This window comes from Oncorhynchus mykiss, chromosome 23, assembly GCF_013265735.2.
Source record: "Oncorhynchus mykiss isolate Arlee chromosome 23, USDA_OmykA_1.1, whole genome shotgun sequence".
NCBI classification, from domain to species: Eukaryota; Metazoa; Chordata; class Actinopteri; order Salmoniformes; family Salmonidae; genus Oncorhynchus; species Oncorhynchus mykiss.
Window position 1 is genome coordinate 38,408,418 of NC_048587.1, and position 1,132,264 is coordinate 39,540,681.

Genomic DNA, 1,132,264 nt, shown 5'->3' on the forward strand with positions numbered 1-1,132,264 from the left:
TTATCATTTACAATGATATTCCCTATACACATCTTTCACACCTTCCTATTATTAAGCCAGCTATCATACAGTAAGCCTATTATTTAAATATAGATACGTATCACCCCATAAGTAATCATAATTTGAAGCTTGTGGGGATTGTCATGTCACAAATCCTAGATGATTTCTTCCTGTTCTTATATGCTAATTTTCCCTGGTATGTGACCAAACTATCACCTGGGGGAATACTTTTCAATAGACTGATCCATGGGTTATAAAAAAATGATGGCTCTGAAGATTTTAAAAAAAACAACAGGATTGGAAAACATGGCAATGTTATTTATGACGCTTATGAGGACACACTATCAAAAGGTCATGTGAAAAGACAAGATTTTACCATTCATTTCACCATTATCAAATCAGAGGTAGGCTGATTTGAGGTTATGCATTTCATCAAGTCCATTTAGATAAATATCACTAAAGAGAGCCTTTACAATTTTTATTTGACATATTTTGTAATATGATACAAACATATAGTAAATCAAATTTGTTTTAATCTAAATCCATTTCAGCCCTGGGTTCATAGAATATGCAATAAGTGGATTGATTATGTGTGCCCTGGGCAAGAAAAGTGATTTAGAATGAAATAATTTAAATGTGTGTTCGGGACGAGGAAGAGGGGGGTATTACGATTGGGGGTGTGGTAAGAGGAACTCCATCAGTGTTCTGCTTTTGTTGTGCGCCTTACAGTGATAAAAAACTACACAGTTCCCACTTTTGTTTATTCCAGTTGATTTACCATATGGGAGAAAATATATTACTAGAGAATTCACAAAAACAATGTCATATTCATTGTTGGAAATGGGTGAAAAATCTATTATTGACATTTTATGTCATCATACTGATCAGTAGTGTATCTACTAGACTAGTCTTCAAAAGAAGAATCGGTAGAATAATTGTTGTTTTCTGTGACAGCCATAGACACAATGGCTATGCGGCACACACACAAGTTTAGAATCAGATGCAGGTTGATTGGTATACATTCATTAAAAATCATAGTTCAGCCCAAAGCCAACAGGCAGAGAAATATGCATTTAGTTTAAGTGTTGTGTAAACTGTTGGGTGGTGACGTTTATCTCTTCTCTCTAGGCTTCCTTACAGTGGGCGTTCAGAAAATGCTGTGTAGCTTTTCACACGTGCAAAGAAGAAAGATGCATACATCTGGTCCAAATCGAAGGCAGTGACAACCGTTTCTCCGGTGGATCTAAAAAAACAAAATCACATTTATGCTGCTTTAGGAGATGGATACACCTGAGAACTCAGTGAAAAGTTATATTCCCAATCACTTTTCTCTCTTGCAATGACATTCATTGAATGAGCTGTGTCAAATCAAAACCCTAACTTCCCAGTGTATCACCTGTAGTTGATGTGGCAGGAATGGTGAATCCAATTCAGCTTGTTGAAGCTCTGGCGCCCGCCAGACGACAGCTGCAGTCCAACGTGAAAGCTGTGCTCCGTCTCAGGCGCCGCTGGGTTCCGCCGGCAAAACCGAGAGTTTCTCTGGTACTCTGCCACCTTCTGTCGAGAGAACACGCACACAGAGATAAGTGACAGTAAGAACTGGACAGCCAAAGCACTCTTCAATCATCTGTGAACAGTGACGAGTCCAAAAAGTATTTTATCCTATCCTGTGTCCTGCACCAGTTAATAGGTAAGGAAACTGACTATCTTGTTGGGTTTAAGGTATAACAGGAAAACAAACGGGCCCCCCGAGTGGCGCAGTGATCTAAGGCACTGCATCACTAGCTGTGCCACTAGAGATCCTGGTTCGAGTCCAGGCTCTGTCGCAGCCGGCCGCGACCGGAAGACCCATGGAGCGGTGCACAATTGGCCCAGCATTGTCCGGGTTAGAGGAGGGTTTGGCCCGCAGGGATGTTCTTGTCCCATTGCGACTCCTGTGGCAGGCCGGGCGCAATACATGCTGACACGGTTGCCAGGTGTACGGTGTTTCCTGTAACACATTGGTGTGGCTGGCTTCCTGGTTAAACTGGGTTGTGTTTCGGAGGACACACGGTTCTCAACCTTCGCCTCTCCCGAGTCCGTATGGGAGTTGCAGCGATGGGACAAGACTAACTACCAATTGGATACCACAAAATTGGGGAGAAAAAGGGGTTAACAGGAAAACAAAATATGCAAATACATCAATTAATCCCTGTCCAATGCTGTAACTTCTCTCACTCACCTCTTCTTTTCTCTTGGAGACAACAACAAAGACTTTGGTTTGATTGTCTGTGTCCTGCGACAGACGGTAATGACCACACATAATGGACTCCACCCTGTGTAGAGGGAAAAAAGCCATGAATGTTACAAATCCAACTGTTGTGACCATCTAAAAACACACTATTACCCTCAAATGTGTTACCCAGACTTGGATGCCAGTGGATGCCAGTGTATGTTGCATTTTAAATACCTGGTGTTCCTGCTACGCAGACGAGGAACGGTGACCAGTGGGTCCTCAGGCGTGGTCAGCATCATGACTTGGCCATCAGGGAAGAAACGCAGATATCTGGGGACACAAACAGTATAGCTAGTCTTGTCCGACTGTACAGTCATTCGCATGTCATAACAAGGACACTAGTGACTGACTGAAGCACCGACCTGTAATACTCCACCTGGTGCCAAGCCCTGTAGAATCCATCAAGGGACTCCTCTCCCTGACGGATGTATGCCGTTTTGCTGATGTAAACACCTGCAAAGTCAACATTGAATTTACCAAACATAACAAGCATCTGATCAAATGGGACCAATCTAGTTTTAGCTATGCAACCTTTGCTAGACATGGCAATTGTGCATTGGTATTGAGAAAATTGAGGAGTATATGAAACATCCACATATGTTAGAAGGGTTTTTCTTTCTCTAAGGATGATAAGTAATATTCCTTAGTGTTTACCATCAAAGCGCACACGTGGCCTCTCAAGAAACATCTCCCTCCAGGAGTTGAAGGGTACCAGTTTGGTACAGCTCCGGCCCCACACTCTTAGACAGGCCAAACGCCAAATTTCTGGGTCCCTGAGGAGAAATCAACACCAAGGGCATAACAATCTGTTTCATTTAAAAAAAACAATACATCATTCAGGAGCATGTTTTGATAGTGTATAGAAAGTGTTTCACAGCACTAGAAAGTTCAGCATGAATTAAACTTAATCAAAACCATGTTTGTGGCAAGTACATTTAAAATATGTTGGATTTGTAATGACTGGTCTAACCTAGCACAAATGTAGAAGCCTCTACAGACTAGGGAGAGCTGCTCCAGGGCACGCAGGTCCAGATCACTAGACACAACCCAGCGGAATATGTATATCAAGACCTCTGGAGGCAGGGCTGTGGACAGAAACCCAAAGGAACAGACTGACAGTGAGAGAGATGATGTAATGTATAGAAGTCCATCAACGTTTGTGTAAAGGCCAGACAGAAAATCCAGTATACTAATTGAGTAGTGCAAATCCAATATTCTCCCAGACAGTGGTTAATTGAGTGGTTCCAATCCTGACCAAGATCCCACTGGGATTGAAACATTGTATGCTGGTGCATCTTAATAAACCACTGTGGTAGCATGAGAGTTGCCAACATAACTTTAATGTTATTGGATGTGGGGATTGTTCCTTTCTAACTATTGCAGAAACTCTACCTGAGATGTGCATCTGAGTCATCTCCACCTCAGGAACACATATCTTCAGAGAGTTGTCTTGCAGAATGAGCTGCTGATGGAAGTAGGCCAGTAGATCCTCTATTTCACCATCCATGTCCTTCTCATTGCTAGGAAACAGATATGCAGTATCATTCATATGGTAGAACTTGTATGGAAAAGAGGCATGACACTTTCAGTATGTAGTCATCATTGTAGTGTTACTGTATACCAACATATTAAGACTTACCCACCATCTGGATCAGGAGAACGACTGTAGTTGATTTTAAACTCAATGTCAGGCACAATCTGCATTGCCCTGCGATAGTACTTAATTGCTGCAAATTAGGGAGGGGAAAAAGTTTAGCTGTTATTTTGTGTAAAACCATTATTCCCAATCCCAACTATAGCCACACAATAATCCCATTCAAATCATGGTACCAATATTAACATTTGAAATCGTAATTACTTTTAAAATCATACTTTAAGATGATTTAAACATGATGTGCAAAAAATTCTAAATGGTACCATGTTGCAGGGAAATAAAACCAAAGCATGGATTGCGGTCATACCTTGTCCATAGACTGCTTACTGATTAAGGAAACCAATGTGTCATTTTGTAATTTGGGTGAACGATACATTTAAAGGTCAATCATTTTGACCATAAAATACAAATAAAATTTTGTGTAGCACATCTCGTCTCAGACATACCTTCATAAACAGCTCCATTTTCTTCTTCCTCAACAGCTTTTAGGAACAACTCTCTGGCCTAAGACAAAGAAACAAACGTTGAGAACGATAGTGAAGATGATGCTGATAGCAGGCAGTAAAATATGGTGTAAAACTAATATTCTATGATAGTAAAAATATAAAACTCATCATGCAACAATTTCAAAGATTTTACTGCGTTACAGTTCATAAGGAAATCAGTCAATTGAAATAAATTCATTAGGCCCTAATCTATGGATTTCTCAAGACTGGGAATACAGATATGAATGTTGGTCACATAACTTTTTTTTTTAAATAGGTAGGGGTGTGGATCAGAAAACCAGTCAGTATCTGGTGTGACTATCATTTGCCTCATGCATTGCGACATCTCCTTTGCAGAGTTGATCAGGCTGTTGATTGTTGTCCCACTCCTTTTCAAAGGCTGTGCGAAGTTGCTGGATATTGTCAGGAACTGGAACACGCTGTCGTACACGTCGATCCAGAGCATCACAAAACACGCTTAATGTGTGATATGTCTGGTGAGTATGCAGGCCATGGAAGCACTGAATTGTGTACAGATCCTTGGGACATGGGGCCGTGATTTATCATGCTGAAACATGAGGTGATGGTGACGGATGAATGGCACGACAATGGGCCTCAGGACCGCATCACGGTATCTCTGTGCATTCAAATTGCCATCGATAAAATGTATCGGGTTTCATCTGTAAAGAGCACACTTCTTCAGTGTGCCAGTGGCCATTGAAGCTGAGCATTTGCCCACTGAAGTCAGTGACAATGGCACACTTCAGTCAGTTCAAGACCCTGGTGAGGACTACGAGCACGCATATGAGCTTCCCTGAGACGTTTCTGACAGTTTGTGCAGAAATTCTTCAATTGTGCAAACCCACAGTTTCATCAGCTGTCTGGGTGGCTGGTCTCAGATGATCCTGAAGGTGAAGAAGCCAGATATGGAAGTCCTGGGCTGGCATGGTTACACGTGGTCTGCGGTTGTGAGGCTAGTTGGACGTACTGCCAAATTCTCTAAAACTACGCTGAAGACGGCTTATGGTCAAGAAATTAACATAAAATTCTCTGGGAACAGCTCTGGTGGACATTCTTGCAGTCAGCATGCTAATTACACGCTCCCTCAAAACTTGAGACATTTGTGGCATTGTGTTGTGTGACAAAACTGCACATTTTAGAGTGGCCTTTTATTGTCCCCAGCACCTGTGTAAAGATCATGCTGTTTAATCAGCTTTTTGATATGCCACATGTCAGGTGGATGGATTATCTTGGCAAAGGAGAAATGCTCACTAACAGGGATGTAAACAAATGTATGTGCAAAATTTTTTAGAAATACATTTAGTGCATATGGAACATTTCTGGGATATTTTATTTCAGCTCATGATTGGACCAACACTTTACATGTTGCGTTTATATTTTTGTTCATTGTAAATGGCTCTAACAAAACAGCTTACTTTTTCCTCCCGGGCCAGTTCCTGTTTTCTTCTCAGGTCTGCAGCTCTTGACGACAGTCCTCTGTTCCCCCCATTGGACCCAGAGTTGGGCTTCAGTTCAGACATCCATTGGGCCCTGAACACATTGAGCTCCACCTAGTCACATGAACAACAGTGTATAAGTGATTAACATTAAGGGTTTCCCTAAGTGAACTGAGCGGTCTTGCAAGATTAGCATGCTCTGAGGTTGCCCCATTAAAAAAAATATATAGAATACTGCAAAGAATTCCAGGAGCCTAGAACTGATATTTCTGGTTCCTTCACATTGTTTAAGTGGAAGACAGACAATTTATGGCAGTCTGGCAAGTTGAGCCTGCTCTGAGAATGTTTTTACTGATAACTAAATAAAAAATAATTCCAGTACTGATCTGATTCTTCCCCTATTTGCAGGTGAAAGGCAGGCAATATAATATGGCATTTCTGCGTGTAAATAGCTAATTGATCATGATCTTCAGGCAACCAAAAAAGTACTCCTGACAAGTGCATTTCAGACTTTAATGTCAATCCCTGTGTACACACAAAATGCAATAACCCTCAATCTTGTAAACTTTGTTCACAACTGAGTGTATAGGTATGCTATCGTGGCAAAAAAAACTGCCAATATGGATTTCTATTAAACTCTTCATTATCACTCAGAGCGGTCCTGAGACAATTGTTTAGACCTTTGTATAGGCCATCTTACTTGGAGGTTTGAGTCAGAAACTTCATTATCCTCGTCATGATCTTCTACAATGCCACGAGAATTGATAATGCTTTCAGCCTGCAGAAGAAAAAAAACGTATTGTTAAAAAAACCAAAAAGCAACTAGGCCTAAACATGGCAGACTATCAAACGTGGAGTGTCTGACTGTTTTAACAAATAGGGCTTAAATCATCAGCAAATATTGATAGACATTCTCCCAAATTACAAGCCGTGTTTATGGACGTGAAGCGGTTAGACAAGACAGACAAACCACACCCAACCAATATTCAAGGAAGGAAAAAGTGATCAATGTTTAAGTTACTTTGAGGTGTGAGCATGCAAAAAAAAAAAAATGCACAAGTTAACAACACTATTATTCAAACAAATTTGGCACCACAATAGCTAGCTTGCAAACAAACAAGCACCCTTTCTTGGCTTCACCTATCCCCAACATGGCACTAGCTAGTTGACGTTACCTAAACAATTGCAAACTCAACTCCACGATTTATGATGAATTTGAACAGCGACGTGTGCGGCGGACTGGAGTTTCTATGTCACATAAAAGTGATCAAAAATGTGTATTTCCGCACGAAATAGCATTAATTTACACAGAGGACACTGTCATGGGTAAATGCAGGCTATTATTCGGTTGCTGAAATCCGTCGTTTTTTACATGTTTATAAAAACGTATCGGACGTCGGAGCTCCAATCCGCCCAAACTAGTTGCCCTCAACTCCGTCGTAAATCGTGGAGTTGGCTACTTAAAGAAGCAAGCAGGGTTTAGCATGCCATTGCCATGTTTTATTTGTCAAACAGTTAGCTAGTATGTATATTCATCTGTTGACACCTGGCCATTTTAATTTATCAATACATTAAGTATCGGTAGCTGACTAGCGAGTTAGTTCGTATCCTTCGTGTTTACGAGACAGGTCATGCAACCACCAGCAAAGCAGTAGGCGTTAGTGACCATACTTGCTGGCTAGCTACGTTAGCCTAGCTAGCTAGATAACAACTGCCTATGTGCACGGCTTAGCCATAGCAAACGACATTGAGCTACCATCGTGGTCTTCTGTTGTCCGTAAACGTATTCAAATGAGTGTCTACAGATCACGGTCAGAAAAACGGACAACACATCGGGGAAATTTGAGAGATCGCAGAAATGCAGCCATTTCGTCGACTTGCCTCGAACAGCTGAGTACTTATACTGTGTTCAAAACGACTGGGAACTCGGAAATCTCCGACTTCACTGCGTTACATACAACGGGGAACTCTGGGGAAAAACGAACTCCGACTGGGAAACTCGTTCTGAATGGTCACGCAACTCGGAATTCCAAGTCAGAAACTCGGGCATCTTTGTTTAACTCCGAGCTGAAGATCACTGACATCATGATTTGACATCGTTCTTTTCCGATTTCCCAGTTGTCTTGAAAGCACCAAGTGTAGAGCATAAAAAAAAGAGAGGGGGGGGGGAGATAGAGACGGAGCCAGTCACATGTGGGATCCAATCCAAGTATTAATGTGTATGTAGGTTTAGATAGCAGTATATAAGTCTCTATGTAAGGAACGCCCTTTTTAGATCTCACTTCAGACCGGTACTTATGTATCTAAGTTTGACTGTGACCTCTCCAGCTTGCTGACAATAAAGAGTGATTCATTTAATATTAACATTGAGTGTCCTGTGAAAGATTTTCCACAACAATTGGCATCTTCCAGGCTGTATCACAACCGGCCGTGATTGGGAGTCCCATAGGGCGGCGCCGGGTTAGGGTTTTTCTCCGGGGTAGGCCGTCATTGTAAATAAGAATTAGTTCTTAACTGACTTGCCTAGTTAAATTTAAAAAATGTGATGATTTAGTGTTGCTGTCCGGAGCAGGCACCTTTGAAAGGAGTGATTACTGGGGTGGAGTTAAGTCTTGAGGTGGAGCAACTGAAATGGAAGATTCGCTGTGTCTAGGTTCGCCACAGCGACGCAGAACCTGTGGCGAACCTGGTTAAACTGAGAAGACACTGTCTGTCGTTATGAAGTAGAGTCTTTACCAGACAAAGTCATGTTAGGATATGACAGTTATTCTGTGACAGCTTTTGTGCTGAACCCACTAAGGTGTTTTAGATGTCAAGCTCATGGTCAGGTTGCAGCAGTCTGTAGGAGGGAGATTCTGAGATGTGAGAAGTGTGCAGGAGGGCATGGGACAAAGGAATTTGTAGTATCGGTGGATGTGTGTCAATTGTGGGGGTGCCCATGTTGCTAGGGATCAGAAGTGCCCGGTGTGAGGCAGGTTGAGGTTGGCAGGGTGAGAGTAGAACAGACGGTGTCCGATGCTGAGGCAGTGAAGAGAGTATTGGATGATAGGTCAAGAGTGAGTAGTGGATCTAGGCCAATACAGAGTGATACGAATTTGTGCTTCAGTAAGGTTGGCTTCTTAGCATTCATTGTCATGGTTATCAACTGTACTACAGACATGTTACATAAATCACAAGAGTTACAAGGTGTGTTGAACGAAAGACTCCCGTCCTCCCAGGCCGTTGGCCTGGTGTAGGATAATTTGATGAAATAGTGGTATATATTGTAGGGTTAGTTGGTGGTGCATTTTTCTTTTTCCCTCTTTTTATTTTTGTGTCACAAAATGTAATGTCATCGACCACACACTACCGCACAGTAGGTGGTGGCATGCACAAACAAAATGTTTGAATGCCATGATACCAGTAGGTGGCGGTAATATAACATTGGTTGCCAAACACCACTGAAGAAGAATACGCAAATCTGCTACACCCTTGCCTTGGTGGTCGCGCAGCTGTGATTTGTTGATGGGCCTATGTGAGGGTGGTTGACTATTGGAGTTCAGCGATGCTTTGTTCATCGAGTTGAAACAGAGTGGGTGAGCATCTTTTACTCTTTGTTTTTGTCATTATCAGCAGCAATCAAAGATTGATCGTGTTCCTAACGTTAGCTAGCTAACCAACGCGTTAACGTTAGCTCGCTGCAGTATTGTTTTGTTTCTTGTTGCAGCAGTAAGTTATCTAACAGTACTGCTAACTATGTAAACATGACATTATGGTAAAATCTTACCAGTTTATTTTTTATTTTTTACACCTAATCTTATGCATGTATTTTGGTAACGTTAGGTCACTAGCTAGCTAATGATGAAATAGCTAGACTCAAAGTATGTACTCTTAATTAGTAGTGTCCTACCGACAGTTGCAGCCCACAGTAGTTTTCAGTTGCAACTGGTTTCTGGAGGCCTTCTTCGCATAAACCGGTGTTCGGAGCATGGTAGATAGCTAATTACTGTAACACAGGTGGTCTGCCTCCGGTCTGTTTGTGTGGTAACACTAACCCTAGTAATTTAACCTTTCGTTTTCTATTTAATATTTCTCGCGGATATGGAAGATATTCCTTATGTTTCCAAACCGTACCGCAAGCGATGCGTGTTCGCGTTTAGAAAACCGATGCCTTCATCAATAGGCGCTAGATATGTTAACCTTTAACGAAAATACATTTGGCCTGTCATGCTTAACAGTCCAAGTTCATTTGCATAATTTTGGTCATGTATCATGTATCTTATCACACGCGCCAGCATATAGAGCCGATTTAGTCATTGCCTAAAAAATAACAATTATAAATGCAATCGCGTGTTTAACTGTTGTGGTGGCCACGATTAAAACTGTTCTTTTTTTTATTTATCCATCTCAACTCGTAATTAAAGCGCGCCTCCCATTTGCCATTCGAGTGCATAGGCTATAGTCAACGGTAAGGCAGGCTTTCACCCACCACTATGCAATGTGAGCTTGAGGCTTTTTTACTTTACTTCAAATAATGTTTTATCCTGATTCAAAGTAGCCTTGCCAAAATCCATCCACAGAAACGTGGAGGCAATTATTTTAGAGACTTCCTCATGCCTTTAACCAGCATTTCTTTCCTGTTTTATTGGTTTTTATGTCAACTTTCTTTCCTTGTCCAGAAGCTAAAAACACAATCCTAGTCATATTAGCAACTAACGTTAATCCTAGTCATATTAGCAACTAATCATAGTTGTTGCTATTAGATGCCCCCTCCTTCAAAATGTCTAACAGATTTTCATCTCTGACACATGGAACCGCATGTGCGCTGTTTAGAACCGTGCGCTGTTTAGAACGGTGTTTTCCCGCGAATTGCCTTTTGACAAATGTTTGAAAATGACGTTTTATTAGCTTCTATTAGCTTGCATGCTCAACAGTAAGCTATATAATTTTGACTGTAAGATGATAGACTTTCTATTGTTGCATGTTTCCATTAAGCTCTTAATTTAAATTGGCCGTTCCTTGTATGCATGCATAGTATTTTCTGGGTAAAAAATATTTGTTGACCTGTTAAGGTTACTGAGGGTCAGTTAGTCGGCAGCAAAATTGACCGAAATTTGCATCCCTAAATTAGGTGCTGAAGGTAGTTAGCATTTACCAAGTGTATATTTTCCCTCTGTGATTTCATTGCTGGTTTTATGGCTTCCTCTAATGACATCCCATCCCTTTTCCTCAGGAAGAGGCAAGAAGCCCATGACAACATGAGTCCTACAGCTGTGCCTGTGGTCCACTGCTGTTGTCACAGGAAAATCTGGTTACACTCAACAGATGCAGGGGGCTTCAAGCCTGCCACCTCTGTGTTCCCCCTGCCCATAGTGATCTGATCTTCCCCTAGGCAATGGCGAGGAGAGGGCAGCGCCATGAATAGATACACCACTCTCAGGCAGCTCGGGGATGGCACCTACGGCTCAGTCATCCTCGGCCGCAGCCTGGAATCAGGGGAATTAGTTGCCATTAAGAAGTGAGTGTAGGGCACATTGTCATTGAAATATTATTATTATGAAAAAATATGTCTGATCTGTGTGCCTATCCAGTCCATCCTTGCAGGGATGGTAGCTAGTGTAGGCTACATATTATCCTCTGGTAGCTAAATTGAAGGGCTTTAGCCTACAAGTGGTTGTAGCTGCTAAGCCGTGTTGTAAAATGAGCTGCCGGTGCTTGTTGGATTTGCTAGAATGGCATTAGCAGGTGGCCACTCCCACAGTACGTGTGGTTAAGCTGACAGCTGGCTAGACAGATGTATTCGACAAATAAAAGTGCACAGATGACTGACAGGCCCACCCATTTAGCTGATAAAAAAAGCATCTCTTGGTGGGTACGGTACCTTTGGGCGGCACCATAAAAGCGTCTGGATTCTATTTATAGCTTTGACAGGAAGTGTGTGGGTCAGCCGCAGACGAGCAGCATAAATCCAAGCTAATAAATCAATGGCTAGTATGACATTACTATCTGTTCCAGCTGGCGGATAGCTGTTGATATGTAGGTAGTGTTTAGGGTAAGCAGCAAATTTTCAACCATGGAGCAAAACATTTTATTTAACAGAGCATTTTCTAAATTCCCACGAACCACCTGCAACTAGCCATGGAATTTTAGAAGACAGAGGTGGCTTCCAAGTCAGGAATTGAGAAAGTAGCCTATTGCCAAGTAAAGGTTGGTTGTAAAAGCAACGCTACTGTACCTGTAGACTTTGTCATTGCGCTAACATACCTTAAAAATGTTATCCACAAGTTCGTCTGACTCTGGGCAGGTAGAACATGCCAGAATCATGCAGTATCCCTCACTACCAACGTATCAGCGGCTATCTGCCAGCTGGAACGGATAGTAATGTTGGACTAGCCATTATTAGCTGTGTAAATCCATGATGTTGGTTGTTTCTCTGTCTTGAGATTGAAATGGAGAAGGCCTATGTTATGAACATGTTTAGTGTTTTCAATCATTTTACGCACTACGTATTCATCTCTTATGACTCAAACTTATATCAAATAAGAGTCCCAGTATGTTTTATAATCAAAAGGATCTATGATGTCTGTCCCTTTTTATTAAAAGGATAATAAAGCCCTTTGACGATGAAGCCCTTTATCTACTTCCCTGGAGTAAGATGAACTTGTGGGTACCAGTTTTACTTCCCAAGGAAGTTGCTAAGTAGCGTTAGCGCTATTGCTGGTAGTAATCATTGCTCTAATGCAAGTTAGCATAAATGGTATCCATTAGTTCTTCTGACTCTGGGAAAGTAGATAAAGGGCATCATTGCCAAAATATCCCTTTAAGTTAAGCTAATCGTGAATGATTGCAAATTTGTTTCAGAATGAAGAGAAAGTTCTACTCATGGGAAGAATGCATGAATCTTCGTGAGGTCATAGTAAGTGCTCCTTTCCAGATATGATGCTTGTGGGTAAAATGCTCCACCTATTGATTCCAAAACATGGAAACATATTAAATACAACCTACCACAGCTGTTGACTGTTTCACCTGTTACAGTTTTTGTATGACTTTCAATTCCACCTCAGCTCAGAACCACAGAAACCAGCACAAGTAATCTAGAAGGTGATTCTTCTATGTACTGCCCTTGGATTTGAACTTTAGGTCCTGTGCCAGACATTCATTCCTTCCTTTAGAGCTTGGTACCAAAGAAGCATAGCAGCATATTAGAATAATCCAGCCCCTGAGGGATCTTAGTTGGAATGTCAGCTGTAAATGGCATGTGCCACCACCAAGACCCATAATGACTTTCCCTTCTACTAAGAAAATATGGCATGCTGAAAGTTGCCTCCATACTGTCCAGTGCATGGGAAAACTGAGTCCTGCTTCACCCGTTTACTGTGACTTGTATTTATTATGGATCCCCATTAGCTTCTGCCAAGGCAGCAGCTACTTTTCCTGGGGTCCAGAAAAATTAATGCAGTTTATACAATTTTAAAACATTACAATACATTGACAGATTTCACAACCCACTTTGTGTCCTCAGGCCCCTACTCTACCACATATCTACAGTACTAAATCCATGTGTATGTTACTGTGTGTGTGCATGTGGCTGTGCCGATGTTTGTGTTGCTTCACAGTCCCTGCTGTTCCATGAGGTGTGTTAATTTTTTAAAATCTAATTTTACTGCTTGCATCAGTTACTTGATGTGGAATAGAGTTCTATGTAGTCATGGCTCTATGTAGTACTGTGTGCCTCCCATAGTCTATTCTGGACTGTGAAGAGACCTCTTGTGGGGTATGCATGGGTGTCTGAGCTGTGTGCCAGTAGTTCAGACAGACAGCAATTTTCCTAAGTCGTTTTTTGTGGCTCCTGACCACACAACTGAACAGTAGTCAAGGTGTGACAACTAGGGCCTGTAGGACCTGCCTTGTTGATAGTGTTGTTAAGGCAGAGCAGCACTTTATTATCTCCCCATCTTAGCTACTGTTGTATCAATATGTTTTGACCATGACAGTTTACAATCCAGGGTTACTCCAAACAGTTTAGTCATCTCAATTTCCACATTATTAATTACACAATTTAGTTTAGGGTTTAGTGAATTATTTGTCCCAAATAAAATGTTTTTCTGTTTAGAAATATTTAGGGCTAACTTATTCCTAGCCACCCACTCTGAAACTATCTGCAGCTCTTTGTTAAGTGTTGCCGTCATTTCAGTTGCTGTAGTAACTGACGTGTATAGTGTTGTCATTCCCATACATACACTGGCTTTGCCAAAGTCAGTGGCATGTCATTAGTAAAGATTGAAAAAAGCAAGGTGCCTAACAGCTACCCTGGGGATTTCCTTATTCTACCTGGATTATATTTGAGAGACTTCCATTAAAGAACACCCTCTGTGTTCTGTTAGACAAGTAACTGTTTATCCACATTATAGCTGGGGGTGTAAAGCCATAACACAAGTTTTTCCAGCAGTAGACTATGATCGATAACGTCAAAAGGTGCACTGAAGTCTAACAAGACGGCCCACGCAATCTTTTTTTCATAAATTTCTCTCAGCCAATCATCAGTCATTTGTGTAGGTGCTGTGCTTGTTCAGTCTCCTTCCCTATAAGCTTGCTGAAAGTCTGTCAATTTGTTTACTGTGAAATAGCATTGTATCAGGTCAAACAACACCGTTTTTCCCCCCAGAAGTTTACTAAGGGTTGGCAACAGGCTGCTTGGTCGGCTATTTGAGCCAGTAAAGGGGGATTTACTGTTATTGGGTAGTGGAATGACTTTAGCTTCTCTCCACGCCTGAGGGCACACACTTTCTAGTAGGCTTAAATTGAAGATGTGGCAATATCGTGTGCTATTATCAGTAATTTTCCATCCAGATTGACAAGCCACTGGGGTCTGACATTGTTGAGCTGCCCTAGTTTCCATAAAACATTAAAAAGCATAAACAATCACTAATTGCTGCACTTTTAGAAATACCAGTCTTCTCCCACACTGTACCCAAGATGATATACAGGTTATTAAAAATATATAATCTGACCTTTTATTTATCCAGGTGAGTCGATAAAGAACTAGTTCTTATTTACGATGACATCCTGGCCAGTGACCACTGGGAAGTGCTTTGATTGTCAAACCATGTTTTGATTTTGAACAAAAAATGTTTTGTTGTGTCAGGCCTTGAATGTGTTAACGTTTTATGTATCGAAGTCTTACATGGAGTGTTGCAGAGCTGTTTTTGATGATATACAGATTGAGGTGATTTCTTTATGCCTGTTCTTGATTGCTGAGGTACCATCTAATTTGTTCCTTCTTTCAGTCCTTGAAGAAACTCAACCATGCGAATGTGGTCAAACTCAAGGAGGTTATACGGGAAAATGACCATTTGTACTTTGTGTTTGAATACATGAAGGAGAACTTGTATCAACTAATGAAAGACAGGTAAGTAACTTTTTTTATTTAATAAAAATAATTGATTCACACAGCCTAAATATAGGCTATTTGAAATGGGTTCAATGCTTTGGGGATACTTTTTCTCAGTATGTCAGGTCAAAATCATGGTTCATGTATTGTTATTTGTATCATGTTACAGGTCTCGACTGTTCCCTGAATCTGCTGTGCGAAATATTATGTTCCAGATACTGCAGGGATTAGCATTTATTCATAAGCATGGTATGATCCACTTATCAGAGTAATACACTAGCATGGAGATTTTTTTTAGTTGCACATTTTCTATAAATGAGGTACACTTGTTACTTTGTATGCTCGCTGTATGATTTTCCCCTCAGGGTTTTTTCACAGGGATATGAAACCTGAGAACCTTCTGTGCATGGGACCAGAGCTGGTGAAAATAGCTGACTTTGGGCTTGCCCGTGAGATAAGATCTCGGCCGCCGTACACAGACTATGTTTCAACAAGATGGTTAGTTTTGTTACCTTCAGATGATGTGTCTATGACACCATTTTGTGATTGATCAGTAAGACAGAACTTGATCAATCTGAATTTATTGGTCTCCTTTTCTGTCAGCTTGTGACAACATGATTCCTCTTGTATTTTCTCATGTGGAGCATCAACCAGCATATAAAGCCTTTCTCCCTTCCTTGTGTTGAGACCTTAGACTGCTGCTCTATGTAGTCATTGAACACTGTTCACTTTAATGTTTACCTAATGTCTATTGTTATAAAAATAGTTTCTGTAGTTAGACAAAGATAAGATTAGCATTCCTGCAACATTATACTGTTTGAATTTGATTTAAACCAATTGATTACTCACTTTATGTACAGTGCATTTGGAAAGTATTTAGACCCCTTGACATTTTTCACATTTTGTTACGGTACAGCCTTATTCTACACACAATACCCACGGTGGCCTCCATCATTCTTAAATGGAAGAAGTTTAGACCCGACCAAGACTCTTCCTAGAGCTGAGTAACAGAGTTCCTCTGTGGAGATGGGAGAACCTTCTAGAAGGACAACAATCTCTGCAGTCCTCCATCAATCAGGCCTTTATGGCAGTGGCCAGATGGAAGCCACTCCTCAAACAAGATTCTCTGGTCTGATGAAACCACGATTGAACGCTTTGGGCGGCCGAGGCCAAGTGTCACGTCTGGTGGAAACCCGGCACCATCCCTACGGTGAAACATAGTGGTGGCAGCATGCTGTGGGGATGTTATCCAGCGGTAGTGACTGGGAGACTAGTTAGGATCGAGGGAAAGATGAACGGAGCAAAGTACAGAGATCCTTGATGAAAACCTGCTCCAGAGTTCTCAGGACCTCATACTGGGGCGAAGGTTCACCTTCCAACAGGACAACGACCCTAAGCACACAGCCAAGGCAACGCCTGAGTGGCCTCGGGACAAGTTTCTGAATGTCCTTGAGTAGCCCAGCCAGAGTTCGGATTTGAAACCAATTGAACATCTCTGGAGAGATCTGGCAGAGCTTGAGAGGATCTGCTGAGAAGAATGGGAGAAACTCCCCAAATACAGGTGTGCCAAGCTTGTAGCATCATACCGAAGAAGACTTGAGGCTGTAATCGCTGCCAAAGGTGCTTCAACAAAGTACTGAGGAAAGGGTCTGAATACTTATGTAAATGTAATATTAAAACAAAAAATGTTTATGAATTTGCGACAATTTCTAATGACCTGTTTTTGCTTTGTCATTATTAGGTATTGTGTGTAGATTGAGAGGGGTGGGGACATTTAATCAATTTTGAAACAAGGCTGTAACGTAACAAAATGTGGAAAAAGTAAAGGTTTCCCTATTTGTCTATACATCCCAAGTATATCTCGAACTCTGACATTGCTAGTTCTGATATTTGTTTCTTCTTTTTTTTGGGGGGGAGGGTGGAATTATTTGTGTATTACGCTGGTTCTTTTAGACATTTACTGCATTGCTGGAGTTAGTTACCTGCTTTAACATCTGCTAATCTGTGTATGCGACAAACTTTGATTTGATCTCCAGGTACAGAGCTCCAGAGGTGCTGCTGAGGTCCACCACCTACAGCTCTCCTATAGACCAGTGGGCTGTTGGCTGCATTATGGCAGAGCTCTACACCCTCAGGCCTCTGTTCCCAGGCTCCAGTGAAGTGGACACCATCTTCAAAATTTGCCAAGTCTTGGGAACTCCGAAGAAGGTAGCCTTGTTCTCTGGGGCTGTTAGATCCAGTATATCAACCTGACTATAAGCTATACTGTCCTCACATCTTCATGTAGAATGTCTCATGGTGTTGTTAAATGCATAAATCAAACCTCACTGAAGATGTGATTGGTCTTTGTGTGACATGCTTTTGAAATTAATAATTTAATTTGTCATAAGATTTTTTTAAATGTTCTGTTTTATTTCTGTATGGTGAAATTTAAGCATTACAATAATAGTTTTTAATCCACTTCCTCTAGAATGACTGGCCAGAGGGCTTCCAGTTGTCATTAGCCATGAATTTCCGCTGGCCTCAATGTGTCCCCAGTAATCTAAGGAGTCTGACTCCCAGCGCAAGTACTGAGGCCATCCACCTCATGAGAGACCTACTCCAGTGGGACCCTAAGAAGAGGCCAGCCTCTGCACAGGTAGCTAACCCTGGCTGGGACATATCTCTGTTATAAACTGTACTAAAAGAAATGTTGAGAATGGACCGATATGAACATGCATGCATCCATAGAATAGTTATTTTAACATCCACCAATAGACTGGTGAATACTGAAATAATTAATAGCTCTACAGCTATGTTAGCTTGTGCATAGCTAAACAATTGTAGATATTCTAACATTTAATGGCATGTTGGCTGATTAATATGTCCTGCTTAGGGCTCAATGGAAACCAATCAATCATTTTATTCTCCATTTGCAGGCCCTCAGGTACTCATACTTCTACGTGGGTCAGGCGTTGGGCACTCCTCAGCAAATCCTGGAGCAGGGCAGGCCTCAGCCTGGTCCTCTACCTCCACAACCATCACAGCAGCAACAACCACTGCTGCTCAAACCAGTGCCCCCTCCCCAGTCAGTGACCCCAAATCCACATTTCACCTCGTCCAGGCCCCTGCAACAGATCGAGCGAGCCCCCACCCTGGTTCCATTATACCAGAGGCACACAGAGCTGCTGCGAGAGCAGCCCAACCGCATTGTGAAGCAGGAGGAGACTGCGAGAGTCCCACTGACCCGTTTACCTTACATTGTTGATAAGAGCTTGCCGAGCCAGGTGAGTTTGCGGTCATCAACCAGGGCTAGCTGAGCACGAATGCTTGTCATCAGTGTAGTCATGTCATTAGATGTTAGAATACCTTGTTAAATTCATCCACAATTCAATGGCAAGGCATGCAAAGTTGATGAAATGTAATTGAACCATTTTTCTTATTTGTTAATACACTTTCCTTTTTCCAGTTGACCCAGGAGGCTGAAAATGCCAACTTCTTAAGCTATCAGGTGAAACCTAAGGGTGGAGGACGCCGGCGATGGGGCCATGGCTCAGGCCTTTTAAAGGGTGACGGCTGGGAGGACTTTGAGGACACAGAGTTGACCTCTCTAAGTGTTCTGTGCAAAACAAACTTTCCTACTGAAAAACGAAGAGAGGAGACTTTGAGCAGGTGAGACTGTCCCCATGTGTTATCAGTTTGATATTTTCAGATAAAGGCTTTATGTATTTCTGCTTTGTCTTTCAGGAACGGAAATGTTTTGGATGTCAGCAACCCCAAAGTTAAGGGGCGGGTGTCGACAGGTGACAATGCACCTTTGAATCTGAACAAGGCCATGTCCTACCAGGAGCCTTTGAGGACAGCCTCTGCCAAACAGCATTACTTGAAGCAGTCAAGATATCTACCAGGTAGAAAATACAGAAACATGACCACCTTTACAAATTCATATTTTCAGTAAGGAACGTCTAGTTACTGCTTATGTATATCATAAAATGGGGTCACTCATTATTCGGCATTGAGACTTTTTTATCATTGAACTTTGAACTCGCTTTATTTGCCATTTGTCTACCAAATCAGAGACATATGCTCTGATATAGAATGGCAAATAATTTTTTTAATCTGGGTGAAACTACATTATTTTCATCACTTGATTTATCAATGATAATCTAAGGATTTGTTAATGTTGCTGAGTCATGATGATTTAGTCTTGTTGTCTTGTTGTGAATTAAGTTACATTGCAAACTTTCTCAACTCCTACTTCCTAATCTCTCATATCTCACCTGCAGGTTTAAGTACCAAAAAGAATATGGCAATAAATTCCAACAAAGACCACAGTGAAAGCAACCTCCGGGGCAGCAGCAGTATTCCTGTAGGAGGGACGTTTCCTAGCAGAAACACTCATGGTAACGGTTTGGGTTGAGACCAACGTCCTGTCACCTTTACTAAACAGAGGGCTGTGGTAAAAGCTAGGATGATTTCTGTCTGTGTTTGCAGCAAAAATGTAACTTGAATGTCCTTTTATCTTTGATGGCCCAATCGCAGGTTCAAATACACTTCCAATTGGATATGTACCATCCTATTTCAAAAAAGAGGTTGACTCTGCCGGTCAAAGAGTGCAACTTGGACCTATAGGGGACTCAGCAGCATCAAGTGAGTGATCTTTGTAGTCTCAATGCACAGTTGTCAACCCAGGCTTAGTGCTGTTTAGTAATGTAATAATGTGGCTTGTCCCTGCTGTCACAGATTATGCAACCTGGAGGTCGTCAAGCAGAAGTCAGGTGGGTGCCTCATCCTATGTGCCGTCACCCACCAAGACTACATCTGGCCTACGGTCTCGCCCCCCAGTACAGGCCATCCATGGGCGCACAGACTGGTCTGCCAAATATGGACACCGCTAGTGGCCTCTTCGGGGCATTTGTGTTATGGCCTGGTACAGATGTCTGTATTCCTGATTTTCTCTTTTCCCTATAAAAGGAAAACATCAGTTTTTCATATCAAAGTATGTATGTGTTATACAGCAATAACCTTGGTTTTGTATTATTCTGTGTATATATTGTTCAATGTACAACATTTTCAATGTATGTGTATTATATGGCTAAATGCACTCAGCAAAAAGTTGGTGTTATCACATGCAATAGATTTATTTTTAAATTTTGTTTGGTGACAAATTCCCTACCAGGTTTGTTTATTGCATAGCTTTCTCACCCCCGTAGAATGTTTATTCCATAGATTTTGTAAAACGCCTCCATGATGTTTAAATTACCTATCCAATCTTTATGCATTTTATATTGCAAATATCACTGTGATATTTTGGCTGAACCCTGTTTTTATGTTGCTGATTTGTCTTGTTTTTGTTTTAATCTATTTATCTTGGTGCTTTCTTTCATGAAACATTCTGTAATGCAATACAGAAAAACACTTGTATTTGATGCATTCTTTTAGATTTTATTAATTGTTCAAGTTTTTTTTTAAACAACTGTTTGTATTGAATTACATGGCTCTTTTTTTTTTATTGAGAGGGAGGCCATACTGTTGACTTGGTTTATCTGCTGGGCCAAATTGTACAAACAACTGCCAGTTACCAAATGCCATTGCAAAAAAAATGTATTATGTGTTATTGTAATGACACATTCTTTTCTTGATAACTGTTTTTGGACAAGCTGTAAGGTCATGTCTTTGACATCAATTCTGTTTTTGTTTTATATTCAATAAACTCATTGGTGGATAGACTCTAATTTTGTTAATTGCTTTAATTTGATAATGCATCGTCCAGAAACATCTCTTTCCCATAAAATATGTTTGAATTTTCGGTCTAGTTTAATTTGGAAGGCAGAATTTGTTTAAATAAAAAAAGATTTTCAAAAATTACTTATGCATTTAAAACAGAACCCTACTCATTACTCCATGTGCATAATCTAGCCTAGGCTCACTTGTTCTCACATTCAATAAGATTTAGTTAGCCCATCGCTTTAAATATTGAGAAAGACCCATATGAATTGTAGTTAAGTTTTGAAATGTTAATATTTAAAAATGGCGTGTTATGACATCTCTTGAGGAAATGTAGGCGTGAAATCATCAGAGAAAATGTGATTTGTCTTTTAATGTTTATTCGCAATGTATGTGTTATCTTACCCATGATGCTACGCTGACATGCACATCTCCAGTCCTCTCATTGGGTTGCCACAGTAATAAACCCCGCCTATTTCTACAATTGTTCTTCTTCAAGCACACTACCAACCTTGACCAAAAAAAAACATTTTAAATGTTTATGATATTTTGACTTCTAAACACAAATATTCATCCTTAGTTAATTTTCTCAATCTAACGGCACAACCTAGATTCAAGTCAACGTCTTAAGTACTTGAACGTGTTATTACTTTGACCTTGTGTTAAGGGTTACGTCAATCGAATCTGGTATCAGGATAAATATAACACTGAGTCACCGATTGTATACTATGTACTTTTTATTAGCTAAGCAATAAGTGGTAAATGCAATTTTTGTATATACGGGTTCGCTGTAACCACGCAGGGTAGAACAGAGAACTGACTTGTTCCTGACCAAGTTATTATTATATACTCTGACCGAAGTAGTTCCTGCTTCCGAGCCGGCCTGTCACAGTGTAGAGACTGGGCGTGGTTTAAACTCACCCAGCCTATCGTTGATTGTTGGCGCACGAGCTAGTCCCAGCCCCCTAGGCGCTTCAGCGGTCAGGCATCGTTGTGTAGAATATCTGTGCGCTCATACTCTCATCACACACCTGTCTCCTGTTATCTAACAAAATACCGTTTGTTACCTACACTACGTTCTGTGTCCCCCGCAACTCATTGCACCGTTCCTGTTTTTTAATATTATTCTGTATTTTTCCATCACGAGAAAGTCCCATGGCCCTGAAACGGTTAACAATGTCTCAAGTCAGCTATGTTGCATAACACATACATCCACACAAGCCAACAGCAGATAATATTCAATCACATATGATATGGTAACGGGCTATAGTGCATAACACAGAACCTCACACTTGTGAAAGTGAAAAACGGACAAGATTTCCTTTTCATTAAAAACAACTTTACACCGAAGGAGTGTCTTTGAGTTGACTGCCTGCACATGCGCAGTTCGGCGCGAGATGACAGACCCAATTAATTGTTTCTACGAATGAGTTTAGCTAGCCAACATCACCATGACATCGGACTTGTTTGAGTGGTAAGGTTGAAGCAACCGACTGAAGAGGAAAGTCAAGGAATGAAGTCGGGAGATGGTTTTCTTTATGTCAAATAAAATGATCCATATCACCCATAAAATTATTCATTTATTCAAGGTTTACGCAAATATGTTCATTCAATAGAGAATTTGGTCAGAAAAACATAGTTCAAACCCCATGTATCTACCATATACAGTGGGGCAAAAAGGATTTAGTCAGCCACCAATTGTGCAAGTTCTCCCACTTAAAAAGATGAGAGAGGCCTGTAATTTTCATCATAGGTACACTTCAACTATGACTATGAAAAAAATCCAGAAAATCACATTGTAGGATTTTTAATGAATTTATTTGCAAATTATGGTGGAAAATAAGTATTTGGTCAAGAACAAACGTTTATCTCAATACTTTGTTATATACCCTTTGTTGGCAATGACAGAGGTCAAAAATGTTTTTGCTAAAATAGGGCTATGACCTCAATATAAAACCTATTAGGCTAGTTGATATCGTAGCCATCCACCATTACTGTGTAGATATGCCTATTTCTCACATCAATACAGACACAAGGGCTTCTTTGTTGGAGGTAGAAACAAGAGGTAGCCTACGTCTCTAGTGGCGCATTCAAAACAACTCGGAAGTCGGCAATCTCTGACTTCCAACTTCAGTGCGTTCAAGACAACTGGGAACTCTGAAAAAAATGAGCTGACTGATTTTTTTTGTTTTAAACGGTCATCCAACTCGGAATTCCAATCAGAAACTCTGGCATCTTCCTCTGACCTAAAAATCCCTGATGTCATGATTTGACCCCGTTTTTTCCCCACTTCCCAGTTTACCGGATTAACAGACACAATCACTGTCACCATGCAATCCTTAGGCTATACATTTCTGTGGAGATGTTTTATGGTTAAAAGCAAGGTTTGAATTGAGGGGGTAAGTGAGGATATAGGCCTAACCCTTGTTATAAAAAAAACATACGCTACCACTTGTTTGGTCCAGATGATATAAAGCGATCTAGGCTATAACAATGATTAACTACATGATTATTTCTGCTGCCTACTAGCCTATCGAAGATCTTGTTCAGCCTCAAACATCACAGGAAAATGTGGTTGGTTTATTCAATTCTCTGCAATTTAGAGCTATGCCTACCGCAAAATACCAAAAAGTTAGACTCTTTATAGGTCTGTACATAGACCATAGACCAAACAGCTTAACAGAAAAAAACATTTATCACTCAGGAGAATCCCATTGAATCAGGCTATTCATTTCAGTGCAGTTGCGTTCTTACGCATAACCATAAGACTAAACCGAAGCGAAAACGCCTGTTTTAACCACAGATCATGATGAAGCCTAAACATTTCAGCTGTTTGTCATTGATTTAGCCCACAATCGCCTACAGATTTGATAAATATGAAGACATATTTAATCTGGATTTTACAAACAAATCCGTAGTAGGATCCCACATCATATTTGTTACCAATTAGGTTGAATGCATTCCTATTAATTTGAATAGGCTAGGCATTGCGATGGTTATTTACCATCTTCTGCTTTTCATGAATAAACAGGCATCAGGGTAAAAAATCATATAAATTCCATGCCCCCCACCACACACACATTGTTACTTACCTTACAGATCCCAAAGTCAGCTAATTTCCACTACATTCATATGCAAATAAGTTTTATTCATACACTGGCTTGTCTGGCTGGCATATTTTCATTTTAAACAGGCCTTCCCTTATCTACACTGAAATAATATTAGTCCTCTATTATGATTTAAAAAATAATCATAGCTCATTCGTACACCCTTGTGGTTGAATATATATTTATTGTATGTCTTATGATACAACAATGAATAATGTTGAACTATCAAATACCATCAAGGGATACGTTACAATTTACAATAATGAAAACCAATCTGGCAATATTTCAGATTTAAATACATAAACATATTTTTTTTTTGGTACGTGTCAATTTACTTTCAGATATTTTTGTACACTCACCTGGTGATCATAGACTGAAACACTGAACTCCTCACACCGGCATCCTAATAAGAAAAACAAGAGCAAAGAGAGAATACGGCAGACAGAGTAGGAGGGTCGTCACAACGACATTATAAATGACGTTGAGATTCCTCTTAATTCTCTCGATCTTTATGGAAAACAGTTTATTCAATAAATCCCGCAACTTCTCTCATACTGGGAAGAAAAAATATAACATTTTCAGACCTTAAGGGCAGTTTTATTTCAAATGTTGTACCCAGACGGAGATAATCTAACATGCGTTTTATAGTTACATCGTTAGGGTAAAATAACCAAAAGTGGACACACTCTAATCAGTTTCTAGAGCTCGATTTCCCAGATTTTGTAGACTAGTTTAATAGTGCTTAAACCCTCATCTTTATCAAATTATCCATTACAGATACCAACTCAAAACCTATGTATGTCTACGAATGGGTGGTTTAAATTGTATCTAATTATATTCTCAGCATTACTTTATCAAATCTCTAGTAATTGATTATACACACATACAATTTATCATAATTTCAAATAATTCACAGAATCCATATAAATCATAAGAAAATCTTAGGTACTCACACAGAACTTTAAGGATCTACCCACACAGGATTGGTCAGATGCTCACACAGAACTGGTCAGATGTCCACACAGAACATCAGAACATAATTAAAAGGTTACTCACACAGAGTCAACCTACCCCGCTCACACAGAACGCTCCTACAAATATTACCTAGTGATCCCATAACAAAATACTCACACAGAGTAACCCAGGGCATACCTGGCTAGCACATTTAAAATAATTGGAATTCACCACCTCTGAGGATTACTTAGACAATCACACAGATACACAGAATGAGGTCCTTCTTCCAATAGGGCTTCACCAAGTACCATGTTTCACACAGAACACACAGTCCCCTGTGTCAGGGCACATTGAAAATAAGAATTTGTTCTTAACTGACTTGCCTAGTAAAATAAAGGTTAAAAAAATAAAATAAAATAAATATTTTAAAAAACTGGAGATGTGGTATCCACTCGGCTCGCTTCCTCTCAGATCAAAGGTTGGTCCATCTGCTTCATTCCTGAACTGTGGTTTCCCTAAGATCCCAAGTTTGAGGGATCCCACGTGCACAATTATTTTTACCTAGATCGTCAGGAATGGTCACCGAGAGAAGATTCACATCCCATCCTCGTCGCCAAATGTTGTGGAAATTTCCTGTATTACCAAATCACGAGAGAGAAAACCACACACAAGTCAGAGTTATCATAAAGTCCATCTTTAATTATATGAGCTTCATCACAACCCTGTGACTCTCAGATAAATTCAGTGTCTATAAATGAATTCTCTGAGAGTGCTTACATATTGGCAACTGAGATCCTTTATAGCAAAGACACACATAGCCAGACAGCATTGGCTATAAATTATCGTTCAGTTTGGTCTCCTAAACGAAGTTCTTATCTCGTTCTTGGTACCACTTAGAACCAAAAACATTACCTCATCCAATGGCATATATCAAATACAACCCCTCCTGGACAAGATCAGAAAAGACAGTGAGCCTCTTAGGTCATATGCTAAATCAAGATAAGGGCAACTTCAGAGGGGACATGTAAATAGTTAGACACATTCCTAACTGCCACCTTTTGCTGCGATTACAGCTGTAAGTCGCTTGGGGTATGTCTCTATCAGTTTTGCACATCGAGAGACTGAATTTTTTTCCCATTCCTCCTTGCAAAACAGCTCGAGCTCAGTGAGGTTGGATGGAGAGCATTTGTGAACAGCAGTTTTCAGTTCTTTCCACAGATTCTCGATTGGATTCAGGTCTGGACTTTGACTTGGCCATTCTAACACCTGGATATGTTTTTATTTTTGAACCATTCCATTGTAGATTTTGCTTTATGTTTTGGATTTTGCTTTATGTTTTTTATATTTGTTGGAAGACAAATCTCCGTCCCAGTCTCAGGTCTTTTGCAGACTCCATCAGGTTTTCTTCCAGAATGGTCCTGTATTTGGCTCCATCCATCTTCCCATCAATTTTAACCATCTTCCCTGTCCCTGCTGAAGAAAAGCAGGCCCAAGCCATGATGCTGCCACCACCATGTTTGACAGTGGGGATGGTGTGTTCAGCTGTGTTGCTTTTACGCCAAACATAACGTTTTGCATTGTTGCCAAAAAGTTCAATTTTGGTTTCATCTGACCAGAGCACCTTCTTCCACATGTTTGGTGTGTCTCCCAGGTGGCTTGTGGCAAACTTTAAACGACACTTTTTATGGATATCTTTAAGAAATGGCTTTCTTCATGCCACTCTTCCATAAAGGCCAAATTTGTGCAATATACGACTGATTGTTGTCCTATGGACAGAGTCTCCCACCTCAGCTGTAGATCTCTGCAGTTCATCCAGAGTGATCATGGGCCTCTTGGCTGCATCTCTGATCAGTCTTCTCCTTGTATGAGCTGAAAGTTTAGAGGGACGGCCAGGTCTTGGTAGATTTGCAGTGGTCTGATACTCCTTCCATTTCAATATTATCGCTTGCACAGTGCTCCTTGGGATGTTTAAATCTTGGGAAATCTTTTTGTATCCAAATCCGGCTTTAAACTTCTTCACAACAGTATCTCGGACCTACCTGGTGTGTTCCTTGTTCTTCATGATGCTCTCGGCGCTTTTAACGGACCTCTGAGACTATCACAGTGCAGGTGCATTTATACGGAGACTTGATTACACACAGGTGGATTGTATTTATCATCATTAGTCATTTAGGTCAACATTGGATCATTCAGAGATCCTCACTGAACTTCTGGAGAGAGTTTGCTGCACTGAAAGTAAAGGGGCTGAATAATTTTGCACACCCAATTTTTCAGTTTTTGATTTGTTAAAAAAGTTTGAAATATCCAATAAATGTCGTTCCACTTCATGATTGTGTCCCACTTGTTGTTGATTCTTCACAAAAAAAATACAGTTTTATATATTTATGTTTGAAGCCTGAAATGTGGCAAAAGGTTGCAAAGTTCAAGGGGGCCGAATACTTTCGCAATGCACTGTATATCCATCCTGCCTTGCCTATCTAAGGTTTTCGAAAGCTAAGTCAACAAACAGATCACTGACCATCTCGAATCCCACCGTACCTTCTCCACTGTGCAATCTGGTTTCCGAGCCGGTCACGGGTTCACCTCAGCCACGCTCAAGGTACTAAACAATATCATAACCTCCATCGATAAAAGACAGTACTGTGCAGCCGTCTTCATCGACCTGGCCAAGGCTTTCGACTCTGTCAATCACCATATTCTTATCGGCAGGCTCAGTAGCCTCAGCTTTTCTAATGACTGCCTTGCCTGGTTCACCAACTACTTTGCAGACAGAGTTCAGTGTGTCAAATCGGAGGGCATGTTGTCTGGTCCTCTGGCAGTCTCTATGGGGGTGCAACAGGGTTAAATTATTGGGCCGACTCTTTTCTCTGTATATATCAATGATGTTGCTCTTGCTGCGGGCGATTCCCTGATCCACCTCTACGCAGACGACACCATTCTGTATACTTCTGGCCCTTCCTTGGACACTGTGCTATCTAACCTCCAAACGAGCTTCAATGCCATACAACACTCCTTCCGTGGCCTCCAACTGCTCTTAAACGCTAGTAAAACCAAATGCATGCTTTTCAACCATTCGCTGCCTGCACCCACACGCCCGACTAGCATCACCACCCTGGATGGTTCCGACCTAGAATATGTGGACATCTCTAAGTACCTAGGTGTCTGGCTAGACTGTAAACTCTCCTTCCAGACTCATATCAAACATCTCCAATCTAAAATCAAATCTAGAGTCGGCTTTCTATTCCGCAACAAAGCCTCCTACACTCTCGCCGCCAAACTTAACCTAGTAAAACTGACTATCCTACCGATCTTCGACTTCGGCGATGTCATCTACAAAATAGCTTCCAATACTCTACTCAGCGCACTGTTCGTAACAGACTTAATGCTTTGCCAAAGTTTAAAAAAATGCATTGTTTAGAAAGAGTGCAGGGTCGAATGGAGTTTGTTCACACGCGCACTTCGGAACAAGGCGCCAATAGGCTCTCGCTAGCTCATGCTTTGCTTTGCACACCTCCTTGCCTGTTCTGCCCACTATGCTTCATTTGTCCCACAGTAAACGACACAGATTAACTTTCTTAAATTATGGTTATGTATAAGATTAGCAGTGTGGTTGAGGTTTAAAATCTCATTTTAAAAAGAGAAATTGTAGAAATAGTCAGGGTTTAAGACTTTGTGGCTGTGGTAACTAGTGTTGACCATTAACAAGGCGACACTCCATCTTAACTCCTCCTCCACATTTACTGGATTTGTTGAACAGTGCAGAAGAGACGTCCCCACCTGCTACGTCATTAATAATAATAATAAGACATTTGTAAAGCACTTTTTATTATACAAGAATAATCTCAAAGTTCATATAATAAAAAGTTTCTTTTTTTAAACAAAGCAAATATACAGTATATAACCATATCAAAGTTTAAGCGGAAAGGTTTAAAAGCTCCAACAGTCTGAACAGCCCTGAGATTGTCCGGAAGGAGTTCCAAAGGTGTGGCGTTACATAACTTTGCAAGTTAACTTTTTTGGTGTTCACACAGGTTCATACTTCTCTCCGACACACAAGGTCAGTACTTCTCAAACTTATCTTAAAATTGTAGGTTGATAATTAAACAGACAACCGTATGTTTTGTAGGCTTTTTTTCTCTCAACTTTATTGGTTCTAGTTGAGGAGGCTGTATAACAACAGTCTGTGATTGGGAGTCCATAGGGCGGCGCACAATTGGCCCAGCGTTGTCTGGGTTTGGCCAGTATAGGCCGTCATTGTAAATAAGAATTTGTTCTAAACTGACTTGCCTAGTTACATTTTAAAAATTTTAAGTAGTCTGATTAAAATGCACAGTAATTTATTTGACACTGTCATTACTTTTAGCAAACAGACAGGGATTTGCCTGCATACACTAAATCTAATGCAATGTATCAAACACAACATTACTGCATTTGGACATGAAAGTGTAATGGAGAGTGGTTGTTTCCTTCCTGCAGTAAACTTCAATTTCACCATGTCTGGAAAAGTGGTGTTGACTTATTTCAATGGGAGGGGGAAAATGGAGTCAATTCGATGGCTTTTAGCAGTTGCTGGAGTTGAGGTAAGTAGGCTGAACAAATACAAAACAAATGTGGCTGTGGGCTGTTTACAGGACTTGCATTTTCAAGTAGACCTACCCTAAGTGAAATAGTGGACAGGCCTACAGGCGATGCACACAGATGGATCACTAAACAGATGTCGTTCTGAAAATATAAATTTTATATCCATAGTTTGAAGAAGTGAATATGACAAAGCACGAGGAATATGTAAAGCTGTTGAGTGGTAAGTTTGTTCACGTGTTAATAACTCCGATAACATGCTCATTGTGTTGAAGGGTGTTTAATTGTTGGACCTTTTTTCCCCCCCAGATGGAGCACTCATGTTTGAGCAAGTTCCATTGGTGGAAATTGATGGAATGAAGCTGGTTCAAACCAAGGCTATCCTAAACTACATAGCAGGGAAATACAATCTTTACGGGAATGACCTAAAAGAACGAGTCATGTATATATGAATTTTAATGTCATAACCTTTATTTACTTGTTTGGCTGTGTTAGAGGCATAACGGTAGCTGTTCGTACAAAAGGGGGGGGAATTCTGATAAGGGTTTGGTTTTCATTTACCTTTAGGATTGACATGTATTCTGAAGGTGTGAGGGACTTGATGGAAATGATAATGATGTTGCCATTCATTTCACCTGACGCCAAGAAAACTAAACTGGATGACATTGAGAGGAAAGCTACAAGCCGCTACATTCCCGTGTTCGAAAAGGTACTGCATGCTTTGGGCCTTGGCCAGCTGGGAAGGGTAGAGCTCACTAAAGTAACCTGAATCTAAGCAGTTTTATTATCATTGCGAAATACCATGTCTGCTAAGTGAAAAGGTTGGCACGTCTGTACAAGTTTATGTATTGTCTAATGTGAGGGTGTGTGCTGATTTCTTACAGGCTCTTGCTAGCTCCCAGTACCTGGTGGGTTATCAGTTGAGCTGTGCTGATGTCCAGCTACTTGAAATCACCTTGATGTTGGAGGAGAAATTTCCTACAATTCTCTCCAAATTCCCTGTTGTTAAGGTAAAGTTTATTACAAATGTATTTTGTTCTTGACAAAATAAGTTATGAGACAAGTCTTGATACATTTTAAGTGCATCTCATCAAAACATGTTACAGGTTCACATAACCCAAAAAGCATATGAATATTGCATACCTGCTGCACATTTTCATACAGATAAACATAAGTCTGGCGATACCGTTTCAAATGTACTGCTACAACACGCTGTCTATTTTTAAATGTACTGTACTGCTGCAACAGCCTGTGTGTGTCCCAATAATCTCTCAAGTATGCCCTCGTTCACTACTTCCCACAAATCTAAAAACATTGGATTGGTGGAGGCATATTTATTTGACTGTCATTTCCTTTCAAATCGATTAAGGGAAGTGAACCCAGGCACACTTTGGGAGGAAGGAGAGATAATTAGGACATAGTCAGCAGCATATTTGAAAGAAAGGTCAAAAGATCCATAAGATACTTCATTTGATTAATTCTTGATTGGGTGAAAATGTTTTTTTTTTTTTCAGGCTTTTCAAGGGAGGATGAAAAGCCTGCCAGCCATTCAGAAGTTCCTGCAGCCAGGCAGCAAGAGGAAGCCTCAACCAGATGACTTATATGTAAAGACTGTGTATGAGGTGTTCAACTTCAAGCACTGATGCTTATTGAAAAAATGTAGAGTTGAAGTGAATATTAGATACAAGAAATGACAGTCTGGAATAATCTATAACATGTATGAGTAAGGACCAAATTGTTCAAGTAGAACAAGTATGTTTTTCAATAATATACAAAAAAAAAAAAAAAAAAGTCTGTTAAACAAAATATCAGCTGTAATTAAACACTACATGTCTGTTCTGAGCTATTCCATCATTTATATCAAACAGTTATTAGGTTATTTACAGTGAGGCAGCTAAACATGATTGTCTAAGTAAGTAGTCATACCTTCAGTGCTATAACATTTATTCAGATCAAGTAGTAAATGTTACTGTATTTCTGTTCCCATATTCATTGAACAAATCATTACAAAAACAATTTTGTCAAGCACAAACAATGTGCAAATGGGACTTCATCCCTTGCAGTGATATTTTCAGTCTCACTTTAGACAGTTGTGTTGTTCAAATCACATTACAATCACGCCCATGAAGAGAAGTCGCAGGACCATCAGCAAACTGAATAAAGAAACCAGATGATAACTTAATTGATTGTACACGTTAATGATTTAATGATTTAATTTGAAACATTCCAACAGGGTCAAAATACAATGAAAATAAGTTAAATGTAACCAATACTGAGTATAGTGCACATTTGGTGATTCTCACCTTAGTCCTGCCATGATGCCAGCTGGCATTATTTTCCCAGATTTCTTGAATCTCATTCCCATCACTATTGTCAGCACTCCTGAGGCAACTGAGAAAATAAAGATTTATACATTTATGAAATGCTATTTAAAGACATGTCAAGGCCTAAAATAATACATTATATTTCATTCAGGTTTTTGGTGACCTACACATCCCAGCAAAGCAGGCATACTTACCGAGGGAGTAGAATGTCTTGGTTGGGTCATATGAAATCATTAAGGCCCCATAGGCGGCCATGCTGCCAAACAATATCCCAGCTATCAGTGACATGACACTACCTGTAGTAAAAAAAATAATTAAAAGTAAAAAAATATCTATTACTTTACAAGGTCAATGAAACAATGATAGACAAATTAATGTTGCTTTGTGTATTTTGAAATGCTTCACTGGAAACTCCTACCTTTTTTCTTGTACCCCATGAATCCCCCCAGGGCTATGGCTGCAGCATAGCCAAATCCAAGCCAGTCAATTGCCATTGCAGTGCTGTGGAACAGGAGTATTGGGACACATCAATAAATCTTCTTAAGGCTTCCGCATATTTCGGTTCGGCTGGCTTCGACTAGGCGAACCGAAAGAATGTGCTCACATAGCCCTTTGCTTGAAAAATCAAAAAAAAAAAAAAAATGCCCTAGCGTTGGAGCAGTTTTTCTAGAGAGGAAAAGTCAAAGCGAGGGATAACTGGGCCCAAAATCAGATTGTTCATCTGCCCTCTCATTGGCTAGAATGGTCCCACCTGATCTTGCCTCCTCCCGACTGCCTTCCATTTTTGAAGACATATCTTTTCATTTTTATAACGGCCACTAGAGTATCTAGTCTATATAATGGATCATCTGTAGTATTTCTCAAGTGAAAGATTGTGCATGAAAACAAACCCAGACACTCACCAGGTCATAACATTGAATTTTTGGTCCACCAGCCAGTCAGATGACCACAAAAAAAGATGCACATGACTTGTAATGTTTCTAAAACAATACATTTATTTCTAATGTGGTATATTGTATAATTACATTTTTGTGACCGGAGTCTTGTAAGCAAAATATCACAGATGAGAAACATTTTCACCTGCCCCTTTAAGGGCGGGAGGTTATCGTGATAGTGAGACTCTGGTCATGTTTGTGCCTGTGAGATTGAGCCTTATTAGTAGAAGTGTTGTCTTATGAAGCCAGATACCTGCCAAAAGATTGACCATATGTATTGTTAGGATCATAAGAAAAACCATGGGTGAAACATGAATGTAAATGTGCAATTTAATCTGTGAACATACAAACACCATGTAATGATTACAGACCTTTAGGCTTGAACAAATCTTGTGTTGCAATTCTGATGTACAATAATATATTTCAGAGTTTTGGCAGTTTCATCTCACCAACAACAACAAAAAATGTACACCAAACTGTCTGTTAGGAGTGCTACTCGAACAAGCATAACACAGTATAAAAAAAAACCCAACAGAAGTCAGGGAACCCGGAAAAAGGTATTCTGCACGTTTTCAAGTTAAAAGTCTCCATTCGCTATTACTCCTGTTGAGTTGACTTCACATTTAGGTAGCTAAGGTAATGGATTTGTTTGCCAGTACAAGTATAGATAGTATTATGCCTACAACAGTTAAGTTTCAGTCCGCTAGGTGTATCTCCACAGCATGGGCATGTCGCTGGGTGAAGTGGACATCCCCATCCATGCACCTTATCAAAATATGACTAATTCAGTATTGCACCATCCCATTCTCTGGGCTCTGTCTGAAAGCCTAACCAGTAGTATCTACCAGGAATAATGAAACACAGAATAATAATAGATGTTTGGTGAATCTATGAATTATGTATGACCACTGGAGTCTTGGCCACTCAATATTTTTTTATATAATATTTTGATGTTTATTTCATCACTCAAAATCTTGCCAAAGCATATTCTGTAGGAGTTAATATGAATTTCAAATAATTTGACATCATTTATATGAATCGGGTCATGAACATTGAAATGAACAAGGGAGAGGTTAAACATTGCAGTGGAACTTAGGTAGTCTCCGTATAGGCCATTCCTCCCATTGTGATACTGCTGCCCAGTTGAAGAGCTTGTGAACTCCATGCAGCACCACAGCACAATGCGCCTTGAGGAAAAGCACCCCTCAGCCTCAGAAGATGACCTTCTGGAGTCATGCGGTCATAGTAATTTTACCCTAACGTAGGCCTATTTGCCTACTAGCCAAATAAAGTGCAGAGCATGGATGATGCGTGCAACTCACCATTCCAACATATTTTAACATTTAATTCATCCTTCAGTTCAGTCAGTCAGTATGTCATCCATTCAGTCATTTGCAATAGGAACCAAATCAAAGAGAATAGAAAAGTCTCATCCATTTGTTTATTGAAATGCATGTGTGTTCACTTTAATAATTAAATGTTTATTTAAGGCCTATCCAAATAAAAAAAATGTGTCCTTCAACTTGTAGGCATTGCAATTTAGAGTATTTTGGGTACTGGTGTCTTGCGGAATCATTTTGTAACTATTTGTGTTTAACTGTTTTTATTATAGAGTAGGCCGTCATTGTACATAATAATGTGTTCTTAACTGACTTGCCTAGTTTAATAAAGGTTAAATAAAATAAAAACAAAGAGACAAGCTCACAGGCCTCTAAATAAATGTGAAAAATTAGTTGAAGCAAAAGATCTCACAATAAGAATAGGCTATAGATAGTCTTGACCATTTGGGACCCCTTGGCCATTTCGCTCAGGACAGGTTACAGCCAAGACTTAATCAATATTTAGTTTTGTCTCATTTATTGAAATGATATAGCCTCTGCGTGATGGGGTTGTGCAACGCAAATGGCTATAACAAGCACATATAGAGTGGAATTCCAGTCAAAATGCCTAATATGAGGCCTACAGTCCGTGCTCCCAAATACTGGAAAACGTGTGATTCATTAGGTTACATGATCACCACAATAACCCCACGCGACTGTCTGCTCAAACGGTCAGAAATAGTGAATAGTGAACTAAACGCGCGAACAAAACGCAGGCATTTGGACATAATTATGGATGTAATCAAACATTTCTTATGGAAGTGGGAGTCCTGGGAGTGCAAAGGTAAGTGAATATTTATAATGCTATTTATGAATTTTGTTGCCTCCACAATTTGATGGGTAACTGTATGGCTTGCTTTTGTGGCTGAACGCTGTTCTCAGATTATTGAATATTGTGCTTTTGCCGTAAAGCTTTTTTGAAATCTGACACATCGGTTGCATTAAGAACAAGTTTATCTTTAATTCTATGTAAAACATGCATTTCTGAACATGGCACCAATGTAAACTGAGGTTTTTGGATATAAATATGAACTTGATTGAACAAAACATACATGTATTGTGTAACATTGAGTCCTGGGAGTGTCATCTGATGAAGATCGTCAAAGGTTAGTGATTCATTTTATCTATATTTCTGCTTTTTGTGACACCTATCTTTGGTTGGAAAATGGCTGAATGCTTTCTGTGACTAGTTGCTGACCTAACATAATGATATGTTCTGCTTTCGCCGAAAAGCCTTTTTGAAATTGGACACTGTGGTTGGATTAACGAGAAGTTTATATTTAAAATGGTGTAAAATACTTGTATGGTTGAGGAATTTTAATTATGAGATTTGTTGTTTTGAATTTGGCGCCCTGCAATTTCACTGGCTGTTGGCGAGTGGGACGCGATTGTCCCGAACGATCCCAGAGAGGTTAAATAACACACAACAGCATGTCATATTTAGATAGTGGATTAGACTCAACAGCCTTGGTTTCTCAAACGACTGCCTCACCAACTACTGCTTAGATATAGTTCAGTGTGTCAAATCGGAGGGCCTGTTGTCCAGACCTCTGGCAGTCAATGGGGGTGCCACAGGGTTCAATTCTCGGGCTGACTGTATATATCAATGATGTCGCTCTTGCTGCTGGTGATTCTCTGATCCACCTCTACGCAGACAACACCATTCTGTATACATCTGGCCCTTCTTTGGACACTGTTAACAAACCTCCAGACTAGAGGTCGACCGATTAATCAGAATGGCTGATTAATTAGGCCGATTTAAAGTTTTCATAACAATCGGAAATAGGTATTCTTTTTTTACACCTTAATTTAACTAGGCAAGTCAGTTAAGAACACATTCTTATTTTCAATGACGGCCTAGGAACGGTAGGGTAACTGCCTTGTTCAGGGGCAGAACGACAGATTTTTACCTTGTCAGCTCCGGGATTCAATCTTGCAACCTTACAGTTAACTAGTCCAACGCGCTAACCACCTGCCTCTCATTGCACTCCACGAGGAGCCTGCCTGTTACGCAAATGAGGTAAGAAGCCCAAAAAAAATCTATCAATCATAATCACTAGTTAACTACACATGGTTGATGATATTACTAGTTTATTTAGCGTGTCCTGCGTTGCATATAATCGATGCAACGCAGGGGGATGATTTAACAAAAGCGCATTTGCGAAAAAAGCACAATCGTTGCACGACTGTACCTAACCATAAACACCAAAGCCTTTGTTAAAATAAATACACAGAAGTATATATTTTTAAACCTGCATATTTAGCTAAAAGAAATCCAGGTTAGCAGGCAATATTAACCAGGTGAAATTGTGTCACTTCTCTTGCGTTCAATTGCACATAGTCAGGGTATATGCAACAGATTGGGCAGCCTGGCTCGTTGCAAACTAATTTGCCAGAATTTTAAGAAATTATGACATAACATTGAAGGTTGTACAATGTAACAGGAATATTTAGACTTAGGGATGCCACCCGTTAGATAAAATACCGAACAGTTCCGTATTTCACTGAAATAATAAACGTTTTGTTTTCGAAATGATAGTTTCCGGATTCGACCATATTAATGACCAAAGGCTCATATGAGTGTTATTATATTATAATTAAGCCTATGATTTGATATTTGATAGAGCAGTCTGATTGAGCGGTGGTAGGCAGCAGCAGGCTCGTAAGCATTCATTCAAACAGCACTTTCATGCGTTTTGCCAGCAGCTCTTCGCAATGCTTCAATCATTGAGCTGTTTATGACTTCAAGCCTATCAACTCCCGAGATTAGGCTGGTGTAACCGATGTGAAATGGCTAGCTAGTTAGCGGGATGCGCGCTAATAGCGTTTCAAACGTCACTCACTCTGAGACTTGGAGTAGTTGTTCCCCTTGCTCTGCATGGGTAACGCTGCTTCGAGGGTGGCTGTTGTCGATGTGTTCCTGGTTCGAGCCCAGGTAGGGGTGAGGAGAGGGACGGAAGCTATACTGTTACACTGGCAATACTAAAGTGCCTATAAGAACATCCAATAGTCAAAGGTGTATGAAATACAAATGGTATAGAGAGAAATAGTCCTATAAATACTATATTAACTACAACCTAAAACCTCTTACCTTGGAATATTGAAGTCTCATGTTAAAAGGAACCACCAACTTTCATATGTTCTCATGTTCTGAGCAAGGAACTTAAACATTAGCTTTCTTACATGGCACATATTGCACTTTTACTTTCTTCTCCAACACTTTGTTTTTGCATTCTTTAAACCAAATTGAACATGTTTCATTATTTATCTGAGGCTAAATAGATTTTTATTGATGTATTAAGTTCAAATAAGTGTTCATTCCGTATTGTTGTAATTGTCATTATTACAAATAAATAAAATCGTCCGATTAATCGGTATCAGCTTTTTTGGTCCTCCAATAATTGGTATCGGCGTTGAAAAATCATAAATCGGCCGACCTCTTACGAGCTTCAATGCCATACAACACTCCTTCCGTGGCCTCCAACTGCTCTTAAATGCAAGTAAAACTAAATGTATGCTCTTCAACCGATCAATGCCCACATCCGCCCGCCTGACTAGCATCACTACTCTGGACGGTTCTGACAAAGAATATGTGGACAACTACAAATACCTAGGTGTCTGGTTAGACTGTAAACTCTCCTTCCAAACCCACATTAAGCATCTCCAATCCAAAATTAAATCTAGAAATCGGCTTCCTATTTTGCAACAAAGCCTCCTTCACTCATGCTGCCAAACATACCCTCGTAAAACTGACTATCCTACTGATAGGTGAAAATTGTCTGTTAATTGAATGATTAGAATATTCTGCCCTGAAACATATAATTGTATGGAATTGATTAGAATGTATGAAATCATAATCAATAAATGTGTAGTCCTAGTCAGAATTGGGGTAAAACAATATGCCTTTATGGTATTTTAAACACAGACTGTGACTCTGATCTTGGTGCCGAACTGACTAGAGATTTGGGAGAGAACGGGGAGTACGTCTCAAGGACAAAGTCACCATCTCTGTCGGCTGGGAAGTAAGACAGACTGTGTGTGTGTAGCAGGACATGTGTGTGCGTATGTGTGTGCTTATGTGTGTGGGCGTGAAAAGTCAGTATAAAATGAATTGATTTGTATTCTTGACTTCAGAACGTTCCGTGAATAAACCTTTTTGACCACTTCGCTGGTCCTCCGTCTGTTTCATTCGACCAGGATCTTACAAATTCTGGTTTGCAGACAGAGTAATATAATTAAATTGGGTGATGTACCTGGAGAACCTAATTCTCTTATCACCTACCGATCCTTGACTTCGGCAATGTAATAAATGGTCTCCAACACTCTACTCAGCAAATTGGATGCAGTCTATCACAGTGTCATCCGTTTTGTCACCAAAGCCCCATATACACTGCGACTTGTATGCTCTCGTTGGCTGGCCCTCGCTTCATATTCATCGCCAAACCCACTGGCTCCAGGTCATCTGTCTTTGCTAGGTAAAGCCCTGCCTTATCTCAGCTCACTGGTCACCATAGCAACACCCACCCGTTGCACGCTCTCCAGTAGGTATATTTCACTGGTCATCCCCAAAGCCAACTCCTCCTTAGGCCACCTTTCCTTCCAGTTCTCTGCTGCCAATGACTGGAAGGAATTGCAAATATCACTGAAGCTGGAGACTTATATCTCCCGTAATAACTTTAAGAAGAATCAGCTGTCAGAGAAGCTTACCGATCATTGCACCTGTACACAGCCCATCTGTAATTAGCCCACCCAACTACCTCATCCCCATATTGTTATTTATGTTTGCTATTTTACACCCCAGTATCTCTACTTGCACATCATCATCTGCACATCTATCACTCCAGTGATAACGCTAAATTGTAATTATTTCGCCACTATGGCCTATTTACTGCTTTACCTCCCTAATCTTACTACATTTGCACACACTGTATATAGATTTTTTTTCTATTGTGTTATTGACTGTACGTGTGTTTTTGCCACACTGCTTTGCTTTATCTTGGCCAGGTTGCAGATGTAGATGAGAACTTGTTCTCAACTGGCCTACATGGTTAAATAAAGGTGAAATAAAATATAAAAAATATAAATAAATGAAATAGGCCTGGCCTAAATCATATTTACTTTATATTTTGCAGCTCAGGTGGTTATTCTAGACAAGGCTCTTCTGTTTCTTTATCATTATCACACAAGTAATTTGTTGAAGGCCCAAGCCCATACTATGGCATCTACTGGAATAAACGCCATTATCGAATGCAGTTCTAAAACTAAGCTGCAAACTAATGTCTGGGCTAGAGTTGCTTGATTGACTAGCTAACTTCGACTAGCTAGCAGTTCATGTCCTTTGCAGATTCCACATTACTGACAACAGTTTGTAAGCATAAAAATATCTGTAACAGAATAAAGGGAGACGTAAAGTAAGAATTCAATGTGTAAATATTCATTATTAGTCCTAACATAGGGTTTGTACGTTTACAGATCTATTTTAACATTTACATTTCATGTTTCACGCAAGGCTTTTCTTACGATCCTAACAATTTACAAATGGATTTTCTTACAATCCAAAACTTTTGGCAGGTATTTGGCCCCATATTGTCTTCTCTTCCCTAGCAGTTTAAACTCAAACAGAAAAACAACCTAGTTTGTGAACAAAACAAAGTAAAGAGCCAAGAAACAAGGACAAAGTCTAACTTCAGTAGACCTTCGTTTCAAGTAAATTAGACCAACTTGTATGCCTGTGCGCAGTGCCTTTAAAAAGGTATTTCACTCAACTCTTTGCGTGCACACAGCCCCCAGCCAGGCAGTGTTGCAGCACAAGGTGAAATAGGCAATAGGATTCGTAGTTCTTTGACTTTGTGTGATTATTTTACCAGCTATGAAACAAAACGGCGAAAATACTTACAGCTACTGCAGCATTTATTTTAATATAAATGTGATCATACTTGACAATTTTTATTCACAAATGCGAGTGTAATACTCGTACTGTAGAACACTGAAAACCCGTCAACCGTGAAATAGACATTTTACCCGCTAATGCCAAAATCTACCTGCAGTTGGTGGGTGTTCATTTTAGGCCCTGGCTCAATCTGAACAATAACACGTGTCAGTTGTGGTACAATTTTGGAAACACAACAGCGAGAAATAATATTTTTTAAAAAGGTTAAATTGATAGGGTTAGTGTTCCCACATCTCCATGTTACAGCACTTTTTACGGAAGACAAGAGGCGACCACCTGAGCTAATTAGTTATCTAGCATGCGCCGAACATTTGTGTAAGTGTAACCTGGGAAGTGTAGTTTCGTCGGATGGAGGCACACTTAACTGTAAGGATCAGTTCAAAACTGCTACAGTATGTGTATCTTTTTTATTTAAAGGATTCTTTCTCACCGATGAAAGATATGTTTTGAAAGCTGTTACTAAATGTTAAAGTTAACAGACAACATCGGGATTGTAGTTCACATGAGCCAGTCATGGGGGAAACTAATGGCTGAAAACTGTATGGAGAAGTCAGAATGTCGCCTAAACCAAGATATATTACATGGCCAAAAGTAGGTGGACACCTGCTTGTCGAACATCTCATTCCAAAATCATGGGCATTAATATGGAGTTGGTCCCTCTTTGCTGCCTTTCCAGCCTCCACTCTTCTGGGAAGGATTTACACCAGATGTTGGAACATTGCTGCGGGGACTTGCTTTCAATCAGCCACAAGAGCATTAGTGAGGTCGGGCACTGATGTTGGGAGATTAGGCCTGGCATTTCAATTCATCTCAAAGGTGTTCGATGGAGTTGAGGTCAGGGCTCTGTGCAGGCCAGTCAAGTTCTTCCACACCGATCTCAACAAACCATTTCTGTATGGACCTCGCTTTGTGCATGGGGCCATTGTCATGCTGAAACAGGAAAGGGCCATCCCCAAACTGTTGCCACAAAGTTGGAAGCACTGAATCGTCTAGAATGTCATTGTATGCTGTAGCGTTAAGGGGCCTAGCACGAACCATGAAAAACAGCCCCAAACCATTATTCCTCCTCCACCACCAAACTTTACATTTGGCATTATGCATTGGGGCAGGTAGCGTTCTCCTAGCATCCGCCAAACCAAATGGTGAAGCGTGATTCATCACTTCAGAACAAATTTCCACTGCTCCAGAGTACAATGGCAGCAAGCTTAACACCACTCCAGTCGACGCTTGGCATTGCGTATGGTGTTCTTAGGCTTGTGTGTGGCTGCTTGGCCATGAAAACCAATTTCATGAAGCTCCCAACGAACAGTTGTGCTGACGTTATTCCAGAGGCAGTTTGGAACTCGGTAGTGAGTGTTGCAACTGAGGACAGACGATTTTTACAATCTTCAGCACTTGGCGGTCCCGGCTGAGCAGTTGTTGCTCCTAGACATTTCTATTTCACAATAACAGCTCTAGGTGGGCAGAAATTTGATGAACTGACTTGGAAACTTGGCATCCTATGACGATGTCACGTTGAAAGTCACGGCGCTCTTCAGTACAGACCATTCTACTGCCAATGTTTGTCTATGGAGATTGCATGGCGGTGTGCTCGATTTTATACACCTGTCAGCAATGGGTGTGGCTGAAAAAGCAGAATCCACAAATTTGAAGGGGTCTAGCCCTTAAAACATGACTGTTAGTCTGGTGTTAAAGTAGACTTAATTTCTTACTGGTACAGACACCCAAGCATGCACACTTGTTTTTATAGCCTAGTTGTAATTATAGAATCCCTATTATCTGTGGACCTAGAAAAGATGTCATATCACTTTTAACAAGCTATACTTTTTAACATAGGCGGCGGGTGGGTATCAAGTTAGAGGAAGTAAACGTTTCAGCATAAACATGCACCATTATAATAAAGTAATTCCATGAATCCTCGCATTTGCAGACGTATGTAAAATATCCTACTATTACTAATGTGATGATTAGATTGGATAGTGAAAATTTAGTCTAATAATAACTCAATCACTGTTCGAAAAAAAGACTGTTCAATGGAGCGAGTAGTGTCATAGATTAGGTTTATCAAATACATTTCATGCAATTCTACTACACACTGACTGGAGACAGCATAATGTTTTTAATACGACAAACTACAGGGTAGCCTACTCTGCTGACGCATACAAACAGATCAATAAAAACGACGTTGTCTGATCCATATACTAGGCCTAAGAAAAGAGGAGATAGAATATGACGTCCACCTAACCTGGAGTGGGAAATTATTGTCCAAAAACAAACCAAAGTGGCACTGACTCAATGATAAAGACAGTGAATTTAGGGGGGATTTATGTTTCTATAACTGTATCGCAATTGAGACTCGATTTGCGTTTAGATGGGAGTATTTGGCTTTTTGAGCTTCCAAAGTAAATTCGCCCTTTAAACAGACCATGTGAGGTACTTGGACTGCAAGGAGTAACGTTCAGTTAGTCCAACGTTTGGCTACAAAATAATAGCTAGCTACAACTAGCTAGCTAGCGAACAGAAAGGTACACAACACTCGACAAAACACCACTTGATATGTTTGAATACTATTCAGATGTGAAAATAAGAATCTTACCTGGTATTTGCTCATTTAAACGTAAAACAAATTAGTTAGAAATTTGCACACGTATACGCTTATGGTCCCAATGTGTACTGTTCGGCAGTAGGAAGGGATCACTACTATTCTGCAAGCAGCACTAACGATGACGTCACTTTCATATGGTAATGAGGAAAACTTCCAAATAAAAGCTCGCAAAAGATATTTCAAAAGATATTACATTTTAATCAATGTCGATTTTTATTATTATTTACTATTTAATGAAGAGACAGTTTGCGCTGTTCTGTGAAGGGAGTAGTACACAGCGTTGTACGAGATCTTCAGTTTCTTGGCAATTTCTCACGTGGAATAGCCTTAATTTCTCAGAACAAGAATAGACTGACGTGTTTCAGAAGAAAGTCCTTTTTTTATGGCCATTTTGAGCCTGTAATCGAACCCACAAATGCTGATGCTCCAGATACTCAACTAGTCTAAAAAAGGCCAGTTTTATTGTTTCTTTAATCAGCACAACCGTTGTCAGCTGTGCTAATGTAGCGAAGTTCGTTCTGCAGTGTGTACTTTTAATTAGGACGCTGCCACAACTGGAGGTCTGCTAGTTGAATTATTTTTTATTTGCCCTGTACACAAAGAGACCACACACATTATGTTAACCCTTGGCGCAGTCCTAGCTCTCAGGCACCTTGCTAGCTGAAGGTCAGGCAAAAGAGCGCCAAAAGGAAATAACAGGAGCTGTGTGCACACATTCAGTGCCCAACAGCACACCATACAATACAAGTAAAATGATACAGAACATAATTCGGCCAAAATAAAAGACATACCTGCACACGAAGAGACAACACACATTATGTTAACTCTTGGCGCAGTCCTAGCTCTCAGGCACCTGCGCAAGCACATGGACACTCACTCAAACACTGTCCCAAGTACTCACAAGTTACAATAGGTACCCTAGTTAGCGAGCTTTGTGAAACATGTTAACATAATTCTTTATATTATCCACATTGTAACAAACTTATGGTAGCATAACAGTACATTGTGTAACATTACCACGATTTTATATTGAACAATTTCGTGGCCAAGGACAACATACCTTGTCAGGCAAAAGAGAACAATAAGGGGGTACGGAAATACAGATAACCCCCGATGGGCCAAACCAAAAAATGTACAATACTTTTCCAATCACATGTATGTACAATATTGATATGAAAAAGTGTTTGTACACCAAAGAATAGCATTAGCTATGCAGCTGTAATTCAATTTAAAAAACACACTGAATTATTATTATTATTATCATCAAATTATTAACATCCCCTCTTGACCTGGCCTATTTGAATTGGTCCATGTGTGCAATTTGGTGAATAATCTAGGGGAACAAAATCACACTGCTACACTAACATAATTGCAAAAGGGTTATCTAATGATCAATTAGCCCTTTAAAATAATAAACTTGGATTAGCTAACACAATGTGCCATTGGAACACAGGAGTGATGGTTGCTGATAATGGGCCTCTGTACACCTATGTAGATATTCCATAAAAAAATCTGCAGTTTCCAGCTACAATAGTCATTTACAACATCAACAATGCCTACACTGTATTTCTGATCAATTTCATGTTATATTAATGGACAAAAAATGTGATTTTCTTTCAAAAACAAGGACATTTCTAAGGGCCCCAAACTTTTGTAAGGTATTGCATACAGTGCATTCGGAAAGCATTCAGACCCCTTGACTTTTTCCACATTTTGTTACATTACAGCCTCATTCAAAAATATATGAAATACTTTTTTTCCTCTTAACTTTCTACACAGTACCCCACAATGACAAAGCAAAAACCTTTTTGTTTTTACATTTTTGCAAATGTATTAAACATTAAAAACTGAAACATCACAATTACATAAGTATTCAGATCCTTTACTCAGTACTTTTTTGAAGCACCTTTGGCAGCAATTACAGCCTCGAGTGTTCACGGGTATGACGCCACAAGCTTGGCACACCTGTATTTGGGGAGTTTCTCCCATTCTTCTCTGCAGATCCTTTCAAGCTCTGTCAAATTAGATGGGGAGCGTCGCTGCACAGCTACAATGGCTTGCAAAATATTCACCCCCCCCCCCCCTTGGCATTTTTCCTATTTTGTTGCCTTACAACCTGGAATTAAAATGGATTTGTATCATTTGATTTACACGACATGCCTACCACTTTGAACAAGCATTTTTTTTTATTGTGATACAAACAGGAAATAAGACAAAAAAACTGAAAACGTGTGCATGCATAACTTTTCACCCCCTAAAAGTCAATACTTTGTAGAGTCACCTTTTGCAGCAATTATAGTTGAAAGTCTCTTGGGGTATGTCTCTATAAGCATGGCACATCTAGCCACTGGGATTTTTGCCCATTCTTCAAGGCAGAACTGCTCTAGCTCCTTCAAGTTGGATAGGTTCCGCTGGTGTACAGCAATCTTGAAGTCATACTACAGATTCTCAATTGGAATGAGGTCCGGGCTTTGACTAGGCCATTCCAAGACATTTAAATGTTTCCTCTTAAACCACTCGAGTGTTGCTTTAGCAGTATGCTTAGGGTCATTTACCTGCTGGAAGGTGAACCTCCGTCCCAGTTTCAAATCTCTGGAAGACTGAAACAGGTTTCCCTCAAGAATTTCCCTGTCTTTAGCACTATCCATCATTCCTTCAATTCTGACCAGTTTCCCAGTCGCTGCCAATGAAAAACATGCCCACAGCATGATGCTGCCACCACTATGCTTCACTGTGGGGATGATATTCTCAGGGTGATGAGAGTGATTGGGTTTGCGCCAGACATAGCTTTTTCCTTGATGGCCAAAAAGCTCAATTTTAGTCTCATCTGACCAGAGTACCTTCTTCCATATGTTCCGGGGGTCTCCCACATGCCTTTTGGTGAACACCAATGTTTTTTTTTAAGCAATGTCTTTTTCTGACCACTCTTCTGTAAAGCTCAGCTCTGTGGAGTGTATGGCTTAAGGTGGTCCTATGGACAGATACTCCAAACTCCGCTGTGGAGCTTTGCAGCTTCTTCAGGGTTATCTTTGGTCTCTTTATTTCCTCTCTGATTAATGCCCTTCTTGCCTAGTTTGTGAGTTTTGGTGGGCGGCCCTCTCTTGGCAGGTTTGTTGTAATGCCATATTCTTTCCATTTTTTAATAATGGTGCTCTGTGGGATGTTCAAAGTTTCTTATATTTTTTTATAACCCAACCCTGATCAGTATTTCTCCACAACTTTGTCCCTGACCTGTTTGGAGAGCTCCTTGATCTTCATGGTGTCCCTTGCTTAGTTGTGTTGCAGACTCTGGGGCCTTTCAGAACAGGTATAGATATACTGAGATCACGTGACACTTAGATTGCACACAGGTGGACTTTATTTAACTAATTATGTGACTTCTGAAGGTAATTGGTTGCATCAGATCTTATTTATGGGCGTCATACCAAGGTGGTGAATACATACAGTATGTATGCACCGCTCTCCGATTTGTATTTATTTTTATTTTTTGAAACAAGTTATTTTTTAAATTTCACTTCACCAATTTAGTCTATTTTGTGCATGTCTATTACATGAATTCCAAATAAAAATCTAGTTAAATTACAGGTTGTAATGCAACAAAATAGGAAACACGCCTAGGGGGATGAATACTTTTGCAAAGCACTGTATTTTCAGATGGGATTCAAGTCCAAGCTCTGGCTTGGTCACTCAAGGACATTCAGAGCCTTGTCCCGAAGCCACTATTGCATTGTCTTGGCTGTGTTCTTAGGGTCTTTGTCCTGCTGAAAGGTGAACGTTCACCACAGTCTGAGGTCCTAGGCGCTCTGGAGCAGGTTTTCATCAAGGATCTCTCTGAACTTTGCTCCTTTCATCTTTCCCTCGATCCTGACTAGTCTCCCAGTCCCTGCAGCTTGGCAGACGCGACGCTTGGCATTCAGACGTGACACTTAGCTTTCAGGCCAAAGAGTTTAATCTTGGTTTCATCAGACCAGAGAATCTTGTTTCTCATGGTCTGAGTGTCCTTTACGTGCCTTTTGGCAAACTCCAAGTGAGCTGTCATGTGCCTTTTACTGAAGTGTAGCTTCTATCTGGTCACTCTACAATAAAGGCCTGGTTTGTGTGTAGATTGATGAGTTAAATACATTTTATAAATTTTAGAATAAGGCTATAATGTACAAAATTTGGAAAAAGTGAAGGCGTCTGAATACTTTCCAGAATGCACTGTATATATTCACAAAGTTTAGCATGTCATTACGGAAGCCCAAGGCAAAAAAAGAAAGACAAAAAGTAGACTCAAGGAATTATCTTGTTTGAATGACTTCGTAAAAAAAGGCGTTTTAAATACTTAATTGTTCTTTTGTCTAATTAAGCCTAATTTGTTATGCAGCTTATCAGACCGTGTAATGGTTGCTGCAGCCATTCATTCACTGATTCCATCAATTGATATGATTGACAGTTCTTTGATAGCCTAAAATAGGGCTGCTTTTGAATACCAGAGCATGTTAGTGGGCGAGTGTGGAGCGAGGAGCATAGCGTAATTCGATGCAGATTTAAAAAATGTTGTTGGCCATCTCTCCCTCTCTCTCCAATTTCGCTCTGGTAATGCTCAGCCACAAGCTCTGGGCATGCTCTACATAGCATTTCTTGTTTCCTTTGTCACCATTATTTTAACTAGGCCTACTCGGTTGTAATTATTTAGCCTGCCCCACCCACAGTAACCAGTAGCCCAGTAATTAATTTAGTTTGTTAATTTAAAAATAACCTCTATGTACGTATGTGCATTGAACATTCTTCTTGATAAAGGCATAGAAGGATGGAGAGACTTATGTTCTGACACTTGAATAAAGGTGTGTTTTTGCTACTGTCTGTTGTCAATTCAGTTTTAACAAGCAAACCATGTGGCTGTAATTTGATGTAGGCTATTACTCTAATCTCATGCCACAGCTATTTTACTCCCCTATATCTCAGAAATTTGATAAGACGTGATTTGGTACACCCTGCACACTTCAAAGAAAGAGAGTGCACATGTAATAAGCTTTCGATCTAGCAGACCTCCATTAGAACATATAGCACATGTTCAGCCTGCATTACATACTGTCACTTTCTCTGGACTCTATAACACCAGCAGCTATTTACTTTGTGTGTCCGGGATCAGTTTAAATGTGGCATTTTACTATAAATATCTTATTAGTACAGTAAACAGGCAAGTGTTATTCCTTTTTGGAAGTTTATTCCGTTATTCCATCAGGGCATGACCTGCAGGGTCTCCTTATAATTGTGCAGAAGGCAGTATTGAGTCATGACCTGAAGGCGTGACTCAATTCTGCCATCTGCAGGAAGATAACGAGATTCCAATATACCATAGTACTCCATTACATTTAAGTAAGGAAGTATAATCGTGAGTCCAGTAGGACAGTGTCACAAGTCTACACAGTGTGATGGAAATATTATTGGTTTAGAGACTAATAACCAATTTCTGTGTTCCATTCATGTACTTTTCTAATAACCCATTTCTGTGTTCATGCAAGTGACTGATGTCCTCTGGCCAGGATGTCCTCAGTCGTGGTCCAAGAGCCTCAGGTCCCCCGGAAGGAGAGACAGAGAAAGGTAAAAGATCTGGGTTAGTGAGAGCATGGCAAATACCATAGTACACCACATGCACTGTGGGTAGAGAATAAAGAGATATGCAGAAAGATAATCTGTGTCTGTGGATTCTTTTCCCTTGAATGTATTTTTCATGTCAACCAGGCCCATCTTTTCAAAGAAACACCATTTATTTCAATCTCTAGTTGAGTAAAATAAGGAGTCTATTTCTGGAGTCCTTGTTTCGTTTTCACTTCTTGTTACCTGGTAAATAACCAACAACCATGGATGATCCCAATCATTTAGGGAGACTAGTAAACAGTGCCCCCCTCTGGTATGTTCTATTGCAAACTGTCTGGGACTCGTTTCCATGTTCACTACTCAAAGATATTTTACTTATTAAGTCATAGACGAAATGAACTGCAATAGACGTCTCAAATATATTAGCATTACTAGGCTACACAGAACCACAGCAGAGCCATTGTATATTGAGAGGCTTTTCTTTATTGTAAATTGAGAGGCTTTTTTTCATACTATAACGTGTCCCAGTAATCTGTGTTCTCTTTTGGTAATTTCACCATTGCGCATGCCCTCGGTGACAGACTGTTCGATTACAGCTATAAAAAGAAGCTGATACTGGCCTTGATTAGTTATATTAGGGTGTTTCTATTCTATATATTGCCTACCTAAAACATCCATTAATACATCTGAAGTCCTTCAAAATAGAAAGTACATATCTTAATATTAGAAAGTAGAATATAAACTAGATACTGTGGGAGGGTTAGGCTAAATAATTACAACCAAATGGGCCTAATTAAAAGAATAGTGATAAAGTAAATGAAAAATGTTAGGCAGCAGAGCATGCCCAGAGCTTGTGGCTGAGCAGTACCAGAGAGAAATTGGAGCGGGAAAAAATGCAGACACCATTTAAAAAAAAAATCTGCCCACTCTCCTCCTCGCTCCACTCTTGCCCACTTACATGCTCTGGCATTCAAAAGCAGCCCTGTTTTAAGCAATCAAATAACTGTCAATAAATGATCAAATCAATGGATGGATAATGACACCAGAGGAGATGGCTGCCGTTTTACGGTCTCCTAACCAATTGTGCTATTGTGTGTTTTTCGTGTTATTTGTATCTTATTTTGTACATAATGTTTCTACCCCCTTCTCTTATGACCAAAAATAGCTTCTAGATATCAGGACATCAATTACTCACCTCATACTGGACAAATATTTTTTCTTAACGAGTCGCAGGCAAAGGATTTACTTCAGACACTCGACAAGGCCCATATCCCTGTCATTGGTAGGAGAAAGTGACTGAGATATCGGGGACTTAGGTCGGGGTGCCTTGTAAGGATCTGACAGTGAGTGAGTAATTTGCCTCTACAGTCAGTCCTATTAGCCAATGTACAATCATTGGATAACAAAATAGACGAGCTACGATCACAAATACAGTGGGGCAAAAAAGTATTCAGTCAGCCACCAATTGTGCATGTTCTCCCCACTTAAAAAGATGCGAGAGGCCTGTAATTTTCATCATAGGTACACTTCAACTATGACAGACGAAATGAGAAAAAAACATCCAGAAAATCACATTGTAGGATTTTTTTAAATGAATTTATTTGCAAATTATGATGGAAAATAAGTATTTGGTCAATGACAAACGTTTATCTCAATAGTTTGTTATATACCCTTTGTTGGCAATGACAGAGGTCAAACGTTTTCTGTAATTCTTCACAAGGTTTTCACACACTGTTGCTGGTATTTTGGCCCATTCCTCCATGCAGATCTCCTCTAGAGCAGTGACGTTTTGGGGCTGTTGCTGGGCAACACGGACTTTCAACTCCCTCCAAAGATTTTCTATGGGGTTGAGATCTGGAGACTGGTTAGGCCACTCCAGGACCTTGACATGCTTCTTACGAAGCCACTCCTTCATTGCCCGGGTGGTGTGTTTGGGATCATTGTCATGCTGAAAGACGCAGCCACGTTTCATCTTCAATGCCCTTGCTGATGGAAGGAGGTTTTCACTCAAAATCTCAGAATACATGGCCACATTCATTCTTTCCTTTACACGGATCAGTCGTCCTGGTCCCTTTGCAGAAAAACAGCCCCAAAGCATGATGTTTCCACCCTCATGCTTCACAGTAGGTATGGTATTCTTTGGATGCAACTCAGCATTCTTTGTCCTCCACACACGACGAGTTGAGTTTTGTGAATTGAATTGATTGCCCCCATCTATCTTCAGAGCTCATGCTGTTAGGTGTCCTAAACTGGGACATGCTTAACACCCCGGCCATCCTACAATCTAAGCTTGATGCCCTCAATCTCACAAGTTATCAATGAAACTACCAGGTACAACCCTAAATCCGTAAACACGGGCACCCTCATAGATATCATCCTAACCAACCTGCCCTCCAAATACACCTCTGCTGTCTTCAACCAGGATCTCAGCGATCACTGTCTCATTGCCTGCATCTGTAATGGGTCTGCGGTCACTGTCAAACGCTCCCTAAAGCACTTCAGCGAGCAGGCCTTTCTAATCGACCTGGCCTGGGTATCCTGGAAGGATATTGACCTCATTCCGTCAGTAGAGGATGCCTGGTTATTCTTTAAAAGTGCTTTCCTCACCATCTTAAATAAGCATGTCCTTTTCAAAAAATGTAGAACCAGGAACAGATATGGTTCACTCCAGACCTGACAGCCCTTAACCAACACAAAAACATCCTGTGGCGTACTGCATTAGCATCGAATAGCCCACGCGATATGCAACTTTTCAGAGAAGTTAGGAACCAATATACACAGGCAGATTGAAAAAGCTAGCCTTTGCTTTCCTAACAGAAATTTGCATCCTGTAACACAAACTCCAAAAAGTTCTGGGACACTGTAAAGTCCATGGAGAATAAGAGCACCTCCTCCCAGCTGCCCACTGCACTGCACTGACAGTGTTTCCTAGCCACACAGGCTAGGAAACACTGTCACCACCGATAAATCCACGATAATTGAGAATTTCAATAAACATTTCTCTTTGGCTGGCCATGCTTACCACCTGGCTACCCCTACCCCGGTCAACAGCCCTGCACCCCCCACAGCAACTTGCCCAAGCCTCCCCCATTTCCCCTTCACCCAAATCCAGATAGCTGATGTTCTGAAAAAGCTGCAAAATCTGGCCCCCAACAAATCAGCCGGGCAAGACAATCTGGACCCTCTCTTTCTAAAATTATCCACCGCAATTGTTGAAACCCCTATTACTAGCCTGTACAACCTCTCTTTCGTATCGTCTGAGATCCCCAAAGATTGGAAAGCTACCGCAGTCATCCACCTCTTCAAAGGGGGAGACACTCTAGACCCAAACTGCTACAGAACTATATCTATCCTACCCTGCTGTTCAGTGTGTCAAATCGGATGGCCTGTTGTCCGGACCTCTGGCAGTCTCTATTGGGATGCCACAGGATTATATTTGCGGGTTGACTCTTTTCTCTGTATATATCATTGATGTCGCTCTTGCTGCTGGTGATTCTCTGATCCACTTCTATGCAGACAACACCATTCTGTATACTTCTGGCCGTTCTTTGGACACTGTGTTAACTAACCTCCAGACGAGCTTCAATGCCATACAATTCTCCTTCCATGGCCTCCAACTGATCTTAAATGCAAGAAAAACTAAATGCATGCTCTTCAACCGATCGCTGCCGGCACCTGCCAGCCCGTCCGACATCACTACTCTGGACGGTTCTGACTTAGAATATGTGGACAACTACAAATACCTAGGTGTCTGGTTAGACTGTAAACTTTCCTTTCAGACTCACATTAAGCATCTCCAGTCCAAAATAAAATCTAGAATCGGCTTCCTATTTGTCCACAAATCATCCTTCACTCATGCTGCCAAACATACCCTTGTAAAACTGACTATCCTACCGATCCTTGACTTCGGCGACGTCATTTACAAAATAGCCTCCAACACTCTACTCAGCAAATTGGATGCAGTCTATCACAGTGCCATCCGTTTTGTCACCAAAGACCCATATACTACCCACCACTGCAACCTGTATGCTCTCGTTGGCTGTCCCACGCTTCATATTCGTCGTCAAACCCACTGGCTCCAGGTCATCTTTCAATCTTTGCTAGGTAAAATCCCGCTTCATCTCAGCTCACTGGTCACCATTGCAGCACCCACCCGTAACATGCGCTCCAGCAGGTATATTCCACTGGTCACCCCCAAAGCCAATTCCTCCTTTGGCCACCTTTCCTTCCAGTTCTCTGCTGCCAATGACTGGAATGAACTGCAAAAATCACTGAAGCTGGAGACTCATATCTCCCCCACCCTAATAGGTCCACATACACGATGCAATCGCCATCACACTGCACTATCCCATCTGGACAAGATGAATACCTATGTAAGAATGCAGCTCATTGACTATACCTTAGCATTCAACACCAAAGTACCCTGGGTCTCAACCCCGCCCTGTGCAATTGGTCCTGGGCTTCCTGACGGCCAAAAAGATTATCAAGGACAACAACCACCCCAGCCACTGACTGTTCACCCTGCTACCATCCAGAAGGCGAGGTCAGTACAGGTGCATCAAAGCTGGGACCGAGAGACTAAACAACAGCTTTTATCTCAAGGCCATCAGACTGTTAAACAGCCATCACTAACACAGAGAGGCTACTGCCTCCATACAGACTAGAAATCATTGGCCACTTTAATAAATGGATCAATAGTCACTTTAATAATGCCACTTCAATAATGTTTACATCAATCAAATTTCAATCAAATGTATTTATAAAGCCCTTCTTACATCAGCTGATGCCATAAAGTGCTGTACAGAAACCCAGCCTAAAACCCCAAACAGCAAGCAATGCAGGTGTAGAAGCACGGTGGCCAGGAAAAACTCCCTAGAAAGGCCTGGAACCTAGGAAGAAACAGGCTATGAGGGGTGGCCAGTCCTCTTCTGGCTGTGCCGGGTTGTCGATTTATAACAGAACATGGCCAAGATGTTAAAATGTTCATAGATGACCAGCAGGGCCAGGTAATAATAATCACAGTTGTTGTAGAGGGTGCAACAGGTCAGCACCTCAGGAGTAGATGTCAGTTGGCTTTTCATAGCCGATCATTCAGAGTATCTGAAGGCCTGATTCAAGCAGTCTTCTCTGAACAGTTGATGTTGAGATGTATCTGTTACTCTGTGAAACATTTATTTGGGCTGCAATCTGACATTTAGTTATATTAATGAACTTATCCTCTGCCGCAGAGGTAACTCTGGATCTTCCTTTCCTCTGGGGGTCCTCATGAGAGCCAGTTTCATCATAGGGCTTGATGTTCTTTGCGACTGCCTTGAAGAAACTTTTAAACTTCTTGAAATTTTCCAGATTGACTGACCTTTATGTCTTAAAGTAATGATGGACTGTCATTTCTCTTTGCTTATTTGAGCTGTTCTTACCATAATATGGACTTGGTCTTTTTCCAAATAAGGCTATCTTCGGTATACCACCCCCACCTTGTCACAACACAATTGATTGGCTCAAACTCATTAAGCAGGAAAGAAGTTCCACAAATTAAGGCACACCTTGTTAAAACAGGGCGCACTGTAGGCCTGGTGCGTGGTGCCGGAACTGGTGGTACCGGGCTGGGGACACTCACCTCAGGGCGAGTACGAGGAGGAGGCACAGGATACACTGGACCGTGGAGACGCATTGGAGATCCAGAACATAGAGCTGGCTCAAAAAGTCCTGGCTGGATGCCAATTCTAGCCCAGCAAATGCGAGGAGCTGGAATAGAGCGCACCGGGCTAGAATAGCACACTGGAGACACCTTGCACATCTCTGCATAACACAGTGCCAGACCAGTTACACGCTCCCCACGGTAAGCACGAGGAGTTGGCTCAGGTCTCCTACCTGACTCATGCAATCTTCTCGTGTGCCCCCGCAATGTTTTTATTTATCGGGGCTGCCTCTCAGGCTTCCAAGCTAGCCGTGTACCTTCATGTCGTCGCTGATCCTCTATTCTCCTGTATTTATCCTCGTAGTATCGCCGTTCCGCTTTCGCTGCCTCTAACCCCTACTTAGGACGGTGATACTCCCCCTGGCTGTGTCCAGGGTCCTGCTCCATCTAATATCTCCTCCCAGGTCCATTTCCCCAATAAGCGCTGTTCCTCCTTTCACGCTGCTTGGTTCTTGTTTGGTGGGTTATTCTGTCACGTTCGTCGTAATGATGAGACCAAGGCGCAGCGGGATAAGAATACATTCTTCTTTAATTAACGAAGAACACTTAAACAAACTAACAAAATGAATGTGACGCTATGATAAACCGAGTGCTGACATGCAACTACACAGACAATAACCCACAAAACCAAAATGGAAAATGGCAACCTAAATAGGATCCCCAATCAGAGACAACGATAAACAGCTGTCTCTGATTGGGAACCAATTCAGGCCACTATAGACCTACATATACCTAGACATACCAAAACCCCATAGAATACAAAAATCCTAGACAAGACAAAAACACACATACCACCCTCGTCACACCCTGACCTAACCAAAATAATAAAGAAAACAAAGATAACTAAGGTCAGGGTGTGACAATGGCTATATGCACAATGTCACTGCCTACTTAATTTGTTAATTTAGCAAACAAGACAGCTCATATAGTGACTTTATCACCTATATTTTAGCTTTAATTAACTTTAAAAATGCAAAATGTTCTCTCAGCCTCATGGCAAAATGTGTAGAATAGCATGAGATTAGCTATAAAATGGCACATTTTTCTCGTTGCCCCATGGCAAAATGTATAGAATTGCAAGAGGTTAACTGTTTCTCTACCCACCCAAATTTCTTCAGGCCCACCCAATCAATGGGATGCTCGAGGGGAGGGCGTTCATGCAGGATCCAATGGGATGCTCAAGGGTCGGGGAATAACCACATGCAGGAACGCCCTAAATTGTGGGCTGCAATCACACACTATTGGGGAAATGGAGAGAACAGGAAATGGTGCAGATGGTTGTGAGCACTCAACTTGTGCATGCACTTTGGACTTTCACCAATCACTTCATTACCGTTCTCCTGGCAGCAGAATATTATGCTGGCAGCATAATCTTGGTTTTATTTAATTTTCTAAATAAGAGTCCTCCTACAAAGACATATGGAAGCCCTGAAGCCCAAGGCAAAAAAATCTACTAAAACTTACTCTTGGAATTATCTTGTTTGAACTAATTAGTATCTCGTTTGAAAGACAGTTATTTTGCCTAGTTTATTATAAAGCTTCTCAGAACGTGTAAATGCAGTGGTTCCCAAACGTTTAATAGTCCCGTACCCCTTCAAACATTCAACCTCCAGCTGCGTACCAGGGTCAGGGCACTCTCAAATGTTTTTTTCCATCATTGTAAGACTGCCACACACACAGTATACGACCATACATTTATAAAACATAAGAATGAGTGTGATTTTTTTGTCACAACCTGGCTCGCGGGATGTGACAAAGAGTTCATAGGACCAGGGCACTAGTAATAATATAATAATAATCAATCATTTTGCTCTTTATTTAGCCATCTTACATATAAAACTTAATTGAATATTGTGAATAACTCATCCTAGGTTCATGAGAAGTGTGTTCTTGAAAGGCTGCACATAATTCTGCAATGTTGGGTTGTATTGGAGAGAGTCTGTCTTAAATATATTTCCACACACAGTCTGTGCCTGTATTTAGTTATCATGCTAGTGAGGGCTGAGAATCCACTCTCACATAGGTATGTGGTTGCAAAGAGCATCAGTGTCTTAACAGCGCGATTTGCCAAGGCAGGGTACTCTGAGCGTAGCCCAGTCCAGAAATCTGGCAGTGGCTTCTGATTCAATTCAATTTTCACAGAACCTCTTGTTGCAATTTCGATGAGGCTCTCTTGTTCAGATATCGGTAAGTGAACTGGAGGCAGGGCATGAAAGGGATAATGAATCCAGTTGTTTGTGTCATCCGTTTCGGGAAAGTACCTGCGTAATTGCGCACCAAACTCACTCAGGTGCTTCGCTATATCACATTTGACATTGTCTGTAAGCGTTAGTTAATTTGCACACACAAAATTATACAATGTATGTTGTAAAAGTGTTACATGCTTGCTGCCCATATCATTGCATGTTGCAGAAAATACACAAGAGTTCAGGGGCCTTGCTTTAACAAAGTTAACCGTTTTCACTGTAGTGTCCAAAACGTCTTTCAAGCAGTCAGGCATTCCCTTGGCAGCAAGAGCCTCTCGGTGGATGCTGCCATCAGTACAGATACCAACACATCTTGACCACCAAAGTCCATTTGATGTCACAAAGCTGTGAAATACTTAAAAAATATCCTCTCCTGTTGTCCTGGTTTCCAGTGGTTTACAGAAGAGGATGTCTTCCTTAATTGACCCTCCATAAATGTAACGGACATATACCAGGAGCTGTGCCAGGCCCGCCACATCTGTTGACTCATCTAGCTGTAGCGCATAGAATTCACTGGCTTGTATGCGAAGCGACAATTGTTTCAAAACATCTCCTGCCATGTCACTGATGCGTTGTGAAACAGTGTTGTTTGAAGAAATTGAAGAAATTGTCTGTATAGTTTTTTTTAGCCTTTTCCCCCAGCATCATCCCAGCCATATCTGCGACAGCAGGAAGAATTAAGTCCTCCACATCAGTATGGAGCTTGCCTGTCCTAGCCACTCGGTAGCTCACCATATAAGACGCTTCTAGCCCCTTCTTATTAATGGTATCTGTTGCTTTTATACATGTCTTACTACTCGAATCTCAAAAAACTCCTGTGGCTCATTTTTCAAATTGGCATGTTTTGTTTCTAAATGTCTGCCCAAGAGCGAAGGTTTCATTGAGTTGTGAGATAGTACTTTTGCACAGATAACACTACTCCCAATATAAGTGAACCCCAAATAAATGTAGTTCTCATCATATTTGCACCACTTCGATGGTCCATTGTCCCTGTCTGTTGTTCGGTGCTTTCCCGGGTAAGGGGGCAGCAGCTCTTCGGCTGCATCAGTTTCACAACTGTCAGTGTCCATGCTAGCTGGGCTAACAACAAGTGTAGAATTACTGATGCTAGCATTGGTTGTGCTCGTGAAAGCGGAACAGCTTGTGTCTTCGACAGGATGTTACATACCAGCTCTACTGGTAGTGTCTCTATGGATGATGATTATTATTTTTTTATACCATTTATCAATTTTCAAGCAAACGGAAAGAGCAGCAGCTACGTTTGGCTACATACGGACCGTTAGTGGAGTTCCCGTGAGAGAGTAACGGTTAATGTGATTGTTTGTTAATTATTTGACTAGGCTACCTGTATTTGACATAGAGTTGTTGTTTCGCTGAACACTAGATGCTTTAATTTTATTTTTGGCAGTGAAACGAGGCTACTCAGGCCTGTGCATTACCAGTAGCCATATGGTCTCATGAGTTTTCTAAAGCAAGCAGCATAACAGCTGCACCAACGCATAGGTACTCACACAACCAACGGACATGGGAACAAAAACCGACAAAGACAGAAGGCACATATATAACATACTAATCAGGGGAAATGGGAACCAGGTGTGTGTAATCAGATATGACAGTCAAGGGTTGAATTCCGTTCAGTGAAGCCTAGAAAGCTGGTGACTTAGACCTCCAGAACTGGTGAACAGAATGAGCATCAGTACCAGGGGATCCGTGACAGCTGATTCAAATGAAATTAAATCAAAATGTATTTGTCACATGCGCTGAATACAACCTTACAGTGAAATACAGTACTTACTTACAAGCCCTTAACCAACAATGCAGTTTTAAGAAAAATAAGTGTTAAGTAAATAATAAGTGAAAAATGTTAATAAAAATAACAAATCATTAAAGAGCAGAAGTAAAATAAGAGTAGTGAGGCTATATACAGGGGTTACCGGTACAGAGTCAATGTGTGGGGGCACAGGTTAGTTGAGGTAATTGAGGTAATATGTACATGTAGGTAGAGTTAAAATGACTATGCGTAGATAATAAATAGAGAGTAGCAGCAGTGTAACAGAGGGGTGGGGGGGACAATGCAAATAGTCTGGGTAGTCATTTGATTAGCTGTTCAGGAGTCTTATGGCTTGGGGGTAGAAGGCTTTAAGAAGCATTTTGGACCTAAACTTGGCACTCCGGTACCGCTTCACGTGCGGTAGCAGAGGGAACAGTCTATGACTAGGGTGGCTGGAGTCTTTGACCATTTTTGGGGTCTTACTCTGACACCGCCTGGTATAGAGGTCCTGGATGGCATGGAGCTTGGCCCCAGTGATGCACTGGGCCGTACGCATTACAGTCTGTATCGCCTTACGGTCGGACGCCAAGGCAGTGATGCAACCAGTCAAAATGCTCTCGATGGTGCAGCTGTAGAACCTTTTGAGGATCTGAGGACCCATGCCAAATCTTGAGTCCTCCCTCACTAACTTTAAGCATCACCATTTTATTGATTTATTTCTTTATTTAACCAGGTAGGCTAGTTGAGGACAAGTTCTCATTTGCAACTGCGACCTGGCCAAGATAAAGCATAGCAGTGTGAACAGACAACACAGAGTTACACATGGAGTAAACAATTAACAAGTCCATAACACAGTAGAAAAAAAGAGAGTCTATATACATTGTGTGCAAAAGGCATGAGGAGGTAGGCAAATAATTACAATTTTGCAGATTAACACTGGAGTGATAAATGATCAGATGGTCATGTACAGGTAGAGATATTGGTGTGCAAAAGAGCAGAAAAGTAAATAAATAAAAACAGTATGGGGATGAGGTAGGTAAAATTGGGTGGGCTATTTACCGATAGACTATGTGGTTAGCTGCTCAGATAGCAGATGTTTGAAGTTGGTGAGGGAGATAAAAGTCTCCAACTTCAGTGATTTTTGCAATTCGTTCCAGTCACAGGCAGCAAAGAACTGGAACGAAAGGCGGACAAATTAGGTGTTGGCTTTAGGGATGATCAGTGAGATACACCTGCTGGAGCACGTGCTACGGGTGGGTGTTGCCATCGTGACCAGTGAACTGAGATAAGGCGGAGCTTTACCTAGCATGGACTTGTAGATGACCTGGAGCCAGTGGGTCTGGCGACGAATATGTAGCGAGGGCCAGCCAACTAGAGCATACAGGTCGCAGTGGTGGGTGGTATAAGGTGCTTTAGTAACAAAATGGATGGCCGAAGTCGAGGATCGGTAGGATAGTCAGTTTTACTAGGGTAAGTTTGGCGGCGTGAGTGAAGGAGGCTTTGTTGCGGAATAGAAAGCCGACTCTAGATTTGATTTTAGATTGGAGATGTTTGATATGAGTCTGGAAGGAGAGTTTACAGTCTAGCCAGAGACCTAGGTACTTACAGATGTCCACATATTCTAGGTAGGAACCATCCAGGGTGGTGATGCTAGTCGGGCGTGCGGGTGCAGGCAGCGAACGGTTGAAAAGCATGCATTTGATTTTACTAGCGTTTAAGAGCAGTTGGAGGCCACGGAAGGAGTGTTGTATGGCATTGAAGCTCGTTTGGAGGTTAGATAGCACAGTGTCCAAGGACGGGCCGGAAGTATACAGAATGGTGTCGTCTGCGTAGAGGTGGATCAGGGAATCACCCGCAGCAAGAGCAACATCATTGATATATACAGAGAAAAGAGTCGGCCCGAGAATTGAACCCTGTGGCACCCCCATAGAGACTGCCAGAGGACCAGACAGCATGCCCTCCGATTTGACATACTGAACTCTGTCTGCAAAGTAGTTGGTGAACCAGGCAAGGCAGTCATCAGAAAAACCGAGGCTACAGAGTCTGCCGATAAGAATATGGTGATTGACAGAGTCGAAAGCCTTGGCAAGGTCGATGAAGATGGCTGCACAGTACTGTCTTTTATCGATGGCGGTTATGATATCGTTTAGTACCTTGAGCGTGGCTGAGGTGCACCCGTGACCGGCTCGGAAACCAGATTGCACAGCGGAGAAGGTACGGTGGGATTCGAGATGGTCAGTGATCTGTTTGTTGACTTGGCTTTCGAAGACCTTAGATAGGCAGGGCAGGATGGATATAGGTCTGTAACAGTTTGGGTCCAGGGTGTCTCCCCCTTTGAAGAGGGGGATGACTGCGGCAGCTTTCCAATCCTTGGGGATCTCAGACAATATGAAAGAGAGGTTGAACAGGCTGGTAATAGGGGTTGCGACAATGGCGGCGGATAGTTTCAGAAATAGAGGGTCCAGATTGTCAAGCCCAGCTGATTTGTACAGGTCCAGGTTTTGCAGCTCTTTCAGAACATCTGCTAACTGGATTTGGGTAAAGGATAACCTGGAGAGGCTTGGGCGAGTAGCTGCGGGGGGGGGGGGGGGGGGGGGGGGGGAGCTGATGGCCGAGGTTGGAGTAGCCAGAAGGAAGGTTTTCGATAATCATGGATTTATCGGTGGTGACCGTGTTACCTAGCCTCAGTGCAGTGGGCAGCTGGGAGGAGGTGCTCTTGTTCTCCATGGACTTCACAGTGTCCCAGAACTTTTTGGAGAGCTACAGGATGCAAATTTCTGCCTGAAGAAGCTGGCCTTTGCTTTCCTGACTGACTGCGTGTATTGGTTCCTGACTTCCCTGAACAGTTGCATATCGCGGGGACTATTCAATGCTTTTGCAGTCCACCACATGATGTTTTTGTGCTGGTCGAGGGCAGTCAGGTCTGGAGTGAACCAAGGGCTATATCTGTTCTTAGTTCTGCATTTTTTGAAAGGAGCATACTTATCTAAAATGGTGAGGAAGTTACTTTTAAAGAATGACCAGGCATCCTCAACTGACGGGATGAGGTCTATGTCCTTCCAGGATACGCGGGCCAGGTCGATTAGAAAAGCCTGCTCACAGAAGTGTTTTATGGAGCGTTTGACAGTGATGAGGGGTGGTCGTTTGACTGCGGATCCGTAGCGGATACAGGCAATGAGCTAGTGATCACTGAGATCCTGGTTGAAGACAGCAGAGATGTATTTGGAGGGCCAGTTGGTCAGGATGACATCTATGAGGGTGCCCTTGTTTACAGATTTAGGGTTGTACCTGGTGGGTTCCTTGATGATTTGTGTGAGATTGATGGCTTCTAGCTTAACTTGTAGGACTGCCGGGGTGTTAAGCATATCCCAGTTTAGGTCACCTAACAGAACAAATTCTGAAGCTAGATGGGGGGGCGATCAATTCACAAATGGTGTCCAGGGCACAGCTGGGAGCTGACAGGGGGTCGGTAGCAGGCGGCAACAGTGAGAGACTTATTTCTGGAGAGAGTAATTTTTAAAATTAGTAGTAACTGTTTGGGTATGGACCTGGAAAGTATGACATTACTTTGCAGGCTATCTCTGCAGTAGACTGCAACTCCTCCCCCTTTGGCAGTTCTATCTTGACGGAAAATGTTAGTTGGGTATGGAAATCTCCGAAATTTTGGTGGCCTTCCTGAGCCAGGATTCAGACACGGCAAGGACATCAGGGTTAGCAGTGTGCTAAAGCAGTGAGTAAAACAAACTTAGGGAGGAGGCTTCTGATGTTGACATGCATGAAACCAAGGCTTTTTCGATCACAGAAGTCAACAAATGAGGGTGCCTGGGGACATGCAGGGCCTGGGTTTACCTCCACATCACCCGCAGAACAGAGGAGGAGTAGTATGAGGGTGCGGCTAAAGGCTATCAAAACTGGTCGCCTAGAGCATTGGGGACAAAGAATAAAAAGAGCAGATTTCTGGGCATGGTAGAATATATTCAGGGTATAATGCGCAGACATCATTGAATAAGCATGGGAAACCGTGTTTAAACCCTTTACAATGAAGATCTGTGACGTTATTTGGATTTTTATGAATTATCTTTGAAAGACAGGGTCCTGAAAAAGGGACGTTTCTTTTTTTGCTGAGTTTATATATATACACAGCTGGCTCCCCAACTGGCTGCGACTTAGTTTTAAGCAAAATATGTTAAATTCATAGATTATGCAGTGCCCACCCAGTGGAGAAACAAGTACTCAATTGTCATTCTTGAGCAAAAGTAAAGATACCTTAATAGAAAATGACTCACGTATAAGTGAAAGTCTCCCTGTAAAATACTACTTGAATAAAAGTCTAAAAGTATTTGGTTTTAAATATACTTAAGTATCAAAAGTAAATGTATAAATAATTTCAAATTCCTTATAATAAGCAAACCAGACAGTGGAATTGAATTTTTTATTTACAGATAGTCAGGGGCACTCAGACGTAATTTACAAACAAAGCATTTGAGTTTAGTGAGTCTGCCAGATCATAGGCAGTAGGGATGACCAGGGATGTTCTCTTGATTAGTGTGTGAATTGGACCATTTTCCTGTCAAAATATAGCTAGTTCTTTGGGTGTCAGGATAAATGTATGGAGTAAAAATTATTATTTTCTTTTGTCAAAAATTGTCAAAAATTGTCAAAAATATAAATAGTAAAGTAAAGTACAGATACCACAACAAACTACTTAAGTAGTACTTTAAAGTATTTTTTACTTAAGTACTTTACACCACTGTGACCACCGCATTTAGAAGGATAGCTACTGACTGAAATGTAGCATGATGGCTCACACTGGCCATGCAGTAGCCAACGAGCTAATCGTGGATTCCAAAATACATAGCTATCTAGACTTGGGAGCTCATGGGCACAGAGGCTACATTAGCCAATTGGTTAGACATGATTATACAACAGGCAACAATAACTGGCGACTAGTTTGTTTTCGGACAAATCTTTTAATCTTTTCAATTTAGTTTATCCACTGACCACAGAATTGAGCTAATTGCTTTAATATAGTTAGCTAGATCACTGGCCAAGTAGTAGCTATTAACTAATTGTGGACACATGACCTATTTGCAGTGGCAACCCCAACTGTTTTGAGCCCCACATATTTAGCCAAAAAAATAAACAAGTTTTTTGGGGGGGCTTGCCTGTTTTACATGTTATTTTGGCATTCATACGTGTCACATATCAGTTTGCAAACAATGTAACAAAAATATATCATTGAGTTAATAAAGTTGCATACAAACATGGTCTCTTTTTTGTTTTCTTGAGTAAGGCATCTCCAAAATGCAGGTGTTTCAGCTGTCGTGTCTTTGCTATCATTAAACTGAAGACTTATAGTTTTTATCAAAGATTCAAAGATTCTCTGTAATTAGTATTACGCGATCAAACTGATTAATCATGTAACTGTAATTAACTAGGAAGTCGGGGCACCAAGGAAAATATTCAGATTATAATTTCCTAATATAATCTTTCAGATATTTTCATATCTGATCAATAGTCTTCTGATTAATTAATTATTTACTTTACCTCACGTTAGTCTCATTCCAAACGTCGTAAATTGTTGGTTATCTGCACGAACCCAGTCTTCACTGAGTCATCCATACATCAATTGTCTTAAATCATTTATTTATTAACTAACTAAACAATCACAGAAGTGCACATACAAACAAACTAAATATGGTTACAAGAAATGATAGGAGAATGTGCCCTAGTGGGCTAAACCGGCATGGCGGCTTGTTAGACAAAAGGGGGAGTGGGGTTCACCTGAGAAGTCACTACAGAGTTGATAATAATAACAATTGAAATACTAATCCTTTGCACATGAACGCTCTCATTTGGGAATAATTGCAATCAATGTACATATTTACGCTCAGTGTGTCGTCTTGATCGCTGTTGAAAAGTTTGATTATTTTGTAGAATTGTCCATCTGTCTCTCTCTCTCTGTCTGTCATGGTTAGAGGGAATAGTTCAGAGCGACATTCATTCATGTTGTTGTAGAATGGATGTTTCTGCGGTTGTCGTTCTTTGCGTTCAATGATACCGAATTCCTAGCTGCAGACTAGTAATTAATATCAGACTTGTTCTTATTCTGTCAGTATCAATAGTCTAAGAGTTTAACCACGTGGTATGGTTAAAAGATTCAGCAATGTTCTGCAACCTTTGTCCTCTCGTTATGGAGAAAAACATGGTCTCCTGAGAATTTCTCAAAGTTGGGGTTTTATTCAGGAGTTGCAGAAAAGGGGCTGTCCCCAGGATGCCTGACCCTAACTGGGCTCATGGGCGGTCCTCAGATTTAGTTAAACTCAAAAGGGAATTGGAGTTTCCTTCATTAACCAGTCCGAAATCACATTACACAATTTTACAAACAGTATCATACTCACTCATTCATCTTATACAACAATTAGATGTAAACCTCATATCTGAGGCTATTATATAAACAGTGTTATGGTAATGTGGCCGCACCGTCTCCCATGAGCTTCCCCAAGTTGTAACAAACGGACCAGTTTGTAGCTGGATTCTTCAATGATCTTTTATACCTTCTCCGGAACATAAATATTGTTCGGACCTCAAGTTTTGTGAGGTGGAAGAAATTCCATTGTTCTCTATGAAAACTCACTGTCTCTATACTGTGTGGCCATGAGCAGATCCTCTCCTCAGGAATTTACAACCTCTCTCTGACCACAGCAGCCTGGATGTAGTAGCAGAGAGAGGGGGTGGTGCTTGCTGTACCCAAAGAGGGCAAAGTCATGACACAGCCTAGCGCAGTGGTTTCTGCGGTGGTGGGGCAAGCCCGCAGAAAATACAGAGCGTTGCGCCGTGATTGACTCAGTGTTGTGTCACTCATGGGGACACTTTGTCACCGCCAAGTCTAAGGGTAGAGCTAGAAAATTCTAGCCCCTTGGGTGCTGCTGTAGAATTACATTAGAAGTGCCCATCCAAGAAGGCTCAAGGTAATTGGCCACAGATAAAATGACATCAAATCATGTTATATGTACAGTAGCTTTGATTGGACTGATCATGTCAACATCATACTTCAAAATCTTAGCTAGCAGTCATCATCATGAATCAAATTGACAATCTACTGGAAAATCATTCTTAATCCTTGTCATATGAAGTGAAATAATGAAGAGAAATTATAAATAAAACGTATCGGTGCTCATCGGCCATTGGACATAAACATTACACAACAAGTTGGAAATTGCAAATTCAACAAATGAGTGGTTTGGAAAGAATCAGTGTGTCTAACTGCAAGCATTGCAAAGAAATCACTAGCCTGCTATTCAGTGGAGTGGCTGTGTGCTCCCAAATCTGGGATTAAGGGGCTCTTTTCCAGGTCTAAAATTATAAACATTCAACATTGGCCATGTTGTCGATCAAGCATGATTTGTGTCGTGCTCACATCAACTGTTAACTCGGAACTGCAAAGACTTGACTTCAGTGAGTTCAAGACAACTGGGAAGTGGGGAATAAACAAGCTCCGACTGGGAAAATTGATTTTGAATAGTCATCCAACTCGGAATTGTAAATCCAACCTCTTTCCAGAGCTACAACCTGAAGATCAATGACGTCGTGTTTTCTGAGTTCCCAGATGTTTTGAAAGCACCTTAAATCCAGAGAATGCCCGACTTTGATGACAATATTTGCCCAAGAAGGACCGCCGAGCCACCTTACTATTCAAATCAAAGCAAATTTTCATTGGTCACATTCACATGGTTAGCTGATGTTAATGTGAGTGTAGCGAAATGCTTGTGCTTCTATTTCCGACCATGCAGTAATATCGAACAAGTAATCTAACAATTTCACAACAACTACATTATACACACAAGTGTAAAATAATGAATAAGAATATGTACATATAAATATATGGATGCGCGATGGCCGAACGGCATGGGCAAGATGCAGTAGATGGTATAGAGTACAGTATATACATATGAGATGAGTAATGTAGGGTATGTAAATATTATATAAAGTGGCATTGTTTAAAGTGACTAGTGATACATTTATTATATACATGTTTTTTTATTATTAAAGTGGCTAGAGATTTGAGTCAGTATGTTGACAGCAGCCACTCAATGTTAGTGATGGCTGTTTAACAGTCTGATGGCCTTGAGAAAGAAGCTGTTTTTCAGTGTCTCGGTCTCAGCTTTGATGCACCGGTACTGACCTCGCCTTCTGGATGATAGCGGGTTTAACAGGCAGTGGCTCGGGTGGTTGTTGTCCTTGATGATCTTTTTGGCCTTCCTGTGACATCGTGGGGTGTAGGTGTCCTGGAGGGCAGATAGTTTTCCCCCGGTGATGCGTTGTGCAGACCTCACTACCCTCTCGAGAGCCTTACGGTTGTGGGCAGAGCAGCCCGACAGGATGCTCTCGATTGCGCATCTGTAAAGGTTGAGTGTTTTTGGTGACAAGCCAAATTTCTTCAGCCTCCTGAGGTTGAAGAGGCACTGTTGCGCCTTCTTCACCATGCTGTCTGTGTGGGTGGACCACTTCAGTTTGTCCGTGATGTGTATGCCGAGGAACTTAACTTTCCACCTTCTCCACTACTGTCCCGTCGATGTGGATAGGGGGGTGCTCCCTCTGCTGTTTCGTGAAGTCCACGATCATCTCCTTTGTTTTGTTGACGTTGAGTGCAAGGTTTTTTTCCTGACACCACACTCTGAGGGCCCTCACCTCCTCCCTGTAGGCCGTCTCGTCGTTGTTGGTAATCAAGCCTACCACTGTAGCGTCGTCTGCAAACTTGATGATTGAGTTGGCGGCGTGCATGGCCACGCAGGCATGGGTGAACAGGAGAGGGCTGCGAACGCCCAGGTGTTGAAGATCAGCAGGGTGGAGATGTTGTTTCCTACCCTCACCACCTGGGGGCGGCCCGTCAGAAAGTCCAGGACCCAGTTGCACAGGGCGGGGTCGAGACTTTAATGACGAGTTTGGAGGGTACTATGGTGTTAAATGCTGAGCTGTAGTCGATGAACTGCATTCTTACATAGGTATTGCTCTTGTCCAGATGGGATAGGGCAGTGTGCAGTGTGATTGCGTCGTCTGTGGACCTATTGGGGCAGTAAGCAAATTGGAGTGGGTCTAGGGTGACAGGTAAGGTGGAGGTGATATGATCCTTGACTAGTCTCTCAAAGCACTTCATGATGACGGAAGTGAGTGCTACGGGGCGATAGTCGTTTAGCTCAGTTACCTTAGCTTTCTTGGGAACAGGAACAATGGTTGCCCTCTTGAAGCATGTGCGAACAGCAGACAGGGATAGGAATTGATTGAATATGTCCGGAAACACACCAGCCAGCTGGTCTGCGCATGCTCTGAGGACGCGGCTAGGGATGCCGTCTGGGCTGGCAGCCTTGCGATGGTTAACACGTTTAAATGTTTTACTCGCTTTGGCTGAGGTGAAGGAGAGTCCACAGGTTTTGGTAGCTTGTCGTGTCGGTGGCACTGTATTGTCCTCAAAGCGAGCACAGCACAACAAGGTGTGTCCAAAAATGCATTGTATGCCACTGCATAAATTATGTAATATGCCAGGGAGATATGTATACTGTAGCTAAGAAAGGAATACTAACTGTATGTTGTGTAGTAAGATGTTACTAGTCCATGTGCCTCACCTTAATAATTTGGTCCATTAACCTTAATTTCACTTACTGTTCTGACTTGGTGGGGACGTAGCCTATAGCTTGTTTTAGAGAAATGTAATCATCGAATATTGTAAGAGCTGTCATTGTCTGCTTATATGCCCCCTTTATTTATCCTACTTGGTGTAAAGGGAGAACACTAAGAACGGCCCATGTTCTGAATTCTGTCGCTGTACATTTCAAAAGTGCTAAACAAATAGTTATATTGACTATGTCCGTCCTAGCTCGCTTAATTGCTTAAACGAAATTATGAACTGCCTCTTATCCGCTTGTTGTTCCCTTATTCCATAGTTTGTACATCTCAATTTTCATTAGAAACCACATTTGTTTAAACAAGTCATCCATATCAGCTGTTTTTTTTAAAGGCAATAAATGAGGCTGAATTGAACTGTTTCGCTGCCAGATAAGGCTCCGCTGATAGCCAGGTGTAGCAGCGGTAAGATGTTGGGACAGCTTTATGTAGGCCGTTTGTGGACACTGTCAATGTTATAATGCAATTAATGTATTGTTTAGTGGCTTTGCTGGCATGCATCCCACTTATTTTCTTGCCCCACCAAGATTTACATGCTAAAAATCACCACTGCCTATTTGATACATTTGGGTTAACTTGCTCATGTCAAGCAACACATACCAGTTTGTGGAAAGGTCAAAATAACAAGGGATCGTTTTTTGAATGATCGGACAGTGAAACCAAAATAAATTAGTACGTAGCTGGTGAGACTTATTTATTTCCCAATTAATTTGGTGATGCTGAAGCTGGTTTCCCAAGTCGTTCAGAAGGTGCTAACTGCTCATACCGGCGGCACGAGCTAGCTAAACAGATGGCTCTGTAGAGCATCTGTGAAGTCACACCCTCAAGAAGGCTCAACCAATCACCCAACAGGTACTATGTTGACTGATGAATATTCAGGTTATTGACTGCACCCTTCTCATTCAACCAGTTTTCAACCAACTAAAAAGTAAGAAATTCAATCCAAATTATTTTGAATGTCATTCCTTTATTACTAAAGTCTCAAAAACACAAATGAACACAAGCATGCTTGAATCATCACTGAACAAGTTTATGGTTTCTGATCAGGTTCAGTTATGTGCTATAGGGTAAAGGTGAGTACATAAGGTCGAAGTACATAAGTATGTCTCTTTGGCTGCACTGCATTAACAAGTATTAAAGGTCAGGCATAAGAGCAGCACAATCTTCTGAAGGTTCTAAGCAGTGCATTAGATAGTTTTAGAGGGACATTTTCAAATTAACATAAAAAAATAGAAATCTATTCAATCAACATGCAAAGATTATAAACTTCAGAGCCTTCCATTTTCATTCCATATTTGTTTTTAGGAATGTTTGATCTGTAGCGATGGCAGCGGTAGAAGGTCAGTACTACAACATTTCAGCAATACAGTCTATCCATGTACATATCAGAAAATAAACACATTTGACAATTTGAAAGAAAATACCTGAATTTAAAGTAGACTTGAAACAAACTTCAAAGTGAACAATATACCATTGGAACCGAGCTGAATAGTAACATTTGTGATTCTGAACTTTTTATACAAAGCCATTTGGTAGACATTTCGAACAGCACTGCATGTGGGTGCGTTTGGTAGCCAGGATTTATTTTTTGACCAGTGACATACAAAAGCATGATACGCTATCATGCTGTCAAGTAATAACAGAATACAATAGAGACTTGAAGCTTTGCGCCAGTGTATGAAAAAGACATGGACATTGAAGAAAAAAAAACTCCTCTTAGCTTGATGAAACACCAAGAGGTACTTTATTTACCACAAAACATTTAAAATATTAAAACATTACTTTAGAAATTCCACAAGTTTCTCAAAATCAAGTGCTTTAAAACAAAAATATTCCAGCATATACTACTGCCCACCAAAAGCTCATGAACTGTGGCGCAGCGGTCTAAGGCACTGCATCTCAGTGCAAGAGGTGTCACTACAGACCCTAGTTCAATTCCAGGGTGTATTACAACCGGTCGTGATTGGGAGTCCCATAGAGCAGCGCACAATTGGCCCAGTGTCACCCAGGTAGGCCATTAATGTAAATAAGAATTAGTTCTTAACTGACTTGCCTAGTTAAATAAAGGTTAAATAAAATAAAAAAATTAAAAACTGAAGACAGACCAATAAACTGTGGTGTGCAGAACAGTTCAAGTGCTGTCCAGTAGAGGGAGTCCCAGTACAGTCATTACATGGCAAGCCAAGGACTGACTAACTCCTACAGAAGGCATACATTTGTGGACAATTGACAGAATAGTTTCTACAATAATTGTTTTATTATTTACAATCAGCTTGTTTGCTTTTTTAATCAAATTGACAGAATTAAACAAATTGAATGAAGTAACGGTTTAACTGTTTTGTCGTTAAACATTGTTATTAAAGGAAGGATAAGTAAGCGAGGCCTTGGCGTGGCAGTTGCTATTACCACTGCCTAATTAAATCCTTATCGGAAGAGTCCTTTAATAAATAAATAAGCTAAGAATAGAAAAAGTCATGTTTATATTATGAAAAACAATGGAAATAGTATTTTTTTGTTATAGTGATGCATATTATGCAGTTGGCTTTGTATACAAAGAAATATTAATTCTATATGGGGATCCTCTACAGTTGGCCTTCTCAATACAAAGCTATCCATATCCCTTATGTAATCTATAACATGGCATAAAGGAATTGTACACAAAACTTTCTCTGAATAACAAGCTGTACCAACAGAATTTGTTTTAGAAAATCTAATGAAAATGTAGTACAGTTGCAATCTTTAGGTCAACTACAAAAGACAATACAATATTGGTTTTTCAGATAGAGCAGACAGGACATTGACCTGATTACAGACGTGTTGCTCCACCTAAAATACCTATTCGATACCCCTGCACTTGTATCTAGTTTGGCAACAATTTGTGGAACTTTTGCAACAACTCAAACAAGTAAAACAAATACAGCAGACACCTTGGAACTTGGCATTAAAAAAAGAGAACATTAAACATGTATGGCTAAGTAACCATCACTAAAGACCTAAACCCTACATCACCCTCATGAACATATCAATCAATTGGATAAACACTAATCACTCTTTTTTAATGAGGACTGAATATTAAATCTATTCTCTAATGCTGGGTTCACATGCTTCTTAGAATAGTAAACTCGAAGCTAGCTTACTGGAAAGCTCAGACTCAGAGTATGATACATGTTATTGTTACATGTGAACTCCCCACTCTTATTTACTACTTGGAAACTCAAATAACGTTTTTGGATGTTGTAAACTCAGTACTGAACATTCTGGGAGCTTTTGGGGAGTTTCTATGTCCCGAGATGTCAATAATTCCAAGAGCACATGAGCGCAGCATAACATCTCAAACAGAGAGCTGAACTCTAACTCTAGTCAACTAATGAAAGATTACATCATGGTGAAAAGGGATGCTGGACACTGGACATGCAAAAGTACAGAATTGCCTACATTTATTATGTAACAGGCCTAAAGGGTTTAGGGAAGAAATCTATCGAGTCATACTTTATGGCTGAGATAAAGGGGGAAATTCAAGAAAGAAATATGCCTCATTTCAACATACCCCATTTATATTTTTCTCACCTTATCTGGATGCAAGTTCTGATGCACACAGCAATAGAGCAAGAAACAAGCAGCACAAGAAACAAAACTGCTTCTCTCTCCCAATCTCTCTTACAGCTGTTTAGTTAGGAAATGAGCCATACATTTGGACAGAATTGTAGAAGCCCATAAACCTTAACAGCAACAAGTGCTTTGTTTGAAAAAAAAAAAAAACACACTCACCTGCTTGATGGGTGAGTGAAAGGGCAAGGTCTTTCCATACCCAGAGCAGATGGCATGATGACCACCACAAGCTTCCTACGGACTAACATTCACCCAGAGCCATCCCAACAGAGTCCCATACACCCAGGTTCGGACATAGAGTTTCCTGCCAGACTCCGTCATCAGCATTGGCAGTGTTAGCCCCCCCAAAAATAGCAGCGATGGCAACGTCTTCATAATACTCAGATGGGACCTTTGACCTTCTCCAGGGAATTTGCCTTTTTTGTCTGGATCCTCAGACTCATAGAAAGTAGTCAACATCCTGTGGATAAAGAGAAGGTTCATTTTAGAGTTAACACATATCCCCAGTTTGAGTATAAAATTAGCCAATCATACCAATTTATAACTGTAATTGTCAGTTCTAGGTTTGCAAATATTCGCTAATTCCGAGATCTTCCAGAAATTATGGTTGAAAAATTCACGGCATCAAATGAGAATAACCAAGAAGTCCGGACTCCTCCAATCAGATTTTCCCATAAACCTGGATATTCTGTGTGTAACGGATGTGAAACGGCTAGCTTAGTTAGCGGTGCGCGCTAAATAGCATTTCAATGGGTGACGTCACTTGCTCTGAGACCTTGAAGTAGTAGTTCCCCTTGCTCTGCAAGGGCCGCGGCTTTTGTGGAGCGATGGGTAACGATGCTTCGAGGGTGACTGTTGTTGATGTGTGCAGAGGGTCCCTGGTTCGCGCCCGGGTATGGGCGAGGGGACGGTCTAAAGTTATACTGTTACATGTGCACACTTTTATTGTGTAGTCAGGGCACTCATATGATTGAATGAGCAATCAAAACAGACCAGCTCTAACATCCTTAAAATTAACATTGCAGTCCACCATTTGAAGTGGTGGCAACAGTTCTGATTCATTTTCCTAACATGAACTGAACCTTGGCCTACACGTGGAAATTGTGTATAGCAGGTTGGTCAGTGTCGTAATGTCAGACAGGATTAGAGAGAGGGGGTAAGTAAGAGGATACTCACTGGTCCTTGATCTCAAATCGCTTGTGCAGCCACCCACGGAAAAACACAGACTCCGGAGGAATTTCCTTCATGTCCACACGTTCAAAGTGGATGTGAACTCTTGGAGATTCCTTACACAGGAATTCTATCAAACAGAGAAAACATGAATGAGAGACAGAACAACACGAGGAAGAGCATAGTTAGCCGAAGGCCATGTAGTCAGCCATCAACATCAAAAGTGTGTTCAACAGGTTGTTTATGAGGTTCAGAAGATTATGGATGTGACCCTAAATTCTTCCGTCCTCCAACTCCAAATTAGGGAATTAAGCGACTACAATTTGCACTCAGATGGTTTCCCCCATAATTTCCAAAACACTATAATCTGAGCATAATTTGAATGCCCAGTTTAAGAAACTATAGAATCCTCAAGAGCCCTGCCTGCTGTGTTTCTCTTGCAGGCCCTCAGATTAGCCTATAGGCCTATTCTTAATCATAGCACTTATTTGGCATTTTCATATGACTCAAACAATCAGCCAGATCCACGAGGGCAAAGGAATCATTAAAATCCTTATTGCACACTACTAGCTGGATTGCATAATGAAAACCTCCTGGGATATAAGAAAAGCCAAAGACCCCAAGTCACATCAGGCCAGATCAGCCTTTGCTAAGGCCGCACTCCTAGTCTCCTTCACACTTTTCAGATTATGAACATACCTGTACCGAATCTTTCTCCGTGTTTCTTTGATATCGGTGTTCAAATGTCATGATTTCTCTCTCTCTCCACCTATCATCTTTTGCTTGCTTGTCCAAATACAACCGCATTGAAGGGTTGTAAAGGTTCTCGTATCGTCTCACCAGCTCACACAGACACTCCTCCAAACTGGACAGACAATGGCGCTTAGCAAACCTCAAAATAAACGTCCATCTCTTCGTCTTTATAAGGAATGATACTTCGGGTCTCAATTTCCAGGTAGGAAAAAACTGTGTTGAATGACAGAGCGTATTACAAAGAGTTGCCCCTTTTGTTACGAAAAACGGCATTGCAACACTGCGCTACGCGCCGTCGGCCCTGTTTGCATATTGTCTGTAGACCCGTTTAGAGTTCAGAAATCGACATTTTCCAAAAGCATACCTTCCAAAAATCTGCATTTGAAACAATTTCACCTGCGTTTTATATTGAAAATCGATTGAGCGTCAATCGAGTGCTTCAATTGAGTGATCGGGGCATGCAACTATAGTTTTCTTTCACAGAAAATACATTAGTGCAACACATTTGGCAGAAAATAACTTAATTTTCATCAGATGACAAGAGAAGTGCAATGCTATTTGGCTGGCAGCCACAAAAGAAAATGAAGCAAGGGCATTTTTTGTTGTTGCAAAAACAATGCATGGCCATCACATTTCTAATGCGTATCATAGAAAGAATGTAGCCAATGTTTTGCTAAAAGTAAATCTTGTATTTTACCTGAGAAAAGCAGGCTACATCGAAAAGTACCGGAGAAATGTAGCTACACATCAGTCCAGCACTGATGTCTGCTGATCGAATGCCTGTTCGTGAATGTCGAGCAGAAATTACAATAAAAAGCATTTTAGATCTAGGTTTACAAAACAAAACAAAAATTCTTAAGCGAAAAACACAGAATTCTGCGTTAATCCCGAAGTTTAATTTGCTAGTTATCGACGTAATTGGCTGAATTGAGACGGGGCATTATGTACCGCTAGCGTTCTGCCATCTGAAATCTGTACAGTACAGCTGCCACTGCTATCTTGATTTCCTTGTGTTTTTTCTAATCTGTCTGCTCCTCCCTCCTCTTTTCTGAGCAGAGCAGGCAGGCCCGTTGCCCTAGCAATTCCAGACTCCACACAGTGTGTACACATGCTGCTCCAGGGCCAGTACAGTTCTTCCGTCAAACAAGCATGCATCAACATTTTGTTAATTTGCACAATGTCTCGTTCACATTCAATTGTAAATGTCAAAACAAAAAAAAATACATTCGGTAGCTCCTACCTACACTACAGTTCAAAAGTTTGGGATCACTTAGAAATGTCCTTGTTTTTGAAAGAAAATCAAATCTTTTGTCCATTAAAATAACATCAAATTGATCAGAAATACAGTGTAGACATTGTTAATGTTGTAAATGACTATTGTAGCTGGAAACAGCAGATTTATTACAGAGTTTATACATAAGCGTACAGAGGCCCATTATCAGGACCATCACTCCTATGTTCCAATGGCACGTTGTGTTAGCTAATCCAAGTTTATCACTTTAGAAGGCTAATTGATCATTAGAAAACCCTTTTGCAATTATGTTAACACAGCTGAAAATGGTTGTGCTGATTAAAGAAGCAATAAAACTGGCCTTCTTCCCAGGTGGCACAGTGGTCTAAGGCACTGCATTGCAGTGCTAACTGTGCCACCAGAGATTCTGGGTTTGAACCCAGGCTCTGCCGCAGCCGACCGGGAGGCTCATGGGGCGACTCACAATTGGCCCAGCGTCCGGGTTAGGGAGGGTTTGGCCGGCAGGGATATCGTTGTCTCATCGCACACTAGCGACTCCTGTGGCGGACCGGGTGCAGTGCACGCTGACCAGGTCGCTAGGTATAGTGTTTCCACCGACACATTGGTGCAGCTGGCTTCCGGGTTGGCTGTGCGCTGTGTCAAGAAGCTTGGTTGGGTTGCATTTCGGAGGACGCATGGCTCTCGACCTTCACCTCTCCCGAGTCCGTACAGGAGTTGCAGCGATGAGACAAGACAGTAACTACTACTAATTGGATACCACGAAATTGGGGAGAAAAAAATAAATGTTAACCCCTTTAACTGGCCTTTAGACTAGTTGAGTATCTGGAGCACCAGTTCGAATACAGGCTCAAAATGTCCAGAAACAAATAACTTTCTTCTGAAACTATTATTTTTCTGAGAAATGAAGGCTATTCCATGCAAGAAATTGCCAAGAAACTGAAGATCTCATACAACGCTGTGTAATACTCCCTTCACAGAACAGTGCAAACTGGCTCTAACCAGAATAGAAAGAGGAGTGGGAGGCCCCGGTGCACAACCGAGCAAGAGGACAAATACATTAGTGTCTAGTTTGAGAAAGACACCTCTCCAAGTCCTCAACTGGTAGCTTCATTAAATAGTACCCGCAAAACACCAAACGTCAACAGTGAATAGGTGACTCTCGGGATGCTGGAGTCCTCTGTCCAGTGTTTGTGTTCTTTTGTCCATCTTAATTATTTTATTTTTATTGGTCTGTTATTTTTTTTGCAACCCTGCCTAGAAGGCCAGCATCTCGGAGTCGCCTCTTCACTGTTGACATTGAGCCGATGCCAGATGGTGAGGAAAGGCATCACCTCCGCCACGCTGACCCTCAACACAGGGGTGTGTGCTTAGCCCCCTCCTGTACACCCTGTTCACCCACGACTACGTGGCTACGCACAACTCCAACACCATCATCAAGTTTGCTGACGACTCGATGGTGGTAGGCATGATCACCAACGACGATGAGTCAGCCTACAGGGAGGTGGTCAGTGACCTGGCAGTGTTGTGCCAGAGCAACAACCTCTCCCTCAAAGTCAGTAAGACCAAGGAGCTGATTGTGGACTACGGGAAATGGGAGGGCGAGTACGGCTCCATCCACATCACCTGTTCTGCCTGCGGCTATGCAACCCTGAACTGTTCACCGGATGTGCTACCTTGTCCCGAACCTGCTGTTTTAGTCTCTGAGGTGCTGACCTGTGGCACCCTCTACAAACACAAATTATTATTTGAACCTGCTGGTCATCTATGAAGGTTTGAACATCTTGAGGAACAATCTGGCCTTAATGGCCATGTACTCTTATCTCCACCCCGTACAGCCAGAAGAGGACTGGCCACCACTCAGAGCCTTGTCCCTCTACAAGGTTTCTTCCTAGGTTCCTGCCTTTCTAGGGAGTATTTCCTAGCAACTGTGCTTCTACATCTACATTGCTTGCTGTTAGGGGTTTTAGACTGGGTTTCTGTATAAAGCACTCTGTTACATCTGCAGATTTAAAAAGGGCTTCATAAATACATTTGATAACATGGCTGCAGTGGAGCAGGTCAAAAGCTTCAAGTTCAAGTTCCTCGGTGTCCATATCACAAAAAACTTCAAATGGTCAAAACACACAAGATCGCGCCTCTTCCCCATCAGGAGGTTGAAAAAGTTTGGCATGGATTCTCAAATCCTCAAAAAGTTCTACAGCTGTACCATTGAGAACATCTTGACAGGGTGCATCACTGCCTGGTATGGCAATAGCACCGCCCTTGATTGAATGGCTCTACAGAGGGTAGTACGGACAGCCTAGTACATCACTTGGGCCGAGCTCCTTGCCATCCAGGACATCAATATCAGGCGATGTGAAAGGAAGGCTCGGAAAATCGTTAACTCCAACCCCCCAACCCATAGACTATTCTCTCTGCTTCCACATGGCAAGCGGTACCGTTACATCAAGTCTGGCACCAACAGGCTCTTGAACAGCTTACATCCCCAAGGACTAAGACTGAAAAATAGCTACACAGACTGAGTTAACCTTGGATCTTTATTGACCTTTTAGTATTGCACACTCACAGGACCTTACACACACCATCATCTCCTCACTCACACATAATATGCACATACTTTTATACTGACTCTCCACACACGCACACCTACAAGCTGCTGTTACTCTGTTTATCTTATATCCCGATGCCTAGTCACCTTACCCCTATACATATCTACCTCCATCACTCCAGTATCCCTGCACAATGTAAATATGGTATTGGAACTGACCCTGTATATACAATTGAAGTCGGAAGTTTACATACACCGTAGCCAAATACATTTAAACTCAGTTTTTCACTTTTCCTGACATTTAATCCAAGTAAAAATTCCCTGTCAGTTAAGATGACCACTTTATTTTAAGAATGTGAAATGTCAGAATAATAGTAGAGTGATTTATTTCCGCTTTTATTTCTTTCATCACATTCCCAGTGGATCAGAAGTTTACATACACTCAATTTGTATTTGGTAGCATTGCCTTTAAAATTGTTTAACTTGGGTCAAACGTTTTGGATAGCCTTCCACAAGCTTCCCACATCAAGTTGGGTGAATTTTGGCCCATTCCTCCTGAGAGCTGGTGTAACAGAGTCAGGATTGTAGGCCCCCTTGCTCGCACACTAATTCAGTTCTGATCACAAATTCTCTAGGATCGAGATCAGGGCTTTGTGATTCCCACTCTAATACCATGACTTTGTCCTCAAGCCATTTTGCCACAACTTTGGAAGTATGTGTGGGGTCATTGTTCATTTGGAAGACCCATTTGCGACCAAGCTTTAACTTCATGACTGATGTATGGAGATGTTGCTTCAATATATCCACATAATTTCCTAGTGATGCCATCTATTTTGTGAAGTGCACCAGTCCCTCCTGCAGCACATCAGAATCTTCTAAAGCCATAACATCAGTTTCAAGAATTTTCCAAGCTGTTTAAAGGCACAGTCAACTTAGTGTATGTAAACTTCTAAGCCACTGGAATTGTGATACAGTGAAATAATGTGTCTGTAAACAATTGTTGGAAAAATTACTTGTCAAGCAAGAAGTAGATGTCCTAATAGACTTGCCAAAACCATAGTTTGTTAACAAGAAATTTGTGGAGTTGAACAATTAGTTTTAATGACTCCAACCTAAGTGTATGTAAACTTCCGACCTCAACTATGTGTGTGTGTATACATACACAAACATATACACACATACAGTACCAGTCAAAAGTTGTCACCTAGTCATTCCAGTTTTTTTCCTTTACTATTTTCTACATTGAAGAATAGTGAATACATCAAAACTAAAATACATATGGTATCATGTAGTAACCAAAAAAAGTGTTAAATCAAAATACATTTGATAATTGAGATTCTTTAAAGTAGCCACCCTTTGCCTCGATGGCAGCTTTGCACACTTAGTAAATAGTGAAAATAAATTAAAACCCTTGAATAAGTAAGTGTCCAAACTCTTGACTGGTACTGTATATAAATACATAAAATGCTGCCAGCTGATTCCTGATTTCGACAGGCTGAGAAATGCTGCCTGCCAGTCTGTCTCATCCTGAAACGTTCATTACATTACAGCTGGAGATCGAATTTGAATACTGAAACAATCTTGCAAATGTCAGGGGCAGACAGCAAGGTTTATTTTAACCGCCGCTGTTGAAAACTAAATATTTGTCTAAATGAAATGTGAGATGATGTCTAGATGCTTTTTACAGTGGAGATCAAGTTAATAAAATGGGGTTTTAGGCTGGGTTTCTGTACAGCACTTTGTGACATCAGCTGATGTAAGAAGGGCTTTATAAATACAATTGCCTGGCTGGACTGATGAGCCAGTGGATTGCAAAGTCAGATGGAGGTAAATAGGCATTTTAATGCCGTAGATTTAGCTGGTGGTAACTTGTGGAATAAACACGGGCTGGAATGCGGTTTTAACCAATCAGCATTCAGGATCAGAACCACCTTTATAAAAGAGTAAAAATACCAGGAAATCTGCACCAAGTGATTTTAATTTAAGAAATCTGTTCAAGTATTCCCATACATAATTCAAAGACACGTTAACGTATACAAATGTAAGCAAGGTTTGAAATTATTGTGTTAGTCAAATATATGTTTGGGCTTCTTGGTCAATTTTCAGTCAACAAATGATTTGTAATTATATTGGAGAGAAATGGTGAGGATACAGCACAAAATCCCAGCGGATGGTGGCTGTATTACATACAGTGCCTTGTGAAAGTATTCGGCCCCCTTGAACTTTGCGACCTTTTGCCACATTTCAGGCTTCAAACAAAGATATAAAACTGTATTTTTTTGTGAAGAATCAACAACAAGTGGGACACAATCATGAAGTGGAACGACATTTATTGGATATTTCAAACTTTTTTAACAAATCAAAAACTGAAAAATTGGCCGTGCAAAATTATTCAGCCCCTTTACTTTCAGTGCAGCAAACTCTCTCCAGAAGTTCAGTGAGGATCTCTGAATGATCCAATGTTGACCTAAATGACTAATGATGATAAATACAATCCACCTGTGTGTAATCAAGTCTCCGTATAAATGCACCTGCACTGTGATAGTCTCAGAGGTCCGTTAAAAGCGCAGAGAGCATCATGAAGAACAAGGAACACACCAGGCAGGTCCGAGATACTGTTGTGAAGAAGTTTAAAGCCGGATTTGGATACAAAAAGATTTCCCAAGCTTTAAACATCACAAGGAGCACTGTGCAAGCGATAATATTGAAATGGAAGGAGTATCAGACCACTGTAAATCTACCAAGACCTGGCCGTCCCTCTAAACTTTCAGCTCATACAAGGAGAAGACTGATCAGAGATGCAGCCAAGAGGCCCATGATCACTCTGGATGAACTGCAGAGATCTACAGCTGAGGTGGGAGACTCTGTCCATAGGACAACAATCAGTCGTATATTGCACAAATCTGGCCTTTATGGAAGAGTGGCAAGAAGAAAGCCAATTCTTAAAGATATCCATAAAAAGTGTTGTTTAAAGTTTGCCACAAGCCACCTGGGAGACACACCAAACATGTGGAAGAAGGTGCTCTGGTCAGATGAAACCAAAACTGAACTTTTTGGCAACAATGCAAAACGTTATGTTTGGCGTAAAAGCAACACAGCTGAACACACCATCCCCACTGTCAAACATGGTGGTGGCAGCATCATGGTTTGGGCCTGCTTTTCTTCAGCAGGGACAGGGAAGATGGTTAAAATTGATGGGAAGATGGATGGAGCCAAATACAGGACCATTCTGGAAGAAAACCTGATGGAGTCTGCAAAAGACCTGAGACTGGGACGGAGATTTGTCTTCCAACAAGACAATGATCCAAAACATAAAGCAAAATCTACAATGGAATGGTTCAAAAATAAACATATCCAGGTGTTAGAATGGCCAAGTCAAAGTCCAGACCTGAATCCAATCGAGAATCTGTGGAAAGAACTGAAAACTGCTGTTCACAAATGCTCTCCATCCAACCTCACTGAGCTCGAGCTGTTTTGCAAGGAGGAATGGGAAAACATTTCAGTCTCTCGATGTGCAAAACTGATAGAGACATACCCCAAGAGACTTACAGCTGTAATCACAGCAAAAGGTGGCGCTACAAAGTATTAACTTAAGGGGGCTGAATAATTTTGCACTGCCAATTTTTCAGTTTTTGATTTGTTAAAAAAGTTTGAAATATCCAATAAATGTCGTTGCACTTCATGATTGTGTCCCACTTGCTGTTGATTCTTCACAAAAAAATACAGTTTTATATCTTTATGTTTGAAGCCTGAAATGTGGCAAAAGGTCGCAAAGTTCAAGGTGGCCGAATACTTTCGCAAGGCACTGTATATATATACTGTGGGGGGTATGCGGCCCCACCAAAGAAATGCCACCCCACACCATGACTGACCCACCGCCAAAACGGTCATGCTGGAGGATGTTGCAGGCAGCAGAACGTTCTCCACGGTGTCTCCAGACTGTCACGTCTGTCACATGTGCTCAGTGTGAACCTGCTGTCATCTGTGAAGAGCACGGGGTGCCAGTGGCGAATTTGCCAATCTTGGTGTTCTCTGGCAAATGCCAAACGTCCTGCACGGTGTTGGGCTGTAAGCACAACCCCCACCTGTGGACGTTGGGCCCTCATACCACCCTCACAGAGTCTTTTTCTGACCGTTTGAGCAGACACATGCACATTTGTGGCCTGCTGGAGGTCATTTTGCAGGGCTCTGGCAGTGCTCCTCCTTGCACAAAGGCGGAGGTAGCGGTCCTGCTGCTGGGTTGTTGCCCTCCTACGGCCTCCACGTCTCCTGATGTACTGGCCTGTCTCCTGGTAGCGCCTCCATGCTCTGGACACTACGCTGAGACACATCTCGCATTGATGTGCCATCCTGGATGAGCTGCACTACCTGAGCCACTTGTGTGGGTTGTAGACTCCGTCTCATGCTACCACTAGATTGAAAGCACCGCCAGCATTCAAAAGTGACCAAAACATCAGCCAGAAAGAACAGGAACTGAGAAGTGGTCTGTGGTCCCCACCTGCAGAACCACTCCTTTATTGGGGGTGTCTTGCTAAATGCCTATAATTTCCACCCGTTTCCATTTGCACAACAGCATGTGAAATTTATTGTCAATCAGTGTTGCTTCCTAAGTGGACAGTTTGATTTCACAGAAGTGTGATTGTCTTGGAGTTACATTGTGTTGTTTAAGTGTTCCCTTTATTTTTTTGAGCAGTGTGTGTGTATATATAATATATAAATAGAATAAATAAACCTTTTTTATAATTATTTCCCACAAGCCCTACCACCCCTCCCCTAAATGGAGTAAACTAACAATCAATAGCACTTTAGGCTTCTACTTTCAGTTTATACACATTTTCCAGACAATCTATTTTACAATAGTTATATTTAGTTTTATTTGTAACTTGTTTATTTCACAACATTTCTGAACCTACATACATTTTACAAACCCCGTATGTTTTACATTGGTCATCTTGTTATTAGTCCCACCCTTCAGCTCCATTCAACCCCTCCAATCTAGCTCTTAACACCATCCATTTTGGATTTCTATTTGCCAAATATTCTCAACTGTGCTGTGATGCTTCACAAAAGTACTGAACCTTTATATTCTCATAGCTTCAACAGATTGTAAATGAATTTTTTTTTTTTGCAATAATAATTATGTTATTGATTGACTGACTTTTCAAATCACCCAGTATTGCAATCTGCAGCGTTAGTTCTAGGTAAATGTTGCAATTTTTCAGCCTTTCCTGGACCTGTGACCAAAAACGAGCTACATATGGACAGTACCAAAATAAATGATCTAATAACTCTGCCTCCTCACAGCAAAATCTGCAGAGCTGGGAAGATTGCATCCCCCATATGAACTCAGCAAAAAAAAAAAAAAAAAAAGTCCTCTCACTGTCACTGCGTTAATTTTCAGCAAACTTCTGTAAATATTTGTGTGAACATAAGATTCAACAACAGACAAACTGAACAAGTTTCACAGACATGTGACTAACAGATATTGAATAATGTGTCCCTGAACAAAATCAAAAGTAACAGTCAAAATATCTGGTGTGGCCACCAGCTGCAAAGTAGTGCAGTGCATCTCCACCTCATGGACTGCACCAGACTTGCCAGTTCTTGCTGTGAGATGTTACCCCACTCTTCCAAAGGAACCTGCAAGTTCCCAGACATTTTTGGGGGGGAATGGCCCTAGCCCTCACCCTCCGATCCAACAGGTCCCAGACGTGCTCAATGGGATTGAGATCCGGGCTCTTCGCTGGCCATGGCAGAACACTGACATTCCTGTCTTGCAGGAAATCACACACAGAATGAGCAGTATGGCTGGTGGCATTGTCATGCTGGAGGGTCATGTCAGGATGATCCTGCAGGAAGGGTACCAAATGAGGGAGGAGGATGTCTTGCCTGTAACGCACAGCGGTGAGATTGCCTGCAATGACAACAAGCTCAGTCCGATGATGCTGTGACACACCGCCCCAGACCATGACGGACCCTCCACCTCGATTCCGCTACAGAGTGCAGGCCTCGGTGTAACGCTCCTTCCTTCGACAACAAACGCTAATTGACTGACATCCCTGGTGAGACAAAACCACGACTCGTTAGTGAAGAGCACTTTTTGCCAGTCCTGTCTGTCCAGCGACGGTGGGTTTGTACCCATAGGTGACATTGTTGCCAGTGATGTCTGGTGAGGACCTGCCTTACAACAGGCCTACCATCCCTCAGTCCAGCCTCTCTCAGCCTATTGTGGACAGTCAGTGCTGATGGAGGGATTATGAGTTCCTGGTGTAACTAGGGCAGTTGTTGCCATCCTGTACCTGTCCCGCAGGTGTGATTTTCAGATATACCAATCCTGTGCAAGTGTTGTTACACATGGTCTGCCACTGCGAGGACGATCAGCTGTCCGTCCTGTCTCACTGTAGTGCTGTATTAGGCGTATCACAGTACGGACATTGCAATTTATTGCCCTGGCCACATCTGCAGTCCTCATGCCTCCTTGCAGCATGCCTAAGGCACATTCACACAGATGAGCAGGGACCCTGGGCATCTTTCTTTTGGTGTTGTTCAGAGTCAGTAGAAATGAAAACTTAGGACACTAAGTGGCCTAACTGTGACCTTAATTGCCTACTGTCTATAAGCTGTTAGTGTCTTAACCATTCCACAGGTGCAAGTTCATTAATTGTTTATAGTTCATTGAACAAGCATGGGAAACAGTGTCGAAACCCTTTACAATGAAGATCTGAAGTTATTTGGATTTTTATGAATTATCTTTGAAAGACAGGGTCCTGAAAAAGTTGAGTTTATTTTACATTTTTGAATCTGGCGTTGTTTTGTGTGTCAATTTATAATCCATGTGCCATGGAATAGGTACATTGAAAATCTCTTCCCAACTATTTTGCAATTTATATGGCACAGCTGTCAATTTTTTGATCCTTAAATGAAATTGGTATACATTTTTATTTATCACAATTTTCTTTAACCATTTATGGTCTTTAATGCAGGGCCGGCAGACAACTTCCTTACTCCCCCCTTACACTTAACCACAATATTTGTATTATTATTTGTTCTGTCTTTTCAGGTGGATTAAACTGAAATTGCAACCAACTTTCTAAAGTTTGTTTAAAAAAAAAAAAAAACGCTATTTTGGAGATGATTTAGTTTTCAAACAACCGAAAGTAAGCAGTTGTAATCTGAATAAATGGAAAAAGGCCATTCTAGAACATGGGGTGAAACTTTCCTACCAATTTACTGGAGAACCATGTCAGATTTAAGTATAACTTTTGTACGACTGTCGCCTTTAGTGAGAGGTCTAATGCTTTAATATTTTATCATTTCCGCCCTCTAAATTCATATTCGTTATATAAATAGGCCCTTTTAATTTTGTCTGGCTTGCCACTCCAAATAAAATGGAATATTTTTTGTTAATATAATTTAAAAAAGAGGCAGGTCACTAGGTGTAGGCAAAACCATAAGCAAATAGGTACACTGATATCTAGAGTTAAAATCTGGGTGATTTTTTTCCACAAACAGGTATTTTCCTTTCCATGGTAGCAAGATCTCATCTATTATTGCTAACTTTCTATAAAAATTTATTGGAGTGAGAATTTTTTCCCTTCGGGATATGTATACCGAGTATGTCTTAACAGTCAGACCATTTTATTGGTAAACTACACAGTAATGTAAAAGTTTCATTTTTTAGTGATCCAATACTTAGTTACAATTTGGTTTTAATCCAGAGAGGTTAGCAAAAGTATCTAGATCCTCTATGAGAATGTGGAGGGATTCTAATTGTGGTTTTAAAAGAAAACATGAATCAGCGTACAATGACATCTTTGTTTTTAAGCCACATATTTCTATCCCTTAATATTATTGTTGGATCTAATTTTAACACCTAACATTTTGATGGCAATAATATGCCGAAAGTGGACAACCTTGTTTTAATCCTCTTGACAGTTTAAAACTTTGAGACGTAGTCATTATTTACTATTTAACACCTAGAGTTACTATACATAACTTTAACCCATTTTATAAAAGATGCTCCAAAATTGAAATATTATAGGCATTTATATATAAACTCCAGTCATACTTTATCAAAAGCCTTTTCAAAATCAGCTATGAAAACCAGGCCTGGTGTCCCCGAAATTTCATAGTATTCCAGTACTTGTCTTATATTATCTCCAATGTATCGTCCATGTAAAAAACCTGTCCGATTAGGATGAATAATATCTGACAATACCTTTTTAATTCTATGTGCCAAGCATTTAGCTCAGTTTTTGGATGACAACACTGAAGTGTAAGATGCCTCCATTTAAAAAAAAAAAATGGACTGGATTTTTATATACACACACCACTTGGATCCTGTTTCAGTAATAATGAAATCAGACCTTGTTGCATGTCCGATAATCTACCATTAATATAGGACTGGTTAAAAAAAAAAAATGCTAATAATGGTCTTCTGAGTATATAAAAAAAATCTGGTATACTTCCACTGGTATGCTATCCAGCCCTGGAGTTCCCAGACTTAAAGGCTTTAATTGCATCAAGAGGTTACTCCTCTGTAATTTGGCCTTCACATGAGTCTTTCTGTACAGATGTTAATTTTACATTATTAATAGGAAAAAAAATCCATCCAATTAGCTTTGGTTAGTGGAGATTGAGGAGACTGAAACAGAAACATTCTTAAAGTACTTCCTCTTTCAAAATATCATTCGGTGATTCATGCGGGACTCTATTTTTTGGTAACATTTCTATGTCAATTTCCTTTGATAATATGGACTCTTGATCTAAATTGCTTTTGTTTTATAGAGGAGCACTGAATTTCATGGCCTCTAAAGGCACATTTAAGTGTCCCATACAATAAGGGGGATCTGCTGTACCTATGTTAAGTTGGAAAAAGTCAATTATAAATGATCCTGTCCTAGTTATAAACAAGTTATCGTCCAGTAGGCTTTGATTACATTTCCAATATCCTCTATCCTCGTCCACGTGGAAATTCTGTGAGTGTGTGTATGTATGTATGTATGTATGTATGTATGTATGTATGTATCTCTATCAAAAGTTAGTGTTGATAATCACATAATTTTGCTATATACACACACACACACACACACACACACACACACGGTTCTCCAGTAATATATATATAATTATGTGATTATCAGACCACATTCTGTCTCCCTATCAACATAAAATATTGGTGCCAGAGAGAATGAAAAAGTAATCAAGATGACTAGCTTGATTAAGCCTCTCTCACTAGGTCGGGGTATTTAAGCTAGAGGTCGACCGATTATGATTTTTTTCACCGCCTATACCGATTAAAAAAGCCGATACCGATTAATCGGCCGATAAAAAAAATGTATATGTAATAATGACAATTACAACAATAGTGAATGAACACTTAATTTAATATAATACATCAATAAAATCAATTTAGCCTCAAGTAAATAATGAAACATGTTCAATTTGGTTTAAATAATGCAAAAACAAAGTGTTGGAGAAGAAAGTAAAAGTGAAATATGTGCCATGTAAGAACGCTAACGTTTCAGATCCTTGCTCAGAACATAAGCTGGTGGTTCCTTTTAACATGAGTCTTGAATATTCCCAGGTAAGAAGTTTTAGGTTGTAGTTATTATAGGAATTATAGGACTATTTCCCTCTAAAACATTTGTATTTCATATACCTTTGACTATTGGATGTTCTTATAGGCACTTTAGTATTGCCAGTGTAACAGTTTGGCTTCCGTCCCTTTCCTCGCTCCTCCCTGGGCTCGAACCAGCAACACAACAACAACAGCCACCACCGAAGCAGCGTTACCCATGCAGAGCCAGGGGAACAACTACTAGAAGGCTCAGAGCGAGTGACGTTTGAAACGCTATTAGCGAGCGCTAACTAGCTAGCCATTTCACTTCGGTTACACCAGCCTCATCTCGGGAGTTGATAGGCTTGAAGGCATAAACAGCACAATGCTTGATGCAAAACGAAGAGCTGCTGGCAAAACGCACGAAAGTGCTGTTTGAATGAATGTTTACGCGCCTGCTTCTGCCTACCACCGCTCAGTCAGATACTTGTTTGCTCCGTCAGATTATATGTAATGCAGGACATGCTAGATAATCTAGTAATATCATCAACCATGTGTAGTTAACTAGTGATTATGATTGATTGTTTTTTCTAAGATAAGTTTAATGCTAGCTAGCAACTTACCTTGGCTTATTGCATTTGCGTAACAGGCAGTCAGCCTCCTTGTGGAGTGCAATAAGAAAGAGGCAGGTCGTTATTGCGTTGGACTAGTTAACTGTAAGGTTGCAAGATTGGATCCCCCGAGCTGACCCACCGCTCCTAGGCCGTAATTGAAAATAAAGAACGTGCTCTTAACTGACTTGCCTAGTTAAAAAAAAACTGGCGGCCAAAAATACCGGTTTCCGATTGTTATGAAAACTTCAAAAATCGTCCCTAAGTTAATCAGCTATTCCGATTAATCGGTCGACCTCTAATTTAAGCCTCCATATATCCACTAACTCCAATATATCCATGACGTTCATGATTTCCTGAAGTGCCCGAGGGTGATAGTTTGTAGTGCGATTTATTTTACGGTCCATAGGTGTTTAAAACCATATTTAAAATCTCCCACTATAATAATAGTCTAGAGCTGCTTGTAGAGTTGATAAATTCTTATTTTTTCAAAGAAGCTTGGATCATCATTATTTGGACCTTATATAAGCCATATCTGTTATTTGTCCAATAACATATTTAAAATAATCCATCTACCTTGATCTGTTTGGACAATAGAATCAAAACTTATGTTTGTAAACGTACCTTTGAAAAGTAACATGATGATTGAGTGTAGCTGTACCATATTTGCATTGCTACTAAGTAAACCTCCAATTGGTCCCCACTATTCCACCAGCTCATCCCGAGTTGGGTTGTCATCCCAATGTCCGGTAGACCACCCCCAAACCACCGGATCCCATAGCCCCGGACCCATCCTTCGAAAAGAGCACACAGTGCCACCCATAGAAAAGAAGCAGATCAAGCGCCAAATGCATTTCCATCACCCTCACTTCGATCTGAATTTTTTATAGCCATTAAACATTTTTATATTTATATTTTTAAATCCTGCATCTTATTTTTCATAATTAGCTATTAATATTTGTTTTAACGTGGGCAATTTATTCAAAGGATTTCTCACCAGTTTCGCCATTACCAAAATTACATTATGGCAAACAATTATTGTGAATCATCCTACATGGTCCCTAACATATTTTTTTCCCTCACAACAGTTCTGGGATACCTACACACTCAACCATAGACTCAGATTATCAGCAGTTGCACCATCCCAGAGCCAACTCAAGAAAGGTCTTGATTTACAAATGCATATACAGTTGCAGCTGTATGAGAAGGGTTGTAAAACTGTGCAAAAGAAATGGGCAGATTTGATTAACCATTGTCACGTCCTCGATGGAGGTCAGATATACCCCCGTGTCGCTTTATAATTTTCTTTCGTTGAGAGACTCATTAAATCAAACTTTATTGGTCACATGCGCCGAAAAAGTATATACATTACCGTGAAATGCTTACTTACAAGCCTTTAACCAACAGTGCAGTTCAAGAAGAGTTAAGAAAATATTTACCAAATAAAGTAAGAAACAATAAAAACAAATAAACATAATAATGAGGCTATATACAGGGGGTACCGGTACCAAGTCAGTGTGCGGGGGTACAGGTTAGAGGCAATTTGTACAGTCGTGGCAAAAAGTTGAGAATGACAAATTATTTTTCACAAAATTTGCTGTACCATGATATACTCCACAATGTTATGAAGAGTGATCAGATGAATTACAATTAATTGCAAAGTCCCTCTGCCATGCAAATGAACAGAACCCCCCCCAAAAAACCATTTCCACTGCATTTCAGTCCTGCCACAAAAGGACCAGCTGACATCATGTCGGCGATTCTCTCGTTAACAAGTGTGAGTGTTGACGAGGACAAGGCTGGAGATCACTCTGTTATGCTGATTGAGTTCGATTAACAGACTGGAAGCTTCAAAAGGAGAATGGTGCTTGGAATCATTTGTTCTTCCTCTGTCACCCATGGTTACCTCCAAGGAAACACGTGCCGTCATCATTGCTTTGCACAAAAAGGGCTTCACAGTCAAGGATATTGCTGCCAGTAAGATTTCACCTAAATCAACCATTTCGGATCATCAAGAAATTCAAAGGGAGCGGTTCAATTGTTGTGAAGGCGGCTTTAGGGCGTCCAAGAAAGTCCAGAAAGCGCCAGGACCGTCTCCTAAAAAGTTGATTCAGCTGCGGGATCGGGGCACCACCAGTACAGAGCTTGCTCAGGAATGGTAGTAGGCAGGTGTGAGTGCATCTGCACGGCCAGTGAGGTGTAGACTTTTGGAGGATGGCCTGGTGTCAAGAAGGGCAGCAAAGAAGCCACTTCTCTCCAGGAAAAACAGCAGGGACAGACTGATATTCTGCAAAAGGTACAGGGATTGGACTGTTGAGGACTGGGGTAAAGTCATTCTCTGAATAATCCCCTTTCCGATTGCTTGGGTCATCTGGAAAAAAGCTTGTCCGGAGAAGACAAGGTGAGCACTACCATCAGTCCTGTGTCATGCCAACAGTAAAGCATCCTGATACTATTCATGTGTGGGGTTGCTTCTCAGCCAAGGGAGTGGGCTCACTCACAATTTTGCCTAAGAACACAGCCATGAATAAAGAATGGTACCAACACATCCTCCGAGAACAACTTCTCCCAAGCCTCCAGGAACAGGTTGGTGACGAACAATGCCTTTTCCAGCATGATGGAGCACCTTGCCATAAGGCAAAAGTGATAACTAAGTGGCTCGGGGAACAAAACATTGATATTTTGGTTCCATGGGCAGGAAACTCCCCAGACCTAAATTACATTGAGAACTTGTGGTCAATCCTTAAAAGGCGGGTGGACAAACAAAAACCCACAAATTCTGACGGACTCCAAGCATTGATTATGCAAGAATGGGCTGCCATCAGTCAGGATGGGACCCAGAAGTTAATGGACAGCATGCCAGGGCAGATTGCAGAGGTGTTGAAAAAGAAGGATCAACACTGCAAATATTGTCTCTTTGCATAAACTTCATGTAATTGTCAATAAAAGCCTTTGACACTTATGAAATGCTTGTAATTATACTTCAGTATTCCGTAGTAACTGACAAAATATCTAAAGACACTGAGGCAGCAAACTTTGTGGAAATGAATGTGTGTGTCATTCTCAAAACTTTTGGCCACGACTGTAGGTAGGGGTGAAGTGACTATGCATAGATAATAAACAGTGACTAGCAGCAGTGTTATGGCTTGCGGGTAGAAGATGTTAAACTTCTTGGTGACAGGGGGGCAGTATTGAGTAGCTTGGATGAATAAGGTGCCCAGAATAAACTGCCTGCTACTCTGTCGTCCCAGATGTTAATATATGCATATTATTATTAGTATTGGATAGAAAACACTCTGAAGTTTCTAAAACTGTTTGAATGATGTCTGAAGTATAACATAACTCATATGGCAGGCGAAAACCTGAGAAAAATCCAACCAGGAAGTGGGAAATCTGAGGCTTGTAGTTTTTTAAAACTCAGCCCCTAATGTAGATAGTGGGATATTGGTTGTTGCACTTGCTAAGGCTTCCAATAAATGTTAAGTCTTTAGAACTTTGTTTGAGGATTCTACTGTGAAGTGGGGGCTCATAAGGGCTGTTTGAGCCAGGTGTCTGGCAGATTGCCACAGGCTCTGAGGTGCGGTCATGAGTGTTAGCTCTCGTTCCATTGCTTTTCTACATACAATGGTGGTGTTGGAGGGCCAGTAGGAGGCACTCTTTCCTCTGATCTAAAAAAATATCCCAATGCCCCAGGGCAGTGATTGGGGACACTGCCCTGTGTTGGGTGCCGTCTTTCGGGTGGGAAGTTAAACGGGTGTCCTGACTGAGGACATCAAAGATCCCATGGCACTTATCGTAAGAGTAGGGGTGTTAACCCCGGTGTCCTGGCTAAATTCCCAATCTGGCCCTCAAACCATCACAATCACCTAATAATCCCCAGTTTACAATTGGCTCATTCATCCCCCCTCTCCCCTGTAACTATTCCCCAGGTCGTTGCTGCAAATGAGAACGTGTTCTCAGTCAATTTACCTGGTAAAATAACAGATAAATAATGGAATTCTCAGGTTGGAACCTCTTTGATGATTTATGTTAAAAACCTCCTAAAGATTGATTCTATACTTAGAGTGACAACTTTCTACGGGCTGTAACGGAACTTTTTGAACTTTTCGTCCGACTTTCGGCAGGACCTGAAAGCGCTTTTGGATTTGTTTACCAAATGCAAAACAAACAAAAGAAGCTATTTATATAATGATGAAATTATCAAACAAAACTAACATTTATTGTGGAACTGGGATTCCTGGGAGTGCATTCTGATGAAGATCAAAGGTAAGTGAATACTTATAATGCTATTTATGACTAATGTTGACTACCCAAAATGGCGGATATCTTTTTGGCTGCTTTGTTGTCTGAAAGCTGTACTCAGATTATTGCATGGTTTGCTTTTTCCGTAAAGTTGATACTACCCATCCCGGGTCCGGGAGCGTAATCATCAACTGACACTAATTAGCATAACGCAACGGACATAAATATTACTAGAAAATATTCCTATTCATGAAATCACACGTGAAATATATTGAAACACAGCTTAGCCTTTTGTTAATAACCCTGTAATCTCAGATTTTGAAAATATGCTTTGTGTAAATTTATTGATAGCCTAGCATAGCATTATGTCTGGCTAGCAGCAGGCAACCTGGTCACGAAAATCAGAAAACAAATCAAATTAAATTGTTTACCTTTGATGAGCTTCGGATGTTTTCACTCACGAGACTCCCAGTTAGATAGCAAATGTTCCTTTTTTCCAAAAATAATATTTTTGTAGGCGAAATAGCTCCGTTTGTTCTTCACGTTTGGCTGAGAAATCGGCCGGAAATTGCGGTCACTACAACGCTGGAAAATATTCCAAATTAGCTCCATAATATCGACAGAAACATGGCAAACATTGTTTATAATCAATCCTCAAGGTGTTTTTCAAATATCTATTCGATAATATCTCAACTGGGACTGGTGGCTTCTTAGTAGGAGAGAGAGAAACAATGGCCGCATTTGTCCTTTACGCACAAAACACTGAAAGACTTCAGCTGACCACTGACGCAATGTTGACGTTCAGGCTCATTTTTCAAAATAAAAGCCTGAAACTATGTATTGTGACACTAGACACATTAGGGAAGCCATAGAAAAAGGAATCTGGTTGATCTCATTCACTGCTCAATAGGGACGCATAGGAACGCAGAGCTTTCTAAATAAGAGTCCCTTCCTGATTGGATTTTTCTCAGGCTTTTGCCTGCAATATCAGTTCTGTTATACTCACAGATAATATTTGTACAGTTTTGGAAACTTTAGAGTGTTTTCTATCCTAAGCTGTCAATTATATGCATATTCTAGCATCTTGTCCTGACAAAAATCGCTGTTTACCTTGGGGACGTTATTTTTCCAAAAATGAACATAGTGCCCCCTAGATTCAAGAGGTTAAGGAGAAGTATCTCTCTAATTGCATGTATAACAGTTGTATTTCCATCAACATTTATAATGAGTATTTCTGTAAATAGATGTGGCTCTCTGCACAATCACTGCATGTTTTAGAACTACTGAACATAACGCGCCAATGTAAAATTAGATTTTTTGATATAAATATGCACTTTAGCGAACAAAACATACATGTATTGTGTAACATGAAGTCCTATGAGTGTCATTGATGAAGATCAAAGGTTAGTGATTCATTTTAACTCTATTTGTGCTTTTTGTGACTCCTCTCTTTGGCTGGAAAAATGGCTGTGTTTTTCTGTGAGTTGGTGGTGACCTAACAATCATTTGTGGTGCTTTCGCTGTAAAGCATTTTTGAAATCAGAAACTGTTACTGGATTAACAAGAATTGTATCTTTAAAATGGTGTAAAATACTTGTATGCTTGAGGAATTTTAAATTATGAGGTTGTTGTTTTGAATTTGGCGCCCTGCACTTTCACTGGCTGTTGCCGATATCCCAGAGAGGTTAAGGAGACTTTTGGTCCTAGACTTGGCGCTACGGTACCGCTTGTCGTGCGGTAGCAGAGAACAGTCTATGACATGGGAGGCTGGAGTATGACAATTTTATGGGCTTTCCTCTGACACCGCCTATAAGATAGGTCCTGGACTGCAGGAAGCGCACTACCCTCTCTAGAGCCTTACGGTCAGATGCTGAGCAGTTGCTATACCAGGCGGTGGTGCAACCGGTTAGGATGTTCTCGATGGTGCAGCTATAGAACCTTTTCAGGATCTGGGGACCCATGCCAAATCTCTTCAGTCTCCTGAGGGGGATAAGGTTTTGTCATGCCCTCTTCACGATTGTCTTGGTGTGTTTGGACCATGATAGCTCGTTGGTGATGTGGACACCAGGGATCATGAAACTCTCGACCCGCTCCACTACAGCCCTGTTGATGTTAAATGGGGGCTTGTTCGGCCCGCCTTTTTCTGTACTCCTCGATCAGCTCCTTTGTCTTGCTCACGTTGAGGGAGAGATTGTTGTCCTGGCACCACACTGCCAGTTCTCTGACCTCCTCCCTATAGGCTGTCTCATTGTTGTGTCGTCAGTGTCGTGCCTACCAGTGTTGTGTCATCAGCAAACTTGGTGTTGGAGTCATGTTCGGCCACGCAGTCATGGGTGAACAGGGAATGCAGGAGGGGACTAAGTACACACCCCTGAGGTACCCCAGAGAGTCAGCGTTGTTGATATGTTGTTGCCTACCCTTACCACCTGGGGACAGCCTGTCAGGAAGTCCAGGATCCAGTTGCAAAGGGAGGTGTTTAATCCCAGGGTCCTTAGTTTAGTGATGAGCTTCATGGGCACTATGGTGTTGAATGCTGAGCTGCAATCAATGAACAGCATTCTCATAGGTGTTCCTTTGGTCCAGGTGTGGAATGGCAGTGTGATTGAGATTGCATCATCTGTGCTCACATTGGCTACCGAGAGCGTTCAGAGTCATCCAGAACAGCTGGTGCTCTCGTGCATGCTTCAGTCTTGCTTGCATCGAAGCGAGCATAAAAAGGCACTTAGCTCGCCTGGTAGGTTCACGTCACTGGGCAGCTCGGATCTGGGTTTCCCTTTGTAGACCGTAAGAGTTTTCAAGCCCCGCCACATCCGACGAGCATCAGAGCTGGTGTAGTAGGATTCAATCTTATTCATGTTTTGACACCGCTTGTTTGATGGTTTGTCGGATGGCATAGCGAGATTTATTCCAGGCATCCAGATTAGTGTCCTGCTCCCTGAAAACGGCAGCTCTAGTATTTAGCTCGATGCGGATGTTGCCTGTAATCCATTGCTTCTGGTTGGGATATTTACGTACAGTCACTGTACCTCACACTCAACGTCAACAAAACAAAAAGGAGATGATTGTGGACTTCAGGAAACAGCAGAGGGAGCACCCCCCTATCCACATCGACGGGACAGTAGTGGAGAAGGTGGAAAGTTAAGTTCCTCGGCATACACATCACGGACAAACTGAATTAGTCCACCCACACAGACAGCGTTGTGAAGAAGGTGCAGCAGCACCTCTTCAACCTCAGGAGGCTGAGGGAATTTGGCTTGTCACCAAAAGCACACAACTTCTACATATGCACAATCGAGAGCATCCTGTCAGGCTGTATCACCGCCCGATATGGCAACTGCTCCACCCACGACCGTGAGGCTATCCAGAGAAAAACACCTGCCCTCCAGGACACCTACACCACTCAATGTCACAGGAAGGCCATAAAGATCCTCAAGGACAACAACCACCCGAGCCACTGCCTGTTCACCCCGCTATCATCCAGAAGGCGAGGTCAGTACAGGTGCATCAAGGCAGGGACTGAAAGACTGAAAAACAGCGTCTATCTCAAGGCCATCAGACTAAACAGCCACCACTAACATTGAGTGGCTGCTGCAAACATACTGACTCAACTCCAGCCACTTTAATAATGGAAATTGATGTAAAAAAATGTATCACTAGCCACTTTAAACAATGCCACTTAATATAATGTTTACATACCCTACATTAGTCATCTCATATGTATATGTATATACTGTACTCTATATCATCTACTGCATCTTGCCATCTTTATGTAATAGATGTATCACTAGCCACTTTAAACTATGCCACTGTTTATATACCCTACATTACTCATCTCATATGTATATATTGTACTCTATACCATCTACTGCATCTTGCCTATGCTGTTCTATACCATCACTCATTCATATATGTTTATGTACATATTCTTTATCCCTTTACGCTTGTGTGTATAAGGTAGTAGTTGTGGAATTGTTAGGTTAGATTACTCGTTGGTTATTACTGCATTGTCGGAACTAGAAGCACAAGCATTTCGCTACACTCGCATTAACATCTGCTAACCATGTGTATGTGACAAATACAATTTGATGATTTTACCCATACTTTAAGGCTGCCACAGACAATTTGATGATCCCTGCCAGTGACTCACTGGCATCAGTCATTACTATTACAATTTAAAATGGCGCTGACAATAGCTCAAATAAAGGGAAAGGGGGATACCTAGTCAGTTGTACAACTGAATGCCTTCTGAAATGCGTCTTCTGCACTTAACCCAATCACTCTGAAACAGCCTTGTCGATGATAAAAAATTAAATAGAGTGTTTGTTAATTGCACATGTTTAGTATTAGTGGGTTGAAAACATCGCTTTGGCCTCCCGGGTGGCGCAGTGGTTAAGGGCGCTGTACTGCAGCGCCAGCTGTGCCATCAGAGTCCCTGGGTTTGCGCCCAGGCTCTGTCGTAACCGGCCGCGACCGGGAGGTCCGTGGGGCGACGCACAATTGGCCTAGAGTCGTCCGGGTTAGGGAGGGATTGGTCGGTAGGGATCTCCTTGTCTCATCGCGCACCAGCGACTCCTGTGGCGGGCCGGGCGCAGCTAGCCAAGGTTGCCAGGTGCACGGTGTAGCCTCCGACACATTGGTGCGGCTGGCTTCCGGGTTGGATGCGCGCTGTGTTAAGAAGCAGTATGGCTGGTTGGGTATCGGCGGACGCATGACATTCAGCCTTCGTCTCTCCCGAGCCCGTACGGGAGTTGTAGCAATGAGACAAGATAGTAGCTACTACAACAATTGGATACCACGAAATTGGGGAGAAAAAGGGGTAAAATAAAAAAAATAAAAAACATTGCTTTGCTTAGTTTTACTTCCTAAAGTGTTCCCCTTTAATACCTGAAAAAACGGAATTGTCTCGAACAACTTCATACCTGGCATGGTTGGGGCAGGTTGTCTATCACTGCTTTTGCCCAGTGTTGCCTCATACACAACGGTGATATCATAAACAGCATCCAGGTGATCCCTCATGGTCTCTATGGCAATGTGAGAGGCTTTCATTCTTGGGGTCAGAACATGGTCTAAGGCAGCCAGCCCTGAGGGAAATAAACAGGAGAGCATTGGTTAACTGATGTGCCAGGCAACATGCAGTGGTAGCCCTTTACACTCGTACCTGTATAGATGTTGAAAATGGCAGATTTGGTTACTAATGTCTCAAATGGAACGTAGTAGCTGTACAGTAAAATGCTATACATGAGGTCAGAGCTCAGGCTCTGTGCTTCACATTGCTGTATGGTTTTTGATTGACGGCTGTACTGATCTTGAACTTGAGTGTGACACGTAGTCGTCCCCCTCTTCCCTCCCAGTAATTGGGCAACTTTTGCAAATGATTTGTCTGAGTGAGGGAAATGCTGTAAATTAAGAGGACTCAAAGTATTTTGAAAGATGAGACACTGAGGATTATAATAAATACTGCTTTGATGTCATACAAGCCAAACACCCGTGAGTCCAAATGTGCACTGTACATTTCCAAATCATTAAACTCATATCATACAGCTGAAGTCAGAAGTTCAGACACCTTAGCCAACTACATTTAAAAACTCAGTTTTTCACAATTCCTGACATTTAATCCTAGTAAAAATTGTCTTAGGTCAGTTAGGATCACCACTATTTTAAGAATGTGAAATGTCAGAATAATAGTAGAGAGAATTATTTATTTCAGCTTTTATTTCTGTCATTACATGCCCAGTGGGTCAGAAGTTCATATACACTCAATTAGTATGTGGTAGCATTGCCTTTAAAATGTTTTAACTTGGGTCAAACGTTTTGGATAGCCTTCCACAAGCTTCCCACAATAAATTGGTTGAATTTGGGCCCATTCATCCTGACAGAGTTGGTGTAACTGAGTCAGGATTGTAGGCCTCCTTGCTCGCACATGCTTTTTCAGTTCTGCCCACAAATGTTCTATAGGATTGAGGTCAGGGCTTTGTGATGGCCACTCCAATACCTCGACTTTGTTGTCCTTATGCCATTTTGCCACAACTTCGGAAGTATGCTTGGGGTCATTGTCCATTTGGAAGACCCATTTGCAACCAAGCTTTAACTTCATGACTGATGTCTTGAGATGTTGCTTCAATATATCCACATAATTTTCCTCCTCATGGTGCCATCCATTTTGAAGTGCATCAGTGCCTCTTGCAGCAAAGCACTCCCACAACATGATGCTGCCACCCCCGTGCTTCACAGTTGGGGTGGTGTTCTTCGGCTTGCAAGCCTCCCCCTTTTTCCTCCAAACATAACCATGGTCATTATGGGGCCAAACAGCTCTATTTTTGTTTCATCAGACCAGAGGACATTTCTCCAAAAAGTACGATCTTTGTCCCCATGTGCAGTTGCAAACCGTAGTCTGCCTTTTTTAATGGCAGTTTTCGAGCAGTGGCTTCTTCCTTGCTGAGCAGCCTTTCAGGTTATGTCGATATAAGCCTCGTTTTACTGTGGATATAGATACTTTTGTACCCGTTTCCTCCAGCATCTTCACAAGGTCCTTTGCTGTTCTGGGATTGATTTGCACTTTTCGCACCAAAGTACGTTCATCTCTAGGAGACAGAAGACGTCTCCTCCCTGAGCGGTTTGACGGCTGCATGGTGTTTATACTTGCGTGCTATTGTTTGTACAGATGAACCTGGTACATTCAGGCATTTGGAAATTGCTCCCAAGGATGAATCAGACTTGTGGAAGCCTACAATTGTTTTTCTGAGGTCACTGAATTTGAAGGTAGGCCTTGAAATACATCGACAGATACACCTCCAATTGACTCAAATGATGTTAATTAGCCCATCAGAAGCTTCTAAAGCCATAACATAATTTTATGGTATTTTCCAAGCTGTTTAAAAAGGCACAGTCAACTTAGTGTATGTAAACCTCTGACCCACTGGAATTGTGATACAGTGAATTATATGTGAAATATTACTTGTGTCATGCAGAAAGTAATGTCCAAACCGACTTGCAAAACTATAGTTTGTTAACAAGAAAATTACAGAGTGGTTGAAAAACAAGTTAATGACTCCAAACTAAGTGTATGTAAACTTCTGACTTCAACTGTATATAGTGTCAACATTCAGTTACAAGATATCATGTCATAGCCTGGGTTGTTCTGAACATAATTAGCCTGTTCATTGTGAAGAACATTTTCATGCACTGGACTCCTTTCTACGCACACAAAAATTACAGAATCGTTTTTTCTCTGAATTGCCTAAGATCGTATTTTATAACTTAGCTTAAGAATCATGCCCAAGTGACCCAGATTGCGGTTTTATAATGGACGTTTTTGGATTGCGTCTTTGGAGAGGTGCATGGCCACTTGGAGACACCAGTCCTCTCACTCAAACCCTAGTTTATTTATGTTTATTTTATTTAACTAGGCAAGTCAGTTAAGAACAAATTCTTATTTACAATGACGGTCTACCAAAAGGCCTCCTGCAGGGACAAGGGATTGGGATGAAAAAAAAAAACAATATAAATATAGGACCAAACATCACATCAAGAGAGACAACACAACAAAGGGAGAATTAAGACAACATAGCAAGGCAGCAATATGACAACACAGCATGGTAACAACACAAAACATGGTACAAACATTACTGGGCACAGTCAACAGCACAAAGATCAATAAGGTAAGAGACAATACAACACACAAAGCAGCCACAACTGTCAGTGTCCATGATTGAGTCTTTGTGAGATAAAACTGTCCAGTTTGAGTATGTTGCAGCTCGTTCCAGTTGCTAGCTGCAGAGAACTGAAAAGAGGAGCGACCCAGGGATGTTGGTATGTTGCACCTACCCCACATTTTCCAGGAAAATTCCTCTCATGTATCCAGAGTATTTTCAGATTGTGCTAACGAAAATTAAAAGTACAGTAAATATAATAATTTACCACTAAAATGTAATAATTGTACCATTATCTCCAAACTGATCTTTCAATAAATGCTAACAGCAATACAGCAGTCCATTTAAATAATCAGGTCATATATCTGAATGGTAGACAGTGGACAAATTGCAGGATCAAATGGACAAACGAGTCCATACTTAATTGAGAGGTGACGAATGTAGTCTTTGTAATCACTAAAATCAGAAAGAATGTCGGCTGCACTTGAGACCAGCAATTATCTAAAACCATATATGAATTGGCGCCGGAGGATGACTGCCGTTTCATGGGCTCTTAAATCAACCTTGTGATTTTGTTTGTTTATTTGCATTTTTGTAACTTATTTTGTACATAATGTTGCTGCAACCGTCTCTTATGACCGAAAAGAGCTTCTGGAAATCAGAACAGTGATTCGTCACCTTGAACTGGACGAAGAATCTCTTTAACGAAAAGGACGAGAGGGATTTACTCCAGACACCCGAACACACCCTCATCTCTGTCATTCGCAGGAGAAAGAGACATCGCGGAAAGAGATCAGGGTGCCTTGTGAGGATCTGCCGATGAGTGGCTAATCTTCCCTTGCCATCCGTACTACTGGCCAATGCACAATCGCTGGAAAATAATGATATCAAAAGAAGTCTCAAGGTTGTGCTCACCCGAGGTAGAGTATCACATGATAAGCTGTAGACCACTCTACCTAGAGAGTTTTCATCTGTATTTTTGGTAGATTTCTACATACCACCACAGACCGATGCTGGCACTAAGACCGCACTCAATGAGCTGTATACCACCATTAGCAAACCGGAAAGAGCTCAGAGGCGGCACTCCTAGTGGCCGGGGACTTTAATGCAGGGAAACAAATCGGTTATACCCAATTTCCATCAGCATGTTAAATGTGCAACCAGAGAGAGAGAAATAAATTTAAAAAAAACTAGCAATCCCCTTTACTCCACACACAGACGCTTACCAAGCTCTCCCTCGCCCCCCATTTGGCAAATTTGACCATAATTCTATCCTCCCGATTCCTGCTTACAAGCAAAAACTAAAGCAGGAAGCAACAGTGACTAGATCAATGAAAAAAAGTGGTCAGATGAAGCAGATGCCAAGCTACAGGACTGTTTTGCTAGCACAGAATGGAATATGTTCCGCGATTCCTCCAATGGCATTGAGGAGTACATCATCAGTCAATGGCTTCATCAATAAGTGCATTGATGACGTTGTCCCCCACAGTGACTGTACGTACATACCCCAATGAGAAGCCATGGATTACAGGCAACATCCGCACTGAGCTGAAGGGTAGAGCTGCAGCTTTCAAGGAGCGGGACTCTAACCCGGAAGCTTATAAGAAATTCCGCTATGCCCTCCGACGAACCATCAAACAGGAAAAGCGTCAATACAGGACTAAGATCGAATCATACTACACTGGCTCTGATGCTTGTCGGATGTGGCAGGGGTTGCAAACTATTACAGACTACAAAAGGGAAGCACAGCCGAGAGCTACCCATTGACACAAGCTAAATTATTTCCATGCTCACTTCGAGGCAAGTAACACTGAAACATGCATGAACGCACCAGCTGTTCCAGATGACTACATAATCACACTCTCCACAGTCGATGTGAGTAAGACCTTTAAACAGGTCAACATTCACAAGGACGCAGGGCCAGACGGATTACCAGGACGTATACTCCGAGCATGTGCTGACCAACTGGCAAGTGACTTCATTGACATTTTTAACATCTCCCTGTCCGAGTCTTTAATACCAACATGTTTTAAGCAGACCACCATAGTCCCTGTGTCCAAGAACACTAAGGTAACCTGCCTAAATGATTACCGACCCTTAGCACTCACGTCTGTAGCCATGAAGTGCTTTGAAAGGCTGGTCATGGCTCACATCAACATCATTATCCCAGAAACCATAGACCCACTCCAATTTGCATACCACACCATCAGATCCACTCCACACTGCCCTGTCACACCTGGACAAAAGGGACACTTGTGTGAGAATGCTGTTCATTGACAGTAGCTCAGCGTTCAACACCATAGTGTCCTCAAAGCTCATCACTAAGCTAAGGACCTTGGGATTAAACACCTCGCTCTGCAACTGGATCCTGGACTTCCTGACGGGACGCACCCAGGCGGTAAGGGTAGGGAACAACACATCCTCCACGCTGATCCTCAACATGGGGGTCGTGTGCTCAGTCCCCTCCTGTACTCCTGTACTCCTGCCCTGGTATGTCAACTGCTCTGCCTCCGACCGCAAGGCACTACAGAGGGTAGTGCGTATGGCTCAGTACATCACTGGGGCTAAGCTTCCTGCCATTCAGGACCTCTATACCAGGCAGTGTCAGAGGAAGGCCCCACAAAAAAGTGTCCAAGACTGCAGCCACGCTAGTCATAGACTGTTCTCACTGCTACCACACGGAAAGCGGTACCGGAGCACCAAGTCTAGGTCCAAAAGGCTTCTAAACAGCTTCTACCCCAAGCCATAAGACTACTGAACATCTAATCAAATTGCTACAAAGACTATTTGCATTGTCGTCCACCCGCGGATATTGCAGCAGTCAGCATGCCAATTGCATGCTCCCTCAACTTGAGACATTGTGTTGTGTGACAAAACTGCAGATTTTAGAGTGGCCTTTTATTGTTCCCAGCACAAGGTGCATCTGCGTAATGGCCATTCTGTTTCAGCTTCTTGAAATGCCACACCTGTCAGATGGATGGATAATCTTGGCAAAGCAGATATGCTCACTAACAGGGATGTAAACAAATTTGTGCAGAACATTTGAGAGAAATAAGCGTTTTGTGCACAAACAATTTCTGGGATCTTTTATTTCAACTCATTAAACATGGACCAACATTTTATGTTACTATTTTTCTTCAGTGTAGTTAAATCTGTTGCTATGTAAACATAAGACTGCAAGTTTATCGAGTGCCACACTGGGTATATATTGCATTCCATTTCATGGTGATATGGCTGTGATGTTATAACTTCAGAAGCAGCTCACACAAGGGATTATGATCTAAAAGACCCAAAGCAGCAGTTCTCAATATCAAACAATTTCTGGATAACAAACTAAGTACCTAATTGTTTTCAATTAAAATGGTTAAAAAAAAAATAAAAAAAAATCAACAATAGCTTCTTAGCAAAGAGCAATTTCTCAAGCAAGAATTTTGCTAGGACATTCTGGGAGTGGTCCGAGAGAGGAAAACTAGCTGTTATTGGCAGAGGTTTGGAACTCTCGTTCTTATTGGTCTAACTAATTAACTGCCTGGTAAGGTCACCAGGCAGGCCAAAACGCTATTCTACCAAAGCAGAGTGAAATTCCAGGCAGTCTTTTCAAACAGTACACTAAGGGCATTATCATTTTCACAATATTAGTCCAACCAGTGTGGAAATATTAAAACACAGGAATATCACTTGACTGCACAGGGCATTTGATCTTTAGAGTATTAATACAATTAAGCTAATGCTAAGTATAGAAAAATAAGTACATTATAGTAAACAAGTAGTATGTGGACACCCCTTCAAATTAGTGGATTTGGCTATTTTAGCCACACCCGTTGCTGACATGTGTGTAAAATAGAGCACACAGATATGCAATCTCCATAGACAAACATTGGCAGTAGAATGGCCTTACTGAAGAGCTCAGTGACTTTCAACATGGCACCGAGATAAGATGCCAACAAGTCAGTTAGTCAAGTGCTGTTATTGTGATGTGGACGCGTCTTGGAGCAATGTTTCAACCGAGAAGTGGTAGGCTACAAAAGCTCACATAATGGGACCACAGAGTGCTTCAGCTCATAAAAATTGTCTGTCCTCAGTTGCAACACTCACTACAGAGTTCTAAACTGCCCCTGGAAGCAACGTCAGCACAATAACTTCACCGTGAGCTTCATGAAATGGTTTTCCATGGCCCAGATTAGCATGCGCAATGGCAAGCGTCGGCTGGAGCAGTGGAAACGCGTTCTCTGGAGTTATGAATCACTCTTCACCATTTGGCAGTCCAACTGACAAATCTGGGTTTGCCGGATGCCAGGAGAACACTACCTGCCCCAATGCATAGCGCCATCTGTAAAGTTTGGTGGAGGAATAATGGTCTGGGGGCTGTTTTTCATGGTTCGGGCTAGGCCCCTTAGATCCAGTGAAGGAAAATCTTATAGCTACAGCATACAATAACATTATAGACGATTCTGTGCTTCCAACTTTGTGGCAACAGTTTGAGGAAGGCCTTTTCCTGTTTCAGCATGACAATGCCCCCGTACACCAAGTGAGGTCCATACAGAAATGGCTTGTCGAGATCGGTGTGGAAGAACTTGACTGGCCTGCACAGAGCCCTGACCTCAAACCCATCAAACATTTCCGGAATAAATTGGAGCCAGATGTAGTCGCCCAACATCAGTAGACAACCTCACTAATGCTTGTGGCTGAATGGAAGCAAGGTCCCGCAGCAATGTTCCAACATCTACTGGAAAGCCATTCCAGAAGTGGGGAGGCTTTTATATCAGTTAAAGGGGGACCAACTCCATATTAATGCCCATGATTTTGGAATGAGATGTTCGACAAGCAGGTGTCCACATACATTTGGCCATGTAGTGTGGTAGTCGGCTACCAAACGAAAAAAATCCTACTTTATGAAAGAAAAGGTCATACACAAGAAGCCATTTCAAACCTTTCAACTTGCTCTTGCTAATTAGGTCTAGCAACATAAATCACTTATAAGTCAGCAGTAACATACTTTTGTAATCACAAATTAACCTTTAGCCCAATTTATAAGCTACAGCCTCTGGAATATTTAATTAAAAGGAGCTCACTGGTCCAAGCTGCCAAGCTCTTAGCACTGAACCAGCAATCCACTGACGAGGATTAAAAAAAAAATAAATAGAACAGCCAGGCGACTTCTCATTTTGTCTAAGGTTCCACTAATGCGGTCAACAAACATTTGGGTTGTGAGATTTTGACAAGAGACTGCAAATAGTTAGTTGGGAAGGTAGATTGTATCCGCTGTCACGGCAAAGGTATCTTGCTTTTAAGTTGCAAGTTGTATTTGTTAAAACCCTTGTTACCAAATACCTTATTACCCAAAAACCATTATACAGTTTAAAACATGTTTGGGATTGAGTCCCCCTCTGTATTCTGCCACTGAACATGGCCAATGGGAAGTTGCTGAGTTTCAGAGGTTAAAGGTTGAAAAAGAAAGCAGTGCTACAACAATCACTTTCAATGTGGGATAAGGACTCCATTAAGCATGGGAGGGGAAGAAGGTGAAGTACCCATTCCAATGCATTACCCCTACATGACCCCCATTCGTTAATCCTCCCCAAAGCTTTGCGATTAGTCATGAAAGAATACACTAGCTCGGAATTTATAAATCAATGTGAAAGTATGAAAGAGCACCTTCTTTAGTGGCAAAAGCCTGACTGTCGCTGATCATCTTCTTGAGTTCAGGGTTGTATCGGGTTCCTTCTGGGAAGATGACAAGATACATCTGCACCGAAATCAAAACAAACAGGGGTTTAAGTTACAGCAAGTGAAGTCTTGCAGGGGAGATCAGCACATCATTACTCGCAACGTTAGTAGTCTAAGACTATGTTTCTACATAGAGCGCATTCGGAAAGTATTCAGAGCCCTTGACTTTTCCCACTTTGTTACCTTACAGCCTTAATCTAAAATGTATTAATCTACACACAATACCCCATAATGACAAAGCAAAATATCACAAGTGTTGAGACCCTTTACTCAGCACTTTGTTGAAGGACCTTAGGCAGGGATTACAGCCTCAAGTCTTCTTGGGTATCACACTACTAGCTTGGCACTCCTGCAGATCCTCTGTCAGGTTGGATGGGGAGCGTCACTGAACAGCTATTTTCAGGTCTCTCCAGAGATGTTCGATCGGTTTCAAGTCCGGGCTCTGGCAACTCAAACATATTCAGAAACTTGTCCCAAAGCCACTCCTGCGTTGTCTTGACCGTGTACTTAAGGTCATTGCCTGTTAGAAGGTTAACCTTGGCCCCAGTCTGAGGTCCTGAGCACTCTGGCGCAGGCTTTCATTAAGGATCTCTGTATTTTGCGTTGTTCATCTTTCCCTCAATCCAGACTAGTCTCCCAGTCCCTGCAACTGAAAAACATCCCCACAGCATGATGCTGCCACACCATGCTTCACCGTAGGGATGGTGACAGGATTCCTCCAGACGTGACGCTTGGCATTCAGGCCAAGTTAAATCTTGATTGTATCAGACAAGAGAATTTTGTTTCTTATGGTCAGAGACATTTAGGTGCCTTTTAGCAAACGCGAAACGGGCTGTCATGTGCCTTTTACTGAGTGGCTTCCGTCTGGCCACTACCATAAAAGGCCTGATTGGGTGAGTGCTGCAGAGATGGGATAACCTTCCAGAATGCCTCTGTGGAGATGGTTGTCAATCTAGAGCCCTTTCAGAGTAGCCATCGGGTTCTTGGTCACCTCCCTGACCAAGGCCCTTCTCCCCCGATTGCTCAGTTTGGGCAGGTGGCCAGCGCTAGGAAGAGTCTTGACGGTTCCTAACTTCTTCAATTTAAGAATGATGCAGGCCAGTGTTCTTGGGGACCTTCAATGCTGCAGAAATGTTTTGCTACGCTTCCCCAGATATGTGCCTCGACACAATCCTGTCAGAGCTGTACAGACTATTCCTTCAACCTCATGGCTTGGTTTTTGCTCAGACATGCACGGTCAACTGTGGGACCTTATGTAGACAGATGTGTGCATTTCCAAATCATGTCCAATCAATTTAATTTACCAAAGGTGGACTCCAGTCAAGTTCTTGAAACATCTCAACGATAATCAACGAAAACAGGATGCACCTGAGATCCATTTTGAGTCCCAATTCAAAGGATCAGAATACTTATGTAAATAAGCGGTTTTCATTTTTTGCTAGAAATTTGCAAAAATTTCTAAAAACCTGTTTTCGCTTTGCCATTATGGAGTATTGTGTGTAGCTTGATGAGGAAAAGGCAGTAACATACCTAAATGTGTAAAAAGGTCTTAATACTTTCCGAATAATCTGTACCCATGCACATATGAAAACCTGGGTGTCATGAAGACAAGACTAGTCAGAAAATCATGACAAAATGCTAGCACAGAAGCCCAGGGACAAAGGGTAGCCCAGAAGCTCAAACAACAAGCTGTGGATCTTAGTGTCCTGGGAAGAAGTTATTTGGCAACAGCTGTCCTTCCCGATATAGACTAGGCACAGGGAAACAAACAGACATGCCAGTGAACGGACATGCCAGTGACCAAAACGGCCTTCATAAATATTTATTTCAGTTGGTTTCATGTATATTTTAGAATAGCAACGCTCTTCAAAGAATGACAAATTGGGATAAAGGAAGAGCACTTTTATGGTATTTCACAGACACCCTCACAGCCCATCAATAGAATCCATTGAATGAAGTGACAGTATTAAACATTAGTTTTGTTGGCAGCCATGTAAAAAGTTATTGGCTGCGATGCAAGAAATAACATGCTTATCACCAAAAATGCTTTCGGGAGTAAATAACATTCCCAAATCAGACAGTTTGTGCCAGTGTGCTCCTTAAATACTTACTGGTGTTCCCAACACTGTTTGTGACGAGAGCTTCTTTTTCATTGCCTTCTCGTCAAACTTTGCGCTTCGCTTCACGTAGACACCTCCATGCTAAAAATGAACATTTGATAAAAAAAATGATACCAAATAGGCTTAAATCACTCTTACCAATAAGCACAATCTATATTATAGCATCTAACAGTCCAAAACTTTTAGATAAATATATTACCTGAGAGAAATACCATCCGTATAATGGGAGCCATTTCAGCCCATCTTTTAGGACGTATCTCACATGGCCAAGTGCTTTCTGCCTAATGGCTAACATGTCAGCAATGATCCAGTCCGCTGTATGACAAGACAAGAGAAAGCAAGGGTTTTAGTCCAACTGCATCATGTGCCAAACTTTAACAAATTATTCTCACTCAGAATGAACAGAAATGAATTAGTTAAGCATTTTGTTGAAAAGGAACAGCTCACCTGTGCATTGATGGTTGGAAAGGTAGACTACATTCTCTTTTTTCTTTGGCACGTCTCCATAAATAACAATCTAAAGAAGAATGAACACCATTTTACTAGGCCTAAAAGACATAAGGGCATAATGACAAACAGAAAGTCATACATAAGTCATACATAAATCAGACAACATTGGCAATATGCTAGATTTGTTCCTACCAACCTAAGGATTCATTTCATAACGCCCATGTAACAATAGCTCAAACACAGACCAAATCGAAGCTTACTTTGTTAGTTTGGTGAAAACGTTGTGTAAAATAGGCCTGGGCGGTATACCGCATTTTACTATACCAGTATTGATGCACGGACTGGTTTGGGTTTTTACTTTACCTTCTATAACAGTACTTGAATGTTTGTTAAATGTGTAATGGTCAATGTAGCACATGAAACAAAATTGTTTCCACTTTAACCTTAATATAAATCCACAAGCGTTCTATAATTACAATATTAGTTTGTGTTTCTTACATCAGCAAACAGCTAGTTTGTACCGTGTTAGCCACTAATGCTAATCGCTAGTCAGCTGGCTAAAAGTCAGAGCAAATGTAGCTAGCTAATACAGCCTGATACCAGTGCTGGTGGAGGCCTAAATCAGCATGTTTGTGCAACAGTATCTTCTAAATCAAAGAGAAATAAACGAAGCGTGACCATGTTGGCTACATGAATAAAGATTTAATGTAGCCAAAGATTATAGGGTCCCCTAGGAAACACTGAACATCACTTTGGTTCCTACCCTGTCACAATAACTCATCCATCCATTTTTATTCATTGTCATGTCAAACATTGTATTCAAAGTGCCCACTATTAATAGTATTCTAACTATAGAATTAGAATAAACATTATATTTCCATGATTCCAACAGTTCACCCAACTGTTTTGATCTAAATCGCAACATTTGGTTAAAAATAAGGCCTCTTTTTTGCCCATATCGTGGCAGTGAGAAATTATTTTAGGTTGAAATTGAATTGAACAGTATAAAACAATCAGAATGGAGAATATAATTTAGAATATATGTGTTGCCTAGGGTCACGCACTACTCAAAGCAAATGTAGAACTTTTATTGATCAAAAACATAAAATACTGTTCAATTTGAAAAAAATACCATAATATTTTGGCCATATCGCCCAGCCCTAGTGTAAAATAAACATTTGGACTCAGGGCTGGTGGTCAAAAGCGGTAGGTCACAGATGGACAAATAAGACATCCTCATGATCTGTGGAGTCCAGGAATATTTTTGAGTTTCGCTCGCTGCCTTTTCCGCGGAATGTTGTCGAGGGGTTCCGCTAGCGGAACGCCTGCCCTAGAAAGGTTAACTGCCTTGTACAGGGGCAGAACGACAGATTTTTACCTTGTCAGCTCGGGGATTCAATCTTGCAACCTTACAGTTAACTAGTCCAACGCTCTAACCACCTGCCTCTCATTGCACTCCACGAGGAGCCTACCTGTTACGCGAATGCAGTAAGAAGCCAAGGTAAGTTGCTAGCTAGCATTAAACTAATCTTATAAAAAAAAATCAATCATAATCACTAGTTAACTACACATGGATGATGATATTACTAGTTTATCTAGCGTGTCCTGCGCTGTATATAATCGATGCGGTGCGCATTCGCGGAAAAAGGACTGTCGTTGCTCCAACCTGTACCGAACCATAAACCTGCATATTTAGCTAAAATAAATCCAGGTTAGCATGTAATATTAACCAGGTGTAATTGTGTCACTTCTCCTGTGGTCATTGCACGCAGAGTCAGGGTATATGCGATAATAAACGTTTTGTTTTCGAAATGATAGTTTCCGGATTCGACCACATTAATGACCAAAAGCTAGTATTTCTGTGTGTTATTATAATTAAGTCTATGATTTGATATTTGATAGAGCAGTCTGACTGAGCGGTGGTAGGCAGCAGCAGGCTCGTAAGCATTCATTCAAACAGCACTTTCATGCGTTTTGCCAGCAGCTCTTCGCAATGCTTCAATCATTGAGCTGTCTATGACTTCAAGCCTATCAACTCCTGAGATTAGGCTGGTGTAACCGATGTGAAATGGCTAGCTAGTTAGCAGGGTGCGCGCTAATAGCGTTTCAAACGTCACTCGCTCTGAGACTTGGAGTAGTTGTTCCCCTTGCTCTGCATGGGTAACGCTGCTTCGAGGGAGGCTGTTGTCGATGTGTTCCTGGTTCGAGCCCAGGCAGGGGCGAGGAGAGGGACGGAAGCTATACCTTTACACTGGCAATACTAAAGTGCCTATAAGAACATCCAATAGTCAAAGGTATATGAATTACAAATGGTAGAGAGAGAAATAGTCCTATAAATACTATATAAACTACAACCTAAAACCTCTTACCTTGGAATATTGAAGTCTCATGTTAAAAGGAACCAGCTTTCATGTTCTCATGTTCTGAGCAAGGAACGTAAACGTATGCTTTTTTACATGGCACATATTGCACTTTTACTTTCTTCTCCAACACTTTGTTTTTGCATTATTTAAACCAAATTGAACGTTTCATTATTTATTTGAGTGAGGCTAAATGGATTTTTATTGATGTATTATATTAAGTTAAAATAAGTGTTCATTCCGTATTGTTGTAATTGTCATTATCACAAATAAATAAAATTTAAAAAAATAAAATAAAAAATAAAAAAATCGGCCGATTAATCGATATCAGCTTTTTTTGGTCCTCCAATAATCGGTATCGGCGTTGAAAAATCATTATCGGTCGACCTCTCGTTCTCATACCATGCGGAATTGAATAAAAACAAATCTCGGACTTTACATTTAAGAGGTGTGGTGCCACATAAAATAAACAAATAAATAAAACAGCATACCACAGGTAAAACTGGATGCCGAATGCAATATCCCAGACTCATAAAGCACTAAACGTATACAGATCACATTCACACGTTTTTAACTAGCCATTATTTTGCTCCCTAGAGGACTGGTGAAATAGCCCAACACTAATGACAACCGGTTCGGTTTCAGTTAGCTTCTTAAAATAAATCAGTTTTCGTGAAGAAAATAAACTATAGTGTCCGACCCGTCTGGGCTACACACTAATATGACACCTCTGTGCAAAGGTGAGACTCTCACGAACACTTGTTTTGCTCTAGGACGCCTACAGGCCTCACAAGACTAGTCTGAAGGACACCCAGTAACAGTTGAAAAATTAAATGGAAGTATATATGGAGACTGTTTAGTTCCAAAAATATATCCTGATCTTATCTCTCAGAACAAACTGACTAAATTGAGGGGGGACTATCTGTTCCATATAGTGAATATATTAGTCAATGAGTTTGTATGGGCTAATAGCAATAAGGCCAAATAAAATGTTTAAACAAAAACGTGTATATATTTTATACTTCAAGGGGTCTTCAAATTGATCAATTTTTGGAATGACCTTTAACACAGAATAAAACAATTATAGGGTAGTTAACATAAATGTAAGATATGGATATGCACACATCAAAAGTCCCAATGCAAAGTTACACCTCACTTCTCTATTTTTCAAGTTATTACTTAAACCAATCAGAATTCCCGAACCCACGTCGGGAATTGTTTGAGGTCATATAATATTTCCTGTAATGTAAACTCCAACTGAAATAACATCAAATGTATAACTTCAGCCAACAAATGTATATTTTCAGCCAACAAGCAAATACTTTATGAATTTATTGTTACAAATCAACTTTACGTTAGCAATTGCCTGACTTGTGCAGTGCAATCAACACCTGGCTTACAGCTACATTAAAATAAACCAAAGTTTGGGAAATACATAACACCATCTAACCAGTTATCAAAGAATGTTAGCTATATGCAGTAATCCTAGCCAGCCAGCTAATGTTAGCCATTTAACCAAATAGCTATTAGCCTCGCCAATCACCACAGTTATGGTCAGCAAGCCAGAGCCCAACAACTGGAGACCAGCTAGACCACCACAACTAAAACATAACCACAGATCAAAAGCAAAGAGAGCAGAGACTTACAGATTGTTGGCTGGGGCTCAGCCGACGATAAAACCTTTCAGAGTGCAGGTTGAGTTAGCTACAAATGCAAGGGGGAGGGGGCACTTCACCATGCTGAGGGAAATCTAATAGCAAGAAAATCTAAATTAGATAGATTCCAGATGTCAGTCAGCTAGTGTGCTAGCACTAAGCCAAGGAGGGAAAAGTTACAAAACTCCCATAGCCAAATCCACAGGGAATATGGTGAAAAGGTGACCAAAAGAAAGAGAACAGACAAGGTGCTACACAGTTAGAGCAATTGGTGGGAGCCCACGGCTAGAAGGCACCAGAGCCTGCCATGCTAACGGGTTACCACTAGATAACACAGCCACAAAATCGGAACAGTATAAGGATGCTAACCTTCGCCAGCTACAGAGCTAGCATACAAACTTGGTAGCAGAGTAGATCCTCCATTTGACATTGATAAATACTGCAGTGGGTAGTTTAGAAGATACTCGAAAATAAGTTAATACATTTGTAATAACCCAAAAATATAAGTTTGTAGTTATAGGTGCCAGATCTTAGTTGTAGTCATGTTACTAACTCTGACCACATTGTTGTTACTTTGGTGAGTAAGAACTCATGCTTCATACCCTTTAACAAGAGCCCCATAATGGTAGTGACTGCCCATTACTGCTTAACCATAATTTGTAAGCATTACTTTTAAGTAATATACTGAAATATTGTTAGTTTTAACGTCTTACCTTGCTTCAAAGTAGCCTAGCAAAATCCAACCACAGAAAGGTGGAGGTAATTATTTTATAAAGACTTCCTATTGGTTTTCATAACTTTCTTTCATTGCCCAGAAGCCAAAGGCATAATCCTAGTCATTATCAACCAATCCTAGTTGTTACTATTAGATTCCCTCTCTTAACTGACATTTTCATCTCTGTCACATATGGAACTACTCGCATTCGGTGAACTGTTTAGAACGGTGGTTTCCCGCGAATTGCATTTTGGCAAATGTTTGAAAATGGCTATTTATTAGCTGCTTCATTATACAAGAGTGGCATGTTCAATAATAGGCTTGCTATTGTTGCATGTTTTCATTAAAAGGCAATTTCTCTACAAAAAAGGTATGACTGAAGAATGAAGCATCTGTTCAAGATGGCTTTGCTACACAGAAAGCAGCAATTGATTACTTCATTGTCACTGACTAAATCAGCAGACCTAAAGTGCATTCGGAAATTATTCAGAACCCTCAACTTTTTCCACACTTTGTTATGTTACAACTTTACTCTAAAATTGATTCAATTGTTTTTCCTCATCGATCTACACACAATACCCCATAATGACAAAGCAAATTTGTAAAAAATGTAAAAGACATTTTTAATTTACAAGACCCTTAAGTCAGGATTTTGTTGAAGTAACTTTGGCAGCGATTACAGCTGGCACACCTGTATTTGGGGAGTTTCTCCCATTCTTCTTTATAGATCCTCTCAAGCTCTGTCAGGTTAGATGTGGAGCGTTGCGGCACATCCATTTTCAGGTCTCTTCAGAAATGTTCCATCGGGTTCATGTCCAGGCTCTGGCTGGGCCACTCAAGGACATTCAGAAACTTGTCCCGAAGCCACGCCTGCGTTGTCTTGGCTGTGTGCTTAGGGTCGTTGTCCTGCTGGTAGGTGAACCTTCGCCCCAGTCTAAGGTCCTGAGCGCTCTGGAGCAGGTTTGTAATCAAGGATCTCTGTAATTTGCGCCGTTCATATTTCCCTCGATCCTGACTAGTCTCCCAGTCCCTGCAGCTGAAAAACATCCCCACAGCATGCAGCCGCCATCATCATCATGCTTTACCATAGGGATGGTGTCAGGTTTCCTCCAGACGTGATGCTTGCCATTCAGGCCAAATCGTGCTTTCATCAGACCAGAGAATTTTGTTTCTTATGGTCTGAGTCATTTAGGTACCTTTTGGCAAACTCCAAGTGGGCTCTCATGTGCCTTTTACTGAAGAGTGGCTTCCATCTGGCCACTCTACCACAAAGGCCTGATTGGTGGAATGCTGCAAAGATGGGAGAATTTCCAGAAGGACAACTATCTCCACAGAGGAATTCTGGAGTCCTGTCAGTGGCCATCGGGTTCTTGGTCACCTCCACCAATTGCTCAGTTTGACTAGGCGGCCAGCTCTAGGAAGAGTCTTGGTGGTTCCAAACTTCTTCCATGTAAGAGTGATGAAGGCCCCTGTATTCTTGGGGCCCTTCAATGCTGCAGACATTTTTGGGTGCCGACACTATCCCGTCTCGGTGCTCTATGGACAATTCCTTTTTGCATTGACATGTGTTAAGCTCGCTTGGACTCTGGAGTAGTGGAAACGCATTCTCTGGAGTTTTGAATCACGCTTCACCATCCGGCAGTCCGATGGACAAATCTGGGTTTGGCAGGTGCCAGGAGAAGGCTACCTGCCCTAATGCATAGTGCAAAATGTAAAGTTCCAGTGAAGGGAAATCTTACGCTATAGCATACAATGACATACTAGACAATTCTGTGCTTCAAACGTTGTGGAAACAGTTTGGGGAAGGCCCTTTCCTGTTTCAGCATGACAACGCCCCATGCACAAAAGCGAGGCCCATAAAGAAATTGTTTGTAGAGATCGGTGTGGAAGAACTTGACTGGCCTGCACTGAGGCCTGACCTCAACCCCTTCTTAAACCCTGGGGATGAATTGGAAAGCCAAATGTGACCCAGGCCTGATCTCCCAACATCAGTGCCCAACCTCACTAATGCTCGTGGCTGAAGGGAAGCAAGTCCCTGCAGCAATGTTCCAAGATCTAGTGGAAAGCCTTCCTAGAAGAGTGGAGGCTGTTTTAGCAGCAAAGGGGGACCAACTCCATATTAATGTCCATGATTTCTTAATGAGATGATCAACAAGCAGGTGTCCACATACCTTTTGTAGTGTAAGTAGTTGAGGTGCATTTTCAAAAGGGCACAGTAGAAATGCTTTTAGTACATAAGATAGAAGTTGTAATACTTAAGTAAAATCAATTGATTCATGTATTTGAAAGTCTTTTAATTGAGTCTTTAATAGGGATGAATGCTATTATCGCTTATGTGAAGCAAGTATGTTTGGAGGGGTGCATTTCCAAAATAGTAAAGTAAGCATGCTTCTAGTGCATAACATATAGTGGAGTAGTTGGAACCCTGACCTGTTCACTGGATGTGCTACTTTGTCCCGGACCTGCCGTTTCTACCTCTCTCTACCTCTGAATGCTCAGCTATGAAAAGTCAACTGACATTTACTCCCGAGGTGCTGACCTGTTGCACCCTCTTTAACCACTGGTATTATTATTATTATTATTATTATTTGACCCTGCTAGTCATCTATGAATGTTAGAAAATCTTGAAGAATGAGCTGGCCTTAATGGCCATGTACTCTTATAATCTCCACTCCGCCAAGTCAGAAGAGGACTGGCCACTCCTCGGAGCCTGGTTTTGCGCTGTCTTCCTAGGTTCCTGCCTTTCTATGGGAGTTTTTCCTAGCCACTGCTTCTACATAGGCATTACTTGCTCTTTGGGGTTTAAGGATGGGTATCTATCCATATAAGCATTCAAATATTATACATGATGATATTTGACAATAAGATATGATTAGAAATGCCAATTGTGGCTATACTAAGCCGAATATGATTTTAAATCAGACCCGTGCCTTTATAAAGTAGTTTGATGTTTCTTTGTAGCAAGACTATTCCCGACCTAACTTATGTCATCCAATTGTAATCATAGTTAAGTGCAATCTCAATCACTAAAGATGGTCTAACCGAACTACCGCGTGTCGTTTACAAAGCGAAACAAAATAAGGGTGAATAAAGTACCGAGGTAAAGACAGTTTCAGGTTGGATATTCGAAAGATATTCGCCTGTAGTTTTCCTTACGTCCACCAACAGCAGTTAGGGACCGTCAACATAGTGACAAATCAATTTTTTCAAATGTCAATAGCTCTTTAACCATTACTCCAAACACTTTCAAAACTGGTTGAAGCTAACCCGATGGCATAGACACACCCTTTAGTTTGTCCAATTTTTCAAAATGTAGAATTTCAATAGCTCCTTGGTCATGTGACCAAGCGACTTCAAACAAGGTTCAGAATGTCCACTCAGTGGGCCTACACATTGCACACCTTTTAGTTTGTCCATTTCTATCTCACATGGTTTTCCATTAAATTTTCAAAATTTTGAATTTCAAATAGCTCCTTGGTCATGTGACCTACTGACCTCAAACAAGGTTCAGAATGTCCACTGACTATCCCTTCATATTGCACACTGATGTTTGTCTACTTTCATCTCATGCTATTATACTTAAATCTGTATGCTTTGCAGGCCTTCATTTTACATGGGTGTTCAAAAAAATAAAAAAACTTAAGTCAACAAATGTTTCATCCTCGCAATAACTATCGTTCACATGGACACTGAAAAGATCCGCAAATGGCTGTATGTGGAATGGATCAAGGACACGAGAGGTGCTTAAAGGAAGGCGCTCAGGTAGGCCTCATGAAAAACTGTTTCATATGCTCTTTCTAATCACAGTAATAGGCAGTGATTTGTCAGTCACAGTGAGCTTGATAATGTGAAAGAATCCTTTTTATAGCATCACTTTTATATACTGTACATTAAGACAAATCCTTCTACGTTGAGAATTAGAACGCAGTTTACATAACCTGATAATGACTTGATATTTGAGTGCATTCACAACAAGCCACCTGCAGACAACTTAGAAAATGCAATATTGTATTTGAGGGTTAGTTTATCCTGATATAAATAGTTATGATGCATGGCCTACTATTTCTAACTGTGAAAATATAATCGTACATCTTTAGTGAGTAAAATCCTTTTTCCAAAATTGATTTAGGTACATTTTTGTGAAGAGGTATGAGGGTTGTGATACGGGTCAATTAATAATAAAATAAGTTAAAGGATCAATACATTCTATATTGCTTCCCCAGTATCTGTATGAACCATCAGGCCAAGTGTTTTTGGTTGACCCTGCTGGACAGAAAGAGAAGGAGGAATCGGAACACGTTGCATTCAAATTCAGGTCTTAGTTATTCCATTGTACTGGATCTAATACATGTTAGCATTTTACATACATTCATAAGTGTAATACATTTTTATGACATACTGTGAAAAACTCTTGGCTGCTGGCTCTGTCCCTTTCAGACTGGAGTACACCAACCCCAAATTGGGGCTCTTTTCTTGACACATAGTAGCAGTTTACCAGATAAGTCAAGAAGAACAAAAAATATTTTGTTGTAAGGGTGTATTACATCCTGTGCTGGCCCCATTGTCATATCCATTCTGGATTCTGAGTGATAAAATCATAGCTGAAAAATGATTTTATGTAAGTGTATACATTTTCCGCCAAGACAGAACTGCCAAAGGGGGTGGAGTTGCAATCTACTGCAGAGACAGCCTGCAGAGTTCTGTCATGCTATCCAGGTCTGTGCCCAAACAGTTTGAGCTTCTACTTTTAAAAATCCACCTTTCCAGAAATAAGTCTCTCACTGTTGCTACTTGTTACAGACCCCCCTCAGCCCCCAGGACACCATATGTGAATTAATTGCCCCCCATTTATCTTCAGAGTTTGTTATGTTAGGTGACCTAAACTGGGACATGATTAACACCTCGGCCGTCCTACAATCTAAACTAGATGCCCTCAATCTCACTCAAATTATCATGGAACCTACCAGGTACAACCCCAAATCCATAAACTCGGGCACCCTCATAGATATCATCCTAACCAACCTGCCCTCTAAATACACCTCCGCTGTCTTCAACCAGGATCTCAGCGATCACTGCCTCATGTCCTGTGTCAGTAATGGGTCCGGTGACAAACAACCACCCCTCGTCACAGTCAAAAGCTCCCTAAAACACTTCAGCGAGCAGGGCTTTCTAATCGACCTGGCCCGGGTATCCTGGAAAGATATTGACCTCATTCCATCAGTAGAGGATGCCTGGTTATTCTTTAAAAGTGCTTTCCTCACCACCTTAAATAAGCATGCCCCATTAAAAAAAATGTAAACCCAGGAACAGATATAGCCCTTGGTTCACTCCAGACCGGACAGCCCTTGACCAGCACAAAAACATAATGTGGCCTACTGCATTAGCATCGAATAGCCCTCACGATATGCAACTTTTCAGAGAAGTTAGGAACCAATATACACATGCAGTTAGGGAAGCTAAGGCTAGCTTTTCAAACAGAAATGTACATCCTGTAGTACAAACTCCAAAAAGATCCGGGATACGAAAGTCCATGGAAAATAAAAGCACCTCCTCCCAGCTGCCCACTGCACTGAGGCTAGGAAACACTGTCACCACCGATAAATCTACAATTATCGAGAATTTCAATAAGCATTTTTCTAAGGCTGGGCTTGGTTTCCACCTGGCTACACCTACCCCGGTCAACAGCTCTGCACCCCCCACAGCAACTCGCCCAAACTCCCCCCATTTCTCCTTCACCCAAATCCATATAGCTGATGTTCTGAAAGATCTGCAAAATCTGGTCACCTACAAATCAGCTGGGCTAGGACCCTCTTTCTAAAATTATCTGTCGCAATTGCTGCAACTCCTATTACTAGCCTGTTCAACCTCTTTCGTATCGTCTGAGATCCCCAAAGATTGGAAAGCTGCAGCGGTCATCCCCCTCTTCAAAGGGGGAAACACTCTAGGCCCAAACTGTTACAGACCTATATCTATCCTACCCTGCCTTTCTACGGTCTTCGAAAGCAAAGTTAAACAGATCACCGACCATTTCAAATCCCACTGTACCTTCTCCGCTATGCTATGGTTTCCAAGCTGGTCATGCGTGCAACAGCCACGCTCAAGATCTTAAACGATATCATAATCGCCATCGACAAAGGACAATACTGTGCAGCCGTATACGTCGACCAGGCCAAAGCTTTCGAATCTGTCAATCATAGCATTCTTATCGGCAGACTGAACAGCCTTAGTTTCTCAAATGATTGCCTCGCCTGGTTCACCAACTACTTCTCAGACAGAGTTCAGTGTATCAAATGGGAGTGCCTGTTGTCCGGACCTCTGCCAGTCTCTGGGGATGCCACAGGGTTCAATTCTCGGGCCGACTATCTTCTCTGTATACATCAGACACATCGTTGGCCCAGAACAAACTTTATTTGACTATGTAAACTGGAAACCACATATCCTGAGGCTGCATTCATTGTAGCTGGGGAGTTTAACAAGGCTAATCTGAAAACAAGACTCCCTAAATTCTATCAGCATATCAATTGCGCAACCGGTGCTGATAAAACCCTGGATCATTGTTATTCTTACTTCTACGACGCATATAAAGGCCCTCCCCTGCACTCCTCTCGGAGCTGACCACGACTCCATTTTGTTGCTTCCAGCCTACAGGCAGAGACTAAAACAAGAAGCTCCCGCGCTCAGGCCTGTTCAACACTGGTCCAACCAATCTGATTCCACGCTTCAAGACTGATTCGGTGAGCTTGTTCATTAGAAAGTGCATCGGCGATGTTATACCCACAGCAACGATTAAAACATTGCCAAACCAGAAACCGTGGATTGATGGCAGCATTTGTGCGAAACTGAAAGCGCGACCCACTGCTTTTAACCAGGGCAAGGTGACCGGAAACATGACAGAATACAAACAGTGTATCTTTTCCCTCCGCAAGGCAATCAAACAAGCTAAGCGTCAGTAAAGAGACAAAGTAGAGTCGCAATTCAACAGCTCAGACACAAGAGGTATGTGGCAGGTTCTACAGTCAATCGCGGATTACAAAAAGAAAACCAGCCCCGTCACGGACCAGAATGTCTTGCTCCCAGACAGACTAAATAACTTCTTTGCTCGCTTTGAGGACAATACAGTGCCACTGACACGGCCCGCTACCAAAACCTGAGGACTCTCCTTCACTGCAGCCAACATGAGTAAAACATTTAAACGTGTTAACCCTCGCAAGGCTGCAGGCCCAGAAGGCATCCCAGCCGCGTCCTCAGAGCATGCGCAGACCAGCTGGCTGGTGTGTTTACGGACATATTCAATCAATCCTTATCCCAGTCTGCTGTTCCCACATGCTTCAAGAGGGCCACCATTGTCCCTGTTCCCAAGAAAGCTAAGGTAACTGAGCTAAATGACTACCGCCCCGTAGCAACCACTTCGTCATCATGAAGTGCTTTGAGAGGCTAGTGTCGTGTCTTTGGCTATGCCAGATTAAGTGATATGACATGCTATTCTATAAAATAATTTATCCGTAATTAATATCACCTGATTGAGCTAATCATGTAAATGTAATTAACTAGAGAGTTGGGCACCCCGAAATAATATTTAAAGAACTGTTATCTTCCGAATAAACTCTTAAAAACCTAGTAATATTTTACATCAATAGCAGTCAACATTAATCTTCATCTTACTTCAGTCTCATCTGAAAGTTGTAAATTCTTGGTTATCTGCAAGAACCCTGGCTTACAATTTGAATCAGCAATAAAAAAAAAAAATAGGTATTTAGTAAATATCTGATTAAACCCAACTAATCACACATATACATAATTAAGTCATAACTTGATTACAAATTATGTCAAAGGAAAACATCCCTAGCGGGCAGAACAGATATGACAGCTTGTTACACAAAGGAAAAGGGGCTGGGTTGAGTGAAAGAGCAGGAGACTGAGGAACAAAGGAACAAATCTGTGCTAGCGGAAATACAGTGCTATCGTAAATGCATTCTAAATTACCGGCCATTTGGAAAAGGAAAATGCAATAAATATTTACTCTGAGCTGCGCTTCAGTAGGTTGGTGGTAGATGGAAGACCGTGTTGCCAAACCGAGTCCTTTGAAGAATGTCTCTGGTGGTCAATTGGATATGTTGTAGTAACGTTGTTGTGTGGTAGATGGGATACTCTGTCTGTTCCTTCCTAAGCTGCGTTTGCAGCTGCGGTCGCTAACTCAACGGCTAGGAGGTATCACTTCTGTCGCGAATAAGAGTTCAAAGTTCATACCATTCGCAACCAAAGCTCATGCGGATGTTGGCTTCATTCTGTAGTTATTATCTGAACCATTCTGACATCGGACTGTCGTCCTCACATCCTCGGAACAGGAAGTTGTTGACATCAAGGCTTTATATAGGAAGGGAGAAGAGGGCGTGTTTGAAAAGTTTTATAACCCATGTCCCTTCACAGAGGCGGGTCACTGATTGAGCAGCACTATCTTATGAAAATCCAAATCTCTCATTTTAGAAGCTAAAATCACATCTCATCACAAATAATTTCATATTCAAACATTTAAATTGAACAACAATTCCATGTGAATCCGATAACTCTGATGTGTAGACTTTCCACTGTAGAATTTATGTCATCTTATCATTGATGAGAATGTCTCAGATGATAATCGAACTGACATCATATTCATTAAGTACCACCGCATATGTTCAATTGTTCGGTTTACCAGAATATAGTTCATTATCCCCCACCTACTGATGTTCCCAGAATCTCTATGTTATAAAAAAAAACTTGGTTATATTTTTTTTAATGTATCCTCAGTAGGGTAGAGAGAGGAAAGGGGGGAGAGAGGTATTTATGACTCGAATAAACCTATCCCCCAGGCCAACATCATGACACTAGTCAAGGACCATATCACCTCCACCCTACCCCCTAGACCCACTCCAATATGCTTACCGCCCCAATAGGTCCACAGACGACGCAATCGCAACCCCACTGCCATAACCCATCTGGACAAGAGGAATACCTGTGAGAATGCTGTCCATCGACTACAGCTCAGCATTTAACACCATAGTACCCTCAAAACTCGTCATCAAGCTCGAGACCTGTGCAACTGGGTACTGGACTTCCTGACGGGCCGCCCCCAGGTGGTGAGGGTAGGTAACAACATCTCCACCCCGCTGATCCTCAACACTGTGGCCCCACAAGGGTGCGTTCTGAGCCCTCTCATGTACTCCCTGTTCACCCACGACTGCGTGGCCATGCACACCTCCAACAATCATCAAGTTTGCGGACGACACTACAGTGCTAGGCTTGATTACCAACAACGGCGAGACGGCCTTCAGGGAGGTGGTGAGGGCCCTCGGAGTGTGGTGTCAGGAAAATAACCTCACACTCAACATCAACAAAACTAAGGAGATTATTGTGGACTTCAGGAAACTGTAGTGGAGAGGGTAGTAAGTTAAGTTACTCTGCGTACACATCACGGACAAACTGAATTGGTCCCACACAGACAGCGTCTGCGCCTTCTTCACGACGCTGTCTGTGTGGCTGGACCAATTCAGTTTGTCCGTGATGTGTACGCAGAGGAACTTAACTTACTACCCTCTCCACTACAGTCCCGTCAATGAGGATATGGGGGTGCTCCCTCTGCAGTTTCCTGAAGTCCACAATCATCTCCTTTGTTTTGATGACATTGAGTGTGAGGTTATTTTCCTGACACCACACTCCGAGGGCCATCACCTCCTCCCTGTAGGCCGTATCGTCATTGTTGGTAATCAAGCCTACCACTGTAGTCGTCCGCAAACTTGATTCAGTTCATTTGCATGGCAAAGAGGGACTTTGCAATTCATCTGATCACTCTTCATAACATTCTGGAGTATATGCAAATTGCCATCATACAAACTGAGGCAGCAGACTAAAAATTAATGTGTGTCATTCTCAACTTTTGGCCACGACTGTACATTTATTCACTCTGTGATAGGGTTGGATCCTATATGCTACTTTTACTGTCCTGTAAATGGTTCAGTGCCTATAATTTAGGCTGCGTGTAGAACGGGGCATAAAGGAAATGACCTCTGCTTATAAATTACTAGATTTTAGTGATAAGGAAAACAGCATACACGTGGCTTGTGTATTCATTTGCCTATAACTAATCATAATTCCATTATTTTTACATTAAAAAAAAGAGAATACTTCAAAGTGACAAGATCCTGCCATGGAAAAGACAACTGGGCGGAAAAAGTGTAAAGGAGGGGAAATAACTCACACCATGCAGCAGGACACCTTCCGCTGTGGGGTCTTTGAAATGGAGGTTTGATAGTTATATTTCCAATAATGAATGGTTAGCTGTTGTGACAATTAGGTAACATTTATTTTTTTGGTGTAGATGGCCAAGGAAGTTGCACAGAACTTCCAACATCCCCACCCAAATTGATATGGAACCTTCAAAAACACATGGAGCAACTGCGAAAAGAAATGGCTGAGGATATACAAAAAATGTCTGGTATGTAATGACGTTTAATTCAAAGTAAAAACTTTATTTTTATGTAGTAGTGTGGGAAAGCCATATGTTCAGTTCATGTCTATAATTTCAGAGTTCAACAAAGCCAACAACTGCTTCATGTGCGCCACTGATAAAGAACCTGGATGTGGCCCAAAGACTGACTGGGTTAGTAACTTCATTTAACATGTTTATAATCTTTGAAAATCGTGACGGCATGTAAGACAATGTATGGCTAACATTTGATATTATTTATAATGTGTTTTGTTTTGATTGAATGTTTTGCATGCCAACTGAGGCTACTTGTGCTGTGCTTAGGAATGAAGACAAGAGTTCAACAGAGTAAAGAACAAACTGGAAGTGCAGTCTTTGTTGTTGAAAATGTATGCTATACCCCATCCACACTGAAGAGGCTCTGAAATGTACATCAACCAGGGATAAAGAGAAAGTTAACACTGAAATGTTTCATACTTAATTGAAGTTAAGTGTCTGTTGACATGCTGGAAAAGATTAAAGGTCTACAATTTGTTTAATGTGTCAATATTATATTTTTATTAATTGATTTGCTGGCCACAATTACTGTGGTTACATGTTCAGTATATGTCTTGACCAGCACACCCACTGCAGTCTACCTCACTAGCTCACTCTCCATCCCTGCTTTGGACAATTAATAGCATGACTCTCGTACTTTGCTCTTTTCCTTTATGGTTGATATTAACGACAAAAGGAGATATTATCTGTCTCTCTCCTATTGTGTACCACTTAAATACTGTGGAAAAATATAAAAACAGGGTACTTAGAATAACCAATTATTGTAGATAAATATTAAATAAAAGGGTAAACACTGACTGAACCCCCTAATTGTCAAACTAATAATAATTTACAACAATATAGAAGATGCATGACTAGACGTTTTGCAATATGGGTGTATATCCACTGCATGCTTCTTAGGTGTGTAATTGACATGACCAAGGAGCTAATGCAAATTTTAAACTACGAAAAATGTACATTACACCGCGTGATTTTACAGTACACAAACAAGAGTGTGCAATATAGAAGGGTAGTCAGCATACATTAGGTCACATGACCAAGGAGCTATTGAAATTCTACATTTCGAAAAATTCATGTAAAACCATGTGAGATAAAAATTGATAAACTAAAGGGTGTGCAATATAGAAGAGTAGTAAGTGGACATTCTGAACCTTGTTTGAAGTAAGTATTTCACATGACCAAGGAGCTATTGAAATTTGAATGTAAAAAGTTTGTACTTTGTTCACGCTCCCTAACTAATTCAACTAGGAATAAAAATCGCTGCTCACATTTCCACATGCTTATTAGCTTTGGAAAGCAAATGAATGTCTACATCGTGAAAATAAGACCTGTGCAATGTTGTGCGCAACTTTTCCAACATCATGACACTTATTTGGAGCCTTTGGCTCAAGTGGTTTGAAAGCGCGATTATCCGTCGAATATCGAACTTGAAACTGTTTTTTACCTCGGTGAATAAAGTCGATACAAATTCACCTCACTTTTTGAATCAAGTAACTGGGTGTAAACATCACGTCATCATACAATTCACTGGCAACACTAAATATGTTCAGAAGAGGTTCATAGATCGGAGATTCTCTCCTTTCAAGCATATTTCGCGTGATACCATAATGTGCAGTGTATGCGCGCACTTAATTCTATGGCTTGACCGATCATTTTCAGGGTAGGTTGACTGCAGTGAGGATTCCCCACGTGTAATCAGCTATCCATTTAGGACCTAACAGTTTAATGAGAGTGTTTAAAATTAAATGCAGGCCTACTCACCTCCACCCCGGTATAGTTTTCGAAGAAAAATAGGACGAGGCTCTGGTATATGTTATAGAGGTGGTCGTCCATCCTGCGGTATAGTCTTGATGGGAGGACAGCGGTTAGCACACGACATGCACCCCATGACAGCACATAAACCGGAGCTGTGCCTAGCATTACCACTGCAGGAAACCAGTACCGCAACGAGTATGTGTGCACAACCAGGGAGAGCAGCATTCTGTACTACTGCACACTTATAGCTAGTTGAACACTATAACTATAAGATATATATATGCACGTTCACTTCTCGGTTGACTATTTCCGGTTGAAAGTAAGCTAGGATGAGAAGTTGCAAATATAGCTTATACAACGGCCACATAGTAACACCACATGTCAACGTTAGGAATATCGTAACATCTCAATGTAACAACCAGCAAACGACATCGAATCTCCGATAGCCAGCTAACTTTACCTAGCTTGCGAAGCTGATTTACTTTGCGGCTAAACACTGTTCAACCGGCACAATAACCAAACGAATGGTTTCGTACAAAACCACGGTTAAAACAGCAGTGGTAAATCATTACTACACGCTTAGCATTTAAATTCTCCTCGGTCAACAGTGAAGTTTTAGTTCAAAAACTACCTCTACCAAAGTCACACACAAGCCTCCTCATGGACTCAATGGGGAAATCTCAATCACATTTTCCTCGCCTCCTCAAAACCCATTGGAGGAGTAGGTCGGAGGGGCAGGACTTCTGGCTCTCTCATCCAATGTGGTTTGAGGAGGAGGGAAGAAGCAATTACGATTGGTCCGTGCTATCCGGTATCATTGGAACGTCTCTACTCCACTGAAGTTAACATTTTAAATGCAATTTTAAATTAATAAAGTAGGGGTTAAGGTCGGGACATCCCAATGATCCCGCATAGCATTGGGTATTGAAATTATATCCATGTTTAATAATGATTAATGATATCTGGGGTCCTTGGGGCTTCTATACCCTAAACTTCACCCGTACCTGGGTAATCCGTACCACGCTGCAGTAGAGAACGACCAGTTGAAACACCGGAAGGGTTGTAGGACGCTGCCAGCATCGCTACTTCCCTTTAAATACGTATTTCATTGCTTGAAGCCACACCCGCCAAACGTACTTCAAACGTCTTGCTTACACTGACAGGGTTTTGGTACACCAGAAGTTCATTACACATGATCACACCGACAGCATCATTGCATTTTTGTACACTAGTACATTCCTTTCCAATGGAATGCTGAGTTTGCCTTGCAGCATTGTGTTGCAGAGGCAGTTGCAGTATGTTCTGTGATGCATATGTTGGATTTATATATTTTTTTGCATCAAACTATGCATAGAAATGGTAGCAGAACGTGAATGTTGAACTTCTGTTGCAGGCATATCCAGGTGATGCTGCATACTATTTTGCGCAAAGACACTGTAGGTGTGATCAAGGTGTTTGCCTTCCAGCATTGAGTTGCAGAGGCAGGTGCAGCGCATTCTGTGTGGCACTTACCTTGTATTTATCAAATTGTATGCTGTAGCCAGCTTGCTGTTGCGTACCAATTTGCGCAATGATGCTGTAGGTGTGATCAAGGTGAAAGTCTGTTCAAGAAAGTACAAGAACGTTTTGGGGAAACTTGTCATACAGTACAAACCCGTTCCGCAAAGTAGCAAACTGAACGCACCTCTAGTGTCATGTCATATGGCGTCACTCCTATGCTACGCTCGTCCCTCATCATCATCATGCACTACTCGAAACGAGGAAACTCAGAAATGTCCGACTTGCTAACTGGTTGAAGGTAGCAGTGGCACCTGTATAACTACAAATATTTGGCAAGTCGCAAATGTCCGTTTCCTAGTTCCAACTACCACATAAATGCGGAATCAGTGTAGACTGAGGTCATTCTATCTGACTGAAGACAATGACCCTAAACCCTACCCTTACGCCTCGATCACACCTAGTCTTTAGCGCAAAATGGTACGCAGCATCACCTGGATATGTGTGCAACATAAGTCCAACATTCACCTTCCGCTACCATTTCTGTCAAGCTGCTGAATTATTCAATTTGATGCATACTTCGATAACATCCAACATATGCACCACACATAACGCACTGCAGCTGCCTCTGCAATGCAATGCTGCAAGGTAAACGGAGCATTCCATTGGATATTAATGTACTTCTGGTGTACCAAAATGCAATGACACTGTTGGTGTGATGGAGGCTGGAGGCGTAAGCCGCTTGCCAACATTGTGCAAGCTGATTGGTTTAAAGAAGAGTTCTGAGATTGGTGGTTGGTAAGGGTGGATGACAGTTGCTAATGTGCTGGTGTCAGGGAAAAGTCTAAACGGGATACTTGAGACATCCCATCTGACATCACCCCCATTTAAGTTGACATTTAAAACGTTATAAAGGTTCCAATGCAGTCATTTTTTTAAATCTCAATTTCAAATAATTTCTGGGTAACAATTAAGTACCTTTCTGTGATTGTTTTAAATTAAAAATGGTATATAAAATAGCTTCTTAGCAATAATTTTGCAAGATGTCTGGGAGGGGTCTGAGTGGGGAGGAGAAAATGAAAAATGATGTTATTGGCTGAGAGGTTTGGAACTGTTATTTGTAACTAATTCCCCAGGCAGGCAAGAATTCTACCACCAAAACAGGCTGACATTTCAGGCTGTCTTTTCAAACGACTCTTACACTAAAAGGGCATTATAATTTTCACTATTATTCTAACCTCACCGTGGAAATAAAATAAACAGGGAATCACATTTTTTTGGCTGCACTGGGCCTTTAAGGTTAGGGTAAGGTTGTCCCAAGGACCCGGCATTGAACTAACCCTGGTGTCAGTGCCAGATGCCAGCAGCAGTAAAGCAAGATCTGCCGAAAACTAAGGCTGAGTTTTAAAGTTATTTAGATAGTGTGTGTCTGATGAAACCTGACAAGTGTGTGACCTGTGCTATCCAGTATAACTTGACAGTAAATTACTAAGTGAATTGTTAAATAGACACTGTATAAGCACTAGCCTGGTCCCAGATCAGTTATAACCTCATATAACCAGCTATCTTTGATGCATAGTAAACTCCTATGACATTAAAGCACTGCTTTGACAATAGACTCATCTTTGAATTGGAACTGTGATGAGTGGATGGACTGACATGACTAGTTTTGTGACAAATAATCACAAATAGAGATGTCCTTATACTTCAGTCTATATCAAATAAAAAAAAATAAAAAACCTGCAAAGTTATTCTGCGATGAGAACATTCTGACAAGGTAAACGTTTTATTAAATAGAATGCAATAACAGTAGAAAGTCAATTCACATTCAAGGGAGAAAAAAAAGCCAAAACGATTTCCATGTGTGTTCTCCATGTTTGAGTCCAACTTCATATTACCGGGACTTCCATTCCAAGTCATACTTCTCATATGGAAGTTGCTTGAGATGTGTGATACAATCTAGAGGAAAAAGGAAGTCAATGAATACCATTGTTAAAGAAACAATGACACAGAGGGTAAAAACTTCAATTTACATAAATATTCTAAGCTGAAGCCAAATGTAACACCACACAATCGAAAAACAAATCACAACATTTAGTAACATAATACAAATATTCATTAACATTTGGGGTAGCTGCAACATGAGAAACTGAAAATGTCAAGGGTTTGAGTGAGAGGTGTCTCCAAGTGGCTATACAGCTATTCAAAGTGTGCACAGTTCCTAAGTCATTTCAATGCACTTTTATAACAAGGAAAGAGCCTTCAACTATTATTAGATGCTTTCTGGAGCTCTCCTAGCTGTTCCATTAAAGAACTGAATGAGCACAGTTTTTTGACTGGAATGCAGCGATGCACCCCACCTTCACGCAATTACTGTTGTTACGCAATCCAAACCCAGCCCATCACAAATCGCAATCTGGGTCAGGTGGGCATCATTCGAAAGCTTATTCTATTGCCAACATGACTAGTGAAGTTATAAAATATGACCTTGCAGTGTTAGGCTTTCCCAAGGTACTTCAGAGAACAATACCATTTTGGTGCATATGGAATGTCATGAGTGCATTCAGGTGAGACTTCCATGGCCATTTTCTTCACAACACAGAACATAGGCCCATTTTGTTCAGAATAACCTGGGGTATGACGCAATGTCCTTCTTGTAACTGTAAAGCATCATTGCGATCATACATTTCGATGCTGTAAATGACATGAGTTGGAAATGTGAAGTGCACATTTGGACTCATGGGTGTGTGGTTTGCTTGTGTGACAAAGACGTATTTATACATTTCGACTTCTCATCTTTCTGAACACATCGAGTGATCTTGATTTACAGCACTCCCCTTACTGAGACAACACTACAATGTGCAAATGTAACCCAATTTGCGGGAAGGATGGGGGCATCTTGTTGCGGGTGATGCTCCGGCTTAGAACTTGAATCCCATACATCGCAGTAAAGCGGTGACCCAGAGCCTGCTCTGTACAGCCACTGTGTTCCAATATAAGTGCTTATCAGTGATGTAATCTACATTTTCCAACCTGTATATGGGATGGAGAGTAAAAGGGCTACACATGAATTAACACTGGGCTGACATCTTACCCAGCACCCACTGCTCGGAGAGAATCCTGCTCCCTTCTGGTCTCTTGCCGTTGTACTCCCCTATGCAGAGGCCTGTCTGCCGGACCGTTTTGCAGACTGTGCCCCCACACAGCTGGATGAGCTCCACCAGGCTGTGGGTGGGGGGCTGGGTGTTCCGGGAGACAAACATTGCAGGCTGACCCAAGAAGAGGTCCTGCTGGTGCTCCCCTGCAGACAGGTGCTGCTGTAGACGGCAGATCTGGGAGGAGAGACATGATAGGGTCTTAGATGTGATGGAGTTGTTTGCGGCGGTGTTGTAAAAGAGCTCATCTTAATATAGCTAAATTAGTAGTTATTCAGAAATGTACATTTTGTATATGTATTGTGCATTTGCCTGACCATTAGTTGTCACAAGTCAAGTGTGTTGCAGTGTTCTCTTTTCACAAGGAGAGGGCAGAAAAACACCTTGAATTTGTAAATACATTGAACAAAAATATAAACACAACACGTAAAGTGTTGGTCCCATGTTTCATGAGCTGAAATAAAAGATAAGACATTTTTCATACCCACAAAAATCATGTTTCTCTCAACTTGTGTACAAATTTGTTTACATCCCTTTTAGTGAGCATTTCCCCTTTTCCAAGATAATCCATCCACCTGACTGGTGTGGCATATCAAGAATTTGATTAAACAATATGATCATTATATACCACCTTGTGCTGGGGACAATAAAATGCCACTGAAATGTGCAGTTTTGTCACAACACAATGCCACAAATGTCTCAAGTTTTGACGGAGCGTGCAATTGGCATGGTGACTGCAGGAATATCCACCAGAGCTTTCCCAGATAATTTCATATTCATTTCTCTACTATTAGCTGCCTCCAACATTGTTTTAGAGAATTCAGCATTATGTCCAACCAGCTTCACAACCACAGACCAGGTGTATGGCATTGCGTGGGTGAGCGGTTTGCTGATTTCAACGTTGTCGGTGGGGTTATGGTGTGGGCATTCATAAGTTACGGACAACAAACACAATGGCATTTTATCGATAGCAATTTGAATGCACAGAGATACCATGACGAGAACCTGTGACCCATGGTGAGGCCCATATTTTCAAAAGTATCTGTAACCAACAGTTGCATATCTGTATTCCCATTCATCTGAAATCCATTGATTAATGCCTAATGAATTTATTTCAATTGACTGATTTCCTTATATGAACTGTAACTCAGTAAAATCTTTGAAATTGTTGCATGTTAAGTTTATATTTTAGCCACATTTCATACAGAGTTGCTGTTGTCATTATCTGTACAATCAAATGCCTTCCAAAAAGCTTAACCGAATCTGACTCCAAATCACACCCCATCTACCATTTCCCCACTTGAAGAACAACCTACTAACTTGGTATCTTGACAAGTGCTGAATTGAAATACAATATGTGTGAAATACAACACAATATGAAAGGGATTTGAGGTTCGAATTATAAATAAATGTGTCTGCCAGAGTGAACCATAACAACCCTTAGCAGTATAACATACACTACCGGTCAAGAGTTTTAGAACATTTACTCATTCAAGGGTTTTTCTTAATTTTTACTATTTTCTACATTGTAGAATTATAGTGAAGACGTCACAACTATTAAAATAACACATATGGAATCATGTAGTAACCGACAAAAAAAAGTGTTCAACAAATCCAAATTGAGATTCTTCAAAGTAGCCAGTAGCTGCCTTGATGACAGCTTTGCACACTCTTGGCATTCTCTCAACCAGCTTCATGAGGTAGTCACCTGGAATGCATTGCAATTAACAGGTGTGCCTTGTTAAAAGTTCATTTCTTTCCTTCTTAACATCTTTGAGCAAATCCGTTGTGACAAGGTGGAGGGTATACAGAAGATAGCTCTATTTAAAAAATTTAAAGAAATGAACATTTCTTCAAGTGCAGTCACAAAAACCATCAAGCACTTTGATGTAACTGGCTCTCATGAGGACCGCCACAGGAATGGAAGACCCAGAGTTACCTCTGCTGCAGAGGATAAGTTCATTAGAGTTACCAGCATCAGACATTGCAACCCAAATAAATTCTTCAGAGTTCAAGTAACAGACACATCTCAACATCAACTGTTCAGAGGTGACTGTGTGAATCAGGCCATCATGGTCGAATTGCTGCAAATAAACCACTATTAAAGGACACCAATAATAAGAAGAGACTTGACTATGTTTCTTGGCCCAAGCAATGGACATTAGACCGGTGGAAATTTGTCCTTTGGTCTGGAGTCCAAATTTGAGATTTTTGGTTCCAACCGCCGTGCCTTTGTGAGATGCGTTGTGGGTGAACCGATGATCTCCGCATGTGTATTTCCCACAGTAAAGCATGGGCGATTTGGTGTTATGGTTTGGGGGTGCTTTGCTGGTGACAGTGTTAGTGATTTATTTAGAATTCAATGCACACTTAAGAATGGCTACCACAGCATTCTGCAGCGATACGCCATCCCATCTGGTTTGGGCTTAGTGGGACTATCATTTGTTTTTCAACAAGACAATGACCCAAAACACACCTCCAGGCTATGTAGGGGCTATTTTACCAAGAAGGAGAGTGATGGAGTACTGCATTACCTGGCCTCCACAATCCCCCAACATCAACCAAATTGAGATGGTTTGGGATGAGACGGATCGCAGAGTGAAGGAAAAGCAGCCAACAAGTGCTCAGCATATGTGGGAACTCCTTTAAGACGGTTGGAAAAGCATTCCAGGTGAAGCTGGTTGAGAGAATGCCAGGAGTGTGCAAAGCTGTCAAGGCAAAGGATGGCTATTTAAAGAATCTCAAATATAAAATATGTTTTGATTTGTTCAACACTTTTTTGGTTATTATATGATTCCATGTGTTATTGTATAGTTTATGTCTTCACTATTATTCTACAATGTAGAAAATAGTAAAAAGAAAAACCCTTGAATGAGTAGGTGTTCTAAATCCTTTGACCGGTAGTGTATATATGTTATAACAGGAGTCATGATGAATGATTACATGTCGTTTTTGTAATCTGGGCCCATGCTTATTTACTTGTAATGATTGAAAATACAAATGAAAAAAAAAGCTAACCACATGGAAAGAACTCATTCCACTCATTTTGTTTACTGCTTTCCATTGTGTAATTTTGGCAATGAATTTAATGTCTTAGGTTCATAACGGTGCACATTTTGGAGGTTGGACAAGGGGTAGAGCATTGTACCTTATACTAAGCTTAATCTAAAGGTGATCCGCCACTCAGACCAGGTAGACAATTACTTTTCACTTTGAGGATACATGTGGATTGGAGTCCGAGGTAACCAACATCTCTGTGTGAGTAATACCCCTTTATCCACAGCCTCTAAGAGTGGACGATGGGAAGTAAGCCTTAATGTGCTGAGAATCTAAGCGATAACAAAAGTCCTATGACATTGGCTGACACAGCTCATAGCTGTGATGCAATACAAAGATGCAATACAATGCCATTCTCCGCACCTGGTTTGATTCCTTGGATTGCGGTCCAGGCTGTCCATTCTCCTTGCCTGGAAGCAATGAATGAGAACATGCATGCAGTCTTCACTGGCATTGTGCTCTTAAGACTACTGAGTGGTGCTCTAAACTGCAGGGGAAGTTTGGAGTGCTGCTCCGTGTCCAGTAGGGTTGCAACATTTCAGTAACTTTCCCCAAATTCCCTGGTATTCCAAAAATCCAGGTTGAAATTTTCCTTGAATCATACAGGAATAAGCACAAAACCCAGAATCCTTTCTAGAAAACCTGGGAATTTGGGGGAAAATTACTGGATTTTGCAACCCTGGTGTCCAGCATGGGTCGGTTGCAAGGCTGAAAGAGACAATCTGCTCCTTTTTGAATGAGTGTCAGAAAACACTCAAATGTAAAGCATTTTGGTCCTCCTCTGTACATAGCAGCAGCCTTTTTATCCCTATTTTATCAAGGGTTTGTCAAATGGTTCAGATGGAGAGTGAACTGAGCATTGAAAGTACATTGTTCACTTCATGGGGCATGATACTAGTGGTGGATTCATATTTAAGACATCAGTGAAAACAGTGTCTTTAAATCAGGGAACACTGATTTGGACTGGGTCAAGAAGTCAGCCCTGGCATTTTATTATTTGATCTGGCTAGCCAGCTAGCTAACTAGCCAGCAACAGACAAAAAGCATTGTTTAGAAAATTGCTTTTAGTTGCTTGGCTTGCTAGGCTGACATTTACTGAATTCATTTTAAACAGATTAGTGTTAAAATAGAGAAAATATGCTTTTTGGAGCACCGGGCCGCTGATGTCATGCAGAGGCTGCCGTTTTGTGTACTTTTTCATAACGACAAGTTTAATGTCAGACGACAATAGAACGTTCATGATATCGCTACGACAATTGTCTATAGACATATCAATAGACAGACTGTAAACAAGCCATTAGGCTATATTGCAAATTAACAGTTAATTACTACAGGATTCCAGCCTAACATTTTCCCCTGGTGCCTCTAACTTTTACAGTTGGTGGCACCAATGCATGATTTGGTGGGATCCAAGTTTTTCGAGTGGTGTATGTACTTAAAAAAATACTTTAAAGTACTACTTAAGTTGTTTTTTGGGGTATCTGTACTTAAAAGAAAATAATGTACTTTTTCAATCCATACATTTCCCTGACACCCAGAATTACTTGTTACATTTTGACAGGAAAATGGTCGAACTCATACACTTAAGAGAACACCCCTGGTCATGATTGCCAAGATGGCGTAGCAGTGCAGACGTGTTTTGTTCGTCCTCTCGTGTACTTCTGTATTTTTTCATCTTTTTTTGTATACATTTCTATTTTATTTTCAATCTCTTCTCCATTTTAGTTCAAGTATACCTTCCGGTAACCTGCCTCACCCAATGTGATACGGAACCGATATTATTTTTCATTTCTAGACCTTATAGCAAGAACCACCTAGCCATCAGACGATAACCAGCTAATTAGCCTCAAGCTATTTAGTCATTGTTAGCCACTGCTAGCGGCCTTTAACTTCTGCACAGGTACCAGCCCTTTTTTTTTATAGCTTGGATAATACTCGCCAGCCTACCAGTAACGGACTGTCTCTCCACTACAATGCCGTATTCCTGCCGTAATCCCTGGACCATTCTCCTGATCTTCACAGCTAGCTAGCACCCACCGAGTTACCCAGTACCGAAGCTATCCCTGAGGCCCACCTCCCGGCCTAATCAGTTGTTCACCCGGACTCCACCCAAAACTTTAGAAATGGCTTTGTAACCCTTTTCCAGACTGATAGATGTCAATTACTTTGTTTCTCATCTGTTCCTGAATTTCTTTGGATCGCGGCATGATGTCTTGCTTTTTGAGATCTTTTGGCCTACTTCACTTTGTCAGACAGGTTGTATTTAAGTGATTTCTTGATTCAACAGGTCTGGCAGTAATCAGGCCTGGGTGTGGCTAGTGAAATTGAACTCAGCTTTCCAAAAAATGTGATTAACCACAGTAAATTCATGATTTACTGTGGGGGGGGGGGGGGGGGGGGGGGGCAATTACTTTATCACATAGGGCCATAAAGGTTCGGATATATTATTTCCCTTAAAACAATTATCACTTAAACTGCATTTTGTGTTTACTTGGGTTATCTTTGTGTAATATTTTAAAAAATGTGGATTATCTGAAACATTTAAGTGTGACAAATGTGCAAAAAAAATAAGAAATCAGAAAGGGGGCAAATACTTTTTCACAGCACTGTATTTTCTGCACTGTGCAATGATATGGGCAGCGACCATGTAACGCTTTTACAACATACAGAAGTGCGCTGGTTATCAAGGGGCAAAGTATTGACTTTTTTTTTTATTGAAAGACGAGCTTAAAGTTCTCTTTACTGAGCATAATTTTCACTTGTCTGACCGCCTGCATGATGACGAGTTTCACACACGACTGGCCTATCTGGGTGATGTTTAAAAAAAATAAAAAATTAAAATTAAAAAAAATAATAAAAAATTGCCTGAAAGATCTGAATCTAGGATTACAGGGACTCTCTGCAACTATATTCAATGTGTGGGACAAAATTGAGGCTATGATTTAAGAAGTTTGAGCTCTCCTGTATCTGCATTAACAAGGACAACACACAGGTCTTTCCATCAAATAAACTCAAGTTTACAGACAATGTCAAATGTGATATCGCGAAGCACCTGAGGGAGTTTGGTACGCAATTACGCAGGTACCTTCTCGAAACGGATGACAAACAACTGAATTCATTATCCCTTTCATGGCCTGCCTCCTGTCCACTTACCAATATCTGAACAAGAGAGCCTCATCGAAATTGCAACAAGCGGTTCTGTGAAAATTGTATTTAAATCAGAAGCCACTGCCAGATTTCTGGATTGGGCTGCGCTCAGAGTATCCGGTCTTGAAAAATATGTGAGAGTGGATTCTCGGCCCTCACTAGCATGAAAACTAAATACAGGCACAGACTGTGTGTGGAAAATGATTTAAGACAGACTCTCTCCAATACAACCCAACATTGCAGAGTTATGTACATCCTTTCAAGCACACCCTTCTCATTAACCTGTGGTGAATTATTCACAATTTTCAATTAACAAATAAGTGTTATATGTAAGATGGCTAAATAAAATTTGAAATTATTGATTATATTATTATTTGTGCTCTGGTCCTATAAGAGCTCTTTGTCACTTCCCACGAGCCAGGTTGTGACAGAAACACACTCATTCTTATGTTTAATAAATATATCATATAGTGTGTGTGGGGCAGGTTTACATTGATGGCAAAAAACAACATTTGAGAGTGCGCTGACCCTGGTGCTAGAGAGGGTACGCAGCTGGAGGTTGAATGTTTGAAGGGTACGGGACAATAAAACATTTGGGAACCACTGCTCTACACTATACACCAGATGTAGCCTATTGTGTCTATAGAGCCTTGTAGCATCCACAAAGGGGCATGAAGCAGATTGGGTTTTGAATGTCAATTCCGGCAAAAAAAAGAGGCTAGGTCATTGTGTGACACTTCCTTCCCCCTGATGCTCTTCCTCCCGACATGAAACGACTGACAGACAAACATCCACGCCACACATCTAATGGTGTAGCGATTCAACCAGAACACCTGAACCATTCCATGTTCTGTGTTTCTGGAATGAACAGCCTTCCTCTGTGGTCATCTGACTAAAACGTGCTGCATTTCCTTCACATTCTATTACATTACTTCACTTCCTGTAGTTCAGCTTCTTGTGTGTGCGCTGGGACTAAAGAGAGAGTGTGAGTAGAAGGCAAATGCAATGCATTCATGGATCGCATCAATAACAGAGTATGTTGGTTAGTATGTAGGCCTGTATGATGATGGTCAATGCATTGTAATATGAACTGATGCTTAGAAATAGACAGAATATACCTAAAAGCGGACAAGACTAAAGGACCTTTGGAATAATGTAAGACCTCATTTTCTCAAAGTACAAAACTGTCACTCAAAAGGCTTCCGCATTCTTCGGTTTGGCTAGGTGAAAGTGTGCTCGCATTCCTTTGACCTTCACTTGAAAAACAAGAAGGGAAAAAAAGTGTCAATAGTACCGCTTGTCAATTTTGAGATACCATAGCCAGTATACACTACCTAAAAAGTCTGAATTAATAGATAACTCAAGATACTGGTCATTAATTCTGATGTTTTTGTAGAGGAGCGCTTAGGTCGCGCAATTTTACATCTATACTAAACAAAAATATAAATGCAATATGCAACAATATCAACAATTTTTCAATTCATAAATCAGTCAATTCAAATAAATTCAATAGGCCATAATCTATGGATTTCAAATAACTGGGCAGGGGCTCAGCCATGGGTGGGCCCCAGGAGGGAAAGGCCCACCCACTGGGGAGCCAGGCCCAGCCAATCAGAATGTGTTTTTCTTCCACAAAAGGGCTTTATTACAGACAGAAATACTCTTCAGTTTTATCAGCTGTCCGGGTGGCTGGTCTCAGATGATCCCACAGGTTAAGATGCCAGGTGTGGAGGTCCTGGGCTGGCAAGGTCTGTGGTTGGGAGGCCGGTTGGACATACAGCCAAATTCTCTAAAACGATGTTGGAGGAGGCTTATGGTAGAGAAATTAACATTAAATTCTCTGGCAACAGCTCTGGTGGACATTCCTGCAGTCAGCATACTAATTGCAGGCTCCCTCAAAACATAATGCCACAGATGTCAAGTTATGTGACAAAACTGCACATTTTAGATTGGCCTTTTATTGTCCCCAGCACAAGGTGCACCTGTGTAATGATCATCCTATTTAATCAGCTTCTGGATATGCGACATGTCCGGTGGATGGATTATTTTGGCAAAGGAGAAACGTTCACGAACAGGGATGTAAAGATCATCAAGGACAACAACCACCCGAGCCACTGCCTGTTCACCCCGCTATCATCCAGAAGGCGAGGTCAGTACAGGTACATCAAAGCAGGGACCGAGAGACTGAAAAACAGCTTCTATCTCAAGGCCATCAGACTGTTAAACAGCCACCACTAACATTAAGTGGCTGCTGCCAACACACTGACTCAACTCCAGCCACTTTAATAATGGGAATTGATGTAAAATATATCACTAGCCACTTTAAACAATGCTACTTAATATAATGTTTACATACCTTACATTATTCATCTCATATGTCTACGTATATACTGTACTCTATATCATCTACTGCATCTTTATGTAATACATGTATCACTAGCCCCTTTAAACTATGCCACTTTGTTTACATACTCATCTCATATGTATATACTGTACTCGATACCATCTACTGCATCTTGCCTATGCCGCTCTGTACCATCACTCATTCATATATCTTTATGTACATATTCTTTATCCCTTTACACTTGTGTGTATAAGGTAGTAGTTTTGGAATTGTTAGTTAGATTACTCGTTGGTTATTACTGCATTGTCGGAACTAGAAGCACAAGCATTTCGCTACACTTGCATGAACATCTGCTAACCATGTGTATGTGACAAATAAAATGTTATTTTATTTGATGTAACCAAATTTACGCACACAATTGGAGACATAAGCTTTTAGTGCATATGGAACATTTCTGGGATCCTTTATTTCAACTTATTAAAAATAAGACTAACACTTTACAAAAAAATGTAAAAAATAAAAATTTGCTGAATGAAGGCTAAAACGTTGGCGTAATATATACAAACTGTTCCGTACTGTTTCAGATGGAATGCATGCGGACACCTAAGAGAGACTCAAGCAGTTTCACTCAGAGGTGAAATATGTTCAGCTTCAGTGTTAAAGGAAATGAAGAATGAAGCCAGTGGAGCAATAGGAAGATGATCATGATTGAGAAACATCCCTGGGGTTTAAGACAAAACATCCTCCAAGCGGACTCACTTCCTGTACAGACCACCTCCATCGTGTGTGATATCAGCTGTTTGATATAGCTCACATCATTGGAATAGACAATGACTGAAAAACACCTTCACTATACATCACAGGCTGGCTCATTATCTTGAAGATAATAAATGCAGTACACTCTCCATAAATCTTATGTTTGATGTTAAATTGTATAAACTGAGCGATAAGCAGCCTTATTAGTAGTTTTGACATTAAACTTATTTATGTCGGTTTTTACAAAAAGCCATAAACTAGGAATATCAAAAATGTGATATTCTTGTGTTTTATATACAATTCCACACCGAGTTTGGAATAACGTGAAAATTATGTCCTTTTAGTGTGAGAGCGGTTTGAAAAAGACCACTTGAAATTTCTGCCTGTTTTGGTGGGATGTTTTGGCCTACCTGGTGACCTCACCAGGCGGTAAATTAGGTAATAGATTAATAAGAAAGAGTTCCAAACCTCTCTGCTAATAACAGCTAGTTCAGTTTCCCCTCCCAACTCTGACCACTCCCAGACAGTCCTAGCTAAATTCTTGCTTAAGAAATTGCTCTTCGCTAAGAAGCTATTGTTTATTTTTGACCATTGTAATTGAAAACAATCACAGTAAGGTACTTAATTGTTACTTAGAAATGATTTGATATTGAGATAAAAACAGCTGCATTGGACCTTTAATGTGTGACCCTCACCTTGCACCGACCCAACTTGACCTCTCATCCATTTAAGCCAAAGGTTAATGTAAACTAGTTATGTTTGCCAAGTGTGTCAGTTGGACATCTAGATGAACAGCAGACAAACCATTTACATTCCGGAGCTTGGTTGGCACTTATGAAATTAAGTGTCTGCTTTCCTCGAGAGGCACAAGTCTCCTTGGAAGACAGTTTTCCAGCAAAATGTAATGCCTATACCCCCTCCCTAAGAATAAATAATTATCAAACCATGCTTGAACTCCTGAATAATCACAATATTGTATCAGTATGGACAAAAAGGCTCCACTGTTGTTTTTAAATATGATTTGAACCTAGGTCTGGGCTCAAATGACTAGGCTATTTGGGGCCGTTTTTTCCTCATGCTACTCCATGATAGTCTGAGAAGGATTGAGACAGGATGCAGGGAACACAGCCGCCCTGACCTGAAACATCCTCTAAAATCAAAGGTGGGAAAATCGTGAGGGGAACGTGGTCTGGCGACAGCCAGGCACCATTGAAGATTGTAATCGAAAGTTAACTACAGCACAATAAGCTAATATTCAGGCTACATTACCTTAGCTTCAGACATGGCTACTGTGTAGTATGATTCTGATGGTTCCCCAGCTGCCCGTCTACAGTTGCCAGGATCAGAGGATGGATAAAAAAAATGTATACTTTACAAAAAGGACTAGATGAAGAACCTTTACTTCATTCCCACACGGGGGGGGGGGGCAGGCAATCTGCACAACAGGGCTCTGTGAAGCCAAGATAAGTCTATTTTAAGTCACATTAAAATTGAGATTTAGCATCTTATCATGATGACATGAAGTGGAAGGATGAGCTTTATTAATGTCCCCAGAACCCCAGCCAGATACTCGTCTCCCTCTGTAAACATACTGGATCTCACCCCTACATGTGTAACAAGATCCAGATACAACCCAGAGTTGGAGAATGACAGGAAATAAGAGCTAATGTTTTTTATGACTGAGCAAAGAGATCGGAATGGGATGTGACAGAGAAAAGGCTCTCCTTCCTTTAACATTCTCACTTAAACAAATGCCTGTGCTTTGTCGTGGGGAAAAAAATATTTACCACGGTTGAGGATGGACATTGCAATTCCAGACTTTACTTGAAGGAAGCTGCATCCTGAATAGATGTTCGGCCATCGGCTTGTGAGAAAACACAAATATGGGTATTGTTGTTTTATCCTCTCTGCCCTTCTCCCTGACCTGTTGATGAAGTTCTATCCCAGGCAAAGATGAGGATATGGTGGGAAGTGTTTAATTAGTGCATCTGCTCCTGTGTGTGTGTGTAACAAGTGGAGTCTACACATTGCTTCTTCCAGCCTAGCAGCTCTTCACGGTGACTGGCTACAGGGATATAGGGGGAGGGGCCTTGCCATTACTCCCATAGCTAGTAACCAGAGGGCCAACTGCAGCTGAAATCAAGAGGCTGGAGGCTTAGTGAAAAAGGGGGAAACGTGCAGTCTAGGAATGACACCATCTACCCGGCATACCCACTGACTGTATCCCCTCCTCCTGCCTATAAAAGAACCTGCAGAATTGGACTGTATGCACTTCGATATTCCAGAGGATAGCAATACAACTATATTTAACCTCGAAAAACATTCAACTGAAAAGGCAGTGACCCAAAAGGAGAGCTTGGGTAACATTTTTACAATAACATTTTTGTTTTAATTCTTATAAATGTTTTATGTTGGCTTACTGGTGGTCTTGAGTAGCTGCCTGGCCCTGGGGGCAGGCTACAGGAAAACTCCAGACCCAACAGCTGCTAAGAGACAGTACCAGATCCAAAATGGCCCGTGCAGCTACACCTTCCTGCTGCCTGAGCAGGACAACTGCAAGACCCCAAGCAGCACCTACACCAACCTGGTCCAGAAGGACGATCCGGCAGAGTATGATGAGTCGGTCCAGAGGCTAGAGCAACTGGAGAACATAATTGAGAACAACACACAGTGGCTCCTCAAGGTAAAGTCTTCTGCTTGACGTCACACAGCAGCTTCTCCACTGGGAGTGCAGGTCTGTGTTCAATGCCGTCTCACACCTATTCCCATGGTATTATACTTTTTTGGGGTCCCTCTATCTTGTATGATATTTTACATCCCTCCAATTTGTATGTTGTGTTACTTGCATGTCCAGGTACACTCTGGTGTAGTGCCTGCATTTAAAACGTAACAAGGAACTTGGTTCCAGATAACCCGTTGGGTGCTGTGAACCTTTCAGAGATTAAACATTTAATGAATGGTTCTGCTGCTCTGCCGTCATGTTACGTCAACTTGAGATAAAGAGACCGCAAGTTTTTGCAGCCTTTGGTATAGAGGTATAATTTGGAAGGGGGTTGGGGGGGACAAACTGACCTCATTATGTAGCCTACTGTGCAGAGGTGATGTTATTTAGTGTCATGATTTCCCACTCTGCACAATATTATTAAGAAGTTGCTTTCTATAGGAATGTCTCATTTCCCACCCTGTCAGAAAAGATGAGTATACACACCAACTTTTCAGTGATGTGCAGACGCATTATACTCCAGTCACCTTTGTTACTGCAAAGAAGGCTTTGAAAGACTAATTTAGATTTTTAAAATGTTCCTTGTAAGGAAGCAGGCAAGTGAATTGTGACATTGTCCTACTATTTGAAGGGGGCATCTTCACATGGATTCAGTCTTGAGCAATAAGAAAGCGAATGTGAGCCGAAGTAGGGAGAAAGTAGTCTGTGTCACAGAAGCAAGGCTGTGGTGGCTCTGAGTGGGTGAGAAGGGCCGAGTAGTGACAAAGTCTCTACACAGGTGCCCAGATGAAAGATCTGCGCATCCCTTTCAGCACTACTGAGCCATCACTTGTGTGAAAGGAACGGGCTCAGGCTCCCCTACATTCTTTCCCACTCTTTAGAGAGTTTGATTAATGATGAGGTCTATAGAGCTCTGACAAGACAAGCACAACTCATTGCCTGATCACACAGCTGAAAACCAAAATAAAGACCCTGGCCTGAATCATTCCACCAGCTCAGTCAGCTGCTACTAAGCATTGGGGTCCCTAGACCTTTTGTCATTGCCGTTTTATCAGAGCAGAGTCACTGCTTAAGAACACTTTATTTAGAATAATGTAGGCTTTGATGCTTTGAATTTGGCTTTTAAGGTAAAGACAGCAACTTTTCAGCTAAGGACAGTGATTGGGCTACTGTTTTAATAAGATGCCATCACACCGGAAGAGTTTAAATACCTAGAAATGAAGTGGTTCAAATAGTGAATCTCTAGTCTTTAGACTCCATAAATGATCCTTCATTCAGTTCGTTAAGCATTTACTGCCTCACAGGCTTTTATCCTCCAAGGACAGATTTGTTACGTGAGATACATTTGCGTAACTGTGCTAAAATCTCAAATCAATTGACATGCATGATTTATGCTGCATAAAAGTCAGAGTAACGTGTGTTTGCGGTTAGGATTCGTCCCAAAGTGACTACCCCGGAAGGATTAGAACTTTGTCATTAATATCCATCAAGGAAAGAATTGCAAATACTTAATTGATTGATGTAAAAACAAACATTAAGTGAGCGGAACTAATCTATAGGAGCTCTGCAAAGGTTAAGAGACTCTCCTGGTAAAAATTAGGTTGACTCAATGCATCCAGAATTCTGGAGGTATTGTAAAGGAAAAAGTAAGCTATGTAATAGGGTCCTTTCATGCACATTACTACTACTACTAACAATTAACAAGCCTTATCCAAAATATAAGTATACATTTTCCTAAAACATTGCTAATGAAAAAACACTTGAAATTACCCTTTAAACAGGAAATATTTCCTGACGTGTCAATTTCATACACTACAGCTTGTCGGTATATTGGCATTATACGTAATAACATAGGAAAAAGGTCTTCCTTTGAACTTCCCCATGTAAGACCGAGTCGAAGACAGAGGAAATCATTGTACATCAACTGACGAAAATACTATTTGTGAGAGCCGAGGTAATACCTCAAAATCTTGCATTGTCTCACTCTCAAAATTGGAAGACAGGATGAGGAACTTTGCTGTCGTGCCGGTAAAATAAAATGTCAGTTTGCCGTCACGCTTTTCATGTGGGTGTACAAACAAGAATTCCTCGTGGAATACTTAAAGGCAGAAGTGGAGTAAACAACTGATTAGAACATTTGCAGTTAATGGAATGTCCCGCTCGCAGTTCCGATGACACACTCTTCCAGCCTCCACGTGCCTGTGACCAGGAACACAGACAAGATGGAAGTGGAGAAAGGAAGACAAACAAAATTAGCAATGATTGCAGCACTTGTCATGGCAAAAAGCAAAATATACTTCCCGTTTTAAAATTGTCCCAATAGTTTACCTTTTTGGCAGATGGGTATACAGCCTAATTGTTTACGCAAACAAAGATCAGAACGACTAGGCCTACTAACGCTACTAATATCCTCTTGCAGTATAAGACGCAGTGTCGTAGAGGATGCAACTCGTCACTCATCATTTCCATCCTGTTTACAAGACTTTCAGGCCTGATTGCCACTCAGGAACTCAATGCAGGAAAGAGCTTTATGATTGGGTTTGTTTTAAATCTGGCAGTTTCATTTTGACAGGTGGCTACTGGATAGGGGGACAAGACTCCTTTTAAAAGCTCTTATTTGCTCTAAAGAAAATTATACAGTGTGGGACAGACAATTGAGAAAAATCTTATTTCAAACTTTTCTACAGGTAGAAATGTTACAATTATGAGTTTGCCTTCACGATGACTTAACCAAACTCATGTGAAGGCTCAGTCAGCAGTAACATTTAACATAAAAGAGCCTTAGAGGTTGAAAAAGCATTCCAGTGCAGTCCCCATTGACAGTGATACAATTTGATATGACCAAAAATGACCATATTAAAAATGTTTAAATTTTCGGGAAGCTATTAATCCCTTGTGTAGATCAAATATGAATCAGCAGGGATGCTGGGAAAATATTCTCAGTCTTCCATTTTTGACCCCTCTGAAAAACAGAAGCACATGAACTTCCTGCCCCAATTTTTAGAGGCTTCAACATCATGTAATATAAACAGTTGTCAAAATTGCCTGGCCTGTCACCAGATAATTCTGCCCACTTGTACCGCTCAAGAGATTTCTAGGTCAGACACAAGGGGGAAAGCCATGAACTCCATGACAAGGCGGTAGTGCTTAAAAATAGTAATTCTAAAGAAGAACAGCCTATACTTTCACTGTGACATCCATATGGTAAACAACAATTAATTTGAACCCATCACAATGACCCAATAACTCTGCCAGGGGACAAGGCAGTAAGCTCCAATCTTTATGCCCTGTACGAAATATAACCACTCCTTTTCCAGCTCCCCTACCATTGCTGAGAAAACATGGACAAAGGCCCAATATCATGGTATATCACTTAAACCATCTCACTAACCTGCCTTCAACTTTTCTTCATCCTTACTGCAGCTGGAGAACTACATACAGGAAAACATGAAACAGGAGATGTTCCAGATCCAGCAGAATGCAGTGCACAACCACACGGCAGCCATGATAGAGTTCGGAACCAACCTGCTGAGTCAGACTGTTGAACAAACACGGAAGCTGACCAACGTAGAGGCGCAGGTGAGGACCTTTTACTTAATATAGTTTTGAAAATATATGCTAAATTAATAAAACATTCAAAACCCAATAGCCTACACCAAAAAAAAAAGTTATAAAAATTTGAAAAATATGAAAACAAATAAAATGCTGTCCAACATGGCCAGGATTTGCTGTAGCAAGTCATTGACCTTTTGTGAACGAACTACACAGCATTTCCTGTTATTAACGGCATTGTATTCCCACAAGAAAGGGCCTATCAATTTGTCATAATCAGACATCCGTCTGTTCAAAGCCACCAACACCAGGTCCAATAGTAGCCCGACACATACCCAACATTCATGTAAACAACAAATTGGCACAGGATTTTGCTGAGTTCAGTTCCTCAAACTGGAAAATAAGAGGGGGCTTTCTAGAACCAGGAGTTCAATACGTCTGTGAGGAGACTTTCATTACATTATACAGCCACTTTCACAGTAGATCCTACATCCCCTGACCCCTTTCCAACATATCTGTCCTTTATTGGAATTTGATTGTTCTGTTTTTTCCTGTTACGAAACAGATTTTTCCGACCATCTAGGCCTATGCACATTGTGCGCTTTAGAAAGTGAACCACAAAACTGTGTTTGCACATGAAGTGAGATAGAACTGTTACAAATCGAGTTTGGACTTAAATTGTAATCAAGTTAAGCGCTACTATTACAAGATAAGTGTACTGAGGCCCTGTATTAATATTTAGTGTACTGTAAATGTTTTCAGTGAGAGGGAAAAAACTAAACTAATGGCTGGCTGTGCACAATTTATTTTTTAACTGTAGCTGATCCAAAAGTATTGCAGTGAACTGTGGAATTGTTTGTGAAACAAATTACTCAAGAGAAAAACAGGGAGATGTCAGAATCCATTACATAATACCAATTTGACATTTTTTCTAACCAGGAAAGACCAAGTTTTCATTTAATCATACCATATCCCTAATTGAGAGAGTACCTCAAGGACAGGTTGTGAAATTACAGAAGTAAAATGACTTGTTAATTTGGTTCTTGCCAAATATTCAACATAATGACAAATCAAAATGGTGTTTACTTAATTTAATCTGTAAAGGGGTTGCAGCAATTACAAGCTCCATCTAATCTAAAATATAATAATTGTGGGAATTGTCTATTTAATCTTTAGGTAATAAATCATACAACTCGGCTCGAACGTCAGCTTCTTGAGAACTCTCTATCAACGAATAAGTTGGAAAAACAGCTCATTTTCCAAACAAATGAAATAACCAAGCTGAATGACAAAAACAGGTAAGGATATTTGTTTGCATTAACAAACTTCACTATTATTCAGGTGCCCCATCTCTAAATCATGCTTCAACTAAAACAAGGCTACAAACACTAGACAGTAGCCTAAATATTTAGGCTAATATTTCCTGTTAAACACATTTTTGCCCAATTGTAGGCTTATATGTTCTGTTTCCGTAAAACAATTTGATTCTTGATATGAAATACTACAAGACCAGTAATGCTAACCAGCTCTGCTGCGAGTTGCTGAGCGTGTACCTTGCCCTTGTTCCTCCCCAGCTACCTGGAGAAGAGGGTGGGGGAGATGGAGGAGCAGAGGCAGATGGAGCTGAAGACGCTGAAGGAGGAGAAGGAGCAGCTCTCTACACTGGTACTGAGACAGACGGCTGTCATCGAGGAGCTGGAACAACAGCTGCTGCGGGCCACCACCAACAACTCTGCCCTGCAGCGGCAGCAACAGGAGCTGCTTGAGACCGTCAACAACCTCATCAACACAATCTCTATCCCCACAGGTGGAGGTGGGTGACACTATGACAGCGTCTGGTAGACTTAGGAGGGGGCTACATTGGCATCACTGATTAAGACCAGAATGCTATGGGCAATTCAATTTGTGTAGCGTAACTAATAAGCCACAGTTTAGTAAAATATAGATTGTCAACTGTTGATCAAATCACAACCTTTGAAAAGTCTTAGTATACTAGTATGTATTTACAGTGCCTTCGCAAAGTATTCAGACCCCTTGACTTTTCCACATTTTGTTAGGTTACAGCCTGCTTTTATCCCCTCATCAATCGATACACAATACCCTATAAAGACAAAGCGGAAAACGGTTTAGACATTTTGGCTAATTTATTAAAAATAAAAAACAGAAATATCACATTTACATAAGTATTCAGACCATTTACTTAGTACTTTGTTGAAGCATCTTTGGCAGCGATTACAACCAAGTCGTCTTGGGTATGACGCTACAAGCTTGGCACACCTGTATTTGGGAAGTTTCTCCCATTCTTCTCTGCAGACCCTCAAGCTCTATCAGGTCTCTCCAGAGATGTTTGATCGGGTTCAAGTCTGGGCTCTGGCTGGGCCACACTAGGACATTGAGAATTGTCCCGAAGCCACTCCTGCGTTGTCTTGGCTGTGTGCTTAGGGTTGTTGTCCTGTTGGAAGGTGAACCTTTGCCCCAGAGTCTTTAGGTGCCTTTTGGCAAACTCCAAGCGGGCGGTCATGTACCTTTTACTAAGGAGTAAAGTGTCTGGCCACTCTACCATAAAAGCCTGATTGGTGGAGTGCTGCAGAGATGGTTGTCCTTCTGGAAGGTTCTCCCATCTCCACTGAGGAATTCTAGAGCTCTGTCAGAGTGACCATCGGGTTCTTGGTCACCTCCCTGACGAAGACCCTTCTTCCTCAATTGCTTAGTTTGGTCGGGCGGCCAGCTCTAGGGAGAGTCTTGGTGGTTCGAAACTTCTTTCATTTAAGAGTTATGGACGCCACTGTGTTTTTGGGGACTTTCAATGTTGCAGACATTTTTTGGTACCCTTCCCCAGATCTCTGCCACGACACAATCCTGTCTCGGAGCTCTACGGACAATTCCTTCGACCCCATGGCTTGGTTTATGCTCTGACATGCATTGCAACTGTGGGACCTTATATAGACAGACATATAGCCTTTCCAAATCAATTGAATTTACCACAGGTGGACTCCAATGAAGTTGTAGAAACATCTCAAGGATGATCAATGGAAACAGGATGCACCTGAGCTCAATTGTGAGTCGCATAGCAAAGGGTCTGAATAGTTATGTAAATAAGATATCAGTATTTTATTTGTAAGAAATGTGAAAACAATTCTAAAAAACGTTTTTTTTTTTGCTTTGTCGTTATGGGGTATTGTGTCTAGATTGCTGAGGATTATTTATTTTTTTAATCAATTTTAAAATAAGGATGTAACAAAATGTGGAAAAAGTCTAGGGGTCTGAATACTTTCCAAAGGCACTGTATGTTAAAGTACATGTACAAATTTGCTGTATTATCAATTTGATCAGCCCTCCACTTTTTGCAGGGAACAAGCCTACCATGATGCAGGACACACCAACCACATACCCAGACTGTGCTGCTGTCTACAAGTCAGGAAACACAGACAGTGGAGTCTACTCACTGACCCTTTCCAACACTACACAGGAGATTAAGGTAGAATTAAACTCTTATGTTAATATTGGTCCTATTCAAGCTATAAGCTCCCAACATTAAAACAGAAGTACAATCACATGGAGACTAGTTAAGAAATAAGTTACATTTTTCAGCCAATCCTTTAATTCAGAGTAAATTCAAATGTTCTCAGCCTTTGGTTTGTTTTGTGCATGCCCGAGCTCAAGTAGGGATCTCCTTAGATACTTTTCAGTGGTTAGAGTTAGACTCTGGCACATCACTTGTTTTAAGAAACCTCCCATTCCATTCAACTAGACTGAGAGGGCACTGCTTTTGTCAAGTTTGCTGCTGAAGTCGAAAGTCCCTCAGTGTAGTCAAAAATCTGAATTTATTATCATTGATAGCTGGAGTAATCTATGTTTTTTGTTTGAAGGCTTACTGTGACATGGAGACAGAGGGGGGTGGATGGACAGTACTACAAAAACGATTTGATGGCCGTGTTGACTTTCACCGTACGTGGAAAGAGTACAAAATGGTGAGAGCTAGAGGAAATTATCCAAGTTCCACAGCACAAAGCTTAGATAACACTGCCAAGTGTCAACAAAGAGTGAAAAATGTTTTGTTAAAATATCTCAGAATGCAACTCAACTGTGATTGTGATTATGCTAAAGGTCAATCATTGTTTTATGTTCCTTCAAAGGGCTTTGGAAACCCTTCAGGTGAATACTGGTTGGGAAATGAGTTTGTTTCGATACTGACCAATCAGCACCCATACGTCTTGAGGATACAGATGATGGATTGGGAGGAAAACGCAGGATTCTCACTATATGACCAGTTCTCTCTAGGCAGTGAAGCAGAAAACTACAGGTAGGCCTAGGTTTCCTAGGTGTGGTGTCTAAATATAGGCTACATATGTAATATAAAAACAATGTTGGGGGAGTCTGTGTGTGGAGGACCATTGAATATAGGTGATCGTTTTTATTACTTTGCGATGTGGACTGAAATATATCATAGCTGCATAAGAGTCCATTAACATTACTATATCAAAACATTTTGAGTAAAGTATTAATGAAATGGTGTGTAAGTCATGTTCTTGAAAATCAACAAATGACAAACAAAACATTTAACTTGCCTGAAAATACACATAAATACAAAATGGGGTGGAAGGGTCACCAGTCCAAAACAAATGTGTTGCCATCTAGAAAATGTTTTGGATCTGTGACACAGAAGGCTAAAATGAATCAGTCTCCTAAACCTTCAATCTGTACCCCTAGACATCACCAGCGCCTGCTAGAACATAAGCCGATTTCAAGGAGAGAGCCGATACTTCCTTTCTATTTGAGCAGCAGACCTCAACTCAAGCACACTCCTGTTAATTCCTTTAGTCTCAAAGTATATCCAATGACAATTCTAGAGCCAGACAAAGCTGATTTCCATATAAATTATTTTTATACTGGAATTGAGAGGCCACAAAACAATGGAGGTCAGCATTGACATCAATATCTCATCACCTGCGTTAACATTTTGTACAGAATGAATGACAACCAAACCATTACAGGGCACTTCTTTCAGAAAACCCTGCTGCAACTTTCATGAGTCACTTAACATCCAAATGACTAGTGTGTAGACATAGCCTATTAGGTTCTCATGGAGCACAAGAAAGGTTAAAAAGTCAGTAAAAAAAATAAAAAGCAAAACGCATCTACAAATACAACCTCTCCTGTACATAGTTTACTGCTAGCAGAGTAAGGAATACATGGCAGACTCAATTCCAGCATTTCCCTTATATTGTAAAAAGATTCATAAAAAATAAACAGCACCAGTGAAAGTTGACACAGCTACTCTTCATTTTTACTATTTTCTAAATTGTAGAATAATAGTGAAGACATCACAACTATGAAATAACACACATGGAATCAAAATATATTTGAGATTCTCCAAAGTATCCACCCTTTGTCTTGACAGCTTTGCACAATCTAGGCATTCTCTCAACCAGCTTCATGAGGTAGTCACCTGGAATGCATTTCAACTAACAGGTGTGCCTTGTGAAAAGTTAATTTGTGGAATATCTTTCCTTCTTAATGCACTTGAGCCAATCAGTTGTGACAAGGTAGGGGTGGTGTACACAAGATAGCCCTATTTGGTAAAAGACCAAGTCCATATTATGGCAAGAACAGCTTAAATAAGCAAAGAGAAATGACAGTTCATCATGACTTTAAAACCTGAAGTCAATACGGAACATTTCAAGAACTTTTAAAGTTTCTTCAAGTGCAGTCGCAAAAAGCATCAAGCGCTATGAAACTGTCTCGCACGAGGACCACCACAGAAAAGGAAGACCGAGTTACCTCTGCTGCAGAGGATAAGTTCATTAGAGTTACCAGCCTCAGAAATTGCAGCCCAAATAAACGCTTCAGAGTTCAAGTAACAAACACATCAACTGTTCAGAGGAGACTGCATGAAACAGGCCATGTTTGAATTGCTGCAAAGAAACCACTACTAAAGGACACCAATATAAAGTAGAGACTTCCTTGGGCCAAGAAACAAGAGCAATGGACATTAGACCAGTGGACATTTGTCCTTTGTCTGATGAGTCCAAATTTGAGATTTTTGGATTCAACCGCTGTGTCTTTGTGAGATGCAGAGTAGGTGAACGGATGTGTGGATCCCACCATGAAGCATGGAGGTGGTGTGATGGTGCTTTGCTGGTGACATTGTAATTTATTAGAATTCAAGGCACCACAGCATTCTGCAGCGATATGCCAACCCATCTGGTTTGAGCTTAGTGGGACTATCATTTGTTTTTCAACAGGACAATGACCCAACACACCTCCAGGCTGTGTAAGGGCTATTTAAACAAGGAGAGTGATGGAGTCATGCATCAGATGACCTGGCCTCCACAAATCACCCGACCTCAACCCAATTGAGATGGTTTGGGATGAGTTGGACCGTAGAGTGAAAGAAAAGCAAACAAGTGCTCAGCATATGTGGGAAATACATGATTATATATGTTTTTTCATAATTTTGATGTCTTCACTATTGTTCGACAACGTAGAAAATAGTCAATAAAAACCGTTGAATGAGTAGGTGTGTCCAAACTTTTGACTGGTACTGTATATAATATATTTCCTTTTCGGGATGGTAAAACGTTTATTGTAAACTTAGACTAAAACCATATATAATGAAGAAAAGATAATGGAGCCATTATTTTTTTATAAGATCATCTTTGAGAACTAACAAACAAAATAATTGCCACCACTGCTGAAAAAAACCCAGAGGACAAACACTGATAAGTCATTCCCTAAACTTGGGTCTTTTGAGGAATGGCAGTTACGTACTTCCTCCTCACAGTGTATTTCTCCGTTTTCATTTCACAGAATACACCTTAAAGGCTACAGTGGCACAGCAGGCAAAATTAGTAGCCTTGGTCAGCCGGGAAGTGATTTCAGCACAAAAGATGCAGACAACGACAAATGTGTTTGCAAATGCTCACAACTGACAACAGGAGGTAAGGAACAGGTTAATTTGCAAATCACCGTAGAGTTTTCACTGGCCTTTATTAAGAAGATCAATTATTCCCTTCATTATTCCCTCCACTTGACCCCCCCACAAGCTTGGGTACTTCTCCCAGAAATCTGCAAGAAAGTTAAAAGACCTCTTGCTTTTTCTTTCTGTTGCGGGGTCAAGGTTCTTGAGCAAAATTAGCTCAGAGTTAATCACTGATGAGTTCATTTGGGAATTCTGCCCCTGCAACTGCTGACATTAATAGTCTGGGAACTGAGGATTTTTTCCCCTCCCTCTCTTGGAGCTCAGAATAGAGGTCCTGCTCCATGCCACTGACATTTGGACTGCTTTGGGGCCAGACTTGGACTCCTTCAGTGTATCGGTGTCTGCTTACTTGACATATGAGAGGGTCTCCCCCAAATGAGAGGGTCCCCTCAGAGGTCTTGCTCAGAGGAATCCCTCCACCTCAGGGAATTGTTTGGGATAACCAGCTGCATATTAACGAAATAGGACTAAGATGACAGACACTCGGGGGGAATGACCTAGACTAGCTTGCCCTCCATGTGATAACAATCCAGACCTTCCCATTTAACTCAACAAAGAGGTACAAAAGTGTGCAAGTTTGTTGTAATGTGATAATTCAAAGTATCACTGTTAGACGGAGAAGCACAGTTACTCATTGGGCTTGTTGTCTTATAGACAATGCACCCGATGCACATCCTGAAAACCCTCAGACTGACAATCTCGTTTTCTGCTTTCCTAGGCTGGTGGTTTGACGCCTGCGGCCCCTCCAACTTGAACGGAATATTTTTCCAGCAGGGCCAGAACTCAAATCGATTCAATGGAATCAAATGGTACTACTGGAAAGGCTCAGGCTACTCACTGAAGTCCACCACAATGATGATCAGACCAGTAGACTTCTGAGGCTGTGACAGAGACATGCCTCTCACAGACATGAATAGAATGGAGAGCAGAGCTCTGTCACTCTTGGAAACAACTACACAGACAAGACAGACAAACAAAAAGACCAAACAGACCGAAGTGCTCTATAACAGCAACCTCATCACTTCCGAACATTCCACAAGGGAAGGAACAATTAGCTTTGCTCCAACAAGTCTCATTTTATTTTTAAAAACTTTTGTACAAAATGGACAGGTGAAGACCAGCAGAAAAGTCTATGAACTATCTATACTCAGAAATATATGGGCTTTGGACTGCATAACCAACCAGGACAAGGCAGTCAAAAGATAACCCGTTGGAAATCTTGTATTTATAGCAAACTGGAACTGTGGTAGAGATAACAGTATTGTTTTCTATTAATAAGCATTACTATGGGAAATGTCAGTGTATAACACATTGCAAGGTTGACAAAGTTAATTTTGTAATAACGATATTTCACCCCATTAACATTTGATACAATGAATTGGAAAATAAGTTACATTTATAATGTAAAATAAAAATGTAACAGCCCTAATTTTAAAAGCAAAGAAAACTAGGGTACAAAGCACAATACTTCATACATATCAAATATGAACTTAATGCAAAAAGGCAATCTGTAATGAATCTACGGCTTTTCTTCCTTACAGGAATTGTACATACTCCGTGTCTTCAGAAAGTACTCATACCTCCCTGGTATTTGTGGTTGAATGTGTTTGAAATTCACTGCTCAACTGAGTGTCCTTACAGATAATTGTATGAATGGGGTACGGAGATGATAGTCATTAAAAAAATCATGTTAAAACACTATTATTGCAACTTATGTGACTTGTTAAGCACATTTTTACTTCTGAACTTAATTAGGCTTGCCATAACAACGGGATTGAATACTTATTGACAAGACATTTCAGCTTTTCATTTCTAATTCATTTGTAAAAACATAATTCCATTTTGACATGAAGTATTGTGTGTTGGCCAGTGACACAAAATCTAAATTTAATCCATTTTAAATTTGCACTAAGACAACAAAATGTGGAAAAAGTCAAGGGGTGTGAACACTTTCTGAAGGCACTGTAAATTATTTAATAAAAAATGTATAGATGGTTCACAAAATGTATTAAAATCAATGTGATAACTGATCGGCATGTTACTCAAAACATGTCATCAATGTCAATTAACCTAATTATGCAAGCAAACGTAATATCAATTGCAAATCCTAGTGTGTTCAACTTTTTCCATGATTACTTCGACTTCCACCTCTTTTGCCTGACTTAGACTACATACTCTCATGACTCCAATCTGTACAAGTTATCCAGTACTATGGAGCATATCTGCTTATATTTATCAATCTAATTTAATTGTTTTATTGTAGAAATTTGATTTATGGTCATAACTTATTCAATATACTTCACCCATTGTTTTGTGAACATTCGGGACCACGAGTTAATTTTCACTTAATTATTCTAAGTGACTTGTGGTATGAGTAAGATTAGTCTATTTGGAACTTTTTCTATGTGGAGTATGGATAATGTTTTTGTCAACGGCAGGAATGCAAACAAATAGACTTTAGAACTTAATTCCAATCATGTTGAAACTACAACCTACAGTTCTTATGTTTTCATTCTGCTTTAACACAAAACATAAAATACTTGTTTTAATGTCTGATGTGTCATATGCCTCTGCTTTAAAAATGCCTTTAACTTTCAATTCAGTTAGATTTTCTGCAAATATCAGACATTTTTCAGGAACTGCCGGGAAGCTATTTACCTCAACACAATCCACAAGATAGAGGAATCAGCACAGACGGAGTATGTGTCAGGTAAAAATGCTGATTGGACCCCATCAAAAAAGCCTTTAGGGAATGTGTGGATTGTTATGGCCACCACAACAGAACTGTGTGTGATTTCAAGAGGAAATGTGATGAGACATATTCTATACCAAAACACCCCTTCCCCTTCACAGATGCAGGACAAAGATTCATGAATGGAGGAGGACAGGAAGAGGCAACATCCACATCTGACACAGGATGCCGGAGTAAAAAACAACCGCCTTAAATTAATGAATGGCAATAAAATTAGCAGGTTTCCAACCCACTTCCTTCTGTTTGGAATTCCAGGTCTATGATAGTCAAAAAGATGGTAAACTGACCAGGCTATTTCATTATAAAAGCATAGATTTAACCAATTTGACCCCAAGGGCTATGCATTTAGATGTGAATGGTATACAATATTAGCAGGATCTTCAGTTACTTACAGATGCTGCTGGAAACTGATCTGAAAGTTCATATGGTTCTTCTGGAATCCATTGTCTTTGCTCCAAACACCACAAAATCTGTTGAGGGGAAAAATACTAGAGTTTACCATTGGCCAGAATTTTTGAGCTGTGGAGTTTATGGATGGCAAAATAATGTGTAATGTACAATCTACTGTACAACGTGTGCTAAACAGTGTTGTGTTCTTCAACTAACACTCAAACCATCTAAAATTTGCTAATTCACGTTGCCAAAGACCCACACAAATAACATACATACCCACTCAAAAGAGAGGATCCAACAGCCACGGGCAATGCCCAGGAGAATGTTGAGGGTCCGGCGGTGGCCCCCTGACACCACGTGGGTAGTGCTCTCACACACCTGGGCCACCACTGAGAACCCACCCAGAGCTCTGACCACCTGGGTCACTGTGTGCTGCTTTCTGAAGAACCAGAGGAGAAAAGAGGAAAACCTGAAATGAGATTTCTAAATACCTAGGTTAGTAGGTTGAGAAGGCAAAGCATTGGATTCAACAAGACACTATCAAATGTTACGCTGTCCAAAAAGGTGGATGTGTCCTAAAACTGGATATACTTACTCGGTGGGCATGCTTGTCATAACTAACGTCCTTAGAGTCTGAAATGAAAAATCAACCAAATGTAAACCAATTATATGCACTTGAGAGTACATTAGCATGGAGTGAGGTTCAATACAAAGTACACACCTAAAAATGACCATGGGATAATAGCATTGATAAAGGCTTTCAGTTTTCAATAGTTTCCTTATTGCTTTCCAAGGTTGATATTGAGGGGCAACACAGTGGTACAGCTCTGGATAGGTAAACAGTATCTCGCTCATTTTCACACAAAAAACACCACATGCAGGATATCTGCATATTTGATGTGTGAAAAGGAAATGAAACCCAAGGCCATGAACAGTGATAAACAGGCTGGAGAGCACCGGTATTGAAATATAATTGTAGGTTAGTGTGGTTCTGTCCCATCCATATCATGTACTGATGCAGTGCCGTGGTCCCCCACACAGCAGGCCATCAGCACTGAACACCTGAGCGCCAGTTAGAAAGACTGACAGGGCGACCAGGCTCTTTCCTGTCAGGAACCGCTCTCCAGTCCCCGAGCAGGAAGTCTGGGGTGAAGGCCTCCTGAGTAGAGGGCAGCCAAAACAACCCACCAGTACACAGCCCCATATATGACTGCTTTACAGGCATAACAGGGTGTCCGTGACATCAATATGTGGCCAGGTGTGATCACTAATAAAAAGGTTGCTTGTTGCATATTAGCAATGCGGGGGTTGGAAACTGGCAGCATACGGCAGGGGCCGAGCTAGTTTAAAACAGGCATTAGGATGAGAAGAAGCTAACACAGTATATTGACTGAGCTGAGGTTTGACATTTTATCCGAGGGCTGTCATGACTCAAATAAATAACTTAGTTAGAAATACTAAATAATTCACCTTGCCCAACCCCATTATAGAGAAGTCCTTGCTTTTCATTTGAAGGTTTTCAACAAGAACACCTAGAGCCTCCGTGACAAAATAACCTTTTTGATCTACCATCCCCAATAAACTCAGCAAAAAAAGAAAGTCCTCTCACTGTCACTGTGTTTATTTTCAGCAAACTTCTGTAAATATTTGTGTGAACATAAGATTCAACTACAGACAAACTGAACAAGTTCCACAGACATGTGACTAACAGAAATTGAATAATGTGTCCCTGAACAAAGGGGGGGGGGGGGGGGGGGTGTCAAAATCAAAAGTAACAGTCAGTATCTTGTGTGGCCACTAGAAGCATTAAGTACTGCAGTGCATCTCCATCTCATGGACTGCACCAGATTTGCCAGTTCTTGCTGTGAGATGTTACCCCACTCTTGCACCATGGCACCTGCAAGTTCCCAGACATTTCTGGGGAGAATGGCCCTAGCTCTTACCCTCCGATCCAACAGGTCCCAGATGTGCTCAATGGGATTGAGATCCGGGTTCTTCGCTGGCCATGGCAGAACACTGGCATTCCTGTCTTACAGGAAATCACACACAGAACTAACAGTATGGCTGGTGGCATTGTCATGTTGGAGGGTCATGTCAGGATGAGCCTGCAGGAAGGGTACCACGATGGACCCTCCACCGCCAAATCAATCCCGCTCCAGAGTACAGGCCTCGGTGTAACGCTCATTCCTTCGACAATAAAAGCGAATCCGACCATCACCCCTGGTGAGACAAAACTGCGACTCGTCAGTGAAGAGCACTTTTTGCCAGTCCCGTCTGGTCCAGCGACGGTGGGTTTGTGCCCATAGGTGATGATGTTGCCTGTGATGCCTTACAACAGGCCTACAAGCCCTCAGTCCAGCCTCTCTCAGCCTATTGCGGACAGTATGAGGACTGATGGAGGGGTTGTGCATGTAACTCGGACAGTTGTTGTTGCCATTCTGAACCTGTCCAGCATGGGTGATGTTCAGATGTACCGATCCTGTGCAGGTGTTATTACACGTGGTCTGCCACTGTGAGGATGATCAGCTGTCCGTCCTGTCTCCCTGTAGCGCTGTCTTAGGTGTATCACAGTACGGACATTGCAATTAATTGCCCTGGCCACATCTGCAGTCCTCATGCCTCCTTGCAGCATGCCTAAGGCACATTCACGCAGATGAGCAGGGACCCTGGGCATCTTTCTTTTGGTGTTTTTCATAGTCAGTAGAAAGGCCTCTTTAGTGTTCTAAGTTTTCATAACTATGACCTTAATTGCCTACCGTTGTAAGCTGTTAGTGTCTTAATGACCATTCCACAGGTGCATGTTCATTAATTGTTTATGGTTCATTGAACAAGCATGGGAAACAGTGTTTAATCCCTTTACAATGAAGATCTGTGAAGTTACTTGGATTTTTATGAAATATCTTTGAAAGACAGGGTCCTGAAAAAGGAACGTGTATTTTTGTGCTGAGTTCATAACACATCCAAAATCCCTATACGAATGCACATAAAGGGATTCATTGGTGAAACAGTTCTCAAATTTCTTAAGTAAAGCATGGCATGGTTTGTGTCATTAATCACAAAGGATTGTCCTTAGCTCAGTGCTGAAATAAGTTAATCTTTAAGATGGACATAAACCATCACCAATGTGATGACGCTGATTAAGTGTAGCAATGTTGTGTGCTACTGAGCAAGAGAATGCTTTTCAGACATCAAAACAAGGCCACGAGGACTTTGTTAGAGGGACAACCCTAAAGCACTAGCAGTTCTATTCACTTTTCACTTATTCAACAAGAAACAAACTACAAGGAATTTCAGCAGCTACGTTTTAATGGTTCCTCAAGGGGAATTTTTGGCTTCACTTATGCAATTGACATGTTCTTGCAGCAGTTGAAGAATGGGTCCACACTAAATAAACATGAGACAAAGAGTTGGTGAACTGTTGCACCAGGCTCCATTTCAATGTGCCTCACACAAATGAAGGAAATTCTTTTGGGTATGACAAGGTCCCCTTGATGGTCAGTCTATGCAAACTGAAATGACTCAGGCCCTATTCATACAGTGAAAGAGGTCAACTTCCATAGGCCCTTGTCCTAATCCATCTGTGGGTCTGGGATGGCCAATTATAACTGAAAAATCCCCTTTGAGAGTACAAAAATCTGATTACAACTTGTCACAATTGAACAGTGAGTTAATTTGCAAAGGCAGTGCATAGAACATTTTCAATCACAAGGTTAGGCTGCATGCTATGAATAAAGTGGTTATGACATATTTCCTGAAGTTCTTTAAGGACACATACACAATGCCATCGTATAGAGCCAAGTACTCAGGTAAAATTAACTAATTTCTACTTTAGGCCATCATACACATGCTGAATGATACACATACAGGACAACTAGCTGTTAAGGGTACAAAGTACACATCAGATGCCATGCTTCATCAACCCAAACAACTTTTCACCAAATATGAGTTATTTTACAATTACTTTTAGTGAGTATTAAAATCACTATGAGTAATGTCTCTAAACTATTTTACAAAACCATAGATTGTCTAGATTTGGTACGTATGATACTGTCTAAAGAACAAAGAGACTAAAAGCAGTTTCTGTCATGGCTGTTGCACTTGCACATAACTTCTTTCCACTTTTGGTAAGACTACCTTTGTCCAGATGCTGAGGGGGATGGAGTCTAATCCAAACAAAGCACTCCATAACCTCATAATGAGTGCTCTTCTTCCGTGGGCTGTTCTGTGAAGGTTGCACCTGCAACCTAGCACAGAAAACCAATACCATCTTTCACAGTTGTAAAACAGGTGGCCAGTTTTCCAGACCCTGCTAAGTAAACCATTTTCTGGAATTAAAAATAAACTAATTTGGGGGTAGAAGTAACATGACAGTGTTATAGTCAAATCACAATTAATAATTTTAACTAATATTTAATCTCGATCATGTAACGATGAAAGAATATTATGCATTCTGCAATACAGTTCACATGGGAATTCAAACAAGGTTCATAGGGAAGATGAAAGACATTTTCACCATAGTGTTAAAAGCTGAAGTTTTGTTCAGGTTGAGAGAACACAAAGACTGAGCCAGGTGCATCTTCACAGACAAGGATGTTGTGCTACCAACATGGAGGTAACACACAGGAACCCCTGAAGACTACACAGACAGAGCCCCCGTGGCAGCAGCTTCAAAGACTACCCATGAATACTCATGCGTGTATTGCACACTTTCTGAGCAGCTGTATTCAAAAGGAATGGAACACAAAGGCAAAAAGATGCCTGTTCCTCCACAGCTTGGTTTTACCAAGAGATAGAGGACAAGTTTAAAGTTTAGGTTTCGTATTTAATTCACAAACTGTCAGGTTAATCGATATCTAAGAAAAAAAATCGAAACCATAACATTGTTGAAAATGCTATTGTATGTTTATAGTCTGTTTAAATGCTGGGCTATAACAATTACAGCAAACACCACAACAGCAACTTAGATGGTTACCTTTGTATTTTTGTCCATGCTCTTCTCCACCACATTGACTTGTCCTTTCTGTTTGCTTAAATTGTCAGAAATTGTGTCCGTGACACCAGCTGTTGCAGCATATGCAGTTCCTCTGCCTACAACTGAAAACGTTGAAAACGTTACAAAACAACACACAGGTGCATTTTCTTCCTGCTGAATGCTGATTCACTTGTGTTTGTGTGTTTACGGCTATCATGCGAACAGATATTGTCAGTAAGGTTATTCTGGAATGAAAGGTTAACATCTGTTTATTAGAGAATGTACCGTCACATCAGTATTAAAATAGTTCATTTAATACATTTTCCAATTGTGCTGGAATGACACGGCTATACTAAAACTTAAACATTCACACTATGATTAATTTACATGGCTAAACATTTTCCAATATGAAAGTACATATTTTCAGCTTTTGCTTCACAAAATACTGATCAAGGTAATAATTCTGATGTGGCTAATAAGTGCCGTTGCTGTGATAAAACCCCAGTTTGGGACACTTGCAGAGAAAAGATTGTAAACATTCATGTGGATAATGAAACCATGAATGACCACAGTACCAATTTCACAGCACATTATTACTACCAGAGAGTCTAAGGTGTTTATGTTGATCAGTTATATTGATTAGTAAAACACTCTTAAATGCTATTGCATTGATTATATTGATGACATGGTAACATCCCAACATCTTGTAATATTTAGGTTTTAGAATTCACATACTTTCCAAACGTGGGCTACTTTTCCCTTTATTGTCCTTGTGCCGAGGTAGGATATATGAACTGTTTTGCTTATCTAGTGATTTTTTGGCCGCTGTCAAATTTGGTTTCCAAAGTTGTGTGGGATCTGTTGACGCGATCTGCTTCTCAGGGGCACAAGTCAGTTCATCGGTGGAGTCTTTAGGCACTCTGGAGAATGGCAATGTGCTTTGTGCACTTCTTTTAGTCACCGTTTGTTTTGTATTATTGTCCTCTGAGGATGCAAGTCCTTTTGTATCCTGGTGTGGGTGCTCGTGTTGAGACAACATGCTGCTTACACTGCTGGACTCTTTTACACTTGGCACCCCATGTTTTCTCTTTTTGGCACTGGCCGACTCAGACCCTGTGGTTTCACTCTTGCCCCTCTTCCGCTTCCCAGGGCTAGGCTGAGGCTCCAGTTCAAAGGGAACAAGAACATTTGACTCTGAGAGCAAGCGGGGCAAAAGGAGACTTTGTTGTCTCCGCGGGTTGTTAGCTCGAGAGAAGAAGTCCTCAAATACGCCATCATCATCATCATCATATGCACAGGAGGCGGCATTAGAGTCATTTGAGACAGTGCAAGATCTTGCCAAAGCAGGAAGCAAGGATTTTCTCAGTTGGCTCACTTTTGATTTCAGTGTGGTCATCTTTACGGACGTTTGATTAGGCACATTGGGGTTGTCTGGTAAAATTGTAGAAGAACGGCGACTAGAAATGCCCAGATTAACAGTTGGCTTACTTTCTGGAAGAGACTGTGGTGTTCTGCTTTTCCTAACAGGTGGTGTGACTTTTGACATGTTACTTCTGCTGGTTGATCGTCTATTTTTTCCCACTACAAAACTGTCAAACGTAAACACTGATTGCACACTATTGCTACCCTCCGGGAGGTCATCCAGGCATGGACTCTCTAAAGACCTGTGTTTCTTGATGCCATCACTTTTGATTGAGGTCCTTTTAGGATATTTGTCTTGTTTATTTGCTTTTTCTTTAGCCGGTGAATTGGGTAACGGACTTGTCTTTTGTCTCGGAACAACACTGCAAGGTGACATCGAAGGTTTCTGAAAGTCTTTCTTGTGCTGTATTTCAATGGTGTCAACATGTTGCTTCTCTCCATCTGTCTTATTTGAGCCAACAGATGCATTAAAATCCGCATCCGGTTCTTCATCTGCATAGGGAAAGATATGTCATTATGAGAATTAGAAAAGACACTGAAACTTATAGCATTATATAAATGACAGCGTCAATGCATCTTATGTCCAAGTACTTACACAGTTGTTGCAAAAAAGAGCAGGATGGTGTATTCCCAAGAGGAGGCTTGAGCTCAGGTGATAACCTAGATTTGATCTGTGAAGCTGAGAGAAATCATTAACTAGAGTTGCCACATATCTCAGCTCTTTCACAGACTCTGGCCCATGTTTTGCAGGTGCAAAACATACTATAAAAGTCAAACAATTGGCCATAGACATAAAACATACCTGTCGGGGAGAGGTTTTCCCTTTTTTCTCTCATTTCTTTCAGGCGCTGTGCCATGGACTCAGACCTTTTCATAGAAGGACTGTAAACTATTCCATTCTCTTCATCGATAATGTAAGGGGACACATCTGTAACTATACAGAAATACATTTCAATATGAAACCACATCCACGCACAAAATGTCAGCCATGAGGAGAGATTTCTTACTAAGAGGTGATTTTGGCACTAGGTCTTTGATCATCTTGTCCAGTTTTTTTTTCAAGCGCCTGTCATTCTCAGGGGTCCTCTGAGGGGTGTCTCTTGGCTGCATACAACGATGCTGTATGAAAGAAAATATATAATATTATTTTGTATTTGGATGAATCTCATAAAAATACTTAAGACCCTTTCAATAAACACACTTATTAAACCAATAGACAAATTATTCATGTTCTTTGGCAAAAAGTCCTTGCTCAACTATTACAATTTTTAAGAAATAAAATAAATATAGTTTAACTCCAGACAGCCAAGTAGTTGACAGTGATCAAAGAAAAGTTATGTACAGTAATTATTTTAACCTAGCAAAGAATTGTACATTTGCTTACCACCCTTTTCTTGAGTGCTGGATTAACTTCATCATTTAATGCCGGACACAACTCTTCATTAACATGTTCACCATCATCTTTACATCTGCATTAATAAACAAAAACAACATGAGTGATAAGATAACAGAGCGCCCAACTATTTTATTTGTCAGTCAGTGACACCTTGTGGCTGGTGTAATAATTGCAAAAATTGCAAAAAAAATTGGCCATATCACTAACTTGTCATCACCAGACCAAAGTATATTGAAGATACATTGTTGCCATTGCTGTGATCATGCACTTTAAAGAAAATAAAGAATATACACAGAAATTAAGCTTGAGGTTTACCTGGCCACCCAAAGGACAGACACAAGTTTCACACCAGTCTTCTTGGCTTTATTCCAGGTGGCTTGATGGCCATTTTTAAAGACTACGTGGGTGACTTGTTTATTGAAGGTTTTTGATACCTGGAATTATACAGGGAAAATCACAATGTGAAACGGCACATAGTAAAAACAAACTTCTGTGTAGTTAGTTAGCAGTGTAGCTATAAAAGGGTAACACACCTCAACTCCCATATCCTGCAGCTGCTGGATGAATGGTTTAGAGTAATTCTCTGTTTTACTTGATGACCACACGTCAACGTAGGCAACAACATCTAGAGGAAAGATCAAACCCCCATACTTAATTCACATATAGCTAGTTAGGCAAGCTATTCAAAGCATGAAAGGTGTACACATAATTTACCTTTTAGAATAGCAGCACAGTTAGGCCTACTGTTTGAGGTCATTTGAATCTCTTACTGAAGGATTTCCCTACAATCAGAGAAAAATAAGTAACCAAGTTAAATTTAGGGAAGGAAAGTGCAAAATGCTGTGGGGGACGTGCTTCTGGCAAGCAACAAACCATCTGATGACATGTAATGTTAAGGCTACACCTACATGCAAACTGAAACTCATAGCTAGCTTGCTCTCCAGAATCTAAGGCATTATTAACAAGTCATGCTGTTTTATCCCAAAGGTTCTCAGCTATAAGGCCCGCCGGCTATGATTTTGCCGTCCCAAACGCTTAGGTAGTAAATGGTTGTCGGATGACTTGGCTTGTTCAGTGTGACAGGGTCTAGGTCTGCCAATTAAGTACAGCTACACGTGTGGTCGTAGGCTCCGACAAAGTTCTGGCAACATCAGAAATGTCAAGCCTTTATCGTGTATGCCCTAGTGTGGTTGGTGTTATGAGCCGATCCCGGTGACTGACCAATAGGAACACGGCCCTAATTATCTTGTTCAGCCTACTACATGACGTCTTAAAATTAGGCTACCTAACGGGATTTTGTAAAGTCACAAAATCGGCAAATCAAAATAAAATGTTCTTCCACAGTGACCATTTCTTTCTGAGTTCAGGCATATGAAGCATGCATGTGAAAACTATTTCTAAGACGCATACTTCCAGCATTTTCAAACTCACTTCACTCGCGGATATGCATAGAGTGAGGCTTGCGCTGCTTTGATGGAACATACACCGCTGCAGTTGACATAGCTTACGTCGGCTGACATATTCTGTGATTGGCATGCGAGGCTATGACGACAAAACTGAAGCAAATCGTACAGGTTGATATCAAGATCATGATTTGGTAACATTGCACAATGTGATATGTCATAATTGTAAAATACTAAATCTGACGTAGTGTGGGAACGACTCATTGTTAGTGCGCAGACATGAGCATCTCGTCATTATACACAGATCTATGGTATAATTGGGAAGGTGCAGAAATAACCCACATCCATGTTCTCCTTTTGTTAGGTATTTTCATTATTAAACATGCAATGAACTACATGGAGGGAAAAGTACACGGACAGAACTATTGTTAATGGGTATGCACAAAACAAGAGAGCTCAACATTACATTTAAACTACTCAAATCAGTGACGTCTCTGATGGGCATTGACTAGAGCAGTGGAGTCGGTAGTTTCTGACGTCGCTATGCGCGGGATAGCTGAGAGGTGGGAATCCGTAAGAGATGATCTGTGCCTAAACTGCTCAAAAAAATAAAGGGAACAAACAACACAATGTAACTCCAAGTCAATCACACTTCTGTGAAATCAAACTGTCCACTTAGGAAGCAACACTGATTGAAAATACATTTCACATGCTGTTGTGCAAATGGAAAAGACATCAGGGGGAAATTCTATGAAATTAGCAAGACACCCCCAATAAAGGAGTGGTTCTGCAGGTGATAACCACAGACCACTTCTCAGTTCCTATGCTTCCTGGCTGATGTTTTGGTCACTTTTGAATGCTGGCGGTGCTTTCACTCTAGTGGTAGCATGAGACGGAGTCTACAACCCACACAAGTGGCTCAGGAAGTGCAGCTCATCCAGGATGGCACATCAATGCGAGATGTGGCAAGAAGGTTTGCTGTGTCTGTCAGCGTAGTGTCCAGAGCATGGAGGCGCTACCAGGAGACAGGCCAGTACATCAGGAGACGTGGAGGCCGTAGGAGGGCAACAACCCAGCAGCAGGACCGCTACCTCCGCCTTTGTGCAAGGAGGAGCACTGCCAGAGCCCTGCAAAATGACCTCCAGCAGGCCACAAAATGTGCATGTGTCTGCTCAAACGGTCAGAAACAGACTCCATGAGGGTGGTATGAGGGCCCAACGTCCACAGGTGGGGGTTGTGCTTACAGCCCAACACCGTGCAGGACATTTGGCATTTGCCAGAGAACACCAAGATTGGCACATTCGCCACTGGCGCCCTGTGCTCTTCACAGATGAAAGCAGGTTCACACTGAGCACGTGATAGACGTGACAGAGTCTGGAGACGCCGTGGAGAACGTTCTGCTGCCTGCAACATCCTCCAGCATGACCGGTTTGGCGGTGGGTCAGTCATGGTGGCAGAGTAGCCTAGTGGTTAGAGCGTTGGACTAGTAACCGTAAGGTTGCAAGTTCAAATCCCCGAGCTGACAAGGTAAAAACAGGCAGTTAACCCACTGTTCCTAGGCCGTCATTGAAAATAAGAATTTGTTCTTAATTGACTTGCCTAGTTAAACAAAGATAATTTTTTTTTTTTTTAAATGGTGTGGGTCGATGTCCTCAACACGCCGTGTCACTGTTCGTCTTGACAGGGAAACATTTTCAAACAGCTCTTTCTTGTCGGGGCAAAGTATTGCTGCAGAGTCAATTAAACATTCTTTAATGAATTTGCCCTCAGCGAAAGGCTTGCTATGTTGAGCAATTTTGTGCGACAGTACATAGCTGGCTCTCGCAATTCCATCGTTTGCTGAATGCAGTTGTGAAAAGTCCTTGCTGCTTTTGCAACTGAGAAAGCAACACTTTCGATGCACTTGCCCTCTGCTCAGAAGACATATTCCTATATTTCTCTGCATGCTTCGTTTGGAAGTGTTGGGACAAATGGTAATCTTCAAGACAGCGATGCTCTCTTTGCACACAGCTTTCCCTGATACCTCAAAGAAATTGTTCGATGCCCACTCTTGCTGGAACACCCTACATTCACTGTCTACTTTCCTTTCCTTTGAAAAACTAATTTTTGTTAAAGCTTGGTTGCAAATGGGTCTTCCAAATGGACAATGACACCAAGCACACTTCCAAAGTTGTGGCAAAATGGCTTGAGGACAACAAAGTCAAGGTTTTGGAGTGGCAATCACAAAGCCATGACCTCAATCCTATAGAAAATTTGTGGGCAGAGCTGAAAAAGCGTGTGCGAACAAGGAGGCCTACAAACCTGACTCAGTTACACCAGCTTTGTCAGGAGGAATGGGTCAAAATTCACCCAACTTATTGTGGGAACGTTTGAGGAAGGCTACCCAAAACGTTTGACCCAAGTTAATCAACTTAAAGGCAATGCTATCAAATACTAATTGAGTGTATGTACCTTTCTGACCCACTGGGAATGTGATGAAAGAAATAAAAGCGGAAATAAATCACTCTCTACTATTATTCTGACATTTCACATTCTTAAAATAAAGTGGTGATCCTAACATACCTAAGACAGGGAATTTTTACTAGGATTAAATGTCAGGAATTGGGAAAAACTGAATTTAAATGTATTTGGCTAAGGTGTATATAAACTTCCGACTTCAACTGTAAGTATATTTGAGCAATTACATTTACTTTTGATACTTAAGTAGTATTTTACTGGGTGACTCACTTTTACTTGAGTGAAAGTAAAGATATGTTAATAGAAAATTACTCAAGTATGACAATTGGGTACTTTTTCCACCATGACTTTTCTCCATCCTGAAATGCAAGATAAACTTTAAGAAAAACAGGAAATGTAGCTGTTCACATTATTGCTATGATAAACATTAGAAATATGATGGCCATGCCTAGGTTTTTTGCAAAAAAACTTCTTGCTTTTTCATTGTAAGCTCATTTACTTGTGTGGCTGACAGTCAAATACTGTTGCACTTCTGTTGTCATCTGATGACAATGAAGCTATTTTCTGCCGAATGTGTTGCACTAATGTATTTTCTGTGAAGGACAACTACAGTGGGGCAAAAAAGTATTTAGTCAGCCACCAATTGTGCAAGTTCTCCCACTTAAAAAGATGAGAGGCCTGTAATTTTCACCATTGGTACACTTCAACTATGATAGACAAAATGAGAAGAAAAAAAATCCAGAAAATCACATTGTAGGATTTTTATGAATTTATTTGCAAATTATGGTGGAAAATAAGTATTTGGTCAATAACAAAAGTTTCTCAATACTTTGTTATATACCCTTTGTTGGCAATGACAGAGGTCAAACGTTTTCTGTAAGTCTTCACAAGGTTTTCACACACTGTTGCTGGTATTTTGGCCCATTCCTCCATGCAGATCTCCTCTAGAGCAGTGATGTTTTGGGGCTGTTGCTGGGCAACACAGACTTTCAACTCCCTCCAAAGATTTTCTATGGGGTTGAGATCTGGAGACTGGCTAGGCCACTCCAGGACCTTGAAATGCTTCTTACGAAGCCAGTCCTTTGTTCCCCGGGCGGTGTGTTTGGGATCATTGTCATGCTGAAAGACCCAGCCACGTTTCATCTTCAATGCCCTTGCTGATGGAAGGAGGTTTTCACTCAAAATCTCACGATACGTGGCCCCATTCATTCATTCTTTCCTTTACACGGATCAGTCGTCCTGGTCCCTTTGCAGAAAAACAGCCCCAAAGCATGATGTTTCCACCCCCACGCTTCACAGTAGGTATGGTGTTCTTTGGATGCAACTCAGCATTCTTTGTCCTCCAAACACAACGAGTTGAGTTTTTACCAAAAAGTTATATTTTGGTTTCATCTGACCATATGACATTCTCCCAATCTTCTTCTGGATCACCCAAATTCTCTCTAGCAAACTTCAGACGGGCCTGGACATGTGTCCCCCTGCTTAAGCCAGTACGTCTGGCACTGCAGGATTTAAGTCCCTGGCGGCATAGTGTGTTACTGATGGTAGGCTTTGTTACTTTGGTCCCAGCTCTCTGCAGGTCATTCACTAGGTCCCCCCCGTGTGGTTATGGGATTTTTGCTCACCGTTCTTGTGATCATTTTGACCCCACGGGGTGAGATCTTGCATGGAGCTCCAGATCGAGGGAGATTATCAGTGGTCTTGTATGTCTTCCATTTCCTAATAATTGCTCCCACAGTTGATTTCTTCAAACCAAGCTGCTTACCTATTGCAGATTCAGTCTTCCCAGCCTGGTGCAGGTCTACAATTTTGTTTCTGGTGTCCTTTGACAGCTCTTTGGTCTTGGCCATAGTGGAGTTTGGAGTGTGACTGTTTGAGGTTGTGGACAGGTGTCTTTTATACTGATAACAAGTTCAAACAGGTACCATTAATACAGGTAACGAGTGGAGGACAGAGGAGCCTCTTAAAGAAGAAGTTACAGGTCTGTGAGAGCCAGAAATCTTGCTTGTTTGTAGGTGACCAAATACTTGTTTTCCACCATAATTTGCAAATAAATTCATTAAAAATCCACCCCTTCGTTGCCCGGGCGGTGTGTTTAGGATCATTGTCATGCTTTGTCAAATTTTTCTCATTTTGTCTGTCATAATTGAAGTGTACCTATGATGAAAATTACAGGCCTCTCATCTTTTTAAGTGGGAGAACTTGCACAATTGGTGGCTGACTAAATACTTTTTTGCCCCACTCTATATATACATGATCACTCACAAAAAACACGACTTTCAATGTAAAACGCAACCAATCAATACATAGCTGGACTCACCTGCTCCCGCTTTCTCCATTGTGCTATTGACAAAAACACTTGACTGGCTCAACTGTTCTGGAAAACTATGGTAAGCTTCATACTGTAAAATAATATGACCGGTGAAGTGAAAAATGTAATCTGTTTTATCTCCTAACGTATTGCACAATTTGACTGCAGGTATTTACTTAAATTGTTAAATATCCAAATGTAAGGAAAAATGTTTTTTTTTAATTGTTTCAACGATATAGAAAAACCATCCCATGGCTATTTCAAAATACCCCAGTACTCTGCCCAAGCCTACTTGGCTGGCCACTCAACGACAATACATTTTGAATGCACCAAACAGCAATGCTGCATTCAATCGCACCGGTAATCCATGCAGTACAAAAAAAATGAAAAAAATGTTACACAGGGCTCGACATGAAAATTGTTGGGCAAGGGAATTATAGATTTAAGTTGTAAGGAAAAAAATAATTATGTACACAAAATCAAACAATTGGGCTGATCCGGATGCAATGTTTTGCTCACTGTCCTCTCAATTTCTGCAGAGCCCATGAGAGTTTCATTATTGTAGGCCTGCATTGACAGGTACGAGCAGTCTTTCAATCATGCAGTCGCGAGTTGAGTTTGAGATCAAAGCAAGCCACATTTGCTGATAATTTCCATTGAGTCACTTGCAAATTTTTTGATGATAATTGATGGAGTTTTTTGCCCAGTTAAAGCAATGAAAATCCTGGAAAGGTAATGGTATGTGTATCACCTGCATGTGTGCCAATCCAAAACATTGTGTCGCTTGGCTGTTTTTATTATGAACACATTTTTATTATGAACGCTTGGCTGGTTGTTATCTCGCTAGTTAACCATTTAGCATTCATTAATGCATCATTGTTATGTCCGATGTCCTAAAATAACTTCACACAGCACTTGTGTATAACCGCAAATGACCAGCCCGTTGATAAGGGTGCCTTCTATTGTCAATACCAGTTATAATAATGGTTATTTTGTGAAGTTGTTATTTGCATAACTTTTCATTCACCTTTTTGGCCATTGTGTTACAGACCATTTTTTATTTTTGGACAAGTGACTTGAGCTTTTGGACAAAAATAAATCAAATCTGTCCTGTTACAACAACCTAAAGCTACCTTTTTTGTTATTTTAAGTAATTAAATACTTTTATTTTATTTTAAATTGTACCTTTTTAATTTTACCTTTATTTAACTAGGCAAGTCAGTTAAGAACAAATTCTTATTTTCAATGACAGCCTAGGAACAGTGGGTTAACTGCCTGTTCAGGGGCAGAACGATAGATTTGTACCTTGTCAGCTCGGGGGTTTGAACTTGGAACTTTCCGGTTACTAGCAGCATATTATGCACATCTGCAAGCAAAGCAGCAAAGACTGGACAAATATTGTGGGCATTATAAAGGGACATATTTTTTCTAATAAAACAATGGCCAGTTTGGGTCCCCCGCAAAGTCGTTGTGATTTTTAATATGGCCCGTGTGCTGATCGAGTTTGACACCCCTGTGCTAGCGAATCTATTTATGTAGCTAGATATTTATTAAGCAAGCTAAAAACCCAGACTCAAGTTAGCTAGCTAGCTGCTAGGAGGATGTCATGTCATTGGAGGAGTGGGTGAGAGTGTCTTAATTTTCCCCCCTCATATAATTTTTGGGTGGCTACAGCTAGAGATGCAGGTGTCATTTTGTTAGCTAGCAAGAAATGTGAATCGCTTTGCTAGCTAGGCTGAACTTGTTATCCACAGTTAGTGTATCTCCTAGTTATCAATCAAATGTATTTGGCATTGATCAAATGGGCAGGTAGGCAGGCAAGTTCCCATTCAGTTGTCACAACGTGGGTTGAGACAAGCATGTATTGGCAGGCAAACTGCAGAAGGACGAGCAGGCTACTATTATCTAGCTGAAAAAGTTGAGGGTTTTTCTAATGTTGCCCAATTTGATTTTTAGCTCATCTCACTCTGGCTAGCATTAGTCGTTGATCTTGTTGATGTGCATAGGCAACTGAGGGAGAGAGTCTACCTTTTCATGGTTGTTTTGGTCAATAGGACTGAAGTTCCCAAAATGTAAGAAGACTCCCGTGGTATTTACATTTGTAGAAATCCATTAACCTCTCTGGGATATGTGGATCACTAGCGTCCCACCTGGCCAAAAGCCAGGGAAAATGCAGAGCGCCAAATTCAAATAAATTACAAGAAAAATCTAACTTTCATTAAATCACACATGCAAGATAGCAAATTAAAGCTACACTTGTTGTGAATCCAGCCAACATGTCAGATTTCAAAAGGGCTTTTCGGCGAAAGCAAACGATGCAATTATCTGAGGATAGCACCTCCGTAAACAAAGAGAGAAACCATATTTCAACCCTGCAGGCGCGACACAAAACGCAGAAATAAAAATATAATTCATGCCTTACCTTTGACAAGCTTCTTTTGTTGGCACTCCAATATGTCCCATAAACATCACAAATGGTCCTTTTGTTCGATTAATTCCGTCGATATATATCCAAAATGTCAATTTATTTGGCGAGTTTGATCCAGAAAAACACCGGTTCCAACTTGCAAAAAGTGACTACAAAATATCTCAAAAGTTACCTGTAAACTTTGCCAAAACATTTCAAACTACTTTTGTAATACAACTTTAGGTATTTTTTTACGTAAATAATCGATACAATTGAAGACGGGATCGTCTGTGTTCAATACAGGAGGAAAACAAACTGTAGCTAGCTTTCTGGTCACCCGTCTCTATTTAACAGTACACTTCAAGTGACCCTCGTTCAAGAGGGTCGTACTTCTTCATTACACAAAGGAAAAACCTCAACCAATTTCTAAAGACTGTTGACATCCAGTGGAAGTGATAGGAACTGCAAGAAGGTCCCTTAGAAATCTGGATTCCCAATGAAAACCCATTGAAAAGAGAGTGACCTCAAAAAAAAGTATCTGAATGTTTGTCCTCGGGGTTTCGCCTGCTAAATAAGTTATGTTATACTCACAGACATGATTCAAACAGTTTTAGAAACGTCAGGGTGTTTTCTATCCAAATCTACTGATAATATGCATATCTTATCTTCTGGGGATGAGTAGCAGGCAGTTGAATTTGGGCATGCATTTCATCCGGACGTGAAAATACTGCCCCCTGTCACCAAGAATTGTATTTTGTTGCTTAGGGCAAACGTTTTCTAATGATCTAAAGTCACGCTGTTGCTAATGCCTGTAAAAACACAGTCAATTTCAAAGTGAATTTATGGCAGGCCCGTGTGGAAAATGGCTTATTTTTATATCGGCTTACTGTAGCTCTGATTGGCTATGGCACATCTGTCTGTGTTGACTCAGGTCCTGGACAAGACAGATGTTTTTATTTACTGCAGTGTATATTAAAACGTCCAAACGCATTGCCGCCTTCCCACTATATTACAATCGAATTTTCACAAATGCCTTACTATATTTCCAAACGTTCTATGAATTTCTGAGAAAAAAAAAAAGTGTTATTCTTCCTGGGGGTGTATACGAAGATATTTTAACAAGACTTCATGTTTGTGCTATGTTTGTGCTATTTTGTTCATTTTTTTGCGTTGTTTGTAACATATTTTGTACATAATGTTGCTGCTACCGTCTCTTATGACTGAAAATAACTTCTGGACATCAGAACTGGGATTACTCATGATGAACCTTTAACCTCTCTTGGGTAGGGGGCAGTATTTTCACATCTGGATGAAAAGCGTGCCCAAAGTAAACTGCATGTTACTCAGGCCCAGAAGCTAGGATATGCATATAATTGGATAGATTTGGATAGAAAACACTCTGACGTTTCTAAAACTGTGAAAATAATGTCTGAGTATAACAGAACTGATATGGCAGGTGAAACCCCGAGGACAAACCATCCCCCCAAAAAACAATTTCAGCCTTCCACTATTTTCAATGGCTGTCACTTTAATTATAAAGTGAGTCCTCCCAGCTTGCAGTTCCTAGGGCTTCCACTAGATGTCAACAGTCTTTAGAAAGAAAGAGTTTCAGGCTGTTTTTTTTTTAAAATGAGCCAGAAATGTATGTTTTTCTAGGTGGCTCCCATTTTGGCTGTAGTGTTTCCAAGCGTGTGAATGTGAGCGCGTTCATTGGTATTTTTCTCCGGTAAAGACAATAACGATTCTCCGTCTTGAATTTGATTGTTTATTTACGTATTAGGGGACCTAAGGTGTGATTATAAACGTTTTTTGACTTGTTTGGAAAAGTTTATTAGTAACGTTTGGGATTAATTTTGTATGCATTTTGATGGAGGGAAAATAGGTGGATTATTGACTGAAGAGCGCCAGCTAAACTTTTTATGGCTATAAAGAAGGACATTATCGAACAAAAGGACCATTTGTGATGTAACTGGGACTTTTTGGAATGCCAACGGAAGATCAAAAGGTATTTCTGACTTTCGTGTCACACCTGCCTGGTTAACTTCTTGCTCCTACTTGAGACGCAGACGTCTCAAGTAGGCACCTGGAAATGCAAATGCGCTACGCTAAATGCTAAATGTACTCGTTAAAACTCAAACGTTCATTAAAACACACATACAGGGTATTGAATTAAAGCTACACTCGTTGTGAATCTAGTCAACAAGTCAGATTTTTAAAATGCTTTTCGGCGAAACATGAGAAGCTATTATCTGATAGCATGCAACACCCCAAAATGCCTGAAGGCGACGTAAACAAAAGAATTACACAAAAACGCAGAAATAAAATATAAAACATTCATTACCTTTGATGATATTCTTTGTTGGCACTCCTATATGTCCCCATAAACATCACAAATTGGTCTTTTTCCCGATTAAATCCGTCCATGAATGCCCAAAATATCAATTTGTATAGCCTGTCTGCATCACGAAAAAAGCTCTCTTCCAACACGCAACGTCATGTTTAAAAATTATATAAGTTGCCTATATTCTTTTACAAAACACTTCAACCTACTTTTATAACCCAACTTTAGGTATTTGTAAACGTTAATAAGCGATCAAATTGATCACTGGGCGATCTGTATTCAATAGCAGCTACAAAAGAAAACAGTGTCCATTTTTCAATCTTCCAAAATCGATTGAGGTAGGCTGGATGGAATCAAGGATCTATTTGTAATGTCTCAAAGGATTTTTGTCAATGAAAATTACGTTTTTGGCGACATCGTGTGGAAGCTGTAGGAATTGCATCCGGGTCCATATTAAATTTGGTTTCCTTTAAATAATCCATGAAAGGGGCGCATGGATACTTTAAGATTTCAGTGACCAGTTTTTCTTGCGCTTTTCGATGAAACACACGCTCTGTTATAGTCACAGCCGTGATTTAACCAGTTTTAGAAACTTCAGAGTGTTTTCTATCCACACATACTAATCATATGCATATACTATATTCCTGGCATGAGTAGCAGGACGCTGAAATGTTACGCGATTTTTAACAGAATGTTCGAAAAAGGAGGGGGTAGGATAAAGAGGTTAAAATATGTTTTTCATGGTTTTGTATGCGGGGAGCTGTCTTCAGATAATCGCATGGTGTGCTTTTGCCGTAAAGCCTTTTTGAAATCTGACAGCGGCTGGATTAACAAGAAGTTAAGCTTTATTTTGATGTATTACACTTGTGATTTTATTTAAGTTAAATATGTATAATTATGTAGTTTGAATTTCGCGCTCTACAATTTCACCGGATGTTGGCCAGGTGCCCATAAGAAGAAGTTAACGAGTCCGACAAGAAAGATATACTGCTCTCCAGGGAACAGGCACAGATCCCCGTCATTTACATGAAGTAATGACGGAGGAAAAGAGGGCGCAGATCGGGCTGCCTTTTGAGAATCCGTAGGCGTGCAAGTAAACTCCCACTACCATCAATTCTACTTGCTAACATGCGATCATTGGAAAATAAAACTGATGACCTACGATTACCCTAGCAAAGGGAGATTAAGAACTGTAGCATCTTATGTTTCACCGAGTCGTGGCTGAATGACGACGCGAATAAGATAGAGCTGGAGGGATTTTCAATGCACCAGCAGAACAGAGAAGCTACATCTGGTAAGACGTGTGTGTCTTTTTGTCAATAACAGCTGGTGCCACGATGTCTAATATTAATGTCTAATATTAAATAAGTTTTGAGGTATTGCTCGCCTGAGGTAGAGTATCTTGATAAACTGTAGACCACACTATCTACCAAGAGAGTTCTCATCTTTATTATTCGTAGCCATCAATTTACCACCACAGACCGATGCTGGCACTAAGACCGCACTCAAACTCTATAAGGCCATAAGCAAATAAGAGAAATCTCACCCAGAAGTGGGACTTTAACACAGGCAAACTTAAATCAGTTTTACCAGCATGTCACATGTGCAACAAAAGGGGGAAAAAAAAACTCTAGACCACCTTCACTCCAGCCCCAGCCCTATATTTGGCAAATATTACCATAATTATATCCTCTAGATTCCTGCTTACAAGCAAAAACTAAAGCAGGAAGTACCAGATACTCGCTCAATACAGAAGTGGTAAGATGACGCGGATGCTACGCTACAGGACTGTTTCGCTAGCACAGACTGGAATATGTTCCGGGATTCATCCAATGGCATTGAGTATAATACCACCTCAGTCATCGGCTTAATCAATAAGTGCATCGATGACATTGTCCCCACAGTGACCGTACATACATATCGCAACCAGAAGCCATGGATTACAGGCAACATCCGCATCAAGCTAAAGGCTAGAGCTGCCACTTTCAAGGAGCGGAACACTTATCCGGACGCCTATAAGAAATCCTGCTATGCCCTCAGACGAACCATCAAACAAGCAAAGCGTCAATACAGGATGAAGTTTGAATCCTACTACACCGGCTCTGACGCTCCTCGGATGTGACAGGGCTTGAAAACTATTACGGACTACAAAGGGAAACCCAGACATGAGCCTACCAGACAAACTAAATGCCTTTTATGATCGCTTCGAGGCAAGAAACACTAACGCATGCACGAGAGCACCAGCTGTTCTGGATGACTGTGTGATAACGCACTCGATAGCCGATGTGAGCAAGACCTTTAAACAGGTCAACATTCACAAAGCCGCGTGGCCAGATGGATTACCAGGACGTGTACTCAAAGCATGCGCGGACCAACTGGCAAGTGTCTTCACCTGACATTTTCAACCTCTCCCTGACTGAGTCTGTACTTATTTGGCTTCTAGCCTACCCCCAAGCCATAAGACTGCTGAACAATTACTCAAATTGCCAACGGACCATTGACCCCCCCCCCCCCCATTTGTTTTGTACACTGTTGCTACTCGCTGTTTATTATCTATACATAGTCACTTCACCCCTGCCGACATGTACAAATTACCGCTAATTTGTACCCCCGCACACTGACTCTGTACCGGTGTTGTGCCAGAATTCTCCCCCTTTCTCGTTCTTCATTGCTGCCACTTGCTTGCTAGTTGAGATTTCTGCTCTTCACTCCATTGTCAGTTTAGCCTATGTCTCACTCATCTTAGTAACGGAAAGAATTTGTCTGCAGTTTGGCTATTTGTTTCATGTGTAAGTGGCGGTTCTAGCTTGTATAGCGCCCTGGGCGAACCCTACCTTCAGCACCCGCCCATGTCGCCAGTACCTAAATCCGCTACTGATCTGTATTAGTCTATAAATAAATCTCTTTGACAAAATTCGTCATCTCTCCCATGTCTTCTTCGACTTGTATTTTTGAAAGTGTAAGGATAATAATTCAGCCATTTATTGCTTGCCAACATTTTACTCCCTCTGTTTAATATAACACACATACATTCATTATTCATTTCGGTTGCCTATCCCTGACGTGAAATTTGTTCTATATTAAGTATTTGACTCTGATATGTGCCACAGAAAGTATTTGACTCTAGCCACAAAATTAAGAAAATTAGAAGGGGGGAGGGAAATTCTGGCAGGGGGAGGCACAACACCGGTATCTCCTTTATATATCCTCGTTATTGTTATGTTACTGTAGTTTATTTGGTAAATATTTTCTTAACTCTTCTGCACTGTTGGTTAAGGACTTCACGGTAAGGTCTACACTTGTTGTATTCGGCGCATGCGACATACAGTTTGATTTGTTGCTAAAACGCTTTCAGTTCCACGATAATATTAGCATGTTCTAATCAAAAACAGATGTAATTCAGTCTCCCCCAGATAGCATACTCTAAATGTCATATTAGCATGTTCTAATCAAAAACAGATGTAATTCAGTCTCCCCCAGATAGCATACTCTAAATGTCATGCCCAAATAGTATCTTCAAACCAAGAACTCGAACGTGTAACCAAAGATGTATACAACTCATTCTGTCTGTGGTGTAACATTAACGTTTACGTATTTCTTTGACGGCTAGCAAATTCACATAACCTTGAGTCCGAAGATTTCTAGCAAAGTAGCTAACAATAGCTAACTTCCTAGATTGTGAATGCAAATCGTACCATAACGATACTTAGCAACTTGACAAAAAGGTATGAGTGCCAACGTTGGCTAGCTACTCTGGCTAAACAAAGCAATTTAGCTAGTATATTCCGACTGAGTGTGTCAACAATATCAAACAGATCCAGTACTGTCACCCAGCCAGTTACTTTTATAAAGCATGTACTAAAACTGTATGGCTTTAAAAAACACTGTTCGATACTTACAATCTTGAGACTTTCCGCGGGTGTAATTTTATGACACAAGGCATGCTGGGAAATAGACGACGTACGAACCTGTCATTGGTTGGTCTGAAATATACAGTAATATACATTATTAGCTAGCTAGATTTGTGGGTCTTTTAACAAGATCACGATAGAGCATTTATGAGAACGATAGCTTTTGAAGCCATAGCCTACCCCTCTGGATATAATCTCCTCTCCTCATTCTAGCTTTCACTTATCTGATGTCCCCAGACACCTCCTGACAAGCTGTTTTGTGTTTCAACTAATATCTCTGCGAAACAATGCATTTTTTTTGTTGGAACCAGGGCCCTTCAGAAATAAGAATAGGCCTGCATGTTAATTTAGTTAAAAATGTATTTCGTTGGCACGTCTCAAAAGCATACTATGAAAGGCTGGTGAGGCTGGGTGATGGAGTTGATTGTTCTAAATTATCCATGCAACACTGGCATCTGGAATCACAATACCTGCCTGACTATCATTCTAATTCTAATTCTTTTGGATATGAATGCACTCATTTGCATAAATAGTTGCCACATTTGTGCTCATACTGTGCTGTGCTTGTTGGTTGGTGAGACATTTTTACTCTCTTGCTCCAATTAAGCAAATTGCATTTCAGGTGTGAAATTCCAATTGTACATGTTATCTAATGAGAATAATGAGAAACAGTTGAACATTTTTAGAAAGTAACTAATGTATTCAGTGCAGTCTCTCTGTGAAAAAAATGTGAATTATGAGAGTTCATATAAAGCTAAGTAATGTGCAGGGGACACAACCATCAAAAGGTTGACTGTCAATCCAATAATCATTATTACATTTCCCTCTCCATACAAAACCAAGACAATTTTGGCAAAGGGCCATGGAGAAAAGTCTCAAAATGCATTAGCTCAGATTGATTGATAATTTAGATGTGATGCAATCGCAGGTGCATGGCACTGAGAAGCTTTCCATCACTCATACTCATTAGCAGGGGTAATGCTAAATTGATTTTCAACTACTCTATTGGATTCATAGACCCTAACATAGAGCAGCACATGTGCAGCTCTTGCCCAAGCAAACAGCAAGACAGTACATACAAAAAACGTTTTTTATACAGTTTATCATATTTTTATAATCATCTATTTTGAATGTTTTTTGAATGACCCTCTATGTAAAGATTTACTAATATAATGTAACCTTTTATCCACCTTTTATTTAGCAGTTCATCAAGGTGATACCATACCTAATATGCTGTAACCTCTTGCCAGTAGAGGTCTCTATGTCTCCAGCTTGCCTCAACATTCTGCAGTGGATGATTGCTGTGTGTGTATTGAGGTGTTGATTCTATTTCACAGTTCATCAAGGTGATACCATACAGTGTACCAAAGACACATTGTCTTTTTCATAAATATTAATAAATCAAATATTAATCAAATATTTTAGCTTGATTTAGCTTTTTCACTTCTGGGACTATTCTATTGGTTCCAGAATACCAGGCAAATTAAATCAGAACATGTATTTATTTGACCTATGTCTGGAGTCTTTGAGTAGAAATACAGTACCTCTGGTATTGTGCTTAGGCAAACATCTACCTGTTTCATGGAGAGAAGAATGACATTATTTACATAAATCTCTAAAATGGTCAGTGTATAAAATAAATAAAGATGGTTGCCTGAATGTGCTACCACCGACAGCATGCAGTTATCTCCTCATGCACAATTCACCTTGACATGATGACAACACAACTAATAGCATTTTTGTTTAGAGAACTTTGAAAAATAAAGCTAATTGACAAAGAGTTCCACTGTAACAGACACTAAGTTGGATGACATCAACGAGGATCTTCTTCAATGCCAGAGATGGAAAGAACTTAATCCAGCTATGAAAGCTGCCATAGAGTGTGGGGACATTGCTTACAACCGCAATGACAAGCTCATTGTCCAGAGTTTCCAGGTCAGTAGCTTCAGCCCAACATCATACACACACAGTGGTGTAAAGTACTTTAAAGTAAAAAATACTTTAAAGTACTACTTAAGTCATTTGGGGGGGTATCTGTACTTTACTTTACCATTTATATTTTGGACTACTTTTACTTCACTTACATTCCTTAAGAAAATGTTGTACTTTTTACTCCATACATTTTCCTTGACACCCCAAAGTACTTCTTACATTTTGAATGCTTAGCAGGACAGGAAAATAGTCAAATTCACGCACTTATCAACCGAACATCCCTGGTCATCCCTACTGCCTCTGATCTGGCGGACTCACTAAACACATGCTTTGTTTGTAAATAATGTCTGACTGTTGGTGTGTGCCCCTGGCTTTCTGTAAATATAAAATACAAGAAAATGGTGTCATCTGTTTTGCTTAATAAAGGAATTTGGAAAAAAATGTATACTTTTACTTTTGATGCTTAAGTATATTTTAAACCAAATACTTTTAGACTTTTACTCAAGTGGAATTTTACTGGGTGACTTTTACTTTTACTTGAGTCATTTTCTATTAAGGTATCTTTACTTTTACTCAAGTATGACAGTTGGGTACTTTTTACACCACTGCACACACACACACACACACACTCAGAAGTGCCCAATTGACTGACTATTAGCTAAAGTATGTTTGTATTTTACTTATTTTTTTTGTCTCCATATTATGTCTATCACTGCTAAGCTACCCTGGAAAGGGCTAAGAATATCCCATATTAATATACTGTATGTAGCCTTAGAAATAAGGTTAGTGAAATCAATAACTTCCTAACATCAGATAACATTCATGTACTGGCCATCTATGAAACGCACTTAGATAATTCATTTGATGATACAGCAGTAGCAATGCAAGTATATAACATCTACAGAAAAGACAAGAATGCCTATGGGTAAGGTGTTGCTGTATATGTTCAGAGCCATTATTCCTGTAAAGCTTAGACTGGATCTCATGTCAAATGTTTTTGAAGGGTTGTAAGTTCACTTGCCTCATCTAAAGCCTCTTCTTTTGGGGTGCTGCTATAGGCCACCAAATGCTAACAGTCAGTATGTGGATAATATGTGTGCAATGCTTGATAGTGCATGTAATGTTAACAGAGAGCTCTAGTTTCTGGGTGACCTGAACATTGATTGGTTAGCAACTAGCTGTCCTCTCAAGAGGAAGCTTCTAACTGTGACTAATGCTTGTAATATGACCCAGGTTATCACTCAACCAATTGGAGTGCATACCAATAGTGTTGGATCTGTGACATACAATTGTATTGATCATATCAAATCAAAATAAAATTATATTGGTCACATACACGTATTTAGCAGATGTTACTGTGGGTGTAGCGGAATGCTTGTGTTCCTAGTTCCAACAGTGCATTAGTATCTAACAATTCACAACAATACACAAATCTAAAAAGTAAAAGAATGGAATTAAGAAACATATAAATATTAGAACGAGCAATGTTGGAGTGGCATTGACTAAAATACAGTTGAATAGAATACAGTACATACATATGAGATGAGTAAAGCAGTATGTAAACATTATTAAAGTGACTAGTGTTCCATTATTAGTGGCCAGTGATTCTATGTCTACGTATATAAGGCAACAGCCTCTAAAGTGCAGGGTTGAGTAACCGGGTGGTGGCCAGTTAGTAATGGCTATTTAACAGTCGGATGGCCTTGAGATAGAAGCTGTTTTATAGTCACTCTGTCCCAGGTTTAATGCACCTGTACTGACCTCGACTTCTGGATGATAGCAGGGTGAACAGGCCATGGCTTGGGTGTTTGATGTCCTTGATGATATTTTTGGCCTTCCTGTAACATCGGGTGCTGTAGGTGTCCTGGAGGTCAGGCAGTGTGCCCCCGGTGATGCGTTGGGCAGACCCCATCACCCTCTGGGGAGCCCTGCGGTTGCGGGCGGTGCAGTTGCCGTACCAGGCTGTGATATAGCCCGATAGGATGCTATCAATTGTGCATCTGTAATAGTTTCTGAGTGTCTTAGGAGCCAAGCCGAATTTCTTCAGCCTCCTGAGGTTAAAGAGGCGCTGTTGCGACTTCTCCACCACACACACTCTGTGTGGGTGGACCATTTCAGATCGTCAGTGATGTATACGCCGAGGAACATTAAGTTTTTCACCTTCTCCACTGCGGTTCCGTGGATGTGGATAGTGGCGTGCTCATTGGTGTGCTGTTTCCTGAAGTCCACTATCGGCTCTTTCGTTTTGTTGACGTTGAGGGAGAGGTTACTTTCCTGGCAGCACTCTGCCAGGGTCCTTCCTCCTCCCTGTAGGCTGTCTATTCATTGTTGATTATCATGCCTACTACTGGTGTGTCGTCTGCAAACTTGATGATTTGAGTTGGAGGCGTGCCTGGCCACGTAGTCATGGGTGAACAGGGAATACAGGAGGGGGCTGGGGGCCCCTGTGTTGCGAAGTGGAAGTGTTGTTTCCTGACTTCACCACATGGGGGCTGACCTTCAGGAAGTCCAGGACCCAGTTCCACAGGGCGGGATTCAGACCCAGGGCCCCGAGCTTAATGATGAGCTAGGAGGGTACTATTTTGAAGACTTAGCTATAGTCAATGAACAGCATTCTGACGTAGGTATTCCTCTTGTCCAGATGGGATAGGGCAGTGTGCAGTACGATTTCATCATCTGTGGATCTATTAGGGCAGTAAGCAAATTGGGTCTAGGTGAGTCTAGGGTGTCAGGTAAGGTAGAGGTGGTATGATCCTTAGCTAACCTCTCAAAGCACTTCATGATGACAGAAGTGAGTGCTATGGGGCCATTGTCATTTAGTTCAGTTACCTTTGCTTTCTTGGGTATAAGAACAATGGTGGACATCTTGAAGAAAGTGTGGACAGCAGACTGGGATAGGGAGAGCTTGAATATGTCCGCAAACACTCCAGCCAGCTGGTCTGTGCATGCTCTTAGGACGCAGCCTTGTGAGGGTTAACACGATTAAATGTCTTACTCACGTTGGCCACGAAGAGCGAGAGACCACAGTCCTTGGGAGCAGGCCGCGTCAGTGGCACTGTGTTAGCCTCAAAGCGGACGAAGAAGGTGTTTAGCTTGTCTGGGGGTAAGATGTCAGTGTCTGCGACGTGGATGGGTTTCCCTTTGTAATCCGTGATTATCTGTAGACCATGCCACATACGTCTCATGTCTGAGCCGTTGAATTGCGACTCCACTTTGTCTCTATATTGACTTTTTGCCTGTTTGATTACATTACAAAGGGAATATCTACACTGTTTCTATTCAACCATATTCCCAGTCACCTTGCCATGGTTAAATGCGATGGTTCACGCTTTCAGTTTTGTGTGAATGCTGCCATCTATCCACGGTTTCTGGTATGGATAGGTTTTAATAGTCACCGTGGGAACAACATCACCATCCCCTATACACTTCCTGATGAACTCAGTCACCGTGTCCGTGTAAGCGTCAATGTTATGTTCAGAGGCTACCCGGAACATATCCCAGTCCGCATGATCAAAACAATCTTGAAGCATGCATTCCGATTGGTCTGACCAGCGTTGAATAGACCTTAGCACCGGTACTTCCTGTTTGAGGTTCTGGCTATAGGAATGGAGGAGCAAAATAGAGTCGTGATCTGATTTGCTGAAGGGAGGGCGGGGGAGGGCCTTGTAGCCATCTTGAAAAGGCAAGTAGCAGTGGTCTGTTTTTCCTAAGTGAGTACTACAGTCAATGTGTTGATAGAACTTTGGTAGCATTTTCCTTAAATCCCCAGATATAAATGCGACCTCAGGATATGTGGTTTCCAGTTTGCATAAAGTCCAGTGTAGTTCATTGAGGGCCGACCATGGTATCAGCTTGAGGGGGAATATACACGGCTGTGACTATAACCGAAGATATTTCTCTTGGGAGGTAATACAGTCGCCATTTGATTGTGAGGTGTTCTAGGTCAGGTGAACAAAAGGACTTTAGTTCCTGTATGTTATCACAATCACACCATGAGTAGTTAATCATTAAATATACACCCCCGCCTTTCTTCTTCGTTGAGAGTTCTTTATTTCTGTCTGCGCAATGAACTGAGAACCCAGCTGGCTGTATACAGTGGGGCAAAAAAGTATTTAGTCAGCCACCAATTGTGCAAGTTCTCCCACTTAAAAAGATGAGAGATGCCTGTAATTTTCATCATAGGTACACTTCAACTATGACAGACCAAATGAGAAAAAAATATCCAGAAAATCACATTGTAGGATTTTTAATTAATTTATTTGCAAATTATGGTGGAAAATAAGTATTTGGTCACCTACAAACAAGCAAGATTTCTGGCTCGCACAGACCTGTAACTTCTTCTTTAAGAGGCTCCTCTGTCCTCCACTCGTTACCTGTATTAATAGCACCTGTTTAGACTTGTTATCAGTATAAAATACACCTGTCCACAACCTCAAACAGTCACACTCCAAACTCCACTATGGCCAAGACCAAAGAACTGTCAAAGGACACCAGAAACAAAATTGTAGACCTGCACCAGGCTGGGAAGACTGAATCTGCAATAGGTAAGCAGCTTGGTTTGAAGAAATCAACTGTGGGAGCAATTATTAGGAAATGGAAGACATACAAGACCACTGATAATCTCCCTCGATCTAGGGCTCCACACAAGATCTCACCCCGTGGGGTCAAAATGATCACAAGCAAAAATCCCAGAACCACCTAGTGAATGACCTGCAGAGAGCTGGGACCAAAGTAACAAAGCCTACCATCAGTAACACACTACGCCGCCAGGGACTCAAATCCTGCAGTGCCAGACGTGTCCCCCTGCTTAAGCCAGTACATGTCCAGGCCCGTCTGAAGTTTTCTAGATAGCATTTGGATGCTCCAGAAGAAGATTGGGAGAATGTCATATGGTCAGATGAAACCAAAATATAACTTTTTGGTCAAAACTCATCTCGTCGTGTTTGGAGGACAAAGAATGCTGAGTTGCATCCAAAGAACACCATACCTACTGTGAAGCATGGGGGTGGAAACATCATGCTTTGGGGCTGTTTTTTTGCAAAGGGACCAGGACGACTGATCCGTGTAAAGTAAAGAATGAATGGGGCCATGTATCGTGAGGTTTTGAGTGAAAACCTCCTTCCATCAGCAAGGGCATTGAAGATGTAACGTGGCTGGGTCTTTCAGCATGACAATGATCCCAAACACACCACCCGGGCAACGAAGGAGTGGCTTCGTAAGAAGCATTTCAAGATCCTGGAGTGGCCTATTCAGTCTCCAGATCTCAACCCCATACAAAATCTTTGTAGGGAGTTGAAAGTCCGTGTTGCCCAGCAACAGCCCCAAAACATCACTGCTCTAGAGGAGATCTGCATGGAGGAATGGGCCAAAATACCAGCAACAGTGTGTGAAAACCTTGTGAAGACTTACACAAAACGTTTGACCTCTGTCATTGCCAACAAAGGGTATATAACAAAGTATTGAGATAAACTTTTGTTATTGACCAAATACTTATTTTCCACCATAATTTGCAAATAAATTCATAAAAAATCCTACAATGTGATTTTCTGGATTTTTCTTTCTCATTTTGTCTGTCATAGTTGAAGTGTACCTATGAGAAAAATTACAGGCCTCTCATCCTTTTAAGTGGGAGAACTTGCACAATCGGTGGCTGACTAAGTACTTTTTTGCCCCACTGTATACAGGGACAGTATATCCCAAGAGAGCCATGATTCCATGAAACAGAGTATGTTACAGTCCCTGATGTCTCTCTGGAAGGAGATCCTCGCCCTGAGCTCTTCTATTTTCATGTCCAGAGACTGAACATTAGCAAGTAATATACTCGAAAGAGGTGGATGTTGTGCTCGCCTCCTGAGTCGGACTAGAAGTCCACTCCGAATACCTCTTCTCCACCGTTGGCGTCTCGGAGCAGCCTCTGGGATAGGTTCAATTGCCGTGTGGGGTATGAACAAACGTGTGGAATGATCTACAATGCACTTAAAAATTGCAGGAATTGGTGTCTAGAGCATTTCAGACAGTTTCTAGGGGACCTTTTTACTGAAGAATGTGTCTGTTTTTTATGATTGTGTTTTGCTTTTCATGTATTGTTGTGTATCATTACATGTTTTTTATTGAGTATATGAATGTGTAGCTTAATGTGTATTGTATTTTGATGTGTGTTGTGGTGCTGTACAGGGCTCATCTGGAAAAGAGACCTTGGTCTCAGCCTTGACTCCCTGTCAACATTTTAAATAAAAAGTCACATTGACAAAGATGTTGTGATATTGGGAAGGGGTATGTCTGTTAGAAAAATATGATTAGCGTTTTTTAAATAAAATAATTAACTGTACTAGTTGTTCCGGCTCTGGTCTTGTCCCATCTTGATTACTGTGGGGTAAAATGGTCAAAGAAAGATCTACCAAAGCTGCAACTCGCTTGAAACAGAGCAGCACGATTTGCTCTTAACTGCATCCACAGAACTAACCTCATCAACAGCATGCATGCCAGTCTTTCCTGGTTGAGGGTTGACGAGAGATTAACTGCATCTCTTCTAGTTTTATGAGAAATATTACTGTGGTGAAAATTCCAGATTGTCTTCATAATTAAATAACATTCAGGTCAGACACCCATAAGACATGCCACCAGAGGTCTAGTTACAGTCCCCAAGTTCAAGTTCAAGTTCAAAACGAATTCACAGAAATGCACAGTATTATACAGAGCCATGATCGCATGGAACTCCCATCTCCAATTACTCAAGCAAACAGCAAAATTACCTTTACAAAACCAATTAAACAACATCTCATGGAACAGCAGGGATTGTGAGGGGACAGACACACGCACACATTCTAAAATTTTTTAGTTGTATAGTTTGTTGTATTGTTTCTATATTGTTGTATTTTATTTGTGTGACTGTCTTTGACTATCAGTGTATCAGTGTTTTGTTACTTGTCATCTTTAGTTGTTTTTGTGGACCCCAGGAAGAGTAGCTGCTGCTTCTGTAAAAGCTAATGGGGATCCTAGTAAAGAAATAGGCCCACAGAGGATATGGTAAATAGATTTGCCACTTGTGAGCTTTCAATCTGCAAGGAGAAATGGATCTTTCAGCAGACTGTCTGTCTGTCTGTCTGTCTGTCTGTCTGTCTGTCTGTCTGTCTGTCTGTCTGTCTGTCAAATAGTTATCTACCTTTATAAACAATGCATCCCACTAGGCACAGGTGTCAGTTCAATGTCTAGTTTTGGTTGAGTTGTCAACTAATGTGAGTTCAACATTAAATCAACAAAAAGTGTCACCATGTCATTGGATTTAGGTTCAAAGTTGTGTGAAAAAGTCCCTTATGTTGATTACTTTTTGCAAATCCAATCAGTTTTCCACGTTGAATCAACGTCACATAGATTTTTGGGTTGAAATTACTTGATTCAGACCAGTTTTTGCCCAGTGGGTTGGCATTGGTTAAGACCTGTGGTTATTTTGCATTGAGGCTACAATACCTTTAATTTGTGACGCCTTTGATTAAGCTCTGAAGGTAGAATTCTCAAAATGTGGCTACTGCTTTTGTCAGAAGGTGGGTGTAGCTGGTGCATGAAGTCAGGCGCAGTTGAGCAGAATGAGTGAGCAACGTACTTTACTCAAAATAAAGGCACAAGATAACAATTCACTTGACCAACAATAAACGGTAATCAATTACGCACGGGTGAAAACACCACCTGTCGAAAACCAGCCATAACGTACCAAATGAACATAGAAATAATCACGCACAAAAACATGGGGGAAACATAGGGTAAATACATTAACATGTAATTGGGGAATGAAACCAGGTGTGTAGAAAACAAAGACAAAACAAATGTAAAATGAAAGGTGGATCAGCGATGGCTAGAAGACCGGTGACGTCGGCTGAAGTCGTGACAGCTTTCCTGTACGTGTCGGTGTGTATTTGCATCTACCTTTATTCCAATTCATTCTAGGGAGAGGTGGTGTCCCAATACCAGAGAGCAGATGCACTGGGCCCAGCTGCACTGAGACAGCTTGACACTGGTACTTAGGTGGATGGCTCCAGGGCTAACATAAAAGGAGGAACGGGACCACTGTTTGCTTTTTTAACTCCACCACATAGTTGGCAAAGGAGACAGAAAGAGGGAAAACAAACAGTAGACCCGATTTAACAGTGAACAAAGCAACAAGAGAATGCTCTTGCCATCAGCCCAATGCTCTCCTGCACAGCTGTACTCTCACCAGCATCAGACACAGCCACTCTGTGCTCAGTCACTTTTTGAACAATTGGATTCCAAAGAGGGTATCATTCATGCTTCTCCTCCAAAGATGTGCACTGGAAGAATGGGGGCAAAAGTAGGACATACCTTAAATGTATACTTGGACAAAGGTCTGCAACTTCTGCATGTGTCCCAGAGCTATCTGGCTCATAGTTTTTACGAAGACTTTGTCTTCCTGCTGGAAAATCCAGTTTAACCTCTGAGCTGGTCAGTTGATGGAAGACTAGCTTCAAGCTGATGGAAACATGGTTGAGCTGGCTAAGCTGGTTGAAATATGCTTTAACTGGCCAGGTTGGTATGGTAATACAATTGCTTGAGCTGATATTGACATTGGCATTGATGTTTATTTATTCTCCTACAGAAAACGAATATATGGTGGACATATATATTTTTTACAGAATATAAACATAGCCTATCCATGATTTTCATACACAAATGAACATGGAACATTTTAAGGTAGACTCAGCAAAATGTTGTTGCCACGAGCAGCACCACAAATATTGCGATGATCGAGATGCAAGACTTCGCTCCCACACAGTCACAGACAGTATCTACATGGGTTCGCTTCACGCTGTTAGAGTGTGGTAGGTATGAGACCAAAACAGTATTTAGAATTTATTAGTCACATGCACAGGGTCACAGATGTAATTGCAGGGTACAGTTACATTCTTAAACTCCAACGGTACAGGTCAAAGCGAAGTGAATGAAACAATAATACAAATACAAATAATAATAATAATATATACAGTACCAGTCAAAAGTTTGGACACACCTATTCATTCACAGCAAAGCTGTTATCAATGCAAAGGGTGGCTACTTTGAAGAATCTCTAATATAAAATATATTTTGATTTGTTTCAGACTTTTTTGGTTACTTCATGATTCCATATGTGTTTTTTCATAGTTTTGATGTCTTCACTATTTTACTACAATGTAGAAAATAGTAAAAATGTTAGGTGTGTGTCCAAACATTTGACTGGCATTCTACATATTTACAACTGTAACAATGATAAATGTCCATTGGGGGTGGGGGGAAAAATGTCCATAGGGGTATTAGCAGGGGGGTGGGGGGAGGGGTAGGAAGTCTGGAGGACAGGAGGGGGACAGGGGAGCAGGTAGCTGACTACTGGTGGCTGTTCTGCAGCCTGATGGTCTGGGGGTAGAAACTATTGGCCAGTCTGTCAGTTTCTGCCATGATGCTCTTATATTGCCTGCCTTTGAGTGATGGAAGCGGGGAGAACACGCCGTGGCTCGAGTGCCCTGTCTTCATAATAGAAATACCTATGTGAGAATGCTGTTTATTCACTACAGCTCAGCGTTCAACACCATTGTCTCCTCCAAGCTCGTTACCAAGCTAAATACCCTGGGACTGAACATCTCACTCTGCAACTGGATCATGGACTTCCTGACAACAATGGTTGTGAGGGTAGGCCGAGCTCCATACCATCCAGGACCTCTATATCAGGCGATGTGAAGGGAAGGCCCGGAAAATCGTTACAGAATCCAGCCACAGACTGTTCTATCTGCTTCCGCACGGCAAGCGGTACTGGTGCATCAAGTCTGACACCAACAGGCACCTGAACAGCTTCTATCCCCAAGCTACAAGACTGCTAAATAGCTAACAAAATGGCTACACAAACTATCTGAGCTGACACTTGTATTTTGTTTTAATATGCACAGTCACAGGGCTCTACACACTCACCCATAAAAACACTCCAACACACACACAAAGCTAGCTTTGAAGTTTACAGTGATGTTGACTAGGTCTGGGTTTCTCTGACAGCACATATTAGAGCTAGCTAGCTAGATAGATCAATACTATTTCAATAATTAACTCCCCCGTAGTGAAGCCTCCTGTTCTGGAGCCTCGGCTGCATATCAGACCCAAATGTAAGTATTTCCCAATTAAATAAAAATGAGTGTTCTCAAAACATTTACGCCTACCCCTAAGTGTGCTTTGCTTCACTGCGTCTGTCATCTATGAATCTTTGTAGGTAATTGCAACTAATTTTAGGGGTTCAACAGAGCTCAAGAATGAGAAGCATCATGCTTAGATGTAGTTCTCGTCAGATCCCTGTATTTTGGATGAATCAATGTCCTCCATATGGGGTTCTAGCGTAGGAAAGAATATGGATAGGGGACACATGCACAACCTACCTTTACTTGGCAATGTTAATAAAACAGCAGTGCATATACTAACTGTGCTCAACAGTTGCACATTGTCATAGCTGTAATTGAGACATTGAATCACTACCAATGGTCAGGCCAGTGAGAGCAAGAGAGGATGAAAGGCTCACTCCCTCACTGTGCTGCCCCTGTAGCAGATGATCTTTTCTTCAGTTGGGGCTCTGTCTGGAGGTCCCTCACAGCTGTCCACAATTCCTCCACAGCTTATGCATGCCAGTGATTAATTATTGATATGCCTGACCACTGTGTCCAAGCTGTCAGACTAAATGAGATTGTCACAAACGTTGTTGTAAGAATCGACCAAGGTGCAGTGTGGTTTGGGTTCATCATCTTTAAAACAATAAAGAGCAAAGAAACTAACATGCAGCTTTGTCGTGCTCAAAGGCAACCATTCAAAAACAAGATCCCACAACCAACAGGTGGGAAAAAGCTGCCTAAGTATGATCCCCAATCAGAGACAATGATAGAAAGCTGCCTCTGATTGGGAACCATACCAGCCCAACCTAGAAATAAAGAAACTAGAATGCCCACCCTAGTCACACCCCGAACTAAACCAAAATAGAGAATACAGGATCTCTAAGGTCAGGGCGTGACAGTACCCCCCCCCCCCCCAAAGGTGCGGACTCCGGCCGCAAAACCTGACTCTATAGGGGAGGGTCCGGGTGGGCATCTAGCCCCGGTGGCGGCTCCGGTGCGGGACATAGACCTCGCTCCGCTCGCAGATCCGCCCGCTTCAGTGGCGACTCTGGTGCGGGGATCGTCGCCAGAAGCTCCGGACCATGGATCGTCGCCGGAGGAACCGGACCGTGGATCATCGCCGGGGCCTCCAGACAGTGGATCGTCGCCGGAGGAAACGGTGCCGTGGATCGTCGCTGGAAGCTCCGGGCCATAGATCGTCGCCGGAGGAACCGGACGTGGATCGTCGTCGTCAGAACCGGACCGTGGATCGTCGCCGGAGGAACCGGACCGTGGATCGTCGCCGGGGACTCCGGTCTGGGAACCCTCGCTGAAGGTTCCGGACTGGGAACCCTCGCAGGAGGCTCTGGACTGGGAACCCTCGCAGGAGGCTCTGGACTAGGAACCCTCACTGGAGGCTCTGGACTGGGAACCATCACGGGAGGTTCTGGACCATGGATCCGCACTGGAGGCTCCGGGTCATAGATCATCACTGGAGGCTCCGGGCCATGGATCATCACTGGAGGCTCTGGGCCATGGATCACGACTGGAGGCTCCGGGCCATGGATCATCGCTGGAGGCTCCGGACTGGGAACCGTCACTGGAGGCTCTGGACTGCAGACCGTTGCTGGAGGCTCTGGACAGCAGACCATTGCTGGAAGCCTGGTGCGTGGAGCTGGCACAGGGAGTACCCGGGCTGGGAGACGCACTGGAGGCCGGGTGCGTGGAGCTGGCACAGGACGTACCAAGGCTGGGGAGATGCACAGGAGGCCTGGTGCGTGGAGCCGGCACAGGACGTACCGGGCTGAGGAGACGCACAGGAGGCCTAAGTGCGTGGAGCTGGCACAACGTGTCCTGGACAGATGACAACCTTCGCACGGCAAGTGTGGGGAGCTGGCACAGGACGTACCGGGCTGTGGAGGCGTACTGGAGACACAGTGCGTAGAACCTGCACACATTGTACCGGAACGATAATACGCTCCTCAAAGCGAGTGCGGAGAGCTGGCACAAGACATACTGGGCTGTGGAGGCGCACTGGAGACACGTTGCGTAGAACCGGCACACATTGTACCGGAACACTGACACTCTCCTCAAAGCGAGTGCGGAGAGCTGGCACAGGTGGCATCGGAAGGCTAACACGCTCCTCAGGGCGACTGTCTTGCCTCTCCAGCCAAACCAACAGCCTCTCTCATCACTCTCCTCAACTTTCGCCAACCACCCTTCACTCAATTTATCCCAATATTCCTCCTCAGTCTCTGACTCACCCCTCAACTCCGCCGACCACCCCGTGTTCACCCCCAAAATTTGTTTTTGAGGCTGCTTCTAGGGCCTACGTCATGGTTGCGAACCCCGGTGTCGTCGCTGTCCCTCCCTCGCTGCTTACGTCTGCTCCTATGGAAGGCGATCCTTTCCGGCCAGGATTTCCTCCCACGTCCAGGATCCCTTCCCGTCCAATATATCCTCCCACGTCCAGGATGTCTGCCCCTCCTGGGCACGCTGCTTGGTCTGTGGGTGGTGGGATCTTCTGTCACGAACGTTGTTGTAAGAATCGGACCAAGGAAAGGTTTGGAAAGGCACACACGTCTATATAAGGTCACACAGTGCATGTCAGAGCAATTGTCCGTAGAGCTCCGTGACATGATTGTGTCGAGGCATAGATCTGGGGAAGGGTACAAAAACATTTCTGCAGCCTTGAAGGTCCCCAAGAATACAGTGGCCTCCGTCATTCTTAAATGGAAGAAGTTTGGAACCACCAAGACTCTTCCTAGAGCTGGCCGCCCTGCCAAACTGAGCAATCAGGTGAGAAGTGCCTTGGTCAGGGAGGTGACCAAGAACCTAATGGTTCCTCTGTAGAGATGGGAGAACCTTCCAGAAGGACAATCATCTCTGCAGCACTCCACCAATCAGATCTTTATGGTAGAGTGGCCAGACTGAAGTCACTCCTCAGTAAAAGGCACATGACAGCCCACTTGTAGTTTGCCAAAAGGCATCTAAAAGACTCTCAGACCATGAGACACAAGATTCTCTGATCTTATGAAACCAAGATTGAACTCTTTGGCCTGAATGTCAAGCAGCACGTCTAGAGGAAACCTGACACCATCCCTACGGTGGAGCATGGTGGTGGCACCATCATGCTGTGAGGATGTTTTTCAGTGGCAGGGATTGGGAACTAGACAGGATCAAGGAAAAGATGAATGGAGCAAAGTACATAGAGATCCTTGATGAAAGCCTTCTCAAGAGCGGTCAGGACCTCAGACTGGGGCGAAGGTTCACCTTTCAACAGGACAACCCTAAGCACACAACCAAGACAACGCAGGAGTGGCTTTGGGACAAGTCTCTGAATGTCCTTGAGTGGCCCAGCCAGAGCTGGGACTTGAACACGATCAAACATCTCTGGATTGACCTAAAAATAGCTGTGCCGTGATGCTCCCCATCCAACCTGACAAAGCTTGAAAGGATCTGCAGAGAAGAATGTGAGAAACTCTCCAAATACAGGTGTGTCAAGTTTGTAGCGTCATCCCCAAGAATACTTGAGGCTGTAACCGCTGCCAAAGGTGCTTCAACAAAGTACTGAGTAAAGGGTCTGAATACTTATGTAAATGTGATATTTCAGTATTATATGGAGTATTGTGTGTAGATTGATGGGAAAAAAAACAAACATTTAATACATTTGAGATTAATAAGGCTGTAACGTAACAAAATGTGGAAAAAGTCAAGGGATCTGAATACTTTTCGAATGCACTGTATGTTTACACGTGTGTGGTCATGTGAAAATATCCATTATGCATTGGTCATTAGGAAAAGGAAAATATTAGTTGTATTTCTTTGAAAGTTCAAAGATCAATGAACAGTGGAAAAATGCATTGCCATACTGTGGTACTCCTGAATATTGTTTTTATTTTTTTATTTTTTTAATGAGAAATGCTTGATGCTCATGTCTCATGCTCTGCTTCATGTCTGCACAATGGAATTAGTAAAGAATGCTAGCGGGGTGGGTGCTGGATAAACTAACAGAGGTTAAATCAGGGGGAAAAATGTTAACTTTCTTTACTTGTCCAGTCATGTAGAAACAAAGGAAGCTGGCTCTTGATCCACAAGCATTTGGACTCCATAGCCTTTTTCATCTAGATGCAGCCAGCTGAGTAAATTAATTCACAGAAGAAGCATCTCAAACCTATCAAGGTATGGGAGAAAATGATATGCATGATCTTTCCTTAAACAGTGTGAAACATCATAACAATATCAAGAATGTGAAACAACAATACCATTAGATACTGTGAACCATCAACATTCAGTAATGGGTGTAACTGTAACAGATGTGATTGTACTTCGTTTGTAACTCTCTTGCGTTTTTATAGAAAAGAATGCCCAGCCAGTGGTCTCTGTTGATGTTTATTCTGACGATGGACAAAGGGAAGCACATTAGATGTGCAGGACAACAGTATGTTGATGGCTGTATATTTGTGATTTGTCGCTTGCATGTCAATATCAGACTGGGTATTTTGTAATCAAACATCTTAACATCTTAATGACAAATTGTACAAAATACAATAAATGTAAGTACCTGACGATAGACACAAGAAAGAACATTAGATGTGCAGGACAACAGGGTGTTGATGGCTGTAGATTTGTGATTTGTCTGTGAGCATGGGAGTAATTGTGAATTTAGGCCAGGCACAACTCCAACACCATCATTAAGTTTGCCTACGACACACAGTCGTAGGCTGTCTCACTGACAACGATGAGACAGCCTGTAGGAAGGAGGTCAGAGACCTGGCAGTGTGGTGCCAGGATAACAACGTGATCAAGACAAAGGAGATGATTATGGACTATAGGTAAAGGAGGGTCACGCACGCCCCAATTCATATCGATGGAGCTGTAGTGGAGCAGGTTGAGAGTATCAAGTTCCTTGGTGACAACATCAAGGAACTATCATGGTCGAAACACAGCAAGATAGTCGTGAAGAGGGCATGACAACGCCTATTCCCCATCAGGAGACTGAAAAGATTTGGCATGGGTCCTAGGATCTTCAAAACTTTCTACAACTGCACCATCGAGAGCATCCTGACTGGTTGCATAACTGCCTGGTATGGCAACTGCTCAACCTCCTACCACAGGGCACTACAGAGGGTAGTGCGTACAGCCCAGTGCATTATTGGGGCCAAGCTTCCTGCCATCCAGGACCTCTATACCAGGCGGTGTCAGAGAAAGGCCCTAAAAATAGTCAAAAACTCGGCCACCCTAGTAATAGACTGTTCTCTCTGCTACCGCACGTTGTCTCTGCTACCGTACCAGAGCGGCGAGTCGAGGTTCAAAAGGCTTCTTAACAGCTTCCACCCCCAAGCCATGAGACTCCTGAACAGCTAATCAAAAGGCTACCTGGACTGTTTACATTGACCACTCCCCCCACCCCCATTTTTATGCTGCTGCTATCCTGTTTATTATTTATGGATAGTCACTTTACCTACATGTGCGTGTTACCTTAATTACCTCGACTAACCTGTGCCCCCACACATTGACTCTGTACTGGTACCCCCTGTTTCTAGACTCGTTACTGTTATTTTATTGTTGCTCTTTAATTACTTGTTTTTTTTTTTTTTCTTTTTTTCTTTAGTTAATTTTTGTAAATACTTTAACACTTATTTTTCTTAAAATGGCATTGTTGGTTTTTGACCTCCCTCTGCCCCCAGCTGTGCCCTCGATACCATTTGTGAATTGCGCATTATGCCCTGAATATATTCTACCATGCCCAGAAATCTGCTCCTTTTATTCTTTGTCCCCAACGCTCTAGGCGACCAGTAGCCTTTAGCCACACCCACATCCTACTCCTCTGCTGTTCCAAGGGTGATGTGGAGGTAAACCCAGGCCCTGCATGTCCCCAGGCACCCTGATTTGTTGACTTCTGTGATCGAAAAAGCCTTGGTTTCATGCATGTCAACATCAGAAGCCTCCTCCCTAGGTTTGTTTTACTCACTGCTTTAGCACACTCTGCCAACCCTGATGTCCTTGCTGTGTCTGAATCCTGGCTTAGGAAGGCCACCAAAAATTCAGAGATTTCCATACCCAACTATAACATTTTCCGTCAAGATAGAACTGCTAAAGGGGGAGGAGTTGCAGTCTACTGCAGAGATAGCCTGCAAAGTAATGTCATACTTTTCAGGTCCATACCCAAACAGTTCGAACTTCTAATTTTAAAAATGAATCTCTCCAGAAATAAGTCTCTCACTGTTGCCACCTGCTATCGACCCCCCTCAGCTCCCAGCTGTGCCCTGGACACCATTTGTGAATTGATCGCCCCCCATCTAGCTTCAGAGTTTGTTCTGTTAGGTGACCTAAACTGGGATATGCTTAACACCCCGGCAGTCCTACAATCTAAGCTAGATGCCCTCAATCTCACACAAATCATCAAGGAACCCACCAGGTACAACCCTAAATCTGTAAACAAGGGCACCCTCATAGATGTTATCCTGACCAACTGGCCCTCCAAATACACCTCCGCTGTCTTCAATCAGGATCTCAGCGATCACTGCCTCATTGGCTGTATCCGCTACGGGTCCGCAGTCAAACGACAGCCCCTAATCACTGTCAAACGCTCCAAAAACACTTCTGCGAGCAGGCCTTTCTAATCGACCTGGCCCGGGTATCCTGGAAGGATATTGACCTCATCCCGTCAGTTGAGGATGCCTGGTCATTCTTTAAAAGTAACTTCTTCACCATCTTAGATAAGCATGCTCCGTTCAAAAAATGCAGAACTAAGAACAGATATAGCCCATGGTTCACTCCAGACCTGACTGCCCTCGACCAGCACAAAAACATCCTGTGGCGGACTGCAATAGCATCGAATAGTCCCCGCGATATGCAACTGTTCAGGGAAGTCAGGAACCAATACACGCAGTCAATTAGGAAAGCAAAGGCCAGCTTTTTCAAGCAGAAATTTACATCCTGTAGCTCCAACTCCAAAAGGTTCTGGGACACTGTAAAGTCCATGCAGAACAAGAGCACCTAATCCCAGCTGCCCACTGCACTGAGGCTAGGTAACACGGTCACCACCGATAAATCCATGATAATCGAAAACTTCAACAAGCATTTCTCAACGGCTGGCCATGCCTTCCTCCTGGCTACTCCAACCTCGGCCAACAGCTCCGCCCCCCCCCCCACAGCTACTCGCCCAAGCCTCCCCAGCTTCTCCTTTACCCAAATCCAGATAGCAGATGTTCTGAAAGAGCTACAAAACCTGGACCCGTACAAATCAGCTGGGCTTGACAATCTGGACCCTCTATTTCTGAAACTATCCGCCGCCATTGTCGCAACCCCTATTACCAGGCTGTTCAACCTCTCTTTCATATTGTCTGAGATCCCCAAGGACTGGAAAGCTACCGTGGTCATCTCCCAATCACCATATTCTTATCGGCAGACTTAGTAGCCTCGGTTTTTCGAATGACTGCCTTGCCTGGTTCACCAACTACTTTGCAGACAGAGTTCAGTGTGTCAAATTGGAGGGCATGTTGTCGGTCCTCTGGCAGTCTCTATGGGGGTGCCACAGGGTTCAATTCTCAGGCCGACTCTTTTTCTCTGTATATATCAATGATGTTGCTCTTGCTGCGGGCGATTCCCTGATCCACCTCTACGCAGACGACACCATTCTGTATACTTCTGGCCCTTCCTTGGACACTGTGTTAACTAACCTCCAGACGAGCTTCAATGCCATACAACTCTCCTTCCATAGCCTCCAACTGCTCTTAGACGCTAGTAAAACCAAATGCATGCTTTTCAACCGCTCGCTGCCTGCACCTGCTCGCCCGTCCAGCATCACTACTCTGGGCGGCTCTGACTTAGAATACGTGGACAACTACAAATACCTGGGTGTCTGGTTAGAATGTAAACTATCCTTCCAGACTCACATTAAGCATCTCCAATCCAAAATTAGATCTAGATTTGGCTTCCTATATCGCAACAAAGCATCCTTCCCTCACTAAAACTGACCATCCTACCGATCCTTGACTTCGGTGATGTCATCTATAAAATAGCCTCTAACACTCTACTCAACAAACTGGATGCAGTCTATCACAATGCCACCCGTTTTGCCACCAAAGCCCCATACACTACCCACCATTGCGACCTGTACGCTCTCGTTGGTTGGCCCTCGCTTCATACTCGTCGCCAAACACATTGGCTACAGGTTATCTACAAGTCTCTGCAAGGTAAAGCCCCGCCTTATCTCAGCTCACTGGTCACCATAGCAGCACACACTCGTAGCACGCGCTCCAGCAGGTATATTTCATTGGTCACCCCCAAAGCCAATTCCTCCTTTGGTCGTCTTTCCTTCCAGTTCCCTGCTGCCCATGACTGGAACGAATTGCAAAAATCTCTGAAGCTGGAGACTCACATCTCCCTCACTAGCTTTAAGCACCAGCTGTCAGAGCAGCTTACAGATCACTGCACCTGTACATAGCCCATCTGTAAACAGCCCATCCATCTACCTACCTCATCCCCATACTGGTATTTATTTATTTTGCTCCTTTGCACCCCAGTATCTCTACCTGCACATTCATCTTCTGCTGATCTACCATTCCAGTGTTTAATTGCTATATTGTAATTACTTCGCCACCATGGCCTATTTATTTTCTTAACTTACCTCATTTGCACTCACTGTATATAGACTTTTTGTTTTCTTTTGTTCTACTGTATTATTGACTATGTTTTGTTTATTCCATGTGTAACTCTGTGTTGTTGTATGTGTCGAATTGCTACGCTTTATCTTGGCCAGGTCGCAGTCGCAAATGAGAACTTGTTCTCAACTAGCCTACCTGGTTAAATAAAGGTGATTTTTTTTTTTTTAAAGGGCTTGTAAGTTCTTCACACTAAGGTCTACTACACCTGTTGTATTTGGCGCATGTGACAAATAACATTTGATTTAAATGCATTTCAATTAACAGGTGTGCCTTGTTAAAAGTTCATTTGTTGAATTAATTTCCTTTTTAGCCAATCAGTTGTGTTGTGACAAGGTAGGGGTGGTATACAGAAGATAGCCTTATTTGGTAAAAGACCAAGTCCATATTATGGCAAGAACAGCTCAAATAAGCAAAGAGAAACGACAGTCCATCATTGCTTTAAGACATGTAGGTCAGTCGATACAGAAACATGTCAAGAACTTTGAAAGTGGGTTACCTCTGCAGCAGATGATAAGTTCATTAGAGTTACCAGCCTCAGAAATTGCAGCCCAAATAAATGCTTCAGAGTTCAAGTAACATACACATCTCAACATCATCTGTTCAGAGGAGACTGCATGAATCAGGCGTTCATGGTCGAATTGCTGCAAAGAAACCACTACTGAAGGACACCAATAAGAAGAGACTTGCTTGGGCCAAGAGACATGAGCAGTGGACATTAGACCAGTGGACATTTGTCCTTTGGTCTGATGAGACCAAATTAGATTTTTGGTTCCAACCGCCATGTCCTTGTAAGACGCAGAGAAAGTTAAATAATATGCCTACATATGTCATCTAAGAGCATAATAATAATAGAACCGCAATTGTCATTTTATTTGACCTTTAATTAACTATGCAAGTCAGTTAAAAACAAATTATTATTTTCAATGATGGCCTAGGAACAGTGGGTTAACTGCCTTGTCATGGATGATGTTCCAACATGTTATAGCCTACATTACTGGCAACAACAGTTAAAACAAAAACATATATAAAGTAATATACAAGCATAAAGATAAATGTCCAAGGGAATATGATCAAGACAGACTTAATTGTTTCTTTGACCCTAATTAGCATTTGTCATCAAACGTAGCACAACACATCATAGAGTATGGAGTCAGGAACCATGTTGCCCAGCTGCATTACACCTTTACCAGCCATTAATTTATAGAGAAGAAGAAAGACTGAGAGCCAGATGCTCTCTAGATTGAGGAAAATTGTAGTTAAACAAAACATGGCTGCATCGATGAAAACCCATTCCATCTTTAGTGTGCGATGTTTTCATAATTCCCAGTACAGATATGAAAAAACAAACAGTTCTTTGTCCATCTGTTCGTGTTTTTCATAATCTTCTTTGATTATTCCCAACTTGCAAAGTGGCAAAGGAGGCATGAATACTTATAGAATGGAAAATAGTTTTGAATTAAAATAAAAAACTAGTCTAACTAAACAAAAGGAAAACCAACTGACAATATTTAGGAAATTGTGTGTGTTGAATCAAGATGTTTTTTTCTTCCTAAAAAGCATGTTTTTACCACAAACTAGGCCTGACACATTTTATTTCTCTTATTGAGAGCCAAATATCAGACTGTGCATTTTGAGAGGAACACTATTGTAACGTGCGTTGTTTGAAGGAGACCAAAGCACAGCTTAATTTGTGGTCATCATATTTATTTAATTGAGAACAAGCAACAAAATAACACAGTGAAACCAACACAAACGTACCGTTCCGTAGGCTACAAGAGCTGTACAAAAACAAAAGGGTGTGATTTGGGTGGGCATTCTATGTTCTGATTTCAATGTTTTGTGTTTCTATGTTTTGGCCGGGTATGGTTCTCAATCAGGGACAGCTGTCTATCGTTGTCTCTGATTAGGAATCATACTTAGGCAGCCTTTTTCCCTTTTGTTATTGTAGGAAGTTATCTTTGTTAGTGGCACTATAGCCCTTGTAAGCTTCACAGTCGTTTGTTTCTTGTTTTGTTGGCGACATTCATTCAAATAAAGAGAAATGTACGCTCACCACGCTGCTCTTTGGTCCACTTCTTCTTCAGACGATCGTGACAAGATCATTGACTGGAAAATGGCATAGCCAATAGAATAACCAATAGTGACTGTAACTATGCCGTTCAGCTCATTTTAAGATCGCAGATGGATACTGGCTAACACAGATTTACTCAACGTGAAAAACAGCAGGCTACTGCTGTGGATTAGGTGTGTTGGCCATATTCAAAGTTCAGTTGAGGGAGACAATGGTCAAATGTCCAACGTGGCCTTTAAAATGGTAAACAGGGCCTCCCGGGTGGCGGAGTGGTATAGGGCACTGCATCGCAGTGCTAACTGTTCCACCAGAGACTCTGGGTTCGAGCCCAGGCTCTGTCGCAGCCGGGCGTGACCGGAGGTCCATGGAGCGACGCACAATTGGCCTACCGTCGTCCGGGTTAGGGAGGGTTTGGCCGGTAGGGATATCCTTGTCTCATCGGGCACTAGTGACTCCTGTGGCGGGCCGGGCGCAGTGCACGCTAACCAGGTCGCCAGGTGCACGGTGTTTCCTCTGACACATTGGTGCGGCTGGCTTCCGGGTTGAATGCGCGCTGTGTTAAGAAGCAGTGCGGCTTGGTGGGGTTGTGTTTCGGAGGACGCATGGCTTTCAACCTTCGTCTCTCCCGAGCCCGTACGGGAGTTGTAGTGATGAGACAAGATAGTAACTACTAAAAACAATTGGATACCACAAAAATGGGGAGAAAAGGGGGTCAAATTCAAAAAACAAAAAAATGTTAAACAGTAAACATACTGTAACGATACAAAGAAATGGTGATTTGAAAATGGCACTGACATTTCTAAAGCCATACATCCAAGTTGGAAAAAATTTTTAACAACCTAGAAGTCTCTCACTGGCAATGGAGCTGAATTAAAGGAGTTATTTTTTGCAATAATGTGCCCACCCTTTTCTTGCATGGATGCATTGGCAATTAACATGTGATGCGTGGCTAACATGTAGCCTATATAATGTGTTAGACAGAAAAATGTCAAGGTATTGGAGCTGCTAGTAGCTTGAATAAGATGTTGAGAGCATTGAGGACAAAGTGGAGTTCATTGAGGGTGACACACGTAACTCTTAACATCAGCTGCATTTCAAACACATTATCAAGTTCAACCAGTATGGAGCTTGAGCTGATTTATTTCTGGCCTGTATCGAGTAACCAAGGTGAAATACAGTACAGTCTGCTGCTATCACTATTATAAAATCTATGAGTAAATGGAGAGAGGATGGTGGAGCAGCAGCAAGGGAGGTTCAGTTTAGCATAACTTTGATTACTTGTCTTATCTGGGTAGGGCGATTGTGCTAAATTACTACCCTGTCAATCCGTTCAGCAGAGCTTGGAAACTCAAAAATGTTTTTGCAAGGGCCCTTCAAGGTGCTTAGCTCATGAAAATGCACATCTTAAATATAGGAAAACAACGGAAGTAAATTCCTGTGAGAAGGTGCTTAGAGGTCATGAGTTCATAAGCTATAGTGCTTAGAGAGGCAATCACAGAGGACTGTTACTGTAAAAAGGTTGAGTTGGGAGAAACTTTTTTAGTTTAAGATGTTCTGCAATTAAATCTAATTAATTGGAGATGGTAACGTTCAATAGAGCGATTGAATGTCTCAAAATACAACCGCTGTGGGTCAAAACAGATTAGACCCAATGGCACCATGATGAACAGCTTATTTGATAACCTTAAAGAATCACATTACTTTCAATTACTCGAATGTCAGATAACCCCCACGAGATGCCATTTTGGAACATTGTGACTTACAGTAGAGGCTGCCGCAGTGAGCGCTGTAGACATCGTTCTTTCCAGAAGTGACTTTTCCTGCCGAGGGGACAAACTGTATAATGACATTAAAATCAGGTTTATACTAGTTGTGGATAACACTTTAATCCTTGCTTTAGGGATATTGGCATGTGCGATAGGCAGGTTCAGGTTATTGCCATACTAAATGTTTGAAGTTTGTCACAGTTAAGTTTGATATTGGGTAAAAGTCAAATCATGTCTGCATGCATCTCAAAGGGCATTTTATGAAGTTCTGAAGGCAATGCTTATTCTGTAACTGATAGGTAAAAAGGTAAAAGGTAAAAAGCAAGATTTACATTGTCTCTGTGTGTTTATATTGTTTTGAAGGATAGCTCTGCTAAACAGGTATTCATTGTATGGGAAATATGTCAAACATTTCCTATGTCTCCCACATTTAACAATGTTCCAGAATACACGTCTGCACAAAACCCAGCGTAGGTTGGGTCAAGCGGAATTGGACATCTGTCATGTTTCCGTGGGGAGACTTTTTCCAAGAGCACAATGTTGATCTTTATGGCTGGTTGTGAGCCCATGTTGGCATGAACAACACTTCCCATATTCTTAATTCTCTGCATGTCCTATTCGTTTGCTGAAATGCATTTGACAACATGTCTTCCTCCAAACATGTCATGTATATACAGTATTTGTTCCCAACCTCCCGTTTCCGTCAGACAAGTGACATTTTCTTGTTCTGTTAAGCTTGCCCCTTCAAACTGACGAAGGCATTCCTAAATGAAACATGCCAATTACATAAAACCCCCCACAAAATAACACTTTAGTAGGGGCTTTTAGCCAAAACTGCTCCCTGCACCCAATATAATTAATCAATAAGGCTTGAGGAGGTGTGGTTTATGGCCAATATACCATGGCTAAGGGCTGTTATTAGGCAAGACACAAAGCAGAGTGCTTGGATACAGCCATTAGCGATGGCAAGTTGGCCATATACCACAAACCCCTGAGGTGCCTTATTGCTATTATGAACTGGTTACCAATGTAATTACATCAGGAAAAAGTGTTTTTTTGTCATACCCATATATACCACGGATTTCAGCCAATCATCAAATCAAATTGATTTATAAAGCCATTTTTACATCAGCAGATGTCACAAAGTGCTTCTACAGAAACCCAGCATAAAATCCCAAACAGCAAGCAATGCAGATGTAGAAGCACAGTGGCTAGGAAAAACTCCTTAGAAATTCAGGAACCTAGTATTCAGGGCTCAAACCACCAGGTTTATAATACAGTATACTGTATTGAACTGTGTTACTGCTTTCAATCCAGATAATATTATTGGACACTAAACAGAGTTTCCGCCAAAGAACCATTGCATTGTCTGCCATAAAAACAGCAGGGGCGTTTGGCTCACTGTTTCCCCCCATGGATGAGCATGAAGTAGAAATAAACCGTTTTCTTTGCTTGATGGGGATTCTTGCCAGACGCCATCAAGGGAGACAACAACCACTGTTTGCATAACTATGTGATGGTTGCAGTAAATGACAGAACCACTTAATCCATGAGGATGTACAAATACACTGCTCAACACTGCATGTGTATTACACAAAGTTACAGAAGTTTGAAAGGCTGCACAATGAGCCTGGACATGGAATATTTACAAGAAGAAGAGAGAGCTATAAATGAATTATTTATTTGTCAGAACAAGCCTTGTGGTAGCATGATTTACTTGAGCAATTTTATACTGCGATAGGTTCACAATGTTTTTTATTTTGTTTGATGCATGAGTGCAGTACACAGTAAGTTATACTTAACAATGGTTATTATTTATACTGATTGTACCTCAGGAATTGTAATGCTATTTCCATGAGCATGGTTAGTATTGTAGTCAAATAAAATCTAATTTTATTGGTCACATACACATATTTAGCAGATGTTATTGCGGGTGTAGTGAAATGCTTGTGTTCCTAGCTCCAACGGTGCAGTAGTATCTAACAGTGCAGTAGTATCTAAAAAAAAAATCACAACAATGCACACAAATTTAAAAGTAAAAGAATGTAAGAAATATATAAATATTAGATTGAGCAATGTTGGAGTGGCATTGACTAAAATACAGAAGAATAGAATACAGTATATACACATGAGATGAGTAAAGCAGTATGCAAACATTATTAAAGTGACTAGTCTTCCATTATTAAAGTGGCTAGTGATTCCAAGTCTATGTATATAGGGCAGCAGCCTCTAAGCTGCAGGGTTGTGTAACCGGGTGGAAGCTGGCTACTGATGGCTATTTAACAGTCTGATGGCCTTGAGATACAAGCTGTTTTTCAGTCTCTCGGTCCCAGTTTTGACGCACCTGTATTGACCTTGCCTTCTGGATGATAGCTGGGTGAACAGGACGTGGCTCATGTCCTTGATTATCTTTTTGGCCTTCCTGTGACATCGGTGCTTTATGTGTCCTGGAGGGCAGGTAGTTTGCCCCCAGAGATGCGTTGGGCAGACCGCACCACTTTCTGGAGAGCCCTGTGGTTGCGGACGGTGCAGTGGCCATACCGGGCGGTGGTTTGTGAGGGTTTGAGTGGCCAAGCCAAATTTCTTCAGCCTCCTAAGATTGAAGTGGTGCTGTTGTGCCTTCTTCCCCACACTGTCCGTGTGGGTGGACCATTTCAGATCACCAGTGATGTGTACTCTGAGGAACTTGAAGCTTTCCACGTTCTCCACTGCGGTTTTGTCGATGTGGATATGGGCGTGCTCCCACTGCTGTTTGCTGAAGTCCACCATCGGCTCCTTTGTTTTGTTGACTTTGAGTGAGAGGTTATTTTCCTGTCATTACCCCTGCTTGAGTCTTTGATTCAGTCTGTGTCAAGTCCGCAGCTATATTTCCTTTGAAGTCAGGGGGAGATTATGCAATGAGTCTGAAAGAAGCACTTCCAAATCAATGAGTCTGAAAGAAGCACTTCCTATTTGGATGTAATAGTGGCTCAGCATCTCTCTCACTCCAATTCCCTAGATGGGCTGGTTGGTCATTCCAAGCACAGGGCTGGTGTATGGGGCCAAATGTTCAACTAGAACAGATCTTGACAGAGATTAGCCTATGTTTTTAATGTACATGTTTATGCCTCTTGAGCCACGTTAAGTCAAGGCAATTAATTGATTGGGGGATGGAAGAAGGATCCAATGCCAGCCCGACATAAGGCGACGCTAGGGGAACCCTGACCGCCAGAAAATGTTTAGAAACTCAGTCAAGATTTCAACTTCCTGTTGAGAGTTAGAATAGTTGAATACCCAAGATGCAATTTACAAATTGGGTAGTGCATGATCAGTTTTCACTCAATTAGCCCATGTTAGCATTTTTTGGGGGATTGTTGGGTAAGTTAGTCCAGCCACTTATTTAAACCTTGTAGAAAATCATGGCCGAATTACCCACATGCCCATGGGCCCTGACCTTCCATGGGCCACTGTTGATTTTGTTAGTCACTCTCATTCAGATATCATATGAACATGGCATATAAGTAATGGCTAAATTTGCTTTAATACGGCAACCTTTCCTTTACACCCCATGGCAAAATTTGTATAATTACAGAAAATTAACATTAAAACTGCAAAATGTTCTGCCCACCACCAAGAGGGGGGCAACTAAAATGTTTCTGCCGGTGAGATGGGGTTGCCCCCCCCCCCCCCCCCCCAAACAATCTTGCTTAGGGCCCCCAAAAGTCTGGGGCCGGCTCTGGGGGGATTATATACACTATCTTCAAAAGAAAGTTGGAAGATTGAGATCTTGTGCAATGACTCAGAGTTTGGTCCAAAAAGCAGATGCTGTCTTGTTTCGTTCTTCATCAAACAATATCAAAGGCATCCAATCATCCACTTCTGACTGGCATACAAAGCTTGAAGTGGTTTGCTATGATGGTTTGTTCACAATGAATAACAATATTGAATCTCAGAATAAAGTAATATCTGGGAATGGCAGATCAGAGACCCAAGAGGGCCGGCAGGAGATTGCTGTGTCTGACAATACTAAATATCACTGAATTTATCCAGTATATCCATCTTGATACGTTTCCCAGCAAGAAAACCAAAAATGTATGCTCGAACAGAAATGACAACAACCAAAATGAAACAGGTGGGCTTTTAGGAGGGATTCTGAAAGACTCATGGGAGTGTCCACTGAATGCAGACTAGCAAAACCAACTGGGACCTAAAATACTTGAAGTGTGTATTAGGCTATGTAACTACAGTCTTTATATGCATGAACCTCATAAAGCAGCTACATCATGCAATCCTACCTCATTTGCACACACTCTATATAGACTTCTTATATTGTATTATTGACTGTATGTTTGTTTATTCCATGTGTACAGTTGAAGTCTGAAGTTTACATACACTTAGGTTGGAGTCATTAAAACTTGTTTTTCAACCACCCCACAAATTTCTTGTTAACAAACTATAGTTTTGGCAAGTCGGTTAGGACATCTACTTTGTGCAAGTAATTTTTCCAACAATTGTTTACAGACACATTATTTCACTGTATCACAATTCCAGTGGCTCATAAGTTTACATACACTAAGGTGACTGTGCCTTTAAACAGCTTGGAAAATTCCAGAAAATGATGTCATGGCTTTAGAAGCTTCTGATAGGCTAATTGACATAATTTGAGTCAATTGGAGGTGTACCTGTGGATGTATTTCAAGGCCTACCTTCAAACTCAGTGTCTATTTGCTTGACATCATTGGAAAATCAAAAGAAATCAGCCAAGACCTTAGAAAAAAGGAAGCAATTTCCAAACGCCTGAAGGTACCACGTTCATCTGTACAAACAATAGTACACAAGTATAAACACCATGGGACCACGCAGCTCTTATACCGCTCAGGAAGGAGATGCGTTCTGTCTTCTAGAGATTAATGTACTTTGGTGAGAAAAGTGCAAATCAATCCCAGAACAACAGCAAAGGACCTTGTGAAAATGCTGGAGGAAACAGGTACAAAAATATCTTTATCCACAGTAAAACCAGTCCTATATCGACATAACCTTAAAGGCCACTCAGCATGGAAGAAGCCAGTGCTCCAAAACCGCCATAAAAAAGCCAGACTACGGTTTGTAACTGCACATGGGGACAAAGATCATACTTTTTGGAGAAATGTCCTCTGGTCTGATGAAAAAAAATAGAACTGTTTGGCCATAATGACCCTCGTTATGTTTGGAGAAATAAAGTGGGAGGCTTGCAAGCCGAAGAACACCATCCCAACTGTGAAGCACAGAGGTGGCAGCATCATGTTGTGGGGGTGCTTTGCTGCAGGAGGAACTGGTGCACTTCACAAAATACATTACATGAGGAAGGTAGATGATGTGGATATATTGAAGCAACATCTCAAGACATCAGTCAGGAAGTTAAAGCTTGGTCGCAAATCAGTCTTCCAAATGGACAATGGCCCGAAACATACTTCCAAACTTGTGGTAAAATGGCTTAAGGACAACAAAGTCAAGGTATTGGAGTCGTCATCACAAAGCCCTGACCTCAATCCTATAGAAAATTTGATAAAATCATTTATATGTTGAAAGATAATGATGAAATAGTTCCAATCTGAAACCATATAATTGTATGAAATGAATTAGAATCATAAAACTATGATCAGATGATGTGTGTAGTTTTAGTCAGAATTAGAACAAGGACATTTTATTCCTTTTTAGTATGTAAGCAGGGTGCAAGTGGGAAACAAATGATAAGAGGAGCTATCGACAGACCAGCTGGACTACTGTGTTTCTTACAGGACATTCTGTCTCCACCCGGGAGGGGAGAAACTGTTAGGCTTGCAGAAAATTATGAAACATGTTGCAGATTAAACAATGTAGTGGAAAAACACAGACTGTCTAAGCAAGGCGTAGCTTGTTTGTGTTATAAAGACTGGGTTTGCATTTTTTAAGTTAGAACGATCTCGTGAAAAACACTTTGATTTTTGTAAACTGGGACTCTTGTCTGCTTCATTCAACCAGAATCTTACAAAGTCTGGGCTGCAGACTGAGTAGATTAATTGAAGTTTATGAACATTGATAACAAAATTCACATAACAATTTGGTCCTTCGTGCCGGATTCCAATACCTGTCCCTGTCGTCCGAAGGTAACACGCCGAAAACCGTGAACAGGCGGGTCGTTGACCTGTAAATTAAAGACGTGTCCCCTGACATTGGGGTTCCATACAGGCCGGTATATATCTAAGGTCGACAGAGACAGTGACGGAATTCAACTTACATTGCTTTTCCCAGCCTACGAGACAAGGTCAGTAAGTCTTTATTCACGAATTTGGGGGAATATTTTAAGACATCTTGGACTTGATATTCTAAACACCTAGAATTAATCAAGGATAGGAACTTGGGTATTGTAATGGATCTCGTCCTCCTCTTCTGAGGAATAGTAGCTAGAAGGATCGGAGGACCAATGCGCAGCGTGGTAAGTGTCCGTAATGTTGAATCAAAATGAACACTGAAATACAAAACAACAACGTGAATAAACGACACAAACAAAACAGTCCCATGTGGCACAAACACTGACACGGAAAATAAACACCCACAACTCAAAAGTGAAACCAGGCTACCTAAGTATGATTCTCAATCAGGGACAACGATTGACAGCTGCCTCTGATTGAGAACCATACTAGGCCGAACACAGAAATCCCAAATCATAGAAAAACGAACATAGACAACCCACCCAACTCACGCCCTGACCATACTAAAACAAAGATATAATAACAGAACTAAGGTCAGAACGTGACAGTACCCCCCCCCCCAAAGGTGCGGACTCCGGCAGCAAAACCTAAACCTATAGGGGAGGGTCTGGGTGGGTGTCTGTCCGCGGTGGCGGCTCTGGCGCGGGACGTGGGCCCCACTCCACCATCGTCCTTCTCCGCCTCTCTATTGTCCTCCGTGGCCTCTTAAGAGCGGCGACCCTCGCCACGGGTTCCGAATGGACGGGAGATTCCGGCAGCGCCGGACGGACAGGAGATTCCGGCAGCGGGGAGATTCCGGCAGCGCTGGACAGGCGGGAGACTCCGGCAGCGCCGGAGTGAAGGACGACTCCGGCAGCGCCGGACAGGCGGGAGGTTCCGGCAGCGCCGGATGGACAGGAGATTCCGGCAGCAGGGAGATTCCGGCAGCGCCGGACAGGCGGGAGACTCTGGCAGCGCTGGGCACGAGGAAGGCTCTGGCAGCGCTGGACAGGCGGGAGCACCTGTAGGGAGAAGACAGAGAGACAGCCTGGTGCGGGGGGCTGCCACCGGAGGGCTGGTGCGTGGAGGTGGCACCGGATAGCCCGGACCGTGAAGGTGCACTGGAGCTCTTGAGCACCGAGCCTGCCCAACCTTACCTGGTTGAATGCTCCCTGTAGCCAGGCCAGTGCGGAGAGGTGGAATAGCCCGCACTGGGCTGTGCTGGCGAACCTGGGACACCATGCGTAAGGCTGGTGCCATGTACACCGGCCCGAGGAGACGCACTGGAGACCAGATGCGCTGAGCCGGCTTCATAGCACCTGGCTCGATGCCCACTCTAGCCTGGGCGATACGAGGCGCTGCAATGTACCGCACCGGGCTATGCACACACACCAGGGACACCGTGCGCCTCACGGCATAACACGGTGCCTGCCCGGTCCCTCTCGCTCTCCGGTAAGCACGGGGACTTGGCTCAGGTCTCCTACCTGACTTAGCCACACTCCCCATTTGCCCCCCAATACATTTTTGGGGCTGCCTCTCGGGCTTCCAACCGCGCCGCCGTGCTGCCTCCTCATACCACCGCCTCTCAGCTTTCGCTGCCTCCAGCTCAGCCTTGGGGCGGTGATATTCTCCAGCCTGTGCCCATGGTACCTTGCCGTCCAGAATCTCCTCCCATGTCCAAGAGTCCTGCGATTCCGGCCGCTGCTGCTGCTGCCCGTTACCACGCTGCTTGGTCCTTTCTTGATGGGTGGTTCTGTAATGGATCTCATCCTCCTTCTCTGAGGAGGAGTAGCGAGAAGGATCGGAGGACCAATGCGCAGCGTGGTAAGTGTCCATAATGAACACTGAAATACAAAACAACAAACGTGAATAAACGACACAAACGAAACAGTCCCGTGTGACACAAACACTGACACGGAAAATAAACACCCACAACTCAAAAGTGAAACCAGGCTACCTAAGTATGATTCTCAATCAGGGACAACGATTGACAGCTGCCTCTGATTGAGAACAATACTAGGCCAAACACAGAAATCCGAAATTATAGAAAAACGAACATAGACAACCTACCCAACTCACGCCCTGACCATACTAAATCAAAGATATACAATGGGGCAAAAAAGTATTTAGTCAGCCACCAATTGTGTAAGTTCTCCCACTTAAAAAGATGAGAGAGGCCTGTAATTTACATCATAGTTACACTTCAACTATGACAGACAAAATGAGGAAAAAAAATCCAGAAAATCACATTGTAGGATTTTTAATGAATTTATTTGCAAATTATGGTGGAAAATAAGTATTTGGTCACCTACAAACAAGCAAGATTTCTGGCTCTCACAGACCTCTTTAAGAGGCTCCTCTGTCCTCCACTCGTTACCTGTATTAATGGCACCTGTTTGAACTTGTTATCAGTATAAAAGACACCTGTCCACAACCTCAAACAGTCACACTCCAAACTCCACTATGGTCATGACCAAAGAGCTGTCAAAGGACACCAGAAACAAAATTGTAGACCTGCACCAGGCTGGAAAGACTGAATCTGCTATAGGTAAGCAGCTTGGTTTGAAGAAATCAACTGTGGGAGCAATTATTAGGAAATGGAAGACATACAAGACCACTGATAATCTCCCTCGATCTGGGGCTCCACGCAAGATCTCACCCCGTGGGGTCAAAATGATCACAAGAACAGTGAGCAAAAATCCCAGAACCACGCGGGGGGACCTAGTGAATGACTTGCAGAGAGCTGGGACCAAAGTAACAAGCCTACCATCAGTTACACACTACGCCGCCAGGGACTCAAATCCTGCAATGCCAGACGTGTCCCCATGCTTAAGCCAGAACATGTCCAGGCCTGTCTGAAGTTTGCTAGAGAGCATTTGGATGATCCAGAAGAAGATTGGGAGAATGTCATAGGGTCAGATGAAACCAAAATCTAACTTTTTGGTAAAAACTCAACTCGTCGTGTTTGGAGGACAAAGAATGCTGAGTTGCATCCAAAGAACACCATACCTACTGTGAAGCATGGGGGTGGAAACATCATACTTTGGGGCTGTTTTTATGCAAAGGAACCAGGACGACTGATCCGTGTAAAGGAAAGAATGAATGGGGCCATGTATCATGAGATTTTGAGCGAAAACCTCCTTCCATCAGCAAGGGCATTGAAGATGTAAAGTGGCTGGGTCTTTCAGCATGACAATGATCCCAAACACACCACCCGGGCAACGAAGGTGTGGCTTCGTAAGAAGCATTTCAAGGTCCTGGAGTGGCCTAGCCAGTCTCCAGATCTCAACCCCATAGAACATCTTTGGAGGGAGTTGAAAGTCGGTATTGCCCAGAAACACAACAAAAGAAGCTTGTCAAAGGTAAGATGTTTTATATTTTATTTCTGCATTTTGTGTAGCGCCTGCAGGGTTGAAATATGCTACTCTCTTTGTTTACTGTTGTGCTATCATCAGATAATAGCTTCTTATACTTTTGCCGAAAAGCCTTTTAAAAATCTGACACGTTGGCTGGATTCACAACGAGTGTAGCTTTAATTTAGTATCTTACATGTGTGATTTAATGAAAGTTGATGAAAGTGATTTTTACATCATTTTCTTTGAATTTGCCACGCTGCATTTTCCCTTGCTTTTGGCCAAGTGGGACGCAAGCGTTCCCTATACCATAAGAAGTTAAGGTGATAATGGAGCAAATCCTGGAAGTGGCTCATAGGCAGCGTGCCACACCTGAGACCTCCCAGCCACCCACTAACCTTCCTACTAGTTGTGGATTTGTTCAACCTACCCCGGCTCCTCGAGAGCCCCGCTTACCTCCTCTGGAGCATTATGCAGGTGATCCTGGTACCTGCCGGGCATTACTTTCCCAGTGCTCCCTCATTTTCGAACTCCAGCCCTCTTCGTTCCCGTCAGACCGATCAAAGATAGCGTATTTAATCATGCTAATGTCCGGAAGGGCGCTCTCCTGGGTGACAGCTGTGTGGGAGCAGCAATCCACTGTGTGCCACAGCCTGGAGGAATGTATGGCAGAGGTGAGGAAGGTTTTCGATTCTCCGGTGCCCAGGAGGGAGGTGGCTCAAAAACTACTGCAGGTATGTCAGAACTCCCGTAGTGTGGCAATTACGCAATAGATTTTCACACACTGGTCGCCGAGAGTTCCTGGAATCTGGAGGTTCTGTTCGACACCTTCCTCCACGGACTGTCGGTGGGGATAAAGGATGAGTTCGCAGCTCGGGAAATACCACTGGACCGCGGTTCTCTCATTGCCCTTTCGATTAGGATTTTTTGATGCTGGCGCATGTCCTAAGGAATACGGAAATCCCCGAAGTGTGGATTTCCGAGCAGAGCCCAAAAACACCCGAGGTTCCTCGAGAATCAATGGCGATGGGTGAGTTTGGATACTCCAGAGCCCATGCAACTGGGAAGAGCTAGATTATCGGTTGGGAATCGCTCACAAAGGCTTAATTCTAACTGTTGTCTGTACTGTGGAGGTGTGGCGATTGTATAGCCACCTGCCCTGTTAAGAAACCCTTTTCTTCAGTGGGTACAAGTACTCTAGTGAGCCAGACTGGGAGTCCCCTAATTCACGTCACCCGTACACCTTTTTTGTGAATCTGCTGTGGGTAGACCAGTCTAAGTCTCTCCGGGTGCTCATTGACTCTGGGGCTAATGAAAGTTTCTGAATTAGGTATTCCCACTCAACCTCTCTCTCTCCCGATGGATGCAAGTGCACTGGACGGTCGCTCAATTGGAAGAGTCACCCATAGCACAGTGCCCGTTCAGATACGGGTTTCAGGAAACCACAGTGAGACCATACAGTTCCTCCTCATCGATACCGCCCATTGTTCCTGTTGTTCTGGTTTTCTTGGCTCCAAAAACACAACCCTGTTATTGATTGGACCATGAGCGCCATCCTGGATTGGAGCCTGTTTTGTCATTCCCATTGCCTTAAAGCAGCACAGCTGTCACCGAGACGTCTTCCTCAGTACGTAAGCAAAGCCTCGGATGTCTCTGCCGTTCCCACTGAGCACCATGACCTCCTGGAGGTATTCAGTAAGGCACGTTCTCTTCCCCCGCACTGTCCTTATGATTGTGCCATTGATCTCCTCCCCGGCACCACACCACCTTGTGGTCGGCTATATTCTCTATCCGGCCTAGAGACGAAGGCCATGGAGGAGTACATTAAGGATTCTCTGGCTACTGGAGGCATCCGTCCGTCTGCATCTCCTTCCGGCGCAGGATTTTTCTTAGTGGAGAAGAAGGACAAGACCCTGCATCCGTGCATTGACTACCGGGGTCTTAATGATATAACGATCAAGAATCATTACCCCCTACCACTCCTCTCCTCGGCTTTCGAACGTCTCCAGGAGGCCACCATTTCTTCCAAGCTGGACCTTCGGAATGCCTACCAACTAGTTTGGAATCGCGAAGGACATATGTTGAACAGCATTTAACACAGCCATTGGACATTATGAGTACCAGGTCATGCCATTTGGACTCGCCAAAGCCCCCTGCTGTCTTCCTGGCTCTGGTAAACAATGTGCTCTGGGACATGCTAAATCGTTTTGTGTTCATCTGCCTTGACGACACACTGTTTTCCCTCGGTCTGCCCAAGAACACGTTCTCCATGTCAGAAAAGACCTTCAGCACCTCCTGGAGAACCAGTTGTTTGTGATGGCCAAGAAGTGAGTTCCACCGCTCTACAATCTCCTTTCTGGGATATGTCATCGCGGATGGAAACGTCCAAATGGATCCTGAAAAGGTGAAAGCAGTGGTAGATTGGCCTCAACCTACGTCCAGGGTGCAGTTACAACGTTTCTTGGGGTTCGCTAACTTCTAACGCCATTTCATTCTGGATTACAGCACCCTGGCGGCCCCCCTCTTTGGACTCACCTCTCCCAAAGTACCATTCACATGGTCTCCAGCTGTCGACAGAGCCTTTGTGGACCTGATGCATCGGTTCACCACAGCACCCATCCTCGTCCATTTGGACCCGTCCCATCAATTTGTGGTAGAGGTTGATGCTTCTGATGTTGGATTGGGGGCCATCCTGTCCCAGTGATCTGCCCAGGATCAAAAGCTCCATCCCTGGGCCTTCCCGTCCCATCGTCTCAATCCTGCAGAAAGGAAATACGACCTAGGTTACCGAGAACTTCTGGCTGTCAAGATTGCGCTGGAAGATTGGAGGCACTGGCTGGAGTGAACAGTACAGCCATTTTTGGTTTGGACAAACCAGAAAAATGTGGAATATCTCCGTACAGCCAAGTGCCTTAACTCCAGGCAGGCCCGGTGAGCTTTGTTATTTACAAGATTCAACTTCACCATTTCCTACTACCCAGGGTCCAAAAATGTGAAGCCTGACACCCTCTCCTGCCTATACAGTTCCTCTGCCACACCCTCTGTCTCCGAAACCATTCTCCCTACCTCATGCCTTGCGGCGTCAGTGGGTTGGTGTATTGAAACCTTGGTTCACAAGGCACAACATTCTCAGCCTGAACCTGAAGGGGGCCCGGCTAACCGATTGTTTGTCCCAAACTCAGTCCGGTCCCGGGTCCTGGAATGGGCTCATTCCTCCAGGCCAACCTGTCATCCAGGTTCCCATCGAAACCTAGCCTTCCTCCGATTACGTTCCCGGTGGCCCACAATGGTTCCTGCCTTCATCACCGCGTGCACCGTGTGTGCTTAGAACAAGACTCCACGACAAGCTCCATCTGGCCTTCTGCAGCCACTACCTGTCCCTCATCGTCCCTGGTCCCATATCTCTCTGGACTTTGTCACTGGGCTTCCTCTATCTGATGGCAACACTGTCATTCTGACGATAGTGGATCGGTTCTCCAAGGCCACCCATTTCATCCCTCTCCCCAAACTACCCTCTGCCAAGGAGACGGACCAGCTCACAGTGCAGCATGTCTTCCGGATCGATGGATTCCCAGTGGATATTGTCTCTGATCGGGGTCCTCAGTTCTTGTCTCAGTTCTGGAAGGTGTTCTGCACTCTTATTGGGTCGTCGGCCAGCCTATCCTCTGGATTCCATCCCCAATCCAACGGCCAGTCGGAGCGAGCTAACCAGGACCTGGAAATCACCCTAAGATGCCTGGTCTCAACCAACGCCACAACCTGGAGCCGGCAACTGGTCTGGGTGGAGAATTGCTGGAACTCTTCCCAGAACAAGACCAGGAAGTCAATGTACCCTCGGCCGCCGGATTCCAGCTCCCCGCTACCACATTGGGCAGAGGGTATGGCTTTCCATACGGGACCTGCCCCTTCAGGTGGAGTCCTGCAAACTGTCCCCCCATTTCATTGGTCCTTTTCCCATCTCTAGAGTCCTTAGTTCCACTGCTGTCCATCTCTTGTTACCTCGTACCCTCCGTATTCCCCCTACTTTCCATGTGTCTAGGATTAAACCCGTGTCTCACAGCCCTTTGTCTTCTGTCTCCAGGTGCACTCCTCCCCGTGCCATCAATGGCCATCCGGCATACACAGTAAAACGCCTCATGGGTGTTCGACCACGGGGAAGGGGTTTCCAGTACCTGGTTGACAGGCAGGGTTACGGCCCAGAGGAGAGGTGCTGGGTTCCCGCTAGAGACATCCTGGATCCAGCCCTCAAATCCTATTATGGTCTGGACAATATTATTGGCACCTACTAGAAGTACTGTAATTAGAAATAATTAGATTTCAAGCAGATGATTCTCATTTACTTTGGAATTGAACTCACCTGTGGTGAGTTGAAGGTGCCTGCAGTATAAAAATCACGTATTCAACCAGTTTGAATAGAGAAAGTACTCATTCTCCTGTTTTGTGTCAGTGTGTGTCCCGAAATGAGAATGGACAAAATAAGGAAAACAAAATAAAGAAAAAATATAATTTTCTGAGGAGGTCAGACAGGGGGGGCACAGAATGCAAATAGTCCTGGTAGCCATTTGATTACCTTTTCAGGAGTCTTATGGCTTGGGGGTAAAAACTGTTGAGAAGCCTTTTTGTCCCAGACTTGGCACTCCGGTACCTCTTGCCATGCGGTAGTAGAGAGAACAGTCTATGACTGGGGTGGCTGGGGTTTTTGACAATTTTTGGGCCTTCCTCTGACACCGCCTGGTGTAGAGGTCCTGGATGGCAGGCAGCTTATCCCTGGTGATGTACTGGGCCGTACGCACTACCCTCTGTAGTGCCTTGCGGTCAGAGGCCGAGTAATTGCTGTACCAGGCAGTGATGCAACCATGCTCTCGATGTTGCAGCTGTAGAACCTTTTGAGGATCTCAGGACCCATGCCAAATCTTTTTAGTTTCCTGAGGGGGAATAGGCTTTGTCATGCCCTCTTCACGATTGTCTTGGTGTGTTTGGACCATTCTAGTTTGTTGTTGACGTGAACACCAGTTAACTTGAAGCTCAAAAACCTGCTCCACTACTGCCTCGTCGATGAGAATGGTGGCATGCTCAGTCCTCCTTTTCCTGTAGTCCACAATCATCTCCTTTGTTTGATCATGTTGAGGGGGATGTTGTTATCCTGGCACCACACGGCCAGGTTTCTGACCTCTTCCCTATAGGCTGTCTCATCATTGTCTGTGATCAGGCCTACCACTGTTGTGTCGTCTGCAAACTTAATGATGGTGTTGGAGTCGTGCCTGGCCATGCAGTCATGGGTGAGGAGGGAGTACAGGAGGGGACTGAGCATGCATCCCTGAGGGGCCATCATGTTGAGGATCAGATCTGTGGATCTGTTGGGGCGGTATGCAAATTGGAGTGGGTATAGGGTTTCTGGGAGAATGGTGTTGATGTGAGCCACGACCAGCCTTTCAAAGCACTTCATGGCTACAGACGTGAGTGCTACGGGTCAGTAGTCATTTAGGCAGGATACCTTAGTGTTCTTGGATACAGGGACTATGGTGGTCTGCTTGAAACATGTTGGTGCACAGGCATAGTTCATTGTGTTGGTTGTGGCATGTGTCTGGCACCGTCTCCTATCTTAATAACTTAAAGAACATATTCTGGGTGTTCTGCCAAGTAGTCTAAAGGAAGAGGTCATGACGGGCCCTCATATCTTTACCATGCACAGGCAGGAACTAAGGATTGTTTGTGAAACCAAAGACAAGTAAAATTTCCATTACACCTCCCTGGTCTTTGTGGTTGAATCTGTGTTTGAAATTCACTGCTCGACTTAGAGACCTTACAGATAATTGTATGTCCATGCAACTTATTATGTAACTTAAGCACATTTTTACTCCTAAACCTAGTTAGGCTTGCCATAACAAAGGGGTTGAATATTTATTGACTCAAGACATTTCAGCTTAATTTTTTTTATTAATTAGCACATAAAAAATCTAACATAATTCCACTTTGACATTATGGGGTATCGTGTGAAAAACAAAATCAATTTAATCCATTTTAAATTCAGGCTGTAAATGTGGAAATAGTCAAGGGGCCTGAATACTTTATGAATATAAGGGCACAAGGCAAGACCCAAATGAAGACACAGGAGGCAGATGGTGAGCACCGATATTTATTATACCAAAAGGGGTAGGCAAAAGGCAGGTCGGGAACATGCGAGGGCTCATAAACCAGATCAGAGTCCAAACAGTACCAGGTGATAGGCAGGCTTGAGGTCAGAACAGGCAGAGTGGTCAGGCAGGCAGATACGACGTCAGGACAGGTAAGGGTCAAATCCAGGAGGGCCAGGAAAAACAGAGATTGGGAAAAATAGGAGCGAAGAGAAACGCTGGTTGACTTGGCTGGCGTTGCAAGCGCACGCTCTACTTACTGAGCTACACATTTGATCATCCCCTACAGATGGTTCAACTAACTGTCAAAAAACTGTTCAACCAACTACCTGTCTTCATGACCACTTTGACCTATTGAATTATAAGTAATTGAATAGAATAATTTTAATCACACAATGATCACTGGTTAGGCTACTGATACTGAAACAGGTTAATGGAATGGGCCATACTGTGGGTGTCCATATTAAATACCTATTTCAACAGTAGCCTGAGGGCAGCAGTTCAGGAGAAAAGGAGGAGAGTTGTATGGCATTGAAGCTCGTCTGGAGGTTAGTTAACACAGTGTCCAAAGAACGGCCAGAAATATACAGAATGTTGTCGTCTGCGTAGAGGTGGATCAGAGAATCACCAGCAGCAAGAGCGACATCATTGATGTATACAGAGAATAGACTCGGCCTGAGAATTTAACCCTGTGGCACCCCCATAGAGACTGCCAGAGGTCCGGACAACAGGTCCTCCAATTTGACACACTTTGAACTCTATCAGAGAAGTAGTTGGTGAACCAGGCGAGGCAATCATTTGAGAAACTAAGGCTGTTGAGTCTGCCGACAAGAATGTGGTGATTGACAGAGTCGAAAGCCTTGGCCAGGTCGATGAATATGGCTGCACAGTATTGTCTCTTATCGATGGTGGTTATGATATCGTTTAGGACCTTGAGTGTGGCTGAGGGCGTGAGCGTGGCTGAACATTAAATGTTCATGAGTGGCCTAGTTACAGTTTTGACTTAAATGGCTTGAAAATCTATGACAAGTCATGACAATGGCAGTCTTGAAATTATCAATCAACTTGACAGAGCTTGAAGAATGTTTTAAAGAATAACGGGCAAATATTGTACAATTAAGGTGTGCAAAGCTCTTAGAGACATATCCAGAAAGACTCAGTTGTTATTGCTGCCAGAGGTGCTTCTACAAAGTTGACTCAGGGGTGTGAATACTTATGTAAATTGAATATTTCTGTAGTTCATTTATTTATTTTTTTAATGTGCAAATATGTCTAAAAATAGATTTTCACTCTGTCATTATGGGGTAGCGTGTGTAGATGGGTGAGAAAAAAAGTATTTAATCAATTTTGAATTGACCAACAAAATATGGAATAAGTCAAGGTGTATGATTACTTTGAAGGCACTGTAAGTTCCCCTCTAGGCAAGATATCTTACTGTAATAATGCCTGAACATTAAAGATGTGTCATATTGCTGTTAAAGATAAAGTACCTTCCCCGTTGAAGCCTTCATTACTTTTTCAACCACTCCCTAACTTTATACCTTGACACATGCAGTTTAGGTGCTGAGCGATGTCTGCAAATCTAAAATATAACAAGATGGAATTTAATTGAGATCCTATATTTTTTTTAAACTTGTACTTAATCCACATCATAGTACAAACATTTCATCTTTACTTCAAATTTCAGTCACACAAATATTACATTAAAATTGGCACACGACTCAATGGAATACTAATATCTTTTATATTCAGTCGACCAGAACAAAATACGTCAAGTGAAGTCAACCAGTTTGGCTCGCTTGTAAAACATTCTCAATGCAGATTGACAGCCGGTGTAAAACGTGTGTATGGGCTCAATGAAAGCATGAGACTGAAAACCTGTTTCACTCAATACAGGCAAGATGGACCCGGAATAAAGATCAATAATGGAAAACCTGTGCACCTCAAAGGAATAATATATTAGCAAGAGATGAAGGTGCATCAGTTAGGCAGAGCAGAATTGAAATTGATTTGAGAGACAATTGCATAGGTCCTCTGCTAAGCTATTTAATTACATGTGAAGCGTTGGCCAGGAGAATTGATAGAGCAGGTTTCTGCCAGTTTTGTTAGACGGTTCTTTCATTCTGGGTAGAAGTTGCCTGTTGGCACTGATCTAGTATCAGTGTACCCTCCCTCAAATCTTGACTTAGGGGGGAAACAGAATATAAGGGGTTGTTACAGGGGCAACTTTATCCCATTGTTGTTCCTTCATAATGTATCTCAGGGCTGTGCAGTTCATAAAGGAATCAATATTTTTTACTGGTTTTTAGACTTGTTCCCAGGAATGTGTTGCCCCTTTTCCCCTCTGTGAAGAAAGAAGTGATTCGAGTGCAATTAATGCAAGCAGCAAAATAGAGCACAGCAATCTACCTTGACCAATGTTGGCCTACACTAACTTCTGAGGTAATTGGACTTCTATATTAACATAATTACAATATTTTACCATATTTGTGGCTTTGCAAGTAAAGCTAAATATGGTATTAGAGCTTATTATGGCATGCTTGTACTTACAGCGGACCTTGGTGTCGCTGTCCTTGGTTCTGAAACCTAGTTGTCCCGTTTGCACTATAAACTTGTTGAAACACTGTTACCAACCTCACTGCATTTTCAGACAATTGAACGCAATACTGCCCATCCAGGCATAATTACAAGCTTTTACCATATTTGTGGCTTTGCAAGTAAAGCCAAATATGGTATTAGAGCTTACTATGGCATGCCTTGTACTTACAGCGGACCTTGGTGTCTGTCACGTTCTGACCTTTGTTATGTCTTTGTTTTAGTATGGTTAGCGCGTGAGTTGGGTGGGTTGTCTATGTTCCTTTTTCTATATGGTGTTTTTGTGTTTGGCCTGGTATGGTTCTCAATCAGAGGCACGCCCAATTTTTCAGTTTTTGATTTGTTAAAAAAGTTTGAAATATCCAATAAATGTCGTTCCACTTCATGATTGTGTCCCACTTGTTGTTGATTCTTCACAAAAAAATACAGTTTATTATCTTTATGTTTGAAGCCTGAAATCTGGCAAAAGGTCGCAAAGTTCAAGGGGGCCGAATACTTTCGCAAGGCACTGTATATATATATATATATATATATATATATATATATATATACAAAAGTATGTGGACACCCCTTCAAATGAGTGTTTTCGGCTATTTCAACCCCACCCTTTGCTGACAGGTATATAAAATCGAGCACACTGCCATTAAATCTCCATAGACAAACATTGGCAGTAGCATGGCCTTACTGAAGAGCTCAGTGACTTTCAACATGGCACTGTCATAGTGGTTAACATGCACCTGTCCAACAAGTCAGTTTGTCAAATTTCTGCTATGCTAGAGCTGCCCCAGGTCAACTGTAAGTGTTGTTATTGTGAAGAGGAAATGCTCATAGAGCAGTGAAGTGGACAAGCTCATAGAACAAGACTGCTGAGTGCTGAAACACGTAGCGCATAAAAATCTACCGAGTTCCAAACTTCCTCTGGAAGCAACGTGAGCATAAGAACTGTTCGTCAGGAGCTTCATGAAATGGCCGAGTAACTGCACACAAGCCTAAGATCACCATGCGCAATGCCAAGCGTCAGCTGGAGTGGTGAGAAGCTCGCCGCCATTGGACTCTGGAGCAGTGGAAAGGCATTCTCCGGAGTGATGAATCACGCTTCACCATCTGGCAGAATCTGGGTTTGGTAGATGCCAGGAGAACGCTACCTGCCCCAATACATAGTGCCATCTGTAAAGTTTGGTGGAGGAGGAATAATGGTCTGAGGCTTGTAATGGAAATTTCCTCTATTTACCAAATCATGAGAGCAAACCACACACAAGTCAGAGTTAGTTATCACAAAGTCCATCTTTAATTATATGAGCTCTATCACAACCCTGTGACTCTCAGATCAATTCAGTGTCTATCAATTAATTCTCTGAGAGTCCCTCACACATTGTTACTGAGATCCTTTATAGCAAAGACACACATATCCAGACAGCATAGGCATAATTTATCGTTCAGCTTTGTCTCCTAAACTATGTTATTTTCTCAAACTCAGAACCATAAACCAATCCTCCATATCAACAGGCATATATCAAATCCATCCTATCTTGACAAGATCACAGAGACACACTAACTGGCACACAGACATTGTGCAGCCAAGAGATACACGCTTGACCTCTCCCCTCTCTCCGGCCCAAGCAACTTAGTCTTGACATAGAACAGATACTGCAACCCCGCCACAGTATTATACAAAAATAACATTCTGATGAGAAGTAACTTACAAACATATGATGAATATAAAACATCTTACCTATGTTACCAACCCATTCTGATTATTCCCCAACAGGCTGTTTATGATCAGTGTCTGAATCTGAGCTTGTACAGAGTTACACACAACCAGAGGCTGATCATTTTATTTAGAGCAAATCGTTTTTTTGTTTTTTTATGACAATATCTCAACAACATGTATTGAGAAACCAAGTCTATTTGTATCCACTCTGCAAACAGAAAAGCAAAGCATCATCTGCATCACAAATGCAGGGAATCAAAATGCTACAGAATTGCTGTGGAAAGTTAAACAAACAAGTGCCAAGAATGAGATTAGTTATGTCATGATCCTGGATGTATTTTTAATTTGGAAGCTTGTAATGGCACAGGTCTCATATTTGCAAGTGTTAGTGTTAATTGCAAATTCTGTGATTGCACCATGGCTTGATGAACAGAATGAAAATAGCTTAGCCCTGTTTTTCAGAAAGAGGACCTAAAATCATAGTTAGCTGTTGGTAGATGTGGGGTGTGAGTGCGAGTGCATAATGCATTAGCATGCACTATGCGGCAAAGGACTTTAAGGCTCCCAAGTGGCGTAGGGGTCTAAGGCACTGCATCTCAGTGCTGAAGGTGTACAGACCCTGGTTCAATCCTGGGCTTTGTCACAACTGGATGTGATTGTGAGTCCCATAGGCTAGTGCACAATTGACCCAGCACTGTCTGGATTAGGGGAGTGTTTGGCTGGAGTAGGCAGTCATTGTAAAATAAGAGTTACCTTTTTTGTTTAAAAAAATGTTCAACTTTAATTGAGGAAAAATACTTTATTGTGTGCAGATACACACAGATGTTTATATTTAGACAGTTAATTGAATCACCATTGGCATCTCTGTACACAATGCTACCAACAGTAACTACCATAGATTGGAATTAGTATTTTTTATTCCATCCCCTTACAGCTATCTCTGAATAGAATGGTTCTGGACTGCAGATATTCCCAAAAGATCATCCCACTTACTACACAATCCACATGTTTTTAAAGTAGAGACACTAAAATGTTCTCGGAAAAACAAAACATGGTTACTTTCCGCAATTATATCCCCACGATTCAACTCAAATCCATATTAAATATGCACACATAACGTACTGTGATTATATTTGTAACATTTCAAAACCACCTATGAGAGTAAACATCATGTTGGTCTTAATGAGAATCAGTTTATTTTCTTTATCAATATCTAAATGGACAAAGAAGGACAATATTAAGGGGGCGTTCTATCTATCTTTTTCTTTGAAAAGCCATTATACAGATTTCATTTTTTTAATGACTTTCATAGCCAGCTTCTTTTACCACACCCCAGGGTTGCTCTTCCATACAAGCAGCTTCACCCACTCACTCTTAATTGACTGCCATGAATGACCAAGTCTGTCATTCACCTCCTTGCCTGCCCCCTAATTTAGTCTAGTGTGTGGGCAATAGAAAGTCTACAGTACTCCTTGCAATAAACACTATCAATTGCTAAGATCACAGAGAGGGTCCAAACACAAATTACACCCTGGAGGGGTCATTTGAGCAGATTAAAAGATAACCAAGAGACCTGGATCGGACCCTTTTTTTCAATCTTCACCTAGAATTACATATCCAAATCTAACTGCTTGTAGCTCAGGACCTGAAGCAAGGATATGTACAGTATATTCTTGATACCATTTGAAAGGAAACACTCAAGTTTGAGGAAATGTGATATTAATGTAAATATAAGAATATAACACATTAGATCTGGTAAAAGATAATACAAACAAAAAAACATTCATTTTTTTATTTATTTTTTGTTCCATCATCTTTGAAATGCAAGAGAAAGGCCATAATATAATATTGCAGTTTAGACACAATTTATATTTTGGGCATTAGATGGCAGCAGGGTATGTGAAAAGTTTCAGACTGATCCAGTGAAGCATTGCAATGCATCAGAAAATGTTGTATCAAGTCTGTCCAAATGCCCGAATTGGTCAATTGATACATTTTTAAGTACATAACTATAGAGAACATACCAAAATTATATGGTACAAACAAATTTAAGATTACACAATCCCAGGAAGGTCATACATGATGGAAAATAAGCTTCCCTACAGAAAAGTCACTAACCTTCACACATCCAGATGGATGGGCAGGGTGGGTGTAGAGCCAGAAACAGCAGGGGTTCAAACTTTGAACCCAGTTTGTACAATTGAATATAAAAATGTATTTGATCAAACAAACTATGCTATATTTTATCTCTGGGACCCTCAGGACGACAAATCAGAGCAAGATTACTGAATGTAAGTACATTATTTATCTTCAGAGGTGACTGTATCAAACCAGTTGCCGTGATACGTTTTTTGTTGTTGTGCTCTCTCCTCAAACAATAGCATGTTATTATTTCACTGTAATAACTAATGTAAATTGGACATTGCAGTTAGATTAACAAGAATTTAGCCTTTCTGCCCATATAAGACATGTAAATGCCCTTGGAAATATCTTGTTACTTACAACGTCATGCTAGTCACATAAGCGCATGTTAGTTCAACCGTCCTGGTGGAGGGACACTGATCCCGTAGAGGATAACTTCTTATGGCTGCAGGGGCATTATTGAGTAGCTTGGATGAAAGGTGCCCAGAGGTGCCCAGAGTAAACGGCCTGCTCCTCAGTCCCAGTTGCTAATATATGCATATTATTATTAGTATTGGATAGAAAACACTCTGAAGTTTCTAAAACTGTTTGAATGATGTCTGTGAGTAAAACAGAACTCATATGGCAGGCAAAAACCTGAGAAGAAATCCAAACATTAAGTGGGAATCTGAGGTTGGTCGATTTTCAACCCAGCCCCTATTGAATACACAGTGGGATATTGATCAATTTGCACTTCCTAGGGCTTCCACTAGATGTCAACCGTCTTTATAAACTTGAATGAGGCTTCTACTGTGTTGTGGAGCCGGATGGGAGCTCTTTGAGTCAGTGGTCTGGCAGAGAGCCAGGTCCTGGTCACGCGCATTTCACATGATAGCGACCTGCGTTCCATTGCTTCTCTACAGATATAGGAATTCTCCGGTTGGAACGTTATTGAATATTTATGATAACAACATCCTAAAGATTGATTCTATACTTAGTTTGACAAGTTTCTTCAACCTGTAATATAACTTTTTTAAGTTTTTGTCTGACGTTCGGCTGGACCTGCACGAGCATTTGGATTTGTGTATTAAACGCGCTAACAAAAGTAGCTACTAAGACATAAATAATGGACATTATCGAACAAATCAAGCATTTATTGTGGAACTGAGATTCCTGGGAGTGCATTCTGATGAAGATCATCAAAGGTAAGGGAATATTTATAATGTGATTTCTGATTTCTGTTGACTCCAACATGGCGGATAATTTATTTATTTTTCTGAGCGCCCTCTCAAATTATTGCATGGTTTGCTTTATCCGTAAAGTTTTTTGAAATGTGACACAGTGGTTGCATTAAGGAGATCTATATTATCTATATTTCCATGTCTAAGAATTGTATTTTCAGTATTTCTGTAAAATGATGTGGCTCTCTGCAATATCACCGGATGTTTTTGGAACTAGTGAACATAACTCGCCAATGTATACTGAGATGTTTTTAATAGAAATATGCACTTTATCAAAACAAATCATACATATATACAAATCATACGTATTGTGTAACATGAAGTTCTATGAGTGTCATCTGATGAAGATCATCAAAGGTTAGCGATGAATTTTATCTCTATTTGTGCTTTTTGTGACTCCTCTCTTTGGCTGGAAAAATGGCTGTGTTTTTCAGTGAGTTGGTGGTCACCTAACATAATTGTTTGTGGTGCTTTCTGTCACGTTCTGACCTTAGTTCCTTTGTTTTGTCTTAGTATGGTCAGGGCGTGAGTTGGGTGGGCAGTCTGTGCGTTTTTCTATGTTGGGATTTTGAGTTCGGCCTAGTATGGTTCTCAACCAGAGGCAGCTGTCAATTGTTGTCCCCAATTGAGAATCATACTTGGGTAGCCTGGGTTTCACTTTTGGTTTGTGGGTGTTTGTTTCCGTGTGAGTGTTTGGGCCACACGGTACTGTTTCGGTTTTCATTTTGTTCACATCGTTTATTGTTTTGTATTTCAGTGTTCAGTTCGTTTTGAATTAAATATCATCATGAACACTTACCACGTTGAGCTTTGGTCCGATCCTTCTTCCACCTCTGAATGCCGTTACAGAAACACCCACCACAAAAGGACCAAGCAGCGTGGTAATGGGCAGCAGCAGCAGCGTTGTCAGGACTCCTGGACATGGGAGGACGTTTTGGACGGCAAGGGTTGCTACACATGGGAGGAGATCCTGGCTGGAAAGGATTGTCTCCCATGGGAACAGGTGGAGGCAGCCGGAGAGAGGAGCCAGCGATACGAGGGAACATGGCTGGCAAGGAAGCCCGAGAGGCAGCCCCAAAAATGTATTGGAGGGGGCACACAGGGAGTGTGGCTAAGGCAGGTAGGAGGCCTGCGCCAAATCCCCATGCTTACCGGAGAGTGAGAGGGACCGGGCAGGCACCATGTTATGCGGTGGAGCGCACGGTGTCCCCGGTGCGTGTGCATAGCCCGGTGCGGTACATTCCAGCTCCTCGTATCGGCCGGCTAGAGTGGGCATCGAGCCAGGTGACGGGAGCTGCCAGAGCCGTCAGTCAGCCAGGAGCTGCCAGAGCCGTCAGTCAGCCAGGAGCTGCCAGAGCCGTCAGTTAGCCAGGCAATTCCAGAATTGCCCTTCACTCCGGAGCTGCCTGAGTCTCCCGCCTGTCCGGTGCTGTCGGAGTCTCCCGCCTGTCCGGCGCTGCCGGAGTCTCCCGCCTGTCTGGCGCTGCCGGAGTCTCCCGTCAGTTCAGGACCCATTTCTAGGGTCCCCAGTCCAAGGTCGGCGACGAGGGTCGCCGGGTTTAAGAGGCCACGGAGGCGGACAATGAGGCGGAGAAAAACTGTGGTCCACATCCCGTGCCAGAGCCGCCACCGCGGACAGACGCCCACCCAGGGGGGCGTTTTGTCTTTGTTTTAGTATGGTCAGGGCGTGAGTCGGGTGGGCAGTCTATGTGTGTTTTTCTATGTTGGGGTTTTGAGTTCGGCCTAGTATGGTTCTCAATCAGAGGCAGCTGTCAATCGTTGTCCCTGATTGAGAATCATACTTAGGTATCCTGGGTTTCACTTTTGGTTTGTGGGTGTTTGTTTCGGTGTGAGTGTTTGGGCCACACGGTACTGTTTCGGTTTTCATTTTGTTCACATCGTTTATTGTTTTGTATTTCAGTGTTCAGTTCGTTTTGAATTAAATATCATCATGAACACTTACCACGCTGCGCTTTGGTCCGATCCTTCTTCCACCTCTGAATGCCGTCACAATTTCGCTGTAAAGCCTATTTGAAATCAGACACTGTGGTGGGATTAACAACAAGATTACCTTTAAAACGGTATGTTTGAGGAATGTTAATTATGAGATTTCTGTTGTTTTGAATTTGGCGCCCTGCACTTTCACTGGATGTTGTCATATCGATACCGTTAACGGGATTGCAGCCCTAAGAAGTTTTAAAGTACTACTTAAAAAATACAAAAATACTTATTACATTTTCAATGCTTAGCAGGACAGGAAAACGGTCCAATTCACACACTTATGAAGACAACATCCCTGATCATCTCTACTGCCTCTGATCTGGCGGACTCACTAAACACAAAATCCTTTGTTTGTAAAGGATGTCTGAGTGTTGGAGTGTGCCCCTAGCTAACCGTAAATAAAAAAAACAAGAAAATTATGCCGTATGGTTTGCTTAATATAAGGAATTTTTAATAATTTATACTTTTACTTTTGATACTTAAGAATATCTAAACCAAATAGTTTTAATCAAGTACTATTTTACTGGGGGACTTTCATATTTACTTGACTCATTGTCTATTAAGGTGTCTTCACCTTTACTCAAGTATGACAATTGGGTACATTTTCCATCATTGGCCATAAGTTAAGCATCGCAGCCATGTATAAAAATAAGATTTGCATGTAAACTGTGTGTGAAACACAACATAGGGCACATTTGCACATCGTTTAAGGGCATGTTATTCTATTTTTGCAACACAGTGTTGCATGGAAGTTAGATAGTGAAAACCTTTAGCTGCAATGATAAGATATATTTGGCTTCTGATGCACACACAGTAAGGTGTGTACTATGCTGGTCTAATGGATTATCTGTTTGTACGAAACAAACCAAAAATAGATTTCTTTGTCATATCAATCAGTTGAATATCAAAGTTTTTTTTTTATGTTTGATGTCATTACGTATCCTAAATTGGCTTTATGTGGAAATCATTTGGTGGTAAAACCGAGAAAGATGTCGTATAGTAATTTAGGAATGTGAATTGAAGGTGATTATAGATGTGAATGTTTAACTGACTGCAGTCAATTTGTTCTAACCTCACACCTTAACTGCATCTTCCTGAACATGCATTTAAAAAGGTTTGGATTATTGTCAACTGCTTGAATATGCTATTAAGTAAAGGTTAAATGCTCTGACATTGTTATCCACTTCAAGTTCCAAATGTTTATTCTAAAGTACTTCTGATGTTAGAAATGAGAGATGTATGGGTCCTGCTTTAAATAACTTGCAGTTTATAAAGGCTTCATAAAGCCTTCATAAACACTACATAAATGTGTTACGAATCATCTATAACCATAAAGTATGTCACGCTTTATAAAGGGTTCATAAATGTGGCATAGCTGTGTGACAACCACCAAGGTCAAATGTGACATAATCCACTATGTGAAATATTACATAAACTTGTGCTTTATAAAGGGTGGCATAAGCACCGCTTAATAAAGGCCTTATAAATCATATTAAATTGAGGCTTCAGAAAGTATTTATAACCCTGTCATGCATCGTGGTAGAGCATTGCATCATCAGAATATTGGGTTCGATTCCCAGCACCACCCAAATGTAAAAATGTATTCATGTATGACTAAATCGCTTTGGATAAAAGTGTCTGCTAAATTTGATGTATTATATTTCACTAAAACATTTCCAGGATGGCCCAACCCTTTTGCTTCTTGGGTGCATAGTCAATATTGGACCTGATCTCAACACTCTAAAGTGCAGTAATGCACAACAAAAAACATTATTTATATTTTTTGCCAACTTCTGTTTTTTTCCCAAATTCCGTTTTCTTGAATTTGTTATTCCAGGTTTCGGGTTTCCCACATTTTTTCTGGGTTCCCCAGTTTTTTCACACTTTTTTTTTAATGATGTACGCTGAGATTTGGGAAGCAAGTTCAGGTAGTGAGTGTTTTAATAAAATAAACAGAACATTATACAAAACAAGAACCTCGAACAGCACACAGACATGAAACAGAAACAGAAACAATGACGCCCGGGGAAGGAACCAAAGGGAGTGACATATGTAGGGCAGGTAATCAAGGAAGTGGTGGAGTCCAGGTGAGTCTGACGACGCGCAGGTGAGTGTAATGATGGTGACAGGTGTGCACCATAACGAGTAGCCTGGTGACCTAGAGGACGGAGAGGGAGGACACGTGACATTTTTTTATAGAAAAACAACCAAATTAGATTTTTGGTGTTCACAAGAATGCTTAAACCACATCAGCGGACGACTTTTGAGGTCTGGGAAAAATCTAAAAAACTTTGAGTGTAGTTGTCCTTTAATTCAGTGAACATGCCCTGCACTGTTGTTTTCTGTGATGTGATTCAGTCGCCAATGGAATGGGTGGAGTAAATGACCAGCAACACTCCATATTATTCAGAGCCCCATGAAATGACACCATACAGTATATACATTCTACAGAACCTACTGAGTATTCCCTACAATACTTTCAATGCGGCCCCAGAATAGTTAGCGCTCTAAGCCAATATATATTCCATGTACAGTGATTCGCCTCGGTGGCATTAATTTGACATTGGAATATGTTTTAAAACCCAAATTGAATACAAATCTCACTCAATATGAATCTTTGTTAATGCTTAGACAATTATTTTTCATATATTATGAATAGTTATTGACACTTCTACTATTACGTGGGGGACTTTTATTTTGAAAATTTCTGAATTCCTTGACCCGGAAGTACATTTTTAGTGTTGCTAACGAGACACTGACCATGTGATGAGTTCGCAAATCAAAATGCTCCTCTTGAGCTGCCACTGGACAGCGGAAAAACAAGTCAACCTTTATTGAAATTTAAATGAGTTTGTTGTAGATAAGTGTTGTTAGATTAAATACTGTAGCTACCTCAATCGTTATTTCAAATAATTCACAGTGTTCACAGCAATTGCTAGCTAGCCGAAATGTAGCTAGCTAGCAGGCTCAGCTAAATTCAAATCCCCCTAGATACAGCTAGCTATGTCTCTGCCACGTCATGAGATTTGAAAATGAATGAGGAATATAAAAATACAAATTGAATAGAGTTTCCCCATCTTCCCACTTAGAGTTTCTGGCGCACCACAGAAATGGTGTTATCCAGATGGTGGAACAAAGGCATTTCCTAACAGACATGCTAACTTTTTTGTTGTTACTTTTAGGTTGGAACCAACATTCAGTAAAATCGCAATTGGGCAAGTTAGCTGGCTAGCTAACATAATCCAGCTAGCTAGCTAGTACTAAGACATGAGTATGAATTTGTAATTTGTGTTGTTTAATGTTTTAGGGACTCCTGAGAAAACCAGCAAACCAGGCTGCCATCTCTGAAACAGTGGATGTAAAGAATCTAGCTAGCTAAAGCATTTACTGCAAATTGTATGTATAATTGTGTTAGTTTGCCTTGCTTATATTTGTCATGCAATACAGCTGGAATAACATAGCTAGCTAACTATTTATTTTCTTATTGTGTAGTGGAGGATAAAGATAACTGTATGCCTATGGATGTTTAGCTTGCTACAGTATGTAGCCGATCTGTGTATGAACACTAACACTTTTGGTATGAATATTAGTTCAGAACCTATCTATGAACCTCATCTATCATAGTTGTTGTATCGGCTTCAAGTCTGAATGGCATTAATGAAGCCTATGGATTTAGTAGAATATAATACATATATTGTGCCAAGGACGCAAGTCCTATGTACATGTACTGTAGTTATTACCAAGCATGAGAACCCCACATTGTAGCCTGTACATTAACTTCACTGATCATGTACTCTTCCTTGGCAAATAAAGGTGCGGTTCAGGTATGAATCTCTGTGAGACGTTCTTTTTCAGTCATATCCAATACCAGGTGTATCAAACTTTGAATGATGCTGTGTCTGCATGCATGTATTAGAATTATACACTTCAACAGTGTTTACCACTCCTGCTTCTGGGACATCAATGATTACACATTGTAACTATATAAATAGACTAGAAACATGATTTAAGTAAAGGCTGATTTGTAATTCATATATACAGAAAAACTCTACACTACATTTCCTATGCATATCTAACTCCCTTCATCTGCATTAATCTGAGGACACAGGATAGGTGTAGTATTCCAATGAGATACTTAATTAATCTAAACCAGTGGAGAATGTGAAACGCTTTATTGAAAGTTCATTATCCAGGTGTTATAAATACATGCATTATAAATATTATTATTGTAATATTATAATATAAATACAAGTTCAATCTGTACGTCAATGCACATATGGTGTGCATTATAAATAAAGAGGATGAAAGAGGAGGTGGGGAGAGAGGTGTAGAAGACAGGTAAAACAGAGGAGCAGGGAAGACAGCATATGATTAATGAATTACAGTGCTACCCTAATATTCTCTCTGTTCATCACAATTACATAGTGTCTCTAGCGGTGTCTCCTAACCAGCCTTGGGCTCCCAGTCAGCCGAAGGTTATCTTAAGAGCGGGTGAGGTGGCGATGACGGGACTGGCTTCCTCTCTCACATCAAAACATACATGCAGACGAGAGGCAGATGGATAGAGAGAGAGCATGATTAAGCTTTGTTTTTTATTCTAACATGGTCAGTCATCATAATCATATAAAGGATAGTGTCACAAATGAATACATAAATACCACTTGAAGCATGATGATGACTTAATCATTTGAATTAGCTGTGTAGTGCTAAGGCAAAAACAAACATGTGCACCCTTTTGAGTCCCCAGGACCAGGACTGAGAACGGCTGCTCTTCATTGGGACCTCTTAATCTGCAGACAGGCTATCACAGCTCTGTATCTGAGGACAGAAAACCTCACAAGAAACAGACTGCACAAAAGTACCTGCTCTATCCAAAATAGCCTACTCTCTCACTCTGACAGCTGGGCCTGCTCTTCTTTCACCCTCCTCCAAAAAATACAAATGTTTGCCATTACCAAGAGAGGCACTGGGGCTAGAACAATATCCTACATAGTGTGGGAGGACTGCACCTAAAAAGGCTGGAGACTCATAACTAATCGAAGAGCATGCATGTATATGTCCTGACTAAAAGATGAGGAGTCAGTGGCAGGGTTCACTTGACGTTGCTGCACAGCAAGATTCTCAGTAGACAGGGGTGATGGGATGTCAGAAACAATGACCCCATTGTCAGTGTTTCCAGATTCCAGATTATCCTCCTAATAAAGCAGGTCCTCCACCTGCTGAATCTGGAATGCTCAAAGGAAACAAATCTGTATTAGTGATGATACATTTGGTATCAGAGTATTTATGAGGTGTAAATCTTAAAATTAGCAGCTGACATCTTAAGGGTTTTTAAATTAATGCATGTGAGACAGGTTCCATGTACAACAAGACAGGAAGGAAAAATAACATACAACAGTTTAATTATCTCTGTTTATGGACACTTTTGCCAGCAATAAAGCTTCCAAGGCCTGTTCCTCGGACAGTGAACATACATCTGGCAGTATCTACATTTTCGAAACCTTGATCAGCTCGCACTCTGAAAGTAATATGACCGTTCAATCTAAAGCAGCAGTTGTCATTTTCAGGATACGTTAATACAGCACAGAAACCTTAACACCAGACTGGTATTGTGGTTGTTCATAAGGTGATGGGAAATAGGCAATATGCATACAAAATAATATACTTACCTTCCTTGAAAATCCATCTATACCCTCAATAATAACAATGTTGTATTGGAAAAGCATTGGAATTAAAAGTGAAATGTTTAACTTAATAACTGGCTTCATTATTTATGTATTACCAGTTGATGAAGAACAACTTCAACTTCATACATCATTGAAAATATGTATACAAATAAGTAAGAATAAAAAGTTAAAATAACTTCTTAGATTTGATGGAGACATTATACATTATACCTTATCAATTTATGATTTGTATCAATGTGGACGAGAGACGGGAGCAGGAACAGAGAATTTTTGCCGAGCAATGCAACAAAGCTGGATCATTCTGGCAATGATACCTGCACCATCTACATGCTGCAAATACTCCCTAACTCTTCACCATTGTACACAATGGCCCATTGCTTGGAGACTTCCTTTGACCATTCTAAAGCCTGCATGTGGCATCCTTGCCTTAATGGCCCTGACTTTGAATTTTATTGCATGACATAAGTATTTGATACATCAGAAAAGCAGAACTTAATATTTGGTACAGAAACCTTTGTTTGCAATTACAGAGATCATACATTTCCTGTAGTTCTTGACCAGGTATGCACACACTGCAGCAGGGATTTTGGCCCTCTCCTCCATACAGACCTTCTCCAGATCCTTCAGGTTTCGGGGCTCTCGCTGGGCAATACGGACTTTCAGCTCCCTCCAAAGATGTTCTATTGGGTTCAGGTCTGGAGACTGGCTAGGCCACTCCAGGACCTTGAGATGCTTCTTACGGAGTCACTCCTTAGTTGCCCTGGCTGTGTGTTTCGGGTCGTTGTCATGTTGGATGACCCAGCCACGACCCATCTTCAATGCTCTTACTGCGGGAAGGAGGTTGTTGGCCAAGATCTTGCGATACATGGCCCCATCCATCCTCCCCTCAATATGGTGCAGTCCTCCTGTCCCCTTTGCAGATAAGCATCCCCAAAGAATGATGTTTCCACCTCCATGCTTCACGGTTGGGATGGTGTTCTTGGGGTTGTACTCATCCTTCTTCTTCCTCAAAAAACGTCAAGTGGAGTTTAGACCAAAAAGCTCTATTTTTGTCTCATCAGACCACATGACCTTCTCCCATTCCTCCTCTGGATCATCCAGATGGTCATTGGCAAACTTCAGACGGGCCTGGACATGCGCTGGCTTGAGCAGGGGGACCTTGCGTGCTCTGCAGGATTTTAATCCATGACGGTGTAGTGTGTCACTAATGGTTTTCTTTGAGACTGTGGTCCCAACTCTCAGGTCATTCAGGTCATTGACCAGGTCCTGCCGTGTAGTTCTGGGCTGATCCCTCACCTTCCTCATGATCATTGATGCCCCACGATGTGAGATCTTGCATGGAGCCCCAGACCGAGGGTGATTGACCGTCATCTTGAACTTCTTCCATTTTCTAATAATTGCGCCAACAGTTGTTGCCTTCTCACCAAGCTGCTTGCCTATTGTCCTGTAGCCCATCCCAGCCTTGTGCAGGTCTACAATTTTATCCCTGATGTCCTTACACAGCTCTCTGGTCTTGGCCCTTGTGGAGAGGTTGGAGTCTGTTTGATTGAGTGTTTTTTATACAGGTAACAAGTTCAAACAGGTGCAGTTAATACAGGTAATGAGTGGAGAACAGGGGGACTTCTTAAAGAAAAACTAACAGGTCTGTGAGAGCCGTAATTCATACTGGTTGGTAGGTGATCAAATACTTATGTCATGCAATAAAATGCTAATTAATTTGTTTTAGATTCCGTCTCTCACAGTTGAAGTGTAGATATGATGAAAATTATAGACCTCTACATGCTTTGTAAGTAGGAAAACCTGCAAAATCGGCAGTGTATCAAATACTTGTTCTCCCCACTGTATCTACCTAACATTAGTAGTTATACATCAAACTTGACAGTATATTAACTACAGTATAGGCTATCTAACTACCCAACATTTATTGACTTGATTATTCCCTTAATTCTTAGCTTAGCTAAATTATAGAGTCGTTGTACGTTCTCAATGGACATTCGGGTGCTTTCGTAAATTTGCTCTGGCTATCTACTCTGATTTCAGAGCACTCTTGTCTGAGTGTACCGGAGCGCAAAATAATGAATTGACAAGCACTCAACACCCATTGAATATGGCCGGTGTCAGTAAACGTTGGCAAAAAAGTGTAATTAAATTGTTTCCAGCAGCACAGTTATGATCACCAATGCTCTGGTTAACACGAAAGCTGCCTAACCAGCTCTGCTAGGGCGAGTAAAATAGTCAGAGTGGTCTCATTTGTGTCTGGAAGTAGCTAGCAAGCTAGCCAACGTTAGCTTGGGTGCTTGACTGCCATTGTAAGGCCAGAATGCTTAAGACAACCCTCCTCATCGGCCCGAATGTCCAATGTGCGCTCCGAGAGCGAAACAGTCTGAATTTACACAGAGGGTTTTTTGTTTTTCATGGAATAGAAACACCATAATATTAATCAAATTAATTAAGCAAGTACCAGTCAAAAGTTTGGACACACCTACTCATTCCAGGATTTTTCAATATTTTACCATTTTCTACATTGTAGAATAATAGTAAAGACATCACAACTATGAAATAACACATATGGAATCAGTTAAGGACACATTCTTAATTACAAGGACAACCTACTCCTTCCTCCCCGTCAGGGAATTGAACCCCGGTCTCCCACGTGCCTGCTATATGGAATATTATCAAATGCTCTCTAAGATGTCCTCTGGTAGTCAAACTAGCAATAACTTGCATTAACAGAAAAAATGGCTGACAATTAGATAACGTGCCACAGAATGCTGCTGTAGGCCGCAAGGTGTGCCGCAGTATGATGAAAATGTTAAAGGGGGAACCACTGTACTGCAGGAAGAGAGGAAAGAACCATTTGTCTGCCAGCTCAGGGACAAGCTACATTATTCACAGCCCTGGGTAATGTTCAATGTAATTGCATTGCTGGGCTTTTTGAAACTTCATGAATTTGTATTGTTTAAAAATGTACAAATAAAAGAAAATGTACGGTTTAAACATGTCTTTAATGTTTATGCTTCAGCTGTTAGTGCTAATTCCCTAAGAGTTAATACATTTGCGTTTATATCATTAAGCCTTTATGAATGACCAAAGGTGTCTGATAGTAAGTACAGCATCATATGATATAAGGCATTTATGTATGCGTTATAAATGACCAAAAGGTATCTTGACTTTAAATGAAGAACAACGTCACACGATAGTGTCTTTAAGGACGTGTTATGAATGACCGAAGGTATCTAACTTCAAACTATTACAAGACAACATAACAGGTTAATAAATAGGTTATTACCGTTCTGCTGATTTATGAAGGTTCTCTCAAGGACTACCAGTTATTGCAGGGTGTGAGATGTATTTAAAATGGGTTAATGGACATTCAAAGCCTGTGTTTGTGTGTCAGAAGCAAGATGATTTTGAGTAGTCCAAACAGACTACCGCACCAGGTATTCCTCTTCTGTTTCAATGCTGGAGACCAGGGATTGACTACAACCTGTTACAATGGTGCCAACATTTTTGGGTAGTGGGTAGTGGGGTGAATGTGTCAAAGACCTGACTGGGCTCAGCACCACTAGACATGGCTCGTCTTTGTTGAGTGCATGTTTGTGTACTGAGGAACATGTAACTTTGTTCCAGAAGAAAGACATTCAATTTCTTTAGGTCGGGGGATTTAATCAAGGTAAGTATTTTGTGGTGTAACTTTGTCCCCAGGCTATAAAATGGTGCGGCAGAAGAAGGCAGACGTTTTACATGTCCCCAACCAATTGTGTTTTTTTGTTCATTTATTTGCACTTTTTATAACTTAAAAAAAACACATTTTGTACATAATTTTGCCACTACTGTCTCTTATGACCAAAAATAACTTCTGGACATCAGGACTGAGATTACTAACTGGCAGAATACTTTTTTTCCTTTAATGAGTCTGACAAGCCCGACGCGAATGATATACTGCTTTCTTGGGAACAGGCCCAGATCCCAGTGATTTGCGTGAAGAAGAGGCGGAGGAAAAGGGGCCAAAGGGCGGGCTGCCTTCTGAGAATTTGTAGGCGATCGAATAAACCCCCACTTCCTTCTATTCTGCTAGCAAACGTGCAATCTTTGGAGAATAAAATCGATGACCTAAGCGGAAGATTAAACTACCAGCGGGACATTCAAAACTGTAATATCTTATGCTTCTAGGAGTCGTGGCTGAACGGCGACACTATCAACATACAGCTGACTGGTTATACACTGTACTGGCAGGACAGAACAGCGGTGTCTGGTAAGACGAGGGGCGGCGGACTATGTATTTTTGTAAATAACAGCTGGTGCAAGATATCTAAGGAGGTCTTGAGCTATTGCTCGCATGGGGTAGAGTATCTCATGATGAGCTGTAGACTACACTATCTACCTGGAGTGTTTTCACCTGTATTTTCCGTAGCTGTTCACAAACCAAAACAGTCAGAGGCTGGCACTAAGACCGCATTGAATGAGCTGTATTCCGCCATAAGCAAACAAGAAAACGGTCACCCAGAGGAGGCGCTCCTAGTAGCCGGGGACTTTAATGCAGGGATACTTTAATCCGTTTTACCAAATTTCTATCAGCATGTTAAATGTGCAACCAGAGGATTAAAAAAAATCTGAACTACCTTTACTCCACACACAGAAATGCATAGAAAGCTCTCCCTCGCCCCCCATTTGGAATATCTGACCATAATTCTATCCTCATGATTCCTGCTTACAAGAAAAAAATTAAAGTAGCAAGCACCAATGACTAGATCAATTACAAAGTGGTCAGATGAAGCAGATGCTAAGCTACAGGACTGTTTTGCTAGCACAGGCTGGAATATGTTCTGTGATTCCTCCGATGGCATTGAGGAGTACACCACATCAGTCATTGGCTTCATACCCCAACCAGAAGCCATGGATTACAGGCAACATCCACACTGAGCTATAGGCTAGAGCTGCCCCTTTCAAGGAGCGGGACTCTAACATGGAAGCTTATAAGAAATCCCACTATGCCATCCGACGAACCTTCAAACAGGCAAAGCGTCAATACAGGACTAAGATCGAATCGTACTACACCGGCTCTAACGCTCGTCAGATGTGGCAGGGCTTGCATACCATTACAGACTACAAAGGGAAGCACAGCCAAGAGCTGCCCAGTGACACGAGCCTACAAGACGAGCTAAACTACGTCTATGCTCACTTCGAGGCAAATAACACTGAAACATGCATGAGAACACCAGTTGTTCTTGAAGACTGTGTGATCACGCTCTCCTCAGCCGATGTGAGTAAGACCTTTAAACAGGTCAAAATTCACAAGGGCGCAGGGCCAGACAGATTACCAGGATGTGTACTGCGAGCATGTGCTGACCAACTTGCAAGTGTATTCACTGACATTTTTAACCTCTCCCTGTCCGGGTCTGTAACACCAACAGGTTTTAAGCAGACTACCATAGTGCCTGTGCCCAAGAACACTAGGGTGCCTAAATGACTACCGACCTGTAGCACTCACGTCTGTAGCTGTGAAATGCTGGTCATAGGTCAAATCAACACCATCATCCCAGAATCAATCAATCAATCCAATGTATTTATAAAGCCCTTCTTACAAGAGCTGATGTCACAAAGTGCTGTACAGAAACCCAGCCTAAAACCCTATGCAGCAAGCAATGCAGGTGTAGAAGCACGGTGGCTAGGAAAAACTCCCCAGAAAGGCCAGAACCTAGAAAGGAACCTAGAAAGGAACCAGGCTATGAGGGGTGGCCAGTCCTCTTCTTATAACAGAACATGGCCAAGATGAAACCCTATACCCACTCCAATTTGCATACCGCCCCAACAGATCCACAGATGACACAATCTCTATTGCACTCCACACTGTCCTTTCTCACCTGGACAAAAGGAACACCTTCGTGAGAATGCTATTCATTGACTAAAGCTCAGCATTCAACACCATAGTGCCCTCAAAGCCCATCACTAAGCTAAGGACCCTGGGACTAAACACCTCCCTCTGCAACTGGATCCTGGACTTCCTGACGGGCCGTCCCCAAACACGATGGCCCCTCAGGGGTGCATTCTCAGTCCCCTCCTGTTCTCCCTCTTCACTCATGACTGCATGGCCAGGCACGACTCCAACACCATCATTAAGTTTGCCGATGACACAACAGTGCTAGGCCTGATCACCGACAAAGATGAGACAGCCTATTGGGAGGTTAAGAGACATGGTCGTGTGGTGCCAGGACAAGAACCTCTCTCTCAACGTGATCGAGACAAAGGAGATTACTCTGGACTACAGGAAAAAGAGGTCAGAGCACGCCCCCATTCTCATCAACGACGCTGCAGTGGAGCAGGTTGAGAGCATCAAGTTCCTTGGTTTCCACATCACCAACAAACTAACATGGTCCAAACTAACATGGTCCCCCTCAGGAGACTAAAAAGATTTGGCATGGTCCTCAGATCCTCAAAAGGTTCTACAGCTGTTACGGCAACTGCTCTGCCTCAAACCGCAAGACACTACAGAGGGTAGTGCGAACGGCTCAGTACATCAGGCCAAGCTTCCTGCCATCCAGGACCTATAGTGGGGCAAAACAGTATTTAGTCACCCACCAATTGTGCAAGTTCTCCCACTTAAAAAGATGAGAGAGGCCTGTAATTTTCATCATAGGTACACTTCAACTATGACAGACAAAATGAGGAAAAAAATCCAGAAAATCACATTGTAGGATCTTTTATGAATTTATTTGCAAATGATGGTGAAAAATAAGTATTTGGTCAATAACAAAAGTTTCTCAATACTTTGTTATATACCCTTTGTTGGCAAAGGTTTTCACACACTGTTGCTGGTATTTTGGCCCATTCCTCCATGCAGATCTCCTCTAGAGCAGTGATGTTTTGGGGCTGTTGCTGGGCAACACGGACTTTCAACTCCCTCCAAAGATTTTCTATGGGGTTGAGATCTGGAGACTGGCTAGGCCACTCCAGGACCTTGAAATGCTTCTTACAAAGCCACTCCTTCGTTGCCCGGGGTGTGTGTTTGGGATGATTGTCATGCTGAAAGACCCAGCCATGTTTCATCTTCAATGCCCTTGCTGACGGAAGGAGGTTTTCACTCAAAATCTCACAATATATGGCCCCATTCATTCTTTCCTTTGCACGGATCAGTCGTCCTGGTCCCTTTGCAGAAAAACAGCCCCAAAGCATGATGTTTCCACCCCCATGCTTCACAGTAGGTATGGTGTTCTTTGGAATCAACTCAGCATTCTTTGTCCTCCAAACACGACGAGTTGAGTTTTTACCAAAAAGTTATATTTTAGTTTCATCTGACCATATGACATTCTCCCAATCTTCTTCTGGATCATCCAAATGCTCTCTAGCAAACTTCAGACGGGCCTGGACATGTACTGGCTTAAGCAGGGGGACACGTCTGGCACTGCAGGATTTGAGACTCTGGCGGCGTAGTGTGTTACTGATGGTAGGCTTTGTTACTTTGGTCCCAGCTCTCTGCAGGTCATTCACTAGGTCCCCCCCGTGTGGTTCTGGGATTTTTGCTCACCGTTCTTGTGATCATTTTGACCCCACGGGGTGGGATCTTGCGTGGAGCTCCAGATCGAGGGAGATTATCAGTGGTCTTGTATGTCTTCCATTTCCTAATAATTGCTCCCACAGTTGATTTCTTCAAACCAAGCTGCTTACCTATAGCAGATTCAGTCTTCCCAGCCTGGTGCAGGTCTACAATTTTGTTTCTGGTGTCCTTTGACAGCTCTTTGGTCTTGGCCATAGTGGAGTTTGGAGTGTGACTGTTTGAGGTTGTGGACAGGTGTCTTTTAAACTGATAACAAGTTCAAACAGGTACCATTAATACGGGTAACGAGTGGAGGACAGAGGAGCCTCTTAAAGAAGAAGTTACAGGTCTGTGAGAGCCAGAAATCTTGCTTGTTTGTAGGTGACCAAATACTTATTTTCCACCATAATTTGCAAATAAATAAATTAAAAATCCTACAATGTGATTTTCTGGATTTTTTTCCTCATTTTGTCTGTCATAGTTGAAGTGCATCTTTTTAAGTGGGAGAACTTGCAAAATTGGTGGCTGACTAAATACTTTTTTGCCCCACTGTATATACCAGGCGGTATCAGAGGAAGGCCCTAAAAATTGTGCTACCTGGACTATTTGCATTGCCCCCCCCCCCCCCCCCCCCTTTTACACCGCTTTTACATTCTGTTGTTATCATCTATGCATAGTCACTTTAATAACTCTACCTACATGTACATATTACCTCAACTAACCGGTGCCCCCCGCACATTGACTCTGTACCGGTACCCCTCTGTATATAGTCTAGCTATTGTTATTTTACTGCTGCTCTTTAATTACTCGTTACTTTTATTTCATATTTTTATCCGTATCTTTTCTTTCTTATTCTTAATTTGCATTGTTGGTTAGGGGCTTGTAAGTAAGCATTTCACTGTAAGGTCTACATTTGTTGTATTCGTCGCATGTGACTAATACAATTTGATTTGATTTGATTTCTCACACTGCACATATAAGCCCGGGACATCAAGCATTCAAAGTGGGAGTGACCATAGAATTCTATAGGAGTGACCTGAGTAAAGTATTTGTCATTGTCACTAGCTAACACAGTCAAAAAGTCAATTATGGCTAATGCTGGCCATTTCCACAATTTCTCTTCTTAAATATTGATTTTAAACCTAACCCTAACTAATGAAGGCCAAGTTTGATGCGTTGGTCCACTAGACCTTCCGTGCATTTGGACCGAATAGTCTGGGAATGAGATTACGTGTAATGCGACTAACATGAACAGCGCGCCTTTAGAGCGTATGCCATCCTTCAGCACAACATGTCACCCTTTATAAAGCACGTTTCTATCATATTCTACAAAGTGGGTTATGTCACATTTGACATTGGTGATTATGTCACACAGTTCTGCCACATTTACAAACGCTTTATAAAGCATGACATATGGTTATGCTTTGTCACACATTTATAAGCTGAAGGTCATTTAAAGCGGGACAAATGTATTTATGATTATGTAGTCCCTTATAAGCTGATCATTTAAAGCGGGACCAATATATGTATTATTAGGTAGTCCTTTTGTGGAAACAAGCATTCAACTTAGTTGACTGACTGTCTATTCCACATAAGGTTTTTTGCTTGTTTGTATGTCATGATAGAGTGGTGCATTCAACAAGGGAAATAGTTTGCGAACGTTGGGTAACGTTAGCTAATATATTCCATTTGTTTTGTGTTAGCCGTGATCGTTCTCTAACGTTAGCTAACAGTCTGAGAATATAGTGTGCGGCAAACGTAAATATCTGTTTTGGGTCTAAACTGACGCTAAAAATAATCAACTACAGCCCCAACATTGTAACGTTTCTCCTCTTCGTCTGAGGAGGAGTAGGAAGGATCGGACCAATATGCAGTGTGGTAAGTGTCATGTCATGTTAATTTATTAGAACTGAGCAAAGTGAATGAAAGAAACGAAACAGTCCTGTCAGGTGAAACATCACACTAAACAGAAAATAACTACCCATAAATCATAATGGGAAAACAGGCTACCTAAGTATGGCTCTCAATCAGAGACAACGATCGACAGCTGCCTCTGATTGGGAACCATACCAGGCCAAACACAGAAATACAAAACCTAGAACAAAAACATAGAATGCCCACCCCAACTCACGCCCTGACTAAACAAAAAACAGAGCCATAAAAAAGGAACTAAGGTCAGGGCGTGGCAGCCATGTAGACTTTCTACTATATTAATTGGAATATTTAAGTTATTAATAGGAATAGTTAAGTCGTTTTCAGTTTGAATATTGTCCCTAAAAAGCCACAGTAATCCTTACAAAACTAGCTGTTTCATGTCTTTCCATAACATTTTGAAACGTTCCTTCACATCGTTCAACTGAAATTGTTACTCTGGCAACATGTTCCCTGCAAACAAAAGCCTTGTTGAACGTGCCTCAGGGCATTTCTTATGCTTCTATTCCTATGTTTTATGCATTCCACTTACATGAGAGTTCTCAATCTATTTGTGAGTGAATTCATAAAGCAATTTTTTGGGCCTTCCTCTGACACCACCTGGTATAGAGGTCCTGAATGGCAGGGAGCTCGGCCCCAGTGATGTACTGGGCTGTACTCACCACCCTCTGTAGCGCCTTGCGGTCGGGTGCCTTGCAGTTGCCATACAAAGCGGTTATGCAGCTAGTCAAGATGCTGTCAATGGTGCAGCTGTATAACCTTTTGAGGATATGAGTGCCCAAAAAGTTTTCAGCCTCCTGTGTGGGTGTGTGTGGAACATGTTAATTTCTTAGTGATGTGGACAAAGAGGAACTTGAAGTTTTCGACCCGCTCCACTACAGCCCCATCAATGTGGATGGTGATGAGCTTGGAGGGAACTATGGTGTTGAATGCTGAGCTGTAGTCAATGAACAGCATTCTTACGTAGGCATTCCTTTTATCCAGGTGGCTGAGGGCAGTGTGGAGTGCAATCGAGATTGCGCCATCTGTGGATCTGTTGGGGCGGTATGCTTTATTGGAGTGGGTCCAGGGTGTCTGGGATGATGGTGTTGATGTAAACCTTAATCAGCCTTTTCGAATTTCATGGCTATAAATGTGAGTGCTATTTGTTTCAGTATGATGTGTTGGGATAAAAGAATAAAGACAGACACCAATGTTAAGTTCAATAGCCTTGTTCAAGCATTGTACAAGTCCTTACACACGGAGTCTGGGGAACAGCCCAGCTAGTCGATTACCAATCAACTTAACACTGTAACATCATCCTTTTCAATAGAAAGTGCAAACATAACAGCACAACATTAAGTTCTTAACAGTCAAGTCATAACAATTGAAAAAGCATTACATTTTCTTTTTACTTCTGTTGTCACCTTCCTCTTTTTAATATTTTTTTTATATGAACATAGGACAAGTTAACATAGTCCCTTGTAAGCCTGTCTGGTGGCTAACACAGCCAATCCACCCGTGAGTAAGTATGGGCTTTGACGGGCAGGATTAGGGCCACGAGCTGGAGAGCTTGGTGTGGTAGAAGCCTCACTTCTGACACCATGTTTCAGTATGATATGTTGGATAAAGGAATACAGACAGACACCAATGAGAAGTTCAAAAGCCTTGTTCAAGTATTGTAAAAGTCCCTACACACGGACTCTGGGCAACAGCCCAGCTAGTCGATTACCTATCAACTAGACTCTGTAACACTATGGTGCGATAGTCATTTTGGCAGGTTACCTTGGTGTTCTTGGGCACAGGACCACGATGGTCTGCTTGAAACCAGTTGGTATTACAGACCGGGTCAGGGATAGGTTGAAAATGTCAGTGAAGACACTGTCCAGCTGGTCTGAACAGTGAGACACTGTCCAGCATGCTCTGAGTAAGCATCCTGGTATTTCGTCTGGTCCTGCAGCCCTTAGAATGTGAACCTGTTTAACCTAAAAGTCTTACATTGGCTATGGAGAGCGAGATCACAGTCATCCGGAAGAGCTGGTGCTCTCATGCATGGCTCAGTGTTTCTTCCCTCGAAGCGAGCATAGCAGGTATTTAGCTCATCTGGTAGGCTCGTGCCACTGGGCAGCTCGCGTCTGGTTTCCCCTTTGTCATCGATGATAGTTTGCAAGCCCTGCCACATCTATCGTGCGTCAGAGCCGATGTAATAGGATTCGTTCTTAGCCCTGTATTGACACTTTGCATGTTTGATGTCTCGGAGTTCATAGCTGGAATTCTTATAAGCATCCAGATTAGTGTAGATATTGGCTGTAATCCATGGCTTCTGGTTGGGGTATGTACTGTACGTACACGGTCACTGTCGGAACGACGTAGTTGATACACTTATTTGTCACGCCTGCTACCGCTCCCCTCTCTGGCACTAAATGGTGCTAGACACCGTCGTTTCGCACATCAGGGCTTCACGGGACTCACCTAGACTCTATTACTTATTGATTGCCTCCCCTATATCTGTCACTTCTTCAGTTTCTTCCCCATGTCTGCATTCATGTTGTTTTGTTCCCTATGTCCAGACGCTGTTCCTGTTTTGTTATACTGTATGTCCGTTTATCCATTAAATCTTCACCCCTTGCTTCTCGTCTCCCAGCGTCTGTCCTCATACTTATTAATGAAGCCGGTGACTGATATGGTAAACTCCTCAGTGTTATTGGATGAATCCCAAAACATATTCCAGTCTGCTAGCGAAACAGTCCCGTAGCTTAGCATCCGCTCCATCGGATCACTTCAGAGTTTTTTCTTCTAAGCAGGAAGCAGGAGGATAAAGTTAGAGTATGATCTGATTTGCCAAAGGGATGGCAAGAGAGGGCCTTGAATGCTTTTCTATGTGTTGGGTAAAAGTGATCTATAGTTTTGTTGCCTCTAGTTGCACAGGTGACATGCTGTTAAAAATGAGGTAAAACAGTTTCCCTGCATTAAAATTACCGGCCATGAGAAACTCCGCCTCTGGATGTACAATTTACTGTTTGCTTATGGCCCTACACCACTTGTTGAGTACAGTGCCAGCATCGGTTTAAAAATCAAATAAAATGTGTATTAGTCACATGCGCCGAATACACCAAGTGTAGACCTTACAGTGAAATACTTACTTACGAGCCCCTAACCAACAACGCAATTTAAAAAAAATACAGATAAGAATAAGAAATACAAGTAATGAGTAATTAAAGAGCACCAGTAAAATAACAATAGCGAGACTATATACAGGGGGATACCGGTACAGAGTCAATGTGCGGGGGCACCGGTTAGTTGAGCTAATATGTACATGTAGGTAGAGTTATTAAAGTGACTATGCATAGATGATAACAACAGAGAGTAGCAATGGTGTAAAAGAGGGGGGACAATGCAAATAGTCTGGGTTGCCATTTAATTAGGTGTTCAGGTTTGAGGTTGCAAATAGACAGCTATGAAAAATATAGATGAAAACTATATATAAAACTATATAAATAGTATGGTCTACAGCTTATCATGAAGTTTTCTAACTCAGGAGAGAGAAAACTTGAGACGTCCTTAACATTAGAAATCATGCACCGGCTGCTGTTAAGAGACACACCCCTCCTCCCTTTGTCTTACCCGAGTCTGCTGTCCGGTGTTGACGATGCATAGAAAAAACAGCTAGATGTATTGTATGTTATCTATGTCCTCGTTCAGCCACAACCCCGAGAAACATAGAATATTACAGTTTTTCAGGTCCCGTTGATAGGATAGTCTCAAATGGAGCTCATCCAGTTTGTTCTCCACTGGCTGTACATTCACCAATAGAACAGAGCGCAATGGCGATCTCTTTTTGCCCACCAATGTACTCTTGTCAGCATGCCTCCTCGCCTGCCTCTCTTTTGCCGCCGCTTTCGAGTCCCGGGGATTAGAGACTGGTCCAGAATGAGCAGAATGTCAGAGCTTCCGATACGTAGAGGTAGACAATTTCATCCAAATCGAGTATAATGATCGCTGCTCTAATGTCCAGAAGCTGTTTCGGTCACAGGAAATAATGGCGGAGACATTATGTTAAAGATCAGTGTAAAAAAAACACATAAAATGTCAGAATTGGTTAAGAGCCCGTAAGACAGCTTCTATCCACTCCAGCACCATCTTTTCAACACAAGCCATACATATGCAGGTTAAAAGTTGTTGGAACTTGACAGAACTTTTGCACAATAATTGAACGTTTTGTTTGCTTTCACTGTAGGTTCTTGTTAGAGTCTTCGTTTTATGACATGATTTCTTCAGCCTTGCATTGCTACAACTTCCGGAACTACCTCGAGCTTCCTTCAAACTGGACACATAGACATAAAATTGGTATCCACAAGGTAATCTGACTCTGGGCAAGTTGATAAATATCCTTGATAAAGTATCCTTTTAAGGAAAAATGACAATTGTAGTGTAAAATGCTTATAAAGTTTGTAATTTCCACTAGTTTATGAATACATTTTTATTTACCTTAATCAAAAATGTATCAACCCCTACAAAAATGTCCATTCATTATAATCCATATAATAATTCACATTTCCTGTTGCTGCAGAATTATTTTTCTGCTGTAAACAGCACGGTCAAATTAATATAGCGCATCTGTAAATTTGATTGTTGCCGGTTGGGAAATTTGCATTACAATTTTTGTTACGCACTCAGATTTTAAGTAGGTTTTGGCCGACACTAATGAGGAAATGTGAGTCAGAGAAAGCCCCAAAAGTAGACATTACTGAAACTGCTTAAAAATTGTTCACAGATGTTTCCCTTGCGTCCGCGGGTCAAAAAAACAGGAACCTTCTCACGTCCCTGTAATGAAATGGCTTTGTTCATTGAGTAAGGTCAAAGATAACATGATTTCCAATAGAAATAGAATTTCTCAAGGTTACTTGAACAAATTTCAATGATGTATCAAATACAAATCATTTCATAATGTCTATGGGTTTATTATTTATTTTACCTTTATTTTAGCAGCGAGTCCCATTGAGACCAGGTCTCTTTCACAGGACAGCCCTGCATATACACAATTTACAAGTTCAAGTTTTATTGTCACATGTACAGTGAAATATTTAACTTACATTTTCTACCCGACAGTGCAGTAATCAATATCAAAATAGTATAAAAAAAGAGAAAACGTGAAATAAATTCAGAAGCTATATACAGGGTCAGTGCCAAATGTACAATGTTCAGGGATACTGGACTATTGGGGGTAGATGTACACTATGTACATACAGGTGGGGATTAGGATAAAGTTACTTGTAGCAGGATAAATAATAATAATAAACAGTATAGCAGCAGCATAAGTGGTAGGTGGTTGCGTGCAGGGCCGGTTCCAGGAATAAGAGGTCACTTAGTGCTCCCGGCCTCTTGGTGTAATTTCGAAATGTAGATTTGTTTCTCTTATGTCAGTCATTGACAGTAGCTAGTCTAGCCAGATATCTAAACTTGTACAGTAGTAATCATGGCCTAATAATGAACGGGCACCCACCGAGGGGCCCTGACCTCCAGGGGGCCCCACTGATTTTGTTTGTCATTCTCACTCAGATATCATTAACGGCATATGTCATTACAAAATTGGGTAGAATTGCAGGAAATTAGCTGTAAAACTGCAACAACAAAAAATCTCTGCCCTATGGCAAATGACTGGAATTGCATGAAAAGTATTATAAAATTGAAACGTTCCCTCCTCCCCATCGCAAAAAGTGCAGAATTGCATAAAACTTGCACTAAAACTGCAACATTTTCTTTACGCCCCCATGGCAAAATGTGTAGAATTGCAGGAAATTAATTTAAAACATATATGTTTCCCTCCAAAGTCAAGTAATGGGCCACTAACATGTTTTACCCCCAAAAGTCTAGAGCTGGCCCTGGGTGCATGCATGTTATTGAGTGTTTGTATATAAATGTAAGTGTGTGTGTGTGTGTGTGTGTGAGTGTGTAAGTGAGTGTGTGTTAGAGTGACAGTATAGGCCTGATAGGTGGATATACATGTAAACAGTGTTGGAAATTGACTGGTAGCATGAATACATACAGTGCATTCAGAAAATATTCAGACCCCTTGACTTCCTCCAAATTTTGTTACGTTACAGCCTTATTCAAAAATGGATAAAAAACAAATTATCCTCATCAATCTACACATACCCCATAATGATAAAACAAAAACAGGTTTTTAGAAATTTTAGCAAATATATTAAAAAGAACAAATAAAATATCACATTTGCATAAGTATTCAGACCCTTTATTCAGTACTTTGTTGAAGACCCTTTGGCAGCGATTACAGCCAAGAAAGAGTCTTCTTGGGTATGATGCTACATGCTTGGCAAACCTGTATTTGGGGAGTTTCTCCCATTCTTCTTTGTAGATCCTCTCAAGCTCTGACCGATTGGATGCGGAGTGTCGCTGCACAGCTATTTTCAGGTTTCTCCAGAGATGTTCGATCGGGTTCAAGTTCGGGTTCTGGCTGGGCCACTCAAGGACATTGAGACATGTCCCCAAGCCACTCCTGTGTTGTCTTGGCTGTGTGCTTAGGGTTGTCCTGTTGGAAGGTGAACCTTCGCCCCAGTCTGAGGTCCTGAGCATTCTGGAGCAGGTTTTCATCAAGGATCTCTCTGTAATTTGTTCCGTTCATCTTTCCCTCAATCCTAACTAGCCTCCCAGTCCCTGTCGCTGACAAATATCCCCACAACACGATGCTGCCACCACCATGCTTCACCGTAGCGATGGTGCCAGGTTCCCTCCAGACGTGACACTTGGCATTCAGTCCAAAGAGTTCAATCTTGGTTTCATCAGACTAGAGAATCTTGTTTCTCATGGTCTGAGTCCTTTAGGTGCCTTTTGGCAAACTCCAAGCGGGCTGCCATGTACCTTTTACTGAGGAGTGCCATCTGTCTAGCCACTCTACCATAAATTGCTCAATAGTGGAGTGCTGCAGAGATGGTTGTCCTTCTGGAAGGTTCTCCCTCTAACACAGAGGAACTCTGGAGCTCTGTTAGTGACCATTGGGTTCTTGGTCACCTCCAGAACCAAGACCCATCTCCCCCGATTGCTCAGTATGACTGGGCGGCCAGCTCTAGGAAGAGTCTTGGTGGTTCCAAACTTCTTCCATTTAAGAATGATGGAGGCCACTGTGTTCTTGGGGGATCTTCAATGCTGCAGACATTTTTTGGTGCCCTTCCCTAGATTTGTGCCTCGACACAATCCTGTCTCAGAGCTCTACGGACAATTCCTTCGACCTCATGGCTTGGTTTATGCTCTGACATGCACTGTCAACTGTGGAACCTTATATAGACAGATGTGTGCCTTTCTAAATCATGTCCAATCAATTGAATTTACCACAGGTGGAATCCAATCAAGTTGTAGAAACTTCAAGGGTGATCAATGCAAACAGGATGCACCTGAGCTCAATTTTGAGTCTGAATACTTACGTAGATAAGGTATCTGTTTTTTAGTTTTAATAAATGTGCAAAAATGTCTAAAAACTTGTTTTCGCTTTGTCATTATAGTATTGTGTGTAGATTGATGAGGAGAATGTATTTTATCAATTTTAATATAAGGCTGTAACGTAACAAAATGTGGAAAAAGTCAAGGGGTCTGAATATTATGCACGCTCCCCGAATGCACTGTAAATACTTATGGTTATATACTAGTGGTAATGTATACACATGTGAACAAGAGTAATAGTGACCAGTAGCACAAGTGGCGCAGCGATCTAAGGCACTTCATCTCAGTGCTAAAAGTGTCACTACAGACCTTGGTTTGATCCCGGGCTGTGTCACAACCGGCCGTGATCGAGAGTCCCATAGGATGCTGCACAATTGGCCCAGCGTCATTGTAAATTAAGAATTTATTTCACTAGGCAAGTTAAATAAATGTATTTAACAGTAGCAAGGCTATGTACAGGGGGTACCGGTAGGACACACCTTCTCATTCAATGGTTTTTCATTATTTTGACTATTTTCTACATTGTAGAACAATAGTGAAGACATCAAAACTATGAAATAACACATATGGAATCATGTAGTAACCAAAGAATTGTTAAACAAATCAAAATATATTTTATATTTTAGATTCTTCAAAGTAGCCACCCTTTGTCTTGACAGCTTTGCACACTCTTGGCATTCTCTCAACCAGCTTCACTTGGAATGCTTTCCCAACAGTCTTGAAGAGTTCCCACATATGCTGTGCACTTGTTGGCTGCTTTTCCTTCACTCTGCGGTCCAACTCATCCCAAACCATCCTAATTGGGTTGAGATCGGGTGATTGTGGAGGCCAAGTCATCTGATGCACCACTCAATCACTCTCCTTCTTGGTCAAATAGCCCTTCCACAGCCTGGAGGTCTGTTGGGTCATTGTCCTGTTGAAAAACAAATGATAGTGGGACTATGCGCAAACCAGATGGGATGTTGTATCGCTGCAGATTGCTGTGGTAGCCATGCTGGTTAAGTGTGACTTGAATTCTAAATAAATCACAGACAGTGTCACTAAGCAAAGCACCCCCACTCCTATTTGCCACATCTTCAATTTAAGCCTACAAGAAAGTGTGTGCCCTCAGGCCTGGAGGGAAGCTAAAGTAATTCCACAACCCAAGAATGGTAAAGCCTCCTTCACTGGCTCAAATAGCCGACCAACCCTTAGTGAACTTCTAGAAAAAATGATGTTTGACCAGATACAATGTTTTTCACAGTAAACAAATTGACAACAGACTTTCAGCACGCTTTTAGAGAAGGACATTCAACAAGCACAGCACTTATACAAATGACTGATGATTGGCTGAGAGAAATTGATGCTAAAAATTATTGTGGGTGCTGTCTTGTAAGACTTCAGCGCAGCTTTTGACGTTATCGATTATAGTCTGCTGCTGGAAAGACTTGAATAAAGAGTTGCTTGTCTTACAGAACACAGAGCGTGTTCTTTAAATGGAAGCCTCTCAAACATATTCCAGGTAGAAGCAGGAATTCCCCAGGGTAGCTGTTTAGGCCCCTTGCTTTTTTCAATCTTTACAAATGACATGCCACTGGCTTTGAGTAAGGTCAGTGTGTCTATGTATGTGGATGACTCAAAACTATACACATCAGCTACTACAGCGACTGAAATGGGGTAGCCTAGTGGTTAGAGCATTGGACTATTACCCGAAAGGTTGCAATATCAAATCCCCTAGCTGGCAAGGTAAAAAGCTGTCGTTCTGCCCCTGAACAAGGCAGTTAACACACTGTTCCTAGGCCATCATTGAAAAAAATAATTTGTTCTTAACTGACTTGCCTAGTTAAATAAAGGTAAAACATGTTTTTTTACTGCAACACTTAACAAAGAGTTGCAGTTGGTTTCGAAATGGTAGCAAGGAATAATGTCCTTTTAGTAGCGGTTTCTTTGCAGCAATTCGACCATGAAGGACTCATTCACGCAGTCTCCTCTGAACAGTTGACGTTCAGATGTGTCTGTTACTTCAACTCGTAGAAGCATTTATTTGGGCTGCAATCTGAGGAGCAGTTAACTCTAATTAACTTGTTTTTTTTTGCCACATATCTTCTATCTTCTGTATTCCACCCCTACCTTATCACAACACAACTGATTGGCTCAAACACATTAAGAAGGAAAGAAAATAGTAAAAATAAAGAAAAATCCTTGAATGAGTAGGTGTGTCCAAACATTTGATTGGTACTGTATGTAACAATGATATTACCCTATTAATTACAGTGTTACTACAGTTATAAGATAAACATACAGGATAACAGGGTAGAGGATATAGGGTTTGCAAGGATTTGGTTGATTGTTTATTCCATTAAAATACATATTAGCTTTCTTCAGGATATGTGGTAGTCATCAGAAGAGGTTTGCATGGATGCACTATTGAAAATAACCCCTCACTGAACTGCTTACCTGTAAGCTGTGGGTGGAGTGAGTGATTAACGGTGGTGGTATTTCTTTACAGAGTATGCCCACTTTCATTACCAAAAGTGCTTGTCATTAGTAGGTTGCAATAGGTAGAATTTTGGCTTGCAATATTTAAAGGTAGTTTACAGAATTGCAAACACTGTTGGCAAGAAAACACGATCGCTAATGTGACCAACTGGAGCTGAATCCCTTTCTCCTGCCATTATATACTGAAAAAAAATATTAAAACGCAACATGCACCAATTTCATTGATTTTACCGAGTTACATTTCATATAAGGAAATCAGTCCATTTAAATACATTCCTTACGCCCTAATCTATGGATTTCACATGACTGGGAATACAGATATGCATCAGTTGATCACAGATACCTTAAAAAAATGCATTGACATCAGCAAACCGCTTGCCCACACAACGCCATACATGTGGTCTGTAGTTGTGAGGCTGGTTGGAGGTACTGCCAAATTCTCCTAAACAAAGTAGGAGACGGCTTATGGTAGAGAAATTAACATTCAATTCTCTGGCAACAGCTCTGGTGGACATTTCTGCAGTCAGCATGTTAATTGCACGCTCCCTCAAAACTTGTGGTATTGTGTTGTGTGACAAAACTGCACATTTTAGAGTGGTCTTTTATTGCCCCCCAGCACAAGGTGCACCTGAGTAATGATCATGTTGTTTAATCAGCTTCTTGATATGCCACACCTGCCATGTGGATCAAATATCTTGGCAAAGGAGAAATGCTTACCAACGCAGATGTAAACACATTTGTGCACAACATTTGAGAGAAATAAGCTTTTTTGTGCGTATCGAACATTTCTGGGATTTTTTATTTTAGCTCATGAAGCATGGGACCAACACTTTGCTTGATATTTTTGTTCAGTGTACTTTGTTAACCCACTGAATTAAAGCATAGGCTTTAGCAAGTGTTCAGATCTCTGGCATGATTTACTCATCACTCAATCGTGGTTCACTGAATGGCCAATTCCTTAATTCCTCAATTAAATATGCACGATGGCATACTTAGACCTTGCAGATTATACAGGAATATCAATTTCACTGTTAATCAGTTCTAATTTTCAGCTGAGTGAATTTTGTCATTCAAATTAGTGTAGAGCCACAGAAAAACTCCCCACCCACATTGATCTCTAATTCCGTCCTTTCAGCCAATTACTGTCAAGAGGGAGAGAGGAATGCCACATTCTGAATAGACAATAGATCTACCTGTTTATTCGTGTTTGTTTAATGACATTTTCATTCTCTCCTCTAAAAATGTATTTCTAAACCTCACCAAAACTCTTGTAGGCCCTTGATCGTTTGTAATTGTAAATCTTTATTGGAGTGAAAACTATATTATTTGTCTTTAAAGTTCGGCACATTCAGTATACTGGCCATGTATTTATTTTCACTAGATGGCAGCAGAGTCACACGTTTTACTTTAGTGTGTTGCTGTCCAATGTGCATGACGCAGTTAACAGAAAACAGCTGGACTTACCATTTTAGAATTTCTATTTTGGCAATGACTGAATATTTTTAGTTGTATGTAGGCTTAATGAACATGGGCACAACTGAATACATATTGTGTTCTATCCTATATGTTTTATACAGTGAATTGGAATTTGATGTTTTGAAAGGTTTGATGACAAGCTTTCTTCCATTAGTTACCAGTCCATAAAAATTAGACATTTTTTCTCCCAATACAGCAAACCAGATCATTTAGGTTACTTTATAATCAAATAGATGCAAGTAGACATTCATCTTAAGGGAATTTCAGCTTTATGCAGGAGTCATCCACACCTGAAAACAAAGTGCAATTGTGAAACATATTTCGTTAACCACATCGTAATGTCTATGTATGTCTTTGTAGGCTTCCTACCAAAATGGAGGGAACAGTGCATTGGTGCTAGTTGGAGAGTGATGATAAGAATGCAGTGTTACATTTCTGATTATAAAGCAGTGGTGTTCCCACTCTGCTTACATACTGGGCTACACCAATCAACAAAGGCTCCACACAACAATCGATTGCATATTAATTTGATTTGAATTTATAATGGGTGAAGCAGCCTACAGGTGTGATCTTGTGAAATTGGTTTAATTCCTAGGGTTCGTGTAAAGCAGAAACATAGAAAATATCTATTTAAAACATGTTTACATGTTCCTTCTCTTGGTCATATTGTCTGTCAATCATTAATCTCTTGCTCTAGTAGGTGATATTACAGTGTTAACATGCGTTTCACTGAATTTGATGCATTTGCACCTGTGTAGGTGCTTCTTCAGAGTGGTGGTATGCTACCAGTCTCAAAGTGCAGGCGCTCAGATTGCAGTACAGGCACTCAGATTGATTCTAAATTCCCTTGTATCATATTTGGCAACCTGGACTCAGGAGTAGATGTAACACAGTAAATATAATTCTGAGACACTCCAATGAGCATGACATTTTTGTGTGGTATGTAATAATTTGTGCATGTCCATCACCCTTTTCGTAAAATATGTTATCAATTGCAATCTATACACTATGTTACGAATTTTCAAAATGTATGATATTTTATGAACTCCAATTTGTGTGGCAAACGTTAGCTAGGTGGCTAACAATAAAATTAGCTAGGGGTTAGGGGTTAAGGTTAGGCTTAAGGTTAGTCATTAAGTTAAAGGGTTAGGGGGAGGGTTAGATAACATGCTAGGTAGTTGTAAAAAAAAAATTGTAAGTAGTTGTAAAGTAGCTAATTAGCTCAAATGCAAAAGTTGTCCGTGATGATATTTAACACACAACCTTTAGGTTGCTAGACATTCACGTCACACGTCTGTCTACATGTCCACCCCGACCGACCACCCTACTTTTTTTGTTGTTGCCTTAAGCAGCCTTCTGTCTTATGTAACCATACCAAATGTAACATAATACTAATTTGAGTGTCTCGGATTTACATTTACTGTATTACGTCTACTCTATGAGACCAGGCTGTATATGATGGTTGAGTCCAACTCTTTTTGTTGGATACAGGCTCCCTCTACTCTTCCCTCTCTTGCAATCTCGTAGTAGCCCACAGTACACATTCTTGCTATCCTTGGATCAAGGAAACCTATTTGGGTCTCTGCTCGTCAATCTCGTATCTCTGCAGTAGCATTTCTTGATGATATGAGAGCTAATATAGGCGAATCCCTGCACCATAGGCGTCACATCTTCTTGCCAAAGCTGGATCTCTATGTATTTTTGTGATCGTTGAACAAAACCCAAGAAACCGGGGGCTGCGTGGAATAACAACGAACATGACTGCGATGGGGAAATTTAAGCATACCCTGCTTATTTTTGCATGTCTGATTACCGCAGCTAACGGTAAGTTAAAATCCTTTCCATATGTGGGGTTTGCTCTATAGAGACGTGACTGTGTCATACGTCTAATCTGACGTTTAATAGTTTGAGAAAAACTTGCATGTATGCAATATATCCAGAGCCAAAACGTTTCTCAATTAGCCTACAGTGATTATTAAACGCCTGATGAATGACGGTGACTATTTATTGTCTTTTCATGGTAGTCTATTGATAATTGATAATTTGGGCATCATTTCAGTTTTTATATGTGCTTTTGACTGAAACCTGACGTCGGTCTCATTCTTGCATTTCCGAGAGAGACTGGCATGCCGTTGCACAAGTGCCTCATCAATAGCGCCTTTATGAGCATTTTACTTCTCCTCTGACAAGTGAATGCGCTCTCCAATGGTTTTAAGTGTTTTAAAAAGCCACATTCGTGTGAAAGAAACAATGGCAAAGGCTTGTGTCACTTTAGCCTAATCATGAAATCTCCGTGGAGGCCACCATTAATATTCCTCCACTAGCCAAATTAATTATTTGTTATCAGACTGTTATTTTTTGTTCTTTCACCATGGATTGTAAAACAATCCCTTCATGATTATACCAGTGGTTCTTATTCTCATGTACTTTTCATTGCCATCATTGGATTAATCATGTAGGCCTATATGGACGTGTGTACTTCTTATTTGAAACTGTTTTGGATCCTAAAGATTCGTTTTTATTGATCACATCTGTACTTTCATGTAATTTAGTTTAAACAATGTCTCTATTTTTTAATGGTAAACCATAGAAGTACAATGATGGGCAATTTGTGAATATTTGTAATGGTTCATGAATATTGCTAGTAATGAAAATACGTTAGTAACTTGGCAAATAGGCTATCATCAGTGTCGTTTTCTTTGTAATGCCTCTTAAAATGTCAGTTTCAATCATGTAGATGTACTGTAATTGAAGGGGAGAACCAGTACTGAAGAGGGGAGGGGGTTGGGGGTAGAGTGAGATACAATATTGATCATAAGTTCAAGACTAAGTCTATAGTCGACCACAGTGGCCATTGTTGAATATTGAATATATATCAGTAGTATCTGTGGTCGTAGCTAGCTGGCTGCTATGCATTTCTGAACCAGATGTGCATTCCAATGTTGTTCTGACAATAGGCAGTAATGATAATGACATGCCTCAAATTCAGGTTCATAGGCTATTTCAATTGCTACAGTCTACCCTAACATCCAACGTTAATCCCGGGAAAACCTTATGGAACACGTGTTGACAAGGAAGGCTCACTGCATAGTTTGTTGTAACATCTGAACATTTAATTATTGACACAAGTGATTCAACATCGTATCATGTCATTAAAACTAGGCCGTTTTGACAACAGACGGTTACATAGCAGGCTTAGCTATATGACTATGACTATTGCTGTTTGTGTATGACAATTGTTCTGTAGCAGCCTATATATTCACTCAATGTTTGTCTTAAGTAGTAAGGAATGGAATTGCACATGCGGGCATAAAGGACATCACACTGCTTGCCTAGCGAGTACCACTTTTATGGATTCGTCTCACAGTGAGGCTCAAACCGAGGACCTCTGCCTTGCTAGCACACGTGACTGCCTTCCCAAAGCATTTTACCAGTCGCGCCACACAGAACGCTAGTCATTCAGAGACACAAGTGGGGACACTTCAGTCTGAGGTGTAAGTTACACATCCCCATGTGCAACATAGGCTATATGTTTCTAAACTGATGAGTGTCTGAACCTCTGAACACAACACCCTCAGCATGCTTACAGGTCATAGGCCTACCTCCTGGCAAAGGGTAAACCCCAGACTCCAATTAATAATATTTTGACCCACAATTGATAGTGAAGTGCAGTTTCATCATACCTCCCACCCACACCCACCCAATCCTTTAGCCATATTAGGCAAGGTCCCATGTTTGTGCTGACATTCAAGTGGATTCTAGATGCATATACGGGCCATAAGGACAACTTCCACTGACTCTCGCAATACTTTGATCACATCCAATTCTCCTAGATATCATTTAATGAATCATTCTTCAGAACTCACCCATCACAGGCTAACTTGCAGATGTTTTTTTTGATGCAGCAATTGTCCTACTCTCTCCTGTGCTGGTCAGTTTATGTAGTGCAGCTGGCATTTCCATAGAAACAGAGAACTTAGTCCAAGTGGTTTATACTCATTGTAAGAATCTGGTTTGAAATGACACAATGACAGAGGTCAAATATTTTTGTTGGACTCAGTAAGACTTTGTGATGGCCAGTGGTGTAAAGTACTTAAGTAAAAATAGTTTAAAGTACTAATTAAGTAGTTTTTTGGGGTATCTGTACTTTACTTTTTATATTTTTACCAACTTTTACTTCACTACATTCCTAAAGAAAATAATATACTTTTTACTCAAGACATTTTCCCTGACACCCAAAAGTAATCCTTACATTTTGACAGGAAAATGGTTAAATTCATGCACTCATCAAGAGAACATCCCTGGTCACACCTACTGCCTCTGATCTGGCAGACTCACTAAACACAAATGCTTTGTTTGTAAACTATGTCCGAGTGGTGGAGTGTGCCCCTGGCTATCCATCAATAATAAAAACTAATAAAAACTGTCCCATCTGGTTTGCTTAATATAAGGAATTTGAAATTATTTATACTTTAACTTTTAATACCTAAATATATTTTAGCAATTCCATTTACTTTCGATACTTAAGTATATTTAAAATCAAATACTTTTAGACTTTTACTCAAGTAGTATCTTACTGGGTGACTCACTTTTACTTGAGTAATTTTCTGTTAACATATCTTTTACTCAAGTATGAAAATTGAGTACTTTTTCCACCACTGGTGATGACTTCCTCTTACATTAGGCTAGCATCCTTCGTCATGGGATACTGTTAAAGAACGAGTTAAGGAGTCGCTTGGACAAAGTGGCATTGCGCCGGCAAGGCAGTTGCCATTAGATTATTCAGTCTCTCACCTTCATTATAGCATTGGTTTTCAAGTTCTTCAAGTTTCAATGTCATATGCACAAGTACTGTACAGTGAAATGCCTCTCTTGCCAGCTATAAACCCAACAATGCAGTAATCAATAACAATGTAATGTTAAAAATGACATAAGGTAGAACAAAAACACACAAGAGATAATAATAAGAACATGAGAAAGTAAGCAAGCATAATATATACGGTGTCAGTCAGTTCACATTTACAATGTGCATGGATACGGGCGTCATAAAGGTAGATATGTAGATAATATAGGGGTAAGGTGACTAGGCATCAGGATATAAGATACCTGGTACTCATTTAGCCCTCCTGATATATTCATATGAAGCCTCTACTTTCTGCAGAGAGGGGCCTAATGTGCATGAATCATACGTCAAACACTCGTTTTTCAACTCCCATAATATTTAGTTTTGAGTGATACGATTTCCAGAGGAATTAACAACGCTGCAGGCATTTTCAGTGGTTCCCAGGCTTGTGAAAGAAACATTTGTTTTGTCACAGCTGTGCCATCAGAGTTAATGACAATGCTGCATCTCAAAGTCATGTGGGGACTTTGGGCGGACATGGCCTAATTAATCTTTTTTTATCATGCAGGATGTTATAGATTATTCTAATAGAATGCCCCGTACACATTTCAGACCTATGTCATTGTAATGCCAATAATAAGTTTATGGTTAACAAATACATGTGTTTATTAATTTATCTATAGGATAGAAAGTGAGATCCCTGATTCACAAAAATTCTAGTCTCAACTGTTTGCCTTATTCTGTAGACTACAATGTACAGATTGAGACCCTATGATGATGGTAGAGATACAGTGCCTTCAGAAAGTATTCACACCTATTGACTTTTTCCAAATGTTGTTGTGTTACGGCCTGAATTTAAGATTACATTTATATATTTTGTCACTGGCCTACAGACACACAACACCCGATAATGTCAAAGTGGTATTACGTTTTTTGAAATGTTTACAAATGTATTCAAATGATAAGCTGAAGTGTCTTGAGTCAATAAGTATTCAATCCCTTTGTTATGGCAAGCCTCAATATGTTCAGGAGTTAACATTTGCTTAACAAGTCACATAGTAAGTTGCATGGACTCAGTGTGCAGTAGTAAATTATTTTTGAATGTCTACATCATCTCTGTACCCCACACATATAATGAATTATCTGTAAGGTCCCTCAGTCGAGCAGTGAATTTCAAATGCAGATTCAGCCACAAAGACCACAGAGGTTTCCCAATTTCTCGCAAAGAAGGGCACCTATAGGTATATAAACTCAGCATAAAAAGATGCTGTCAACTGCATTTATTTTCAGCAAACTTAACATGTATAAATATTTGTATGAACATAACAAGATTCAACAACTGAGACATAAACTGAACAAGTTCCACAGACATGTGACAAACAGAAATGGAATAATGTGTCCATGAACAAAGGGGGATCAAAATCAAAAGTAACAGTCAGTATCTGGTGTGGTACTGCAGTGCATCTCCTCCTCATGGACTGCACCAGATTTGCCAGTTCTTGCTATGAGATGTTATCCCACTCTTCCACCAAGGCACCTGCAAGTTTCCAGACATTTCTGGGGGGAATGGCCCTAGTCCTAACCCTCTGATCTAACAGGATCCGACGTGCTCAATGCGATTGAGATCCGGGCTCTGACATTCCTGTCTTGCAGGAAATCACGCACAGAACGAGCAGTATGGCTGGTGGCATTGTCATGCTGGAGGGTCATGTCAGGATGAGACTGTAGGAAGGGTACCACATGAGGGAGGAGGATGTCTTCCCTGTAATGCACAGCGTTGAGATTTCCTGCAATGACAACAAGCTCAGTCCAATGATGCTGTGACACACCGCCCCAGACCATAACGGACCCTCCAACTCCAAATTGATCCCGCTCCAGAGTACAGGCCTTGGCATAACGCTCATTCCTTCGACAATAAACACGAATCCGACCATCACCCCTGGTGAGACAAAACCGTGACTCGTCAGTGAAGAGCACTTTTTGCCAGTCCTGTCTGGTTCAGCAACAGTGGGTTTGTGCCCATAGTCGACGTTGTTGCCGGTAATTTCTGGTGAGGACCTGCCTTACAACAGGCCTATAAGCCCTGAGTCCAGCCTCTCTCAGCCTATTGCGGATAGTCTGAGCACTGATGGAGGGATTGTGCATTCTTGGTGTGACTCGGCAGTTGTTGTTGCCATCCTGTACCTGTCCCGCAGGTGTGATGTTCGGATGTACTGATCCTGTGCAGGTGTTGTTACACGTGGTCTGCCACTGCAAGGACAATCAGCTGTCCATCCTGTTTCCCTGTAGCGCTGTCTTAGGCGTCTCACAGTATGGACATAGCAATTTATTGCCCTGACCACATCTGCAGTCCTCATGCCTCCTTGCAGCATGCCTAAGGCACGTTCACGCAGACGTGTTTTTCAGAGTCAGTCAAAAGGCCTCTTTAGTGTCATCAGTTTTCATAACTGTGACCTTAATTGCCCACCGTCTGTAAGCTGTTAGTGTCTTAACGACCGATCCACAGGTGCTTGTTCATTAATTATTTATGGTTCATTGAACAAGCATGGTAAACAGAGTTTAAACCCTTTACAATGAAGATCTGTGAAGTTATTTTGATTTTTACGAATTATCTTTGTCTTTCAAAAAAATCTAAAAATCTTCATTGTAAAGGGTTTAAACTCTAATGTCCTGATAAAGGGACATTTCTTTTTTTGCTGAGTTTAGGTCAAACAAAAAATGTAGACATTGAATATCCCTTTGAGCATGGTGAAGTTTTTAATTATACTTTGGATGGTATGTATCAATTCACCCAGTCACTATAAAGATCCAGGCATCCTTCCTAACTCAGTTGCCGGAGAGGAAGGAAACCGCTCAGGGATTTCACCATGAGGCCAATGGTGACGTTAAAACAGTTACAGAGTTTAATGACTGTGATAGGAGGATGAGGATCAACGTCATTGTAGTTAATCCACAATATTAACCTAATTGACAGAGTGAAAAAGAGGAATCCTGTACAGAATAAAAAATATTCCAAAACATGTATCCTGTTTGCAACAAGGCACTAAAGTAATATGCACTTTTTGAGAAATACAAATACAATACAATACAATGCAATACATTACTGAGTAGCCATATTTTCAAGCATAGTGGTGGCTGCATCATGTTATGGGTATGCTTGTAATCATCAAGGACTGGTGAGTTTTTCAGGTAAAAAAAATAAACTGAATGGAACTAAGTACAGGCTAAACCTGAAAACCTGTTGCAGTCTGCTTTCCACCAGACACTGGGAGGACAATAACCTAAAACAAAGCCAAATTGACACGAGTTGCTTATCAAGAACACAGTGAATGTTCCTGAGTGGGCGAGTTACAGTTTTGACTTAAATCTGCTTTAAAATCCATGGAAAGACTTGAAAATGGTTGTCTAACAATGATCGACAACCAATTTTACAGAGTTTGAAGAATTATGAAAATAATAAATGTGCAAATATTGTACAATCCAAGCTCTCAGAGTCTAACCCAGAAAGACTCGCAGCTGTAATCGCTGCCACAGGTGTTTCTAACATGTATTGACTCAGGGGTGTGAATACTTATGTAAATGAGATATTTTGGAATTTAATTATCAATAAATGTGCATACATTCCCTCCCCCCAAAATTAACTTTATCATTATGGGTTATTGTGTGTAGATGGGTGAGAATGAAAATCGATTTAATCCATTTTGAATTCGGACTGTAACAGAATGTGGAATACGTCAAGGGCTATGAATACTTCCTGAAACAAGCAATGTAGGGAACATCTTAAAAATCAATTTGATGCAATTATTTGCCAGTATATGCTTAAAACCTTTAAGTGTATTGATATTGTAAACAAAGGTGAAATTACTGTAAAGCCTATTTGCACCGAGGCAGGGTGCGGGGTTATAATACAAGCAGGGTGGTAGCTTAATTTACCAACATAATACAGGCCATCTTGTGCATGTTTGATTGTCCAAGGCAGATTCATGGTGACAATTAGGTGATAGAGTCGTTGCTTAACTACAAGACATTGTGAATCCGTCAGACCACAAACCTTGCATGCAAATGTGACATTCTAGAATCTAGACATTGATGGGGAGGGAATCCAGTCATAGAAAGGCACTTTTTTTATTCAAACAAGACTGACCTGTTTGAATTGTGAAACGGCCTAATTAAGCAGAAATATTGCCATGATCAGAAATGTAGCGTCAGTCCTTTACTTTACTTCATTTTTGTTTCTTGAATGTAGAAACTGGATATTTTCCTGTTAATGGCTATAGTCTATGTACAAATGATTATACAGTAATGAACATGACTTAAAATAGTCTTGATTGGGCATGGTTCAGATAGTTTTGAAGAGCTCTAACCTACATTTCAAAGAGATGTCTAGCCATTTCCGCCATGGAGCTAGTGAATCAGTTGTGTGCTTGCACCAGCATGAACACTCATGAAACTCTATTGAATCTTTACTGCCTGCTATTTTGTATAATAGTATTTCTTCTACTATGGCACTCTTCAAGACAAACTTACTATAAAACAAAGGCTATACATGTAATTTATTGATGGTGCTTTTTACACATATGTATACTAACTACTTTGAGTTTTGTAACTGATTCTGGAACATGTACATATAATTGTTTTACATGGAAAAACATGTACATTATTAGAATAATCTACAATTCTTAGAAGAGTAAAGATGCATAGCTGTCCATTGCCATTTTAGACTCTAAATTGTGTAATCAGTAAAATAGATTCCTATTTATAGTTACAGTGCTTTGCAAAAGTATTCAGCCCCCTTGGCATTTTTCCTGTTTTGTTGCATTACAATCTGTAATTTGAATTGATTTTTATTTGGATTTTATGTCATGGGCATACACAAAATAGTCCAAATTGGTGAAGTGAAATGGGAAAAAAAACTTGTTTCAAAAAATTTGAAAAAATACAAAATGGAAAAGTGGTGCGTGCATATGTATTCACCCCCTTTGCTATGATGCAACTAAATAAAATCTGGTGCAACCAATTACCTCCAGAAGTCATATAATTAGTTAAATAAAGTCCACCTGTCTGAAATCTAAGTGTCACATGATCTGTCACATGATTTCAGTATATATACACCTGTTCTGAAAGGCCCCAGAGTCTGCAACTCCACTAATCAAGGGGCACCACCAAGTAAGCGGCACCATGATGACCAAGGAGCTTCCCAAACAGGTCAGGGACAAAGCTGTGGAGAAGTACAGATCAGGGTTGGGTTATAAAAAAATATCAGAAACTTTGAACATCCCAAGGAGCACCATTAAATCCATTATTTAAAAAATTGACATAATTTGGCACCACAACAAACCTGCCAAGAGAGGGCCACCCACCAAAACTCACGAACCAGGCAAGGAGGGCATTAATCAGAGAGGCAACAAAGAGGCAAAAGATAACCCTGAAGGTTCTGCAAAGCTCCACAGCGGAGATTGGAGTATCTGTCCATAGGACCACTTTAAACCGTACACTCCACAGAGCTGGGCTTTACGGAAGAGTGGCCAGGAAAAAAGCCATTGCTGAAAGACAAAAAACAAGCAAACACGTTTGGTGTTCGCCAAAAGGCATGTGGGAGACTCCCCAAACATATGGAAGAAGGTACTCTGGTCAGATGAGACTAAAATTGAGCTTTTTGGCTATCAAGGAAAACGCTATATCTGGCACAAACCCAACACCTCTCAGCACCCCTAGAACCCATCCCCACAGTGAAGCATGGTGGTGGCAGCATCATGCTGTGGGGATGTTTTTCATCGGCAGGGACTGGGAAACTGGTCAGAATTGAAGGACTGATGAATGGCTCTAAATACAGGGAAATGATTGATGGAAACCTCTTTCAGTCTTCCAGAGACTGGGACAGAGGTTCACCTTCCAGCAGGACAATGACCCCAAGCATACTGCTAAAGCAACACTCAAGTGGTTTAAGGGGAAACATTTAAATGTCTTAGAATGGCCTAGTCAAGGCCCAGACCTCAATCCAATTGAGAATCTGTGGTATGACTTAAAGATTGCTGTATACCAGCAGGAACCCATCCATCTTGAACGAGCCAGAGCAGTTTTGCCTTGAAGAATGGGCAAAACTCACAGTGGCTAGATGTGCCAAGCTTATAGAGACATATCCAAAGAGACTTGCAGCTGTAATTGCTGCAAAAGGTGTCTCTACAAATTATTGACTTTGGGGGGGGGGGGGTGAATAGTTATGCACGCTCAAGTTCTGTGTTTTTTGTCTTATTTCTTGTTTGTTTCACAATAAAATACATTTTGCATTTTTAAAGTGTTAGGCATGTTGTGTAAATCAAATGATACAACCCCCCAAAAAAATATATTTTAAATCCAGGTTGTAAGGCAACAAAATAGGAAAAATGCCAAGGGGTGTGAATACTTTCTCAAGGCACAGTATACACTTTCCATTGAAAAATATTGATTGGACAGACGGATGCAAAGTTGAGAGCCAAAAGCATAAATTATTTAGCAGACAGCTGGCGCTATGTGGCAGCAGAATCTTTTATTTGGAGTTTGTGACAGCCACCTCATTTCCCACACAAGGTAAATGGAGAGTTTTGTGACTTCGAAAATTGTTCCCTGTCCAGTTATTTCACTTCTTTGGGCACTAGGTCTGAGGCCCAATTATGCATTTAAAAGACCCCTCTTATAAACCACGTTTCCATTGACAGTTGTGCAAGTCAAGTAATACCGAAAAAAAAAAAACGAAAAATCACGACACCTGTGATGGAAACGGAAGTTTTGGTACAATTTTATAAATGCTGGCAGATAATTTTTTTGTTCAACATGGTGGGATCTTTTGGTGTTGATAAAATTAATTATGTGAGAATGGCAGTGGAAACACCTTTATGCGCAAATATTGATATAATAATATATCAAATTAAACTTGGAGTCACGCGATGATATGGTGTGTGGTCCTCCAACTACGACTCGGGAAACCTTGCAGTTTATTAGTCTGCAGATGAAATAAATTATGATGAACTTCACAGGGTGGTGAAAGTGCATGGTGATGAGCTTGATGCACCTTTCTAATAAATATTGAGGGTCTTATTCTGGTGACATGATGATTGTTGCTTGACTGCCATTTCACAACTAAAAATATTCTCACTCTTATCCATAATCATCTCATCATGTAGATGAGCCTACTCGCACAGCCTACCCGCACTGTATCTGCGAGCTGTTGGATAGAGCGCACGTGCCAAGACCAGAGTAGGCACATTTGCTATTTAATGCAACAATTGTGACAAAACTATCAGTAGAGTTGAAAGTGCAATGGAAAACATTGTATTTTAGATTTTTATTCAGCGCATGAAAACATAAGCATAAAAGTACATTGTGTGCACTAAGTCATCACGCACTGATTTTCTTTATACAACAAGTCAGTTTGGTGGAAACACATCCCTGTTGGGAAAATCCACGTTTTCTTTATACAACAAGTCAATTTGGTGGAAACACATCCCTGTTGGGAAAATCCACGTTTTCTTTATACAACAAGTCAGTTTGGTGGAAACACATCCCTGTTGGGAAAATCCACGTTTTCTTTATGCAACAAGTCAGTTTGGTGGAAACACATCCCTGTTGGGAAAATTCACATTTTCTTTATACAACAAGTCAGTTTGGTGGAAACACATCCCTGTTGGGAAAATTCACATTTTCTTTATACAACAAGTCAGTTTGGTGGAAACACATCCCTTTTGGGAAAATCCACGTTTTCTTTATACAACAAGTCAGTTTGGTGGAAACACATCCCTGTTGAGAAAATTCACGTTTTCTTTATGCGGATTGTAGAATACTTCCATGAAAATATGTTGCCATTTGGATGGAAACCTAGCTATATATAACCAATAAGGCTATTTGCATTTCAAAGCAGACAGAGTCAGCAGAAATTGTGTTGCATTTTTCATATTTTAATGTGATTTTAAGGTTATCGAAATCAGAGGCAGAATAAAAGAAAGGCTGGATGGCTTGGAACTCCAAAAATATGCATTTAAAGTTAGTGGCTGGTTGGCACAGTTTAGGGATGAAATGTTGAAGTTGTTCTCTCCCGTTTGGTGATTATCAGGATGTATGGTATATGACAATTAAAATGGTTATGTAGGCTACTCTGATTTTCAGAGGAGAAATGTAGCGCATTTAAAATGGATATGTCAACACTTTCTACAGACTCTGTGTACTGTTCAAATCAAACGTTATTTGTCACATGCGCCGAATACAACAAGTGTAGACCTTACCTTGAATTGCTTACTTACAAGCCCCAACAGTGCAGTTCAAGAAGAGTTAAGAAAATATTTACCAAATAAACTAAAGTAAAAAATAATAAAAAGTAACAATGAAATAACAATAACGAGGCTATATACAGGGGGTACCGGTACCGAGCCATTTGATTAATTGTTCAGTTATCTTATTGCTTGGGGATAGAAGCTGTTAAGGAGAATTTTGGTCCTAGACTTGGCGCGCCGGTACTGCTTGCCGTGCAGTAGCAGAGAAATCAAATCAAATCAAATGTATTTATATAGCCCTTCGTACATCAGCTGATATCTCAAAGTGCTGTACAGAAACCCAGCCTAAAACCCCAAACAGCAAGCAATGCAGGTGTAGAAGCACGGAGAAAACAGTCTATGACTTGGGTGCCTGGAGTCTCTGACAATTTTATGGGCTTTCCTCTGACGCCGCCTATTATATAGGTCCTGGATGGTAGGAAGCTTGGCCCCAGTGATGTACTGGGCCGTACACACTACCCTCCATAGCGCATTACGGTCAGATGCCGAGCAGTTGCCATACCAGGTGGTGATGCAACCATGCTCTCGATGGTGCAGCTGTAGAACTTTTTGAGGATCTGGGGACCCATGCCAAATCTTTTCAGTCTCCTGAGTGGGAAAAGTTTTTGTCGTGCCCTCTTCACGACTGTCTTGGTATTTGGATCATGATAGTTCGCTGGTGATGTGGACACCAAGGAACTTGAAACTCTCGACCCGCTCCACTACAGCCCTGTTGATGTTAGTGGGGGCTTTTTTGGCCCTCCTTTTCCTGTAGTCCACGATCAGCTTCTTTGTCTTACATTGAGGGAGAGGTTGTTGTCCTGGCACCACATGGCCAGTTCTCTGACCTCCTCCCTATAGGCTGTCTCATCGTTGTCGGTAGTTCATTGGTGATGTGGTAGCACTGTTGTGTCGTCAGCAAACTTGACGGTGGTGGAGTCGTGTTTGGCCACGCAGTCGTGGGTGAACAGGGAGTACAGGAGGGGACTAAGTAGGATCAGCGTGGCAGACGTGTTGTTGCCTACCCTTACCACCTGGGGCGGTTCTTTATATTGCCATGTGAGTGCAGTTCTTTGTGGTGGCTGTATGGTGGAGGAATACTCTACTGCTGCGATCATATTTAATCGGCTTTAAATGGACTGTGATTTCTGAAATAACCACTGGGAATTGTGAAATGTCCCACAGTCAATGTCATCTCAGTGGTTGGAATGGAGGTGCTTTGGCATCAAGGCTCCAGTGGTGAGCAATATTAAAGCTCCTTGACCAGATAAGAGATGGACCGACCTTGCACCAGGTTAGACAGTTGTTTGGAGGCTTCAGTAACACACTTAAGGCATACAGATAATATGCATGATGATGCAGTCATCATACATTCTAAGAATGATCAGCATTCAGAAGAATCAACATTGTTACATGGAAAACATAACAAAAGTCCAGGAAAAACTTATTGGCACTAGGTTTACTGTTGATAGATGCAAAACCATTCCTGACAGGGAGATATTTTACCTTCATTTAACTAGGCAAGTCAGTTAAGAACAAATTATTATTTTCAGTGACGGAAAACATGGGTTAACTGCCTGTTCAGGGGCAGAATGCCAGATTTCTACCTTGTCAGCTCAGGGATTTGAACATGCAACCTTTGCGGTTGCTAGTCCAACACACTAACCACTAGGCTACCCTGTCGCCCCATACAGGCTAGCTCTACTTAATATATCTTATGGCTGTCACTCAGGCTATTTATGGATAACCCTTTATAACTATGGATAACTATGGACATGTTCAAAGGGTTATGAGGCCCTAATGGGAAGTCTCATTGGTAGAGGTAGATGCTATAGTTCTGTAAAAATATTGTAATTCTATTTCATATGCATTATTTCTCCTTTGGTCTATTTTGAGATTCAGTGTATGGTAAACCCAGGGGGGTGAAGCCCAGGGTGCATATTAAACACAAGAACAATGAAGAACAATGTTTACCTGAATTCTCATGTGACTTTGCTGGGGCCGGTTGCTCCAGTTGGTTGTAAGTGGGTCGTAACTCTATGTCCAATGCAAAATGTACTCTACGCCGGACCTACAAATTATACCTGTTTGGGCGTAAAACCTTCTATGAGCTACGACTGGGCATGTCCACACAGCTGTTCATCTATAAATATGTTAAAAGTAGGCCTACTCCAAAAGAGTAGAAATGTATGAAATATAGATGCAGGCCTACAGTATAGGAGTAAGACAAACTGTATTAGGATTGTTTAGCCTTTAGAGTCCTCCTAACTAGTCAGATATGAAGAGGTTCTCTTAAGAGGATTCTAAAGTTGAGGTTAACTAGTCAGATATGAAGAAATTCTCATGACCTCTCCTATAATTGGCTAAACGTTACCAACAGGTGGCTGCGTTTCCTAATAAGGCAGTGTGCTAGCACTTCTTGAGTGACATCAGAATGTGAGAAAGAAAATGAGGTTGAGAATCAAGTGTGATGAATCCAGGCTAATTTCTGATCGCTATCTATAGCTATTAGACAGTACTAGCTAATATATTGTGCTTTGTGAACAGCTGATCAAATTTTACAACCTGCGTGGAACAATGTTAGAATCATATTAGACACATCAAAGTATTTTTTTTGCGTAAAAGCGGTTTTGTCAGTAATGTCACGGGTATCAGTGACCATCTAGCTAAATCAAAGTTGAGCACTTTCAGTAGCATATTGGCTAAAATCAGCACTTTTAATTTTTTAAAGAAAAAACAAACAAAATATATTTAACAAGCATTAGATTAAGTTTAATAAGCAACATATTTAGAGATCAAATCCCTCTTCCTTACAAGTCGTAGGCCTACGTCTTTCCAAAAATACAGCATAAAAGAACACATACAGGAAATTGTATTTTTTACCGAAAATGTGATTATCTCACCTATTCTGATTGCACTGCAGAAAGTGGCTCAGTGTAAATAAATCATTTATTTGGTAAAATAGGAAGAGAATACTGTAGACATCTGATTTGAATGAAGGAAATAATTTAGCAAAAATGTAGATAGTCCATTAACTCATGCACTTAACAGCTCTGCAATATGTAGTCAGTGAGAGAATCATAATCAGACATCACACCCAACAACATTCTGGTGATTTACCCTAAACCTATCAGTCTCATCAAAAGTTCTCATGAATGATGCTTGGCCTAATGTACATTTACATCAATGTGTTTACTCCTGCTGCAATTACAGCCATCAGTATTGGACATTATACTTTGTGTTTAGCTTACCTGAATGCGCAAATAGCAATGGAGTATTAGTCCAATATCACACATCAGCGATTTATCACTGATCACCTGTTTATTACCTCCCCTATATTTGTCAGTTCCCTTGCTCTGTTCCCTGCTGCTGCATTAATTATTTTTTGTCTGTATTACTCGTTTGCTGACGCTGTTCCTGTCTCATTCCATGTCCGTTCAATATTAAATGTTTGACTCCCCGTACCTGCTTCGTCTCCAGCGTCATGTATGTGACATTAGAGACTAAAAACTTTAGATCATTGGCTGTTTAGGATAGACCATAGACCTAACAATTGGTTGTCAACTTTCTGACAACTTCTAAGGATGTACAGTGCCTTGCGAAAGTATTCGGCCCCCTTGAACTTTGCGACCTTTTGCCACATTTCAGGCTTCAAACATAAAGATATAAAACTGTATATTTTTGTGAAGAATCAACAACAAGTGGGACACAATCATGAAGTGGAACGACATTTATTGGATATTTCAAACTTTTTTAACAAATCAAAAACTGAAAAATTGGGCGTGCAAAATTATTCAGCCCCCTTAAGTTAATACTTTGTAGCGCCACCTTTTGCTGCGATTACAGCTGTAAGTCGCTTGGGGTATGTCTCTATCAGTTTTGCACATCGAGAGACTGACATTTTTTCCCATTCCTCCTTGCAAAACAGCTCGAGCTCAGTGAGGTTGGATGGAGAGCATTTGTGAACAGCAGTTTTCAGTTCTTTCCACAGATTCTCGATTGGATTCAGGTCTGGACTTTAACTTGGCCATTCTAACACCTGGATATGTTTATTTTTGAACCCTTCCATTGTAGATTTTGCTTTATGTTTTCGATCATTGTCTTGTTGGAAGACAAATCTCCGTCCCAGTCTCAGGTCTTTTGCAGACTCCATCAGGTTTTCTTCCAGAATGGTCCTGTATTTGGCTCCATCCATCTTCCCATCAATTTTAACCATCTTCCCTGTCCCTGCTGAAGAAAAGCAGGCCCAAACCATGATGCTGCCACCACCATGTTTGACAGTGGGGATGGTGTGTTCAGCTGTGTTGCTTTTACGCCAAACATAACGTTTTGCATTGTTGCCAAAAAGTTCAATTTTGGTTTCATCTGACCAGAGCACCTTCTTCCACATGTTTGGTGTGTCTCCCAGGTGGCTTGTGGCAAACTTTAAACGACACCTTTTATGGATATCTTTAAGAAATGGCTTTCTTCTTGCCACTCTTCCATAAAGGCCAGATTTGTGCAATATACGACTGATTGTTGTCCTATGGACAGAGTCTCCCACCTCAGCTGTAGATCTCTGCAGTTCATCCAGAGTGATCATGGGCCTCTTGGCTGCATCTCTGATCAGTCTTCTCCTTGTATGAGCTGAAAGTTTAGAGGGACGGCCAGGTCTTGGTAGATTTGCAGTGGTCTGATACTCCTTCCATTTCAATATTATCGCTTGCACAGTGCTCCTTGGGATGTTTAAAGCTTGGGAAATCTTTTTGTATCCAAATCCGGCTTTAAACTTCTTCACAACAGTATCTCGGACCTGCCTGGTGTGTTCCTTGTTCTTCATGATGCTCTCTGCGCTTTTAACGGACCTCTGAGACTATCACAGTGCAGGTGCATTTATACAGAGACTTGATTACACACAGGTGGATTGTATTTATCATCATTAGTAATTTTGGTCAACATTGGATCATTCAGAGATCCTCACTGAACTTCTGGAGAGAGTTTGCTGCACTGAAAGTAAAGGGGCTGAATAATTTTGCACGCCCAATTTTTCAGTTTTTGATTTGTTAAAAAAGTTTGAAATATCCAATAAATGTCGTTCCACTTCATGATTGTGTCCCACTTGTTGTTGATTCTTCACAAAAAAATACAGTTTTATATCTTTATGTTTGAAGCCTGAAATGTGGCAAAAGGTCGCAAAGTTCAAGGGGGCTGAATACTTTCGCAAGGCACTGTATAATTATCTTTAAAGGCTTCACCCATCATTTTAATTTGGTACATCTTACAGTAGTCATACAAAATAGAAACTGCAGTCTCTCTCTCTACACATAGTCTGCTAAGTATCAACAGGTAAGAATCATCACGTGATAAAAAACTGTGGTGTTCTGGATGATTCTTTGACACCTTCAATAGAGAACTGAGGACAACTGCAGTGTTTGACAATAGAAAATAACAAGCATTGTGTTATGTTATACATGCAGCACAGATGCATTGACAGTAATTGGAGCCAAATATCTGAGGGTAGAGTATCTCACAAAGAAAAGCTTTAGTAGAGTCTTACATGAAGTAACACTTCAACAAAATGCCAGCAACCTAATCAAAATTCTCTAAAGGGCAAAATATTGCCAAAAATAGGAGTTGCCAGCTGCTTGGTATTTGACATTTACCATTTGAAGGTGGATTTTACTGGACTATTGCAACTTTCTCCTCAAAACTACGTGGGCATATTTCAAATATTGTACTATCTTAAAGTAATTACCCACTGAAAATTGCACATTCTGTTAACTCATATACAAAGAAGGTTTTTGACTCGTCCTCTACTCGTATGTGGCCAAAACATGGAGAAGAATATATACAGTGCCTTGCGAAAGTATTCGGCCCCCTTGAACTTTGCGACCTTTTGCCACATTTCAGGCTTCAAACATAAAGATATAAAACTGTATTTTTTTTGTGAAGAATCAACAACAAGTGGGACACAATCATGAAGTGGAACGACATTTATTGGATATTTCAAACTTTTTTAACAAATCAAAAACTGAAAAATTGGGCGTGCAAAATTATTCAGCCCCCTTAAGTTAATACTTTGTAGCGCCACCTTTTGCTGCGATTACAGCTGTAAGTCGCTTGGGGTATGTCTCTATCAGTTTTGCACATCGAGAGACTGACATTTTTTCCCATTCCTCCTTGCAAAACAGCTCGAGCTCAGTGAGGTTGGATGGAAAGCATTTGTGAACAGCAGTTTTCAGTTCTTTCCACAGATTCTCGATTGGATTCAGGTCTGGACTTTGACTTGGCCATTCTAACACCTGGATATGTTTATTTTTGAACCATTCCATTGTAGATTTTGCTTTATGTTTTGGATCATTGTCTTATTGGAAGACAAATCTCCGTCCCAGTCTCAGGTCTTTTGCAGACTCCACCAGGTTTTCTTCCAGAATGGTCCTGTATTTGGCTCCATCCATCTTCCCATCAATTTTAACCATCTTCCCTGTCCCTGCTGAAGAAAAGCAGGCCCAAACCATGATGCTGCCACCACCATGTTTGACAGTGGGGATGGTGTGTTCATGGTGATGAGCTGTGTTGCTTTTACGCCAAACATAACGTTTTGCATTGTTGCCAATTTTGGTTTCATCTGACCAGAGCACCTTCTTCCACATGTTTGGTGTGTCTCCCAGGTGGCTTGTGGCAAACTTTAAACGACACCTTTTATGGATATCTTTAAGAAATGGCTTTCTTCTTGCCACTCTTCCATAAAGGCCAGATTTGTGCAATATACGACTGATTGTTGTCCTATGGACAGAGTCTCCCACCTCAGCTGTAGATCTCTGCAGTTCATCCAGAGTGATCATGGGCCTCTTGGCTGCATCTCTGATCAGTCTTCTCCTTGTATGAGCTGAAAGTTTAGAGGGACGGCCAGGTCTTGGTAGATTTGCAGTGGTCTGATACTCCTTCCATTTCAATATTATCGCTTGCACAGTGCTCCTTGGGATGTTTAAAGCTTGGGAAATCTTTTTGTATCCAAATCCGGCTTTAAACTTCTTCACAACAGTATCTCGGACCTGCCTGGTGTGTTCCTTGTTCTTCATGATGCTCTCTGCGCTTTTAACGGACCTCTGAGACTATCACAGTGCAGGTGCATTTATACAGAGACTTGATTACACACAGGTGGATTGTATTTATCATCATTAGTAATTTTGGTCAACATTGGATCATTCAGAGATCCTCACTGAACTTCTGGAGAGAGTTTGCTGCACTGAAAGTAAAGGGGCTGAATAATTTTGCACGCCCAATTTTTCAGTTTTTGAATTGTTAAAAATGTTTGAAATATCCAATAAATGTCGTTCCACTTCATGATTGTGTCCCACTTGTTGTTGATTCTTCACAGAAAAATACAGTTTTATATCTTTATGTTTGAAGACTGAAATGTGGCAAAAGGTCGCAAAGTTCAAGGGGGCCGAATACTTTCGCAAGGCACTGTATATATACATATATATATATATATTAAACACCTCAAACAGACCATTTAGAAATGCTTGCTATTTCCTCATCGAACATGATGTCATCTCCCTGAGGAGGATGAGCTGGCCAATCAGCTGTCTACTTGTATGAATATTTCTTATGACATTGTTGTTGGGTTATGCCCACAACATTTCAACACATAAAAGCTGCTTGAAAGCTCATGTTGTAAGTAATTATAGGTCATATTTTATAGAACTCTGGAAACATTGCAGTTAATTTAAATGTGAAACTTTTTTGTGAAAGTATTTTAGAAATACCACGATGCACTATAGACCCACAATCGTTTGGTCGACTGAAGTTCCTTTCAGTGTGCTGGAGTTTACATCACAGGGACTCAGAGAAACAATGGTTATAGAAGTTATACTTTAAGGTGTTCTGATTGACTTCTCCAGACATACTAGGCCTACATTATTCAGTTCTCCTTCCCAAACGCCTGACTGACTATTTTACCTCCTGAAAAATAATAGGAAAATACAAACCTCATGGTAGGTAGCACTGATGTGAGCTGTGAGATGAATGCCCAGATATAATTTGATTTCTCACAGTAAAAAACAGTGATAGTGACACCCACCTATTGGCATGTTTGCAGTTAGAAATGAAACTTGGACCACATCCATTTTTGTAACAATTCAACTATGGCCACGCTTCCATGATTAAGAACATGAGCTTGGTTTGAGATATCAGTCTGTTGGATACTGTAGATCTCAATACTTCTGTCTGATATTGGTAGGATATATTTGATAAAAAATAGAAAACTGTACTATAGATCCACACTTCAGTTTCCTGTGCTAATGTTCACCAAAATAGACCCTACACCCAGTTTTTTGTCATTCCATGGAAGATCACAGTACTTTTTGACCAGGCATATTCCACCATTTTTGTGACTTTATTTCATGCATAAAATAACCAAAAATTTGATCTGATAACTAATTGTATCATTTTGTTGTAATTTGTCTCACAAAAGCAACAATTTACAATTGTTGCTAAGAAGTTACAATTGTTGCTATAAAAGGTATGACAGATATCGGCAGATTTGATGACCCCCCCACTGTGATGTACCTAAATCTATCAACTGTAAGAAAGCGCTTTAGTGCTTTTCTCCAGGGTATTCACTTTAAGTGTTTAAATGAATGTTTTCCTTGTGTTTGAGCATCATTATTCCAAGTGTGTCTTGTTTCAACTCAGCTGTAGGTAAAACGTGCAACTAATATGAATTGGGTTACCATAAAGTTGCATTCCTCCTGTGATTTTACAGTTTATTTAAGTAACAGATGGAGTTTGTAATGAAACGTCATTGACATTTGTTGAGGAAAATTCTAGAAGCATATGTTGGAAACTTAGGGTGATTTGCACAGCACAATTTCTTCTGAATCAATACGTTTTGAATCGTCACAACTTGCATTACTTTCAGGGTCGTATTATTTATATTTGTGTAGGTACAGTATGCCTGTGAAATTGTCTAATGTTGAATGTAGCTATGTACAGTCAGTCTCAAGCACTAGTCTAGGACAGTTACACAGTGATATTTAATGGAGAACATACTTTGAAGAGAGAGATGGTCATGAGCTACCTGTTGGATGCTTTTGTCACCACAGATGTAGACTAATGGGAGATTACATGCACCTGCGTGCTAAAGCAAACTTGCTGGCAACCAAAAACCCACAAGAATAAACCACCCGATCAATTTATCTGTGATTATGATACCAGATAGCTGTGTCTAGGTTCTCTACTCACGTCCCCAATGAAATATCAACCTATCCGGATCATCGGAAACAGTAAGGCTGATGAATTTAAAAAATACTTCTCAATAAAGTAGAATAATAATGAAGTAGAAGGCCTATATTTCATTTGAAAAAATTCACCTTAAATGGCTAAATAACATATGCCATTTGAACTAACTTTATTAGCCTACATTTTTATCTGATAAAAAATATATAGATTATATAACTGAATCATGATTGACTTGATTTACTTACACATTTCAAATATGGACAGTCCAGGGATATTTATGTCTCAACTTGATATGATTTAAAAACAGTTTTATATAATGGATTACTACATAAATTGAAATAAAATAAAATAAGAGTAGGCTACAACTCCATTTTTCCATTCATACAACGTGTCAGGTAAATTGCCACAGCAGATTTGCCATGGTAAACAAGGAAATCATTTATTTCAGTTGTACGGAATGATTGTTAATAAATCAATAAATCGCCCTTAGTCTTCTCAAAAACATCAGCTTTTAGGGAACGGTAATGAGGTGACCAATAACGGTTGCAATTGAGATCAGCTGTGGAGGTGAAATTAGTGCATATTGATGGTTTAACGAGAGATCAGCTGGCAATAATTTGGTGGCCATTGAAGGTTGCAATGGATCCAATTTGACCGCAGGCAGTACTTTTAGTTAAAGGTCCAATGCAGAAGTATTTTTTATCTCAAAACATTTCTGTCTAACAAGTACCTTACTGTGATTGTTTTAAATTAAAATTATTATCAAAAATAACTTAGCATCTTAGCAAAGAGCACATTCTCAAGCAATAATTTTTCTAGGACTATCTAGGAGTGGTCTGAGTGGGATGGGGAAAACTGAAAACTAGCTGTTATTGGCAGAGAGGTTTGGAACTCTTTTTTATTGGTCTATTAACTAATTTACCGCCTGGTGATGTCACCAGACAGGCCAAAACTCGATCCCATCAAAACAGCCTGAAATTTCAAGTGGCCTTTCCAAACGGCTCTTAAAATTCTATTACCATAATTTAAAAAAGGAGGTTATTCAAATAGAGAGATTTTTTATGCTCCCAAAAATGGGGAAATTATATTATTTTATACTAATACCAGGGGTGAAAGTAGAATTAATTTATTCCCGGTATGGGACCTCCTATAAGTGCATGCGCTTGTCAAACAATCACTTCAAAGGTTTCCTTTACTAGTCCACCCGCACACGTTCATCCCTTCGCAACTCATTTCCAGCCTCTAAACAGTGGTTAATGGAAAGACATCAGTTACACAAAACACCAAAAAGGGTAATGACATTTGGCAATTGTCATTAAGACAGAATTTATGCGTCCTCCGCTGTCCGCGGGCATCTCGGCCACTCATATCTACCTTAGCAAAATATCTGTGTTCTCGTCGAACCACATCGCATTTTGGACCGTAGGCTATACCACCCATTTTCAAGTCCATTCGCAAATTTGTAATGCCTCTGACATGTGGATGTGATAAATAGTGGTGTAATAGCCTACAGTTTTGACATTTTGTTTTAATTTTTGTAATCGGCTCATGTTTTACTGGTACGGCGTACCTCCACTATTTATTTTGCCGGGACGCCATACCAGACCGTACCACCTTACTTTCACCCCGAACTAAGTCAAACCACATGTTTTTAATAGGTTTCAATTCCGGAGACTGAAATGGCCATTGCAAAATGTTGGTTTTGTGGCCAATTAACAATTCCTTGGTGGATTTTGATGTGTGCTTAGAGTTATTGTCTTGCTGGAAGATCCACTTGCAACCAAGTTGCAGAGGCAAACAGGTTTTTGGAAAACATTTCCTGGTACTAGTAAAGTTCATGATGCCTTTGACGTTACAAGGGCCCCAGGACCAATGGGAGCAAATAAGCCCCATAACATCCAAGAGCCATCACCATTTTACAGCAGGTATGAGGTTATTTTCTGCCTATGCATTCGCATTTCGATGCCAAACCCACCACTGGTGTGCTTGGCCAAAGAGCTCTATTTTCATGTCATCTGACCAAAGCACCGGTTCCAATCGAAGTGGCAATGCCTTTTAGCAAACTCCAGTCATCGACATTTGTTGGATGACATGAAAATAGAGCTCTTTGGCCAAGCACACCAGTGGTGGGTTTGGCATACAAATAAGAATGCATGAACAGAAAAGAACCCCATAACTACTGTAAAAATGTTGCAATGGACATCTCAGTCTCCGGACATGAAACCCATTGAAAACGTTTGATTTGAAGAGGGCAGTCCATAACACACTAAGGATATCAAGGATGATATTACTTGTTAAATAAAATCTTTATCTGAGCAATTGTATTAGTATAAAATAATACAATTTCCAAATAAAGCTCAGTATTTGAATTATTTATTTTATAGTAATTTTTACAAATTTGTATCAAGGGTGTCAATCATTTCAGACCCCACTGTATAAAACACCAAACAAATAAAATGTTCAGTTCACTAGGCCTTTAATAATTATTGTTCATACTTTGTAAACTAACTTGGTTTAAAATGAATAAAATTAAGTGGAATGTTAGTTGCACTTTATATGCCCCTTGCACAGGAGGTACCAATAAGGCTGCCATGGAATTATGGGAACTTGTCTAGACGTATTTTTGATTGATGTCTGACGGACTTTGACACTAAGTCTGTTTGACTGAAGTCTGTATGACTGAGATTGTCTGTCCCTGACAACATCCCAGTGCATGCTACTCCATAGTAAATTGGGCAAGAAGTTCAAGAAATTCCCTTCATATAAAGTTTATTCTTGACAGATTTCTGCTATGGTTCTACTCCATGACTGGAGATAGAGATCATAATGACAACATTGTTAGAAGGGAGAGAATGAGTAGTATGGAGCCTGTGAACCTTTGGCCCTCTCGTTTCACAGTACACAGCACTCTACCGTGGAGCAGTATCAGAGTATCAGAGCCCCGGAGTCCGGCCTAGCCAGGGATGTGTTCACCACAATCTAATGAGCTGTCAGGGCGGAATTGATGGTTTAACACTGGCAATTTCTCAATTCACAGCTCAATGTAAATCGTCACAGCATAAAATACAAAGCGTGAGCTGGTTTATTATAAATGGCTAGAGAAAGAGTTGGCCAAAAGATTGGCTGTCAATTGTAACAATGCCATTGGATGCCAGGAGTCACGCCGATAAACGTTTTTGTGTAAAACTGTTGTCAACTATCCCTACTGAAAAAAACTGTTGGTCGCTAAATCCGGCGAGAACTGGGACCATGAAAAAATAGCTAGCTGGAGCTCATCTGAGCAGTAGGCCAGATATGCCCTCACATGCTATATACTTAATAATGATTGGTTTTGGTTCTGCCCACTATAGTGCTGCCCGGTTAGAATGTAACTTGGTCACCACCACACACACACACGCGGACACAGCTGCTTCCATTGGAATATTTTTTATATCAGTGTGGTTATTACAATGGACGCACAACACTTAATTAGAAAGGCAGCATGTGAAAAGCCCGTCAGCATCAAACAGTATTTCTCAAGACGGTAAAACACGCTTGGTTGGTTGGTGAGTGATTGATAGGTCTGAAGGCCAGTCATATTAAGAGAGCCGGACATTTTTTTTTTTACATCTACAGCTTGTTGAATACATTATAATGCTTTTACAACACTTGAGGCCGCAGGTATATGGTTTTGGTCGACTAAATGCAGACCGGAGCAAGGTACTGTATTTAAAATAATTTCAAAAGTAGTGCAACTGCAGGGTGAAACGAGCCTCTAAAGTTCAATACCTCATTACTTGGTGTGGAAAAATGGTTGTGACCAGAAGGTGAGTGCAAAAGTAACATTATCAGCAGCACTTAAGATATACAGTATATCACAAAAGTGATATACCCCTCACATTTTTGTAAATATTTGAGTATATCTTTTCATGTGACAACACTGAAGAAATGACACTTTGCTACAATGTAAAGTAGTGAGTGTACAGCTTGTATAACAGTATAAATTTGCTGTCCCCTCAAAATAACTCAACACGCAGCCATTAATGTCTAAACCGCTGGCAACAAAAGTGAATACACCCCTAAGTGAAAATGTCCAAATTGGGCCCAAAGTGTCAATATTTTGTGTGGCCACCATCATTTTCCAGCACTGCCTTAACCCTCTTGGGCATGGAGTTCACCAGAGCTTCACAGGTTGCCACTGGAGTCCTCTTCCACTCCTCCATGACGACATCACGGACCTGGTGGATGTTAGAGACCTTGCAGTCCTCCCCCTTCCGTTTGAGGATGCCTCACAGATGCTCAATAGGGTTTAGGTCTGGAGACATGCTTGGCCAGTCCATCACCTTTACCCTCAACTTCTTTAGCAAGGCAGTGGTCGTCTTGGGGGTGTGTTTGTGGTCGTTATCATGTTGGAATACTGCCCTGCGGCCCAGTCTCTGAAGGGAGGGGATCATGCTCTGCTTCAGTATGTCACAGTACATGTTGGCATTCATGATTCCCTCAATGAACTGTAGCTCCCCAGTGCCGGCAGCACTCATGCAGCCCCAGACCATGACACTCCCACCACCATGCTTGACTATAGACAAGACACACTTGTCTTTGTACTCCTCACCTGGTTGCCGCCACACACGCTTGACACCATCTGAACCAAATAAGTTTATCTTGGTCTCATCAGATCACAGGACATGGTTCCAGTTATCCATGTCCTTAGTCTGCTTGTCTTCAGCAAACTGTTTGCGGGCTTTCTTGTGCATCATCTTTAGAAGAGGCTTCCTTCTGGGACGACAGCCATGCAGACCAATTTGATGCAGTGTACAGCGTATGGTCTGAGCACTGACAGGCTGACCCCCCCACCCCTTCAACCTCTGCAGCAATGCTGGCAGCACACATACGTCTATTTCCCAAAGACAACCTCTGGATATGACGCTGAGCACGTGCCCTCAACTTCTTTGGTCGACCATAGCGAGGCCTGTTCTGAGTGGAACCTGTCCAGTTAAACCGCTGTATGATCTTGGCCACCGTGCTGCAGCTCAGTTTCAGTGTCTTGGCAATCTTCTTATAGCCCAGGCCATCTTTATGTAGAGCAACAATTCTTTTTTTCAGATCCTCAGAGAGTTCTTTGCCATGAGGTGCCATGTTGAACTTCCAGTGACCAGTCAGTATGAGGGAGTGTAAGAGCGATGACACCAAATTTAACACATCTGCTCCCCATTCACACCTGAGACCTTATAACACTAACGAGTCACATGACACTGGGGAGGGAAAATGGCTAATTGGGCTAATTGGGCCCAATTTGGACATTTTCACTTAGGGGTGTACTCACTTTTTTTTACATAATGCTGACAGATCCTGAAGGGACATATTTGTTGTTACTGTAGATGAATCAATAAAAATAACACCACGTATATAAATCACTGAGATTAATTCTAATGTTTGAGTGTGTAAATAATTTAGTGATGTAAATAGGAGATTTACATACTAGTTATGCACACATCTCATTGAGGTGTTACGGACGCTAAGGCTTAGGGCACACAAATATTGACATCTCACTGATACATGCAAAACCATACCTATCCATAAAATAGTTTGAATCTCAACCATTTTTAATTCAGACCAGGATTGTTTAAGTTTTGTAATGTTTGAATTTTGCAATGTGATATGATTGAATTAGAGCCTTAAAACAGTGTATGACAAAAGGGCTAACATCTGTGTCATGGCCTTAAGGCAAATGGAAGATAACCTTAGCGGTTGATTTGCTACCCTTGCAGTGATCTTACTTCCAAAAGGTTGCTCATTATTCCCACATTGGAGAGCTAGTTGGGTATGCAAACACCATACCTTTTATTAATGGCAGTAGTCAAGTTTCCAGATAAGCACATCAACTTGTGTAGACTCAGGCAATGCGGCATTCACTCCTGGGCTGTTGTAGATTAAGCAGCTTCTGACAGCCTTGTTTCATACTTAATTGGACTCCTATCACCGCAGATTACAGGATATGTTTCCTTTCTGTCTGGATGCCACACAACATTGAGAAATAACTCCGCTTGGTGAGGGTTTTCTTTAGCCTTTCAGTTGTGCTTTTTGTGTTTTTAGAGTGTGTGGGTAGGTGAATGGACCTCAAAAGGCAAATTATGACATTTCTGCATGACTTTTCCGGAATGGAGATGGAGGGGGAAGGGTCCTGCTTGCATATACATATATTTTTTTATTGTAATTTTACCCCCTTTTTCTCCCCAATTTCATGATATCCAATTGCAATTTTGTCTCATCGCTGTTCTCCCCAACGGGCTCGGGAGAGGCGAAGGTCGAGTCATGCATCCTCCGAAACATGACCCACCAAGCCGTGCTTCTTAACACTTGCTCTCTTATCTCAGAAGCCAGCCGAACAGAGGAAACGGCATTCAACTGACGACCGAAGTCAGCCTGCAGGCGCCTGGCCCACCACAAGGAGTCGCTAGAGCGTGATGAGCCAATTAAAGCCCACCTGCCAAACCCTCCCCTAACCCAGACGACGTTGGGCTAATTGTGTGCCGCCCCATGGGACTCCCGGTCACAGACGGTTGTGACACCTGTAGTGACGCTGCAACACTGCGATGCAGTGCCTTAGACCACTGCGCCACTCAGGAAGCCTTCCCCGCTTGCATATTATATAGGGATAGATCCAGTAAGCTACAGTTTGCTGTTCAGCTAATCTCCTTGACATGATTAATACCATTATGTTGAGTGAGAAGGCTGACGTCTATGGGGTCGGAATTGTGTGTGTGTGTGTGTGTGTGTACACGTCTGTGTGTAGTGTAGTGAGGTCGTGTGAATACATTAGTAGTAGACTCAAGGCACATAGGTGGTGGAGGTGCACCTAATTCAATTCCCCAGGGGCGATCACAATCATTTTAATATCCTGACCTGAATGAGGTTGAAAGAGGAAAATTGAAAGGACGCGAATTATGCCATAAGCCCAATAAGTATATCTGTATGCTTCACATTTGATATTCTACAGTATATGCCTCTAAACAAAGGGAGATGTTTTCTATTAACTGTTGATTAAAGGCCACATCAACCGAATGAGTGTGTAGGGAAGGGCAAGTATACTAATCATGCCGTTTGAGGACACATACTAACAGGAATGTTAAATTGTTTTTCAACTGACTATCATGAATAATACTGATTAAGGTAAATGATCACCATCCTTCTCGTGCCTGCAACATTGCAATTACTAGCACGTTGTTCCTTATGGTGTCTCTGTGTAATAAGTGTCTTAGAGGATACATGTATATTTATCATTTTGAACACCAGCACCAGCACAGTGTATGGTTTGGTTAACTGCTTTCAGATTGTAAAGAAATTGATCCAAAAACAATCAGGTTCAAGAAGGCATGAAGAAGAGGGAAACACATCCCCCCTTTCAAAGGGGTAATGGATGTTATCTTCAACAGGGAAGGGGATTTTAAACATTAACACAGAGAAAACGAAAATGGACAAGTGGCAAAAGCCCAGGAGCTTAATATGGCTGTGTTGGATATTTTAATCAATATAGAGCTCTCTATGAAAGGATGTGAGCTTGAGAGAAAAAAAGGGACAGAATGATTGTGTTGCTTTATTGTCTTTGGTTCCAAGCTGAGAGAGTATTTGGAAAAAAATAAACAAGATTCAAGATAGATGTGCAGACAGCTGTGTTTTTTTTTTACATTTATTTATTTTGAAGGAAATATTCAGCTTTGGTCAGTATTTCTTTGTAGTACTTGTAAAACTAAAGATCCCCCTGTCCCACAACACATTTTAATATATATAATAATAATAATGATAATAGTAGCCTTTTAACAGACTAATACAAAGCGATTTATGGTCAAGCGTGCATAACCAAATCAAATGCTATTGATCGCATTACAGATTTTATCGCAGGTGCAGCGAAATGCTCATGTTTCTAGCTCTAACTTTGCAGTAATACTTAACAATACACAATATATATATATATACATACACACTGTACATACTGTATATATATATACAGTGGGGAAAAAAGGTATTTAGTCAGCCACCAATTGTACAAGTTCTCCCACTTAAAAAGATGAGAGAGGCCTGTAATTTTCAACATAGGTACACTTCAACTATGACAGACAAAATGAGGGGATAAAAATCCAGAAAATCACATTGTAGGAATTTTAATGAATTTATTTGCAAATTATGGTGGAAAATAAGTATTTGGTCAATAACAAAAGTTTCTCAATACTCTGCAATGACAGAGGTCAAACGTTTTCTGTAAGTCTTTTTACACACTGTTGCTGGTATTTTGGCCCATTCCTCCATGCAGATCTCCTTTAGAGCAGTGATGTTTTGGGGCTGTTGCTAGGCAACACAGACTTTCAACTCCCTCCAAAGATTTTCTATGGGGTTGAGATCTGGAGACTGGCTAGGCCACTCCAGGACCTTGAAATGCTTCTTACGAAGCCACTCCTTCGTTGCCCGGTCGGTGTGTTTGGGATCATTGTCATGCTGAAAGACCCAGCCACGTTTCATCTTCAATGCCCTTACTGATGGAAAGAGGTTTTCACTCAAAATCTCACGATACAGTGCCTTGCGAAAGTATTCGGCCCCCTTGAACTTTGCGACCTTTTGCCACATTTCAGGCTTCAAACATAAAGATATAAAACTGTCTTTTTTTGTGAAGAATCAACAACAAGTGGGACACAATCATGAAGTGGAACGACATTTATTGGATATTTCAAACATTTTTAACAAATCAAAAACTGAAAAATTGGGCGTGCAAAATTATTCAGCCCCCTTAAGTTAATACTTTGTAGCGCCACCTTTTTCTGCGATTACAGCTGTAAGTCGCTTGGGGTATGTCTCTATCAGTTTTGCACATCGAGAGACTGAAATGTTTTCCCATTCCTCCTTGCAAAACAGCTTGAGCTCAGTGAGGTTGGATGGAGAGCATTTGTGAACAGCAGTTTTCAGTTCTTTCCACAGATTCTCGATTGGATTCAGGTCTGGACTTTGACTTGGCCATTCTAACACCTGGATATGTTTATTTTTGAACCATTCCATTGTAGATTTTGCTTTATGTTTTGGATCATTGTCTTGTTGGAAGACAAATCTCCGTCCCAGTCTCAGGTCTTTTGCAGACTCCATCAGGTTTTCTTCCAGAATGGTCCTGTATTTGGCTCCATCCATCTTCCCATCAATTTTAACCATCTTCCCTGTCCCTGCTGAAGAAAAGCAGGCCCAAACCATGATGCTGCCACCACCATGTTTGACAGTGGGGATGGTGTGTTCAGCTGTGTTGCTTTTACGCCAAACATAACGTTTTGCATTGTTGCCAAAAAGTTCAATTTTGGTTTCATCTGACCAGAGCACCTTCTTCCACATGTTTGGTGTGTCTCCCAGGTGGCTTGTGGCAAACTTTATACGACACTTTTTACGGATATCTTTAAGAAATGGCTTTCTTCTTGCCACTCTTCCATAAAGGCCAGATTTGTGCAATATACGACTGATTGTTGTCCTATGGACAGAGTCTCCCACCTCAGCTGTAGATCTCTGCAGTTCATCCAGAGTAATCATGGGCCTCTTGGCTGCATCTCTGATCAGTCTTCTCCTTGTATGAGCTGAAAGTTTAGAGGGACGGCCAGGTCTTGGTAGATTTGCAGTGGTCTGATACTCCTTCCATTTCAATATTATCGCTTGCACAGTGCTCCTTGGGATGTTTAAAGCTTGGGAAATCTTTTTGTATCCAAATCCGGCTTTAAACTTCTTCACAACAGTATCTCGGACCTGCCTGGTGTGTTCCTTGTTCTTCATGATGCTCTCTGCGCTTTTAACGGACCTCTGAGACTATCACAGTGCAGGTGCATTTATACGGAGACTTGATTACACACAGGTGGATTATATTTATCATCATTAGTCATTTAGGTCAACATTGGATAACTCAGAGATCCTCACTGAACTTCTGGAGATAGTTTGCTGCACTGAAAGTAAAGGGGCTGAATAATTTTGCACGCCCAATTTTTCAGTTTTTGATTTGTTAAAAAAGTTTGAAATATCCAATAAATGTCGTTCCACTTCATGATTGTGTCCCATTTGTTGTTGATTCTTCACAAAAAAATACAGTTTTATATCTTTATGTTTGAAGCCTGAAATGTGGCAAAAGGTCGCAAAGTTCAAGGGGGCCGAATACTTTCGCAAGGCACTGTATCTCAACATCAACTGTTCAGAGGAGAAAGGCCTCTTAACGGTTGATTTGAGGCCTTCATGGTCGAATTGCTGCAAAGAAACTAATATTAAAAGGCACCAATAATAGGAGACTTGCTTGGGCCAATAAACACGAGCAAATCAAATAACTTTTTATTGGTCACATGCACATGGTTAGCAGATCCTAATGCGAGTGTAGTGAAATGCTTGTGCTTCTAGTTCCGACAGTGCAGTAATATCTAACAAGTACCTAACAACTACCTAATACACGCAAATCTAAAGGTATGGAATAAGAATATGTATATGCATGAGTGATGGCCAAGCAGCATAGGCAAGATGCAATAGATGGTATAAAACACAGAATATACATATGAGATGACTAAGGTAAGATATGTAAACATGATTAAAGTGCCATTATTAAAGTGACTAGTGATCTATTTATTAAAGTGGCCAAGAATTTCAAGTCTATGTAGGCAGCAGCCTCTCTGTGTTAGTGATGGCTGTTTAACAGTCTGATGGCCTTGAGATTGAAACACAGCTTCTATCTCTCGGTTCCAGCTTTGATGCACCTGTACTCGCCTTCTGGATGGTAGCGGGGTGAACAGGCAGTGGCTCGGGTGGTCGTTCTTGATGATCTTTTTGGCCTTCCTTTGACATCGGGTGTTGTAGATGTCCTGGAGGGCAGGTAGTTTGCCCCCGGTGATGCATTGTGCAGACCGCACCACCCTCTGGAGAGCCTTGTGTTTGTGGGCAGTGCAGTTGCTATACCAGGCTGACAGAATGCTCTCAATTGTGCATCTGTAAAAGTTTGAGGGTTTTACGTGACAAGCCAAATTTCTTCAGCCTCCTGAGGTTAAAAAGGCGCTATTACACCTTCTTCCGCACACTGTGTGGGTTGACCATTTCAGTTTGTCCGTGATGTGTACGCCGAGAAAGTTAAAACTTCCTACCTTCTCCACTGCTGTCCCGTCGATGTAGATAGGGCGGGTGCTCCCTCTGCTGTTTCCTGAAGTCCACGATCATCCCATTTGTTTTGTTGACGTTGAATGAGAGGTCATGGGTGAACAGGGAGTACAGGAGGGGACTGAGCATGCACCTTTGTGAGTCCACAGTTTTGAGGATCAGTGAAGTGGATATGTTGTTTCCTACCTTCCCCACTTGGGGGCAGCCCATCAGAAAGTCCAGGACCCAATTGTACAGGGCAGGGTTGAGACCCAGGGCTCAAGCTTAATGATGAGCTTGGAGGGTACTATGGTGTTGAATGTTGAGTTGTAGTCAATGAACAGCGTTCTTACATAGGTATTCCTCTCATTCAGATGTGATAGGGCAGTGTGCAGTGTAATGGCGATTGCATCGTCTGTGGACCTATTGGGGCGGTTTTCAAATTGAAATGGGTCTAGGGTGGCAGGTAAGGTGGAGGTGATGTGATCCTTGACTAGTCTCTGAAAGCACGCCATGATGACAGAAGTGAGTGCTACGGGGGCGATTGTCATTTAGTTTAGCCTTCTTTGTCTTCTTGGGTACAGGAACAATGGTGGCCATCTTGAAGCATGTGGGGACAGCAGACTGGAATAGGGAGAGATTGAATATGTCCGTAAACACACCAGCCAGATGGTCTGCACATGCTCTCAGGACGCTGCTAGGGATGCCGTCTGGGCCGGCAGCTTTACGAGTGTTAACACATTTAAATGTCTTACTCACCGTGGCCATGGATAGGAGGGGGGGGGCAATGTATTATCCTCAAAGCGGGCAAAGAAGGGGTTTAGTTTGTTTGGAAGCAGGACAGTGTCCATGACGTGGCTGGTTTTCTTTTGATAGTCTAATTGCTTGTAGACCCTGCCACATACGTCTCGTGTCTCGAGCCGTCTCGAGCCGTTAAATTGCGACTCCACTTTGTCCCTATACCGACATTTTACTTGTTTGATTGCCGTGCAGAGGGAATAACTACACCGTTTATATTCAACCATATTCCCAGTCATTTTCCATGGTTAAATGCGGTTCACGCTTTCAGTTTTGTGCGAATGCCGCCATTTATCCACAGTTTCTGGTTAGGTTAGGTTTCAATAATCACAGTGGGTACAACATCTCCAATGCGCTTCCTTATAAACTCACTCACAGATTCAGCACATAAATCGATGTTATTCTGAGGCTGCTAAGAACATTTCCCAGTCCACGTGATCAAAACAATCTTGAAGCGTGGATTCTGATTGGTCAGACCAGCATTGAATAGTTCTTGTCACGGGATCATCCTGTTTGAGTTTCTGCCTATAGGATGGTTGGAGCAAAATTGAGTCGTTGTCGGATTTGCCGAAAAGAGGGCAGTGGAGGGCCTTGTATGCATTGTGGAAGTTAGAGTCTCAGTGATCCAATGTGTTGCCTGCACGAGCGCTACAATCAATATGCTGATAGAATTTAGGTAGCCTTGTTCTCAAATTTTCTTTGTTAAAATTCCCAGCTACAATAAATGCAGCCTCAGGATATATGGTTTCCAGTTTGCATAGAGTCCTGTGAAGTTCCTTGAGGGCTGTCGTGGTATTAGCCTGAGGGGGCGTATACACAGCAGTGACAATTACCGATGAGAATTGTCTTGAGAGATAATATGGTGGGGATTTTATTGTAAGGACTTCTAGGTCAGGTGAACTAAAGGACTTGAGTTCCTGTATGTTGTTACGATTACCCCATGAGTCGTTACACCCCCCGTAACAACCTCCCCACCCTTCTTCCCAGAGAAGTGTTTATCTCTGTTGGCTCGACGCATGAAGAATCCCGGTGGCTGTACCGACTCCGACAATATATCCTGAGAGATCCATGTTTCCATGAAACAAAGAATGTTACAATCTCTGATGTCTCTCTGGAAAGCAAACTTTTCCCTAATTTCGTCTACCTTGTTGTCTGGAGACTGGACATTGGCGAGTAATATACTCAGAAGCGGTTGGTGGTGTGCACACCTTTGAAGTCTGACTAGGAGGCCGCTCCGTCTACCTCTTCTGTGGCGATGTTTTGGAATGGCCTCTGGGATTAGATACAATGTCCTAGGCGGTGGTGCTAACGAAGGATCACCTTCAAGAAAGTAGTATTCCTGGATGTGTCACGTCGATACTATCATTAATCCGATGACGGCTATTTATCGAATAATTACATACCACATTCAATTATTACGCGATTAAATAAATCATATAAAAACTATTTAGGTAATAATCCGGGGCACCACGGGAAAAGTTAATTTAACAAGTTACCTTTTTCCGAATTAACCTGTTTGGGGTAGTGGGCATCATTTTCACTTTTGGATAAATAGCGTGCCCAAACTTAACTGCCTCCTACTCTGTCCCAGATCCTAATATATGCATATTATTCTTAGTATTGGATAGAAAACACTCTGAAGTTTCTAAAACTGTTTGAGTCATGTCTGTGAGTATAATAGAACTTATTTAGCAGACGAAACCCAGAGGATAAACCATTCAGATTTTTTTTTTGAGGTCACTGTTTTCAATATGTTTTCATGGGGAATCCTGCAGTTCCTTCCGCTTCCACTGGATGTCACCAGTTTGCAGAAATTGGTTGAGGTTTTTCCTTTGTGTAATGAAGAAGTACCATAGCTCAGAACGAACGTCACTTCATGTGTACCTTTTGATAGAGGCGCGTAACCAGAAAAGTAGCGTCAGTTTGTTTTGCTCCTGTATTAAACACAGATCACCCCGTCTTCAATTTGATCGATTATATAAGTTTAGAAATACCTATTACAAAAGTAGTTTGAAATGTTTTGGCAAAGTTTACAGGTAATTGAGAGACATTTTGAAGTGGAAGTTGGAAGCAGTGTTTTTCTGGATCAAACGCTCCAAATAAATGGACATTTTGGATATATATTGTCGGAATTAATCGAACAAAAGGACCATTTGTGATGTTTATGGGACATATAGGAGTGCCAACAAAAGAAGCTCGTCAAAGGTAAGGCATGATTTATATTTTATTTCTGCGTTTTGTGTCGCGCCTGCAGAGTTTAAATATGCTATTCATTGTTTACTGTTGTGCTATCATCAGATAATAGCATCTTATGCTTTTGCCGAAAAGCCTTTTTGAAATCTGACATGTTGGCTGGATTCACAACGAGTGTAGCTTTAACCTTTCTGATCTCCCCATCCCGGATCCGGGTTCGTGAATACAGACTCAAGCTCATTACCATAACGCAACGTTAACTATTCATGAAAATCGCAAATGAAATGAAATAAATATGCTAGCTCTCAAGCTTAGCCTTTTGTTAACAACACTGTCATCTCAGATTTTCAAAATATGCTTCTCAACCATTGCAAAACAATCATTTGTGTAACAGTATTGATGGCTAACGTAGCATTTAGCATTAGCATTCAGCTGGCAACATTTACACAAAAAAACAGAAAAGCATTCAAAAAAATCATTTACCTTTGAAGAACTTCAGATGTTTTCATTGAGGAGACTCTCAGATAGCAAATGTTCAGTTTTTCCTGAAAGATTATTTGTTTAGGACAAATCGCTCCGTTTTCTGCGTCACGTTTAGCTATGAAAAAACCCCTGTATCCAGGATTGTGTAAATCTATCAGCAAGCTCATTAGCATAACACAACGTTAACTATTTATGAAAATTGCAAATGAAATGAAATAAATATGCCATCTCTCAAGCTTAGCCTTTTGTAAACAACACTGTCATCTCAGATTTTCAAAATATGCTTCTCAACCATAGGAAAACAATCATTTGTGTAAAAGTAGCTAGCTAGAGTTAGCATTTCGCGTTAGCATTTAGCGTTAGCATTAGCGTTAGCATCCAGCACGCAACATTAACAAAAACATAAAAGCCTTCAAATAAAATCATTTACCTTTGAAGAACTTCTGATGTTTTCAATGAGGATACTCTCAGTTAGATAGCAGATGCTCAGTTTTTCCAAAAAGATTCCTTGTGTATTAGAAATAGCTCCGTTTTATACATCACATTTGGCTACCAAAAAAACTCCATAAATTCAGTCCTCAAAACGCAAACTTTTTTCCAAATTAACTCCATAATATCGACTGAAAACATGGCAAACGTTGTTTAGAATCAATCCTCAAGGTGTTTTTCACATATCTCTTCATTGATACATCGTTCTTGGAAACATGCTTTCTCTCCTGAATCCCAGGAGAAAATGCCTGCACCTGAAGATTACGCACAAATTTAGACAAAGGACACCGGGCGGACCTCTGGAAAATGTAGTCTCTTATGGCCAATCTTCCAATGATATGCCTACAAATACGTCACAATGCTGCTAAGACCTTGGGCGAACGACAGAAAGTGTAGGCTCATTCCTTGCGCAATCACAGCCATATAAGGAGAGAATGGAAAACAGAGCTTCAGAAATTCTGCTAATTCCTGGGTGATGCATCATCTTGGTTTCGCCTGTAGAATGAGTTCTGGGGCACTTACAGACAAAATCTTTGCAGATTCTGAAACTTCAGAGTGTTTTCTTTCCAAAACTGTCAAGAATATGCATAGTCGAGCATCTTTTCGTGACAAAATATCGCGCTTAAAACGGGAACGTTTTTTATCCAAAAATGAAATAGCGCCCCTAGAGCTCTAAGAGGTTAACTTGCTATCTTGCATGTGTAATTTCATGAAAGTTTGATTGTTATAGAAATGTATTTGAATTTGGCGCTCTTTTCCCTGGCTGTTGGCCATGTGGGACGCAAGCGTCCCGCCTACCCCAGAGAGGTTAACTCAAAATAGCAGAATCTCGATATCATAGTCATCATCCATCAATCATTTATTAATTGTTATCTTATCAGTCTCATTCTGAATGTCACAAATTTCTTGGATATCTGCACAAACCCTAGCATAAATGATTACAAATTAAATTATTTTACTAACTAAATAATCACACAGAAATACAAAACACACAAACAGGATATATTACACATTGATTACTACATAATGCAATGAAAAGTCCCTAGTGGACTAACCCGATATGATAGCATGTTACACAATGATAAGGGAGTGGCATGTAAGACAGAGCAGGAGAAGAAGAGACAAAGGAATTCACCTATCGTACATACAGTTGAATAATACGCTCATCGTAAATATGGATATTTAGCACCCCAACAACCGCTCATCCGGAATTTGAAATGCAATGTACATATTTACGATTGTATGCCTTTGTCGTCTAGCTCTGTTGAAATCACTTGACAAGTCTGTGGAGAGTTGTTCATCAGAAAGTCTCTTTTTGTGTAAGTCTTGTTGTCCACCAGATGTCACCATGTCCTTTGTAGTCGTAGCTTCTTGGTTTCGGAGTGTCTGCTAGAACGGATCTTCCAGAGATCTACCGCGCATTGTTCAGCGGAATCTGTTCATTAGAATAGAGGTATCTATAGTGGTGAGAGTAAATTGTTCTTTGGCTTCTCATCTTCGGTCAAGTTTCTTAGACTAAAGTGCTTAAACAGCTGCAGAATGAATGTTCCTGTGTAGTCTTCTTCGAGAGAGTTTCAGACTTTCTCTACCAATTCGTACCTTTCAGCACACGCTTTCGGTCACGCTGGTCTAATGTAAAGTCTAACCATTTTACACGTCTGGCTTACCATCCGTGTACTGATCTAATCTTGTGGAATCTAAACCATTCGTGACGTAGTCAAAACAACATCCCACAACCTAACGTGGCAAAACATGCTGTCTAAGTATGATTCCCAATCAGAGACAACAATATACAGCTGTCCCTGTTTGAGAACCATACCCAGCAAAATCATAGAAACACAAAACATAGAAATAAAGAGCATAGAATGCCCACCCTAGTTACACCCTGGCCTAACCAAAATAGAGAATAAAATCCTCTATGGCCAGGGCGTGACAGTACCCCCCCCGGGAGGGCCTCCTTTACGGCGGCGGCTCTGGTGCGGGATCCCCGCCACAGGGGACCCTCGCAGCGGGCCTCGGACAGGAGGGCGACTCTGGCAGCGGGCCTCGGACAGGAGGGCGACTCTGGCAGCGGGCCTCGGACAGGAGGGCGACTCTGGCAGCGGGCCTCGGACACGAGGGCGACTCTGGCAGCTCCGGACACGAGGGCGACTCTGGCAGCTCCGGACACGAGGGCGACTCTGGCAGCTCCGGACACGAGGGTGACTCTGGCAGCTCCGGACACGAGGGCGACTCTGGCAGCTCCGGACACGAGGGCGACTCTGGAGGGAGGAGACGCAGAGGCAGCCTGGTACGTGGGGCTGCCACAGGGCCCACCAGGCTGGAGAGACCTACGAGGCCTGGTGCGTGGAGGAGGCAACTGATGAACCGGGCTGTGGGGAGCACTGGAGCTCTGGTGCACAGCCTTGGCACCACTCCTCCAGGCTAAATGCCCACTTTAGCTTGGCTCCTCCAGAGTGCAGGCACAGGTCGAACCGGGCTGTGGAGGATCCCTGGAGATCTGGTGCTTACCACTATCGCACCTCTACATTAGGCTCAATGTCCACTTTCGCACGGGCGGAGCGCAGGCATAGGGCAAACTGAACCCTCCCAGCGCCCCGCAGACACAATTCCCCACAGCCGTGGCAGGATACCCTGGGCCGAAATGGCGCACCGGAGACCAAACGGGGGGGGGGGGGGGGGATTGCCTCTCGTGCCTGGTGCGCTGCCTTGCCTCATATCGCCGCCTCTCAGCTTAAGCTGCCTCCAGCTCTTCCTTCGGGCGGCGATATTCCCCAGCCTGTCTCCAGGGTCCCTGTCCGTCCAATATCTCCTCCCGTGTCCATTAGTCCTGAATCCGCTGCTCCTCCATACCACGCTGCTTGGTCCTTTGTTGGTGGGTTGTCCTGTAACGCTCGTCGGAAGAAGTGGACCAAGGTGCAGCGTTGTACGTGTTCATGATTCTCTATTAAATCCGAACACCAAACAAAACAAAAGAACAACGAACGTCAAGTTCCGTAGGCTACGCAGAGCTAACAAAAAAACACCCCACAACCTAAGGTGAAAAAACATGCTGCCTAAGTATGATTCCCAATCAGAGACAACAATAGACAGCTGTCCCTGATTGAGAACCATACCCGGCCAAAATATAGAAACACAAAACATAGAAATAAAGAACATAGAATGCCCACCCTAGTCACACCCTTGCCTAACCAAAATATGGCCAGGGCATGACAAATCTGCTGTCTTGCCCATTCACCCTCTGAATGGCACACATACACAATCCATGTCTCAATTGTCTCAAGGCTTAAAAATCCTTCTTTAACCTGTCCTTCCCTTTATTTATGCTGATTGTCTGACATCATTAAGGGATCATAGCTTTCACCTTAATTCACCTGGCCAGTCTGTCATGGAAAGAGCTGTTTTGTAGACTCAGTGTGTATTGCATTGTATGGGTGTCGGAAACCAAACCCACAATACTGGCATTGCAAGTGCCATGCTCAACTGAGCCATACAGGATCACATAAAAAGTTTTTACTTTGATAGAGTAGAGCATTTCTACTGTAGAGTAGAGCATTTCATTATTAATTTCGCCATGACCTCAGTGTGATTCATAAAATATTTATAATAATAGATTTGAGGTGAATAACTTGACGATCTTGCTTACCTCTAACTGAAATTGGCGATAGTAAAATGAGTCTGTGTAGTAACCATCTTGAACCCAAACCTGTTTAAGATCGGTGGTGTAAAGTCCTTAAGGAAAAATAATGTAAAGTACTACTTAAGTTGTTTTTGGGGGTGTCTGTACTTTACCATTTATATTTTTGACGACTTTTACTACATTCCTTTAGAAAATAATGTACTTTTTACTCCATACATTTTCCCCAACATCCAAAAGTACTCATTACATTTTGAATGCTTAGCAGGACAGGAAAACTGTCCAAGTCATGCACTTAAAGAGAAAATCTCTGGTTATCCCTACTGCATCTGATCTGGCTGACTCACTAAACACAAACACTTTGTTTGTAAATTATATCTGAATGTTGGAGAGGAGACGACTTACTGTAGAGTATCTTAATTGTCCTGTGTGATTGATAGCATTGCACAGACTTTCATCGCAGACTAGGATTTCTGTCTACCCCTTGGCCTTTTAACCAAACTAAATTAATTATTCTGGACTGCCCACTGACTCCCAGGCTTATTGCAATTTCATAATTGCTTGGCTTACTCTTCAATTGCAAAGAAATGGTCCACTTTATTGAATTCATTTTCTGTATCTAGATGAGAAGTGTCAGCCAGGGCATTCGTATTGACTATCATAAAACACAAGCTGTAAAATAAGTTTGTTTCAATTCCTATGGAGTAGATTTACTCTGATATTTCAAATAGGTTTGTGACTATTTGCAGTGCAGTCTTTGCCTCTAGACTTGCATGAAGATTGAAAGCCCAAAAAGAAAAGTCTACTGAACAAAATCTAAATTCACTAGTCCTGCTGTTAACTTTTTTATGGCTGCTACTCAGCCGTAAAAGCTAGAATATGCATATAATTAGTACATTTGGATAGACACAGGGTGATATTAGGTATGTTTCACTTCCCAAGGCTTCCACTAGATGTCAACAGTATTTAGAACCTGTTTTGAAGATTCTACTCTAAAGGAGAGGCTCATAAGAGATCTTTGAGTGAGTGGTCTGGCAGAGTGCCACAGCCTTGGTCTGGCACGCTCACGTGAAAGGTAGCTACGTTCCACTTCATTTGTACAGACAAAGGAATTGTCCGGTTGGAACATTAATGACGTTTTATGTTAAAAACATCCTAAAAATTAATTCCATACTTAGGTTGGCATGTTTCTACGGGCTGTAACGGGACTTTTTGAACTTTTCGTCCGACGAACTTTCCGCTAGCGGAACCCCAGTCCTAGACAGGTTAAGTCAATTGTTAACAGAAAAAAATGATTTGATTCCCTTGGTAATGGCAGCCAAAAGACCAACCTGACAGTATCAAGCAGTGCCATATTCTTTTATAGTATTTCGTTTTTTTTAAGAGAGTTACTTGGTTTTTTGTGTCACCTGGAAAAGTCATGTTAAATAGCTGATGTTTACATGCACTCTTTGTTCAATACAATGGTGGGTCTGTGACAAATGCGAACTGTAAGTGCTGGAAAATTAGAGAATGATTTACGTAACATAAAAAAGGACCACTTCAAGTTTAATATGCAGTCATATTTAATTTAAGCTGCGAACTGGTGCACAGTAGCCCCAAGACTGCTGTGCAGCCCCCACCCCCAGACTACCGCGCAGAATAAATATCAGCCCACAGAGAGAAGCACGAGATTGAACTTCACTCAACTTTCTAGAGTTTCCCTGTTAACACTCAATGTTTCCCTTCACTGTGGCAATTGTGAGCAAATTAATGCAATATTAGCCACTTTCAAAGCAACATACTGAAACAAAACAAACTATGCAAGAGGTTTTGTTGTAGGCAGAATACAGCGGAATAGGATCCTATTGCAATGACACCCATGACTCAGTCAGTACTACAATGACCGGTGTGGCATAACCAATCAGAGCTGCAGTAGGCCTATATGCAAATAGACCATTGCCATATATGGATCTGTGCCATTCCCTTTGAACTGGACTGTATTTAGAGCATGAGCAGTCGTGAGTATATGCTTGTTTTGAGATCAAAGTGAGAGCTGCATGTAGCCACTTGCGCACATTTGGTTAATATCCTTTGTTAGTTAGTGAGTTATTAGCCCAGTTATAGATAATTTTTAGTCAGCAATGAGGGAATGATTGTTTCCTACAACAGCACAAAATTGTTAATTTCTATATACCATTTTTAGTCACCTCCTTGTCTGAAGGACAAGTGGATATCCAGGTTAATGTTAAGCCATGCATGTTTTTGAATGGAATGTAGGTCTACATTGAACACCACACATTGGTTGCTACTGTAGGCTGAATGATAGCTGTTCTATGTCCATGTTAAAATGTTATGGGATGCATTTTCTCCATAGTTTTTGAAGGTAGGCCACTCTGGTAAGCCTACATTACGATTGCTCGTAAAACTAAGTGGATACACACACTGAAAGTTGCACAGAATTTTTACAATGTGGAAGTTTGCGCTCAGCAGACCTGAAATTTGCTGAGTGCAGGATTTTTTTTAGGGAACATTGTCATATTGTGTAGTCTCACGAATACTACACCCTTTAGAAATAAAAAGGTACAATGACATTCAGATTAGTTCCAACTGACTTCTCAGGTGAATTGTCTGTGGTAGTAAGTTAATTGGGGCTTAATCCACATTTTGTCAAATCAGGTGTTGCAGCAAGAGTGGAGGTACACGGTGTTAATTACAGATTTGGCTCCTCTTTATAGATCAAAAAGAGATACTGTACTGTTTAAAAACATATAGCCATGAGCATTCACAATAATGAGTACTGTTTTTACACTGCTATCTGCCCTTTTGTAGAAGACTGGGTCCTGGTCATTTGCATAATATAGGACTTTCCAACTAAGTTTCACACTTCTGTTGGAATAGAACAATATTAGTAGGGTACTTTTGAGGAAGTATGTACAGTGGGGCAAAAAGGTATTTAGTCAGCCACCAATTGTGCAAGTTCTCCCACTTAAAAAGGTGAGAGAGGCCTGTAATTTTCATCATAGGTACACTTCAACTATGACAGACAAAATGAGAAAGAAAATCACATTGTAGGATTTTTTATGAATTTATTTGCAAATTATGGTGGAAAATAAGTATTTGGTCAATAACAAAAGTTTCTCAATACTTTGTTATATACCCTTTGTTGGCATTGACAGAGGTCAAAACGTTTTCTGTAAGTCTTCACAAGGTTTTCACACACTGTTGCTGGTGTTTTGGCCCATTCCTCCATACAGATCTCCTCTAGAGTAGTGATGTTTTGGGGCTGTTGCTGGGCAACACGGACTTTCAACTCCCTCCAAAGATTTTCTATGGGGTTGAGATCTGGAGACTGGCTAGGCCACTCCAGGACCTTGAAATGCTTCTTACGAAGCCACTCCTTAGTTGCCCGGTCGGTGTGTTTGGGATCATTGTCATGCTGAAAGACCCAGCCACGTTTCATCTTCAATGCCCTTGCTGGTGGAAGGAGGTTTTCACTCAAACTCTCACGATACATGGCCCCATTCATTCTGTCCTTTACACGGATCAGTCGTCCTGGTCCCTTTGCAGAAAAACAGCCCCAAAGCATGATGTTTCCACCCCATGCTTCACAGTAGGTATGGTGTTCTTTGGTTGCAACTCGGCATTCTTTGTCCTCCAAACACGACGAGTTGAGTTTTTACCAAAAAGTTATATTTTGGTTTCATCTGACCATATGACATTCTCCCAATCTTCTTCTGGATCATCCAAAAGCTCTCTAGCAAACTTCAGACGGGCCTGGACATGTACTGGCTTAAGCAGGGGGACACGTCTGGCACTGCAGGATTTGAGTCCCTGGCGGCGTAGTGCGTTACTGATGGTAGGCTTTGTTACTTTGGTCCCAGCTCTCTGCAGGTCATTCACTAGGTCCCTCTGTGTGGTGTTTGCTCACCGTTCTTGTGATCAGTTTGACCCCACGGGGTGAGATCTTGCGTGGAGCACCAGATCGAGGGAGATTATCAGTGGTCTTGTATGTCTTTCATTTCCTAATAATTGCTCCCACAGTTTATTTCTTCAAAACCAAGCTGCTTACCTATTGCAGATTCAGTCTTCCCAGCCTGGTGTAGGTCTACAATTTTGTTTCTGGTGTCCTTTGACAGCTCTTTGGTCTTGGCCATAGTGGAGTTTGGAGTGTGACTGGGGTTGTGGACAGGTGTCTTTTATACTGATAACAAGTTCAAACGGGTGCCATTAATACAGGTAACGAGTGGAGGACAGAGGAGCCTCTTAAAGAAGTTGTTACAGGTCTGTGAGAGCCAAAAATCCTACAATGTGATTTTCTGGATTTTTTTTCTCATTTTGTCTGTCATAGTTGAAGTGTACCTATGATGAAAATTACAGGCCTCTCTCATCTTTTTAAGTGGGAGAACTTGCACAATTGGTGGCTGACTAAATATTTTTTTGCCCCACTGTATATTTGTTGTATGACGTCTATAGTAGACTTTTCACAACATCATGGACACTTCATATCTCCACCCTAAATGTTGCAGTAATATATTGTTAACATGCCATTTGTGGCACTGCTGTGGAATGTCATTTGAAGCATGTTTTGAATTAAAATGTTCAACAATTCTGCAGCTCAGAACACACATAACCCTCCATCCTACCCAGGAGGCACATTTCACTTATGTTTCATACCATGAGCAATTATTGACCTACAGTATATAAACCAAGTCAGCCTACAAACAAATACCCTTTCCAATGCTTGTCACTTGTGTAACCTTGTTCTCAGTCAACTCCACTGATTGACAGGTTGTTCCACAGAACCATAGCACACCACTGAATACATCCTCTCCCCTGTCACGGCGAGGAATCAGTGTCACTCCGCCACCAATCTCATATTCAGTGGGAGAACACGCTGGGGCTTCCGCAATTTTTTTGCTGAATGCCAGAGTAATTGACCGGACTGCCACCTCTCCCACGTCCTCTGCTGCAGTCCTCTGCTCCCCCTTTTCCCTCGATTTGCAATGTGTATGAGCGCCTGCTGATACAATCCTAGAGTAAACTGACCTGCTTTGGCTCCTCTCAGACAGTTGTTTTCAAATAATGCTGCTTGATGAGACTCCTGCTTGATGAAATGTGGGCCCGCTCATTCCCTTGCACCCCTGTCACCCCACATAAGCTCACTTTCTACTGTTCCTTTATTTCTCCCCAACACTAATCGGCTGCTATTGAGTTTCAGGGACTGTTTGCTGAAGCCCCAGCTCAGTGTTGTTGTGGGATTATTCAGGGAGATCATGTCTAAAGCAATTCACTACATAACCACCAGACCTGTGTCCCGGTATATAAGTTGTTTTCTCTCAAATACTTTGGCTGCACTTGAGTGAGCTACAGTGGAACGAATGTTCAAACTCTTGCCATTTGGCACTCCAGGTAGGTTTACTTGAAAACAAATATTATTTGGTCTGATAACATTTTTCTCCACCCTGGCAAAATCTGATATTGAACTTTGTTAACTGAATTTTAACACACTAGCTCAGGGAAGTGAGTGTGATATGTTGAGCAATGAAGTGACAGAAAAATTGATACAGAGCGTTATACACTGACAACAGAATTTAATGGTTGCTTTGTAACCTCAGTTTCATAAAGAGAGACACTGAAAATACAGTTGAAGTTGGAAGTTTACATACACAGATTGGAGTCACTAAAACTCGTTTTTAAACCACTCCACAAATTTCTTGTTAGCAAATTATAGTTTTGGCAAGTCAGTTAGGACATCTACTTGTGCATGAAATAATTTTTCCAACAATTGTTTACAGACAGATTATTTCACTTATAATTTACCGTATCACAATTCCAGTGGGTCAGGTTTACATACACTAAGTTGACTGTGCCTTTAAACAGCTTGGAAAATTCCAGAAAATGATGTCATGGCTTTAGAAGCTTCTGATAGGCTAATTGACATCATTTGAGTCAATTGGAGGTGTACCTGTGGATGTATTTCAAGGCCTACCTTCAAATTCAGTGCCACTTTGCTTGACATCATGGGAAAATCAAAAGAAATCAGCCAAGACCTCCACAAGTCTGGTTCATCCTTGGGAGCATTTTCCAAATGCTTGAAGGTACCAGGTCCATCTGTACAAACAATAGTACGTAAGTTTAAACACCATGGGACCACACAGACCACGCAGGAAACAGGTACAAAGGTATCTATATCCACAGTAAAACGAGTCCTATATCGACATAACCTGAAAGGCCGCTCAGCAAGGAAGAAGCCACTACTCCACAACCACCATAAAAAAGCCAGACTACGGTTTGCAACTGCACATGGGGCAAAGATCGTACTTTTTGGAGAAATGTCCTCTGGTCTGATGAAACAAAAATGGAACTGTTTGGCCATAATGACCATTGTTATGTTTGGAGGAAAAAGGGGGAGGCTTGCAAGCCGATGAACACCATCCCAACCGTGAAGCACGGGGGTGGCAGCATCATGATGTGGGGGTTCTATGCTGCAGGAGGGATTGGTGCACTTCACAAAATAGATGGCATCGTGGAGGTAGGACAATTATGTGGACATATTGAAGCAACATCTCAAGACATCAGTCAGGAAGTTTAAGCTTGGTCGCAAATGGGTCTTCCAAATGGACAATGACCCCAAGCATACTTCCAAAGTTGTGGCAAAATGGCTTAAGGACAACAAAGTCAAGGTATTGGAGTGGCCATCACAAGGCCTTAACCTCAATCCTAGAGAAAATCTATGGGCAGAACTGAAAAAGCGTGTGCGAGCAAGGAGGCCTACAAACCTGATTCAGTTACACCAGCTCTGTCAGGAGAAATGGGCCAAAATTCACCCAACTTATTGTGGGAAGCTTGTGGAAGGCTACCCAATATGTTTGACACAAGTTAAACAATTTAAAGGCAATGCTACCAAATACTTGAGTGTATGTAAACTTCTGACCCACTGGGAATGTGATGAAAGAAATAAAAGCCGAAATAAAATCACTCCACTATTATTCTGACATTTCACATTCTTAAAATAAAGTGCTGATCCTAACTGACCTAAGACAGGGAATTTTTACTAGGATTAAATGTCAGGAATTGTGAAAACTGAGTTTAAATGTATTTGGCTAAAGTGTATGTAAACTTCCGACTTCAACTGTATATATGGTATGTATAAGCTAGAAGTAGAAGCCTAAGTAGAAGCACAAGTTGGGTTGTCGATTAGTTTACTCCAATTAGGGGAGGGGTGGTAGGGTTAGGGGAAACTATATTTAAGAAATCCTCTGTAAAAATTGTTCATGAGGAAATAAGTGTGGCAATATTAACAGAGAACGCGCAAATTGAATTGAGTTGCACTAATCAGCTTAGTAAGCAAGGAAGAAATGTCAGAAGGAAATCTGGGAATTGTCCAATGATAAATGATTTTCAACTTCCCCTTGCTGTTGTGAAACCCCAGATGTCCTTCAGATGAATATCTAAATGATATATACTGTATCTACAAGACTTTGCTTTTCTAAAACCTATATACAATGCCATGCATTATTGACCATTGTCAATACCTTGTGGATATTTGTAAAACAGTGTATATGCTCTTTCAAAGAAAGTGATCGATATTTGATTTTCCAAATAACTCCACTGTTTAGCAGAACTGGATTGAAAATAATGAATAATGCTTTCAGAATTTAGACACAACTTGTATTACGTTCATGGCAGTAAGACTAATGACGAACAATGAAATGTCTGCACTAAAAGCATGTACACAAAGCCTTTCTCCCTGCATCAAATTATACCTGGTGAGAACAGATGCTACATATGAAATGATAGGTTGCTTTGCCAAACTCACAGAAGAAGGATTGGATTGTTGACTGCAGATGACACAAGATGCCATTGCTTATTTGAAGTGCAAAATTGTTTTATTGGAACAGAAGGAATTGCAGCACATTAAAAGGGAAAAGTAAATGAAAACAGGGCTTGGAATCAGAAACTGATGAGGATAGTCACATGAGACACAGAATGAAAGGGAATTTTAAAGGAACGATAAGCAAGCAGTTATACCAACGGAGTGGGGGTAGCTGGGTTAGACGGTTTAGAAATAATTTTCATCATGAAGTACGACGGTAAAATACTACTTTTTCTGAGAGAAAGATCAAGGATTGCAAAACACACGAGATTGTCAAATGCGTTTAAAGCTAATCTGAGAGGTGGGATATTTATTTTCGATTGGAGGGTACTTAAGTTCTCTTCTTCCTCCTAATAAAGTCTGGTGCACTGTATTGAATCAAAATGTGTTTAAACCAGCAGACAGATGAGCAGAACTGCACTCTATTTATAAAATATCACCCTGTTTCACAGAAAAAGGTGAAATGTACAATGCTTGTGGTGGTGGTGGTTTATTCCCTTAAAACAAATGTAAAATCATGACCAAGCTTACCCAGTGGCGCTGGAGAATGTGTGGTACAGACACCTAAGCAGGCTTTGTGTGTGTGTAATTCAGGTGTGACTCACTCTACAACTCCATGCTGTGTTGAGTGGCTCTTTAGAACACGGTAGGTGACCTGACCTATTGATGTCTATCTATCTGATCAACGAGACAAGGGGTCAGTGAAGCAGCACAGAAAGGGGCTATAGCCATGTACTGGCTCCCAGTCTTTTGTGAGAGCTAGTTCACCCACCAACTACTTCATACACAGAAGAGGATCTCGGATGAGTGGTCTATGTTCCACATGGTAACTGTGGTCTATGTTCCACATGGTAGTGCAGTCTAGCAATGCAGAGATGATTAATAGGATGAGGTTGTGAGATGAAAGGCTGGGGAAGAGGGACATGGTGTTGATGGATGTTCTGGCACAGGTACAGTAGATGGCAGTCAAATGTAATTCAGACAGATAGGTGGCGTTAAAGCAGTTCACACCTCCCACAGTGATCTGGGGATAATGTAACTTTTCAAACATCATTGGTTTGAAATGGGATGTGTGATTTACACTTATAGGATACCTTTGCAATGTAAATATCGTTTACGTAGTTTCATTATAAAGTTTGAATTCTATAATGTGTGATTCATTACTTAATTATAGAAGCCCAAGGAAATAAAAACAAAATAAGACTCTTGAAATACTACATTTGAACTACTTAGTATTGCGTTTTTAACCACCTTTTTATTTTATTATAATTGTTTTACTATGTCGTTCAAACCAGATACCGTACTAAGTTGTTAGTAACTTGTTCTAAGTTGTTCAAACAAGATAATTGTCATTTTGTCTAATTATAGGCCTTATTTGTTGTTATGGTTGCTGCAACCATTAATTCACTGATTCCATCCGTTGATATGATTGACAGTTCTTCGATAGCCTAAAGCATGGCTGCGTTTGAATGCCAGAGCATTTGAGTGGGTGAATGTTTAGCGAGGAGCAGAGCGCAATTGAGCAGATAAAAAAAAAAAAAAAAAAAAAAAAAAAAATGTCTGCCTTTATTTTGCTCTGGTACTGCTCAGCCACAAGTTTTGGGCATGCTCTGCCTAGAATATTTTGTTTCCATTATCACTTTTCTTTTAATTAGGTCTATTAAGTTGTAATTATTTAGCCTACCCCACCCACAGTAACCTGTATCTAGTTTATATTCTACTTTCTAAAACAGGTGTAGTTTCTTTTTGAAAGCAATTTGTGGGTTCGATTGCAGGCTAAAAACGGCCAGAAACAAAGACCTTTCTTCTGAAACTCGTCAGTCTATTCTTGTTCTGAGAAATGAAGGCTATTGCATGTGAGAAATTGCCATGAAACTGAAGATCTCAAACAACCCTTTGTACTACTCCCTTCACAGAACAGCGCAAACTGTCTCTAACCAGAATAGAAAGAGTGGGAGGCCCCGTAGCACAACTGAGCAAGAGGACAATGCCATTAGTGTCTCTAGTTTGAGAAACAGACACCTCACAAGTCCTCAGTTGGCAGCTTCATTAAATAGTACCCGCAAACCACCAGTCTCAACGTCAACAGTGAAAAGGCGACTCCGGGATGCTTGGCTTCTAGGCAGTGCTCCTCTGTCCAGTGTCTGTGTTCTTTTGTCCATCTTAATCTTTTAATTTTAATGGCCAGTCAGATATGGCTTTTTTTCCAACTCTGCCTCGAAGGCCAGCATCCCGGAGTCGCCTTTTCACTGTTGACGTTGAGACTGGTGTTTTGCGGGTACTATTTAATGAAGCTGCCAGTTGAGGACTTGTCTGTTTCTAAAACTAGACACTGATGTACTTGTCCTCTTGCTCAGTTTTGCACCATGGCCTCCCACTCTTTTTATTATGGTTAGGGCCAGTTTGCGCTGTTCTGTGAAGGGAGTAGTACACAGCATTGTACGAGATCTTCCGTTTCTTGGCAATTTCTCGCATGGAATAGCCATAATTTCTCAGAACTAGTATAGACTGTCGAGTTTACAAAGAATATTATTTGTTTCTGGCCATTTGAGCCAGTAATCGAACCCACAAATGCTGACGCTCCAGATACTCAACTAGTCTAAAGGCCAGTTTTATTGCTTCTTTAAGTCAGCACAATTTTTCAGCTGTGCTAACAATTTCAAAAGGGTTTTCTAATGATCAATTAGCCTTTTAAAATTATAAACTTGGATTAGCTAACACAACATGCCATAGAAACACAGGAGTGATGGTTTCTGATAATGGGCCTCTGTACTAGAGGTCGACCGATTATGATTTTTCAACGCCGATACCGTTTATTGGATGACCAAAAAAAACTGATACCGATTAACTGGAGGAGTTATATATATATATATATATATATATATATATGTGTAATAATGACAATTACAACAATGCTAAATGAACACTTATTTTAACTTAATATATAATACATAAATAAAATCAATTTAGTCTCAAATAAATAATGAAACATGTTCAATTTGGTTTAAATAATGAAAAAACAGTGTTGGAGAAGCATGTAAAAGTGCAATATGTGCCATGTAAAAAACTAACGTTTAAGTTCCTTGCTCAGAACATGAGAACATATGAAAGCTGGTGGTTCCTTTTAACATGAGTCTTCAATATTCCCAGTTAAGAAGTTTTAGGTTATAGTTATTATAGGATTTATAGGACTATTTCTCTTTGCCATGTGTATTTCATATACCTTTGACTATTGGATGTTCTTATAGGCACTATAGTATTGCCAGCCTAATCTCGGGAGTTGATAGGCTTGAAGTCCAACAGCGCAATGCTTGAAGCACAGCGAAGATCTGCTGGCAAATGCAGTAAAGTGCTGTTTGAATGAATGCTTACGAGACCTTCTGCTGCCTACCACCGCTCATTCAGACTGCTCTATCAAATATCAAATCATAGACTTAATTATAATATAATAAACACACAGAAATACGAGCCTTAGGTCATTAATATGGTCAAATCCGGAATCTATCATTTCGAAATCAAAACCTTTATTCTTTGTGAAATACGGAGCCGTTCCGTATTTCATAGAATGGGTGGCATCCCTAAGTCTAAATATTGCTGTTACATTGCACAACCTTCAATGTTATGTATTAATTATGCAAAATTATGGCAAATTAATTTATGGTCTTTGTTAGTAAGAAATGGTCTTCACACAGTTCGCAACGAGCCAGATGGCACAAACTGCTGCATATACCCTGACTCTGCATGCACAGAACACAAGAGAAGTGACACATTTTCCCTAGTTAAAATAAATTAATGTTAACAGGCAATACTAACTAAATATGCAGGTTTAAAAAAATATACTTGTGTATTGATTTTAAGAAAGGCATTGATATTCATGGTTAGGTACACATTGGTGCAACAACGGTGCTTTTTTCGCAAATGCGCTTGTTAAATCACCCCCCCGTTTGGCGAAGTAGGCTGTGATTCAATGATAGATTAACATGCACCGCATTGATTATATACAACGTAGGACAAGCTCGATAAACTAGTGATTATGTTAAGATTGATTGTTTTTTATAAGATAAGTTTAATGCTAGCTAGAAACTTACCTTGGTTGCTTGCTGCACTCGCGTAACAAGTGTTCAGCCTGCCACGCAGTCTCCTCGTGGAGTGCAATGTAAATCGGCGTCCAAAAATGCCAATTACCAGTTGTTATGAAAACTTGGGAATTGGCCCTAATTAAATCGGCCGACCTCTACTCTGTAAACCTGTGTATATATTCCATTTTAAAAAATCTGCCGTTTCCAGCTACAATAATCATTTACAACATTCAGAATGTCTACATTGCATTTCTGATCAATTTGATGTTATTTTAAAAATGGACAAAAAATTAGTTTTTAAAAAAAAAAGGACATTTCGAAGTGACCCCTAACTTTTGAACGGTAGTGTATATCATCTTTTAAATATATATTTTTTTTACCTAAAGGGGTCCTAAAATTCAAAATCAAATAGCCAAAAATGGTCCTTGGAATGACCATCTTAAAAAAATGTAATATGTTAGCGTAGTAGATATGCTTTACTATGTATGGATGAGCATGCAGCCATGGCTTTTGTTTCAACCAAAAAGTGGATATTTCCTCAAATTCACCATTCAGTTGTCTTTTGATTGTGCAAAGAAATGTGCTGTATAAATAAAGCCTGATTTGATTTTGAAAAGATAATGTCTTAATGGCTGGAAAAGGGCTATTCTTAGGAGCTGCTGGTGTTAACTGCCTCTGCATCTGCTGCAGATTACAGACATATTTTTCCACTCACTGTGTGGGTGTAGATGGTTTTCTGCTGCAGAGGAGGAGACAGAAATAAAGGCACTAGAGATAAAACCGCATTTATGTATGTTTCCAGATAAAGGAGGACTGTGTTCCTGTTTTTTTCTTCCATCTCTCCTCTTACTGCACTATTCACTAGAGAATCTTATTTTGTATTATACTTTTTTAGATCCAATGCAGCCTCTTTTCTCTCAATATCAAATAATTTCTGGGTAACTTATGCTCTTTACTGTGATTGTTTTCAATTAAAATGGTCCAAAATAAAAAAGCTTTTTTTTAAATATATTTTTTAGGGGGTAGATCAGCTTTAATATTGCAGATTGATTGTAGATCCCATTAATGTAATTGTCTGCATCATTTCCAATTCACCATATATATACACATACATATATATACATATACATATATACACACACACACACACACACACACACACACACACACACACACACACACACACACACACACACACACACACAGTGAGTCAAAAAAGTATTTACTCAGCCACCAATTGTGCAAGTTCTCCCACTTAAAAAGATGAGGCCTGTAATTTTCATCATAGGTACACTTCAACTATGACAGACAAAATGAGAAGAAAAAAAATCCAGAAAATCACATTGTAGGATTTTTAATGAATTTATTTGCAAATTATGGTGGAAAATAAGTATTTGGTCACCTACAAACAAGCAGCATTTCTGGCTCTCACAGACCTATAACTTCTTCTTTAAGAGGCTCCTCTGTCCTCCACTCGTTACCTGTATTAATGGCACCCGTTTGAACTTGTTATCAGTATAAAAGACACCTGTCCACAACCTCACAGTCACACTCCAAACTCCACTATGGCCAAGACCAAAGAGCTGTCAAAGGACACCAGAAACAAAATTGTAGACCTGCACCAGGCTGGGAAGACTGAATCTGCAATAGGTAAGCAGCTTGGTTTGAAGAAATCAACTGTGGGAGCAATTATTAGGAAATGGAAGACATACAAGACCACTGATAATCTCCCTCGATCTGGGGCTCCACGCAAGATCTCACCCCGTGGGGTCAAAATGATCACAAGAACGGTGAGCAAAAATCCCAGAACCACACGGGGGGACCTAGTGAATGACCTGCAGAGAGCTGGGACCAAAGTAACAAAGTCTACCATCAGTAACACACTACGCCGCCAGGGACTCAAATCCTGCAGTGCCAGACGTGTCCCCCTGCCTAAGCCAGTAAATGTCCAGGCCCGTCTGAAGTTTGTAGAGAGCATTTGGATGATCTAGAAGAAGATTGGGAGAATGTCATATGGTCAGATGAAACCAAAATATAACTTTTTGGTAAAAACTCAACTCGTCGTGTTTGGAGGACAAAGAATGCCGAGTTGCAACCAAAGAACACCATACCTACTGTGAAGCATGGGGTGGAAACATCATGCTTTGGGGCTGTTTTTCTGCAAAGGGACCAGGACGACTGATCCGTGTAAAGGAAAGAATGAATGGGGGCATGTATCGTGAGATTTTGAGTGAAAACCTCCTTCCATCAGCAAGGGCATTGAAGATGAAACGTGGCTGGGTCTTTCAGCATGACAATGATCCCAAACACACCGCCCGGGCAACGAAGGAGTGGCTTCGTAAGAAGCATTTCAAGGTCCTGGAGTGGCCTAGCCAGTCTCCAGATCTCAACCCCATAGAAAATATTTGGAGGGAGTTGAAAGTCTGTGTTGCCCAGCAACAGCCCCAAAACATCACTGCTCTAGAGGAGATCTGCATGGAGGAATGGGCCAAAATACCAGCAAAAGTGTGTGAAAACCTTGAAGACTTACAGAAAACGTTTGACTTCTGTCATTACCAACAAAGGGTATATAACAAAGTATTGAGATAAACTTTTGTTATTGACCAAATACTTATTTTCCACCATAATTTGCAAATAAACACAATTAAAATCTGACAATGTAATTTTCTGGATTTTTTTCTCATTTTGTCTGTCATAGTTGAAGTGTGCCTATGATGAAAATTACAGGCCTCATCTTTTTAAGTGGGAGATCTTGCACAATTGGTGGCTGACGTCAGTCAGTCAGTCTGAACACATTTTCAAGCAGTCTATTTATATTTTCCAACAGGGCTATACATTTGGGTGAGGTTTTTTTCCACCTCGCCTGAATAGCCTCGTTTCACTGCCAAAAACAAAATGAAACCATCTAACGTTCTGCGAAATAACAATGTCAAATACAGGTGTCCTAGTCAAATAATTAACATCAATCACATTAACTGTTACTGTCTCACGGGAATTTCACTAACGGTACATATGTAGCCAAACGTAGCTTCTGCTCATTCCGTTTGCTTGAAAATGGGATAAATGGTTAAAAAAGTAAAACCCGAGGACATAGACATACAAACCAGCAGTACTACCTACACCTGTTGGTGACACAAGCTGTTCTGCTTCCACGAGCACATCCAATGCTAGTATAAGTAATTTTACATTTGTTGTCAGCCCAGCTAGCATGGACACTGACCGTTGTGAATTTGATGCAGCCGAAGAGCTACTGCCCCCTTACCCGGGAAAGCACCAAACAATAGACAGGGACGTTGGACCATTGAAGAGACCCAAATATGATGAGAACTACATTGATTTGGGGTTCACTTAGATTGGGAGTAGTGCCTTTCCTCAGCCACAGTGTATTATGTGAAAAAGTACTCTCACAACGCAATGAAACGTTCACTCTTGCGCAGACATTTAGAAACAAAACATGCCTATTTGAAAAATAGACACGGGAGTTTGAGTGAGAATTAAGATGACTTTTGAGTAGTAAGACATGAATAAAAGCAACAGATACCATTAATAAGAAGGGGCTAGAAGCATCTTATATGGTGAGCTGCCGCTGATATGCGGCAGCAGGACAATGCTGGGGGAAAATAGCAAAAACTACAACAATGACTTCAAACACTGTTTCACGTACTGTTTCTGTACTGATGGCGCAAATGCCATGACAGGGAGACATAGTGGTGTGGTAACGCACATGCAACACAGTTGCTCCCGACACCACTTGGGTACACTGCAGCATCCACCGAGAGGTTCTTTCTGCCACGGGAATGCCTGACAGCTTGAAAGATGTTTTGGACACAACAGGGAAAATGGTTAACTTTGTTTAAGCAAGGCCCTTGAAGTCTTGTGTATTTTCTGCACTATGCAATGATATTGGCAGAGACAAACTAACAAATAAATAAATGTATCGTATAGTGTGTGTGTGTGTGGCTTACAATAATGTGCTGACCCTGGTGCTAGACGGTGTAAGCAGCTAGAGGTTGAATGTTTGAAGGGGTACGGGACTATAAAAAGTTTGGGAACCACCGATGTAGGCTATATTACAATTATTTATTACAGTTGAAGTCGGAAGTTTACATACACTTAGATTGGTGTCATTAAAACTTGTTTTTCAACCACTCCACAAATTTCTTGTTAACAGACTATAGTTTTGGCATGTCGGTTAGGACATCTACAATTCCAGTGGGTAAGAGGTTTACATACACTAAGTTGACTGCCTTTAAACAGCTTGGAGAATTCCAGATAATGTCAATGGCTTTAGAAGCTTCTGATAGGCTAATTTACATAATGTGAGTCAATTGGAGGTGTACCTGTGGATGTATTTCAAGGCCTACCTTCAAACTCAGTGCCTCTCACTTAATATCATGGGAAAAATCAAAAAGAAATCAGCTAAGAACTCATCCTTGGGAGCAATTTCCAAACGCCTTAAGATACCACGTTCATCTCTACAAACAATAGTACGCAAGTATAAACACCATGGGACAACGCAGCCGTCATACCGCTCAGGAAGGAGACGCGTTCTGTCTCCTAGAGATCAACGTACTTTGGTGCGAAAAGTGCAAATCAATCCCAGAACAGCAAAGGACCTTGTGAAGATGTTGGAGGAAACAGGATCAAAAGTATCTATATCCACAGTAAAACGAGCCCTATATCGACATAACCCGAAAGACCACTCAGCAAGGAAGAAGCCACTGCTCCAAAACCGCCATAAAAAAAAGCCAGACTACAGTTTGCAACTGCACATGGGGACAAAGATCATACTTTTTGGAGAAATGTCCTCTCGTCTGATGAAACAAAATAAAGTGATGATTTAACTGACCTAAGACATGGAATTTTTACTAGGATTAAATGTCAGGAAATGTGAAAACTGAGTTTAAATGTATTTGGCTAAAGTGTATGTAAACTTCCGACTTCAACTGTAGATGTTCCAAAGGTTTGTCAGTGGCTTGTAGGATATTCGTGGAAGCTAGGAGATGCTAAACATGTTTATGTTAACCACTAGGGTATGTGTCCCACCTGGCCAACATCCAGTGAGATTGCAGAGCGCCAAATTCAAATACAGAAATACTCATTATAAAAATTCAGAAAAGATACAACTATTTTACATAGGTTTAAAGATTAACTTCTTGTGAATCCAACCACGGTGTCAGATTTAAAAAATGCTTTACATCGAAAGTATACCTTACAATTATTTGAGAACATAGCCCACCACACAAATCATTACAAACAGTAACCAGCCAAGTGGAAAAGTTACACAAGTCAGAAATAGAGATAAAATGAATCACTTAAGTTTGATGATCTTCATATGGTTGCAATCTGAATCTGACATTCATTTATTCAATACATGTTCCTTTTGTTTGATAAAGTCTCTTTATATCCAAAAACCTCAGTTTTGTTCGCGCGTTTTCTTCAGTAATCCACAAACGCAGTCACAACAGGCAGACAAAAAAATCTAAATTGTATCCGTAAAGTTCATAGAAACATGTCAAACGATGTTGATATTCAATCCTCAGATTGTTTTTAGCCTAAATAAATCGATAATATTTAAACTGGACAATAACGTTGTCAATATAAAAGGTAAACAAGAAAGGCACTCTCAGTCGCACGCATGAAAAAGCTCTGTGACACGGCAGGGTCCACTCAGACTGTTCTTGCTCCCTAATTTTTCAGAATACAAGCCTGAAAGAATTTCTAAAGACTGTTGACATCTAGTGGAAGGCATAGGAACTTCAATTTGAGTCCTAAGTCAATGGATACTGTAATGGCATTGGAATAGAAAACTACAACAAAAAATCCTACTTCCTGAATGGATTTCTCTCAGGTTTTCACCTGCCAAATCAGTTCTGTTATACTCACAGACATCATTTATTTTAAAAGTTTTGGAAACTTGAGTGTTTTCTATCCAAATCTACTAATTATATGCATATCCTATCTTCTGGGCCTGAGTAGAAGGCAGTTTAATTTGGGCATGCTTTTCATCCAAAATTCCAAATGCTGTCCCCTACTCAAGAGAAGTTAATTAACCATCAATTACCGTGAGACCAACAGTTATTTGCTTGAGAATCATCAGCTTTAGAAATTTCATAACCGCCACAGCCCTAGTTATTTTTGACCTTTTCCATGTCAGGAGTACTGTGCGCTATCCCCCCAGTACCATGGCCTATGGCCCTTTTTGTCAGCTAGTGGTTGCCACTTAGCCATATATATTAGAACATGAGGCGTCTTAGAGCCTCAGAGAGATGATGTCCTTGTCATCCACACTGACTCACTCCTCTCGTACCTCTCACTCACACTTGCTTTGCTAACATCGTCTTGACGAGCAGTGTCAGAGGCATGGCTCAAGTTTATCTTAAAGCCAAACGACACTAAAATCTCTGGCTTTGTGTATTTGAGAGAGTGAGTACTGAGCAGCAGTGTGAGTGTGCCTAACCTCACATAACGCCTCCAACGATCTGTCCTAACACTTTAAATCAAACTCGCTGGATGTGACATGCCAACGTCTGCTCCAGGCCAAAGGCCTAGCTGGTATAAGTTTATGGGCCTGGCCGATATGAGTCCTACTTCTTATTCCAAACTGCACCTCCTTGGAGGAAGTGGTTAAAATCCAGGCCGTCTTAAGCTTGATTGCGTTTCAATATCAAACAGGATGTTTTGACTCCCAGATTCTGTGTTTCCAGGACAGCACGCTGTGCACATTAGAAGTAAGCTTATAAAGGACGTAGCATGTATTAGTATACATATTAATTCAGGCTCTCGCACAGATCTTGGGAAGACTTGATTAGAAGTACCTTCTTATCTTTGGTGTGTGTTTATACAGAGTTGTCTTTCACAGACTGCTCTCATCCTCGGTTCAGGCTTCACCAGTAGAAAGGTAACATAGGCCAGCATTAAAGGGCATCCCAGCTAGCAATGAGGAATCAGCCCAAGAACATTGGGCCCTTTCCGTCTACCAGAATTCAGCTGACTTTGCCTGCATCTTACCAGAATCCCCCCAGAAGTGGCTCGATGCAAATTTAAATTAATGAATAAAAAATTACCTGATTTAGTCAAAGCCTACTGGATGACAACTTTTTCCAACATAACATAGGTACAGCAGATCCCCTTAATGTGTGGGACACTTAAATGTGCCTTTAGAGGACATGCAATTCAGTATTCATCTATAAAACAAAAGCAAGTTAAGTCAAGAGTCCATATTAACAAAGGAAATTGAAGGACTAAGAGTACAGTTAGATAGCAATAAAAACAAACAGAGGCACAGAAAAACTTATTCAAGAAAGATCCAGTGTACTATAATATAAAAAATAAATCAAATTGGGGAAAAATGCACCCAATTCTTTAAACTTCAACATAGAAATGCTACCAAAAAAATGTATTGAAACTCGTCACGATTCACCGAATGATATTTTCAAAGAGGAAGTACTTTAAGAATATGTTTTTGTTTCAGCCTCCTCAATCACCACTAACCGAAGCTAATTGTATGGATTTTTTTCTTATTAATAATGTCAAATTAACATCTGTACAGAAAGACTCATGTGAAGGCCAAATTACAGAGGAGTAACCTCTTGATGCAATTAAAGCCTTTAAGTCTGGGAAAACTCCTGGGATGGCATACCAGTGGAAGTATACCAGACTTTTTTATATACTCAGAATACCATTATTAGCATGTTTTAACCACTCCTATATAAAAACGTTAGATTAGATTATCGGACACTCAGCAAAAAGGTCTGATTTCATTATTACTGAAACAGGATCCAAGTGGTATATATACACAAATCCAGTCCATTTAAAAAATTGGAAGCCTCTTACACTTCAGTGTTGTCATACAAAAATATGAGCTGAATGCTTGGCGCATAGAATTAAAAAAGGTTTTGTCAAATAATATTCATCCTAATCAGACATGTTTTTTACATGGACGATACATTGGAGATAATATAAAGACAAGTACGGGAAACAATACAATACTATGAAATATCTGGGAAACCAGACCTTGTTTTCATAGCTGATTTTGAGAAGGCTTTTGATAAAGTACTGAAGTTTATATATAAATGCCTAGAATATTTCAATTTTGGAGAATCTCTTATAAAATGGGTTAAAGTAATGTACAGTCATGGCCAAAAGTTGAGAATGACACAAATATACATTTTCAAAGTCTGCTGCCTCAGTTTGTATGATGGCAATTTGCATATACTACGAAGAGTGATCAGATGAATTGCAATTAATTGCAAAGTTCCTCTTTGCCATGCAAATGAACTGAATCCCAAAAACACATTTCCACTCCATTTCAGCCCTGCCACAAAAGGACCAGCTGACATGTCTGTGATTGTCTCGATAACACAGGTGTGAGTGTTGACGAGGACAAGGCTGGAGATCACTGTCATGCTGATTGAGTTTGATTAACAGACTGGAAGCTTCAAAAGGAGGGTGGTGCTTGGAATCATTGTTCTTCTTCTGTCAACCATGGTTACCTCCAAGGAAACACGTGCCGTCATCATTGCTTTGCACAAAAAGGGCTTCACAGGCAAGGATATTGCTGCCAGTAAGATTGCACCTAAATCAACCATTTATTGGAGCATCAAGAACTTCAAGGATAGCGGTTCAATTGTTGTGAAGGCTTCAGGGCGCCCAAAAATTCCAGCAAGCGCCAGGACCGTCTCCAGTACAGAGCTTGCTCAGAAATGGCAGCAGGCAGGTGTGAGTGCATCTGCACGCACAGTGAGGCGAAGACTTTTGGAGGATGGCCTGGTGTCAAGAAAAACATCAGGGACATACTGATATTCTGCAAAAGGTACAGGGATTGGACTGCTGAGGACTGGGGTAAAGTCCTTTTCTCTGATGAATCCCCTTTCCGATTGTTTGGGGCATCTGGAAAAAAGCTTGTCCGGAGAAGACAAGGTGAGTGCTACCATCAGTCCTGTGTCATGCCAACAGTAAAGCATCCTGAGACCATTCATGTGTGTTGTTGCTTCTCAGCCAAGGGAGTGGGCTCACTCACAATTTTTCCTAAGAACACAGCCAAGAATAAAGAATTGTACCAACACATCCTCCGAGAGCATCTTCTCCCAACCATCCAGGAACAGGTTGGTGATGAACAATGCCTTTTCCAGCATGATGGAAAACCTTGCCATAAAGAAAAAGTGATAACTAAGTGGCTCGAGAACAAAACATCAATATTTTGGGTGGACAAACAAAAACCCACAAATTCTGGCCAACTCCAAGCATTGATTATGCAAGAATGGGCTGCCATCAGTCAGTATGTGGCCCAGAAGTTAATTGACAGCATACCAGGGCAGATTGCAGAGGTCTTGAAAAGACGGGTCAACACTGCAGATATTATCTCTTTGCATCAACTTCATGTAATTGTCAAAAGCCTTTGACACATGAAATGCTTGTAGTTATACATCAGTATTCCATAGTAACATCTGACAAAATATCTAAAGACACTGAAGCAGCAAACTTTGTGGAAATGAATATTTGTTTCATTCTCAAAACTTTTGGTCACGACTGTATAGTAACGCTAGGTGTGAAATAGTAAATAATAGCAACGTCTCAGAAAGTTTTAAACTATCAAGAGGAGTGAAACAAGGTTGTCCACTATCAGCATATCTATTTATTATTGCCATCAATGTTAGGTGTTAAAATTAGATCCAACTATAATATTAAGGGATTAGATATCCGTGGCTTAAACTTCTTGACGCTACCCATCCCGGTACCGGGATAATTGTCATCAGCAACCGCTGAATAGCATAGCGCCACAGTCAAATAATATTACTAAAAAATATTAATATTCATGAAATCAAAGTGCAAAACACAGTTTAGGCTTTTGTTAATCCACCTGTCGTCTCAGATTTTAAATTATGCTTTACAGCGAAAGCAATCCAAGCGTTTGTGTAAGTTTATCGATAGCACAACATAACATTATGTACACTAAGCATTAAGTAGCTAGGTCACGAAAATCAGAAAAGCAATCAAAGAAATTGTTTACCTTTGATGATCTTCGGATGTTTTCACTCACGAGACTCCCAGTTACAGAGCAAATGTTCCTTTTGTTCCATAAAGATTATTTTTATACCTAAAATACCTCCGTTTGTTTGTCGCGTTATGTTCAGAAATCCACAGGAAAGAGGTCACGACAACGCAGACGTATATTCCAAATAATATCCATAATGTCCACAGAAACATGTCAAAGTTTTTTATAATCAAGCCTCAAGTTGTTTTTAAAATATATATTCGATAATATATCAACCGAGTGTGTAGCTTTTTCAATAACAGCGGGAGAAACAATGGCCGCTTTACTCAGTTGCCAAAAACTCACTGAGAGCCCCCACCTATCTACTTACACAATGTGATCCTTCATGCTCATTTTTCAAAATAAAAGCCTGAAACACTGTCTAAAGACTGTTGACACCTTAAGGAAGCCATAGAAAAGGGAATCTGGTTGATATCCCTTTAAATAGAGGATAGGCATGCATAGGAAGAGGTTTCAAAATAAGAGGCACTTCCTGATTGGATTTACCTCAGGCTTTCGCCTGCAATATCAGTTGTTATACTCAGACAATATTTTTTACAGTTTTGGAAACTTGAGTGTTTTCTATCCTAATCTGACCTTGAGTGTTTTCTATCCTTATATGCATATTCTAGTTTCTGGGGCTGAGAAATAGGCAGTTTCAGGGGGAAATTGCCCTGATTAACTCTTTAGACATATCAGTTTATCTATTTGCTTATGGTTTTGCCTACACCTAATGACCTGCTTTTTAAAATATTTTAAAATATTCAATTCTATTTGGAATGGTAAGCCAGACCAAATGAAAAATGGCCTATTTATATAACAAATATGAATGAATTTGGAGGGCAGAAATTATTAAACGTTAAAGCATTAGACCTCTCACTAAAGACAGTTGTACAAAAGTTAGTTACATCCGAAATGGCCAGGTCGCAGTTGTAAATGAGAACTTCTCCTCAACTAACTTACCTGGTTAAATAAAGGTGAAATAAAAAAAATAAAACAATGGTTCTTTAGGAAAAAAAAATGTCTCAACATGTTTCATAATGGCCTTTTCCCCTTTATTTCAGATTACAACTGCTCACTTTGTTGTTTGAAAACAAAATCTCCAAAATAGTTATTTTTTAAACAAGCCTTAGAAAGTTGGTTACAATTTCAGTTTAATCCACCTGAAAAATACAGACCAAATAATACAACAAATAGTGGTTAAACTCAAATATACTAATTGGTTAAAAAAATGTTTTTGATAAATGTAAAAACAAAAAAAAGGTATAATCTGTCAATTATATCATAAATAGGACTGATGGAGTTGTGTCACACATGCAGCTAACACAGACATATGGGAATGTCTGCTCTACCCAAAATTACAACCAACTAATTTCAGCATTACCACAAAAATGGAAGGGGCAAGTGGAAGGGGGAAAAAGTAAGGAACTTGTCTGCATTAAAGACCAAAAATACTTCAAGAAAATGGTGATCAAAATATATACCAGTTTCATTTAAGGACCAAAAAAATGACAGCTGTGCCATATAAATTGCAAAATAGTTTAAGAGATTTGAGATGTACCGATTCCATTGCACATGGTTTATGAATTGACACGCAAAACAACACCGGATTCAAAACTTCTAATTTTTCTAATTTTTTTGACAAAATTCTTGCAATCAATAAAATGTTATATATAAAGGGATAAAATCTTCCCAGCTTTCCAGATCATTTATTTTGGTACTGTCCATATGTATCTCGTTTTTGGTCACAGGTCCAGGAATGGCTTTAGAATTCCAACATTTACCTAGAACTAACTCTGCAGATAGCAATACTAGGTGATTTGAAAAGCCAGTCAATCGATCAATAATATAATTATTTTAGCAAAAATATTTATTTAATTTACAATCTGTAGAAGCAATGAGAAAGAAAGAGTTAGTACTTTTGTGAAGCAGCACAGAGTTTAAAAAAATATATGGCAAATAGAAATTAAAAATGGATAGTGTTAAGAGATGGATGGTAGGGGATGAATGGAGCTGAAGGGTGGGACTAATAACAAGATTTATTTTTAAATGTAAAACATACGGGGTCTGTAAAATGTATTTAGGTTAAGAATTTTTGTGAAATAGCACAGTTACAAATAGAAATCAAACTGGATGGACATCAGAAATAGAGGTCCAGGACTAAAAACAAACAAAATCTAACTATTGTAAATTGGATTGTGTCTGTAAAATGTGTATAGTATGTATAGGCTGAAGGTAGAAGCCTAAGTGTTATTGTTTACTAGTTTACTCTAATTGGGGTAGGGGGTGGTAGGGTTTGCGGGGAATAATAAAAGTATATTCTAAAAAAAAAAGTGAACGTACACTACCATTCAAACATTTGGGGTCACTTAGAAATGTCCTTGTTTTTGAAAGAAAAGCACATTTTCTTGTCCATTAAATTTGACAACCCTCCTACACTGTCTGCCAAATTCTCTTTGCTCTTGTTTTCCTTAATAGGATGTCGGTGGGCGGAGCTGGGAGGGTCGTCAGCGAAATGGGACACACCTGGCCTCGGTGTGTCCCGGGATAAATACACCTTTTCCACATTCATTGAGGAGACTCCATGCAGACACTGTCGGATTTTGGTTTTGACATTTTTGTGGCCGTTTGTTGGTTCAGCTGTGCTAACATAATTGCAAAAGGGTATTCTAATGATCAATTAGCCTTTTAAAATTATAAACGTGGATTAGCAAACACAACGTGCCATTGGAACACAGGAGTGATGGTTGCTGATAATGGGCCTCTGTAGATATTCCATAAAAATACAAATTTAAAAAAGCAGTTTCCAGCTACAATAGTAATTTACAACATTAACAATGTGTAACCTGTATATTTCTGATCTATGTTTTTTTAAGGGACAAAAAAGTGGTTCTCTTTCAAAACAAGGACATTCCTATGTGACCCCAAACTTTTGAACGGTTGTGTGTGTACAGTATACACACACACACACACACACACACACACACACGTTTATGTATATAGATATATATTTAGCAAAAAAATATGGGGGATTTCAAATGATGCAGACAATTACATTGATGGAAGCTACAATCTGTCTGCAATATTAAAGCCGGAAAAAAATACACATTGTCGGAGGAATCTCCATACACCTGGTGACCATACATGCGCCTGGCCCGCCACAGGAGTCGCTACAGCGCAATGGGACAAGGATATCCAAACCCTCACCTAACTCAGATGACACTGGGCCAATTGTGCATTGCCTCATGGGTCTCCCAGTCACGACCGGCACCGGTCTCAAACCAGCATCTGTAGTAACGCAGTTTGCACTGCGACGCAGTGTCATAGACCACAAAGTTGATGCTTATTAATTGCCTTGGACAAATAATTAAAATACTACTTAAATCAGGAATCTTAAAGAATTTGATTTACATGTTAATTGTATTTTTTGATCACAGAAACAATGAGAAAATATGGAAAAAATAAATAAATGTAATGTTAATTATATAAAGTAATGTTAATTATATAAAGCAGCACACAAAATCCTCTGCCAGAATGTAGCCCCAATCGGCCCGAGCTCAAACCCGCATCCTAGCCATAAGTAATACTTCCGACGCTCAGCCAAAGTCGGCCCAGATCCACTGTGCTAGTTGGGATGTCCCAGATCTGTATGGCATTAGGACTTGATTGAGTTCCCACCGTCTCATCTCAGCCTGTATTCATGTGCCATCTGTTCTTTGAATTTAGCAAACCGTTACAATGCCACAGTCCCCCAGACAAAATGCCATATAAGCTGTGTTTGCCTTTTGAAATAATGATCAGCACTAAAGACTGACAAGATTAATCATAAAATGTGACCGACCGGCTCAAAATCGGTCTTATATGGCAACATTTTACATTGGATAAAAGTAGAGACTCAGAGCTAAAAAATGGTATATCATACACTGTATTTGAGGAACAATGGGAAAGTAAATTTGCTTTGAAAGTTGATAAACTTGTAAACTCACTTTTGAGAAAATGGCCTTTGAATGTTTTGGTACTACTATTGGAGCCCTCTTTGTCTACACCCATTCAGCACCGTTCACACCCTCTTAAGCTTTAGCCCCACCCATCTATTTAAGGGTTGATCCGAATGTACTAACAGCAGTCAAGCACCCAAGCTAACTTGCTAGCTACTTCCAGACATCTAAGTGAGAGAGAACAGCTCACAGCTCACACATTACTCACCCTAGCAAAGCTGGTTAGGCTGTTATGTTATCCATAGCTGACCAACTGTGTTGTCAGATTGTCCATTAGTAAATTCAGAGCATAACTGTGCTGCTGGCAACAATTTAATTAAGCTTTTTTCCCCCGACATTTACTGACACTGGCCGTATTCAGCAGGTGATGAGCGTTAGTAAATTCATCAGTTCATCTGCTCTTTCTGGCACACAGACGAGAGTGCTCCGAAATCGGAGTAGATGGCCAGGCTGAGTATTTTTTAAAGACATGTAGCTAGCTTGGTAAACAATGAACAATAATCACAACTCATGATGTTAATACCCTGCATGAATCTGCAGGTAGCTAACCAACCAGGTTCAATGTTAGCCATCTAACATTAGGCTAAAGCTAGCTAAGCAAATGTCTCTGAGATACAAATAATAAAAAGGTCATATATGCAACGTTAGCTAGCGAGCCCGCCAGCTAGGTAAACAATTAACCATTACTACCCTGCATGAATCTGCAGGTGGCTAACGAACCAGGATCAATGTCAGCTAGCTAATTGGCTATAGCTAGCCAACCAAATGGCTCTTTGTCAAAATTAGAAACGTGTATTATCTGCAAATGTAGCTAGCTAGACTAATGTCGTGGATATTCAGTACTGAGAGAGACTTGGTCATTTCTTCAAACAATCAACCTTTAACTTTGATTCATTTATTAACTATTGCAATAATGAAACCGTCAGCCCAACAGTATTGACTGACTTAGATTGAGAGCCTTCCCTTTACAGACAATGCATAGTTTATATAGCTAATACCCAGAATGCTTGGTTCCAACCCTCCCATATAGATTGGGGGGCACCATAAGCCACTCTGGATTCATCTTCTGGTTATCTGCCACTGTTGTCATTTTTAATCACACTGTGTCTTAGTTTACAAGATGCCAGGTTAATTAGGAATACTGAAGCCTTTGTTCTGCTCCTCCAGGCCATCTCTATCCCGACTAAACATTCACCATATCTTGTCTATGGAAAGCAGGCTCAATCAGACCAGAGACATACAGTGGGGCAAAAAACGTATTTAGTCAGCCACCAATTGTGCAAGTTCTCCCATTTAAAAAGATGAGGCCTGTAATTTATCATAGGTACACTTCAACTATGACAGACAAAATGAGAAGAAAAAAAATCCAGAAAATTACATTGTAGGATTTTTTATGAATTTATTTGAAAATTATGGTGGAAAATAACTATTTGGTCACCTACAAACAAGCAAGATTTCTGGCGCTCACAGACCTGTAACTTCTTTAAGAGGCTCCTCCGTCCTCCACTCGTTACCTGTATTAATGACACCCGTTTGAACTTGTTATCAGTATAAAAGACATCTGTCCACAACCTCAAACAGTCACACTCCAAACTCCACTATGGCCAAGACCAAAGAGATGTCTGAGGACACCAGAAACAAGATTGTAGACCTGCACCTGTATTTCCTCCGACACGTTGGTGCAGCTTCCGGGTTGGATGGCACTGTGTTAAGAAGCAGGGCTGCTTGGTTGGGTATCGGAGGACGCATGACTTTCAACCTTCATCTCTCCCGAGCCCGTACGGAAGTTGTAGGGATGAGACAAGATAGTAGCTACTAAACAATTGGATACCACGAAATTGGGGAGAAAAAGGGGTAAAAAAAGTAGATAATTGTTACATATCCAACAAATAAGGTGAATACATAATCTTACCCCATCTTAACCATATACATTATTCATGGTTGGACGCGTTTCCTGTCGGATGCCATGGTTATATTCTTATTTTGAAGATGTAATCCGGAGACAGGGGTTCTCAATCACTTTCGATCTACTCAAATTCCACTGATTTCAAAACTCAGTCCTCCAGTAAGTGGAGGGCAAAACTTACGTAGTTTTAATACACAATACATAAAAAAAGATTTTAAAAAGACAGGATTACCTTGACATACTGACCACCTCAAATAGACAGAAGCGTGCTATATGGCAGACCAATCCATCTCTCGGTATGTCCAGCCCAGTCATTATTTCAACCAATCATGGCTAGCGAGAAGGTTGATGTATTTTTCTGTATTTTTTTTCCTCAACTAGGCTCGTAATTTAACAATTGTATTTACAGATGGTATACAAGTTTGCACATGAAAGTTCAAGAACGCATTTCTGCCAAAGAACGCATTTTGAAAAAAAATGTTACACGTTCAAACGGCTCTCCTGTTAAGTAGTGACCCGCAACATATGCCTAGTTTCCTGAAACCGGTCACAAATGGAATATAAGGTTTTCAACAACACTGTTTGCCACATATAAATAAGCAGATACTGTACAAAAGTTAACTACAGAACTATATACTGTGCATTCATAAATTATTCAGACCCATTGACTTCTCATTTTGTTACGTTACAGCCTTATTCTAAAATTGATTAAATAGTTCCCCCCCTCACCAATCTACACACAATAACCCATAATGACAACGTAAAAACAAGTTTAGAAATTTTAGCAAATTTTTACAGAATTCTGAAATATCACATTTACATAAGTATTCAGACCTTTAGTCAGTACTTTGTTAAAGGACCTTTGGCAATGATTACAGCCTTGATTCTTCTTGTGTAGTGTATGGCGCTATAAGCTTGGCACACCTGTATTTGGGGAGTTTCTCCCATTCTTCTCTGCAGATCCGCAAGCTCTGTCAGGTTGGATGGTGAGCGTCGCTGCACAGCTATTTTCAGGTCTTTTCAGATATGTTAGATTGGATTCAAGTTTGGGCTCTGGCTGGGCCACTCAAGGACATTCAGAGACTTGTCCCGAAGCCACTCATGTGTTGTCTTGGCTGTGTGCTTAGGGTTGTTGTCCTGCTGGAAGTTAAACCTCAAATAAAATTTTATTTGTCACAAAAGCCAAATACAACAGTAAAATGCTTACTTACAAGCCCTTAACCAACAAGGCAGTTAATACAAATAAATAAAACTAAAAGTAACAATTAAAGTGCAGCAGTAAAATAACAATTGCGAGGTTATATACAGGGGGTACCGGTGCAGAGTCAATGTGCGGGGGCACCAGTTAGTCAAGGTAATATGTACATGTAGGTAGAGTAATTAAAGTGAGTATGCATAGATAATAACAGAGTAGAAGCAGCAGCATAAAATAGGGGGGCAATGCAAATAGTTTGGGTAGCCATTTGTTTAGATGTTCAGGAGTCTTATGGCTTGGGGGTAGAAGCTGTTCAGAAGCCTCTTGGACCTAGACTTTGTGCTCCGGTACCACTTTCCATGTGGTAGCAGAGAAAATCTATGTTTAGGGTGGCTGGAGTCTGACCATTTTTAGGGCCTTCCTCTCACACTGCCTGGTATAGAGGTCCTGGATGGCAGGAAGCTTGGCCACAGTGATGTACTGGGCCGTACGCACTACCCTTTGTAGTGCCTTGCGGTCGGAGGACAAGCAGTTGCCATACCAGGCAGTGATGCAACACGTCAGGATGCTCTCGATGGTGAAGCTGTAGAACATTGCGGATCTGAGGACCCATGCCAAATATGTTCAGCCTGCTAAAGGGAAATAGGTTTCGTCATGCTCTGTAGGAATTGTCTTGGTGGTTCAAAACTTATTCCATTTAAGAATTATGGAGGCCACTGTTTCCTTGGGGACCTTCAATGCTGCAGACATTTCCCCATGCATATTGGAGTGGGTCTAGGGTTTCTGGGATAATGGTGTTGATATGAGCAATGACCAGCCTTTCAAAGCACTTCATGGCTACAGACGTTTGTGCTACGGGTCGGTAGTCATTTAGGCAGATTAATTTAGTGTTCTTGGGCACAGGGACTATGGTGGTCTACTTGAAACATGTTGGTATTACAGACTCAGACTGGGAGAGGTTGCAAATGTCAATGAAAAGTACACATCCTTGTAATCTGTCTGGCCCTACGGCCTTGTGAATGTTTACCTGTTTAAAGGTTTTACGTCGGCTGTGGAGAGTGATCAGGGACTGGGAGACTAGTCAGGATTGAGGGAAAGATGAATGGAGCAAAGAGATCAGAGATCTTTAACCTTCGCCCCAGTCTAAGGTCCTGAGCAGGTTTTAATTAAAGATCTGTACTTTGCTCCGTTCATCTTTCCCTCGATCCTGACTGGTCTCCCAGTTCCTGCCGCTGAAAAACATCCCCACAGCAGGATGCTACCACAACCATGCTTCACCGTAGGGATGGTGCCAGGATTCCTCCAGATGTGATGCTTGGCATTCAGGCCAATGAGTTCAATCTTGGTTTCATCAGAACAGATCATCTTGTTTCTCATGGTCTGAGAGTCTTTAGGTGCCATTTCGCAAACTCCAAGTGGGCTGTCATGTGCCTTCTACTGAGAAGTGGCTTCCGTCTCACCACTCTACCATAAAAGACCTGACTTGTGGAGTGCTACAGAGATGGATGTTCTTCTGGAAGGTTCACCCATCTCCACAGAGGAACTCTGTCAGAGTGACCATCGGGTTCTTGGTCATGTCCCTGAGCAAGGCTATTATCCCCCGATTGCTCAGTTTGGCCAGGCGGCCAGCTCTAGTAAGAGTCTTGGTGGTTCCAATCTTCTTCCATTTAAGAATGATGGAGACTGCAGTGTTCTTGGAGACCTTTAATGCTGCATAAATTTCCCCAAATCTGTGCCTCGACACAATCCTGTCTCAGACCACCTTCGACTTTATGGCTTGGTTTGTGCTCGGACATGCTGTCAACTGTGGGACCTTATATAGATAGACAGGTGTGTGCCTTTCCAAATCATGTCCAATCAATTGAGTGTACCACATGTGGACTCCAATCAAGTTGTAGAAACATCAATGATGATCAATGGAAACAGGATGCACCTGAGCTGAATTTTAAGTCTCATAATAAAGGGTCTGCATGCTTACGTAAATAAGGTGATTGTTTTTTTAATACTTTTGCAAGTGTCTAAAAACCTGTTTACGCTTTTTCATTATGGGGTATTGTGTGAAGATTTTTTATTTGATCCATTTTCAAATAAGACTATAACAAAATGTGGAAAAGTAGAAGGGGTCTGAATGTACTGTATGCTAAGTGTCTTTTCAACACTCCTATACACCAGTAAAGGATAGTGAAGGATAATCAACACAAATCCACTACCCACTTGTGGTTGTGGTTTTGTAGGTTACAGTCTAAAAACTGTCCCACAAAATGAAACCCTCTGTGTGTAACTTTTTTTAAGGCTTATTTTTCCAGGCACTGAGGGATTACTTCGAAGGGTTCATTTCATTTGATCTCTTATCTGAGGCATACATTGATACTGTAACTTATTTATTTTGGGCCAACGCTCCCATGTGTGCAGTATATATAGGGGGGAAAGTGTCCTTGACTGTCATGTGTTGAAAAAGAGCCATGGTGATATTAATCAAAATTTTCCTTCAGAGGACAGGAACGCTGATAGAAAATATGCATGCAAATTAAGCCTCGCGCTGTAACCCTTTTCATACTGTATCCATACTAGGAATTATACAAACCTTCACCTGGTAGTGGCTTTACTCCTGTATATGGGCCACTGAGCACTGACTAGCCAATGCGGTGGGCAAACTGAGCAGTCAGAGACCATGTTAAATTCTCCGGCATCCATTGAATTGTTTAATCAATGCATTTTTCAATATTATGTGTCAAACGTCCGGTCACAGTAAACTTGGCACTGTAAAATGCTGACATTTGCATTGATTTAAGTATACTTCATTGTATGCCCATTTACTTTTAGTACATGTCCCCTCACCTTAGCTATACAGTCATCGCACTGCACAGTTCTTTACAAAACAGTAAAAAAAAAAAAAAAAAGTGTTACGAAAAAATAAAAATTGTGCAATTTTATGCTTAACTGGAGAGAACTAACAAAATCATATTTATCCCGCCTTTAAGAGAACACAGCGGTAAACTGTCATATTGTTTAAGGTGTGGAAAACTGCATGGTGGTGTAGCCTAGTGCCTAAAAAGATAGTAGACAAACATAACAAACCGAAATTAAACCCTCTATGTGCAGTGGGTAAGCACTTGTACTGTGTACTTCCCCAGTTAGTGGTAAAGCTACAGCTGTAAAAATATTTTAAAAATGTCACTCTCGATCAGGGGGAGGACAGAGACGTGGGGAAAAAGCCTTCAACTTGCTGTCACAGACTCTGCTAGGAGGGTAGATGTGGAACATGGAAAAATTGAAAGACAGTAAAGTGCAAAAGAAATGTAATGAACCAAGTAGAGGTGTGTGCATCTGCGTACATACTTGTGTGCATATGAAGTGATCAATCATGGACTCGAGCACAACAAGCTGTAGCCATAGGACTGTCAGTAGCTCTCCACACTATGGTCCTCTTTCTTTTTCTGTGCTGTGATGTATTGTGTTGTGTGCTTCCCCTGCTCTCTTTCATGAGCCTTATCACCCTCCAGGTACTGTATGTGATTAGCAATGGGCTGCAGCTGCCACCATTGAGTCATCAGCTCTGTTCGTGGTTGCTGAATAAGGAGGGGGAGAATGGTGGATGCTGTCCATGTTGCTACAGCCCTCTGCTGAGCCACACAGGCATATTGGAATGATGAGCGCAAAGTCCCCTGAATTGAAGGAATAGAGGGACTGAGGCCATGAAATGCAACATTAACTTTGAAATTACCAGCAATGTCTGTCTAGTCTGTAGAGCCAAATTACCATTTGTGGCTGGCTGAGCTCTGGGGCTAGAGTGAGCATGGAGAGACTATTCATTGAATATCCAGTCCTCACGCTTAATGGCTCAGCCAGCATGCTATAAGCGTACCCCGTCTGTGTCTTCAAATCTAAATAAAGAACAGATTAAGAACGCTAAAGGTGTGGAGAAACAAAAACAGTAGTAAAATTGATGAAACTGTAATAAAAACAAAGAGATTATCTGTTTAAAGTTTACTTGCCCATTTTGTGGGAGACACGATCAGGTTCCAAATCAATTTAAGGGTTTGGATATTTATTGGCTGGCAACTTCTGGATCCAAACTGCTCTGGCCACAAAGGACTCAATGAATATATGAAATTAAAACTTAGAATGGATCATTTGAATATACACATTTATGAATTGGAAGGCATGTTGTGTGTCACTTCTTTGACTGACACACAATGATAATTACGCCAATGAATGGTTGGCCTGTACCATCCATTCCGTTCTAAAGCAGAAACAAATAGTCGTGATTTATAGGACTATTCAAAAGCCTATGCAAACAACAAAAACTCTATGCCAATGTAGACAAATTAGATAAATAACAATTTGCACAGGCAAGCAATGTTTTAGCCCTATGGGTATAATGACCTCTAATGTTGGCAAGGTGTAGAGTTTATAGGCACACACAGAAATGTACAAGACTAATTTCTCATGTTCCTCACTGGCCATACGTTTGTGTCTCTTTTACACACATGTTGAAAAGGCTCTTAACTTTATCCTTAGATATTTTTTGGCTAAATGTTTACTTGGCTATTTTACCCATGACTTCCTTTAAAGCTAGAATCCTTAATTGAAACATTTATAAAGCGGCCATCCCACCTCTGTTTTGGTAAGAAGCTGAGGGATGGGCCTGGAGATGCAAGGCATGACCACCCATGGTATACCAATTGTATACCCATTTTACTCTTGAAGAATATAACTTAGAAATGCCTATAAGCTTAGTCTAACGATCAGAACCCAAAACTATAGTTTTAACCAGTGTTTGTTTACATTTACATTGTTTACAAACATTTGAGTTAAACAAGCTTGTATTTTGGGTTCTGATCATTAGACTAAGCTCATAGGCATTTCTAAGTTATATTCAAGAGTAAAATGGGTATACCATTCATTTACAAGTCCAAAAATAGATGTAGTAACTAAGTATTCCAGCTTTAATATGGGATTTGTATGGGTTGTTATAGTAAACATGTGTAGCCTATAACTACATCATCCCTTCTCACTCTTGTCCCTGTAGGAATGTTTTCCACCCTCACTGTTCCTCAAATGAAGATGTCATTTTCAAAATGCTACATCCACCAGTTTGTCAGTTTATGTTTTTTCAGAAATTATTGCTTATGGGTGCCTTCATGTGCTTGCAAAAATATTCCTGTTCTCATATGTAATATATTTGTGTGCAAAATGCTATTTATCCATTTTTTAATATTTGACTGATGTGATTGTCTCACCTAGCCATCTTAAGATGAATGTACGTTGCTTTTGATAAGAGCATCTGCTAAATGACTAAGATGTAAAATGTAAATGTATTGCATACAGATATCATATTACTGTATTGAATTATTATATTAAAACTAAATCATTTGTACAGTTTATTTAAAAAAGGGTAGTTATTTGTTCCATTTGAGTGTGTAAAACTTCTGAGTGACGCAGATAGTATTTTGCAAAAAAACATGATTATTTCAAACAGTCAGGTGATAGATTTTAAACAAATACATGCCAGTCATTGACCAACCCCATGCCATGATTAGATAGTTGAAAAAACACAATCTCTTTCATAATTTCTTTAAACAAAAGCTAATTTACTAACATTTCTTAAAATGGATATACACTCAATATTTGGAAGGTGTTCCTAATGTTTGGTATAGTCAGTGTATAGTGTTTTGGAATTAAACTCGTGTTTAAATATGTTTTCAATTACTAGCCTTCTCTGGAGCATTTTCTCTCTTGTTAGCTGGGTAGCGTGTCTCAAGGGGTGACAAGCTGTGACATTTAATAGCTGGCAAAAACCCACATATTACAAATAAACAGCCAACATAGCATCCAGCATAGGGTAGAAAACAACAGTCCCTTTCATATGCATGGCTTTTCCCAACAAAGCCATGCATTTCAACTCTCATTGTGACAAATGTGCAATGTACAGATTAGCATAACTGATAAATATTGTATGTTTTCCCTTCTTAATAATGAAGGGGTTCAAATATAAGGGAGCTGTGGGTTTGTATGGACAAAGATGTAGAAACCCATCAACAAACCATTTACGCCGTGCTCCCTCCATCGCTTTTGTTAAGGTTGAGAAATCCCGTCTTTGTATCCAATAAGGCAGGCAAATTGTTTAGACACATTTTGTGAGGTGACACATAGGCTGTGATTTCTTTAATGTAGAAACAGTGCTGTTTCGTGACTGTCGTGTGCAGATCTCAACTCATACTCGCAAGATTCAAAATTGATCATTTTTCTTGGCGCACCGATCACTTTCGTCAACATCCACTTAATTGCAGAGTGCCAAATTAAAATTAAATTACTAAAAATATTTAATTTTCATGAAATCACAAGTGCAATATAGAAAAACACAGCTTAGCTTGTTGTTAATCCACCTGGCGTGTCAGATTTCAAAAAAGCTTTTCGGCAAAAGCAAACCAAGCGTTTATGTAAGGACATCTCTCTCAGCAGACAAAACATTACAAACAGCTAGCAGCAAAGTAGATTGGTCACGAAAGTCAGAAAATCAATAAAATGAATCACTTACCTTTGATGATCTTCGGATGTTTGCACTCACGAGACTCTCAGTTACACAATAAATGTTCCATTTGTTCCAGAAAGATTATTTTTATATCCAAAATACCTCCATTTGGTTGGCGCGTTATGTTCAGAAATCCACAGGCTCGAGCGGTCACGACGGGGCAGACAAATTCCAAATAGTATCCGTAAAGTTTGTAGAAACATGTAAAACGTTTTTTTATAATCAATCCTCAGGTTGTTTTTACAATAATTAATCGATCATATTTAAACCGGACCGTAGCGTTTTCAATAGGAGAGAGAGAGAAAATGTCTGCTCCAAGCTGCTCGCTCACGCATGCAAAACTCTGCTGGCACCCAGTCATCCACTGACGCGATGTGATCTTTCTCGCCCATTTTTCAGAATAAAAAGCTGAAACTATGTCTAAAGACTGTTCAGACCATGTGGAAGCCATAGGAAAAGGAATCTGGTTGATATCCCTTTACATGGAGGGAAGGCATGCAATGGAACAGGGAGCTTTCTCTTTGGAATTTCCTCAGGTTTTCGCCCGCAATATCAGTTCTGTTATACTTAGACAATATTTTGACAGTTTTGGAAACTTTAGAGTTTTCTATCCTAATCGGACAATTAAATGCATATTCTAGATTCTGGGCCTGAGAAATATGCAGTGTCATTTGGGTACGTTTTTTTTATCCAAACATCAAAATACTACCCACCACACTCAAGAGGTTAAATATTGCCAGTGGAACTGCCTGTGGTAATCAGTAAAACACAACTGTTAGGCAATTGTCTTGCATGCAGCATTTGACAGATTTCTAGATATACAATAAGTCACATTTCAGAAGACCCAGCAAGCGTTCAGACATGACAGCTAAAGCTGATCCTGTTCACACAATCCTATTCACTTTAGGCTTGACTGAAAACCATCACATGTACTTTTAGGTTTGTGCTTTTTTCATAGCAGCACAGTTACAGGTACTAGTGAGATCTATCCAGCTGCACCATTGTAACCACTACCCACCATTTTCTGTGTGAAAAATGTAATATGTGCAGTGAAAAGGCCTGTATGGGAAGCAACAATAGTTTGGAACAAATGGGAGTGTCCATTGTAATAATTATTTTAAAAATTAAAAACGATGTCTATATCCAGAAGCAATCAATCCCAGTTTAGAGGCAGTGGACATTAATGCAATTAGCCAGCCTAACAGTTGTTACACTTGGGTTCAGCATGTGTAATGGTTTTATTCCCATTAATGACAAGGCATTTGTGTGGATGTGGCTCTGTGAAATTATGTCTTTGGTGGGAGTTGAGCGATGGGGTTCTAGTTAATTACATCAGATCGAGGCTGAAGTTAATACATAAATCAGGTGGACAGATGGGCATGGCATGCCTGGATTAATCATTACCTTGTGCAGGTTAGTGTGTATGACGCAGTACTTCAAACATAACATTTACTGAAGGGTTTACTGCCATTGTTTTGGCAGCAGATAAGATCTTGGGACGCGCTTTGAAAACAAAAATGTTGGTCGCAATACTGTGGTGATAACCTAAGACGGCCATTGACAGCAGACAGGATTTGGAAGTTTAAATTTGCCTGGAATGTTAAGAATTGGCATGAAGGAAGCCAATGTGAAGGATTCATTTTAGATGGGGCTTCAATTTACAAATCCATATCCTCATCAACATTTATTCCAGGGTGTTAGTTGTAGGGTTCTGTGATGTGGCTGGCTCTAGGAAACCAAGGATATTGATTAGTTTCACTCTTTGTGAATTTGCTGCTTGAACATTTACAGGTAGACACACACACGACACAGCGTTTGAACTATACTCATTACTTATCCGCATTGCTATTACTCGTAAGCTAGCAGGCATCTTGTGTCTGATTATGTCCCAGTCCTGGTAATTAACACAGAGCAGCATGCTGGTCGGAGCATACTGTTTTTTTAGGGATTCAAGGGCTAATAGAATAAATAATTAAATTCGCATGTGACTGTGGGGCAGACTGCCATCCAGCTGCGAGATGGATGGAATGAAAGAAATAAGTGTATGTCTGTATTAGATATTTTCTTAGGTTTGACATGGCGGAAACAAGCTATTTTTGCCCCATGTAGGATACTGATGACTGAAACAAGGTTTTTAAGTTAAATTCAATCTACCACCTACCTAGGGGAGTGTTCCAGTGGAATTCGAGGGAATTTGGTATAATGACATGGTCTGGTTCTCACTCTTATTTAAAGTATTCCATTAGCCAGCTGATTATGTAGGGTGAAGAGTCATTCAGAAGTATAACACAAGGCATGCCCCAGGATAATACTGTTAGACTCAAGTTAAAATGTTGCCAAATGGAGATCTTATTTTCTGCTTCAGAACAAGAGTGTTCAGATATTTCTATTGTATCTGCCATTCTACGAGTTGGATAGTTGTAGGCTATATTCTTTCTCTCACACAACGTTGTGTTGGGAAATCATTATGTTTGTTTTAAAAATACATTTGAATCTATTTCAATTTACAGATTTGGAATCAAGATGATTTGTCAGGAAATTGAAAAATCTATCATGTGACATACTTTTCCAACACCTTTGCAATTATGAGCTTTTAATAGTGCCTTGGAGAGAAATGGATTGTCTTAGCCATAATGGTACAGATGTATAATCTTAATTTGATCACCCTGTTGCAGGGGAAGTTCCAGTAATGCATGAACTTTCAAACGTATAGTGTATTGGAGGTTCAAAAAGGATCCTGAAGTTTGGAATTTCCACTTTCACATTTCAGACTGGATTTTTCCTTATGAAAAAAAATGTATCAACCCCTACAAAAACGTGAAGCAGCATTATTTTCATGTTGTAGCAAACTGGCTCAAATTAAGTTCCTACGGGGTGGCAGGTAGCCTAGTGGTTAGAACGTTGGACTAGTAACCAAAAGGTTGCAAGATCAAATCCCTGAGCTGACAAGTTAAAAATCTGTTGTTCAAGGCAGTTAACCCACTTGTTCCTAGGTTGTCAGTAAAGATAAGAATTTGTTCTTAAATGACTTGCTTAGTTAAATAAAGGTAAAATAAGATCCTACATCTGTATGCTAAATCCTCTGATCTGGCAATTAGCTACCCCACAGCCTGGCAAGCATACTGTACCTGTGTCAAAGGATGGTCTGTAAAGCCTAACATAAGGGTCACCAGATTTCAGTTTAGACACATGGGTCCTTGAATGCAACAGATGCTAACACAATTAGCCACCGCTCGCAGTCGTGCCACTTTGGCGGTGCAACGCCAACAGTTTTATGAAGACCATACTCTAAAGCGGACAACAGCTGTGGAGACAGTCAGCAAATGGCGTTAGCTCTTTAATGCGTGGAAAGAGCCATTCAGCCAAACCACATTTCTGATCCCCCTTAGACTTAGACAATATGGGTGGAGTAGAGGGGCCTTCCAGAAGAGGGACAGCTGCAGCCAGAGTTGTAATTAATGGAGCGAAGAAGTAGCTGGATTGAGGATAAAATACCATTGACACTGTTCGAGAGGGAGCTCTTCTAAATCACAATGCACAAGTGAGGTCTCGAGAGATTGAGAGAGAGCTGCCAGTGTAATGGTGCATACAGAAATCTAGGCCAATCTGTTTGGTTTTGTTAACCTAACCTTTTATGGGCTATGCTTTCCAACAGTTCCCTGACCTTTAGAAATCCTGATGACTGTAAATATTGATAAAGCCTTATTCAAAATTAAATAGCAAGTTGGTATGTTGAGTAATGCTCCAAAACTTTGGCTACTCCTAAGTATTTTTTAAACCTCCCGCTTTGGGCTGGATTTATCAATGTGTAGTTCATACATGCATAATCTATGAGCAGAATTACGGTTTTACCTCAATTAGCCACAAAATCCCTTGTTTGAAATGAATGTTTTCCTGGAAGCTGTCCTGCGCCATTTTCCCTCCATTTCCCCCATGTGGGCCAGCCCCCTAGAAAATCGAGTTCAACCAATGAGCTACAGCCCCTCGCCATATGAATGCACATTATGTACCCACAGCAGACCAAGCGAGAGCAATGACGCGGTGCACGTACAGTATCTGCACATATGTGACCTGGTACACGATTTTACGGGACCCCCTTTGGCTCGTGACCACTACTTTCAAAACTACTTGCTAAAAAGTACACAAAGTACCGGAGAATCTCTTATCAGTGGTTCTCAAATCTCACAAGTGTCCTAACATCGGCCTCTTATTTTATTTTATTTACTTTTCAATTACTTTTCCACACTATATTCCCAAAGGTTCTCTTGTCAGTGCACAGAGAGACAGGGTGTTGGCAGACAGGGCTCAAAGACAAGTCATCTCAGTCAAATTGACACGAGTTAACCTCCAAAACATCTAATAATGAATAATATATATTTTTTAAAGTCCCTCTGGGAGCTGTTGCCCTTTGACCCAGGGCATAATGACTTGACTAATTGGTTCTCTTTATTCATATACCTAGCTAGCGCCAGAGAGAGGTAGACTAAGATTTAATGGAACACATTGCTTCATAAACCTTTTCTCTGTCATTCTCTTACCCACACAGATGGACGCTTTCAATGATCCTTTTGTGTGGCAGTTTCTCTAACATTTTCTATTACATTTATTTTCACATTCATATCAAAGGACTGGCCTGCCTTTGTTGCAAGTCAATTGTAGGCCTTGGTTTAATTGAAACATGTCTCAGACACACTTACTGTGATCGTTTGGCAAAGTGAATTACATTGGGCTCGGTCTTGTCATGGCCGGGCCTTTACAGTAATGGTGGCAGTGTATAGATTAGAGGAGAGGAACACCAGCAGGGAAAGGACAAGGCACAACTAGGACTCCCTTTGGCATGAGTCCATTTGGCTCTTCACTCTGTGCCAGTGGTGTAAAGTATTTAAGAAAAATACTACTCAAGTCATTTTTGGGGTATCTGTACTCTACTATTAATATTTGACAAATTTTACTTCACTACATTCCTAAAGAAAATATTGTACTTTTTACTCCATATGTTTTCCTTGACACCCAAAAGTACTTGTTACATTTTGAATGCTTAGCAGGACAGGAGAATGGTCCAATTCACACACTTATCAAGAGAACATCCCTGGGCATCCCTACTGCCTCTGATCTGGTGGACTCACTTAACACACATGCTTCGTTTGAATGTTGGAGTGTGCCCCTGGCTATCCGTAAATAAATAAAAAACAAGAAAATGGTGCCTTCTGGTTTGCTTAATAAGGAATTTGAAATGGCTTATACTTTTACTTTTGATACTTAAGTATATTTTTTCAATTACATTTACTTTAGATACTTTACTCAAGTATGCCAAATGGGTACTTTTCCACTGCTTGGTGGTGTACTTTCGAATTAGACAGCTCGTAGTTAAGGACATGTCTAGACTAGAGATGGTTTTGGTATAGATAATTTCCACAGGGATGAAAAATCAGATAGTGTATCCAGTTGTGATTTCAGCAGTATTTTTAAAGTTGCTTTGTGAAGCAATAGTATTTGCATTTCTTGATAGATTTCCCTCAATTCGCCTTCTGATTTGTTGAAAAAATAGAATTGTCTGGAAATTCTCTAAAAGTGTTAGGCCTTCTTTATTTGAGATAGAGGTGATTACTTTGTCACAAAATGTCACGAGTGTCTATTCAGCTTTGATGCTTTTACAGTTAATGAGAATCCATCCTGACAGTTATGCTAATTAGACAATATGGTGTCAGTCATCACAGGAAGTAAGGAGGTTTTGACAAATATCCTACTCGTCAAATTGTACCAGTTTCTCCTCACAGCTAAACGAATGAAGCATGGAATAATCTGATAGATATGCACGGAGTCACTATTTAATCTTCTGTCAACAGGGAAAGCTAACAGTGCAATCAAATCATGTACATATACCCTTTCCAAAAGTGATTGAGAATACTCAACCAGAGGAGCAAAGTGCTTTAAGAAATACATAAGGCCTTATTCATTGACCAGTGAGAGGATCCCTGGCTGCGCTAAGCTTTGTGAATGTGCTTTGAAATGCACAGGGGTGGTAAACAGATGTACAAATTTGAAATAGTTTAATTCAGGAATGTAGACCTCAGTACTCCACTCACAATTCATTTTGCCACTACAAATTACTAACACTAAGAGGGCCCATACAAGTCACACAGCATAAAGGATGAGCAGGTTGAAGTGTTACTCAGTAAATCTTCGTTGAACATCTCATGTAAGAACGTGTAGTTGTGCATCCCACATCTGTTTTCCCATGCGATTTTATGAGGGTACAGTAGCTGCCACAGTTCAAACCACCAATGGGTATTAAAATGTGAAATATCCATGTATATTGTTTAATTAAACCAGTAATAAAAAAAGGAATAGTTGCTAATTCTAGAATTAATATGCTTATACGTCCCTGAGGAGAAAAGTAGTTGGCGAACAGGGGCAAGACAAAGGTTTTAAAACCATTGCCGTGGACAACATTGTTGAAAAAATAAGAACAACTTAAAAGGATGTGCAAAACCACTCCATTGTTTCTCTTGTAATTTTGACACAGCAACTAATTATCATGCAGTAACTACCGTGGAGGAATCCCATGGAGATGATATGGGTAGATTTACTCTGTTTCGGTCTTTTGTCGACGGGGTGCATTTGTCCAGATGTCGCTGCCAATGGGCTGGACATGAACTGACTCCACGCCCCTCTCTCACCCGAACAGATATTAAAATGGTCAAAGCAGTTACAAAAGCCAGTGTCCAGGCACCATCTGGTCCATGATGGATCCAAGTAAAGATCTCCGTGCCACATGACAATTTCATGGAAGAACCTCTAAGGCAGTGGTTCCCAAACCTTTTATAGTCCCTTATAGTACTCCTTTAAACATTCAACCTCCAGCTGCATACCCCTCTAGCACCAGGGTCAGCACACTCAAATGTTATTTTGCCATCATTGTAAGCCTGCCACACACATTTATTAAAACATAAGAATGAGTTTGTCACTTCCCATGAGCCGAGTTGTGACAAAGAGCTCCTATATGACCAGGGCACAAATAAATAATTTTGCTCTTTATTTAACCATCTTACATATAAAACCTTATTTGTTAATCGAAAATTGTGAATAATTCACCACAGGTTAATGAGAAGGGTGTGCTTGAAAGCATGCTCATAACTCTGCAATGTTGGGTTGTATTGGAGAGAGTGTCTTAAATCATTTCACACAGTCTGTGCTTGTATTTAGTGTTCATGCTAGTGAGGGTCAAGAATCCACTCTCACATAGGTACGTGGTTGCAAAGCGCATCAGTGTCTTAACAGCGCGATTTGCCAATGCAGGATACTCAGAGCGCAGCCCAATCCAGAAATCTGGCAGTGGCTTCTGATTTTAAATAAAAATTTCACAGAACCGCTTGTTGCAATTTCGATGAGGCTCTCTTGTTCAGATATTGGTAAGTGGACTGGAGGCAGAGCATGAAAGGGATAACAAATCCAGTTTGTGTGATCTGTGTCGGGAAAGTGCAAGCCCTCAGTCCAGCCTCTCTCAGCCTATTGCGGACAGTCTGAGCACCGATGGAGGGCTTGTGTGTTCCTGGTGTAATTCGTGTAGTTGTTGCCATCCTGTACCTGTCCCGTAGGTGTGATGTTCAGATGTACCGATCCTGTGCAGGTGTTGATACACGTGGTCTGCCACTGTGAGTATGATCAGCTGTCCGCCCAGTCTCCCTGTAGCGCTGTCTTAGGCATCTCACAGTACGGACGTTGCAATTTATTGCCCTGACCACATCTGCAGTCCTCATGCCTCCTTGCAGGATGCCTTAGGAATGTTCACACAGATGAGCAGGGACCCTGGGCATCTTTATTTTGGTGTTGTTCAGAGTCAGTAGAAAGGCCTCTTTAAGTGTCCTACGTTTTCATAACTGTGACCTTAATTACCTACCGTCTGTAAGCTGTTAGTGTCTTAACGACCGTTCCACAGGTGTATGTTCATAGTTTATTGAACAAGCATGCAAAACAGTTTCTAAACCCTTTACAATGAAGATCTGTGAAGTTATTTGGATTTTTTCAAATCAACTTTGAAAAAGAGTCCTGAAAAAAGGACTTTTCTTTCTTTGCTGAGTTTACATGTCTTACTACTCGAAAGTCATTTTAATTCTAGCTCAAAAAACTTGTGGCATATTTTTCTAATTGGCATGTTTTGTTTCTAAATGTCTGCGCAAGAATGAAGGGATCATCAACTTGTGAGAGAGTACTTTTGCACATTTAATACACTGTGGCTGAGGAAAGGCACTACTCCCAATATAAATGAACCCCAAAACAATGTAGTTCATCATATTTGCGCCTCTTCGGTGGTCCAACGTTCCGGTCTGCTGTTTGGTGCTTTCCCAGGTAAGCGGGCAGTAGATCTTCGGCTGCATCAGATTCACAACTGTCAGTGTACATGCTAGCTGGGCTAACAAATTTAGAATTAATGCTAGCATTGGATGTGCTCATGGAAGCAGAACAACTTGTGTCGTCGACAGGTGCAGTACTGCTGGTATGCGTGTCTATGGACGAGTCTTACTTTTTTTAAACAATTTATCAATTTGAGCCAACAGAATGAGCAGCAGCTACATACTGACCGTTAGTGGAATTCCCTTTAGAGAGTAACGGTTAATGTGATTGGATGTTAATTATTTGACACTGTGTTATTTTGCTGAACACTAGATGGTTTAAATTTTCGCAGTGAAACGAGGCTACTCAGGCAAGAAAAAAAAAACTCACCCAAATGTATAGCCCCGTTAGAAAATATAAAAGGACCGTTTGAAAATTTACCCCAGTTTGGGAATACCTGCTCTAGGGGATTCATTCCCAGGGTTGGCATCATCTGCACTCAATCTCCCTCTTGTATACCTGATATAGTCAAATATGTCACCAGAGAGGTAATCTTCTCTCAGGCCACTGAATAGCACTTTTATTCCCATGGACTCTTCTTGATGATTTCATTTTCCCCAGTGATAAAGTTGAGACTAGAGACCACAAAACATAAGGGGAGTTGTTCCATAAGATCTTTGCCAAAATACCTCCTTTTGGGCTCTCCCGTGAGATGCATTTTTCTAAATGTAATTTTCTACCTGTGCCTTTGGACACTTCATATCATTGGTGGCCAAGATGAGGGTACAGCTAAATCATATGTAATGCGGTTTCCATTTCTCTATACTTGTATTTTATATTTACCCTATTAAAGCCAGGAGTTGTGTATGTCTCAGCAGGCTTTCAGCTCTTACCTCAGAACTGGTTCTTGTAGAATATGCGTTTCTTCTGTTAGTTAGCGTGGAATTGGCATGCTGACTGCAGGAATGTCCACCAGAGCTGTTGCCAAATAATAGAATATACATTTCTCCACCATGAGCCACCTCCAAAATCTGTATGGCGTTGTGAGGGCGAGCAGTTTTCTGAGATCAACGTTGTGAACAGAGTGCCCCATGGTGGCTGTGGGGTTATGGTATGGGCAGGCATAAGCTACGGACAATGAACATAATTGCATTTTATCGATTGACTGGCCCTAGCTCAAATTAATTATTGGTATACGAATATATGCATTAACAGTGAACATTTAAGACGATGAGCGCACTGAGATACCGAATATCAGTAGTTGCCAGGTGTCAAACAAGTAGCCTATTCATGACTCATGTCATATAGATGGATGCAGATCTCAGCATAGCAGCAGATCCACAGATAGAAAATATAGAAGCAGTCAGTGACTAAACCTTCTGACCCTCCATGTCTCTGTCGATGCAGTGAAAAGTATGAGTCCTTATAGAGAGACAGTATGCATTGTTATCTTGGGGAGAACTGTGAGATTGCACTCTTATCATCCTCTTTTTACCTCTTCTTCTTATCCATATTTTTTTTAAACTGCATTGTTGGTTAGGGGCTCGTAAGTAACATTTAATTTATCATCTATCCTGGAAGTTAAGCCAGGGAGAACTGAAACCAAAATTCCTGGGAGGTCTGATGGTTGACTTATAGGGCCATGCAGTCTGGCAGGTTACAGTATCAGTCTTTGGTGACAGGTGGGCCTGGCGTGAAAGGCAACTCAGGAGCGGCATTGCAGTGCCCACTGAGATGTGTAGTGGAGGGCCGACCTGACGGGCTTGCCTTTATTTTTTATCCCAGTGCATGATGCATACTAAAGACGCTCGTCTCCTCAATGGGCTCAAAACACTTGCCAGAGCTGACCTAGTTCCATTTTGGAAAAACAATACTGGGAGAGCTCCAAACAGCATTTTTATTCTGCCAATCCAGGACATGGAGAAAGAGAAGATGAATATTTCAGCACTGCTAAATCCATCTAATTCTAATCCAACCTTCCTCAGACACCTGCCCTTATTCAAATCACACCTCCAGATGTTAAAGGGAAATATTGTAACCCAGTGCATCACACCGGCAGCAATTACAACAAAATTAATTCAGCTGTCAAGGCAATTTTTTTATTTTTTATTGTAGTGCTAGGATTTCCATTTAATTCGGGCCATAGTCTCATTTGTTCCTTAACCTTCTCGGTCCTCATGAACTTTCACCATAGGAGAGAAGTTCAGATCTCCGAGGTCACAGTTAGTTTTAGTGAAAGTGTCACTTTCCCTCTAAATAGCTGTTTGATACACCAGCTTTAGCATATTAATCAAGCCCATCTGTGCATAGGTCATACCCCTCTGATCACCTGACTTTAGGATTAGAAGGGAAAAACCATACCATTGTGAGTAATTGCTTCAGTGTGTAATAAGGTCTGCGGTGTCGGTCACCTTTGGTACTTTTCTACTCTACCATCACAAACAATCATGGTCTGTCACAGTCAACAGATCCGGGTATCATTATAAGGGGCTCAAGGTGCATTAGAATTCCTTACTGTCTATCATAGGGCCTTTTCAACAGGGATTTAAGTGCACAGTCTGTCTCTCTTGATGTACAGTAATTACCTGTCAGATTTGCCCACACCGTAGAATCACCAAGGCAAATCTAACCAACTCTTGACTGCAGAGTTGTGCATCGTGTTTCTCTGATGTAATTTACATTGCAAGATGAAAATTAATGAGGCCTTGATTTAAGTTTCTTACATAATACCTTGATTTATCATCTCATGGCTCTTTAGCATTTTATTATACATAGAATTAAATGCCTCAAAATGCTGGCATGCTAAGTCTGATATTTGCTATATTAATATATATTTATATATATTTATTCTACACAATAGTTAACTACCTGGCACCAACCAGTGCCCAGTGGTTTTTGATTTAGTGAATACCAATGAAATAAAGTAATTCATAAGTATTATTGTGTAACTAACATTTTACCATGTAGTTTCCTAATAATATTGATCTAATATTTGACCTGGTGTAAAAATGCTTTCAATTATTTAGTTAATGTATTATACTATAGTGTTATAGTCAATTAATCCAATGGCTTTATGAGAGCTAATGTACTAGGTTCATCAAGGTTTCAGAAAGCCAGCACATATACTCAGCAAAAAAAGAAACGTCCCTTTTTCAGGACCCTGTCTTTCATAGATAATTCATAAAAATCTAAATAACTTCACAGATCTTCATTGTAAAGGGTTTAAACATGGTTTCCCATGCTTGTTCAATGAACCATAAACATTGAATGAACCATAAACATTTAATGAACATGCATCTGTGGAACGGTCGTTAAGACACTAACAGCTTACAGACGGTAGGCAATTAAGGTCACAGTTATGAAAACTTAGGACACTAAAGAGACCTTTCTACTGACTCTGAAAACACCAAAAGAAAGACACCAAGGATCCCTGCTCATCTGCGTGAACATGCCTTAGGCACGCTGCAAAGACGCATGAGGACTGCAGGCAAAAGGCAAAAAATTGCAATGTCTGTACTGTGAGACACCTAAGACAGCGCTACAGGGAGACAGGACGGACAGCTGATCGTCCTCACAGTGGCAGACCACGTGTAATAACATCTGCACAGGATCGGTACATCCGAACATCACACCTGCGGGACAGGTACAGGATGGCAACAACTGCCTGAGTTACACCAGGAACGCACAATCCCTCAATCAGTGCTCAGACTCTTAGGACTTAGGGCTTGTAGGCCTGTTGTAAGGCAGGTCCTCACCAGACATGACCGGCAACAATGTCGCCTATGGGCACAAAACCACCATCGCTGGACCAAAAAGTGCTCTTCACTGACAAGTGGCGGGTTTGTCTCACCAGGGGTGATGGTCGGATTTGCGTTTATCGTTGAAGGAATGAGCGTTACACCGAGGCCTGTACTCTGAAGCGGGATCTATTTGGAGGTTGAGTCACAGCATCATCGGACTGAGCTTGTTGTCATTGCAGGCAATCTCAACGCTGTGCGTTACAGGGAAGACATCCTCCTCCCTCATGTGGTACCGTTCCTGCAGGCTCATCCTGACATGACCCTATAGCATGACAATTCCACCAGTCATACTGCTCTTTCTGTGCGTGTTTTCCTGCAAGACAGGATCTCAATCCCATTGAGCACGTCTGGGACCTGTTGGATCGGAGGGTGAGGGCTAGGGCCATTCTCCCCAAAAATGTCCGGGAACTTGCAGGTGCCTTGGTGGAAGAGTGGGGTAACAGCTCACAGTAAGAACTGGCAAATCTGATGCAGTCCATGAGGAGATGCACTGCAGTACTTAATGCAGCTGGTGGCCACACCAGATACAGACTTACTTTTGACACCCCCCACCCTTTGTTCTGTTAGTCACATGTCTGTGGAACTTGTTCAGATTATGTCTCAGTTTTTGAATCTTATGTTCATACAAATATTTACACGTTAAGTTTTCTGAAAATAAACAGTTGACAGTGAGAGGATGTTTATTTTTTTGCTGAGTTTATTACATCAAAACAACTTCCGGTCAGGATTACACAGGCCCATCCTTTCGACCTTGCAGTGAACAAATCCTGCAAATCCTACCAACTCAGACATCACAGGGTTACCAATTAGGCAATTAATAACCATCAATCAGAATGATCCTCCCTGTCTCAGAGGGGAGACATGTACACAGCCAGACACTATTAAAAGCAACCATGTAGCAGACATGGCAATTCCTCTCTGGAAGCATGCCGTTTGTGGCTGAGAGACAGTAGCTAATAGCATGGCAGCAACGTCCATAGCAGATGTACACGTGTTCTCTCAGATCCATAATCAGTTAAGGGTGAGGACTTTTTCCTCTATCTCAGCTGAAAAGTGATATTTTAGAAGGGAATACAATTTCCTAGAGTACATGCAAGTGGCACAGAAATAGGCTCTGCAAGGCTGCCGTTCTCCTCCAGTCCCCTGAAAGCAATGCTATTAGTTTCCATGGAGACAATGCTCTTGCACATTAGCATACAATATTAGCCCTTTTGGTTTCACGTCTATTCTATTTTGTTAGTATGGTTAAAGTAGTACATCCCATACTTTTTTTGGTTTTGTTCATTTTAAGGTCAATGTTTTCCATCCCTTTTCCTCCCTATCTAGTACTGTGTAATCATGCAAAATGAGTGGTGCACACAATCACCGGAAGACTCACATCAAGTAACTGCGCCACTCAGACAGGAAAGAAAACCCCACCCAATTTGGATTTAGAAGTTTTGGGGGGAGGACACGGACAGGCCTTTCCACTATACAGTAGGCCAAAGTAGCTAAATGTGTTATAAAGAATCTGGATATGAATGTTGCCTAAAATAGATGAAATGGCTATTTTGGCAGAACACAATATCCTGGTTCAAATCAATATTAAAACCTAGCCAAACCTAAAACCGTGGATAGATGGCAGAATTCATCAAAACTGAAAGCACAAACCACTGCATTTGTCTGCGGCAAGGTGACTGGGAATATGGTCGAGTACAAACAGTCCAATTACGCCCTCCGTAAGGCAATCAAACAGGCAAAATGTCAGTGGATTCGCAATTCAACGGCTCAGACCCAAGACTTGTGGCAGGAACTCCAGACAATCCCGGATTATAAAAGGAAAACCAGCCACGTCACGGACACCGACGTCTTGCTCCCAGACAAGCTAAACACCTTTAAACACAGTTCCGCTGACGTGGGCCACCATGTGGACTGTGAGCTTTCATTTTCCATGGACGGCGTGAGTAAAACATTTAAGTGTGTTAACCCTCTCAAGGCTGCCGACCCAGACTGCATCCCTAGCCTCGTCCTCAGAGCATGCGCAAAACATCTGACTGTAGTGTTTACGGACATAGACTGAGATAAGGAGAGACTGACTTTTGTCCCCACTAGCTTCAAGATGTCCACCATTGTTCCTGTACCCAAGAAAGTCTAGGTAACCGAACTAAATGACTATCGCGCCGTAGCACTCACTTTTGTCATCATGAAGTGCTTTGAGAGACTAGTTAAGGATCATAGCACCGCCACCTTAACCGACACCCTAGACGCACTGCAATTTGCATACCACCCCAATAGATCCATGGATGATGCAATTGCCATCGCACTGCCCTATCCCATCTTTACAAGAGGAATACCTAAGTTAGAATGCTGTTCATTAACTACAGCTCAGCCTTCAACACCATAGTACCCTCCAAGCTCGTCATTAAGCTTGGGGTCCTGGATCTGAACCCCACACTGTGCAACTGGGTTCTGGACTTCCTGACAGGGCGCCCCCAGGTAGTGAAGGTAGGCAACAACACCTCCACTACGCTGATCCTCAACACAGGGGCACCACAAGGAAGCGTGCTCAGCCACCTCCTGTACTCCCTGTTCCGCCAAAGACTGTGTGGCCACACACGTCTCCAACTCAATCATCAAATTTGCAGACAACAGGGGTAGGCCTGATTACCAACAACGACGAGACAGCCCACAGGAAGGAGTTGAGGGCCCTGGTGGAGTGGTGCCACGAAAATAACTTCTCCCTCAACGTCAACAAAATGAAGGCACTGATCATGGACTTCAGGAGACAGCAGAGGGAGCACGTCCCCATTGATTAAAAAATTTCGCTACACCCGCAATAATATCTGCTAAATATGTGTATGCAACCAATAGAATTTGATATTTCTTACAACAGATGGAGGCAATAATTATCATGATGGCCTAAAATATCCATTGGACACCTAAGACATACCGGTCCACAGCAGTAAAATACTATCAAATAGCTTTGAAGTGAAAAGTGAAAGCATATAACAGGCCCTCATCAGGCTGTTTATCAAGCATTTTCTTGGAATCACTTGTGACCCCAGTGCCAGAGAAATGAGGTCAAGTTGTTAACAGCGCATTAACCTTCAGACGACCACTTCTCTTAGATAATTTTACCTCACTATGAAAATGCATAGGCCAGAGTGGTTTACCCCACTTGATTTATCTGTGTGGGTTTGTAGTTAAATGAGTAGTGTCGCAGCCTCCATTGATAATTTAATATGAAAGTCTGTAGGTGATTGTAGTGTATAGCGTCAAAAGGTTGGCATTTAAGGTTGTAGTGTTAGGAGATGTATTTTAGTCCTGTCTACTAAATATACAGTGCCTTGCGAAAGTATTCGGCCCCCTTGAACTTTGCGACCTTTTGCCACATTTCAGGCTTCAAACATAAAGATATAAAACTGTATTTTTTTGTGAAGAATCAACAAGTGGGACACAATCATGAAGTGGAACGACATTTATTGGATATTTCAAACTTTTTTAACAAATCAAAAACTGAAAAATTGGGCGTGCAAAATTATTCAGCCTCCTTAAGTTAATACTTTGTAGCGCCACCTTTTGCTGCGATTACAGCTGTAAGTCGCTTGGGGTATGTCTCTATCAGTTTTGCACATCGAGAGATTGAAATTTTTTCCCATTCCTCCTTGCAAAACAGCTCGAGCTCAGTGAGGTTGGATGGAGAGCATTTGTGAACAGCAGTTTTCAGTTCTTTCCACAGATTCTCGATTGGATTCAGGTCTGGACTTTGACTTGGCCATTCTAACACCTGGATATGTTTATTTTTGAACCATTCCATTGTAGATTTTGCTTTATGTTTTGGATCATTGTCTTGTTGGAAGACAAATCTCCGTCCCAGTCTCAGGTCTTTTGCAGACTCCATCAGGTTTTCTTCCAGAATGGTCCTGTATTTGGCTCCATCCATCTTCCCATCAATTTTAACCATCTTCCCTGTCCCTGCTGAAGAAAAGCAGGCCCAAACCATGATGCTGCCACCACCATGTTTGACAGTGGGGATGGTGTGTTCAGCTGTGTTGCTTTTACGCCAAACAGAACGTTTTGCATTGTTGCCAAAAAGTTCATTTTTGGTTTCATCTGACCAGAGCACCTTCTTCCACATGTTTGGTGTGTCTCCCAGGTGGCTTGTGGCAAACTTTAAACAACACTTTTTATGGATATCTTTAAGAAATGGCTTTCTTCTTGCCACTCTTCCATAAAGGCCATATTTGTGCAATATACGACTGATTGTTGTCCTATGGACAGAGTCTCCCCCCTCAGCTGTAGATCTCTGCAGTTCATCCAGAGTGATCATGGGCCTCTTGGCTGCATCTCTGATCAGTCTTCTCCTTGTATGAACTGAAAGTTTAGAGGGACGGCCAGGTCTTGGTAGATTTGCAGTGGTCTGATACTCCTTCCATTTCAATATTATCGCTTGCACAGTGCTCCTTGGGATGTTTAAAGCTTGGGAAATATTTTGGTATCCAAATCCGGCTTTAAACTTCTTCACAACAGTATCTAGGACCTGCCTGGTGTGTTCCTTGTTCTTCATGATGCTCTCTGCGCTTTTAACGGACCTCTGAGACTATCACAGTGCAGGTGCATTTATACGAAGACTTGATTACACACAGGTGGATTGTATTTATCATCATTAGTCATTTAGGTCAACATTGGATCATTCAGAGATCCTCACTGAACGTCTGGAGAGAGTTTGCTGCACTGAAAGTAAAGGGGCTGAATAATTTTGCACTCACAATTTTTCAGTTTTTGATTTGTTAAAAAAGTTTGAAATATCCAATAAATGTTGTTCCACTTCATGATTGTGTCCCACTTGTTGTTGATTCTTCCCAAAAAAATACAGTTTTATATCTTTATGTTTGAAGCCTGAAATGTGGCAAAAGGTCGCAAAGTTCAAGGGGGCCAAATACTTTCGCAAGGCACTGTATTGTCATTTTTTACTGCTTCTCTTAAATTACTTGCTACTCTTTATTTACTTGTTACTTTTGTCTCTTATCTGTATTTTTTTTAACTGGTTAGGGGCTCGCAAGTAAGCAATTCACTGTAAGTTCTACACCAGTTGTATTCGGCATATGTACCTAATAAATGTTTTATTTGATAGAGTTGATCAGGCTGTTGATTGTGGAATGTGGAAGGTTGTCCCACTCTTCAATGGCTGTGTGAAGTTGCTGAATATCGGTGGGAACTGGAACATGCTGTCGTACATGTAAATCCAGAGCATCCCAAATTTGCTCAATGTGTGACATGTCTGGTGAGTATGCAGGCCATGGAAGAACTGGAACATTTTCAGCTTCCAAAAATTGTGTTCAGATCCTTTCAACATGCATTATCATACTGAAACATGAGGTGATGGCAGCAGGCCTCAGTATCTCGTCACGGGATCTTAGTGCATTCAAATTGCCATCGATATATTAAATTGTGTTAGTTCATACCTGCCCATTCCATAACCCCACAATTGGGCACTCTGTTCACAACGTTGACATAAGCAAACCGATCGCTCACACAATACCATACACTGTCTGCCATCTGCCTGGTACAGTTGGAACCGGGATTTAGCCTTGAAGAGCACAATTCTCCAGCGTTTTCAGTGGCCACCGAAGGTGAGAATTAGCCCACTATAGTCAGGTCAATACCCTGGTGAGGACGACGAGCACGCAGATGTCCTGAGAATGTTTCTGACAGTTTGTGCAGAAATTCTTCACTTGTGCAAACCCACAGTTTCATCAGCTGTCCGGGTGGCTGGTCTCAGATGATCCCGCAGGTGAAGAAGCTAGATGTGGAGGTCCTTGGCTGGCGTGGTTACACATGGCCTGCTGTTTTGAGGCCCGTTGAACGTACTGCCCAAATGACAAAACCGCACCTTTCAGAGGGGCCCTTTTCCCCCAGCTTCCTGATATGTCACACCTGTCAGGTGGATGGATTATCTTGGAAAAGGAGAAATTATCATTTACAGGGATGTTAACACATTTTTGCACATTTGAGAGAAACTTTTTTTTCGTATGTAACATTTCTGCCATCTTTTATTTCAGCTCATGAAACATGGGACCAACACTTTACATGTTGCGTTTATATTTGTTTAGTATAGATTGAGTTCTGTTGGTTGATATTTCAAGCACCAGCTGTAGAGTGCTCTTAATTAGGAATTCATTTTCATCTTGATTTAATTATCTTGTAAGGTTGACCTAATTGAGTTTCCATTTGTACGGTACTTTTCCTTGTGTCAGTGTCCAGGGTGATTTGCTTAGAGAATGGTTGTTACAACAGGAGGTGAAAATGGATTTAGAATATTACCTAATCTACACTAGAATTGCTTTCCCACTTTTGTCATTTAAGCTACTTGAGTTTAACCCCCTTTCCAGTCATAAACATTCTGTTTGTATTCAGACACAACCCTGGGTTCAGCAAGACCAGCAAGAGGTCCAAGTGCAGCAATTTTCAGATTTCAAATGATTGTATAATTTCTCCCCCAGAGCATATTGAGGTTTAGTGTTCAGTAGTTGTTGGTCCCTTGAGATGTGTGTTTTGCGGGGGTGTGTGGCTCCTCAATGTGCAGCTTCTAGGACCTGCGCCAGGTTTATAATTAATGCTGACTCCAAATCATCTGTTGCAAGACCACCTGTGTAAGACGTATTGAAAAGAGGTGTGGGGTGGGTGGGTGGGGGGGGGGGGGGGGGATTAAATAGCCATGGCTCTTTAACGGTCAACAGCTTAATGAAATCGTCACAGTTTTGTTCACGGTTTCAGACGTCAGTGTATTGTCGAAAGCTATTTTCCGAGGAAGGTGTACCGACGCAGCACAAAAGGCAGGTATTTAAATACATAAGCCTTGGGAACCCAGACTCTTGAACGATTGAATTAATTATTTTGGGTGAAACACTACCCTGTGGGAATAATCTTCAAACTTGCCCTCTGATCTTTAGAAAAAGCTAGGCTCTACTTACTTTGCTTTAGTACACTGCTTTCTCAGAATATAGGCCATCGCTTCTGATTAATTGAATCATGGTCTCCTGACATTTAATGTTTGCTGACGTGCTATGAAGGTTTGTGCAGGTTGTTAAGACTTCCCCTATGAACTTCACCTTACTACGTCAGATCCATCTGTCTGAGCCCGAGGAGCCTTTAAAAAAAATAAAAAATCAGGATGACTGGCGCAGATAGGACTTCCTTGGTTTGACAATTTACTGCATGTTCTTTAAATTAAGATGGTAGTTTTACTCAACTCAGAGCACACAGATGAATAAGTAATTGTCAGTGTGATTAGATTGGTAGACCGCATCTGACTGGAATCGAAATGAGGTTGATGACAAGGGCTGGCATGGCTTCACTAACAAGCTTGCTCAGGCAGTATACACAACAGGAGAGACATACTTTGGCACACCACATTTTTAGCTAAATATAAATGTGTGAAGTTTCAGTAGACTCCCTCTGCATTGCCAACTACTGTAGTTCACAATACAAATCTTAAGATGGCACTGTACAATCAACACTTCATTAGGCAATGCAAATGATCATGGTTTCACCTATCACAATGTATATTAAGTCAGTCTACATTTGACACACATTGACAAAATGTGATTCAAAAAAGTATTTCTCTATATAGTACTTTACCAAGACTGGGCTCTAAAAAGGGGAGTTATAGAATCTAAATAAAAACAATTTCACCTCACACGGGACTGAATCAAGCCAGGCAGGAATAATAATGTCTAATAGGCTGTTGTTGGAATAATAAACTCAACCAGGCTGCAGCTGGGCAGTAGTTAGGAAATGATGGAGGCAAAAATCAACACCCATGAAAGAAAGTCCAATGTATTTTAGTGATGTTACATTCCCGAATAAGAAACCAAAAATCGTTGATCAACAGAGAAAGGGAACTAACAAATGAGCCACCGACAACCGAAATTAACTGGCAGGGTTTTAACATGGGTTCTGAAAGGCATCCTTGAGAGGGTGGGGGGGGGGGTTACTGAATGCTGGCCAAGCAACTCCAATTGGAGTTGTCCCCCCTGGATTGTCCCCCCCAGACACACCTTATGATAGGGAGTGAAAAACATGGCGCAAACCCAAATGGGGGAGATAAAAGGTGTTGTTTAGCAATTGAATGAAGAGCTAAACAGCTGTGTAGCTCTTCCAACATCTCTCATGCCACCTGCAGCATTGGCTCTTCAGCTCTTGAATATCATCTGTGCCAGCATTAATGACTGACTAACAGATGCAACACATCCTAACCAAGAAGGATGATTCAAATCTTAAACATTCTGAACAAGAATATGAAAGCAACATGTAAAGTGTTGGTCCCATGTTTCAGGAGCTAAATAAAATATTAATGAAAATGTCCATACAGTATGCACAAAAAGCTTATTTCTCTCAAATTTTGTGCACATATTTGTTTACATCCCTGTTGGTGAGCATTTCTCATTTGCCAAGATAATCCAACCACCAGACAGGTGTGGCATATCAAGAAAGGGGGGTGCTGATGTATCAGTCAATTGTAATACATTCTGATTGTCTGGGCCTGGCCTATGCCCTCCCAGGCACACCCATGGCTGCATGTAAGTTTGATTTGCCCAGTCATGAAATCCATAGATTAGGGCCTAATGCATTCATTTCAATTGACTGATTTTTAACTAACTCAGTAAAATCTTTGAAATTGGTGCATGTTGCGTTTATATTTGTGTTCATTATTTAGAACCAAGCCTCGAAAACAAAAAAGCTTATAACACCTTCCCTCTTAAAGTGATTCTCCAGGAGTTATGTATACTTTTTAGCTAGTAGTTCTTAATGTAGCTCTCATGAGCCAAAAGTGGTCCCCGAAAATAGCGTACAATGTCACGTGTGTAGATATGTGCACCACGATTGGTCTCACTCTGCTGTGTGTGTGTGCATCTTCTAGCTCAAATGGTTAGGGGCTGAACCTAATTTGACTGGAACTCAAATTGCTAGTGGGCTGTAGGGAAAATGGCGCTGCACAGCTTCCAAACTAGGGATTTCTAACTGATGTAAGACTGTAATTCTGCTCATAGGTTATGCGTGTATGAACTAGACATTGAAACATCCAGCCCAAAGCGGGAGGTTGGATAAAAATACTTACTAGTCGGCAAAGTTCTGGAGCAAGTCTTTAAGACAACAAATATATACCAAGTAGTTTGCTCACAACCACAGAAAACAACTCTCAATTCACAGCATGATCAACTTAAGTGTCACTCATTAAATGCATCACTTTTCACCAAGAAAGAAATTGTAAAATAGCCTCTTATTTTTTTATATAGTAGTTTACTTCTTTTTTTTGGATATATAAAATAAAGTAGCCACCTAAAATTCCTAAGTTTTGAAAACAGATGGAAAATCTTGATCTTTATGCCCTTACAGTATTCCTATTCCATCGGGACAAGCCCAGCCAAAATCAAACTTACATCCCCAATACTGCAAAATGTGAAGTCAAATCAAAATGTGCTGGCTAAACAAAATGTATCGACTGCACCCCCTCGAAAGACAATCAGCCTATACCTGCTTTGGGCAAAGGACCAACGCAGTCCACCAGAACTCTGCTTAAAGGTTTGTCAAAATCAGGAATAGGCTGCAAAGGTGGAATCATCATGGTTTGGTTCAGTTTACCCGTCAGATGGCTAACTATTTACTGTAGACCACAACATCATCTTTAAGATTATGCCATAACAAGTTATGCAAGATATGGTCATACATCTTGTTGACACCATGATGGCCTGCAGTACTACCATCGTTGTTAACACCATGATGGCCTGCAGTACTACCATCGTGAGCCAACTTCAGTATCTCTTGTCAAAGTGTTACTGGAACGACAATTTGAGATACATTTGGCCAATTGTCTTGCCGGGAAGTGGCGTGGGAATGCCATTTCCTCATCCGACACCATTTGTCACACTGAATTAAAGTAATCCATTATTGATTCTGTTTATCCATTTGTCAGGAACCATGCATAGCATGTCCATTGCACTGCTAGTAAGCTCATTTGCATCTGAGGTGCTTGCATGTTGGTTCTTGTATACAGTACACTTGATTTTGTATGCACTCCTACACTCCCATAAGTACCTGTATCTTGAAAGGGCAAGGGGATTATTTAGGGAAGGGATACATCACATCTCCTATACATTTGCAGAATCACAAACATGATTGCCAGATCAAAGTGAAATACAGCATTCAGACACATTTCCACACTGAAAACACAAAGGTTACATATTGAATGTATATCATGAAGGAGGATGTTCATGTGCGTGTTCACAGACCAAGACAGTTCACAGTGACTTTGAGTTCTATTGAAGTGAGCTTCAGTCCAACTAGCACTACTATGTCATTGCTAGTATATGTTCAAGCAGCCTCTGATCATTACATAAACTAGACAAGAAAGAGCTATAGTATTACAAAACCACCTAGGTAGCCAACTTTTTTGCTACACTCGCTAAGTCTAGGGGTACTAGGTTGAGCTGAAGTGTCCGTAACCTGATTTTATGTGTGCATTTACGGGATCAGTCAGATTATGCAGACCGTGTTGTATGGATGTGCCCCATGAGACAGCAAACTTACCTTGGGCCAGGGCCAACTAAATCTTGACTCCTTGGATGGTCAGCCCAAGAAGATCATTGTGTGTTCAGTTTCTGCTGAAGAAAATAAATATATACAAAAAAGAAAATTACAAAAATGTCTGTGAAGAGGTAACACCAAACCAACACTGGCAGGCCGAGAGGCTGCTGTCCACTCCTGAATGCCGATCGCTGATTGTCCATACCTGTGTGCTTATCAAGGCTCGGCACCTGGCCCGACGCTAACCCTAAACTACTCCCTCATATCATAACAATAGCTGCTCCCGAAAATAGTATTTTTGGTTTCTTTTATAGCAGGATAAGCCATGCACTTTTGATTTTTTTTAAATGTTATTTAAGATAATAAAGCACAGTATCATCATGGTTGGAGTCACACTGTCAATTTACCATGCATCGATCTAGGGGGACAACTTAGTCATATCATCTTGCCCCCTTGTGACAGTACACAGCCAAGGTGGTAGAGTAAGAGAGAGATTCAGCAGCTGCATCACAGTTCCGTGAGTGAGATTAATTGGACAGTTGCTAAGTTTGCTGCTGAGTTTGGGGAGGGAATGTGCACCATGGTTCATTGTGTATATAATGAGTCTCTTACAGTGGTGTCAACCCCTGTTAACGGTGTTCAGATCCAGCGCCAGGAAGCTGATCTTCATGCACAGAGGGTTTGTGGTGATGGATTGGAGGAGGCTAGCATCTGCAGAAGTCTGAACGGCTCATTAGAAAACAATAGAATCTACAAAGTCTCCCAATCAAAGAGCGGAATTTAAAGAGAGTACATTTTCTGCCAAATAACAGGGAAACATGTTGCTATTCCTAGGATTTTATGTTTTTAGGGAGAGAATAGTACACACTATATATTATAGTTAATAAGCCAATTTAAGCAGCCCATGGGTGTAATTCTGTATCATTGCTAAAACATGATGTGATGATAAACAGATAGAAATCTGTTGCTGCTTAAAAACATATAACCACTAGTAATTTGGATTTAGTGACTTCAGTCCATGTTGATCATTTCACTACTTGTTTGTACAGTAGGCCTACTGCTTTCTACTGAATTGCAAAACGAATACACACATTTCTAGAAATCCATTCCCAGGTTGATGCTCACACAGCGTGCCATACAAGTAAAAGATTAAAGAAATCCATGTGCTCCAACCTCTCCAGAAACATTGACATTTTTAGCCATTTCTATCAGTGAACGACCCTGCTATGCTTTGCAGTAACTGTCTGAGAGGATCTCCTCACTGGATGAGCAACCAGAGGCAGACTGTCCAGGTAAGTGCTTGGCAAAAAGCACTTGTCGTGTACAGTCGCACTCTTTGGCACACTCTTTCTAAAGGTCTTTGACACAGGTGTTTGTTGTTCTCAGATTGCATTACTGTTGGTGGATTCCTAAATTAAGTCACATCTTAAAGTAAATTGTCAGTCTCTCGCTGTCTGCTTTTTAAGTATGTTGCTAGATGTGTTATATGTGATGCGCAATAGGTAACTAAATAAAAAAAACTATGAAGATATTTTCCCAGTTCCACTTAATTTTGAGTATCTCCGGTTCTACTTTGTCAATTTTGAGATATTGTTGGTTTCAGAGAGGGAAATACAAAGCCTCATATCAATGATAGATATTACAGGAATAGAAGTGTACACACTTTCTTTAGAGAAAGTAAGGCAGACTTAGGTGATTGTGGTCAATCAAGAGTAAGGAAAAGCTTTTTGTTAAAGGAAGGGTCAAACTGTAGTGTATGATTCCATCTGTTCAAGCATGCATGCAGAGGAGCTTGAGCCTGTACAGGTGGTGGATCTTAATTTGATCACCCTTTGCAGGAGAAGTTTAAAAAGGCTTCTAAAGTCTTTAGTTTTCACTTAGATTTTTCCCTTACGAAAAATGTATCAACCACTACAAAAATGGCCAGTACTTATAATCCACATAATAATTCACATTTCCTGTTGTTGAAGGATTATATTTTCCTGCTGTAGGACTCTGGCTCAAACTAAGATCCTACATCTGTAGTACTACTTCAGCTATGGAGTTTATGTTCCTTATCAGAAGCTGTGAATGTACTGCTGAGTGTGTCAATGCGCGCCAAGGCTAAAAAGGTATGTCAAAAAGCAGACCTCTTTCTGTCCAATAAAATCATTTCTGGACCCGTATCCGCAAAGAGTTTCAGAGATCTAAGGCCCCCCCGTCCATTCATTATAATCTAAAAGGGAAACCTGATCCTAGACCAACACTCCTATTTTGTCCATTTAGGGCACACTGGGGTGTCAGACTACAGTCCTCGAGAGCCAAGTATCTGCAGGTATTAGCCTTTCCCTTGTACTTGATTGATCAATTAAGGTCGTTGATTACTTAATTGAACACATTGAAAGGAAAAAATAACACCCCTCATTTAGGGGACCTACTTGGGGTCAAGATCAACCCCAGAGGAAAAGGTTCCATAGAGTACCTTTAAATGTGATTCTATATTGTTACTTTCAGATTGGACCTTTTAGCAACCATTGTTATTCTATCCAACTTGCCCTTGCAAGCAATAAGACAGTGTGGCGCATCCCGGCTAAATGATACATGTCTAAAAATCATGCAGTCTTTGTACACACTAGCTTGTATGAAATGGGCTTGGTAGTGGACATTTGGCTTTGTTTTGCCCAGATAGCCAGTACATTGGGAGGCAGGTAGCCAAGTGGTTAGAGCGTTGGGCCAGTAACTGAAAGGTTGGTGGATCAAATCCCTGAGCTGACAAGGTAAAAATCTGTTGATCTGCCCCTGAACAAGGCAGTTAACCCACTGTTCCTAGGCTTTCACTGGAAATAAGAATTTGTTTTTAACTGACTTGCCTAGTTAAATAAAAAAAACATTCCCCAGTGTCTCAGCTGTGTGTTTATGATACACTAGCCCCATTTATCTCAGAAAATCAGACTCATAAGTCACTGGAAGTGACGTAAGTCACCATCAATTCCCATAGAGAGAGGTGGTACTAAAAATCAGTTCATGTGTCATGCCCCCACATGGACATACTTTTTGTTGCCAGGCAGCAAGCCATTAATGTCTGAACGTAGAGTAATGACATTCTGCTTTTGGATGGCTCCCAAAGGTGGACTTCACTTCGTAAGAGAAAACAAAATGACTCAGAAGTCACACAGCTTAAATGTCATAGGTCGAGTCAGAACTGGTCAAGTCACAATTTAATGTCTCAAAAACAACTCCAGTGCTTAGTGCACTATGAAGAATGTCACATCAATGTTCAAAAGTCGCTCTCCACAATTGATTGTCATCATTACCAGTGGAGGAATACGAAAATCGCTATTGGAAAAGGCTAAGATAGTCTTCAGTGACTTCTCAAGCCTAAATAATTAGTCTGCTGCTGCTTTAGTCTCCAACCCAGTTATTTCAGACTAACAATGTGGGAACATTGAGTCCAAAGCGTTCAATGACCCGAGAAAAGACGCAAAATAATTGTGATTACCCACAAATACATATATTAGCATTTTCACACTTTATATCAAATTAACATCATTGAGTTACACAAAAAAAATTGTGTGGGGGGGGGGGGGGGGGGGGGGGGGGCACTTTAGGATGATTTGAACATGAAGCGTGAAAATGCTAATATAGGAGCCATTGACTTGTATTGGAATTGTGACACAAATGCTAAACTGTTAGCATTTGAAAAAGTGGCCAACAAAACCAAAGTATGGGTTGCTGTCATACCGTATTAATAGACTGCTTACAGGGTAAGGAAACACATAATATTTTGTAATTTGGATGAACTATCCCTTTAATGTTGAAGGGGTGTGATTCTTCAAACTTATTTCACCTAATAGCAGGAACAGGTTCTAGTGGTCAGAACCTGGTTATATCAGGATGTAGGATGGTACATTAACCTAACAACTTCGATGACAAATGTACCTGAAAGGGGAAAAAAACATCACCAAATTCACTGGGAATGCATTATATGGGATGAAGAAAGAATACTCAGAGCCACAGCTCCATCAGTGGAGGCTGCGGAGGGGTGGATGGCTCATAATGGAATGGCCAAATACAGTCGTGGCCAAATGTTTTGAGAATGACACAAATATTAATTTCCACAAAGTTTGCTGCTTCAGTGTCTTTAGATATTTTTTGTCAGATGTTACTATAGAATACTGAAGTATAATTTCAAGAATTTCATAAGTGCCAAAGGCTTTTATTGACAATTACATGGAGTTGATGCAAAGAGTTAATATTTACAGTGTTGACCCTTCTTTTTCAACACCTCTGCAATCCACCCTGGCATGCTGTCAATTAACTTCTGGGCCACATCCTGACTGATGGCAGCCCATTCTTGCATAATCAATTCTTGGAGTTTGTCAGAATTTGTGGGTTTTTGTTTGTCCACCCGCCTCTTGAGGATTGATCACAAGTTCTCAATGGGATTACGGTCTGGGGAGTTTCCTGGCCATGGACCCAAAATATCAATGTTTTGTTCCCCAAGCCACTTAGTTATCACTTTTGCATTATGGCAAGGTGCTCCATCATGCTGGAAAAGGCATTGTTCTTCCCCAAACTGCTCCTGGAGGGTTGGGAGAAGTTGCTCTCGGAGGATGTGTTGGTACCATTCTTTATTCATGGCTGTGTTCTTAGGCAGAATTGTGAGTGAGCCCACTCCCTTGGCTGAGAAGCAACCCCACACGTGAATGGTCTCAGGATGCTTTACTGTTGGCATGATACAGGACTGATGGTACCGCTCACCTTGTCTTCTCCGGACAAGCTTTTTTCCGGATGCCCCAAACAATCGTAATGGGGATTCATCAGAGAAAAGGACTTTCCCCAGTCCTCAGCAGTCCAATCCCTGTACCTTTTGCAGAATATCAGTCTGTCCCTGAGGTTTTTCCTGGAGAGAAGTGGCTTCTTTGCTGCCCTTCTTGACACCAGGCCATCCTCCAAAAGTATTTGCCTCACTGTGCTTGCAGATGCACTCACACCTGCCTGCTGCCATTCCTGAGCAAGCTCTGTACTGCTGGTGCCCCGATCCCGCAGCTGAATCAACTTTAGGAGACTGTCCTGGCGCTTTCTGGACTTTCTTGGGTGCCCTGAAGCCTTCTTCACAACAATTGAACCGCTCTCCTTGAAGTTCTTGACGATCCAATAAATGGTTGATTTAGTTGCAATCTTACTGGCAGCAATATCCTTGCCTGTGAAGCCCTTTTTGTGCAAAACAATGATGATGGCGCGTGTTTCCTTGGAGGTAACCATGGTTGACAGAGGAAGAACAATGATTCAAAGCACCACCCTCCTTTTGAAGCTTCCAGTCTGTTATTCCAACTCAATCAGCATGACAGAGTGATCTCCAGCCTTGTCCTCGTCAACACTCACACTTGTGTTAACGAGAGAATCACTGACATGATGTCAGCTGGTCCTTTTGTGGCAGGGCTGAAATGCATTGGAAATGTTTTTTGGGGGGGATTCAGTTTATTTGCATGGCAAATAGAGACTTTGCAATTAATTGCAATTCATCTGATCACTCTTCATAACATTCTGGAGTATATGCAAATTACCATCATACAAACTGAGGCAGCAGACTTTGAGAAAAGTAATATTTGTGTCATTCTCAAACCTTTTGGCCACGACTGTACATGGTTTCCTTGTGGTTGATGCCATTCCACTGACTACATTCCAGCCATTATTATGAGCCATCCTCCCCTCAGCAGCCTCCACTGAGCTCCAAACTACTTGTCAGATATATAAAACTGATACTGTATACTTACTGTTGGGGTGGGATTGGTGTGGGGTGTGGAGGGTCCGTGGGTTGCTTTTGAACCTTTCCTTTGGATTCCTCATGTCTAACTCATTGTTTGAAAAAAGTGTGGCCCAAATAGGATGTTAGGTACTATATTTATTGAATATTATATGAATCGTATATATTAAAATGGCCCATTTGGATGCAATCAATTAGCTTAATTTATCAGATATCCATTTATATTTCAACCAAATAATGTTGTATGAATGCTCATCTTTTGTTTCTAACAACAGAAATGATTTCTGAATAATATGAGATGGTGGGTGTCGAAATCCTCTTTCTTGTGCTTTTTGAGGTGGAACATCCGACATCCTTCCATTTTCGGCTTGATGTTACCCTGAAAGGAGCTTTACATGTTGGATTCAAGTGGAGGACATTGGAATGTTTGCCTCAGCACTCGCCGATAGCCATGTGACGGAACACTTCATTTTCTAGCATTGTCAAGGTGAAGCATTTGAGTGCAGTCTGTTCTGAGCTCAAACAAACACTCTCATTTCATAAACTAAAAGCATCCTCTGAATGTCAACCCCTTTATACATATACTTTTTTTGTCTGAATGGCACACTAAACAATTCCTGTGTTCCATAGCTTTTGAGTCACGACGCTCATTGGACAGAGTAGGGCCTCAATTCAATCATCTGGACTGGTGTTCAGTGTTTACAAACCTTATTTTTTACCACTTCATACCTGCATATAATATTCTATAGCATTTTGGTTACTGTGAAAATAACATACTCCTCTCACCTGTAGATGCTTCAGTTTTCTGTATTCCTCCAAGGTAAATAACGTCAAAAGTACTGGTGAAAGCAATAACATTAGCTGCAAGGCACAGGCAATGATCTGTTTATGGTTGCAGTAGTGGTTGTTTGACAGCTCTGCAAATCAAATTGGAGCGAACATTGATGTATGGTTTATATTGAGCTCAGCGATGTACAATCTGAATGGCCCATATGGCTTTGCCAGATTATGGATTATGGGAAATCAAGGACATGGAACCATATCTTTGATGTAGCCTCACAGCCCCCCTGTTAAAACACGAGAGTGCCTTGAAGGCCAATGTGAAAGGAGGGTCCACAGCAGCCAACTGCAACCTCACAGTGGGTTGACAGTCAAGTAATACCAAGGCAGCTTCAGGAGATTGGAGGGTAAATGAATGCTATTGCAGGATCTTGGAAGGAGGGAGGGATTTTTGCCAACGTGAATAGATTTGGTGGTCTGTAAAACAATATTAGAAGGGCCAGTGCTGCAGAATGATATCTCTCCAGATGTGACCTATGCAAGATGGAAGGGCAAAGGATCAGAATTGTGTTTGCTGATTGAATCCCATTCTGATTGATTTACTTTGCTGAGGGTTAAGGGACGATGACAGTCGGTTGGCAGACTCCTGGTAGACTGGTTTATTTAAGAGGGCATCATGGTGGATTTGACCTAGCAGCTTGAGACGAGCAGCATATCATATCAGGGAAACAAAGGTGAATTCCGAAACGCAAAATCCTAATACAAACCTAAATAGGAATTTTTTGTATTTTTATTATGCATGAGAATGAAATGTGTCCATGAGATACCGGAATTCAAAAAATTATAATCAACAATAAACATATAGCTCTCTCGCTTTCACCCTATTGTATTTCGTGGCGAGACCTCAGTGAAGACTGTAAAGAAAACAGTGGAGAACATGGACGGACATACGTTAGATTGCTGAAAAGAGAAGACAGATTAATTGCTGACAAAATCAGTAAATCAATGGAGAACATGGCAGATAGTAATAAGGGAAGTGGAACGACGGCTGTACATCTCAATGGTGGGCAACCTGATGCACTTGGCAGGTGGTTAGTCTATTCTCAGTTTTCTACATCACAACTTATGAGCAATATAACAGCGAAACAGTACCATAAAATTAAGTGCTACTGTGCTACCATAGTTATTATGGTCTGTGTGTGGAAGATGCTGGAAGGTGCGTGATTGTAGAGGAGTGTTTTTCATCTGTTGAAGACTGTGTATGACTTATAGGAGTTGGTGGTTACTTGTGGTGTAGCTCTTTGTGGCCTGTTGGACCTACTTACAATGCGGCTTCCAGAGGCATCTCCCGTTATAGTATCCAATGAGTTGTTAGAGAGACACAATGCTGTTTAGAAATATTGCATAGTGATGATTTGACATTCAGTTTTCTCCCGGTAGTGTTTTGTTACAACTCCTGATTCTCTCTGTGCCGTCCTAATGTGATGTTTGTGACCTCTGTTAGTGACGTCTGTCGAAATGTTAGTTCCTGGTTGTTTTTCTTACTGTTTGAAATTCAATCACCCAGACGAGAGTGGGGCTTATTTAAGTGGGGCTGTAGCATTGGTTTTGTCACAATGGTGAGGATGGATGATATAATCTGCTAAATTGTTTTGGAAACGTAATTGCATGTACTTTGAGTGTTTAAAGAGACAACAGTGTATTCAGCGAAATATATGTGTTCAATGCTATTTCAAATGTGCAAAAAAAGTCCTTTCCACACGGAGGTCTGGAGGTTGGATGTGCGCTCATGCTGGTTTCAATAGTCTGAGGCAGTGGTACATGTCTTGACCTATTCTCAGCGTACTGGTTACTATTAAACCAAGCATATCCAGGGTATTATATAATAAACTGCTTAACACAGTTTCAACAGTAGTAGGCTACATGTGTTATGGTAGAAATACGCATGAAGATTTAAGTGGTCTCTCTCAACATGCTGTTGACTCTCTTGTCGTAATTTGGGGGCGGTTCATTATTACTTAATGCCTCAAAGCTATCATATTACCATATTTTTTATAACATTATAGTATTACATTATAACTGTAAACTACAACTTGAATGTTTTATTAATCTATGAACACATTTCCATTGGCATTAATTACAGGCATCTCCTGCTAAAATTGCTTTAGTGCAAGATGTTGTGATGTCAGTGACAACCCCAACTGTTAAATTTAGTGTACATCTGGCGCGGTCTTCATTATACCCTGATTGTATGTTCATGAGGCAGTATAACGGGAGAAGTAGAACATTCTCATCAATCTCACCTTGTCACATTACATCTTTCTCCATGACACGTTAAAAAGAGTGAGAGGCTTTTATTTAGCAGTTTAGGCGCTGGGCATAGTCGGTGTCACCTCTAAATACAAGGTATTTAGTCGCATGGTGGAAGTCCTTTTTTTAAGGAAACCCCAGATTGATTTATGTTATCAACCACAGATTATGCAATTTCAAGATGAGTTTAAACCGTGACTGAATTAGTAATGCTATTACATGAGCTCAATGCTGCAGACACCAAAAGGCTTCCTTCTCTTTTTGTCTCTGTGTGCGGCGGGAAGGTATGAAGCTGAAGGATGTCATAAATACAATGTTAAGGCAGGCCAGGGGCCGTCATGTCTAATTAAGTACAAAACAACCTTCCCTACTGATCCTTCCCTTTCTCCTTACCATGCTCAATCTATACAGTGTGTTAAGCAAACTACTGTGGGGGCAGTAGGATGTAAATGTTTCCCAAGGGTATGCACCAGTCAGTTACTGGGTACTGGAGTGTGTCCATATAATACAGCTTCGTGTTGAAGTAATTGGCAATGTATTAGAGCAAAATTTAAGAGTAATAACTTGAGTCACCTTAAATGGCTTTTTGAAGTTCCCGACTGACACAATGTGAATCGGAAAGGATTATTGGGGGTCCATGTTAATTGAGTTGATATTCAGAGAACCGTGTCGTGAGTTAATGATTTCTTATATGCAAGATTCTTTCAGTTGGAAATACTATCCGTCTCTTTTTGCAGTAATGATCAGAAAATAATCATTGTTGAAGAAAATATATCAGAGTCAAAAGATAGGCGTTAATTTTAAACAAAGAAACTGTGATGTGTATTTATCTATTCATTAGAATATAAAAGCTACTGGTTTCTTTTGAGGTGTTGCAGTGATGACACAGCCAGGATGCGGGGACTCCCACATATTCATCAGAAAATACATCAATCGGCACAAGCATTCCCCCCCCCGTCGACAATGCTCAGCAAATATACCTTGTAGTTTATCAGTAGAGTAGGCCAAGGTTGGAACATTGCATTTCCCTCACAACTTTGCTGTTGCATCTTCCAGGTTAGTGCCATTTTAAAAAGCCCCAGGGAAACTATGATGAGATATTTTTCCATGCACTGTATTTGTATTACTAAGATTGGAAAGCGTATCAAATGGAGGAGCAGAGTTGATAGAAATAGAATTGAAAGAAAAAAAATACACACTGGACCTCACTGCTGGTCTCACACTGCTGGTTTCACATCATTGATGACTCATTGAAAAAAGAAATAAAGAGGGAATTGTGCTTAACCTAGAGGGAAAAGTACTCTGAAAGCCATGGGTTTAGATGGCTTACCAGAACCGAAGGACACCCCTTTTTCAAGTAGTTTCCTTTGAACCTTTGTCTACTCCAACTAGTTATAGCAAAGCTTGATTTTTGATTTTTTTTTCTGAGATAGGATTCCCGCATTTGTATGGACGACATGACATTAAAAGCTAGACAGACCATCTTGAAAGATTATATCATCAGACCACAACAGGAGAGCAACTGTAAATCTAAGGTGACAGGTTTTATCTGATGTTTTCTCAGGGTAGCTTCAAGGACACCATTTGTCATTATGTGTTCATATGAAGCCTGAGGAAAAAGGTGATTATTAACATGACATTAAACTGAACTAAATTCTGAGGTCCTTCAAATTATGTTTCAGCTACCTCGGCCAGTCTTACCCATAAATATCAGAGGGGTGTCAATAGACACAATATTTTGAGATTAAAATAGGAGGGCTATACCTGAAAACATAAATACAAGTCATTCAATCCATGCCCTTTTTTCTTTTTCTATACCTGAAAACAAAAATACAAGTCATTAAATCCATGTGATTTGTTATGGACAAACCAAGATTGCACAGCATTGTTTTGATAATTCAGATACTCATACTCTATTGTTAAGATTATTTCATTTAATTCTCAAATAACTGGTTTAAAATATTTACTTTCTAATACTAGTAATGCATGCTGTAGGTGCTGTCACTATTTCCGGTGTAACATTATTCTACCATACATATGATAGTTTACAGAACATTACAAGTTAAAAGTTGCACAGTAATACTCTTATTTCGCACTGTAACCACTGCAATGCAAGGCCTGCTTTTACTATTGAAAAAACAGAATGTTTCTAATGACCTGAAAAAGTGTTGATAGCAATTTATTTATGTGCATCAATGTTTTGAAACCTAGGATGGCAGTGTCTTGACACTATCTCTGACACCTTGCTATACATTGCCAAATGAAAAACCTTTCAATTGGAGATATAATGGATTATTCAGCTTATCACGACCTCAGCATTTGACAATTCCTATGTGAGCCAGAGTACAGCACCTGTGATATATGGAGCATTTGGATCAATGCATGTTCAGACTCCATGGAGTAAGCTCACAAATGGCAGAATTTGATGAAGGGCACAGTTAGCTACATCATCACCAGGGTTGGGTAGGTTACTTTCTAAATGTATTATTCTAAGTTTTTTGCATTTTACTTCCTAATTGTAATCTGTTACAGTTACTAGTTACCCTTCCAAAATTGTAATCAGTAATGTATCTTAAACTCAGTAACGTTATCTGATTACTTTCAGTTACATTTGGATTACTTTCCCCTTAAGAAGCATTAGAAGATGACAAAAATAATCCATAAAACGCATTTGATGTGACATCACAGTGGTCTCTGTGTCACGACTTCCACCGAAGTCGGTCCCCCTCCTTGTTCGGGCGGTGTTCAGAGGTCGACGTCACCGACCTTCTAGCCATCACTGATCCATTGTTCATTTTCCATTAGTTTTGTCTTGTCTTCCTTCATACCCGGTTCCAATCCCATCAATTACATGTTGTGTATTTAACCCTCTGTTTCCCCTCATGTCCTTGTCGGAGATTGTTTGATTGTATGTATTGTGCAAGTCATGTGTCGGTGTGCGACGGGTTTTGTACCCACTTTTATTATTTTTTGTATATTTTGTTTTTTGTTGTTTTATGAGCACTTATTAAACTTCTCCGTTTATACCAAGTTCGTTGTCCTGCGCCTTTTACTTGAGTCATTTTCTATTAACCTATCTTTACTTTTACTCAAGTATGACAATTGGATACTTTTTCCACCACTGCTGAAACATCATACACTGCAGTCATTGCATTCTCTACGTCAATATCTGGTGTGTATTTCATTTTAAGGTGGTGACTCTATGGTATGGTATGTGAAAACAAACACGAAGTCGTCAGACTCAATATCATACTGTTGAAGTACACCTTTCCATTACTAACAACTGATCATTCAGATGGAGGAAAACATAAAAAGGAAAGGAAAATAATCTGTCTAGCACCTGACAATCAGTCCCATGTGAGAGGCTAGCTGTCAGTGAATGAGGAACTGGCATGAGGATAAGTGATCACTTGCCACCATGTGTTGCCCCTAAGGGTCCTACCATGGTAGAAAAAGAGGCCAGCAACCTTAATTCAACCTTATCCACATTCTTGATCACTGATCTGGAAATATTGTTCATTTCTTCATAGTGAAATCCTTCTTGTTATGTGCAGTGATCTTGTTCTGTCTGTCTTATAGCTTCAGGTTTGCTTAATTGCAGGAACATTACTATTTATTGGTAGGCTTTTGCTGGATGCAGAGAAAAATATTGTTTATGAGTTTGTGTTGAGTAAGTAATTGTGTCTATTTTTCCTGGTTGGGGTGAATTCTGTGTAGCTTGTATGAAGCAAGGGTGTATCATTTTCTGTTTTGCTCTGAAAACCTTTTAAGACTACACTAAGTCCTCCCTTTAATGCATAAGACATTGGTTGATGCTTTCATAATAAAAACAAATAGTACCCTATGTTGTCATGATACACATACATGGTTGTTTTTATGGAAAAAGTGGCTCTATATGTCCCTCAAGATATCGAATTATGTAAATTAGAATGGATTTCTGCATGGGGTTTTTCTCTATTATGTACTGGACTCCCCTTTTAACAACCCCGGGAGGTAGCCTACTGGTTAGTGAGTTGGTCAGTAACCGAAAGGTAGTGGTTTGAATACCCGAGCCGACAAGATGAAAGATCTGTCTATGTGCCCTTGAGCGAGGCACTTAACCCTTATTTGCTCCAGGGGAGCCATACTACCATGGCTGACCCTGTAAAACAACACATTTCACTGCACTTATCTGGTGTATAAAAAATGAAAAATGTAAAAATGTAAGTAAAAAAGACATTAAAAAAAACATCCTGTCCCTGTACTGTTGACAACCTGAGACCCATTGTCCCTGTACTGTTGGCTCCCTGAGACCCATTGTCCCTGTACTGTAGGCTACCTGAGACCCATTGTCCCTGTACTGTAGAATACCTGAGACCCATGGTCCCTGTACTGTTGGCTACCTGAGACCCATTGTCCCTGTACTGTAGGCTACCTGAGACCCATTGTCCCTGTACTGTAGGCTACCTGAGACCCATTGTCCCTGTACTGCAGGCTACCTAAGACCCATTGTCCCTGTACTGTAGACTACCTGAGACCCATTGTCCCTGTACTGCATGCTACCTGAGACCCATTGTCCCTGTACTGCAGGCTACCTAAGACCCATTGTCCCTGTACTGTAGGCTACCTGAGACCCATTGTCCCTGTACTGTAGGCTACCTGAGACCCAATGTCCCTGTACTGCAGGCTACCTGAGACCCATTGTCCCTGTACTGCAGGCCACCTGAGACCCATTGTCCCTGTACTGCAGGCTACCTGAGACTCATTGTCCCTGTACTGCAGGCTACCTAAGACCCATTGTCCCTGTACTGCAGGCTACCTGAGACCCATTGTCCATGTACTATAGGCTACCTGAGACCCATTGTCCCTGTACTGCAGGCTACCTGAGACTCATTGTCCCTGTACTGTAGGCTACCTGAGACCCATTGTCCCTGTACTGTTGGCTACCTGAGACCCATTGTCCCTGTACTGTTGGCTACCTGAGACCCATTGTCCCTGTACTGTAGGCTACCCGAGACCCATTGTCCCGGTACTGTAGAATACCTGAGACCCATTGTCCCTGTACTGTTGGCTACCTGAGACCCATTGTCCCTGTACTGTTGGCTACCTGAGACCCATTGTCCCTGTACTGTAGGCTACCTGAGACCCATTGTCCCTGTACTGTAGGCTACCTGAGACCCATTGTCCCTGTACTGCAGGCTACCTGAGACCCATTGTCCCTGTACTGCAGGCTACCTGAGACCCATTGTCCATGTACTATAGGCTACCTGAGACCCATTGTCCCTGTACTGCAGGCTACCTGAGACCCATTGTCCCTGTACTGCAGGCTACCTGAGACCCATTGTCCCTGTACTGCAGGCTACCTGAGACCCATTGTCCCTGTACTGTAGGCTTCCTGAGACCCATTGTCCCTGTACTGCAGGCTACCTGAGACCCATTGTCCCTGTACTGTAGGCTTCCTGAGACCCATTGTCCCTGTACTGTAGGCTACCTGAGCCAGTTTCTTAGCAGTACGTTCAGTGAATTACTGAAAAAATGTACTGCCGCTGATCCCTCCATCAGACCGATTTCTGCCGACTGTATCTCTGTGAGAGAGCCACGTAATTAATCACAAACGTAGCACAATTACTCAGAGATCTGTAATGATCTGCACTTCATTTAACTAAGTATAATATACCGCCATTGATTAATTACCGCGTGTTATATAATGAATTATGATAGACATTTTGGGAGTCTGCTGATTTTTTGCAGCAGCATGACTCACTGTGCCTTCCTGATATTACTGCATGGGACTCTTGCTACATTTCAGATGTGTGTGTGGGGGGGTGCATCTCTTACTCAGACTAAAAAACCTATGTGAACACGATCCATCAACCATAACCTTCAAACTCTCACATTAGCCTTCATATCAATGTTCAGGGCATGTGTCAAGGAATGTGTATAGTAAGGTGAGGTCATGCAAACCATACCACCATACAGGTGTACATGAGAGTGTTTTTCTATTAGGACGATTTCCTGCACTTCAGTTTGGGCTTGAGTCAATGGCCTGACCATTAGTACTCAACATAAAAACTGCATAGCTTTTATAGTGATTGGTGAGTGGTTTGAATAAACATAATTTGACAACATTTTGGAGGCTATATTTTACATACTGTATTTAACCAACCTCCACAGGAACCAGCAACCACTTTTCCAAGATACAACCTTACTTACTCAGACATTAATACTGTGAAAGGATGCATGTTCAAAGAAATCAATGTAAAATCTATTTTACCCCTGTGAGGTGTTCCTTTATTCACTTAACGATTTGTCTATTTGCCCTTTCACTCACCTCATGCGCAAGTACTGGTCACTCATCACTGCTTCTGCTTCGTCACACCAGCCAGGTCCCCTCTCCCACTCGTATACGGTGACATTAAAGCCTTCCACTAAACCCTTTAGGCAGACCCACATTCTGTTTCCCGCAACCACCACACGGGTGAAGGTGTCAATCGCATCCAGCTTCTAAACACTCCCCTCATATCTCCCCTCACATTCTGTTGGCATTTATTCCCCACACATAATCCAATCAGAATCAGTTTGCCTCTAATCCTGGCACTGGTTCTATCTAGCCAGAAAGGCAACTCTCTCTTATCTCTCCATGTGTCCCTTTCACAGCGCCTGTCTTTGTTTCAACTGTGTCGCTTCCAATGTTCTTTGTGGAACCTACTACACTTGTTCAACTGCCCGTCCCAGACATTTGTCCACTCTGACCTACCAATCCTAGCCGTTTGCCCAGTCTGACTATCCGTTAACATGTAAAAAATAAATTCAGTTTGATGGTACAGGATAAAAAGCAAATCAAATCAAATCAAACTTGTATTAGACACATGTGCCGAATACAACAGGTACCTTACAGTGAAATGCTTACTTACGAGCCCCTTTCACACTTACGAGCCCCTAACAACAATGCAGTTTAAAAAAAATGGATGAGAACAAGAAATAAAAGTAACAAGTAATTAAAGAGCAGCAGTAAAATACAGGGGTGTACCGGGACAGAGTCAATGTGCGGGGGCACCGGTTAGTTGAGGTAATATGTACATGTGGGTAGAGTTATCAAAGTGACTATGCATAGATGATAACAGAGAGTATCAGAGGTGTAAAAGAGGGGGGGGGGCAATACAAATAGTCTGGGAAGCCATTTGATTAGGCGCTCAGGAGTCTTATGGCTTGGGGGTAGAAGCTGTTTAGAAGCCTCTTGGATCTAGACTTGGCACTCCGGTACCGCTTGCTGTGCGGTAGCAGAGAGAAGGTCTCTGACTAGGGTGGCAGGAGTCTTTGACAATTTTTAGGGCCTTCCTCTGACACCGCCTGGTATAGAGGTCCTGGATGGCAGGGATGTGCTGGGCTGTTTGCACTACCCTCTGTAGTGTCTTGCGGTCGGAGGCTGAGCAGTTGCCATACCAGGCAGTGATGCAACCAATGGTGCAGCTGTAGAACCTTTTGAGGATCGGAGGACCCATGCCAAATCTTTTCAGTCTCTTGAGGTGTAATGGTTTGCAAGCCCTGCCACATCCAACGAGCGTCCAAGCCGGTGTAGTACGATCTGATCTTAGTCCTGTATTTACGCTTTGTCTGTTTGATGATTCATCTGAGGGCATAGCGAGATTTCTTATAAGCTTCCGGGTTAGTGTCCCGCTCCTTGAAAGCTCTAGCCTTTAGCTCAGTGCGGATGTTGTCTGTAATCCATGGCTTCTGGTTTGGGTATGTATGTACGGTCACTGTGGGGACAACGCCATTGATGCACTTATTGATGAAGCCAATGACTGATGTGGTGTACTCTTCAATGCCATCGGAGGAATCCCGGAACATATTCCAGTCCTGTAGCTTAGCATCTGCTTCATCTGACAACTTGTAAGCAGGAATCCGGAGGATAGAATTATGGTCAGATTTGCCAAATGGAGGGCGAGGGAGAGCATTGTATGCGTCTCTGTGTGTGGAGTAAAGGTGGTCGAAAGTTATTTTCCCTTTTCCTCTCGTTGCACATTTAACATGTTGATAGAAATTTGGTAAAACGGATTTAAGTTTCCCTGCATTAAAGTCCCCGGCTACTAGCAGCGCCGTTTCTGGGTAAGCGTTTTCTTGTTTGCATATGGCGGAATACAGCTCATTCAATGTTGTCTTAGTGCCAGCCTCTGACTGTGGTGGTATGTAAACAGCTACGAAAAATACAGATGAAAAATCTCTAGGTAGATAGTTTGGTCTACAGCTTATCATGAGATACTCTATCTAGCTCAAGACTTCCTTAGATATCGTGCACCAGCTGTTATTTACAAAAACACGTAACCCACCGGCCCTTGTCTTACCAGACACCGCTGTTCTATCCTGCCGGAACAGCGTATAACCAGCCAGCTGTATGTTGATAGTATTGTCGTTCAGCCACGACTCCGTGAAGCATAAGATATTACAGTTTTGAATGTCCCATTGGTAGTTTAATCTTACGCGTAGGTAATTTATGTTATTCTCCAAAGATTGTATGTTTGTTAGCAGAATTGAAGGAAATTAGGGTTTATACGATCGCCTTCAAAATCTCAGAAGGCAGCCTGCCCTTTGGCCCCTTTTTCTCTGCCTCTTCTTCACGCAAATCACTGGGATCTGGGCCTGTTCCCAAGAATGCAGAATATCGTTCGCGTCGGGCTCGTCAGACTCGTTAAAGGAAAAAAAGGATTCTGCCAGTCCTTGGTGAGTAATCGCAGTCCTGATGTCCAGAAGTTATTTTCGGTCATAAGAGACAGTAGCGGCAACATTATGTACAAAATACGTTTTTTTTTAAGTTACCAAAAAAGCAAGTAATCGAACAAAAAAACAATCGGTTGGGGACACGTAAAACGTCTGCTTTCCTCTCCGGCGCCATTATTACATATTTGTCACTATCTCTTATGTCGTACTAGTTCCTTTTGGAGATACGTACTGATTTCTGTCAGTTGGATCCGGTAGCAGGCACATCAGGTTAACAACTGTGTCTCGTCATGATTTTACCCAGTTGTGGTTTATCTCTACTTGGATGAGTGAGACTTAATTTAACTGTGTGCAGTGACCTTTTAGTGGCTGTCGGTTTTTGAAAGGATGGTTTTGTATCTCCATTTGACCTCTGTAAATATAGTAAACAGGCATAGATCCCAGAGATAGAATTTGATTCCTGAAAGGAAATTACAAAGAAATAATGCAATCCATCTCTCTGTCATTCACAGAAGCCCTGAGCTCTTTTCTTTACGTCAGTCATGCATTATTTAGTATTGCCACTCTCCTGTCATGAGAGCCAGTGTCTGCTCTGTTCCAGGTTTGAAGTAGCAGGCTTAGTCCTTATGAACAAGTATGTTTACTTACACCTTGGTTACAGAATTAATCAAGAATGAATGCATATGTTAATTTTATGCACAGAATTGATTGAACTTTCATGAGCGAAAGTAGAAAAATGCCCTTTTCCCTCCATTTTAGATTTCAAAAAAAGTTTTTTACACTGGTTTCATATAGTTCTATTTGCAAGGCAAAACTGTTTAATAACATGGGAAATGAATTGCAAAGGTAATGCCCTTGTATTAAACGTGAATTTAATTCTACCATATTATTATTAATCCTGGTATTTTAGTCAACCCATTATCACAAATTATTGTGAAATAGACACAAGATACTTATGTCCACCACACAATTTTGTATCCAGTGCATTTCAATCACAGATCAAGGTAAAAGCTGCTTAATACAGAAAGGATAGGAGGGAGGTTGGTTGGGGAGTGTATAACGTGATGGACAACTTTAGCATTTTTAGCATTTTAGCTAATTAGCACTTTTTTCTCACTACTTTTTAACTACTTAGCTAGCATGTTAGTTAACCCTAACCAAACCTTTAACTACTTTGCTAGCATGTTACCTAAGCCTACAGTTAACCCTTAACCCTAACCTTAACCCCTGACCCTAATCTTAACATAGATACCCAGCTAGCAATGAGGAATCGGCCCAGAAGCGGCCCTCTTCCAGGGGGGCTGGAACTGATTGAATTGGCCCGGAATCGGGTGTCGAACTCGGCCCGGAATCAAAATGAATGACTGCCCAGAATCAGCCCAAGTACATTGGGCCGTGTCCGTCTATCGGAATTCAGCCGACTTTGCCGGCATCTTACCAGAAACCCCCCAGAAGCGGCCCGATGCAAATTTAAATAAATGTATGAAAAATGACCTGATTTAGTCATTTTAAATATTACTATTATACATTTTATACGTACAAATTATACCTATCCACAAAAAAAGTTTGGTTTTGGAGGAAACACCATACACCTGGTGACCGTGTCAGCGTGCATGCGACTGGCCCGCCACAGGAGTCGCTACAACGCAATGGGACAAGGACATCCTGGCCAGCCAAACCCTCCCCTAACTTGGGCAACGCTGGGCCAATTACATATCGCCTCATGGGTTTCCCGATCGTGACTGGCACAGGTCTCAAACCGACATCTGTAGCAACACAGTTTGCACTGCAATGCAGTGTCTTAGACTGCTGCGCCACTCGGGAGTTGCCTTGCACAAAGTATCAAAATACTAAAATGCGACACAAGACGTTTAAGAATTTCATTCAAATGTTAAATTTATTTTTTAATCATGGAAAAATAAATAATGAAATGTTAATTATATAAAGCAGCCCATGTAATCATCTACCAGAGAGTAGCCCCAATCGGCCCGAGCCCCAAGTAATACATTTGGGCCAGATAATTCACACCGGAATCAGCCCGAGCCACAAGTAATATATACATTTGGGCCAGATAACTCTCACCAGAATTGGCGAGTCTGATGTCGACAGAGTCAGACTCTCAGCCGAGTGCCCCGACTCTCAGCCGGAATCGACCCAGATCCACAGTGCTAACTAGTAGCTAACGTTAGTCACCAAGCTAACGCTAGCCACAACAAATTGGACTTCATTATGAACAAAATCGTGTTGTGGACACAAATGCGTTACGAAGAAAAATTGTGTGGTAGACATTATTCTTTTTTTTTGTGCCGGTCACGAATTTCCAATAAGTCATTTGTGTCTATTTCACAATAATCTGTGATAGTGTGTTGATTTTACTAGGTAGCATCTCACTTTGCATAATTTTCAGTGCAGAATTATACAGAACTGTGGCTGATGTAACCATGGAAACATAGGATTAAAGCAGTCTGTGCTGCAACTTTAAATGCAACTCTGGAAGCTCATTTAATACCGCACATGAACACCAAGGGCTCCGTTTTAATGGCTTAAATAAGCGGCACTGGTGTCAAATGAAACCATAATACACCCAACATTTTTACTTCAAAACCTCTGATTTAGAAATGAACATCACCCTACATGTCACAGAATCATTTAGTGAGACGTACATTTCTACAGGTTTAGAATGGGGATTCAGACGTGTATAACTCACATTCTCAACCTGTTTTGAGATGAATGATGTGCCAGGTGTTTGAAGTGATAAATTGTGTTTTTTGTAACCTGTCAAAATATCACCCTTATAATCCACTTAATAAGTAAGCCAATAAATTACATATCACCAAGGAGACTTTGGAGCCATTATACAAAGCACAGAGCCATTATACAAAGCACAGAGCCATTATACAAAGCACAGAGCCATTATACAAAGCACAGAGCCATTATACAAAGCACAGAGCCATTATACAAAGCACAGAGCCATTATACAAAGCACAGAGCCATTATACAAAGTAAAAAGAAAAGCATGTCTATGACACTACTTTATCACTTAAAGACTGGAAGTTTGGTATTGTAGTCTTAGACTTCAAAATCAATGTTATGTGCGGTGCTACCCGTATATTTTGTGACTGATACACTATGATCGTTGTACTGCTCTATTTCTGTCAACCCCCCCAAATAATGTATCATGATAACTGGTGCTAAATTACATAATACAGAAACTCGTTGAGTCAGTCCCATACATTGCCAGTTCAACATAGCAACCAGGCGTGAGGTAATGGAAGGTTTAGGAACCTGAAAATGCAGCACTAACATACCAGTGAATTTGTTAAGGACAGGGCAATTAACAGGCTTCAAGGGGAATACAGTCATTTATCGAGGGAGGGAGCAGCACAATTGTTAATTTCTGTCCCCCAATGATAAAGGGCTAAATTGATTGGTGTGTCTTGCAGTGTATCACCGACAGACATTGTGCTGAAGGCCACTTTACTCCTGACTTATAGTGTTTTCTAGGGCACTAATATATAATTTTTTGCCTAATTGAGACACTTTTTATTTATTCCTTATACACTGGAGGCATAGTGGATGAAATTTAACCTATTCTGAAATGTCACCAGCCATACTGTAAAAGCTTGTAAATTCCCTCCTTGGCATTTGTTCCCCCCAATTGTCTCAAAAAGTACTTTGAACATAGCAGTCTGCAAGATTTACATTTATTTACACTTATCCAGAGAAATGTACAGTTAGTGCATTCATCTGAAAATAGCTAGAGAGACAACCACATATCTCTGTCATAGTAGGTAAAATGTTCCTCAATAAAGTAGCTATCAGCAAACTCAGTGCTAGTAGGAAAAAGAAAAGTGTGAGTGTTAGTTCACGAAAGGCAAGTTTGTTAGTCCGATTTTGAGTCTTCCCTTCTGATTTTGAACCTGCTTTTAACTCAAAATAAAAGAGCAAAGGTATCTAGGGCTATACCAATCTTGCCACTGATTTAGTTCCTGCATGTTACACCTACACACCATGGACCGGCCCTGCCTATACGCCACATAAGCAGCCACTTAGGACCCCCCCTGACCAAAGGAGGAATTCAGTTTGTTGAGACCCCGACTTATAGTATAATACACAATTTCCAATTTCAAAATTGGGTAATGCGTCTGCAGATTTTTCTCTCATGTCAGTCACTGACAGTGAATCAATTAGCCCATGTTAGATTGCTATGTAAGTTAATCTATCTAAATCTTGTAGTGATCATGGTCAAGTTACCGACAGGGAAAACAGGGCACATGCCCAGGGACCGTGACCTCCAGGTGCTCCCCCATTGATTTGGCATAAGTCATGGCGAAATGTGTAAAATTGCAGGTAATTCATTTCAAAACTGCAAAATTGTCTCTCCACCCCACTGGAAAATATGTAGAATTGCAGGATATTAGCTTTAAAAATGCTAAAATGTCCCTCTGCCCCTTGACAAAATAAGTAGCATTGAGTAGAAATACGTTTTAAAACTTTTTTTAAAAGTATCTGCCCCATGACAAAATGTGTAGAATTGCATGAAATAAGTTTTAAAACAGCAAAATGTTCTCTCACAACAAAATGCGTAGAATTGCAGGAAATTTGCATTAAAAATGTAAAAAGTTATCTCCACCCCATATCAGAAATAGTATAATTGAAAGAAATTCTTTAAAACTGCAGTAAAAAAATATCTGCTGCCAAGAGAGGGGCCACTAAAATGTTTTGCCCGCGAGGTGGGCTTGCCCCCAACCAAATTTTACTTAGGGCCCACAAAAGGCTAGGGGCCGGTCCTGTACACACTCAATGAGAACATACCCTTACAAAAATACCATTTCAAATTTGCAGTTTCACATGTGAAATAGCTGTTTTTACATGTTGAGCTTAAATTTCACACATGAAACCATATTTTCACATATTACATTTAAAGTTCACATGTTAACGCCACCTTTTCACATGTGAGGAGAATAATTGGTTACACCTCACAAATTATTTGTAGTTTCACATGTGAAAGTCAGATATGCAGTTTCACATGTGGAATTGCATTTGCCGTTTAACATGTTAAAAAAAAACTCACACGTGAAAATGTCACTTTCATATGTGGAATTGCAAGTTCACATGTGAAAATCTAATTTGCAGGTTCACATGTGAAAGTGTTTCACATATAAAACTGCAAATTAGATTTTTACATGTGCTTGTTTTTCAATTTGAAGTTTCACATGTATGAAAACTGACAGAATACATATTTGGGGGGATAGGTTAATTGACCATGTTCAAATGTTGACATACTGTATGTTATAAGGGAAACCTTTTAGTTCCTACATCCATTTTTTGGACTTTTAAATTATTAATATGTACCCATTGATTCTTGTAGAATATAAAGTACAAATGCCTCATGAGCTTAATTCAACTGTCGTACCCTATCAGAGCCCAAAATATAAGCTTCTTTAACTCCAATGTTTATATAAAGAAATGTAAACAACCACTATATAGCCTAAGACATGGTAAACTATCATTTTGATATCATGGATGGTCCGTCATTGCATCCATAGCATAGTCTATGGATTTGAGAGTGGTTGCATTTCTCCAGCCCCATCCCTCAGCTTTTTACTGAAACTGTGGCTAGGAGAACATTTAATGTTAATGTTTCAATTAAGGATTGCCGCTTTAAACAGAGCAATAGTGTTATTATATGGTGCAATCCTCTAGTGAGTGAGTTACTTTTGTACCATTAATATCAAGCAAAACTTGAAAATGCGATTTTAATAAAACATCTCCCTCTTTCCTGCAATTTTTCCAATCTTTAGTGATGTTACCCTGACCTTTGATTTTGTTTCCTTTTTTCCAGTTGCATGTTTTGGCACATTCATTCCAGCAACATAGCACCCTCCATCCCACTGCCGGTTTGCGTCTGAAGCTAAGCAGGGTCTATCCTGGTTGGTCCTGGATGGGACACCAGACGTAGCTGGAAGTGGTGAAATTAAAGGTGTGGAGAAAACTTCACACATGTTTGAAAATCACGTCTGACCTGTGATTTATTTGTATTTTTACATGTGTTTTTTTGTAATGGTGGTGGGCATAAAGAGCATTTATGAAATTGGTTTTTATTACTACTATGCTCTGTGGATTGCATTTCTGTTGTCTCTGAGGTGTTTTGCTAGTTCCAATGTAATTCAGTTTTATTTGGATGGTATTTCCTTCCTTTCCACAGACAACTTAACAACAGGCCTAAAGGCATATAAAGCAAACCAAGTGTGAGTGGCAAGTAGACCTTGTAAACTGTGTGTTGAGAAAACAAAATAACCCTTCATGGCACCCTGTACATGGCAAGGTTTATTTGCAGGGTTTCTGTCTATATTGGGATTATCTGATGTTGCAGATGTAATGGAATGTATACTCTCTATGCATACTCTATGGCCAGGGTGCTCCAGTCCTCGTGGTCTATGTTGGTTCCAGATATGGTAGATTTGATAGAAGACTTTCACCTGGAGTTTTTTTAACATGTGAAACGGCAAATGTGATTTTCACATGAGAAAGTTTTTAACATGTAAAACATCCAATTTCACATATGAAACTGCAATTCACATGTGAGGTGAAAATATGTTATTCTTCTAATTTGAAAAGGTGATAATAACATGTGAACTCTAAATGTAATACATGTGAAGATATGGTTTCACGTGAAATTTAAGCTCAACGTGTGAAAACAGCTATTTCACATGTGAAAATGCGATTTTCACATGTGAAACTGCAAATTGGACAACAGCAAAAAATGTGTAAGGTTTCTACATTGAACCTAAAAGAGTTCTACCTGAACCCAAAAAAGATTCAGGTATAATTAGGCACCACTGCACAGCGGGCACAGCAGGCACCACACCATTTGGTTAGACAAAACCCTGAAATTATTGCTAATATCATTCGTGGTTTAACAATATTTTTCTACTTGAGAAATACATTATGTGTACTGTTTGTTTTTGTTGCAATTTCTGGTCCTTACCCTTGCCCTCAGACATTACTGCGTCAGCATATTTCAGAAGTTGTTATCGGTTCTACATTATGCAAATGTAAATATAAAATGCTGTCAAAAAGGTATAGCTGGCTGGATTAAAAGGATATTACGCTTTCACTGCACAAGGACTGACCCTCAGATGACATTTCCACCAAATAAAGTAAATCTAGTGTATCAGTTCTTAGAAAAAAGGGTTCTTCGGCTGTCCCCATAGGATAACCCTTTTTGGGTAGAAGTAGAACTCTTTTAGGTTCAATGTAAAACCCTCTATGGGGACAGCCGGAGAACCCTTTTAGGTCCTACATTTGTAAGAGATATCAACCACTGAAATATTTTAGATTTGTGTGTGGTTCATTTCATTTTATGTCTACGGTTCTATTGCAAGAAGTGTTCAAATGCTTAAATCCAATATCTTTGATATTACAGCTGTGATTGAATTTGATGCATTTTCATTAATGGGAAGTAAATATCAATGTCAAACGTTTCCATTGGGGATCCACTGTTTTCCACTTTTGTCAAAATAACATGAAAAGAAGAAGCTGTAATTCGAGTGTGATGACATCTTAGCAAACAATTTTTCCACCGAACCGTCTGTCCCCTCTCCCTCACTGTTTGTGAGCCTTGTAGCTTTCTTTGAGAGCTATAGCATGAACGCATTCAGCCACACACTCACTTCTCATCTCTCTCACCTACTCCTTGTTGCCACGCCACTGGACTCAGCCACACACTCTTCTGCGTACACTGCTGGAGATGCAGTCAGCTGACAAGACGCTCCCCATTCCAATTATCCCATGCACTTGCTTGCACTCACCTTAGATGTCCACATCACTCACATGTTAACTTGGTGGGCGCTCCCTCTCACAGTAGCACTAAGGCCCTCCGGCACGTGTGTGAGAGAGCACTAAGGCCCTCTGGCACGTGTGTGAGAGAGCACCAAGGCCCTCCGGCACGTGTGTGAGAGAGCACTAAGGCCCTCCGGCACGTGTGTGAGAGAGCACCAAGGCCCTCCGGCACGTGTGTGAGAGAGCACTAAGGCCCTCCGGCACGTGTGTGAGAGAGCACTAAGGCCCTCCGGCATGTGTGAGCGAGCACCAAGGCCCTCCGGCACGTGTGTGAGAGAGCACTAAGGCCCTCTGGCACGTGTGTGAGAGAGCACTAAGGCCCTCCGGCACGTGTGTGAGAGAGCACTAAGGCCCTCCGGCACTTGTGGGAGACCTGTTCCTTACTATAGCTCATCACATTGTTGGGATTTTTTTTTTTTTATGAATAAAAAAAAAAACATCAGTATGGCTGTGACATCATCAGTATGTTATAAAAACATTACACAAATGTATAACTCAATATGAGGCTGGTATTGACATATTTTCAAGTTAGTGTTATTTATTTGTATTGAATAAACACCCCATGATTATAAAGGCATTATATTGAACGTCATACCAGTGGGAGACATTTTCTTTCACGAGAGACATCTGGCAATTGTAATGAATATTCAGGGAGAGAAAGGTGTGGATTCACGGGCAGGGCGCGGCAGATGTTAAACACAGGTAGGCAGTCAAAAACCAACAATACCTCACAACCATACAAACAGAAAGAACTGAACAGGGAGCTAATGAGACCGGGTGAGAAATTAACACAGGTGAAATCAATGAACAAAAATGAAAGACAGGGCTACGTTCAAGAACACAAAGAAAAATAACACAAGGTTGACTAAGAAAAGTAAAGCAGAACCTTACAGCAATACTTCAAAAAAAAATTGTGCCTCAGGACTACAATTCACATCATGACAATTTTTTTTTATTCTTATTTGCGCAGTGAAACAAAGCATGGTGACTTCATTTTATCTTTTTCATCTAAGATTGTGACCACAAAGTGCTTATTAAAGAATGGTACTTAGAGGTGATATGGTTTATTTGTATGACCAGTGTTGATGTGTAAAAGAGGCTTTTAATTAGGCTAGGGAAGGTCAAAGAGTCTCAGAGGAAATTTCTCCATAGCCTATGCAGAGTCGCCAAAAAACGCTAACATCGTCCTTGTGGCCTCTGCGGGCTTTGTGTGCAGGACCCAATGCATGGCTAGAACCCATTTTTTAACCAATCAGATTGCAAGGCTGTAAATAATCGTTTTATAATGCACATTGAATTCAGGTTGGTCAGCGATCCAAACATTGATTGCAAGGGCCTGCGCCTGTAGGGCAAATTTAACAGAATTGAGTACACAGCCCTGCAGAGACCATTAAAAACAATGACAGAACATTCATCTCAGTTCTTATTTTAAAGCCACAGTTATAGGCGTTAACAATCTATATTTGATTGAGAGCTGACTGCTCTCCGCAGAGTGATGAATAACCTTTTACTTAGACATTGAATTCAAATGAAGCATGACAAGGTCAAAGGTGAAGACTCAAAAGAGACAATGATAAATCATTTAGCAGACAGAATTCTAAAGTGGTCCAACATATAGGTCACTCAGCTGCAGGCAAATCCAAGCCAAATCAAAGTTGGAATAATCTACTCTATTAACAGCAAGAGAAACATCTCAACGGGAGGGTGTTTTTCTCAATTTTGGGGGGTTTTACTATCCTTGTGTTTGTGGTAATCTCTAAGGCAGGGGTCGGCAACAGGAAAGTAGTGATTTATTTAGGTCCCCAAACTTTTGAGTAAGTAAATAAAATAATCATATTTTGGGGATTCTAGTAAAATAAAAATTAAAGACTTGAAAATCATCAGGAATTCAGGTCAAATTTGTTTAATTTAGGAAATCTATTCCCAAGTATTCCCACGAATAAAGAGACATACAGTATTTTTACTATTTTCTACATTGTAGGATAATAGTGAAGACATCAAAACTATGAAATAACACATATAGAATCATGTAGAAAGCAAAAAAAGTGTGAAACAATTCAAAAATATATTTATATTTGAAATTCTTCAAAGTAGCCACCCTTTGCCTTTGACAGCTTTGAACACTCTTGGCATTCTCTCAACCAGCTTCACCTGGAATGCTTTTCCAACAGTCTTAAAGGAGTTCCCACATCTGCTGAGCACTTGTTGGCTGCTTTTCCTTCACTCTGCGGTCCAACTCATCCCAAACCATCTCAATTGGGTTGAGGTCGTGTGATTGCGGAGGCCATGACATCTGCTGCAGCATTCCATCACTCTCCTTCTTGGCCAAATAGCCATTACACAGCCTGGAGGTGTGTTGGGGGATTTTGTCCTGTTGAAAAATAAATGATAGTCTCACTAAGCGCAAACCAGATGGCATGGAGTATCGCTGCAGAATGCTGTGGTAGCCATACTGGTTAAGTGGGCATTGAATTCTAAATAAATCACAGACAGTGTCACCAGCAAAGCACCCCCAGAACTCCTCCTCCATGCTTCATGGTGGGAACCACACACACAGAGATCATCCGTTCACCTACTCTTACCTACTCTTACCTACTCATTCATCTCGCTTACCTACTCACTCTCAAAGACACGGCAGTTGGAACAAAAATCTCACATTTGGACTAATCAGACCAAAGGACAGATTTCCACCGGTCTAATGTCCATTGCTCGTGTTTCTTGGCCTAAGCAAGTCTCTTCTTCTTATTGGTGTCCTTTAGTATTGGTTTCTTTGCAGCAACCCAGACAGGATGACCACATCAGTGAATCAACCCACTCAGGTGACGCACCCCCTCCAGGGACGGCAGGAGAGAGCCCCAGTAAGCCAGTGACTCAGCCCCTGTAATAGGGTTAGAGGCAGAGAATCCCAGTGGAAAGAGGGGAACCGGCCAGGCAGAGACAGCAAGGGCGGTTCGTTGCTCCAGAGCCTTTCCGTTCACCCTCCCACTCCTGGGCCAGACTACACTCAATCATATGACCCACTGAAGAGATGAGTCTTCAGTAGAGACTTAAAGGTTGAGACCGAGTTTGCGTCTCTGACATGGGTAGGCAGACCGTTCCATAAAAATGGAGCTCTATAGGAGAAAGCCCTGCCTCCAGCTGTTTGCTTAGAAATTCTAGGGACAATTAGGAGGCCTGCGTCTTGTGACCGTAGCGTATGTGTAGGTATGTACGGCAGGACCAAATCAGAGAGATAGGTAGGAGCAAGCCCATGTAATGCTTTGTAGGTTAGCAGTAAAACCTTGAAATCAGCCCTTGCTTTGACAGGAAGCCAGTGTAGAGAGGCTAGCACTGGAGTAATATGATCAAATTTTTTGGTTCTAGTCAGGATTCTAGCAGCCGTATTTAGCACTAACTGAAGTTTATTTAGTGCTTCATCCGGGTAGCCGGAAAGTAGAGCATTGCAGTAGTCTAACCTAGAAGTGACAAAAGCATGGATTAATTTTTCTGCATCATTTTTGGACAGAAAGTTTCTGATTTTTGCAATGTTACGTAGATGGAAAAAAGCTGTCCTTGAAATGGTCTTGATATGTTCTTCAAAATAGAGATCAGGGTCCAGAGTAACGCTGAGGTCCTTCACAGTTTTATTTGAGACGACTGTACAACCATTAAGATTAATTGTCAGATTCAACAGAAGATCTCTTTGTTTCTTGGGACCTAGAACAAGCATCTCTGTTTTGTCCGAGTTTTAAAGTAGAAAGTTTGCAGCCATCCACTTCCTTATGTCTGAAACACATTCTTCTAGCAAGGGCAATTTTGGGGCTTCACCATGTTTCATTGAAATGTACAGCTGTGTGTCATCCGCATAGCAGTGAAAGTTAACATTATGTTTTCGAATAACATCCCCAAGAGGTAAAATATATAGTGAAAACAATAGTGGTCCTAAAACGGAACCTTGAGGAACACCGAAATTTACAGTTGATTTGTCAGAGGACAAACCATTCACAGAGACAAACTGATATCTTTCCGACAGATAAGATCTAAACCAGGCCAGAACTTGTCCGTGTAGACCAATTTGGGTTTCCAATCTCTCCAAAAGAATGTGGTGATCGATGGTATCAAAAGCAGCACTAAGGTCTAGGAGCATGAGGACAGATGCAGAGCCTTGGTCCGATGCCATTAAAATGTAATTTACCACCTTCACAAGTGCCGTCTATGTGCTATGATGGGGTCTAAAATCAGACTGAAGCATTTCGTATACATTGTTTGTCTTCAGGAAGGCAGTGAGTTGTTGCGCAACAGCCTTTTCTAAAAATGTTGAGAGGAATGGAAGATTCGATATAGGCCGATAGTTTTTTATATTTTCTGGGTCAAGGTTTGGCTTTTTCAAGAGAGGCTTTATTACTGCCACTTTTAGTGAGTTTGGTACACATCCGGTGGATAGAGAGCCGTTTATTATGTTCAACATAGGAGGGCCAAGCACAGGAAGCAGCTCTTTCAGTAGTTTAGTTGGAATAGGGTCCAGTATGTAGCTTGAAGGTTTAGAGGCCATGATTATTTTCATCATTGTGTCAAGAGATATAGTACTAAAACACTTGAGCGTCTCTCTTGATCCTAGGTCCTGGCAGAGTTGTGCAGACTCAGGACAACTGAGCTTTGAAGGAATACGCAGATTTAAGGAGGAGTCCGTAATTTGCTTTCTAATAATCATAATATTTTCCTCAAAGAAGTTCATGAATTTATCACTGCTAAAGTGAAAGTCATCCTCTCTTGGGGAATGCTGCTTTTTAGTTAGCTTTGCGACAGTATCAAAAAGGAATTTCGGATTGTTCTTATTTTCCTCAATTAAGTTAGAAAAATAGGATGATCGAGCAGCAGTAAGGGCTCTTCGGTACTGCACAGTACTGTCTTTCCAAGCTAGTCGGAAGACTTCCAGTTTGGTGTGGCGCCATTTCCGTTCCAATTCTCTGGAAGCTTGCTTCAGAGCTCGGGTATTTTCTGTGTACCAGGGAGCTAGTTTCTTATGAGAAATGTTTTTAGTTTTTAGGGGTGCAACTGCATCTAGGGTATTGCGCAAGGTTAAATTGAGTTCCTCAGTTAGGTGGTTAACTGATTTTTGTCCTCTGGCGTCCTTGGGTAGACAGAGGGAATCTGGAAGGACATCAAGGAATCTTTGTGTTGTCTGTGAATTTATAGCACGACTTTTGATGATCCTTGGTTGGGGTCTGAGCAGATTATTTGTTGCAATTGCAAACGTAATAAAATGGTGGTCCGAAAGTCCAGGATTATGAGGAAAAACATTAAGATCCACAACATTTATTCCATGGGACAAAACTAGGTCCAGCGTATGACTGTGACAGTGAGTGGGTCCAGAGACATGTTGGACAAAACCCACTGAGTCGATGATGGCTCCGAAAGCCTTTTGGAGTGGGTCTGTGGACTTTTCCATGTGAATATTAAAGTCACCAAAGATTAGAATATTATCCGCTATGACTACAAGGTCCGATAGGAATTCAGGGAACTCAGTGAGGAACGCTGTATATAGCCCAGGAGGCCTGTAAACAGTAGCTATAAAAAGTGATTGAGTAGGCTGCATAGATTTCATGACTAGAAGCTCAAAAGACGAAAACATCATTTTTTTTTTTGTAAATTGAAATTTGCTATCGTAAATGTTAGCAACACCTCCGCCTTTGCGGGATGTCTTTATGTCTTAAAGTAATGATGGACTATCATTTGTCTTTGCTTATTTGAGATGTTCTTGCCATAATATGGACTTGGTCTTTTACCAAATAGGGATATCTTCTGTATACCACCCCTACCTTGTCACAACACAACTGATTGGCTCAAATGCATTTAGAAGGAATGAAATGCCACAAATTAACTTAACAAAGCACACCTCTTAATTGAAATGCATTCCAGGTCACTACCTCATGAAGCTGGTTGAGAGATTGCCAAGAGTGTGCAAAGCTGTCAAGGCAAAGCGTGGCTACTTTGATGAATCTCAAATATATTTAGTTTTGTTTAACACTTTTTTGGTTATGACATGGTTCCATATGTGTTATTTCATAGTTATGATGTCTTCACTTTTATACTACAACATAGAAAATAGTAAAAACAAAGAAAAACCCTTGAATGAGTAGTTGTGTCCAAACCTTTGACTGGTACATTATGTGATGGTGTCTCAATGTAATTAAGGTATGAAATTATTGTTATTTTCAAATACAATATATTTTTGAACTTAGATGTGGTCAATTCGCAGTTTACAAATTATTATAATTATGTTATGGCCCCCCGACCATCCTCTCAGACAAAAATCTGCCCATGGCTGAATCTAGTTGCCTACCATTGCTCTAAGGAATGAGTGTGTCATTATTTATGCATGTAGGCTAGATCATGTAATAGCACAAAACAGTTTTATAGGCCATCCATATAATGCAATACATGGACAGAAGGAGGAGTAAGGAGGAATTTGGACAATGGAATGAGGATGTCATAAAATGGACACCATACTATAGTCTATAGATCATGTGATTTGATCACTTGCATGAGGAAGGGTTGAATTCATATACATACATTTACAGTGGGGCAAAAAAAGTATTTAGTCAGCCACCAATTGTGCAAGTTCTCCCACTTAAAAAGATGAGAGAGGCCTGAAATTTTCATCATAGGTACACTTCAACTATGACAGACAAAATGAGAAAAGAAAATCCAGAAAATCACATTGTAGGATTTTTTATGAATTTATTTGCAAATTATGGTGGAAAATAAGTATTTGGTCACCTACAAACAAGCAAGATTTCTGTCTCTCACAGACCTGTAACTTCTTCTTTAAGACAAGTCCATGCTAGGTAAAGCTCCGCCTTATCTCTGTTCACTGGTCACGATGGCAACACCCACCCGTAGCACGCGCTCCAGCAGGTGTATCTCACTGATCATCCCTAAAGCCAACACCTCATTTGGCTGTCTTTCCTTCCAGTTCTCTGCTGCCTGTTACTGGAACGAATTGCAAAAATCGCTGAAGTTGGAGACTTTTATCTCCCTCACCAACTTCAAACATCTGCTATCTGAGCAGCTAACCGATCGCTGCAGCTATACATAGTCCATCGGTAAATAGCCCACCCAATTTACCTACCTCATCCCCATAGTGTTTATATTTATTTACTTTTCTGCTCTTTTGCACACCAGTATCTCTACCTGCACATGACCATCTGATCATTTATCACTCCAGTGTTAATCTGCAAAATTGTAATTATCCGCCTATCTCCTCATGCCTTTTGCACACAATGTATATAGACTCTTTTTTTCTTTCTACTGTGTTATTGACTTGTTTATTGTTTACTCCATGTGTAACTCTGTGTTGTTGTCTGGTCACACTGCTATGCTTTATCTTGGCCAGGTCGCAGTTGTAAATGAGAACTTTTTCTCAACTAGCCTACCTGGTTAAATAAAGGTGAAATAACTAAAAATAAAAAGAGGCTCCTCTGTCCTCCACTCGTTACCTGTATTAATGGCACCTGTTTGAACTTGTTATCAGTATAAAAGACACCTGTCCACAACCTCAAACAGGCACACTCCAAACTCCACTATGGCCAAGCCCAAAGAGCTGTCAGAGGACACCAGAAACAAAATTGTAGACCTGCACCAGGCTGGGAAGACTGAATCTACAATAGGTAAGCAGCTTGGTTTGAATAAATCAACTGTGGGAGCAATTATTAGGAAATGGAAGACATACAAGACCACTGATAATCTCCCTCGATCTGGGGCTCCACGCAAGCTCTCACCCGTTGCTATCCTCTCTGGATTAAAACCAAATTATGATAAATGTACCATATTACATATTGAATCACTAAAAAATGTACAAATTAATTGGTCTGACAGAGATGTGGACAAACTCGGTATAAAAATCCCAAAAGAAAGAAATGATCTCACTCCAATAAATTTTTATAGAAAGTTAGCAAAAATAGATAACATCTTGCTACCATGGAAAGGAAAATACCTGTCTATTTGTGGAAAAATCACCCTGATTAACTCCTTAGTTATATCACAGTTCACCTATTTGCTTATGGTTTTGCCTACACTTAGTGACCTGCTTTTTAAATTATATGAACAAAAAATATTACATTTTATTTGGAACGGCAAACCAGATAAAATTAAAAGGGCCTATTTATACAACGAATATGAATTCGGTTGGCAGAAATTATTAAATATTAAAGCATTAGACCTCTCACTAAAGGCATCAGTCATACAAAAGTTATACTTACATCTAAACTGGTTCTCTAGTCTGTGTACGAATGTCTCATCCTATATTCAGGAAGGGCCTTTTCCACTTTATTCAGATTACACCTGCTCACTTTCGGTTGTTTAAAAAGGAAATAATCTCCAAAATGTCTTTATTTTTTAAACAAGCCTTAGAAAGTTGGTTGCAATTTCAGTTTAATCCACCTGAAAGGACGGAACAAATAGTACAACAAATATTGTTTAAATTCAAATATACTAATTGATAAAAAAAACTGTATTTATCGAAGAAATGTTTAAAAAAGGTATAATTTTAGTGAATGAAATCCTAAATAGGACTGGTGGAGTTATGTCACACATGAAGCTAACACAGACATATGGAAATGTCTGCTCTACCCAAAATTACAACCAATTAATTGCAGCATTACCACAAAAATGGAAGAGGCAAGTAGAAGGGGAAAAATGTAAGGAACTTGTATGTCGGCCCTGTATTAAAGAACATAAATGGTTAAAGAAAAGTGTGATAAATAAAAACATATACCAATTTCATTTAAGGACCGAAAAACTGACAGCTGTGCCATATAAATTGCAAAATAGTTGGGAAGAGATTTTCGATGTGCCCATTCCATGGCACATGGTTTATGAATTGATACGCAAAACAACGCCGGATTCAAAACTTCAAATTTTTCAATATAAATGACTATACAAAATTCTTGCAACTAATATAATGTTATATATATGGGGGATACAATCTTCCCAGCTCTGCAGATTCTGCTGTGAGGAGGCAGAGTCATTAGATCATTTATTTTGGTATTGTCCATATGTACAGTGCCTTGCGAAAGTATTCGGCCCCCTTGAACTTTGCGACCTTTTGCCACATTTCAGGCTTCAAACATAAAGATATAAAACTGTATTTTTTTGTGAAGAATCAACAACAAGTGGGACACAATCATGAAGTGGAACGACATTTATTGGATATTTCAAACTTTTCTAACAAATCAAACACTGAAAAATTGGGCGTGCAAAATTATTCAGCCCCTTTACTTTCAGTGCAGCAAACACTCCAGAAGTTCAGTGAGGATCTCTGAATGATCCAATGTTGACCTAAATGACTAATGATGATAAATACAATCCACCTGTGTGTAATCAAGTCTCCGTATAAATGCACCTGCACTGTGATAGTCTCAGAGGTCCGTTAAAAGCGCAGAGAGCATCATGAAGAACAAGGAACACACCAGGCAGGTCCGAGATACTGTTGTGAAGAAGTTTAAAGCCGGATTTGGATACAAAAAGATTTCCCAAGCTTTAAACATCCCAAGGAGCACTGTGCAAGCAATAATATTGAAATGGAAGGAGTATCAGACCACTGCAAATCTACCAAGACCTGGCCGTCCCTCTAAACTTTCAGCTCATACAAGGAGAAGACTGATCAGAGATGCAGCCAAGAGGCCCATGATCACTCTGGATGAACTGCAGAGATCTACAGCTGAGGTGGGCGACTCTGTCCATAGGACAACAATCAGTCGTATATTGCACAAATATGGCCTTTATGGAAGAGTGGCAAGAAGAAAGATATCCATAAAAAGTGTTGTTTAAAGTTTGCTACAAGCCACCTGGGAGACACACCAAACATGTGGAAGAAGGTGCTCTGGTCAGATGAAACCAAAATTGAACTTTTTGGCAACAATGCAAAACGTTATGTTTGGCATAAAAGCAACACAGCTCATCACCCTGAACACACCATCTCCACTGTCAAACATGGTGGTGGCAGCATCATGGTTTGGGCCTGCTTTTATTCAGCAGGGACAGGGAAGATGGTTAAAATTGATGGGAAGATGAATGGAGCCAAATACAGGACCATTCTGGAAGAAAACCTGATGGAGTCTGCAAAAGACCTGAGACTGGGACAGAGATTTGTCTTCCAACAAGACAATGATCCAAAACATAAAGCAAAATCTACAATGGAATGGTTCAAAAATAAACATATCCAGGTGTTAGAATGGCCAAGTCAAAGTCCAGACCTGAATCCAATCGAGAATCTGTGGATCCAACCTCACTGAGCTCGAGCTGTTTTGCAAGGAGGAATGGGAAAAAATGTCAGTCTCTCGATGTGCAAAACTGATAGAGACATACCCCAAGCGACTTACAGCTGTAATCGCAGCAAAAGGTGGCGCTACAAAGTATTAACTTAAGGGGGCTGAATAATTTTGCACGCCCAATTTTTCAGTTTTTGATTTGTTCGAAAAGTTTGAAATATCCAATAAATGTCGTTCCACTTCATGATTGTGTCCCACTTGTTGTTGATTCTTCACAAAAAAATACAGTTTTATATCTTTATGTTTGAAGCCTGAAATGTGGCAAAAGGTCGCAAAGTTCAAGGGGCCGAATACTTTCGCAAGGCACTGTAAATAAAAATAAAAAAAAGATCTCACCCCGTGGGGTCAAAATGATCACAAGAACGGTGAGCAAAAATCCCAGAACCACACGGGGGGACCTAGTGAATGACCTGCAGAGAGCTGGGACCAAAGTAACAGAGCCTACCATCAGAAACCCACTACACCGCCAGGGACTCAAATCCTGAAGTGCCAGACGTGTCCCCCTGCTTAAGCCAGTACATGTCCAGGCCCGTCTGAAATTTGCCAGAGAGCATTTGGATGATCCAGAAGAAGATTCGGAGATATGGTCACATGGTCAGATGAAACCAAAATATAACTTTTTGGTAAAAACTCAACTCGTCGTGTTTGGAGGACAAAGAATGCTGAGTTGCATCCAAATAACACCATACCTACTGTGAAGCATGGGGGTGGAAACATCATGCTTTGGGGCTGTTTTTCTGCAAAGGGACCAGGACGACTGATCCGTGTAAAGGAAAGAATGAATGGGTCCATGTATCGTGAGATTTTGAGTGGAAACTTCCTTCCATCAGCAAGGGCATTGAAGATGAAACATGGCTGGGTCTTTCAGCATGACAATGACCCCAAACACACCACCCGGGCAACGAAGGAATGGCTTCGTAAGAAGCATTTCAAGGTCCTGGAGTGGCCTAGCCAGTCTCCAGATCTCAACCCCATAGAAAATATTTGGAGGGAGTTGAAAGTCCGTGTTGCCCAGCAACAGCCCCAAAACATCACTGCTCTAGAGGAGATCTGCATGGAGGAATGGGCCAAAATACCAGCAACAGTGTGTGAAAACCTTTTGAAGACTTACACAAAACGTTTGACCTCTGTCATTGCCAACAAAGGGTATTTAATAAAGTATTGAGATAAACGTTTGTTATTGACCAAATACTTATTTTCCACCATAATTTGCAAATAAATTCATAAAAAATCCTACAATGTGATTTTCTGGATTTTTTTTCTCATTTTTTCTGTCATAGTTTAAGTGTACCTATGATGAATTACAGGCCTCTCTCATCTTTTTAAGTGGGAGAACATGCACAATTGGTGGCTGACTAAATACTTTTTTTGCCACACTGTATATATGAACAGCCTCTTACTGCAATGCTACTCTGTATTGTTATGTGTCTAATACCACAATAGAAATGTGCCAGTTAAATAACTCTTGAAGTTTCTCAATTAAATGCAAATTTACTGGAGACTATTGTCACACAAAGTTTTTGTAATTATCGTCAGTATATTGGAATGGCACTGCTCCATTTTATTTTCAAATGGTGTTATTCATAGCAATAAGGGATACTTTTATTATTGAAGGCCATGTATTTCTGTCAGTGGATATGCTTTGTAAAGTTACAGGTTTCTCTAGATCTATAGGTTTCTCAAGATGTAAACGAGGGTAATACATCTCTTAAAGATATACACAAACGTTGTACTGGTCTGATTAACATGCTCTTTTAAAATTAAAATGCATTTATACTGCATGGTTGAGTACATAACTCACACTTATGCAAATATAATGAGACCAGTGGTGTCATTTGTAAACGGGAGGACTACAACATTGCATACATACAGGCAGAGGTATGAACTCTGGGAACTGACTCCTGACACCCCCTCCCCATAGCCTTTACATTAGCCTTATCAACAAATATAATCTATGATTTGCTGTTAAATTGAAAATGTAAATATTTTCACCTCATACAATAGCATGAGCATCTTGATTGTAATTTTGGGTATGAGCTAAGATATGACATTGCAGTCAGCAAATGGGCCAGTACACATTATGCACAGTATAAATGGAATGGAGCCAAGTTAAATATGCCAATTAAAATATGGTACTCATGACTTAGATTACAAATTAGTTTTAGTGATGGTAATTTTACAGAGGATGATAGTAATCATGCTGTATTGGCTCAAGGTTCTTCCCACTGTTGTTGTTTTTGTAGACATCCTCATTTTTAATGTGTGGATTAGCATCCATCCGTAATTGTTGTTCACCTTATTTTGTTATGAGTTCAAGGTTATGCTGGTACATTTACCTTAGATTGGTTGATTATTTTGTCTCATACTAATGGTCCGATGTTTCAGATGACCTGAAGTTGTCATCCTGTTAGGATAAGGAGTCAGCAGGCATGCCAGAAATAGCCTCTTAATTTTGTTCTCCTTTCTGCCTCACCCTTGTGATAATACATTTCTGATTAATTTTTGCCTTATCTAATTCTCTCAATGATAATAGAGCTATTTATGTTTGGATGCTCCTTTACAATCTATTTTGGAAGTTGAGTGAAGATTAAAAGGGACAATCAGCAGTGGAAACAATAACAAAGAATTTTCCCCATAGCTGTTTGTTAAAAATCTGAGGGATGGGGCTGGAGACATGTAACCACTCTCAAGTTCATAGACAGAGCTATGGATGCAAGGACCATGTTTTGAGGCGATACAGTGTTTGTTCACGTTTATTTGGTTTATTTATTTTTTGTAAAACAAGCTTGTATTTTGGGGTCTGATGGGATACGACTGTTGAACTAAGCCCATTAGGCATTTCTAAATTGTATTTTTCAAGAATCAATGGGTACATAATTCATTTTAAGGTAAAACATGGATGCATCAACTGCAGATTGCCCCTTTAATATTCTCTGTAGTTTACTAAAAAGGTTCAATACAATAGCTGATGATTGATTAGATCAGTGGTTCCCAAACATTGTATTGTCCCTTACCTCTTCAAACATTCAACCTCCAGCTGCCCTCTAGCACCAGGGTCAACGCACTCTCAAATGTTGTTTTTTTGCCATCATTGTAAGCCTGCCACACACACAATACATTTCTTAAACATAAGAATGAGTGTGAGTTTGTCATAACCCAGCTTGTGGGATGTGGCAAAGAGCTCTTATAGGACCAGGGCAATAATAATCAACCATCTTACATATAAAACCTTATTTGTTAATTGACAATTGTGAATAACTCACCACAGGTTAATGAGAAGGGTGTGCTTGAAAGGATGCACATCACTCTGCAATGTTGGGTTGTATTGGAGAGAGTCTGTCTTAAATAATTTTCCACACACAGTCTGTGCCTGTATTTAGTGCTAGTGAGGGCCTCATGCTAGTGAGGGCCGAGAATCCACTCTCACATAGGTACGTGCTTACAAAGGGCATCAGTGTCTTAACAGCGCGATTTGCCAAGGCAAGAAACTCTGAGCGCAGCCCTATACAGAAATCTGGCAGTGGCTTCTGATTAAATTCAATTTTCACAGAACCTCTTGTTGCAATTTTGATGAGACTCTCTTGTTCAGATATCGGTAAGTGGACTGGAGGCAGGGCATGAAAGGGATAACGAATCCAGTTGTTTGTGTCGTCCGTTTCGGGAAAGTACCTGCGTAATTGCGTACCCAGCTCACTCAGGTGCTTCGCTATATCACATTTGACATTGTCCGTAAGCTTGAGTTCATTTGCACACAAAAGTATGGGGCTCGTCTGTCCATGCCACTCGGTAGCTCAACATATATGATGCTTCTAGACCCTTCTTATTAATGGTATCTGTTGCTTTTATTCATGTCTTACTACTCGAAAGTCATCTTAATTCTCGCTCAAAAAACTCCTGTGGCTTATTTTTCAAATTGGCATGTTTTGTATCTAAATGTCTGCGCAAGAGGTAAGGTTTCATTGAGTTGTGAGATAGTACTTTTGCACATATAACACACTGTGGCTGAGGAAAGGCACTACTCCCTATATAAGTGAACCCCAAATCAATGTAGTTCTCATCATATTTGGGTCTCTTCAATGGTCCAATGTCCCTGTCTGTTGTTCGGTGCTTTTCCCGGTAAGGTGGCAGTAGCTCTTCGGATGCATTAGATATCATAACTGTCAGTGTCCATGCTAGCTGGGCTAACAACAAATGTAGAATTAATAATGCTAGCATTGGATGTGCTCGTGGAAGCAGAACTTGTGTCGTCGACAGGTGCACTACTGCTGGTAGTAGCAGTGTCTCTATGGACGCGGTCCTTGCTTTTTTAAACCATTTAGCCATTTTCGAGCAAACAGAATGCGCAGCAGCTAAGTTTGGCTACATACGAACCGTTAGTGGAATTCCCGTGAGACAGTAACAGTTAATGTGATTGATGTTAATTATGACTAGGCTACCTGTATTTGACATTGTGTTTGTTATTTTGCTGAACACTAGATGCTTTAATTACATTTTTGGCAGGGAAAGGAGGCTACTCAGGTGAGAAAAAAAACTCACCCATTGGAAAATATTAATGGACTGTTTGAAAATGTGAAGACATTTTATTTTTTTAATGTGAATCACATTTTTATTTGGTGTACCCCCAACGGCATTGCGCGTACCACAGTTACCCCAGTTTGGGAATACCTAGATTAGATCATACAAAAGTATAGATAAAAGGAGATAGCATTCTTCCTCCATTTGGTATGTTTTCAAAGATCCAGACTTTATAAAATGCCCTCTTCAGTGTTACATAGCTCTAAACTATATTATTCTGGCCTGGTTAATGCATTAGTTCTAGGGCTGTAACGGAGAACATAAATACAGCCACACTGGCAGTCAAGAAAATAGTGAAATTCCATCTGACCGCTGAGTCACGGTAACTAGGAGCAGTATTTTCACGTCCGGATGAAATGCATGCCCAAATTCAACTGCCTGCTACTCATCCCCAGAAGATAAGATATGCATATTATTAGCAGATTTGGATAGAAAACTCTGAAGCTTCTAAAACTGTTTGAATCATCTCTGTGAGTATAACATAACTTATTTAGCAGGCAAAACCCAGAGGACAAACCATTCAGATTTTTTTTTTTAGTTCACTCTCTTTTCAATGAGTTTTCATTGGGAATCCAATGAATCCAATTCTTGCAGTTCTTACCGCTTCCACTGGATGTCACCAGTCTTTAGAAATTGGTTGAGGTTTTTCCTTTGTGTAATGAAGAAGTACGGCCATCTTGAACGAGGGACACTTGAAGTGTACTGTTAGATAGAGGTTGGAACCGGTGCGCAGGTTGGAACCGGTGTTTTTCTGGATCAAACCCGCCAAATAAATTGACATTTTTGATATATATCGACAGAATTATTCAAACAAAAGGACCATTTGTGATGTTTATGGGACATATTGGAGTGCCAACAAAAGAAGCTCGTCAAAGGTAAGGCATGAATTATATTTTTATTGTATTATTATATATATATATATTTTTGTGTGTGTTTCCCGCCTGCAGGGTTGAAATATGCTTTTCTCTCTTTGTTTACCGAGGTGCTATCCTTAGATAATAGCAACGTTTGCTTTCGCCGAAAAGCCTTTTTTAAACCTGACATGTTGGCTGGATTCACAACAAGTGTAGATTTAATTTGCTATCTTGCGTGTGTGATTTAATGAAAGTTTGATTTTTTATAGTAATTTATTTGAATCTAGCGTCCCACATATCCCAGAGAGGTTAAATGAATCGTACTGATGGTTGTTAGACTACAAAACTTGTTAATGGCCCTCAAGTTGCTAATGACCTGGGCCCGGTGTCCTGATAGTGATGGAATGTCCCAAACCACAGGGTCCATGACTCGAGAAGAAGGGCAGGACAGGACAGGACCTTCTCCCGAATCGTTGACGGGACAGGGCATTGCTGTTCTTTGAACCTGGGTGATAGGTCAGCCTGAAGTCAAATCTCGTAAAGATAAGGGCCCACCTTGCTTGTCGCGGATTCAGCCTCCTTGCTGTCTGTATGTACGCCAGGTTGCAATGGTCAGTGAGGATGACAAATGGGTCCTTGGCGCCCTCCAGCCAGTGTCTCCACTCCTCTAATGCCAACTTCACCGCCAGGAGCTCTCGATTGCCGAAGTCATAATTCCTCTGCAGGAGACAGTTTCGTAGAGTAATACGCACATGAATACATTTGTGGATTACCTTGTTGTTGAGACAGAACTGACCCCACGCCCACCTCTGAAGCATCCACTTCCACCACAAAGGGTATCGTGGGATCTGGGTGTTTCAGCAATGGGGCGGAGGTGAAATGTCCCTCCAGCAGGCGGAAAGCCTTGTCAGTTGCTGGACTACACACCAACTTACGGGGACCACCCTTGAGGAGAGAGATGAGAGGTGATGGAGCTAAAGTTCCTGATGAAACGGCAGTAGAAGTTGGCAAACCCCAAAAATCGTTGTAACCCTTTTATGGTGGTTGGGACTTGTCGTGACCTGACCGCATCTACCTTCTTGATGTCCATCTTCACTACTTGCGGGCTGAAACTGACACTTCTCTGCCTTGACCAAAAGTTGGTTAGCCAGGAGGCATTCCAGGATTACTCAGACGTGAGTGATGTGATCCTCCATGGTAGCGGAGTAGACCAGGATGTCGTCGATATACACAACCACCTGGCATCCAAGTATGTCCCCGAACAGCTCGTTGACGAATGTCTGGAACACTGACAGCGCATTGGCATCGCCAAGTGCTCATAGTGACCAGACATCGTGCTTAAATCTGTCTTCCATTCATCCCCCTCCCAGATATGGATGAGATTGTATGCACTCCACAGGTCCTATTTGGTAAAGAACCAGGCCCTGCGGAGCTGTTCCATGGCTGTCGGCACCAGCGGGAGAGGGTAACGGTACTTGGTGATTCATTAAGTCCTCTGTAATCAACACACTGGCGTAACCCTCCATCCTTCTTGGCCACAAAGAAAACCTGCAGACGCATGAGAAGTGGACGTGCGGATGAAACCTTGTTGGAGCGCCTAATGGTGTACTCCTCCATGGCCTTGGTTTCAGCCACTGAAAGAGGGTAGATGCGTCCGTGCGGGGGTGCAGAGCCTGCAAACAGCTCAATGGCACAGTCACAGGGGCGATGAGGAAGGAGACAGGTGGTGCGGGTTTTGGAAAATACCTCCCACAGGTCCTGGTATACCTCTGGGATGTTGGGCTGAAGGGCAACCATAGCACTCTCAACCGACGTGGAACTACAGGTGGCGGGAAAGCAGGCCCTCTGGCATTCGGGTGCCAAGTCCATTATTTTCACTCTCAACCATGAGATGGTGGGGTTACGGCGTTGAAGCCAAGGATGATCTTGTGATGAAGGGAATGTTCTCCTGACGGATGGACTCCACAGTGAGGGTGAGTGGTTTGGTGAAGTGTGTGATGGTCCCGGAACCAAGTGGACGATTATCGAGGGCTTGAACCGGGAAAGGAGAGAGAGTATGAGGTGATGTTAAAAGAGCAGGCAAGGGTCTGGTCAATAAAGTTCCCTGCGGCACTGGAAACCACTAACGCTGTAGAAACAGTACATTTATTTTACTAGTCAAGCCAGTTAATCAATTCTTATTTACAATGACGGCCTACCAAAAGGTAAAACGCCTCCTGCGGGGACAGGTCCTGGGATTAAAACTACATGAGAGACAGTCAACTAGTATGATCGAAACAAAAAAGGGTTTAGCAGAAACTGATGAAGAGGGAATACTCACACATGCCCCAGGAGGAGGAAGATCATGTGACCATTCCTCTGCTCACGTGGAACCCAAGTTGGGACGTACCGGACACTGCTGGAGCTGTCTCCATCTGGGTCACACTGCCGTAGGGAGGCATGTGAACCCTACCTGGGTTCAGGCTCTGATCCAAAGTGTTCACTGGGGGAGGGAGAGAAGCTTTGAGAGTACCGACACTCCCAAAGTAGGTTATCTTCTTATGGCTAGGGGTTCTGCTTGACAACATTCCGCTGAAAAAGCGGATAATAAAAAATAAATGTTTTGAAATATGTAACTTTCATACATTCACAAGTGCAATACACCGAATTAAGGCTTAACCTCTTGTTAATCTACGCATCCATCGTGTCCGATTTAAAAAAGGCTTTACAGCGAAAGCACAACATATGTTAGGTCAGAGCCTAGTCACAAAAACACACACATCCATTTTCCAGCCAAAGAGAGGAGTCACAAAAAGCAGAATAGAGATAAAATTCATCATTAATTTAACCTTTGATGATCTTCATCAGATGGCACTCATAGGACTTCATGTTACACAATACATGTATGTTTTGTTCGATAAAGTTCATATTTATATGCAAAAATCTGTTGATCCGGTGATTTTGCAGAGAGCCACATCAATTTACAGAAATAGTCATCATAAACGTTAATATAAGATACAAGTGTTATGCACAGAATTAGAGATATACTTCTCCTTATCCAGATAGATGGCAATGGCGATGAGCAAGTCCAAGGAGATGTTGTCGAGAAGCAGGTGATATGTTTGATAAAACAAAGAGCATGGCACAATACAACATATGCGTAGCATCTTGACATGAAACACAGAAACAATACTGCCTGGGGAATGAACCTAAGGGAGTGCCAGATAAAGGGGAGGGAATGAGTGAAATAATGGATTTCAGGTGTGCCTCGTGATGAAGCACAGGTGCGTGTAATGATTGATGCCAGGTGCACGTGATGATGGTTGTCAGAACCGGTGGTGTTAACATGTTCTTTTTTTATATATAAATAAATGTAGGACACAAAACAAAGTCAGTGTAGAACACTATTTGCCCAACATGCATTGTGCTAATAACTTTCAAAAAAAAAAATCCTATGAACGAAGTTGCACAAACATGTGTCTTTTCACACAAATTAAGCCACACAAAAAACACACGAAATCTGCTGAAAGACTTTTTGTACATATTTGTACGAATTGAGTGTGAGATTGTGTTGCAACATGTGGTCAGACTCGCTCAGGCCGAATAAACTTAAACTTGTGCCTTTTTTCAAAGCTGATTTAAATGTCACCAGTGCAACAGTAATGAGATCCACAACAAGGGATTAATTTTTGACTAGTTTGAACTGACCGCCATTAAAGCTGCCCTTGCTGAGAACCACCTTGCACTCTTGAACAAGAAATACAGCTTTAATTGTGCCACTGATAGAACTCTTTATTGATTTATTAACATTATTACTGCAGTAGCCAACCCGGGGCTGACGGTCAATACATTCCCACAATTTGCCTCAATAACAACCAAGCAGGGGCCAGATATTGAAATACATTTCATCGAATAAACAACCATATAACTCCATTAATAAAGAAATATAATTTCAATCTATGATGAATAGCCAGTTGGTTGCTCCTCCAACGGGGTTGTAAAAGCAACAGCAAATTACCTTTTTATTAATGCACAGTAAACATGCTATTAGCAGTCATGTATTAGTGACACCCCAATGAGTGATCTCTGCATGCTTTGTTAGAACAGGGACATCCAGTGATGTTCAGAAAAACAACAATCAGTACAGAAGCATTTCTGATGAAATAAGGTACCTACTCAGGCGAGATCGTAAACAAGATTACAACATAATGATGCTCATATTCTAACCTATCATCTAAGGTCAGAACAAACTGTTTGAGATAAGTTATTGCATTGACTATAACACATCAAGATTGTGACACTGTTACAATGAAGCACTGTGAGTCATTGTAAAAGCAGGCGAATCCATGTTTCAATTACAGTGGAATATGATTCACTGACATAAAATCATCCAAATGACATTTGCAAAAGGGGGAACAACAATCTCCTACAAACATTATCATGAGACGATTGTTGCCATTGTTTTCTCTAAATTCCACCATGAATATCAAATGTGCCTTTGTTTCATTATCAAATCTAAAATGCCAAGCTTCTGCATTTAAAATGGAGAAGTTAAGGTTCTCAGCTTCTTGTTCATAAGAAGTACATGTATATATACCATTCACAAGAGTAGCCTAACGAATTATATCTGCACAGTGTGCAATAATTCCACTGTACTATTTAAATAACATTGACCATGTCTGCTGTCTCTCCATGCCAGTGTTAATTTTGGTAGGTATTTTAGATGTAGTTTTAGTCTTAGTTTTAGTATTAAAATACCTTTTAGTCTTAGTCACATTTTAGTTATTTCATCCTTTGTTAGTTTTAGTTATTAATCAGTTGACTAAAACTGGACAATTTTAGTCTAGGTTTCGTCAGAGTTTCTATGAAACAATTCATATTTAGGCTACCTCTAACTTCCATGATGTGCACATTCAGATATCCTTGTTCAACTAGGCCTCCTATCCCCTTGTATACCTTAGCTGGCAACATTGATATTGTGGCAGATAGTAAACAATGCCAGCCATAATTAACCACATAGTCTATAAAGCCTTGGCTAAAAGGTTTTAAACAATTACAGCTACGATTTTCTCCTCATCATAACCGTCAAGGAGGGTAAATAACAGTGGTTTGCTTGAAAAGGGGCAAATTTCAGCTTTTCAAAAATACCAGAAGTATTACTGTACTCCTAATATTCAACAAATATAATTTGTTTTTCACATAAGAAAAAAGCAACGGCAACTGACATTTGCGGACCGTAGAGCGAGAGCAGCAACACAGAGGAATGAATTGTTTTTTTATTTAACCTTTATTTAACCAGGAAGGGCTCATTGAGATTTAAAATCTCTTTTTCAAGAGCGTCCTGGCTAAGATAGGCAGCACCGAGTCATTACAAAAATTACAGACAGACAAAATGAAAAACTACAAGTAATCTAGTAAAAACGATTGAATTCACAAGAGTATAACAAAATCAAAAACAGCTAATTAAAAACATTGACAGGTCAGGGACTCAGCCTCAAAATCCTTCATCAGTGATTTAAAAACACCAATTGGGACAAGTACTTCCAGTTTAAAAGTATTTTGTAAGGCGTTCCAAGACGATGGCGCAGAGTACATATAAGCCCTTTTACCAAATTCAGTTCGGACATTTGGAACAGTTAATAGGATAAAGTCCAGCAAACGAAGAGAGTACCCACCATATTTCTGAACAATAAAAATGCCCAAATAAAAAGGTAGTAAACCCAAAATGGCTTTGTAAATAAAAGTATACCAGTGACTGAGCCTACGAGTGACTAGAGAAGGCCAGCCAACCCTGGTATACAAAGTACAGTGGTGCGTAAGGGTTTTGCAGTTTAAAATAAATCTCAAAGTGCCATGGTAAAGAGTGTCAACTGAAACTCTGAGCGGAAGCATTCATATTTAAAATTTCAAATATCCCCATAGTCTAGTAAAGGCATAAATGTAGCTGATACTAGCCTCCTTCTGGCTTCAAAAGAAAAACAGGCCTTATTCCTAAAATAAAATCCCAATTTCAGCTTCAATTTTTTTGTAAGTTGTTGAATATACAATTTAAAAGAGAGGCCGTCATCAATTAAAATTCCAAGATATTTATATGAGGTTACAACATCCATCTCCTTGCCCTGACAGGTAGTAATAGGTGAAAGGTTCAGAGGTCTATATCTTCCATTAGAAAACACCATTAGTTTAGTTTTGTCAGTATTGAGGATAAGCTTCAATTGACACAAGGTAGGTTGAAGGGTATAAAAAGCAGTTTGCAAGTTCTGGAAAGCTTTTGTAAGAGACGAGGCACAACAGTAAATAACAGTATCACCAGCATAAAAATGAAATTGTGCATTTGGGATATTTTTGTCTAAATCATTTAAATAAATAGTGAATAAGAGAGGACCAAGTACAGAGCCTTGGGGCACACCATTAAAGACAGACAATTTAACAGACAAAAGCCCATCAAATTGAGTGCACCGAGTTCTATCAGACAGATAGTTAGCAAACCATGCAACTGCATGCTCCGAAAGACCTACACTCGACAATCTCTGCCTTAGTATAGCATGATCAACTGTATCAAAAGCCTTAGAGATATCAATAAAAGTGAGACACAGTGCTGTTTTTTGTCAAGGGCTTCAGTGATATCATTTAAAACCTTCATGGCTGCTGTAATTGTGCTATGCTTCTTCCTGAAACCCGATTGGTACATTGATAAAATAGAGTTGTGGTAGGACAAATGCTGATTTCCAGATCTTTGGAATTTCATTACATTCCAGGGTTAGATTGAACAGATATGTAAGTGGTTCAGCAATGAAATCAGCTGCCAGATTTAAAAAGCAGGGATCCAAAAGATCAGGACCTGCAGGCTTTTTCTGATCTAAGAATTTCAGGGCTTTATGTACCACCTGCACTGAGAATGGCAAAAAGCTAAAAGTTTGACCAGCTCTCACTGGTTCATCCACACATGGTTGTACAGAGACAGAGGACACTGAATCAAACAGCATACCAGATGATACAAAGTGCTCATTGAAACAATTCAGCATTTCAGTTTTGTCATATATAGCAACAGAGTCCTTCAAAACACATGACGGTAATTCATTAACATTACTGTTACCAGACATAGACTTAATAGCCTTCCAAAACTTTCTAGGGTCATTCAGGTTATCAGTGGTAACAGACATAAAATATTCAGACTTGGCCTTCCTGAGAAGAAAAGAACACTTGTTTCGTAACTGCCTAAAAATAAGCCAATCAGCATCAGAACATGATTTCCTTGCTTTAGCCCAGGCTAGATTACGGTCGTGAATAATACAAGAAAGCTCAGAAGAAAACCATGGATTATCCCACCCTTTAACCCTGAACCTGCGGAATGGGGCATGTTTGTTTACTATTTGGAGAAAAAAAAACATAATGAAATAATTTCCAGGCAGTTTCCACATCAGGGAATTACTGCGCACATGTGATAATAGAGCTTCTGATGTGATCAAAGCAAAAATAGCCTACATGATAGTAAGAGAGAGAGTAAACATTATTGTTTCTAGACTAGTTGAAGTTAGTTACAAGTGAAGTGTCCTGGCTATGCATCAATTCAACAGATTGACGAGTGACTGAAGTGACCGCATGGGAGCTGTGTGGGAGAGCCGGCCAGATCAGCTCAATCAGGACACTGAAATATGTTAGTTCTGTCAATGACAGGGTTGCATGAAATATTCTGCATGCATGCTTATAATTGGACAAAACAGATGAAAATAAGCTTCCTGTCAAATGAATGTCCATTAGTCTCACATGGAATTCTATTCTTGTCACATTTTTGTTGACTAAAATGTTAAAGTAATTTGTAATAGTTAGTGGTTTTACCAGGACATCTCGCTATCGTCATAGTTTTAGTCAGAAACAAATTGGTCGTTGACAAGGATTTTTCATCATAGTTACTGTTCACAAAATTAACACTGCTCCCTGCAATGCATTTTCAGTCATATTATTTCACACCCACACAAATACTACAAATAACAGTAGCACAAAACCCACAATCTGTATGTAACCCATCGACAACCCATAGGGGCAAAAAGCTTATCTTTTGATGCATTGTTTACATTCAGTTACAGAGAGAGAAAAAGGAATATCAAGGATTCGCCCAGTCCATAGATGTAAAATGTTTGTTGACAGTAGGTTGGACCTTAATAATCACTGTGGCAACATTTAAAGGGACCGGGAGCACATATCACAGGACATGACACCTTGTGTTTTTTCTCAAAGTTGCGGGAATGACAAGGGTCTTACTTATATCAGTACATTCATAACAACCTAAGCATTATGACACTTAGATTAAATCAAATTAACCTCACGTAGCAAATAAGCCATTCATTTTTTGTTGTTGGCCAAATTGGACACTCTCATTGACCTCCACACAAAAACTCATTGCCTATTGTGTCTAAAAAAAATGCCACCTGCTGGAGAGAGACAGACTTTCTACTGAATTGGGCCTCTCACTTTACCTCTTCCTCTCTGGCATGAATATCTGAATGTTAGGAGTAAGGAGTCCTGATTTTGCTGAGTTGCAGTACAGAGGTGAGTCAGGTACATTGCCTGTTATTGTTGTTTGGCAACATCAAATACTGTAGTTGTAATCCCCTAAAACGATACTTGATTTTTATTTCCATGGTGGGTGATAGAATTGTGTTTTTGGTACCAGAATGTTTTCAGATGTGATTTATAACGTACACACCCAGGGACATTGTACATTCTGCATGTAAGTTTGGCCAAGTGAGAATAGCTGTAGGTAATTGCTGTTTCACACTGGGTTGCATGCTAGCCGGACAGAACGTCATATGTGAAGATGACAATGGAGGTCACAGGTCTATCCCGTGATGATTCAGTGTAAATTATAACAAATTGTTCTACAAGCTAGAACCTCCTGAAAACTGGTTATACACATACTGACTCAGTTCAGGGCACTGACAGCTACTGTATATACAGTGCCTTTGGGAAAGCATTTAGATACCTTGACTTTTTCCACATTTTGTTAGGTTACAGCCTTATTCCAAAAATATATATATTTGTAATCCTCGGCAATCTACACAGAATACCCCATAACTACAAAGCGAAAAACAGGTTGTTATACATTTTTTCAAATTAATGAAAAATAAGTATTTAAACATACATAAGTAATTAGACTCTTTGCTATGAAACTCGAAGTTGAGCTCAGGTGCATCCTGTTTCCATTTATCATTCTTGAGATGTTTCTACAACTTGATTGGAGTCCCCCTGTGGTAAATTCAATTGATTGGACATGATTTGGAAAGGTCTGTTATATAAGGTCCCACAGTTAACACTACAAGTTAGAGCAAAAACTAAGCCTTGAGGTTGAAGGAATTGTCTGTAGAGCGCCGAGACAGGATTGTGGTGAGGCACAGATCTGGGGAAGGGTACCAAAACATTTCTGCAGAATTGAATTCCCCAAGAACACAGTGGCCTCCATCCCTTTTAAATGGAACACATTTGGAACCACCAAGAATCTTCCTAGAGCAATTGGGGGAGAAGGGCCTTGCTCAGGTAGGTGACCTAGAACCCCAGAGTTCCTCTGTGGAGATGGGAGAATCTTCCAGAAGGACAACCATCTCTTCAGCACTCCACCAATCAGGCCTTTATGGTAGAGAGGCCAGACAGAAGCCACTCTTCAGTAAAATGCACATGACAGCCCGCTATGAGTTTGCCAAAAGGCACCTAAAGACGCTCAGACCATGAGAAACAAGATTCTCTGCTCTGATAAAAGCAAGATTTAACTCTTTGGCCTGAATGCCAAGCATCACATCTGGAGGAAACCTGGCACCATCCCTACCGTGAAGCATGGTGGTGGCAGCATCATTCTGTGGGGATGTTTTTCAGTGTCAGGGACTGGGAGACTAGTCAGGACCGAGGGAAAGATGAACGGAACAAAGTACAGAGAGTTCCTTGCTGAAAACCTGCTCCAGAGTCCTCAGGACCTCAGACTGGGGTGAAGGTTCACCCTCCAACAGGACAACGATCCGAAGCACACAGCCAAGACAATGCAGTCTCTGAATGTGTTTGACTGGCCCAGCCATCTCTGGTGAGACCTGAAAATAGCTGTGCAGCAACGCTCCCCATCCAACCTGACAGAGCTTGAGAGGATCTGCAGAGAAGAATAAATACAGGTGTTTCAAGCTTGTACCTAAGAAGACTTGATGCTGTAATTGCTGCCAAATGTTCTTCAACAAAGTACTGGGATCTAAATACTTATGTAAATGAGAAACTCCCCAAATACAGGTGTGCCAAGCTTGTAGCGTCATACCCAAGAAGACTCAATGCTGTAATCATTGCCAAAGGTGTTTCAACAAAGTACTGAGTAAAGGGGTCTGAATAGTTATGTAAATGTAATATTTCATTTTTTAAAGTTGAAAAATGTGCAAATATTTCTAAATACCTGTTTTTGCTTTGGCATTGTGGGGTATTGTGTGTAGATTGATGATGAAAAAAACGATTTAATACATTTTAGAATAAGGCTGTAAAGTAACAAAATGTGGAAAAAGTCAATGGGTCTGAGTACTTTACGAAGGCACTGTATGCCACACCTTGCCATGTTTACCAAAGTTATATCCCTCCAAAGACATTGTTCTAATGTACACAAACAGTTGATTAAAAGGTTGACTGAACTAGCGTAGTCACATATTTTATTTTGACATTACATGCAATATAACAGATACTAAGTCATGTTTGCCGTATTGCTCAACAAAATGTTATGTGGGAGAAGATTTCTTGAATATTTTTTTTAAAGCAAGTTGTGTTCAATTTCATGACACTAATTGTGTTTAAAATACTCATTTCCAGTGCTCTAGATCACTTCACTTTTTCACAGAGGAATTTCCACTCACTAAGTTCACATTTAAGTTATGTTGTCTACATATCAAGATTGTCTGCTCAGTCTTATCAGCCACAACTTCAAGCCCTCCCTATTAATTTCTCACAAATTGGAAGAGAGTTGATAAACAAATTGTTGGCAAGATTAATATGTCTGTATTGTTAACAGGCTGCAAGACCATTGCCTGATGAGTAATCCATAATTTCTTGGCCCAGTTTGGTAGAGAGCTGCGTTTTACTTTGTTTTATTAGAGTATTTATGCACTGTGACTGTAAAGTCTGGACATGGACACCAAGACCCAGCAAATGGTAATGTTACTGGCTGTGGTGGCCATGAAAGTTTGTCCGACGGTAACTGTCATGCAAATGACTGCCCTTGTCTCACAGTAAAAGTGACCGTAGATTAACATAAACACCTTTAGTATCTCCAGGCTTCCAAGCTTACCAAGCCACTGATGCGTGCAGTTGCAATATCTACATTTTAGAAAGCCTAATAAATAAATATAATGTAGCCTGCATCATCACAATAAATCCATTATTTATTTTAGGCAGGTTTTAAGAAACATCACAATATGAAGAAAATGTATTTCAGAAGAACAGACTAGCATATTCTGAGTCAGCCTTATGTTAGGCCCTACTGGTCTGGCTAGGCTGTAGTACATGTAGCAGATGAAACTCCGTGTTGCCCAGCAACAGCCCCAAAACATCACTACTCTAGAGGAGATCTGCATGGAGGAATGGGCCAAAATACCATCAACAGTGTGTGAAAACCTTGTGAAGACTTACAGAAAACGTTTGACCTCTGTCATTGCCAACAAAGGGTATATAACAAAGTATTGAGATAAACTTTTGTTATTGACCAAATACTTATTTTCCACCATAATTTGCAAATAAATTCATAAAAAATCCTACAATGTGATTTTCTGGATTTTTTTTCCTCATTTTGTCTGTCATAGTTGAAGTGTATGATGAAAATTACAGGCCTCCCTTATCTTTTTAAGTGGGAGAACTTGCACAATTGGTGGCTGACTAAATACTTTTTTGCCCCACTGTAATATAGAGTGCATTTGGAAAGTATTCGGACCCCTTGACCTTTTTCACATTTTGTTGCGTTACAGCCTTATGCTGAAATTGATTAAATAGTTATTTTCCCCTCATCAATCTACACACAATACACAATACCCTATAATGACAAAGCAAAAAAAACAACAACGTAAATATCACATTTACATAAGTATTCAGATCCTTTACATTTCACATTTACATACGTATTCAGATCCCAGTACTTTGTTGAAGCACATTTGGCAGCGATTACAGCATCGAGTCTTCTTGGGTACAAGCTTGAAACACCTGTATTTGTGATTTTCTCTTATTCTTCTCTGCAGATCCTCTCAAGCTTTGTCAGGTTGGATGGGAGCGTTGTTGCACAGCTATTTTCAGGTCTCACCAGAGATGGCTGGGCCAGTCAAAGACATTCAGAGACTTTTCCCGAAGCCACTCCAGCGTTCTCTTGGCTGTGTGCTTAGGGTTGTTTTCCGGTTGGAGGGTGAACCTTCGCCCTAGTCTGAGGTCCTGAGCACTCTGGAGCAGGTTTTCAGCAAGGATCTCTCTGTACTTTGCTTCGTTCATCTTTCCCTCGGTCCTGACTAGTCTCCTAGTCCCTGCCGCGGAATAACATCCCCACAGCATAATGCTTCCACCACCATGCTTCACAGTAGGGATGATGTCAGGTTTCCTCCAGATGTGACGCTTGGCATTCAGGGCAAAGAGTTCAATCCTGGTTTCATCAGCCCAGAGAATCTTGTTTCTCATATGGTCTGAGAGTCCTTTAGGTGCCTTTTGGCAAACTCCAAGTGGGCTGTCATGTGCATTTAACTGAGGAGTGGCTTCTGTCTAGCCACTCTACCATAAAGGCCTGATTGGTGGAGTGCTACAGAGATGGTTGTCCTTCTGGAAGGTTCTCCCCACTCTGTCAGAGTGACCATCGGGTTCTTGGTCACCTCCCTGACCAAGGCCCTTTTCCACCAATATCTGAGTTTGGACGGGCGGCCAGCTCTTGGAAGAGTCTTGGTGGTTCCAAACTTCTTCTATTTAAGATGATAGAGCCCCCTGTGTTCCTGGAGTCCTTCAATGCTGCAGAAATGTTTTGGTACCCTTCCCCAGATGTGTGCCTCGACACAATCCTGTCTCGGAGCTCTACGGACAATTCCTTTAACCTCATCGCTTGGTTTTTGCTCTGACATGCACTGTTCACTGTGGGACCTTATATAGACAGGTGTGTGGCTTTCCAAATCATGTCCAATCAATTGAATTTACCACAGGTGGACTCCAATCAAGTTGTAGAAACATCTCAAGGATGATCAATAGAAACAAGATGCACCTGACCTCAATTTTGAGTCTCATAGCAAAGGGTCTGAATACTCAGGTAAATCAAATATTTCTGTATTTTTTTTTTTTTGCAAACATTTCTAAAAACCTGATTTTCACTTTGTCATTATTGTGTATTGTGTGTAGATTGATGAGGATTTTATTTATTTTTTCAAATTAGTTTTAGAATAAGGCTGTAATGTAACAAAATGTGGAAAAATACAAGGGTCTGAATACTAGCTAGCCAGAAGTGTAACGGAGTTATGAACTTCCCCTAACCTGACTCCACAGCCACCTGGAAAAAATATACCAATCATTACATTTCTAGTGGCTCAACACAGAGAAACATTGTCAAGGAGGGCTGTAGTAATGTGTGTTGGCAACCCAGTATGGGGCAATCAGACAGTTGAGGAAGCTAAGCTGTTAGGAGGAGGCTAAACAACAATTTATTTAGGAAGCTAAGCTGTTAAGCAGCAGGCGGGGGCAAAGGATACTGTGTGCTAGCAAGCTAGGACTACAGTATACAGGCAGGAGGAGTGGGTGATTACGCAATGACTTTGTTTATAAGAACACGTTTCACTATAGGCTATATGTCAGGGCTCTCCAACACTGTTCTGGGGGTCCTCTCCAACACATTTACTTTTGAGTTATTTGGCCACATTAGTTGTGAGACAAATCTTATCAATACATATAGGCATTTGGGATGCGAGATGCAACAATTTATTATTTTAACCTCTCTGAACCACCCATATCGGATCCGGGATAATTGTTATCAGCAACGCTGAATGTGTTTGCGGTTAAACACAGGGAAATTCTTGAGGGAAACCTGTTTCAGTCTTCCAGAGATTTGAGACTGGGACGGAGGTTCATCTTCCAGCAGGACAATGACCCTAAGCATACTGCTAAAGCAACACGCGAGTGGTTTAAGGGGAAACGTTTAAATGTCTTGGAATGGCCTAGTCAAAACCCAGACCTCAATCCAATTAGGAATCTGTGGTATGACTTAAAGATTGCTGTACACCAACAGGAACCCATCCAACTTGAAGGAGCCAGAGCAGTTTTGCCTTGAAGAATGGACAAAAATCCCAGTGGCTAGATGTGCCAAGCTTATAGAGACACATCCAAAGAGACTTGCAGCTGTAACTGCTGCTAAAGGTGGCTCTACAAAATATTGACTTTGGGGGAGTGAATAGTTATGCATGCTCAAGTTCTCTGTTTTTTGTCTTATTTCTTGTTTGTTTCACAATAAAAAATATTTTGCATCTTCAAAGTGGTAGGCATGTTGTGTAAATCAAATGATACAAACCCCCCAAAAATCTATTTTAATTCCAGATTGTAAGGCAACAAAATAGGAAAAATGCCAAGGGGGGTGAATACTTTCGCAAGGCACTGTACATGTCGGTTGTTTTACTCTAGGACACCCACAGGCCTCACAAGACTCATCTGAAGGTCCCCCAGTACCAGTTAAAAAATGAATGAAAGTATACAGTACCAGTCAAAAGTTGGGACGCACCTACTTATTCAAGGCTTTTCCTTTATTTTGGACTATTTTCTACATTGTGGAATAATAGTGAAAACATCAAAACTCTGAAATAACACTTGGAATCATGTTGTAACCAAAAAAAGTGTTAAACAAAATATATTTTATAGTTGTCACGTCTACTCCCGCTCCTCCCCTCCGGCATTCGACATCATCCCCGAATGTTGTGTTAAATGCTCTACAACAAAGCTTTCTTAGTGTCCAACAAGCTTTCTCTGCCCTTATTAAAAAAAGGGCATGTGGTTTGGTAAGAAGAATGCCCCTCTCCCCTCAGGTGTGATTACTACCTCTGAGGGTTTAGAGTTTGAGGTAATCACCTTATACAAGTACTTTGGAGTATGGCTAGACGGTACACTGTCCTTATCTCAGCACATATCAAAGCTGCAGGCTAAAGTTAAATCTAGACTTGGTTTCCTCTATCGTAATTGCTCCACTTTCACCCCAGCTGCTAAACTAACCTTGATTCAGATGACCGTCCTACCCATGCTAGATTACGGAGACGTAATTTATAGATCGGCAGGTAAGGGTGCTCTCGAGCGGCTAGATGTACTTTACCTTTTGGCCATCAGATTTGCCACAAATGCTCCTTATAAGACACATCACTGCACTCTATACTCTTCTGGAAAGTGGTCATCTCTGTATACCCGTCGCAAGACCCACTGGTTGATGCTTATTTATAAAACCCTCTTTGGCCTCACTTACCCCCATCTGAGATATCTATTGCAGCCCTCATCCTCCACATACAACACTCATTCTGCCAGTCACATTCTGTTAAAGGTCCCCAAAGCACACACATCGCTGGGTTGCTCGTCTTTTCAGTTCGCTGCAGCTAGCGACTGGAACGAGCTACAACAAACACTCAAACTGGACAGTTTTATCTCAATCCCTTCATTCAAAGTCTCAATCATGGACACTCTTACTGACAGTTGGCTGCTTTGCGGGATGTATTGTTGTCTCTATCTTCTTGCCCTTTGTTCTGTTGTCTGTGCCAAAGAATGTTTGTACCATGTTGTGCTGCTGCCATGTTATGCCGCTACCATTTTGTTGTCATGTTGTGTTGCTGCCATGCTATGTTGTCTTAGGTCTCACTTTATGTAGTGTTGTGTTGTCTCTCTTGTCGTGATGTGTGTTTTGTCCTATATTTTTATTTAATTTCTTTTCTATTTTTAATCTCAGCCCATCCCCGCAAGAGGCCATTTGCCTTTTAGTAAGCCGTCATTGTAAATAAGAATGTGTCCTTAACTGACTTGCCTAGCTAATTAAAGGTTAAATAAAAATAAATAAATAAATGATAGCTTCGATGCAACCAAGAGAGTTTTTATAGAGTTTTTACATTGCGCTGGACGCACACTCTTGGTTGCATAGAAGCATAGAAGCTACACTTATTGAGATCTACATAGCGCATTGATGTGAATCACACTGCTACTCTCTCATTTAGCTATTTGCACCTTACGGGTTTTGGTTGTTGTGAATGGCTGTTCACATATGTAGATGTGTATTTTAACCCAATAATGGTTGAATTTAATTCAATCATTTTTTTTGCGACCAGTGGATAGCCAGTGAAAAATGCGATCTTCCAACAGCTGCATAGTGGGGATCCAAGACTATGGAAAAGTTTGAGGAAGTTCCTCCCTTCTAAACATCTCAGTGGTATTGTGCTCCATACTGTCAAAAACTAGTTTAATTTTAGAAGACTATGAGTGGGGCTTTTATTGCTCAGTCTAATTTGTGCTGATAAAAGAAAAATGGACACATGCTCAAATTTGTACACTTCTGATAGACTTAAACAGCAACAAATTATCGAGATATTAAAGTGTCACCAACAAAAACATAAACTAGGCCTATAGCAAATGCAGCATATGGCATACATTGCTCACATGCAAATAGCTATTCCATGAGAGCAGCATTTATTTTTCAACTTGAAGCAACAAGCCCAATTAGTCCTCCATGACAAAAAGATAAACAACATATGCTAATAAATCCTTAGTTTTTGGGTTATACTCATGCAAAACAATTTGCCTAATCTGTCACGACTCTCGTGGGTTGAAGAAGGAGACCAAGGTTCAGCGTGGTAGGCGTTCATAATATTTATTAAACTGACCACTGCAACAAAGTAGACCAACGAAAGCGCACAGTTCTGTCAGGCAGCTAAACAAAAAATAACTACCCACAAAACACAAGTGGGAAAATGGCTGCCTAAGTATGATTCCCACTCAGAGACAATGATAGACAGCTGTCCCTGATTGAGAACCATACGCGGCCAAAACATAGAAATAAAGAAACTAGAATGCCCATCCTAGTCACACCCTGGCCTAACCAAAATAGAGAATAAAAGCCTCTCTATGGCCAGGACATAATCAATATGTCCAAGTCCTATTCTTGAAGATCAAGGGATTTCAATTAATTGGAATGCCTGGAAATCTAGCAGACTTTGGTTATTAATGCAAAGAAATAGCCTAATCATATTATTATACAGTTGAAGTTGGAAGTTTACATACACCTTAGCCAAATACACTTCAACTCAGTTTTTCACAATTCCTGACATTTAATCCTCGTAAAAATTCCCTGTCCTAGGTCAGTTAGGATCACCACTTTATTTTAAGAATGTGAAATGTCTGAATAATAGTAGATATAATTATTCATTTATTTCATCACATTCCCAGTGGGTCAGAAGTTAACATACACTCAATTAGTATTTTGTAGCATTGCCTTTAAATTGTTTAACTTGGGTCAAACTGTTCAGGTAGCCTTCCACAAGCTTCCCACAATAAATTGGGTGAATTTTGGCCCATTCCTCCAGACAGAGCTGGTGTAACTGAGTCAGGTTTGTAAGCCTCCTTGCTCAGAACACACGCTTTTTCAGCTCTGCCCACACATTTTCTAAAGGATGGAGGCCAGGGCTTTGTGATGGTCACTTCAATACCTTGACTTTGTTGTCCTTGAGCCATTTTGCCACAACTTTGAAAGTATGCTTGGGGTCATTGTCCATTTGGAGGAACCATTTGCAACCAAGCTTTAACTTTGAAAGTATGCTATCTTCGTCCCCATGTGCAGATGCAAACCGTAGTCTGGCTTTTTTATGGCGGTTTTGAAGCAGTGGCTTCTTCCTTGCTGAGCGGCCTTTCAGGTTATGATGATATAAGACTCGTTTTACTGTGGATATAGACACTTTTGTACCTGTTTCCTCCAGCATCTTCACAAGGTCCTTTGCTGTTGTTCTGGGATTGATTTGCACATTTTGCACCAAAGTATGTTCATTTCTGAATGGTATGACGGCTGCGTGGTCCCATGGTGTTTATACTTGTGTACTATTGTTTGTACAGAGGAACGTGGTACCTTCAGGCGTTTGGAAATTTCTGCCAAGGATGAACCAGACTTGTGGAGGTCTACAATTATTTTTCTGAGGTCTTGGCTGATTTCTTTTGATTTTCCCATGATGTCAAGCAAAGAGGCACTGAGTTTGAAGGTAGGCCTTGAAATACATCCACAGGTACACCTCCAATTGACTCAAATGATGTTGATTAGCCTATCAGAAGCTTCTAAAGCCATGCCATCATTTTCTGAAATTGTCCAAGCTATTTAAAGGCACAGTCAACTTAGTGTATGTAAACTTCTGACCCACTGGAACAGTGAATTAATTATATGTGAAATAATCTGTCTGTAAACAATTGTTGGAAAAATTACTTGTGTCATGCACAAAGTACATTTCCTGCCTGACTTGCCAAAACTATAGTTTGTTAACAAGACATTTGTGGAGTGGTTGAAAAACGAGTTTGAATGACTCCAACCTAAGTGTATGTAAAACTTCCGACTTCAACTGTATGTAGTAGAAAGTAATGGGTTAGAAGAAGCCTGCATAACCAACCTATAATGTAAAATGCAACATCCATTTATGGCTAGCTATGTAAACTCTAACATTTATTTATCCTACAATAGATGTCGTTCAATTGGTAATATTACATTTTGTAACCAAAAGTAATCTGATTACGTTTCTGACTTTTGGTAATCCAAAAGTTACGTTACTGATTACAATTTTGGACACGTAACTAGTAACTGTAACGGATTACATTTAGAAAGTATCCTACCCAACCATGGTTATCATTCATGCTAACACGTACAATATGAAATAATATGCCAACACAAATATTGTTTAACTCAAATGCCCACCTACATTATTATAGTACAAAGTACACAAAGTGCATTGGAACAGAAAGTTCCCTACTATTACACTTTTAGAGAGCATTTGGCTACACCCGTAATAACGTCTGCTAAATATGTGTATTTTACCAATCAAATTTGATTTGATAACAATATACAGATGTCTGAGGGTGTCCAGCATCAAACAAATCCAGCATCATCTGATTACAGCCTGAGCATGTTTTAGGCATATTTGGAGTGGTCCATTAATGTAAACTCTTAGAGATATATCATGTCCCATCTGGTGTCTATTTACAGTGCCTTGCGAATGTATTCGGCCCCCTTGAACTTTGCGACCTTTTGCCACATTTCAGGCTTCAAACATAAAGATATAAAACTGTATTTTTTTGTGAAGAATCAACAACAAGTGGGACACAATCATGAAGTGGAACGACATTTATTGGATATTTCAAACTTTTCGAACAAATCAAAAACTGAAAAATTGGGCGTGCAAAATTATTCAGCCCCCTTAAGTTAATACTTTGTAGCGCCACCTTTTGCTGCGATTACAGCTGTAAGTCGCTTGGGGTATGTCTCTATCAGTTTTGCACATTGAGAGACTGAAATGTTTTCCCATTCCTCCTTGCAAAACAGCTCGAGCTCAGTGAGGTTGGATGGAGAGCATTTGTGAACAGCAGTTTTCAGTTCTTTCCACAGATTCTCGATTGGATTCAGGTCTGGACTTTGACTTGGCCATTCTAACACCTGGATATGTTTATTTTTGAACCATTTCATTGTAGATTTTGCTTTATGTTTTGGATCATTGTCTTGTTGGAAGACAAATCTCCGTCCCAGTCTCAGGTCTTTTGCAGACTCCATCAGGTTTTCTTCCAGAATGGTCCTGTATTTGGCTCCATTCATCTTCCCATCAATTTTAACCATCTTCCCTGTCCCTGCTGAAGAAAAGCAGGCCCAAACCATGATGCTGCCACCACCATGTTTGACAGTGGGGATGGTGTGTTGCTTTTACGCCAAACATAACGTTTTGCATTGTTGCCAAAAAGTTCAATTTTGGTTTCATCTGACAAGAGCACCTTCTTCCACGTTTGGTGTGTCTCCCAGGTGGCTTGTGGCAAACTTTAACCGACACTTTTTATGGATATCTTTAAGAAATGGCTTTTTTCTTGCCACTCTTCCATAAAGGCCAGATTTGTGCAATATACGACTGATTGTTGTCCTATGGACAGAGTCTCCCACCTCAGCTGTAGATCTCTGCAGTTCATCCAGAGTGATCATGGGCCTCTTGGCTGCATCTCTGATCAGTCTTCTCCTTGTATGAGCTGAAAGTTTAGAGGGACGGCCAGGTCTTGGTAGATTTGCGGTGGTCTGATACTCCTTCCATTTCAATATTATCGCTTGCACAGTGCTCCTTGGGATGTTTAAAGCTTGGGAAATCTTTTTGTATCCAAATCCGGCTTTAAACTTCTTCACAACAGTATCTCGGACCTGCCTGGTGTGTTCCTTGTTCTTCATGATGCTCTCTGCGCTTTTAACGGACCTCTGAGACTATCACAGTGCAGGTGCATTTATACGGAGACTTGATTACACACAGGTGGATTGTATTTATCATCATTAGTCATTTAGGTCAACATTGGATTATTCAGAGATCCTCACTGAACTTCTGGAGAGAGTTTGCTGCACTGAAAGTAAAGGGGCTGAATAATTTTGCACGCCCAATTTTTCAGTTTTTGATTTGTTAAAAAAGTTTGAAATATCCAATAAATGTCGTTCCACTTCATGATGGTGTCCCACTTGTTGTTGATTCTTCACAAAAAAATACAGTTTTATATCTTTATGTTTGAAGCCTGAAATGTGCCAAAAGGTCACAAAGTTCAAGGGGGGCGAATACTTTCGCAAGGCACTGTATTTGGTTTTGGTTCCTTTATAGGTTTGGTCCATTAGTTAACAATACAACATGACACTGATTTCATACATACTGCTTTTCAATCATAAATAAGACAAGATATTGGAAGGTCCCCCTGGTTACACCTTCTAATGCGTAAACACATCTACTTGTTTTAATTCGCTGCTTAATGTATAACTAGTTTTACCTTAGAATTACTGTAGCCTATTCTGTTTTGTTTGTCACTAAAAATTAAGTTTTTATTGCTGTGTTTTTATTGCTGAGGTCTTATGATTTAGCAATTTGATGGTACCATAGTTAGAATATATTGGGTCAGAAGCTTTGACAAAGCTTTGATAATTCAGCATTTTTTCATTCTCTGTTTCTGAAAATAGGGTTTTTCTTACATATGAACAGACCCCCATACTTGTAGTTCCATCATCTTTTATCAATTTAGAGCACTAGTCTAGAGAATTGTGGACTGTTTATATTTATGACGTTATGTTCTAAGAATAACAATGATAAATAAAATACATCAACAGATAGGAAATTGAGAGCAATGTTTTCCAATGGCAGAAAATTAGCCCTAGCCTTTCAGCTACTCTCATAGCCACCAACAACATTTTAAAATTATGTCTGTCTTCTTTCTATGAGTGGGTTTCGATTGACACGAATGTCTACCGGGAGTATTAGCATCAAGCACATTTAATTGAATTCAATGCTTGACATCTACATGCAGAAACACACTCTGTTTATTTACTTTGAGTAAATGGTTCTTGCCAAAAAATGTCAGGATTTAGCCTTGTTACTCTTTCATTGCAAATCTCGAGAGGTTGAAAGGACAATAATCTCCTTTTATAAAAGATTCTACACCTCTTTGATGAGGTATAGCCTAATGACTTGTATAATCATGGTGTGTGCAAGCATTTGTGTGCTCGCTGTATTTCTCACATGCTGCTTTTCAATCATAAATAGGCCAAGATATTGGAAGGTCCCCCTATGCTGCATACAATATGATGCAGCGAGAAAGCAAGAAATGTGAAATGAAACCTTGAGGAACATTGACCATCAATGTGCATTTGTCAACATGTTAAAACATGTGACAACACAAATATATTTAATGTTTGTGAAGAGAGGTTATTGTATACAAACCTGAGGCTTCTAATGGATAATGGGATGCTTTGTTATGCTACAAAAATGCTTTTTAAGTGGCATACTTGAGGACGGTTCATCAGGACACCACCGAAATCCCTCTGTGAGTCACGTATAATATTGCAGAAGGAGTTTCCCTCCAGAGTAGTTCACTGGGTTCGGTGTTGTTATATTTCAAAAGTTTTGTGTTACAATCTGTAAATTCTTAGATTGGAAATCTAAAAGACCCATATTATATCTAATGTCTGTCTTTGATCTTTGTCCTCAGGTCAAACTTGTGGTGGTGTTGTACAAGGACTAAATGGAACGATAGAGAGTCCTGGCTTTCCCCATGGCTACCCAAACTATGCCAACTGTACCTGGATCATCATTACAGGAGAACGAAACAGGATACAGTTGTCATTTCACACCTTTGCCCTTGAAGAGGACTTTGACATAGTCTCCATTTATGATGGCCAACCGCAGCCAGGAAACCTGAAAATTAGGTAAGACTTTTACTTACTCATATGCAGTTTTGTATGTATTCATTGGATTTGAGTGTTACAGTACTGTATTGTTGTAACTTTAGTGGTCCTGTGTGGCACTAGCAATGCTAAGGTTATTATCATGCTGACATGACTGGCCTGTTAAGTGATACATACTTTAGTTGTGTAGTGTTGAACATTCATGTGTACCCACTGAATAGTTATATTGATGTTATAAGGGCACTCATTCATTCCAACTGTACCTAAAGTACCACAGGGCTTCTTTATCTTGCCATAAAAGAGCAAATCAACTGAAAACGTAAAATTCCCATCAGGACCCTTCTGAAACAAGTAAACATTTGTAATGCCATGCAGGCTAAACTGCATCCCTGTGGTTGCCAAGGTTGCGCTTACCAGGTTTGAAGTATGCCAATAGGTTGGTACGGGAGGCACCCTCTTGGCGTTGAAGTAAGTAATGGGGATCTGCAATCAATAAAGGCAATCTCAAAATACTTTTCCTCCAAGTGAAAATGGAATGCCTTAATTCAGATGCAGGATTATTTTTGTAAAAACATACACATTATTAACACAACTGATTGCATAAAGAGGGTGAAGTGAAACTAATGCTGCTGAAAAGTATTTACCAAGTAAATATGTGAGTAGTATTATAAAGTGTTTACCAACTCAGTGGCCTTCTAGTTTGATTGTCTGTCCAGAGATTGGAAGGTTGGGAGTTCGATCCCCGTTTGAGTTATACCAAAGACGGAAAATGGTACCCGCTGCATCTCTGCTTGGCAATCAGCATGACGGAGATAGATTGTTGGTAGGGCCCTGCGATTGTATAGCGTCCTGTCTAGGGGGTGTACTAGTACATCAAACTGCCTCACGCTACCGAAACAGGAGAGCACTTTCCGGCTCACACAAGCCAAGGCTCGTGCAAGGCTATTTACTTAATGAATATAAAGTGTTAGACAGAGCACCCGCTCAATGTGATTCCATGTATTACTTGACTAGATCAGTGAAAATGTCAGTCAGTCTCTTAGCCAATGGGAAAATACCAGGCTAATGATAATTATACATTTTATTATACAGCTCTCAAGGTCAAGACAACAAAGGACAACAAAGGACATGCAAATACATCAACTTGTGTGGAAAAGTACAGTGCATTCGGAAAGTATTCAGACCCCTTCTCTTTTTCCGCATTTTGTTACGTTACAGCCTTATTTTTAATCAATCTACACACAATACTCAATAATGACAAAGCGAAAACAGGTTTTTAGAAATACCTTATTTATGTAAGTATTCAGACTCTTTGTTATGAGACTCAAAATTGAGCTCAGGTGCATCCTGTTTCCATTGATCATCCTTGAGATGTTTCTAGTCCATCTGTGGTAAATTCAATTGATTGGACATGATTTGGAAAGCCACACATCTGCCTATTTAAGGTCCCACAGTTGACAGTGCATGTCAGAGCAAAAACCAAGCCATGAGGTTAAAGGAATTGTATGTAGCGCTCCGAGACAGAATTGTGTCAAGGCACAGCTCTGGGGAAGGGTACCAAAACATTTATTCAGCATTGGAGGTCCCCAAGAACACAGTGGCCTCCATCCTTCTTAAATGGAAGAAGTTTGGAGCCACCAATACCAAGAACCTGATGATCACTCTAACAGAGTTCATGAGTTCCTCTGTGGAGATGGGAGAACCTTCCAGAAGGGCAACCATCTCTGCAACACTCCACCAATCAGGCCTTTATGGTAGAGAGGCCAGACGGAAGCCACTCCTCAATAAAAGGCCAAATGGCACCTAAATTACTCTCAGACCATGAGAAACAAGATTTTCTTTGGCCTGAATGCCAAGCGTAACGTGTGTAGGAAACCTGGCACCATCCCTAAAGTGAAGCATACTGTGGCGATGTTTCTAACGGCAGGGACTGGGAGACTAGTCAGGATCGAGGGAAAGATGAACGGAGCAAAGTACAGAGAGCTCCTCGATGAAAACCGGCTCCAAAGCACTCTGCCCCAGTCTGAGGTCCTAAGGTTCACCTTCCAACAGGACAACGATCCAAAGCACACAGCCAAGACAACGCAGGAGTGGCTTCGGGTCAAGTCCCTGAATGTCCTTTAACGGTCCAGCTAGAGCCTGGATTTGAACCTGATCAAACATCTCTGGAGAGACCTGAAAATAGCTGTGCAGCGACGCTCCCCATCCAACCTGACAGGGCTTGAGAGGATCTGCAGAGAATAATGGGAGAAACTCCTCAAATACAGGTGTTCCAAGCTTGTAGCATCATACCCAAGAAGACTTGAGGCTGTAATCACTGTCAAAGGTGCTTCAACAGAGTACGGAGTCTGAATACTTATGTAAATGTGATATTTCAGTCTGTTATTTGTAATACATTTGCAAAAATGTCTCAAAATGTGTTTTTACTTTGTCATTATGAGGTGTTTTGTGTAGATTGATGAAAAAAATGTTTTAAGCAATTTTAGAATAAGGCTGTAACGTAACAAAATGTGAAAAGTCAAGGGGTCTGAATACTTGCCAAATGCACTATAAGTGTGTGCACTGCAACACACAAGCAAAATCACTAGTGATGTACATTAAACAGCAAGAAATTAGCAAACCGAAAAATATACTTACAATTTTTATATTTTACGAGTTTAACCAAAAGACCGATCTGAGAAGATACATTATAATCAAGCCTTGACCAAAAAACATTGACCAAGTCTGAGTTACAGACAGAGACAATGAGAGAGCTCCCGATTGTTGAAGCCGCTTGAGAGAAAAGTTGGATTTCCACTAAATTTCTGTCTGGTAAAGGCTCAATGCACTCCATCTGGTATTCACAACCTTCTCATTCCATCTCATTTAGGTGTGTGTGTGAAGACATGGAAAACTGTTAATAGTCTGTTAACACACACCTCATACTGTGTGACATGAAGTGTTGATGTCATTACTTCAGGGCAATAACTAGCATAAGCAGGTCATTAAACGGGCAAAGATCACTTGCTATATGATCTCTTCAGACTCTGTAAAGGGGGCTTTCTTTACCCCGTCCTCCTTTTCACCAATGGCTCTTTATCATTTAGGATTTAATAGTATGGAAATGCAATTCTGTGTTTATGCTAATTAAACACAAGGCATTACCAGAGGGTTTGGAGCGATACTCCAGTGACAAGCAGTATCCTTCTCTGGTGAACCTCTCCTTGGCTGAGATGGACTCTACCTCTGTGTCTGTGGAGAGTGACAAACATTGCTCACCATGACTGCAGTGTCAAACTTTATAACACTGTGGGTTTCGACCTATAAACGCTGCCTGCTACCATCACAGTTGCCCTCTCTGTCTGTCTCCTCAGCTCCAAAAATGTACCCATTACCTCTAAGATGCTGGCTGGTAACAGTGACTTACCGCCACAAGGTGTCAGTGAAACCTAAATTCCTGTGTTTTTATGCTAATGAAATGCATCAAACATATATAACAGTATAGCCTACAGTCAGCAAGGAAAATAGGGCAGGCAAAGATAACCAGTGATTTGAACAAATCCAGCACAGGAGAATAGGGATTCAAGCTAGCTGAACTAAGTAAGCATGGGTAGGATGTGGAGGAAGTGGCTTTGCCCTGTTGGTTGCATTGCTGCATTGGATAATTTTATAAGCTTTTTTATTCATGTCTCAGAATGGTATCAAAAGTTGAAGGCATTTAAAAAAAATAAAGATAACAAATAGTGCCATAGCAGCAAGACACAACTGTACAGTACTGTAGGCCCACAACAAACAACGTATTGAGCTGTATTGAGTTGAGCTCTATGAATAAAGACAACAGTCTTGGGAAAGTAGAGATAAACAACACTTCACTAGAGATGAAGACTTCATATTCATTGAAAGAGAGCAGTAGCACTTTGCAGGTCTGAAAGTGAATAAAGGTCGCTGAAACAGTCATTCAAAAGAGAACATGCTGGCCACACCCAGTCCGACTGGCATTTCTGACTGATAGGAGGCATTACGCTGCACAGATTTCCTCCACATGAAGCAGCTGTTATGTTGCATATGCTGTCCTTTGAGAATGATACTTCCCCTGACCTTTGAATAACATACTGATACCTGAACATGTGCAGACTATGGATGCAGGTAAAAGGGAGTTCATCTGTGCATTGTAAAGAGATGGAAGACTACTGTGTATTGTAGTGAAGGAGTACATATCTTACTGCAATAGACTTGAATAACCTTTCTTCTTTCTTACATCAATACTTTATCACAATAGTTTTCAAACCATACATTATTTTGAATGACAAATGGCTCCCTATTTACCTATGTATTTACATAGGCTGTCAAAGTGTAATTACAAAGGAACTAATTCATTACTATGTAGTGACAGTGTAGGTACCCTCTGTGGTCTAAGTGAACAGATCTCATGTTTGGCTGAATCTTTGGCTGAATCTAATATCTCACTGGCACAGGAGTAATTGCAAATATGTACTAGTGATTCCTAGGGTGAGAAATAGCTTCTTTGCACCTGAAGACAGGCGATAACCGCAGTGCTGGATGGAATAAGAGCAAACACTTATTTCAGTTACATTAAATCCAGGAAAATCTGGAGGGCCCCTTGCTGATTACAGACTCATAATTGTAATACATTTTGACAATAATATAATAACAAAGCTCTTAAGCAATAGAATGGCAAAGTCTTACCAGACTTGATACGTTTAAAAATAGACTTCAATTTAATACAATACTCAAAAAAAGATATATATTTATCAATAATGGCTGTTGATGCTGAAAAGGCTTTTGACAGTCTTGAATTGCCTTTTCTATTCAAAACTTTGGACGCTTTCAACTTTCCAGCTGAAATAATAAATGTAATACAAATATTATATGAATGTAATAAATACACAAATAATACATTATCTGATGAAATTGCTTTAGAAAGAGGCACAAGACAGGGAGGTCCTCTCTCCACCCTCCTGTTTCCAATGGCAATTGAACCGCTTGCAGAAAGAATTAAACAGGACCCAAACGTAACAGGTTTCAGTATTGGTAAGCATAAATATAAACTAAACTTATTTTCAAATTATCTCCTGATATACCTGACTGATATAGAAAACTCAATGCCCACCTTGCTAAAAAATATTTTCTGAATATTCTAAAATCTCAGGATATAAAATTTACGTGAAAAAAACAACAAAATAATGGCAATAGGAAAAATAAAACGTTTAACTCATGAGCTACAAAAATCTAAGTGGACCACAAAAAAATATAACATACTTAGGATGCTTACTAGGACAACAAACAACAACTATATAAAGATAACTTTATCTCATTACCCAACAAAATGAAAGCCAATGTAATTAAATAGAACAATCTTCCCATAAATATTATAGACTAAACCTCTTCAGAATGACATGGCTCCCAAAGTTTTTATATTTATTCTAGGTAATACCAATTGCCCCACCGAAGACATTTGAAAAGAAAGTTACAGACTTTATATTAAACGTCTTCGACAACGACCAATATCACTCCTTTAAAACACAACCCTATCGAACAATCCTTGAATAGCTTTTCTCAATTCAGCTATAAATTGATCCACATGGTAAACTAAAGGCATAGAACCCGTAAACGACTTGGTAATAAGAAATACAATTACAGTATTTCCATGACAGAATTTAAAAGCAATTTTGGACTGACCAATCTAGATATTTTCAAATACATGGAACTAAAAAGGTTTCATATCACAAAATGTCTATTTGAAATAGTTTGGACATCAGAGCAATCTTGAGGGAATCTATTTGTATCATGTTTCAGGTAAGACCCAGATGCAGACAGTGTCTGTCACGCCATGACCATAGTTTGCTTTGTATGTTTATATGTTTTGTTTGGTCAGGGTGTGATCTGAGTGGGCATTCTATGTTGTATGTCTAGTTTGTCTGATTCTGTGTTTGGCCTAATATGGTTCTCAATCAGAGGTAGGTGTTAGTCATTGTCTCTGATTGGGAACCATATTTAGGTAGCCTGTTTTGTCATTGTGGGTGATTGTCTATGTGTAGTGTTTGTGTCAGCACATTTTGTATATAGCTTCACGGTCATTGTTCATTTATTGTTTTGTTCAGTTTACTTTGTGTTTTTGTCATCCATTAAAATGATGCATTCACACCACTTTGGTCTGCTTCTTACGACGATCGTGACAGTGTCGAAGAAACAAGCGTTTATTATTCTACCGGGGCAACAAAAAACAGGTCAAGGGCAGGCAGAGGTCACTAATCCAGATAGGGTGCAAAAGGTCCAGAACGGCAGGCAGTCTCAGGTTCAGAGCAGGCAGGGGTCAATAATCCAGTGTGGAGTGGCAAGGTACAGAACCTGCAGGCAGGCTCAGGGTCAGGGCAGGCAGAAAGGTCCAAACTGGGAAAAAATAGAAAACAGGGCAGGAGCAAGGGGAAAACCGCTGGTAGGTTTCACGAAACAAAACGAACTGGCAACAGACAAACAGAGAACACAAGTATAAATACACTGGGGATAATGGGGAAGATGGGCGACGCCTGGAGGGGGGTGGAGACAAGCACAAAGACAGGTGAAACAGATCAAGTTGTGACAATTTGAGTCAGAAAATGATATGATACGTAACAAAATAACTGATATTGGCACAAGATGCAGGGAATGTTGGAACATAACTAACAAAATTACACTTAACAAAATATGTATGCTTAATCCAGTATAAACTAATGTATATAATGTATTATGCAAGAGACAAATTTCCCAAATTACACAGCACAATGGCAGTCCTGTCTTAAGTTTAAAACTAACAATGACTCAATAATCCATGCCTTCTGGGAATGCAATAATGTCCAAAAGTTATGGGCGGAGTTAGAAAGTTGCCTGTCAGAATTTGTACAATGTAAATCTACTTTCAATCCGTCTGTCTGCATGTTTCAATATATGGCATATGAGGGTGCAGTGAGATACCAGATGGGTTGGAGGGTACTATTCTCGTTAATCATCTTGAAAAAATGTATACTTAAAAGCTGTAAAATTAACCAATCCTCCATCAGTAACACAATGGAAAGGTCAAATGCTTTATTATCTAAATGGTTAAAGTGTGTGGGCGAAGGAGAGAAACAAAATGGTGCAGTTTGGGGCCATGTGGCTGAGAGTGATGCGGGAACTGGAGTTGGGTGAGCAGGTGGGTCTGGGCATGTGTGATGTTTGTATGTGTGTGTTTTGTATTGTTTAAAAAAAGTAATAATAACATCAGAACAGAACATGCTATAGATTTTGAGAACACTATGTTCTGGCTTATTTAACATTTACTGGCATTAGGCCTCATGATACAAAACAATAAGCTAGTCGCTCAGATGAAACTATCCAAGCCTTAGATACATCTCTTTAAAAAGTTGATATTTTGGTTGCGTTGTGAACCAAATACAATTTAATATTAACTTTGTAGTACAATAGATGGCCAAAAGTTATGACTATTTTACAAACTAATGTGAGAGTATTTATTTAACCTTCAAATTAGTAGCACAACCATGGCCACATTTTGAGGTTACTGTTATTATGTCTTCTTATGTAATCATAGAACGTGTGCATGTTCAACATAGCATGCAAATGCCACAGGTCTGTGGAAATCTTCGCAATTGCTGTAATAATCTGAACAGCATTGATCACTTGCACTATTTACATTTAATGTAATCTCACCTGCAATCCAGTTAATTTGGCTGTGCTATTAGATGAAGCACTGGGATAACACATTAAGTTGTTGTATAAAAACAAAATATCTGACACTGTATTCCCATTTGAAATTAGTTTTGCTTTGATAGGGTTGAAAGCGCAGTGATAACACATTTAGATGACAACTAAACAAAGAATCTGACATTTTTCCATTGGAATTTATTTGTTATTTTAGATGATAACACATTGGGAATTCAACAAACTTCTGGCTGTCTTTTTTTGTAGGTGAATAAAGGTTGAAATCCACATCTCAACCAAATATTACCCAAATGTCCACTTTGAAATTAGGTGGTGTATCCAGTGGGTCTCTTTTGGACAGTACAGCACAGGATAGTACAGTACAATAAAGCACATCGCAGTAGAGTTCAGTAAAGTACAGTAGAGTTCAGAACAGTAATAAAAAAATAAATAATAATATATGTATTTTATATAGCGCTTTTCATTACAAAGATAATCTGAAAGATGCTGTAAAAACAAACAAAACAAATGTAGAGATCTGGCAGGTCTTGGGCGATGGTCTTCCACAGCTTTAGATGATAAGGTGTTGGTCAGCCAGGCAGTTCAGAAAGGCTGGGCTGTAGCGCAAGCGGAGGGAGCTTTGATGGCACAGAGAGGGAGCAGCATTGGTTAGTTATTTAGGCCCGAGCTCCTTATCTCCTCCTCCTCCTCCTCTGTACTGTAGGTAGGCTGGATAGTCCACTATCCAAGTGTAGCACCCACCTTGGTGATGCTTCAGCAGCTTAAAGTGCCAGAAAGACCACTACACCTCGGCAGTAGTCAGGAAACAGTCCCCTATGAGGCGGGCCTTGCTCAACCCCTCACACTTCGTTCATGCAAACGGGACAAGTGGAAAAAAGGTGGAAAAAAGATGGTGCTGTAATGATGCATCATTCAAGTGATTGCATAGCCTGCTAGCTAGCTAGCTAACTATCTAGCCAAGCGGGGGAAAAAACAGACTTTCCATTAGTCTAGTAAGTCCATGGACCAAAACCACCAGATAGATACTGTAGCTCTGAAACAAGAAGTCATGAAAAATGCTATAAAAATACTTAAAACAAAATATTTACAAATGTACAGGAACTCTCTGCCTCGACACGGCACCATGGCAACAACGGAACTCAGTAGAGTACAGTAGAGTACAGTACATTACTGTACTCTACTGTACTGTACTGAACTATATTCTACTCCAGGATTCCCCAAACTCAGATTTGGTAAAATAATTATTTAAGTTTTAATCACTTAATAATTCCTAAACAAAAATGTATATAAGTTAAAACACTAACTAATTGGTAGGTCTGACTTTACTTGTTCTATACATCTGTGAACATTAATTTTCCCTCCTCATGAGGGAGATAAGTTAGAACATACCTTAAAGATATGTGGGTTTTTGGTAACAGAATTACGAAGAGTAAGGCAATATTTCTTAAGCTTATGGAGGCAAATAATTTAAAGAGCAGCAGTGTGTGTCTACAGTAAAGCTTTAAGCAGCTATTTGTACTCTGAGTTGAACTAATAGCATTTCATCACCTTTACAGCAGGATGCACTGTTGTTTTATCGCACAGAGGGTTTGTATTGCCCATCACTTTTTTCTCCTTGTAATCTTGATTCAAAAGTGGTCAGAGTTTGCCACTAGGCTGGAGTGTCTCCAAATGATTTGCCTCTTCATTGCTGACTTCACGAGTGCATGAATAAATGATTTCTCCAACACTGGATAATATCCTTGTAAGCTTGTGACACTGTTTTAATTGCTTCTGCCACGTTATATGGACAGTGGCAGAACAAATATACAAATGCAAAATAAAATAAACTTATAGTGTATGAGTACATCGCATGGCCGTGCAGTATCCTAGGCTATTACTCTACAACAGACAGTATATTATGAACATTTTTAGAAAGGTGTGTGCCTTTTTCATATTTTTCGTTGCAGAATGCATGCTGGTCAGGAGGTTGAAATCACAGCCGTTTGAGACCCACACTGTTGGTATTTCACTGATAGCATTAGGCTACTCTGTTGGAGACATTCTAAAAGCACATAATTACATGTTTGCAACACTGTTGACTCACATGAGCAGGTTGTATGCTATGACCACAGGAACAAAGATTTAACATAATGTTCTCCAGCTGTTCTGTTGTAATATATACAATGCTTATTAATTAGAAAGACATGATAAAAGGCAAGTTGGAGTTCATTTCCACGGTTCATAATCCAATGAGAAATTTACTATTTTGGTTATCGCTATAGCTTACATGAAATGTTTGTATAGTAGATTGATCTAGCACTTCTCTAAACCTCTGAGGAAATCAAATTAAGTTCTTTACATTCTCCTCTAGGGTATGCTTCATTGCCAAACAAGAAAAGAGCATCTGAAGGGCCAGTGGATAAGGCTTTCTGCTTGGAAATGGGAGATTGAGATGCCTTTTCTGTGTAGGGTCTGCAGAAGTTGTGTGGATGAGGCTTTCATTTCACAGCGGCTTTACATACAGTAGTGCTGATATGTTCTCAGAGGTAATGACCTCCACTACTTGCAGTAGCTAGACTTAAAATCCAAATCTTTGGTTCTATAGTGAAGCACTGTCATTAGTATCACTACTTCACTACAAGAGGAAACTTGGAAAGCTCTGGGATCTATAAACAAGATAATTGTTTAAACAAATAAAGCAGCTACTCATAGTTGAATATTAACCAATATACAAACTGTGTTGTATTCAGTAGCATGCTTTGAGAGAAAAATAAATAATTCCCTTAATGAACTCTCAAAGAGAATAAAAAATGCTGTTAATAGGTTTCCACCATCTCGTTCCCCTCATCCCTCAAAGTGGAGCTTTGGGAAAGTCAACATCTCAGTGTTTTCCATTTGTCTTTCTTGCGCAGTAGTCTTGGTTCAGTTACATCACACTTGTCTACTACAGTTCTTTATCAACTCTGATTCTTCTTCATTTGTTTGCTCCCACCCCACCATCTACAGCAAGGCCTACCTCTCCACTACTGATAGAAGAATAACCCTGTCATTACACAGTCACAACTCACAGGCCCAGAGCATAGTTTTACTTTCATCCAAGAAACTGGCACCAACGTTGGCACTTAAGTGAAACGGAGCCTTCGTCACTGACAGCAAGTGGCATGTAAGGTTGCTGTCATGTTTTTTAAATATTTTTTCACAATTATTATAATGTGAGGATAGGAATGCTGGCGCAGGCTCTGTTACCTTCCAGAGGGAGAGTAATTGCTCTGGAGGCTGCGATAAAGAGTAGAAAGAGGATGAACCGGTTTTGCATGTGATAAAGAATGTCAAAGAGGAGGCTTGAAGGAAGGCTGCATGATTCTGTTATGAATATGAAGGGGGGAAAAACATTAATGCTGATGCTCAATTGTACACCGAGAGATGATTTGGTGCCATTGCTTAACAGAAGATTTGCATAACAATGCTTCTCCTACTTTTATCTATTGGTCATTTCTCTTCTGAGAGTGCTATAAAGTGAGCAAAGAAATACAAAGCAACTTAACAGGCTACTAGTCTTTCAAAAGTCTGGGCTTGGAACAGACATGTTTGTGTTTTATAGCCATTCCTGTAGCCATTTAGAAATTAAATACATATGATCATGCAATGAGAAAGTTACATTTAAATCATACGCTTTTTATATTGGCATGGGGCAAAGCATTGTTATGGAGATTAAATAACATAATTAACCAGAAAGACATGTCGTGTCTTTGGCTATGCCGGATTAAGTGATATGACATGCTATTCTATGAAATAATTTCTCCACAATTAATATCACCTGATTGAGCTAATCATGTAAATGTAATTCACTAGAGAGTCGGGCACCACAAAATAATATTTATAGAGCTGTTATCTTCCGAATAAACTCTTAAAGACCTAGTAATATTTTACATCAATAGCAGTCAATATCAATCGTCATCTTAATTCAGTCTCATCTGAAAGTTGTAAATTATTTTATCTGCACGAACCCTGGCTAACAAGTTGAATCAGCAATACAAAATTGGGTTTAATTATTTATTTACTAAATACCTAACTAATCACACACAATTAATCATAACTTGATTACAAATTACGTCATAAAGGAAAACGTCCCTAGCGGGCGGAACAGATATGACAGCTTGTTACACAAAAGAAAAGGGTCTGGGTTTAGTGAAGGAGCGGGAAGAATGAGGAACAAAGGGAAGAAGCTGGGCTATCGTAAATACAGTATCTTATCCATTCTAAATGACCACCCATTTGGAAAAGGAAAATGCAATAAATATTTACTCTGAGCTGCGCTTCAGTAGTTTGGTGGTAGATGGAAGGCCGTGTTGCCAAATCGAGTCCTTTGTCCTTTGAAGAATGTCTCTGGTGGTCAATTGGATACGTTGTAGTAACATCATTGTGTGGTAGACGGGTTAGTCTGTCTGATCCTTCCTAAACGGCGTTTGCAGCTGCTGTTGCTAACTCAACGGCTAGGAGGTATCAGTTATGTAGTGAATAAGAGTTCAAAGTTCATACCATTCGCAACCAAAGCTCACGCTGATGTTAGCTTCGTTCTGTAGTTATTATCTGAACCATTCTGACATAGGACCGTCGTCCTACATCCCCGGAACAGGAAGTTCTATTGTCATCAAGTGCTTATATAGGAAGGGAAAGGAGGGCGTGTTTGAAAAGTTTTATAGCCCATGTCCCTTCACAGGGGCAGGCCACTGATTGAGCAGAGTCCTATCTTATGAAAACCCACATCTCACATTTTAGAAGCTAAAAGCACATTTCATCCCTTCACAAATAATTTCATATTCACAAATTTAAATTGACCAACAATTCCATGTGAATCCGATAACTCTGATGTGTAGACTTTCCACTGTAGAATTTATGTCATCTGATCATTGATGAGAATGTCTAAGATGACAACCGAACTGACATCATATTCATTAAGTACCACCGCATATGTTCAATTGTTCGGATTACCAGAATATAGTCCATTTTCCCCCACCTACTGATGTTCACAGAATCTCTATGTTAACCAAGGGATTTGCAAATGTAACCTCAGTAGGGTAGAGAGAGGAAAAAGGGGGGAAGAGGTATTTATGACTGTCATAAACCTACCCCCCAGGCCAACGTCATGACAGACAGTATAGAGGATATAGACATACACTGTGATTCTTTATTTGGATTTTTGAGGCTGAAGCAGATATGCTTCATTATGCTAACAGAGGTGTTTATGTATGAGATGCATTGCAATATATAATAAACACAAGTATTATCATTAACAGTTAAATTAGGGAATTGCAATCAGCATGACACATTACACTGGCCTCTCCTAATTATCTCACTTCTAGCAAGTTTTCCTTATGAGTGAAAGTTCTCTCGAAGACATACACAAATTTATCTGGTACGTCATATATAATCTCCCAATTAAGTACAATTTATAGCTAAATGCTTTGACATCATAGTGCTGCCATCTTGTACTCATATGAATAACAATCCAATTAATTTCCGCCATAGAGGTGAACATTGAGTGACAATTTCCCTATGAATTTTAGTATCACTATCTATCACATAAGGTTCATAACAGTGTATGCTGAAACGTTAAGAAATCACACATTTTAGTCTCAATGGGAAAATACAGTCTATTCTACAGAACCCAGTGACACAAGGCTCTGAATTTCTTCCCCTTAATATAAACTACGTATATTATTGTTCATTTTCACTTCAAATGGAAATAATAATAACATAATTCACATATAATGTATATATTTTTAATTGAATGTCTACAATACATCACCCCTCATATACTGTATGTTGCTAGACAACAGTACAATATGATTAAAAGCAGAGTGAGAGATTGAGGACAGGGAGGAAGAGACAGAGATAGGGGGGAGAGTGGGAGAGGGTGGGAGAGAGAGAGCATCAGGGGAAAGAACAACAGTATAACTTCCTTGAAGAGAGAAACAAACCAATGTTCACTGTTGTATAACTTTTGAAAACCCCAGGGCCAGGCGAGAAATTGAACAGTGTAAAAATAATTAGAACACCAGGTGTGGGCACAATGAGACGGAGGGAGAGACTGTTGACAAACCAATTCAACCGTCTTCTTCACCTCACACTGTGTTGAAAGTCAATTTAGAGTTTCATCGGCCACCTCTCTTTGTTTCTCAGGCACAGGTACGTCACGAGCCCTGGCCAGCGAAGGAATGGGTTGAGAGAATGATTCTGATTCAATCCACTGCTGTATAGGCGTGTCTTGATTCACTTTCCCATTACATAATACATACCGGAATATAGTGTTATATTTACTCCATTCTGTCTCTCTTTAAATTCATTCTGGTTCTGTGTGTTGTAGGATTGTGCTGTGATTTTCTACCATTTCACTGGCCACAATGGCAAGATGGTGGAGGAATATTTCTGCAATATAATTCTTCCACGTTTATGCGGAAGGTGGCAGTTCCCACAAGATTTTTGGCTATTTCAGGCAGTTTGTCGAGGCATATTTCCATGGGCTTCAGAGACAAAGCGAGGCAAAAGCACTCCCCATTGTTCAGTGCTGTGAGGCATCACTGCAGAGATTTTTTAGCAGGTGAACAAACAATCATGTTTTAGGATGTTCAATAGAGTAGTTCAAATAATTGTTAAACCTAACCCAGTTCTATCCTCAACTGATTGATAGCATTCAGAGAATCTGGCACGGTGACTTGATCTCCGTGCTGATTTAATTGACTTATTCAGATAACATCAACACACAAGCTCTGTAATTTTATGCAATGTATTACAAGGTTACATAATATATAAACCAACTCTTAGTTTTGCTGATGTTTGAAAATAATTCACAATGAAATAGCGTGGTTTGGTGTTGGTATGGTCTACCAACCCTAAGGTAATATAGAATACAGCACTGAAAATAGCAGTCTGTTACCGTTTATTCACTTTACAAACACTATTTGGGAAGTTAACATGGTAAAGAATGACAAAACACCTCTGCAGAAATGATATTGCAAAGTGTTTGTTCACCTGCTGTTACTGTATGCTCCCGAGTGGCGCAGTGGTCTAAGACACTGCATCTCAGTCCCTGGTTTGAATCCAGGCTGTATCACATCTGGCTGTGATTGGGAATCCCATAGGGTGGTGTGCAGTGTTGTCTCGTTTTGGCTGGGGTAGGCTGTCATTGTAAATAAGAATTTGTTCTTAACTGACTTTCCTAGTTAAATAAAGGTTATATATAAGGTACTGCTTGAGTGGTACACTCTTAGAAAAAAGGGTTCTTTGGCTGTTCCCAGGATAACCTTTTTTGGTTCCGGGTAGAACCCTTTCGGGTTCCACGAAGAGGAACCCTCTGTGCTGGATCCAGAAAGGTTTTACTTGGAACTAAAAATGGTTCTTCAGGTTCTAGATAACCCGTATTTTTCTAAGAATGTAGGGATGTGAAACAAAATATTGGATGAATGTACGCACACACACACACACACTCACACACACACACACACACACACACACACACACACACACACACACACACACACACACACACACACACACACACACACACACACACACACACACACACACACACATTTGTAGTTGTTCCCCTCACGGATAAACTGTGGTCTCAGATGGATGCTTTGAATCTCACATTCAGAAAACAATCCTGCATTTATATCTGATATGCTTGTAAAGAATATAATTATTTTGGAATGGAACCACACAGATTAACCTCCAATATCGTAAATACTTTTTGTATGTAACATTGAGGTCGTGCCGGTCGCAGTCCTTGAATGATATCCTCTGACTGACCTAAGACAGCCCCTTGAGATAAGTATTTTTCAGAAAGGCATGGCCTTATAATCACTCGGGCAACCATGAGTTTCAGAGTATTTTTCTGCATCATCATACAATGCTGTATGCGTGTTTGAAGAAAAGCATACTTCTGGAGAATATTAGTATTAAGTAGCTTTTTGTGCCATGAGGTGTAATGGATCATGATGTACGGATATCAAAACCGTCAGGCAAAATTACGTTCAATGACGAGACAACCTACATTATTCCCATATTTCCATTTTTTCATGGTAGAGACAAATACAGTATCCTGCAATGCTTGCTGTACAACCTCTAGTTACTGCTGGTGAATTGAGCACTGTGCTCAACAGCCAAAATGGATTAAACTGGCAAATGATCAGATATATAAATCAATGTTAAACATTAAAATACTGCAGAAGAAGTGATCTAGTTTTGCACTAGACAGGTTTTGAAATGCCAAAATAGTGTGAAGAGGATTTAGAGAGAGAAAACAACATTAAAAGAGAAGGTAACAAATTTTGCACTAAACCAAAATAGTCTTTTTAACACTTGATTAAGTGTTACAACACACCGTGTCATGTTTCAAAACATCTCAGGATTACGTGTTTCAATACTCCAGCCAAGTTAAGGTTTCGTCTCCTTTTTGCAGCCCAGTTCCCAGTTTCTCAGTTACAACGCACTTCATTTTAACAGTGGAGGTATTAGGGCCAGGTGGGAATAGGGAAGGATATTACTAACAATGTATTTCCTGTGTGGATTTATTCCCACCCAGAGTGCTACTGTGGCAATGTATCATTGGCTTGCAGCTAATATTCAAAATGAAGTAGAGGACTGGAGTCCTTCAATACAACTCCACGTTTCAACTGAGTAATATTCTGATTGTCAATGCCGATTTCAATTCAGAAAATTGTTGAATTTACTGGCACAGTGAGAACTCTTGACCTTGCCTATCCAATTAGATATCCAAAACAGTTTGTCTGTTGGTATTACACCACATACAATATAAAAAAGGAGGCCCTGAAAGATGGCCTTATTGTTTTATAGCCTCAATTCAAAATGGATTAAATAGATACACACAATACCCCATAATGACAAAGTGAAAACATGTTTTTAAATACAGAATAAGTGTAATTTAGGCTTGTGATAACAAAGAGGTAGAATACTTATTGACTCAATACATTTCAGCTTTTCATTTTTTATTCATTTGTCAAAATTCTGAAAAACATAATTCCACTTCGACACTATGGGGTATTGTGTGTAGGCCAGTGCCCAAAAACTCTAAATGTAATACATTTTAAATTCAGGTTGTAACACAACAAAATGTGGAACAAGTCAAGGGGTGTGAATACTTTCTGATGGCACTGAGACAACATACAGTACTCTGCACCTTAAAGGCCCAGTGTTTCTTTTTGGCCATTTGAATTGAAAATATTCAGAGTAAGGTACTTAATTGTTACCCAGAAATGATTTGATATTGAGAAAAAAACATCTGCATTGGACCTTTAACTTGTGGAGCAGATGGCTGTAGATTGTATTGCATTTACTCTTGACAGACCCTGAGTGTATCAGATGGAACATGCTGTCCAATTCCTCCGCAAGCAGTCTTGCACACTGTATTAGACACCTTCTATAGTGCAAGAAGAAATATAAGACAATTCTAGTCATCACAATAATGTAGTATCTTTAATTGGGTCTTATTACAATAGGTTAACTGGATTTCGAAAAACACAAGTGAATTCTGGTTGCTCATTTGAAACTGAGCCATATATTTTGGAAAATCTGCAACCGTGGCCTTGGGGCATACTATGTTTTTTTTATTTTATTTTATTATCTAGGCAAGTCAGGAAGGAGGTGGACTGAGTTGTAGGTCCGTCTAAAACTGTTCTCTTTGTTGCTCTTTTGTTGATGGTTGTAAAGGCGTCTGCATGCATAGGTTCGGTTTGCTCCTAGCAAAGCTCGGCTAGGCGAAGCAAACGTCTGTGCTCGCATAGTCCCTAAAGACCTTCGCTTGAAAAACAATTAAAAAGCGGCAATATTTGTGCTGTTTGTCCCTCTTGAGCCACCAAAGCAACAATATAGTCTGAAAGACTTTCTCAATCTAGTCCGAATTAATCAAAAATGTGTTAAGAAATCTGTTATAAATTTGTATGTTTTTGCCAATCAAGCAATTTGACATCTAAGATGTTTGGTGCAGTATTTCTCAAGTAAAAAAAGTGCATGAAAACAAGTCTTCTCTCGTTGAATGACATCAAACACCTCATTGACGAATCCCATCAATAGTTCCCACTCCTACTAGAAGTAGTACTGTTGGCCAATCACCGACGAAGGGGCATAGACTTTGGCTACCGAACTTTGACTGCACGAACAGCTCCCCAAAAAACTTCTGAAGACCAACACTTTGTCATAATATATGCGCCAATTGTTTTGACTCGGAAGGATATGGTAAGCTTATGACTCCCAGTGGGATGACAACATAGAATTATATCTGACGAGGACATACTCCAAAGTAATGATCAGTTACGTTTATTTTTTAACTATTTAAAAAAATATATTTTGTATGTTTATTAGATAGAAAGACAGTGGAGAAAAGTAGGAGTGATAGTTCTAAAAGAGGATTTGAACCCATGCTGGCAGTGGTACATAGTACATGTTTTCTAAAGGCAGCTTAGAGCGCTAGACAACCCCAGACCACAATCAGTTAAGTTTCTTTAAGCCCTGTAAATTTGTTATATTTGCAAAGCTAGAGGATATTGCGGCAATAATCACTCATCAACTATTCATCATACCCTGTTGTGTTTATGCTTAAAAGCCAATCTGAAACAGCTGGGGGGCCCGAGGACATGCAGGTTAGAGAAATGCTTAGTTAGACGACCGACAGAGAAACCTACTTTCACAACATCTAGGGTGCCTACTATAGGCTTCCTAGGTAGTCCATAACCTGATCTCAATATTTATGTAAAATAAGTGGTGGTAGTTGAATATGTAATGGTGTGGTTCTGCTCTACCAAAGGTTTATCTTAGCTTCACAGATGGCTGGTGGCACCTAAATTGGGGAGGACAGGCTCATAGCAATGGCTTGAACGGAATAAATGTAATGGTATCAAACACATTGAAACCATGTGTTTGATACCACTCCATTCCAACTCTCTCCTCATCAGCCCCCTGTGCTTAGCTTACCTTTTCAATTTCTGACCTGAGATTGGCCAGATCCCACATAGAGTTGTTGAAGTTTTTGTTTTGGGGTAAAAAAGGGTTAAAGGAGAGAGACATGCATCAATAGTTCACAGAAGCGGTGCGTAGGTAAAATCACTAAGGAAGCCAAGCCAGGAAAAAAAGCTTTATTATAACCTGTGTTGTGATAATTGCGTTGTTTGCTCTATAACCTGTTAGTTCATATCCTTTGCCACCGTGATATATAGGCCTAAGGCCGAGACAATAAGAAGACAGTGGCAGAATAAATGCAATAATAGTTCAGAATAAAATTGTGTTTCATCACAAAACCAGAAACCAACATCTGTCCGGTGAAGTCCACGAACAAACAGTTAGATGACCTACAACAGCATGGTCAAGCAAGTTAATGTTTACAACATTTTCAGACTACTAAACAACTATTGATTTAGAACCACAGAGAGCTATCGTAAGTAGCAAATAAAACAGGAGCTGCCTCCACTATTGCAGCACCATTTCAACTTCAATATTTCAACATCATCAAATCACCTATGCTAAGTCAATTACAGTAACAAGTCAGATACCAAAAACAATTTAGTCCAATCAACGTAAGCTAAATATGATATGGCTGTCCATGGTACTTCGGCTTAGAATGTATCTACATTAAAAAAAGAGCACTTCACGTAGACACTCCATCCCCCAGAAGGTAGTAACTTCTCAGAACTGGCTCTCTCGTAGCCCCATGTAGCTCAATTGGTAGAGCACTCTCTAGCGTAGGTTGCTCTGGTTAAGAGTGTCGTCTAAAATGTAATTGTCAAAAGACATACAAGACTGTGTATTTTTGTGCAACCGCGCATACAGTGCCTTGCGAAAGTATTCGGCCCCCTTGAACTTTGCGACCTTTTGCCACATTTCAGGCTTCAAACATAAAGATGTAAAACATTTTTTTTTTTGTGAAGAATCAACAACAAGTGGGACACAATCATGAAGTGGAACGACATTTGTTGGATATTTCAAACTTTTTTAACAAATCAAAAACTGAAAAATTGGGCATGCAAAATTATTCAGCCCCTTTACTTTCAGTGCAGCAAACTCTCTCCAGAAGTTCAGTGAGGATCTCTGAATGATCCAATGTTGACCTAAATGACTAATGATGATAAATACAATCCACCTGTGTGTATTCAAGTCTCCGTATAAATGCACCTGCACTGTGATAGTCTCAGAGGTCCGTTAAAAGCGCAGAGAGCATCATGAAGAACAAGGAACACACCAGGCAGGTCCGAGATACTGTTGTGAAGAAGTTTAAAGCCGGATTTGGATACAAAAAGATTTTCAAAGCTTTAAACATCCCAAGGAGCACTGTGCAAGCGATAATATTGAAATGGAAGGAGTATCAGACCACTGCAAATCTACCAAGACCTGGCCTTCCCTCTAAACTTTCAGCTCATACAAGGAGAAGACTGATCAGAGATGCAGCCAAGAGGCCCATGATCACTCTGGATGAACTGCAGAGATCTACAGCTGAGATGGGAGACTCTGTTCATAGGACAACAATCCTATGTATATTGCACAAATCTGGCCTTTATGGAAGAGTGGCAAGAAGAAAGCCATTTCTTAAAGATATCCATAAAAATTGTTGTTTAAAGTTTGCCACAAGCCACCTGGGAGACACACCAAACATGTGGAAGAAGGTGCTCTGGTCAGATGAAACCAAAATTGAACTTTTGTCAACAATGCAAAACGTTATGTTTGGCGTAAAAGCAACACAGCTCATCACCCTGAACACACCATCCCCACTGTCAAACATGGTGGTGGCAGCATCATGGTTTGGGCCTGCTTTTCTTCAGCAGGGACAGGGAAGATGGTTAAAATTGATGGGAAGATGGATGGAGCCAAATACAGGACCATTCTGGAAGAAAACCTGATGGAGTCTGCAAAAGACCTGAGACTGGGACGGAGATTTGTCTTCCAACAAGACAATGATCCAAAACATAAAGCAAAATCTACAATGGAATGGTTCAAAAATAAACATATCAAGGTGTTAGAATGGCCAAGTCAAAGTCCAGACCTGAATCCAATCGAGAATCTGTGGAAAGAACTGAAAACTGCTGTTCACAAATGCTCTCCATCCAACCTCACTGAGCTCGAGCTGTTTTGCAAGGAGGAATGGGAAAAAATGTCAGTCTCTCGATGTGCAAAACTGATAGAGACATACCCCAAGCGACTTACAGCTGTAATCGCAGCAAAAGGTGGCGCTACAAAGTATTAACTTAAGGGGGCTGAATAATTTTGCACGGCCAATTTTTCAGTTTTTGATTTGTTAAAAAAGTTTGAAATATCCAATAAATGTCGTTCCACTTCATGATTGTGTCCCACTTGTTGTTGATTCTTCACAACAAAATACAGTTTTATATCTTTATGTTTGAAGCCTGAAATGTGGCAAAAGGTCGCAAAGTTCAAGGGGGCCGAATACTTTCGCAAGGCACTGTATATGTCATATATGCGCCCAGGCAAAATAGATAATGTTGCACCGGCAATAACTCGCACATGGTGAACGAAAGGCTTGTAGATTCATGACTCTTTTGAGTTCTCAGTTCATTCTGCATGCTCTGGGCATTACTGCCTCAAATGAACAAAATTAGTCTAAAAATGTGTTATTTTGACTGAACAAGTTGAAAAGATCAGAGTCAGTAAAAAGAGCCGAACTTCCCATCACTACTGGATACGCTCTTCCGCTTGCTGGCTCTCTGACAGAAAGTAATTTCTCCTTCTTCTTTGTCTTCTTCTTTGAGCTTTAGTGGCAGACTACAACCGATAAGGTGTATTGCTGCCACCTACTGTACGATAGTGAGAGAAAAAAATCCAGTGCAGGAAAGCAGCAGGGTAGCCTAGTGGTTAGAGTGTTGGACTAGTAACTGGAAGGTTGCAAGTTCAAACCCCCAAGCTGACAAGGTACAAATCTGTCGTTCTGCCCCTGAACCGGCAGTTAATACACTGTTCCTAGGCCGTCATTGAAAATAATAATTTGTTCTTAACTGACTTGCCTAGTTAAATAAAGGTTAAAAAAAGGGGAAATATACTAAAATAAAATAGATCTCCACGTCATGCTCAGAATCACATCCCACTTCTTCAGTCATAGTCCAAATCACATCCCACTCCTTCAGTCATACTCCAAATCACATCTCACTCCTTCAGTCATAGTCCAAATCATATCCCACTCCTTCAGTCATACTCCAAATCACATCTCACTCCTTCAGTCATAGTCCAAATCATATCCCACTCCTTCAGTCATACTCCAAATCACATCTCACTCCTTCAGTCATAGTCCAAATCACATCCCACTCCTTCAGTCATACTCCAAATCACATCTCACTCCTTCAGTCATAGTCCAAATCATATCCCACTCCTTCAGTCATGCTCAGAATCACATCCCACTCCTTCAGTCATACTCCAAATCACATCCCACTTATTCAGTCATAAACCAAATCACATCCCACTCCTTCAGTCATACTCCAAATCACATCCCACTCCTTCAGTCATGGTCCATATCACATCCCACTCTTTCAGTCATAAACCAAATCACATCCCTACACAGGCACAGGTGCTTGTGAGGACTAAACATTCATCTACAGGATTTCTTGTAATTCCTCTGCTGTAACATCCCTAAAAAAGGTTCAGCCGCACTCAATTGTTTTTTTAATTTTTAATTTAACCAAGCTAGTCAGTTAAGGACAAATTCTTCTTTACAATGACGGCCTTTCAAAAGGCAAAAAGCCTCCTTCGGGGATGGAGGCTGGGATTAAAAATAAAAATATAGGACAAAACACACATCATGACAAGAGAGACCCCACAACACTACATAAAGAGAGACCAAAGACAACAACATACCATGGTAGCAACACAACATGGCAGCAGCACAACATGATAGCAGCACAAAACATAGTAGAAACATTATTGGGCACAGACAACAGCACAAGCTTCCTGCCATCCAGGACCTCTATATCAGGCGGTGTCAGAGGAAGGCCCTAAAAATTGTCAAAGACTCCAACCACCCTAGTCATAGATTGTTCTCTCGGCTACCACACAGCAAGCGGTCCCGGAGCGCCAAGTCGAGATCCAAAAGGCTTCTTAACAGCTTCTACCCCCAAGCCATAAGACTCCTGAACAGCTAATCAAAGGGCTACCCAGACCTCTCTTTTACGCTGCTGCTACTCTCTGTTTAAAATCTATGCATAGTCACTTTAACTCTACCTACATGTACATATTACCTCAATTACCTCAGCTAACCAGTGCCCCCGCACATCGACTCTTTACCGATACCCCCTGTATGTAGCCTCACTTGTTATTTTACTGCTGCTGTTTAATTATTAGTTACATTTATTTTCAATTTTTTACTTAACACTTATTTTTATTTTAATGCATTGTTGGTTATGGCTTGTAAGTGAACATTTCACTGTAAGGTCTATTCGGCGCATGTGACAAATAAAATTGGATTTGATTTGAAAGGCAAGAAGGTTGAGACAACAATACATCACGCAAAGCTGCCATAATTGTCAGTAAGGGTGTCCATGATTTGAGTCATTGAATGAAGAGATGGAGATAAAACTGTCCAGTTTGAGTGTTTTTTGCAGCTCGTTCCAGTCGCTTGCTGCAGCGAACTGAAAAGAGGAGCAACCCAGGGATGTGTGCTTTGGGGACCTTTAACAGAATGTGACTGGCAGAATGGGTGTTGTATGTGGAGGATGAGGGCTGCAGTAGGTATCTCAGATAGGAGAGATTGAGGCCTAAGAGGGTTTTGTAAATAAGCATCAACCAGTGAGTCTTGCGACGGGTATACAGAGATGACCAGTTTACAGAGAAGTATAGAGTGCAGTGATGTGTCCTATAAGGAGCATTGGTGACAAATCTGATGCCCGAATCGTAAAGAACATCTAGCCACTTGAGAGCACCCTTACCTGCTGATTTATAAATTACGTCTCTGTAATCTAGCATGGGTAGGATGGTCCTCTGGATCAAGGTTAGTTTGGCAGCTAGGGTGAAAGAGGAGTGATTACGATAGAGGAAACCAAGTCCAGATTTAACCTTAGCCTGCAGCAATGCCTATTTTCTCTGATGTCTGCTTTGTTTGTGCTGTTCAATTGATACCCAATGCAATAAACAATACAAAGTCCACCTTTTCAAGATGCAACATGTCAGGATCCTGTTGGCGAGGAACATTTACTGGTGTCTCTAATCCAAATACCATCGTTTCTTCAACGTTGGTCTCTTCTTCCACTCTTCTCACCGCCTCCGGATAGGAGATACGCTGGACAGCCCTTACTTTTGCCACCTCTGTCTCCTTCACCCTAACAGGGAACTTTAGGAATTCGGGCACATGTGGCCTCCACAATTGCAGCATTTCGACTCAACTGCCATACAATACTCCTCTGTCTACATATTATATGGGCTTCCTCACTCCATCCACCATAAGGGTCAGTCGACACATACCAACCACTGCATCTTTTCATTCAGATACATCATTTGCACTCACTTCTAGCGCTACTCAGGAAGTCAGTCTGGATACGCCCTTCCTCTTGTATGCACTCTGACAGTTCTGAGAAGCTACTGCCTTCTGGGGGATGAAGTGTCTCAGTGAAGTGCTTTTTTTAATGTCGATGCATTCTAAGCCTCCATATCAAACAATTTGATGAAAGTAAAATGAATACTTTCCCAAAAAAAGACAAGGCATAATGTTGAAGACTGCTTACTGGGGTGCTAACTGACGTTAAATTCACAACATGATTCCATCAACTTAAGTCACTTTGTTAACGTACAATTTTTCACTTCATGGTTGAGTTTGCAATTATTTTCTCAGAATGTCAAATACATTCATGTCAGCTGTGTAAGTTCATTCAAAACAAACTCAAATTACAGTATAAGGAGCTATAATTGACAAAGTGGGAATGCAAAAAGCACACTATGTTATTTAGTTAATTCTACAAGGTCAACCTTGTTTTAGTTGACTGGAGCACCTGGAATTATTTGCTAGAGTTTTGGGGGAATTTGTATATGACTAGGCAGGGCAGTGATGTACTAAGAAATCAAATATCCCAGCTGACAAGTAGTTAATAAGAAACGTTGCCCTCCCTATCTCCCTCTTCTTCTCTCCCTCTCTATCGCTCTGCATTAACTTGTTCATTAATTCAACTTTTTAGAGCATTTAATCTCTCATAAATGTTAAAACAGAGTCCCTTCACACCTTCATAAGACCTTTCCCTGGTTTTCCTACATTGATATTTTGGAGTTGAATGCATGTGTGAAAGATGAAAATGAGCCCACTTTGTTTTAACAGCTCCTATGACCATGCAGAGACAATTTTCTGACTTACAGTGCCTTGCGAAAGTATTCGGCCCCCTTGAACTTTGCGACCTTTTGTCACATTTCAGGCTTCAAACATAAAGATATAAAACTGTATTTTTTTGTGAAGAATCAACAAGTGGGACACAATCATGAAGTGGAACGACATTTATTGGATATTTCAAACTTTTTTAACAAATCAAAAACTGAAAAATTGGGCGTGCAAAAACAGCCTATCCAGCTTTGCTAAGGCAACTAAAATAATCAGAGTGGGGTGTTCTCTCATTTGTGTCTGGAAGTAGCTAGCAAGCTAGCCAACGTTAGCCAGTTAGCTTGGGTGCTTGACTTCTGTTAGGTCAGAATGCTCAGATCAACCCTACTTTTCATCCAGAGTGTCCAGTGTGCGCTCTGAACACTCCGAGAGAGAAACACTCTGAATTTACAAACGGCCAATCTGACAACGCTCTGAGTTTACCAATGCACAGAGCACTCTGACACTCCAGATGAAATTCACAAACACACCCGTGGTATAAGTCTGCCTGTAGTCTTGAAATCTTTGTTTGTTTAGTACATACTGTAGCCTCACATGTGAATCCTTAAAAAGATGGGTGGGGTTAAAGCTTAAAAGGGTATGAACGATGCTGAATGGGTGTAGACAAAGAAGAGCTTTCCTGTATGTACCAAAATATTCAAGGGACATTTTCTCAAATGCGATTTTACAAGTGTATCTACTTTCAAAGCCTAATTACTTTCCAATTGTTCCTCAACTCTAGTGTATGATTATAAGGGCACAAGGCGAGACCCAGATGCAGATGGTTAGAGTCCAAGATGTTTATTAACAATCCAAAAGGGGTAGGCAAGAGAATGGTCGTGGACAGGCAAAAGGTCCAAACCAGTAGAGAGTTCCAGAGGTACAGAATGGCAAGCAGGCTCAAGGTCAGGGCAGGCAGAATGGTCAGGCAGGCGGGAATGGAGTCCAGAAAAACAGTAAAGGTCAAAACCGGGAGGACTAGTAAAAGAGAATAGAAAAGCAGGCACATGGGGAAAAACACGCTGGTTGACATGATCATACAAGACAAAATGGCACAGAGAGACAGGAAACACAGGGATAAATACACCAGGGAAAATAAGCAACACCTGGAGGGGGTGGAGACAATCACAAGGACAGGGGAAACAGATCAGGGTGTGACAATGATACACCATTTTCTAGCTCTCTCTACTTTTATCAAATGCAAAACACACCATTTCAAATGTTGTTTTTTCTTTACTTTTACAATTTTCTACATTGCAGAATTATAGTGAAGATATCAAAACTATGAAATAACACACATGTAATCGTGTACAGTACCAGTCAAAACTTTGGACACACTTACTCATTACAGGGTTTTTCTTTATTTGTACTATTTTCTACATTGTAGAATAATAGTCAAGGCATCACAACTATGATATAACACATATGGAATCATGTAGTAACCAAAAAGGTGTTAAACAAATTAAAATATATTTTAGATTTGAGATACTTCAAAGTAGCCACCCGTTGCCTTGATGACAGCTTTGCATACTCTTGGCATTCTCTCAACAAGCTTCATGAGGTAGTCACCTGGAATCCATTTCAATTAACAGTTGTGCCTTGTTAAAAGTTAATTTGTGGAACTCCTTTCCTTCTTAATGCATTTGAGCCAATCAGTTGTGTTGTGACAAGGTAGCGGTGGAATATAGGGTAAGAACAGCTCAAATAAGCAAAGATAAATGACAGTCCATCATTACATGAAGGTCAGTCCGGAAATTGTCAAGAACTTTGAAAGTTTCTTCAAGCGCAGTCGCAAAAACCATCCAGCGCTATGATGAAACTGGCTCTCATGTGGACCGCCACAGGAAAGGAAGAACCAGAGTTACCTCTGCTGCAGAAGATACGTTTATTAGAGTTATCAGCCTCAAATATTGCAGCCCAAATAAATACTTTAGAGTTCACGTAACAGACACATCTCAACAATAACTGTTCAGGGGAGACTGCATGAATCAGGCCATGTTCGAATTGCTGCAAAGAAGCCAACACTAAAGGACACCAATAATAAGAACAGACTTACTTCGGCCAAGGAACAAGAGCAATGGACATTAGACCAGTGGAAATCTGTCCTTTGCTCTGATGAGTCCGCTGTCATGTGCCTTTTTACTGAGGAATGGCTTCCGTCTGGCCTCACTACCATAAAGATTTGATTGGTGGAGTGCTGCAGAGATGGTTATCCTTCTGTAAGAATCTCCCATTTCCACAGAGGAACTATGGAGCTTTGTCAGAGTGATCATTGGGTTCTTGGTCACCTCCCTGACCAAGGCACTTCTCCCATTATTGGCCGAGCAGTGGTTCCAATCGTCTTCCTTTTAAGAAGGATGGAGGCCACTGTCTTCCTGGGGACCTTCAATGCTGCATACATTTTCTGGTACCCTTCCTCAGATCTATGCCTCAAAAAAATCCTGTCTCGGAACTCTATGGACATTTTCTTCGACCTCATGGCTTGGTTTTTTCTCTGACATGCACTGTCAACTGTGGGACCTTATACAGACAGGTGTGTGCCTTTCCAAATCATGTCCAATCAAATTAATTTAGCACAGGTGGACTCCAATCAAGTTGTAGTAACATCTCAAGGATGATCAATGGCAACAGGATGCACTTGAGCTCAATTTCAAGTCTCATAGCAAAGGGTCTGAATATTTATGTAAATAAGGTATTTCTATTTTTTATTTATAAAAACCTGTTTTCGCTTTGTCATTATTGCATATTGTGTGTAGATTGAGGAGTTTTTTATTTATTTAATCAATTTTAGAATAAGGCTGTCATGCTTTGTCATGATGAGGTACTGTGTGTAGATTGATGAGAAAAAAACAATGTAATATATTTTTTAATAATAGGGTAACGTAACAAAATGTGGAAAAAGTCTTAATTCTTTCCAAATGCTCTGTATATTCAGGTAACGAGATGATACTGTACATGGCAGGGACTGATTGACAGTTGTTGACATGACTCTTGAATTGACACTTGCTTGGCTTTGTATAGAGTATGGTTTATCTAAAAGGAGACAAAGGTGCAAATAATAACGGGCAATACCACTAATGAACATACAAAATTCATTGTCTGTTAATGGTAATAATAAATGAAATGCTTAGTGCAAATGCAATAAGCATATCATTTGGTAAAGTTATGCTTAAGTGTAACAGCAGTTAACATTGAATGACCAGAAAGGTGGTGCAATAGCATGCCACATGGTAGGAAGAAGCTATAGCTGGCTAATTTATCAATGGCTACATAGCATGACAAGCAAACAAACAATATCAAAGCTAGCAAAAGTAGCAAGCATAGCCACACATTGTTTATGTAAATGCAGTGGTTAACTGTTGTTTATTTTCTACCATCAGAAACTACAATATTTTTTGTCACTGTTTTTGGTCATCTTGTGAACTTGGTCCGCTGAATCTCTGTGAAAGCATTGTTGTATTTCAGAACGCTATCTAGTTGAAGTAAAATATCTATGAAGTCATTTTGGTGTACTGTTGTTGATGTGTGTTTATCTGTGTCAAACAAACAAACGTAATCCTCTAAGCTATAATAAACTTTTCATGTGTCACGCCCTGACCTTAGAGCTTTTTATGTCTCTATTTTGGTTTGGTCAGGGTGTGATTTGGGTGGGCATTCTATGTTTCTTTTTCTATGTTTTTGTATTTCTTTGTTTTGGCCAGGTATGGTTCTCAATCAGGGACAGCTGTCTATCGTTGTCTCTGATTGGGAACCATACTTAGGTCGCTTTTTCCCATAGGGTTTTTGCGGATAGTTATTTTCTGTGTTGTGTTTCTGCACCTGACAGGACTGTTCCGGTTTTCGTTCATTCTCTTTGTTATTTTTGTTATTGAGTTTTCAGTTTAAATATAAGTATGAACACTTACCACCCTGCGCTTTGGTCCACACCTTCTTCAACAGACGATCGTTACATCATGTTATTTTTATCTGCCTCTGCACTGTTTCCCTTTAATGGGCAAATAACCTGTGTCTAATGTTTATATGTTACAATTTAAATCAAAAATATATTTTCTTGCTAAGGTGTTGTCTGGTCCGTTGCATTGCTCAGAACTGTTGACCTAACTCAATAGGTGGCTGGTCACAAACCTGTGTGTCTTATGTTCTTGTTGAGGTATTCCGCTCATTAAACAGTAACTGGCGTAGACTGGTAGGTGTGCCAATTTAGTTCACTCTAGTTGGCAGGTGTTACTACAAAATACTACAGTCATATCAGCAAAAACACTACAGTAAATACTACAGTATACTACAGTAGTTCGTCCCTTAAAAGTTGCAGAGTACTGTGACGCAGCTTGCATGGTGCCGCAGAATTCTATGACACGTTATTTAAGTGTGAACCACTGATACCATTAACGCTAGTTAGTGGTAGTTTGACCACCAGAGGGCATCTTTGAGAAGTATTTGATAGCCTTCAATAGTGGCTGTACTAGAGAATTTAAAACCTTTTTTTGTAGGAACATAGTGTATATATATGGGACTGACATTTTGCTCAATTAGTCTGATTAATATTATGGTGTTTCTATTTCAAGAAAAATAAAAAAAATATGGCGCTGTACAACTTGACTGTCGGGAGTAGGCTACAGTACTTGGCTACTTAGCTAAGAATCCCTGTGTTGTGGGGTCACTAAGAGCATAACATTTCTACATTTCTATAATTGTTGTCTAACCAATACCCAAACAGAGAGTGAAAATAAAAATCTCATTGATTTATCAAGACCATGCTTGTCTCAGAACAGCGTGAAACAGTGCTAAAATAGTTGTAGGATATTGCTTCAAATCCTATTGCTTCTAACTTCAATATGCTCTTTAAATTAATAAGACCTACACCACTTTTAACAGCACATTACTCAACACTAGTGAGACTCATGTCACCTACGGTAGGCCTACAGTCTATCAAAACATATGGCGTGACTCTCCGCAAATAATTACATATAGAAGATTCTAAACTAAAACCAAAAGCCGCCTCATGGGTCTCCCGGTGGTGGCCGGCACGGGTATCGAACCTGCATCTGTTTGCACTGCTGGAGCCCCCATCCACTTTGGCGCCCCATAATGGGCTATTATGATAATGTACATGGTGTCCAGGTCTATCAAAGACTATCAGAAAGAATGTTGGTACTTATTTATTTTAATCCAAAGCCATGAATGAGGGAGCCACTCAGCTTTATGTAGGTGTCGGCTATATGACTGTGCCATCAACTTGATCATATACAGTATAATGATATTTTGGAGGTAATTTTGTTTTTCTTAAATGAAAGGGAGAGCTTGTAATCTGAATAAAGACCTAAATAATATTTGTAAAGGTCAAAACATTTATTTCTGTTTTTAGAGGGAGAGAAACGTTGGGCCAATTGTGCACCGCCCTATGGGACTCACAATCACGGTCGGATGTGATACATAATAATACTTTTTGTGGTATTATTTGCTTTGTCTTTTCTGGTGGATTAAACTTAAATTGCAACCAATCAGGTTGTGATACAGCCAACCTAACTTAGAAATACATTTGACGATATAATTCTCCCCCTACCTTCCTTCTAGGCAAGTCTATTGTCCAGCTACCTGCTAATAGCCATAATGGCTCTGTACAAAGTGTGTGTTTGAAAGAGTATTTTCCAATATTTTGGAGATGATTTTGTATTCAAATAACATAAAATGAATGTGAAAAGGGCCATTCTTGAACATGGGGTGAGACATTGTTACTAATTTGTAAATAAAGCCAGTTTGTTATTTAGAATGATTTATTTATATTATAGAGGGAAAGAAACCAAAAACCAGTAATCATCTCATGGGTCTCCCAGTCGAGGCCAGCACAGGTATTGAATCAGCATCTATAGCAACACAGCTTGCACTGCTATGCAGTGTCTTAGAGCATTGCGCCACTCAGGCGCTGTACAACGTGACCAGTCGGGATTGGGCTACAGTACTACAGTAAGATCAAAATAATTTTAACAAAATAAAATAATAAAAGCCTTAGTGTAACAACAGTTTTAGTAAGTAATACTGAAGTCGTGCACAATTATCCGTTTCTATTTAGGTTTATGTCACTCATTCATTGTCAGTCAGAGACACAGTAGGACCCAAAAGCATAATCAGTGCTCTAACTACCCCTTGTGCTGGTCTGGAGCAATGAAGTGGTTAAGCAAGGTACTGTACTAAACCACAAATTACCTAAACCACAACGTCCCGCAGCATAATCACAAAACTTTTAGTGGAGCAACCGCTGTACAGTCATGTCCACAAAAACACTACAGTAAATACTACCGTATGCTACAGTCATGTCCGCAAAAACACTGCAGTGAATACTACATTAAAGTCCGCAAAAACACTACAGTGAATACTATATTATAGAAATATAGAAATACTAATGTATTTCGACCATAGTATAATATCGTCTACAGTTTATGACATTGTTTTTAATGGTTTGTCAGAGAATGCATTTTATCCCCACAGAGACTATTTCAGATATTTTTCAGGTAGTGTGTGAGGGGTGACATAATGTGAACATTCTCCTACCCTACTTTAGATTTGAGTGAAAATTGCTTGGAGCACTAGATTATAAAAACAGACAATGCTGACAGACAGGCATTGCTTTAGTGCTCTGCATTTAGTCACCTGTAGTGCTTTGTATTTAGTCACCTGTAGTGACTTTGTATTTTAGTCACTTATAGGCTTAGTGTTTCTTATTATTTGATAAAAACACTAATAACATATTTGGTTATTCTACCCTAATGTATGCTATGCTGAACATGTTGGGAGTGTCGATAAGACACAAACTCACACCACTTTACTTTAACATGTTTAATTATGCTTTTCTATATGCTAAAGGTCTTGCTATCAATCATGCTCATCATGGGAAAAACAAACATCCAAGATAGCACACTATTACACTCTTAGAAAAAAGGTGCTATCTAGAACCTAAAAGGGTTCTTCGGCTGTTCCCATAGGAGAACCGTTTGAAGAACTCTTTTGGGTTCCATGTAGTGTATGCCTTTGTATCCGTATGGATCAGAAGTCACGGTTCAGTCACCTGAATTCTGTGCAAAAGTGCTGGGGGGGTTGCAGAGAGTACCACTGTTAGGGAATTGAATTCTGTAACAGAACAGAGTCTGTGTTTGACTCCTATGATTGATGCAGTTGTACTGTGAGTCAAGGAGGGCCAAGGCTTGCTGAGCCATGTGATGGATATACCAATATATTTTGACTACACCGTTGGTGGGCTCCAATAACGTGCTCACCTTTTTGCAGGATGACAAATGGTAGAGCTGGTGTCCATTTCATGATTCACTATACTATATATATTGGGGTTTATTTCTTAGACAGTTGCTTGAGTCCATGGTGTGGCAAATCACACTACATGACCAAAAGTATGTGGACACCTGCTCGTCGAACATCTCATTCCAAAATCATGGGCATTAATATGGAATTGGTCCCCCCTTTGCTGCTATAACAGCCTCCACTCTTCTGGGAAGGCTTTGCACTAGATGTTGGAACATTGCTGCAGGGCTTTGCTTCCATTCAGCCACAAGTGCATTAGTGAGGTCGGGCACTGATGTTGAGAAATTAGGTTGGGCTCATAGTCTGCATTCCAATTCATCCCAAAAGTGTTCTATGCGGTTGAGGTCAGGGCTCTGTTTTCCACACCGATCTCGACAAACCATTTCTGTATGGACCTCGCTTTGTGCACTGGGGCATTGTCATGCTGAAACAGGAAAGGGCCTTCCCCAAACTGTTGCCACAAAGTTGGAAGCATAGAATCATCTAGAATGTCATTGTATGCTATAGCATTAAGATGTCCCTTTACTGGAATTAAGGGGCCTAGCCCGAACCATGAAAAACAGCCCCAGGCAATTATTCCTTGGCATTATGCATTGAGGCAGGTAGCGTTCTCCTGGCATCTGCCAAACACAGATGCGTCTGTCGCACTGCCAGATCGTGAAGCGTGATACATCACTCCAGAGAACATGTTTCTACTGCTCCAGAGCTTTATACCACTCTAGCCCACGCTTGGCATTGCACATGGTGATCTTAGGCTTGTGTGCGGCTGCTCGACCATGGATAGTTATTGTGTTGATGTTGCTTCCAGAGGCAGTTTGGAACTTGGCAGTGACTGTCGCAACCAAGGACAGATACTCGCTTCTGCACTCGGTGGTCCCATTCTGTGAGATTGTGTGGCCTACCTCTTCACGGCTGAGCTGTTGTTGCTCCTAGACATTCCCACTTCACAGTAACAGCACTAACAGTTGACCAGGGCAGCTCTAGCAGGGCAGAAATTTGACAAACTCACTTGTTGGAAAGGTGGCATCCTATGACGGTGCCACGTTGAAAGTCACTGAGCTTTTTGGGAAGGCCATTCTACTGCCAATGTTTGTCTATAGTGATTGCATGGCTCTGTGCTCGATTTTATGCACCTGTCAGCAACGGGTGTGGCTAAAATAGCCAAATCCACTAATTTGAAGGGGTGTCCACATACTTTTGTATATATAGCGTTTCTAACATAGTTATTGCTTGTTTTGTCTGTTGTTTCCAAACACCTTGCAGTTTGAGGGTATTGAAACACAAAAGGAGATGACTTAGACTTCATTGTACTAGAGTGAATGCTGTAGAGTGAATACTATAGAGTGAATACTGATGGATCTCAGAAATAATGAAAATAAATACCCTCAAACAATACACTGGTTGATAATCTAGAATCAGCTCTGTATCAGTGACTGAGGTGTGAACCCATTGTCAACTACTGAGATATATCTATTCACAAACCAGGCACAAAGATAATCCCAGAAACAGAATAACCCAGGACTGAGAATGATACATCAGTCAACTTGAAACTGCAATATGAAATCACAGTATACTTTTTCTATGACTGTCATTGTTCAGTCCAGAGGTTGACAAAGCCAGAAAACTAAACCTCTTCTAAGACAGCCAAGGATGTTTTTTGCATGGCGAAGCATCCCTCATGGAAAACTCTTGAAGTGAAACGTTTTAATATGAATAGGGCCGAGGGAACTGCACTGTTCTCCTTACCTTAGAACTGAAACTAAAATGCTTGACATTATACCCACTTCTCTGAGGCCCCCACAGAGTTACAGTATTACAGTCGAGACCAATTGACTTAAAACAATAATTTGAGGAATTGAAAGAGTTGAATGGCAAAGCCTAAGCGGAACCGATTTCTCAGATACTTGATAATTGACGAAGCAATCCTACATCTATGACATGGTAATGCTGCTCACCATTCACTTAAAATACATGAGTGACACACAGTGGTTCCTCATTTAAAAGTTGCGTCATACTGCATAATTGCATGCGTTATGCTTTGGTTTGTTGTAGTATGCTTCGGTTTGTTTTCAGAGCTTGCCATTAAAGCTCATTTAACCACCAGAGGGCATCTTTTAGCACATCTACTTGATTATGCAATATTATGGTGTTTCTCTTCCAAGAAAAACTAAAATGCATTTTACAGTAGCTTCTGTAGGCTACTGTACCTAAAACATAAAAGTCCTTCAAAAATAGAAATATGGGCAGAATATTGTATTAAATATTTCTATGGTTAAAGGTCTATCGATGGTCATTTCAATTCAAATGTAACTCATTCCATTCTTGTTCCAGGAAAATATGTCACCATACAACATGACCGGAAAGATTTTAGTTTACCGGCCATTTGAAAAATTTACCGGAGCCATATGCATTGGATGCCTACCATCTTGTCGCGTAAAGGCAACTCCAAAAGCCCGCGAAGGTTGTGAAATATGAGCATGAGACTCACATGCTCGAGAAAATATATAATGCTATTATTTTCTATTGGTATCATGATGAAGATGCTCTCAATGTAAGACACCACGCCTGCTCAGTTTCAAAATATAACTTTTTATATGTTAATTGTAGTTATATTTCATTATATTCTTAGCCTACTATAAAATATGTGTGTTGACTGTGATCAGGGTAGCCAAAATGTGTCTTGTCTGTTTAATGAACAAAATAACTATTGATTTAATGTGCATGGCACAGCCGTATACAGTAGGCTGCACAGACCAGTAACATAATTAAACGTATGTTTTATTCGGACCTGCCTAAAACAAATTAATAATGGATTTCTTTGTGATGGTGTATTCAATGGATTTATTAAAATAGATAATAATGTAAGTTGAGAGAGCGTGCACACCTGAGCATGCATAACTACCTGGCCTGCTGCGTGGAAATATAGGAAAGTACTTTTTTAACGTCCATTGCGAATGATAATATATTAAAACTATAGTTCCTCACAGTAAGCTACTTGAACAATCTTTCAACAATCAATCACCCTTTCTCGGTGTGAAAGAGCACTTCCTTCCCAAATGTACAATTGCGTCTTGATAAGAATCAGTAGCAGACGAGTACAGTGGTTGGTCTCATTGGACAAGTTGTGTGACAGACTGACCTATTGTCAATAACAGACCGAATCAACACTTCCTTTCCCCTGTTTCTCTCGATATTTGTCTTTTTACTTTGGCTGTGGTGGTGTAGTATACCCCTGTTGTTACTTGGCTCTTAGGCTAAGTCTCATTACTAGCCAGACTCGATTCATAGTCAAACAGTAACGCAATCAACTGTGCATGCAAATGAGCACATGCACTGAATCAATCTTCACATACACCCAACCACGAACATGAGATCTCTCTTAACTAAACTGATGGAAGCTTTGTATGGGTGCACACTGGCCCCATTGATGACTTGTAAGGCAGACATTCAAAGATCACCAGTGAAATTATGTACACATCTCTCATTTCCAGGAACCCTCATCACAGAATATAAAGGCAATTTCAGAGCTTCCTGACTTTATTCCACACAAAGTGTTGTTCTTTTGCTTGGAGTCCATTGAGGTACATTGCAATTAAGCTCCAGATCAAGCGAATTAAAAAGGGAGGGCGTTCTTGTCATGTACTGTCATGTTGTCTTGTCTCTGTCCTTTCCCTTCACCCTGTCTCCCTCTGCTGGTCGTTGTTAGGTTACCTTTTCTCCCCCGCTTTCTCCCAGCTGTTCCTTGTCTCCTCTAACTACCCATTCACCCCGTTTCCCACCTGTTCCCTTTTTCCCTCTGATTAGGTCCCTATATCTCTCTCTGTTTCTGCTCCTGTCCTTGTCGGATTCTTGTTTGTTTGTGTCATTCATGCCTGAACCAGACTGTCGTCATGTTTGCTGTAACCTTGTCCTGTCCTGTCGGAATCTGCCGGTCTATCTGAGCCTACCTATGTTTGGTTATTAAAGAAGCTCTGTTTAAGTTAGTTCGCTTTTGGGTCCTCATTCACTCACCGTAACAGAAGAATCCGACCAAGAATGGACCCAGCGACTTCGGATCCTCTCCACTCAGCCGTCGAGATCCAGGGAGCGATGCTAGGCAGACACAAGCAGGAATTGTCTGCTGCTCGACATGCCGTTGAGACCCTGGCCACCCAAGTCTCCAACCTCACAGAACAGGTTCACCATCTCCGCCTCGATCCACCGGCCACTTCCAGGGCTTTCGAATCTCCGGAGCCCAGAATCAATAACCCGCCGTGTTACTCTGGGGAGCCCACTGAATGCCGCTCGTTCCTCACCCAGTGTGATATTGTGTTTTCTCTCCAGCCCAACACTTACTCCAGGAGCACTGCTCGTGTCGCCTACGTCATATCTCTCCTTATTGGACGGGCTCGTGAGTGGGGCACGGCAATCTGGGAGGCAAGGGCTGAGTGTACTAACCAGTATCAAGACTTTAAGGAGGAGATGATACGGGTTTTTGATCGATCTGTTTTTGGGGAGGAGGCTTCCAGGGCCCTGTCTTCCCTATGTCAAGGCAATCGATCCATAACAGACTACTCTATTGAGTTTCGCACTCTTGCTGTCTCCAGTGGCTGGAACGAGCCGGCCTTGCTCGCTCGTCTTCTGGAGGGTTTCCGCGCAGAGGTAAAGGATGAGATTCTCTCCCGGGAGGTTCCTTCCAGCGTGGATTCCTTGATTGAACTCGCTATTCGCATTGAGCGACGGGTTGATCTTCGTCACCGAGCTCGTGGAAAGGAGCTCGCGCTCTCCGTCGCCTCCCTCTCCGCATCACTACCATCTTCCTCTGCCGGCTCGGGTGCTGAGCCCATGCAGCTGGGAGGTATCCGCATCTCGACTGAGGAGAGGGAACGGAGAATCACCAACCGCCTCTGTCTCTATTGCGGTTCCGCTGGTCATTTTGTCACTTCATGTCCAGTAAAAGGCCAGAGCTCGTCAGTAAGCGGAGGGCTACTGGTGAGCGCTACTACTCCTGTCTCTCCTTCAAGATCCTGCACTACCTTGTCGGTCCATCTACGCTGGACCGGTTCGTCAGCTTCCTGCAGTGCCTTAATAGACTCTGGGGCGGAGGGCTGTTTTATGGACGAGACCTGGGCTCGGGAACATGACATTCCTCTCAGACAGTTAAAGGAGCCCACGGCCTTGTTCGCCCTGGATGGTAGTCCTCTCCCCAGGATTCAGCGTGAGACGCTACCTTTAACCCTCACTGTTTCTGGTAATCATAGTGAAACCATTTCTTTTTTAATTTTTCGTTCACCTTTTACACCTGTTGTTTTGGGCCATCCCTGGCTAGTTTGTCATAATCCTTCCATTAATTGGTCTAGTAATTCTATCCTCTCCTGGAACGTCTCTTGTCATGTGAAATGTTTAATGTCTGCTATCCCTCCTGTTTCCTCTGTCTCTTCTTCACAGGAGGAGCCTGGTGATTTGACAGGGGTGCCGGAGGAATATCACGATCTGCGCACGGTGTTCAGTCGGTCCAGGGCCACCTCTCTTCCTCCACACCGGTCGTATGATTGTAGTATTGATCTCCTTCCGGGAACCACCCCCCCCCGGGGTAGACTATACTCTCTGTCGGCTCCCGAACGTAAGGCTCTCGAAGATTATTTGTCTGTAGCTCTTGACGCCGGTACCATAGTCCCCTCCTCCTCTCCCGCCGGAGCGGGGTTTTTTTTTGTCAAGAAGAAGGACGGGTCTCTGCGCCCCTGCATAGATTATCGAGGGCTGAATGACATAACAGTGAAGAATCGTTATCCGCTTCCTCTTATGTCTTCAGCCTTCGAGATCCTGCAGGGAGCCAGGTTTTTCACTAAGTTGGACCTTCGTAACGCTTACCATCTCGTGCGCATCAGGGAGGGGGACGAGTGGAAGACGGCGTTTAACACTCCGTTAGGGCACTTTGAATACCGGGTTCTTCCTTTCGGCCTCGCTAACGCTCCAGCTGTCTTTCAGGCATTAGTCAATGATGTCCTGAGAGACATGCTGAACATCTTTGTTTTCGTTTACCTTGACGATATCCTGATTTTTTCACCGTCACTCCAGATTCATGTTCAGCACGTTCGACGTGTCCTCCAGCGCCTTTTAGAGAATTGTCTTTTTGTGAAGGCTGAGAAGTGCACTTTTCATGCCTCCTCCGTCACATTTCTCGGTTCTGTTATTTCCGCTGAAGGCATTAAGATGGATCCCGCTAAGGTCCAAGCTGTCATTGATTGGCCCGTCCCTAAGTCACGCGTCGAGCTGCAGCGCTTTCTCGGCTTCGCGAACTTCTATCGTCGTTTCATCCGTAATTTCGGTCAGGTGGCAGCTCCTCTCACAGCCCTTACTTCTGTCAAGACGTGCTTTAAGTGGTCCGTTTCCGCCCAGGGAGCTTTTGATCTCCTCAAGAATCGTTTTACATCCGCTCCTATCCTTGTTACACCTGACGTCTCTAGACAGTTCGTTGTCGAGGTTGACGCGTCAGAGGTGGGAGTGGGAGCCATCCTTTCTCAGCGCTCCCTCTCTGACGACAAGGTCCACCCATGCGCGTATTTTTCTCATCGCCTGTCGCCGTCGGAACGTAACTATGATGTGGGTAACCGCGAACTGCTCGCCATCCGGTTAGCCCTAGGCGAATGGCGACAGTGGTTGGAGGGGGCGACCGTTCCTTTTGTCGTTTGGACTGACCATAGGAACCTTGAGTACATCCGTTCTGCCAAACGACTTAATGCGCGTCAGGCGCGTTGGGCGCTGTTTTTCGCTCGTTTCGAGTTCGTGATTTCTTATCGTCCGGGCTCTAAGAACACCAAGCCTGATGCTTTGTCTCGTCTCTTCAGTTCTTCAGTAGCCTCCACTGACCCCGAGGGGATTCTCCCTGAGGGGCGTGTTGTCGGGTTGACTGTCTGGGGAATTGAGAGGCAGGTAAAGCAAGCACTCACTCAAACTCCGTCGCCGCGCGCTTGTCCTAGGAACCTTCTTTTCGTTCCCGTTCCTACTCGTCTGGCCGTTCTTCAGTGGGCTCACTCTGCCAAGTTAGCCGGCCACCCTGGCGTTCGGGGTACGCTTGCTTCCATTCGCCAGCGTTTCTGGTGGCCCACCCGGGAGCATGACACGCGTCGTTTCGTGGCTGCTTGTTCGGTCTGCGCGCAGACTAAGTCCGGTAACTCTCCTCCTGCCGGCCGTCTCAGGCCGCTTCCTATTCCCTCTCGACCGTGGTCTCACATCGCCTTAGATTTTGTCACCGGACTGCCTTCGTCAGCGGGGAAGACTGTTATTCTTACGGTTGTCGATAGGTTCTCTAAGGCGGCTCATTTCATTCCCCTTGCTAAGCTTCCTTCTGCTAAAGAGACGGCACAAATCATCATCGAGAATGTTTTCAGAATTCATGGCCTTCCGTCAGACGTCGTTTCGGACAGAGGTCCGCAATTCACGTCTCAATTTTGGAGGGAGTTTTGCCGTTTGATTGGGGCTTCCGTCAGTCTCTCTTCCGGCTTTCACCCCCAGTCTAACGGTCAAGCAGAACGGGCCAATCAGACTATTGGTCGCATCTTACGCAGTCTTTCTTTTCGTAACCCTGCGTCTTGGTCAGAACAGCTCCCCTGGGCAGAATACGCCCACAACTCGCTTCCTTCGTCTGCGACCGGGCTATCTCCTTTTCAGAGTAGCCTCGGGTACCAGCCTCCGTTGTTCTCATCTCAGTTCGCCGAGTCCAGCGTCCCCTCCGCTCAGGCTTTTGTCCAACGTTGCGAGCGCACCTGGAAGAGGGTCAGGTCTGCACTTTGCCGTTATAGGGCGCAGACTGTGAGAGCTGCTAATAAGCGTAGAACTAAGAGCCCTAGATATTGTCGCGGTCAGAGAGTTTGGCTCTCCACTCAGAACCTTCCCCTTAAGACGGCTTCTCGCAAGTTGACCCCGCGGTTCATTGGTCCATTCCGTATCTCTCAGGTCATTAATCCTGTCGCAGTGCGACTTCTTCTTCCGCGATATCTTCGTCGCGTCCACCCGGTCTTCCATGTCTCCTGTGTTAAGCCCGTTCTTCGCGCCCCCGCTCGTCTCCCCCCCCCCCCCCCCCATCCTTGTCGAGGGCGCACCTATCTACAGGGTCCGTAAAATCTTGGACATGCGTCCTCGGGGCCGTGGTCATCAGTACCTAGTTGACTGGGAGGGGTACGGTCCTGAGGAGAGGAGTTGGGTTCCCTCTCGGGACGTGCTGGACCGTGCGCTGATTGATGATTTCCTCCGTTGCCGCCAGGTTTCCTCCTCGAGTGCGCCAGGAGGCGCTCGGTGAGTGGGGGGGTACTGTCATGTACTGTCATGTTGTCTTGTCTCTGTCCTTTCCCTTCACCCTGTCTCCCTCTGCTGGTCGTTGTTAGGTTACCTTTTCTCCCCCGCTTTCTCCCAGCTGTTCCTTGTCTCCTCTAACTACCCATTCACCCCGTTTCCCACCTGTTCCCTTTTTCCCTCTGATTAGGTCCCTATATCTCTCTCTGTTTCTGCTCCTGTCCTTGTCGGATTCTTGTTTGTTTGTGTCATTCATGCCTGAACCAGACTGTCGTCATGTTTGCTGTAACCTTGTCCTGTCCTGTCGGAATCTGCCGGTCTATCTGAGCCTACCTATGTTTGGTTATTAAAGAAGCTCTGTTTAAGTTAGTTCGCTTTTGGGTCCTCATTCACTCACCGTAACAGTTCTAAGAAAGTAATTGGACACCATTGTCTTTATGACTAAGTGATCACTTAGTTACTTTTCCTAGTCATTTTTTCTTTATTCAGCTCAAAAATCTGAACCTATAGAGAAAAGCCAGGATGTATGATCTTTGGACTTCTATACCAATTTGCCTTTAAAGATGAATTGTCACAGTGGTCAATAGAGATGACGTAAAAACCCTAATCTTTTAAAGTTGTGTATAGGTTTATAACAAAAAAAAGGTTTTAATAAAAAAAGGATGCTCCAACGTCTGTGAATAACCTATTGCTATACGTCTGAAAATACTTTAGAAATGATCGTTAAAAGGGAGGGATAGAAGTCAAGGTGGATGAATCGTCTGTCAGTAAACAGATAGGCCTACAGTTACTCCAAAGACCTTGGAGTCATTGGAAATGGAGCTAAGTCCCATGTTCTCTCTGAGCTAATGCACACTGTGCTGACACCCTTGAAAGAGTAGCAGCATCATAACAACTTCACAGCCTAGCTCTGTTATGGACTCTAATAAAAGCCTCTGACTGGTCTGGGAACTTACTGACAATATGATTTTTCAACACCAATCAGGCATCTCTTTGCAAACTGCAAACATTCATGCACTCAAAAAGTCCCAAACTGACGAATTAGAAGCCAAAGTTCAAATCCTAGCCATAAAGATGGTTGTATTTATTAACACAATTTATCCAACAATGGTATTGGTCAACAATGGTATGTATACACATTAGTTGGCCGTGCTGTACAGTATCCAGGCTCTAAGAATTCCATTCAGACAGGTCAATTAGCCCTTTGTGAATGTTAGCAATGTATTTGTTGTACTTGGTTTTTGTACTTGATGGCTAAGTTATTCCCCAAGAGCTAAAAGCTGACAACATGAATCTAAGTCCTCACACCCATAACTGTCTGTTGATTCTGAGAAAACCCTCACATTGTTTGCAACTTGCCACTCTTCCATTTGAAATTGAGTAACGGTTGAACACTAACCACTAATACAGTCTCTGTGACCAGACCCTGGCATTAGTCTTGCTATTGTCATTACTCTGGGTTTGTTTCACTGTTCCCCTTCTCCATTTTAACTGATTGAAAAACTAAAGAGAATACCCTGAATATTATTTCCTTCTAGTCCTCAGTTCTGGTGTGTTTATTCAGGGATTATCAATATAACAACAATCACCGTCTAATGAATTGTGTGCTTCCAAAGTATGGTGATGTGGCCATGGCAGTGTCAAAAGGAATTCTGTTTTCAGAGCTGTTGTTAGTGCAGCTGCTAATCAGAAGTTTTCATCTGTGAACAAGAGCTGCATTTACTCAAGGGTCTCGTCTTTGAGGTGACGGAGAAACCACTTATTTCATACGTTTTGACTCTTAGACAACTTTCCAAGTGATTTTCCAAGAGGAACTGAGAGTTAAAACACACAATAATTCAATGTCAAGCAAGGATAAGGAGCCCATTCTCATTGAACAAAGGGTGCATTTAAGATGGTGTTTCGGCAAGTTGAAGCTGTTTAGGGTTGTATCCCTTTATTTTAAGCAACAGTTGAAAGATTAGTGGAATCTGTGTGGGTAGCTGGACAGGTAGGATGACTGACAGTGAAGGTGAACAGGTGGTCACGGGTCAGGTGACAGAGGAATGGATGAGACTGAGGCAGGAATTCCTTTAACCATAAAGTGGCATATTTACTGGGTAGTCTGTGCTGCATAACAAAGGAAACAGAATAACATGTATCCAATCAAATTCATAATCACAAAGATCAAATCATAACAATCATTCTTTATTAACATAATTAGGTCATTCAGTTCAATAAGAAGTCAATAGGAATCATCCTTGAGTCATTTAGGCTCGTAACTATTCATCATAATCATGAGAAGACTAATACAAATAATTAAATCAGTGATCGGTTATTCAATCTATAATCTCCATCAGTTTGATATCAGAATGGATCAGTTCAGCAAACAATGACGTTTCATATTTTACCCTTTCAAGTTTGTCTTCATATGTCCATGTAATTTCATTACATATTAACCATATATCGATGGCATAATTGGCCTGTGATGATCTATCTGTAGGGCCGTGATCATTGACCATTTACATGACATAATAGGTTTGAAGCGTGCGCTCCAAGCCGCGCTCCGCAGTAATAACTATAAACAATAACTGTGAGCCCGCTCTCCCGATCGCAACAGATAGTTCAGATGATAGGTAACAGATTCGGTGGATTCATGGACGCACAGAACTTCTGGATTAAACGGAGTTAAGGAAGAGAAAGCAGCGAGATCAGGGATGGCGATTTCCTCCTTTTAATGAGTTGAGATCTGTCAGACATTTCCACCTGACCTAATTACAGCGCCCCTGGCCCAGCTGAGCAAGTGGCCATGAATTAAAGGATTCTTCCTCCAACTCCATGGGCCTTTTCTACAATAGTGTTGTCAATATAACATAAGGACATACATATATTGGTGGCAGAATACACAGATATTTTCTGTGGATAGGTAATAATAGCCTTAATATACAATAGCATGAAAGCTGACTGAAAACCAATGTTATTGCCAGAGGTTTTCACAAGGACATCTCAAATGACCACACAATCATCCTCAGTGTAAACAGTTTAGCACCTCTGTTTCTTTAGGCCATGTTGGTCATCTGTCCTCCATGTGCATATGCTTGAAACATGTTTCTGCGCTGACACCTGTGTCTGGATTAGGTAGATCGTTTGGATTAGTGACAGGCCCATGAAGAATAGGTGGCTCACTGCATAGTGTATATTAATTAGCGTGGCATTTAAGAGATTATGACATATATCCTGACAATCTATTTTACTCGGTAATACCCAGTGTGTGGACAGCTATTGGTGAGCTAACAGAAGCTAACAGTAACAATACACTGAGGGTATACCATTTTTTTTAGTTGTGGAAAAAATACAATATCTCTCACAGGTGAGTGAATCAAATTATTAGTGGTAAACATTACAGCGGCAGTTATTTGTTTTTGTGCTCAAGCAAGCCACTTCATCCACTGGATAAAAATAGGTGTGTGTGTGTGTATGTGTGTGTGTGTGGAGGGTGGGGCGAATTAATAAATTATTCAGTGCAGTTGTCTCCTGTACCAACACAGAATGAAAGATTCACACGCTGCTCAAGTTTGAAATTAAATTAACACAAAATGGCTTGTTGAACAAAAGTAAGTGGGAAAATCACTGGACGTAAAATAAATGATTGATTAAAGACCTGCCAGGCAGATAGATACTCGACTGCAAACAAGAAGCGCATACATCATTCTGGGAACATGCTCCAGTAGCAGTACTGTATAGGAATGCCATTGGTGGCTACACTCTTAGACAAATAGGTGCTATCTCCCCATAGGAGAAACCAAGAAGGAGGCTTTTAATCCTTTCTCAATGACACCATTACTAAAGGCTGATATGAATCATATTAGTCACTGAAATCAAACGCTTACGATAGATATTTCCTACATTCTTAGAATTCTTAGAATTAGAATTCTTAGAACAGTTTTTGGTTCCAGGTAGAACCCTTTTGAGTTCCACATAGAACCCTTTCCACAGATGGTTCTACATGGAACCCAAAATAGTTCTACCTGGAACCAAAAACTGTTATCCTATTTTCTAAGAATGTAGGAAATATCTATAGTAAGCGTTTGATTTCAGTGACTAATATGATTCATATCAGCCTTTAGTAATGGTGTCATTGAGAAAGGATTAAAAGCCTCCTTCTTGAAATTATTATTGGATAGACCTAATGGATCAGTGGTTTTTTACCAATTTTTTTTTACAGACTTTACAACTCTTGGCTTGATGAGTTGAAACAAGATTATAGGCTAACTAGTTTGGCTAACTAGCTTGTTTAATGGCAAAATATTGATATTAATATTCCTAATATTGGTTACTAGGTGTTTGTACCTAAACGCTATTGTAACAAATGAACTATAACGCCTTTATTATCCAGTAAATATTATGCATTTGTTTGGTACTCTGTTCAGTAACACTTTTTGAATGTTAGAATTTAGCTACATTAGAAAATATCGACATTAGCTACAGAACTTTCACTTTACTTATCTTTGGCAGCCTCATGCTCTGATTGTCTTGTGCATTAACAGGTCAACAAGATGCTGCCCGACTCTGGTTTAGCATTCACACCTAATGGACTGACATTTTGGCAGTAGAATCTGGTCAGTATGAACTGGCTTTAGGAAATAGAAAGTTGTGAGTGCACATCACACAGCGATACACATTTTGGGGAGCTTTATCTATAATTGAATGTGGACACTAGCGATGTAGACGTACAGGGAAAATCAGTAGGGTTTATTTCTGTGTCACATCTGCACTGTTTCTGTGAGCTGCACTCTGTCCATGTGACACTATCTTATCTATGTGCTCTGACACCAGAATGTGTTAGCGTTAGATCCCAGTGAAGGCATACCCTGGTTCTTTGTTCCTGGGTCCTTGAGGCAGTCTAGCAATGCTATGGTCCTTCTGTTCTTGTTCCTTGCCATGCTTGTTATTGTGTGCCTGATGTCATTTCCTTTTCTGTTGGGTGTAAAGCATTTTACTTTTATGTCCTTTCTCTGAAAACTTAAAATCTGAGACAAAAGCACAATACAAAACTGGGGCCACTAACAATAATGTGAAGTACTTAAATATTTGATAACAATGACTAGATGTTATGTAACATTTCTCTCTTTTCGCAGGTTATCTGGCTTCATGTTGCCGTCGCCTATTGTGAGCACAGGGTCAATAATGGCCCTTTGGTTCACAACAGATTTTGCTGTGAGTGCACAAGGATTTAAAGCAATTTATGAAGGTGAGACCTATTATTATTGCATGTTTCTCCAATTAAAAGCCTGGCTGGATTGATGTATTATAGGGTTTAAAAATACTGAACATATTTGTGTTGCCAAAATGGTAATGGTCTCACTATTGACTTGTTTCTCTACTATATATTGATTTCAATTGTTAAGTTGACAGAGGATTGTACTTGCATCACCAGAGTAGTTTGTTTGATTCCCTCATGGGCCACAAATTCTCAATATTAAATATAAATGACTGTTATTTTTGTATTATAGGGTAATTCATGAATCTGTGTCTGAAATTCTGCATATTATATTTCATATGAATAAACACTGCAAAGTAGATTTCACTTAAAGGACAATTCCACCCCAAAACGATCTTTGGTATTTGTTTTTACAGCCGGTATGATACATTTAGCATACCGCATCATAACGGTTGTATTTCTTTATTTTGAAAGTTATGTATCTTTAAAATTTGATTGTTGACATGCAAGACATTTTGGGACTATATCAACAATGGACTGATGAAACAAAAAAACAAAGATAGTTCTTGGGTGGAGTTTTTCTTTAACATGGACCTCTTCAGGACCTCAACTGGTTACTGTTTAAGAGAGATGAGGCTACTGCTGTAGTTGTTATCTACTTAGTACATGTTCCCATTTACGTTATTTTGGCATTATTTGCATTATTAAACCTGTGGTTGATAGCTGTGGCATTTCAAGGGAGTTCAGGTCAACTGTATCAAACTAGGGTCATTACAAAACTGTATAGTGTGTTTTATAAAGTAAACAGCACAAATCACTTTGACCCAGCCAGGACAATAGTGCATGTCATTTATTTTCCATGAAGTCTAAATATCACTGGAGTCTCAACTCGCCCCCCTTGTCGGAAACATCTCTCAGGATGGCATACACTGTAGCAAACTTCATGAGCTCTCTTGAGACACTGGGGCCTAGGCTATGAATGATGCACGAGCATGGCACTTTGCTCGTAAACCTTTCTAAAGATAAGCGTGCTTTTTTTCTTTGTTTTTTTTCCCCGGAACATTTACATCCCTAGTGATTCAGAGTTGTGTTAGTGCTACAGGGTTGTGAGGGGATACCAAAACTCAATTCCCTAAATGTTTTCTAATGCAATATCAGTCTCATTTGGCAACAACACTTGTTCCTGGTTGTGACAATTCCTTTTAAGGACAATGGTTTATTGTGTGTAGTGTGAGCAAGTTCTTGATTTGAGTGATAAGAAAGAATTAACAATGATTGGCTTATCTAATGTTGGCTGTATCAGAACACTTTCTCCTGATATCTTAGCACTGACTACTGATATCTTAGTACTAACCACTGCCTCAGAATTAACTACAGCTACTGTATGTTGTATGTTACAGCATGAATAAGGTTGTCAATATTGCGTTATATTGCGTTCTCTCTACATGTGTTTTATTCATCCACATAGAAGAAGAATTGTCACTTTTGCATTCTAGGAAAATGTCACATCTTCTTTTATTATGTATTAGTGGCTGGCCTCTCAGAACATGAATAGCTAATCCATCAGGGTAATGGCGTTTAATAAGGGTGTTTTGTCTGGTTGTCTGAATGGGCTCCATTTAATCCGACAAAGATTGATTTTCCATGTAACCATTGGAGTCTAAATGAAATTGACTGCAGATTTTGTCTGGGATTTTAGAGAATTTTGATACAGGCCAGGATTTCATTGATAAAAGTGTCACAACCATTGTTATGATGAAGGGTGTTGCTGGACCCCTAGAGTGTTAATAGTATTGATGGTAACAACATTTCCTTTGGTAGCATTGTTTTTTTCATTTTCAGTTTATTGTAGTTGAGATTGAGATATGATGTTATCCAACTATGCAACCTGCAGGTTTTCCCAGCAGCCCTTAGATTGTGATTTATGGGCCATTACACTTGACTAATTGTAGCTAATCTATTTGCCTGTCTTGATTGGCACAGCAGTGTGCGAGATGGATAAATAGCCTAGCAGCGTATTTACCTCCACAGATGCTCTCAGGAATCAGAAATAGCTATCTTTGCAAATTGATTTACTGTTGATGAAGCTAAATGAGTGCAAAAAGACAAATAAGCATGTTATTATAAAAAAACAATATTGCATCTTAGTGACCCCATTTTAATTCAATCATTGTCACTAACATTTCATTAAGTATATTTCTTTAGACCATTATTGGAAAGATAAAATAAAATAAAAAATGATAAGTACAAAATCCTGCAGCAGATAATGGACAACTCCAGCAGGGTGCTGTTCCAACATATAGTGAACACTTCAAATGGAGTCTGGTCCATAAAGTAGGATGAGAGTCCAACCGATATTTAACCAAGCCTTGAAGATTCAGAATAGTGCTTTATGCCAAGAATCAGCTTTATATGAAATAATTGGGCTACTATGTTTTATGAAACAATGAAACATATCTTTTAGAGATCTACGGTAGCATGCAAATATGCTATTTTATTCAGCCTTTCAGTCGCAAGGCTCTATGGGGACACACACTTAAAGTGTGTTCAATTACAATCCAAGAAGAGTAACAACAATCATCTTAGAAGTGGCGTCTCTCATATTAGATCAATGGAAAAATAGTAACTTTCCTCAAAGGACCTTTGAACACATTACTTTGAGAAAATGCATGGGAGCCACCCAGGTGTGAAACAGGCTGTACTAGATTGTACAGAGAAAGTGCCCATGAACAACCAATGCCTCTTTCCGATTTGTTAGAGGTATTGCTCCCCATAGTACTAACTGCAACCACCAAGATGCCATCTTCAAAGCACTAAAGTTGGCACACTGGAAGGATTTAAATCCCTGTGCCACTTTTAATCATTCCTTTCAAGTCTCTTGTTAAGGGATATCTTTAACTTTCTTGCACAGCGCAACATAAAGATGTTTTAAAATCAACCGTAAGACATATCTGAATATTATTTGATGGAAATATTATCTGAGAGAAAATAGAAATAAAAAACAACTAAATAAGAGAGAATACAACCAACCAGCAGAGGATGCATATAGCTCATGATTTAAATGACAAGAAAATTGTACAGCGGTATCAAAGTGTTTATCTCTTGTTAAACTGCCAAAAGGTAAAGCCTTTAACAAACCATCATGTTGCTTTGCAGTTAGCACTGTATGCCTGTGAATGCACTGGTGTGTGGTGTGTGTAAATCTGTGCAATTTTGGAGGCATGAAAAAGTGGGATGTGCTGCAGCAGTTAAGCTTAGGTACACAATCACGCATCTTTTTTTGTTGGTTTCAGATTCCACTGAACAAGAGTCAAACACTCAGCATTCTTTGCCCCATTCCACCATGTTAAGTATTAATCATTATTTCAGTCCTGCAATTTTCACTTGGGATTCATTCTCAACAGGTTCCTACAAAGAGCAAAAATATAAACACAACATGTAAAGTGTTGGTCCCATGTTTCATGAGCTGAAATTAAAGATCCCAGACGTTTTAAATACGCACAAAAAGCTTATTTCTCTAAAAGAAAAATGTGTTTACATCCCTGTCAGTGAGCATTTTTCCTTTGCCAAGATTAAACAGCACAATCATTACATAGGTGCACCTTGTGATGGGGACAATAAAATACCAGTGTAAAATCTGCAGTTTTGTCACACAACACAATGCCACAGATCTCTCAAGGTTTGAGGGAGTGTGCAATTGGCATGCTGACAGCATAACTGTCCACCAGAGCTGTTGCCAAAGAATTTCATGTTAATTTCTCTACCATAAGCTGCCTCCAAAGTTGTTTTACAGGATTTGGCAGTACGTCCAACTGGCCTCACAACCGCAGACCACATGTAAGGCATTGTGTGGGTGAGTGGTTTGCTGATGTCAAAGTTGTGAACAGAGTGCACCATCGTGGTGGTGGGTTTATGTTATCGGCAGGCATAAGCTACGGACAAAAACATAATTGCATTTTATCGATAGCAATTTGAAAGTACAGAGATACCATGACGAGATCCTGAGGCCCATTGTCGTGCCATTCATCCTCTGCATTCACCTTATTTTTCAGCATGATAATGCACAGCCTCATGTTGCAAGTATCTGTACACAATTCCTGGAAGCTGAAAAGACCCAGTTCTTCCATGGCCTGCATACTCACCAGACATGTCACCCATTGAGAATGTTTGGAATGCTCTGGATCGACATGTATGACAGTTCCCGCCAATATCCAGCAACATTCCACAGGCCACAATCAACAACCTGATCAACTCTATGCGAAGGAGATGTGTCGCGCTGCATGAGGAAAATAGTGGTCACACCAGATACTGACTGGTTTTCTGATCCACGCCCCTACTTTTTTAAAAGGTATCTGTGACCAACAGATGCATATCTGTATTCCCAGTCATGTGAAATCCATAGATTAGGGCCAAATTAATTGATTTAAATTGACTTATTTCCTTATATGAACTGTAACTCAGTAAAATCATTGAAAACTGTTGGATGTTGCATTTATATTTTTGTTCAGTATGTAAGGGAATTTCCCATGACATTAAAATGGAAATGTGTTCACTATTTCCTTTAGGAAGATGTTTACTCCTGCATCGTATGTATAGTGCTTATATTTGTGCTGAGATGCATATATTTGTTGTGTACCTTATAGGGGACTTTATTCCTCATGGGTGTTTATATTGCAGCAGCTTCGTTTAGAGCCATAATCATATTTCATATAGAAAAAAGCCCAAGATGCAATAATCAAGTGCTGCAGAATTCAAAGGATGATAGACTATCACCTGTGCAATAAAATTATGGCTTGGACATATTGGATGGCCTGTAGTGTGAGGTGAGCTAATCCCATGAAAAGCTAAATTATGTGACAGAAGTAATTTGAATGATTTAAAGCAAAGTGCACACCGGTTATGTTGAATACCTTGAAGATACATGTGCATATTTAACACACTGTCACGTTCTGACCTTAGTTCTTTCATTTATGTCTTTGTTTTAGTATGGTCAGGGCGTGAGTTGGGTGGGTTGTCTATGTTCTGTTTTCTATGTTGTGTTTGCGTTTGGCCTGGTATGGTTCTCAATCAGAGGCAGATGTCATTAGTTGTCTCTGATTGAGAATCATACTTAGGTAGCCCTTTCCCACTTGTGTTTCGTGGGTGTTTATTTTCTGTTCTGTGTTTTATTTCACCGTTCAGGACTGTTCATTTGTCGTTTTATTGTTTTTTGTTTCAGTGTTCACTATTCGTCTTAAAAATCAAGATGAACACTTACTACGCTGCGCTTTGGTCCTCTCCTTCACACGACGACAGTTACAAACACACCAGCTTTGGAGCTTGCCATACGATGTTTATCTACAATTCCACACATTTACAAGTAAAGATTGGTTAGGTTTGTCAATAACTTCCAGTCAGTTTTATATCAAAATGCTTATAGCCCAGATACTTTCCAATATGTGGAGAGTTTTATCTGTTTACACAACTAAAAAGTAAAATATATGAACACATTCACTCAGATTGTGTGAATGTATTGGTATTTACAGTATGAGGGGGAGATCGACATTGATATTCAGATCAATCAGCGCTGAATGTTTGTGGGTTTTAATGACAGATCTTTATATCGACAGTCAAGGACAAACTCCAAGACAGAGTGCCTTACATATCCAATAAAATCCACAATGCCTCTTAGAGTTCATGTTTTTAGTTGTTGCTGAAAATCTCCTTGCACCTTTACACTGATTCTGATTATCCTCCTATCTGGGCCGCCACCCTAAGGGAGCTGCTTTTGTCAATTTGTAACAACCGAAAAAAGCATTTCTGTTCTGTATCAACATTTATATATATTTATATACTACTTTGTGGATCTTTCATTTGATACCATAACCAATAATGCAGTGGCAATGTTCAGATTGTCTCTCTCCAAGTTGCATTAATGTAAAGGACACAAGTGTAACCAGTGTGAAATGGCTAGCTAGTTGACTGTGCTCGCTAGTAGCATTTCAATCGCTGACATCACTCACTCTCAGACTTTGAAGTAGTTGTTTTTGTGGAGTGCTAGGTAATAGTGCTTCATGAGAGGCAGTTGTTGATGTGTTCAGAGGTTCCCTGGTTTGAGCCCAGGTTGGGGCAATGGGAGGGACGATAGCAACACTGTTACACAAGTAAATGTCACAAAATCCATTTGCCGAAATTGCAGAAATTAAAGCAACCTAGTTCTGAGCTCATAGACTGGTGTTCTGCTTTGTGTGAATACACTGAGATGTTAAATGTAAAACATGTCTTATTCCCTAGCTCACTCAACAGTGACCCTCATTGGTTCACTTATCCGTAGAGGCCATGACAGATCAACATGGGTCAGAGTAAAAACCTTCAAGACTCAGTGGCCTGGGACCATAGACATTTCATATTCAGCAGGTGTAAAGAAGACTTGGCTCCGCTCTGTGAGCACAGCTCTAACACGTTGTCCACATTTTAGACTGAAGCGTTGTAAAAAAAATAGAAAAGTAGATTGAAGCAGCACTTTGCATAAAAAAAAGAGAGGGACGCCTCCTTGAAACGGTAACTGAACTATTTTCTGCTGACTCATTCAAATGGCTCCAACTTTTTAACTTGAGAAGTTGATGTGAATTAGAAATGAAATGACCAGAAACTTAAGGCCAGTGTCACTGTTAAGGTATAAGGCTGCTTTTGGCCAATTTGAAAATATATTGTTTTCCAGTTAAATGTGTATCCAATTTATTTTCAATTATTCTATACATGTCAAAGGTGTATGGTCTCTTACGCTGTCCAGATCTCAGAGACCTGAACTGGCAGGGTAGCTGGATGGAGTCCTTGAATCATGGCCCTTTATCAAGGAATAACAAACATATGGCACTACAGTGCCCGCATCAATTGATACAGTGCTTACAGAGAAAACGCAGAAACAATGAAATGAAACAATGTTATATGAGTGTATATTTTTTTTGTCCTTCATGTTCAAACGGTGACCTCTATAATCCCTTTATCACGTTTGAAGATAAGAGCCAGGTGCAGACAACGTCGAAATAACAAAAGTTTATTCATTCGAACACGGGCAGGCAAAGGTACAGGATGGCAGGCAGGCTCAGGGTCAGGTCAGGCAGAGGTCGGTAATCCAGAGTAGAGGGCAAAGGTACAGGACGGCAGGCAGGGTCAGGGCAGGCAGAAAGGACAAAACCAGGAAAATAGACAAGGCAGCAATACAACATTTGGTTTAATTATTTATTTACTAAATTCCTAAATAATCACACAGAATTACATATACACCGGATGGATCATACATTGATTACTAATTATGTCATACAAGAAAACGTCCCTGGTGGACGGAACCGATATGACGGCTGGTTACACAAAGAAAGGGGGTTGGGTTTGAATGAAAGCACGGGAAGACTGAGGAGCAAAAGGTCTGGGTTGCTATCGGACCTCGTGAAACTATGCTATCGTAAATACAGAATCTTATGCATTCTAAATAACCGGCCATTTGGAAAAGGAAAATGCAAGAAATATTTACTCTGAGCTGCGCTTCGATAGATTGGTTGTAGATGGAAGGCTGGGTTGCCCAGCAGGGATCTCTTGTCCTCTGAAGAATGTCTGGTGGTAAAGTGAATACGTTGTAGTACCGTCGTCGTGTGGTAGAATAGATACTTTGTCCGTCCTTTCCTAGCCTACGTTTACAGCTGCTGCTGCTAGCTCAACGGCTAGGCGGTATCACTTCTTTAGTGAATAAGAGTTCAAAGTTCATACCAGGTTGCCATACTATGCGCTCATGCTATATTCTGTCTGGTATAGTCGAAATTCATCCTTCCGGCGTGTCGATTGTGACCTCCATGTTGAAATTCGCCCTTTTTAACGTTAACAGTTCTCACGTCACCGGGAACACAATGCTAATTTCTTTAGGTTATTGTCATTCAACCATTTGCAACCAGAGCTCACGCTGAGGCTGGATTAGTTCTGTAGTTGATATTAGCCCTTTTAACGTATGGACAGCAGTCCTCACGTGCTTGGGAACACAATGCACAAGGGTATTTTGTAGTAGGGAAAAGAAGGGCATGTTTCATAGTTCACAACCAATGTCTGTTCACTTGAGTGGGGCCACTGAGTTGAGCCTAGTTCACTTATGAAAACCAATTCTCTCATTTAGAAGCTAAAATTACATTTAATCTTTTCACAAATAGTTTCATATTTAAACATTTACATTGCACAACAATTCCATGTGAATCTGATTTGTGTCATCCTATCATCAGTAATAATGTCTCAGAATGTCTCAGACGACAACTGATCTGACATCATATTCTTTAAGTACCGATGAATATTTTCAGCTGGTTGGATTACCGAAATATGGTTCCTTTCCCCACCCTTTTGATGTTACCATACTCTCTCTATGTTAACAAAGGGCTTTCCAAGGGTCAAATCTGTAGAGTAGAGAGAGAGGAAAGGGGGAAATGTATTTATGGGGGTCATAAACCTCACCAACAGGGCAACGTCTTGACAACAGTCAATCCATATGATTCCTCATGAGTAAAGCCAACCTGCAAACCCAGTCTAGTTGCCGGGTATCAGGGTCGTTGTTTCCACTCGTAATGCCATCTGTCTTGCTTAGTCTTTGTCAAAATAATTCCCACAGCTTATTAACACAGCCTGTGACACATTTAATGGTATATACTGTATAGTATTGTTTACTGGAGTGATTCATGTCTCATCAACAAATAAATAGTATGGAGAGGGTATACTGTATAAAATATGAGGAATTGGGGACATTGATCAACTTAAAATATAGACTAGAAACGTTTGATAAACGACTGAAAGACTTTTGAGTGTATTGGCACTTATTGTCTACTTCCTATTTCAATACTCCTATCATGCTTCTGAATTCATACATTAACAAGCCACTCACTGTACCAGAAATGTGTTTTCTTATTCAGTAACCATGTGCTGGCATACAGTATGTGAAATGCATTAAAGGTCCAGTGCAGTCAAAAACGTGCTTATCTTGTGCTTTATATTTCCACACTGTGAGGTTGGAATAATACTGTGAAATTGTGAAAATTATGAAAATTATATTTTAGTGGACTGTAGGACCTATTTGAAAAGACTGCCTGAATTTCAGCCTGTTTGTGTGGGATAGAGTTTTGGCCTGCCTGGTGACATCATCAGGCGGTAAATTAGTTAATAGACAAATGAGAAAGAGAGTTCCAAAGTTTTCCCCTCCCCAGTCAGACTACTCCCAGACAGTTTTAGCAAAAGTCTTGCTTGAGAAATTGCTCTTTGCTATTTTAATTGACAACAATCATATTAAGGTACTTAATTGTTACCCAGAAATGGTTTGATATAAATGGCTGCGTTGGACCTTTAACTTCTGCTTAATTACAGAACCTTTACTCTGTTACAATCATGAGCTAATGTATGCTAAGCAGTGTGGGATCCACAGTCTAAAAGCGATCCCCCCTCTGTCTGCTGGGCGGCCTCTCTACAATTATAGCCAAAATGTGAAATCTACACTGTGCTATGCTGAATTCTTGACTCTTGTCATAACCTTCAGGATTATTTATGTGTTGATTACCTAATCAGTAGTCAAGAGAAACATGTTGTGGAATGTTTCTGAAGGCCCACAAAAAGGAGCTCAATATTTTTTGCCATTTTATTTTGAAAATATAATTTGTCCAGGCCAGCAGGCTACTTATAAACATTGATTCTGTATCACTTCTTACTATTTTCAATAATATTAGCTTAAAAATAATGGACAATTGATGTTTGAATCATGTAAGGTGTCCCAAATGAGGATAAAAGAAGATACCCTACAGTTGTTAAAAACATTTTTAAGTGCATTTCTGGCAGAAGGTGGGAGGATTATCCTAATGGGATATTATTTTCCATAATTTCCTCCCACGTGAACAAAAATGTTACTTTCTATTGTGAGTTAAAACAGGATTGGATCAATATTGTCACACACAGTACATACTGTACAGTGCAGTGCTGGTTAAAACAAGATTGTGCCAATTATTGTGCAGGCTCAGTGGCACATCTAAAATTCCTGACATCTGGTAAAACATATTTCTTTGCAATATGGCATGACTGTCTTCATAGTCTGAGCCACTCTCCAAAAAGTACATAATATCACATAGTCATACTCTTTGTTATACTCTCATTTATGTAGTCATGGGCTTATTAATAATAGTAACAAAAATAAACAGCAAGTATTCAGCTGTAAAAAGTAAAGAATATACTTTGGCCTTATTCAATCAATCACCAAACACATACCAATCTTGCTGTCTGGTGAGTATTATGTCTGGTGAGTAATTATATTACCCTTTTAAGGAATTAATTAAGCTTATAATTCTTACAAAATCAGTTAAATTGTTTGACCACCATTGACCCACAGCATCTTTAAAACTAAGAGAGAAAATTAATGGAAGCTAATATCTTACACTTTTGCTAATATCTTTAAGTCATGCTGTTCTTAAATAATTAAAAACTCATTGCTTTTATCTGACAGGTCTAGTAAATAAGATGCAAGAAAGTTTGACCTAAACACCCTTCAATTTGAGTCTATAGAGTTTAGTATTCTAACTCCATATTCATATGTCACTTACGATCATACATAAATTAATTACATATCCCTCTAAAGTTACCGTAAGATTATAACATACCTACAGAGGATATAGTTTTATTTATTTCAGGAACACATTGGTTCTTTAGTGCTGTAATGTAAAAGCCATTGATTTAAAAAGGTCTTACTTAGTTCATTAAGCTTTGAAAAACATAAATGCAATGTCTCATGCATCTCAGAACACTTTGAAGTCCTGTACACTAGGTTGTCAAGAGTCAGGTCCAAATGTGGTTAGTTAAAGGTAACAAAGGGTACTGTTGTTGAAAGAACTGGTTGATGGTAATATTGATGCCCGAGGCAAAAAAAAGTATGAGTCACCAATGTTTGAGCAAGGGTGACGTTTGGGAAATAAGGAAGTGACCCATATTCCTGACACAAGAGAGTGGTTGACTGGTGTTAACCCATATACTGCAGTGGTGTGAATGAAGGCAACACAGAGGTGAATTGTGTAGCCTTGTATTCAGTAGAATTAACGCAAGTTAAAATCAGACATTTGTGTATAATTTCTCATCAATATTACAACACTTTGTGTCAACACAGACAGATTTGATGAGAATGTATACACAAATGTCTGATTTTAAGTTGAGTAAACTTCTACTGAATACAAACACAATTGAAAGTTGTGAAAATGGAAAGAAGCCAGTTCCAAAGAACATAATGTATAAAAAAAATATGAGATCACATTCTGCCACGTCTACATTGATAATCCATTAATTCCATTGAATTCTCAAAACAACTCAGAGAGAGTCTGAACGAGATATTAGAGTCTGAATGATATCAGAGTCTAAATGAGATGTTTGTCTGAATGAGATATCAGATGGGAAGCCCTAATGGACAGGTGAGGAAAAATGTACTTACTAAGGCTGTTATATGTGGTTGTCGCACCTAGCTACAGTGCATTCGGAAACTATTCAGACCCCTTCCATTTTCCACATTTTGTTATGTTACAGCCTTATTGTAAAATGGATTAATCTACACACAATATACCCCATTATGAGAAAGCAATAACAGGTTTTATACATTTTTGCAAATGTATTAAAAATAAAAAACAGATATACTTCATTTACATAAGTATTCAGACACTTTACTATGAGACTCGGAATTGAGCTCAGGTACATCCTGTTTCCATTGATCATCCTTGAGATGTTTCTACAACTTCATTCGAGTCCACTTGTGGTAAATTCAATTGATTGGGCATGATTTGGAAAGGCACACACCTGTCTATTTAAGTTCTCACGGTTGACAGTGCATGTCAGAGCAAAAACCAAGTCATGAGGTCATAGGAATTGTCAGTAGATCTCAGAGACAGGATTGTGTCGAGGCACAGATCTGGGGAAGGGTAACAAAAATATCTGCAGCATTGAAGGTCCCCAAGAACACAGGGGCCTCCATCATTCTTAAATGGAAAAAGTTTGGAACCACCAAGACTCTTCATAGAGCTGGCTGCCAGGCCAAACTGAGCAATCGGGGAGAAGGGCCTTGGTCAGGGAGGTGACCAAGAACCTGATGGTCACTCTCACAGAGGTCCAGAGTTCCTCTGTGGAGAACCTTCCAGAAGGACAACCATCTCTGCCGCCCTCCACCAATCAGGCCTTTATGGTAGAGTGGCCAGACAGAAGCCACTCCTCAGTAAAAGGCACATGACAGACCCCTTGGAGTTTGCCAAAGGTCAACTAAAGGACTCTTAGACCTTGAGAGACAAGATTTTCTGGTCTGATGAAACCAAGATTGAACTGGCCTGAATGCCAAGCCTCACGTCTGGAGGAAACCTGGCACCATCCCAACTATGAAGTGGTGGCGGTGGCAGAATCATGCGGTGGGGATGTTTTTCAGCGGCAGGGACTGGGAAGACTAGTCAGGACCGAGGGAAAAATTAATGGAGCAAAGTACAGAGAGATCCTTGATGAAAACCTGCTCCAGAGCGCTCAGGACCTCAGACTGGGGCGAAGGTTCACCTTCCAATAGGACAACGACCCTAAGCACACAACCAAGACAACGCAGAGGAGTGGCCCAGCAACAGCCTGGACTTGAACCCGAACATCTCTGTAGAGACCTGAAAATGCTCCCCATCCAATCTGCTTGAGAGGATCTGCAAAGAAGAATTGTAGTAACTCCCCAAATACAGGTGTGCCAAGCTTGTAGTGTCATACTCAAGAAGATTCGAGGCTGTAATCACTGCCAAAGGTGCTTCAACAATGTGCTGAGTAAAGGGAATGAATAATAATGTAAATGTGATATTTCAAAATGTACATACATTTGCAAAAATGTATAAAAAACAGTTTTTGCTTTGTCATTGTGGGTTATTGTGTGTGGAATGATGAGGGGAAGAAACTATTTAATCCATTTTAGAGTAAGGCTGTAAGCTAACAAAATGTGGAAAAAGTCAAGGGGTCTGAATGCACTGTACCATCAGATGAAGCACTTACTGTACGTCGCTCTGCATAAGAGTCTGCTAAATGACTAAAAGGTTTTAAAAAGTGACCTTTTACTGCAGTAGGCTAAATTAGGGTCACACGGTGTTTCTTGGTAGTCTTAAACAGAAAAAGAAGACACCTGTGCAAAGTCAGATATAGAGTTGATATGTAATCTATTGAGTTTGCGTCCCAATATTACCCTTTATATAAATCACAGAAGACTGAAATATAAAACCGTATGACGTAGAAACACCAGATTTTCTGTGTAATAAAAAAAACAAAGTATATTAATTATGAAATTATGAAAAGTATTAATAACATCCCACCCATGAGGGCACTAGAGGGTGCTTTGGTCATTTAACTGTAGGGAAGCCATGTAGGTGTTAGTGTATTTGTATTTGAGAGACCCTGTCTAAAATGGACCTGCTGCAAACGGAGACAAGGGTGTGTACTCACTTGCATTGCGTTCTGAGTAAACACACAAATCCCCTGTGTAAACCTTCTCTGTGAGCTAATGCTTTCTTATCAGTACCTGATTTGGCTTGTGGAGTTCTGGATTTCTTCATGAAAGAGTGGGGGAAATTAAAGTCTTATCAGCTATGCATAGACCATTTAAGATAATAAAAATTAACTTCAGCAATTTGAGCTGGCACAAGGCATGGGAATCATTTGAAATGAAGCACTTTAGTATGAAAATAAATGACATTGTAATTTTTATTTATCAGATTATCTGTTGTTGTAATACACTCCTCAGAGCAATTGTGTGATTAGAGATGTATTAAACTCGATTCTAAACTGAACATGATAAACAACACTATAGGATCGCTGCTTTACAAAGGCGCTAATGTTATTCACCAGTTGTACTCTACATTGTTTTAATTTTTCAACAACCACCAAAAATATGGGCCTGGCAGATTTGTCACTGAAACAAGGCCCACTGGGTGTTACAATTGTTTTGTGGAAGAAGTTTGTTATTTTGTTTCAATGAAAAATCAATGCCACGAGCTGATAATATCTGGTTCTTGGCTCAGGATTAAAGGCCTTTAAAGATACTCCCAAACCTACCCATACAGCACTCCCTTCCCCCCCATCACCTCCCTTTTAAGATCTACTTCATCACGTCTAGAGACCACATGCTTGCTATAGACATTTTATTCATTTAGCTGACGCTCTTATCGAAAGCATCTTACCGGAGAAATTAGGGATAAGTACCTTGCTCAAGGGCAACTCGAATGATTTTACTCCAAGTCGGCTTGGGTATTCAAACCAGCAACTTTTCAGTTACTGTCCCAGTGCTCTTAACCACTATCAAAAGACTAAACACTGTGGGCTCCTGAGTGGCACAGTGGGCTAAGACACTGCATCGCAGTGCTAGCTGTGACACTAGGGATCCTGGTTCGAGTTCCGGCTCTGTTGCAGCCGGCCGCAACTGGGAGAACCGTGGGGCGGCACACAATTGGCCCAGCATCGTCTGGGTTAGGGCAGGGTTTGGCGGGCAGGGATGTTCTTGTCCCATCATGCTCTGGTGACTCCGGTGGCGGGCCAGGTGCAGTGCATGTTGACATGGTCGGCAGGTGTAAGGTGTTTCCTCTGACACATTGGTGCGGCTGGCTTCTGGGTTAAGCGGGCGTTCTGTCAAGAAGCAGTGCGGCTTGGCTGGGTTATGTTTCAGAGGACGCACGGCTCTCGACCTTCGCCTTTCCCGAGTTCATATGGGAGTTGCAGCGATGAGACAAGACTAACTACCAATTGGATATCACAAAAAGGGGTTAAAAAGTTAACACTTAGACAAAAGTTGTATTTATCTGTGTATTGCTGTGTAATATCTGTTTAGTTCATGCTTTCATTTGAAACAGTAGCACCCAAAGAAGAGATAATTTTGACACTTCCTCTGAAAAATAAATACATGAATCGTGAAGTGGAAGAAACACATGACGGACTTGGATCAGATCAAAGCTTTTGGTGATTTTTGTGATTTTTTGGGGGGATTTTTCTTAAGTAACCTAAACGTTAATTAAACCACGTAACCCCCAAAAGTTACACTGTCAGACAGCTGAATATGAAATTAGGTCAAGCAAAAACAAACATGTACTGAACAAATATATATACGCAACATGTAAAGTGCTGGTCACATGTTTCATGAGCTGAAATAAAAAAATTCTGACATTTTCCATACGCAAAAAAGCTTATTTGTGTCAAATTTTGTGCACAAATTTGTTTATATCCCTATTAGTGAGCATTTAACCTTTGCCAAGATAATCCATCCACCTGACAGGTGTGGCATATCAAGAAGCTGATTAAACAGCATGATCATTACACAGGTGCACCTTGTGCTGGGGATAATAAAAGGCCACTTTGAAATGTGCAGTTTGCCACAGATTTTATCCACACACTTGTTTGTCTCAGGTTTTGAGGGAGTGTGCAATTGGCATGCTGACTGCAAGAATGTCCACCAGAGCTGTTGCCAGATAATTGAATTTTAATTTCTCTACCATAAGCTGCCACCAACGTTGTTTCAGAGAATTTGTCAGTATGTCCAACCAGCCTCACAACCGCAGACCATGTGTAACCACGTCAGCCTCCACAACTGGCTTCTTCATCTGTAGTATCATCTAAGGGGGGTGGCAGGAAGTGCTGAGGAGTATTTCTGTCTGTGGGGGAAAACTAATTCTGATTGGCTGGGCCTGTCTGCCAAAAGGGTGGGCCTATGGCCTTCCAGGCCCACCTATGGCTGCACTCCAGCCCAGTCATGTGAAATCCATAGATTAGTGCCTCATTTATTTAGCTAAATTTACTGATTTCCTTATATAAACCTGTAACTCAGTAAAATCTTTGAAATAGTTGCATGTTGCGTTGATATTATTGTTCAGTATAGTATACTGTATCTATAGTTTGTCTAATTGAATAGAGTCAAGGTATGTGGAAGTGTTTAAGGTTATTGTCCTGCTGAACGATGAATTAATCTCCCAGTGTCTGGTGGAAAGCAGACTGAACCAGGTTTGCTCTAGGATTTTTCCTGTGCTTAGCTCAATTCCGTTTATTTTTTATCCTGAAAAACTCCCCAGCCCTTAACGATTACAAGCATACTCATAACATGATGTAGCCACCACTATGCTTGAAAATATGGAGCGTTGAACTCAGTAATGTGTTATGCTTAGGGCAAATCCAATACAACACTTTGTATTCAGGACAAAAAGGTATTGCTTTGCCACATTTTTGCCAGTATTACTTTAGTGACTTTAATTGCAAACCGGATGCTTGTTTTGGAATATTTTTTATTCTGTAAAGGCTTTTCTTCTTTTCTGTCTGTCAATTAGGTTAGTATTGTGGAGTAACTACAATGTTGTTGATCCACCCTCAGTTTTCTCCTATCACAGCCATCAAACTCTGTAACTGTTTTAATTATGTGGTGTTCATGTTTTGTTATTGTTCTCGGGTCTGATGGACACACAACATTATTGTTTTTTTTAAATAATACAACCATAACAATTATGTAAAAATACTTAATACTTAGATGTTGACTTATAGAAATTACAAGCAATATAGACAGCATGGTTAATATTTGCCATTTGCCTCTGCTAGATCACATTTATCAATAAAAGCGCTATTCGTTTTTTTTTTTTAAATGTGATTTTTGGAAACAAAAATCTATTATAATCAAGCCATGGGTCGAATAAATCATGTTTATATTGAAAAAATATAAATAAAACAAGGTTTTCATCATTGATTTGAATGGAACAAATTGGAAGGACAATTTGTTCCAAATTGGAAGGACAATTTGTTCCAAATTGGAAGGACAATTTGTTCCAAATTGGAAGGACAATTTGTTCCAAATTGGAAGGACAATCCAAATTGGAAGGACAATTTGTTCCAAATTGGAAGGACAATTTGTTCCAAATTGGAAGGACAAATTTTACATACAGTATTTTATAGAAATTATAAATTAATCCCATTGAGCACAAATTATCCCGGTCTACACACCAGATGAGGGACAGAGTTTTACTGTCTGTGTGTTTCAAATGTATTTCTTGCACTTGATGCATGTATACTGTGTCTTCCTGTCCTTCTTGGGTCCACACACATCGCAGCGCTTCTTCTTGTTGGTACCGGCTGCAATCTAGTATGATGAAAACACTTAGTTCAGGAATTTCACTAATTTCACTATCTCATTCATATACATTACCATTCAAAAGTTTGGGGTCACTTAGAAATGTCCTTGTTTATAACATCATTTTGATCAGGAATACAGTGTAGACATTGTTAACGGTGTAAATGGCTATTGTAGCTGGAAATGGCAGATTTTTTATGGAATATCTACATATACTTCTGTGTTCCAATGGCACGTTGTGTTAGCTAATCCAAGTGTATCATTTTAAAAGGCTAATTGATCATTATGAAACCCTTTTGCAATTATGTTAGCACAGCTGAAAACTGTTGTTCTGATTAAAGAAGCAATAAAACTGGCCTTCTTTAGACTAGTTGAGTATCTGGAGCATCAGCATTTGTGGGTTCGATTACAGGCTCAAAATGACCAGAAACAAAGGACTTTCTTCTGAAACTCCTCAGTCTATTCTTGTTCTGAGGAATGAAGGCTATTCCATGTGAGAAATTGTCAAGAAACTGAATATCTCGTGCAATGCTGTGTAGTACTCCCTTCACAGAACAGCACAAACTGGCCCTAACCAGAATAGAAAGAGGAGTGGGAGGCCCCGGTGCACATCTGAGCAAGAGGACAAGTACATTAGAGTGTCTAGTTTGAGAAACAGACTCCTCACAAGTCCTCAACTGGCAGCTTCATTAAATAATACCCACAAAACACCAGTCTCAACGTCAACAGTGAGGAGGCGACTCTTTGATGCTGGCCTTCTGTTGTTCTGTAATAACATTATTCAGGTTCCCGCAAGACATTGTGTAGTTTCACACACTACAAATGGTAAAGAGTAAGAGAAAAGCGGGAGACAGGCAGACAAGCAGACAGGCAGGGAGACAGACAGGTTGTTGGTGTTAAGTTGAAACAGCAGGCCCAGGGAGGTGGAAGACAGAGTGAAGGCACACAGCAAACCTTTTTGTTTAATTTTTACTTGTTTTCACCTACACACACAGTTTTCCACACTTTTATTACCTGAACAACACATATCTAATATACATGTGTAGGGGGGTGCACAGTGTGCACTCAGTGAAAATGTGCTATTTTACATGTTCTTCACAGGTCCCACAGACCTGAACACCACACAAGGGTTAAAGTCACCATTGGCCTCATGGTGAAATCCCTGAAAGGTTTCCTTCCTCTCTGGCAACTGAGTTACGAAGGACACTTGTATCTTAGTAGTGACTGGGTGCCCTTCTTTGCGAGGCATTGGAAAACCTCCCTGGTCTTTGTGGATGAATCTGTGTTTGAAATACACTGCTCTACTGAGGGACCTTACAGATGATTGTACAGAGATGAAGTAGTCATTCAAAAATCATAGTGAGTGCATGCAACTTCTTAACTTATTTAGGCTTGCCATAACAAAAGGGTTGAATACTTCTTGACTCAAAACATTTCAGCTTTTGATTTTTTTACATTTTGATGGTATAAGTTGACTCACATGACAAACAAAGACATAAATAATGGAGTAAAACAATCATTACATATTTTATCTATTTTATTTTCTCCATTAAATCCTTTGACCCACATTTCTGATGATCAAAGTTATAGCAGCACTTAATAAAATACTCAAGCATATCAGGTAGTTGATATAGTAGTCAATCTGGGAAGCCTCCTCAATGTTCCTAAAAAGTGGAAGAGGAGTGTAAATCAGATTATTTAATATACTGTACTGTCAGTGCTCTGCAGTTTCAGCCTTGTGGCATCATTTGTGGCTAGACATAGCTTGCCTGTGGCCAGATATATGGAGTAATTTGAAGTTTCCTTTCTTCTAAATGTGGAAGCTCAATCTTTCTATATTAAACAGAAAATACCTTCCCCATTCCCTCCCTGCAGTCAGACAACAAGTGGAATGAGAAGATAGGTCTACTTTTGACAGGATGCTGGCCTGAGGAGACCTTAGGGAAAATGTTTATTTTTAGTTCCCTTTGCAGAGACCATCTTGAGTGCAGAGGGCATTGAGCTGTGGATGATTTCTTCAGTCAGCTCAATCTGAGGTGGCTTGGTATTCTAAGGACCATCCACCTTCTCTGCCCCGAGGGCCTAGACAGCACCTTTGGAGTTGTCTTTGTAGACAGCAAGCTCTCAAATAATTCAAAAGCCAGTCATCCATGCCAGGTGATTAGGGATTCTCAGGAAATTCTTTCACTGAGACATAAAAGGGCTACCTGTATTATTGTCACCCCATTCAACACCCAACCCTTCATCATACTGACCAAAGAGTAAAGAGAGTAATTTATTCACGTGGAGTGCTAATCACTGATCAAACCTTTCTCTCTAAAATACCTCAATAGCCCTCTTCATATTCAACAGATCCCAAAAAGTTAAGATTAGTACAATTCAGAAATGATGGACTTGCTGACAACAAACAACTTGGAACAACATTGTGGAGATTATACGTCCAAATGTCTGTGGTTTTTACTGGTCTGTACTTCCCAAAATGCAAGGGCAAGATTTCTATTCGCTTTCTATTGTTCCATTGAGCTCTGTATCCAGCGATATTATAACCACTGACCAACAACTTAAAGAACTTGCCTAATACCCATGTAAAGTTCTCTTAAAATAGGCCATTCAGTGCAAGTTGACCAATTTCCTCTGCTGACTGCTGAGTGTTGGTATCCTCTATTAAGGTGGTTGGTACTTTGGGAGGTGTTGGGATTTGAATGCCTACCAATCCCTCTATGGTGTTCACATCAAATCAAATCAAATCAGATGCTATTCCTCACGTACACAGTTTACAGCAGATAAAAAAAGTGCAGCTAAATGATTGTGTGCTAGCTCCCTCAACATTGCAGAAAAATAATCAATATCAATAATAAAAATATATATAAAAAAGAACACGTATTTGAAGAGGTAGTATGCATAGTAATAACCTGATATGTACACAGTAGGATATACAGTATAGGTAATGAATGTACTATGTCAAGTAAACTGGCTTTACTCCTGATCGACTAATCTTTCATTCTCTGGGCACTCCCAAACCTAATAAGTAATCAAGTGACCACCCAGGGCTGCAAGAGATGCCAGGTCTCAGACCCTCCAGTCCTCCTTTCAAAACTCCACACACTAATATCCCATGCCGACAAAGTAAATTAAATCCTTTGCTTAATTAAGGACAAATAGCAGCAATAATTTTCCAGAGAGCTATACACTCTGGTGACTTTTAAAATGAGCTTTAAAATATGTCCGTGCCATAGGGACTTGGGGACAGTCGAAAATGATGAGCTTTGTTTTTTAATTTGTTCATTATCCACTCACTGCTTCTGATGATATGATGATATATGCATGTATGTAAATGACTAGCGGACTGTTCAATAATAATTATGTTATGTTACTGTTTTGACATATAGCATTTCATTTTAACTCAAACTATTCAAACACACATTCAATTTAAACAGACTACTGTGCAATAAAATGGTGTGTTGGAAGAACTTCTATGATAGTTTGTAACCTAGTATGATGGTATAGTATAGTATAGTATAGTATAGTATAGTATGGTATAGTATAGTATAGTATAGATAGTATTATCAAATACTGTATGATAGTTTATGGTCCTCTGTAGCTCAGTTGGTATAGCATGGCGCTTGCAATGCCAGGATAGTGGATTTGATTTCTGGGACCCCCATATATATATAATGTATGCACGCATGACTGTAAGTCGTTTTGCATAAAAGCGTCTGCTAAATTGCATATATGATATATTTTAGGCGTATTCTTCCACTAGGTACACTTGCTGTACAAGATTCTGAAGTTAGTGAATATTAAAGGGATACTTTGGGATTTTGGCAGCAGACACTTCCAGTCATTGCGCTACTGCTAGTTAGCATTGGCTTGCAAAACTACCTCTGTAACTTCCTTCATACTGGACACAGAGACAATTGGTATCCACGAGTTCATCTGACTATGGGGAAGTAGATAAAGGGAATCATTGCCAAAATCCTGAAGTACCCCTTTAAGATTTACTTTTGCAATGTTAGAGTGCAAATAACCACTCAAGTGATATATATCCTACGTCCTTTGTGACAGTCATAAGAAAGTCAAGCAAATAAAGTGTTTACTTTGGTAAATCAGTCTCACTATGGATGAGTTGGGAGTCAAGCAGCTGAGGAACTTTTTTTTCCATCCCTCAGAGAACTCCCACTGTTTTCATTCTGTGCTCCATAGAAGGGAATCCACAGCAGCAGGTTGTTTTAATTACACGACAGAGAGGAATAACTCTGAGTCATAGAGAACAAACACAAACCCCTTAGAATGAACAAGGAGACACATTTTATGAAGATGTGGTTTCCATGGTACTGAACTTTAGATGTCTCCTGACTATAGAGAGCACACTTCAGATCTAATAAGATAAGTTAATCGTCCATCTTAAAAGGATATTATTGAGCACGTTGTTGTAATTTGTCAGAATGATGTGCACTTAAGGTATAAAAGCTTTTAAGCCATTAGAGATAAAAAAAAAAAAAAAAATACACCAAATAAGCTACCAATATGTATGGGTGGGCATGAAACACCTAAACTCCCAATATGTGGTTGGTTCACTACATACAGTAAACCACCATTCCATTAATTAAAACATAATTTAATACCCATGATGTGCTGTAATGAATATGTCATATTACATGTTGGTGGCTACCAAGTACTTTCATAAGCATATCTTATTTTCTCATCACACATTTGTAATGTCAGGTTCAGTGCCTCCCTTGAATGAATGTTGTTTGTCATTACTAAAGTGAAGGTGACATTTTTGCTGTTGCAATGGGTCTTATTTGGATTATTTTAACAGCTTGAGAAGATTAAAAGTGCCATCTGTGGTTTCATTCTGGTCAAAATATCAACCTCAGGAATCTGGTGCATGGGCTTTGTTCTAGCTTTTATTGTGGCCACAGAGAACAAAGAAATTACACAATTGAGTATTTCAGAATGCAGAGAGAAATTGGATACCTGCAAAAAGTTTAAACTACTTCCTTAAGTATGTCTATCAGAATGGTGGAAAAAGTGTTTATAGTTAATACAGGTTTACTCATGAGTATGATAATCTTAACATAATACATCTAAAAGACTCAAACAGTATGCTTGGACTCACTTTTGCATTTTCGTCCCTAATATTTCATGTACAGTACCAGTTTATCATGACTCAGGATATGACCCAGATGCAGACACGGGAGGCGGATAGTACAGTTCTCAGATGATTTATTATAAACACGGGGCAGGCAAATGGCAGGTCGAGGGCAGGCTATTTTCAACATTGTAGAATAATAGTGAAGACATCAAAAATATGAAATAACACATGGAATCATGTAGTAACCAAAAAAGTGTTAAAAGATATCTAAATATATTTTATATTTTAGACTCTTCAAAGTAGCCACCCTTTGCCTTGATCACAGCTTTGCACACTCTTGGCATTCTCTCAACCAGCTTCATGAAGTAGTTACCTGGAATGCATTTCAATTAACAGGTGTGCCTAGTTAAAAGTTAATATCTGGGATTTATTTCCTTCTTAATGCATTTGAGCCAATCAGTTGTGTTTTGACAAGGTAGGGGTGGTATACAGAAGAGAGCCCTTTTTGGTAAAAGACCAAGTCCATATTATGGCAAGAACAGCTCAAATAAGCAAAGAGAAATGACAGTCCATCATTACTTTAAGACATAAAGGTCAGTCAATCAAGTGCAGTCGCAAAAACCATCAAGCGTTATGATGAAACTGTCTCTCATGGGTCTTCTAATTTTTGGCTTAGCTTTTGGCTTACCTAAATCACAATGACAACTACTGTACTATAGCTCATGATTAAACCATAAAAACCATTAAAATAGATACCTAATGAGTGGCATTATCAGAAATATAATCATCAATTTAATCAAATTTCCTCATTAATGTCACAGCATGCCCTTTTTACCACAATGAGGTATTGAATACTAGTCGCAGGGGGTACAGTATGGTCCCTAGAGCAAATTATATTTAGAAAAGTAAGGGGTAAAATAGAGCAAATACCCTTAAGCATGCTTCAGTTCGGCTGGAATGTAGCCGAACTCGGCGAGGCGAATCGAACGAGTATGCTCATACTCCCTTAAAAGACCTTCCTTTTAAGGGAGTATATACACTTCCTCTTAATAGTCAGAATTAATCTAAGTCAACTGTCATTCCTTTTGACGTTTTTGCAGAGGATATCTTAGTCGAGCAATATTACATCCAACAGAGATGTTTGGTTCAGTATTTCTCAAGTGAAAACATTTGCAAGAAAACGATTGGTCTCTTATTGAATAACAACAAACACTTCACTGAAGAATCCCTACTGTTTACCAATCACAGATGAAGGGGCGTAGACTTCGGCTACTGACTTCGGCTTGCCTCAAGAAATAATATTTTGTGCACGAACAGCTGAAAAAAACATTGCAGAAGAATAAAACGAACATAAATGTCACAAAATATTACCATATATGCATGAACTGTTCCAAACTGTTTTGGATGGGAAGCATGCGGATTCCTTGAGGCTGCAGTGTTTTATTTGAAAGTGAATTTAACGTTAGATTAACAGCATGTACTAATTTGTGTTTCAAGGACACTTTTCCAGTCAGCAGGTTTGATTGGGCGTGAGTATCGGCTTTCCACGGTGACATTGCCATGCAGGAAATTGGTTAATAGTCAAATAACAAATAGTTCCAAAACTCCCTGACAAAAACAGCTAGTTTTCAGTTTTCCCCTCCCCACTCAGACCACTCACAGACAGTCCTATCAACATTATTGCTTGAGAAATTTTTGTCAATTTTTATCTATTTTTTTTTTACAGTGATACCTACCCAGAAATTATTTTATATAAAACAGCTGCATTGGGCCTTTAATATGACTTGCAAATTCAAAATAGGCCTGTCTGCTTCACATTTTATGTAATCATCTGAAATCAATGTAGTTCTTGAAATGAGTTGTGATTATGATTCATTTTTGGCTTCTTTTCTCTGTTCTTGAATTCCCAAGATAGTGTTAATATTTTCTTCAAAGTAAAAGGCCTTAATTAATATGTTGTTGTTTTTTTTTACGTTTGATTGACCGATTGTCAAAAGGGATTTAAATGCATTGGTAGCATAAATGTCCCTTTCTCTCAATTGAAATGTCAAAGGACTTTCAGTATGCATGCATTGTTCCAAGTTACCTTGCCCATCTTAGCCTTGAAAATGACTGTGATACTGCAGGGAATACTACTTTGTGGATGTCACTGGCAAGATATTTTGTACTTCTGCCAATAGGCTCTATAGTTTCTCTAAGGTCTGTCGTCAAGAACAGAACTTTATCTCCCTCTTTTTCTCACTCACTTTCTCTCCATATTTTTTCTCTTTTGCAAATTGTCATGAAAACCAGTCTGTCATACAACATCAGTCTCTTTCAAAGTTTTACTTAACAGAGTATCTCGTTGGAATAGCCTACACAAATAACTTTCTATTTTGGTTGGGCAGCCATAATCTGACTTGCTCCGCTGGAGACCTTCATGAAAACCTTGATTCCATGAATCTGTCGGTTTTGCTTGACACAAATAGAGAAAATATGTTTTATTTTATGACTATACTTTTATTAAAAATCATAATAGCAATATATTTTGAGTAGCTAGTGTAACAATTAACATAATTCTCCAAAACATATTTATTTGTGAGGCTTTACATAACAAGGCAGGCTACAAAGCCCACATCAACAGTAAATGCCTACACTTTGGCATTACATTTAATCTACAATGCCAATTACTGTGATACACTTTGGCATTACACTTTGGCATTACATTTAATCTACAATGCCAATTACTGTATATCCCATCCAGAATGACATTGAGGTCATGGGCCTTGAGATACGTGCTTTGACGCCATACAGAGGCACTTAGTGCTTTTTAGAAAGACTTGCTTGGAGAAGAAGACGACACATCCAATGCACAAACAGATGAAAGAGCAGTCAAGAGGAAGTGACCAACCGCAAGCCAGCATGACTGACATTCAAGACGACATGAAAATCCCTCCGAAGTTCCCACAAATGGATGGTAAACAGAAACAGCCTTGGGCTCAAAAGACAAACCACATCAGAACCAGGATATTATTAGTCAGCAGTGTTGTGATATGTGGTAGACCAGGAAGGCTAGATGTGTAATATACCAAGCCAGTAGGGATGGTAATTATTTAAATATTTTACTGCAGAAAGACAGAAGCAGAGGGATCATAGGGAGAGCCATGCTTTTATTGCTGATGTTTTGGCCACACCATTGCACCATCGCACTAAACTCATAAAAAATGTAAGTTTCAAATCATTTTCACATCAGTCATGCATTACTGTCAATTGGAAACGTGTGCAGCAATGCCAGTCATAGGCACACTAATTTCATGTCAGGATTTGTCTTTTAGTTTTAAGATTATTGGTCAGCCAGATACACATACCATATTGAAAGAAGTCTGTTGACCAAGTTTTTGTGATGCTGCACATGACGTGAATGCTTATGAATACAAAAGCAAAGAAGTGCCTCTTAATTTTTTCAATACTGCTACAAGAGAAGACACTTGGATGCCCTTTGACTAATATATGCAAGTCATTTACATTCACATTAAGTAAAGCTGTGGATTTTCACCTGTGTGCGTGTGCAGTGACTGAGTAATTATTCAAAAAGGCTGAAAAGGTCAACATAGAATATCTTATTCAATTTATAATATACATTTTATTAACCCTTTTATCCATAGTATGCCTGAACTCTTTTGAATGTTTTGTCAAATTAGACATTTCAAGATGAGATCACTTTGCCTCTAATTTGTTTGTTCAGTAAACAAATGTATAATTGAAGTAGACCAAGATTGCATTTGAAGTTTGCCATTAGAGTAGAAAACTGTCAGGGTTTTTTAATGAAATAATTGAGGTGGTTGCAAACAAACCTGAATCATGATCATCAGGCCAAGAGACACTGAGTGTACAAAACATTAGGAACACTTGAGCTTTTCATGACATAGACTGACCAGGTGAATCCAGCTGAAAGCTATGATCCCTTTCACCTGATAAATCCACTTCAGTCATTGTAGATGAAGGGGAGGACACATGTTGAATTAGGATTTTTAAGCCTTGAGACAATTGAGACGTGGATTGTGTATGTATGTGTGCCATTCAGAGGGTGAATGGGCAAGACAAAAGGTATGTGTGCCTTTGAACTGGGTATGGTAGTACAGTAGGTGCTGGGCGCACTGGTATGACTGTGTCAAGAACTGCAATGCTGCTCGGTTTTTCACGATCAACAGTTTACCGTGTGTATCAAGAATGGTCCACCTCCCAAAGGACATCCAGCCAATTTGACACAAATGTGAGATGCATTGTAGTCGACATGTGCAAGCATCTCTGTGGAATACTTTCAACACCTTGTAGAGTCCATGCCCGATGAATTTAGGCTGTTCTGAGGGCAAAAAGGGTGCAACTCAATATTAGATAGGTGTTCCTAATGTTTTGTACACTCAGTGTATATCCGCGTATTTACAAATTCACAAGGATACAATAGGAGAAATCTCTCATAAACCCTGCATACTATGAGACACTTAAGAAAACACTTACAGCACCTTCAGAAGGTATTCATACCCTTTGACCTATTCCAAATTTTGTTGTGTTACAGCCTGAATTCAAAATGGATTACATGTATATGTCATCCATCTACACACAATACCCCATAATGAAAAAGTAAAAAACGTGTTTTTAGACATATTTGCAAATGTATTCAAAATTAAATTCAGAAATATCTCATTTACATAAGTATTCACACCCCTAAGTCAATACATGTTAAAAATCACCTTTGGCAGCGATTACAGCTGTAATCAAGAATGTATTCGTTGGTTTTTCTAATGACTGCCTCGCCTGGTTCACCAACTACTTTGCAGACAGAGTTCAGTGTGTCAAATCGGACGGCATGTTGTCTGGACCTCTGGCAGTCTCTATGGGGGTACCACAGGGTTCAATTCTCGGGCTGACTCTTTTCTCTGTATATATCAATGATGTCGCTCTTGCTGTGGGCGATTCCCTGATCCACGTCTACGCAGACGACACCATTCTGTATACACCTGGCCCTTCTTTGGACACTATGTTAACAAACCTCCAAACGAGCTTCAATGCCATACACCACTCCTTCCGTGGCCTTCAACTGCTCTTAAAAGCTAGTAAAACCAAATGCATGCTTTTCAACCGTTCGCTGCCCGCACCCGCCCGCCCGACTAGCATCACCACCCTGGATGGTTCCGACCTAGAATATGTGGACATCTCTAAGTACCTAGGTGTCTGGCTAGACTGTAAACTCTCCTTCCAGGCTAATATTAAACATCTCCAATCTAAAATCAAATCTAGAATCGGCTTTCTATTTCGCAACAAAGCCTCCTTCACTCACGCCGCCAAACTTACCCTAGTAAAACTGACTATCCTACCGATCCTCGACTTCGGCGATGTCATCTACAAAATAGCTTCCAACACTCTACTCAGCAAACTGGATGCAGTCTATCACAGTGCCATCCGTTTTGTTACCAAATCACCTTACACCACCCACCACTGTGACCTGTATGCTCTAGTCGGCTGGCCCTCGCTACATGCCCCCGGCTGGCCCTCGTTCTCAACTAGCCTACCTGGTTAAATAAAGGTGAAATAAATTTTAAAAATGTCAATGTTGTGCGCTACTGGTACGAAGTCAGGTGCAGGAGAGCAGTGAGTTGTGATCAGGCACACTTTTATTTGGCAAAAGCACAAAAGACAGACGCAACTGCGTCAAAAATCCTCCAGCCATAGGTAAAAGTCAATAAGCGCGAAAACACTCACAAAATTACAAATGTATGACAAATACTTACAAAGGGTCAAAATACGATACCTGGGAAAAGACCAGTCTGGCGCAAAGACAATAAACACGTAACAAAACAATTTCACACAAAGACATGGGGGGAACAGAGGAATAAATACATGCAGTGTGATTAGGGAATGTAAATCAGGTGTGCAAAGAGAAGACAAAACAAATGGAACAATGAGAACATGGAACGGCGATGGCTAAAAAGCCGGTGACGTCGACCACCGAACGAACAAGGAGAGGAGCCAACTTCGGCGGAAGTCGTGACATGTAAGTCTTACTGTTACGATCGTTGAATGAGGTGGACCAAAGCGCTACGTGGTGAGCGTACATATTCCTTTATTTCGGATGACAATAACCATACAGAAATGACCGTGAAGCCTAAGGGCTACAGTGTTACAAACAACGACAACTTCCCACACCCACAGGTGGGAAAAAGGGTACCTAAGTATGGTTCCCAATCAGAGACAACGATAGACAGCTGTCCCTGATTGAGAACCATACCCGGCCAAACACAAAGAAATAGAAAACATAGAGCACAAAACATAGAATGCCCACCCCAACTCACGCCCTGACCAAACCAAAATAGAGACATAAAAAGGATCTCTAAGGTCAGGGCATGACAGTTACGTCTATAAGAGCTTTGCACAACTGGATTGCACAATATTTGCACATTATTATATTTTAAATTCTTCAAGCTGGTTGTTGATCCTTGATAGACAGCCATTTTTAAGTCTGTCCATAGATTCTAAAGCTGATTTAAGTCAAAACTGTAACTAGGCCACTTACGAACATTCAATGTCGTCTTGGTAAACAACTCCAGTGTATATTTGGACTTGTGTTTTAGGTTATTGTGCTGCTGACAGGTGAATTTGTCTCCCGGTGTCTGATGGAAAGCAGACTGAACCAGGCTTTCCTCTAGGATTTTGCCTGTGCTTAGCTCTGTTCTGTTCATTTTTATCCTAAAAAACTCCCTAGTCCTTGATGATGACAAGCATACCCAAACCATGATGTAGCCACCACTATGCTTCAAAATAAGAGTGGTACTCAATGATGTGTTGAATTTGCCCCAAACATAACGCTTTGTATTCAGGACATGAAGCAAATTTCTTTGCCACATTCTTTACAGTATTACTTATTTCAAACAATAATTTTTGTACAGGCTTTTCTTCTTTTCACTCTGTAAATTAGGTTAGTATTGTGAAGTAACTTCAATGTTGTTGATCCATCCTCCAGTTTTCTCCTATCACAGCCATTAAACTCTGTAACTGTTTTAAAATCACCATTGGCCTCATGTTGAAATCCCTGAGTGGTTTTCTTCCTTTCCAGTAACTGAGTTAGGAAGGACTCCTATGTATGTTTTAATGACATGCCCACAATGAGCCATTTGTTGCCAATATTAGGTTGGTTCATCATGACTGCTTGAAGCAGAAATATGCTCCTTCTACATTACCTTAGTCATCAGAATTAACATTGGATGAACAAAATGCTCTGACAATGCCATCAGCAAAGACACATCAAATATATGTCAAAACAATGTCCCTGTTAAGTCAATTTGTTTCTTAACCTTCAGATTGAGTTGTATGTTCTGTATGTAGGTTATAGTCTATCAGAGCCAACTTATCAACACTTCTCAGCATTGGTTGAGGACAAAATGTCAAAATAAATCTAGTTCTTTCAAGTACAATGTGTGATTGTGCTGACGTTTTCCCCTAAAGAACTCTACTTCTCAAGAATTCCTTCTTGACATGTACTCAGTTGCTGTATATAAAAGGTGGGGAAGTCGTAATGTTTGGCATTGAGTGTTATGATGATAAATTCCAAATTTATAGGGGTGAACAATCGTCATATTAAAAAAACATATATCTCAAGAATGGTATTCTCTATCCTTAGAGAATACAGATATGTACGAATTTAAGAATGTTAAAGAATCGTATTATCATACACATACAGTTATAGAAACTGTAGCAATACGATGTAAGTTAGCAGTTAGATGAGGATCAGTGGTCCAACAATCCTATCTCTGTAGACCTCTTTGTTGCTAACCTGATTGTTTTAAAGCCAGGTTGTCATTTGGATAATAGATATTTCTTGCATGTATCTGTAGAGTTACTGTTAAGCGCTTGCATACTGTGGAGAGATCTAAGGTTTACAGTAATGTACAGTATCACTTATCTTGACCTTTTCAGTATCTTACCTTCAATCTCATGGGGAAATAAATTCATCATGGAAGATTTGTTTAAGAATTGTCTTTAGTTCTCATGTGTGGCCTCACTTTTCACGTAATACATCAAGTCCTGTCTGCTTCTTGGCTGCCAGCCTTAAAAATTGTAAAACTGCTTGGCAACTTTATGTTGGTACATGCACAACATGACAATATTATGATGTAGCCTGCAAACTGTTTTGAAGGGTATTGGAATCCATATAAACTATGGCAAGGCCCCTCTAAAGATCTTAATAAATCTGCTTCTGTTGACATCCTACTTGTTATTAGTATTGTTGAGTTTACATAAAGGGTGGCTACATCTGGGTCGGCTCTGTAGTCACTTCATGGTGGCACTATTGGAGGCAGGGGAAATGTTTAAGTTTTTGGTCGGCATATGCTAATGATATAGTTTGTCAATCATGGGGAATGAGGGTGGCCATCTTATTATAAAAATACAATTTTGTAAATTATAAGCAAGTCTTTCTCTTTCTTTTTTCAAAGACACAGCAATTATCTTGCAACACAATGAACTAACAATGTAGATATACAATTTGTAGATACACAAAGTTTTATGCTAAATAAATTGAGTCCAGGCTGTCAATAGCTTTGCTGGCCAAATGTAGTTTATCTATGATACACCACTTCACTTCTCTCAGTATGATAATGAGCTAAACCACTTTCATGTCTTGTAGTGCAATATGCAGTGATGATTGTAATAACAAGCTGCTAAATGTCCTCTAATATTTGCATCCTTCATGCTCTGTGATTCACCTGATTACATTCCTATTGTTCCTATTACTATTTATAGATTCTTAAAAACAAACTGATCAAAACTATGCAGTGGCATTGTATAATTAAGCAATAAGGCACAAGAGGGTGTGGTATATGGCCAATATACCACGTCTAAGGGCTGTGCTTATACACAACACGGAGTGCCTTTATACAGCCCTTAGCTGTGGCATATTGGCCATATACCACCCCGAGGTGAATTATTGCTAATATAAACTGGTTACCAACGTAATTAGACCAGTAAAAATAAATGTTTTATCTTAACCGTGGTATACGGTCTGATATTGCACGGATGTCAGCCAGTCAGCATTCAGGGCTTGAACCACCCAATTTATAAGTAAACATATCTATAAGCTGCTGTTGTCCTAATACACATTGATTATAGAATCTCTTATCCCATTAATATTTCTCTTTGTGCAAGTGTCATTCTTAAAGCTGGATCACTGCATTAGGTTACAAGGGGTTCATATAAGGAATCTTTAGGCTGAGTAGATGCTGGATGGCTATTTTCCCCCACACATAAAGAAGTTAGAGGGTGTAATTTTCTTCTCAAACTGAAAGGGCTCACCACCGTCCATTGGAGACCTGAGATTAATTAGAATTCTAATGATTGCCCAGCCGCCTTACTGTTGGCCAGTAATGTTGGGAGGTTGCTGTGCTAATGGAGTGCTTAAATTGATAGGATATAAAACCTTATAGTTAACCTTAAAGAGACCTTTATTCAAACATTGTATTTGTCACATACACAGTTTACATCAGGTATAAAAGGTGCAGTGAAATTATTATGTGCTAGCTCTCTCAATAATGCAGTACATCAGTCAATAACAATAATAACAAGTAATAAGAGAGGTAGTATGCATAGTAACAATGGATAGTATTGTAATGTATTCACAAATATAAAATGGGTAGGGGTTCACACAGATATCGGATGGATTATTTGTGGTTATTAAAAGAGCCTACGCCATTAATATACATTGTTAAAAAAAGAAAGAAAAAGAATACAGCCGAGCCAAAAACCTACCTCAATAACCTAACTAATCTTAATGGCATCAGTGGAGTTTTCTGCTGTCTAACAGCATTCCTTACCTGTATTAGGAATAGTTCATAGATACAAAAAAAAAAAGGCCAAGCATTTGGAAAATGCCTTTTTAGGTGATTTTCATTGAGCAGCCACTTGCCTCCCTTTTTATGATGAAAATAGGGAATCCATTTGTGACAGAGGAAAGATTCTGCTGCGAGCCTCGGTGTGTTTCTAATCAATGGAAGCCTTCACACATATCGGCCTTTCATTCCTATGCAAATGAGGACGGTCAAGCAAAAGCTGGAATGGACTTCCTGAAAGGATCAATGAGGCCTGAAGAATGGATATGGGCATGTGACGGAGTACCATCTGTCAGGAACTCAGGGAAAGATTCTAGTGCTAATGCTACTAATGTGAGGTGCAACAACACCATCACATTATCAAATATGTTTTGTGCAGACAAGAGGATTGGAAAGACAAATGGCTAAGTGCTGAAAGTGGAATTGTGATTCTTCACTGCCTGGTCTTCACTTTGGTTTCAGTCAGTGTGCAGGGAAATCCCTCCCCCCAAATTCATGAGAACCTCGAATGTACCATGATTTTGAAAAATGGATGAGTTTACAACACGTTTAAATATGAGTTGGTATCTAAACCAGGAATTCTAAATGGTGGAATCTGTGAGACTTGGGGCCCTCAACAGGCGACACTGTGGAACTGCAACTCCAGCACAAAAATACAAATCAGCAGGTTGACATTTATTGGGATGACTCATGTCCTGGAGGCAGCTCTTCAGGGTAGGCACGAGCTCCGCAGGGTAGACACACAGGGTACTTACTACCTTTACCCTAACCTTAACCACACTGCTAACCTTATGCCTACCTAACCTTAAATTAAGACCAAAATACAAATTTTGTTTTCAGGAATTTTTACAATACATATCCAATATGGACTTGGGCCATCTTGGGGAATCATTCTAGATTCGCCCCAATAATCATCAATCTACTACAAATCATGGCTGAGGATGCTTAGGTTCCTGAGCTGGAATGTAGGGTCAGTAGCAAAAGAGCAGAGCACAACTCAACTGTTGAAGAAAAATGGTTCGGTCACTGCCTCTATGATTAGGTGTCAACTAGAATGTTGCAAAAAAACACAATGGAAACCTTTTAGATTTTCATAATATCCTTTATGAATTTATGTTGATTAGAAATGTCATGGTAATGAAAAATGCATGCACTGAGGACTCAGACTTCTCAACTCACTATAATGCATTTGAAAAAAATAATTTTGTGTGGTTGTAAAAAATAAATAAAATCAAAAGACTATTTGCTTCTCCTGATCCCTGCTGTGTTTGGAAATGACATGGTTTGCAATAGCATTTTTTAAGAATCTGTTAAGGGGAGGTCAGAACAAACTCATTTCTCTTAGATTGATTCTGTTGCCTAGGAACGCTTCATGATAATGGTAAAACAAAGGAACTGTTTGCTGATACAGACTTGTAGACAAACTTTCACAGGCTTACTTGTATAGTTGGATGATGTAAAACTTAATATATCGCTCTGATTAAACGGAGGAAAAACTTGGGTTGTCTTTTAGTTGTGGTGATCGTGGATAATTTAGCTGGATCGTCATTTACTGTAGCTGTGTTGACCCAAGATCGTCAATCAGCTAAAAGACAAATTGCTATAGATAGCAATTGCAAGCTGTGCAGTAGTGACCTGAGAGTGCTCATATTGCAGCTACTACCGTAACATCAGATTTCTTTAGATTAAAAGTGTGACAAATCGTTTTGTAATCAAGTGCTTTTAGACAACAAATACATTTGTTAAGTGAGTTAGAATTTGTCTGTGTAAGGGCTTATTCTCACTGAATAGTTATTGGGATTAAATTTCTATTCTCATAATATGTACATACACTTTTCAATTCACAGCTCAGAAGTATCATAAATGTCACCGTAGCCACTAGACAGGGGGAGCATTGCAAACTATTCAACTAGCTAGCTACTAGCTAACGTTAAGCAAGCAACTCTTCATGCATCTACTGTATTTATCAGAAATCGAGGTAAGACCCAAGTGCAGACTGTGTGAAGTAACAATGTTTATTATAACAACAGGGGCAGGCAAACGACAGGTCAAGGTAGGCAGGGGTCGATAATCCAGAATAGGAGCAAAGGTACAGGACGGCAGGCAGGCTCAGGGTCAAGCAGAGTTCAGTAATCCAGAAGTGGAGCAAAGGTACAGGACGGCAGGCAGGCTCAGGGTCAAGCAGAGTTCAGTAATCCAGAAGTGGAGCAAAGGTACAGAACGTTCAGGCGGGCGGGCGGGTACAAGGTCAGGACAGACAAGGGTCAAAAACCAAGAGGACGAGGAAAAGCGAGGCAGGAGCGTACAGGACAAACACTGGTAAGCTTAACAAACATGACGAACTGGCACCAGACAGACAGAAAACACAGGTATAAATACACAGGGGATAATGGGGAAGATGGGCGACACCTGGAGGGGGGTTGAGACAATCACAAGGACAGGTGAAACAGATCAGGGCGTGACAATATTAGGATCTTAATTATGGCAACAAAATCATATTACACTCTTGAATAACGCAACAATTCACAAGCATGTGCAGACAATTAAAGGGCTTATTTTCTCGTCTGTAGCCTACACTTCACAGAGTTACTGCTAGCTAAAGCTAACAACATGTCTTCATCAAGTAACGTTAGCCTAGCAAAAATGAACGATTATCCCTCTAATACAAATACAAAAATACAGTAGGCCTACCTTACAACATAACAAACCATGCTTAATTTTTATCAATATTATGCAAATCATTAGGCTAAATGTGGTAAAAGCAAATTGCAACTGAAAATGTGGGTATAATTCACTGGGTAATTGAGATGTTGAGCTGTTTTATATGGAAGCTCATTCCAGCCACCCAAAAATAAATGTATATATCATACATAGTTTATTAATTTGTGTGATTTCTGCGCTGAGAGTCGGGAAGCAAGTTCAGGGAGTGAGTTTTTTACAAAACACAAACAACGCACCAACATGAAAACAGAGTCAATAACACCTGAGGAAAGAACCAAGGGGAGTGACAGATATGACCTGATTAGACAAAAATCTGGCCCCATCATTGCCCATATAAAACCTTTCATACAGGTGATTTATTACTATGCTATACCCAGTGTTTCTACCTGGCTAGGTTAGCCTACCATATCAGGAAAAACTCTGGGCCACTGGAAAACAATCCTCCCCCCCACACCACTCTGGGACCTGTGGTGCCATCTCTGAAATCCCCACACAATGTTACAAATGAAAATACATTCTATTTGTATGATCGACTATATTAAAATTGATGTCGGGATGAGGCTTCAATAGTTTTACATGGATCAATGCAGCCGGCGGGCAACAGCTACTGTGACAATTTTAGAATGTAAGAGGCTGTTACTGCAATTTCAGGTAAAAACGCAATAAAACAAGTCTCAAATACAACAAAAATGTCTATACATTTCAGCTGTTTCAAAAACATTGGCCTACTATTACCATGCTAATTAGCCTGCAAGTTTTTCACAAGTTTACACAACAATATTGTCTCTCTCGAGAATCTATACCTTTCGAGAACCTCTTGAAAATGTTGCTATCGTCAATGTCAGAATGGTCTAAGCATGTGTGCACTGTCCTGTCTCAGGGATACAGCTGTGTAAAGTTGTCTTGCTCAAAATAAAATATATTTTTTAGGTCATTCTTTTTTTAAACCAATTAACCATCCCGTAATGTGGCCTGAAGTAAGGTTGAGACATGAGGTGTAAGGTTGAGACATGAGGTGGAGGGGGTGAGATTTGAATTGTGTAGGGTTGAGGGTTGACACAGATGTCTGATGACGCCCTAAATATGGATGCCATAAGAGAGAGGCAGATCACATAGCAAACGGCAGTCTGTGCTGTCATGCACAGGATCAGATGTGTACAGAATCTGTGTTTAATGTCAGAGTGAATCCCATCAGTTTCAGACGGGAGGAGAGACTACCGTGAAATACTTACCTACGAGCCCGCAGAGTGGAAAAGTACAAAAAATGTGCTAAATAAAAAAAGGAAATAGTAACACAATAACATAACTATAACGAGACTATATACAAGGAGTACTGGTACCAAGTCAATGTGCAGCGGTACAAGTTAGTTGAGGTAAGTGAGGTAATATGTACAGTACATGTAGGTAAAATCGACTAGGCAATCAAGATAGATAATAAACAGAGGAGCAGCAGCATATGTGAAGAGTCTGAAAGTGTGTGTGTGTGTGTGTGTGTGTGTGTGAACGTGTGTGTGTGTGTGTGTGTGTGTGTGTTGGAGCGTGTGTGTGTGTGTGTGTGTGTGTGTGTGTGTGTGTGTGTGTGTGTGTTTGTGTGTGTGTGTGTGTGTGTGTGGCGTCAATGTGCATGTGTGTGTGTGAGCGTGTGTGTGAGCGTGTGTGAGCGTGTGTGTGTGTGTGTGTGTGTGTGTGTTGGAGTGTCACTGTAGTATGTGTGAGCGTGGGGTTAGAGCCAGTGAGTATGCATAGAGCCAGTGAAAAAATAGGGGGTCAATGCAAATAGTCCGGGTAGACATACGATTAACTGATCAGCAGTTTTATGGCTTGGGGGTAGAAGCTGTTTAGGAGCCTTTTGGTCCCAGAATTGGCGCTCCGGTGCCGCTTGCCATGCGGTAGCAGAGAGAATAGTCTATGACTTGGGTGTTTGGAGTCTGGCCATTTTTAGGGCCTTCCTCTGACACTGCCTGGTATAGAGGTCCTGGATGGCAGGAAGCTCACTTACGAGCCCTTTACCAACAATGCAGTTAATAAGTAACAAAATTAACAAATAGATACAAAATAATTGTTACGGTAAGTGAATGAGGACCCAAAAGCGAATTAACTTAAACAGAGCTTCTTTAATTACCAAACATAGGTAGGCTCAGACGGACCGGCAGATTCCGACAGGACAAGACAAGGTTACAGCAAACATGACGACAGTCTGGTTCAGGCATGAAACACAACAAACAAGAATCCGACAAGGACAGGAACAAAAACAGAGAGAGATATAGGGGACTAATCAGAGGGAAAAGGGGAACAGGTGGGAGAAGGGGTGACGAGGTAGTCAAGAGGAGACAAGGAACAGCTGGGGGAAAGCGGGGGAGAAAAGGTAACCTAACAACGACCAGCAGAGGGAGACAGGGTGAAGGGAAAGGACAGAGACAAGACACAACATGACAGTACATGACAGTACCCCCCCACTCACCGAGCGCCTCCTGGCGCACTCGAGGAGGAAACCTGGCGGCAACGGAGGAAATCCTCGATCAGCGCACGGTCCAGCACGTCCCGAGAGGGAACCCAACTCCTCTCCTCAGGACCGTACCCCTCCCAATCTACGAGGTACTGGTGACCACGGCCCCGAGGACGCATGTCCAAAATTCTACGGACCCTGTAGATGGGTGCGCCCTCGACAAGGATGGGGGGGGGGGGGGGAAGACGAGCGGGGGCGCGAAGGACGGGCTTGATGCAGGAGACATGGAAGACCGGGTGGACGCGACGAAGGTATCGCGGAAGAAGAAGTCGAACTGCGACAGGATTAATGACCCGAGAAATACGGAACGGACCAATGAACCGCGGGGTCAACTTGCGAGAAGCCGTCTTAAGGGGAAGGTTCTGAGTGGAGAGCCAAACTCTCTGACCGCGACAATATCTAGGACTCTTAGTTCTACGCTTATTAGCAGCCCTCACAGTCTGCTTCCTATAACGGCAAAGTGCAGACCTGACCCTCTTCCAGGTGCGCTCGCAACGTTGGACAAAAGCCTGAGCGGAGGGGACGCTGGACTCGGCAAACTGAGATGAGAACAGCGGAGGCTGGTACCCGAGGCTACTCTGAAAAGGAGATAGCCCGGTCGCAGACGAAGGAAGCGAGTTGTGGGCGTATTCTGCCCAGGGGAGCTGTTCTGACCAAGACGCAGGTTTGCGAAAAGAAAGACTGCGTAAGATGCGACCAATAGTCTGATTGGCCCGTTCTGCTTGACCGTTAGACTGGGGGTGAAAGCCGGAAGAGAGACTGACGGAAGCCCCAATCAAACGGCAAAACTCCCTCCAAAATTGAGACGTGAATTGCGGACCTCTGTCCGAAACGACGTCTGACGGAAGGCCATGAATTCTGAAAACATTCTCGATGATGATTTGTGCCGTCTCTTTAGCAGAAGGAAGCTTAGCAAGGGGAATGAAATGAGCCGCCTTAGAGAACCTATCGACAACCGTAAGAATAACAGTCTTCCCCGCTGACGAAGGCAGTCCGGTGACAAAATCTAAGGCGATGTGAGACCACGGTCGAGAGGGAATAGGAAGCGGCCTGAGACGGCCGGCAGGAGGAGAGTTACCGGACTTAGTCTGCGCGCAGACCGAACATGCAGCCACGAAACGACGCGTGTCATGCTCCCGGGTGGGCCACCAAAAACGCTGGCGAATGGAAGCAAGCGTACCCCGAACGCCAGGGTGGCCGGCTAACTTGGCAGAGTGAGCCCACTGAAGAACGGCCAGACGAGTAGGAACGGGAACGAAAAGAAGGTTCCTAGGACAAGCGCGCGGCGACGGAGTGTGAGTGAGCGCTTGTTTTACCTGCCTCTCAATTCCCCAGACAGTCAACCCGACAACACGCCCCTCAGGGAGAATCCCCTCGGGGTCAGTGGAGGCTACTGAAGAACTGAAGAGACGAGACAAAGCATCAGGCTTGGTGTTCTTAGAGCCCGGACGATAAGAAATCACGAACTCGAAACGAGCGAAAAACAGCGCCCAACGCGCCTGACGCGCATTAAGTCGTTTGGCAGAACGGATGTATTCAAGGTTCCTATGGTCAGTCCAAACGACAAAAGGAACGGTCGCCCCCTCCAACCACTGTCGCCATTCGCCTAGGGCTAACCGGATGGCGAGCAGTTCGCGGTTACCCACATCATAGTTACGTTCCGACGGCGACAGGCGATGAGAAAAATACGCGCATGGGTGGACCTTGTCGTCAGAGAGGGAGCGCTGAGAAAGAATGGCTCCCACGCCCACCTCTGACGCGTCAACCTCGACAACGAACTGTCTAGAGACGTCAGGTGTAACAAGGATAGGAGCGGATGTAAAACGATTCTTGAGGAGATCAAAAGCTCCCTGGGCGGAAACGGACCACTTAAAGCACGTCTTGACAGAAGTAAGGGCTGTGAGAGGAGCTGCCACCTGACCGAAATTACGGATGAAACGACGATAGAAGTTCGCGAAGCCGAGAAAGCGCTGCAGCTCGATGCGTGACTTAGGGACGGGCCAATCAATGACAGCTTGGACCTTAGCGGGATCCATCTTAATGCCTTCAGCGGAAATAACAGAACCGAGAAATGTGACGGAGGAGGCATGAAAAGTGCACTTCTCAGCCTTCACAAAAAGACAATTCTCTAAAAGGCGCTGGAGGACACGTCGAACGTGCTGAACATGAATCTGGAGTGACGGTGAAAAAATCAGGATATCGTCAAGGTAAACGAAAACAAAGATGTTCAGCATGTCTCTCAGGACATCATTGGCTAATGCCTGAAAGACAGCTGGAGCGTTAGCGAGGCCGAAAGGAAGAACCCGGTATTCAAAGTGCCCTAACGGAGTGTTAAACGCCGTCTTCCACTCGTCCCCCTCCCTGATGCGCACGAGATGGTAAGCGTTACGAAGGTCCAACTTAGTGAAAAACCTGGCTCCCTGCAGGATCTCGAAGGCTGAAGACATAAGAGGAAGCGGATAACGATTCTTCACTGTTATGTCATTCAGCCCTCGATAATCTATGCAGGGGCGCAGAGACCCGTCCTTCTTCTTGACAAAAAAAAACCCCGCTCCGGCGGGAGAGGAGGAGGGGACTATGGTACCGGCGTCAAGAGCTACAGACAAATAATCTTCGAGAGCCTTACGTTCGGGAGCCGACAGAGAGTATAGTCTACCCCGGGGGGGGGTGGTTCCCGGAAGGAGATCAATACTACAATCATACGACCGGTGTGGAGGAAGAGAGGTGGCCCTGGACCGACTGAACACCGTGCGCAGATCGTGATATTCCTCCGGCACCCCTGTCAAATCACCAGGCTCCTCCTGTGAAGAAGAGACAGAGGAAACAGGAGGGATAGCAGACATTAAACATTTCACATGACAAGAGACGTTCCAGGAGAGGATAGAATTACTAGACCAATTAATGGAAGGATTATGACAAACTAGCCAGGGATGGCCCAAAACAACAGGTGTAAAAGGTGAACGAAAAATTAAAAAAGAAATGGTTTCACTATGATTACCAGAAACAGTGAGGGTTAAAGGTAGCGTCTCATGCTGAATCCTGGGGAGAGGACTACCATCCAGGGCGAACAAGGCCGTGGGCTCCTTTAACTGTCTGAGAGGAATGTCATGTTCCCGAGCCCAGGTCTCGTCCATAAAACAGCCCTCCGCCCCAGAGTCTATTAAGGCACTGCAGGAAGCTGACAAACCGGTCCAGCGTAGATGGACCGACAAGGTAGTGCAGGATCTTGAAGGAGAGACATGAGTAGTAGCGCTCACCAGTAGCCCTCCGCTTACTGACGAGCTCTGGCCTTTTACTGGACATGAAGTGACAAAATGACCAGCGGAACCGCAATAGAGACAGAGGCGGTTGGTGATTCTCCGTTCCCTCTCCTTAGTCGAGATGCGGATACCTCCCAGCTGCATGGGCTCAGCACCCGAGCCGGCAGAGGAAGATGGTAGTGATGCGGAGAGGGGGGCGACGGAGAGCGCGAGCTCCTTTCCACGAGCTCGGTGACGAAGATCAACCCGTCGCTCAATGCGAATAGCGAGTTCAATCAAGGAATCCACGCTGGAAGGAACCTCCCGGGAGAGAATCTCATCCTTTACCTCTGCGCGGAGACCCTCCAGAAGACGAGCGAGCAAGGCCGGCTCGTTCCAGCCACTGGAGACAGCAAGAGTGCGAAACTCAATAGAGTAGTCTGTTATGGATCGATCGCCTTGACATAGGGAAGACAGGGCCCTGGAAGCCTCCTCCCCAAAAACAGATCGATCAAAAACCCGTATCATCTCCTCCTTAAAGTCCTGATACTGGTTAGTACACTCAGCCCTTGCCTCCCAGATTGCCGTGCCCCACTCACGAGCCCGTCCAATAAGGAGAGATATGACGTAGGCGACACGAGCAGTGCTCCTGGAGTAAGTGTTGGGCTGGAGAGAAAACACAATATCACACTGGGTGAGGAACGAGCGGCATTCAGTGGGCTCCCCAGAGTAACACGGCGGGTTATTGATTCTGGGCTCCGGAGATTCGAAAGCCCTGGAAGTGGCCGGTGGATCGAGGCGGAGATGGTGAACCTGTTCTGTGAGGTTGGAGACTTGGGTGGCCAGGGTCTCAACGGCATGTCGAGCAGCAGACACTTCCTGCTCGTGTCTGCCTAGCATCGCTCCCTGGATCCCGACGGCTGAGTGGAGAGGATCCGAAGTCGCTGGGTCCATTCTTGGTCGGATTCTTCTGTTACGGTGAGTGAATGAGGACCCAAAAGCGAATTAACTTAAACAGAGCTTCTTTAATTACCAAACATAGGTAGGCTCAGACGGACCGGCAGATTCCGACAGGACAAGACAAGGTTACAGCAAACATGACGACAGTCTGGTTCAGGCATGAAACACAACAAACAAGAATCCGACAAGGACAGGAACAAAAACAGAGAGAGATATAGGGGACTAATCAGAGGGAAAAGGGGAACAGGTGGGAGAAGGGGTGACGAGGTAGTCAAGAGGAGACAAGGAACAGCTGGGGGAAAGCGGGGGAGAAAAGGTAACCTAACAACGACCAGCAGAGGGAGACAGGGTGAAGGGAAAGGACAGAGACAAGACACAACATGACAGTACATGACAATAATGTGAATGGGGATGTGCTTGGCTCTCCATTTCCTGTAGTCCACGATAAGCTCCTCTGTAAAGTGAGAGGTTGTTGTCCTGGCACCACACTGATAGGTCCCTGACCTTCTCCCTATAGGCTGTCTCATCATCGTCGGTGAGAAGGCCTACCACCGTCGTGTCGTCAACAGACTTAATGATGGTGTTGGAGTCATGCTCGGCCACACAGTCGTGGGTGAACAGGGAGTACAGGAGGGGATTAAGCACTACCCCTGAGGGGCCCTGTGTTGAGGGTCATCTGTGGATCTGTTGGGGCGGTATGCAAATTGAAGTCTGGGATGATGGTGTTGATATGAGCCATGACCAGCCTTTCTAAGCATTTCACGGCTACAGATGTGAGTGTTGCAGGGTGAAAGTCATTTAGACAGGTTACCTTGGCATTCTTGGGCTGAGGGACTATGGTGGTCTGCTTGAAACAGGTATTACAGACTGGGGCAGGGAGAGATTGAAAATGTCAGTGAATACACTTGCCAGCTGGTTAGCTCATGCTCTGAGTATGCGTCCTGGTAGTCCTTCTGGCCCTGTGACCTTGTGAATGTTAACCTGTTTAAAAGTCTTATTTACATCGGCTACGAAGAGCATGATCACACAGTCGTCCGGAACAGCTGGTGCTATAAGGCCACAAGGCGAGACTCAGATGCAGACACGGGAGGCAGATGGTTTGAGTCTTGATATTTATTTTAAACAATCCAAAAGGGGTATGCAAGAGAACGGTCATGGACAGGCAAAAGGTCAAAACCAGTTCAGAGTCCAGGAGGTACAGAGTGGCAGGCAAGCAAGAGGTCAGGGCAGGCAGAATAGTCAGGCAGGCAGGTACGGAGTCCAGAAAACAGGCAAGGGTCAAAAACTGTGAGGACTAGCAAAAGAGTGGGTGTCTCTGAGTGGGGATGCCCAGCTCAGAAGCTAGGGTAGAGTCCAAAAAGCTCTCTACGGCCCCAGAGTCGATGAGGACCCGGATGGAATTTTGACTGGTTTCCCCACAGCAGAATGGCATGAGTGCGAGTAAGGGAAGCAGAAAAGTTCTCCATTTGGTCCACCAGAGTACTCGCTCCTACGGGTGAGCCTGGTCTTTGAATGGACAAGGGGACACAAAATGACCATGAGTCCCGCAATATAGGCAACTCTTAGTGTTGAGCTTGTAGTACCGTTCCGCTGGAGACAGCCCAGCTCTGCCTAGTTGCATAGAAAAAGGTGACTCGGCCGTCTTCGCCGACTCTCGGGGAACCTCGGGTATCCTCGGGTTCTCTCGGCAACGGAGCTGTCGGGGACATCCGGGATGCCTCGGAGGCGAGGTGGAATCCTTGGACAGTCGAGTGAAATCGAATCTCCTCTGCCTTCGTCGTTCCCTCCATCGATCCTCATCAAGGTGATGAGGGAATTGAGATCCATCGGTGATTCCTGGGCTGCAAGCTCATCCTTGACCTCCTCCGAGACTCCATGTAGGAACATGTCGAACAGCACTTCCTGGTTCCAGGCACTCTCAGCTGCCAACGTGCAGAAATCCAGTCCATAGTCTGACACACTACGTGAGTCCAGCCGAAGCTGGAGTAGCTTCCAGGAAGACTCTCTCCCGGAGAATGGGGCATCAAACACTTTCTTTACCTATCCCACAAACTCCTCCAGACTGATGCATATGGCCGGCTGTTGCTCCCATACAGTTGTAGCCCAGGCGAGCGCCCTCCCGGACATCAGTGTGATAAGGTACCCTATTTTAGAGAGGCCCGAGGGGAAGGAGGAGGGCAGAAGCTTGAAGATGAGAGCACACTGAGCTAGAAACGCCCGACAGGTGCCCGGCTCGCCATTGAAGCATTCCGGTGTAGGTAAGCGGGGCTCCCAGGAAGGTGGAGTAACCGGTGGGGCGGCGCTGCTAACAGCCAAGTTACTGAGGGGCTGTGAGGTTACCGTCGTAGTAGGCTGCCTCCCAGCCAACCCGCGAAATTGTGGACCCCCTCTATAAGGCCACGAAGCAATTCCTTGTGCCTACCAATGATGGCTCCTTGGGAGGAGATGGCATTGCGCAGCTGGTCCGAGTCTACTGGGTCAGTCATGGCCAGTTCGTACTAGCAAAGTTTAGTAATCCAGAAAGGTGGGGCAAAGGTACAGGAAGGCAGGCAGGCTCATGGTCAGGGCAGGCAGAATGGTCAACACCGGGAAAACTAGGAAACAGGAACAATCGAGAGACAAGAGCAGAGGGAAAAAATGCTGGTATGCTTGATGAAACAAAACGAACTGGCAACAGACAAACAGAGAACACAGGTATAATTACCCAGGGGACAATGGGGAAGATGGGCGACACATGGAGGGGGGTGTAGACAATCACAAAGACAGGTGAAACAGATCAGGGTGTGACAAATCCATGAATCTGCTTAGTCAACAGCTAGTCTTGTTTTTGAAGGAAACATTTTTATGTAGCATCATTGATTGTGTAATAAAAGCTACATTGAAAATAAGATCATCTAAAAAAAATTAAGTAATAAGAAATAAACAAATAATTCTAAAGCAGTGCTTTGCTGCTGCACAAAAGGTGCCTTAATGTGAAATAAAGTATATAGATGTAATGTATATATCCTTAATCAGTGATTTGAATTTCCAAAAAGATTCTCTGATCTCAACTTTGATTCCACTTTTTATATGTTGTATTACTCCTTTCAGCTTTTTTTTCCTGTGTAAATTAAATCCTGTTCAATTTCTGGTATTGGAAACATATTAAATATTGCCATTTGTACTAACTCTGACAGTCATAAGTTATTTAGTAGATAAATCTGAGGTAGTGAGTGGCAGAGACTTTATAGGCCTACTTATGTGCTCCTTTGGTAACGTACATTTTTGGAATTTATTGGATTTTAGTTGATCATTGGGTAAATGAATCACCTGCTAAATGTACACAACTCTGGTTCTGCTGTCATTGCTGTGAAAAGGCACAAAACTACATTGGCAGTGTGCTTTTAAGAGCAGTCCAACAATAAAGCCATTTTTTTGCTGAGAGGGCATGCTTGCTAATATCAGTATGCTTGGCCTAATGGTAAGCAGGCGGATAAGCCAACCTCTGCAAAGAGCAACATCGGTACGTTTGACATGGGGCATGTCAAGCATGACTTCTGTTGTGTTTCACAGAGATGACCTCAGACAGGAATCGTTGGTTAAATCCATTACATCTCTCAGGCAGACTAACAACAGCAGCACTAGCAGTGATGATAGGCATACTGCAGCTGTGACGGTAGTATGCGGTTCTGTGCCATCAGCCTCCCATTTATGGAATGTACATAATGTCAAGCAGTAAATGTTGTCTGATACCATTAGACCTGACAGAACAGGTCAATGTAATGGAGGTTGTTTGGTGTACATGCTTAAGTTATAAGTAAACTTGCCTCTGCTTTTAGCTCTCTGAGCCAATGCATAGGCTTAGGCGTAGCGGGCGAATGCACTTTTCTGGCATTCAAGAGACATGGAGTTCAAACCTTGTCAATCATATTAGAACTTCCATGTTTCATGAGAGAGAATATATCCCAATAGTGACTTGTCACACAATGTATTAATATGGTAAGTGATCTTGACATTTATGCCATACAAAAAGATTGAATACAATTAATAATGATTACACCTAATTATATGGGTGGAATATACAACTCATTTAATTGATATAGTAATTTTTGCACTCTTTGAGTCTCAATGGAATGGATTATGCCTATTTTCTTCAATAAAAAAAGGAAAGTATAACGATAGCTGTGATTCTGTTCTTCTGACCTCAGTGTTACAGGTTCAGTCATAGATGAGACACTTGTACTGTACCTTTCAGCAATAATACTTAACCTAACATACCTTTGCATGAATCAGGCATTAAACCATAATTAGTCATCACATCTTGGGTGAAATGGCTGCATTTCAGCTATTCCTATTACATGGTTCAAGAATTAGCATGTCTCTTTCGGTCAGAATATACATTAAGGGACAGCTTTTCTATTCTAAGACAACAGTTCAATTATACATTATGAAAGTTTCATGTCCTTTTTGGTATTATATTTCTCACTATAAACAAAACATACAACATAATAAATCTGGCCTCTACATGTTTGGAATTTACTGTACAATAGGTATTCAAATGGTGGTGAATACATTTGAAGAGTACAAAAGGTGCAAAGTCTGTCAGACTATTTATCCTCATCCTTATATAATCTAATGACCTTCCTCATCAGGAAACACAGTCAAACAAAAAGCCTGCAGTAATTGCTTTGTATTAGTTACCACGAAGTGGAAAATTACAGTACGGCTCCAGAAAATTAAGGTTCCCTGAAATACTGGGAAAACTAAGGTGTATGCCAAGTTTTATTTAACCCTGCACCAGGTTTACTGGTGATTCACCTTCAATTGGAACTAAAGGACTTGACTTTTGAAATACTATGGTAGCTTTTCACACGTTCCAGTAAAAGAACATGTCTTTGAACCTTTCACACAGACAGAAACTCACAAATCAATACACTATGTAGGCCAGGGCCATTGATAGAAAGGTGGCTCAGGTTGTTATAATAGTAATCCTAACAAGAAAATATGGAAGGAGAATCTGTTTGGCTTTGGGGTTGAGCCTATTGATCCAGATGGCTTTTTTTTATTGAGGAAAGAGGCATTGATGCACACATATATTCTAGGGTATAATGTAAATAAGCTATTTCTGTTTTTAATTTTTAATACATGTGCACATATTTCTAAAAGACAGTTTTCGCTCTGTCATTGGGGGTATTGTGTGTAGACTGATGAGTTAAAAATATAATTTAATCAATTTTAGAATAAAGTTGTAAAGTAAGTCAATGGGTCTGAATACTTTCCGAATACAAGACCCTATGATCTGTGAACCGTACATGAGACATCTTGGTGTCATTCAAATCAAACCAACTTTTATTTGTCACATGCTTCATAAAAAACAGGTATAAACTAACAGTGAAATGCTTACTTTATGGGCCCTTCCCAAAAATGCAGAGAGAACTACAGTATGTCTAGATTCTTTTTGATTTTGCTTTTATTTGGCAAATTGTTTGAAACAGCATACTCTTCAAACATTTCCAGAATGGGCTCACTGGTACTTTTAATGATATGACCTATTGTATACTTAGTTAAATAAAGGTTAAATACAATTAAAATAAATAATAAGGCCAGAGGGGGTTGGTATATGGCCAATATACCACAGCTAAGGGGTGTCCTGGATACAGCCCTTAGCCGTGGTATATTGGCCATATACCACAAACCCCTGAGGTGCCTTATTGCTATTACTATATACATGATAGATTAATATATATAACTTAAATAGTATATGTGCAAATCTGTCATCAAGGCAAAGGGTGGCTACTTTGAAGAACCTCAAATATCAAATGTTACAACATGATTCCATGTGTTTTATTTCATAGTTTGATGTCTTCACTATAGTTATACAATGTAGAAAATAGTAAAAATATAGAAAAACCATTGAATCAGTAGGTGTGTCCAAACTTTTGACTGGTACAGTATATAATAATAATAATAATAGTTTGTTTGGTTACCAAAGCAGTTGCTGTAGCTATCTAGCAAACTTGTTCGCTACTTCAGTGGATGTTGGCAAATTAAAACATTTAAAGCGGGAAATGTGTTAAATAATAGTTGTGGTGTGTCATGTCTGACTATGATTCAATTATATGACATGCTATTTTATCAAATCGAATACCTAACGTTTAATTGATTACGTGATTGAATTAAACCATGCAAAAAATTAAACCATTAATAACCTGTGGCTCCACGGAAGCATTCATTTATATAGAGTGGTTATCTCCCGAATCCACTCTCTTCATAAAGACCTGAAGATCTTTTAAACCAATAGCAGTCAATTATTAATTGTTACCTCAATCGGTCTCATTTTGATTGTCGTAAGTACTTGGTAATTTGCCTGAACCCTAGCTAATAAGTTGAAACAGCAAAACACAAATTGGCTTAAATATGTATTTACTAAATACCTAAATAATCACACCGAATTACATATACAGTGGGGCAAAAAAAGTATTTAGTCAGCCACCAATTGTGCAAGTTCTCCCACTTAAAAAGATGAGAGAGGCCTGTAATTTTCATCATATGTACACTTCAACAATGACAGACAAAATGAGAAAAAAAATCCAGAAAATCACATTGTAGGATTTTTAATGAATTTATTTGCAAATTATGGTGTAAAATAAGTATTTGGTCAATAACAAAAGTTTATCTCAATACTTTGTTATATACCCTTTGTTAGCAATGACAAAGGTCAACATTTTCTGTAAGTCTTCACAAGGTTTTCACACACTGTTGCTGGTATTTTGGCCCATTCCTCCATGCAGATCTCCTCTAGAGCAGTGATGTTTTGGGTCTGTTGCTGGGCAACACGGACTTTCAACTCCCCCCAAAGATTTTCTATGGGGTTGAGATCTGGAGACTGGCTAGGCCACTCCAGGACCTTGAAATGCTTCTTACGAAGCCACTCCTTCGTTGCCCGGGCAGTGTGTTTGGGATCATTGTCATGCTGAAAGACCCAGCCACGTTTCATCTTCAATGCCCTTGCTGATGGAAGGAGGGTTTCACTCAAAATCTCACAATACATGGCCCCATTCATTCTTTCCTTTACACGGATCAGTCGTCCTGGTCCCTTTGCAGAAAAACAGCCCCAAAGCATGATGTTTCCACCCCCATGCTTCACAGTAGGTATGGTGTTCTTTGGATGCAACTCAGCATTCTTTGTCCTCCAAACACGACGAGTTGAGTTTTTACCAAAAAGTTATATTTTGGTTTCATCTGACCATATGACATTCTCCCAATCTTCTTCTGGATCATCCAAATGCTCTCTAGCAAACTTCAGACGGGCCTGGACATGTACTGGCTTAAGCAGGGGGACACGTTTGGCACTGTAGGATTTGAGTCCCTGGCGGCGTAGTGTGTTACTGATGGTAGGCTTTGTTACTTTGGTCCCAGCTCTCTGCAGGTCATTCACTAGGTCCCCCCCGTGTGGTTCTGGGATTTTTGCTAACCTTTCTTGTGATAATTTTGACCCCACGGGGTGAGATCTTGCGTGGAGCCCCAGATTGAGGGAGATTATCAGTGGTCTTGTATGTCTTCCATTTCCAAATAATTGCTCTCACAGTTGATTTCTTCAAACCAAGCTGCTTACCTATTGCAGATTCAGTCTTCCCAGCCTGGTGCAGGTCTACAATTTTGTTTCTGGTGTCCTTTGACAGCTCTTTGGTCTTGGCCATAGTGGAGTTTGGAGTGTGACTGTTTGAGGTTGTGGACAGGTGTCTTTTATACTGATAACAAGTTCAAACAGGTGCCATTAATACAGGTAACGAGTGGAGGACAGAGGAGCCTCTTAAAAAAAGAAGTTACAGGTCTGTGAGAGCCAGAAATCTTGCTTGTTTGTAGGTGACCAAATAGTTATTTTCCACCATAATTTGCAAATAAATTCATAAAAAATCCTACAATGTGATTTTCTGGATTTTTTTTCTCATTTTGTCTGTCATAGTTGAAGTGTACCTGTGATGAATATTACAGGCTTCTCTCATCTTTTTAAGTGGGAGAACTTGCACAATTGGTGGCTGACTAAATACTTTTTTTGCCCCACTGTATATATACGCAGGATAGATCACAAATTAATTACTAATCATGTCATGAAAAGCCCCTAGTGGGCTAACCCGATATGACGGCTAGTTACACAAAGGAACGGGGTTGGGTTTGAATGAAAGAGCGGGAAGACTGAGGGACAAAGGGATTGAATCTCTATTGGACCTTGAGAAGCTATGCTACAGTAAATACAGAATCTTATGCATTCTAACAACCGCCCATTCAGAAGAGGAAAATGCAAGATATATATTTATTTACTCTGAGCTGCGCTTCGATAGATGGGTCGAAGATGGAAGGCTGGTTTACCCTGCAGAGATCGCCATTGTCCTTTGAAGAATCTTTCTGGCCGTAGTGTTGTAGAGCGGATACGTTAAAGTACCCTGTCGTTCTTCTGAGATTGTCTGTCCTTTCCTAGGCCACGTACGTGTAAACGTACACAGATGCAGCTGATAACTTGACGTCTAGGAGGTATCACATCTTCTTTTGTGAATAATCGTTCAAAGTTCATACCAAGTTGCCATAATCAGCTCGCGCTGTATTCTGGCTGGTCTAGTCGAAATTCACCATTCCAGCATGGTGATCGTCATCTCCAAGTTGAAATACGACTTGGAACTAAATGTTAATTTCGTTAGCTTGTAGTTGAAATTATCCCTTTTAAATGTATGGACACCAGTCCCCACGTCATCGGGAACTAAGGTTGACTTCCGTCAACGGGCTTTTGTACTGTGGGAGAGAAGGGCGTGTTTCATTGTTTCATAGTTCTCAAACAATGTGTGTTCACTTGGGCGTGGCCACTGAGTTAGCATAGTTTACTAACGTCATGACAGGTGTAAACAGGATAATCAACTCGGGATTGATACATTTTCTGGAAAATAATGCCACTCACTGTAAGGTGAGTGCCATTCCTCTTACACGTCGTGGCACACACCTTCCACATTGTGCATTATCAGTGGTGAAAAAAGTACTCAATTTTTATAGATAGTAAATATGTCTTATCCCTCATGCTGTGTTCTCTCTGAAAAATATAGTTCATTTAATCTGATTGTCATAAGGTTCCATGACTTTGTCCACACAGGGCATCTGATCACACAAAATACATTTAGATGATTTTCATTTTATTTTGGGTGTTTTATTTAACTTGTAAATGTGTGAGACTAGAGTTAGTGTACAAAATTGAGTTCAGGCACATGCCTATTCATCAGATGGACACACTTCCTCTCCCAGACCCCCACATGCATGTGTGTTTGAGCACACACACACACCTCGCTTCCCCTCTTGGTTGCCATGGCAACCCCACGGGAACCTTTCCCCAATAGAATCTTTCCCCCACGGGAACAACACCTGTTGGCATTCTCACAAACAATCGCAGCATTGTTTCAATAATATATAGAACTTTTCACGCAGCGTTGGTATATAAAGCTTTTTTGAGGCCTTGCTCACAATTAATTCTGTGGCAGCACAATGACCAAACGATATACTGTATGTGAGGCTCTTGATATTGTAAAATATTTTTACTTAAATACGTCACACCCTGTGCATTATTTACCATGGAACGCATAGCCCCTTGTTGATTATTCCTTACATATACAGATGTGAAATGCTTGTGAGATGGTTGCTTTATTGCAAATCGGATATTATGTGACATAACTACCAATTAATTTGCCATCATTATATTATGCTGTTTCCCAAATCAGATGTAATTGATCACCCAGCTGTGTGCAATCACAACACATGCTGAAAGCAGACAAAATTGCAGGTGCAACAGGGTGATCTATTGTAGGGGTGCATATCAGAAGCAACATATCAAAGTAGCTTCCTCTACTCATCTCCTTTGCTTCATCTGCATTGATATGAAAGAACTGGAGAAGAGAAAGTACAATCTCAGGTAGGCATCTACTGTATTGCTTACTCTAGTCATGTAATTTCACGAGTGCAAATGACGGAGAGAAGACCAGGAGAGGAAAACACTTCGGACCATTGAGATGTACCCTTGTAGCGATAAAACAAACAAATTATCTTTACAAGTGATGGTGGAACTTCAGATATTTCCCATATGAATTTTCATGATTCAAGGAGCCCACAGAACACGGACGCCTTACGGGCGTGTCACCGATGGAGGTGCTGTTACTGACTCTCCCATTGTTGTGTATAGAAGCTCTGTCATACAGTAATACACACAAATCATGTTTTCAGGGAAACATTAAGAAAAAATAGTTGTTTGTTTCCTTACATAATAAAGCTTGTTTCCCTGGGTTTGAAGTAAGGTTGCCCTTCAATATAGAGTTTCCAGGAGGTTGGGGAACAGCTTGACTGAGTATACCTTGGTGACACGAGGACCTTGCTTGTGGGTTCTAGGCCTGAGGGGCAGGTTACTCAAGTGTGGCAACAACACTGGCATTATCGATGATCACTTTGTAACATTTAAAATACATATTTGTCACATTTTGTCATTTGTCTGGGAGACAAGTACAGATCTAGCCCTGCTCGATTACAGGAAACTGCAATTCCAGCAAAGCTTGAATTAACATATACTTTATGACTGTGCACAATGCAAATGATTGCAATAACAAGGTTATAAAACAAGGATAATGCACTATACATAATTGAAATGAATATGAGGTTAAAGGCCTCAATGTCAATGCTTGCTCATGTGTTTAATTCACATTTCAAGGTACCCAGTTTTATATGCCTCATGGCAGTAGATGTTGGTGACTTCCTTACTTCCTGAAATCATATTAAATACATTTGTATTTGTCACAATATTTGTAAACAACAGGTGTAGACTAACAGTGAAATGCTGACTTATGGGCCCTTCCTAACAATACAGAGAGAAAGAAAACATGTAATAATACAAAAAGTTATAATAAATACACAATGAGTAACGATAACTTGGCTATATACATGGGGTACCAGTACCGAGTTGATTTGCAGCAGTACGAGGTAATTGAGGTAGATATAACTAAGAATTAAGTGACAGAAAATAAACAGTAGCAGCAGTGTATGTGATGAGACAAAAACGTTAGTGCAAAAATGATCAGTGACGATAGTTAACTAAAGCTAACCAGACTGTTTAACTATTTAGCAGTCTTATGGCTTGGGGAAGCTGTTCAGGGTCTTGTTGGTTCCAGACTTGATGCTTTGGTACCGCTTACTGTGCGGTAGCAGAATAAACAGTCTATGACTTGGGTGACTGGAGTCCTTGACAATTTTTTGGGCCTTACTCTGAAAGAGGTCCTGGATGGCAAGGAGCTTGGCCCCAGTGATGTACTGGGCTGTACACACTACCCACTGTAGTGTTGCCATACCAAGCGGTGATGCAGCCAGTCAAGATGCTCTCAATGGTGCAGCTGTAGAACATTTTGAGGATCTGAAGGCACATGCCAAATATTTTCAGCCTCCTGAGGGGGAGGAGGCATTGTTGTGCCCTCTTCACAACTGTGTTGGTGTGTGAACCGTGATACTGTAGATCCTTAGTTATGTGGACACCGAGGAACTTGAAGCTCTCAACCCGCTCCAATTTAGGCCTGTTGATATTTTTATTTCACCTTTATTTAACCAGGTAGGCAAGTTGAGAACAAGTTCTCATTTACAATTGTGACCTGGCCAAGATAAAGCAAAGCAGTTCGACACATACAACGACACAGACACAGAGTAAAACAAACATACAGTCAATAATACAGTAGAAACAAGTCTATATACGATATGAGCAAATGAGGTGAGATAAGGGAGGTAAAGGCAAAAAAAAGGCCATGGTGGCAAAGTAAATACAATATAGTAAGTAAAACACTGGAATGGTAGATTTGCAGTGGAAGAATGTGCAAAGTAGAAATACAAATAATGGGGTGCAAAGGAGCAAAATAAATAAATAAATACATCAAATAAAATAAATTCAGCAGGGAAAGAGGTAGTTGTTTGGGCTAAATTATAGGTGGGCTATGTACAGTAATCAGTGAGCTGCTCTGACAGCTGGTGCTTAAAGCTAGTGAGGGAGATAAGTGTTTCCAGTTTCAGAGATTTTTGTAGTTTGTTCCAGTCATTGGCAGCAGAGAACTGGAAGGAGAGGCGGCCAAAGAAATAATTGGTTTTGGGGGTGACCAGAGAGATATACCTGCTGGAGCGCATGCTACAGGTGGGTGATGCTATGGTGACCAGCGAGCTGAGATAAGAGGGGACTTTACCTAGCAGGGTATTGTAGATGACATGGAGCCAGTGAGTTTGGCGACGAGTATGAAGCGAGGGCCAGCCAACGAGAGCGTACAGGTCGCAATGGTGGGTAGTATATGGGGCTTTGGTGACAAAACGGATGGCACTGTGATAGACTGCATCCAATTTCTTGAGTAGGGTATTGGAGGCTAAATGACATCGCCGAAGTCGAGGATTGGTAGGATGGTCAGTTTTACAAGTTATGTTTGGCAGCATGAGTGAAGGATGCTTTGTTGCGAAATAGGAAGCCAATTCTAGATTTAACTTTGGATTGGAGATGTTTTATGTGGGTCTTGAAGGAGAGTTTACAGTCTAACCAGACACCTAGGTATTTGTAGTTGTCCACGTATTCTTAGTCAGAGCCGTCCAGAGTAGTGATGTTGGACAAGCGGGCAGGTACAGGCAGCGATCGGTTGAAGAGCATGCATTTAGTTTTACTTGTATTTAAGAGCAATTGGAGGCCATGGAAGGAGAGTTGTATGGCATTGAAGCTTGCCTGGAGGGTTGTTAACACAGTGTCCAAAGAAGGGCCAGAAGTATACAGAATGGTGTCGTCTGCGTATACGTGGATCAGAGACTCACCAGCCGCAAGAGCGACATCATTGATGTATACACAGAAGAGAGTCGGTCCAAGAATTTAACCCGGTGGCACCCCCATAGAGACTGCCAGAGGTCCGGACAGCAGACCCTCCGATTTGACTCACTGAACTCTATCAGAGAAGTAGTTGGTGAACCAGGCAAGGCAATCCTTTGAGAAACCAAGGCTGTGGAGTCTGCCGATGAGGATGTGATGATTGACAGAGTCGAAAGCCTTGGCCAGATCAATGAATACGGCTGCACAGTAATATTTCTTATCGATGGCGGTTAAGATATCGTTTAGGACCTTGAGCGTGGCTGAGGTGCACCCATGACCAGCTCTGAAACCAGATTGCATAGCAGAGGGTATGGTGAGATTCGAAATGGTCGGTAATCTGTTTGTTGACCTGGCTTTCGAAGACCTTCGAAAGGCAGGGTAGGATAGATATAGGTCTGTAGCATTTTGGGTCAAGAGTGTCCCCCCCTTTGAAGAGAGGGATGACCGCAGCTGCTTTCCAATCTTTGGGAATCTGAGACGACACGAAAGAGAGGTTGAACAGGCTAGTAATAGGGGTAGCAACAATTTAGGCAGATCATTTTTGAAATAAAGGGTCCAGATTGTCTAGCACGGCTGATTTGTAGGGGTCCAGATTTTGCAGCTCTTTCAAAACATCAGCTGACTGGATTTGGGAGAAGGAGAAATGGGGAAGGCTTGGGCGAGTTGCAGTGGGGGGTGCAGTACTGTTGGCCGGGGTAGGGGTAGCCAGGTGGAAAGCATGGCCAGCCGTAGAAAAATGCTTATTGAAATTCTCAATTATGGTGGATTTATCAGTGGTGACAGTGTTTCCTATCTTCAGTGCAGTGGGCAGCTGGGAGGAGGTGTTCTTATTCTCCATGGACTTTACAGTGTCCCAGAACTTTTTTGAGTTAGTGTTGCAGGAAGCAAATTTCTGCTTGAAAAAGCTAGCCTTGGCTTTTCTAACTGCCTGTGTGTAATGGTTTCTAGCTTCCCTGAAAAGCTGCATATCACGGGGGCTGTTCGATGCTAATGCAGAACGCCATAGGATGTTTTTGTGTTGGTTAAGGGCAGTCAGGTCTGGGGAGAACCAAGGGCTATATCTGTTCCTGGTTCTAATCTTCTTGAATGGGGCATGCTTATTGCTTAAAAAAAATGCTTAAAAAAAATAACCAGGCATCCTCTACTGACGGGATGAGATCAATATCCTTCCAGGATACCCCGGCCAGGTCGATTAGAAAGGCCTGCTCGCTGATGTGTTTCAGGGCGCGTTTGACAGTGATGAGTGGAGGTCGTTTGACCGCTGACCCATTACGGATGCAGGCAATGAGGCAGTGATTGCTGAGATCTTGGTTGAAGACAGCAGAGGTGTATTTAGAGGGCAAGTTGGTTAGGATGATATCTATGAGGGTGCCCGTGTTTACGGCTTTAGGGAGGTACCTGGCAGGTTCATTGATAATTTGTGTGAGATTGAGGGCATCAAGCCTAGATTGTTTGATGGCTGGGGTGTTAAGCATGTTCCAGTTTAGGTCACCTAGCAGCACGAGCTCTGAAGATAGATGGGGGGCAATCAGTTCACATATGGTGTCCAGATCACAGCTGGGGGCAGAGGGTGGTCTATAGCAGGCGGCAACTGTGAGAGACTTGTTTTTAGAGAGGTGGATTTTTAAAAGTAGAATTTCAAATTGTTTGGGTAGAGACCTGGATAGTAGGACAGAACTCTGCAGGCTATCTTTGCAGTAGATTGCAACACCGCCCCCTTTGGCAGTTCTATCTTGTCTGAAAATGTTGTAATTTGGGATGAACATTTCAGAATTTTTGGTGGTCTTCCTAAGCCAAGATTCAGACAGAGCTAGAACGTCCGGGTTGGCAGAGTGTGCTAAATCAGTGAATATAACAATCTTAGGGAGGAGGATTCTAATGTTAACATGCATGAAACCAAAGCTATTACGGTTACAGAAGTCGTCAAAATAGAGCGCCTGGGGAATAGGAGTGGAGCTAGGCACTGCAGGGCCTGGATTCACCTCTACATCACCAGAGGAACATAGGAGGAGTAGGATAAGGGTACGGCTAAAAGCAATGAGAATTGGTCTTCTAGAACGTCTGGAACAGAGAGTAAAAGGAGGTTTCCGGGGTCGATAAAATAGCTTCAAGGTATAATGTACAGACAAAGGTATGGTAGGATGTGAATACAGTGGAGGTAAACCTAGGTATTGAGTGATGATGAGAGAGATATTGTCTCTAGAAACATCATTGAAACCAGGAGATGTCATCGCATGTGTGGGTGGTGGAACTAATAGGTTGGATAAGGTATAGTGAGCAGGACTAGAGGCTCTACAGTGAAATAAGCCAATAAACACTAACCAGAAGAGCAATGGACAAGGCATATTGACATTAAGGAGAGGCATGCTTAGTCGAGTGATCAAAAGGGTCCAGTGAGTAGTGAGGTTGGTTGGGGTCACGGCGATTCAGACAGCTAGCCGGGCAATCGGTAGCAAGCTAGCATAGAATGGAGGTCTGTTTTTAGCCACTTCGTGCGTATCCGTAGGTAGGATTAGTGGGGTTCCGTGTGGTAGAGGGGATCAATCCAATTCTCAAAAAAAAATAGATATAGTTATAGAGGCCCAAGGAAAAAAAAAGAAAACAATTGTCCGATAGGTCTTTTCAGTTAGCAGCCGATAAGACAGCTAACGATTTGCGAACCGCAGATGGGCGTTCAGGTAACGTTGCGACGGTGGAGCCAGCTGAATAACTCCCTCGGGCAGACAACATCGGTAGTCCAGTTGTGAAGGCCCGGTGGGGCTCCAGTTGGCAGTAAAACGGGTCCGGATAGGTGATTGTAGCCCAGGAGTGACTGATGGAACTCTTCAGCTGGCTAGCTCCGGAGTAATTGATGTTTGCTCCGGAATCGTCGTAAGCCGATAGTCACATGGATAGAAGCTAGCTAGCTGCGAGATCCAGGTATAAATGTCCAGAGCGTGCGGTTGAAATCCGGGGACATGGAGAGAAAAATAGGTCTGGTATGTTCCGGTCCGAGACGTGCCGTACAAAACTGGCGATAGATTTTCGAGCTAAAGGATAGCTGATGACCACAAACCGTGGTTAGCTGAATACTAACGATTAGCCAGTAAAGACGCTAACTAGCTTTTGGCTAGCTTCTGATTAGCTTCTGGTTAGCTTCTGGCTAGCTTCTGGTTAGCTTCTGGTTAGCTTCTGGCTAGCTTCTGGTTAGCTTCTGGCTAGCTTCTGGTTAGCTTCTGGCTAGCTTCTGGTTAGCTTCTATGGAGGATTACAGATTTGAGGTAAATAATACTTTATTTTCTTTAAATATAAATTGGTGAGGCGGGTTGCAGGAGAGTGTTTTGAAGATGAGTTTATGGAAAAGAAAAAACTATATAAAAAGGTATGCGAAGAAAGTTGTAAATATACAGTATATACGGGACAAGACGAGGACAAATGACGTCTGACTGCTATGCCATCTTGGTGACATGCTCAGCCCTCCATTTCCTGTAGTCCACAATCAGCTCAAGGATGTTGTTCTGGCACCACACTGCCAGGTCTCTGACCTCTTCCTTATGGGCTGTCTCGTTGTCGTCAGTGAGCAGGCCTACCACGTCGGCAAACTTAATGTTGGTTCTGGAGTTTTGGTGAATAGGGAGTACAGGTGGGGACTAAACACGCACCCCTAAGGGACCCCTGTGTTAAGGGTCCGATGTGTTCACCACCCGGGGTCGGCTCGTCAGGAAGTCCTGGGTCCAGTTGCAGAGGGAGGTGTTGAAACATGTACAGTATCAGTCAGAAGTTTGGACACACCTACTCATTCCAGGGCTTTTCTTTATTCTTACTATTTTCTACATTGTAGAATAATAGTGAAGACATCAAAACTACGAAATAACTCATGTGGAATGGTGTAGTAACCAAAAAAAGTGTTCAACAAATCAAAGTAGATTTTAGATTTTAGATTCTTCAAAGTAGCCACCCTTTGCCTTGATGACATCTTTGTACACTCTTGGCATTCTCTCAACCATTTGGTCCCCCATTTGGAGTTGGTCCCCTATTTGCGGTCCCCCAGCCTACACTCTTCTGGGAAGGCTTTCCGCTAGATGTTAGAAAATTGCTGCAGGGACTTGTTTTCATTCAGCCACAAGAGCATTAGTGAGGTCAGGCACTGATTTTGGGTGATTAGGTCTAGCTCACCGTTGGCGTTCCACTTCATCCCAAAGGTGTTCGATGGGGTCGAGGTCAGGGCTCTGTGCAGGCCAGTCAAGTTCTTCCACACCGATTTGATGAACCATCATGCTGAAACAGGAAAGGGCCTTCCCCAAACTGTTGCCACAAAGTTGGAAGCACAGAACCATCTAGAATATGCTGTAGCATTAAGATTTTCCTTAACCTTTCTGATCTCCCCATCCCGGATCCGGGTTCGTGAATACAGACTCAAGCTCATTACCATAACGCAACGTTAACTATTCATGAAAATCGCAAATGAAATGAAATAAATATGCTAGCTCTCAAGCTTAGCCTTTTGTTAACAACACTGTCATCTCAGATTTTCAAAATATGCTTCTCAACCATTGCAAAACAAGCATTTGTGTAACAGTATTGATGGCTAACGTAGCATTTAGCATTAGCATTCAGCTGGCAACATTTACACAAAAAAACAGAAAAGCATTCAAAAAAATAATTTACCTTTGAAGAACTTCAGATGTTTTCAATGAGGAGACTCTGATAGCAAATGTTCAGTTTTTCCTGAAAGATTATTTGTTTAGGACAAATCGCTCCGTTTTCTGCGTCACGTTTAGCTATGAAAAAACCCCTGTATCCAGGATTGTGTAAATCTATCAGCAAGCTCATTAGCATAACACAACGTTAACTATTTATGAAAATCGCAAATGAAATGAAATAAATATGCCATCTCTCAAGCTTAGCCTTTTGTAAACAACACTGTCATCTCAGATTTTCAAAATATGCTTCTCAACCATAGGAAAACAATAATTTGTGTAAAAGTAGCTAGCTAGAGTTAGCATTTCGCGTTAGCATTTAGCGTTAGCATTAGCGTTAGCATCCAGCACGCAACATTAACAAAAACATAAAAGCCTTCAAATAAAATCATTTACCTTTGAAGAACTTCTGATGTTTTCAATGAGGATACTCTCAGTTAGATAGCAGATGCTCAGTTTTTCCAAAAAGATTCCTTGTGTATTAGAAATAGCTCCGTTTTATACATCACATTTGGCTACCAAAAAAAATCCATAAATTCAGTCCTCAAAACGCAAACTTTTTTCCAAATTAACTCCATAATATCGACTGAAAACATGGCAAACGTTGTTTAGAATCAATCCTCAAGGTGTTTTTCACATATCTCTTCATTGATACATCGTTCTTGGACACATGCTTTCTCTCCTGAATCCCAGGAGAAAATGCCCGCACCTGAAGATTACGCACAAATTTAGACAAAGGACACCGGGCGGACCTCTGGAAAATGTAGTCTCTTATGGCCAATCTTCCAATGATATGCCTACAAATACGTCACAATGCTGCTAAGACCTTGGGTGAACGACAGAAAGTGTAGGCTCATTCGTTGCGCAATCACAGCCATATAAGGAGAGAATGGAAAACAGAGCTTCAGAAATTCTGCTAATTCCTGGGTGATGCATCATCTTGGTTTCGCCTGTAGAATGAGTTCTGGGGCACTTACAGACAAAATCTTTGCAGATTCTGAAACTTCAGAGTGTTTTCTTTCCAAAACTGTCAAGAATATGCATAGTCGAGCATCTTTTCGTGACAAAATATCGCGCTTAAAACGGGAACGTTTTTTATCCAAAAATGAAATAGCGCCCCTAGAGCTCTAACTGGTTAACCAGAAATAAGGGGCCTAGCCCGAACCATGAAAAACAGCCCCAGGCCATTATTCCTCCTCTACCAAACTTTACAGTTGGCATTAGCATTTGTGATCTGACTGGCAGATGTTGAAGTGCGATACATCACTCCAGAGAATGCGTTTCCACTGCAATGGAGTCCACTGGCGGCGAGCTTTACACCACTCCAGCCGATGCTTGGCATTGCGAATGGTGATCTTGGGCTTGTGTGCGGCTGCTTGGCCATGGAAACCCATTTCATGAAGCTCCACATGAGCAGTTGTTGTGCTGACGTTGTTTCCAGAGGCAATTTTGAACTTGGTATTAAGTGTTGCAACTGAGGACAGACAATTTTTACGCTCTACGCGCTTCAGCACTCAGCGGTCCCGTTTTGTGAGCTTGTGTGGCCTACCACTTTGCGGCTGAGATGTTATTGCTCCTAGATGTTTCCACTTCACAATAACAGCACTCTTACAGTTGACCGGGACAGCTCTAGCAGGGCATACATTTGACAAACTGACTTGTTGGAAAGGTGGCATCCTATGACGTTGCCACGTTGAAAGTCACTGAGCTCTTCAGTAAGGCCATTCTACTGGCAATGTTCGTCTATGGAGATTGCATGACTGTGTGCTCGATTTCATAAACCTGTCAGCAAATCCACTAATTTGAAAGGGTGTCCACATACTTTTGTTTATATAGTATATCTACAGACCATATACTTGTTCATCAATTTCTATTGCATCAAAGGTAAAAGGCTTGGGATAGAGCAAGTGTCTGTCGAGACACACTATAAATGTCAAGATAAGAGAAACCATAACTCAAAGCAATGTTTCCTTAGATAAAATTACTGATATTCTATATGTCTAGAAATAAATCAATGCACCAGTCAGATGCATTATTGTAGCCAGGGTCTACTGATATAGTGATTTAGAGTCCAGGGCTCTAATCAAGTTGTTTGAAATCCCTTTACCCTTGAAATATATTTTGGGTAGTAAAATTACATTCTCTACAGTCACAATTGGACATTATCTGGTTGACTGAAATTGTATTTCATCAGAATGGGTCGATATAGAGTGCAGGGACAGATTGGGGTCTTGAATTAGCAGTGGCTTGTTGGCTAATTACTGTATCTTTATCAATGTTGTTAAACCATTCTATTACTAGTGTGAATAAATTAGGGTCAGAGAAGGAGTAACCATGTTTTTATTTGTGTTGTAACAGATTTGTCCTCAAAGCTCCAATGGCGCTACTTGTATTTATGAGAGGTATTGACATGTTGAATGCACCGAGCTGTCTGTCTAAGCTACTGGCACGCACCTCGGACACCCATGCATACCCCACACGACATGTCACAAGAGGTCTCTTCACAGCCCACAAGTCCAGAACAGACTACAGGAGGTGCACAGTACTACAAAGAGCCATGACTACATGGAACTCTATTCAAGTAACTGATGCAAGCAGTAAAATTTGATTAAAAAAAACAGATTAAAAAACAACTTATGGAACAGCGGAGACTGTGGAGCAACACAAACATAGGCACAGACACATGCATACACACACATATACGATAACATATGCACTATACACACACATACACCTGGATTTAGTACTGTAGATATGTGGTAGTGGTGGAGTAGGGGCCCGAGGGCACACAGTGTGTTGTGAAATCTGTGAATATATTGTAATGTTTAAACAAATTATATAAACTGCCTTAATTTTGCTGGACAGTTTCATACATACAACTGTCAGTGATGTCAAAGCACCACACAGCGTGTGAAAGATGAAATCCTTGGCCAATAGAATAGGACCTGACATTGCCACAAAATGCAGGGTGAAAAATGATATGTCCCCAAATGTGTCATTTATGTTGGCACGTTGTGTCAAACTGGGTCTCTTGGATTAGATTATGAAAATGCTTTGCCATATAAAAAAGATTGCGCAGAGAAGAATTTCAAAACCACTACTGGGAAAAATGTGTTTCTGAGCTACAAAGTATTCAAATGTAAATGTTCTAAAAAATGTGAATAATGTGTTCTGTATTGCTTTGTATATGGCTGGCACATATGCAATAAATCGATACATCTATGTTGCCATCACAATACTTGAAAATATAGAGGATGAACAACATTGCATTAAATCCACATCACTGACCTGTATGACAAAGTGAAAATAAGTACACCTGTGTTGAAAAATCCACTCCAAAACACCCGTTAACTAATACTGCAAGGCAAAAGAAAATCACTTTTTGGACTAAATTAAAGACAACAGGTTCGGGTTTGGGTCAAATCTAATTCAACAAAACACAGTGAAAACCTCTGTATTTTATAATATTGTGGTGGCAGTATCATGTTATGAATATGCTAGTCACAGACTGGTGCTTGGGAGTTTATCTGGATCAAAATAAAAATGAAAGGAGCAAAGCCCAGGTTAAAATGTAGAGGAAAACCCGCCTCTGTCTTCTGAGGGGAAGGGCACCATTTTTTCCATGTAGACTCTTTCTGTGATTGTAGTTGATCCCCAAAACCTTTGTTTTTTAATATTTGTTTCTTTACAAAGAAAATTGGTAGTCATCACTTGCCATGTTAGAAAATGCTTCAAAACACTCTGAACCGATTCATACTACATCATAATCCCATTTTGAATGATGTCTCTGCAAATTCTCTTTTTTAATGTTCCAGTGTCCTGTAAATCCCATATTTGCATATTTTTGTTGGTGTTGTAAAACACATCATTCGAACATGAATTTATGGCACATAGGCACATTTAAAAAACAATTTAGTGCAGAGACATCATTCAGAATGGGATTCTGATGTAAGATGAGTTGGTGTGGAGTGTTTTAGATTGTTTTCTAATATACTTTAGACATATTTGCATATTGCATTATTATCAATGGCAAGTGTTGACTCAGCAAAATGTGACAACCAATTTTCTCTGTAACGAAACAAAATATATATTTTAAAAAAAGCCTCATGTAAAAATGGGATAGAGTTTTTCAGTGGGAGATACCAGAATGGCTTTCCAATAGTGTTGCTGAGTGGTCTAGTCTCAGTCCTGACTTAAATTTGATTGAAAATCAGAGACAAGTTTTGAATATTGCTGTCCATCAATGATTCACAGCCAAGTTGACCGCACTCAAGATATTTTGACAACAACAATGGATTAATGTTGCCCTACAAGAGTTGTAGAAAGTTGGTAGAATCTTATTCAAAATTATCCACAGCTGTAAGGGCTGCCAAAAGAAACTTCCTCTGATCTATAATTTTTCTTTCACTTTGAAAATGTGGAGTAGGTTGTATAGACCGGCAGGAAAAAAAATGTAATTCAATCCCTATTTGGATATAATTTTAAGGCAGCAAAATGTATTTGGACAGTGAAGCTAGAGAATTTATTTTGTCTCTATACTCCAGCATTTTGGATTTGAGATGAAATGTTTTATATGAAGCGACAGTACAGAATATAATATTTTATTTTAGGCTATTTTCATACATATCTGTTTGACCGTTTAGAGTTAATGTACTTTATGTATCTGTATCTAAGTATTTGGACAAATTCACTTATATTGAGTCTTATATTATATACTTATATTCAGTTCAAAGTTTATGTTTGGTTCACATATCACCCCCCCCCCCCCCCCAGGAAATTAGCTTTAACACAACACAAATGTCTCTCAGCCTCATAGCAAAACATGTAAAATCGCAGGAAATTAGCTGTAAACCTGCAACATTTTCTCTTAGCCTCATGACAAAATATTCCCCGGGGCCCCAAATGCTGTAATATTACAGCCATTTAACAATGGTTGTATCCACATTAATGTAGAAGTATTCAGAAACATATTATATTCTAAAGGGTTTATCATCGTCCACAACGTGTATGCGTACACACAGCAGTGTTCTAGAATATTGGACTGTTGGCTTTCATACTTCTCGAATTCTCAGCGGAGCTCAAACATTTTCTCCAACTGCCAACACATTCAAATGAATACAAGATGCACACCAGAGTTGCGTTGGTTGGGAATTGTTGGGAGGTGTGCATTCAGGCTCCTGCAGATGGTGGTGTTAGAGCCGCATAGATATTTATTGATTTAACTAGGCAAGTCAGTTAAGAAAAAATCTTATTTACATTGAAGGCCTAGGAACAGTGGGTTAACTGCCTTGTTCAGGGGCAGAATGACAGATTTTCACCTTGTCAGCTCGGGATTCGATCTAGCAACCATTCGGCTACTGGCCCAATGCTCCAACCAGTAGGCTACCTGCCGCCCCATGTCACAATGGGACGCCAAACTATCACGTCACAGTGTCTGTGGACTATGATTTAAGCTTAATTTACAATGAAAGTGACTCCACAATGACACAATACATTATAAATTATTTATCATGATTGCATTTTTGGGGGACCAATTATATACAATACCAGTCAAAAGTTTGGACTCACCTACTCATTATAGGGTTTTTCTTTATTTGTACTATTTTCTACATTGTAGAATAATAGTGAAGACATCACAACTATGAAATAACACATATGGAATCATGTAGTAACCAAAAAAGTGTGAAACAAATATATTTTATATTTTAGACTCTTCAGCAGTCTTGAAAGAGTTACCACATATGCTGAGCACTTGTTGGCTGCTTTTCCTTCACTCTGCTTTGATATTGGCGTAATTTCTTTTGATTAGTCGAATTGCCTGGACCAGGTGCTCCATATACAATAAAAATTGATTTTCGAGTGATTCCGTTTTTCTCTTTTAGGAGTTTGATTAGCCTTTCCAACTTACAAAACTTGTCAATACTTAACATCATATTAAGGTTTTGGATTCTATGACAAGAAATAACTAGCAGGTCTACCGCAACAGCCCTAGCAGAGTTGCAGAGAATGATAATAGTTTATTTTTTAAATAACCACTCGTCAGGGGGATACAGACAGCTCAACAGGTATGCTTAGATATTCAGAAAAATACACAATATTTTTTACATAGAAAAAATAGGCTTTTTCCTGCAATCTAGAGCCATAATCATTAAGCTTAATTATATGTAAAAAATATTGTGTATTTTTCTGAATATCGGCTAACAGAGTTAACAATTATAGTGAATTTGTATGAATTTGATTTTGAATAGACTAGTAATAGGTCATTTCTTCATAATTAATAGGCTGACACATTACCTTTAGCTACAGAGTATCTCACCACCGTGCGTTTCCATCTCCTCCCCCTTTTCCTTTATTCCTTTCTTGAGTGTGCAGAGAGAGGGACTGTCAACAGTTTAATGAAACATGTTTCATTGTGAAAAAATGTTACTATAGATGTTCCTGAACAGATTTCACTTGGTTTCCCAAACAAAGTACTGGATAGCTGCAGGAACATGACTGGAGAGCCCATAGCATACATTGTTTGGGCGGAATGTCACCCGCCGAGCAGTGAGAGGCTGCATGCTCCTCAAACAATGGTTGATGTGTAGCCTGAGTAGCCTACTGGCATGATTCAAAAACTAACTGGAGGAAAGCGTCCTCCATTGGCTATTTGAGTGCATGACTTATCTTTCTTCCCCTGCCCCTGTTTCATGCCCATTTGTTAATGGGCCATTCTAAATGAAAACAAATGTTTTATAGTAGTAAAGATTAAATTGAGAATAGTGAAAATATGATCACTTGATGAGAAAACATCATGTGAAGCCTGAGGCAAGGAACAGAGCGCAAGCCTTTTTTGCAACATTCTCAAATCATCAGTAACCTAAAGTTGCATCATGCAGCCCATATACACTGAGTGTAAAAACATTATGAACACCTGCTCTTTCCATGACATAGATTGATCAGGTGATTTCAGGTGAAAGCTATGATCCCCTATTGATGACACCTGTTAAATCCACTTCAATCAGTGTAGGAAGGGGAGGAGACAGGTTTTAAAGAAGGATTTTTAAGCCTTGAGACAATTTAGACATGGGTTGTGTATGTGTGCCATTCAGAGGGTAAATGGGCAAGACAAAATATGTAAGTGCCTTTGAAATGGGTATGGTAGTAGGTGCCAGCAACGGTTTGAGTGTGCCAAGAACTGCAACACTGCCGGGTTTTTCACACTCAACTGTTTCCATGTGTATTAAAAACGGTCCACCACCCAAAGGACATCCAGCCAACTTGACACCTATTAGTCCATGCCCCAATGAATTGAAGGTGTTCTGAGGGCAAAGGGGGTGCAACTCAATATCAGGAAGGTGTTCCTAATGTTTTGTGTTTTGATTTCTAAGACATTTTAAGGTTTGTATCATTCACAAATAAAGTTGCCAAATACCTTTAAATCTAGCAAATAGGAGCTCTTTCAAATTATCACTTTTACCCTCTACATAGTATGCGCACTCGCTCCGGAATGGGAAAAATATACTTTCTATTTTATTCAGCTAAGTTCAATTATATTCTTCATACTATAATATCATATAATGTAAATTAATTTATTTGAATATGTTGTCTGCTAAATGAACTGGCCTACAGCCTATGGCATGTCACATAGCCAGATAGCATGCAGTAGGCCAACTCATATTCTGCTCTTCTGAAATACATTCTCTGCATATCATAATGTTTCTTTAGACCTGCATAAAATAAAGAATGGATTTATTGTGATGGTGTATATTAAATTGACTTAAATGTAGATGTTCCAAGGGCGTGTGTCAGTGGATTGTAAGCGTGAAGACCTGGAAATGCTAAATATGTTTATGTTAATTAATGGTACCGTGATTACCGTGAGACCGGCAGTCTTTTGCATGACAATAACCGTCTGACAAAATGTCATGACCACCACAGCCCCATACTCTGCTAAAATATTGGTAAAAGATTGAAAGGAATATCAGTCTTATTCAGTACATTTAGTTATTGCTTGCTTTTCTAAAGTCTACCAACCTTGCCAGCAGGCATGCCAGCTAAGATAGTTACACAAGCTAGCTACTCTAACTTGTTTAATACTGCAGCCGGAAATGGCTACTTGGTAGCTAGTTATGAGGTTGGGAGATTGGTAACCTATCTGGGCTAGCGAAAGCCAACTTCACAAAATTTGTAGGTGGTATTACAAATAATTTATAAATGTATTATTATTATTTGTTTTTAAACAGGACAAATCTGAGTGAGGCACGATGCCTCTGCAAATAAATGCGTAGGGGAGTGTATATACAGTATAAGCACAGTATGCACACCCTATTAGGTGTGTCATTTAGTCTGTACTTGAAAACAAATCATAATTCGAACCAGTATTGAAGATTTGAAAGATTCTAATTGAGATACAGCTTTCAAAGTTCACACATAACAGCGAGTAATTTGATAAAGGTCAAGACTTGTCTTGTGCATCCTAGGATTCAATCACTGACTCATTTTGACTGGATATAATTGAACTTAATTGAGTTATAATGGTCAACCTTTTTACAATTGTGCCTATGATGAATTTGTTCATGTTGATATACAAATTGACTGTAAGATGTGATTGGAGAGGTGTCTTCTGTTAATGAGGCCAGGTCGCTTTTGTTTTTGTAATGTATATTGTAAAGGAAACAGGGAAATTCTTAACAATTTATCTGCATATTGTTTTACTGACCTGGTGTGTTTTGAAGATCTGTCTGAACATGTCTGAAAATGTGTTTTCTATATGTAAAGCTGGGTTAAGCAATCCATTTTAAACCGTCTTTCACACAAGGAAAAAACAACGCATGACAAGAGTATTTGGGAAGTCAGTTTTCGAAGTAAACTTGGAGAGAGAGACTGACAATTACACAAACAAAACAGGAAAAAACTACCCCATCAAATCAATATGCTTGATCGGTAGTCCTTGTCTAGACGTTCCCATATGAATGGCTATTTTCGCAGCATGGACTGATGCAATAAAACTTGCTATGAAGAACATTAATATAAGGATAATGTACCTAGCAGAGCATTAGTTACAGTGATAATTAACTGAAAACAATGATATCCCACACATGCATCATATGCTTAAAGTTATTGGCCTGCTACTTTTGTTAGATTGTTACAATCTCAATATGTCACGAAATGTCACTGGAACACGAGGGTTAGTTACTGTATGCACAACCTGATACTCTTTGTAACTTGACAGATATCAACAACATTTATACATATAGTATGTTAATGATTGTTTCCAGTATTTTGGGGAAAGTGCTACTCTTCACACATTGTGCATTTTGTCGCTTTCACAGCAGCACTTTTATACCCAGAAGAAATGTGCCTTTGTGGTCTTATCGCCATGGGCTAGATATTTTACATTTTTATATTTAATGGATTGACCTATGTAAAGGGAAAACAAAAATAAACAGCATCCATCTTTCATTATTATCAAGTGAATTGAAGTTAATTAAAACAATATATCCATCACATGGAGAAAAGTATAGCTTTGGCTGCTTTTGTGGCAGTCCTGTTTGGCTAGAATTCAGTTAAAATAGTTTTCTTTCTGGTCTCAATGTAGAGTACTGCATACTGCAATACAGCTCCATCAGTTAACTGTCAGCAGGAATGCATGCCAATTGAGCATCATAGTTTTGGATGTGTTTAGGAATTGGAGGCTAAACTCAATCAATCACAATTTCAACACTCAGCAAATTCTTGTCCAAAAGACAAAAGTAGAGTTTTGGGATATTGTAACAACCTGGGATAGCTAAGACTAGCTTTTTTCAAACGATGTAATGGCCGTTCGTTGTAAAAAAACAACAAGTAAAATATCATATAATTTGTTCCACGCATGTCAATAAAGAAATCTCTTAACTCAGTGCCATATTATTAGTCACAAGGCAGTAGGTTGACTGTATTACCACTTGCCACTTGAGTAATTACAATGTTACCATGCAAGCACAGTCAGGCAACTCAAGCAACTCACGCATCATTCTGCCCACCCCTCTGCACACCGTCATCTGCCATTCTCAAAAACGTGTGGGTTGACCATAAAAGAGAAAGCCCTCGTAAGCCAGAACACATTTTTCTTTCCCCACTTTAATTTTACTGAGGGTGGTATGAAGAGGCAAGGATCAATATCTGTTGATGGTTTAAGAGTAAACGCCCTCTTTAGGGGTCTCTGTTGCGTAGCAATGCATGGTTCCACTTGTCCGATAAGCCCTTCCTCAAGAGCTCACTGATATTCAAAAGACAAATGCGATTCTACTGAAGAGGCTTTAGGCTGGTGGCAGCAACACTGATGTTTGTGCCCATGAAGACATTTTTCATTTTTATATGCAGATATCTTCCTCTCCAACAGATATGCATGAAATACATAAGCTCTTCAAGGACCGTCTTTTCAGCTGGTAACCAAACACAATTTGTACCATGCTGTGAGTACAGCTAGACACAAAATGTCCCTAAATTTGTTCTTAATACAGCTGGGTATGCCAAATCTTCCTTAAAAATATGTAACTCCAGATTGCATTTTGGAAGGATTGCATATTTCATGCATTTCAACAATTTCCCCAACTAAGAAAGTGTTACGAAATGTGATGTATCTGCTCAGGGCAGTCAAAACAATACAAGACAAGACCCATGACTGCTAGTCTAGTCACTCCATGGGATTTGTTCGGACAAGGCAAATGATACATGGGGACAAAACAGATGCTGAAGTTAGCCACAAACGTCTGAGCTGATGCGCCAGGGAAGAATGAACAGCCTCCCGAGCAACAGGTTCTGTGGGAAATTGACTTACACCCCCTTCCGACTTAATGCATGTTAATTTAACAGCTTGCACTCACATTTACATATGTCATTCCCCATTCAATGTGGATTGATATTTTGTGTCTGGATGAAACCTCCATAGGGCCACAAAGTGTATGGGGACCACAATGGATCCAGCCATAGTACTGTCACATAAAAGAGTTGTTCCATTCTGTATTTTATGTGATATTTGGCTGAATGACCATTAGTTACATACATTTTAAAATGGGAATGTTTTCATGAATGCCAACATATACACATTGATAGTGAATGTGAGGGACTGCAAGGTAGCTTCTCATCACATCTCCAACAGTGAGCAGTTCTAGAGCAGCCCTCTTCTCTGAACCAACACAAACTGCAGGGGATGTTACATTTAGCTGGCTAGTGATGCAATCAGTTTGGGCAGGCAGCGGGGGAAGCAGATGCAGTCTGTTGACAGTGTATTTTCTGTCATTTCAGATGTCGTTAAAACGTGTCAATTTGTTGTGGAGGCTTAGAGATCTTAATGGATGCCCATCATTTTCACATTATAGGTAATCATTGAAATCTAGGCCTACTTGAAAACCAACTTGTGTTTCTCATTGAGCGCCCAGTAATGAGGAAGTGCATGTATATTGGAATTTAAAAGGGTTTATTCTTCACCCTTGAAAACAAACAGATCTTCACATGTGATGTTTAATGGTCTTGTCTTGTCATTAGATGATTAAACTGACAAACAATTATTTAAAAATAAAATCGAAAAGGTTCATTATGCAATCACTATGCTGCCAGAACACATGAATTAATCAACCTTTTTTATCTGAAAAAAGATGCTATATGGAGACTGCTAATAAAAACTTAATGACAGAGAAAGAAAAGTGTCAGAGTAAGACATAAAAAACAGTCTCAAAAAGTGCATGCAAAGTGCACAACACTGCATAATAAATGCCCCTCAGCTGTGACAGAATTGAAAGAAACGAACCATTTATTTAGACAGAAAGGCCTCCATTGATTTCTACATTAAGGATGTCTCACGTGAAATATCAGTCTCTGTAAATTTGGCATGGGTAGGAAAGGAAAGTGAGTCATTCCTTCAGAAAATCCCTGTCGTATTGGGGAGACGTGCCATTGTCCTTAATTAACACCATACATATGGTAACATCAAAGGCTGTTGCTCATGATTTAAGACAATGGGTGTCATTTTCTGTCTGTCGGACTTCTTCTTCCAGTGTCTTTGCCCTATATACCACTTCTGTTTTGTGCAGCATCATAGAAGGGAAATTCCAGCAACATTGTCACATTGTACATTTATGTGATCTATATTCTTTCTGTCTGTGTCTCTTGAATGTAGAATTGCAGATATTAGATACTGTAACAACTATTTAGTATGAACATCTGGAGTGTCTCAAAATCTTCACATTGTCTTTCAACTACTGCATCTTGGCTTATGTAGCCATTACAATCCTGTGTTTGTAGTAATCCCTTGATTCATGAAGAAGGCTGAGGGCTGGATTAAAAAGAGTCTATATTACTCACAATACAAGTTACAGCATTTATTTCAAAATCCCAAATAGCGAATCCATCCACGGGATTGAATAAGTTATGTAGGTAACCGCAAAACTGTTGCATTCCAAAGGCTTTTTAAAAAGACATGTCATCTAGATCTGAACCAATACTGGTCATTTTACACATTTGGGGAGATGAAGGTTATGCTGAATGTGCAGGCTTGGAGACTTCTCTTCATTACGTACATTATGTGACTTGTTTAGATTAACATTAGTTTTCTGTAGGTACTTATGCTTGTTTTGTCTAAGGCGGGACAGTAGGAAAATGCATTCGGAAAGTATTCAGACCCCTTCCCCTTTTCCACATTTTGTTATGTCACAGCCTTATTCTAAAACGGATTCAATAAAAAATTTTCCTCATCAATCTACACACAATGCCTCATAATGACAAAGCGGAAACAGGTTTTTAGAAATGTTTGCAAATTTATAAAACATAAAAAACTGTATATCAGTATTCAGACCCTTTGCTATGATAATTTAAATTGAGCTCAGGTGCATCCTGTTTCCATTGATCATCCTTGAGATGTTTCTACAACTTGATTGGAGTCCACCTGTGGTAAATTAAATTGATTTGCATGATTTGTCTATATAAGGTCCCACAGTTGACAGTGCATGTCAGAGCGAAAACCAAACCATGAGGTCGAAAGAATTGTCTGTAGAGCTCTGAGACAGAATTGTGTTGAGGCACAGAAAGGTACCAAAAACTTTCTGCAGCATTGAAGGTCCCCAAGAAGACAGTCGCTTCCATCATTCTTAAATGGAAGCAGTTTGGAACCACCAAGACTCTTACTTGAGCTGGCTGCCTGGTCAAAATGAGCAATCGGGGGAGAAGGGCCTTGGTCAGGAAGGTGACCAAGAACCCAATGGTCCCTCTGACAGAGGTCCAGAGTTCCTCTGTGGAGATGGGAGAACCTTCCAGAAGGACAACAATCTCTGCAGCACTCCACCAATCAGGCCTTTATGGTAGAGTGGCCAGACGGAAGCCACTCCTCAGTAAAAGGCACATGACAGCCCGCTTGGAGTTTGCCAAAAGGCACCTAAAGGACTCTCAGACCATCATTACAAATCAAAAACGTTGAACACATCATTGTGATCTCTACAGCACTGTTGGCTGGTCATCATTAACCTTGCGCAGGCTTAAACACTGGCATACACTGATTTATAAGGCCATACTGGGTAAAATGCCATTTTATCTCTGTTATTTTTTAATCAGGTCGGTAAATAAATATCAATTACGGTCCCATTCTCATTTGCTTTTAACAGTACCAAGAATTAGAACAGGTCATGGTAGAAATAGTTTCAGTTAATCAGCTTTGTGGTCCTGGAATTCTCTCCTGAACATTTAAACATTTGATGATCTAGTCTCGTTGGTGGAATTTAAACATTTGATCGATGTAAATATCATAGAAGTGTGTAATTGTCTTTTGTACAGCTGTTTTTTTAGTCAAGACATTTGTTTTTTTAACATATTATGTAATTGTTGTACTGTATATGTGTCTATAGTTTTGTTTAATGTTGTGTTAGTGTATGTAAATAGTTTTGTCTGAAACCTTGTTCCCCCTGCTGCTATTGGACCAGGTCTCTCTTGAAAAAGAGATGTTATCTCAATGAGAAAAACCTGTATAAATAATGGTAAAACAAAAAATAAAAATGAGAAAGAATTTTGTTCTGATGAAACTAAGATTGAACTCTTTGAACTGAATGCCAAGTGTCACGTCTGGAGGAAACCTGGCACCATCCCTACGGTGAAGTATGGTGGTGGCATCATCATGCTGTGGGGATGTTTTTCAGCGGCAGGGACTGGGAGACTAGTCAGGATTGAGGGCAAGATGAGCGGAGCAAAGTACAGAGAGTTCCTTTATATGAAAACCTGCTCCAGAGTGCTCAGGACCTCAGACTGGGGCAAAGGTTCACCTTCCAACAGGACAACTATCCTAAGCACACAGCCAAGACAACGCACAGCCAAGACAACGCACATGAAATTAGGGAAATATCTGAATGTCCTTGAGTGGCCCAGCCAGAGCCCGGACTTAAAGCCGATCTAACATCTCTGGAGAGACCTGAAAATAGCTGTGCAGCAACACTCCCCATCCAACCTGACAGAGCTTGAGTGGATTTGCAGAGAAGAATGTGAGAAACTCCCCAAATACAGGTGTACCAAGCTTGTAGCATCATACCCAAGAAGATTCGAGGCTGTAATCACTGCCAAAGGTGCTTCAACAAAGTACTGAGTAAAGGGTCTGAATACTTACAGTATGTAAATGTGATATTTCAGTTTTTTATTTTTAATACATTTGCAAAACATTCTATAAACCAGTTTTTGCTTTGTCATTATGGGGTATTGTGTGTAGATTGATGAGGGGAAAAAATAAGTTAATCCATTTTACAATAAGCCTAACAAAATGTGGAACATTTCGAAGGTGTCTGAAAACTTTCAGAATGCACTGTAATACTCTGTGAGGTTTCCATTCTTATATTATATTTATTTGTAGAATGTCTTGCTCTATGCAGAGGCCCTTCAGGTGCCCTTTGATTAATAGACCTGTCCTCAATTGCTGGACACCGCAATATCCTCCTCTCCAGTTCCTGCCCCCCACAGTGGTGATTTCCTACACCTCCAGATCCATGTCAGTTCCTAACTGAGATGATTCAGTCAGTCTTATCCACTGGGGTAGCGGTGTGACAGAGACGGTCTGATCCATAAGGGAAAGGGGGCGGGAGTCAGGGGGCAGGGGGAGGACTCAGTCTGAATATAGATGCTTGTATCAGGCTTTCACTATTGATTTTATTTCCAGTTCGGAAAAAGGAACTGCAATAAGACATGAAGCTCATTCAAGGTCTAATCAGCACAGAGGTAGTTATTTCAAAGGTCCACAGAACACAACACTAAGGAGGCAGCATTTGCATTCGGGGCATGCAGTTATTTATTTATATTGAGTTACATGGGGGTGGCAGGTAGCCTAGTGGGTAGAGCGTTGGGCAAGTAACTGAAAGGTTGCTTGATCAAATCCCTGAGCTGACAAAGTAAATATCTGTTGTTCTACCCCTGAACAAGTCAGTTAACCCACTGTTCCTACGCCATCATTGTAAGTAAGAATTTGTTCTTAACTGACTTGCCTAGTTAAAGTTAACATGTATTTCAATTTAGCCGGAATATCCATGACAGTTTTATTGGTGCCTTACATGAAATGAGGGAAAAATGAAACATCTTGTAAACTTGAAGCACAGTCCACCTAGCTTTGAGATTAAGCTGATATATAGTAAGATATATAGATATATAGTATACTATATATATAGTCGCTGTTCACGTCCCCTAAACCACGCCCACCCTGGGGGAAAACAACTGCAGAAAGCCATCTGTGCCAATTCAACATAGCCTTCTAGTTATTAGTTCTAAACATAAACACTTTTTGGGGTTAGGCTTACAATGTTGTTTGGGTTATTGCTTGAACAATCACTAAGATTCGTTTTTGGATACAGTAGTTGTTAGCTAGAATGCTAACTCTCATTAACATAGGCTGGTAGCAAAGCTAGCCAAAGAGCATTTTACTGGTTGATGTTGAATGTTTTTTAAGTATAATGCAGTTGATTGGCGACAATTACACAAATATTATATTATTAAGCAGGACATTCATACGATCCTTACGATCCAATTATAATCCAAAAGTAGTGCGAAATGTTCTCCTAAGTAACATAAATGGAGGCTTTTCTTTGCATTGCGATCTATGAGAATTCCGTGTTTTTCCCCACAGTTGTGAAATTGTGAATAGTGACTATACTGTATTATATACAATATATATAGAAAAGTATGTGGACAGCCCTTCAAATCAGTGCATTCGACTATTTTAGCCACACCCGTTCCTGACAGGTATATAAAATCTAGGTAGAAAGCAATCATTCTGCCCCTGAACAAGGCTGTTTTTTTTATTTTACCTTTATTTAACTAGGCAAGTCAGTTAAGAACAAATTCTAATTTTCAATGACGGCCTAGGAACAGTGGGTTAACTGCCTGTTCAGGGGTAGAACAACAGATTTGTACCTTGTCAGCTCAGGGATTTGAACTTGCAACTGTTCAGGGGTAGAACAACAGATTTGTACCTTGTCAGCTCAGGGATTTGAACTGTTACTAGTCCAACACTCTAACCACTAGGCTACCCTGCCACCCCAGTTAACCCACTGTTCCTAGGCCGTCATTAAAAATAACAATTTGTTCTTAAATGACTTGCCTAGTTAAATAAAGGTAAAATAAAGTAAATAAATAAGTAAAATAGACAAACATTAGCAATAAAATGGCCTTACTGAAGAGCTCAGTGACTTTCAATGGGGCACCATCATAGGGTGCCACCTTTCCAGCAAGTCAGTTCGTAAAATGTTTGCCCTGCTAGATCTGCAAAGGTCAACTGTAAGTGCTGCTATTGTGAAGTGGAAACGTCTAGGAGCAATAACGGCTCAGCCACGAAGTGGTCACCCACATAAGTCCACCGAGTGCTGAAGCGGTAGCGCATAAAAATAGTCTGTCCTCGGTTGCAAGACTCACTACCGAGTTCCAAACTGTGCATGGAAGCAACGTCAGCACAATAACTGTTCGTTGGGAGCAGCATGAAATGGTTTTCCATGGCCGAGCAGCCGCACACAAGCCTAAGCTCACCATGCGCAATGCCAGGCGTTGGCTGGGGTGGTTTAAAGCTCGCCACCATTGGACTCTGGAGATGTGGAATCGCGTTCTCTGGAGTGATGAATCAAGCTTCACCATCTGGCAGTCCGATGGACAAATCTGGGTTTGGAGGGCGCCAGGAGAATGCTACCTACCCGAATGCATAGTGCCAACTGTAAAGTTTGGTGGAGAATGAATATTGGTCTGGGGATGTTCTTCATGATTCTGGTTAGACCCATTAGTTCCAGTGAAAGGACATATTAATGCTACAGCATACAATGAAATTCTAGATGATTCTGTGCTTCCAACTTTGTGGCAACAGTTTGCGGAAGGCCTGTTCCTGTTTCAGCATGACAGGTCCATACAGAAATGATTTGTCGAGATCGGTGTGGAAGAACTTGACTGGCCTGCACAGAGCCCTGACCTCAACCCCATCTATCACCTTTGGGATGAATTAGAACACCGACTGCGAGCCAGGCCTAATTTCCCCACATCAGTGCCCAACCTCACTAATGCTCTTGTATCTAAATGGAAGCAAGTCCCCGCAGCAATGTTCCAACATCTAGTGGAAGCCTTACCAGAAGAGTGGAGGCTGGTATAGCTTCAACTCCATATTAATGCCCATGATTTTGGCATGAGATGTTCGACGGGCAGGTGTCCACATACTTGTAGTCATGTAGTGTACGTACATTTTTGCGCCATAAAGCATCAGAATTCTAACAGGAATTGCATCATAAAATTGCATCCCCCTTATTTTGTGATGTAGATGCTCCCTAGGCTGGTTGTGTTCATGTCAAATTAAAAGGTAATATAAAAGTGATGTTAAATTACATCTTTACTATTAGGCCCATAAAAACACATAGGAGGTCCCTTGAAAAAAATAGAGACCCCCAAATGTCACAGATATAATTCACACTAGTGAATCTTTTGACACAGTTAGTTAGGAGTTTACAGGATGTAACAATGCTCTTTGACATGAACCCTGGAAGTTAAGGTTTTGGAATGTGTTTTAAAGATCAGAAAAACTATCTTATTTCTGGTATCTGTTGGGCAGTGCCAAAGTAGATACATTTCATTTGATAAGACAGGCAATGTTTTGTTTAAAATATTTCAAAATTAACAAAGGATGATGTTTTAGTTATGCATGTTTAAATATTTATTCTATTAATTAACCTATTTGTGTAATTAAAATGGCAAAAGTACATTTAACCATAGAAACAATAATTGAACTACCTTTCTAAAATGTTAATACACGTGGAAAGGCGATGCTGAATAAAATATGTTTATTTCAACCTGATGAGAAAGGAGTTGTGTACAAATGTTCTTTGTGAAGATGGATGTGACTCCTCTGTTCTGACTGAGAACAGAGGGGCCCTGTGGGCGATGAGGACCTGAAATGATCTTGGTGCTAGACTCATGACAATAGAATAGCACTTGGGCCTGCCATGGAAATGAATTGACCTTATTAATCTATATGGTTTGTTTTTCAGTGCTACCAAGTCACACATGTGGAAATCCAGGGTTGATACCAAAAGGAATAATTCATGGAACAAGGTACAACATGGGAGACAAGATCCGTTACAGTTGTCTCATGGGATATATACTGGAGGGACATGCTGTACTCACTTGTATTGTGAGTCCAGGTACTGGAGCATCATGGGACTTTCCAGCACCATTTTGTCGAGGTAAGACACTACATTTTAAGTTTGTAGTGGAGGGCAAGAATATCAATATTTACATATTAGTCCCAGGGTTCTACAGCTGCACCATCGAATAGCATCCTGACCGGTTGCATCACCGCCTGGTATGGTAACTGCTCGGCATCTGACCGTAAGGCACTACAGAGGGTAGTGCGTACGACCCAGTACATCACTGGGGCCAAGCTTCCTGCCATCCAGGACCTATATACTAGGCGGTGACAGAGGAAATCCCCAAAAATGCTCAAAGACTCCAGTCACCCAAGTTATAGACTGTTTTCTCTGCTACCGCACTGCAAGCGGTACCGGCGCGTCAAGTCTAGGACCAAAAGGCTCCTTAACAGCTTCTACCCCCAAGCCATAAGACTGCTGAACAATTAATCAAATGGCCACCAGATTATTTATATTGACCCCCCCCCCCCCCCCCCACTCACTGTTTATTATCTATCACTTCATCCCTACCTACATGTACAAATTACCTCGTCTAACCTGTACCCCTGCACATTGAGTCGATACCGGTACCCCCTGTATATAGCCTCTTTATTGTTATTTTATTGTGTTACTTTTAATAATTTTTTACTTTAGTTTATTTGGTAAATATTTTCTTAACTCTTTCTTGAACTGGATTGTTGGTTAAGGGCTTGTAAGTAAGCATTTCACGGTAAGGTCTACACATGTTGTACATGGCGCATGTGACAAATAAAGTTTGATTTGATCCTGGATCATCATTTAGTTGTGTTGATCCTGCATCATCATTTAGCTGTTGATCCTGGATCATCATTTGGTTGTGTTGATCCTGTATCGTCATTTAGCGGTGTTGATCCTGGATCGTCATTTAGTTGTGTTGATCCTGGATCATCATTTAGCTGTGTTGATCCTGGATCATCATTTAGCTGTGTTGATCCTGGATCGTTATTTAGTTGTGTTGATCCTGGATCGTTATTTAGTTGTGTTGATCCTGGATCATCATTTAGCTGTGTTGATCCTGGATCGTCATTTAGGTGTGTTGATCCTGGATCGTCATTTAGCAATGTTGATCCTGGATTGTCATTTATTTGTGTTGATCCTGGATCATCATTTATCTGTGTTCTTACTGGATCACTATTAAGCAGTATTGATCCTGGGTCGTCATTTATTTGTGTTGACCTAGTGCATCATTAAGATGTAGTGATCCTGGATTGTCCTAGATCCTGGAACCTGAAGTATCAAATTGTAGGTTTTAGAGGTCTTTGAAAGGTCACAAGGCCATAGCTTCCAATTGTCACTGTTTTTGTTGTTAAACGTGCAACCTGCAACGACAAGCAACATTTATTTTACACATTTGCCAATCTTGTCTCAGGACCAATGCCAATCTTAGCATAGCTCTCCCACAAGTGAATATTCATCCACTCAGTAGGAGCTGTAACAATTGAAAGAGTCAGGACTCAGTCGAGACGGATTTATTTTCTAAGAGCAAGTTGTGACCCAGTCAGTAATGCAATTTTGTCTTACTTATTTTCTTCCTTTAGCCGAAGGAGCTTGCGGTGGGACATTGAGGGGAACAACAGGGACGATATCAAGTTCACATTTCCCTTCAGAGTATGAGAATAATGCAGACTGCACATGGAGTATTCTGGCTGAACCAGGTGACACCATCGCCCTGGTCTTTAGTGATTTCCAGCTGGAAGACAGATACGACTTTCTGGAGATAAGTGGGACTGAGGCGCCATCAATATGGTAAGTAATTAACAACCGCAATATAATTATAGCACCTCTTGTATTCTAATGGTAGCAACTGTCATGGCATCAATTATCTGCTAATTGCTCGAAAAGTCATTGAGGGACATGATGGTGATTCACTCATATATGAAAGCTATAAGTTAAAGTACTATTGTGTTATACGTTTGATCCCTGTATGTCAATAATATACCTATATTTTCAACTGAGAGAATATAAAGATGAGTCAAAGTTTTACAGGACCTCACAACACTGCTTAATTTTGTCCTGTCAACAGCTAAGGTATGACATGAGACATTTCAGGACTTGAAACCTGACACTTTGAGGACCGGTCCATTTGACAATTCCTTGACAAAATAATATTTACGACGTGTTGTCAGTGGAATTGTCACGAATCTCGCCGAAGATGGTGCCTCTTCCTGTTCGGGCGGTGCTCGGCGGTCGTCGTGGCCGGCCTATTAGCTGCCATCGATTCCCTTTCCGTTTGTTTCTGTTTATTGGGTTTAATTGGGTACACCTGTTTTGAGTTAGTGTTTGTTTGTAGGCTATTTAAGGGCACTAGGCCCGCTGGGTATTTGTGCGGGCTTGTTTTCTATATTCTAGTGTATGAGTGTTATCAGTATTTTTCCGGACAGTTTTAGTCCGTTGTATTTTGGGACGGGTTGTTTCATGCTGTCGTGGTTCCACAGTCTATGGAATAAAATATCCACCTACTGAATTACCTGCTCTCTGCGCTTGACTCCTCCACTCACCATTGTTAGAAGTTGTAACAGGAATGCCACTTCAATGCAGAGAGCTATAGTGTGTGTTCTGAGCAGAATGGGATGACATATCTGTATTTAAACACATACACAGCATGTGAAGACTGTGGAGACTGTTGAAGAGGCTTCCATTTCTGTTAGGGAGCAGGGTTGGGTAGGTTACTTTCTAAATGTAATCTGTTAGTTGCTAGTTACCTGTCCAAAATTGTAATCAGTCATGCAATTTTTGGATTACCCAAACTCAGCAATGTAATCTGATTATATTCAGTTACTTTTTGATTACTTTCCCATTAAGAGGCATTAGAAGAAGACAAACCTTTTACCAATTGAACCCCATCTATTGCAGGATACATCAATGTTAAAGTTTACATAGCTGGCCATATATGGATGTTAAATTTTACTTTATGTGTTGGTTATGTAGGCTTCTTCTAACCCATCGCTTTCTACTACATATAATAAATAATACGATTAATTTGTATCTTTACATTAAAAACCAGTCTATCAGAATTCCAGTCATTCCAGTAAATGTTATACCCCTTGATCTTCAAGAATAGGACTTAGAGATTAGTCAAATTGTTTTACCTGAGCATAACCCCAAAACGAATGACTTATTAGCCAGCCCTATTCTGTTGTTTATGATTTTGCTGTCATGGAGGACTGATTGGGCTCATTGATTCGAGTTGAAAAATATATGCTGCGCTCATTTGAGCACTACTGAAAGTGCTATTTACATGTGAAAAATGAATGCCATATGCTGCATTTGCTATAGGCCTGTTGTTGAACTTTTTGTTGGTGACACTTTTATATCTTGATAATATGAATCCATTTAAAATGCAAATCCACAGATAAAAAATAACAAAATGACACCCCGCCTCTGTTTTGGTAAAAAGCTGAGGGATGGGCCTGGAGAAATGCAACCACTCTCAGATTAATAGACAGAGCTATGGATGCAAGGACTGACCATCAATGATATCAACATTATAGTTTTAACCATGTTATGAGGCTATACAGGTTTTGTTTACATTTACAATGTTTACAAACATTGGAGAAAAACAAGCTTATATTTTGGGTTCTTATGGAGTGTGACAGTTGAACTAAGCTCATGAGACATTTCTAAGTTACATTCTTCAAGAATCAATGGAGATATTTAATTTACAAGTCCACAAATGGATGTAGAAACTACAGATTGCCAATTTAAGTGTGCGAGTTCAAGTGTGCGAGTTTGACCATGTGTCCATTAGGCTTATGGATTAAAAACAACTATCAGCATGAATTATATTGAGCAATTAAAGCCCCACTTTTATTCTATAGCTGTCACGCCCTGACCATAGAGAGCTTTTTATTCTCTATGTTGGTTAGGTCGGGGTGTGACTAAGGGTGGGTTATCTAGGTGAATATATATATATATATATATATGTATATATATGTATATATATATATATATATGTGTATATATATGTATATATATATATGTATATGTATATGTTGGCCTGGTATGGTTCCTAATCAAAGGCAGCTGTTTATCGTTGTCTCTGATTGGGGATCATATTTAGGCAGCCATTTTCCCATTGTGCTTTGTGGGATCTTGACCATGTATAGTTGCCTGTGAGCACTATAGCAGCGGCGCCTTTCGGTTTGCATTTATTGTTTTCTTTGAGTTTCACTTCAAAATTAAGAGGATGGAACCATACCACGCTGCATCTTGGTCCACTCATTATAACGATCGTGACAATAGGCTGGGATCCGCACTGTGCAGCTGTTGCAAGAGTGCATTTTTCACTGGCTGTCCACTGGTTTCAAAAACAATGATTGATTGGAAGCTTAAACTTCTTGAATTCAACCATTATTGGGTTCAAATACAGATTTAGATTTTTGAACAGCCATCCACAACAACCACAATCCGTAAGGCGCAAATAGCTAAATGTGAGAGCATCAGTGTGATTCACATCAATGCGCTTTGTAGATAACAGTAATAAGTGATTTCCGTATCGCCTGTAGACTGCACCACTGCTGTCATCCTTACCGCCAAGCATTTATTCCAGTTGGATCGTCTTTGGATGCTTCTGTCTGAATTAAATAACCTCAGACAAATTGATAAGATTATAGAATATTAGATCTTCGTCACTGGTACGTTGTTGACACAAGAGGTGGTAATTGATATACAGACAGACATGAATGAATGTTGAACAAGATTGACAACTGACAGGTGAACAAATTCCTGTTTACATATCCTCCTCTTAGGAAGTTCCCTAAAAGGCTTTCCTCAGCATTTTCCACCACATGATCTTGGCAGACAGGTGCCTGACAAGCTGTCATGTCAGGGTTAATAATAAATAATAATAAATATATTAATTTCATAATTGAACTTTCCAGCCAGTGTCAAGATTAGTTATTTAATTTAAGCTGACTCTGAGGTGTAACAGTTGTGATACAAATTAAACCAAGGGATTTTTTCGACTGGAGTTGTTAAAATCAATGTTAATGTTCACTTTAAAAGGACATTTTCGGAAGTTTTGAAAGCTTGCTTAAAATGCACTGCACATAATATTAGTATAATTAATGTACCTGAAGCATCACTATTCACTTGGCAACAGATATGGAGGAGATGCAGAAATCTACTACCATGGCGTCAAATTTCACATTTTAGTCATTTAGCAGACACACTTATCCAGAGCGACTTACAGGAGCAATTAGGGTTAAGTGCCTTGCTAGTCGGCTCAGGGATTCAAACAAGCAACATTTTGATTGTTGGCCCAACGCTCTTAACCGCAAGGCTACCTGCCGCCAACTATTAAGTCACATGACACCTTTTAACAATTTCAATTCCGATTAGGATATAATCATCGGAAACATAAAATGTTTGACAGAAATTACAATGACCATATTTAACAGAAGCACAATTATCCAATTATCTATGTAAGACTCTATTTTGCACCTGTCAAATGCCAATCATGTTCTTTGAACATGACAGAGGCCCCATAAACTCTCAGGCAGAATAATGGATGTTGAATGCATTTGACACATCTCATGTGTGACAACAGATATTTGCATCTAAAATGCATGGATGATGTGGGTGATGCAGAGGTAAACCCAGGCCCTGCATGTCCCCAGGCACCCTCATTTGTTGACTTCTGTGATCGAAAAAGCCTTGGTTTCATGCATGTCAACATCAGAAGCCTCCTCCCTAAGTTTGTTTTACTCACTAGTTTAGCACACTCTGCCAACCCTGATGTCCTTGTCGTGTCTGAATCCTGGCTTACGAAGGCCACCAAAAATTCGGAGATTTCCATACCCAACTATAACATTTTCCGTCAAGATATAACTGCCAAAGGGGGAGGAGTTGCAGTCTACTGCAGAGATAGCCTGCAAAGTAATGTCATACTTTCCAGGTCCATACCCAAACAGTTCGAACTACTAATTTAAAAAATGACTCTCTCCAGAAATAAGTCTCTCACTGTTGCCGCCTGCTACCGACCCCCCTCAGCTCCCAGCTGTGCCCTGGACACCATTTGTGAATTGATCGCCCCCCATCTAGCTTCAGAGTTTGTTCTGTTAGGTGACCTAAACTGGGATATGCTTAACACCCCGGCAGTCCTACAATCTAAGCTAGATGCCCTCAATCTCACACAAATCATCAAGGAACCCACCAGGTCCAACCCTAAATCTGTAAACAAGGGCACCCTCATAGACGTTATCCTGACCAACTGGCCCTCCAAATACACCTCCGCTGTCTTCAACCAGGATCTCAGCGATCACTGCCTCATTGCCTGTATCCGCTACGGGTCCACAGTCAAACGACCACCCCTCATCACTGTCAAATGCTCCCTAAAACACTTCTGCGAGCAGGCCTTTCTAATCGACCTGGCCCAGGTTTCCTGGAAGGATATTGACCTCATTCCATCAGTTGAGGATGCCTGGTCATTCTTTAAAAGTAACTTCCTCACCATCTTAGATAAGCACGCTCCGTTCAAAAAATGCAGAACTAAGAACAGATATAGCCCTTGGTTCACTCCAGACCTGACTGCCCTCGAACAGCACAAAAACATCCTCTGGCGGACTGCAATAGCATCGAATAGTCCCCGCAATATGCAACTGTTCAGGGAAGTCAGGAACCAATACATGCAGTCAGTCAGGAAAGCAAAGGCCAGATTTTTCAAGCAGAAATTTGCATCCTGTAGCTCTAACTCCAAAAAGTTCTGGGAAACTGTAAAGTCCATGGAGAACAAGAGCACCTCCTCCCAGCTGTCCACTGCACTGAGGCTAGGTAACACGGTCACCACCGATAAATGCATGATAATCGAAAACTTCAACAAGCATTTCTCAATGGCTGGCCATGCCTTCCGCCTGGCTACTTCAACCTCGGCCAACAGCCCCGCCCCCCTGCTGCTCCTCGCCCAAGCCTCCCCAGCTTCTCCTTTACCCAAATCCAGATAGCAGATGTTGCAAAACCTGGACCCGTACAAATGAGCTGGGCTTGACAATCTGGACCCTCTATTTCTGAAACTATCCGCCGCCATTGTCGCAACCCCTATTACCAGCCTGTTCAACCTCTCTTTCATATCGTCTGAGATCCCCAAGGATTGGAAAGCTGCCGCAGTCATCCCCCTCTTCAAAGGGGGAGACACCCTGGACCCAAACTGTTACATACCTATATCCATCCTGCCCTGCCTATCTAAGGTCTTCGAAAGCCAAGTCAACAAACAGATCACTGACCATCTCGAATCCCACCATACCTTCTCCGCTGTGCAATCTGGTTTCCGAGCCGGTCACGGGTGCACCTCAGCCACGCTCAAGGTACTAAACGATATCATAACCGCCATCGATAAAAGACAGTACTGTGCAGCCGTCTTCATCGACCTGGCCAAGGTTTTCGACTCTGTCAATCACCATATTCTTATCGGCAGACTCAGTAGCCTCAGTAGTTCAGTGTGTCAAATCGGAGGGCATGCTGTCCGGTCCTCTGGCAGTCTCTATGGGGGTGCCACAGGGTTCAATTCTTGGGCCGACTCTTTTCTCTGTTAATATCAATGATGTTGCTCTTGCTACTGGCGATTCCTTGATCCACCTCTACGCAGACGACACCATTCTGTATACTTCTGGCCCTTCCTTGGACACTGTGCTATCTAATCTCCAAACGAGCTTCAATGCCATACAACACTCCTTCCGTGGCCTCCAACTGCTCTTAAACGCTAGTAAAACCAAATGCATGCTTTTCAAACGTTCGCTGCCTGCACCCGCACGCCCGACTAGCATCACCACCCTGGATGGTTCCGACCTAGAATATGTGGACATCTATAAGTACTTAGGTGTCTGGTTAGACTGTAAACTCTCTTTCCAGACTCATATCAAACATCTCCAATCTAAAATCAAATCTAGAGTCGGCTTTCTATTCCGCAACAAAGCCTCCTTCACTCACGCCGCCAAACTTACCCTAGTAAAACTGACTATCCTACCGATCCTCGACTTCGGCGATGTCATCTACAAAATATCTTCCAATACTCTACTCAGCAAACTGGATGCAGTTTATCACAGTGCCATCCCTTTTGTTACTAAAGCACCTTATACCACACACCACTGTGACCCGTATGCTCTAGTCGGCTGGCCCTCGCTACATATTCGTCGCCAGACCCACTGGCTCCAGGTCATCTACAAGTCCATGCTAGGTAAAGCTCCGCCTTATCTCAGTGCACTGGTCACGATGGCAACACCCACCCGTAGCACGCGCTCCAGCAGGTGTATCTCACTGATCATCCCTAAAGCCAACACCTCATTTGGCCGCCTTTCCTTCCAGTTCTCTGCTGCCTGTGACTGGAACGAATTGCAAAAATCGCTGAAGTTGGAGACTTTTATCCCCTTCACCAACTTTAAACATCTGCTGTCTGAGCAGCTAACCGATCGCTGCAGCTGTACACAGTCCATCGGTAAATAGCCCACCCAATTTACCTACCTCATCCCCATACTTTTTTTATTTATTTACTTTTCTGCTCTTTTGCACACCAGTATCTCTACCTGCACATGCCCATCTGATCATTTATCACTCCAGTGTTAATCTGCTAAATTGTAATTATCCGCCTACCTCCTCATGCCTTTTGCACACAATGTATATAGACTATTTTTTCTTTTTTCTACTGTGTAACTCTGTGTTGTTGTCTGTTCACACTGCTATGCTTTATCTTGGCCAGGTCGCAGTTGTAAATGAGAACTTGTTCTCAACTAGCCTACCTGGTTAAATAAAGGAGAAATAAAAAAAATAAAAAAATGGACAACAGTGTTTGCACAACCATGGTGGCAACACTATAAGCAGGAGGTAGTGTCCAATGGTTGAGAAGGTATTGTGCCTTGAATTGTGGTTCAAAGGTTATTAGAGTTAATCCTAGGAGATTTTGTCATATGACAATGTGTATGTCGTGTGGAAGACTCTCCATTCTCTTCACATACTAGTAGAACTCATCAAAGTACAGATATGCCTGTCCTCATGACCTCTGACATTCTGTTGCCAAAGCTGAATTAATTATATAATAGCTTCTGCATAAAATAAAAGCCTTCCTTTTCTTTGAAGTTTTGCATCTTTTATCACATTGGTTTTCTAAACATCATGAACTCATAAATACCACTACTAAATTAAATAAATTAAACCTCCCGATAAAGAACAATACATTTACTTACAAGAAGATACAGGAACAATTTTATGATTGTAGTATAGATAGATCTCACCTCATTACAATGGATTGGATTGAAGGTCTAACCGGAATTGGTACAGGACAGTGAACGAATAGCAATTAATGCTGAGTGGTGTTGGGCCTTCTGAATTTCTTTTTAACAGTGTTGCTCATTGGAGTGTGAAAGCTAGTTCATGAGGCAGTATGAGCAGAAAGCAGGCAAAAAAGTATTCGCAATCCCAGGTATAAGGAAAAAGGAAATGTGTTGCTGTACTTTTAAAGCAGATTGAATTAACCACTGTGTTTTTAGTACTGTTTGTGAAAATTTAAGAGTTGGCTGATCAACAAGTATTGGGTTCAGTTGCTCTGAGGCTATTGAAATAAACAGATTGAACTGGGCTTGTGTAACTAAAATGGCTGAGGTGTTGATGGAACAATCACGATGTGTCCATGGTCTGAGGTACTTTACCTAAATTGCTTCACCTGCAGCGACTCACTCCATCACCAAAGCTGTTTCCCATAAAGACTGTGCAATGATAGTGAAATACAGATAGCAGTTCATCTTTAAGTTTTCTATGATGTGGGTAAAGATTGATTTGAAAGATAACTGTATATATTTGTTGGTACGCCATATTGAAATGTCTAAAGTTGTTGATAAGGGTTTCATTCATTTGGGTTCAGGTAACAATTTTTCAGTTGACCCTTTTCTATTTTGTTCTCTATTGCTCCTGTATTGTTCCTAAAGCAAGAGGGAGGCTGATGACATCAGAGGGCACCATCAGAATCCTTGAAAGTTTGCACTTGCTCTTTAACATATTTTTTACCCTTAAGTGTGTGTAAATTAGTGTATTTATACATGGGATATTGTTTTTCAACAGGAAAAGTAATTTAAAAAAACTGTGGAATAGAGCAATACAGCCATATCAAAATGTGTGCTTACTCAAGGCATCTGTGAGGTTAATGGGGTAGAGCAGCAAAGTTAACCCTGCAAAATATACAGTGCCTTGCGAAAGTATTCGGCCCCCTTGAACTTTGAGACCTTTTGCCACATTTCAGGCTTCAAACATAAATATATAAAACTGTATTTTTTTGTGAAGAATCAACAACAAGTGGGACACAATCATGAAGTGGAATGACATTTATTGGATATTTCAAACTTTTTTAACAAATCAAAAACTGAAAAATTGGGCGTGCAAAATTATTCAGCCCCCTTAAGTTAATACTTTGTAGCTCCACCTTTTGCTGCGATTACAGCTGTAAGTCGCTTGGGGTATGTCTCTATCAGTTTTGCACATCGAGAGACTGACATTTTTTCCAATTCCTCCTTGCAAAACAGCTCGAGCTCAGTGAGGTTGGATGGAGAGCATTTGTGAACAGCAGTTTTCAGTTCTTTCCACAGATTCTCAATTGGATTCAGGTCTGGACTTTGAGTTGGCCATTCTAACACCTGGATATGTTTATTTTTGAACCATTCCATTGTAGATTTTGCTTTATGTTTTGGATCATTGTCTTGTTGGAAGACAAATCTCCATCCCAGTCTCAGGTCTTTTGCAGACTCCTTCAGGTTTTCTTCCAGAATGGTCCTGTATTTGGCTCCATCCATCTTCCCATCAATTTTAACCATCTTCCCTGTCCCTGCTGAAGAAAAGCAGGCCCAAACCATGATGCTGCCACCACCATGTTTGACAGTGGGGATGGTGTGTTCAGTTGTGTTGCTTTTACGCCAAACATAACGTTTTGCATTGTTGCCAAAAAGTTCAATTTTGGTTTCATCTGACCAGAGCACCTTCTTCCACATGTTTGGTGTGTCTCCCAGGTGGCTTGTGGCAAACTTTAAACAACACTTTTTATGGATATCTTTAAGAAATGGCTTTCTTCTTGCCACTCTTCCATAAAGGCCAGATTTGTGCAATATACGACTGATTGTTGTCCTATGGACAGAGTCTCCCCCCTCAGCTGTAGATCTCTGCAGTTCATCCAGAGTGATCATGGGCCTCTTGGCTGCATCTCTGATCAGTCTTCTCCTTGTATGAGCTGAAAGTTTAGAGGGACGGCCAGGTCTTGGTAGATTTGCAGTGGTCTGATACTCCTTCCATTTCAATATTATCGCTTGCACAGTGCTCCTTGGGATGTTTAAAGCTTGGGAAATCTTTTTGTATCCAAATCCGGCTTTAAACTTCACAACAGTATCTCGGACCTGCCTGGTGTGTTCCTTGTTCTTCATGATGCTCTCTGCGCTTTTAACGGACCTCTGAGACTATCACAGTGCAGGTGCATTTATACGGAGACTTGATTACACACAGGTGGATTGTATTTATCATCATTAGTCATTTAGGTCAACATTGGATCATTCAGAGATCCTCACTGAACTTCTGGAGAGAGTTTGCTGCACTGAAAGTAAAGGGGCTGAATAATTTTGCACGCCCAATTTTTCAGTTTTTGATTTGTTAAAAAAGTTTGAAATATTCAATAAATGTCGTTCCACTTCATGATGGTGTCCCACTTGTTGTTGATTCTTCACAAAAAAATACAGTTTTATATCTTTATGTTTGAAGCCTGAAATGTGGCAAAAGGTCGCAAAGTTCAAGGGGGCCGAATACTTTCGCAAGGCACTGTATAACACACAGCTGTCAAATTGAGTAGGCATTGCATAACTCTTTGGGCTAGAAACAATCAGGCTAGACTTGAGAGTAAACCATGTGTGTGATTTTTCACACAAATGTCCTTATATTAAACTTTTGATTTGGTATGTACTCTTAGCATTCCTTCCAATTAACCCATTGTGTAATCATTCCAGTAGTCATGCAGTGTAGATGTTCTATTGTTACTAAAAGCACCCCATGTGTTTTACTTTGAGTGTCCTTTTGATGGAAGTTTTCGGTCACTCTGCTGAATTGAGAATCATATTTTCTTCCAGGCTGACCGGTATGAATATACCTTCCCCTGTCATCAGCAGCAAGAATTGGCTACGGCTGCATTTCACATCAGACAGCAACCATCGGCGGAAAGGATTTAGTGCCCAGTACCAAGGTAAGGGGTCAGTGTCAGAGGGTTGGGATAGAACCCTTCCCATTGCAGCCAGTCGTCAGTGCAATTGGCAGTGAGTTCCTTCACATCACGTCACTTTTCATGCTCTGCCAGAGCTCTGCTAAACATGACATCTTGGCCTGACCTGGATTCTGCCCGCATACGGTTTGCAGGTGTATGCATAGTTATTTCTCTGGTTTCTGCCTGTTAAATGGAGTTTGACGAAGTGCAACATGACTTGAGGCCTTCCAGGCTTAGTCACTAAGTGTAGCCCCAGGTACTTCTGCCTAAAAGAGTTTGGATACGAAGCCCATTCTCATTAAAAATAGTTGGCAACTTTTTTCCCTCCCACATGAATTTTTGTCCCCTATTATTTAGCATTTGTGTTATATTGTCCGGTAAAATTACTATACTTCCCCTTAATACCTGGCGAGGGGATGAAGTCATTTGGAGAAAAGAATACTCACACTGAACCTATTTCAGATTTCTCAGGGTTTAATTGGCTTCCCTGCATGACATAATTACCAGATTAGATTCCGAGTCATATCCAAATCCAAATTGGCTTCTGTTGACACTAACGCAGGCTACGCATTCACTGCACTGCCTGCTGGGAACTGAGCCCAGTGGTGTTAGGTGAAAGTGTAGCCACCACTGTTCACAAGCTGGCCCTCCCTTGCCCTGCACAACAAAAGACTCCTCTGACTTGGATGATCTATAAAGACTAAATAATACAGCCCCAATAATTGCGCGGTGGCCTGGGCACATTGGCACCATGCTGGCCCTCTGCAATCACCTGGAGGACAGCTTGACATCTCTGCTTGTGAATTTCTCCAGTAAACGCCAGCTTCAAAGTATATTTGGAGGCGGCGTGGGGGGGGGGGGGGGGGGGGGGGGTCCTTCTATAGCAAAATAATCTCACAGAATTGTTTGCATGTTGTGACACAGATTTTCTTTCAGCCTGAGCTCTTGGGGTGTTTTGCTAATTACATAATGGATTATGATGTGCACAACTTTCTCTCCCCAACAGTAAAAAAGGCCATTGAGCTGAAGTCCAGAGGGGTGAAACTGCTTCCAAGCAAAGACACAAACCACAAAAATGCTGTTTGTAAGTACTTTCTTATAAGCTGAGGTGCAGTTTTACAGACATCAGAATTGTAATCATCATAAATCAAGCATATCTTAAAAGTGGTTGTCTTTCCCCAGGCAGTCCAAAACAATGAAGAAATGTACACTTATGATAAGCTTTTTAAATTACGATAAGTTTTTAGGATTTGGTAGTTGTACCAGAGTCAAACAAAGAGTCAGACAAAAGTCTTTCTTACAAAGTTAAGTCAAGTTGATTGATCTTTCATCCTACTAAACTCCTCCTACATTGGCATCTCTGGGACTAGAGTCTACTGGAGGGTTTGGATAAGCCCTCTTTGTTTAAAAAAATCAAGCCATCTGTATGTGTCCATTACTTACTTACAGTGCCTTCAGAAATTATTCACACCCCTTGACTTTTCCCACATTTTGTTGTATTACCAAGTGGGATTAAAATGAATGAAATTACTCTGTAATATCAAAGCAGAAGAAAAACACTTTTTAAATATTAGTATTAATTAATTAATGGAAAATAGAACACTAAATGTCTTGATTAGATTAGTATTCAAGCCCCTGAGTCAATACATGCTAGAATCACCTTTGGCAGTGATTACAGCTGTGAGTCTTTCTGGGTAAGTCCCTAAATGCTTTGCACACCTGGATTGTACAATGTTTGCCCATTATTCTTTAAAATTCATCAAGCTCTGTCAAGTTGGTTGTTGATCATTGTTAGACAGGCATTTTCATGTCTTGCCATAGATTTTCAAGCCAAATTAAGTCAAATCTGTAACTAGGCCAATCAGGAACATCCAATGATGTCTTGGTAAGCAACTCCTGTGTATATTTGTCCTTGTGTTTTAGGTTATTATCCTGCTGAAAGGTGAATTTGTCTCCCAGTGTCTGTTGGAAAGCAGACTTAACTAGTTTTTCCTTTAGGATTTTGCCTGTACTTAGCTCTTTTTATCCTATAAAAGTCCTTGCCGATGACAAGCATACCCATAACATGATGCAACTCATAACACCACCATTCTGGAAAATATGGAGAGTGGTACTCAGTGATGTGTTGTGTTGTATTTGCCCTAAACAGAAGGCTTTGTATTCAGAACAATGTTGTTGATCCATCCTTAGTTTTCTCCTATCACAGCCATTAAACTCTGTAACTGCTTTAAAATCACTGTTGGCCTCATGGCGAAATCCCTGAGTGGTTTCCTTCTTCTCCGGCAACTGATTTAGGGAGGGCACCTATATCTTTGTAGTGACTGAGTGTATTGAAACCATCCAAAGTGTAAAATCAATAACTGCACCATGCTCAAAGGGATATTCAATGTCTGCTTTCTTTTTCCTTATCTACCAAAACATGCTCTTCTTTGCCAACCATAGGAAAACCTCCCTCATCTTTGTTATTTGAATCCATGCTTGAAATTGACTGCTTGACTTTGGAACCTTACAGATAATTCTATGTGTGGGCTACAGGGATTGGGTAGTCATTAATACTAAACACTATTATTGCACACAGATTGTGAACACCTATTTTAACATAACAAAAGGGTTGAATACTTATTGAATTAAGACATTACAGCTTTTCATTTTTTATTAATTTGTAAACATGTCTAAAAACATAATTCCACTTTGACATTATGGGGTGTTGTGTGTAGGCTGCAACAGAACAAAATGTGGAAAAAGTAAAGGGGTGTGAATAGTTTCTCAAGGCATTGTCAATGATCAATGTTAATATCGAATCATATTGAATGATTGCTATTCATTACCTAGGGGGTATACTATACGTGGAAATATCAATATGCCCCCTAACAGATTTTATTAGACAGATTTTTTTTCTTATTTTATTTGTCTAGGCAGGTCAGTTAAAGAACACATTCTTATTTTCAATGACGGCGTAGGAACAGTGGGTTAAGTGCCTTGTTCAGGGGCAGATCGACATATTTTTACCTTGTCAGCTCTGGGATTCAATCTTGCAACCTTTAAGTTACTAGTCCAACGCTCTGACCACTAGGCTACCTGCCGCCCCAGATATACTAAATGATGTACTAAATCCACCCAGTCTGATGTATCCTGTCACAGGTCAGGGTTTCTTACCGGAGTGTACTACCTGTGGTTGCCACTGGAGGGAACTCTTGAGTTTCCTCTAGTATCCAGGTGACCCTGATTGGGCTTATTGGGATCACCTGCTGGATGACTATTTAGGTTCCTCTGTGGACCGTGCCAGTTGCTCAGGTCTCATGTTTTGTATTCTTGTGTGCCCTTGCTTTGTTATGAAGACCTTAAGTAAATATTCTGGATTTACCCTTACCTCTGCCTGCTGTGTTTCTCTGCACCTGTTCGTACTTGCACTATTGTCACTGTAGACCTGAGCCTCAAAATGGACCCAGCAGAGATTTCTCTGTGGTCCGAGGGACACTCCGAGCTCCACCACTTACGTTCGGGTCTCACTCACCATGGAACAGTGATTGGTCACAATGAGGCGCGGCTGAAGACTATGTCGGAGGATTTAGGAACTCTTGTGTTCACTCTGCAGACGGGACAGACGGGAGCAACTGCTGCTGCTGCTGCACCTGTGGCAGTTTCTAACCCTCCACTTCCTACCAGCTCCACATCTCCCTCCCCTTGGGAGCCTCATCTCCCAGCACCAGAGCGCTATGAGGGGCATCCTGGGAGGTGTTGTGGGTTCCTGCTCCAATGTTCACTGGTCTTTGAACTGCAGGCATCAACGTTTCCCACCAAGAGTTCCAGAGTGGCATATGTCATCCCCTTGCTCTCAGGACGTCCTCTGGCCTGGGCTACTGCCATCTAGGAGCAGCAATCAGACATTTGTTTCAATTGGCAAAGCTTCACCCAGGAGATGAGGATGGTTTTTGATCACCCCATCAGTGGCAGAAATGCTGCTCAAAGACTCATTGCGCTTCGGCAGGGCAGCCGGAGCGTAGCTGATTACACCATTGACTTTCGGACGCTCGCCGCTGAGAGCTGTTGGAATATAGAGGCACTTCACTCAGTCTTTCTGAACGGACTCAGTGAGGTTCTCAAGGATGAACTGGCTTCCCGGGACAACTCTTACACTCTTGGGTAGCTTATCGTTCTGGCCACCTGGATTGACAACCGGCTTTGGGAACGTCATCATGAGAGGACGGAGGGGTCCCGAGTTGGTTCCAGTGTTTCGGTACCTGCTGAGGGAGTCGACTCTTCATTTGTTCCACTGCTGTATGATGGGCCTGCTTGTCCTGCACCCCGTCAGGGTTCTCAAATCGACTATGGTTCTCCTTCATATCCTTCAGAGGAGATGATGCAATTGGGAGGAACCAGACTTTCTGCTCTGGAGAGTCAGATACAGTCTCCTGCGGCCGATACGGTACGCACCTTGCTTTCAGCCAACCTGCGGTGGGACAAGGGACAGTTGGACATATCGGCTTTCATAGACTCTGGGGCTACTGGCTGTTTTCTGAATCGCACATTATCTTTCCAACAGACGATGCCACTCACTAAGCTGGACATTCCGTTGTCGGTCACGGCACTGGATGGTCAACTCCTAGGGTCTGGGAAGGTGAAGCAACTCACCATGCCTATCTGGATGACCATGTGGAGCTTATCCAGTTACATCTGGTGGACTCTCCTGAGCTTCCCCTGGTTCTTAGACATCCGTGGCTTTCCACACATAATCCTCAAATTGACTTGCCTTCGGAAAGAGTTCTGGGCTGCAATCCTTCATGCCAGTTCACCTGCCAGCAACTCTCTACACACTTTTCCGTCCCTGCTCATCTGGAGACTTCCGATCCTCCTGTTCCTCTGGCTGGGAATGACAAGCCTGATCTTTCCCACGTACCTCGGGATTACTGGGATTTGGATCAGGTCTTCAGAAAACAAAGGGCCAGCAAACTACCTCCTCACAGGCCCTACTATTGTGCCACAAACCTCCTTTATGGCACCACTCCTCTGAGAGGAGGGCTGTATTCTCTCTCAGGTCCACAGACTGCAGCCATGAACAGTTATATTGAGGAGGTGCTGGCGGCTGATTTTATTCAGCTGTCCACTTCACCTGCAGGAGTGGGTTTTTTATTTGTTGGGAAGAAGGATGGGGGATTAAGCCCCTGTTTCGATTACCAGGGTTTAAATAACATTACCATCAAGAACCGTTACCCCCTTCCTCTTATGTCATCAGCTTTTGAGAGAGTCCACGGAGCTACGGTTTTCTTTAGAAAGATACACTGCTTCTTTATGCAACCGCTGTGTTAGATTTATTTTTAACGTTACAGAAATCGCACACTATTCCATATGCTGAGACAGCGCTCAGTTCCAAGCTACATTTCCACGTAATGTTGGAGTCAACAGAAACACAGATTTAAGCATAAATATTCCCTTACCTTCGATGGTCTTCGTTCAGAATGTTCTGGAAGGGTTCATACTTACCCAATACATCGTTTGGTTTCAAGTCTTGCGTCTTTGTATTAGCTACTGCTAATAACATCAGCTGAAATGCACCCAAAACGTCCTCCGGTCCGGATAAGTTGCGCATCAAAACTTCAAAATTACACATTATATGTCGACTAAACAGGTCAAACTAAGTGCAGAAGCAAGCTTTATGATGTTTTAGACGTGCAAAACAAACTTCAATTCAACCGGGCATCGTTTGCTCTTCCCAGGAGTCCTGGAACAAAGGAATGGCTGTGACCAATTCGCGCCCTAACGCACAGGTTTTTTTCTCGCGACACTTACTCCAATCACTCCTATAGGGCCAATTCTCGCGCGATTTGAACGATTGAACGCTCTAAAGAAAGAGGACATCTAGTGGAAGAGATGGAAAGTGTCCCCAGATCCATAAGTGGTCGGGAAGGGTGGGGGCCATGACGTCAAAGTTGCTCCAACTTTCATGGCCACAAAAACTAGTTTGGAAGAATGCATGCCCTGTGAGTTCTGCTATACTTACAGACATAATTCCAACGGTTTTAGAAGCTTTAGAGTGTTTTCTATCCAATAATAATTATTATATGCATATATTAGCAATTTTTGATATTTTTTTTTTCAGTTTACTAGGGGTACCCAATTTCTCCAAAGGGGGCGTAAATCTGCCATGCCCTCAAAAGGCTAAATTGGATTTACGGAATGCGTAAAATCTGGTGCGCATCAGACAGGGAGATGAGTGGAAGACAGCGTTCAACACTCCTTATGGATATTATGAGTATCGGGTCATGCCGTTTGGACTTACTAATGCTCCAGACGTTTTCCAGGTCCTGGTCAATGATGTGCTGCTCATCTTCCTTCACCAGTTCGTGTTTGTGCACCTGGATGACATCCTCATCTTCATGGTTGAACATGTCCAACATGTCCGCCAGGTCCTTCAAAGACTCCTCGCTCATCACTTGTTCGTGAAGGCCGAAGAGTGTGAGTTTCACGTTCCTCAGATCTCCTTCCTGGGGTACATCGTGTCTCAGGCCTGTGTACTGATGGACTCCCAAAAGGTAGGAGGTGTGGTTAATTGGCCGCGACCCAGCATGGCCAAGCAAGTTCAGCGTTTTTGGGGTTTTGTTAATTTCTATTGGAGATTTGTGAGAAACTTCAGTGCTGTGGCGGCGCCATTGACAACGCTCATCAAGGACTCGGCTGGGCATGTATGCTGAGAAGGCATTCCAGGACCTGAAACGTCGGTTTTCTTCTGCACCCATTCTCATTCATGCGGACCCTTCTCTCCCCTCGTGGTAGAGGTGGATGCCTCTGACATTGGCATGGGGGCAGTTCTGTCGCAACGCTCTGTGAAATACCAAAAGCTCCATCCCTGTGTCTTCCTCTCCAGGCATCTCACTCCAGCGGAAAGGAACTATGATGTCGGCAATCGGGAGCTTCTTGCGCTCAAACTGGCTTTGGAGGAGTGGCAGCACTGGTTGAAGGGCTCGGAATACCCCTTCACGGTTTGGACTGACCACAAGAACCTGGCCTACCTCCAGGAGGCTAAACACCTCAACCCCGACAGGCTCGTTGGGCTTTCTTCTTCACTCAGTTCAGATTCACGTTATCCTACTGTCCGGGGTCTAAGAACGTCAAGCCAGATGCCCTTTCTCACCAGTTCCCCAGCTCCAGTGAGGATCGGCCGCTTGAATCCATCATCCCCAGGTCGCTCATCCACGCAGCCGGTGTCCTGGGGTATAGAGACTGTAGTGAGGGAAGCGCAAGGTAGGGAGGCAGTTCCAGATGGCTGTCCACCTAAAATACTTGTTGTTCCTCTTTGGGCACTGTTCAAGGTACTTCAGTGGGCTCACTCATCGCATCTCACCTCTCATCCGGGAGGGCAGAAAACGCTCAAGTTTTTGAGGAGGAAGTTTTGGTAGGCAGACACTCGGACCTTTGTGGCTGCCTGTCCGACATGCGCCCGGAACAAGACTCCTCGTCAGCAGCCTCTGGGGCTTCTTTATCCACTGCCAACACCTTCTCGACCCTGGTCCCATCTCTCTATGGATTTCATCACGGGCCTTCCATCGTCAGAGGGACACAGTCATCCTGGTTATTGTGGAGAGCTTTCCTTAACCTGGGTGGAGTATGCACACCACACTCTCCAGTGTTCCTCCACTGGCCTGTCACCATTCCAGGTGTTGTACGGTTACCAGCCCCCCCTGTTTCCAGATCAGGAGATTGAAGTGAAGGTTCCTTCCGCTCAACGCCTTATCTCTCGTTGTTGCTGGACCTGGAAGACGCCTCGGTCAGCGCTCCTGAGGTCCTCAGCTCGGGTTCAACGACAGGCCAACCGTCATCGCAGCCCGAGTTAAGATAAGGGTTTCTTCCTGGAGTGTACTACCTGTGGTTGCCACTGGAAAGCACCCTTGGATTTCCTTTAGTATCCAGGTGACCCTGATTGGGCTTATTGGGATCACCTACTTGATGACTATTTAGGTTCCTCTGTGGACTAGGCCAGTTGCTCAGGTTTTGTTCAGTTTTCTAGTGTGCCCTTGCTTTGTTGTTTTGCTATGAAGACCTCAGGTAAATATTCTGGATTTAACCTTACCTCTGCCTGCTGTGTTTCTCTGCGCCTGGGTCCAAGTTCATACTAGCACTATTGTCACATATGCATGGTGATCAGGTAGTTTCTGATGTGTTTATGGATATGTACAGTACATGCACATGTAATCTCTTTGACCTGATGAATGACCACCTTGGATTGAAACACTGTTACAAGAAAGCCAGTAATTTTTTTTCATTCACACTGGGTGTTGGACCAAAATGTATTTCAGACCTTGCTAGTAACACTGTTCTGAGTATCCAGGGAAGAAATGTCTCCATATAATTGAGGTCATAGTATTTGTTTTTCATATTTATTTATCCAAATGTGGTAAAATGTTTGATTATCAGTTGGACATTACCACTATGAGTATCACACATAATTATGTGCGTAATTAATTAAGATTTTCATTTTCACACATATCCACACACATACAAACCATTATCCAACAAGCAGTGTTTGCTTGGTGTTAATGTTTGCCCAATTTCCATAATGTGTTTTCCAAAAGATGCCCTTGATGCTATCTATAATAGTATGGGGGAAAACCATCCCCTGGTGAACACCACATTAAATTGTATAAGTAATGTGCGCCATGCTATGCTTCACAAAGCATGTTCTATTGCAATTAGTGTTACTAAATGGCTGATTTTGCAAAAGTGAGGCACCATGCGCAATCTGGAATTTGAATCTCAGGTATATGGTGATATTAGGTCCTGGATGGATAAAAAAATAACAATTATGAAAACACCATTTTGTGACGCTGGTGTAAGGCAACCTTGTCAACAGTGCAACATAATGCAGTGCATGAAAAAAGGAATCTTTATATACTTGAATAGTATCAACAAGCACAGACAATTATTAGCAACGTTTGTAACTCTTAACTGCCTTTAAAGCATTCTAAATTCTGCTAAGGAAAATGTATTTGGTCATTCATACCGGGTTATGCATATTATCACCATCACCAGACTCTTTTAGATGAGGGATTAAGCTCAGGTCCTGACTCACTCTGGTCATTAAATATCCCATGGTGCTCATTTAAGGAGAAGAGGTGTCAAATGATGGGTTCTGGCCAAACCCCGGATGTATAGACAGCCTACTCGTAATATCTTCCAAGACGTCTAATTACTGCAGCTACATTTCAATTATTCTTATCTGCATTGAAATGGACAATTTTTTGGGACAATTTTGTTGATGGCTGGAAAGATGACTGACATCCATCACCAAGGTGGTTTCTTCACATTTTTCACTGGATGAAAATTCCACCTATCTACACAGTGTGGAGCCTGTGTTTACCATCAAATGTCGAATAAACTGTGAGAATACAATAGAGTGTGGGAATTCATTACCCTTTCTTTGGTTTGGTTTGCACATACTGGTCAGTAGAACCACCTCCACCTGCACACATTTAGCAGATTGATTGCATGTGGGATGAAAGAGTTCTTTGTTCTATTGCACTTAACCTTAGGTAGTATAAAACTACAGCACGAAGGAAGAAATTATAATTCTATATTCTAGCTGCACTGGTCACTATCTAAAGTTGTCTTGGCTTTACCTAGAACTTGCTTTGTAAATATTTCTGAGAGACATCTGTTGTACAGTATTCTGTAGATCTATTTACAATGAAATAATACCATTTTCTCAAATTAAATTATTTTACAAATTGGTATGTATGTTTGGAGCAAAGTTCAGTTTGTTATCGTTAACAGTACTCAAATATGTGTCTTAATGAAGTAATCCGTGGATCTTTAATGATAGTAGTCATTAAAGATGGAGTGGAAAGTTTACCTTTCGCAGCAGAAGTGAGCTATGTGAGCTCATCATTCATTATAATAGTAGTCTAGAGAAGTCGAAATGGGGAAGCTATGAGAGGGAACAGAAACTGTCAGTTGTAGTTCTCCCTGCTAAAAATTCCCTGCAAAAAAACAGCTGACAAACCAAAATATCTTTGTTAAATTAGTATGAAATTGAAGTCATGATCCTTTTAATTTTCAAACCATAGTCCTAACACAACCATCCTGGAGTAGGATGATCATTGTGCAGAACAGGAAACAGATATGTTAGTGTAAAATTCACATCTGTAAGCTGGACATAAGCTTTGATCACAGGGTGTAACTTTACAAACTGATATCAGCAATAAACAGAGATGACATTTGAAGTCAGCATCAAACAGAAAGACATGACAGTTTATCAAAAGGGATAGCACTGGCTGTCCATGCTGCCAAGTCCATGAACACATTCTCTGACCTTGGCTTGAAATGAACATATTAACATTATAAATTATTACATTGGATTTCATGGGACAAGGTTAATATGTTTTCAAATGCTCTGAACGTAACCTCCAATATGTCATTTCGCATGTAGCATGTTGATCTTTCATAGAAAATAATTGTGACTTAAACCAATACCATACTGTATATTGAGCGTTCACTCATGGAAATGGTTATGAAAGGATGCTGTAGTCTGTGATTACTGTGCAGTACATCAAAGGGAATGGGGGAGAACAGCTTTTTGCACCAGTTTTTTTTCAACAGAGTGAGATAAAATTGTGTGTAACCTGATTTAATGTGATTTGGGGGCAGTAAACCATCTGATATTATGTGACAGAATGATGCAGAAATTAAGGTGAGAACACCAACACACATTGGCACAGGAATGGTAGACTTGGATGTGCTATGGAGCGGAGCCATCCCATGATTTTTCATGTTTACCACTTAGGTTGCAATGCTACCGGTAATTTACCAAAGTTACTGGATTTTTTGGTAATTAACATGTAGTCTATGGCAATCTGTGATTCCTTTGGTAATTTATACTTGAATAACTTGTATTTCATATATTCATATATAGCATTCATTTTTTATATCTGTGTCCACACTGTCCATGGGTTTCTAGTGGATAGACGATATGGTTCAAGAGAAAATAGCCTAATTAGTGAAAAGAATTGCATTATTTCCAATTAACTCTGCAACACTTCCAAATGTTTTGTTTTTTCACAACTGCCACCAGTTTGGCAATAAAACATTTACAACAAAGACATATTTACATAGTAAAATAAATACAAATGTGTACAAAAATATTATGGATATTTCATGTAGAAACCCTCATATTAAACACTTATTCACTAAATATACGGTTTATATTTAGGATAAAGTTTTACAGGTTTATCATTCTATTTTTATTTTCATATAATAGATTTTTAAATTATTTTATACACTCACCAGACCGTTTATTAAGTACACCCATCTAGTACTGGATCGGATGCCCCCTTTCCTCCAAAACAGCCTGAATTCTTCGGGGCGTGGATCCTACAAGTCAGAAACGTTCCACAGGGATGATATTCCATTATGCCGCAATGGCATCATGCAGCGGTACACCACCGCCACCAGCCTGTACTGTTGACACCAGGCAGGGTGGGTCCATGGATTCATGCTGCTTACGCCAAATCATGACTCTGCCATCGGACCAGGCAAGGTTTTTCCACTCCTCAATTCTGACTTGTAGCTCAAAGGAGGGGAACCCGGTGCAATAGCCCATCCATGACAAAGATCGACGAGTTGTGTCTTCCGAGATGACGTTTTGCACACACGTTTCTACCTCTCTCATCAATGAGCTGTTTTTGCCTAAAGGACTGCCACTGACTTGATGTTTTTTGTTTATTGCACCATTCTCTGGAAACCTTAGACATTGTCGTGCGTGAAAAGCCCAGGAGGGAGGACATTTCTGGGGTACTGGATCCGACGTCGCTGGTACCAAAGATCATACCAAGCTCAAAGTCACTTATCCCACTCGTTATGCCCATTCTAACATTCAATCGAACAGTAACTGAATGCCTCGATGCTGGTCTGCCTGCTTTATATAGCAAGCCATGGCCACATTACTCACTGTATGCAGGATTGATCCATTTTCATGAACAGTGTGGTGTACCTAATAAACTGTCTGGGTGAGTGTATATTTTACATGTGATAAGGCCACACAGAGGGCCAGAGATAATTACAGACACCTGTGATGATTTGAAGTACCCAAAACGGCCACTAGATGTTATCTGATAAAATTCCATATATTCCTTGAAAGTTATAAAAATTCTGGAACTGGAATACTGGTGACCTTTGAAAGTTTCCAGTAATATACCCTCCCTTTGCAACACTAATTACCATGAGCGGTAAATCATTAAAGCCTCTGTCATCACAAGTTGGTCATTTATTTTTTATTTTACCTTTATTTAACCAGGCAAGTCAGTTAAGAACAAATTCTTATTTTCAATGACGGCCTGGGAACAGTGGGTTGCCTGTTCAGGGGCAGAACGACAGATTTGTACCTTGTCAGCTCGGGGGTTTGAACTCACAACCTTCCGGTTACTAGTCCAACGCTCTAACCACTAGGCTACCCTGCCGCCCCAGGGTCATGGTTCCTCCTGGCACCAGAGGGCGGCAAAGACCGCCCTAGAGACATTTATTGGACTCAGGTGTGTCTTATTAATTCATGATTGTGTCCGTGTTACAACATGTGTGTTTTCTGTGGTCCTTTGCAGAAGCTTGAGTTGTTTACCGTGTGAGGTCGGTTCCTGAGTGAGTTTTCGAGACTTAAGCTGTGGTCGAATACCCATACAAACATACTGTATACTACATACTTAATGAGTATATACTATTAGTTCATTTTAGTGTACTGTAAATGAACAGTATGCTTTCAGTTGAGCGTACTAGATCTTCGCCTGTCTACCAGAAGTTGACGCTGTTGCTATGCAACCTCTTGCTAGCTAGTTAGCATAACAAATTACTTGTTAGACATTTTACGACTTCGGGTGTGTAAATTCAGAGCGTTATCAGATTGTCCGTTTGTAAATTCAGAGCGTTTCGCTCTCGGAGCGCACACTGGACGCTCGGGCCAAAGAGTAGGGTTGATTTGAGCGTTCTGACCTTACAACGGCAGTCAAGCACTCAAGCTAACGTTGGTTAGCTTGCTAGCTACTTCCAGACGCAAATGAGACCACTGATCATTTTACTCGCCCTAACAGAGCTGGTTAGGCAGTTTTCATGTTATCCAGAACGTTGGTGACTGTGCTGCTGGCTATAATTTAATTACACTTTTTTTGCCAACGTTTACTGACACCGGCCACATTCAACAAGTGTTGAGCGCTCGTAAATTCATTATTTTGTTACCTGGTACACTCAAACGAGAGTGCTCTGAAATCGGAGTAGATAGCCAGAACGAATTTACAAAGCACCCGAATGTCCATTGAGAACGCACACAGACGATACCATTTAGCTAAGCCAGGAATGACGGGAATAATAAAGTCAATAAACGTTAGGTAGTTAGATAGCTTATAGTTAATATACTGGCAAGTTTGATGTATAAGTAGCCAACTAACGTTAGGTAGCGAGCTAACATACCGGTACCTACTGCTGTGATGATATGCTAAGTGGTTCGTAAGGACAGCGTAGCTAACAAATTGTCAGCCAACATAACGGGTAAGGTAACTTATTTGAAAAGTCATTACTCTATTACATTGATCAACATTTTTTAACATTTGTCATAATTATTCAAAGCAATGAATTTGTATCTGCTCTCGTTGTACTTTGGCTTCATATTTTCCATTTCCTGAACAATTGCTTTGTGGGCCCTAAAGTACGGAAATAACATCAATTTCAAGTTCATTAACATCCGGGAACATTTGGCATACTAACGATATCCATACTATGACCAATAAGCATGCTATATAATCAATTCACATCACAAATAGTACAGTAAGTGCGGTTAGTATGAGTATTCAAACACAGTGTTGGTTGTTTTTCTAGTGTACTGTGATCCTGCGGCTACTGTTTCTCAGTAAAGTATTTATGTTTATCCTTACCACTGATTCCTCGTCTGATCTCGTCTCTGCACCTGGGTCCAACCTCACCACGTCACAAAGACATGTTTCATATCTGAATGCAACCCATACAAATGTTAGGATGAAACATTGTACAGGCTGTTGTATTTCTATAGCTGTTGACTCACCTGTTTTTTTTATTTTTTATTTTATTTAATCTTTATTTAACCAGGTAGGCTAGTTGAGAACAAGCTCTCATTTGCAACTGCGACCTGGCCAAGATAAAGCATAGCAGTGTGAACAGACAACACAGAGTTACACATGGAGTAAACAATTAACAAGTCAGTAACACAGTAGAAAAAAAGGGGGAGTCTATATACATTGTGTGCAAAAGGCATGAGGAGGTAGGCGAATAATTACAATTTTGTTTGCAGATTAACAACACTGGAGTGATAAATGATCAGATGGTCATGTACAGGTAGAGATATTGGTGTGCAAAAGAGCAGAAAAGTAAATAAATAAAAACAGTATGGGGATGAGGTAGGTAAAAATGGGTGGGCTGTTTACCAATAGACTATGTACAGCTGCAGCGCTCGGTTAGCTGCTCAGATAGCAGATGTTTGAAGTTGGTGAGGGAGACAAAAGTCTCCAACTTCAGCGATTTTTGCAATTCGTTCCAGTCACAGGCAGCAGAGAACTGGAACGAAAGGCGGCCAAATGAGGTGTTGGCTTTAGGGATGATCAGTGAGATACACCTGCTGGAGCGCGTGCTACGGATGGGTGTTGCCATCGTGACTGAGATAAGGCAGAGCTTTACCTAGCATGGACTTGTAGATGACCTGGAGCGAGGGCCAGCCGACTAGAGCATACAAGTCGCAGTGGTGGGTGGTATAAGGTGCTTTAGTGACAAAACGGATGGCACTGTGATAAACTGCATCCAGTTTGCTGAGTGTTGGAAGCAATTTTGTAGATGACATCGCCGAAGTCGAGGATCGGTAGGATAGTCAGTTTTACTAGGGTAAGTTTGGCGGCGTGAGTGAAGGAGGCTTTGTTGCGGAATAGAAAGCCGAATCTTGATTTGATTTTCGACTGGAGATGTTTGATATGAGTCTGGAAGGAGAGTTTGCAGTCTAGCCAGACACCTAGGTACTTATAGATGTCCACATATTCAAGGTCGGAACCATCCAGGGTGGTGATGCTGGTCGGGCGTGCGGGTGCAGGCAGCGAACGGTTGAAAAGCATGCATTTGGTTTTACTAGCGTTTAAGAGCAGTTGGAGGCCACGGAAGGAGTGTTGTATGGCATTGAAGCTCGTTTGGAGGTTAGATAGCACAGTGTCCAAGGACGGGCCGGAAGTATATAGAATGGTGTCGTCTGCGTAGAGGTGGATCAGGGAATCGCCCGCAGCAAGAGCAACATCATTGATATATACAGAGAAAAGAGTCGGCCCGAGGATTGAACCCTGTGGCACCCCCATAGAGACTGCCAGAGGACCGGACAGCATGCCCTCCGATTTGACACACTGAACTCTGTCTGCAAAGTAATTGGTGAACCAGGCAAGGCAGTCATCCGAAAAACCGAGGCTACTGAGTCTGCCGATAAGAATATGGTGATTGACAGAGTCGAAAGCCTTGGCAAGGTCGATGAAGACGGCTGCACAGTACTGTCTTTTATCGATGGCGGTTATGATATCGTTTAGTACCTTGAGCGTGGCTGAGGTTCACCCGTGACCGGCTCGGAAACCAGATTGCACAGCGGAGAAGGTACGGTGGGATTCGAGATGGTCAGTGACCTGTTTGTTGACTTGGCTTTCGAAGACCTTAGATAGGCAGGGCAGGATGGATATAGGTCTGTAACAGTTTGGGTCCAGGGTGTCTCCCCCTTTGAAGAGGGGGATGACTGCGGCAGCTTTCCAATCCTTGGGGATCTCTGACGATATGAAAGAGAGGTTGAACAGGCTGGTAATAGGGGTTGCGACAATGGCGGCGGATAGTTTCAGAAATAGAGGGTCCAGATTGTCAAGCCCAGCTGATTTGTACGGGTCCAGGTTTTGCAGCTCTTTCAGAACATCTGCTATCTGGATTTGGGTAAAGGAGAACCTGGAGAGGCTTGAGCGAGTAGCTCAATTATTTCACTTGAAGCAAAGCTTATAAACCAGTTCGATGTAATATAAAAATATATTGTTCCTTTAACAACATTTATTCTGTAAATTGTATGACAAATTTCTTACCTTAAACTTTTCACTTACATTTTGCTTACATACGCTAACATTAAGCAATGTGTATTATATTAGAATAGATATAAAACTATAGAAGTGTATTGGGATATTATCCAGTGGTGTTGTGTCGTGTTAGATGCAATATTATTATGTGTAATGATTTGTCTCAGTCTGTGTTGTGGTCATTAGAGACTTTTAACTTTTTATTTCAAGACATGTATTACATGAAACAATGCCCAATGATCAATGCATTTTCCATTCCGAAAGCAATTTTTAGGCCAAATTGACACCAAAAGTTTTAATTGACAATTTTACTACTAATGATCTAAGTTTGCAGTATTATTTCATGGCATCTGAATTAATGGCAGCGATAGGGGAATATTTTTCCTTCATTGAGACTAATGGCGCGTGATCTTGTTAGAACATGAAATGAGATTTATTGCTCTAATACTATAATTGTGAGGGTGCTGTTTGTCGCCGCTGTCTCTTGCTCCTGGCCCTGGGTTTCTAGTGTAATACCTTTCAGATTCTTGTCAGCACTTCTTATGGAGTATCGATATGGGCCTTTGTTAAAAGTATCCCAGCCTCTGTAGCAAATTCAACTTGTTTTTCTAACCATCAGTGTGTATAGTTTGTAGTGTCAATGAATGAATTAGTCATGAATATTGTACAGTCAAGGTTATCACATTACTTTGATAATAATATATATATATATATATACATATATATATATATATATATATATATATATATATATATATATATATATATATATATATACATGTATTTTTTCCATACCTGCCTGGTATATACAGTACACTTGTGGTGCACCACTTTTATGGAATTATTTTATTATATCTGTCACTAGTATTTCAATAGGTGTTGTACCTCTTTTCCCTCACCACTCTGTATTCCACCTTTTATCCTCTTTCTGTAGTGAGCCAAGGGGGCATGGCAGCAGACGTTTGTCCAGATCCTGGTATTCCAGAGAATGGGAAGAGGATGGGCTTTGACTTTCAGTGGGTGCCTTTTCTTCACTCTTATCAGGTTTGGCGTCAGTGTAATGGGAACTGTGTGGAACAGCTTTAATCAGTGCGAGCCCTGCTGTGTTGCATTTTTAAACCCCCACTGCTATACCATCACCATTAGTGACTGCAATTGCACACCCTCAATAGGTGATACGACCCTCTTAAAGAAGATACCTTAATTCAACAAGGACCATTACTTGTTTATTAAGGAGGCAGACTTACTTCTAACCATTAAAAACAAAGAAACTTGAGAATGGTAGGGAACTTGTACACAGAGAAAAACAGTGATATTTAGAGGAAGGAAGTCTGTCACAGGCATAGAGGGGCCAGGGGTCGATGGTGAGCTCTGTACGACCGGTCAATCACTTACGGTCATTTGTCTCTCCAACTCCCATAGGGTCGGAGCCAGCATCCAGTTTTCCTGCGATGACAGCTATGTGCTTCAGGGATCAAAGAGCATCACTTGCCAGAGAGTCACAGAGACACTGGCCGCGTGGAGTGACCACAGACCTATCTGCCGCAGTAAGTGTGAATGCATGCAGACCATTTTCCCATCCCAACACTTTCTGTTGGTACATTTTCCCATCTTGTTATTAAGGGAGATGAGGGACACGCACCAATGGTGGGCAGGGTGTTCAATGGTGAGGGACTACATGTTGTTATATGTATATGAGTTATATTGTTATATGTTATATGAGTTATATGTTGAGGATGTAACTGCTACCTACTACCTCCCAGGTCAAAGACTTGAATGTTCTCTATTCTTCATATTACCATGGCTTTACCTGGAATTTACAAAGGCTATTCAAGATTCAATCCCCTTGATTTAAAAGCATTGAGACGTCTTCTCTCTTTCTTTATTGAGACTTGCAGTTGTTAGCCATCTGTGAGAGGTAGTAACTGCAAGCTGTCTTCCTTTGAAGTGTTAATAGCTGGGATGAATATCACATGAGCTCCCAAAATTATTATGACTGCATGATAGGCTTTTGTTAGCACATGTTGTGTACAAAAACAGTTTTTTGTTGTTGTTGCTATATACACTATTTATCACCTTTGAAAATGTGATCCTGCTCTCAATGGGTTAGTCCCCTGACTAAATTCAAGTCAAAAAAAAATATATATATATAAAATAATTATGTAATCCCTATCCATTTAGATTTGGGGAAACATTTTTTTTTTAAATGTAAAATACATTTATAGCAGTCCATATACAATAGACTGGGTTAAGTGCTACCAAACTGTAAACGTGGAAAATATATTGGATTTGAAAAAAGTAATCAACGTAAACTGTTGTTTTGAGGGTGAAACTTCAACCAGAAGATTATGTCATAAAAATATTGCAACAAGTTTTCCACATAGAATTTTTACATTTTTTAATTTGAATTTGGACCTTTGAAACAACATTTGATCTTCAACTATAGGCTGTGCAGCATCTCCTACTGGATCGTTGATTTATCTACAATTATTAATTTGATCTCTCATCTAGGGTTTTAGCCAAATCCAGCCTTGCTTAGCTTTGATATTTGTCACTGACTTCTACCAATGTGCTATCATGAGAATGATTATTGAGAGCTCTCTAAATAACTAAATATTTTCACTGTTGCTATCGAAGTCATTCCAAAGAGTATGTTTAACGGAGCAAATTAAATGCAATCATACTTATGTCCTCCTATACAGTGGGGCAAAAAAGTTTTTTTTCAGCCACCAATTGTGCAAGTTCTCCCACTTAAAAAGATGAGAGAGGCCTGTAATTTTCATCATAGGTACACTTCAACGATGACAGACAAAATGAGAAGGAAAAAATCCAGAAAATCACATTGTAGGATTTTTAATTAATTTATTTCCAAATTATGGTGGAAAATAAGTATTTGGTCACCTACAAACAAGCAAGATTTCTGGCTCTCACAGACCTGTAACTTCTTCTTTAAGAGGCACCTGTTTGAACTTGTCATCAGTATAAAAGACACCTGTCCACAACCTCAAACAGTCACACTCCAAACTCCATCTATGCCATTGACTTTGTCTGGCTTTAATTCAAGTTTGTTTACAAATTAATAATTGATATGTTGGATTCACGTTTCCATTTCAACCAAAAATCTAAGTTAAAGAATGGGAAGGGGACTTTAGCAGTAACACATTGGGAATTCAACAAGTGTGTGAATAAAGGTTTGAATCTCATTGATCAATGTTTCAAATATTACCCACATTTCCACGTTTAAATGCCCAGTGGCACACTTATGAAAGCATGTTGTGGCTAAACTGATACTCCAATCTGAATTTAAACCAGGTAGAAAGTGTGTAGAAATGATAATGAACCTAAATGCTTTAATACTTTAATCTCCAAACTATTTTTCTTCAATCACAGCATTTTTAATATAGAGTTATTTGCCGTGATATTTAGCAGATTTGGTTGATCTTGTTGTTTCAAACCAGTGAGCTTATTAATATTATTAATCAATAATATGGGCAGATGGAATTATTGACAATGAAAAAGGTTGAAATGTTGTTCCCTTGTTATATAATTGCTACATTTACTATCAATATATGATAAAAATGTGTTTTCCAGATTGCGTTTTGGCAACAAAAAAAATAGGAATGTAAATATTTGGTCGCGACAGAGACAACCTGATTCAATTTGGGTCCCGAGCTGAGATCTGCAGAGTTCTAACTTTCAAAGCCATAGAGGACACAGGCCTCCAGATAACATAAATCAAAATGAAATGAGGCAGTATGTCAACCTTCCAGAAGTAAGAGTAACCATGTTTGACAATTTCATAGCACCATTCCTTGGAAGTACTGATTGATTCAGACACTTTTTTGTCACAGCATCACCCATGAATCCCTTTAAGAATAACAGTCTACTAACCCCCTCACCCCCAAACCTCTCTCCACTACCATCCCCTCCATGCGGAGCTAAGTAACAGGTAGAAGCCATTAAATGTGAAGTTACAAAGCCTCCAGCTCAGAGATACACTGCTGCTCTTTTCTCTCCCGGATGGGCATGATCCCAGGTGATTATTTAGTTAATTATAGACTGTTGTTCCGACCTGCAAATGAAGAATGTGCTCGTTTTGCCATTTTTTTCTATCGACTATAGAACCCTCTGACACTTTGATAATTAACAGGCGCACAGCCTAGTCATCAGAGATTTCATAATTAATCATTTTCAGCTTCACCTCTTGATGATTTCACTCACCAATCCTCAGTTGTTGTGGAGCGGATAAAGTTTGCGTAATTAGGTGCTATTAAAAGGCACTGTTTTGTAAACAAGCATATTGGCTTCCAGCCTTTCAATGAAGGATACCACTGTAGAAGGATACCACTTAAGGTTGGATTCTCAGAAGGCTGGAATCCAACCTTAAGATTCCAGACACATTTTCTATGACGCAACACATGGAATCTCATTTTTTGTAGAGAAAGTGTCCATCTTCCAACCTTGAATGCATTCCACGACTAACTGTTTTACAGAAAATGTACAGCAGTGTCAAGTCTATTTCTGGAGTTGGTTGAGGTTATCGCTTTGCCAAATAGCTCATCTTTCTCAGTGTGATTGTGGGATGTATATCACCTGTTGTATCATTGCATTGTTGTTTCCAATGTTTAATTTCTGATGGATGTATTTGATTTCAACAGCGAGAACGTGTGGCTCTAATTTAAGAGGACCAAAGGGCTTCATCACGTCCCCTAATTACCCTGTTCAGTATGAAAATAATGCCCACTGTGTCTGGGTCATAACAGCAGTGGACAACGGGAAGGTGAGTCAGATGTATTTTCTTCTTTCTTTCACTTTAACATGGTGAGTTATCAGCATTCATATACTTGCTAATGAATCCCTCTGCAAGGTGATTGGTTCAACTTCAATCATTTAATTCATTTTTTGTAGTATTTTGCAAGTTGAGTATCAAGGCATTATCACATTATTTTGGATGCAGTCTGAGAGATGTTTTGACTCTAAATGAAGGGAAATATATTTTATTGTGACAGTGACCCAATAGGACAGATCTTACGAAAGACAAAATGTTCTGTATTGCAAAATAGTATGTGAGGCATAAAACTTTAAATTATAACAAATGTGTCGTATATTTATTTACCCTGCATGATGCCAAACAACCCATGACTTCATTGGATGGCTTCATTGGCATTGTTAAGGAAACATTTCATTATCATGCATTGTTTTCTTTCAGCGATTAAACAATTTGTTTATACTTGGCATACTCCATGTTTATTTCATTTAATAAACTCCACAAGTTAACGGCAAGAATGGAGATGATTTCTGTGTGAAAATTATTTATTTTAATTCAGTCACCTCAATGTCAGAAAAGTTTCAAGAGCAGTATTGGAATCATGCTGATGCAATGGATAAATATCTATTGCGTGGTGGGGGGGATCCAATCACATAATCATGATTATGTTACTGTGTTAATGCAATGCCATTGTGTGCATTAGCTTACAAATGGCATTAAATTCACTAAATGATCATAACAAATATGAGGCATATTAGCAGAAAAAAAATCTAATTTTATAAAGAGGGCCCACTTGAAACTGTTCAAATTAATGGTTTCTACTTGTCGTGTATATCCCTCGGGGGTCAGAGCACTAAAGATAAAGCAAACAGAAATTAATATTTCCTGTTGTAAATTATGGATACTTCAAGAAAGAGTGCCTTAAAGGAAATGGAACTCTTCAAAGTGATTGGAAATAAATAATTAGTCACTTGGCGTCACTTGGCCTCCCAAAAAGCCATATCACAACCTACAGTTGAAGTAAGAAGTTTACATACACTTACGTTGGAGTCATTAAAACTTGTTTTTCAACCACTCCACAAATTCCTTGTTAACAAACGATAGTTTTGGCAAGTTGGTTAGGGCATCTACTTTGTGCATGAACACGTAATTCTACAGACATATTATGTCACTTATAATTCACTGTATCACAAGTCCAGTGGGTCAGAAGTTTACATACACAAGCTGACTGTGCCTTTAAACAGCTTGGAAAATTCCAGAAAATGATGTCAGGGCTTTAAAAGCTTCTGATAGGATAATTGACATCATTTGAGTCAATTGGAGGTGTGCCTGTGGATGTATTTCAAGTCCTACCTTCAAACTCAGTGCCTCTTTGCTGGACATCATGGGAAAATCAAAAGAAATCAGCCAAGACCCCAGAAAGAAAATTGTAGACCTCCACAAGTCTGGTTCATCCTTGGGAGCAATTTTCAAACACCTGAAGGTACCACGTTCATCTGTACAAACAACAGTGCGCAAGTATAAACACCATGGGACCACGCAGCCGTCATACCACTCAGGAAGGAGACACGTTCTGTCTCCTAGAGTTGAACGTACTTTGGTGCGAAAGTGCAAATCAATCCCAGAACAACAGCAAAGGACCCTGTGAAGATGCTGGAGGAAACCAGTACAAAATGATCTATATCCACAGTAAAACGAGTCCTATATCAACATAACCTGAAAGGCCGCTCAGCAAGGAAGAAGCCACTGCTCCAAAACCACCATAAAAAAAGGCCAGACTACCGTTTGCAACTGCACATGGGGATAAAGATCGTACTTTTTGGAGAAATGTCCTCTGGTCTGATGAAACAAAAATAGAACTGTTTGGCCATAATGACCATGGTTATATTTGGAGTGAAAAGGGGGAAGCTTGCAAGCCGAAGAACACCATCCCAACCGTGAAGCACAGGGGTGGCAGCATCATGTTGTGGGGGTGCTTTGCTGCAGGAGGCGTGCGCTTCACAAAATAGATGGCATCATGAGGAAGGAAAATTCTGTGGATATATTGAAGCAACATCTCAAAACATCAGTCAGGAAGTTGAAGCTTGGTCGCAAATGGGTCTTCCAAATGGACAATGACCCCAAGCATACTCCCAAAGTTGTGGCAAAATGGTTTAAGGACAACATAGTCAAGGTATTGGAGTGGCCATCACAAAGCCCTGACCTCAATCCTCAGGAAAATTTGTGGGCAGAACTGAAAAAGTGTGTGCTAGCAAGGAGGCCTACAAACTTGATTCAGTTACACCAGCTCTGTCAGGAGGAATAGGCCAAAATTCACCCAACTAATTGTGGGAAGCTTATGGAAGGCTACCTGAAACGTTTGACCCAAGTTAAACACATTTCTTTAAACAATTTTTATTTCACAACCAGCTATGCTAGTTGAGAACAAGTTCTCATTTGCAACTGTGACCTGGCCAAGATAAAGCATTGCAATTCGACACATACAACAACACAGAGTTACACATGGAATAAACAAAACATATAAGGCAATGCTACCAAATACTAATTGAGTGTATGCAAACTGCCCACTGGGAATGTGATGAAAGAAATAAAAGTTTAAATAAATTATTCTCTCTACTATTATTCTGACATTTCACATTCTTAAAATGAAGTGGTGATCCTAACTGACCTAAGACATGGCAGTTTTACTAGGATTAAATGTCAGGAATTGTGAAAAACTGAGTTTAAATGTATTTGGCTAAGGTGTATGTATACTTCCGACTTCATCTGTATGTGTTGTGATAATTGTGTTGTTTGCTCTATAACCTGTTAATTCATATTCCTTGCGAACATGATATATGGGCCTAAAGGCCCGAGACAATAAGGAGACACAGTGGCAGAATGAATTCAGCAACACCTTTTCTTTATCACAAAACCCGGATAGCTTTTTCATATGTAGTGTATCTTGCACCAAGTACATGGTTCTTAGAGATTTTGATTGAGATTTTTGTCTTCCAATGGCTGGGGTTGTGGCAAATGTTCCTGTCTGTCTCCTGTGTAGACTGATAAGTTTGTTCCTTTTCTTTAAACCTATTCTCAATTAATTTTGCAGGTAGTATAGGATAGAATTATCTTAAAGTAGTCTGTTTTGTAATAAAATGACTCTTCTGAAAGTTGTTTTTACCTATATTTATTGCAAGAAGCAAGTGCCCTTTTTAAATTACTTGCTGTGTAAGTCAAGTTTTCATTATTTCCTTCTCTAATTTGTGGTATGCCATTATTCAAACATGAGCATTTATCTTGGTGGAAAACTTGGGTTTTGAAAACAAACCAGTGAGTTTTTTTAGAACACATGGACACATTCAGCTCAAATGAACGTCCATTCTGTGGCTTTTTTTGCTAGTTTGGGAAGATATGATAGTCATGTTTTGGGCTTAGGAATTATGTTCTCCATTTAATTGAAGAAGGATTGCTTTCAATGTATGAGCAGGTCAGAGTATGAACAACCTCATAAAATTTGTATTTCTTCCGATCTGTTCTCTAGCTAATATTTTCTGACATTCAGTGTTACAAGTAGTGCTGCCTCATCAGATCCCTAGTTGATTTGTGATCATAAGCCAACCATCATGTGTTACATTGATTACACAAGTGTATGTATATGAAAAAGTCTAGATGTCCACAGTTCAATGAACTGTCCAGGTTCTGAAAATGCCCGCCAGTTGACCCTCTTTCAAGATAACACTGTTGTTTGTAGGGAATATTCCATTTTGTAAACTGCACCTCAAACAACTATGTTCATGTCTGGAGCAAGTTTTGATTAATTTGTATTAATTTTGTGCATACAATCTTTTGAATGTTTTAACTCACAATTGGACTTCAATGTTATGCTCTAAACCGAGAGTCACCTGGCATACCATCATACATCAGACTAGGTTACCCCAAGGAGTATAATCCATTCAGTAATTAATATAGTCATTGACACATTAATATATTTACCCCCGATGTGTTAGTGTTTGTGTATGTAACTGGTTGACAGTATTTATAAACAAATAGTGTGATATTTTTGACAAAACAATGTTGTTGGGACACAAAATGGGCAAAATGGGCTAAATGTATAGGGACAGGTGTTCAAACCAGACATTGATTATTTGGGATGAGTTACAAAACATCAACAGTCTCTACAAAGTCACAGGGAGGTTTTAAGCATTTTAGAAGTCTTATCAACAATTGAATACAAAACAGAACCATTGAACCAGTTGTCATGCCTTTCGGTTCTGAATAAAACAAAGGAATCAATAGTGCCCTAAAATTTTATCTACAGGCCACTTAAAGGAACAATCACGAAGTTGTGCTGTCAGCATGCAATTGTGTTGATATAGACTATGAGTTCTGTTTTCTCCATTGCTTAGTCTTCTGTAAAAACCCTATTGGTTTTTGACAGGGTAATTTGAGAGGGTCGTAATGTAGACTTCTCATTTAAGATTGCCTTAAACTGCTTACTATGAAACAAAGTTTGACATTCCACACAGATTGCTTGTCCAAAAACTTCAGAGGTGCTCACAGTTGCGTAAAAACCAACAACATATGTTTACCTCTATTGACGGTATATTATCCCAGAGACATAAGAGAAGGCTAGTAAAAATGTCCCAACAGTACAGGTGTCACCTGATTCAATATATACTGTATATACGGTTAGAGCACAGCTTTAGGGAGTTACCATAGACATGGATATTGTGGTGACACTGAGAAATTAAAGGCTCTCCATATTCTATTGTAATTGTAAATGGCAGGTCATTGTGTAATTGCTCATTTATTCTTAACCCTGTCCATCTCTCGGCTTGTATTTTGGCTTGTTCCAGTTATCATGACTTCATCACATTGCTACATGTATTTGGACAGTGTCTGTTTTTTATTATGATTAAAGCATAGGTCGGAATTCAATCTTAGCACACATTGGTTTTTGCAGTGCGATTTCTCTCAGGTGGCTTATGCTGTATTGGAGTTGTCAATGGTGTTATGCCAAGAAGATTGACATTTGATGGATAATGGATTGCCACAAAGCCACAATGATCCTTAGACAATGTATTGTTTTTGTGCGCTTTGAAGTGCAATGCATGACGATTGATATACAAACAGATGGTGCAGCAGTCTAATTAAACACACATTCATCAAATCTACATATATTAGTGTTAAGTTCCATTAAACTGTATATTATTCTTGGTTTAGTAGCCGTTGGTCATTGAGGGAAAATGTGTGTGTTAGATCTTGCCCCGAGCTATTGTTATCATTAATCTCTGCAATGTATTTTTTCTTCTGAAGAGTTGAGAGTAGTGTCTTCAGAAAGTATTCATACCACTTTACTTTTTCCACATTTTGTTGTTACAGCCAGAGATTTTGTGTCACTGATCTACACACAATACCCCATAATGTCCATGTGATTTTTTTTGCAGATTTTGTTTTTAATTAATAAAAAATTAAAAGCTGAAATGTCTTCAGTCAATAAGTATTTAACCCATTTGTTATGGCAAGCTTAAACAAGTTAAGGAGTAAAAACGTGCTTCACAAATCACGTAATAAATAGCATTGACTTATTCTCTGTTCAATAATAGTGGTTAACATGATTTTTGAATGACTACCCCATCTCTGTACCCCACACATCTGTAAGTTTCCTCAATTGAGTAGTGAATTTCAAGCACAGAGTCAACCACAAAGACCAGGGAGATTTTTCAATGCCTCACAAAGAAGGGAAGTGATTGGTAAATGTGTAAAAAGAAAAAAGGCAGATGCTGAATATTCCTTTGAGCATGGTGACGTTATAAATTAGGCTATGTTTGATTTATCAATACGCCCAGTCACTAAAATATACAGGCGTCCTTCCTAACTCAGTTGCCTGAGAGGAAGGGATTTCACCATGGTGATTTTAAAGGAGTTACAGAGTTTAATGATTGTGATAGGAGAAAACTGAGGATGGATTAACAACATTATAGTTACTCCACAATACTAATCTAAATGACATAGTGAAAAGAAGGAAGCATGTACAGAATAAAAAATATTTGCATCCTGTTTGCGACAAGGCAATTAAGTAATACTGCAACATGTGTCCTGAATACAAGTTTTGTGCAAAACCAACACAACACATCACTGAGTACCATTCTTCATATTTTCAAGCATGGTGGTGGCTGCATCATGTTATGGGTATGCTTGTCATTGGCAAGGACTAGGGAGATTTTAGGGGGGGTACAGCTATAAGCACAGGCAAAATCCTAGAGAGAAACCTAGTTCAGTCTGCTTTCCAACAGACACCGGGAGAAGAATTCACCTTTCAGCAGGAGATTTAACCTAAATCACAAGACCGGAGTTGGTTACCAAGATGACATTGAATGTTCCTGAGTGGCCTAGTTACAGTTTTGACTTAAACCTTCTTGAAAATCTATGGCAAGACTTGAAAATGGCTGTCTAGCAATGATCAACAATCAACTTGACAGAGCTTGAAGAATATTTTAAAGAATAATGGGCATATAGTACAATCCAGGTGAGCAAAGCTCTTAGATACCCAAAATGACACACAGCTGTAATCGGCGCTAAAGGTGATTCTACAAAGTATTACTCAGGTGTGTGAATGTAAATTAGATATTTCGGTAAAACGTTTTAAAAATACATTTGCAAACATTTCTTGAAATACATTGTCATTATGGGGTAGTGTGTGGAGATGGGAATTCAGGCTGTAACACAACAAAATGAGGAATAAGTCAAGGGGTGTGACTACTTTCTGAAGGCACTGTACATGGCATGGTGAGTTATCAGAGGCTCCTGAATAGTAAACTGGCTATCAGTGAACTTGTACACAAGGATTTAGGCTCTCACATTGATCATTCACTTTGGGCCCTTTGGCTTGCTAATACACATTTCAGTGAGGATTGCCCAACCTACACAGGTAATATATTTGTGCTTCAAGTTTCAGAATGAAAAAATATGGATGGGAATAATGGTTATTTAATGGCCCAAATGAGAGAATTTTAGAATGTTGATAATGAGTTTGTCCTAATTAAGCTTTATTTCTTCCCTTCAAGCAATCTCCGCTGAAATCCAATTTTCTTTTAATTGCCTTTCATCCTGTACAGGCATCAAATGTGGAGGCATCTTTTTTTCTCAAGGCTTTGTTTGTGCCCAGGCATTGCAAATACTTGAACTGCTCTTTTGCATTTCATAATTTCATTGCCACCCCAAAATAATTTGCAAATGTATTTCATGGTTTCATTATTTCAGCTTCCGTGGTAGCAGTGGCAGGGTTGCTTTTTACACATACTATGCAATGATAATCAGTCATCACAGCACTTCCCGAAAGACGTGTTTGAAATGATAGAGCTTCAGCAGCTGAAATGTTGCTGTCTTTTGCAGCTCTAATATGACTAAGCTATGTTTTGCCATTGTGAATACCATAGAGTACCATGATGTTTTTATACATTACATGCTAAAAGACTCATTATTAGTGCATGGGATTTATGGTTATAATTCAATCATAGCGCATTACACTTTTGATGCAAAACCACACGTATTTTAAATATTTGTTTAAATCCTAACCACTGTTGACACAGATATGGATTGTTTACGTTTGGCATGATTTGAAAGGCAATTTGTTATGATTGAATTCCGACCCAAGGCTTTTCATTTATACAATTTATAGGAAAATAAAGCAAACGAAGCATTGTATAAATAGTACAATTGCAAAATTGTTTATGGCCATGCTATAGTGGCTGTCCTTGAACCAATGGAACATTTATCCTTTTTTGAGCAGGTTATTAAGCTTGCCTTTGAGGAGTTTGATCTTGAGAGAGGATATGACACGCTAACAGTGGGGGACGGAGGGAAAATTGGCGATGCCAGGAGAGTGCTCTATGTGTGAGTACTCTGCAGATGCTCTGAATTTATCATTTACAATCTCGGACTATCCCTCCAGCATTCTCTGTAGGATTTTTTAAGTTTCACAGAACTACTACTGCATGCTCTAGTCTACACAGATGAAATAGGACAATACATTGTGCATTTATTCAGATAATACATTGAACATAATTGTCATATAATTAATACACATTTACCCCTTACTTGAAAATACTGGTCAATGCTTTTGGAGCATAAAAACAATAAATTGCGCTTCTGATGTGAGTAAGAGACAATGAACCATTGAGTTCCATGTGATGTGTTTCAGGCTGACAGGGTCCAGTGTTCCTGACCTGATAGTCAGTATGAGCAACCAGATGTGGCTCCATCTCCAGTCTGATGACACCATCGGGTCCCAAGGGTTTAAGGCCCTATATGAAGGTATGCTTCCCATTCTCTTTGACAACATATACAATGGTCTGCCAAAAAAAATGGATTTGGTCTGGATTTAAACCCTGTACATTTCCCATTTCATGTTGAGGTCATGCTTATTTGAGTTTCATAGTTGGTGCCACTTTTCCGCATACATAAAATTTGATATGTAAGATATGTGTTGGTCTGCCCAGCATGTCCTTTTGACTAGGCAACTATATGTGCATTTATTTACACCCTGTAGAATGTTCACTGTATGCCTAGCCAAGTCATCAATTCTATAGATTCAGTGAAAGATTAAAGCAAATGGGTCAGCATATGTGCTCGACACAGACACTGATATGTTAGAGTTATCCAAATGAATTGCACTGGCTGGTTTTGGATAGGCTACCAAATAACATCAAAGCAAAGTTCTATGAAAATATATAAGCATCTGTTTCAATAAACACTAATGTGCAGAATTTGCTTCCACCAGCATAAACGGTAATTCATTTCCAGTATCAGATGGTCGGTCTAATTCTTTCCAACTGATGAATAGCAATGAACTTGCACTAATAAGTCATGTGTTGACTGGGCACAGTGTGCCACTCTGGCAAAGTCAAACCCACATTAAAGTAGTGTCATGCTGTGAGAGCAGAAGAGATTTGCGTTGCTGATACATACTGTGGGGACACGGTTTGCTTTGGAAGATGCTTTCCAATCAACTCAACTGCTAGGTGGAAGTACAGTTAACTTAGGCCCCTATTCAATAAAATATTTTGTGTGGAAACATTGTACAGAAAGTCTGTCACCACCATCAACTTTCCATTTAGACATTTATGACATGGCCAAAGGTTTTGAGAATGACACAAATATACATTTTCACAAAGTCTGCTACCTCAGTTTGTATGATGGCAATTTGCATATACTCCAGAATGTTATGAAGAGTGATCAGATGAATTGCAAATAATTGCAAAGTCCCTCTTTGCCATGCAAATTAACAGAATCCCCCCAAAACATGTCCACTGCATTTCAGCCCTGCCACAAAAGGAGCAGCTGACATCATGTCAGGGATTCTCTCGTTAACACAGGTGTGAGTGTTGACGAGGACAAGGCTGGAGATCACTCTGTTATGCTGATTGAGTTCGAAAAACAGACTGGAAGCTTCAAAAGGAGGGTGGTGCTTGGAATCATTGTTCTTCCTCTGTCAACCATGGTTACCTTCAAGGAAACATGTGCCGTCATCATTGTTTGCTCAAAAAGGGCTTCACAGGCAAGGATATTGCTGCCAGTAAGATTGCACCTAAATCAACCATTTTCTAAGATCATCAAGAACTTCAAGGAGAGTGGTTCAATTGTTGTGAAGAATGCTTCAGGGCGCTCAAGAAACTCCAGCAAGTGCCAGGACCGTCCCCTAAAGTTGATCGGAGCACCACCAGTACAGAGCTTGCTCAGGAATGGCAGCAGGCAGGTGTGAGTGCGTCTGCACGCACAGTGAGGCAAAGACTTTTGGGGGATGGCCTAGTGTCAAGAAGGGCAGCAAAGAAGCCACTTCTCTCCAGGAAAAACATCAGGGACAGACTGATATTCTGCAAAAGGTACAGGGATTGGACTGCTGAGGACTGGGGTAAAGTAATTATCTGTGTGTGGGGTTGCTTCTCAGCCAAGGGAGTGGGCTCACTCACAATTTTGCCTAAGAACACAGCCATGAATAAAGAATGGTACCAACACATCCTCCGAGAGCAACTTCTCCCTAGGAACAGTTTGGTGATAAACAATGCATTTTCCAGCATGATGGAGCACCTTGCCATAAGGCAAAAGTGATAACTAAGTTGCTCGGGGAACAAAACATTGATTTTTAGGGTCCATGGCAGGAAACTCCCCAGACATTAATCCCATTGAGAACTTGTGGTCAATCCTCAAGAGGCGGGTGGACAAACAAAAACCCACAAATTCTGACAAACTCCAAGAATTGATTATGCAAGAATGGACTGCCATCAGTCAAGATGTGGCCCAGAAGTTAATTGACAGCATGCCAGGGCGGATTGCAGAGGTCTTGAAAAGAAGGGTCAACACTGCAAATATTGACTCTTTGCATCAACTACATGTATTTGTCAATAAAAGCCTTTGACACTTATGAAATGCTTGTAATTATAATTCAGTATTCTATAGTAACATCTGACAAAAATATCTAAAGACACTGAAGCAGCAAACTTTGTGGAAATTAATATTTGTGTCATTCTCAAAACTTTTGACCACGACTATACAATTACCCCTTCAAACACAAGTCTCAACCCTTACTTTATATGGCCCCACTGACAGTTTGCACAATTGACAGCTCAACAAAATGAATAACCCTGCACAATGAGACCACTCAATGTCACACTAGTGCCTACTGTCCAGGTACCATGTTTGACAGCAAAACCACTGAATATAAGTGGCGGGAGGTATTCTTAGGGGGCCCCGTACAGTAGGTGTCCATGTCTACTGTATATATATATAATCTGGGGCAGTATTCAGTCAGCCTTGTTCACCTGTAGTATGCATCATATAATTACATCTGTGTGAGAAATGCTGGCAACACCAAGTGATACCTACATTTGAACTATTTGAAACATTCACAACCCATAAGTAATTGCTTGTGTAAATGATCAAGCAACATGTATCAGTCAGAGGGAGAGAATCATGGTATCCCGATAAGATATACTAATAAAAAAGATACGTTCTAAAGACTGTCTATAGATACATATAAATCACTAAATTGCCACATATAATGATGAACGTTAAGGATTAAGTATTCAAATAATTGCATGATACCATCAAACTCACTTTGCAAGTAGGTAAGCATTTTTTGGCAGAGGCTCCTAGTAAATACTGTAGTTGACCCGTAACTTGCACTTGATTTCTTTCTTTAATTCCTTCCTGTAGCACATTCTATGTGCATATTTCTTTTTTATTCTGTGACATGATTCAGATTTTCTGTCAAACAACAGGCTCATTGTGAGAAAATGTATTTTGAGGGATGTCTCACAAAGCGGCTGTATAAGAGGGAGCAAAATTGTGTTTTTGTTGTCATGCCTTTCCAGATACATTACAATGCGAGAACAGAGCCGAGTAAACCCGTTGCTATCGAAAATGGAAACAATGAGCTTCATTCACTGAGCTTTATTCGGTGGAACTGCAGTCTCTTTTGTATATATCTATATATCTATATTTATATTTATATATATATTTATATATATATTTATATATATTTATTTTTATTTTTATCATGCCGTATATATCCCAGAAAACAGTGACACAGAGAGAGCAAAAAGATAAATTACAAACATTTCTCTGTTATTTGTGGACATTGATATGATGCTTTGAGTTGTTTATGACATCTTTGAAATATTTGCATTAACTCTGAAACAGACCACTGTGTACCTCAATGGCACATATTTTGATGTTATCTCCTGCTTACCATTTCTTCAATGCTTGTACTTTCACCCACAATATGCATGTAAATGGTAGACATGTCCTAGACAGCTGATTTGACTCCCAGCTCATCATCATTTAGGTTATTGGACAATAAATTCAGCGATGGACAGCCACTTGAGGCATTTTTACATATTAGTGTTTAAGAGCATGGTAAATCCTTAGTAAGACAGTTTACATCTCAATCACGGTTGCAATCGGGCTGATATGCCCTTAACCTGAATGTGGAGCCTACGCATAGATCCCTCAACTAATTGCTCTTGGCAGCTCCAAAGGTATTTAACCGGCACTTAACATCTCACAAAGGTTGTTGAATGTGCTGCTGGAATTAAACTCATCCCCTGTAGATTATTGCTCAGCTGGGCCAGTGGAGCGATAGCTACTGAGCTGACATGCTGGTTGTTAACACAAAAAATGAACTCTTCCAGAACGTCATTCATTTGTCACTGTCATTTTACTCCTGCTAGAAAATGCTGCCTCCACCTGAACTTGTAGAGGAAATAGACAACAGTTGGCATGCCAGTATATTGCTCTCGCTGTCTTGTTCTCTATTGGATTATATTGATGGTTCTAAAATGATTATACTTGCGTAAGGAATGTTGTGTTAGAGGAAAGCTGTCATGTTATGTTTTCAGGATCTGAAGATTGCTCAGTGGATATCAGTTTTAGGACATTCAACCCGAAGAGCAACTAACCAGATGTCCTTAGGAAATGAAACCATTGAATGAACTTGAACATGGTAACGCTTGCATATTTTTACAGAAATCGACAAAGGAGGGTGTGGGGATCCTGGCATCCCGGCCTACGGCAGAAGATCGGGGGAGGGGTTTTTACATGGCGACATGCTAACGTTCGAGTGTCAGGCGGCCTTTGAGTTGGTCGGCGAGAGAACAATATCTTGCCAGCAAAACAACCAGTGGTCTGGAAACAAACCCAGCTGCGTGTGTAAGATGCCATTTCAAAATGCATGACTTTAATTAACAACACTCTCATTTAGATTGATCCATCTGATACACCTACATACTCCCAACAGTCTGAAGAAATGTGGTATGACTATACCCTCTGACACATGTAAAGCTGTCATCATTGCTTGGTCAACACTCCCTGCTGTCCATTCTGGTGCTATACCATTCAAAGATCATTACTCCTGTCATTTAGACATTGCTAACAGAGCTTACTATTTACCGTTTCTAAACAGAGGTCTTGAGTTATTTTTTATTTAAAGTAAGAGCTGCTGTTGCAGGTAAGCCTGTATTGTTAGTTAGTAGATTTCAATATTTTCCATTCACCCTCCCTCTGGCACGAAGGCTGACACCAGGGTTAAGCAGCTATACAGCCAAGGGCAGTAAGCTCTTGGTTGATAGCCTCTCTACTGTCATGACACAGGGTTATATTATTCCACCTGGTGCAGTGAATAGAATGAAGAATTCAAAGGAAAGCATGTATCCCACCCATTTCAAACAAAATGTCTTCAGTGATGTCTTATAAAAGAGCTAATTTATCTCACTGTGTGCTGCATCAATGCATGATGGGAGATCTGTGTGTGTGCCCCTATCTATTTTTGCAGTTTCCTGCTTCTTCAATTTCACCACCCCATCAGGAATAATCCTCTCCCCCAACTACCCTGAGGAGTATGGGAACAACATGAACTGTGTGTGGCTCATTATCGCAGAGCCAGGGTGCAGGATTCATCTAATTTTCAGCGACTTTGAGGTAGAGCCCCAGTTTGACTATCTAATTGTGAAAGACGATGGGATGTCGGAGCCCACCACGTTTGGCACATTCTCCGGGAAGGACGTACCCTCTCAGATAGCCAGCAATGGACACATCATGCGCCTGGAGTTCCAGACTGACCACTCCAACACTGGGAAAGGATTTAACATCACTTATACAAGTAAATTTCCCTTCCTTCTAACGATATTTGCGTTTTAGCTATATTTTGATGACCCATGGCCTTCACAATGTCTTCTGTTATGCAATTCAGAACTGCATGTAAGCACAAATACTGAGTCAAGGAGTCTCTATAGTATCTATTCATATGTGTTCAATCAAATGCTAAGTCAGGTATACTCTTACAAGGGAAGTTACAAATCAGAATTATTTACAAAGCAAATAAAACATTTAAATTCTGTCTTCAATTAAAGGATCCCTGTCTGAGAATGGAGACTCATTAGCTGGAAGTGGGTGGGACCGTTCTATTTAAGAATTTGTATGGCCATACTATACATTTCCCTATGTAGACACATCTATCTTTTCCCTGTAATTAAAACCAGCCACATCCCATTTGAATTATTATTAATTATATTATATGTGATTAACTGGTCAAGATATTGTTCAAGAAGTAATGCATCCCCTTTCCTACTTACTTAACCCATGAATTCAATGAAATTATTTCACACCGATTATGGCAAATTTAATTCAAATTTCTCCCTTTTCTCTCAATACTACACCGTTTAAAGGGGCCTTGGGAATGTTTGTAATTTAAATAATTTACAATCCTAACATTTTAATGCATATTTTAATGCAAATGTGTGTACCAGTTGGCCTCCAACATTTTGTATCTGTAAACACGAGATAAGAAAAACAATAATACTGCAAGGCAATTCCGAACCTTGAAGGTAAGCATCTATTTTCCCTTTTTTGCTGATAATTTAGAGACATTATCATGAAACAGGAAACAGCAATGGTCGAGGTGTGTTCATGTCCTCTGCCTCGAAATAGACACACTCTGTAGCAGAAAAATATTGAACTGATCCAGCTGTACCCAGTGTTAATGGAATTATGCTTGTGCCACACTGAGCTGAAAATAGGTCTGAGTATTGCTGTCCCCAGTTCCTGTTTGCTATCTCTAGGACACATTCTCTTCTTGAACTCTCGGCCGGGGAGACTATGCAGAGACATGTCTCTCCTCCGCAGCTCCTGGATTTATTTGGTGGGAGAGTAACAGAGGCAGTCTGCAGTGGTCGGAAAGGTTATTCATGGAATGGAGGAGGATGTTGTTACCGTTCTTATCTCGCTTATGCATCTGCATCCAGGGGCATCATGCACCCCAAAAATCTGAGGGGTCACAAAGTATGTGAGGATGACTGGGGGGGTGGTCCGGAGGGGGGCTATTCATTTTCAAACACCTGAAACAGCATTTTCCTACAATCTAGAGCCAGAATCATTATGCTTAATTATATGTAAAAATAAGAATAATAATAATAAAACAATTCTACAAATCTAAGAATACCTCTTGAGCTGTCTGTATCCTGCTGACTGGTGGTTATTTTTTTAAATAAACTAAATATGCTTTTCTGCATCTCTGCTAAAATCTGGGTAAAATATAGTGAGTCTTATTCAGTACATTAAGTTATTGCTTTCTTATTTAAAGTCTACCAACCTTGCCAGCAGGCAAGCCAGCTAAGATAGTTAGACAAGCTAGCTACTCTAACTTGATTGATAGCCTGAGATGGCTTCTTGGTAGCTAGTTATGACATTGGGAGATTGGGAACCTATCTGGGCTAGCTAAAGCCAACTTTAGGCTAGTAGTATAACCAACAAAAAAACAAGCATAATTTACAAACAATCTGATGGGGCACATGCCCCTGTGCCTCCTGTGGGCATGACACCTCTGCCTCCACCCCCTGGACTCTTCTGTCACGATTGGAGAGTGACTAAGACAGGGAGTTGTTTTTGGCGGGAGGTGTCAGCCATGTGATGGGGATGGTGGGAGAGCCTGTGGTGTGGCAACTCAATAGCTCTATAGAACTGGTGTCACCGTGTTAGGAGGAGAGGGACATGTCTTCCAATCTGGCATGGGAAGTGACTATCAGAGAGCAGGCGTGTATTGACAATGAGGCAGGGAAATGGACGTGTTGCCTTCATGGCATCAGTCTTTGCCACTGTGCTGTGTTCATGTTGTTGCCTGATTAGCATCTATTCTCAATTACTAAATAATTAACAAGGTTCTCATCGTGTTCTCTGGGATAAGACACACAAGTTAAATGTGGCACCGAATCCAGTTTGATATCTTCTTATTGATTAAAAAACAATAGTACAGAAAACACTGAAATCACTGAAAAACACCGAAACCAGTTTTATTTTCCTCTCTAGCGTTTGGTCAGAATGAATGCCACGACCCCGGCATCCCTGTCAATGGCCAGCGGAATGGGGAGCACTTCTTGTTGGGGAGCTCCGTGCTCTTCACATGTGATGAAGGCTTCATCAAAACCCATGGGTCTGAGTCCATAACCTGCATCATTCAGGATGGAAATGTAGTGTGGAATGCAGCAGTTCCTCGGTGTGAAGGTACTGTGTAATGTTGCACGATAATCCATATAATCCTATAAGTATCCAGTGGAATCTGCCAATGTCATCCTGACTCCCTTGGGTTGGAGTGGGTGGGCACTGGGCATATCATTGTTGTCATTTGGTGAAAAATTGTAGAGCCACTAAAAGTATGCTACAATTCTACAAGTAGTAAAGTATACCCAGTAGTTAATAATCTCAAGCACCATACTGGAGTCTACAGTCATGGCCAAAGAATGACACAAATATACTTTTTCACAAGTCTGCTGCCTCAGTTTGTATGATGGCAATTTGCATATACTCCAGAATGTTATGAAGAGTGATCAGATTAATTGCAAAGTCCCTCTTTGCCATGAAAATGAACTGAATCCCCCAAAAACATTTCCACTGCATTTCAGCCCTGCCACAAAAGGACCAGCTGACATCATGTCAGGGATTCTCTCGTTAACACAGGTGTGAGTGTTGACGAGGACAAGGCTGGAGATCACTCTGTTATGCTGATTGAGTTCGAAAAACAGACTGGAAGCTTCAAAAGGAGGGTGGTGCTTGGAATCATTGTTCTTCCTCTGTCAACCATGGTTACCTTCAAGGAAACATGTGCCGTCATCATTGTTTGCACAAAAAGGGCTTCACAGGCAAGGATATTGCTGCCAGTAAGAATCCACCTAAATCAACGTTTTTTATCGGATCATCAAGAACTTCAAGGAGAGAGGTTCAATTGTTGTGAAGAAGGCTTCAGGGCGCCCAAGTAACTCCAGCAAGTGCCAGGACCGTCTCCTAATGTTGATTCAGCTGCGGGATCGGTGCACCACCAGTACAGAGCTTGCTCAGGAATGGTAGCAGGCAGGTGTGAGTGCATCTGCATGCACAGTGAGGCGAAGACTTTTGGAGGATGGCCTGGTGTCAAGAAGGACAGCAAAGAAACCACTTCTCTCCAGGAAAACCATCAGGGACAGACTGATATTCTGCTAAAGGTACAGGGATTGGACTGCTGAGGACTGGGGTAAAGTCATTTTCTCTGATGAATCCCCATTACGATTGTTTGGGGCATCCGGAAAAAAGCTTGTCCGGAGAAGACAAGGTGAGCGCTACCATCAGTCCTGTGTCATGCCAACAGTAAAGCATCCTGAGACCATTCATGTGTGGGGTTGCTTCTCAGCCAAGGGAGTGGGCTCACTCACCATTTTGCCTAAGAACACAGCCATGAATAAAGAATGGTACCAACACATCCTCTGAGAGCAACTTCTCTCAACCATCCAGGAACAGTTTGGTGGTGCACAATGCCTTTTCCAGCATGATGGAGTACCTTGCCATAAGGCAAAAGTGATAACTAAGTGGCTCGGGGAACAAAACATCGATATTTTGGGTCCATGGCCAGGAAACTCTCCAGACCTTAATCGCATTGAGAACTTGTGGTCAATCCTCAAGAGGCGGGTGGACAAACAGAAACCCACAAATTCTGACAAACTTTGATTATGCAAGAATGGGCTGCCATCAGTCAGGATGTGGCCCAGAAGTTAATTGACAGCATACCAGGGCGGATTGCAGAAATCTTGAAAAAGAAGGGTCATCACTGCAAATATTGACTCTTTGAATCAACTTCATGTAATTGTCAATAAAAGCCTTTGACACTTATGAAATGCTTGTAATTATCCTTCAGTATTCCATAGTAACATCTAACAAAAATATCTAAAGACACTGAAGCAGCAAACTTTGTGGAAATTAATATTTATGTCATTCTCAAAACTTTTGACCATGACTGTATACTGTTACATTTTGTATACTGTTGCATATAGACTTGAAAGCTCTCTATGTCAGAACCTTGGCACTAAGATTACACTTTCCCCTCTAGCACCTTGTGGGGGACATTTAACAGCTCCAACCGGAGTACTGCTGTCCCCTGGCTGGCCGGGATACTACAAAGATTCTTTGAACTGTGAATGGGTTATTGAAGCCAGCAAAGATCACGCCATCAAGATATCCTTTGACAGGTTTTCCTACTTTGTTTAGAATTGATCTTGTCCTTGATGCAGCTATTTCAATTTCACACAATAATTCAGTTTGAGATAATCTGCCATGATTTTCTTACATAAAATTGCCTGGATGGAATAGTAGCTTCTAATTTACTTCCATTTCCCCTCCTTTTTTGTCTGTTTTCATGTAGATTCCAGACCGAGGTTAATTATGACACACTGGAGATTCGGGATGGCCCCTCCAACTCCTCTCCTTTAATCGGAGAGTATCATGGCACTCAGGCGCCCCATTTTCTCATTAGCACCAGTAATTACATGTACCTGCTATTCACCACGGACAACAGTCGCTCCAGCGTGGGCTTCCAGATCCGCTACGACAGTGAGTTCTACGGTTTTCAATTTGAAATGTGTCCACAGGGCTACCTTTGAAAAGCTGGGGACGTTGTGTTTGCAATCCACAAAATGTTTAATTGCTACAACTGGTGGTGCAATATCGCTTTCATGTGTGTGCTGCTGATGTCAATATTGACTCAGCTCGTGTGGTGGGTGTTGTGATCACAAGAAGTGTAAATCTAATTTCACAGCTTTTACACCATTTCAATATTACTGAAGTGGTGTAGGAGCTGTGAAATTAGATGTACACTTATATTTGATAGCTTGTCATCATTAGTGTTGTTGCCTGAACAGGACTGTGATTTAAATGCCAAATAATTGGTTATTACGAAGGCCAACCTCATGAGATTTAGCTCATGAGATATAACGTTATTACATCACCAATGATAGCACTAGGCTGTCATCTGCAATAAGAAGATTTAGTAATCTATCAACAATTCAATAGTGTTGTAAAATAGCTAGCCAAATTCTTCCTCCAAATACTATGATACAGTGCACTCGAAAAGTATTCAGACCCCTTGACTCTTTCCACATTTTGTTACATTACAACCTTATTCTAAAATGGATTAAACTGTTTTCCCCCCTCATCAATCTACACACAATCCGTCAAAATGACAAAGCAAAAACAGGTTTTTAGATTTTTTTGCAAATGTATAAACAATGTACGTCTGAAATAATAAATGTACATTCTTGGGTATGACGCTGCAAGCTTTGCACACCTGTATTTGGGCAGTTTCTCACATTCATTTCTGCAGATCCTCTCAAGCTCTGTCAGGTTGGAAGGGGAGCTTGAGAGGATTTGTAGAAAAGAATGGGAGAAAATATCGAAAAACCTGTTTTCGCTTTGTCATTATGGGGTATTGTGTGTAGATTGATTAGGACATTTTTTTTTATTAAATCCAATTTAGAATAAGGCTGTAATGTAAAAAAATGTTGAAAAAGTCAAAAGTCTATACTATATACTCACAAAAAAATGTATGTCGTAAATGTTCCCTATATTAACCTAACCACAATTACTGTAGCACAATACTGGCTGTCATTTTAAGTAAGCAGGGATGAGACATGACTACCAAATCCAGACAGATGGCTGAAAATTGTTAATGACATCTATTGTGCTTTATAAACATTTCATGTATGCTATTTGGAAAAGCTCATTAATAAAATACACATTTGATTATTATTACAATATTTTCTATGAGGACAACCCTCCATCAAGGGATGAAATGAAAAGAGAGGGAAAATGAGAGAGAACTCCTTGTGGCTCCCTCTCATGATTTATACAGTAAAGAGTGAATATGACACCATTCTCTATTAAATTTAGGGCCTGAAATTGGTATGAAATAGTTATTTCTATCCCTAAAGGTGTTATGATGGAAACAGATTCCTGCTTAGATCCTGGGATCCCGGTCAATGGAAAGCGGCATGGGAACAATTTCGCCATTGGCTCCAGGGTGACATTCAGCTGTGATCAAGGCTACACGCTGAGCGATGAGGAACCCATCGTGTGTGAGAGGAACCATCAGTGGAATCACGCACTGCCCAGCTGTGATGGTAGTGTACCCCATCTAGCCTTGTCCAACCCTTCCTTCCTCTCCTTTTTCCTGTTCGTGTCAGGTACACTTACAGTACATGTACCCAGCTATCACCACTTCTCCTCACACTCCCCATCACATTCACAGAAAGAGATGTGGGAGACACAACTCCCTGCTAACGAATCTCTCTCTTATCTGGGGGAAAGGGTAAGCCTCTTTGACTCCCCTCGGGGGCTGAGTTCATTAATTCTTGATGAGAGGAGAGGTGACTGGAATATACACACTAAGATAACTTTGGGTGTCAGACAACAGAGAGTCAGAGAGGCAGTGAGACAGGGTGGAGGTTCTGCAGAAAGACATTATTCCAACTATTTATCTCATTTGTTTCTCGCTACTCGGGATGAAAATAAACCTGTACGGCATATTTTTCCAGTAAGTCAAGCGTTTGACCGTACGCCCAATATCATCCTCCAGACAACTAGCTTATCAGTTGTATTTTCTATTCTAGCCAAGTCTGATACAGAATGTGTTCTCTTCTGAACTTGACCTTCATGATCGACAGTGGTGGCATTTCCACATCCCATTCAGATATATGAAGTGTTTTCTTCCGTTGTATCTGCCTATTTGTCCCTCTTACTTACTCTATCATTTCACAAGGCTGTAGGCATATGCAATAGACAGGTCCTGTTCTAGACAAAGCTGCTATCTGGTTTTTAAATTGGATTTATCACCCATTCATTTCAGGAAGAGATAGAATGTTTTATATTAGAAGGAGGATTATGGCACAATACTTTTTGGAAATGGTGAAAAATAATGAACAATCACAAAGCATAACATTGATCATCCATCATTGTTTTTTTCTTGTAGTATAATTCTTAGAACCCTCATTCTTAGAAGTGCAGCAGAAATGAGTGGAACGAACTGCAAAAATCTCTGAAGCTGGAGACTCATATCTCCCTCACTAGCTTTAAGCACCCGCTGTCAGAGCAGCTCACAGATCACTGCACCTGTACATAGCCCATCTGTAAACAGCCCATGTATCTACCTACCTCATCCCCATACAGTATTTATTTATTTATCTTGCTCCTTTGCACCCCAGTATCTCTACTTGCACATTCATCTTCTGCACAGCTACCATTCCAGTGTTTAAATTTCTTTATTGTAATTACTTCGCCACCATGGCCTATTTATTGCCTTAACTCCCTTATCTTACCTCATTTGCACTCACTGTACAGACTTTTTTTTTCTTTTGTTCTGCTGTATTATTGACTATGTTTTGTTTATTCCATGTGTAACTCTGTGTTGTTGTATGTGTCAAATTGCTATGCTTTATCTTGGCCAGGTTGCAGTTGCAAATGAGAACTTGTTCTCAACTAGCCTACCTGGTTAAATAAAGGTGAAAATAAAAAATGAAAAGGCACTCTTCACATCCCGCGGAAATGTTCCACTAGTCCTGCATCCTAAGCACCTGTCTCCTCCCGCCCACTGCTGTGTTTATGGTGCAAGCAGGACTTAAGCTCTTAAGAGCAGGGCCATCTTTAGGATCCATTTCATTGTGGCAAAGACGATACTGTAGATATGGATTGTTTACACCCACAATTTGTCTTATCATAAACAGTGCTGCCTTTGTGGCCCGCTTTGTGATATCTATACCAGAAGTAATTTGCAATGATTTCCAAGGATCCCTCACTTTGGGGGAAGGTACACCTTGTTTTTCACAACAAAAATATCTATCTTCTTTCAAACGGGATGACTCAGACCTCAGTAAATGTGTAGACGCATGCTGGGATACCATGCAATTATGATATTTTTATTTGTCTCACACTCAAAAGAACTATCCTCACTGATTAACTTTCAGTGGTAGCCTTGGGCGTGTATGATAACACGCGCGACATGAGCCCCATTTAATCACTAGCATCTCTATAGCCTACGGAATCGGGTATAATTGCAAGTGCCAACTCCATACATTTGTTCATGGGAACCTGTGCTATCTTGGGAACGCTGGCTTCCCTTTTCAGCTATTTTCAAACCATTTAACAGATCCTCACACCAATTATAAACACTGAGTGACTTCATCCTCATAGGCTAGAGGTTCTGGACCTCTGTTTGTCTATTCACATATACATTCATGTTATAGATTCCATGCTTCAAAAACATGGTAAGTACAATTAAAGTGTAACATTTTATTTATCTTGTAATTAAGTCAGTGATAAGTTGTTGTTTGGACGACTCTGCCTGACTTTCTCCACTGACAGAGTCTATCCTGTCAGAATTCTGCCTCGGTTATTAAGTTAGCTTTTGATCTTCCCAGACAGACTCACTATCAGCGTACAGTATCCCATGTCTTCATCTTACTCAGCTTTAGTTGGGTAAACTCTGAGGCTTTTAATCTAGAAACATGTGTCTACGTCTGTGTTTCACACTGTCATTAGGTTTGTCTCTACAAATAACATGGAGGAGTGACTAAAAGTTTGCTTAGAACATTTACAAAGTGCAAAAGAGATTATCTTACACCCAGGGATATTGTTTGCAGGCTCTGACCTAAATTCTGGTTTCAAACCCACCTGGACTCTGTTTTTAATTTAGCAATTTCTTTGAGCAATTTTCAGCACTATTGGTATACTAATCAAAAATGTAATGATACGAACTCATAACTGTTTGCATCTTTATTTATTTAAATGCTGTTATAATTTATTTTTCTAAAACCCCTGATTGTTATGCAAGAAATGGCATTAATTAATCATTGATAATGTTCAGTTCTCAATGTATTTAATTTTTTTATTTTACCAGGCAAGTCAGTTAAGAACAAATTCTTATTTTCAATGAGTTAACTGCCTGTTCAGGGGCAGAATGACAGATTTTGTTCCTTGTCAGCCCGGGGATTTGAACAGTCCAATGCTCTAACCACTAGGCTACCCTGCCGCCCCACTATGGGAGTCTAAAAAACAATGCCTCATACACTAATTTACAACGTTTCATTTTGTTTCCCTTAGCGTTGTGTGGTGGTTATATCTTTGGTAAAAAGGGAACCATTCTCTCCCCTGGATTTCCTGATTTCTACCCAAACTCATTGAACTGCACATGGACAATAGAGGTGTCTCATGGCAAAGGTACGACTCATGAATAGCTCTCTACAGTAAGAACCAACCAATAATTTGTTGCAGCATTAAGTAAGTAAAAGCGGCTGTGACTAGGCCTACATCACCCCATTTGAATGATGTATCTCTATATTTTCATCAACATTAAGCCCCAGCCCTCCCTGTGGGCTGGTGTGACGTAGAGACAGGGATTTTGATGTGTGACTTAGGGAGGCCTAATCTTATCTGAATCTCTCCAGGAGTGCAGCTGCTCTTCCACACGTTCCACCTGGAGGACTCCCATGATTACCTCCTCATCACAGAGGACGGCAGCTTCACGGAACCCGTGGCCAGGCTCACTGGTTCCGTCCTGCCCCCCTCCATCAAGGCCGGCCTGTTTGGAAACTTTAGCGCCCAGCTCCGCTTCGTCTCAGATTTCTCCATGTCCTATGAAGGTTTCAACATGTCCTTCTCAGGTGGGTTGTCATGCATTGTGTATAATGTATAATTTTAAGAGTCCGTTTCATGTGGATTCAAATATCTGATGTGACTGCAGTGATTAGAACATTGTTTTTGATTATAAATGCAATTGCAAATGGCATTGTGTTAGGATAGAGGACCCAGTGTGGAGCAGTAACTGTTGAGGCGTCAGTAGATCAAATGCGGTATTTATTTATAGTACAGGTGATGGAGAAGACTGTATCCAGAGTTGTATCTACAAAAATGTACACATTTTAAACATGACCAAAATAATTAAAGGCCCAGTGCAATCAAAATTATGTGTTTCATATGTGTACAACAGCTGATGAAACTAACACTGCAAAAGTATGGAAAAAAATATGATCACTGTTATTTCTGACAGTTGCTGGTTGAAAATGCAATTTATACAGGACATTCTAAGGTTTTGCATGGGTGGAGTTTTGGCTTGCCTGGTGAATAGACCAATAACCAAAATATTTCCAAACCACTGCCAATAACAGCTAGTTTTCAGGTTACATATTCCTCCCATTAGACTCCTCCGCTGTGGTGGATTGATCCACTCTGTGGTCAATGCATCCCTTTGGTGCTTTTTCCCTCCCCACTCAAACCACTCTGAGACAGTCCTAGAAAATGTCTTACTTGAGAAATTGTCTAGTTGTATTTCACTTTTTTTTTTATTGGTGTATATTTTTAAAAATTTTAATGGAAAACAACCACAGTAAGTTACTTAATTATTACCCATAAATTATCTGATATTCAGATAAAACATTACATTGGGCCTTTAACTTGGTTGCAAAACAATAAACTTACTCGGCCAATAATATAATAACTTGACTCGAATACAAGCCATAAACTGACGAACTGCCCTGAATGAGGATTAGGGAATCCTAAATAACCACTTGGCATAAACCATTTAAACCTCTAAATAGCACACTTTAAAGTTATTACAATTACCCAATTAACATTCTTATGGTCAACACTTAACACAGTTAGCATAAACATTTCCAATAAACAATGAAAACACCCCTGAGAAACGGGAGAAACCAAATAACAAGAGGTTTGCAGCCTGTGCCTATCTTCAACGGCCTGCTCAAATAGGAGCCAATTCACAGTGGTGGTGAGTAGAGAACAGGACAGGTTGGCATTAACAAACAGATGAAATACAAACATTTCAAAATAAATAATAATAATAACCAGACGCTTTGACAGACCAGACTTTGATTACAAAACACATGTAACAGTGTTTGAAAGATGGCACAGAAGATCATGGCTGACGTTTTACATTCTCCCAACCAATTGTGCAATTTTGGTATTTTTTTTGCGTTTTGTGTAACTTATTTTTTTACTTATTCAAATCAAATGTATTTAGATAGCCCTTCTTACGTCAGCTGATATATCAAAGTGCTGTACAGAAACCCAGCCTAAAAGCCCAAACAGCAAGCAATGCAGGTGTAGAAGCACGGTGGCTAGGAAAAACTCCCTAGAAAGGCCAAAACCTAGGAAGAAACCTAGAGAGGAACCAGGCTATGAGGGGTGACCAGTCCTCTACTGGCTGTGCCGAGTGGAGAGTATAACAGAACATGGCCAAGATGTTCAAATGTTCATAAAGGACCAGCATGGTCAAATAATAATAATCACAGTAGTTGTCGAGGGTGCAAGAAAACATCACCACATGAGTAAATGTCAGTTGGCTTTTCATAGCTGATCATTGATCTTATCTCTACCGCTCCTACTGTCTCTAGAGAGTTGAAAACAGCAGGTCTGGGACAGGTAGCACGTCCGGTGAACAGGTCAGGGTTCCATAGCCGCAGGCAGAACATTTGAAATTGGAGCAGCAGCACAGCCAGGTGGACTGGGGACAGCAAGGAGTCATCATGCCAGGTAGTTCTGAGGCATGGTCTTAGGGTTCAGGTCCTCCGAGAGAGAGAAAGAAAGAGAGAAAGAGAATTAGAGAGAGCATACTTAAATTCACACAGGACACCGGATAAGACAGGAGAAATACTCCAGATATAACAGACTGACCCTAGCCCCCTGACACATAAACTACTGCAGCATAAATACTGGAGGCTGAGACAGGAGGGGTCAGGAGACACTGTGTCCCCATCCGATGATACCCCCAGACAGGGCCAAACAGGCAGGATATAACCCCACCCATTTTGCCAAATCCAAGACCACCTTTACTCCACACACAGAGATGTGTACAAAGCTCTCTTCAGCCCTCCATCTGGCAAATCTATCATGACACAAGGTGAGACCCAGATGCAGACATAGAAGGCAGATGGTTGAAGTCTTACAATGTTTATTAATCCAAAAGGAGTAGGCAAGAGAATGGTCGTGGACAGGCAAAAGGTCAAAACCAGATCAGAGACCAGGAGGTACAGAGTGGTCAAGGCAGGCAGAATGGTCAGGCAGACGGGTACAGAGTCCAGAAACAGGCAAGGGTCAAAACCAGGAGGACTAGAAAAGGGAGAATAGCAAAAAACAGGAGAACGGGAAATACTCTGGTTGACTTGGAAAAGCATACAAGACGAACTGGCACAGAGAGACAGGAAACACAGAGATAAATATACTGAAAATCAGTGACACCTGGAGGGGGTGGAGACAATCACAAGGACAGTTGAAACAGATCAGGGCATGACATTAGGACGCCACCTGGTGTCCTACCTGGGTGCATACCTGGCTGACCGGGGTGTCGGCGGTGGAAATCGGCGATGAGGGCCAGGTCCAAGATGTCTTTAGCAGGAACCCAACACCTCTATTCCCGGGTCATAACCCTCCCAGTCAAAAAGGCACTGGAAACCCCTACCCCATGGTCGAACCTTCTGGAGGAGTCTCACCATATACGCTGTCTGGCCATCGATTACCGGGGGGTGAGATGGGTCTGGAAACAGAAGACAAAGGACAGTGACACACGGGCTTAATTTTGGACACATGGAAAGTAGGGTGGATGCGGAGGGTACCGGGTAACACAAGACGGACAGCAGTGGCACTCAGGACTGGAGATGGGAAAGGGACCAATGAACTGGGGAGACAGTTTGCGGGACTCTACCCGCAGGGGCAGGTCCCGAGTGGAAGCTTTACCCTCTTCCCAATGCGGTAGCGGGGAGCTGGAGTCCGCCAATGGTCCGCTTGTCGACGATACCTGGAGTTGGCTCTTCTCCAAGTACGTCGACAGAGGCAGAAAAACATTTGGGCCGAGGGCACGCTGACCTCCTGCACGTGTTCCGGATGACAGGCTGGCCAACGACCCAATAAGGGTGCAGAATGCCTTCCAGAACTGAGACGTGAACTGAGGACCCCGATCGGAGACCATGTCTACCGGGAGTCCATGGATCCGGAAGACATGCTGCACCATAAGCTGGGCTGTCTCCTTGGCAGAAGGTAGTTTGGGGAGAGGGATGAAATGGGCGGCCTTGGAGAACCGAGCAACTACCGTCAGAATGACAACGTTGCCATCAGACGGAGGGAGCCCAGTGATGAAGTCCAGAGATATATGAGACGAGGAAGGAAGATGAAGGACCGGTAGTGTCTGAAGGAGGCCAGAAGGAGCTTGCCGTGGAGTCTTGTTCTGAGAACACACTGTGCATGCGGCGACGAAGGCAGAGACGTCAAGAACCATTGTGGGCTTCCAGAAACGTTATTAGAGAAATGTTAGTGTACGACGCTAGACCCTAGATCACAGATCAGCCTGGTGGAATGAGCACATTCCAGGACCCGGGACCGGACCAGGCTAGTGACAAACAGCCGGTTAGCTTGACCCCTTTCAGGTCCCAGCTGGGACCCCAATCGACAGTGGCATTAAGGCATGAGGTAGAGAGAATGGTTTCGGAGGTCGAGGCTGTAATAGAGGAACTGTATAGGCGTCAGAGAACGTCAGGCTTCATAATTTTTGACCCTAGTTGGTAAGAAATGGTGAATTTGAATCTGGTAAATAGGGGCCCATCGGGCCTGCATGGAGTTGAGGTGCTTGGCTGTACGGAGATATTCCAAGTTTTTATGTCCGTTCCAGATCAAGAATGGCTGTTCTGCTCCTTCCGGCCAGTGCCTCCACTCTTCCAACGCCATCTTAACCACCAGGATTTCTTGATTGCCTACATCGTAATTCCTCCCTGCAGGATTGAGACGAAGGGACAGGAAGGCACAGGGATGAAGCTTCTGGTCCTGGGCTGATCACTGGGACAGGATGGCCCCCACTCCAACATCCGAAGCATCAACCTCCACCACAAATTGACGTGAGGGGTCTGGATGGATGGGAGCTGTTGTGAACCAATTCTTCAGGTCCACAAAGGCTTTGTCGACAGCTGGAGACCATTTGAATGGTACCTTGGGAGAGGTGAGTGCCGAGAGGGGGGCCGCCAGGGTGGTGTAATACCGGATGAAACTGCAGTAGAAGTTAACAAAACCAAGAAACCGTTGCAGCTGCACCCTGGACGTTGGTTGAGGCCAATCCACCACTGCTTTCACCTTTTCAAGATCCCATCTGAATATTACCCTCAGCAATACATATCCCAGAAAGGTGATAGTAGAGTGGTGGAACTCACACTTCTCAGATTTCACTATCAATTTGTTCTCCAGGAGGCGCTGAAGAACCTGTCTGACATGAAGTACATGTTCTTGGGCGGATCAGGAAAGAAACAGGGTGTCGTCAGCGTAAACGAACACAAATCGGTTTAGCATGTCCCGGAGCACATCGTTGACCAAAGCCTGGAAAACAGCGGCGTTGGTGAGTCCAAATGGCATGACCTGGTACTCATTATGTCCACTGGCTGTGTTGAAGGCTGTCTTCCACTCATCCCCCTCACGTATCCAAACCATGTGGTAGGCATTCCGAAGGTCCAACTTGGAAAACATGGAACTCCCTGGAGAGGTTCAAACGCCGAGGAGAGGAGAGCTGAGACATCCACAGTCTTGCTAACATCCTGAGGAAGGCGACTTGGGGAAGGCTATGCTGTTTGAAGGCAGTGGGAATGGCAAAATGGGCTCCAACCCAAGATGGAGCTTGTGGTCCAGTCAATCACCGGATTGTGCTTTTGTAGCCAGGAACATCCCAAAACGACAGGAACATGGGGAGATGCAATGAGGAGGAACTGTATAGTCTCACTGTGGTTACCAGAAACCCGTAATTGAACGGGCACAGTACTATGAGTGACATCCCCTATAGAGCGGCCGTCCAGTGCCCTAGCATCCATGGGAACAGAGAGAGGCTGAGTGGGAATACCAAGCTCTGAAGCAATAGTGGCATCTATAAAACGTTCATCAGCCCCAGAGTCAATGAGCACTCTGAGAAACTTAGATTGGTCTCCCCACAGCACAAGCACAAAAAAGGGTGTGCTGGTGATGGGAATTAGGGAACTCCCAGTCTGACTCACCATAGTGCTGGTACCCATTAGAGACAAGGGTTTCCTAATAGGGCAGGTAGCTATTAAATGTCCTGCCCCTCCACAGTACAGACAATAGTTACTGTTCATGCTCCGTAAGCATTCCCCAACTGATAACCTAGCTCTTCCCAACTGCATAGGCTCAGGAGTATCCAACTCACCCATCGTAGATTCATGAGAGGGCTTGGGTGGCTTTGAATCCTCTCGGGAAAAGCTGCCTTCTGAAAAACTTCCGGATCCCTCAAAGGTGAACGAGCCATAGTGGGTGCACGAGTGTGCACGAGACCAGACCTCCTCTCACTTCTACGTTCCCTTAAGAGTCCATTGATTTTGATGGTTAGGGCGATAAGGGAGTCGAGGTCACCCGTCAATTCCCGAGCAGCTAGCTCATCCTTTACATCCTCAGGTAATCCGTGCAGAAAAGTATCGAAAAGAGATGTGCGAAAATCATCCGCATAGTCTGCCACACTATGGGAGTTCTGGCATAAGTCAAGCAGTTCACTGGCCACCTTTCTCCTAGATACTGGAGACTCAAATACCTTTCTCACTGTTGCCATAAATTCCTCCAGATGACGTCCAGATTATTGCTCCCAAACTGCCGTAGCCAAGGAGAGCGTCCTTCCCGACATAAGCGTAATGATATATGCTATCTTCGATCGGTCGAAGTTAACGAAGATGGCTCAAAAATAAGTGAGCACTGAGAAAGAAAACCCCGGCAGGCACCAGGATTCCCCGAATATCACTCTGGAGGTGGTAAGCGGGGTTCTTGGGGAGCCGGAATAGGCTATACAAACTCACCACAGAGAGGGAAAAAATGACTGGGTGGCAGGCAGCCTGAGCTAACTCCCTGATTTGCTTCATAATAGCCTTTAACCCATGGTCGTGGCGTTCCGTCAAGGAACTGAGCCCTTCCAAAAGGGCCTGTAACAACTCCTCATGACTCCTAATGGTGGCTTCCTGCAGGGAGACAGCTTGGCAGAGCTGGTCCAAGTCTGCTGGGTCTGTCATGGCCAGTTCGTACTATCATGACACAAGGTGAGACCCAGATGCAGACACAGGAGGCAGATGGTTGGAGTCTTACAATGTTTATTAATCCAAAAGGAGTATGCAAGAGAATGGTCGTGGACAGGCAAACGGTCAAAACCAGATCAGAGTCCAGGAGGTACAGAGTGGCAGACAGGTTCGTGGTCAATTCAGGCAGGCGGGTTGTTCGATTAATTTGTATGGTTTGAGATAATGGCTAAAGTGTTCCACTCTGATATTGTATAATGGTGTGAAATGTTTGAGAATCATAAGAAGATAATATGAAGAAGTGTGTAGCTATGTTAGAATTATAGTCTTTAGTAGGGATGTAAGCAGAGTGAAGTTGTAAAACAGATAATAGAAAACCATCAGAGGTTTTCAAACCAAGAGGGCCCCAACGGGGGAGGGGAAGTGAAAGCCTTGAAGAATGAGACAAGATTGATGGTTCTTTGTCTACAATGTGGTTAGTGGAAAAGTACTTTGAGAAGGGAGTGACCTAAAGATATGAATGTGTGTGTATATTAAAAAATACTGATTCTTCATTTTTGTCTTTAGAGCTCTCATGAATGAACTATACGAGCCTTTTGCATTAAGCTGAGTATTTGTCTAATTATTATTAAACCTAGGGTCTTACAAACCTCGGGAAATTGGACAAAGATTGAATGATTGTTTAATTATCAATATTGAAATGGAAAATTATCGTGACACGGGTACAGAGTCCAGAAACAGGCAAGGGTCAAAACCAGGACGACTAGAAAAAGGAGAATAGCAAAAAGCAGGAGAACGGGAAAAATGCTGGTTGACTTGAAAAAACATACAAGACGAACTGGTACAGAGAAAAAATCAGCGACACCTTGAGTGTGTGGAGACAATCACAAGGACAGGTGAAACAGATCAGGGCGTGACAAAATCTGACCATAATTCTATCTTCCAGATTCCTGCTTACAAGCAAAAACTAAAACAGGAAGTACCAGTGACTCGCTCAATATGGAAGTGGTCAGATGATGCGGATGCTACACAGACTGGAATATCTTTTGGGATTCATCCAATGGCATTGAGGAATACATCACCTCAGTCATTGGCTTCATCAAGTGCATCGATGGCGTTGTCCCCACAGTGACTGTTCATACATGTCCCAACCAGAAGCCATGGATTACAGGCAACATCCGCATCGAGCTAAAGGCTAAAGCTGCCGCTTTCAAGGAGCGAGAGACTAACCTGGACGCGTATAAGAAATCCCGCTATGCCCTCAGACGAACCATCAAACAAGAAAAGCGTAAATACATGCTCTGACACTCGTCGGATGTGGCAGGGTTTGAAAACTATTCCGGACTACAAAGGGAAACCTAGACGCGAGGTACCCAGTAACGCAAGCCTACCAGACGAGCTAAATGCCTTTTATGCTCGCTTCGAGGCAAGCAACACTGAAGCATGCACGAGAGCACCAGCTGTTCTGGATGACTGTGTGATAACACTCTCGATAGCCGATGTAAACAAAACCTTCAAACAGGTCGATATTCACAAAGCCGCTGGTCCAGACCGATTACCAGGACGTGTACTCAAAGCATGCGAGGACCAACTGTCAAGTGTCTTTACTGACATTTTCAACCTCTCCCTGACCGAGTCTGTAATACCTACATGTTTCAAGCAGATCACTATAGTCCCTGTGCCCAAGGAAGTGTAAGTAACCTGCCTAAATGATTACCGCCCCGTGGCACTCACATCAGTAGCAATGAAGTGCTTTGAAAGGGTGGTCATGGCTCACACCAACAGCATCCTCCCGGACACCCTAGACCCACTCCAATTCGCATACCGCCCCAACAGATCCACAGATGACGCAATCTCAATCGCACTTCACACTGCCCTTTTACACCTGGACAAAAGGAACACCTATGTGAGAATGCTATTCATTGACTACAGCTCAGCGTTCAAGACCACAGTGCCTACGAAGCTCATCACTAAGCTCGGGACTCTGGACTAAACATCTCCCTCTGTAACTGGATCCTGGACTTCCTGATGGGTCACCCCCAGGTGGTAAGAGTATGCAATAACATGTCTGCCACGCTGATCCTTAACAATGGGGCCCCTCAGGTTGTGTGCTTAGTTCCCTCCTGTATTCCCTGTTCACCCACGACTGCGTGGCCAAACACAACTCCAACACCATCATTAAGTTTGCTGATGACACAACAGTGATAGGCCTGATCACCGACAACGATGAGACGGCATATAGGGAGGAGGTCAGAGAACTGGCAGTGTGGTTCCAGGACAACAACCTCACCCTCAATGTGAGCAAGACAAAGGAGCTGATCATGAACTACAGGAAAAGGCGGGCCGAACAGGCCCCCATTAACATCAAATCAAATCAAATGTTATTTGTCACATACACATGGTTAGCAGATGTTAATGCGAGTGTAGCGAAATGCTTGTGCTTCTAGCTCCGACAATGCAGTAATAACCAACAGGTAATCTAACTAACAATTCCAAAACTACTGTCTTGTACACAGTGTAAGGGGATAAAGAATATGTACATAAGGATATATGAATGAGTGATGGTACAGAGCAGCATAGGCAAGATACAGTAGATGGTATCGAGTACAGTATATACATATGAGATGAGTATGTAAACAAAGTGGCATAGTTAAAGTGGCTAGTGATACATGTATTACATAAGGATACAGTCGATGATATAGAGTACAGTATATACGTATGCATATGAGATTAATAATGTAGGGTAAGTAACATTATATAAGGTAGCATTGTTTAAAGTGGCTAGTGATATATTTACATCATTTCCCATCAATTCCCATTATTAAAGTGGCTGGAGTTGTGTCAGTGTGTTGGCAGCAGCCACTCAATGTTAGTGGTGGCTGTTTAACAGTCTGATGGCCTTGAGATAGAAGCTGTTTTTCAGTCTCTCGGTCCCAGCTTTGATGCACCTGTACTGACCTCGCCTTCTGGATGATAGCGGGGTGAACAGGCAGTGGCTCGGGTGGTTGATGTCCTTGATGATCTTTATGGCCTTTCTGTAACATCGGGTAGTGTAGGTGTCCTGGAGGGCAGGTAGTTTGCCCCCGGTGATGCGTTGTGCAGACCTCACTACCCTCTGGAGAGCCTTACGGTTGAGGGCGGAGCAGTTGCCGTACCAGGCGGTGATACAGCCCGCCAGGATGCTCTCGATTGTGCATCTGTAGAAGTTTGTGAGTGCTTTTGGTGACAAGCCGAATTTCTTCAGTCTCCTGAGGTTGAAGAGGCGCTGCTGCGCCTTCTTCACAATGCTGTTTGTGTGAGTGGACCAATTCAGTTTGTCTGTGATGTGTATGCCGAGGAACTTAAAACTTGCTACCCTCTCCACTACTGTTCCATCGATGTGGATAGGGGGGTGTTCCCTCTGCTGTTTCCTGAAGTCCACAATCATCTCCTTAGTTTTGTTGACGTTGAGTGTGAGGTTATTTTCCTGACACCACACTCCGAGGGCCCTCACCTCCTCCCTGTAGGCCGTCTCGTCGTTGTTGGTAATCAAGCCTACCACTGTTGTGTCGTCCGCAAACTTGATGATTGAGTTGGAGGCGTGCGTGGCCACGCAGTCGTGGGTGAACAGGGAGTACAGGAGAGGGCTCAGAACGCATTGGATGGGGCTGTAGTGGAGCGGGTCGAGAGTTTCAAGTTCCTTGGTGTCCACATCACGAACAAACTATCATCGTCCAAACATACCAAGACAGTCGTGAAGAAGGCAGGACCATACCCTTTCCCCCTCAGGAGACTGGAAAGATTTGGCTTGGGTCCCCAGATCCTCAAAATGTTCTACAGCTGCACCATCGAGAGCATCCTGACCAGTTGCATCACCGCCTGGTATGGCAATCGCTCGGCATCTGACCGTAATGCACTGCAGAGGGTAGTCCGAACAGCCCAGTACATCAATGGGGCCAAGCTTCCTGCCATCCAGGACCTATATTCATCACTATAGCACATCCAGGACCTATATACTAGGCGGTGTCAGAGGAAAGCCCAGACAATTGTCAGAGACTCCAGTCACCCAAGTTATAGACTGTTCTCTGCTACCACACGGCAAGCGGTACTGGAGCGCCAAGTCTAGGACCAAAAGGCTCCTCAACAGTTTCTACCCCCAAGTCATTAGACTGCTGAACAATTCATAAAAATCGCCACAGGACAATTTACATTGAATTCCCCCCCCCCCCCCCCTCTTGTACACTGCTGCTACTCACTGTTTGTTTGTTACCTATGCGTAGTCACTTCGCCCCCACCTACATGTACAGATTGCCTCAATTAGACTGTACCCCTGCACACTGTTACATTTTATTATTACTTTTTATTTTATTTTGGTAAATATTTTCTTCTTCTTGAACTGGACACTTGGTTAAGGGCTTGTAAGTAAGCATTTCAAAGAAACGTCTACACTTGTTGTATTCGGCGCATGTGGCAAATAAAGTTTGATTTGAAGGGACTTTTCTTTTTGTGCAGCAATCTGTCGTATTTTATAAAAACGTAATTCTCTGTAACCTCCGTCACATTGCACAATGTAATCCAGTTTTCCAATGGAGTATGAAGTTAGTGACTTCAAACATGCACTACCACGCGATACTTTTATAAATATCAATTGTTTAATGCTTACTGTGTACTTTGTAGCTAGTTAACATTATTAATAGAGAGGGTTTTTGGGAAAGCCTTTCCATCTTCCAGTGAACGGTTGTCACGTTCTGACCCTAGAGTATGTAACATTACTAGTTATTGCTTATGGTCTTCTCATGATGCAGTAAATAATTACTTTTGGGGATTACGTAGATTACATTTTAGATGACTTCAAATTCTGGTCATTTTTACCACATAACTATAAAACAAGTATATAATTCTACATTTTAAAAATGAAATGATTCTACAATCAAATGATGGCAGATCTGCATTTTAGTGGATTGTACTAAACCTATAGTATTTTAGTTTTATAGGATATGCAAAATAACTGTAATTTTGCTAAAACATCAGTCTGTTATGGTAAATGTATATTTCAGATAACATTATTTGCATGTCTAAAGATATTTTAATAAGAATTAAGTTGCTATTTTGCGATGATTGTTGCTTTTTCCAATAGTTTCTGGGGCCAAAATGTCCACGTATGTAAAATACTGTGTGTTGGTAGTTTGAGGGTTAATAAACATGTTGGTGTATTCCACAGAGTACAGCCTAGAGCCTTGTGAAGATCCAGGAGTGCCAGCCTACAGCCGGCGAGTTGGTTTCCAGTTTGGTGTGGGGGACTCACTCATTTTTTCCTGCTTCCCGGGTTATCGATTGGAGGGGGACCACAAGATCACCTGCCTGGGGGGAGGCCGGAGGGTCTGGAGTGGAGCCCTGCCAAGGTGTGTGGGTAGGTGGACACATGCTTTCATTTCGTTTGGACAAACTGGGAATACTTGTACTTTGAAAAAACTTGTACTGTACTTTACCCATGACAGGAGAATGAGCTATACTGAACATACAGTGTAATGCAAGTGAATGAGCTAGTTTCTAATGGATTGATTGATTTACCTAAATTGCAGAAAAAATCTCAATAATATAACTCGTTCCTATTATCAATTACGTACTATTTTATGGGCAGAGCATGAAACCAGGGCAGAGTTTGGACACAGTTAAACACATATCATATCTATTGTGCTAACAGATGATCTGGCTGCCATTTTGTCATCCCCTACAAAAGAACCTTGTGCTTTCCCATAAAAAGTTCAGTAGAGAAAATTAGGCAATCACCCCACGATAACTTAACTCGGGCTCAAGCTCACACAGCTCAAGTTCTACAGGCAACATCTGCTTCTATACCTGAGGAACAACATCAGAATATTAACTACAAGGACATCCAATTCCAGCACAGCCCTGAGCCTTTGTGACCAACACACACTTAATGCAGAGAGCCGTTCATTAATTCATATTCCTCTCAAGTTTCTGTTGTGGCGATTCATCAATATGCCAATGGGTAATATTCCAACAGGGGCAACACCTGATTGGCCCATCAGTGGGTAACAGAGCAGCAGCTGCTGAAGTATTCTGGGTTCAACCTGCTGAATATTTGTGGTGAACTCTTCACTCTGGGTTAAACTGCTCCTTTAATGCCTCTCTTCAGTTTCATGACCGCCAGATATACTGTATATTTTCTCACAGGTCTTCTCGCTCTCTCTCTCTCTCGCTCATTCTGTGGAATGAACAGCTTCTAGTGTGTAGGGAAATTTGACAGTTCTCTGAAGTTAATCAAGATATTTTCTTGCTTCAAACCCAGATTGCCATGAAATGTCTTAATATCAAATTATCTCCATTCCTCTGTCTCTCTTTGGCTCATTCTCTCTCTCCTGCTCTGTCTCTCTCTTTCCTGCTCTTTCTCGCTCTGTCTCTCTGCCTAGCTGAATGTGGAGCCACTACCGTTGGGAGTGAGGGGGTTCTGCTATCACCCAATTACCCATCCAATTATGACAATAACCATGAGTGCATTTACCGCATTGAGACGGAGACAGGGAAGGGCATCCGTGTCACAGCCACTCACTTCCAGCTCCATGAGGGGGATTACCTGAAGGTGAGTCTCACACACACACTGCACATCACTCATACACTACACTGGATATTTACTCGGTTGATGTTACACATAAATACTGCCCCACGCATAATCATCTTACTGCAAGGTGTGTAAATGGTTAATAAAGGGCTCAATGTGGGACTTTTTCACTGCACCATCATCTCTTTGAATGCAGTTGGAATATGACCGAAAGTAACTTGTAGGAGACCAGAGCTAGTGACTCAGTAAGATCATGAACTATTAATGCCTTCATTAAAATTACATGGTACCAGAGCTTGAGGCATAGAGAGCACCATGAGGGAAATACGTTTTTAACAATCCCTGAAGACCACTAATTATACAGATATGTTATTGAAAACAAGAGAGGATAAGTGTTCTCTTTGAGTGTAACATCATATGAGAAATCTGAAATGCCTGTGCATATGGCTTGTACAATGAAATGTTTTTGTTAATCTTTCATCATACATTCTATGCATCTAATAGCCAATAATAGTGGAAGGGGATTCAGGAAGGATTGTTTATCCTAATGGCAAAGTTCTTGGTTGAAAGAATACATTTAAAGTTTTATTGGATATCTTATATCAACTATTTCCCATTATAGTGCTATCTAATGTACAGAAGTGGCACTGCTTATTGCTGTAAAAAGTAAAGATTATGGGCCTCCCGAGTGGCACAATGGCATTGCAGTGCTAGCAGTGCTACTAGAGAGTCTGGGTTCAAGTCCAGGCTCTTTCGTAGCTGGCCGCGACTGGGAGACCAATGGGGCAGCGCACAATTAGCCCAGCGTCATCCGGGTTAGGGGAGTGTTTGGCCGGCATGGATATCCTTGTCCCATCGCACACTAGCAACTCCTGTGGCAGGCTGGGCGCAGTGCACGCTGACACAGTCACCAGGTGTACAGTGTTTCCTTTGACATATTGGTGTGGCTTCCAGGATAAGTGGGCATTGTGTCCAGAAGCTATGTGACTTGTTTGGGTTGTGTTACGGTGGATGCACGGCTCTCGACCTTTGCCTCTCCCAACTCCGTACGGGAGTTGCAGTGATGAGACAAGACTGTATCTACCAATTGGATACCATGAAATTGGGGAGCAAAAGGGTTCAAGGATTCTCCGACCTCCTGCATTGTTTGCCATTGGGTTTCTTGTATTATAATGATTTTGCCAAGACTGAAGGATTCCCAATAATGTTGCATTCATCTAATGTTTTTTTTTGTTCTTCCAAATTAATTGTCTTTTATGTTGTAAATTGATTGGTCTTGAAACTTTCTTCTGCATTGGAAATGCTTAGTCAACCACAGGAAAGATATTTTCTCCTCATTTTGGTCTTGAATTATGTAACCCAGCCTACTACTCTGCTCAGGGTTGAAACAATGTTAACTGCGTTAGAAAATTGGAAAACTGACATTGATTTATGATGACCTCTGCTATTTTTTTTATTAAACAGCACACTTTTCGGTGTAGTCTCAATATATACAGTATGTTATTTGGAAATGGCACCCTTCTGGTTTCCCCGCATGAACATGATTTTCCCTTTGTCTTGATCACTATCCTTTGGAAGGCCCACACTTTAAATATTTTTCCTTTGCGTATGCATTCATAGTATGTATGTAGAATATGTATCTTTATTGTTTTCTTGATTGATTGAATGCTAACTGCTCACTCAAACTACTCGCACTGCCACTCTGCGAATAATGTAATTCTACTGCAAGAGCCTGCATACTGTACAGTCAAGGTGTGAATTACAGGGGAGCCAGGTAGGCTTAGCTCCCCTGAATGAGACATTAGCTGCCCTAAATGCAACAAAAAGTTTGGGAGGGGTCTCTAAATAATGCTAATTGAACCATTCTCCTATTTCTTTAATTAAAATGTAGTCTTAAATATGTTTTACAGTGGTAAATATGAAGATAAAAGCTTCTAAATTAAACAAACACCCCCGCCTCTTTGTCATGGTTTAAACCATTTATTTCTATGTGGTGGTGCTGTCCATTTAGTAGTGTTGCATTTCAGCCTCAGCGGAGCTCCTTTACACGTAGATTTTCCTTTGTACTTCCTCATTTTCGCCATTTGTTTGCCATGCGTCCTTGATAAAAAATAGCCTTTATTCCAATGTATTAGATTTATCAGTTGATTTGTCATTGTTTGCTTTTGTCAGTCAGCTGTTTAGAGCGCTCATTGCTTTGTTTTTTAGATACGCACAGGTACTGGTGTTCTCCGTGGCTAGAAGTAATGGAGCATTTAATTAGCTTTATCATTTTCTATCAATATTTATTTTCTTTCCTGGATCAGCTGATGATGGTCAACAATCACTAGACAACTAGCCTAAAGCTAGACACCAATGCGCATCCAATCCATCCAACAAGCAGGCTGGCTATACGATAATGACAGTAGGCCTACAATGTGACTTATAAGTCTAATGTCGTTAACGTTCGGTTAGAAGCATTCAATTTTGCAATGGCGTAGGCCTACATTATTTGGGATTTGTGTGCCCATGGGAGCTGTTTTCATGGCGAAACATTTCATGGCAAAATGTTATGTAGGCATAGTTACAGGGCATTCTCCAAGATCCATGATTCATACAAGGTTTAAGTTACATTTTCTAATTCATTTGTTAAATGCTTAATAATGACAAATAACACTGTAATTAATGCCATTAATGTAAGAAAATACATTTAGCGATTTACAGTATCAAAACATGTTTTGATTCTACTCATGTATTATATTGAATGTAGGCTACCTGTTCCGGGTGTATTCATGTGTGTTAAATTGTCTCATCTAAAAGAGGGTAGGCAACCGACAGTGGTGTAGGCCTAGTGGAGGGTTAACACCATTTACTCAGATTTTCAGAAAAATGCATTGAAAGTATAGGGAGTGTTACCTTTTTTTTTAGAAAGAGACAGGATTTCAGAATTTACTTATTTTTACCATTACATCACTGGCTACTGGTAGGCCTATTTGACGTTCATGGTAATACACATTGTAGCCTTGTCAAGTAAATTGAACTAGTATGTTAGGTTGACCGTCCCATTTTTCCAGGGACAGTTTCAGACCCATTTCAGGTGTCCCGACTTTTTAGGCTACAAAAAAGGTAAATTTGGCAGCAAGACGCATCAATGAATGTAAGCCTAAGCAATGGCAATCACTGAATGTCAATAGGCACAGTGTTTGGTGTTTTGTAACAAATGTCTATTTCCATTCATCAAATTGCATGAGTACATGCAGTTCGGAATGATTGAGTGGGTGAACATGCACAGGTAGCCTAATTTTTTAAGTGATTTGTTTGAAAATCAGATGAAAATATCATGACTGGTTGTGTTCATGCCAGATTAAAAGGTAAATCATTTACATTTAAAAGAAAATTGAGACCCCCCTGAGTCACATGGTGTAATTTGCACTCTGTGTACTGTATGCTATTAAATAGCGCGTCACTGTGGTCCTCTGTACCCCAGTTGGTAGATTATGGATCTTGCGATGCTATGATTGTGGGTTCAATTCCCGGGACCACCCATATGTAAAGCATTTAAATATGAATGACTGTCAGTGGGATTTGATTAAAGTGTCTGATAAATATTAACTTTACCAGTCAGAGTTTTTATTTACTTTTACTATTTTCTACATTGTAGAATAGAAGTGAAGACATAAAACTATGAAATAACACACATGGTATCATGTAGTAACCAAAAAAGTGTTAAACAAATCCAAATATATTTTAGATTCTTCAAAGTAGGCACCCTTTACCTTGATGACAGCTTTGCACATTCTTGGCATTCTCTCAACCACCTTCATGAGGAATGCTTTTCCAACAGTCTTGAAGGAGTTCCCACATATGCTGAGCACTTGGCTGCTTTTCCTTCACTCTGCGGTCCAACTCATCCCAAACCATCTCAATTGGGTTGAGGTTGGGTGATTGTGGACGGCAGGTTAACTGATGCAGCACTCCATCACTCTCCTTCTTGGTCTAATAGCCCTTATACAGCCTGTAGGTGTGTTTTGTGTCATTGTCCTGTTGAAAAACAAATGATAGTCCCACTAAACGCAAACCAGATGGGATGGCGTATCGCTGCAGAATGCTGTGGTAGCCATGCTGGTTAAGTGTGCCTTGAATTCTAAATAAATCAAAGACAGTGTCACCATCAAAGCACACCCACAACATCACACCACTTCCTCCATGCTTCACAGTGGGAACCACACATGCAGAGATCATCCGTTCACCTACTCTGGACTCATCAGACCAAAGGACATATTTCCACCAGTCTAATGTCCATTGCTCGATTTTCTTGTCTCAAGCAAGTCTTTTCTTCTTATTGGTGTCCTTTAGTGTTTGGTGTCTTGGCAGCAATTCAACCATGAAGGCCTGATTCACGCAGTCTCCTCTGAACGGTTGATGTTGAGATGTGTCTGTTACTTGAACTCTGTGAAACATTTATTTGGGCTGCAATCTGAGGCTGGTAACTCTAATGAACTTGTCCTCTGCAGCAGAGAGAACTCTGGGTCTTGCTTTCTTGTGGCGGTCCTCATGAGAGCCTAGCGTTTGATGGTTTTTGCAACTGCACTTGAAGAAATGTTAAATTTCTTGAAAGTTTCCGTATTGACTGACCTTCATTTCTTAAAGTAATGATGGACTGTCATTTCTCTTTGCTGATTTGACCTGTTCTTGCCATAATATGGACTTGGTCTTTTACCAAATAGGGCTATCTTAGGGCTATCTTTTGTATACCACCCCTACCTTGTCAAACGCATTAACAGGGAAAGAAATTCTACAAATTAAAAGTTAACAAGGCACACCTGTTAATTGAAATGCATTCCAGGTGACTACCGCATGAAGCTGGTTGAGAGAATGCCAAGACTAAGCAAAGCTGTCATCAAGGCAAAGAGTGGCTACTTTGAAGAATCTCAAATAATAAATATATTTTTGTTTGTTTAACACTTTTTTGGTTAATAAATGATTCCATGTGTTATTTCATAGTTTGATGTCTTCACTATTATTCTACAATGTGGAAAATAGTAAATATAAAGAAAAACCCTTGAATGAGTATGTGTGTCCAAACCTTTGACTGGTACTGTATGTTATTATGGTAACGATTTACTTTGACTACACATCCATAGTGCATTTATTACACATCTATTAGCATTTCATGAACTTGTTATAACAGGTCCCACCTGCATTATTAAAGGTTAATGAGATATATCCATGACATATCTAAAGTACATCCATGTACTTTACATTCTGCAGGATTTAGATCTCATATTTAGGTATCTTAATAGATGTATCATTACAATGGCAGAGTAGTGTCATAATAATGGCTGTTCACAAAAGTGTGCTTCTTTCATACCAGTGGTAGGGAATATACCAAAAGGCCAAACGACGTTTAGAAAGATATGCTGATATATAGCCTGTACTAGCCCCATTTCCCCCACCAGCCAGTACAGGCCTGTGAGTTATGTTCTTCTTCTTCTTTCTGAGGTCAATGGTGCTTGAAGATCTCCACAGGGTTGAATCCTCTGGGTAAATCTTACATATCAAATCATGTAGTTGAGGGTTATATCATAACACTTTCGTAATTAATTAACAGCCCTCTTCCACAACACAGTTAGGCCTAAGATGGTCATACTGGGCTATAACGCACACATGAAGGTTAAATGTATGAATTATATGCAGTAAAGTCAAATCTTTTTTCCCATTCATAAAGCATTTATAGCTAAGCACTTCATGGTAATTAACTTAGCAGTTTGTCATCTTATCTATAACGCCATAATAAAAGGTCTATGTATGAAGTCTATGCAGTCAACATACTGTCATTTCTGTTTTCCCATTCATAAAGCATTTATAAAGCATTTATAAAAATGTCTCATTTATCAAAAAGAATACGGACACAACGCAAATGTTAAAGGAAATATTTACATTTTATTTACATTTTCCAGACGTAGAACAGAAAACAATTGCTGAGGACAACGCCGACGAATCATGCTGTTGGCATTTTTCAGTTAGAATTTTCTTGAGTAGATTTAACAAAGATTGAAATTCAAAGCATTCAAATTAAATTATCTTAGTTATAACTGCTTTATGCATGGGAAAATAGATTTGACTGCATTGAATTCATTAATAGACCCTTCATGTGTGAGTTATAGACCAGTGTGACCAACTTAATTGTGATGTGTAGCAGGGCAGTTAATGAGTTACGAAAGAGTTATGACCCTCAACTACACAATTTGAGCCATAAAAGTTACCCTGAGGAGTCAACCCTGTGGGGACCCCATACACTATTGACCTCAGGGAGAAGAAGAAGAAGGAGAAGAAGAAGAAGATAAGTCACGGGCCTCCCCCGGCTGGTGGGGGAAATGGGGCTAGGACAGGCTACATATATATATATATATATATATATATATATATATATATATATATATATATATATATATATATATATATATATACCGTAAATATATATATATATATATATATATATATATATATACAGTGGGGCAAAAAGTATTTAGTCAGCCACCAATTGTGCAAGTTCTCCCACTTAAAAAGATGAGAGACGCCTGTAATTTTCATCATAGGTACACTTCAAAATGAGGGAAAAAAATCCAAGAAAATCACATTGTAGGATTTTTAATGAATTTATTTGCAAATTATGGTGGAAAATAACTATTTGGTCACCTACAAACAAGCAAGATTTCTGGCTCTCACAGACCTGTAACTTCTTCTTTAAGAGGCTCTTCTGTCCTCCACTCGTTACCTGTATTAATGGCACCTGTTTGAACTTGTTATCAGTATAAAAGACACCTGTCCACAACCTCAAACAGTCACACTCCAAACTCCACTATGGCCAAGACCAAAGAGCTGTCTGAGGACACCAGAAACAAAATTGTAGACCTGCACCAGGCTGGGAAGACTGAATCTGCAATAGGTAAGCAGCTTGGTTTGAAGAAATCAACTGTGGGAGCAATTATTAGGAAATGGAAGACATACAAGACCACTGATAATCTCCCTTGATCTGGGGCTCCACGCAAGATCTCACCCCGTGGGGTCAAAATGATCACAAGAACGTTGAGCAAAAATCCCAGAACCACACCTAGTGAATGACCTGCAGAGCTGGGACCAAAGTAACAAAGCCTACCATCAGTAACACACTATGCCGCCAGGGACTCAAATCCTGCAGTGCCAGATGTGTCCCCCTGCTTAAGCCAGTACATGTCCAGGCCCGTCTGAAGTTTGCTAGAGAGCATTTGGATGATACAGAAGAAGATTGGGAGAATGTCATATGGTCAGATGAAACCAAATATAACTTTTTGGTAAAAACTCAACTCATCGTGTTTGGAGGACAACGAATGCTGAGTTGCATCCAAAGAACACCATACCCACTGTGAAGCATGGGGGTGGAAACATCATGCTTTGGGGCTGTTTTTCTGCAAAGGGACCAGGATGACTGATCCATGTAAAGGAAAGAATGAATGGGGCCATGTATTGTGAGATTTTGAGTGAAAACCTCCTTCCATCAGCAAGGGCATTGAAGATAAAACGTGGCTGGGTCTTTCAGCATGACAATGATCCCAAACACACCGCCCGGGCAACGAAGGAGTGGCTTCGTAAGAAGCATTTCAAGGTCCTGGAGTGGCCTAGCCAGTCTCCAGATCTTAACACCATAGAAAATCTTTGGAGGGAGTTGAAAGTCCGTGTTGCCCAGCAACAGCCCCAAAACATCACTGCTCTAGAGGAGATCTGCATGGAGGAATGGGCCAAAATACCAGCAACAGTGTGTGAAAACAAAGTATAACAAAGTATTGAGATAAACTTTTGTGTTTGACCAAATAATTATTTTCCACCATAATTTGCAAATAAATGTATTAAAAATCCTACAATGTGATTTTCTGGATTTTTTTTCTAATTTTGTCTGACATAGATGAAGTGTACCTATGATGAAAATTACAGGCCTCTCTCTCTCTCATCTTTTTAAGTGGGATAACTTGCACAATTGGTGGCTGACTAAATACTTTTTTGCCCTACTGTATTTATATCAGCATTATTTTCTAAATGTGGTTTGGCAGAAGCATGCTTTTGAGAAACAGCCATAATAACGATACTAAGCTCTAATTGTAATGATGCATCTATTAATATACCTAAATATGAGCTCTTGCATAGCATGACATGAATGCGCTATGGATATACTATAAATATTTTTCATTAATGAACCTTTAATAATAAGATTAGGACCTGTTGTGTAATCGGAGATGTGTAATCATTGCGTTATGTATATATAGTTAAAGTAAATCGTTATCGTTATTATTTATATTGTTATTATTATTATTATATTCCCTTGAATATTAATAGTATTTTGAAAAACCTGTGCCTTATAGTGTTGTTCTTTCATCAACAGGTGTATGATGGAAAGGATACTTCATATCGTCTTCTTGGCAATTTCTCCAAAACAGACATGTACAATGCCGTCATCAACAGTACCTCAAATCACCTCTGGATTGAGTTCAACAGCAACGGCACTGAAACCAATAAGGGTTTCAGACTGACGTACAGCAGTAGGTAGACTATGTCCTAGAACAAATGTGAGACAGCCTCTATAGATATTCCCTGATTCGTGTCCAAATAGGCTTTACTGAGAAACAGGCCCCCTCAAGACTAACCAATTTCCAATTATAAGCTTACAGATTCAGGTGGCTTATATCTTCAAAATGCTTTAAATGCTTTGTTATCCAAATGTAAAAGCATATACTGTACAGTACTGTATTTCTTCATCAGCATTTTTATGCTTTCGTTAATAAAATAATGATAAAAATACTCTTTCAAAATGCCGATGTTGATCTAGTTATGGATCATTAATGAATTACTATGGGAATAAATAACACTGAACTACAGAAATATTGGAACAAAGTTGTCTAATGAATGCAATCAAATTGTTGCTCACTGGAAAATACTCTTTCTAACACACGGTCACGTTGTACAGCACCATTATGTCTATTAGCAGGGCTATATTTTAGCCATTATAAATATTGTTTTGGCCTTTATTCAGATTACAATCGCTCATTTAAAAAAAAAATAATAATAATCTCCAAAATATCGTTATATATAGCCTTCCCGCTGTGGACGTCTATTTCAGCGCTGTTTTGCGCTGCTCTGAGACAAGCAGGAGAAATTAAAATGTTCAATTATATTCCTGTAACGATCGTTGTCCTCCTCAGATGAGGAATAGGAAGGATCGGACCACAATGCAGCGTTGTAAGTGTCCATGATAATTTATTATAACAGAACACGAAAAATACAAAATAACAAAGTGAAGGAAATAAATGAAAATGGAAACAGTTCTGTATGGTGAAAACACAGACACGGAAAACAACTACCCACAAACATGAGGTGGGAACAGGCTACCTAAGTATGGTTCTCAATCAGAGACAACGATTGACAGCTGCCTCTGATTGGGAACCATACCAGGCCAAACACATAGAACTATAACACACAGAACAAACATAGAATGCCCACCCCAACTCACGCCCTGACCAAACTAAAATAGAGACATAAAAAAGTAACTAAGGTCAGGACGTGACAATTCCATCATATTCTTAAGATATATGTGTTGCCTGAATATCAGCAAGTGATGTCTGCTAAATAATCAAGTTAGGTTTCTTCAGAAATAAATCATTCTAAATAACAAACTGGTTTTATTTACAAATTAGTGAGAATGTCTCACCCCATGTTCAAGAATGGCCTTTTTCTCGCTCACTCTATGTTAAATGAAAACGAAATCTCCAAAATATTGTTACTTTTTAAACAAAGCGATTATTATTATTGTTATTATTATTAATTCATTTAGAATGATATTTAAAACTCTTAGATATTATCAGATATTCTCACAGATCCTAATGGAAAGTGCCCCTTAGACATTAATTTAGAATCTTCCAATCCTCTAAATGTAATTATTGGCGGAGAGTCACGCCATATTTTTTTATTTTTTATATACTGTAGGCCTACCCAAGGCAAAATGAGTATTGGTTACACTTCAATTAGGGTGTGGAAATGTTATTTCCTTTAGATATTCATTTAGATTCCTCCAATCCTCTTATGCTGTAGCCTACTCCCAACCATCACATTGCACAGCGCAATATTTTCCATTACATCCAAACGGAAACCCTGAGGGTTTTGATTTTTGTTTTTCTTGGAATTGAAACACCATAATATTAATTTAATTAATTAAGCCAAATTTCTTAAAATCAATGAACTACGTTATTACAAAAAAAAGGTTTAAAATTTTCTTCTAATGCCAATAGGTGGGCTGCAGTATGACACAACTTTTAAAGGAGGAACCACTGTACACCAATAATAAAAAGGCCTCCTATTGTATGTTTAGTCCTTGTTTACTTGCCCTATATGAACAGTATTATCTTTCACATTAGTTGAAAGTGGTCTGATGGACAACCTCTATAGGTAAAGGCACAAATGTATCTTGTTTCAAGAATGTATATATTTTGTAAGTAAGTACAATATCGGGAATTTCTCATGAGAGAGTAGTTTAAGATGGTAAACCAAAAAATCTATAAGGCCAGTGAGCGTTGCAGTTGTGCGTTGAGACAGATATATCTGCTTCCATTCATTCTACAATAACCTTGAACTGCAATATTGCATGCTCAAGGCTGATGTATGAAAAGCATCACTAATATAAAGTCAAACTAGAATGCTTGAAGCAGCTTGCCTTATTTCACCAGACAGATGTCTTTTTTATTGTTCAACCTTTGTCATTAATGAAAATAAATGAATTTTTGTTATGTTTGAATGGGTAACAGTCTCAAATCTGTCTTTGTAGGTTTTGACCTTGTCAAGTGTGAAGAACCAGGAACTCCGAATTACGGATACAAGATTCAAGATGATGGCCATTTTGCAAACACATTTGTATTGTACAGTTGTAACCCTGGCTATACTCTCCATGGAAGCAGCACTCTGACATGCCTAAGTGGAGACCGTAGGGTTTGGGACAAACCTTTACCTTCCTGTCTAGGTGAGTGAGTCACAGCTGAAAAGAGACAAATCTCATCATCAAGGATACATTTCCTTATTATGGTGAAACACTTACCATTCCTAAGTAACATTTTGTTTACATTTGAATGACCATGGTAATGGTCAAGTTCAAGATACCCATACCAAAGGATTCATTTTCATCTGATGCGTTTGAAAATATTATACCGTTTTACCAGTCAACATGGAATTTGTTGTGTTGTCTGCATTCTTTCCCACTGTTATTAACATCGTACTGATTCCATTATATGACCAGCTTTGCCAGTTACGCTCTCTCAGGCTAACTCCGAGTCAAACCCCGGGCTAACATGCTGTCATTTATAGTATACTGAAATAGTTACGCTAGTTAACAGCTATGAACATTTATCCCCTAATGCTGGCTATATTATAGCCCCTAAAGCTATACAAAACGTGTGGACAGTCTGAGCTTTCTGTACTGGAGAGAACTGATACATTACAGTGTCATTCTTCAGCCTCATTCCTTAATTAGCCTGGCTCGGTTCAGACAAATTTCCATACAGCCGAAAAGTAGCATGGAAAATAGATGACATTGCCTTAGGCTGCCATTGTATTTTTATTTCCTTTGAACGATGTGACATAATAGGGATATCCTCTCCTCTTTTCCAGTGTCGTCAGCAGTCACTAAAATAATACACATGTATTTTGAGACGCTTGAGAACATATTTGATTCTTTCAAGTGCATGTAATGATGTGATGTATTATGTAATGTTTATAAATTCAGCTGGTTGATGCCAGAGAGAAAGCTTATTTAATCCGATTTCTATTTTTGATGATGTGAGACATTTTGGTTTCCTTATCTAGCTGAATGTGGAGGCCACATCGCAGGTGCAATATCTGGACGGATACTATCCCCGGGTTACCCTGCGCCCTATGACAATAACCTCCACTGTACCTGGTCTATCGAAGCGGACACAGGCAAAACCATCAGGTACAGTATCTCACAATAGGGACACACCCCCTTGGAATAGGCAATTAGATACACAATAGCCCAATTTTTCTTGACTCCATTTAAATTTGAAATGAAATCAGCGAGTTTATAGCGAGGCGTGTCTAGTATAGCGGAGCAATTGTTCTGCTGCACTTTTGGAAAATAAGCTGTGATTAAATGTGCCATTGCTGATTGCATTTCACCTCACTGCTAGCCTTCCTACCATTAGCATCTATTCCTTCAAGTCCATTACTAGCTTCTTAAAAACAAAACAATAACCCCCAAAGATAAACCAATTATGCACGCTTGAAATGCCATAGAAATCAGATATGCCAATTCAGTTCAAGCAATTTACAGATGAAGGAGGAGGAGAGATACATTTGACATCACTGGCTATTAGACTTTATTAAGGAAATCTTCTCAAACCCGACCTCTTTAAAGAGTATCTTAAATAAATCTCATGACCTACTAGCACCGACTTTGCTATTAACTACTTTGTTAAGGGAAAATGTAATTACTATGATAGTGATATGTTGTTGTCTCACCTTTATGAATGCACTAATTAAAGGATAGGAGCGCCTGCTAACTGAATAAAATGTAAAAATGTAAAAATGGAGGGAACTCATCCTCTTCCTAATTATTGCTGATCATAACTGAAACATACCTTAAATGGTTTGGTGAGCAAGAATGATCTAACATAGATGTTTCATTGGTCTGAGACATTACTTGAGAACTGGTTCTATAGAATTCCAATTATATTTTCTTATTACAAGTCAGTAGCAACCCTTGGTCAGTTGATTTATGGAGTATTGTTGAGTGTATAGGTGTTTGTCACAGATGTAAACCAATGGTAAAACCAGACTTCCGTATAAAAGGTTCTAATTCTTAAGGAGGTGTATAGTGTGTAATCAATATCCCCCTCCCTTTCTCTATTTAGCCTCCACTTCATAGTGTTTGACACGGAAGTGGCTCATGACATCCTGAAGGTGTGGGACGGTCCAACAGAGGGGGGTTTCCTCCTGAAGGAATGGAGTGGGTCAGCTCTACCTGAAGACACCCACAGCACCTTCAACATCCTAACGCTCCAGCTTGACAGTGATTACTTCATCAGCAAGTCAGGCTTCTCCATTCAGTTCTCAAGTAAGTAGTACCTGTCACAATGGACCAGAGGAATTCGGACATGACATTCTATTCAGTAGCTTTTCAGACAAAGGTTACAGTATGTTTCTTGAGATTCCCCTCTCGTTATCCTACTCTGGGCCATGTATAAAACACTGTTATGACAAATCCTTTTGACAAATAAGTATTTCATACAAATATATGTAAATTAAATTGAGCATAGTGTTTGTATATAAATGGCAAATATTTTCTGGAAATATGATTTAAAAGACAAATAGTCTCCACAAATCAGTTTGCTGCCAGTCCAAAGATTTCAACACATGAAATTATGCTTATATCTTTATTTGGGCTGAAAAAAAAGAGAGTTGTATGATTTAAAACCGTTCTGTCAAAATGTTTCTAAGGGATTCATTTGTGTGATTTCAGCTACTACTGCGACGACCTGTAATGACCCCGGAACTCCCCAAAATGGGACACGTTACGGGGATAGTCGGGAGCCTGGGGACACTATCACCTTCCAGTGTGACCCAGGTTACCAGGTCCAGGGCCTAGACAAGATCACCTGTGTACAGCTCAATAACAGGTTCTATTGGCAGCCAGACCCTCCGACCTGTATAGGTATGTTGCTTTGACCTCCACAGTAATGGAGAAATAATACATTTCTTTTCATGGCTATACCTGTATGTCATCAAAGGGTTTGTACAATTGGTAGATGTTCCCTTTAGGATTATTCTGCTGCAAAAAGGTGATTTGGAATCTGTATATTAGGCCTATAGCGTTCCACTGTCTTGTTTCCATTGAAGGATTTGTGGTATCTGAAAATACATGTAAGCAGTGTTTTATGAACTACTTACTGTTGGTGTTGGGCACCCAACCACTCATTTGCATCAGTTTAATTACTTTATGTTGAATGAGTGACATGTTTATTATAAGAATGAATGAAACCTTAAGAATGTAAACCATGCCTCAGTAGAGTGTGAATCCCTGTGCGAAGAATGATTCATCAGTAACTGAAATGTAATTGGCATTTTCTGCCATTGTCAACAAATCCTTTGTCAGACAGTACACTTTGTCACTTCTAGTCATTTGACATGTTTACTACAACACTGATAATTGTTTGATGGAAGGCCAATTATAGGCCGAATCATTACTAACGGTGGAAGATTACTAAGGTTATAAAAATATTGCTCTCACAGACCCTCCCAAACAAGCACATGATTGACAGGATTTTGCTTAGCACACACACTTAAATTGACAATAGAACAATGCTAAAAAGAAAAAGCAAAGATGCTAGTAACCCTTCTGAATGACAGTTGCAGGAAGGAATTCCATCACTACTGTTTGTCACTGAATGTCTATGGGGGCCTGTTTTGTCACTTCAATCACCGTAAACATTTAATGTGTTGGAGACATGTCATATTAAAACATGTGTTGCCCTCACTCTCCTTGTTGTGATAGCTACCTGTGGCGGCAACGTGACAGGCCCTGCTGGGGTAATTCTATCACCCAACTATCCACAGCCCTACCCACCAGGAAAAGAATGTGACTGGAGAATTAAAGTCAACCCTGACTTTGTTATAGCCCTAATTTTCAGAAGGTATGTCGCTCATGCTACGCTGTGAGCCACCCAAGGTAATAAGAACCAAAGTCAAAGAACAGATGGAAAGAGCGCATCCACTCTGTCTTTGTCAGTTTGGCAATTACCGTAAACAAACATCAAACACTATCAAACAATTCTGTGTTTGAGGTGAAATAGTTTGCCTTTGTTCAAATATTATCCAAATCGATGTGTTGTCCTGTATTATCCAATATCCCTAGATGATACCTATAAATGGAATAGCTTTTATAAAATGTATAATTTTTAGCTTGTGTTACCTTTATTTAAACTAGGCAAGTCAGTTAAGAACAAATTCTTATTTTCAATGATGGCCTAGGAACAGTGGGTTGAACGACAGATGTTTACCTTGTTTGCTTGGGGATCTGATCTTGCAACCTTTCGGTTACAAGTCCAATATTCTAACCACTAGGCTACCTGCCACCCCAGAGTTATAGGCCTACAGTGTGATGAATGTAGAATACTTGCTAGCTGTGTATGTACCCACAGGAATTACATTGACTCCCCTGAGAAAAATCCAAACAAACTGATCTGATCTTTCTAATAACAGTTATAGACAGTACAGACAGCCCCCACATGCCTGATTCAGGGTCAAGCCAGGCTGAGCCGGGCTGGCCTTGTCATAGTTGCTGGAAAAGACAATGTGAAAGGAAATATGTGAAAAGGAAATATACGAGCCAGCACATTATGGTTCTGATTGACCCTATGGTGTGAATCAGGCATCAGTCTTTTATGGCCTAGGTTCTCTTTTGTATCCTCGCAGTTTCAACATGGAGCCCAGCTATGACTTCCTGCACATCTATGAGGGTGAGAACTCCAATGGTCCACTGATCAGCAGCCTGCAGGGAAACCAGGCCCCGGAGCGCATTGAGAGCAGTGGGAACAGCCTCTTCCTCGCCTTCAGAAGTGACGCCTCCCTCGGGATGTCTGGTTTTGCCATTGAATTCAAAGGCAAGTGATGCATTATGTTAGTCTCGTAGGAGGTGATCCTAGGTTCCTTTGAAAGTGTATAGCTCTGGCCATATTGTAAAGTTGATGTCTCTATAGAAATGTTTTCAATAGATATAGGTTGTTAGGATGAAATATTTCTAGCCACTGGGTAATATATTTTGTAGACTATTTATTGATAAAGCCTTATTGCATGTGTTTCTTCCTGTCAGCTAGCTGTCCTTATTAGCTGGCCCTTTTGCCTGTTGTTCATAGAGAGCTATTCAGCATCTGAAAAACAGTAGGTTTTCCAACCTACGTCTTTGTATTAAATGCCTTTTGATTGAATGCATTGATGATCGACTGGATAAGTGGTTTTATTTATAAAGCCCATTAACCATAAAGTTCACAAAACCCATGAACACAGATGTGTATAGTATTTTTCCTTTTTGACCTCTCGTTCTTTTTGGAAGATTTATTAATACCAATCAATAGCATAATTTTTTGTTTGATTTTGTACAGACGGCCCTGTATTTAGCTCTGCTTTTGTCAATTAGAGCAGCTAATGACCTTTTATGGAACCTAGATGAGATTTGTCATCTCCCAAGTCTAAAAACATTTTTTTTTCTGTAAATCAATCTCCTATATCGTAGTCAGTCCCCCCCAACCATGCACCGGTACTAAGGTCATTTAAATGTTGATTAAAGAAAAAAATGGCATTGCTTTTTCTGTTTTCATACTCATTACTGTAATATACTTCATATTTTTTATTGTTTTCTACTACTGTATTTCTAATGTATTCATAAATCCATTTCAAAATGTAGCTTTAGGTTATTGGCATTTGCATGTAGACTTTGGCCTTATATGTTGAGAAGCATTTCCTGTCTCTGGGTATTGAAATGCGGTTGAAATTGTGATGTACTGTAGCAATTTCAGTGATAGAATCTCCCACCACAGGCCTCCTACTTTCACCGCTCCCCAAAGCACAGGGCAGCAGAAAGAAGTGGGCTGTTAGCTGTCATCTTGTTTGGCAGTGTATACAAGCACCACCTCCAGAGCATTTTCCAACTGTCCTTCTTTGAGTGTCTTTTGCCAGATGGACACTGGTTGGCTGCCTCTACAGACCCACATGCTTACCTGAAAATGGTTTTACATTTTCCTCCTTGGTGTTGTATTGAAATCAATTATCTCTGCTCAAGACCTGTTGTCCTACACAGTCCTTTATCTTGAGCTTGTATATGTTTTCTATTCCACAGAGAAACCCAGGGAGGCATGTTTTGACCCTGGAAATATCATGAACGGCAGTCGTGTGGGGATGGACTACAAACTGGGCTCCACAGTGACCTATCAATGTAACTCTGGATATACTGCGGTTGGACAAGCCACAATCACATGTGTTATCGGTTTGGATGGAAAACCTATATGGAACAAGGCCCTACCAACGTGTAAAGGTACGATATTTTCGGTTTTGGTTTGCCTATAGTCCTAAACTGATTTGCAACAGCTTATCAAAGAGAGTGTACCTTTTGTTGTTGTTGTTCTCACTTCAAATCTAATTGGTTGGTCTTCGTACCATCATCACCACTATCAGTCAAGGCTAATATCAAGCCAATTTTCACTGGCTTTACCAAATGGTTTTGAGGACCCCTTTTTTTTTGCACAAGAGGGGAGTATGGGTTTTTCAAAGACCAAGGCTGAACTTTCTGTCATTTATTGACAGTCTTGAGAGCTTGGGAGGTGACAACTGCCACTCACATGTCCTCTCTCACACTCCCTCTCTTTTTCATCCCCCTCTCACTCCCTCTTTCTCTCTCTCTCCTTTATGTCCCTGCGTCTCTGAGGAGACACAAAAACCCAGACAGGTGGCCTTGTAGTTGCTGCCACTCATCGTCTCTATATCTCCACCCTGCCATTTCACACACCGAGCCTCTACCTTATAGCAGTATGGCCACTTGAGACATGACTTGGATATGGGAGACACACACCAAAGTTTTATGGTTGACATGATGAACATGGAATGGTTGTTTTCAATAAAAATGGTTAGATGTATGCATAAAGCTAATTGTTTTCATATATAAGCTATTTTCATGGAAACATACACAGTCTATCTTTAGCTACCTTCTACTTTTTAAACCAAATTTAACCTGTTTTCATTTTTCAAGTGTCAGATCAAGAGGGGAGTGTGAGACGCATGAGAGAAAATCCACCTGAGATCCTTCTTTTGAGAGATTTAGGGCTTTTGTAAATCTGATGAAATGTAATTAAGAATTTACTCTGGAGTTCACATAAACAATAGAGGGTGTTTTGTGTACCAAGACACAGCTGAAGCAAAGCAAACAGCACATAGTCCCTTGACCATACTGGGTTGAACACTGAAAAAACAAGTTAGTTTCAAAGGATATATTTTGTTTACAACAACAGGAGACTGGAGAACAAACCAGCAAAGGTACTAAAAATGAAGCCATGGATCTATAATGGTTTTACATTGCTAACACTCCTGACCCCTGTTTGTAAGTCAGTCTAAGGGGATTTGAGCTTTTAAACAGCATGTGTTGATTAGTTGACCCTTTTTGATTGCCAAAATGCCTTGCCCTTTGAGAGAGAGAGCTCTCAATCCTTCACTCCCAGATAATTTATTTGCTTACACTGATGGTACAAATGGTACATTTGGCCCGTTACCTTTTCCATTTTTATTCTTTCCTTTATTTATTTATATTAATTTTGGTGACGAGCTAGAGCATGCATACCATGAGCTGTATTCCCTTGATGAACATTTTGCAATATGGATGTGGCTTAAACATTTAATATTTCATTCTTAATGGAATTATTAAATTACATTGCGTAATTACAGTTTAGGCTTGGTCATGGACATAGCGGCGCAGTTTGGTTGACCTTGTGGTACAGCTAAGGACCTCAGGACCACTATCTGCTTATCCATTATATCATTAAATTGAACCTGACTTTCAACCTGACTTGAACCTGACTTGTCTAGTCCTGGGTTTTGTCTCATCGAACCTTTCATAAGTGGAAATGGGAAAGTGTCTTCCTGCTAAAAGCTTATTGAAATCTAATTTGTCATTATCAAGTATGTGACAATGTGGTACCATAACATTGATTTATGGATGTCTGAGCACATGCTGTTTAATCCCTGAACTCCATAAAGGGAAAGTGTGTGGATTGTAAGGGTGAGACATGATGTTGTTAGTGATTCACAAGGCCTCTCAACAATGGCACAATGGCCTCTGTTGATCGATTCCCTGAGCTTGAAAGAGAGCGTAGGTAATGAGCTAAATGGCTTGTTCTGGCCTTTTCAACAGTTGTATATAGCCTACCTCCAATAGCCAACAGAATGTGCAGGCAAAATTTGATCGGTGATATGAATACCACTTTACTGTGTTTTTTGATGAAAAGTGCACAGCAGGCACAATTGGAAATCACTCTGAAAACCAAAGGGATGTGAAGCTAATGTTGCTGTTTCATGGGCCATTTGCTTATATGGTCTGTCAGTTATGTGTATTTCTAATCCTGATTTTCTTTTGTTACGCTACACTAAAGCAATGTTATGAAGAACAAGTTTTAAATCCATGAAAAGAAAGGAAATTATTTATTTAAAGTCATTCGAGTCATTCGTTCAAGGTCATGGATTTTGGCTAGATGAAACAACATTTTGTGAAAGGACCTTGTAATCTACTAGCTAATAGTTTGATGTTTGGGAAACGTACATCAGTAGCCTAGCCTATTTTAACATACTTAAACATAAGCATATTTCCAAGCAAATACATAATGACCGCTTAAGTAAAGGCATTTAACCACCTCATCTGTGGTTGAATTGAGTTTATTTTGCTAGATGATAAAAAGGTGAACAAAGTTATTTGCTGATTGTGTAACAAAAGAAAGAGCCATTTCTAAAGGCTGTGGCTGTGCCTGCAAGCCAAGGCCCCTTGAGTGACAGTGAAACGCCACGTGGGTTATATGCAGATCAGTCAAAGTGAGACAGGGAGTACTCACTGTGAATGTTAAACTCTGCACTCTGACTCTGACTCTGACATTCTGCTGCCAGTTGAGAGAAATGATTACTAATGTCCCCAGTATCACCCAGCTAATGAAAGGAATCGTTATGTATTCAATAAGGACTGTGGGGGAAGGGGGTGGGAATATTTGTCCGTGAAAACCGTCCCGTACCCAATTAATCCCCACTTTTAGCAGCCGTAGGTGTTTAAGTGGTACATTTTGAGCATTCAGTATGGAAGAAAAGCAAACACTGTTGCTTCAGGGTGATGGTGGGTATCTAGGGCCAGCTTTACTGAATGTTTACACAAGTGCTAAGTTTACAACTGTTCAAAAAGGAATAGTAATGTAAAAACAAAACCCAAACCATGATACTGTCTTTATTTAACACCAACAACCCTTATTTGCAACTTTATTTAGTTACTTCATGTTCAGCCTTTTATGTTTTAATCTCCTTGGAAAACAGCAGGCGCAAACTGTTCACCCATGAAAAACTTGCAGTATATCTGCCCCTTTAGTTTTGCTCTCAACAAGCTGAAGACCAAGTTGTTGCCATTTGAAATGTTTCACTGGGCTGTGATTTTCGGCTGCTTTTTAGAATACTGATGTACTCTGAGGCACTTTTTGGGGCCTTTAGACAAAACTAATTAGAAAAGGGGTGAGATCCCTTTAAATAATAAAGAATTTTCCCCCCTCTCTCTCAGCTTCTCATCCAAACAGGTCTTCTATTTGTTTCCATAGTAACTAAAAGACTTTCTCAGTGCTCTTGAATGTGGAATCCTCCATGACTGTAAATAGAAGGGGTGTGTAATGTGGTTAAAGCACAGTAGTATAGCGCCCCTCGGAGGCAGGAAGCAAAATAACTGCATACACGAGAGCAGTGGTTCCCAAACTTTTTATAGTCCTGTACAGCTTCAAACATTCAACCTCCAACCTCCAACATTCAACCTCAACTCTCAAATGTTGTTTTTTGCTATCATTGTAAGCCTGCCACACACACACTATACGATAGATTTATTAAACATAAGAATGAGTGTGAGTTTTTGTCACAACCTGGCTCGTGGGAAGTGACAAAGAGCTCTTATAGGACCATGGCACAAATAATAATATAATAATAATCAATCATTTTGCTCTTTATTTAGCATCTTACATATAAAACCTTATTTGTCCATCGAAAATTGTGAATAACTCACCACAGGTTAATGAGAAGGGTGTGCTTGAAAGGATGCACATAAATCTGCAATGTTGGGTTGTATTGGAGAGAGTCTCAGTCTTAAATCATTTCCCACACACAGCCTGTGTCTGTATTTAGTGCTAGTGAGGGCCTCATGCTAGTGAGGGCCGAGAATCCACTCTCACATAGGTACGTGCTTACAAAGGGCATCAGTGTCTTAACAGCGTGATTTGCCAAGGAAAGAAACTCTGAGCGCAGCCCTATCCAGAAATCTGGCAGTGGCTTCTGATTAAATTAAATTTTCACAGAACCTCTTGTTGCAATTTCGATGAGGCTCTCTTGTTCAGATATCAGTAAATGGACTGGAGGCAGGGCATGAAAGGGATAACGAATTCAGTTGTTTGTGTCGTCCGTTTCGGTAAAGTACCTGTGTAATTGCGCACCCAGCTCACTCAGGTGCTTCGCTATATCACATTTGACATTGTCTGTAAAGCTTGAGTTAATTTACACGCAAAAAATCATACAATGATGGAAAGACTTGTGTGTTGTCCTTGTAAATGCAGACAGAAAAGAGATTCAACTTCTTAATCATAGCCTCAATTTTGTCCCGCACATTGAATATAGTTGCGGAGAGTCCCTATAATCCGAGATTCAGATCTTTCAGGCCAGTCGTGTGAGAAACTCATCATCAATGCAAGCGGTCAGACAAGTGAAAATGATGGTCAGTAAATAAAACTTTAAGCTTGTCTCTCAATTCAAAAAAACGTGTCAATACTTTGCCCCTTGATAACCAGCACACTTCTGTATGTTGTAAAAGTGTTACATGGTCACTGCCCAAATCATTGCATAATGCAGAAAATACATGAGAGTTCACCATTTTCACTATAGTGTCCAAAACGTCTTTCAAGCTGTCAGGCATTCGTTTGGCAGCAAGAGCTTCTCTGTGGATGCTGCAGTGTACCCAAGTGGCGTCGGGAGAAACTGCTTTCACGCACGTTACCACACCACTGTGTCTCCCTGTCATGGCTTTTGCGCCATCAGTCCAGATACCAACACATCTTGACGACCAAAGTCCATTTGATGTCACAAAGCTATCTAGTACTTTAAAAATATCCTCTCATGTTGTCCTGGTTTCCAGTGGTTTACAGAAGAGGATGTCTTCCTTAATTGACCTCCCATAAACGTAATGAACATATACCAGGAGCTGTGCTAGGCCCGCCACGTCTTTTGACTCATCCAGCAGTAACGCATATAATTCACTGGCTTGTAAAAAAATTATCCTGCCATGTCACTGATGCGTCGTGAAACAGTGTGGTTTGATTAAGGCTTTGTCTATATAGTTTTTTTGGGCCATTCCCCCAAGCATTGTCCCAGCCATATCCGCGGCAGCAGGAATAATTAAGTTCTCCACAATAGTATGGGGCTTGGCTGTCCTAGACACTCAGTAGCTCACCATATAAGATGCTTCTAGCCCCTTCTTATTAATGGTATCTGTTGCTTTTGTACATGTCTTACTACTCAAAAGTCATCTTAGTTCTCGCTTAAAAAATTCCCATGGCTTATTTTTCAAATTGTCATGTTTAGTTTCTAAATGTCTGCGCAAGAGTGAAGGTTTCCCACCAAAGAGTAACGTAAATATTGACATTGTGTTATTTCGCTGAACACTAGATGGTTTCATTTTATTTTTGGCAGTGAAACGAGGCTACTCAGGAAAGAAAAAAAACTCACCCAAATGTATAGCCCCATTGGAAAATATAAATGTACTCTTTGAAAATGTGAAGACTGTTTTTATCTTTTAAATTTGAATCACAATTTGATTGCGCGAACCCCTGGGGGAATACCTGCACTAGAGGAACTAGACCTTGTTTGAATTTAGGCATGGTCCTTCTCTCTCTGGCATATTATCTGGTGTTGGTTGAGCATATTGTATAGTGTATTATTTTGTCTTTATTCTCTTATTTTTGTCCATACTTCTGTTCACTTTGGATAATATTTGCATAAATTGCACAGCAACCCAAATAAAACAGGCCATGGTTTCTGGAACCTTCTCATTATGTCATTGTCTGAAAGAAACTCTTACTAGTCATGCTAGTACAAATGTATAACTACTATCATCATAATTCGTACTGATGCTCAAGTAACCAGTAATATCAACAGCATATTTCATATTAAATTGTAATATTCAGTATCACAGTGGCATCCCACAGTTGGATGTCTGCTGAGTAGATTGACCCCCCCAGTCCCCTGATCTTTGAGATGTTCATATTTTTTGTGGGTTATGTTATGGCCCTGGTTTGTAAATCTATAATGAAGATTGTTACATTTCCCGTCTTGACAGATTAAATAATGAAATCCAATTTTCCTTTTGATAAATATAGAGGGACCAAGGATTTGGAGTCATTGGTAAGGTTTGTGTTTTCTATCAAAACCCTTAATGAGTGAGCATTTGATACCTAGAAGAGAAAGGACACTTTGGCCTGACATGACACTGACTGCTCACAGTGGAAACAGTTAAAAAATGATCTACAAATTACTGACTGTTACCTAATTCTCTCGTTCCATGTGTGTGAAATTTCTAGTTTCAGGCAGGGTAGACCCCGCAACCAATAATTTTTTCTTACAGTACCAACTCAGTCTTGCCATAGAAAGTATGAGGTGAGGGTGATGTGATCAAAGGTATGGGGAAGGTGTTTGATATGCAGAGGACCATGAGCCGCGGCTGCATCCTGACACCGGGTTTATGAGCTCCACAAGGTATTGTGGGCAGATGAAGGAGCAGACCTGGGGGGATGAGCGCTGGGAGGCTTAGCGTGCTGGAGATGTGGCAAGAATCTAAATCCACGATCATTGTAGCAAAGACCAAGGGGATGAAAGAAACAAGGTAGGTGCAGAAAGATCACATGAGGGATTCAAGCGATTGGGATTGACATTTTCTGAAGGGAGGGAGTAATAATACTATGAAAGGAAATGAGAAGAAGGGTTAACTAGGGATTTAGGGTCAGGGAGAACAAGAGGGTGAGCACTCGCTGCTCTCTAATGTTGTGCATTTAGTCATTTTCTCTCCTTGGGTCAGTATTTATTGAGTTTTTAAAAAGTAGTTTGGAGAGCAGTACACTACTAGTCCAGGGGCCCATGTACAGTAAGATAATAGTATATTGACATTGACAGATTTCCTCAGATGTGTTCTGTTTTCCTTGACCTTACATTTTAAAGTTGGATACCCTCAATTATTTTATTTCACCCTTCATGCTCATGCTATGTCCTTAAAGGGGAATTTCACCCTGGGGGAATCTGGGCTTGTTTTTATCTTGTCTGAGGCATTTCTAGGACAGTGAGATGTGTTTTACACATAATTGCCGAGGAGGAAGACAGGTCAGGGCTTTGCATGCTGAATGATAGATAACCCTATGATGGCAGTATTGTTGGGGGGACAAGATCTAAAAATACATGTAATCCTACTTTGTTGCATTTCGCAAAGGCTCTATGTTATACTGATCTCACTATACATGTTTTGGGGTGTAGATATGGCTGTCCTTGTTCGATAGAGCCATTGGACGTCTTTCAGTGATGTTCCTATCGTCGGATTCATTACTAAATATAGAAGCAGACACAGTTTTTCAAGTTGTAGTCTCTGAAAGACTACAACTTGTGTTAGGAGGTGCGTTGTGCTCTGGCGCCCATCTCTTCCCCAAGCTGGCATTTTTGAAAAGGAGGGTGACACTAACAACAATCCTTTGGGCAAAACTCAAAGAACTGACCAGACGCAATTGCTTCAAGTGATTCCTCTCATCATCACGAATTTGATGATGGCGCATTTATTAGCTACATGGTGACATTCAACCATACATGTTTCAATATAGCGAAGAGGATTGTAAACAAAGAGAGTTTGATTTAGCTAACATTAGAAGTTCAGCTACAGCCAATGCCAGCACCAAGAGGGCAGATGACAAATACGGTGCCTAGCTAAATAAATTATCTTTCCTGCAAGCCACCTAGCTAGCTAGCTAAATTTAGTTTATCTACTGAACCCCGTATTGTGTATTACTGGCTAACATTCTACTGTGTTACAGTGGGGGGGAATCAATTAATTTGTATGTGTGCTAACTTAGCCAGCTATGTAACTAGCTAGGTAGCTAGCTAGCTAAACAACTACCAGTAGCCATATCAATGACTTAAAATAGAAGAGGTTTTACAATCAGAGATCTTTAGTATCTCGATTGTAAAACCTCTTCTCTTTTTAGTCGTAGATATGGCTAGCTACACATCAAGCTACAACATTACAATGAGCCACCTAAAGCTAGGCTTACCAGTAACCATTAGCACATAACTGGAGTTGGCTAGCTAGTTAGCCTGGTGCCTGCTAACTTGTTATGCGCCACTGCACACATTTGAAACTTGTTAGCAAACATGTGTAACATCAGCAACTGTAAATAATTTTTCTAGCTAGCTATGTAACATAATTGACGAGGGTTGACATTGGTTTTGATTATGACCTTGGATGCAGATCAATCTCACAAAATTATAGGCATGACGCAAGATAGGATTCTAAACAGATTTAAATAACATGTATTGCATATCCAGCAAGCCATTCGCTAAGTTTACTAGCAGTGAGGAAAAACAACAATACAACAATTTATGTTGTAAATCTCTAAAACTGAAGCTGGTTTTGCTATAATAATATTTGCCTAAGCATGCCTGATATGTATACATGTTCAACTAGTTTACCCTAATGTCGATGTTATGCTGGTATGGTTCAACTGTTGTTCAAACTGTACAATAGAGTATAATTTCGTTTTTTGTCTCAAGACATTACTGTGTAGTGCCTGGGCTTCTTCCTGGAGTGGTTTCTAGATACAGAAGCAACATTCTTTTGCCTGTATGTGTCATTATTGCAGAACTGTATCCCATGAACTCGGGATTAGACATTATGCTGGATTTCAAGCAGATGACTCATGAGGAGCTGAATGGCAGTTTGATCATGACAACACTCCTCCCACAGCTTTACAAGTATTCTCTGAACATACTATATGTTTCTTTGGAATGGCAATTTCATCAAGACCACCTCTCCCATCATTTGCTGATCACCAGTTCTCTTAGCTACAGATTGTTAAACAATATCATGTGATTTAACCAAAGTATCCATTACTGGGAGTTACAGGATAGGTACTGTTTGGTGTTGCACAGAGATGTTTTGACCAACCTACAGTAGCAATCTTCGTTTTTGATTTGGGGAAACAGGTGTCTCATAAAATGTCTGTGTCCGGTTGAAGGGGTCAGTTTGATTTTAGAAAATGCTCTGTTATTAAAAAAGTAATACAACAATATGTGCACCGCAAGTCTTCTCGCACATTGATCGAGACAGGTCTCTGTCATCATGACATGCAGGACTTTGGGGTAGACACCCACCTGTCTCGATCAATGAGAGAAGACCTGAAATAGGACATGATGTCAAATAGACGAGATGTCTTTGGGTGAATCACATTATCTGGTGTAACAATCTGTAGCTACAATTCTCTGCACTTGTGTGCCTCTACACCTGACACACTCAGACACACTGAACTGCACTACACTGTTCATACTAATGTTTTTTGTATGTTACTTTTACCATATAACATCGTTTTTGAATACCCAGTTCTCTTGAGGTAGCATTAAATAGTGGACACTCGCCTGTATTTTAGATTTGGACAAATAAACAAAAAATGTTGGATATCTTAATGTCTAGCATCTGTTTTATGCTACAGAGCCTTGGCCCCTGTACAGTTTATATAAATATATTATGTGAATCCATAAAGGCAGACACATTTCAAAGATTGATAGAAAATATCCATATTTATTTCATGGTGGTTCTACATCAGGGCTCTCCAACCCTGTTCCTGGAGAGCTACCATCCTGTAGGTTTTCAATCCAATCCTAATCTATCTAGCACACCTGATTCTAATAATTAGCTGGTTGATAAGCTGAACCAGGTTAGTTACAATCGAAAACCTACAGGAGGGTAGCTCTCCAGAAACATGGTTGGAGACCCCTTTTCTACATGGTCTTATGCTGAACCACACTAGCTGCGTTTACACAGGCAGCCCAAATAATTGGTCTTAATCACATCAGATCTGTGTCAGAACTGATCTGATTGGTCAAAAGACCAATTTATGAAAAAATATCAGAATTGCGCTGCCTGTGTAACTGCAGCCATAGTCCTTTATCTGGCTTCTGCACACTGGCAACGGTGGGCTGGGGAAGCTGAGGCTCTTTGTGCTTATGGATACATCTCTGCTGAAAGTGGTGTAGACATGGATGTGGTCTTAGCATTTTGCACTTTTTGTGGAAGGGACCTAGGGCAACACACCTATTGGTAAAGGTATCAACTGAATGAGACCAGCTAGCGTATTGTTTAGGGACAATGAGGGGACATTGGCAGCTGCTTTTGAGAGGAAAGATCAGTCAAAAAAAGGAATGGACTGGGGGGGGGCTAAAGAAGGTGTAAATAGTCTTAGGAAGGCAGTTCTTACACACATTAATAGTTGTGTATGGGAGATTGAAGAGAAATGGCACATCAATCGCTCACATACACAACAATATATTTACTGTCTAAGCACAAACCTGCACAACCAAAACACCCTTTCCTCATCTCAAAGTACTGCCTGTAAAACCTCCCCCAGCCCATTGACTTTGACAGATCATTCTTGCCAATAGTAGCCCTTTGCAGGGGTAGACATGTCATTGTATTGTGGTTAGAGAATCTGCAGAGATTAATGAGATGGTTGTGTCATTACGGTTGTAGTCTTGACTTTATACCTTTCAGTATCTCTTGCTGGTTTCTGTCCCACAATCTTGTTGTGCACCATAACCGTAAGGTGTGTCCGCTCACTCATGCTTGTGTGCCCAAAATTCCCCCGCTTTGGGGTATTTTTCAGCAGGGCACTGTGGAATGGCTCCAGATACCTTCTTTTTGTGCAACTCAGGTTAAAAGGAGAAGAGGTATAGACTAAATTGATTACATGGTCTGGAAGCTACTCCGTGGTCCTCAGGGTACCTTTAACCACCTGTAACCCCATAACACAAACACAAACCATACAAACACTACCCAATTCATGTTTATATCATGCATAGTGTATCTTAGCCATCAGCTTGTAAATATTTTGGCTAACTTACCTTTACCTTGTGCGGAGCTAGGGGTTGGTAGCTCATGTTGGTAGAATCCAATTCTGTACCACCTAAAACAAAATACACAACAATACACAATTTAACCACCCCACTAATTGTATTGATCTCTATTAGAATGGCTAGCTATTCTAATACTGTGCCTTCTTCACCTTGAAGAAGCTGCCAATTTAGTGATGCTAATTAGCACAGCCATGCACAGAACACCACATGGGCATGATGGAATTTCTGAGATTACTGTGTGTTGGTCGTTCGAAGTAACAATGCCACTAGCCTCCTCTACCTAGTGGGCGGTATCAGCATTCACTATGAATGCCACACTTAGTGGTTCACTATGAGCAGACGAATACACAGGGATTCGAAACTTCACGATTCTACCAGTGAAATTTAAATTTGCTAGTCAGCTTGTGGTTTGGATAATTGTGATGTTTATGATAAAAAACGTAATGTTGTTAATATCGTAAAGACTATATGCCATGACAGAGCCTGGGTGAAATTACCCTTTAAAGTGAAGGCACGTTTGTTTCCATGGAGCCATTGACATCAGTATATTTAATCTCTGGACCCATTACAGGCCATATTAAGAATTTACACATGCTTAAGGGCAACTTTAACATGCCAGTCAATTTGGACTTCATACCTATTTTAAACATTGTTTGTTTGAGCTACAGACTTCTGGGTTGTACTGTTGGATATGTCTATTTCTTCTGCATCAGTTGTCTGTGTGATTAACGGGAGCTGAGCTAGAGCGGTGTTTGTGAGACAAGACCGGTTCCCAAAGGGGCCCGGGCTGGGTCTTTTTACAAAAACGCCTGTAGAGTCTGAACAGTTTGAGCTACAAAGTATTAAAAGCTATCTATGAAAAGCTGAGATTCTCACAAACACTCACATGCTCTATGATGCTCACAAGCTACACAAGAGTCGTTAGAAGGTAAGGGGTTCTTCTACATAGAAGGTCATAGGAAATCCAAGGACATAGTGTCTATAATACTGTAATAAACTCACATAGTTGGTGTCACAGACTACAAACTCCACACAGTTGCCAGTGGCTAGTTGGATATTCATTTTCCACTGAGAAAAACAATTTATGTAATTGCAGCATTCATATAAATTCATTTGTATCAGGTTTTTGCTTTGGCTGACCTTTTTTTATTGACATTGAATAAATAAAACAAAATACAACTCATGAATACAACTCTTTATTTAAAATTGTTTTGTGTTTTGCTTGTGGCCTGGTTGTCCTGAAAATAAATTGGTAAAACACTTTTGTAAATTGTAAATATAAGGGCTGGACATACAGATATATGAAAGTCAGATAAATAAAAAGCTGATTTTTGCTCGGGGCTCGGGACTGATAGGCTTAATGTTGGTCTGAAACTGTTGATATTCTGTACAGTGAGTTTAGATCTATCCTAGAACATCCTTGTTCCAACACAACAGCTCGCAGCTAGTGCACTGACTTTTATCCCATGCTAATCCATGGTGCTTGTCCTTTCAGGATTATTGTCTCTGGAAATTGAGTACACTGAGGTTGTTTTGTTATCTTTCAGCTCCTTGTGGTGGCCATTATAATGGATCTGAAGGCGTGGTACTATCTCCTAACTTCCCCCACAACTACACCGCTGGGCAAACCTGCTCCTACTATATCACTGTCTCTGGAGAATTTGGTGAGGTTAATCAAAAGCATCATTATTAATGCAACACTTAAACTTATGCTACGCTTGACTAGTTTTACACCTCTGATTTATCTGCATATTCGTGGGTTGCTCCTCCGTCACTCGATCGCATCGTTTCCATTGTGATCAGCATTCTACAGACTCCGCAGTCACATTAATGTCCAAAAGTAGAACGTGAGCTAATGACTGTTTCACCTAAATTACACCGGTGGCCTGGAAATATGATGACATTGCTAAAGTATGCAAATATTTAGTAGGAAACAGCTTAGCCATCATCATCATGTCATCACATTTACATTAGACCGATGGAAATGTTGTCGTTAGCTAGAAAAGTTGTCAGAAATAGCTAGCAAAGCTAACATTAGCTAAAATCCAAGGCCTGCACACTGTTTTTGCTCCTAATTCACTGCTTTATTGATGTCATTTAGATCCAAAACAAATTATTGTCAGGTGAACTGACAGTGCTCACATCCCAAAATATAACGTACACATTTCACCTCACATGACCATCACGCCCATGACACATGGTGGGTGTGGAAACAATTCAATTAACTTTTGCGCATTTTCATTCATAATTAAAGGTACATATGTTCAGAAAATATTATATGCATACAAAATCGATCCGAGTTAAAACCTATGCAACAGTAAAAAAGATTACGTTGGAAACTGTTGGAATACCCGCCTTAATGACTGTTACGCACATGGTGTGCGGTGGCTGTAGATATAATTAGAGTGACCTATTTAAAAAAAAAAATAATAATAATAATTGTATATCACTGAGATGGGCACGTAGTAGTTACAATTTTACAGAAAATTTAATATATACGTACAGTATGTGCAAAATGACAAATTGCAGACCTGGATGGCAAGACAAATCAATGTAACACATACATGTAAGAAATGGTCTGATATTAAATTATTGGTTCAGACCTTTAGGAGGCATGGTGGACAAACAGTGAATCCAATACAATTCTCTAGACTATTTTAAATTGACATCCCTGAAATCTCCTCATATTCAGGCTTATGGAAAGCATAGATCAGTCATGAATTGCTGAATCATGGACAAGGTATGCTAGAGATGGCGCTGGTTCTTGTTTGTCCTCACACAAGTCATGCTTTCTTAATAGTGAGTGATATGCAGCAGGTAAGACATCCAAAACATCTCTCATTGCATAAGATATTTATCAATGCCTCAGTGTTTATCATGCATGATATGGTGTAACAGATGTGAAATCGCTAGTTAAACAGTGTTGGCTAGCCCATTGTGTAGTGACATCACCCACCCTGAGACCTGAGTCGGCCCCAGCCTACAGTATAACAAGAATGGTTTTGGTAGACAAGTGGTTAGCACGTTAGCTTTGTGTCATTGTTGACAAGACACCAAATCCCAATTTGCCATTTTAAGCACTCAATTTACCGTTTGGGGATATGATTGTTTTGTAGCCACATTTTACATGTACTGAGAGAACCTGTATGATGTTCCCATTTTGCCTCCTCAGTGGTATTTGGGCAGTTTGCCTACTTTCAGACAGCAATGAATGACTCAGTGGAACTGTTTGATGGGGCCAATCAGAATGCCAGGCTTCTTAGCTCCCTCGCTGGGTTTCACTCAGGTAAGTAATAGCTTTTCATTCCTTTCATTGATTATAGTCTTTAAATGAACAAAACTAATGGAAAACATTCACACGTGGATTTTGTTTGCAGTCAGTTGGGGAACACAAGAGGTGTTGCAAGGACAAAAGGCCTCAACATGATAACTGTATTAGTAACTGCTGTTGGCACTTGTTACTGTCTCATTCAAAAAGTTTTAGTTTCAGTAATTAGTATCAAGACATTCTATCCATGCAAGAACAGGAAGGGCAGCCATTTGGGAAATAAGCGTTGCTTCAATGAGTATCCCATGACACTGTGTCAGTCCTTATACAATGGCCACATTTATCTCAAAAGCTCTGTATGCCTTTGGAAAGTATTCAGACCCCTTGACTTTTTCCACATTTTGTTACATTACAGCCTTATTAAAATATGGATGACATAAAAAAAATCCACAGCAATCTACAGACAATACCACATAATGACAAAGTGAAAAGAGGTTTTAAGAGATATTAGCAAATGTATAAAAATTTAAAAAACAAAATACCTTGTTTACATAAGTGTTCAGACCCTTTGCTTTGAATCTCGAAATTGAGCTCAGGTGCATCCTGTTTCCATTGATCATACTTGATTGGACACCTCACACCTGTCTATTTAAGGTCCCACAGTTGACAGTGCATATCAGAGCAAAAACCAAGCCATGAGGTTGAAGGAATTGTCTGTTGAGCACCGAGACAGGATTGTGTCCGGGCACAGAACTGGGGAAGAGTACCAACACATTCCTGCAGCATTGAAGGTCCCCAAGAACACAGTGGCCTCCATCATTCTCAAATGAAAGAAGTTTGGAACCACCAAAACTTTTTCTAGAGCTGGCAGCCCGGCCAAACTGAGCAATCAGGGAAGAAGGACCTTGGGTCACCTCCCTGACCAAGAACCTGGAGTTCCTTTGTGAAGATGGGAGAACCTTCCAGAAGGACAACCATCTCTGCAGCACTCCAACAATCGGGCCTTTATGGTTGAGTGACCAGATGGAAGCCACTTGTCACGCCCTGGCCTTAGTATTCTGTGTTTTCTTTATTATTTTGGTTAGGCCAGGGTGTGACATGGGTGATTATGTGTTTGTCATGTCTAGGGGTTTTGTAGATTGATGGGGTTGTGTTCAGTTTAGTGTTCTAGGTAAGTCTATGGTTGCCTAGAGTGGTTCTCAATCAGAGGCAGGTGTTTATCGTTGTCTCTGATTGGGAACCATATTTAGGCAGCCATATTCTTTGGGTATTTTGTGGGTGATTGTTTCCTGTCTCTGTGTTTTGCACCAGTTAGGACTGTTTCGGTTTTTCCACATTTTCTTATTTTGTATATGTATATTGTTCACGTTATCATCTTTATTGAAGATGTTCAACCATAACCACGCTGCATTTTGGTCCTCCTCTCCTTCCCAGGAGGAAAACCGTAACAGAATCACCCACCAAACAGGACCAAGCGGCGTGGTGACAGGCAGCGGCAGCAGGAGCCGCCCAAAGGCAAAGCTGGAGGCAGCCAAAGCGGAGAGGCGCTGGTTTGAGGAGGCAGCACGGGGGCGAGGATGGAAGCCCGAGAGTCAGCCCCAAAAATTTCTTGGGGGGGGGGGGGGACAGGGAGAGTGTGGCAGAGTCAGGAGTCAGACCTGAGCCAACTCCCCCTGTTTATCGTAAGGAGCCAAGGAGGAAACCAGAACCAGAACCGGTGTTGGAGGTGAGCGAAGCAGAGACCGTGAAGGCGTTAATGGGGAAATTGGAGGAGAGAGTTATGAGGGAGTTGCTGTGTTGGTGCATGAGGCAAGGAATTCGCCCGACGGAGCGTGTCGGGGATTTGATGGCACCTGGGTCAGCTCTCCATACTCGCCTTGAGGTGCGTGCTAGTCGTCTGGTAAAGATTGTGCCAGCCTCACGCACCAAGCCTCCTGTGCCAGGTCAGCGCTACAGTGCTCCTAGCAGTGCTAACCGTGGTGGGCGTGGTACTAGTCAGGCACCGTGTTATGTGGTGGAACGCACGGTGTCCCCAGTACGCGTGCTTAGCCCGGTGCGCTACATCCCAGCTCCCCACATATGCCGGGCTAGGGTGAAGATCCAGCCAGGTTGGTGGTTGCCCTGCGGTTGGTGCCAGCCCTGCTCTCAAGTTCTCCAGTATGCCTTCACGGTCCGGTCCATCCAGTGCCACCTCCACACACCAGCCCTCCGGTGGCAGCTCCCCGCACCAGGCTTCCTGTGCGTGTCCTCGGCCCAATACCACCAGTGCCAGCACCACGCACCAGGCCTACAGTGCGCCTCGCCTGTCCAGCGCTGCCAGAGCCTTCCTCCTCTCCAGAGCTGCTAGAGTCTCCCGCCTGTCCAGAGCTGCTAGAGTCTCCCGCCTGTCCAGAGCTGCTAGAGTCTTCTGCCTGTCCAGAGCTGCTAGAGTCTCCCGCCTGTCCAGACCTGCTAGAGTCTCCCGCCTGTCCAGACCTGCTAGAGTCTCCCGCCTGTCCAGAGCTGCTAGAGTCTCCCGCCTGTCCAGAGCTGCTAGAGTCTCCCGCCTGTCCAGAGCTGCTAGATTCTCCCGCCTGTCAGCCGGGATCTGCTAGAATCTCCCGCCTGTCAGCCGGGATCTGCTAGTCTCCCGCCTGTCAGCCGGGATCTGCCAGAGCCGCCATTCAGCCGGGATCCGCCACTCAGCCAGGATCCGCCATTCAGCCAGGATCCGCCAGGATCTGCCAGAGCCGCCAGTTAGCCAGGATTTCCGGTCACAACTTGCTGTGCGTTTTGTTGCCAACCTATTTTGCTACCTGACAACTTTACAGTTTTTACTTTTTAATTACCATTTATATTTTAGTTTTTTCCCTCAACTTTTTCACTCTGGACGCTTTATCTGGACATGGTTCGTCAGGACCTCCAACAGCCGAAGCTAAGTAGTAACATTAACATGATGCCTTCTAATTGCAGTCGCTGTACTCATAATATACAGGAGAACGATCGCCTTACGGCGAGGATAGCTGTGCTACAAGCCCAGCTTCAGACGCAATCGTTAGGCAAGGGTAATTTCAGTGTAGGAAAGGATGAAACAGCGTCTGTGCCACCAGTAAGTACAGATAGTAGTATAAATCCCCTGGCACAGTCCCCGCACCCGGACAACTTTCTCACGGTTTCTGGGAGGAAATGCTGTAGGAATGCTCAACCGGTGTCGCTCATTCAGCCGACAGAAACTTTCAACCGGTTTTCCCCATTAAGCAGCAAGTCGGAGTCAGAGGCCGAGCCTTCTCTTGTCTCTACTCCTCCCGTTACGGGGTCTGAGACGCCGAAGCTTCCCACCATTAGCTCTGACAAATTGAAAACTCTAGTCATTGGCAACTCCATTACCCGCAGTATTAGACTTCAAACAAATCATCCAGCGATCATACACTGTTTACCAGGTGGCAGGGCTACCGACGTTAAGGCTAATCTGAAGATGGTGCTGGCTAAAGCTAAAACTGGCGAGTGTAGAGAGTATAGAGATTTGTTATCCACGTCGGTACCAACGATGTTAGGATGAAACAGTCAGAGATCACCAAGCGCAACATAGCTTCAGCGTGTAAATCAGCTAGAATGATGTGTCGGCAACAAGTAATTGTCTCTGGCCCCCTCCCAGTTAGGGGGAGTGATGAGCTCTACAGCAGAGTCTCACAACTCAATCGCTGGTTGAAAACTGTTTTCTGCCCCTCCCAAAAGATAGAATTTGTAGATAATTGTCCCTCTTTCTGGGACTCACCCACAAACAGGACCAAGCCTGACCTGCTGAGGAGTGACGGACTCCATCCTAGCTGGAGGGGTGCTCTCATCTTATCTACCAACATAGACAGGGCTCTAACTCCTCTAGCTCCACAATGAAATAGGATGCAGGCCAGGCAGCAGGCTGTTAGCCAGCCTGCCAGCATAGTGGAGTCTGCCACTAGCACAGTCAGTGTAGTCAGCTCAGCTATCACCATTGAGACAGTGTCTGTGCCTCGACCTAGGTTGGGCAAAACTAAACATGGCGGTGTTCGCCTTAGCAATCTCACTAGGATAAAGACCTCCTCCATTCCTGCCATTATTTTTATTTTTATTTTATTTCACCTTTATTTAACCAGGTAGGCAAGTTGAGAACAAGTTCTCATTTACAATTGCGACCTGGCCAAGATAAAGCAAAGCAGTTCGACAGATACAACGACACAGAGTTACACATGGAGTAAAACAAACATACAGTCAATAATACAGTATAAACAAGTCTATATACGATGTGAGCAAATGAGGTGAGAAGGGAGGTAAAGGCAAAAAAAAGGTCATGGTGGCAAAGTAAATAAAATACAGCAAATAAAACACTGGAATGGTAGATTTGCAATGGAAGAATGTGCAAAGTAGAAATAAAAATAATGGGGTGCAAAGGAGCAAAATAAATAAATTAATTAAATACAGTAGGGAAAGAGGTAGTTGTTTGGGCTAAATTATAGGTGGGCTATGTACAGGTGCAGTAATCTGTGAGCTGCTCTGACAGTTGGTGCTTAAAGCTAGTGAGGGAGATAAGTGTTTCCAGTTTCAGAGATTTTTGTAGTTCGTTCCAGTCATTGGCAGCAGAGAACTGGAAGGAGAGGCGGCCAAAGAAAGAATTGGTTTTGGGGGTGACTAGAGAGATATACCTGCTGGAGCGTGTGCTACAGGTGGGAGATGCTATGGTGACCAGCGAGCTGAGATAAGGGGGGACTTTACCTAGCAGGGTCTTGTAGATGACATGGAGCCAGTGGGTTTGGCTGAGATCGGTTGAAGAGCATGCATTTAGTTTTACTTGTATTTAAGAGCAATTGGAGGCCACGGAAGGAGAGTTGTATGGCATTGAAGCTTGCCTGGAGGGTTGTTAACACAGTGTCCAAAGAAGGGCCAGAAGTATACAGAATGGTGTCGTCTGCGTAGAGGTGGATCAGAGACTCACCAGCAGCAAGAGCGACCTCATTGATGTATACAGAGAAGAGAGTCGGTCCAAGAATTGAACCCTGTGGCACCCCCATAGAGACTGCCAGAGGTCCGGACAGCAGACCCTCCGATTTGACACACTGAACTCTATCAGAGAAGTAGTTGGTGAACCAGGCAAGACAATCATTTGAGAAACCAAGGCTGTCGAGTCTGCCGATGAGGATGTGGTGATTGACAGAGTCGAAAGCCTTGGCCAGATCAATGAATACGGCTGCACAGTAATGTTTCTTATCGATGGCGGTTAAGATATCGTTTAGGACCTTGAGCGTGGCTGAGGTGCACCCATGACCAGCTCTGAAACCAGATTGCATAGCAGAGAAGGTATGGTGAGATTCGAAATGGTCGGTAATCTGTTTGTTGACTTGGCTTTCGAAGACCTTAGAAAGGCATGGTAGGATAGATATAGGTCTGTAGCAGTTTGGGTCAAGAGTGTCACCCCCTTTGAAGAGGGGGATGACCGCAGCTGCTTTCCAATCTTTGGGAATCTCAGACGACACGAAAGAGAGGTTGAACAGGCTAGTAATAGGGGTGGCAACAATTTCGGCAGATAATTTTAGAAAGAAAGGGTCCAGATTGTCTAGCCCGGCTGATTTGTAGGGGTCCAGATTTTGCAGCTCTTTCAGAACATCAGCTGAACGGATTTGGGAGAAGGAGAAATGGGGAAGGCTTGGGCGAGTTGCTGTGGGGGGTGCAGTGCTGTTGACCGGGGTAGGAGTAGCCAGGTGGAAAGCATGGCCACCTGTAGAAAAATGCTTATTGAAATTCTCAATTATGTTGGATTTATCAGTGGTGACAGTGTTTCCTATCTTCAGTGCAGTGGGCAGCTGGGAGGAGGTGTTCTTATTCTCCATGGACTTTACAGTGTCCCAGAACTTTTTTGAGTTAGTGTTGCAGGAAGCAAATTTCTGCTTGAAAAAGCTAGCCTTGGCTTTTCTAACTGCCTGTGTATAATGGTTTCTAGCTTCCCTGAACATTTGCATATCACGGGGGCTGTTCGATGCTAATGCAGAACGCCATAGGATGTTTTTGTGTTGGTTAAGGGCAGTCAGTTCTGGGGAGAACCAAGGGCTATATCTGTTCCTGGTTCTAAATTTCTTGAATGGGGCATGTTTATTTAAGATGGTTAGGAAGGCATTTAAAAAAAATATCCAGGCATCCTCTACTGACGGGATGAGATCAATATCCTTCCAGGATACCCCGGCCAGGTCGATTAGAAAGGCCTGCTCGCTGAAGTGTTTCAGGGAGCGTTTTACAGTGATGAGTGGAGGTCGTTTGACCGCTGACCCATTACGAATGCAGGCAATGAGGCAGTGATCGCTGAGATCTTGGTTGAAGACAGCAGAGGTGTATTTAGAGGGCAAGTTGGTTAGAATGATATCTATGAGGGTGCCCATGTTTAAGGCTTTGGTGAGGTACCTGGTAGGTTCATTGATATTTTGTGTGAGATTGAGGGCATCAAGTTTAGATTGTAGGATGGCTGGGGTGTTAAGCATGTTCCAGTTTAGGTCGCCTAGCAGCACGAGCTCTGAAGATAGATGGGGGGCAATCAGTTCACATATGGTGTCCAGAGCACAGCTGGGGGCAGAGGGTGGTCTATAGCAGGCGGCAACGGTGAGAGACTTGTTTTTAGAGAGGTGGATTTTTAAAAGTAGAAGTTCAAATTGTTTGGGTACAGACCTGGATAGTAGGACAGAACTCTGCAGGCTATCTTTGCAGTAGATCGCAACACCTCCCCCTTTGGCAGTTCTATCTTGTCTGAAAATGTTGTAGTTTGGAATTAACATTTCTGAATTTGTGGTGGTCTTCCTAAGCCAGGATTCAGACACAGCTAGAACATCCGGGTTGGCAGAGTGTGCTAAAGCAATGAATAGAACAAACTTAGGGAGGAGGCTTCTAATGTTAACATGCATGAAACCAAGGCTATTACGGTTACAGAAGTCGTCAAAAGAGAGCGCCTGGGGAATAGGAGTGGAGCTAGGCACTGCAGGGCCTGGATTCACCTCTACATCGCCAGAGGAACATAGGAGGAGTAGAATAAGGGTGCGGCTAAAAGCAATAAGAATTGGTCGTCTAGAACGTCTGGAACAGAGAGTAAAAGGAGGTTTCTGGGGGCGATAAAATAGCATCAAGGTATAATGTACAGACAAAGGTATGGTAGGATGTGAATACAGTGGAGGTAAACCTAGGTATTGAGTGATGAAGAGAGAGATTTTGTCTCTAGAAACATCATTGAAACCAGGAGATGTCATTGCATGTGTGGGTGGTGGAACTAATAGGTTGGATAAGGTATAGTGAGCAGGACTAGAGGCTCTACAGTGAAATAAGCCAATAAACACTAACCAGAACAGCAATGGACAAGGCATATTGACATTAAGGAGAGGCATGCTTAGTCGAGTGATCAAAAGGTCCGGTGAGTGGAGAGGTTGGTTGGGGGTAACGGCGATTTAGACAGCTAGCCAGGCCATCGATAGCAAGCTAGCATAGGATGGAGGTCTGTTATTAGCCACCTCTTGCGTTCGGTCAGTAGATTAGTGGGGTTCCGTGTGGTAGAGGGGATTAATCCAAATATTGAAAGAGATCATGATACCTCACATCTCAAAATAGGGCTACTTAATGTTAGATCCGTTACTTCAAAGGCAATTATAGTCAATTAACTAATCACTGATCATAATCTTGATGTGATTGGCCTGACTGAAACATGGCTTAAGCCTGATGAATTTACTGTGTTAAATGAGGCCTCACCTCCTGGCTACACTAGTGACCATATCCCCCGTGCATCCCGCAAAGGCGGAGGTGTTGCTAACATTTACGATAGCAAATTTCAATTTACAATTTTTTTTTTTCGTCTTTTAAGCTTCTAGTCATGAAATCTATGCAGCCTACTCAATCACTTTTTATAGCTACTGTTTACAGGCGCTCTGGGCCATATACAGCGTTCCTCATTGAGTTCCCTGAATTCCTATCGGACCTTGTAGTCATAGCAGATAGTATTCTAATCTTTGGTGACTTTAATATTCACATGGAAAAGTCCACAGACCCACTCCAAAAGGCTTTCGGAGCCATCATCGACTCAGTGGGTTTTGTCCAACATGTCTCTGGACCCACTCACTGTCACAGTCATACTCTGGACCTAGTTTTGTCCCATGGAATAAATGTTGGACTATCGGACCACCATTTTATTACGTTTGCAATTGCAACAAATAATCTGCTCAGACCCCAACCAAGGAACATCAAAAGTCGTGCTATAAATTCACAGACAACACAAAGATTCCTTGATGTCCTTCCAGATTCCCTCTGTCTACCCAAGGACGCCAGAGGACAAAAAATCAGTTAACCACCTAACTGAGGAACTCAATTTAACCTTGCGCAATACCCTAGATGCAGTTGCACCCCTAAAAACTAAAAACATTTCTCATAAGAAACTAGCTCCCTGGTACACAGAAAATACCCGAGCTCAGAAGCAAGCTTCCAGAAAATTGGAACGGAAATGGCGCCACACCAAACTGGAAGTCTTCCGACTAGCTTGGAAAGACAGTACCGTGCAGTACCGAACAGCCCTTACTGCTGCTCGATCATCCCATTTTTCTAACTTAATTGAGGAAAATAAGAACAATCCAAAATTCCTTTTTGATACTGTCGCAAAGCTAACTAAAAAGCAGCATTAACCAAGAGAGGATGGCTTTCACTTTAGCAGTGATAAATTCATGAACTTCTTTGAGGAAAAGATCATGATTATTAGAAAGCAAATTACGGACTCCTCTTTAAATCTGCGTATTCCTTCAAAGCTCAGTTGTCCTGAGTCTGTACAACTCTGCCAGGACCTAGGATCAAGAGAGACGCTCAAGTGTTTTAGTACTATATCTCTTGACACAATGATGAAAATAATCATGGCTTCTAAAGCTTCAAGCTGCATACTGGACCCTATTCCAACTAAACTACTGAAAGAGCTGCTTCCTGTGCTTTGCTTGCAAAGCCAAACCTTGACCCAGAAAATATAAAAAACTATCGGCCTATATCGAATCTTCCATTCCTCTCAAAAATGTTAGAAAAGGCTGTTGCGCAGCAACTCACTGCCTTCCTGAAGACAAACAATGTATACGAAATGCTTCAGTCTGGTTTTAGACCCCATCATAGCACTGAGACTGCACTTGTGAAGGTGATAAATTACCTTTTAATGGCATCAGACCAAGGTTCTGCATCTGTCCTCATGATCCTAGACCTTAGTGCTGCTTTTGATACCATCGATCACCACATTCTTTTGGAGAGATTGGAAACCCAAATTGGTCTACACGGACAAGTTCTGGCCTGGTTTAGATCTTATCTGTCGGAAAGATATCAGTTTGTCTCTGTGAATGGTTTGTCCTCTGACAAATCAACTGTACATTTCGGTGTTCCTCAAGGTTCTGTTTTAGGACCACTATTGTTTTCACTATATATTTTACCTCTTGGGGATGTCATTCGAAAACATAATGTTAACTTTCACTGCTATGCGGATGACACACAGCTGTACATTTCAATGAAACATGGTGAAGCCCCAAAATTGCCCTCGCTAGAAGCATGTGTTTCAGACATAAGGAAGTGGATGGCTGCAAACTTTCTACTTTTAAACTCGGACAAAACAGAGATGCTTGTTCTAGGTCCCAAGAAACAAAGAGATCTTCTGTTGAATCTGACAATGAATCGTAATGGTTGTACAGTCATCTCAAATAAAACTGTGAAGGACCTTTGTGTTACTCTGGACCCTGATCTCTCTTTTGAAGAACATCTCAAGACCATTTCAAGGACAGCTTTTTTCCATCTTCGTAACATTGCAAAAATCAGAAACTTTCTGTCCAAAAATGATGCAGAAAAATTAATCCATGCTTTTGTCACTTCTAGGTTAAACTACTGCAATGCTCTACTTTCAGGCTACCCGGATAAAGCACTAAATAAACTTCAGTTAGTGCTAAATACGGCTGCTAGAATCCTGACTAGAACCAACATTTTTTATCATATTATTCCAGTGCTAGCCTCCCTACACTGGCTTCCTGTCAAAGCAAGGGCTGATTTCAAGGGTTTACTGCTAACCTACAAAGCATTACATGGGCTTGCCTATCTCTCTGATTTGGTCCTGCCGTACATACCTACACGTACGCTACGGTCACAAGACGCAGGCCTCCTAATTGTTCTTAGAATTTCTAAGCAAACAGCTGGAGGCAGGGCTTTCTCCTATAGAGCTCCATTTTTATGGAACGGTCTGCCTACCCATGTCAGAGACGCAAACTCGGTCTCAACCTTTAAGTCTTTACTGAAGACTCATTTCTTCAGTGGGTCATATGATTGAGTGTATTCTGGCCCAGGAGTGGGAAGGTGAACGGAAAGGCTCTGGAGCAACGAACCGCCCTTGCTGTCTCTGCCTGGCCGGTTCCCCTCTTTCCACTGGAATTCTCTGCCTCTAACCCTATTACAGGGGCTGAGTCACTGGCTTACTGGGGCTCTCTCATACCGTCCCTGGGAGGGGTGCGTCACCTGAGTGGGTTGAGTCACTGATGTGATCGTCATGATCGATGTGATCGTCTTGGGTTGTGCCGTGGCGGAGATCTTTATCTTTGTGGGCTATACTCAGCCTTGTCTCAGGATGGTAAGTTGGTGGTTGAAGATATCCCTCTAGTGGTGTGGGGGCTGTGCTTTGGCAAAGTGGGTGGGGTTATATCCTTCCTGTTTGGCCCTGTCCGGGGGTGTCCTCGGATGGGGCCATAGTGTCTCCTGACCCCTCCTGTCTCAGCCTCCAGTATTTATGCTGCAGTAGTTTATGTGTCGGGGGGCTAGGGTCAGTTTCTTATATCTGGAGTACTTCTCCTGTCCTATTCGGTGTCCTGTGTGAATTTAAGTGTGCTCTCTCTAATTCTCTCTTTCTCTCTTTCTTTCTCTCTCTCGGAGGACCTGAGCCCTAGGACCATGCCTCAGGACTACCTGACATGATGACTCCTTGCTGTCCCCAGTCCACCTGGCCGTGCTGCTGCTCCAGTTTCGACTGTTCTGCCTTTTAATTATTGGACCATGCTGGTCATTTATGAACTTTTGAACATCTTGGCCATGTTCCGTTATAATCTCCACCCGGCACAGCCAGAAGAGGACTGGCCACCCCACATAGCCTGGTTCCTCTCTAGGTTTCTTCCTAGGTTTTGTCCTTTCTAGGGAGTTTTTCCTAGCCACCGTGCTTCTACACCTCCATTGCTTACTGTTTGGGGTTTTAGGCTGGGTTTCTGTACAGCACTTCTAGATATCAGCTAATGTACGAAGGGCTATATAAATAAATTTGATTTGATCTGCCAGAGCCGCCAGTCAGCCAGGATCTGCCAGAACCGCCATTCAGCCAGGATCTGCCGGAGCCGTCAACCTGCCTGAGCTTCCTCTCAGTCCTGAGCTTCCTCTCAGTCTTGAGCTACCCCTCCGTCTTGAGCTACCCTCAGTCTTGAGCTACCCCTCAGTCTTGAGCTACCCCTCAGTCTTGAGCTACCCCTCAGTCTTGAGCTACCCCTCAGTCTTGAGCTACCCCTCAGTCCTGAGCTTCCTCTCAGTTCTGAGCTTCCTCTCAGTTCTGAGCTTCCTCTCAGTTCTGAGCTATCTCTGAGTCCTGAGCTACCTCAGTCCCGAGCTGACACTCAGTCCGGAGCTGCCCCTCAGTCCAGTGGGGCCCTCTGTTAGGGTTCTTAGGCCAAGGTCGGTGGCGAGGGTCGCCACTCTAAGGACGCTAAGAAAGCGGACTAAGACTATGTTGGAGTGGGGTCCACGTCCCGCGCCAGAGCCGCCACCGTGGATAGACGCCCACCCAGACCCTCCCCTATGGGTTTAGTTTGCCAAAAGACACCTAAAGACTCTCAGACCATGAGAAACATGATTCTCTGGTCTGATGAAACCAAGATTGAACTCACCTTCCAACAGGACAACGACCCTAAGCACACAGCCAAGACGTCACAGGAGTGTCTTCGGGACAAGTTTCTGAATGTCCTTGAGTGGCCCAGCCAGAGCCCGGATTTGAACCTGATCCAACCTCTCTGGAGAGACCTGAAAATAGCTGTGCAGCAACGCTCCCCATCCAACCTGACAGGATGAGAGGATCTGCAGAGAAGAATGGTAGAAACTCCCCAAATACAGGTGTGCCAAGCTTGTAGAGTCATTCCCAAGAAGACTCGAGGCTGTAATCACTGCAAAAAAAGTAAAGGGTCTCAGTACTTATGTATGTGTATTTTCAGTTTAATTTGTTAAATAAATTAGTAGAATGTATAATGTATAAAAAACTGTTTTTGCTTTGTCATTATGGGTTCTTGAGTGTAGATTGATGAGAAGAAAATGTATTTTATCAATTTTAGAATAAGGCTGTAACCTAACAAAATGTGGAAAAAGTCAATTGCCGATTATCGATTGTTATGAAAACTTGAAATCGGCCCTGATTAGTCGGTCGACCTCTAGTCTGAATACTTTCCGAATGTACTGTTGCAATCCAAATCTGTTTTGAAATGCAAGCTGGAAGAGTGTTTGACTTGATAGGATTTGATGTAATAAGTATGTGTTATCAAAATGTCAGCCATTGTGTACTGTATCTACTTACTTAAGAAAGGATTATTCACTGAAGATGGAGCCAATCACAAATAAACAAGTATTTTTTTTAATGATAGGTCTGTTCCACCAAGCTCAACGGTCATAGGCCTTATAGAAAATTCTCTCTGTATTTTTATTATTTCAAGCAAACTTATAACATTTGATAATTGCTGTCCCCGTCTGATTTATCACTGTCATTGGGGAAGGTACTTACATTTCTGAACAGAAATCACCCTCAACATTACATTATTTTGAGGATTGATGGAGGCAAATTAATATAAACTGTTTCTATGGCACCTTTTATGGTTCAGATTTGTTTTATTCTACTGTGCAACCATGTATTCCCAAGGGAGATGCTTTGATTTTACTTTGTCTTTGAAAACATTAGATTTCAGCATTCAGTAATGCAGTATGTAGAACACAGGGTTGGGTATGTTACTTTCTAAGTGTAATCTGTTACAGTTAACTGTCCAATTGTAATCAGTAAAGTAACTTTTAAAGTAACTTTTGGATTAACCAAACTCAGTAACGTGATCTAATTACATTCAGTTACTTGTATATTACTTTCCCCTTAAGAGGCCTTAGAAGAAGACAAAAATGTATGTTACCAATTGAACCACATCTATTGCAGGATAAATCAATGTTAAAAAGTTTACATAGCTGGCCATTTATGGATGTTACATTTTACTTTATGGGTTGGTTATGTAGGCTTCTTCTAACCCATTGCTTCGGTTATTATCTGTGTAGTTGCCTGTCAGCACTCGTGTCTTATAGCGTCACGTTCGTTTTGTATACTTTGTTCAGTGTTTCTCTTTCATTAAAGAGAACGTGACACTTGCTGCTTCCACAACAGCTCATTAGGGTTGAAATCCGATGACTGTGCTGGCCACTCCATTATAGACAGAAGACCAGCTGACTGCTTCTTCCCTAAATAGTTATTGCATAGTTTGGGTCATAGTTCTTTGGGTCATTGTCCTGTTGTAGGAGGAAATTGTCTCCAATTAAGCGCCGTCCACATGGCATGGCGTTGCAAAATGAGGTGATAGCTTTCCTTCTTCAATATCCCTTTTACCCTGTACAAATCTCCCACTTTACCACCACCAAAGTACCCCCAGACCATCACATTACCTCCACCATGCTTGACAGATGGCATCAAGCACTCCTCCAGCATCTTTTTATTCATTCTGCGTCTCACAAATGTTCTTCTTTGTGACTCGAACATCTCAAACTTAGACTTTTTTTTCCAATCTTCCTCTGTCCAGTGTCTTGTGTTCTTTTGCCCATATTATTATTTTATTTTTATTGGCCAGTCTGAGATATGGCTTTTTCTTTGCAACTCTGCCTAGAACGCCAGCATCCCGGAGTCGCCACTTCACTGTTGACGTTGAGACTGGTGTTTTGCGGGTACTATTTATTTGTTTGTTTATTTGTTTTGCGGTTAAGGACTTGTGAGGAGTCTGTTTCTTAAACTAGACACTCTAATGTACTTGTCCTCTTGCTCATTTGGGCACCAGGGCCTCCCACTCCTCTTTCTATTCTGGTTAGCACCAGTTTGCGCTGTTCTGTGAAGGGAGTACTACACAGTGTTGTACGATATCTTCTGTTTCTTGTCAATTTCTCGCATGGAATAGCCATAATTTCTCAGAAGAAGAATATACTGACGAGTTTCAGAAGACATTTATTTGTTTCTGGCCATTTTGAGCCTGTAATCGAACCCACAACTGCTGATGCTCCAGATGCTCAACTAGTCGAAAGAATGACAGTTTTATTGCTTCTTGTAACGGTTTTCTTCGGTTGAAGTAGAGTCGGACCAAAATGCAGCGTGGTTGTTATTCATGTTTTTTTATGAAGAAACTGAACATGAACAAACTAACAAAACAATAAACGTGAGAAAACCTAACAGCCTATCTGGTGACAACAAAACACAGAGACAGGAACAATCACCCACAAAACCCAACACAAAACAGGCTACCTAAATATGGTTCCCAATCAGAGACAATGACTAACACCTGCCTCTGATTGAGAACCATATCAGGCCAAACATAGAAATAGACAAACCAGACACACAACGTAGAATGCCCACCCAGCTCACGTCCTGACCAACACTAAAACAAGGAAAACACACACGAACGATGGTCAGAACGTGACAGTACACCCCCTCCAAGGTGCGGACTCCGGACGCACAACCTAAACCTATAGGGGAGGGTGTGGGTGGGCATCTGTCCACGGTGGCGGCTCTGGCGCTGGACGTGGACCCCACTCCATAATAGTCTTAGTCCACCTCCTTAGCGTCCCTAGATAGGCGACCCTCGCCGCCGACCTTGGCCTAGTAGTCCTTACCAAGGGCCCCACTGGACTGAGGGGCAGCTCGGGACTGAGGTAGCTTGGGACTGAGGGGTAGCTCAGTACTGAGGGGTAGCTCGGTACTGAGGGGTAGCTCGGGACTGAGAGGAAGCTCAGCACTGAGAGGAAGCTCAGCACTGAGAGGAAGCCCAGGCAGGTAGTTGGCTCTGGCAGATCCCGGCTGACTGGCAGTTCTGGCAGATCCCGGCTGACTGGCAGTTCTGGCAGATCCCGGCTGACTGGCGGATCCTGGCTGAATAGCGGATCTGGAAGAGTCTGGTTGACTGGCAGATCTGGAAGAGTCTGGTTGACTGGCAGATCTGGAAGAGTCTGGTTGACTGGCAGATCTGGAAGATCCTGGCTGACTGGCAGCTCTGGCTGCTCCATGCTGACTGACAGCTCTGGCTGCTCCATGCTGACTGACAGCTCTGGCTGCTCCATGCTGACTGGCAGCTCTGGCTGCTCCATGCTGACTGGCAGCTCTGGCTGCTCCATGCTGACTGGCTGCTCCATGCTGACTGGCGGCCCTGGCTGCTCCATGCTGACTGGCGGCTCTGGCTGCTCCATACAGACTGGCAGCTCTGGCGGCTCCTTGCAGACTGGCAGCTCTGGCGGCTCCTTGCAGACTGGCAGCTCTGGCGGCTCCTTGCAGACTGGCAGCTCTGGCGGCATCCTGCAGACTGGCAGCTCTGGCGGCCCCTTGCAGACTGGCAGCTCCTTGCAGCTCCTTGCAGACTGGCAGCTCCTTGCAGACTGGCAGCTCCTTGCAGACTGGCAGCTCCTTGCAGACTGGAGACTCCGGCAGCTCTGTAGAGACGGAAGGCTCTGGCAGCGCTAGATAGGCGGGAGACTCCGGCAGCGCTGGAGAGGAGGAAGGCTCTGACAGTGCTGGACAGGCGAGGCGCACTGTAGGCCTGATGCGTGGTGCTGGCACTGGTGGTACTGGGCCGAGAACACGCACAGGAAGCCTGGTGCGGGGAGCTGCCACCGGAGGGCTGGTGCGTGGAGGTGGTACTGGGTAGACCGGACCGTGCAGGTGCACTGGAGCTCTTGAGCACCGAGCCTGCCCAACCTTACCTGGTTGAATGCTCTCGGTCGCCCTGCCAGTGCGGCAAGGTGGAATAGCCCACACTGGGCTATGCAGGCGAACCGGAGACACCGAGCGCAAGGCTGGTGCCATGTAAGCCGGCCCAAGGAGACGCACTGGGGACCAGATGCGTAGAGCCGGCTTCATGGCACTTGGCTCGATGCTCACTCTAGCCCGGCCGATACGCAGAGCTGGAATGTACCGCACCGGGCTATGCACCCGCACTGGAGACACCGTGCGCACCACAGCATAACACGGTGCCTGCCCGGTCTCTCTAGCCCCCCGGTAAGCACAGGGAGTTTGCGCAGGTCTCCTACCTGGCGTAGCCATACTCCCTGTTAGCCCCCCCCCCCAATACATTTTTGGGGCTGACTCTCAGGCTTCCATCCGCGTCGCCGTGCTGCCTCCTCATACCAGCGCCTCTCTGCTTTCGCCGCCTCCAGTTCCTCTTTGGGACGGCGATATTCTCCAGGCTGTGCCCAGGGTCCTTTACCGTCCAAATCGTCCTCCCAAGTCCATTTCTCCAAGTAGTGCAGCCTCTCCCACTGCTGCTGCTGCTCCTGCTGCTGCTGCCTCTGTTCCTCATCCTGCTGCTGCTTTTGCCGTTGCCCGTTACCACGCCGCTTGGTCCTGTTGTGGTGGGTGATTCTGTAACGGTTTTCTTCGGTTGAAGAAATAAAAAAAATAAAAGAGCGCCCCCTATCTCGAAGAAGTTAATGAAGAAACTGAACATGAACAAACTAACAAAACAATAAACGTGAAAAAACCTAACAGCCTATCTGGTGACAACAAAACACAGAGACAGGAACAATCACCCACAAAACCCAACACCAAACAGGCTACCTAAATATGGTTCCCAATCAGAGACAATGACTAACACCTGCCTCTGATTGAGAACCATATCAGGCCAAACATAGAAATAGACAAACCAGACACACAACATAGAATTCCCACCCAGCTCACGTCCTGACCAACACTAAAACAAGGAAAACACACACAATGATGGTTGCTGATGATGGTCAGAATGTGACACTTCTTTAATCAGACCAACAGTTTTCAGCTGGATTAGCTAACACAACATGCCATTGGAACACAGGAGTGATGGTTGCTGATAATGGGCCTCTGTACGCCTATGTAGATATTCCATAAAAAATCTGCCGTTTCCAGCCACAATAGTAATTTACAATGTTAACAATGTCTAAACTGTATTTCTGATCAATTTGATGTTATTTTAAATGGACAAAAAAAATAGCTTTTCTTTTAAAAACAAGGACATTTCTAAGTGACCCCAAGCTTTTGAACGGTAGTGTATATATAATATATATATGTCCAAAAATGTATGTCACAACTACAGGTTGCCTCTTTTAGTCTATCAAAAGTGTACAAGTTTGAACGTGTCCTTGAAGCCAATGGATAAAAAAAAATGTATCATCATGAATTACATTGAGCAATAAAAGCCACACTTTTATTCCATAGGCTGGGATCTGCACTTTGCAGCTGTTGTAAGAGCGCATTTTTCACTGGCTGTCAGCTGATTTAAAAAACAATGAAAAAAACAATGAGCTATCCACAACATCGACAATCCGTAAGGCGCAAATAGCTAAATGAGAGCAGCAGTGTGATTCACATCAATGTGCTATGTAGATAGCAATGATAAGTGATATCCTTATCGCCGTAGACTACACCACTTCTGTCATCCTTTCCTCCAAACTTTTTTTTCAGGATGAATAATCTTTGGTTGCCGACAGCAGTCGTACCATTGGAAGACATAGCTTGGACTGTAGCCTACAAAAGCCTATTCCTAAACCCATTTGGTGTGTCATGTGGTCTCTGACTTCTGGTCAGACTCGCTCAGGTGGAACAAACTTAAATTTGTGCCTTTTTTCAATGCTGATTTGAATGTCATTGAGAAAACAGAGAAGTATATCAACAACAACAAAAATTATCACAAACCTCCTAAACTGAATTTAAAAGTAATCCTCCAAAAAATCATCTAGTTTTTCAAAAGTATCTGAAATCGGACAATATATTTGCTGGTAATGTAACGGACTACAGTTACAGTTTGTTGTAATCGGTTACGCCCCAACCCTGGTGGAGTCCTATAGAAAATGTAAATTAAAAGGTTATTACTAAATTAGATAACACATGAATTACCTCTGACATGTCCAAGACGTGCACACTAATCTTCTCTGGGTTTCTGTCAACAAATAACTTGTGTTTTCCCTGTCTATTCATGGTGACATTTGAATTATAATGATACATTACATCATACAGGTTCATAATGCTTTGGGTGTTTTCACCTAAATGGAGCCTGATTAGCCACCTACATTAGCCACATCCACAATAAGCTACTCTACCTTATTATAGGCTTTCAAATGTCATGGCTTTCAAATAAGTTCAAGCCATTAAGAAAACACTCTCTACCATGTTTTCTTCATCCAGCTCATTCATCACGGCTGATGAAAAATTTCAAGACTCAGGCCTACTATTCTGTATAAAAAGTTGTTTCCTTGTCCAACGTTGTCATTACTGATAACAATTTGTTCGCCCCCTTATTATTAATATAGTTCTCTACTGCATACATAATACTTCAAAGTTAAACTACTAACAGCATGATATTTACCCATCAAGCGTTTGAATGTGAGCTGGTATATTTTTTTAAGAAGCTTTTCATCATGCAGCCTAGGTATTGTTACGTATAGCACACAAGAAGGGTCGGGGATATCAAGAAAGAGCAATGTTGGCTTCAGATGGTTATCACTGTAAGTGAACATACTGTTTAAAAAAAACCTGTATATTTTCATATTTTTATCCTTTCTTTTGTAGGAGAGACCTTGCCCCTGGCCACATCAAACCAAATTATGGTACGATTCTCTGCAAAGAATGGTCCTTCTGCCAGGGGTTTCCACTTTGTTTACCAAGGTATGTGTACGTACTGTAGTAATACTAATGTTCTCATGGTTGTCAGGCTGTTCAGGGGGTTTGCCGTTATCTCTCTTGCCCCATGGCAGCTTAGGGGGGCCAGTCCTCTAATCATTACAGCTGCGCAGGGAATGTAATGGGAAAAGGGATTTCTATCTGCATTACTGTAGTAGGCAAGGAGTAGAAGGGCTCACAACCTCCGTACAGATAGTGTTGAAAGTATGTTGAAAGTGTCACATTTAATATTCAAGGATTCCCTCTCTTGCATAATCAATAGAAAATGTCACACATGAATATATAAAATAGAAACCCACGTTTTATAAAACGTTTCTAGAATGGAGTACGAATTCACTTTTTTTTTACTCAATCTTTTTGGATTCAATAATTCCAATGATGCTTTTGGTGTCATTCCTACTTTATTTCAGTGTCAATTAGAGATTCTCTCCAGATGCAGATAGCCCACCCTTAGGACGTATCAAGCAATTTCTCTCTGTGAAAGTTGTAATAACTAAGCAGTGTGAATTACATGAACTTTTCAAACTTCTAGCTGGCTTATAAAAATGGATGATCTCAGATCTTAATCTTTCATGAAGGAATTTGAGCACGTATACATACTGTACAGTGTTTGCCAGAGCATGCTTACTATGTCTGCAGTTTTCTTGCTTCACTGTTTGATGATGTACTGCGCTGAAGGGTGTTTGAAAAATACTCCCTGACAGTTAGGACAGTTGGTTTGGTACATGGAGGCATCCAAGTGATGATTGCGGTGCATTCTCTGCTCCTGTACAGATCTAGAAATATTAGACACAATATCAGCCCAACAGTTAAGGCCTCAAATATGGCACCAAGGTATACCACAGAGATGAAATAGTATTTGAATCAGGTCTAGATGAACACAGGCACAGCGCAAACCAAGCTATTATTCAGTTCAGGGACTTGAATTCAACCTAAAGTTTAAAAAAAATGCTATGCATTAATGCTTTTTTATAAAACAGTTTATGAGAACGCAGACTGTTTTAATAAGTAAAAGCAAAAATTATTTCAAGTGCATTTTAAACCTCAACACACTTTACATAAAATAAAGTAAAGGCAAACAAGAGTAAGTAAAATGATTAATAAAATAAAACTAAACACAGAGGACGTCTAACATAATAATTAATTAAAGGCCAGGCTAAAAAGGTTGATTTTTAAATGTGTTTTAAAAACCCTCAATGGTGACTGCCCCTCTTACCTGACAGGGCAAGCTGTTCCATAACTGAGGGGTTGAACCTAGATGCAGAACCTAGATGGTTCTGCATCTAGGTACAATAAGCAGACCGGCTCCTTGGGAGCAGAGCGCCCTCACTGGGTTGTATGGAACGAGCATGTCTGTCAGATAAGAGGGGGCAAGGCGATGCAGTGGTACATACTTTTTTTATGTACTGTAGTACAGATTGTACCCAATCATGTTTTGAATATCAGATATACAGTACATCTGGTTTCATTGTCATCTTCCATGCCTTGGTGTTCTAAATGTTCATGATTGAATAACAGTGATAACACATGGTAATGCATTATTAATTAATGCATTAGCCACACATTTTGGGGTGGCAGGTGGCCTAGTTGTTAGACCATTGGACTAGGTTGCAAGATCAAATCCCTGAGCTGACAAGGTAAAAATATGTTGTTCTGCCCCTGAACAAGGCAGTTAACCCACTGTTCCTAGGCTGTCATTGAAAATAAGAATATGTTCTTGACTAACTTGCCTAGTTAAATAAAGGTAAAAAATATATATATGGCTGATGATACATTTGGGTCATTCTAAAATGTCTCATATGTCCATAATGACAAATCATATGTCACTATCACATTGTACTATAATTTCCCTGTGTTAACACACATCTAGGTGTTAAAAACACTAGGTACTCTTTTCTTTGTAGCTGTTCCTCGCACCAGTAACACGCAGTGCAGCTCTGTCCCAGAGCCACGCTATGGCAGACGGATTGGGTCCGAGTTCTCCGCAGGCTCCGTTGTTCGCTTTGAGTGCAACCCAGGGTATTTGCTACAGGGATCCAAAGCCATCAAATGCAATGCGGTCCCCAACGCGCTAGCCCAGTGGAATGATACTGTGCCCTCTTGTGCTGGTAAGCCTCCTCAAAGCAGTCACATTTGTGGAGATGAATTTAAGGACAATTCCACTACTTTTCAACCTCATATTAATTATCTCCAACACCACGTTTATACGATCTGTGGTTAAAATAGACTTTAACTTTATATATTTATATATTCAATATGCAGTACCAGTCAAATGTTTGTATACACCTATTCATTCAAGGGTTGTTCTTTATTTTGACTATTTTCTACATTGTAGAATAATAGTGAAGACATCACAACTATGAAATAACACATGGAATCATGTAGTAACCAAAAAGTGTTAAACAAATCAAAATAAATGTTATATTTGAGATACTTCAAAGTAGCCACCCTTTGCCTTGATGACAGCTTTGCACACGCTTGGCATTCTCTCAGCCAGCTTCATGAGGTTGTCACCTGGAATGCATTTCAATTAACAGGTGTGCCTTGTTAAAAGTTCATTTGTGGAATTTCTTTTCTTCTTAATGCGTTTGAGCCAATCAGTTGTGTTGATGATTCCATATGTGTTATTTTATAGTTTTGATGTCTTCACTATTATTCTACAATGAGTATAAATGCGTCATTTTCACATATTTAAAGTCATTGCCAAAGTTTTGAGAATGACACAAATATTAATTTCCACAAAGTTTGCTGCTTCAGTGTCTTTAGATATTTTTGTCAGATGTTACTATGGAATACTGAAGTATAATTACAAGCATTTCATAAGTGTCAAAGGCTTTTATTGACAATTACATGAAGTTGATGCAAAGAGTCAATATTTGCAGTGTTGACCCTTCTTTTTCAAGACCTCTGCAATCTGCCCTGGCATGCTGTCAATTAACTTCTGGGCTACATCCTGACTGATGGCAGCCCATTCTTGCATAATCAATGCTTGGAGTTTGTCAGAATTTGTGGGTTTTTGTTTGTCCACCCGCCTCTTGAGGATTGACCACAAGTTCTCAATGGGATTAAAGTCGGGGGAGTTTCCTGGTCATGGACCTAAAATATTAATGTTTTGTTCCCCGAGCCACTTAGCCTCTCTAGGGTAGGGGGCAGCATTCTGAATTTTGGATGAAAAGCATGCCCAAATTAAACGGCCTGCTACTCGGGCCCAGAAGATATGATATGCATATACTGATAGAGTTTGATAGAAAACACTAAAAAGTTTCCAAAACTGTTAAAATGGTGTCTGAGTATAACAAATCTGATTTGGCAGGCAAAAACCTGAGAAAAATCCATTCAATAAGTTTTTTTTTTTGGGGGGGGGGGGGGGGTTGGTGGTTTTCTATTCAATGCCATTACAGTATCCATTGAATTAGGACTCAATTTGCAGTTCCTATGCCTTCCACTAGATGTCAACAGTCTCTAGAAATTGTTTCAGGTTTGTATTCTTATAAATGAGGGAGTAAGATCAGTCTGAATGAGTGGACGCTGACGTGTCACAGAGTTTTTTCATGCGCAATCCCGAGAGAGTGCATTTCTTGTTTACCTTTTATATTGACGACGTTATTGTCCGGTTGAAATATTATAGATCATTTAGGCTAAAAACAACAAGAGGATTGAATATAAACATCGTTTGACATGTTTCTATGAACTTTACGGATACAATTTGGATTTTTTTGTCTGCCTGTTTTGACTGCGTTTGAGCCTGTGGATTACTGAAGGAAACGCGCGAACAAAACTGAGGTTTTTGGATATAAAGAGACTTTATCGAACAAAAGGAATATTTATTGAGTAAATGAATGTCTTCTGAGTGCCACCGTATGAAGATCATCAAAGGTAAGGGATTAATTTTATCTCTATTTCTGAGTTTTGTAACGCTTCTGCTTTGCTGGTTACTGTTTGTAATAATTTGTCAACTGGGCTATGTTCTGGGCTAGGTATGTTCTGGGATAGGTATGCTTTCGCCGAAAATAATTTTATAAATCTGACACTGTGGTTGGATTAACAAGAAGTTAGTCTTTAAACCTATGTAAAATATATTTTGTTTCCTGAATTTTTATAATGAGCGTTTCTGTTTTTGAATTTGGCACTCTGCAATCTCACTGGATGTTGGCCAGATGGGACGCTAGCGTCCCACATACCCTAGAGAGGTTAGTTATCACTTTTGCTTCATGGCAAGGTGCTCCGTCATGCTGGAAAAGGCATTGTTTGTCACCAAACTGTTCCTGGATGGTTGGGAGAAGTTGCTCTCGGAGGATGTGTTGGTACTAGAGGTCGACCGATTATGATTTTTCAACGATTATTGGAGGACCAAAAAAGCCGATACCGATTAATTGGCCGATTCTTTATTGTATTTGTAATAATGACAATTACAACAATACCGAATGAACACTTATTTTAACTTAATATAATACATCAATAAAATACATTTAGCCTCAAGTAAATAATGAAACATGTTCAATTTGGTTTAAATAATGCAAAAACAAAGTGTTGGAGAAGAAAGTAAAAGTGCAATATGTGCTATGTAAGAAAGCTACCGTTTCAGTTCCTTGCTCAGAACATGAGAACATATGAAAACTGGTAGTTCCTTTTAACATGTGTCTTCAATATTCCCAGGTAAGAAGTTTTAGTGGTAGTTATTATAGGAATTATAGGACTATTTCCCTTTATACCATTTGTATTTCATTAACCTTTGACTATTGGATGTTCTTTATAGGCACTTTAGTATTGCCAGTGAAACAGTATATTTTCCGTCCCTCTATTTAGCGCGCACTAACTAGCTAGCCATTTCACTTCGGTTACACCAGCCTCATCGTGGGAGTTGATAGGCTTGAAGTCATAAACAGTGCAAAGAGCTGCTGGCAAAATGCACGAAAGTGCTGTTTGAATGAATGTTTACGGGCCTGCTTCTGCCTACCACCGCTCAGTCAGATACTTGTATGCTTGTATGCTCAGTCAGATTATATGCAACACAGGACACGCTAGATAATATCAAGTAATATCATCAACCATGTGTAGTTAACTAGTGATTATGATTGATTGTTTTTTCTAAGATAAGTTTAATGCTATCTTGCAACTTACCTTGGCTTACTGCATTCACGTAACAGGCAGTGTCCTTGTGGAGTGCAACGAGAGAGAGAGAGAGGCAGGTCGTTATTGCGTTGGACTAGTTAACTGTAAGTTTGCAAGATTGGATTCCCCGAGCTGACAATGGGAAAATCTGTTGTTCTGCCCCTGAACAAGGCAGTTAACCCACTGTTCCTAGCCCGTCATTGAAAATAAGAATGTGTTCTTAACTGACTTGCCTAGTTAAATAAAGGTATATAAAAATAAAAATAAATCACTTTTTTTGTTTTTTTTTAATCGGCAAATCGGCACCCAAAAATACCAATTTCCGATTGTTATGAAAACTTGAAATCGGCCCTAATTAATCGACCATTCCGATTAATCGGTCAACCTCTAGTTGGTACCATTCTTTATTCATGGCTGTGTTTATAGGCAAAATTGTGAGCCCACTCCCTTGGCTGAGAAGCAACCCCACACATGAATGTTCTCAGGATGCTTTACTGTGTTGGCATGACACAGGACTGATGTTAGCGCTCTCCTTCTCTTCTCCGGACAAGCTTTTTTCCGGATGCCCAAAACAATCGTAATGGGGATTCATCAGAGAAAATGACTTTACCCCAGTCCTCAGCAGTCCGATCCCTGTACCTTTAGCAGAATATCAGTCTGTCCCTGATGTTTTTCCTGGAGAGAAGTGGCTTCTTTGCTGCCCTTCTTGACACCAGGCCATCCTCCAAAAGTCTTTGCCTCACTGTGCGTGCAGATGCACTCACACCTGACTGCTGCCATTCCTGAGCAAGCTCTGTACTGGTGGTGCCACGATCCCGCAGCTGAATCAACTTTAGGAGACGATCCTGGCACTTGCGGAACTTTCTTGGACTCCCTGAAGCCTTCTTGACAACAATTGAACCGCTCTCCTTGAAGTTCTTGATTATCCGATAAATTGTTGATTTAGGTGCAATCTTACTGGCAGCAATATCCTTGCCTGTGAAGCCCTTTTTGTGCAAAGCAATGATGACGGCACCTGTTTCCTTGCAAGTAACCATGGTTGACAGAGGAAGAACAATGATTCCAAGCACCAACCTCCTTTTGAAGCTTCCAGTCTGTTATTTGAACTCAATCAGCATAACAGAGTGATCTCCAGCCTTGTCCTCGTCAACACTCACCCCTGTGTTAACGAGAGAATCACTGACATGATGTCAGCTTGTTCTTTTGTGGCAGGGCTGAAATGCAGTGGAAATGTTTTTGGGGGATTCAGTTCATTTGCATGACAAAGAGGGACTTTGCAATTAACTGCAATTCATCTGATCACTCTTCATAACATTCTGGAGTATATGCAAATTGCCATCATACAAACTGAGGCAGCGACTTTGTGAAAATGTATATTTGTGTCATTCTCAAAACTTTTGGCCACAACTGTAGACTCCAGTATGGGGCTTGAGATTATTAATTACTACAAAACATAGGAATGCACCGTTGTAGACATCAGTATGGTGCTTGAAATAATAATGAATATGAGGTTGAAATGTGGTGGAATTTCTCTTTAAGAACATACAGAATATGTAATAGATATGTAATTATTTTTACATTGGTAAGTTACCATAAACATACTAAGATATTGGTGAGTGAGGTGATTCTTTAGTCACAGTAATGTACTGCATAGAAATTATTCAAATTTACCCTGGTTTTCTTGTCTCACCATGGGTACAGGAACCTGGCATGTGCCCCATTCAGTGTGATTTTAATTTCCCCTCTGTTTCGCTCCCCAGTTCCATGCAGCGGTAATCTGACAGAGAGAAGAGGCACAATCCTCTCCCCGGGATTCCCAGAACCCTATGGGAACAGCTTGAACTGTGTGTGGAAAATCATTGTCACCGAAGGAGCTGGGATTCAGGCAAGTACAAAAGGGTCAGGTTTGAACTCATCAAAAGCAATAAGTTACTCTGACAGAGAGAAGATAGGGAAAATGTATTTTGAGTGACAGGCTGTAGCACATTTTAACCGCCAGTCATCCTACTGAGAATAAAATAAAATTAGACTGGCTACGTAGGTTTAAATTTGACCTGCTGCCAACAGAAGTAGTTTAAAAGCATACACAAAGACAGCTGCATTCTTATCGCTATTGATCGTGCCACAATGAGAACAACTTTTTTTCTGAAATATTTCTTACAAAGGCACAGTATAAATCCTGGGTTTATGTTTGTAATGCTTTAGCCGGAAAGAAAACTTCCTCCCAATAATAAACACCAGTCTCTCAACTAACCATTACAAATGCTTGTCCTTTCAGAGAGAAGGCAGGTACATCATATTTGTCACTCTGTTTATTTAAATTTATTTTGCAGATCCAGGTGATGAGCTTTGCCACCGAGCACAATTGGGATTCCTTGGAAATCTATGATGGACGGGACATGACAGCTCCTAAACTTGGAAGCTTTTCAGGTGGAAATTGGATCACTTAATCACGCATTGAACCGCAAGTTTCCCCTTCATTCAATCTGAGAGATCATATCTGTGTGCAATATAATACTTCTTCCAAATTAGGTTTCATGTGTTCTACAGAATTCTTACAGGCCTTTAATTTTGAAAAATGAAACCCACTCATTTTTATCTTCCGTAGTTCCTCCAGGGGACTGAACATTGATCTGGCTCCAATACTTTTCTGTGCCATCTTTTACACAGCAGACCAATGTCCCCATTTTCATGTTGGATGACTAACAGTATCAGCTCCAGAGACCTTTTGAGATCCAGTTGGCTGTCATCTTGGCCTTCATTGCCTCCCTGTTAATTCTAGTAACAGCATTCCCACAACTTAACAGCTGTGTATGCTATCTAATGAAGATTTTGAATGCTATGGCTGTATTAGGCATGATCAGTGATACATATGGGCCGTATTAAAATAGAAAATAGAGGGCACTTCCCCTGTCTGGCAAATGTTTGTGTTTATCAATCTTGACTAGATCCACTAGTTCATGATTTTCAGTGTGTGTACGTCATTTTAAATGAGTCAGTAAGCTAGGCCAGTTGGGGAAGAAGCTAATGACTGACATCTACATTGGGGACAGTTGGGAACTCGGCAACCCTGAACTCACATGCCTGGTGCACCAGTGGGCAGCGGGTGTCTTGACTTAAGTTTGTCCTCCTTTAGCCTAACCCGATCATGCTAAATGAGAACTGATAGGAGTTAGCACAGTGGGCGTGTTAAACTGTGGGAGATTTCCATGGCAGGTTTAAAGTTCTCAAGCCTTCCTATCTTTGGCCTTTTAGGATGTACTCCTGTGGGTCAAAACTACACACCCTTAGATGTAGATTGTGGATGTGAGAATGAGTGCACAAATATAATAACAATAATAATAAATTAAATATATATACAGTACCAGTCAAAAGTTCGGACACACCTACTCATTCAAGGGTTTTTCTTTATTTTACTATTTTCTACATTGTAGAATATTAGTGAAGACATCAAAACTATGAAATAACACAAGGAGAATCATGTGTAAGCAAAGAAAGTGTTAAAGAAATCAAAATATATTTTATATTTGAGATTCCTCAAAATAGCCACCCTTTGCCTTGATGACAGCTTTGCACACTCTTGGCATTCTCTGAACCAGCTTCACCTGGAATGCTTTTTTCCCCACATACTGTATGCTGAGCACTTGTTGGCTGCATTTCCTTCACTCTGCAGTCCAACTCATCCCAAACCATCTCAATTGAGTTGAGGTCGGGTAATTGTGGAGGCCAGGTCATCTGATGCCACACTCCATCACTCTCCTTCTTGGTCAAATAGCAATTACACAACCTGGAGGGTTGTTGGATTATTGTCCTGTTGAAAAACAAATGATAGTCCCCCTAAGCACAAACCAGATGGGATGGCGTATCTCTGCAGAATTCTGTAGGTAGCCATGCTGGTTAAGTGTGCCTTGAATTTTAAATAAATCACTGAGAGTGTCACCAGCAAAGCACCCCCACACCATAACAACACAGTTCCAACTGTGTGGGAACCACACATGCGAAGATCATCCGTTCACCTACTCTGTGTCTCAGAAAGACATGGTGGTTGGAACCAAAAATCTAATTTGGACTAATTTCCACCGGTCTAATGTTCATTGCTCGTGTTTCTTGGCCCAAGCAAGTCACTTATTTTTATTGGTGTCCTTTAGTAGTGGTTTCTTTGCAGGAAATCGACCATGAAGGCCTGATTCACAAAGTCTCCTCTGAACAGTTGATGTTGAGATGTGTCTGTTACTTGAACTCTGTGAAGCATGTATTTGGGCTGCAATTTCTGAGGCTGGTAACTCTAATGAACTTATTTTCTGCAGCAGATGTAACTCTGGCTCTTCCTTTCCTGTGGCGGTCCTCATGAGAGCCAGTTTCATCATAGCGCTTGATGGTTTTTGCTTGAACATTTCTTGAGATTTTCCGTATTGACTGACCTTTATGTCTTAAAGTAATGATGGACTGTCGTTTCACTATTTATTTGAGCTGTTCTTGCCATAATATGGACTTGGTATTTTACCAAATAGGGATATCTTCTGTATACCACCCCTACCTTATCACAACACAACTGATAGGCTCAAACGCATTAAGGAAATAAATTCCACAAATGAACTTTTAACAAGGCACACCTGTTAATTGAAATGCATTCCAGGTGACTACCTCATGAAGCTGGTTGAGAGAATGCCAAGAGTGTGCAAAGCTGTTATCAAGGCAAATGGTGGCTACTTTGAAGTATCTCAAATATAGAAAATAGTACAAATAAAGAAAGACCCTTGAATGAGTAGGTGTGTCCAAATTTTGGACTGGTGATATGCCACTTGCACTTGATCCCTCCCTCTAGCACTGACTTTGCTGATAGCTACTTCATTACTATAACTGAGGAAATGTGGTTGTCCCATCTAGCTATCTTAAAATGAATGCACTAACTGTAAGTTGCTCTGGATAGAGCATCTGCTAACTGTAAATGTAAATGTAAAATGTGCATATCTGTTAGCCTGGTCTCCCCAGCAGGAGAGCAAGAAGGGAGTCTTCTGCAGGGGGAATGGGGGATTAACCTTTTTTGTACCTCCCAAAAGAGATATATGTGGCCATGTCTCAAACAATGCCTTCTACAAGCCTGTAATGAACTCTGCTAGTGTCATGACAACAGGCTTTCCAAAGGTCAGGCAACTATGGATTTCAGTTGCTGGAACAGAGCAAATGGAATGATATCAAACACATGGAAATGATGTGTTTGATGTATTTGATACCATTCTTCCTATTCCACTCCAGCCATTACCATGCGCCCGTCCTCCCAATTTAAGGAGCCACCAACCTCCTGTGATGGAGTTGTGTGTGCTTTAAGGCAAAGTGTTTATGCCCAGATCTCATGCTGAATATATTGGTTCACTTTCCACCACCGAAAAAGGTTGTCTGGCCCATCTTGCGAATGAATAAATAATGATGCCAGAGAGCACCTGGTGACGGTTGCATAAGAATCTGAAGGAAAATAGAATGCTAATTTGGCTCCATTTTGAGCTTGGTTGTCCAGATGGCACAGCCACTGAGTCATCTCTAACACTGGTGAAATATCTCCAAATCAGCAATCAGTGACATTAGGTGGGGATAAGAGAGAGGGGAGGGGTGAAGACCGTATTGTGTGTGATGACACATTAAGATGCACAGTTTCCTCCATCGTTGTGTGGTCTGCCTTTACATCTTTGACACCCTCACCCATTATAATCAGGCTTTTCATTCTACTTTTGGTAACAAATCCATTAGGATAATTCTCTTAATTAAACTGTCAAAAATGCTTTGTGTTCTCTGTCTCCCAGACTATTAACAGTGTAAAATGTGCAAATGATGAGGATATGCTGTTGAAAAATTGGTAGGTAAAGATAGGTAAAGATCAAGACAAAGGTGATGATCGTGGACTACAGGAAAAGGAGGGCTGAGCACTCCCCCATTCTCATCGACGGGCTGTAGTGGAGCAGGTTGAGAGCTTCAAGTTCCTTGGTGTCCACATCACCAACAAACTATCAAGGTCCATACACACCAAGACAGTAGTGAAGAGGGCACGACAATGCCTATTCGCCCTCAGGAGACTGAAAAGATTTGGCATGGGTCAATAGATCCTCAAAAAGTTCTACAGCTGCACCATCGAGAGCATCCTGACTGGTTGCATCACCGCCTAGTATAGGAACTGCTCTGCCTCCGACTGCAAGGCGCTACAGAGGGTAGTGCGTACGGCCCAGTACGTCACTGGGACCAAGCTTCCTGCCATCCAGGACCTCTATACTAGGTGGTGTCAGAGGAAGGCCCTAAAAATTGTCAAAGACTCCAGCCACCGTAGTCATAGACTGTTCTCTCTGCTACCGCACGGCTAGCGGTACTGGAGCAACAAGTCTAGGTCCAAAAGGCTTCTTAACAGCTTCTACCCCCAAGCCATGAGACTGCTGAACAGTTAATCAAATGGCAGTTATTTGCATTGACCCCCTCCTTTTTCTACGCTGCTTATTATCTATGAATAGTCACTTTACCCCTACCTGCATGCACATCTCAATTACCTCGACTAACCGGTACCCCCTGTATATAGCCTCGTTATTGTTATTTTATTTATTTTTTGTAAATATTTTCTTTAAACTGCATTGTTGGTTAAGGGCTTGTAAGTAAGCATTTCACACTAAGCTCTAATACACCTGTTGTATTCGGCACGTGACAAATACAGTTTGATTTGATTTAAACATGAAATTTGTTGACAAAGTCTCTGTCCAATTACTCTAGCTGCTGTCGTTGCATAGTTTGGTATTCCTAGACTGGAACATGAATAACAGATTGTGGCTTTAATGACTTGCGGTAAATACTTACATTTGAAGCATGATTCATTTGTGATTGATGGAAATATAGGACTCCAAAGTTGCTCATTTACTGTTGCCGTCCCTAGATAGGGACAGTTTGTCTGGATACCTTTCTCATTCTGTGGCTTTGGCATTTATTGATGGTTTTGCTTCATCATGTTTAGAGATGAATGCCCAGTGGTTAATGTTTTTTTAAATTGTACTTCATGATTGGTTTTCCTTGTAAATATTTCAACCAAATGAGCCATAATTACAAAAATACATTTTCCCTGCTTCTTGGCTGTCACGCCCTGACCTTAGAGAGCCTTTTTATGTCTCTATTTGGGTCGGTCAGGGTGTGATTTGGGTGGGCATTCTTTATTTATATGTTTTGGGTTTCTATGTTTTGTCCAGGTATGGTTCTCGCTGTCTATCATTGTCTTTGATTGGGAATCATACTTAGGCAGCCTGTTTTGCCACCTTAGGTTGTGGGATGTTGTTTTTTGTTAGCTCTGCGTAGCCTATGGAACGTGACGTTCGTTGTTCTTTTGTTGTTTTGTTTGGTGTTCAGATTAAATAAAGTACCATGAACACGTACGACGCTGCACCTTGGTCCACTTCTTCCGACGAGCGTTACAGAACATCCCACCACAAACGGACCAAGCAGCGTGGTAAGGAGAACTGGACATGGGAGGACATCCTGGACGGCAAAGGATCCTGGACGTGGGAGGAGATGCTGGCCGGAAGGGATCGCCTCTCATGGGAACAGGTGGAAGCAGCTAGGAAGGCGGAGGCAGCTAGGAAGGCGGAGGCAGCTAGAAAAGGGGCCCAGCGTTACGAGGGGACACGGCTAGCACGGAAGCCCGAGAGGCAGCCCCCCCCCCCCAAAAAAAAATTGGGGGGCACACGGGGAGATTGCCGGAGTCAGGTTATAGCCCTGAGCCAACTACCTGTGCTTACCATGAGGAGAGAGTGACTAGGCAGTCCCCATGTTATGCGGCTATGTTATCCGGTGAGCTATATTCCCGCTCCCCACGCCGGCCGGGCTAGAGTGGGCATCCAGCCAGGACAGATGGTGCCGTCTCAGCGCATCTAGCCTCCAGTGCGTCTTTTCGGTCCAGGTTATCCTGCGCCGGCTCTGTGCAGTGTGTCTCCGGTGCGTCTCCACAGCCCAATACATCCTGTCCCCGCAGTTGCCGGGCTAGGGTGAGCATCCAGCCAGGAGGGGTGGTGCCAGCTCTACGCTCCAGACCTCCAGTGCGCCTCCTCGGCCCAGTATATCCTGCGCCGGCTCTACGCACAGTGTCTCCGGTGCGCTCTCACAGCCCAGTGCGTCCTGTGCCAACGCCCCGCAGTTGCCAGGCTAGGGTGAGCATCCAGCCAGGACGGATTTGGCCAGCTCTGCTCTCCAGACCTCCAGTGCGTCTCCATGGCCCAGTGATGATCCATGGCACGAAGCCTCCAGTGATGATCCATGGCACGAAGCCTCCAGTGATGATCCATGGCACGAAGCCTCCAGTGATGGGTCATGGCACGAAGCCTCCAGCGACGGCCTCCAATCCGGAGCCTCCAGCGACGGCCACCAGTCCGGAGCCTCCAGCAACGAACTCCATTCCGGAGCCCCCAGCGACGAACTCCAGTCCGGAGCCCCCAGCGACGGTCCCCAGTCCGGGGCCCGCAACGAGGGTCCCCAATCCGGGGCCGGCAGCGAGGTTTCCCAGTCCGGGGCCTGCGGAGAAGGTCCCAGTCCGAGGTAGGCAACGAGGATCCCCGCACCAGAAGCGCCACCTAAGTGGGTTGAGCCAGAGGTGGAGCGGGGTCTACGTCCCGCACCAGAACCTGCCTCCGCAGATAGATGCCCACCCAGACCCTCCCCTATAGGTTCAGGTTTTGCAGCCGGAGTCCGCACCTTTTTTGCCTCACCGAGTGCGGACTCCGCCCGGACCTTAGAGAGACTTTTTATGTCTCTATTTGGGTTGGTCAGGGTGTGATTTGTGTGGGCATTCTTTATTTCTATGTTTTGTCCAGGTATGGTTCTCAATCAGGGACAGCTGTCTATCGTTGTCTCTGATTGGGAATCATACTTAGGCAGCCTGTTTTGCCACCTTAGGTTGTGGGATGTTGTTTTTTGTTAGCTCTGCGTAGCCTACCGAACGTGACGTTCGTTGTTCTTTTGTTGTTTTGTTTGGTGTTCAGATTAAATAAAGTATCATGAACACGCTGCACCTTGGTCCACTTCTTCTGACGAGCGTTACATTGGCTGAAAGTTCACATCAAGAAATTCTTAAATCATAGCACGGTTCTAGACTCCCTAATCACATGCACGTTCTAAATGTGCCAGATTTAATCCCACAAAATACATTTTAAGCTCATATGTGACTTATCTGACAAGCTCTAGAAATGCTGGAGATGCCTGTCTCACTAATATAAATGATGGACCTCTGAATAGCTGGACAGTGGATGAGCTCTACGGAGCTGTCAAACTTAATCCCAAAATTATTAGTCAAGTCATTCAAGCATAAAGAAGAATTTTACAGACCCCAATCATCAGCATAATGGACTATCTTATACCTTCCCGTTCTTCTACTGCCATGCTATGCTGGATCCCATTACATTACAGAAGCCCATTGCAAAGTTGGTGGCTCACTAACATGATTTGCAGGTGCCCATATGTTAATATCTATCAAGTCAGTATTTTCCAGGAGAACTTTATTCATTTTATCAGATTAATTAATGTGAATGAATATAAACGTTAGTATTTGGTCAGTCAACAGTTTGTCATGAGTGAGTAAAGGGTATTTTGCCATCTCATAGTATAGCTCTAAAATCTGTGAAGATGGCTCGATTGGAGGATAAACATGTAATATGTTTGACATTGTTGAAAAGCATAACAATTTTTCTTTAACTATGTCAAAGAACTTGTGAGCTGGGGTTTGAACATAATATATAAGCCTGCTAGTGAACTGGTGTATCAACATAATTTGTTACTGTATCTTTAAACTGACCAGGGGAGTTTCAACATTTCTTTATTAAACTGACCGATGCCGAAGACACCAGACACTGCTATTATAAAGTTTGATACAAGTGATGAATGACACTGCTTCAGGTTATATAACAACATACTCTCTTTTTCAACAGCATGTTTGCTTACACATAGTGAACACTATGTTCAGATTTTTAGCAGCCTGAGCCAAAGGATATCATCCCAAAACAAAGGATACCACTCATTAATTACTCTACCACCTCGATAGCCTCCTGTGAGCTCTGTAGACTTTTTTAAAGGCACCCTTGAGAGGAAGTTGCCGCCCCTATTTCGACATAATTCCTGTCCTAGAGAGGAAATGCTTGTATAGGTTCTACCTCCGAAGAATGACGTATTGCTCCTAATACATATTCACGAATTAGGGATGTAAACATGGTGATATCCACGTGAACAGTTGTCAGTGTAGCTAGCTAGAATGCTAACCTTATCTAGCTAGCTAACGATAGGTACTGTAACTGCCAAAATAAAGGAAACACCAACATGAAGTGTAATAATAGGGCGTTGGACCACCATGAGCTGCCAGACAACTTCAATGCACATTGGCATAGATTCTACAGGTGTTTGGAACTCTATTGAAAGGATGCGACACCATTTTCCATGAGAAATTCCATCATTTGTTATCAAATCACATGGTTAGCAGATGTTAATGTGAGTGTAGCGAAATGCTTGTGGTATTTTGTTGGTGGTGGTGGAAAACGCTGTCACAGGCCGCTCCAGAATCTCCCATAAGTGCTCAATTGGGTTGAGATCTGGTGTTGGTGACTAAGACACACACACACACACACACACACACACACACACCCTTTAAACCCCCTATGCTTCTTTGAGACCCCTCTTTCAAAGTCACTGAGATCTCTTCTTCTAGCCATGGTAGCCAAAATAATGGGCATTTTTATACATGAACATTATACATGGCATGGTGGGATGTTAATGGCAAAATTAACTCAGGAACCACACTTGTGTGGAAGCACCTTCTTTCAACATACTTTGTATCCCTCATTTACTGAAGTGTTTCCTTTATTTTGGCAGTTACATGTAACCTGTATTTTGCTAACCTTATCTAGCTAGCTAATGTTATCTGTTGTTGCTAGGTTGTTTTTTTTATACACCGTATTTATAAAAAAAAACGCCAGCTGGCTAGGCTGGTTCTGGAGCTGGATTTGTCATAAGCATTTTGGGGAAACTTTGCAACAGATGGATAGGGAAACCAATATATTTGACATCTATTGTTATCTCCAAATTTCTTCCAAAAATTGTGGCCACGAATCCACCTTAGAAATAGTTTGAAAGAATGTGATGAAGCTCCGGTAATATGGTTAAGTATTGAACGGTTTGTGATAGAGACATGTGATTTATCACTCCAATGGCGGCGAGCAATACACCACTCCAGCTAACGCTTGGCATTGCGCATGATGATCTTAGGCTTGTGTGTGGCTACTCGGCCATGGAAACCCATTTCACGAAGCTCCCGATGAACAAGGGGTGTGAATATTTTCTGAAGGCACTGTATATACAGTTTATATTTTGTAATACAAGCGAGCTCAAAAATTAAGTGAAACTTTTAAAATTATCGTTTTCATGTAAAAAAAAGTGGAGGTGCTATTTTTATATGCTTCATGGCTCAGGAGCCCAAGTGGACATTGAAAGGCTATTTGGCTCAGCTCAATCATGCCTCGTGAAGAGGAAGAACATTGCAGGTGTTTCTGATTAATTAACAATGCCATGCTGGTGGGTGGTAACTTTCAAATAAAACCCAGCCCTGAAACGAAACGTAGTCAGATAAGTATTTGCATGTCATCTCATAGGAAAAGACATTGCATTGACACGGATTTCCATGAATTTTCAACATCATGCTCAAATGTATCATACTTTGACTAAAACAATGACTTATTGACTTAAATCGTTGCGCAACATCATGGGTAAGCTCTGGGCATCGTCTTTCAGCAGCTGTGGGTGTTTAAATTGTACTTTGCCCCTAACAGTGGTCAGATGGTTGACTGCCCCTTGGAAGCCTTTGCCTTTGCCTGACTAACCGGTGTCTGTATGTAGCCTCGCTACTTTTATATTCTCGCTACTGTATATAGCCTGTCTTTTTACTGTTGTTTTATTTCATTACCTACCTATTGTTCACCTAATACCTTTTTTGCACTATTGGTTAGAGCCTGTAAGTAAGCATTTCACTGTAATATACACTGTTGTATTCGGCGCACGTGACAAATAAACTTTGATTTGATTTGATGAGAGCTCTCCCCTGGGAGATCAGTTCTTGCTGAAGATCAGCGACAAACTTCAATGGCCACTGCCTGTCAGAATTTATCCTCATATTTTGGATTCCTCTTCCTCCCTTTCCCGTTTGTTTCCTTTGGTTGTCTTCCAAAAATGATTGCATTTTATAAATGAGGAAAAAAGTCCATAGAATAGCAAACAGCTGTTCACCTTATTCTGTTTTGGCTATCAATATAAACTGTAGTCATTTGACATACCAATCCTCAAGAGAACATCCATATATAATCAGTAGTGCAAATGGACTTCTTTCAACAATGAGATGAAAGTGGATTTCTTCTGTGATACATTTCAGGTACAACTGCTCCAGCCTTGCTGAATAGTACCTCCAACCAGCTCTACCTTCACTTCCAGAGTGATATCAGTGTTGTTGCCGCTGGATTCCACCTTGAGTACAAAAGTGAGTACAGTGTGTCTCATTGTGAAATGTTAATTATCTCCATACCCTCTGTCACTGTAACGGAAAAAAAGGAATCCACAAAATTTCCCCTTTGCAAATTACATTTAGCTTAAACAATCTATCTCTCTCCATCCCCCCTCTCTCTCTCTGTGCATCCTTGTTTATAACAAAGATGTAGTGGGTTTGTAGCAGCATCACCTACAAATGCAGTTAAAAATATCATGATCAAAAACTCTCAATAGGGATATTTTACTTTTTTATGTCCAGAATTAAGAAGCTCTGGGTGAGGTTTGTGCATTTTAGACATATGTAAAAGCTTAAGAAAAGTTACCAAAGCTGTCATCATAGTTGGCATTCTGTCCATCTGTTTATTAATTCACTACTGTAGCCTACTGAGTAAGACTGATTTGAATACAGTAACCTGTCTAAGGGAAAATGATAGCCTTTAGAAGGTTGTCAGCTTGCCTTTGGATGCCATCCCACTCAACTACTTTCACTCGAACAACAAAAGACCATAGACCAAACAATTGCCCCCTCTTGAATCTCTACTGTGCTGTATAAACCAATGTACTTTAACAGGATCAAATAATACATAATCTACACATACACAAACCCTTGTTGCTAGATGAAGTGCCAACCTTTTTACAATATAAGGACAAGTGCATTACAACCGAAATGTTGTTAACCCAAAAATAAATACAAAGACTACTGGATGATTTCAAATCTGATGTCTCCACCTTTTACCTGCCTCTTAGATTGGTTGGAGCCAGATTTTTACCGCTGCCTCTTAGATCAGTTGGAGACAGATTTTTACCATTGCCTCAGATTAGTTGGAGCCAGATTTATACCACTGCCTCTGAGATCAGTTGGAGACAGATTTATACCACTGCCTCTGGGATCAGTTGGAGACAGATTTTTACCATTGCCTCAGATTAGTTGCAGCCAGATTTATACCACTGCCTCTGAGATCAGTTGGAGACAGATTTTTACCGCTGCCTCTTAGATCGGTTGGATCCAGATTTGTACCGCTGCCTCTTAGATGGATTGGAGACCGGTTTTTACCACTGCCTTTTAGATGGGTTAGAGACAGATTTTTACCACTGCCTTTTAGATGGGTTGGAGACAGATTTTTACCACTGCCTTTTAGATGGGTTGGAGACAGATTTTTACCACTGCCTTTTAGATGGGTTGGAGACAGATTTTTACCACTGCCTTTTAGATGGGTTGGAGACAGATTTTTACCACTGCCTTTTAGATGGGTTGGAGACAGATTTTTACCACTGCCTTTTAGATGGGTTGGAGACAGATTTTTACCACTGCCTTTTAGATGGATTGGAGACCGGTTTTTACCACTGCCTTTTAGATGGGTTGGAGACAGATTTTTACCACTGCCTTTTAGATGGGTTGGAGACAGATTTTTACCACTGCCTTTTAGATGGGTTGGAGACAGATTTTTACCACTGCCTTTTAGATGGGTTGGAGACAGATTTTTACCACTGCCTTTTAGATGGGTTGGAGACAGATTTTTACCACTGCCTTTTAGATGGGTTGGAGACAGATTTTTACCACTGCCTTTTAGATGGGTTGGAGACAGATTTTTACCACTGCCTTTTAGATGGGTTGGAGACAGATTTTTACCACTGCCTTTTAGATGGGTTGGAGACCGGTTTTTACCACTGCCTTTTAGATGGGTTGGAGACCGATTTTTACCACTGCCTTTTAGATGGGTTGGAGACAGATTTTTACCACTGCCTTTTAGATGGGTTGGAGACAGATTTTTACCACTGCCTTTTAGATGGGTTGGAGACAGATTTTTACCACTGCCTTTTAGATGGGTTGGAGACAGATTTTTACCACTGCCTTTTAGATGGGTTGGAGACAGATTTTTACCACTGCCTTTTAGATGGGTTGGAGACAGATTTTTACCACTGCCTTTTAGATGGGTTGGAGACAGATTTTTACCACTGCCTTTTAGATGGGTTGGAGACCGGTTTTTACCACTGCCTTTTAGATGGGTTGGAGACAGATTTTTACCACGGCCTTTTAGATGGATTGGAGACCGGTTTTTACCACTGCCTTTTAGATGGGTTGGAGACAGATTTTTACCACTGCCTTTTAGATGGGTTGGAGACAGATTTTTACCACTGCCTTTTAGATGGGTTGGAGACCGGTTTTTACCACTGCCTTTTAGATGGGTTGGAGACAGATTTTTACCACTGCCTTTTAGATGGGTTGGAGACAGATTTTTACCACTGCCTATTAGATGGGTTGGAGACAGATTTTTACCACTGCCTTTTAGATAGGTTGGAGACAGATTTTTACCACTGCCTTTTAGATGGGTTGGAGACAGATTTTTACCACTGCCTTTTAGATGGGTTGGAGACAGATTTTTACCACTGCCTTTTAGATGGGTTGGAGACAGATTTTTACCACTGCCTTTTAGATGGGTTGGAGACAGATTTTTACCACTGCCTTTTAGATGGATTGGAGACCGGTTTTTACCACTGCCTTTTAGATGGGTTGGAGACAGATTTTTTACCACTGCCTTTTAGATGGATTGGAGACCGGTTTTTACCACTGCCTTTTAGATGGGTTGGAGACAGATTTTTACCACTGCCTTTTAGATGGGTTGGAGACAGATTTTTACCACTGCCTTTTAGATGGGTTGGAGACCGGTTTTTACCACTGCCTTTTAGATGGGTTGGAGACAGATTTTTACCACTGCCTTTTAGATGGGTTGGAGACCGGTTTTTACCACTGCCTTTTAGATGGGTTGGAGACAGATTTTTACCACTGCCTTTTAGATGGGTTGGAGACAGATTTTTACCACTGCCTTTTAGATGGGTTGGAGACAGATTTTTACCACTGCCTTTTAGATGGGTTGGAGACAGATTTTTACCACTGCCTTTTAGATGGGTTGGAGACCGGTTTTTACCACTGCCTTTTAGATGGGTTGGAGACCGATTTTTACCACTGCCTTTTAGATGGGTTGGAGACAGATTTTTACCACTGCCTTTTAGATGGGTTGGAGACAGATTTTTACCACTGCCTTTTAGATGGGTTGGAGACAGATTTTTACCACTGCCTTTTAGATGGGTTGGAGACAGATTTTTACCACTGCCTTTTAGATGGGTTGGAGACAGATTTTTACCACTGCCTTTTAGATGGGTTGGAGACAGATTTTTACCACTGCCTTTTAGATGGGTTGGAGACAGATTTTTACCACTGCCTTTTAGATGGGTTGGAGACCGGTTTTTACCACTGCCTTTTAGATGGGTTGGAGACAGATTTTTACCACGGCCTTTTAGATGGATTGGAGACCGGTTTTTACCACTGCCTTTTAGATGGGTTGGAGACAGATTTTTACCACTGCCTTTTAGATGGGTTGGAGACAGATTTTTACCACTGCCTTTTAGATGGGTTGGAGACCGGTTTTTACCACTGCCTTTTAGATGGGTTGGAGACAGATTTTTACCACTGCCTTTTAGATGGGTTGGAGACAGATTTTTACCACTGCCTATTAGATGGGTTGGAGACAGATTTTTACCACTGCCTTTTAGATAGGTTGGAGACAGATTTTTACCACTGCCTTTTAGATGGGTTGGAGACAGATTTTTACCACTGCCTTTTAGATGGGTTGGAGACAGATTTTTACCACTGCCTTTTAGATGGGTTGGAGACAGATTTTTACCACTGCCTTTTAGATGGGTTGGAGACAGATTTTTACCACTGCCTTTTAGATGGATTGGAGACCGGTTTTTACCACTGCCTTTTAGATGGGTTGGAGACAGATTTTTTACCACTGCCTTTTAGATGGATTGGAGACCGGTTTTTACCACTGCCTTTTAGATGGGTTGGAGACAGATTTTTACCACTGCCTTTTAGATGGGTTGGAGACAGATTTTTACCACTGCCTTTTAGATGGGTTGGAGACCGGTTTTTACCACTGCCTTTTAGATGGGTTGGAGACAGATTTTTACCACTGCCTTTTAGATGGGTTGGAGACCGGTTTTTACCACTGCCTTTTAGATGGGTTGGAGACAGATTTTTACCACTGCCTTTTAGATGGGTTGGAGACAGATTTTTACCACTGCCTTTTAGATGGGTTGGAGACAGATTTTTACCACTGCCTTTTAGATGGATTGGAGACCGGTTTTTACCACTGCCTTTTAGATGGATTGGAGACCGGTTTTTACCACTGCCTTTTAGATGGGTTGGAGACAGATTTTTACCACTGCCTTTTAGATAGGTTGGAGACAGATTTTTACCACTGCCTTTTAGATGGATTGGAGACCGGTTTTTACCACTGCCTTTTAGATGGGTTGGAGACAGATTTTTACCACTGCCTTTTAGATGGGTTGGAGACAGATTTTTACCACTGCCTTTTAGATGGGTTGGAGACCGGTTTTTACCACTGCCTTTTAGATGGGTTGGAGACAGATTTTTACCACTGCCTTTTAGATGGGTTGGAGACCGGTTTTTACCACTGCCTTTTAGATGGGTTGGAGACAGATTTTTACCACTGCCTTTTAGATGGGTTGGAGACAGATTTTTACCACTGCCTTTTAGATGGGTTGGAGACAGATTTTTACCACTGCCTTTTAGATGGGTTGGAGACAGATTTTTACCACTGCCTTTTAGATGGGTTGGAGACCGGTTTTTACCACTGCCTTTTAGATGGGTTGGAGACCGATTTTTACCACTGCCTTTTAGATGGGTTGGAGACAGATTTTTACCACTGCCTTTTAGATGGGTTGGAGACAGATTTTTACCACTGCCTTTTAGATGGGTTGGAGACAGATTTTTACCACTGCCTTTTAGATGGGTTGGAGACAGATTTTTACCACTGCCTTTTAGATGGGTTGGAGACAGATTTTTACCACTGCCTTTTAGATGGGTTGGAGACAGATTTTTACCACTGCCTTTTAGATGGGTTGGAGACAGATTTTTACCACTGCCTTTTAGATGGGTTGGAGACCGGTTTTTACCACTGCCTTTTAGATGGGTTGGAGACAGATTTTTACCACGGCCTTTTAGATGGATTGGAGACCGGTTTTTACCACTGCCTTTTAGATGGGTTGGAGACAGATTTTTACCACTGCCTTTTAGATGGGTTGGAGACAGATTTTTACCACTGCCTTTTAGATGGGTTGGAGACCGGTTTTTACCACTGCCTTTTAGATGGGTTGGAGACAGATTTTTACCACTGCCTTTTAGATGGGTTGGAGACAGATTTTTACCACTGCCTATTAGATGGGTTGGAGACAGATTTTTACCACTGCCTTTTAGATAGGTTGGAGACAGATTTTTACCACTGCCTTTTAGATGGGTTGGAGACAGATTTTTACCACTGCCTTTTAGATGGGTTGGAGACAGATTTTTACCACTGCCTTTTAGATGGGTTGGAGACAGATTTTTACCACTGCCTTTTAGATGGGTTGGAGACAGATTTTTACCACTGCCTTTTAGATGGATTGGAGACCGGTTTTTACCACTGCCTTTTAGATGGGTTGGAGACAGATTTTTTACCACTGCCTTTTAGATGGATTGGAGACCGGTTTTTACCACTGCCTTTTAGATGGGTTGGAGACAGATTTTTACCACTGCCTTTTAGATGGGTTGGAGACAGATTTTTACCACTGCCTTTTAGATGGGTTGGAGACCGGTTTTTACCACTGCCTTTTAGATGGGTTGGAGACAGATTTTTACCACTGCCTTTTAGATGGGTTGGAGACCGGTTTTTACCACTGCCTTTTAGATGGGTTGGAGACAGATTTTTACCACTGCCTTTTAGATGGGTTGGAGACAGATTTTTACCACTGCCTTTTAGATGGGTTGGAGACAGATTTTTACCACTGCCTTTTAGATGGATTGGAGACCGGTTTTTACCACTGCCTTTTAGATGGATTGGAGACCGGTTTTTACCACTGCCTTTTAGATGGATTGGAGACAGATTTTTACCACTGCCTTTTAGATGGATTGGAGACCGGTTTTTACCACTGCCTTTTAGGTGGATTGGAGACAGATTTTTACCATTGACTCCTGGAGCCTGATGTGAATTCCTTATTTGTATTCTGAAATGGGCTCCCAATCTGTGCTGTGTGGACACTGATAGCATCAGAGATCCTCTGTCTCTGTGTCCGCTTTCCTCACCTGGCTCTGTCTCAACAGAATAAACAGTGCCCTTTAGCTGCTGTGGCATGTCATGATGTATACTCTCTCTCTCAGTCCACTTAGAAGGATAGGCCCTATGTGCAGCCAGTGTGCAATGTGATATACAGTAGATCTAACCAGGAAACCTACCAAATTTGGGGGCTTTACAACTAAATAACCTGTTCTCGGTTTCTCAAAAAACATCTTAAAGTTAATTTTCAGAACCTTTGTAGGAGGATCGTTAAATCTCAGAACTGTTTACCAAAACCATTTTTATTAACGTTGTGCTTGAAAAATGCTCGCAATCTAAGACCTGCCTCAGACCACCCATAGAACAGCGAAGTGCATCGTTAGATGGTTTTTTGTCCTCCCATGACACTTTATACACTGAAGGTCTCCACTAAACATAAAATAACATGGTTTATCTGTCTCTCTGTGACTGCCAATAACTTCAGAATAAAGTCGACTACAAATACAAAGTTGCCAATGTCTTTGCAATTGATACAAACAAAGCATAAAAATATGCTTCTAATGAAAACTGAGATGACTGCATGTTGAAATACGTTTCATGTTCAATCATTTGAGTTCTATTTTGCTACTTGTAGGCTACTGTCTGTAATTTGTCTCAGTATATTTAAGGATAATGTGCGAAATGAAATATGCGATTTTGTGCATTTTTATTGAGTAAGCATTATGATAAGCCGCCTCAATATTTGAAGCCGTAAGTGGTAATATCTCTAAGAGCTGATCCGTCGTCTGTATTGTGAAAATAATTACAATGTTAAGGAAATATTTGAATGGAGAAGCTGACCCGAGACCAGTGCTCCCTGTAAGAAAGATGCATCGTTAAAATACTTGTAAGCCTAAGTTCCATCGCTATCGGGAAACCAGGCTCTGGTCTGTCATAAAGAGGGTTTTCAGTCTCTTATCTTGACCCGAGAGATTATTTCTCTCACCGCTGTATGAGCTGTAGCTTAATACGGAGGCCAGCAGCCATATTGCCCTGCCCCCCTATATTTCAGACACCCCTATATATCGACTATCATTGTGCTCATGCATTTCTGCTCATGCATTTTCATTTCGATGGCAAACCCACCATTGGTGTGCATGACCAAAGAGCTATATTTTCATGTCATCCAACAAATGTTAACGCCTGAACTGAAGAGGGCAGTCCATAAGTGCAGATGAAGGATATCAAGGATCTGAAAGGATTCTGTATGGTGGAATTGTCAGTGGTGTAAAGCTCTTAAGTAAAAATACTTTAAAGTACTGCATTTGTAAATTATGTCTGAGTGTTGGAATGTGCCGGTCTGTCCATTAATAAAAATGTATAATAAAATCATAAAATCGTAAAATAAAATCATGCCATCTGGTTTGCTTAAAAAATAATAATTATATATATATAATTTACTTTTTACTTTTACTCAAGTATGACAATTTAGTACTTTTTCCACCATTGTACTTAAATACATTTAAATTCAGATACTTTAAGACTTTTACGCAAGTAGTATTTTACTGGGTAACTTTTACTTTTATAAATTTTCTATTAAGATATCTTTACTTTTAAAGATGACAACTGAGTACTATTTCCACCACCGGGAATGGTCTAAGATCTCTTCCAATGTGTTCTCCAACTCATAAAATGTTTATCTGTTATCCTCATAAGGTGAGTTATTGAAGGTGAGTTATTGAAAGGTATTGAAAACAGGGGTGTCAATAATATTACTGTTAAGCCAAATCTCTTTCTCTGAACAATTGTACTCATGGAATTATATTAATTTATACTATTGTTTTGAGCATACAACATAGCTCAGTGTTTTATTTAGTTATTGTATACAATCATATTTACTCATCTTTATCAAGGGTTCAATAAATTCGAACCACACTGTATATGGAGAGGAGATATTTAACGAAGGTCATGACTCCTTCTGGTCACTACCCACTGGGCACACTCTGGTTGAATCAACTGTGTTTCCATGTCATTTCACGTTAAATTGACACCTGTGCCCAGTGGGTACACGCCCCACAACACAAACTTACATGCTAGATTAGGCATATTAACCTTTGAGTCCTGGCTCAATTGCCAACCTGGAACCTCCTTCAAACATGGCAACAGCAACCAATTTATCTATCTTTGAATTGACTTGTATATCCTGCATCTCTCCATAGCAACACTTCCCTTTCCAGGTCGCTGTTACATGTATAAATGAAAATGACCTGGTCAAATAAAGATAAAATAATGAAGAACAGGCAGGTTCAGACCAAGGAGGCATGTGCAAATGCTGGGCAAAAAAATAGACTTGGACAAAACTAAGACCTGCTGAGAATGTCATGATGTTCCAAATTAAGATGGTTTAAGCCAATTTAATACATACTATTTGCCAGTTCTCTTGAATATTACACATAATTGTCAGGATGTCTTCCTGGAAGCGTTATGCATTATAAAGAAATGCCATTTCTGCAATGTTCTGCAGAAGAGGGGAAAGAAATGTATTTAAAGGACATACACTGTCCAAATGGTTTTATTTCCAGAGCTACTTGTACTGTAAAAATAGATATAATCAGAATGAAAGCAGCTTGTTAAATTTGCACGGAGATGGCTGTCATTGACTTTTAGGTTCATTCTTAATGTTTAGCATCGGATGACTGTGGCTGCATCTTAATGATCCGAGACTAAATCTGTCTTGTGCGCAGTGGTTGCGAAGTGCCAAAGTTATTATGCAGTTGAGAGATTCATGGCACGTGTTTTGATCACCTATTAAGATGGTGAATTAGTTAGAGCTCGGGTGACGAGACAAGTGTATCAAATGTTCGACTTTCTAGATCTTGAAGGCTGAATTCCTGCCTGGATCAGTCCTCTGTGCTTGTGGAGAAAATGTCAGATTGTTTATGCTCAAGGGTTATCATTTATCATCTGAGAGAATATGGCCATGTGGCTTTTTATTGATTTATTCTGCAGAAAAACATTTGAAATGGTTGGTATGTGTAATGTGAGTGTCAGCTAGATGGAATTTGAATTAACAAGTGATATTGATAAAAATAAATGATGTGCTAGTAGTTTGGTATAAGCCAGTGTTCTGATGCCTTAGCATTTAAAGAAATACCCAGTTTTCCTTTTGTGGTTCAAACGGTTGTATTAATACAGTTGTATTAATCTCCACTAACCGCCTCCTGAACATGAGCACATGCTCCTTAAAATCTATTGAAAGTAACTTGCTCCGAATTCTGCTGTGAATTCTCCAGGAACCAAAGCTAATGTTTAATCTCCATAGTCTCACCCCATCCCCCAACAGCCATTTGGGCTTCCCTGTTTGAAACAGTTTACCTTTTTTCGTGTTTGGTATTGTAGGACTAAGCATTGCATGTGAAAGTGCTTTGCCATTGATAGGGAGAGAAACAATGAGGCAGTTTACACACACTCACAACAGCACAGTGCCATCTGCTGAGTCGTACATCCAAACAAGGCGAATTTATACAGGTTCTCCTTTCATTGGCTTGACTAACTTGGTTGTCATGGCAACATGCTCTCTCACTGCCTCATACTGCAGTGTGTACAGTTTTAACCTACTGAAAGATGCTTTAAAGATGTTTAATTACATAATGTATTTGCATAATGCAGATCAGTGGTTATGCTGTTGTCTGATTTTTTAACAATACAGCTTTTGCATTCTAAATTCAAAAGCATAGAGACAAAGGTTACACAGCAGAAATGGCACTTATAGCTTCATCATTTTGTCAATACCCTGTGCACCTGGGTACCCCAACTGTAGTCATTTATCAGCATTACCTTCCCACGACTGTGGGTTTATCCATCCAAATCATAGGTGAAATTGCCATGGGGGATGGGCAGACATGTCTCCCCCCAATATTCAGAACAGGTCGATTCGTGTCCCCCCAATTATTTCTTTAAAATCCAAAAATATATTATTGGAGGTCAGGGGCCCACAGAAAGCATAAGACCACGTCATTAGAATTGCATGAAATTAGCTTTAGCGGTCGACTTTGGGCACGATAAACGATCCATGTACTGTACATCACTGGAGCCAAGCTCCCTGCCATCTAGGACCTCTATACTAGGCAGTATCTGAGGAAGGCCCAAAAAATTGCAAAAGCCACAGACTGTTCACTTTGCTACTGCAAGCGGTACCAATGCACCAAGTCTGGAACCAACAGGACCCTCAACAGCTTCTACCCCCAAGCCACAAGACTTCTAAACAAGACTGCTAAATAGCTAATCAAATGGCTACCCAGACTACCTGCATTGACCCTTTTTGCAGCAACTCTTTTGCACTGACTCTATTCACACACACACTGGACTCTACCCACATACTCACACACACTAACACCAAGACCCCAACACACACATACAGTACACACACACACACACACACACACACACACACTCTACATACACCCACGCACACATAACATGCACACACATGCATACTGACGTCTCACACATTTACGTTGACATTTTAGTCATTTAGCAGATGCTCTTGTCCAGAGTGACTTACAGTTTGTTACACACACACACGCACATACACACTTACTTTCACACTCCCCGCATACGCTGCTGCAAGTCACTTTACCCCTACCTATATGTACAGTACATAGCTACCTCAATGACCTCGTACCCCTGCACATCGACTCTGTACTGGTACTCCCTGTATATAACGATGGTATTTTCTACTCCCTATATATAGCCAGGTTATTTTACTCGTTATTTTTTATTAGTTATTCACTGTGTCACTATTTAACTCTGCATTGTTGGAAAAGGACCCATAAGTAAGCACTGGTAGTCTGCAATTGTTGTCTACGAAGCATGTGACAAATAACATTTGATTGATTTGATTTGAACTCCTCCTCTTTCTCAATTTTCAAACAGAAATGGGGTGTGCCTTTGGTGGTTCATCATTGTGTCATTCGGGTCATGCGCACCCCGACCAACGTACTGTAGCTAATTCTTTAGCTAAGCTAGCCACTTGTAGCTAGCTAGTAACTCCTCCAGTATGTGTTGACATCATTTCACAGGATTCGTTTTTGGACGGTTCTGTAAGGATTAATTAAGAAATTTCACTTCTGTAGGCAAATATCTTATTCATCCATTTTTGTTTTTAAGCATTAAATGATTTTGGTATGATGGTGCATTAAACAGTTATACAGTTTACATTTTTTCAAAAGGTCAACCAGTGTTTCCAGATTTCTATGAAATATGACATATAATTAATTACGATATGAGTGAAATAATTAAACTTTTTGGGAAGAAAAGCTATGTTAAAAAGCACATTTTCTGTGTTGGAATGGTGTGGGCTTACCCCAACAACAGAATGGTATGAAACCTGTGAATGTATTGTAATGTTTTTAAAATTATATATCTGCCTTAATTTTGCTGGACCCCCAGGAAGAGTAGCTGCTGCCTTGGCAGAATATAAACTTTTAAAAGTGAGATTTTCACTGGACAGTTACTTTAAAACTACAAGGTTTTCTCTCAGCCTCATGGAACAATGTGTAGAGTAGCAGGAAATTAACTTTAAATCTGCTAAATGTTCTATCATCCTAATTGCAAATTGTGAAGAATAGCATGGGATAAGCTATAAAACAGCAAATTTTTCTCTCTGCCCCATGGCCAAATGTGTTGAAATGCAGGAAGTTAGCCGTTTTCCCCAAAAGATATCTGTTGGACAGCCTTCCACTTATCCTTCCACTTATACTGTGTTTTCAAAATACCATTCCATATACCCCTTAAAATACCCCTCAGAGGCACAATAAGTAATGTAAAACTGTGTAGAATTACAGGAAATGCGTTTTAAAATGTCAACAACAAAAATCAGTGGGAGGACCCCCCTCTGTACTGTTTCACCCTTGATCCAAATGACAAATTATTTGAATATACAAAACTTAAACTTACTAAAATCATTACGTCATCATGACAAAACCAATCTACATTTTCTCTATTTAATTAGCCATAGGCTATACTAGAGCCTGTTCACAGCATTCAATAATCACATCCAATTGGCTTTGCAATGTTCTCCAATGTGTTTGCCTCTTGTTGCGCCAGATTTGATAACTACTGTGCAACTCTGAAACACATAAGTCTCAAAACATGATCACCAAACTGAGGAATAAAGACCAAACATTCTTGTGATGTGCAACATTAAGTATTCTACCTAACCAGACATGGTGACACCTGTTTTATCTCTCTGCTTCATCCAGCCGTTGGTCTCACCACCTGTCCGGAGCCGATGGTGCCTGCCAACGGGATCAAAACAGGGGACAGGTACATGGTCAACGAAGTAGTGTCATTCAGCTGTGAACCGGGATACGTGCTGCAGGTGAGAGCTTTTGTCTTTTAGAGAATCATGTCTGCTGTATTCCCACTGCTATGTCAACATTTAAAGCTTTATTCAATAAGTAAATGTGCAGAGATGTGTGCTGAGTCACGTGTATGCACGGTAAACTCAGTAACAGAGGCAAACAGTGATTTGTCTCTGAGTTCAGTGTGCTTAGAGAGAAACCCCCTGCCTTTACTTCTGCTGGGAAACTCTTTTCCAGGGCCACTCCCATATATCATGTATGCCAGGAACCGTGCGGCGCTGGAACTACCCTCCCCCACTCTGCATTGGTAAGAACTTTTACTTTGAAATAGTCACATTCAAGGCTCTTTTTGACAGTTTCAGTGCTATTCATTGTCTGCACTATTTTACAATGTGTATTATGTGCTTTTTCCTTTCCAGCAAAGTGTGGTGGAACAGTACATGACTTGACCAATGTTATTTTAAGTCCTGGATTCCCTGGCAACTACCCTGGTAACCTGGATTGTACATGGAGGATTCTTTTACCAGTTGGATATGGTGAGGAACCTGCTATGGTAACAATAATGATGAGGAGCCATGGCTAATGTTAACAAGGTCAGCGATAATAGAGTTATTTTTTTGCATTTTGTTGGAACTAACAAAAGGTAGTCCTCAGGAAAATGGATAGTGGGTCCCCCCTCTTGCTTTATTTATCAACATTTTTTTTAACCTTTGCTGTGAGTTTAAATCCGTAAAGTATACTAATCAAATTACCTTGTATAAAAGTGGTCGTTAAAATGTTATATTTATCGAATATCAGATGTAAAAACAAAACAAAGTCACAGCAACTCGACAAGAGAGCTGTTGTTTGCAGACCACATATTGGTGGTTCTTCATAGTTCAAATGAGTCCAGAACAAAGTAACCATTCCAGATGTTAGGTAATTGTGTGTGATTTTAAAAAGCTATTCAGCTATTCAGGCTCTGAGCACAAAAATGTTCTTTACCCAACCTAAGAAAAATATTGTAACACATCGAGATATACAAAAGCAATTTTCTGCCTTATCAAGCAGCCACTCCAAGTGAGAATAAAAACAATAATTTTGTACTGTGTGTATACCAACAATGCATACGTTTGTGTTGTTTACACGGCCCAATATTTTTTATAAGACACAAAAAATGCTTTTGCAGACGCTGATTTGAGCTTTTAGGACAGACAGACTGGGTAGAATAAAGCATTGTAAGAAAGTGGTATATGGATGCATAACTACAAGATTATCCTTCAATGGATTGTCCTAAGCATCACCAAGTGGCAAATGCTTTCCTCCAGCATTAGGCCTTGAACTAACAGAACACAACTTACCAAAAAAACACACTGAAATTGATTATAATAATTTCCCACTTCTGTGTTTCCCCTGGAAAAACACGAGCTGATCTTAATGTCATATTGCGGAATCATTTGTACCATCATAACAAATTATGTGTTGAATAGTTTCTCTCAACATGCCGATAAGATGTAGCTTGACAAAAATAGGCTAGCACAACAGGTGAAAATAAACCACATCAAATGAGCCATGCTAATGTCTGCTGAATGCATTAAATGATTACAACACGTGCACACGTGCCACAATTTCTGATAACAGTTAACGCTTTAGGTTAATGGGACTTAAACCATTTAACACTTTGATGCTTGTTTTGATTATGAAATTAACATTGTTCTTACAGTATACCTCATATAATATTCCTGTGTTTTACAGGTGCTCATATTCAGTTTTTCAACTTCTCCTCTGAAGACAACCATGATTTTTTAGAGGTGCGAAATGGGCCGCAGCACAGCAGCTCTCTGATTGGACAGTTCAGCGGAAGTCAGCTGCCACCCAACCTGCTGAGTACAACACATGAGACCATGATCCACTTCTACAGTGACCACTCCGAAAACAGGCAGGGATTCAAACTGGCCTACCAAGGTGAGGTATACTCTGTTTTCATCAACCATGTGAAACAGTGTTTTCCCTATCCGTCTAGCTCCGTTTCTTCTAAACGAGCTTGGTCTCTATTGGTTTCAATAGACAATTTTGGTACTTGGTTGTTGTTTTGGGGGATTTTGTGCCACATCTGGAAAACGATCTATGGAAAAGGCCATGTGAAATCCTTATTGTCACCGTTTTTATCTATCTTCTGTTGATATACTCTAGCTCTCTTTTTAGGAAGCAACTCAAAGTGATTAAATGTTAAATGCAAAATAGATGGAATGTCAAATTCAAGGACTTAAGTGCCTGTCAGTTAAATTATCTGAGAATCTGCCCTCTTAGGAGCATTGAGAGGTCACTCCATTATGTGGCTGCTCCCGTCTGGATAAAGCATTCAGAATCAATGTAGAGTGGCATTTAGATGTTGAGTTTATGGCTTCCACCTTACAAGAGATAACCCTGTATGTCTTCTTCTCCCACTTCTAGGCCAGTGGGTTCATATTCTGGCTTTCCCTCCTCTCCTCTTAGCAGACAAAAACAACCATATGGCTAGAATACTACATCTCATTTGACAATTGCTACTTACAGGCTAGTTCATTGTTGCCTGACTACCCAAACTCCTTTCTCTGGCCAAATGCCAGTTTAGTCTCCGAAATGAGTCTGGATCTGAATACCTCCCTGAAGATTTATAGAACGCAAACACATTCTAACCGTTCTGCTTGATCCCAGAAACCAATGGGTTGGGCCAGAGCCAGAACACATGTGGGTAAAGCAGTGTTTTGAAAATTATTAATTGGCATTTATACTCTGATTGGTTAGATGATCCAATCACTGATGACATTTATATAACACCCCTCATTTTGGCATCACCACAAACGACTTCAACAATGGCACTCTCAGACTGAAGCCTGTAGCTAACATAGAACAGCGGAATAATTCAATTTGAGTCGTCAGGCAATTGTATATGTCAATTGTCAGCTTTATCAAGCTTCATGAGCTTTTGGAGTAACGCTGATGTACACTACCGTTCAAAAGTTTGGGGTCACTTAGAAATGTCCTTGTTTTTGAAAGAAAAGCAAAAAAAAAGTTCATAATTAGACATTTCTAAGTGACCCCAAACTTTTGAACGGTAATTTATTTTTAAGTTGAAATAGAAAAGCTTGATGATTTCCTGATGGCCATTCTTCGTTGATGGCATATGCTTGAAATTCACATGTCACTGTGGCATTTGGTGGAAATGTGTCTGACAGGTGGCATGTGTTCCAGTACTGTCTCAAAAGGTTAAGTGGGATGAGTCACCTGTGGAGCACAGAATTTGTTTGAAACTGTCTTGTTGTGGTGATAGTATGTATAGTCCTGTTATAATAATTATGCGTGCGCTCTCTCTCTCTCTCTCTCTCTCTCTCTCTCGCTCTCGCTCTCGCTCTCTCTCTCTCTCTCTCAGCATATGAATTGCAGAATTGCCAAGACCCTACTCAATTCCCTAATGGATATATTATTAATAATGACTACAATGCTGGCCAATCAATAACTTTTGAATGCTTTCCTGGATATGTTCTGATTGGACATCCTGTGCTCACTTGCCAACATGGAATCAACAGAAAATGGAATCATCCCTTTCCCCGGTGTGAGGGTGAGCATGAATTAATATGATACATTTCAGATGTTTCACCAAAAGCATAAATGACTTCTTTGCTTTACAGTTTATCAAACTATTTTAGAATGTATTTGTTAGGAAGTGTTTTAGCCCTACACTAGAATTCTATCCAGCCATTACCTATTTCTCGTAATGCTCTTGAAGTGAAGTTCGGTTGTTTTAACTCTGCACAAAAAAATTGTTTTCCAAAACTGACTCTAATTACTGCCTTTGAAAACTGCTCCAGTTAAGACCCACACTACTGGGACGTCTTCTAAATTGCTTCTGATTTGAGCAGTGAGAGCTGAAAAAAGCCTTAATCAATCAATACCTCCAAAGATTTCTCAGAGTCGTCCCAAATGATTTAAAAATATATTTTAATATATTACAAGTATACTAAAGTATACTTAAATATACAAAAACATTTGAATGACATACTTCAAATATGAGATGTATATTATATCTGAAGTATACTATAAATATAATATCATTACACTCTAAACAGACTTAAGTGTACTTTATATTCAATGTTTTTTCAGTCTTTTAGTATACTATATGTTGACTATCATTCAACTTAAAAACACTCATTAAAACTGTACTTCAACTTCAAACGCTTTAATTGTAGTTTAGAATATTCATTCAAAATACACTTGGAGTTGTTTTTAATTATTGATTTTTTTTTAAATGAAACTGTGCTTCTGAGTGATCAGGTACACTAAGTATACAGGGCCTTGCAAAAGTATTCATACCCCTTGTATTTCTTCAAATTGTGTTAAAAAGTGGGATTAAAATGGATTTAAATGTGATTTGTTGTCAACAATGAACTCAAAATACTTTGTAGTGTCAAATTGGATAACTAAACTATAGTAATTTCATAAGTATTCAGCTGCTTTGTTTAGGCCCGCCTAAATTAGTTCAGGAGTCAAATTTGGCTTAACAAATTACAGAATATGTTACATAGACTGTGTGAAATAATAGGGGTTTGTAATCATTTTTGTTATGATTAACCCTTCCTCTGTCCCTCATTCATACAACATCTGTAAAGTCCCTCAGTCAAGTTTTGCATTTCAGGCACAGATTACACTTCAAAGATCAGGGAGCCTTTCGAAAGCCTCATAAAAGGGCAGTGATTGGTAGATCGTTCACAATATCCAATCAAACATTGAATATCTCTTTAAGCATGGTCAAGTTAATAATTATGTTGATTATGTATTAAACCACCCAGACACATCAAACAAACAGTCGTCCTTCTGAACTGAGCTGCAGGACAGGAATAAAACTGCTCAGGGATGTTACCATGAGGCCATTGGTGATTGTAAAACAGTTGCAGAGTTCAATGGCTGTGATGGGAGAACTGAGGATGGATCAACAACATTGTTGTGAAACAATAATGACTTTATTGACAGAGTGAAATAATGCAAGTATACAAAATAAAATATTCTAAAACATACTTATTCTAAAATTGATTAAATATTCCTGTATATATAAGGTCCCACAGTTGACAGTGCATGTCAGAGCAAAACCCAAGCCATGAGGTCGAAGGAATTGTCCATAGAGCCCGAGACAGGATTGTGTCATGGCACAGATCTGGGGAAGGGTACAAAAAAATGCTGCATTGAAGGTCCCCAAGAACACAGTGGCCTCCATCATTCTTAAATGGAAGACGTTTGGAACCACCAAGACTCTTCCTAGAGCTGGCCGCCTGGCCAAACTAAGCAATTTGAGGAGAAGGGCCTTGGTCGGGGAGGTGATCAAGAACCTGATGGTCACTCTGACAGAGCTACAGAGTTCCTCTGTGGAGATGGGAGAAACTTCCAGAAGGACAATCAACTCTGCAGCACTCAACCAATCAGGCCTTTGTGGTAGAGTGGCCAGACCGAAGCCACTCCTCATTAAAAGGCACATGACAGCCCACTTGGAGTTTAAAGGACTCTGACCTTGAGAAACAAGATTCTCTGTTCTGATGAAACAATGATTTAACTTTTTGTCCTGAATGCCATGCGTCAACGTCTGGAGGAAACATGCATGGTGGTGGCAGCATCAAGCTGTGGGGATGTTTTTCAGTGGCAGGGACTAGGAGACTAGTCCGGATTGAGGGAAAGATTAACGGAGCAACGTACATAGAGATCCTTGATGAAAACCTGCTTCAAAGTGCTCAGGATCTCAGACTGGTGCAAAGGTTCATCTTCACCTGACAGAGCTTGAGAGGATCTGCAGAGAATAATGGGAGAAACTCCCCAAATACAGGTAGGTGTGCCAAGCTTGTAGCATCATACCAAAGAAGACTCTAGGCTGTAATCGCTGTCAAAGGTGCTTCAACAAAGTACTGAGTAAAGGGTCTAAATACTTATGTAAATGTGATATTTAAGTTTTGCTTTGTTTTTTTGCAAAATGTAAAGAAAACTGTTTTTGCTTTGTCATTATGGGGTATTGTGTGTAGATTGATGTGGGGGAAAAAACGATTTAATGCATTTTAGAATAAGGCTGTAACATAATAGAAAAAGTCAAGTGGTCTGAATACATTCCGAATGCTTATGCAATGAGTATATTTGAGCTATTTAATTTCTATCGATAATTTTTTTTTTTACATTGAAATCTTCCACTTTGACAGAATATTTTGTGTAGATTGTTGACAAAAAAACATTTTTATCTTACTTTGTAACAATATAACGTGAAAAAAATCCAAGGGTTATGAATACTTTTGCAAGGCACTGTAGTTTCAGTGCCAATAATGAGTTCAAGTATAGTACTTTCTGAATTCCTGTTCAGAAGAGTGCAGAGAAAGTTCACAATGATAACGATAGTTTATTCCACATAACAAAACATGCACAGCTGAGGAACATGCTTCCTGAGAATAAACTTTTTCATATCTCAAGAAAATACTTAAGAGTTTTAAATGTCCACACAATATACTTAAAGTGTACTTTCAAAAACGCATGAGCTCAAACATTTGCATATTACCAGCATCCTTTTCTGCATGTGAAGTTTTGATTTATAATAGGATATTGTTCTTCATATTTAACTTATTCAAATGTTTTGATGTTAATTTTCAAACTGAATAATGGTGTACTTTTAATTACACATTTCATTTTATTGAAATGTGAACTTATTACCATAATATGAATAACTAAAGTGTGAAATGGCCATGGTGCACAGTTAACAAAAGTGGTTAGTAAATTGTTGGTTCAGCTACAACTGCTTTGTAAATCGCATGTTGACATTGGTTGAGAAGATGCCTTGGTCAATTAAGGTAACATGGCTAATTACAATAGCTGATGTGCTTAATTAGTATGACTGTATTTGTAAAAGTATACTTGAAATACAATATAAATACTTTTTTAAAAAGAAAATACAGGAATTGTATTTCAAATAACATTTTAGTATAATTCTAATTTATGAGAAATATACGTAATATTTACCTGAAGTGTATTTGAAGTATATTTGTTTTTGCTCTTTATCTATACTAAGAAAATACTTAAGTACAAAAAAGTGTCCCAATTTAGATCATTTTAAATGTTTTTAATATACTTAAATGCTCATAAAATACAAATAAAATTGACAATGCAATAAATGTATTTAAAATGGTTCCAATTTAGATTATTTTAAATGTACTTAAAATGCAAAAAAAAAAAAAATATGATCAATGTATATTTAAAAAAATTGAATAATCCCGCTTGGGGTCCCTCATTCAACCACACCTTTCAGCATCATGATAGTGTGTTTTTGCAGTGTATTTGGTATATTCGGTTCTTGTTGAAGTATCTAAAGTCATTGCCACTTTTCCCTTTTAGTTTCAAAGCTCAATGTGCAGAATTGACTAATCCCGGAAAACAGGGAAAGAGACAGCATGATAGTACAATAAAGTGTGAGGTTTACTCTGTTGTCAACACAGTCAAAACTCATGTTTGCTGCTCATATTTTATCTACAAGTAGTAGAGTATACAGAATTTACCAGCAAATATTTGAAATGAAGGTTCAATTGGTGAAGTAATGCTCTTAAATTGTTAGCAGACAAAGCCAAGCAAAGCTACCGAGACCAATCCACTTAACATCTATTCCCACTACATGCTACACATACCCTTTGTGATAATACTGCTCCCTCTTCCCTTCTAATGCAGCTCCATGTGGCTACAACATGACAGCTCAGAATGGCACCATATTCTCGCCTGAATACCCAAATGAGTACCCTAACTCACAGGACTGCACCTGGCTTATCATCGTGCCACATGGACATGGCATTTACATCAACTTCACCCTGCTTCAGACAGAGCCTGTCACGGATTACATTGCTGTATGGTAAGGGATGAATGGTTTTCACAACACCCGTCGGTTTATCCATTGGCTGATATGTATTTTCTGTGAAGAACTACCATTTACGTCACAGCATAGGAAGACTCAGAGTTATACTAAGAATACAGCAAGACAGGAAACAAATAATCATATTACTGTACAGTACATGTTGCCTTACCTCCCTTTACTAGTGAAGATGCACCTGAATGTCACAATAGAATAATCTGCAGCACTAGAGTGGATTAAAACACTGTATATCAATGGGGAAAATACACACTTTTTGCCACAATACAGACCTCTGTGAGTTATATAAGTTACTACTATTTGAAGCCATTAAAAGAGGATAGTAGTCAGTAAAGCCATAATTTTTTGCTTTTTCATTCAACAGTCTGTAATTTAATGCTTTTATCTGAAAGTGAGCACAAATATTGCTATAGATTTGAGAACAAATCAATTCAACCAAGACACACTGAAATGCTGGACATTATTGCACTCTTTAACATGTGCATTATAAATGTAATGCATTTTCAATGCCTTCTGGTCTCTTCCAGGGATGGCCCTGAGCAGAGCTACCCACAACTTGGGATTTTCAGTGGTAATACAGCGCTAGAGTCAGCCTACAGTTCTTTCAATCAGGTCCTTATCAAGTTTCACAGTGACTTCTCCACAAGTGGATTCTTTGTCCTCAATTTCCATGGTTAGTTTCTCTTCCAAATCAAACATGTTGTAGCTCAAATGCAATACTGTTAAGTCTTGCTGAATACCTGTTTAAAAATATCAGAAATAAAGTATTCTCATGTTTTTAATATGAGATTGGGTAAGTGTAGTACATTTTAGTGTTGCAGTTTGTATTTATATATCCCTTTATTTTGTTGTATAACCTATCCCTTGTGGGTGACATTTGATTATGATAGTGTGAAATAATGTGATTTGAGGGATAATTTTTCTATGTTGTAGCCATAATTTGCAAACAGTTTTTGGCAAAATACATATTCTTTCTTTCTCTCCTCTAGCCTATCGTCTGAAGAAATGCCCACCTCCCCCAACAGTGGAAGAAGCTGAAATAGTATATGAAGATCAAGATTATGAAATAGGTTAGTGTGAACCAGGGAGATGATAAACAGTGGGTTATCCACATATTCATCATTTATTATTTTCAGTGGAACATCAGGCAGTGATCCACTACTTGTTCAGTTCAACATGTTCCTATGTGACTTTGAATCAAAGAGGGTTTACTGTACCATGGTGGTGTGTGATCCTCTGTTTGCTCAGTGTTGAAGGGGAAATTTAATTGAAATGTGTTACATACATATTGTCACCAATGCTGTAGTTTTTGGACAACCATGTTAAGGTAATAACCAGTGTTGTAGTATTCAAGACCAGTCTCGGTCTCGAGTCCAGTCTCGAGACACATATTGAGTGTCTCGGTCTTGTCTCGGTGTCAGATACATTTTTACTTGGACTCGGACAATGAGGACTTGTCCTTTCTTGCTGAGACCAACCGAGACTTGCGGAGTGAAAAATTCAGAATTATCAGCTCCCATTCAGTCAGCCCATAAAACCTCTTTGCCAGACCAAATATCCACACTCCTTCATGACACATGCCTATCTTATTGTCTCTGGAAACCTGGGCTTACTACTTTACTCATAACATTACCGTCTTTTACTTTCGTTGAAAAATATTCTCAAACTTTGTCGCGCAAATCAGAATTTCCTTGATTCGCTGGTAGGGAAGAACGGGGGACATTGTTTGGAAGTTGCACGCTCATTATTAGTAAGGGGGAACCGGGGGAAATTGTAACATGGCTTTTTATCAATTATAGACCTGTTCGGGTTAGTGGTAATTTATGAGTGGCTCTCTATTTGACCTCAGCATGCTTTTTCTCACCATTCTGAATGTCTAAAGAATCGATGTTGTTCTGAAGTATGAACACAGAAATACCGTACATTTTGACCTCTTAATATGGTGACGATTTGAGACAATTACAAATACAACCATGGTCTTGACTTGGTCTCGGACCCCCCCCCCCCCCCCCCCCTCGCTTTACAGTAGGTGGTCTCGAACACAACACTGGTTATTACACAGGCTGTTATGTAATATAACTGTTGTTATGTCTCTAGAGACAATACCCTTAATATCCAATGTAGGTTTCCATCAGACGTTGATAATGTCACATCTGCTATAAGACGTATTAAATAATTATTTTGTCCAGGAGACATTGTGAAGTATCGCTGCTTCCCTGGATTTACCCTGGTCGGCAACAGTGAGCTTACCTGTAAGCTCAACTCTCATCTCCAGTTTGAGGGTCCTCCGCCTACTTGTGAAGGTAAGAGAATGTTCTGACCAGAATATTTTGATTATTATGATTTATTTATTTTCTTGGAAAGGAAAGTGGAGGTGAACTTTCAGCTCAGATAGTTCCAATAAATTATTTATGTTATCTGCTTTTACAAACATGGCAGTTTGCTGCCCTTTGACATTCTATGCAAATCTATGCACATTTCCCCCGAATACAACAGGTATTACAGCTTATTATTATAACCTTACAGTGAAATGCTTACTTAGCAAGATCCTTGTTCCCTTGCATCCTTGTGATGACTCCGTTATACTACAGTATTAGTAGGCATTGTTCCAAGGTGTGTATCACCCTGTTCAAAAAAACAAAAAACGTTTTTGTCATGGTAGTGCAGTGCTGCTAGAGCCTCTGTGTCTCTTTGTAAATCAGAGCTCTAACAGAAGTGAGTCACAGATTTAATGGCTTATTCATACATGTAATTTCTAATTATAGTGCCAACGCGATGACACAGATGGGAGGCAGCACTATGGCTCTATTAAAGCACAGCACAAAGCACTACCAAGCCTTTTTTGGGGAGATAGAGAAGCACAGCAGTTTCCTTGAATTTTGTAATTCCATAATGGAGCTAAGCAGCTATGGTCCATTTGGTTTGTTTTCATTATTATTTGCCCACAGGGTAGAATATGAAAATGTTAAATGCCTTCACATTATTTCTTGTCATAGATCATTAACTCTAAGCTCATTTGGATTTGCAACCTGAAGAGGTTCACAAGAACTACAGTTGAGGTGATACAGATGTGTACTGTTGCAACAATTACCTTTTTCTCATGAGTAATTCTTGTCTGCTTGTGTTTGTTGTGCTTTTAGCTCAGTGTCCTGCAAATGAAGAACGCGCCTTCTCATCCGGGGTTATCCTTAGTCCAGGTTTCCCTAAAAACTACCCCAACTCTCAGACCTGCTCCTGGGTCATCAGAGTTCAACCTGCGTACACTATTTCTATCTTCGTGGAGATGTTTCAGAGTGAGAAGCAGTTCGACGAACTTGAGATCTTTGACGGTAGTTTCCTTTTCCAACAGCCAACTGCATTGTTTTTTTTTGTGCAGTTTTCAAATATTTATCTAATATCAGCAATGCGTGATTTAAAAAAAATATTCCATGACAAGCACGGTAATGTTTTAGTGTTTATTTTTATCCGTTAGGACCATCTGGTCAGAGCCCTTTGCTGGTGGCCCTTAGTGGAAATCACTCCACACAGTTAAACTTTACAAGCAAGACCAACCACCTTTACCTGAGATGGTCCACTGATCATGCAACCAGCAAAAGAGGGTTCAAAATCCGATACACAGGTTTGTAGTGCATAACCATATGTTTCCTTTTGCGATAAGACATTATGTTTCACAATTGCTTTGGGGATGCCTACAGCATTGCATCACAATTCTTATAAGGATTGACTGTTATGTTTCGAGACAACTTCTACCCCCATGCCATCAGACTGCTAAATAACCATAAGACTGCTAAATAGTTAATTAATGGTTACCTGGACTATCTTCACTGACCCTATCTTGCATTGACTCTATGCACACTCACGATACTACAGTATATAATGTATAGAGACTATATACACACACACACACTACACTGACACTACACAAACCCACACACATTCACATACACACACACACACACACACACACACACACACACACACGCACACACACACACACACACACACACACATCAAATCAAATCAAATCAAATGAAATGAAATGTATTTATATAGCCCTTCGCACATCAGCTGATATCTCAAAGTGCTGTACAGAAACCCAGCCTAAAACCCCAAACAGCAAGCAATGCAGGTGTAGAAGCACGGTGGCTAGGAAAAACTCCCTAGAAAGGCCAAAACCTAGGAAGAAACCTAGAGAGGAACCAGGCTATGTTGGGTGGTCCTCTTCTGATTGTGCCGGGTGGAGATTATAACAGAACATGGCCAAGATGTTCAAGTGTTCATAAATGACCAGCATGGTCGAATAATAATAAGGCAGAACAGTTGAAGCTGGAGCAGCAGCACGGCCAGGTGGACTGGGGACAGCAAGGAGTCATCATGTCAGGTAGTCCTGGGGCATGGTCCTAGGGCTCAGGTCCTCCGAGAGAGAGAAAGAAAGAGAGAAGGAGAGAATATAGAGAACGCACACTTAGATTCACACAGGACACCGATTAGGACAGGAGAAGTACTCCAGATATAACACTGACCCTAGCCCCCCGACACAAACTACTGCAGCATAAATACTGGAGGCTGAGACAGGAGGGGTCAGGAGACACTGTGGCCCCATCCGAGGACACCCCCGGACAGGGCCAAACAGGAAGGATATAATCCCACCCACTTTGCCAAAGCACAGCCCCCACACCACTAGAGGGATATCTTCAACCACCAACTTACCATCCTGAGACAAGGCTGAGTATAGCCCACAAAGATCTCCGCCATGGCACAACCCAAGGGGGGGCGCCAACCCAGACAGGATGACCACATCAGTGAATCAACCCACTCAGGTGACGCACCCCTTCCAGGGACGGCATGAGAGAGGCCCAGTAAGCCAGTGACTCAGCCCCTGTAATAGGGTTAGAGGCAGAGAATCCCAGTGGAAAGAGGGGAACCGGCCAGGCAGAGACAGCAAGGGCGGTTTGTTGCTCCAGAGCCTTTCCGTTCACCTTCCCACTCCTGGGCCAGACTACACTCAATCATATGACCCACTGAAGATATGAGTCTTCAGTAAAGACTTAAAGGTTGAGACCAAGTTTGCGTCTCTGACATGGGTAGGCAGACTGTTCCATAAAAATTGAGCTCTATAGGAGAAAGCCCTGCCTCCAGCTGTTTGCTTAGAAATTCTAGGGACAATTAGGAGGCCTGCATCTTGTGACCGTAGCGTACGTGTAGGTATGTACGGCAGGACCAAATCAGAGAGATATGTAGGAGCAAGCCCATGTAATGCTTTGTAGGTTAGCAGTAAAACCTTGAAATCAGCCCTTGCTTTGACAGGAAGCCAGTGTAGGGAGGCTAGCACTGGAGTAATATGATCAAATTTTTTGGTTCTAGTCAGGATTCTAGCAGCCATATTTAGCACTAACTGAAGTTTATTTAGTGCTTTATCCGGGTAGCTGGAAAGTAGAGCATTGCAGTAGTCCAACCTAGAAGTGACAAAAGCATGGATACATTTTTCTGCATCATTTTTGGACAGAAAGTTTCTAATTTTTGCAATGTTACGTAGATGGAAAAAAGCTGTCCTTGAAATGATCTTGAGATGTTCTTCAAAAGAGAGATCAGGGTCCAGAGTAACGCCGAGGTCCTTCACAGTTTTATTTGAGACGACTGTTCAACCATTAAGATTAATTGTCAGATTCAACAGAAGACAAACATATACCGACAATATAAACACACACACGCGCATACCGACACAACACAAACACATTTAAACACACACACACACACACACACTTTTACACTCCTAATTTGCTGCTGCTACTCAGTTCTTTATTTTACTCTTATTATTATCTATTCTGATGCCTAGTCACTTTACCCTGCATTCATGTACATACAGTATCTACTTCAAATACCTCATACCTCTGCACATTGATCTGGTACTGGTACTCTCTGTTTATAGCTCCATTCTTGTGCATTTTATTCCTTTTGTGTTATTTTTAATTATAATCGTTTTACTCTGCATCGTTGGAAAGGGCTCGTAAGCAAGCATTTCACAGTTACGTCTACACCTGTTGTATTCAGCACACGTGACAAATCCAATTTGATTTGATTTTACGAATTCTGAAACATTTGAACAACAGCACATTCAAAATAGGGGAAAAGCACCATAGCCTTTTGCTATTGTATGGGTGTCAGAGAAGATTATACACCATTCTCTGTCCTCTGAGGCAGTTGCTTTGGATCCAATTTAGGTCAAAGAGTGTGAGGAAGTCAGACTTTTCCAAGTTAGCTCTCATTAGGCTGGGCCCAGACATGTATACCTGCAGGGATCCTTTTGCAAGTCCTCCATAATAGAGGTCAAAGATCCCATAATGAATTTGGCTGAATAACTGCCATGTCCAGTGACTCAAACAGACATTTCCACCAATGACCAAACATGATATATAGCTCACAAAGCCCAGTGGCCATGATTACTTTCCATTTCTTTTCTCTCCCTCTGCCTTTTCTGTCACTTTTCTGCTCTGTATTCATTTTAGTCAATCCTTTTGCCATTCCAGCCACTGTGCTGGTTATTATTCCAGTTTGTTTCCACGTTTCCCTATTTTTTCAATTTGCCATCCCTTGTGCAGTGGAGAAAAAAGGCATGATTCGGGGTAAAAAATGGTTACATTGCATTGAGGCCTGACGTGTCAGAATGAGTGATGGTTTCTGAATGCTTCAGAATGGCTACCACGGTGCTGTCAGACTGTGTAAAAGGCTTTTTAAATAATGCAGGGATGTTGAACACAGACAGGGTAATACACCTCTGCTTGATCTTTACAAAACTGCTTTGGGAGTAAAGAAGTCTTTACCCAGCCAGGGGATTTTTTCCCTTCGTCTTTAACAGTCCATTGGGCATTCATCAAAGTAAATTAAAATGATATGCTGCCTGGAGTTTTAACATGTGGTCTAATCACCCAGAACCTAGACTCAACCAGTTAGCCCGATTAATGGTTTTAATTTAGCAGGGGATTTTGAGAATTCTGGAGAAAACTTATGTAATGTCATGTTATACTAATGTAATGTAATATAAAGTACTAATGTATATGTAGAGCATATCGTTAATCATTTAGATGGTGGCATGATATAGAAACACTTAAAATGCTCTTTCTTTTCAATGTAGCTCCTTATTGTAGCATTAATGACCCACCTGGAAATGGAGGGGTGCTTAATCGAACAAGAGAGCGTCCAGGAAGCAAGCTGCAGTACTATTGTTATGCTGGCTACAGGCTAGTGGGCCCCAGAAATTCCACCTGCCGGTTGCATCGGAATGGGCTGTATCATTGGGATGCCCCAGCTCCACTATGTCAAGGTAATGCAGAGCTGCAGATGACATTTACTGACTTGAGGGGGATTCACTTTAATCTTATGTCTGGGGGTTCCCTCGTGTCAGAATGTGGAGATGTGTTTGTGTCTGCACAAATCTGGAGGAGTTGTGACTCATTGTCTTTCTCCATTTATTTTTCTCTTTCTCTTCAACATAGCAAGCTACAATTCATGAATATTTCCTAATATCATGCTGTAGCTAGAAAATATATTATAATGAGTCTTCTAACAAACTTTGTTCAGAAGTATGTCATTGACAGTTATGTAACTGACCCTTTTTCTATTATGTTAATTAGTGTGACAGCCTGTTGCTTTAAGCAAAGGAGATGTATATTTACATAAAGGAATAGAGGATAAGTTGGAGCTAATTACTTCTGGGGGTTGTATCTGTACATGCCTGTTTACGAGTATGCAAGGCAATAATCTCTTTAAAGGTACTGTGTCCCCTCATTTGTGGTAAACTACAGGTGTGTAAGTAGCGTACAAAACAATAGAACTGTTTGTGTTTCTCACTAAACCTGATTGTAAATTATAATTTGATTAGATGAGATTGATTGTTCCATTTGCCCAGTATTCTGAACATGGTATTTGAATGGTAAATGTGTGTTTAAGCAAATGAATGCCACAATCTTCAAGGGAAATATCTAGTTTCCATAGTACCCTAATAGTTGGATCATACACACTTTGCTTACTTACTCTTTATCGCCTTTGAGATATAATGCCACTATAGTCAGAACACTTCACGTTATACCCTTTTATTAGAAGAGGCCACAGTGTTTACTAATTTTGTGCCATCCTTTCTGTAAGTGCTGAGAGTAATCCATGCAGCTGAGGTCGTCGTTTGATGAGTATCATTTTAATATTTTAATGTCTTTCCATCGGCAGCTTTATCTTGTGGAATCCCTGAGTCTCCTGCCAATGGTTCATTCCATGGTTTCCAGTACACAGTCGGAAGCAAAGTGAATTACCAGTGCAATGAAGGGTACAGGATGGAGACAAGTCTCCCCACAAGCACCGTCTGTCTAGAGAATGGGACATGGAGCAACGCTGCACACCCACCTCTTTGTTTACGTGAGAAAAATAATCTTTGTTTCTATGCCAACAGTATGATAAATTCCCCTACCTCATTGAGCCACTGCAGTCAATGCAGGTCTCATTAATGTCCTCCTTAGAGAGTAATGTGGAGCAGGTAACGGCTGAGATGAGAGCAATAATGAGTAGATTTTTGCAGTTAGGCACTCACAAAAAACAAATGGTAGGATGAACCCGCCCCCTCAGGCCTGCATTACCAGAAACACACGAAGCAATCATGTTGGAGTCATTTTGGGACATGACTGTATAAATTACATTTTAATACCTCAATGAATGTGATATATGTGAATACAGTATATATAAAAAATACTTTTATACCCATTATATTTTATAGTTTTATATCATAAAGTGCTTTGGCATTTCTCAGTTTTAACAATAGATACTGGACAGAAATTGATAATGTACATAAGGCTTTTAGAATATTACATCGGCAAATATGGAGAAGGAAATTGAGAAATGTTTCTCTGTCATGTCTGGCTTTTTGAGTGTGTTCTATTAAATCTGGCATGTTCTCTCTCCCCCCACAGCGATCCAGTGCCCTTACATTGAGAGCATGCTCTCAGAACACATGGTGTGGCGGCTGATCTCGGGGTCACTGAATGAATTTGGATCTCAGATAATGCTAAGTTGCACTCCTGGCTTCTACCTGGGAGGCAGGAGGACCATCAAGTGCTTAGCTAATGGAACCTGGGCTGGAATCCAGGAGAGGTCTACCTGCAAGAGTAAGATACAGACTGTACATCTACCACCAGGCTGCACTGCTTAGAGTTATGGAAAAATAATAGGAAATAATTATCATAAGAATTGAGCACAAAATAGTTGACATTTTGAGTATTAATAGTACCTTGTTCTAATTACCGAGAGCAATTTCATTGTCTGGCCAGAGCTGTTGTTCACACTGGCAGTTAACACGTCTAAAATCCTTCCTCTTTGTGGCTCCCAATGTATTTCCGGATTGATGCATTCATAATCTCCAGGATCTGGGGTGGGAGCTGGGAAGTCACAAGGCAGTGTCCAATCATTTGTTTTGATCACAGCCCTCCCTATTTCCTCTGCATAGATGTGCTGCGTAAACAATAAACTGTAGTGGCGATGATGTAATCAGGGAAATATGGTCCGGCTAATTAGAGGTCAGAGGGAGAATATAAATATTCTGATTAGCGGGGACTTAATATTTAATATGTTTACATGACATGGTGAACATTGTAACGGTTTTGACTTGAGGTTATTGTTTGCAGGGGTGCCAGGTACGTAGGTTGTGCCTACCACGGAAAATATTGAATGAATCCCGTCTGGTCCGTCAAGTCTACACCAATACAAAGGACAAAAAAAGTCAGGATGGACATACACTGTTCATAAACCCTTAAAACATTGGAAATAACTTCAAAACAATTGTATTATTTTGCGTGGCTTGTATTACCAACATAAATGATCACACACATAACAATATAACAAACAACTAGCTCTGGTTCCTCAAGAAAAGTCCCGTTCCTCGGGCCTAAAAGGGCCTAAAAGAGTCCAGCCCAGTAAATGAGTTCAGTGAACTCAAGTGACCTTATTCACGCAATGTTTGTCCATTCATAAAGTGTAGCGTAAACCCAGTCTCAATCATACAATCAAAATGTCAAACTCTTTTACCACACAACCATAAAGAGTATAAAATCTTAGTAGTTTTCAACTACAACTGACCACATAAATCATCACAGTATACAGCACACTAAAACACGGGAAATACCATATGCCTAATAGCTGTAGTCAATCGGCCAGTTAGACAATCCAATCAGCCAACAGATCTCCAGCAGAGAAAGGCCGCGAAGAAGGAGAGCAAATGAGATGTGTAGTCCAAAGGAAGCAATGAGTGGGTCCGATCCCGGTTAAACTTGAGACAAGGCTACAAAGCACACTTTTAAATACAACAAAATAAACGGAGTAAAGAAGCTTCGGAACTGAGGGTTGAACACATCCTCATTCGCACATCCATCACAACCCCCTTTTGCGCAGCTGATGCTGGCTATTTCATTGGGAATTAAAGGGGAAGCATTGAGACAGTTCAGACAAATTCAGAGCCGTCACAACATGCAAAGGTTTATTGACCTTGGCTTTGATTGGGTGCGTCTAGGAGCCCCTGATATTTTCTGATCATTCCATGAGTGCCTTTGTATGTATAGCCAATGCACTTACATACTCTGTTTAGCGCCTCTTTTTATTCATGTGGTGAACCAGACTGTATTTGAATTGAAAGAAGGTGAATACACACAGTGAGCCGCAGGGCACTGCTCTGCATAGTTCCTCAAAAGTTCACCCTCTTTAGTCATTCCACTTGAATCTAGTAGACAAACAAACAAGCACACTGTGGCATACATTAGAACGATATGACAAAACAGAAAGAGGGGTAATATACATTATAATGACTGTTGGCATAATGGCCAGCAATGTGTGTTTACATAAGGTAGTTGCATATTCAAATTATTGTAATATTTACAGGTAATTTGTTAGGGCTGAATCAATCAGCTGCTGTAAGACACATTTCACTTCCCCATTTAGTGTTCTAGAACAAATACACAATACTCGGCATACCGTTCATCCAGGATATCTAGGAACTAGATCAAAATGATTCGCTAATCATTCCTCGTTGTGGAATTTGTTTCCACTCAGGCACAGTGGCGTGCAACCAAGTATAACCCAGTCTCTGATTGTCTGTGTCACTTCCAGTTATCTCGTGTGGGGACCTCCCCTCTCCTCCCTATGGCAACAAGATAGGAACCCTGATTACGTTTGGCGCCACAGCGATCTTCATGTGTAATACGGGCTACACACTGGTTGGGTCACACGTGAGGGAATGTGGGGCCAACGGGCTCTGGAGTGGAGTGGAAACAAAGTGTCTTGGTATAGTATAAATGGTTTTCTAATGTTTAAGTTCTTTCTTTTCTCATCCCGGACGAGCCCCAAAATTGTATCATCCTGGACGAGTCCCCATGTTTTTGATCTTGGTTTTCACATCATTATGCCAGAAACACATTAAGATTTCTCAGGGTATAGTTGTGTTTACAGTTTCAAACTCTCGAAGGTCATGATTTCTCTTCAATTACCAGCATCCCAAATGTTATATTGATAATTTTATCCATGAGATTTAATCCGACCCCAGCAGTCAACTCCTAAATGTCAGTTAAAAACGAAGACATACCACCCCTCATTACTATCAATTAGATTATTGATTAGATTAAATTATTGAGGCATTTCCCCCAAAAAAGACATTCGTTATTGGGGGAGGGAAGGATAAAATACATTTCTGTGTTACAGTATATATTTTTATGTGTCAAAGTGACAAATGGTTATTACAGTCATGAGAATATTTTAAAGGATCTGTGTTAGGGAATAATAAGAAAGTTTACGTAACAAATATACTTTTTCATGCCAATCCATACTAATATTGGACTATTTTATGTTTTATCTAACTGAAAATATTATGCAAATATTTGGTTTATTCTCCCTTCTAGCTGGCCACTGTGACTCCCCTGATCCAATCATCAATGGTCATATCAGTGGAGATGGCTCCAGTTATCGTGACACTGTTGTCTATCAGTGCAACCTGGGCTTTCGCCTTATTGGAACATCGGTTCGGATCTGTCAACAGGACCACAGATGGTCTGGACAAGCTCCTGTTTGTGTTCGTAAGTGCAATAACTTTTGTTTTTTTAATTGTTCCTATCGATTCTCCCTTAACAATCAGAGATGTACAGGAATTATCCACCTTCAGGTGGTGGGCTGAAGCTTAAAAACGTGAAGCTGATTGATCCTTGTCAAGGGAGGAGCTGATTTTTTTATATGACAGTAAAACATTCTTATGATGACTGTAACATTTGTTGTCACCTTCAGTTCTTTCACACTTTCTCATAAAAAGTATACTTCAACACTGTCTTCTCAGGCAAATTTGCCAAAAAGCTGAACTTGGGACCAATCAGAACTCCTGTATATTCTCCACGTGATGAAGGCAGCCAATAGCCTGTTTCTATATAAGATGTAAACGCAGCCTCACATGTGTGATGAAATAAGATAAATATCTGTTTGAGTGCACTTGAAATATTCCATTGGGCACAGACTTCAATTCAATGTTTTCAGTTTTCCATGTTGGTTCAATGTAATTTCATTGAAATGACGTGGAAACAATGTTGATTCAACCAGTCTGTGCCCAGGGGGATGCAGCATGCCATACAAATTGTCTTGATCGTTTGAAGAAGTAACTTCGTTAATCACACGCCAGGCCTGGTATTCATAGATGACTTTGAAACGGCTTTTGTCACACCCTGATCTGTTTCACCTGTCTTGGTGACTGTTTGTACCCACCTCCAGGTGTCTCCTGTTTTCCCCATTAGTATCCAGTGTATTTATCCCTGTGTTTCCTGTCTCTCTGTGCCAGTTTGTCTTGTTTTGCCAAGTCCACCAGCGTTTCTCCTAGCTCCTATTTTTCCCAGTCTCTGTTTTTTCCTAGCCCTCCTGATTTTGACCCTTGCCTGTCCTGATGCCGAATCCGCCTGCTTGACCATTCTACCTGTTCTAACCTCGAGCTTGCCTATCCCCTGGTACTGTTTGGACTCTGACCTGTACACTGAACCCCTGCCTGTCCTGACCTCGAGCCTGCCTATGCCCTGGTACTGTTTGGACTTTTACCTGGTTTATGAACTCTCGCCTGTCCCCGACCTGCCTTTTGCCTACCCCTTTTGGTGTAATAAATATCCGAGCTCAACCATCTGCCTCCTGTGTCTGCATTTGGGGCTCGCCTTGTGCCCTTATAGCTTTTGATAAAATAAGACTGGAATTTATATATACAGCGCATTCTGAAAGTTTTTAGACCCCTTGACTTCCACATTTTGTAACATTACAGCCTTATTCTAAAATTGATTAAATACAATTTTTTACTCATCAATCTACTGTACATAATGACAAAGCAAAAACAGGTTTAGACAATTTTGCAAATACATTATTTTCAATAAATAAAAATACATTTACATAAATATTTAGATCCTTTGCTATGAGACTCGAAATTGAGCTCAGGTGCATCCTGTTTCCATTGATCATCCTTGAGATGTTTCTACAACTTGATTGGAGTCCACCTGTGGAAAATTCAACATGATTTGGAAAGGCACACACCTGTCTATATACTGTAGGGTCCCACAGTTGACAGTGCATGTCAGAGCAAAAACCAAGCCATGTGGTCGAAATAATTGTCCGTAGAGCTCCGTGACAGGGTACCTAAATATAATATAAGGTCCCACAGTTGACAGTGCATGTCAGAGCAATTGTCCGTAGAGCTACGAGATATGATTGTGTCGAGGCACAGATCTGGGGAAGAGTACCAACACATTTCTGCAGCATTGGAGGTCCCCAAGAATGCAGTGGCCTCCAACATTCTTAAATGGAAGACGTTTTTTAACCATAAAGACAATTCCTAGAGCTGGCTGCCCAGCTAAACTGAGAAATGGGGGTGATCCTTGGTCAGGGAGATGACCAACAACCTGATGGTCAGTCTGACAAAGCGCCAGAGTTCCTCTGTGGAGATGGGAGAACCTTCCAGAAGGACAACCATCTTTGCAGAACTCCACCAATCCTCGCTTTATGGTAGTGGCAAGATATGAGCCACTCACAGTAAAAGGCACCTGACAGCCCACTTGAAGTTTGCCAAAAGACACTTAAAGGACTCTGACCATGAGAAACAAGATTATATGGTCTGATGAAACCAAGATTAAACTCTTTGGCCTGAACTATTTGGCGTGCCAAGCATCACGTCTGGAGGAATCCTGGCACCATCCCTACGGTGAAGCATGGTGGTGGAAGCATCATGTTGTGGCTTTGGGACAAGTCTCTGAATGTCCTTGAGTGGCCCAGCCAGAGCCCGAACTTGAACTCGGTCGAACATCTCTGAAGAGACCTGAAAGTAGAAACTCCTCAAACAGTACCCGCAAAACACCAGTCCCAATGTCAACAGTGTAGAGGTGACTCTCCGGGATGCTTGTCTTCTAGGCAGAGTTGGAAAAAAAAACATATCTCAGACACGCCAATCTAAAGAAAATATTAAGATGGGCAAAAGAACACAGACACTGGACAGAGGAACTCTGCCTGGAAGGCCAGCATCCCGAATTCGGCTCTCCACTGTTGACGTAGAGACTGGTGTTTTGCGGTTACTATTAAATTAAGCTGCCAGTTGAGGACTTGTGAGGTGTCTGTTTCTCAAACTAGACACTAATGTACTTTTCCTCTTGCTCAGTTGTGCACAACGGCCTCTCATTCCTCTTTCTGTTCTGGATAGAGCCGGTTTTGCGCTGTTCTGTGAAGGTAGTAGTACACAGCGTTGCACGAGATCTTCAGTTTCTTGGCAATTTCTCGCATGGAATAGCCTTACGAGTTTCAGAAGAAATGTATTTGTTTCTAGCCATTTTGCACCTATAATCGAACCCACAAATGCTGATGCTCCAGATACTCAACTGATATAAGGAAGGCCAGTTTTTGTTGCTTCTTTAATCAGAACAAAAGTTTTCAGCTGTGCTAACATAATTGCAAAAGGGTTTTCTGATGATCAATTAGCCTTTTAAAATGATAAACTTGGATTAGCTAACACAATGTGCCATTGGAACACAGGAGTGTGATCCATTTGATGTTATTTTAATGGACAAAATTGTGCTTTTTTTAAAAAAAACGAGGGCATTTCTTAGTGACCCAAAACTTTTGAATGGTAGTGTATATATACAGTACCATTCAAAAGTTTGGACACACCTACTCATTCCAGGGTTTTTCTTTATTTTATTCTACATTTATGTATTTTATTCTACATTTATTATTTATGTGTTTTGTCTTGTCTAGGGTTTTTTGTAGATTTATGGGGTTGTGTTATTTTAGGTTTCTAGGTAAGTCTATGGTTGCCTGGATTGGTTCTCAATCAGAGGCAGGTGTTTATTGTTGTCTCTGATTGGGAACCATATTTAGGCAGCCAGATTCTTTGGGTATTTTGTGGGTGATTGTTTCCTGTCTTTGTGTTTTATGCACCAGTTAGGACTGTTACGGTTTTCACGTTTATTGTTTTGTAGTTTGTTCATGTTTGAGTTTTCTGATTAAAGAACCATGAACTATAACCACGTTGTGTTTTGGTCCGCCTCTCCTTCCTAGGAAGAAAGCCGTGACAATTGTAGAATAATAGTGAAGACATCAAAACTATGAAATAACACCTATGGAATCATGTCATAACCAAAAAAGTGTTCTACAAATAGTACAAAATAGCCACCCTTTGCCTTGAAGACAATTTATAACACTCTTTGCATTCTCTCAACCAGCTTCACCTGAAATGCATTTTCCCCCACATATGCTGAGCACTTGTTGGCTGCTTTTCCTTCACTCTGCGGTCCAACTCATCCCAAACCATCTCAATTGGGTTGAGGTCAGGTAATTGTGGAGACCAGGTCATCTGATGCAGCGCTCCATCACTCTCCTTCTTTGTCAAATAGCCCTTGCGCAGCCTGTAGGTGTGTTTTGTGTCATTGTCCTGTTGAAAAACAAATGATAGTCCCACTAAGTGCAAACCAGATCGGATGGCGTATCTCTGCAGAATGCTGTGGTAAAAAAATGCTGGTTAAGAGTGCCTTGAATTCTAAATAAATCACTGTCAGTGTCACCAGCAAAGCACCCCCACACCATCACAACTCATCCTCAATGCTTCACAGTGGGAACCACACAAGCGGAGATCATCTGTTCACCTACTCTGTGTTACAAAGACACGGCGGTTGGAACCAAAAATCTCAAATTTGGCTCATCAGATCAAAGGACAGATTTCCACCAGTCTAATGTCCATTGCTCGGGTTTCTTGTCCCAAGCATGTCTCTTCTTCTTCTTGGTGTCCTTTAGTAGTGGTTTCTTTGCAGGAATTCGACTATGATGGCTTGATTCACACAGTCTCCCCTGAACAGTTGAGGCTGAGATATGTCTGTTACTTGAACTCTTTCAAGCATTTATTTGGGCTGCTATTTCTGAGGCTGGTAACTCTAATGAACTTATCCTCTGCAGCAGAAGTAACTCTTGGTCGTCCTTTCCTGTGGCGATCCTCATGCGAGCCAGTTTCATCATATCGCTTGATGGTTTTTGCGACTGCATTTGAAGAAACTTTCAAAGTTCTTCAAATGTTCCGTATTTTCTGACCTTTATGTCTTTAAAGTAATGATTGACTGTCGTTTCTCTTTGCTTATTTGAGCTGTTCTTGCCATAATATGGACTTGGTATTTTACCAAATAGGGCTACCTTCTGTATAACACCTCTACCTTGTCACAACACAACTGATTGGCTCAAATGCATTAAGAAGGAAAGAAATTCCACAAATTAACTTTTAACAAGGCACACCTGTTAATTGAAATATATTCCAGGTGACTACATCATGAAGCTGGATGAGAGAATGCCAAGAGTGTGCAAAGCTGTCAAGGCAAAGGGTGGCTACTTTGAAGAATCTGAAATATATTCCATATGTGTTATTTCATAGTTTTGATCTCTTCACTATTATCCTACAATGTAAAAATAAAGAAAAACCCTGGAATGAGTAGGTGCTTCCAAACTTTTGATTGTTACTGTATATAGTTGAAGACAGAAGTTTACATACACTTACGTTGGAGTCATTAAAACTTGTTTTTCAACCGCTCCACAAATGGCTTGTTAACAACTATAGTTTTGGCAAGTCGGTTAGGACATCTACTTTGTGCATGCCACAAGTCATTTTTCCAGACAGATTATTTCACTTATTCACTGTATTACAATTCCAGTGGGTCAGAAGTTTACATACACTAAGTTGAATGTGCCTTTAAACAGCTTGGAAAATCCAGAAAATGATGTCATGGCTTTAGAAACTTCTGGTAGGCTAATTGACATAATTTGAGTCAATTGGAGTTGTACCTGTGGATGTATTTCAAGGCCTACCTTCAAACTCAGTGCCTCTTTGCTTGACATCATGGGAAAATCAGAAGATATCAGCCAAGACCTCAGAAAAAAAATTGTAGACTTCCACAAGTCAGATTCATCCTTGGGAGCAATTTCCAAATGCTTGAAGGTACCACGTTCATCTGTACAAACAATAGTACGCAAGTATAAACACCATGGGACCACGCAGCCGTCATACCGCACAGGAAGGAGACCCGTTCTGTCTCCTAGAGAGGAACGTACTTTGATACGAAAAGTGCAAATAAATCCCAGAACAACAGCAAAGGACCTTGTGAAGATGCTGGAGGAAACAGGCACAAAAGTATCTATATCCACAGTACAACAAGTCCTATATCTAGCTAGTGCTCCAAAACCGCCATAAAAAGCCACACTACGGTTTGCAACTGTACATGGGGACAAAGATTGTACTTTTTGGAGAAATGTCCTCTGGTCTGATGAAACAAAAATAGAACTGTTTGGCCATAATGATCATGGTTATGTTTGGAGGAAAAAGGGGGAGGCTTGCAAGCCTAAGAACACCATCCCAACCGTGAAGAACGGGATTGGCAGCATCATGTTGTGGAGGTGCTTTGCTGCAGGAGGGACTGGGGCACTTCACAAAATGCATGGCATCATGAGGAAGGAAAATGAGATGAATATATTGAAGGAACATCTCAAGACATCAGTCAGGAAGTTTAAGCTTGGTCGCAAATTGGTCTTCTAAATGGACAATGACCATAAGCATACTTTCAAAGTTGTGGCAAAATGGCTTAAGGACAACAAAGTCAATTGGAGTGGCCATCACAAAGCCCTGACCTCAACCCTGTAGAAAATTTGTGGGCGAAACTGAAAAAGAGTGTGCAAGCAAAGAGGCCTACAAACCTGACTCAGTTACACCAGCTCTGTTAGGATCAATGGGCCAAAATTCACCCAACTTGTTCTGGGATGCTTTTGGAAGGCTACGCGAAACGTTGGACCCAAGTTAAGCAATTTAAAGGCAATGCTACCAAATACTAATTGAGTGTATGTAAACTTCTGACCCACTGGGAATTTGATGAAAGAAATAATAGCTGAAATCAATAATTCTCTCTACTATTATTCTGACATTTCGCATTCTTAAAATAAAGTGGTGATCCTAATTGACCTAAGACAGGGAATTTTTACTAGGGTTAAATGACAGGAATTGTGAAAAACTGAGTTTAAATGTATTTATCTAAGGTGTATGTAAACCTCCGACTTCAACTGTATATGTTTTATATATTTACAAAATAATATATGGGGGATTGGAAATTATGCAGACAATTACATTGATGGAAGCCACAATCTATCTGCAATATTAAAGCTGATCCACCCTTTAAAAAATAACAATAATTAATAATCACATGATGTCAACGGCATCAAAATGTAAGAGTTGTTTTCCAACTTGTCATAAGCGTCCATTTTAAACAGTTGTATTTGTTATGTTCTCTATGTATTATTATTGTTGTGTGTTCTTTTTTACTCACCTGGGAGACACCATACCTGCTTGCGTTAAACAGTATTTATGTTAGCTCACGAATATGAGGAGAGATGTAGCTAGTACACCCAAGCAGTTTATAAAGAATCTAGCTAGTCTTGTTCGTCTACATAACAGTATTCTCTCTTGAAATCGGAGTTCCTGAAGTTTCCCAGCCATAGGCCAGTTGGAGTGTGAATGTGAATTTACAGTATATAGGTGGTTTAAATGATTAGGCTAACTTTCCTACTTACCTTCTGAAAGTTGATGATGCCTATTTCCTGACAATCAATTATTGTACTATTAACAACGATTGAGTTTGCAAAATTACTTTACCTAATTGATTTTGGTAGCTAGCATCAGACTACAACGTTCGAGTTACAAACACTTAATAACAATAATTTGGACAATAGCTTCCAAAAACGTATTACAAAGAAGAAAAAAGCTTGCTACCTAGCCATAAAATAAATACATTTAAACTTACCCACCATGACAGCTAACAGCTGGGCTTCTTTGTTGGATATTGCCCAAGTCGTAACGTGGTTAAGCACATCGTGATTGACAGACAACACAGCCCATGTGAGCTGTCACCAACGAACCAGTGTAGAGTATACTGGTCTATTAGAAGAAACAGGTCCCACCACCAAGAACTCCTGCTCTCTCTCCATGCTTGCAAATCGCTGTTTGCTCATGGTAGGGCGCTAAAGCAGTGCCAAAAGTCTGAGCGTGCAACATTTACATGCACGTTTTTTCCATGTTTACAACTCATCAGTTACATGTTTGAGAATGTATTTACAACTACAGATTATTATTTCATGTTCACAGCTTATCCTTAAGTACAGAAAACATGATTGGCAGACGTGATCAACAGAGATGGTACCTGGATAGTACACGAGTATTGATTGGTTTACTGTTAAGTACTTGGCAGTGTTTGCCTGTCCAGCTAGCGAACATAAAAGTAAGTATTTTTAAAACCATTTGCCATAACAAATGGAAATGTTCAGAAGAAAGAAATATACACAGTATGTAAAAAACAGCTCCTCCCTCACCAGAGATCGATCACCTCAAAAACTAAAGCAGATTCAATGCTTCGGCCCATTACCTACTTATTACCTAAATATCTCTACCAAACTATTTTTGCTCTCCCTTGGCTACCTCAAATGTTTTCATAGCCATTACCTGCGGTCACCCTGGAAACCCAACAAATGGTCGAACTAACGGCAGCGAGTTCAACCTGAACGATGTGGTAAACTTCACCTGCAGCAAAGGATATCTGTTGCATGGTTCATCAAGAGCCCAGTGCAGGATGAATGGACAGTGGAGCAACCCTCTTCCAGTCTGTAGAGGTAAGACACAGTAACAAATACATCCAAATGAATCACCTGTTAGGGCAACATACAGTAAATCCATTGTTTTTGTAAAAATTGCTCAAGCTTAGTAAACCTGGTTGGGAATCATTGATGAACAGCAATATTGAAACCTTGTCTCTGATTTTCAAGCAAATTTAAGTTAGGACTGAGACTGGATCACTCACTAACACTCAACACCTCTTGAAAAGCCATTCTGGTGTCTATCACATAACCTTTGTTTTTATTGTCCCGCTGAAAAATAACATTCTATCCCAGGGTTAGGCTTTCAGAAGACTGAAGCGGGTTTTCCTCTAACTTTTTACCTGGGCTTTGCTCCTTTCATATTGATTTTGATCCTGACAAACTCCACAGTACCTGCCAGTGACATGCATACCCATGACATGATGCTGCCGCAATGCTTGAAAGTACTACCGACTATGTCAATTAAATTTGTGGGTAAAGTGCATTCTTTATTTTGTATTACTAATATGTGCATGTCAATGTCTGTGCATTCATCTTACCCACTGTGTATTAGGTGATTTCCTGTTCCAGTGAGGTGATTTCAAATTCTAATGTAAAGGAACAAACCATATTACATTACAGCATATTTTCTGACACAAAGTAGGTGCATGTAGGCCAATCTTTGCAGATCAGTAATTAATCTGGTTATGTGCTTAATTAAGGAATGGTAAAATTGACAATAACAGTTATCCAGGACATCTTGTGCTGTGACTTTGACCTGGTTTTAACTATTTTCCAATTTAAAGGTCAAATAATGATGGATTTTGGTTACTATCCCCTCTTTGAATCAATGAAGAATAAAACAAGTGCAGTGGTAGTGTGACAGAATTTGCCCAATTTATGTAAAAATCACCTGGATTAATTTTCACTTTCAGATGATATATATCACTATCAGATTAAACGTTCTCTAAAGACCAAATGTCAATAATCACATTCATTTCTATGGAAAGAAGAGTTCTGCATGCTGAAAAAGTCAGGTACAACTAGGGGGGAAAAAAGTTGCATTTGTAAAGAAAATATCCTCATACACCTGCCACAACAATGGTCAGTCACTTCCTCTCTCAATTCGTTGAGTGTTCTTATAGTATGTCAATGTGCTCCCTGCTACTGACATGGTTCTATTTGATTTTTTAAGGCAATCTGCACTTCTACACTTTCACCCAGGATTCCTGTAGTATAGCCTTCCAACAATCACCTCAAGAGGGTTACCCCAATAAGGGTTTCTATTATAGGCAAGGAACAATAAATGTAATTTTATTAGTCAAATGCGCCGAATACAACAGGTGTAGTAGACCTTACAGTGAAATGCTTACTTACGAGCCCCTAACCATCAATGCAGTTAAAAAAATAAAAAAAATAAATGGAACAAGTAATTAAAGAGCAGCAGTAAAATAACAATAGCGAGAAAATATACAGGGGGGTACTGGTACAGAGTCAATGTGTGAGGGTGTTGGTTAGTCGAGGTAATTGAGGTAATATGTACAGTGGGGCAACTCCCTCCAAAGATTTTCTATGGGGTTGAGATCTGGAGACTGGCTAGGCCACTCCAGGACCTTGAAATGCTTCTTACGAAGCCACTCCTTCGTTGCCCGGGCGGTGTGTTTGGGATTATTGTCATGCTGAAAGACCCAGCCACGTTTCATCTTCAATGCCCTTGCTGATGGAAGGAGGTTTTCACTCAAAATCTCACGATACATGGCCCCACTCATTCTTTCCTTTACACGGATCATGGTCCCTTTGCAGAAAAACAGGCCCAAAGCATGATGTTTCCACCCCCATGCTTCACAGTAGGTATGGTGTTCTTTGGATGCAACTCATGTCAGGTGCGTGAATGAGGACCCAAAAGCGAATTAACAAACAGAGTTTCTTTAATGATGAACACACGTGGGCTCAGATGGACAGGTAGATTCCGACAGGACAGGACAAGGTTGCAGCAAACACGATGATAGTCTGGTTCAGGCATGAGACACACAAACAAGAATCCGACAAAGACAGGAGCAGAAACAGAGAGAGATATAGGGACCTAATCAGAGGGAAAAAGGGAACAGGTGGGAAAAGGGGTGAATGAGGTAGTCAGAGAAGACAAGGAACAGCTGGGGGAAAGAGGGACAGAAACGGTAACCTAGTACGACCAGCAGAGGGAGACAGGGTGAAAGGAAAGGACAGAAACAAGACACAACATGACAATACATGACAGTACCCCCCCACTCACCGAGCGCCTCCTGGCGCACTCGAGGAGGAAACCTGGCGGCAACGGAGGAAATCCTCGATCAGCGCACGGTCCAGCACGTCCCGAGAGGGAACCCAACTCCTCTCCTCAGGACCGTACCCCTCCCAATCTACGAGGTACTGGTGACCACGGCCCCGAGGACGCATGTCCAAAATCCTACGGACCCTGTAGATGGGTGCGCCCTCGACAAGGATGGGGGGGGGGGGGAAGACGAGCGGGGGCGCGAAGAACGGGCTTGATACAGGAGACATGGAAGACCGGGTGGACGCGACGAAGGTAACGCGGAAGAAGAAGTCGAACTGCGACAGGATTAATGACCCGAGAAATACGGAACGGACCAATGAACCGCGGGGTCAACTTGCGAGAAGCCGTCTTAAGGGGAAGGTTCTGAGTGGAGAGCCAAACTCTCTGACCGCAACAATATCTAGGACTCTTAGTTCTACGCTTATTAGCAGCCCTCACAGTCTGCGTCCTATAACGGCAAAGTGCAGACCTGACCCTCTTCCAGGTGCGCTCGCAACGTTGGACAAAAGCCTGAGCGGAGGGGACGCTGGACTCGGCGAACTGAGATGAGAACAGCGGAGGCTGGTACCCGAGGCTACTCTGAAAAGGAGATAGCCCGGTCGCAGACGAAGGAAGCGAGTTGTGGGCGTATTCTGCCCAGGGGAGCTGTTCTGACCAAGACGCAGGGTTTCGAAAAGAAAGACTGCGTAAGATGCGACCAATAGTCTGATTGGCCCGTTCTGCTTGACCGTTAGACTGGGGGTGAAAGCCGGAAGAGAGACTGACGGAAGCCCCAATCAAACGGCAAAACTCCCTCCAAAATTGAGACGTGAATTGCGGACCTCTGTCCGAAACGACGTCTGACGGAAGGCCATGAATTCTGAAAACATTCTCGATGATGATTTGTGCCGTCTCTTTAGCAGAAGGAAGCTTAGCAAGGGGAATGAAATGAGCCGCCTTAGAGAACCTATCGACAACCGTAAGAATAACAGTCTTCCCCGCTGACGAAGGCAGTCCGGTGACAAAATCTAAGGCGATGTGAGACCACGGTCGAGAGGGAATGGGAAGCGGCCTGAGACGGCCGGCAGGAGGGGAGTTACCGGACTTAGTCTGCGCGCAGACCGAACAAGCAGCCACGAAACGTCGCGTGTCATGCTCCCAGGTGGGCCACCAAAAACGCTGGCGAATGGAAGCAAGCGTACCCCGAACGCCAGGGTGGCCGGCTAACTTGGCAGAGTGAGCCCACTGAAGAACGGCCAGACGAGTAGGAACGGGAACGAAAAGAAGGTTCCTAGGACAAGCGCGCGGCGACGGAGTGTGAGTGAGCGCTTGCTTTACCTGCCTCTCAATTCCCCAGACAGTCAACCCGACAACACGCCCCTCAGGGAGAATCCCCTCGGGGTCAGTGGAGGCTACTGAAGAACTGAAGAGACGAGATAAAGCATCAGGCTTGGTGTTCTTAGAGCCCGGACGATAAGAAATCACGAACTCGAAACGAGCGAAAAACAGCGCCCAACGCGCCTGACGCGCATTAAGTCGTTTGGCAGAACGGATGTACTCAAGGTTCCTATGGTCAGTCCAAACGACAAAAGGAACGGTCGCCCCCTCCAACCACTGTCGCCATTCGCCTAGGGCTAACCGGATGGCGAGCAGTTCGCGGTTTCCCACATCATAGTTACGTTCCGACGGCGACAGGCGATGAGAAAAATACGCGCATGGGTGGACCTTGTCGTCAGAGAGGGAGCGCTGAGAAAGAATGGCTCCCACGCCCACCTCTGACGCGTCAACCTCGACAACGAACTGTCTAGAGACGTCAGGTGTAACAAGGATAGGAGCGGATGTAAAACGATTCTTGAGGAGATCAAAAGCTCCCTGGGCGGAAACGGACCACTTAAAGCACGTCTTGACAGAAGTAAGGGCTGTGAGAGGAGCTGCCACCTGACCGAAATTACGGATGAAACGACGATAGAAGTTCGCGAAGCCGAGAAAGCGCTGCAGCTCGACGCGTGACTTAGGGACGGGCCAATCAATGACAGCTTGGACCTTAGCGGGATCCATCTTAATGCATTCAGCGGAAATAACAGAACCGAGAAATGTGACGGAGGAGGCATGAAAAGTGCACTTCTCAGCCTTCACAAAAAGACAATTCTCCAAAAGGCGCTGGAGGACACATCGAACGTGCTGAACATGAATCTGGAGTGACGGTGAAAAAATCAGGATATCGTCAAGGTAAACGAAAACAAAGATGTTCAGCATGTCTCTCAGGACATCATTGACTAATGCCTGAAAGACAGCTGGAGCGTTAGCGAGGCCGAAAGGAAGAACCCGGTATTCAAAGTGCCCTAACGGAGTGTTAAACGCCGTCTTCCACTCGTCCCCCTCCCTGATGCGCACGAGATGGTAAGCGTTACGAAGGTCCAACTTAGTGAAAAACCTGGCTCCCTGCAGGATCTCGAAGGCTGAAGACATAAGAGGAAGCGGATAACGATTCTTCACTGTTATGTCATTCAGCCCTCGATAATCTATGCAGGGGCGCAGGGACCCGTCCTTCTTCTTAACAAAAAAAACCCCCGCTCCGGCGGGAGAGGAGGAGGGGACTATGGTACCGGCGGCAAGAGCTACAGACAAATAATCTTCGAGAGCCTTACGTTCGGGAGCCGACAGAGAGTATAGTCTACCCCGGGGGGGAGTGGTTCCCGGAAGGAGATCAATACTACAATCATACGACCGGTGTGGAGGAAGAGAGGTGGCCCTGGACCGACTGAACACCGTGCGCAGATCGTGATATTCCTCCGGCACCCCTGTCAAATCACCAGGCTCCTCCTGTGAAGAAGAGACAGAGGAAACAGGAGGGATAGCAGACATTAAACATTTCACATGACAAGAGACGTTCCAGGAGAGGATAGAATTACTAGACCAATTAATGGAAGGATTATGACAAACTAGCCAGGGATGGCCCAAAACAACAGGTGTAAAAGGTGAACGAAAAATTAAAAAAGAAATGGTTTCGCTATGATTACCAGAAACAGTGAGGGTTAAAGGTAGCGTCTCACGCTGAATCCTGGGGAGAGGACTACCATCCAGGGCGAACAAGGCCGTGGACTCCCTTAACTGTCTGAGAGGAATGTCATGTTCCTGAGCCCAGGTCTCGTCCATAAAACAGCCCTCCGCCCCAGAGTCTATTAAGGCACTGCAGGAAGCTGACGAACCGGTCCAGCGTAGATGGACCGAGAAGGTAGTGCAGGATCTTGAAGGAGAGACAGGAGTAGTAGCGCTCACCAGTAGCCCTCCGCTTACTGATGAGCTCTGGCTTTTACTGGACATGAAGTGACAAAATGACCAGCAGAACCGCAATAGAGACAGAGGCGGTTGGTGATTCTCCGTTCCCTCTCCTTAGTCGAGATGCGGATACCTCCCAGCTGCATAGGCTCAGCACCCGAGCCGGCAGAGGAAGATGGTAGTGATGCGGAGAGGGGGGCAACGGAGAACGCGAGCTCCTTTCCACGAGCTCGGTGACGAAGATCAACCCGTCGCTCAATGCGAATAGCGAGTTCAATCAAGGAATCCACGCTGGAAGGAACCTCCCGGGAGAGAATCTCATCCTTTACCTCTGCGCGGAGACCCTCCAGAAAACGAGCGAGCAAAGCCGGCTCGTTCCAGCCACTGGAGGCAGCAAGAGTGCGAAACTCAATAGAGTAGTCTGTTATGGATCGATTACCTTGACATAGTGAAGACAGGGCCCTGGAAGCCTCCTCCCCAAAAACAGATCGATCAAAAACCCGTATCATCTCCTCCTTAAAGTCCTGATGCTGGTTAGTACACTCAGCCCTTGCCTCCCAGATTGCCGTGCCCCACTCACGAGCCCGTCCAGTAAGGAGAGATATGACGTAGGCGACACGAGCAGTGCTCCTGGAGTAAGTGTTGGGCTGGAGAGAAAACACAATATCACACTGGGTGAGGAACGAGCGGCATTCAGTGGGCTCCCCAGAGTAACACGGCGGGTTATTGATTCTGGGCTCCGGAGATTCGAAAGCCCTGGAAGTGGCCGGTGGATCGAGGCGGAGATGGTGAACCTGTTCTGTGAGGTTGGAGACTTGGGTGGCCAGGGTCTCAACGGCATGTCGAGCAGCAGACAATTCCTGCTCGTGTCTGCCTAGCATCGCTCCCTGGATCTCGACGGCTGAGTGGAGAGGATCCGAAGTCGCTGGGTCCATTCTTGGTCGGATTCTTCTGTCAGGTGCGTGAATGAGGACCCAAAAGCGAATTAACAAACAGAGTTTCTTTAATGATGAACACACGTGGGCTCAGATGGACAGGTAGATTCCGACAGGACAGGACAAGGTTGCAGCAAACACGATGATAGTCTGGTTCAGGCATGAGACACACAAACAAGAATCCGACAAAGACAGGAGCAGAAACAGAGAGAGATATAGGGACCTAATCAGAGGGAAAAAGGGAACAGGTGGGAAAAGGGGTGAATGAGGTAGTCAGAGAAGACAAGGAACAGCTGGGGGAAAGAGGGACAGAAACGGTAACCTAGTACGACCAGCAGAGGGAGACAGGGTGAAAGGAAAGGACAGAAACAAGACACAACATGACAATACATGACAACTCAGCATTCTTTGTCCTCCAAACACGACGAGTTGATATTTTACCAAAAAGTTATATTTTGATTTCATCTGACCTTATGACATTCTCCCAATCTTCTACTGGATCATCCAAATGCTCTCTAGCAAACTTCAGACGGGCCTGGACATGTACTGGCTTAAGCAGGGGGACACGTCTGGCACTGCAGGATTTGAGTCCCTGGCGGCGTAGTGTGTTACTGATGGTAGGCTTTGTTACTTTGGTCCCAGCTCTCTGCAGGTCATTCACTAGGTCCCCCCCGTGTGGTTCTGGGATTTTTGCTCACCGTTCTTGTGATCATTTTGACCCCACGGGGTGAGATCTTGCGTGGAGCCCCAGATCGAGGGAGATTATCAGTGGTCTTGTATGTCTTCCATTTCCTAATAATTGCTCCCACAGTTGATTTCTTCAAACCAAGCTGCTTACCTATTGCAGATTCTTCCCAGCCTGGTGCAGGTCTACAATCTTGTTATTGGTGTCCTTTGACAGCTCTTTGGTCTTGACCATAGGGTAGTTTGGAGTGTGACTGTTTGAGGTTGTGGACAGGTGTCTTTTATACTGATAACAAGTTCAAACAGGTGCCATTAATATAGGTAACGAGTGGAGGACAGAGGAGCCTCTTAAAGAAGAAGTTACAGGTCTGTGAGAGCCAGAAATCTTGCTTGTTTGTAGGTGACCAAATACTTATTTTCCACCATAATTTGCAAATAAATTCATAAAAAATCTTACAATGTGATTTTCTGGATTTTTCTCTAATTTTGTCTGTCATAGTTGAAGAGTACCTATGATGAAAATTACAGACCTCTCTCATCTTTTTAAGTGGGAGAACTTGCACAGTTGGTGGCTGACTAAATACTTTTTTGCCCCACTATACATGTAGGTAGAGTTATTAAAGTGACTATGCATAGATAACAACAGAGTGTAGCAGCGGTGTAAAAGGGGGGGTGGGGGGGGGGTAGCCATAGTCTGGGTAGCCATTTGATTAGATGTTCAGGAGTCTTATGGCTTGGTGGTAGAAGCTGTTTAGAAGCCTCTTGGACCTAGATTTGGTGCTCAGGTACCGCATGCCGTTCGGTTGCAGAGAGAACATTTTATGACTAGGGTGGCTGGAGTCTTTGACAATTTTTTAGGGTATTTTTCTGACACCACCTGGTATAGAGGTCCTGGATGGCAGGAAGCTTTGCCCCAGTGATGTACTGGGCCGTACGCACTACCCTCTGTAGTGCCTTGCGGTCAAGGTTTTCATACCAGGCAGTGATGCAACCAGTAACCAGATGCTCCCGATGGTGCAGCTGTAGAACCTTTTGAGGATCTGAGGACCCATGCCAAATCTTTTCAGTCTCCTGAGGGGGAATGCTTGGACCATGTTAGTTTGTTGTTGATGTGGACACCAAGGAACTTGAAGCTCTCAACCTGCTCCACTACAATCCCGTCGATAAGAATGGGGCTGTGCTCGGTCCTCTTGTTCCTGTAGTCCACAATCATCTCCTTTGTCTTGATCACAATGAGGGAGAGGTTGTTGTCCTGGCACGACATGGCCAGGTCTCTGACCTTCTCCCTATAGGCTGTCTCGTCATTATCGGTGATCAGGCTTACCACTGTTGTGTCATTGGCAAACCTAATGATGGTGTTGGAGTTGTGCCTGACTGTGCTGTCATGAGTGAACAGGGAGTACAGGATGGGACTGAGCACGCACCCCTGAGGGGCCCCTGTGTTGAAGAACAGCGTGGCGGATGTGTTGGTACCTACCTTTACCACATGGGGCGGCCCGTCACGAAGTCCAGGATCCAGGTGCAGAGGGAGGTGTTTAGTTCCAGTGTCCTTAGCTTATTGATGAGTTTTGAGGGCACTATGGTGTTGAACGCTGAGCTGTAGTCAATTAATAGCTTTGTCACATAGGTGTTCCTTTTGTCCAGGTGGGAAAGGGCAGTGTGGAGTGCAATAGAGATTGCATCATCTGTGGATCTGTTAGGGCTCTTTGCAAATTGGTGTGGGTCTAGGATTTCTGGGATAATGGTGTTGATGTGAGCCATGACCAGCCTTTCAAAGCACTTCATAGCTACAGACGCGAGTGCTACGGGTTGGTAGTAATTTTGGCTGGTTATCTTAGTGTTTTTGGGCACAGGGACTATGGTAGTCTGCTTAAAACATGTTGGTATTACAGACTCGGACAGGGAGATTTTTAAAATGTCAGTGAAGACACTTTCCAGTTGGTCAGTGCATGCACTGAGTATACGTCCTGGTAATCTGTCTGGCCCTGCGGCCTTGTGAATGGGCACTGAGAGCATGATCACACAGTCTTCCGGAACAGCTGGTGCTCTCATGCATGTTTCAGTGTTATTTGCCTCTAAGCGAGCATCGAAGTTGTTTAACTCATCTGGTAGGCTCGTGTCACTGGGCAGCTCTCGGCTGTGCTTCCCTTTGTAGTCTGTAATGGTTTGCAGGCCCTGCCACATCCGACGAGCGTCAGAGCCGGTGTAGTACGATTTGATCTTGGTCCTGTATTAACGCTTTGCCTGTTTGATGGTTCGTCAGAGGCCATAGCGGGATTTCTAATAAGTTTCTGGGTTAGAGTTCTGTTCCATGAAAGCGGCAGCTCTAGCCTTTAGCTCAGTGTGGATGTTACCTGTAATCCATGGCTTCTGGTTGGTGTATATACGTACAGTTTCTGTGGGGACGACGTCATCGATGCACTTATTGATGAAGCCAATGACTGATATGGTGTACTCCTCAATGCCATAGGAAAAATCCTGGAACACATTCCAGTCTGTGCTAGCAAAACAGTCCTGTAGCTTAGCATCTGCTTCATCTGACCAATTTTTTATTAATCTAGTCACTGGTGCTTCCTGCTTTAATTTTTGCTTGTAATCAAGAATCAGGAAGATATAATTATGGTCAGATTTGTCAAATGGAGGGTGAGGGAGAGCTTTGTATGCGTCTCTGTGTGTGGAGTAAAGGTGGTCAGAGTTATTTTCCCTCTGGTTGCACATTTAACATGCTGATAGAAATTTGGTAAGACTTCCCTGCATTAACGTCCCCAGCCACTAGGAGCGCCGCCTCTGGGTGAGCATGTTCCTGTTTGATAATGGCGGAATACAGCTCATTGATTGCAGTCTTAGTGCCAACATCAGTGCTGGCTGGTTATACAGCGTATAACCAGCCAGCAGTATGTTGATAATGTCGTGTTTCAGCCACGACTCCGTGAATCATAAGATATTACAGTTTTGAATGTCCCGTCGGTAGTTTAATCTTCAATTATATTTTCCAAAGATAGCACGTGTGCTAGCAGAATGGAAGGCAGTGGGGGTTTATTCGATCACCTACGAATTCTCAGAAGGCAGCCTGCCCTCTGGCCCCTTTTTCTCCGCCTTCTCTTCACGCAAATGACGGGGGATCTATGCCTGTTCCCGGGAAAGCAGTATGTCATTCAGGTCGGGCTCGTCGGACTCGTTAACCTGTCTAGGACTGGCGGAATCCCTCGCCAACAGCCAATGAAGTTGCAGGGCGCCAAATACAAATCAACAGAAATCTCATAAATCAAATTTCTCAAACATACAAGTATTATGCACTATTTTAAAGATACAATTCTCGTTAATCCAGCCACAGTGTCTGATTTCAGCAAAAGCTCCACAAACGATTATGTTAGGTCACCACAAAGTCACAGAAAAACGCAGCCATTTTTCCAGCCAAAGAGAGGAGTCACAAAAAGCACAAATAGAGATAAAATTCATCACTAACCTTTGATGATCTTCATCAGATGACACTCATAGGATTTGTTACACAATACATGCATGTTTTGTTCGATAAAGTGCATATTTATATCCAAAATCAAATTTTACATTGGCGTGTTATGTTCAGTAGTTCCAAAACATGCAGTGATTTTGCAGAGAGCCACATCAATTCACAGAAATACTCATTATAAATGTTGATGAAAATTCAAGTGTTATGCATGGAACTTTAGATACACTTCTCCTTAATGCGACCGCTGTGTCAGATTTTTAAAAAACTAAAGCATATCATGCAATAATCTGAGTACGGAGCTCAGAGTCCAAACCAGCCAAAATAAATATCCGCCATGTTGCGCAGTCTACATTAGTCAGAAATAGCATTATAAATATTCACTTACCTTTGATGATTTGTTCGATAAAGTTAATCATTTATGTTCAAATAGCTTCTTTTGTTAGGGCGTTTGGTACACAAATCCAAACGCGCGTTCAGGTCCGGCCAAACCTCAGACGAAAAGTTCAAAACGTTATATTACAGGTCGTAGAAACTTGTCAAACTAAGTATAGGATCAATCTTTAGGATGTTTTATCATAAATGTTCAAAAATGTTCCAACCGGAGAATTCCATTGTCTGTAGAAAAGCAATGGAACGAGAGCTACCTCTCGTGAATGCACGTGACTGAGATTGAGGCTGCTGCCAGACCTCTGACTCATTCCCCTCTCATTCTGCCCCCCTTCACAGTAGAAGCCTGAAACAACGTTCTAAAGACGGTTGACATCTAGTGGAAGCGTTAGGAAGTTCAAAACGACCCATATCCCACTGTGTATTCGATAGGGGCTGAGTTAAAAAACTACAAACCTCAGATTTCCCACTTCCTGTCTTGATTTTTTCTCAGGTTTTTGCCTGCCATATGAGTTCTGTTATACTCACAGACATCATTCAAACAGTTTTAGAAACTTCAGAGTGTTTTATACCCAATAGTAATAATAATGTACATATATTAGCATCTGGGACTGAGTAGGAAGCAGTTTACTCTGGGCACGCTTTTCATCCAAAATAGAAAATGCTTCCCCCTATCCCAAAGAAGTTCAAGGAAAACAAGGATTCTGACAGTTCGTGGTCAGTTATCACAGTTCTGATGTCCAGAAGTTATTTTTGGTCATAAGAGACGGTAGTAGCAATATTATGTACAAAATCATTTAAAATGTAAGTTACAAACAACGTAAAGAAACAAACAAAAACACAATTGGATAGGAACACGTCAGCCTTCTAAAACGTCAGCCTTCTCCGGTGCATTCTCCGGTGTTTTAGGAATAAGAGTTTTTGGCACCTGCCAACAGCAGGTGCTAATTATCAATTGTTTTATTTTTTTTTCATCCCTCTTTTCCCCAGGGCTTAATTGACTGCCAGGGCATTGGCAGCTGTCACTGAGGGAAAGCAATCTGTTTTTTTCCCTTGGACATTACTTTAACTTAATGCATTTTTTGTTGTTGAAGGGCAATAGCTGAAAACAATGTTCAGCCAACTCCGAGGCAAGAGGTGCAACTTATTGTTACTGGGGCTTCCTGTCCTGCTGGTTTTACATTTTGTGACAAGGGAATCTGAACTAAACTGAAACTGCATATCAACCCACATGAATGACATTGTTACATAGTTATTAGATCAACTTTATGTCAAATGCTATTGACTGTAGAAACATGAGAGAAGCTTACACACTGTTTAAGTATATATTAAAAAGCATGAATGGGTTGATTGAAATGACTCAGAACTTGAACAATAACCCTGCTATTCAAGCTTTCTCATTGATTTCCCTTCTCTTCTCACTCTTGGTTTCACTGTCAGGCGTTAAGCATTCGGTTGATTTTATCTTGCAGTGGTAAACTGCTCCGATCCAGGCTTTGTGGAGAATGCCATTCGTCACCCGCAGCAGCGTTTCCCCGAGAGCTTCAACTATAGAACCAGTGTGATGTATCACTGCAAGAGGGCCTTCTATCTGCTCGGCTCATCACTTCTCACCTGTCAGTCAAACGGCCTCTGGGACAGATCACTTCCTAAGTGCCTTTGTGAGTAATATGCTAGGATTGTCTTGATCAGGGTACAAGAAGTGGCAGAGGTGGAATCTGGGTCCCACTTCGTGTGGTTAGTCACTGTTGTAGAATGATAGAAAGTGTGAAATGTACCATTCTTATAGTGGGGAGAATATGGGGATGGTGCAAGGGATTTGTGAAGAATTTATATTGATAGTGTTTGAAAATAAATAATATAGAAACATTATGTCTTTGCTGACAATGTCATATGTAGTGTTAATGTTTGTGATAAAAGGTGGGTTGTAGGAGAAGTGGTAGTAGTAGTAGTAGTGGGAGTAGTAGTAGTAGTAGTAGTAGCAGCAGCAGGAGCGGGAGTAGTATGAGTAGTAGTGGGAGTAGTAGTAGGTAAACAACTAACATGTAATTGTGGTAGTAGCTAACACTGAAGGCACAAGAACAATGGCGTATATCCATGATCAACTCAGTATCAACTGTCCTCTCGGAACTTTTTCTCTCCATTTCATCTGAAGCTATTTCCTGTGGTGATCCTGGTACACCACCCCAAGCTGTCATGTCAGGCAGGAAGTTCACCAACGGCGGCGTGCTCCATTATACCTGTAGCCAGGGCCGAGTGCTGATTGGGAACGCCACGCGCTACTGTCAGGAGGACGGACGCTGGAGTGGGTCACCACCCTACTGCTCAGGTATTTCCATCAGCAGGGGCCTACCACTCTGCCAACCAGGGGCGACCTGAAGGCTCTAAGGGTGCACAGAAATACCACAGGTCAACAGGTTTCAGGGATGTCAAACCGAGCGTGAAAAGCTATGGATTTCTGTGGATTTTTCATGTGTGGTAGCTAGAGATGTAAGATGCAAGCACTCTGGGTAGAGCCTTGGTAGCCTTTCATTTTAGTTAAAAGGGAGGGGGAAAAGCTATTTCCATCTCAGAAAACAGGCTAGAGTGACTGATATGAGCTTCCTATGGGACTGCTTTGGTGAGGGATGGCTGTTTGAGTGTTGGATATTTTCTCTCTCCCTCGTGAGGTGGTAGTTCCGGGGAGTGCGGTGACCCTGGAATCCCACCTCACGGCTCCAGGCTAGGGGAGAGGTTCCAGCTGAAGAGCCTGCTGCGATTCACCTGTGATGCCGGTTTTTCCCTGAGTGGCTCACCTGAGAGGACCTGCCTCCACAATGGCTCCTGGAGTGGCACCCAGCCAGTCTGTGAAGGTGAGTCCCCTGCCATATACAGTATAATCAACTACTATACCTGTAGATACATTATTAACTGTGACAATGACTCCCTTGACTGGGAATGAGCATAATCTGGGCATCATTGAGGGCTGATAAGGCAGTGTCATGGTTCGACTTGTCGGACTGTTTTAATGATCAGTTCTATTGCAAAAAGGAAATATTTTAGATTGTATGGCATTGCACAAATAATTGCTATTTAATTGGAAAATCAATGACGAGAACATTGCATGTCTGTGCAATGCAGGGATTTTTTCATAATTATGATAAACAGTACAACTACTCAAGTATGATACATTATAATAACAGTTAAACTGGCTATTTGACAGATTTACTGGTTGCTATAAATGCAACATTTTCATACTCACTTGTCTGAATTTAGGACTCATTGATGTATGCATGGGTTAGGAGTCCTACACAGACAACCCGCCACCGGTAATGCAGTGTACGATAATTCATTGCTTTAATGCACATTTTCAGAAAGGATTGCTCCACCTATTATAGTCTGCAATTACCTTAATGCTCAGCCATTTTGGGAGGAATTCAAAAGAGGAGAACCCAGGGTTATTTCTGGCACTGTTTAATTCATCGGTTGAAAAATGAAGAGGGAACCTTGAGTGAAGCCAGGAGGGATGCTTATTGGCACATTCATATGAAGTATAAAATACCTACACACATTATGTACAAAAGGTATGCACATGTGGGTGTACTGAATATCTAAGCTGATCAGGGTTGGGGTCAATTCATAAAGTAAACTAAATTCAAATTCCAAATGTTCCACATTGAAAAGTTTTGAAGATAATTGGAATTGGAATTTCAATGTACTCCCTGAATTTACTGGAATTTTAAATAGAATTTATCAATATTTCAAAAAAAATCTTAAATGAAGAACGTCTTAAACTATGTCTCATCGGCCAACAACATTGATTGAGCTTTATGTCTCTGTAATCCAAGAATCAAATACAAAGAATTAGTAAAAATCTAATGAATTATGACCGTCATTATTATGTATGCTCAATATAAAGCATATCGTAGCGTGCCTTAAGATTGTGGGTAATTATGGGTTCCTTGTTTTCAGGTTATGTTGTTTCTCATTCCTATGTATGTTTTGGTGTTGAGGTTGTTATGAATTCTTCAGCTCTTAGTTGCTCTGTTGTCTGTTTCTTATTTTAACCCAGTTATCATCAGTGTTGTCTGTTAGATGGGGTCGGATCCCCTATGCTAAGTGTTGGTTGACGTTAGCATTTATTCTTTTGCATTACCTAGTAGTTAATGTATCGCTTAGATAAAGATACATTATTACCAGGGGTGTTTGACTATGCCATTTAGCCCCTAACCCTAAACATAATTAATGTAATACAGATATTTGTTTTGCCCATGTAAGCCTGAGTGGTTAATGGATTGTCTACTATCTGAAATCAGCATGGCACAACCTTCAAGGGGTATTTACCTTTCATCCAAGCTGAAGGAATTCCTCTCTGATACATCTGTCAGAGAACACTATATATTTTAAAGAATGCCCTGGTGGATTACTCTGTCTCCTTCCACCTTTCCTTCCATCCTTCATTCCGTCATTCATCGTTTTTATTTTCTTCATTAGGTCAGTTTTTGTGCATTTCTATATTTATAAATGTATTATTAATCATAGTTATTCAGTCTTCACGGCAACAGTACAAAGTACAAAGTGAGATAAGCCCGCAGATTGCTTACAGGAGATCAATAACGCTGCATTATTTAGAGGTCATTCATAATTGACGATGGTTTAACGGTTGCTATAAGGGAGTTGAGACGGATCACTGCTTGGGTGATGCAAAGTGGATGGCGGCACACTATTTCTGTGATACAATAATGCTGTGCCCAGGTACTAAATGCAAATTCTCATGCACAGGGGGACCACAACACTGCTGTCACTTGGGAAATAATTACTTTGACGACCACCTAATTGGCAGCACCTGATGTGCTTATCAACAAGGCTCAGCACCTGGACAAGGTTGCTGCTGCCCCCTGGATGAATGACGTGTGGAAGGCGTAGAGAGCTGTAGTGTGCTATTTAAACTACCTAACCTATTCCCTAACGGTTGGGAAATACATATGGCCACAGCAGTCTCCCTGAGGGACTTCATTAACTCTTTATTGGTCCCCTTATTCTCTATATAAAGTGGTTACATTCTTATGGGAAGCTGTACATGGGTATTTGCTTCCTTTAACCTACTGAGTATCCTGTTGCAGCCTTGAAGTGATATGTCTACACAGAGATAATGCTAAACATTCTTATCAACATGAATAATTAGCAGAGTTCACTGCTCTTAAATGCTCAGCTATTGGCTTTTCTATGACTTGAGCTAATGAGAATACGCTCAATCAACCCTAATTGAGTCATAAATACTCAAAGATTGCACTGTAGCATAAGCCCCAGATATTCCCGCTGTAATCAAAAGCATTCATTGCATTTTGAGATCAGCACTTGTGTACATTTGCCATTCACTTTTACATGGGGGAAAGTGGAGAGCATATTTCCTCACAATGTATGTTACGCTTTGACTGATCCCTCTTTGATTAATGCCCTCTGAAGATTCCCATGCTGCTGGTTCTCCCCTACTGTAAACAAAGATGAAACTGCTTGTGCGGTATTGAGAGTATTTAAGCAGGCTGTGTGAGTGAAAGCTCTGAAAGCTCTATTCATGTGAGTTGTGTGGTCATTTGTTGTCATGTGTCCCCAATGCCTCATTATTTATGGGATGGACTTGTTGTTCCCAATTAACGTAATTGGTTTTTAAAGACGATATCTATCACTGTTTACACAGGCAGCCCAATTCTGATTCTCTTTTCAGTAATTGATCTTTTGACCAATTAGATCAGCTTTTAAAAAGATTTGATGTGAAAAGATCTGATGTGATTGGTCAAAAGACCAATTAGTGGAAAAAATATCAGAATTGGGCTGCCTGTGTAAATACAACCTTTGAGAGTGAGGATCCCATTTAATTTATAGCCTTCTAAAATGCCACTCCAGGTCATTGACAAAGGCTGATACATTTCATTAAAAAGCTTTAACTAATTGGATCAAATCAATAAGTATTTGATTTTAATGTCTTGTTTCTGTTAGATTACAATTAAGTTGATGGGTTGGTCAGCACCTGTAAAATATATTGTACTGAAGAACGATTGGACTTATTATGGGAGTAGATGCATTTCCTTTTATCCACAACCATAGTCAAGAGAGTATGACTTTCATGGTTGCAAGTGACTTTAATCAATTAGACCCCAATATAATTCTAGAATGCTGCTGTAGATTACTGAGAATTTTAAAGATAAAGCACATTTTCTCAAACATTTCAAACAAACAGACATAGCTCAAAAACAAAGACATAGCCTAAAAACAAAAATGACAATTACAAGTTAACTTAGTTTTAAAGAGCACAACCTCTTCTATAATATGACACCATATAGGCCTCATGAGTGGCGCAGCGGTCTAAGGCACTGCATTGCATTCTGTGGCCGCGAGTCCCATAGGACAGCGCACAATTGGCCCAGCGTCGTCCGGGTTAGGGGAGGGTTTGGCCGGTGGGGCTTCACTTGACTCATCGCACTCTAGCGACTCTTTGTGGCGGGCTGTGCGCCTGCAGGCCGGGCCCTGCCGGCTGACCCCGGTCGCAGGTTGAATGGTGTTTCCTCTGACACATTGGTGCGGGTTAATGTTTCGGAGAACACATGGGGAGTTGCAGCGTTGAGATAAAATCGAAAATTAGGGGGAAAAAAGGGGGTAAAATACAAAATATGTCAATGGCAATAACATTAATGTTGTCTTCCATTGTGTAAAGACACTGACAATACTTTTTTGATAAACACTCAACACACCAAAAACACCTAGTGTATTTAAATTGTAGTAAATTTGACTAAATTACTCGCTCTAAATGTACCAAGTATAATATACTATACTTAAAAAATATATATAAATATAACAAATGTACACATTTATCCAAAATGTGACCAGAGGACAATGTTCAGAAAGTATTTCAAAACCCACACATTGTAGGCTATTTGATTTGAAACTATTCTTACTTCTGTAACAATGTAAAAATTCCAACAACTATTCAGAGACCATTTCAAAATGTAGTTAACCTCTCTCAATAAGATTTAGTACCTCCTCGCCTGACATAAAATGTAGAACTAGTAGCCTACTTTGACAACAATTCAGTGAATGCAACAAATATTAGATAGAGACAGATAAAGAGAGATGATACAAAACACAACAGCTGTTCAGAGACTATTTTAAAAAGTACACAATTTCCCTAAAAGATTTGAAGGTCAAATTCATATTTCACATGGTCACTTTAGTGTTTGCATTTAGCCTGCAATATGTCATGGAACTTCTGGAAGCACGGCCCCATCCTGGAATGTGGCACAGAACACGTAGCGCACCCAAAGAAGGTTTCTACATCTTCCACTCTTTGGCCTGCGTCCACCCCGGATGCGCACCACACACCCTCTCTTGTGCCCTTCAAACTTCGCCTGCTTTCAAATTGTGAGTCCACACGCCCTAACACCACATTATTGGCTTCCCTCTTCCTGTTATTGTAGCCATATCACAAAGTGAATGCACAAGCTGCATTTTGAATGCCTTCAGGAACCAGTGCCTGCAGTTTCTGAGCGACCTTTGCAGCGTCCCCGACACAATGTACGCATTTATGATGACAAAACACATACTCCCACCATTTTATGCCCGTGCGTACAAAATTGTAATAGTTCCATAGTTGGTCAAGGTGGTCAACCCTGCCCATTTTATTGGTGTAATCCATTAAAATCTCTGGCACAGATATAAGTTCCTACCACATTTGAAATACAACTCCAAAACCCCTGCCACAAGGGTGAATGGTGGGACCTAGGGCAGACAATGGAAACGTAGGCTCCCCTCTCATGTGTGCTCTCCCTCTTCCCCTACCTCTTCCTCCTCCTCTCCCCCTGGTTCTTCCTCTCCCTGCTTCTTCCTCTCCCTCCTTCCCTCCCTCTTCCTCCTCCTCTCCCTCAAGCTATGGTCCAATGGATTGATTATCATATTATGAGCAATAAGATCTGCTCTTTTAGTCTACAAACGGTGTCAGTGGAGGAGGTGTTAAAACTATTGAAGTCATTACCTAATGGTAAATCTACAGGTTATGGTCTTATAAAAAAATTTTTGCTTCGCTGTGCTGCTCCCCAGATTGCAGTTCCACTGAGATAAATATTTAATTGGTCTCTGGAAAAGGGGATGTTTGCAAATGTATGGAAGCATGCGAAACTGTGTCCTATTCCGAAAGACAGCAAAGAACCCATTACTCCTGCCAATAGTCGACCAATTAGTCTACTCCCTACACTCATCAGTAAGATATTGGAGGGTATTGTGAGTGGACAAATGTGGGAGTACATGGAAAAGAATGATCTGATTACAGCCAATCAGCATGCTTATCGCAAAAACCATTCCACTACCACTGCATTGGTTGACATGACTGACCAGTGGCTCAATGCTATGGATAATGGCAAATTTGTAGGTTTACTATTTTTAGATTTCAGTGCAGCATTTGATTTAGTGGATCATGAAATAATTTTGACAAAATTAATGCATTATGGTTTTAAGGAGGTAGCATTGAATTGGGTACAGTCATATCTGTGGGTCGGCAGGGTAGCCTAGTGGTTAGAGCTTTGGAATAGTAACCGAAAGGTTTCATGTTCAAATCCCCGAGCTGACAAGGTACAAATCTGTTGTTCTGCCCCTGAACAGGCAGTTAACCCACTGTTCCTAGGCTGTCATTGAAAATAAGAATTTGTTCTTAACTCACTTGCCTAGTAAAATAAAATATCTAACTGACAGGAAATGGTCCACCTATATGGTTCATTTTCTTCCCCTAATGTGTTAAACTGTGGAATACCGCATGGCAGCTGCCTTGGGCCACTTCTTTATTTAATATATACCAACCCTATTGGTTGAAACTCAATCTACTATATTTGCAGATGATACTACAATTTACGCAGCAAGACAATCGGTTCAACAGGTACAGCAGGCTTTACAAGGAGCTTTGGAGAATATCAGGAAGTGGGTTTGCCAACTAGGAAAAGGCCAAAACAGCATGGGATACAATTAAGTATGGGAGGAGTACAAATTGAAGATGTGGCAGAAACCAAACTATTCGGAGTGCAGCTAGACAACTGCTTATCATGGTCGTCTCAAATAACTAATCTACGTAAAAAAAAATATATATTAAAACAGCATGCATAATCAGAAGGATAGCTAAATATTTACCAGGAAAAATTATTCAGCAAATTACAGAAGCATTAATTGAGAGTCAGGTGAACTACTGTTCGGTGGTCTGGGGAAATGCATCATCAAGTGAAGTTAGGAGGCTGCAGAATGCACCGAATAAAGCAGCAAGGATTGTTTTAAGGTGGAGATATGGTTCTTCTGTTGCAGTCATGCGTAGTGTTCCCGGTTGGTAATCAATCGACAAGGTAATTTAAAAAAAACATGCTTGTTTTATAATATACATCATTTAAAATGGCCAAGTTCTATTCAAAACTGTATTCAGTTGGTAAGAGATAGATGTTCCGTAAATACTAGGAATAGATTGTCCACCATCTACGCGTTATCCAGAAAGAAAAGAGAAATAGGCAAAAGAACATTTCGATTTAGAGCAATACAGAAATTGAATAAATTAACTGAGCAAACTAAGGGGGATCCTGATAAACCTTTCAATATATACATTTTAACATTATTTTAAAACAATTAAAATATAGTATATAGAAATGTTGTGGGACTATAGTAGATGATTTTTAGATTGAGTATTTATTGGGTCATTATGCTAGTATATTGTGTACAGTGGGGCAAAAATGTATTTAGTCAGCCACCAATTGTGCAAGTTCTCCAACTTAAAAAGATGAGAGAGGCCTGTAATTTTCATCATAGGTACACTTCAACTATGACAGACAAAATGAGAAAAACAAATCCAGAAAATCACATTGTAGGATTTTTAATGAATTTATTTGCAAATTATGGTGGACAATAAGTATTTGGTCAATAACAAAAGTTTATCTCAATACTTTGTTATATACCCTTTGTTGGCAATGACAGAGGTCAAACGTTTTTTGTAAGTCTTCACTAGGTTTTCACACACTGTTGCTGGTATTTTGGCCCATTCCTCCATGCAGATCTCCTCTAGAGCAGTGATGTTTTGGGGCTGTTGCTGGGCAACACAGACTTTCAAATCCCTCCAAAGATTTTCTATGGGGTTGAGATCTGGAGACTGGCTAGGCCACTCCAGGACCTTGAAATGCTTCTTACGAAGCCACTCCTTCGTTGCCCGGGCGGTGTGTTTGGGATCATTGTCATGCTGAAAGACCCAGCCACGTTTCATCTTCAATGCCCTTGCTGATGGAAGGAGGTTTTCACTCAAAATCTCACGATACATGGCCCCATTCATTCTTTCCTTTACACGGATCAGTCGTCCTTTTCCCTTTGCAGAAAAACAGCCCCAAAGCATGATGTTTCCACCCCCATGCTTCACAGTAGGTATGGTGTTCTTTGGATGAAACTCAGCATTCTTTGTCATCCAAACACGACGAGTTGAGTTTTTACCAAAAAGTTATATTTTGGTTTCATCTGACATTCTCCCAATCTTCTTCTGGATCATCCAAATGCTCTCTAGCAAACTTCAGACGGGCCTGGACATGTACTGGCTTAAGCAGGGGGACATGTCTGGCACTGCAGGATTTGAGTCCCTGGCGGCGTAGTGTGTTACTGATTGTAGGCTTTGTTACTTTGGTCCCAGCTCTCTGCAGGTCATTCACTAGGTCCCCCCATGTGGTTCTGGGATTTTTGCTCACCGTTCTTGTGATCAATTGTACCCCACGGGGTGAGATCTTGCGTGGAGCCCCAGATCGAGGGAGATTATCAGTGGTCTTGTATGTCTTCCATTTCCAAATAATTGCTCCCACAGTTGATTTCTTCAAACCATTGCAGATTCAGTCTTCCCAGCCTGGTGCAGGTCTACAATTTTGTTTCTGGTGTCCTTTGACAGCTCTTTGGTCTTGGCCATAGTGGAGTTTGGAGTGTGACTGTTTGAGGTTGTGGACAGGTGTCTTTTATAATGATAACAAGTTCAAACGGGTGTCATTAATATAGGTAACGAGTGGAGGACAGAGGAGCCTCTTAAAGAAGAAGTTACAGGTCTGTGAGAGCCAGAAATCTTGCTTGTTTGTAGGTGACCAAATACTTATTTTCCACCATAATTTGCAAATAAATTCATTAAAAATCCTACAATGTGATTTTCTGGATTTTTTCATCTCATTTTGTCTGTCATAGTTGAAGAGTACCTATGATGAAAATTACAGACCTCTCTCATTTTTTTAAGTGGGAGAACTTGCACAATTGGTGGCTGACTAAATACTTTTTTGCCCCACTGTATGTTTGTAATAGTGTGTTATATGTGAAAGTGTGTTTGTATTATAAATTGTATTTTAATGTTAAAGGACTCTTGGAAGATTAGTCCAAATGGGGACTAAAAGAGATCCAAATTAAATTAAATAAAATCTATGTTCCTCTCCCTCCACTCTCCTCTCCCACCTCTTCACTCTCCTCTTCCTCTCTCCCTCCAATATCCCCTCGCTCCACTTCACCCTCCACATCTCTATCCCTCCAATCATCTCTAACTCCTCTTCCTCTCTGCCTTTTGCTGCTTAGCCCTGACTCTCCACATCACTTCCCTCACTTTCATCGAGCTAGAGAAATAGAGTAACAGAGGGAGACCAGACAAGCAACAAATAGGATACAATTGTGGTCAAGAACATAATCTCTCTCCCTCTCACACTGTCTCTCTTTTCCTTTCTCTCTATTTCCTTTTCTCAACCATACACATCACATAACTGCATTTGACACTAGCTAAGTAAGTGAAAGTGAAAAAATATACAAAGAAATATACAGTGCATTTGGAAAGTATTCAGACCCCTTGACTTTTTCCATATTGTTAAGTTACAGCCGTATTCTAAAATTGATGAAATAACATTTTCCCTAATCAATCTACACACAATACCTCATAATGACAAAGCGAAAACAGGTTTTTAGATTAAAAAACAAACAGAAATACCTTATGTCTATAAGTATTCATACCCTTTGCTGTGAGAATCGAAATTGAGCTCAGGTGCATCCTGTTTCCATTGATCACCTGTGGTAAATTCAACCGATTGGACATGATTTTGAAAGGCACAAACCTGTCTATGTAAGGTCCCACAGTTGACAGTCATGTTAGAGCAAAAACCAAGCCATGAGGTTGAAGGACTTGTCCGTAGAGCTCCGAGACAGTATTGTGTCGGGGCACAGATCTGGGGAAGAAAAAAAAAATGCCTGCAGCATTGAAGGTCCCCAAGAACACAGTGGCCTCCATCATTCTTAAATGGAAGAAGTTTGGAACCACCAAGACTCTTTCTAGAGCTGGCGCCCGGCCAAACTGAGCAATTGGGGGAGAAGGGCCTTGATCAGGGTTCCTCTGTGGAGATGGTAGAACCTTCCAGAAGGAAAACCATCTCTGCAGCATTCCACCAATCAAGCCTTTATAGTAGAGTGGCCAGACAAAATCCACTCCTCAGTAAAAGGTACATACAGCTTGCTTGGAGTTTGCCAAAAGGCTCCTAAAGGACTCTCAGACCATGAGAAACAATATTTTGTGCTCTGATAACATCAAGATTGAACTCTTTGTCCTGAATGCCAAGCGTCACGTCTGGAAGAAATCTGGCACCATCCCTACGGTGAAACATGGTGGTGGCAGCATTATGCTGTGGGGATGTTTTTCAGCGGCAGGGACTGGAAGACTAGTCAGGATCAAAGGAAAGATGAATGGAGCAAAGTATAGAGAGATCCTTGATGAAAACCTGCTCCAGAGTGCACAGGACCTCAGACTGTGCCGAAGATTCAGCTTCAAACAGGACAATGACCCTAAGCACACAGCCGAGGCAATGCAGGAGTGGCTTCGGGACAAGTCTCTGAATGTCCTTGAGTGGCCCAGCCAGAGCCTGGACTTGAAAGACCTGAAAATAGCTGTGCAGCGATGCTCCCCATTCAACCTGACAGAGCTTGAGAAGATCTGCAGAGAAGAATGGCACACCTGTACCCAAATACAGGTGTGCCAAGCTTGTTGCGTCATACCCAAGAACACTTGAGGCTGTAATCGATGCCAAAGGTGCTTCAACAAAGTACTGAGTAAAGGGTCTGAGTACTTACGTAAATGTGATATTTAAGTTGTTTTTTTAATACATTTTCAAAAATGTGTAAAAAAATGTTTTTGCTTCGTCATTATGGGGTACTGTAGCTAGCTCTCCCAGTCTCTCTCTTTTGCTTCTCCTTAATTTAGGAATACATTTATTTGTTCAAAACTGTTCAGCTATTGCATTTTCTCACTGAGTCAACTACTCCTCACATTTTATGCACTGCAGTGCAAGCTTTTTGGTATGTGGTATTTTATCAGGATCCCCATTAGCTGTTGCAAAAGCAGCAGCTACTCTTCCTGGGGTCCACACAAAACATGAAACATGACATAGTAGAGAACATTAATAGACAAGAACAGCCCAAGAACAGAACAACATAAAAACAAAAAAGGCACTCGTAGCCTACATATCAATGCATAGACGCAAACTATCTAGGTCAAATACGGGAGAGGCGTTGTGCTGTGAGGTGTTGCTTTATCTGTTTTTTGAAACCAGCTTTGCTGTTTATTTTTTAGCAATATGAGATTGAATGGAGTTCCATGCAATAATGGCTCTATATAATACTGTGTGCTTTTTTGAATTTGTTCTGGATTTGAGGACTGTGAAAAGACCCCTGGTGGCATGTCTGGTGGGCTATGTGTGTGTGTCAGAGCTGTGTGTAAGATGACTATGCAAACAATTTGGGATTTTCAGCACATTAATGTTTCTTATAAAAAGAAGAAGCGATGCAGTCAGTCTCTCCTCTACTCTTAGCCAACAGAGACTGGCATGCATAGTACTTACACTGTATATCAGCCCACTGATTACAATGAAGAGCAAGACGTGCCGCTCTTTCCTGGGCCAGCTGCAGCTTAACTAGGTCTTTCCTTGCAGCACTTGACCACACGATTGGACAATAATCAAGATTAGACAAAACTAGAGCCTGCAGAACTTACTTTTTGGAGTTTGGTGTCAAAAAAACGATCTTTATTACAGACAGAGCTCTCCCCATCTTTACAACCACTGAATCTATATGTTTTTACCATGACAGTTTACAATCTAAGGTAATGCCAAGTAATTTAGTCTCCTCAACTTGTTCAGCAGCCACACCATTCATTACCAGATTACCAAATATAGATTCATTCTAGAACTTAGGGAATGATTTGTACCAAATACAATGCTCTTAGTTTTAGAGATGTTCAGGACCAGTTTATTACTGGCCACCCATTCCAAAACAGACTAAAACTATTTGTTAAGGGTTTCAGTGGCTTTATTAGCTGTGGTTGCTGATGCGTATATGGTTGAATCATCAGCATACATGGACACGCATGCCTTGTTTAAAAATGTTGAAAAGAGAAGAGGGCCTAGAGAGTTGCCCTGCGGTACACCACACTTTGCATGTTTGACATTAGAGAAGCTTCCATTAAAGAGAACACTTTGAGTTATATTAGATAGATAGTGCTGAATCCACAATATGGCAGAGGTTGAAAAGCCATAACACCTGTTTTTTTAACAAAAGGTTATGGTAAATAATATCAAAGGCTGCACTGAAATCAGTACAGCTCCCAAAATCTTCAATTTCTTTCAACCAATCATCAGTCATTTGTGTCAGTGCATGGTGAGTGCCCTTCTCTATAAGCATGCTGAAAGTCTTTTGTTATTTTGTTTACAGAGAAATAGCATTGTATTTGGTCAAACACAATTTTTTCCAATAGTTTGCTAAGAGCTGGCGATAAGCTTATAGGTCTACTGTTAAAACCAGTAAAGTCCACTTTATCACTCTTGGGTAGTGGAATTACTTTGGCTTCCCTCCAGGCCTGAGGACAAAGACTTTCCTCTAGGCTCAGATTAAATATATTACAGATAGGAGTGGCTATAGAGTCAGCTACCATCCTCAGTAGCTTTCCATCTAAATTGTCAATGCCAGGAGGTTTGTCATTATTGATCAATAACAATAATTTTTCCACCTCTCCCACACTAACTTTACAAAATGCTTTTCTTTCATTCTTTTTTTTATGCATGAATACGATGACTCACTGTTCGTTGTTGGCATTTCCTGCCTAGGTTTTCCCACTTTGCCAATTAATGAATCATTAAAATAATTGGCAACATCAAATGGTTTTTTGATGAATAAGCCATCTGACTCGATGAAAGGTTGAGTTGAATTTGTCTTTCTGCCCATAATTTCATTTAAAGTACTCCAAAGTTTTTTATCCATCATTCTTTATATCATTGATCTTGGCTTCATATTATATATTTTTGTTGAGTTTAGTCACATAAGTCAGCCAGTCAGATGTGCAGCCAGATTTATTAGCCATTCCATTTGCCCCATCTCTTTCAACCGTACAGTTTTTCAATTTCTCATCAATCCATGGAGCCGTAAGAGTTCTAACAGTCAGTTTCTTAACAGGTGCATGTTTATCAATAATTGGAAGAAGCAATTTCATAAACTCATCAAGTGCAGCATCTGGATGCTCCTCATTAATCACATCAGACCAACAAATATTTTTAACATCATCCACATAAGAGTCACAACTAAATATTTTGTATCTCTTTTACACAATTTTAGGCCCAGCTGTAGGAACTTTGGCTTTCCTTGATATAGCCACTATATTGTCATCACTGCATCCAGTGGGTACGGATACAGCTTTAGAACTAAGTTTTACAGTATTAGTAAAAATGTGATCGATACCTCTGGATGGTCTTGCTCCTGTAGTGTTTGTAAACACCCTGGTAGGTTGATTAATAACCTGAACCAGATTACAGGCACTGGTCACAGTAAGAAGCTTCCTCTTGAGCGGACAGCTTGATGAAAACCAGTCAATATTCAGGTCCCCAAGAAAGTAGATCTCTCTGTTGTCACAAACGTCGTCAGGGAAATGACCGGACCTAGGTGCAGCGTGGTGAGCGTACATTTCTTTTAATTATGAATGTCGCCAACAAAAACAACAAACAACAAACGAACGTGAAGCTTACTAGGGCTACACAGGCCACTAACAAAGCCTAAGTATGGTTACCAATCAGAGACAACGACAGACAGCTATCCCTGATTGAGAACCATACCCGGCCAAAACATAGAAACAAAAAACATAGGATGCCCACCCCACATCACCCCCTGACCTAACCAAATAGGGAAATAAAACATATCTCTAAGGTCAGGGCGTGACATCTGTTTACATCACATACATTATCAAGCATTTCACACGTACTGTATAGATACTGACTGTTTGCACTTGGTGGACGATAGCAACACCCCAAGTGTCAATTGACAGCATACACTGTTTCTGGTTTCTGGTTGATGACAACAGCCACATGAATATGACAACAGGTTGTTTGCAAGTTAATCTTGCGATATTGACACTGATATTATTGTTAGAAAAACAAGGCAGTTCGTGACCGCTATAGTAATTTAAAGAAAGGCAGTCGACGGCCGCTATCGGTTCTAAAGTGTTAATGATAACAATCAATGTAGGGTTTATTTACCTTAAATTTATCTTAAAGTATTTTCCAATAAAAAAATTTTTTTAATCTATTGATGTTTTTTCAGCGGTTTCCTGTGGCAATCCAGGTACGCCTGCCTACGGGAAGATTGTCTTCAGTGATGGAATACTGTTTTCAAGCTCCGTGGCATATGCTTGTTGGGAAGGATATAAGACTTCCGGCCTCACCACTCGCCACTGCACCACCAATGGCACCTGGACCGGCTCGGCCCCAGACTGCACAGGTATGGTGCTCAGTGGCGATTTTAGCATGTAAATCTTGGTGGGGCAAACCAAAAAATATATTGTTTTATGAAGGCCAGCAAAGTTAAAACACATCACAACACTAAACAATACATTCAATGCACTATAACGGTGATAAACAGTGCCCACAAACTGTTAGGACAGCAGAGTCCAAACAGCAGTCCCAACACTTTACCACTGCTACCTGGCTATCAGCAGAGCCTTGTCTGGCAGCGAAACAATACATTCTGCCTCATTTACTACCATTTTAAAAAAGTACAGCTGATATGGGTGACTGGCCCATGGCGTTACCCTATTTTTCGAGATATGGGTGACACTGCCTCATGTACTACCCTTTAAAAAAATATATAGCTGATATGGGTGACTTGCTTAAACATATGTGGTTTCTACTGACAATTGAGATGTACAAACTATGGCATAAGGGAACAACAGGCGGATAAGAGGCAATCCGTAATTTCGATTAAGACATTATTGAGCAAGCTAGGATGGCCGTAGTCAATATAACTATGTGTTCAGCACTTTTGAAATGTACAGCGACAGAATTCAGAACATTGGCCATTCTTACAGTATTCTCCCTGTACAACAAGTCAGAAATTAGGCTATATAAAGATGGCATAAAAGCAGACAATGAAAGCTCTTACAATATTAAATTATTGCATTTCTCTAAAACAGGCTATAGGCTACAAGTGCACCATCATGTCAGAACAGTAGGCTAAGTTATGAGGGAGGAAAGGAACCAAATTATTAGGGTGAGGCACATGTGCTACTAACAGCTTACTATACAACATTCACTTATTATTACTTTCTTTGCTACACTATACATATCTCCCTGGCATATTACATCATTTATGCAGCAACATACATTATATTTTTGGACTCACCTTGTTGTGGAAGTTGGCACAGAGGTCCTTCTTGTCGGCCGAAATCACAACCCTGAATTCTGAGTTGGATGACCGTTCAACATTTTTTTTCGTATTTTCCCATTCTGACATAGTTTTTTCCGAGTTCCCAGTTGTCTTGAACTCACTGAAGCCTGAGATTTTCCAGTTCCAAGTTTTTAATTGTTTTGAACGCGTCAGAAATGCTGGATTGGCAGCATGGCCAAAGTATTCAAACTTTTCTGGGCCATGGCGTTACCCTCTTTTTTGTGATATCCAATTGGTAGTTATGATCTTGTCTCATCGCTGCAACTCTCCTACGGACTCAGCGAAGGTCGAGAGCCAAACCGCACTGCTTCTTGACACACTGCTCACTTAACCCGGAAGCTAGCTGCACCAATGTGTCAGAGGAAACACTATCGACCTGACGACTCATGTCAGCTTGCTAGAGCACGATGAGACAAGGACATCCTGGCCGGCCAAAACCTCCCCTAACCCAGATGACACTGAGCCAATTGTGCGCTGCCTCATGGGCCTCCAGGTCACAGCCGGCTGTGACACAGCCTGGGATCGAACCCGGGGCTGCAGTGGCGCCTTAGCACTCATTGCTGAATTTGCGATTTCCAACTTGTTGTGCAATGTTTATGGCCAATGAGCACTGATACATTTTTATCTATAATTTCTCTTCATGTGAAAAGGATTGAAAAGGATTTGCCAGTAGGTTGCAGACTTGATGCATGATGATGACTGCTTGTCTAACTTGCTAGCTAAGATTCTGAAAGTATTGACATGATCCGTCCAATCAAAGCTACAGTAGGTATAACGTGATTTGATGTCCATTTTATCTTTGGCCAGTGACCTCGAGCCTTCTTGGATGGGCACTTGAGTTTTTGAGCTCTACCTGTAGATTTTGCTGTAACGTAGTGTCTCAATCAGTGACAGAACACTGAGCCAATCATAGTGCAACTAAAGAATATTACCAACCCGTACGCTCCGGCTCTGCCTCACCTGCCCAGAATGACGCGTCGCCACTGACTGTACTATAGGAGCACTACAGTGGACTCGTCTAACACACATCTTCTGTTCATTCAATCTAGACAATGAGACGTGGCCACAATGCACCTAATCCTACATGCCACGCTATGCTTTTGATTATGCTTGGACAGTACTGTCTATGACTATTTGACCAATTCAACAGTGATCAGCTGTGGAGATCCAGGTCCTGTTGCCAATGGGATTTACATAGGGAATGAGTTCACCTTCAACAAGACTGTTCAGTATCACTGTAACCCAGGCCACGTCATGGACACTGTCGGTACGTCTGTGCTCCTCTGCACCAAGGACGGGTCTTGGAACCAAACCAAGTCTAACTGTAAAGGTAATTCAACTTTGGTTATGACTCAATAATACTTGTCGTTTGCTTACAAAGAAACAAACATTTCAACTTTCATTTCTTTACTTAGGGCTGAGATGAGAAGGCGCAACCAGAGAAATATAGTACAGATATCACAACAACACCCCAGAATTTCAAGCACTCAGAGATCAAAAGATTTCAAAAGTTTTTTTGATCCTGTTTGGAGTAGTTTCTCTACCTTTTTGGCACAGCAAGCAAAATTATTGACTTGCACAGACTGAAGGGATGTTATCCATGAAATGTGTAAGCTCTGTGCTATCAGATGTCAGACTTCAAACGTGTGGAGAAAACAATGTATCCAGTTAGTGGTGCAATGCAGGCAAGCATAGAGCAGGGAAGTCTCCTCCTGAGCAGATTGACAGGCAGAGAATGAATGTGTGCACTTCACATATTATTCCCCAGAGTAGTACTTTAGCAAAGCAATTGCAATCCTGTGGGTGAATACTGTTTAATATGCCAGAAGTTCCTGTTTTAGAATTGTAATATTTTATCGTCTCAGCGGGAGTGTTAAGAAATTACAGTTCATGCAATACCCTGCATAAAATCAAAAACAGATACACTTCCCATAACGGATATGTATTGCGATTAAAGGGACGGCTACTTCCCAATGAATTACATTACTTGCCATTAATAGGCAAGTGAAAACACTTTCTCCCTGTTGGAGAACGGATATATTAATCAAATAGGATATGAACCATTGTAAATCCTCCATTCCCTTCTCGTACATCAATAGATATGTTTAGAAAATTGAGGCGTTTTGAGTTAACATACAGTACTTACTCACTCAAAATATTGATATTGTTTTGCCCCCACATCAGTGATCATGTGTGGCCATCCTCCGGCTGTTCGCAATGGGAAGGTTGAGGGATCAGACTTGCAGTGGGGCTCCAGTGTCACCTATAGCTGCTTCGATGGGTACCAGCTATCCAGCCCTGGAATCGTCTCATGTGAGGGGAACGGCACATGGAGAGGGGAGATCCCTCATTGTCTTCGTAAGTTGAAATTCAAGTTATTTTAAGACTGAGCCTGAGCACTTGATCTAATCTTTAGTGCAATGGCAGTGTGCTCAAAGCTTAGCTTTTTGCCTATTGCTGGTTTTTATAATAAATATAATTATATAGTAGATACATCAAACTAATGAAAGCAGTGCCTTTCAAATGAAATGTGCAGTACCTGGCTTACTTATCCTTCCTATAGCCCTGTTAAAGTTGTGCTGCTGGAGGGTGCATGACCAGACTAAACCCTCTGTGTTATGTCAGATTTGACAGATTGTGAAACTGTTGTGACAGACGCAAACATTTTCTAAATTGATCCCTCAAGTATCCGCAGCTAGGTCTGCCCATAACATGAGCATTACAAGGTGCATGGATAGAGTCTGCTGCTGAAGCCTGCAGGCCCTTGATCATAAGCTCCTGACACAGTGTCAGATGTAGAGCCAGAATGTTCAGAAATTCCATGCACAGAGTGAGTTTTCATCTAAAGTCTGCAGGAGAGCCCACTCTGTAAAATAAACTCCTGCTGTGGGTCTGAAACAGGTCTGAGTGACTTCTGCCTCTAAACTCTTTGTGGAACATTTAAGTGAGGCATTTCGCAAACATGAAGGACCTATTATGAAAAAGCAACTTGAAACCATTGTATTATCCATTATAAAGAGCAGGACTAGTTCACACACTTTTTACACTCACCTACATTATATCAGGGGTTCCCAAACTTTTTCACTCAAAACCCCCTTCCAGCATTGTGGAACATCCCACCCCTCTTGTTGGCGGAGACAACATTTTGCAGGTTTAAACTTATTTCCTGTAATTCTACACATTTTGTCATGGGGTGCAGATAACATTTTGTCGTTTTAAAGCTAATTTCCTTGCACTTCTATACATTTTTCTATGCCTAATGTCTATTCATGTGATATTTGAGTGACTCAAACATTACAACAAAAACTACGGGCTAAGAAAATTAACTGACATGGGCTAGTTGATCTGGACATTTCTGACAACTTATAAATACAGTGCCTTTGGAAAGTATTCAAACCCCTTGACTTTTTCCATGTTTTGTTAGGTTACAGCCTTATTCTAAAATGGATTAAATTATTTTTTCCCCCATCAATCTCCACACAATACCCCATAATGACAAAGTAAAAACAGGTTTTTAGACATTTTTATACAAATGTATTAAAAATAAAAAACTGATATGACATTTACATAATTATTCAGACCCTTTACTCAGTACTTTATTGAAGCACCTTTGGAAGAGATTACAGCCTCGAGTCTTCTTGGGTGTGACGCAACAAGCTTGGTACACATGTATTTGGGGAGTTTTTCCCCATTCTTCTCTGCAGATCCTCTCAAGCTCTGTCAGTGATGATAGTGATGTTCCTGCACAGCTATTGTCAGGTCTCTCCAGAGATGTTCGACCGGGTTCAAGTCTAGGCTCTGGCTGGGCCACTCAAGTACATTCAGAGACTTGTCCCGAAGCCACTCCTGTGTTGTCTTCGCTGTGTGCTTAGGGTCGTTGTCCTGTTGGAAGGTGAACCTTCACCCCAGTCTGAGGTCCTGAGTGCTCTGGAGCAGGTTTTCTAGTCTCCCAGTCCCTGCCGCTGAAAAACATCTCCACAGCATGATGCTACCATGTCATGACGATTGGCATTAAGGCCATAGAGTTCAATCTTGGTTTCATGGTCTGAGAGTCTTTTGATGCCTTTTGGCAAACTCCAAGTGGGCTGTCATGTGCCTTTTACTGAGGAGTGGCTTCCATCTGGCCACTCTACTATAAATGCCTGATTGGTGGAGTGCTGCAGAGATGGTTGTCCTTCTGGAAGGTTCTCCCATCTTCACAGAGGAACTCCAGAGGTCTGTCAGAGTGTGGGACTTATATAGACAGGTGTGCGCGTTTCCAAATCATGTCCAATCAATTTAAATGTACACATGTGAACTCCAATCAAGTTGTGGAAACATCTCAAGGATGTCAATGGACACAACAGGATGCACCTGAGCTCAATTTTGAGTCTCATAGCAAAGGGTCTGAATACTTAAAATCAAATCAAATCATATTTTGTTGGTCTCATACTCATTGTTAGCAGATGTTAATGTGACTGTAGCGAAATGCTTGTGCTTCTAGTTCCGACCATGCAGTAATATCTAACAAGTAATCGAACAATTTCACAACAAAAAAGGAATGAAAAAGAATATGTACATATAAATATATGGATGAGCAATGGCCGAATGGCATAGGCAAGATGCAGTAGATGGTATAGAGTAGAGGTCGACCGTTTATGATTTTTCAGCGCCGATACCGATTATTGGAGGACCAAAAAAAGCCGATACTATTAATCGGCCGATTTTTTAAAATGTATTTGTAATAATGACCATTACAACAACACCGAATGAACACTTATTTTAACTTAATATAATACATCAATAAAAATCAATTTAGCCTCAAATAAATAATGAAACATGTTCAATTTTGTTTAAATAATGCAAAAACAAACTGTTGGAGAAGTAAAAGTGCAATATGTGCCATGTAAAAAAGCTAACGTTTGAGTTCCTTGCTCAGAACATGAGAACATATGAAAGTTGGTGGTTCCTTTTAACATGAGACTTCAATATTTCAAGGTAAGAGGTTTTTAGGTTGTAGTTAATATAGTATTTATAGGACTATTTATCTCTATTTGATTTGTATTTCATATACCTTTGACTATTGGATGTTCTTATAGGCACTTTAGTATTGCCAGTGTAACAGTATAGCTTCCGTCTCTCTCCTCGCCCCTACCTGGGCTCGAACCAGGAACAGATCGACAACAGCCACACTCGAAGCATCGTTACCCATCGCTCCACAAAAGCCGTGGCCCTTTCAGAGCAAGGGGAATAACTACTCCAAGTCTCAGAGCGAGTGACGTTTGAAACGCTATTAGCGCGCACCCCGCTAACTAGCTAGCCATTTCACACCATAATTTGCAAATAAATTAATTAAAAATCCTACAATGTGATTTTCTGGATTTTTTTTCTTCTCATTTTGTCTGTCATAGTTGAAGTGTACCTATGATGAAAATTACAGGCCTCTCTCATCTTTTTAAGTGGGAGAACTTGCACAATTGGTGGCTGACTAAATACTTTTTTTGCCCCACTGTACTTCTGTGTATTGATTTTAAGAAAGGATTTGGTGTTTATGGTTAGGTACAGTCGAGGAACGATTGTGCTTTTTTCTCAAACGCAAATGTTAAATCATCCCCCAGCGTTGCATCAATTATATGCAACGCAGGACACGCTAGATAAACTAGTAATATCATCAACCATGTGTAGTTAACTAGTGATTACGATTGATTGTTTTTTATAAGATAAGTTTAATGCTAGCTAGCAACTTACCTTGCCTTCTACTGCTTTCGCGTAACAGGCAGGCTCCTCGTGGCGTGCAATGAGAGGCAGGTGGTTAGAGCGTTGGACTAGTTAACCGTGAGGTTGCAAGATTGAATCCCAGAGCTGACATGGAAAAAATCTGTCGTTCTGCCCCTGAACAAGGCAGTTAACCCACCGTTCCTAGACCGTCATTGAAATTAAGAATGTGTTCTTAACTGACTTTCCTAGTTAAAACCTGTTAAGGATATGGCAGACATACGCCCCCTTTGGAGAGATTGGGTACCTCTAGTAAACTGGAAAAAAAATCTGTCAAAAATTGCTAATATATGCAAATAAAAATTATTATTGGATAGAAAACACTCTAAAGATTCTAAAACCGTTGGAATTATGTCTGTAAGTATAGCAGAACTCACAGGGCAGGCATTCTTCCAAACTAGTTTTTGTGGCCATGAAAGTTGGAGCAACTTTGACGTCATGGCCCCCACCCTTCCCAACCAGTTATGATTCTGGGGACACTTTCTATCTCTTCCGCTAGATGTCCTCTTTCAGTAGAGCTTTGAATCGTTCAAATCGCGCGATAATTGACCCTATGGGAGTGAAATTAGTGCGTGCCACGAGAGAATAGGCTGTGCGTATGGGCGCGAATTGGTCCCAGCCATTCCTTTGTTCCAGCACTCAGGAGAAGGGCAGACGATGGCCGATTGAATTGAAGTTTGTTTTGCGTGTCTAAAACATCATAAAGCTTGCTTCTGCACTTAGTTTGACCTGTTTAGTCGACATATAATATGTAATTTTGAAGTTTTGATGCGCAACTTTTCCGGACCAGAGGACGTTTTGGGTGCATTTCAGCTGATGTTATTAGCAGTAGCTAATACAAAGACGCAAGACTTGTATTGGGTAAGTATGAAGCCTTCCAGAACATTCTGAACGAAGACCATCGAAGGTAAGGGAATATTTATGCTTAAATCTGTGTTTCTGTTGACTCCAACATTACGTAGAAATGTAGCTTGGAACTGAGCGCTGTCTCAGCATATGGAATAGTGTGCGATTTCTGTAACGTTAAAAATAAATCTAACACAGCGGTTGCATAAAGAAGCAGTGTATCTTTCTAACTATATGTAGAACATGTATATTTAGTCAAAGTTTATGATGTCTATTTACGTTATCTTGCCGCGCTACATAGATTTCTTGCGGGCATTTTTGAGTAATTTCTGAACGTGAACTCACTGTAAATGGACATTTATGGATATAAATGGCATATTATTGAAAAAAAAAAATATGTACTGTGTAACATGTCATATTACTGTCATCTGATGAAGATTTTCAAAAGGTTAGTGAGCGATTTATTTTTTAATCCTGCGTTTGTTGATTGCATGTTTTGGCTATTCAAATGAGCTGTGTCTGGTGGTGGTTTTACATATATATGTGCTATGTTTTCGCCGTAAAACATTTTAGAAATCTGGCTGGCTAGAAGAACAAGGTGTTTATCTTTCATTTGAGCTATTGGACTTGTTAATGTGTGGAGGTTAAATATTTTTAAGAATATTTTTGCGTTCCATGCGCCACCGTTTCAGCTGAACGTGGGAGGGTTGATCCCCAATTGGGAACCAGTATCGTAGACAGGTTAAATAAAGGTGTAAAAAAAGAAATATCGGCAAAATCGTCGTCCAAAAATACCGGCCATTCCGATTAATTGTTCGACCTCTAGTATAGAGTACAGTATATACATATGAGATGAGTAATGTAGGGTATGTAAACATTATATAAAGTGGCATTGTTTAAAGTGACTAGTGAAACATTTATTACATCCAATTGTTTATTATTAAAGTATTATTAAAGTGGCTAGAGATTTGAATCAGTATGTTGGCAGCAGCCACTCAACGTTAGTGATGGCTGTTTAATTAACAGTCTGATGGCCTTGAGATAGAAACCTTCTCCACTACTGTCCTGTCGATGTGGATAGTGGGGTGCTCCCTCTGCTGTTTCCTGAAGTCCACGATCTTCTCCTTGGTTTTGTTGAGGTTGAGTGTGAGGTTATTTTCCTGACACCACACTCCAAGGGCCCTCACCTCCTCCTCATCAAGCCTACCACTGTAGTGTCGTCTGAAAACTTGATGATTGAGATGGAGGCGTGCATGGCCACGCAGTCATGGGTGAACAGGGAGTACAGGAGAGGGCTCAGAACGCACCCTTGTGGGGCCCCAGTGTTGAGGATCAGCGGGGTGGAGATGTTGTTTCCTACCCTCACCATCTGGGGGCGTCCCGTCAGAATGTCCAGGACCCAGTTGCACAAGGCGGGGTCGAGACCCAGGGTCTCGAGCTTAATGGTGAGTTTGGAGGTTACTATGGTGTTGAATGCTGAGCTGTAGTCGATAGTCGACAGAATTCTTACATAGGTATTCCTCTTGTCCAGAGGGGTAAGAGCAGTGTGCAGTGTGATTGCGATTGTGTCGTTTGTGGACCTATTGGGGCGCTAAGCAAATTGGAGTGGGTCTAGGGTGTCAGGTAGGATGGAGGTGATATGATCCTTGACTAGTCTCTCAAAGCACTTCATGATGACGGAAGTGAGTGCTACGGGGCGGTAGTCGTTTAGCTCAGTTACCTTAGCTTTCTTGGGAACAGGAACAATGGTGGCCCTCTTGAAGCATGTGAGAACAGCGGACTGGGATAGGGATTGATTGAATATGTCCGTAAACACACCAGCCAGCTGGTCTGCGCATGCTCTGAGGGCGCGGCTGGGGATGCCGTCTGGGCCTGCAGCCTTGCGAGGGTTACCTTAGGTTTCTTGGGAACAGGAACAATGGTGGCCCTCTTGAAGCATGTAAACAAGTTATTTCTGTTTTTTTTATAAATTAGCAAAAATTTCAAAAAAAAACTTTTTTCGCTTTTTCATTATGGGGTATTGTGTTTAAAAAAAAATATATATTTTAGAATAAGACACTAACGTAAGTCAATGGGTCTGAATACTTTCCGAAGGCGCTGTAGCTCTTTAAGGTATGCAGTGACTGACTTGAGAAGAGGCAAATTGATGATGTACAACCCAGTTTCGAAAATGCACTTTGTGCATTCTACTATTACAACTTTCAAGATTAAGTTGAAAGCCGGACTCCAAAATAAATATGCATATGCGTATATATACAGTTTGTGTGTGTGTGTGTGTGTGTGTGTGTGTGTGTGTGTGTGTGTGTGTGTGTGCGTGTGTGTGTGTGTGTGTGTGTGTGTGTGTGTGTGTCTGTGTGTCTGTGTGTGTGTGTAATGGGAACCACTGACCTATATTACATAGGCTCTCTGTCTCACATAACCCTGTAAAGAACAAGGTCTCACAACAAGATTATCGTTTTTCACCTCATAATGTTGTGATTCCAAGAGCCATGTTATAAACTACTAGCTAGTCAGTTGTCATTTATACCCTGATGAAGACAGCTTGTCTTTCGAAACGTTGGTTATTAGGTTATTCAATTATTGCATCTGAGCTCCTAGAGTGTGTGGCTCTCCTTTTCTTTTTCAAGTGTTCTACTCCACTAGCCAGCACCTCGCTTGCCCCTCTTTCGCCTCCAGATTAGCTGGTCAGTTTTGCCTATGAAACATTGTGATCCTCATGCCTATTAAAAAATGGTGAATCATGAAATCCGAAACCCACGTAACCCGGATGATGTGTGTGAATTGTGTGATTTGATTTATGGTCTCTGTGATTTGTTATGCCTAGCTGTGCTGTGTGGAGACCCTGGCACCCCAGCAGAGGGTTATGCTGAGGGGAAGCAGTTCACCTACAGGTCAGAGGTGACCTTCTTCTGCAGGGACCCCAACATCTTGGTCGGGTCCCCCAGGAGACTGTGTCAGGTTGATGGGAGCTGGAGTGGAATACAGCCCTCATGTATAGGTGGGTCGCCCATTCATACCATAATAACAATAATAATAATACACATCTGCTGCCTTAATTGTGGTGTGTTGTACCATATCATGTTGTGTTGTTGAGTGTTTCCTTCTCTTCTTCAGTGATGATGATGTTGGTAGGCAGTGAGCTAAACATTCCATTTGTCTTCAGATCCTGCATATAACACATGCAGAGACCCTGGAACTCCATCTTACGGGATACCAGTCACGTACCAAGGATTTGAGGTAAGGTCCTTACTTTAAGCGATGTGAAATTATGAGTAAACAGACATCTTTGTATTGACATTTGTGCTCAGATAATTAGCTAAAACAATCCAAAATAGTATTCTGTTCAGTCAAAGTAATTCCCAGGTTGTTGACCATTTATAGTAAATTGTCTTCTATTTTAGGTTGGAAGCAAAATCTCCTTCAAATGTCGTAAAAACTACCACATACTGGGATCTACGACAAGAACCTGTCTGGAAAATTTGACGTGGAGTGGTGTGCAACCAGAATGTATCGGTAAGACATTTTGAAAGATTTGTTTTTGTCCCAAGACATTGTCAAGAAAACTGAAGAAGTAATTTATTAATCCGGCAGGTATCATTTGTCTTAGCATTGACTTGTTAATGACTAGAGGGAGAGATACAGGCGGTATAGGGGGGTATGCCAGCCAAAAGGAGTAAGTATTGGTTTAGCAAATGTAACCCTTTGATTTATTGCATTCTATATCACTACTCTCCCCATGTCAGTGTCATGTTCTCTATCCCTCTTCTTAATAACTCTGCCCAGTATTATAGGTCTTGAGCTGTATATATGGATTAAAAGACAGATCAAAACAGAAAAGCCATTGAGGGTGATGTTCAAAAGGGAATGGACATTTGAGAAATGGCTGTGTGATTCATGGACGGAAGTAAAGTAGGGATTGCTGCCCTCAGCAAAAAAATAGATAAAGTTGGCCAAGTTTAAGATGTTCGTATGTGAGTGGTAAATCAGTGTGCGATTTTGACAACATACCCCACAAAACCCCACAAAATCCCCACATAAAGTGGCTTCACTGTCAGAGGCCTGGGAGTAGGGAGGCTTAAGTTGATGACAGGAAGGTGTGAAGACTGAGCTCATATATTATGTTACAAATAGATAGCAACACTCAGGATTTGTTTAATAATTTCACTCCTGATAGGATTGCTTGATCTCTACATAACTCCATAGTACTGGTGTGGGTGTGGGGCTGCTGTATTCTGACCGGGTCAAGGGAATTTATTGTGAATTACCTTCCTTTCTTTATTTTTTTGTAGCCCATGCCTGCAGACAGCCCGAGACACCGTCTAACATTGACGTGAGGGCTATTGATCTACCAACTCTGGGCTATACTTTGATCTATACATGTCAAGACGGATTCTTCCTGGATGGGGGATCAGAGCACAGGACATGTAAACCTGATGGAAAGTGGTCCGGAAAGCCACCTGTCTGCAAAGGTATAGTTTGGCACTGGAATATACCTATTATTAAAATGTCACTATTTCCGGTGAGGAGGATACATTTTACTGTGGGCCATATATTTACATTATCAGTTCACCTGCATCTTGTATTTATCAATCATATCTCCCCCTATACATTGGTATTCAATAAAGTAGTTAATTTGCTTTGTTCTCTGTGCTGGCTGAGAATACCTAGATAATTGAGTATACAACATTTCTGCTATCATCACAACTAAATCACTTTGGTAAAATTTGGCCAAAACAACGTTGTGACTATTAGACTACAAGCAGCAACTGGCAGTGAGTAGGTTACATCCATAAATTTAATGGAATCAATTATTTATTCCGTCTTTCAGTTGGCCCAAAAATAAATGGTAAAAAAGGAGTGGAGTCGGATGTTCAGAAAAACAAGATTGGTGGTATGTTATTTTCTCTGAGTCATCTTCTCTTTTGGTATTTTGCGTCGTCATGATGATGTGGCAAGTGACACCTTGCTTCTTGAAAGTCCAATATCTTGAAAACTTGACTGCTGACATGCAAAACATTTTGGGACTGTATCAACAGTGGACTTGTTAAAAAAATACAAACATAGGTTTTTATGGATTTTTCCTTTAATATGGATACTGCAGATCTTGAGATTACTCTTAATGATGGATCTTATGTACAGACGGCCGATGGATGACGCAAAAGCTAAAATAATCTGGTTTAATTGTTGTACCTTATCTCGTTCTAGGCATACAGTATAACACAAGTCTTTCTTTCCTTCAGTTCCTGTAAATGTGTTTTCTTTAAACTTTGGCTGGACCGGGTTCTACGAGTACCTTGGGGCAAGAGAAGGTGCCACTATTACTGTAAATGGATTCAATGCAACAACCAGTAGAGTCAATGTCACACTTTTGGATCAGAGCAGAGTGCAGCTTAAACTCTCTGGTAAAGCACAACACACATGTTAACGCTGACATTATTTGATTTGGCAAATATTACAGTTGAAGTCAACATTACAACAGTAAACACCAACCGATAACCCAACTTCCATTGCTTTCAGGAACATACAAAAAGGAGGAGAATCATTTGCTACTGAAGGTTTACCAGATACGTGGTCCAACAGAGCATCATTTCAGTAAATTCAAGAATGACAACTGGGCAATGGATGGCTACGTGAGTCTTTTATTTTAATTAAATTATAATTATTTCCAATTACATTAGGGCCTTATTATGGACTCAAAACAAAAATATTTTGGCTCCCTTACTTTAAGCATGTTTTCTCCTTCCTCTGTTTTTTACTAATATGCTGTACACCTAGCTCATGAGATGCTAATGTCTGCAGACCATGTCCTTCATCAATATGCAGCTCTGGCATATGGTTTTGACTAGCATACCTAATACTAGCATACTTAAAATTATTTAAATAAAAATGTGTCAGTTTTAAGATACCGTATTACTTTAGTGTAGCCCTCTTTTGAAAGTTAAAAATATACTGTATCTTCATTTATACAACAGGCAGAGATGTAAAAATACTTGAAAGTACTACTTAAGTCATTTTTTGGGGTATTGTACTTTACTATTTATATTTTTGACAATGTTCTACTTTTCACTACATTCCTGAAGAAAAGGATATACTTTTTACTCCAAACGATCTCCAGCTGTCCCACAGTAATGAACGTGTTGGGAGTCGGGACGAGACAGACAGGCAGCCAGTGTTTCTCAGTTGAAATCATGAATCAGCTGGCATAATTTTTATGGATATATACAAAGGAATGTCAAACTAAACAAAGTGCAGCTAGTTTGCAGTCTTCCCAGCTTCAGTTTGAAGTCATTGTGTTCGCTGTGTTGTTGGCTAGCTCCTCTGAAAAACAGTGTCCAGGCGAGTGAACACATTTTTCTATGCCAGACGAAATCCCGCCTCATTAGGTCATTGTTATGGAGGTATCCAAATAATACTTTGTTGTTATTCTTACTGCACTTCTTGACGTGACTGTAAGTTAGCCGTAGTTGGCTAGCTAGCAAGCAAGAGATAAGAACGTTGCCAGCCGGGATGGCAATGGAACATTTAGAATGAACGATTGGGTCATGTCCATAGATTATTTTACCTTTATTTAACTAGGCAAGTCAGTTAAGAACAAATTCTTATTTTCAATGACAGCCTAGGAACAGTGGGTTCCTGTTCAGGGGCAGAACGACAGATTTGGACAAGTCAGCTCAGGTATTTGAACTTGCAACCTTCTGGTTACTAGTCCAACGCTCTAACCACTAGGCTACCCTGCCGCCTCGGTATAGGGATACAGAACAAAAAGTCTGAACAACCGGGTCACGTCTCTAGCAACCGAACCGATAGAAAGAACGACAAGCCGGCTTGGGTAGCAACCCTAGATTTGTGTCGGGACTATATCTTGTGAAAGGATGAAATAGTATGAATACTTTCATCAAAATATATTTTTTTAATGAAATATGTTAATCATTATTTGAATATGTAGGTAAACCGTTGTATATAAGGATATATTGGCAAGTTCCAATATATCCTCCAAACACCGGCTTCTCGGGCAACACTTAAGTGAACACTATAGAAGTAAGTAACTTCAAGGCGAGTGAGAATGATAAGCTGTATGAGAAACCAAAAGATTATGTGAGGTAAATGGGTAATAGTTCTCATTGTGTAATGGTTCTGCTTTTCAACTCTTCCCTGATGTAATCAGTAAAAAAATGAAATCCTCTCTCTCTTTTGTTGGTTTAGGTGACTGCAGAGTCTGACCAGAAAACCTTTGTTTACCAGGGTCATATTCACAGCAAGGACTTTGGAATATTTGTGCTAACAAGAGGAGGTACAGTCATTGTGTAGTCTCAGTAATATAACAACAACAAAAAATACATGCACGGTTACATTTTACTTCTGATACATGATTCCTTTTACATAAGTTACTCCCAAAATCTTGACAAGAATGATTGTACTGTTATGTTTCTTTATTAGGTCTCTTTACAACAGACCTGGACCCATCAAATCCTCCATACTATGGCACGAATAGCAGTTCAGTAGCAGTTGCCATACTAGTGCCATTCTTTGCCCTTATTCTTTCAGGGTTTGCATTTTACCTCTACAAACACAGGTAAGGAGTGCTGGCTGTTGGAAATCTGGTAACCTGCATTGGTGATGTTTGTCCATATATGCTTGGATGTTCAACATTGTTGTTTCTTTCTTATAAGTTATGGGAAACTCCTGTGCCAAATCACCAACGATGAGTGATCCCTAAAAGTTTCAGTTGATAAAGCATTACATAACAAATCCAAATGTTAGATGAGTGTGTGACAAAATGATTACAAGAAAGAGCAGTGGAGTTTTCCAAAGCTATTTGAACAAGCAAAAGAAAGAAAATGTGACAATATAAAATGGAAATTACCCAATACTAAAAGAACATAAAAAATTGGCAGGGTGCTTTCACAAGACACTGATGACAATGAGAGACCCAAAGATGTAATCAGGGCTGGCGGCAGGTAAGACATAAGAAACTAAATCACTATAAACAACAATTCCTACTTCCACATCGTCATTACTCTCTTTTACTTTTTTCATTTTGTGGAGAAAAAATGATAATTTGAGGGAAAAACATCAACTTGCTGGGCTTAAATTAATATGTTGTCTTCTTTGATCTCATATTGTCATCTCTCTGTCAGCATATTTAAACCAGCTGAATGTTGTTCTATTTGTTTTTTGTAGACATTTGCCCAAAAGATTTCATGAGAATCCATGTTTTTTTGACTGATAAAATTACCGGAGGGGAGTTTTGAAGTATTGTGTTTTAATGTATAATGAATACAGAATCATGCTTACTAAGTACCTTCATATTCACATAAGTGTCAGATTTAGAATACTGTCTTTTGACAATGTCATAATAACATAATATAGGATTAGTCTGTTTTGATAGTTATAATATTTTCTTCTTTCTTTACTGAATTTTGCATACCATACTGTACATGTTTAGCCACTAGGCTACATTACCACCCTCTCTACCTCATTCAAACTCCCACAGAGACTTTGGAAAGCTTTGGAAATGTGTTTTTTAATATGCAGAGGTATTCTCCACATACTGTATGAAGATAGATCCTGCTTTAACAATGCCTTTATGGGGGATTAGCTTTAGGACTTTTTATATCCAAACAAAGTTAATGTAGAAGACACTAAGCCCTCCAGGCAAGTCTCTAAACCTGCATTTGTCTTACTTTTACTTAGTGAGATTTGTAAGGTAATGGAGGGAATATTAAGTAAAGGCTTACAAAGTAACTCCCGGATGGAATCAAGGTCTTCACATTGATTTTATATTGAAGCTTAAAACTAGGTCAGTAGGCTTTGAGTAGGACTCCTCAGTATCATATTTCAAATAATAAGAGGTTATATAGTCTCCTAGGGTAAATGTGTATTCTAGATCAAAGGAGGGCTGAAACATAATTTAATTAGCTACGTGTCTCATTTATTCTTATTCGTTATGTTTAAAAATGCAGTTACAACAATTTACAGAGTTTCTTCAAGTGGGAAAGAGTTTTTGCTTCGTCTTTGCACTTTTTTGCTGTACATTAACATCCCTTCATGATGCAAAGTCATATTTGTCTGAAAAGTAAACAACAATCATAGCTAGTAGAGTTATTAAAATATTGTAAATGTATTAACACTTTTAATTGTTCACCTTTCAGAACAAGACCAAAAGTACAATACAATGGCTACACAGGTCATGAAAACACAAATGGACAAGCGTCATTTGAAAACCCTTTGTATGACACAAACATGAAACCCACGGAGGCGAAAGCTGTGAGGTTTGATACAACTCTGAACACAGTCTGCACAGTAGTATAGCCCTTGTATCGCCAGCATTGGACTGGTTTTTATAGCAAGATGCAAATATTCCTTTGTCTCATCACGTTATGATGATAAAAGACAAGTTTTAAATCAAGGACAGTTTTATATGGACTAAAACAACAACTATTGGTGTTCTATGGAGCAGGGACTATGTACATGGCCAGGACAGAAGATACTCTCTTGGATCAAGGAGTTCTGCCTTTTATTGCTCTTTGCAGGATGAAAGTATTCATTCTCCTCTCTTTTTAAAAAAAAAATCTGTATTTTTTTCCCCAAAGGCCCTCCTTGGGGAAACACAGAAGTGTCTTGAAAAGCCACATAATTGTTGATAAAAAGTGTTTTCTTCAGTGAAGATGAACAACAAACGAGGGAGCAACTTTGAACGTGTTGCTGCTCATTCCTTGCCAGACTTCTCCAATAAAGGGAAAATATGCTACAACTACAACTGTCTCGCATGAGATCTTGGCTATCTAATCTCTGGGTAGTTAAAGGAACTCTCTCAGCTGTTGTGTTGAAAAACTTTATCGCACAAATTTTGCACTAGTGTGTTATGAATGGGTATGAAATGAGTCAAAAGAGGAATTTTCAAACCAACTGAAAAAATTACGTACAGGGTTTTTGACCATTTGTAGATAAACATACAGTATATTTCCATATCCACAAGTTGTCATGCTGTCATGCTACTGTTTATAAACAGAGAGGCTTATTTTATTTTCAATATTGGTTTTGAAAATACATTTATGGAACACTCAAGCATCATTCCACAAATCTCAATTAAGGAGCAACTGGTGTACATACAAATGTGCAGCTATTGTGAGTCATTTGTCATTGTATTCACAGATCAATATTACTGCAGAGCAAACGGATCTGGCTCATCTGCTTTGAAAAACAACAATGCCCAATATTGTAGTATACTGTAAATTGCATCAGATAATTACAGTATGTATCATGCATGATAGTTTGTTTATATTGTCAATCATCAGTTTGCTGTTCATATTGTAGTTTATTTCACATTGCCACAAGCATTTAACATTTGTAACCCTACAAAACAGTTTGCAGTCCTATCTTGTGGTCTTGCTGCAAATTTGCTTACATTTCAAATATACCTCGTTGCGCAGAAGGACATCATTTTTCTACTCTACAATACTGGAACTAATGAAATGTTTATTTTTCATAAATGCTGCACTTGCTTTAAATCACAGTTTTAATGCAGAAGTGTATTTTAATGTATATGTGCCATAAGATTACACCATGTTTTATTCTGACACACATGTCACTTAAGGCCAGATGGGGAATGAAGTTGAATGGCAATCCTTCTTTAGCAGAGGCATGAGCTGGTTTAGAAGCTTGTCTTAATAATCTATTTTTCCCCCTTTATGGTATGTCCGTCCTATCCTTAGGGGTATTGAGTCAGTGATGATGACATGAACACTGACTTCATATTTACACTCCAAGAAACACTGCCTTATTAAATTCAAAAGCATGACAAAGCTGTCACAGTTACAAATGACCTGTTACAACACTAATGCTTGAGAGTGTAGGGCTACTTGAATGCATACAGTACACTGTGATTCCAAAGTCATAGATTAGCTTTTTTTTTTCCTAATAATTTTGGTTATGCATGTTTTCACAAATAACGTTAAAAATTAACAGTAGATGAGCTACCTTTCAAAATCTGTTATCATATGCACTTGCTTTGAGATCAATGACAAAATGTGTAATGTAATCTTGTGAGCTATCAGATTCCAGTTAATGTCTGTTGTATTTGTGGCCATTGAACCATTGCAGGATTCCCAGAGTGTGATCAATTGAATGTGTGTTCGTAAAATAAGAAGAATTTGCATTTCCTTCGTTTTTCTACAAAGTGAACTATTCAAATTATGCCTGTTGTTCATTGCACAACTGTACAGCAGTGTTTTCAATCAATAGGGTTAAGACAAAAATGAATCAAATCATCCCTCATTCTTTGTCAACATCTTGTGAAGTAAGACCCACTGCTTTTAATCCACATCTTGCCTTCCTTTTGGCTTGCTGCAATAACGTTTTTCTTTCATCATCTGTAAAATATATTCCCAAGAAAAGAGCTGTACAACTGCATTCAATTAAATATCATTCCATTTTACAACATCATGTTATCATGTGCTGCTGACTTTAAGTAGGTGCAAAAGAAAATGTTTTTGTACAGAAATATATTTTTTATGAAGAATTTGTAAAATTATTAAATATGTTGTGCTTTTTTGATTAATGTAGGTACAAAACTTGTTAAAATAAATGTTTTTACTATACAAAATGTAAATTTATCGTCTGAGTATGAATATAAAATGTATATTATCTATGGTTGAAACTTTTCTTGCCAATGTCGATATATACAAGCTTTTATTTGAAAACATTGCTCGTATATATTTGTTTATACAAGAAAAAACAAACCTTAGAAAAAAATGGTATTACAGATTGTTCTATGACACCAGTTATATGACATATTTTGAAGACATGATTTCAGATTAAACATTTTTGATATAATTATCTATGGTCTCATCTGTATAGAACTTTTTTATTTTCGTTTTGTGTCATTACATATTTTAAAAAGACTACAGTGATATCTATACAACAAGAAAACAAAATCAGAATTTGTGTACTTAGGCCTGGACTCAATCCCATCGCACTTTGTCAGCAATGTACCTAAGCGTTGGCAGTGACTGCATTCTCAGTCAATACTGCATATGTCGGCTCAATCGGCAAATTAACATTAAATGGGGCCTTTGTCGACAAAGCGGGATCGGATTGAATCCCTGCCTTACTCTAACTCTATGACAATAGATTTACAATCCTGATGATAATAAGATTTAGATATAATAGATACAGTATATACATTGCTATATCAATTTTGTATTTTGTTTCCCTAAGGTGGCCTTAATCACTTACTAAATATGTTCAAGACATGCCACAGCCCATGCCTCGCCAACCTCCACTAATGAGGCATAAAAGCAAGCTGCCTATGTGCCTGTGGGGTGGAGCACACCAGTCTGTCCAATCAAAAAACTCAGCGGAGGCCTACTCACCCTCAACACAGGAGGACCGAAAGCAAACACTTGACTTAGACTTTGCATTAGCTAAGTAAATAAATAGTAAAGCAGTGCTAAACCAATACATTGTCTTCTACTACTGTATGCTGGCATGCTGTAGTCCAAACAAATTCATCAGTAGGGGCTCTTGTGTATCAACTAACCATCCCTTTATTAAACTACAAAAAGATAATGAAACAACACACCATATAATACAGGTAATCTGAAACTGAAATGCTACAATGGTATTGAAATGGAAACTCGGTAGGTTTTACTGTATATTGCCTGTCCTGTTAGTAGTACTGTAGAGTGACATGACTGATCTAGTATAGCATTAACTTATTTTATAAACAAATCATTCCACCCCTTTGCCCTCAGAACAGCCTCAATTTGTCGGGGCGTGAGCTCTACAAGGTGTCGAAAGCATTCCACTGAGATGCTGGCCCATGTTGACTCCAATGCTTCCCATAGTTGTGTCAAGTTGGCTGGAGGTCCTTTGGGTAGTGGACCATTCTTGGTACACACAGGTAACTGTGTAACATACTCAAACCGTTGCGCCTGGCACCTACTACCATACCCCGTTAAAAGGCACACATCTTTTGTCTTGCCCATTTAACCTCTGAATGGCACACATACACAATCAATGTCTTAATTGTCTCAAGGATTAAAAATCCTTCTTTAACCTCTCTCCTCCCCATCATCTACACTAATTGAAGTGAATTTAAGAAGTGACATCAATAAGGGATCACAGATTTCAGCTGGTCAGTCTGTCATTGAAAGAGTGTTCTTAATATTTTGTACACTCAATATATAATAGATTTAAGCAGAAACTGAGACATCACTCATATTAGCTCTTAGGGTTCTGAGTGTAGGAGGCGAGCAACACATTTGTTCTCTGTGTGTTCTGTCATAAAGAACACATTTTAAACTTATTAACAAAACACGTTTTCCCATCAAGAGTTAAATAAAAACGTACTATATTAAGACACCTATTAATTGTCAAATAAAGGAACAGGATTGACCGCGAGAAACATGGTTGACGACTTCATCTGAAATCATCCATAAATCCCCTTGTGACAGAGAATGGAAGCTTGTTGTGTGCAACAGGGAGGGGCAATTGAATGCAATTTTACAAAAATTGTTTAAAAATAATTTCTAGCCTGTCTATCCATGGGTAACAGGGTTGGCATGGTATTATCGACCCACTCAGCTTTCCAACACAAAACACCAGAAAATGACCAAAAAGAGTAGAACCAGTTAAACTGCTTTTACAATATTATTTGACTGTTAGAAAGTAATAAGTACTTGAAAAGGAATAGTTTTGTAACGCTTACACAGGGAGTCAGGAAGCAGGTGCAGTAGGTGAGTTTCGTAATAAGAAACATGAAGATAATCCAAACAGGACTTGTCACGGACGTAGTCATGGAAATGACCGGACCAAGGTGCAGCGTTGTGAGCATACATTTTCCTTTATTTATGTAAATGTCACCAACAAAACAAGAAATGACCGTGAAGGTTACTAGGGCTATAGTGCCACTAACAAAGATAACTACCCACAACTAAAGTGGAAAAACAGGCTGCCTAAGCATGATTCCCAATCAGAGACAACGATAGACAGCTGTCCCTGATTGAGAACCATACCCGGCCAAAACATAGAAACAGAAACCATAGATATAGAAACTAGAATGCCCGCCCTAGTCACACCCTAGCCTAACCAAAATTGAGAATAAAAGCCTCTCTATGGCCAGGGCGTGACAGGACTAGCGTACTGAACGTAAACAAAACGAATACTGCCTGAAGACTGAGGCTACTGAGGGCTAAATAAGGCTGGAGTAATCAGGGTGAGGATGAAGTCTAGGTGTGCGTAACGATGGGCAGCAGCTTTACGCAATGATGGTTGCCAGGTGTGCGTAATGTGGGTAGCCAGGACCTCTGGTTAAGACCGGCGACGTCGAGCCCAGGAGTAGGCGTGACAAGATTCACCATATTGAAACAAGAGTTCAGTTCACGTAACAGGGTTGACCTTAAAATGAGGGACAGGTAGTTTTTTTTTTTTTTTTTACCTTAAAATGAATCACTAATCACATGTAATAAATACTAATCTTCAGAAATGACTTTCTCAAAGCAAAAAAAAAACTAGGGCTTTACAATGATTGTGAAAACTTTGATAAATGTTGGGGTTAAGTGGGTTTAAGCTTCCTAGAAGTCACAGAGGCTGCACAGAAGGACATGTCAACATGTTGAATTTTGGCACTTTAGCAAATCTTTATTCCCATGTGGTCTGTATTAAAGGGCACTTCATTTAATATAACAAGCTTTTCAAAATGCTATATTTGTGCACAATTTCTGCTTAAAATATCAAAAGGTATGCAAAAGGCACACATTTTGTGGAATTACCCATTAGACTAAACTCTCATTCAAATATAATTATGTGCAAACAGAATGTGCCCTGTGAGTTGATTCCAACATGTTTACACCATTAATCAGGCTTGATTAAAAAATGTTGTGCTTAGCACAAATGCACACTATGGCTTACATCTGGCACCAAGGCAGCGGAAAGACCAGCACATATGCAAATGTTAAGACAGTATTGCTGGGCAGGATCAAAGTTGATGAGCAGTTTTGCCACTACAGTCTGCAGATATAATAAGACAATAAGTAGTAATCTATAACATATTCTGAGGTGCGGGTCCTTTCAAAATACTTTACAACATTCCTAATAAACCTTCACTACTATACACTATTTGGGTAGTTTTTCCAGTCTCCCTACATAATTATGATTGATGATAGGGTGTTTCAAACCTAACTATGCGCTATAGTTGTATTTTTTTTATGTTTGGCTCCGGGAGAGTTCAACCAATTACGTCATTGGTTGATTGAGCCTGCTGTCTGATCTAAAAATGAATGAAATCCCGTTTAGTAGCAATTATTGTGGCCTTTTTTGTTTACTTACCTACACATACGCACGCACGCACATACACACACACACACATACCTTTTTTTCACACTATTGGTTAGAGCCTGTAAGTAAGCATTTCACTGTAAGGTTGTATTCGGCGCACGTGACAAATAAACTTTGATTTGATTTGGTTTCATTTGTTTGCTATACCTAAAATGTACTGTAGTCTAGCATTATAGCTACTGTAGTTATGTTTTGATGATGATGGCGGAGAGTAAAGGAATGACTTTGGGTTTATGACTCATATTGGTATTGGAGTAACTACACTTGTGTGTTGTAGGTAGCTAGCTAACATGTGTCTGTGAGATGCCTCACATTCTACACCATGCTGATACAGTAGGAATACAGACAGTACACTACGATTGCCCATTAATGTCTAATAGCGTTTTCGTTGTTCTCTCACAGACAATACCGCTTGGATGCAGCGAAGTTAATGACTCAAGAGGAGATGTGAAAGGACCCATTACAAAAATGTCCTGTAACACTTCATTTTAAAGGGTCCTTATTACAGTGTAATTACACATCTAATTACACTAACAAGTATTATAGTTAACTGCAATATCTCCTAGTTACAGTGTAATAACAACATGCAACTGGTAGTAATCGCAGTATGTACAGTGCATTCGGGGAAAGTATTCCAACGCCTTGACTTTTCCACATTTCCTTACGTTACAGCCTTATTCTAAAATGGGTTAAATTGTTTTTTTCCTCATCAATCTACACACATTATTTTTTATTTTTTTGCAAATGTTTTTTTAAACAACTGAAATATCATATTTACATAAATATTCAGACCCTTTGCTCAGTACTTTGTTGAAGCACCTTTGGCAGCGATTACAGACTCAAGTATTCTTGGGTATGACACTACAAGCTTGGTACACCTGTATTTGGGGAGTTTCTTCCATTCTTCTCTGCAGATCCTCTCAAGCTTTGTCAGGTTGGATCGGGAATGTGACTGCACAGCTATTTTTAGGTCTCTCCGGAGATGTTCGATCCTGTTCAAGTCCAGGCTCTGGCTGGGCCACTCAAGGGCATTCAGAGACTTGTCCCGAAGCCACTCCTGCATTGTCTTGGCTGTGTGCTTAGGGTCATTGTACTGTTGGAAGGTGAACTTTCACCTCAATCTGAGGTACTGAGTGCTCAGGAGGAGGCTTTCATCAAGGATGTCTCTGTACTTTGCTCTGTTCATCTTCCCTCAATCCTGACTAGTCTCCCAGTCCCTGCTGCTGAAAAACATCCCCACAGCATGACGCTTGACATTATGCAGACGAAACGCTTGTCATTCAGGCCAATCTTGGTTTCATCAGACCAGAGAATCTTGTTTGTCATGGTCTGAGAGTCCTTTAGGTGCCTTTTGGCAAACTCCAAGCAGGCTGTCATGTGCCTTTTACTGAGGAGTGGCTTATGTCTGGCCACTCTACCATAAATGCCTGATTGGTGGAGTGCTGCAGAGATGGTTGTCCTTCTGGAAGGTTTCCCATCTTCACAGATGAACTCCGGAGCTCTGTCAGTGTGACCAATGCGGGTTCTTGGTCACCTCCCTCACCAAGGCCCAAATGGATGTTATGGGTGTCTTAGAGATTATAGCCTATACTCAATAGGCTCTAATTACTTACCCTTGAATGTGCACTCAGTGTTATTGCTAACACTTGCCCTCTAAATAAAGTATACCATCTGGGGTAACTTGGTTAAGCTGGTAAAACCAGATCAGTAGGTCAGCCTCACTGACTGGGATCTAATATAGGTGTCAACCCAGATGTGGAAAAATACATTATTTCAAAGCATAGTACATGTAATGTTTGCCTAAGTACAATGTAATCACTAGCTGTTACACAGGATTTAGCTTGTTAAAATGAAGTGTCTCATGAGGGGTAGTTATCTGTAATTAATGTGTACTTATACAGTACATTACCCATCTAGACAACCTGGAACTCAGAATTAAAGCTTCTAGAAGCACTATGTAAGTGGGAGACTAAACAAATTTGTACATCACAGAGTACATGTAATGTCTGCATAAGTACAATGTAATTACTAGGTGTTACACAAGATTTAGCTAGTTAAAAATAAGTATATCTTGTGGAGTACTTATTTGTAATTAGTGTGTATGTATACTGTCTGTACATTACCCATCCTGACATTCTGGCCCTCATTTTAAAGGTTCTGGAAGTTTCACTTAATTTCTGTACGCTATTGTAAAAGACAGATATAGCAACAACCATAAAAAAGGCAGGAAGAGGAAGACAATCTCTTAGGAACAACTTTATTACATGATAACATTGCCATAGTCTTCCTGAGAGGACATTTGTAATGTAAAAACATTTGAATAGTTTACTTAAACATTGTTATCCAAGGTATCATTTCACAATTAAAATTGTTGTGATTTTTTTTTTTTTACTAATCTACGAAGGCACAAGTCTCTGCAAACTGCCATAAATGTATCAACTGAAAAATAACAACAAAACATGTGGTGCAGACATTCTTCTTTAAGAATGGTTATCTGAGGTAGCATTTCACAAAAAAAATAAAACAATGGAAGAAAATATTTTTCAATAATCTACTAAAGCACAAGTCTCACAGCAAACTGACATAAAAGTATCAACTGAAAAAGAACAACACATCACATGGTGCAGACATTCTTCTTTAAGAATTAAAACCGATTTTTCAGAGGGTTTTTCAATATTTTAGGCTGCATGATGTAGGAGATGCAAAAAACATTCAAACTGGAAAATTTCAAAACACCATGGTAGCCTAATTTACAGAACATGGTTAATCTACCAAAGCTTTGGAGTTATAGACCAAAGCTTTCCCCTTGCCTTCTTTTGTTTTAATTTAATAGTTTGGGCTGAGGGACCCAAACCACATCTTGCAATAGTCCAGAAGTTTCTCTTTCTTAATGTTGTAATTTGTTAAAGTTAACAATATTTCATTTTTTGTAGTATTTATTTTTTATTTTCTTGAAATGAAAATACTGTGATCACAAAATCCAATGACAGATCAATAGCAGAACAAAAGTGAAATTATCTCCAGATCTACATCTCCACACCTCCAACGGTATTAGATGATGGACCCAATATGCGCTTTTCTCCCCCCAAAAAATTCACACACTTTATATCTCCTTTTTATGTTGTTGATCAGTCGTCCGAAGATGCCTCCCCTGTGTTTTTTGCCCAACCAGTAAATCCATTCAATAAATTTCTAATGGTTCTTCAACATTTTCTCTGATTGATTCCCTTTTAGTCTCCAGACCTGGTTTTTGATCATCTGCAAAGAGCGTTCAATGTGCTGTGTGTGGCTGCTCGAATGTGGATCAACAAAGTTCTGCCTGTGGTTCACAGTGTGATGCTGATAACCTAGTGGATTCAGCGCCTGCACATATGCTCTCCAAGAGTCACTGTAGATGGTTGATCCTCTTTTGATGTTGTTTTTTAATGATCGGGATCAGTACTCCGCGTGAGCTTGAAGGTACCATTTTCAGATTGGGTCATCTATTACCTCTGTTGACCTCCAACATCCCAAAGACCCAGTTGTACTGTGAAATAAAAATTGAATAAAAGACATGACACAAAACGCAATACAAAGCAGACAGATCTGTTCAAGCACTTAACAGTTTGGTAAAACACATATACAGTACTGTATTAGTGTCTATTCTTGTATCTACTCCATTGTTTTAAAAAACAAATGTATTTACATGGAATCGAAAGATTAACACATCAAGAAGACTGCAATATCAACATCAACCTGTTGAATAAAGTATCTTTCTTTTATGGCTGAATTTGGACTCAACGATAACCACAGATGTCGCAGAAATCAACCGAATTTAATCGATTTATGTGACGTCCGCCAAATTTGAAAGCGTTCCATCTCTTCAATCTTCTCAAAGCCTTTGTACACATACACACCTTTAACACACATGAACGTTTGAGTTATACGTGTATGTCATTGTTTATGTGAACACACACAAACACTATCATCCAGTGGAGGCTGCTGAGGGGGAGACAGCTCATAACAATGGCTGGAATGGAGTCAATGGAATGGTATCAAACACATCAAAGATGTGGTTTCCATGTAGTTGATACCATTCCAATGACTCCATTCCAGACATTATTGTGAGCCGTCCTCCCCTCAGCAGCCTATCATAATATGTATACAGGTGTGTAGCCCGGATGACACAACCTATGTGGTATACAGTGAGGGAGAGCCATGACCCACTGGTCTGGACAGGAGTCTATGTTGGTGCAAATCCAACAGTTGAAACGGAAGGGGGCAGCGCTCGGGACTGTGTGTGGCTGTACATGTGGGTGTTTGATTGAGAAAGACACAAAGGAGAACAAAGCAGTAAAAGCACAACTCCCTTCATTATCGCCGCATCGCTCTGACAACATCAAACAGTCTCTCCAGACTCTGAAGTAAGGAGGACTTTGAGTTTGGTATCAGCCAGACTAACAGTGGTGAGCTTGTGTTAGCTGAATGTGCACAAGGGTTAACTGATTGTTTGTTCTTACTGATTACATATACAGACTTGCGTTTTGACAACGGAGGGATCAATCATTTAGTGCAAGGTCATGGAGATACGGCAAAATGCGTGCACGCATAATTACACCGGAGACCGGTGATTTTGCTAATATTTGGAATGATGCCCGGCCATAACAGACTAATGGTTGTTGTCGACTCGGGTCATAAGCTTTAAATAGTGATCTGAATCTAGGTTAATTTATTTCTTACCTTTCTGAACTTCTTGATTTGTGAACTACCAGCCAATCCATCCTGCTTCATGTCAATATGAGTCATAGGCCTTGGGAGAAGCTGGTAATGAGATGTAAACCAATAGGAATGTTTCTGTAGAACTATAGACAGAAATATGCATGCATTCAGGTTTACTGCTTGAGATGACTTCATATACTGTAGCTTAGTGAAGGCCCTATGCCTTAGTTTTAAAATGTCTCAAAGATCATTGACATGCCTAACAAAACAAACATAGTTCCAGCACAGCTGCAACACTAACATGCTAATGATGTCACACAAAATTGCAGAATACCCCTCTCATGTAATACAGTTTGTGCTCATGCGTCTACAACGTGCTTAGAGACTTCCCCATTGTTAATTGGTCAGGTTAAAAAAAAGTGTGCATCACTCAACAGGCCTACGGAGTAAGCATAAAAGAGGACAGTGGAGGTATGGAGGCGTAAATATTGGCACTTTGCATTATAGAGTATCCCGAATGAGTGACTGGCAATCGGGTGCATAGTCCCTCTATTTTGCACACTGAATGATGAACAGTGGGTAGCTATAGTAATTGCACAATTATCAATATATTGTGTGCAATGTACATGAATTTAGTGGGCTGTCATTATCTAAAATGGGCTGACTTACCGGAAGATGAATCCCATGCGTTCATTTAGTCCATTATGCGAACTGACTTAACATTGATCCTTTCCGTATTGAGCATTTTGTTTTCCAGGGATGGTTACACATCCTATATGAAGTAATTACAGTAGTATAATGTTATTATAGTCACATACATTAAATTCTGCAGGCCCTCATTAACTGGGTCAGCAACAAAAGTATAGTCAATGGAGCAAATGCATAACATTATATTTTCCTACGCAAATAGCACTTATCTATCATTATGTAATAGTGCAGAGTTACAATACTGTAGTGAACGGAGAGACAGGAACAGGAACCCTGGTCGTTGGGGTAAAACACAACACAACATTCGTTGCGCAAACACCTCACAAGTACTCAACTGCAGCTTCATTAAATAGTACCTGCAAAACACCAGTCTCAACGTCAACTGTCACGTTCTGACCATAGTTCTTGTGTGTTTTCCTTGTTTTAGTGTTGGTCAGGACGTGAGCTGGGTGGGCATTCTATATTGTGTGTCTAGTTTGTCTGTTTCTGTGTTTGGCCTGATATGGTTCTCTATCAGAGGCAGGTGTTAGTCATTGTCTCTGATTGGGAACCATATTTAGGTAGCTTGTTTTGTGTTGGAGTTTGTGGGTGATTGTTTCCTGTCTTTGTGTCTATGCACCAGATAGGACTGTTTTCGGTTTTCACATTTGTTGTTTTGTAATTTGAAGTGTTCAGTTGGGATTTATTATTAAAGAAGATGAACACTCACCACGCTGCGCTTTGGTCCTCTCTTTCCCAGGAAGAAAGTCGTTACAGAATCACCCACCAACCAAGGACCAAGCGGCGTGGTAAACAGAAGCAGCAGCAAAAGCAGCAGCAGGAGAAGCAACAGGTGCAGCAGGAGAAGCAGCCAGCATCACAAGACTCATGGACATGGGAGGACGAGTTGGACGGAAAAGGACCCTGGGCAGAGCCAGGGGAATATCGCTGCCCCAATGCAGAGCAGCGAAAGCAGAGAGGCGGCATTACGAGGAGCAGCAGAGGCAGCGATGTCAAGATTTCGGGACATGGGAGCAGAATCTGGACTATACAACTTGGGATGAGATAGACAGGTGGTCGGTCGACCCAGGGAGAGTGCCGGAGCCCGCCTGGGATTCGATGGAGCAGTGCGAGGAAGGTTACAGGAGAATGAGGTTGGCGAAACGAGCACGGCGGCGCGGTAGGAAGCCCGAGAGACAGCCCCAAAAATGTATTGGGGTGGGCACATGGAGAGTGTGGCAGAGTCAGGAGTCAGACCTGAGCCAACTCCCCCTGTTTACCGTAAGGAGCCATGGATGGAATCAGAGCAGTCGGCGAAGTTGAGGTGTGCGTCTGGGAATGTTGAGGAGGTTTTTGACAGAGTAGAGAAAGAGCTGAGGGTTTGGCATAGTATGCACGGCATTCGCCCTGAGGAGCGTGTTAGCTGTCCGATGCCACCTGTGTCAGTTCCTCATACTCAGCCTGAAACGTGTGTTGGAGTTCCGGAGGATTTGATGCCGGCTATACACACCAGGTCTCCAGTACACCTTCACAACCCGGTGTGTCCTGTTCCTTGCACTCACCCTGAGGTGCGTGTCCCCGGCCCGGTACCACCAGTGCCGGCACCCCGCACCAGGCTGTCTCTCCGACCCATCAATACAGGTGCTCCCGCCTGTCCGGCGCTACCAGAGTTTCCGTCCCTCAGTCCAGAGGCGCCAGAGCCCCTCAGTCCAGAGGCGCCAGAGCTTCTCTGTCCAGCGCTGCCAGAGCCTTCCTCCTCTCCAGTGCAGCCGGAGTCTCCCGCCTGTCCGGCGCTACCAGAGCTTCCGCCCCTCAGCCCAGAGGCGCCAGAGCTCCTCTGTCCAGCGCTGCCAGAGCCTTCCTCCTCTCCAGCGCAGCCGGAGTCTCCAGTCTGGCCAGCTACGCCTGAGCTGGCCATCTGCCCAGCGCCGCCTGAGCTGGCCGTCTGCCCAGCGCCGCCTGAGCTGGCCGTCTGCCCAGCGCCGCCTGAGCGGCCCGTCTGCCCAGCGCCGCCTGAGCTGCCCGTCTGTCCAGCGCCGCCTGAGCTGTCCGTCTGTCCAGGGCTGCTAGAGTCTCCTGTCTCTCCAGTGCTGCTAGTGTCTCCCGTCTGTCCAGAGCTGCTAGAGTCTCCCGTCTGTCCAGAGCTGCTAGTGTCTCCCGTCTGTCCAGAGCTGCTAGAGTCTCCGTCCCTCAGTCCAGAGGCGCCAGAGCCCCTCAGTCCAGAGGCGCCAGAGCTTCTCTGTCCAGCGCTGCCAGAGCCTTCCTCCTCTCCAGTGCAGCCGGAGTCTCCCGCCTGTCCGGCGCTACCAGAGCTTCCGCCCCTCAGCCCAGAGGCGCCAGAGCTCCTCTGTCCAGCGCTGCCAGAGCCTTCCTCCTCTCCAGCGCAGCCGGAGTCTCCAGTCTGGCCAGCTACGCCTGAGCTGGCCATCTGCCCAGCGCCGCCTGAGCTGGCCGTCTGCCCAGCGCCGCCTGAGCTGGCCGTCTGCCCAGCGCCGCCTGAGCGGCCCGTCTGCCCAGCGCCGCCTGAGCTGCCCGTCTGTCCAGCGCCGCCTGAGCTGTCCGTCTGTCCAGGGCTGCTAGAGTCTCCTGTCTCTCCAGTGCTGCTAGTGTCTCCCGTCTGTCCAGAGCTGCTAGAGTCTCCCGTCTGTCCAGAGCTGCTAGTGTCTCCCGTCTGTCCAGAGCTGCTAGAGTCTCCTGTCTACATGAGTCACCAGAGCCACCAGTCAGCATGGAGCCGCCAGAGCCGCCAGTCAGCATGGAGCCGCCAGAGCCGCCAGTCAGCATGGAGCCGCCAGAGCCGCCAGTCAGCATGGAGCCGCCAGAGCCGCCAGTCAGCATGGAGCCGCCAGAGCCGCCAGTCAGCATTGAGCCGCCAGAGCCGCCAGTCAGCCAGGATCTGCCAGAGCCGCCAGTCAGCCAGGATCTGCCAGAGCCGCCAGTCAGCCAGGATCTGCCAGAGCCGCCAGTCAGCCAGGATCTGCCAGAGCCGCCAGTCAGCCAGGATCTGCCAGAGCTGCCAGTCAGCCAGGATCTGCCAGAGCCGCCATTCAGCCAGGATCTGCCAGAGCCGCCATTCAGCCAGAAGAGCCAGAGCCGCCATTCAGACAGGATCTGCCAGAGCCGCCATTCAGCCAGGAGCTGCCAGAGCCGTCAACCAGCCTGAGCTACTTCTCAGTGTTTTCATATTTGTTGTTTTGTAATTTGAAGTGTTCAGTTGGGATTTATTATTAAAGAAGATGAACACTCACCACGCTGCACTTTCGTCCTCTCTTTCCCAGGAAGAAAGCCGTTACAGTCAACAGTGAAGAGGCGACTCCGGGATGCTGGCCTTCTAGGCAGAGTCGCAAAGAAAAAGCCATATGTCAGACTGGCCAATAAAAAGAAAAGATTAAGATGGGCAAAAGAACACAGACACTGGACAGAGGAACACTGCCTAGAAGGCCAGCAACCCGGAGTCGCCTATTCAATGTTGACGTTGAGACTGGTGTTTTTGCGGGAACAATTTAATGAAGCTGCCAGTTGAGGACTTGCGAGGTGTCTGTTTCTCAAACTAGACACTCTAATGTACTTGTCCTCTTGCTCAGATGTGCACCGGGGCCTCTCACTCCTCTTTCTATTCTGGATAGAGCCAGTTTGCGCTGTTCTGTGAAGGGAGCAGTACACAGCGTTGCACAAGATTTTCAGTTTCTTGGCAATTTCTCGCATGGAATAGCCTTCATTTCTCAGAACAAGAATATACTGACGAGTTTCAGAAGACATTTCTTTGTTTCTGGACATTTTGAGCCTGTAATCGAACACAAATGCTGATGCTCCAGATACTCAACTAGTCTAAGGAGGGCAGTTTTTTTGCTTATTCAATCAGGACAACAGTTTTCAGCTGTACTAACATAATTGCAAAAGGGTTTTCTAATGATCAAATAGCCTTTTAAAATTATAAATTTGGATTAGCTAACACATTGTGCCATTGGAACACAGGAGTGATGGTTGCTGATAGTGGTCTCTGTACGCCTATGTAGATATTCCTTAAAGAAATCAGACGTTTCCAGCTACAATAGTAATTTACAACATTAACAATATCTACACTGTATTTCTGATCAATTTGATGTTATTTTAAAATGGACAAAAATGAGCTTTTCTTTCAAAAACAAGGACCCAAACTTTTAGTCCGTATTTTAGTCTATGCTACTCTGACATTGCTCATCCTAATACTTATATACAGTGCCTTGCGAAAGTATTCGGCCCCCTTGAACTTTGCGACATTTTGCCACATTTCAGGCTTCAAACATAAAGATATAAAACAACTCCCACCTGGGAGACACACCAAACATGTGGAAGAAGGTGCTCTGGTCAGATGAAACCAAAATTGAACTTTTTGGCAACAATGCAAAACGTTATGTTTGGCGTAAAAGCAACACAGCTGAACACACCATCCCCACTGTCAAACATGGTGGTGGCAGCATCATGGTTTGGGCCTGCTTTTCTTCAGCAGGGACAGGGAAGATGGTTAAAATTGCTGGGAAGATGGATGGAGCCAAATACAGGACCATTCTGGAAGAAAACCTGATGGAGTCTGCAAAAGACCTGAGACTGGAACGGAGATTTGTCTTCCAACAAGACAATGATCCAAAACATAAAGCAAAATCTACAATGGAATGGTTCAAAAATAAACATATCCAGGTGTTAGAATGGCCAAGTCAAAGTCCAGACCTGAATCCAATCGAGAATCTGTGGAAAGAACTGAAAACTGCTGTTCACAAATGCTCTCCATCCAACCTCACTGAGCTCGAGCTGTTTTGCAAGGAGGAATGGGAAAAAATTTCAGTCTCTCGATGTGCAAAACTGATAGAGACATACCCCAAGTGACTTACAGCTGTAATCGCAGCAAAAGGTGGCGCTACAAATTATTAACTTAAGGGGGCTGAATAACTTTGCACGCCCAATTTTTCAGTTTTTGATTTGTTAAAAAAGTTTGAAATATCCAATAAATGTCGTTCCACTTCATGATTGTGTCCCACTTGTTGTTGATTCTTCACAAAAAAATACAGTTTTATATCTTTATGTTTGAAGCCTGAAATGTGGCAAAAGGTCGCAAAGTTCAAGGGGGCCGAATACTTTCGCAAGGCACTGTATTCCTTAATTCCATTATTTTACTTTTAGGTTTGTGTGTATTGTGTGTATTGTTGTGAATTGTCAGATATTACTGTACTGTTGGTGCTAGAAACACAAGCATAACATTTGCTAAATATGTGTATGTGACCAATACGATTTGATTATAGATCTGTCATTCTCATTGAATGCAAGTCAAAGAAGCTGTAGATCTGTTCTATTTGCACTAGTTCTATATTTCCCGTTCTTAAATGAGGTTTTTGCCTCTTTTACTTTAGTTTTTTTGTACACCAGCTTCAAACAGATGAAAATACTATATTTTTTGTTATAGGCGGGTTGGTTGTTTCACAACAAAACCAGCGCGTTGTGACAGCATTGAATTTGTCTGAACCGTCTCAGTGTCTTTCTGCCGATGGGGCGTTTCCCCTTTAATTCCCTATTAAATAGCCAGCATCAGCTGCGCAAAAGTGGGTTGTGACAGTGTTGCGAGAGAGGAAGTGTTCAACCCTCAGCTTGGAAGCTTGTTGATAACCAGTTTGTTTTGGTGTATTTAAAAGTGTGTACTGTAGCCGTGTCGCAGGATAACCCAGTATTGGATCTACTTATGTATATTGTTGGCAGGGGCGCCATATGGGGGTGAAAAGTTAGGACGATTCTAAGGGCCTGTGACTCACAGGGGCCCTAAGAAATTATTAGAACATTAGGTACATTTTTTTCAATATTAACCTATTAATATAATTTTTTTCATTAACCTATCATTATTAATATAATAATTTATTTACAATGTACTAATAAATCTAACGGTTATTTTTATTTTCCTGTTTAGGGCAAAAAGTAAACATCCAGAGAGCTTCTGTATTGCCCAACCCCCCTTAGCAGTGAATTGCGAGTGAGGAGTGTCGGAGCATCATGTCGCAGCTTCTTAAAGAAAAATCTGGCTCCCAAAAATGAAACAAAAGAAAAGAAAGACAGGAGAGAGAAAAGAAAGGGCGACAGTAGGTCACCCAATTTTTCACAAAGGAAGGTGGGTGTAGTCCTTGAGTGGTGGAAATTAACCTGTTAGCTTAGTCCATAGTGAAATAGGCAACTTTTGCTCTCCTAACATTAGTTACTTGATATCTTCACAGAACATTCTGAGTGTACATTTCGCTCCTCTTTTAGCCGACATTTAAGAAATGCAGGCAAACTTTTAGCAAACTATTCATACTAAATTAGTTGTCGCTGCCCCTGCCTGGTGCCAGGCCCAACATATGCAGCTTCAGGCTCTGCAGCCCTGTCTCTCCATCCCCATACCCCTGAACCAGCCCTACTCCCAACTGAAGAAGGAGGTGAACAGCATTGTGTTGAATGACATGTCAGTTGGCATAATTGCAGGTACTGCAATGCATTGAGATCAGGAATGTGATTCCCCATTCAGGAAAAATCTCACTATACTCCGAGGCAACCAATATCAGAGCCTTAAAACCTGTTGAAGCGAGGGGTTAGTTGTCGCCACACACCCCCCCGTTCAGCTCAAACCGTGGCGCAGGCAATGCAAAAATATTCTTATAAATATTTAACCTCCACACATTAACAAGTCCAATACCTCAAATGAAAGATAAACACCTTGTTCATCTACCCAGCATGTCAGATTTTTTTAATGTTTTACGGCGAAAACACACCACATATTTATATTAGACCACCACCGAAACGAAGACAAGAGGCAGCCATTATGTCCCAGAAAATATAAAATTATAAAAGCAGGATTAAAAAATAAATCATTCACTAACCTTTTGAAAATCTTCATCAGATGACAGTAATAGGACATGTTACACAGTACATTTTTTGTTCAATAATATGCCATTTATATCCATAAATGTCCATTTACATTGAATTCGTGTTCAGAAAATACTCAAAAAAGTCAGTAGAAATTATAGATAGCGCCGCAAGATAACATAAATAGACATCATAAACTTTGACTAAATATACATGTTCTACATACATATAGTTAGAAAGATACACTGCTTCTTAATGCAATCGCTTTGTCACATTTATTTTTAATGTTACAGAAATTGCTCACTATTCAATCACCTGAGACGGCGCTCAGACATAAGCAATATTTCTCCGCTATGTTGGAGTCAACAGAAACCCAAAATTACAACATAAATATTCCCTTTCCTTTGATGGTCTTCGTTCAGAATGTACTGGAAGGGGTCATACTTACCCAAAACATCGTTTGGTTTCAAGTCTTGTGTCTTTGTATTAGCATCTGCTAGCAGTATCAGCTGAAATGCACCCAAAATTTCCTCTGGTCCCGAAAAGTTGCACATCAAAACTTCAAAATTACATATTATATGTCGACTAAACAGGTCAAACTAAGTGCAGAATCAAGCTTTAGGATGTTCTAAACGTACAAAACAATTCTCAATTCAACCGGTCATTGTTACTTCTCCTCAGGAGAGCTGGAACAAAGGAATGAATGTGGCCAATTCGCGCCCTAACGCACAGGTATTTTCTCGCGACACGCACTCAATTCACTCCCATAGGGTCAAAGCTCGCGGGATTTGAACAATTAAACGCTGTACTGAATGAGGACATCTAGTGGAAGACATAGAAAGTGTCCCCAGATCCATAGCTGGTTGGGAAGGGTGGGGGCGATCACGTCAAAGTTGCCCCAACTTTCATGATCCCAAAACTAGTTTGGAAGAATGCCTGCCCTGTGAGTTCTGCTATACTTACAGACATAATTCCAACGGTTTTAGAAGCTTTAGAGTGTTTTCTATCCAATAATAATTATTATATGCATATATTAGCAATTTTGGACAGATTTTTTTTCAGTTTACTATGGGCACGCAATTCCTCCAAAGGGGGCAGTATTCTGCCTAGGCCTAACAGGTTTTAAAGGAAGAGATGCAGGCTCTTAGAGATGGATGGGAGTCTCTCCTGTCTGAGGCAACACTGATTGCTACGCAAATGGATGTTGCATCTCAATTTAGCAAGGAACACAGCTGCCACGAGGAACATGAAGACATTCCATGATGAGATCTCTCAAGAAGAGAAAGCTCAGGACAGTGCAACAACGATGTTTCAGAACAGAGTGATTTTTACTGCTATGGACAACATCATAAGTGACTTGGACACTGGGTTCCACACCACTGCAAAAATTGTAGAATAATGTTATGCTGTTCTGAAAATTGGGCAAATTAGTGAGGATAAAGTCCCTTCTGTGTGCCAACCAGAGATCTTACATGTGAGTTTCAAAATTACATAAGACACCTGAACACTGTATATGCTACCGCTTTCCCCCGTAACTTATCCCCTCTTGGTCTCCTGAATTCAATTTGTAAGATGCAGATGCAAAGAATTTTTGGAGAAGTGTGCATTGCTTTACGTATATTTTGCACACTGCCTGTGACTGTTGCTGGTGGCGAGAGAGCTTTCAGTAAGCTAAATCTGATTTTAAAAAACTATTTGAGGTCCACTATGTCCCAGGACAGGCTTTGCAGTCTTGCCATGCTGTCCATTGAAAGTCAATTAGCTAGGAAGCTGGACTTCAAAGACTTGATCAGTGACTTTGCTAACAAGAAGGCTCGGGGCTGGGCTCTTGGTGAATAAGGCTGTGCAAGGGCCAGTGATAACTGTTAAATGGCATGTCTATGGATATTGGATCAGTACACACATGATGCCCACAGGCTGAGAACAAGACTGAGAACAGACTGAGAACAAGATATACTGTATCTCAAAGTAATGGCTGGATTGCCATAAAATTTGTTGTGCACAATCAAGACCCCATGTGGAAGAAACCTATTGATTTGGTGACCTCTTGACCTTTCCTCTAGGGCTACCATCAGGCCTTTTCATTTCCATTTTGTTTTCCATTTCCATTTTTACAGCTGCTTATTTTCTAGTTGGTATGTAAACTTAGTTCAAAAATCTGCTTCTGGTTTTATTATTTTGTTTGTTATATTCTATGGATAATAATGTTCATTTATTGTAATTGAAGAGGTTAATGTATATTTAAGTTATATTCATTTTAAGTTATTCATTAATGTTAAGGTAATTTTCCATTCAAGAAATGTACCATTCTAATTACATTTAGACTGTAAAAGATGGCCTTTAGCACATTTCTTATAGAGGGTATCAGTCTTGCATCAAATAGTGAATTCCGCTGTACGCAGAATGTTGCATGCATGTCTGCACAGTGTTTTATTTTCACAGCTCACTATCAGTAAATATCGTACAGTAAATTTTGGACTACAAGAGAGTTGCAAGTCTGCAAAGGTAGAGTTATTTAAAGCTTTGAATGGGTCGATTGGGTTCTGGAGGTGTGTGGTTACAGCAATTGTGCAGGGTTGGTTTGGCCTGTGGTAGTGGGGCCCAATGTGATATCTTTTCATGGGGCCCAAAATCCCTCACTGTGCCTCTGATTGTTAGACTATTGATCTACGTTAGTCTTTGCTGTTCTCCGTCGCTTTTTGCCCCTGGCAGATTGGATTGTCTGACTGATAACTTTTTTGCATATGCAATTTAATTTGCTTTGGTGTGATTTATACTGTGTTGGTTTATTTGTTAATTTGTAGTTGAAGATGACTGAGATTTCTGATCATCTTTATTGTGTGTGGAACAGGAGTTAATTGCAATCTGACGCACCACTTACGCACCACTTTATGGTAGGACGATTGCGTGACTCAGGTCACGTATTTACTGGGCTTGACTCTTTTTATGCCCGAGGTACAGGACATTTACCATTGAACCAAGGTTGTTATAATTTGTGACTTATATTGATTGTGTGATTATTGTGTCAATAAAACCAACACAAAATAACAGTTGTTTTGAAGTTATTTCCAATATTTTAAAGGGTTTATGAAAAGTGTATTTCAATACTGACTTTTACATGAGTCCTTCGTATTGCTGTAGACTTGACGGACTGGACTCATTCCCTCACTAACAAAAAGGAGAAATCTATATTTTCTCTGGTAGGCACAAGCTAACAAACAGCAACCTCAAGTCAAAACCGTTACAGCGTGCACAACTATGGGGCAAAACAGACAGGGTTGGCTTAGATAGTTGACAACATGTAAACTATATTTAGTCTCCAGTGTTAATTGAAAACATAAATAAATGAGCACTTGTTGTCTCTCAAAAACATTGTCACAGTTGTTGGTTAGCAACCTAGCAAATGTTTTGCCATATTAGCATTAATATGAAATCAGTCAACTCCTCAAAACAAGACATGGTATCAATAACAAGATGAACTAGCTGAAATGAGTCCCTTACGATTCCCCACATGGCAGTTTCTTGTCATTGTTGGTAGCTATCTGGACATCCAGAATCACAGCCCCATTGAAGCGTGTGCTTCTATTGAAAATATATTTCACAGTGGTTTAGATGGTACAATGATTCACTACACATTGCTTGTTTTGTCACATAAACTGAAAGTAGGTGAACTATTAGAATTTTAGCAACCAGGAAATTGTCATGACTGTCCTGTGAGGATCCAAATAAGTCAGATCAGGTGAATGACTTTAACCAGAACCCCTTTCACCTACAGAGGGGGGTGGGAGGGAACTGGTGGGGGTTAACAACTCACGCTCTGTGGTAAATCAAACAGAGAAGATTCAGGTCTCCCTCTCCAAATTCACCCAAGGAATGTGCTCTGTCTCAACAGACCCTTTTGCCGCTGAAACTCTAGCACATTCAAAAGCGAATACTGGAACAATATTTTGAATGTCGAATGTGGGGAATGGTCAGAGGCGATCTAAAGAACACTAACGTCATTACGTTTGTTGTTTTGTGATGTCATTAAAAATGTTATAAAGGAAATACTGTATCTTGGAAAGTATACCCACTACATGTGTGAAGTGTCCATCCCATGTGAATCCAAAGCACATTCAATAAAGGAAGGAGGTAGATATAATCAAATGTTTTATTTACATGCATTTATTTCACCTCATACTTTCTTCTGACCCTCCTGGGATGTAAAATAATGCCTTCTGTTTAGTTTAACTGTACATAGTGGAAAAGGTAAAATACGAAAGAGAATTTATGTGCAGGCAGGTAAAAATAGGGACACTCCTGTGAAACCATATTGCATACTTCTGTTGGGGTAAGGTTCCTCTGGGGAGAGGGAGAACTTACCCCATCTTACTGGACAAAATGCCCCTTTCCTAAAATATAAATTGTATTAAATAACTACAAATCTGCCAGCTGAAGCCATTTCTTTTCCTTTATAGTTTGTTACCCTAGCATGGCCATCATCCACCTACATTTTTTTCTGAAATCTGCTTTTTTTGTGTCAGCAAATAGACATTGATCTTAGAGTGTGTGTTTACCCTAATGTTTTATTTGTTTTGTGGAATGCTATCTCAGATTCTTAAGGAATAACTTCTGCACCACTTGATTTGTTTTTCTCTTTTAGTTGATGCTTTTATGGCAATTTGCAGAGAGATTTGTGCCATAGTAGATATGTTGTTACCTCAGATAACCATGTTTAATAAGAAAACTATCTAAATGTTTTCGCACTAATGTAAAGGAAGAATTTGGCAATGTTATCATGTAATTAATATGTCCCTAACCTGACTTTGTTATGGTTGTTGCTGTATCTTTAGTTTTAGTTTAGTTTATTAATTTGACCATTTAAAAAAAACAAGCACACATAAAACATGAAAAAGCCATACACGCACATGAGTAAAATCATTGAGGATAATACACAATAATGTCTGGGACTTATTTCCATTGTGGTCCTCTTGAAACAAGATGGCTAGGCAAGATTGAACACGGTTGAACACAGTATAACAACGAGCTAATAAAATAAAGAAGAACATATATCTCATCCATTGCAGTTACATCATAGGGGGTCATTCATATAGGCACAGAAGACATTCAAATGTGTTTAAATGTGTTTTTAAAGTTGCCCAGAGAGTACTTCGTTTTTATGGGCAGAGGCAGATCATTCCAATCCTAGGCTCCAGTATACAAGAAAGTACCTTTCCCAGCATTACTCCTGAACATGTATAAGTACACATTAAAAACACCTGGTCTGGTGCTGTGATTGTGTGCATCCCTAAAACAGGGAATCTGGGTGCAGAACCATAAATACTCCTGTAAATAAAACCCAGTCTAATCTGGGACAGTTTAGCCTTAACAGGCAGTCAGTTGAGTTCCTCAAGCAGCTCCTGCCTATGTGAGTACGTGGACTCACCTTCAATACTACCCTGATCAGCTTATTCTGGGCTATCTGGAGCTTCTGTCTTTCATAATAAGGTACAGAAATTAAGTAAAACTTCCAGAAGCTTTACAATGAGGGCCAGGATATTAGGATGAGTAATGTACTGTATACTAATATATATATATGTATATTAATTACGAGTAAGTACTCCTCAAGGTACACTTCATTTTAACTAGCTAAATCCTGTGTAACAACTAGTGATTACATTGTACTTGGGCAAACATTACATGTACTATGCATTGAAATAGTGTCTTATTCCTCATCTCGTATTAGATCCCAGTCAGTGAGGCCGACCTACTGATCTGTTTTCGTAAACTCAACCAAAGTTAACCCAGATGGTACACTTTATTTTGGGGGCAAGTAATAGCAACAACATTGACTGGATATATATTTTGAACAGTACACATTCCTGGGTAAGTAATTAGAGCCTATTGAGCAGACACCCATCACATAGACAAGGGATCACAACCCTTGTCACAGTTGTTAATGAATTGGATGCAGCTGAGAAGAAGCAAACACTAAGTTGGTGAATTTTGTGGAAACCTGCCCATTTGTAACAAGTATGGTAACAAGCATTCGTTGTTACACTTCTGTAATTACAGACCACAATTACTACTAGCTTACATGTCGTTATAACACTAACTATGAGTTGTTACAGTTAACTAAAATACTTGTTACAATGTAATTACATGTGTAATTACACTGTAAAAAGGACCCCTTAAAAAGGAAGCGTTACCCAATTCTCTTTGTATCAAAGTGGCTCTGAACACCTCACTGCACCACCCAAACACACCATATGCAAGTATTCCTTTGTAGAACTGTAATATTTATTATAAGCGTTAGTAATTGGGGTGGAAAGTAGCTTCGTGGTTGGAGTGTTGGACTAGTAACCAAAAGGTTGCAAAATCGAATCCCCGAGCTGACAAGGTAAATATCTGTCTTTCTGCCTATGAACAAGGCAGTTAACCCACTGTTCCTAGGCCGTCATTGAAAAAATAATTTGTTCTTAACTGACTTGCCTAATTAAATAAAGGTAATATATATATATATATATATATATATATTTTTTATTTTTTATTTTACTGTATATATATATGCAATACATTGCCATAACTGTTCCTGCAGACTGCTGTGTAAACTCACCTTGGTCTCCAGAGCAAATTATTTGAATACAAGGCATATCTACTTAGGTTGCATTCAGAAAGTTTGCACACCCCTTGACTTTTTCCATATTTTGTCTTGTTACTAAGTGGGATTAAAATAGATTTAATTGCCATTTTTCGTCAATAATCTACACAAAATACTTGAATGTCAAAGTATAAGAACAATTCTAACGTTTGTAAAATATTAGGTTAGTGTTGTGGAGTAACTCCAATGTTGTTGATCCATCCTCAGTTTTCTCCTATCACAGCCATTATACTCTGTAACTGTTTTAAAGTCAGCATTGGCCTCATGGTGAAATCCTTGAGTGTTTTTCTTCCTCTCCGGCAACTTAGTATAGTTAATAACATCACCATGCTCAAAGGGATATTCAATATCAGCTTATTGTTAAAAATGTTGAATTCCTTGCGAGGCATTGGAAAACCTTACTGGTCTTTGTTGTTGAATCTGTGTTTCACTGCTCGACTGAGGGACCTTACGGATAACTGTAGATGTGTGGTACAAAGAAGAGGTAGTCATTCATAATTCACGTTAAACACTATTATTGCACACAGTGTGACCTTATAAGCAATTTTTTACTCTTCCACTTATTTAGGCTTTCCATAACAAAGGGGTTGAATACTTATTGACTTAAAACATTTAAACTTATTTGGAATTAATTTGTAAATATAAAAAAAAACATAATTCCACATTGACATTATGGGGTATTGTGTGTAGGCCATTGACAAATAAATCTCAAATTAATCCATTATAAATTCAGGTTGTAACACAACAAAATGTGGAAAAAGTCAACGGGTGTGAATACTTTCTGAAAGCACTGTATTTGCTATATTGACAACCTAATCTACTGTTTTATTGAAATATGCTTACTTGCCAACAATTTAAAGTTTGAATCCCAAATACATTTCATGAATATCACAATGAATCGATCCAGAAGTTGAAGTCAACACTTTATTGGTTTCTGATGCAGCTGGAATAATGTTGGCACTTGTCAAGTATATGTAAAACATATTATATAAAGCACCATTATATACATATGTACAATAGCTAGCAATATCTATACCACATTGCAGTTGTGAGCATACTAGGCCTTTTATATTATAGTACAACAGCAGTCTAACTGAATTTGGATGTTGTGTTGGTTGAATGTTCAGGGCAGGTTCCAGAACATTCTTCAGCTGGTGAACATTTTCTTGTGTTGGGTAATGGCAGCTGGTTTAGTAGGCTTTGGCACTGTGGCGATGTTATTCACCACCCACTGCTTTGACCTCTTGCAAAATATGTGTATGTACTGCAAGTCTCCTGTAAAGACATGAAGACTGATCATGAGGATGCGTAAGCATACAATAAACCATGTTAACCTCTCTAGGGTTACCTGGCCAACATCCACTGAGATTGCAGAGGGCCAAATTCAAATACAGAAATACTCATTATAATGATTCAGAAAAGATACAACTATTTTACATAGGTTCAAAGATGAACTTCTTGTGAATCCAACCACGGTGTCAGATTTAAAAAATGCTTTGGGGTAAAAACATACCTTACGATTATTTGAGAACATAGCCCAGTAGACAAATCATTACAAACAGTAACCAGCCAAGTAGAAGAGTTACACAAGTCAGAAATAGTGATAAAATTAATCACTTACCTTTGATGATCTTCATATGGTTGCACTCAGAAGACATTGATGTTTTCAATACATGTTCCTTATGTTCGATAAAGTCTCTTTATATCCAAAAACCTCCGTTTTGTTCGCGCGTTTTCTTCAGTAATCCACAGGCTCAAACGCAGTCACAACAGGCAGACAAAAAATCCAAATAGTATCCGTAGAGTTTGTAGAAACATTTTAAACGATGTTCATAATCAATCCTCAGGTTGTTTTTAGCCTAAATAATCGATCATATTTCAACTGGACAATAACGTCGTCAATATAAAAGGTAAACAAGAAAGGCACTCTCTCGGTCGCGCGCATGAAAAAGCTCTGTGACACGGCAGGGTCCACTCATTCAGACTGCTCTTACTCCCTAATTTTTCAGAATACAAGCCTGAAACCATTTCTAAAGACTGTTGACATCTAGTGGAAGGCATAGGAACTGCAATTTGAGTCCTAAGTCAATGGATAATGTAATGGCATTGAATAGAAAACTACAACAACAACAAAAAATCCTACTTCCTGAATGGGTTTTCTCAGGTTTTCGCCTGCCAAATCTTGTTATACTCACAGACACTATTTTAACAGTTTTGGAAACTTTAGAGTGTTTTCTATCCAAATCGACCAATTATATGCATATCCTATCTTCTGGGCCTGAGTAGAAGGCAGTTTAATTTGGGCATGCTTTTCATCCAAAATTCCAAATGCTGCCCCCTACCCTAGAAAAGGTAATCTGTAAACAGAAAAGAGTACAGTAGACTGGTATGTGTTTTGTTACACTCAGTCAGTAATTGGGCATTGAGATGGGCTGTTAGCAAATATGTGAAAGTTTGAGGTGGGCTTGACTTGTAGACAGTCAAGTCATGTATTGTTGTGTATGAGCATGTACAGTTGTGCTGTTCGGTAGACAAGCACGGCCAACAATAGAGTGAATAGGCTTGAAGAGTATACTATCTAAAGTGTGAGGAGCACTTGTCTTGTAGACAGTTTAGTGTATTGGTGATTTTGTTTTCTCAATTGGGTATTGTGCTTTCATAAATACCTTTGGTTGTCCAGGCATGTTTCAAAGTTAGATGATGTTGAGCTTGAGTTTATTCCAGGCTGAAAGCTTTCATCCAGTGGGTCTACGGGCTCTGTACCACTAAAGCTGGTGTCAAGGTCATTGTCATCAGCAACAGTAGTCTGTGATTAGCCAACATTTTACTACTTTGTCCCCATCAATATGCACTGAAACAAGGTCCTATATCAACCCACCCCCTCATGTCGATAGATTACGCAAACTAACCTTCACACACATTACCCACCCCCAACATAAATCAGTCAGTCACCAACACCATCCCCTCCTTACCTCCTTTTCTCCAATTTAGACTTCAAGCCTAGCATGAACAATCAACTAAGACTCCATAATACAGAGAAAACTACAGTAGAAGTTGTAGCCTATTTTTAAACACACCAACTATGACAAGACACAGACCATGTTTATGCCTAGCTCCAGTATATTTATTTGCTCATCATGGAGTCACGGAAAGATTTAGTAGATATAAGTAAGATTTTAGAAGGTGACATACACTAGTTCCTGGTGCTGAGCTTGATGTTGATGCCTCTGCAGTTGTTGATAGGATCAGACTCTAAATAGAACACATAACCTTTGCTACGTTAGCCTCTGTAGTAGTTAGTTAGCTAGCTAGTTACCGTAACCTAATGAGGCTAACGTTAGCTTGCAAAGTTACAAATCACATTGCCAGATAGCAGCTGGCTAATTACATTGATATGCTTTGGAATATACAGCCAGCGTATTATGAAAGCTAGTTAACTAGATTTTGGTTTAGATAAACAAATGTAGTTCACTAGCTAGTTAGCTAGGTAACGTTAGCTACGATACTTCAGCTTACCCTTCCTTTCTGCTGAGTTGATGTTGGCTGATCGGAGGTCTTCCTCTTTGAAGTGAAGGGAAAAATCAATGGAATAGCATCACTTGTTAAAGTTCGACAACATGGCAACCCCATGTGATGAGACTTCAGTTCCATTTCGAAATACTCTGTCTGAAAGTGCCGGCTACAAACACAGACATTTGGATATTTCTCACATCAATTGGATAAATCTCCACGGGGCGGTACTATGTCCGGAAATCACTATGAATTCTGGATATTGTGGTTAGCTCATAACAGGAAATGTAGCTGGCCTGTTTCTACCGTTGATATGCAGAAACACTCATATTTGTGAAGAAATGCAATCGTTTTATGACACATATGATACGTCATTGACACATGAATGGACATATATAGTGAAATAGAGCAGCAGTTAAATGTCACTTTAAGTCTCTCTCACTCTTAGAATGAATAGGGAAAAAGTGAAATTCAGAACTCAAGCATCTTCTCAAGAACATTGCTGGCTATGAAATAATAGAGACCTCAAGCATGGATGGCTCTAAGCAACCACAGCTCCAAAAATAGTAATAGCAGCATTTGAAGACTAATTTTCACAGTTAACATTTAATGGGGCACTAAATCATTGCTTCAGTCAGCAAGAGTGACTCATGTTCAGTCCATCTGTGCAGCACCAACCTTTTAGATGTTTCCCTCATCCACAACACGTCTGCAGCACTTTCATGTGTCCTTCAATATCTTTAGAACTCAACTTGTGTGTTGTAAAATTTAGAACTGAATTGCCAGCAATGCTGCCACAACATTTAATTTAATGATAAAGACTTTGTAGTTTAGATCAAAATGAAGATGTTCAGTTCATTGTGAAAGCTCTTTAAGATTTAATGGCAATGATTATGTGGTTGAGGCAGCAATATTTGAACACAAGGTTCCATAAAAAGAAAGATCGTATAAACAGTGTTTGGATTATAAAATTGGATCCCAAAGTTAAATATAGCTGCGAGCAGCAATGGATAGGGTTCACAGGATGACATAAGGGATAGTTGGATAACAAAGCACTCCATCATGTAGGAACTATTTTCCTTTATGTACAATCAGTGAAAGCATTACTATGTTTATCTCTCAAATTATTTAGGTTCACTTTACTCAAATCAAAGGCGCATTTCTGATAGTGTTAGAGCACAAGCGTAATGCATATAAGCCAATATTATTTATAAAGACATAAAAAAAACTCAGAGAAGATTGCTTCACTCTGAGGTTTACATTAATGAAATCAAAGGCATATTTATGATAGTGTATGATATCCTTTGTACAACAAACATATTCACACATTAACTATAGCAATTGGTTTATTCCCAGCGATTAAAATATAACAGTGGTCTTTGTGCAACATTTACACAAAATAAAAATTAACAATAATATACTTAATATTAGAAAGGTGTTCTTAATGTTTTGGACAGTACCTGGTTGTGTGGTTTCTTGTGTGAATACAGAGTCACTTCCCCTTCTCCATAATCAATCTCTGCTTTTCAGTCTCATAAGAGGCAGACTGTTGGAGTTCCCTCCAAAATCCTTTGGATAGGCAGTATATATTTTCCTGCCACTCCAGGAAAGCCGGTATGTGTGTGAGGGCTGTTGGGGCCTTGTTTCAGCATCTGGTGGCAGAACCTGCACAGACGGCTGAAGGAATGCTGCTCTGAGGATTTTCTCTTTCCTCAGTTCGCTCCTTCCTCACTGCCCCCCTCTACTCTAAGGCCTCCAGCTCCCGTTGAAAGAAGGCAGTGGCAGCAAAATCCTAAAATGGTAACCTTCTGCTGTACAAGTCTGGAAGACTTTTTTAAAACAGTAGAAGTAACTCACCTCTCCGGTCTGATAAAATTAATGAATGGAGCAGCCATCATTGAGGTAACGGAACTTTGGCTGGCCACAAGCTAAACAGGTCCTTCTTTTATTTTGCTGCTTCTTCTCCAAGATCTCTTTTAACATCCAGCCTCCCCAGTCAGAGGTGCATCCTGGGGAGGTCTCAACACTGGTTGGTTTACAGGAGCAGGTGGCAGCAGACGTGACTGGGACACTGACCAGTCACCAAGATGCAGCCACAGCTCATTGTCTCTAGGAGCTTCCTTGGGCTGTTAAGCGCAGAGCAGATCCACCCACTTTAGGATCTCTTCCTCACCTTAGTGCTTTGTCAGTAGCCCATCAATGGCAGGTCTCATGGGCTCTGTCCATTGGCCGTGGTCCAAGATGAAGACGCAAACTCCAATGTAGGCAGCATGGGGAGAAGCTGTCATCGGCAGTGGTGGTGTGGCTGGCAGAGGTGTTATTGGCAAATCTGAAAGAGAGGCACACAATTATTTTAATGACAAAGCCTTGACTATACACTAACCTAAATCAAATATCTGTGTGTGTGTGTACACACCTATCAACCACTGTGATATGCATTAATTGGCAAACTGTTGTTGACAAGTGCATTGCATATGCAATGTTCCACCTGAGTGAAGAATAGGCCTGTTTATGCTCAGTCACTCTAAATCTAAATACGAACTTGAGTGATTTTAATTTAACTCAATGCAAAGTAATGCTTTTCTAGGGTCAGTGGACTTCACGTGCGGGAATGGAGGACCTAGGGTAATGGAATATTAACAATAAATGCAGTGCATTTGGAAAGTATTCAGCCCCCTTCCACATTTTGTTACGTTATATCCTTATTATAAAATTGATTATTTTTTATTTTTTTTCCCCGTCATCAATCTACACACAATACCCCATATTGACAAAGCAAAAACAGGTTTTATGAAATTCAAATATCACTCAGTACTTTGTTATAGCACCTTTGGCAGTGATTACAGCCTTGAGTCTTCTTGGGTATGACACTACAAGCTTAGCACACCTGTATTTGGTGAGTTTCTCCTATTCTTCTTCTCCTATTCTTTTGCTCTGACAAGGCTCAAGGTATTGCTTTATTTAAAATAAAAAATAAAAATGAAAAAAAAAACTGTTTTCACTTCATAATTTGGGAGTATTGTGTGTAGATTGATGAATAAGGCTGAATCGTAACAAAATGTGGAAAAAGTGAAGTCTGAATACTTTCCAAATACACTGTAAGTATGCAGAAAGATATCAACACAGTAAATTAAGTAGCCACATTTATGAATGAAACTCTATTTGACTGAGATATTTACCGTCAGAGTAAGGTTCATGCATTCTGTTTTTGGCACCCACAGCAATAGTGGCAGCTTTTGTATTTGTATTTATTATGGATCCCCATTAGCTGCTGTTTGTGTTCCTGCTGATCCATAAGGTGTATTTTTATCTGTTTTTTCCAATCTAATTTTACTGCTTGCATGAGTCACCTGATGTGCAATAGAGTTCCATATAGTTATGGCTCTATGTAATACTGTGAACCTCACATAGTCTGTCCTGGACTTGGGGACTGTGGAGAGACCTTAAATGGCATGTATTGTGGGGTATGCATGGGTGTCCGAGCTATGTGCCAGTAGTTCAAAAATGCAAAATTGGGGCATTCAAAAATACAAGTAGTGATGAAGTCAATCTCTCCACTTTGAGCCAGTAGAGTTTGACATGCATATTATTAACTTTAGCTCACTGTATACATTTAAGGGCCAGCCTTGCTGCCCTGTTTTGAGCCAATTGCAACTTTCCTAGGTCCCTCTTTGTGGCACCTGACCGCACAACTGAACAGTAGTCAAGGTGAGACAAAATTAGGGCCTGTAAGACCTGCCTTGTTGATAGTGCTGTTAAGAAGGCAGAGCAGCACTCTATTGTGGACATACTTCTCCCCATCTTAGCTAATGTTGTATCTACTGTATATGTTTTGACCATGACAGTCACCACAAATTGCTCATTTTCTGCATTATTTATTACTCAAAGTCAGTGTCGTTAGTAAAGTTTTTTTTTAAAAGGGGCGTAGACAGCTGCGCTGGGGAATTCCTGATTCTACCTGGATTAAGTTAGAGGCTTCCATTAAATAACACCCTCTGTTCTGTTAGACATGTAACTCTTTATCCACAATATAGCAGGGGATGTAAAGCCATATCACATACGTTTTTCCAGCAGCAGACTATGATCGATAATGTCAAAAGCCGCACTGAAGTCTAACAAAAGAGCCTCCACAATCTTTTTTATCATCAATTTCTCTCAGCCAATCATCACTCGTTTTTGTAAGTGCTGTGCTTGTTGAATGCCCTTCCCTGTAAGCGTGCTGAAAGTCTGTTGTCAATTTGTTTACTGTAAAATAGCATTGTATCTCTTCAAAAAACATTTTTTTCAAAAGTTTACTAAGGGTTGGTTACAATCTGATTGGTTGGCTATTTGAGCCATTAAAGGGGACTTTAATATGCTGAGGTAGCAGAATGACTTTTGCTTCCCTTCAGGCCTGAGCGCAAACACTTTCTAGTAGGCTTAACCCTTTTTTTGTCTTAAGCATCTCTAGGGGCGCTATTTTATTTTTGGATAAAAAACGTTCCCGTTTTAAGCGCGATATTTTGTCACGAAAAGATGCTCGACTATGCATATTCTTGACAGTTTTGGAAAGAAAACACTCTGAAGTTTCAGAATCTGCAAAGATTTTGTCTGTAAGTGCCCCAGAACTCATTCTACAGGCGAAACCAAGATGATACGTTAAACAGGAAATTAGCAGAATTTCTGAAGCTCTGTTTTCTAATGTCTCCTTATATGGCTGTGAATGCGACAGGAATAAGCTTAGACCTTCTGCCGTTTCCCCAAGATGTCGGCAGCATTGTGACGTATTTGTAAGCATATCATTGGAAGATTGACCATAAGAGACTACATTTTCCAAGTGCGTCGAAACTGGTGCGTAAAGCCATGTGCAAGTATTTTTCCATTTGATTGAGAGGGGAAACCATGCTTCCACGAACGATATATCATCGAAGAGATATATGAAAAACACCTTGAGGATTGATTCTAAACAACGTTTGCCATGTTTTCAGTCAATATTATGGAGTTAATTTGGAAAAAAGTTCGCGTTTTGAGGACTGAATTTTCGGGTTTTTTTGGTAGCCAAATGTGATGTACAAAACGGAGCTATTTCTAATACACAAATAATATTTTTTGGAAAAACTGAGCATCTGCTATCTAACTGAGAGTCTCCTCATTGAAAACATCTGAAGTTCTTCAAAGGTAAATTATTTTATTTGAAGGCTTTTATGTTTTTGTTGAAATGTTGCGTGCTGGATGCTAACGCTAATGCTAATGCTAAATGCTACGCTAGCTAGCTACTTTTACACAAATTATTGTTTTCCTATGGTTGAGAAGCATATTTTGAAAATCTGAGATGACAGTGTTGTTTACAAAAGGCTAAGCTTGACAGATGGCATATTTATTTCATTTCATTTGCGATTTTCATGAATAGTTAACGTTGTGTTATGCTAATGAGCTTGCTGATAGATTTACACAATCCTGGATACAGGGTTTTTTTCATAGCTAAACGTGACGCAGAAAACGGAGCGATTTGTCCTAAACAAATAATCTTTCAGGAAAAACTGAACATTTGCTATCTGAGAGTCTCCTCATTGAAAACATCTGAAGTTCTTCAAAGGTAAATGATTTTATTTGAATGCTTTTCTGTTTTTTTGTGTAAATGTTGCCAGCTGAATGCTAATGCTAAATGCTACGCTAAATGCTACGTTAGCCATCAATACTGTTACACAAATGCTTGTTTTGCAATGGTTGAGAAGCATATTTAGAAAATCTGAGATGACAGTGTTGTTAACAAAAGGCTAAGCTTGAGAGCTAGCATATTTATTTCATTTCATTTGCGATTTTCATGAATAGTTAACGTTGCGTTATGGTAATGAGCTTGAGTCTGTATTCACGATCCCGGATCCGGGATGGGGAGATCAGAAAGGTTAAGGGTCAAAAATGACCCGCCACTATGTTTAATAGCAGTGAAAACCCCCTAAATTATATTTTTTCAACATGAAATTTGATGACTTTTCCTAGAGTGACCCCAACATTAGAAAAAGTGAAACATCGCCTATTTTGCATATTTCCATGAAAGCTGTACACCACCAGGGTACAAAGATTGTCTTAGGGTCATTTTTGACCCGGCAGTTATAAAATAATTTACACACCTCAAAAACCACAGACACACACACAATAAGAAATTGAGATTATGTGTGCTACTCATTGAACTCAGACAAAAGTACAACTTTCTTGTTCATGTGCAGCATGTCCCCTCCACGACCCCACACATGACTCAACTTCACAGACAAAATAAAACAATTTCAGACAAAATGAACAAAATTTCAGACAAAATAAACATTTCTTGAAAGCATTGTTTACTAATGGGTAATGCAGTCAGAGGCTATAAAGGTGCTGAAGATGACAGTTCCCCCAGTTCTCTCTTTTCTGAAGCCATGAGTGCACTTTTCAGTGGCCAACAGGTTGTTGATCTGATTTTTTCAGATGTCCAGGAGGAACAAGATAACAATTATTTAGAAAAGGGGGAGGTATCTTAAGAAGAAGATGGGGAAGAATACAACCCAGAGCACGGTACATCATCTTCAGATGAAGAAGAAATCCCCCAAACTGAAAGAGAGACATTTATGTCAAAGAACAGCAAAATAACATGGTCCTTCTCACCATATGACAAACAGGGTGGTATGGCAGCACAAAATGTCATAAGGATGACCCCAGGGCCCACAAGACATGCAGTTGCCCATGCCCAGGACATCGTCTCAACATTCTACATGTTCATCACACCATCCATCGAAAAAAATCATCCTAGAGATGATACATTTTGAGGGTTTCCGTAAATATGGAGACATCTGGAAAAGGATGGATTAGATTGGCCTGCGTGCCTACATAGGGCTGCTAAACTTAGCGGGTGTGTATAGGTCCCTAGGCGAGGCTACATGTAGTCTCTGGGATGCAGAGAGTGGAAGGGCGATTTTCCATGCACGATGCCACTGAAAGTCTTTCACACTTTTTCAAGAATGCTACGATTTTATAACCGTGAGTCAAGACCTGCAAGACGTGTTAGAGACAAACTGGCGGCCATAAGAGAGGTCTGGGAGAAGTGGGTGGAGCGTCTGCCATAACTCAACAACCCTGGGACTGAAGAAACAGTGGATGAGCAACTGGTTCCATTCAGAGTTACATTTTTATTTTCATATCTGTAATATAAGTGATTTTCATTGTTAATTGTATTATGTATTGCTGTAATGTCATTGATTTATGTGATTGTTTTCTGTGACACTGATACTAATTACTGTCAGTAATCTCTTTTGTCAAAAGAGTCCTTTCTGGCAGTATATGCCCAGCAAGCCAGCAAAGTATGGCATCAAGATATGGGTGGCCTGTGATGCACAATCCAGCTACTCTTGGAAGATGCAAGTCTACACAGGGAAGCCAACCAGTAGAGGCCTGGAGAAGAACCAGGGGATGTGGGTTGTGCTTGATGTGACAGATGGACTGAGGGGGCACAATGTCACGTGTGACAATTCTTCTTCTTCACCTTATGAACTCAGCCAGCAGCTCCTGAAGAGGAAGATCACCATGGTTGGCACAGTAAGAAAGAACAAGCCTGAGCTCTCCCCTGCACTCCTCACAACAAGGGGGAGAGAGACCTTCTCTAGTTTCTTACCTCCCAAAGATGATCAAGAATGTGGTCCTCCTGAGCACACTGCACAAAATGGCTGAGATCAGTGATCGTGAGGACAGGAAGCCAGCCTTCATCCTGGACTACAACCACAACAAAGGAGGAATGGACAACCTGGACAAGGTGATTGGAATTTACAGCTGCAGGAGAATGACTGCCTGCGGGCCCCTGGTCATCTTCCATAACATCATTGATGTGTCCTCATATAATGCCTTTGTGATATGGAACAAGATCAACCCTACCTGGATGCCTGATAAGCCGAACAAGAGGAGGGTGTACATGGAGCAGCTGGGAAAGGCGCTTGTAACCCCACACAATCAAAGAAGGGAGTGCCTCCCTCGCGCAGCAGCCTCTGCAGCACATGTGAAAGCTGTTCACGGGGCTGAACCTTGTCCTGATCCACCTGTGGCTGCAGCTGGGCAGGCAAGAAGAGGAGATGGCAATTCTGTAAAACAAATATTATGTGATTCACATGTGAGAAATACATCTGCAAAGTCCATGCACACACTTGCATACTGTCCTACATGTGCTAATTAGAGTTGATTGATTTATGTTCTCCACGTTTTTGTTTTATATCTATTATCTTATTCTTATTTATTGTTGTTGTTTATACACCTTGTGGGTGGGGGTAATGGTTAAAAAAATAGGAGAAAACTAGTATCTTGTAGTTGAATTCCTCATTGTACAGTAAATAAGAATATATCACTATGTTCCCAAAATGCATTCAAAACTACTTTCTGCATGTTTCGGCTACTTTCTTAGGCTATACAAGTGCTCTTGCTAACAATGTACTGTATGTCTACACCTATGCAGTACCTTTAGCATGAGCAAATAGGAGTGGCAATATGGAGTGGTAATATCGTCTGTTATTATCCTCAGTAATTTTCCATCCAAGTTGTCAGACCCCGGTGGCTTGTCATTGTAATTAGACAGCAATATATTTTTCACCTCTTCCCACTCACTTTACGGAATTCAAAATTACAATGCTTGTATTTAAAAATTTGGTTAATTATACTTGGATGTTTTGTGTCAGCGTTTGTTACTGGCATGTCATGCCTAAGTTTGCTAATCTTTCCAATGAAAAAATCATTCAAGTAATTGGCAATATCCGTGGGTTTTGTGATTAATGAGCCATGTGATTCAATGAGTAATGAAGCTGAGTTTGCTTTTTTCCCCAAAATTTCAAAGCTTTTTACTATCATTCTTTATATAATTTATCTTTGTTTTGTAGTCTAGTTTCTACTTGTTTTATTCAGTTTTGTCACATGATTTCTCAATTTGAAGCACGTTTGCCAATCAGTTGTGCAGACAGACTTATTTGCCATTCCTTTTGCCTCATTCCTCTCAACCATAAAATGTTAAAACATCCTTATTGATCCATGGGGATTTAACCGTTTCTACAGTCATTTTCTTAATGGGTGCATGTTTAGTAGTAATTGGGATAAGCAATTTCATAAATGTGTAAAGTGCAGTGTCTGGTTGCTCCTCATTACACACCATGGACCAACAAATATTCTTTACACCAACAACATAGGGATCACTACAAAACTTAGTGTATGACCTCTTATTCTCTATATTAGACCCAGCCTTTGGTTTTCCTAGATATGGCTACTATATTGTGATCACTACAGCTGATTATTTAACTAGGCAAGTCAGTTAAGAACAAATTCTTACTTACAATGATGGCCTACACCAGCCAATCCCGGACGACGCTGGGCCAATTGTGCACCACCCAATGGGACTCCAAATCACAGCATTAGCATTGGACCCAGTAGTCTGTGATTGTTTGTATACCCTGCCACATACATCTCATGTCTGAGCCGTTCAATTGCGACTCCACTTTGTGTCTATACTGATGTTTAGCCTGTTTGATTGCCTTGCGGATGGGATAACTACACTTTTTGCATTCTGCCATATTCCCAGTCGGCTTGCCATTGTTAAATGCGGTGGTTCGCACTTTCAGTTTTGCGCGAATTCTGCCATCTATCCATGGGTTCTGGTTAGGGTAGTCTTAATAGTGACAGTGTGTACAACATCTCCTATACACTTCCTGATAAACTCAGTCACCAAATCAGTGTATTCGTCAATTGTATTCTCGGAAGCTTCCTGTAAAATATTCCAGTCTGCGTGATCAAAACAATCTTGAAGCGTGGATTCCAATTGGTCAATAGTCCCACAGGTACTTCCTGTTTGAGTTTCTGCCTATAGGAAGGGAGGAGAAAAAATGGAGTGATGGCCGAAAGGACGGCAGGGGGAGGGCCTTATAGGCATCCCAGAATTTAGAGTAACAGTGGTAGAGTGTTTTGGCAGCTCGAGTACTACAGTTGATATGTTGATAGAACTTCGTCATCCTTTTTGTCAAATTTGCTTTGTTAAAATCTCCAGCTACAATAAATGCAGCCTCAGGAAATGTGTTTTCCAGTTTGCATAAAGTCCAGTGGAGTTCTTTGAGGGCTGCCGTGGTATCAGCTTGAGGGGGGATATACACGGCTCTGGCTATAACTGATGAGAATTCTCTTGGGAAATAATACGGTCGGATTTTGATTGTGAGATATTCTAGATTGGGTGAACAAAAGGACTTGAGGACCTGTATGTTATCACAATTACACCATGAGTCTTTAATCATGAAACATACACCCCCGCCCTTCTTCTTCCGAAGACATATTTATTCCTGTCTGCACGATGAACTGAGAATCCAGCTGGCTGGATAGATTTGGACAGTATATGCTGATAGAGCCATGTTTCCTTAAAGCAGAGTATGTTACTGTTACGTTCCCCAGTTTCTGTGTTGTGGTTTTGTATGTGTGTGTTTCAGGATGGCTTCCTGAATTCTCCCAAGCAGCTGATTGGTCAGCCCCATTGATGATTGGAGAGCTGACCCCGCCCACTCATCAGGATACAGCTGTATCCCATTAGACTCCTTCTCCAGCTATATAAGCCAGTGTTCCTTTGTAAGAGATAGAGCTAAGGGTTATATCATATGTTGGTTGTTTCTCAGAAAGAAAGTTGGTATGTACTATGTTAGTTGTTGCTGAGAGAGCTGATTGTTATGTTCTGTTTTTGTTGTAAAGTAGTTTGTAACAGTTACAATTGCTGATGTCTCTCTGGAAAGAGACACGTGCCCTGACCTCATCAACTTGATTATTCAAAGACTGAACATTAGCAAGTAATATACTCAGAGGTGGTGGGTGGTGTGCGAGTACCTCTCCTTCGCCGGCATTGTTTTGGGTTGGCTTCTGGAGTCAGTTAAATTGCCCTGGGGTGTACAAACCAAGGATCTGCTTCGGGAAAGTCGTATTCCTGGTCGTGATGATGGTAGTGCTGTTGAGTTACCGTCGCTCTGATACTCAATAGTTTTTCCCTGCTGTATGTAATAACACACAAAAAATTCCGGCCTAACAATGTAAGAAATAATAAATTAAAAAATGAAATACTGGAGTACTTTCCTAAGAGCAAGAAGTGAGGTGCCATTTTTACATACTGATCTGAATTTGGAAACTCACTCACACACTTGAAATAGTGCTATTGTGAGCGTTGTTTGAGTTCCCTTCGGCAGTCTAGCTCGGTGAAGGCTGGTTCTATTTGTGACTGAAGGAGTTAGGTGTAGACCCCATGCCTTTTAATGGGTTAATAACTTGTTATTAACAAACTATTAACAAACTGAAGTCTCCTCATGAGACTTGTGTGTTAAAACCTGTTTTGAGTGTTGTGCCTTGCAGTTGCCTTTAGATGCCTTTACGTTCACACTCTTCGTGTCTGGGTCCCACGGTGGCTGGCTGAGGTTCTGAGAAGACGACTGGTTTTCTGAGAATACAAAGCCTGATGGAATTCACACCTGTCAGAAGATGCTTAAAGACTTGCTTGTTGTGAAATGTCACCTTGTTATGAGCCTGTGATTAAATGTTTTGGTCAAACATACTTTTGAGCTATATAAGTTGCAGATGTCTTATACCCCTTGCAGAACCTGGGGAGAGCTATCATATACTGTGCTCTGTACCAACCTTTGCCTACAATTGTATTACTAAAGGATAATTTTTATACTTAAAGAGTCTGTGTTGCCTTTCCATTACTAATGTATGTTTGATAATTATATAGACCTGATCATTTGTTGAAGAAATTGACCAACACGACGCTGAACACGGTGCAAGATGGAGATGCCTCTCCCATCTCCTCATTGGTTTATAGAAGCAGATACCCATGTGCCATCTCCTCATTGGTTATACTAACGTGGGTGATTGAAAGATGAACTGAGTTTGGTCGGTCGTCGTGGTAACTATGAAAGATAGATGCCAATCACCATATAAAGTCCAAAGAAGAAAAAGCCTGGAAGGAGGAGAGATGACTAGAAACGATTCGGTTGACTGTTTTATGTGTGGATTAATTGTCGGAGTAGAGGACCTTGTGCATTTCAGGTAAAATAACAACTCAGCGTTTATATCCCAGGACAAATTATCTAGCAACAGCAAGCTAGCTAAATAAGACAAATTAGCTAGCAAGTGCAAGCTAGCTAGCTAAATTGCCATAAATGTTTAATGCTTTTCGACCTGTCCCCAAATTAATATAACTATTTCAGAGTTTGTTTTGATATTTCAACTTGGGTGTCGTGATCGTGTTTGGTGTGGGGGGACAAAATCAATTTGCGCACGATGGCTCACATGCACGGCCGGTTTGGGTAAGGTGTTAGGGTTGATGTCTATGCCCCCACGGAAATTGTATTAGCATAATATGTTTTTTTCATCAAAATCTGTCTGTTTAAGGTAGAGTTATCTGTTTTTTGGGGCTGCATCTCAAGCCACCGCAATCGCCGATGTCGGCCTTCCGCATCAGCAGTGGAAGCAGACACGGATCAATGAGGGGACAAAAGGGGGCTTAGACCCTCAGTTGAAACTTGTGCCACCTCAGTTTTCGTTTAATGTCCCGATTTAAAAATAGCAAAAAAGTTTGAATGATTGAGTGACAGGTTGGCGTGAAATCTGTGTCTCCACTGCACCGTTTGAGCACCATATCAGCACCACAGACAGAGCGCACCACGGAGTGTGTGTTTGTGTGTAGGGGGGCTATGGAAAGCCATTGTACGGTTGGGTATGACTCCATTGGGTTTCCATAAAAAGCAGGAAAAAACACTGTTCATCTGTAGAAGGCTTTGTGAATAACGAGATATGCCTCTGCCTGTAATATTTGGTTTTGATTTATAAGGATGGTGTCAAGTTTACAGTTGAAACTGCTTCACTCAACTCTGCTCACGCCCCACCACCACAGAGTGTAATTAGCTTCTCTGCTAATTGTAAAAGGCGTTTGTGTTATTAGCCTATTTAACTCTAACCAGCTAATCTGTCACTGCCACGATGGGGATCAGAAATCAACCCACTGAGGCCGCCGCCAAATCCAGCAGCGATGATGCTGCTCCAGCTAGATCCGGCTGAAGAGCCCACCCTCCCTCCCACAAGTGCTGCAAAGATAATGGCTCCACAACCCCCTCCACCACCGACTGTTCCTCACGATCTTGGAACAGAGGAGCCAGACCAGGTTAGCCTAGAATCCTACCCTAGCTGCAGGTTCTGTACAAAAATGTTTATTTAATATCAATTGGTTCATAGGAAGAGAATGGCTGGAATTCTCAGTTACCGCAAATGCGGCATTTTGGTTCCCATGTCGAAAATTCTGTATTGGGTCCAATGCTAATGCAGACAAGGCCTTCATCCGGGTATTCTAACTGGAAGAATGCTATAGATAGAACCAAAGGATTTGATAATCATGCATCAAGGAAGCATTTGAAATGCACCACAATGTGGAAAGAAAACAAGTTGTATTAGGTTGCATTCACATATGTTGTTTGTAACAGGTGAATTACCTTATCTTATAGCCTATATTCATTGCAAAATAATCCTTGCTTTACTGTGTAGGGCACTCTCCGCAGCAGAGATGGATTACAGATGTCGTAAATCGGTAAAGCCGATCTGCCAACTTATGTCTTTAGCGTCCGAGTCTCTCACTGTTGCATCCCCGGTTAAAGGAAGCGGGTTATTTTTAGTTATTGTAAAGAGAAACTCGACAGTATAAAGTATTAACATCAGGAAGAGGTTTATTTCCAATATGACAACGGATACAACATAGCCGGTTCCAAGCTGAGTTGCTTCACATAAATCACGTGAACACTTGAAATTCATGTGGTTTTTCCGTAAGGGAAGAAAGACACATTGAAGCTGTTCTGGAGCCGCGTGGTGGCCCAATGCCCTATTAAGACACTTCATCTTGGTGTTTACTTTATTTTGGCAGTTACCTGTAGGTTACACGTGATACTGCCAGGATGTTACAGTACATGGACGCATGTGTGCACTGTGTGTGCACAAACACATTTTTAATTAAATTACCACTGCACTGAAAGGCTGTAGGATCTTATTAAAATAATCTGATATAAGAGCCGCCTGTAGTCTTCATAGAGTGAAAGATATTTGTGGAAGTGTATCTCAAAATGTGACATGTTAGCAACACATTTTCAATATCCGACAGAACAATATATGAAAAAATAAGACAAATTCTGCTAATCATGGTTGAAACATTCCAACGTGTCTAAGAGGTAATAGTTAAGAAAAATAATGCAAGGATAGATGAAAAAGTGTGCTTGGGGTTCTTACCATTGTGGTTCAGCATTGTATTGTACAGTGTGTGTTTTACAATACTTGCCACAAAAGTGAGTCAGGAGTTGAAAGAAGAACTCCAATCATTAAACTTGGCTCCCATGTCTATTGTTCAATGAAATCCCGAAACTGGTGGATACAAGTCATTATGACATTCATACTTGATTGATCAGAGTTTTCCAGCGAATGATGATAAAACTCAAAGCATCAATGAATTCTCTGCAAGGTGGATGGTTGAAATTTCTTGTTGCACCTTAGATTCCATATTTATTACTATGCCATCCCTTGGTTGCTAGCAGGAGACTTGTAAGATTTATTTAGGTTTGTTGAGGGGAAAAATGGCAAACTACATGTACTTTACCAGGATTGCACTCTGGATCAGTGAATGGTTTTCATAAATTCTGCTCCATGTCACTTGTCAGGTCCAATCTGTAGGCTGTATGGTCCTCTGTCAATCTGTGGAAGAGAGTTACATTACATTCCATGTTGGTCCCTCTGGAACAATTTCCAGATTCAATTGGTAATCACTCTAAACCGGAATAGAGAAAAAACAATCTGCTCGAGGTTCAGAACCATAAGTAATGCATGACTGTCACCTTTGAACACTGTTTTAGAATATATCCTGTCTCATTCAAACATATACCAAGTATGATTAGACAACAAGGTTTTAGGGAACACTTGGCATGCCCCAAATTTCAAACAAACTACAACTTTCAAGGCTTGATTAAATACTTAATTAATTCATAAGGATATGAATTGCTATATAAAGGATGGTATAATGGTATAAGCACTAGGGGCCCGATTCAGATGTCGGAAATGTACGACTTCCCTACGCACACCTTTCCTACGCACTTATCAGTAGTTGGTATTCAGACTTACCTTATGCAGGTGCATAACGAGCTTTGACGGGGTGGTTCCCTTTGCGCAAGCTGAATTAATTTAATGAAACTGCTGAAAACCCTCCTACTTGCTGGTCAATAGATTTTCTCGTGGAGTTTTCATTCAATAGGGTTTTCATTACGTTTATCTAAAGCCATCCCTTTAAATTTGGTGTACCTTTAATTAGAATTCCCTCTACTACTCACTAGAATATAGAGATGGAAGGAGGCCTCACCGTTGTATCTGTGCTATTATGGCATCTGTGACAGCATGGGCAGCACCATTGAGGCTATCTTCATTTTGAAGTAGTCAATTTTCTTCTTCACGATTAGCTGATCCCTCTTTACAACACGGTTGGACATGACTCCAACAGGGTCACCAGGAGGGATCAGCCAATGAAGTTGGAAATCTCACCCAGTTGACTATATTAAAATGGTGGAATCCCTCAAAGGCGCTGCCCATGCTAAAACAGCGTTTTGGCAACTAGAGGCCTCTCATTCTGTATAGGAGAGAACGGTTCAGAATATTAGGAATCAATGAAAGAAAATACATACATACAGTATTCATCTCCTTTTCAGGACCGATTAATAGATACAAAAATACTCTGATCTTGTATATTATTTAGGAAAGTATTTATGAATAATAAACTTTAGGTCATGTAGTGTACTAAATACACTACCTGACCAAAGGTATGTGGACACCTGCTCATCAAACATCTCATTCCAAAATCATGGGCAATAATATGGAGCTAGTCCCCCTTTGCTGCTATAACAGATTCCACTCTTCTGGGAAGGATTTCCACAGGATATTGGAACATTGCTGCAGGGACTTGCTTCCATTCAGCCACAAGAGCATTGGTGAGGTTGGGCACTGATGTTGGGCGATTAGGCCTGGCTCACAGTCGGCATTCCAATTCCTCCCAAAGGTGTTCGGTGGGGTAGAGGTCAGGGCTCTGTGCAGGCCAGTCAAGTTATTACACACCAATCCCGACAAACCATTTCTGTATGGACCTCGCTTTGTGCACAGGGGCATTGTTATGCTGAAACAGGAAAGGGTCTTCCCCAAACAGTTGTCACAATGTCGTAAGCACAGAATCATCTAGAATGCCATTGTATGCTGTAGTATTAAGATTTCCCTTCACTGGAACTAAGGTTGTGGCAGGTAGCCTAGTGGTTAGAGCTATGGACTAGTAACTGAAAGGTTGTAAGATTGAATCCCTGAGCTGACAAGGTAAAAAATCTGTTGTTCTGCCCCTGAACAAGGCAGTTAATCCACTGTTCCTAGGCCATCATTGAAAATAAGAATTTGTTCTTAACTGACTTGCCTAGTTAAATAAAGGTTAAAAAGGGGGCCTAGCCTGAACCATGAAAAACAGCCCCAGACCAATATTCCTACTCCACCAAACTTTACAGTTGGCACTATGCATTGAGACAGGGAGTGTTCTCCTCCAAACCCAGATTTGTCTGTCGCACTACCATGATGGTGAAGCGTGATTCATCACTACAAGGAATGCATTTCCACTGCTCCAGAGTCCAATGGCAGTGAGCTTGACACCACTCCAGCAGAAGCTTGGCGTTGCACATGGTGGTCTTAGGCTTGTGTGTGGCTGCTCGGCCAAGGTAACCTATTTCATGAAGCTCCTGATGAACAGTTATTGTGCTGACGTTGCTTCCAGAGGCAGTTTGGAACTCAATAGTGAGTGTTGCAACCGAGGAAAGATTATTTTCTGGAGTGATGAATCACGCTTCACCATCTGGCAGTCCGAGAGACAAATCTGGGTTTGGCGGATGCCAGAAGAACGCTCCCTGTCCGAATGCATAGTGCTGACTAGTTCAGCACTCAGCGGACCCGTTCTTTGAGCTTGTGTGGCCTTTCACTTCCCGGCTGAGCCGTTGTTGCAACCTAGACGTTACCACTTCACAATAACAGCACTTGCAGTTGACGGGCAGGTATAGCAGGGCAGAAACTGGACCTGTGATATCCTATGATGGTGCCCTATTGAAAGTCACTGAGCTCTTCAGTAAGGCCATTCTTCTGCCAAAGTTTGTCTATGAAGATTGCCTGGTTGTGTGCTCGATTTTATACACCTGTCAGCAACTGGTCAAATCAAATCAAATCAAATCAAATTTATTTTATATAGCCCTTCGTACATCAGCTGATATCTCAAAGTGCTGTACAGAAACCCAGCCTAAAACCCCAAACAGCAAGCAATGCAGGTGAAGAAGCACGGTGGCTAGGAAAAACTCCCTAGAAAGGCCAAAACCTAGGAAGAAACCTAGAGAGGAACCAGGCTATGTGGGGTGGCCAGTCCTCTTCTGGCTGTGCCGGGTGGAGATTATAACAAAACATGGTCAAGATGTTCAAATGTTCATAAATGACCAGCATGGTCGAATAATAATAAGGCAGAATAGTTGAAACTGGAGCAGCAGCACAGTCAGGTGAACTGGTGTGGCTATAATAGCCTAATCCACTAATTTGAAGGGGTGTGTGGTGGTCAGTGTAGTTTAAGATGAGGGAGGCAGATTTATTTAATTTTATTTCTATTACAGCATATTGGATGACTGTCATTCATATTCCAATCACCCAGTTTAATGAAACAGCGATAGGTTTATGCTACTACATGATAATCAAATTTTCCCTATACCCATCATGATGTTGCTACAACCTAGCCTATGAATGAAAGTTTACAATGTAGGTGCACACAGTTTGAGGTGATAGACACATGGACAGTGACACATTCAATACTGCCTTGCACACTCTTGCCTGCGTCTAGCTGATCTAGGGTGTAATCATTAGTCCAACAGCTACAATAGAGAGTTTTGATTGGACAAATTCAGGTATGTTTATCCCCATTTCGTTCCGTTTGCTTCCGTTCAAGAAACGTCTTTCAACAGAATTGGCAGAATGAATACACCCCTGATCACACAAACACAGTTCACTTTCATAGCAGCCAAGTTGTTCCTTCTTGCATCTATGCGCTCTATAACTCATATTTTCCCTTTGCTTGTGGAATTCAATGACCAACACAAATATGTGACCAGTTGAAAAAACTTTTCCAACCCATATCATAACCTCTATACACAGCCTACATCGTTGTCATCATATTAGCTAAAGTAACGTAAGTCAACGTCAATAGTCAACGTAGAAAATAGAACTAACGTGTTAGTAAACCTGCTACAATCATATGGTAACGTTGTGGCGAAATCCTGCACGGAGCCTTCACCGTGCACTGCCACTTTAAGGAAGGAGGAAATAAAGACAGCTTTTTCAGCTCTTTGGGGAGGAGCTCTTGGTTGGCGCGACAGTTTTATTGTGTGTGCTATGCTGCAGAAGTTTGGTTTATTTTCAGCATGTGTAGTTTATAAAGTATTTAACTCAATCATCGGTGTGACAGTTCTAGGTCGTGGTTGTTATCGTTTGGGACCGCGCCGGTTATGGATCGCATGGATTAGTAGCAACATTGTTGCGAAGCTTTGACATACAAACCAACAAACCATCGAACAGTCAGACAGTACCCCGGCACGCCTGAAGACCACAGCTAAGATGTCTCTTGTTCTCTTTCTCTCTTTCTCTTCCCGCTATTGTTCTAGTGCTTTAGCCTGCAACCAGACTTTCTATTTTTCAAATGCACTTCCCATTGAAGTTCTGGACTATTATTGCCCTGCCAGAAGTATTTGGGTGGTCATTTTAGTTAAAAGTGAGGTTGCTTGTAAGTTGTGTATTGTTATTTGAACTGTATTGAGGTGGGGTGTACTAATGACATGTGGCCGAGAAGATTGTGGACATTTTTAAGGCCTTTGTGTCTATGAACACCCCCCACATTCATTCCCTCTGCACTCCTCCACTGGAAGATAATACATATTATTGCAAATCCTCTGTTGATGACTGAGTTCTTTCTTGTATGAAGTTGCCGTTCAATTGCTCTGCCATTATTATTATTAATTATTATTAATTATTATTATTATTATTATTATTATTATTATATGAGGTATTCTTGGTGGGGTTACCCCTGTGCTGTGATGTGGGTTTTATAGGGTGTGTATTCTCTTTTCTCTCCACTGGCTATCTGGTAAACAGGCTACACTCTAGGCAGTCTCTTCTGCTGAGGTATGTGGGTCTGGTAGTGGTACTCTCTCTGTTCTACTCTTTTCCTTTCGGCAAGGTTGATACCTGCCTGGCGCCCGAACAAAATCTTTCTTTACCCCTCTCAAATAAATACCGCTACAGAATTGGCGCCCGAACTGGGACTTGAAGAGAAACACTCATGACACCATCCACACAAGGTTGAATCGTGTCTTTTGTTGGAACCCCATACTGTGTCAATGTGGACACACCTGATGGTAATCATGTTCGGGATTCTTTCATTGTGGAAGGACTCGATGGAGTTGGATAGCACTGACCCTAATCCCCAGGCTTCCGGCTCACCTATAACATCTCCACCATTACCCTCCCCTCAAACCCTTCCTGTTACCCTGTCCAGAGAGACTGGGAGAGGTGTCTCTGTGATCACTGGACAAATGGAACATTAATGGACACCCATCATAGTTTGACAATGCAGTACAAAAGCCCCTCTGAAGATACTGTTAAACAACAGAACTCCCGCTGCCACTGTCAACTACTTTTCACCACTTTTGGCAGCCCAGAAGATGATGTTGATCCACTGTTTTTCTTATCTAAGTGTAATGATTTTCTTTCTATCCGGCCCCTTACTGACTTGGAGGTTCTTGCCACCCTCCGCAGTGTTCTCTATGGTACAGCACGAGACTGGTGGGAGATAGCCCGTGAACACGTGTCAACCTGGGAGAAGTTTAAAAAAATATTCCTCTTAGCCTTCCTCTCAGAGGACTATGGGGATGAACTGGCGGAACATGTTCGTAACAGAGTCCAGGGTGAAGCAGAGCCAATACGGGACTTTGCCTTCTCCTATCGACTTCTATGTAGGAGATGGAAGGCTGACATTACTGAGCATGAGATGGTCAAACTCCTTTTTCAGAACATAGTTCCCCGCCTTGCAAGTCAACTTCGAGAACGTGTGCAGAACGTGGATGATCTGGTGCGTCTTGGGACTAAGTTTGGGAAGGACTGGAAGCACCACCTCCAAACTAAAAACCCTGTTCCCTCATTGCAGTATACCCATAACTCTCCTGGGGCTAAACCGTCTCAGATATTTGTACCCAAGATCCAGGACAAAAGTCCAGTTATGTGTTGGAGGTGTAAAGTCCAACATCCTCCAGATTCTTGCCCGCTCTATGTCCAGCGTCAGGTTTCAGGAAAAGGTCAGAAAGGACAGAAGACTGAAAGTCTAGACAGCCGTGGTGGCTTGCATACAATTGGGTCTACATTAATGCCCACCACGAAGCCTTTAGACAGCACAAATAGCGGGCTTATTCCTATTCCGCAACAACTATTCCTCTGGTTCCTCTGACTGTTAGGAACTGGAGAGGGAAGGCCATAATCTACACAGGGGCATCTTACACCCTGATGCAAGAGGCCCTGTGGCAGAACATGGCGTTACCTCATGAGGAGCTACGAACATGGGAGGAGGGACCATTGTACTTGGCCAATGGAGAACCTACCACCCCCTTGGGCTGGATTGGTATAATAATACAACTGCATGGTGAGACTATTAACCTTCCTGTAGCTATTCTTGCAGATTCAAGCCTTGCATTTGCTGTAGTCCTTGGCCTAGATTTCCTGTTCTTCAGTGGACTGACCATCTCTGTCCGAACCCTCCTATCAGCTGCACTCTGACTATTCCCAGCCTCATCCATTTGAACCTGGTAATGCACTGATTTCAGGCTGGAGCCTGCTACATTATGCAGAGTCCGGACAAGGTCAAGTCAGAGACCGAGAAAATATAAAGAGACAAAGACAAAAACATGTTCCACCAGTGAAGTCCGAGAACCCAACTATCACCCTGATTACCGCTGTACCCCCCCCCCCCCCCCCCTTCTATCCGAGAGCAAAAGCAAACCTGATGCTGATTTCTACATCAAACAAGCGATGGAACAGGCATGTCTGTCGGATGATGAAAGGTGGCAGCTCTCCCAGATGTTGGACATGAACAGTGAGGTCTGTACTCTTACACTCGGCCGTACAACCGTCTTCAAACACAAAATCTATACCCGGCATGAGGTCCCCATTAAGCAGCGTCCCTACAGGCTATCCCCCGCCAAACTGGCAATTCTCAATGAACAGCTCAAAGGCATGTTAGAGAATGGAATTGTGGAACCTTCTTTATCCGGATGGGCTTCTCCGGTTGTCCTGATTCCTAAGAAAGATGGTGGATATCGATTCTGTGTGGACTACAGGAAGCCGAATGCCATAACAGAAAGCGATGCTTACCCTCTACCAAACATAAATGACATACTGGAATCTCTGGTAGGAGCATCCATCTTTAGTAATCTGGATCTGAACAGTGGCTATTGGCAGGTGTTAATGGATCCCGCTAGTCAGGCCAAGACTGCCTTTGTCACCCATGCTGGTTTGTACTCCTTCAAAGTCAGGCCTTTTCGTTTGAAGAATGCTCCAGCAACCTTCCAAAGGTTGATGGAGACTGTCCTGGGAGATCTAAGGGGTAGAAATTGTCTTGTGTATCTGGATGACATCATAATCTATTCCTCTGTCGCGGATCATCTGCAAGACATACAGTCCGTCTGACAGACTAAAGGCTGCAGGTTTGACCTTGAACTTGAAGAAGTGTCGTGTCTGTCTGCCAGAACTCAAGTTCCTTGGTCATGTGGTTCCAGCCGTGCAGGAATTCCCAATTCCCACATCCCTCAAGGCTGTTCAGCGGTTTCTGGGTATGGCTGGATGGTACCACAGGTTTGTGCCTGACTTCTCAAAGGTCGCCGAACCCAAATCAAATCAAATTTTATTTGTCACATACACATGGTTAGCAGATGTTAATGCGAGTGTAGCGAAATGCTTGTGCTTCTAGTTCCGACAATGCAGTAATAACAAGTAATCTAACTAACAATTCCAAAACTACTGTCTTGTACACAGTGTAAGGGGATAAAGAATATGTACATAAGGATATATGAATGAGTGATGGTACAGAGCAGCATAGGCAAGATACAGTAGATGGTATCGAGTACAGTATGTACAAATGAGATGAGTATGTAAACAAAGTGGCATAGTTTAAAGTGGCTAGTGATACATGTATTACATAAGGATACAGTCGATGATATAGAGTACAGTATATACGTATGCATATGAGATGAATAATGTAGGGTAAGTAACATTATATAAGGTAGCATTGTTTAAAGTGGCTAGTGATATATTTACATCAATTCCCATTATTAACGTGGCTGGAGTTGAGTCAGTGTCAGTGTGTTGGCAGCAGCCACTCAGTGTTAGTGGTGGCTGTTTAACAGTCTGATGGCCTTGAGATAGAAGCTGTTTTTCAGTCTCTCGGTCCCAGCTTTGATGCACCTGTACTGACCTCGCCTTCTGGATGATAGCGGGGTGAACAGGCAGTGGCTCGGGTGGTTGATGTCCTTGATGATCTTTATGGCCTTCCTGTGACATCGGGTGGTGTAGGTGTCCTGGAGGGCAGGTAGTTTGCCCCCGGTGATGCGTTGTGCAGACCTCACTACCCTCTGGAGAGCCTTACGGTTGAGGGCGGTGCAGTTGCCATACCAGGCGGTGATACAGCCTGCCAGGATGCTCTCGATTGTGCATCTGTAGAAGTTTGTGAGTGCTTTTGGTGACAAGCCAAATTTCTTCAGCCTCCTGAGGTTGAAGAGGCGCTGCTGCGCCTTCTTCACGATGCTGTCTGTGTGAGTGGACCAATTCAGTTTGTCTGTGATGTGTATGCCGAGGAACTTAAAACTTGCTACCCCCTATCCACTACTGTTCCATCGATGTGGATAGGGGGGTGTTCCCTCTGCTGTTTCCTGAAGTCCACAATCATCTCCTTAGTTTTGTTGACGTTGAGTGTGAGGTTATTTTCCTGACACCACACTCCGAGGGCCCTCACCTCCTCCCTGTAGGCCGTCTCGTCGTTGTTGGTAATCAAGCCTACCACTGTTGTGTCGTCCGCAAACTTGATGATTGAGTTGGAGGCGTGCGTGGCCACGCAGTCGTGGGTGAACAGGGAGTACAGGAGAGGGCTCAGAACGCACCCTTGTGCCCCTCAACCACCTTAAGAAGAAAGGTGTGAAATTCCAATGGACCCCTGCATGCCAAAGTGCATTTGAAGCACTCAAAAACGGTCTTATTACTCCTCCAGTGCTTGGACATCCTAACCTGAATGCTAATTTCATTGTGTACACGTATGCAAGTCAAACAGGACTTGGAGCAGTCTTGGCTCAACAAACAGGACTTGGAACAGAAAAAGTTCTTGCTTATGCAAGTAGCACCCTTAATTCAGCCGAGAGGCTGAAAGGGAGTGCCTCGCTGTGGTCTGGGCTTTGGAGAAATGGAGCTACTACTTGGAGGCGAAGATCTTCACAGTTGTCACAGACCACACTGCTCTGCAGAGGGTTCTGGCATCAGGCAAGACCAACAGCTGTATAATTCGCTGGTCTATCAGACTGCAGAAGTTTGACTTCATCATTGAGTATCTCAAAGGAAAACTGAACGTTGTACCAGATACCCTTTCTCGGATTACAGAGACTGCCAATGTTTGTCCTCCCTTGTGCAGTACTTATACTACCGCGAAATGTCTGGATGATTCCTTTCCTCTGGATGATGAGTGTATGGAGAGCACAGCAGAAGGATGCTGCCATCATGGCGATTCACAAGAGTCTGTCTGAAGAAGACTCCAAGAGTCACTTCAATGATAAGTATAGCATAATTCAGGAAAAAGTGTATCAAAAAACTCCTAGGGGAGATTGAATACACAGCACCCATTATCGCGTCTTCATTCCCTCCTAGATTGAGTGACCAGATAATCCAAGTTTATCATGCTAATCCCATGAGTGGCCATCTTGGAGTTTTTAATACTTATCGTAGACTACAAGAGGTGGTTTACTGGCCATGCATGTGGGTTGATACCCGGAAGTTTTACAGCAGTGTGAAGTCTGCCAGAAATACAAACCAGACATTGGCAGACCTGCCGGGAAAATGCAGCAGACCGTGGTGAACCATTCAAATGAAATGTTGGGAATTTTCCTCCCAGCCGGGGGTCCTGGAATGAATTTTCATTGGTGGTAGTGGACTACTACACACACTGGGTGGAGTTGTTTCCCCTCTGCAAAGCCATTGCATCAGCCAGTGCTCTAATTCTGCGAAAGGAGGTCTTTACCAGATTCGGGATTCCAGACCGAATCCTCTCTGACAGAGGTCTGCAGTTCATATCAGGAATCTACAAAGAGCTTTGTACCTACTGAGGTGTAATTGCCAAGCTGACCACAGCCTACCATCCTCAGACCAACCAGACCGAGACGGTAAACCTAACCCTGAAGGGGATGATTGCTTCATTCGTGGGGGATCAGCACACAAGGTGGGATCAGCATCTTCCAGAATTTCGCTTTGCACTGAACTCTGCCGTGCAGGAGACTTCTGGGGTCACTCCCGCCGAACTCCACCTGGGAAGACCACTAAAAGGTCCGATGGACAGAGTCTTGCAAAGTTCTAATGTTTCACCTGACTGCCCAGCATTTGATGCCATACAACACCACCACACCTTGCTAGCCAGAGTGGCCAGCAAAACCAAAGCCAAACAACGACAGCTGAGAAACTATGACAAACATAGACGAGACGTGTGTTTTCCACCCCAGTCTCGTGTATGGGTACGGTCACATCATCTGTCAAAGGCGTCTAAGAAGTTCACTGCCAAGCTAGCTTTGAGATGGAAAGGTCCATACCGTGTAGAGCAGCAGTTGGGACCAGTGAACTACTTGGTCAGTTTGGAGGACACTGGGGAAGATGTCAGGACAGTGCATGCTGTTGACCTAAAGCCCTGCTACCCTATGGCAGAAGAGCTGGATCGCAGGCAAAAGCAACACCTGAAGGACCTCTTCGTGGAGGACTCTAATGCAGTCCTATTGCCAGGACCGGCCGAGGGAGTTTTGAATCCTGAACTGCTGCGGGAGTGTCACTGTCGTCTGCCGGATCGCCCTGCACCTCACCCTCCGGGTCGTCCCCGAGGCTGGTGTTGGCACACGCTAGAACCGCGCGTCAAAGGGGGGTAGAGTCACGACTTCCGCCGAAGTCGGCTCCTCTCCTTGCTCGTTCGGCGTCACCGACTTTCTAGCCATCGCCGCTCCATTTTTCATATGTCCATTTGTCTTGTCCCATACACTCCTGGTTTTCATTCCCTAATTATCTACACATATTTATCCCTATGTTTCCCATTATGTCTTTGTGTAATTGTTTATTGTTATGTGGTTTTGTATTACTTTTGTTATTTCCGTGGTTTTGGCACTTGTGTGTTTTTATTGTGCTGTCAATTTGGAACGGAATTAAAGTGCGCCTGTTTGCTACACTCTGCTCTCCTGCACCTGACTTCGCTTCCGCTACACATGCTTAACATCAACATGAACATTCATGAGAAATAAAGGCAAAAAATAATGGCGAGAAATGATTTGACAATAAAAAAAATATTAGAGCCATAAGCCTAATTTAGCCACCCGGTCGCTCTACAGTGTGCAGGACCCCATTGATTCGTACAATTTGTAACACTTATGTCTCGTCCGAATGCTTGAAAAAAACTATACAAAGTAACAAAACTAGTGAATTATGTGAATTATGTGAATTATGTAAAAGTGAATTACTTAGGCTTTAGGAAATGTGACCAACTACAGAGATTGATAGGGAGGGGAGCGGGACAGGAGGGGGACCCATGTACCCCACTTCAATCAAGCAGGCTTCAGTCACCCACTTGGCTTCAGTCACTCCAAAAATATTAGCAGGGGACAAATCCAGCTATGGCCTCTTCCTTGTCAGGCCTCTCACAGTGGGCAGACAAGACTCCTGGGATGGACAGCTCATACCTCTTCCCCACATACGACGCTGGATCAAGGGTAACCTCACTGAGGAGGAGATCCAGGAACCTGTCTACGTATATAGCCTGTAATGTTTTTGAGAAGGGAAATGTTTGTTAAATGGGTAGTGAATTTAATTGTCTTTTCTTTGTTCTTCTGAGTTATGATTCTATCAATACGTTGAGGTAGTGATCTACTTATTCTACTATGTCCTTTCTGGTGCTTTTGAACTACTTCATTTTAAAAGTGCAATATTTGGTTGTGTACCTTTTTGTGAAACTTTTCAATGTTTGTATTTAGAAATGTTGTGTGCCTGAATTGCTCAATTGATGCAGATTTGAAATGAATAACTATGACTTTCAGTATGTTGGGTCTGTCTTCAGTCTACACAGCATATCCCCTGTTCTTTGCCATGGGAAAGCTGATTTTGTATCACAGCATTCCTGCTGCGGTGGTTGCCTCGGAAGCTGTGCAGACAGATTAGATGTTGAATTTTCTAAAATGTCTATCATTACAGCTTGATGATAGTGGAAAGAGAAGTTAAATAATAATACCACACCCCTAATCATCATGATTAGTTCCAATGACACAAGCCACATCAACTGTAAGACAAAAATCCAAAATATGATTTTTAGGGGTAAATTACAAATACTATACACCCAGCAAATCCTTATGTGGACAATCCTTCATGTCATCTGTGTGCTGGAATTTCTAAGACTCAATGTAGAGAGCTTAGGGATGGAAGACCTAAAACCATATAGTCACTATCGGGTGTGTTACAGAAAATATACTCTTCATAAAAGTTATAGCAGCCACAGCCACAGTTGCATTATCAAACGTTAGCCCCCCGATCCCTCCAAAATGTTGGTTATAGTGTCAGACTCAATAAACTCTGATACTTACGTTATGGCCAGCTCTTGCAAGATCCACTGTTGATTGTACAGCATCCGTCTTCAGGATTAGCTTACTGGCAAGACCCATTGAATGTTCTCCCAAATTGATAAAGCAACTTCACTCGAAATGTGCATTGGACACGCATGACATGATCGTAATTTAGCCATACAGCCTGTCCACCCGAAATGAAAAGCAGTCACTGCTGTCAGCTGTCTTCGTTCTTCTGAAAATAGTGTAAGGTTAAAACTATGTCATTCATTCACAACATTCTGGTAAGTAGCTTTCTAGTTAAAACTTCTTGTGACTCCCCATCCCGGATCCGGGAGCGTAATCATCGCCTGACACTAATTAGCATAACGCAACGGACATAAATATCCCAAGAAAATATTCCTATTCATGAAAATCACAAATGGAATATATTCAGACACAACTTAGCCTTTTGTTAATCACCCTGTCATCTCAGATTTTCAAAATATGCTTTACAGCCAAAGCTAGACAAGCATTTGTGTAAGTTTATCAATAGCCTAGCATAGCATTATGACTTGCTAGCAGCAGGCAACCTTGTCAGAAATCAGAAAAGCAATCAAATTAAATCGTTTACCTTTGAACTTCAGATGTTTTCACTCACGAGACTCCCAGGTAGATAGCCAAAGTTCATTTTTTTCCCAAAATATTATTTTTGTAGGCGAAATAGCTCCGTTTGTTCTTCACGTTTGGCTGAGAAATCACCCGGAAATTGCAGTCACGAAAGGCAAAAAATATTCCAAATTAGCTCCATAATATCGACAGAAACATGGCAAACGTTGTTTATAATCAATCCTCAAGGTGTTTTTCTAATATCTATTCGATAATATATCCGTCGGGACAATTCGTTTTTCAGTAGGACCGATTGGAGTAATGGCTACCTCTGTATTTTACGCGAGAATCTCTCTCGGAGCCACCATGTGACCACTTACGCAATGTGGCCGCCTACGGCTATTCTTCAACATAAATGCGTAAAACTACGTCACCATGCTGTAGACACCTTGGGGAATACTAGAAAGCGTAAGCTCGTTGATGGCACATTCACAGCTCAATAGGGACTCATTGGAACGCAGCGCTTTCAAAACCTGGGGCACATCCGGATTGGATTTTTCTCATGCTTTCGCCTGCAACATCAGTTCTGTTATACTCACAGACAATATCTTTACAGTTTTGGAAACGTTAGAGTGTTTTCTATCCAAAGCTGTCAATTATATGCATATTCTAGCATCTTGTCCTGACAAAATAAGTTTTTTTTTCAAAAATGAAAATACTCCCCCTAGAGTCGCAACAGGTTTTAACATTCACACCACCGATGAAAGGTTACCCACATCTTTGGTCATATTGGTCATATTGTCACGCCCTGACCTTAGAGCCTTTTTATGTCTCTATTTGGTTTGGTCAGGGTGTGATTTGGGTGGGCATTCTATGTGTTGTATTTCTTTGTGTTTGGCCGAGTGTGGTTCCCAATCAGAGGCAGCTGTCTATCGTTGTCTCTGATTGGGAATCACACTTAGGTAGCCTTTTTTCCCACCTATGGTGTGTGATCTTGTCCTTGTGTTGTTGCTGTTGAGCACTACAAGGTTGTACGGTTAGTTGGTTCTCTCTTTCTTGTTTTTCTGGTTATCATTAAAGAATTTGATTAACCTACCCCACACTGCATCTTGGTCTAATTCCACCAACGACGTTCGTTACACATATGTTCTGCTTGAGCATGATACTAATAGCTTGCGGTGTGTAAACAAAGCCAAAGATAAGATGCTACCATTGGTGCATAACATTTCTGGTTTTATGTGACGTTGCATAAAGCCAGAAGTAAATCCTTTTTAATGCCTGTATCGAGAATTCAAGTGTTTGACCAAGGGGAGGTGACCAGTACTCCGATCAAACTTTATCAATATACCGTTGACAGTCATTCATACTTGGGTCACCCTCCTAATATCATCCAATTGAATGATTCTCACTGTTTGGGATCTTTAAAAAAAGGTAAAATAAATCAAATGTAATGTCAAACAATGTTTTTGCAACAGAAAACAGACCAGCATTTCTCGTGTTACTCAGTTTGTGCATGAGAAATAAAATTGTTGTGGTAGTCTCGCATTTCTGATTTGTAATACCTACATTAAACTTTTCTGTCATCTCCTGGGATGCTCTTAATCCACCTTTATACCCCCTTTCCCAATTATTTCACCCATATGTTGCCGATTTTACCTGGCATTCTGAGTGTAGAATTGTGTCTAGCCAGTAAACAAGATGATCAAATCGGTTCCTCTGTTCTCACCTTTGCCTGCCAATCTCTCTCCTCTGACTTCAACTTTCTGACCAATGTTAGCTAGCTAGCTACATACCCAAGGAGAAAGCATACAGTATCGTTCGATCCTCTCTCCCTCTATCTGAAACTGATGAATGATTATTTCTCAGTTTCTCTCCCTTGCTGTGTTGGCTCTAGTAATGAGGACTGGGGGGTGGTCAGAATACAACAAACGAGGCAAAGAATTAGGAGGGAGAAGTACACTACAATTAAAAGGTTTGGGGTCACTTAGAAATGTCCTTGTTTTTGAAAGAAAAGCACATTTTTTTGTCCATTAAAATAACATCAAATGGATCAGAAATACAGTGTAGCATTGTTAATAATGTTGTAAATGACTATTGTAGCTGGAAATGGTTGATTTTTAATAGAATATCTACATAGGCGTACAGAGGCCCATTATCAGCAGCCATCACTCCTGTGTTCCAATGGCACGTTGTGTTAGATAATCCAAGTTTATCATTTTAAAAGGCTAAATGATCATTAGAAAATCCTTTTGCAAAACTGTTGTCCTGATCAAAGAAGCAATAAAACTGGCCTTCTTTAGACTAGTTGAGTATCTGAAGCATCAGCATTTGTGGGTTTGATTACAGACTCAAAATGGCCAGAAACAAAGAAATGTATTCTGAAACTCGTCAGTCTATTCTTGTTCTGAGAAATGAAGGCTATTCCATACGAGAAATTGCCAATAAACTGAAGATGTCGTACGACGCTGTGTACTACTCCCTTCACAGAACAGCGAAAACGGGCTCTAACCAGAATAGAAAGAGGAGTGGGAGGCCCCGTTGCACAACTGATTAAGAGGACAAGTACATTAGAGGGTCTAGGCATAGGTGCAAAGAAAAAGCCATCAAAAAAAGCCAGGAACTCTGCCTAGGAGGCCAGCATCCCAAAGTTGCCGACTGGTGTCTCAATGTCAACAGTGTGGCTACTTTGAAGAATCTTAAATCTAAAATATATTTTCATTTGTTGAACACTTTTTGGGTTACTATATGATTCCGTATGTGTTATTTCATAGTTTTGATGTCTTCACTATTATTCTACAATGTAGGAAATAGTAAAAATAAAGAAAAACCTGACTAGGTGTGTCCAGACTTATGACTGGTACTGTGTATGTATAGTTATATTTTAAGCATTTCACTGTTAGATTACACCTGTTGTTTAAGAAGCATGTGACAAAATTAGATTCAACTTGATTGGTAAACTTACTAAGGAATCACTTCTATCCCTCATTTACTGAAGTGTTTCCTTTATTTTGGCAATAACCTGTATTTCTCCAACAGACATCCCAAATTACTTTAGTGACAACGTCACTGGGATTGGATTTAAACATTGTCCAGTTTATGGTAGCATCTGAACATCTTTCACCTGGCATTGTAGGGTCTTCACGGCCACAGGCATGTCACAGTGGTGGGATCGCTGAGTCTTATCTTCACTAAATTCACAAATCCCTGCTCTCCAAGTAATTTTACTCCCACAACATAATTAAGCAGAGAAGGCTTACATATTCACAATGTATTGTATTCCTGTGAAGAAAAACTATTTTGTTGAATAAGATTAGAGCCTGCAGTTTGGCAGAAGTCTATATTTTCCACTGTTTTGCTGCAGTAAGAAAAAATTATATTGAAGAAGTGAGAATTAATGATGATAATGTCAAAATATGACACAAAAAAGCATGGCCATTCAGCAATTGGCATGCTATGTAAAGGGTTGTTCCGTGAAATGAGTGCATTTTGCGTCCCTTTTAAATTTTAAGTGGAAATTCTGCACACAGTGAATTATAAAAGCCTGTTTAATATATTTTCTTTCATTTGGACTGACCTGACAGAACTGGGTAAATGTTAGCAAAAACCCCTGAAAGGCCTCTACCACAATACTTTCACCACAATGTGTTTTCAGATGCGTGCAGATAAAGGAGAGGAAGGCACTTTGAAATGCAACTGACACTATGCATGGGATGATGGCTGTGGCTAAACTACCGCTCCACTGGCTGGGGGTTCAGCATGGTGTTTATGGGTCATTAGGTGATGCCCTTGCAGATGAGTCAATTGGTAGTTGGCAATTGTTGCGTCACAGGTCTGCTGTGTGAGCACTATAAAGCCAGGCAAGATGTACCCATTGCACCCAGACTGGCTTATTTTCACAGGGCTCTAGGCAAGCCTGTAAACACAACAGGAGATTCTGCCCCAAAGCGTCTAGCTGTTGCTACTATCGGCAAAATAGTCAATGTGAGCTTCAGCGCTTAGATATGCTGCCACTGACTGCTGTCCAGAGAGAAACAGACTGGCAGCAGGCACAGAATGCTTACCAGGAAAAAACAAGGCATGAGGTGAGTTCTGTTATGTGTCCTCATTATATCTGACAACAAGGAAAGTCATAACACAGGGGCAGTGGAAATCAGATGAAATGCCCCATGTCAGGCTGTGCTCATCTTCCTGGAACAGTGCAGTACAAACTGGGGTGGTTGAGTAGGCAGCCAAGTTCCCTAACAGTGTTGCAGAGCATGTGGTGTCAAAGTCATGCAGTGTACTCCCACTGTAAAAAAAAAAAAAAATCTGTATTGAAGGCAAAAAATCTGTAATCTAAGGAGTTAATGATATTAACATTTAAACTGTTCATTATGCAAACTTCCAGTTGCATAACTGGGTACCATTTCAGCAGAAGGTTTGCTCCTGGTTTGTTAAGTGGTCTCTTGTAGCAAGGCACAGTGTGTACTTTGTTTGTTTACTTTTCTATTTGTTTGTTTGTTGTGGTCCTCACTATAATTTGGTCAGTTACCGTTTGAAACACTTTGCTACCCCCTAGCCATGTACCACTCACACACCATGTTTTCTGCTGTCTCATCACATCATTGTCCTGTGGCTGAACATTACTGTTCCTCCATGGAGATTGTGGAGTTTGGCACCGGCGCTGTAGCGTCAGTAAAATGCATAAACACTTCAGGAAAACAGTGTGATGTGAGTCATCCTTGTTGGCACTCCAACAGGCACCCAGGGATATGGCTTAATTTCCAGCACAGAGCCAAGGTGAGACAAGGTGGGACAGAGACATGACTTTAATCAGCCTTAACTGTACTCAATAGCTTAATCTAATGTAATACCTGGAAATTATATGGCAAGCGCTGTGTGTGCATTCATTTCCATTTAGCTTTGTTACTGTGATACCGGATAACATGGACGAAGAAATACAAAATGTGAGACTGTATCAGTAGTATACACGTCACAGTGGTATACACTGAGTGTACAAAACATTAAGAACACATTACTAATATTGAGTTGAACCCCCTATTGTCACCCTCAGAACAGCCTCAATTCGACGAGGCATGGACTGACTCTACAAGGTGTCGAAAGCGTTCCACAGGGATGCTGGCCCATGTTGACTCCAATGCTTCCCACAGTTTTGTCAAGTTGGCTGGATGTTCGTTGGGTGGTGGACCATTCTTGAATCACATGAGAAACTGTTAAGCGTGAAAAACCCAGCAGCATTGTGGTTCTTGTGCCTGGCACCTACCATACCCTGTTCAAAGGCACTTAAATCTTTTGACTTGCCCAGTCACCCTCTGAATGAGACAATCTATGTATCAATTGTCTCAAGGCTTAAAAATCATTCTTTAACCTGTCTCCTCCCCTTTATCTACACTGATTGAAGTGGATTTAACAAGTGACATCAATAAGGGATCATAGCTTTCAATTGGATTCCCCTGGTCAGTCTATGTCATGGAAATGTCAGCTGTTCTTAATGTTTTGTACACTCAGTGTACAAAACACATAAAAGTATTTAGATATTGTATTGACCAATACAAGCATGTGTAACGGGCCCCATCCCACAATGTAACAACCATTCCTATTGTTATTGTTTTTAATGTTTTATCCAGTATTTGATTTTATAGAGAGCTTGCAGGAAATGAACAAACCAATCACAAATCATGAGATTCTGAATCTGTGATGCTTTAAAACTACATTATGAGATATGTTTATTGACTAACTCTGAATGAAGGTTACTTGCTGCCTAAGCTAGAGTGCTCTGACATGGTTCTCTCTGGTCATAGAACCCTTTTGAAAGAGTTGAATGCAAACTGCTCTTGACAGTAGATGTGAGTTTAAAAGTCTCAAAGACAAGAGTACTCAGAATACCAATGTGAAAGTATCAGATCAGCATATTGAAAGGTAAGGTCATCAATACATTTGATAAAATAACCAAACATATGTAACAGGCCATTGGGATAAAGCATGACTTGTATATTATGATTAATCAAGCTTGAAGCAATTGAGTGGGTCTTTTTCACATCATCCCAGTTGGTGGAGTTTGTCTCAAATAGCACTTTTTCAGTTATTAAATGAGAGAATCAGGGAATCAATGATTTCATGCACTGAAATAGAGTGGACATTTTTGCCTCAAGGTCATGCAGGATGGAAATGAGTGAGCTAATAACATCTGCTTCAAGACTGATTCCTTTTATTGCGTTCATTAATTACTTTGACTGAATAGAGATACTGTATGTGCAACAACACACATCTACTATTACAGCATTCAAATTAAACTAATTCATTTCACATGGGTCTCCCAGACTGAAGAAAAGGGCAAAACAAAAGAGAAAAATAATATACTGTAAATTGTAATTTAATGATGGCATATCTGACTAGAGATTTTTGTCAGATGTGTACACTCAATAGTATGGATAATTGACTGATGAATTTCACAAACTGAAAATGTTTGTATTTGTCACATGCAGCAAACACAAGTGGTGTAGGCTTTACCGTGAAATGCTTGCTTACGAGCCCTTCCCAATGATGCAGAGTTTAAAAATAATAATAAATAGTAACACAATAGGAATAAAATAAAATCCTCAAGAATTGAGTAATGTACAGTGAGTACCAGTACCAAATCAATGTGCAGAGGTACGAGGTATTTGAGGTAGATGTGTACTTGAAAGCAGGGTAAAGTGACTAGGCATCAGGATAGATAATAATATACAAGTAAAACAAAGAACAGAGTAGCAGTAGCAAATGTTGAGTGTAAAAGTGTGTGTGTGTCAGTCTAATGTGTATATATTTGTGTTTGTGTTGTGTCGGTATTTGTGAGTGTGTTAAGTGTATGTGTGCTTATGTTGTGCATGTGAATATGTCTGAGTATTGTGTGCAGTGTGTATTTGGTGTGTATGCAGTATATAGTCTAGTGAGTGTGCATACGGTCAGTGCAAGATAGAGCCGATGCTCCGGGACCATTTGAGCAGATGCTCTGGTACCGTTTGCGGGATGGTAGAAGAGTGAACATTCTATGGCTTGGGTGGCTGGAGTCTTTGGCAATGTTTGGGCCTTTCTTCTGATACTTCCTAATATAGAGGTCCTGGAAAGCAGGGAACTCAGCCCCAATGGCGTAATGGGCCTGCACCTCCCCCTGTAGCACTTTGTGATCAAGGGTGGGGCATTTGCCATACCAAGTGGTGATGCAGCCAGTCAAGATGCTCTCAAAGGTGCAGCTGTAGAACTTTTGGGGGATCTGAGGGCCCATGCCAAAACTTTTCAACCTCCTGAGGGGGAAGAGGCACTGCTGTGCCATCTTCACAACTCTGCAGGTGTGCGTGGACCATGGTATGTCCTTAGTGATGTGGACGCCAAGGAATTTGAATCTCTCGACCCGCTCCACAACAACCCTGTCGATGTGGATCTGGGCGTGCTCTCATCACTTTTTCCTATAGCCCACGATCAACTCCTTGGTCTTTCTGAAGTTGAGGGAGAGGTTGTTGTCCTGGCACCACACTGCTATGTCTCTGTCCTCCTCCCTGTAGGCTGACTCATCACCGTTGGTGAGCAAGCCTACCACCGCCGTGCTGTCAGCAAACTTGATAATGGTATTGGAGTTGTGTGTGGCCACGCAATTGTGGATAACAGGGAGTACAGGAGGGGACTAAGTACCCACCGCTGAGGGGTTTCCCTTTAATCTGTTATCGTCTGCAAGCCCTGCTACATAGGATGAGCGTTGGAGATGGAGTAATGGGATTCCACCTTGATCCTATATTGTCCCTTTGCATGTTTAATGTCTCTTTAGAGGTTGTAGCGTGTTTTCTTGTCGGTGTCCATGTCCGTGTCCCATTCCTTGTAAGCGGTAGCTCTAGCCTTTAGCCCAGAGCCGATATTTCCTGTAATTCATGGTTTTTGGTTTGGATAAGTTCTCAAAGTCACTGTTGGTACAATATTGTCTATGTACTTATTGATGAAGCCCATGACTGTTGTGGTAAACTCCTCCATGCTATGGATGAATCACAGAACATATCATATGTTAATGAGGAATCTTGCTGTTCCATAAGTAACACAGCCTCTCAATTTGCCTCTCAATCTATTGTGTTTGTACAAAAAGAGAGGAGATAATTACAGCGTTGTTATGATATTAAGATTGCTTTAGTGGTTTATTGCACTCAAGGTACAACTGAAATGTTGCTTTTTTTCTTTTAACTTTTAACCTCTCCAAAACATACATACACGTTTTGGAGAGGTGCAGTGGGCTGCCACATTGGGCATCTAGGATTTCACGCCAGCAATCCTACAGTTGCCAGCTAACTTCCTGTCAGATTTTTCCTTTCAGACCCTGGATTCAAACTGGCAACCCTCCGGTCCTGGCTCGCGTCTCTAACCATTAGGCCACCTGCCACTCGATACACATTTTACATGCCCGCATCACAGATTTCCTCCTGCTTTAAATGCTTTTTTTAGTGAGATGACGATTACGTACATTTGCTTTCGTCACAGATGACTACAGCCGTACAGCCTTCCCTTATCAATGATGCATTAGCTTCTGGCTCCGCCAACACAGACATTATTTAGGCGCCCTTTTATAGCCCCATACTTCAATAGCATCCATACCTCTCCCCTCCGGCCATTTTAGCCCATCATCCGATATGATTGTCAGATTCAACACTGACATGCGTTTGCCAAGCGTTAATATTGGTCCACATGTGGCTGTCAGGGCTGGCGTGTGACACTGATTGGAGCTGGCTTGCACACTTTAAGGTAGGATGGTTTCTCATGGGTCTCTTTAAAAGAGATGAGCAGGGGAGGGACAGTTTCATGTGGAGCACAGAGATGGGCAGGCGGTGTGTTTTGCATTGGTGTGCTCACACAGTGGCATCATGCACCCACTATTTAAGAGGGGGCACGAAGTACGTGATGGTGGAGGGTGGTCCGGAGGGGGACTATGTTTTTGTTTGAGTTAAATTTTTTTGTCTAAAATATGTCTATTTATCTGCATATGTTATCTAAGCATACCTCTTTACCTGTATAATTATAATTTTAATTTTTAATAATTTTACACTTTTTATGCCTTTAGTACAACTTCCACACTGATATATTTATTGTCATTATAAAATAATTATTCCATTTAGCAGACGTTCTTATCCAAAGCAACAAAGGTTAAGTGCCTTGTTCAAGGGCACATCAACAGATTTTTCACCAAGTTGGCTTGGGGATTCCAACCAACGTCCTTTCAGTTAATAGCCCAACTCTCCCACTAGGCTACCGGCCACCCCCAATCTAAATCTAAATGTCTGTCAATCTTTGCATGCGTAGATCTAACTATGTGTTTTACAGTGCCGAATTTCTAGGAATTTCCAACTTCCTAAAATCAATGTATTTGTTCATCAAGAAGGAATCAATAGGTTACATTCTAATCAAATTAATTTAAAAACATACCTCCTGCCCATCACCGGCACCTGAAATCAAATCAAACGCTGTGTCACACTCTCTCTCCTCCTCCACTTATACTGCATGCACTAGAACAGGTATTTCCAAACTGTGGTATCTCCAAGGGTACACACAATGCAGTTGGGGGTATGGTAATTATTATTACATTATTATTTGTGTCCTGGTCCTATAAGAGCTCTTTGTCACTTCCCATGAGCCGGGTTGTGACACGAAGTCACACTCATTCTTATGTTTATTAAATGTATTGTATAGTGTGTGTGTGGCAGGCTTACAATGATGGTAAAAAAACAACATTTGAGAGTGTGCTGACCCTGGTGCTAGATGGGGTACACAGCTGGAAGTTGAATGTTTGAAGGGGTACAGGACTATAAAAAGTTTGGGAACCACTGCTACAGTATCTAGTGTCCTGCCTAGGCATCTCTTTGCCCTGTGCACCTTGGAAGGAACTAGTGACATCACTGTGCACTTGGAAGGAACCAGTGACACAACTGTGATCACAGCCCCTTGGAAGCCTCATCCAACAAGGATTCTTTACAGGCTTGCTAAGTGAAGGATACAGCATATTAAAGGAGGCAATGACTCCCAAAGGCATAGCAATCCACTTTGATTGGGATATTTGAACGTGCTTGACACCAGTGATAAATCTTCATCTGCTAAAGGAAAGCGGAAAATCATAACCCTGGAATTGAAATAAGTACATTGAAGGGATGTATCATGTTAGACTGAAAAGCCCTTCATTTGTAATTAAGAGGTGTCAATCTGTTGAGAATGCAATGCAACAGATCCACTGACAAGTAATTTAAATTGCAGTCAGCATCTACTTTGGCTTATAACATTGTTTCTCCTCATCTTTCATAAGATCTTGCTTGTGCATATTTTATATTGTGCCATGGCGTTGCTGCAGCCTCTATTTCTTTGCTATTCTAGCTACTTCCTCTCTCTCTGTATCTCTCTTGTGAATCATTTTTTGGCCTAGATTCATTCCATAAAGTGGAAGATCTGTGCTATTGCATAGTTGAAAATTGATTCCCGATTGAGCTGACATATGCAGCGTTTACCACAGTCTCCACAAACGCGGGAATATTGCGTTTAAATTTTAATCAAGCTATAGAGCAGATATTGCAGGCTACGGTTGAATCTAGCCCTAACTCAACATTAATATTTTCTCTGTCTCATTTTCTCTACAATATGCATAATTGCATGTGTGCTTGTGGCAAGCATTGCTAACTGAGATTGATGACTTGTGGGAATGATGACTGATGGCAGATATTAATAACTCCATATCCCTGACACTCTCAGCTCCATTTCCCCATGGTAACCCTCAATTAGAGCATATCCATACGCTCTTCACAAAATTTAGTACGTCATGTAATATTAGGCTCTCGTCCATCCCTGTGCCGCTGCTGTAATGTTTTTGCAACACAGGATCTGGCCATCGACCAATATGAAGTTAAGGAAATAGTTTTCTCACTGTCTTGGGTGCAAAATCGTTGAAGTTGTGGTGTTATCACAGCTCTCACTGCCTCCCAATAGTATCTTAGAAATATGGTACACAGTGCAATCAGAAAGTATCCACGCCCCTTCACCTTTTCCACATTTTGTGGCGTTACAAATTTTTTATTGTATTTTTTCATTAACAATCGACACAAAATACTCTAATGTCAAAGTGGAAGGATTTTTGTTTTCAAATATTAAAATAATATTACAAAAATAATATATACAGTTGAAGTCGGAAGTTAACAGACTTGTTTTTCAACCACTCCACATACATCTTGTTAACAACCTATAGTTTTGGCAAGTCGGTTAGGACATCTACTTTGTGCACGACACAAGTAATTTTTCCAACAATTGTTTAGAGAAAGATTATTTCACTTATAATTCACTATATCACAATTCCAGTGGGTCAGAAGTTTACAAACACTAAGTTGACTGTGCCTTTAAACAGCTTGGAAAATTCAAGAAAATTTTGTCATGGCTTTAAAACTTCTGATAGGCTAATTGACATCATTTGAGTAAATTGTAGGTGTACCTGTGGATGTATTTCAAGGCCTACCTTCAAACTCAGTGCCTCTTGCTTGACATCATGGGAAAATCAAAATAAATCAGCCAAGACCTCAGTAAAAAACAACTGTAGACTTCCACAAGTCTGGTTCATCCTTGGGAGCAATTTCCAAATGCCTGAAGATACCACATGCACCTGTACAAACAATAGTATGCAAGTATAGACACCATGGGACCACTCAGCCATCATACCACTCAGGAAGGAGACGTGTTCTGTCTCCTAGAGATGAGTGTACTTTGGTGCGAGAAATCCATCCCAGAACAAGAGCAAAGAACCTTGTGAAGATGCTGGAGGAAAAGGGTACAAAGGTATCTATATCCACAGTAAAATGAGTCCTATATCGACATAACGTGAAAGGCCGCTCAGCAAGAAAGAAGCCGCTGCTCCAAAACCGCCATAAAAAAGCCAGACTAAGGTTTGCAACTGCACATGGGGACAAAGGTTGTACTTTTTGGAGAAATAGAACTGTTTGGCTATAATGACCATCGTTATGTTTGGAGGAAAAAGGAGGAGGCTTGCAGGCTGAAGAACACCATCCCAACCGTGAAGCACAGGGGTGGCAGCATCATGTTGTGGGGGTGCTTTGCTGCAGGAGGGACTGGTGCACTTCACAAAATCGATGGCATCATGAGGTAGGAAAATTATGTGGATACATTGAAGTAACATCTCAAGACATCAGTCTGGAAGTTAAAGCTTGGTGGCAAATGGGTCTTCAAAATGGACAATGACCCCAAGCATACTTCCAAAGGTGTGGCAAAATGGCTTAAGGACAACAAAGTCAAGGTATTGGAGTGGCCATCACAAACCCTGACTTCAATCCTGTAGAAAATGTAAAAACTTAAACTTAAAAAGTGTGTGCTTGCAAGGAGGCCTACAAACCTGACTCAGTTACACCAGCTCTGTCAGGAGGAATGGGCCAAAATGCACCCAACTTATTGTGGGAAGCTTGTGGAAGGCTACCAGAAATGTTTGACCTACAGTGCCTTGCGAAAGTATTCGGCCCCCTTGAACTTTGCGGCCTTTTGCCACATTTCAGGCTTCAAACATAAAGATATAAAACTATATTTTTTTGTGAAGAATCAACAACAAGTGGGACACAATCATGAAGTGGAACGACATTTATTGGATATTTCACTTTTTTAACAAATCAAAAACTGAAAAATTGGGCGTGCAAAATTATTCAGCCCCTTTACTTTCAGTGCAGCAAACTCTCTCCAGAAGTTCAGTGAGGATCTCTGAATGATCCAATCTTGACCTAAATGACTAATGATGATAAATACAATCCACCTGTGTGTAATCAAGTCTCCGTATGAATGCACCTGCACTGTGATAGTCTCAGAGGTCCGTTAAAAGCGCAGAGAGCATCATGAAGAACAAGGAACACACCAGGCAGGTCCGAGATACTGTTGTGAAGAAGTTTAAAGCCGGATTTGGATACAAAAAGATTTCCCAAGCTTTAAACATCCCAAGGAGCACTGTGCAAGCGATAATATTGAAATGGAAGGAGTATCAGACCACTGCAAATCTACCAAGACCTGGCCGTCCCTCTAAACTTTCAGCTCATACAAGGAGAAGACTGATCAGAGATGCAGCCAAGAGGCCCATGATCACTCTGGATGAACTGCAGAGATCTACAGCTGAGGTGGGAGACTCTGTCCATAGGACAACAATCAGTCGTATATTGCACAAATCTGGCCTTTATTTATGGAAGAGTGGCAAGAAGAAAGCCATTTCTTAAAGATATCCATAAAAAGTGTCGTTTAAAGTTTGCCACAAGCCACCTGGGAGACACACCAAACATGTGGAAGAAGGTGCTCTGGTCAGACGAAACCAAAATTGAACCTTTTGGCAACAATGCAAAACATTATGTTTGGCGTAAAAGCAACACAGCTCATCACCCTGAACACACCATCCCCACTGTCAAACATGGTGGTGGCAGCATCATGGTTTGGGCCTGCTTTTCTTCAGCAGGGACAGGGAAGATGGTTAAAATTAATGGGGAGATGGATTGAGCCAAATACAGGACCATTCTGGAAGAAAACCTGATGGAGTCTGCAAAAGACCTGAGACTGGGACGGAGATTTGTCTTCCAACAAGACAATGATCCAAAACATAAAGCAAAATCTACAATGGAATGGTTCAAAAATAAACATATCCAGGTGTTAGAATGGCCAAGTCAAAGTCCAGACCTGAATCCAATCGAGAATCTGTGGAAAGAACTGAAAACTGCTCTTCACAAATGCTCTCCATCCAACCTCACTGAGCTCGAGCTGTTTTGCAAGGAGGATTGGGAAAAAATGTCAGTCTCTCGATGTGCAAAACTGATAGAGACATACCTCAAGCGACTTACAGCTGTAATCGCAGCAAAAGGTGGCGCTACAAAGTATTAAGGGGGCTGAATAATTTTGCACGCCCAATTTTTCAGTTTTTGATTTTTTTTAAAAGTTTGAAATATCCAATAAATGTCGTTCCACTTCATGATTGTGTCCCACTTGTTGTTGATTCTTCACAAAAAAATACAGTTTTATATCTTTATGTTTGAAGCCTGAAATGTGGCAAAAGGTCGCAAAGTTCAAGGGGGCCGAATACTTTCACAAGGCACTGTATTTTAAACAATTTAAAGGCAATGCTACCAAATACTAATTGAGTGTATGTAAACTTCTGCCCACTGGGAATGTGATGAAAGAAATAAAAGCTGGAATAAATCATTCTCTCTACAATTATTCTGACATTTCACATTCTTAAAATAAAGTGGTGATCCTAACTGACCTAAGACAGGGAATTTTTACTAGGACCAAATGTCAGGAATTGTGAAAAACTGAGTTTAAATGTATTTGGCTAAAGTGTATGTATGTAAACTTCCGACTTCAACTGTAAATCAACTTCTGAATGTGCTACAGTTACAAAACCACTCTGACGTATGGTTCAGCCAGGAGCAAATCAAATGGTAGGAGGGGCATCCCAGCTTCAAGTGGTGTCAGATTTCACAGCCTGCTTCACACAGGCAGAATTAGACATACTCCTGTGTGCGAGCCATTTCAATCTATGGGGTCCACATATCGATTTATAAGTGAAAATGTAGGTCGGATCCGGTACCAGAACCACGCAGGTCCCAAAACAGGGGACTTTATATCTAAGAGGTTTTAAACTCTGTAACTGTTTTAAAATCACCATTGGCCTCTGGGTGCCTTTCTTTGTAAAGTCATTGGAAAACTTCCCTGGTCTTTTGTGGTTTAATCTGTGCATGAAATTCACTACTCGACTGAGGGACCTTACAGATAATTGTACATGTGGGGTACAGAGATTGGGTAGTAATCCAAAATTCATGTTAAAAGTTCATGCAACTAATTATGTTACCTGTTAATCAAATGTTTACAGCTGAAATTATTTAGGCTTGCCATAACAAAGGGGTTGAGTACTCAATGACTCAAGACATCTCAGCTTCACATTTTTTATTAATAAAAAAAAGATTCTACAAACAAAATTCCACTTTGACATTATTGGGTATTGTGTGTAGATCAGTGACAAAAAAATCTCAATGTTATTTTAAATTCAGGCTGTAACACAACAAAATGTGGAAAATGTAAAAACAAGTGAGACATTTCAAATCAAATTGTGTTAGTTACATGAGCCGAATACAACAGACCTTATAGTGAAATGCTTACCTACAAGACCCAAACCAACAATGCAGTTTAAAAAATACAAATAAGAATTAGAAATAAAAGTAACAAGTAGTTAAAGAGCAGTAGTAAAATAACAATAGCGAGACTATATACAAGGGGTACGGGTACAGAGTCAATGTGCGGGGGCACCAGTTAGTCGAGGTAATTGAGGTAATATGTACATGTAGGTAGCGTCATTAAAGTGACTAGGCATAGATAATAACAGAGAGTAGCAGCGGCGTAAAAGAGGGGGCAATGTGAATAGTCTGGGTAGCCATTTGATTAGATGTTCAGGAGTCTTATGGCTTGGGGGCAGAAGCTGTTTAGAGGCCTCTTGGACCTAAACCTGGCACTCCGGTACCGCTTGTCGTGCGGTAGCAGAGAGAGCAGTCTATGACTAGGGTGGCTGGAGTCTTTGACAATTGTTAGGGCCTTCCTCTATACCGCCTGGTATAGAGGTCCTGGATGGCAGGAAGCTTGGCCCCAGTGATGTACTAGGCCGTAAACACTACCTTCTGTACTACCTTGCGATCGGAGGCAGTGATGCAACCAGTCAGGATGCTAACGATGGTGCAGCTGTAGAACCTTTTGAGGATCTGAGGACCCATGCCAAATCTTTTCAGTCTCCTGAGGGGGAATATGTTTTGTCGTGTCCTCTTCACAACTGTTTTGGTGTGCTTGGACCATGTTAGTTTGTTAGTGATGTGGACACCAAGAAACTTGAAGCTCTCAACCTGCTCACTACAGCCCATCGATGAGAATGATGGCATGCTCAGTTCTCCTTTTCCTGTAGTCCACAATCATCTTCTTTGTCTTGATCAGGTTCAGGTAGAGGTTGTTGTTCCTGCACCACACGGCCAGGTCTCTGACCTCCTCCCTATAGGATGTCTCGTTGTTGTCGGTGATCAGGCCTACCACTCTTGTGTCATTGGCAAACTTAATGATGGTGTTGGAGTCGTGCCTGCTGTGCAGTCATGAGTGAAGAGGGGGTACAGGAGGGGACTGAGCACGCACCCCTGAGGGGCACCTGTGTTGAGGATCAGCGTGGCAGATGTGTTGTTACCTACCCTTACCATCTGGGGGTGGCGCATCAGGAAGTCCAGGATCCAGTTGCAGAGGGAGGTGTTTAGTCCCAGGGCTTTGAGGGCACTAAGGTGTTGAACGCTGACCTGTAGTTAATGAATAGCATACAGTGCCTTGCGAAAGTATTCGGCCCCCTTGAACTTTGCGACCTTTTGCCACATTTCAGGCTTCAAACATAAAGATATAAAACTGTATTTTTTTGTGAAGAATCAACAACAAGTGGGACACAATCATGAAGTGGAACGACATTTATTGGATATTTCAAACTTTAAAAAAAAATCAAAAACTGAAAAATTGGGCGTGCAAAATTATTCAGCCCCCTTAATACTTTGTAGCGCCACCTTTTGCTGCGATTACAGCTGTAAGTCGCTTGGGGTATGTCTCTATCATTTTTGCACATCGAGAGACTGACATTTTTTCCCAATCCTCCTTGCAAAACAGCTCGAGCTCAGTGAGGTTGGATGGAGAGCATTTGTGAACAGCAGTTTTCAGTTCTTTCCACAGATTCTCGATTGGATTCAGGTCTGGACTTTGACTTGGCCATTCTAACACCTGGATATGTTTATTTTTGAACCATTCCATTGTAGATTTTGCTTTATGTTTTGGATCATTGTCTTGTTGGAAGACAAATCTCCGTCCCAGTCTCAGGTCTTTTGCAGACTCCATCAGGTTTTCTTCCAGAATGGTCCTGTATTTGGCTCAATCCATCTCCCCATTAATTTTAACCATCTTCCCTGTCCCTGCTGAAGAAAAGCAGGCCCAAACCATGATGCTGCCACCACCATGTTTGACAGTGGGGATGGTGTGTTCAGGGTGATGAGCTGTGTTGCTTTTACGCCAAACATAATGTTTTGCATTGTTGCCAAAAGGTTCAATTTTGGTTTCGTCTGACCAGAGCACCTTCTTCCACATGTTTGGTGTGTCTCCCAGGTGGCTTGTGGCAAACTTTAAACAACACTTTTTATGGATATCTTTAAGAAATGGCTTTCTTCTTGCCACTCTTCCATAAATAAAGGCCAGATTTGTGCAATATACGACTGATTGTTGTCCTATGGACAGAGTCTCCCACCTCAGCTGTAGATCTCTGCAGTTCATCCAGAGTGATCATGGGCCTCTTGGCTGCATCTCTGATCAGTCTTCTCCTTGTATGAGCTGAAAGTTTAGAGGGACGGCCAGGTCTTGGTAGATTTGCAGTGGTCTGATACTCCTTCCATTTCAATATTATCGCTTGCACAGTGCTCCTTGGGATGTTTAAAGCTTGGGAAATCTTTTTGTATCCAAATCCGGCTTTAAACTTCTTCACAACAGTATCTCGGACCTGCCTGGTGTGTTCCTTGTTCTTCATGATGCTCTCTGCGCTTTTAACGGACCTCTGAGACTATCACAGTGCAGGTGCATTTATACGGAGACTTGATTACACACAGGTGGATTGTATTTATCATCATTTAGGTCAACATTGGATCATTCAGAGATCCTCACTGAACTTCTGGAGAGAGTTTGCTGCACTGAAAGTAAAGGGGCTGAATAATTTTGTATGCCCAATTTTTCAGTTTTTGATTTGTTAAAAAAGTTAGAAATATCCAATGAATGTCGTTCCACTTCATGATTGTGTCCCACTTGTTGTTGATTCTTCACAAAAAAATACAGTTTTATATCTTTATGTTTGAAGCCTGAAATGTGGCAAAAGGTCGCAAAGTTCAAGGGGGCCGAATACTTTCGCAAGGCACTGTAACATACTGATTGAATTTTGGTAAAACAGATTTAAGTTTCCCTGCATTAAAGTCCCCGACCATTTCAAGCGCCGCCTCTTGATGAGCGTTTTCCTGTTTTCTTATGGCGGAATACATCTCAAGTCTCAGTGCAAAACCTTGAGACTTCCTTAGATATCGTGCACCAGCTGTTGTTTACATATATGCATAGTCCGCCACCCCTTGTCTTACCAGACGCCGTTGTTCTATCCTGCCGATACAGCATATAACCAGCCAGCTGTATGTTGATAATGTCATCGTTCAGCCATGACTCCGTGACCATAAGATATTACAGTTTTTAATGTCCCGTTGGTAGTTTAATCTTCCTCGTAGGTCGTCAATTTTATTTTCCAATGATTGCACGTTAGCTAGAAGGACAGAAGGCGGGGGGGAGGGGGGGGGTATTCGATCGTCTACAAATTCTCAGAAGGCAGCCCAACCTCCGTCCTCCTTTTCTTTGTTGGCTCTTCATGCAAATTTGGACCTGTTCCCAGGAAAGCAGTATGTCGGGCTCATCGGACAAGTCAGACTCGTTAAAGGGAAAAAAAACTTCTGCCAGTTCGTGGTGAGTAATCGCTGTTCTGATATCCAGAAGTTATTTTCTGTCATAAGAGACAGTAGCAGCAACATTATGTACAAAATAAGTTAAATAAACAAGTTACAAACAACGCAAAAAAAACGAACATAAAAACACATTCAGCTTTTCTTTTAAATTAATTTGTAAAAATTTCTAAAAACATTCTTTTTTTCTTGCATTTATCATAGTACATTTTTCTAGTAGATTTAGCTAGTAAATATAATGTTCTAAAGTAGATGGTTAATAGACAGGAATATCTGTAGACTAGGAACATCACCTACTGTCACCCACCCTGGTGTCAGCCACAAACATAAACCCTCATAAATCATCATAATTGTCCTGTATTTGCACTTAATTCTCATTACATTACCTTTAGTCTGCATTCTGATGAGGCATTCATCACTGTCATATCATATCAAGCTGTGCTAGGATGAGAATACAAATATTTCAGGGAGCGAAAGGCAATTTACAACCTTAAGTGAAAGTCAGAGCCTCAGCAGATGACATTTCCCTTCCCGATTACTTATACTGTAGAATGGACACTGTGGGGAAGGTTACTTTCTAACTGTAATCCGTTACAGTTACTAGTTACCTGTCCGAAATAGTAATCAGTAACGTAACTTTCAGATTACACAAACTCTGTAACGTAATTAGATTACTTTCACTTTAAGAGGTGTTAGTTTACATAGATTACCATAAATGGATGTAGCATTTTACTTTGTGTTGGTTATGTAGGCTTCTTCTAAATCATTGCTTTCTACTACCGATAATAATATCATTAGGTCATACAGTACATTCGGAAAGTATTCAGACACCTTCCCTTTCCAAATCATGTTCAATCAATGAAATTTATCACAGGTGGAGTCCAATCAAGCTGTAGAAACATCTCAAACATCTCATCTCAGCACTTGAGCTCAATTTTGCGTCTCATAGCAAGGGGTCTAAATAGTTATGTAAATGTGATATTTCATTTATTAATTTAAATTAGCAAAAATGTCTAAAAAACAGTTTTTGCATTGTCATCATGGGGTATCGTGTGTAGACTGTTGAGGGGAAAAAACAATGAAATCAAGTTAAGAATAAGGTTGTAATGTAACAAAATGTGGAAAAAGTCAATGGGTCTGAATACTTTCCGAATACGCTGTATCTTTAAATTAAAAACCGAAGTCTGTCAGATTTCCTGTCATTCCAATTAATTTAATACCCATTGATCTTCAAGAATGACACTTCTCTATACTTTGCAGCTGTTTAAAGTGCGACTCCACAGTTGAAAGAGTAACAAAGCGACACCCTCCCTCTTCTTTGGTAAAACGCTGAGGGATGGACCTGGAGAAATGCAACCTCAGATTAATAGACAAAGCTATGAATGCAAGGACTGATATCAAAATTATAGTTTTAACCATGTTTTGAGTCTACAGTCGTGGCCAAAAGTTTTGAGAATGACACAAATGTAAATTTTCACAAAGTCTGCTGCCTCAGTTTGTATGATGGCAATTTGCATATACTACAGAATTTTATGAGGAGTGATCAGATGAATTGCAATTAATTGCAAAGTCCCTCTTTACGAAGCAAATTAACTGAATCCCAAAAAAACATTTCCACCGCATTTCAGCCGTGTGTCGTGTCTTTGGTTATGCCGGATTAAGTGATATGACATGCTATTCTATAAAACCCTTTCTCCGTAATTAATATTACCTGATTGAGCTAATCATGTAAATGTAATTAACTAGAGAGTCGGGGCACCCCAAAATAATATTTATAGAGCTGTTATCTTCCGAATGAACTCTTAAAGACCTAGTAATATTTTACATCAATAGCAGTCAATATTAATCGTCACCTTAATTCAGTCTCAACCAAGAATTTACAACTTTCAGATATCTTCACGAACCCTGGCTAACAAGTTGAATCAGCAATACAAAATTGGGTTTAATTATTTATTTACTAAATACCTAACTAATCACACAGAATGACATATACAAAGAATGAACCATACCTTGATTACAAATTACGCCATAAAGGAAACATCCCTAGCGGGCAGAACAGATATGACAGCAGGTTACACAAAAGAAAAGGGACTGGGTTCCAGTGAAAGACTGAGGGACAAAGGGAGAAGCTGTGCTATCGTAAATACAGTATCTTATTCATTCTAAATTACCGCCCATTTGGAAAAGGAAAATGCAATAAATATTTACTCTGAGCTGCGCTTCGGTAGGTTGGTGGTAGATGGAAGGCCGTTTTGCCAAACCGAGTCCTTTGTCCTTTGAAGAATGTCTCTGGTGGTCAATTGGATACGTTGTAGTAATGTCGTTGTGTGGTAGACGGGATACTCTGTCTGTTTTTTCCTAGCATTTGCAGCTGCTGTGGCTAACACAACGGCTAGGAGGTATCACTTCTGTAGTGAATATGAGTTCAAAGTTCATACCATTCGCAACCAAAGCTCACGCTGAGGTTGGCTTAATTCTGTAGTTGACGTGTTAGTCCTTTTAAAGCAGAGGCTGCAGACCTCACGTACTTGGAACAGGAGCTTATATTGTCGTCAAGGCTTTATATAGGAAGTGAGAGAAGGGCGTGTTTGAAAAGTTTTATAACCCATGTCCCTTCACAGGGGCGGGCCACTGATTGAGCAGAGGCCTAACCTTATGAAAACCCTAATCTCTCATTTGGAAGCTAAAATTACATTTCAACTCTTCACCAATAATTTTACATTCAAACATTTAAATTGAACAACAATTCCATGTAAATCCGATAACTACAATGTGCAGACTTTCCACTGTGGATTTTGTCATCTTATCATTGATGAGAATGTATCAGATGACAACCGAACTGACATCATATTCATTATGTACATATGTACATATGTTCAATTGGTCGGATTATCAGAATATATTTCATTTCCCCCCACCTTCTGATGTTCCCAGAATCTCTATGTTAACCAAGGGGTTTTCAAATGTCACATCAGTAGGATAGAGTGAGGAAACAGGGGGGAAGAGGTATTTATGACTGTCATAAACCTATCCCCCAGGCCAACTTCATGACACCTGCCACAAAAGGACCAGCTGACATCATGTCAGTGATTCTCTCCTTAACACAGGTGTGAGTGTTGACGAGAACAAGGCTGGAGATCACTCTGTCATGCTGATTGAGTTCGAATAACAGACTGGAAGCTTCAAAAGTCATTGTTTTTCCTCTGTCCATCATGGTTACCTGTGTCGTGATGTTGTACTAGTTAATGTGACGACTGTTGCTCATCGAATTATTAAAGTTTCTAATTGTGTGATTAACTGAATCAAGCAATTATTACAGTTTTTTCCAATTGCTAACACACTAAAATGACATGCACAGCACAATTATTTAAACTGACACACAGAGAGCAAAACCTCTTCTCAAGTCTCCAAAAGTCTAAACACATTTTCTGCTTTACACACATTTTGCAATTCAAAATGGCACTTTTTAAATGCACTGCACACGGTTCTCTGCATAAGACAATAAGACAATAAGACAATCTAAGACAATCTGACATAAGACAATCTGACATAAAGTCACATGTTTGCCATTTCAAAACACTGCCATTCACAATTACACTACCTGAGCTAATTGGCCAATACATGTGCCACCTGGCCAAACACCTCAATGGTTTATTGTTACCACTTCAATCAGGAAGTAAGCACTATGAAAAGACCACAGGTGAGCACCTTTTGTTTTACAACAACAATGGAAGCCGTTGCAGAGAGAGGAAGAGGAAGAGGGAGGGTGATAATGAGAGGGCGAGGAAGAGTGAGAGGTATGGGTAGAGCTGGTAGAGGAGTTCATGGCCAAAGAAGAAAACATCTTTCAAATTAAATCAGAGAAACCTTAGTTTATCATGTCATCAACCATGGGCTGACAATGCGAGAGGCTGGACAGAGTGCAGCTCAACTTGAGCCGTTTTACTGTCTCCTGTGTCATCCGGACATTTAGACTGGAGTACAGGTATGTAACCAAAATTTCTTTCAGACTATGTAGTACACCCCATGTCATAGTGTATTAGTTGGGTGACACCTGTTTACTTCATGAATGGCTGATGTCATACACTAACTGCACAAATTTCCTGTAGAATTTACTCTACTGTGGGGGAAATATCTTTAAGGCTGCATTGTCCAAGCCCTATATTATATTCCCAACGTGGTGGGAACATCACAATGTGCGCTGCCATCTCCAATACGCATGGTGTCCTCCACCGTCATGCCAACCTTGGACCATACAACACAGCCCATATTCTCACATTTCTGGACAGACTCCACAACATTCTCATACCACCAGAGCGTATGATTAATGCAGATCATCAAAGAACCCGGTACGTTGTAGTATGGGACGATATGAGCTTTCATCTTGCAGCCCCAGTCCAAAACTGGTTTGCTGACCACCCACCATTTCTTGTGCAATACCTCCCACCATACTCACCATTTCTGAACCCCATAGGAGAGTTATTTTCGGCATGGCGGTGGAAGGTATATGACCGGCAGCCCTTTGTGCACATGCCTCTTGTGCAGGCTATGGAAGAGGCATGTGATGAGATTGATGTGGGTGCGATTCAGGGATGGATAAGGCACTCAAGGCACTTCTTCCCTCGATGTCTGGCAAGGGAAGATATTGCCTGTGATGTGGACAAGGCGTTGTGGCCAGACCCAGCTGTGCGGCAAGATGCTGCCTAATTATTTTTCTTGCCTCTTTTTTTTTCTATATATTTTTTCTGCAATTTTCTTTTTCAGTTTACTGTTTTTTGTGAGCATACTTTTGTTCAGTCCAATGTAAATATATCTGCTGTGCATATGTTGCACTGACTTGTTTGGTGAAAATGTAAATAAATTAAAAAAAACTGTTTCAAAAGCATGTGTGTGTATCTGCAAATATTTCTGTGCATCTGAAGATTTTCTACAATTTGAACTATTTTAGTATTATGGCAAAGCATTCTAAAGATGAGAGTGCTTTTCATTATGCCCAACAGTGTGTAGTTGTTTAGACAAAAATCTGGTAATATGAATGAAGTGTGTGCCATTTCGTGCAAATGTTTGATTTTGATAATGATATATGTAGTTTTGGTTGCAGTGCTTCATTTTGCAGGATATATGAGGTATTTTGCAGTTTGGGTGTGTGGTTTTGTGAATTGTGTTAAGTATTTTGATAAAACCAGCCTAGTTTGCAAAATTGTGTTTTAGCAATTGGGAAAAACTGTAACTCATTAACCTGGGGCACTATGGGAAAATGAGTTTTTATTGAGTTTCCATTTCCCAAAATGAACTCAAAGAATATCAGTATATCGATTTTACAACAAGTTACCTCTACCATCTCGTTCTGAACGTCGTATCGTCCGTGAATCTGCACGGACCCGGGTCTCACCAGTGAGTTCGTACCACACCAATCTTAGTTGAATATATATTTACTAAAACGCTAAAATGATAAAACATACACATAGACAAAACACATTATAGGCTATTGATTAGAACTTAGTATAACGAGCCAACACACTATGGTGCGTGTTACCCAACACAGGGTTTTCAAAGAGAGCGAAAAAAGAAAGTACACGAGAGAAATATACATTTGGGTGAATTTGTAGGCTATGCTATTCTAACCCTAGCCTTGCCTCAAACTGCCGCTCTTATGGGTCAGAATGTAATGATGTAATTACGTGGGGAAGTTATCTGTGGATCCTCCGCATGGACCGTTCAGGCTGCTCGATGATGCACTTCTCCGGCGCGCCTCTCTGGTCGTCCTCACTATGTCAGTGTCCTTTTGGCCAAAGAGTCTGTTCCCTCATCCTTGCTATGGAAGGGGTCTTCTGAGGACAGACAGCTCTGTAGCTCAGAGCTCACAGCATAGGAATGAAACCTTTTAGATACCACGATTCGCTGGGATTGGATGCTAAGGGGGCTGGCTTGAATTCACCCGCTTAGACACAGCTACTCATCCATAGCTTGGGTAGAAAAATATTTCTTTGTCTTCAAACTTGTGTTGCGTTCTGGGTTCGTTGGCTGCAGCTTGGGTCCCGTAGTCTTCGATAAAATTCTTTACTCACAGGTTTTATACCCTTGGGTCAGAAGTGGGCATAACCACCTTTAGGGCAATTCTCTGGGTGTACCAAGTTATAAGGGCAAGGTCTAGATTTTACTCAAATCCAATTTTAGACAACTAACTTCACATTTCATCTTCCCCAAAACATTCTCTTTGATTTGGATGTTTTCCATACAACATACAATGTATAAACATCAAACATATACTAGGAAAACTCTTCAGGTTACAATGTTTTCGTAATAACGTCATCTATTAACCTTTAATAACAAAACAAAAATGAAATACGTTTTCATATTCCATCTATCGTCATGACCACCATTGTGGCTGATGGAAACCATTGTTCCAAAGTCCCTTTATTTCATGTTAATGTTCTGAGGCTGGTTCTCCATAGTAACAGGACAAAGGAATTTGTCTGTGGCCTGAGATTTACCAGGGGCGTGAGGGGTCATAAAACCCCCACATCTTCAGACCCCTAGATCTCTCCACCTCTGTTGGGGTTGAGAGATAATCTGTAGAGTTGTGGTCTCCTGTAACCTGACCTGATCAGGGCAGTCATGACAGTCCCCCTCTGGTAGGTTCAACTTGGAATGATTCTGCATGTTGCAACCCACCAAAAGAATGACCATCGGATGTCCTGGTTTGTGGATCATCATAGCAGCCCCCCCCCCCCTCCCTTTTGGTGGTTCACCCTGTTAGGATTTCCGCAAGCTGCGGACCACCACCAGAATGGACCTGGGAGGTCCGGCAGTGGCTCTGTGTTCCGGCCCGTCGTCCGGTAATCCCGGCTTGTGGACTTAGGCCGTAACTTGGCGTTCAAAACGCACAACACTCAGGCAATACATCATTACATTTCCTCCCCAAACGAGCGGCATTGGGCTCTACTGCTTCCTAAGTGTCAAAGGAAATGAAATGAAAAATAATGGAATAAAAACATAAAAGTATACAAAATGTGTCTACCAGACCTTAATCATCTAATTTGGACTATGTTCTATATATGTCCAAGGTATTGGCTAAATGACTCTATCATGGCACTGTCTCTAATGTCATGTCTAGGGTGATCCTACTTGCAGGTGGGTAGTTAAGGCACTTGGAAAAACTTGGCCCCTGAAGGCCAAAGCTTACATTGGGCACATTACTGTGCTGACCTAACGAGTTCGGGAGAGGAGGCTGGGATTGGGCCCCCAAAGGGGGTTTAAGGATCTATTGCCAACTTTCCAAAAATTGGAATCACTTCCGTCCCACGGGTGATCCTAGTAATAGACCTCATTAGGTCTTCCATTACACGTGTGCGCCTGTGTACGTAGTAGGTGCACACGCCAAGGGAAATAAGACCAAGGATCATAGTTACAGTCAGGATACTGTTCGGCACCGTCCAAGACCGGGCGACAGACCAATCTTTCTAACTGCAGTCAGTCGGGTCAACTAAAAGTGCCTCATCCCGTATGCTAAGATCAACAGTCATGGGTCCCTCGTACTGGATTTGGTTTTGAATGGCTTGTGGTAACTCAAGGGAACGTTTAGCAAAAGCGTCCGGCATTTCAATCTCGGTGTCTATCCTGTCGTCGGGAAGTTGGTATAGTGCGATGTCGTCTATGTGAATAATCGCCCCCTCTGGTACCTTAACAAAAACAGTCTGGTTGGGGAGGTTCAATTGGGTGATGGAGTCATGGCGTTCGTAAGTCATAGTGGCGGACGCGAACGGTGTGTTGACCAACCATCGGTTCCCTACCACCTCCACTTGTTTGGTGGTGGCCCCATCCCTGGCTGTTAGTTTGGCTTCACAGCGTTCTTCGCTGGTTATAGCTTTAATACCACAAAGACGCTCAGTGTTATCCCTGACAAACAGTTTGCTAGGACAGAGGCAGAGGACATATTTGGTTAGAGTACACATTAACAGGTTAGGGGTGAAAGAGAAATCTGGGTTGTTTTCCTGGTAAGCTAAAACTGGGGGCATGGCAATCTTTGCGTGGGTACTGTCGCACCAGTCCTGCATTGAGAACTGTTTTCAATCTGTAGATATTCTCCAGTTCAACAACCAGCAGCGTCAGTAGAAATCCCACTTCATTACGACCAACATCAACGTGTATTGGGATGGCCGACCCCAGACTACAGGCCAAATGAGACTGTAATGGCCTTATGGTGGTTGAAGTAGCTGAGGTCAAAATGTTGTGCACCATTGAGAGGGGCACTAGATATGAGGGGATTCTATTCATGGCCAAGTGGTCCATAGAAGAGCTAACTTCACGGAGAAAATCCTCCAGTAACAATCGAACCAATTGGACATGGACATAGTCATGGTTCATGACCTCTGCTAGCTTTCCTACAGACAGGATAGTTTTGTTCAGGAGAGTAGCCTGTGTGGTGACCACCAGAATAGTGTCCTGGAGAGACTTTCCCACATGTTGCAACCTGAGGGCCTGCCTGCTGCTGGATAATTGGCATCTCTTCAGTAATCTCCCTAACATTCCTCTCGAGTGTGGCTAGACTGACTGCGTTAACGGCAGTGGTACCTAGGGCAAATAGTGACCCTACGGCTGCCCCTATCGATAGTAGCGCCCCGACGAATCGTTTCTCTCGCCTGGGCTCTGCTAGTTCTGACTGGGTTACTGTGAACTTTTGGAGTTGGGCCAACATATGGGCAGTGTCTAGCTGGGCGTGCTTAATTGCCTGGCTGGCCCAGTCAGCCCCGGCTCAACTCAAATGTGCCGCAGGTGGAATGTGTTGGCGGTACACATTCTCTGCATCTAGGTGGACATACACCCTCTGCGTGCGTACTTTGCAGTTAGTTATGAGGAGTCCTGGGTCGTCGCGGAGAACGATTCCCGTAGGGGTTCTGTTCGTGATTACGTCTGCTGGGTTGGTTTTGACCAGGGCGAAGAGTGTCAGGATCAGCCAAAGGAACTCCATCCTACAGAAATGCATAATCAGAGATTAAGATTAAGTTATGTTTTTGTAAACAAAAATTGTTTTGACAACTATTTTTCTGGTTTTCTTATTTTGAAACAGTACAGCGCGGTACGATATCAATAGTGCCAATAGATGTATTTCTGGTGGCTGGGAGCAAATAAGAGATGTTAGGTGCAACGTACTGATCTCCTGGAAGGGATCAGCTGAGGGTACTTAATAATTTTCTTAGTACCTCTGACTTTGCTAGGTTTTTATCTATTCTGTGCTGGCTAGCACCCCTTCTATTCCCATGGGGGGAGTGTACAACTTGATTTGGTTCCAGGGGACCCACTTTAATGTGACGTTTTGTCAACCTTTGCTGATTCTGATCTGGTAAGCTACAGGTGACAGCTTCACCACAATCTCGTGTGGCCCCGTCCAGTGGGGCAGGAACTTTATTGCGACGCCCGCGGGTTTGGTGTATATGTAGTACCACACCTTATCCCCGACTTCGAACACCTGGTGTGAATCCTTTTTGTTGTAATAGGTCTTGTCACCTTCTGCACTTCTTTCCAACTGTCCTTGAGCATACGCAAAGATAGTCTGGAGATGGTTCCGCAGGTCGGTCACGTATTGATGAGCCATGTAGGTGGTGGCTACGGCGGTTTGTACAGGAGATGCAGTGGAAGCGTCATTTGCCGGCCCGTCATCATCTCGAAGGGTGTTATTCCTGTAGACCTGTTGCGTGTGGCTCTGATCGCCATCAGTACCAATGGGAGTTTGAGGTACCAATGGGAGTTTGAGGTCCCAATCTTTGTGGTTGGCTGCCACATACTTCCTCAAGATTCTGACGATTGTTTGGTTACTCCTTTCTACCCTGCCCGAGCTCCTAGGGTGGTATGCGATGTCCAGAAGCCTCAACAGTTCGGTCATTACAGCTGCCGATATGTGGGTTCCTCTGTCGCTGTCCACGGTTTCTCCTGGCAGGCCGAAATGACTGAAAACGTGGTTTAGCAAAAGAATGGCTGTGGTTTCCGCTGTGTCATTGGTCGCCGGCAGGCCCTCCACCCACTGTGTGAATGCGCAAGGCACTGTGAGGAGATACTTGTTGCCTCTGGCTGACCTGGCAACTGGGCCGACCCAGTTGATCTGGATCGAGCTCCAGGGGTAAAACACACCCTTGCGTTGCAGGGGTGCTCTATGAAGTGGCTTGGAGGGTTGAAACTGGTAGCAAACTAGACACCCCCTCACGTATTGGGCCACGTCTTGTTCCATGTGAGGCCAGTAGGCCACCTGTCGCAATGTTTCACATTTAGCCTTGACCCCCCTATTGCCTCCACATGGCTCGTTGTGGGCATTGGCTATCATTATCCCCCTCTGAGTTTTAGGAACCACCCACCTTTGAGCGGTGTCGGTTTCGGAGACATACACCAGTAGGTCATCTACAAGTGTGAGGTGCTGTTTAGTTGCGTACAGCAAACGCAAGTCGTGTGAACCTGCCAAAGCCAGTTTGAACACTGGGTGGTTGACAGGATCCGACAGGAACTCCATCAAAGTGGCAAGGGACTCATCTTGGTGTTGCATTGCTACCAGATCGTTATTCAGGAATGAATGCGTTAGCAACACATTATGTTCATGCGAAGACGTTTTCTGTGGTGCTACATGGCTACGCGTTACCGCAGACACCATAGCTTCCTCAGTGGGTTTTTTTTTGTCTCGAGCATCAAACACCCAAGGGGTGCCGTGAATTGCACCGGATTTCGCCATGCTGTCAGCATGGTCGTTGCCCAGTTTGTCACGACCAGGTGAGTGTCCCTTGACTTTCTTCCAATACACCTGTATGTCGTGTTTGGTGATGAGGTCATCACAAGCTAGGATGAGCTCTTTGTTTTTCACCTCTTTACCGACTTCCAAAAAATAATGTATTGTCTTTGTTGGGGTATACCAGGCAGGGTGCCTTGCAAAGCTGGTTTGTCAAGGAAGCCACAGCTTCGTTGTGAGTGACATCCCAAACGAATGGGGTGTCTTTCTGAAGAAGACGAGACAACGGTTTTGACAAGTCGGCTTAGTTTGATGAATTGACGGGAGTTATTACATACTCTCAAGAAGCTGCGCACCTTGTGAAGGTTCGTAGGTGTTTTGATGTTGCAGACTGCTTGGATTCGGTTAGACTGTGGCAGGATGCCCTTGGCACGTGGCAGGATGCCCTCTGCACCCACCAAAAGTCCAACGTAGTTTACCTTGGTCCTGCACCATTGTCCTTTCATGATGGCCAACTTAGCTCCTGCAGTCCCGAGTTGGGTGAGAACGTGATCCATTTCATTGAGGTGATGTGACCAAATCTCACTTCTCATGAGAACGTCATCCACATAGATTATGGTCCCCCTAGAGGCTGCATCTGGCATTGCCTTGTGCAGGAAGATGTTGAACTCTGAGGGGGAGTTCGCATACCCGAATGGGCAACGATTGAACGTGAAGAGCTTGTTCGAGAAAGAGAAAGCCAACTTGTGTTGGTCACGAGAGTCGACTGTCATGGTCCAGAAACCATTAGCCACGTCGACGGTGGAGAAGTACTTGGCGTTTGCCACCTTTGGCAACTCTTGGTCTAGCTGTGTCATGGGCCAACGACATAATGGAACCAGTTTGTTGAGTTCTCTATAGTCAAAGGTAAGACGCCATTTACCCGTTGGTTTTAGAACGGGCCACACGGGAGCACTGTACGTACTGTTACATTCCCTGTCTATCCGTTTAGCTAATAAGGAATCGATATTCTCTTGTACCGCTGCGTATGCTGCGAGTGGGATTTTGTATTGTCTAACAAATGTAGGAGTTGCTCCGGGTGGCGTAGGATTACACACCACATGGATACCCGTAACCCCGAAATCCAGTGAGTCTGTTGACCAGATCTCAGTGTGTTTGTTAAACAATTCTCTCAACTGATGGCGTTCAGTGTCATTGACAAGAGCATCAGACTCCGACAGTAGTTGTATTACCTGTGCATGGAAACCAGGAAATGGTGCGGTGACATTGCACAGGTCTTCATCGGGTGGTGATGGCATGTCACTTTTGGGAGAGTCATCGGTTGTTACCTCACAAGAGTGTACTTCGCATGCAGGAGGAGACGCAATATCATCCTCTGTGACGATGGAGTATATTAATAGGTTGCTGTCAGAATCGACATCCAGCCTGAACGTTGATGTGTCGTCAAGTGGCAATACGGTTATTAGTGTGATTGCTTTTGACTGACAAGTAAACAGCGTACCTCTCTCTCCATCTAGGTCTAGGGAGGACGGAACAACCAGTTCAAAATCATGGAAGGAGTCAATGTTCCGAGATATGGAAATATCCGCTTGAGTCAGATTTTGTACCAGGAGGTAAGTGGATCTAGCGGTTAGTTCCAACAGCAGGTTGCCATTGATAGTTAGCCCCAAGTCGAATAGTTGCGGAGAGGGTTGGGAGAACGCAGTGTTGCCTTCCATCCGGTATCCGGGCGCCAGGTTCAGTCTATCAGAAACCTCTGTGGTTCTTTCAGTTATCACCTTGCAAGCTTCAGGAATAGTCTGCCCGGATGCCATTCGCACCGGGTCGAAAGACAAGGCATGTTGGTTTGGCTGCAACAAAGACCAAAGAACTTGGTGGATGGTATCGAGTTTCACACCCAATTTTACCAAAATGTCCGCTCTCAAATAGACTGTATGTGGGAGGTCCGCGACAACCAGTAGGTCGTGAGATACTTCCTTGGTTCCAATGCGGATCGATAGCGCACACACCCCTATTGTATCGAGCGTCGTCTGGGGAGTTGTTCCCAGTGGATATCTAAACGTTTTCGGCACAAGGGGATGGCAGTTAGCTGTTTTCGAAATTTCGTTGAACATTTCCAAACTGATTGGCAACCTGGTCAGAAAAATCCGCAGTCTGGCATCCTCAACCATTGTGCCGTTTAGGCACACGCCCCCTATCAGAGGAGGGCGGTAAGTGTCGGCTGGTGATTCACCCAAGCCACACAGGTAAACCTCATGTTCGTTTAAGTTCCGAGTTGAACTTACCTTGTCATTTGCCACCAATGGCGGGCTCATGGACAAGTTCACCGGTTTTGCTTCAGATGCTGACGTCGAACCCACGTCGTTGCACAATGTATGGCAGGTAGCCTTGGAAGAGTGAGGTGAAGTCAACAGAGTTGACATAGGTATTTGTGACCAGATTTGATTGGTTTTCCAATCCATTAGTGGTACCAAACGATCAATTAAATCAATCCCAATCAGCATCCGTTCAATTTCGATGCTAGTCACATACACTGGGTGGATCAGTGACACGCTTTCGAAGTTGAGTTTAAGTAGGAGATGTTTGGTTTAGGGGCGATGTAGCTTGAGTGAAGCCTCGAAGATTCGTATCGCAATATTCTGTTTTCAACCAACGTTTTGCAGGGTCCACTGCCCTTTTTAGTTCATCCAGCAAGGTTTCGGATATGAGGGAAATTGTCGAACCCGAATCTATCAGAGCGTGACAGGTCAAACAGTCCTCCAGCACTGTTCTAAGGTATGGCCTGTTCAAGTTGTTTTTTCTCGTCATATCCCCAACAAAATGGAGTGGGTTGGGAGAACGGAGTGGTTTGTAATCTGTGTCGATTTCCAAGACAGATAAGTCACCTACGTGACCCAGTGGGTCCTCTATCGGAATGGGAGAGGAATCATCTGTTGCAAAGCTGCTTATCTTGTGCATCTCCACATCCGTATCCAAGTCTGTAGACAAAACCTGCGGGCTTGTGTCTAGAAGAAGCGGTTCCTGGATGGGGATTTGAGTGGGGGCGGGGTTAATGGAAATATTTGCGTCCTCTCGAATTGCATGAGTTTCGGCGGACTTGGTTTCCAATGATTTTACGCCTAGTCATGATGACTTATCCTTGTCATCCTTCTCAGATTTCTTACGATGCAGTACATCTCTTATCAGAGCTTCTAGATCATTTCAATTAGCGTTTACATCATTGTTGAACACTTTGTTGCCCTTGTTACGCTTGTTACCCTTAGGTCCTGAACCTTTGAGAGAGTTAGGCGCATGGGGCATATCGGCTAGGTTGATCTCTACGGACCTGTTAGATTGGGGATGTTCATCGTAGCTATTGTTACGGCGGTGGTTGTCGGGGTGGTGGTTACGTGGTAGCCACCCCCTTTGATCATCATCTTTTACCCCACATGTCCCCGATGCAGCACCTTCCAATTCGAGTGAGGGTTCACGCCTAAGCTCGAGAGTCGAGGTGTCCGGGCTCTTAGCTCGGCTTGCTTTTGATGCTTCAAAAGCGGTGCTTGCAAGTTCTCGGAGCGTTGAGATTGGCAACCCAAAGTGGTCAGTAGGGTCCAAGTAGTTAATGAAGTTGGGAGACATGTTTGACAGGAACAGTTGTTTAAATGGTAATAGATCTTCCATTCTGGTTTCAGTGAGCATACCAAAGTAAGCTGACCGAAACCGGTGATAGTAGGCTTGTGGATGTTCATTTCAAGCTTGTCTGATATTGTTAGCCAACGAGCTATGGTGTTTGCGAGTTGCAGAACCACTGAATTCTATTTTCAAAACCATGGCAAGTTTAGCACAGTCGTTTTGCACGTGTTGCTCTTGTAGACGGATGAACCTTGTCACGTGTCTGTTGGACGTTCGCTTCAAAAGGTAGAGTCTGTCTGCATTCGTAGCATTTGGGTAGCCATCAAAGGCTTCTATGTCTGCTAAGAATGTCTCAGTGTCGTTTGGCTTTCCCGGAACGGGGTCAAAGCGGCGGAAGTTTTTGACGATTTTGGCAAGGCGATCCCCGCCAAGTGCGTGGGGAGCATCTGCACTCTCCCGTGGGGAATTGTGGGCCGAAAGGCCAAGAGGAAAAGTCATGCTGTGGTTGTGTTGGCGAGGAGGACCCAATTCAGTGTGGGCCGAATGGCCAAGAGAAAGAGGCTGAAATCTCTCATCTCTCATCTACCTTCCCTTGGTCTCTGAGCTCTGGATGTGAGCTAGGTTGCTTGGTTTGGTTGTCCCGTGATAGCGCGTGACTGTTCTGGAGTTCCTCCAGATGATACCTAAGGGTGGTGTTCTGCTGCATCGCAGAATCCACCTGGGAGTTGAGGGTGTTTATTTTAGACACGTAGGTGTTGTCCGCTTGGCCTCATACTTATCTGTCATGGTTTGCAGTGAGAGGTCTTGAGTGTGGAGTGAGAGATCCAGTGAAGAGATGTCCTCCTTTTGTTTAGAGGTCACCTTTTCCAACTTTCTCACCTGGTCTTTCTCTACCTTAATTAAATCAGCGACTTCAATGAGTTCTGCTGTTTTGTCCTCCAACTTGGTCATTGTGTTCATTACCTGATCGTCTTTGGTCTGCAGCTTTTGCAATAGAGCATTATTTCTTTGAGTGGTTTCATTCACAACCACTTGCAGGGCATCAAGTTGCTCGCCCCGGTTTCTAGCTAGCTCGTCAGATTCATCTAGCTTTGCGTGGACTTCATCGTATTTAGTTTTGGCTAAAACGAGTTGTTCCTTTAGAATACGGACTTGGTCAAGAGTTTGTTCACGTTCATTGTTATAAGTGTTAGACAGATCTTCCAATTTATCTGTCCTCACACACAGTTCGTCGGCTAGCAGTAGCTTATCCTTTTCGGATTTCGATGCCAGCTCCCTGGTTCTCTCCACCTGTGACTTGAACTCCCCAGCTTCCTGCTCCTGCCTCTGCTGGGCACTGAGGTACTGGTGCACTGTCCATCTCTGCTGGTGGGCATAGTTGAGGGCTAAACTGGAGAGAACCTTCACCAGGCCTCCGCCTGATGGTCTATTTTGAAGAGCATCTGTCGCAGTGTCTGCATTTTTCTCGCTTATGGCATCGAAATCTAACATTTCCAGCCCCTCGGCATAGTTAGGATTTGCATCGTTGCTGAGGTCAGTGATCAATCATTCCGTGGGTGAAGTTCCACTAATTAGAGGGGAAATGGATGGAAAACCATTTGATGGATTGCTGATTGTTATGATTATCAGTTAATTTCAATTTATGTAATGTTTGGGTTTTTGAGTTGGAGGCTGCAAACACGATTTAACTCAGTTTGCAAACGTCAATGAATCATCAAGACTGGGTCAGTAATGTGAGTTGGTTGTTACTGAACTTGCCAAAACAGATTTAATTGATTAAATCGATGTTAATGATAAATCTAACCTGTATAGGCTATTTGGGAATTTTAACTTTAATTCACCTGAAAGAGTTGCTATCTCTAAGTTAACGTTGAACAGTTTAACTATGTCTCATTGGTTAGAACACATTAGTTTGCGTATTATTCCAATAATCAACCTTGAAAGGTAGTGTAGCAATTTAATGTATGTATTAAATTGAATGAGCCAATGATATCCAATCAGTTGAGACTGGTTAGATATCGTACAGCATAACCTGAATTATTTAAATTAATTACTGGTGATTCTTCACCACCGGAGGTCACTGTTAACACAAGCTAAAATCGACCAAGTACCAGTGAAGGTACTTTCACAAAGCTGTAAAAATGTCTCCCTAAACACCATTAAGCTGGTAAAAATTTTAATGATTAGTCAACCCCATATAGGCTACAGGGATTAGCTTTAATTAACCTGAAATAGTTGCTATCTCTAAGTTAATGTGGAATAGTTTAACCATGTCTCATTGGTTAGAACACATTCGTTGGTGTATTATTCCAATAACCAACCTGGAAAGGTAGTGTACCAATTTAATGTATGTATAAAATTGAAAGACAATATTATCCAATCAGTTGAGACTGGTTTGATATCCTACAGCGTAACCTGAATTATTTAACGAAAAATGTCTGGCAATTCGTCGCCAGAGGTTAGCTGAGATCCCACAGGATTCCTGTCTGGCGCGAGAATTCACTACGAACAAAGGGAAAAACAAAAATGGCTGCTCCCCTTTATTAGCTTAACATCTGGCGCAATGCTTAGCTTTCCTTGCGCGGGGTTTCCACCTCGCCGCACAAGGGAAGTTCCCTCCAACAAGGGAACGGGTTTACTAGGTGATGTTTCACGTTCAATTTATACTCTTCACGTTACCGAGAGGTGGAGAGATAATGACTTCGCTTCGGTCAAACGAATATGTCTACTCCAATTTCCGTAATGGCTGGCTCATATATCCTCTGCTCTAGGAATTGCTTATGACCGAGTCAGGTCGCTCCTAAAAGCGACCAAGATAAATAACACTAAAATTGGGCCCAACTAGTATTATCTTCAGAATGCCTGCATCGGCCGGTACATATGCCCTAGCTCGTAGCATTCAGTAGACCTCCCTACACACTGGCTTTCGTCAGAAATACCACAGGGGTGGTTCTCTCCAGACCAGTATCTGGGTGCAATTGAACATCTCACACACACACACACACACACACACACACACGCTTCTCTCCCGCACTAGTCCTGCCTATTAATTAACTAATTAACCAGTTACCTCTACAATCTGGTTCTGAACGTCGTATAGTCCGTGAATGAGTTCGTACCGCACCAATCTTAGTTTAATATTTATTTACTAAAATGATGATAAAAGATACACATTGACAAAAACACATTATAGGCTATTGGTTAGAACTTAGTATGACAGGCCAACACACTATGGTGCGTGTTACCCAAAATGGGGATTTAAAAGAGAAATATACATTTGGGTGAATTTGTCAGCTATGCTTATTCTAACCCTAGCCTTGCCCCAAACAGCCGCTCTTATGGGTCAGAATATAATGATGTAATTACGTTCAGGCTGCTCAATGATACACTTCTCCGGTGCGCCTTTCTGGTCGTCCTCACGATGTCAGTGTCTTTTTGGCTTAGGAGTCGGTTCCCTAACCCTTGCTCTGGAAGGGGTCTACAATGTTTTCGTAATAACGTCATCTATTAACCTTTAATAACAAAACAAAAATGACATACATTTTCATATTCCATCTATCGTCATGACCACCATTGTGGCTGATGGAAACCATTTTTCCAAAGTCCCTTTATTTAATGTTTAATGTTCTGAGGCTGGTTCTCCATAGTAACAGGACAAAGGAATTTGTCTGTGGCCTGAGATTTATCAGGGGCGTGAGGGGTCATAAAAAACCCACATCTTCAGACCCCTAGATCTCTCCTCCTCTGTTGGGGTTGAGAGATAATCTGTAGGGTTGTGGTCTCCTGTAACCTGACCTGATCAGGACAGTCATGACAGCATGATGGGAGAAGTCAGAGTTCAGGGGCTGGTCGGAAGCAGAAACCAGAGTATTGCATTGTTTATCAAATTTAAATCCAAATTAAATACGGCATATGATATCTTTAACACAGAGGACTTCATATTGAATTTGTCATGACATAGTAGTCAGCAGAATTAATCATGAAATAGAAGCTATTATGAAGAGTGGTTTGGTTCCATAATGTTTTACGCTGCTTCTGTTTATGTCAACTCGTGAATATAGCTTTATTTGCTCAGGTTTTTCTTTTGTGTAAGCGACTGTCACACTTATTCATCGATTGTCGACAGCCTCAAACGCAATAGTCAAAAGATCTATGATGCACCAACTTGTTTGCCTTAACATCCAATGCTACATAAATGACCCAGGACAGAAGGCATAGAAAATGGATTGCAACCTCTCAAGCTCTTAGTCGATTTAAGGACAATTCACATTTTCCATTTCAACCATAACATATAGCAATAATCTGTATTTATACCCTGGTTTTGTTCTCTCTGCAAAGAGAAGCAATGGATTTCACAGCTTTTGGAGGGGGCATTATTGGCTCAGTTGTGAAATATGACCTTGTTTATTTTAGTACCTGTTCAAAATCAATTTCAGATCCCTCACGTCATCTTGTCCTGGGCAACTTGTGAAGAAAGATATGTGGAAATATTTCCAGAGCAGACACAGTGATTCAGGAAGATATGTGGTATTATCCCAAGAGCAGATACAGTGATTCAGGGACAATAAAAAGACAATGTGGTCCCTTTTTGGCGCTGACTTTTTATTGCAATCCCTTGTCCTTGAGATATTGCCAATATTACCAAGAAGACATTCAATGCTGTTCCATTTAAGCCATTCATAAGTGTAAAACCTTCATATATAGAAAAGGGACTGGTGTAATTTAAAAAAGTCAGTTTCTAAGGGATTCTTAAGGAGCTCTTAAGACATCCATTCTTATCCCCACATGATCCATGGGAAATAGAGCCTCACAGTAGATGCATCATAATACCCATAAAACCTAGTGGTCAAACACACAAAACAAATTCTAATCCCCTAAGAGAAAAATGAATGGTGGAAAAATTATTGGAACATGGTTTCATGTAAACTTTCCCTGGAGTGACATTTTGATAACTGTTTAAATCTCTCTCGGACAAGGTGACTTTTCTCAATATATTATTTTCTATTTACTCTGAGATTTTAACCTGTCTACGATATTGGTTCCCAATTGGGAATCAACCCTCCCACGTTCAGCTGAAACGGTGGCGCATGGAACGCAAAAATATTCTTAAAAATATTTAACCTCCACACATTAACAAGTCCAATAGCTCAAATGAAAGATAAACACCTTGTTCATCTAGCCAGCAAGTCAGATTTCTAAAATGTTTTACGGCGAAAACATAGCACATATATATGTAAAACCACCACCAGACACAGCTCATTTGAATAGCCAAAACATGCAATCAACAAACGCAGGATTAAAAAATAAATCGCTCACTAACCTTTTGAAAATCTTCATCAGATGACAGTAATATGACATGTTACACAGTACATATTTTTTTTTTTCAATAATATGCCATTTATATCCATAAATGTCCATTTACAGTGAGTTCACGTTCAGAAATTACTCAAAAATGCCCGCAGGAAATCTATGTAGCGCGGCAAGATAACGTAAATAGACATCATAAACTTTGACTAAATATACATGTTCTACATATAGTTAGAAAGAAACACTGCTTCTTTATGCAACCGCTTTGTTAGATTTATTTTTAACGTTACAGAAATCGCACACTATTCAATATGCTGAGACAGCGCTCAGTTCCAAGCTACATTTCTACGTAATGTTGGAGTCAACAGAAACACAGATTTAAGCATAAATATTCCCTTACCTTCGATGGTCTTCGTTCAGAATGTTCTGGAAGGCTTCATACTTACCCAATACATCGTTTGGTTTCAAGTCTTGCGTCTTTGTATTAGCTACTGCTAATAACATCAGCTGAAATGCACCCAAAACGTCCTCTGGTCCGGAAAAGTTGCGCATCAAAACTTCAAAATTACATATTATATGTCGACTAAACAGGTCAAACTAAGTGCAGAAGCAAGCTTTATGATGTTTTAGACACGCAAAACAAACTTCAATTCAATCGGCCATCGTCTGCCCTTCTCTTGAGTGCTGGAACAAAGGAATGGCTGGGACCAATTCGCGCCCCTACGCACGCACAACGATTCAAAGCTCTACTGAAAGAGGACATCTAGCGGAAGAGATAGAAAGTGTCCCCAGAATCATAACTGGTTGGGAAGGGTGGGGGCCATGACGTCAAAGTTGCTCCAACTTTCATGGCCACAAAAACTAGTTTGGAAGAATGCCTGCCCTTTGAGTTCTGCTATACTTACAGACATAATTCCAACGGTTTTAGAATCTTTAGAGTGTTTTCTATCCAATAATAATTTTTATTTGGATATATTAGCAATTTTTGACAGATTTTTTTTTCAGTTTACTAGGGGTACCCAATCTCTCCAAAGGGGGCATATGTCTGCCATATCCTTAATTAAAACGCTAATTAGCAGCAAAGTAGACATCATGCAATACTAAGAATCCCTACAAGATCCTGCACATCTAGCTGACACCTTTGCTGTCAGATAGCTAGCTACTGTGCTAGCTACCTTGATCCAAAACAAAAGACTTATTGAACATTTTCATTTACTGTTCCATATTTTAACTAATATTTGTTGGCTTATTTATGCGTGAAGAGGGCACGACAAAGTCTATTCCCCCTCAGGAAACTAAAAAGATTTGGCATGGGTCCTGAGATCCTCAAAAGGTTCTGCAGCTGCAACATCACTGCCTGGTACGGCAATTGCTCAGCCTCTGATCGCAAGGGTAGTACAGAGGGTAGTGCGTACGGCCCAGTACATCACTGGGGCTAAGCTGCCTGCCATCCAGGACTTCTACACCAGGCGGTCAGAGGAAGGCCCTAAAAATTGTCAAAGATCCCAGCCACCCTAGTCATAGACTGTTCTCTCTACTACCGCAAGGCAAGCGGTACCGCAGTGCCAAGTCTAGGACAAAAAGGCTTCTCTACAGTTTTTACCCACAAGACATGAGACTCCTGAACAGGTAATCAAATGGTTACCCGGACTATTTGCATTGCGTGCCCCCCCCCCCCCCCCAACCCCTCTTTTATGCTGCTGCTACTCTCTGTTTATCATATATGCATAGTCACTTTAACTATACATTCATGTACATACTACCTCAAATGGGGCCGACCAACCAGTGCTCCCGCACATTGGCTAACCGGGCTATCAGCATTGTGTCCCGCCACCCACCACTCGCCAACCCCTCTTTTACGCTACTGATAGTCTCGGTTCATCATGTATGCATAGTCACTTTAACCATATCTACATGTACATACTACCTCAATCAGCCTGACTAACTGGTATGCAGCCTCTCTACTTTTATAGCCTCGCTAATGTACATAGCCTGTCTTTTTACTGTTGTTTTATTTCTTTACTTACCTATTGTTCATCTAATACCTTTTTTTGCACTATTGGTTAGAGCCTGTAAGTAAGCATTTCACTGTAATATACACTGTTGTATTCGGCACACGTGACAAATAAACTTTGATTTTAATTTTTTTAATTTGTTCTTGTGTCTTGTACAGAATACTATCCTAATAGCAGTCAGATATTTACAATGTGCCATGCATACTAGATCCTCTTCTCCTTCTTCTGATGGAGGTCTATATTAAATAATCCCTTATCATTTCTGCCAACTATATGAATTAGGTGAAATCTATTTCAATTCATGGTGTCAGAATTTCCTGCTGTATTAAAGCAATTCAGAACTAACTTGTTGATATGTTATTTTGCAGATACAAAGCCAGATTAACACATTGCAGAATGTATCCATAATCATGAATGAATAAGCTTACTGTCGGCTTACTTCCGGCGCCGACAGAGATGGCCGCCTCGCTTCGCGTTCCTAGGAAACTATGCAGTTTTTTGTTTTTTTACGTGTTATTTCTTACATTAGTACCCCAGGTCATCTTAGGTTTCATTACATACAGTCGAGAAGAACTACTGAATATAAGATCAGCATCAACTCACCATCAGTACTACCAAGAATATGTTTTTCGCGACGCGGATCCTGTGTTCTGCCTTACAAACAGGACAACGGAGTGGATTCCATGCAGCGACCCAAAAAAAAAACAACTCCGAAAAAGAGGGAAACGAGGCGGTCTTCTGGTCAGACTCCGGAGACGGGCACACCGTGCACCACTCCCTAGCATTCTTCTTGCCAATGTCCAGTCTCTTGACAACAAGGTTGATGAAATCCGAGCAAGGGTAGCATTCCAGAGGGACATCAGAGACTGTAATGTTCTTTGCTTCACGGAAACGTGGTTCACTGGAGAGACTCTATCCGAAGCGGTGCAGCCAACGGGTTTCTCCACGCATCACGCAGACAGAAACAAACATCTTTCTGGTAAGAAGAGGGGCGGGGGCGTATGCCTTATGACTAACGTGACATGGTGTGATGAAAGAAACATACAGGAACTCAAATCCTTCTGTTCACCTGATTTAGAAATCCTCACAATCAAATGTAGACCGCATTATCTACCAAGAGAATTCTCTTCGATTATAATCACAGCCGTATATATCCCCCCCCAAGCAGACACATCGATGGCTCTGAACGAACTTTATTTAACTCTTTGCAAACTGGAAACCATTCATCCGGAGGCTGCATTCATTGTAGCTGGGGATTTTAACAAGGCTAATCTGAAAACAAGACTCCCTAAATTTTATCAGCATATCGATTGCGCAACCAGGGGTGGAAAGACCTTGGATCATTGTTACTCTAACTTCCGCGACGCATATAAGGCCCTGCCCCGCCCCCCTTTCGGAAAAGCTGACCACGACTCCATTTTGTTGATCCCTGCCTACAGACAGAAACTAAAACAAGAGGCTCCCACGCTGAGGTCTGTCCAACGCTGGTCCGACCAAGCTGACTCCACACTCCAAGACTGCTTCCAACACGTGGACTGGGACATGTTTCGTATTGCGTCAGACAACAACATTGACGAATACGCTGATTCGGTGTGTGAGTTCATTAGAACGTGCGTTGAAGATGTCGTTCCCATAGCAACGATTAAAACATTCCCTAACCAGAAACCGTGGATTGATGGCAGCATTCGCGTGAAACTGAAAGCGCGAACCACTGCTTTTAATCAGGGCAAGGTGTCTGGTAACATGACCGAATACAAACAGTGCAGCTATTCCCTCCGCAAGGCTATCAAACAAGCTAAGCGTCAGTACAGAGACAAAGTAGAATCTCAATTCAACGGCTCAGACACAAGAGGCATGTGGCAGGGTCTACAGTCAATCACGGACTACAGGAAGAAATCCAGCCCAGTCACGGACCAGGATGTCCTGCTCCCAGGCAGACTAAATAACTTTTTTGCCCGCTTTGAGGACAATACAGTGCCACTGACACGGCCTGCAACGAAAACATGCGGTCTCTCCTTCACTGCAGCCGAGGTGAGTAAGACATTTAAACGTGTTAACCCTCGCAAGGCTGCAGGCCCAGACGGCATCCCCAGCCGTGCCCTCAGAGCATGCGCAGACCAGCTGGCCGGTGTGTTTACAGACATATTCAATCAATCCCTATACCAGTCTGCTGTTCCCACATGCTTCAAGAGGGCCACCATTGTTCCTGTTCCCAAGAAAGCTAAGGTAACTGAGCTAAACGACTACCGCCCCGTAGCACTCACTTCCGTCATCATGAAGTGCTTTGAGAGACTAGTCAAGGACCATATCACCTCCACTCTACCTGACACCCTAGACCCACTCCAATTTGCTTACCGCCCAAATAGGTCCACAGACGATGCAATCTCAACCACACTGCACACCGCCCTAACCCATCTGGACAAGAGGAATACCTATGTGAGAATGCTGTTCATTGACTACAGCTCGGCATTCAACACCATAGTACCCTCCAAGCTCGTCATCAAGCTCGAGACCCTGGGTCTCGACCCCGCCCCGTGCAACTGGGTACTGGACTTCCTGACGGGCCGCCCCCAGGTGGTGAGGGTAGGCAACAACATCTCCTCCCCGCTGATCCTCAACACTGGGGCCCCACAAGGGTGCGTTCTGAGCCCTCTCCTGTACTCCCTGTTCACCCACGACTGCGTGGCCACGCACGCCTCCAACTCAATCATCAAGTTTGCGGACGACACAACAGTGGTAGGCTTGATTACCAACAACGACGAGACGGCCTACAGGGAGGAGGTGAGGGCCCTCGGAGTGTGGTGTCAGGAAAATAACCTCACACTCAACGTCAACAAAACTAAGGAGATGATTGTGGACTTCAGGAAACAGCAGAGGGAACACCCCCCTATCCACATCGATGGAACAGTAGTGGAGAGGGTAGCAAGTTTTAAGTTCCTCGGCATACACATCACAGACAAACTGAATTGGTCCACTCACACAGACAGCATTGTGAAGAAGGCGCAGCAGCGCCTCTTCAACCTCAGGAGGCTGAAGAAATTCGGCTTGTCACCAAAAGCACTCACAAACTTCTACAGATGCACAATCGAGAGCATCCTGGCGGGCTGTATCACCGCCTGGTACGGCAACTGCTCCGCCCTCAACCGTAAGGCTCTCCAGAGGGTGGTGAGGTCTGCACAACGCATCACCGGGGGCAAACTACCTGCCCTCCAGGATACCTACACCACCTGATGTCACAGGAAGGCCATAAAGATCATCAAGGACATCAACCACCCGAGCCACTGCCTGTTCACCCCGCTATCATCCAGAAGGCGAGGTCAGTACAGGTGCGTCAAAGCTGGGACCGAGAGACTGAAAAACAGCTTCTATCTCAAGGCCATCAGACTGTTAAACAGCCACCACTAACATTGAGTGGCTGCTGCCAACACACTGACACTGACTCAACTCCAGCCACTTTAATAATGGGAATTGATGGGAAATGATGTAAATATATCACTAGCCACTTTAAACAATGCTACCTTATATAATGTTACTTACCCTACATTATTCATCTCATATGCATACGTATATACTGTACTCTATATCATCGACTGTATCCTTATGTAATACATGTATCACTAGCCACTTTAACTATGCCACTTTGTTTACATACTCATCTCATATGTATATACTGTACTCGATACCATCTACTGTATCTTGCCTATGCTGCTCTGTACCATCACTCATTCATATATCCTTATGTACATATTCTTTATCCCCTTACACTGTGTACAAGACAGTAGTTTTGGAATTGTTAGTTAGATTACTTGTTGGTTATTACTGCATTGTCGGAACTACAAGCACAAGCATTTCGCTACACTCGCATTAACATCTGCTAACCATGTGTATGTGACAAATAAAATTTGATTTGATTTGATTTGATTTGATAAACATATTTACTGTCTCTGTTACTTGAACTCTGTGAAGCATTTATTTGGCCTGCAATTTCTGAGGCTGGTAACTCTAATGAACTTATCCTCTGCAGCAGAGGTAACTCTGGGTCTTCCTTTCCTGTGGCAGTCCTCATGAGAACCAGTTTCTTCATAGCGCTTGATGATTTTTGCAGCTGCACTTGAAGAAACTTTCAATGTTCTTGAAATGTTCCGTATTGACCAAACTTCATGTCTTAAAGTAATGATGGACTGTCATTTCTCTTTGCTTGTTTGAGCTGTTCTTGCCATAATATGGACTTGGTCTTTTACCAAATAGGGCTATCTCTGTATACCACCCCTACCTTGTCACAACACAACTGATTGGATCAAATGCATTAAGAAGGAAAGAAATTCCACAAATTAACTTTTAACAAGACACACTTGTTAATTGAAATGCATTCCAGGTAAATAACTACCTCATGAAGTTGGTTGAGAGAATGCCAAGAGTTTGAAAAGCTCTCATCAAGGCAAAGCATGAGTACTTTGAAGGATCTCAAATACAAAATATTTGTTTAACACAAAACATATTTGTTTAAAACACATGTTTGTTAAAAACTGTTTTGGTTATTACATGATTCCAGATGTGTTATTTCATAGTTTTGATGTCTTTACTATTATTCTACAATGTAGAAAATAGTCCAAATAAAGAAAAACCCTTGAATGAGTAGGTGTGCCCAAACTTTTGACTGGTACTGTAGCTGTTTTGCTATTTTGTTCATGTATTTTATGATATTTCCACTGGACATATGGGATACCTGGTGATTATCGAGGGAAAGAGTGATGGAAAGATTTTTCAAATACTGTGAGAAACTATTATCATACACAATAATAAATAAATAAATAAATAAAAATGGATTTTAAAAAACGGAGTTCATGGACTTACGGTGTGAGGTGAAGAGAAGTTTAAGCTTATTAGTGGTGGTGAGTTAAGACAATCAGAAATCAGACAAATGGGCACTTTCCTACATTTGCCTGCAGCAGGCCAGTTAGCCTACTTCTAGCAGTGCTCAGGCACACGGTCTGTCAACATTAAGAGGACAGAGAAACCAGACACATGCTCATTGCTCACATGCAACACTCTAAACAAAATACCATGAAAACATATACTAAACTTGTAAATGATGGTATGAAATAAACCCAAAATTATTTCTCACAAGTGTAGCAGGTCGTGAACTCTGCAAACAACATTTCCACTCTGAGAATGAGAACGGTAAATTACTCTAGATCTAATTAACCCATGCAATAACAGAAATGAATGTAACCAAATTATGTGGATTAATGGTAAATGTAATTCTGGTGATGTTTGTAATGGGAAATTGATCAAAAATAAATAAAGGGCAAACAATTAACACCATAAAACAATGAATGCACAAGAATTTGCGGGAGACAGCTCAGAGCATTCTGGAGAGCTGAGTGCATGCATTCTGGAGAGAGACACCAATATCTTCACCACAGACCCCTTCCCTTCTTCTTGTCTCAACATTAGAACGTGCGTTGAAGATGTATTTCCCATAGCAACGATTAAAACATTCCCAAACCAGAAACCGTGGATTGATGGCAGCATTCGCGTGAAACTGAAAGCTCGAACCACTGCTTTTAATCAGGGCAAGATGACCGGAAACATGACCAAATACAAACAGTGTAGCTATTCCCTCCGCAAGGCAATCAAACAAGCTAAGCGTCAGTATAGAGACAAAGTAGAATCGCAATTCAACGGCTCAGACACAAGAGGTATGTGGCAGGGTCTACAGTCAATCACGGATTACAAAAATAAAACCAGCCCAGTCACGGACCAGGATGCCTTGCTCCCAGGCAGACTAAATAACTTTTTTGCCCGCTTTGAGGACAATACAGTGCCACTGACACGGCCCGCAACCAAAACATGCGGACTCTCCTTCACTGCAGCCAAAGTGAGTAAAACATTTAAACGTGTTAACCCTCGCAAGGCTGCAGGCCCAGACGGCATCCACAGCCGCGCCCTCAGAACATGCGCAGACCAGCTGGCTGGTGTGTTTACGGACATATTCAATCAATCCCTATCCCAGTCTGCTGTTCCCACATGCCTCAAGAGGGCCACCATTGTTCCTGTTCCCAAGAAAGCTAAGGTAACTGAGCTAAACGACTACCGCCCCGTAGCACTCACTTCCGTCATCATGAAGTGCTTTGAGAGACTAGTCAAGGACCATATCACCTCCACCCTACCTGACACCCTAGACCCACTCCAATTTGCTTAGCACCCAAATAGGTCCACAGACGATGCAATCTCAACCACACTGCACACTGCCCTAACCCATCTGGACAAGAGGAATACCTATGTGAGAATGCTGTTCATCGACTACAGCTCAGCATTTAACACCATAGTACCCTCCAAACTCATCATCAAGCTCGAGACCCTGGGTCTCGACCCCGCCCTGTGCAACTGGGTACTGGACTTCCTGACGGGCCCCCCCCAGGTGGTGAGGGTAGGTAACAACATCTTCACCCCGCTGATCCTCAACACTGGGGCCCCACAAGGGTGCGTTCTGAGCCCTCTCCTGTACTCCCTTTTCACGCACGACAGTGGTAGGCTTGATTAGCAACAACGACGAGACGGCCTACAGGGAGGAGGTGAGGGCCCTCGGAGTGTGGTGTCAGGAAAATAACCTCACACTCAACGTCAACAAAACTAAGGAGATGATTGTGGACTTCAGGAAACAGCAGAGGGAACACCCCCCTATCCACATCGATGGAACAGTAGTGGAGAGGGTAGTAAGTTTTAAGTTCCTCGGCGTACACATCACAGACAAACTGAATTGGTCGTCCACCCACACAGACAGCATCGTGAAGAAGGCGCAGTAATTACTCCGCCCACAACCGTAAGGCTCTGCAGAGGGTAGTGAGGTCTGCACAACGCAACACCGGGGGCAAACTACCTGCCCTCCAGGACACCTACACCACCCAATGTCACAGGAAGGCCATAAAGATCATCAAGGACAACAACCACCCTAGCCACTGCCTGTTCACCCTGCTATCATCCAGAAGGCGAGGTCAGTACAGGTGCATCAAAGCTGGGACCGAGAGACTGAAAAACAGCTTCTATCTCAAGGCCATCAGACTGTTAAACAGCCACCACTAACATTGAGTGGCTGCTGCCAACACACTGACTCAACTCCAGCCACTTTAATAATGGGAATTGATGGGTATTGATGTAAAATATATCACTAGCCACTTTAAACAATGCTACTTAATATAATGTTTACATACCCTACATTATTTATCTCATATGTATACGTATATACTGTACTCTATATCATCTACTGCATCTTTATGTAATACATGTATCACTAGCCACTTTAAACTATGCCACTTTGTTTACATACTCATCTCATATGTATATACTGTACTCGATACCATCTACTGCATCTTGCCTATGCCGCTCTGTACCATCACTCATTCATATATCTTTATGTACATATTCTTTATCCCTTTACACTTGTGTGTATAAGGTAGTAGTTTTGGAATTGTTAGCTAGATTACTCGTTGGTTATTACTGCATTGTCGGAACTAGAAGCACAAGCATTTCGCTACACTCGCATTAACATCTGCTAAACATGTGTATGTGACAAATAAAATTTGATTTGATTTGATTTTCAAATAATACTCAAGACACATTATCGTCTGTAACGCCTGTCGTCGGAAGGAGTGGATCAAAGCGCAACGTGTAAAGTGTTCATGATTTTCTTTATTATCAAAAAACACTCGAACAAAGTAACAAAACGAAAGCGAACAGTTCTGTCAGGTAACAGAGACTAAACAGAAAATACCCACCCACAAACACAGGTGGGAAAAAGGCTGCCTAAGTATGATTCCCATCAGAGACAACGATAGACAGCTGACTCTGATTGGGAACCATACTCAGCCAAAACAAAGAAATAGACAACTGTAACGGCTGTCGTGGGAAGAAGGTGAGGACCAAAGCGCAGCGTGGTAAGTGTTCATCTTATTTAATGAAAAAACCTGAACACTGAATAACAAACAACAAAGAAACAACCGAAACAGTTCTGTCTGGTATAGACACACAAAGACTGAAAATAACCACCCACAAAACACATGGAAAACAGGCTACCTAAATATGGTTCTCAATCAGGGACAACGATTGACAGACTGCCTCTGATTGAGAACCATACCAGGCCAAACACAGAAATAGAAAATCATAGACAAACTAACATAGACAACCCACCCAACTCACACCCTGACCATACTAAAACAAAAGACAAGACAAAGGAACTAAGGTCAGAACGTGATAACAACATAGAATACCCACCCCGAATCACACCCTGACCTAACCAAATAGAGAAATAAAACGGCTCTCTAAGGTCAGGGGGTGACATCATCACACATGTTTTAGATGCATTGCTTTTCATTGACTGCCGCATCTCAATAATCAGTTAGGCCTATTGCCACGCACGCTGCCCAAATTGCGGGCTTTCCAACTAGACATATAGGCCGACACGCTTGGGATTTTAAACAATCCACAACTTTACAATAAGGTAATGGTCCTCTGTGGCTAATTCATACTCTCTGGTGAAGTATTTTTGAATGATTTTAATATTTATGTATAGAAAAGGGTAATTATATCATTTTTGCAAATATATTTCAATTTATTTTAGGCTGCAGTGACATTTACCGAATCTTGTCGTATGCTTATATCCGGCCCATGTCCAGTCATAATCCAGGTCTCAACGAATGTCCCTCAACGTGTGTCCCTCAACATCATTCTCTCTCAGTTGCAGCATTCAAATTGTGGTCATCATGTGTCTGTTAATCACAACATTAAAGAAGATGAGTGATCACAGAATTTCAACAAATTGAGCAATACACAAACATTGAGTACAGCATTTTGTTGATAACATGGTGATTTACACTAGGTCTACTGTGTGTGAATGCTGGCAGAATCGTACCCCAGCTGTAGACAATTTTTGAGTGTGTGTGATCACTTATTCCTGCAAATCAACCGATACTGGGACCATTGGAGACTTGGGTTGCTTCCTCTATTCGTCCTAGCAGCTGACGCCTTGGCAGTAGTCAACATGTTCAACTTCAACTTAAGAGTGGAGCATGCGTTATATATTAATACCATCTAAATACTCCCCCCCCCCCCCCTTTAGTTCCAGCCCAGCTCATACATGATTACAAATCATAGTCTATCGCTGTGATTTGTTATGCTGATTATTTATTTAAGTCAGGTGTTAGTGACATCTCTGAAACCTCTCAAAAAGACAGACCATAATAATACAGCTAGCTAGGGTAGCTACAAGTACTTGAAGTAGGCTACCCACCCCTCACCCACAGACACAAACAAACATTATCAAAAATGCCTAGCTTCACCATCTAAGTTAGCTAGCTAGTCAGCAATCTATATTCATTTGTATGAGTATCTCAAGGATTGAAATGGCTAGATAAATAGACGGCTAATGTAACCATCTACTGTAGCCAAGCTAAACCATGAGCTACCTAGCTAGATAACAGGTATTGTGTCAATGTAAAACTTGCACAAGATAGTTCATAGAATTGTACAGAGATTCTTACCTTTGCTTTGATTTGGCAGTCTCGTCCACATCATCATGGCCCTGGTGAGTGACATGAAGCTTGAGACAGGCATTTATAGTTCTGTATGATAGTGAAATGATTTAATATTTAACCTCTCCCTAAGAACGCAAAACGTTTAAATTGTCGTCAATGCTTGCAGTATATTCTAAAACATTTGACTTTGAAATGGTATAGATACTCTGAGAAAGACAGTGCAAATGTCCTACTGCAGATCCTAATGAGATTAGCAGTGGCAGCCTCTGTGCTGAGCTGCATTGTTCTCTTGCCAATCCTGCAATCTGAAAACTGTCACACGAGGGGCAGAGCATTCCTGGTGTGCTAGCCTTGGTCGAGAGGAAGCTGCCAGGGTTAATCTGACCAATTCTGCCATGTCAAACCCTTTGGAGTCCCACACAAGATTGGCCCTATTGTCCAGGGTTCAGTGCCATAGCGAATTCAGCCTAATGGAATCATTGGATGAAAATTGGATGAGACTAGAAGATGGGTTTCGAGGAAATATTGATAATCACTTTGGTTTTCTCACCTAGGGCGGGTAGGCCCATGGTGTCCAGTGAATCACATTTCCTATTATGTTTTCCACCTGGATCCATTATCAGTGGACAGCTTGTGATGGGATATGCTTCTGAGCTTTAAATCACTAGTGCTATTTTTTTCATTCTGTCATACCAGGTGTCTGATCTAGCTGTATGACATCCGAATAAGGCTTGGCGACACGTCTTTCTATTCACTTCGTTGGTTGAGGGAGTATGAAGTAAACATCTCAGGAGTTGCTGCTTGGAACCAGCAATGCACTCCTAACTCTGCTGTACATTATGTGTCTGTGCTCATCAGAATATGGCTTCCAATGCCAAATCTCAGAGGGTTACTACAGAATACAAAATGTGGTCATTTTGAAAAGACAGATTGTGACAAATAATCATTTTCAGTGATTAATTTTCAAACTCAATTCAGAAATGACATTGATGTAGAATAAATGTGCTAATGCACTCTGCATAATACTTGTGATCAGAGGAGGTGGTCAGGAAAGGCAAATGTATTATTACCTGAAGCATCCCATCTTATTTCATTGGGTCCTGATTGGAAAAATCACAAGATATTTATGGCAATGCATCTAGAAATTCAGAGAAAGCTAAATGTAATACAACCACGTTATTCAGAGAATCTATATTGCTGATCTACCATTACTTGGCATTCCTTCCAGAGATATTGGAGTGGAAGAATGAGAGCAGGTGATACTCGTGACTGGTGACTTTCAGGCACTGAGGCACAGCGTGATGACTCAATCACCATTTATGACATAGTTTGGATGGCTGACCATCTGCAGACTATTATAGGGATCAAACACTATCTGTGGCAATCTCGAGGAAGAGACATGGTCGCATACACATACAGTGCCTTGCGAAAGTATTCGGCCCCCTTGAACTTTGCGACCTTTTGCCACATTTCAGGCTTCAAACATAAAGATATAAAACCTTATTTTTTTGTGAAGAATCAACAACAAGTGGGACACAATCATGAAGTGGAACGACATTTATTGGATATTTCAAACTTTTTTAACAAATCAAAAACTGAAAAATTGGGCGTGCAAAATTATTCAGCCCCCTTAAGTTAATACTTTGTAGCGCCACCTTTTGCTGAGATTACAGCTGTAAGTCGCTTGGGGTATGTCTCTATCAGTTTTGCACATCGAGAGACTGAATTTTTTCCCCATTCCTCCTTGCAAAACAGCTCGAGCTCAGTGAGGTTGGATGGAGAGCATTTGTGAACAGCAGTTTTCAGTTCTTTCCACAGATTCTCGATTGGATTCAGGTCTGGACTTTGACTTGACCATTCTAACACCTGGACATGTTTATTTTTGAACCATTCCATTGTAGATTTTGCTTTATGTTTTGGATCATTGTCTTGTTGGAAGACAAATCTCCATCCCAGTCTCAGGTCTTTTGCAGACTCCATCAGGTTCTCTTCCAGAATGGTCCTGTATTTGGCTCCATCCATCTTCCCATCAATTTTAACCATCTTCCCTGTCCCTGCTGAAGAAAAGCAGGCCCAAACCATGATGCTGCCACCACCATGTTTGACAGTGGGGATGGTGTGTTCAGCTGTGTTGCTTTTACGCCAAACATAACGTTTTGCATTGTTGCCAAAAAGTTCAATTTTGGTATCATCTGACCAGAGCACCTTCTTCCACATGTTTGGTGTGTCTCCCAGGTGGCTTGTGGCAAACTTTAAACAACACTTTTTATGGATATCTTTAAGAAATGGCTTTCTTCTTGCCACTCTTCCATAAAGGCCAGATTTGTGCAATATACGACTGATTATTGTCCTATGGACAGAGTCTCCCACCTCAGCTGTAGATCTCTGCAGTTCATACAGAGTGATCATGGGCCTCTTGGCTGCATCTCTGATCAGTCTTCTCCTTGTATGAGCTGAAAGTTTAGAGGGACGGCCAGGTCTTGGTAGATTTGCAGTGGTCTGATACTCCTTCCATTTCAATATTATCGCTTGCACAGTGCTCCTTGGGATGTTTAAAGCTTGGGAAATCTTTTTGTATCCAAATCCGGCTTTAAACTTCTTCACAACAGTATCTCGCACCTGCCTGGTGTGTTCCTTGTTCTTCATGATGCTCTCTGCGCTTTTAACGGACCTCTGAGACTATCACAGTGCAGGTGCATTTATACGGAGACTTGATTACACACAGGTGGATTGTATTTATCATCATTAGTCATTTAGGTCAACATTGGATCATTCAGAGATCCTCACTGAACTTCTGGAGAGAGTTTGCTGCACTGAAAGTAAAGGGGCTGAATAATTTTGCACGCCCAATTTTTCAGTTTTTGATTTGTTAAAAAAGTTTGAAATATCCAATAAATGTCGTTCCACTTCATGATTGTGTCCCACTTGTTGTTGATTCTTCACAAAAAAATACAGTTTTATATCTTTATGTTTGAAGCCTGAAATGTGGCAAAAGGTCGCAAAGTTCAAGGGGGCCGAATACTTTCGCAAGGCACTGTATTTAGAAGATGTTATTGCGGGTGTAGCAAAATGCATGTGTTTGTAGCTCCAACAGTGCAATAATATCTAACAATACACACAAATCTAAAAAGGAAAACAATGGAATTAAGAAATATAGAAATATTAGGATGAGTATAGAGTATATATTTATATACAGTGGGGCAAAAAAGTATTTAGTCAGCCACCAATTGTGCAAGTTCTCCCACTTAAAAAGATGAGGCCTGTAATTTTCATCATAGGTACACTTCAACTATGACAGACAAAATGAGAAAAGAAAATCCAGAAAATCACATTGTATGATTTTTTTTGAATTTATTTGCAAATTATGGTGGAAAATAAGTATTTGGTCACCTACAAACAAGCAAGATTTCTGGCACTCACAGACCTCTTCTTTAAGAGGCTCCTCTGTCCTCCACTCGTTACCTGTATTAATGGCACCTGTTTGAAGTTGTTATCAGTATAAAAGACCCGTCCACAACCTCAAACAGTCACACTCCAAACTCCACTATGGCCAAGACCAAAGAGCTGTCAAAGTACACCAGAAACAAAATTGTAGACCTGCACCAGGCTGGCAAGACTGAATCTGCAATGGGTAAGCAGCTTGGTTTGAAGAAATCAACTGTGGGAGCAATTATTAGGAAATGGAAGACATACAAGACCATTGATAATCTCCCTCGATCTGCGGCTCCACGCAAGATCTCACCCTGTGGGGTCAAATGATCAGAAGAACGGTGAGCAAAAATCCCAGAACCACACGGGGGAACTAGTGAATGACCTGCAGAGAGCTGGGACCAAAGTAACAAAGCCTACCATCAGTAACACACAACGCCGCCAGGGACTCAAATCCTGCAATGCCAGACGTGTCCCCCTGATTAAGCCAGTACATGTCCAGGCCCATCTGAAGTTTGCTAGAGAGCATTTGGATGATCCAGAAGAAGATTGGAAGAATATCATATGGTCAGATGAAACCAAAAATATAACTTTTTGGTAAAAACTCAACTCGTTGTGTTTGGAGGACAAAGAATGCTGAGTTGCATCCAAAGAACACTATAGCTACTGTGAAGCATGGGGGTGGAAACATCATGCTTTGGGGCTGTTTTTCTGCAAAGCGACCAGGACGACTGATCCGTGTAAAGGAAAGAATGAATGGGGCCATTTATCGTGAGATTTTGAGTGTAAACCTCCTTCTATCAGCAAGGGCATTGAAGATGAAACGTGGCTGGGTCTTTCAGCATGACAATGATCCCAAACACACCGCCTGGGCAACGAAAGAATGGCTTCGTAAGAAGCATTTCAAGGTCCTGGAGTGGCCTAGCCAGTCTCCAGATCTCAACCCCATAGAAAATCTTTGGAGGGAGTTGAAAGTCCGTGTTGCCCAGCAACAGCCCCAAAACATCACTGCTCTAGAGGAGATATGCATGGAGGAATGGGCCAAAATACCAGCAACAGTGTGTGGAAACCTTGTGAAGACTTACAGAAAACATTTGACCTCTGTTATTGCCAACAAAGGGTATATAACAACGTATTGAGATAAACTTTTGTTATTGTCCAAATACTTATTTTCCAGCATAATTTGCAAATAAATTAATTAAAAATCCTACAATGTGATTTTCTGGATTTTATTTTCTAATTTTGTCTGTCATAGTTTAAGTGTACCTATGATGAAAATTACAGGCCTCTCTCATGTTTTTAAGTGGGAGAACTTGCACAATCTGTGGCTGACTAAATACTTTTTTGCCCCACTGTAAATTGATCGTGAGGGAGATATAAGACTCCAGTTTCAGTGATTTTTGCATTTCGTTCCAGTCATTGGCAGCAGAGAACTGGAAGGAAAGACGGTCAAAAAGAGTAGTTGGCTTTGGGGATGACCAGTGAAATATACCTGCTGAAGGGTATATTAGGTGCCACCTATGGGTGGGTGTTGCTATGGTTACAAGTGAGCTGAGATAAGGTGGGGCTTGACCTGGCAAAGACTTATAGATGACTTGGAGCCAGTGGGTTTTGCGACGAATATGTAGCGAGGGCCAGCCAACGAGAGCATACAGGTCACAGTGGTGGGTAGTATATGTGTTACGGTGCGTGAATGAGGACCCAAAAGCGAATTAACGTAAACAGAGCTTCTTTAATAACAAAACATAGGTAGGCTCAGATGGACCGGCAGATTCCGACAGGACAGGACAAGGTTGCAGCAAACATGACGATAGTCTGGTTCAGGCATGAATAACACAAACAAGAATCCGACAAAGACAGGAGCAGAAACAGAGAGAGATATAGAGACCTAATCAGAGGGAAAAAGGGAACAGGTGGGAAAAGGGGTGACGAGGTAGTTAGGAGGAGACAAGGAACAGCTGGGGGAAAGAGGGGGAGAAAAGGTAACCTAAAACGACCAGCAGAGGGAGACAGGGTGAAGAGAAAGGACAGAAACAAGACACAACATGACAATACATGACAGTACCCCCCCACTCACCGAGCGCCTCCTGGCGCACTCGAGGAGGAAACCTGGCGGCAACGGAGGAAATCATCGATCAGCGCACGGTCCAGCACGTCCCGAGAGGGAACCCAACTCCTCTCCTCAGGACCGTACCCCTCCCAATCTACTAGGTACTGATGACCACGGCCCCGAGGACGCATGTCCAAAATCCTACGGACCCTGTAGATGGGTGCGCCCTCGACAAGGATGGGGGGGGGGGGGGAAGACGAGCGGGGGCGCGAAGAACGGGCTTGACACAGGAGACATGGAAGACCGGGTGGACGCGACGAAGATATCGCGGAAGAAGAAGTCGCACTGCGACAGGATTAATGATCCGAGAAATACGGAATGGACCAATGAACCGCGGGGTCAACTTGCGAGAAGCGGTCTTAAGGGGAAGGTTCTGAGTGGAGAGCCAAACTCTCTGACCGCGACAATATCTAGGACTCTTAGTTCTACGCTTATTAGCAGCTCTCACAGTCTGCGCCCTATAACGGCAAAGTGCAGACCTGACCCTCTTCCAGGTGCGCTCGCAACGTTGGACAAAAGCCTGAGCGGAGGGGACGCTGGACTCGGCGAACTGAGATGAGAACAGCGGAGGCTGGTACCCGAGGCTACTCTGAAAAGGAGATAGCCCGGTCGCAGACGAAGGAAGCGAGTTGTGGGCGTATTCTGCCCAGGGGAGCTGTTCTGACCAAGACGCAGGGTTGCGAAAAGAAAGACTGCGTAAGATGCGACCAATAGTCTGATTGGCCCGTTCTGCTTGACCGTTAGACTGGGGGTGAAAGCCGGAAGAGAGACTGACGGAAGCCCCAATCAAACGGCAAAACTCCCTCCAAAATTGAGACGTGAATTGCGGACCTCTGTCCGAAACGACGTCTGACGGAAGGCCATGAATTCTGAAAACATTCTCGATGATGATTTGTGCCGTCTCTTTAGCAGAAGGAAGCTTAGCAAGGGGAATAAAATGAGCCGCCTTAGAGAACCTGTCGACAACCGTAAGAATAACAGTCTTCCCCGCTGACGAAGGCAGTCCGGTGACAAAATCTAAGGCGATGTGAGACCACGGTCGAGAGGGAATGGGAAGCGGCCTGAGACGGCCGGCAGGAGGGGAGTTACCGGACTTAGTCTGCGCGCAGACCGAACAAGCAGCCACGAAGCGACGCGTGTCATGCTCCCGGGTGGGCCACCAAAAACGCTGGCGAATGGAAGCAAGCGTACCCCGAACGCCAGGATGGCCGGCTAACTTGGCAGAGTGAGCCCACTGAAGAACGGCCAGACGAGTAGGAACGGGAACGAAAAGAAGGTTCCTAGGACAAGCGCGCGGCGACGGAGTTTGAGTGAGTGCTTGCTTTACCTGCCTCTCAATTCCCCAGACAGTCAACCCGACAACACGCCCCTCAGGGAGAATCCCCTCGGGGTCAGTGGAGGCTACTGAAGAACTGAAGAGACGAGATAAAGCATCAGGCTTGGTGTTCTTAGAGCCCGGACGATAAGAAATCACGAACTCGAAACGAGCGAAAAACAGCGCCCAGCGCGCCTGACGCGCATTAAGTCGTTTGGCAGAACGGATGTACTCAAGGTTCCTATGGTCAGTCCAAACGACAAAAGGAACGGTCGCCCCCTCCAACCACTGTCGCCATTCGCCTAGGGCTAAGCGGATGGCGAGCAGTTCGCGGTTTCCCACATCATAGTTACGTTCCGACGGCGACAGGCGATGAGAAAAATACGCGCAAGGGTGGACCTTGTCGTCAGAGAGGGAGCGCTGAGAAAGAATGGCTCCCACGCCCACCTCTGACGCGTCAACCTCGACAACGAACTGTCTAGTGACGTCAGGTGTAACAAGGATAGGTGCGGATGTAAAACGATTCTTGAGGAGATCAAAAGCTCCCTGGGCGGAAACGGACCACTTAAAGCACGTCTTGACAGAAGTAAGGGCTGTGAGAGGAGCTGCCACCTGACCGAAATTACGGATGAAACGACGATAGAAGTTCGCGAAGCCGAGAAAGCGCTGCAGCTCGACGCGTGACTTAGGGACGGGCCAATCAATGACAGCTTGGACCTTAGCGGGATCCATCTTAATGCCTTCAGCGGAAATAACAGAACCGAGAAATGTGACGGAGGAGGCGTGAAAAGAGCACTTCTCAGCCTTCACAAAAAGACAATTCTCTAAAAGGCGCTGGAGGACACGTCGAACGTGCTGAACATGAATCTGGAGTGACGGTGAAAAAATCAGGATATCGTCAAGGTAAACGAAAACAAAGATGTTCAGCATGTCTCTCAGGACATCATTGACTAATGCCTGAAAGACAGCTGGAGCGTTAGCGAGGCCGAAAGGAAGAACCCGGTATTCAAAGTGCCCTAACGGAGTGTTAAACGCCGTCTTCCACTCGTCCCCCTCCCTGATGCGCACGAGATGGTAAGCGTTACGAAGGTCCAACTTAGTGAAAAACCTGGCTCCCTGCAGGATCTCGAAGGCTGAAGACATAAGAGGAAGCGGATAACGATTCTTCACTGTTATGTCATTCAGCCCTCGATAATCTATGCAGGGGCGCAGGGACCCGTCCTTCTTCTTAACAAAAAAAAACCCCGCTCCGGCGGGAGAGGAGGAGGGGACTATGGTACCGGCGGCAAGAGCTACAGACAAATAATCTTCGAGAGCCTTACGTTCGGGAGCCGACAGAGAGTATAGTCTACCCCGGGGGGGAGTGGTTCCCGGAAGGAGATCAATACTACAATCATACGACCGGTGTGGAGGAAGAGAGGTGGCCCTGGACCGACTGAACACCGTGCGCAGATCGTGATATTCCTCCGGCACCCCTGTCAAATCACCAGGCTCCTCCTGTGAAGAAGAGACAGAGGAAACAGGAGGGATAGCAGACATTAAACATTTCACATGACAAGAGACGTTCCAGGAGAGGATAGAATTACTAGACCAATTAATGGAAGGATTATGACAAACTAGCCAGGGATGGCCCAAAACAACAGGTGTAAAAGGTGAACGAAAAATTAAAAAAGAAATGGTTTCGCTATGATTACCAGAAACAGTGAGGGTTAAAGGTAGCGTCTCACGCTGAATCCTGGGGAGAGGACTACCATCCAGGGCGAACAAGGCCGTGGACTCCCTTAACTGTCTGAGAGGAATGTCATGTTCCCGAGCACAGGTCTCGTCCATAAAACAGCCCTCCGCCCCAGAGTCTATTAAGGCACTGCAGGAAGCTGACGAACCGGTCCAGCGTAGATGGACCGACAAGGTAGTGCAGGATCTTGAAGGAGAGACAGGAGTAGTAGCGCTCACCAGTAGCCCTCCGCTTACTGATGAGCTCTGGCTTTTACTGGACATGAAGTGACAAAATGACCAGCAGAACCGCAATAGAGACAGAGGCGGTTGGTGATTCTCCGTTCCCTCTCCTTAGTCGAGATGCGGATACCTCCCAGCTGCATAGGCTCAGCACCCGAGCCGGCAGAGGAAGATGGTAGTGATGCGGAGAGGGGGGCAACGGAGAACGCGAGCTCCTTTCCACGAGCTCGGTGACGAAGATCAACCCGTCGCTCAATGCGAATAGCGAGTTCAATCAAGGAATCCACGCTGGAAGGAACCTCCCGGGAGAGAATCTCATCCTTTACCTCTGCGCGGAGACCCTCCAGAAAACGAGCGAGCAAAGCCGGCTCGTTCCAGCCACTGGAGGCAGCAAGAGTGCGAAACTCAATAGAGTAGTCTGTTATGGATCGATTACCTTGACATAGGGAAGACAGGGCCCTGGAAGCCTCCTCCCCAAAAACAGATCGATCAAAAACCCGTATCATCTCCTCCTTAAAGTCCTGATACTGGTTAGTACACTCAGCCCTTGCCTCCCAGATTGCCGTGCCCCACTCACGAGCCCGTCCAGTAAGGAGAGATATGACGTAGGCGACACGAGCAGTGCTCCTGGAGTAAGTGTTGGGCTGGAGAGAAAACACAATATCACACTGGGTGAGGAACGAGCGGCATTCAGTGGGCTCCCCAGAGTAACACGGCGGGTTATTGATTCTGGGCTCCCGAGATTCGAAAGCCCTGGAAGTGGCCGGTGGATCGAGGCGGAGATGGTGAACCTGTTCTGTGAGGTTGGAGACTTGGGTGGCCAGGGTCTCAACGGCATGTCGGGCAGCAGACAATTCCTGCTCGTGTCTGCCTAGCATCGCTCCCTGGATCTCGACGGCTGAGTGGAGAGGATCCGAAGTCGCTGGGTCCATTCTTGGTCGGATTCTTCTGTTACGGTGCGTGAATGAGGACCCAAAAGCGAATTAACGTAAACAGAGCTTCTTTAATAACAAAACATAGGTAGGCTCAGATGGACCGGCAGATTCCGACAGGACAGGACAAGGTTGCAGCAAACATGACGATAGTCTGGTTCAGGCATGAATAACACAAACAAGAATCCGACAAAGACAGGAGCAGAAACAGAGAGAGATATAGAGACCTAATCAGAGGGAAAAAGGGAACAGGTGGGAAAAGGGGTGACGAGGTAGTTAGGAGGAGACAAGGAACAGCTGGGGGAAAGAGGGGGAGAAAAGGTAACCTAAAACGACCAGCAGAGGGAGACAGGGTGAAGAGAAAGGACAGAAACAAGACACAACATGACAATACATGACAATATGGGGCTTTGGTGACAAAACGGATGGCACTGTGATAGACAGTATCCAATCTGCTGAGTAGAGTGTTGGAGGCTATTTTGTCAAGGATCGGTAGGATAGTCAGTTTATGAGGGTATGTTTGGCAGCATTAGTGAAGGATGCTTTGTTGCGAAATAGGAAGCCGACTCTAGATTACATTTTGGATTGGAGATGCTTAATGTGAGTCTGGAAGGAAAGATTACAGTCTAACCAGATACCTAGGTATTTGTAGTTGTCCACATATTCTAAGTCAGAACCGTTAAGAGTAGTGATGCTAGACGGGCGGGCGGGTGCTTGCAGCGATCAGTTGAAGAGCATGCATTTAGTTTTACTTGCATTTAAGAGCAGTTGGGAGGCCATGGAAGGAGAGTTGTAATGGCATTGAAGCTCGTCTGGAGGTTTCTTAACACAGTGTCCAAAAAAGCGACAGAAGTATACAGAATGGTGTCGTCTGCGTAGACGTGGATCAGAGAATCACCAGCAAGAGCAACATCATTGATGTATACAGAGAAAAGGGTCGGCCCGAGAATTGAACCCTGTGGCATAGAGACTGCCAGAGGTCCAGACAACAGGCCCTCCAGTTTGACACACGGAACTCTATCTGGGAAGTAGTTGGAACCAGGCGAGGCAGTCATTTGAGAAACAAAGGCTGTTGAGTCTGCCGATAAGAATGTGTTGATTGTCGAAAGCCTTGCCCAGATCCATGAAGACGGCTGCACAGTATTGTCTTTTATCGATGGAGGTTATGATATCGTTTAGGACCTTGATCGTGGCTGAGGTGCACCCATGGCTAGCTCGGAAACCAGATTGTATAGTGGAGAATAGTGGAGAAGGTACGGTGGGATTCGAAATGGTCGGTGATCTGTTTGTTAACTAGGCTTTCAAAGATTTTAGAAAGGCAGGGCAGGATGGATACAGGTCTACAACAGTTTGGGTCTAGAGTGTCTCCCCCTTTGAAGAAGAGGATGACCGCGGCAGCTTTCCAATCAGCTTTCCAATCTTTGGGGATCTCAGACGATACGAAAGAGAAGTTGAACAGGCTAGTAATAGGGGTTGCAACAATTTTAGAAAGATTGTCCAGATTGTCTAGCCCAGCTGATTTGTAGGGATCCCGATTTTGCAGTTCTTTCAGAACATCAGCTGTCTGGATTTGGGTGAAGGAGGAGCAGGGTGAGGCTTGGGCAAGTTGCTGTGGGGGTGCAGGTGTTTTGACCAGGTAAGTGGTGGCCAGATAGAAAGCATGACCAGCCGTAGAAAAATGCTTATTGAAATATCCAATTATTGTGGATTTATCGGTGGTGACAGTTTTTCCTAGTCTCAGTGCAGTGGGCAGCTGGAAGGAGGTGCTCTTATTCTCCATGGACTTTAGTGTACCAAAACTTTTTGGAATTAGTGCTACAGGATGCAAATTCTGTTTGAAAAACCTAGCCTTAGCTTGTGTATATTGGTTCCTGACTTTTTGCATATCATGGGGGCTATCCGATGCTAATGAAGAGCGTCACAGGATGTTTTTGTGCTGGTCAAGGGCAGTCAAGTCTGGGGTGAACCCTGAGCTATATCTGTTCTTCATTCTACATTTTTTTGAATGGGGCATGCTTATTTAAGATGGTGAGGATAGCACTTTTAAAGAGCAACCAGGCATCATCTACTGACTGGATGAGGTCAACATCCTTCCAGGATATCCGGGCCAGCTCGATTAGAAAGGCCTGCTCGCTGAAGTGTTTTAGGGAGCATATGACAGTGACCGCTTACCCATTACGGATGCAGGCAATGAGGCAGAGATCGCTGAGATCCTGGTTGAAGTGGTGTATTTAGAGGGAAAGTTGGTCAGGATGATATCTAAGAGGTTGCCCATGGTTACGGATTTGGGGTGGAACATGGTAGGTTTTTGTATGAGATTGAGGGCATCTACACTACTGGTCAAAAGTTTTAGAACACCTAGTCATTCAAGGGTTTTTCTTTATTTTTACTATTTTCTACATTGTAGAATAATAGTGAAGACATCAAAACTATGAAATAACACATATGGAATCATGTGGTTACCGAAACAGTGTTAAACAAATCAAAATATATTTTATATTTGAGATTCTTCAAATAGCCACTGTTTGCCTTGATGACAGCTTTTCACACTCTTGGCATTCTGTCAACCAGCTTCATGAGGTAGTCACCTGGAATGCATTTCAATTAACAGGAGTGTCTTGTTAAAAGTTCATTTGTGGAATCTCTTTCCTTCTTAATGCTTTTGAGACAATCACTTGTGTTTTGACAAGGCAGGGGGTTATACAGAAGATAGCCATGTTTGGTAAAAGACCAAGTCCATATTATGGCAAGAACAGTTCAAATAAGCAAAGAGAAACGACAGTCCTTGTTACATTGACCTTTTAGGAATAGGGGGCAGCATTTTCACTTTAGATGAATTGCGTGCCCATAGTGAACTGCATCCTACTCTGTCCCAGATGCTAATATATGCATATTATTATTACTATTGGATAGAAAACACTATGAAGTTTCTAAAACTGTTTGAATTATGTCTGTGAGTTTCACAGAACTCATAGGGCAGGCAAACTTCCAAACAGGAAGTGGAAATTCTGGGGCTGGTTGATTTTCAACTCCTCGCCTATTCACATGCAAGTAAGATATGGATCTGTTCGCACTTCCTACGCCTTCCACTAGATGTCAACAGTCAGTAGAACGTGTGATGTGGGACCGGATGGGAGGGGAATGAGTCACTGGTCTGGCAGAATGCCAGTTCCTGGTTATGCGCAGTACTCATTTTATCGTCATGCGTTCCATTACTCTGTAGACAAAAATGAATGCTCCAGTTGGAACGTTATTGGACATATATGATAATAACATCCTGAAGATTGATTCTCTACTTAGTTTGACCAGTTTATTCGACCTGGAATATAACTTTTAATAGTATGCATATTATCGAACAAAACATAAATGTATTGTGTAACATGATGTCCTATGAGTGTCATCTGATGAAGATTATCAAAGGTTAGTGATTAATTTTATCTCTAATTCTGCTTTTGTGACTCTATCTCTGGCTGGGAAAAATGGCTGTGTTTTTTGGGATTTTTTTGGTGATCTAACATAAATATATGTTGTGTTTTCGCTGTAAAACATTTTTTAAAATCGGACACGATGGGTAGATTAACAAGATGTTTATCTTTCATTTGCTGTATTGGACTTGTGTGAAAGTTAAATATTTCTAAAAAATATTTTAGAATTTCCCGCGCTGCCTTTTCAGAGGAATATTGTGGAGGGGGGGGGGGGGGGGGGGGGGGTTCCGTTAGCGGATCCTGTGTCCTAGACAGGTTAAGTCATGAAGGTCAGTCAATCCGGAAAGTTTCAAGACCATTGAAAGTTTCTTCAAGTGCAGCTGCAAAAACCATCAAGTGCTATGATAAAACTGGCTCTCATGCGGACCGCCACAGGAATGGAAGACCCGGAGTTAACTCTGCTGCAGATGGTAAGTTCATTAGAGTTACCAACCTCAGAAATTGCAGGACAAATAAATGCTTCACAGAGTTCAAGAAACAGACACATCTCAACATCAACTGTTTAGAGGGGACTATGTGAATCAGGCCTTCATGGTTGAACTGCTGCAAAGTAACAACTGCTGAAGGACACCAATAAGAAGAAGAGACTTACTTGGGCCAAAAAAATGAGTAATGGACAATAGACAGGTGGAAATTTGTTCTTTGGTCTGGAGTCCAAATTGGAGATTTTGGTTTCAACCTGACTGTCTTTGTGAGACGCGATGTGGGTGAACGGATGATCTCCACATGTGTATTACCCACTGTAAATCATGGAGGAGGAGGTGTTATGGTGTGATGGTGTTTTGGAGGTGATACTGTCTGTGATTTATTTAGAATTCAAGGCACGCTTAACCAGCATGGCTACCGCAGCAATCTGCTGCAATACGCCATCCCATCTGGTTTGGGCTTAGTGGGACTATCATTTGTTTTTCAACAGGACAATGACCCAACACCTCCAGGCTGTGTAAGGGCTATTTGACCAAGAAGGACAGTGATGGAGTGCTGCATCAGATGACCTTTCCTCCACAATCACCCGAGCTCAATCTAATCGAGATGGTTTGGGATGAGTTGGACCGCAGAGTGAAGGAAATGCAGCCAACAAATGGCCAGCAGAACTCCTTCAAGACTGTTGGAAAAGCATTCCAGAGATGTCATCAATGCAAAGGGGGACTATTTGAAGAATCTAAAATAAAAATATATAATTAGATTTGTTTAACACTTTTTTGGTTATTACATGATTCCATATGTGTTATTTCATAGTTTTGATGTCTTTGCTATTATTCTACAATGTAGAAAATAGTTTTAAAAAAACAACAACAAAAAACACTTGAATGAGTAGGTGTTCTAAAACTTTTGACCGGTAGTGTATCTTAGATTGTAGGACGGCCGGAGTGGTAAGCATATCCCAGTTTAGGTCACCTAACAGTACAAACTCTGAAAATAGATGGGGGGCAATCAATTCACATATGGTGTCCTGCGCACAGCAGGGGGCTGGGGGGGGTCTATAACAAGCGGCAATGGTAAGACTTGTTTCTGGAAAGGTGGATTTTTAAAAGTAGAAGCTTGAATTGTTGGGGCACAGACCTGGATAGTATGACTCTGCAGTAGATTGCAACTCCGCCCCCTTTGGTAGTTCTATCTTGTCGGAAAATGCTGTAGTTGGTGATGGAAATTTCTGGATTTTTGGTGGCCTTCCAAAGCCAGGATTCAGATACGGCTAGTATTTCAGTGTTGGCAGAGTGTGCTAAAGCAGTGAATAAAACAAACTTAGGGAGGAGGCTTCTAATGTTCATGCATGAAACCAAGGCTTTTACGGTTACAGAAGTCAACAAATGAGAGTGCCTGGGGAATTGGAGCAGTGCTGGGGGCTGCAGGGCCTGGGTTAATCTCTACATCACCAGAGGAACAGAGGAGGAGTAGGATAAGGGTAAGTCTAACGGCTATAAGAACTGGTCGTCTAGTGCGTTCGGAACAGAGAGTAAAAGGAGCAGATTACTGGGCGTGGAAGAATAGATTCAAGGCATAATATACAGACAAGGGTCGGATGTGGTAGGATGTGAGTACAGTGGAGGTAAACCTAGGCATTGAGTGACGATGAGAGAGGTTTTGTCTCTAGAGGCACCAGTTAATCCAGGTGAGGTCACCGCATGTGTGGGGGGTGGAACAAAAGGGCTATCTAAGAATATTGGGCAGGGCTAGGGACTACAGTGAAATAAAACAATAATCACTAACCAAAACAGAAATAGACAAGGCATATTGACATTATTAGGGAGAGGCATGTGTAGCTGAGTGATCATAGGGTCAGACAAGTAGCAATAGATGAGTCAGGTAGCCGATTCAGTAGTTGCTACTACGTTAGGTCAAGGCTAGCTCCATGCTAACTGGTGCTTGCTTCGGGACAGCGACGTTAGCCAGGAGTAGCCACTCGGATTGAAGCTAGCTAGCTGCGATGATCCAGTGTAACAGCTTGCAATAGGAATCCGGAGATGTAGTCGAGAAAAAGCAGTCCGATATGCTCTGGGTTGATATTGCTGTGCAGAATGGCAGATAGTGACTGAGCTGAGGCTGGCTGATTTCTAAGTTAACGGTGAAGACCGCTAGCAGTGGCTAACTGACTACTAGCTAGTAGCTAGTTAGCTGGCTAGCTCCTGATAGGGGTTCTAAAGTATAAAAATAGCAGATCCGTACCACATTGGGTGAGGTGGGTTGCAGTAGAGTATATTCAGTCAGTAGATGGAAAGTGCGATTAATTAAAATATATACGAAACATATACGAAAAAAAACAAGGGAAAACCATATTTACACGGTACAGGACGGGACAAGACAAAACACACGTCCGACTGCTAAGCCATCTTGGAGAGCGATGTCTTCACTATTATTCTACAATGTAGAAAATGCTCAAAATAAAGACAAAAGACAAACCCTTGAATGAGTAGGTGTTCTAAAAGTTTTGACCGGAAGTGTACATTCGCACAAAGGGATACAAATATAGTACAGCATCTCTATCACGAGTTATCAACAAGAAAACGAGCCTATCTAGCCAACATGACAGTGTAGAAATTATGACAATTTACATCACAGGAAAGGTGCCACTAAACATATACACACAATCCTAGAGTCCCATATAGCTCATGCTAGGGTCTATTTTTCTCCACTTCCTGTCTGACTGATGTACCCAAAATAAACGGCCTGTTTGTAAAAAACAGAAATATTCTAGAAACAATTTGAATTAGCAAAAGCATGTTCTAATAACTTGAAAGTACTTACAGACGTATCTTTAACCAAGGCCTAGTAGGATCGCTCAGATTGTTCTGACAGGAAATAGCTCTAAATCGAAAGATAGCAAATTAAAAGCTACAGACCCAAATTCTCCACTAGATGACAACATAGAACAATATAATACTTTTACAGAAGTACAGCTATCAGAACACTCCTTGCTTAGCATAATGACATTTTATGTCACTATGTTTATATGCTTATTATTAGGCCATTCGTTTTGGTGGACTTGTGTGTCTTTTAGTAAGACGACATCTCCAACTTGCAGTTTAGGCTTGCCAACTTTTTCTGCGTGTCACCAGGCATTCTTGTCATCTTTTACAGAATGTTTCTGCTAGGCTGTGAACTTGTTTCCATCGCTTGCTGTAGAGATTTATGAGGTTGACGTCTACTGGGGGTGCTGTTGTAGTTTCAATATTTTGTGTCAGAAGCATTGCATGTTTAAGAACTGCTGACATCTCTGGAACTATGGGTCGAGCGTTCATGATTGCTATGACTTCAGCCATGAGTGTGGTGAGGACTTCATGTGTGAGACGAATAGAACTAACTTTCAGAAGCGTGGCATCCAGAATGCGACGAGCGATTCCGATCATCCTCTCCCAAGCTCCTCAAATGTGAAAATCCACATGCATCCTTGGTCTTGAAGGTAAGTACTCATCTCTGAGTCATCTGTTCTGATCTTCAGCTCTTTGCAGGCACCGATAAAGTTTGTGCCACAATCTGAGCGACAATAGTTGCTTTGCAGGTCCTCGGATAGAGAATAATCTTCTCAAAGCTTCGATGTGTACCGCTCCGGTACTCATGCAGAAGAACAGGACGGACCAGCTTTTACTTTCAGCACTGCCTTCTCTGGTCCTATGAGAGGTGATGCTCCAGGGTCCAATGATGTCCTGTCCAACATGAGTGAATAGAGGATCAGAGGCAAGTCTGTCTGCAGGTAAGTCTGACATACAGTATTTTGCTCATCCAGTTGTTATAACGTTGCCCTCTTTGGACACAGCTCTGCACCATCCCCCTACCTCTGCACCATTCCCCTACCTCTGTCTCCCACACCCAGGCTGCTGTGGTCAGAGAGGACGTAAATTCCTAGGGAAGATCCTGCCTCATGGCCAGACAGTATAGAGAGAGATTGAGTTCATGTAGAGAACAAACAAATTTCTTCCACCTCACAGAACTGGAGAACTGAATGACATTTATGTTCTGGAGAAGGTATAAAAGATCGGTGAAGAATCCAGCTACGAACTGGTCCGTTTGGTACAATTTGTGAAACTCATCGGAGACAATACAGCCACATTACTATAACGCTGTTTATACAATAGCCTCAGATATGAGGCTTACATCTAATTGTTGTATAAGATGAATGGGGGAGGATGATACTGTTTGTGAAATTGTGTAATGTGATTTTGGACTGTTTAATGAAGGAAACTCCAATTCCCTTTGGAGTTCAACTAAATCAGAGAACCGCCCATGAGCACAGTTATGGTCTGGCGTCCTGGGACAGGCCCTTTTCTACTCTTCCGAATAAAACCCCCACCCGGGTTTTCTATCACCAGACCATGTTCCTCTCAATTACGAGAGGACTAAGGTTGAGACCAACTTACCTCGATAACGAGAGGGCCAAGGTTTGAGAGGAGACCATAAACCTGAGTATAAGCTAAGGTTTGAGTAGATGGCTGAAAATTTTAACCATACCATGTGGTTGAACTCTTAGACTATCGATACCGACAGAATAAGAACAAGTCTTTGATATTAATTACTAGTCTGCAGCTAGGAATTCGGTATCATTGAATGCGAAGACCGACAACCTCCGAAACATCTATTCTATAACGACATGAATGAATGTCACTCTGAACTATACATTCTAACCACAACAGAGAGAGAGAGAGAGAGAGAGAGAGAGAGAGAGAGAGAGAGAGAGAGAGAGAGAGAGAGAGAGAGAGAGAGAGAGAGAGGGCGGACAGACTCTCCAACAGAAACAAACTTTTCAACAGAGATCCCGACGACACACTGAGCATAAATATATATATTGATTGCAATTGTTCCCGAATGAGTGAGCGTTCATGTGCAAAGGATTCGAATTTCAATTGTTAGAATTATCACTCTGTCTAACAAGCCGCCATGCCGGTTTAGCCCACTAGGGTACATCCCCCTATCATTTAGATGTATTTATGTAACCATATCTAATGTGTTTGTTTGTGTGATGCATTTCTGTGAATTACTTTGTTAGTAAATAAATTATTTTAAGACAATTGATGTATGGATGACTCATAGTGAAGACTGGGTTCGTGCAGATAACCAACAATTTACGACGTTTGGAATGAGACTGATAAATAATAATTAATTAATTTGAAGACTAATATGATATGAAAATATCTGAAAGTTATAGTAGGAAAATTATAACTTTATAATCTGAATATTTTCTTTGGTGCCCCGACTTCCTAGTTAATTACAGTTACATGATGAATCAGTTTAATCGCGTAATACTAATTACAGAGAGATAAATAAGTCTTCAGTTTTAATGATGCCAAAGACACAACACAGTTTTCCTCTAAGTTTTCTGCATATCACACATTTATGAATTATGCTGGATACCAGTATTTTACTTCCAATTATCCACAATACAGCTGACCGGATTGCGTCTTCAGTGAAGTGACAACCCTGATGTGCAACTTGCTTGTGTTATTGCCTCACCAACAGAGTGGTGACATGGTGGTTCTTGGGCATGATGAAAGGGTGTTTCTCTTCCCATGACATATCAGCTGCTGCTGTGCGACCTCTGATTCTTAGCAACCCATCCTTATCAATGATAGAGTCCAGCTTGTTTAGTGGACTGTGCTTGGTGACCTCTGCTCTTTTGGTGAGGCACTTTATTTCTTATTTGAAGACTTCTTGCTGTATGCATCTGATGATGGTGGTATTGGCTTGTTTAAGAAGGTAGCCTTTATCACTGTCTGGAGCCCTGGAGAAGGATTTGGCCATTTGGAGTAGTTTTGTGATTGCTTGGGTGAGCAACTTCCAGCTGGAGAAGAGTTCAAACCTGTGTGAGCCAAATAGGACTTCAGTAGCTTCGGTAGTGAAGGTTGTGACTTGCAGTTGGATCTCTGTGTCAGTATCTGATCCTACAAGTTTGAAAGTTTCTGACTGAGTAGACTCTTCTCTCTCTATCTTTGTCAGGAAGGGTGGGCCTGAGAACCAGGTGGTGTGATTGAGGACGGCTGCTGGCACAGGCCTAGTTCCACGATCTGCTGGATTTTTCTCTGTACTGACGTGGTACTACTGGTCTGGCTGTGTGGACTTCCTTATGCGAATTACTCTGTTTGACACATAGATGTAGAATCTTCTTGAGGTGTTGTGAATATATCCTAGCATAATCTTGCTGTCTGTGTAGAACTTCACTTCATGAATCTAAATGTCCATCTCATCAATGATCAGTTCTGTCATCTCAACTGCTAAGACAATGGCACAAAGCTCTAGGCTTGAAACAGTGTGAGCAGAATGTGGAGCCAGTTTGGAATTTCCCATAATGAACCCAACATGACTTTTTCCTTTGACATCAGCCATTCTGAGGTAGGCTACAGCTGATATGGCCATCCTGGATGCATCTGAGAAAATGCACAGTTCTCTTCGCACGTGGAAGAATCCAATCCGAGATGGCGTAGCAGTCAGACGTCTTTTGAATTAATCTTGTCGTGTACCGTGTACATATCTTTATATATATCTTTTTAGATATTTTTTCTTCACATATATTTTTAAAATATTTTTCTTAACCCCAACTTCAACATAATCTCCTGCAACCCGCCTCACACAATGTGGTATGGATCTGCTATTTTTTTTTACCTCAGAACCGGAACCCCCAACAGAAGCTAGCCAGCTAACTAACTACTAGCTAGTAGTCAGCTATCCACTGATAGTGGTCATCAGCTAACCTTTAGCCAGGACAACTCCTGCCAGTCTGTACAGCGGTTTTCAACCCAGAGCTTATCAGACTCATTTTTCTCCATATCACCTGATTCCTACCGCAAGCTCTGTACCTCTTCACCTGGATCGACACAGCTAGCTAGATGCTGTCCGATTGGCTTCTCCTGGCTAACGTCCCTGTCCCGAAGCAAGCACCAACTAGCCTGGAGCTAGCCTATGCTAGGCTCGTCTCCCGGCTGGCTGAAGAGGACCATCAGCCAATCCTTGGGCTACAATACCTATTTTGCCAATTGGCCTGAACACCTTCTATTGCCGATACGGTGCCCTCCAATCCATCACGACTGGACTACCGCCATAATCCACCCGAGGGTTTTTTTCAACTGGTCTTTCGTTGCGACGTACCCTGAATGCCCATCTGATAGCCTGCTAGCCACGGCCCACTAGCTATCCAGAGCATACCGGACTGTTAGCTGTAGTGGTCCATCAGTCAATTTCTTTGGCTACTATTCCTATTTTGCCAATTGGCCTGGACACTTTTACTACACGGACACCTGCTGATCAACCACGACTGGTCTGCCGACGTAAACGCATGAAGGGGCTACAACAACAGACTTCTTCCGTCACGACATCCCCTGAATGCGTATCTGCTAGCCCGGGCCCGCTAGCTGTCTGAATCGCTGTGTCTCCAGCCTGTCCAGATATTCATTGGACCCTATGATCACTCGGCTACGGATTGCCTCTCTCTAATCTCAATATGCCTTGTCCATTGCTGTTTTGGGTAGTGATTATTGTCTTATTTCACTGTAGAGTCTCCTGCCCTGCTCAAAATGCCTCAGCTAACCCTCTTGTCCCACCCCCCACTCATGCGGTGACCTCATCTGGTTTAATTGATGTCTCTAGAGACAAAACTCTCTCATCGTTACTCAATGCCTAGGTTTACCTCAACTGCATTCACATCCTACCATACCTTTGTCCGTACATTATGCATTGAATCTATTCTACCGTGCCAAGAAACCGGCTCCTTTTACTCTCTGTTCCGAACGTACGCGACGACCAGTTCTTATAGCCCTTAGCCGTACCCTTATCCTACTCCTCCTCTGCTCCTCTGGTTATGTAGAGGTTAATCCAGGCCCTGCAGTGCCTAGCTCCACTCCCATACCCCAGGCCCTCTCATTTGTTGACTTCTGTAATCGTAAAAGCCTTCGTTTCAATCATGTTAACATTAGAAGCCTCCTCCCTAAGTATGTTTTATTCATTGCTTTAGCACACTCTGCCATGTCCTAGCTGTGTCTGAATCCTGGCTTACGAGGGCCACCAGAAAAACGTGATATTTCCATCTCTAACTATAAAATTTTCCGACAAGATAGAACTGCCAAACGGGGCGGAGTTGCAATCTACTGCAGAGATAGCCTGCAGAGTTATGTCTTACTATCCAGGTCTGTGCTCAAACAATTTGATCTTCTACTTTTAAAAATCCACCTTCCCAGAAACAAGTCTCTCACCGTTGCCGCCTGCTATAGACCACCTGCTGCCCCCAGCTGTGCCCTGGACACCATTTGTGAATTGATTGCCCCTCATCTATCTTCAGAGCTCGTGCTGTTAGGTGATCTAAACTGGGACATGCTTAATTAACACCCTACAATCCTACAATCTAAGCTTGATGCCCTCAATCTCACACAAATTATCAACGAATATACCAGGTACAACCCCAAATCCGTAAACACAGGCACCCTCATAGATATCATCCTAACCCACCTGCCCTCCAAATACACCTCTGCTGTCTTCAACCAGGATCTCAGCAATCACTGCCTCATTGCTTGCGTCCGTAATGGGTCAGCGTTCAAACGACCATCCCTCATCACTGTCAAACGCCCCCTAAAACACTTCAGCGAGCAGTCCTTTCTAATCGACCTGGCCCGGGTATCCTGGAAGGATATTGACCTCATTCAGTCAGTAGAAGATGCCTGGTTGCCTGGCAGCACAAACTCCAAAAGGTTCTGGGACACAGTAAAGTCCATGGAGAATAAGAGCACCTCCTCCCAGCTGCCCACTGCACTGAGACTAGGAAACACTGTCACCACTGATAAATCCACAATAATTGGATATTTCAATAAGCATTTTTCTATGGCTGGCCATGCTTTTCACCTGGCCACTCCTTCCCTTGTCAACACCCCTGCACCCCCACAGCAACTTGCCCAAGCCTCCCCCATTTCTCCTTCACCCAAATCCAGATGGCTGATGTTCTGAAAGAACAGCAAAATCTGGACCCCTATAAATCAGCAGGGCTAGACAATCTGGACCCTCTCTTTCTAAAATTATTAGCCGAAATTGTTGTAACCCCTATTATTAGCCTGTTCAACCTCTCTTTCGTATCGTCCGAGATCCCGAAAGATTGGAAAGCTGCCGCGATCATCACCCTATTCAAAGGGGGAGACATTCTACACCCAAACTGCTACAGACCTATATCTATCTATCCTACCTTCTAAAATCTTTGAAAGCCAAGTTAACGAACAGATCACCAACCATTTCGAATCCCACCGTACCTTTTCCACTATGCAATCTGGTTTCTGAGCTGGTCATGGGTGCACCTCAGCCACGCTTAAAGGTCCCAAACGATATCATAACCCCCATCGATAAGTGACAATACTGTGCAGCTGTATTCATCGACCTGGCCAAGGCTTTCGACTCTGTCAATCACCACATTCTTATCGGCAGACTCAACAGCCTTGGTATCGCAAATGACTGCCTCGCCTGGTTCACCAACTACTTCTCAGACAGAGTTCAGTGTGTCAAATCGAAGGGCCTGTTGTCCGGACCTCTGGCAGTCTCTATGGGGGTGCCACAGGGTTCAATTCTCGGGGCGACTTTTTTCTTTGTATACATCAAATATGTCGCTCTTACTGCTGGTGATTCTCTGATCCACCTCTATGCAGACGACACCATTCTGTATAATTCTGGCCCCGCCTTGGACACTGTGTTAACTAACCTCCAGACGAGCTTCAATGCCATACAACTCTCCTTCCGCGGCCTCCAATTGCTCTTAAATGCAAGTTAAACTAAATGCATGCTCTTCAACCGATCGCTGCCCGCACCTGCCCACCCATCCAGCATCACTACTCTGGACGGTTCTGACTTAAAATATGTGGACAACAACAAATACCTAGGTGTCTGTTTAGACTGTAAACTCTCCTTCCAGACTCACATTAAGCATCTTCAACCCAAAATTAACTCTAGAATCGGCTTCCTATTTCGCAACAAAGCATCCTTCACTAATGCTGCCAAACATACCCTCGTAAAACTGACTATCCTACCGATCCTTGACTTCGGCGATGTCATTTACAAAATAGCCTCCAACACTCTACTCAGCAAATGGGATACCGTCTATCACAGTGTCATCCGTTTTGTCACCAAAGCCCCATATACTACCCACCACTGCGACCTGTATGCTCTCGTTGGCTGGCCCTCGCTTCATATTCGTCGCCAAACACACTTGCTCCAAGTCATCTATAAGTCTTTGCCAGGTAAAGCCCCACCTTATCTCAGCTCACTGGTCACCATAGCAGCACCCACCCGTAGCACACGCTCCAGCAGGTATATTTCACTGGTCAACCCGAAAGCCAATTCCTCCTTTGGCCGCTTTTCCTTTCAAATCTCTGCTTCCAATGACTGGAACGAACTGCAAAAATAACTGAAGCTGGCGACCCATGTCTCCCGCACTAACTTTAAGCACCAGCTGTCAGAGCAGCTCACAGATCACTGCACCTGTACATAACCCATCTGTAAATAGCCCATCCAACTACCTCATTCCCATACTGTTATTCATTTATTTGATTTTTTTGCTCCTTTGCATCCCAGTATCTCTACTTGCACATTCAAATTTTGCACATCTATCATTCCAGTGTTTAATTGCTAAATTGTAATTATTTCGCCACTTTGGCCTATTTATTACCTACCTCCCTAATCTTACCTCATTTGCACACACTGTATATAGGCTTTTTCTTTATTATTGACTGTATGTTTGTTTTTACCATGTGTAACTCTGTGTTGTTGTTTGTGTCGCACTGCTTTGCTTTATCTTGGCCAGGTCGCAGTTGTAAATGAGAACTTGTTCTCAACTAACCTACCTGGTTAAATAAAGGTGACATTTTTTTAAAAAATAAAGTGAAAGACAATGAGACAAGGACATAGGGCTTTCGGATAGTGAGCTGTTCGAGTTCCATCAGTTAGCCTTTCCACATTTTCCACTGCATTTCTTTCTCTTCTGGTAGAGGGGTTTCCCATTCACATTGTTCATGTTCTTCTTGTGAACGGCTTCTCTTCTCGGGATACACGAAAGGGGAAGCTGTCTGTTTCTAGATTCCAACTGATGCCTAAGCTTCGCTGAAGAGGTAGTGAATCTACCCCTACTTTTGTGCAATCCTCTGAAAGAAATGCTTTCATGACTTTACTGCTGTTGGAGGCTATCTCGTGCAGCCCCCCTGTTTCAACTTATACCGGAGCCTGTGCATGTATATTTTTATCCTACAAATGGATGAAACTGAGGGGGTACGTGCCCCTTCTGTTTCAATGGGAAGGACACCTCTGAGTTTGGCTTGTTGTGCTCTATCACCAGATCATCAAAACAGTCATTGCATCTGTATGCGAATATTAGCGTCTCTCTTTGAGGAGTTAAAATTACCGGTGCTGCTCTAAAGCTCACTTCATAAATGATGGTCAAATACAATTATTTACTCTAGGTGCTTTTTAATCAATCATGCCAGCGCACATGTAATGCATATTTCATCAAGCTTTTCTCTGTGATTCTAAGGATTACAAGAGTGGATGATCTAAAAAATAAAGTGGTATTCAATACCCCACTCTGTAGTGGAGTCATATTGATTTTAACATGGACTGGGTGGTGCTATTTCCTAGAACTATTGCTTGCTTCCACATAACACTGATAAGGAAAGCTTAAAGGGGGAAAAGTCCTTCCCCAAGATCTGTTCAAGGTAACCTGAACCAGGCTCTCAATGGAGTCCCTTTGAATTATATGCATTGAGATGTTAATCCTTCTGACAACGCCGTGCTTCTAGTTATGCCTCATAACTTTAGGAAGTACATTCTGTCCCCATCAGTTTACAAAGAGAGCTAAAGCTGCAGAGTCATGAAAGTATGACAGATTCTTCTTTGACTAAAGACCCACAAACAAGAAGCAGCTGTTCTCACAAGTCCAAGCCGACCATTTTCAAGGGCATATTGTCCAAGAATGTTAACGCATAAAGTAATCACAGGCGATGATTCAGAGAGGAACAAGTAATGGAAATGAAATTTACAGTTTTGGCCCAGTATATCACACAGGAGAGCTATCGGGGAATGGAGACTCCAGGGCACGACTGATCCCTGCAAGTTTTTCCAAACTCACACGAGTCACTGTCCTGTAAAAAATGGAGGCCTTCCATCACTTGTCTCTGACATGCTGCCTGTGCTTCTTGCCACTATCTTCCACTTGGCCTCCAGGAAGCTGGCAAATACACAATTAAGTCCAACCATTGCCTTCCCTGCCTGTCAATGCCACAGCAATTCCACATGACTTCTCCACTTGATTTGGAGTCAATGAAAAGCGATGAACTCTGGGAATTCCAACCCCTGCCTTTCCCACCAAACAGCCCCACAATTTACAGTGCCTTGCAAAATGATTCAGACCCCTTGGATTTCTTCAGATTTTATTGTGTTACAAATTAAAATGTATTTAATGTTCATTTTTTGTCAACAATCTACACAAAATACTACGTAATGTCAAAGTGGAAGAAAAATTATAAATGATTTTAAGATTAATACAAATTAAATAACTAAAATATAGGTGTTGCAAAAGTATTCAGCTCCCTGAGTCAATTAATGTTATAAACACCTTTGGCATTTGGCATAAGAGTTTTGCACAACTGGATTGCACATGTTTTTGCCCATTATTCTTGAAAACATTCTTCAAGCTTGTGTTGTGTTGTAGGTTATTGTCCTACTGAAAGGTGAATTCCTCTCCCAATCTCTTATGTTAAGGAGACTGGAACAGGTTTTCCTCTGGGATTGTGCCTGTGCTTCGCTCCATTCCGTTTCTTTTTATCCGGAAAACTCCCCAGTATTTGCTGATGTCAAGCATACCCATACCATGATGCAACCACCACCATGCTTGAAAATAAGGAGGCAGTTACTCAGTGATGTGTTGTGTTGGATTTGCCCCAAACATAAGGTTTTGCATTTACTGTAGGCCAAAAAGTGTATTGCTTTGCTGTGCTTTTTTGCAGTTTTACTTTAGTGCTTTGTTGCATACAAGGATGATGTTTTGTAATATTTTTTATTCTGTAGTCTTCTTTCACTCTGTCATTTAGGTCATTATTGAGGAGTCAATACAATGTCATTGATCCATCCTCAGTTTTCTCCCATCACAGCCATTGAACTCTGGTCTTTGTAGTTGAATCTGTGCTTGATATTCAATACTTGACTGAGGGGCTTTACATATGTTGTATGTATTGGGGACAGAGGAAAGATTAGTCATAAAAAATATTTTTTTAAATACAACATTAATTTAACTAGGCAAGTCAGTTAAGAACAAATTCTTATTTACAATGACGGACTACCTCAGACGCCACTGGGCTAATTGTGCACCGCCCGATGGGACTCCCAATCACGGCCGGATGTGATGCAGCCTGAATTCAAACCAGTGACTGCAGTGACGCCTCTTGCACTGAGATGCAGTGCCTTAGACCGCTGCACCACTCTTCCACTTTGACATTGCAGAGGATTTTTTGTATATTGTTGACAAAAATACAATTAAATCCCTTTTTAATACCACTTTGTAACAGAATAAAATTTGAAGAAATCCAAGGGATCTGAATACTTTTGCAAGGCACTGTATATGCTGGCATCATTTTAAAAAAAATGTAACATTCTTGACATACCTTACCAAAATCATGTCAACGCCCATTATTTAATTCAGCCAAATTTTACTCCTGAACTCATTTTGGCTTTCCAAAACAAAGGGGCTGAATACTTATGCAATGACTATACTTTTGTTATTCATTTCTCTTCCACTTTGACATTGCAGAGCATGTTTTGTATATTGTTGACAAAAAAAGTAAATTTAAATCCCTTTTAATCCCACTTTGTAATACAATAAAATGTGAAGCAATCCAAGGGGTCTGAATACTTTTGCAAGGCACTGTATATGCTGGCATCATTTCAAAAATGCTTGACGTACCTTACCATCCTTACTTACCAATGATTTGTGTATTAAAATGTTGACAACAGTGCGTTGGTTTTCTACTTGGAGAGTATAGCATCCTCAATACAATATCAATGACCTCAGAAACAGGTTTGGATGGCAATTGGTTTTATGGTTTAGGTTTTCTAAAGTCCAGGCCCTTTATTCAGTAGCAAAACTGATCAATACTCCTACTCCGAGAAATTTTATGAATACAGGCCCTGTTGCTTGCTTGGGGTAGACAAACAGCACCGATCTTCAAATGGACAAGTTTGGTAATGTTTGTTTTTTTTACAAATTAACACTGGGCAAATTTTGGGGAGCAAACATCAAGTTTTTGCTGACACAAAAGGCAATTACATAGCAGTTTTGCTAATTGTACCCTGCAGCTACTAAGCCCTGCTTTGTAAATGTCACTTTGGCTGTGCTTACAGATCTGTGCTTCGGGTGAAAGAAGGGATTTGGTACTTACTGATCATGTAATGTGTCTGAAAACCTCTCTAGGTTGGAGTGTAGGCCAGACTGGGAAGTGGGGTTCTCTGTATAACACACCAGACGCCTTCAATTGCCTCAGGGCTTTTCCCCTATCTACTTTGTGTGCACTCAAGCGTTTTGGCATGTTTCAGGGCTCCCCTTGTGTGCCTGTTGCCACTTCTCTCTCAGCTCTCTTGCCTCCAGGTCCTCCTCAGCACTCTTGCCTCCAGGTCCTCCTCCCTACAAGTTGAGGCCCCTCTGCTCCCTGGTTAAACACTTCTCTAGCCAAACCTCCAGGCAGAATATTACAAGACTGATGATATTTCAAATCAAATATCAAATCAAATGTTATTGGTCACGTACACATGGTTAGCAGTAATCTAACCATTCCCCAACAACTACCTAATACAAACAAATCTTAAGTGGTGAATGAGAATATGTACATATAAGTATATGGATAAGCGATGGCCGAGCAGCATAGGCAAGGTGCAATAGATAGTATAAAATACAGTATATACATGTGATATGAGTAACGTAAGATATGTAAACATTATTAAAGTGGCATTATTTTTAGAGGCGTTGTTTAAAGTGACTAGTGATCAATTTATTAGTGGCCAGTGATTGGGTCTCAATGTAGGCAGCAGCCTCTCTGAATTAGTGATTGCTATATAGCAATCTGATGGCCTTGAGATAGAAGCTGTTTTTCAGTCTATCGGTCCCAGCTTTGATGCACCTGTACTGACCTCGCCTTCTGGATGGTAGCGGTGTGAATAGGCAGTGGCTCAGTGGCCCTTGATGATCTTTTTGGCCTTCCTGTGACATCGGATGCTGTAACTGTCATGGAGAGCATGTAGTTTGACCCCGGTGATGCATTGTGCAGACTGCACTACCCTCTGGAGAGCCTTGGGTTGAGGGCGGTGCAGTTGCCGTACCAGTCTGTGATACAGACCGAAAGCATTCTCTCGATTGTGCATCTGTAAAAGCTTATCAGGGTTTTGGGTGACAAGCCAAATTTCTTGCGCCTTCTTTACCACACTGTCTGTGTGGGTGGACCATTTTAGTTTGTCTGTGATATGTACGCCGAGGAACTTAACTTTCCACCTTCTCCGCTGCTGTCCCTTCGATGTGGATAGAGGGTTGCTCCCTCTACTGTTTCCTTAAGTCCACGATCATCTCCTATGTTTTGTTGACTTTGAGTGAGATGTTGTTTTCCTGACACCATACTCCGAGTACCCTCACCTCCTCCCTCTCGTTGTTGGTGGTAATCAAGCCCACTACTGTTGTGTCGACTGCAAACTTGATGATTGAGTTGGAGGCGTGCATGGCCATGCAGTCATAGGTGAACAGGGAGTACAGGAGAGGGCTGAGCATGCACCCTTGTGGGGCCCCAGTTGAGAGTTAGCAAAGTGGAGAAGTTGTTTCCTACCTTTACCACCTGGGGGCAGCCCGTCAGAAAGTCCAAGACCCAATTGCACAGGGCGGGGTTGAGACCCAGGGCCTCCAGCTTCATGATGAGCTTGGAGGGTGCTATGGTGTTGAATGTTGAGCTGTAGTCAATGAACAGCATTCTTACATATGTATTCCTTTTGTCCAGATGGTATAGGGCAGTGTGCAGTGTGATGGCGATTGCGTCGCCTGTGGACCTGTTGGGGCGGTATGCAAACCAAAGTGGGTCTAGGGTGACCGGAAAGGTGGAGGTGATATGATGCTTGACTGGTATTTCAAAGCACTTCATGATGACGGAAGTGAGTGCTAAGCGGCGGTAGTCATTTAGTTCATTTATCTTTTCCTTCTTGGGTACAGGAACAATGGTAGCCATCTTGAAGCATGTGGGGACAACAGACTGGGATAGGAAGCGATTTAATATGTCTGTAAACACACCAGCCAGCTGGTCTGCGCAAGCTCTGAGGACGCGGCTAGGGATGCCGTCTGGGCCAGCAGCCTTGCAAGGGTAAACACATTTAAACGTTTTACTCACGTCGGCCATTGAGAAGGAGGGGGGTCAGTTCTTGTTAGCGGGCCGCGACGGTGGCACTGTATTTTCCTCAAAGCGGGCGAAGAAGGTGTTTGTTTAGTTTGTCTGGAAGTATGACATCGGTGTCCGTGACGTGGCTGGTTTTCTTTTTGTAGTCTGTAACAGATTTCTGCAGTATGTATTGTAAATCCTGACACATAAAATGTTTACCAGATTTCCTCAATCTGATCAGAGATATATGTTGACCACTTACACTATTGGGTGGTACCAAAACTATTAAAACGCACAATGTTGACAACACATTTCCTGATAGTGTTTTCTTCCCTAACATTGATTGAAATAACTTCAGCTCCTGTTTTTAATTGTTGATATCTCTTTGAAGAGAAGGCAGCTGAGCTCATCACATCTGATAAATAAAATTCCAATGCCGCAAATATTTTTTTCCATGAAAGAATATCATGCAATGCCACAAAAGAATGTCTTTATACAAGATTATCATATTCTCATATCATTCAATGGGCTTGTAACCTACATTGTTCCTCAAGCTTTGCTACCAACCAACCAGGGGCTAATCACATGATGACAAATATGTCAATTTGCCGTTAAGCAAGGCAATTAAACATAATTTGCTCTGGGGGCGCCATAGTACCATGGCTGACCCTTTGAAACAACACACTTCACTGCACCTACCTGGTGTGTGTAACAATAAAAACATTTATTTAGTTTTTTTGTTAGCACACATTACCTTTTGTGCTGTATTTCTAATAGAGCTTCAAAGAATACATTCACTAATGGGTGGTAAACCTGCGTCTTAAATTGTATCAATATAAATAATTGTAAATAACGAAACACTAGCCTACATTAGCTTTGTTCTCACTAGAGCAATAAGCAAATCAACTGTAAACCTGGTGGATGACTGCAGATAAATAACATTGCTTTAACAGACCAGAGAAATAAATGATAGATGTATTATTTCATATTTTGGGGGGTAAGTTCTGCAAATACTACAGTTTGTGAGCACAATGCTCCTGTAGTAAATCCCTTGATTCAGCAGCAAATTGTCTGTCAGTTTCTGAACCTGCATTCGATTTCTAGGGTCCCTGGCTTTGTGATTATACTACTGTCCTATAAATTCCAAGGTGTGAAATCATATCCTTAATCTACACACCAATGACCGAACGAACGTAAGCCAAACTACAACCCCCACATCCCACCGAGTTACCGCAATTAATGTGTTATTTTGCTCTGTTGGTTAAAGCCTAATCAGATGGTGGTGGTGGTGGGGGGGGGGGTATCCAGGGAGACATATTGGAGACCACCGACTGATGTCATTCATTGTCATTTGGCTGCAGTACAAATGCTAAAACATAACCTGGGTCCATCCTAAAACATTTGATCAGAATACAATTTAAAAACAGGATGTTTGAGTTTCATGGAGCCCACTTTGCCTTAACTCTCTGCAATGAACAACTTTGTGGTGTCTGAACTCTCCAGCCACTCAGGGGTAAGTATGCAGAGAAAAGCACTACAGTATGTGGACACCCCTTCAAATTAGTGGATTTCAGCCACACCCATTGCTGAAGTGTGTATAAAATCGAGCACATAACCATGCAATCTCTATAGACATTGGCAGTAGAATGACCTTACTGACGAGCTCAGTGACATTCAACGTGGCATCATCATAGAATGCCACCTTTCCAACAAGTCAGTTCGTCACATTTCTACCCTGCTAATGCTGTCCTGGTCAACTGTAAGTGCTGTTATTGTGAAGTGGAAACGTCTAGTAGCAACAACGACTAAGCTACGAAGTTATAGGCCACACAAACTCACTGAGCGGGACCGCCGAGTGCTGAAGCACGTAGCAACACTCCCCACCGAGTTCCAAACTGCCTCTGTAAGCAACGTCAGCGCAATAACCGTTAGTCGGGAGCTTCATGAAATGGGTTTCCATGACCGAGCAGCAGCACACAAGCCTAAGATCAACATGCGCAATGCCAAGCGCCGGCTGGAGTGGCGTAAAGCTTGCCGCCATTCGACTCTGGAGCAGTGGAAAAGCGTTCTCTGGAGTGATGAATCACGCTTCACCATCTGGCAGTCTAACAGACGAATCTGGGTTTGGCGGATGCCAGAAGAAAACTACCTGCCTGAATGAATAGTGCCAAATGTAAAGTTTGGTAGAGGAGGAATAATGGTCTGGGGCTGTTTTTCATGGGAAATCTTAACGCAACAGCATACAATGACATTCTAGATGATTCTGTGCTTCCAACGTTGTGGAAACCGTTTGGAGAAGGCCCTTTCCTGTTTCAGCATAACAATGACCCCGTGCACAAAGCAAGATCCATACAGAAATGGTTTGTCGAGATCGGTGTGGAAGAACTTGACTGGCCTGCACAGAGTCCTGACCTCAACCCCATCAAACACCTTTTGGATGAATTGGAACACCGACTGCGAGCCAGACATAATTGCCCAACAACAGTGCCCAACCTCACTAATGCTCTTGTGGCTGGATGGAAGCAAGTCCCCGCAGCAATTTTCCAACATCTAGTGGAAAGCCTTCCCAGAGGAGTGGAAATTGTTATAGCTGCAAAGGGGGGACAAACTACATTGTAATGTCCATGATTTTGGAATGAGCTGTTTGACGACCAATACTGTCCACATACTTTTGGTCATGTAGTGTACAGTATAGGGGTAAGGGGACAAGGGGACAAGGCTACAGGATACAAGATAAACAGAGCAGCAGCAGCAGCTTGTATAGTCCATTCGGAAAGTATTCAGACCCCTTTACCCTTTTCCACATTTTGTTATGTTACAGCCTTACTCTAAAATGGATAAAATAAAACATTTTCCTAATCTACACACAAAACCCCATAACGACAAAGCGGAAACAGGTTTATCGAAATGTTTGCTAATTTATTTATTTTTAAATACAAAAAACAGAAATACGTCATTTACATAACTATTCAGACCCTATGAGTAAGGCTGTGGTAAATTAAATTGATTGGGCATGATTTGGAAAGGCACACACTTGTGTATATAAGGTCCCACAGTTGACCGTGCATGTCAGAGCAAAAACCAAGCCATGAGATCGAAGGAATTGTCCATAGAGCTTCGAGACAGGATTGTGTTGAGGCACAGATCTAGGGAAGGGTACCAACAAATTTCTGCAGCATTGAAGGTCCCCAAGAACACAGTGGCCTCCATCATTCTTAAATGGAAGAAGTTTGGAATCACCAAGACTCTTCCTAGAGTAGGACGATGGGGTAGGACGATTCTAAGGGCCTGTGACTGACAGGGGCCCTAAAAAATATTATATTTACAATGTACTAATAAAATTAACGGTTTCTTTTAATTTTAATGTTTTTGGCAAAAAGTTAACATCCAGAGAGCCTCTGTACAGCCCCTGCCTGGGGCAAGGCCCAACAGATGTGGCTTCAGGCTCAGCAGCCCTGTCTCCCCATACCCCTGAACCAGCCCTACTCCCAACTGAAGAAGGAGGTGAGAAGCATTGTGTTGAATGACATATCAGTTGGCATAATTGCAGGTACTGCAATGCATTGAGGACAGGAATGTGATTCTCCAGTCATGGAAAATCTCACTTGACACAGAGACAGCCAATATCAAGGCCTTAAAGGAAGAGATGCAGGCTCTTAGAGATGGATGGGAGTCTCTCCTGTCAGAGGCAACACTGATTGCTATACAAATGCATGTTGCACCTCAATTTAGCAAGGAACACAGCCACCAGAGGAAAAGGAAGAGATTCCATGAAGAGACCTCTCAAGAGGAGACAGCTCAGGACAGTGCAGCAACGGTGTTTCGGAACATAGTGTTTTTTACTGTCATGAACAACATCCTAAGTGACCACACCACTGCAAAAATTGTAGAAGAATTGTTGATTGTTTTGAAAGTTGTACTTTGCTCCATTCACCTTTCCCTCAATCCTGACCAGTCTCCCAGTCCTTGCCGCTGAAAAACATGCCAACAGTATGATGCTGCCACCACCATCCTAGGAACAGTCTTGGTGCTTCCAATCTTCTTCCATTTAAGAATGATGGAGGCGATTGTGTTCTTAGGGACCTTCAATACTGCAGACATTTGTTGGTACCCAGATCTGTGCCTCGACACAATCCTGTCTCGGAGCTGTACAGACAATTTCTTCTACATCATGGCTTGGTTTTTGCTCTGACATGCACTTCCAACTGTGGGACCTTATATAGACAGGTGTGTGCCTTTCCAAATCATGTCCAATCAATTGAATTTACCACAGGCGGACACCAATCAAGTTGTAGAAACATTGTAAGGATGATCATTGAAAACAGGATGCACCTGAGCTCAATTTCGAGTCTCAGGGTCTGAATACTTATTTAAATAAGCTATTTCTAAAAACCTGTTTTCGCTTTGTCATTACGGGGTATTGTGTGTAGATCAGTGGCGGTCAGTGCCGTTTCAGATGAGGGAAGATGATTTTCTTTTTCATGAACATGGCCTTATCTCTATTACAGCATGTTGGATGACTGACATTCATGTTCCATTCACCCAGTTAAATGTAACAGCGGTAGGTTTAGGATACTACATGGTACTTGAATGTTCCCTATACCAATCATGAGGTTGCTACAACGTAGCCTATGAATGAAAGTTTACAACGTAGGTGTACACAGGTCAATCGGCAAATTTGATGTGACAGACAGTGACACATAGACAGACAGTGACATTCAATACTGCCTGCATCTTGCTGAGAGTGAGTGTAATCATTAGTCCAACAGTGGTAAATGAGAGTTTCTATTGGACAAATTCAGGTATGTTTAGCCCCGTTTTGTTCCGTTTGCTTCTGTTTAAGAAACGTCTTTCAATAGAATCGGCGGAAGGAATACACCCCTGAACACGCGTAAACACATTTCACAGTTTCATAGCAGCCACGTTGTATTCCTTCTCACATCTACATTATGCTCTCTCCTCGTTTCACCTCTTCCCTTCGCTTGTGGACTTCAATGCACAACACATCAGCTGTATGTGACCAGGCAAACAAACCTTTCAAATCCAAACTGCTACACACAGCCTACATCATTGTCACCATATTGGCTAAAGTAACGTCATAGTCAGTATAGCTAATATAACTAACGCGTTAGTAAACCTGCTACAATCATGCAGTAACGTTACAGTAAGCAGTTACACTGGCTGGTCCCGGTGGCAATAAATTAGTAAAAGCTTAAAAGCTTAACTTGACTTGGAAGAGTGTTGTGTTGGATAGTCATAGCCAGCTATCTAACATAGCATCCCTGTGTTGAGCAGGGTGTTTCAGTGGGCCAAAATAGTAAGTAAGTGAAACTGAAAATAAATGAAATCTCTCTCTATGTATATTTCTCTCTTGCTTCTATTTAATTTAGGAAGAAATTAATTTGTTCAAAACTGATTAACTATTTTCTTTCTCTCTCTTTGAGTCAACTACTCACATTTTGGCAATACACCAAACTGGAAATCTTCCGATTAGCTTGGAAAGACAGTACCGTGCAGTATCGAAAAGCCCTCACTGCTGCTCGATCATCCTATTTTTCCAACTTAATTGAGGAGAATAAGAACAATCCAAAATGTGTTTTTGATACTGTCGCAAAGCTAACTAAAAGCAGCAATTCCCCAAGAGAGGATGGCTTTCACTTCAGCAGTGATAAATTCATGAACTTCTTTGAAGAAACGATCATGATCATTAGAAAGCAAATAAGCAAATTACAGACTCCTCTTTAAATCTGTGTATGTCTCCAAAGCTCAGTTGTCCTGAGTCTGTACACTGCCAGGACCTAGGATCAAGGGAGACGCTCAAGTTTTTTAATAGTATATCTCTTGACACATTGATGAAAATAATCATGGCCTCTAAACCTTCAAGCTGCATACTGGACCCTATTCCAACTGAACTACTGAAAGAGCTGCTTCCTGTGCTTGACCCTCCCATGTTGAACATAATAAACGCCTCCTTATCCACAGGATGTGTACCAAACTCACTAAAAGTGGCAGTAATAAAGCCTGTCTTGAAAAAGCCAAACTTTGACAAAGAAAATATTTTTGTAAACTATCTGCCTATATTGAATCTCCCATTCCTCTCAATTTTTTTTGAAAAAGCTGTTGCGCAGCAACTCACTGCCTTCCTGAAGACAAACAATGTATACAAAACGCTTCAGTCTGTTTCAGACCCCATCACAGCACTGAGACGGCACTCGTGAAGGTGGTAAATTACCTTTAATGGGGTCAGACCAAGGCTCTGCATCTGTCCTCGTGCTCCTACACCTTAGTGCTGCTTTTGAATCTATCGATCACTACATTCTTTTGGAGAGATTGGAAACCCAAATTGGTCTACATTGACAAGTTCTGGCCTGATTTAGATCTTATCTGTCAGAAAGATATCCGTTTTTCTCTGTGGATGGTTTGTCTTCTGATAAATCAACTGTACATTTTGGAGTTCCTCAAGGTTCTGTTTTAGGACCACTATTGTTTTCACTATAAATTTTACCTCTTAACTCTTGGTGATGTCATTCGTAAACATAATGTTAACTTTCACTGCTATGCCGACGATACACAGCTGTACATTTTGATGAACATGGTGAAGCCCCAAAATTGCCCTCCCTGGAAGACTGTGTTTCAGACATAAGGAAGTGGATGGCTGCATTTTTTAAAAACTTTTCAACTTGGACAAAACAGAGATGCTAGTTCTAGGTCCCAAGAAACAAAGAGATCTTCTTTTGGATCTGCCAATTAATCTTGATGGTTGTACAGTTGTCTCAAATAAAACTGTGGAGAACCTTGGCATTACTCTGGACCCAGATCTCTCTTTTATTACCTTTATTTAACTAGGCAAGTCAGTTAAGAACAAATTCTTATTTTCAATGTGGGTTAACTGCCTGTTCAGGGGCAGAACGACAGATTTGAACGACAGATTTGAAACTTGCAACCTTCCGGTTACTAGTCCAACGCTCTACAAGGCTACCCTGCCTTCCTGAAGACTTCCTTTTTACGAACATATCATAACTGTTTCAAGGACAGCTTTTTTACATCTACGTAACATTGCGAAAATCAGAAACTTTCTGTCTAAAAATGTGGCAGAATAATTAATCCATGCTTTTTTCACTTCTAGATTAGACTACTGCAATGCTCTACTTTCCGGCTACCCAGATAAAGCACTAAATAAACTTCAGCTAGTGCTAAACACGGCTGCTAAAATCTTGACTTGAACCAAAAAAAATGTATCATATTACTCCAGTGCTAGCCTCTCTACACTGGCTTCTTAAGGCTAGGGCTGGTTACTGCTAACCTACAAAGCATTACATGGGCTTGATCCTACCTATCTATCCGATTTGGTCCTGCTGTACATAGCTACATGTACCCTACGGTCACAAGACACAGTCCTCCTTATTGTCCCTAGAATTTCTAAGCACACAGCTGGAGGCAGGGCTTTCTCCTATAGAGCTCCATTTTTATGGAATGGTCTGCCTATCCATGTGAGAGACGCAGACTCTGTCTCGACCTTTAAGTCTTTATTGAAGACTCATCTCTTTAGTTGGTCCTATGATTGAGTGTAGTCTGGCCCAGGGGTGTGAAGGTGAACAGAAAGGCACTGGAGCGACGAACCACCCTTGCTGTCTCTGCCTGGCCGGATCCCCTCTATCCACTGGGATTTTCTGCCTCTAGCCTTATTACGGGGGCTGAATCACTGGCTTACTGGTGCTCTTCCATGCGGTCACTAGGAGGGGTGCGTCACTTTGGCCTACAAACTAACATGACCACTCTATGGAAAGATTAGTTTTAACACCCAGAATGCTCTACGACCCCTACAAATGTCACAGGACTTGTCTGAAGGTAACCCACAATGAAAGGAAGTATGGAGGTAGTTTGTGCCAACAAAAAAAGTATCCAAAAATAGCAATACAGCAAAAATTCTAAATGTGATATCTAGAGGGGTCCTAAAATTCAAAATCAAATAGCTAGATGATCCATCTTAAAACAATTCCATATGTTAGCTTAGTTGAACAGAAAAATGCAATGCTTCATTGGATCAGACTAAAACTTTGCACATACACTGCTGCCATCTAGTGGCCAATATCTAAATTGCACCTGGCTGGAATAATACATTATGGCCTTTCTCTTGCATTTCAAAGATGATGTTTAAACAAAAATACAAAAAAAAACAGTTGTTTTTCCTTTGTATTATCTTTTACCAGATCTGATGCAGGTAGCCTAGTGGTTATGGATCTAGGTGCAGGTGGGCTAGTGGTTAAAGCATTGGACTAGTAACTGAAAGGTTCCAAGATCAAACCCCTGAGCTGACTAAAAAACTGTCATTCTACATCTGAACAATGCAATTAACCCACTGTTCCTAGGCTGTCACTGAAAATAACAATTTGTCCTTAACTGACTTGCCTAGTTAAATACATTTCCTCAAAGTGGTTCCTTTCAAATGGTACCAAGAAAGTGCATTTCCTTTTTTACAGGCAGTTAGATTTGGGTATGTCATTTCAGGCGAAAATTGAAAAAAGGTGGCTGATCCTTAATTAAGCAAGGTTATAATAGTAAACGAAAACTGAAACTAAACGAAAACTAACGATGGAAAAACTGTTTTGTAAAATGAAATACAATAATTAACCAACCTATTTGAAATTTAAAACTATTATCTTTGACTCCAAAATAAAATAAAATAAAAATCATCATGAATTATCCACAGTTTTAGTTTTTTTTCTTCTAAACTCCTTTTTTTCTAATTGGGTTTTCAGGCTTCTGAAACTGGTGGGTAAATGCTTCCAGGGGATGGCGATGTTTCAAATGGACCTAGCTTGTGCATCACTATCACAAGCTATCACTAAGAAATTAGGAGATGGGAAACTTGATTGTCAATGCTTGGACATGGAGTGCATTCCTTGAAGGAGTGAATTGGGTGCTAGCTCAAAAACCCAACATTCCCATGAATTAGCCTACGTGAACAAGAAACACTACATTACAAATCTTTTCCAGGATGTGAGATGATTAACTTGTTCTCTGTAATATCGTATAACTTTGAAATTGTGAAATTAAGTACGTTTGAGGATGTTTCAAGTTTCTCAACTCATATCCTGACTTTATACTTTTACTTTCTGCCCCTAACACTAAAACTAAAACTGAAACGAAATAAGATAAAAATCTGACTTTTATTTTCTGTCCCCTAACACTAAAACTGAGACTGATACAATAATTTAATCAACATGTTTCTATCAAACTTAAACTAAACAAAAACTAGTAAACCAGGTCTGAAAACTAAACTGAATTTCAAGTAAAATTGAAAAATGAATAGAAATAAAAACAAATACAAAAACACAAAACTATAAAAACCTTGCTGGTAAGTGCATGGCGCCAAATAGACCACACTTCAATACCTTTCATCAAATATCAGCCGCGATTGCATTTAGAGTGATTAATTACCCTAATCAAATTCATGAAAGACATGTAATTAGAATAGCTAATTGACATGGCCAGCACAATGGAAGATTTGTGAACCTGACTGTAGCTTGGCTGTCCCACCTCTTTTCCATTGCCCACTTCAAAGACAGCCTGAAATATTGGTGCTAGCATTGTGAAGTGGATAGAACGTGCAGAATGTTTTATTTAGACCTTTACAGTTCTGTATGCTATTGTGTAATGGAAGTGATAAAATCCTAATTGAACCAATTAACACGTTAAATTTTCATAAAGGTAATTTATTTAATGACAGGATTTAACAAATAACACTTTTAACAGCAAATATCATATTATATTAATACACATATTTTTTTCTACTTATTCTTTCTCAACTAGAATGCAGCACTTGTAAGAGTCATCTTGAGAGAGCGTGAGAGATACTCTGCTATACTTGATGTATTTCCACATCATACCGACAGCTATTTTAAGGTAGTGCCTGTTGTTGATGTTTTTTCTGCCAATAGCTCCAGACTGCAGTTTTTGAACTGTCTGTTGGTTGTGTTTTGGAGACAGGAAACAGGCCCATGGGCATGAGTGACTCTAGTACTCTTCTTGGTCCCCCTTGTCCTCGACAGGGCCAAGCTGCTTCTCCAGCTAGTGATCATGCATAAAACATCAACATAGCCCAGAGATGTTTGCAAGCTCAAAAAAGAAATGCTGTAACATAAACAAACCGATTCTACGCTGTGTCCTCTCTTTCAAAGCCAAGTTGAACTACCAGTAATTTTAAGTGATCATAAATTGGAGGGTTTGTCTAAACAACTGCTTAACTGTCTGCAGCTTTGAAAATGAGCCAAGACCAGTGTTCAACAGTTGCATTGTTACACCACCAGGATGAGCATAAACTTAACTCCAGATGTGAAGCTAGAGGGGTTGGGAATGTGACTCTCAGTAGTGATATTTGTAGTGACGTTTTTGTGAAGGTGATGATAGTGGCCATCACCACGTATATATTTAAATATTCCAGGGATACAAGGGGCATGTATATTCATTGCCCTGGGGAAAAACACAGTTCCCAGTGAAGAATATTCCTGGAAATGTCCATGTTTATTCAAAGGCCCTGAACGCTTTTCAGGAATTTAGAGACAAAGCGCTCAACCGTAAGATGGAGGTTACTGACCATGTTGGTGAGGAAGCCTGTACATTATAAAGTGTCTATAAAAGTGAATGATGCTGCACCCATTTCTCAAGATGAACTCAAACAGTTTAACTTTTAAAAACTACTAAGGTATAAGCATCATTCAGAATAATTGAATGTCAACTGTAATTTGACATTTACAGTGCCTTGCGAAAGTATTCGGCCCCCTTGAACTTTGCGACCATTTGCCACAGTTCAGGCTTCAAACATAAAGATATAAAACTGTATTTTTTTGTGAAGAATCAACAACAAGTGGGACACAATCATGAAGTGGAACGACATTTATTGGATATTTCAAACTTTTTTAACAAATCAAAAACTGAAAAATTGGGCGTGCAAAATTATTCAGCCCCCTTAAGTTAATACTTTGTAGCGCCACCTTTTGCTGCGATTACAGCTGTAAGTCGCTTGGGGTATGTCTCTATCAGTTTTGCACATCGAGAGACTGACATTTTTTCCCATTCCTCCTTGCAAAACAGCTCGAGCTCAGTGAGGTTGGATGGAGAGCATTTGTGAACAGCAGTTTTCAGTTCTTTCCACAGATTCTCGATTGGATTCAGGTCTGGACTTTGACTTGGCCATTCTAACACCTGGATATGTTTATTTTTGAACCATTCCATTGTAGATTTTGCTTTATGTTTTGGATCATTGTCTTGTTGGAAGACAAATCTCCGTCCCAGTCTCAGGTCTTTTGCAGACTCCATCAGGTTTTCTTCCAGAATGGTCCTGTATTTGGCTCCATCCATCTTCCCATCAATTTTAACCATCTTCCCTGTCCCTGCTGAAGAAAAGCAGGCCCAAACCATGATGCTGCCACCACCATGTTTGACAGTGGGGATGGTGTGTTCAGCTGTGTTGCTTTTACGCCAAACATAACGTTTTGCATTGTTGCCAAAAAGTTCAATTTTGGTTTCATCTGACCAGAGCTCCTTCTTCCACATGTTTGGTGTGTCTCCCAGGTGGCTTGTGGCAAACTTTAAACGACACTTTTTATGGATATCTTTAAGAAATGGCTTTCTTCTTGCCACTCTTCCATAAAGGCCAGATTTGTGCAATATACGACTGATTGTTGTCCTATGGACAGAGTCTCCCACCTCAGCTGTAGATCTCTGCAGTTCATCCAGAGTGATCATGGGCCTCTTGGCTGCATCTCTGATCAGTCTTCTCCTTGTATGAGCTGAAAGTTTAGAGGGACGGCCAGGTCTTGGTAGATTTGCAGTGGTCTGATACTCCTTCCATCTCAATATTATCGCTTGCACAGTGCTCCTTGGGATGTTTAAAGCTTGGGAAATCTTTTTGTATCCAAATCCGGCTTTAAACTTCTTCACAACAGTATCTCGGACCTGCCTGGTGTGTTCCTTGTTCTTCATTATGCTTTTGACGCTTTTGACGGACCTCTGAGACTATCACAGGGCAGGTGCATTTATACGGAGACTTGATTACACACAGGTGGATTGTATTTATCATCATTAGTCATTTAGGTCAACATTGGATCATTCAGAGATCCTCACTGAACTTCTGGAGAGAGTTTGCTGCACTGAAAGTAAAGGGGCTGAATAATTTTGCACGCCCAATTTTTCAGTTTTTGATTTGTTAAAAAAGTTTGAAATATCCAATAAATGTCGTTCCACTTCATGATTGTGTCCCACTTGTTGTTGATTCTTCACAAAAAAATACAGTTTTATATCTTTATGTTTGAAGCCTGAAATGTGGCAAAAGGTCGCAAAGTTCAAGGGGGCCGAATACTTTCGCAAGGCACTGTATATTCCTTTGTTGAATTAATACACAGAGCATATTTTCCCGCCCTATGTTTAATGGGAATGTCTAGCTTTGAGATTCTGACATAAATTAATACTGTTGAGTTGTTCAAAGAAAAGAGTGCCTTTTGCATTCCTTTGATATTTTAAGTAGAAATTGTGCATCAATATTACATTGTTTAAGTGACAAATCAGATTTTTTTTATATGAATGAAGGCTTGCTAAAGTGCCAAAATGCAGCATTTATACATGTCCCTCTGTGCACCTTCTAGGAAGATTTTAACCCACTAACCCCCCAAAAATACCCAGTTTTCACCATCATTGTCTTGCTTTGACAAAGTCATTTCTGAATATAATTATTTATTTAATGTGATTAGTGATTCATTTATGTCTGGATGATATGCTGAAACTATTCCTTAAAAAAAATATTTGGAAAACATTGAACATAGTCAAACCACACTGAAAAAGCAGGTGAGCTGATTCTACTCTTTTTGGCCATTTTCTAGCATGTTGTAGTGGAAAACTGAGCGAGTCCAGTGTAACACGTCAACCCTGTTACCCATAGATAGACAGGCTAGAAATGTTTTAACAATAAAAAGAAATGTGTGAAGCCTGCGTTCAATTGCCACTGCCCATTGCACACAACAAGATTTCATTCCCCCTATCACAAGGGGATTTATGGCTGATTTAACCCTGTTATGGTCAACCCTGTTACAGTCAACCCTGTTACTTTATTTGGCACTTCAAATTATGCTCCAGAACATTTGTATAATTTCAGCCAGTAGTGGTGCTCACAAGCCAAAACAGGTCCCTGTTTTTTGTGTACTATGTCATCATATTGTGTACCCCATTTCGTAAGATATGTTACGTCTTGCTAAAATATATATATATATAGTTTTGCAATTCACATGATATGTTATGAATTTGTTGTGCGTAAGATCCCGGACTCCATCTTTCATGGACAATTACAATCGTTAATTTAAATTTGTATTTAACCTCTAAAAGTCTAACATGCTGACCAAACCGGACACGCGCGTGCGCCATTGTACCCTCACACCAGACATGATCAGGACACGCAGGTGGAAATATCAAAACAAATTCTGAACCAATTAATTATATTAATTTGGATACAGGTCGAAAACCATTAAACATTTATGGCAATTTAGCTAACTAGTTTGCTGTTGCTAGCTAATTTGTCCTGGGATATAAACATTGCGTTGTTATTAAACCTGAAATGCACAAGGTCCTCTACTCCGACAATTATTCCACATATAAAACGGTGAACTGAATTCCTTTCTCGTCATCTCTTCACTTTCCTCAGGCTTCTTTTGTACTTCTTTGGACTTTATATGGCAGTTGGCAACCAACTTTACAGTGCATTACTACAACCGACTGGAGTGTGCACGTCAGTTCATCTTTCAATCACACACTTGGGTATATGCTCTTAAAAACTAATGAGGAGATGGGAAGGCGCTTCCCATCTCCTCATTAGTTTTTAAGAGCATATACCCAAGTGTGTGATTGAAAGATGAACTGACGTGCACACTCCAGTCGGTTGTAGTAATGCACTGTAAAGTTGGCAGACGTGTGTGGTCAGCATGCAAGCCTTTGTGGGGGTGGGGGTTCAACTAAGATAACATATGGAATTGTCTTAAAATGGTTATACCAAGGACCATTTAGCGATTTGATTTCGAATTTTAGGACCTGTCTAGATATCAAATGTTGAATTTTGCCTTTACTGCTGTTTTTTGATACTTCTTTTGTTGGCACAAAACTACCTCCATACTTCCATACATTATTTTAACTGGTACGGGTTACCTTCAGATGAGTCCCTTGACACTTGTGAGGGTCGTAGCGCAATCTGGGAGTTGAATCTCATCTTTCCATATAGTGGTCATATTAGTTTATAGGCCAAACCGTTTGGACACTACTTACGTTTTTGTGAGAAGACCAATTCCCAAGACGTCTCATGGTCTGACAAACACCGCTGTGGCTTGGCAACCTTCCCCCGAAGATGCGGAAGGCCGACATAGACGGAAGTGATATATTGAGATGCAGCCCATGCAAAAAAATATCAATAGCCAACAATCTGAGTTAACCTTAATCTTTGTTGACCTTTTATTTCAACACACATACATAAACTCACTCAACTATTTGCTCACTCACACATAATTTGCTCATACATTTAGACTGACTCTACACACATGCACACACACTCACGTACAAGCTGCTGCTACTCTGTTTATTTTATACCCTGTTGCCTAGCCCCCTTATCCTTATACATACACTACATGACCAAAAGTATGTGGACAAAAATCATTGTCATGCTGAACCAGGAAAGGGCCTTCCCCAAACTGTTCCCGCAAAATTGGAAGCTCAGAAATGTTTAGAATGTCATTGTATGCTGTAGCGTTAAGATTTCCCGTCACTGGAACTAATGGGTCTAGCCCGAACCATGACAAACAGCCCCAGATCATTATTCCTACTCCAAAAACTTTACAGTTGGCACTATGCATTGGGACGGGGAGCGTTCTCCTGGCATCCGCCAAACCCAGAATTGTCCATCAGCACTCGGCAGTCCCAGTCTGTGAGCTTGTGTGGCCTACCACTTCAGAGCTGAGCCGTTGTTGTTCCAAGACGTTTCCACTTCACAATAACAGCACTTACAGTTGACCAGGGCAGCTCGAGCAGGGCAGAAATGTTACAATCTGTTGGAAAGGTGACATCCTATGACGGTGCCACGTTGAAAGTCACTAAGCTCTTCAATAAGCCCATTCTGCTGCCAATGTTTGTCTATGTAGATTGCAAGGATGTGTGCTCGATTTTATACACCTGTCAGCAACGGGTGTAGCTGAAATAGCCGAATCCATTAATTCTAAGGGGTGTATACATGCTTTTGTCTATAAAGTGTATCTACCTCCATCACTCTAGCACATGTAAATATGGTATTGGGATTGACGTTTTAATTAACTATTTCCTGTATATAGTATGCTTACTTACTTACTTTATTGTGTATTTCATATTTCCAATTCTTATTTCTCATGTGTTTTTTTCTAGTAATATTGTTATTGGTTATTGCATTGCTGGGTTTTGAGTTTGCAAGAAAGGAATTTCACTGTACTTGTGCATGTGACATTACAACTTGAATCTTGAAACTTGAAATATCTCTAGCTTAAACTGATAGATTTTGATGCAGATTTTTTTATAATGTTACTTAGATATAGACTCTTATTGACCTCTTGAGTTGAACATGTGCTCTTTATGTCAGAATGTTAAAATTAGGTGAAATACATGTTTTTTTTTTACCAAGTCACACTTCTCAAAAGGCACCAAATTGGTGGAACGACCCTGTTGTGTTGTTGATCAAAGTGACAATGTATCCAACTCAGGTCAGGCCATTGGAGAACTGCTTCGGCATGCATTTTCCACTACGATCTTTCTGATGTTTCTACTGGCAAAATGTGTAATTTGTGAAAATGGCACCTCCTAACCAATTGTGCTATTATATGCGACGCAGAGGACAAAGAGCCAGATGTCGCCTCCAGACCCGCAGAAGACAACTAGGAAATATGCCATTACTGTCAATATTACTCGCCAACGTGCAATCATTGGACAATAAACTAGACGAGGTACGATCACGAATATCCTACCAACGGGACATCAAAAACTGTAATATCCTATGCTTCACGGAATCGTGGCTGAATGACGATATGGATATTCACCTAGCGGGATACACGCTGCACCGGCAGGATAGAACAGCACACTCCAGGAAGACGAGGGCGGGCGGTCTGTGCATATTTGTAAACAACAGCTGGTGCACGAAATCTAAAGAAGTTTCTAGATTTTGCTCGCCTGAAGTAGAGTATATTGTGATAAACTGCAGGCCACACTACTTGCATAGAGAGTTCACAGCTATACTTTTCGTGGCTGTTTATTTACCACCACAGACAGATGCTGACACTAAGACCGCACTCAGTCAACTGTATAAGGAAATAAGCAAACAGGAAACCACTCACCCAGAGGCGGTGCTCCTAGTGGCCAGAGACTTTAATACAGGGAAACTTAAATCAGTTCTACCAAATCTCTATCAACATGTTAAATGTGCAACCAGAGGGACAATTCTAGATCACCTGTACTCCACACAGAGACACGTACAAAGCTCCCCCTCGTCCTCCATTTGGAAAATCCGACCACAACTCTATCCTTCTGATTCCTGCTTACAAGCAAAAATTAAAGCAGGATGCACCATTGACTCGGTCTATAAAAAAATGGTCAGATGAAGCAGATGCTAAACTACAGGACTGCTTTGCGATCACAGACTGGAACATGTTCCGGGATTCTTCCGATGACATTGAGAATTACACCACATCAGTCACTGGCTTTATCAATAAGTGCATTGAGGACGTCGTCACCACAGTGACTGTACGTACATACCCCAACCAGAAGCCATAGATTGCAGGAAACATTCGCACTAAGCTAAAGGGTAGAGCTTACAAGAAATCCCGCTATGCCCTGCGATGAACCATCAAACAGGCAAAGCGTCAATACAGGGCTAAGATTGAATCATACAACACCGGCTCCAAAGCTCGTCATATGTGGCAGGGCTTGCAAACTATTACAGACTACAATGGGAAGCAGAGCCGCGAGCTGCCCAGTAACACGAGCCTACCAGACGAGCTAAATCACTTCTATGCTCTCTTCGAGGCAAGCAACACTGAGGCGTGCATGAGAGCATCAGCTGTTCCGGACGACTGTGTGATCACGCTCTCCGTAGCCGACATGAGTAAGACCTTTAAACAGGTCAACATACACAAGGCTGCGAGGCCAGATGGATTACCAAGATGTGTGCTCCGGGCATGTGCTGACCAACTGGCAGGTGTCTTCACTAACATTTTCAACGTGCCCCTGATTCAGTCTGTTATACCAACATGCTTAAAGCAGACCAACATAGTCTCTGTGCCCAAGAACACAAACGCAACCTGCCTAAATGACTACAGACCCGTAGCACTCATGTCCGTAGCCATGAAGTGCTTTGAAAGGCTGGCAATGGCTCACATCAACACCATTATCCCAGAAACCCTAGACCCACTCCAATTTGCATACCGCCCAAACAGATCCACAGATGATGCAATCTCTATTGCACTCCACACTGCCCTTTCCCACCTGGACAAAAAGAACACCTATGTGAGAATGCTGTTCATTGACTACAGCTCCACGTTCAACACCATAGTACCCTCAAAGCTCATCACCAAGCTAAGGATCCTGGGACTAAACACCTCCCTCTGCAACTGGATCCTGGACTTCCTGACAGGCCGCCCCCAGGTGGTGAGGGTAGGTAGCAACACATCTGCCATGCTGATCCTCAACACTGGAGCTCCCCAGGGGTGCGTGCTCAGTCCCCTCCTGTACTCCCTGTTCACCCACGACTGCATGGCCAGGCACGACTCCAACACCATCATTAAGTGACAAACTTTGATTTGATTTATTCGTCAACTTTTACCATCACTAGGACCTCCAGAGTGGCGCAGTGGTCTTAAGCATGGCATCGCAGGGCTAGCTGTGCCACTAGAGATTCTGGGTTAGAATCCAGGCTCTGTTGCAGCCAGCCGCGACCAGGAGACCCATGGGGCAGTGCACAATTGGCCCAGTGTTGTTAGGGGTGACTCCTGTGGTGGTCTGGGTGTAGTGCACGCTGACACAGTCGCCAGGTGTACAGCGTTTCCTCCGACACATTGGTGTGGTTGGCTTCCGGGTTAAGCGGGCATTATGTCAAGAAGCATTGCGGCTTGGTTGTGTTTTGGAGGACGCACGGCTCTCGACCTTCGCCTCTCCTGAGTCTGTATGGGAGTTGCAGAGATGAGACAAAACTACCAATTGGATACCAAGATAAAGGGGTAAAAAGGGGTAAAAAGAGTAACTTTTTAAAACACCTTTACCATCACTATCTAGTCTTACAGATGGGCATGATGTGTCTGAAGGCATGTAACAAACTTCAGCTAAACTCAAATTAATCATTAATTGTAAGGCTACAGTATTTGCATGTAAAATACAAGAGCTACAGCATGCTTGTATAGAGGAGGAAAAAAACGGAAAAATGGCAAAACAGGAATTTCAGTGTTCAAACTGTTGCAAAATGACTGGGAACAAGGGTGGGCACGGGGGAGCAGCATGCCACAGTGTGCCTGCCTGCCTCCTGATAAAGCCATTGTCTGTTTATCTTTTGGAATTAGTTCCAAAATGGTCCTGGCTGAGGTGACCAATATACAGTCACAATACAAACTTTACTCCGTGCCCAAGGGCTACTGGGACAGGAATTCCTCCAGCTGCCACCACACAAGAGTTTCCACTGAGTGTGTGCCAGCCATTACATGGATCCTAATGCTGGGAGTGCTCAAGGGGGATTGAGAGAACAGTAGCATGCTAAAAACAACAACGTAGGGAATGGCTTTGTGAGAGCTAAGTGTTCAGATCAACTAGGTGTGTGGATATTTCCCCTCATTATTTTGTACATTTTCACACATTTTCTCCCTGCATTTTTAATATGTTCAATGCTTCATGGTGCACATCTGTAATAACATAAATTAAAAATAACAGAAATGTTCACAGTTTGATTGGAGGACAGCATGTTTTAAATAAACATTTTTAAGAAGCATTACAATTATTTGCTTTACTTAAACCTTTCCCTCATTCAGCTGTAGTATTTATCCACAAACACACCGTTGTTTTAAATGTGGTGCTGCCATGCCAAATCCTTATCATTTTTAGGGAGGCTCTGCTACTTTGTGGCAAACCTCTCAGTCCAACCAGTGAGTGATCATTATCATTCCTCTGTCAGTAATCCCATGTCAGAGGTCCTTCATCGCCACAACAGACTGCCTAGTGGATAATGGGAATCTACTTTGTGACAAAAAATGTAGTCACTCACAAACCTCACTCTAAATCTTAGCCCTCTGTTAGCCCCTTGAGCAAATGCAAAGGAATTAGCTTGGAAAGCCACTTCACAAATTATGGCTAAGCATAGCCACTCACAAACTTAACACGTATTCATCATATCACATTGCACCGTGCCTCTTCGACTCTCTGTGATGCTGTTTTACTTGAATCCTATAGTACAAGAGAGACTGCTGTCCAACCATTACTTTACGTTCAATGCACAAAGTGTTTCCCGGATGGTTTCAGGGCCAGCGACAGGAGTGAAAAGCCTGCTAATAAACACATCTGCTTACTGTCTCCAGAGTGACTCAATGCCAGCCGTGCTCAGGTACAGCCACAGCTGTTCTGCTCAGCTGAAGCAGCAAGTATACAGCACCCGACCAAACGTTATGTAACCAGAAGCACAAACACACATGCCTGTGTATTCTGCCATGGTGCAGGGAAGCTTTTGTTTTGGATGTGTAAGTAGGACAACTGTGAACACCGGTTTAAACACCGGTTTTACTGTCTTTTTCCCCCCTCTGTGTTGCCTAGCTGATAGAGACGATGACCCACATTTTCTAATCCCCTGTATTGTGTAGCAGTGCTGGGAGAATTGGGATAGCGGCATCGCAGTGGAAACAATGGCGCAGGACATTCTCCATCTCTAGACTTGTCTTCTCTCCTGCGGCAGACTGTCTCCTCTCACTGCTGCAATGTCTGCTCCACATAATGTCACGTTATTTGCTGGGGATCAAAGTCTGCTTTTCTCATATAAGGGAATGTAAACAAGTGCAAAGCTGAGGCTTTCAGACAGACTGAAGAACTTTGTGATTCTTACATTACATTTTAGTAAAATCATTTATTACATTATACTACAAAGTTATTTTTCTTTATGATCCCTCAACTGGAGAAGGATTTCCATATTAACATTAGCAAATAATCCTCCTATCCAAAGCCTATTACCACCACAAGGGAAATAACTCTAATAGGGGGAATCCAATTTGGTGCTACAATATTGTTTAATGCAATTACCATCACACTTGAAAACAAAGCATATTTGGTTTCTTTCATCAATCTATTGAACTGCGACAGTTTAATCAGTTGGCCTTAAAAAGGGCTGCAGTTGCTAATTCTTGAATTACGCTTCTGAAATATGCACGCTCCCAAAAGCCTAACACACTGTCTCAACGTTGGCTTCATCAAATCCTGTAAGGTTCTCTAATACAGGGTCAATATGACTGGCAAAGTGAATGAGCTGATGATAATAAATAATAGAAGAAAACATACACTGTATGTACAAAAGCATGTGGACACCCCTTCAAATTAGTGGATTCGGCTATTTCAGCTACACCGGTTGCTGACAGGTGTATAAAGTTGAGCACACACATATGCAATCTACTTAGACAAACATTGACAGTAGAATGGCCTTCAGACGAGCTCAGTGACATTCTACGTGGCACTGTCATAGGATGCCACCTTTCCAACAATTCAGTTCATCAAATTTCTGCCCTGCTAGAGCTGCCCCGGGTCAACTATATGTGCTCTTATTGTGAAGTGGAAACATCTAGGAGCAACAACGACTCAGCCGCAAAGTGGTAGGCCACACAAGCTCACAGAACAGGACCGCCAAGTACTGAAACGTGTAGCGTGTAAAAATCATCTATCCTCAGTTACAACACTCACTAGTTCCAAACTGCCTCTGGAAGCAACGTCAGCAGAAGAACTGTTCATCAGGAGCGTCATGAAATGGGTTTACATGGCCGAGCAGCCGCACACAAGCTTAAGATCAACATATACAATGCCAAGCGTCGGCTGGAGTAGTGTAAGTCTTGCCGCCAGTGGACTCTGGAGCAGTTAAAATGTGTTCTCTGGAGTGATGAATCACGCTTCAGCATCTGGCTGTCCGACGGACGAATCTGGGTTTGCCGGATGCCAGGAGAACACTATCTACCCGAATGCATAGTGCCAACTGTAGAGTTTGTTGGAGAAGGAATAATGGTCTGGGGCTGTTTTTCATGGTTCGGGCTAGGCTCCTTAGTTCCAGTGAGGGGAAATCTTCCACACCTGGATTGTGCAACATTTGCCCATTATTATTTTCAAAATTCTTCAAACTCTGTCAAATTGGTTGTTGCTTGGGCCTCCCGAGTGGGGCAATGGTCTAAGGCACTGCATCGCAGTGCTAGCTGTGCCACTAGAGATTGTGGGTTTGAGTTCAGGCTCTGTCACAGCCGGCCGTGACCAGGAGACCCATGGAGCGGCGCACAATTGGCCCAGCATCGTCCGGGTTAGGGGAGGGTTTGGCCGGCAGGGATGTCCTTATCCCATCGCGCGCTAGCAACTCCTGTGGTGGGCTGGGTGCAGTGCACGCTGACACGGTCACCAAGTGTATGGTGTTTCCTCCAACACATGTCAATACTGTAACTCGGCCACCTTCACTGGTTTCTTAGTAAGCAACTCCAATGTAGATTTGGCCTTGTGTTTTATTTTTTATTATTTAACCTTTATTTATCTAGGCAAGCCAGTGAAGAACAAATTCTTATTTACAATGACGGCCTACCCGAGCCAAACCCTAACAACACTGGGCCACCCTATGGGATTCCCAATCACACCCGGTTGTGACACAGCCTGGAATCAAACCAGGGTCTGTAGTGATGCCGCTAGCACTGAGATTCAATGCCTTAGACAGCTGCGCCACTCGGGTGCCCCAGGTTATTGTCCTGCTGAAAGGTGAATTAATCTCCCAGTGTCTGGTGTAAAGCAGACTGAGACAGGTGTTCCTCTAGGATTTTGCCTGTTCTTAGCTCCATTCCATTTATTTATAAAACCTGAAAAACTCCCCAGTCCTTAACGATTACAAGCATACCCATAACATGATGCTTCCATCACTATGCTTAAAAAACTTGAGAGTGGTACTCACTAATGTGTTGTACTGGATTTTCTCCAAACATAACACTGTATTCAGGACATAAAGTGAACTGCTTTGCCACATTTTTTGCATTATTACTTTAGTACCTTGTTGCAAACAGGATGCATGTTTTAGAATATTTTATTCTGTACAGGCTTCCTTCTTTTCACTTTGTCAATTAGGTTAGTATTGTGGAGTAACTACAATGTTGTTGATCCATCCTAAATGTTCTCCTATCTCAGCCATTAAACGGCAACTGAGTTAGGAAGGACGCCTGTATCTTTGTAGTGACTTGGTGTATTGATACAGCTTCCAAAGTGTAATTAATAACTCCACTATACTCAAAGAAATATTATATTTTTCTACCAATAGGTGCCTTTCTTTACAAGGCATTGGAAAACCTCACTGGTATTTGTCATTGAACCTGTGTTTGAAATTGACTGCTCGACTGAAGGACTTTACAGATAATTGTATGTGTGGGGTACAGAGATGAGGTAGTCATTTCAAAAATCATGTTAAACACTATTAATGCACACAGAGTGAGTCTATGTAACTTATTGTGTGACTTGTTAAGCACATTTTTACTCCTGAACATATTTAGGCTTGTCATAACAAAGGGGTTGAATACTTACTGACTCAATACATTTTCGTTTTTAATTCATTTGTAAAAATGTCGATAATTCCACTTTGACATTATAGGGTATTGTGTGTAGGCCAGTGACAACAAAAAACTACATTTTATCAATTTTAAATTCAGGCTGTAACACAACAAAATGTGGAAAAAGTCAGGGGGTGTAAATACTTTCTGAAGGCACTGTAGCTAGAAAGAATGTTACATACCCGTTGACACTGATTGAACATGTAACGACGGCCTAGGAACAGTGGGTTAACTGCCTTGTTCAGAGGCAGAACAAAAGATTTTAACCTTGTCAGCTCAGGGATTTGATCTAGCAACCGTTAGTTTACTGGGCCAACACTCTACCCACTAGGCTACCTGCCACCCTGTAAGCAAAGTTCCCTGGCCCATCCATTTAGGGGCTATGTTGCTGCCAAAGCTTGTACACAGCATAATGTTCAAACCATGTTTTAACAATGTTTGAGCAAACTTCAAAAGTCTTGATACTTTTTTTCGTGCATTTCCTTTATTAACTGTCGCCTAGATCAAATACAATCAAATCACATTTTATTTGTCAAATGCGCCGAATACAACAGGTTATATTTTCCCTTTTCTTTGCCAGATTTAAAAGTTCAGGACAATTTTATTTGATCTTATATTTTATCTGGCCCTTTTTATTATTATTATTATTTTTTTTTTTTTGGGCCAGCCAAGATAACAACCCAATGAAACTCACAGCAGGGACAGCCCAATGAAACTCACAGGGCAGATGACTGTTAAAATAATAAATGGGCTTACTGTGGTGCCCCTTCTGTTCAGCAGCGGAAGAGCGAGGTTAACAGGGAGGATGCGGCGCCTCAACAACTCTGAGCAACAAAATAACAGCTGAGATAACTGCTCTCACTTCTGATACTGAACTCCATGTTACCAGTGCACTTCTTTGACCCCTGGCTGTAGTTTCAGCATCATTTTGTCCTGTCTTCCAATTTATCCGGTCTGGGGGTAAAGATTCAATCTATGGTATTTGGATTAACTGGCAGTGGCTGTACTGTTCGATAATTCATCATCGACACTATCATCACACACCCCAACTACTGGAAGTTCAACTGTCAGGATACACTCTCTACAGTAATTGAACCACAGAGATTTTGATAGTTTGTTTGCACCTCATCTTCCTCTTAGGAGCATATTTTGCTTTTGTGTGAGCGTCTAATTTCTTCTCAAAGCCTTCCTAACTGTCTCTGTGCTTTTCAGCTGGTGCTAAGATTGTTCTCCCTGACTACTCAAGTCCTTGTTGCCTCAGTATATCAGTGGTAAAGCTGCAGTATTTGACAATGGTATTGAGAAATGGCTGGGCACGCCGTAAATAGTGACTTTCCCTGTTATAAACACCCTCAAAATGTCCTTTACTTGGAGGTAAAATCAGATAGATCTGCACACGAATAAGAGTCTATTGACGCAACCTAAGTAACATTACAAAAAAATCCCCATCAAATTTGGTCTGTTTAAACTAGAGATATCAGTTTTTTGCATGGGCTGCGTCTCAATCTACTGCATCCGCCTATGTCTGCCTTCCGCATCTGCGGTGGAAGTTGGCCGAGCTACAGCAGTATTTGTCAGACCATGAGACATCACAGAAATCGGTCTTCTCACAAAAAAGTCTGTAGTGTACAAACGGTTTTGCTCTACGACCCCCAAAGGTGTCACGGGACTCGTCTGAAGTCGGTAACGCTGATGTGCCAACTTCTGTCTGTAGCATCCAAACTGTTTGCGCTACAAACTAATGTGACACTATGGAAAGGGGAGAGGATTGGAAGTATGGAGGTAGTTTTGTGCCAACAACAATAAGGGGTTAAATATGTGTCTAAATCAACCCCCTCCCCCCATTGGCTTAGACTTTTAGAGGTTAAATTATCAACAGAACGAAAAACCTACCAATTAGGTTTGTGTTGCACATAGTGAGTTCTGGGCACCTGGTGTGGGAGGCCTATATTCCTGGAGAGGAGGCACAGCTAGATTGGAAGTGCAGTAACTGTGGGAGACCGCTCATAATGGGCTCTTTGCCAAGCCAGACATGAAGTCCGCACGTCTCTGGATGAGAGCACTGTTAGAAATCACTAGAGGTGGCCACTCAGAGCACAGAACTGGAGGATGTGTCAGGTTTGATTGGCTCTCCCTGAAGGGCAATGGTTGTTTGTTATTCCAGCAGGTGCCATTTGCACACAGAAGGGGAGTGTTCTGTTTGCCTCAGCATCGGGGGTCCTCACAACAGCACTGCCCACCAATAAAGATAGATTAAAGCTTTATTTTGTGTTTATCTGTGCAGGAATCTTGACCCTTTCCCTCCTATAGTGATGGGGAGGTGTTACTCTTTGTTGTCTAACTTTTGAGTAACATTTAAAGTGCAGAAAAAAAGGCTACTGAATCCAGAGATTCATTTATGGAATGATTTATTGTGGACCATTAGAATCAGTATTTCTCCCAAGGTAAAAACAGCATAGAATCAATAGCTGCAAGCTGTAAAGGTATTGTACTCATGATGATTAAATGCCTCAGGCTGGTTAAATACAGGTACATCGGCAACTATAGGTTTGGGGAACTGTGAACTCATCTGATGTCATCCTGAGATACAGTCACCACAACAACACATCTTTCTGAACAGGAGTCTCTCAGAGTTAACATACCACAGAGACAGAATATAAGGCATTCCCATATAATATCAATGGTCAACCCAGCAAATTATCTAAATAATCTTGCAGAGAGGAATCATTCTTGTTATGGTGACCAGATGGCCAATTAGCTATGAAATGCAGAGCATGTCTTAATGAGCTAAAACCTGGGCATTTTCTTCAGATATTCAAAAACTCTGGTACTTCAGATGTAACATCTCAATAGTGTTCGTTTTATAATGTCACCCTCTCTTGAACATGCTGATTCTAATTTCCCTAAAGAATATCTTAATTGTCTCGACTCTTCTCCTGTTATTGTGTGTATGTGTGTGTGTGTGTGTGTGTGTGTGTGTGTGTGTGTGTGTGTGTGTGTGTGTGTGTGTGTGTGTGTGTGTGTGTGTGTTGTGTGCTGCGTGTGTTGCATGTGCCATCCAAGGGGCAAGGGTTCCAGTCTAGAAGCATGGTTTCAACTGCTCCAACAGTCTTGCTTTGCTGCTGCAGTTTAACTGACGCCCGGCACAGAAAGACAATTTCCATAGACTGCCACATAGAGAAGTTAGATCTGAAAATTCCTAATAAGACACTTTAGTCAGAACCTTTGTGAACCAACTATCCATTGTATTATTCAAATAATTGTCAATGAGGCACTTTAGTCAGAACCTTTGTGAACCAACTATCCATTGTATTATTCAAATAATTGTCAATGAGGCAATTTTTTTTAAATCACTCACAGCCAAAGATATTAACATTTTGTATTCATCCATTCGCGCTGTTCCCGGTGTGCACCGAGTGCTAGTGCGCATGTGAAGTTGGGCCGTGTAAACTGGATGTATTTCGGCTATAGATGGTCCGTCCATGAATCGGCAAACAAAAACGTGAGTAGATTACATTGAAAACAACGGTTGGACATCTTGGACACAGACTCCAGTTCTTTTATACCTCAGTGGTGCAGTCCCTAACCTGAAAGAGTTTAGATTCAAGATTTCATCCTAAACGCCAGTATGGTTACAGCCCTGATCCTGTGGTTTTCCAGAAATCTTGGTTGTTCCGTGAATCTTCCAATCGGGATGTTGGGAAAACCAGGGAATATATTGAAAGTTCCAGGAATTTTCAACCCTAATCCTCAGCAATCCCAGACACTAAACTCAGACCCAAAGTTCAATTCGTTATTCGTGTGACCTGAACTATTGGGAATGTTTGATTTCCCAATAGGTTTATGTGTAGTGGTTTTATTCTTTCAATTGTATCACTTTTAAAAACATTCATTGAGACAGAGTTTGTCACAGGAAGGCCAAGAAGATCAACAAGGACCTCAGCCACCCGAGCAACAGCCTGTACACCCCACTACCATCTAGAAGGCGGAGACAGTACAGGTGCATGAAAGCTGGGACCGAAAGCCTGATAAACAACTTCTATTTTCAGGCCATCAGACTGTTAAACATCAATCACTAGCTGGCCTCCTCCTGGTACCCTGCCCAGAACAAAAGACAATGTCACTATCCAGCTACACCCTGTAGCTTAGAGACTGCTGCGCTATGTACATATTCATTGAAGACAGGTCACTTTAATAATGTTGACATACTGTTTTACCGACTTTATATGTACACTTTATATGTACGGAACATTAGGAACCCCTGCTCTTTCCATGAAATAGACTGACCAGCTGAATCAAGGTGAAAGCTATGATCCATTATTCATGTCACTTGTTAAATCAACTTCAATTAGTGTAGATGAAGGGAGTAGACAGGTTAATGAAGGATTTTTAATCCTTGAGACAAGTGAGACATCGATTGTGTATGTGTGTGATTCAGAGGGTATAGTAGTAGGTACCAGGCGCACCGGTCTGAGTGTGTCAAAAACTGTAATGCTGGGTTTTTCAAGCTCAACAGTTTCCCGTGTGCATAAAGAATGGTCCACCACCAAAAGGACATCCAGCCAATTTGACACAACTGTGGGAAGCCTTGGAGTCAACATGGGCCATCATCCCTGTGGAACACTTTTGATACCTTGTAGAGTCCACGCCTCAACAAATTTAGGCTGTTGTGAGGGCAAATGGGGTTACAACTCAATATTAGCAAGGTGTTCCTAGTGTTTTGTACACTCAGTGTGTACAGTATACTGTATTCAAGTCATGGCTCATCCTACATAACAACTACTGTACACATATGTTCTATTCATATACTGTCCGGACTGTGTATACACACCATGTATATTCAGTGCCAGTCAAAAGTTTGGACACACCTACTCAATCCAGGGTTTTTCTTTATTTGTACTATTTTCTACATTGTTGAATAATAGTGAAGACATCAAAACAATTAAATAAAACATATGGAATCATGTAGTTACCAAAAAAGTGTTCAACAAATCAAAATATATTTTATATGAGGATCTTCAAAGTAGCGACCCTTTGCCTTGATGACAGCTTTGCACACTCTTGCCATTCTCTCAACCAGCTTCATGAGTTATTCACCTGGAATGCATTTCAATTAACAGGTGTGCCGTGTTAAAAGTTAATTGTAAGTTCATTGAAATTGTAGCCCAAATAAATGCTTCACCGAGTTCAAGTAACATACATATCTGAACATCAACTGTTCAGAGGAGACTGTGTGAATCCGACCTTCATAGTCAAATTCCTGCATAGAAACCACTACTAATGGACATCAATAAGAAGAGATTTGCTCGGGCTAAGAAACACGAGAAATTGACATTAGACCGATGGAAATCTGTCCTTTGGTCTGATGAGTCCAAATTTGAGATTTTTGTTTCCAACTGCCGTGTCTTTATGTGACGGAGAGTAGGTGAACGGATGATCTGCCCCACCATGAAGCATGGAGGAGGAGGTGTGATGGTGTGGGGGGTGCTTTGCTATTGACACTTTTGTGATTTATTTAGAATTCAAGGCAGCGATATACCATCCATTCTGGTTTGTGCTTGGTGGTACTATCACTTTTCGATTTTTAATTTGATTATACCTCCCGGTAACCTGCCTCACCCAATGTGATACGGAATCGCTATTATTTTAAATTTTTAGAACACATTCAAGAACCTCCAGAAGCTAACCAGCTAACTAGCTACAAGCTATTTCGTCATTGTTAGCCACTGCTAGTGGCTTTACCTTCTGCAAGGCCAGCCATTTTTTTTAGCCTGGATGACTGTCTCTCTACAACAACGCCGGATTCTTGCCGTAATCCCTGGACCACTACTTCTGATCTTCACAGCTAGCTTGCACGCAGTACCGAAGCTATCCCTGAGGCCCACTTCCCGGCCTACTCAGCTGTTCACCCGAACCACACTCATACACGGCTAGAGCCCAATACTCCACCGGATCCTTGCTGTAAACTTGGCTACATAGCTGATACCTGCTGGACACTGTGATCACTTGGCTACATAGCTGATGCCTGCTGGACTGTCCATTAATCACAGTACTCCATTCTGTTTGTTTATGTTTTTATCTGTCGGCCCCAGCCGCACTTAGGCTCTGTGTGTAGTTAATCCGACCCTCTCTGCCTAGTTAACGCCATTGTACCTGCTGTTGTTGTGCTAGCTGATTAGCTGTTGTTGTCTCACCTGCTGTTTTAGCTAGCTCTCCCAATGAACACCTGCGATTACTGTATGCCTCGCTGTATGTCTCTCTCAAATGTCAAAATGCCTTGTATACTGTTGTTCAGGTTAGTTATCATTGTTTTAGCTTACAATGGAGCCCCTAGCTCCACTCTTCATACTTCTGATACCTCCTTTGTCCCACCTCCCACACATGCAGTGACCTCACCCATTACAACCAGCATGTCCAGAGATACAAACTCTCTTATCATCACCCAGTGCCTGGGCTTACCTCCGCTGTACCCGCACCCCACCATACCCCTGTCTGCGCATTATGCCCTGAATATATTCTACCATGCCCAGAAATCTGCTCCTTTTATTCTTTGTCCCCAACGCTCTAGGCGACCAGTTTTGATAGCCTTTAGCCGCACCCTCAAACTACTCCTCCTCTGTTCCGCGGGTGATGTGGAGGTAAAACCAGGCCCTGCATGTCCCCAGGCACCCTCATTTGTTGACTTCTGTGATCGAAAAAGCCTTGGTTTCATGCATGTCAACGTCAGAAGCCTCCTCCCTAAGTTTGTTTTACTCACTGCTTTAGCACACTTTGCTAACCCTTCTGTCATTGCCGTGCCTGAATTCTGGCTTAGGAAGGCCACCAAAAACTCTGAGATTTCCATACCCAACTATAACATTTTCCGTCAAGATAGAACTGCCAAAGGGGGAGGAGTTGCAGTCTACTGCAGAGATAGTCTGCAAAGTAATGTCATACTTTCCAGGTCCATACCCAAACAGTTCAAACTACTAATTTTAAAAATGACTCTCTCCAGAAATAAGTCTCTCACTGTTGCCGCCTGCTACCGACCCCCCTCAGCTCCCAGCTGTGCCCTGGACACCATTTGTGAATTGATCGCCCCCTAGCTTCAGAGTTTGTTCTGTTAGGTGACCTAAACTGGGATATGCTTAACACCCCGGCAGTCCTACAATCTAAGCTAGATGCCCTCAATCTCACACAAATCATCAAGGAACCCACCAGGTACAACCCTAAATCTGTCAACAAGGGCACCCTCATAGACGTCATCCTGACCAACTGGCCCTCCAAATACACTTCCGCTGTCTTCAACCAGGATCTCAGCGATCACTGCCTCATTGCCTGTATCCGCTACGGATCCGCAGTCAAACGACCACCCCTCATCACTGTCAAACACTCCCTAAAACACTTCTGCGAGCAGGCCTTTCTAATCGACCTGGCCCGGGTATCCTGGAAGGATATTGACCTCATCCCGTCAGTTGAGGATGCCTGGTCATTCTTTAAAAGTAACTTCCTCACCATTTTAGATAAGCATGCTCCGTTCAAAAAATGCAGAACTAAGAACAGATATAGCCCTTGGTTCACTCCATCCTGTGGCTGACTGCAATAGCATCGAATAGTCCCCGCGATTTGCAACTGTTCAGGGAAGTCAGGAACCAATACACGCAGTCAGTCAGGAAAGCCAAGGCCAGCTTCTTCAGGCAGAAATGTGCATCCTGTAGCTCTAACTCCAAAAAGTTCTGGGACACTGTAAAGTCCATGGAGAACAAGAGCACCTCCTTCCAGCTGCCCACTGCACTGAGGCTAGGTAACACGGTCACCACCGATAAATCCATGATTATCGAAAACTTCAACAAACTCAATGGCTGAGTTTGGACCCAAACTGTTACAGACCTATATCCTTCCAGCCCTGCCTATCTAAGGTCTTTGAAAGCCAAGTCAACAAACAGGTCACTGACCATCTTGAATCCCACCGGACCTTCTCCACTGTGCAATCTGGTTTCCGAGCCGGTCATGGGTGCACCTCAGCCACGCTCAAGGTACTAAACGATATCATAACCGCCATCGATAAAAGACAGTACTGTGCAGCCGTCTTCATCGACCTGGCCAAGGCTTTCGACTCTGTCAATCACCATATTCTTATCGGCAGACTCAGTAGCCTCGGTTTTTCTAATGACTGCCTTGCCTGGTTCACCAACTACTTTGCAGACAGAGTTCAGTGTGTCAAATCGGAGGACATGTTGTCCGGTCCTCTGGCAGTCTCTATGGGGGTGCCACAGGGTTCAATTCTCGGGCCGACTCTTTTCTCTGTATATATCAATGATGTTGCTCTTGCTGCAGGCGATTCCCTGATCCACCTCTATGCAGACGACACCATTCTGTATACTTCCGGCCCTTCCTTGGACACTGTGCTATCTAACCTCTAAACGAGCTTCAATGCCATACAACACTCCTTCCGTGGCCTCCAACTGCTCTTAAACACTAGTAAAACCAAATTCATGCTTTTCAATCGTTCGCTGCCTGCACACGCACGCCCGACTAGCATCACCACCCTGGATGGTTCCGACCTAGAATATGTGGACCTAGGTGTCTGGCTAGACTGTAAACTCTCCTTCCAGACTCATATCAAACATCTCCAATCTAAAATCAAATCTAGAGTCGGCTTTCTATTCCGCAACAAAGCCTCCTTCACTCATGCCGCCAAACTTACCCTAGTAAAACTGACTATCCTACCGATCCTCGACTTCGACGATGTCATCTACAAAATAGCTTCCAACACTCTATTCACCAACCTGATGCAGTTTATCACAGTGCCATCTGTTTTGTTACTAAAGCACCTTATACCACCCACCACTGCGACCTGTATGCTCTAGTCGGCTGGCCCTCGCTACATATTCGTCGCCAGACCCACTGACTCCAGGTCATCTACAAGTCCATGCTAGGTAAAGCTCCGCCTTATCTCAGTTCACTGGTCACGATGGCAACACCCTGTAGCACGTGCTCCAGCAGGTGTATCTCACTGATCATCCCTAAAGCCAACACCTCATTTGGCCGCCTTTCGTTCCAGTTCTCTGCTGCCTGTGACCGGAACGAATTGCAAAAATCGCTGAAGTTGGAGACTTATCTCCCTCACCAACTTCAAACATCTGCTATCTGAGCAGCTAACCGATCGCTGCAGCTGTACATAGTCTATCGGTAAATAGCTCACCCAATTTACCTACCTCATCCCCATACTGTTTATATTTATTTACTTTTCTGCTCTTTTGCACACCAGTATCTCTACCTGCACATGACCATCTGATAATTTATCACTCCAGTGTTAATCTGAAAATTTGTAATTATTCGCCTACCTCCTCATGCCTTTTGCACACAATGTATATAGACTCTATTTTTTTTTTCTACTGTTATTGACTTGTTAATTGTTTACTACAAGTGTAACTCTGTGTTGTCTGTTCACACTGCATACTTTATCTTAGCCAGGTCGCAGTTGTAAATGAGAACTTGTTCTCAACTAGCCTACCTGGTTAAATAAAGGGGGAAAAAAAATAATAATAATAATAACATTTGTTTTTCATCAGGACAATGACCCCAAACACACCTCCAGGCTGTGTAAGGGCTATTTGACCAAGGAGAATAATGGAGTGCTGCATCACATGACCTGGCCTCCACAATGACCCGACCTCAACCCAATTGAGATGGTTTGGGGTGAGTTGGACCGAAGGGAAAGCAACCAACAAGTGTTCAGCACATGTGGGAACTCCTTCAAGACTGTTGGGAAAGCATTCCAGGTGACTACCTCATGAAGCTGGATGAGAGAATGCCAAGAGTGTGCAAAGCTGTCATCAAGGCACTAAAGAAAATACAGAAAAACACTTGAATCAGTTCAGTTGTCCTGAATCTGCACAACTCTGCCAGGACCTAGGATCAAGAGAGACACTCAAGTGTTTTAGTACTATATCTCATGGCACAATGATGAAAATAATCATGGCCTCTAAACCTTCAAGCTGCATACTGGACCCTATTCCAACTAAACTACTGAAAGAGCTGCTTCCTGTGCTTGGCCCTCCTATGTTGAACATAATAAACGGCTCTCTATCCACCGGATGTGTACCAAACTCACTAAAAGTGGTAGTAATAAAACCTCTCTTAAAAAAGCCAAACCTTGACCCAGAAAATATTTTCGGCCTATATCGAATCTTCCATTCCTCTCAAAAAAAAAGAAAAATCTGTTGCGCAGCAACTCACTGCCTTCCTGAAGACAAACAATGTATATGAAATGCTTCAGTCTGGTTTTAGACCCCATAATAGCACTGATACTGCACTTGTGAAGGTGGTAAATTACCTTTTAATGGCATCAGAATGAGGCTCTGCATCTGTCCTCGTGCTCCTACACCTTAGTGCTGCTTTTGATACCATCGATCACCACATTCTTTTGGAGAGATTGGAAACCCAAATTGGTCTACATGGACAAGTTCTGGCCTGGTTTAGATCTTATCCGTCAGAAAGATCCTTTTTTGTCCTCTGACAAATCAACTGTAAATATCGGTGTTCCTCAAGGTTCCATTTTAGGACCACTATTGTTTTCACTATATATTTTACCTCTTGGGGATGTAATTCGAAAACATAATATTAACTTTCATTGCTATGCAGATGACACACAGCTGTACATTTCCATGAAACATGGTGAAGCCCCAAAATTGCCCTCCCTAGAAGCCTGTGTTTCAGACATAAGGAAGTGGATGGCTGCAAACTTTCTACTTTTAAACTCGGACAAAACAGAGATGCTTGTACTAGGTCCCAAGAAACAAAGAGATCTCCTGTTGAATCTGAGAATTAATCTTAATGATTGTACAGTCGTCTCAAATAAAACTGTGAAGGACCTCGGCGTTACTCTGGACCCTGATCTCTCTTTTGACGAACATATCAAGACTGTTTCAAGGACAGCTTTTTTCCATCTACGTAACATTGCAAAAATCAGAAACTTCCTGTCTAAAAATGATGCAGAAAAATTAATCCAAGCTTTTGTTACTTATAGGTTAGACTACTGCAATGCTCTACTTTCTGGCTACCCGGATAAAGCACAAAATAAACATCAGTTAGTGCTAAATAAGGCTGCTAGAATCCTGACTAGAACCAAAAAATGTGATCATATTACTCCAGTGCTAGCCTCCCTACACTGCCTTCCTGTTAAGGCAAGGGCTGATTTCAAGGTTTTACTGCTAACCTACAAAGCATTACATGGGCTTGCTCCTACCTATCTTTCTGATTTGGTCCTGCCATACATACCTACACGTACGCTACGGTCACAAGACACAGGCCTCCTAATTGTCCCTTGAATTTCTAAGCAAACAGCTGGAGGCAGGGCTTTCTCCTATAGAGCTCCATTTTTATGGAACGGTCTGCCTACCCATGTGAGAGACGCAGACTCGGTCTCAACATTTAAGTATTTACTGAAGACTCATCTCTTCAGTGGGTCATATGATTGAGTGTAGTCTGGCCCATGAGTGTGAAGGTGAACGGAAAGGCTCTGGAGCAACGAACCACCCTTGCTGTCTCTGCCTGGCCGATTCCCCTCTCTCCACTGGGATTCTCTGCCTCTAACCCTATTACAGGGGCTGAGTCACTGGCTTACAGGTGCTCTTTCAAGCCGTCCCTAGGAGGGGTGCTTCACTTGAGTGGGTTGAGTCCCTGACGTGATCTTCCTGTCTGGGTTGGCTCCCCCCCTTGGCTTGTGCCGTGGCGGAGATCTTTGTGGGCTATACTCGGCCTTGTCTCAGGATGGTTGAAGTGGTTGAAGATATCCCTCTAGTGGTGTGGGGGCTGTGCTTTGGCAAAGTGGGTGGGGTTATATCCTTCCTGTTTGGCCCTGTCCTGGGGTATCATCGGATGGGGCCACAGTGTCTCCTGACCCCTCCTGTCTCAGCCTCCAATATTTATGCTTCAGTAGTTTATGTGTCGGGGGCTAGGGTCAGTTTGTTATATCTGGAGTACTTCTCCTGTCTTATCCGGTGTCCTGTGTGAATTTAAGTATGCTCTCTCTAATTCTCTCTTTCTCTCTTTCTTTCTCTCTCTCTCGGAGGACCTGAGCCATAGGACCATGCCTCAGGACTACCTGGCATGATGACTCCTTGCTGTCCCCAGTCCACCTGGCCGTTCTGCTGCTCCAGTTTCAACTGTTCTGCCTGCGGCTATGGAATCTTGACCTGTTCACCGGACGTGCTACCTGTCCCAGACCTGCTGTTTTCAACTCTAGAGACAGCAGGAGTGGTAGAGATACTCTTTATCATAGGCTATGAAAAGCCAACTGACATTTACTCCTGAGGTGCTGACTTGCTGCACCCTCGACAACTACTGTGATTATTATTATTTGACCATGCTGATCATTTATGAACATTTGAACATCTTGGCCATGTTCTGTTATAATCTCCACCCGGCACAGCCAGAAGAGGACTGGCCACCCCTCATAGCCTGGTTCCTCTCTAGGTTTCTTCCTAGGTTTTGGCCTTTCTAGGGAGTTTTTCCTAGCCATGTGCTTCTACACCTGCATTGCTTGCTGTTTGGGGTTTTAGGCTGGGTTTCTGTCCAGCACTTTGAGATATCAGCTGATGTACAAAGGGCTATATAAATACATTTGATTTGATTTGATTTGAATGAGTAATTGTGTTGGAACTTTGGACTGGTACTGTACATACAGTGTATTCGGAAAGTATTCAGACCCCTTGACTTTTTTCACGTTGTTACATTACAGACTTATTCTAAAATTGATTTAAAAAATGTTCCCCTCATCAATCTACACACAATACCCCATAATGAAAAAGTGAGAAATACTTTTCAAAATGTTAGCAAATTTCTCAAAACTAAAAAACTGAAATACCTTATTTACTTGACATTGAGCTCAGGTGCATCCTCTTTCCATTTATCATCCTTGAGATTGAAGTTCATTGGAGTCCACCTGTGTTAAATTCAATTGCTTGGACATGATTTAGAAAGCTACACACCTGTCTATATAAGGTCCCACATTTGACAGTGCATGTCAGAGCTAAAAACCAATCCATGATGTTTAAGAAATATTCCGTAGAGCACCAAGACAGGATTGTGTTGAGGGACAGATCTGGGGAAGTGTACCATAACATTTCTGCAGCAATGAAGGTCCACAGAAACACAGTGGCCTCCATCATTCTTAAAAGGAAGAAGTTTGGAACCACCAATACTCTCCCTAGAGGTTGACTCAATGGTCACTCTGACCTAGCTCCAGAGTTACTCTGTGGAGATTGGAGAACCATCCAGAAGGACAACCATCTCTGCAGCACTTCACCAATCAGGCCTTTATTGTAGAGTGGAAGACGGAAACCAGGCCTCAGTAAAAGCTGGGGTGGCAGGTAGCCTAGTAGTTACAGCGTTGGGCCAGTACCCAAAAGATTGCTAGATCAAATCCCTGAGCTGACAAGGTAAAAATATGTTGTTCTGCCCCTGAACAAAGCAGTTAACCCACTGTTCTTAGGCTGTCATTGTAAATAAATATTTGTTCTTAACTGACTTGCCTCGTTAAAATAAAAGGCACATGACAGCCTGCTTGGAGTTTCACAAAAAGGCACCTAATGGACTCTCAGAACATGAAAAACAAGATTCTCTGGTCTGATGAAACCAAGATCGACTCTTAGGCCTGAATGCCAAGCGTCACATCTGGAAGAAACCTGGCACCAACCTTACTGTGAAGCATGGTGGTGCCAGCATTATGCTGTGGGGATGTTTTTCAGCGGCAGGGACTGGGACACTAGTCAGGATCGAGGGAAAAATGAATGCAGCAAAGTACAGAGAGATCCTTGATGAAAACCTGCACCAGAGCACCCAGGACCTCAGACTGGGGTGAAGCTTCGGGACAAGTCTCTGAATGTCCTTGAGTGGCCCAGCCAGAGCCTAGACTTGAACCTGATCAAACATCTCTGGAGAGACCGGAAAATAGCTGTGCAGCGACGCTCTCCATCCAACCTGACAGAGCTTAAGAGGATCTGCAGAGAAACTCCCCAAATACAGGTGTGCCAAGCTTGCAGCGTCATTCCCAAGAAGACTCAAGGCTGTAATTGCTGCCAAAGGTGCTTCAACAAAGTACTGAGTAAAGGGTCTGAATACTTATATGTAATTGTGATATTTCAGTTAAATGTTTTTGCAAAAATGTCTAACAACCTGTTTTTGCTTTGTTATTATGGGGTATTGTGTGTAGATTTATGAGGAACAAAAACTATTTAAACCATTTTAGAATAAGCCTGTAACGTAACAACACGTGAAAAAGTCAAGGGGTCTGAATACTTTGTAAATGTACCGTATATATTTATATATACAGTACTCCGGACTCTAACATTGCTCGTTCTGATACAGTATGTCTTAATTTCTTGTTTGTTTAGTTTTCTGTTATTTACTCATGGATTGTTTGTGTATTGTTATTGTATTGCTAGATATTGCAGCACTGTTAGAGCTAGAGAAATACTTAGAACTAGAGACATACGTTAATCTTTGCTTCGATCGTGACTAATCTTCCAGGTTCTGCCCCTGAAAAACACCCCCTTCAGCGTAGGCATGGTGTCCTTCCCCAGATCTGTGCCTCAACACATTCCTGCCTCGGAGCTCTACGGATAATTCCTTTGACCTCATGGCTTTTGCTCTGACATGTACTGTCAACTGTGGGACTTTATATAGACAGATGTCCAATCATTTTAATTTACCACAGGTGAACTCCAATCAAGTTGTAGAAACATCTCAAGGATGATCAATGGAAACACCTGAGCTCAATTTTGAGTCTCATAGCAAAGGGTCTGAACATGTATCGTATATAATGTGATATTTCATTTTTTTATGTTTTATAAATTAGCAAAAATTTATAAAAACCTGTTTTTGCTTTGTTATTATTGGGTATTGTGAGTAGATTGCTGAGGCTTTTTATTGTTTTAATCAATTTTAGAATAAGCCTGTGACATACCAAAATGTGGAAAAAGTCCAGGGGTCTGAATACTTTTCGAAGGCACTGTATGTCCCCTTTTGAGGAATTACATTTCTGAGTGCATGATGTTCAGTTTCACTGGCATATAGTACGTTCTATGGATGGCCTTAAACTGCAGTCATTTATGTCTGAGATTATATGAACATGACTCGGAATTCAGACATATCTGTATCCATTCATCATCAATAGTGTCTCCCAGGTCTTCCTCACATTTTTGTTTTACATTATTTGTGCCTCTATCAACAACCCTTGATACAGTTTGGAAATCAACTTTAGAGATTTGTCAGACTACCTGAAAATACAGTAGTTTCAATCATTGAAGCTTCTGGCTCGTCCAGTGTTTGCTGTAGAGAGAATAAAGTTTGCATCTGAAAAAGTTCAACTCACCGCTGTCACAGACTGGTCTTCCCTTGTTGCCTGACCCTGATGAGGCCCCAGTCATCATCTGATCCTGCTCAGATGAGGTATGACAAATAATTACCTTGGTGTACATTTATACATTATATTATCCAAGTGTAGAATCAATGGTTCAATTGAAATTACCATTATTCCTAGATCCCAGACTGTAGCCTACCCATCAACTCAAGATGGAACTTTATATCCATTCACTGATTGTTATAATATACTGCAAAATTCACCTGAGCTCTGTAGACTGGTCTTCCTTGGCTGTCTGACCCTGCTGGGACACCTGTCACAATCTATTCCTGCTAAGACATGATGAGCATAGTGTTGTGTACTGACTGTGCACCATGACAGTGAAGCCTGTAGAGCTGTTTATACCATGTCAGTGTGAAAAGTAGGGAATTAGCTTGGGAAACTGACAGCTCAATAACGTTACATTGTAGAATAGTGAAAATTCACTTTGTCTGAAGATAACAGAGAATTGTAGAGGGACCCTAATATATGATGTACTATCTGGCTCCACTATAATTTGAAGGCTAAAGGCCCATAATAGTATCCACTGGGTATAGCCAAGGTTGCGAGCCTTGCGTCACCACTCAGAATACTATAAGATGCATGTGTCTAGGTTTACCATTATGCAATTATTAAGAGGCTAAGGAACAAAATACTAATATCTTGCAATCAATGTCCTAGTATAAAATGATTGAATTAACCTTAGCTTAGAGATGCACAGTTAGAGACAGAGCATACATGCTATGCATATTGTGAATAACATTTACCATTAAACATTTAACCAAATAATAATTCAAGGAATATTACACAGAAATGTGACGAATACGGATCGTATCCATCTAAAAAATAATCTGATTTATTACAGTTTCGCAATAAGAATAGAATTAATAAATGGTACATACCAGAAATCTTCATGATGAAAAGAATACAAAAATGTAAGTCTTTTAACAACGTATAAAATTCACCACTCTGACATACAAGCGTACTGTATATCAGGAGATCGGTTTACCAATGACTCCATGATCGAAATTTAAACCCAGCTTTTATTGTCACACCCTGACCTGAGATATCTCTGTTTTCTTTATATTTTGGTTAGGTCAGGGTGTGACTTGGGTGGATATGCTAGTTTTTGTATTGTCTTGGGTTTTTGTATGTCTAGGGTTTTGTAGGTCTAGGTATTTGTATGTTTATGGTGGTCTGATAAGGTTCCCAATCAGAGGCAGCTGTTTATCGTTGTCTCTGATTGGTGATCATATTTAGGTAGCCATTTCCCTTTTGGTGTTTGTGGGATCTTGTTCTATGTTTAGTTGCCTGTCTGCACTATTCATATTAGCATCATGGTTCGTTTTGTTAGTTTGTTCAGTGTTCATTCTTTTAATAAATTAAAATGTACGTATACCACGCCGCACCTTGGTCCGATTCATACGACGAACGTGACATTTACTCTTCCAAGAGTGCCAAATCTCAGAATCTTCTATTGTCTAATTAACATAACTTTGCATGGCCCAAAACATAAGAAAAGGCATGAAAACAACATAAAGATTCTTGGATCTAATCATCACAACATGTATCTAAATTATACGGATTCACCCCTGTATCACTCTTCTTTTAACTATTCCCTGGCCGACGAACAGAATAACACAGTTTCTCTGTAACAATAAATCCATAGTACTTACAGTACAATGAAACGTATCAAATTTCATAGCTCTTCATGAACTCTTGAAACAATCCAAACATGACAATCGAATTCACACAATGACATTAACTTAGTTGATTCATGTTTCATCAGTCTTCACCTCTCCTGACTTCTTTGGAAATGTATCTTCATCAAGATTGCCACAGATAAGGTGTGTTTGACCGCTGTGATAGCCCACACAAGGTCTGTCAAGCAAACATTGCCAGAAATTGTGATTGTGTCATCACGCTGGCCCTCGGCGCCAGCAAGTCGCTAGATGCATCTTCATCACTGGCCTTCATCATCTTTCACATTGGTTTACTCTCTTTAGTTTTCCACTGAAACATTGCTATACTGACTCTAATAAAAACTCATATTGCGTTGTCAAAAAACTTCAGAATATCAGTCTTCAAAGGCAAAAATGCCATTTCAGAATATGGGGGGAGGGGGGGTCATGTCTATCAGGCAACACATGTTCTAGCACCCCTTGAAATCCCTTACATTTTGTTGACAAAAATAATAAAAGCATTTTAGTAATACTTCACTTGAAGTGGTCTGAAAGAAGGCATTTATAGCAACCTGACATGATCCTCTTATGTTAATTCAAAGCATCAAGCGTTTGTTTTCCTATGAGCTTCACAATGGTCATGTTCTGGCATTTTACAGACCATTAAATCTATTATAACGGTGAGGCAAGACTGAACAGAATCCCATTAGATGTACCTTCTTCTGCATCCCTTCATAAGTAAAATTAGCTTCTGTCAATATATTGTCTTGAAGAGTAACTTTCAGCAAAGACAACAAACTTACTCGGGTCTGGTGCCACGAGGGGTCTAAACAGGGCTTAGGCCCCTCAGTTCCAACTTTATTTTTATGTCCCTATATAAAAATTGCAAAAAAGTTCAAATGATTGAGTGACAGGTTGGCACCAAAAAATATGTGTCTCTGCTGCACTGTGTCAACACAATGGACAGGGCTGGCTACCATGTCTGTAGGCAGCCTGGTCTCATAGACTAGACATAGTAAATGGTAACATAGTAAATAGTAACATAGTAAATGTAAATCCGGGACACTCAATAAGAAAGACAGAACTATAACTCAACTTTTCTTTGCAGCGTTAAGGCAAAAATTGTAAGGCAAAATCATATTGTAGTGCATTTTGCAGATCGTAACATATTATACATATTTAAATTTGTGACATATCATCAAAGGTGATCAAAGGTGTATCAATATGTATCATATTAAATGGAGTGTCTCAGATTTACCTACAGAATAAAACAAAATACTCTGAGACCAGGTTGCAGCAGGGGGACTATGGAAAGCCACTGGGTGGTTAGGTATGACTCCTTTGAAATGTATGTAAAAAGCGGAAAAAACGCTCCTCATTTCTCCTCTCTGTGGTAGGTTAAGTGAATAACGTGATACACCTGTGCCTGTAATATTTGATTTTGATTTAAAAGGGTTAAGTATATCATTGAAGCTGCTTCACTCTTAGCTATAGCTGTAAAAAGCATTAGTGTTATAAGCCTTAGCCTATTTAGTTAGCACGAAACAGCTAATCTGCCTAGATGGATATCAGAAATTGGCTTCGCCAAAGTACCCAAACAAAGGAGGAGAGCAATGAGCAGCAGCAGCTGGAAAACATGTTGCCTGCGCTGCAGACGACCTTATCGGTCCGCTAATACAGGACTATTAAAGGCCCAAAATATATTTTTTTAATAATAATATTTATTTACTTGTTTTTTTATTCAGATGTTTCAGGGGGTGCTGACTGTATCCACTGTAGAATATACTATATTCACTGGACAGTACAGTAGGCCAGCAGGACAGAGGAGAAGAGACAGTGTAGAATACTGTTCTTCAGCATGATGGATGCTGTCATTGGTGAAATGTCATAACAATTCAACGAACGAACGCAACAATCACCTGGTGGAGGCCCTGTGTGCCCTTGACCCAGAGAGCCATTGCCTTCTAGATGTGAAACAGGTGAAGCCACTGCTGGATCTAAGTAAAACAGATTTAGTGGAAGTTGAGTTTCGCCAGTTTTTGCAGATTTAAATTGCCTGCTCTGGCTCCAATGAGGACAAATGGTCAAGTGGGGTCCAATGAGGACAAATGGACCCCACTTGATATCCTGAAACGACTCTCTGGGCCTCTCTCCGCTATGCTGACCGTGCTTACTACACTGAAACATGGACTGACTTTTGGGACATCCACAGCTTCGTGCAATAACTAATTTTCCACTTTGACAAACGTGTTCAGTCAGCACAGAAGAAGCATGCTACACCGGAGGAGAACTCAACAAATCCAACTGGTATTTGATGGGGATCTTACAATAATAAGAAAATGACATGATCGATTACTCAGGAAGTTCAACAGAGCATCAAGGAAGCTGCAACTCTTTTGAAAAGGTAAGATTTAAACAAGCTAGCTGGTTGGTTGCTTTATTGTGTATGGCGCTGTCCATGGTGCTGATAGAGCGCAGCGAGATTTTGTGCCATTGAACCTGTCACTTCTTGGTCAAAAGCCTTTAAAAAAGTTGTATGTGTATTGTGGTATAGCGTGATATAAGCAGAATTCAATATAATTCCAATGCAAGAACCCAAGTGACGCCCCTGGGTATAGCTGTATATCGGTTTGTTTCATCATAGAAATTTATAACCATAATAGAACGTAGGCTTTCTTGGTAGCCTATTGGTTGTCATTGCTATAAATAACTGTACGTATTGGAAACGTGTTTATGGTAGGCTGGCATTGCTTAATTGATTACGTACGTCAAATTTTATTCACAGAAATGTATTGTGCCATATCACAACGTGTTGCTGAACTCAAGAGCGAGCGGCACAATTTCCATGTTTGAAGTGGGCCTGTACAGGCCTATTTATTTGTCAAGACAGCTGTGCGTGGCTGCATCTCACTGTAGCAGGTTGTAGGCTATGTTTTGGTTATTTGGATCTCCATTAGCCTTTAGTTTACTGTGTTCAATTGCTGTTAATGTAACTAGCCTACATATAGATTGTGTCATAGCTTTATTTATCTGATATTCAGTTTACTAGGCCCACTACTTGGTACCGCTATTCTGTTCGCATTTATTCATTCATTCATTCGCATTCGCAGTTGCGTCGGTATTCTAAGCCAAACTGCTATTCAGTATTTTTGTTTGCATGCATGAGTAACTAGGCTACTACTTTCAGCATTTAGTTTGCATTATTTTGGCAAGACAGCTGTGTGTATGGGTGCATTCACATAGGCTATTTGCAATAGGATAATTGCCCATCTAAACCGCATTGCTATAGGGGGCTGTTCAATGTGCTGATACAGCGCAGCAGAGATAGGCTACCGATTTCAAAAGCACTCAATGATCTCGGAATCTCGGCATTTGAACTTCATGTTCATTATGGCATAGCGTGGTAATATAAGCAGAATTCAATATCATTCCAATGCAATAACCCAAAAATGTTTAGTCACTTTATCCTGGCGCCAGGTCTGAACTGACTGTATGATAAACTGTCGAGATAGCAGCCCATTTTTAGGTAGTGTGCTAGTGTCGATTGGAGTGTGCTAGTGTCGACATATTGAAAGTCAGGGGCACAAGACCTTCAACTTGATACTGTGCATTTTAAGATAATAAAATATAAATGTACAGACTTTGGCCATCAGTGCCGGTCTACTAGCCATCGCAGATCCACTTTTCTTTTTCCTTTGGTTTTGTCTTTGTTTTCACACATCTGTTTTCCATTTCACAATTATTTGTTCCTGTATTTAAACCCTCTGTTTCCCCTATGGTGGTGTGCAGGATTATTTCATGTTCAGTTAGGTTAATGTTGTTGGCAAGGCGCTGAAGGCATGGAGGCGCACCCTTTTCAGTCACCCTTTTCGCATCTGGACTGACCGCTGCAATCTAGAGTACATCCGGGCAGTGAGGAGACTGAACCCTCGCCAGGCAAGGTGGGCTATGTTCTTTACCCATTTTGTTTTCTCTCTATCCTACAGACCAGGTTCCCAGAACACTAAGGCAGACGCACTGTCCCGGATGCATGACAGAGAGGAGAGGTCCATGGATCACACTCCCATACTTCCGGCCAATTGCCTGGTGGCACCAGTGGTGTGGGAGCTGGACGCAGACATTGAGCGGGTGTTATGCACAGAGTCGTCCCCCCCCCCCCCCCCCCAGTGTTTTGCTGGGCGCCTGTACGTTCCGTCTGCTGTCCGTGACCATTTGATCTATTGGGCCCACACGTCACCCTCCTATGGTCATCCTGGCATTGGTCGGCTGGTGCGTTGCCTTAGTGGGAAGTACTGGTGATCCACCTTGGCCAAGGACATGAGGGTTTGTTTCCTCCTGCTCGGTGTGCGCCCAGTGCATGGCTCCCAGGCACCTGCCCAAAGGGAAATTACAACCCCTACCCGTTCCGCAACGGCCGTGGTCGCACCTAACGGATCTTCCTCCCGCACAGGGCAACACCACAATCCTGGTTGCTGTGGATCGGTTTTCTAAGTCCTGCCGTCTCCTCCCTTTGTCTGGTCTCCCTACAGACTGCGGAGGCCCTGTTCACACACGTCTTCCGGCACTACGGGGTGCCTGAGGACATAGTTTCTGATCGGGGTTCACATCCAGGGTCTGGAGAGCGTTCATGGAACGTCTGGGGGTCTCGGTCAGCCTCACCTCAGGTTTTCACCCCCAGAGTAACGGGCAGGTGGAGAGAGTAAACCAGGATGTGGGTAGGTTTCTGCGGTCATATTGCCAGGACCGGCCGGGGGAGTGGGCGGCGTTCATCCCCTGGGCAGAGATGGCCCAAAACTCACTCAGCCATTCCTCCACTAACCTCTCCTTTCCAGTGCGTACTGGGGTATCAGCCGGTTCTGGCACCTTGGCATCAGAGCCAGATCGACGCTCCTGCGGTGGACGAATGGTTTAAGAGCTCGGAGGAGACCTGTGACGCCGCCCATGTGCACCTACAACGGGCCGTGAGGCGGTAAAAGGTGAGCACCGACGCGCCACCACAGCTAGGCCCCGGTGTTTGCACCGGGGGACCGGGTCTGGTTCTCAACCCGAAACCTGCCCCTCCGCCTGCCCTGCCGGAAGCTGGGCCCGCGGTTTGTGGGGCCATTCAAAGTCCTGAGGAGAATAATCGAGGTGTTACAGGCTACAGCTTCCCCCCGATTACCGTATTAACCCCTCGTTTCATGTGTCTCTCCTCAGGCATGGTGGTGGCTGGTCCACTACAGGAAGCTGAGGTGCGGGAGGTTCCTCCGCCCCCTCTGGACATCTAGGGGGCTCCGGCGTATGCAGTTCGATCCATACTGGACTCGAGGCGAGGGGCCTTCAGTACCTTGTGGACTGGGAGGGGCGCGGTCTGGAGGAGAGATGCTGGGTGCCGGTGGAGGACATGTTTGACCCTTCGATGCTGAGGGAGTTCCACCGTCTCCATCTGGATTGCCCTGCACCTCCTCCTCCGGGTCGTCCTCGAGGCCGGCGTCGGCAAGCTGGAGGAGCCGCGCGTCAATGGGGGGCACTATCACGACTTCCGCCGTAGTCGGTGCCTCTCCTCGTTCGGGCGGCGGTCGATGTCGCTGGTCTACTAGCCATCGCCAATCCACTTTTCTTTTTTCTTTGGTTTTGTCTTTTTCACACCTGTTTTCCGTTTCACAATTATTTGTTCCTGTATTTAAACCCTCTGTTTTCCCCATGGTGTTGTGCAGGATTATTTCATGTTCAGTTAGGTTTATGTTGATGGCTGTTTTTTTTGACAGGTGCTGTGTTCACCCGTGCGTTATTTTTACCGTTTTGGTCAAGTGTAAATGTTTACCTTGTGCCTTGTTGAGTAAAGTATGTTGCTCACTCATTCTGCTCTCCTGCGCCTGACTTCATGCACCAGCTACGCTCACCTTCTGACAGGTTGGTGAATAAGTGACTAGTTAATTGGCTGTTTAACCTGCAGATTTAAGGTCCACATTCCAAGTAAATTTTGTATAACCTAATAGACCAGCGACAACGACCGCCTGAATTGAATTATAGGATGTTTCAGTTTATCAATTAGCTTTTTCACCAAAGCTTTGTTATAAAGGTGTGCACGGAAACCCTGGATGACCCTAGCGAACACATTTGGAGCATGAACTGAAATGCAGGAAGAGCTTTAAGCATAAAATAAACAATTGCTGTCTCTTTTATAAAATGTCTGCGAAATGATGCACTTTCCTATAACACACACAACATGTTTAAGTAAAATTGCATGGCCTCAGAAAGTAACCTGTCTCAGACTTGTGCAGTATTACAAAATGAACACTAACTTGATTTGTTGTCTTTATAAAGTATCAGTTCTGTAAGCCTGTTACTATCAAATAACACTGATGTATTTCTTGGCATGTGACAACTCCTTCATTGTCTGGATCTGTCCATCGCTATAGATATTATAAAAGGTTCTGGGGCACTTATCGTATGAGGTAAAGATATTGACCCTCATGTCCTGGAGATATTCCAAATGTATGTAACTTTCTGAACAGTCATTCCCTGTGACGACTACACACAGTATAGCCAACTCCCCAGTGGACAGGTGAACAATACCTTGGATATTGCAGACCGGCGAAATACATTTCACGTTTAGATGCAATACATTGTGATATACAGCATGGCATTGAATTAGCTTTTACTTTAGTCAGAGCAAAAAAAAGCTGGTAAAGTTCACAATATTACAAGACATCATTTCAAAATGTATTTGAGAGAGACTCAGAAATGTCTGTTGGCACCATTCCTTTGTTCTGTATAGAGAAAGCTAACATTTCTTCAAAGGGATTTCACCCACACTCTATCTGAAAGTGAAAAATGCCTTGTGCCTCCAATGATAACAATGGCAGTTTCTACTTCAAAGTAATCTAAAATCCTACTTTTTTTACTCTCATACACCGAGAACCAAGATACTTCTGTTCTAAAACGAATTGTATCACAGACTCAGGGCTCTATTCAATCTATATCACTGAAGCGTTCCAGATTGCGCGATCAAAATGTAAAGGTAAATTCTGATTGTGCCAACCTATGCAGTGTTTAACTGTAAATTTCAATCACGCTGTAACATTGAACTTTCACGATACGGGTTGAATAGAGCCCTCTATTGAAGTAACTACAGTAGTAGTGCTATCTTTGTTTTGGGTTAAGTCAATGAACACACAACTATTTTTAAATCACTGATAATGATGAGCGAGGCGTCGTGCCCATAGGAGGCACAAGGGCACGTGCCCCTTAAGATTTGTTAAATTCATTACTAAACTTTATTAAGCCCACGTTTTATAATTCTTGATCAAATTGTATTTTGCAGATTAGGCACACTGACTGGACAGGGTAAAGAGGATCCCCCCCCCCCCCCCCCCCCCCCCTCTTCCCCCTAGTAAGTGGTTCCTTCCAAGGTGCACCACAGAACAAAGATATGCTAGGCAGGATGCTAGATACTTTAGTGCTTGCAGACAGTATCGTCAATGGAGGAGGAGAGAGGGTGTAGTGACACACCCAGCGTTTTATTTGATTTTAGCTGCCGGGGATGGGCAGGGCTCGCAGGAGGTATATTTGTAAATTAATTTGATCAAGCTACGTAGCTTATTGATTCCTTCTTGATGAATAAATAAAACACATTGTTTTTTTCTTTCTGTAATATTAGCCACATAGCGATTTTATGACGTTGGCTTTAGCTAGACAGCTAGATAGGTTCCCAATCTCCCAAACTCATAACTCTTTACCAAGACATTTCAGGCTATGAAGTTAGAATAGCTTGTGTAAATAAATATCTTAGCTGCCATGGCTGCTGGTAAGGTTACTAGACTTTAGAAAATCAAGCAATTACCAAATGTACTGAATAAAACTCACATTCCTTTCAATCTTTAACCCAGATTTTAGTAGAGATGTAGAGAAGCATATTTCATTTCTTTATTAAAAGAACTACAAGTCAGGAGGATACAGACAGCTAAAAAGGTATGGATATTCAGAAAAATACTTGCTTTAAATCATGATATTTGTGTATTCATTATTATGCCATGATGTGCCTGTATTGATGATGTGTCATGTACTGTGTTGTAATTTTGATGTAATAGCCTAGGCATGTTAGTGCAGTACATTGAGATGTGTGATTTACAACAGTCAGAATGACACCCTCATTAACATGACAATTGAACAGCTAAAGAGGTATGCTTAGATAACCTATGTAGAAAAATATACACTACATGACCAAAAGTATGTGGACACCTGCTTGTCGAACATCTCATTTACCAATCCAAAGTTAAATCTAGAATCGGCTTCCTATTTCGCAACAAAGCCTCCTTCACTCATGCCGCCAAACTTACCCTTGTGATACTGACTATCCTAACAATCCTTGACTTTGGCGATGTCCTATACAAATTAGCCTCCAACAATCTACTCAGCAAATTGGATGCAGTCTATCACAGTGCCATCCGTTTTGTCACCAAAGCCCCATATACTACCCACCACTGCGACCTGTATGCTCTCGTTGGTTGGTCCTCACTACATATTCGTTGCCAAACCCACTGGCTCCAGGTCATCTATAAGTTCTTTGCTAGGTATAGCTCCGCCTTATCTCAGCTCACTGGTCACCATAGCAACACCCACCCGTAGCATGCGCTCCAGCAGGTATATTTCACTGGTCATCCCCAGAGCCAACACCTACTTTGGCCACCTTACCTTCTAGTTCTCTGCTGCCAATGACTGGAACAAATTGCAAAAATCACTGAAGTTGGAGACATATCTCCCTCACTAACTTTAAGCGTCAGCTGTCAGAGCAGTTTACCCATCACTGCAGCTGTACACAGCCCATCTGTAAATAGCCCATCCAACTACCTACCTCATCTCCATATTTGTTTTTGTTTTTCTGCTCTTTTGCACACTAGTATTTCTACTTGCACATCCTCATCTGCACATATATCCAGTGTAAATTGCTAAATTGTAATTACTTCGCCACTATTGGCCTATTTATTGCCTTACCTCCTTACTTCATTTGCACACACTGTATACAGATTTTCTATTGTGTTTTTGACTGTACGTTTGTTTATCCCATGTGTTGTTGTTTTTGTCGCACTGCTTTGCTTTATCTTGGCCAGGTCGCAGTTGTAAATGAGAACTTGTTCCCAACTGGCCTACCTAGTTAAATAAAGGTTAAATAAAACATTTAAATTAAAATTGCAGAATCATGGGCATTAAAATGGAGTTGGTCCCCCCCTTTACTGCTATAAAAGCCTCCACTCTTCTGGGAAGGCTTTTCACTAGATGTTGGAACATTGCTGCAGGGACTTGCTTCCATTCAAGACACAAGAGCATTAGTGAGGTAGGGCACAGATGTTGGGCGATTAGGCCTGGCTCGCAGTCGGAATTCCAATTCATCTCAAATATGTTCAATGGGGTTGAGTTCAGGGCTCTGTGCAGGCCAGTCATGTTCTTCCACACCGATCTGGAAAAACCACTTCTGTATGGACCTCACTTTGTTCATGGGGGCATAGTCCTGCTGAAACAGGAAATGGCTTTCCCCAAACTGTTTGCACAAATTTGAAAGCAGAGAATCATCTAAAATTTCATTGTGTGCTGTAGCGTTAAAATTTCCCTTCACTGGAACTAGGGGGGCCTAGCCCGAACCATGGAAAACAGCCCCAGACCTATTATTCCTCCACCAAACTTTACAGTTGGCACTATGCATTCGGGCAGGTAGCATACTCCTGGCATCCACCAAACCCAGATACGTCCGTCGGACTGCCAGATCGTGAAGCGTGATTCATCACAGAGAACGCATTTCCACTGCTCCAGAGTCCAATGGCAGCGAGCTTTACACCACTCCAGCCGATGCTTGGCGTTGCGCTTAGGGATCTTGGCTTGTGTACGGCTGCACAGCCATGGAAACCCATTTCATGAATATCCTGACAACAGTTCTTGTGCTGAAGTTGCTTCCAGAAGCAGTTTGGAACTTGGTAGTGAGTGTTGCAACCGAGGACAGACTATTTTTACATGTTACACGCTTCAGCACTCGGTGGTCCCGTTCTGTGAGCTTGTGTGGCCTACCACTTTGCGGGTGAAACATTGTTGCTCCTAGTTGTTTCCACTTCACAATAACAGCACTTACAGTTGACCGGGGCAGCTATAGCAGGGCAGAAATTTGACAAACTGACTTGCTGGAAAGGTGGTATCCTATGACGGTGCCAAGTTGAAGTCACTAAGCTCTTCAGTAAGGCCATTTTACTGCCAATATTTGTCTATGGAGATTGCATGGCTGTGTGCTCGATTTTATACACCTGTCAGCAACCGGTGTGGCTGAAATAGTCAAATTGATTGATTTGAAAGGGTGTCCACATACTTTTGTATATATAGTGTACATTTTTTTTACATAAAATTTGGCATAAATATTATGGCTCTAGATTGCAGGAAAAAGTTTCAGGTGTTTCAAAAATTCATCCTCATATACTTTGTGTTATAAAAACAATGGGTGCATGACGCCTCTGATGAGCAGTCATCAAAAGATTTAATAGCGCCATATCTTATGGTACATTATACATTAATAACATGGATGATATATCTGTTTATTTGGGATTCACCCAACATTGATTGGTACCAGGTACTAGTTGCCAATTATGTTGTAAAGGTACCCAGAAACAACCCAGTGATAACACATAATTTCCTAATAAACACTTGATAAATACCAAATGTAAGCAGAACCATACAGAATAAAGTGAGACCTACAATTATAATAGATCATTTCTATATTACAGTATTATTGGTCAGCAATCACTTGTGGTTGATGATTGTTTCTGTTGAATATACCTTGGAGATATTAGAACTATTCCAAATGTAGAAATGTCTAATTTATTAGCACTGAATATCCTCATTTTTCAGCCATGTTCTTATCTTCATATTTGTTGAATAGCCCCTTTGGGAGCAGTAAGTAGATAAATTCCTTGCTTTTGTGTGTATTTGGGGTGGTATTTTGTCCACAATGTAGTTTTGTGATTCATCCTCCCACAGCAAATCGATGTGTAAAAGTAAGCCACATGATTCAGTGACTGGTGGCTCCCATCGGGTTTAGTGGTTGTACAGGGGAGGTGTCTGTATGAAGCACCAGTGCCACCATGTGGTCAGAGGAAATGGGATACGTGTTCAAAACTGCATTTCAAGGAATGGCTCCAATATTATACTGTATTTGAGTTGAAATGCGCATTTAGGCTATTGATGGGGGGTTACAAATGCAGCTCTATAGCTTTTCCATTTAGAGCCTGTTTGAAAAGTAGCAATAATCCATATGTATGAACATTTTTCAGGGGATGACTGTTGAGAGATAGATGGGAACTAGAACCAATATTTACATAATTGATTGATATAAGTTGCTATTGAAAACGATGATTTATATAGACAATTATTTTCAGTGATTAAATATGTATGATTTAATTACATTTACATTTATAATTATTTCAAAAGCTAAATAAGACCATTTTCCTTCATTTGAATTATTCCAATCAAATCCCAACTACAGTGTAATGATTACTAGAGACAGTTTATCAGTGAAATGAGGAAAAACTGTGACGTTGCAAAATTACTTCAAGGACTAGGGCTTTGAAGTGTATCAAGCTGAAACAGTTTATCAACTACCCAGAAAGTGTATGACGCAAATAGTTAATTGGCTTGTGCTTGACATGTCTCATATTTGGCTTTGTGAATTGAACGCACTCAATTAGGTTAGGAGAATGCAACATGAATACAGTTATTTCCTTTCCCATCAAAAGTAGACGTGTGTTTGTGTATATTAATGATATCCTTGTGGAAATACTTTACTTACAACTCCCAATGAACAGTGGTGAATCTGGTGGCAAGTTTGCATTGTGCAAACAGCCATACATGAAGTGATTTGTTGATTTGAAAATGAGAGTGGGCAAAGAGGCTGTGAAAAGTGCTGATGCGATTCAGATATGCCTGTAGCCACTCTAATTGCTTACATATTTTACATTGTGACCGCATTCGGACACCTTGGGTGAGTTTGCGCTGGAACCCAACAGTAAACAGCTCAGGGACGACACAGTGGGAAGTGATTTTGGCTCTTTTTTATTTTAACACAAAAGCAGGGGGAGACACACAGCGGCGAGGATGGTAACATGATTTATTTGGGGCAGTGACTAGAAATGCCACACCTGCCACTATGGGCTAAGTGGAGGTCCAGCACTTTGGGGTTATCCATCCGTAGGGAGAGCCAATACCTCAAGATTCCACCAGCTAATTGAAAATGCAGCTTTTAAAACAGAGATTTAATAAACTAAACATCAAAGCTGGTCATTTTTCACCAAAGCGCCTCAAGGGAGACACAGCCAAGTTCATTGGAAGGCTCATTCAGCTTTGTAAACATTGGTGACAAACTCTCTGTTTTTTGTGGCACAACTTCCAACACACTAAATATCTCTTGGCTTCCCGCTCCCAAAGCCCCTTTCTTTCTCTCCGAGACATTGGCTCTATCATAAGAAGAAAAAGAGTAAGGGAGCTCAACTGCATCTTCAGTGAAAAATGACAGATATCTACTGTTAAATAACTTTCTATTTGATGACTCATGCTAACAGATTAATCACTTTTTATTTTCCTTTCTCACTTTGGAATTGAAATGCTTTTGTTGTTTACTTTCTCTTTGTTGGGGTAGGGGACTTCATGCCACGAGCTGGGGTGGGGGACTTAAGTCCCCTAGGAGGGGTGGGGGACTTGGCACCGGCTGGAGAAGAGACATGAGCAAGGGCTGGGGAAGGAGTGACAACCTTGGGACCTGGGATCTCAATAGGACGTTTAGGTGGGATAATCGACTTGGGCGTTAGAGTTGGTTTAGCCTGAGGAATCGTATCACCATGCTTGTAGATGCTCACAACGATATCCACAGACTCTCCTCCATATTTGTTCTGCACCGTCATGGTGTACCTGCCAGAGTTTTCCAGGGAAACACCTTTGATGGTGAGACTGGCAAACTTTCCGGACTCGAGGGACACCAAGTACTGGTCATCGGGATACACCTCTGCACCATTTTTGAACCAGGTGACTTGAGGTTTTGGGTCTCCGCACACTGTGCAGGTCAAACTCAGGGTCTACCAAGCGGGACAAAGGAATTGAAGGAATGGAAAGACCTTGGTTACCAACACAGATATAACAGAAGAACATAGAATGTTGCTCGTGTTGTTCTCACATAAGCAGTACTGTTCTTTAATTTAATCAGAGTTTACTATGTTTATCATGTCCTATTTCCCTAGTCTCTTGTCTTTGCTTTACTGAGATGAGCATGTTTCTCAATCCGCTGGAAAAATCCCCTCTTGTAGCATCAAAGTGAAATAACCAATCACACTACAAACAAGCGTGTGTAGTCACTTTGGAGAGACGTGCCGGTTACATTGACCTTTACAAGTAGCTCTATTCTGCCATTATGTAAACCATATACCTCTATGACATGTGTACAGAATACTCCTAGCACATACATCACACTGTATTTGTTTCATAAGGACCCCAGTTTATTCTTACCCCACAATATGTAATATGCTGTGTGAAACCAGACATGAGGTGCTGTAAAAGGCAATATATCTGCACAATCTTCGCCTTATGGGAGATTTTCTAGGGCGGTATATAATGCACCTATAGGCTACAGTTGTCTCAATCAGAAGGCTCTCCAGATTGAATGGAAATTTGGAGCATAGACATCAGCTGCATCCACCTGGTTATGATAGTTGACACTGACTTTCCCAATGTGTTAAATCATGTCTGGTTACCTGTTCTAGCGTTAAATATATTCCCATAATTGTATTCAATCACAAAATAAAATGTTAATTACCTTCTTCTCCATGATGGTAACAACATCAGGCAGACCGCCCAGCACTTTGCCACGATCTAAAAATGTAGATATCATATAATCACAAAATTGTCTGAATCAAAAGATTTCCCACAGAGCCACAATCTAGCATTATGACAAGAGAAGGTACTCACTGGCTTCAGCATATGCTTCCTCTCTGGAAAACAATAGAAGAATGGCATTGTTAGTGAGTTCATTAGCACAGTGAGGCTTGCTATATTTCACCCCAAGACTGACTCCGTCCACATGTTCTGCTTTGCCAAATACATTAACACTATGTAGGAATACGAGCTGCATTTTAGCTGTAGGAACGTTGCATTTATACAGTACTGATGCCCTACATATATGTGCATGAAATGAACACTGAACAGAATTATGACGTGAATATCTTACTTTAGTGTTGTGAATTCCGCAAAGGCTTTATCGTAGGCTGTGAACGAAGAAAGAAAAGAGAGGCTACAGTTGGGCTTCTCATAATGTTTCATTAATGTTACACCATACGAAACCAATTTTGAAGTATAGATGGAGTAGCCTACTTTCTTTCTTTCTTTTTGTTGCTGTACTTACTGCTACTTGTCTTGGAGACACAACAGCAGTGTGGCAGAGACATATCATACCTCAATATTGTAATGTTGTTCTGTTTTGCCTGAAATAGCTCATCCTCCCTCACTCATTACTGTTTCCAGACCACAAAATCGCATGACCTGTCAGGGACCAGCCCTTGATTATGTTTGCCATCAAACAGTATGTTGACTAACTGAAGTATGAGCCAGGATTGCACCTTTAATATTGCTGTTCCTGTTATTTCGTCCCCCGGATTTGCCTAAATATGCAGCTTGCTTCTGTGTACCCAGCTGCAGAGATGCCCTTTTAATTATAAATGTAGAAATCTGCAAAACAACAGTGTGAGACTGGACATGGGTTAGTCTAAGACTGTGGCAGGACAACAGCCGTGTGGGCAATAGTTAGAGATGATGTGCAAAAACTGCAACAGTGTTAAGTAGTTGGTCATTTTAATAAAGATGTGCAGTGATCTCATTACTGTGGTCCAACTGAAGACTCCACCTCATTGATATACTGCCAGAGCAATGGTAATAATATACAACCTCTGTTTTTTTTACATTCAGATGTTATGTACATGTACTAAGATGTTATGTACACATACTAAAATGTTATGTACACATACTAAAATGTTATGTACACATATTAAGATGTTATGTACACATACTAAAATGTTATGTACACATATTAAGATGTTATGTACACATACTAAAATGTTATGTACACATACTAAAATGTTATGTACACATACTAAAATGTTATGTACACATATTAAGATGTTATGTACACATACTAAAATGTTATGTACACATACTAAAATGTTATGTACACATATTAAGATGTTATGTACACAAACTAATGAAGACAACTACAAATGCATGTGAATATTTTTTAAAAAAATGTTTAACTTAATTTATCAGGTTTATCATTTCCAGGTTACCATTATCCTGGTATTGTCATTGAGGTTCATACATGCTGAATCTGCTAATATCACTCTTTGAATTAATTTATTATGCTATTTGCAAGACTGAGAAGTAGGTTGTTAAAGTTGTATTGTACAAGTACAATACAAGCACAACAACATACATACTCAATATCAGATATCGTCTGACTTACCATCTCCAGAAAGGTCAATGGTGCGACTGTAGGTGTTCTCCGTATCTATTATCTGGATGTGGTACAGACCCTTATCCTTTTCTGTGGGTTCAAGGATCTCCATAATGGCCATGGCAGGGGTACCTCCAATATGCACCTTCTCAGAGTGAGAGAGTTTACTTTCCCTGAAAGGGTAAAAGGGGAGGAACCGATGGAGCATAAGTATTGTTTTTGGAATCCATTGTGTTGGATTGAGAAGGTCCCTACTGGTTAACTCAAAGAGCAGTCAATGAAACATGGTATCAACTGAAGTTCACAGGTAGCTCAATGAGGAATTTATTAGGAGAACATAAAAAAAACATCATATGAAATTGTGATTGATTCTAATGAAAATAGTCAAATGTCCAGATTTCTCGCATAATAGGTGTAACTTTCTAGTAGTTTGTCAAATATTGACCCGCTACAATTGCTGTGCTGGACCATTTGAGCATCATCATTATCTTATTTATGTACCATTGCCCTCTTGGCAGTCAGGGAGGTCCTGAAATTTGCCCAGCTGAAATGTGTGAGGAATTATGGGAAATGGTAGGCTTTGTTCATTCATTGTGTGTGAAATTGTTGCCATGCTGAAACATGCTCCCCCTGTCAGTGCCATGCACACTGGAAGAAAGTAAAGACCCGAAGCAGCTACTTCAAAATGTTCATACAGGGATTAGAAGACCCACGCATGGTTTAGCTGAAACTGGTTTGCCTTACACAAGCTGCTGTAACCAATGACTTCCCACAAGCCTGAGGGAGTGTTTTTTTTTTTTTTTTTACCCTGTAGCTATTCTGCTAGGTACAGTAGGCCTGTATAATTGTTTCCATTTGGGAAAATTGTAAATATGATAGTGTGTGAAGAGAGGCAGTCTCTCGTCTCCCTTTTGTGTCACTCCTTTTCAATAACCACCTTTTTATAATAATCTCAAATCATGTTTACATGCCTGGCTCATGTTAAGCCTTGGAATAAAACCTTGTGCGGATTCTATTTCCATAAACATTTCCATAATTTCTAATTATCTGCATAATTGAATAAAAAAGCACCCCCCAAAAAAACTTTGCTTACGCATGCAGCCAATGGATTTTCATCTCCTCTGTGTAGTATTTCATGTGGCAGTGGAGCTGAATGCCTGTTGCCGTGCAGTGAATTGCCAGCTCTGCTGCAGAGGATCCTGGAGAGAAAAAAAGGAAAAACCATGCATTCTTTAGTGTACATATGCTGACATTTATATTCTATACTTCTCTTAAGCTAACATATCTTCTTAGATATATACAACTTGGTTATTTGCTGTGGTTTACTAATTGGTTGGCCGGTGCTGGGAATCGGAATCAGTGCAATAAATGCCGTAATGGAGATATGACTTCTGGCTAGGATGACAGGTACAGTACAGATGTTACTTGCAGCCCAGTTCATGAGGGTGGAGTAACAGGACCCTTGATATGCCCAATGGCTGTGCAATCCTCCTCATTAGTTGTGCTGTACTGATTTAGCTGCACTGAGAAAAACCACAACTGTGTGAGGAACAAATTATCTGCAATATAACGATTGTGAGTCTAACTGATTTCTTGCACTGGTTGAATAACAAGCAAAATAAACTGATAACAAATTTGTTTTAATACTCAAAAGAGAAGTGACAATCAAGAAGATATTAATACCTACCAGCAAGTTTAGAAAGCTTCTCGATTATTTCATCAAAGGCTGTAAGAGAGATGTTGATAAAACAAAATGATGTTCAAAGTATGTTTACAGTAAGACAATATTTCAGATGCAACATAATATAGTTTTCATATTAATATTTACCATGGCCGGATATTTCAATTTGGGACTGATCCTTTCCTCTGTCATCACTGATGGTAGCTTTGTAAATGCCAGTAGAAGCCTTGGAGAACTAGGTTGGATATAAAACAAAGCACAATTTCAGGGATCAAAATAGAATGCAGTCAATAGGCCCACCCTCTGCAATAGTAGCAGAGACCATGTAAGCTACATTAGCTGCATTACATTGAGAATGATTTTTTTAACTTTGTAATTTCCTGTTCATATAATTGAAAACAATTGTCCCAATTTCATATCATTTTCTCAGCTCTTCTGGGACTTACATTGACTTCAGAAAGTAATCACACACCTTGACTTTTTCCACATTTTGTTGTGTTTCAGTCTGAATTGAAAATAGATTTAATTGAGATTGTGTCATTTTTTTATGAGAAATGAAAAGCTGAAATGTCAATAAGTATTCAACCCCTTTGTTATGGCAAGCCTAAATAAGTTCAGGAGTACATTTTTGCTTAACAATTCACATAAATTGAATTGACTCACTTAACATGATTTTTGAATGACTACTCCATCTCTGTACACCACACATACAATTATCTGTAAGTTCCCTCAGTCGAGTAGTGAATTTACAACACAGATTCAACCACAAAGACCAGGGAGGTTTTCCAATGCCTCACAAAGAATGGCTCCTATTGGTAGATGGGTAAAAATGAAAAAAGCAGACACTGAAAATCCCTTTGAGCATGGTGAATTTATGAATTACACTTTGGATGGTGTATCAGTACACCCAGTCACAACTAGCATACAGGTGTCCTTCCTAACTCCGTCACTGGAGAGGAAGGAAACCACTCAGGGATTTCACCATGAGGCCAATGGTGACTTTAAAACAATTACAGAGTATAATGGCTGTGATAGGAGAAAACTGAGGATGGATCAACAACATTGTAGTTACTCCACAATACTAACCTAAATGAAGGGTGAAAAGAAGGAAGCCTGTACAGAATACAAATATTCCAAAATATGCATCCTGTTTGCAATAAAGCACTAAAGTAAAACTGCAAAAAAATGTGGCAAAGAAATTAACTTTATGTCCTGAATACAAAGTGTTATGTTTAGGGCAAATCGAACACAACACATCACTGATTACCACTCTTTATATTTTCTAGCATGGTGGTGGCTGCATCATGTTATGGGTATGCTTGTCATCGGCAAGGACTAGACATGTGTATGTATGTGTATAGTGTGCATGTTATCATGTGTGTGCATGCATGTGTCTACGCCTATGTTTGTGTTGCTTCACAGCCCCCATAAGGTGTATTTTTTTCAGTTTTTTAAATCTGATTCTACTTCTTGCATCAGTTACCTGATGTGGAATAGAGTTCCATGTAGTCATGGCTCTATGTAGTACTGTGCGCCTCCCGTAGTCTGTTCTGGACTTGGGGACTGTGAAGAGACATCTGGTGGCAAGTCTTGTGGGGTATGCATGGGTGTCTGAGCTGTGTGCTAGTCGTTTAAACAGACAGCTCGTGCTTTCAACACGTCAATACCTCACACAAACACAAGTAGTGATGAAGTCAATCTCTCAGCCACTTTCAGCCACGAGAGATTGACATGCTTATTATTAATGTTTGCTCTCTGTGTACATCCAAGGGCCAGCCGTGCTGCCTTGTTCTGAGCTAATTGCAATTTTCCTAAGTCCCTCTTTGTGGCACCTAACCAAACGACTGAACAGTAGTCCAGATGCGACAAAACTAGAGCCTGTAGGACCTTCCTTGTTAGTGCTGTTAAGAAGGTAAAGCAGCGCTTTATTATGGACAGACTTCTCCCCTTCTTAGTTACTGTTGTATCAATATGTTTTGACCATGACAGTTTACAATCCAGGGTTACTCCAAGCAGTTTAGTCACCACATCATGCTCAATTTCCACATTATTTATTACAAGATTTAGTTGAGGTCTAGGGTTTAGTGAAGGATTTGTCCCAAACACAATGCTTTAAGTTTTTGAAATCTTTTTGACTAACTTATTCCATGCCACCCATTCTGAAACTAACTGCAGCTCTTTGTTAAGGGTTTCAGTCATTTCAGTTGCTGTAGTAGTGTATAGTATTGTCATCCGCATACATAGACACTCTGAGTTTACTCAAAGTCAGTGGCATGTCATTAGTAAAGATTGAAATAAGGAAGGGGCCTGTGATTCCTGAATCTACCTGGATTATGTTGGACAGGCTTCCATTATAGAACACTTTTCCAGCAGCAGACTATGATCGATAATGTCAAAAGCCGCACTGAAGTCTAATAAAACAGCCACCACAATCTTTTAAAAATACATTTCACTAAACAAATCATCAGCCATTTGTGTAAGTGCTGTGCTTGTTTAATGTCCTTCACTATAAGCTTGCTGAAAGTCTGTCAATTTGTTTACTGTAAAATAGCATTCTAGTCACTGGGAGACAAATTCACCCTTTAGCAGGGTAATAACTTAAAACACAAGTCCAAATATACGCTGGAGTTGCTTACCAAGACGACATAAAATGTTCCTGAGTGGTTTAGTTGGTTTTTAACTTAAATCGTCTTGAATATCTGTGGCAAGACTTGAAAATGGCTGTCTAGCAATGATTAACATCCAACTTGACAGAGCTTGAAACATTTTAAACAGAATAATGTGCAAATACTGTACAATACAGAGACTTACCGAGAAAGACTCACAACTGTAATCGCTGCCAAAGGTGATTCTAACATGTATTGACTCAGGGGTGTGAATACTTATGTAAATTATATATTTCTGTATTTCATTTTCAATAAATTTTCAAACATTTTGAAAAACATGTTTACACTTTATCATTATTGGGAATTGTAGGTTGTTGAGTGAGAAAGAAAATCAATTTAATACATTTTGACTGTAACACAACAAAATGTGGAATAAGTCAGGGGGTATGAATACTTTCTGAAGGCACTGTACATGTGGCCACTTGATGAGCAATATCAAACATGCGACTGTATGTCAAGCACAGGATCAGAGTATTCATTTTCCATCTCATAGCTTTGTTGGGACATAGTATGAGTGAGAAAGCAAGATTGCAGGGTGTGATTATGTATAATGACATCATTGGATGTGACTGGTTACTATGACAGCGGTGCTCTACTGAGGAAAGAGGCGTTCGTCTTCTTCCCCTCAGGGTTATTCCTCTTGTTTCCTATAAATGGCTGGTGTTCCTATGACCGAGAGTCAAAACGCGCCTTGACTGCATCAGTGTCCGCTTCTCTGACTTCTCTTACATGATCACCAAATGTTTTGGTGGCTGTGTTTTTGTCTTGTCTTATTGTATAAAGCCAACCGTTCCCCTAGGAACTGACTGCATGAGCGTGTAGGCGGATAATACCCTCCTTCAACAACAGCGATATATTGTAGCACTAGCGACAAAGATGTCTGACTCTTGCTTGGCCTGATTGTGTCTAGATGTTTGCTGATGATATGGAAAGCCATAGAACTCTTCAATGGCTGCCTTGAGATTTCCAGCAATGGAGGTCATAGTATGAATGCACCTAACCCAGTTTAACTGGAATTCAGACGGTAAGGTCCTTCACTGTAGCCTATTATTAAAACTGCAGGGTCTCAAGACACTCCATTGTGCTTCTGCCTATTGTCCAAATAACAACTGCTATTATATGTAGTTTGTTCAATCTGTGTGTTTATGTGATAAAATTACCAGGGAAATAGGAAACTTGCAGGCTCCAGATGCCAGACTGGCTGGCCCTTCAGGGGTAATCTCAACGTCATCCTTGAACCAGTGCAGCGCTGTTTCTTTCTTCAGATTGTCCACCTGCATTATGAAACAATAGACCCGTTACCCGCAGAGAGGTGGACCAGCCCAAACAAAGAGGCATGACTGCACTACAACAACACCATCTGTCATCATGCCTCTCAACAGAGGGGAACAATGACTAAACTGAATCATACTGACTGTGTTTGTCGTTTAGGTTGGCATTAGCGATAACTCACGCCATAATTTCAATTTAATCGCTTGGTCTAATCTAATTGTACTTAAGGTGAATGTTTAATTACCTTGCAGATGAGTGCAACAGAACAGTCGTCCCCAACATGGACTGACAAAAACTCACTGAAGTGGGGGCCTGGAAATAGTGCAATAGACAGAAAGTGGGAGAGGGGGATGTGAGGGAGAGAGGTGGAGGAGGGATTTGGAGGGAGGGGGAGAGGGGTCAAAAAGGTCAGATTTGAATGCATTGTTTCGCTAATAACATCCTTGTATCCGTGTAATATCCTTCCTTGTAATATCCTTGTAACAATGGGTGGCTTATGGATTTGCAGGTGAGATAACAGTGTGTGGTTGCCATAAATAATGTGAACCTTAATAATTCATTATGATACCTAATCATCATCTTAGTGTACTGGATGTTTGAAATTAATATTTCATTCAAATATTACTCAAATTAATTTCACACATTTTTTACTTTTACCTTCTTTCACTCTGATGTACTCGCTCCTTTGGTGTTCTGCGTCTGCAAGAGCTGCCTTGAAATCTACAACCCAAACAAAGTGAAACATGGGATAAATCCCGGATACCTCATGGAGCCCTACCCTGTATTCGAGCACAACAACTCCCCCACAGCAGACAGGCTCTCACCATCTCCAATTAGCACCAGAGAGGACTGGCCTCTGGCTTTGCCATCCTCGATCTGAACAGTAAAGGTACCCTCGCTATCCTCTGTGAAATGATCCAGCACAAACTCAATGATACCAGTCTCCACGTTGTGACTCGCATGATTTGGCTGAGAACACAGAGAAGAAGACACCAAGAAAGTTTACAGGAGAGGACTTTACTGAGGGAATTTTGCGAATCCAATAATGTGGTTATGTTCTGTGATCTACTCTAGTCTTGGCTTAAAAAGGCTATTCATGCCATACATCGTGATGAGAGTAGAATGTCTAGTTCAAAGACAACAACAAAAATTGTCTGTGCATGTTGTGTCTGAAATGACACCTGTATAGTGCTTGACTTTTGACCAGAGACAATGTGTCAGTTTAGTGTTGACAGGAATAAGGAAGTGACTCGTACATCATTTGCTGAGAGCTCCTTGTTGTTACCAAAGAACTTGTAGGTGACAGCAGAGGAGATGTGCTCCGCCTGCAGCCAGAAGCACATGCGACCACGCTCCAGAATCTTGTAGGCCAGTTGAGTCTTTAAAGGGATCACTGTGGAAGCAGGATAAAGGGAGGAAGAAGGTGATGCAAATAGAGGTACGTTTTGTGACAGAAATGACATTTGCTCATGAAAGAAATGTCATTTGTTCAACAGGTATACATTTTCCTCCTCAGAAATTAGAAAATGCTGTGATGAACCACATGCTAAAAAGTTGATGGAGCAAGGGCTGAAAAACTATTTTCTGGGATTAACAGTTGTCTCCTTTATGTGGTTTACACAGATCTTACCTCATCACCAGTCTACAACGACGCACACGCCCATACAGTATATGCAGATTATTCAAGCCAAATCCCCAAAAATGTAATCTTCTTTTTACCCTGAGCTGTGTATTCCAAAATATAATTTGATGGGGACCAGAATGAATGAGATTGAAAATAAAAAAATCCATATTGAATAAATCCAAACAAAACCTACCCGGGTGTCTGATACCATAGCTCTTTGCCAGCATTTTCTCCAGCTCTGTAATAGAGGTAAATAAGGGGAAATGCATTTCAGTATTCCAATGATCCAATATCTGTTTCGCAAATTGATTTCAGGAAACAGCCAAACAGCCAAACAGCTTCCTTCACAGCAAAGCCCTTCTACATGAAACGTCATCGTATACTTCCACAGTAACAGTTATCTGCACTGCACAAGACCAGACATGCATGTACTGTATCACTAGATCATATCATATTTATGAATGACTGTGATGGGTGCCATTATTGTCTGCCGTATAATGAAGTGTTGTTGTGTTGATTTAGATGTACTAGTACAGTAGGCATGCATGTATGGACAAAATGTATTTTATACCATGATATGTCCAGAATGAGGGTTATAAATAAGTAACCTCCTATTTGTGATCCACTCCCCACCCAGGGCCTACCTTCGGCATGGATTTCATGGCTGGCAGAAACACCATCCGTGTTAGTTACAGAAACAGAGAAGCAACCCACATCCCCCTGGTCAGGGTGCTTGAAAATAAGCTTGGAGCTAGAATGTAATAAAAGAAAAGACACACCATTGAATATAGGGTTGAGGAGATATTTAGCACATCAATAGAAGTATATCTTTTTTATTTAACTAGTTAAGTCAGTCAAGAACAAATTCTTATTTACAATGACGGCCTGGGAACAGTGGGTTAACTGCCTTGTTCAGGAGGCAGAACGACCGATTTTTACCTTGATAGTCGGGTATTCGATCTAGCAACCTTTCGGTTACTGGCCCAACGCTCTAACCACTTGGCTACCTGCTACCTATTACACATTTCCGAATCACTACTGAGAAGTTTTATTTAGATAAAATATATTTGATCTATTGACAAGTTTTGTGCATAGCTTACGTGCTGCCCTCTGTTTTGATGACAATTTCCTTAGAGAAGTCAGTGATTTCCTTGTAGAATTTCTTCCACACAAAGTGGGAGCTCTCCGTAATTTGACAGCTTTCAAATGACAGGATGATGTCACCTGACTCTTTGTCCACTGTGCAGGTCATCTCCTGGGCACCTTTTGGATTGACAAAGCAAATAGTGAAGTTGACAGGCAACAGCAATAAAAAAAATCTGGCATTGCAAGTACAGCATGTCCTAGAGATGGGTGTTTAGGTGCAGTCATACTGTGCTAGCGTAGTATGTTCATTATATGTCCACAGTGTATTTGTGTCTGTATGTTCTGCATCCTCTGTTGAATTAATATCGAAAGAATTGTGAGAATGACTTTTCCCTGATCTCACCCAGTGCTTGAGTTACTGAGGTCCCTGCAGAATACAACACTGCTCTCTGCTGGTTGCCTGATGCTCTCATTCCAACCACTTTACAGAGCTCCATATGAGTCATATATTTTTCTCTCCTCCCACGTCCTCCCAATGTTCCTTATCAACAGAAGAACAGACAACCCCTCCCTAGGCCCCTCCTCAACATCCCTGTCTAGTGTACCCCACACTTCGTGGTGTTACTCTTCTACATTTCAGCTAATCTAACTCCCATTTTAATGGGAATCCTGACCCAAATAAACATTCTCTGTGGAACGCACTGAATGAATGCTGCTCTGTACTAAGCCACATTGAAGCTCAGCATCGGGAATTGTGTCTGTCCAACAGTACCTTCCACTGCTTTGGCAACCACAGGGTTAGAAGCCAAGGAAGGCTTGCCGGCACCTTCAGAGTTCGCCGCACGCACTCTGAACACATATGACACTCCGGCTTCCAGCCCAGTCACCTGAAAACAACAAGTACTGTAAAATGTGCCAGACAGGGTACATTGTCATAACTCATAGGTATTCTAGGAATACTCTGTACCTTGTGGTAGCGGTGACTGACAGCATGGCTCTCATTGGAACAGTGCCATTCATCTGAGCCTTTCTTGGCAAAGTCCACAAAGTAGCCTGTGATTGGGCTGGCGCCGGTGTAGACGGGAGCCTTCCACTCCACCACCACAGAGTCATCACGGATCTCGCAGAAGGTCATGTCATAAGCTGGTCCTGAAATTCAGAGTGCAGTAAATGTAGAAAATTACTTTAAGTCAGACACACAGAGTATAGAGGTCAGACTGTGTAATGTGTATGTGCTGCTATCTTAATGATTGATGTTGGAAGTGGCACTGCCGATAAGCTTGAATGCACCTCTTCCAGAATTCATTATCACATTAAAAGGATGAGATATGCATTGCGGTTTAAATATGCAACAGTATTTGCATGTAAAATGGCATTCGCTTCTTTGAACTATGCACACTTTGTTTCATCTTTAAAATATCAACTTGTTTCAGAGAGGTTTTCGGTACTGTACCTGGCTCTGGCATGGTCCAGGCATCACAGTGGAAAGCCTTGCTAGGGGCAGAGGGGGCACCAAGACCAGCAAGACTTCCACCATAAACCATGAACTCATAGACTGCACCTGCACTCAGATGTTCAACCTGTAGTTGATAGGCAAAGTATTAAAACTGTTAGAATCACTGCATAATAGATTCATAATGATCCTAACTGTAACAGCATTTTTATTTGACTAAGGTCAATCAGATTTATACCTTGAACAGCCTCTCTTTGATGGGTGGGATGTTGACCTCTCTCCATGTGTGTTCTCCGTGCCTGCGTTTGTTGATGTAGTATTCAGCCACCGGAGAGCCACCAGAGTGGACGGGCCGCTTCCAGTTCAGAACCATGGACTCTCCATCACAAGCGAGCAGAGCAATGTCATATGGAGCAGAGGGAATCGCTGCAAACAGAGTTTAAAGGTTTCTAAACATGTATCATGGTGGAAATATAGCAGGGGTCCCTAACTCCTGGTGAAATACTGGTTGTGCAGGCTTTAAGTAGCATGTATACAGTGCATACTTTCCGTATCCACTGTATAATACATCAATCTTAATTCATCATGGAGTAAACTAGCATGTTAGATATGATCATTGTTCACTACAAACTACAAAATACTGCCATCCACATAGTTTGGAGTATCACCAATAAATGAGTTTAAATATGTATGGTGTGATGAAACAATCTGCAGTTGTTGGTTGAATGTCCCAAAGGAACTCTGAGCCAATGGTTGGTTTTTGACTCATATTGCCTAAATTATTCACATTATTTGGACGAGAAAGGTACATGACGATTGGCTAAATCAAATAGGCTCCCAGTCTGTCCTGCTGAAACTTTTGAATTGGAAGGATAATGGTCCTCTTTTATTGGAGACATTGATTTTAGATATTCGGCCAATTTAAGGCATCAAAGTTAGATGTCTTTGTTTGTCATACTTCTGGACAGCTACCAACAGACTTGTTAAACAGTCTTGATAACCTTGCTACAATTGAATCACTATGATCATTCACAGAGAAAAGAGTCTCCAGCTAAGCACAGTGGGTCGCTAAAATCGTGTATTTGCATTTTTCTTCTGCTGTTACTTTTGCTACTGCCAGATTGAACCCAGTACTTTTTACGCCTGGTTGGAACCTTGACTAATGACAATTATATCCTGTGCGTGTGCCTGTGCGCATGTGCGTGTGCGTGTGTGTGTGTGTGTGTGTGTGTGTGTGTGCATGTGTGTGTGTGCATACTCACTGAGGGCAGCTTTGACAGAGAGGGGGGACGACTCCTGTGATTCATCACTAAGACCCAGCTCATTGATGGCTTGCACACGGAAGACATACGTCTCACCAGTGGTCAGGCCTTGAACCACAAATCTAATCAAAAAATCAAAAATAGCAGATGAAGTAAAATGTCAACATATTATGATGAATGAAATCACACTCTTCAAATAATAAGTCTATGACTGAATACATACTTGTTGCTCTTGTGAGGCTTGTGGTTAGCTGAATCCCAGTCCTTGGAGCCTTTTACACAGACATCGATGTAGTAGCCAATAAGGTTATTAGGCTCCTTGGGTTCAGCCCATTGGATAACAAGAGATGTGTCAGTTTGCCTTGTGGCAACCACCTGACCAGGAGCGGAGGGGACACCTATAGTAGATCAACAGGGCATGGTTAGGCTCCTTAAGTTCAACCCATTGGATAACAAGAGACGTGTCAGTCTCCCTTGTGGCAACCATTTAACCAGAAGCGGAGGGTTCACCTACAGTAGATTAACAGGGTTAATGTCTAGGGGAAAATGTCAACTATCTACTTACTTTAATTGAAGGACTATTATTTCTTAGCAAAATCTACAAAATGAATTACTTTTTACATTTTTTCAAATTCCACCCATGACTATTTCTGTGATTTGCAGGGAGTTTGACTTTTAGAGAGAATACTTGTGCACAACCTTGGGGAGGACTCTAAGAGATAGCTATAAAGCCATTGAAGAGGACCCTCTTACCACGCAGCTCTTGAGTCTGAATGGGCTCAGTAGGCTCAGAGGCTTCACTGCTGCCGTACATGTTTGCAGCCAGTACACGGAACAAGTACTGTTTTCCCTCAGCCAAGTCAAACACGGCATAACGAGGAGATCTCACAGGCACCTGAGTGTTCACCCTCTGCCACGCACCGGTCTCAGCTAGGCACTGTGATGGTAGAACCCCAAAAACAAGATTTACACCCTGTTCAACAGGCAAATGAAATGGAGAGAAAGATAGAACCCCAATTCATTTTGCTGACTTCAGCTATTCATTCGGGTGGTGAACCTGAATATTTTTGCCCTCAATTATACTATTGAACGCATCTTAAGAAAGATTCCATCTGTTTTAGAGCAGAGTTTCTCAAACTTGTTGTGCCCGCTGACCTCATAATCACAAAAAATCTGTTCTTGTTAGTAATAATCCTAAAAATAAATGAAACATTTGTATTTTTTTAATATTTTAAGATCTGGCCACAGACCCCACTTTGAGAACCCTGTTTTAGTGGACACAAATCTATCAATTCCATGTTGAAATGTGTGGGAAAAAAATAAACCTGGGGGAGAACAGTGAGAGACCAACCTTCTCAATATAGTACCACACTGGGGCCCGGCCGTGATAGGGGGCAGGTTTCCAGCTGAGGACAACATATGTTCGGTCGGTCTCTGGGGCATGCAACTTTGAGGGGGTTCCTGGCACCTTCTTCTCGTCTACGGACACAAGACATCACAGAGATTTACTGTCTTTTTCCCAAGTGGGAACAGTCCCCCGAGTTGACAAAAATATTGCCACAATAACAAATGTTTTCAAGGTTATGAAATTGTAGTACTGAAGATTTTTTCTCTAGCCTGTCTATGCACATGGATCTGTTGCTAGTATAGATGTGTTACATTCAGTCTGAAGAAGGTGCCACAGATGGTTGGATCTTAGCATCCTGATGGAATTCTCATCAAAAACTAATCAGCAGCTCTCTCATGAGCCCAAATTTAGGCTGTATAATTATTGCTAATTATTGAGACGGGAGAATCGTGAAAAGAAAATGTGAAATGTGACAGTTGTTATTGGTGTTTTATTATACAGATGGAAGACATGGTACAATGTGAGGGGCTAATGATATCTCAATATTCTAAATGGGTAGTTTACCCTCATTATTCTTCTTTGTGCTACTGACACTGATGAAGAATAAAGAAATAAGCCTAAAAAAGTAATAGCATGACTGCTTAGAAGAACGTCAATACATCATCAATACATCAAGGACCCCCATACATCATAGAAAACCATTTAGTACCTTCAACGTCATCGTAGTAAGTTACAACGTCAAGTTTACCACCCAACTTGATGGCTGTCAAACAAAGATAAAAACAGAAAATGATATACATTAATTTGATTCTAGGGAATACATGACCTCACAAGACAAGTTAAAGTTTACGAATTCATCCTCACATTACCATGGAGTCTTTCAAATTCAGTTGGGTCCAGGGCGGCAATGGGGTCAGACATTCTGGAGGGCTTGCTGATGCCTTTTGAGTTTATCGCCCGCACACGGAAGTAATAGGAGTGGCCCTCAAAAAGGCCAGGCACAGGGTATTTACAGATCTTAATGGGGGAGTCGTTGCACTGCACCCAATTTTCAGTTCCAGTTTCGCATCTGCAAAAAATTGAGGAAAATTGGTACATCTCCAATATGTAGCTACATTATCCTGTCACAAGCTACGAACAGTGGTGGGAGATTATAGCTTGTAATTTACAGTTTTGCCTCCCATTTTCGGCCTAGAATGATATGTGATTTTAAGAAAAAAAACTACCAGAATGTATATAACGAGGGCCTGGAGTTTTTCCTGGTCAGGTAATGGCATCAGGGGAAAAGTAGCGGGAAAAAGTAGCTGGATATATTCACATTTGATTCCCATTTTAACACCTTCCGTTACCTATCTACAAAGTATCCAATAATGGGGCCTTCAGTAGTGGTGTTGGGAGGCTTCCAGGACACGATGACATAATCTCTGTTGGCGTCATGGATCTTGATGTCCATAGGGGCACCTGGAGACCCAGGTACTGGGGGTGGACCATCTGGCATAGGGACACAAAGCAAGTCACATCATCACAGTCTGTCAAAGTACATCACGCTATATTTGAAATGCCCTGTGAACAGAATTATTCAAGGATCAAAGAGCTTTTTGAAAAATAGAAGAATATGGCTCATACTAGTTTTCAAAGTAGATGAATTGCTGGTACACACAGAGGTGGTATACAATTCTCAAAGTTAGCAGATTTCTTACCAGCACAGGAGACGAATGCACTGTGCGCAGCATCTCCCCCCTTTGTCACCATACGGAGAGTGTAGACGCCCTCATCATCCTTGTTCAGGTGAAGCAGGGTCAGCTTGGACTCGCCTCTACCAGACTCTATCTTCACCCACTTGGAGTCTGACAGCCGATGATCTAAAACAAAACAAAAACGCCAATATTAAAAGTGAGGAACTGTCCGTGGCTGAAGTTACTCAAATGGTCTTGTAAATCGGCTGTTATTGAAAGCAGTTATGATTGTAAGAGAAAATGTGTTACCATCTCTGAACCATTGAGCTTCAGGCTGCAGATTGGCTAGGTTGGGGCTAATGTTCATTGTGGCTGCCAATGTGACCGTGTCTCCTTCTGTTCCAAAGACCGAGCCAAAAGTCTCCAGGAAGGTGATGTTGATCTTGGTGTATTTGATCTCTGGCAACATGGGAACTGCAAAAGATAGTAAAACAGGATACACTTACAGTATTATGACTCTATTTTAGTAATATAATTATAGATGACCATGATCAGAAGTATATTCTGCAATGATGTATATAATTACATACACTTTAAAAGAGAGAAAGCACTGAATTATTTGGAAGACTTCGTGTTTTTTTTATTTTTTTTTATTATCCATGCAAAGGTGCAATTTATGTTGTGATTAGTATAGAGGTTTCATCAGATAATGTCTCTGTCGATTCTTACAGGGATAAATAAAAACGAACATTATTTTCATATGTTGAGAATGCATGTTTGAGTTGATATACCCTACATTACTCATCTCATATGTATATGTATATACTGTACTCTATATCATCTACTGCATCTTTATGTAAAACATGTATCACTAGCCACTTTAAACTATGCCACTTTGTTTACATACCCTACATTACTCATCTCATATGTATATACTGTACTCGATACCATCTACTGCATCTTGCCTATGCCGTTCTGTACCATCACTCATTCATATATCTTTATGTACATATTCTTTATCCCTTTACACTTGTGTGTATAAGGTAGTCACTTTGGAATTGTAAGGTTAGATTACTCGTTGGTTATTACTGCATTGTCGGAACTAGAAGCACAAGCATTTCGCTACACTCGCATTAACATCTGCTAACCATGTGTATGTGACAAATACATTTGATTTGATTTTGATCTACAGTAGTTTGTTTGTCTCTCACAATAGTATAAACATTTCTATATGTAGCAGTAGTTTGTTTGTCTCTCACAATAGTATAAAAAAAATGTATATGTAGGCTACATCCTTGCAACGCAAGAAGAATGTTGCCATATTCAAACAATCCCCAGTTACTGGATTTGACTCAACAGTGGTCAAGATCTCCTCAGAGGATAAATGTATCAGGAAGAATGCACAGGACAGTGGTGTTGGGTGGACTTACATGTGTAAGGAAGCCATGCATAGGAAGATAAATGCCCTTCTTCTCTGAATCCTGCAAAACAGACATATTATACACGTACAATCACTACAAAACAACAAAATACATTACACTATAATATTGTATTGTGGAATAAATCAAGTATATAAACATAGCGTTATCATTTAAATAAGCCATATCATAAAAATCAATCCTTTAACAAAACTTATATACTGTATGTTTGCTTTGCCAAACTTACTCTTGACAATGACAGAGGCCTGAGTAGAGACCTGTCCATGAATGTTACTAGCTACAGCAGTGTACTGCGCAGTGTCATCGGTTTCACACCTATAGGGAATACCAGAATAATACATTGTTGATAATGTACATGAACACATAAAACCATCTCAGCAATACCTAAGGCTTAGACTTTGTCTCCATCTATAGTTTGTGTGGGTATATTTTTGTATGTGGGACTTTGATTAATTGACTAACCACCAAACATAATTTCCTGAGTTGAATTTACAGGATGGTAAACTTTCAAAGGATAACAAATTATGCAGATTATGCAAATTGCTGTTGACAAAATGATTACTGGGAAATATCAAGCCATGATCCTCATTTGAAATGGTGCTATGACTTTATGAAAGCACAGTAAATGAATACTGCAAATATACATAATTTTCTAGCTTGTAAGGGAAAGGAAAGGGAAAGGGGGATACCTAGTCAGTTGTACAACTGAATGCATTCAACTGAAATGTGTCTTCTGCATTTAACCCAACCCCTCTGAATCAGAGAGGTGCGGGGGGCTGCCTTAATCGACATCCACGTCATCAGCGCCTGGGGAACAGCAGGTTAACTGTCTTGCTCAGGGGTAGAACAACAGCTTTTTACCTTGTCAGCTTGGGAATTCGATCCAGCAACCTTTCGGTTACTGGCCCAATGCTTCTACCCGCAAGGCTATAGTACCTTCCACCCCAAGGGTCTCTTATTTTGACCTCTACAATATAACCACACACTCAAGGTCAGATATTATCAAATGTTTGGAACTTAAGACAGGAGAATAATGCTATGCAGGGGAAAAAAACAATCGCATGAATTATTCATGAGATATTCATGAGAGGCTCTAAGACATGAATGGCAAACATCTAAAGCTGCAAGGAGAGAGGAGGTTGAGAATAGTGACAGATATAAGACATTGACCCCGTATATGCCATTTTAAAGCTGTCCATGCTCACTTTCCCTGACTATTTCCAAACCATGGTTGTTTTCTTTGAGTGTGAAAGAGTTTGAACCCAGGGAGAACACAGAGTGGCATTTCTTTATTGAAACCCTTCACTTTGATTTGGAGAGGCAAAAAGAGCTTTGAGACTTAAGGTGCGATTTAGCGTTGGTGCTCCTGACACTGACAGCGAGCGTATACAGTGCTCTTTAAGGAGCTCCAGGATCAAATGACAAAGAGCTCAGCACTTTTCTATGAACAGCTGATGAGTCCTCAAGACGAGGGCAGTGCCCAGGGGGGCTTTGGACTAAATTGGAAAAGCTCCACCGCTACGGCTCCACCATTCACAAGCCTCCCTTTTGTGAACACTTGCGTGTTAATTAAGTTAACAGTAAACAATGTGATTGTGAGTGAAATGCAGGGAGGCCACAATGAAAATCTCAGATGGTCCAGGAGCAAAGTCATGATATTGTATAAGACTTTTTAAATGGGGGTGATAAGCTACCATAAGAGAATAATGTTTTCCGGACAAATGGATCTAAATAATATAAAAACCTGTGATTTCCCATAACATAAAAACCTGTGATTGTTTTATCACTGAATGTGTGTATCCATTGTGCAGGTTTTTCCTCCCGTGAGAATAACTTACTTGACGATCTCCAGGTTATGAATTCCAACATTGTCCTGCACATTGTATTTCATTGACGATAAGTCAATGCTGACACCATCTTTATACCTGGAGAGAAATCAATTAGAAATGGTTAAGGTGAAGTCTTTCAAGTGGCTGTGGTAACATAGGAAAAAAGTAATAACAGTATGCAGACTATTGTGATGTGACTGTGTATAAGCAGTCTGTACCTGTGTCATGACGTATACCTTTAGTGTAAAACTGTAAAATTATTACAGAGCCCATAACAGGTTAAGATTAGCTATGCTGACTTCTTAACCTCAGCTAAAATCTAACACCATCAATCATCCGTAAAACTTTGACCACTATTTCAATCTAACAGAGGGTATGAAAGAAAAACACTAGCATTAAGCAGTTCTCCCGTTGTGCTACACCAGTACAATAACATTCTGCACCGATAGATAAGCAGCTAAATGCTGCTGTTGAACTTGCTGAATGACTGTTTTGGACACAGATGTAGGATTTTAATTTGATCACGCTTTTGTAACTGAGAATTTTCTTGCAAACTTGTAGTGTATTCTAGGTTTAAAAATGTCAGACTTGATGTCCATTCATTATTATCCACATAATAATTCACATTTCTTGTTGCTGCAGCCTTATTTTACTGCTGTAGCAAACTGGCTCAAATGATGATCCTACATCTGTATTTAGTCTGAATCCTCACCATTTCACAAAAGGGGTTGGGTAGCCCTCGACCGTGCAGTATAGCTTCACGGGAGTGTGCTCCCAAACGGTATGGGATCGGAGTGTGGTCAGGAACTTAGGGCCCCTGATCATAGACTCCTCACGGACGTACTTCTCAACCATCTTCTTCCTCACCTGAAGGTAAAGTGGACATTTTACATTTTTCTTCAATACCCTATTCAAACTACTAAGCCAAGCCAAGCTGAGGCGACCTGTACTGCCCTGGCCAGGTAATGCATCCATCATAGTTACTGGAACCGTGCTAGACAGGATAATGCAAAAAGTAAATATCAGAGCCTGCACAATACGGTTTGGCTTGGCTCAAACGTGTGAAAAGTGTACTTGTGCAGATCTGATACATAATATTTTCGCTCATCTTTTTCAAATGACATCTTTAATTCTGGTGACATGCTGAAATCTCCCAATATGACAGATGACCTTACCACTCCCTGGATTCTTGTTTCTTGTTTGTGATGATAATCATCCTCCACCACTTCAGAGCTATATAAGCAAAACAAACTTAGTTATTAAAGGATAATTTACAAAAAGTCAACATAAAACAGTGTAAACAGCTAATTTTCTTTAAGTTAACAAGCATTTACGAACTAATATAAGAAAGGCCCAACACAGTGAAAAACTAAGCACCACAAAAAAAAGTCAATGTTAAGTCTAACCATAACAATCATTATTTGCTATACATACAGTAAGCATCTTATTTGCATTTTAATCATTGGCTTATTGCTGAGTAAATGCAGTCATAGAGCTACAGAGCACTTCGTTAGCATCAAAAGACCTCTAACAGCATCATGTTGACAGTATTCTCATGCCCTTTTTTGGCAAATTACCTAATGTACTATTTATTGCAGATTAATCATCAGTCTATACATACCTGACAGAATGATCATAGAAGTGTGTACAGGTAATATAGATTACGTGATCGGAGATGACACAGATGAAACTGGGTACAATCCATAGAATGTATGTTGCAAACTAATATGAGTGTCCTGTCTCTACTCCTGATGTCAACCAACACAAGTAAACACACCCTTCTTTAAAGGCAAATCAGTCCAAGGTGTATTACAGAGGAAAATGTTAATGGTATTATTATCATACACAAACAAATATGACAATTAGTCATCATACAAATTAGTAAAGCATATGTGTCCCCAGTTTATAGAAGAGAATGTGATCCAGTGATGTAGTAGCAATAGGATGGCTGCATAGTTACATGAGATTTGACAATTAGCAGGGAACCAACCTATTAGTGGGTTACAAGTGCTCTCTCTAGGTGTAAACTTAGCCACTGTTAAATGCCCAGCTGAATACACTAACTACCATTTGAAACTGTACACCGAGGGCCAGATTTACTTGATGTATTTACACCAGTTCTTTATTCTCAGAGGAGAATAAAGACCGGGACAAATGTGTTAACTGTCTTAATTTACATTTAATCTAACTATGCTAAATAAGCTCTATACAGTTTAAATGCTTAACTTACTCTAGTAAATAGCAGGTGCAATTTATACTCCTGTGCAAACAATTGTAAATCTGGCCACCAGTTTCCAAACCACTAGTATGTTTCAAATGAAGCATAGGATTCCAATGGGCCCATCTCCTTACCTTGTGTACTGCTTTGCTACCACCTTAGACTGTGCACTGTGGTAGTCATGGCTGACGTGCACGTGCTTGTGTCTGGCAACTGTCGCAGCCATAGTTGATCACTTTTAATGACCTGTGATTCAAATAAGGAACACACTTACTGTATTCTATTGGCTAACAGCAACATAATGGCAACCATAGAAATACAGTATAATAGTTGTATCTCGATGATTGCAACAAACCATGTTAATGTAGAATTACTACAATGCATCGGGCTCTTTGATCCATTGATGCATTTCAGGGCACAATATGCAGTATGATACAGTATGTCCTTCAACATTAAATTATATGTCTTAGGTATTAGTGCCTGTGAGGTTACAGACACTGGGGATAGAATTCCATCAAACCTGCACTGCGGGAGAAAGATTGGGCCTGTTCTTATGTAATGGAAGAGTCTGAGTTATGGGCAGAAGAAATGGAAAGCAAATTCATTGGAGGTTTAAATTAGATGGTGAGGGGGTTGAGGCTTAGAGCTAGTTAATGGCTTAAGTGTTCATCTATGAAAATTCAGTTATTACCAGTTATTCTCACAATACAGCAATCTAAATATAATTCAGACCATATGAAGGAGATAAATATAGCCTATATTCACAGGTGATGTGGTGATAAATAAGAACATACAAAACCATATAGCCTTTAACAGATTGAATATTAACAGACACAAGAACAGTCTGAGCACTTGCAAGTTATTTTTAATTGCAGTAAATAATATGGGAATAAGGTCCAAACTTAGTTTAAAGTAACTGTCCAGTGTTTGCAGATTTCTGTGAAATATGACCTATAATTAATTACAATATGAGTGAAATAGTTTTCCTTACAATTTTTTTTTTAGTTAAGTATGTTAATTAAAAAGCAGCTTTTCTTTGTTGGAAGGATGCCGGGCGAAGCCCAACAACAGAAATGTGTGGGCGTAAACCGGTCATAAAAAATATTCACATCAGTAGACCGCTGATTGGCCAGCTCAGCCAATGAGCCAACATGACATCATTTTCTGTGAGGAAATAGCAAGCATTTTTTAAACAGTCTGTTTGAGATACAAGTTTGAGGTGGAGTTTTTGAAGTGTTTTTCACCAATGTATGCTTTGGCCACAAATACGAGTAAAGGACAACGTTATTTGGGTGTCAGTTAACAGAATATTAACTAATATTAACTAACTTAATTAGTGAGATTTTCACTGGACAGTTACTTTAAAACTTACTGTAGCTTTGAAAATGTTCTCTGAACATGGAAAAAGTTCAATTCCCAGTCCTACAAAGTTGCATATTGCCCCTCAATGTGTTTTGGAATAGGTTTACAACCAAATAACAGCTTTTTGACTCTATTCTTTTCCTTTTCTATCTTATTCGCTCATTCATTTATCAGTCAGGTTCAGCTAATTCTCAAGTGCAGCAAAAGTGCTTAACATCAGAGATTCAGGTACTAGAAATATCAACCTCTTGACACTTGAACTCCTGAGCCACATTTCTCTGCATATAGAAGACAAAGTAAACTGTCTTTTTATAGAATTCATTTTAAAAGTCTATGTAAGCTGATGCCTCCATTTATCAACATGCCATCAGAGCAATATTCTCATATCAATCATTTGTGTCCAAAATCTATTAAAATGAATATTGCTAGATAATATCCTTATTATGTCAAGGTCTATGCAGTAGCCTAGGCCCTAATTAGGTAACTGGACTAATCAATCTCAACATTCTGATATAACCAAGATCCAAGCATGCATCTCTCAATTCAACACCTTTCTGAAAAATGCAATAATCTGAAAAGGAAGGAAATAATAGGCATGACTTACCCCAAGAGATTACACGAGCGCAAAGCAGAGGTAGGTCAGCCTAAACCCACTTGGGAGTCACTGGCTGATGAAAACCAAAGATTAACCACACAGAGTGCAGCAACTCTTGCATCCCATTTATGGATAGGCATATGACTATATATAGCTTTTACATCAACCCGTAACATAATTTCTTACTTGTAGTAGGCTAGGCACAGATCACGTAGTGTTAGTTATTCTTTGATCACTGAATAGGTCATAAAACAATATCCAGTTTGCAATGTGTTTAGTTTACATCATTTAAATAATGTCATACTTAATTTTTTTCAACTCTATACATGAAATTGAGGATCATTTTCATATAGCCTATATTTGTTTTTATATTTATTAGCTTTAGGCTATGTTAATATAATATTGCTTAGCTCTATGCTCAACTGAAGGAACCTTAAGACAGAATCTTAAGATGACCTCCTGAAACCTGAACTGTGGCCAAGCACTATTTTTAACAAGAGATTGGGTTAACAGTCACAGCAGTGTGATATGCCTAGGCTACGGCTATTTCTGCCAATAGCCTGAGGCAATGTCACACAGTTTGTTAGCTTCATGCAAGAATAATTTCTCCATTACTTATCTACAAGGCCTAAATGATACAATAACATAGCCTACTGTCTAAAATAACATTGTAAAACATTTTGCCATGTCTGCCCATTTTTAAAGAAAGATTACAGAGATAAATGCAATTGCAATAAAGATTCAACACATTTGTCTTGTTTTTATTTTTATTAAACTGTATGTGGCCCAGTGGACTATCAGCGGATGTGTGCGCGCCTGTGCGGTACAGCTGCCTACAGTGCACGTTTCACATGATCTCACGTGACTTACATTTTCTGAGCATGTGACGCTCAGTTCAGCTGTTGCGGGAAACAATTTCACGGTATTGTTGTTGTCGGCTTCTACCAGACGTCTAATCGGACGGTTTGTGGCTGTCTCATTTTAAACCATAATAAGTGATACTAGTGGAATCTTCATATTGCTAATCTATCAAACGACATCTGTTTCCTCATCTAAATGGCCCTTCCAAACGTATAGTTGTATATACGAGTTTATTTTTAACCACAGGAACAAAACAAGGGTAAGAATTTATTGTATCCGTCGTAGGTTACATTTAAATCGTACCCACACAGTCTACGTTTAGCCAGGTGGCAGGCCCAGGTGATACTGGAGACCTTGTTTTTGTAAAATAATGTAGTATGTAACCTTTTGTGCAAACTGAAGTTGCGCTCCCCCACATTCACGTCAGGTTTGGTGGTTGGCTACAGAGTTGCGAAACGCGTTCCATTATTTGACTGCGGTGTTGATGGGCGCAAATATAAGTTCAATAGTATTTGACAGGCACCAAAATAACAATCACGCCATGCCAACCATTATATAACTGCTTGTTACACAAGCTATCTATAAACTAAAAGAGAAATAATTTATATTAGGCTTATAATTATAATTGGCCTATAATTATAAGAGTTATACTTCTACTTATAATAGGCGTTATAATTGTAAGAGTTTGCCTACCATCACATATTAGACCAGCTAAAATCAGTTCATCTATGACCCAAAATATACTTCTCCCAATTGTATGTTCTCTGTGTTTCAGTGTAAATATGAAGTCATTGGCAGTTGTTGTCCTGCTGTGCCTTGGCTGCTGTCTGATGACTTCCTCATTCGTACTTGAGCCGCCGTAAGTAACATTACTGGTTATATCTGTCTGGTTAATGTCAGATGCCAACCCTGGCCTCTGCATCAAGCCCCTAACTGTGTCTGTCATTCCAAAGTAAGTAAGTAGCCGTTTTCAAGCCACAATGGCCCATAGGGCAGCTTGATGTTCAAGTACACAACCTGGACAGGAGGTTACCTCCAATCCATCTCCTTAATGTTGAATGGCAAGTAGCGGGATCATGTCCCGTATTTAGTGCTTTGTTTTGACCAGGGAACCTTCCAATCTCAGGGAGGACACTATAACCACAAGACAACTGAGCTGGTGTCATTCCATAGTCGGCCTCTATGCGAATTGAAGGCCATTAAGTGATTGAGGCACTTTGATTAACCTAATATTGCACTTCAATTATTTCAGGCATATGTGGAGTAAGCTGATCCTGACTCACCACTGGCCGAGCACATTTTGCAGTGTAAGTTACTTTATTGTATGGTTTCATGGCATAATAAACTCAACGTATCATGTGATGATCTGATCGTATGATTGATACAGTAGCCCTAAATTGCCAGATTTGCCAACTTGTATGACAAAATGAACATTTCTATTTGCAGATGGAACACTGTCATTCCACATTTGACTACTGGACTTTGCATGGACTGTGGTAAGGAAGGACTTCCAACAAATTCAGTAGGAAAGTGCTTTTTTTTTGACTGACCAGATAGAATGCAAAACAGTTTATGTATGTTATCTTTGTACACATTTGACCAATGTCTGTCTTACAGGCCAGATAAAGGCCAGGAATGCAATTCATCTTTGCACTTCAATGAAACTCTAATCCAGGTATGTTCTGCTGGGGGGAAAAAACATTTAAAATACAAACATTTACAAAAGGCAGATTGAGTTTATTCATGACAAAATATCATTTTGATGGTTAAAGTAAATGTGTTTATATATTATGAAATTAAGATAAATATTTGATAATGAATATGTTTTACAGGACCTACTTCCAGAGATGCAGAAGTGGTGGCCGGATCTTAAAATTCCAGAATCCTCTAGATTCTGGTCTGTTCCAGTTTTCTATTTGTATTAATACTTTACTCCAAGTAATTGTTATATTTTCAGGTAACAATATTTTTCTAAACAAATGTTAGTGTTTGATCTTCTATTTACAGGAAATATGAATGGCAAAAACATGGAACATGTGCTGCAAAAGCAGAGTCCCTAAACAGTCAACACAAATACTTTGGCAAAGCCCTGGAGCTGTATCACAAGTTAGACCTTGATGGGTAAGTGTACTGAATTAACAATGAAGTACCCTCATGAAACATATGGGATAATGTATGGTTTCAATACCCTGAACCCTAATTTATGTTTTCTACTACTTATTTATAAATTCTTTGTATGTTTTCAGGGTGATGAAGAAACGTAACATTGTGCCCTCTGAGACTTACTACACGGTAAGTACATGAAATCAATATTACTACATTACCAAGGATAATTTAATTTAGCAAAGAGTAAATAGTTGCATGTTTAAACTTCAAGCATTTCTGCATCGTATCAAACAACACACTATACTGTGTGTTTTGGGAACATGGACAATTTGAAATGTGTGAGTATGTGAAGTCAACAGTGACTCATTTACTGCAAGTCATTTGACTTACTGTTACTGTTTACTTAGTTACTGGCAGTAAAATGACCCAGATGTGTGCATGCATTCAATACCAGGTTATCGACCGGTATTGGCCTTTTACCACGATAACCGATATTCAATAAATAGGATGGATAAAAGGGAATCTCATGCTCAACTGAAGATTCACAGCTATTCCCATTATGTTTCATTATTGTCACAATGTAAGGAATCAACATTTGAAGCCCATTTCTTGGACAATTGGTCTTTAGGATAGCAATTTATGAGAAATTAGTGTGGAAAAATTACACTTTTTAATTTCCCCTCTTTGAAACAGTACAGTTGAAGTCGGAAGTTTACATACACTTAAGTTGGAGTAATTAAAACTCGTTTTTTCAACCACTCCAAATTTCTTGTTAACAAACTATAGTTTTGGCAAGTCGGTTAGGACATCTACTTTGTGCATGACACAAGTCATTTTTCCAAAAATTGTTTACAGACAGGTTATTTGACTTATAATTCACTGTATCACAATTCCAGTAGGTCAGAAGTTTACATACACTAACTTGACTGTGCCTTTAAACAGCTTGGAAAATTCCAGAAAATGTCATGGCTTTTAGAAGCTTCTGATAGGCTAATTAACACCATTTGAGTCAATTGGAGGTGTACCTGTGGATGTATTTCAAGGCCTACCTTCAAACTCAGTGCCTCTTTGCTTGACATCATGGGAAAATCAAAAGAAATCAACCAAAACCTTTGTAGACCTGTAGGCTGGTTCATCCTTGGGAGCAATTTCCAAATGCCTGAAGGTACCACGTTCAGCTGTACAAACAATAGTACGCAAGTATAAACACCATGGGACCACGCAGCCCTCATACCACTCAGGAAGGAGACGGGTTCTGTCTCCTAGAGAGGAACATACTTTGGTACGAAAAGTACAAATCAATCACAGAACAGCAGCAGAGGACCTTGTGAAGATGCTGGAGGAAACGGGTACAAAAGTATCTATATCCACAGTAAAACGAGTCCTATATCGACATAACTGCCATAAAAAAGCCAGACTACGGTTTGCAACTGCACATGGGGACAAAGATCGTACTTTTTGGAGAAATGTCCTCTGGTCTGATAAAACAAAAATAGAACTGTTTGGCCATAATGACCATCGTTATGTTTGGAGGAAAAAGGGGTGAGGCTTGCAGGCCGAAGAACACCACCCCAAATGTAAAGCACAGGGATGGCAGCATCATGTTGTGGGGGTGCTTTGCTGCAGGAGGGACTGGTGCACTTCACAAAATAGATGGCATCATGAGGGAGGAAATGTATGTGCATATATTGAAGCAACATCTCAAGACATCAGTCAGGAAGTTAAAGCTCAGTCGCAAATGGGTCTTCCAAATGGACAATGACCCCAAGCATACTTCCAAAGTTGTGGCAAAATGGCTTAAGGACAACAAAGTCAAGGTATTGGAGTGGCCATCACAAAGCCCTGACCTCAATCCCATAGAAAATGTGTGGGCAGAACGGAAAAAGAGTGTGCGAGCAAGGAGGCCTACAAACCTGACTCAGTTACACCAGCTCTGTCAGGAGGAATGGGCCAAAATTCACCCAACTTATTGTGGGAAGCTTGTGGAAGGCTACCCAAAACGTTTGACCCAAGTTAAACAATTTAAAGGCAATGCTACCAAATACTAATTGAGCGTGTGTAAACTTCTGACCCACCGGGAATGTGATGAAAGAAATAAAAGCTGAAATAAATAATTCTCTCTACTATTATTCTGACATTTCACATTCTTAACATGAAGTGGTGATCCTAACTGACCTAAAACAGAGAATGTTTACTAGGATTAAATGTCAGGAATTGTGAAACTGAGTTTAAATGTATTTGGCTAAGGTGGATGTAAACCTCCGATATCAACTGTATATCAGCAGATACTTTCAGAAGGCACTGTATTCATACCCCTTGACTTATTCCACATGTTGTTGTGTTACAGCCTGAATCCAAAATGGATTAAATATATTTTTTTCTCACCAACAATACCCCATAATGACAACGTGAAAACATGTTTTTAGAAATTTTGGCAAATGTTTTGAAAATTAAATACAGAAATATCTAATTTACATAAGTATTCGCACACCTGAGTCAATTCTTTGCAGACGCACCTTTGGCAGCGATTACAGCTGTGAGTCCTTCTGGGTAAGTCTCTAAGACAGGGGTGGGGGCTACAAAAAAATTTGAACAACTCACGAGGGGCTGCAGTTGCTCGTGGTTCTGATGTCCTCAATTTTACACATTTTGCCATGGGGTGGAGATAAGATTTTGTGATTTTTATATCTAATTTCATGCAATCCTACTCATTTTGCCATGGGCCTGAATGGAAAATTAGCTATTAATAGTGACATAACAAAATAAAAACTGCTAATGCACAACCTAATTTTGAAATTGCACCTTGTGTATTGCACCTTCTACTATTCTAACTTGAAACAGTAAGTTGAGACCCTAGCTCTTTATTCTTTTTTGTTATGATCCGAGGACCGGCCAGTTGCCCATCCCTGCTCTCAGAGCTTTCCACACCTGGATTTTGCAACATTTGCCCATTTTATTCTTTTAAATTCTTCAAGCTCTGTCAAATTAGTTGTTGATCATTGCGAGACAACCATTTTAAGGTATTGCTATAGATTTCCAAGTAGATTTAAGTCAAAACTGTAACTGGGACACTCAGGAATATTTAATTGTCTTCTTGGTCAGCAACTTGTCTTTTAAGTCATTGTCCTGCTGAAAGGTGAATTCATCTCCCAGTGTCTGGTGGAAAGCACACTGAACCAGATTTTTCTTTAGGATTTTGCCTGTGCTTCTTTTTTATCCTGAAAAACTCCCCATTCTAAGAATTACAAGCATACCCATAACATGATGCCACCATCACTATGCTTGAAAATACGGAGTGTGGTACTCTGTAGTGTGTTGTATTGGATTTGCCCCAAACATAACACTTTGCATTCTGGTCAAAACTTTTTTGCCACAGCAGTATTATGTGCCTTGTTGGAAAAAGGATGTATGTTTTGCAATATTTTTATTCTGTGCAGGCTTCCTTCTTTTCACTCGGTCAAATAGATTAGATTTTTTAGATTTATATAACGCTTTTGTACCAACTGAGGTACTCAAAGGACTTTAGTATATGGCGACCATTTTTGTGCCACAGCGCTCACGACCCATCAGGTGAGGAGTGATTTGCCAATTAGAAATTAGGGGGATGATTAGGTGGCCTTGATGGAATGGTGCTAGGTTAGGAATTTAGCCAAGACACCAGGGTTAACACCCTTACTCTTAAGATAAGTGACATTTCTAATTGCCAGAGTGTCAGGACAACCATTTTAACATCCCATCCGAGACTGCACCCTACACAGGGCAAGGGTGGTATGCTGCTGGCAAATGTCTCAAGTCAAACTAATCACAGCCTTAAAAATACAAGTAAAATACATTTATCATGTAATATCATTAGAAATAGGCCTAGAACAAGTCTGAGGTTTATACAGTCCATCATAACAGGCTAGACCAACTAATCAATCAGTTCTTCAACGCAATGCTAACCTGTGGAGATCAGGACCGGTATCCACAAAGCATCAGAGTAGGAGTGCTGATCTAGGACCATTCCCACTCGGATATGCTTTGTGGATACGGACCCAGAGATCCACAGCTGTAGTTCTGAGGGGTAAATGTAAATACAAAGTCCCCTTGCTATCGACACGTTATACTGACACAATTTTAAAAACGGGAAACATTAACATATGATTAAAAGGTACACATACAGACCATGTATGTATTAAACTAGCCTGCAAATGGATCAAATAAATTCAACAAGAATTTTGAATATAAATGATTCCCTGTTTGGTTTTAGTATGCTGCCATTGCCCTGAAATTGAGAGGTCTCGCGATCAGGTTTAAAAAGTAACGGTGTGATCAAGGTGTGCTGGAAAAGAGCTTCAGATAGTGGACAGTCCGTGTCCACTAACAATTGCTGGTGAATCCTCTGACATCTTCAAAGACTGCTGTACTATAGTCTGTGTTACAGACAACTTTACCATACATCAATGGTTTTGGTAATAGCCTGAAACAAACAAAGAACAGGGAAAATATGAAAGGAAAGGGTTGAGGCCTCATCCGCATGGTTTTTAAGGGGAAAGTCCTAGTTGAAATACCTCACTGGCCTGCCTGTATGGTTAGTATTGTGGAGTAACTACAGTGTTGTTGATCCATCCTCATTTTTTTCTATGACAGACATTAATCTTTAAGCGTCTAAGCCGGTGCGGTCCATTATTATAATTTTTTAATGAAGCGTTGAAGTTGGCTTTACTGCTATTAGTCCATAGAAACGCATTGAATAACAACAAAAAATAAACATCTATACAGAAGTTTGTTCTGAAGTGTCTGTCCTATATCTGAGCGATAAAGATCAGAAACTATTTATTTTTTTATTTTTATACATGTATTTAACCCCTTATTTTAGGCATTAAACTAATCTCCATATATATATATACTGCCATTTATTTTTTAAACTGGTACCTGGCTACCTTCAGACTAGTTTTGTGAGGCTTGTAGGTGTCCTAGAGCAAAACAACTGACATTTATGTGTTAGTGTCGAGAATCACCTTTCCATATTAGTGTGTAGCCCAAACTGTGCTGGGCTGTACACACCGATGCTGGCAGATCGGCTATACCGATTTCAGACAAGTCCCGTGACACTTGTGGGGGTCGTAGAGCAAAACCTTTCAGTCGCTACATACGTTGTGACAAGACCAATTTTCGGGGTGTCTCATGGTCTGACAAACACCACTCAAGCTCTGCCACCTTTCACCGCCAATGCGGAACAGGATCCGGTAGATTGAGACGCAGCCTATGCAACAAAAAAAGATCTCTAGTTTAAACTGACGGATTAAAAAAAATATATAATTCTAATTAGATTTCCACGGGGTGTGGACATCGACTCTAGAGGGTTTTAAACTCAGTAACTGTTTTAAAGTCACCATTGGCCTCATGGTGAAATTCCTGAGCGGTTTCCTTCCTCTCCGGCAACTGAGTTAGTATCTTTGTAGTGACTGGGTGCATTGATACACCATCCAAAGTGTAATTAATATGCTCCAAGGGACATTTATTGTCTGCTTTGTTTTACCCATCTACCAATGGGTGAACTTCTTTGTGAGGCATTGGAAAACCTCACTGGTCTTTGTGGTTGAATCTGTGTTGGAAATTCACTGCTTGACTGAGGGACCTTACAGATAATTGTATTTGTGGGGTACAGAGATGAGGTAGTCATTCAAAAATCATGCTAAACACTATTATTATACAGAGTGAGTCCATGCAACGTATTATTTGACATGTTAAGCAAATTATTACTCCTGAACTTATGGCTAGTCATAGCAAGAGTTGAATATTTATTGACTGAAGACATTTCAGCTTTTTATTTTTTATTTGTTTGTAAAAAATAAAAATGTAATCCATTTAAAATTCAGGCTATGACACAACAAAATGTGGAAAAAGTCGGACCCCGAAAACCCATGTCGGTCAGGTTCTAATAGCATGTGATGAGTACTCGTGGTAAAATTGATTGTCTGTTTTTAGTTTGACCTCATTGAAGGAAACATTCTCAACTTCTACAACGTGAAACCAAAGATTCAGTGTATTCATCCAAAGGTATCATGTTTTTTATATTTTGTCTTTGGGTAAAATGCAAACTCAAGCACAACTAGTTAATGGATATGCTAAAGGTTTTCTTTGAAGAGTGTAGGATAACAAGAATTGCGTACCATTTTCTATTTAGAATACGTTTCTCTAATCATTCTACATGAAGAATAGTCATTGCACACTTAAAGATAAAATCATGAATCCCAACCCTAAATATAGAATGTATCATTAAGTTAATTATTGTTTACAGGAAGGGAAGGTGCAAATCTTGGGGCAGATCGAGATCTGCTTCAACTCCGACTTTCAACTGGACGACTGTGAGCATTCTGAGACAGACACAGTGAACCTCAATGTTAAGGGTGCAGGGTTTAGTGTGTGTGACCATGCCACACCGGTCTACTACCCTCCCCTGAAGGGGAAACTGTCAGTGTAGTGGCTAGTGGGTATTGTCACGCATCCCTTTATAATCAGTGTCATATCTCACATGGAACATAGATACAGGAAGGTTCCACTTGGTGTGAGTTCGCACATAAATCTATCTGAAATCTATCTGAAAAACCCTAACAGTTTTTAATTGAATGTGTCTACTGCTATTTGGAACTGTTTTCTGGCATTCAAACTTAAAATTTTACTGCTTGATTCTTGGAAACAGGGTGGTCATGTTGTAACTCAAGGAACAAATCAGCTTTTTTTGTTTATATAAATATATATATATATAATACTTTGCAAATCATAATAAAATGTATGTAAATAAGAAGTTCCCCACAGAGCATCTTAATGTGGCAGAGAAAGAGGGGAATATATGACACCAGGTATCGTAGCCTAGTGGCTGATGCTACATGTAGTATGCAGTGCATTATATCCTGTAGAGGGGGGGGGGGGGCGTCCATGTTTCAGCCTGTCGATGTATAATGTGAGTTTGTGGAATGTAACACTAATGCCACCTGTAATATAGGATGACATTTGCTTTCAAGGGATTTGTGAGTCATTTTAAATTGGCCTTAGTTTGTTTAAAGTATGGTCCTACATTTTGTTAAACATAACATTTAAAGTTTGATGCACAGTTTATGAAGAGGTCTGATGACTGCATTCATTAATTTTGTCTTTCAATATGTTTTTCATTTTATTTTGTTGTAAACTGTGTTGAGTAATTATGGTAAGAATGTGTGCGGTGGTGGTTAAAATGCATAAGTTATGGAGATGGCATTACTAAAGTCGAGATTTTCTGCGCACAGTTTAACAAGGCTATAATGATCATGATTTAACCAGATACAGGTATTATATCTAACAATGTCATTTCTGCTGTTTAGTTAGTTTGATTTCATTGAATTGTGGGATAAGCTTTGGTTTTTAAATGGTGGCCTTATTTTGGTAGGTTCCAATCCTCTGTAATGTTTATGTACAATTCATTAAAGTAATTTTTCTATTGCAGCAGTTTGTATGTACTATTTACCCTGGAATTTGATTTTTAGTGAATCCAGTTAACATGCATAAGTATGCACATTCAACTAAATGCCACAAGAGGTCAGAAAACCTCAACACAACGGCAATGGCCAAAAGAGGCAGTCCCTGTCTAACACTGTGTGGCGTTGTTCAGTCTAACAAATTACACATTTTAAAGAAATGTTATATCCACAAAAAGTATACAATTATATAAAACTCCATGTCCAGGAACGCTGATGATTTTGACTTAAAATCCTGTATTTGTATTGTAACTGTCTTCATTTTAACATCATGTCAACTGCAGATGTATAGCCAGATGTATATTAGAACAACGATAATGATTACTCCTGAGCAATTTTTAAGATATAAAAAAAAGTAAAGCTATTTACTACTGTAGTTGTATCCTACAGGCATGCCATTGATCTATCCTCATGACACCTTGTGTGTAAGAGATTTATAGGCTGTTGGAGTACATGGAACATTGTGCTTTTTAGACCTCATGTAAGGCATGTCAGCACACTGAAGAGATTTGTCTGTTGGTGACCAGTGGTAAGTAAAGCTTATTTTTGCAACAAGTATTTTACATTTCATATAAAAGGGTTTTATCAAAAATATGACAAATGTGTATCTGTCCTGGGAATGTTGAAATATTACGTTGCACAATATCTTGTCTACTTATATTTCAGCATAGTTTAATATTCCCCTTGTGAACTGTATTTGAATCCCTGTCCCCAAAATAAGAGTTAAAATGTTGTATTATGGGCCTTGGCTGTCGGTATAATGGATATTATGTGTGGTGCAATCAGTTTTATGTAAGCTGTCATCGTAGGATAAGAGGAAAGAGGTTATAGTGTCAAGGAAATCTCATTTGCCAAGAACAGGCAGAACCAAATAGTTGTAGGGAGGCAACGGTTGCCTCAGTGGGTATTACACACATACCCACAGTGAGATCCATGCACTACTCTTAATGTGGTTATTGAAGCTTATCAGTGAGTGAAGTAGTCAGGTTGATTCTTCTTGACTAAAAAAACTCTGGCTCACAGCCATTCCGAGGGCTGAACAATGGCTCGGCTACATCACTGCTTCCTAATTGGTGACAAGGCCCATTAGAAATGCATTTCACTCTTCTTCCCTCCCTCTCCTTTTGAAGAGAGTTAAGTGTCTTATGCCCTCAAGTCAACAGAGACAGCATGGGATAGTCACTGTACACAAGAGCACTCGTGGCCTTATACCTCAGCTCCTCTATAGCCAGGGTAGATGCCTCTTTGTGGAGGTTGTAAGTCAGATCCAGCCAACTGGCTTTTAAGCAGTGTGAATTAATAGGACCTGGTCCCAGAGATAATGGTTATGGCTGAGAGCAATTCTGGATGCCCTTGAAAGCAACCGTTTTGTCATTCACTCATATCTGTGGTAGAGGAGAGCAGAGATCCTGTGTTGGCCCTTCTTCCTGTAAGGGTGACGGGGCCGAAAAGGAAGTAACTTCACCATGAGTCATCGCCAGTACTCCCTGACTGGAGTGAGCGGGAATGTAAGGCTGAGTTTGGCATGTGCAGACATGGAGACGTTGTCTATCGACAGTGCCTTCGCCTCGTTAACCGAAGATGAGGGTCCTTATGAAGAGCTCCTGAATATAGCGCAGGTTAGTATGCTAAAGCAGTATCTGTGTTTTACATGTTCAGTATCTGATATCCTCCATTATAACTTCCTGTAGTATAGCAGTAAGAATAGCCAGTGGATACAGAGGACACATACTGGAAAGGGGGATACCTAGTCAGTTGTACAACTGAATGCATTCAACTGAAATGTGTCTTCTGCATTTAACCCAAACTCTCTGAATCAGAGAGATGCGCTGTAGTGAGAGTATCCAGCTATCTTACGTGTTGATCTCTAAAATGCTTCAATAGAAGGGAGGAGTTTGGAAGACATACAAATAAGTATGATATACTGGCTAACTCAGGAATACATGAGTTGTTAGCAATACAACAGGCGATGCATGCAGAGTTCCTATATATATTCCATTCAGTGCCTGTGTAGTTCTCAAAACCACAAAGCCTAGAAATACATTCATTCTCGGTGCTCAGTCTGTCCTCCAGAATGTAGTTAAAGGCGGGTAATCATTCAGTGATGCACAGGTCAGAGACAATAAGAGAGATCTGCAGATTTTCAAACAAAGGCATTTTATGGTAGTAAGTTGGTTAAATCTATCATTGCTATTCACCTATGCGGTGATTAGAATTGTGTAGTTATATGTTAGGTCACTGTGTTCTTGGGGACCTTCAGTGCTGGAGAAATGTTTTGGTACCCTTCCCCAGATCTGTGCCTCGACACAATCCTGTCTCGGAGCTCTACAGACAATTCCTTCGACCTCATGGCTTGGTTTTTGCTCTGACATGCACTGTCAACTGTGGGACCTTAAATAGACAGTGTGCCTTTCCAAATCATGTCCAATCCATTGAATTTACCACAGGTGGACTCCAATTAAGTTGTAGAAACATCTCAAGGAAGATCAATTGAAACCGGATGCACCTAAGCTCAATTTCGAGTCTCATAGCAAAGGGTCTGAATACTTAAGTTAATAAGGGATTTCTGTTTCTTTTTAATACATTTGCAAAAATGTCTAAACCTGTTTTCGCTTTGTCATTCTGGGGTATTGTGTGTAGATTGATGGGGGAAAATGATTTAATCCATTTGAGACTTTAACGTAACAATGTGGAAAAAATACAAAGGGTCTGAATACTTTCTGAATGCACTGTATGCGTCAGTTATCTAAGGAATCACAACTTTTCAAGGAAATGAATAAATCCACAATAAGATCATGTCAACTGCAGATGTCTACCTCTATCAAGGAACAGTCATGATCAGGTATTTTAATACTACTTAGTTAAGTGTAAAAACCTCTGCAGGGATATTTAAAATCCTTTACCTGCAGTTGCATAACCAAAGCGCCCTCTAGTGGCCTCATGGATGGAATATTAATATATTAAATAATTTCATAATTAATAAAACAAATTTAAACCTCCGAAAAGCCTGTGTTTCTACGTCAAACGATTTTGTAATAGATGCTGTTTTGAACATGTGCATCTGCACAGGTGAGTTGACAGCAGACAAGGAGACCTATCTTTTCACAGCAGACCTATAAACACCACCAGGGTTACCACTCTGCCCTGTGACTCTCCAGAGAGCAGAGAGAACAGGAGACAGACATGAAGACCATACAGATGTGTGGCTGACAGTCTGGGTCCTAATGGATTGCTCTCTATATGAATCACAACACACCTGGCTTTGGGCAAGATAACTCTAATCAGCCACAGGTCAGACCTGGCTGCAAGTCAGATACTTCTCCACTTCAGTATCTCTGCCTTCAAGCCCTCTATAGCTTGTATGTTCCTGCCTAACTATAGTTCTTCCAGCCATTTAGAGACAACAACGCAAAGGAGTCCCTCCCTAAGCAAGGGTTTGGACTGCACTGACAACCATGCCATTTCTCATTAATGTACATTATGATATTTGAGGGGTAATGTGGAATGGACAGTTTTTCAGGAGGATGTTTTGCTGATGTGAAATACATTACTTTTTCACATGATTGAGCATGAACAATGGCCCAAATAATGTGCTCAGTGAATCTATTCCCGTACCTTCCTAAAAAAGATAAGTTTTCCATACTGTGTCTCAACACATTTATTTTAATTAATGTCTATCTCTATCAAGGAACAGTATTATGATCAGGTATTTTAATACTACTTAGGTAAGTGTAAAAACCTCTGTAGGGATATCCTGCAGTAGAATAACCAAAGCTCCCTCATGGATGGAATATTCATATTTTTCATAATTAATCAAACAAATATAAACCTCAAATCCTATGTCAAACGGTTTTGTAATATTTCAGTCGTCTGTGATAAAGTGTAATATTGGGACGCAAACTCAAAACTGAATGCATTTCAACTCTATATCTGACATGGTACAGGTGTCTTCGTTTTTAAAAACCCAGAACCATGTGTGTGTGAGGTGTATACTATTATTTCAAAGTAGTTAAGAGCTTGTAAGTCAGCATTTCACTGTAAGGTCTACTACACCTGTTGTATTCGGCGCATGTGACAAATACAATTTGATTTGTTTGACTACCAAGAAACCCTCTGTGTGACCCTGATTTAGCCCACTGCTAAAGGTTAAGGAGTGCAGTAATATGGATACACTACTACAAGCCTTGCATTTCATAGAAGTTAATTTATTGTATGACTTGAACATAAATGTAAGGTTCTGATATACTGTATGAAAAAATCTGCTTTAGACATGTCATAAGCTTATACCTGCAGGCTAAGGTTCAGATCTACTACTGTATTCAGACAGTTATTAATTTTCAGCTCCATGGGGACCAGTGCTGTGTGAGAGGTTTACACAATCTGCTTGAAAGATCTCTCGAAATTAGCTAATTTCATTGTGCTAATTGGCTTTTTTATTTGTCTGTAATAATATAGATATGCTCCTTTCAGCTTTCAGTGGTGGTTGGTGCCATTTAAGAGGATGGAGGACGATAATTGTTTTTATGAGCATGGCCTTATTTCTATTACAGCATATTGGATGACTGTCATTCATATTCCATTCACTCAGTTCAATGTAATATCAATAGGTTTAGGCTACTACATAATACTCAAATGTTCCCTATTCCCATCATGAGGTTACTACAACCTTATCTATAAATGAAAGTTTACAACGTAGGTGCACACAGGTTGAGAGGAAGATTTGAGGTGACAGTGACACATGGACAGACAGTGACACATTCAATACTGCCTTGCCCATTCTTGCCTGCATCTATCTGATAGAGGGTGTAATCATTAGTCCAAAAGTTGCAAACGAGAGTTTCTATTGGACAAATTCAGGTGTGTTTATCCCCGTTTCATTCCGTTTGCTTCAGTTTTAAGAAATGTTTTTCAACAGAATCAGCTGAATGAATGCACCCCTGATCACAAGCAAACAGTTCACTTTCATAGCCACATACTAAACAGCTTGTGTGTTCCTTCTCGCATCTACACGCTCTCCTCCTCACCCTTTCCCTTCGTTTGTGAACTTCAAAGTTCACCAGTCAACATAGCTAATAGAACTAACGCGTTAGTAAACCCGCTACAATCATGCAGTACAGTGTAGTAAGCAGTTTAGCATTTACACCGACGGCCCCGGTGGCAATACATTTGTGAAACCAAAAGCTTACCTTGACTTGGAAGAGTTCCAGTGTTGGATAGTCATATCCAACTCGCTAACATAGCATCCCTCTGTTTGAGCCAAGTATTTGAGTCGAAAAAACTAGCTACCTGCATTTGCTAGCTAAGTAAGTGAAAGTGAAGAAAAAAAATGAAATATAGCTCTCTCTCTCCCTCTCTCTTGTACCTCCTTCACTTTAGAATAAATTAATTTGTTCAAAACTTTTCAGCTATGATCTTTTTCTCTCTTTAAGTCAACTACTCGCCACATTTTATGCAGTGCTAGCTAGCAGTAGCTTATGCTTTCAGTACTAGATTCCTTTTCTGATCCTTTGATTGGGTGGTCAACATGTCAGTTCATGCTGCACGAGCTTTGATAGGTTGGAGGATACCCACCGGAAGTTGTCATAATTACTGTGTAAGTCTATGAAAGGGGGTGAGAACCATGAACCTCCTAAGTTTTGTATTGAAGTTAATGTACTCAGAGGAGGACGGAAGCTAGCTGTCCTCCAACAACACAATAGTGGTACCCTACAGAGTGCTGTTGAGGCTACAGTGGACCTTCATTGCAAAACAATGTAATTTAGCAAATTACACTGAACAAAATATAAATGCAACATGTAAAGTGTTGGTACCATGTTTCATGAGCTGAAATAAAAGATCCCAGAAATGTTCCATATGCTAATGTGGATCCGAATAAACCGAAAGGTTGCTAGTTCGAGTTCCTGAGCCGACTAGGTGAAAAATATGTCTATGCCCTTGAGCAAGGCACTCAACCATAATTGTGCCAGGGTTGCTTGCTGTTGATAACGCCAGGCCCTGGCCGTGACCCCACTCGGAAGGAGTCTCAAGGAAAAGTGTGCAAAAACAAAATCTGTATTAATACACACTTGTGCATGTGAAATAGGAAAAATATAAGCACACACCAAATAATAATTATTATTATTATGGACTGTACTTGCCTTTTGTGATGTGCTCAATATGTCAATGTAAGTAGTTAGTTCTGCACAACACCAGTAGGTTCTATGAGGAAATATTTGCATGATTACTCCCACCTTCCATCTGTGTTCTCAGAGTGGGATCATGTCCAGTACAATTATGTTCAGTCCATATGACTGTTATACAAACTGAAGTGATGACTGAATTTTTTTTCACATCCTGTGGATCTAAAATAAAGAAATTGCATATAGACATGTCTTATACATCTTGAACAGATTCTAAGGACATTATTGCAACTAGGAAAATGTACTTTAATGGGGGAACAGCTCTGTATCATGAATCCCAGTCAGATATAAGAAACCTGATGGTTCAATCCCTTCCAGGTAAATTACTGTATGGAAAGCGGGTATGTCAAGAAAGACACGGTAAAGCTTTTTGAATGAAATCCTCTCTGATGTTTGTTTTGAGAAACAGACCGCAGCACTTTTGCTCTACGGTTGCTCCAAAGGGGAACATTTTTAGGTGCTTATATCCACTAAAGCATGCACTTTGAAGTCTTGACATTATCATTGCAAAGTAGGGTGTTGACTTTTTAAAGTGGGTTTACATGTCAAATCCTGACATTCTTTTGAAGTCACACCAATAAGGAATATATTCACAGCAGTGACTCTTCAAAGATATGAAAGATTGGTTTTGAGACCTTTATTATCTTTGTCAGACAGTACTCCATGAAATTCCAATCTAAAGTGTGTTTTTGGCTTTTTCTAGGTATGATATTTTGTGCCATTACCACATTTGTGGATGACTCGTTATCTCGTTGTTTGTAGTATTTCACAGATATTAACATATGGACAGATTCTCGCAGAATCACTCAGACGTTTCTGTTTTTTATTTTCAAATATAAAATCCACCAGGGTGTAAATTTATTTGTCACTCTTCGTAGACAACAGGTGTAGACTAACCGTGAAATGCTTTTTACGGGTCCTTTTCCAACAATGCAGAGTTAAAGATAATAAATACAATTGAAAAAAAATAGAAATAGTGACAGTGAATAACAAACAAAAATAAGTAGTAAAATAAGATGGCCATATATAGGGAGTAGAAAATAACATGCTATATACAGGGAGTACCAGTACCGAGTTGATATGCAGAGGTATGAGGTAATTGAGGTAGCTATGTACTCAACATGTAGGTAAGGGTAAAATAAGTATCAGCAGCGTGTGTTTGGGTGTCAGTGTAAGTATGTGTGACTGTGTGGGTAGAGTCCAGTGTGTGTGTGTCCATAGTCAGTGCAAGAGAGTTAGTTAAAGGGTCAATGCAGGTAGTCCAGGAAGCCAGTTGATTAGCTATTTAGCAGTCTTGTTTAGGAATTCAAAACCCACCAGGGTGTAATAAATTGCTGTCTGTCCCACATGCCTTGTGTTGTCCAAAGGAATGAGGTATTATGGAAATGTTCACATTTACTGAAGATTCACCACATACAGTGTATGCAGGCCTTTTAACAACTATAAAAGTACTGCTCTGCTTTAAACAAACAACTGTAGAGGCTTCTGGAAAATAGTGACACATTTGTCCCAATTATGTTTTTCACAAGATTTGGTGAAAATATCATTATCTTAAACTTACAGGTGTATGAAAAGTTGTTTATTCCCCCTGACAACGTCTGGTCTGGTGTCCTGTCCTCCCCATAGCCTCTGGATCAGGCTTAGATCAGACGATGACCTGGTGAGTCTGGGACTGGGTCATTGCTAATTATAAGCTTGTTATTCTTAGAGGCATTGTCCCCAATGTGAGAACAGAAGCAAGCGTCCCTATAGGTCTGGTAACAACTGTTACCACTGTTTGAATGTACTGGTACAAGTGCAATCTATTCCCAACAGTCCCTGACATAAGCTATGTCTAGATGTTCATATACTGTAAGCATGCTCTGATGAATGTGGAACATTTGAGTGTGAAAAAAAATCTGATCCACTGCAATGGGTATTTCTCACCTCACTACCTCTAAGCTGCACGTGCAGAAGGAGAAAAATATGTTCTATCTGAAGGTTTCAGTGTGGCTCTGCAACATCAGATTTGTCCATTTGTACAAAGCATTGGCTTAGGTACCACTTTAACCAGTTACAAAGATACTTTCACTGTATTGTAGGCCTAATACATCATTGCATAAACTAGCTAAGTGTGTGCATCATTTCATTAACAATCTCTACACAGTAAACCTATTCAAAGTTGTTTATGTATTTGTAGCTGTGCTGTGACGACCCTCTACAGTATAGACAGAGGTCATGGGGTTAGATGGTAGGCCTAATGGAGTTCTCATCATAATGGCTCCCATATTGATAAACTAATGTACATTATATAATGAGCTACTCCTAAGAGGTCGTTAGGATTCTCAATGTACACTAGCAAGATTGATTGTACATTTCAATTGAGTACATGGGTTATACATTTCAAATTAGTGATTTACCGGCATTCTAATTTTGTAAAGGTTGTTTGCATTTGATCTTAATCATCTTCCTGGGGACAGTTCAAAATAAAAAAGTTTTTATTTTTTAACCTTTATTTAACCAGGAAGGGCTCATTGAGATTAAAATATATTTTTCAAGAGCGCCCTGGCCAAGATAGGCAGCACCAAGTCATTACAAAAAAATTAGACAGACAACATGAAAAACTACAAGTAATCTAGTAAAAACCATTGAATTCACAAGAGTATAAAACAGCAAATTAAAAACATTGACAGGTCAGGGAATCAGCCTCAAAATCCTTCATCAGTGATTTAAAAACACCAATCGGGACAAATTCTTCCAGTTTAAAAGTATTTTGTAAGGTGTTCCAAGACGATGGCGCAGAGTACATAAAAGCCCTTTTACCAAATTCAGTTCGGACATTTGGAACAGTTAGCAGGATAAAGTCCAGCGAACGAAGAGAGTACCCACCACACTTCTGAACAAAAATGCACAAATAAAAAGGTAGTAAACCCAAAATGGCTTTGTAAATCAAAGTATATCAGTGACTGAGCCTACGAGTGACTAGAGAAGGCAAGCCAACCCTGGTATACAAAGTACAGTGGTGTGTAAGGGTTTTGCAGTTTAAAATAAATCTCAAAGTGCCATGGTAAAGAGTGTCAATTGATCTCAATCACTGAGCAGAAGCATTCATATATAAAATATCCCCATAGTCTAGTAAAGGCATAAATGTAGCTGATACTAGCCTCCTTCTGGCTTCAAAAGAAAAACGGGCCTTATTCCTAAAATAAAATCCCAATTTCAGCTTCAATTTTTTTGTAAGTTGTTGAATATGCAATTTAAAAGAGAGGCCGTCATCAATTAAAATTCCAAGATATTTATATGAGGTTACAACCTCAATCTCCTTGCCCTGACAGGTAGTAGTAGGTGAAAGGTTCAGAGGTCTATTTCTTGCATTAGAAAACACTATTAGTTTACTGGGGTGGGGGAGTGGTCAAAAAAAGGGGAGGGTTGTCTAACTTGATTTATTTTTGATTTGAGGCAGTTGTGTTTCTTTTTATTGAGCACCGTGGAGGGTAGTGCGTTTTTTCCCAGGTTAACAGTCGCTAATTTGCAAGGTTTACTCTATATAATTTCTTACATCCTAGCCAAATTTCCTCATCTGCTTGCATGCACCTCCCCGATAGTAAGTATCTATCCTGCCCTCTGTCCACCATTCTTAGTGACAATAGTAGTAGGAGGATCATTTGTCAAGATCTGCAATAGGCTAACTATCAATCATACCACACATACAAGCATTCAAAGCTGCATCAATGTTCAATATGAATCCACAAGAACAAATAGGAATAGTTTGATAGGTAGCGGGGAGGCCAGGTGCATCATTGTGCTTGAAAGAACAGTCAACACATGAGACATTCAGCTCAAAAAGCTCCCCTATTGATCTTGTTTAGGGACAATACAATTATCCTACCTAGACTAGCCGACAACACCACAATGCTATGAATAATTGCATCATTGTTTTCAAGTGAGAAGGCTCTTCCTCCTCCAATCTGGGCGGATATTCCTCGCACACCTAGCCCCTAACGCTTCAATATAGCCTAAATATTTGTCATTTAACTTTTAAAATGTATTACCTTTTATATGTAGCATAAACACAACCAGTCACAGTATTTTAATATTATTAGGCTACTGCAAAAGTCTGATGTAGGCATGGGCACGTTCATCCAAAATATAATTCCAGCACCCTCAAAATGGCTTGACATTAACTAGGTTTCCATCCAACCTTTATGTAAGTAACGTACATTTTGGATAAAGAAATGTCACAACATCATGGGAAAGCATGCAATTTCTTACAGATTAAATAAATTATGATTAACTTCACAGGGTGGTGAAAGTCCACGGTGATGAGCTTGATGCACCTTTCAATAAATATCGAGGGTCTTATTCTGGTGACATGATGATCAATGCTTGACTGCCGTTTGTCAATAAAAAATTATCGCACCTTTGTCCATAATAATCTCATCATGTAGGCTATACCCGCACTGTATCTATGCGCGGTTGACTAGAGCGCATGTGCAAATACTAGAGTGGGCACATTCACTATACCTAAGCAACATGATCAGTACCTGGGAATTTAACCGCAAAAGTCATTTTTATGCGCACTACCTATTTACACACAGACTCAATTTGACGGCAAATGTGCATATTGTTTTTATACAGATTTTAGAATGTTGGCATGAAAATATTTTGCCAGTTGGATGGAAACCTAGCTATAGACACAGTTAAGATGCACGGCAAGTGTTCTAGTCCAGTGTCACTTTGATTATGACTGCACATCATGGTTCACCAGCAGCCCCAAACATCTAAAGAATAAACTACAAATCAGCCAAAACAAGCTTGTAAGAATTGTACTTAAACTCCCCCTTCATAGCATCTGAAGGTCGAGCATTTGAACCAGATAGGCTGGCTATCTGTGGAAAAAATGAGTAGTATTAATTACACTTGGTCTGGTCTACAGAATTATCACAGGCTGTCCCCTAGCTTCTGTCCAACTATTTTTCATTTGTTAGAGATGTCCACCAGTATAAAACCATAGCCAGATTCTCTAAAATGCACTGTTTAAAATAAGAGTATGTGGTAAGAACATGTTTATATACTGGTGCTGTTGAGTGGAAACTACCACAGCAACTCAAACCCATACCAACCATAACAATTTATAAAACGAATGTCAAAAGCTGGTTAATGTGTGAACAGTATAATGTTTCTATCGGGTATCTCTAATGTGTCTGTATCCATGTAATTGTATATGTATTTATGTAAAAAAAAATAGGACATCAGTGGAAATAATTCCCTCACTTTATTGTACAATTTGTTGGATATATTTTATAGAATTATAAATATGGCATCAATGTTTAAAATCAGATTTCCTCTTAGCTGATCCTTGTCTGAAGCAGACACCTAATCAGCTGACACTCCAACCTTAATTTATTCTGAGGGTGGGAGGATGTACATGTTTGGGCTACCTGTGTAAACACAGCCTTAAAAACACCACAACATTCACCTGTGATCCATGCATCCCTAACATGCCACACCAACATTGCATGCTGCTCTCTGAGTCTGTGTCCACCCTTCTTGATATCTACATGAGGTAGGGGTGTATCATGAACATGTGGATTAGTTGCTTTCTGTTGTCAGAGAAGGGGTAGTTCTGTACTTCCAACGGTGAGAGTCCTGTTTGATTGGGCGCGAAAAGAAGAAGCTGAATGTTGGGGAGGAGGGGAGCCCTCGCTTGCTTCACATTGCATGACTGCACCGTGCTGATTCAGCGGGACAAAAGGGATAGCGGCGGGTGCTGAGGACCGTAATCGCCAGAATCACTGCTGCTTGGATGGCACTGTCAAATCAAATCAAATCGTATTGGTCACATACACGTGTTTAGCAGATGTTATTGCGGGTGTAGCGAAATACTTGTGCATATCAAAGCATTGCGCTGTAGCAAGGACGGACGGACACTGCAGTGGTGTCAACAGTGACCAAATCGCTGGTTTTCCTGGTGGTTGTTTATCTGCCATATAGGAAGTGGATTAGAAGAGAGTGGCTGGGAGGAAACTAAATCCTTCTCTATTGTTGTGTACTGATCTGGATTTAGGTGTTGAACAAAGACAGACTGACAATGCAGATCTGAAGCGGGGCACACAATGGACACGAACATGCAGAAATTTACAGTTAGGAGATGGTTTTCCGTCTACCTTCAGAAGAAGTCACGGTCCAAAAACTCGAACCTCTGCAGATTAGAGGTAAGTGTATTGTTGTTTACTGCCCAACTACTTTGTGGCTGTGTGTGCCATAACGCAGAATACTTGTTTGCTAAAGGTGTGATTCAGCTGCCACTGACTGCTGTCACTCAATTATGTTGTGGTAGGCTGTTGTGGTACCTTGTGTTGGTCTTGTTTGTTACCCGATATTAGGCTACACTTGCCAGTACAATTTCAGCATTTTGACAAGCTTTGTAGACTACCATTGCACAACATTTTCATTAAAAATCATGTTTAATTCTGTCTAGCATGGTATTACACGCACACAAAAAAACAATTCAACTAATGGCGTAATCAACGATAATCTGTGAGTTTGAGTGTAATTGAAAAGGTAAATAATGTTTTGCTAATGTGTTGTTTACACAACAAACTGCTAGAAGTGAGCTGAATTTGAATAAACTTGAGTAAAATTACAAATTCATGTTTGCTCAAATCATATTTCCCAGAATGCTCTTTTGCAGATTGATTTTCAGAATTGTTTGTTTCCTTACCTGTGTTTTTGCTTCTCATTTGATTGGTTGATTTGATCTTATGCTATACAAAAATAAATAACATACTTTTATTAAAGGGTAAACCCATTTGAATTCATTCACATTTTGGCAGCACCCCCCCCCCCCCCCCTTTTTTTTTTTTACGAAACCTTCCTTACATATGTGCTCAGAAAGTAACTTTTTGGATCTGAAAACCAAAAGAGATATATAAAAGTGCTCAAATTTGGCCCCTTTTTTTATACCCACACCATGAGATATCCATGTATTCAACCACTGGAAAAGATAAATGGTTTATTTGTCATGTGCGCCTGTGTAGACCGCATGTGTAGACCTTACAGTGAAATGTTTACTTACAGGCCCTAACCAACAGTGCAATTGTAAGTACAAAAAAAAAAAGGTATTAGGTGAACAATATATAAGTAAAGAAATAAAAACAACTAAAAAGACAGTGAAAATAACAGTAGCGAGGCTATATACAGGCACCAGTTAGTCGGGATAATTGAGACAATATGTACATGTAGGTATAGTTAAAGTGACTATGCATATATGATAAACAGAGAATAGCAGCAGCATAAAAGAGGGGTTGGCGAGACACAATGCAGATAGTTTGGGTAGCCAATGTTCGGACGATAAACGGAGAGTAGCAGCAGCAGCTTAAAGAGGGTATGGTGGGGGAGGCACACAATGCAAATAGTCCAGTTAGCCATTTGATTACCTGTTCAGGAGTCTTATGGCTTATGGGGTAAAAGTTGTTGAGAAGCCTTTTGGTCATAGACTTGGCGCTCCGTTACTTCTTGCCCTGCGGTAGCAGGGAGAACAATTTATGGCTGGGGTCTTTGACAATTTTTAGGGCCTTCCTCTGACACCGCCTGGTGTAGTGGTCCTGGATGGCAGGCAGTTTAGCTCCAGTGATGTACTGGGCCGTGCGCACTACCCTCTGTAGTGCCTTGCGGTCAGAGGCCAAGCAGTTGCCATACCAGTCAGGATGCTCTCGATGTTGCAGCTGTAGAACCTTTTCAGGATCTGAGGAGCCATGCCAAATCCTTTTAGTTCCTGAGGGGGAATAGGCTTTGTCGTGCCCTCTTCAAGACTGTCTTGGTGTGCTTGGAACATTCTAGTTTGTTGGTGATGTGGACACTAAGAAACTTGAAGCTGTCAACCTGCTCAACTACAGCCCCGTCGATGAGAATGGGGGCGTGCTCGGTCCTCCTTTTCCTGTAGTCCACAATCATCTCCTTAGTCTTGGTTACATTTAGGGATAGGTTTTTATTCTGGCACCACCCGGCCAGGTCTCTGACCTCCTCCCTATAGTCTGTCTCGTTGTTGTTGGTGATCAGGCCTACCACTGTTGTGTCGTCTGCAAACTTAATGATGGTGTTGAAGTCGTGCCTGGCCACGCAGTCATGGGTGAACAGGGAGTACATGAGGAGACTGAGCACGCACCCCTGAGGGGCTCCAGTGTTGAGGATCAGCATGGCGGATGTGTTGCTACCTTCCCACACCACCTGGGGGCGGCCCGTCACGAAGTCCAGGATCCAGTTGCAGAGGGAGGTGTTTAGTCTCAGGATCCTTAGCTTAGTGATGAGCTTTGAGGGCACTATGGGGTTGAACGTTGAGCTGTAGTCAATGAAAAGCATTCTCCCGTAGGGGTTCCTTTTGTCCAGGTGGGAAAGGGTAGTGCCGAGTGCAATTGAAATTGCATCGTCTGTGGATCTGTTTGGCGGTATGCAAGTTGGAGTGGGTCTAGGAGTTCTGGGATAATGGTGTTAATGTGAGCCTTTTATCAACCTTTCAAAGCACTTCATGGCTACGGACGTGAGTGCTACGGTCAAGAAACACGAGCAATGGACATTAGACAGGTGGAAATCTGTGCTTTTGGTCTGATTCAATTTGAGAGTTTTGGTTCCAGCCACCGTGTCTTTGTGAGATGCGGAGTAGGTGAACGGATGAACTCTGCATTTGTGGTTCCCACCATGAAACATGGAGGAGATGGTGTGATGGTATGGGGTGCTTTGCTGGTGACACTGTGATTTATTTAGAATTCAAGGCACACTTAACCAGCAGAGCTACAACCGCATTCTGCAGCAATACGCCATCCCCATCTGGTTTGCACTTAGTGGGACCATTATTTGTTTTTCAACAGGACAATGACCCAAAACACACCTCCAGGCTGTGTAAGGGCTATTTGACCAAGAAGGAGAGTGATGGTGCTGCATCAGATGACCTGGCCTCCACAGTCACCCAACCTCAACCCAATTGACATGGTTTTGGATGGAGTTGGACTGCAGAGTGAAGGAAAATCAGCCAACAAGTGTTCAGCATATGTGGGACCTTGGACTGTTGGAAAAGCATTCCTCATGAAACTGGTTGAGAGAATTCCAAGAGTGCAAATCTGTCATCAAGGCAAAGGGTGACTACTTTGATGAATCTCAAATATAAAATATGTTTAACACTTTTTTGCTTACTACATGATTCCATATGTGTTATTTCATAGTTTTGATGTCTTCACTATGGCTGGCACTGTAATTGGGGACCCCTGCCCTAAATGTATTCGGTACTTGGTCTTATTGCAACTGTTACTGAGATGCATTGGAGGCTGCTGAGGGAAGGATGGCTCATAATGGCTTAACGGAGCGAATGGACTGGAATCAAGCACATGGAAACCATGTTTGATGTATTTGATACAATTCCGCTACAGCCATTACCACGAGTCTGTTCTCCCAAATTAAGGTGCACATGATTAAGAATAGCCTAAAATAAGCCTAATGCGGGCTGGATTTGGTGTAGCTAGGCCTACCTGCTCACTTGTTTATTAGGGACTATTATATTTTAAGAGATGAATCATTTGTAAGAATCCATATTTTTTTTACGTGGCAATCTGTGATTGCTAATTTATTTTTATGTAGGCTACTTACAGTGCCTTGCGAAAGTATTCGGCCCCCTTGAACTTTGACCTTTTGCCACATTTCAGGCTTCAAACATAAAGATATAAAACTGTATTTTTTTGTGAAGAATCAACAACAAGTGGGACACAATCATGAAGTGGAACGACATTTATTGGATATTTAAAACTTTTAACAAATCAAAAACTGAAAAATTGGGCGTGCAAAATTATTCAGCAACCTTAAGTTAATACTTTGTAGCGCCACCTTTTGCTGCGATTACAGCTGTAAGTCGCTTGGGGTATGTCTCTAGCAGTTTTGCACATCGAGAGACTGAAATTTTTTCCCATTCCTCCTTGCAAAACAGCTCGAGCTCAGTGAGGTTGGATGGAGAGCATTTGTGAACAGCAGTTTTCAGTTCTTTCCACAGATTCTCGATTGGATTCAGGTCTGGACTTTGACTTGGCCATTCTAACACCTGGATATGTTTATTTTTGAACCATTCCATTGTAGATTTTGCTTTATGTTTTGGATCATTGTCTTGTTGGAAGACAAATCTCCATCCCAGTCTCAGGTCTTTTGCAGACTCCATCAGGTTTTCTTCCAGAATGGTCCTGTATTTGGCTCCATCTATCTTCCCATCAATTTTAACCATCTTCCCTGTCCCTGCTGAAGAAAAGCAGGCCCAAACCATGATGCTGCCACCACCATGTTTGACAGTGGGGATGGTGTGTTCATGGTGATGAGCTGTGTTTCTTTTACGCCAAACATAACGTTTTGCATTGTTGCCAAAAAGTTCAATTTTGGTTTCATCTGACCAGAGCACCTTCTTCCACATGTTTGGTGTGTCTCCCAGGTGGCTTGTGGCAAACTTTAAACAACACTTTTTATGGATATCTTTAAGAAATGGCTTTCTTCTTGCCACTCTTCCATAAAGGCCAGATTTGTGCAATATACGACTGATTGTTGTCCTATGGACAGAGTCTCCCAGCTGTAGATCTCTGCAGTTCATCCAGAGTGATCATGGGCCTCTTGGCTGCATCTCTGATCAGTCTTCTCCTTGTATGAGCTGAAAGTTTAGAGGGACGGCCAGGTCTTGGTAGATTTGCAGTGGTCTGATACTCCTTCCATTTCAATATTATCGCTTGCACAGTGCTCCTTGGGATGTTTAAAGCTTGGGAAATCTTTTTGTATCCAAATCCAGCTTTAAACTTCTTCACAACAGTATCTCGGACCTGCCTGGTGTGTTCCTTGTTCTTCATGATGCTCTCTGCGCTTTTGACGGACCTCTGAGACTATCACAGTGCAGGTGCATTTATACGGAGACTTGATTACACACAGGTGGATTGTATTTATCATCATTAGTCATTTAGGTCAACATTGGATCATTCAGAGATCCTCACTAAAGGGGCTGAATAATTTTGCACACCCAATTTTTCAGTTTTTGATTTGTTAAAAAAGTTTGAAATATCCAATAAATGTCGTTCCACTTCATGATTGTGTCCCACTTGTTGTTGATTCTTCACAAAAAAATACAGTTTTATATCTTTATGTTTGAAGCCTGAAATGTGGCAAAAGGTCGCAAAGTTCAAGGGGGCCGAATACTTTCGCAAGGCACTGTATATTGATTCTTGAAGAATACAACTTTTTTTGCTTATTGAGCTTAGTTTAACAGTTTAACCCAATCAGAACCCAAAATATAAACTTGTTTTACTCCATTGTTTGTAAACAAACATTGTATAGCTTCAAAACATGGTTAAAATTATCGTATTGATCAAATGGATGGTCAGTCCTTGCATTTATATCCCAGTCTATGAATTTGAGAGAGGTTACATTTCTCCAGCCCCATCAGTAAGCTGTTTACCCACAACGGTGGCCGGATGAGTGCTTTATTGTTTGAACTGCAGATTGACCCTTTCAAATTATTAATTCTTTATTAGATTTGGACTGAAATATTTAAGCATGAAACCAAGATCTGAAACGTATTCTCTAGGCCTAGTTTTACAATTGTACGTTTTGGGGGGAATGGGAATTGGAACAGTAGACGAACATGTCAAACCCAACCAGGTGATTGCAATCTTCACCTTTTTCTTCGCCACATTGCAAAGCTACCTGGGCATGGCACTGTTCAGCAGCTGTGGTGCTGATTCGACGATTAGTCTTTTGTCCATTCAAAATGTCAAATTGATCGCAACGCTATCCATGGTACTGAATACTGTGCGATGGTTAAAGGCACAAGGTATTCCCGCATAGTTGGAATGCCTTCTAAAGTGGTGGAACCACAGATATCATATTAAATTACTATGTGTGGAACTCTGTACGATACAAAACGATATACTACACTGTCTACAAAACATTAAGAACATCTGCTCTTTCCATGACAGACTGACCAGGTGAATCCAGGTGAAAGCCATGATCCCTTATTGATGTCACTTGTTAAATCCACTTCACTTTAGTGTACATGAAGGGGAGGAGACAGGCTAACAAAGGATTTTTAACCTCTACGGGATCGGTGTCCCTATACCTGGACGGTTGTTGCTAACGTGCTCTGTGACTAGAATGACGTTTTAAGTAACAGCCATCTTTCCAGGACATATGCATTTTATATGTGCAGAATGCTTAGATTCTTGTTAATCTAACTGCACTGTCCAATTTTACAGTAGCTATTACAGTGAAAAAAGACCATCCTATTGTTTGAGGAGAGTGCACAGCAAACTTTTATCACAGCAACTGTTTTGATATATTCACCTCTGAAGGTAAATAATCTACTTACATTCAGTAATCTTGCTCTGATTTGTCATCCTGGGGATCCCAGACACAAAATGTAACAGTTTTGTTTGATAAAATCATTTTTTATTTTCAAATGTAGGAATTGACTTCTACACTTTTCCTTTCAAATGGTATCAATAATTTGGATATCCTTGTTTCAGGTCCTGATCTACAGGCAGTTAGATTTGGGTATGTCATTTTAGGTGAACATTTTTAGGTGATCCTTTTTTGAGGTTTTAAGCCTTGAAACAATTGAGACATGGATTGTGAATGGGCAAGACAAAATATTTAAGTGTCTTTGAACGGGGTATGGTAGTAGGTTCCAGGCGCACCGGCCAGGCGCACCCAACGCTGCTGGGTTTTTAACACTCAACAGTTTCTCATGTATATCAAGAATGGTCCACCACCCATAGGACATCCAGCCAACTTGACACAACTGTGGGAAGCATTGGATTTAACATGGGCCAGCATCCCTGTGGAACGCTTTCGACACCTTGTAGAGGCCATGCCCCGACAAATTGAGGCTGTTACCCCACTCACAACATATTTCTCTGTATAGCATGCACCTCAATTACCTCGACTAACCTGTGCCCCCACACGTTGACTCTGTGTACCAGTACCGTCCTGTATATAGCCTTGTTACTGTTATTTTATTGTTGCTCTTTTAATAATTTTTTATTTTTCTATTTAAAAAAATAAATAATAATATCTATCTTCACACAATTGTTTCTTAACTGCATTGTTGGTTAAGGGCTTGTCATGTAAGCATTTCACTGTTGTATTCGGTGCAAATGTTTTCAGACTTGTTGGGCTCAAAGTGTTAGTGAATGGTACTGTTTGTATGAACATTGCTGGGGAGTTATAGACATGTCACTGCTTGTGACTGTTTGTCTTACAGAATGCTGTGTGCAGTTATCAGTAGAAATCACATTCACTTTGACGTCTCTTTTGTAATCCTTCCTGAGTGTCTCATTGCAAGATGTTCAGACAGACCAGCCTCTCTGAGATAATATGTAGTCATCATGTACCACACCCCAATCCCTTCACCAGGAAACAGACATTCACATCACACACTGGACATAGGGGATTTAATATTACATGCTAGACGTAGGGAATTTAATACTGCACGCTAGACGTAGGGGATTTAATATTGCACGCTAGACGTAGGGGATTTAATATTGCACGCTAGACGTAGGGGATTTAATATTGCACGCTAGACGTAGGGGATTTAGTATTGCACGCTAGACGTAGGGGATTTAGTATTGCACGCTAGACGTAGGGGATTTAGTATTGCACGCTAGACGTAGGGGATTTAGTATTGCACGCTAGACGTAGGGGATTTAGTATTGCACGCTAGACGTAGGGGATTTAGTATTGCACGCTAGACGTAGGGGATTTAGTATTGCACGCTAGACGTAGGGGATTTAGTATTGCACGCTAGACGTAGGGGATTTAGAATTGCACGCTAGACGTAGGGGATTTAATATTGCACATCTGCAATACACTGAGGCATGCTAAGCATGATTAATATAATGCATACAAATACATATATGGAAACCATTTTCAAAACAATACCTGATGGATTTAGATATCTGAGCGCTTGTGACGATGTGGTATTTTACTCCATGATTGCCTCTTGAGTTATTCTGTCTGTATCATTAATCTCACAAGACAATGATGCTGTTTTGCATCGCAAAGTGATTTTCATTATATTGTTGTTGTCATTAATACTTTATTTGGATGAAGACAAACCCTTGTGGTAGTTAGGTATAGTTTACCCAAGACCATGAAATGAAGGGTAGTTTTCTTGAGGGAGAATCTGGTACTAAGTCAGGTAGACTCATCAGACAGATGGCAGTCAATTAGACCATTTGTATGTTTGTGTTATTGTTTATCTAAATCCCTGTTTGACTGCTTTATGCCATGATACTGAGATTATTAAGGGGAGAGATGAACTGCTGTGGTAACATTTAACTCAATTCCTACTTTGACTTGGAAAGTACAGTATACTGTAGGTCATTAGCCTTTACAAACAGCATGCACAGAATGATCAGCCTTTACAAACGGCATGCACGGAATTCATGATGATGATGGTTTGGAATAGTATACTGGTATAGCTGCTATCAGAGTTGACAGTATAACTACCAAGCTACCATTGGGATGCATAAACATGAAGTCATGGTCAAATAGCTGAATGGCCCATGCAGGAATCATACCCCAAATTATTGTATTGCAAGCACCATTTTCCAACCGACTGAGACATTTTGTCAAGTTGACTTTTTCAATCAAAGAGATTATCTTGAAATACACAACAGCTGTTGACCCAGATAACAAATCTTGGTGTTCAGAATACACTATGCATGTCCTCTGTCATCCATGTTTATTAGTAAAGAGTAATAGTTGGACAAGGGTTGTTTATTATTTTGATTCAATAAGATAATCTGCACTGGTGTCTTTTTAAAAAGACTGATTTAACAACAGACTGATTGGGTACTGTGAAAATCTACTAGTACTACCAAGTAGACTCCCTCCACAGGTAAATGTTTTATTTTCCATTCCAGTATTTTAGAATAATGTGAAAGGCTGTTAAGTGGAACTGAGCTAAATCCATTCTTGCTTTCTTTCTGATGTGTAGTAGTAATGTTTTTTTATTTTTTTTATTTATTCCCCACAGACTTAACATTAGTTTGATCTTTAGCATAATAAAGCAATTTTCTGTAATCTAAAATGGTATAGTTTTCTTCCAATTATTCTATTTTTTAAAAAAAGGCCTCGTTTGGAAAACAAAACTGATGCTTTAACTAAACTCAGCAAAAAAAGAAAGTCCTCACCGTCAACCTTGTTTATTTTCAGCAAACTTAACATGTGTAAATATTTGTATGAACATAACAAGATTCAACAACTGAGACATAAACTGAACAAGTTCCACAGACATGTGACTAACAGAAATGGAATAATGTGTCCCTGAACAAAATCAAAAGTAACAGTCAGTATTTGGTGTGGCCACCAGCTGCATTAAGTACTGCAGTGCATCTCCTCATCATGGACTGCACCATATTTTCCAGTTCTTGCTGTGAGATGTTACCCCACTCTTCCACCAAGGCACCTGTAAGTTCCCGGACATTTGGAATAGTAAACCTATTGGACCTAGCCCTCACCCGCCGATCCAACAGGTCCCAGATGTGCTCAATGGGATTGAGATCCGGGCTCTTCGCTGGCCATGGCAGAACACTGACATGCCTGTCTTGCAGGAAATCACGCACAGAGAGGGCAGTATGGCTGGTGGCATTGTCATGCTGGAGGGTCATGTCAGGAGGAGCTTGCAGGAAGGGTACCACATGAGGGAGGAGGATGTCTTCCCTGTAACGCACAGCAGTGAGATTGCCTGCAATGACAACAAGCTCAGTCCGATGATGCTGTGACACACCGCCCCAGACCATGACGGACCCTCCACCTCCAAATCGATCCTGCTCCAGAGTACAGGCCACGGTGTAATGCTCATTCCTGCGACGATAAACGTGAATCCGACCATCACCCCTGGTGAGAGAGAACCTCGACTCGTCAGTGAAGAACACTTTTTGCCAGTCCTGTCTGGTCCATTCCTGTCTGGTTTGTGCCCATAGGCTACGTTGTTGCCTGTGATGTCTGGTGAGGACCTGCCCTACAACAGGTCTATAAGCCCTCAGTCCAGTCTCTCTCAGCCTATTGCGGACAGTGTGAACACTGATGGAGGGATTGTGCGTTCCTGGTGTAACTCGGGCAGTTGTTGCTGCCATCCTGTACCTGAACCGCAGGTGTGATGTTCGGATGTACCGATCCTGTGAAGGTGATGTTACACGTGGTCTGCCACTGCGATCAGCTGTCCATCCTGTCTCCCTGTAGCGCTGTCTTAGGCGTCTCACCATACGGACTTTTCAATTTATTGCCCTGGCCACATCTGCAGTCCTCATGCCTCCTTGCAGCATGCCTAAGACACGTTCACACAGATGAGCAGGGACGCTGGGCATCTTTCTTTTGGTGTTTTTCAGAGTCCGTAGAAAGGCCTCTTTAGTGTCCTAAGTTTTCATAATTGTGACCTTAATTGCCTACCGTCTGTAAGCTGTTAGTGTCTTAACGACCGTTCCACAGGTGCATGCTCATTAATTGTTTATGGTTCATTGAACACGCATGGGAAACAGTGTTTAAACACTTTACAATGAAGTTCTGTGAAGTCATTTGGATTTTTACGAATTATCTTTGAAAGACCAAGTCCTGAAAAAGGGATGTTTATTTTTTTGCACAGTTTAATATTAATGGATGGTGTACCGGTTACTGTGGAGTATCACTGTTTGTACAAGGCATCGTGACTCATTTCTTTGTTCACTTTTAGACAGCGGACTGTTGCAGTGTTAGAGGTTTGGAAATATAAAAAGCCCATGGGACTGACACCTTGGATAGCTACAGAGCATTTGTAATCCCATTGTTTGATTTATTTGCCTTTATTTTCTAGAGCCCCTACAGAGGCAATCCTTAACCCATTGATTCTTCAGCTACATGATACATGATTTTCTTCCTATTCAATGCTGTGTTCAACATGATATAGTGAAAGAGAAGTTATAGGTTAATGTAAACCATAAGGGACAAATCAGCATATGGATTTGAAAAGCATCCTTTTTATTTCATCCCAATGATATATTGTATGCAAAGGGTTATGTAACTGTTTGTTGTACTTGCATGCATTGAGGGAGATAAACAGGTTTAACCATGCTCTCTGCTGTGTCAGCATGGCAGATTCTGCATCAATCAGCGACGGTCAGGGCAGGACTCTCACATGCCTGGTCGGCATATTTCAGAGGCACGTCATGAAGACAGCATTAATAGCCGGAGTGTTCCCTTTTAAGATCTCCCGTTTGGCAGCCACATAGCCCCACAGCAAAACATGGCCACACTAATCTCCCCTGATAAGAGGGGAACAGGATAGACTACTGACTGGTTCTGTAGCCAAGGTCACACTCTGACTGTTAGCCTACAACATCTGTTTCAAATCCTCCTATTGTCACCAGTTAACATGGATATGTGTGGAGATTGAGGATACTAAGGGCAAAAAGTGTAATAGCAATGTGCATGTTCTATCCTTCGATGTAATAATGCTGAGTTTCCTCTGATACTTGTATACTCATGATACTAGCTGTAACATCTCAATTCATGATTATGTTGAGTAGTCTCCGTTTGCACTGATCAAATTTGACTTCTCTAGGTTGGACATCTGACTAAATCCCCCTCTCTGGCTCTCCCTGTGTCTCTGGAACGACATGGGTGTTCTTGGTATTCCTATAATCACGTGATTGATTTGATATGAGGGCCATCTGTTTCCCTGCAGGACGATGGCATCCTGAAAGAGATCGACATCAGCCAGCACACCAAAGAGGGCTTTGAAAAGGCAGACCCCTCCCAGTTTGAGCTGCTGAAAGTGCTAGGCCAAGGCTCCTATGGAAAGGTAAACATATAGCTAGCTACCTGAATTAAGGTGTTCGCGTCTATGTTACACCTACTGTGTATGTACTATGCATTCGTCACATTTCCTCTACTGTTCAATCTGATATTAGTCTCCTCCATAGGTGTTCCTGGTGAGAAAAATCAAAGGCTCTGACAGAGGACAGCTTTATGCCATGAAAGTGTTAAGGAAAGCAACGCTAAAAGGTACTTATTCTGATACTTTCGAAGAGTGGTATGTTTTTCATCGGACCAATCTCACTAAGAGCGCAATATTATTACAGTAAACAGACATGATATGGGTATGATTTAATTCCCTATCCAGCCAAACTGGTTTTCCGGCATAAGTAATAAAATATATATTAATATATTTTTTTTAAACATCTCACGTTTCCTATACTCATCAAATCTCAGTCAAAAACATCTTACGTTTCCTGTACTCAACAAATCTCAGTCAAACGCTTTACATTAAAAAAAAATCTGCGCTGGATAATGAAATGCAGCCTTTTGGCCCTGTCTCAGGAAATGGAGATGATGTTCTCCTTGCTTACATAATACAGGCACAGCTGCAGGAATGTCCTCTGCAAAGCAGAGAGCCATTGCAAGAGGAAGCTGGCATAATATTCTGCATTGCAGCACAGGTGCTTGAGGGGATTATGATTTTGATTATTATTGATAATGAAGTAGCTGACCTCCATTTCTCAGGTGACATAGGGAGAAGGCTTAGGTAATGCAGATAGATGAGCATAATGCAGCAAGTCATTGCATTAGCTCACTCTGTCTCGATTATGCGATGACATTCCCAATGCACTGATTAGGTAAGTGGCTGACTAGTGAGGGAGAAGTTCCATATGCATGGTTGAGTGGTTTACAGATTTTCATAGTATCAACAGTTTTGACAGTATAGAAATTCATACCTGAGGTATTTTATACAGTATCATCGGATACCGGCCCAACTCTAATGGATTGTATATGTATAGCTTTTGTCCACATCTGTTCAATTCTACAAGTATCTCAATTCATTACCACCATTTTGATAAGCTTTGTCTGTTTTTCAGTTCGGGATCGGGTGCGGTCCAAAATGGAGAGAGACATTCTGGCTGAAGTCAACCACCCCTTCATAGTCAAACTCCATTATGGTGAGCGTATTTCCCAAGTGCCGTCTTTCTCATCCATGTAACCATGTTCTGACTGGCACACATACATACAACAAACATTGAGACATGAAAACCCTCTTGTTAAGACAGCCAAATAATTATGTGACAAGATTGTCTTTAGCCATCAGTTGTTGGAATGGTTCTGCCATTAGGCAGCAGGCAGAAACACATTGTGATATCAAATGGAGTAGGTTCTTGCATTGAATAACTCTCCAAGCGTTTTATAAGGCTTGGCACGTCCCTCTAAACATTTCAGTGACGTCTGGAGCCCTTCAGACAGTGTAAGCCATCACTCCGTCTCAAAGCACCTTACCTCCTTATTTATTAGCATGCTCTGAGTATTGCCACAGCAGCCCCAGGCAAACGGATGCACTCAACAAAGCAGATGATAGGAATACACGAGAAGACCATAATATCAAAATTATACCAGGAAAAAAAGATTTGCCTTGACATGTACCTTTTAAGGAGAGCCGGATTACTGAACGGGCACATAGGGCACATGCCCCGGGGCCCCCCGAACTCCAGGTGGTACCCAACCAAATTGATTTATTTTGGGTTGTGGGCCCCCTGGTTGTGGGCCCCCCAGATAGCATATGATAGCTAAATGTGTAGAATTGCATGAAATTGGCTTTAAAACTGCCAAATCGTCTCTGAGCCTCATTGTCATTTTTTACATTTTATTTATTTAACCTTTATTTAACTAGGCAAGTCATTTAAGAACAAATTCTTATTTACAATGATGGCCTACCCCGGTCAAACCCGGACGACACTGGGCCAATTGTGCGCCGCCCTATGGGACTCCCAATCATGGCCAGATGTGATACAGCCTGGAATCGAACCATGAACTGTAGTGACGCCTCTTGCACTTTGGAGTGTTTTCATTTTATTGCATGTCATGAGCGAAGGAGAATATGTATTTTGCGTGACCATTTATGTTGTTTTTATGGCCCAGCCTTTCAGACGGAGGGGAAGCTGTATCTGATTCTAGACTTCCTCAGAGGGGGAGACCTCTTCACACGGCTTTCTAAAGAGGTCAGTCATCATGTTACTCACTGTGATGGCCATCACTGTGATGGCTTACTGCTCATTCACTGTTTTATTAATACATACATTCAATCACCACATGCATAAGTTTAAAAAATGTATACTTTTATTTCCAATCATTTGTTTTATTGGTACAGATGTCCCTTTTTGATTGAATAGGTACAGTATATTTCGAGGCATTCTCAATTTGCGTGCTGTTACTTTTTTTTTTATTGGTCAACTCAACAGCAATTGGTAATTTGGCTTATAGAGTAAAAACCCTCCCAAGTAAAAACCCTTCCAATGTGTTATTTTTATGTCATGACCCTTGAACTATCTCTTTAGATTTGTTTGCCTTTATTGACAACAGCAACAAACAAGCACATTCCAAAAGAGCTGTAGATGAATGGTATTCTGTCCTCATGAAAATCTGTTTTGATGACCAATTGTATGTTCAATGCCGAGCTATTAATGGATCTTTGACACTTCTTAGTAGTACACTGATTCATCATGCCACTTTGGGGCCCATCACTGTGCAGCACAATGACCAATCTATAACTGCCTCTCTGCCACCACCATAGCTCTCTTTCCTGTGAAGTGATTTCAGAGCTTGAGCCAAGTAGGACTTTCATTCATCACAGGTGCGCGTTACAAAGCTTCAGGACTCATTCTGTGACTAAAAATAGGTCCGTCCTCCCCACTGATTCAATCGATATGTATAAACACCCTGCCATTGACCAGACCCCATCAGGAATAGGTCCCTATATTGCAAATGTTCATTCCTAATTGGTTTGTCTTTAATCTTGTACTTCAGCATCTCTGAATGTCCATGCATTCATAGTGAGTTGAAATAAGTAGGCTACTTCAGTAATAAAGTGTAGCTCTTTCAAGTACTCACTTCCAATTACCAGCACAGGTTTCTTTCAAACCACAGACATAATGGCTTGTGTGGTATGTCTAGCATGGGCTTTCGATGCAAACATTTAAGTGCTCACTGTCAATGAACAGCCCAGACCTCATCAGTCAGATTACAATATATCCTTCTTTCCATTGATTAATTACTCCTGAATCCAAGTAACTAACCCAGGGTTGGGGGGGGGGGATGATTATTTTGGGTTATATAACACTCCGGGTCACATTTGAACATCTAAAACTAGATAGAAATTATGTAGAAATAACTGCCCTTTATCTGGCCTGCAAAATTATTTTGGCAAGAAAATCGTTCCCCAAAAAACGGTGGCCCCCTTTCGAAATCCCAATGTGGCCCTCGAGTCAAAATTATTCCCCACCCCTTCAATAGCCTGTATTGTAATACTGCTATTATGAAGAAATTATAGATAACGACTCAATTGATGAAACCATTGACTCAGAGTTCCTTTGGGACATTCAGCTAACAACTGCAGATTGTTTCATCACACCATACTTTTTTAAAACTCATTAATTGGCAATACGCCAAGCTATGTGGATTGCAATAGTTTGTGTTTGTAACGAACAATGATCATATTTAACATGCTAGTTTACTCCATGATGAACTAAGATGCATGTATCATATACAGTGCATTCGGAAGGTATTCAGACCCCTTGACTTTTTCTACATTTTGTTACGTTCCAGCCTTGTTCTAAAATGTATTAAATTGTTTTTCCCCCTCATCAATTTACACCCCATAATGACAAAGCAAAAACAGGTTTTTAGAAATGTTTGCTAAAAATGTAAACAATAAAACTGAAATATCACAATTACATAAGTATTCAGACCCTTTACTCAGTACTTTGTTGAAGCACCTTTGGCAGCGATTACCTCGAGTCTTCTTGGGTATGATGCTACAAGCTTGACACACCTGTATATGGGGAGTTTCTCCCATTCTTCTGTACAGATACTCTCAAGCTCTGTCAGGTTGGATGGGGAGCGTCTCTCCAGAGATGTTCAATTGGGTTCAAGGCGGGCTCTGGCTGGGCCACTCAAGGACATTCAGAGACTTGTCTCAAAGTCCCTCATCACTGTCAAACGCTCCCTGAAACACTTCTGCGAGCAGGCCTTTCTAATCGACCTGGCCGGGGTAACCTGGAATGACATTGACCTCATCCCGTCAGTAGATGATGCCTGGCTGTTCTTTAAAAGTGCCTTCCTCACCATCTTAAATAAGCATGCCCCTCTCAAAAAATGTAGAACTAGGAATAGATATAGTCCTTGGTTCACGCAATACCTGTCTGCCCTTGACCAGCACAAAAACATCCTGTGGCGTTCTGCATTAGCATCGAATAGCCCCCGTGATATGCAACTTTTCAGGGAAGTTAGGAACAAATATACACAGGCAGTTAGAAAAGCTAAGGCAAGCTTTTTCAAACAGAAATGTGCATGCTGTAGTACTAACTCAAAAAAGTTATAGGACACTGTAAAGTCCATGGAGAATAAGAGCACCTCCTCCCAGCTGCCCACTGCTCTGAGGCTAGGAAACACTGTAACCACTGATAAATCCACTATAATTGAGAATTTCAAAAAGCATTTCTCTACGGCTGGCCATGCTTTCCACATGGCTACCCCTACCCCGGTCAACTGCCCGGCACCCTCCACAGCAACCCGGCAAAGCCCCCACCATTTCTCCTTTACCCAAATCCAGACAGCCGATGTTCTGAAAGAGCTGCAAAATCTGGACCCCTACAAATCAGCCGGGCTAGACAATCTGGACCCTCTCTTTCTAAAATTATCTGCCAAAATTGTTGCAACCCCTATTACTAGCCTGTTCAACCTCTCTTTCATATCGTCTGAGATTCCCAAAGATTGGAAAGCTGCCACGGTCATCCCCCTCTTCAAAAGGGGTGACACTCTAGACCCAAACTGCTACAGACCTATATCTATCCTACCCTGTCTTTCTAAGGTCTTCGAAAGCCAAGTTAACAAACAGATTACTGACCATTTCGAATCCCACCATACCTTCTCTGCTATGCAATCTGGTTTCAGAGCTGGTCATGGGTGCACCTCAGCCACGCTCAAGGTTCTAAACAACATCATAAGAGACATTACTGTGCAGCCATATTCAACGACCTGGCCAAGGCTTTCGACTCTGTCAATCACAACATTCTTATTGGCAGACTCGACAGCCTTGGTTTCTCAAATGATTGCCTCACCTGGTTTACCAACTACTTCTCTGATAGAGTTCAGTGTGTCAAATCGGAGGGCCTGTTGTCTGGACCTCTGACAGTCTCTATGGGTGTGCCACAGGGTTCAATTCTCGGGCTGACTCTCTTTTCTGTATACATCAATGATGTTGCTCTTGCTGCTGGTGATTCTCTGATCCACCTCTACGCAGACGACACCATTCTGTATACTTCTGGCCCCGCCTTGGACACTGTGTTAACTAACCTCCAGACGAGCTTCAATGCCATACAACTCTCCTTCCGTGGCCTCCAACTGCTCTTAAATGCAAGTAAAACTAAATGCATGCTTTTCAATCGATCGCTGCCCGCACTTGCTCGCCCGTTCAGCATCACTACTCTGGACGGCTCTGACTTAGAATACGTGGACAACTACAAATACCTGGATGTCTGGTTAGACTGTAAACTCTCCTTCCAGACTCACATGAAGATGCTTAAATCCAAAATTAAATCTAGAATCGGCTTCCTATATCGCAACAAAGCATCCTTCACTCATGCTGCCAAACATACCCTCGTAAAACTGACCATCCTAACGATCCTCGACTTCGGTGATGTCATCTATAAAATAGCCTCCAACACTCTACTCAACAAACTGGATGCAGTCTATCACAGTGCCATCCGTTTTTCACCAAAGCCCCATACACTACCCACCATTGCGACCTGTACGCTCTCGTTGGTTGGCCCTCGCTTCATACTCGTCGCCAAACCCACTGGCTACAGGTTATCTACAAGTCTCTGCTAGGAGAACCCGCCTTATCTCAGCTCACTGGTCACCATAGCAGCACCCACTCGTAGCACTCGCTCCAGCAGGTATATCTCACTGGTCACCCCCAAAACCAATTCCTCCTTTGGTCGTCTTTCCTTCCAGTTCTCTGCTGCCCATGACTGGAACGAATTGAAAAACTCTCTGAAGCTGGAGACTCACATCTCCCACACTAGCTTTAAGCACCAGCTGTCAGAGCGGTTTACAGATCACTGCACCTGTACTTAGCCTATCTGTAAACAGCTCATCTGTCTACCTACCCCATCCCCATACTGGTATTAATGTATTTATTTTGCTCCTTTGCACCCCAGTATCTCTACCTGCACATTCATCTTCTGCCGATCTACCATTCCAGTGTTTAATTGCTATATTGTAATTACTTCGCCACCATGGCCTATTTATTTCCTTAACTTACCTCATTTGCACTCACTGTATATAGACTTTTTGTTTTATTTTGTTCTACTGTATTATTGACTGTATGTTTTGTTTATTTCATGTGTAACTCTGTGTTGTTGTTTGTGTCGAATTGCTACGCTTTATCTTGGCCAGGTCGCAGTTGCAACTCAACTAGCCTACCTGGTTAAATAAAGGTCAAATTAAAAAGCCACTCCAGCATTGTCTTGGCTGTGAGTTTAGGGTCGTTGTCCTGTTGGAAGGTGAACCTTCGCCTCCAGTCTGAGGTCCTGAGCGCTCTGGAGCAGGTTTTCATCAAGGATCTCTCTGTACTTTGTTCCATTAATCTTTCCCTCAATCCCAACTAGTCTACCAGTACATGCCGCTGAAAAACATCCCCAAAGCATGATGCTGCCACCACCATGCTTCAACGGAGGGATGGTGCCAGATTTCCTCCAGACGTGACGCTTGGCATTCAGGCCAAAGAGTTCAATCTTGGTTTCATCAGTCCAGAGAATCTTGTTTCTCATGGTCTGAGAGTCCTTTACGTGCCCTTTGGCAAACTCCAAGAGGGCTGTCGTGCCTTTTATTGAGGAGTGGCTTCCATCTGGCCACTACCATAAAGGCCTGATTGGTAGAGTGCTGCAGAGATGGTTGTCCTTCTGGAAGTTTCTCCCATCTCCACAGAGGAACTCTGGAGCTCTGTCAGAGTGACCATCATGATTTTTCCCTGACCATGGCCCTTTTCCCCTGATTGCTCAATTTGGCTGGGAGGCAAGCTCTAAGAAAAGTCTTGGTGGTTCCAAACTTTTTGGTACCCTTTCCCAGATCTCTGCCTCAAAACAATCCTGTCTCGGAGATCTACGGACAATTCCTTCAAGCTCATGGCTTGGTTTTTGCTCTGACATGCACGGTCAACTGTGGGACCTCATATAGACAGGTTTGTGCCTTTCCAAATCATGCCCAATCAATTGAATTTACCACAGGTTGACTCCTATCAAGTTGTAAAAACATCTCAAGGATGATCAATGGAAACAGGATGCACCTGAGCTCAATTTCGAGTATCACAGTAAAGGGTCTGAATACTTATGTAAATATTTAATATGTTTTAATTTTTAATACATTTTAAAATACGCCTGGAGCGTAACAAAATGTGGGAAAAGGGAAGGGGTCTGAATACTTTCCGAATGCACTGTATATGAATGTTATCAGATGTTAGCAAGTTATTGATTTCATAAACCTTATTTCTAAGGTTACATATATTTAAAATTCTTAGCCCTATCCTGGGTAGCTTATCATAGATAATATGGAGAGAACATTTACTTATGAGTGTCAGTTGGTGTGTGTGATGTTGGGCTGAAACAACTGAACCTGAAGCTTGGCTCTCTCACTCCTCCCAGGCTTTTGGGACAATGTGCTTTGCATGTTGTAGCAGATGTAAGCAATGTCCCAACGCTCTCTGGCAGCTTTTATAGCTTGGATAAGTTATTTCCGGCTCTGGCGCACAGCTTCAAAGAAGTCCTCGTATAGGAAGATGTTGGTTTCTCTCAAGTTCTTGGCTCTCTCCAGAACAGCCGCCTTGTCCTTGAACCTCAGGAACTTGACAACTATCGGCCTGGGTCTATCATCAGGGCTGGTTACAGGTTTTCCAGACCTGTGGGCGTGCTCCACTTTTTCCTCAGACTCCGTCCAGGCCTCATGTGGAGACTGGTATGCCATCCACAACAATAGTATTCCTCCTGGATTGTCCCTCTAGTCTAGATAGTAGGGCTGGGAATTGCCAGGGACCTTACTATATGATATTATCACTATACTTAGGTGCCGAAACGATATGTATTGCGATTCGATACTGTGATTTTATTGTTCCAAACATATTGCTCACCATATGTCTACTGTAGAGGGACAAGACAGAGCCATGAGAAAATCAGTCATGGAAGTAAAAGTTCTCAAAACAAATGTGAGTTGTGGTGTAGGTACAGCCAACTAGGGCAAAAATAATATTCCTATATTGTCAAAGCGAAATGATATATCGTCAAAAAGAATATCCTAATATCACTACTGTTTTCCCAGTCATCTGAAATAATGATCCACAGACTGCTGTCATCTCGCGTGGGCTTACAGTTTGTTGTCATCTTGCTGCAAGTCTCTTTCAGGACATACACCTCTCCCTGGACATACAGGACATACACTTTTCTGGTCAGATTGCCCATTATTTTGTTAGTTGAGTCCACCAGTATTTGGACAAAGCTCTTGAAGCTATTTTCCTGTTGTAACAATTGCTTGTTGACATGTTTTTGTTGATTTTAAAAGATCACTCAACTGTGATAGTGAAACACTGTCCTCGCCATTTCTCCAAACTTCTTTAACTTTGGGCGGCATGACGATAGCAACTTAGGCTAATGCTGGTTATCCACGGAATTCCAGCCAGCACAGCTCACAGGGCTGATATGAACAGCAACAAACAGCAGAGATTTAAACCGCCACTAGGGCTGGGTCAATACCAGTATCGCGATACTCATTAGTATCGTGGCAAGGAAGCAAAACTTGAAGCAGATTTAACTTTAGGAAAATAGCCCTAATGTTGGAACCAAACATAATTATGTTGTCATCCAGAGTCACATTTATTTATTTTTCCAGCTATAGCACACTATATTTTTGCATACATCAGGTTTTTAAAGGACCAAATAATTTGTTCTGCTTTGTGTTTTCATTTTTGCCATGGAAAAAAATATTGCAATAATGGTATCGTCACAGCCCTACTGAGCACACACCCCTGGGGGCCCCTGTGTTGAGGGTCAGAGTGGCGGAGGTGTTGTTGCCTACTCTTACCACCTGGGGTCGGCCCGTCAGAAGTCCAAGATCCAGTTGCAGAGGGAGGTGTTCAGTCTCAGGGTCCCGATCTTGGAGGGCACTATGGTGTTTGAAATCTGAGTTGTAGTCGATGAACAGCATCCTCACATAGGTATTCCTTTTTTCTAGGTGAGAGAAGGCAGAATTGAGTGCACTTGAGATTGCATTGTCTGTGGATTTGTTGGGGCAGTAGGCAAATTGGAGTGGGTCCAGGGTGTCTGGGATAACGGAGTTGATGTGTGCCATGACCAGCCTTTCAAAACACTTCATCACAGATGTGAGTGTTATAGGGCGGTGGTCATTGTGGCACGATGCCTTAGTGTTTTGGGGAACAGGAAGGATTGCTTGAAACATGTGGGGATTACAAACTGGGAGAGGTTGAAAATGTCTGGAAAGACACCTGCCAGCTGGTCTGTACATGCCCGGAGGACACGCCCTGGAATACCGTCTGGCCTTACAGACAGAGAGATATAACCAAGTAGGGGGGCTCATGCAGGGCTCTGTGTTGTTTCCAAACCTCTCCTTGAGTACCCCCAGCCATTCTTCTTATTTGTTCAATTCCAACTAGCATACCTGCTCCAACTAATCATCAAGCCCCTGATTAGTTGAATCGGGTGTGCTAGTATGCCTACTGGAATAGATCATATAAAATTAACTCTGGGGTATTTGAGGGGAGGTTTGCTCAAATAAATGATTAAATGGATGGAGACCTTGATTATTATTGAATAATAAAAACAACCTGCAGTCCGGATAATAGACCACCAACTTTGGAAATGCGTTCATCCATTCACCCATGTTTCCTAAAACTACTGCCTCCTATGTGTCATCGTGACTACTACCAATCCTTTTGTAAATAATAACTGGAATGAAATTGGGCAAACAATTTGTCTCTAGATTTAAATTTGTTCTTCTGGGCCGACAGACAAGTGGGAATTGAAATATGAATGAATTACTGCTGGTTTTGGAAATCACTCATCTGGAACAGCTAGCAGATTCCCTAATGCTGGTAGCAACTTGTTACTTTCACCGCAATTAAATGCTCTCCTTGGCACCGCAGTGTTTATTCCCCACACATATTCCATTTGGGAGCTAAAGTAATCTTTCTGTGGTTAAAATGATCTATTTAGTAAAGAAAGAGAAATACAACAATACATGCTCTACCTGAGGAAACTCAGCAAAGTTTTTATTAAGATGAATGCAACTCGCTCTGGATAAGAGTGTCTGCTAAATTACTAAAATGTAAATGTGTAACATCCTTGATGCAAATATTTTGGGTGAGGTTCCAAACAGCTGGCTTTATGATCAAGTTAGTGAGTTTCAGTAGTGTTCCATCTGTGGGTAGTGCTCTTGTTTTGCTCAGGCTACCTGACATTGGAATTATGGAAAGCTGTTTAAAACACATCAATGTAGGCTACTCTACAATTTTAAAAACACAGCTTTTATTTTCACAATCATATATCACACATGTACAATGGGGCAAACAAGTATTTAATCAGCCACCAATTGTGCAAGTTCTCCCACTTAAAAAAATGAGAGAGGTCTGTAATTTCCATCATAGGTACACTTCAACTATGACAGACAAAATGAGAAAAAAAATCCAGAAAATCACATTGTAGGATTTTTAATGAATTTATTTACAAATTATGATGGAAAATAAGTATTTGGTCACCTACAAACAAGCAAGATTTCTGGCTCTCACAGACCTGTAACTTCTTCTTTAAGAGGCTCCTCTGCTTTGGGGCTGTTTTTCTGCAAAGGGACCAGGACGACTGATCCGTGTAAGGGAAAGAATGAATGGGGCCATGTATCGTGAGATTTTGAGTGAAAACCTCCTTCCATCAGCAAGGGCATTGAAGATGAAACGTGGCTGGGTCTTTCAGCATGACAATGATCCCAAACACACCGTCCGGGCAACGAAGGAGTGGCTTCGTAAGAAGCATTTCAAGGTCCTGGAGTGGCCTAGCCAGTCTCCAGATCTCAACCCCATAGAAAATCTTTGGAGGGAGTGGAAAGTCTGTGTTGCCCAGCAACAGCCCCAAAACATCACTGCTCTAGAGGAGATCTGCATGGAGGATTGGGCCAAAATACCAGCAACAGTGTGTGAAAACTTTGTGAAGACTTACAGAAAACGTTTGACCTCTGTCATTGCCAACAAAGGGTATATAACAAAGTATTGAGATAAACGTTTGTTATTGACCAAATACTTATTTTCCACCATAATTTGCAAATAAATTCATTAAAAATCCTACAATGTGATTTTCTGGATTTTTCTTTCTCATTTTGTCTGTCATTGTTGAAGTGTACCTATGATGAACATTACAGGCCTCTCTCATCTTTTTAAGTGGGAGAACTTGCACAATTGGTGGCTGACTAAATACTTTTTTGCCCCACTGTACTGTTTGCATCTTGTCAATGACTTTATCTTTCACCTTTCTCCATCTGCAGGTGATGTTTACTGAAGAGGATGTGAAGTTCTATCTGGCTGAGCTGGCCTTGGCCTTAGATCACCTTCACAGTCTGGGCATCATCTACAGAGACCTCAAACCAGAGAAGTAAAGCCTCACTGACTGTACTGTGCCATAGACTACTTCCTTATTCAAAGAGCATCTTGCATATCCATTCTCCGCAGCTTTAACATTTTTACCCATATGAGTACTCCTACACATTGTTTCTTTATCTCCGAGACTTATGAATATTCTGATCGGGAATGACCAAGTACATAACTGTCGGATTTGATATCATATAATTCCGATCCATGAGTTTCAACAAGGTTGCGTTACTGCTCTGTGGTGCTGCCTGTGACAGGTCTATCAAAACAACAACAGGTCTCTGGTGCAATCAATGCTGCATCTGTTCTGCATCTTTTTCCTCCTGGACTTGTAAATTGGCTCTCGGGTACTTGATGAGAGGAAATAAACGAGGAACTCTCAGCATGGGAATAATTGACGTTTGAAGGTCTCGCGTAATTCCTGGTTTCAGTGGTCTGCTTTTTCTGTCTTTGAAGGACGAGCTATTCCCAGCTTTACTGTTGATTTAATGACACCAACCCAAGGGCAAAAGTGTGCTGTGCACAGATCCATTAGTTCTAACAAACAAACACCCAATAAATGGTATGGGTGTGCAGTGTCGAGAGGTTTGTAAGATGTGAAGATTTTATATAAAGTATTTCTATTATACAGATAGTTTATTAGGTACACACATCTAGTACAGGGTCAGACCCCCCTTTGCCTCCAGTACAGCCAGAATTCTTCAGGGCATGGAAACGTTTCTCAGTTGGTATTAAGAGACCTAACATGTTTCAGGAGAACATTCCCCACACCATTACACCACCGCCACCATTACACCACCGCAACATCCTGACTGGATGTTTTTTGTTGCACCATTCTCTGTAACCCCTAAACACTGTTGTGCTTGAAAAGCACAGGAGGCCGGACGTTTCTGAGATACTGAAGCCGGCTCGCCTGTCACTGGCGATCATACTACGCTCAGTGGCTGAGGTCACTCGTTTTGCCCATTCTAAGGTTCAATAGAACAGTAACAATGCCTTACTGCCTGCTTTATATATCAAGCCACATCCACGTGACTCACTGTCTGTAGGGGCAAACTATTTTTGTGTGTGTGTGTGTGTGTGTGCAGTACCAGTCAAAAGTTTGGACACCGACTCATTCCAGGGTTTTTCTTAATTTTTACTATTTTCTAATAGAACAATAGTGAAGACATCACAACTATGAAATAACAGGTACTGTATATATATTGATGTCGCATTCCTTCCCTCTACAGTATTCTTCTTGATGAGGAGGGCCACATCAAGATAACAGGTGACTAAAGACTGTTTTAAAAACATACAGCAGTGGTAGTAGTAGTTCAAACCGATATATCAGTAGTCTCTTTTTTATGTTGAATCCATTAAGCCCATAGCTGGTGGCTGTTTTCCTCTGTCTTTGACATCAATCCCTTTTATCAATTGTATTTTAGATTTCGGGCTGAGTAAAGAGGCAATAGACCATGACAAGCGAGCGTACTCCTTCTGCGGGACGATAGAGTACATGGCCCCTGAGGTGGTCAACAGAAGAGGACATACACATAGTGCTGACTGGTGGTCATTTGGCGTCTTAATGGTGTGGACTTCCCTCCCTTTCTTTTTGATAATGCATTTCAGACATACTATAGCTATTGGTTGGCTGCAATGTTATTGCAACACAATCTCTAGGTCAGAGTTTCATATAATTAAATTGTTTGCATACAGTATATGGACATGCAGCACTATGCATACAGCCTGTACGACCAGGTCACTAATGGTCCAACCTATAGTCAAAATGTGGATCTTAATGCAGAGACATCATAATGACGATGCATACTGGCATGGTAGTAGTCCACTACTTCTACGCCAAACACTAGTCTCACCTCTTCAATCCTCTTATATTAAAAGATGAATGCTGATTGAATATACCTGTTATAATAAGGTTGCTGCTGACTAATCCACACATTACTCCAGCACCTCTAAAGAACAAAGGACTCCCTAATGGTTTCTTAGCTCAGTACTTTAGCCTCACGTTAAAACCAGATCAATACAAACCTTGCCAAATGTATCCCTTTAGGGACAGAATTTATAACGCAAGCTTTGCTCTCTCTAAAAGAAACCCGCCAGGCACTCTCACTGATATCACCTTGAAGACACATTTCAGTTGAATGCATTCAGTTGTACAACTGACTAGGTATCCCCCTTTTCCTTTCTTTTTGCTCTGCATCTGCAGTGTTAGAACAAGTGCCTGTGTAGTAACTGGAAAATATTATTTTCCTATATTATGCCATAGTATAGTGAGTTTGTCATCCAAGAAACTGTCAAAATTGTGGTTTTGTAAAGAGGTTTAGAGGATTGGTACTGACATTGTTTGTCTTTATTTTCAGTTTGAAATGCTGACAGGATCTCTACCATTTCAAGGCAAAGATCGCAAGGAAACAATGGCCCTCATACTAAAGTAAGATACGACAATTTGTATGGCAAATATATATGAAATGCATTACTTTGTGGAATAATTTTCTTTTTTTGTTGTTTTGTAGGGCAAAACTTGGCATGCCGCAATTCTTAAGCCCAGAGGTGCAAAGTTTAATACGGGCCCTCTTCAAACGAAATCCTACCAATAGATTAGGTATGTAGACAAGATAATTAATAGTGTGTGTCATTTCACATGCTCCTCTAATTGGAAGACAAATTTATAGCATTAGATAATCCATTTCTCATTTATTAAATGTGACACAGACAGCATTGAAATCGGAATTTTACATCTTCACATTGAGGGTTTTAGGGACAGTGCAGGCTTGAAAGCACAGTTAATGCATGTGCTCTCTTACCCCTCGGTGGAAGCTGGTTGACCAGTGATGGGATTGAATATAACCACATGAATCACTTCTTCCATGATTTATAAGATGGAGAGTAATGATGTCAAGCTAAATTTCAACTGTACCAGGCATCACTAGTGTGGTACCTGTGGTGCAGTCAGATTAAAGCCGGAAGTCATTCTGTATGTATGATTGCGTTTAAATATTAGTAACAATTTACCTAAAGTATTTTTTTTCCCACCTTTATTTAACCAGGTAGGCCAGTTGAGAACAAGTTCTCATTTACAACTGTGACCTGGCCAAGATAAAGCAAAGCAGTGCGACAAAAACAACAACACAGAGTTACACATAAACAAACGTACAGTCAATAACACAAAATAAAGGAAAAAGAGAAAAATATATGTACAGTGTGTGCAAATGTAGGTAGGTAGGCAATAAATAGGCCCAAGAGGCGAAAATAATTACAATTTAGCATTAATACTGGAGTGATAGATGTACAGATGATGATGTGCAAGTAGAGATTCTGGGGGGCAAAAGAGCAAGAGGGTAAGTAATAATATGGGGATGAGGTAGACGGGTGTGCTATTTACAGATTGGCTGTGTACAGGTACAGTGATCGGTAAGCTGATCTGACAGCTGATGCTTAAAGTTAGAAAGGGAGATATAAGACTCTTCAGTGATTTCAGTGACGGGCAGCAATCAGTTGAAGAGCATGCACTTCGTTTTACTAGCATTTAAAAGCAGCTGGAGGCCACGGAAGGAGAGTTGTATGGCATTGAAGCTCGTTTTGGAGGTTTGTTAGCACAGTGTCCAAAGAAGGGTCAGATGTATACAGAATGGTGTTGTCTGCGTAGAGGTGGATCAGAGAATCACCAGCAGCTAGTGCGACATTATATATATAATAAAAGAGTCGGCCCGAGAATTGAACCCAGTGGCACCCCCATAGAGACTGCCAGAGATCCGGACAACAGGCCCTTCGATTTGACACACTGAACTCTATCTGAGAAGTAGTTGATGAACCAGGTGAGGCAGTCATTTGAGAAGCCAAGGCTATTGAGTCTGCCGATTTAAGAATGCGATGATTGACAGAGTCGAAAGCCTTGGCCAGTACTGTCTTTTATCGATGGCGGTTATGATAAAGTAGAGAGGTTTAATGCTTTATTATGTGTTATACAATGGGTTGGTCTACGGGTGGCATTCCAGCTGGTGTCTATTCCACAAGTTACCACTGGCTAAATCTGATGTTAAAATGCCTATTTACTCTGTTCCATCTGACTGTGCAAGCCACTGTCTCATCAGTCCAGCCAGGCAATTTATAAACTTGATCTCCACTATAAAAAGCATCTAGACATTATCTCACATTTATTTTAGATTAACCTTTAACCTTTAACCTTTGTTTTCAACAGCGGAGATGTATATAAACCTTGCTGTCTGTCTCTCTGACATTTGCAACATTGTTTAAGTATTCAAATTCCATCTGCAGCTGTCCCATAGTAATGAATGTGTCGGGAGTCCGGATGAAACAGACAGACAGGCAGGCAGCGTTTTTCAGCCAGTCGAAATCATGAATCAGATGGCATCATTTTTATAGATATATACAAACAAATGTCAATTGAGAAAAGGTCAAACGAAATGAAGTGCAGCTACTTTGCTGTCTTTCCAGCTTCAGTTTGAAGTGATTGTGTTCGCTGTGTTGTTGGCTAGCTCCTCTGAACAGCGGAGTCCTGACGAGTGAGTGAGCACATTTTCTATTCCAGGCGAAATCGCGCCTCATTAGCTCATTGTTATGGATGTATCCAAATAAATGTCACTAGAAAAGAGCTTAAACAAATTCAAATGTGGCTACTTTGTTGTTATTCTGGCTGCACTTTTTGACGTGACTGTAAGTTAGCCATAGTTGGCTAGCTAGCGAGCAAGGGATAAGAACGTTGCCAGCCAGTATGGCTATGGAACATTAAGTACGAACGACTGAGTCGCGTCCATAGATACAGAACAAAAAGACTGAACTGGGTCGCGTCTCTGGCAACCGAACCGATAGAACGAACGACCAGCTGGCTTGGGCAGCAACCCTAGATTTGTGTCGGGACTATATCTTGTGGAAGGATGAAATAGTATTAATAAATTAATCTAATTAACGTGTTTAATGAAAACATGTAAATAATTTTTGGAATATGTTGGTAACCCGTTGTAGAAAAGTGATAATGCCCTCGAAGCCGGTGTTTGGAGGATATATTGGTATGGTTTGCTGGCCCTTGACAAACAACACCAGTGGCAATATATCCTCCAAACCCCGGCTTCGAGGGCATTATCACTCATCATGTTTAGAGAGTGTAGCCTAATAATCCCCATAATACCCCATATTCTCACTGAATAATATGGTGGAGCAGAGATACTTGTGATTAGAATTTTAGAAAGTGAGCAATTACAGCCCAGTGAAGCTAAAAATAGTATTCAATCTAAATGTTCTGGTGCATTTTACTGTTAGGTGCTGGACCAGATGGAGTCGAGGAGATTAAAAGGCATAATTTCTTTGGAAATATAGATTGGAATGTGAGTATAAAGCTCTTCATAACCCTTTCTAAAAATCATAAAAGGCATTGCTTCGGATATGTCCTCCTGAGGATTTGATTGTCATACCTTCAGACGAGAAGTAAATGTATTTTACCCCAGACCTTGTACTTACAGATGTAGGACCTTACATTTGAGCCAGTTTTCTACAGCAGTACAATAATCCTGCAGCAACAGGATTATCAGTAAATTAATATGTGGATTATAATTAAGACATTTTTGTAGGTGTTGATACATTTTTTGTAAGGGGGGGAAAAGTCTGACATTTCTAAGTGGAAATTACAAACTTCAGAATCCTTTTTAAACCTCAAATACTCTTGAAGTTTTACATTTTCTGCATTGCAAGACAGTTAATCTGCAATAGGGTCCTTCTCCTGCAACGGGATCCTACATCTGTAGCTCAAATACTAAATGGAAAAATACAAGTTTTATTTTTCCTTTTCCCCTCATGGTGAAACCAAAGAAACTTTACAGAAGAGAGATCAAGCCTCCATTCAAACCAGCAGTGGGCAGGCCAGATGACACCTTCCACTTTGACCCTGAATTCACCTCCCGCACACCAACAGGTGATTGGTAATTGTAGGTGAAGTAGTTCATCTGTGCGTGCGTGCGTACGTGCTTGCATCCCTGTCGCCTCATAATTTCATGAATCATGTTATGTTTTACTTCATAGTTATGCTCAGAATAATAATTTCTCCATGCATCTGGGTTACCCTCACACACTGACATAAAATTGCCACTCAATTACTGACAAACAACCCCCTCTTATAATGTCCACATAAACTCACACTTATATATCCGCATAAAGTCACCCAACTGCAACTTTAAGTATTTGAATACTGAATCCTCTGAAATTTGTATATCCTTCAGTGGATCATAGTCCATGGGCCAAGGAAATGTGGTACAAAAGTGACAATATTTAGTCTCCTATATCAGCTGCTAGTTTGCAAAATCAGAGCTGGGCAGTTGCCTGTCGACAAGACCCTCTAGGCCACAGCTGTATAGAACAATGGGACTAACCTTTTCAAAAGTCAATTTAATGATAACTGACATTCAATCAACTGTGATGTATTTCCAGTTGCCAATGTGTCCTAGTTCCCATGTTTGTTTCGTGCCTGCCCGTTAGACAGTAGTGGTTGTAACATTTTCTGTACCTTTCTCCCATCAGACTCGCCGGGTATCCCTCCTAGTGCCAACACACACCAGCTCTTCCGAGGGTTCAGCTTCGTGGCAACTAATCTGGACCAGGAGCAGTCCGTTGCTGAAATACGGCAAACCTCAACTGTCAACACTATTGTCCAAGTGAGAATGATAGACTAGAGGGAGAGGACTAATCATGTCTGTTTTTCATCTCTATCAACCATACTCAATTTAAATACTTCAAATAATCTAAAATATTTGTAGATAATATGACACTGGCTTCAGGCTATTGTCTTATATATATATATATATATATCTATCTATCGCTTTATCTATATATATATATATATATATACATACACAGTGCCTTGCGAAAGTATTCGGCCCCCTTGAACTTTGCGACCTTTTGCCACATTTCAGGCTTCAAACATAAAGATATAAAACTGTATTTTTTTGTGAAGAATCAACAACAAGTGGGACACAATCATGAAGTGGAACGACATTTATTGGATATTTTAAACTTTTTTAACAAATCAAAAACTGAAAAATTGGGCGTGCAAAATTATTCAGCCCCTTTACTTTCAGTGCAGCAAACTCTCTCCAGAAGTTCAGTGAGGATCTCTGAATGATCCAATGTTGACCTAAATGACTAATGATGATAAATACAATCCACCTGTGTGTAATCAAGTCTCCGTATAAATGCACCTGCACTGTGATAGTCTCAGAGGTCCGTTAAAAGCGCAGAGAGCATCATGAAGAACAAGGAACACACCAGGCAGGTCCGAGATACTGTTGTGAAGAAGTTTAAAGCCGGATTTGGATACAAAAAGATTTCCCAAGCTTTAAACATCCCAAGGAGCACTGTGCAAGCGATAATATTGAAATGGAAGGAGTATCAGACCACTGCAAATCTATCAAGACCTAGCCATCCCTCTAAACTTTCAGCTCATACAAGGAGAAGACTGATCAGAGATGCAGCCAAGAGGCCCATGATCACTCTGGATGAACTGCAGAGATCTACAGCTGAGGTGGGAGACTCTGTCCATAGGACAACAATCAGTCGTATATTGCACAAATCTGGCCTTTATGGAAGAGTGGCAAGAAGAAAGCCATTTCTTAAAGATATCCATAAAAAGTGTTGTTTAAAGTTTGCCACAAGCCACCTGGGAGACACACTAAACATGTGGAAGAAGGTGCTCTGGTCAGATGAAACCAAAATTGAACTTTTTGGCAACAATGCAAAACGTTATGTTTGGCGTAAAAGCAACACAGCTGAACACACCATCCCCACTGTCAAACATGGTGGTGGCAGCATCATGGTTTGGGCCTGCTTTTCTTCAGCAGGGACAGGGAAGATGGTTAAAATTGATGGGAAGATGGATGGAGCCAAATACAGGACCATTCTGGAAGAAAACCTGATGGAGTCTGCAAAAGACCTGAGACTGGGACGGAGATTTGTCTTCCAACAAGACAATGATCCAAAACATAAAGCAAAATCTACAATGGAATGGTTCAAAAATCAACATATCCAGGTGTTAGAATGGCCAAGTCAAAGTCCAGACCTGAATCCAATCGAGAATCTGTGGAAAGAACTGAAAACTGCTGTTCACAAATGCTCTCCATCCAACCTCACTGAGCTCGAGCTGTTTTGCAAGGAGGAATGGGAAAACATTTCAGTCTCTCGATGTGCAAAACTGATAGAGACATACCCCAAGCGACTCACAGCTGTAATCGCAGCAAAAGGTGGCGCTACAAAGTATTAACTTAAGGGGGCTGAATAATTTTGCACGCCCAATTTTTCCGTTTTTGATTTGTTAAAAAAGTTTGAAATATCCAATAAATGTCGTTCCACTTCATGATTGTGTCCCACTTGTTGTTGATTCTTCACAAAAAAATACAGTTTTATATCTTTATGTTTGAAGCCTGAAATGTGGCAAAAGGTCGCAAAGTTCAAGGGGGCCGAATACTTTCGCAAGGCACTGTATATATATATATATATATATATCTCTATATATCTCTCTCTCTCTATATATATATATATAGATAGATGAGAGATAGATATATCTCTAGAGAGTGAGAGATCTCTAGAGATATATGAGATTGAAATATAGATATATATATATAGAGAGAGAGAGAGAGAGATTTTTTCCCATTAATTAAACGTAACCACCGGACAAGAGTATCAACATCGAGGGGAATATCAATCGTTGTTTCTTAGCCACTGCTCCAGAGAGGCCCTCTTGTGTGTCCGTCCTACAGCACACACAAAAACAGATCAACTTACATAACCACCCGGACTGATTCTTACCAGATGGTTTATACCTGAGTGAGCATTTCATTGAAGTCACTCACCAGAGAGGCCTCCCAGTGCCCTCAGCAAAGCATATTGATTTGTGAGAACACTTAGTTCCCTCTGACATCATGGCCATGTGTGCTCTGCCGTGGCAGCGTTCTGAGAACATTTGGATCCTCTGCTGCGGCGGTGCAGAGATCAACGGTGAACGTTTTCATTGTATTGAACAAGTGAGATTACATGCTGCTGCAGTGTGGATGAATATGAATGAGCCAACATATGTGCAGACAAGGTCTCTCAGCGAACACAATAGAATAGCATGGACTATACTGCAGACGGCAAGGTGGATGTGTGAACCCAAGATGGACTATTACTGTGAACATTTTCAATTCACCTTTCTTGCTCTTATTTGTGTTTTAACATACTGTACAGCAATAAAATCTTCACATATGAAGCATTACATCACAAGAGAAAAGAGAAATGCCACCAAAGTGCACTCTCGCTGGAACACTGTTCACATAGAATGTTCTTCAAGGACAATTCTTCCTAGGGGAATAATTTGATAGCTACAGTAGATCTGTTTTGAATACCAGTGTGCTACCCCTGAATATGTCTGAGGATTATAGGAAGACTGATGGATTCTCTAGTCTGCCTGAGCAGGATTATGACATGAGCGAATAGTAAGGAAATCAGATGACAAGCTTAGAGCATAAATATGAGCAGAGGCTTAAACGTTTTCATGATGCCTGGGTATGTTTGTCATTTCAGCAACTTCATGGGACCAACATCCATTTCACTGATGGGTATGAGATGAAGGAGGATGTGGGCTTGGGGGCGTACTCCGTCTGCAAACGCTGCATCCACAAAATCACCAGTGTAGAATATGCTGTCAAAGTAAGTGAACCGTATAGGTAGATTTTTTAAGAGGAATATTTTTTATAGGTACTTCATCATTCTTGGAGAGAAATGATGTTCACGGCCAATCAGTTATAAGAAACAGCATCATACGCAGCAAGGGGACGTTACGATCAGTACAAGGATTCCAGAATGATATATCATCTTTAATTATAGTAGCTTTGTGATATACTGTATGTAGTTTACACATTTCACTTCCTTGAATCCTGGAACAACTAAAAGCCTTTCAACTATAATATAGACTCTGTCAGGATGATTCATGCAGCGACAATGATTCTGTATTTTGTGCAGATGATGCTCTGTCACACATATTTTATCGTAAGAGGATACCAAGCAGGGGGACCAGTACGAATATGTATGCACTACTGTAAGTCGCTGGATAAGAGCGTCTGCTGAATAAATTACATTTAAGAAACAGTTCTAATCTAACAGGGGGTGTGGTGTGTCTTTCAGATCATCGACAGAGCCAAAAAAGATCCATCTGAGGAAATTGAGATTCTGTTGAGATATGGGCAGCATCCAAACATTATCACGCTGAAGGATGTAAGTAATCATTCAATGACTCAAACACATGCGCATGCTGAAAGCCCTCCATAAGGACAGAGAACCTTGTGAGTTTGCATGACTAATGAAAAATGTGTCCTGCAAACTTGAGTTTTCACTGACCATCATATTTGACTGCATCTTCTCTTGTCCATTTGTATCTCTATTAGATTTTCACTAGCCACTTTTTGTGGGCTCTGAGGACTAGACTAATGTACTCTTGGTTCATAAATAACTCCACGTGGTATTAAACTGTCTTTTTGGCCCCTAGGTCTATGACGATGGGAAGTATGTGTACCTTGTGATGGAGCTGATGAGAGGTGGAGAGCTGCTGGACAGAATCCTCCATCAGAAGAGTTTCTCTGAGCGAGAGACCTCTGCTGTGCTCTGCACTATTACCAAGACAGTGGAGTACCTTCACTCACAGGGGGTCAGTATCATGAATGTATATGTCCAACTAAAATCTGTATCAAAGTGAAAGGAGTAGTGCTCCTAGCTAGGACATATTCATACTGGCAATTTATTTATTTATTTTGTCATAGGTTGTACATCGTGACCTTAAACCAAGCAACATCCTCTATGTGGATGAAACGGGAGATCCGGAATCGATCCGAATTTGTGATTTTGGGTTCGCCAAACAATTAAGGGCAGAAAATGGTCTCCTCATGACGCCCTGTTACACAGCAAACTTTGTGGCTCCTGAGGTAAGGAGTGGTTTGATAAGCTCTTATTTATTTCAAGTGCTATATATCTCTATATTGTGATATGACACAGATTCTTCATGTCTTTCATAGGTCCTGAAGAAGCAGGGGTATGATGCTGCTTGTGACATCTGGAGTTTGGGAATCCTACTCTACACTATGCTCGCAGGGTAATCCTAATTCGCTGGTTTATTTAAACCTCAAGAAGACTGAACACGCAGGGTCAGACCATTTATATCCGAATTTCCTTTTGCTACGTGACAGTTTACGTTTGCTAGAAATCTGGCTAAACCAGTTTCGCAGTAACAAACAAAAAACAATGAATTCTGGACTGTGCTACCTCTCCTGGCAACCACTGATTCAGGACTCATTTTTGGAACGGTGAGAGGGACAGTGGACGACGGATTACTTTCTAAGCTGAGGTTGAGTCTGCGGTAGAGTAATTTTAATTGTACTCTGCACAATGCCAAATCTCTCAGGACCTGCTCTGACAATTTAATGTCCCAGCCTGTGGCTCATGTTTTAAATCTCTGTCATCAGGGCATTAGAAAAAAAGCTGAATTCTTTCATAGATGTCAAACACTGTTTAGATGCCATTATTATTATTTTTAGCTCAATAAGGGTATTGGAGAAATGGCCTAAAAATAGCACCTCACATATAGCCCATACTCAAAGACACGCACACTCACACACACCAACAGCCAACGCTGCTGTCCCATGTATATAGAGACATTAAACACTGGACACTTCCTGTTTCTTTTATACTGTTTTTCCACACGGTGTGTGTATACTGTATTCTCGACCTAGCTCATTCTGACCTACTGTATCTACCACTGTACATTGCATTTTTTTTACACTTTTTATACACCCCGCGTATTTATACTGGATTCTTGACATAGCTAATACAGTGCCTTCAGAAAGTATTCAGCCCCCTTTTTCCACATTTTGTTGTGTTACAACGTGGGATTAAAATGGATTTAATTGTAATTTAAGAAAAGTTGAAGAAAAATTCTAAAAAAGAAATGACAAATAACTAATATGTGTTAGAAACACCTTTGGCAGCGATTACAGCTGTGAGTCTTTTGGGGTAAGTCTCTTAAAGCTTAGCTCACCTGGATTGTACATTATTATTTATTTTTTTTAAACTCTTCAAGCTCTGTCAAGTTGGTTGTTGATCATTGCTAAACAGATATTTTCAGGTTTTGCCATAGATTATAAAGCTGATTTAAGTCAAAACTGTAACTGGGCCACTCAGGAACATTCAATGCCGTCTTTGTAAGCAACTCCAGTGTATATTTGGCCTTGAGTTTTAGGTGAACTTTTCTCCCTGTCTCTGTTGGAAAGCAGACTGAACCAGGTTGACCTCTAGGATTTTTCCTGAGCTTAGCTCTATTATGTTTATTTTTATCCTGAAATCCCCCAGTCCTTATGGATGAAAAGCGTATCTATAACATGATGCAGCCACCACCATGCTTGGAAATATAAATAGTGTTACTCAGTGATGTGTTGGATTTGCCCCAAGCATAAGGCTTTGTATTCAGGACAAAAATGTTGTTTCTTTGCCTCATATTTTGCAGTATTACTTTAGTGCCTTATTGCAAACAGGATGCATGTTTTGGAATATTTGTATTCTGTATAGGCTTCCTTCTTTTCACTGTCATTTAGTTTAGAATTGTGGAGTAACTACAATGTTCTTGATCCATCCTCAATTTTCTCCTATCACAGCCATTTATACTTTAACTGTTGTAATGTCACCATTGGCCTCATGGTGAAATCCCTGAGCGGTTTCTTTCCTCTCCAGAAACTGAGTTAGTACATACGCCTGTATCGTCATAGTGTATCAATACACCCAGTCACTATCTAAAGTGTAATTAATTTCTTCACCATGCTCAAAGGGATATTCAGTGTCTGCTTTTTTATTTGTAACCATCTACCAATAGGTGCCTTCTTTGCGAGGCATTGGAAACGTCCCTGGTCTTTGTAGTTGAATCTGTGCTTGAAATTCACTACTCGACTGAGGGACCTTACAGAGAATTGTATGTGTGGTGTACGGAGATGGGGTAGTCATTTGAAAATCATGTTAACCTCTATTATTGCACACAGAGTGAGTCTATGAAATGTATTGTGTGACTTGTTAAGAACTTATTTAGGCTTGTCATAACAAATGGTTTGAATACTCATGACATTGAATACACATGACTCATGAGGTGGATGTCAACTTTTCATTTGTAATTCATTTGTAAAAAATTCTACATACAAATTTCTACTTTAACATTATGGGGTATAGTGTGTAGATCAGTGACACAACATCTCAATTTAAATTCAGGCTATGGCAGAACAAAATGTGGAAAAAGTCAAGAGGGTTGAATACTTTCTGAAAGCACTATAACAGTTATATCTACTGCTGTACATATCATTCTTAGTATATTTCTTTCTGGTGTATATATGCATAGATTGCATGTGGATTACTGATAGTGTTAATTGGATTCGTTCTGAAATATTGTTTTTCGTTTTTTGTTTTTTGTGTAGCCCTACTTGTTTGACATTTTACTGCACTATTAGGAGCTAGTAACACAAGCATTTTGCTACACCCTCTATAACATATGCTAAACTGTGTACGTGACCAATTAAATTTCTTTTTGATTTGAGATACTAAAAGAAATAAGACCCCCAATTCAAACAAACCCAGATACATAATTATTTGTGCAACAGGAAAGCACATTCATTATGGTAGAGCAGGGTGAAAAAGGTTAACTCCGTTACCTAAAGTATTATTGAAAAGTGTTTGATTGTTTTGTCCTTCCCCACACTTGTGCTTACAGCTTCACCCCTTTTGCCAATGGTCCTAATGACACCCCGGAGGAAATACTGGCTCGCATTGGTAGTGGAAAATATGCCCTCATCGGAGGAAACTGGGATACAGTTTCTGATGCTGCAAAGGTGAGTTTACTTGGCTTTTATTAATGACACAGCACTGTTGAATTTGATTAATAAATGCAATTCACATCCAACTGTTGTACATGATAGTCTGAAATAAAATCCCATCCACATTTGTTTAGCTGCAACGCTGCATTTTCATTCTAGTCCTAACTGGACTATTTCTTTATTGGGTTCTGATAGGACATTGTAACTAAGATGCTCCATGTGGATCCACACCAACGGCTGACGGCCCCCCAGGTTCTCAGACACCAGTGGATAGTCAACCGAGAACAGCTGTCTCAGAGTCAGCTCATCAGACAAGATGTACAGCTTGTGAAGGTAAGGAGGAAAACCTAAGAAAAACACTAAACTTGACATAGTGTAAGAAGCACCATCATGTTGTGCCAATCTCTAGCCTCGTATACCAGACTGACCACATTGTTTCACTTCAGCCCAGCAGTTTGACTGATTGACCAGGCTAGTCGATTTGTCCCTGAGCAAATTATGTTAGCTAATTGTGATAGTTATTTTTTTAGCATCACAAGCATTTTTGCCTGCTAAAGCTCACTGATTTATGAAAGGTCTCTCACAAATTAATTTGTCCTCTGTGGAAATGCCATTTTTGTGTTCACTGACATTCTACTGCCACCCTGTGTACAGATCTGCCATTACACGTAGACCTTTTGTGTTCTTCTCTGTGTCAATAAAAGTTATTTGAAACCTGCTCAAAGTTTCACATACTGTGCTTGCTTTGCCCAATGGAGCCTTTTTTTTAAATCTCAATATCAAATTATTTCTGGGTAGCAATTAAATACCTTACTGGGATTGTGTTCAATTCAAATGGTCAAATAATAGCTACTTAGCAATTTCGCAAATAAGAATTTAGCTAAGTCTGTCTGGGAATGGTCTGAGTGGTGAGGTGAAAACTGAGAATTAGCTGTTATTGGCAGAGAGGTTTGGAATGCTCTTTCATATTGGTCTATTAACTAATTTACTGCCTGAGGATATCACCAGCTGGGCAAAAACTCTATCCCACCAAAACAGGCAGAAATTTCAGGCCGTCTTTTCAGACAGCTCTTACGCTGAAAGAACATTATCATAAATTTCACAATTTCACAGTATTATTCCAATCGCATAGTATGGAAATAAAACACAGATACATCCTGTTTTTGACTGTACTCTGTCTTTAAATATGCCGTTTTTATTCCCAGAGCAATTTTTCCATCTTTATATAATTTAAAGATGTTTTTCTCTGTCATTCTAGGGCGCAATGGCTGCAACATACTTGGCTTTGAATCGTTTGCCTCTGGCCCCAAAGCTGGAGCCTGTGGAGTCTTCAAGTTTGGCGCAGAGAAGAGGAATGAAGAGACTCACATCCACTGGTTTATAGCACCCTCATCGATGATTCGGGGACAGAGCTTGAAAAGGGGTCAAAGTGCAATGACTTTCATCAGACACTGGTTTAAGTGCCCGTCCAAAATACCAGGAAGTCCACAGTAGTGGGAGCAAGGAGGAGCAACTTATCAGAAGAAGAAAAACATTTAGAGAAGATACATCCGGTTGTTGCACTAAGAAAGAAATCTTTACGGATTTTAGATGCACTAGAAACAAATGGTGGTATTAAAAGACCAACCAGAATGATGTTCAAATGTTCATATATTTTATTCATTCATATTTGCCTTTTCCTTTAGGTGCCATCTGCTACTATTAAATTATTTGACACCTTTGTATTATGAAGAGTATGTTTCATATATTATCTAGGAGACCAAGTAATCTTACAGAACCTCAAGTTGACACTCATAAAGGCTGTAACAGAGAAGTTGAGAACAGTTTATAACTACATATAACTAACTACATTTACGGGATTTTATCAACATCGGACATCTGTATTTCTCTCTGTGGCATGTTGGAGTGTTACTTTTATTATTCTTCATCTGGGAGAGTAATTGCTGACAGATTTTTGGAAATGTTCAGCTACAGCTGCTAAGGATACGTTGGTACATTTTTGTAACAAAAACTGAAATGGCTAAATGACCACAAAGAGTATATGTATGCATCTGTTGTTGATTTTCAGGCTGGTTCATAAGGTTTGATATACTGTAATCTACAATATTTATTTTCTGTAAAAATCTAGTGAGCATTATTTTGGATGCTTTTTATAGTTTTGGCCATTTCTAACAGCATTCTGTGTGTTTGGAGGGTTTACTGAAAAGACCCATTTATAAATTGCCAATGTAAGTTATTAATTTTAAATGTGACTTATTTAAGTTATTTGATCAAACAAATGTATTTGTTTCTACATTATCCATTATTTTGTCTATTCATTTGTGTAAATGTCTATTTTATTTTTAATACACAACAGATGTAAGTGTTTTATACCTGATCTGAAGTGACTTTTTGGAAGGAAGTATTTGTTGTATTAGCAAATACATTGCCTTTATCGGCATTACCTTGTTTTGCCGTCTGTAAAATTACTTATTTTTTCAGAAAATTCATCTCTAAACAGTATGAAACCGATATGAATGCACATGAGTATTTACATTTATTGTTCATATTTTGAACAGGGACAACAAAAAACACCTACAGTAGAATGCCACCTTGGATGCCTTTGTTTCTGATTTATTTATGTGCAAGTCAAGTAGTAAAGAAGCTATGTGAAACAAACAAGAAATCTCAACAGTATTCAGTGTACTCACACATTGAGATATCATAGAATTACAGGTAGAAGCACACAGGATTCAGGAATGGTTTATCAATCAACCTAAGCCCACAATGGAGCTTTAGTTGCTCCATAATAAGAATATGGGATACACACCAATATGACAAAACAGGTTACATAGGGTGAATACTACAGACTTACCTTTAGAATATATTCATCATTTTGACAGTACAACTTGCTAAATTGGGGCAGAGAAAATGAAAAGCATTATAGCTGATTGCACAGTGAGCCTTCATTTCTGTTTTCACAAAGCTTCATTGAATAACTACTAAAATACACGATGTAAAGAGATCCCCCCCCCCCCCCATAGAATAACACAATAGAGTACCTTGATCAATGCCTCTCCTTGTGCTGCTGTGGCTTGTATAGATCTTGAGTGTTTTGTGCATGCTGAAGGTACTTCTGCAAAGATAATTGATTCAACGAGTCTTCAGCTCTGTGTTGTTCAGTCAAAAAGCCCTCAAGTGAGCACACACTGTCTCATAACCGCCAAGTAAAAAGTAACATTGTGAAACGAGTACATTTACATTGATATTTGAATCATTTAGCAGATGCTCTTATCCAGAGTGACTTAGTTAGTTAGTGCATTCATCTTAAGACCGCTAGGTGGGGCAACCACATATCTCAGTCATAGTAAGTACATTTCCCTCAAAGTAGCTATTAGTAAAGTCAGTGCGAGTGTTAGTATCTGTGCTAGTAGGACTGTACATACTGTATAGGCAAAATTGTACAAATAAATCAAGTGTGGAAGAAACTTGTGTTGATATTTTGTGATGATTGGGTCAGGCATACACACAGTGACTGAAACAATTTGGTCAGTCTGGTATACGAGGCTAGAGATTGGAACCACATGCAGATGATGGTTCTTCTTATACTATGTCAGGTTTAGTGTTTTTCTTAGGTTTTCCTCCTTACCTTCACAAGCTGTACATCCTATCTTATAAGATGACTCTGAGACAGCTGTTCTTGGTTGACTATGCACTAGTGTCTGAGAACCTGAGGGGGAGGGGGGAGGGGGGGGGTGGTTAGCCATTGGTGTGGATCCACATGGAGCATCTTAGTCACAATGTCTTATTGGAAACCATTAGAGAAATAGTCCAGTTAGGACCAGTATGAAATGCAGAATTGCAGCATAAATCGCATATGGGTCAGGCATACACACGTTGACTCTTGGCAGTTGGTTGACAATTTGTGGTCCTGTGTGGCTCAGTTTGTAAAGCATGGTGCTTGCGACAAGGGTTGTGGGTTTGACTTCCACTGGGGCCACTCGTAAAAAAATGTGATGCATGCACTACTGTACATTGCTTTGGATACATTTTTCTGCTAAATGGCATGTTATTCATCATTATAATACTATGCAAATAGTTTAAATCAAAGCCTAATTGAATGGAAGTGTGGTCAGTCTAGAACAGTTGCTCATTGTTTCCTGGTTCTACATGTGTAAAGGTGATAGCTATATGTTTGAGCCAGTAAGTGATAGCTAAAGGGACACCTCCTTCTGAGAATTGTGGTGTAACCACTATTCTTGAGCAGTATGTGTATTGGGCTCTCGAGTGGCGCAGCGGTCTAAGGCACTTCATCTCAGTGCTAAAGGCGTCACTACAGACCCTGGTTTGATCCTGGGATGTATCACAACCGGATGTGATTGGGAGTCCCATATGGCAGGACACAACTGACTCAGCGTGGTCCGGGTTAGGCTGTCATTGTAAATAAGAATATGTTCTTAACTGACTTGCCTAGTTAAATAAAGATTAAATAATGAAAAATAAATCTACCAAGAGAGAAGATGCTGATTCTGGATCCGTGGCACATCTCAGTAGGTAGATGCACAGAGACAAATGAGACAGATATTTCCCCAGATGCCTAAATGTGAAGCACCTGCTTGGCGTTTCCAAATATGGCTTCCAAATATTCACCCACTGGCCAGCAGTGTGAGAAGATGGAACGAGAATTTAGCCGATATTCTGCAAATGTTCTCATCGATGAAACATTTGATTTCAATACAGTTTTCTGTTCCCAAAACTAGAATATTTAATGCACAGAATGGACAAAGTTTTGCAGACTATACCAGTGGCAAAAGTTGTTTAAAAATCTCGTTGTTTCGAATTAGTGCAAAGGTGAATTGAGTTATTGCACACGCGCACATCACAGAGTAGGCGTTCCCTAACGGAAAAATGCAGATGAACGCGCCAATAGGATCTCGCTTGCTCCGGCTTGGTTCTGCCCTGCTCCTTGCTTGTTCTGCCCACTATGACTCATTTGTTCCCATTGGAAACGACAGGCTTTGGTCTATCTTGGTTTAGTTGTAAACGATCTTTGTTAAAGGCGAGTCATCACCACGAGAACGGAAATCGTGAGATTGCATAGCAACACCAATGAGAGCCGTTCTAACTGAGTGATTGCGATACGGTCGTAAATATGTTTTGGTGACGAGCTGTGACCACCAGTGTCCTCTACAGCTAAGCTGCATTTATATCGCGTGTACATTCCCATAGTTATAATTTTCTCTGCACTGCTAACCACCACAGTCATGGCAGGTACTTTGGCACGTAAAGCTGTTGACCATCTTAAAAGCAAGGAGTTCAGAGAGTATCTCATGAGGTATGACACATTTGCAAGATCTGGAAGATAGCTAGTTACAGTAACACTTACTTTATCAACTAAGTTAGCAAGCTAGCCAGCTACCTAATATAGCAATGCAATTAATTATCAAACGTATCGAGCTAACGTCAGTTGTAAATTGTAACTACCACCATTAACGTTTTTTTTTTTTTTTTTGACAAATATTGTGTCCAGCTTGAAGGACGTTTGTTCTTGAATGTTTTTGGCATCACTCAAGCTAGCCCTTGTCGTCATGACCCCAATTACATTGCTGGGTCATTGCACGTCCCCTTTTACAGGAAACATTTCAAACTTAACTTTTACGAGTTAGAATTAATTGTACAAATACAAAAGATACACTTAACGTACTTAATTTAGCAAAGTTGCACCCAGCTGTGCTCTGAGTAACACTTTCTTTGAAACCCGACGTTGAATTGCATGGAATTTGAATCTGGAATTTGAATCTGGAACGTTTCCTCTCGTGACCTCTATAAGCCAGAATGTTGAATAACATTATATTTTAAAGTACGGGTTGTTCATGTGGTTGGTCCTTATGACGGTAGAAATACGAGACAATATATCCACCTGAAAGTTTAATTACATCACATTTTCAAAGCGCTGGTAGTGCGTTCAGATTTCTATCACCCGAAACGTGTGCAGAACCATGTAAACACGAGTTCGGCAAGTATGCATGATTCTCATGCATGTGTATATATATTTTTGTATCTTGTGCGAGTGTTTCAGGCGATACCAAATGTGAATGCACAACCAGCGCTTTGAAGAGTTGTTGTAATTATACGTTCCTATTGATATATTGTCTCGCATTCTTACCGCCAAAAGGACCAACCACACGGACAACCGGTAAAGTATGTTAAAATATACTTTTATTTTACATTCTGACTTGTAGAGGTCATGAGTGTTCCATATGCAATTCAACGTGGGTTTTCAGGCAAGAGTAACACGGAACCCAAACCGGCTGCGCGCGTGCGCTATCGTGCATACATTTTTTTTGTCCCACCTACACCAAAAGCGATCACGACATGCAGGTTAAAATGTCAAAACAAACTATGAACCAATGACATTAATTTGGGGACAGGTCGAAAAACATTAAACATGTATGGCTAGTTAGTGTGCACTTGCTAGCTAATTTGTCCTATTTAGCTAGCTTGCTGTAGCTAGCTAATTTGCCCTGTGATATAAACACTGAGTTATTTTACCTGAAAAGCACAAGGTCCTCTACTCTGACAATTAATCCAAACATTAAAACGGCCAACCGAATCGTTTCTAGTCATCTCTCCTCTTTCCAGGCCTTTTCATCTTTGAACTTCTATGGTGATCACATCCAAACTTTCATAGTATTGTAATGAAACAGCAGGGAGCAGGTCTCGGACCTTCGAGCCCGAGGTACGGCGCGCTATCGACTGTGCCATAAAAGCATGCTCATGCGGCAGAGTCGCACTTATAAACCCAGGGTCGTTACATTACTCCCTCCTTTCAAAGAGCGCGTCCTCGCGCGCGCTTGCGACTCTACGTCTTACAGGAACGCGCTCACCGGCCAAGCACACGCACTGTCATGGATTCAATGTACAATCCCACTTCTGACACCAATGTAATGAAACAGCAGGGAGCAGGTCTCGAACCCTCAACCTTCTAGCCCGAGGTCCGGCGCGCTATCGACCGTGCCGCAAAAGCATGCTCGTGCGGCAGAGTCAATTTCTGCGCTTATAAACCCAGGGTCGTTACACTATTACCACGACCACTGGCAAAACAGTTTGTCTTTCTATCACCCACGTGGGTATAACCAATGAGGAGATGGCACTCTAAACTGCTTCTATAAACCAATGAGGAGATGGGAGAGGCAGGACTTTCAGCACGATCTGCGTCAGAAATAGGAGTTATATTTTAGCACTTGGTAACGCAGACGCTCGTTGGCGTGCATGAGCAGTATGGATGCAATAATTGAATAACATGAATTTCTAAATTTATTTTGTGACGCTCGCACACGCGACGAGTCCAGTCTGGTCAGCATATAACACAATAGAAATGCTAGAGCAAGGTGTAAGGTTGTGTGGTACCTCGGCTGGAGGCTGTGTCGTACCTCTTTTGTATTTGAAAGAGTGTTTCTCGTTGGTATGAAAGTTTTCAAAACCATATCACAAGCGAGGATTATTAAAGGTGCAATATGCAGAAATCACTCCGCCATTTCCTGATTGCTAGAATTCTAATAGTTTGCCTAATTTCGGTTTGTGACAAAGTTTCTAGCGAATCATTGTACCCTCCAAATCACTGAAGTAATTTTCAGTAACCTAAAATGTTGTATTTGCAACTGTTTGAAGCTGGTGTGGGTGGGTAAGAGACAAAAACAAAATTTAAGACAGGAAACAGAAATAGCGCAAATAGAAATTATTCACAAGCATTTTGCTACACCCGCCATAACATCTGCTAAACACTTGTATGTGACCAATACGATTTGATTTACCACTTCAGTGAGAATGACACATCTATAACTCACATTTCTATCTGAATTTGGTCGGGTCGCCCCAGAAAGTTAGATATTACAGCTCTTACGTTTCTAAACGTCAAAACAGAGTGTCAGGACACCTTCAGCTGAAAACCCAAAAGGGGGCCGGCGGCTGCAAGCCCTTGTGGGCCCCCTTGGGTTCTCGAGAGCTAGCTGTCAAACTAGCCTACTGCTGTGTGTGTTGCTGGTGATGTCAACCCTATATTAGTATTATGCGTTTATGTCATGTCGGACTAATCAGAGGAACAACTTGGGAGCGTTGAGGTTGGTTCTTGCATCTTTCCTTTCTCAACATTGACAGCCGAAAACACGGCCATGTTTGTGGCCATTTTCAGTGATGCGTGACGTCATAGTTCAGCATGTGGGAAAGATCGGGGTCCAGAGATCATACCGGAGTTTCCTAGTTGTAATTATGAGTTGGAGGGGCGTACACATGCAATGTTTCCTGGTAGGAAGGTCATATTCACGAGTTCCTGACATGACTTGAACTCTGCATTATTAGTTTGTCAGGCGTGATGTGTTGGTTGTTTTCCTGAGGTATAGGCATATCTCCTAACCAAAACTCCTTTTGTCTTATGTCTGTCATCTTGGTGTCCTCCCGGGAACGTTCAAAATAAGCACAGTAAGTTTTGTTTTTGTCTACTCAAAAGGCACTCGCACATCTGATCTATCTGTGTTACTGGTACATGGTAACAATTGATTAACGAGGAAAAAAGAAAAAACCCCACACACTGCATTTGTTAGTATCACTGCTCTTTATTTAGCTTTACGTATCGGCCTCAAGGCCTTCGTCAGAGCTTTTTGTATACTAAAGAAATCGCAATGTTTTGGCTTCATTGAACATAGCAGATAGACTCCTCTCTTAGGTAGTTAGTTGGCAAGACTGTATAATTGCGATGGCAGCTTGAATACATTTGACCCTTACAGTAACCTTGTTGGTCTCTACATTAATTGTTCCTTAAAATGTTGTTTTCTACTTCTATTCCAGCACTTCTGGGGACCTGTGGCCAACTGGGGTCTGCCCATAGCTGCCATCAGTGACATGAAGAAAAGCCCTGAGATTATCAGTGGCAGAATGACCTTTGGTGAGACGATTGGAAAACAGACACAACCAATTGCTGCCATTTATCTAGCTATAACTTTATTGACTTTCTGCCAGGGATTGATCGCCTGTTCACTATAATACCAGCAGCAGTCTCACGCTTGTTGAATAACTCCATGCTTTGATAAAGTAGAATTCCAATGGGTTAACATTTTTCTTTGAACTTCAACAATCCTTTCCTGCAGTCTGACACGAGGCAAGAACATTTAGTTTTTTTTCCTGATAAGGATGTCTGAAAGATATGAATAAAGTTTCAAGTCCTTATTTACTCAGTGTTCTTTGTTGTTGCCCCCCCCCCCCCCCCCCCCCCGGCAGCTCTGACCTGCTACTCACTCCTGTTTATGAGGTTTGCATACAAAGTTCAGCCAAGGAATTGGCTCCTCTTTGCTTGCCACCTAACCAATGAGACAGCCCAACTCATTCAAGGATCGCGACTTATCAAATACAAGTAAGCTCACATTTTACTGTACTGCATGAGTTGCTTATTTCAATGCCAAACTCATTTTGTTTTCTACCAGTTTTCCATTTTGGTTACAAAGCACCGTGCAACAACAACCTAAACATAGGGTGGCGCACAATTGGCCCAGGGTCGTCCAGCTTTGACCGGTGTATGCCATCATTGTAAATCAGAATTTGTTCTTAACTGACTTGCCTAGTTAAATAAAAAAACATACAGTACCAGTCCAATGTTTGAACACATACTCATTCACAGGGTTTTCTTTATTTTTACAATTTTTTTATTTTTACTATTTTCTACATTGTAGAATAATATTGAAGACATAAAAACTATGAAATAACACATATGGAATCATGTAGTAACCAAAAAAAACAATTTAAATATATTTGAGATTTTTCAAATAGCTACCCTTTGCCTTGATGACAGCTTTGCACACTCTTGGCATTCTCTCAACCAGCTTCACGAGGAATGATTTTCCAACAGTCTTGCAGGAGTTCCCACATATGCTGAGCACTTGTTGGCTGCTTTTCCTTGACTCCAACTCCTCCCTAACCATCTCAATTGGGTTGAGGTCGGGTGATTGTGGAGGCCAGGTCATCTGATGCAGCACTCCATCACTCTCATTCTTGGTTAAATAGCCTTTACACAGCCTGGAGGTGTGTTTTGGGTTATTGACCTGTTGAAAAACAAATGATAGTCCCACTAAGTGCAAATCAGATGGGATGGTGTATTGTTGCAGAATGCTGTTGTAGCCATGCTGGTTAAGTGTGCCTTGAATTCTAAATAAATCACTGACAGTGTCACTAACAAAGCACCATCACACCACCACCTCCATGCTTCACGGTGGGAACCACACATGCGGAATTCATCTGTTCACCTACTCCATGTCTCACAAAGACGTGGCGGCTCGAACCAAAAATCATCAGACCAAAGGACAGATTTCCACCGGTCTAATGTCCATTGCTCGTGTTTCTTGGCCCAAGCAAGTCTCTTCTTCTTATTGGTGTTCTTTAGTAGTGGTTTCTTTGCGGCAATTTGACCATAAAGGCCTGATTCATGCAGTCTCCTCGGGAAACAGTTGATGTGTCTGTTACTTGAATTTATTTGGGCTGCAATCTGAAGTGCAGTTAATTGCCGATTTCTGAGGCTGGTAACTCAAATGAACTTATCCTCTGCAGCAGAGGTATCTCTGGGTCTTCCTTTCCTGTGGTGGTCCTCATGAGAGCCAGTATCATCATAGCGCTTCATGGTTTTTGCAACTGCACTTGAAGAAACTTTTTTTGAAATTTTCTACATTGACTGACATTCATGTCTTAAAGTAATGATGTCTGTTTCTTTTCTTTTTGAGCTGTTCTTTCCATAATATTAACTTGGTCTTTTACCAAGTAGTGCTATCTTCTGTATACCAACCCTACCGAGTCCCGCAGCAGTCTAAGGCACTGCATCTCAGTGCTAGAGGCGTCACAACAGACCCTGGTTCGATTCCAGGCTGTATCACATCCGGCTGTGGTTGAAGTCCCATAGGGCGGTGCAGAATTGGCCCAGTGTCGTCCCGGTTAGGGTTTGACCGGGGTAGGCCGTCATTGTAAATAAGAATTTGTTCTTAACTGACTTGCCTAGTTAAATCAACAATACCTTGTTACAACAACTGATTGACTCAGACATTAAGAAGGACAGAAATTCCACAAATTAACTTTTTAAGAAGGTACACCTGTTAATTGAAATGCATTCCAGGAGACTACCTCATGAAGCTGGTTGAGAGAATGCAAAGCGTGTGCAAAGCTGTCAAGGCAAAGGATGGCTGCATTGAAGAATCACAAATATAACATATTTTGATTTGTTTAACACTTTTTTGGGGGGGTTACTACATGTTTCCATATGTGTTATTTCATAGTTTTGATGTCTTCACTATTATTCTACAATGTAGAAAATAGTTTTTAAAAATTAAGAAAAACCCTTGAATGAGTAGGTGTATTCTGACTGATGCTGTATGTGATTTATTCACTGCTCAGATGGTTCTTTGTGGCACTTGTTAGGGTATAATAGACGGATATTTCAAGGAGGCTACAGCCTTGAAGCCCAAACGTCTTTTGGGATTTCTCCATCCAAGAGCATGTTGAAAGTTACCATCAAATTAGCAAAACATGTACAACATGGAAGCACCGAACTTTATGGCATTCATTTTATCCATGATAGCATTTTAACTACAGTCTCTTTCACTCTTCTTTAAAAAAAATATATATACACCTTAGCCAAATACGTTTGAACTCAGTTTTTCACAATTCCTGACATTTAATCCTAGTAAAAATGCCCTGTCTTAGGTCAGCTAGGATCACCACTTTATTTTAAGAATGTGAAATGTCCAGAATAATAGAGTGATTTATTTCAGCTTTTATTTCTTTCATCACATTCCCAGTGGGTCAGAAGTTTACATACACTCAATTAGTATTTGGTAGCATTACCTTTAAATTGAGTCAAACGTTTCGGGTAGCCTTCCACAAGTTTCCCACAATAAGTTGGGTGAATTTTTGGCCCATTCCTCCTGACAGAGCTGGTGTAACTGAGACCGGTTTGTAGTCCTCCTTGCTCGCACACGCTTTTTCAGTTCTGCCCACAAATTTTCTATAGGATTAAGGTCAAGGCTTTGTGAGGCCACTCCAATACCTCGACTTTGTTGTCCTTAAGCCATTTTGCCACAACTTTAGAAGTATGCTTGGGGTCATTGTCCATTTGGAAGACCCATTTGTAACCAAGCTTTAACTTCCTGACTGATGTCTTGAGATGTTGCTTCAATATATCCACGTAATTGTCCCGCCTCATGATGAAGTGCACCAGTCCCTCCTGCAGCAAAGCACCCCCACAACATGCTGCCACCCCCGTGCTTCACGGTTGCTTCTAATAGGCTAATTGACATAACAGCGTGGAAAATTCCAGAAAATTAAAAGGCACAGTCAACTTAGTGTATGTAAACTGCTGACCCACTGGATTTGTGATACAGTGAATTATAAGTGAAATAATCTCTGTAAAAAATGACTTGTGTCATGCACAAAGTAGATATCCTAACCGACTTGCCAAAACTAAAGTTTGTTAACAAGAAATTTGTGGAGTGGTTGAAAAATTAGTTTTAATGGCTCCAACCAAAGTGTATGTAAACTTCTGACTTCAACTGTGTGTGTATTAATTACACAGACACACACACACACGCACACACACTGTACCCACATAGATATTGAATCATAGTCACTGGTTATAATTTAAGACTTAATGCTATTCTACAGAATGTGTATCTATAGTAATTCTGATGGATTTTTTTCCCCTTCTTTCCAGCATGGAGAAGAAGTCATTTTAGGGGTGGAATTGCAGAATATTTAGTTTAATTAGAAACCAGCGTCGTTTGGCTGTATGTATGGCAATTTTATCTTATTGCATACCTATGTAAAACTCTTAACTTAAAAATTGTTAATTAAGTTTAAACTGATGTTAAAGACCACCATGTCAGTTTCTTCATGTATGTAAGGTCAATGAATAGATTGATTTTGCACCATGTATCATGCACAAACTTATGAAATGGAGTCTGTAGAGGCCCTTTTACAGATGTATTTTAAAGAGATGGTCTGTGACACATGCACTCTAGGTTACGACCTCATTTTGGTAAATGTATTAGCTACCAATAACAATCTTTATCAGAATGTACAGGCAATACAAGTGGTACTCTGTTGTGTTGCCATGGCAGTGTTATTTCTGAAGATAATGAATAAACCGTTATCTATTTCCCATAAATGAAACTTCCTCTTACACTGATCAAACTACACGCTCATAATATCTAATAAACTGTCTGATATCCATTGAGTGGCTGATTTAACTTTTACCTTCATGAAGACTGAGAACTCTTCCAGGAAGGCTGCATTCTGAATGACCTTGATGAAAGGCATCAGTGAACATTCTGCCTTAGTTATGTGTACTGCAATGTCTTTTTGAAGTTGTATCTTGCTCTCATCATGCTTTTTATTTTAAATGTCTTGTTAATTTTAGTAATGATACTTGAGGGGAAGTAGCTAGACATATCTCCTTATCGATGCAAGCAGTGGCCATTGAATGTTATGACTCGTAATCTGTTAAAAATATTAATTTGTTTATTTGCGTTTCGCATAAGCAGTCACACATTTACATCATAAACATAGCAGTATAAATACTAGTAAAATTACCTAAAATGTTACATTGTCTGTTGAAAATTGCAAAACCCACTTTTTAATTGTATTATTTTTATCAAGAAACAGCCTTTTATGGTCAGGCTTTTCTTCAGTTGGATAGGTTCAGTGCAATACATTTAGAAATGGTCATTTTCCCTTCAAAAATGGAGGTTAGTGTATTAGTAGAAAGAAGTATGTATGTGTTTTTAATTATTTTATTTATTGTCTGATTGTAATACTGTCTTGTTTCCCAGTTAGTAATTCCAATCTGTCTGAATTACAATTATTTTCAATACACATCTTATCACTCATATTGTTATTCAATAGATAGTTTCTTTTTTACTGAGGCATTGGACAACCACTTTAATCTGAGTAAACCATTTCTTATTTCACTGCTGCAGTATCATAAGCTTTCCCTGCTAGGTATATCTGAATTATGTTTACGCATAAAGGTGCAATACACTTCACAAAGTCACCCTTTTTATTGATGGAACACTTGGTAAAAACATTTTTTTTAAGTCACCCCCAAAAAAGCCTGCTTCACAAGTCATCACTGGTGATCACAAGGCCGTTGGCTATCTGGTTCTCAAGAATCAGCCCCTCCTCGTCCTCCTGCACAAACAATGGAGATAATTAAAATGATCAACAACAAGCATTTTAGGTCTGAACAATAGTTGTTCATACAAGGTCTAGGAAATAATTTATTAACCTATTAGATATATTTGCACCATAATTACGCAAAGGATTCATTGTCTACTAAAGTGCATAATGATCAAGTACACTTTTATTCCTATTTGGATTAACAGGTCACTCACCTCATCTCTGGGAATGTAGTCTTTTTCTGTGCTTCTATACGACACTACATGGATAAGAGTATATACTCTGAAAGGAGAAACCGCACAGTTTAGTTTGAGGTTGTAATCGTATTCTATTAGTCTTTGTCTTTTATTTGGAAATGTCTGTCTTATGCATGTTTGGAAGGTGGTGTTATGTTGATATATCATGTATCATATTGTGTTTGAGAAATGTTTGCCCACCTGTGGTAAAGCATAGCCAGGAACTGCACCACTAGAAGCACAGCAAATGACAAGAGGAACATCAGACTGAGAGGCTCCACCTTCAGATATTCTCCAGATGATGTGCCATTTGGCCAGATTTTTTCAATCTTGATACTAATCACATCATTTCCAATGGCTTGTAAAAAGAAGGTGGCCACAATCCACAAAACGTTGACGATGAAATACAGAAACACTGCCTGTAAAACAGCAAAAATATCATCATTCTACAAGCCATGTGAGTAAACAAATAGATGGATTTAGAAGAAATTAATATAAAAGCCCACCTTGTTCCGTAGTGACTTCAGTTCCCTTGTCACTTCCTCTTTATGTGCTTTATCATCAACAATTGGTGCAAGGTATCTCTCAAGCAGTTTCTTCCAAAAGTCATGTTCTTCCTGCCAAAATACATAGGGAAACATGGTAGCTATATTTGACCATTTGTAATATTCATAATCCCTACCTAGATGAGGACAAACACGTTGTTGCGCAACACTGTCTATTATTCAGGTCAGGGACGGACACGGACCAGAAATTAGCCCTGGCATTTATATAACACACCTGCCGATTATTTTCCTTGAGGGCCCCATTATTAGCCAGATATTTATAATTTTGCACTAAAAACCCAGGTTAGACAGGCACACTGGGCTAAAAATGGACCAGCCCAACTGTCATTTCAGCCGCCCCTGATTCAGATTATAATTCGAAGGGTGGTTATAGAGTACTGAATCTACTTGTTGCTGAAGTCCATCCCAGGCCAAATATGTAGAGAAAACAATGCCTGGAGCTGCATTGATAATACACCAGGCGATACAATATAATATATAAATACAATATGAATGGTATGTGGCACTCAAGCAAATACCTCAGTCAGTTTCTCCACCTGTGGGGCAATGAGGGTCTTCTCTATGGCTCTTTTCACCCTCCTCTCCAGCCTCTCCATGCGGTTGGTTTTTAGGATCCTCCTGGCGGCCTCGTTAAGGGCGTACTGCAGCTCTTCTAGCTGGCTGTCGCTCAGCACGTCCTCTGGTCCCACCTTGTCCTTCAGCTCTCCGTTCACCGTGTCGGTTAGCATCATCACCAGCTCTTCACACACATCTTCCTGGTTCTTGTTCCTCAGGGTGTAGCGGATCTGCTCCTGAAGGTTCCTTTTCATGTTGGCGTAGGTCAATTTCTTCAGGAACTCTTCCTTGACAGGCTGAACCCAATCTATTGAAAGAAAGTTGTGTAGAGATAAGAGTGCTGTTGAGTATAATTAAACTTGCAGTTACATACTGACTTTTTGTATGACTTTTTGTATGTTAGAGGTTACAGCTATACTCTTTAATTGATGTGATCCTTTATCAATAATCATGTCTACAGGTTGCGCATTATTTCACAGGATGTTTCTATTGTTATTTACCTGGTATTGTATGTAGGAAATCAGTGGGTACTTTGATATCAGATGGTGGCTTGAGGTACTTGATTTAATTAAATGTTTTTAATTCATTGGTTATTATGATGTAACTACAATTTTACCATGTAACGTTTCAATAAATGCCTAGTCATTTCTGTACTGTAAGATTACGTGCTTTCAATTCAAAAGGGTTAGCAAGAAGCAGGTTAGCAAATTGATGGTAAAGATTAGACTTTCATGTACTGAAACACCTACCACTTTGAGGTAGTATTTCTCTTTCTTCCTCGGTGAAGCCACTATAAAGCGAACCATCATAAAGCATATTATCATCATCTTCATTGTCATCTTCAATGCTGGAATAAGCACTCTCCTTTTTAGGAATGCTGTCAACACTGTCATCACTGCTGTGAACAAGATTATGAAAAGTTACAACAGATATAGCACTTCATTTGATAAAAGTTTGCATTAAACAGTATAATGAGCAAGATCCTTTGTGAAATATTTTGTGCATGCCTTGTATCAGATTTTGAGTCGCTGTCTTTCTTGGCCAATTTGCTGTCTGAAGACTTTGAAAGTATTCCCTTGTTGTTTTCTTCATTCGGTGCATTATTTATCTCTTTCTTAGTGTTGGCCTGTTGTTCTTTCACCACCTGTTCGGTGACTTGCGTGTTTGGATTGACTGCCTGCTGGAGTTGCTGGAGTAGCAAGTTATCGGTCTCTTGAGTAACTTGTAGTTTCATATCCCAACAGCAGAGTTTGCAGTTGCGATCACAGAGAACATTCTGGGTCATCTTTTCTTCTTTTTCCTTGTTTGTCTCTCGGGTGCCCCATGTGACAATGTGCATGTTCACCAGCGAGTAGATTGTGAGCAAGAGATAACCACTGGGGATACAGATGAAGTACATCAGACCATAGATGATCATGCTGAACTCCTGGGGATGAAGGATGGCAGTTACCAGGTACATGACAGCCATTGACACCAGGAAGAGGCCAGTTGGGGTGATAAATGTGCCCTGCATAGCCATGTCACCTGGGGAACGAATGAAATTAAATGTGACTCGTAACAGTCTGACTTGGCACCAATCAACAATAGTGATGTAAGAGTTAGTGGTAAACCACAGCTTAATCTCAGAACCCAGAACTAAATCAGTTACTTAGGCTGTCATGAGAGACTAAATACAGCTCAATATCATACAGCATGTTTGGGTGAAAAGAAACTAGAACAAAGTCTACCTGTGGCATATTGATGATAGGTTAACCGACAATGTAAAAATATAGAAATAGTTATGATGATGGGACAGGCAATAACATTTTATTTATCACCAGCCCCCACCCTTTAAAAGATAAGCGGTAGCCTCTATCTTTGCATAAACAACTTGTGGTATGTAGTGAAAAGTCATTGCCAAAGCTTACCGATGATGGCGAAGAATGATGCTAACATCAGAAAGGCATATAACACACTCATAATGGCTGCAATGATGATCTGGGCGTTTGGTTTTGCCAAAAAGCAAATTAACATATAGAAAATAGGTGGGATGACTGCTATGATTATGGACAGGGTTCCTTCAATTTGGAACACAAACTGGAAAGCACCTAAAAGAAAGACAGAAAAAGGGTGAGTACTTCCTGGAATGGAGATCTGTATATCCTAGCATATAAGAACAATACCATTTGAACTCATCTTCTCCACATTACTTTTATGGTTTTATTGAACCAAAGCAAAAGTAATATAGTGCTGTGAAAAAGTATTTGCCCCCTTTTGCATATTTTTGATACGGAATGTTATCAGATCCTCAACCAAAACCTATTATTATGTAAAGGGAACCTGAGTAAACTAATAACACAACAATGAAATACGCATTTAATTTATTTCATAAACAAAGTTATACAACACCGAATGCCCGTGTGATAAAGTCATTTCCCCGTTACACTCAATAACTGGTTGACTCCAACCAAACGCTTCCTGTGGTTGTTGATCAGTAAATTTGTCCCACCCTTCCCATTTTGTCCCATGCAGAACTGCTTTAACTCAGCGACATTTGTGGGTTTTCAAGCATGAACTGCTCGTTTCAAGTCCTGCCACAACATCTCAACTGGGATTAGATCTGGACTTTGACTAGGCCATTCCAAAACTTCAAATGTGTTGCTTTTTAGCCATTTTCATGTAAACTTGATTGTGTGTTTTGGATCATTGTCTTGCTGCTGCATTGTCTTCAAGCTGCGCTTCAGCTTCAACTCACAGACGGATGACCTGACATTCTACTGTAGAGTTCTGATACAGAGCAGAATTTATGGTTCCTTATACTAAGGCAACTCATCCAGGTCCTGAGGCAGCAAAGTATTCCCAAACCATCACACTACCACCCCCATGCTTGACTGTTTATATAAAGTTCTTACTGTGGAATGGAGTTTTTGGTTTTTGCCAGGCATAATGGGACTGATGTCGTCCAAAAGGTTATACTTTTGACTCATCTGTCCATAGAACATTCTTCCAAGAGTCTTGATGATCATCATTCCAGCTGCTTTTTGGCAAACTTGAGTCAACCTTTTGGGTGTTGCATAACTTTGTTAATTAAATAAATAAAATTAATATCCATTTTTTTTGTTATTTATAAACTCAGGTACCCTTTATCTAATATTAGGTTTTGGTGGACATTCAGTGTCAAACATAAACAAAAATAGAGAAAATCAGAAAGGGGGCAAAAGCTTTTTCACGGCACTGTATACTGTAACTCTGTCACGCTCGTGATAATGGACAGACCAAGGCGCAGCATGATTTGAGTTCCACATCCTTTTATTAAGTGAGAACTTCTCAACAAAACAATAAACAAGCAACGAAACGTGACTTCCGTGGTGCAACAAACACAAACAATATCCCACAAAAGCAGATGAAACAGGGACACCTTAAGTATGATCCCCAATTAGAGACAACGATAATCAGCTGCCTCTAATTGGGAACCATACTCAATCCCAAACATAGAAATAAATCGACTAGAACACCCCCTAGTCACGCCCTGACCTACAACACCATATAGAACCAAGGGCTCTCTATGGTCAGGGCGTGACAAACTCATGGGTTTTCAAACTTGTTTTGCCCAGGGACCCCTGACCAGGCAAACACGGGACCCAGTGACCCCCATCATAAATTAGCAACAAAAAAAAGTTAATAAACTGAATATATTTATTTTGACCTCCCAACTGTTCATTGGAAGAGGAAGTGTAAAGTCTAACATAGTCTATTAGCTAGAAAGGTATCCTGGCAGCATAGGAAACATTTTGCTTTTGTTAAGCACATTTTCTGCAATTCTACAAATTATTTAATGGAGCTAAGAGAAAATATTGCAGTTTTAAAGCTGCAATTCTATGCATTTTGCCATGGCTAATGTTGTGTTCCTCTGCTCAAGCATTATAACAAAATCAATGGTCATGTGTCCTGAATGCCCGGTTTTAAAACATTTCTATTCAACCTAACTGTCTGACTGTGTTTGATTTTTAGTTCTCAAAGATGGTATTATTTAAAAAATATGTATAGTTCAATATCTTTTCTGCATGCTTTCTATTTGTTTTTGGTCACCTAAGTTAACACTGAAACTTTTTTTCCATCCCAAAATGTAATTTTCTATATCAGTAATTAACTCCAATGACTGTAATTTCCTCCATATTAAAGGGATAGTTTGAGATTTTGGCAATGAAGCATTTTATCTACTTCCCCAGAGTTCGATGGACAGGAACAGCTAGCATGTTAACTGTTCATTGCGCTAATGCTAGTTAGCATTGGCTCATGAAACTACCTCCTCGCGAAACTAACTTCCTTCATGCTGGACGCAGACGTAAAAATGGTATCTAAGGTGATATTCTGTTGCAGCTAGCGATATTCAGAAAAGAAAAAAAAATTCACAAAAAGTCCCCTCAAATATTTTTTCTAACATAAAAACTAAATCGCAGACCCCTGCAGTACCTCCGCGGACCACAGTTTGAAAACCCCTGCTTTAACTGATGGGTAGACATACTTTATGGTTATACCTTTAGCCCTGTGCCCTAAACTGTTAACTTTACTTTACTAATTGTTTAGAGTGTAAGATGTTGGGGGGTGTTAAGCTGACATATGGATTGTTTTAAGATGGTCATACTATGGATAATTTAATATTGATTTTGGCCTTTACTACTAAAGCCCATAGAAACGCATTGAATAACACATTTATAAATGTTTGTGAGAGTGTCCCTTTCCATAGAGTGGTTATAATAGTTTGTAGGTCAAACTGCAGGTGTGGAGGTGCGACACTGGCGGATGCGGTGGATTTAGACGCATTCAATGCAAAAAAAACAGATATCTCTAGTTTAAGCTGACAGATTTTGACGGGTATTTTTTTGTTATGTAATATAGATTGACGCACCAGTTTTTAAGGGAGTAAGTGGTATATCTGCTTTAACCACAGCTCTAGTTATTCTAGGTCATACAGTATAATCGGTATTCATAAACATTCATTTCCAAGAAATAACCAAACAAGTACAATGTGAGATTGGTGCCCACCTGCTATCATCAGAGAAACAGAGGCAGGGCCAAGAATGGAGGAGCTGACAGTGAATATCTGGTAGAAGATGTAGAGCCTGGAGATAGAAGAGTTCCTCTTGACTGTCTCATTGCCGCTGTGCAGGAGGTCCAGGGTGTTGGCTAGAGTGGAGGGCCCCCAGCGACGCCTCTGGTTATAGAACTCTTTGAACTCCTGAGGGGAGTTGGTGTAGGCGTCTGACGCAGCGTTGTACTCCACTCTCCAGCCCTGCTGGAGGAGCAGGGTGCACAGCCAGCGGTCCTCACCTGGCCAGCAGGAAGAGGTGCGCACCATAATGATTATCTCTAGGGAACACTTAATCGGCTTGCAAATATGTATGGCACCCTTGGTCGACTGAAGCCAACAGAGATAGTTCAAGGAACTGTGATAATAATACTTTCTATGAACCACCTGTGTAAAGGCTGGTATCGACAATCAAGTGTTGTTGATGAGAGAATAAGAAAGTAGTCACCTTGATCATATTGAACGTACTCAGAGGCTCTAGTTGCAGTGGTGGTATATCTCTTGAGCACATTGTCATCCATCAGAGCTGATCCCCTGAACAAGCTGAAGCATCCAGGACTGCAGAGGACTGAACCAAAAACGTGCTCAGCTGTTTTCTGGAGCCAGTGACCAACAGCGTACTCAAATTTCTGATACCACACCATTGGACCTACAATAGAATACAATGCACGTTAAATCTTTTGTCTTGCCCATTCACCCTCTAAATGACACACACACACAATCCATGCCACAATTGTCTCAAGACTTAAAAATCTTTCTTCTACCTGTCTCTTCCTCTTCATCTACAGTGATTGAAGTGGATTTAACAAGTGACATCAATTAGGGATCATGTCTTTCACCTGGATTCACCTGGTCAGTCTGTGTCATGGAAGAGCAGGTGTTCCTAATGTTTTGTACACTCAGTGTATATGCCAGACATAGCAATGTCTGAGTGGACCACCTAAATATTTGGTAAAGCTTTACTCACCCATTCCTGTTGGATGGATTCTTCCGCATGCAGCACCCACATTGCCGTACTTCCGAAGTCGATCCACCAGTAAGATCAGAGCTGCGGGGTGGAAGTCTGTATCCCCATCCAGAGCCATGATGTAGGTATTGTCATCAGATATGTGTTTTCTCTTACTGTCATTGTCATGCTGTGGCAACAGGAAACTCTCCCCATCCAATGATATTAGACTGGCACGGCAAGGATTATTCTGTCTCTGTACAAGACCCACAAAATATATCATACACATTCATTTAGGAAAACCATGGACACCATGGCTGTCTACTGATTTAAATTAGCATTAAATGTATTATATACCGTTATCTTCTGAGGATTCTTGACAATGTATCCTTTCCACCCAAGCAGATAGTACAGGTACATGATCTGAAAGACATGTCAGATGCAAACCTATAAACATTTGATTTTCCTGAAGTGTTTCCATTCTAAAACCAGAAAGCAATTTCAAGATATACATATATTCTTCAAGAAATGTAATAAAAGTATGTGAACATATAGGAATATTGAAAATATTAAATATTGAAAATCATCCCACCCACCTGTGACCATCTCTTCTTGTTTCGGATCAGCTGTTTGTCTTTCAGATGAAAATACAGCATGTTTCCCTCTGGCATCACAAACATTAATCGCCCACCATATGGAGTCTCAATAATTGACACATCATCAGGCTCCTTATTGGTGAATACCCTGAAATACACAAACATTCAAGATTCATTATAATACAGTTTGCAGTCTTTGGATTTATAGAATTGTCAGTTGTAGTGAATGCGTCATTAATTGACTCTATTGGTTCGGTTATATGGAACAAAGAGCAAAGAAAAACAAATAACCACTTACCTGTATACCTCTATGACCACATGAATGAGATCGGTCACATATTCGTTGACAAACTTTTTGCCTGTCTCCTTTTCTATCATGAATGCGTCATCTACAAATATGTGACATTCAAAGTCAAAAACATCTTTATGTTCCTCTTTTGGGTCACCTCTGTACCGGTCCAACCTGAAACCATCAAGACACATATGATTACATAAAGTCAGATTTTTCTGCTTAACATTATGATTGCCTCCTTATCATTCGTTCTATTTTCTGAAAGTCTTTTGGCCCCGTACAACTGATATGGAACGCATTTTACACAATGTTTGTGATACAAATTATATCTTGTGATACAACAAAGAGTTTGTCTGTACAAACATGTTTACACAAACATTTTACAGTGTCACAACAACTCTTGTGTACTTATTTTTGTTCAGAAAAACTCTCTGTTGTCTCACAACCGTTTGTGCCAAATGTGTTTGTGCCAAAAGGCTTCATGAGTTATACAACTTCAGTGTGTACGGGGCCATTGTTTTGTGTTGTATACAAGAGGCCTTTACCTGAACATGGATGTCAGGATCTTCAACATCTCATCATAGGTCTCATGCCACATTGTTGCACAGAGGTAAATGACACAATTTTCCACGTCATCAACAACACTACTGTAAAATGAAAAACATTGGGAAAGTGTGAGAACTTGTTTGGATGGATGGGGAGAGAGAACTGTTTCTAATCATGTTAATGTCAGTGAGTATATTTCAGCACAATACCACTGAGTCTCTGTGTTTTATAGTACACTGTCGGTAAAACTAAACAATACGTCTATTTGCACTGTTGCAATGTGAAGTATTGGACCACATGGACTTAATCAATTAAATAGCAGAATCTTGCCTCTCTTGGTTCCTCGTTCGTACAACCTTCATCTTGGTGTTCAGAAGCAGAGACAGGTCGATGAAGGCAGACTCGTATAGGCGTCGCACAAACAGCTCAGTTGTGCGCTCGATCCTCTGGACCCTGAAGTTCCACACGTAGTAGGTGCATGTGATGAGCCCGAGCCACATGCAAATCCCCTCCAGCGCAAGTAGGGAGAAAGGCCAGGTCCAGTAATGGCTGCTCAAAGAAGTCCTGCAGATGCTCTTGGTGATCTCCAGCATCACAACTGTGCTAGTGTTCTTTGTGCTTAGTTCAACTAGGCTCGAGCAAAAGTCTGTGATAGAAGTTGTGTCGGCCCCAGCTAGGTCTTCAGATTGTGTTAGGAAAAGGATCATGCCGAGGATAAGAACGGCAGGCCCAGTGAAGCAGACAGGGAAGGCGAAGCTCATTCGCACAGAGTGGATCTTACAAGCCACCACCCCAAACCAATGGCATGCAGCAGAAAAAAAGGCTTGGAGGAAAAGGAGAATAAGACCAATATCAAGTGTCTCTCTATGCCTTACAATTGTATTTTCATCGTCATCTGCCTTAGCAGTGAAATCAAAATCTGACCATACAATGTTTTCCTGTATCAACACGTGGTAGATGAGGTACACAGCAGCAATGACTACTATCCTTAAGAGGCTGGATATCACAAACACAAAGTCTCTGAAGGTGTCCAACTCAGTCAGCATTTCTTGCATGTTGTTGCTCGCCTGCACTGGGTTTTCCCACCAGGTCAGAGAAACCAAAAAGGATGCAAAAACTGCAATGCCAACATACCAATAACAGTCATCTTCCTGGCCTGATACAAAAGAGGATACTCGAACGTAATAGTCTGCCCCAAGGAGAAAGTAGCCAGTCAGGACAAGCATAAGAGAACAAATGGGGAAGATGATCTTCCAGTTCTCTCTCTGCAGGCGAAATGCTATCTGTAGGACAGAGGAAAGCATGCAGACTCCCCCAGAGATGAACAGGTTTGTGAGTACATCAAACTGGGGCATCACTACCAGCACCAGGATGGAGGTCCCAAGAGACACCAAGCATTCAATGCCACACACCTGAAAGATATAGATTTCAATTTGTATTGACAGCAAGCAATTCAAGGAGCAATTAAGAGTTACAAAGATCACCAAGGAGTCAAATTGTGTAGTATTTCACAGTGTCAACTTACAATTCCCATAGTTCTCATGTTTGGCGGAACAAAGTTCTTGAAAGCGCATTTCCACAGTGACTTGAGGAACACGAGCAGGTTGGGCACCACCAAAGAGCACACCAGCATGAGCACGTAGTATTGTCTTTCCTTGGGAGTCCTAGTCGATGTGGGGCTTGAGAGCGTGGATAGAACGAGCAGAGAGCCCTGCAGATTGGATGTAAACACAACTGATATCAGACTTTTTATATTATAAAATCAAAGGTGACTGAATTAATTAATTTAGACACTGATCTACACAGGGTTGGGTAATAGCTGATTACATGTAATCAGTTACATGTAATCAGATTTAAAAAAATAATAATAATACTGGAATCCATTATGTTACTATCAAAAATATTGTAATCAGATTACATATACTTAAAAAAAAAAATATTAAATTATTTTTTCTTGGATTACTTTTAAATTCAGAAAGGACATAGGCAAAAATACATTATGACACCTTTCTGTTTTCTCAATGACATTACATTCAGCACTGAAACAAGGCTCAAGTTTAAGTTTGTTCCATCTGAGTGAGTCTGACCACAAGTCAGAGACCACTATGATGACACATCAAATGCGTTTGATGGGCTCTATTTGTCTTCTTCTAAAGCCTCTTAAGGGGAAAGTAATCGAAAAGTAAATGAATGTAATCAGATTACGTTACTGAGTTTGGGTAATCCAAAAGTTATATTACTGATAACAATTTTGGTCAGGTAACTAGTAACTGTAAAGGATTACATTTAGAAAGTAACTTACTCAACCCTGAAACAACATAGTGAGTGTGAACATTTCCTTCATAGTATTTTGACTTCACAAGGAGAATGTTTGCAGTGTACATGTTAGAGAGAAGAACAGATAGGAGAGTACAAAGTGTCTAGGGTACAGTCATGTCATAAATTCTCTTGCTCCACATGTGCCCATGGAGATGGCAATACCAGCTGAGACGGTAAGGGGAAACATACAAGAGGCTTTAATTAGTATCACTTCTGTCAATGGAAACATGGAAACGAGCTGACAAGGTACAAATCTGTCGTTCTGCCCCTGAACAGGCAGTTAACCCACTGTTCCTAGGCCATCATTGAAAATAAGAATTTGTTCTTAACTGACTTGCCTAGTTAAATAAAGGTAAAATAAAAAAATATAGACATAACATATTTATATATACCCTCTCATTAAAGACAGTCATGAGTTTTGTCTCATATAGATAATCAATGCTGATGTGGGTAAGGGAACAGTGGGCCCAGTGAAGCAGACAGGGAAGGCGAAGCTCATTCGCATAGAGTGGATCTCACAAGCCACCACCCCAAACCAATGGCATGCAGCAGAAAAAAAGGCTTGGAGGACAAAAGACAATAAGACCAATATCAAGTGTCTCTCTATGCCTTGCTATTGTATTTTCATCGTCATCTGCCTTAGCAGTGAAATCAAAATCTGACCATACAATGTTTTCCTGTATCAACACGTGGTAGATGAGGTACACAGCAGCAATGACTACTGTCCTTAAGAGGCTGGATATCACAAACACAAAGTCTCTGAAGGTGTCCAACTCAGTCAGCATTTCTTGCATGTTGTTGCTCGCCTGCACTGGGTTTTCCCACCAGGTCAGAGAAACCAAAAAGGATGCAAAAACTGCGATGTCAACATACCAATAACAGACTTTTTCCACATTTTGTTACATTGCAGCCTTATTCTAAAATTGCATAGCAAAGGGTCTGAATACTTTTGTAAATGTTTTTTTTCTTTTTTTGTTGCAAAAATGTAGATAAAACTGTTTTTGCTTTGCCATTATGGGTATTGTGTGTAGATTACTGAGAAAAAATATATTTAATCCATTTTAGAATATGGCTGTAACGTAACAAAATGTGGAAGAAGTCAAGGGTCTGAATACTTTCCCGAAGGCACTGTATCTGATATGGTATGGATTCGATATACATTAAAGGGATAGTTTACCCAAATTACACAATTACATATTGGTTTCCTTACCCTGTAAGCAGTCTATGTAAGCATTCTACGGACAAGGTAGATGTCTGACAACAATCCATGATTTGTTTTAATTTCCCTGGCACTGTTCCACATGCTAACATTTTAGCATTTGTGGCACAAATCCCATTAAATCATTCAAGTCATGGGACCGAAATTTGGACGTGATGTGTGAAAAAATGCTAATATCTGTCCCATTACTTAAATGGGATTTCTGCCGCAAATGCTAAAACGTTAGCATATGGAAACAGTGCCAGGGAAACTAAGCCAAATCATGTATTGCTGCCATACCTTATCCATAGACAGATTACAGGATAAGGAAACCAATGTGTTATTTTGTAATTTGGGTGAACTATTCCTTTAAAATATGATTATAAGATGACATCACAGGAGGTATTATGCTTGAATGTGTTGATCCAGTAGTTGCCAGGTTCAGGGTGCTGGTCCCTAATTGTGGCCCACCTTGCTGATGACAGCACTGGACAGGACCATTATCCCCACGAACCCTGCCACCAGGTGCTGGAACAACTCAAAGCATCTTCTCTTCTCCTCTTTCTCAGCACCAATGGGATTCAACTGGAATGGATCCCAGGTGTCCCTGTGACAGTATCGAAAACAATTCCAAACATTTAGTTAAAACAGTTTTTACTGGTTCATAAACCATCCTTAAAACGTGAACTGGAAGTCTTTATAAACCCTTTATAAACTGTTACTTTAATATCTAACTTGAAGATATGTCATATTAAAGGAAATCCAGTGGCACAAGTGAGTCACAAGTGGCATTAAACAACATCCATTTTCAAGTGTGTGGCAGGCAAAGATGACAATATATTAGGCACTATTGAATCATTGGAAATGGGACTGTTGATGGGGTACAGTAGATACTGACAACTGCATACCCCAGTCTACATATATCTAATGAGCTTTGGCTTTGAAACATCCAAACACACCCAACCCAATTGTGACCATCCCTACAAGTTGAATCACCCTAATTAAGATAAGACCATTATCCATTATATTAACCTTAAGTAAACTATTGCTTATACAAGCTTTATGGGCTAAGTGTCATCTCTACCAGGCTTACTGAAAGAAACTGATTTGAAGAGGGAACCAGATGTTGATAATCTTGTGTCAAATAATTAATCTGAATAGACTGTTGATTATGATGTAGCTCAGTGGTTCTCAACCTGGCCACCTATAACATAGGCCTGATCATGAGCCTTACACCTATATTTGTAGGCTATTATTCACCCTAAAACATGAATGTATTGCAAATCATCTGTCATGCTTGTTTGAATGAGTCTCAAAAGACTTATTGTAAGCATAATGTAGTAATGAATAATACATTGTCAGATCTCTTTGTTTTTTCATTCCTATTGATATGCTTATCAGAACAAAATGTCATAAGAAGCCTTTGGGAAGGAATTAAACCTTGCTTCCTTGAAAAACTGGTTCCACGTCATTTCAACAACAAAAACAACAATTAAATGTGATGAGGTTGAATCAACATGGAACATGGATTTGCAAAAAGTAATTTTTTGTCTGTTTTTCACCCAACTTGCAACCTAAATCCAATGACATGGTGAAATTTGTTGTGGATTTCAAATTGAATTCATACGAGTTGACAACTCAACCAAATGTAAATCAAAACTAGTGGGTTGTAATGTACACTGAGTGCACAAACCATTAGGAACACCTTCCTAACATTGAGTTACACCCTCTTTTGCCCTCAGAACAGCCCCAATTCGTCGGGACATGGACTCTACAATGTGTCGAAAATGTTCCACAGGGATGCTGGCCCATGTTGAGTCCAATGCTTATCGCAGTTGTGTCAAGTTGGCTGGATGTCCTTTGGTTGGTAGACCATTCTTGATACACACAGCTGTTGGTTGTGAAAAACCCAGCAGCATTGCAGTTCTTGACACACTCAAACCAGTTCGCCTGGCACCTACTGCCATACCCCACTCAAAGGCACTTAAATATTTTGTCTTGCCCATTCACCCTCTGAATGGCACACACACAGTCTCAAGGCTTAAAAATCCTTCTTTAACTCATCTCCTCCCCTTCATCTACACTGATTGAAGTGGATTTGTTTCCTATGCATAGTCACTTCGCCCCCACCTACATGTACAGATGACCTCAACAAGCCTGTACGCCTGCACACTGACTCGGTACCGGTGCCCCCTGTATAAAGCCTCGTTAATGTTATTGTTATCGTGTTACTTTTTATTATTACTTTTTATTTTAGCCTACTTGGTAAATATTTTCTTGTTCTTGAACTGCGCTGTTGGTTAAGGGCTTGTAAGTAAGCATTTCAAGGTAAAGTCTGCACTTGTTGTATGCGGCGCATGTGGCAAATAAAGTTTGATTTGAATTAACAAATGACATCAATAAGACATTCACCTGGATTCACCTGGTCAGTCTGTGTCATGTTCCTAATGTTTTGCGCACTCAGTGTATATCTTCAAAACAAAATGCTCATTACCGTCCAAATAATGGTCAATTATATCTGTCATTGGACATGGTATAGTTGTATCATGATATGTTGTATTACCTCTATTTAGTATGATTTCAGTATAGGTAGAATATTTTCAATTTATGGAATAATTTCATTTTTTTCTACAGAGCTAATTATTTTCAGGATCAGGCCCTGTGAATCCTAACAGTTTTGCCTGAAATTATTCCCACATTCCATCTGAATTTATTTATTTTAGATGACTAAAACGTACCTGTGCCTCCCTTCCCTTTTCCGCCCTCTGAATTTGAGCTCCTCCATGTTTCACCGTCCTTAGTGGTAGAGCTTAGTAGTCCTTAGTAGCAGTCCATTTACTGAGGTACTAAGGTGCCTATATGCCTACATTTACTTTAATCAACTACCACTGTCTGCAACGCCTAGCCCCTCCCTCGTTTACTGCTCATTAGCCATAAAGAGGTACAAGGATCATAAGTAAAGACACTTTAACATCTTTATTATCGCCCACGGAAATGAATGAAACAAGAAATGTGGCATTATGAGGTGTCTTTTTGTTTGCCTTTATGATAGTGTACATGTGAAAGGTTGATTTACATGTTGTATGCACAAAATTAAAGACCTCAAAGATTTACATGTCTTCAGTGGGGCAATTTGTTTGATATCCTAGAGAGTTCAGAGGGGTTATTTCCTTGTTAATGTGTACAGTAATCAATTATAAAAATAAAACAATCCTGCCAAGGATGTAGGACATAAGAAAGTGAAGACCTTTTTGATTTAACAAAACAATTTAAGTTATTAGAGAAATCAAAATGTCTGAATTGACTTTATCCATTATACCCAGACATGACAAAATAGATTTTCTTCTATTCTTGACTGGCCAAGGTTAAGCATTCAACCTCAGGGATAGTTATTATAGTTAGTTATAGTCATTCCTTTTTTTTTATAAATATTTTTTATGTCATTTATTTCACATTTATTCATCCAAGTTAGATTCTTCTGAGTGAACTCTTTAGATATATATTTTTTAAAGGTTTTTATGATTTTCAACTGAATTACAAATACAGGGACGCACTTTACAAACTTACTACGGTATCACAGATCATTAGCATGGAACCCAAAATATTGTTCACTCAGAAGAATCTGAGAGGGCAATATTTAGGTTTAGCTGATACTATTACAGTAAATCCCAGCTATCCATTCAACTTGAACTTTGATATGACACACTATTACACTGACTATCATAACAAGCAAGCAAACCCAACCCTAACTCATACTCAATTGATTTCAATGCAATAGATTGGCAAGTAATAACATTTAATTGGATATGTTGGTTGCATGGTTACCTGATATTTCTGTTTATTCGTTGTCAAATGATAATCAATAAACCTACAGAAGCACTGAGAGAACAAACATCTGAGACAGCTCTAACTATTTGACCACTTTCTATGTGTTTGTGTGCGTGTGTGCGTGTGTGTGTGTGTGTGTGGAGAGAGAGATGTTACACTAGGTTGGGCAAAGATAACTATTTACTCCACAGCTGTTTTGGGGAAGAGGGGGTTAGGGGTTGAAGCTGGGTCTGGAAGTGGGGGGGTGGGGGGCTGGGGGGGGGGGGGGGGGGGGGGGGCTGAGGTGGTATCATGAAATTCGAGGTTAGTTGTACATTGCTAGAAAAGCGTATTTACGAGCCGTCAGATAAGAGGGCTTCAGTGATGAGGAAATGCCCAAAGTTTAAGTTTGTTGAAAAGTTCAGATCGATGACCTCTTGATTTAGTCAACTGATCAAGTCTCTAAAGTTTGGTAAGCTATAATTTTATCTTGATCCTTATATGTCTTGATCTCTCCCATTGTTCAGTAGCTCAGAAAGCATCTCTGCATGGAACATTTTCTGAATTCTGAATGTATAGGATGTTACACACAGACATTGCTTCAAGCCTTTCCTTTACACCCTTTATGAGCCATCTCCTTCTCCCCTCTCCTCCCTCTCCTCATTCTTCTGAAATACTGTAACAATCTCAACCACCTCCAAATAGAAGTAGACATTGTGTAAAACTTTTTCTTTCTCTCTCTCCCACTCCCCTTTGCTTTCTGTTAACCCCCTACCGCCTCTCCCCTCCCCCACTGCTCCTCTCTATGGTCTCTCTCTCTTCATCTCTCATGATGGATAACAGCTGGGGTTGCAGAACAAAACCAGCTATGTAATTTCAACTGACGGACATTCAACATGAAAAAACAAAATAAACCTGTAGTGCATGTTGGCAACATTCTACTCTGCTCTGTCTTTTTTCTACCTCTCTCAAAAGTGTTCAGTTCCTTTTAAAGATTCAGGACAGATTCATTGTAAAAACATTTCTGTGGCACTATCATCCGCCTGCCCGCCCAACCACCCCCACACCCACCCGTCTCCCTCGTGTCAATATCTCCCTCCATTGTGTAATATTTGTTCATCGACAAGGTTCTGTTCTGTTTCAAGCCAGGTCTGTAACTATTTTACCACTTTCTATGCTATACGTGTACAGTATCTATCTGTTAAATATTCTACAATTAAATGATTTGTGCATTTGTAACAGGTTAGGTTCTCTTATCAACACAACGGACATCCTTATCTTTACATATGTCACCAAAAGTAGTCAAAGTCCATTTGAACATGACAACCATATTATGTCATAGGTTCTGTGGTGCTCTGTGCAATTCTAGTGTTGTTTTTGTTGGTGGTGAACTATTTGGTGAATAATACAGTTCTCTTCAAACAAATACAGTATAATACATTATTTATGACATTTGTTAGTTTTGAGTTATAGATTCAGACCTAGTACTTAATCTCAGCCTTATTGTGTTTTCAAAACAATAAAAAGTTAGGTAGGCCATCCTGGTATGATGAGGCATATAGCAACCGGCTATACATTATAATCGGCTTATCAGTTTATGGCCTATGATGATTGTCACATGTAGAAAATATGAGCTCAGTGTTTTTTTCCCAAATGGTTCATTTGTTGCTAGATTGTTTTTGTGTGATGCATGCCATAGCATATTTATGAACATTCACCAAGTTCTAGACCCCTGTGATTGGGTCTGGCCCTTAACAAAAGTATTTTCAATGTGGGCTGCTCTGAGGTTTGCTTTGCCACTGTTCTTATACTGTTCCCACATAGTTTCAATTGTAAATAAAACCACACGGGTTCAATGATTTTAATCAAAGCTGATCTTGCTGTTTATGGCACTCTTCTGTTTTTCTGTCATGGTGTTATCAGTGTTGTCGTGGTGTTGTTGTGTTACTGTGTTATTAGTGTTGTGTTGTTAAGATTACAGATCTTAACAGGTCTGTATCCTTCAACAGATGATGTCGGTGAACATGGTGTCTAACATCAGTCCAGTAGGGGGAGTAAGTGAGACACATTCTGCCACAGTGGGAGGGAGTAAACCCCTGCACCGCTTCATAAGAGGGGAGCCGAAGAGTATTGGGGTGAGACTGGAAAACAGAGAACTGATGTATTCATTGTTAACAAATACTCCAAGATATCATTGCAGACAAAAATGTAAACTTTGAATTTGAGGATTTACCGTTAACTTAGTGGTAGCACTTTACATTACAGTACAAAATAAAGTGGTAATAGCACGGTAACAGACTACAGTTACTCATAATGAAAACATTATATGCCCAGATACCCCATCATTTATGTGTAAATATATAATTTCTCTGTCTGTTTGGTTAGATTGTAATGCTGTTCATGGGCTCATCACTCTTCCTCTTGGCGATTCCCATGAGAATGGATCCACTGGAGTCCTCTGCGGAGAATTTCACCTCTTTTTGGCTAGGAATCCTTGTATGCATTTCTTGCGTGTGTCTATATAAATCTATAACATTGACAATCCAAATGGCATACCATAACATCTAACTTACAGTAACACATAACAAGGAGTCTTAAGCCCGCATTTTCAAATCTTCCAATCAATGATATCTTTTTCCCATGACAGTTTGTGTTTTTTAATCTATAAACCCGCTCCCTCCGCTGTTTTGCAGTTCATCATCTGTGGGCTGTTATACGTGTTCACAGAGAAGAATACTTCAAAACAATTGGTGAGTAACATGAATTCGAATTCAGTGTAAAGGCATTACAGATGTAAGATCTTAATTTGATCACCCTGTTCCAGGATAACTTTCCTGCAGGAAATGTAATTCTCTTGAGTATAAGACGTTTGGTTTGAATTTTATGACCCCTTTAGGTATATATATAAAAATAAAATAATGATTTTATAAAATATTGAATTTGGACTTTAGTACCAAATCCCAGAGAAACGCATTGAATAATACATTCACAAATGGCAAAAAAGACAGTCAAAAAATAAATCATAAGGAATAAGGCTTTGAAGTATCTGTCCTATATCTAGGCGATATAAGAAAGTCCGATGATGCTGTGACACACCGCCCCAGACCATGACGGTGTAACGCTCATTCCTTCGATGATAAATGCGAATCCGACCATCATACCTGGTGAGACAAAACCGCGACTCGTCAGTGAAGAGCACTTTTTGCCAGTCCTGTCTGGTCCAGCGACAGTGGGTTTGTGCCCATAGGCGACGTTGTTGCCGGTGATGTCTGGTGAGGACCTGCCTTACAACAGGCCTACAAGCCCTCAGTCCAGCCTCTCTCAGCCTATTGCGGACAGTCTGAGCACTGATGGAGGGATTGTGCATTCCTGGTGTAACTCGAGCAGTTGTTGTTGCCATCCTGTACCTGTCCCGCAGGTGTGATGTTCGGATGTACCGATCCTGTACAGGTGTTGTTACACGTGGTCTGCCACTGCGAGGACATTGCAATTTATTGTCCTGGCCACATCTGCAGTCCTCATGCCTCCTTGCAGCATGCCTAAGGCACATTCACGCAGGTGAGCAGGGACCCTGGGCATCTTTCTTATGGTGTTTGCGGTCCAACTAATCCCAAACCATCTGTTGATTGTGGAGGCCCGGTCATATGATGCAGCACTCCATCACTCTCCTTCTTGGTCGAATAGCCCTTACACAGCCTGGAGGTGTGTTGGGTCATTGGCCTGCTGAAAAACAAATGATAGTCCCAGATAGGATATCGTATCGTTGCAGAATGCTGTGGTAGCCATGCTGGTTAAGTGAGCCTTGATTTCTAAATAAATCACTGACAGTTTCACCAGCAAAGCACCCCCACACTATCACACCTCCTCCTCCATGCTCCATGCAATGGTCTATTTGCATATAGGCCTACTGCAGCTCTGATTGATTATGCCACGCAGATCTGTGTAGAGTATGGCTTGTCAATGCAATAGAATCCTACTCCGATGCGTGCCTTGAAAGAGGCTTTGTCACAAAGTGCTTGCTGTTTTTTCACAATTTTCTTTGTTCTCACCCTCCAGGTGACAGCAAGCCTGGCCCTTAGTATCATCTCTATATTGGGGGTCACAGTGGCTTTCTTTGAATTCCTTAAAGGCATCCTGAACATGCAGTATTACCATTACCGCTATTATTATTCCTACTATGATGACATCACAAACTCTACCAGAGTTGATGTCCCCTGGCGTAAACATCATACGGTAAATGTTGTTGTTGTTGTTTTTGTTGCTGTTGTTGTTGTGAAACTGGATCACTGCTATCTTGAAAAATTATTATTTGCACTCTTCTCTTGGGTATTTGGTTTGTGACAATCTCTTTAAAATCGCATCCAGTAAATGGAATAAAGAAAGGATAAACATCTTATAACACAGCTTTAAACTGTAAACTTTCTCATTATTTGTAAATAAAGAGACCCTTAATCTTGCTCTCTCTCTTGACAGGGCCAGTTGCTCAGCCTTGAGGCTGTATTCATGTATCAGAGCTTAGTGGGAATGGTGTTCCTAATAATGATGACAGCATTTGCCAGGGCTGCCTTGCGGTCCAGTAAGACACAGGTAAAGTACTGTGGCAGTGACAAACCTTATATTTTTCCTAGCCTGGGGCTTGTAGACTGTGGTAAGTATGCCAGTGCAATTAATCAAATGCATTTAGATTTTTAAGTGCCCTAAAGAATCTGACATAATCTTATCTGTAAATTAGGTTATTACAGTGTATGTTTCAGTGGAGGCTGGTGAGGGGAGGACGACTCATAATAATGGCTGGAACAGAGCAATTGGAATGGCATCAAACACAGAAACCATGTGTTTGATACTATTCCACTCAACCGCTCCAGCCATTATCCCAAGCCTGTCCTCCCCAATTAAGGTGCCACCAACGTCCTGTGGTCTGTTTGTACTGTATAGAGTGTACATAATGTTTTTTTGTCTTTCTCTTGCAAGGTGAATGCCTAAGATAAACTCTGTCCTTTTTCTTCTTTACAGGCAATTGTGGTAATGAACAATCTACCATCAGCAGACTGAATGAAGAAAAAGCAAGCCTTTTATGACTGTCTCTGCCATGATGGATGGATCGAAAACTTGCATTTATTGATATAAAATAAATGTATTCAATGTGTAGAACATTTAATTAAAGCCGCATATAGAAATTGTCTTTGTATACACTTTACTTTGAAATAAATGTAATAAAATAACACATCCATGTAATACAATAAACAATTAACATGATATCATTATATGCCACTCACAGCATTGTCATTTCATAGAACACTGTCAGCTTGTTTACTCATTATTGAAAAATCACTTTTTGCTCAAGTATGAGTAAAGCACTCAGTTAAGTGCATACAAATGTCCACTAGACATTTGTTTTGATCATCTTGATATAATATCATTGTGTCACGTTCTGACCTTAGTTCCTTTGTTTTGTCTTTGTTTTAGTTGGTCAGGGCATGAGTTGGGTGGGCAGTCTATGTGTGTTTTTCTATGTTGGGGTTTTGAGTTCGGCCTAGTATGGTTCTCAATCAGAGGCAGCTGTCAATCGTTGTCCCTGATTGAGAATCATACTTAGGTAGCCTGGGTTTCACTTTTGGTTTGTGAGTGTTTGGGCCACACGGTACTGTTTCCGTTTTGTTCACATCGTTTATTGTTTTGTATTTCAGTTCGTTTTGAATAAATCATCATGAACACATACCACGCTGCGCTTCAGTCTGATCCTTCTTCCACCTCTGAATGCCGTTACACATTGTCTTTCTCTTATGCCAGAAACAAGAGCCAGAGAACTCTATATCACTGCTTTTAGGTTTCTACAAAAGAGGTCACGTCACTCTACACACAATGTATAATGCCTCATTGCCTACTTTAGATATGCGATTTACAAAGACGTTCACTTGTACAGTATAAGACCACTTGAATTAGAGTTTAAGAGAAATCCATCTTAATGATTCATGGTTCATTTATCTATCTATTAATATATCATACAAATCTGAGTCGTCTTCACTTCATCAAATGACATGGCACAATAGACTAATGCCAAAAAGTGCTTTCCCAAATTGTTTTAGTGAGAGAGAACATCTGAAGGCATTTCCTTTTCATCAAATGGCTGGCAGCAGACTATATTACCAAAAGTGTTTTATTCTTATCAAATAATCGTGGCCACGATTGAAATAATTAACATATGGATTATGTTGCAGACTGCTCTGCAACAGAGCAGTCTGACTTAGATGATGTGTCCAGTTGGCTCCTTAATAAAGTCTGCTTTCGTTCCTCCATTTGCAAATAAGTAGTAGCTGCAGCAGAGAGAAGAGATCCATCCTGAACTGGTGGGGGTAGTGCCCCAATGTAGATCAATATCAACAGAGACCCCATCATTTCAGTGGAAGGGAATGGAAACAGCAGTCCAACAGTGTACCTTTACTAGGGAAAAGAGAAACCAGGACGGGACTATAAACTGCCAGGACATTTTGTGGGCCAGATAGAGTTTCCCAGGGTTCAGATTTTGTGGAATCACACAGTCACAAAATATTTGCTCTATTCTCTGAAAAAATTGTTTCCTCAGCAGGGCCACAGCATGCACCCCACAGCTTTCATCTAGGTTACAGAGTGTTTTAATTACTTGTTTTAATCTAACTCTTTAGAGTCTGGAGTCTTTTTGTTCAATATATGCAAATCAAATCAAAATCAAATCAAATTTATTTATATAGCCCTTCGTACATCAGCTGATATCTCAAAGTGCTGTACAGAAACCCAGCCTAAAACCCCAAACAGCAAGCAATGCAGGTGTAGAAGCACGGTGGCTAGGAAAAACTCCCTAGAAAGGACAAAACCTAGGAAGAAACCTAGAGAGGAACCAGGCTATGTGGGGTGGCCAGTCCTCTTCTGGCTGTGCCGGGTGGAGATTATAACAGAACATGGCCAAGATGTTCAAATGTTCATAAATGACCAGCATGGTCCAATAATAATAAGGCAGAACAGTTGAAACTGGAGCAGCAGCACGGCCAGGTGGACTGGGGACAGCAAGGAGTCATCATGTCAGGTAGTCCTGAGGCATGGTCCTAGGGCTCAGGTCCTCCGAGAGAGAGAAAGAAAGAGAGAAAGAGAGAATTAGAGAGAGCACACTTAAATTCACACAGGACACCGAATAGGACAGGAGTACTCCAGACATAACAAACTGACCCTAGCCCCCCCGACACATAAACTACTGCAGCATAAATACAGGAGGCTGAGACAGGAGGGGTCAGGAGACACTGTGGCCCCATCCCATGACACCCCCGGACAGGGCCAAACAGGAAGGATATAACCCCGCCCACTTTGCCAAAGCACAGCCCCCACACCACTAGAGGGATATCTTCAACCACCAACTTACCATCCTGAGACAAGGCTGAGTATAGCCCACAAAGATCTCCGCCACGGCACAACCCAAGGGGGGGCGCCAACCCAGACAGGATGACCACATCAGTGACTCAACCCACTCAGGTGACGCACCCCTCCCAGGGACGGTATGAGAGAGCCCCAGTAAGCCAGTGACTCATATATATATATATATATATATATATATATATGTGAAGAGATCTCTAGGCTAGCTAGACAATTGCAAATATTATGACAATATAAAACATTTTTCAATGATTCTAGAGGGCTTCTGTGCAACAATAAACACATTTTCAAACCTGTAGAACTGATTTTCAGTTTCATGCACACAACAGGTCGATTTGGTTTTGCATTTATAAAATAAAATTAACATCCCAACACGAAACAAGACAGAATAGCGACATTTTATAGGCCTGTCAATACCTAGATTGTAGACCTATTATTATAGCCTACATGACCAGCATTTGCATTAATTCACTCCAGTGGCAATTTTAGCATGTAGATATTGGTGGGGCAAAAAAATTATAATTTCTCTTCATATGACAAGGATTAAAAAGGATTTGTCAGTAGATTGTCGACTTGATTCATGATGATAACTGCTAACTAAGATTTTGAAAGGATGATGTTGACATGACTGCTAACTAAGATTTTGAAAGGATGATGTTGACATGATCAGTCCAATCAAAGCGACTGTAGATATAACGTGATTTGACAACATTTTATCTGTGGCCAATTACCTTTAGCCTTCTTGGAAGGGCACTTCTGATGTAACTCTATGGCAGCACCCAAACGGCTCACATTCTTGATATCTACCCTTACTAAAGGTGGGTGACATAGTGTCCCCATGAGTGACAGAACACTGAGCCAATCACAGTGCAATGCTTATCTTTTCTGCTGTCTTGCCCCATCACCACAGAAAGCATGAGCTAGGCTTAAACACCTGCATTTTGGAGCTGCCTTACTCAAGAAAACAAAAAAGAAACCATGTTTGTATGCGTCTTTATTAACTCAATGATATATGTATATGTTTTTACATTGTTTGCAAACTGATATGTGACTCATATTATAATGCCAAAATATCATGTAAAGGCTCTACCCCATCTGCCCTTAATGACGGGTTGCCACTGATTCACTCAATAAACTGACTGTTAAAAAATCAAAGTAATATTCAGTATGTACAGGTCTATTGTGATAAAGTTGGCATTTGCTGCAATAAGTGTGAAACACTGGATTAAATTCTGAAATAATTACATTTCACATTTTCATTATGTAGGCCTATAGTTTTATATACTGGTTAATAGCATATAAGATAATCGAAAATCAATCAAATAAGACAAACTTATTGTGTTACGTTCATCGTGAAGGCACTCTTCTTAAATAAGTGCATAGAATCCTTGCAAAAGTTACATTTAAATAGAAGCAATAAATCACTCAGGCCGTTGAACTTATTTTTTTCTTCCAGTTCCCGTCTACTTAACTGGGTGGGTCTCCCATCGACACCAAAGCAATTGGAGTTTGGTCTGGTCTACCTTTTTTTTTTACTAGGCAAGCCAGTTAGGAACATATTCTTATTTTCAATGATGGCCTAGGAACAGTGGGCTAACTGCCTTGTTCAGGGGCAGGATGACAGATTTTTACCTTTAGCTTCTTAGCTCATTGACTTTCATTGAACCAAAAAAATGAACAACAAAAAACAGCAAGGGCAGTGTTTTGCGTCCTCTTCTGTCTTTGATAGAAATACCTGGGTATATGCCCGGTTCGTGTGCTAGTCGGAACAAAGGAAACTCTGACATTTCCGATTTGCTTACAGGTTGTAGTTCAACAAGTGCTCGCCTTGGGTGCTGCTATGGTGACCAGTGAGGTGAGATGAGGCGGGGCATTACCTAGCAAAGACTTATAGATGACCTGAAGACAGTGGGTTTGGCGACGAATATGAAGCGAGGGCCAGCCAATGAGAGCTGGCCCTCGCTTTGGTGACAAAACGGCTTTGGTGACAAAACGGATGGCACTGTGAAAGACCGCATCCAATTTGCTGAATAGAGTGTTGGAGGCTATTTTGTAAATGACATCGCTGAGGTCAAGGATTGGTAGGATAGTCAGTTTTATGAGGGTATGTTTGGGAGCATGAGTGAAGGATGCTTTGTTGCGAAATAGGAAGCCGATTCTAGATTTAATTTTGGATTGGAGAAGCTTAATGTGAGTCTGGAAGGAGAGTTTACAGTCTAACCAGACACCTAGGTATTTGTAATTGTCCACATATTCTAAGTCTGAACCGTCCAGAGTAGTGATGATGGACGGGCGGGCAGGTGCGGGCAGCGATTGGTTGAAGAGCATGCATTTAGTTTTACTTGCATTTAAGAGCAGTTGGAGGCCATGGAAGGAGAGTTGTATGGCATTGAAGCTCGTCTGGAGGTTAGTTAACACAGTGTCCAAAGAAGGGCTAGAGGTATACAGAACGGTGTTGTCTGCATAGAGGTGGATCAGAGAATCACCAGCAGCAAGACCAAAGTTTACATACACTTAGGTTGGAGTCATTAAAACTAATTTTTCAACCACTCTACATATTCCTTGTTAACAAACTATAGTTTTGGCAAGTCGGTTAGGACATCTACTTTGTGCATGACACAAGTCATTTTTCCAACAATTGTTTACAGACAGATTATTTCACTTATAATTCACTGTATCACAATTCCAGTGGGTCAGAAGTTTACATACACTGAGCTGACTGTGAATTTAAACAGCTTGGAAAATTCCAGAAAATTATGTCATGGCTTTAGAAGCTTCTGATAGGCTAACTGACATCATTTGAGTCAATTGGAGGTGTACCTGTGGATGTATTTCAAGGCCTACCTTCAAACTCAGTGCCTATTTGCTTGACATCATGGGAAAATCAAAATAAATCAGCCAAGACTTCAGAAAAAACATTGTATAACTTCACAAGTCTGTTTCATCCATGGAAGCAATTTCCAAAAGCCTGAAGGTACCACGTTCAACTGTACAAACAATAGCACGCAAGTATAAACACCATGGGACCACGTAGCCGTCATACCGCTCATACGCGTTCTGTCTCCTAGAGAGTAACATACTTTGGTGAGAAAAGTGCAAATCAATCCCAGAACAACAGCACCAGACCTTGTGAAGATGCTGGAGGAAACAGGTACAAAATTATCTATATCCACAGTAAAACGAGTCCAATATCGACATAACCTGAAAGGCCGCTCAGCAAGGAAGAAGCCACTGCTCCAAAAACACCATAAAAAAAGCCAGACTACGGTTTGCAACTGCACATGGGGACAAAGATTGTACTTTTTGGAGAAATGTCCTCTGGTCTGATGAAACAAAAGTAGAACTGTTTGGCCATAATGACCCTTGTTATGTTTGGAGGAAAAAGGGGGAGGCTTGCAAGCCACAGAACATCATCCCAATCGTGAAGCATGGGGGTGGAAGCATCATGTTGTGGGGGTGCTTTGCTTCAGGAGGGAGTGGTTCACTTCACAAAATAGATGGCATCATGAGGAGGGAAAATGATGTGGATATATTGAAGCAACATCTCAAGACATCCATCAGGAAGTTAAAGCTTGGTTGCAATGGGTCTTCCAAATGGACAATGACCCCAAGCATACTTCCAAATTTGTGTCAAAATGGCTTAAGGACAACAAAGTCAAGGTATTGGAGTGGCCATCACAAAGCCCTGACCTCCATTCTATAGAAGATTTGTGGGCCGAACTGAAAAAGCGTGTGCGAGCAAGGAGGCCTAGAAACTTGACTCAGTTACACCAGCTCTGTCAGGAGGAATGGGACAAAATTCACCCAACTTATTGTGGGAAGCTTGTGGAAGGCCACCCAAAATGTTTAACCCGATTTAAACAATTTAAAGGCAATGCTTCTGACCCACTGGGAATGTGATGAAAGAAATAAAAGCTGAAATAAATCACTCTACTATTATTCTGACATTTCACATTCTTAAAATAAAGTGGTGAACTAACTGACCTAAGACAGGGAGTTTTTACAAAGATTAAATGTCAGGAATTGTGGAAAACTGAGTTTAAATGTATTTGGCTAAGGTGTATGTAAACTTCCGACTTCAACTGTATATACTATACAATATGTGCTCCCTACTGGCGCAGCGGTCTAAGGCACTGCATCGCAGTGCTAGAGGCATCACTACAGACCCTAGTTCAATTTTGAGGCTGTATCACAACCGGATGTGATCGGGAGTCCCATTGATTTTGATAATTATCAGGTAACGGCCTAATTCGGCATGCAGAGTCTGAATTTGGTGTTTGTCCCATTTTGTGAATTGTTGGTTGGGTGAGTGGACCCCAGACCTCACAACCATAAAGGGCAATGTGTTATATAACTGATTCAAGTATTGTTAGCCAGAACCTAATTGGTATGTCACATTTTCTGTTCCTTTCTTGTCTTGTGTCTCAGCTCGTTCACAGCTTTATGGAAGTTGCCTGTGGTGCTTATGTTTAGGCTGAGGTATGTATAGTTTGTTTTGTGCTCTAGGGCAATGGTGTCTAGATGGAATTTGTATTTGTGGTCCTGGCCCTGTTTACTGTCTCTCTCTCCCTCCCTCCGCTGAGACTAATACCGTGTTCAAAACAACTGGGAACTCTTTCCTTAGCCTTGGTATATTGACCATATACCACACCCCATCGGCCCAGAATATCATTGTGTTTGACTGGTGTGGGCGCCAGGTAGGCTAAAGGTTAGTCAGCAGTTCCAGGATTGCCAGTTCGAATCTTAAGTCAGTGAGTGAACTGTCAACTGGAGGGTTGCTGCCAACATCTAGTATCAGTTGCAACCAATGACATACATTGTGTGTACAAAATATTTTTTCCATAAGCAAAAATATTGTATTTTCAGCTGTTTGAAGCTGGTGTACAAAACTGAAAGTAAAAGATGCAAAAAACGAAACTGAAGAACAGGAAGCAAATAAATCACACACATAGAACAAATCTATGCTTCTTAGACTTATTGAGATTTATAGCTCACATGTCTATGTGAATTTGATCAGGTCCCCCAAAGATTTAACAACTTCTTAGGGATAGCCCCCTTTTTTTCAATTTTTGCCTAAAATGACATATCCAAATCTAACTTGCCTGTAGCTCAGGCCCTGAAGCAAGAATATGTATATTCTTGGTACCATTTGAAAGGAAACACTTTGAAGACTTTTGAACACTTTGAACACTTTTTTGTGTAAATGTGAATTGAATGTAGGAGAATATAACACAATAGATCTGGTAGAAGAAAATACAAAAAAAACCAACACATTCCCCCCCCCCCCTTTTTTCTACCACCATCTTTGAAATGCAACAACAGGAAAGTTCCAATTCTAGCTATCACTCTAATTCCGATGGTGTCCACAAGATGGCAGCATTGTATGTGCAAAGTTTCAGACGGATAACTTGAAGTATGAGCAAACTACATGACATTTAGTGTGAAGTCACCCAGGTACATTTGGGCAAATTGTGAAGGAGACATTTTCATTCATATTACATTTTTCTGCAAGAATATCGCCAAATCTGTATACTTGGACTTTGATTTAGCTTTTCCAGTAGTAGTAGCCATATTATAAGTTCAACATTTGCAAAACAACCAGCTTTCATAACTGTCGCACAAGGTTAGCAGCTACATTTTGCGACAGATACAGGGTTTCTGTATCTGATACTCCCGTAAAGTCCAGCTCATTGGCTATCTAGCTATCTTTGTTTGACCCCGATTGGTGCTTATTTGACAAAGTTAGAGTCGATCAAGTGAAGACCGCCCGCGTCATCGGCGTGCCATGAAGGTGTCGCTCTCTGACCAAATTTGGTGTCCTATAGGATATACTACACCCCTAATGATATAGTCAAGTCTGGTTATATTCCTGGATCTCTGAGGAATACATACGGACATGATTTGACTGGTTGAAACAACGTTTAGCGTTAGATTTTCACAGATTCCTTCTTTGCAAATTGAACAAGTGGAAAATAAAATCGATGCATGCTATATGGACCTTTTTAGGATATGAAAAATGATTTTATCTAACAAAACAACACTTCATGTTATCTCTGGGATCCTTTGGATGATAAATCAGAGCAAGAGTTCCGAATGTAAGTACGCATTTCACCTTCAGAGGTGAATTTATCAAACCTATCGTGGTGAAAAAAGTGTTGTGTTGTTAGGAGCTCTCCTCAAACAATAGCATGGCATTATTTCGCAGTAATAGCTACTGTAAATTGGACAGTGCAGTTATATTAACAAGAATTTAAGCTTTCAGCAGATATAAGACACTTATATGTACCGACATTTGTTGTTTCTCTCAAATCTGTGATCGTGACACAAGGCGCTGCATGATTTACAACTGTCTATGGACGGGACGCAGATCTCTAAGATCTTGTACACTGCCAATGATGAAGTCTGTAAAAAGACTTAGATAAGTGCATGTGACATTTAAAAACATTAACGTTTCTCTGGCAAAATATATACACACACTAACTGTAAAAAACATTAGGAACACCTGCTCTTTCCATGACATAGACTGACCAGGTGAATGCTATGATCCCTTATTGATGTATCCTGTTAAACTTCAATCAGTGTAGATGAAGGGGAAGAGTCAGATTAAATAATGATTCACCTCGTCAGATTGGGTTTGTGTGCCATTCAGAGGGTGAATGGGCAAGACAACATTTTTAAGTGCCTTTGAAAGGGGTATGGTAGTAGGTGCCAGGCACACCGGTTTGAGTGTGTCAAGAACTGCAACACTGCTGTGTTTTTCACGCTCTGCAGTTTCCCATGTGTATCAAGAATGGTCCATCACCCAAAGGACATCCAGCCAACAGCATGGCCAGTAGTTGAAAATGGGTCATTGATGAAAGAGGACAAAGGAGGCTGACACAAATTGTGCAGAGCAAGTGACGGGCTACAGTTAGTCAACTGACAGTCCATGAAAACATTGGTGCCCAAAGACCCATAGAAAAATGCACAACTTGCCGTACTTTTACACAAATTGGGTATGTCAACCGACGACCTTAAAGTGTTCCACTTCTTTCAGCAAAAAACAAGAAACTGAGGTTGCAAACTAAGGAACGAAAACACAGAATACTGGAGAATTGGAAACACATTGCCTGGTCTGATGAATCGCAGTTCCTGCTGTTTCATGCTGATGTGAGGACTAGGGTATGGAGAAAACCACGAGTACATGCATCAATCATGCCAACATTGCAGGGTAGTGGTGTTGGTGTGGGGTGAGTTTTCATAGCACACATTAGGCCCCTTGATAAAAGTGGAGCTACATTTGAATGCCACAGGATATCTAAACATCATTACCAATCAGGTGCATCCCTTCATGGCAGCAGTGTATACATCTGTGAATTATTTTTTTCCCAGCAGGATAATGCCCCATGCCACAAGGCTAGGATTGTCCAGGAATGGTTCTCATGAACATGACAGTGAATTCAACTTACTGCAGTGGCCTGTCCAATCACCAGATCTCAATCCAATTGAGCATCTGTGGGATGAGATGGAACAAGTTATTTGGAGTGGAGATCCACTACCAGCCAACTTGAAACAACTGTGGGAAGCAATGGAGTCAACTAGGGCCAGCATCCCTGTGGAACGCTTTCGACACCTTGTAGAGTCCATGCCCTGACGAATTGAGACTGTTCTGAGGGCAAAATTGGGTGCAACTCAATATTAGGAAGGTGTTCCTGATCTGGGGTATGCGGATGTCTGGAGAACTTTTCATCCCTCCAACAGAGTTCACTTTTTTTCTCTGCACCTCATGGATGTCAGACTAGAATAGATTACTTTTTTATGCCCAGGACGTCTTTGCAGTCTGTTTTATCCGCTAGGATAGGAAGCATAGTCGTATCTGATCATGCTGAGGTGATCCTGGACATAAAACCCAACGGGGCATTCAATCGGTCAAGACATTGGAGTTTGAATACAACCATTCTTAAAGACCATACATTCACATCATATTTTATTACAGAGTTTAAGGCATTTTTCTCTATTAACTCAATCAACAGATAACCCCTCGCTCCTTTGGGAAACCTGTAAAGCGTACGCCAGGGTCTGATTATGTCATACACAGCCACTAAGAGATGGAAAAAGCGTGAAAGAGAAGGACTACATTAAAACTCCCACTCCTGCCCTATTAAAGGAAATATCAGTCCTTAGATCAACGTTGGACTCTCTCCTAACACAGGACGCTGCAAAGAAAATGAGATTTGTCAGGCAAAAGCTATATGAACATGGCGATAAGCCAGGGAAGTACTTGGCATACCTAGCTAAAAAGAGAGCTGACTCTCAGTCAATTGCTACTATTACTGATTCTGATGGCAAGCATTTATATGAAAATACATTTATAAATGATTCATTTAAGACATTTTATACGAACCTTTATGCCTCAGAACTGCCAAAGGATGCAGCCAAATTAATGGAGAACTTATTTTCTAAGATTGAGCTCCCTACTATCTCCGAAGAACAGGTCTTTCCTTAATGCCCCTATTACAGAGGAAGAGATCATGTTAATTAAGAATCTGCAAAATGGTAAGGCCCCAGGACCAGACGGGTTTTGTAGTGAGTTCTATAAAGAGTTCTATGGCCTGATCCTTGAGTCTTTGCGTGATATGTTTAACCACTCATTTTCAAATGACCAGCTCCCTCAAACGCTGAGAGAAGCCAACATATCACTTATTCTCAAAAAGGGAAAATGCCCAGTCTTGTGAATGTGGATAGAAAATTGCTTTCTAAAATTCTAGCCACAAGATTAGAGGACTCACTGCCACTAATTGTGAAAGGAGACCAAACTGGGTACATTAAGGGCCGTAAGTCATGCAACAATGTCAGGCAGCTTCTTAATGTAATTCAAGCCTACCAACAAAGTGCTATGGATGGTATTGTGCTCTCCCTAGATGCTGAGAAAGCATTTGATCGTGTGGAGTGGTCTTACCTATTCTTTGCTCTAAATAAATTTGGTCTAGGGGACAACTTTATAAAATGGGTGAAAGTTTTATATGATGATCCTCAGATGTTGTCCTTACTAATGGGCTAAGGTCAAATAGCTTCTCTATACAGAGGTACCAGTCGGGGCTGTCCTTTGTCCCCTCTCCTATTTGCACTCGTTATGGAACCACTGGCCGAAGCCATCAGGGTAACGCCTGCTATACAGGGGCTGCTCACTGGTGATGTTCACCATAAAATAAGCTTGTATGCTGATGATGTCCTGATATTCATCTCTAGTCCCGAGACTTCAATTACATCTCTTATTAATATTATTGAATTATTCAGCGAATTCTCAGGCTACAAGATTAACTTAACTAAATCAGAGGCTATGCCACTTGGTAACCTACACTCTGTACCTAATACTTCTCCCCCATTCCCTTTTAAATGGTCTCCCTCAGGTTTCATGTATCTGGGTATATTTGTAACTCCTAAATTCCAGCAAATGTACAAAGCCAATTTTGTTCCCTTGTTTGATACAATAAGACAGGATCTGGAGCGCTGGAATTCTCTCCCGATTTCTTGGTTGGGTAGAATATCCCTCTTGAAAATGAACATTTTACCTAGAGTACTTTACCCAATCCAAATGATTCCAGTATTACTCTCCAATAAGGTAATAAAGGATGTAAATGGATGGCTAAGTTCCTTTATATGGAGTAAACACAAGCCACTACTTAAGATGGCAATATTGCAACTGCCAAGTTCTATGGACGGCTTGGACCTGCCCAATATCAGGTTCTATCAGTGGTGTGCCCACCTATGTTATATTTCTGACTGGATCACAAATGATGACTCCTCTATTTAGTTAGACATTGAGACTTCTCTTTCAAAATACCCCTTACAGGATATTTTATTTTTCAGAAGTTTTAAGTCTGTAGAAGATTACTGCAATAATCCCATTACACTTAACACACTCAAAAGTATGGATGTCAGTTCAACGCTTCCTGGGAAGGTCCAAACTAACCTCTGCTCTTACCCCAATTCTTAACAACCCAGATTTTAGTCCAGGATTGCCGGATGCTGGCTTTAACTTTTGGCTTAATAATTGCATACGCAGACTAAATTACTTATTTGCTGATAAGAGTTTATTGTCATTTGAGCAGATGGTCGAGAAATATCGACTCCCAAAGCAGGACTTTTTCCGCTTCCTACAAGTAAGACATTATATTCTGAAGAGCACCACCTTAATTGGTAACCCTGATATGTCTGTCATTGAAATAATGTTTTTTTCCCACAAAGTAAAATGTCTGTAAGTCTGTTTTATGATGCTTTAAGGTCCTTTTCTGCTGTCAACACACAGAGGGTGAAACAAGTGTGGGAGAAAGAATTGTCTGTTACTATTGACGAAGAGATGTGGGAGGACATTTGAAGATATGCAAAAACAATATCTATATGTAATCGTACTAGAGCAATCCAATTAAGTATAATACACAGATTGAATATATCCACAAATCTCAGACATGCTTTTCGCCCCACTTCCTTTTCTCCTCAGTGTCTTAAATGCAAAACGGATACAGGCACCCTAACACATTGTTTATGGTCATGTACCAAAATACAAAGATACTGGTCTGGTGTTCTGCAAGAAATTTAAAAGATCCTAGAATTGGATCCAGTTTCTTTACTGTTGGGTCTCCCTAGTAGGCATGTTACTTCTGTGGGTAAGAGGAGGCTTTACAACATCCTTACCTTCGCAGTGAGGAAAAACATCATTTTACAGTGGATTAGTGATAAGGTTCCTTCTATTAAAGATTGGCATAAGATACTATTTGAATGGGTGCCTCTGGAATATCTGACATGTACAGTGGGCAAAAAAAGTATTTAGTCAGACACCAATTGTGCAAGTTCTCCCACTCCTACATTGCATTCTAAAACAGACCAGTTCTACAAAGTATGGGAACCTTATCTAAATTACCTAGAACCTGAGGTATCCACTATTATGCTGCAAGGATTCTCTTAGAATGGTGGGGATCTATGTATTTCAGAACTACACTGTACGTTCCATGTGTGGAACCTAACTTCTTGGTTTAAACTGAGCTTTTTTGTTTAATTTCTGTTTGTAAGTTTGTTTAAAATGTATGTATTGAGAAACGCAATGATGGGGATGGGGTGAGAGAAGCACCGAGCGTGAAGAGGAAAATGGTGTACGTATGTATGGGTATGTACGTATGTATGGGTATGTATGTATGTATATATATATATATATATATATATATATATACGCAGGTATGTGTAAGTGAGTGCTGTTTTTTTTATTTTCTTTTTGCTTCGTCTCTGTTGTTGTATCTCTTAATATGGGTGAAAATCGCAAAATTCCAATTAAAACACTGTTACAAAAACCATCATATGTCTGCCAGTTGAGAAATTAACATGTATGGAGTCCAAGGCGCATAAAGCACCTACAAAGAATACATGAATCTTTGTAAACTAAATAACAAGTTTAAAGTTCCACATCAAGTTTAAAGTTCCACATCACGGCGTGCAAGTTGCATTGTACTGGCTTCCAATGGGAGGTCCATTCTACCTACTTAATTTCTATGCTTGTAAAAGGTCTACCTCAACACAGTCGTGTCGTTCCTTTCTGTACGTGTGCCCGTAGGGTTAGCTAGTGTCCACTCGAAGGGAAAGCAACCGAAGAAGATGCCATCAAATATTATTTTTGAAACAGAAGACATCGGGATGGAAGGAGAACTGGACATTAGTGCGGGCAGTACGAAACCCAAAGTAAGTAAAATAGAACACAAATAGCTGGTTGTTTGCTAAAACAGCCGAAACTGCGTTAGCACCGCCTGCTAGCAGCTACCGTAGTTTGCTAGTTACATTCTACAGCCGCATGGTAACTAATTTAACGTTGTCATATGGCTAATATTATTGCCATTACGCTAGCTAGAGGTAAGGAAAATACAAGTTGTTCGAGATTGAAATAACTGTAGAAAGTAGCTAGCGCCGCACATGACATGTTCATTGCTACCAGTGTACGCAGCCTCGTGCCCATGACGCGTGTTTAGCTGATCTTTATAACAGAAGGATCAACGTGCCTCGGCGTTCTCTGGTACAGTCACATCCTATCAATTTGTGCTACGTCAATGTGTGCCACTTGATGACGTTGCTGGACATGTTGCATTCTAATGCCACGTTCAAGACAACTGGGAGCTCGGTAATCTCCAAATTCAGTGCGTTCAAACAACAGGAAACTCGGACAAAAACGGTCTCTGACTGGGAAATATCGATTTGAACGGTCATCCAATTCGGTATTCCAACTTGGGAACTCGGCCCTCTTTCTAGACCTCCGATCTGAAGATCACTGACGTCGTGATTTGACTTCGTGTTTTGAGTACTCAATTGTTTTGAACGCGGCATAATACCACGTTCTCATGCTAGTCAGAACTAGGCAACTCAGACATGTCCGACGATCTAAATGGTTTTAGTTAGGCACTCGTGCCGCGTTCATTCAGGTAGCAAGAGTCCCAGTTCCAACTATCACTTGAACGCAACATACCTAGCTAGTCAGCATTGAACTTGCAACTATGTATACAATACAGTACGTCAATAGTGATCCATCTGTCATTCTACTAGGTTCAAGTTCACCAGCGCTGTGATGTGGTTATACGTTGATATAGCTTGCTACTATTCTTACCCCTTAAACTAATGCATGGCGCACTGTTTGGTTTGTAGAAAGTAAAGGATAAGAAGACCAAGGAGGGGAAGAAAATCAAGAAACATAAAACAGTTGTTGAAGAGGAACCTGACTGTGAACCTGTTCCGAAGAAGAAGAAGAAGAAGAAAGAAAAGGTGGACAAAGCAAATGGGGATGTGAACAAATCCATTGATGTGAATGGTAATATTGAATCACATTTGAAGAACAACACATCTTATTCCAATGAGGAGTCTGCAGACAATAACAAAGCAACTGAGGTAACTTGTAGTGTTTTGTTAAAACATTCCTTCACTTAGTATTGCGTTACAACGGATGGGTATTGATTTATTTTGATATTTACATTTTATTCATTTAGCAGACACTCTTATCCAGAGCGACTCACTCAGTAGTGAGTGCATATATTTTCATACAGGTCCTCCATGGTAATAGAAACCCACAACCTTGGCGTTGCATGTGTCATGCTCTACCAACTGAGCTAAACGGGATATCTCTTATCAAATCCATTATTTCCGCTTATCTTAAGATAGGAATGAATATAATCATTTTATAATCAAATGTTAATTAGTAATCACCATGGCAAGGCATCTTTTTACCATGTTCCATTTTGTCATTACCAACAGAAAAAGAAGACGTCAGAAGAAGTAGTTGTCAACAGAGTGTTGCCTAAGACTCCCACGCTGATCGCACAAACTAATGGACATTCCACGACGACAACTCCAGCACAATCAAGCGAAGACTCTGGCAGTGACGGTGAAAAAGAAATTGTGAGTCTTTCCCAGTGACGTTCTCATTCATCAGTGAAGATGTAGCATGGTGGTTTGTGGAAAAACAATTTAAATGAGTATAAGAACATTGTATCAGTGTGTTTCTTTTCTTTTTCATGCCTTTAGGAAACACCAGAACAAAAAGAAGGAGCCTTTTCAAACTTCAGAATCTCCCCCAACACCATCAAACTACTTCAAGGTAATTTTCCTTGTTTGTAAAAATTTTTGTCAATTAAAAAAAATATGTCTTCTATTATTTAATCAAATGTTAATGGTCTCATACTTATGTTTAGCAGATGTTAATGCGAGTGTAGTGAAATGCTTGTGCTTCTAGTTCCAACAGGGCAGTAATAACTAACCATTTCCAACAACTACCTAATGCACACAAATCTAAAGGGGTGAATATGTACATATACAGTTGAAGTCAGAAGTTTACATGCACATTAGCCAAATGCATTTAAACACAGTTTTTCACAATAACTGACATTTAATCAGAGTAAAAATTCCCTGTCTTATGTCAGTTAGGATCACCACTTTATTTTAAGAATGTGAAAATGTCAGAATAATAGTAAAGAGTGATTTATCTCTGCCTTTATTCCTTTCATCACATTCCCAGTGGGTCAGAAGTTTACACACACTCAATTAGTATTTGGTAGCATTGCTTTTAAATAGTTTAACTTTGGGTCAAACATTTCGGGGTAGCCTTCCACAAGCTTCCCACAATAAGTTGGGTGAATTTTGGCCCATTCCTCCTGACAGTGCTGGTGTAACTGAGTCAGGTTTCTTGGCCTCCTTGCTCGCACAAGCTTTTTCAGTTCTGCCCACACATTTTCTATAGGATTGAGGTCAGGGCTTTGTGATGGCCACTCCAATACCTCGACTTTGTTGTCCTTAAGCCATTTTGCCACAACTTTGGAAGTATGTTTGGGGTCATTGTCCATTTGGAAGACCCATTTGCAACCAAGCTTTACCTTCCTGACTGATGTCTTGAGATGTTGCTTCAATATATTCCCATCATTTTCCTGCCTCATGATTCCATCTATTTTGTGAAGTGCACCAGTCCCTCCTGCAGCAAAGCACCCCCAAAACATGATGCTGCCACTCCTTCACGGTTCGGTTGGTGTTCTTTGGCTTGCAAGCATTTTTTCCTCCAAACATAACGATGGTCACTATGGCCAAACCGTTCTACTTTTGTTTCATCAGACCAGAGGACATTTCTCCAAAAAGTATGATCTTTGTCCCCATGTGCAGTTGCAAACCGTAGTCCGGCTTTTTTATGGCGGTTTTGGAGCAATGGCTTCTTCCTTGCTGAGCGGCCTTTCAGGTTATGTCGATATTGGACTCGTTTTACTGTGGATATAGATAATTTTGTACCTGTTTCCTCCAGCATCTTCACAAGGTCCTTTGCTGTTATTCTGGGATTGATTTGCAGTGTTTGCACCAAAGTACGTTAATCTCTAGGAGACCGAACGTGTCTCCTTCCTGAGTGGTATGATGGCTGCGTGGTCCCATGGTGTTTATACTTGCGTACTATTGTTTGTACAGATGAACGTGGTACCTTCAGGCATTTGGTAGTTGCACCCAATGATGAACCGGACTTGTGGAGGGCCACAATGTTTTTTCCTGAGGTCTTGGCTGATTTCTTTAATTTTTCCCATGATGTCAAGCAAAGAGGCACAGAGTTTGAAGGTGGGCCTTGAAATACATCCACAGGTACACCTCCAATTGACTCATATTATGTCAATTAGCATATCAGAAGCTTCTAAAGCCATTACATACTTTTCAGTCATTTTACACGCTGTTTAAAGGCACAGTCAGCTCAGTGTATGTAAACTTCTGACCCACTAGAATTGTGATACAGTGAAATAATCTGTCTGTAAACAATTGTTGGAAAAATTACTTGTGTCATGCACAAAGTAGATGTCCTAACCAACTTGCCAAAACTATAGTTTGTTAACAAGGAATTTGTGGAGTGGCTGAAAAGGGAGTTTTAATGACTCCAACCTAAGTGTATGTAAACGTCCGACTTCAACTGTAAATATGTATATATATATATTTTTAACCTTTATTTAACTAGGCAAGTCAGTTAAGAACAAATTCTTAATTGCAATGACGGCCTAGGAACAGTGGGTTAACTTCCTGTTCAGGGGCAGAACGACAGATTTGTACCTTGTCAGCTATATGAACTTGCAACCTTTCGGTTACTAGTCCAACGCTCTAACCACTAGGCTACCCTGACGATGAGCGATGGCCGAGCAGCATAGGCAAGGTGCATTAGATGGTATAAAATACAGTATAGACATGTGATGTAAGATATGTAAACCTTGTTTAAAGTGACTTGAGACATTTTTTAACGTGTCCAGTGATTGGGTCTCAATACAGTATGTGATATGAGTAATGTAAGTTATGTAGGCATTATTTAGATTGACATTGTTTAAGGTGACTAGTTATCAATTTACTTAAAGGGATATTTCTGGATTTTCCAGTGAAGCCCATTTATCTACTTCCAATCAGACTCATGGATACAATTTTTTTCTTTCTTCATTCAGTAAGTTGAGGTACAGTGCCTTGCGAAAGTATTCGGCCCCCTTGAACTTTGCAACCTTTTGCCACATTTCAGGCTTCAAACATAAAGATATAAAACTGTATTTTTTTGTGAAGAATCAACAACAAGTGGGACACAATCATGAAGTGGAACGACATTTATTGGATATTTCAAACTTTTTTAACAAATCAAAAACTGAAAAATTGGGCGTGCAAAATTATTCAGCCCCTTTACTTTCAGTGCAGCAAACTCTCTCCAGAAGTTCAGTGAGGATCTCTGAATGATCCAATGTTGACCTAAATGACTAATGATGATAAATACAATCCACCTGTGTGTAATCAAGTCTCCGTATAAATGCACCTGCACTGTGATAGTCTCAGAGGTCCGTTAAAAGCGCAGAGAGCATCATGAAGAACAAGGAACACACCAGGCAGGTCCGAGATACTGTTGTGAAGAAGTTTAAAGCCGGATTTGGATACAAAAAGATTTCCCAAGCTTTAAACATCCCAAGGAGCACTGTGCAAGCGATAATATTGAAATGGAAGGAGTATCAGACCACTGCAAATCTACCTAGACCTGGCCATCCCTCTAAACTTTCAGCTCATACAAGGAGAAGACTGATCAGAGATGCAGCCAAGAGGCCCATGATCACTCTGGATGAACTGCAGAGATCTACAGCTGAGGTGGGAGACTCTGTCCATAGGACAACAATCAGTCGTATATTGCACAAATCTGGCCTTTATGGAAGAGTGGCAAGAAGAAAGCCATTTCTTAAAGATATCCATAAAAAGTGTTTTTTCAAGTTTGCCACAAGCCACCTGGGAGACACACCAAACATGTGGAAGAAGGTGCTCTGGTCAGATGAAACCAAAATTGAACTTTTTGGCAACAATGCAAAACGTTATGTTTGGCGTAAAAGCAACACAGCTGAACACACCATCCCCACTGTCAAACATGGTGGTGGCAGCATCATGGTTTGGGCCTGCTTTTCTTCAGCAGGGACAGGGAAGATGGTTAAAATTGATGGGAAGATGGATGGAGCCAAATACAGGACCATTCTGGAAGAAAACCTGATGGAGTCTGCAAAAGACCTGAGACTGGGACGGAGATTTGTCTTCCAACAAGACAATGATCCAAAACATAAAGCAAAATCTACAATGGAATGGTTCAAAAATAAACATATCCAGGTGTTAGAATGGCCAAGTCAAAGTCCAGACCTGAATCCAATCGAGAATCTGTGGAAAGAACTGAAAACTGCTGTTCACAAATGCTCTCCATCCAACCTCACTGAGCTCGAGCTGTTTTGCAAGGAGGAATGGGAAAAGATGTCAGTCTCTCGATGTGCAAAACTGATAGACATACCCCAAGCGACTTACAGCTGTAATCGCAGCAAAAGGTGGCGCTACAAAGTATTAACTTAAGGGGGCTGAATAATTTTGCACGCCCAATTTTTCCGTTTTTGATTTGTTAAAAAAGTTTGAAATATCCAATAAATGTCGTTCCACTTCATGATTGTGTCCCACTTGTTGTTGATTCTTCACAAAAAAATACAGTTTTATATCTTTATGTTTGAAGCCTGAAATGTGGCAAAAGGTCACAAAGTTCAAGGGGGCCGAATACTTTTGCAAGGCACTGTAGTTTAGCACAATGACTGGAAGTATATTCTATCTTTAGCGAATTTGTGCTAATGCTATTTAGCAACTTCCTTCAAACTGCACGCAGAGACATAAAAATCCATAAATCCATCGGACTCTGGGGATGTAGATAAAGGGATTAATTGCCAAAATCCTGAAATATCCCTTTAATTTCTGGTAAAACAACTTTAATCCACTAACCTACATGTTAACTTTATTTTCCCCCTAGCACGAGGCATATCTTTCCTCTTTGACATCCAAACCCAAACCTTCAATTCAGTGTATGAGGGAAAGGATGTAATTGGTCAGGCAAGAACAGGCACTGGCAAAACATTAGCTTTTGCTATTCCGCTGATCGAGAAAATCCAAAATGACCCGGATGACAAGAGGTGGGGCAGAGCCCCAAAGGTAGGTCTGCTGCGGATTCTGCCATAAAATATTCTGCGTTTTCTGTTCGTGCGAAGATGTTGTCAATTACATATTATCACTGAGTAGTTTGGGTCCTGGATGCTGATGGGCTGAAACAGCATGCCAGCAGTGTGTACAGTGCCTTAAAAGTATTCACTCCCCTTTACTTTTTCCACATTTTGTTGTGTTACAGCCTGAATTTAAAATTGATTAAATTGGGATTGTTCTTCTCACTGGCCTACACATAATACCCCATAATGTCAAAGTGGAATAATGTTTTACATTTTTTTTGACAAAATAATTAAATGAAAGGCCGAAATGTCTTGAGTCAATAACTCTTTTGTTATGGCAAACCCAAAGTTCAGGAGTAAAAATGTGCTCAACAAGTTACATAAATTGTATGGACTCTGTGTGCAATAATGGTGTTTGTCATGAATTCTGTAACCCACACATACAATTATCTGTAAGGTCCCCTAGGCGATCAATGAATTTCAAACACAGATTCAACCACAATGACCAGGGAGGTTTTGAAATGCCTCCTACAAAAAGGCACCAGTTGAAAGATTTCTATCTCAGCAAAAAAAAAGAACCGTCCCTCTATCAGGACCCGGTCTTTCAAAGATAATTCGTAAAAATCCAGAACTTCAGATCTTCATTGTAAAGGGTTTAAACACCGTTTCCCATGCATGTTTAAAACCTGTTCCGCTAGCGGAACCCCCCACCCCCAACATTCCGCTGAGAAGGCAGCGCGGGATATTCAAAAATATTTTGGGGAAATATTTAACTTTCACACATTAACAAGTCCAATACAGCAAATGAAAGATAAACATCTTGTTAATCTACCCATCGTGTCTGATTTTAAAAATGTTTTACAGCGAAAACACAACACATTTATGTTAGATCACCACCAAATCCAAAAAAACACAGCCATTTTTCAAAAGCCAAAGATAGTCACAAAAGCAGAAATAGAGATAAAATTAATCACTAACCTTTGATGATCTTCATCAGATGACACTCATAGGACATCATGTTACACAATACATTTATGTTTTGTTCGATAACGTGCATATTTATAGCCATAAATCTCGGTTTACATTGGCGCCATGTTCAGAAATGCCTCAAATATCCGGAGTAATTACAGAGAGCCACGTCATATAACAGAAATACTCATCATATACTTTGATGAAAGATATATGATTAAAGATACACTTGTTCTTAATGCAACCAGTGTCAGATTTTCTTTTAAAACTTTACGGAAAAAGCATACCATGCAATAATCTGAGACGGCGCTCAGAGGTACACAACATTTCTCCGCCATGTTGGAGTCAACAGAAATTTGATCTTTCATCAGAATGCAGTGCCAGGAATGCTAGTTCCGCAATAACTCGTTGTTTTCTTCGAAAATGTCCATTACTAGTGTCCAATTAGCTACTTTTTCTAGCGCGCTTAGTTCACATGTCCAAACGCTGGCGCCAGTCCAGGCGAACTCGGACGGAAACTTCAAAAAGTTATATTTCAGGTCGAGTAAACTGGCCAAATTAAGTAGAGAATCATTCTTCAGGATGTTGTTATCATATATATATATATCCAATAACGTTCCAACCGGAGCATTCGTTTTTGCCTACAGTGTAATGGAAAGCATGGCGATATCATGAGAAATGCGCCTGACCAGGAACTGGCATTCTGCCAGACCACTGACTCAAATAGCTGCCATCCGGTCCCACATTACACTAGAGGCTTCATTCCACATTCTACTGACTGTTGACATCTAGTGGAAGGCGTATGAAGTGCGAACAGATCCATATCTTACTGGGATGTGAATAGGCGATGAGTTGAAAATCAGCCAGCCCCAGAATTTCCACTTCCTGTTTGGAAGTTTGCCTGCCATATGAGTTCTGTTATACTCAGAGATAATTCAAACAGTTTTAGAAACTTGAGTGTTTTCTATCCAATAGTAATAATAATTTGCATATATTAGCATCTGGGACAGAGTAGGAGGCAGTTCACTATGGGCAACCAATTCATCCGAAGTTAAAATGCTGCCCACAATCCCTAAAAAGTTAATGAACCATAAACAATTAATGAACATGCACCTGTGCAATGGTCGTTAAGACACTAACAGCTTATAGACGGTAGGCAATTAAGGTCACAGTTATGAAAACTTAGGACACTAAAGAGGCCTTTCTACTTACTCTGAAAAACACCAAAAGAAAGATGCCCAGGGTCCCTGCTCATCTGTGTGAATGTGCCTTAGGATGAGGGCATGAGGACTGCAAATGTGGCCAGGGCAATAAATTGCAATGTCCGTACTGTGAGACGCCTAAGACGGCGTTACAGTAAGACAGGATAGACAACTGATTGTCCTCTCAGTGGCAGACCACGTCTAACAACACCTGCACAGGATCGGTGCATCCGAACATCACACCTGCGGGACAGGTTACAGGATGGCAGCAACAACTGCTCGAGTTACACCAGGAACGCACAATCCCGCCATCAGTGCTCAAGACTGTCTGCAGTAGGCTGAGGTAGGACTGTGGGCTTGTAGGCCTGTTGTAAGCCAGGTGCCTATGTACCTATGGGCACAAACCCACAGTCGCTGGACCAGACAGGACTGGCAAAAAGTGCTCTTCACTGACGAGTCACGGTTTTGTCTTACCAGGGTGACGGTCGGATTTGTGTTTATTGTCGAAGGAAGGAGCGTTACGCTGAGGCCTGTACTCTGGAGCGGGATCGACGTGGAGGTAAGAGGTTACAGGTAAGACATCCTCCTCCCTCATCCGCCTACCCTTTCTGCAGGCTCATCCTGACATGACCCTCCAGCATGACAATGCCACCAGCCATAACGCTCGTTCTGTGCGTGATTTCCTGCAAGACAGGAATGTCAGTGTTCTGCCATGGCCAGCAAATATCCCGGATCTCAATCCCATTGTGCACATCTGGGACCTGTTGGATCGGAGAGTGAGGGCTAGGGCCATTCCCCCCCAGATATGTCCGGGAACTTGCAGGTGCCTTGGGGGAAGAGTGGAGTAACATCTCACAGCAAGAACTGGCAAATCTGATGCAGTCCACGAGGAGGAGATGCAGTGCTTAATGCAGCTGGTGGCCACACCAGATACTGAATGTTATTTTAGATTTTGACCCCCCCCCCCCTTGTTCAGGGACACATTATTCCATTTCTGTTAGTCACACGTCTGTGGAACTTGTTCAGGTTGTCTCAGTTGTTGAATCTTGTTATGTTCATTCAAATATTTACACATGTTAAGTTTGCTGAAAATAAACGCAATTGACTTTTTTTGCAGAGTTAAAAAAAATATATGTATGTGTTTTAAAGCAGACATTGAATATCTCTTTGAGCATGGTGAAGTTATTAATTACACTTTTGATGGTGTATCAATACACCCAGTCCCTACAAAGATGCAGGAAACCGCCCAGGGATTTCACCATGAGGCCAATGGTGACTTTAAAACGGTTACAGAGTATACATGGCTGTGATTGGAGAAAACTGAGGATGGGTCAATGACATTGTAGTTACTGTACAATATTAACCTACTTTGATGGAGTGAAAAGGAAGCCTGTAGAGAAAAAAAAAATATTAAAAAACATGCATCCTGTTTGAACAAGCCATTAAGGTAATACTGGGAAAAATGAGGCAAAGTAAGCAACAACAAAAAATGTCCTAAATATGAACTGTTATGTTTGGGGCATTTCTAATACAACACATTTCTGAGTACCACTCTCCATATTTTCAAGCATAGTAGTGTCATGCCATGTCATGTTATGGGTATGCTTTTCATTGATAAGGACTGGGGAGTTTTGCGGGATAAAAATAAACTGTATAGAGCTAAGCACAGGAAAAATCCTAGAGAAGAACCTGGTTCCGTCTGCTTTCCACCAGTCACTGGGAGAAGCAGGACAATGACCTAAAACGCAAGGCCAAATCTACACTGGAGTTGCTTACTAAGATGACATTGAATGTTGCAGTGTTACTCTTTTGACTTATATCTGCTTGAAAAATCTATTGCAAGACTAGCAATGATAAACAACCAATTTGCCAGAGCTTGAAGAATTTTGTAAAGAATAATCCAGGTATGCAAAGCTCTTATACTTTCTCAGAAAGCCTCAGCTGTAATCTTTCCAACAATTGTTTACAGACAGATCATTTCACTTATAATTCACTGTATCACAATTACAGGGGTCAGAAGTTTACATACACTAATTTGACTGTGCCTTTACAGCTTGGAAAATTCCAGAAAATGATGTCATGGCTCTAGAAGCTTCTGACAGGCTAATTGACATAATTTTAGTCAATTGGAGGTGTACCTGTGGATGTATTTCAAGGCCTACAAAGTGCCTCTTTGATTGACATCATGGGAAAATCAAAATAAATCAGCCAAGACCTCAGGAAAAAAAAATTGTATACCTCCACAAGTCTGGTTCATCCTTGGGAGCAACTTCCAAACGCCTGAAGGTACCACGTTCATCTGTACAAACAATAGTACGCAAGTATAAACACCATGGGACCACGCAGCCGTCATACCACTCAGGAAGGAGACGCGTTCTGTCTCCTAGAGATTAACGTACTTTGGGACAAAAAGTGCAAATCAATCCCAGAACAACAGCAAAGGACCTTGTGAAGATGCTGGAGGAAACGGGTACAAAAGTATCTATATCCACAGTAAAACGAGTCCTATGTCGACATAACCTGAAAGGCCGCTCAGCAAGGAAGAAGCCACTGCTCCAAAACCACGTAATAAAGCCAGACTACGGTTTGCAACTGCACATGGGGACAAAGATCGTACTTTTTGGAGAAATGTTCTCTGGTCTGATGAATCAAAAATAGAACTGTTTGGCCATAGTGACTATCGTTATGTTTGGAGGAAAAAGGGGGACGCTTGCAAGCTGAAGAACACCATCCCAACCGTGAAGCACGGGGCTGGCCGCATCATGTTGTGGGGGTGCTTTGCTGCAGGAGGGAGTGGTGGACATCACAGTATAGATGGCATCATGAGGGAGGAAAATGATGTGGATATGTTGAAGCAACATCTCAAGACATCGGTCAGGAAGTTAAAGCTTTGTTGCAAATGGGTCTTCCAAATGGACAATGACCCCAAACATACTTCCAAAGTTGTGGCAAAATGGCTTAATGACAACAAAGTCAAGGTATTGGAGTGGCTATCACAAAGCCCTGACCTCAATCCTATAGAAAATTTGTGGGCATAACTGACAAAGCGTGTGCGAGCAAGGAGGCCTACGTTCCTGACTCAGTTACACCAGCTCTGACAGGAGGAATGGGCCAAAATTCACCCAACTTATTGTGGGAAGCTTGTGGAAGGCTACCCAAAACGTTTGACCCAAGTTAAACAATTTAAAGGCAATGCAACCTAATACTAATTGAGTGTGTGTAAACTTCTGACCCACTGGGAATGTGATGAAAGAAATAAAAGCTGAAATAAATAATTCTCTACTATTATTCTGACATTTCACATTCTTAACATAAAGTGGTGATCCTAACTGACATAAGACAGGGAGTTTTTACTAGGATTAAATGTCTGGAATTGTGAAAAACTGAGTTTAAATGTATTTGGTTACGGTGTATGTAAACTTCCGACTTCAACTGTATGTAAATCTATTTAATCTGTTTTGAATTTGGGCTGTAACACAACAAAATGTGTAATGTCAAGGAGAATGAATACTTTCTGAAGGCACTGTGTATCAGACAATATCCCATAGGTATGAAGCAAATCTACTTGTTTGCTGTTATATTCATGTTCGTAATCGATTTATAATTGCAGTAAGGCCGAAAATCTTTACACTCTCTTTGGATAATTCATTCCAGTCATTTAAAGGTTAACAGCAGGTATTTTGCATGTAAGTTTAAGTATTTTGATATGTTCACAAATCTACAAAACAGACGTTTTACATTTTTGGGGGTATATGGCCAATATACCTCACCCCCTCGTGCCTTATTTCTTAAGAATAGTTTTGTGGAGTGTATATAATATTTTGACCAGAAGGCTTCTGGAACGCTTTATGTTTCTCATTAACCGTTTCTCTTTTTTTTTTTATAAAAAAAAAATATATATATATATATATATATATATAAGGTTCTGTGCCTTGCTCCAACGAGAGAATTGGCTATTCAAGTAGCCAAGGATTTCAAGGACATGACAAAGAAACTGTCTGTTACCTGTTTCTATGGTGGGAGTTCCTACAACCCTCAACGTGAGTAGTATTCCTGCAATTGATCTGGTACAAAAATGTGGCTTCATTGCAAAGTGCCTATTATTTACGAGTGGCTGCGGATCCGACCTTTCAGAACATTTCTTCCCAACGGTTAAAGGTTCCGAAGTCTGCGCATGTGCCGGACCCTCACTCCACACACACTCGTAGAGATAACGCTACTCTGGCAGATATTGCTTCTTTATTCAAGTTAGATCAAAGCTTAATAATGATCACATAAGTATTCTACATAATATAACAGGATATAATACCACAGTATAATGTCAGTGTAAGATTTTTTTTTAAAACACCACCCATTTCTTAGTAAATTTTAAGATGACTGTGTGAATGTTCGCATTTTTCTCATGTGGCCACAACAGCGAGCGAGGCAAAATATGTGCTTTGATTGAAACTTAACATTGGTAGGCTATGCTACAGTTTGTTAACACCATCAAAATCACTTCCTTCACATAATTCAAAACAACATTGTAGGCTACTTCGAATTTGTAGCTTATAGCTAAAGTAGATCTAAGTGCATATCCCCATGAAACTGATTGAGATCAAATTATTGATATACAGATGCTGCGTGGATGTTTTACCGGTGAAATTTGAAGAATTATCATCCACAATTGACAGTGAGAAACATGAAGTGAGGTTCTCTACGGGTAGAGCAAAAGTAGAGAATCCCACACATGCACATAAGCCACACGACCCCAGCCGCCGGGAAGCGGGGTCCAGAAAAGTCAGATCCTCAGCCTTATCTTTTGGGTGAAAAGTAATACTGTAAATTGCATATGGTGAAGTTGATCATATTTGTGTAAAATTGTTTTTTCCCCCCTCAGTTGATGCAATCCGCAGTGGCATCGATGTCCTAGTGGGAACTCCAGGTCGTATCAAGGACCATCTACAGAATAACAAACTGGACTTGTCACAATTGAAGCACGTTGTATTAGATGAAGTGGACCAAATGCTTGATATGGGCTTTGCAGAACAGGTGGAGGAGATACTTTCTGCATCTTACCAAAAAGGTAATGAGACGTTTTCATATGGGATTGTTTGATTTAGGCCATATACTGTAGGTTTACCTTAGGTTGGATGGGAGGCCTTGATAGTATACCTCATCAGTAGTACTGAGTCAGACGATAGTAAATGCACACATCTGATCCAATGTTTTCTGTGTGCAGACTCTGAGAGCAATCCCCAGACCCTGCTCTTCTCTGCCACATGCCCACCATGGGTGTATGTTGTGGCAAAGAAGTACATGAGGCCAACTTATGAGCATGTGGACCTCATTGGCAAAAAGACCCAGAAAGCTGCCACCACAGTAGAGGTAACAAAGAAAAAATATGTTATGCTTTCAACAATTATCTTTTATTTTGATTGACAATGGTTTCCACTTTGGTTTAAACATTGGTCATACTTCAGATTAATCAGATATAAATGTTGACCTTTGAAATTTACATTTTAGAAAGCAAATGTATAATGTATGCCTTTTTCTATTGAGTAATGTGAAGCCACTAGGCTGCTATTAATACTTTTTTTCCTGGTCATGGAAATTTTGTTAATTTCTTAAGCATGATTCTTAAGAAATGTACAGCAAGTTTCTTAAATATCCTACTTGCTGAACCAGTTTCCTCTGGCTAAAGCTATGTGAGCCTTAAAGCTATGTGAGCCACATTTTTGCCACTTCTGACACTCACACGCAAACTAGTTTCCATATAGCAGAGATATTTAACCTGCCTACATGCCATCTATCTTACCTTCTGTGGTTCATGTCAATCTGGTAAAATACCACACAATACTGACTTGGCAGTCATTTAAAAATGTTTTTAATTTGTTATGTTTGGTTGTTATGTTTGGTTCAGTTTTGTCGTTATCAGCTAATTATTAAACGTTATCGGTCTCTTGCTCCCCACCCAGCACCTTGCCATTGCGTGTCACTGGTCTCAGAGGGCTGCAGTCATTGGGGATGTGGTCCAGGTGTACAGTGGCAGCCACGGCCGCACCATCGTCTTCTGTGAGACCAAGAAGGATGCCAACGAGCTGTCAATGAACACCTCCATAAAACAGGTACCAGAAACATGCATAGCGTTTATATTTTATTTTGTTACACAGTGCATACAGAACATTTGTTAGGTATGACATTGATACCAGGATCAGAGCCAGTCCTGACCTCACAGGGGCCCTAAGCAAAATTCTGCTAAGGGGCCCTCCTGCCTGACCCGGGAGCCATGTAAACCATTTGCCATTGTCACACCTGACACCCCAGTGCTCCCACTACAATCCTCCCTCCTTTAAAACAGTTTGCTCCATCTGTCAGTCTAAGAATAAGTAGACCTATACAGAATGAGGAATAAACAAACAATATTTATTGAATATAATATTTCCTATAGAATCTTAAGATAAGTGAATATTAACATTAACATAAATAAGGAATTGTAGAAAATATAAAATGGCGAAAATAATAAAATATAACACTGAGCTTTGGCTCTGCTGCCTGGTAATTAGTCCAGTCCTCACAATATTATACAATTAGCTTTGTCTATACAATGTGAACATAAGCCTATAGACCATGGCTGCAGCTATAAGTATCAAAATAGTAAAATAAAAAATATACAACTGTGTGATTAACTTTGGTTCCATCTACAGCTTGGGCATTTTCAGCATGGACACCAGTCTATCTGGACTGTCTGGAAGAAATTAAGAAAGTATGTCACATAGTTAGTTAAGCAGTCGTTTACACAAATGCACTTCTGCCATACAATCTTAAATGTTACTAAGTGTGTAAACATTTGAATGTTTGAATTAAAATCTTAACATAAAAATAATCCTCTTCTGCACTTTATTGAGGCAAAATCATCAATTATGTCATCATCATGATGGCCAAATGACTCAAACGTTTCTGTGACATGGAAGACCTAGGGTAGCTTTTTGATGAGCTTTAATTTTGAAAAGATCAGGTACATTCTGAACCTCGTGTGCCAGATCCATTCCACTGACGTCACAGTCATCTCTGAAGGTTATAGTGTTTTCAACTTCCATGCAGTGAGCCTTTAAAGATCAACGGAACATCTGAGAGGCAGTGCTGAAGTTCAGCAGCACTCCATATTTGGTTTTCACTTGGTTGAGTGTTTCAAATCTCATCCATGGACATCCATGGATGTCCATGGATGTCACAGCAGAGTCGTCCACAATGTTGAAGTAGTTGACTTCAAGGTTTTTCAGTGCATCAGTCACTGGTTATCAGGAGCCTCATAGCTGAAATGCCCCTTGCTGTTTCTCAGTCTACTCTCTTTCAGAATAGCCGCCATATTAATTTCTTCATAAATGCTTTTGGCTGTTGTCTGGGCCTCAGCGAATCCAGTTTTCCGGTATGTAGTGAGCGGGGCCTTTGCTTTTGAGATTAAATTCACTGGTGGAGCTTGTTCACCTTGTTTGTCATTCTCATTATCTCACCATACGAAACAGTAATTCAAGAAGCGGTAGGACCTAACTTACTCTGCAAGTGCTTCTGCCTCCACTTTGGCCACAGGATTGTTGATCATCTGTCTGGCTTCCAGTAATGCCTCCCGACCCGCAGAAGCCTGATACCTGATTGCATGAACACTTTGGAGCCTACTCTCTCATCATGTCACTCCGTGACTTCACGGTTATGTTCACATGTTTCTTCAAAACACTCCCATCTTTGTGTTCTCAGAATAATGGACATTTGCTCCTGGTGACTGTCAGGTGTACAGTCCAAGATAATGGAGAAGTTCTTTGAGTCTCTTACTTGAGTCACTTTTGCTTCCAGAATCTTGTCACTCACAATCTGTACCAGCTCATTCTATGCGCACTTTCCAAGGTAATGAGCATGTGTTTCTCCATCTTTAATTTTGCTGAGATGATTTTCAAATTTTGCCAGTAATTCAACCTCTTTTAGGAAGTTTCCATTATCTGGTTGGAAGAGTTTGTCTGATGAACCCCTGAATGCTATATTTCTTTCAGCCAGAGACTGGGTGATACTTATTAAATGTGTAAGGACATCCGGCCATCTCTTTCTTCCAGCCTCAAATGGTCATTTGTATCTGGTCAAGAGCCTGTTCCCGACAGGCGCAGATCAAGTTCTCTCCACTTAATCATATTATCTGTGTGTTCAGGACTACCCTCATGGTGTTTCAGAATGGTGTTGATATTTGACCAGACATTCAGGCCTTCCTTTATTTTGTATTAGAAAAGAGCTTACAGCAAAAACAATACACAGTGTAGTTTTTGAGTATGAAAGCCAGCTCCTGGTAATCTTTTCCCCATTTGACAGCTGTCTCTGTAATAAGCCTGAATGGAAACCTCTTCTGGACTTGTCTTTAGGGTAAGACAAATTCAGTCCTGGTTTGAATGGACCTCTGCACACTAAGTATGTTAAGACTGGGGGCCAACTCTGCTGTGTAATTTGGTGGAGCAGCAACTGTTCTATTAGGGTCTGAGCAGCTTGTATCTGATACTGGCTGCACACCTCTGGTTGTGTTAGTACTGGCTGAGGCTGCCTGTACTTCACCTGGACCTGTGTTAGTACTTGCTGAAGACGGTTATATTGGGTCTGTGTTACTATTTGCTGAAGCCAGCAGTACTGGGTCTGTGTTAGTACTTTCTGAAGCTGCCAGTACTGGGTCTGTGTTAGTACTTTCTGAAGCTGCCAGTACTGGGTCTGTGTTAGTATTTTCTGAAGCTGCCAGTACTGGGTCTGTGTTAGTATTTGCTGAAGCTGCCAGTACTGGGTCTGTGTTAGTATTTGCTGAAGCTGCCAGTACTGGGTCTGTGTTAGTATTTGCTGAAGCTGCCAGTACTGGGTCTGTGTTAGTATTTGCTGAAGCTGCCAGTACTGGGTCTGTGTTAGTATTTGCTGAAGCCGGCTGTACTGGGTCTGTGTTAGTACTGACTGAGGCTGGATGTGGATCAACAGGATGGATGGACTGAGTCTGTGCTTGAACTGGCTGATGATCCAGCATCTCCTCTACTGACAAACTTAAGCATAGTACCTGTAAATTATAGGTAAAATTAATAATAGTATTGTTATCAGCTGCATCAGGCCCATTTAAACTGGCTCCCCCAGATTTCCTTTTATACAATTTCAAATATAAAATACTGGCTGAATACTTGATGGTTATTATTTACTGAGTGATGTGCATCCATATTGCTCAGTATGCCCAGCTAATCAAGATTTTAAATTCAATATATAAATCAATGTCAACCTTGACTGAGAGACTAGATAATAATTGTCTTGTTTTAAAATGATGTGCACCTATGAGGAGTGCCATCACGCCCATATATTGTCTGGATGGGCCCCACAGAGGTTGCTGCTGGAAAGCGCAAGTTTCATTTCGTGCACGTGAATGGTTATCTTTTCCAAGCTGAAGTTTATAAACACCATTGCCCGTTGGCGTTTATCAAACGTAATAAATAGTTGTATTTCACTCTCACTTTTGTCAGGCACAAAGTCACAGGACACAGCCCTGGAAGTGGCTGGCAAGCAAGCAAGACAAAGACAGACCAAGAGATGCACTGCCCAGCGAGGTTAGCAAGACAGACAGACTAGAGAGAGATGCACTGTAAGCTAGCACATCAACTTAACATTCATGTTATTTGCTGACATCAATATTGGAGAGGAGAGAACACAAGTTTACCCGATTGCTGTTCCCTCAATTCACTCTCATTGTTTTTTTTTCTTCTTCTTTCGTGACCAGAAGGATAGTTCCGCTTCATCCTCTCATTGAAGTTGTAAACATTGACACCCACTTTGACACGAGGGGGAGGCGGGGCCCTTGCGTAATTTGCAGGGTCCTACGCAAATTGCGTAGTGAGCATATAGGGCCACCCGGCTCTGACCAGGATAAACATGGAAGGTTAGACCTTGAGATTTAAATTACATTGAAAATGAAGTGAGGTAGTTGACTTTATTTCTAATGGGTTCATTGGCTGATTTATTATCTGACTGATTGTGATAAATGTTGAATGTTACAGAGTTCCCAGTCACTTCATGGGGACATTCCTCAGAAGCAGAGGGAGATCACATTGAAAGGCTTCAGAAGTGGCACCTTTGAGGTCTTGGTGGCCACCAACGTTGCTGCTCGTGGGTTGGACATCCCAGAGGTAGACCTGGTCGTGCAGTGCTCACCCCCAAAGGTAGACAAATGCTGTGATAACTGTTAGTTTGCTCTTATACCTGTGTAGTAACACTTTAATCGATCTAGTAAGAACAATGTATTAAAACATGAATGTTGCTTTGACCCTCTACCAGGATGTGGAGTCATATATTCACCGGTCAGGTCGCACTGGTAGGGCTGGCAGGGCAGGCGTCTGCATCTGTTTCTACCAACGCAAAGAGGAAGACCAGCTCCGATACGTAGAGCAGAAAGCAGGCATCACATTTAAGAGAGTTGGAGTGCCCACTCCCAGTGACATCATCAAATCCTCCAGTAAAGACGCAGTGAGGTTTTTAGACTCTGTGCCTCCCCAAGCCATTGAGTACTTCCGTGTGGCTGCTACCAAGCTGATTGAGGAGCGTGGGGCCGTGGATTCCCTGGCTGCCGCCCTGGCACATATATCAGGTGCCACTGCCCTGGAGCAGAGGTCCCTCCTCAACTCTGACGCTGTGAGTGTTCAGGCTCTACTAACTCACACATTCAGTGCCATTTATATGTAGCGATTGAATAATGAATGGCATGTAAATGCCCTGAATGGTTTAAAATTCATCTTGAATGGTTTGAACTTATATTTAATGTTCATGTTTGTTGTTCAAACCTTCCAGGGCTACACCACAATGACAATGAACTGCTCCCAGGAGCTGCACAACATTGGCTGCGCTTGGCGTGGTCTAAAGGAGCAGCTGGGAGAGGAGATTGACGATGTGATCCGGGGGATGACCTTCCTCAAGGGAAAAATGGTAGGCTTGTCATTTAATGTGCCTCAGTTCGGGAGGGGACAGGTGACGTCTCTGTTTTCACCTTTGAAATAAAACCACCCTCATTCAATGTTGGTACTATAATGACAATACTATTGAGACTGTAATTGACTTGCCTAATGTTAAGTGAAAATATTTATATTATGAGTGAATTTTGTTTTGCAGGGAGTCTGTTTTGATGTTCCAGCTCACAAAGTAAAGGAGTACCAAGTAAGTAGAAAGCAGAGATACCTTTCCTCTTAACTGTGAGCAATTGGACACATGTAAAAGGCTTGGTGTAAGGTGACTCAAAGCTAAGAGGAGCAATTATCCAAGCCCTTTTTTCAAACTGAATTTTCATCGTGTGCAGTTTGGAGTATTATTTCCCCAGCCGTACTGTCAAGCTTTGTATGAGTGATGCTACTCCTCAAATTTCACAACAAAAGCAATCCCTCCTTCACAAAACAACAAATGTAGATAATGTGGTTAGTAACACAGAGACACTATTGTACTTGTGGTGACCACTCCAGTTTTATTTTCCTCAGGATGCATGGCAGGATGGTAGGCGTTGGCAGCTGTCAATCGCCACAGAGCTCCCTGAGCTGGAGGAGAAACAGCGCATGGGTGGTGACCGTGGATACGGACGCTCGTTCAGTGGACGTGGTGGTGGAGGACGAGGGGGTGGCCATGGCTTCAGAAACGGCGGCGGTGGTGGTGGCAACTGGAGAGGAGGTGGAGGCAGTCATAAACGCAGCTTCAGCAGTGCATTTGATTATTAACCACAGACTTCCCGTTCTCTGGACTGATGACATGGCTGTCTGTTTCCTGCACAGCAAGCTGGTGGTTTTTACTGGTGTTTGTGAGACTGGCCATCCCTGGCTAACCCTGTGCCCGAAAGTATATCCCCAAAATATGTATGAGCTGATTGCTTTGCAATTATATATTTCACTATCTCTACTTGATAAACTCATTCATTGGAATGATATGTTTTTTCATTAAAGGTGGTCTGAGGAATTAAATGGTTGTCTGCTCTATTTTCTTTTTGTACCTGCTCCTTTATATTCTAAAGAAAGAAATTATTCCATGGACATTGCTTCATGCATCTCAAAGGGCATTTCCTGAGATACTGTGCTAATACTCTCAATTGAAGTTTATAGAAGAGTTTGTAGTTATAATGAAAACAACTTTAAACATATAGGCCTTTTGTCAATTTAAGTTTAATAAAAGGCAAACATTTTAGGGGGAAAAAATCTATTCTACAATGACAGTTCAGCTTAATGTGATTAACTCAGTTTTTAATGTACTGTATGTGCTCAACTGCTTGGTCAGAGTCTTACAGTTCATCTGAATACAGCATTATATAATTGGGCTTGGCTTGGAAGAGAAATGTCTCCACCTTTTTCAGGGATTTTAGCATGGCAGTCTGTTAGATGCATGTTGCTCCCACTCGTCTTATAGAAGTGGTCTTTGCTGTGCACTGTGTGTGTAGCAATCGGTCTGTACAGGATACCCCAAGTAATCCATATCCTCACCTGTAGAGTGGAGGATAAACATATTGAGAAGAATTTCCCACCCAAAAAAGTTAACCATATCTGAGGAAATTATTTTAAAAAGTTGTCCGTTTAGAGAGTAAAGAGAAAGTAGGCAGTAGCCAAGTGCCTTACAGTAACAGTCCACCCAGCCGTTGGCTGCTGCCCTCCAGCTTCTGTTTTCATTAGACTGGCTCCAGTGCTCTATGGTTTTTAGGTGATCAACTATCTGCAGGAGCACATATCACTGGTTTAAAATTGTAGATGCATGGAATGTCATTTTCATTTGTGTACATATATTAGCCGTATTAACGAACTTACAAATGACAATTCTGAAATTACAGAAACTTCAACTGCTAGTTTACCTTGAATACAGCCTCTGCTTGCTCATTGTCGTCAGTGGTAGTATCAGATCTTTCTGTGTACGTAAAAATAAGGCCATGCATAAAGTTATTTCTAGAAAGAAAAAAAGTAATGCGCTTGAACTACTTTTGTATGTACATACATTGGCACTTTACCTATATACATAGCAGCTCTTACCATGCACTTCAGGTGTTAAGGATGACTGGTGAGAGTAGGACTGTTCTGGTGACTGTTCATCCTTTATGGTGTTGTAGGGAGGGTAATTGTCATTGACATGAAATATACCAGGGCTGTGACTGGCCTGCCCACCTCTATACTTCAGGAAAACCTCTATGGAAACAGAGGTGACTGATGCTTAATTAAACATTGAATTTGACAGACGGCTTGATACCAAGAGAACCCAATCCATTGATCAACACGCCATAAGAGAATGCAGGACAGTGACTTTCTGCCAATAGACTGTAGTTAGTTGTCCCTACCTGCAAATCTATCCAGTGGCGCACAAGAACCCGTGTGAGTTTCTGAGAGGGAGATCAGACTTTGTTTTATGGCAACATCTGACTCCTTTAGTCCTAGACAGCAACAAAGTAAATATGACTGTCCTTATTATCACTGGGCTATATTCCGTCATTGAGATGTTTACTCTTGATAGCTTTCTAAAGCTACTCACCTTTTCTTTGTTTGGTCATTTTAATAACAGGCAGCATCATGTAAACCCTGAAAGCATTACTGCCCTTCTTGATGCTCTTGTCTTGTAGCTCTTTCACATCGGGTAAAGAGTTCAGGGCACATCGGAAGTTGGCTTTCCATGTCTTCGGATCAGGCTTGTCTATTCCAGGTTTGTATCTGCCTTGAACCAAAAGGATAAAATTAATTAATCTAAGGAAAACTGTGAACGGTGTCATTTTAAATACAAGCAAGGATGAGCAAGTATTGTTTTATCCCAAAGGTTCTCACTACTGACTTGGAAAACATGCACAAATAGGTCAATTTGTTGCCCTTGTCAGTACAGATTTTTTTTTCAGCAATTGATAAAATCATCCATATTTACAACAATGGAAATGGATTTTCCCATCCATAGATCTGAATATATCATAAAAATTTTGTTTGACTTGTGTGACGTGTCTACAGGCAGATGGCTTTTCAGTGTTTCAGTTGCTATGGCCATTGAACATTGAAGATGAGAATAAGGCTCAAATCTTTGATAAGGTTTAATCCACAAGGGTGATGTAAAAATGCAGAACTCTGTTCTTTAGGTCCATGAAGTGGATATTTAGTGCTGACCTGGATGTATTATAATTTATAATATCAAGTATCAGTGACAAATATTGGAGCAAGCAAACTGATACATTTGCTGCTATTCTAACTTGCTTTAGAGATGTGATAAATGCACTTTACCAGCAACGGACCATGCGAAACTTGGGTATACATAATACCTTCATATCATGGTGGAAGAGAGCTTTTCATGGTGCAATCAGAGAGCTTTGTCCATTGGTGTCTGAACTTGCTTCTTACCTGTGTGTATCGCCCAGTTTCGGAACAAAGTGGCGTCCTTGTCTATATTCCAACCATGTCGAGCCGCATGCTTCCAAGGAATCTGAAAAACTTGAGCTGTCTAAAGTTCAAAGCAGAGTAGTCCAAATGGTAAACCTTTTATCTTTTCATATCTGGACTGTGACAAAAGCAGCATATTCCCAAAAGAAAGAAGTGAGACTTCTATTAGAAAGGGGACTTAAATTATATTGGTTATAACCAGAAAGATATTTCACTTGAGATATGAGACCTGTTGGATATGGACTTAAGCATTTTCTGGTGTGAGTGAAGTCTTACATACAAATCTTGCTTATGTTAGATATTTTGTATCAGACGTTGGACTTAAATGCATTTAAGTGTACAGTATAATCATACTACAAATGTACAAGAACAAAAGCAATGACAATCTGGATTATGACATTTTTGTTGTACAATTATTTAAACATCTGAAACAATGTTTTACCTCATCACGCCAGGTGACCCCTGGGTATTTCCCTGACTGTATCTGCTCCTCAAGCCAGGGTCGCAGTCTTAGACGACCTTGATGCATCTTCTAATGAACCTAGGGTTGCAGTCTGCCTGACTTCACACCTGACATTCAATAAAACACATTTTGTATCTAAATGTATTTGTATTGTGTTCAACTATATCAACGTCATGTCCAGGGGATTCAGCATTCAGAACTGTGCTTGATGAGTGAGTATGTGTATGTTCTGGTGATTATAAAATGAGGTGAGGAATGACCCTAAATAGTCAGGTGAATCTCTCAAAGATTAAAACAAATAGAAATAAAAATACTGCATGACAGCTTTTTTCTTAAACGATCCCACTCAACTAGTTATACAACTGACTCAATTCTGCAATCACCACACTGTTTAGAACATGCCCGATTTTGTCCAACTAGACTGCTTTTCAGAAATGAACCAGACCATGCTTAATAATGACTGATGTCTATGTTTTGTGATCCTTATCCTTTCACATTTGACTATAATTGATCCCCCATTGATCCCCACACTGTTTAGAATAATCCTGATAATAGCTACTTCACTAACCTGCGCATGGAATCCTCAAACCTCCTGTGTGCTCACACTGACGGGTTTCCTTAAACTACCGGTGCACACACTGACAGGTAGCTAGGTTTCCTGAGAAGTGCATTGTAATTTCAAGGAAACTATATTACACCCACACAGCACCCTTTAAGGCCCCTCCTCTATGTACAGTGGAAAGAAAAAGTATGTGAACCCTTTGGAATTACCTGAATTTCTGCATAAATTGGTCATAAAATTAGATCTGATCTTCGTCTAAGTCACAACAATAGACAAACACAATGTGCTTAAACTAATAACACACAAATTATTGTATTTCTTCTTGTCTATATTTAATACATAATTTAAACTTTCACAGTGTAGGTTGGAAAAAGTGTGTGAACCCCTAGGCTAATGACTTCTTCAAAAGCTCAGTCAGCTAACCATGAGTCCAATCAATGAGACGAGATTGGAGATGTTGGTTAGAGCTGCCCTGCACTATAAAAAGCACTCACAAAATGTGAGTTTGCTATTCACAAGAAGCATTTGCCTGATGTGAACCATGCCTTGAAGAAAAGAGATCTCAAAATACCTAAGATTAAGATTTGTTGACTTGCATAAAGCTGGAAATTGTTACAAAAGTATCTATAAAAGCCTTGATGTTGATCCATTCACGGTAAGACAAATTGTCTATAAATGCAGAAAGTTCAGCACTGTTGAAACTCTCCCTAGGAGTGGCCGTCTTACAAAGATGACTGCAAGAACACAGCACAGAATGCTCAATGAGGTTGAGCAGAATCCCAGTGTCAGCTAAAGACTTAAATCTCTGGGACATGCTAACATCTCTGTTGACGAGTCTACGATACGTAAAACACTTAACAAGAATGGTGTTCATGGGAGGACGTCACGGAAGAAGCCACTGCTGTCCAAAAAAACCATTGCTGCACGTCTGAGGTTCGCAAAAGAGCACCTAGATTTTCCACAGCGCTACTGGCAAAATATTCTGTGTACAGATGAAACTACAGTTGAGTTGTTTGGAAGGAACATACAACACTATGTGCGGAGAAAAAAAGGCACAGCACTCCAACATCAAAACCTCACCCCCACTGTAAAGTATGGTGGAGGGAGCATCGTGGTTAGGGCTGCTTTGCTGCCTCAGGGCCTGGACAGCTTGCTATCATCGACGGAAAAATGAATTCCCAAGTGTATCAATACATTTTGCAGGAGAATGTTAGGCTATCTGTCCGCCAATTGAAGCTCAACAGATGTTGGGTGATGCAACAGGACAACAACAAAAACACAGAAGTAAATCAACAACAGAATGGTTTCAGGATAAGAAAATACGCCTTCTGGAGTGGCCCAGTTAGAGTCCTGACCTCAACCCGATTGAGATGCTGTGGCATGACCTCAAAAGAGCAGTTCACACCAAACATCCCAAGAATATTGCTGAACTGATATGATTTTGTAAAGAGGAATGGTCCAAAATTCCTCCTGATCGTTGTGCAGGTCTGAATGGCAACTAGAGAAAATGTTTGGTTGAGGTTATTGCTGCAAAAAGGAAGGTCAACCAGTTATTAAATGAAATTAAATCCAAGGGTTCACATACTTTTCCCACCCTGCGCTGTGAATGTTTACACGGTGTGTTCAGTAAAGTCATGAAAACGTAACATTGTTTGTGTGTTATTAGTTTAAGCAGACTGTGCTTGTCTATTATTGTGACTTAGATGAAGATCAGATCAAGTTTTATGACAAATCTATACAGAAATCCAGGTAATTCCAAAGTGTTCACATATTTTTCTTGCCACTGTACATTATATACAGAAATATGACTCCCACACAAAAAAAACTAGGTTGTAACAACCTGTATGTAGCCTTACATAGACTGAGTATACAAAACATGAGAAAAACATTTCTAATATTGAGTTGCTATCCCTTTTGCCCTCAGAACACCCTCAATTTGTCGGGGCATGGGCTCTACAAGGGGTCGAAACCATTCCACAGGGATGCTGGCCCATGTTGACTCCATTGCTTCAGACAGTTGTGTCAAGTTGGCTGGATGTCTTTTGGGTAGTGGTCCATTGTTGATACACATGGGTAACTGTTGAGCGTGAAAAACCCAGCAGCGTTGCACTCAAACGGGTGCGCCTGGCACCTACTACCATACTTAGTTAAATATTTTGTCTTGACCATTCACCCTCAATGGTGCACATACACAATCCATGTCTCAATTGTCTCAAGGCTTGAAAATCCTTCTTTAACCTGTCTCCTCACCTTTATCTACACTGATTGAAGTGGATGCAACAAGTGACATCAATCAGGGATCATAGCTTTCACCTGGATTCATCTGGTCAGTCTTTGTCATGGAAAGAGCATGTTCTTAATGTTTTGTATACTCAGGGTATAACAGCGCTTTGGTCGGCAAAGCTTTATGCTAGAAACAAGCTGTAAAATACCCAGGACATGACTCCAATGCATATGGAGATATCATTGATTCATTTCTTTGACATTCAGATTCTGAGCTACAACCATAGTGGAGGAGACAAAAAATGCAATCTAATTCTGGCACCTTAAATTGATTAAGTTATTCACTTTCTGATTAAGCTATTCACAGGGTGGTGAAAGTGCAAATACTGCTCAGTGGCCAGGATGTGGACCATCAGACAAGACAAAGCTTTACGTGAGCATCTCTTAAATTTATGAAGATAGTTTGATTACTGGCATATGCATTGAGAAGAGAAAAAGCCATCTTGAGATATTATTTAAATGAATAGCTTGCATGAATGTTGTGTGATGAGGATGGATGGATACTGTGCCATGATATTGTTTGTTTACCTAATGGAACTTCAGTGTTGTGATAGAGTGTTGAGAGCTTGCAGTTTGGCTCATTGTGGACGATGTGTCCACTTTCTGCTCAAGATTAATGGCCAGATTCAGTGGATGCAGCTGAGGGGAGGACGGGTCATCACACTCAATTCTAGCCAGTATTAATCAAAATCAAATCAAATGTATTTATATGGCCCTTCGTACATCAGCTGATATCTCAAAGTGCTGTACAGAAACCCAGCCTAAAACCCCAAACAGCAAGCAATGCAGGTGTAGAAGCACGGTAGCTAGGAAAAACTCCCTAGAAAGGCCAAAACCTAGGAAGAAACCTAGAGCGGAACCAGGCTATGAGGGGTGGCCAGTCCTCTTCTGGCTGTGCCAGGTGGAGATTATAACAGAACATGGCCAAGATGTTCAAATGTTCATAAATGACCAGCATGGTCAAATAATAATAATCACAGTAGTTGTCGAGGGTGCAGCAAGTCAGCACGTCAGGAGTAAATGTCAGTTGGCTTTTCATAGCCGATCATTAAGAGAATCTCTACCACTCCTGCTGTCTCTAGAGAGTTGAAAACAGCAGGTCTGGGACAGGTAGCACGTCCGGTGAACAGGTCAGGATTCCATAGCAGCAGGCAGAACAGTTGAAACTGGAGCAGCAGCACGGCCAGGTAGACTGGGGATAGCAAGGAGTCATCATGCCAGGTAGTCCTGAGGCATGGTCCTAGGGCTCAGGTCCTCCGAGAGAGAGAAAGAAAGAGAGAATTAGAGAGAGCATACTTAAATTCACACAGGACACCGGATAAGACAGGAGAAGTACTCCAGATATAACAAACTGACCCTAGCCCCCCGACACATAAACTACTGCCACACCCACTTTGCCAAAGCACAGCCCCCACACCACAAGGGGGGATATCTTCAACCACCAACTTACCGTCCTGAGACAAAGCCGAGTATAGCCCACAAAGATCTCCGCCACGGCACAACCCAAGGGGGGGGGGGGGGGGGGGGCGCCAAACCAGACAGGAAGATCACGTCAGTGACTCAACCCACTCAAGTGTCGCACCCCTCCTAGGGACGGCATGAAAGAGCACCAGTAAGCCAGTGACTCTGAGCCCCTGTAATAGGGTTAGAGGCAGAGAATTCCAGTGGAGAGAGGGGAACCGGCCAGGCAGAGACAGCAAGGGTGGTTTGTTGCTCCAGATCCTTTCCGTTCACCTTCACACTCATGGGCCAGACTACACTCAATCATATGACCCACTGAAGAGACCTCAAAAGAGCAGTTCACACCAAACATCCCAAGAATATTGCTGAACTGATATGATTTTGTAAAGAGGAATGGTCCAAAATTCCTCCTGATCGTTGTGCAGGTCTGAATGGCAACTAGAGAAAATGTTTGGTTGAGGTTATTGCTGCAAAAAGGAAGGTCAACCAGTTATTAAATGAAATTAAATCCAAGGGTTCACATACTTTTCCCACCCTGCGCTGTGAATGTTTACACGGTGTGTTCAGTAAAGTCATGAAAACGTAACATTGTTTGTGTGTTATTAGTTTAAGCAGACTGTGCTTGTCTATTATTGTGACTTAGATGAAGATCAGATCAAGTTATGACAAATCTATACAGAAATCCAGGTAATTCCAAAGTGTTCACATATTTTTCTTGCCACTGTACATTATATACAGAAATATGACTCCCACACAAAAAAAACTAGGTTGTAACAACCTGTATGTAGCCTTACATAGACTGAGTATACAAAACATGAGAAAAACATTTCTAATATTGAGTTGCTATCCCTTTTGCCCTCAGAACACCCTCAATTTGTCGGGGCATGGGCTCTACAAGGGGTCGAAACCATTCCACAGGGATGCTGGCCCATGTTGACTCCATTGCTTCAGACAGTTGTGTCAAGTTGGCTGGATGTCTTTTGGGTAGTGGTCCATTGTTGATACACATGGGTAACTGTTGAGCGTGAAAAACCCAGCAGCGTTGCACTCAAACGGGTGCGCCTGGCACCTACTACCATACTTAGTTAAATATTTTGTCTTGACCATTCACCCTCAATGGTGCACATACACAATCCATGTCTCAATTGTCTCAAGGCTTGAAAATCCTTCTTTAACCTGTCTCCTCACCTTTATCTACACTGATTGAAGTGGATGCAACAAGTGACATCAATCAGGGATCATAGCTTTCACCTGGATTCATCTGGTCAGTCTTTGTCATGGAAAGAGCATGTTCTTAATGTTTTGTATACTCAGGGTATAACAGCGCTTTGGTCGGCGAAGCTTTATGCTAGAAACAAGCTGTAAAATACCCAGGACATGACTCCAATGCATATGGAGATATCATTGATTCATTTCTTTGACATTCAGATTCTGAGCTACAACCATAGTGGAGGAGACAAAAAATGCAATCTAATTCTGGCACCTTAAATTGATTAAGTTATTCACTTTCTGATTAAGCTATTCACAGGGTGGTGAAAGTGCAAATACTGCTCAGTGGCCAGGATGTGGACCATCAGACAAGACAAAGCTTTACGTGAGCATCTCTTAAATTTATGAAGATAGTTTGATTACTGGCATATGCATTGAGAAGAGAAAAAGCCATCTTGAGATATTATTTAAATGAATAGCTTGCATGAATGTTGTGTGATGAGGATGGATGGATACTGTGCCATGATATTGTTTGTTTACCTAATGGAACTTCAGTGTTGTGATAGAGTGTTGAGAGCTTGCAGTTTGGCTCATTGTGGACGATGTGTCCACTTTCTGCTCAAGATTAATGGCCAGATTCAGTGGATGCAGCTGAGGGGAGGACGGGTCATCACACTCAATTCTAGCCAGTATTAATCAAAATCAAATCAAATGTATTTATATGGCCCTTCGTACATCAGCTGATATCTCAAAGTGCTGTACAGAAACCCAGCCTAAAACCCCAAACAGCAAGCAATGCAGGTGTAGAAGCACGGTAGCTAGGAAAAACTCCCTAGAAAGGCCAAAACCTAGGAAGAAACCTAGAGCGGAACCAGGCTATGAGGGGTGGCCAGTCCTCTTCTGGCTGTGCCAGGTGGAGATTATAACAGAACATGGCCAAGATGTTCAAATGTTCATAAATGACCAGCATGGTCAAATAATAATAATCACAGTAGTTGTCGAGGGTGCAGCAAGTCAGCACGTCAGGAGTAAATGTCAGTTGGCTTTTCATAGCCGATCATTAAGAGAATCTCTACCACTCCTGCTGTCTCTAGAGAGTTGAAAACAGCAGGTCTGGGACAGGTAGCACGTCCGGTGAACAGGTCAGGATTCCATAGCAGCAGGCAGAACAGTTGAAACTGGAGCAGCAGCACGGCCAGGTAGACTGGGGATAGCAAGGAGTCATCATGCCAGGTAGTCCTGAGGCATGGTCCTAGGGCTCAGGTCCTCCGAGAGAGAGAAAGAAAGAGAGAATTAGAGAGAGCATACTTAAATTCACACAGGACACCGGATAAGACAGGAGAAGTACTCCAGATATAACAAACTGACCCTAGCCCCCCGACACATAAACTACTGCCACACCCACTTTGCCAAAGCACAGCCCCCACACCACAAGGGGGGATATCTTCAACCACCAACTTACCGTCCTGAGACAAAGCCGAGTATAGCCCACAAAGATCTCCGCCACGGCACAACCCAAGGGGGGGGGGGGGGGGGGGGGGGGGGCGCCAAACCAGACAGGAAGATCACGTCAGTGACTCAACCCACTCAAGTGTCGCACCCCTCCTAGGGACGGCATGAAAGAGCACCAGTAAGCCAGTGACTCTGAGCCCCTGTAATAGGGTTAGAGGCAGAGAATTCCAGTGGAGAGAGGGGAACCGGCCAGGCAGAGACAGCAAGGGTGGTTTGTTGCTCCAGATCCTTTCCGTTCACCTTCACACTCATGGGCCAGACTACACTCAATCATATGACCCACTGAAGAGATGAGTCTTCAGTAAAGACTTAAAGGTTGAGACTGAGTCTGCGTCTCTCACATGGGTAGGCAGACCATTCCATAAAAATGGAGCTCTATAGAAGAAAGCCCTGCCTCCAGCTGTTTGCTTAGAAATTATAGGGACAATTAGGAGGCCTGCGTCTTGTGACCATAGCGTACGTGTAGGTATGTACGGCAGGACCAAATCAAAAAGATAGGTAGGAGCAAGCCCATGTAATGCTTTGTAGGTTAGCAGTAAAACCTTGATATCAGCCCTTGCCTTAACAGGAAGCCAGTGTAGGGAGGCTAGCACTGGAGTAATATGATCACATTTTTTGGTTCTAGTCAGGATTCTAACACTATTTCTTCCGTCTCTCTGAGTGGAATCCTTTAAGAAACCCTAAAGCCTAATGCTGTTTTTGCCATTTTTCATGACCTTCACATTTTGGCTTCTACAGGCATTTATGTAATAGGCACCATCAACTGTTTTATGGATTCAGCACATTGTCAGCGACAAAAAAATATGTCAAAACAAACTTTTGAGACACTTACTGTATATGAGTGATAATGTGCCATAAAGGCAAAAAAAAATCTAAAAACGAATATTGAAATTCTTTGTTTTGTATTTGAAAAGCACTGCAAACTATAATGAACAAGATATCCAACACCAGATTGTGGTTCACCCAGGTCTTGAGTACATCTATAAGTTTTAGGGGGGAAAAATTTCAAACAAACCAACAACTATTGTCCACTGTCCACAACTGCTGAATACTTCCACATCTGCTTTTCAACAGAACAAAAATCCAAATCACACAGAATTGTCATGTCTTTCACTCACATGTTATGCCACAGTTGGAAGCCATTCCTAATGTCACATTGGGTCACCTCATTAGTGGGTCTAGTTCCCCATCTACTGGCCTTTCATGTGTATTGCGCCTTAGGGAAAGACTAGGCATTGTTGTTGTATATGAAGTTGCAGCTGAATTTTTATGTTGTTAAAGGGTCCTGTACCATCTCTTGGGGGGCACAGTGTAGTACCAAAGATTTTTACAACTACACCAAGATGGTGCTTCCAAGTGGTGCAGCAGTCTAAGGCACTGCATCTCAGTGCTAAAGGCGTCACTACAGACCCTGGTTCAACCCTGAGCTGTATCACAACCAGCTGTGATCAGAAGTCCCATAGGGCAGCGCACAATTGGCTCAGTGTCGTCCGGGTTAGGGGAAGGTTTGGCCGGGGTAGGCAGTCATTGTAAAATAAGAATTTGTTCTTAATTGACTAGCCTAGTTAAATGAAGGTAAAAAAACTGTTATAATAATAATAATTAAACCTGTTGTTTCAAATAGGAACAAATGAGTCACAGTGGACAGAACAAGCTAGGAGGTGTGCAGAGCCAAGCAAGAGCTAGTGAGGTCATTTTGGCGCATTCTAGCAGACATTTGCTTATTTCCTTTAGGGAACGCCTACTCTGTGAAATGCGCATGAGTAATAACTCAATTCGCCTTTGCTCTACTTCTAAACAAAAATTACTTTGGCAAGTGTAAAGTCTACAAAACGCAGTCCACTCTGTCCGTAACAGAGTTTAGTTTTGTGAACAGAATAATGTACTGAGATCAAAGGTTTAATTGATGAGAAAATGTGCAGAATGTTGGCCAAAATCCTTCTTGTTCCATCTTATTTGGTAGTGAGTGGAAACGTCAAGCGGATGCTTCAAATTTATACATCCGGTGAAATATCTGGCTCATTGTTCTGTCTGTGGTAGTACTGTAGTGCCCATCCACCTAGTGAAGAGGTGGTTGCCATCTCTGATCCACCTCAGTGGGGTGGTTGTTTGGTCTGGCTCATCTCATCTTCTTGACTAAAAGAAAAATTGATTTCGAAATGAGTTCTACATTGTAAAAATGTTGCCACATTTCAAAAGCAGAAAATCCTTCATTACCAACATGTTTTTTTTGTGTGGTGTTTTTTCCCCTCCATTCAGCTCGGTGGTGTGAAGGGGATAATGTTATATCCTGCTCACCGAGGTAAAGACAGTTTCAGGTTGGATATTCGAAAGATATTTGCCTGTAGATTTCCTTACGTCCACCAACAGCAGTTAGGGACCATCAACATAGTGACAAATCAAAATGTTAAAATGTCAATAGCTTTTTAACCATTACTCCTAAAACATTCAAAACTGGTTGTAGCTAACCCGATGGCATAGACACACATTGCACACACTTTTTTATTTTATTTACATCTCGCACTATTTTTAATTATTTATTTTGATTTTTGAATTTCAATAGCTCATTGGTCATATGACCTACTGACTTCACACAAGGTTCAGAATGTCCACTCAGTGGGCCTACACATTGCACACCCTTTAGTTTATCCATTTTCCTCTCACATGATTTTACATGAATTATTCTACATTTTAAATTTCAATAGCTCCTTGGTCATGTAACCAAAATACTTCAAACAAGGTTCAGAATGTCCACTGACTACCCTTCTACAGTGCCTTGCGAAAGTATTCGGCCCCCTTGAACTTTGCGACCTTTTGCCACATTTCAGGCTTCAAACATAAAGATATAAAACTGTATTTTTTTGTGAAGAATCAACAACAAGTGGGACACAATCATGAAGTGGAACGACATTTATTGGATATTTCAAACTTTTTTAACAAATCAAAAACTGAAAAATTGGGCGTGCAAAATTATTATTACTTTGTAGCGCCACCTTTTGCTGAGATTACAGCTGTAAGTCGCTTGGGGTATGTCTCTATCAGTTTTGCACATCGAGAGACTGAAATTTTTTCACATTCCTCCTTGCAAAACAGCTCGAGCTCAGTGAGGTTGGATGGAGAGCATTTGTGAACAGCAGTTTTCAGTTCTTTCCACAGATTCTCGATTGGATTCAGGTCTGGACTTTGACTTGGCCATTCTAACACCTGGATATGTTTATTTTTGAACCATTCCATTGTAGATTTTGCTTTATGTTTTGGATCATTGTCTTGTTGGAAGACAAATCTCCATCCCAGTCTCAGGTCTTTTGCAGACTCCATCAGGTTTTCTTCCAGAATGGTCCTGTATTTGGCTCCAACCATCTTCCCATCAATTTTGGTTTCATCTGACCAGAGCACCTTCTTCCACATGTTTGGTGTGTCTCCCAGGTGGCTTGTGGCAAACTTTAAACAACACTTTTTATGGATATCTTTAAGAAATGGCTCTCTTCTTGCCACTCTTTCATAAAGGCCAGATTTGTGCAATATACGACTGATTGTTGTCCTATGGACAGAGTCTCCCACCTCAGCTGTAGATCTCTGCAGTTCATCCAGAGTGATCATGGGCCTCTTGGCTGCATCTCTGATCAGTCTTCTCCTTGTATGAGCTGAAAGTTTAGAGGGACGGCCAGGTCTTGGTAGATTTGCAGTGGTCTGATACTCCTTCCATTTCAATATTATCGCTTACACAGTGCTCCTTGGGATGTTTAAAGCTTGGGAAATCTTTAGGTATCCAAATCCGGCTTTAAACTTCTTCACAACAGTATCTCGGACCTGCCTGGTGTGTTCCTTGTTCTTCATGATGCTCTCTGCTCTCTATGCTCTCACACACATAGATTAAGGATTATAACAGATTATAGGAACACACACATAGATTGTGCAGAACAACAACAATAGTTATTGAATAAAAATGGTGGTAAATCCTCTAAGGAGATTAACCGGAGATGAGAGATATATAGAAGGAACATTTATTTTGGCCAAAAATGGAGAAAGAAGTACGAAATTGATGGACGTTTAAATATAGAAAAACTAACACTGCAATAAAGTAGGCCATAAATCACGAGACTGTAAAAAGAGGACAGAAAAGACAGGAGAGAGGGGCAAAGGAAAGAACAGAGAGAAAAGGGTCAGGTGCCCACAGCCAGACTCAGAGGAGGAATAGAACAGAAAGAACAGAAAGGAGCAGAGCATCTAATAGTAACTATCGGGGTAATTGTAGATAAGCATAAAGGAGGCTTTAAGGGAAAGGGACATAAGAGAGAAGGAAAAAAAATGGACAGGATCAGACAATAGAAAGTGTTTCAATTGCGATAAGACAGGACATTTCACCCGGGAGTGTAAGGCTCCCTGTAAACATTGTGACCGAGTAGGACACAACCACCGAAACTGCGAACATAAGGGGAAGGATAGGCGCGACAATCGGGAGAGAAAGAGAGTAATGAGAATCATCGATGGAGGAATGCTTGGACCTTTAAATTAGGGCTATTTTCCGGGAATTGTCTCGGTAGTACGTGCCTGATTTTACGACTACAGACAATTTGAAATAGGGTTATTTGCGGGGAGTCTTCATCATTTCATTAGTTTTTGTGGTTCAACGGTAGAATTATCGCTTGCCACACGGGAGGCTCGGTTCGTTTCCCAGCCTATGCACCAATGGTCTAAAATCAAATAAAATTTGATTTGATTTGATTTGAAATCTGGTTTTCTGATTGTAATTCAACTATTGTTATGTTTTGCCTAGAAAGATACGGTCATTAGTATTTGTTTAAGATATAAACTGAACATTTTAATAGCTTGTTTAGTTTAAATTGAAAGACTACTTCATTCAAAATAATAGTGAGGCGAATCGATGTTCATATGTTTTAGAAATTAGCTAGGTTGAATTTGGTTATTTGGGTTACCTTTTTCATTTGCTTTTTAAAAGAGAGTTTGGAATCAAGTATGAGGGCGTGACGATCTGCAGTCCGGAGCCTCCAGCGGTGGTTCCCAGTTCAGAGCCTCCGGCGATGATCCACGGTCCAGTTCCTCCGGCAACGATCCACGGTCCGGTTCCACAGAAGTGAAGGAATCCGTGTAGGGAGCTGAGGCTACGTCCCAAACCGGAGCCGCCACCGAGGGTAGATGGCTACCCGGACCCTCCCCTATAGGTTCAGGTTTGCGCGGGGGGGGGGGTACTGTCACACCCTGACCTTAGAGAGCCGTTTAATTTCTCTATTTGGTTAGGTCAGGGTGTGATTTGGGGTGGGCATTCCATGTCTATTGCTTTGTTTTTGGCCGAGTATGGTTCCCAATCAGAGGCAGCTGTCTATTGTTGTCTCTGATTGGGGATCATACTTAGGTAGCCCTTTTTCCCCACTTTCTGTTGAGGGATCTTGTCTTTTTGTGTTGCATGTGTTTGCACTACTAGCTTCACGTTCGTTGAGTTGTTTCTTGTTTTTTGGTGGAACATTTCAAATGAAAGGAAAATGTACTCCTACCACGCTGCACCTTGGCCTCATTCTAACGATTAACGTTACAGACCTCTATCATGACTTTCCATTGTGGTTTGATCAGCCTCATTGGGGAGCCATTTGGTTAATGAATTTAAGGTCATTTGTAATACTGATTTGAAGGTAATTTGTGTAATTTATAATTATGATGGAGTTTAAAGTTCTAAGACATATTTGTAATTTGAACCAATTAGAAGAAAGAAAGGGCATAGCCTTTGACTAAGGGTAGGCTTCCTTAAGTCTATCTTCCTATGACCAGAAGGGTACAATCATTTTTCAGAGTAGTGATTTGATCTGATTATGTTATTTGAAATCTTTTGATCTGTAGTAGTATTTTTATAAATTACCTAGATATGTTTTATTTTCCCTTAGGTAGTTAGTTAGCTGTTGTTGTACATAGATAATATCTTTGTGTGAAATTTAGCGCAACATTATATTTTTGTGTTAAATTTAACACAAGAAGGCGGTAAAATTGATATGATAATATTATCGTATATATTTTTTTATTGAATAAGGTTATAAAGTTAGTAAGAATAAGTTTTAATTATGGTAGACTTATAATAAGTATTTAGGACATATTTTAAGCCTGAAGGAGTAAGAATAAATGGGGAAAAGATTTTGGTCGTTCAGCTTCCGCACATTAGACAGTGGAAAGACTGTCTGCTCCATTGGTTTATAAACATGAGATGTCGGGAAGGCAGGCATGCATTCCAGTCCTTAACTCCAGGTTATGTCCAGTTAATCTGTTGAGAAGAGATAGTTGAATGTGGCCGTCACCCCCACAGAAAGCCAGAGGCCATAAAAGAGATTACTCCCACCTTTGAGGACTTGGTAGAGGGGGGTGTAATTAGAGAAAGAGATGCACAGTGCAATTCTCCAAGGTTTTGGCAAAGAAAGCAGACCCAGTTGAGAATTTTGCCACAGAGGTATGGTAAATACCTCTGGGAAACCTATTACACATGCTCAGTTGATTTTGAATCTATTAGATGCTGTACTTTTGCCAGAAAAGTGAGCTATTTGTAAGTGTGAGGCTCATAATAAAGGAACAGACAGTATCAGCCTACCTAAGTCACTGTTTAGATATGCGGCAATATTGACACATGGACAGAGCCATGTGTCAACAGGGAGGAAGGATGGTAGAGCAGGGGGTAGAGCAGGTTAGGAAACACTGCAGGTTAGGAAAGACTTTGTGGCCTATGGGATAACGAACTACTTAAAAATTTTTTTTTATATAATAAATAAATATAGCAAATGGGTAGAAGCGTTCCCAACTTACTTGGCGGACACGATTATAGTAGCTAAAATATTAGGTCCAGATATTATCCCTAGAGTTGGTTTACTAGGATCTATTTCTCTAAACAATTGATTACATTTAAGCTAATCAGGCAGACCATATAGAATGCCAGAGTTAGGGAGACCAGAACAGGTAGACATAGAAATAGAAAGATATACTAGCAGAACACATGAGAAGACTGTTTGTTAACCAAACCCGTATGTATGTCCAAGATTTTGTGACCAACAGGTGAATTACAGGAGAAAGTGATTCACTCAGTCCAACCAGGGGACTGGGTGTGGATCTAGTCCCTGAGGGGAAAAGACTGGAAGCAGCCCCGTTGGGTAGGCCCATACCAGGTTCTGTTAACCACAGCCTTTGCCATTAGAATAGCTGAGAGAGTCACTTGGGTCCACGTTACCCACTGCAAGAAGGTATGTACACATACTGCATATACTGCATAAGCACTGCTGATCACACAGAGTTAGCAGAAGAACCGAGAACCAACAGGGTCCGGGGGTTACCTCCTTAACGAAGATTCCCTATCCCGACCGTTCATCACTGTGTGTGCTCCTAGAAGTGTGAGTATGGGGTGGTACCTAGCAGACCGACTAAGGGCAGGAGAGGGTTGGCGGTTTTTGGGAATATTAGGGACTCTGAGCTGCATCATAGTCTTGGTAATCTTTCTGATACATTCAGATCCACCACCTTCCGGTACTAATTATATGATTCTGTTGTCATTGATAAGAAGTAAAAGACAAACAATATAAAATACTGACCATCAAGGATGAGTGACTTACAGAATAAGGAGGCAAAGAAGGTCAAGATGTAGGATCTAAGATAAACATTAAACAATTTCCTCGGAAAGCAAATAACTTCACAGGGATTGGGTTGGCCTGATTGAAGTACTCGGCCAACCCACCTCGGTTCACTTTAACTCCTGATGAGTACCAGTGTTATAGATACAAGAAGGGCACCGAGAACTTAGGTGATTTTAATGGCTGTAAGGCAATTGTTAATGTGACTGACTTAGGTTTGGAAGTACAGGTGAAAATTCTTAACCTCATAGGACCTATAACTGATGTATGGTGTTCTTGTACCAGCAAAGGACGCATACGATAGGCACTACCAAAAGGGTGGTTAGGAACTTGCGCCCCGGTGGTATTGTTCCAACCAGTTCGAGTTAGTCATCAGAGGCCAGTTATAGGAGGCAAAAGTAGGCACAGGAGGAGTTTTGACCAGGATTGGAGTAGCCTTGTCTAGATGGATGCTATTGGCATCCACAGGGAAGTTCAAGATGAATACAAAGCTAGGAATTAAATTAGGTGAAGGCTTTACCACTATGTTATTTTGGTGGTTGACAATAAATAAAAATGTGGATTGGATTAATTACATCTATTATAATCAACAGAGATTCATGAATGAAACCGGGGATGCAGTAAAGGGGTTCTATGACCAATTATCCGCCACCTCCCTCATGACCTGGCAAAATAGACTGGCTCTTGATATGTTATTGACAGAAAAGGGCAGGGTATGTAGAATGATGGGGGTTCATTGCTGTACGTTTATTTTTAATAACACAGCTCCAGATGTATCAGTAACCAAGGCCCTGGCTGGTTTAACCACATTAGCTCATGAGTTAGCAGAAAACTCTGGGGTGGATACCTCCCTGACTGGGTGGTTCGATAGTATGTTTGGAAAATGGAAAGATTTTGTAATTACCGTATTCTGGGTTGCTTTCACCTGTATGAGTGTGTTGGTGTTGTGTGGATGCTGTTTGATCCCATGTGTGAGAGGTTTCAATCACCAGGACTCTAGAGAGGTCGATGACGCAACAAATGATGAGGTATGGACCGATTCCGAGCTCCGACCAGTGGGATGACTACTTCATGCCTCCAGGCCTAGTAGATGGCTCCGTTTCTTTCAACCACAAGGAGCCCATGTTGTATGACACTATCTTCAATGTTTAGACAGACTGTTCATTTCATGAAAATTATAATGAAAATCCTAAAAAGAAGAGTTATAATGGGATATAGGCATAGAACAGTCATTGATGTAAATACATATATTGGTTTTGTTTGCTTTTGTGTAACATTTATGATTCCATATGACGGTTGACGCATCAGTGTGTAATATTTAGTCAAAGGGTGGATTGATAAGGGAATTTATATGTTTAAGGTAATGACTAAAGAATTCCACCCTGAAACGTAATTATTTTATTATGTAACACGTATAAGAATAATTGGACTAACTTAATTATTCGCCTATGTAAAATGTATTAAGAATAATTAGACAAAAGTCCTATAAGATTTGGTTGAGACAAGTAAGGGAGAGAAATGTGTGTGTGATAGTCTTCTGATTAATGAATTCTTCTTTAGCTCACGTTAGTCTCATTCCAAATGTCGTAAATTGTTGGTTATCTGCACGAACCCAGTCTTCACTATGAGTCATCCATACATTAATTGTCTTAAATCATTTATTTATTAACTAAATAAACAATCACAGAAGTGCACACACAAACAAACAAAGTAAATATGGTTACAAGAAATGATAGGGGAATGTGCCCTAGTGGGCTAAACTGGCATGGCGGCTTGTTAGACAAAAGGGGAGTGGGGGTCAACTGAGATAAGACAACAAACAGTTGATAATTATAACAATTGAAATGCTAATCCTTTGCACATGAATGCTTACTCATTCGGGAAAAATTGCAATCAATATATATATTTACCCTCAGCATGGATCGTCGGGATCTCTGTTTAAAAGTTTGTTTCTGTTGGAGAGTTTGTCCGCCCTCTCTGTTATGGTTAGAATGGATAGTTCAGCATTTCTCCACCATTATCCCTTGACTGCTTACAGGAACAATGGTGAGGTGTTTGCTCTGTCCCTGTACTATAGATTGCCCTTTAACCTCTGTAGCCTTCTGCCTGGTGTGTTTAACTTGTCTAAAGTATGGTTTCTTTCTTCACCGATCTTTTATACCCTGTCCAAAACATAAATGTTGTTCGGTTCTCCAGTTCTGTGAGGTGGAAGAAATTTCTTTGTTCTCACTATGAAACTTTACTCTCTCTCTCTATACTGTGACCATGAGGAGATAATCTCCTCCAGGAATTTACGACATCTCTCTGACCACAGCAGCCTGGGTGTAGGAGACATGGAGAGGGGGATGGGGCTTGCTGTACCTTCATAGATATTCATAGATATGTACATTCTGAACCTTGTTTGAAGTCATTAGGTCACATGACCAAGGAGCTATTGAAATTTTCAATTTAGATCTCGGACGAAACGAAAGAGAGGTTGAACAGACTGGTAATGAAATTGAGAGAACCCAAGGATTTTTGGAAACTGCAGAAACAATGTATATTTGTCACATGAAAGAGGTAGGCAGGAAACTGTCTATGTGCAATTTGCCTACATTATAATTTTCTTTCTGGGGGAAGAGCAAGCAGCAGGCAGCAGCATCATCATCATCATCAGGCCTTATCATCTGTTTTCTGGAAGACCAGCTGCGGTGCATTCTATATGGTTTACTGTCCCGGCAGACTGAGTCCTATGGCATCTGTTTAAATGTGACCTTGACAATTCAGAGTGGATAATCTATTGTTTTTTTTTTCACAACATCGGATGATGGGCAACCCCCAATGGACCTCACTGAGTTCTTTGTGGCAGAGGAAGATGCATTACCACAACAGGAGAGGATAAAGAGGTAGGGAAGTCATTCTTGTGTAGAGTCTTTCATAAATGACAGAAAGAAGTGACGTTGTTCTTTTAACTAACTTTTCACTCTCTTCAAACAGATTTGAAATGGCCTACCCCCATACACTGTACTATCTTGCTCAAATGTACAATAACTTGGAGCTGTATGAGATAGCTCGGGGCTACTGACACAGCACTCTTCAGACAGCTGGAATTCAACCAGTTCATTCCTCTGGAATGGGCCATGAACGCTGCCACGTTATCGCAATATTACATCACCAAGGTAAATTATAAACTGTATGTAATCTCTTCATCAAGATTAATTACTTATCATTTCTATACAGTGCGTAAATGACTTGATTTCTTTATAATGATATTTCTACAGATTAATCTAACACATCTTTCTCTTCCCACTACTTTGTCTGCCAGACCCTCTACATGGAGGGCAGGCACTGTCTATCTGCTGCCATTGTCATAGCAGGCCTAGCTGGAGAGGTCCCCTCAGAAGCCGCTGCCCAGGCGAGTAAGTTCTCACTCTAAAGTCATATACTCAGCCTTGACTGTATATGTTCATTCTGAAATGTTTGTATGTTATCAATCATTCTGTACTCATTAACACACATCTCAAACCTTTGTGTTTAGGTGAAGATGAAGCTGAGAAATGAGACCAACCTAGACAGAAGAGAGCCGAAATTGCAAGGTGTTGGATAAAATACTGTCTTAATTTGTTGCAAGATGCGAAGAACTTCTCGAGGCAATTTCGACATCTTCAAACAATATGTAATTTCGTAGATGATTAGCCTATATTGTGAGACAATATCTAATTTGTATGCCTGCTGCTCTGTACAGGACAACATTGGAGAGCTAAAGGTGGATTGACAGGCGGAGCTGAGAGTGACACAGCTACAAGAGGAGGAGGAGGAGAAGGAGAGAGGAAGGAAGAGTGCTGTTCTGTTTGGCTCCATTGACACCTTTGACTCCATCTTTTGACTCCACACCTTTGACTCCACCCCGTCAACTTTGAGGATGCCCGCGCCATCTTTCTGGTTGGCCAGGCCTACGTAAACCAAGCTAAGGAGTACTTTGAGATGGATGGCCAGGTCACAGATCACATTGAGATTCTGCAGGACCACAGCACTCTCTTCAAGGCCCTGGCATTCTTTGAGGAGGACCTGGAGTGGCACTGCAAGATGCACAAGCGGCGGTGATGGAGCCCATCTGCAAAGACCTGAACGCCCAGTACTACCTCCTCATCTGCCGCCAGCTGCAGTTTGAGCTGGCCGAGGACCAACTACGAGATGATGGATCTGAAGCTGGCCATGGCCAACAAGCAGGACGACCTGGACGTGCACACGGTTAAGAAGTTTAACCACCTCTGCTCCTCCTCCACCAAGTTCTACCAGATGTTCCTCGACTGAGTCCGCTCACCAGAGGGCAAGTGGCCGGATAAATTGGAGGACGAGGTACTGAGGCCGGTCCTTGTGGTTAAGTTCCGGGTGGCTCGTCTCCATAGCAGGCTGATCTCGACCAGCACAACCATTCAGCTGGAGAACCTGAACCGCTCCCTGGAGTGCTACAACTTTGTGGTCCAGTACTGCAAGGACAACCCAGAGGCCAAAATCGCCATCGAGACAGAGCTGGAACTGAGTGAAGAGATGGCCAGCCTCCTGCCCCTCAAGATCAACCGACTCAAGGCAAAGTTGGCCTCCTCTAACTGAATCTGAATGTGCCCTAAACTCCACACTACAAAGCCTGGTTAAACACCCCTATCATATATTAAATGTCATTCTCCTCAATCCCCATTTGATGTTCTACCATGAAATGCTTAAGAGCCCCTTTCCAATAATGCAGAGTTAAAAAGTAAAAATAGATTAGCAAAAAAAGTAACACAATAAAATAATAACGATGCTATAAACAAAGAGTACCGATACCAAGTCAATGTGCATGGGTATGAGGTAAGATGTTCATGTAGGTAGGGGTAAAAGTGACTAGGCAATCAGGATAAATAATAAACAGTAGCAGCAGCATGTGTGAAAGTGTGTGTTGTGAGTGTGTTGGAGTGTCAGTGTAGTGTGTGTGGGTTGAGTGCAGTGAGTGTACATAGAGCCAGTGCAAGAATGTCAGTGCAAATAGTCCCCAATTAGGTTGGTTATGACGATCTGTTTCTGTTCTTTACAGCAAGTGACGATTGTGTTTTTAATACAGTATCAAATCGTATCTATGTATTAAAGTTCCAAGCAGATTTGTTGCTGCAACAGAATGGTCAGTGTGGCCCACAAAACTGAAGAGGGTGCTGTTACTCATCAAATGGCTTCTAGGTCATAAAATCCATAGGCAGATAATAAAGTGGAAGTTATTTATTTCTCTAGCTACTTACTTATTTTAGTAGTTCTACAAGAACTTTACTTCATTGTCAGTACTATACTAATGAGAAACATAAATATATCCAATGCTCCCAGGCAAGTATAGCCATATATGTTTTGCCCTATCATATCCCCAAATCTAAGACTCTTCCGGTGTTTATGTTTTTGTAAAAATTTGAGTGTTTGTAAACAAACAGCATATATATTTAAAATGGATTCAAAACGTATTATGGATGTCCTTGCGTCCATAGCTGTCGTTGCGTCCATGAATTTGTGTGTGGTTACATTTTCTAAGCCCCATCCCTCAGTTTACCAAACAAAGTGGTAGGGTCAGGCTGTTAAAATAACAGATTTTGCCTTCGTTGGAAATGACCCTTATGATATGTGTATTAGCAGATGTGACTATGACTAGTATGTATCACTTCATCTTTTCCTCTGATAACACCCCCCCCCCCCCTCCCCTTGTCATACACACACATCCTTAGCTCTTGATTACAAAGTAGTAGATTATATGTTTAGATGAACAAGCCTTCACTGTGTTGATAGTTGAAAATAAAAACATCTGATAAGCTTCATCTATTGATCTATCTACTAGTTCCTCACAGACAAGTTACCAGGATGACGTTTTGTTAGACAGGTCATTATGCAATGTCAGTCTATTGGTAATCAGTTTTAAAAATCCTAATCACTACAGGATACTGCAGAAACGTACCTTTATCTTAGTTCCCCTTTGAAAGGCTCACAAATGCTTCATGTGTATGAATATTTATTTTATTTTATAAAGGAAACATTTTATTGTAACATTCACACAAACATGTAATACATTTCTTAAATAAGAAAAGATTGCCATTGATAAATGGACCCTAAAACAGCTTAGACAGACTTAGATGTACATAATTGTAACTTTCAGGTCCTGTGAGTAGTTAATTACAGACCTTTATTGTTTCAATTTTAAGAGGCATATATGTGTATCTGTGCCAAGATGTATTACCACTTCAGCTCTAAATATACTTTGAATGCAAAACCATCCGAATGTGAATTCTCTAGAGTGACACGTAAACAGAGCTGTGGATAGCATTTAGCTCGTCTTGGTATGACTTGGCAGTAAGATGAAACCTCAGCCTGACAATGACAGTGCAGTCTTCAAAACCCCAATGAAGAGGTATTTTCCTTTCTCTGTGTGTGCTAAAGAGAGATTACAGACCGCAATGACAGCTGACGAGCCTGCCTGTTATTTTATAAACATTCCAAAATAGTAGCCAATACTTATTTTTATTAAAGCAAAAGCTGGTTTCGGTGGCAAGGTGGAGAATCATTATTTTTGTGGGTCAAAAATGTGAATTTCATATATTTTACTAAACAAAAATGGTGTCCACAATAACAAACTAAAAGAAACAACAATATTATAATTGAAACATGCTTTCTCACTGCCCTAGAAAAATTACTGGTTTATCCATTGAGCTGGCTTTTTATTCCAGATGAGGATTGATCTGAAAAACAGCATGAGTTCAAGTAACATAAACAAACACTTGATTATCAGCCATAAAATGTATAGTGGTATTAGTAAAGTTAGTCCAATAGTTGAAATATCCCAAGAAATGTGTTTTCATGGGATATGTGGTTGAAGGGTAAAGTATAATGGAACCCTAATACAAATTGAGGAGATTCCCACATCTGGATGAATGTAACATTTTTCTGACAGCAGGTAGCAACAGGAAGATGGAGATAAATATGGAGCAGACATAAGGGGGTGGAAGACCAGACAGCATACTCAACACAAGGAGAGGATGAGGCATAATGGCATCTGCAGATGCAGTTGAAACAGTTCAGGAGAAAGAGAGAGTCTGGATTATCAGATGACTGCTTAGAAGAAATTAGAGGATTCTCATGTAAAGGTCTCCAGTGCAATATTCTCTGAAGAGGACAGTTTGGCAGAGGTTTATGTTTAGACCCATAAGAACAGTTGCAGTCAAATATATTGGCACCTTAGCACAATTCACTAATTCACAAATTCACTAATTCACTAATTTTAAAATAAGTTGAAATTGAAAAAACTTTGTCTTAACACATTTATTTGTTTGATTTACAACTGCACAGGACCAAGAAAACAAATCTATTCTGAAATTGAGATTTTATAAAGTTATGAGTTGCAGTAGTGGCGTTGGATGTCTCAATGAAAAGATTGAAATGTAATTTCCATTGAAAAGATAAAATGGCCCGATACACCCACATCCTGTATCATCTCACAGATGTGCATCAGCTGAAAACAAGCGTTCATACACATCCACATCACCCTTTCAAAATAAGAATTTCAAGAGAACAATTAACATGAAAGAGATCAATCATCATACTTTACAGTTCAATGTAAAAAAAATCTAGCTGGTCCAGCTCAAGATCTTTTAGTAAGTAGTTCCACAGCCTTTTTGAGTTAACTAAACTTTTTGGAGGAGTGTTGCATAAACTTCACATGAGAGTAAAGGACTGTCTTGCTTAGCGAGCAGTACTGCTGCCTCCTGATTTGGCTCATACCAGGACCACTGCCTCACAAACACATGTGACTGCCCCCCTGAAGTGTCTTTGTCACGTTCTGACCATAGTTCTTTTGTGTTTTCCTTGTTTTAGTGTTGGTCAGGACGTGAGCTGGGTGGGCATTCTATGTTGTGTGTCTAGTTTGTCCGTTTCTATGTATGGCCTGATATGGTTCTCAATCAGAGGCAGGTGTTAGTCATTGTCTCTGATTGGGAACCATATTTAGGTAGCTTGTTTTGTGTTGGGGTTTGTGGGTGGTTGTTTCCTGTCTTTGTGTTCACTGCACCAGATAGGACTGTTTCGGGTTTGTGCCACGTTTGTTGTTTTGTAATTGTGTTCATGTTTAGTTTCTCTTATTAAAACCATGAACTCTAACCACGCTGCATTTTGGTCCCCCTCTCATTTAGCGGAAGAAAGCCGTTACAGTCTTACCCAGTTGCGCCATCGAAAAGCTACCTATTTGGCAGCGCAAGTGGAGACACTTTAGGCTGAGGGGTTTCACAGATCCCCATCTGCTACATTCACCCCCCCCCCCCCCCCCCCCAAACTCACTCAACAGCGCAACTGCAAACTTTAATTAGGTAACTTAATTTTCCTAATTAAACTCAGAGCACATTCAGAATTTTTCATTAATGTATTAAGATTTTCTATGACTTAAGGTGACCAAAATAGGTAAAGTGCTTAGATTGCTTGTCAGATGCATCGAATTCTAATATTCTCACCCTTGTATATTTTGAGTATGGCTTGAAATGCACCAAGTTGTTTGGTGTTTTCTACAGTTTTACATTCCAGCAGTCATTTGTTTTTCCGACTCAAACCACATCCAAGATGGTGACTAACCACACTTCAACATTTCACTTGTTACCAATAACATCTGTAAAATATAGTATCCATACAGTCACAACAATATACACTATTGTTCAAAAGTTTGGTGTCACTTAGAAATGTCCTTGTTTTTGAAAGAAAAGCAAAAAAAATTGTCCATTAAAATAATATCAAATTGATCAGAAATACATTGTAGACATTGTTAATGTTGTAAATGACTACTGTAGCTGGAAACGGCAGATTTTTTATGGAATATCTATGTAGGCGTACAGAGGCCCATTATCAGCAACCATCACTCCTGGTGTCCAATGGCACGTTGTGTTAGCTAATCCAAGTTTATAATTTTTAAAGGCTAAATGATCATTAGAAAACCCTTTTGCACAGCTGTTAGCACAGCTGAAAACTGTTTTGCTGATTAAAGCAATAAAACTGGCC

The 1,132,264-nt window shown here is 41.2% G+C and overlaps 16 protein-coding genes, 1 long non-coding RNA gene and 1 pseudogene across 29 annotated transcripts; 11 read left to right on the forward strand and 7 right to left on the reverse strand.

The window, feature by feature from the left end:
• Positions 1–465: 465 nt before the first annotated feature.
• LOC110502706 (F-box only protein 9) lies at positions 466–8,190 on the reverse strand. The gene is made up of 13 exons (XM_021580954.2): positions 7,628–8,190; positions 6,572–6,649; positions 5,851–5,985; positions 4,376–4,433; positions 3,915–4,002; positions 3,668–3,795; positions 3,246–3,360; positions 2,930–3,048; positions 2,638–2,728; positions 2,450–2,545; positions 2,222–2,315; positions 1,397–1,557; positions 466–1,243 (listed from the first exon to the last, which is right to left on the reverse strand). Exons 1-13 carry the CDS (start codon positions 7,628–7,630, stop codon positions 1,135–1,137), a joined length of 1,275 nt encoding a protein of 424 aa, XP_021436629.1. The 5' UTR covers positions 7,631–8,190; the 3' UTR covers positions 466–1,134.
• A 295-nt stretch (positions 8,191–8,485) lies between these two features.
• On the forward strand, positions 8,486–20,955 carry LOC110502705 (serine/threonine-protein kinase ICK). 3 transcript variants are annotated; one of them, XM_021580951.2, is made up of 14 exons: positions 8,486–9,446; positions 11,084–11,368; positions 12,712–12,766; positions 15,138–15,259; positions 15,411–15,490; positions 15,607–15,739; positions 17,278–17,449; positions 17,712–17,879; positions 18,160–18,507; positions 18,690–18,892; positions 18,968–19,128; positions 19,507–19,623; positions 19,763–19,870; positions 19,964–20,955. In XM_021580951.2, exons 2-14 carry the CDS (start codon positions 11,268–11,270, stop codon positions 20,116–20,118), a joined length of 1,923 nt encoding a protein of 640 aa, XP_021436626.2. In that variant the 5' UTR covers positions 8,486–9,446; positions 11,084–11,267; the 3' UTR covers positions 20,119–20,955. The 3 variants fall into 3 exon arrangements, with proteins under 3 accessions (XP_021436626.2, XP_021436627.2, XP_021436628.2); XM_021580952.2 differs by having other exon boundaries at positions 8,486–9,442; XM_021580953.2 differs by lacking the exons at positions 8,486–9,446; positions 11,084–11,368 and having other exon boundaries at positions 12,745–12,766; positions 15,620–15,739.
• A 7,860-nt stretch (positions 20,956–28,815) lies between these two features.
• LOC110502707 (glutathione S-transferase 3) lies at positions 28,816–31,428 on the forward strand. The gene is made up of 7 exons (XM_021580955.2): positions 28,816–29,065; positions 29,485–29,588; positions 29,758–29,809; positions 29,896–30,028; positions 30,154–30,295; positions 30,471–30,596; positions 31,101–31,428. Exons 2-7 carry the CDS (start codon positions 29,502–29,504, stop codon positions 31,227–31,229), a joined length of 669 nt encoding a protein of 222 aa, XP_021436630.1. The 5' UTR covers positions 28,816–29,065; positions 29,485–29,501; the 3' UTR covers positions 31,230–31,428.
• Positions 30,582–42,903, reverse strand: LOC110502709 (transmembrane protein 14A). Its single transcript, XM_021580956.2, has 5 exons — positions 42,771–42,903; positions 32,329–32,411; positions 32,105–32,206; positions 31,890–31,977; positions 30,582–31,739 (listed from the first exon to the last, which is right to left on the reverse strand). Exons 2-5 carry the CDS (start codon positions 32,402–32,404, stop codon positions 31,691–31,693), a joined length of 315 nt encoding a protein of 104 aa, XP_021436631.1. The 5' UTR covers positions 32,405–32,411; positions 42,771–42,903; the 3' UTR covers positions 30,582–31,690.
• A 25,802-nt stretch (positions 42,904–68,705) lies between these two features.
• On the reverse strand, positions 68,706–125,429 carry LOC110502710 (1-acyl-sn-glycerol-3-phosphate acyltransferase epsilon). Its single transcript, XM_021580957.2, has 8 exons — positions 124,459–125,429; positions 107,446–107,515; positions 107,198–107,313; positions 106,990–107,079; positions 104,807–104,897; positions 96,422–96,583; positions 72,544–72,667; positions 68,706–71,827 (listed from the first exon to the last, which is right to left on the reverse strand). The coding sequence occupies exons 1-8, from the start codon at positions 124,675–124,677 to the stop codon at positions 71,602–71,604; spliced, it is 1,098 nt and encodes a 365-aa protein (XP_021436632.1). The 5' UTR covers positions 124,678–125,429; the 3' UTR covers positions 68,706–71,601.
• Positions 122,113–123,169, forward strand: LOC118943878. Its single transcript, XR_005039185.1, has 3 exons — positions 122,113–122,649; positions 122,741–122,814; positions 122,965–123,169. It is a non-coding gene; the product is annotated as an uncharacterized LOC118943878 (long non-coding RNA).
• A 2,287-nt stretch (positions 125,430–127,716) lies between the features above and the next one.
• Positions 127,717–177,509, reverse strand: mcph1 (microcephalin 1). 5 transcript variants are annotated; one of them, XM_021580958.2, is made up of 15 exons: positions 177,418–177,509; positions 163,314–163,381; positions 163,133–163,224; positions 162,915–163,033; positions 162,588–162,672; positions 162,211–162,322; positions 162,006–162,137; positions 161,799–161,882; positions 160,517–161,695; positions 159,782–159,903; positions 155,405–155,442; positions 155,086–155,248; positions 154,809–154,886; positions 129,044–129,281; positions 127,717–127,908 (listed from the first exon to the last, which is right to left on the reverse strand). In XM_021580958.2, the coding sequence occupies exons 2-15, from the start codon at positions 163,354–163,356 to the stop codon at positions 127,844–127,846; spliced, it is 2,550 nt and encodes an 849-aa protein (XP_021436633.2). In that variant the 5' UTR covers positions 163,357–163,381; positions 177,418–177,509; the 3' UTR covers positions 127,717–127,843. The 5 variants fall into 5 exon arrangements, with proteins under 5 accessions (XP_021436633.2, XP_036816317.1, XP_021436634.2 ...); XM_036960422.1 differs by lacking the exon at positions 177,418–177,509 and adding an exon at positions 177,214–177,387; XM_021580959.2 differs by lacking the exon at positions 177,418–177,509 and adding an exon at positions 163,508–163,745.
• LOC110502712 (angiopoietin-2) lies at positions 140,407–154,217 on the forward strand. The gene is made up of 9 exons (XM_021580961.2): positions 140,407–141,091; positions 144,554–144,709; positions 145,859–145,980; positions 146,257–146,495; positions 148,033–148,160; positions 148,552–148,653; positions 148,819–148,985; positions 151,493–151,623; positions 152,383–154,217. The coding sequence occupies exons 1-9, from the start codon at positions 140,810–140,812 to the stop codon at positions 152,541–152,543; spliced, it is 1,488 nt and encodes a 495-aa protein (XP_021436636.1). The 5' UTR covers positions 140,407–140,809; the 3' UTR covers positions 152,544–154,217.
• Positions 177,510–255,361: 77,852 nt separating the features above from the next.
• Positions 255,362–765,407, forward strand: LOC110502713 (CUB and sushi domain-containing protein 1). The gene is made up of 70 exons (XM_021580963.2): positions 255,362–255,688; positions 416,548–416,764; positions 462,470–462,582; positions 540,118–540,312; positions 541,833–542,040; positions 552,378–552,490; positions 553,515–553,592; positions 569,525–569,606; positions 570,013–570,137; positions 573,249–573,370; positions 581,133–581,236; positions 581,544–581,656; positions 585,866–586,048; positions 586,671–586,997; positions 589,199–589,393; positions 591,246–591,384; positions 591,558–591,745; positions 593,122–593,310; positions 596,285–596,401; positions 596,629–596,844; positions 608,438–608,626; positions 609,651–609,820; positions 618,195–618,351; positions 620,628–620,819; positions 621,659–621,785; positions 622,723–622,925; positions 623,331–623,522; positions 624,363–624,501; positions 625,283–625,470; positions 626,703–626,897; positions 639,337–639,453; positions 640,962–641,075; positions 659,884–659,979; positions 661,899–662,102; positions 666,867–666,991; positions 667,440–667,536; positions 677,528–677,632; positions 689,999–690,117; positions 690,338–690,407; positions 690,520–690,636; positions 691,835–692,044; positions 693,492–693,680; positions 697,802–697,979; positions 698,525–698,670; positions 698,987–699,067; positions 700,187–700,300; positions 701,138–701,326; positions 701,470–701,616; positions 705,130–705,318; positions 706,218–706,403; positions 706,952–707,146; positions 709,137–709,310; positions 709,922–710,095; positions 718,038–718,211; positions 730,695–730,883; positions 731,378–731,551; positions 731,892–732,074; positions 745,846–746,022; positions 748,118–748,297; positions 749,152–749,325; positions 756,392–756,565; positions 756,731–756,804; positions 756,969–757,080; positions 757,857–758,036; positions 758,396–758,458; positions 758,808–758,969; positions 759,085–759,197; positions 760,771–760,858; positions 761,005–761,140; positions 762,720–765,407. The coding sequence occupies exons 1-70, from the start codon at positions 255,622–255,624 to the stop codon at positions 762,877–762,879; spliced, it is 10,692 nt and encodes a 3,563-aa protein (XP_021436638.2). The 5' UTR covers positions 255,362–255,621; the 3' UTR covers positions 762,880–765,407.
• A 185,238-nt stretch (positions 765,408–950,645) lies between these two features.
• myom2b (myomesin 2b) lies at positions 950,646–975,747 on the reverse strand. Its single transcript, XM_021580965.2, has 36 exons — positions 975,620–975,747; positions 973,788–973,899; positions 972,611–972,668; positions 972,148–972,302; positions 971,445–971,531; positions 969,833–969,921; positions 969,598–969,648; positions 968,477–968,641; positions 968,192–968,353; positions 967,841–967,982; positions 967,361–967,560; positions 967,201–967,254; positions 966,495–966,622; positions 965,897–966,080; positions 965,367–965,541; positions 965,144–965,265; positions 964,120–964,307; positions 963,882–964,008; positions 963,396–963,577; positions 963,201–963,315; positions 962,443–962,605; positions 961,987–962,093; positions 961,536–961,580; positions 960,975–961,111; positions 960,543–960,687; positions 960,376–960,438; positions 959,963–960,030; positions 959,607–959,720; positions 955,928–956,015; positions 955,787–955,825; positions 955,193–955,298; positions 954,109–954,272; positions 952,825–952,861; positions 952,566–952,588; positions 952,414–952,469; positions 950,646–951,679 (listed from the first exon to the last, which is right to left on the reverse strand). Exons 2-36 carry the CDS (start codon positions 973,877–973,879, stop codon positions 951,224–951,226), a joined length of 4,287 nt encoding a protein of 1,428 aa, XP_021436640.2. The 5' UTR covers positions 973,880–973,899; positions 975,620–975,747; the 3' UTR covers positions 950,646–951,223.
• A 683-nt stretch (positions 975,748–976,430) lies between these two features.
• Positions 976,431–986,041, forward strand: LOC110502716 (ribonuclease T2). Of its 3 annotated transcripts, XR_005039186.1 has the most exons (11): positions 976,487–976,730; positions 977,247–977,330; positions 977,724–977,778; positions 977,918–977,967; positions 978,089–978,146; positions 978,304–978,368; positions 978,479–978,592; positions 978,718–978,763; positions 984,548–984,619; positions 984,861–985,160; positions 985,493–986,041. XR_005039186.1 is itself a non-coding variant. In XM_021580967.2 (10 exons), the coding sequence occupies exons 2-10, from the start codon at positions 977,254–977,256 to the stop codon at positions 985,041–985,043; spliced, it is 720 nt and encodes a 239-aa protein (XP_021436642.2). In that variant the 5' UTR covers positions 976,431–976,573; positions 977,247–977,253; the 3' UTR covers positions 985,044–986,041. The 3 variants fall into 3 exon arrangements, 2 of the variants coding, with proteins under 2 accessions (XP_021436642.2, XP_021436641.2); XM_021580967.2 differs by having other exon boundaries at positions 976,431–976,573; positions 984,861–986,041; XM_021580966.2 differs by having other exon boundaries at positions 984,861–986,041.
• A 1,523-nt stretch (positions 986,042–987,564) lies between these two features.
• Positions 987,565–1,039,309, forward strand: rps6ka2 (ribosomal protein S6 kinase, polypeptide 2). Of its 2 annotated transcripts, XM_036960427.1 has the most exons (22): positions 987,565–987,692; positions 998,299–998,446; positions 1,009,966–1,010,082; positions 1,010,204–1,010,285; positions 1,011,137–1,011,217; positions 1,012,188–1,012,267; positions 1,021,863–1,021,969; positions 1,023,198–1,023,235; positions 1,023,393–1,023,535; positions 1,024,326–1,024,396; positions 1,024,479–1,024,567; positions 1,027,243–1,027,307; positions 1,027,789–1,027,891; positions 1,028,494–1,028,627; positions 1,031,527–1,031,652; positions 1,032,127–1,032,216; positions 1,032,488–1,032,646; positions 1,032,759–1,032,920; positions 1,033,011–1,033,087; positions 1,035,740–1,035,857; positions 1,036,038–1,036,175; positions 1,037,101–1,039,309. In XM_036960427.1, the coding sequence occupies exons 2-22, from the start codon at positions 998,348–998,350 to the stop codon at positions 1,037,224–1,037,226; spliced, it is 2,205 nt and encodes a 734-aa protein (XP_036816322.1). In that variant the 5' UTR covers positions 987,565–987,692; positions 998,299–998,347; the 3' UTR covers positions 1,037,227–1,039,309. The 2 variants fall into 2 exon arrangements, with proteins under 2 accessions (XP_036816322.1, XP_036816321.1); XM_036960426.1 differs by lacking the exon at positions 987,565–987,692 and having other exon boundaries at positions 997,770–998,446.
• Positions 1,039,310–1,040,937: 1,628 nt separating this feature from the next.
• On the forward strand, positions 1,040,938–1,049,081 carry LOC110502720 (mitochondrial pyruvate carrier 1). Its single transcript, XM_021580973.2, has 5 exons — positions 1,040,938–1,041,156; positions 1,044,296–1,044,299; positions 1,044,666–1,044,762; positions 1,045,095–1,045,227; positions 1,048,564–1,049,081. The coding sequence occupies exons 1-5, from the start codon at positions 1,041,086–1,041,088 to the stop codon at positions 1,048,583–1,048,585; spliced, it is 327 nt and encodes a 108-aa protein (XP_021436648.1). The 5' UTR covers positions 1,040,938–1,041,085; the 3' UTR covers positions 1,048,586–1,049,081.
• A 273-nt stretch (positions 1,049,082–1,049,354) lies between these two features.
• On the reverse strand, positions 1,049,355–1,065,216 carry LOC110502717 (chitin synthase chs-2). Of its 2 annotated transcripts, none has more exons than XM_021580969.2 (19): positions 1,065,087–1,065,216; positions 1,062,820–1,062,955; positions 1,060,357–1,060,542; positions 1,059,162–1,060,243; positions 1,058,831–1,058,932; positions 1,058,292–1,058,456; positions 1,057,994–1,058,141; positions 1,057,755–1,057,820; positions 1,057,419–1,057,653; positions 1,056,900–1,057,100; positions 1,056,409–1,056,693; positions 1,053,291–1,053,470; positions 1,052,391–1,052,907; positions 1,052,133–1,052,278; positions 1,051,347–1,051,690; positions 1,050,769–1,050,879; positions 1,050,464–1,050,681; positions 1,050,242–1,050,308; positions 1,049,355–1,050,038 (listed from the first exon to the last, which is right to left on the reverse strand). In XM_021580969.2, exons 1-19 carry the CDS (start codon positions 1,065,131–1,065,133, stop codon positions 1,049,967–1,049,969), a joined length of 4,308 nt encoding a protein of 1,435 aa, XP_021436644.1. In that variant the 5' UTR covers positions 1,065,134–1,065,216; the 3' UTR covers positions 1,049,355–1,049,966. The 2 variants fall into 2 exon arrangements, with proteins under 2 accessions (XP_021436644.1, XP_021436643.1); XM_021580968.2 differs by having other exon boundaries at positions 1,052,133–1,052,281.
• Positions 1,065,217–1,066,459: 1,243 nt separating this feature from the next.
• On the forward strand, positions 1,066,460–1,071,419 carry LOC110502723 (membrane-spanning 4-domains subfamily A member 4A). Of its 2 annotated transcripts, none has more exons than XM_021580976.2 (7): positions 1,066,460–1,066,627; positions 1,068,165–1,068,290; positions 1,068,541–1,068,651; positions 1,068,849–1,068,905; positions 1,070,212–1,070,388; positions 1,070,629–1,070,742; positions 1,071,169–1,071,419. In XM_021580976.2, the coding sequence occupies exons 2-7, from the start codon at positions 1,068,165–1,068,167 to the stop codon at positions 1,071,205–1,071,207; spliced, it is 624 nt and encodes a 207-aa protein (XP_021436651.1). In that variant the 5' UTR covers positions 1,066,460–1,066,627; the 3' UTR covers positions 1,071,208–1,071,419. The 2 variants fall into 2 exon arrangements, with proteins under 2 accessions (XP_021436651.1, XP_021436650.1); XM_021580975.2 differs by lacking the exon at positions 1,066,460–1,066,627 and adding an exon at positions 1,067,185–1,067,304.
• A 13,664-nt stretch (positions 1,071,420–1,085,083) lies between these two features.
• LOC110502722 (nucleolar RNA helicase 2) lies at positions 1,085,084–1,105,704 on the forward strand. Of its 2 annotated transcripts, XM_021580974.2 has the most exons (14): positions 1,085,086–1,085,265; positions 1,086,217–1,086,456; positions 1,086,820–1,086,963; positions 1,087,090–1,087,162; positions 1,091,372–1,091,550; positions 1,097,655–1,097,772; positions 1,098,612–1,098,797; positions 1,098,954–1,099,099; positions 1,099,690–1,099,839; positions 1,103,767–1,103,928; positions 1,104,044–1,104,397; positions 1,104,554–1,104,688; positions 1,104,872–1,104,916; positions 1,105,231–1,105,704. In XM_021580974.2, exons 1-14 carry the CDS (start codon positions 1,085,182–1,085,184, stop codon positions 1,105,462–1,105,464), a joined length of 2,250 nt encoding a protein of 749 aa, XP_021436649.2. In that variant the 5' UTR covers positions 1,085,086–1,085,181; the 3' UTR covers positions 1,105,465–1,105,704. The 2 variants fall into 2 exon arrangements, with proteins under 2 accessions (XP_036816323.1, XP_021436649.2); XM_036960428.1 differs by lacking the exon at positions 1,086,217–1,086,456 and having other exon boundaries at positions 1,085,084–1,085,265.
• A 180-nt stretch (positions 1,105,705–1,105,884) lies between these two features.
• Positions 1,105,885–1,109,346, reverse strand: irf1a (interferon regulatory factor 1a). Its single transcript, XM_021580977.2, has 9 exons — positions 1,109,163–1,109,346; positions 1,108,574–1,108,701; positions 1,108,093–1,108,192; positions 1,107,248–1,107,427; positions 1,107,057–1,107,149; positions 1,106,755–1,106,907; positions 1,106,580–1,106,632; positions 1,106,350–1,106,443; positions 1,105,885–1,106,217 (listed from the first exon to the last, which is right to left on the reverse strand). The coding sequence occupies exons 2-9, from the start codon at positions 1,108,658–1,108,660 to the stop codon at positions 1,106,138–1,106,140; spliced, it is 840 nt and encodes a 279-aa protein (XP_021436652.2). The 5' UTR covers positions 1,108,661–1,108,701; positions 1,109,163–1,109,346; the 3' UTR covers positions 1,105,885–1,106,137.
• Positions 1,109,347–1,125,029: 15,683 nt separating this feature from the next.
• LOC110502725 lies at positions 1,125,030–1,129,203 on the forward strand (annotated as a pseudogene).
• The last annotated feature ends 3,061 nt before the right edge of the window (positions 1,129,204–1,132,264 follow it).

Excerpts from the sequence above, each read along its gene's own strand:
- LOC110502706 (XM_021580954.2), bottom strand. Across the intron at positions 5,986-6,571 it reads TTTCTGACTCAAACCTCCAA|GTGGAGCTCAATGTGTTCAG; the intron begins GTAAGATGGCCT and ends TCATGTGACTAG. Across the intron at positions 3,361-3,667 it reads GACTCAGATGCACATCTCAG|CCCTGCCTCCAGAGGTCTTG; the intron begins GTAGAGTTTCTG and ends TTCTGTCCACAG.
- LOC110502705 (XM_021580951.2), top strand. The coding sequence starts at position 11,268 with ATGAATAGATACACCACTCTCAGGCAGCTCGGGGATGGCACCTACGGC. Across the intron at positions 15,260-15,410 it reads TATCAACTAATGAAAGACAG|GTCTCGACTGTTCCCTGAAT; the intron begins GTAAGTAACTTT and ends ATCATGTTACAG. Across the intron at positions 15,491-15,606 it reads AGCATTTATTCATAAGCATG|GGTTTTTTCACAGGGATATG; the intron begins GTATGATCCACT and ends TTTTCCCCTCAG.
- LOC110502707 (XM_021580955.2), top strand. The coding sequence starts at position 29,502 with ATGTCTGGAAAAGTGGTGTTGACTTATTTCAATGGGAGGGGGAAAATG. Across the intron at positions 29,810-29,895 it reads ATATGTAAAGCTGTTGAGTG|ATGGAGCACTCATGTTTGAG; the intron begins GTAAGTTTGTTC and ends TTTCCCCCCCAG. Across the intron at positions 30,597-31,100 it reads CCAAATTCCCTGTTGTTAAG|GCTTTTCAAGGGAGGATGAA; the intron begins GTAAAGTTTATT and ends TTTTTTTTTCAG.
- LOC110502709 (XM_021580956.2), bottom strand. The coding sequence starts at position 32,404 with ATGGCAATTGACTGGCTTGGATTTGGCTATGCTGCAGCCATAGCCCTG. Across the intron at positions 32,207-32,328 it reads CATGGGGTACAAGAAAAAAG|GTAGTGTCATGTCACTGATA; the intron begins GTAGGAGTTTCC and ends TTTTTACTACAG. Across the intron at positions 31,740-31,889 it reads GGCATCATGGCAGGACTAAG|TTTGCTGATGGTCCTGCGAC; the intron begins GTGAGAATCACC and ends TTCTTTATTCAG.
- LOC110502710 (XM_021580957.2), bottom strand. The coding sequence starts at position 124,677 with ATGCTGCTCTCCCTGGTTGTGCACACATACTCGTTGCGGTACTGGTTT. Across the intron at positions 107,314-107,445 it reads TTCCAACCATCAATGCACAG|CGGACTGGATCATTGCTGAC; the intron begins GTGAGCTGTTCC and ends CTTGTCATACAG. Across the intron at positions 72,668-96,421 it reads ACCTGCCCCAACCATGCCAG|AATTCCTGTGTAAGGAATCT; the intron begins GTATGAAGTTGT and ends TCTGTTTGATAG.
- LOC110502712 (XM_021580961.2), top strand. The coding sequence starts at position 140,810 with ATGTTTTATGTTGGCTTACTGGTGGTCTTGAGTAGCTGCCTGGCCCTG. Across the intron at positions 144,710-145,858 it reads TGACCAACGTAGAGGCGCAG|GTAATAAATCATACAACTCG; the intron begins GTGAGGACCTTT and ends TTTAATCTTTAG. Across the intron at positions 146,496-148,032 it reads CTCTATCCCCACAGGTGGAG|GGAACAAGCCTACCATGATG; the intron begins GTGGGTGACACT and ends CACTTTTTGCAG.
- mcph1 (XM_021580958.2), bottom strand. The coding sequence starts at position 163,356 with ATGACCTCAAACAGTAGGCCTAACTGTGCTGCTATTCTAAAAG. Across the intron at positions 163,034-163,132 it reads TGCAGGATATGGGAGTTGAG|GTATCAAAAACCTTCAATAA; the intron begins GTGTGTTACCCT and ends GTATAATTCCAG. Across the intron at positions 127,909-129,043 it reads CTCCGAGCAGTGGGTGCTGG|ATTGTATCACACATCTCAAG; the intron begins GTAAGATGTCAG and ends TTTTTCCTCTAG.
- LOC110502713 (XM_021580963.2), top strand. The coding sequence starts at position 255,622 with ATGACTGCGATGGGGAAATTTAAGCATACCCTGCTTATTTTTGCATGT. Across the intron at positions 690,408-690,519 it reads CCCTCCCCCACTCTGCATTG|CAAAGTGTGGTGGAACAGTA; the intron begins GTAAGAACTTTT and ends TTTCCTTTCCAG. Across the intron at positions 757,081-757,856 it reads TGTGCAACCAGAATGTATCG|CCCATGCCTGCAGACAGCCC; the intron begins GTAAGACATTTT and ends ATTTTTTTGTAG.
- myom2b (XM_021580965.2), bottom strand. The coding sequence starts at position 973,879 with ATGGCTGCGACAGTTGCCAGACACAAGCACGTGCACGTCAGCCATGAC. Across the intron at positions 960,031-960,375 it reads GTACATCAGAGTGAAAGAAG|GCCCCCACTTCAGTGAGTTT; the intron begins GTAAAAGTAAAA and ends CACTATTTCCAG. Across the intron at positions 952,589-952,824 it reads GCGGAATTCACAACACTAAA|AGAGGAAGCATATGCTGAAG; the intron begins GTAAGATATTCA and ends ATTGTTTTCCAG.
- LOC110502716 (XM_021580967.2), top strand. The coding sequence starts at position 977,254 with ATGAAGTCATTGGCAGTTGTTGTCCTGCTGTGCCTTGGCTGCTGTCTG. Across the intron at positions 977,779-977,917 it reads GGCCGAGCACATTTTGCAGT|ATGGAACACTGTCATTCCAC; the intron begins GTAAGTTACTTT and ends TTCTATTTGCAG. Across the intron at positions 978,369-978,478 it reads CCAGAATCCTCTAGATTCTG|GAAATATGAATGGCAAAAAC; the intron begins GTCTGTTCCAGT and ends TTCTATTTACAG.
- rps6ka2 (XM_036960427.1), top strand. The coding sequence starts at position 998,348 with ATGGACACGAACATGCAGAAATTTACAGTTAGGAGATGGTTTTCCGTC. Across the intron at positions 1,027,308-1,027,788 it reads TTGGAAATATAGATTGGAAT|AAACTTTACAGAAGAGAGAT; the intron begins GTGAGTATAAAG and ends GTGAAACCAAAG. Across the intron at positions 1,032,921-1,033,010 it reads CAAACTTTGTGGCTCCTGAG|GTCCTGAAGAAGCAGGGGTA; the intron begins GTAAGGAGTGGT and ends TGTCTTTCATAG.
- LOC110502720 (XM_021580973.2), top strand. The coding sequence starts at position 1,041,086 with ATGGCAGGTACTTTGGCACGTAAAGCTGTTGACCATCTTAAAAGCAAG. Across the intron at positions 1,044,763-1,045,094 it reads CAGTGGCAGAATGACCTTTG|CTCTGACCTGCTACTCACTC; the intron begins GTGAGACGATTG and ends CCCCCCCGGCAG. Across the intron at positions 1,045,228-1,048,563 it reads TCGCGACTTATCAAATACAA|CATGGAGAAGAAGTCATTTT; the intron begins GTAAGCTCACAT and ends CCTTCTTTCCAG.
- LOC110502717 (XM_021580968.2), bottom strand. The coding sequence starts at position 1,065,133 with ATGGAGGAGCTCAAATTCAGAGGGCGGAAAAGGGAAGGGAGGCACAG. Across the intron at positions 1,057,821-1,057,993 it reads ACAAGAAGAGATGGTCACAG|ATCATGTACCTGTACTATCT; the intron begins GTGGGTGGGATG and ends CATGTCTTTCAG. Across the intron at positions 1,051,691-1,052,132 it reads AGAAATACTACCTCAAAGTG|ATTGGGTTCAGCCTGTCAAG; the intron begins GTAGGTGTTTCA and ends TTCTTTCAATAG.
- LOC110502723 (XM_021580976.2), top strand. The coding sequence starts at position 1,068,165 with ATGATGTCGGTGAACATGGTGTCTAACATCAGTCCAGTAGGGGGAGTA. Across the intron at positions 1,068,291-1,068,540 it reads GGGAGCCGAAGAGTATTGGG|ATTGTAATGCTGTTCATGGG; the intron begins GTGAGACTGGAA and ends CTGTTTGGTTAG. Across the intron at positions 1,068,652-1,068,848 it reads CTTTTTGGCTAGGAATCCTT|TTCATCATCTGTGGGCTGTT; the intron begins GTATGCATTTCT and ends GCTGTTTTGCAG.
- LOC110502722 (XM_021580974.2), top strand. The coding sequence starts at position 1,085,182 with ATGCCATCAAATATTATTTTTGAAACAGAAGACATCGGGATGGAAGGA. Across the intron at positions 1,087,163-1,091,371 it reads CACCATCAAACTACTTCAAG|CACGAGGCATATCTTTCCTC; the intron begins GTAATTTTCCTT and ends TTTTCCCCCTAG. Across the intron at positions 1,103,929-1,104,043 it reads TGCAGTGCTCACCCCCAAAG|GATGTGGAGTCATATATTCA; the intron begins GTAGACAAATGC and ends ACCCTCTACCAG.
- irf1a (XM_021580977.2), bottom strand. The coding sequence starts at position 1,108,660 with ATGCATCAAGGTCGTCTAAGACTGCGACCCTGGCTTGAGGAGCAGATA. Across the intron at positions 1,108,193-1,108,573 it reads GGGTCACCTGGCGTGATGAG|ACAGCTCAAGTTTTTCAGAT; the intron begins GTAAAACATTGT and ends TTTGAACTTTAG. Across the intron at positions 1,106,218-1,106,349 it reads CGGCTGGGTGGACTGTTACT|GTGAGGATATGGATTACTTG; the intron begins GTAAGGCACTTG and ends TCCACTCTACAG.